Here is a 1153433-nt window from a genome sequence, read left to right on the forward strand (position 1 = left end):
ATACCTTATATTGCCTTGCATATATTTCGTGTTATTACCTAATTTTGTCAGACATTTCGGACATCACATTGCACTGTGGTATGTGGAAATAGTACTATTTATGTGAAACTATTCATAAACCGTGAGCATTTGTCAGTAGGCAATAGGACAAAGACTTCCGGCTCCTCGGGCTGGTGCGAATATTTCAATGTCCGTATGTGCCAAACCGTTGGTTTTTGACACACCTTTACGCGTATCTCGCTCGCTGCGCTCGCTCGAAAACTATAGCCTAACCTAAAACCAATCCATCTTGCGTTCATTATTCGATATGGTGGTGACATATTTCAAATTTGGGAACGTGTCGGATCGGATGAGAGGTTGGACTAAATTTTTACGAGCGAGCGGAGCGAGCGAGCAACGGTCACTATTTCCAAGCTATACATATACCTTATATTGCCTTGCATATATTTGGTGTTACTACCTTATTTTGTCAGCCATTTCGGACATCACATTGCACTGTAGTATGTGGAAATAGTACTATTTATGTGAAACTATTCATAAACTGTAAACATTTGTCAGTAGGCAATAGGATAAAGACTTCCGGCTCCTCGGGCTGGTGCGAATATTTCAATGTCCGTATGTGCCAAACCGTTGGTTTTTGACACACCTTTACGCGTATCTCGCTCGCTGCGCTCGCTCGAAAGCTATAGCCTAACCTAAAACCAATCCATCTTGCGTTCATTATTCGATATGGTGGCGACATATTTCGAATTTGCGATCGTATCGGAACGGTTGTTAGGTTGGACTAGATTTTTACAAGCGAGCGGAGCGAGCGAGCAACGATCACAATTTCCAAGCTATACATATACCTTATATTGCCTTGCATATAATTCGTGTTATTACCTAATTTTGTCAGACATTTCGGACATCACATTGCACTGTGGTATGTGGAAATAGTACTATTTATGTGAAACTATTCATAAACCGTGAGCATTTGTCAGTAGGCAATAGGACAAAGACTTCCGGCGCCTCGGGCTGGTGCGAATATTTCAATGTCCGTATGTGCCAAACCGTTGGTTTTTGACACACCTTTACGCGTATCTCGCTCGCTGCGCTCGCTCGAAAACTATAGCCTAACCTAAAACCAATCCATCTTGCGTTCATTATTCGATATGGTGGCGACATATTTCGAATTTGCGAACGTATCGGAACGGTTGTGAGGTTGGACTAGATTTTTACAAGGGAGCGGAGCGAGCGGGCAACGATCACAATTTCCAAGCTATACATATACCTTATATTGGCTTGCATATGATTCGTGTAATTACCTAATTTTGTCAGACATTTCGGACATCACATTGCACTGTACGATGTGGAAATAGTACTATTTATGTGAAACTATTCATAAACTGTATACATTTGTCAGTATGCAATAGGGTAAAGACTTCCGGCTCCTCGGGCTGGTGCGAATATTTGAATGTCCCAATGTGCAAACCGATGGACTGTGACACACCTTTACGCGTATCTCGCTCGCTGCGCTCGCTCGAAAACTATAACCTAACCTAAAACCAATCCATCTTGCGTTCATTATTCGATATGGTGGCGACATATTTCAAATTTGGGAACGTGTCGGATCGGATGTGAGGTTGGACTAAATTTTTACGAGCGAGCGGAGCGAGCGAGCAACGATCACAATTTGCAAGCCATACACATACCTTATATTGCCTTGCATATATTTCGTGTTATTACCTAATTTTGTCAAACATTTCGGACATCACATTGCACTGTGGTATGTGGAAATAGTACTATTTATGTGAAACTATTCATAAACCGTGAGCATTTGTCAGTAGGCAATAGGACAAAGACTTCCGGCGCCTCGGGCTGGTGCGAATATTTCAATGTCCGTATGTGCCAAACCGTTGGTTTTTGACACACCTTTACGCGTATCTCGCTCGCTGCGCTCGCTCGAAAACTATAGCCTAACCTAAAACCAATCCATCTTGCGTTCATTATTCGATATGGTGGTGACATATTTCAAATTTGGGAACGTGTCGGATCGGATGTGAGGTTGGACTAAATTTTTACGAGCGAGCGGAGCGAGCGAGCAACGGTCACTATTTCCAAGCTATACATACACCTTATATTGCCTTGCATATATTTCGTGTTACTACCTTATTTTGTCAGCTATTTCGGACATCACATTGCACTGTAGTATGTGGAAATAGTACTATTTATGTGAAACTATTCATAAACTGTAAACATTTGTCAGTAGGCAATAGGATAAAGACTTCCGGCTCCTCGGGCTGGTGCGAATATTTCAATGTCCATATGAGCCAAACCGTTGGTTTGTGACACACCTTTACGCGTATCTCGCTCGCTGCGCTCGCTCGAAAGCTATAGCCTGACCTAAAACCAATGCATCTTGCGTTCATTATTCGATATGGTGGCGACATATTTCGAATTTGCGATCGTATCGGAACGGTTGTTAGGTTGGACTAGATTTTTACAAGCGAGCGGAGCGAGCGAGCAACGATCACAATTTCCAAGCTATACATATACCTTATATTGCCTTGCATATAATTCGTGTTATTACCTAGTTTTGCCAGACATTTCGGACATCACATTGCACTGTACGATGTGGAAATAGTACTATTTATGTGAAACTATTCATAAACTGTATACATTTGTCAGTAGGCAATAGGATAAAGACTTCCGGCTCCTCGGGCTGGTGCGAATAATTGAATGTCCCAATGTGCAAACCGATGGACTGTGACACACCTTTACGCGTATCTCGCTCGCTGCGCTCGCTCGAAAGCTATAGCCTGACCTAAAACCAATCCATCTTGCGTTCATTATTCGATATGGTGGCGACATATTTCGAATTTGCGAACGTATCGGAACGGTTGTGAGGTTGGACTAGATTTTTACGAGAGAGCGGAGCCAGTAGAGTGTTGAAATAGTACTATTTATGTGAAACTATTCATAAACTGTAAACATTTGTCAGTAGATAATAGGATAAAGACTTCCGGCTCCTCGGGCTGGTGCGAATATTTCAATGTCCACATGTGCCAAACCGTTGGTTTGTGACACACCGTTACGCGTATCTCGCTCGCTGCGCTCGCTCGAAAGCTATAGCCTAATCTAAAACCAATCGATCTTGCGTTCATTATTCGATATGGTGGCGACATATTTCGAATTTGCGAACGTATCGGAACGGTTGTGAGGTTGGACTAGATTTTTACAAGGGAGCGGAGCGAGCGAGCAACGATCACAATTTCCAAGCTATACATATACCTTATATTGGCTTGCATATGATTCGTGTAATTACCTAATTTTGTCAGACATTTCGGACATCACATTGCACTGTACGATGTGGAAATAGTACTATTTATGTGAAACTATTCATAAACTGTATACATTTGTCAGTAGGCAATAGGATAAAGACTTCCGGCTCCTCGGGCTGGTGCGAATATTTGAATGTCCCAATGTGCAAACCGATGGACTGTGACACACCTTTACGCGTATCTCGCTCGCTGCGCTCGCTCGAAAACTATAACCTAACCTAAAACCAATCCATCTTGCGTTCATTATTCGATATGGTGGCGACATATTTCAAATTTGGGAACGTGTCGGATCGGATGTGAGGTTGGACTAAATTTTTACGAGCGAGCGGAGCGAGCGAGCAACGATCACAATTTGCAAGCCATACACATACCTTATATTGCCTTGCATATATTTCGTGTTATTACCTAATTTTGTCAGACATTTCGGACATCACATTGCACTGTGGTATGTGGAAATAGTACTATTTATGTGAAACTATTCATAAACCGTGAGCATTTGTCAGTAGGCAATAGGACAAAGACTTCCGGCTCCTCGGGCTGGTGCGAATATTTCAATGTCCGTATGTGCCAAACCGTTGGTTTTTGACACACCTTTACGCGTATCTCGCTCGCTGCGCTCGCTCGAAAACTATAGCCTAACCTAAAACCAATCCATCTTGCGTTCATTATTCGATATGGTGGTGACATATTTCAAATTTGGGAACGTGTCGGATCGGATGTGAGGTTGGACTAAATTTTTACGAGCGAGCGGAGCGAGCGAGCAACGGTCACTATTTCCAAGCTATACATATACCTTATATTGCCTTGCATATATTTCGTGTTACTACCTTATTTTGTCAGCTATTTCGGACATCACATTGCACTGTAGTATGTGGAAATAGTACTATTTATGTGAAACTATTCATAAACTGTAAACATTTGTCAGTAGGCAATAGGATAAAGACTTCCGGCTCCTCGGGCTGGTGCGAATATTTCAATGTCCATATGAGCCAAACCGTTGGTTTGTGACACACCTTTACGCGTATCTCGCTCGCTGCGCTCGCTCGAAAGCTATAGCCTGAAATAAAACCAATGCATCTTGCGTTCATTATTCGATATGGTGGCGACATATTTCGAATTTGCGATCGTATCGGAACGGTTGTTAGGTTGGACTAGATTTTTACAAGCGAGCGGAGCGAGCGAGCAACGATCACAATTTCCAAGCTATACATATACCTTATATTGCCTTGCATATAATTCGTGTTATTACCTAGTTTTGCCAGACATTTCGGACATCACATTGCACTGTACGATGTGGAAATAGTACTATTTATGTGAAACTATTCATAAACTGTATACATTTGTCAGTAGGCAATAGGATAAAGACTTCCGGCTCCTCGGGCTGGTGCGAATAATTGAATGTCCCAATGTGCAAACCGATGGACTGTGACACACCTTTACGCGTATCTCGCTCGCTGCGCTCGCTCGAAAGCTATAGCCTAACCTAAAACCAATCCATCTTGCGTTCATTATTCGATATGGTGGCGACATATTTCGAATTTGCGAACGTATCGGAACGGTTGTGAGGTTGGACTAGATTTTTACAAGCGAGCGGAGCGAGCGAGCAACGAACACAATTTCCAAGCTATACATATACCTTATATTGGTTTGCATATAATTCGTGTTATTACCTAATTTTGTCAGACATTTCGGACATCACATTGCACTGTACGATGTGGAAATAGTACTATTTATGTGAAACTATTCATAAACTGTAAACATTTGTCAGTAGGCAATAGGATAAAGACTTCCGGCTCCTCGGGCTGGTGCGAATATTTCAATGTCCATATGTGCCAAACCGTTGGTTAGTGACACACCTTTACGCGTATCTCGCTCGCTGCGCTCGCTCGAAAGCTATAGCCTGACCTAAAACCAATCCATCTTGCGTTCATTATTCGATATGGTGGCGACATATTTCGAATTTGCGAACGTATCGGAACGGTTGTGAGGTTGGACTAGATTTTTACGAGAGAGCGGAGCCAGTAGAGTGTTGAAATAGTACTATTTATGTGAAACTATTCATAAACTGTATACATTTGTCAGTAGATAATAGGATAAAGACTTCCGGCTCCTCGGGCTGGTGCGAATATTTGAATGTCCCAATGTGCAAACCGTTGGTTTGTGACACACCGTTACGCGTATCTCGCTCGCTGCGCTCGCTCGAAAGCTATAGCCTAACCTAAAACCAATCCATCTTGCGTTCATTATTCGATATGGTGGCGACATATTTCAAATTTAGGAACGTGTCGGATCGGATGTGAGATTGGACTAAATTTTTACGAGCGAGCGGAGCGAGCGAGCAACGGTAACAACTTCCAAGCTATACATATACCTTATTTTGCCTTGCATATATTTTGTGTTATTACCTAATTTTGTCAGACATTTCGGACATCACATTGCACTGTGGTATGTGGAAATAGTACTATTTATGTGAAGCTATTCATAAACCGTAAACATTTGTCAGTAGTCAATAGGACAAAGACTTCCGGCTCCTCGGGCTGGTGCGAATGTTTCAATGTCCGTATGTGCCAAACCGTTGGTTAGTGACACACCTTTACGCGTATCTGGCTCGCCGCCCTCGCTCGAAAATTATAGCCTAACCTAAAACCAATCCATCTTGCGTTCATTATTCGATATGGTGGCGACATATTTAAAATTTAGGAACGTGTCGGATCGGATGTGAGATTGGACTAAATTTTTACGAGCGAGCGGAGCGAGCGAGCAACGATCACAATTTCCAAGCTATACATATACCTTATATTGGCTTGCATATAATTCGTGTTATTACCTAATTTTGTCAGACATTTCGGACATCACATTGCACTGTACGATGTGGAGATAGTACTATTTATGTGAAGCTGTTCATAAACCGTAATCATTTGTCAGTAGGCAATAGGACAAAGACTTCCGGCTCCTCGGGCGGGTGCGAATATTTCAATGTCCATATGTGCCAAACCGTTGGTTTGTGACACACCTTTACGCGTATCTCGCTCGCTGCGCTCGCTCGAAAGCTATAGCCTGACCTAAAACCAATCCTTCTTGCGTTCATTATTCGATATGGTGGCGACATATTTAAAATTTAGGAACGTGTCGGATCGGATGTGAGATTGGACTAAATTTTTACGAGCGAGCGGAGCGAGCGAGCAACGGTAACAACTTCCAAGCTATACATATACCTTATTTTGCCTTGCATATATTTTGTGTTATTACCTAATTTTGTCAGACATTTCGGACATCACATTGCACTGTGGTATGTGGAAATAGTACTATTTATGTGAAGCTATTCATAAACCGTAAACATTTGTCAGTAGTCAATAGGACAAAGACTTCCGGCTCCTCGGGCTGGTGCGAATGTTTCAATGTCCGTATGTGCCAAACCGTTGGTTAGTGACACACCTTTACGCGTATCTGGCTCGCCGCCCTCGCTCGAAAATTATAGCCTAACCTAAAACCAATCCATCTTGCGTTCATTATTCGATATGGTGGCGACATATTTCGAATTTGCGAACGTATCGGAACGGTTGTGAGGTTGGACTAGATTTTTACAAGGGAGCGGAGCGAGCGAGCAACGATCACAATTTCCAAGCTATACATATACCTTATATTGGCTTGCATATAATTCGTGTAATTGCCTAATTTTGTCAGACATTTCGGACATCAAATTGCACTGTACGATGTGGAAATAGTACTATTTATGTGAAACTATTCATAAACTGTATACATTTGTCAGTAGGCAATAGGATAAAGACTTCCGGCTCCTCGGGCTGGTGCGAATATTTGAATGTCCCAATGTGCAAACCGATGGACTGTGACACACCTTTACGCGTATCTCGCTCGCTGCGCTCGCTCGAAAACTATAGCCTAACCTAAAACCAATCCATCTTGCGTTCATTATTCGATATGGTGGCGACATATTTCAAATTTAGGAACGTGTCGGATCGGATGTGAGATTGGACTAAATTTTTACGAGCGAGCGGAGCGAGCGAGCAACGATCACAATTTCCAAGCTATACATATACCTTATATTGCCTTGCATATAATTCGTGTTATTACCTAGTTTTGCCAGACATTTCGGACATCACATTGCACTGTACGATGTGGAAATAGTACTATTTATGTGAAACTATTCATAAACTGTATACATTTGTCAGTAGGCAATAGGATAAAGACTTCCGGCTCCTCGGGCTGGTGCGAATAATTGAATGTCCCAATGTGCAAACCGATGGACTGTGACACACCTTTACGCGTATCTCGCTCGCTGCGCTCGCTCGAAAGCTATAGCCTAACCTAAAACCAATCCATCTTGCGTTCATTATTCGATATGGTGGCGACATATTTCGAATTTGCGAACGTATCGGAACGGTTGTGAGGTTGGACTAGATTTTTACAAGCGAGCGGAGCGAGCGAGCAACGAACACAATTTCCAAGCTATACATATACCTTATATTGGTTTGCATATAATTCGTGTTATTACCTAATTTTGTCAGACATTTCGGACATCACATTGCACTGTACGATGTGGAAATAGTACTATTTATGTGAAACTATTCATAAACTGTAAACATTTGTCAGTAGGCAATAGGATAAAGACTTCCGGCTCCTCGGGCTGGTGCGAATATTTCAATGTCCATATGTGCCAAACCGTTGGTTTGTGACACACCTTTACGCGTATCTCGCTCGCTGCGCTCGCTCGAAAGCTATAGCCTGACCTAAAACCAATCCATCTTGCGTTCATTATTCGATATGGTGGCGACATATTTCGAATTTGCGAACGTATCGGAACGGTTGTGAGGTTGGACTAGATTTTTACGAGAGAGCGGAGCCAGTAGAGTGTTGAAATAGTACTATTTATGTGAAACTATTCATAAACTGTATACATTTGTCAGTAGATAATAGGATAAAGACTTCCGGCTCCTCGGGCTGGTGCGAATATTTGAATGTCCCAATGTGCAAACCGTTGGTTTGTGACACACCGTTACGCGTATCTCGCTCGCTGCGCTCGCTCGAAAGCTATAGCCTAACCTAAAACCAATCCATCTTGCGTTCATTATTCGATATGGTGGCGACATATTTCAAATTTAGGAACGTGTCGGATCGGATGTGAGATTGGACTAAATTTTTACGAGCGAGCGGAGCGAGCGAGCAACGGTAACAATTTCCAAGCTATACATATACCTTATATTGCCTTGCATATATTTTGTGTTATTACCTAATTTTGTCAGACATTTCGGTCATCACATTGCACTGTGGTATGTGGAAATAGTACTATTTATGTGAAGCTGTTCATAAACCGTAAACATTTGTCAGTAGGCAATAGGACAAAGACTTCCGGCTCCTCGGGCGGGTGCGAATATTTCAATGTCCATATGTGCCAAACCGTTGGTTTGTGACACACCTTTACGCGTATCTCGCTCGCTGCGCTCGCTCGAAAGCTATAGCCTGACCTAAAACCAATCCTTCTTGCGTTCATTATTCGATATGGTGGCGACATATTTAAAATTTAGGAACGTGTCGGATCGGATGTGAGATTGGACTAAATTTTTACGAGCGAGCGGAGCGAGCGAGCAACGGTAACAACTTCCAAGCTATACATATACCTTATTTTGCCTTGCATATATTTTGTGTTATTACCTAATTTTGTCAGACATTTCGGACATCACATTGCACTGTGGTATGTGGAAATAGTACTATTTATGTGAAGCTATTCATAAACCGTAAACATTTGTCAGTAGTCAATAGGACAAAGACTTCCGGCTCCTCGGGCTGGTGCGAATGTTTCAATGTCCGTATGTGCCAAACCGTTGGTTAGTGACACACCTTTACGCGTATCTGGCTCGCCGCCCTCGCTCGAAAATTATAGCCTAACCTAAAACCAATCCATCTTGCGTTCATTATTCGATATGGTGGCGACATATTTAAAATTTAGGAACGTGTCGGATCGGATGTGAGATTGGACTAAATTTTTACGAGCGAGCGGAGCGAGCGAGCAACGATCACAATTTCCAAGCTATACATATACCTTATATTGGCTTGCATATAATTCGTGTTATTACCTAATTTTGTCAGACATTTCGGACATCACATTGCACTGTACGATGTGGAGATAGTACTATTTATGTGAAGCTGTTCATAAACCGTAATCATTTGTCAGTAGGCAATAGGACAAAGACTTCCGGCTCCTCGGGCGGGTGCGAATATTTCAATGTCCATATGTGCCAAACCGTTGGTTTGTGACACACCTTTACGCGTATCTCGCTCGCTGCGCTCGCTCGAAAGCTATAGCCTGACCTAAAACCAATCCTTCTTGCGTTCATTATTCGATATGGTGGCGACATATTTAAAATTTAGGAACGTGTCGGATCGGATGTGAGATTGGACTAAATTTTTACGAGCGAGCGGAGCGAGCGAGCAACGGTAACAACTTCCAAGCTATACATATACCTTATTTTGCCTTGCATATATTTTGTGTTATTACCTAATTTTGTCAGACATTTCGGACATCACATTGCACTGTGGTATGTGGAAATAGTACTATTTATGTGAAGCTATTCATAAACCGTAAACATTTGTCAGTAGTCAATAGGACAAAGACTTCCGGCTCCTCGGGCTGGTGCGAATGTTTCAATGTCCGTATGTGCCAAACCGTTGGTTAGTGACACACCTTTACGCGTATCTGGCTCGCCGCCCTCGCTCGAAAATTATAGCCTAACCTAAAACCAATCCATCTTGCGTTCATTATTCGATATGGTGGCGACATGTTTAAAATTTAGGAACGTGTCGGATCGGATGTGAGATTGGACTAAATTTTTACGAGCGAGCGGAGCGAGCGAGCAACGATCACAATTTCCAAGCTATACATATACCTTATATTGGCTTTCATATAATTCGTGTTATTACCTAATTTTGTCAGACATTTCGGACATCACATTGCACTGTACGATGTGGAGATAGTACTATTTATGTGAAACTATTCATAAACTGTAAACATTTGTCAGTAGGCAATAGGATAAAGACTTCCGGCTCCTCGGGCTGGTGCGAATATTTCAATGTCCATATGTGCCAAACCGTTGGTTTGTGACACACCTTTACGCGTATCTCGCTCGCTGCGCTCGCTCGAAAGCTATAGCCTGACCTAAAACCAATCCATCTTGCGTTCATTATTCGATATGGTGGCGACATATTTCGAATTTGCGAACGTATCGGAACGGTTGTGAGGTTGGACTAGATTTTTACGAGCGAGCGGAGCGAGCGAGCAACGATCACAATTTGCAAGCCATACACATACCTTATATTGCCTTGCATATATTTCGTGTTATTACCAAATTTTGTCAGACATTTCGGACATCACATTGCACTGTACAATGTGGAAATAGTACTATTTATGTGAAACTATTCATAAACTGTAAACATTTGTCAGTAGGCAATAGGATAAAGACTTCCGGCTCCTCGGGCTGGTGCGAATATTTCAATGTCCATATGTGCCAAACCGTTGGTTTGTGACACACCTTTACGCGTATCTCGCTCGCTGCGCTCGCTCGAAAGCTATAGCCTGACCTAAAACCAATCCATCTTGCGTTCATTATTCGATATGGTGGCGACATATTTCGAATTTGCGAACGTATCGGAACGGTTGTGAGGTTGGACTAGATTTTTACGAGAGAGCGGAGCCAGTAGAGTGTTGATATAGTACTATTTATGTGAAACTATTCATAAACTGTAAACATTTGTCAGTAGGTAATAGGATAAAGACTTCCGGCTCCTCGGGCTGGTGCGAATATTTCAATGTCCACATGTGCCAAACCGTTGGTTTGTGACACACCGTTACGCGTATCTCGCTCGCTGCGCTCGCTCGAAAGCTATAGCCTAACCTAAAACCAATCGATCTTGCGTTCATTATTCGATATGGTGGCGACATATTTCGAATTTGCGAACGTATCGGAACGGTTGTGAGGTTGGACTAGATTTTTACAAGGGAGCGGAGCGAGCGAGCAACGATCACAATTTCCAAGCTATACATATACCTTATATTGGCTTGCATATAATTCGTGTAATTGCCTAATTTTGTCAGACATTTCGGACATCAAATTGCACTGTACGATGTGGAAATAGTACTATTTATGTGAAACTATTCATAAACTGTATACATTTGTCAGTAGGCAATAGGATAAAGACTTCCGGCTCCTCGGGCTGGTGCGAATATTTGAATGTCCCAATGTGCAAACCGATGGACTGTGACACACCTTTACGCGTATCTCGCTCGCTGCGCTCGCTCGAAAACTATAGCCTAACCTAAAACCAATCCATCTTGCGTTCATTATTCGATATGGTGGCGACATATTTCAAATTTAGGAACGTGTCGGATCGGATGTGAGATTGGACTAAATTTTTACGAGCGAGCGGAGCGAGCGAGCAACGGTAACAATTTCCAAGCTATACATATACCTTATATTGCCTTGCATATATTTTGTGTTATTACCTAATTTTGTCAGACATTTCGGTCATCACATTGCACTGTGGTATGTGGAAATAGTACTATTTATGTGAAGCTGTTCATAAACCGTAAACATTTGTCAGTAGGCAATAGGACAAAGACTTCCGGCTCCTCGGGCGGGTGCGAATATTTCAATGTCCATATGTGCCAAACCGTTGGTTTGTGACACACCTTTACGCGTATCTCGCTCGCTGCGCTCGCTCGAAAGCTATAGCCTGACCTAAAACCAATCCATCTTGCGTTCATTATTCGATATGGTGGCGACATATTTCGAATTTGCGAACGTATCGGAACGGTTGTGAGGTTGGACAGGATTTTTACGAGCGAGCGGAGCGAGCGAGCAACGATCACAATTTGCAAGCCATACACATACCTTATATTGCCTTGCATATAATTCGTGTTATTACCTAATTTTGTCAGACATTTCGGACATCACATTGCACTGTAGTATGTGGAAATAGTACTATTTATGTGAAACTATTCATAAACTGTATACATTTGTCAGTAGGCAATAGGATAAAGACTTCCGGCTCCTCGGGCTGGTGCGAATATTTGAATGTCTCAATGTGCAAACCGATGGACTGTGACACACCTTTACGCGTATCTCGCTCGCTGCGCTCGCTCGAAAACTATAGCCTAACCTAAAACCAATCCATCTTGCGTTCATTATTCGATATGGTGGCGATATATTTCGAATTTGCGAACGTGTCGGGTCGGTTGTGAGGTTGGACAGGATTTTTACGAGCGAGCGGAGCGAGCGAGCAACGATCACAATTTGCAAGCCATACACATACCTTATATTGCCTTGCATATATTTCGTGTTATTACCAAATTTTGTCAGACATTTCGGACATCACATTGCACTGTACTATGTGGAAATAGTACTATTTATATGAAACTATTCATAAACTGTAAACATTTGTCAGTAGGCAATAGGATAAAGACTTCCGGCTCCTCGGGCTGGTGCGAATATTTCAATGTCCGTATGTGCCAAACCGTTGGTTTGTGACACACCTTTACGCGTATCTCGCTCGCTGCGCTTGCTCGAAAGCTATAGCCTAACCTAAAACCAATCCATCTTGCGTTCATTATTCGATATGGTGGCGACATATTTCGAATTTGCGAACGTATCGGAACGGTTGTGAGGTTGGACTAGATTTTTACAAGCGAGCGGAGCGAGCGAGCAACGATCACAATTTGCAAGCCATACACATACCTTATATTGCCTTGCATATAATTCGTGTTATTACCTAATTTTGTCAGACATTTCGGACATCACATTGCACTGTACTATGTGGAAGTAGTACTATTTATGTGAAACTATTCATAAACTGTAAACATTTGTCAGTAGGCAATAGGATAAAGACTTCCGGCTCCTCGGGCTGGTGCGAATATTTCAATGTCCATATGTGCCAATCCGTTGGTTTGTGACACACCTTTACGCGTATCTCGCTCGCTGCGCTCGCTCGAAAGCTATAGCCTAACCTAAAACCAATCCATCTTGCGTTCATTATTCGATATGGTGGCGACATATTTCGAATTTGCGAACGTATCGGAACGGTTGTGAGGTTGGACTAGATTTTTACGTGAGAGCGGAGCCAGTAGTATGTGGAAATAGTACTATTTATGTGAAACTATTCATAAACTGTAAACATTTGTCAGTAGGCAATAGGATAAAGACTTCCGGCTCCTCGGGCTGGTGCGAATATTTCAATGTCCATATGTGCCAAACCGTTGGTTTGTGACACACCTTTACGCGTATCTCGCTCGCTGCGCTCGCTCGAAAGCTATAGCCTGACCTAAAACCAATCCATCTTGCGTTCATTATTCGATATGGTGGCGACATATTTCGAATTTGCGAACGTATCGGAACGGTTGTGAGGTTGGACTAGATTTTTACGAGCGAGCGGAGCGAGCGAGCAACGATCACAATTTGCAAGCCATACACATACCTTATATTGCCTTGCATATATTTCGTGTTATTACCAAATTTTGTCAGACATTTCGGACATCACATTGCACTGTACGATGTGGAAATAGTACTATTTATGTGAAACTATTCATAAACTGTAAACATTTGTCAGTAGGCAATAGGATAAAGACTTCCGGCTCCTCGGGCTGGTGCGAATATTTCAATGTCCATATGTGCCAAACCGTTGGTTTGTGACACACCTTTACGCGTATCTCGCTCGCTGCGCTCGCTCGAAAGCTATAGCCTGACCTAAAACCAATCCATCTTGCGTTCATTATTCGATATGGTGGCGACATATTTCGAATTTGCGAACGTATCGGAACGGTTGTGAGGTTGGACTAGATTTTTACGAGAGAGCGGAGCCAGTAGAGTGTTGATATAGTACTATTTATGTGAAACTATTCATAAACTGTAAACATTTGTCAGTAGGTAATAGGATAAAGACTTCCGGCTCCTCGGGCTGGTGCGAATATTTCAATGTCCACATGTGCCAAACCGTTGGTTTGTGACACACCGTTACGCGTATCTCGCTCGCTGCGCTCGCTCGAAAGCTATAGCCTAACCTAAAACCAATCGATCTTGCGTTCATTATTCGATATGGTGGCGACATATTTCGAATTTGCGAACGTATCGGAACGGTTGTGAGGTTGGACTAAATTTTTACAAGGGAGCGGAGCGAGCGAGCAACGATCACAATTTCCAAGCTATACATATACCTTATATTGGCTTGCATATAATTCGTGTAATTGCCTAATTTTGTCAGACATTTCGGACATCAAATTGCACTGTACGATGTGGAAATAGTACTATTTATGTGAAACTATTCATAAACTGTATACATTTGTCAGTAGGCAATAGGATAAAGACTTCCGGCTCCTCGGGCTGGTGCGAATATTTGAATGTCCCAATGTGCAAACCGATGGACTGTGACACACCTTTACGCGTATCTCGCTCGCTGCGCTCGCTCGAAAACTATAGCCTAACCTAAAACCAATCCATCTTGCGTTCATTATTCGATATGGTGGCGACATATTTCAAATTTAGGAACGTGTCGGATCGGATGTGAGATTGGACTAAATTTTTACGAGCGAGCGGAGCGAGCGAGCAACGGTAACAATTTCCAAGCTATACATATACCTTATATTGCCTTGCATATATTTTGTGTTATTACCTAATTTTGTCAGACATTTCGGTCATCACATTGCACTGTGGTATGTGGAAATAGTACTATTTATGTGAAGCTGTTCATAAACCGTAAACATTTGTCAGTAGGCAATAGGACAAAGACTTCCGGCTCCTCGGGCGGGTGCGAATATTTCAATGTCCATATGTGCCAAACCGTTGGTTTGTGACACACCTTTACGCGTATCTCGCTCGCTGCGCTCGCTCGAAAGCTATAGCCTGACCTAAAACCAATCCATCTTGCGTTCATTATTCGATATGGTGGCGACATATTTCGAATTTGCGAACGTATCGGAACGGTTGTGAGGTTGGACTAGATTTTTACGAGCGAGCGGAGCGAGCGAGCAACGATCACAATTTGCAAGCCATACACATACCTTATATTGCCTTGCATATAATTCGTGTTATTACCTAATTTTGTCAGACATTTCGGACATCACATTGCACTGTAGTATGTGGAAATAGTACTATTTATGTGAAACTATTCATAAACTGTATACATTTGTCAGTAGGCAATAGGATAAAGACTTCCGGCTCCTCGGGCTGGTGCGAATATTTGAATGTCTCAATGTGCAAACCGATGGACTGTGACACACCTTTACGCGTATCTCGCTCGCTGCGCTCGCTCGAAAACTATAGCCTAACCTAAAACCAATCCATCTTGCGTTCATTATTCGATATGGTGGCGATATATTTCGAATTTGCGAACGTGTCGGGTCGGTTGTGAGGTTGGACAGGATTTTTACGAGCGAGCGGAGCGAGCGAGCAACGATCACAATTTGCAAGCCATACACATACCTTATATTGCCTTGCATATATTTCGTGTTATTACCAAATTTTGTCAGACATTTCGGACATCACATTGCACTGTACTATGTGGAAATAGTACTATTTATATGAAACTATTCATAAACTGTAAACATTTGTCAGTAGGCAATAGGATAAAGACTTCCGGCTCCTCGGGCTGGTGCGAATATTTCAATGTCCGTATGTGCCAAACCGTTGGTTTGTGACACACCTTTACGCGTATCTCGCTCGCTGCGCTTGCTCGAAAGCTATAGCCTAACCTAAAACCAATCCATCTTGCGTTCATTATTCGATATGGTGGCGACATATTTCGAATTTGCGAACGTATCGGAACGGTTGTGAGGTTGGACTAGATTTTTACAAGCGAGCGGAGCGAGCGAGCAACGATCACAATTTGCAAGCCATACACATACCTTATATTGGCTTGCATATAATTCGTGTTATTACCTAATTTTGTCAGACATTTCGGACATCACATTGCACTGTACAATGTGGAAGTAGTACTATTTATGTGAAACTATTCATAAACTGTAAACATTTGTCAGTAGGCAATAGGATAAAGACTTCCGGCTCCTCGGGCTGGTGCGAATATTTCAATGTCCATATGTGCCAATCCGTTGGTTTGTGACACACCTTTACGCGTATCTCGCTCGCTGCGCTCGCTCGAAAGCTATAGCCTAACCTAAAACCAATCCATCTTGCGTTCATTATTCGATATGGTGGCGACATATTTCGAATTTGCGAACGTATCGGAACGGTTGTGAGGTTGGACTAGATTTTTACGTGAGAGCGGAGCCAGTAGTATGTGGAAATAGTACTATTTATGTGAAACTATTCATAAACTGTAAACATTTGTCAGTAGGCAATAGGATAAAGACTTCCGGCTCCTCGGGCTGGTGCGAATATTTCAATGTCCATATGTGCCAAACCGTTGGTTTGTGACACACCTTTACGCGTATCTCGCTCGCTGCGCTCGCTCGAAAACCATAGCCTAACCTAAAACCAATCCATCTTGCGTTCATTATTCAATATGGTGGCGACATATTTCAAATTTGGGAACGTGTCGGATCGGATGTGAGGTTGGACTAAATTTTTACGAACGAGCGGAGCGAGCGAGCAACGATCACAATTTGCAAGCCATACACATACCTTATATTGCCTTGCATATATTTCGTGTTATTACCTAATTTTGTCAGACATTTCGGACATCACATTGCACTGTGGTATGTGGAAATAGTACTATTTATGTGAAGCTATTCATAAACCGTAAACATTTGTCAGTAGGCAATAGGACAAAGACTTCCGGCTCCTCGGGCTGGTGCGAATGTTTCAATGTCCGTATGTGCCAAACCGTTGGTTAGTGACACACCTTTACGCGTATCTGGCTCGCCGCGCTCGCTCGAAAATTATAGCCTAACCTAAAACCAATCCATCTTGCGTTCATTATTCGATATGGTGGCGACATATTTCGAATTTGCGAACGTGTCGGATCGGTTGTGAGGTTGGACAGGATTTTTACGAGAGAGCGGAGCCAGCGAGCAACGATCACAATTTCCAAGCTATACATATGCCTTATATTGCCTTGCATATAATTCGTGTTATTACCTAATTTTGTCAGATATTTCGGACATCACATTGCACTCTACGATGTGGAAATAGTACTATTTATGTGAAACTATTCATAAACTGTATACATTTGTCAGTAGGCAATAGGATAAAGACTTCCGGGTCCTCGGGCTGGTGCGAATATTTCAATGTCCGTATGTGCCAAACCGTTGGTTTGTGACACACCTTTACGCGTATCTCGCTTGCTGCGCTCGTTCGAAAACTATAGCCTAACCTAAAACCAATCCATCTTGCGTTCATTATTCGATATGGTGCCGATATATTTCGAATTTGCGAACGTGTCGGGTCGGTTGTGAGGTTGGACAGGATTTTTACGAGCGAGCGGAGCGAGCGTGCAACGATCACAATTTGCAAGCCATACACATACCTTATATTGCCTTGCATATATTTCGTGTTATTACCAAATTTTGTCAGACATTTCGGACATCACATTGCACTGTACTATGTGGAAATAGTACTATTTATATGAAACTATTCATAAACTGTAAACATTTGTCAGTAGGCAATAGGATAAAGACTTCCGGCTCCTCGGGCTGGGGCGAATATTTCAATGTCCGTATGTGCCAAACCGTTGGTTTTTGACACACCTTTACGCGTATCTCGCTCGCTGCGCTCGCTCGAAAGCTGTAGCCTAACCTAAAACCAATCCATCTTGCGTTCATTATTCGATATGGTGGCGACATATTTCGAATTTGCGAACGTATCGGAACGGTTGTGAGGTTGGAGTAGATTTTTACAAGCGAGCGGATCGAGCGAGCAACGATCACAATTTCCATGCTATACATATACCTTATATTGGCTTGCATATAATTCGTGTTATTACCTAATTTTGTCAGACACTTCGGACATCACATTGCACTGTACGATGTGGAAGTAGTACTATTTATATGAAACTATTCATAAACTGTAAACATTTGTCAGTAGGCAATAGGATAAAGACTTCCGGCTCCTCGGGCTGGGGCGAATATTTCAATGTCCGTATGTGCCAAACCGTTGGTTTTTGACACACCTTTACGTGTATCTCGCTCGCTGCGCTCGCTCGAAAGCTGTAGCCTAACCTAAAACCAATCCATCTTGCGTTCATTATTCGATATGGTGGCGACATATTTCGAATTTGCGAACGTATCGGAACGGTTGTGAGGTTGGACTAAATTTTTACGAACGAGCGGAGCGAGCGAGCAACGATCACAATTTGCAAGCCATACACATACCTTATATTGCCTTGCATATATTTCGTGTTATTACCTAATTTTGTCAGACATTTCGGACATCACATTGCACTGTGGTATGTGGAAATAGTACTATTTATGTGAAGCTATTCATAAACCGTAAACATTTGTCAGTAGGCAATAGGACAAAGACTTCCGGCTCCTCGGGCTGGTGCGAATGTTTCAATGTCCGTATGTGCCAAACCGTTGGTTAGTGACACACCTTTACGCGTATCTGGCTCGCCGCGCTCGCTCGAAAATTATAGCCTAACCTAAAACCAATCCATCTTGCGTTCATTATTCGATATGGTGGCGACATATTTCGAATTTGCGAACGTGTCGGATCGGTTGTGAGGTTGGACAGGATTTTTACGAGAGAGCGGAGCCAGCGAGCAACGATCACAATTTCCAAGCTATACATATGCCTTATATTGCCTTGCATATAATTCGTGTTATTACCTAATTTTGTCAGATATTTCGGACATCACATTGCACTGTACGATGTGGAAATAGTACTATTTATGTGAAACTATTCATAAACTGTATACATTTGTCAGTAGGCAATAGGATAAAGACTTCCGGGTCCTCGGGCTGGTGCGAATATTTCAATGTCCGTATGTGCCAAACCGTTGGTTTGTGACACACCTTTACGCGTATCTCGCTTGCTGCGCTCGTTCGAAAACTATAGCCTAACCTAAAACCAATCCATCTTGCGTTCATTATTCGATATGGTGCCGATATATTTCGAATTTGCGAACGTGTCGGGTCGGTTGTGAGGTTGGACAGGATTTTTACGAGCGAGCGGAGCGAGCGAGCAACGATCACAATTTGCAAGCCATACACATACCTTATATTGCCTTGCATATATTTCGTGTTATTACCAAATTTTGTCAGACATTTCGGACATCACATTGCACTGTACTATGTGGAAATAGTACTATTTATATGAAACTATTCATAAACTGTAAACATTTGTCAGTAGGCAATAGGATAAAGACTTCCGGCTCCTCGGGCTGGGGCGAATATTTCAATGTCCGTATGTGCCAAACCGTTGGTTTTTGACACACCTTTACGCGTATCTCGCTCGCTGCGCTCGCTCGAAAGCTGTAGCCTAACCTAAAACCAATCCATCTTGCGTTCATTATTCGATATGGTGGCGACATATTTCGAATTTGCGAACGTATCGGAACGGTTGTGAGGTTGGACTAGATTTTTACAAGCGAGCGGAGCGAGCGAGCAACGATCACAATTTCCATGCTATACATATACCTTATATTGGCTTGCATATAATTCGTGTTATTACCTAATTTTGTCAGACACTTCGGACATCACATTGCACTGTACGATGTGGAAGTAGTACTATTTATGTGAAACTATTCATAAACTGTAAACATTTGTCAGTAGGCAATAGGATAAAGACTTCCGGCTCCTCGGGCTGGTGCGAATATTTCAATGTGCATATGTGCCAAACCGTTGGTTTGTGACACACCTTTACGCGTATCTCGCTCGCTGCGCTCGCTCGAAAGCTATAGCCTGACCTAAAACCAATCCATCTTGCGTTCAGTATTCGATATGTTGGCGACATATTTCGAATTTGCGAACGTATCGGAACGGTTGTGATGTTGGACTAGATTTTTACGAGACAGCGGGGCCAGTAGTATGTGGAAATAGTACTATTTATGAGAAACTATTCACAAACTGTAAACATTTGTCAGTGGGCAATAGGATAAAGACTTCCGGCTCCTCGGGCTGGTGCGAATATTTCAATGTCCATATGTGCCAAACCGTTGGTTTGTGACACACCTTTACGCGTATCTCGCTCGCTGCGCTCGCTCGAAAGCTATAGCCTAACCTAAAACCAATCCATCTTGCGTTCATTATTCGATATGGTGGCGACATATTTCGAATTTGCGAACGTATCGGAACGGTTGTGAGGTTGGACTAGATTTTTACAAGGGAGCGGAGCGAGCGGGCAACGATCACAATTTCCAAGCTATACATATACCTTATATTGGCTTGCATATAATTCGTGTAATTACCTAATTTTGTCAGACATTTCGGACATCACATTGCACTGTACGATGTGGAAATAGTACTATTTATGTGAAACTATTCATAAACTGTATACATTTGTCAGTAGGCAATAGGATAAAGACTTCCGGGTCCTCGGGCTGGTGCGAATATTTCAATGTCCGTATGTGCCAAACCGTTGGTTTGTGACACACCTTTACGCGTATCTCGCTTGCTGCGCTCGTTCGAAAACTATAGCCTAACCTAAAACCAATCCATCTTGCGTTCATTATTCGATATGGTGCCGATATATTTCGAATTTGCGAACGTGTCGGGTCGGTTGTGAGGTTGGACAGGATTTTTACGAGCGAGCGGAGCGAGCGAGCAACGATCACAATTTGCAAGCCATACACATACCTTATATTGCCTTGCATATATTTCGTGTTATTACCAAATTTTGTCAGACATTTCGGACATCACATTGCACTATACTATGTGGATATAGTACTATTTATATGAAACTATTCATAAACTGTAAACATTTGTCAGTAGGCAATAGGATAAAGACTTCCGGCTCCTCGGGCTGGGGCGAATATTTCAATGTCCGTATGTGCCAAACCGTTGGTTTTTGACACACCTTTACGCGTATCTCGCTCGCTGCGCTCGCTCGAAAGCTGTAGCCTAACCTAAAACCAATCCATCTTGCGTTCATTATTCGATATGGTGGCGACATATTTCGAATTTGCGAACGTATCGGAACGGTTGTGAGGTTGGACTAGATTTTTACAAGCGAGCGGAGCGAGCGAGCAACGATCACAATTTCCATGCTATACATATACCTTATATTGGCTTGCATATAATTCGTGTTATTACCTAATTTTGTCAGACACTTCGGACATCACATTGCACTGTACGATGTGGAAGTAGTACTATTTATGTGAAACTATTCATAAACTGTAAACATTTGTCAGTAGGCAATAGGATAAAGACTTCCGGCTCCTCGGGCTGGTGCGAATATTTCAATGTGCATATGTGCCAAACCGTTGGTTTGTGACACACCTTTACGCGTATCTCGCTCGCTGCGCTCGCTCGAAAGCTATAGCCTGACCTAAAACCAATCCATCTTGCGTTCAGTATTCGATATGGTGGCGACATATTTCGAATTTGCGAACGTATCGGAACGGTTGTGATGTTGGACTAGATTTTTACGAGAGAGCGGGGCCAGTAGTATGTGGAAATAGTACTATTTATGAGAAACTATTCATAAACTGTAAACATTTGTCAGTGGGCAATAGGATAAAGACTTCCGGCTCCTCGGGCTGGTGCGAATATTTCAATGTCCATATGTGCCAAACCGTTGGTTTGTGACACACCTTTACGCGTATCTCGCTCGCTGCGCTCGCTCGAAAGCTATAGCCTAACCTAAAACCAATCCATCTTGCGTTCATTATTCGATATGGTGGCGACATATTTCGAATTTGCGAACGTATCGGAACGGTTGTGAGGTTGGACTAGATTTTTACAAGGGAGCGGAGCGAGCGGGCAACGATCACAATTTCCAAGCTATACATATACCTTATATTGGCTTGCATAAAATTCGTGTAATTACCTAATTTTGTCAGACATTTCGGACATCACATTGCACTGTACGATGTGGAAATAGTACTATTTATGTGAAACTATTCATAAACTGTATACATTTGTCAGTAGGCAATAGGATAAAGACTTCCGGCTCCTCGGGCTGGTGCGAATATTTGAATGTCCCAATGTGCAAACCGATGGACTGTGACACACCTTTACTCGTATCTCGCTCGCTGCGCTCGCTCGAAAACTATAGCCTAATCTAAAACCAATCCTTCTTGCGTTCATTATTCGATATGGTGGCGACATATTTAAAATTTAGGAACGTGTCGGATCGGATGTGAGATTGGACTAAATTTTTACGAGCGAGCGGAGCGAGCGAGCAACGGTAACAACTTCCAAGCTATACATATACCTTACTTTGCCTTGCATATATTTTGTGTTATTACCTAATTTTGTCAGACATTTCGGACATCACATTGCACTGTGGTATGTGGAAATAGTACTATTTATGTGAAGCTATTCATAAACCGTAAACATTTGTCAGTAGTCAATAGGACAAAGACTTCCGGCTCCTCGGGCTGGTGCGAATGTTTCAATGTCCGTATGTGCCAAACCGTTGGTTAGTGACACACCTTTACGCGTATCTGGCTCGCCGCCCTCGCTCGAAAATTATAGCCTAACCTAAAACCAATCCATCTTGCGTTCATTATTCGATATGGTGGCGACATATTTCGAATTTGCGAACGTGCCGGATCGGTTGTGAGGTTGGACAGGATTTTTACGAGAGAGCGGAGCCAGCGAGCAACGATCACAATTTCCAAGCTATACATATACCTTATATTGCCTTGCATGTAATTCGTGTTATTACCTAATTTTGTCAGACATTTCGGACGTCACATTGCACTGTGGTATGTGGAAATAGTACTATTTATGTGAAACTATTCACAAACCGTAAACATTTGTCAGTAGGCAATAGGACAAAGACTTCCGGCTCCTCGGGCTGGTGCGAATATTTCAATGTCCGTATGTGCCAAACCGTTGGTTTGTGACACACCTTTACGCGTATCTCGCTCGCTGCGCTCGCTCGAAAACTATAGCCTTACCTAAAACCAATCCATCTTGCGTTCATTATTCGATATGGTGGCGACATATTTCGAATTTGCGAACGTATCGGAACGGTTGTGAGGTTGGACTAGATTTTTACGAGCGAGCGGAGCGAGCGAGCAACGATCACAATTTGCAAGCCATACACATACCTTATATTGCCTTGCATATATTTCGTGTTATTACCAAATTTTGTCAGCCATTTCGGACATCACATTGCACTGTAGTATGTGGAAATAGTACTATTTATGTGAAACTATTCATAAACTGTATACATTTGTCAGTAGGCAATAGGATAAAGACTTCCGGCTCCTCGGGCTGGTGCGAATATTTGAATGTCTCAATGTGCAAACCGATGGACTGTGACACACCTTTACGCGTATCTCGCTCGCTGCGCTCGCTCGAAAACTATAGCCTAACCTAAAACCAATCCATCTTGCGTTCATTATTCGATATGGTGGCGATATATTTCAAATTTGGGAACGTGTCGGATCGGATGTGAGGTTGGACTAAATTTTTACGAGCGAGCGGAGCGAGCGAGCAACGGAAACAATTTCCAAGCTATACATATACCTTATATTGCCTTGCATATATTTCGTGTCACTACCTTATTTTGTCAGCCATTTCGGACATCACATTGCACTGTAGTATGTGGAAATAGTACTATTTATGTGAAACTATTCATAAACTGTAAACATTTGTCAGTAGGCAATAGGATAAAGACTTCCGGCTCCTCGGGCTGGTGCGAATATTTCAATGTCCATATGTGCCAAACCGTTGGTTTGTGACACACCTTTACGCGTATCTCGCTCGCTGCGCTCGCTCGAAAGCTATAGCCTAACCTAATACCAATCCATCTTGCGTTCATTATTCGATATGGTGGCGACATATTTCGAATTTGCGAACGTATCGGAACGGTTGTGAGGTTGGACTAGATTTTTACTAGCGAGCGGAGCGAGCGAGCAACGATCACAATTTCCAAGCTATACATATACCTTATATTGGCTTGCATATAATTCGTGTTATTACCTAATTTTGTCAGACATTTCGGACATCACATTGCACTGTACGATGTGGAAGTAGTACTATTTATGTGAAACTATTCATAAACTGTAAACATTTGTCAGTAGGCAATAGGATAAAGACTTCCGGCTCCTCGGGCTGGTGCGAATATTTCAATGTGCATATGTGCCAAACCGTTGGTTTGTGACACACCTTTACGCGTATGTCGCTCGCTGCGCTCGGTCGAAAGCTATAGCCTGACCTAAAACCAATCCATCTTGCGTTCATTATTCGATATGGTGGCGACATATTTCGAATTTGCGAACGTATCGGAACGGTTGTGAGGTTGGACTAGATTTTTACGAGAGAGCGGAGCCAGTAGTATGTGGAAATAGTACTATTTATGTGAAACTATTCATAAACTGTAAACATTTGTCAGTAGGAAATAGGATAAAGACTTCCGGCTCCTCGGGCTGGTGCGAATATTTCAATGTGCATATGTGCCAAACCGTTGGTTTGTGACACACCTTTACGCGTATCTCGCTCGCTGCGCTCGCTCGAAAGCTATAGCCTGACCTAAAACCAATCCATCTTGCGTTCATTATTCGATATGGTGGCGACATATTTCGAATTTGCGAACGTATCGGAACGGTTGTGAGGTTGGACTAGATTTTTACGTGAGAGCGGAGCCAGTAGTATGTGGAAATAGTACTATTTATGTGAAACTATTCATAAACTGTAAACATTTGTCAGTAGGCAATAGGATAAAGACTTCCGGCTCCTCGGGCTGGTGCGAATATTTCAATGTCCATATGTGCCAAACCGTTAGTTTGTGACACACCTTTACGCGTATCTCGCTCGCTGCGCTCGCTCGAAAGCTATAGCCTAACCTAAAACCAATCCATCTTGCGTTCATTATTCGATATGGTGGCGACATATTTCGAATTTGCGAACGTATCGGAACGGTTGTGAGGTTGGACTAGATTTTTACAAGGGAGCGGAGCGAGGGGGCAACGATCACAATTTCCAAGCTATACATATACCTTATATTGGCTTGCATATGATTCGTGTAATTACCTAATTTTGTCAGACATTTCGGACATCACATTGCACTGTACGATGTGGAAATAGTACTATTTATGTGAAACTATTCATAAACTGTATACATTTGTCAGTAGGCAATAGGATAAAGACTTCCGGCTCCTCGGGCTGGTGCGAATATTTGAATGTCCCAATGTGCAAACCGTTGGTTTGTGACACACCTTTACGCGTATCTCGCTCGCTGCGCTCGCTCGAAAGCTATAGCCTAACCTAATACCAATCCATCTTGCGTTCATTATTCGATATGGTGGCGACATATTTCGAATTTGCGAACGTATCGGAACGGTTGTGAGGTTGGACTAGATTTTTACTAGCGAGCGGAGCGAGCGAGCAACGATCACAATTTCCAAGCTATACATATACCTTATATTGGCTTGCATATAATTCGTGTTATTACCTAATTTTGTCAGACATTTCGGACATCACATTGCACTGTACGATGTGGAAGTAGTACTATTTATGTGAAACTATTCATAAACTGTAAACATTTGTCAGTAGGCAATAGGATAAAGACTTCCGGCTCCTCGGGCTGGTGCGAATATTTCAATGTGCATATGTGCCAAACCGTTGGTTTTTGACACACCTTTACGCGTATCTCGCTCGCTGCGCTCGCTCGAAAGCTATAGCCTAACTTAAAACCAATCCATCTTGCGTTCATTATTCGATATGGTGGCGACATATTTCGAATTTGCGAACGTATCGGAACGGTTGTGAGGTTGGACTAGATTTTTACAAGGGAGCGGAGCGAGCGGGCAACGATCACAATTTCCAAGCTATACATATACCTTATATTGGCTTGCATATAATTCGTGTAATTACCTAATTTTGTCAGACATTTCGGACATCACATTGCACTGTACGATGTGGAAATAGTACTATTTATGTGAAACTATTCATAAACTGTATACATTTGTCAGTAGGCAATAGGATAAAGACTTCAGGCTCCTCGGGCTGGTGCGAATATTTGAATGTCCCAATGTGCAAACCGACGGACTCTGACACACCTTTACGCGTATCTCGCTCGCTGCGCTCGCTCGAAAACTATAGCCTAACCTAAAACCAATCCATCTTGCGTTCATTATTCGATATGGTGGCGATATATTTCGAATTTGCGAACGTGTCGGGTCGGTTGTGAGGTTGGACAGGATTTTTACGAGCGAGCGGAGCGAGCGAGCAACGATCACAATTTCCAAGCTATACATATACCTTATTTTGCCTTGCATATATTTTGTGTTATTACCTAATTTTGTCAGACATTTCGGACATCACATTGCACTGTGGTATGTGGAAATAGTACTATTTATGTGAAGCTATTCATAAACCGTAAACATTTGTCAGTAGTCAATAGGACAAAGACTTCCGGCTCCTCGGGCTGGTGCGAATGTTTCAATGTCCGTGTGTGCCAAACCGTTGGTTAGTGACACACCTTTACGCGTATCTGGCTCGCCGCCCTCGCTCGAAAATTATAGCCTAACCTAAAACCAATCCATCTTGCGTTCATTATTCGATATGGTGGCGACATATTTCGAATTTGCGAACGTACCGGAACGGTTGTGAGGTTGGACTAGATTCTTACGAGCGAGCGGAGCGAGCGAGCAACGATCACAATTTGCAAGCCACACACATACCTTATATTGCCTTGCATATATTTCGTGTTATTACCAAATTTTGTCAGCCATTTCGGACATCACATTGCACTGTAGTATGTGGAAATAGTACTATTTATGTGAAACTATTCATAAACTGTATACATTTGTCAGTAGGCAATAGGATAAAGACTTCCGGCTCCTCGGGCTGGTGCGAATATTTGAATGTCTCAATGTGCAAACCGATGGACTGTGACACACCTTTACGCGTATCTCGCTCGCTGCGCTCGCTCGAAAACTATAGCCTAACCTAAAACCAATCCATCTTGCGTTCATTATTCGATATGGTGGCGATATATTTCGAATTTGCGAACGTGTCGGGTCGGTTGTGAGGTTGGACAGGATTTTTACGAGCGAGCGGAGCGAGCGAGCAACGATCACAATTTGCAAGCCATACACATACCTTATATTGCCTTGCATATATTTCGTGTTATTACCAAATTTTGTCAGACATTTCGGACATCACATTGCACTGTACTATGTGGAAATAGTACTATTTATATGAAACTATTCATAAACTGTAAACATTTGTCAGTAGGCAATAGGATAAAGACTTCCGGCTCCTCGGGCTGGTGCGAATATTTCAATGTCCGTATGTGCCAAACCGTTGGTTTTTGACACACCTTTACGCGTATCTCGCTCGCTGCGCTCGCTCGAAAGCTATAGCCTAACCTAAAACCAATCCATCTTGCGTTCATTATTCGATATGGTGGCGACATATTTCGAATTTGCGAACGTATCGGAACGGTTGTGAGGTTGGACTAGATTTTTACAAGCGAGCGGAGCGAGCGAGCAACGATCACAATTTCCAAGCTATACATATACCTTATATTGGCTTGCATATAATTCGTGTTATTACCTAATTTTGTCAGACATTTCGGACATCACATTGCACTGTGGTATGTGGAAATAGTACTATTTATGTGAAGCTATTCATAAACCGTAAACATTTGTCAGTAGGCAATAGGACAAAGACTTCCGGCTCCTCGGGCTGGTGCGAATGTTTCAATGTCCGTATGTGCCAAACCGTTGGTTAGTGACACACCTTTACGCGTATCTGGCTCGCCGCGCTCGCTCGAAAATTATAGCCTAACCTAAAACCAATCCATCTTGCGTTCATTATTCGATATGGTGGCGACATATTTCGAATTTGCGAACGTGTCGGATCGGTTGTGAGGTTGGACAGGATTTTTACGAGAGAGCGGAGCCAGCGAGCAACGATCACAATTTCCAAGCTATACATATGCCTTATATTGCCTTGCATATAATTCGTGTTATTACCTAATTTTGTCAGATATTTCGGACATCACATTGCACTGTACGATGTGGAAATAGTACTATTTATGTGAAACTATTCATAAACTGTATACATTTGTCAGTAGGCAATAGGATAAAGACTTCCGGGTCCTCGGGCTGGTGCGAATATTTCAATGTCCGTATGTGCCAAACCGTTGGTTTGTGACACACCTTTACGCGTATCTCGCTTGCTGCGCTCGTTCGAAAACTATAGCCTAACCTAAAACCAATCCATCTTGCGTTCATTATTCGATATGGTGCCGATATATTTCGAATTTGCGAACGTGTCGGGTCGGTTGTGAGGTTGGACAGGATTTTTACGAGCGAGCGGAGCGAGCGAGCAACGATCACAATTTGCAAGCCATACACATACCTTATATTGCCTTGCATATATTTCGTGTTATTACCAAATTTTGTCAGACATTTCGGACATCACATTGCACTGTACTATGTGGAAATAGTACTATTTATATGAAACTATTCATAAACTGTAAACATTTGTCAGTAGGCAATAGGATAAAGACTTCCGGCTCCTCGGGCTGGGGCGAATATTTCAATGTCCGTATGTGCCAAACCGTTGGTTTGTGACACACCTTTACGCGTATCTCGCTCGCTGCGCTCGCTCGAAAGCTGTAGCCTAACCTAAAACCAATCCATCTTGCGTTCATTATTCGATATGGTGGCGACATATTTCGAATTTGCGAACGTATCGGAACGGTTGTGAGGTTGGACTAGATTTTTACAAGCGAGCGGAGCGAGCGAGCAACGATCACAATTTCCATGCTATACATATACCTTATATTGGCTTGCATATAATTCGTGTTATTACCTAATTTTGTCAGACACTTCGGACATCACATTGCACTGTACGATGTGGAAGTAGTACTATTTATGTGAAACTATTCATAAACTGTAAACATTTGTCAGTAGGCAATAGGATAAAGACTTCCGGCTCCTCGGGCTGGTGCGAATATTTCAATGTGCATATGTGCCAAACCGTTGGTTTGTGACACACCTTTACGCGTATCTCGCTCGCTGCGCTCGCTCGAAAGCTATAGCCTGACCTAAAACCAATCCATCTTGCGTTCAGTATTCGATATGGTGGCGACATATTTCGAATTTGCGAACGTATCGGAACGGTTGTGATGTTGGACTAGATTTTTACGAGAGAGCGGGGCCAGTAGTATGTGGAAATAGTACTATTTATGAGAAACTATTCATAAACTGTAAACATTTGTCAGTGGGCAATAGGATAAAGACTTCCGGCTCCTCGGGCTGGTGCGAATATTTCAATGTCCATATGTGCCAAACCGTTGGTTTGTGACACACCTTTACGCGTATCTCGCTCGCTGCGCTCGCTCGAAAGCTATAGCCTAACCTAAAACCAATCCATCTTGCGTTCATTATTCGATATGGTGGCGACATATTTCGAATTTGCGAACGTATCGGAACGGTTGTGAGGTTGGACTAGATTTTTACAAGGGAGCGGAGCGAGCGGGCAACGATCACATTTTCCAAGCTATACATATACCTTATATTGGCTTGCATATAATTCGTGTAATTACCTAATTTTGTCAGACATTTCGGACATCACATTGCACTGTACGATGTGGAAATAGTACTATTTATGTGAAACCATTCATAAACTGTATACATTTGTCAGTAGGCAATAGGATAAAGACTTCCGGCTCCTCGGGCTGGTGCGAATATTTGAATGTCCCAATGTGCAAACCGATGGACTGTGACACACCTTTACTCGTATCTCGCTCGCTGCGCTCGCTCGAAAACTATAGCCTAATCTAAAACCAATCCTTCTTGCGTTCATTATTCGATATGGTGGCGACATATTTAAAATTTAGGAACGTGTCGGATCGGATGTGAGATTGGACTAAATTTTTACGAGCGAGCGGAGCGAGCGAGCAACGGTAACAACTTCCAAGCTATACATATACCTTACTTTGCCTTGCATATATTTTGTGTTATTACCTAATTTTGTCAGACATTTCGGACATCACATTGCACTGTGGTATGTGGAAATAGTACTATTTATGTGAAGCTATTCATAAACCGTAAACATTTGTCAGTAGTCAATAGGACAAAGACTTCCGGCTCCTCGGGCTGGTGCGAATGTTTCAATGTCCGTATGTGCCAAACCGTTGGTTAGTGACACACCTTTACGCGTATCTGGCTCGCCGCCCTCGCTCGAAAATTATAGCCTAACCTAAAACCAATCCATCTTGCGTTCATTATTCGATATGGTGGCGACATATTTCGAATTTGCGAACGTGCCGGATCGGTTGTGAGGTTGGACAGGATTTTTACGAGAGAGCGGAGCCAGCGAGCAACGATCACAATTTCCAAGCTATACATATACCTTATATTGCCTTGCATGTAATTCGTGTTATTACCTAATTTTGTCAGACATTTCGGACATCACATTGCACTGTGGTATGTGGAAATAGTACTATTTATGTGAAACTATTCACAAACCGTAAACATTTGTCAGTAGGCAATAGGACAAAGACTTCCGGCTCCTCGGGCTGGTGCGAATATTTCAATGTCCGTATGTGCCAAACCGTTGGTTTGTGACACACCTTTACGCGTATCTCGCTCGCTGCGCTCGCTCGAAAACTATAGCCTGACCTAAAACCAATCCATCTTGCGTTCATTATTCGATATGGTGGCGACATATTTCGAATTTGCGAACGTATCGGAACGGTTGTGAGGTTGGACTAGATTTTTACGAGCGAGCGGAGCGAGCGAGCAACGATCACAATTTGCAAGCCATACACATACCTTATATTGCCTTGCATATATTTCGTGTTATTACCAAATTTTGTCAGCCATTTCGGACATCACATTGCACTGTAGTATGTGGAAATAGTACTATTTATGTGAAACTATTCATAAACTGTATACATTTGTCAGTAGGCAATAGGATAAAGACTTCCGGCTCCTCGGGCTGGTGCGAATATTTGAATGTCTCAATGTGCAAACCGATGGACTGTGACACACCTTTACGCGTATCACGCTCGCTGCGCTCGCTCGAAAACTATAGCCTAACCTAAAACCAATCCATCTTGCGTTCATTATTCGATATGGTGGCGATATATTTCAAATTTGGGAACGTGTCGGATCGGATGTGAGGTTGGACTAAATTTTTACGAGCGAGCGGAGCGAGCGAGCAACGGAAACAATTTCCAAGCTATACATATACCTTATATTGCCTTGCATATATTTCGTGTCACTACCTTATTTTGTCAGCCATTTCGGACATCACATTGCACTGTAGTATGTGGAAATAGTACTATTTATGTGAAACTATTCATAAACTGTAAACATTTGTCAGTAGGCAATAGGATAAAGACTTCCGGCTCCTCGGGCTGGTGCGAATATTTCAATGTCCATATGTGCCAAACCGTTGGTTTGTGACACACCTTTACGCGTATCTCGCTCGCTGCGCTCGCTCGAAAGCTATAGCCTAACCTAATACCAATCCATCTTGCGTTCATTATTCGATATGGTGGCGACATATTTCGAATTTGCGAACGTATCGGAACGGTTGTGAGGTTGGACTAGATTTTTACAAGGGAGCGGAGCGAGCGAGCAACGATCACAATTTCCAAGCTATACATATACCTTATATTGGCTTGCATATAATTCGTGTTATTACCTAATTTTGTCAGACATTTCGGACATCACATTGCACTGTACGATGTGGAAATAGTACCTAACTACTTATGTGAAACTATTCATAAACCGTGAGCATTTGTCAGTAGGCAATAGGACAAAGACTTCCGGCTCCTCGGGCTGGTGCGAATATTTCAATGTCCGTATGTGCCAAACCGTTGGTTTTTGACACACCTTTACGCGTATCTCGCTCGCTGCGCTCGCTCGAAAACTATAGCCTAACCTAAAACCAATCCATCTTGCGTTCATTATTCGATATGGTGGTGACATATTTCAAATTTGGGAACGTGTCGGATCGGATGAGAGGTTGGACTAAATTTTTACGAGCGAGCGGAGCGAGCGAGCAACGGTCACTATTTCCAAGCTATACATATACCTTATATTGCCTTGCATATATTTGGTGTTACTACCTTATTTTGTCAGCCATTTCGGACATCACATTGCACTGTAGTATGTGGAAATAGTACTATTTATGTGAAACTATTCATAAACTGTAAACATTTGTCAGTAGGCAATAGGATAAAGACTTCCGGCTCCTCGGGCTGGTGCGAATATTTCAATGTCCGTATGTGCCAAACCGTTGGTTTTTGACACACCTTTACGCGTATCTCGCTCGCTGCGCTCGCTCGAAAGCTATAGCCTAACCTAAAACCAATCCATCTTGCGTTCATTATTCGATATGGTGGCGACATATTTCGAATTTGCGATCGTATCGGAACGGTTGTTAGGTTGGACTAGATTTTTACAAGCGAGCGGAGCGAGCGAGCAACGATCACAATTTCCAAGCTATACATATACCTTATATTGCCTTGCATATAATTCGTGTTATTACCTAATTTTGTCAGACATTTCGGACATCACATTGCACTGTACGATGTGGAAATAGTACTATTTATGTGAAACTATTCATAAACTGTATACATTTGTCAGTAGGCAATAGGATAAAGACTTCCGGCTCCTCGGGCTGGTGCGAATATTTGAATGTCCCAATGTGCAAACCGATGGACTGTGACACACCTTTACGCGTATCTCGCTCGCTGCGCTCGCTCGAAAGCTATAGCCTAACCTAAAACCAATCCATCTTGCGTTCATTATTCGATATGGTGGCGACATATTTCGAATTTGCGAACGTATCGGAACGGTTGTGAGGTTGGACTAGATTTTTACAAGCGAGCGGAGCGAGCGAGCAACGATCACAATTTCCAAGCTATACATATACCTTATATTGGCTTGCATATAATTCGTGTTATTACCTAATTTTGTCAGACATTTCGGACATCACATTGCACTGTACGATGTGGAAATAGTACCTAACTACTTATGTGAAACTATTCATAAACCGTGAGCATTTGTCAGTAGGCAATAGGACAAAGACTTCCGGCTCCTCGGGCTGGTGCGAATATTTCAATGTCCGTATGTGCCAAACCGTTGGTTTTTGACACACCTTTACGCGTATCTCGCTCGCTGCGCTCGCTCGAAAACTATAGCCTAACCTAAAACCAATCCATCTTGCGTTCATTATTCGATATGGTGGTGACATATTTCAAATTTGGGAACGTGTCGGATCGGATGAGAGGTTGGACTAAATTTTTACGAGCGAGCGGAGCGAGCGAGCAACGGTCACTATTTCCAAGCTATACATATACCTTATATTGCCTTGCATATATTTGGTGTTACTACCTTATTTTGTCAGCCATTTCGGACATCACATTGCACTGTAGTATGTGGAAATAGTACTATTTATGTGAAACTATTCATAAACTGTAAACATTTGTCAGTAGGCAATAGGATAAAGACTTCCGGCTCCTCGGGCTGGTGCGAATATTTCAATGTCCGTATGTGCCAAACCGTTGGTTTTTGACACACCTTTACGCGTATCTCGCTCGCTGCGCTCGCTCGAAAGCTATAGCCTAACCTAAAACCAATCCATCTTGCGTTCATTATTCGATATGGTGGCGACATATTTCGAATTTGCGATCGTATCGGAACGGTTGTTAGGTTGGACTAGATTTTTACAAGCGAGCGGAGCGAGCGAGCAACGATCACAATTTCCAAGCTATACATATACCTTATATTGCCTTGCATATAATTCGTGTTATTACCTAATTTTGTCAGACATTTCGGACATCACATTGCACTGTACGATGTGGAAATAGTACTATTTATGTGAAACAATTCATAAACTGTATACATTTGTCAGTAGGCAATAGGATAAAGACTTCCGGCTCCTCGGGCTGGTGCGAATATTTGAATGTCCCAATGTGCAAACCGATGGACTGTGACACACCTTTACGCGTATCTCGCTCGCTGCGCTCGCTCGAAAACTATAGCCTAACCTAAAACCAATCCATCTTGCGTTCATTATTCGATATGGTGGTGACATATTTCAAATTTGGGAACGTGTCGGATCGGATGAGAGGTTGGACTAAATTTTTACGAGCGAGCGGAGCGAGCGAGCAACGGTCACTATTTCCAAGCTATACATATACCTTATATTGCCTTGCATATATTTGGTGTTACTACCTTATTTTGTCAGCCATTTCGGACATCACATTGCACTGTAGTATGTGGAAATAGTACTATTTATGTGAAACTATTCATAAACTGTAAACATTTGTCAGTAGGCAATAGGATAAAGACTTCCGGCTCCTCGGGCTGGTGCGAATATTTCAATGTCCGTATGTGCCAAACCGTTGGTTTTTGACACACCTTTACGCGTATCTCGCTCGCTGCGCTCGCTCGAAAGCTATAGCCTAACCTAAAACCAATCCATCTTGCGTTCATTATTCGATATGGTGGCGACATATTTCGAATTTGCGATCGTATCGGAACGGTTGTTAGGTTGGACTAGATTTTTACAAGCGAGCGGAGCGAGCGAGCAACGATCACAATTTCCAAGCTATACATATACCTTATATTGCCTTGCATATAATTCGTGTTATTACCTAATTTTGTCAGACATTTCGGACATCACATTGCACTGTACGATGTGGAAATAGTACTATTTATGTGAAACAATTCATAAACTGTATACATTTGTCAGTAGGCAATAGGATAAAGACTTCCGGCTCCTCGGGCTGGTGCGAATATTTGAATGTCCCAATGTGCAAACCGATGGACTGTGACACACCTTTACGCGTATCTCGCTCGCTGCGCTCGCTCGAAAGCTATAGCCTAACCTAAAACCAATCCATCTTGCGTTCATTATTCGATATGGTGGCGACATATTTCGAATTTGCGAACGTATCGGAACGGTTGTGAGGTTGGACTAGATTTTTACAAGCGAGCGGAGCGAGCGAGCAACGATCACAATTTCCAAGCTATACATATACCTTATATTGGCTTGCATATAATTCGTGTTATTACCTAATTTTGTCAGACATTTCGGACATCACATTGCACTGTACGATGTGGAAATAGTACTATTTATGTGAAGCTATTCATAAACTGTAAACATTTGTCAGTAGGCAATAGGATAAAGACTTCCGGCTCCTCGGGCTGGTGCGAATATTTCAATGTCCATATGTGCGAAACCGTTGGTTTGTGACACACCTTTACGCGTATCTCGCTCGCTGCGCTCGCTCGAAAGCTATAGCCTGACCTGAAACCAATCCATCTTGCGTTCATTATTCGATATGGTGGCGACATATTTCGAATTTGCGAACGTATCGGAACGGTTGTGAGGTTGGACTAGATTTTTACGAGCGAGCGGAGCGAGCGAGCAACGATCACAATTTGCAAGCCATACACATACCTTATATTGCCTTGCATATATTTCGTGTTATTACCAAATTTTGTCAGCCATTTCGGACATCACATTGCACTGTAGTATGTGGAAATAGTACTATTTATGTGAAACTATTCATAAACTGTATACATTTGTCAGTAGGCAATAGGATAAAGACTTCCGGCTCCTCGGGCTGGTGCGAATATTTGAATGTCCCAATGTGCAAACCGATGGACTGTGACACACCTTTACGCGTATCTCGCTCGCTGCGCTCGCTCGAAAACTATAGCCTAACCTAAAACCAATCCTTCTTGCGTTCATTATTCGATATGGTGGCGACATATTTAAAATTTTGGAACGTGTCGGATCGGATGTGAGATTGGACTAAATTTTTACGAGCGAGCGGAGCGAGCGAGCAACGGTAACAACTTCCAAGCTATACATATACCTTATTTTGCCTTGCATATATTTTGTGTTATTACCTAATTTTGTCAGACATTTCGGACATCACATTGCACTGTGGTATGTGGAAATAGTACTATTTATGTGAAGCTATTCATAAACCGTAAACATTTGTCAGTAGTCAATAGGACAAAGACTTCCGGCTCCTCGGGCTGGTGCGAATGTTTCAATGTCCGTATGTGCCAAACCGTTGGTTAGTGACACACCTTTACGCGTATCTGGCTCGCCGCCCTCGCTCGAAAATTATAGCCTAACCTAAAACCAATCCATCTTGCGTTCATTATTCGATATGGTGGCGACATATTTCGAATTTGCGAACGTGTCGGATCGGTTGTGAGGTTGGACAGGATTTTTACGGGAGAGCGGAGCCAGCGAGCAACGATCACAATTTCCAAGCTATACATATACCTTATATTGCCTTGCATGTAATTCGTGTTATTACCTAATTTTGTCAGACATTTCGGACGTCACATTGCACTGTGGTATGTGGAAATAGTACTATTTATGTGAAGCTAATCATAAACCGTAAACATTTGTCAGTAGGCAATAGGACAAAGACTTCCGGCTCCTCGGGCTGGTGCGAATATTTCAATGTCCGTATGTGCCAAACCGTTGGTTTGTGACACACCTTTACGCGTATATCGCTCGCTGCGCTCGCTCGAAAGCTATAGCCTGACCTAAAACCAATCCATCTTGCGTTCATTATTCGATATGGTGGCGACATATTTCGAATTTGCGAACGTATCGGAACGGTTGTGAGGTTGGACTAGATTTTTACGAGCGAGCGGAGCGAGCGAGCAACGATCACAATTTGCAAGCCATACACATACCTTATATTGCCTTGCATATATTTCGTGTTATTACCAAATCTTGTCAGCCATTTCGGACATCACATTGCACTGTAGTATGCGGAAATAGTACTATTTATGTGAAACTATTCATAAACTGTATACATTTGTCAGTAGGCAATAGGATAAAGACTTCCGGCTCCTCGGGCTGGTGCGAATATTTGAATGTCTCAATGTGCAAACCGATGGACTGTGACACACCTTTACGCGTATCTCGCTCGCTGCGCTCGCTCGAAAACTATAGCCTAACCTAAAACCAATCCATCTTGCGTTCATTATTCGATATGGTGGCGATATATTTCAAATTTGGGAACGTGTCGGATCGGATGTGAGGTTGGACTAAATTTTTACGAGCGAGCGGAGCGAGCGAGCAACGGAAACAATTTCCAAGCTATACATATACCTTATATTGCCTTGCATATATTTCGTGTTACTACCTTATTTTGTCAGCCATTTCGGACATCACATTGCACTGTAGTATGTGGAAATAGTACTATTTATGTGAAACTATTCATAAACTGTAAACATTTGTCAGTAGGCAATAGGATAAAGACTTCAGGCTCCTCGGGCTGGTGCGAATATTTCAATGTCCATATGTGCCAAACCGTTGGTTTGTGACACACCTTTACGCGTATCTCGCTCGCTGCGCTCGCTCGAAAGCTGTAGCCTAACCTAAAACCAATCCATCTTGCGTTCATTATTCGATATGGTGGCGACATATTTCGAATTTGCGAACGTATCGGAACGGTTGTGAGGTTGGACTAGATTTTTACAAGGGAGCGGAGCGAGCGGGCAACGATCACAATTTCCAAGCTATACATATACCTTATATTGGCTTGCATATAATTCGTGTAATTACCTAATTTTGTCAGACATTTCGGACATCACATTGCACTGTACGATGTGGAAATAGTACTATTTATGTGAAACTATTCATAAACTGTATACATTTGTCAGTAGGCAATAGGATAAAGACTTCCGGCTCCTCGGGCTGGTGCGAATATTTGAATGTCTCAATGTGCAAACCGATGGACTGTGACACACCTTTACGCGTATCTCGCTCGCTGCGCTCGCTCGAAAACTATAGCCTAACCTAAAACCAATCCTTCTTGCGTTCATTATTCGATATGGTGGCGACATATTTAAAATTTAGGAACGTGTCGGATCGGATGTGAGATTGGACTAAATTTTTACGAGCGAGCGGAGCGAGCGAGCAACGGTAACAACTTCCAAGCTATACATATACCTTATTTTGCCTTGCATATATTTTGTGTTATTACCTAATTTTGTCAGACATTTCGGACATCACATTGCACTGTGGTATGTGGAAATAGTACTATTTATGTGAAGCTATTCATAAACCGTAAACATTTGTCAGTAGTCAATAGGACAAAGACTTCCGGCTCCTCGGGCTGGTGCGAATGTTTCATTGTCCGTATGTGCCAAACCGTTGGTTAGTGACACACCTTTACGCGTATCTGGCTCGCCGCCCTCGCTCGAAAATTATAGCCTAACCTAAAACCAATCCATCGTGCGTTCATTATTCGATATGGTGGCGACATATTTCGAATTTGCGATCGTATCGGAACGGTTGTGAGGTTGGACAGGATTGTTACGAGCGAGCGGAGCGAGCGAGCAGGGGTCACAATTTCCAAGCTATACATATACCTTATATTGCCTTGCATATATCTTGTGTTATTACCTAATTTTGTGAGACATTTCGGACATCACATTGCACTGTGGTATGTGGAAATAGTACTATTTATGTGAAGCTATTCATAAACCGTAAACATTTGTCAGCAGGCAATAGGACAAAGACTTCCGGCTCGTCGGGCTGGTGCGAATATTTCAATGTCCGTATGTGCCAAACCGTTGGTTAGTGACACACCTTTACGCGTATCTGGCTCGCCGCGCTCGCTCGAAAATTATAGCCTAACGTAAAACCAATCCATCTTGCGTTCATTATTCGATATGGTGGCGACATATTTCGAATTTGCCAACGTGTCGGATCGGTTGTGAGGTTGGACAGGATTTTTACGAGCGAGCGGAGCGAGCGAGCAGCGATCACAATTTGCAAGCCATACACATACCTTATATTGCCTTGCATATATTTCGTGTTTTTACCAAATTTTGTCAGACATTTCGGACATCACATTGCACTGTACTATGTGGAAATAGTACTATTTATATGAAACTATTCATAAACTGTAAGCATTTGTCAGTAGGCAATAGGATAAAGACTTCCGGCTCCTCGGGCTGGTGCGAATATTTCAATGTCCGTATGTGCCAAACCGTTGGTTTGTGACACATCTTTACGCGTATCTCGCTCGCTGCGCTCGCTCGAAAGCTATAGCCTAACCTAAAACCAATCCATCTTGCGTTCATTATTCGATATGGTGGCGACATATTTCGAATTTGCGAACGTATCGGAACGGTTGTGAGGTTGGACTAGATTTTTACAAGGGAGCGGAGCGAGCGGGCAACGATCACAATTTCCAAGCTATACATATACCTTATATTGGCTTGCATATAATTCGTGTAATTACATAATTTTGTCAGACATTTCGGACATCACATTGCACTGTACGATGTGGAAATAGTACTATTTATGTGAAGCTATTCATAAACCGTAAACATTTGTCAGTAGGCAATAGGACAAAGACTTCCGGCTCCTCGGGCTGGTGCGAATATTTCAATGTCCGTATGTGCCAAACCGTTGGTTTGTGACACACCTTTACGCGTATCTCGCTCGCTGCGCTCGCTCGAAAACTATAGCCTGACCTAAAACAAATCCATCTTGCGTTCATTATTCGATATGGTGGCGACATATTTCGAATTTGCGAACGTATCGGAACGGTTGTGAGGTTGGACTAGATTTTTACGAGCGAGCGGAGCCAGCGAGCAACGATCACAATTTGCAAGCCATACACATACCTTATATTGCCTTGCATATATTTCGTGTTACTACCTTATTTTGTCAGCCATTTCGGACATCACATTGCACTGTAGTATGTGGAAATAGTACTATTTATGTGAAACAATTCATAAACTGTTAACATTTGTCAGTAGGCAACAGGATAAAGACTTCCGGCTCCTCGGGCTGGTGCGAATATTTCAATGTCCATATGTGCCAAACCGTTGGTTTGTAACACACCTTTACGCGTATCTCGCTCGCTGCGCTCGCTCGAAAGCTATAGCCTAACCAAAAACCAATCCATCTTGCGTTCATTATTCGATATGGTGGCGACATGTTTCGAATTTGCGAACGTATCGGAACGGTTGTGAGGTTGGACTAGATTTTTACTAGCGAGCGGAGCGAGCGAGCAACGATCACAATTTCCAAGCTATACATATACCTTATATTGGCTTGCATATAATTCGTGTTATTACCTAATTTTGTCAGACATTTCGGACATCACATTGCACTGTACGATGTGGAAGTAGTACTATTTATGTGAAACTATTCATAAACTGTAAACATTTGTCAGTAGGCAATAAGATAAAGACTTCCGGCTCCTCGGGCTGGTGCGAATATTTCAATGTCCATATGTGCCAAACCGTTGGTTTGTGACACACCTTTACGCGTATCTCGCTCGCTGCGCTCGCTCGAAAGCTATAGCCTGACCTAAAACCAATCCATCTTGCGTTCATTATTCGATATGGTGGCGACATATTTCGAATTTGCGAACGTATCGGAACGGTTGTGAGGTTGGACTAGATTTTTACGAGAGAGCGGAGCCAGTAGTATGTGGAAATAGTACTATTTATGTGAAACTATTCATAAACTGTAAACATTTGTCAGTAGGCAATAGGATAAAGACTTCCGGCTCCTCGGGCTGGTGCGAATATTTCAATGTCCGTATGTGCCAAACCGTTGGTTTGTGACACACCTTTACGCGTATCTCGCTCGCTGCGCTCGCTCGAAAACCATAGCTAACCTAAAACCAATCCATCTTGCGTTCATTATTCGACATGGTGGCGACATATTTCGAATTTGCGAACGTGTCGGATCGGTTGTGAGGTTGGACAGGATTTTTACAAGCGAGCGGAGCGAGCGAGCAGCGGTCACAATTTCCAAGCTATACATATACCTTATATTGCCTTGCATATATTTTGTGTTATTACCCAATTTTGTCAGACATTTCGGACATCATATTGCACTGTGGTATGTGGAAATAGTACTATTTATGTGAAGCTATTCATAAACCGTAAACATTTGTCAGTAGGCAATAGGACAAAGACTTCCGGCTCCTCGGGCTGGTGCGAATATTTCAATGTCCGTATGTGCCAAACCGTTGGTTAGTGACACACCTTTACGCGTATCTGGCTCGCCGCGCTCGATCGAAAATTATAGCCTAACGTAAAACCAATCCATCTTGCGTTCATTATTCGATATGGTGGCGACATATTTCGAATTTGCGAACGTATCGGAACGGTTGTGAGGTTGGACTAGATTTTTACAAGCGAGCGGAGCGTGCGAGCAACGATCACAATTTCCAAGCTATACATATACCTTATATTGGCTTGCATATAATTCGTGTTATTACCTAATTTTGTCAGACATTTCGGACATCACATTGCACTGTACGATGTGGAAATAGTACTATTTATATGAAACTATTCATAAACTGTAAACATTTGTCAGTAGGCAATAGGATAAAGACTTCCGGCTCCTCGGGCTGGTGCGAATATTTCAATGTCCGTATGTGCCAAACCGTTGGTTTGTGACACACCTTTACGCGTATCTCGCTCGCTGCGCTTGCTCGAAAGCTATAGCCTAACCTAAAACCAATCCATCTTGCGTTCATTATTCGATATGGTGGCGACATATTTCGAATTTGCGAACGTATCGGAACGGTTGTGAGGTTGGACTAGATTTTTACAAGCGAGCGGAGCGAGCGAGCAACGATCACAATTTCCAAGCTATACATATACCTTATATTGGCTTGCATATAATTCGTGTTATTACCTAATTTTGTCAGACATTTCGGACATCACGTTGCACTGTACGATGTGGAAGTAGTACTATTTATGTGAAACTATTCATAAACTGTAAACATTTGTCAGTAGGCAATAGGATAAAGACTTCCGGCTCCTCGGGCTGGTGCGAATATTTCAATGTGCATATGTGCCAAACCGTTGGTTTGTGACACACCTTTACGCGTATCTCGCTCGCTGCGCTCGCTCGAAAGCTATAGCCTGACCTAAAACCAATCCATCTTGCGTTCAGTATTCGATATGGTGGCGACATATTTCGAATTTGCGAACGTATCGGAACGGTTGTGATGTTGGACTAGATTTTTACGAGAGAGCGGAGCCAGTAGTATGTGGAAATAGTACTATTTATGTGAAACTATTCATAAACTGTAAACATTTGTCAGTAGGCAATAGGATAAAGACTTCCGGCTCCTCGGGCTGGTGCGAATATTTCAATGTCCATATGTGCCAAACCGTTGGTTTGTGACACATCTTTACGCGTATCTCGCTCGCTGCGCTCGCTCGAAAGCTATAGCCTAACCTAAAACCAATCCATCTTGCGTTCATTATTCGATATGGTGACGACATATTTCGAATTTGCGAACGTATCGGAACGGTTGTGAGGTTGGACTAGATTTTTACAAGGGAGCGGAGCGAGCGGGCGACGATCACAATTTCCAAGCTATACATATACCTTATATTGGCTTGCATATAATTCGTGTAATTACCTAATTTTGTCAGACATTTCGGACATCACATTGCACTGTACGATGTGGAAATAGTACTATTTATGTGAAACTATTCATAAACTGTATACATTTGTCAGTAGGCAATAGGATAAAGACTTCCGGCTCCTCGGGCTGGTGCGAATATTTGAATGTCCCAATGTGCAAACCGATGGACTGTGACACACCTTTACGCGTATCTCGCTCGCTGCGCTCGCTCGAAAACTATAGCCTAACCTAAAACCAATCCTTCTTGCGTTCATTATTCGATATGGTGGCGACATATTTAAAATTTTGGAACGTGTCGGATCGGATGTGAGATTGGACTAAATTTTTACGAGCGAGCGGAGCGAGCGAGCAACGGTAACAACTTCCAAGCTATACATATACCTTATTTTGCCTTGCATATATTTTGTGTTATTACCTAATTTTGTCAGACATTTCGGACATCACATTGCACTGTGGTATGTGGAAATAGTACTATTTATGTGAAGCTATTCATAAACCGTAAACATTTGTCAGTAGTCAATAGGACAAAGACTTCCGGCTCCTCGGGCTGGTGCGAATGTTTCAATGTCCGTATGTGCCAAACCGTTCGTTAGTGACACACCTTTACGCGTATCTGGCTCGCCGCCCTCGCTCGAAAATTATAGCCTAACCTAAAACCAATCCATCTTGCGTTCATTATTCGATATGGTGGCGACATATTTCGAATTTGCGAACGTGTCGGATCGGTTGTGAGGTTGGACAGGATTTTTACGGGAGAGCGGAGCCAGCGAGCAACGATCACAATTTCCAAGCTATACATATACCTTATATTGCCTTGCATGTAATTCGTGTTATTACCTAATTTTGTCAGACATTTCGGACGTCACATTGCACTGTGGTATGTGGAAATAGTACTATTTATGTGAAACTATTCATAAACCGTAAACATTTGTCAGTAGGCAATAGGACAAAGACTTCCGGCTCCTCGGGCTGGTGCGAATATTTCAATGTCCGTATGTGCCAAACCGTTGGTTTGTGACACACCTTTACGCGTATCTCGCTCGCTGCGCTCGCTCGAAAGCTATAGCCTGACCTAAAACCAATCCATCTTGCGTTCATTATTCGATATGGTGGCGACATATTTCGAATTTGCGAACGTATCGGAACGGTTGTGAGGTTGGACTAGATTTTTACGAGCGAGCGGAGCGAGCGAGCAACGATCACAATTTGCAAGCCATACACATACCTTATATTGCCTTGCATATATTTCGTGTTATTACCAAATCTTGTCAGCCATTTCGGACATCACATTGCACTGTAGTATGCGGAAATAGTACTATTTATGTGAAACTATTCATAAACTGTATACATTTGTCAGTAGGCAATAGGATAAAGACTTCCGGCTCCTCGGGCTGGTGCGAATATTTGAATGTCTCAATGTGCAAACCGATGGACTGTGACACACCTTTACGCGTATCTCGCTCGCTGCGCTCGCTCGAAAACTATAGCCTAACCTAAAACCAATCCATCTTGCGTTCATTATTCGATATGGTGGCGATATATTTCAAATTTGGGAACGTGTCGGATCGGATGTGAGGTTGGACTAAATTTTTACGAGCGAGCGGAGCGAGCGAGCAACGGAAACAATTTCCAAGCTATACATATACCTTATATTGCCTTGCATATATTTCGTGTTACTACCTTATTTTGTCAGCCATTTCGGACATCACATTGCACTGTAGAATGTGGAAATAGTACTATTTATGTGAAACTATTCATAAACTGTAAACATTTGTCAGTAGGCAATAGGATAAAGACTTCAGGCTCCTCGGGCTGGTGCGAATATTTCAATGTCCATATGTGCCAAACCGTTGGTTTGTGACACACCTTTACGCGTATCTCGCTCGCTGCGCTCGCTCGAAAGCTGTAGCCTAACCTAAAACCAATCCATCTTGCGTTCATTATTCGATATGGTGGCGACATATTTCGAATTTGCGAACGTATCGGAACGGTTGTGAGGTTGGACTAGATTTTTACAAGGGAGCGGAGCGAGCGGGCAACGATCACAATTTCCAAGCTATACATATACCTTATATTGGCTTGCATATAATTCGTGTAATTACCTAATTTTGTCAGACATTTCGGACATCACATTGCACTGTACGATGTGGAAATAGTACTATTTATGTGAAACTATTCATAAACTGTATACATTTGTCAGTAGGCAATAGGATAAGGACTTCCGGCTCCTCGGGCTGGTGCGAATATTTGAATGTCCCAATGTGCAAACCGATGGACTGTGACACACCTTTACGCGTATCTCGCTCGCCGCGCTCGCTCGAAAACTATAGCCTAACCCAAAACCAATCCTTCTTGCGTTCATTATTCGATATGGTGGCGACATATTTAAAATTTAGGAACGTGTCGGATCGGATGTGAGATTGGACTAAATTTTTACGAGCGAGCGGAGCGAGCGAGCAACGGTAACAACTTCCAAGCTATACATATACCTTATTTTGCCTTGCATATATTTTGTGTTATTACCTAATTTTGTCAGACATTTCGGACATCACATTGCACTGTGGTATGTGGAAATAGTACTATTTATGTGAAGCTATTCATAAACCGTAAACATTTGTCAGTAGTCAATAGGACAAAGACTTCCGGCTCCTCGGGCTGGTGCGAATGTTTCATTGTCCGTATGTGCCAAACCGTTGGTTAGTGACACACCTTTACGCGTATCTGGCTCGCCGCCCTCGCTCGAAAATTATAGCCTAACCTAAAACCAATCCATCGTGCGTTCATTATTCGATATGGTGGCGACATATTTCGAATTTGCGATCGTATCGGAACGGTTGTGAGGTTGGACTAGATTTTTACAAGCGAGCGGAGCGAGCGAGCAACGATCACAATTTGCAAGCCATACACATACCTTATATTGCCTTGCATATAATTCGTGTTATTACCTAATTTTGTCAGACATTTCGGACATCACATTGCACTGTACGATGTGGAAATAGTACTATTTATGTGAAACTATTCATAAACCGTAAACATTTGTCAGTAGGCAATAGGATAAAGACTTCCGGCTCCTCGGGCTGGTACGAATATTTCAATGTCCGTATGTGCCAAACAGTTGGTTAGTGACACACCTTTACGCGTATCTCGCTCGCTGCGCTCGCTCGAAAACTATAGCCTAACCTAAAACCAATCCATCTTGCGTTCATTATTCGATATGGTGGCGACATATTTCGAATTTGCGAACATGTCGGATCGGTTGTGAGGTTGGACAGGATTGTTACGAGCGAGCGGAGCGAGCGAGCAGGGGTCACAATTTCCAAGCTATACATATACCTTATATTGCCTTATATATATCTTGTGTTATTACCTAATTTTGTGAGACATTTCGGACATCACATTGCACTGTGGTATGTGGAAATAGTACTATTTATGTGAAGCTATTCATAAACCGTAAACATTTGTCAGCAGGCAATAGGACAAAGACTTCCGGCTCGTCGGGCTGGTGCGAATATTTCAATGTCCGTATGTGCCAAACCGTTGGTTAGTGACACACCTTTACGCGTATCTGGCTCGCCGCGCTCGCTCGAAAATTATAGCCTAACGTAAAACCAATCCATCTTGCGTTCATTATTCGATATGGTGGCGACATATTTCGAATTTGCCAACGTGTCGGATCGGATGTGAGGTTGGACAGGATTTTTACGAGCGAGCGGAGCGAGCGAGCAACGATCACAATTTGCAAGCCATACACATACCTTATATTGCCTTGCATATATTTCGTGTTTTTACCAAATTTTGTCAGACATTTCGGACATCACATTGCACTGTACTATGTGGAAATAGTACTATTTATATGAAACTATTCATAAACTGTAAGCATTTGTCAGTAGGCAATAGGATAAAGACTTCCGGCTCCTCGGGCTGGTGCGAATATTTCAATGTCCGTATGTGCCAAACCGTTGGTTTGTGACACATCTTTACGCGTATCTCGATCGCTGCGCTCGCTCGAAAGCTATAGCCTAACCTAAAACCAATCCATCTTGCGTTCATTATTCGATATGGTGGCGACATATTTCGAATTTGCGAACGTATCGGAACGGTTGTGAGGTTGGACTAGATTTTTACAAGGGAGCGGAGCGAGCGGGCAACGATCACAATTTCCAAGCTATACATATACCTTATATTGGCTTGCATATAATTCGTGTAATTACATAATTTTGTCAGACATTTCGGACATCACATTGCACTGTACAATGTGGAAATAGTACTATTTATGTGAAACTATTCATAAACCGTAAACATTTGTCAGTAGGCAATAGGACAAAGACTTCCGGCTCCTCGGGCTGGTGCGAATATTTCAATGTCCGTATGTGCCAAACCGTTGGTTTGTGACACACCTTTACGCGTATCTCGCTCGCTGCGCTCGCTCGAAAACTATAGCCTGACCTAAAACAAATCCATCTTGCGTTCATTATTCGATATGGTGGCGACATATTTCGAATTTGCGAACGTATCGGAACGGTTGTGAGGTTGGACTAGATTTTTACGAGCGAGCGGAGCCAGCGAGCAACGATCACAATTTGCAAGCCATACACATACCTTATATTGCCTTGCATATATTTCGTGTTACTACCTTATTTTGTCAGCCATTTCGGACATCACATTGCACTGTAGTATGTGGAAATAGTACTATTTATGTGAAACAATTCATAAACTGTTAACATTTGTCAGTAGGCAACAGGATAAAGACTTCCGGCTCCTCGGGCTGGTGCGAATATTTCAATGTCCATATGTGCCAAACCGTTGGTTTGTGACACACCTTTACGCGTATCTCGCTCGCTGCGCTCGCTCGAAAGCTATAGCCTAACCAAAAACCAATCCATCTTGCGTTCATTATTCGATATGGTGGCGACATATTTCGAATTTGCGAACGTATCGGAACGGTTGTGAGGTTGGACTAGATTTTTACTAGCGAGCGGAGCGAGCGAGCAACGATCACAATTTCCAAGCTATACATATACCTTATATTGGCTTGCATATAATTCGTGTTATTACCTAATTTTGTCAGACATTTCGGACATCACATTGCACTGTACGATGTGGAAGTAGTACTATTTATGTGAAACTATTCATAAACTGTAAACATTTGTCAGTAGGCAATAAGATAAAGACTTCCGGCTCCTCGGGCTGGTGCGAATATTTCAATGTCCATATGTGCCAAACCGTTGGTTTGTGACACACCTTTACGCGTATCTCGCTCGCTGCGCTCGCTCGAAAGCTATAGCCTGACCTAAAACCAATACATCTTGCGTTCATTATTCGATATGGTGGCGACATATTTCGAATTTGCGAACGTATCGGAACGGTTGTGAGGTTGGACTAGATTTTTACGAGAGAGCGGAGCCAGTAGTATGTGGAAATAGTACTATTTATGTGAAACTATTCATAAACTGTAAACATTTGTCAGTAGGCAATAGGATAAAGACTTCCGGCTCCTCGGGCTGGTGCGAATATTTCAATGTCCGTATGTGCCAAACCGTTGGTTTGTGACACACCTTTACGCGTATCTCGCTCGCTGCGCTCGCTCGAAAACTATAGCCTAACCTAAAACCAATCCATCTTGCGTTCATTATTCGACATGGTGGCGACATATTTCGAATTTGCGAACGTGTCGGATTGGTTGTGAGGTTGGACAGGATTTTTACGAGCGAGCGGAGCGAGCGAGCAGCGGTCACAATTTCCAAGCTATACATTTACCTTATATTGCCTTGCATATATTTTGTGTTATTACCCAATTTTGTCAGACATTTCGGACATCACATTGCACTGTGGTATGTGGAAATAGTACTATTTATGTGAAGCTATTCATAAACCGTAAACATTTGTCAGTAGGCAATAGGACAAAGACTTCCGGCTCCTCGGGCTGGTGCGAATATTTCAATGTCCGTATGTGCCAAACCGTTGGTTTGTGACACACCTTTACGCGTATCTGGCTCGCCGCGCTCGATCGAAAATTATAGCCTAACGTAAAACCAATCCATCTTGCGTTCATTATTCGATATGGTGGCGACATATTTCGAATTTGCGAACGTATCGGAACGGTTGTGAGGTTGGACAGGATTTTTACGAGCGAGCGGAGCGAGCGAGCAGCGGTCACAATTTCCAAGCTATACATTTACCTTATATTGCCTTGCATATATTTTGTGTTATTACCCAATTTTGTCAGCCATTTCGGACATCACATTGCACTGTGGTATGTGGAAATAGTACTATTTATGTGAAACTATTCATAAACCGTAAACATTTGTCAGTAGGCAATAGGACAAAGACTTCCGGCTCCTCGGGCTGGTGCGAATATTTCAATGTCCGTATGTGCCAAACCGTTGGTTTGTGACACACCTTTACGCGTATCTGGCTCGCCGCGCTCGATCGAAAATTATAGCCTAACGTAAAACCAATCCATCTTGCGTTCATTATTCGATATGGTGGCGACATATTTCGAATTTGCGAACGTATCGGAACGGTTGTGAGGTTGGACTAGATTTTTACAAGCGAGCGGAGCGTGCGAGCAACGATCACAATTTCCAAGCTATACATATACCTTATATTGGCTTGCATATAATTCGTGTTATTACCTAATTTTGTCAGACATTTCGGACATCACATTGCACTGTACGATGTGGAAATAGTACTATTTATGTGAAACTATTCATAAACTGTATATATTTGTCAGTAGGCAATAGGACAAAGACTTCCGGCTCCTCGGGCTGGTGCGAATATTTCAATGTCCGTATGTGCCAAACCGTTGGTTTGTGACACACCTTTACGCGTATCTCGCTCGCTGCGCTCGCTCGAAAACTATAGCCTAACCTAAAACCAATCCATCTTGCTTTCATTATTCAATATGGTGGCGACATATTTCAAATATGGGAACGTGTCGGATCGAATGTGAGGTTGGACTAAATTTTTACGAGCGAGCGGAGCGAGGAGCAACGATCACAATTTCCAAGCTATACATATACCTTATATTGCCTTGCATATATTTCGTGTTATTACCTAATTTTGTCAGCCATTTCGGACATCACATTGCACTGTGGTATGTGGAAATAGTACTATTTATGTGAAGCTATTCATAAACCGTAAACATTTGTCAGTAGGCAATAGGACAAATACTTCCGGCTCCTCGGGCTGGTGCGAATATTTCAATGTCCGTATGTGCCAAACCGATGGACTGTGACACACCTTTACGCGTATCTCGCTCGCTGCGCTCGCTCGAAAATTATAGCCTAACCTAAAACCAATCCATCTTGCGTTCATTATTCGATATGGTGGCGACATATTTCGAATTTGCGAACGTGTCGTATCGGTTGTGAGGTTGGACAGGATTTTTACGAGCGAGCGGAGCGAGCGAGCAACGATCACAATTTGCAAGCCATACACATACCTTATATTGCCTTGCATATATTTCGTGTTATTACCAAATTTTGTCAAACATTTCGGACATCACATTGCACTGTACTATGTGGAAATAGTACTATTTGTATGAAACTATTAATAAACTGTAAACATATGTCAGTAGGCAATAGGATAAAGACTTCCGGCTCCTCGGGCTGGTGCGAATATTTCGATGTCCGTATGTGCCAAACCGTTGGTTTGTGACACACCTTTACGCGCATCTCGCTCGCTGCGCTGGCTCGAAAACCATAGCCTAACCTAAAACCAATCCATCTTGCGTTCATTATTCAATATGGTGGCGACATATTTCAAATTTGGGAACGTGTCGGATCGGATGTGAGGTTGGACAGGATTTTTACGAGCGAGCGGAGCGAGCGAGCAACGATCACAATTTGCAAGCCATACACATACCTTATATTGCCTTGCATATAATTCGTGTTATTACCTAATTTTGTCAGACATTTCGGACATCACATTGCACTGTACGATGTGGAAATAGTACTATTTATGTGAAACTATTCATAAACCGTAAACATTTGTCAGTAGGCAATAGGATAAAGACTTCCGGCTCCTCGGGCTGGTACGAATATTTCAATGTCCGTATGTGCCAAACAGTTGGTTAGTGACACACCTTTACGCGTATCTCGCTCGCTGCGCTCGCTCGAAAACTATAGCCTAACCTAAAACCAATCCATCTTGCGTTCATTATTCGATATGGTGGCGACATATTTCGAATTTGCGAACATGTCGGATCGGTTGTGAGGTTGGACAGGATTGTTACGAGCGAGCGGAGCGAGCGAGCAGGGGTCACAATTTCCAAGCTATACATATACCTTATATTGCCTTGCATATATCTTGTGTTATTACCTAATTTTGTGAGACATTTCGGACATCACATTGCACTGTGGTATGTGGAAATAGTACTATTTATGTGAAGCTATTCATAAACCGTAAACATTTGTCAGCAGGCAATAGGACAAAGACTTCCGGCTCGTCGGGCTGGTGCGAATATTTCAATGTCCGTATGTGCCAAACCGTTGGTTAGTGACACACCTTTACGCGTATCTGGCTCGCCGCGCTCGCTCGAAAATTATAGCCTAACGTAAAACCAATCCATCTTGCGTTCATTATTCGATATGGTGGCGACATATTTCGAATTTGCCAACGTGTCGGATCGGATGTGAGGTTGGACAGGATTTTTACGAGCGAGCGGAGCGAGCGAGCAACGATCACAATTTGCAAGCCATACACATACCTTATATTGCCTTGCATATATTTCGTGTTTTTACCAAATTTTGTCAGACATTTCGGACATCACATTGCACTGTACTATGTGGAAATAGTACTATTTATATGAAACTATTCATAAACTGTAAGCATTTGTCAGTAGGCAATAGGATAAAGACTTCCGGCTCCTCGGGCTGGTGCGAATATTTCAATGTCCGTATGTGCCAAACCGTTGGTTTGTGACACATCTTTACGCGTATCTCGATCGCTGCGCTCGCTCGAAAGCTATAGCCTAACCTAAAACCAATCCATCTTGCGTTCATTATTCGATATGGTGGCGACATATTTCGAATTTGCGAACGTATCGGAACGGTTGTGAGGTTGGACTAGATTTTTACAAGGGAGCGGAGCGAGCGGGCAACGATCACAATTTCCAAGCTATACATATACCTTATATTGGCTTGCATATAATTCGTGTAATTACATAATTTTGTCAGACATTTCGGACATCACATTGCACTGTACAATGTGGAAATAGTACTATTTATGTGAAACTATTCATAAACCGTAAACATTTGTCAGTAGGCAATAGGACAAAGACTTCCGGCTCCTCGGGCTGGTGCGAATATTTCAATGTCCGTATGTGCCAAACCGTTGGTTTGTGACACACCTTTACGCGTATCTCGCTCGCTGCGCTCGCTCGAAAACTATAGCCTGACCTAAAACAAATCCATCTTGCGTTCATTATTCGATATGGTGGCGACATATTTCGAATTTGCGAACGTATCGGAACGGTTGTGAGGTTGGACTAGATTTTTACGAGCGAGCGGAGCCAGCGAGCAACGATCACAATTTGCAAGCCATACACATACCTTATATTGCCTTGCATATATTTCGTGTTACTACCTTATTTTGTCAGCCATTTCGGACATCACATTGCACTGTAGTATGTGGAAATAGTACTATTTATGTGAAACAATTCATAAACTGTTAACATTTGTCAGTAGGCAACAGGATAAAGACTTCCGGCTCCTCGGGCTGGTGCGAATATTTCAATGTCCGTATGTGCCAAACCGTTGGTTTGTGACACACCTTTACGCGTATCTCGCTCGCTGCGCTCGCTCGAAAGCTATAGCCTAACCAAAAACCAATCCATCTTGCGTTCATTATTCGATATGGTGGCGACATATTTCGAATTTGCGAACGTATCGGAACGGTTGTGAGGTTGGACTAGATTTTTACTAGCGAGCGGAGCGAGCGAGCAACGATCACAATTTCCAAGCTATACATATACCTTATATTGGCTTGCATATAATTCGTGTTATTACCTAATTTTGTCAGACATTTCGGACATCACATTGCACTGTACGATGTGGAAGTAGTACTATTTATGTGAAACTATTCATAAACTGTAAACATTTGTCAGTAGGCAATAAGATAAAGACTTCCGGCTCCTCGGGCTGGTGCGAATATTTCAATGTCCGTATGTGCCAAACCGTTGGTTAGTGACACACCTTTACGCGTATCTGGCTCGCCGCGCTCGATCGAAAATTATAGCCTAACGTAAAACCAATCCATCTTGCGTTCATTATTCGATATGGTGGCGACATATTTCGAATTTGCGAACGTATCGGAACGGTTGTGAGGTTGGACTAGATTTTTACAAGCGAGCGGAGCGTGCGAGCAACGATCACAATTTCCAAGCTATACATATACCTTATATTGGCTTGCATATAATTCGTGTTATTACCTAATTTTGTCAGACATTTCGGACATCACATTGCACTGTACGATGTGGAAATAGTACTATTTATGTGAAACTATTCATAAACTGTATATATTTGTCAGTAGGCAATAGGACAAAGACTTCCGGCTCCTCGGGCTGGTGCGAATATTTCAATGTCCGTATGTGCCAAACCGTTGGTTTGTGACACACCTTTACGCGTATCTCGCTCGCTGCGCTCGCTCGAAAACTATAGCCTAACCTAAAACCAATCCATCTTGCTTTCATTATTCAATATGGTGGCGACATATTTCAAATATGGGAACGTGTCGGATCGAATGTGAGGTTGGACTAAATTTTTACGAGCGAGCGGAGCGAGGAGCAACGATCACAATTTCCAAGCTATACATATACCTTATATTGCCTTGCATATATTTCGTGTTATTACCTAATTTTGTCAGCCATTTCGGACATCACATTGCACTGTGGTATGTGGAAATAGTACTATTTATGTGAAGCTATTCATAAACCGTAAACATTTGTCAGTAGGCAATAGGACAAATACTTCCGGCTCCTCGGGCTGGTGCGAATATTTCAATGTCCGTATGTGCCAAACCGATGGACTGTGACACACCTTTACGCGTATCTCGCTCGCTGCGCTCGCTCGAAAATTATAGCCTGACCTAAAACCAATACATCTTGCGTTCATTATTCGATATGGTGGCGACATATTTCGAATTTGCGAACGTATCGGAACGGTTGTGAGGTTGGACTAGATTTTTACGAGAGAGCGGAGCCAGTAGTATGTGGAAATAGTACTATTTATGTGAAACTATTCATAAACTGTAAACATTTGTCTGTAGGCAATAGGATAAAGACTTCCGGCTCCTCGGGCTGGTGCGAATATTTCAATGTCCATATGTGCCAAACCGTTGGTTTGTGACACACCTTTACGCGTATCTCGCTCGCTGCGCTCGCTCGAAAGCTATAGCCTGACCTAAAACCAATACATCTTGCGTTCATTATTCGATATGGTGGCGACATATTTCGAATTTGCGAACGTATCGGAACGGTTGTGAGGTTGGACTAGATTTTTACGAGAGAGCGGAGCCAGTAGTATGTGGAAATAGTACTATTTATGTGAAACTATTCATAAACTGTAAACATTTGTCTGTAGGCAATAGGATAAAGACTTCCGGCTCCTCGGGCTGGTGCGAATATTTCAATGTCCGTATGTGCCAAACCGTTGGTTAGTGACACACCTTTACGCGTATCTGTCTCGCCGCGCTCGATCGAAAATTATAGCCTAACGTAAAACCAATCCATCTTGCGTTCATTATTCGATATGGTGGCGACATATTTCGAATTTGCGAACGTATCGGAACGGTTGTGAGGTTGGACTAGATTTTTACAAGCGAGCGGAGCGTGCGAGCAACGATCACAATTTCCAAGCTATACATATACCTTATATTGGCTTGCATATAATTCGTGTTATTACCTAATTTTGTCAGACATTTCGGACATCACATTGCACTGTACGATGTGGAAATAGTACTATTTATGTGAAACTATTCATAAACCGTAAACATTTGTCAGTAGGCAATAGGACAAAGACTTCCGGCTCCTCGGGCTGGTGCGAATATTTCAATGTCCGTATGTGCCAAACCGTTGGTTTGTGACACACCTTTACGCGTATCTCGCTCGCTGCGCTCGCTCGAAAACCATAGCCTAACCTAAAACCAATCCATCTTGCTTTCATTATTCAATATGGTGGCGACATATTTCAAATATGGGAACGTGTCGGATCGGATGTGAGGTTGGACAGGATTTTTACGGGAGAGCGGAGCCAGCGAGCAACGATCACAATTTCCAAGCTATACATATACCTTATATTGCCTTGCATGTAATTCGTGTTATTACCTAATTTTGTCAGACATTTCGGACGTCACATTGCACTGTGGTATGTGGAAATAGTACTATTTATGTGAAACTATTCACAAACCGTAAACATTTGTCAGTAGGCAATAGGACAAAGACTTCCGGCTCCTCGGGCTGGTGCGAATATTTCAATGTCCGTATGTGCCAAACCGTTGGTTTGTGACACACCTTTACGCGTATCTCGCTCGCTGCGCTCGCTCGAAAGCTATAGCCTTACCTAAAACCAATCCATCTTGCGTTCATTATTCGATATGGTGGCGACATATTTCGAATTTGCGAACGTATCGGAACGGTTGTGAGGTTGGACTAGATTTTTACGAGCGAGCGGAGCGAGCGAGCAACGATCACAATTTGCAAGCCATACACATACCTTATATTGCCTTGCATATATTTCGTGTTACTACCTTATTTTGTCAGCCATTTCGGACATCACATTGCACTGTACGATGTGGAAGTAGTACTATTTATGTGAAACTATTCATAAACTGTAAACATTTGTCAGTAGGCAATAGGATAAAGACTTCCGGCTCCTCGGGATGGTGCGAATATTTCAATGTCCATATGTGCCAAACCGTTGGTTTGTGACACACCTTTACGCGTATCTCGCTCGCTGCGCTCGCTCGAAAGCTATAGCCTGACCTAAAACCAATCCATCTTGCGTTCATTATTCGATATGGTGGCGACATATTTCGAATTTGCGAATGTATCGGAACGGTTGTGAGGTTGGACTAGATTTTTACGAGAGAGCGGAGCCAGTAGTATGTGGAAATAGTACTATTTATGTGAAACTATTCATAAACTGTAAACATTTGTCAGTAGGCAATAGGATAAAGACTTCCGGCTCCTCGGGCTGGTGCGAATATTTCAATGTCCGTATGTGCCAAACCGTTGGTTTGTGACACACCTTTACGCGTATCTCGCTCGCTGCGCTCGCTCGAAAACTATAGCCTAACCTAAAACCAATCCATCTTGCGTTCATTATTCGACATGGTGGCGACATATTTCGAATTTGCGAACGTGTCGGATCGGTTGTGAGGTTGGACAGGATTTTTACGAGCGAGCGGAGCGAGCGAGCAGCGATCAGAATTTCCAAGCTATACATTTACCTTATATTGCCTTGCATATATTTTGTGTTATTACCTAATTTTGTCAGCCATTTCGGACATCACATTGCACTGTGGTATGTGGAAATAGTACTATTTATGTGAAGCTATTCATAAACCGTAAACATTTGTCAGTAGGCAATAGGACAAAGACTTCCGGCTCCTCGGGCTGGTGCGAATATTTCAATGTCCGTATGTGCCAAACCGTTGGTTTGTGACACACCTTTACGCGTATCTGGCTCGCCGCGCTCGATCGAAAATTATAGCCTAACGTAAAACCAATCCATCTTGCGTTCATTATTCGATATGGTGGCGACATATTTCGAATTTGCGAACGTATCGGAACGGTTGTGAGGTTGGACAGGATTTTTACGAGCGAGCGGAGCGAGCGAGCAGCGGTCACAATTTCCAAGCTATACATTTACCTTATATTGCCTTGCATATATTTTGTGTTATTACCTAATTTTGTCAGCCATTTCGGACATCACATTGCACTGTGGTATGTGGAAATAGTACTATTTATGTGAAGCTATTCATAAACCGTAAACATTTGTCAGTAGGCAATAGGACAAAGACTTCCGGCTCCTCGGGCTGGTGCGAATATTTCAATGTCCGTATGTGCCAAACCGTTGGTTTGTGACACACCTTTACGCGTATCTGGCTCGCCGCGCTCGATCGAAAATTATAGCCTAACGTAAAACCAATCCATCTTGCGTTCATTATTCGATATGGTGGCGACATATTTCGAATTTGCGAACGTATCGGAACGGTTGTGAGGTTGGACTAGATTTTTACAAGCGAGCGGAGCGTGCGAGCAACGATCACAATTTCCAAGCTATACATATACCTTATATTGGCTTGCATATAATTCGTGTTATTACCTAATTTTGTCAGACATTTCGGACATCACATTGCACTGTACGATGTGGAAATAGTACTATTTATGTGAAACTATTCATAAACTGTATATATTTGTCAGTAGGCAATAGGACAAAGACTTCCGGCTCCTCGGGCTGGTGCGAATATTTCAATGTCCGTATGTGCCAAACCGTTGGTTTGTGACACACCTTTACGCGTATCTCGCTCGCTGCGCTCGCTCGAAAACTATAGCCTAACCTAAAACCAATCCATCTTGCTTTCATTATTCAATATGGTGGCGACATATTTCAAATATGGGAACGTGTCGGATCGAATGTGAGGTTGGACTAAATTTTTACGAGCGAGCGGAGCGAGGAGCAACGATCACAATTTCCAAGCTATACATATACCTTATATTGCCTTGCATATATTTCGTGTTATTACCTAATTTTGTCAGCCATTTCGGACATCACATTGCACTGTGGTATGTGGAAATAGTACTATTTATGTGAAGCTATTCATAAACCGTAAACATTTGTCAGTAGGCAATAGGACAAATACTTCCGGCTCCTCGGGCTGGTGCGAATATTTCAATGTCCGTATGTGCCAAACCGATGGACTGTGACACACCTTTACGCGTATCTCGCTCGCTGCGCTCGCTCGAAAATTATAGCCTGACCTAAAACCAATACATCTTGCGTTCATTATTCGATATGGTGGCGACATATTTCGAATTTGCGAACGTATCGGAACGGTTGTGAGGTTGGACTAGATTTTTACGAGAGAGCGGAGCCAGTAGTATGTGGAAATAGTACTATTTATGTGAAACTATTCATAAACTGTAAACATTTGTCTGTAGGCAATAGGATAAAGACTTCCGGCTCCTCGGGCTGGTGCGAATATTTCAATGTCCATATGTGCCAAACCGTTGGTTTGTGACACACCTTTACGCGTATCTCGCTCGCTGCGCTCGCTCGAAAGCTATAGCCTGACCTAAAACCAATACATCTTGCGTTCATTATTCGATATGGTGGCGACATATTTCGAATTTGCGAACGTATCGGAACGGTTGTGAGGTTGGACTAGATTTTTACGAGAGAGCGGAGCCAGTAGTATGTGGAAATAGTACTATTTATGTGAAACTATTCATAAACTGTAAACATTTGTCTGTAGGCAATAGGATAAAGACTTCCGGCTCCTCGGGCTGGTGCGAATATTTCAATGTCCGTATGTGCCAAACCGTTGGTTAGTGACACACCTTTACGCGTATCTGTCTCGCCGCGCTCGATCGAAAATTATAGCCTAACGTAAAACCAATCCATCTTGCGTTCATTATTCGATATGGTGGCGACATATTTCGAATTTGCGAACGTATCGGAACGGTTGTGAGGTTGGACTAGATTTTTACAAGCGAGCGGAGCGTGCGAGCAACGATCACAATTTCCAAGCTATACATATACCTTATATTGGCTTGCATATAATTCGTGTTATTACCTAATTTTGTCAGACATTTCGGACATCACATTGCACTGTACAATGTGGAAATAGTACTATTTATGTGAAACTATTCATAAACCGTAAACATTTGTCAGTAGGCAATAGGACAAAGACTTCCGGCTCCTCGGGCTGGTGCGAATATTTCAATGTCCGTATGTGCCAAACCGTTGGTTTGTGACACACCTTTACGCGTATCTCGCTCGCTGCGCTCGCTCGAAAACCATAGCCTAACCTAAAACCAATCCATCTTGCTTTCATTATTCAATATGGTGGCGACATATTTCAAATATGGGAACGTGTCGGATCGGATGTGAGGTTGGACAGGATTTTTACGGGAGAGCGGAGCCAGCGAGCAACGATCACAATTTCCAAGCTATACATATACCTTATATTGCCTTGCATGTAATTCGTGTTATTACCTAATTTTGTCAGACATTTCGGACATCACATTGCACTGTGGTATGTGGAAATAGTACTATTTATGTGAAACTATTCATAAACCGTAAACATTTGTCAGTAGGCAATAGGACAAAGACTTCCGGCTCCTCGGGCTGGTGCGAATATTTCAATGTCCGTATGTGCCAAACCGTTGGTTTGTGACACACCTTTACGCGTATCTCGCTCGCTGCGCTCGCTCGAAAGCTATAGCCTTACCTAAAACCAATCCATCTTGCGTTCATTATTCGATATGGTGGCGACATATTTCGAATTTGCGAACGTATCGGAACGGTTGTGAGGTTGGACTAGATTTTTACGAGCGAGCGGAGCGAGCGAGCAACGATCACAATTTGCAAGCCATACACATACCTTATATTGCCTTGCATATATTTCGTGTTACTACCTTATTTTGTCAGCCATTTCGGACATCACATTGCACTGTACGATGTGGAAGTAGTACTATTTATGTGAAACTATTCATAAACTGTAAACATTTGTCAGTAGGCAATAGGATAAAGACTTCCGGCTCCTCGGGATGGTGCGAATATTTCAATGTCCATATGTGCCAAACCGTTGGTTTGTGACACACCTTTACGCGTATCTCGCTCGCTGCGCTCGCTCGAAAGCTATAGCCTGACCTAAAACCAATCCATCTTGCGTTCATTATTCGATATGGTGGCGACATATTTCGAATTTGCGAATGTATCGGAACGGTTGTGAGGTTGGACTAGATTTTTACGAGAGAGCGGAGCCAGTAGTATGTGGAAATAGTACTATTTATGTGAAACTATTCATAAACTGTAAACATTTGTCAGTAGGCAATAGGATAAAGACTTCCGGCTCCTCGGGCTGGTGCGAATATTTCAATGTCCGTATGTGCCAAACCGTTGGTTTGTGACACACCTTTACGCGTATCTCGCTCGCTGCGCTCGCTCGAAAACTATAGCCTATCCTAAAACCAATCCATCTTGCGTTCATTATTCGACATGGTGGCGACATATTTCGAATTTGCAAACGTGTCGGATCGGTTGTGAGGTTGGACAGGATTTTTACGAGCGAGCGGAGCGAGCGAGCAGGGGTCACAATTTCCAAGCTATACATTTACCTTATATTGCCTTGCATATATTTTGTGTTATTACCTAATTTTGTCAGCCATTTCGGACATCACATTGCACTGTGGTATGTGGAAATAGTACTATTTATGTGAAGCTATTCATAAACCGTAAACATTTGTCAGTAGGCAATAGGACAAAGACTTCCGGCTCCTCGGGCTGGTGCGAATATTTCAATGTCCGTATGTGCCAAACCGTTGGTTTGTGACACACCTTTACGCGTATCTGGCTCGCCGCGCTCGATCGAAAATTATAGCCTAACGTAAAACCAATCCATCTTGCGTTCATTATTCGATATGGTGGCGACATATTTCGAATTTGCGAACGTATCGGAACGGTTGTGAGGTTGGACAGGATTTTTACGAGCGAGCGGAGCGAGCGAGCAGCGGTCACAATTTCCAAGCTATACATTTACCTTATATTGCCTTGCATATATTTTGTGTTATTACCCAATTTTGTCAGCCATTTCGGACATCACATTGCACTGTGGTATGTGGAAATAGTACTATTTATGTGAAGCTATTCATAAACCGTAAACATTTGTCAGTAGGCAATAGGACAAAGACTTCCGGCTCCTCGGGCTGGTGCGAATATTTCAATGTCCGTATGTGCCAAACCGTTGGTTTGTGACACACCTTTACGCGTATCTCGCTCGCCGCGCTCGATCGAAAATTATAGCCTAACGTAAAACCAATCCATCTTGCGTTCATTATTCGATATGGTGGCGACATATTTCGAATTTGCGAACGTATCGGAACGGTTGTGAGGTTGGACTAGATTTTTACAAGCGAGCGGAGCGTGCGAGCAACGATCACAATTTCCAAGCTATACATATACCTTATATTGGCTTGCATATAATTCGTGTTATTACCTAATTTTGTCAGACATTTCGGACATCACATTGCACTGTACGATGTGGAAATAGTACTATTTATGTGAAACTATTCATAAACTGTATATATTTGTCAGTAGGCAATAGGACAAAGACTTCCGGCTCCTCGGGCTGGTGCGAATATTTCAATGTCCGTATGTGCCAAACCGTTGGTTTGTGACACACCTTTACGCGTATCTCGCTCGCTGCGCTCGCTCGAAAACCATAGCCTAACCTAAAACCAATCCATCTTGCTTTCATTATTCAATATGGTGGCGACATATTTCAAATATGGGAACGTGTCGGATCGAATGTGAGGTTGGACTAAATTTTTACGAGCGAGCGGAGCGAGGAGCACCGATCACAATTTCCAAGCTATACATATACCTTATATTGCCTTGCATATATTTCGTGTTACTACCTTATTTTGTCAGCCATTTCGGACATCACATTGCACTGTGGTATGTGGAAATAGTACTATTTATGTGAAGCTATTCATAAACCGTAAACATTTGTCAGTAGGCAATAGGACAAATACTTCCGGCTCCTCGGGCTGGTGCGAATATTTCAATGTCCGTATGTGCCAAACCGATGGACTGTGACACACCTTTACGCGTATCTCGCTCGCTGCGCTCGCTCGAAAATTATAGCCTAACCTAAAACCAATCCATCTTGCGTTCATTATTCGATATGGTGGCGACATATTTCGAATTTGCGAACGTGTCGTATCGGTTGTGAGGTTGGACAGGATTTTTACGAGCGAGCGGAGCGAGCGAGCAACGATCACAATTTGCAAGCCATACACATACCTTATATTGCCTTGCATATATTTCGTGTTATTACCAAATTTTGTCAAACATTTCGGACATCACATTGCACTGTACTATGTGGAAATAGTACTATTTGTATGAAACTATTAATAAACTGTAAACATATGTCAGTAGGCAATAGGATAAAGACTTCCGGCTCCTCGGGCTGGTGCGAATATTTCGATGTCCGTATGTGCCAAACCGTTGGTTTGTGACACACCTTTACGCGCATCTCGCTCGCTGCGCTGGCTCGAAAACCATAGCCTAACCTAAAACCAATCCATCTTGCGTTCATTATTCAATATGGTGGCGACATATTTCAAATTTGGGAACGTGTCGGATCGGATGTGAGGTTGGACAGGATTTTTACGAGCGAGCGGAGCGAGCGAGCAACGATCACAATTTGCAAGCCATACACATACCTTATATTGCCTTGCATATATTTCGTGTTTTTACCAAATTTTGTCAGACATTTCGGACATCACATTGCACTGTACTATGTGGAAATAGTACTATTTATATGAAACTATTCATAAACTGTAAGCATTTGTCAGTAGGCAATAGGATAAAGACTTCCGGCTCCTCGGGCTGGTGCGAATATTTCAATGTCCGTATGTGCCAAACCGTTGGTTTGTGACACACCTTTACGCGTATCTCGCTCGCTGCGCTCGCTCGAAAGCTATAGCCTAACCTAAAACCAATCCATCTTGCGTTCATTATTCGAGATGGTGGCGACATATTTCGAATTTGCGAACATGTCGGATCGGTTGTGAGGTTGGACAGGATTTTTACGAGCGAGCGGAGCGAGCGAGCAACGATCACAATTTGCAAGCCATACACATACCTTATATTGCCTTGCATATATTTCGTGTTATTACCAAATTTTGTCAAACATTTCGGACATCACATTGCACTGTACTATGTGGAAATAGTACTATTTGTATGAAACTATTAATAAACTGTAAACATTTGTCAGTAGGCAATAGGATAAAGACTTCCGGCTCCTCGGGCTGGTGCGAATATTTCGATGTCCGTATGTGCCAAACCGTTGGTTTGTGACACACCTTTACGCGCATCTCGCTCGCTGCGCTGGCTCGAAAACCATAGCCTAACCTAAAACCAATCCATCTTGCGTTCATTATTCAATATGGTGGCGACATATTTCAAATTTGGGAACGTGTCGGATCGGATGTGAGGTTGGACAGGATTTTTACGAGCGAGCGGAGCGAGCGAGCAACGATCACAATTTGCAAGCCATACACATACCTTATATTGCCTTGCATATATTTCGTGTTTTTACCAAATTTTGTCAGACATTTCGGACATCACATTGCACTGTACTATGTGGAAATAGTACTATTTATATGAAACTATTCATAAACTGTAAGCATTTGTCAGTAGGCAATAGGATAAAGACTTCCGGCTCCTCGGGCTGGTGCGAATATTTCAATGTCCGTATGTGCCAAACCGTTGGTTTGTGACACACCTTTACGCGCATCTCGCTCGCTGCGCTGGCTCGAAAACCATAGCCTAACCTAAAACCAATCCATCTTGCGTTCATTATTCAATATGGTGGCGACATATTTCAAATTTGGGAACGTGTCGGATCGGATGTGAGGTTGGACTAAATTTTTACGAGCGAGCGGAGCGAGCGAGCAACGGAAACAATTTCCAAGCTATACATATACCTTATATTGCCTTGCATATATTTTGTGTTATTACCTAATTTTGTCAGACATTTCGGACATCACATTGCACTGTGGTATGTGGAAATAGTACTATTTATGTGAAGCTATTCATAAACCGTAAACATTTGTCAGTAGGCAATAGGACAAAGTCTTCCGGCTCCTCGGGCTGGTGCGAATATTTCAATGTCCGTATGTGCCAAACCGTTGGTTAGTGACACACCTTTACGCGTATCTGGCTCGCCGCGCTCGCTCGAAAATTATAGCCTAACGTAAAACCAATCAATCTTGCGTTCATTATTCGATATGGTGGCGACATATTTCTAATTTGCGAACGTGTCGGATCGGTTGTGATGTTGGACAGGATTTTTACGAGCGAGCGGAGCGAGCGAGCAACGATCACAATTTGCAAGCCATACACATACCTTATATTGCCTTGCATATATTTCGTGTTATTACCAAATTTTGTCAGACATTTCGGAAATCACATTGCACTGTACTATGTGGAAATAGTACTACTTATATGAAACTATTCATAAACTGTAAACATTTGTCAGTAGGCAATAGGATAAAGACTTCCGGCTCCTCGGGCTGGTGCGAATATTTCAATGTCCGTATGTGCCAAACCGTTGGTTTGTGACACACCTTTACGCGTATCTCGCTCGCTGCGCTCGCTCGAAAACCATAGCCTAACCTAAAACCAATCCATCTTGCTTTCATTATTCAATATGGTGGCGACATATTTCAAATATGGGAACGTGTCGGATCGAATGTGAGGTTGGACTAAATTTTTACGAGCGAGCGGAGCGAGGAGCAACGATCACAATTTCCAAGCTATACATATACCTTATATTGCCTTGCATATATTTCGTGTTACTACCTTATTTTGTCAGCCATTTCGGACATCACATTGCACTGTGGTATGTGGAAATAGTACTATTTATGTGAAGCTATTCATAAACCGTAAACATTTGTCAGTAGGCAATAGGACAAATACTTCCGGCTCCTCGGGCTGGTGCGAATATTTCAATGTCCGTATGTGCCAAACCGATGGACTGTGACACACCTTTACGCGTATCTCGCTCGCTGCGCTCGCTCGAAAATTATAGCCTAACCTAAAACCAATCCATCTTGCGTTCATTATTCGATATGGTGGCGACATATTTCGAATTTGCGAACGTGTCGTATCGGTTGTGAGGTTGGACAGGATTTTTACGAGCGAGCGGAGCGAGCGAGCAACGATCACAATTTGCAAGCCATACACATACCTTATATTGCCTTGCATATATTTCGTGTTATTACCAAATTTTGTCAAACATTTCGGACATCACATTGCACTGTACTATGTGGAAATAGTACTATTTGTATGAAACTATTAATAAACTGTAAACATTTGTCAGTAGGCAATAGGATAAAGACTTCCGGCTCCTCGGGCTGGTGCGAATATTTCGATGTCCGTATGTGCCAAACCGTTGGTTTGTGACACACCTTTACGCGCATCTCGCTCGCTGCGCTGGCTCGAAAACCATAGCCTAACCTAAAACCAATCCATCTTGCGTTCATTATTCAATATGGTGGCGACATATTTCAAATTTGGGAACGTGTCGGATCGGATGTGAGGTTGGACTAAATTTTTACGAGCGAGCGGAGCGAGCGAGCAACGGAAACAATTTCCAAGCTATACATATTCCTTATATTGCCTTGCATATATTTGGTGTTATTACCTAATTTTGTCAGACATTTCGGACATCACATTGCACTGTGGTATGTGGAAATAGTACTATTTATGTGAAGCTATTCATAAACCGTAAACATTTGTCAGTAGGCAATAGGATAAAGACTTCCGGCTCCTCGAGCTGGTGCGAATATTTCAATGTCCATATGTGCCAAACCGTTGGTTTGTGACACACCTTTACGCGTATCTCGCTCGCTGCGCTCGCTCGAAAGCAATAGCCTAACCTAAAACCAATCCATCTTGCGTTCATTATTCGATATGGTGGCGACATATTTCGAATTTGCGAACATGTCGGATCGGTTGTGAGGTTGGACAGGATTTTTACGAGCGAGCGGAGCGAGCGAGCAACGATCACAATTTGCAAGCCATACACATACCTTATATTGCCTTGCATATATTTCGTGTTATTACCAAATTTTGTCAAACATTTCGGACATCACATTGCACTGTACTATGTGGAAATAGTACTATTTGTATGAAACTATTAATAAACTGTAAACATTTGTCAGTAGGCAATAGGATAAAGACTTCCGGCTCCTCGGGCTGGTGCGAATATTTCGATGTCCGTATGTGCCAAACCGTTGGTTTGTGACACACCTTTACGCGCATCTCGCTCGCTGCGCTGGCTCGAAAACCATAGCCTAACCTAAAACCAATCCATCTTGCGTTCATTATTCAATATGGTGGCGACATATTTCAAATTTGGGAACGTGTCGGATCGGATGTGAGGTTGGACAGGATTTTTACGAGCGAGCGGAGCGAGCGAGCAACGATCACAATTTGCAAGCCATACACATACCTTATATTGCCTTGCATATATTTCGTGTTTTTACCAAATTTTGTCAGACATTTCGGACATCACATTGCACTGTACTATGTGGAAATAGTACTATTTATATGAAACTATTCATAAACTGTAAGCATTTGTCAGTAGGCAATAGGATAAAGACTTCCGGCTCCTCGGGCTGGTGCGAATATTTCAATGTCCGTATGTGCCAAACCGTTGGTTTGTGACACACCTTTACGCGCATCTCGCTCGCTGCGCTGGCTCGAAAACCATAGCCTAACCTAAAACCAATCCATCTTGCGTTCATTATTCGATATGGTGGCGACATATTTCAAATTTAGGAACGTGTCGGATCGGATGTGACATTGGACTAAATTTTTACGAGCGAGCGGAGCGAGCGAGCAACGGTAACAATTTCCAAGCTATACATGAACCTTATATTGCCTTGCATATATTTTGTGTTATTACCTAATTTTGTCAGACATTTCGGACATCACATTGCACTGTGATATGTGGAAATAGTACTATTTATGTGAAGCTATTCATAAACCGTAAACATTTGTCAGTAGGCAATAGGACAAAGACTTCCGGCTCCTCGGGCTGGTGCGAATGTTTCAATGTCCGTATGTGCCAAACCGTTGGTTACTGACACACCTTTACGCGTATCTGGCTCGCCGCCCTCGCTCGAAAATTATAGCCTAACCGAAAACCAATCCCTCTTGCGTCAGTCATTCGACATGGAGGCGACTTATTTCAAATTTGGGAACGTGTCGGATCGGATGTGAGGTTTTACTAAATTTTTACGAGCGAGCGGAGCGAGCGAGCAACGATCACTATTTCCAAGCTATACATATACCTTATATTGCCTTGCATATATTTCGCGTTATTACCTACTTTTGTCAGCCATTTCGGACATCACATTGCACTGTGGTATGTGGAAATAGTACTATTTATGTGAAGCTATTCATAAACCGTAAACATTTGTCAGTAGGCAATAGGACAAAGTCTTCCGGCTCGTCGGGCTGGTGCGAATATTTCAATGTCCGTATGTGCCAAACCGTTGGTTTGTGACACACCTTTACGCGTATCTGGCTCGACGCGCTCGCTCGAAAATTATAGCCTAACCTAAAACCAATACATCTTGCGTTCATTATTCGATATGGTGGCGACATATTTCTAATTTGCGAACGTGTCGGATCGGTTGTGAGGTTGGACAGGATTTTTACGAGCGAGCGGAGCGAGCGAGCAACGATCACAGTTTGCAAGCCATACACATACCTTATATTGCCTTGCATATATTTCGTGTTATTACCAAATTTTGTCAGACATTTCGGACATCACATTGCACTGTACTATGTGGAAATAGTACTATTTATATGAAACTATTCATAAACTGTAAACATTTGTCAGTAGGCAATAGGATAAAGACTTCCGGCTCCTCGGGCTGGTGCGAATATTTCAATGTCCGTATGTGCCAAACCGTTGGTTTGTGACACACCTTTACGCGTATCTCGCTCGCTGCGCTCGCTCGAAAACCATAGCCTAACCTAAAACCAATCCATCTTGCGTTCATTATTCGATATGGTGGCGACATATTTCGAATTTGCGAACGTGTCGGATCGGGTGTGAGGTTGGACAGGATTTTTACGAGCGAGCGGAGCGAGCGAGCAGCGGTCACAACTTCCAAGCTATACATATACCTTATATTGCCTTGCATATATTTTGTGTTATACCTAATTTTGTCAGACATTTCGGACATCACATTGCACTGTGGTATGTGGAAATAGTACTATTTATGTGAAGCTATTCATAAACCGTAAACATTTGTCAGTAGGCAATAGGACAAAGTCTTCCGGCTCCTCGGGCTGGTGCGAATATTTCAATGTCCGTATGTGCCAAACCGTTGGTTAGTGACACACCTTTACGCGTATCTGGCTCGCCGCGCTCGCTCGAAAATTATAGCCTAACGTAAAACCAATCCATCTTGCGTTCATTATTCGACATGGTGCGACATATTTCGAATTTGCGAACGTGTCGGATCGGGTGTGAGGTTGGACAGGATTTTTACGAGCGAGCGGAGCGAGCGAGCAGCGGTCACAATTTCCAAGCTATACATATACCTTATATTGCCTTGCATATATTTTGTGTTATACCTAATTTTGTCAGACATTTCGGACATCACATTGCACTGTGGTATGTGGAAATAGTACTATTTATGTGAAGCTATTCATAAACCGTAAACATTTGTCAGTAGGCAATAGGATAAAGACTTCCGTCTCCTCGGGCTGGTGCGAATATTTCAATGTCCGTATGTGCCAAACCGTTGGTTTGTGACACACCTTTACACGTATCTCGCTCGCTGCGCTCGCTCGAAAGCTATAGCCTAACCTAAAACCAATCCATCTTGCGTTCATTATTCGATATGGTGGCGACATATTTCGAATTTGCGAACGTATCGGAACGGTTGTGAGGTTGGACTAGATTTTTACAAGCGAGCGGAGCGAGCGAGCAACGATCACAATTTCCAAGCTATACATAGACCTTATATTGGCTTGCATATAATTCGTGTTATTACCTAATTTTGTCAGACATTTCGGACATCACATTGCACTGTGGTATGTGGAAATAGTACTATTTATGTGAAGCTATTCATAAACCGTAAACATTTGTCAGTAGGCAATAGGATAAAGACTTCCGGCTCCTCGGGCTGGTGCGAATATTTCAATGTCCGTATGTGCCAAACTGTTGGTTTGTGACACACCTTTACGCGTATCTCGCTCGCTGCGCTCGCTCGAAAACTATAGCCTAACCTAAAACCAATCCATCTTACGTTCATTATTCGATATGGTGGCGACATATTTCGAATTTGCGAACGTGTCGGATCGGGTGTGAGGTTGGACAGGATTTTTACGAGCGAGCGGAGCGAGCGAGCAGCGGTCACAATTTCCAAGCTATACATATACCTTATATTGCCTTGCATATATTTTGTGTTATACCTAATTTTGTCAGACATTTCGGACATCACATTGCACTGTGGTATGTGGAAATAGTACTATTTATGCGAAGCTATTCATAAACCGTAAACATTTGTCAGTAGGCAATAGGACAAAGTCTTCCGGCTCCTCGGGCTGGTGCGAATATTTCAATGTCCGTATGTGCCAAACCGTTGGTTAGTGACACACCTTTACGCGTATCTGGCTCGCCGCGCTCGCTCGAAAATTATAGCCTAACGTAAAACCAATCCATCTTGCGTTCATTATTCGATATGGTGGCGACATATTTCGAATTTGCGAACGTGTCAGATCGGTTGTGAGGTTGGACAGGATTTTTACGAGCGAGCGTAGCGAGCGAGCAACGATCACAATTTGCAAGCCATACACATACCTTATATTGCCTTGCATATATTTCGTGTTATTACCAAATTTTGTCAGACATTTCGGACATCACATTGCACTGTACTATGTGGAAATAGTACTATTTATATGAAACTACTCATAAACTGTAAACATTTGTCAGTAGGCAATAGGATAAAGACTTCCGTCTCCTCGGGCTGGTGCGAATATTTCAATGTCCGTATGTGCCAAACCGTTGGTTTGTGACACACCTTTACACGTATCTCGCTCGCTGCGCTCGCTCGAAAGCTATAGCCTAACCTAAAACCAATCCATCTTGCGTTCATTATTCGATATGGTGGCGACATATTTCGAATTTGCGAACGTATCGGAACGGTTGTGAGGTTGGACTAGATTTTTACAAGCGAGCGGAGCGAGCGAGCAACGATCACAATTTCCAAGCTATACATAGACCTTATATTGGCTTGCATATAATTCGTGTTATTACCTAATTTTGTCAGACATTTCGGACATCACATTGCACTGTACGATGTGGAAATAGTACTATTATGTGAAACTATTCATAAACTGTATACGTTTGTCAGTAGGCAATAGGATAAAGACTTCAGGCTCCTCGGGCTGGTGCGAATATTTGAATGTCCCAATGTGCAAACCGATGGACTGTGACACACCTTTACGCGTATCTCGCTCGCTGCGCTCGCTCGAAAACTATAGCCTAACCCAAAACCAATCCATCTTGCGTTCATTATTCGATATGGTGGCGACATATTTCAAATTTAGGAACGTGTCGGATCGGATGTGACATTGGACTAAATTTTTACGAGCGAGCGGAGCGAGCGAGCAACGGTAACAATTTCCAAGCTATACATGAACCTTATATTGCCTTGCATATATTTTGTGTTATTACCTAATTTTGTCAGACATTTCGGACATCACATTGCACTGTGGTATGTGGAAATAGTACTATTTATGGGAAGCTATTCATAAACCGTAAACATTTGTCAGTAGGCAATAGGACAAAGTCTTCCGGCTCCTCGGGCTGGTGCGAATATTTCAATGTCCGTATGTGCCAAACCGTTGGTTAGTGACACACCTTTACGCGTATCTGGCTCGCCGCGCTCGCTCGAAAATTATAGCCTAACGTAAAACCAATCCATCTTGCGTTCATTATTCGACATGGTGCGACATATTTCGAATTTGCGAACGTGTCGGATCGGGTGTGAGGTTGGACAGGATTTTTACGAGCGAGCGGAGCGAGCGAGCAGCGGTCACAATTTCCAAGCTATACATATACCTTATATTGCCTTGCATATATTTTGTGTTATACCTAATTTTGTCAGACATTTCGGACATCACATTGCACTGTGGTATGTGGAAATAGTACTATTTATGCGAAGCTATTCATAAACCGTAAACATTTGTCAGTAGGCAATAGGACAAAGTCTTCCGGCTCCTCGGGCTGGTGCGAATATTTCAATGTCCGTATGTGCCAAACCGTTGGTTAGTGACACACCTTTACGCGTATCTGGCTCGCCGCGCTCGCTCGAAAATTATAGCCTAACGTAAAACCAATCCATCTTGCGTTCATTATTCGATATGGTGGCGACATATTTCGAATTTGCGAACGTGTCGGATCGGTTGTGAGGTTGGACAGGATTTTTACGAGCGAGCGTAGCGAGCGAGCAACGATCACAATTTGCAAGCCATACACATACCTTATATTGCCTTGCATATATTTCGTGTTATTACCAAATTTTGTCAGACATTTCGGACATCACATTGCACTGTACTATGTGGAAATAGTACTATTTATATGAAACTACTCATAAACTGTAAACATTTGTCAGTAGGCAATAGGATAAAGACTTCCGTCTCCTCGGGCTGGTGCGAATATTTCAATGTCCGTATGTGCCAAACCGTTGGTTTGTGACACACCTTTACACGTATCTCGCTCGCTGCGCTCGCTCGAAAGCTATAGCCTAACCTAAAACCAATCCATCTTGCGTTCATTATTCGATATGGTGGCGACATATTTCGAATTTGCGAACGTATCGGAACGGTTGTGAGGTTGGACTAGATTTTTACAAGCGAGCGGAGCGAGCGAGCAACGATCACAATTTCCAAGCTATACATAGACCTTATATTGGCTTGCATATAATTCGTGTTATTACCTAATTTTGTCAGACATTTCGGACATCACATTGCTCTGTACGATGTGGAAATAGTACTATTTATGTGAAACTATTCATAAACTGTATACATTTGTCAGTAGGCAATAGGATAAAGACTTCAGGCTCCTCGGGCTGGTGCGAATATTTGAATGTCCCAATGTGCAAACCGATGGACTGTGACACACCTTTACGCGTATCTCGCTCGCTGCGCTCGCTCGAAAACTATAGCCTAACCCAAAACCAATCCATCTTGCGTTCATTATTCGATATGGTTGCGACATATTTCAAATTTAGGAACGTGTCGGATCGGATGTGACATTGGACTAAATTTTTACGAGCGAGCGGAGCGAGCGAGCAACGGTAACAATTTCCAAGCTATACATGAACCTTATATTGCCTTGCATATATTTTGTGTTATACCTAATTTTGTCAGACATTTCGGACATCACATTGCACTGTGGTATGTGGAAATAGTACTATTTATGCGAAGCTATTCATAAACCGTAAACATTTGTCAGTAGGCAATAGGACAAAGTCTTCCGGCTCCTCGGGCTGGTGCGAATATTTCAATGTCCGTATGTGCCAAACCGTTGGTTAGTGACACACCTTTACGCGTATCTGGCTCGCCGCGCTCGCTCGAAAATTATAGCCTAACGTAAAACCAATCCATCTTGCGTTCATTATTCGATATGGTGGCGACATATTTCGAATTTGCGAACGTGTCGGATCGGTTATGAGGTTGGACAGGATTTTTACGAGCGAGCGTAGCGAGCGAGCAACGATCACAATTTGCAAGCCATACACATACCTTATATTGCCTTGCATATATTTCGTGTTATTACCAAATTTTGTCAGACATTTCGGACATCACATTGCACTGTACTATGTGGAAATAGTACTATTTATATGAAACTACTCATAAACTGTAAACATTTGTCAGTAGGCAATAGGATAAAGACTTCCGTCTCCTCGGGCTGGTGCGAATATTTCAATGTCCGTATGTGCCAAACCGTTGGTTTGTGACACACCTTTACACGTATCTCGCTCGCTGCGCTCGCTCGAAAGCTATAGCCTAACCTAAAACCAATCCATCTTGCGTTCATTATTCGATATGGTGGCGACATATTTCGAATTTGCGAACGTATCGGAACGGTTGTGAGGTTGGACTAGATTTTTACAAGCGAGCGGAGCGAGCGAGCAACGATCACAATTTCCAAGCTATACATAGACCTTATATTGGCTTGCATATAATTCGTGTTATTACCTAATTTTGTCAGACATTTCGGACATCACATTGCACTGTGGTATGTGGAAATAGTACTATTTATGTGAAGCTATTCATAAACCGTAAACATTTGTCAGTAGGCAATAGGATAAAGACTTCCGGCTCCTCGGGCTGGTGCGAATATTTCAATGTCCGTATGTGCCAAACCGTTGGTTTGTGACACACCTTTACGCGTATCTCGCTCGCTGCGCTCGCTCGAAAACCATAGCCTAACCTAAAACCAATCCATCTTGCGTTGATTATTCGACATGGTGGCGACATATTTCGAATTTGCGAACGTGTCGGATCGGGTGTGAGGTTGGACAGGATTTTTACGAGCGAGCGGAGCGAGCGAGCAGCGGTCACAATTTCCAAGCTATACATATACCTTATATTGCCTTGCATATATTTTGTGTTATACCTAATTTTGTCAGACATTTCGGACATCACATTGCACTGTGGTATGTGGAAATAGTACTATTTATGCGAAGCTATTCATAAACCGTAAACATTTGTCAGTAGGCAATAGGACAAAGTCTTCCGGCTCCTCGGGCTGGTGCGAATATTTCAATGTCCGTATGTGCCAAACCGTTGGTTAGTGACACACCTTTACGCGTATCTGGCTCGCCGCGCTCGCTCGAAAATTATAGCCTAACGTAAAACCAATCCATCTTGCGTTCATTATTCGATATGGTGGCGACATATTTCGAATTTGCGAACGTGTCGGATCGGTTGTGAGGTTGGACAGGATTTTTACGAGCGAGCGTAGCGAGCGAGCAACGATCACAATTTGCAAGCCATACACATACCTTATATTGCCTTGCATATATTTCGTGTTATTACCTAATTTTGTCAGACATTTCGGACATCACATTGCACTGTACTATGTGGAAATAGTACTATTTATATGAAACTACTCATAAACTGTAAACATTTGTCAGTAGGCAATAGGATAAAGACTTCCGTCTCCTCGGGCTGGTGCGAATATTTCAATGTCCGTATGTGCCAAACCGTTGGTTTGTGACACACCTTTACACGTATCTCGCTCGCTGCGCTCGCTCGAAAGCTATAGCCTAACCTAAAACCAATCCATCTTGCGTTCATTATTCGATATGGTGGCGACATATTTCGAATTTGCGAACGTATCGGAACGGTTGTGAGGTTGGACTAGATTTTTACAAGCGAGCGGAGCGAGCGAGCAACGATCACAATTTCCAAGCTATACATAGACCTTATATTGGCTTGCATATAATTCGTGTTATTACCTAATTTTGTCAGACATTTCGGACATCACATTGCACTGTACGATGTGGAAATAGTACTATTATGTGAAACTATTCATAAACTGTATACGTTTGTCAGTAGGCAATAGGATAAAGACTTCAGGCTCCTCGGGCTGGTGCGAATATTTGAATGTCCCAATGTGCAAACCGATGGACTGTGACACACCTTTACGCGTATCTCGCTCGCTGCGCTCGCTCGAAAACTATAGCCTAACCCAAAACCAATCCATCTTGCGTTCATTATTCGATATGGTGGCGACATATTTCAAATTTAGGAACGTGTCGGATCGGATGTGACATTGGACTAAATTTTTACGAGCGAGCGGAGCGAGCGAGCAACGGTAACAATTTCCAAGCTATACATGAACCTTATATTGCCTTGCATATATTTTGTGTTATTACCTAATTTTGTCAGACATTTCGGACATCACATTGCACTGTGGTATGTGGAAATAGTACTATTTATGGGAAGCTATTCATAAACCGTAAACATTTGTCAGTAGGCAATAGGACAAAGTCTTCCGGCTCCTCGGGCTGGTGCGAATATTTCAATGTCCGTATGTGCCAAACCGTTGGTTAGTGACACACCTTTACGCGTATCTGGCTCGCCGCGCTCGCTCGAAAATTATAGCCTAACGTAAAACCAATCCATCTTGCGTTCATTATTCGACATGGTGCGACATATTTCGAATTTGCGAACGTGTCGGATCGGGTGTGAGGTTGGACAGGATTTTTACGAGCGAGCGGAGCGAGCGAGCAGCGGTCACAATTTCCAAGCTATACATATACCTTATATTGCCTTGCATATATTTCGTGTTATTACCTAATTTTGTCAACCATTTCGGACATCACATTGCACTGTAGTATGAGGAAATAGTACTATTTATGAGAAACTACTCATAAACAGTTAACATGTGTCAGTAGACAATAGGATAAAGACTTCCGGCTCCTCGGGCTGGTGCGAATATTTCAATGTCCGTATGTGCCAAGCCGTTGGTATGTGACACACCTTTACGCGACTGCCGCTCGCTGCGCTCTCTCGAAAACTATAGCCTAACCTAGAACCAATCCATCTTGCGTTGGTCATTCGACATGGAGGCGACTTATTTCAAATATGGGAACGTGTCGGATCGGATGTGAGGTTGGACTAAATTTTTACGAGCGAGCGGAGCGAGCGAGCAACGATCACAATTTCCAAGCTATACATATACCTTATATTGCCTTGCATATATTTCGTGTTATTACCTAATTTTGTCTGCCATTTCGGACATCACATTGCACTGCACTATGTGGAAATAGTACTATTTATGTGAAACAATTCATAAACTGTGTACATTTGTCAGTAGGCAATAGGATAAAGACTTCCGGCTCCTCGGGCTGTTGCGAATATTTGAATGTCCCCATGTGCCAAACCGTTGGATGGTGACACACCTCTCCGCGTCCCTCGCTCGCCGTGCTCGCTCGAAAGCTATAGCCAAACGTAAAACGAATACCTCTTGAGTTTGTCATTCGACATGGGGCGGCTTATTTTAAATTTGGGAACGTGTGTGATCGGATGTGATGTTGGGCTAAATTTTTACGAGCGAGCGGAGCGAGCGAGCAACGATCACAATTTCCAAGCTATACATATACCTTATATTGCCTTGCATATATTTCGTGTTATTACCTAATTTTGTCCGCCATTTCGGACATCACATTGCACTGTAGTATGTGGAAATGGTACTATTTATGAGCAACTACTCATAAACTGTTAACATTTGTCAGTAGGCAATTGGATAAAGACTTCTGGCTCCTCGGGCTGTTGCCAATATTTCAATGTCCGTATGTGCCAAACCGTTGGTTTGTGACACACCTTTGCGCGTCTCTCGCTCGCTGCGCTCGCTCGAAAACTATAGCCTAACCTAGAACCAATCCATCTTGCGTTCATTACTCGATATGGTGGCGTCATATTTCGAATTTGCGAACGTGTCGTATCGGTTGTGAGGTTGGACTAGATTTTTACTAGCGAGCGGAGCGAGCGAGCAACGATTACAATTTCCAAGCTATACATATACCTTATATTCACTTGCATATATTTCGTGTTATTACCTAATTTTGTCAGCCATTTGGGACATCACATTGCACTGTACTATGAGGAAATAGTGCTATTTATGAGAAACTACTCATAAACAGTTAACATTTGTCAGTAGACAATAGGATAAAGACTTCCGGCTCCTCGGGCTGGTGCCAATATTTCAATGTCCGTATGTGCCAAGCCGTTGGTATGTGACACACCTTTACGCGACTGTCGCTCGCTGCGCTCTCTCCAAAACTATAGCCTAACCTAGAACCAATCCATCTTGCGTTCATTACTCGATATGGTGGCGTCATATTTCGAATTTGCGAACGTGTCGTATCGGTTGTGAGGTTGGACTAGATTTTTACTAGCGAGCGGAGCGAGCGAGCAACGATTACAATTTCCAAGCTATACATATACCTTATATTCACTTGCATATATTTCGTGTTATTACCTAATTTTGTCAGCCATTTGGGACATCACATTGCACTGTACTATGAGGAAATAGTGCTATTTATGAGAAACTACTCATAAACAGTTAACATTTGTCAGTAGACAATAGGATAAAGACTTCCGGCTCCTCGGGCTGGTGCGAATATTTCAATGTCCGTATGTGCCAAGCCGTTGGTATGTGACACACCCTTACGCGACTGCCGCTCGCTGCGCTCTCTCGAAAACTATAGCCTAACCTAGAACCAATCCATCTTGCGTTGGTCATTCGACATGGAGGCGACTTATTTCAAATTTGGGAACGTGTCGGATCGGATGTGATGTTGGACTAAATTTTTACGAGCGAGCGGAGCGAGCGAGCGGCGATTACAATTTCCAAGCTATACATATACCTTATATTCACTTGCATATATTTCGTGTTATTACCTAATTTTGTCAACCATTTGGGACATCACATTGCACTGTACTATGAGGAAATAGTACTATTTATGAGAAACTACTCATAAACTGTTAACATTTGTCAGTAGGCAATAGGATAAAGACTTCCGTCTCCTCGGGCTGGTGCGAATATTTCAATGTCCGTATGTGCCAAACCGTTGGTTTGTGACACACCTTTACACGTATCTCGCTCGCTGCGCTCGCTCGAAAGCTATAGCCTAACCTAAAACCAATCCATCTTGCGTTCATTATTCGATATGGTGGCGACATATTTCGAATTTGCGAACGTATCGGAACGGTTGTGAGGTTGGACTAGATTTTTACAAGCGAGCGGAGCGAGCGAGCAACGATCACAATTTCCAAGCTATACATAGACCTTATATTGGCTTGCATATAATTCGTGTTATTACCTAATTTTGTCAGACATTTCGGACATCACATTGCACTGTGGTATGTGGAAATAGTACTATTTATGTGAAGCTATTCATAAACCGTAAACATTTGTCAGTAGGCAATAGGACAAAGACTTCCGGCTCCTCGGGCTGGTGCGAATATTTCAATGTCCGTATGTGCCAAACCGTTGGTTTGTGACACACCTTTACGCGTATCTCGCTCGCTGCGCTCGCTCGATAACTATAGCCTAACCTAAAACCAATCCATCTTGCGTTGATTATTCGACATGGTGGCGACATATTTCGAATTTGCGAACGTGTCGGATCGGGTGTGAGGTTGGACAGGATTTTTACGAGCGAGCGGAGCGAGCGAGCAGCGGTCACAATTTCCAAGCTATACATATACCTTATATTGCCTTGCATATATTTTGTGTTATACCTAATTTTGTCAGACATTTCGGACATCACATTGCACTGTGGTATGTGGAAATAGTACTATTTATGTGAAGCTATTCATAAACCGTAAACATTTGTCAGTAGGCAATAGGACAAAGTCTTCCGGCTCCTCGGGCTGGTGCGAATATTTCAATGTCCGTATGTGCCAAACCGTTGGTTAGTGACACACCTTTACGCGTATCTGGCTCGCCGCGCTCGCTCGAAAATTATAGCCTAACGTAAAACCAATCCATCTTGCGTTCATTATTCGACATGGTGCGACATATTTCGAATTTGCGAACGTGTCGGATCGGTTGTGAGGTTGGACAGGATTTTTACGAGCGAGCGGAGCGAGCGAGCAACGATCACAATTTGCAAGCCATTCACATACCTTATATTGCCTTGCATATATTTCGTGTTATTACCAAATTTTGTCAGACATTTCGGACATCACATTGCACTGTACTATGTGGAAATAGTACTATTTATATGAAACTACTCATAAACTGTAAACATTTGTCAGTAGGCAATAGGATAAAGACTTCCGTCTCCTCGGGCTGGTGCGAATATTTGAATGTCCCAATGTGCAAACCGATGGACTGTGACACACCTTTACGCGTATCTCGCTCGCTGCGCTCGCTCGAAAACTATAGCCTAACCCAAAACCAATCCATCTTGCGTTCATTATTCGATATGGTGGCGACATATTTCAAATTTAGGAACGTGTCGGATCGGATGTGACATTGGACTAAATTTTTACGAGCGAGCGGAGCGAGCGAGCAACGGTAACAATTTCCAAGCTATACATGAACCTTATATTGCCTTGCATATATTTTGTGTTATTACCTAATTTTGTCAGACATTTCGGACATCACATTGCACTGTGGTATGTGGAAATAGTACTATTTATGTGAAGCTATTCATAAACCGTAAACATTTGTCAGTAGGCAATAGGACAAAGTCTTCCGGCTCCTCGGGCTGGTGCGAATATTTCAATGTCCGTATGTGCCAAACCGTTGGTTAGTGACACACCTTTACGCGTATCTGGCTCGCCGCGCTCGCTCGAAAATTATAGCCTAACGTAAAACCAATCCATCTTGCGTGCATTATTCGATATGGTGGCGACATATTTCGAATTTGCGAACGTGTCGGATCGGTTATGAGGTTGGACAGGATATTTACGAGCGAGCGTAGCGAGCGAGCAACGATCACAATTTGCAAGCCATACACATACCTTATATTGCCTTGCATATATTTCGTGTTATTACCAAATTTTGTCAGACATTTCGGACATCACATTGCACTGTACTATGTGGAAATAGTACTATTTATATGAAACTACTCATAAACTGTAAACATTTGTCAGTAGGCAATAGGATAAAGACTTCCGTCTCCTCGGGCTGGTGCGAATATTTCAATGTCCGTATGTGCCAAACCGTTGGTTTGTGACACACCTTTACACGTATCTCGCTCGCTGCGCTCGCTCGAAAGCTATAGCCTAACCTAAAACCAATCCATCTTGCGTTCATTATTCGATATGGTGGCGACATATTTCGAATTTGCGAACGTATCGGAACGGTTGTGAGGTTGGACTAGATTTTTACAAGCGAGCGGAGCGAGCGAGCAACGATCACAATTTCCAAGCTATACATAGACCTTATATTGGCTTGCATATAATTCGTGTTATTACCTAATTTTGTCAGACATTTCGGACATCACATTGCACTGTGGTATGTGGAAATAGTACTATTTATGTGAAGCTATTCATAAACCGTAAACATTTGTCAGTAGGCAATAGGACAAAGACTTCCGGCTCCTCGGGCTGGTGCGAATATTTCAATGTCCGTATGTGCCAAACCGTTGGTTTGTGACACACCTTTACGCGTATCTCGCTCGCTGCGCTCGCTCGATAACTATAGCCTAACCTAAAACCAATCCATCTTGCATTCATTATTCGACATGGTGGCGACATATTTCGAATTTGCGAACGTGTCGGATCGGGTGTGAGGTTGGACAGGATTTTTACGAGCGAGCGGAGCGAGCGAGCAGCGGTCACAATTTCCAAGCTATACATATACCTTATATTGCCTTGCATATATTTTGTGTTATACCTAATTTTGTCAGACATTTCGGACATCACATTGCACTGTGGTATGTGGAAATAGTACTATTTATGTGAAGCTATTCATAAACCGTAAACATTTGTCAGTAGGCAATAGGACAAAGTCTTCCGGCTCCTCGGGCTGGTGCGAATATTTCAATGTCCGTATGTGCCAAACCGTTGGTTAGTGACACACCGTTACGCGTATCTGGCTCCCCGCGCTCGCTCGAAAATTATAGCCTAACGTAAAACCAATCCATCTTGCGTTCATTATTCGACATGGTGCGACAAATTTCGAATTTGCGAACGTGTCGGATCGGTTGTGAGGTTGGACAGGATTTTTACGAGCGAGCGGAGCGAGCGAGCAACGATCACAATTTGCAAGCCATACACATACCTTATATTGCCTTGCATATATTTCGTGTTATTACCAAATTTTGTCAGACATTTCGGACATCACATTGCACTGTACTATGTGGAAATAGTACTATTTATATGAAACTACTCATAAACTGTAAACATTTGTCAGTAGGCAATAGGATAAAGACTTCCGTCTCCTCGGGCTGGTGCGAATATTTGAATGTCCCAATGTGCAAACCGATGGACTGTGACACACCTTTACGCGTATCTCGCTCGCTGCGCTCGCTCGAAAACTATAGCCTAACCCAAAACCAATCCATCTTGCGTTCATTATTCGATATGGTGGCGACATATTTCAAATTTAGGAACGTGTCGGATCGGATGTGACATTGGACTAAATTTTTACGAGCGAGCGGAGCGAGCGAGCAACGGTAACAATTTCCAAGCTATACATGAACCTTATATTGCCTTGCATATATTTTGTGTTATTACCTAATTTTGTCAGACATTTCGGACATCACATTGCACTGTGGTATGTGGAAATAGTACTATTTATGTGAAGCTATTCATAAACCGTAAACATTTGTCAGTAGGCAATAGGACAAAGTCTTCCGGCTCCTCGGGCTGGTGCGAATATTTCAATGTCCGTATGTGCCAAACCGTTGGTTAGTGACACACCTTTACGCGTATCTGGCTCGCCGCGCTCGCTCGAAAATTATAGCCTAACGTAAAACCAATCCATCTTGCGTTCATTATTCGACATGGTGCGACATATTTCGAATTTGCGAACGTGTCGGATCGGGTGTGAGGTTGGACAGGATTTTTACGAGCGAGCGGAGCGAGCGAGCAGTGGTCACAATTTCCAAGCTATACATATACCTTATATTGCCTTGCATATATTTTGTGTTATACCTAATTTTGTCAGACATTTCGGACATCACATTGCACTGTGGTATGTGGAAATAGTACTATTTATGCGAAGCTATTCATAAACCGTAAACATTTTTCAGTAGGCAATAGGACAAAGTCTTCCGGCTCCTCGGGCTGGTGCGAATATTTCAATGTCCGTATGTGCCAAACCGTTGGTTAGTGACACACCTTTACGCGTATCTGGCTCGCCGCGCTCGCTCGAAAATTATAGCCTAACGTAAAACCAATCCATCTTGCGTTCATTATTCGATATGGTGGCGACATATTTCGAATTTGCGAACGTGTCGGATCGGTTGTGAGGTTGTACAGGATTTTTACGAGCGAGCGTAGCGAGCGAGCAACGATCACAATTTGCAAGCCATACACATACCTTATATTGCCTTGCATATATTTCGTGTTATTACCAAATTTTGACAGACATTTCGGACATCACATTGCACTGTACTATGTGGAAATAGTACTATTTATATGAAACTACTCATAGACTGTAAACATTTGTCAGTGGGCAATAGGATAAAGACTTCCGTCTCCTCGGGCTGGTGCGAATATTTCAATGTCCGTATGTGCCAAACCGTTGGTTTGTGACACACCTTTACACGTATCTCGCTCGCTGCGCTCGCTCGAAAGCTATAGCCTAACCTAAAGCCAATCCATCTTGCGTTCATTATTCGATATGGTGGCGACATATTTCGAATTTGCGAACGTATCGGATCGGATGTGACATTGGACTAAATTTTTACGAGCGAGCGGAGCGAGCGAGCAACGGTAACAATTTCCAAGCTATACATAGACCTCATATTGGCTTGCATATAATTCGTGTTATTACCTAATTTTGTCAGACATTTCGGACATCACATTGCACTGTACGATGTGGAAATAGTACTATTTATGTGAAACTATTCATAAACTGTATACGTTTGTCAGTAGGCAATAGGATAAAGACTTCCGGCTCCTCGGGCTGGTGCGAATATTTGAATGTCCCAATGTGCAAACCGATGGACTGTGACACACCTTTACGCGTATCTCGCTCGCTGCGCTCGCTCGAAAACTATAGCCTAACCCAAAACCAATCCATCTTGCGTTCATTATTCGATATGGTGGCGACATATTTCAAATTTAGGAACGTGTCGGATCGGATGTGACATTGGACTAAATTTTTACGAGCGAGCGGAGCGAGCGAGCAACGGTAACAATTTCCAAGCTATACATGAACCTTATATTGCCTTGCATATATTTCGTGTTATTACCTAATTTTGTCAGACATTTCGGACATCACATTGCACTGTGGTATGTGGAAATAGTACTATTTATGTGAAGCTATTCATAAACCGTAAACATTTGTCAGTAGGCAATAGGACAAAGTCTTCCGGCTCCTCGGGCTGGTGCGAATATTTCAATGTCCGTATGTGCCAAACCGTTGGTTAGTGACACACCTTTACGCGTATCTGGCTCGCCGCGCTCGCTCGAAAATTATAGCCTAACGTAAAACCAATCCATCTTGCGTTCATTATTCGACATGGTGCGACATATTTCGAATTTGCGAACGTGTCGGATCGGGTGTGAGGTTGGACAGGATTTTTACGAGCGAGCGGAGCGAGCGAGCAGCGGTCACAATTTCCAAGCTATACATATACCTTATATTGCCTTGCATATATTTTGTGTTATACCTAATTTTGTCAGACATTTCGGACATCACATTGCACTGTGGTATGTGGAAATAGTACTATTTATGCGAAGCTATTCATAAACCGTAAACATTTGTCAGTAGGCAATAGGACAAAGTCTTCCGGCTCCTCGGGCTGGTGCGAATATTTCAATGTCCGTATGTGCCAAACCGTTGGTTAGTGACACAACTTTACGCGTATCTGGCTCGCCGCGCTCGCTCGAAAATTATAGCCTAACGTAAAACCAATCCATCTTGCGTTCATTATTCGATATGGTGGCGACATATTTCGAATTTGCGAACGTGTCGGATCGGTTGTGAGGTTGGACAGGATTTTTACGAGCGAGCGTAGCGAGCGAGCAACGATCACAATTTGCAAGCCATACACATACCTTATATTGCCTTGCATATATTTCGTGTTATAACCAAATTTTGTCAGACATTTCGGACATCACATTGCACTGTACTATGTGGAAATAGTACTATTTATATGAAACTACTCATAAACTGTAAACATTTGTCAGTAGGCAATAGGATAAAGACTTCCGTCTCCTCGGGCTGGTGCGAATATTTCAATGTCCGTATGTGCCAAACCGTTGGTTTGTGACACACCTTTACACGTATCTCGCTCGCTGCGCTCGCTCGAAAGCTATAGCCTAACCTAAAACCAATCCATCTTGCGTTCATTATTCGATATGTTGGCGACATATTTCGAATTTGCGAACGTATCGGAACGGTTGTGAGGTTGGACTAGATTTTTACAAGCGAGCGTAGCGAGCGAGCAACGATCACAATTTGCAAGCCATACACATACCTTATATTGCCTTGCATATATTTCGTGTTATTACCTAATTTTGTCAGACATTTCGGACATCACATTGCACTGTACGATGTGGAAATAGTACTATTTATGTGAAACTATTCATAAACTGTATACGTTTGTCAGTAGGCAATAGGATAAAGACTTCCGGCTCCTCGGGCTGGTGCGAATATTTGAATGTCCCAATGTGCAAACCGATGGACTGTGACACACCTTTACGCGTATCTCGCTCGCTGCGCTCGCTCGAAAACTATAGCCTAACCCAAAACCAATCCATCTTGCGTTCATTATTCGATATGGTGGCGACATATTTCAAATTTAGGAACGTGTCGGATCGGATGTGACATTGGACTAAATTTTTACGAGCGAGCGGAGCGAGCGAGCAACGGTAACAATTTCCAAGCTATACATGAACCTTATATTGCCTTGCATATATTTTGTGTTATTACCTAATTTTGTCAGACATTTCGGACATCACATTGCACTGTGGTATGTGGAAATAGTACTATTTATGTGAAGCTATTCATAAACCGTAAACATTTGTCAGTAGGCAATAGGACAAAGTCTTCCGGCTCCTCGGGCTGGTGCGAATATTTCAATGTCCGTATGTGCCAAACCGTTGGTTTGTGACACACCTTTATGCGTATCTGGCTCGCCGCGCTCGCTCGAAAATTATAGCCTAACGTAAAACCAATCCATCTTGCGTTCATTATTCGACATGGTGCGACATATTTCGAATTTGCGAACGTGTCGGATCGGGTGTGAGGTTGGACAGGATTTTTACGAGCGAGCGGAGCGAGCGAGCAGCGGTCACAATTTCCAAGCTATACATATACCTTATATTGCCTTGCATATATTTTGTGTTATACCTAATTTTGTCAGACATTTCGGACATCACATTGCACTGTGGTATGTGGAAATAGTACTATTTATGCGAAGCTATTCATAAACCGTAAACATTTGTCAGTAGGCAATAGGACAAAGTCTTCCGGCTCCTCGGGCTGGTGCGAATATTTCAATGTCCGTATGTGCCAAACCGTTGGTTAGTGACACACCTTTACGCGTATCTGGCTCGCCGCGCTCGCTCGAAAATTATAGCCTAACGTAAAACCAATCCATCTTGCGTTCATTATTCGATATGGTGGCGACATATTTCGAATTTGCGAACGTGTCGGATCGGTTGTGAGGTTGTACAGGATTTTTACGAGCGAGCGTAGCGAGCGAGCAACGATCACAATTTGCAAGCCATACACATACCTTATATTGCCTTGCATATATTTCGTGTTATTACCAAATTTTGACAGACATTTCGGACATCACATTGCACTGTACTATGTGGAAATAGTACTATTTATATGAAACTACTCATAAACTGTAAACCTTTGTCAGTGGGCAATAGGATAAAGACTTCCGTCTCCTCGGGCTGGTGCGAATATTTCAATGTCCGTATGTGCCAAACCGTTGGTTTGTGACACACCTTTACACGTATCTCGCTCGCTGCGCTCGCTCGAAAGCTATAGCCTAACCTAAAACCAATCCATCTTGCGTTCATTATTCGATATGGTGGCGACATATTTCGAATTTGCGAACGTATCGGAACGGTTGTGAGGTTGGACTAGATTTTTACAAGCGAGCGGAGCGAGCGAGCAACGATCACAATTTCCAAGCTATACATAGACCTTATATTGGCTTGCATATAATTCGTGTTATTACCTAATTTTGTCAGACATTTCGGACATCACATTGCACTGTACGATGTGGAAATAGTACTATTTATGTGAAACTATTCATAAACTGTATACGTTTGTCAGTAGGCAATAGGATAAAGACTTCCGGCTCCTCGGGCTGGTGCGAATATTTGAATGTCCCAATGTGCAAACCGATGGACTGTGACACACCTTTACGCGTATCTCGCTCGCTGCGCTCGCTCGAAAACTATAGCCTAACCCAAAACCAATCCATCTTGCGTTCATTATTCGATATGGTGGCGACATATTTCAAATTTAGGAACGTGTCGGATCGGATGTGACATTGGACTAAATTTTTACGAGCGAGCGGAGCGAGCGAGCAACGGTAACAATTTCCAAGCTATACATGAACCTTATATTGCCTTGCATATATTTCGTGTTATTACCTAATTTTGTCAGACATTTCGGACATCACATTGCACTGTGGTATGTGGAAATAGTACTATTTATGTGAAGCTATTCATAAACCGTAAACATTTGTCAGTAGGCAATAGGACAAAGTCTTCCGGCTCCTCGGGCTGGTGCGAATATTTCAATGTCCGTATGTGCCAAACCGTTGGTTTGTGACACACCTTTACGCGTATCTGGCTCGCCGCGCTCGCTCGAAAATTATAGCCTAACGTAAAACCAATCCATCTTGCGTTCATTATTCGACATGGTGCGACATATTTCGAATTTGCGAACGTGTCGGATCGGGTGTGAGGTTGGACAGGATTTTTACGAGCGAGCGGAGCGAGCGAGCAGCGGTCACAATTTCCAAGCTATACATATACCTTATATTGCCTTGCATATATTTTGTGTTATACCTAATTTTGTCAGACATTTCGGACATCACATTGCACTGTGGTATGTGGAAATAGTACTATTTATGCGAAGCTATTCATAAACCGTAAACATTTGTCAGTAGGCAATAGGACAAAGTCTTCCGGCTCCTCGGGCTGGTGCGAATATTTCAATGTCCGTATGTGCCAAACCGTTGGTTAGTGACACACCTTTACGCGTATCTGGCTCGCCGCGCTCGCTCGAAAATTATAGCCTAACGTAAAACCAATCCATCTTGCGTTCATTATTCGATATGGTGGCGACATATTTCGAATTTGCGAACGTGTCGGATCGGTTGTGAGGTTGTACAGGATTTTTACGAGCGAGCGTAGCGAGCGAGCAACGATCACAATTTGCAAGCCATACACATACCTTATATTGCCTTGCATATATTTCGTGTTATTACCAAATTTTGACAGACATTTCGGACATCACATTGCACTGTACTATGTGGAAATAGTACTATTTATATGAAACTACTCATAAACTGTAAACCTTTGTCAGTGGGCAATAGGATAAAGACTTCCGTCTCCTCGGGCTGGTGCGAATATTTCAATGTCCGTATGTGCCAAACCGTTGGTTTGTGACACACCTTTACACGTATCTCGCTCGCTGCGCTCGCTCGAAAGCTATAGCCTAACCTAAAACCAATCCATCTTGCGTTCATTATTCGATATGGTGGCGACATATTTCGAATTTGCGAACGTATCGGAACGGTTGTGAGGTTGGACTAGATTTTTACAAGCGAGCGGAGCGAGCGAGCAACGATCACAATTTCCAAGCTATACATAGACCTTATATTGGCTTGCATATAATTCGTGTTATTACCTAATTTTGTCAGACATTTCGGACATCACATTGCACTGTACGATGTGGAAATAGTACTATTTATGTGAAACTATTCATAAACTGTATACGTTTGTCAGTAGGCAATAGGATAAAGACTTCCGGCTCCTCGGGCTGGTGCGAATATTTGAATGTCCCAATGTGCAAACCGATGGACTGTGACACACCTTTACGCGTATCTCGCTCGCTGCGCTCGCTCGAAAACTATAGCCTAACCCAAAATCAATCCATCTTGCGTTCATTATTCGATATGGTGGCGACATATTTCAAATTTAGGAACGTGTCGGATCGGATGTGACATTGGACTAAATTTTTACGAGCGAGCGGAGCGAGCGAGCAACGGTAACAATTTCCAAGCTATACATGAACCTTATATTGCCTTGCATATATTTCGTGTTATTACCTAATTTTGTCAGACATTTCGGACATCACATTGCACTGTGGTATGTGGAAATAGTACTATATATGTGAAGCTATTCATAAACCGTAAACATTTGTCAGTAGGCAATAGGACAAAGTCTTCCGGCTCCTCGGGCTGGTGCGAATATTTCAATGCCCTTATGTGCCAAACCGTTGGTTAGTGACACACCTTTACGCGTATCTGGCTCGCCGCGCTCGCTCGAAAATTATAGCCTAACGTAAAACCAATCCATCTTGCGTTCATTATTCGACATGGTGCGACATATTTCGAATTTGCGAACGTGTCGGATCGGGTGTGGGGTTGGACAGGATTTTTACGAGCGAGCGGAGCGAGCGAGCAGCGGTCACAATTTCCAAGCTATACATATACCTTATATTGCCTTGCATATATTTTGTGTTATACCTAATTTTGTCAGACATTTCGGACATCACATTGCACTGTGGTATGTGGAAATAGTACTATTTATGCGAAGCTATTCATAAACCGTAAACATTTGTCAGTAGGCAATAGGACAAAGTCTTCCGGCTCCTCGGGCTGGTGCGAATATTTCAATGTCCGTATGTGCCAAACCGTTGGTTAGTGACACACCTTTACGCGTATCTGGCTCGCCGCGCTCGCTCGAAAATTATAGCCTAACGTAAAACCAATCCATCTTGCGTTCATTATTCGATATGGTGGCGACATATTTCGAATTTGCGAACGTGTCGGATCGGGTGTGAGGTTGGACAGGATTTTTACGAGCGAGCGGAGCGAGCGAGCAGCGGTCACAATTTCCAAGCTATACATATACCTTATATTGCCTTGCATATATTTTGTGTTATACCTAATTTTGTCAGACATTTCTGACATCACATTGCACTGTGGTATGTGGAAATAGTACTATTTATGCGAAGCTATTCATAAACCGTAAACATTTGTCAGTAGGCAATAGGACAAAGTCTTCCGGCTCCTCGGGCTGGTGCGAATATTTCAATGTCCGTATGTGCCAAACCGTTGCTTAGTGACACACCTTTACGCGTATCTGGCTCGCCGCGCTCGCTCGAAAATTATAGCCTAACGTAAAACCAATCCATCTTGCGTTCATTATTCGATATGGTGGCGACATATTTCGAATTTGCGAACGTGTCGGATCGGTTGTGAGGTTGGACAGGATTTTTACGAGCGAGCGTAGCGAGCGAGCAACGATCACAATTTGCAAGCCATACACATACCTTATATTGCCTTGCATATATTTCGTGTTATTACCAAATTTTGTCAGACATTTCGGACATCACATTGCACTGTACTATGTGGAAATAGTACTATTTATATGAAACTACTCATAAACTGTAAACATTTGTCAGTAGGCAATAGGATAAAGACTTCCGTCTCCTCGGGCTGGTGCGAATATTTCAATGTCCGTATGTGCCAAACCGTTGGTTTGTGACACACCTTTACACGTATCTCGCTCGCTGCGCTCGCTCGAAAGCTATAGCCTAACCTAAAACCAATCCATCTTGCGTTCATTATTCGATATGGTGGCGACATATTTCGAATTTGCGAACGTATCGGAACGGTTGTGAGGTTGGACTAGATTTTTACAAGCGAGCGGAGCGAGCGAGCAACGATCACAATTTCCAAGCTATACATAGACCTTATATTGGCTTGCATATAATTCGTGTTATTACCTAATTTTGTCAGACATTTCGGACATCACATTGCACTGTGGTATGTGGAAATAGTACTATTTATGTGAAGCTATTCATAAACCGTAAACATTTGTCAGTAGGCAATAGGACAAAGTCTTCCGGCTCCTCGGGCTGGTGCGAATATTTGAATGTCCCAATGTGCAAACCGATGGACTGTGACACACCTTTACGCGTATCTCGCTCGCTGCGCTCGCTCGAAAACTATAGCCTAACCCAAAACCAATCCATCTTGCGTTCATTATTCGATATGGTGGCGACATATTTCAAATTTAGGAACGTGTCGGATCGGATGTGACAATGGACTAAATTTTTACGAGCGAGCGGAGCGAGCGAGCAACGGTAACAATTTCCAAGCTATACATGAACCTTATATTGCCTTGCATATATTTCGTGTTATACCTAATTTTGTCAGACATTTCGGACATCACATTGCACTGTGGTATGTGGAAATAGTACTATTTATGCGAAGCTATTCATAAACCGTAAACATTTGTCAGTAGGCAATAGGACAAAGTCTTCCGGCTCCTCGGGCTGGTGCGAATATTTCAATGTCCGTATGTGCCAAACCGTTGGTTAGTGACACACCTTTACGCGTATCTGGCTCGCCGCGCTCGCTCGAAAATTATAGCCTAACGTAAAACCAATCCATCTTGCGTTCATTATTCGATATGGTGGCGACATATTTCGAATTTGCGAACGTGTCGGATCGGTTGTGAGGTTGGACAGGATTTTTACGAGCGAGCGTAGCGAGCGAGCAACGATCACAATTTGCAAGCCATACACATACCTTATATTGCCTTGCATATATTTCGTGTTATTACCAAATTTTGTCAGACATTTCGGACATCACATTGCACTGTACTATGTGGAAATAGTACTATTTATATGAAACTACTCATAAACTGTAAACATTTGTCAGTAGGCAATAGGATAAAGACTTCCGTCTCCTCGGGCTGGTGCGAATATTTCAATGTCCGTATGTGCCAAACCGTTGGTTTGTGACACACCTTTACGCGTACCTCGCTCGCTGCGCTCGCTCGAAAGCTATAGCCTAACCTAAAACCAATGCATCTTGCGTTCATTATTCGATATGGTGGCGACATATTTCGAATTTGCGAACGTATCGGAACGGTTGTGAGGTTGGACTAGATTTTTACAAGCGAGCGGAGCGAGCGAGCAACGATCACAATTTCCAAGCTATACATAGACCTTATATTGGCTTGCATATAATTCGTGTTATTACCTAATTTTGTCAGACATTTCGGACATCACATTGCACTGTACGTTGTGGAAATAGTACTATTTATGTGAAACTATTCATAAACTGTATACGTTTGTCAGTAGGCAATAGGATAAAGACTTCCGGCTCCTCGGGCTGGTGCGAATATTTGAATGTCCCAATGTGCAAACCGATGGACTGTGACACACCTTTACGCGTATCTCGCTCGCTGCGCTCGCTCGAAAACTATAGCCTAACCCAAAACCAATCCATCTTGCGTTCATTATTCGATATGGTGGCGACATATTTCAAATTTAGGAACGTGTCGGATCGGATGTGACATTGGACTAAATTTTTACGAGCGAGCGGAGCGAGCGAGCAACGGTAACAATTTCCAAGCTATACATGAACCTTATATTGCCTTGCATATATTTTGTGTTATTACCTAATTTTGTCAGACATTTCGGACATCACATTGCACTGTGATATGTGGAAATAGTACTATTTATCTGAAGCTATTCATAAACCGTAAACATTTGTCAGTAGGCAATAGGACAAAGACTTCCGGCTCCTCGGGCTGGTGCGAATGTTTCAATGTCCGTATGTGCCAAACCGTTGGTTACTGACACACCTTTACGCGTATCTGGCTCGCCGCCCTCGCTCGAAAATTATAGCCTAACGTAAAACCAATCCATCTTGCGTTCATTATTTGATATGGTGGCGACATATTTCGAATTTGCGAACGTGTCGGATCGGTTGTGAGGTTGGACAGGATTTTTACGAGCGAGCGGAGCGAGCGAGCAACGATCACAATTTGCAAGCCATACACATACCTTATATTGCCTTGCATATATTTCGTGTTATTACCAAATTTTGTCAGACATTTCGGACATCACATTGCACTGTACTATGTGGAAATAGTACTATTTATATGAAACTACTTATAAACTGTAAACATTTGTCAGTAGGCAATAGGATAAAGACTTCCGTCTCCTCGGGCTGGTGTGAATATTTCAATGTCCGTATGTGCCAAACCGTTGATTTGTGACACACCTTTACACGTATCTCGCTCGCTGCGCTCGCTCGAAAGCTATAGCCTAACCTAAAACCAATCCATCTTGCGTTCATTATTCGATATGGTGGCGACATATTTCGAATTTGCGAACGTATCGGAACGGTTGTGAGGTTGGACTAGATTTTTACAAGCGAGCGGAGCGAGCGAGCAACGATCACAATTTCCAAGCTATACATAGACCTTATATTGGCTTGCATATAATTCGTGTTATTACCTAATTTTGTCAGACATTTCGGACGTCACATTGCACTGTGGTATGTGGAAATAGTACTATTTATGTGAAGCTATTCATAAACCGTAAACATTTGTCAGTAGGCAATAGGACAAAGACTTCCGGCTCCACGGGCTGGTGCGAATATTTCAATGTCCGTATGTGCCAAACCGTCGGTTAGTGACACACCTTTACGCGTATCTGGCTCGACGCGCTCGCTCGAAAATTATAGCCTAACCTAAAACCAATACATCTTGCGTTCATTATTCGATATGGTGGCGACATATTTCTAATTTGCGAACGTGTCGGATCGGTTGTGAGGTTGGACAGGATTTTTACGAGCGAGCGGAGCGAGCGAGCAACGATCACAATTTCCAAGCTATACATATACCTTATATTGCCTTGCATATATTTTGTGTTATACCTAATTTTGTCAGACATTTCGGACATCACATTGCACTGTGGTATGTGGAAATAGTACTATTTATGCAAAGCTATTCATAAACCGTAAACATTTGTCAGTAGGCAATAGGACAAAGTCTTCCGGCTCCTCGGGCTGGTGCGAATATTTCAATGTCCGTATGTGCCAAACCGTTGGTTAGTGACACACCTTTACGCGTATCTGGCTCGCCGCGCTCGCTCGAAAATTATAGCCTAACGTAAAACCAATCCATCTTGCGTTCATTATTCGATATGGTGGCGACATATTTCGAATTTGCGAACGTGTCGGATCGGTTGTGAGGTTGGACAGGATTTTTACGAGCGAGCGTAGCGAGCGAGCAACGATCACAATTTGCAAGCCATACACATACCTTATATTGCCTTGCATATATTTCGTGTTATTACCAAATTTTGTCAGACATTTCGGACATCACATTGCACTGTACTATGTGGAAATAGTACTATTTATATGAAACTACTCATAAACTGTAAACATTTGTCAGTAGGCAATAGGATAAAGACTTCCGTCTCCTCGGGCTGGTGCGAATATTTCAATGTCCGTATGTGCCAAACCGTTGGTTTGTGACACACCTTTACACGTATCTCGCTCGCTGCGCTCGCTCGAAAGCTATAGCCTAACCTAAAACCAATCCATCTTGCGTTCATTATTCGATATGGTGGCGACATATTTCGAATTTGCGAACGTATCGGAACGGTTGTGAGGTTGGACTAGATTTTTACAAGCGAGCGGAGCGAGCGAGCAACGATCACAATTTCCAAGCTATACATAGACCTTATATTGGCTTGCATATAATTCGTGTTATTACCTAATTTTGTCAGACATTTCGGACATCACATTGCACTGTACGATGTGGAAATAGTACTATGTATGTGAAACTATTCATAAACTGTATACGTTTGTCAGTAGGCAATAGGATAAAGACTTCCGGCTCCTCGGGCTGGTGCGAATATTTGAATGTCCCAATGTGCAAACCGATGGACTGTGACACACCTTTACGCGTATCTCGCTCGCTGCGCTCGCTCGAAAACTATAGCCTAACCCAAAACCAATCCATCTTGCGTTCATTATTCGATATGGTGGCGACATATTTCAAATTTAGGAACGTGTCGGATCGGATGTGACATTGGACTAAATTTTTACGAGCGAGCGGAGCGAGCGAGCAACGGTAACAATTTCCAAGCTATACATGAACCTTATATTGCCTTGCATATATTTTGTGTTATTACCTAATTTTGTCAGACATTTCGGACATCACATTGCACTGTGATATGTGGAAATAGTACTATTTATCTGAAGCTATTCATAAACCGTAAACATTTGTCAGTAGGCAATAGGACAAAGACTTCCGGCTCCTCGGGCTGGTGCGAATGTTTCAATGTCCGTATGTGCCAAACCGTTGGTTACTGACACACCTTTACGCGTATCTGGCTCGCCGCCCTCGCTCGAAAATTATAGCCTAACGTAAAACCAATCCATCTTGCGTTCATTATTTGATATGGTGGCGACATATTTCGAATTTGCGAACGTGTCGGATCGGTTGTGAGGTTGGACAGGATTTTTACGAGCGAGCGGAGCGAGCGAGCAACGATCACAATTTGCAAGCCATACACATACCTTATATTGCCTTGCATATATTTCGTGTTATTACCAAATTTTGTCAGACATTTCGGACATCACATTGCACTGTACTATGTGGAAATAGTACTATTTATATGAAACTACTTATAAACTGTAAACATTTGTCAGTAGGCAATAGGATAAAGACTTCCGTCTCCTCGGGCTGGTGCGAATATTTCAATGTCCGTATGTGCCAAACCGTTGGTTTGTGACACACCTTTACACGTATCTCGCTCGCTGCGCTCGCTCGAAAGCTATAGCCTAACCTAAAACCAATCCATCTTGCGTTCATTATTCGATATGGTGGCGACATATTTCGAATTTGCGAACGTATCGGAACGGTTGTGAGGTTGGACTAGATTTTTACAAGCGAGCGGAGCGAGCGAGCAACGATCACAATTTCCAAGCTATACATAGACCTTATATTGGCTTGCATATAATTCGTGTTATTACCTAATTTTGTCAGACATTTCGGACGTCACATTGCACTGTGGTATGTGGAAATAGTACTATTTATGTGAAACTATTCATAAACTGTATACATTTGTCAGTAGGCAATAGGATAAAGACTTCCGGCTCCTCGGGCTGGTGCGAATATTTGAATGTCCCAATGTGCCAAACCGATGGATTGTGACACACCTTTACGCGTATCTCGCTCGCTGCGCTCGCTCGAAAACTATAGCCTAACCTAAAACCAACCCATCTTGCTTTCATTATTCGACATGGTGGCGACATATTTCGAATTTGCGAACGTGTCGGATCGGTTGTGAGGTTGGACAGGATTTTTACGAGAGAGCGGAGCCAGCGAGCAACGATCACAATTTCCAAGCTATACATATACCTTATATTGCCTTGCATATAATTCGTGTTATTACCTAATTTTGTCAGACATTTCGGACATCTCATTGCACTGTGGTATGTGGAAATACTACTATTTATGTGAAGCTATTCATAAACCGTAAACATTTGTCAGTAGGCAATAGGACAAAGACTTCCGGCTCCTCGGGCTGGTGCGAATATTTCAATGTCCGTATGTGCCAAACCGTTGGTTTGTGACACACCTTTACGCGTATCTCGCTCGCCGCGGTCGCTCGAAAATTATAGCCTAACCTAAAACCAATCCATCTTGCGTTCATTATTCGATATGGTGGCGACATATTTCTAATTTGCGAACGTGTCGGATCGGTTGTGAGGTTGGACAGGATTTTTACGAGAGAGCGGAGCCAGCGAGCAACGATCACAATTTCCAAGCTATACATATACCTTATATTGCCTTGCATATATTTCGTGTTATTACCTAATTTTGTCAGACATTTCGGACATCACATTGCACTGTGGTATGTGGAAATAGTACTATTTATGTGAAACTATTCATAAACTGTAAACATTTGTCAGTAGGCAATAGGATAAAGACTTCCGGCTCCTCGGGCTGGTGCGAATATTTCAATGTCCGTATGTGCCAAACCGTTGGTTTGTGACACACCTTTACGCGTATCTCGCTCGCTGCGCTCGCTCGAAAACTATAGCCTAACCTAAAACCAATCCATCTTGCGTTCATTATTCGACATGGTGGCGACATATTTCGAATTTGCGAACGTGTCGGATCGGTTGTGAGGTTGGACAGGATTTTTACGAGCGAGCGGAGCGAGCGAGCAACGATCACAATTTCCAAGCTATACATGTACCTTATATTGCCTTGCATATAATTCGTGTTATTACCTAATTTTGTCAGACATTTCGGACATCACATTGCACTGTGGTATGTGGAAATAGTACTATTTATGTGAAGCTATTCATAAACCGTAAACATTTGTCAGTAGGCAATAGGACAAAGACTTCCGGCTCCTCGGGCTGGTGCGAATATTTCAATGTCCGTATGTGCCAAACCGTTGGTTTGTGACACACCTTTACGCGTATCTGGCTCGCCGCGGTCGCTCGAAAATTATAGCCTAACCTAAAACCAATCCATCTTGCGTTCATTATTCGATATGGTGGCGACATATTTCTAATTTGCGAACGTGTCGGATCGGTTGTGAGGTTGGACAGGATTTTTACGAGAGAGCGGAGCCAGCGAGCAACGATCACAATTTCCAAGCTATACATATACCTTATATTGCCTTGCATATAATTCGTGTTATTACCTAATTTTGTCAGACATTTCGGACGTCACATTGCACTGTGGTATGTGGAAATAGTACTATTTACGTGAAGCTATTCATAAACCGTAAACATTTGTCAGTAGGCAATAGGACAAAGACTTCCGGCTCCTCGGGCTGGTGCGAATATTTCAATGTCCGTATGTGCCAAACCGTTGGTTAGTGACACACCTTTACGCGTATCTGGCTCGCCGCGCTCGCTCGAAAATTATAGCCTAACCTAAAACCAATCCATCTTGCGTTCATTATTCGATATGGTGGCGACATATTTCTAATTTGCGAATGTGTCGGATCGGTTGTGAGGTTGGACAGGATTTTTACGAGCGAGCGGAGCGAGCGAGCAACGATCACAATTTGCAAGCCATACACATACCTTATATTGCCTTGCATATATTTCGTGTTATTACCAAATTTTGTCAGACATTTCGGACATCACATTGCACTGTGATATGTGGAAATAGTACTATTTATGTGAAGCTATTCATAAACCGTAAACATTTGTCAGTAGGCAATAGGATAAAGACTTCCGGCTCCTCGGGCTGGTGCGAATATTTCAATGTCCGTATGTCCCAAACCGTTGGTTTGTGACACACCTTTACGCGTATCTCGCGCGCTGCGCTCGCTCGAAAACCATAGCCTAACCTAAAACCAATACATCTGGCGTTCATTATTCGACATGGTGGCGACATATTTCGAATTTGCGAACGTGTCGGATCGGGTGTGAGGTTGGACAGGATTTTTACGAGCGAGCGGAGCGAGCGAGCAGCGGTCACAATTTCCAAGCTATACATATACCTTATATTGCCTTGCATATAATTCGTGTTATTACCTAATTTTGTCAGACATTTCGGACGTCACATTGCACTGTGGTATGTGGAAATAGTACTATTTATGTGAAACTATTCATAAACCGTAAACATTTGTCAGTAGGCAATAGGACAAAGACTTCCGGCTCCTCGGGCTGGTGCGAATATTTCAATGTCCGTATGTGCCAAACCGTTGGTTTGTGACACACCTTTACGCGTATCTCGCTCGCTGCGCTCGCTCGAAAACTATAGCCTAACCTAAAACCAATCCATCTTGCGTTCATTATTCGACATGGTGGCGACATATTTCGAATTTGCGAACGTGTCGGATCGGTTGTGAGGTTGGACAGGATTTTTACGAGCGAGCGGAGCGAGCGAGCAACGATCACAATTTCCAAGCTATACATATACCTTATATTGCCTTGCATATATTTCGTGTTATTACCTAATTTTGTCAGCCATTTCGGACGTCACATTGCACTGTGGTATGTGGAAATAGTACTATTTATGTGAAGCTATTCATAAACCGTAAACATTTGTCAGTAGGCAATAGGACAAACACTTCCGGCTCCTCGGGCTGGTGCGAATATTTCAATGTCCGTATGTGCCAAACCGTTGGTTAGTGACACACCTTTACGCGTATCTGGCTCGCCGCGGTCGCTCGAAAATTATAGCCTAACCTAAAACCAATCCATCTTGCGTTCATTATTCGATATGGTGGCGACATATTTCTAATTTGCGAACGTGTCGGATCGGTTGTGAGGTTGGACAGGATTTTTACGAGAGAGCGGAGCCAGCGAGCAACGATCACAATTTCCAAGCTATACATAGACCTTATATTGGCTTGCATATAATTCGTGTTATTACCTAATTTTGTCAGACATTTCGGACGTCACATTGCACTGTGGTATGTGGAAATAGTACTATTTATGTGAAGCTATTCATAAACCGTAAACATTTGTCAGTAGGCAATAGGACAAAGACTTCCGGCTCCACGGGCTGGTGCGAATATTTCAATGTCCGTATGTGCCAAACCGTCGGTTAGTGACACACCTTTACGCGTATCTGGCTCGACGCGCTCGCTCGAAAATTATAGCCTAACCTAAAACCAATACATCTTGCGTTCATTATTCGATATGGTGGCGACATATTTCTAATTTGCGAACGTGTCGGATCGGTTGTGAGGTTGGACAGGATTTTTACGAGCGAGCGGAGCGAGCGAGCAACGATCACAATTTCCAAGCTATACATATACCTTATATTGCCTTGCATATATTTTGTGTTATACCTAATTTTGTCAGACATTTCGGACATCACATTGCACTGTGGTATGTGGAAATAGTACTATTTATGCAAAGCTATTCATAAACCGTACACATTTGTCAGTAGGCAATAGGACAAAGTCTTCCGGCTCCTCGGGCTGGTGCGAATATTTCAATGTCCGTATGTGCCAAACCGTTGGTTAGTGACACACCTTTACGCGTATCTGGCTCGCCGCCCTCGCTCGAAAATTATAGCCTAACGTAAAACCAATCCATCTTGCGTTCATTATTTGATATGGTGGCGACATATTTCGAATTTGCGAACGTGTCGGATCGGTTGTGAGGTTGGACAGGATTTTTACGAGCGAGCGGAGCGAGCGAGCAACGATCACAATTTGCAAGCCATACACATACCTTATATTGCCTTGCATATATTTCGTGTTATTACCAAATTTTGTCAGACATTTCGGACATCACATTGCACTGTACTATGTGGAAATAGTACTATTTATGTGAAACTATTCATAAACTGTATACATTTGTCAGTAGGCAATAGGATAAAGACTTCCGGCTCCTCGGGCTGGTGCGAATATTTGAATGTCCCAATGTGCCAAACCGATGGATTGTGACACACCTTTACGCGTATCTCGCTCGCTGCGCTCGCTCGAAAACTATAGCCTAACCTAAAACCAACCCATCTTGCTTTCATTATTCGACATGGTGGCGACATATTTCGAATTTGCGAACGTGTCGGATCGGTTGTGAGGTTGGACAGGATTTTTACGAGAGAGCGGAGCCAGCGAGCAACGATCACAATTTCCAAGCTATACATATACCTTATATTGCCTTGCATATAATTCGTGTTATTACCTAATTTTGTCAGACATTTCGGACGTCACATTGCACTGTGGTATGTGGAAATACTACTATTTATGTGAAGCTATTCATAAACCGTAAACATTTGTCAGTAGGCAATAGGACAAAGACTTCCGGCTCCTCGGGCTGGTGCGAATATTTCAATGTCCGTATGTGCCAAACCGTTGGTTAGTGACACACCTTTACGCGTATCTGGCTCGCCGCGGTCGCTCGAAAATTATAGCCTAACCTAAAACCAATCCATCTTGCGTTCATTATTCGATATGGTGGCGACATATTTCTAATTTGCGAACGTGTCGGATCGGTTGTGAGGTTGGACAGGATTTTTACGAGAGAGCGGAGCCAGCGAGCAACGATCACAATTTCCAAGCTATACATATACCTTATATTGCCTTGCATATAATTCGTGTTATTACCTAATTTTGTCAGACATTTCGGACGTCACATTGCACTGTGGTATGTGGAAATAGTACTATTTATGTGAAACTATTCATAAACTGTAAACATTTGTCAGTAGGCAATAGGATAAAGACTTCCGGCTCCTCGGGCTGGTGCGAATATTTCAATGTCCGTATGTGCCAAACCGTTGGTTTGTGACACACCTTTACGCGTATCTCGCTCGCTGCGCTCGCTCGAAAACTATAGCCTAACCTAAAACCAATCCATCTTGCGTTCATTATTCGACATGGTGGCGACATATTTCGAATTTGCGAACGTGTCGGATCGGTTGTGACGTTGGACAGGATTTTTACGAGAGAGCGGAGCCAGCGAGCAACGATCACAATTTCCAAGCTATACATGTACCTTATATTGCCTTGCATATAATTCGTGTTATTACCTAATTTTGTCAGACATTTCGGACGTCACATTGCACTGTGGTATGTGGAAATAGTACTATTTATGTGAAGCTATTCATAAACCGTAAACATTTGTCAGTAGGCAATAGGACAAAGACTTCCGGCTCCTCGGGCTGGTGCGAATATTTCAATGTCCGTATGTGCCAAACCGTTGGTTTGTGACACACCTTTACGCGTATCTGGCTCGCCGCGGTCGCTCGAAAATTATAGCCTAACCTAAAACCAATCCATCTTGCGTTCATTATTCGATATGGTGGCGACATATTTCTAATTTGCGAACGTGTCGGATCGGTTGTGAGGTTGGACAGGATTTTTACGAGAGAGCGGAGCCAGCGAGCAACGATCACAATTTCCAAGCTATACATATACCTTATATTGCCTTGCATATAATTCGTGTTATTACCTAATTTTGTCAGACATTTCGGACGTCACATTGCACTGTGGTATGTGGAAATAGTACTATTTACGTGAAGCTATTCATAAACCGTAAACATTTGTCAGTAGGCAATAGGACAAAGACTTCCGGCTCCTCGGGCTGGTGCGAATATTTCAATGTCCGTATGTGCCAAACCGTTGGTTAGTGACACACCTTTACGCGTATCTGGCTCGCCGCGCTCGCTCGAAAATTATAGCCTAACCTAAAACCAATCCATCTTGCGTTCATTATTCGATATGGTGGCGACATATTTCTAATTTGCGAATGTGTCGGATCGGTTGTGAGGTTGGACAGGATTTTTACGAGCGAGCGGAGCGAGCGAGCAACGATCACAATTTGCAAGCCATACACATACCTTATATTGCCTTGCATATATTTCGTGTTATTACCAAATTTTGTCAGACATTTCGGACATCACATTGCACTGTGATATGTGGAAATAGTACTATTTATGTGAAGCTATTCATAAACCGTAAACATTTGTCAGTAGGCAATAGGATAAAGACTTCCGGCTCCTCGGGCTGGTGCGAATATTTCAATGTCCGTATGTCCCAAACCGTTGGTTTGTGACACACCTTTACGCGTATCTCGCGCGCTGCGCTCGCTCGAAAACCATAGCCTAACCTAAAACCAATACATCTGGCGTTCATTATTCGACATGGTGGCGACATATTTCGAATTTGCGAACGTGTCGGATCGGGTGTGAGGTTGGACAGGATTTTTACGAGCGAGCGGAGCGAGCGAGCAGCGGTCACAATTTCCAAGCTATACATATACCTTATATTGCCTTGCATATATTTCGTGTTATTACCTAATTTTGTCAGCCATTTCGGACGTCACATTGCACTGTGGTATGTGGAAATAGTACTATTTATGTGAAACTATTCATAAACCGTAAACATTTGTCAGTAGGCAATAGGACAAAGACTTCCGGCTCCTCGGGCTGGTGCGAATATTTCAATGTCCGTATGTGCCAAACCGTTGGTTTGTGACACACCTTTACGCGTATCTCGCTCGCTGCGCTCGCTCGAAAACTATAGCCTAACCTAAAACCAATCCATCTTGCGTTCATTATTCGACATGGTGGCGACATATTTCGAATTTGCGAACGTGTCGGATCGGTTGTGAGGTTGGACAGGATTTTTACGAGCGAGCGGAGCGAGCGAGCAACGATCACAATTTCCAAGCTATACATATACCTTATATTGCCTTGCATATATTTCGTGTTATTACCTAATTTTGTCAGACATTTCGGACATCACATTGCACTGTGGTATGTGGAAATAGTACTATTTATGTGAAGCTATTCATAAACCGTAAACATTTGTCAGTAGGCAATAGGACAAACACTTCCGGCTCCTCGGGCTGGTGCGAATATTTCAATGTCCGTATGTGCCAAACCGTTGGTTAGTGACACACCTTTACGCGTATCTGGCTCGCCGCGGTCGCTCGAAAATTATAGCCTAACCTAAAACCAATCCATCTTGCGTTCATTATTCGATATGGTGGCGACATATTTCTAATTTGCGAACGTGTCGGATCGGTTGTGAGGTTGGACAGGATTTTTACGAGAGAGCGGAGCCAGCGAGCAACGATCACAATTTCCAAGCTATACATATACCTTATATTGCCTTGCATATAATTCGTGTTATTACCTAATTTTGTCAGACATTTCGGACGTCACATTGCACTGTGGTATGAGGAAATAGTACTATTTATATGAAACTATTCATAAACCGTAAACATTTGTCAGTAGGCAATAGGACAAAGTCTTCCGGCTCCTCGGGCTGGTGCGAATATTTCAATGTCCGTATGTGCCAAACCGTTGGTTAGTGACACACCTTTACGCGTATCTGGCTCGCCGCGCTCGCTCGAAAATTATAGCCTAACGTAAAACCAATCAATCTTGCGTTCATTATTCGATATGGTGGCGACATATTTCGAATTTGCGAACGTGTCGGATCGGTTGTGAGGTTGGACAGGATTTTTACGAGCGAGCGGAGCGAGCGAGCAACGATCACAATTTGCAAGCCATACACATACCTTATATTGCCTTGCATATATTTCGTGTTATTACCAAATTTTGTCAGACATTTCGGACATCACATTGCACTGTACTATGTGGAAATAGTACTATTTATATGAAACTATTCATAAACTGTAAACATTTGTCAGTAGGCAATAGGATAAAGACTTCCGGCTCCTCGGGCTGGTGCGAATATTTCAATGTCCGTATGTGCCAAACCGTTGGTTTGTGACACACCTTTACTCGTATCTCGCTCGCTGCGCTCGCTCGAAAACTATAGCCTAACCTAAAACCAATCCATCTTGCGTTCATTATTCGACATGGTGGCGACATATTTCTGATTTGCGAACGTGTCGGATCGGTTGTGAGGTCGGACAGGATTTTTACGAGCGAGCGGAGCGAGCGAGCAACGATCACAATTTGCAAGCCATACACATACCTTATATTGCCTTGCATATAATTCGTGTTATTACCTAATTTTGTCAGACATTTCGGACATCACATTGCACTGTGGTATGTGGAAATAGTACTATTTATGTGAAGCTATTCATAAACCGTAAACATTTGTCAATAGGCAATAGGACAAAGACTTCCGGCTCCTCGGGCTGGTGCGAATATTTCAATGTCCGTGTGTGCCAAACCGTTGGTTTGTGACACACCTTTACTCGTATCTCGCTCGCTGCGCTCGGTCGAAAACTATAGCCTAACCTAAAACCAATCCATCTTGCGTTCATTATTCGACATGGTGGCGACATATTTCGAATTTGCGAACGTGTCGGATCGGTTGTGAGGTTGGACAGGATTTTTACGAGAGAGCGGAGCCAGCGAGCAACGATCACAATTTCCAAGCTATACATATACCTTATATTGCCTTGCATATAATTCGTGTTATTACCTAATTTTGTCAGACATTTCGGACGTCACATTGCACTGTGGTATGTGGAAATAGTACTATTTATGTGAAGCTATTCATAAACCGTAAACATTTGTCAGTAGGCAATAGGACAAAGACTTCCGGCTCCTCGGGCTGGTGCGAATATTTCAATGTCCGTATGTGCCAAACCGTCGGTTAGTGACACACCTTTACGCGTATCTGGCTCGCCGCGCTCGCTCGAAAATTATAGCCTAACCTAAAACCAATCCATCTTGCGTTCATTATTCGATATGGTGGCGACATATTTCTAATTTGCGAACGTGTCGGATCGGTTGTGAGGTTGGACAGGATTTTTACGAGCGAGCGGAGCGAGCGAGCAACGATCACAATTTGCAAGCCATACACATACCTTATATTGCCTTGTATATATTTCGTGTTATTACCAAATTTTGTCAGACATTTCGGACATCACATTGCACTGTACTATGTGGAAATAGTACTATTTATATGAAACTATTCATAAACTGTAAACATTTGTCAGTAGGCAATAGGATAAAGACTTCCGGCTCCTCGGGCTGGTGCGAATATTTCAATGTCCGTATGTGCCAAACCGTTGGTTTGTGACACACCTTTACGCGTATCTCGCTCGCTGCGCTCGCTCGAACACCATAGCCTAACCTAAAACCAATCCATCTTGCGTTCATTATTCGACATGGTGGCGACATATTTCGAATTTGCGAACGTGTTGGATCGGGTGTGAGGTTGGACAGGATTTTTACGAGCGAGCGGAGCGAGCGAGCAGAGGTCACAATTTCCAAGCTATACATATACCTTATATTGCCTTGCATATATTTTGTGTTATACCTAATTTTGTCAGACATTTCGGACATCACATTGCACTGTGGTATGTGGAAATAGTACTATTTATGTGAAGCTATTCATAAACCGTAAACATTTGTCAGTAGGCAATAGGACAAAGTCTTGCGGCTCCTCGGGCTGGTGCGAATATTTCAATGTCCGTATGTGCCAAACCGTTGGTTAGTGACACACCTTTACGCGTATCTGGCTCGCCGCGCTCGCTCGAAAATTATAGCCTAACGTAAAACCAATCCATCATGCGTTCATTATTCGATATGGTGGCGACATATTTCGAATTTGCGAACGTGTCGGATCGGTTGTGAGGTTGGACAGGATTTTTACGAGCGAGCGGAGCGAGCGAGCAACGATCACAATTTGCAAGCCATACACATACCTTATATTGCCTTGCATATATTTCGTGTTATTACCAAATTTTGTCAGACATTTCGGACATCACATTGCACTGTACTATGTGGAAATAGTACTATTTATATGAAACTACTCATAAACTGTAAACATTTGTCAGCAGGCAATAGGATAAAGACTTCCGGCTCCTCGGGCTGGTGCGAATATTTCAATGTCCGTATGTGCCAAACCGTTGGTTTGTGACACACCTTTACGCGTATCCCGCTCGCTGCGCTCGCTCGAAAACCATAACCTAACCTAAAACCAATCCATCTTGCGTTCATTATTCCATATGGTGGCGACATATTTCAAATTTGGGAACGTGTCGGATCGGATGTGAGGTTGGACTAAATTTTTACGAGCGAGCGGAGCGAGCGAGCAACGGAAACAATTTCCAAGCTATACATATACCTTATATTGCCTTGCATATATTTCGTGTTACTACCTTATTTTGTCAGCCATTTCGGACATCACATTGCACTGTAGTATGTGGAAAAAGTACTATTTATGTGAAACTATTCATAAACTGTAAACATTTGTCAGTAGGCAATAGGATAAAGACTTCCGGCTCCTCGGGCTGGTGCGAATATTTCAATGTCCGTATGTGCCAAACCGTTGGTTTGTGACACACCTTTACGCGTATCCCGCTCGCTGCGCTCGCTCGAAAACCATAACCTAACCTAAAACCAATCCATCTTGCGTTCATTATTCAATATGGTTGCGACATATTTCAAATTTGGGAACGTGTCGGATCGGATGTGAGGTTGGACTAAATTTTTACGAGCGAGCGGAGCGAGCGAGCAACGGAAACAATTTCCAAGCTATACATATACCTTATATTGCCTTGCATATATTTCGTGTTACTACCTTATTTTGTCAGCCATTTCGGACATCACATTGCACTGTAGTATGTGGAAATAGTACTATTTATGTGAAACTATTCATAAACTGTAAACATTTGTCAGTAGGCAATAGGATAAAGACTTCCGGCTCCTCGGGCTGGTGCGAATATTTGAATGTCCCAATGTGCAAACCGATGGACTGTGACACACCATTACCCGTATCTCGCTCGCTGCGCTCGCTCGAAAACTATAGCCAAACCTAAAACCAATCCATCTTGCGTTCATTATTCGATATGGTGGCGACATATTTCAAATTTAGGAACGTGTCGGATCGGATGTGACATTGGACTAAATTTTTACGAGCGAGCGGAGCGAGCGAGCAACGGTAACAATTTCCAAGCTATACATGAACCTTATATTGCCTTGCATATATTTTGTGTTATTACCAAATTTTGTCAGACATTTCGGACATCACATTGCACTGTACTATGTGGAAATAGTACTATTTATATGAAACTATTCATAAACTGTAAACATTTGTCAGTAGGCAATAGGATAAAGAATTCCGGCTCCTCGGGCTGGTGCGAATATTTCAATGTCCGTATGTGCCAAACCGTTGGTTTGTGACACACCTTTACTCGTATCTCGCTCGCTGCGCTCGCTCGAAAACTATAGCCTAACCTAAAACCAATCCATCTTGCGTTCATTATTCGACATGGTGGCGACATATTTCTGATTTGCGAACGTGTCGGATCGGTTGTGAGGTCGGACAGGATTTTTACGAGTGAGCGGAGCGAGCGAGCAACGATCACAATTTGCAAGCCATACACATACCTTATATTGCCTTGCATATAATTCGTGTTATTACCTAATTTTGTCATACATTTCGGACGTCACATTGCACTGTGGTATGTGGAAATAGTACTATTTATGTGAAGCTATTCATAAACCGTAAACATTTGTCAGTAGGCAATAGGACAAAGACTTCCGGCTCCTCGGGCTGGTGCGAATATTTCAATGTCCGTATGTGCCAAACCGTTGGTTAGTGACACACCTTTACGCGTATCTGGCTCGCCGCGCTCGCTCGAAAATTATAGCCTAACCTAAAACCAATCCATCTTGCGTTCATTATTCAATATGGTGGCGACATATTTCTAATTTGCGAACGTGTCGGATCGGTTGTGAGGTTGGACAGGATTTTTACGAGCGAGCGGAGCGAGCGAGCAACGATCACAATTTGCAAGCCATACACATACCTTATACTGCCTTGCATATATTTCGTGGTATTACCAAATTTTGTCAGACATTTCGGACATCACATTGCACTGTACTATGTGGAAATAGTACTATTTATATGAAACTATTCATAAACTGTAAACATTTGTCAGTAGGCAATAGGATAAAGACTTCCGGCTCCTCGGGCTGGTGCGAATATTTCAATGTCCGTATGTGCCAAACCGTTGGTTTGTGACACACCTTTACTCGTATCTCGCTCGCTGCGCTCGGTCGAAAACTATAGCCTAACCTAAAACCAATCCATCTTGCGTTCATTATTCGACATGGTGGCGACATATTTCGAATTTGCGAACGTGTCGGATCGGTTGTGAGGTTGGACAGGATTTTTACGAGCGAGCGGAGCGAGCGAGCAACGATCACAATTTCCAAGCTATACATATACCTTATATTGCCTTGCATATAATTCGTGTTATTACCTAATTTTGTCAGACATTTCGGACGTCACATTGCACTGTGGTATGTGGAAATAGTACTATTTATGTGAAGCTATTCATAAACCGTAAACATTTGTCAGTAGGCAATAGGACAAAGACTTCCGGCTCCTCGGGCTGGTGCGAATATTTCAATGTCCGTATGTGCCAAACCGTCGGTTAGTGACACACCTTTACGCGTATCTGGCTCGCCGCGCTCGCTCGAAAATTATAGCCTAACCTAAAACCAATCCATCTTGCGTTCATTATTCGATATGGTGGCGACATATTTCTAATTTGCGAACGTGTCGGATCGGTTGTGAGGTTGGACAGGATTTTTACGAGCGAGCGGAGCGAGCGAGCAACGATCACAATTTGCAAACCATACACATACCTTATATTGCCTTGTATATATTTCGTGTTATTACCAAATTTTGTCAGACATTTCGGACATCACATTGCACTGTACTATGTGGAAATAGTACTATTTATATGAAACTATTCATAAACTGTAAACATTTGTCAGTAGGCAATAGGATAAGGACTTCCGGCTCCTCGGGCTGGTGCGAATATTTCAATGTCCGTATGTGCCAAACCGTTGGTTTGTGACACACCTTTACGCGTATCTCGCTCGCTGCGCTCGCTCGAACACCATAGCCTAACCTAAAACCAATCCATTTTGCGTTCATTATTCGACATGGTGGCGACATATTTCGAATTTGCGAACGTGTTGGATCGGGTGTGAGGTTGGACAGGATTTTTACGAGCGAGCGGAGCGAGCGAGCAGAGGTCACAATTTCCAAGCTATACATATACCTTATATTGCCTTGCATATATTTTGTGTTATACCTAATTTTGTCAGACATTTCGGACATCACATTGCACTGTGGTATGTGGAAATAGTACTATTTATGTGAAGCTATTCATAAACCGTAAACATTTGTCAGTAGGCAATAGGACAAAGTCTTGCGGCTCCTCGGGCTGGTGCGAATATTTCAATGTCCGTATGTGCCAAACCGTTGGTTAGTGACACACCTTTACGCGTATCTGGCTCGCCGCGCTCGCTCGAAAATTATAGCCTAACGTAAAACCAATCCATCTTGCGTTCATTATTCGATATGGTGGCGACATATTTCGAATTTGCGAACGTGTCGGATCGGTTGTGAGGTTGGACAGGATTTTTACGAGCGAGCGGAGCGAGCGAGCAACGATCACAATTTGCAAGCCAAACACATACCTTATATTGCCTTGCATATATTTCGTGTTATTACCAAATTTTGTCAGACATTTCGGACATCACATTGCACTGTACTATGTGGAAATAGTACTATTTATATGAAACTACTCATAAACTGTAAACATTTGTCAGTAGGCAATAGGATAAAGACTTCCGGCTCCTCGGGCTGGTGCGAATATTTCAATGTCCGTATGTGCCAAACCGTTGGTTTGTGACACACCTTTACGCGTATCCCGCTCGCTGCGCTCGCTCGAAAACCATAACCTAACCTAAAACCAATCCATCTTGCGTTCATTATTCAATATGGTGGCGACATATTTCAAATTTGGGAACGTGTCGGATCGGATGTGAGGTTGGACTAAATTTTTACGAGCGAGCGGAGCGAGCGAGCAACGGAAACAATTTCCAAGCTATACATATACCTTATATTGCCTTGCATATATTTCGTGTTACTACCTTATTTTGTCAGCCATTTCGGACATCACATTGCACTGTAGTATGTGGAAATAGTACTATTTATGTGAAACTATTCATAAACTGTAAACATTTGTCAGTAGGCAATAGGATAAAGACTTCCGGCTCCTCGGGCTGGTGCGAATATTTCAATGTCCATATGTGCCAAACCGTTGGTTTGTGACACACCTTTACGCGTTTCTCGCTCGCTGCGCTCGCTCGAAAGCTATAGCCTAACCTAAAGCCAATCCATCTTGCGTTCATTATTCGATATGGTGGCGACATATTTCTAATTTGCGAACGTGTCGGATCGGTTGTGAGGTTGGACAGGATTTTTACGAGCGAGCGGAGCGAGCGAGCAACGATCACAATTTCCAAGGTATACATATACCTTATATTGCCTTGCATATTATTCGTGTTATTATCTAATTTTGTCAGACATTTCGAACATCACATTGCACTGTACGATGTGGACTTAGTACTATTTATGTGTAACTATTCGTAAACTGTATACATTTGTCAGTAGGCAATAGGATAAAGACTTCCGGCTCCTCGGGCTGGTGCGAATATTTGAATGTCCCAATGTGCCAAACCGATGGACTGTGACACACCTTTACGCGTATCTCGCTCGCTGCGCTCGCTCGAAAACTATAGCCTAACCTAAAACCAATCCATCTTGCGTTCATTATTCAATATGGTGGCGACATATTTCAAATTTAGCAACGTGTCGGATGGGATGTGAGATTGGACTAAATTTTTACGAGCGAGCGGAGCGAGCGAGCAGCGGTCACAATTTCCAAGCTATACATATACCTTATATTGCCTTGCATATATTTTGTGTTATTACCTAATTTTGTCAGACATTTCGGACATCACATTGCACTGTGGTATGTGGAAATAGTTCTATTTATGTGAAGCTATTCATAAACCGTAAACATTTGTCAGTAGGCAATAGGACAAAGACTTCCGGCTCCTCGGGCTGGAGCGAATATTTCAATGTCCGTATGTGCCAAACCGTTGGTTAGTGACACACCTTTACGCGTATCTGGCTCGCCGCGCTCGCTCGAAAATTAGAGCCTAACCTAAAACCAATCCATCTTGCGTTCATTATGCGATATGGTGGCGACATATTTCTAATTTGCGAACGTGTCGGATCGGATGTGAGGTTGGACAGGATTTTTACGAGCGAGCGGAGCGAGCGAGCAACGCTCACAATTTGCAAGCCATACACATACCTTATATTGCCTTGCATATATTTCGTGTTATTACCAAATTTTGTCAGACATTTCGGAAATCACATTGCACTGTAGTATGTGGAAATAGTACTATTTATGTGAAACTATTCATAAACTGTAAACATTTGTCAGTAGGCAATAGGATAAAGACTTCCGGCTCCTCGGGCTGGTGCGAATATTTCAATGTCCATATGTGCCAAACCGTTGGTTTGTGACACACCTTTACGCGTATCTCGCTCGCTGCGCTCGCTCGAAAGCTATAGCCTAACCTAAAACCAATCCATCTTGCGTTCATTATTCGATATGGTGGCGACATATTTCGAATTTGCGAACGTGTCGGAACGGTTGTGAGGTTGGACTAGATTTTTACAAGCGAGCGGAGCGAGCGAGCAACGATCACAATTTCCAAGGTATACATATACCTTATATTGCCTTGCATATTATTCGTGTTATTACCTAATTTTGTCAGACATTTCGAACATCACATTGCACTGTAGTATGTGGAAATAGTACTATTTATGTGAAATTATTCATAAACTGTAAACATTTGTCAGTAGGCAATAGGATAAAGACTTCCGGCTCCTCGGGCTGGTGCGAATATTTCAATGTCCATATGTGCCAAACCGTTGGTTACTGACACACCTTTACGCGTATCTGGATCGCCGCCCTCGCTCGAAAATTATAGCCTAACCTAAAACCAATCCATCTTGCGTTCATTATTCGATATGGTGGCGACATGTTTCGAATTTGCGAACGTATCGGAACGGTTGTGAGGTTGGACTAGATTTTTACAAGCGAGCGGAGCGAGCGAGCAACGATCACAATTTCCAAGGTATACATATACCTTATATTGCCTTGCATATTATTCGTGTTATTGCCTAATTTTGTCAGACATTTCGAACATCACATTGCACTGTACGATGTGGAAATAGTACTATTTATGTGAAACTATTCGTAAACTGTATACATTTGTCAGTAGGCAATAGGATAAAGACTTCCGGCTCCTCGGGCTTGTGCGAATATTTGAATGTCCCAATGTGCCAAACCGATGGACTGTGACACACCTTTACGCGTATCTCGATCGCTGCGCTCGCTCGAAAACTATAGCCTAACCTAAAACCAATCCATCTTGCGTTCATTATTCGATATGGTGGCGACATATTTCAAATTTAGCAACGTGTCGGATCGGATGTGAGATTGGACTAAATTTTTACGAGCGAGCGGAGCGAGCGAGCAGCGGTCACAATTTCCAAGCTATACATATACCTTATATTGCCTTGCATATATTTCGTGTTACTACCTTATTTTGTCAGCCATTTCGGACATTACATTGCTCTGTAGTATGTGGAAATAGTACTATTTATGTGAAACTATTCATAAACTGTAAACATTTGTCAGTAGGCAATAGGATAAAGACTTCCGGCTCCTCGGGCTGGTGCGAATATTTCAATGTCCATATGTGCCAAACCGTTGGTTTGTGACACACCTTTACGCGTATCTCGCACGCTGCGCTCGCTCGAAAGCTATAGCCTAACCTAAAACCAATCCATCTTGCGTTCATTATTCGATATGGTGGCGACATATTTCAAATTTGGGAACGTGTCGGATCGGATGTGAGGTTGGACTAGATTTTTACAAGCGAGCGGAGCGAGCGAGCAACGATCACAATTTCCAAGGTATACATATACCTTATATTGCCTTGCATATTATTCGTGTTATTACCTAATTTTGTCAGACATTTCGAACATCACATTGCACTGTACGATGTGGAAATAGTACTATTTATGTGTAACTATTCGTAAACTGTATACATTTGTCAGTAGGCAATAGGATAAAGACTTCCGGCTCCTCGGGCTGGTGCGAATATTTGAATGTCCCAATGTGCCAAACCGATGGACTGTGACACACCTTTACGCGTATCTCGCTCGCTGCGCTGGCTCGAAAACTATAGCCTAACCTAAAACCAATCCATCTTGCGTTCATTATTCGATATGGTGGCGACATATTTCAAATTTAGCAACGTGTCGGATCGGATGTGAGATTGGACTAAATTTTTACGAGCGAGCGGAGCGAGCGAGCAACGGTAACAATTTCCAAGCTATACATGAACCTTATATTGCCTTGCATATATTTTGTGTTATTACCTAATTTTGTCAGACATTTCGGACATCACATTGCACTGTGGTATGTGGAAATAGTACTATTTATGTGAAGCTATTCATAAACCGTAAACATTTGTCAGTAGGCAATAGGATAAAGACTTCCGGCTCCTCGGGCTGGTGCGAATATTTCAATGTCCGTATGTGCCAAACCGTTGGTTAGTGACACACCTTTGCGCGTATCTGACTCGCAGCGCTCGCTCGAAAATTATAGCCTAACCTAAAACCAATCCATCTTGCGTTCATTATTCGATATGGTGGCGACATATTTCTAATTTGCGAACGTGTCGGATCGGATGTGAGGTTGGACATGATTTTTACGTGCGAGCGCAGCGAGCGAGCAACGATCACAATTTGCAAGCCATACACATACCTTATATTGCCTTGCATATATTTCGTGTTATTACCAAATTTTGTCAGACCTTTCGGACATCACATTGCACTGTACTATGTGGAAATAGTACTATTTATATGAAACTATTCATAAACTGTAAACATTTGTCAGTAGGCAATAGGATAAAGACTTCCGGCTCCTCGGGCTGGTGCGAGTATTTCAATGTCCGTATGTGCCAAACCGTTGGTTTGTGACACACCTTTACGCGTATCTCTCTCGCTGCGCTCGCTCGAAAAGCATAGCCTAACCTAAAACCAATCCATCTTGCGTTCATTATTCAATATGGTGGCGACATATTTCAAATTTGGGAACGTGTCGGATCGGATGTGAGGTTGGACTAAATTTTTACGAGCGAGCGGAGCGAGCGAGCAACGGTCACAATTTGCAAGCCATACACATACCTTATATTGCCTTGCATATATTTCGTGTTATTACCAAATTTTGTCAGACCTTTCGGACATCACATTGCACTGTACTATGTGGAAATAGTACTATTTATATGAAACTATTAATAAACTGTAAACATTTGTCAGTAGGCAATAGGATAAAGACTTCCGGCTCCGCGGGCTGGTGCGAATATTTCAATGTCCGTATGTGCCAAACTGTTGGTTTGTGACACACCTTTACTCGTATCTCGCTCGCTGCGCTCGCTCGAAAACTATAGCCTAACCTAAAACCAATCCATCTTGCGTTCATTATTCGACATGGTGGCGACATATTTCGAATTTGCGAACGTGTCGGATCGGTTGTGAAGTTGGACAGGATTTTTACGAGAGAGCGGAGCCAGCGAGCAACGATCACAATTTCCAAGCTATACATATACCTTATATTGCCTTGCATATATTTCGTGTTATTACCTAATTTTGTCAGACATTTCGGACATCACATTGCACTGTACGATGTGGAAATAGTACTATTTATGTGAAACTATTCCTAAACTGTATACATTTGTCAGTAGGCAATAGGATAAAGACTTCCGGCTCCTCGGGCTGGTGCGAATATTTGAATGTCCCAATGTGCAAACCGATGGACTGTGACACACCTTTACGCGTATCTGGCTCGCTGCGATCGCTCGAAAGTTATAGCCTAACCTAAAACCAATCCATCTTGCGTTCATTATTCGATATGGTGGCGACATATTTCGAATTTGCGAACGTATCGGAACGGTTGTGAGGTTGGACTAGATTTCTACAAGCGAGCGGAGCGAGCGAGCAACGGTCACAATTTCCAAGCTATACATATACCTTATATTGCCTTGCATATATTTCGTGTTACTACCTTATTTTGTCAGCCATTTCGGACATCACATTGCACTGTAGTATGTGGAAATAGTACTATTTATGTGAAACTATTCATAAACTGTAAACATTTGTCAGTAGGCAATAGGATAAAGTCTTCCGGCTCCTCCAGCTGGTGCGAATATTTCAATGTCCATATGTGCCAAACCGTTGGTTTGTGACACACCTTTACGCGTATCTCGCTCGCTGCGCTCGCTCGAAAGCTATAGCCTAACCTAAAACCAATCCATCTTGCGTTTATTATTCGATATGGTGGCGACATATTTCGAATTTGCGAACGTATCGGAACGGTTGTGAGGTTGGACTAGATTTCTACAAGCGAGCGGAGCGAGCGAGCAACGATCGCAATTTCCAAGCTATACATATACCTTATATTGCCTTGCATATAATTCGTGTTATTACCTAATTTTGTCAGACATTTCGGACATCACATTGCACTGTACGATGTGGAAATAGTACTATTTATGTGAAACTATTCATAAACTGTATACATTTGCCAGTAGGCAATAGGATAAAGACTTCCGGCTCCTCGGGCTGGTGCGAATATTTGAATGTCCCAATGTGCCAAACCGATGGATTGTGACACACCTTTACGCGTATCTCGCTCGCTGCGCTCGCTCGAAAACTATAGCCAAACCTAAATCCAATCCATCTTGCGTTCATTATTCGATATGGTGGCGACATATTTCAAATTTGGGAACGTGTCGGATCGGATGTGAGGTTGGACTAAATTTTTATGAGCGAGCGGAGCGAGCGAGCAACGGTCACAATTTCCAAGCTATACATATACCTTATATTGCCTTGCATATATTTCGTGTTATTACCTTATTTTGTCAGCCATTTCGGACATCACATTGCACTGTAGTATGTGGAAATGGTACTATTTATGTGAAACTATTCATAAACTGTAAACATTTGTCAGTAGGCAATAGGATAAAGACTTCCGGCTCCTCGGGCTGGTGCGAATATTTCAATGTCCGTATGTGCCAAACCGTTGGTTTGTGACACACCTTTACGCGTATCTCGCTCGCTGCGCTCGCTCGAAAGCTATAGCCTAACCTAAAGCAAATCCATCTTGCGTTCATTATTCAATATGGTGGCGACATATTTCGAATTTGCGAACGTATCGGATGGGTTGCGAGGATGGACTAGATTTTTACAAGCGGGCGGAGCGAGCGAGCAACGATCACAATTTCCAAGCTATACATATACCTTATATTGCCTTGCATATATTTCGTGTTATTACCTAATTTTGTCAGACATTTCGGACATCACATTGCACGGTGCGATGTGGAAATAATACTATTTATGTGAAACTATTCATAAACTGTATACATTTGTCAGTAGGCAATAGGATAAAGACTTCCGGCTCCACGGGCTGGTGCGAATATTTGAATGTCCCAATGTGCCAAACCGATGGACTGTGACACACCTCTCCGCGTGCCTCGCTCGCCATGCTCGCTCGAAAGCTATAGCCTAACCGAAAACCAATCCCTCTTGCGTTAGTCATTCGACATGGAGGCGACTTATTTCAAATTTGGGAACGTGTCGGTGCGGATGTGAGGTTGGACTAAATTTTCACGAGCGAGCGGAGCGAGCGAGCAACGATCACAATTTCCAAGCTATACACATACCTTATATTGCCTTGCATATATTTCTTGTTATTACCAAATTTTGTCAGCCATTTCGGACATCACATTGCACTGTACTATGTGGAAATAGTACTATTTATGTGAAACTATTCATAAACTGTAAACATTTGTCAGTAGGCAATAGGATAAAGACTTTCGGCTCCTCGGGCTGGTGCGAATATTTCAATGTCCCCATGTGCCAAACAGTTGGATTGTAACACACCTCTCCGCGTCCCTCGCTCGCCGTGCTCGCTCGAAAGCTATAGCCTAACCGAAAACCAATCCCTCTTGCGTTAGTCATTCGACATGGAGGCGACTTATTTCAAATTTGGGAACGTGTCGGAGCGGATGTGGGGTTGGACTAAATTTTCACGAGCGAGCGGAGCGAGCGAGCAACGATCACAATTTCCAAGCTATACATATACCTTATATTGCCTTGCATATATTTCGTGTTATTACCTACTTTTGTCAGCCATTTCGGACATCATATTGCACTGTGGTATGAGGAAATAATACTATTTATGTGAAACTATTCATAAACTGTATATATTTGTCAGTAGGCAATAGGATAAAGACTTCCGGCTCCACGGGCTGGTGCGAATATTTGAATGTCCCAATGTGCCAAACCGATGGACTGTGACACACCTCTCCGCGTGCCTCGCTCGCCATGCTCGCTCGAAAGCTATAGCCTAACCGAAAACCAATCCCTCTTGCGTTAGTCATTCGACATGGAGGCGACTTATTTCAAATTTGGGAACTTGTCGGAGCGGATGTGGGGTTGGACTAAATTTTCACGAGCGAGCGGAGCGAGCGAGCAACGATCACAATTTCCAAGCTATACATATACCTTATATTGCCTTGCATATATTTCGTGTTATTACCTCCTTTTGTCAGCCATTTCGGACATCACATTGCACTGTAGTATGTGCAAATAGTACTATTTATGTGAAACTATTCATAAACTGTAAACATTTGTCAGTAGGCAATAGGATAAAGACTTCCGGCTCCTCGGGCTGGTGCGAATATTTGAATGTCCCAATGTGCCAAACCGATGGACTGTGACACACCTCTCCGCGTGCCTCGCTCGCCATGCTCGCTCGAAAGCTATAGCCTAACCTAAAACCAATCCATCTTGCGTTCATTATTCGATATATTGATGACATATTTCGAATTTGCGAACGTGTCGGATCGGTTGTGAGGTTAGACTAAATTTTCACGAGCGAGCGGATGGAGCGAGCAACGATCACAATTTCCAAGCTATACATATACCTTATATTGCCTTGCATATATTTCGTGTTATTACCTAATTTTGTCAGACATTTCGAACATCACATTGCACTGTACTATGTGGAAATAGTACTATTTATATGAAACTATTCATAAACTGTAAACATTTGTCAGTAGGCAATAGGATAAAGACTTCCGGCTCCTCGGGCTGGTGCGAATATTTCAATGTCCGTATGTGCCAAACCGTTGGTTTGTGACACACCTTTACGCGTATCTCGCTCGCTGCGCTCGCTCGAAAACTATAGCCTAACCTAAAACCAATCCATCTTACGTTCATTATTCGATATGGTGGCGACATATTTCGAATTTGCGAACGTGTCTGTTCGGTTGTGAGGTTGGACAGGATTTTTACGAGCGAGCGGAGCGAGCGTGCAACGATCACAATTTCCAAGCTATACATATAGCGTATATTGCCTTGCATATATTTCGTGTTATTAACTAATTTTGTCAGACATTTCGGACATCACATTGCACTGTACGATGTGGAAATAATACTATTTATGTGAAACTATTCATAAATTGTATACATTTGTCAGTAGGCAATGGGATAAAGACTTTCGGCTCCTCGGGCTGGTGCGAATATTTCAATGTCCCCATGTGCCAAACAGTTGAATTGTAACACACCTCTCCGCGTCCATCGCTCGCCGTGCTCGACGAAAGCTATAGCCTAACCGAAAACCAATCCCTCTTGCGTTAGTCATTCGACATGGAGGCGACTCATTTCAAATTTGGGAACGTGTCGGAGCGGATGTGGGGTTGGACTAAATTTTTATGAGCGAGCGGAGCGAGCGAGCAACGGTCACAATTTCCAAGCTATACATATACCTTATATTGCCTTGCATATATTTCGTGTTATTACCTTATTTTGTCAGCCATTTCGGACATCACATTGCACTGTAGTATGTGGAAATAGTACTATTTGTGTGAAACTATTCATAAACTGTAAACATTTGTCAGTAGGCAATAGGATAAATACTTCCGGCTCCTCGGGCTGGTGCGAATATTTGAATGTCCCAATGTGCCAAACCGATGGACTGTGACACACCTTTACGCGTATCTCGCTCGCTGCGCTCGCTCGAAAACTATAGCCTAACCTAAAACCAATCCATCTTACGTTCATTATTCGATATGGTGGCGACATATTTCGAATTTGCGAACGTGTCTGTTCGGTTGTGAGGTTGGACAGGATTTTTACGAGCGAGCGGAGCGAGCGTGCAACGATCACAATTTCCAAGCTATACATATAGCGTATATTGCCTTGCATATATTTCGTGTTATTAACTAATTTTGTCAGACATTTCGGACATCACATTGCACTGTACGATGTGGAAATAATACTATTTATGTGAAACTATTCATAAACTGTATACATTTGTCAGTAGGCAATGGGATAAAGACTTTCAGCTCCTCGGGCTGGTGCGAATATTTCAATGTCCCCATGTGTCAAACAGTTGAATTGTAACACACCTCTCCGCGTCCATCGCTCGCCGTGCTCGACGAAAGCTATAGCCTAACCGAAAACCAATCCCTCTTGCGTTAGTCATTCGACATGGAGGCGACTCATTTCAAATTTGGGAACGTGTCGGAGCGGATGTGGGGTTGGACTAAATTTTTATGAGCGAGCGGAGCGAGCGAGCAACGGTCACAATTTCCAAGCTATACATATACCTTATATTGCCTTGCATATATTTCGTGTTATTACCTTATTTTGTCAGCCATTTCGGACATCACATTGCACTGTAGTATGTGGAAATAGTACTATTTGTGTGAAACTATTCATAAACTGTAAACATTTGTCAGTAGGCAATAGGATAAATACTTCCGGCTCCTCGGGCTGGTGCGAATATTTGAATGTCCCAATGTGCCAAACCGATGGACTGTGACACACCTTTACGCGTATCTCGCTCGCTGCGCTCGCTCGAAAACTATAGCCTAACCTAAAACCAATCCATCTTGCGTTCATTATTCGATATGGTGGCGACATATTTCAAATTTGGGAACGTGTCGGATCGGATGTGAGGTTGGAGTAAATTTTTATGAGCGAGCGGAGCGAGCGAGCAACGATCACAATTTGCAAGCCATACACATACCTTATATTGCCTTGCATATATTTCGTGTTATTACCTTATTTTGTCAGCCATTTCGGACATCACATTGCACTGTAGTATGTGGAAATAGTACTATTTGTGTGAAACTATTCATAAACTGTAAACATTTGTCAGTAGGCAATAGGATAAATACTTCCGGCTCCTCGGGCTGGTGCGAATGTTTCAATGTCCGTATGTGCCAAACCGTTGGTTAGTGACACACCTTTACGCGTATCTGGCTCGCCGCGCTCGCTCGAAAATCATAGCCTAACCTAAAACCAATCCATCTTGCGTTCATTATTCGATATGGTGACGACATATTTCGAATTTGCGAACGTGTCGGATCGGTTGTGAGGTTGGACAGGATTTTTACGAGCGAGCGGAGCGAGCGAGCAACGATCACAATTTGCAAGGCATACACATACGTTATATTGCCTTGCATATATTTCGTGTTATTACCAAATTTTGTCAAACATTTCGGTCATCACATTGCACTGTACTATGTGGAAATAGTACTATTTATATGAAACTATTAATAAACTGTAAACATTTGTCAGTAGGCAATAGGATAAAGACTTCCGGCTCCGCGGGCTGGTGCGAATATTTCAATGTCCGTATGTGCCAAACTGTTGGTTTGTGACACACCTTTACGCGTATCTCGCTCGCTGCGCTCGCTCGAAAACTATAGCCTAACCTAAAACCAATCCATCTTGCGTTCATTATTCGACATGGTGGCGACATATTTCGAATTTGCGAACGTGTCGGATCGGTTGTGAATTTGGACAGGATTTTTACGAGAGAGCGGAGCCAGCGAGCAACGATCAGAATTTCCAAGCTATACATATACCTTATATTGCCTTGCATATATTTCGTGTTATTACCTAATTTTGTCAGACATTTCGGACATCACATTGCACTGTACGATGTGGAAATAGTACTATTTATGTGAAACTATTCATAAACTGTATACATTTGTCAGTAGGCAATAGGATAAAGACTTCCGGCTCCTCGGGCTGGTGCGAATATTTGAATGTCCCAATGTGCAAACCGATGGACTGTGACACACCTTTACGCGTATCTGGCTCGCTGCGATCGCTCGAAAACTATAGCCTAACCTAAAACCAATCCATCTTGCGTTCATTATTCGATATGGTGGCGACATATTTCAAATTTGGGAACGTGTCGGATCGGATGTGAGGTTGGACTAAATTTTTACGAGCGAGCGGAGCGAGCGAGCAACGGTCACAATTTCCAAGCTATACATATACCTTATATTGCCTTGCATATATTTCGTGTTACTACCTTATTTTGTCAGCCATTTCGGACATCACATTGCACTGTAGTATGTGGAAATAGTACTATTTATGTGAAACTATTCATAAACTGTAAACATTTGCCAGTAGGGAATAGGATAAAGACTTCCGGCTCCTCGAGCTGGCGCGAATATTTCAATGTCCATATGTGCCAAACCGTTGGTTTGTGACACACCTTTACGCGTATCTCGCTCGCTGCGCTCGCTCGAAAGCTATAGCCTAACCTAAAACCAATCCATCTTGCGTTCATTATTCGATATGGTGGCGACATATTTCAAATGTAGGAACGTGTCGGATCGGTTGTGAGGTTGGACAGGATTTTTACGAGCGAGCGGAGCGAGCGAGCAACGATCACAATTTGCAAGGCATACACATACCTTATATTGCCTTGCATATATTTCGTGTTATTACCAAATTTTGTCAAACATTTCGGACATCACATTGCACTGTACTATGTGGAAATAGTACTATTTATATGAAACTATTAATAAACTGTAAACATTTGTCAGTAGGCAATAGGATAAAGACTTCCGGCTCCGCGGGCTGGTGCGAATATTTCAATGTCCGTATGTGCCAAACCGTTGGTTTGTGACACACCTTTACGCGTATCTCGCTCGCTGCGCTCGCTCGAAAACTATAGCCTAACCTAAAACCAATCCATCTTGCGTTCATTATTCGATATGGTGGCGACATATTTCGAATTTGCGAACGTATCGGAACGGTTGTGAGGTTGGACTAGATTTCTACAAGCGAGCGGAGCGAGCGAGCAACGATCGCAATTTCCAAGCTATACATATACCTTATATTGCCTTGCATATATTTCGTGTTATTACCTACTTTTGTCAGCCATTTCGGACATCATATTGCACTGTGGTATGAGGAAATAATACTATTTATGTGAAACTATTCATAAACTGTATACATTTGTCAGTAGGCAATAGGATAAAGACTTCCGGCTCCTCGGGCTGGTGCGAATATTTGAATGTCCCAATGTGCCAAACCGATGGACTGTGACACACTTCTCCGCTTGCCTCGCTCGCCATGCTCGCTCGAAAGCTATAGCCTAACCGAAAACCAATCCCTCTTGCGTTAGTCATTCGACATGGAGGCGACTTATTTCAAATTTGGGAACGTGTCGGAGCGGATGTGGGGTTGGACTAAATTTTCACGAGCGAGCGGAGCGAGCGAGCAACGATCACAATTTCCAAGCTATACATATACCTTATATTGCCTTGCATATATTTCGTGTTATTACCTCCTTTTGTCAGCCATTTCGGACATCACATTGCACTGTAGTATGTGGAAATAGTACTATTTATGTGAAACTATTCATAAACTGTAAACATTTGTCAGTAGGCAATAGGATAAATACTTCCGGCTCCTCGGGCTGGTGCGAATATTTCAATGTCCGTATGTGCCAAACCGTTGGTTTGTGACACACCTTTACGCGTATCTCGTTCGCTGCGCTCGCTCGAAAGCTATAGCCTAACCTAAAACCAATCCATCTTGCGTTCATTATTCGATATGGTGGCGACATATTTCGAATTTGCGAACGTATCGGATCGGTTGTGAGGATGGACTAGATTTTTACAAGCGAGCGGAGCGAGCGAGCAACGATCACAATTTCCAAGCTATACATATACCTTATATTGCCTTGCATATAATTCGCGTTATTACCTAATTTTGTCAGATATTGCGGACATCACATTGCACTGTGGTATGTGGAAATAGTACTATTTATGTGAAGCTATTCATAAACCGTAAACATTTGTCAGTAGGCAATAGGACAAAGACTTCCGGCTCCTCGGGCTGGTGCGAATATTTGAATGTCCCAATGTGCCAAACCGATGGACTGTGACACACCTTTACGCGTATCTCGCTCGCTGCGCTCGCTCGAAAACTATAGCCTAACCTAAAACCAATCCATCTTGCGTTCATTATTCGATATGGTGGCGACATATTTCAAATTTGGGAACGTGTCGGATCGGATGTGAGGTTGGACTAAATTTTCACGAGCGAGCGGAGCGAGCGAGCAACGATCACAATTTCCAAGCTATACATATACCTTATATTGCCTTGCATATATTTCGTGTTATTACCTACTTTTGTCAGCCATTTCGGACATCATATTGCACTGTGGTATGAGGAAATAATACTATTTATGTGAAACTATTCATAAACTGTATATATTTGTCAGTAGGCAATAGGATAAAGACTTCCGGCTCCACGGGCTGGTGCGAATATTTGAATGTCCCAATGTGCCAAACCGATGGACTGTGACACACCTCTCCGCGTGCCTCGCTCGCCATGCTCGCTCGAAAGCTATAGCCTAACCGAAAACCAATCCCTCTTGCGTTAGTCATTCGACATGGAGGCGACTTATTTCAAATTTGGGAACTTGTCGGAGCGGATGTGGGGTTGGACTAAATTTTCACGAGCGAGCGGAGCGAGCGAGCAACGATCACAATTTCCAAGCTATACATATACCTTATATTGCCTTGCATATATTTCGTGTTATTACCTCCTTTTGTCAGCCATTTCGGACATCACATTGCACTGTAGTATGTGCAAATAGTACTATTTATGTGAAACTATTCATAAACTGTAAACATTTGTCAGTAGGCAATAGGATAAAGACTTCCGGCTCCTCGGGCTGGTGCGAATATTTGAATGTCCCAATGTGCCAAACCGATGGACTGTGACACACCTCTCCGCGTGCCTCGCTCGCCATGCTCGCTCGAAAGCTATAGCCTAACCTAAAACCAATCCATCTTGCGTTCATTATTCGATATATTGATGACATATTTCGAATTTGCGAACGTGTCGGATCGGTTGTGAGGTTAGACTAAATTTTCACGAGCGAGCGGATGGAGCGAGCAACGATCACAATTTCCAAGCTATACATATACCTTATATTGCCTTGCATATATTTCGTGTTATTACCTAATTTTGTCAGACATTTCGAACATCACATTGCACTGTACTATGTGGAAATAGTACTATTTATATGAAACTATTCATAAACTGTAAACATTTGTCAGTAGGCAATAGGATAAAGACTTCCGGCTCCTCGGGCTGGTGCGAATATTTCAATGTCCGTATGTGCCAAACCGTTGGTTTGTGACACACCTTTACGCGTATCTCGCTCGCTGCGCTCGCTCGAAAACTATAGCCTAACCTAAAACCAATCCATCTTACGTTCATTATTCGATATGGTGGCGACATATTTCGAATTTGCGAACGTGTCTGTTCGGTTGTGAGGTTGGACAGGATTTTTACGAGCGAGCGGAGCGAGCGTGCAACGATCACAATTTCCAAGCTATACATATAGCGTATATTGCCTTGCATATATTTCGTGTTATTAACTAATTTTGTCAGACATTTCGGACATCACATTGCACTGTACGATGTGGAAATAATACTATTTATGTGAAACTATTCATAAATTGTATACATTTGTCAGTAGGCAATGGGATAAAGACTTTCGGCTCCTCGGGCTGGTGCGAATATTTCAATGTCCCCATGTGCCAAACAGTTGAATTGTAACACACCTCTCCGCGTCCATCGCTCGCCGTGCTCGACGAAAGCTATAGCCTAACCGAAAACCAATCCCTCTTGCGTTAGTCATTCGACATGGAGGCGACTCATTTCAAATTTGGGAACGTGTCGGAGCGGATGTGGGGTTGGACTAAATTTTTATGAGCGAGCGGAGCGAGCGAGCAACGGTCACAATTTCCAAGCTATACATATACCTTATATTGCCTTGCATATATTTCGTGTTATTACCTTATTTTGTCAGCCATTTCGGACATCACATTGCACTGTAGTATGTGGAAATAGTACTATTTGTGTGAAACTATTCATAAACTGTAAACATTTGTCAGTAGGCAATAGGATAAATACTTCCGGCTCCTCGGGCTGGTGCGAATATTTGAATGTCCCAATGTGCCAAACCGATGGACTGTGACACACCTTTACGCGTATCTCGCTCGCTGCGCTCGCTCGAAAACTATAGCCTAACCTAAAACCAATCCATCTTACGTTCATTATTCGATATGGTGGCGACATATTTCGAATTTGCGAACGTGTCTGTTCGGTTGTGAGGTTGGACAGGATTTTTACGAGCGAGCGGAGCGAGCGTGCAACGATCACAATTTCCAAGCTATACATATAGCGTATATTGCCTTGCATATATTTCGTGTTATTAACTAATTTTGTCAGACATTTCGGACATCACATTGCACTGTACGATGTGGAAATAATACTATTTATGTGAAACTATTCATAAACTGTATACATTTGTCAGTAGGCAATGGGATAAAGACTTTCAGCTCCTCGGGCTGGTGCGAATATTTCAATGTCCCCATGTGTCAAACAGTTGAATTGTAACACACCTCTCCGCGTCCATCGCTCGCCGTGCTCGACGAAAGCTATAGCCTAACCGAAAACCAATCCCTCTTGCGTTAGTCATTCGACATGGAGGCGACTCATTTCAAATTTGGGAACGTGTCGGAGCGGATGTGGGGTTGGACTAAATTTTTATGAGCGAGCGGAGCGAGCGAGCAACGGTCACAATTTCCAAGCTATACATATACCTTATATTGCCTTGCATATATTTCGTGTTATTACCTTATTTTGTCAGCCATTTCGGACATCACATTGCACTGTAGTATGTGGAAATAGTACTATTTGTGTGAAACTATTCATAAACTGTAAACATTTGTCAGTAGGCAATAGGATAAATACTTCCGGCTCCTCGGGCTGGTGCGAATATTTGAATGTCCCAATGTGCCAAACCGATGGACTGTGACACACCTTTACGCGTATCTCGCTCGCTGCGCTCGCTCGAAAACTATAGCCTAACCTAAAACCAATCCATCTTGCGTTCATTATTCGATATGGTGGCGACATATTTCAAATTTGGGAACGTGTCGGATCGGATGTGAGGTTGGAGTAAATTTTTATGAGCGAGCGGAGCGAGCGAGCAACGATCACAATTTGCAAGCCATACACATACCTTATATTGCCTTGCATATATTTCGTGTTATTACCAAATTTTGTCAGACCTTTCGGACATCACATTGCACTGTACTATGTGGGAATAGTACTATTTATATGAAACTATTCATAAACTGTAAACATTTGTCAGTAGGCAATAGGATAAAGACTTCCGGCTCCTCGGGCTGGTGCGAATATTTGAATGTCCCAATGTGCAAACCGATGGACTGTGACACACCTTTACGCGTATCTCGCTCGCTGCGCTCGCTCGGAAACTATGGCCTAACCTAAAACCAATCCATCTTGCGTTCATCATTCGATATGGTGGCGACATATTTCAAATTTGGGAACGTGTCGGATCGGATGTGAGGTTGGACTAAATTTTTACGAGCGAGCGGAGCGAGCGAGCAACGGTAACAATTTCCAAGCTATACATATACCTTATATTGCCTTGCATATATTTTGTGTTATTACCTAATTTTGTCAGATATTGCGGACATCACATTGCACTGTGGTATGTGGAAATAGTACTATTTATGTGAAGCTATTCATAAACCGTAAACATTTGTCAGTAGGCAATAGGACAAAGACTTCCGGCTCCTCGGGCTGGTGCGAATGTTTCAATGTCCGTATGTGCCAAACCGTTGGTTAGTGACACACCTTTACGCGTATCTGGCTCGCCGCGCTCGCTCGAAAATCATAGCCTAACCTAAAACCAATCCATCTTGCGTTCATTATTCGATATGGTGACGACATATTTCGAATTTGCGAACGTGTCGGATCGGTTGTGAGGTTGGACAGGATTTTTACGAGCGAGCGGAGCGAGCGAGCAACGATCACAATTTGCAAGGCATACACATACGTTATATTGCCTTGCATATATTTCGTGTTATTACCAAATTTTGTCAAACATTTCGGTCATCACATTGCACTGTACTATGTGGAAATAGTACTATTTATATGAAACTATTAATAAACTGTAAACATTTGTCAGTAGGCAATAGGATAAAGACTTCCGGCTCCGCGGGCTGGTGCGAATATTTCAATGTCCGTATGTGCCAAACTGTTGGTTTGTGACACACCTTTACGCGTATCTCGCTCGCTGCGCTCGCTCGAAAACTATAGCCTAACCTAAAACCAATCCATCTTGCGTTCATTATTCGACATGGTGGCGACATATTTCGAATTTGCGAACGTGTCGGATCGGTTGTGAGATTGGACAGGATTTTTACGAGCGAGCGGAGCGAGCGAGCAACGATCAGAATTTCCAAGCTATACATATACCTTATATTGCCTTGCATATATTTCGTGTTATTACCTAATTTTGTCAGACATTTCGGACATCACATTGCACTGTACAATGTGGAAATAGTACTATTTATGTGAAACTATTCATAAACTGTAAACATTTGTCAGTAGGCAATAGGATAAAGACTTCCGGCTCCTCGGGCTGGTGCGAATATTTGAATGTCCCAATGTGCAAACCGATGGACTGTGACACACCTTTACGCGTATCTGGCTCGCTGCGATCGCTCGAAAACTATAGCCTAACCTAAAACCAATCCATCTTGCGTTCATTATTCGATATGGTGGCGACATATTTCAAATTTGGGAACGTGTCGGATCGGATGTGAGGTTGGACTAAATTTTTACGAGCGAGCGGAGCGAGCGAGCAACGGTCACAATTTCCAAGCTATACATATACCTTATATTGCCTTGCATATATTTCGTGTTACTACCTTATTTTGTCAGCCATTTCGGACATCACATTGCACTGTAGTATGTGGAAATAGTACTATTTATGTGAAACTATTCATAAACTGTAAACATTTGCCAGTAGGGAATAGGATAAAGACTTCCGGCTCCTCGAGCTGGCGCGAATATTTCAATGTCCATATGTGCCAAACCGTTGGTTTGTGACACACCTTTACGCGTATCTCGCTCGCTGCGCTCGCTCGAAAGCTATAGCCTAACCTAAAACCAATCCATCTTGCGTTCATTATTCGATATGGTGGCGACATATTTCAAATGTAGGAACGTGTCGGATCGGTTGTGAGGTTGGACAGGATTTTTACGAGCGAGCGGAGCGAGCGAGCAACGATCACAATTTGCAAGGCATACACATACCTTATATTGCCTTGCATATATTTCGTGTTATTACCAAATTTTGTCAAACATTTCGGACATCACATTGCACTGTACTATGTGGAAATAGTACTATTTATATGAAACTATTAATAAACTGTAAACATTTGTCAGTAGGCAATAGGATAAAGACTTCCGGCTCCGCGGGCTGGTGCGAATATTTCAATGTCCGTATGTGCCAAACCGTTGGTTTGTGACACACCTTTACGCGTATCTCGCTCGCTGCGCTCGCTCGAAAACTATAGCCTAACCTAAAACCAATCCATCTTGCGTTCATTATTCGATATGGTGGCGACATATTTCGAATTTGCGAACGTATCGGAACGGTTGTGAGGTTGGACTAGATTTCTACAAGCGAGCGGAGCGAGCGAGCAACGATCGCAATTTCCAAGCTATACATATACCTTATATTGCCTTGCATATATTTCGTGTTATTACCTACTTTTGTCAGCCATTTCGGACATCATATTGCACTGTGGTATGAGGAAATAATACTATTTATGTGAAACTATTCATAAACTGTATACATTTGTCAGTAGGCAATAGGATAAAGACTTCCGGCTCCTCGGGCTGGTGCGAATATTTGAATGTCCCAATGTGCCAAACCGATGGACTGTGACACACTTCTCCGCTTGCCTCGCTCGCCATGCTCGCTCGAAAGCTATAGCCTAACCGAAAACCAATCCCTCTTGCGTTAGTCATTCGACATGGAGGCGACTTATTTCAAATTTGGGAACGTGTCGGAGCGGATGTGGGGTTGGACTAAATTTTCACGAGCGAGCGGAGCGAGCGAGCAACGATCACAATTTCCAAGCTATACATATACCTTATATTGCCTTGCATATATTTCGTGTTATTACCTCCTTTTGTCAGCCATTTCGGACATCACATTGCACTGTAGTATGTGGAAATAGTACTATTTATGTGAAACTATTCATAAACTGTAAACATTTGTCAGTAGGCAATAGGATAAATACTTCCGGCTCCTCGGGCTGGTGCGAATATTTCAATGTCCGTATGTGCCAAACCGTTGGTTTGTGACACACCTTTACGCGTATCTCGCTCGCTGCGCTCGCTCGAAAGCTATAGCCTAACCTAAAACCAATCCATCTTGCGTTCATTATTCGATATGGTGGCGACATATTTCGAATTTGCGAACGTATCGGATCGGTTGTGAGGATGGACTAGATTTTTACAAGCGAGCGGAGCGAGCGAGCAACGATCACAATTTCCAAGCTATACATATACCTTATATTGCCTTGCATATAATTCGCGTTATTACGTAATTTTGTCAGACATTTCGGACATCACATTGCACTGTACGATGTGGAAATAATACTATTTATGTGAAACTATTCATAAACGGTATACATTTGTCAGTAGGCAATAGGAAAAAGACTTCCGGCTCCTCGGGCTGGTGCGAATATTTGAATGTCCCAATGTGCCAAACCGATGGACTGTGACACACCTCTCCGCGTCCCTCGCTCGCCATACTCGCTCGAAAGCTATAGCCTAACCGAAAACCAATCCGTCTTGCGTTAGTCATTCGACATGGAGGCGACTTATTTCAAACTTGGGAACGTCTCGGAGCGGATGTGAGGTTGGACTAAATTTTCACGAGCGAGCGGAGCGAGCGAGCAACGATCACAATTTCCAAGCTATACATATACCTTATATTGCCTTGCATATATTTCGTGTTATTACCTACTTTTGTCAGCCATTTCGGACATCATATTGCACTGTGGTATGTGGAAATAGTACTATTTATGTGAAACTATTCATAAACTGTAAACATTTGTCAGTAGGCAATAGGATAAATACTTCCGGCTCCTCGGGCTGGTGCGAATATTTCAATGTCCGTATGTGCCAACCGTTGGTTTGTGACACACCTTCACGCGTATCTCGCTCGCTGCGCTCGCTCGAAAGCTATAGCCTAACCTAAAACCAATCCATCTTGCGTTCATTATTCGATATGGTGGCGACATATTTCGAATTTGCGAACGTATCGGATCGGTTGTGAGGATGGACTAGATTTTTACAAGCCAGCGGAGCGAGCGAGCAACGATCACAATTTCCAAGCTATACATATACCTTATATTGCCTTGCATATATTTCGTGTTATTAACTAATTTTGTCAGACATTTCGGACATCACATTGCACTGTACGATGTGGAAATAATACTATTTATGTGAAACTATTCATAAACTGTATACATTTGTCAGTAGGCAATGGGATAAAGACTTTCGGCTCCTCGGGCTGGTGCGAATATTTCAATGTCCCCATGTGCCAAACAGTTGAATTGTAACACACCTCTCCGCGTCCATCGCTCGCCGTGCTCGCTCGAAAGCTATAGCCTAACCGAAAACCAATCCCTCTTGCGTTAGTCATTCGATATGGTGGCGACATATTTCAAATTTGGGAACGTGTCGGAGCGGATGTGAGGTTGGACTAAATTTTCACGAGCGAGCGGAGCGAGCGAGCAACGGTCACAATTTCCAAGCTATACATATACCTTATATTGCCTTGCATATATTTCGTGTTATTACCTACTTTTGTCAGCCATTTCGGACATCACATTGCACTCTAGTATGTGGAAATAGTACTATTTATGTGAAACTATTCATAAACTGTAAACATTTGTCAGTAGGCAATAGGATAAATACTTCCGGCTCCTCGGGCTGGTGCGAATATTTCAATGTCCGTATGTGCCAAACCGTTGGTTTGTGACACACCTTTACGCGTATGTCGCTCGCTGCGCTCGCTCGAAAGCTATAGCCTAACCTAAAACCAATCCATCTTGCGTTCATTATTCGATATGGTGGCGACATATTTCGAATTTGCGAACGTATCGGATCGGTTGTGAGGATGGACTAGATTTTTACAAGCGAGCGCAGCGAGCGAGCAACGATCACAATTTCAAAGCTATACATATACCTTATATTGCCTTGCATATAATTCGCGTTATTACCTACTTTTGTCAGCCATTTCGGACATCATATTGCACTGTAGTATGTGGAAATAGTACTATTTATGTGAAACTATTCATAAACGGTAAACATTTGTCAGTAGGCAATAGGATAAATACTTCCGGCTCCTCGGGCTGGTGCGAATAATTCAATGTCCGTATGTGCCAAACCGTTGGTTTGTGACACACCTTTACGCGTATCTCGCTCGCTGCGCTCGCTCGAAAGCTATAGCCTAACCTAAAACCAATCCATCTTGCGTTCATTATTCGATATGGTGGCGACATATTTCGAATTTGCGAACGTATCGGATCGGTTGTGAGGATGGACTAGATTTTTACGAGCGAGCGGAGCGAGCCAGCAACGATCACAATTTCCAAGCTATACATATACCGTATATTGCCTTGCATATATTTCTTGTTATTAATTAATTTTGTCAGACATTTCGGACATCACATTGCACTGTAGTATGTGGAAATAGTACTATTTATGTGAAACTATTCATAAACCGTAAACATTTGTTAGTAGGCAATAGGACAAAGTCTTCCGGCTCCTCGGGCTGGTGCGAATATTTGAATGTCCCAATGTGCCAAACCGTTGGTTTGTGACACACCTTTACGCGTATGTCGCTCGCTGCGCTCGCTCGAAAGCTATAGCCTAACCTAAAACCAATCCATCTTGCGTTCATTATTCGATATGGTGGCGACATATTTCGAATTTGCGAACGTATCGGATCGGTTGTGAGGATGGACTAGATTTTTACAAGCGAGCGCAGCGAGCGAGCAACGATCACAATTTCAAAGCTATACATATACCTTATATTGCCTTGCATATAATTCGCGTTATTACCTACTTTTGTCAGCCATTTCGGACATCATATTGCACTGTAGTATGTGGAAATAGTACTATTTATGTGAAACTATTCATAAACGGTAAACATTTGTCAGTAGGCAATAGGATAAATACTTCCGGCTCCTCGGGCTGGTGCGAATAATTCAATGTCCGTATGTGCCAAACCGTTGGTTTGTGACACACCTTTACGCGTATCTCGCTCGCTGCGCTCGCTCGAAAGCTATAGCCTAACCTAAAACCAATCCATCTTGCGTTCATTATTCGATATGGTGGCGACATATTTCGAATTTGCGAACGTATCGGATCGGTTGTGAGGATGGACTAGATTTTTACAAGCGAGCGAGCAACGATCACAATTTCAAAGCTATACATATACCTTATATTGCCTTGCATATAATTCGCGTTATTACCTACTTTTGTCAGCCATTTCGGACATCATATTGCACTGTAGTATGTGGAAATAGTACTATTTATGTGAAACTATTCATAAACTGTAAACATTTGTCAGTAGGCAATAGGATAAATACTTCCGGCTCCTCGGGCTGGTGCGAATATTTCAATGTCCGTATGTGCCAAACCGTTGGTTTGTGACACACCTTTACGCGTATCTCGCTCGCTGCGCTCGCTCGAAAGCTATAGCCTAACCTAAAACCAATCCATCTTGCGTTCATTATTCGATATGGTGGCGACATATTTCAAATTTGGGAACGTGTCGGATCGGATGTGAGGTTGGACTAAATTTTTACGAGCGAGCGGAGCGAGCGAGCAACGGTCACAATTTCCAAGCTATACATATACCTTATATTGCCTTGCATATATTTCGTGTTATTACCTTATTTTGTCAGCCATTTCGGACATCACATTGCACTGTAGTATGTGGAAATAGTACTATTTATGTGAAACTATTCATAAACTGTAAACATTTGTCAGTAGGCAATAGGATAAAGACTTCCGGCTCCTCGGGCTGGTGCGAATATTTGAATGTCCCAATGTGCCAAACCGATGGATTGTGACACACCTTTACGCGTATCTCGCTCGCTGCGCTCGCTCGAAAACTATAGCCTAACCTAAAACCAATCCATCTTGCGTTCATTATTCGATATGGTGGCGACATATTTCAAATTTGGGAACGTGTCGGATCGGATGTGAGGTTGGACTAAATTTTTACGAGCGAGCGGAGCGAGCGAGCAACGGTCACAATTTCCAAGCTATACATATACCTTATATTGCCTTGCATATATTTCGTGTTATTACCTTATTTTGTCAGCCATTTCGGACATCACATTGCACTGTAGTATGTGGAAATAGTACTATTTATGTGAAACTATTCATAAACTGTAAACATTTGTCAGTAGGCAATAGGATAAATACTTCCGACTCCTCGGGCTGGTGCGAATATTTCAATGTCCGTATGTGCCAAACCGTTGGTTTGTGACACACCTTTACGCGGATCTCGCTCGCTGCGCTCGCTCGAAAGCTATAGCCTAACCTAAAACCAATCCATCTTACGTTCATTATTCGATATGGTGGCGACATATTTCGAATTTGCGAACGTGTCTGATCGGTTGTGAGGTTGGACAGGATTTTTACGAGCGAGCGGAGCGAGCCAGCAACGATCACAATTTCCAAGCTATACATATACCGTATATTGCCTTGCATATATTTCTTGTTATTAATTAATTTTGTCAGACATTTCGGACATCACATTGCACTGTAGTATGTGGAAATAGTACTATTTATGTGAAACTATTCATAAACCGTAAACATTTGTTAGTAGGCAATAGGACAAAGTCTTCCGGCTCCTCGGGCTGGTGCGAATATTTGAATGTCCCAATGTGCCAAACCGTTGGATTGTGACACACCTCTCCGCATCCCTCGCTCGCCGTGCTCGCTCGAAAGCTGTAGCCTAACCTAAAACCAATCCATCTTGCGTTCATTATTCGATATGGTGGCGACACATTTCGAATTTGAGAACGTGTCGGATCGGTTGTGAGGTTGGACAGGATTTTTACGAGCGAGCGGAGCAAGCGAGCAGCGATCACAATTTGCAAGCCATACACATACCTTATATTGCCTTGCATATATTTCGTGTTATTACCTAATTTTGTCAGACATTTCGGACATCACATTGCACTGTACTATGTGGAAATAGTACTATTTATATGAAACTATTCATAAACTGTAAACATTTGTCAGTACGCAATAGGATAAAGACTTCCGGCTCCTCGGGCTGGTGCGAATATTTCAATGTCCGTATGTGCCAAACCGTTGGTTTGTGACACACCTTTACGCGTATCTCGCTCGCTGCGCTCCCTCGAAAACTATAGCCTAACCTAAAACCAATCCATCTTACGTTCATTATCCGATATGGTGGCGACATATTTCGAATTTGCGAACGTGTCTGATCGGTTGTGAGGTTGGACAGGATTTTTACGAGCGAGCGGAGCGAGCGAGCAACGATCACAATTTCCAAGCTATACATATACCTTGTATTGCCTTCCATATAATTCGTGTTATTACCTAATTTTGTCAGACATTTCGGACATCACATTGCACTGTACGATGTGGAAATAATACCATTTATGTGAAACTATTCATAAACTGTATACATTTGTCAGTAGGCAATAGGATAAAGACTTCCGGCTCCTCGGGCTGGTGCGAATATTTGAATGTCCCAATGTGCCAAACCGATGGACTGTGACACACTTCTCCGCTTGCCTCGCTCGCCATGCTCGCTCGAAAGCTATAGCCTAACCGAAAACCAATCCCTCTTGCGTTAGTCATTCGACATGGAGGCGACTTATTTCAAATTTGGGAACGTGTCGGAGCTGATGTGGGGTTGGACTAAATTTTCACGAGCGAGCGGAGCGAGCGAGCAACGATCACAATTTCCAAGCTATACATATACGTTGTATTGCCTTCCATATAATTCGTGTTATTACCTAATTTTGTCAGACATTTCGGACATCACATTGCACTGTACGATGTGGAAATAGTACTATTTATGTGAAACTATTCATAAACTGTATACATTTGTCAGTAGGCAATAGGATAAAGACTTCCGGCTCCTCGGGCTGGTGCGAATATTTGAATGTCCCAATGTGCCAAACCGATGGATTGTGACACACCTTTACGCGTATCTCGCTCGCTGCGCTCGCTCGAAAACTATAGCCTAACCTAAAACCAATCCATCTTGCGTTCATTATTCGATATGGTGGAGACATATTTCAAATTTGGGAACGTGTCGGAGCGGATGTGAGGTTGGACTAAATTTTCACGAGCGAGCGGAGCGAGCGAGCAACGGTCACAATTTCCAAGCTATACATATACCTTATATTGCCTTGCATATATTTCGTGTTATTACCTACATTTGTCAGCCATTTCGGACATCACATTGCACTGTAGTATGTGGAAATAGTACTATTTATGTGAAACTATTCATAAACTGTAAACATTTGTCAGTACGCAATAGGATAAAGACTTCCGGCTCCTCGGGCTGGTGCGAATATTTCAATGTCCGTATGTGCCAAACCGTTGGTTTGTGACACACCTTTACGCGTATCTCGCTCGCTGCGCTCCCTCGAAAACTATAGCCTAACCTAAAACCAATCCATCTTACGTTCATTATCCGATATGGTGGCGACATATTTCGAATTTGCGAACGTATCGGATCGGTTGTGAGGATGGACTAGATTTTTACAAGCGAGCGCAGCGAGCGAGCAACGATCACAATTTCAAAGCTATACATATACCTTATATTGCCTTGTATATAATTCGCGTTATTACCTACTTTTGTCAGCCATTTCGGACATCATATTGCACTGTAGTATGTGGAAATAGTACTATTTATGTGAAACTATTCAGAAACTGTAAACATTTGTCAGTAGGCAATAGGATAAATACTTCCGGCTCCTCGGGCTGGTGCGAATATTTCAATGTCCGTATGAGCCAAACCGTTGGTTTGTGACACACCTTTACGCGTATCTCGCTCGCTGCGCTCGCTCGAAAACTATAGCCTAACCTACAACCAATCCATCTTGCATACATTATTCGTCATGGTGGCGACATATTTCGAATTTGCGAACGTATCGGATCGGTTGTGAGGATGGACTAGATTTTTACAAGCGAGCGCAGCGAGCGAGCAACGATCACAATTTCAAAGCTATACATATACCTTAGATTGCCTTGCATATAATTCGCGTTATTACCTAATTTTGTCAGACATTTCGGACATCACATTGCACTGTACGATGTGGAAATAATACTATTTATGTGAAACTATTCATAAACTGTATACATTTGTCAGTAGGCAATAGGATAAAGACTTCCGGCTCCTCGGGCTGGTGCGAATATTTGAATGTCCCAATGTGCCAAACCGATGGATTGTGACACACCTTTACGCGTATCTCGCTCGCTGCGCTCGCTCGAAAACTATAGCCTAACCTAAAACCAATCCATCTTACGTTCATTATTCGATATGGTGGCGACATATTTCGAATTTGCGAACGTGTCTGATCGGTTGTGAGGTTGGACAGGATTTTTACGAGCGAGCGGAGCGAGCGAGCATCGATCACAATTTCCAAGCTATACATATACCGTATATTGCCTTGCATATATTTCTTGTTATTAATTAATTTTGTCAGACATTTCGGACATCACATTGCACTGTAGTATGTGGAAATAGTACTATTTATGTGAAACTATTCAAAAACCGTAAACATTTGTTAGTAGGCAATAGGACAAAGTCTTCCGGCTCCTCGGGCTGGTGCGAATATTTGAATGTCCCAATGTGCCAAACCGTTGGATTGTGACACACCTCTCCGCATCCCTCGCTCGCCGTGCTCGCTCGAAAGCTATAACCTAACCTAAAACCAATCCATCTTGCGTTCATTATTCGATATGGTGGCGACACATTTCGAATTTGCGAACGTGTCTGATCGGTTGTGAGGTTGGACAGGATTTTTACGAGCGAGCGGAGCGAGCGAGCAACGATCACAATTTCCAAGCTATACATATACCTTGTATTGCCTTCCATATAATTCGTGTTATTACCTAATTTTGTCAGACATTTCGGACATCACATTGCACTGTACGATGTGGAAATAATACCATTTATGTGAAACTATTCATAAACTGTATACATTTGTCAGTAGGCAATAGGATAAAGACTTCCGGCTCCTCGGGCTGGTGCGAATATTTGAATGTCCCAATGTGCCAAACCGATGGACTGTGACACACTTCTCCGCTTGCCTCGCTCGCCATGCTCGCTCGAAAGCTATAGCCTAACCGAAAACCAATCCCTCTTGCGTTAGTCATTCGACATGGAGGCGACTTATTTCAAATTTGGGAACGTGTCGGAGCTGATGTGGGGTTGGACTAAATTTTCACGAGCGAGCGGAGCGAGCGAGCAACGATCACAATTTCCAAGCTATACATATACGTTGTATTGCCTTCCATATAATTCGTGTTATTACCTAATTTTGTCAGACATTTCGGACATCACATTGCACTGTACGATGTGGAAATAGTACTATTTATGTGAAACTATTCATAAACTGTATACATTTGTCAGTAGGCAATAGGATAAAGACTTCCGGCTCCTCGGGCTGGTGCGAATATTTGAATGTCCCAATGTGCCAAACCGATGGATTGTGACACACCTTTACGCGTATCTCGCTCGCTGCGCTCGCTCGAAAACTATAGCCTAACCTAAAACCAATCCATCTTGCGTTCATTATTCGATATGGTGGAGACATATTTCAAATTTGGGAACGTGTCGGAGCGGATGTGAGGTTGGACTAAATTTTCACGAGCGAGCGGAGCGAGCGAGCAACGGTCACAATTTCCAAGCTATACATATACCTTATATTGCCTTGCATATATTTCGTGTTATTACCTACATTTGTCAGCCATTTCGGACATCACATTGCACTGTACTATGTGGAAATAGTACTATTTATGTGAAACTATTCATAAACTGTAAACATTTGTCAGTACGCAATAGGATAAAGACTTCCGGCTCCTCGGGCTGGTGCGAATATTTCAATGTCCGTATGTGCCAAACCGTTGGTTTGTGACACACCTTTACGCGTATCTCGCTCGCTGCGCTCCCTCGAAAACTATAGCCTAACCTAAAACCAATCCATCTTACGTTCATTATCCGATATGGTGGCGACATATTTCGAATTTGCGAACGTATCGGATCGGTTGTGAGGATGGACTAGATTTTTACAAGCGAGCGCAGCGAGCGAGCAACGATCACAATTTCAAAGCTATACATATACCTTATATTGCCTTGTATATAATTCGCGTTATTACCTACTTTTGTCAGCCATTTCGGACATCATATTGCACTGTAGTATGTGGAAATAGTACTATTTATGTGAAACTATTCAGAAACTGTAAACATTTGTCAGTAGGCAATAGGATAAATACTTCCGGCTCCTCGGGCTGGTGCGAATATTTCAATGTCCGTATGAGCCAAACCGTTGGTTTGTGACACACCTTTACGCGTATCTCGCTCGCTGCGCTCGCTCGAAAACTATAGCCTAACCTACAACCAATCCATCTTGCATACATTATTCGTCATGGTGGCGACATATTTCGAATTTGCGAACGTATCGGATCGGTTGTGAGGATGGACTAGATTTTTACAAGCGAGCGCAGCGAGCGAGCAACGATCACAATTTCAAAGCTATACATATACCTTAGATTGCCTTGCATATAATTCGCGTTATTACCTAATTTTGTCAGACATTTCGGACATCACATTGCACTGTACGATGTGGAAATAATACTATTTATGTGAAACTATTCATAAACTGTATACATTTGTCAGTAGGCAATAGGATAAAGACTTCCGGCTCCTCGGGCTGGTGCGAATATTTGAATGTCCCAATGTGCCAAACCGATGGATTGTGACACACCTTTACGCGTATCTCGCTCGCTGCGCTCGCTCGAAAACTATAGCCTAACCTAAAACCAATCCATCTTACGTTCATTATTCGATATGGTGGCGACATATTTCGAATTTGCGAACGTGTCTGATCGGTTGTGAGGTTGGACAGGATTTTTACGAGCGAGCGGAGCGAGCGAGCATCGATCACAATTTCCAAGCTATACATATACCGTATATTGCCTTGCATATATTTCTTGTTATTAATTAATTTTGTCAGACATTTCGGACATCACATTGCACTGTAGTATGTGGAAATAGTACTATTTATGTGAAACTATTCAAAAACCGTAAACATTTGTTAGTAGGCAATAGGACAAAGTCTTCCGGCTCCTCGGGCTGGTGCGAATATTTGAATGTCCCAATGTGCCAAACCGTTGGATTGTGACACACCTCTCCGCATCCCTCGCTCGCCGTGCTCGCTCGAAAGCTATAACCTAACCTAAAACCAATCCATCTTGCGTTCATTATTCGATATGGTGGCGACACATTTCGAATTTGCGAACGTGTCGGATCGGTTGTGAGGTTGGACAGGATTTTTACGAGCGAGCGGAGCAAGCGAGCAGCGATCACAATTTCCAAGCTATACATATACCTTGTATTGCCTTCCATATAATTCGTGTTATTACCTAATTTTGTCAGACATTTCGGACATCACATTGCACTGTACGATGTGGAAATAATACTATTTATGTGAAACTATTCATAAACTGTATACATTTGTCGGTAGGCAATAGGATAAAGACTTCCGGCTCCTCGGGCTGGTGCGAATATTTGAATGTCCCAATGTGCCAAACCGATGGACTGTGACACACTTCTCCGCTTGCCTCGCTCGCCATGCTCGCTCGAAAGCTATAGCCTAACCGAAAACCAATCCCTCTTGCGTTAGACATTCGACATGGAGGCGACTTATTTCAAATTTGGGAACCTGTCGGAGCGGATGTGGGGTTGGACTAAATTTTCACGAGCGAGCGGAGCGAGCGAGCAACGATCACAATTTCCAAGCTATACATATACCTTGTATTGCCTTCCATATAATTCGTGTTATTACCTAATTTTGTCAGACATTTCGGACATCACATTGCACTGTACGATGTGGAAATAATACTATTTATGTGAAACTATTCATAAACTGTATACATTTGTCAGTAGGCAATAGGATAAAGACTTCCGGCTCCTCGGGCTGGTGCGAATATTTGAATGTCCCAATGTGCCAAACTGATGGACTGTGACACACTTCTCCGCTTGCCTCGCTCGCCATGCTCGCTCGAAAGCTATAGCCTAACCGAAAACCAATCCCTCTTGCGTTAGTCATTCGACATGGAGGCGACTTATTTCAAATTTGGGAACGTGTCGGAGCGGATGTGGGGTTGGACTAAATTTTCACGAGCGAGCGGAGCGAGCGAGCAACGGTCACAATTTCCAAGCTATACATATACCTTATATTGCCTTGCATATATTTCGTGTTATTACCTTATTTTGCCAGCCATTTCGGACATCACATTGCACTGTAGTATGTGGAAATAGTACTATTTATGTGAAACTATTCATAAACTGTAAACATTTGTCAGTAGGCAATAGGATAAATACTTCCGGCTCCTCGGGCTGGTGCGAATATTTCAATGTCCGTATGTGCCAAACCGTTGGTTTGTGACACACCTTTACGCGGATCTCGCTCGCTGCGCTCGCTCGAAAACTATAGCCTAACCTAAAACCAATCCATCTTGCGTTCATTATTCGATATGGTGGCGACATATTTCAAATTTGGGAACGTGTCGGATCGGATGTGAGGTTGGACTAAATTTTTACGAGCGAGCGGAGCGAGCGAGCAACGGTCACAATTTCCAAGCTATACATATACCTTATATTGCCTTGCATATATTTCGTGTTATTACCTTATTTTGTCAGCCATTTCGGACATCACATTGCACTGTAGTATGTGGAAATAGTACTATTTATGTGAAACTATTCATAAACTGTAAACATTTGTCAGTAGGCAATAGGATAAAGACTTCCGGCTCCTCGGGCTGGTGCGAATATTTGAATGTCCCAATGTGCCAAACCGATGGATTGTGACACACCTTTACGCGTATCTCGCTCGCTGCGCTCGCTCGAAAACTATAGCCTAACCTAAAACCAATCCATCTTACGTTCATTATTCGATATGGTGGCGACATATTTCGAATTTGCGAACGTGTCTGATCGGTTGTGAGGTTGGACAGGATTTTTACGAGCGAGCGGAGCGAGCGAGCATCGATCACAATTTCCAAGCTATACATATACCGTATATTGCCTTGCATATATTTCTTGTTATTAATTAATTTTGTCAGACATTTCGGACATCACATTGCACTGTAGTATGTGGAAATAGTACTATTTATGTGAAACTATTCAAAAACCGTAAACATTTGTTAGTAGGCAATAGGACAAAGTCTTCCGGCTCCTCGGGCTGGTGCGAATATTTGAATGTCCCAATGTGCCAAACCGTTGGATTGTGACACACCTCTCCGCATCCCTCGCTCGCCGTGCTCGCTCGAAAGCTATAACCTAACCTAAAACCAATCCATCTTGCGTTCATTATTCGATATGGTGGCGACACATTTCGAATTTGCGAACGTGTCGGATCGGTTGTGAGGTTGGACAGGATTTTTACGAGCGAGCGGAGCAAGCGAGCAGCGATCACAATTTCCAAGCTATACATATACCTTGTATTGCCTTCCATATAATTCGTGTTATTACCTAATTTTGTCAGACATTTCGGACATCACATTGCACTGTACGATGTGGAAATAATACTATTTATGTGAAACTATTCATAAACTGTATACATTTGTCGGTAGGCAATAGGATAAAGACTTCCGGCTCCTCGGGCTGGTGCGAATATTTGAATGTCCCAATGTGCCAAACCGATGGACTGTGACACACTTCTCCGCTTGCCTCGCTCGCCATGCTCGCTCGAAAGCTATAGCCTAACCGAAAACCAATCCCTCTTGCGTTAGACATTCGACATGGAGGCGACTTATTTCAAATTTGGGAACCTGTCGGAGCGGATGTGGGGTTGGACTAAATTTTCACGAGCGAGCGGAGCGAGCGAGCAACGATCACAATTTCCAAGCTATACATATACCTTGTATTGCCTTCCATATAATTCGTGTTATTACCTAATTTTGTCAGACATTTCGGACATCACATTGCACTGTACGATGTGGAAATAATACTATTTATGTGAAACTATTCATAAACTGTATTCATTTGTCAGTAGGCAATAGGATAAAGACTTCCGGCTCCTCGGGCTGGTGCGAATATTTGAATGTCCCAATGTGCCAAACTGATGGACTGTGACACACTTCTCCGCTTGCCTCGCTCGCCATGCTCGCTCGAAAGCTATAGCCTAACCGAAAACCAATCCCTCTTGCGTTAGTCATTCGACATGGAGGCGACTTATTTCAAATTTGGGAACGTGTCGGAGCGGATGTGGGGTTGGACTAAATTTTCACGAGCGAGCGGAGCGAGCGAGCAACGGTCACAATTTCCAAGCTATACATATACCTTATATTGCCTTGCATATATTTCGTGTTATTACCTTATTTTGCCAGCCATTTCGGACATCACATTGCACTGTAGTATGTGGAAATAGTACTATTTATGTGAAACTATTCATAAACTGTAAACATTTGTCAGTAGGCAATAGGATAAATACTTCCGGCTCCTCGGGCTGGTGCGAATATTTCAATGTCCGTATGTGCCAAACCGTTGGTTTGTGACACACCTTTACGCGGATCTCGCTCGCTGCGCTCGCTCGAAAACTATAGCCTAACCTAAAACCAATCCATCTTGCGTTCATTATTCGATATGGTGGCGACATATTTCAAATTTGGGAACGTGTCGGATCGGATGTGAGGTTGGACTAAATTTTTACGAGCGAGCGGAGCGAGCGAGCAACGGTCACAATTTCCAAGCTATACATATACCTTATATTGCCTTGCATATATTTCGTGTTATTACCTTATTTTGTCAGCCATTTCGGACATCACATTGCACTGTAGTATGTGGAAATAGTACTATTTATGTGAAACTATTCATAAACTGTAAACATTTGTCAGTAGGCAATAGGATAAATACTTCCGACTCCTCGGGCTGGTGCGAATATTTCAATGTCCGTATGTGCCAAACCGTTGGTTTGTGACACACCTTTACGCGGATCTCGCTCGCTGCGCTCGCTCGAAAGCTATAGCCTAACCTAAAACCAATCCATCTTACGTTCATTATTCGATATGGTGGCGACATATTTCGAATTTGCGAACGTGTCTGATCGGTTGTGAGGTTGGACAGGATTTTTACGAGCGAGCGGAGCGAGCGAGCATCGATCACAATTTCCAAGCTATACATATACCGTATATTGCCTTGCATATATTTCTTGTTATTAATTAATTTTGTCAGACATTTCGGACATCACATTGCACTGTAGTATGTGGAAATAGTACTATTTATGTGAAACTATTCAAAAACCGTAAACATTTGTTAGTAGGCAATAGGACAAAGTCTTCCGGCTCCTCGGGCTGGTGCGAATATTTGAATGTCCCAATGTGCCAAACCGTTGGATTGTGACACACCTCTCCGCATCCCTCGCTCGCCGTGCTCGCTCGAAAGCTATAACCTAACCTAAAACCAATCCATCTTGCGTTCATTATTCGATATGGTGGCGACACATTTCGAATTTGCGAACGTGTCGGATCGGTTGTGAGGTTGGACAGGATTTTTACGAGCGAGCGGAGCAAGCGAGCAGCGATCACAATTTGCAAGCCATACACATACCTTATATTGCCTTGCATATACTTCGCGTTATTACCTAATTTTGTCAGACATTTCGGACATCACATTGCACTGTACGATGTGGAAATAATACTATTTATGTGAAACTATTCATAAACTGTATACATTTATCAGTAGGCAACAGGATAAAGACTTCCGGCTCCTCGGGCTGGTGGGAATATTTGAATGTCCCAATGTGCCAAACCGATGGATTGTGACACACCTTTACGCGTATCTCGCTCGCTGCGCTCGCTCGAAAACTATAGCCTAACCTAAAACCAATCCATCTTGCGTTCATTATTCGATATGGTGGCGACATATTTCAAATTTGGGAACGTGTCGGAACGGATGTGAGGTTGGACTAAATTTTTACGAGCGAGCGGAGCGAGCGAGCAACGGTCACAATTTCCAAGCTATACATATACCTTATATTGCCTTGCATATATTTCGTGTTATTACCTTATTTTGTCAGCCATTTCGGACATCACATTGCACTGTAGTATGTGGAAATAGTACTATTTATATGAAACTATTCATAAACTGTAAACATTTGTCAGTAGGCAATAGGATAAAGACTTCCGGCTCATCGGGCTGGTGCGAATATTTGAATGTCCCAATGTGCCAAACCGATGGACTGTGACACACTTCTCCGCTTGCCTCGCTCGCCATGCTCGCTCGAAAGCTATAGCCTAACCGAAAACCAATCCCTCTTGCGTTAGTCATTCGACATGGAGGCGACTTATTTCAAATTTGGGAACGTGTTGGAGCGGATGTGGGGTTGGACTAAATTTTCACGAGCGAGCGGAGTGAGCGAGCAACGATCACAATTTCCAAGCTATACATATACCTTATATTGTCTTGCATATATTTCGTGTTATTACCTACTTTTGTCAGCCATTTCGGACATCATATTGCACTGTGGTATGTGGAAATAGTACTATTTATGTGAAACTATTCATAAACTGTATACATTGGTCAGTAGGCAATAGGATAAAGACTTCCGGTTCCTCGGGCTGGTGCGAATATTTGAATGTCCCAATGTGCCAAACCGATGGATTGTGACACACCTTTACGCGGATCTCGCTCGCTGCGCTCGCTCGAAAGCTATAGCCTAACCTAAAACCAATCCATCTTACGTTCATTATTCGATATGGTGGCGACATATTTCGAATTTGCGAACGTATCGGATCGGTTGTGAGGATGGACTAGATATTTACAAGCGAGCGGAGCGAGCGGGTAACGATCACAATTTCCAAGCTATACATATACCTTATATTGCCTTGCATATAATTCGCGTTATTACCTAATTTTGTCAGACATTTCGGACATCACATTGCACTGTACGATGTGGAAATAATACTATTTATGTGAAACTATTCATAAACTGTATACATTTGTCAGTAGGCAATAGGATAAAGACTTCCGGCTCCTCGGGCTGGTGCGAATATTTGAATGTCCCAATGTGCCAAACCGATGGACTGTGACACACCTCTCCGCGTGCCTCGCTCGCCATGCTCGCTCGAAAGCTATAGCCTAACCGAAAACCAATCGCTCTTGCGTTAGTCACTCGACATGGAGGCGACTTATTTCAAATTTGGCAACGTGACGGAGCGGATGTGAGGTTGGACTAAATTTTCACGAGCGAGCGGAGCGAGCGAGCAACGGTCACAATTTCCAAGCTATACATATACCTTATATTGCCTTGCATATATTTCGTGTTATTACCTTATTTTGTCAGCCATTTCGGACATCACATTGCACTGTAGTATGTGGAAATAGTACTATTTATGTGAAACTATTCATAAACTGTAAACAATTGTCAGTAGGCAATAGGATAAATACTTCCGGCTCCTCGGGCTGGTGCGAATATTTCAATGTCCGTATGTGCCAAACCGTTGGTTTTTGACACACCTTTACGCGTATCTCGCTCGCTGCGCTCGCTCGAAAACTATAGCCTAACCTAAAACCAATCCATCTTACGTTCATTATTCGATATGGTGGCGACATATTTCGAATTTGCGAACGTGTCTGATCGGTTGTGAGGTTGGACAGGATTTTTACGAGCGAGCGGAGCGAGCGAGCAACGATCACAATTTCCAAGCTATACATATACCGTATATTGCCTTGCATATATTTCGTGTTATTAACTAATTTTGTCAGACATTTCGGACATCACATTGCACTGTAGTATGTGGAAATAGTACTATTTATGTGAAACTATTCATAAACTGTATACATTTATCAGTAGGCAATAGGATAAAGACTTCCGGCTCCTCGGGCTGGTGCGAATATTTGAATGTCCCATTGTGCCAAACCGATGGATTGTGACACACCTTTACGCGTATCTCGCTCGCTGCGCTCGCTCGAAAACTATAGCCTAACCTAAAACCAATCCATCTTGCGTTCATTATTCGATATGGTGGCGACATATTTCAAATTTGGGAACGTGTCGGATCGGATGTGAGGTTGGACTAAATTTTTATGAGCGAGCGGAGCGAGCGAGCATCGGTCACAATTTCCAAGCTATACATATACCTTATATTGCCTTGCATATATTTCGTGTTATTACCTTATTTTGTCAGCCATTTCGGACATCACATTGCACTGTGGTATGTGGAAATAGTACTATTTATGTGAAACTATTCATAAACTGTAAACATTTGACAGTAGGCAATAGGATAAAGACTTCCGGCTCCTCGGGCTGGTGCGAATATTTCAATGTCCGTATGTGCCAAACCGATGGACTGTGACACACCTCTCCGCGTGCCTCGCTCGCCATGCTCGCTCGAAAGCTATAGCCTAACCGAAAACCAATCCCTCTTGCGTTAGTCACTCGACATGGAGGCGACTTATTTCAAATTTGGGAACGTGTCGGAGCGGATGTGAGGTTGGACTAAATTTTCACGAGCGAGCGGAGCGGGCGAGCAACGATCACAATTTCCAAGCTATACATATACCTTATATTGCCTTGCATATATTTCGTGTTATTACCTACTTTTGTCAGCCATTTCGGACATCATATTGCACTGTGGTATGTGGAAATAGTACTATTTATGTGAAACTATTCATAAACTGTAAACATTTGTCAGTAGGCAATAGGATAAAGACTTTCGGCTCCTCGGGCTTGTGCGAATATTTCAATGTCCCCATGTGCCAAATAGTTGGATTGTAACATACCTCTCCGCGTCCCTCGCTCGCCGTGCTCGCTCGAAAGCTATAGCCTAACCGAAAACCAATCGCTCTTGCGTTAGTCATTCGACATGGAGGCGACTTATTTCCAATTTGGGAACGTGTCTGGACGGATGTGAGGTTGGACTAAATTTTTACGAGCGAGCGGAGCGAGCGAGCAACTGTCACAATTTCCAAGCTATACATATACCTTATATTGCCTTGCATATATTTCGTGTTATTACCTTATTTTGTCAGCCATTTCGGACATCACATTGCACTGTAGTATGTGGAAATAGTACTATTTATGTGAAACTATTCATAAACTGTAAACATTTGTCAGTAGGCAATAGGATAAATACTTCCGGCTCCTCGGGCTGGTGCGAATATTTCAATGTCCGTATGTGCCAAACCGTTGGTTTGTGACACACCTTTACGCGGATCTCGCTCGCTGCGCTCGCTCGAAAGCTATAGCCTAACCTAAAACCAATCCATCTTACGTTCATTATTCGATATGGTGGCGACATATTTCGAATTTGCGAACGTGTCTGATCGGTTGTGAGGTTGGACAGGATTTTTACGAGCGAGCGGAGCGAGCGAGCAACGATCACAATTTCCAAGCTATACATATACCGTATATTGCCTTGCATATATTTCTTGTTATTAACTAATTTTGTCAGACATTTCGGACATCACATTGCACTGTAGTATGTGGAAATAGTACTATTTATGTGAAACTATTCATAAACTGTATACATTTATCAGTAGGCAATAGGATAAAGACTTCCGGCTCCTCGGGCTGGTGCGAATATTTGAATGTCCCAATGTGCCAAACCGATGGATTGTGACATACCTTCACGCGTACCTCGCTCGCTGCGCTCGCTCGGGAACTATAGCCTAACCTAAAACCATTCCCTCTTGCGTGCGTTATTCGATATGGAGGCGACATATTTCAAATTTGGGAACGTGTCGGATCGGATGTGAGGTTGGACTAAATTTTATTGAGCGAGCGGAGCGAGCGAGCGTCGGTCACAATTTCCAAGCTATACATATACCTTATATTGCCTTGCATATATTTCGTGTTATTACCTTATTTTGTCAGCCATTTCGGACATCACATTGCACTGTGGTATGTGGAAATAGTACTATTTATGTGAAACTATTCATAAACTGTAAACATTTGTCAGTAGGCAATAGGATAAAGACTTCCGGCTCCTCGGGCTGGTGCGAATATTTCAATGTCCGTATGTGCCAAACCGATGGACTGTGACACACCTCTCCGCGTGCCTCGCTCGCCATGCTCGCTCGAAAGCTATAGCCTAACCGAAAACCAATCCCTCTTGCGTTAGTCACTCGACATGGAGGCGACTTATTTCAAATTTGGGAACGTGTCGGAGCGGATGTGAGGTTGGACTAAATTTTCACGAGCGAGCGGAGCGGGCGAGCAACGATCACAATTACCAAGCTATACATATACCTTATATTGCCTTGCATATATTTCGTGTTATTACCTACTTTTGTCAGCCATTTCGGACATCATATTGCACTGTGGTATGTGGAAATAGTACTATTTATGTGAAACTATTCATAAACTGTAAACATTTGTCAGTAGGCAATAGGATAAAGACTTTCGGCTCCTCGGGCTTGTGCGAATATTTCAATGTCCCCATGTGCCAAATAGTTGGATTGTAACACACCTCTCCGCGTCCCTCGCTCGCCGTGCTCGCTCGAGAGCTTTAGCCTAACCGAAAACCAATCCCTCTTGCGTTAGTCATTCGACATGGAGGCGACTTATTTCAAATTTGGGAACGTGTCTGGTCGGATGTGAGGTTGGACTAAATTTTTACGAGCGAGCGGAGCGAGCGAGCAACGATCACAATTTCCAAGCTATACATATACCTTATATTGCCTTGCATATAATTCGCGTTATTACCTAATTTTGTCAGACATTTCGGACATCACATTGCACTGTACGATGTGGAAATAATACTATTTATGTGAAACTATTCATAAACTGTATACATTTGTCAGTAGGCAATAGGATAAAGACTTCCGGCTCCTCGGGCTGGTGCGAATATTTGAATGTCCCAATGTGCCAAACCGATGGATTGTGACACACCTTTACGCGTATCTCGCTCGCTGCGCTCGCTCGAAAGCTATAGCCTAACCTAAAACCAATCCATCTTGCGTTCATTATTCGATATGGTGGCGACATATTTCGAATTTGCGGACGTATCGGATCGGTTGTGAGGATGGACTAGATTTTTACAAGCGAGCGGAGCGAGCGGGCAACGATCACAATTTCCAAGCTATACATATACCTTATATTGCCTTGCATATATTTCGTGTTATTACCTACTTTTGTCAGCCATTTCGGACATCATATTGCACTGTGGTATGTGGAAATAGTACTATTTATGTGAAACTATTCATAAACTGTAAACATTTGTCAGTAGGCAATAGGATAAAGACTTTCGGCTCCTCGGGCTTGTGCGAATATTTCAATGTCCCCATGTGCCAAATAGTTGGATTGTAACATACCTCTCCGCGTCCCTCGCTCGCCGTGCTCGCTCGAAAGCTATAGCCTAACCGAAAACCAATCGCTCTTGCGTTAGTCATTCGACATGGAGGCGACTTATTTCCAATTTGGGAACGTGTCTGGACGGATGTGAGGTTGGACTAAATTTTTACGAGCGAGCGGAGCGAGCGAGCAACTGTCACAATTTCCAAGCTATACATATACCTTATATTGCCTTGCATATATTTCGTGTTATTACCTTATTTTGTCAGCCATTTCGGACATCACATTGCACTGTAGTATGTGGAAATAGTACTATTTATGTGAAACTATTCATAAACTGTAAACATTTGTCAGTAGGCAATAGGATAAATACTTCCGGCTCCTCGGGCTGGTGCGAATATTTCAATGTCCGTATGTGCCAAACCGTTGGTTTGTGACACACCTTTACGCGGATCTCGCTCGCTGCGCTCGCTCGAAAGCTATAGCCTAACCTAAAACCAATCCATCTTACGTTCATTATTCGATATGGTGGCGACATATTTCGAATTTGCGAACGTGTCTGATCGGTTGTGAGGTTGGACAGGATTTTTACGAGCGAGCGGAGCGAGCGAGCAACGATCACAATTTCCAAGCTATACATATACCGTATATTGCCTTGCATATATTTCTTGTTATTAACTAATTTTGTCAGACATTTCGGACATCACATTGCACTGTAGTATGTGGAAATAGTACTATTTATGTGAAACTATTCATAAACTGTATACATTTATCAGTAGGCAATAGGATAAAGACTTCCGGCTCCTCGGGCTGGTGCGAATATTTGAATGTCCCAATGTGCCAAACCGATGGATTGTGACATACCTTCACGCGTACCTCGCTCGCTGCGCTCGCTCGGGAACTATAGCCTAACCTAAAACCATTCCCTCTTGCGTGCGTTATTCGATATGGAGGCGACATATTTCAAATTTGGGAACGTGTCGGATCGGATGTGAGGTTGGACTAAATTTTATTGAGCGAGCGGAGCGAGCGAGCGTCGGTCACAATTTCCAAGCTATACATATACCTTATATTGCCTTGCATATATTTCGTGTTATTACCTTATTTTGTCAGCCATTTCGGACATCACATTGCACTGTGGTATGTGGAAATAGTACTATTTATGTGAAACTATTCATAAACTGTAAACATTTGACAGTAGGCAATAGGATAAAGACTTCCGGCTCCTCGGGCTGGTGCGAATATTTCAATGTCCGTATGTGCCAAACCGATGGACTGTGACACACCTCTCCGCGTGCCTCGCTCGCCATGCTCGCTCGAAAGCTATAGCCTAACCGAAAACCAATCCCTCTTGCGTTAGTCACTCGACATGGAGGCGACTTATTTCAAATTTGGGAACGTGTCGGAGCGGATGTGAGGTTGGACTAAATTTTCACGAGCGAGCGGAGCGGGCGAGCAACGATCACAATTACCAAGCTATACATATACCTTATATTGCCTTGCATATATTTCGTGTTATTACCTACTTTTGTCAGCCATTTCGGACATCACATTGCACTGTGGTATGTGGAAATAGTACTATTTATGTGAAACTATTCATAAACTGTAAACATTTGTCAGTAGGCAATAGGATAAAGACTTTCGGCTCCTCGGGCTTGTGCGAATATTTCAATGTCCCCATGTGCCAAATAGTTGGATTGTAACACACCTCTCCGCGTCCCTCGCTCGCCGTGCTCGCTCGAGAGCTTTAGCCTAACCGAAAACCAATCCCTCTTGCGTTAGTCATTCGACATGGAGGCGACTTATTTCAAATTTGGGAACGTGTCTGGTCGGATGTGAGGTTGGACTAAATTTTTACGAGCGAGCGGAGCGAGCGAGCAACGATCACAATTTCCAAGCTATACATATACCTTATATTGCCTTGCATATAATTCGCGTTATTACCTAATTTTGTCAGACATTTCGGACATCACATTGCACTGTACGATGTGGAAATAATACTATTTATGTGAAACTATTCATAAACTGTATACATTTGTCAGTAGGCAATAGGATAAAGACTTCCGGCTCCTCGGGCTGGTGCGAATATTTGAATGTCCCAATGTGCCAAACCGATGGATTGTGACACACCTTTACGCGTATCTCGCTCGCTGCGCTCGCTCGAAAGCTATAGCCTAACCTAAAACCAATCCATCTTGCGTTCATTATTCGATATGGTGGCGACATATTTCGAATTTGCGGACGTATCGGATCGGTTGTGAGGATGGACTAGATTTTTACAAGCGAGCGGAGCGAGCGGGCAACGATCACAATTTCCAAGCTATACATATACCTTATATTGCCTTGCATATAATTCGCGTTATTACCTAATTTTGCCAGACATTTCGGACATCACATTGCACTGTACGATGTGGAAATAATACTATTTATGTGAAACTATTCATAAACTGTATACATTTGTCAGTAGGCAATAGGATAAAGACTTCCGGCTCCTCGGGCTGGTGCGAATATTTGAATGTCCCAATGTGCCAAACCGATGGACTGTGACACACCTCTCCGCGTGCCTCGCTCGCCATGCTCGCTCGAAAGCTATAGCCTAACCGAAAACCAATCGCTCTTGCGTTAGTCACTCGACATGGAGGCGACTTATTTCAAATTTGGCAACGTGACGGAGCGGATGTGAGGTTGGACTAAATTTTCACGAGCGAGCGGAGCGAGCGAGCAACGGTCACAATTTCCAAGCTATACATATACCTTATATTGCCTTGCATATAATTCGCGTTATTACCTAATTTTGTCAGACATTTCGGACATCACATTGCACTGTAGTATGTGGAAATAGTACTATTTATGTGAAACTATTCATAAACTGTAAACATTTGTCAGTAGGCAATAGGATAAATACTTCCTGCTCCTCGGGCTGGTGCGAATATTTCAATGTCCGTATCTGCCAAACCGTTGGTTTGTGACACACCTTTACGCGTATCTCGCTCGCTGCGCTCGCTCGAAAACTATAGCCTAAGCTAAAACCAATCCATCTTACGTTCATTATTCGATATGGTGGCGACATATTTCGAATTTGCGAACGTGTCTGATCGGTTGTGAGGTTGGACAGGATTTTTACGAGCGAGCGGAGCGAGCGAGCAACGATCACAATTTCCAAGCTATACATATACCGTATATTGCCTTGCATATATTTCGTGTTATTAACTAATTTTGTCAGACATTTCGGACATCACATTGCACTGTAGTATGTGGAAATAGTACTATTTATGTGAAACTATTCATAAACTGTATACATTTATCAGTAGGCAATAGGATAAAGACTTCCGGCTCCTCGGGCTGGTGCGAATATTAGAATGTCCCAATGTGCCAAACCGATGGATTGTGACACACCTTTACGCGTATCTCGCTCGCTGCGCTCGCTCGAAAACTATAGCCTAACCTAAAACCAATCCATCTTGCGTTCATTATTCGATATGGTGGCGACTTATTTCAAATTTGGGAACGTGTCGGAGCGGATGTGAGGTTGGACTAAATTTTCACGAGCGAGCGGAGCGGGCGAGCAACGATCACAATTACCAAGCTATACATATACCTTATATTGCCTTGCATATATTTCGTGTTATTACCTACTTTTGTCAGCCATTTCGGACATCATATTGCACTGTGGTATGTGGAAATAGTACTATTTATGTGAAACTATTCATAAACTGTAAACATTTGTCAGTAGGCAATAGGATAAAGACTTTCGGCTCCTCGGGCTTGTGCGAATATTTCAATGTCCCCATGTGCCAAATAGTTGGATTGTAACACACCTCTCCGCGTCCCTCGCTCGCCGTGCTCGCTCGAGAGCTTTAGCCTAACCGAAAACCAATCCCTCTTGCGTCAGTCATTCGACATGGAGGCGACTTATTTCAAATTTGGGAACGTGTCTGGTCGGATGTGAGGTTGGACTAAATTTTTACGAGCGAGCGGAGCGAGCGAGCAACGATCACAATTTCCAAGCTATACATATACCTTATATTGCCTTGCATATAATTCGCGTTATTACCTAATTTTGTCAGACATTTCGGACATCACATTGCACTGTACGATGTGGAAATAATACTATTTATGTGAAACTATTCATAAACTGTATACATTTGTCAGTAGGCAATAGGATAAAGACTTCCGGCTCCTCGGGCTGGTGCGAATATTTGAATGTCCCAATGTGCCAAACCGATGGATTGTGACACACCTTTACGCGTATCTCGCTCGCTGCGCTCGCTCGAAAGCTATAGCCTAACCTAAAACCAATCCATCTTGCGTTCATTATTCGATATGGTGGCGACATATTTCGAATTTGCGGACGTATCGGATCGGTTGTGAGGATGGACTAGATTTTTACAAGCGAGCGGAGCGAGCGGGCAACGATCACAATTTCCAAGCTATACATATACCTTATATTGCCTTGCATATAATTCGCGTTATTACCTAATTTTGCCAGACATTTCGGACATCACATTGCACTGTACGATGTGGAAATAATACTATTTATGTGAAACTATTCATAAACTGTATACATTTGTCAGTAGGCAATAGGATAAAGACTTCCGGCTCCTCGGGCTGGTGCGAATATTTGAATGTCCCAATGTGCCAAACCGATGGACTGTGACACACCTCTCCGCGTGCCTCGCTCGCCATGCTCGCTCGAAAGCTATAGCCTAACCGAAAACCAATCGCTCTTGCGTTAGTCACTCGACATGGAGGCGACTTATTTCAAATTTGGCAACGTGACGGAGCGGATGTGAGGTTGGACTAAATTTTCACGAGCGAGCGGAGCGAGCGAGCAACGGTCACAATTTCCAAGCTATACATATACCTTATATTGCCTTGCATATAATTCGCGTTATTACCTAATTTTGTCAGACATTTCGGACATCACATTGCACTGTAGTATGTGGAAATAGTACTATTTATGTGAAACTATTCATAAACTGTAAACATTTGTCAGTAGGCAATAGGATAAATACTTCCTGCTCCTCGGGCTGGTGCGAATATTTCAATGTCCGTATCTGCCAAACCGTTGGTTTGTGACACACCTTTACGCGTATCTCGCTCGCTGCGCTCGCTCGAAAACTATAGCCTAAGCTAAAACCAATCCATCTTACGTTCATTATTCGATATGGTGGCGACATATTTCGAATTTGCGAACGTGTCTGATCGGTTGTGATGTTGGACAGGATTTTTACGAGCGAGCGGAGCGAGCGAGCAACGATCACAATTTCCAAGCTATACATATACCGTATATTGCCTTGCATATATTTCGTGTTATTAACTAATTTTGTCAGACATTTCGGACATCACATTGCACTGTAGTATGTGGAAATAGTACTATTTATGTGAAACTATTCATAAACTGTATACATTTATCAGTAGGCAATAGGATAAAGACTTCCGGCTCCTCGGGCTGGTGCGAATATTAGAATGTCCCAATGTGCCAAACCGATGGATTGTGACACACCTTTACGCGTATCTCGCTCGCTGCGCTCGCTCGAAAACTATAGCCTAACCTAAAACCAATCCATCTTGCGTTCATTATTCGATATGGTGGCGACATATTTCAAATTTGGGTACGTGTCGGATCGGATGTGAGGTTGGAATAAATTTTTATGAGCGAGCGGAGCGAGCGAGCATCGGTCACAATTTCCAAGCTATACATATACCTTATATTGCCTTGCATATATTTCGTGTTATTACCTTATTTTGTCAGCCATTTCGGACATCACATTGCACTGTGGTATGTGGAAATAGTACTATTTATGTGAAACTATTCATAAACTGTAAACATTTGACAGTAGGCAATAGGATAAAGACTTCCGGCTCCTCGGGCTGGTGCGAATATTTCAATGTCCGTATGTGCCAAACCGATGGACTGTGACACACCTCTCCGCGTGCCTCGCTCGCCATGCTCGCTCGAAAGCTATAGCCTAACCGAAAACCAATCCCTCTTGCGTTAGTCACTCGACATGGAGGCGACTTATTTCAAATTTGGGAACGTGTCGGAGCGGATGTGAGGTTGGACTAAATTTTCACGAGCGAGCGGAGCGGGCGAGCAACGATCACAATTTCCAAGCTATACATATACCTTATATTGCCTTGCATATATTTCGTGTTATTACCTACTTTTGTCAGCCATTTCGGACATCACATTGCACTGTGGTATGTGGAAATAGTACTATTTATGTGAAACTATTCATAAACTGTAAACATTTGTCAGTAGGCAATAGGATAAAGACTTTCGGCTCCTCGGGCTTGTGCGAATATTTCAATGTCCCCATGTGCCAAATAGTTGGATTGTGACACACCTCTCCGCGTCCCTCGCTCGCCATGCTCGCTCGAAAGCTATAGCCTAACCGAAAACCAATCCCTCTTGCGTTAGTCATTCGACATGGAGGCGACTTATTTCAAATTTGGGAACGTGTCTGGTCGGATGTGAGGTTGGACTAAATTTTTACGAGCGAGCGGAGCGAGCGAGCAACTGTCACAATTTCCAAGCTATACATATACCTTATATTGCCTTGCATATATTTCGTGTTATTACCTTATTTTGTCAGCCATTTCTGACATCACATTGCACTGTAGTATGTGGAAATAGTACTATTTATGTGAAACTATTCATAAACTGTAAACATTTGTCAGTAGGCAATAGGATAAATACTTCCGGCTCCTCGGGCTGGTGCGAATATTTCAATGTCCGTATGTGCCAAACCGATGGATTGTGACACACCTTTACGCGTACCTCGCTCGCTGCGCTCGCTCGAAAACTATAGCCTAACCTAAAACCAATCCATCTTGCGGTCATTATTCGATATGGTGGCGACATATTTCAAATTTGGGAACGTGGCGGATCGGATGTGAGGTTGGACTAAATTTTCACGAGCGAGCGGAGCGAGCGAGCAACGATCACAATTTCCAAGCTATACATATACCTTATATTACCTTGCACATATTTCGTGTTATTAGCTACTTTTGTCAGCCATTTCGGACATCATATTGCACTGTAGTATGTGGAAATAGTACTATTTATGTGAAACTATTCAGAAACTGTAAACATTTGTCAGTAGGCAATAGGATAAATACTTCCGGCTCCTCGGGCTGGTGCGAATATTTCAATGTCCGTATGTGCCAAACCGTTGGTTTGTGACACACCTTTACGCGTATCTCGCTCGCTGCGCTCGCTCGAAAGCTATAGCCTAACCTAAAACCAATCCATCTTGCGTTCATTATTCGATATGGTGGCGACATATTTCGAATTTGCGGACGTATCGGATCGGTTGTGAGGATGGACTAGATTTTTACAAGCGAGCGGAGCGAGCGGGCAACGATCACAATTTCCAAGCTATACATATACCTTATATTGCCTTGCATATAATTCGCGTTATTACCTAATTTTGTCAGACATTTCGGACATCACATTGCACTGTACGATGTGGAAATAATACTATTTATGTGAAACTATTCATAAACTGTATACATTTGTCAGTAGGCAATAGGATAAAGACTTCCGGCTCCTCGGGCTGGTGCGAATATTTGAATGTCCCAATGTGCCAAACCGATGGACTGTGACACACCTCTCCGCGTGCCTCGCTCGCCATGCTCGCTCGAAAGCTATAGCCTAACCGAAAACCAATCGCTCTTGCGTTAGTCACTCGACATGGAGGCGACTTATTTCAAATTTGGCAACGTGACGGAGCGGATGTGAGGTTGGACTAAATTTTCACGAGCGAGCGGAGCGAGCGAGCAACGGTCACAATTTCCAAGCTATACATATACCTTATATTGCCTTGCATATAATTCGCGTTATTACCTAATTTTGTCAGACATTTCGGACATCACATTGCACTGTAGTATGTGGAAATAGTACTATTTATGTGAAACTATTCATAAACTGTAAACATTTGTCAGTAGGCAATAGGATAAATACTTCCTGCTCCTCGGGCTGGTGCGAATATTTCAATGTCCGTATCTGCCAAACCGTTGGTTTGTGACACACCTTTACGCGTATCTCGCTCGCTGCACTCGCTCGAAAACTATAGCCTAACCTAAAACCAATCCATCTTACGTTCATTATTCGATATGGTGGCGACATATTTCAAATTTGGGAACGTGTCGGATCGGTTGTGAGGTTGGACAGGATTTTTACGAGCGAGCGGAGCGAGCGAGCAACGATCACAATTTCCAAGCTATACATATACCGTATATTGCCTTGCATATATTTCGTGTTATTAACTAATTTTGTCAGACATTTCGGACATCACATTGCACTGTAGTATGTGGAAATAGTACTATTTATGTGAAACTATTCATAAACTGTATACATTTATCAGTAGGCAATAGGATAAAGACTTCCGGCTCCTCGGGCTGGTGCGAATATTAGAATGTCCCAATGTGCCAAACCGATGGATTGTGACACACCTTTACGCGTATCTCGCTCGCTGCGCTCGCTCGAAAGCTATAGCCTAACCTAAAACCAATCCATCTTGCGTTCATTATTCGATATGGTGGCGACATATTTCAAATTTGGGAACGTGTCGGATCGGATGTGAGGTTGGACTAAATTTTTATGAGCGAGCGGAGCGAGCGAGCATCGGTCACAATTTCCAAGCTATACATATACCTTATATTGCCTTGCATATATTTCGTGTTATTACCTTATTTTGTCAGCCATTTCGGACATCACATTGCACTGTGGTATGTGGAAATAGTACTATTTATGTGAAACTATTCATAAACTGTAAACATTTGACAGTAGGCAATAGGATAAAGACTTCCGGCTCCTCGGGCTGGTGCGAATATTTCAATGTCCGTATGTGCCAAACCGATGGACTGTGACACACCTCTCCGCGTGCCTCGCTCGCCATGCTCGCTCGAAAGCTATAGCCTAACCGAAAACCAATCCCTCTTGCGTTAGTCACTCGACATGGAGGCGACTTATTTCAAATTTGGGAACGTGTCGGAGCGGATGTGAGGTTGGACTAAATTTTCACGAGCGAGCGGAGCGGGCGAGCAACGATCACAATTTCCAAGCTATACATATACCTTATATTGCCTTGCATATATTTCGTGTTATTACCTACTTTTGTCAGCCATTTCGGACATCATATTGCACTGTGGTATGTGGAAATAGTACTATTTATGTGAAACTATTCATAAACTGTAAACATTTGTCAGTAGGCAATAGGATAAAGACTTTCGGCTCCTCGGGCTTGTGCGAATATTTCAATGTCCCCATGTGCCAAATAGTTGGATTGTAACACACCTCTCCGCGTCCCTCGCTCGCCGTGCTCGCTCGAAAGCTATAGCCTAACCGAAAACCAATCCCTCTTGCGTTAGTCATTCGACATGGAGGCGACTTATTTCAAATTTGGCAACGTGACGGAGCGGATGTGAGGTTGGACTAAATTTTCACGAGCGAGCGGAGCGAGCGAGCAACGGTCACAATTTCCAAGCTATACATATACCTTATATTGCCTTGCATATAATTCGCGTTATTACCTAATTTTGTCAGACATTTCGGACATCACATTGCACTGTAGTATGTGGAAATAGTACTATTTATGTGAAACTATTCATAAACTGTAAACATTTGTCAGTAGGCAATAGGATAAATACTTCCTGCTCCTCGGGCTGGTGCGAATATTTCAATGTCCGTATCTGCCAAACCGTTGGTTTGTGACACACCTTTACGCGTATCTCGCTCGCTGCGCTCGCTCGAAAACTATAGCCTAACCTAAAACCAATCCATCTTACGTTCATTATTCGACATGGTGGCGACATATTTCGAATTTGCGAACGTGTCTGATCGGTTGTGAGGTTGGACAGGATTTTTACGAGCGAGCGGAGCGAGCGAGCAACGATCACAATTTCCAAGCTATACATATACCGTATATTGCCTTGCATATATATCGTGTTATTAACTAATTTTGTCAGACATTTCGGACATCACATTGCACTGTAGTATGTGGAAATAGTACTATTTATGTGAAACTATTCATAAACTGTATACATTTATCAGTAGGCAATAGGATAAAGACTTCCGGCTCCTCGGGCTGGTGCGAATATTAGAATGTCCCAATGTGCCAAACCGATGGATTGTGACACACCTTTACGCGTATCTCGCTCGCTGCGCTCGCTCGAAAACTATAGCCTAACCTAAAACCAATCCATCTTGCGTTCATTATTCGATATGGTGGCGACATATTTCAAATTTGGGAACGTGTCGGATCGGATGTGAGGTTGGACTAAATTTTTATGAGCGAGCGGAGCGAGCGAGCATCGGTCACAATTTCCAAGCTATACATATACCTTATATTGCCTTGCATATATTTCGTGTTATTACCTTATTTTGTCAGCCATTTCGGACATCACATTGCACTGTGGTATGTGGAAATAGTACTATTTATGTGAAACTATTCATAAACTGTAAACATTTGACAGTAGGCAATAGGATAAAGACTTCCGGCTCCTCGAGCTGGTGCGAATATTTCAATGTCCGTATGTGCCAAACCGATGGACTGTGACACACCTCTCCGCGTCCCACGCTCGCCATGCTCGCTCGAAAGCTATAGCCTAACCGAAAACCAATCCCTCTTGCGTTAGTCACTCGACATGGAGGCGACTTATTTCAAATTTGGGAACGTGTCGGAGCGGATGTGAGGTTGGACTAAATTTTCACGAGCGAGCGGAGCGGGCGAGCAACGATCACAATTTCCAAGCTATACATATACCTTATATTGCCTTGCATATATTTCGTGTTATTACCTACTTTTGTCAGCCATTTCGGACATCATATTGCACTGTGGTATGTGGAAATAGTACTATTTATGTGAAACTATTCATAAACTGTAAACATTTGTCAGTAGGCAATAGGATAAAGACTTTCGGCTCCTCGGGCTTGTGCGAATATTTCAATGTCCCCATGTGCCAAATAGTTGGATTGTAACATACCTCTCCGCGTCCCTCGCTCGCCGTGCTCGCTCGAAAGCTATAGCCTAACCGAAAACCAATCGCTCTTGCGTTAGTCATTCCACATGGAGGCGACTTATTTCAAATTTGGGAACGTGTCTGGACGGATGTGAGGTTGGACTAAATTTTTACGAGCGAGCGGAGCGAGCGAGCAACGATCACAATTTCCAAGCTATACATATACCGTATATTGCCTTGCATATATGTCTTGTTATTAACTAATTCTGTCAGACATTTCGGACATCACATTGCACTGTAGTATGTGGAAGTAGTACTATTTATGTGAAACTATTCATAAACTGTATACATTTATCAGTAGGCAATAGGATAAAGACTTCCGGCTCCTCGGGCTGGTGCGAATATTTGAATGTCCCAATGTGCCAAACCGATGGATTGTGACACACCTTTACGAGTACCTCGCTCGCTGCGCTCGCTCGAAAACTATAGCCTATCCTAAAACCAATCCATCTTGCGGTCATTATTCGATATGGTGGCGACATATTTCAAATTTGGGAACGTGTCGGATCGGATGTGAGGTTGGACTAAATTTTCACGAGCGAGCGGAGCGAGCGAGCAACGATCACAATTTCCAAGCTATACATATACCTTATATTGCCTTGCATATAATTCGCGTTATTACCTACTTTTGTCAGCCATTTCGGACATCATATTGCACTGTAGTATGTGGAAATAGTACTATTTATGTGAAACTATTCAGAAACTGTAAACATTTGTCAGTAGGCAATAGGATAAATACTTCCGGCTCCTCGGGCTGGTGCGAATATTTCAATGTCCGTATGTGCCAAACCGTTGGTTTGTGACACACCTTTACGCGTATCTCGCTCGCTGCGCTCGCTCGAAAGCTATAGCCTAACCTAAAACCAATCCATCTTGCGTTCATTATTCGATATGGTGGCGACATATTTCGAATTTGCGGACGTATCGGATCGGTTGTGAGGATGGACTAGATTTTTACAAGCGAGCGGAGCGAGCGGGCAACGATCACAATTTCCAAGCTATACATATACCTTATATTGCCTTGCATATAATTCGCGTTATTACCTAATTTTGTCAGACATTTCGGACATCACATTGCACTGTACGATGTGGAAATAATACTATTTATGTGAAACTATTCATAAACTGTATACATTTGTCAGTAGGCAATAGGATAAAGACTTCCGGCTCCTCGGGCTGGTGCGAATATTTGAATGTCCCAATGTGCCAAACCGATGGACTGTGACACACCTCTCCGCGTGCCTCGCTCGCCATGCTCGCTCGAAAGCTATAGCCTAACCGAAAACCAATCGCTCTTGCGTTAGTCACTCGACATGGAGGCGACTTATTTCAAATTTGGCAACGTGACGGAGCGGATGTGAGGTTGGACTAAATTTTCACGAGCGAGCGGAGCGAGCGAGCAACGGTCACAATTTCCAAGCTATACATATACCTTATATTGCCTTGCATATAATTCGCCTTATTACCTAATTTTGTCAGACATTTCGGACATCACATTGCACTGTAGTATGTGGAAATAGTACTATTTATGTGAAACTATTCATAAACTGTTAACATTTGTCAGTAGGCAATAGGATAAATACTTCCTGCTCCTCGGGCTGGTGCGAATATTTCAATGTCCGTATCTGCCAAACCGTTGGTTTGTGACACACCTTTACGCGTATCTCGCTCGCTGCGCTCGCTCGAAAACTATAGCCTAACCGAAAACCAATCCCTCTTGCGTTCATTATTCGATATGGCGGCGACATATTTCGAATTTGCGAACGTGTCGGATCGGTTGTGAGGTTGGACAGGATTTTTACGAGCGAGCGCAGCGAGCGAGCAACGATCACAATTTGCAAGCCATACACATACCTTATATTGCCTTGCATATATTTCGTGCTATTACCTAATTTTGTCAGACATTTCGGACATCACATTGCACTAGACTATGTGGAAGTAGTACTATTTGTATGAAACTATTCATAAACTGTAAACATTTATCAGTAGGCAATAGGATAAAGACTTCCGGCTCCTCGGGCTGGTGCGAATATTAGAATGTCCCAATGTGCCAAACCGATGGATTGTGACACACCTTTACGCGTATCTCGCTCGCTGCGCTCGCTCGAAAACTATAGCCTATCCTAAAACCCATCCATCTTGCGTTCATTATTCGATATGGTGGCGACATATTTCAAATTTGGGAACGTGTCGGATCGGATGTGAGGTTGGACTAAATTTTTATGAGCGAGCGGAGCGAGCGAGCATCGGTCACAATTTCCAAGCTATACATATACCTTATATTGCCTTGCATATATTTCGTGTTATTACCTTATTTTGTCAGCCATTTCGGACATCACATTGCACTGTGGTATGTGGAAATAGTACTATTTATGTGAAACTATTCATAAACTGTAAACATTTGACAGTAGGCAATAGGATAAAGACTTCCGGCTCCTCGAGCTGGTGCGAATATTTCAATGTCCCTATGTGCCAAACCGATGGACTGTGACACACCTCTCCGCGTGCCTCGCTCGCCATGCTCGCTCGAAAGCTATAGCCTAACCGAAAACCAATCCCTCTTGCGTTAGTCACTCGACATGGAGGCGACTTATTTCAAATTTGGGAACGTGTCGGAGCGGATGTGAGGTTGGACTAAATTTTCACGAGCGAGCGGAGCGGGCGAGCAACGATCACAATTTCCAAGCTATACATATACCTTATATTGCCTTGCATATATTTCGTGTTATTACCTACTTTTGTCAGCCATTTCGGACATCATATTGCACTGTGGTATGTGGAAATAGTACTATTTATGTGAAACTATTCATAAACTGTAAACATTTGTCAGTAGGCAATAGGATAAAGACTTTCGGCTCCTCGGGCTTGTGCGAATATTTCAATGTCCCCATGTGCCAAATAGTTGGATTGTAACATACCTCTCCGCGTCCCTCGCTCGCCGTGCTCGCTCGAAAGCTATAGCCTAACCGAAAACCAATCGCTCTTGCGTTAGTCATTCGACATGGAGGCGACTTATTTCAAATTTGGGAACGTGTCTGGACGGATGTGAGGTTGGACTAAATTTTTACGAGCGAGCGGAGCGAGCGAGCAACTGTCACAATTTCCAAGCTATACATATACCTTATACTGCCTTGCATATATTTCGTGTTATTACCTTATTTTGTCAGCCATTTCGGACATCACATTGCACTGTAGTATGTGGAAATAGTACTATTTATGTGAAACTATTCATAAACTGTAAACATTTGTCAGTAGGCAATAGGATAAATACTTCCGGCTCCTCGGGCTGGTGCGAATATTTCAATGTCCGTATGTACCAAACCGTTGGTTTGTGACACACCTTTACGCGGATCTCGCTCGCTGCGCTCGCTCGAAAGCTATAGCCTAACCTAAAACCAATCCATCTTACGTTCATTATTCGATATGGTGGCGACATATTTCGAATTTGCGAACGTGTCTGATCGGTTGTGAGGTTGGACAGGATTTTTACGAGCGAGCGGAGCGAGCGAGCAACGATCACAATTTCCAAGCTATACATATACCGTATATTGCCTTGCATATATTTCGTGTTATTAACTAATTTTGTCAGACATTTCGGACATCACATTGCACTGTAGTATGTGGAAATAGTACTATTTATGTGAAACTATTCATAAACTGTATACATTTATCAGTAGGCAATAGGATAAAGACTTCCGGCTCCTCGGGCTGGTGCGAATATTAGAATGTCCCAATGTGCCAAACCGATGGATTGTGACACACCTCTCCGCGTGCCTCGCTCGCCATGCTCGCTCGAAAGCTATAGCCTAACCGAAAACCAATCCCTCTTGCGTTAGTCACTCGACATGGAGGCGACTTATTTCAAATTTGGGAACGTGTCGGAGCGGATGTGAGGTTGGACTAAATTTTCACGAGCGAGCGGAGCGGGCGAGCAACGATCACAATTTCCAAGCTATACATATACCTTATATTGCCTTGCATATATTTCGTGTTATTACCTACTTTTGTCAGCCATTTCGGACATCATATTGCACTGTGGTATGTGGAAATAGTACTATTTATGTGAAACTATTCATAAACTGTAAACATTTGTCAGTAGGCAATAGGATAAAGACTTTCGGCTCCTCGGGCTTTTGCGAATATTTCAATGTCCCCATGTGCCAAATAGTTGGATTGTAACACACCTCTCCGCGTCCCTCGCTCGCCGTGCTCGCTCGAAAGCTTTAGCCTAACCGAAAACCAATCCCTCTTGCGTTAGTCATTCGACATGGAGGCGACTTATTTCAAATTTGGGAACGTGTCTGGTCGGATGTGAGGTTGGACTAAATTTTTACGAGCGAGCGGAGCGAGCGAGCAACGATCACAATTTCCAAGCTATACATATACCTTATATTGCCTTGCATATAATTCGCGTTATTACCTAATTTTGTCAGACATTTCGGACATCACATTGCACTGTACGATGTGGAAATAATACTATTTACGTGAAACTATTCATAAACTGTATACATTTGTCAGTAGGCAATAGGATAAAGACTTCCGGCTCCTCGGGCTGGTGCGAATATTTGAATGTCCCAATGTGCCAAACCGATGGATTGTGACACACCGTTACGCGTATCTCGCTCGCTGCGCTCGCTCGAAAGCTATAGCCTAACCTAAAACCAATCAATCTTGCGTTCATTATTCGATATGGTGGCGACATATTTCGAATTTGCGGACGTATCGGATCGGTTGTGAGGATGGACTAGATTTTTACAAGCGAGCGGAGCGAGCGGGCAACGATCACAATTTCCAAGCTATACATATACCTTATATTGCCTTGCATATAATTCGCGTTATTACCTAATTTTGCCAGACATTTCGGACATCACATTGCACTGTACGATGTGGAAATAATACTATTTATGTGAAACTATTCATAAACTGTATACATTTGTCAGTAGGCAATAGGATAAAGACTTCCGGCTCCTCGGGCTGGTGCGAATATTTGAATGTCCCAATGTGCCAAACCGATGGACTGTGACACACCGTTACGCGTATCTCGCTCGCCATGCTCGCTCGAAAGCTATAGCCTAACCGAAAACCAATCGCTCTTGCGTTAGTCACTCGACATGGAGGCGACTTATTTCAAATTTGGCAACGTGACGGAGCGGATGTGAGGTTGGACTAAATTTTCACGAGCGAGCGGAGCGAGCGAGCAACGGTCACAATTTCCAAGCTATACATATACCTTATATTGCCTTGCATATAATTCGCGTTATTACCTAATTTTGTCAGACATTTCGGACATCACATTGCACTGTAGTATGTGGAAATAGTACTATTTATGTGAAACTATTCATAAACTGTAAACATTTGTCAGTAGGCAATAGGATAAATACTTCCTGCTCCTCGGGCTGGTGCGAATATTTCAATGTCCGTATCTGCCAAACCGTTGGTTTGTGACACACCTTTACGCGTATCTCGCTCGCTGCGCTCGCTCGAAAACTATAGCCTAACCTAAAACCAATCCATCTTACGTTCATTATTCGATATGGTGGCGACATATTTCGAATTTGCGAACGTGTCTGATCGGTTGTGAGGTTGGACAGGATTTTTACGAGCGAGCGGAGCGAGCGAGCAACGATCACAATTTCCAAGCTATACATATACCGTATATTGCCTTGCATATATTTCTTGTTATTAACTAATTTTGTCAGACATTTCGGACATCACATTGCACTGTAGTATGTGGAAATAGTACTATTTATGTGAAACTATTCATAAACTGTATACATTTATCAGTAGGCAATAGGATAAAGACTTCCGGCTCCTCGGGCTGGTGCGAATATTTGAATGTCCCAATGTGCCAAACCGATGGATTGTGACACACCTTTACGTGTACCTCGCTCGCTGCGCTCGCTCGAAAACTATAGCCTAACCTGAAACCAATCCATCTTGCGTTCATTATTCGATATGGTGGCGACATATTTCAAATTTGGGAACGTGTCGGATCGGATGTGAGGTTGGACTAAATTTTTATGAGCGAGCGGAGCGAGCGAGCGTCGGTCACAATTTCCAAGCTATACATATACCTTATATTGCCTTGCATATATTTCGTGTTATTACCTTATTTTGTCAGCCATTTCGGACATCACATTGCACTGTGGTATGTGGAAATAGTACTATTTATGTGAAACTATTCATAAACTGTAAACATTTGACAGTAGGCAATAGGATAAAGACTTCCGGCTCCTCGGGCTGGTGCGAATATTTCAATGTCCGTATGTGCCAAACCGATGGACTGTGACACACCTCTCCGCGTGCCTCGCTCGCCATGCTCGCTCGAAAGCTATAGCCTAACCGAAAACCAATCCCTCTTGCGTTAGTCACTCGACATGGAGGCGACTTATTTCAAATTTGGGAACGTGTCGGAGCGGATGTGAGGTTGGACTAAATTTTCACGAGCGAGCGGAGCGGGCGAGCAACGATCACAATTTCCAAGCTATACATATACCTTATATTGCCTTGCATATATTTCGTGTTATTACCTACTTTTGTCAGCCATTTCGGACATCATATTGCACTGTGGTATGTGGAAATAGTACTATTTATGTGAAACTATTCATAAACTGTAAACATTTGTCAGTAGGCAATAGGATAAAGACTTTCGGCTCCTCGGGCTTGTGCGAATATTTCAATGTCCCCATGTGCCAAATAGTTGGATTGTAACACACCTCTCCGCGTCCCTCGCTCGCCGTGCTCGCTCGAAAGCTATAGCCTAACCGAAAACCAATCCCTCTTGCGTTAGTCATTCGACATGGAGGCGACTTATTTCAAATTTGGGAACGTGTCTGGTCGGATGTGAGGTTGGACTAAATTTTTACGAGCGAGCGGAGCGAGCGAGCAACTGTCACAATTTCCAAGCTATACATATACCTTATATTGCCTTGCATATATTTCGTGTTATTACCTTATTTTGTCAGCCATTTCTGACATCACATTGCACTGTACGATGTGGAAATAATACTATTTACGTGAAACTATTCATAAACTGTAAACATTTGTCAGTAGGCAATAGGATAAATACTTCCGGCTCCTCGGGCTGGTGCGAATATTTCAATGTCCGTATGTGCCAAACCGTTGGTTTGTGACACACCTTTACGCGGATCTCGCTCGCTGCGCTCGCTCGAAAGCTATAGCCTAACCTAAAACCAATCCATCTTACGTTCATTATTCGATATGGTGGCGACATATTTCGAATTTGCGAACGTGTCTGATCGGTTGTGAGGTTGGACAGGATTTTTACGAGCGAGCGGAGCGAGCGAGCAACGATCACAATTTCCAAGCTATACATATACCGTATATTGCCTTGCATATATTTCTTGTTATTAACTAATTTTGTCAGACATTTCGGACATCACATTGCACTGTAGTATGTGGAAGTAGTACTATTTATGTGAAACTATTCATAAACTGTATACATTTATCAGTAGGCAATAGGATAAAGACTTCCGGCTCCTCGGGCTGGTGCGAATATTTGAATGTCCCAATGTGCCAAACCGATTGGTTGTGACACACCTTTACGCGTACCTCGCTCGCTGCGCTCGCTCGAAAACTATAGCCTAACCTAAAACCAATCCATCTTGCGGTCATTATTCGATATGGTGGCGACATATTTCAAATTTGGGAACGTGTCGGATCGGATGTGAGGTTGGACTAAATTTTCACGAGCGAGCGGAGCGAGCGAGCAACGATCACAATTTCCAAGCTATACATATACCTTATATTACCTTGCACATATTTCGTGTTATTAGCTACTTTTGTCAGCCATTTCGGACATCACATTGCACTGTGGTATGTGGAAATAGTACTATTTATGTGAAACTATTCATAAACTGTAAACATTTGACAGTAGGCAATAGGATAAATACTTCCTGCTCCTCGGGCTGGTGCGAATATTTGAATGTCCCAATGTGCCAAACCGATGGACTGTGACACACCTCTCCGCGTGCCTCGCTCGCCATGCTCGCTCGAAAGCTATAGCCTAACCGAAAACCAATCGCTCTTGCGTTAGTCACTCGACATGGAGGCGACTTATTTCAAATTTGGCAACGTGACGGAGCGGATGTGAGGTTGGACTAAATTTTCACGAGCGAGCGGAGCGAGCGAGCAACGGTCACAATTTCCAAGCTATACATATACCTTATATTGCCTTGCATATAATTCGCCTTATTACCTAATTTTGTCAGACATTTCGGACATCACATTGCACTGTAGTATGTGGAAATAGTACTATTTATGTGAAACTATTCATAAACTGTAAACATTTGTCAGTAGGCAATAGGATAAATACTTCCTGCTCCTCGGGCTGGTGCGAATATTTCAATGTCCGTATCTGCCAAACCGTTGGTTTGTGACACACCTTTACGCGTATCTCGCTCGCTGCGCTCGCTCGAAAACTATAGCCTAACCGAAAACCAATCCCTCTTGCGTTCATTATTCGATATGGCGGCGACATATTTCGAATTTGCGAACGTGTCGGATCGGTTGTGAGGTTGGACAGGATTTTTACGAGCGAGCGGAGCGGGCGAGCAACGATCACAATTTCCAAGCTATACATATACCTTATATTGCCTTGCATATATTTCGTGTTATTACCTACTTTTGTCAGCCATTTCGGACATCATATTGCACTGTGGTATGTGGAAATAGTACTATTTATGTGAAACTATTCATAAACTGTAAACATTTGTCAGTAGGCAATAGGATAAAGACTTTCGGCTCCTCGGGCTTGTGCGAATATTTCAATGTCCCCATGTGCCAAATAGTTGGATTGTAACATACCTCTCCGCGTCCCTCGCTCGCCGTGCTCGCTCGAAAGCTATAGCCTAACCGAAAACCAATCGCTCTTGCGTTAGTCATTCGACATGGAGGCGACTTATTTCAAATTTGGGAACGTGTCTGGACGGATGTGAGGTTGGACTAAATTTTTACGAGCGAGCGGAGCGAGCGAGCAACTGTCACAATTTCCAAGCTATACATATACCTTATACTGCCTTGCATATATTTCGTGTTATTACCTTATTTTGTCAGCCATTTCGGACATCACATTGCACTGTAGTATGTGGAAATAGTACTATTTATGTGAAACTATTCATAAACTGTAAACATTTGTCAGTAGGCAATAGGATAAATACTTCCGGCTCCTCGGGCTGGTGCGAATATTTCAATGTCCGTATGTACCAAACCGTTGGTTTGTGACACACCTTTACGCGGATCTCGCTCGCTGCGCTCGCTCGAAAGCTATAGCCTAACCTAAAACCAATCCATCTTACGTTCATTATTCGATATGGTGGCGACATATTTCGAATTTGCGAACGTGTCTGATCGGTTGTGAGGTTGGACAGGATTTTTACGAGCGAGCGGAGCGAGCGAGCAACGATCACAATTTCCAAGCTATACATATACCGTATATTGCCTTGCATATATTTCTTGTTATTAACTAATTTTGTCAGACATTTCGGACATCACATTGCACTGTAGTATGTGGAAATAGTACTATTTATGTGAAACTATTCATAAACTGTAAACATTTGTCAGTAGGCAATAGGATAAATACTTCCTGCTCCTCGGGCTGGTGCGAATATTTCAATGTCCGTATCTGCCAAACCGTTGGTTTGTGACACACCTTTACGCGTATCTCGCTCGCTGCGCTCGCTCGAAAACTATAGCCTAACCGAAAACCAATCCCTCTTGCGTTCATTATTCGATATGGCGGCGACATATTTCGAATTTGCGAACGTGTCGGATCGGTTGTGAGGTTGGACAGGATTTTTACGAGCGAGCGCAGCGAGCGAGCAACGATCACAATTTGCAAGCCATACACATACCTTATATTGCCTTGCATATATTTCGTGTTATTACCTTATTTTGTCAGCCATTTCTGACATCACATTGCACTGTACGATGTGGAAATAATACTATTTACGTGAAACTATTCATAAACTGTAAACATTTGTCAGTAGGCAATAGGATAAATACTTCCGGCTCCTCGGGCTGGTGCGAATATTTCAATGTCCGTATGTGCCAAACCGTTGGTTTGTGACACACCTTTACGCGGATCTCGCTCGCTGCGCTCGCTCGAAAGCTATAGCCTAACCTAAAACCAATCCATCTTACGTTCATTATTCGATATGGTGGCGACATATTTCGAATTTGCGAACGTGTCTGATCGGTTGTGAGGTTGGACAGGATTTTTACGAGCGAGCGGAGCGAGCGAGCAACGATCACAATTTCCAAGCTATACATATACCGTATATTGCCTTGCATATATTTCTTGTTATTAACTAATTTTGTCAGACATTTCGGACATCACATTGCACTGTAGTATGTGGAAGTAGTACTATTTATGTGAAACTATTCATAAACTGTATACATTTATCAGTAGGCAATAGGATAAAGACTTCCGGCTCCTCGGGCTGGTGCGAATATTTGAATGTCCCAATGTGCCAAACCGATGGATTGTGACACACCTTTACGCGTACCTCGCTCGCTGCGCTCGCTCGAAAACTATAGCCTAACCTAAAACCAATCCATCTTGCGGTCATTATTCGATATGGTGGCGACATATTTCAAATTTGGGAACGTGTCGGATCGGATGTGAGGTTGGACTAAATTTTCACGAGCGAGCGGAGCGAGCGAGCAACGATCACAATTTCCAAGCTATACATATACCTTATATTACCTTGCACATATTTCGTGTTATTAGCTACTTTTGTCAGCCATTTCGGACATCACATTGCACTGTAGTATGTGGAAATAGTACTATTTATGTGAAACTATTCATAAACTGTAAACATTTGTCAGTAGGCAATAGGATAAATACTTCCGGCTCCTCGGGCTGGTGCGAATATTTCAATGTCCGTATGTGCCAAACCGTTGGTTTGTGACACACCTTTACGCGTATGTCGCTCGCTGCGCTCGCTCGAAAGCTATAGCCTAACCTAAAACCAATCCATCTTGCGTTCATTATTCGATATGGTGGCGACATATTTCGAATTTGCGGACGTATCGGATCGGTTGTGAGGATGGACTAGATTTTTACAAGCGAGGGGAGCGAGCGGGCAACGATCACAATTTCCAAGCTATACATATACCTTATATTGCCTTGCATATAATTCGCGTTATTACCTAATTTTGTCAGACATTTCGGACATCACATTGCACTGTACGATGTGGAAATAATACTATTTATGTGAAACTATTCATAAACTGTATACAATTGTCAGTAGGCAATAGGATAAAGACTTCCGGCTCCTCGGGCTGGTGCGAATATTTGAATGTCCCAATGTGCCAAACCGATGGACTGTGACACACCTCTCCGCGTGCCTCGCTCGCCATGCTCGCTCGAAAGCTATAGCCTAACCGAAAACCAATCGCTCTTGCGTTAGTCACTCGACATGGAGGCGACTTATTTCAAATTTGGCAACGTGACGGAGCGGATGTGAGGTTGGACTAAATTTTCACGAGCGAGCGGAGCGAGCGAGCAACGGTCACAATTTCCAAGCTATACATATACCTTATATTGCCTTGCATATAATTCGCGTTATTACCTAATTTTGTCAGACATTTCGGACATCACATTGCACTGTAGTATGTGGAAATAGTACTATTTATGTGAAACTATTCATAAACTGTAAACATTTGTCAGTAGGCAATAGGATAAATACTTCCTGCTCCTCGGGCTGGTGCGAATATTTCAATGTCCGTATCTGCCAAACCGTTGGTTTGTGACACACCTTTACGCGTATCTCGCTCGCTGCGCTCGCTCGAAAACTATAGCCTAACCTAAAACCAATCCATCTTGCGTTCATTATTCGACATGGTGGCGACATATTTCGAATTTGCGAACGTGTCTGATCGGTTGTGAGGTTGGACAGGATTTTTACGAGCGAGCGGAGCGAGCGAGCAACGATCACAATTTCCAAGCTATACATATACCGTATATTGCCTTGCATATATTTCGTGTTATTAACTAATTTTGTCAGACATTTCGGACATCACATTGCACTGTAGTATGTGGAAATAGTACTATTTATGTGAAACTATTCATAAACTGTATACATTTATCAGTAGGCAATAGGATAAAGACTTCCGGCTCCTCGGGCTGGTGCGAATATTAGAATGTCCCAATGTGCCAAACCGATGGATTGTGACATACCTTTACGCGTATCTCGCTCGCTGCGCTCGCTCGAAAACTATAGCCTAACCTAAAACTAATCCATCTTGCGTTCATTATTCGATATGGTGGCGACATATTTCAAATTTGGGAACGTGTCGGATCGGATGTGAGGTTGGACTAAATTTTTATGAGCGAGCGGAGCGAGCGAGCATCGGTCACAATTTCCAAGCTATACATATACCTTATATTGCCTTGCATATATTTCGTGTTATTACCTTATTTTGTCAGCCATTTCGGACATCACATTGCACTGTGGTATGTGGAAATAGTACTATTTATGTGAAACTATTCATAAACTGTAAACATTTGACAGTAGGCAATAGGATAAAGACTTCCGGCTCCTCGGGCTGGTGCGAATATTTCAATGTCCGTATGTGCCAAACCGATGGACTGTGACACACCTCTCCGCGTGCCTCGCTCGCCATGCTCGCTCGAAAGCTATAGCCTAACCGAAAACCAATCCCTCTTGCGTTAGTCACTCGACATGGAGGCGACTTATTTCAAATTTGGGAACGTGTCGGAGCGGATGTGAGGTTGGACTAAATTTTCACGAGCGAGCGGAGCGGGCGAGCAACGATCACAATTTCCAAGCTATACATATACCTTATATTGCCTTGCATATATTTCGTGTTATTACCTACTTTTGTCAGCCATTTCGGACATCATATTGCACTGTGGTATGTGGAAATAGTACTATTTATGTGAAACTATTCATAAACTGTAAACATTTGTCAGTAGGCAATAGGATAAAGACTTTCGGCTCCTCGGGCTTGTGCGAATATTTCAATGTCCCCATGTGCCAAATAGTTGGATTGTAACACACCTCTCCGCGTCCCTCGCTCGCCGTGCTCGCTCGAAAGCTATAGCCTAACCGAAAACCAATCCCTCTTGCGTTAGTCATTCGACATGGAGGCGACTTATTTCAAATTTGGGAACGTGTCTGGTCGGATGTGAGGTTGGACTAAATTTTTACGAGCGAGCGGAGCGAGCGAGCAACTGTCACAATTTCCAAGCTATACATATACCTTATATTGCCTTGCATATATTTCGTGTTATTACCTTATTTTGTCAGCCATTTCTGACATCACATTGCACTGTAGTATGTGGAAATAGTACTATTTATGTGAAACTATTCATAAACTGTAAACATTTGTCAGTAGGCAATAGGATAAATACTTCCGGCTCCTCGGGCTGGTGCGAATATTTCAATGTCCGTATGTGCCAAACCGTTGGTTTGTGACACACCTTTACGCGGATCTCGCTCGCTGCGCTCGCTCGAAAGATATAGCCTAACCTAAAACCAATCCATCTTACGTTCATTATTCGATATGGTGGCGACATATTTCGAATTTGCGAACGTGTCTGATCGGTTGTGAGGTTGGACAGGATTTTTACGAGCGAGCGGAGCGAGCGAGCAACGATCACAATTTCCAAGCTATACATATACCGTATATTGCCTTGCATATATTTCTTGTTATTAACTAATTTTGTCAGACATTTCGGACATCACATTGCACTGTAGTATGTGGAAGTAGTACTATTTATGTGAAACTATTCATAAACTGTATACATTTATCAGTAGGCAATAGGATATAGACTTCCGGCTCCTCGGGCTGGTGCGAATATTTGAATGTCCCAATGTGCCAAACCGATGGATTGTGACACACCTTTACGCGTACCTCGCTCGCTGCGCTCGCTCGAAAACTATAGCCTAACCTAAAACCAATCCATCTTGCGGTCATTATTCGATATGGTGGCGACATATTTCAAATTTGGGAACGTGTCGGATCGGATGTGAGGTTGGACTAAATCTTCACGAGCGAGCGGAGCGAGCGAGCAACGATCACAATTTCCAAGCTATACATATACCTTATATTACCTTGCACATATTTCGTGTTATTAGCTACTTTTGTCAGCCATTTCGGACATCACATTGCACTGTAGTATGTGGAAATAGTACTATTTATGTGAAACTATTCATAAACTGTAAACATTTGTCAGTAGGCAATAGGATAAATACTTCCGGCTCCTCGGGCTGGTGCGAATATTTCAATGTCCGTATGTGCCAAACCGTTGGTTTGTGACACACCTTTACGCGTATGTCGCTCGCTGCGCTCGCTCGAAAGCTATAGCCTAACCTAAAACCAATCCATCTTGCGTTCATTATTCGATATGGTGGCGACATATTTCGAATTTGCGGACGTATCGGATCGGTTGTGAGGATGGACTAGATTTTTACAAGCGAGCGGAGCGAGCGGGCAACGATCACAATTTCCAAGCTATACATATACCTTATATTGCCTTGCATATAATTCGCGTTATTACCTAATTTTGTCAGACATTTCGGACATCACATTGCAGTGTACGATGTGGAAATAATACTATTTATGTGAAACTATTCATAAACTGTATACATTTGTCAGTAGGCAATAGGATAAAGACTTCCGGCTCCTCGGGCTGGTGCGAATATTTGAATGTCCCAATGTGCCAAACCGATGGACTGTGACACACCTCTCCGCGTGCCTCGCTCGCCATGCTCGCTCGAAAGCTATAGCCTAACCGAAAACCAATCGCTCTTGCGTTAGTCACTCGACATGGAGGCGACTTATTTCAAATTTGGCAACGTGACGGAGCGGATGTGAGGTTGGACTAAATTTTCACGAGCGAGCGGAGCGAGCGAGCAACGGTCACAATTTCCAAGCTATACATATACCTTATATTGCCTTGCATATAATTCGCGTTATTACCTAATTTTGTCAGACATTTCGGACATCACATTGCACTGTAGTATGTGGAAATAGTACTATTTATGTGAAACTATTCATAAACTGTAAACATTTGTCAGTAGGCAATAGGATAAATACTTCCTGCTCCTCGGGCTGGTGCGAATATTTGAATGTCCCAATGTGCCAAACCGATGGACTGTGACACACCTCTCCGCGTGCCTCGCTCGCCATGCTCGCTCGAAAGCTATAGCCTAACCGAAAACCAATCGCTCTTGCGTTAGTCACTCGACATGGAGGCGACTTATTTCAAATTTGGCAACGTGACGGAGCGGATGTGAGGTTGGACTAAATTTTCACGAGCGAGCGGAGCGAGCGAGCAACGGTCACAATTTCCAAGCTATACATATACCGTATATTGCCTTGCATATATTTCGTGTTATTAACTAATTTTGTCAGACATTTCGGACATCACATTGCACTGTAGTATGTGGAAATAGTACTATTTATGTGAAACTATTCATAAACTGTATACATTTATCAGTAGGCAATAGGATAAAGACTTCCGGCTCCTCGGGCTGGTGCGAATATTAGAATGTCCCAATGTGCCAAACCGATGGATTGTGACACACCTCTCCGCGTGCCTCGCTCGCCATGCTCGCTCGAAAGCTATAGCCTAACCGAAAACCAATCGCTCTTGCGTTAGTCACTCGACATGGAGGCGACTTATTTCAAATTTGGCAACGTGACGGAGCGGATGTGAGGTTGGACTAAATTTTCACGAGCGAGCGGAGCGAGCGAGCAACGGTCACAATTTCCAAGCTATACATATACCGTATATTGCCTTGCATATATTTCGTGTTATTAACTAATTTTGTCAGACATTTCGGACATCATATTGCACTGTGGTATGTGGAAATAGTACTATTTATGTGAAACTATTCATAAACTGTAAACATTTGTCAGTAGGCAATAGGATAAAGACTTTCGGCTCCTCGGGCTTGTGCGAATATTTCAATGTCCCCATGTGCCAAATAGTTGGATTGTAACACACCTCTCCGCGTCCCTCGCTCGCCGTGCTCGCTCGAAAGCTATAGCCTAACCGAAAACCAATCCCTCTTGCGTTAGTCATTCGACATGGAGGCGACTTATTTCAAATTTGGGAATGTGTCTGGTCGGATGTGAGGTTGGACTAAATTTTTACGAGCGAGCGGAGCGAGCGAGCAACTGTCACAATTTCCAAGCTATACATATACCTTATATTGCCTTGCATATATTTCGTGTTATTACCTTATTTTGTAAGCCATTTCTGACATCACATTGCACTGTAGTATGTGGAAATAGTACTATTTATGTGAAACTATTCATAAACTGTAAACATTTGTCAGTAGGCAATAGGATAAATACTTCCGGCTCCTCGGGCTGGTGCGAATATTTCAATGTCCGTATGTGCCAAACCGTTGGTTTGTGACACACCTTTACGCGGATCTCGCTCGCTGCGCTCGCTCGAAAGCTATAGCCTAACCTAAAACCAATCCATCTTACGTTCATTATTCGATATGGTGGCGACATATTTCGAATTTGCGAACGTGTCTGATCGGTTGTGAGGTTGGACAGGATTTTTACGAGCGAGCGGAGCGAGCGAGCAACGATCACAATTTCCAAGCTATACATATACCGTATATTGCCTTGCATATATGTCTTGTTATTAACTAATTCTGTCAGACATTTCGGACATCACATTGCACTGTAGTATGTGGAAGTAGTACTATTTATGTGAAACTATTCATAAACTGTATACATTTATCAGCAGGCAATAGGATAAATACTTCCGGCTCCTCGGGCTGGTGCGAATATTTCAATGTCCGTATGTGCCAAGCCGTTGGTTTGTGACACACCTTTACGCGTATGTCGCTCGCTGCGCTCGCTCGAAAGCTATAGCCTAACCTAAAACCAATCCATCTTGCGTTCATTATTCGATATGGTGGCGACATATTTCGAATTTGCGAACGTATCGGATCTGTTGTGAGGATGGACTAGATTTTTACAAGCGAGCGCAGCGAGCGAGCAACGATCACAATTTCAAAGCTATACATATACCTTATATTGCCTTGCATATAATTCGCGTTATTACCTAATTTTGTCAGACATTTCGGACATCACATTGCACTGTACGATGTGGAAATAATACTATTTATGTGAAACTATTCATAAACTGTATACATTTGTCAGTAGGCAATAGGATAAAGACTTTCGGCTCCTCGGGCTGGTGCGAATATTTCAATGTCCCCATGTGCCAAACAGTTGGATTGAAACACACCTCTCCGCGTCCCTCGCTCGCCGTGCTCGCTCGAAAGCTATAGCCTAACCGAAAACCAATCCCTCTTGCGTTAGTCATTCGACATGGAGGCGACTTATTTCAAATTTGGGAACGTGTCGGATCGGATGTGAGGTTGGACTAAATTTTTACGAGCGAGCGGGGCGAGCGAGCAACGGTCACAATTTCCAAGCTATACATATACCTTATATTGCCTTGCATATATTTCGTGTTATTACCTTATTTTGTCAGCCATTTCGGACATCACATTGCACTGTAGTATGTGGAAATAGTACTATTTATGTGAAACTATTCATAAACTGTAAACATTTGTCAGTAGGCAATAGGATAAAGACTTCCGGCTCCTCGGGCTGGTTCGAATATTTCAATGTCCGTATGTGCCAAACCGTTGGTTTGTGACACACCTTTACGCGTATCTCGCTCGCTGCGCTCGCTCGAAAGCTATAGCATAACCTAAAACCAATCCATCTTGCGTTCATTATTCGATATGGTGGCGACATATTTCGAATTTGCGAACGTATCGGATCGGTTGTGAGGATGGACTAGATTTTTACAAGCGAGCGAGCAACGATCACAATTTCAAAGCTATACATATACCTTATATTGCCTTGCATATAATTCGCGTTATTACCTACTTTTGTCAGCCATTTCGGACATCATATTGCACTGTAGTATGTGGAAATAGTACTATTTATGTGAAACTATTCAGAAACTGTAAACATTTGTCAGTAGGCAATAGGATAAATACTTCCGGCTCCTCGGGCTGGTGCAAATATTTCAATGTCCGTATGTGCCAAACCGTTGGTTTGTGACACACCTTTACGCGTATCTCGCTCGCTGCGCTCGCTCGAAAGCTATAGCCTAACCTAAAACCAATCCATCTTGCGTTCATTATTCGATATGGTGGCGACATATTTCGAATTTGCGAACGTATCGGATCGGTTGTGAGGATGGACTAGATTTTTACAAGCGAGCGCAGCGAGCGAGCAACGATCACAATTTCAAAGCTATACATATACCTTAGATTGCCTTGCATATAATTCGCGTTATTACCTAATTTTGTCAGACATTTCGGACATCACATTGCACTGTACGATGTGGAAATAATACTATTTATGTGAAACTATTCATAAACTGTATACGTTTGTCAGTAGGCAATAGGATAAAGACTTCCGGCTCCTCGGGCTGGTGCGAATATTTGAATGTCCCAATGTGCCAAACCGATGGATTGTGACACACCTTTACGCGTATCTCGCTCGCTGCGCTCGCTCGAAAACTATAGCCTAACCTAAAACCAATCCATCTTGCGTTCATTATTCGATATGGTGGCGACATATTTCAAATTTGGGAACGTGTCGGATCGGATGTGAGGTTGGACTAAATTTTTACGAGCGAGCGGAGCGAGCGAGCAACGGTCACAATTTCCAAGCTATACATATACCTTATATTGCCTTGCATATATTTCGTGTTATTACCTTATTTTGTCAGCCATTTCGGACATCACACTGCACTGTAGTATGTGGAAATAGTACTATTTATGTGAAACTATTCATAAACTGTAAACATTTGTCAGTAGGCAATAGGATAAATACTTCCGACTCCTCGGGCTGGTGCGAATATTTCAATGTCCCAATGTGCCAAACTGATGGACTGTGACACACTTCTCCGCTTGCCTCGCTCGCCATGCTCGCTCGAAAGCTATAGCCTAACCGAAAACCAATCCCTCTTGCGTTAGTCATTCGACATGGAGGCGACTTATTTCAAATTTGGGAACGTGTCGGAGCGGATGTGGGGTTGGACTAAATTTTCACGAGCGAGCGGAGCGAGCGAGCAACGATCACAATTTCCAAGCTATACATATACCTTATATTGCCTTGCATATATTTCGTGTTATTACCTACTTTTGTCAGCCATTTCGAACATCATATTGCACTGTGGTATGTGGAAATAGTACTATTTATGTGAAACTATTCATAAACTGTATACATTTGTCAGTAGGCAATAGGATAAAGACTTCCGGCTCCTCGGGCTGGTGCGAATATTTGAATGTCCCAATGTGCCAAACCGATGGATTGTGACACACCTCTCCGCGTGCCTCGCTCGCCATGCTCGCTCGAAAGCTATAGCCTAACCGAAAACCAATCGCTCTTGCGTTAGTCACTCGACATGGAGGCGACTTATTTCAAATTTGGCAACGTGACGGAGCGGATGTGAGGTTGGACTAAATTTTCACGAGCGAGCGGAGCGAGCGAGCAACGGTCACAATTTCCAAGCTATACATATACCGTATATTGCCTTGCATATATTTCGTGTTATTAACTAATTTTGTCAGACATTTCGGACATCATATTGCACTGTGGTATGTGGAAATAGTACTATTTATGTGAAACTATTCATAAACTGTAAACATTTGTCAGTAGGCAATAGGATAAAGACTTTCGGCTCCTCGGGCTTGTGCGAATATTTCAATGTCCCCATGTGCCAAATAGTTGGATTGTAACACACCTCTCCGCGTCCCTCGCTCGCCGTGCTCGCTCGAAAGCTATAGCCTAACCGAAAACCAATCCCTCTTGCGTTAGTCATTCGACATGGAGGCGACTTATTTCAAATTTGGGAATGTGTCTGGTCGGATGTGAGGTTGGACTAAATTTTTACGAGCGAGCGGAGCGAGCGAGCAACTGTCACAATTTCCAAGCTATACATATACCTTATATTGCCTTGCATATATTTCGTGTTATTACCTTATTTTGTAAGCCATTTCTGACATCACATTGCACTGTAGTATGTGGAAATAGTACTATTTATGTGAAACTATTCATAAACTGTAAACATTTGTCAGTAGGCAATAGGATAAATACTTCCGGCTCCTCGGGCTGGTGCGAATATTTCAATGTCCGTATGTGCCAAACCGTTGGTTTGTGACACACCTTTACGCGGATCTCGCTCGCTGCGCTCGCTCGAAAGCTATAGCCTAACCTAAAACCAATCCATCTTACGTTCATTATTCGATATGGTGGCGACATATTTCGAATTTGCGAACGTGTCTGATCGGTTGTGAGGTTGGACAGGATTTTTACGAGCGAGCGGAGCGAGCGAGCAACGATCACAATTTCCAAGCTATACATATACCGTATATTGCCTTGCATATATGTCTTGTTATTAACTAATTCTGTCAGACATTTCGGACATCACATTGCACTGTAGTATGTGGAAGTAGTACTATTTATGTGAAACTATTCATAAACTGTATACATTTATCAGCAGGCAATAGGATAAATACTTCCGGCTCCTCGGGCTGGTGCGAATATTTCAATGTCCGTATGTGCCAAGCCGTTGGTTTGTGACACACCTTTACGCGTATGTCGCTCGCTGCGCTCGCTCGAAAGCTATAGCCTAACCTAAAACCAATCCATCTTGCGTTCATTATTCGATATGGTGGCGACATATTTCGAATTTGCGAACGTATCGGATCTGTTGTGAGGATGGACTAGATTTTTACAAGCGAGCGCAGCGAGCGAGCAACGATCACAATTTCAAAGCTATACATATACCTTATATTGCCTTGCATATAATTCGCGTTATTACCTAATTTTGTCAGACATTTCGGACATCACATTGCACTGTACGATGTGGAAATAATACTATTTATGTGAAACTATTCATAAACTGTATACATTTGTCAGTAGGCAATAGGATAAAGACTTTCGGCTCCTCGGGCTGGTGCGAATATTTCAATGTCCCCATGTGCCAAACAGTTGGATTGAAACACACCTCTCCGCGTCCCTCGCTCGCCGTGCTCGCTCGAAAGCTATAGCCTAACCGAAAACCAATCCCTCTTGCGTTAGTCATTCGACATGGAGGCGACTTATTTCAAATTTGGGAACGTGTCGGATCGGATGTGAGGTTGGACTAAATTTTTACGAGCGAGCGGGGCGAGCGAGCAACGGTCACAATTTCCAAGCTATACATATACCTTATATTGCCTTGCATATATTTCGTGTTATTACCTTATTTTGTCAGCCATTTCGGACATCACATTGCACTGTACAATGTGGAAATAGTACTATTTATGTGAAACTATTCATAAACTGTAAACATTTGTCAGTAGGCAATAGGATAAAGACTTCCGGCTCCTCGGGCTGGTTCGAATATTTCAATGTCCGTATGTGCCAAACCGTTGGTTTGTGACACACCTTTACGCGTATCTCGCTCGCTGCGCTCGCTCGAAAGCTATAGCATAACCTAAAACCAATCCATCTTGCGTTCATTATTCGATATGGTGGCGACATATTTCGAATTTGCGAACGTATCGGATCGGTTGTGAGGATGGACTAGATTTTTACAAGCGAGCGAGCAACGATCACAATTTCAAAGCTATACATATACCTTATATTGCCTTGCATATAATTCGCGTTATTACCTACTTTTGTCAGCCATTTCGGACATCATATTGCACTGTAGTATGTGGAAATAGTACTATTTATGTGAAACTATTCATAAACTGTAAACATTTGTCAGTAGGCCGTAGGATAAATACTTCCGGCTCCTCGGGCTGGTGCAAATATTTCAATGTCCGTATGTGCCAAACCGTTGGTTTGTGACACACCTTTACGCGTATCTCGCTCGCTGCGCTCGCTCGAAAGCTATAGCCTAACCTAAAACCAATCCATCTTGCGTTCATTATTCGATATGGTGGCGACATATTTCGAATTTGCGAACGTATCGGATCGGTTGTGAGGATGGACTAGATTTTTACAAGCGAGCGCAGCGAGCGAGCAACGATCACAATTTCAAAGCTATACATATACCTTAGATTGCCTTGCATATAATTCGCGTTATTACCTAATTTTGTCAGACATTTCGGACATCACATTGCACTGTACGATGTGGAAATAATACTATTTATGTGAAACTATTCATAAACTGTATACGTTTGTCAGTAGGCAATAGGATAAAGACTTCCGGCTCCTCGGGCTGGTGCGAATATTTGAATGTCCCAATGTGCCAAACCGATGGATTGTGACACACCTTTACGCGTATCTCGCTCGCTGCGCTCGCTCGAAAACTATAGCCTAACCTAAAACCAATCCATCTTGCGTTCATTATTCGATATGGTGGCGACATATTTCAAATTTGGGAACGTGTCGGATCGGATGTGAGGTTGGACTAAATTTTTACGAGCGAGCGGAGCGAGCGAGCAACGGTCACAATTTCCAAGCTATACATATACCTTATATTGCCTTGCATATATTTCGTGTTATTACCTTATTTTGTCAGCCATTTCGGACATCACACTGCACTGTAGTATGTGGAAATAGTACTATTTATGTGAAACTATTCATAAACTGTAAACATTTGTCAGTAGGCAATAGGATAAATACTTCCGACTCCTCGGGCTGGTGCGAATATTTCAATGTCCCAATGTGCCAAACTGATGGACTGTGACACACTTCTCCGCTTGCCTCGCTCGCCATGCTCGCTCGAAAGCTATAGCCTAACCGAAAACCAATCCCTCTTGCGTTAGTCATTCGACATGGAGGCGACTTATTTCAAATTTGGGAACGTGTCGGAGCGGATGTGGGGTTGGACTAAATTTTCACGAGCGAGCGGAGCGAGCGAGCAACGATCACAATTTCCAAGCTATACATATACCTTATATTGCCTTGCATATATTTCGTGTTATTACCTACTTTTGTCAGCCATTTCGAACATCATATTGCACTGTGGTATGTGGAAATAGTACTATTTATGTGAAACTATTCATAAACTGTATACATTTGTCAGTAGGCAATAGGATAAAGACTTCCGGCTCCTCGGGCTGGTGCGAATATTTGAATGTCCCAATGTGCCAAACCGATGGATTGTGACACACCTTTACGCGTATCTCGCTCGCTGCGCTCGCTCGAAAGCTATAGCCTAACCTAAAACCAATCCATCTTGCGTTCATTATTCGATATGGTGGCGACATATTTCGAATTTGCGAACGTATCGGATCGGTTGTGAGGATGGACTAGATTTTTACAAGCGAGCGGAGCGAGCGAGCAACGAACACAATTTCCAAGCTATACATATACCTTATATTGCCTTGCATATAATTCGCGTTATTACCTAATTTTGTCAGACATTTCGGACATCACATTGCACTGTACGATGTGGAAATAATACTATTTATGTGAAACTATTCATAAACTGTATACATTTGTCAGTAGGCAATAGGATAAAGACTTCCGGCTCCTCGGGCTGGTGCGAATATTTGAATGTCCCAATGTGCCAAACCGATGGACTGTGACACACCTCTCCGCGTGCCTCGCTCGCCATGCTCGCTCGAAAGCTATAGCGTAACCGAAAACCAATCCCACTTGCGGTAGTCACTCGACATGGAGGCGACTTATTTCAAATTTGGCAACGTGACGGAGCGGATGTGAGGTTGGACTAAATTTTCACGAGCGAGCGGAGCGAGCGAGCAACGATCACAATTTCCAAGCTATACATATACCTTATATTGCCTTGCATATATTTCGTGTTATTACCTACTTTTGTCAGCCATTTCGGACATCATATTGCACTGTGGTATGTGGAAATAGTACTATTTATGTGAAACTATTCATAAACTGTAAACATTTGTCAGTAGGCAATAGGATAAAGACTTTCGGCTCCTCGGGCTTGAGCGAATATTTCAATGTCCCCATGTGCCAAACAGTTGGATTGTAACACACCTCTCCGCGTCCCTCGCTCGCCGTGCTCGCTCGAAAGCTATACCCTAACCGAAAACCAATCCCTCTTGCGTTAGTCATTCGACATGGAGGCGTCTTATTTCAAATTTGGGAACGTGTCGGAGCGGATTTGAGGTTGGACTAAATTTTCACGAGCGAGCGGAGCGAGCGAGCAACGGTCACAATTTCCAAGCTATACATATACCTTATATTGCCTTGCATATAATTCGCGTTATTACCTAATTTTGTCAGACATTTCGGACATCACATTGCACTGTAGTATGTGGAAATAGTACTATTTATGTGAAACTATTCGTAAACTGTAAACATTTGTCAGTAGGCAATAGGATAAAGACTTCCGGCTCCTCGGGCTGGTGCGAATATTTGAATGTCCCAATGTGCCAAACCGATGGATTGTGACACACCTTTACGCGTATCTCGCTCGCTGCGCTCGCTCGAAAACTATAGCCTAACCTAAAACCAATCCATCTTGCGTTCATTATTCGATATGGTGGCGACATATTTCAAATTTGGGAACGTGTCGGATCGGATGTGAGGTTGGACTAAATTTTTACGAGCGAGCGGAGCGAGCGAGCAACGGTCACAATTTCCAAGCTATACATATACCTTATATTGCCTTGCATATATTTCGTGTTATTACCTTATTTTGTCAGCCATTTCGGACATCACATTGCACTGTAGTATGTGGAAATAGTACTATTTATGTGAAACTATTCATAAACTGTAAACATTTGTCAGTAGGCAATAGGATAAAGACCTCCGGCTCCTCGGGCTGGTTCGAATATTTCAATGTCCGTATGTGCCAAACCGTTGGTTTGTGACACACCTTTACGCGTATCTCGCTCGCTCCGCTCGCTCGAAAACTATAGCCTAACCTAAAACCAATCCATCTTGCGTTCATTATTCGATATGTTGGCGACTTATTTCAAATTTGGGAACGTGTCGGAGCGGATGTGGGGTTGGACTAAATTTTCACGAGCGAGCGGAGCGAGCGAGCAACGATCACAATTTCCAAGCTATACATATACCTTATATTGCCTTGCATATATTTCGTGTTATTACCTAATTTTGTCAGACATTTCGGACATCACATTGCACTGTACTATGTGGAAATAGTACTATTTATATGAAACTATTCATAAACTGTAAACATTTGTCAGTAGGCAATAGGATAAAGACTTCCGGCTCCTCGGGCTGGTGCGAATATTTGAATGTCCCAATGTGCCAAACCGATGGACTGTGACACACTTCTCCGCTTGCCTCGCTCGCCATGCTCGCTCGAAAGCTATAGCCTAACCGAAAACCAATCCCTCTTGCGTTAGTCATTCGACATGGAGGCGACTTATTTCAAATTTGGGAACGTGTCGGAGCGGATGTGGGGTTGGACTAAATTTTCACGAGCGAGCGGAGTGAGCGAGCAACGATCACAATTTCCAAGCTATACATATACCTTATATTGTCTTGCATATATTTCGTGTTATTACCTACTTTTGTCAGCCATTTCGGACATCATATTGCACTGTGGTATGTGGAAATAGTACTATTTATGTGAAACTATTCATAAACTGTATACATTGGTCAGTAGGCAATAGGATAAAGGCTTCCGGTTCCTCGGGCTGGTGCGAATATTTGAATGTCCCAATGTGCCAAACCGATGGATTGTGACACACCTTTACGCGTATCTCGCTCGCTGCGCTCGCTCGAAAGCTATAGCCTAACCTAAAACCAATCCATCTTACGTTCATTATTCGATATGGTGGCGACATATTTCGAATTTGCGAACGTGTCTGATCGGTTGTGAGGTTGGACAGGATTTTTACGAGCGAGCGGAGCGAGCGAGCAACGATCACAATTTCCAAGCTATACATATACCGTATATTGCCTTGCATATATTTCGTGATATTAACTAATTTTGTCAGACATTTCGGACATCACATTGCACTGTAGTATGTGGAAATAGTACTATTTATGTGAAACTATTCATAAACTGTATACATTTATCAGTAGGCAATAGGATAAAGACTTCCGGCTCCTCGGGCTGGTGCGAATATTTGAATGTCCCAATGTGCCAAACCGATGGATTGTGACACACCTTTACGCGTATCTCGCTCGCTGCGCTCGCTCGAAAACTATAGCCTAACCTAAAACCAATCCATCTTGCGTTCATTATTCGATATGGTGGCGACATATTTCAAATTTGGGAACGTGTCGGATCGGATGTGAGGTTGGACTAAATTTTTATGAGCGAGCGGAGCGAGCGAGCATCGGTCACAATTTCCAAGCTATACATATACCTTATATTGCCTTGCATATATTTCGTGTTATTACCTTATTTTGTCAGCCATTTCGGACATCACATTGCACTGTGGTATGTGGAAATAGTACTATTTATGTGAAACTATTCATAAACTCTAAACATTTGACAGTAGGCAATAGGATAAAGACTTTCGGCTCCTCGGGCTTGTGCGAATATTTCAATGTCCCCATGTGCCAAATAGTTGGATTGTAACATACCTCTCCGCGTCCCTCGCTCGCCGTGCTCGCTCGAAAGCTATAGCCTAACCGAAAACCAATCCCTCTTGCGTTAGTCATTCGACATGGAGGCGACTTATTTCAAATTTGGGAACGTGTCTGGTCGGGTGTGAGGTTGGACTAAATTTTTACGAGCGAGCGGAGCGAGCGAGCAACTGTCACAATTTCCAAGCTATACATATACCTTATATTGCCTTGCATATATTTCGTGTTATTACCTTATTTTGTCAGCCATTTCGGACATCACATTGCACTGTAGTATGTGGAAATAGTACTATTTATGTGAAACTATTCATAAACTGTAAACATTTGTCAGTAGGCAATAGGATAAATACTTCCGGCTCCTCGGGCTGGTGCGAATATTTCAATGTCCGTATGTGCCAAACCGTTGGTTTGTGACACACCTTTACGCGGATCTCGCTCGCTGCGCTCGCTCGAAAGCTATAGCGTAACCTAAAACCAATCCATCTTACGTTCATTATTCGATATGGTGGCGACATATTTCGAATTTGCGAACGTGTCTGATCGGTTGTGAGGTTGGACAGGATTTTTACGAGCGAGCGGAGCGAGCGAGCAACGATCACAATTTCCAAGCTATACATATATCGTATATTGCCTTGCATATATTTCTTGTTATTAACTAATTTTGTCAGACATTTCGGACATCACATTGCACTGTAGTATGTGGAAATAGTACTATTTATGTGAAACTATTCATAAACTGTATACATTTATCAGTAGGCAATAGGATAAAGACTTCCGGCTCCTCGGGCTGGTGCGAATATTTGAATGTCCCAATGTGCCAAACCGATGGATTGTGACACACCTTTACGCGTACCTCGCTCGCTGCGCTCGCTCGAAAACTATAGCCTAACCTAAAACCAATCCATCTTGCGTTCATTATTCGATATGGTGGCGACATATTTCAAATTTGGGAACGTGTCGGATCGGATGTGAGGTTGGACTTAATTTTTATGGGCGAGCGGAGCGAGCGAGCGTCGGTCACAATTTCCAAGCTATACATATACCTTATATTGCCTTGCATATATTTCGTGTTATTACCTTATTTTGTCAGCCATTTCGGACATCACATTGCACTGTGGTATGTGGAAATAGTACTATTTATGTGAAACTATTCATAAACTGTAAACATTTGACAGTAGGCAATAGGATAAAGACTTCCGGCTCCTCGGGCTGGTGCGAATATTTCAATGTCCGTATGTGCCAAACCGATGGACTGTGACACACCTCTCCGCGTGCCTCGCTCGCCATGCTCGCTCGAAAGCTATAGCCTAACCGAAAACCAATCCCTCTTGCGTTAGTCACTCGACATGGAGGCGACTTATTTCAAATTTGGGAACGTGTCGGAGCGGATGTGAGGTTGGACTAAATTTTCACGAGCGAGCGGAGCGGGCGAGCAAGGATTACAATTTCCAAGCTATACATATACCTTATATTGCCTTGCATATATTTCGTGTTATTACCTACTTTTGTCAGCCATTTCGGACATCATATTGCACTGTGGTATGTGGAAATAGTACTATTTATGTGAAACTATTCATAAACTGTAAACATTTGTCAGTAGGCAATAGGATAAAGACTTTCGGCTCCTCGGGCTTGTGCGAATATTTCAATGTCCCCATGTGCCAAATAGTTGGATTGTAACACACCTCTCCGCGTCCCTCGCTCGCCGTGCTCGCTCGAAAGCTTTAGCCTAACCGAAAACCAATCCCTCTTGCGTTAGTCATTCGACATGGAGGCGACTTATTTCAAATTTGGGAACGTGTCTGGTCGGATGTGAGGTTGGACTAAATTTTTACGAGCGAGCGGAGCGAGCGAGCAACGATCACAATTTCCAAGCTATACATATACCTTATATTGCCTTGCATATAATTCGCGTTATTACCTAATTTTGTCAGACATTTCGGACATCACATTGCACTGTACGATGTGGAAATAATACTATTTATGTGAAACTATTCATAAACTGTATACATTTGTCAGTAGGCAATAGGATAAAGACTTCCGGCTCCTCGGGCTGGTGCGAATATTTGAATGTCCCAATGTGCCAAACCGATGGACTGTGACACACCTCTCCGCGTGCCTCGCTCGCCATGCTCGCTCGAAAGCTATAGCCTAACCGAAAATCAATCGCTCTTGCGTTAGTCACTCGACATGGAGGCGACTTATTTCAAATTTGGCAACGTGACGGAGCGGATGTGAGGTTGGACTAAATTTTCACGAGCGAGCGGAGCGAGCGAGCAACGGTCACAATTTCCAAGCTATACATATACCTTATATTGCCTTGCATATAATTCGCGTTATTACCTAATTTTGTCAGACATTTCGGACATCACATTGCACTGTAGTATGTGGAAATAGTGCTATTTATGTGAAACTATTCATAAACTGTAAACATTTGTCAGTAGGCATTAGGATAAATACTTCCGGCTCCTCGGGCTGGTGCGAATATTTCAATGTCCGTATGTGCCAAACCGTTGGTTTGTGACACACCTTTACGCGTATCTCGCTCGCTGCGCTCGCTCGAAAACTATAGCCTAACCTAAAACCAATCCATCTTACGTTCATTATTCGATATGGTGGCGACATATTTCGAATTTGCGAACGTGTCTGATCGGTTGTGAGGTTGGACAGGATTTTTACGAGCGAGCGGAGCGAGCGAGCAACGATCACAATTTCCAAGCTATACATATACCGTATATTGCCTTGCATATATATCGTGTTATTAACTAATTTTGTCAGACATTTCGGACATCACATTGCACTGTAGTATGTGGAAATAGTACTATTTATGTGAAACTATTCATAAACTGTATACATTTATCAGTAGGCAATAGGATAAAGACTTCCGGCTCCTCGGGCTGGTGCGAATATTAGAATGTCCCAATGTGCCAAACCGATGGATTGTGACACACCTTTACGCGTATCTCGCTCGCTGCGCTCGCTCGAAAACTATAGCCTAACCTAAAACCAATCCATCTTGCGTTCATTATTCGATATGGTGGCGACATATTTCAAATTTGGGAACGTGTCGGATCGGATGTGAGGTTGGACTAAATTTTTATGAGCCAGCGGAGCGAGCGAGCATCGGTCACAATTTCCAAGCTATACATATACCTTATATTGCCTTGCATATATTTCGTGTTATTACCTTATTTTGTCAGCCATTTCGGACATCACATTGCACTGTGGTATGTGGAAATAGTACTATTTATGTGAAACTATTCATAAACTGTAAACATTTGACAGTAGGCAATAGGATAAAGACTTCCGGCTCCTCGGGCTGGTGCGAATATTTCAATGTCCGTATGTGCCAAACCGATGGACTGTGACACACCTCTCCGCGTGCCTCGCTCGCCATGCTCGCTCGAAAGCTATAGCCTAACCGAAAACCAATCCCTCTTGCGTTAGTCACTCGACATGGAGGCGACTTATTTCAAATTTGGGAACGTGTCGGAGCGGATGTGAGGTTGGACTAAATTTTCACGAGCGAGCGGAGCGGGCGAGCAACGATCACAATTTCCAAGCTATACATATACCTTATATTGCCTTGCATATATTTCGTGTTATTACCTACTTTTGTCAGCCATTTCGGACATCATATTGCACTGTGGTATGTGGAAATAGTACTATTTATGTGAAACTATTCATAAACTGTAAACATTTGTCAGTAGGCAATAGGATAAAGACTTTCGGCTCCTCGGGCTTGTGCGAATATTTCAATGTCCCCATGTGCCAAATAGTTGGATTGTAACACACCTCTCCGCGTCCCTCGCTCGCCGTGCTCGCTCGAAAGCTATAGCCTAACCGAAAACCAATCCCTCTTGCGTTAGTCATTCGACATGGAGGCGACTTATTTCAAATTTGGGAACGTGTCTGGTCGGATGTGAGGTTGGACTAAAATTTTACGAGCGAGCGGAGCGAGCTAGCAACTGTCACAATTTCCAAGCTATACATATACCTTATATTGCCTTGCATATATTTCGTGTTATTACCTTATTTTGTCAGCCATTTCTGACATCACATTGCACTGTAGTATGTGGAAATAGTACTATTTATGTGAAACTATTCATAAACTGTAAACATTTGTCAGTAGGCAATAGGATAAATACTTCCGGCTCCTCGGGCTGGTGCGAATATTTCAATGTCCGTATGTGCCAAACCGTTGGTTTGTGACACACCTTTACGCGGATCTCGCTCGCTGCGCTCGCTCGAAAGCTATAGCCTAGCCTAAAACCAATCCATCTTACGTTCATTATTCGATATGGTGGCGACATATTTCGAATTTGCGAACGTGTCTGATCGGTTGTGAGGTTGGACAGGATTTTTACGAGCGAGCGGAGCGAGCGAGCAACGATCACAATTTCCAAGCTATACATATACCGTATATTGCCTTGCATATATTTCTTGTTATTAACTAATTTTGTCAGACATTTCGGACATCACATTGCACTGTAGTATGTGGAAGTAGTACTATTTATGTGAAACTATTCATAAACTGTATACATTTATCAGTAGGCAATAGGATAAAGACTTCCGGCTCCTCGGGCTGGTGCGAATATTTGAATGTCCCAATGTGCCAAACCGATGGATTGTGACACACCTTTACGCGTACCTCGCTCGCTGCGCTCACTCGAAAACTATAGCCTAACCTAAAACCAATCCATCTTGCGGTCATTATTCGATATGGTGGCGACATATTTCAAATTTGGGAACGTGTCGGATCGGATGTGAGGTTGGACTAAATTTTCACGAGCGAGCGGAGCGAGCGAGCAACGATCACAATTTCCAAGCTATACATATACCTTATATTACCTTGCACATATTTCGTGTTATTAGCTACTTTTGTCAGCCATTTCGGACATCACATTGCACTGTGGTATGTGGAAATAGTACTATTTATGTGAAACTATTCATAAACTGTAAACATTTGACAGTAGGCAATAGGATAAAGACTTCCGGCTCCTCGGGCTGGTGCGAATATTTCAATGTCCGTATGTGCCAAAACGATGGACTGTGACACACCTCTCCGCGTGCCTCGCTCGCCATGCTCGCTCGAAAGCTATAGCCTAACCGAAAACCAATCCCTCTTGCGTTAGTCACTCGACATGGAGGCGACTTATTTCAAATTTGGGAACGTGTCGGAGCGGATGTGAGGTTGGACTAATTTTTCACGAGCGAGCGGAGCGGGCGAGCAACGATCACAATTTCCAAGCTATACATATACCTTATATTGCCTTGCATATATTTCGTGTTATTACCTACTTTTGTCAGCCATTTCGGACATCATATTGCACTGTGGTATGTGGAAATAGTACTATTTATGTGAAACTATTCATAAACTGTAAACATTTGTCAGTAGGCAATAGGATAAAGACTTTCGGCTCCTCGGGCTTGTGCGAATATTTCAATGTCCCCATGTGCCAAATAGTTGGATTGTAACACACCTCTCCGCGTCCCTCGCTCGCCGTGCTCGCTCGAAAGCTATAGCCTAACCGAAAACCAATCCCTCTTGCGTTAGTCATTCGACATGGAGGCGACTTATTTCAAATTTGTGAACGTGTCTGGTCGGATGTGAGGTTGCACTAAATTTTTACGAGCGAGCGGAGCGAGCGAGCAACTGTCACAATTTCCAAGCTATACATATACCTTATATTGCCTTGCATATATTTCGTGTTATTACCTTATTTTGTCAGCCATTTCGGACATCACATTGCACTGTAGTATGTGGAAATAGTACTATTTATGTGAAACTATTCATAAACTGTAAACATTTGTCAGTAGGCAGTAGGATAAATACTTCCGGCTCCTTGGGCTGGTGCGAATATTTCAATGTCCGTATGTGCCAAACCGTTGGTTTGTGACACACCTTTACGCGGATCTCGCTCGCTGCGCTCGCTCGAAAGCTATAGCCTAACCTAAAACCAATCCATCTTACGTTCATTATTCGATATGGTGGCGACATATTTCGAATTTGCGAACGTGTCTGATCGGTTGTGAGGTTGGACAGGATTTTTACGAGCGAGCGGAGCGAGCGAGCAACGATCACAATTTCCAAGCTATACATATACCGTATATTGCCTTGCATATATTTCTTGTTATTAACTAATTTTGTCAGACATTTCGGACATCACATTGCACTGTAGTATGTGGAAGTAGTACTATTTATGTGAAACTATTCATAAACTGTAAACATTTGTCAGTAGGCAATAGGATAAAGACTTTCGGCTCCTCGGGCTTGTGCGAATATTTCAATGTCCCCATGTGCCAAACCGATGGATTGTGACACACCTTTACGCGTACCTCGCTCGCTGCGCTCGCTCGAAAACTATATCCTAACCTAAAACCAATCCATCTTGCGTTCATTATTCGATATGGTGGCGACATATTTCAAATTTGGGAACGTGTCGGATCGGATGTGAGGTTGGACTAAATTTTTATGAGCGAGCGGAGCGAGCGAGCGTCGGTCACAATTTCCAAGCTATACATATACCTTATATTGCCTTGCATATATTTCGTGTTATTACCTTATTTTGTCAGCCATTTCGGACATCACATTGCACTGTGGTATGTGGAAATAGTACTATTTATGTGAAACTATTTATAAACTGTAAACATTTGACAGTAGGCAATAGGATAAAGACTTCCGGCTCCTCGGGCTGGTGCGAATATTTCAATGTCCGTATGTGCCAAACCGATGGACTGTGACACACCTCTCCGCGTGCCTCGCTCGCCATGCTCGCTCGAAAGCTATAGCCTAACCGAAAACCAATCCCTCTTGCGTTAGTCACTCGACATGGAGGCGACTTATTTCAAATTTGGGAACGTGTCGGAGCGGATGTGAGGTTGGACTAAATTTTCACGAGCGAGCGGAGCGGGCGAGCAACGATCACAATTTCCAAGCTATACATATACCTTATATTGCCTTGCATATATTTCGTGTTATTACCTACTTTTGTCAGCCATTTCGGACATCATATTGCACTGTGGTATGTGGAAATAGTACTATTTATGTGAAACTATTCATAAACTGTAAACATTTGTCAGTAGGCAATAGGATAAAGACTTTCGGCTCCTCGGGCTTGTGCGAATATTTCAATGTCCCCATGTGCCAAATAGTTGGATTGTAACACACCTCTCCGCGTCCCTCGCTCGCCGTGCTCGCTCGAAAGCTATAGCCTAACCGAAAACCAATCCCTCTTGCGTTAGTCATTCGACATGGAGGCGACTTATTTCAAATTTGGGAACGTGTCTGGTCGGATGTGAGGTTGGACTAAATTTTTACGAGCGAGCGGAGCGAGCGAGCAACTGTCACAATTTCCAAGCTATACATATACCTTATATTGCCTTGCATTTATTTCGTGTTATTACCTTATTTTGTCAGCCATTTCGGACATCACATTGCACTGTACGATGTGGAAATAATACTATTTATGTGAAACTATTCATAAACTGTATACATTTGTCAGTAGGCAATAGGATAAAGACTTCCGGCTCCTCGGGCTGGTGCGAATATTAGAATGTCCCAATGTGCCAAACCGATGGATTGTGACACACCTCTCCGCATCCCTCGCTCGCCGTGCTCGCTCGAAAGCTATAGCCTAACCTAAAACCAATCCATCTTGCGTTCATTATTCGATATGGTGGCGACACATTTCGAATTTGCGAACGTGTCGGATCGGTTGTGAGGTTGGACAGGATTTTTACGCGCGAGCGGAGCAAGCGAGCAGCGATCACAATTTGCAAGCCATACACATACCTTATATTGCCTTGCATATAATTCGTGCTATTACCTAATTTTGTCAGACATTTCGGACATCACATTGCACTGTACGATGTGGAAATAATACTATTTATGTGAAACTATTCATAAACTGTATACATTTGTCAGTAGGCAATAGGATAAAGACTTCCGGCTCCTCGGGCTGGTGCGAATATTTGAATGTCCCAATGTGCCAAACCGATGGACTGTGACACACCTCTCCGCGTGCCTCGCTCGCCATGCTCGCTGGAAAGCTATAGCCTAACCGAAAACCAATCGCTCTTGCGTTAGTCACTCGACATGGAGGCGACTTATTTCAAATTTGGTAACGTGACGGAGCGGATGTGTGGTTGGACTAAATTTTCACGAGCGAGCGGAGCGAGCGAGCAACGGTCACAATTTCCAAGCTATACATATACCTTATATTGCCTTGCATATAATTCGCGTTATTACCTAATTTTGTCAGACATTTCGGACATCACATTGCACTGTAGTATGTGGAAATAGTACTATTTATGTGAAACTATTCATAAACTGTAAACATTTGTCAGTAGGCATTAGGATAAATACTTCCGGCTCCTCGGGCTGGTGCGAATATTTCAATGGCCGTATGTGCCAAACCGTTGGTTTGTGACACACCTTTACGCGTATCTCGCTCGCTGCGCTCGCTCGAAAACTATAGCCTAACCTAAAACCAATCCATCTTACGTTCATTATTCGATATGGTGGCGACATATTTCGAATTTGCGAACGTGTCTGATCGGTTGTGAGGTTGGACAGGATTTTTACGAGCGAGCGGAGCGAGCGAGCAACGATCACAATCTCCAAGCTATACATATACCGTATATTGCCTTGCATATATTTCGTGTTATTAACTAATTTTGTCAGACATTTCGGACATCACATTGCACTGTAGTATGTGGAAATAGTACTATTTATGTGAAACTATTCATAAACTGTATACATTTATCAGTAGGCAATAGGATAAAGACTTCCGGCTCCTCGGGCTGGTGCGAATATTAGAATGTCCCAATGTGCCAAACCGATGGATTGTGACACACCTTTACGCGTATCTCGCTCGCTGCGCTCGCTCGAAAACTATAGCCTAACCTAAAACCAATCCATCTTGCGTTCATTATTCGATATGGTGGCGACATATTTCAAATTTGGGAACGTGTCGGATCGGATGTGAGGTTGGACTAAATTTTTATGAGCGAGCGGAGCGAGCGAGCATCGGTCACAATTTCCAAGCTATACATATACCTTATATTGCCTTGCATATATTTCGTGTTATTACCTTATTTTGTCAGCCATTTCGGACATCACATTGCACTGTGGTATGTGGAAATAGTACTATTTATGTGAAACTATTCATAAACTGTAAACATTTGACAGTAGGCAATAGGATAAAGACTTCCGGCTCCTCGGGCTGGTGCGAATATTTCAATGTCCGTATGTGCCAAACCGATGGACTGTGACTCACCTCTCCGCGTGCCTCGCTCGCCATGCTCGCTCGAAAGCTATAGCCTAACCGAAAACCAATCCCTCTTGCGTTAGTCACTCGACATGGAGGCGACTTATTTCAAATTTGGGAACGTGTCGGAGCGGATGTGAGGTTGGACTAAATTTTCACGAGCGAGCGGAGCGGGCGAGCAACGATCACAATTTCCAAGCTATACATATACCTTATATTGCCTTGCATATATTTCGTGTTATTACCTACTTTTGTCAGCCATTTCGGACATCATATTGCACTGTGGTATGTGGAAATAGTACTATTTATGTGAAACTATTCATAAACTGTAAACATTTGTCAGTAGGCAATAGGATAAAGACTTTCGGCTCCTCGGGCTTGTGCGAATATTTCAATGTCCCCATGTGCCAAATAGTTGGATTGTAACACACCTCTCCGCGTCCCTCGCTCGCCGTGCTCGCTCGAAAGCTATAGCCTAACCGAAAACCAATCCCTCTTGCGTTAGTCATTCGACATGGAGGCGACTTATTTCAAATTTGGGAACGTGTCTGGTCGGATGTGAGGTTGGACTAAATTGTTACGAGCGAGCGGAGCGAGCGAGCAACTGTCACAATTTCCAAGCTATACATATACCTTATATTGCCTTGCATATATTTCGTGTTATTACCTTATTTTGTCAGCCATTTCTGACATCACATTGCACTGTAGTATGTGGAAATAGTACTATTTATGTGAAACTATTCATAAACTGTAAACATTTGTCAGTAGGCAATAGGATAAAGACTTCCGGCTCCTCGGGCTGGTGCGAATATTTGAATGTCCCAATGTGCCAAACCGATGGATTGTGACACACCTTTACGCGTACCTCGCTCGCTGCGCTCGCTCGAAAACTATAGCCTAACCTAAAACCAATCCATCTTGCGGTCATTATTCGATATGGTGGCGACATATTTCAAATTTGGGAACGTGTCGGATCGGATGTGAGGTTGGACTAAATTTTCACGAGCGAGCGGAGCGAGCGAGCAACGATCACAATTTCCAAGCTATACATATACCTTATATTACCTTGCACATATTTCGTGTTATTAGCTACTTTTGTCAGCCATTTCGGACATCACATTGCACTGTGGTATGTGGAAATAGTACTATTTATGTGAAACTATTCATAAACTGTAAACATTTGACAGTAGGCAATAGGATAAAGACTTCCGGCTCCTCGGGCTGGTGCGAATATTTCAATGTCCGTATGTGCCAAACCGATGGACTGTGACACACCTCTCCGCGTGCCTCGCTCGCCATGCTCGCTCGAAAGCTATAGCCTAACCTAAAACCAATCCATCTTGCGTTCATTATTCGATATGGTGGCGACATATTTCGAATTTGCGGACGTATCGGATCGGTTGTGAGGATGGACTAGATTTTTACAAGCGAGCGGAGCGAGCGGGCAACGATCACAATTTCGAAGCTATACATATACCTTATATTGCCTTGCATATAATTCGCGTTATTACCTAATTTTGTCAGACATTTCGGACATCACATTGCACTGTACGATGTGGAAATAATACTATTTATGTGAAACTATTCATAAACTGTATACATTTGTCAGTAGGCAATAGGATAAAGACTTCCGGCTCCTCGGGCTGGTGCGAATATTTGAATGTCCCAATGTGCCAAACCGATGGACTGTGACACACCTCTCCGCGTGCCTCGCTCGCCATGCTCGCTGGAAAGCTATAGCCTAACCGAAAACCAATCGCTCTTGCGTTAGTCACTCGACATGGAGGCGACTTATTTCAAATTTGGCAACGTGTCGGAGCGGATGTGAGGTTGGACTAAATTTTCACGAGCGAGCGGAGCGGGCGAGCAACGATCACAATTTCCAAGCTATACATATACCTTATATTGCCTTGCATATATTTCGTGTTATTACCTACTTTTGTCAGCCATTTCGGACATCATATTGCACTGTGGTATGTGGAAATAGTACTATTTATGTGAAACTATTCATAAACTGTAAACATTTGTCAGTAGGCAATAGGATAAAGACTTTCGGCTCCTCGGGCTTGTGCGAATATTTCAATGTCCCCATGTGCCAAATAGTTGGATTGTAACACACCTCTCCGCGTCCCTCGCTCGCCGTGCTCGCTCGAAAGCTATAGCCTAACCGAAAACCAATCCCTCTTGCGTTAGTCATTCGACATGGAGGCGACTTATTTCAAATTTGGGAACGTGTCTGGTCGGATGTGAGGTTGGACTAAATTTTTACGAGCGAGCGGAGCGAGCGAGCAACTGTCACAATTTCCAAGCTATACATATACCTTATATTGCCTTGCATTTATTTCGTGTTATTACCTTATTTTGTCAGCCATTTCGGACATCACATTGCACTGTACGATGTGGAAATAATACTATTTATGTGAAACTATTCATAAACTGTATACATTTGTCAGTAGGCAATAGGATAAAGACTTCCGGCTCCTCGGGCTGGTGCGAATATTAGAATGTCCCAATGTGCCAAACCGATGGATTGTGACACACCTCTCCGCATCCCTCGCTCGCCGTGCTCGCTCGAAAGCTATAGCCTAACCTAAAACCAATCCATCTTGCGTTCATTATTCGATATGGTGGCGACACATTTCGAATTTGCGAACGTGTCGGATCGGTTGTGAGGTTGGACAGGATTTTTACGCGCGAGCGGAGCAAGCGAGCAGCGATCACAATTTGCAAGCCATACACATACCTTATATTGCCTTGCATATAATTCGTGCTATTACCTAATTTTGTCAGACATTTCGGACATCACATTGCACTGTACGATGTGGAAATAATACTATTTATGTGAAACTATTCATAAACTGTATACATTTGTCAGTAGGCAATAGGATAAAGACTTCCGGCTCCTCGGGCTGGTGCGAATATTTGAATGTCCCAATGTGCCAAACCGATGGACTGTGACACACCTCTCCGCGTGCCTCGCTCGCCATGCTCGCTGGAAAGCTATAGCCTAACCGAAAACCAATCGCTCTTGCGTTAGTCACTCGACATGGAGGCGACTTATTTCAAATTTGGTAACGTGACGGAGCGGATGTGTGGTTGGACTAAATTTTCACGAGCGAGCGGAGCGAGCGAGCAACGGTCACAATTTCCAAGCTATACATATACCTTATATTGCCTTGCATATAATTCGCGTTATTACCTAATTTTGTCAGACATTTCGGACATCACATTGCACTGTAGTATGTGGAAATAGTACTATTTATGTGAAACTATTCATAAACTGTAAACATTTGTCAGTAGGCATTAGGATAAATACTTCCGGCTCCTCGGGCTGGTGCGAATATTTCAATGGCCGTATGTGCCAAACCGTTGGTTTGTGACACACCTTTACGCGTATCTCGCTCGCTGCGCTCGCTCGAAAACTATAGCCTAACCTAAAACCAATCCATCTTGCGTTCATTATTCGATATGGTGGCGACATATTTCGAATTTGCGAACGTGTCTGATCGGTTGTGAGGTTGGACAGGATTTTTACGAGCGAGCGGAGCGAGCGAGCAACGATCACAATCTCCAAGCTATACATATACCTTATATTGCCTTGCATATATTTCGTGTTATTACCTAATTTTGTCAGACATTTCGGACATCACATTGCACTGTAGTATGTGGAAATAGTACTATTTATGTGAAACTATTCATAAACTGTATACATTTGTCAGTAGGCAGTAGGATAAAGACTTCCGGCTCCTCGGGCTGGTGCGAATATTAGAATGTCCCCATGTGCCAAACCGTTGGATTGTGACACACCTTTACCCGTCTCTCGCTCGCTGCGCTCGCTCGAAAACTATAGCCTAACCTAAAACCAATCCATCTTGCGTTCATTATTCGATATGGTGGCGACATATTTCAAATTTGGGAACGTGTCGGATCGGATGTGAGGTTGGACTAAATTTTTATGAGCGAGCGGAGCGAGCGAGCAACGGTCACAATTTCCAAGCTATACATATACCTTATATTGCCTTGCATATATTTCGTGTTATTACCTTATTTTGTCAGCCATTTCGGACATCACATTGCACTGTGGTATGTGGAAATAGTACTATTTATGTGAAACTATTCATAAACTGTAAACATTTGACAGTAGGCAATAGGATAAAGACTTCCGGCTCCTCGGGCTGGTGCGAATATTTCAATGTCCGTATGTGCCAAACCGATGGACTGTGACACACCTCTCCGCGTGCCTCGCTCGCCATGCTCGCTCGAAAGCTATAGCCTAACCGAAAACCAATCCCTCTTGCGTTAGTCACTCGACATGGAGGCGACTTATTTCAAATTTGGGAACGTGTCGGAGCGGATGTGAGGTTGGACTAAATTTTTACGAGCGAGCGGAGCGGGCGAGCAACGATCACAATTTCCAAGCTATACATATACCTTATATTGCCTTGCATATATTTCGTGTTATTACCTACTTTTGTCAGCCATTTCGGACATCACATTGCACTGTGGTATGTGGAAATAGTACTATTTATGTGAAACTATTCATAAACTGTAAACATTTGTCAGTAGGCAATAGGATAAAGACTTTCGGCTCCTCGGGCTTGTGCGAATATTTCAATGTCCCCATGTGCCAAATAGTTGGATTGTAACACACCTCTCCGCGTCCCTCGCTCGCCGTGCTCGCTCGAAAGCTATAGCCTAACCGAAAACCAATCCCTCTTGCGTTAGTCATTCGACATGGAGGCGACTTATTTCAAATTTGGGAACGTGTCTGGTCGGATGTGAGGTTGGACTAAATTGTTACGAGCGAGCGGAGCGAGCGAGCAACTGTCACAATTTCCAAGCTATACATATACCTTATATTGCCTTGCATATATTTCGTGTTATTACCTTATTTTGTCAGCCATTTCTGACATCACATTGCACTGTAGTATGTGGAAATAGTACTATTTATGTGAAACTATTCATAAACTGTAAACATTTGTCAGTAGGCAATAGGATAAAGACTTCCGGCTCCTCGGGCTGGTGCGAATATTTGAATGTCCCAATGTGCCAAACCGATGGATTGTGACACACCTTTACGCGTACCTCGCTCGCTGCGCTCGCTCGAAAACTATAGCCTAACCTAAAACCAATCCATCTTGCGGTCATTATTCGATATGGTGGCGACATATTTCAAATTTGGGAACGTGTCGGATCGGATGTGAGGTTGGACTAAATTTTCACGAGCGAGCGGAGCGAGCGAGCAACGATCACAATTTCCAAGCTATACATATACCTTATATTACCTTGCACATATTTCGTGTTATTAGCTACTTTTGTCAGCCATTTCGGACATCACATTGCACTGTGGTATGTGGAAATAGTACTATTTATGTGAAACTATTCATAAACTGTAAACATTTGACAGTAGGCAATAGGATAAAGACTTCCGGCTCCTCGGGCTGGTGCGAATATTTCAATGTCCGCATGTGCCAAACCGATGGACTGTGACACACCTCTCCGCGTGCCTCGCTCGCCATGCTCGCTCGAAAGCTATAGCCTAACCTAAAACCAATCCATCTTGCGTTCATTATTCGATATGGTGGCGACATATTTCGAATTTGCGGACGTATCGGATCGGTTGTGAGGATGGACTAGATTTTTACAAGCGAGCGGAGCGAGCGGGCAACGATCACAATTTCCAAGCTATACATATACCTTATATTGCCTTGCATATAATTCGCGTTATTACCTAATTTTGTCAGACATTTCGGACATCACATTGCACTGTACGATGTGGAAATAATACTATTTATGTGAAACTATTCATAAACTGTATACATTTGTCAGTAGGCAATAGGATAAAGACTTCCGGCTCCTCGGGCTGGTGCGAATATTTGAATGTCCCAATGTGCCAAACCGATGGACTGTGACACACCTCTCCGCGTGCCTCGCTCGCCATGCTCGCTGGAAAGCTATAGCCTAACCGAAAACCAATCGCTCTTGCGTTAGTCACTCGACATGGAGGCGACTTATTTCAAATTTGGCAACGTGACGGAGCGGATGTGTGGTTGGACTAAATTTTCACGAGCGAGCGGAGCGAGCGAGCAACGGTCACAATTTCCAAGCTATACATATACCTTATATTGCCTTGCATATAATTCGCGTTATTACCTAATTTTGTCAGACATTTCGGACATCACATTGCACTGTAGTATGTGGAAATAGTACTATTTATGTGAAACTATTCATAAACTGTAAACATTTGTCAGTAGGCATTAGGATAAATACTTCCGGCTCCTCGGGCTGGTGCGAATATTTCAATGTCCGTATGTGCCAAACCGTTGGTTTGTGACACACCTTTACGCGTATCTCGCTCGCTGCGCTCGCTCGAAAACTATAGCCTAACCTAAAACCAATCCATCTTACGTTCATTATTCGATATGGTGGCGACATATTTCGAATTTGCGAACGTGTCTGATCGGTTGTGAGGTTGGACAGGATTTTTACGAGCGAGCGGAGCGAGCGAGCAACGATCACAATTTCCAAGCTATACATATACCGTATATTGCCTTGCATATATTTCGTGTTATTAACTAATTTTGTCAGACATTTCGGACATCACATTGCACTGTAGTATGTGGAAATAGTACTATTTATGTGAAACTATTCATAAACTGTATACATTTATCAGTAGGCAATAGGATAAAGACTTTCGGCTCCTCGGGCTGGTGCGAATATTAGAATGTCCCAATGTGCCAAACCGATGGATTGTGACACACCTTTACGCGTATCTCGCTCGCTGCGCTCGCTCGAAAACTATAGCCTAACCTAAAACCAATCCATCTTGCGTTCATTATTCGATATGGTGGCGACATATTTCAAATTTGGGAACGTGTCGGATCGGATGTGAGGTTGGACTAAATTTTTATGAGCGAGCGGAGCGAGCGAGCGTCGGTCACAATTTCCAAGCTATACATATACCTTATATTGCCTTGCATATATTTCGTGTTATTACCTTATTTTGTCAGCCATTTCGGACATCACATTGCACTGTGGTATGTGGAAATAGTACTATTTATGTGAAACTATTCATAAACTGTAAACATTTGACAGTAGGCAATAGGATAAAGACTTCCGGCTCCTCGGGCTGGTGCGAATATTTCAATGTCCGTATGTGCCAAACCGATGGACTGTGACACACCTCTCCGCGTGCCTCGCTCGCCATGCTCGCTCGAAAGCTATAGCCTAACCGAAAACCAATCCCTCTTGCGTTAGTCACTCGACATGGAGGCGACTTATTTCAAATTTGGTAACGTGTCGGAGCGGATGTGAGGTTGGACTAAATTTTCACGAGCGAGCGGAGCGGGCGAGCAACGATCACAATTTCCAAGCTATACATATACCGTATATTGCCTTGCATATATTTCTTGTTATTAACTAATTTTGTCAGACATTTCGGACATCACATTGCACTGTAGTATGTGGAAATAGTACTATTTATGTGAAACTATTCATAAACCGTAAACATTTGTTAGTAGGCAATAGGACAAAGCCTTCCGGCTCCTCGGGCTGGTGCGAATATTTGAATGTCCCAATGTGCCAAACCGTTGGATTGTGACACACCTCTCCGCATCCCTCGCTCGCCGTGCTCGCTCGAAAGCTATAGCCTAACCTAAAACCAATCCATCTTGCGTTCATTATTCGATATGGTGGCGACACATTTCGAATTTGCGAACGTGTCGGATCGGTTGTGAGGTTGGACAGGATTTTTACGCGCGAGCGGAGCAAGCGAGCAGCGATCACAATTTGCAAGCCATACACATACCTTATATTGCCTTGCATATAATTCGTGCTATTACCTAATTTTGTCAGACATTTCGGACATCACATTGCACTGTACGATGTGGAAATAATACTATTTATGTGAAACTATTCATAAACTGTATACATTTGTCAGTAGGCAATAGGATAAAGACTTCCGGCTCCTCGGGCTGGTGCGAATATTTGAATGTCCCAATGTGCCAAACCGATGGACTGTGACACACCTCTCCGCTTGCCTCGCTCGCCATGCTCGCTGGAAAGCTATAGCCTAACCGAAAACCAATCGCTCTTGCGTTAGTCACTCGACATGGAGGCGACTTATTTCAAATTTGGCAACGTGACGGAGCGGATGTGTGGTTGGACTAAATTTTCACGAGCGAGCGGAGCGAGCGAGCAACGGTCACAATTTCCAAGCTATACATATACCTTATATTGCCTTGCATATAATTCGCGTTATTACCTAATTTTGTCAGACATTTCGGACATCACATTGCACTGTAGTATGTGGAAATAGTACTATTTATGTGAAACTATTCATAAACTGTAAACATTTGTCAGTAGGCAATAGGATAAAGACTTTCGGCTCCTCGGGCTTGTGCGAATATTTCAATGTCCCCATGTGCCAAATAGTTGGATTGTAACACACCTCTCCGCGTCCCTCGCTCGCCGTGCTCGCTCGAAAGCTATAGCCTAACCGAAAACCAATCCCTCTTGCGTTAGTCATTCGACATGGAGGCGACTTATTTCAAATTTGGGAACGTGTCTGGTCGGATGTGAGGTTGGACTAAAATTTTACGAGCGAGCGGAGCGAGCGAGCAACTGTCACAATTTCCAAGCTATACATATACCTTATATTGCCTTGCATATATTTCGTGTTATTACCTTATTTTGTCAGCCATTTCTGACATCACATTGCACTGTAGTATGTGGAAATAGTACTATTTATGTGAAACTATTCATAAACTGTAAACATTTGTCAGTAGGCAATAGGATAAATACTTCCGGCTCCTCGGGCTGGTGCGAATATTTCAATGTCCGTATGTGCCAAACCGTTGGTTTGTGACACACCTTTACGCGGATCTCGCTCGCTGCGCTCGCTCGAAAGCTATAGCCTAGCCTAAAACCAATCCATCTTACGTTCATTATTCGATATGGTGGCGACATATTTCGAATTTGCGAACGTGTCTGATCGGTTGTGAGGTTGGACAGGATTTTTACGAGCGAGCGGAGCGAGCGAGCAACGATCACAATTTCCAAGCTATACATATACCGTATATTGCCTTGCATATATTTCTTGTTATTAACTAATTTTGTCAGACATTTCGGACATCACATTGCACTGTAGTATGTGGAAGTAGTACTATTTATGTGAAACTATTCATAAACTGTATACATTTATCAGTAGGCAATAGGATAAAGACTTCCGGCTCCTCGGGCTGGTGCGAATATTTGAATGTCCCAATGTGCCAAACCGATGGATTGTGACACACCTTTACGCGTACCTCGCTCGCTGCGCTCACTCGAAAACTATAGCCTAACCTAAAACCAATCCATCTTGCGGTCATTATTCGATATGGTGGCGACATATTTCAAATTTGGGAACGTGTCGGATCGGATGTGAGGTTGGACTAAATTTTCACGAGCGAGCGGAGCGAGCGAGCAACGATCACAATTTCCAAGCTATACATATACCTTATATTACCTTGCACATATTTCATGTTATTAGCTACTTTTGTCAGCCATTTCGGACATCACATTGCACTGTGGTATGTGGAAATAGTACTATTTATGTGAAACTATTCATAAACTGTAAACATTTGACAGTAGGCAATAGGATAAAGACTTCCGGCTCCTCGGGCTGGTGCGAATATTTCAATGTCCGTATGTGCCAAACCGATGGACTGTGACACACCTCTCCGCGTCCCTCGCTCGCCGTGCTCGCTCGAAAGCTATAGCCTAACCGAAAACCAATCCCTCTTGCGTTAGTCATTCGACATGGAGGCGACTTATTTCAAATTTGGGAACGTGTCTGGTCGGATGTGAGGTTGGACTAAATTTTTACGAGCGAGCGGAGCGAGCGAGCAACTGTCACAATTTCCAAGCTATACATATACCTTATATTGCCTTGCATATATTTCGTGTTATTACCTTATTTTGTCAGCCATTTCGGACATCACATTGCACTGTAGTATGTGGAAATAGTACTATTTATGTGAAACTATTCATAAACTGTAAACATTTGTCAGTAGGCAGTAGGATAAATACTTTCGGCTCCTCGGGCTGGTGCGAATATTTCAATGTCCGTATGTGCCAAACCGTTGGTTTGTGACACACCTTTACGCGGATCTCGCTCGCTGCGCTCGCTCGAAAGCTATAGCCTAACCTAAAACCAATCCATCTTACGTTCATTATTCGATATGGTGGCGACATATTTCGAATTTGCGAACGTGTCTGATCGGTTGTGAGGTTGGACAGGATTTTTACGAGCGAGCGGAGCGAGCGAGCAACGATCACAATTTCCAAGCTATACATATACCGTATATTGCCTTGCATATATTTCTTGTTATTAACTAATTTTGTCAGACATTTCGGACATCACATTGCACTGTAGTATGTGGAAGTAGTACTATTTACGTGAAACTATTCATAAACTGTAAACATTTGTCAGTAGGCAATAGGATAAAGACTTTCGGCTCCTCGGGCTTGTGCGAATATTTCAATGTCCCCATGTGCCAAACCGATGGATTGTGACACACCTTTACGCGTACCTCGCTCGCTGCGCTCGCTCGAAAACTATAGCCTAACCTAAAACCAATCCATCTTGCGTTCATTATTCGATATGGTGGCGACATATTTCAAATTTGGGAACGTGTCGGATCGGATGTGAGGTTGGACTAAATTTTTATGAGCGAGCGGAGCGAGCGAGCGTCGGTCACAATTTCCAAGCTATACATATACCTTATATTGCCTTGCATATATTTCGTGTTATTACCTTATTTTGTCAGCCATTTCGGACATCACATTGCACTGTGGTATGTGGAAATAGTACTATTTATGTGAAACTATTCATAAACTGTAAACATTTGACAGTAGGCAATAGGATAAAGACTTCCGGCTCCTCGGGCTGGTGCGAATATTTCAATGTCCGTATGTGCCAAACCGATGGACTGTGACACACCTCTCCGCGTGCCTCGCTCGCCATGCTCGCTCGAAAGCTATAGCCTAACCGAAAACCAATCCCTCTTGCGTTAGTCACTCGACATGGAGGCGACTTATTTCAAATTTGGGAACGTGTCGGAGCGGATGTGAGGTTGGACTAAATTTTCACGAGCGAGCGGAGCGGGCGAGCAACGATCACAATTTCCAAGCTATACATATACCGTATATTGCCTTGCATATATTTCTTGTTATTAACTAATTTTGTCAGACATTTCGGACATCACATTGCACTGTAGTATGTGGAAATAGTACTATTTATGTGAAACTATTCATAAACCGTAAACATTTGTTAGTAGGCAATAGGACAAAGCCTTCCGGCTCCTCGGGCTGGTGCGAATATTTGAATGTCCCAATGTGCCAAACCGTTGGATTGTGACACACCTCTCCGCATCCCTCGCTCGCCGTGCTCGCTCGAAAGCTATAGCCTAACCTAAAACCAATCCATCTTGCGTTCATTATTCGATATGGTGGCGACACATTTCGAATTTGCGAACGTGTCGGATCGGTTGTGAGGTTGGACAGGATTTTTTCGCGCGAGCGGAGCAAGCGAGCAGCGATCACAATTTGCAAGCCATACACATACCTTATATTGCCTTGCATATAATTCGTGCTATTACCTAATTTTGTCAGACATTTCGGACATCACATTGCACTGTACGATGTGGAAATAGTACTATTTATGTGAAACTATTCATAAACTGTAGACATTTGTCAGTAGGCAATAGGATAAAGACTTTCGGCTCCTCGGGCTTGTGCGAATATTTCAATGTCCCCATGTGCCAAACAGTTGGATTGTAACACACCTCTCCGCGTCCCTCGCTCGCCGTGCTCGCTCGAAAGCTATAGCCTAACCGAAAACCAATCCCTCTTGCGTTAGTCATTCGACATGGAGGCGACTTATTTCAAATTTGGGAACGTGTCGGAGCGGATGTGAGGTTGGACTAAATTTTCACGAGCGAGCGGAGCGAGCGAGCAACGGTCACAATTTCCAAGCTATACATATACCTTATATTGCCTTGCATATAATTCGCGTTATTACCTAATTTTGTCAGACATTTCGGACATCACATTGCACTGTACGATGTGGAAATAATACTATTTATGTGAAACTATTCATAAACTGTATACATTTGTCAGTAGGCAATAGGATAAAGACTTTCGGCTCCTCGGGCTGGTGCGAATATTTCAATGTCCCCATGTGCCAAACAGTTGGATTGAAACACACCTCTCCGCGTCCCTCGCTCGCCGTGCTCGCTCGAAAGCTATAGCCTAACCGAAAACCAATCCTTCTTGCGTTAGTCATTCGACATGGAGGCGACTTATTTCAAATTTGGGAACGTGTCGGGTCGGATGTGAGGTTGGACTAAATTTTTACGAGCGAGCGGGGCGAGCGAGCAACGGTCACAATTTCCAAGCTATACATATACCTTATATTGCCTTGCATATATTTCGTGTTATTACCTTATTTTGTCAGCCATTTCGGACATCACATTGCACTGTAGTATGTGGAAATAGTACTATTTATGTGAAACTATTCATAAACTGTAAACATTTGTCAGTAGGCAATAGGATAAAGACTTCCGGCTCCTCGGGCTGGTTCGAATATTTCAATGTCCGTATGTGCCAAACCGTTGGTTTGTGACACACCTTTACGCGTATCTCGCTCGCTGCGCTCGCTCGAAAGCTATAGCCTAACCTAAAACCAATCCATCTTGCGTTCATTATTCGATATGGTGGCGACATATTTCGAATTTGCGAACGTATCGGATCGGTTGTGAGGATGGACTAGATTTTTACAAGCGAGCGAGCAACGATCACAATTTCAAAGCTATACATATACCTTATATTGCCTTGCATATAATTCGCGTTATTACCTACTTTTGTCAGCCATTTCGGACATCATATTGCACTGTAGTATGTGGAAATAGTACTATTTATGTGAAACTATTCAGAAACTGTAAACATTTGTCAGTAGGCAATAGGATAAATACTTCCGGCTCCTCGGGCTGGTGCGAATATTTCAATGTCCGTATGTGCCAAACCGTTGGTTTGTGACACACCTTTACGCGTATCTCGCTCGCTGCGCTCGCTCGAAAGCTATAGCCTAACCTAAAACCAATCCATCTTGCGTTCATTATTCGATATGGTGGCGACATATTTCGAATTTGCGGACGTATCGGATCGGTTGTGAGGATGGACTAGATTTTTACAAGCGAGCGGAGCGAGCGGGCAACGATCACAATTTCCAAGCTATACATATACCTTATATTGCCTTGCATATAATTCGCGTTATTACCTAATTTTGTCAGACATTTCGGACATCACATTGCACTGTACGATGTGGAAATAATACTATTTATGTGAAACTATTCATAAACTGTATACATTTGTCAGTAGGCAATAGGATAAAGACTTCCGGCTCCTCGGGCTGGTGCGAATATTTGAATGTCCCAATGTGCCAAACCGATGGATTGTGACACACCTTTACGCGTATCTCGCTCGCTGCGCTCGCTCGAAAACTATAGCCTAACCTAAAACCAATCCATCTTGCGTTCATTATTCGATACGGTGGCGACATATTTCGAATTTGCGAACGTATCGGAAGGGTTGTGAGGTTGGACTAGACTTTTACAAGCGAGCGAGCAACGATCACAATTTCCAAGCTATACATATACCTTATATTGCCTTGCATATAATTCGTGTTATTACCTAATTTTGTCAGACATTTCGGACATCACATTGCACTGTACGATGTGGAAATAGTACTATTTATGTGAAACTATTCATAAACTGTATACATTTGTCAGTAGGCAATAGGATAAAGACTTCCGGCTCCTCGGGCTGGTGCGAATATTTGAATGTCCCAATGTGCCAAACCGATGGATTCTGACACACCTCTCCGCATCCCCCGCTCACCGTTCTCGCTCGAAAACTATAGCCTAACCTAAAACCAATCCATCTTGCGTTCATTATTCGATATGGTGGCGACATATTTCGAATTTGCGAACGTGTCTGGTCGGTTGTGCGGTTGGACAGGATTTTTACGAGCGAGCGGAGCAAGCGAGCAACGATCACAATTTCCAAGCTATACATATACCGTATATTGCCTTGCATATATTTCGTGTTATTACCTAATTTTGTCAGACATTTCGGACATCACATTGCACTAGACTATGTGGAAGTAGTACTATTTGTATGAAGCTATTCATAAACTGTAAACATTTGTCAGTAGGCAATAGGATAAAGACTTCCGGCTCCTCGGGCTGGTGCGAATATTTGAATGTCCCAATGTGCCAAACCGTTGGATTGTGACACACCTTTACGCGTATCTCGCTCGCTGCGCTCGCTCGAAAGCTATAGCCGAACCTAAAACCAATCCATCTTGCGTTCATTATTCGATATGGTGGCGACATATTTCAAATTTGGGAACGTGTCGGATCGGATGTGAGGTTGGACTAAATTTTTACGAGCGAGCGGAGCGAGCGAGCAACGGTCACAATTTCCAAGCTATACATATACCTTATATTGCCTTGCGTATATTTCGTGTTACTAGTTTATTTTGTCAGCCATTTCGGACATCACATTGCACTGTAGTATGTGGAAATAGTACTATTTATGTGAAACTATTCATAAACTGTAAACATTTGTCAGTAGGCAATAGGATAAAGACTTCCGGCTCCTCGGGCTGGTGCGAATATTTCAATGCCCGTATGTGCCAAACCGTTGGTTTGTGACACACCTTGACGCATATCTCGCTCGCTGCGCTCGCTCGAAAGCTATAGCCTAACCTAAAACCAATCCATCTTGCGTTCATTATTCGATATGGTGGCGACATATTTCAAATTTGGGAACGTGTCGGATCGGATGTGAGGTTGGAATAAATTTTTATGAGCCAGCGGAGCGAGCGAGCAACGGTCACAATTTCCAAGCTATACATATACCTTATATTGCCTTGCATATATTTCGTGTTATTACCTTATTTTGTCAGCCATTTCGGACATCGCATTGCACTGTACGATGTGGAAATAGTACTACTTATGTGAAACTATTCATAAACTGTATACATTTGTCAGTAGGCAATAGGATAAAGACTTCCGGCTCCTCGGGCTGGTGCGAATATTTCAATGTCCGTATGTGCCAAACCGTTGGCTTTTGACACACTTTTACGCGTATCTCGCTCGCTGCGCTCGCTCGAAAACTATAGCCTAACCTAAAACCAATCCATCTTGCGTTCATTATTCGATATGGTGGCGACATATTTCGAATTTGCGAACGTGTCGGATCGGTTGTGAGGTTGGACAGGATTTTTACGAGCGAGCGGAGCGAGCGAGCAACGATCACAATTTGCAAGCCATACACATACCTTATATTGCCTAGCATATATTTCGTGCTATTACCTAATTTTGTCAGACATTTCGGACATCACATTGCACTAGACTATGTGGAAGTAGTACTATTTGTATGAAACTATTCATAAACTGTAAACATTTGTCAGTAGGCAATAGGATAAAGACTTCCGGCTCCTCGGGCTGGTGCGAATATTTGAATGTCCCAATGTGCCAAACCCATAGATTGTGACACACCTTTACGCGTATCTCGCTCGCTGCGCTCGCTCGAAAACTATAGCCTAACCTAAAACCAATCCATCTTGCGTTTATTATTCGATATGGTGGCGACATATTTCAAATTTGGGAACGTGTCGGAGCGGATGTGAGGTTGGACTAAATTTTCGCGAGCGAGCGGAGCGAGCGAGCAACGATCACAATTTCCAAGCTATACATATACCTTATATTACCTTGCACATATTTCGTGTTATTGCCTACTTTTGTCAGCCATTTCGGACATCATATTGCACTGTGGTATGTGGAAATAGTACTATTTATGTGAAACTATTCATAAACTGTAAACATTTGTCAGTAGGCAATAGGATAAAGACTTCCGGCTCCTCGGGCTGGTGCGAATATTTCAATGTCCGTATGTGCCAAACTGTTGGTTTGTGACACACCTTTACGCGTATCTCGCTCGCTGCGCTCGCTCGAAAACTATAGCCTAACCTAAAACCAATCCATCTTACGTTCATTATTCGATATGGTGGCGACATATTTCGAATTTGCGAACGTGTCTGATCGGTTCTGAGGTTGGACAGGATTTTTACGAGCGAGCGGAGCGAGCGAGCACAGATCACAATTTCCAAGCTATACATATACCGTATATTGCGTTGCATATATTTCGTGTTATTAACTAATTTTGTCAGACATTTCGGACATCACATTGCACTGTACGATGTGGAAATAATACTATTTATGTGAAACTATTCATAAACTGTAAACATTTGTCAGTAGGCAATGGGATAAAGGCTTCCGGCTCCTCGGGCTGGTGCGAATATTTCAATGCCCGTATGTGCCAAACCGTTGGTTTGTGACACACCTTTACGCGTATCTCGCTCGCTGCGCTCGCTCGAAAACTATAGCCTAACATAAAACCAATCCATCTTGCGTTCATTATTCGATATGGTGGCGACATATTTCAAATTTGGGAACGTGTCGGATCGGATGTGAGGTTGGAATAAATTTTTATGAGCCAGCGGAGCGAGCGAGCAACGGTCACAATTTCCAATCTATACATATACCTTATATTGCCTTGCATATATTTGGTGTTATTACCTTATTTTGTCAGACATTTCGGACATCACATTGCACTGTACGATGTGGAAATAGTACTACTTATGTGAAACTATTCATAAACTGTATACATTTGTCAGTAGGCAATAGGATAAAGACTTCCGGCTCCTCGGGCTGGTGCGAATATTTCAATGTCCGTATGTGCCAAACCGTTGGTTTTTGACACACCTTTACGCGTATCTCGCTTGCTGCGCTCGCTCGAAAACTATAGCCTAACCTAAAACCAATCCATCTTGCGTTCATTATTCGATATGGTGGCGACATATTTCGAAGTTGCGAACGTGTCGGATCGGTTGTGAGGTTGGACAGGATTTTTACGAGCGGGCGGAGCGAGCGAGCAACGATCACAATTTGCAAGCCATACACATACCTTATATTGCCTTGCATATAATTCGTGTTATTACCTAATTTTGTCAGACATTTCGGACATCACATTGCACTGTACGATGTGGAAATAATACTATTTATGTGAAACTATTCATAAACTGTAAACATTTGTCAGTAGGCAATAGGATAAAGACTTCCGGCTCCTCGGGCTGGTGCGAATATTTGAATGTCCCAATGTGCCAAACCGATGGATTCTGACACACCTCTCCGCATCCCCCGCTCACCGTTCTCGCTCGAAAACTATAGCCTAACCTAAAACCAATCCATCTTGCGTTCATTATTCGATATGGTGGCGACATATTTCGAATTTGCGAACGTGTCGGGTCGGTTGTGCGGTTGGACAGGATTTTTACGAGCGAGCGGAGCAAGCGAGCAACGATCACAATTTCCAAGCTATACATATACCGTATATTGCCTTGCATATATTTCGTGTTATTACCTAATTTTGTCAGACATTTCGGACATCACATTGCACTAGACTATGTGGAAGTAGTACTATTTGTATGAAGCTATTCATAAACTGTAAACATTTGTCAGTAGGCAATAGGATAAAGACTTCGGGCTCCTCGGGCTGGTGCGAATATTTGAATGTCCCAATGTGCCAAACCGTTGGATTGTGACACACCTTTACGCGTATCTCGCTCGCTGCGCTCGCTCGAAAGCTATAGCCGAACCTAAAACCAATCCATCTTGCGTTCATTATTCGATATGGTGGCGACATATTTCAAATTTGGGAACGTGTCGGATCGGATGTGAGGTTGGACTAAATTTTTACGAGCGAGCGGAGCGAGCGAGCAACGGTCACAATTTCCAAGCTATACATATACCTTATATTGCCTTGCGTATATTTCGTGTTACTAGTTTATTTTGTCAGCCATTTCGGACATCACATTGCACTGTAGTATGTGGAAATAGTACTATTTATGTGAAACTATTCATAAACTGTAAACATTTGTCAGTAGGCAATAGGATAAAGACTTCCGGCTCCTCGGGCTGGTGCGAATATTTCAATGCCCGTATGTGCCAAACCGTTGGTTTGTGACACACCTTGACGCATATCTCGCTCGCTGCGCTCGCTCGAAAACTATAGCCTAACATAAAACCAATCCATCTTGCGTTCATTATTCGATATGGTGGCGACATATTTCAAATTTGGGAACGTGTCGGATCGGATGTGAGGTTGGAATAAATTTTTATGAGCCAGCGGAGCGAGCGAGCAACGGTCACAATTTCCAAGCTATACATATACCTTATATTGCCTTGCATATATTTCGTGTTATTACCTTATTTTGTCAGCCATTTCGGACATCGCATTGCACTGTACGATGTGGAAATAGTACTACTTATGTGAAACTATTCATAAACTGTATACATTTGTCAGTAGGCAATAGGATAAAGACTTCCGGCTCCTCGGGCTGGTGCGAATATTTCAATGTCCGTATGTGCCAAACCGTTGGCTTTTGACACACTTTTACGCGTATCTCGCTCGCTGCGCTCGCTCGAAAACTATAGCCTAACCTAAAACCAATCCATCTTGCGTTCATTATTCGATATGGTGGCGACATATTTCGAATTTGCGAACGTGTCGGATCGGTTGTGAGGTTGGACAGGATTTTTACGAGCGAGCGGAGCGAGCGAGCAACGATCACAATTTGCAAGCCATACACATACCTTATATTGCCTAGCATATATTTCGTGCTATTACCTAATTTTGTTAGACATTTCGGACATCACATTGCACTAGACTATGTGGAAGTAGTACTATTTGTATGAAACTATTCATAAACTGTAAACATTTGTCAGTAGGCAATAGGATAAAGACTTCCGGCTCCTCGGGCTGGTGCGAATATTTGAATGTCCCAATGTGCCAAACCCATAGATTGTGACACACCTTTACGCGTATCTCGCTCGCTGCGCTCGCTCGAAAACTATAGCCTAACCTAAAACCAATCCATCTTGCGTTTATTATTCGATATGGTGGCGACATATTTCAAATTTGGGAACGTGTCGGAGCGGATGTGAGGTTGGACTAAATTTTCGCGAGCGAGCGGAGCGAGCGAGCAACGATCACAATTTCTAAGCTATACATATACCTTATATTACCTTGCACATATTTCGTGTTATTACCTACTTTTGTCAGCCATTTCGGACATCACATTGCACTGTAGTATGTGGAAATAGTACTATTTATGTGAAACTATTCATAAACTGTAAACATTTGTCAGTAGGCAATAGGATAAAGACTTCCGGCTCCTCGGGCTGGTGCGAATATTTCAATGTCCGTATGTGCCAAACTGTTGGTTTGTGACACACCTTTACGCGTATCTCGCTCGCTGCGCTCGCTCGAAAACTATAGCCTAACCTAAAACCAATCCATCTTACGTTCATTATTCGATATGGTGGCGACATATTTCGAATTTGCGAACGTGTCTGATCGGTTCTGAGGTTGGACAGGATTTTTACGAGCGAGCGGAGCGAGCGAGCACAGATCACAATTTCCAAGCTATACATATACCGTATATTGCGTTGCATATATTTCGTGTTATTAACTAATTTTGTCAGACATTTCGGACATCACATTGCACTGTACGATGTGGAAATAATACTATTTATGTGAAACTATTCATAAACTGTTAACATTTGTCAGTAGGCAATAGGATAAAGGCTTCCGGCTCCTCGGGCTGGTGCGAATATTTCAATGCCCGTATGTGCCAAACCGTTGGTTTGTGACACACCTTTACGCGTATCTCGCTCGCTGCGCTCGCTCGAAAACTATAGCCTAACATAAAACCAATCCATCTTGCGTTCATTATTCGATATGGTGGCGACATATTTCAAATTTGGGAACGTGTCGGATCGGATGTGAGGTTGGAATAAATTTTTATGAGCCAGCGGAGCGAGCGAGCAACGGTCACAATTTCCAAGCTATACATATACCTTATATTGCCTTGCATATATTTGGTGTTATTACCTTATTTTGTCAGACATTTCGGACATCACATTGCACTGTACGATGTGGAAATAGTACTACTTATGTGAAACTATTCATAAACTGTATACATTTGTCAGTAGGCAATAGGATAAAGACTTCCGGCTCCTCGGGCTGGTGCGAATATTTCAATGTCCGTATGTGCCAAACCGTTGGTTTTTGACACACCTTTACGCGTATCTCGCTTGCTGCGCTCGCTCGAAAACTATAGCCTAACCTAAAACCAATCCATCTTGCGTTCATTATTCGATATGGTGGCGACATATTTCGAAGTTGCGAACGTGTCGGATCGGTTGTGAGGTTGGACAGGATTTTTACGAGCGGGCGGAGCGAGCGAGCAACGATCACAATTTGCAAGCCATACACATACCTTATATTGCCTTGCATATAATTCGTGTTATTACCTAATTTTGTCAGACATTTCGGACATCACGTTGCACTGTACGATGTGGAAATAATACTATTTATGTGAAACTATTCATAAACTGTAAACATTTGTCAGTAGGCAATAGGATAAAGACTTCCGGCTCCTCGGGCTGGTGCGAATATTTCAATGTCCATATGTGCCAAACCGTTGGTTTGTGACACACCTTTACGCGTATCTCGCTCGCTGCGCTCGCTCGAAAGCTATAGCCTAACCTAAAACCAATCCATCTTGCGTTCATTATTCGATATGGTGGCGACATATTTCGAATTTGCGAACGTGTCCGATCGGTTGTGAGGTTGGACAGGATTTTTACGAGCGAGCGGAGCAAGCGAGCAACGATCACCATTTGCAAGCCATACACATACCTTATATTGCCTTGCATATAATTCGTGTTATTACCTAATTTTGTCAGACATTTCGGACATCACATTGCACTGTACGATGTGGAAATAATACTATTTATGTGAAACTATTCATAAAATGTAAACATTTGTCAGTAGGCAATAGGCTAAAGACTTCCGGCTCCTCGCACTGGTGCGAATATTTCGATGTCCGTATGTGCCAAACCGTTGGTTTGTGACAGACCTTTACGCGTATCTCGCTCGCTGCGCTCGCTCGAAAACTATAGCCTAACCTAAAACCAATCCATCTTGCGTTCATTATTCGATATGGTGGCGACATATTACAAATTTGGGAACGTGTCGGATCGGATGTGAGGTTGGAATAAATTTTTATGAGCCAGCGGAGCGAGCGAGCAACGGTCACAATTTCCAAGCTATACATATACCTTATATTGCCTTGCATATATTTGGTGTTATTACCTTATTTTGTCAGACATTTCGGACATCACATTGCACTGTACGATGTGGAAATAGTACTACTTATGTGAAACTATTCATAAACTGTATACATTTGTCAGTAGGCAATAGGATAAAGACTTCCGGCTCCTCGGGCTGGTGCGAATATTTCAATGTCCGTATGTGCCAAACCGTTGGTTTTTGACACACCTTTACGCGTATCTCGCTGGCTGCGCTCGCTCGAAAACTATAGCCTAACCTAAAACCAATCCATCTTGCGTTCATTATTCGATATGGTGGCGACATATTTCAAATTTGGGAACGTGTCGGATCGGTTGTGAGGTTGGACAGGATTTTTACGAGCGAGCGGAGCGAGCGAGCAACGATCACAATTTGCATGCCATACACATACCTTATATTGCCTTGCATATATTTGGTGTTATTACCTTATTTTGTCAGACATTTCGGACATCACATTGCACTGTACTATGTGGAAATAATACTATTTATGTGAATCTATTCATAAACTGTAAACATTTGTCAGTGGGCAATAGGATAAAGACTTCCGGCTCCTCGGGCTGGTGCGAATATTTCAATGCCCGTATGTGCCAAACCGTTGGTTTGTGACACACCTCTCCGCATCCCTCGCTCACCGTGCTCGCTCGAATGCTATAGCCTAACCTAAAACCAATCCATCTTGCATTCATTATTCGATATGGTGGCGACATATTTCGAATTTGCGAACGTGTCTGATCGGTTCTGAGGTTGGACAGGATTTTTACGAGCGAGCGGAGCGAGCGAGCACCGATCACAATTTCCAAGCTATACATATACCGTATATTGCGTTGCATATATTTCGTGTTATTAACTAATTTTGTCAGACATTTCGGACATCGCATTGCACTGTACGATGTGGAAATAATACTATTTATGTGAAACTATTCATAAACTGTAAACATTTGTCAGTAGGCAATAGGATAAAGGCTTCCGGCTCCTCGGGCTGGTGCGAATATTTCAATGCCCGTATGTGCCAAACCGTTGGTTTGTGACACACCTTTACGCGTATCTCGCTCGCTGCGCTCGCTCGAAAACTATAGCCTAACCTAAAACCAATCCATCTTGCGTTCATTATTCGATACGGTGGCGACATATTTCGAATTTGCGAACGTATCGGAAGGGTTGTGAGGTTGGACTAGACTTTTACAAGCGAGCGAGCAACGATCACAATTTCCAAGCTATACATATACCTTATATTGCCTTGCATATAATTCGTGTTATTACCTAATTTTGTCAGACATTTCGGACATCACATTGCACTGTACGATGTGGAAATAGTACTATTTATGTGAAACTATTCATAAACTGTATACATTTGTCAGTAGGCAATAGGATAAAGACTTCCGGCTCCTCGGGCTGGTGCGAATATTTGAATGTCCCAATGTGCCAAACCGATGGATTCTGACACACCTCTCCGCATCCCCCGCTCACCGTTCTCGCTCGAAAACTATAGCCTAACCTAAAACCAATCCATCTTGCGTTCATTATTCGATATGGTGGCGACATATTTCAAATTTGGGAACGTGTCGGAGCGGATGTGAGGTTGGACTAAATTTTCGCGAGCGAGCGGAGCGAGCGAGCAACGATCACAATTTCCAAGCTATACATATACCTTATATTACCTTGCACATATTTCGTGTTATTACCTACTTTTGTCAGCCATTTCGGACATCACATTGCACTGTAGTATGTGGAAATAGTACTATTTATGTGAAACTATTCATAAACTGTAAACATTTGTCAGTAGGCAATGGGACAACTGCTTCCGGCTCCTCGGGCTGGTGCGAATATTTCAATGCCCGTATGTGCCAAACCGTTGGTTTGTGACACACCTTTACGCGTATCTCGCTCGCTGCGCTCGCTCGAAAACTATAGCCTAACATAAAACCAATCCATCTTGCGTTCATTATTCGATATGGTGGCGACATATTTCGAATTTGCGAACGTGTCTGATCGGATGTGAGGTTGGAATAAATTTTTATGAGCCAGCGGAGCGAGCGAGCAACGGTCACAATTTCCAAGCTATACATATACCTTATATTGCCTTGCATATATTTGGTGTTATTACCTTATTTTGTCAGACATTTCGGACATCGCATTGCACTGTACGATGTGGAAATAGTACTACTTATGTGAAACTATTCATAAACTGTATACATTTGTCAGTAGGCAATAGGATAAAGACTTCCGGCTCCTCGGGCTGGTGCGAATATTTCAATGTCCGTATGTGCCAAACCGTTGGCTTTTGACACACTTTTACGCGTATCTCGCTCGCTGCGCTCGCTCGAAAACTATAGCCTAACCTAAAACCAATCCATCTTGCGTTCATTATTCGATATGGTGGCGACATATTTCGAATTTGCGAACGTGTCGGATCGGTTGTGAGGTTGGACAGGATTTTTACGAGCGAGCGGAGCGAGCGAGCAACGATCACAATTTGCAAGCCATACACATACCTTATATTGCCTAGCATATATTTCGTGCTATTACCTAATTTTGTCAGACATTTCGGACATCACATTGCACTAGACTATGTGGAAGTAGTACTATTTGTATGAAACTATTCATAAACTGTAAACATTTGTCAGTAGGCAATAGGATAAAGACTTCCGGCTCCTCGGGCTGGTGCGAATATTTGAATGTCCCAATGTGCCAAACCGATGGATTGTGACACACCTTTACGCGTATCTCGCTCGCTGCGCTCGCTCGAAAACTATAGCCTAACCTAAAACCAATCCATCTTGCGTTCATTATTCGATATGGTGGCGACATATTTCAAATTTGGGAACGTGTCGAATCGGATGTGATGTTGGACTAAATTTTTATGAGCGAGCGGAGCGAGCGAGCAACGGTCACAATTTCCAAGCTATACATATACCTTATATTGCCTTGCATATAATTCGTGTTATTACCTAATTTTGTCAGACATTTCGGACATCACATTGCACTGTACGATGTGGAAATAATACTATTTATGTGAAACTATTCATAAACTGTATACATTTGTCAGTAGGCAATATGATAAAGACTTCCGGCTCCTCGGGCTGGTGCGAATATTTGAATGTCCCAATGTGCCAAACCGATGGACTGTGACACACCTCTCCGCGTGCCTCGCTCGCCATGCTCGCTCGAAAGCTATAGCCTAACCGAAAACCAATCCCTCTTGCGTTAGTCACTCGACATGGAGGCGACTTATTTAAAATTTGGGAACGTGTCGGAGCGGATGTGAGGTTGGACTAAATTTTCGCGAGCGAGCGGAGCGAGCGAGCAACGATCACAATTTCCAAGCTATACATATACCTTATATTACCTTGCACATATTTCGTGTTATTACCTACTTTTGTCAGCCATTTCGGACATCACATTGCACTGTAGTATGTGGAAATAGTACTATTTATGTGAAACTATTCATAAACTGTAAACATTTGTCAGTAGGCAATAGGATAAAGACTTCCGGCTCCTCGGGCTGGTGCGAATATTTCAATGTCCGTATGTGCCAAACTGTTGGTTTGTGACACACCTTTACGCGTATCTCGCTCGCTGCGCTCGCTCGAAAACTATAGCCTAACCTAAAACCAATCCATCTTGCGTTCATTATTCGATATGGTGGCGACATATTTCAAATTTGGGAACGTGTCGGATCGGATGTGAGGTTGGAATAAATTTTTATGAGCCAGCGGAGCGAGCGAGCAACGGTCACAATTTCCAAGCTATACATATACCTTATATTGCCTTGCATATATTTGGTGTTATTACCTTATTTTGTCAGACATTTCGGACATCACATTGCACTGTACGATGTGGAAATAGTACTACTTATGTGAAACTATTCATAAACTGTATACATTTGTCAGTAGGCAATAGGATAAAGACTTCCGGCTCCTCGGGCTGGTGCGAATATTTCAATGTCCGTATGTGCCAAACCGTTGGTTTTTGACACACCTTTACGCGTATCTCGCTTGCTGCGCTCGCTCGAAAACTATAGCCTAACCTAAAACCAATCCATCTTGCATTCATTATTCGATATGGTGGCGACATATTTCGAATTTGCGAACGTGTCGGATCGGTTGTGAGGTTGGACAGGATTTTTACGAGCGAGCGGAGCAAGCGAGCAACGATCACAATTTGCAAGCCATACACATAACTTACATTGCCTTGCATATAATTCGTGTTATTACCTAATTTTGTCAGACATTTCGGACATCACATTGCACTGTACTATGTGGAAGTAGTACTATTTATGTGAAACTATTCATAAACTGTAAACATTTGTCAGTAGGCAATAGGATAACGACTTCCGGCTCCTCGGGCTGGTGCGAATATTTCAATGTCCGTATGTGCCAAACCGTTGGTTTTTGACACACCTTTACGCGTATCTCGCTCGCTGCGCTCGCTCGAAAACTATAGCCTAACCTAAAACCAATCCATCTTGCGTTCATTATTCGATATGGTGGCGACATATTTCGAATTTGCGAACGTGTCGGATCGGTTGTGAGGTTGGACAGGATTTTTACGAGCGAGCGGAGCGAGCGAGCAACGATCACAATTTGCAAGCCATACACATACCTTATATTGCCATGCATATATTTCGTGTTATTACCTAATTTTGTCAGACCTTTCGGACATCACATTGCACTAGACTATGTGGAAGTAGTACTATTTGTATGAAACTATTCATAAACTGTAAACATTTGTCAGTAGGCAATAGGATAAAGACTTCCGGCTCCTCGGGCTGGTGCGAATATTTCAATGTCCGTATGCGCCAAACCGTTGGTTTGTGACACACCTTTACGCGTATCTCGCTCGCCGTGCTCGCTCGAAAGCTATAGCCTAACCTAAAACCAATCCATCTTGCGTTCATTATTCGATATGGTGGCGACATATTTCGAATTTGCGAACGTGTCCGATCGGTTGTGAGGTTGGACAGGATTTTTACGAGCGAGCGGAGCAAGCGAGCAACGATCACCATTTGCAAGCCATACACATACCTTATATTGCCTTGCATATAATTCGTGTTATTACCTAATTTTGTCAGACATTTCGGACATCACATTGCACTGTACGATGTGGAAATAATACTATTTATGTGAAACTATTCATAAAATGTAAACATTTGTCAGTAGGCAATAGGCTAAAGACTTCCGGCTCCTCGCACTGGTGCGAATATTTGAATGTCCCAATGTGCCAAACCGATGGACTGTGACAGACCTTTACGCGTATCTCGCTCGCTGCGCTCGCTCGAAAACTATAGCCTAACCTAAAACCAATCCATCTTGCGTTCATTATTCGATATGGTGGCGACATATTACAAATTTGGGAACGTGTCGGATCGGATGTGAGGTTGGAATAAATTTTTATGAGCCAGCGGAGCGAGCGAGCAACGGTCACAATTTCCAAGCTATACATATACCTTATATTGCCTTGCATATATTTGGTGTTATTACCTTATTTTGTCAGACATTTCGGACATCACATTGCACTGTACGATGTGGAAATAGTACTACTTATGTGAAACTATTCATAAACTGTATACATTTGTCAGTAGGCAATAGGATAAAGGCTTCCGGCTCCTCGGGCTGGTGCGAATATTTCAATGTCCGTATGTGCCAAACCGTTGGTTTTTGACACACCTTTACGCGTATCTCGCTTGCTGCTCTCGCTCGAAAACTATAGCCTAACCTAAAACCAATCCATCTTGCGTTCATTATTCGATATGGTGGCGACATATTTCGAATTTGCGAACGTGTCGGATCGGTTGTGAGGTTGGACAGGATTTTTACGAGCGAGCGGAGCGAGCGAGCAACGATCACAATTTGCAAGCCATACACATACCTTATATTGCCATGCATATATTTCGTGTTATTACCTAATTTTATCAGACCTTTCGGACATCACATTGCACTAGACTATGTGGAAGTAGTACTATTTGTATGAAACTATTCATAAACTGTAAACATTTGTCAGTAGGCAATAGGATAAAGACTTCCGGCTCCTCGGGCTGGTGCGAATATTTCAATGTCCGTATGTGCCAAACCGTTGGTTTGTGACACACCTTTACGCGTATCTCGCTCGCCGTGCTCGCTCGAAAGCTATAGCCTAACCTAAAACCAATCCATCTTGCGTTCATTATTCGATATGGTGGCGACATATTTCGAATTTGCGAACGTGTCCGATCGGTTGTGAGGTTGGACAGGATTTTTACGAGCGAGCGGAGCAAGCGAGCAACGATCACCATTTGCAAGCCATACACATACCTTATATTGCCTTGCATATAATTCGTGTTATTACCTAATTTTGTCAGACATTTCGGACATCACATTGCACTGTACGATGTGGAAATAATACTATTTATGTGAAACTATTCATAAAATGTAAACATTTGTCAGTAGGCAATAGGCTAAAGACTTCCGGCTCCTCGCACTGGTGCGAATATTTCGATGTCCGTATGTGCCAAACCGTTGGTTTGTGACAGACCTTTACGCGTATCTCGCTCGCTGCGCTCGCTCGAAAACTATAGCCTAACCTAAAACCAATCCATCTTGCGTTCATTATTCGATATGGTGGCGACATATTACAAATTTGGGAACGTGTCGGATCGGATGTGAGGTTGGAATAAATTTTTATGAGCCAGCGGAGCGAGCGAGCAACGGTCACAATTTCCAAGCTATACATATACCTTATATTGCCTTGCATATATTTGGTGTTATTACCTTATTTTGTCAGACATTTCGGACATCACATTGCACTGTACGATGTGGAAATAGTACTACTTATGTGAAACTATTCATAAACTGTATACATTTGTCAGTAGGCAATAGGATAAAGACTTCCGGCTCCTCGGGCTGGTGCGAATATTTCAATGTCCGTATGTGCCAAACCGTTGGTTTTTGACACACCTTTACGCGTATCTCGCTGGCTGCGCTCGCTCGAAAACTATAGCCTAACCTAAAACCAATCCATCTTGCGTTCATTATTCGATATGGTGGCGACATATTTCAAATTTGGGAACGTGTCGGATCGGTTGTGAGGTTGGACAGGATTTTTACGAGCGAGCGGAGCGAGCGAGCAACGATCACAATTTGCATGCCATACACATACCTTATATTGCCTTGCATATATTTGGTGTTATTACCTTATTTTGTCAGACATTTCGGACATCACATTGCACTGTACTATGTGGAAATAATACTATTTATGTGAATCTATTCATAAACTGTAAACATTTGTCAGTGGGCAATAGGATAAAGACTTCCGGCTCCTCGGGCTGGTGCGAATATTTCAATGCCCGTATGTGCCAAACCGTTGGTTTGTGACACACCTCTCCGCATCCCTCGCTCACCGTGCTCGCTCGAATGCTATAGCCTAACCTAAAACCAATCCATCTTGCATTCATTATTCGATATGGTGGCGACATATTTCGAATTTGCGAACGTGTCTGATCGGTTCTGAGGTTGGACAGGATTTTTACGAGCGAGCGGAGCGAGCGAGCACCGATCACAATTTCCAAGCTATACATATACCGTATATTGCGTTGCATATATTTCGTGTTATTAACTAATTTTGTCAGACATTTCGGACATCGCATTGCACTGTACGATGTGGAAATAATACTATTTATGTGAAACTATTCATAAACTGTAAACATTTGTCAGTAGGCAATAGGATAAAGGCTTCCGGCTCCTCGGGCTGGTGCGAATATTTCAATGCCCGTATGTGCCAAACCGTTGGTTTGTGACACACCTTTACGCGTATCTCGCTCGCTGCGCTCGCTCGAAAACTATAGCCTAACCTAAAACCAATCCATCTTGCGTTCATTATTCGATATGGTGGCGACATATTTCGAATTTGCGGACGTGTCGGATCGGTTGTGAGGTTGGACAGGATTTTTACGAGCGAGCGGAGCGAGCGAGCAACGATCACAATTTGCAAGCCATACACATACCTTATATTGCCTAGCATATATTTCGTGCTATTACCTAATTTTGTCAGACATTTCGGACATCACATTGCACTAGACTATGTGGAAGTAGTACTATTTGTATGAAACTATTCATAAACTGTAAACATTTGTCAGTAGGCAATAGGATAAAGACTTCCGGCTCCTCGGGCTGGTGCGAATATTTGAATGTCCCAATGTGCCAAACCCATAGATTGTGACACACCTTTACGCGTATCTCGCTCGCTGCGCTCGCTCGAAAACTATAGCCTAACCTAAAACCAATCCATCTTGCGTTCATTATTCGATATGGTGGCGACATATTTCGAAGTTGCGAACGTGTCGGATCGGTTGTGAGGTTGGACAGGATTTTTACGAGCGGGCGGAGCGAGCGAGCAACGATCACAATTTGCAAGCCATACACATACCTTATATTGCCTTGCATATAATTCGTGTTATTACCTAATTTTGTCAGACATTTCGGACATCACATTGCACTGTACGATGTGGAAATAATACTATTTATGTGAAACTATTCATAAACTGTAAACATTTGTCAGTAGGCAATAGGATAAAGACTTCCGGCTCCTCGGGCTGGTGCGAATATTTCAATGTCCGTATGTGCCAAACCGTTGGTTTGTGACAGACCTTTACGCGTATCTCGCTCGCTGCGCTCGCTCGAAAACTATAGCCTAACCTAAAACCAATCCATCTTGCGTTCATTATTCGATATGGTGGCGACATATTTCAAATTTGGGAACGTGTCGGATCGGATGTGAGGTTGGAATAAATTTTTATGAGCCAGCGGAGCGAGCGAGCAACGGTCACAATTTCCAAGCTATACATATACCTTATATTGCCTTGCATATATTTGGTGTTATTACCTTATTTTGTCAGACATTTCGGACATCACATTGCACTGTACGATGTGGAAATAATACTATTTATGTGAAACTATTCATAAACTGTATACATTTGTCAGTAGGCAATAGGATAAAGACTTCCGGCTCCTCGGGCTGGTGCGAATATTTCAATGTCCGTATGTGCCAAACCGTTGGTTTTTGACACACCTTTACGCGTATCTCGCTCGCTGCGCTCGCTCGAATACTATAGCCTAACCTAAAACCAATCCATCTTGCGTTCATTATTCGATATGGTGGCGACATATTTCGAAGTTGCGAACGTGTCGGATCGGTTGTGAGGTTGGACAGGATTTTTACGAGCGGGCGGAGCGAGCGAGCAACGATCACAATTTGCAAGCCATACACATACCTTATATTGCCTTGCATATAATTCGTGTTATTACCTAATTTTGTCAGACATTTCGGACATCACATTGCACTGTACGATGTGGAAATAATACTATTTATGTGAAACTATTCATAAACTGTAAACATTTGTCAGTAGGCAATAGGATAAAGACTTCCGGCTCCTCGGGCTGGTGCGAATATTTCAATGTCCGTATGTGCCAAACCGTTGGTTTGTGACACACCTTTACGCGTATCTCGCTCGCTGCGCTCGCTCGAAAACTATAGCCTAACCTAAAACCAATCCATCTTGCGTTCATTATTCGATATGGTGGCGACATATTTCAAATTTGGGAACGTGTCGGATCGGATGTGATGTTGGACTAAATTTTTATGAGCGAGCGGAGCGAGCGAGCAACGGTCACAATTTCCAAGCTATACATATACCTTATATTGCCTTGCATATAATTCGTGTTATTACCTAATTTTGTCAGACATTTCGGACATCACATTGCACTGTACGATGTGGAAATAATACTATTTATGTGAAACTATTCATAAACAGTATACATTTGTCAGTAGGCAATATGATAAAGACTTCCGGCTCCTCGGGCTGGTGCGAATATTTGAATGTCCCAATGTGCCAAACCGATGGACTGTGACACACCTCTCCGCGTGCCTCGCTCGCCATGCTCGCTCGAAAGCTATAGCCTAACCGAAAACCAATCCCTCTTGCGTTAGTCACTCGACATGGTGGCGACTTATTTAAAATTTGGGAACGTGTCGGAGCGGATGTGAGGTTGGACTAAATTTTCGCGAGCGAGCGGAGCGAGCGAGCAACGATCACAATTTCCAAGCTATACATATACCTTATATTACCTTGCACATATTTCGTGTTATTACCTACTTTTGTCAGCCATTTCGGACATCACATTGCACTGTAGTATGTGGAAATAGTACTATTTATGTGAAACTATTCATAAACTGTAAACATTTGTCAGTAGGCAATAGGATAAAGACTTCCGGCTCCTCGGGCTGGTGCGAATATTTCAATGTCCGTATGTGCCAAACTGTTGGTTTGTGACACACCTTTACGCGTATCTCGCTCGCTACGCTCGCTCGAAAACTATAGCCTAACCTAAAACCAATCCATCTTACGTTCATTATTCGATATGGTGGCGACATATTTCGAATTTGCGAACGTGTCTGATCGGTTCTGAGGTTGGACAGGATTTTTACGAGCGAGCGGAGCGAGCGAGCACCAATCACAATTTCCAAGCTATACATATACCGTATATTGCGTTGCATATATTTCGTGTTATTAACTAATTTTGTCAGACATTTCGGACATCACATTGCACTGTACGATGTGCAAATAATACTATTTATGTGAAACTATTCATAAACTGTAAACATTTGTCAGTAGGCAATAGGATAAAGGCTTCCGGCTCCTCGGGCTGGTGCGAATATTTCAATGCCCGTATGTGCCATACCGTTGGTTTGTGACACACCTTTACGCGTATCTCGCTCGCTGCGCTCGCTCGAAAATTATAGCCTAACATAAAACCAATCCATCTTGCGTTCATTATTCGATATGGTGGCGACATATTTCAAATTTGGGAACGTGTCGGATCGGATGTGAGGTTGGAATAAATTTTTATGAGCCAGCGGAGCGAGCGAGCAACGGTCACAATTTCCAAGCTATACATATACCTTATATTGCCTTGCATATATTTGGTGTTATTACCTTATTTTGTCAGACATTTCGGACATCACATTGCACTATACGATGTGGAAATAGTACTACTTATGTGAAACTATTCTTAAACTGTATACATTTGTCAGTAGGCAATAGGATAAAGACTTCCGGCTCCTCGGGCTGGTGCGAATATTTCAATGTCCGTATGTGCCAAACCGTTGGTTTTTGACACACCTTTACGCGTATCTCGCTTGCTGCGCTCGCTCGAAAACTATAGCCTAACCTAAAACCAATCCATCGTGCTTTCATTATTCGATATGGTGGCGACATATTTCGAAGTTGCGAACGTGTCGGATCGGTTGTGAGGTTGGACAGGATTTTTACGAGCGGGCGGAGCGAGCGAGCAACGATCACAATTTGCAAGCCATACACATACCTTATATTGCCTTGCATATAATTCGTGTTATTACCTAATTTTGTCAGGCATTTCGGACATCACATTGCACTGTACGATGTGGAAATAATACTATTTATGTGAAACTATTCATAAACTGTAAACATTTGTCAGTAGGCAATAGGATAAAGACTTCCGGCTCCTCGGGCTGGTGCGAATATTTCAATGTCCGTATGTGCCAAACCGTTGGTTTGTGACACACCTTTACGCGTATCTCGCTCGCTGCGCTCGCTCGAAAACTATAGCCTAACCTAAAACCAATCCATCTTGCGTTCATTATTCGATATGGTGGCGACATATTTCAAATTTGGGAACGCGTCGGATCGGTTGTGAGGTTGGACAGGATTTTTACGAGCGAGCGGAGCGAGCGAGCAACGATCACAATTTGCATGCCATACACATACCTTATATTGCCTTGCATATATTTGGTGTTATTACCTTATTTTGTCAGACATTTCGGACATCACATTGCACTGTACTATGTGGAAATAATACTATTTATGTGAATCTATTCATAAACTGTAAACATTTGTCAGTAGGCAATAGGATAAAGACTTCCGGCTCCTCGGGCTGGTGCGAATATTTCAATGTCCATATGTGCCAAACCGTTGGTTTGTGACACACCTTTACGCGTATCTCGCTCGCTGCGCTCGCTCGAAAGCTATAGCCTAACCTAGAACCAATCCATCTTGCGTTCATTATTCGATATGGTGGCGACATATTTCAAATTTGCGAACGTGTCGGATCGGTTGTGAGGTTGGACTAAATTTTTATGAGCGAGCGGAGCGAGCGAGCAACGGTCACAATTTCCAAGCTATACATATACCTTATATTGCCTTGCATATAATTCGTTTTATTACCTAATTTTGTCAGACATTTCGGACATCACATTGCACTGTACGATGTGGAAATAATACTATTTATGTGAAACTATTCATAAACTGTAAACATTTGTCAGTAGGCAATAGGATAAAGACTTCCGGCTCCTCGGGCTGGCGCGAATATTTCAATGTCCGTATGTGCCAAACCGTTGGTTTGTGACACACCTTTACGCGTATCTCGCTCGCTGCGCTCGCTCGAAAACTATAGCCTAACCTAAAACCAATCCATCTTGCGTTCATTATTCGATATGGTGGCGACATATTTCAAATTTGGGAACGTGTCGGATCGGTTGTGAGGTTGGACAGGATTTTTACGAGCGAGCGGAGCGAGCGAGCAACGATCACAATTTGCATGCCATACACATACCTTATATTGCCTTGCATATATTTGGTGTTATTACCTTATTTTGTCAGACATTTCGGACATCACATTGCCCTGTAGTTATGTGGAAATAATACTATTTATGTGAATCTATTCATAAACTGTAAACATTTGTCAGTAGGCAATAGGATAAAGACTTCCGGCTCCTCGGGCTGGTGCGAATATTTCAATGCCCGTATGTGCCAAACCGTTGGTTTGTGACACACCTCTCCGCATCCCTCGCTCACCGTGCTCGCTCGAATGCTATAGCCTAACCTAAAACCAATCCATCTTGCATTCATTATTCGATATGGTGGCGACATATTTCGAATTTGCGAACGTGTCGGATCGGTTGTGAGGTTGGACAGGATTTTTACGAGCGAGCGGAGCAAGCGAGCAACGATCACAATTTGCAAGCCATACACATAACTTACATTGCCTTGCATATAATTCGTGTTATTACCTAATTTTGTCAGACATTTCGGACATCACATTGCACTGTACTATGTGGAAATAATACTATTTATGTGAAACTATTCATAAACTGTAAACATTTGTCAGTAGGCAATAGGATAAAGACTTCCGGCTCCTCGGGCTGGTGCGAATATTTCAATGCCCGTATGTGCCAAACCGTTGGTTTGTGACACACCTTGACGCGTATCTCGCTCGCTGCGCTCGCTCGAAAACTATAGCCTAACATAAAACCAATCCATCTTGCGTTCATTATTCGATATGGTGGCGACATATTTCAAATTTGGGAACGTGTCGGATCGGATGTGAGGTTGGAATAAATTTTTATGAGCCAGCGGAGCGAGCGAGCAACGGTCACAATTTCCAAGCTATACATATACCTTATATTGCCTTGCATATATTTCGTGTTATTACCTTATTTTGTCAGCCATTTCGGACATCGCATTGCACAGTACGATGTGGAAATAGTACGACTTATGTGAAACTATTCATAAACTGTATACATTTGTCAGTAGGCAATAGGATAAAGACTTCCGGCTCCTCGGGCTGGTGCGAATATTTCAATGTCCGTATGTGCCAAACCGTTGGTTTTTGACACACCTTTACGCGTATCTCGCTCGCTGCGCTCGCTCGAAAACTATAGCCTAACCTAAAACCAATCCATCTTGCGTTCATTATTCGATATGGTGGCGACATATTTCGAATTTGCGAACGTGTCGGATCGGTTGTGAGGTTGGACAGGATTTTTACGAGCGAGCGGAGCGAGCGAGCAACGATCACAATTTGCAAGCCATACACATACCTTATATTGCCTAGCATATATTTCGTGCTATTACCTAATTTTGTCAGACATTTCGGACATCACATTGCACTAGACTATGTGGAAGTAGTACTATTTGTATGAAACTATTCATAAACTGTAAACATTTGTCAGTAGGCAATAGGATAAAGACTTCCGGCTCCTCGGGCTGGGGCGAATATTTGAATGTCCCAATGTGCCAAACCGATGGATTGTGACACACCTTTACGCGTATCTCGCTCGCTGCGCTCGCTCGAAAACTATAGCCTAACCTAAAACCAATCCTTCTTGCGTTCATTATTCGATATGGTGGCGACATATTTCAAATTTGGGAACGTGTCGGATCGGATGTGATGTTGGACTAAATTTTTATGAGCGAGCGGAGCGAGCGAGCAACGGTCACAATTTCCAAGCTATACATATACCTTATATTGCCTTGCATATAATTCGTGTTATTACCTAATTTTGTCAGACATTTCGGACATCACATTGCACTGTACGATGTGGAAATAATACTATTTATGTGAAACTATTCATAAACTGTATACATTTGTCAGTAGGCAATATGATAAAGACTTCCGGCTCCTCGGGCTGGTGCGAATAGTTGAATGTCCCAATGTGCCAAACCGATGGACCGTGACACACCTCTCCGCGTGCCTCGCTCGCCATGCTCGCTCGAAAGCTATAGCCTAACCGAAAACCAATCCCTCTTGCGTTAGTCACTCGACATGGAGGCGACTTATTTAAAATTTGGGAACGTGTCGGAGCGGATGTGAGGTTGGACTAAATTTTTCGCGGGAGCGAGGCGGGAGCGAGCGAGCAACGATCACAATTTCCAAGCTATACATATACCTTATATTACCTTGCACATATTTCGTGTTATTACCTACTTTTGTCAGCCATTTCGGACATCACATTGCACTGTAGTATGTGGAAATAGTACTATTATGTGAAACTATTCATAAAGTGTAAACATTTGTCAGTAGGCAATAGGATAAAGACTTCCGGCTCCTCGGGCTGGTGCGAATATTTCAATGTCCCGTATGTGCCAAGCCGTTGGTTTGTGACACACCTTTACGCGTAACTCGCTCGCTGCGCTCGCTCGAAAACTATAGCCTAACCTAAAACCAATCCATCTTACGTTCATTATTCGATATGGTGGCGACATATTTCGAATTTGCGAACGTGTCTGATCGGTTCTGAGGTTGGACAGGATTTTTACGAGCGAGCGGAGCGAGCGAGCACCGATCACAATTTCCAAGCTATACATATACCGTATATTGCGTTGCATATATTTCGTGTTATTAACTAATTTTGTCAGACATTTCGGACATCACATTGCACTGTACGATGTGGAAATAATACTATTTATGTGAAACTATTCATAAACTGTAAACATTTGTCAGTAGGCAATAGGATAAAGACTTCCGGCTCCTCGGGCTGGTGCGAATATTTCAATGCCCGTATGTGCCAAACCGTTGGTTTGTGACACACCATTACGCGTATCTCGCTCGCTGCGTTCGCTCGAAAACTATAGCCTAACATAAAACCAATCCATCTTGCGTTCATTATTCGATATGGTGGCGACATATTTCAAATTTGGGAACGTGTCGGATCGGATGTGAGGTTGGAATAAATTTTTATGATCCAACGGAGCGACCGAGCAACGGTCACAATTTCCAAGCTATACATATACCTTATATTGCCTTGCATAAATTTCGTGTTATTACCTTATTTTGTCAGCCATTTCGGACATCGCATTGCACTGTACGATGTGGAAATAGTACTACTTATGTGAAACTATTCATAAACTGTATACATTTGTCAGTAGGCAATAGGATAAGGACTTCCGGCTCCTCGGGCTGGTGCGAATATTTCAATGTCCGTATGTGCCAAACCGTTGGTTTTTGACACACCTTTACGCGTATCTCGCTCGCTGCGCTCGCTCGAAAACTATAGCCTAACCTAAAACCAATCCATCTTGCGTTCATTATTCGATATGGTGGCGACATATTTCGAATTTGCGGACGTGTCGGATCGGTTGTGAGGTTGGACAGGATTTTTACGAGCGAGCGGAGCGAGCGAGCAACGATCACAATTTGCAAGCCATACACATACCTTATATTGCCTAGCATATATTCGTGCTATTACCTAATTTTGTCAGACATTTCGGACATCACATTGCACTAGACTATGTGGAAGTAGTACTATTTGTATGAAACTATTCATAAACTGTAAACATTTGTCAGTAGGCAATAGGATAAAGACTTCCGGCTCCTCGGGCTGGGGCGAATATTTGAATGTCCCAATGTGCCAAACCGATGGATTGTGACACACCTTTACGCGTATCTCGCTCGCTGCGCTCGCTCGAAAAACTATAGCCGAACCTAAAACCAATCCTTCTTGCGTTCATTATTCGATATGGTGGCGACATATTTCAAATTTGGGAACGTGTCGGATCGGATGTGATGTTGGACTAAATTTTTATGAGCGAGCGGAGCGAGCGAGCAACGGTCACAATTTCCAAGCTATACATATACCTTATATTGCCTTGCATATAATTCTTGTTATTACCTAATTTTGTCAGACATTTCGGGACATCACATTGCACTGTACGATGTGGAAATAATACTATTTATGTGAAACTATTCATAAACTGTATACATTTGTCAGTAGGCAATATGATAAAGACTTCCGGCTCCTCGGGCTGGTGCGTATATTTGAATGTCCCAATGTGCCAAACCGATGGACCGTGACACACCTCTCCGCGTGCCTCGCTCGCCATGCTCGCTCGAAAGCTATAGCCTAACCGAAAACCAATCCCTCTTGCGTTAGTCACTCGACATGGAGGCGACTTATTTAAAATTTGGGAACGTGTCGGAGCGGATGTGAGGTTGGACTAAATTTTCGCGAGCGAGCGGAGCGAGCGAGCAACGATCACAATTTCCAAGCTATACATATACCTTATATTACCTTGCACATATTTCGTGTTATTACCTACTTTTGTCAGCCATTTCGGACATCACATTGCACTGTAGTATGTGGAAATAGTACTATTTATGTGAAACTATTCATAAAGTGTAAACATTTGTCAGTTGGCAATAGGATAAAGACTTCCGGCTCCTCGGGCTGGTGCGAATATTTCAATGTCCGTATGTGCCAAACTGTTGGTTTGTGACACACCTTTACGCGTATCTCGCTCGCTGCGCTCGCTCGAAAACTATAGCCTAACCTAAAACCAATCCATCTTACGTTCATTATTCGATATGGTGGCGACATATTTCGAATTTGCGAACGTGTCTGATCGGTTCTGAGGTTGGACAGGATTTTTACGAGCGAGCGGAGCGAGCGAGCACCGATCACAATTTCCAAGCTATACATATACCGTATATTGCGTTGCATATATTTCGTGTTATTAACTAATTTTGTCAGACATTTCGGACATCACATTGCACTGTACGATGTGGAAATAATACTATTTATGTGAAACTATTCATAAACTGTAAACATTTGTCAGTAGGCAATAGGATAAAGACTTCCGGCTCCTCGGGCTGGTGCGAATATTTCAATGCCCGTATGTGCCAAACCGTTGGTTTGTGACACACCATTACGCGTATCTCGCTCGCTGCGTTCGCTCGAAAACTATAGCCTAACATAAAACCAATCCATCTTGCGTTCATTATTCGATATGGTGGCGACATATTTCAAATTTGGGAACGTGTCGGATCGGATGTGAGGTTGGAATAAATTTTTATGATCCAGCGGAGCGAGCGAGCAACGGTCACAATTTCCAAGCTATACATATACCTTATATTGCCTTGCATAAATTTCGTGTTATTACCTTATTTTGTCAGCCATTTCGGACATCGCATTGCACTGTACGATGTGGAAATAGTACTACTTATGTGAAACTATTCATAAACTGTATACATTTGTCAGTAGGCAATAGGATAAAGACTTCCGGCTCCTCGGGCTGGTGCGAATATTTCAATGTCCGTATGTGCCAAACCGTTGGTTTTTGACACACCTTTACGCGTATCTCGCTCGCTGCGCTCGCTCGAAAACTATAGCCTAACCTAAAACCAATCCATCTTGCGTTCATTATTCGATATGGTGGCGACATATTTCGAATTTGCGAACGTGTCGGATCGGTTGTGAGGTTGGACAGGATTTTTACGAGCGAGCGGAGCGAGCGAGCAACGATCACAATTTGCAAGCCATACACATACCTTATATTGCCTTGCATATATTTCGTGTTATTACCTTATTTTGTCAGCCATTTCGGACATCGCATTGCACTGTACGATGTGGAAATAGTACTACTTATGTGAAACTATTCATAAACTGTATACATTTGTCAGTAGGCAATAGGATAAAGACTTCCGGCTCCTCGGGCTGGTGCGAATATTTCAATGTCCGTATGTGCCAAACCGTTGGTTTGTGACACACCTTTACGCGTATCTCGCTCGCTGCGCTCGCTCGAAAACTATAGCCTAACCTAAAACCAATCCATCTTGCGTTCATTATTCGATATGGTGGCGACATATTTCAAATTTGGGAACGTGTCGGATCGGATGTGAGGTTGGAATAAATTTTTATGAGCCTGCGGAGCGAGCGAGCAACGATCGCAATTTGCAAGCCATACACATACCTTATATTGCCTTGCATATATTTGGTGTTATTACCTTATTTTGTCAGACATTTCGGACATCACATTGCACTGTACTATGTGGAAATAATACTATTTATGTGAATCTATTCATAAACTGTAAACATTTGTCATTAGGCAATAGGATAAAGACTTCCGGCTCCTCGGGCTGGTGCGAATATTTCAATGCCCGTATGTGCCAAACCGTTGGTTTGTGACACACCTTTACGCGAATCTCGCTCGCTGCGCTCGCTCGAAAACTATAGCCTAACATAAAACCAATCCATCTTGCGTTCATTATTCGATATGGTGGCGACATATTTCAAATTTGGGAACGTGTCGGATCGGATGTGAGGTTGGAATAAATTTTTATGAGCCAGTGGAGCGAGCGAGCAACGGTCACAATTTCCAAGCTATACATATACCTTATATTGCCTTGCATATATTTCGTGTTATTACCTTATTTTGTCAGCCATTTCGGACATCGCATTGCACTGTACGATGTGGAAATAGTACTACTTATGTGAAACTATTCATAAACTGTATACATTTGTCAGTAGGCAATAGGATAAAGACTTCCGGCTCCTCGGGCTGGTGCGAATATTTCAATGTCCGTATGTGCCAAACCGTTGGTTTTTGACACACCTTTACGCGTATCTCGCTTGCTGCGCTCGCTCGAAAACTATAGCCTAACCTAAAACCAATCCATCTTGCGTTCATTATTCGATATGGTGGCGACATGTTTCAAATTTGGGAACGTGTCGGATCGGATGTGAGGTTGGAATAAATTTTTATGAGCCAGCGGAGCGAGCGAGCAACGGTCACAATTTCCAAGCTATACATATACCTTATATTGCCTTGCATATATTTCGTGTTATTACCTTATTTTGTCAGCCATTTCGGACATCGCATTGCACTGTACGATGTGGAAATAGTACTACTTATGTGAAACTATTCATAAACTGTATACATTTGTCAGTAGGCAATAGGATAAAGACTTCCGGCTCCTCGGGCTGGTGCGAATATTTCAATGTCCGTATGTGCCAAACCGTTGGTTTGTGACACACCTTTACGCGTATCTCGCTCGCTGCGCTCGCTCGAAAACTATAGCCTAACCTAAAACCAATCCATCTTCCGTTCATTATTCGATATGGTGGCGACATATTTCGAATTTGCGAACGTGTCGGATCGGTTGTGAGGTTGGACAGGATTTTTACGAGCGAGCGGAGCGAGCGAGCAACGATCACAATTTGCAAGCCATACACATACCTTATATTGCCTAGCATACATTTCGTGCTATTACCTAATTTTGTCAGACATTTCGGACATCACATTGCACTAGACTATGTGGAAGTAGTACTATTTGTATGAAACTATTCATAAACTGTAAACATTTGTCAGTAGGCAATAGCATAAAGACTTCCGGCTCCTCGGGCTGGTGCGAATATTTCAATGTCCGTATGTGCCAAACCGTTGGTTTGTGACACACCTTTACGCGTATCTCGCTCGCCGTGCTCGCTCGAAGGCTATCGCCTAACCTAAAACCAATCCATCTTGCGTTCATTATTCGATATGGTGGCGACATATTTCGAATTTGCGAACGTGTCGGATCGGTTGTGAGGTTGGACAGGATTTTTACGAGCGAGCGGAGCGAGCGAGCAACGATCACAATTTGCAAGCCATACACATACCTTATATTGCCTAGCATACATTTCGTGCTACTACCTAACTTTGTCAGACATTTCGGACATCACATTGCACTAGACTATGTGGAAGTAGTACTATTTGTATGAAACTATTCATAAACTGTAAACATTTGTCAGTAGGCAATAGGATAAAGACTTCCGGCTCCTCGGACTGGTGCGAATATTTCAATGTCCGTATGTGCCAAACCGTTGGTTTGTGACAGACATTTACGCGTATCTCGCTCGCTGCGCTCGCTCGAAAACTATAGCCTAACCTAAAACCAATACATCTTGCGTTCATTATTCGATATGGTGGCGACATGTTTCAAATTTGGGAACGTGTCGGATCGGATGTGAGGTTGGAATAAATTTTTATGAGCCAGCGGAGCCAGCGAGCAACGGTCACAATTTCCAAGCTATACATATACCTTATATTGCCTTGCATATAATTCGTGTTATTACCTAATTTTGTCAGACATTTCGGACATCACATTGCACTGTACGATGTGGAAATAATACTATTTATGTGAAACTATTCATAAACTGTAAACATTTGTCAGTAGGCAATAGGATAAAGACTTCCGGCTCCTCGGGCTGGTGCGATTATTTCAATGTCCGTATGTGCCAAACCGTTGGTTTGTGACACACCTTTACGCGTATCTCGCTCGCTGCGCTCGCTCGAAAACTATAGCCTAACCTAAAACCAATCCATCTTGCGTTCATTATTCGATATGGTGGCGACATATTTCAAATTTGGGAACGTGTCGGATCGGATGTGAGGTTGGACGAAATTTTTACGAGCGAGCGGAGCGAGCGAGCAACGGTCAGAATTTCCAAGCTATACATATACCTCATATTGCCTTGCATTTATTTCGTGTTACTACCTTATTTTGTCAGCCATTTCGGACATCACATTGCACTGTAGTATGTGGAAATAGTACTATTTATGTGAAACTATTCATAAACTGTAAACATTTGTCAGTAGGCAATAGGATAAAGAATTCCGGCTCCTCGGGCTGGTGCGAATATTTCAATGTCCATATGTGCCAAACCGTTGGTTTGTGACACACCTCTACGCGTATCTCGCTCGCTGCGCTCGCTCGAAAGCTATAGCCTAACCTAAAACCAATCCCTCTTGCGTTCATTATTCGATATGGCGGCGACATATTTCGAATTTGCGAACGTGTCGGATCGGTTGTGAGGTTGGACAGGATTTTTACGAGCGAGCGCAGCGAGCGAGCAACGATCACAATTTGCAAGCCATACACATACCTTATATTGCCTTGCATATATTTCGTGTTATTACCTTATTTTGTCAGCCATTTCGGACATCGCATTGCACTGTACGATGTGGAAATAGTACTACTTATGTGAAACTATTCATAAACTGTATACATTTGTCAGTAGGCAATAGGATAAAGACTTCCGGCTCCTCGGGCTGGTGCGAATATTTCAATGTCCGTATGTGCCAAACCGTTGGTTTGTGACACACCTTTACGCGTATCTCGCTCGCTGCGCTCGCTCGAAAACTATAGCCTAACCTAAAACCAATCCATCTTGCGTTCATTATTCGATATGGTGGCGACATATTTCAAATTTGGGAACGTGTCGGATCGGATGTGAGGTTGGAATAAATTTTTATGAGCCTGCGGAGCGAGCGAGCAACGATCGCAATTTGCAAGCCATACACATACCTTATATTGCCTTGCATATATTTGGTGTTATTACCTTATTTTGTCAGACATTTCGGACATCACATTGCACTGTACTATGTGGAAATAATACTATTTATGTGAATCTATTCATAAACTGTAAACATTTGTCATTAGGCAATAGGATAAAGACTTCCGGCTCCTCGGGCTGGTGCGAATATTTCAATGCCCGTATGTGCCAAACCGTTGGTTTGTGACACACCTTTACGCGAATCTCGCTCGCTGCGCTCGCTCGAAAACTATAGCCTAACATAAAACCAATCCATCTTGCGTTCATTATTCGATATGGTGGCGACATATTTCAAATTTGGGAACGTGTCGGATCGGATGTGAGGTTGGAATAAATTTTTATGAGCCAGTGGAGCGAGCGAGCAACGGTCACAATTTCCAAGCTATACATATACCTTATATTGCCTTGCATATATTTCGTGTTATTACCTTATTTTGTCAGCCATTTCGGACATCGCATTGCACTGTACGATGTGGAAATAGTACTACTTATGTGAAACTATTCATAAACTGTATACATTTGTCAGTAGGCAATAGGATAAAGACTTCCGGCTCCTCGGGCTGGTGCGAATATTTCAATGTCCGTATGTGCCAAACCGTTGGTTTTTGACACACCTTTACGCGTATCTCGCTTGCTGCGCTCGCTCGAAAACTATAGCCTAACCTAAAACCAATCCATCTTGCGTTCATTATTCGATATGGTGGCGACATGTTTCAAATTTGGGAACGTGTCGGATCGGATGTGAGGTTGGAATAAATTTTTATGAGCCAGCGGAGCGAGCGAGCAACGATCACAATTTGCAAGCCATACACATACCTTATATTGCCTAGCATACATTTCGTGCTACTACCTAATTTTGTCAGACATTTCGGACATCACATTGCACTAGACTATGTGGAAGTAGTACTATTTGTATGAAACTATTCATAAACTGTAAACATTTGTCAGTAGGCAATAGGATAAAGACTTCCGGCTCCTCGGACTGGTGCGAATATTTCAATGTCCGTATGTGCCAAACCGTTGGTTTGTGACAGACATTTACGCGTATCTCGCTCGCTGCGCTCGCTCGAAAACTATAGCCTAACCTAAAACCAATCCATCTTGCGTTCATTATTCGATATGGTGGCGACATGTTTCAAATTTGGGAACGTGTCGGATCGGATGTGAGGTTGGAATAAATTTTTATGAGCCAGCGGAGCCAGCGAGCAACGGTCACAATTTCCAAGCTATACATATACCTTATATTGCCTTGCATATAATTCGTGTTATTACCTAATTTTGTCAGACATTTCGGACATCACATTGCACTGTACGATGTGGAAATAATACTATTTATGTGAAACTATTCATAAACTGTAAACATTTGTCAGTAGGCAATAGGATAAAGACTTCCGGCTCCTCGGGCTGGTGCGATTATTTCAATGTCCGTATGTGCCAAACCGTTGGTTTGTGACACACCTTTACGCGTATCTCGCTCGCTGCGCTCGCTCGAAAACTATAGCCTAACCTAAAACCAATCCATCTTGCGTTCATTATTCGATATGGTGGCGACATATTTCAAATTTGGGAACGTGTCGGATCGGATGTGAGGTTGGACGAAATTTTTACGAGCGAGCGGAGCGAGCGAGCAACGGTCAGAATTTCCAAGCTATACATATACCTCATATTGCCTTGCATTTATTTCGTGTTACTACCTTATTTTGTCAGCCATTTCGGACATCACATTGCACTGTAGTATGTGGAAATAGTACTATTTATGTGAAACTATTTATAAACTGTAAACATTTGTCAGTAGGCAATAGGATAAAGAATTCCGGCTCCTCGGGCTGGTGCGAATATTTCAATGTCCATATGTGCCAAACCGTTGGTTTGTGACACACCTCTACGCGTATCTCGCTCGCTGCGCTCGCTCGAAAGCTATAGCCTAACCTAAAACCAATCCCTCTTGCGTTCATTATTCGATATGGCGGCGACATATTTCGAATTTGCGAACGTGTCGGATCGGTTGTGAGGTTGGACAGGATTTTTACGAGCGAGCGCAGCGAGCGAGCAACGATCACAATTTGCATGCCATACACATACCTTATATTGTGTTGCATATATTTCGTGTTATTACCTTATTTTGTCAGCCATTTCGGACATCGCATTGCACTGTACGGTGTGGAAATAGTACTACTTATGTGAAACTATTCATAAACTGTATACATTTGTCAGTAGGCAATAGGATAAAGACTTCCGGCTCCTCGGGCTGGTGCGAGTATTTCAATGTCCGTATATGCCAAACCGTTGGTTTTTGACACACCTTTACGCGTATCTCGCTCGCTGCGCTCGCTCGAAAACTATAGCCTAACCTAAAACCAATCCATCTTGCGTTCATTATTCGATATGGTGGCGACATATTTCGAATTTGCGAACGTGTCGGATCGGTTGTGCGGTTGGACAGGATTTTTACGAGCGAGCGGAGCGAGCGAGCAATGATTACAATTTGCAAGCCATACACATACCTTATATTGCCTTGCATATATTTCGCGTTACTACCTTATTTTGTCAGCCATTTCGGACATCACATTGCACTGTAGTATGTAGAAATAGTACTATTTATGTGAAACTATTCATAAACTGTAAACATTTGGCAGCAGGCAATAGGATAAAGAATTCCGGCTCCTCGGGCTGGTGCGAATATTTCAATGTCCATATGTGCCAAACCGTTGGTTTGTGACACACCTCTACGCGTATCTCGCTCGCTGCGCTCGCTCGAAAGCTATAGCCTAACCTAAAACCAATCCATCTTGCGTTCATTAATCGATATGGTGGCGACATATTTCGAATTTGCGAACGTATCGGAACGGTTGTGATGTTGGACTAAATTTTTATGAGCGAGCGGAGCGAGCGAGCAACGGTCACAATTTCCAAGCTATACATATACCTTATATTGCCTTGCGTATAATTCGTGTTATTACCTAATTTTGTCAGACATTTCGGACATCACATTGCACTGTACGATGTGGAAATAATACTATTTATGTGAAACTATTCATAAACTGTATACATTTGTCAGTAGGCAATATGATAAAGACTTCCGGCTCCTCGGGCTGGTGGGAATATTTGAATGTCCCAATGTGCCAAACCGATGGACTGTGACACACCTCTCCGCGTGCCTCGCTCGCCATGCTCGCTCGAAAGCTATAGCCTAACCGAAAACCAATCCCTCTTGCGTTAGTCACTCGACATGGAGGCGACTTATTTAAAATTTGGGAACGTGTCGGAGCGGATGTGAGGTTGGACAAAATTTTCACGAGCGAGCGGAGCGAGCGAGCAACGATCACAATTTCCAAGCTATACATATACCTTATATTACCTTGCACATATTTCGTGTTATTAGCTACTTTTGTCAGCCATTTCGGACATCACATTGCACTGTAGTATGTGGAAATAATACTATTTATGTGAAACTATTCATAAACTGTATACATTTGTCAGTAGGCAATAGGATAAAGACTTCCGGCTCCTCGGGCTGGTGCGAGTATTTCAATGTCCGTATGTGCCAAACCGTTGGTTTGTGACACACCTTTACGCGTATCTCGCTCGCTGCGCTCGCTCGAAAACTATAGCCTAACCTAAAACCAATCCATCTTGCGTTCATTATTCGATATGGTGGCGACATATTTCGAATTTGCGAACGTGTCTGATCGGTTGTGAGGTTGGACAGGATTTTTACGAGCGAGCGGAGCGAGCGAGCACCGATCACAATTTCCAAGCTATACATATACCGTATATTGCGTTGCATATATTTCGTGTTATTAACTAATTTTGTCAGACATTTCGGACATCACATTGCACTGTACGATGTGGCAATAGTACTACTTATGTGAAACTATTCATAAACTGTATACATTTGTCAGTAGGCAATAGGATAAAGACTTCCGGCTCCTCGGGCTGGTGCGAATATTTGAATGTCCCAATGTGCCAAACCGTTGGTTTGTGACACACCTTTACGCGTATCTCGCTCGCTGCGCTCGCTCGAAAACTATAGCCTAACCTAAAACCAATCCATCTTGCGTTCATTATTCGATATGGTGGCGACATATTTCAAATTTGGGAACGTGTCGGATCGGATGTGAGGTTGGACTAAATTTTTACGAGCGAGCGGAGCGAGCGAGCAACGGTCACAATTTCCAAGCTATACATATACCTTATATTGCCTTGCATATATTTCGCGTTACTACCTTATTTTGTCAGCCATTTCGGACATCACATTGCACTGTAGTATGTAGAAATAGTACTATTTATGTGAAACTATTCATAAACTGTAAACATTTGGCAGCAGGCAATAGGATAAAGAATTCCGGCTCCTCGGGCTGGTGCGAATATTTCAATGTCCATATGTGCCAAACCGTTGGTTTGTAACACACCTCTACGCGTATCTCGCTCGCTGCGCTCGCTCGAAAGCTATAGCCTAACCTAAAACCAATCCATCTTGCGTTCATTAATCGATATGGTGGCGACATATTTCGAATTTGCGAACGTATCGGAACGGTTGTGATGTTGGACTAAATTTTTATGAGCGAGCGGAGCGAGCGAGCAACGGTCACAATTTCCAAGCTATACATATACCTTATATTGCCTTGCGTATAATTCGTGTTATTACCTAATTTTGTCAGACATTTCGGACATCACATTGCACTGTACGATGTGGAAATAATACTATTTATGTGAAACTATTCATAAACTGTATACATTTGTCAGTAGGCAATATGATAAAGACTTCCGGCTCCTCGGGCTGGTGGGAATATTTGAATGTCCCAATGTGCCAAACCGATGGACTGTGACACACCTCTCCGCGTGCCTCGCTCGCCATGCTCGCTCGAAAGCTATAGCCTAACCGAAAACCAATCCCTCTTGCGTTAGTCACTCGACATGGAGGCGACTTATTTAAAATTTGGGAACGTGTCGGAGCGGATGTGAGGTTGGACAAAATTTTCACGAGCGAGCGGAGCGAGCGAGCAACGATCACAATTTCCAAGCTATACATATACCTTATATTACCTTGCACATATTTCGTGTTATTAGCTACATTTGTCAGCCATTTCGGACATCACATTGCACTGTAGTATGTGGAAATAATACTATTTATGTGAAACTATTCATAAACTGTATACATTTGTCAGTAGGCAATAGGATAAAGACTTCCGGCTCCTCGGGCTGGTGCGAATATTTCAATGTCCGTATGTGCCAAACCGTTGGTTTGTGACACACCTTTACGCGTATCTCGCTCGCTGCGCTCGCTCGAAAACTATAGCCTAACCTAAAACCAATCCATCTTACGTTCATTATTCGATATGGTGGCGACATATTTCGAATTTGCGAACGTGTCTGATCGGTTGTGAGGTTGGACAGGATTTTTACGAGCGAGCGGAGCGAGCGAGCACCGATCACAATTTCCAAGCTATACATATACCGTATATTGCGTTGCATATATTTCGTGTTATTAACTAATTTTGTCAGACATTTCGGACATCACATTGCACTGTACGATGTGGCAATAGTACTACTTATGTGAAACTATTCATAAACTGTATACATTTGTCAGTAGGCAATAGGATAAAGACTTCCGGCTCCTCGGGCTGGTGCGAATATTTGAATGTCCCAATGTGCCAAACCGTTGGATTGTGACACAACTCTCCGCGACACTCGCCCGCCGTGCTCGCTCGAAAGCTATAGCCTAACCGAAAACCAATCCCTCTTGCGTTCATTATTCGATATGGCGGCGACATATTTCGAATTTGCGAACGTGTCGGATCGGTTGTGAGGTTGGACAGGATTTTTACGAACGAGCGCAGCGAGCGAGCAACGATCACAATTTGCGAGCCATACACATACCTTATATTGCCTTGCATATATTTCGTGCTATTACCTAATTTTGTCAGAAATTTCGGACATCACATTGCACTAGACTATGTGGAAGTAGTACTATTTGTATGAAACTATTCATAAACTGTAAACATTTGTCAGTAGGCAATAGGATAAAGTCTTCCGGCTCCTCGGGCTGGTGCGAATATTTGAATGTCCCAATGTGCCAAACCGTTGGATTGTGACACACCTCTCCGCATCCCTCGCTCACCGTGCTCGCTCGAAAACTATAGCCTAACCTAAAACCAATCCATCTTGCGTTCATTATTCGATATGTTGGCGACATATTTCGAATTTGCGAACGTGTCGGATCGGTTGTGAGGTTGGACATGATTTTTACGAGCGAGCGGAGCGAGCGAGCAACGATCACAATTTGCAAGCCATACACATACCTTATATTGCCTTGCATATATTTCGTGTTATTACCTAATTTTGTCAGACATTTCGGACATCACATTGCACTTTACGATGTGGAAATAATACTATTTATGTGAAACTATTCACAAACTGTAAGCATTTGTCAGTAGGCAATAGGATAAAGACTTCCGGCTCCTCGGGCTGGTGCGAATATTTCAATGCCCGTATGTGCCAAACCGTTGGTGTGTGACACACCTCTCCGCATCCCTCGCTCACCGTGCTTGCTCGAAAGCTATAGCCTAACCTAAAACCAATCCATCTTGCATTCATTATTCGATATGGTGGCGACATATTTCGAATTTGCGAAAGTGTCGGATCGGTTGTGAGGTTGGACATGATTTTTACGAGCGAGCGGAGCGAGCGAGCAACGATCACAATTTGCAAGCCATACACATACCTTATATTGCCTTGCATATATTTCGTGTTATTACCTAATTTTGTCAGACATTTCGGACATCACATTGCACTGATCTATCTGGAAATAGTACTATTTATATGAAACTATTCATAAACTGTAAACATTTGTCAGTAGGCAATAGGATAAAGACTTCCGGCTCCTCGGGCTGGTGCGAATATTTCAATGTCCGTATGTGCCAAACCGTTGGTTTGTGACACACCTTTATGCGTATCTCGCTCGCCGTGCTCGCTCGAAAGCTATAGCCTAACCTAAAACCAATCCATCTTGCGTTCATTATTCGATATGGTGGCGACATATTTCGAATTTGCGAACGTGTCGGATCGGTTGTGAGGTTGGACAGGATTTTTACGATCGAGCGGAGCAAGCGAGCAACGATCACCATTTGCAAGCCATACACATACCTTATATTGCCTTGCATATAATTCGTGTTATTACCTAATTTTGTCAGACATTTCGGACATCACATTGCACTGTACGATGTGGAAATAATACTATTTATGTGAAACTATTCATAAACTGTAAACATTTGTCAGTAGGCAATAGGATAAAGACTTCCGGCTCCTCGGGCTGGTGCGAATATTTCAATGTCCGTATGTGCCAAACCGTTGGTTTGTTACACACCTTTACGCGTATCTCGCTCGCTGCGCTCGCTCGAAAACTATAGCCTAACCGAAAACCAATCCCTCTTGCGTTAGTCACTCGACATGGAGGCGACTTATTTAAAATTTGGGAACGTGTCGGAGCGGATGTGAGGTTGGACTAAATTTTCGCGAGCGAGCGGAGCGAGCGAGCAACGATCACAATTTCCAAGCTATACATATACCGTATATTGCGTTGCATATATTTCGTGTTATTAACTAATTTTGCCAGACATTTCGGACATCACATTGCACTGTACGATGTGGCAATAGTACTACTTATGTGAAACTATTCATAAACTGTATACATTTGTCAGTAGGCAATAGGATAAAGACTTCCGGCTCCTCGGGCTGGTGCGAATATTTCAATGTCCGTATGTGCCAAACCGTTGGTTTTTGACACACCTTTACGCGTATCTCGCTCGCTGCGCTCGCTCGAAAACTATAGCCTAACCTAAAACCAATCCATCTTGCGTTCATTATTCGATATGGTGGCTACATATTTCAAATTTGGGAACGTGTCGGATCGGATGTGATGTGGGACTAAATTTTTATGAGCGAGCGGAGCGAGCGAGCAACGGCCACAATTTCCAAGCTATACATATACCTTATATTGCCTTGCATATAATTCGTGTTATTACCGAATTTTGTCTGACATTTCGGACATCACATTGCACTGTACGATGTGGAAATAATACTATTTATGTGAAACTATTCATAAACTGTATACATTTGTCAGTAGGCAATATGATAAAGACTTCCGGCTCCTCGGGCTGGTGCGAATATTTGAATGTCCCAATGTGCCAAACCGATGGACTGTGACACACCTCTCCGCGTGCCTCGCTCGCCATGCTCGCTCGAAAGCTATAGCCTAACCGAAAACCAATCCCTCTTGCGTTAGTCACTCGACATGGAGGGGACTTATTTAAAATTTGGGAACGTGTCGGAGCGGATGTGAGGTTGGACTAAATTTTCACGAGCGAGCGGAGCGAGCGTGCAACGATCACAATTACCAAGCTATACATATACCTTATATTACCTTGCACATATTTCGTGTTATTAGCTACTTTTGTCAGCCATTTCGGACATCACATTGCACTGTAGTATGTGAAAATAGTACTATTTATGTGAAACTATTCATAAACTGTAAACATTTGTCAGTAGGCAATAGGATAAAGACTTCCGGCTCCTCGGGCTGGTGCGAATATTTCAATGTCCGTATGTGCCAAACCGTTGGTTTGTGACACACCTTTACGCGTATCTCGCTCGCTGCGCTCGCTCGAAAACTATAGCCTAACCTAAAACCAATCCATCTTACGTTCATTATTCGATATGGTGGCGACATATTTCGAATTTGCGAACGTGTCTGATCGGTTGTGAGGTTGGACAGGATTTTTACGAGCGAGCGGAGCGAGCGAGCACCGATCACAATTTCCAAGCTATACATATACCGTATATCGCGTTGCATATATTTCGTGTTATTAACTAATTTTGTCAGCCATTTCGGACATCACATTGCACTGTAGTATGTGGAAATAGTACTATTTATGTGAAACTATTCATAAACTGTAAACATTTGTCAGTAGGCAATAGGATAAAGACTTCCGGCTCCTCGGGCTGGTGCGAATATTTGAATGTCCCAATGTGCCAAACCGTTGGATTGTGACACAACTCTCCGCGACACTCGCCCGCCGTGCTCGCTCGAAAGCTATAGCCTAACCGAAAACCAATCCCTCTTGCGTTCATTATTCGATATGGCGGCGACATATTTCGAATTTGCGAACGTGTCGGATCGGTTGTGAGGTTGGACAGGATTTTTACGAACGAGCGCAGCGAGCGAGCAACGATCACAATTTGCAAGCCATACACATACCTTATATTGCCTTGCATATATTTCGTGCTATTACCTAATTTTGTCAGAAATTTCGGACATCACATTGCACTAGACTATGTGGAAGTAGTACTATTTCTATGAAACTATTCATAAACTGTAAACATTTGTCAGTAGGCAATAGGACAAAGTCTTCCGGCTCCTCGGGCTGGTGCGAATATTTGAATGTCCCAATGTGCCAAACCGTTGGATTGTGACACACCTCTCCGCATCCCTCGCTCACCGTGCTCGCTCGAAAACTATAGCCTAACCTAAAACCAATCCACCTTGCGTTCATTATTGGATATGTTGGCGACATATTTCGAATTTGCGAACGTGTCGGATCGGTTGTGAGGTTGGACATGATTTTTTCGAGCGAGCGGAGCGAGCGAGCAACGATCACAATTTGCAAGCCATACACATATGTTATATTGCCTTGCATATATTTCGTGTTATTACCTAATTTTGTCAGACATGTCGGACATCACATTGCACTGTACTATCTGGAAATAGTATTATTTATATGAAACTATTCATAAACTGTAAACATTTGTCAGTAGGCAATAGGATAGAGACTTCCGGCTCCTCGGGCTGGTGCGAATATTTCAATGTCCGTATGTGCCAAACCGTTGGTTTGTCACACACCTTTACGCGTATCTCGCTCGCCGTGCTCGCTCGAAAGCTATAGCCTAACCTAAAACCAATCCATCTTGCGTTCATTATTCGATATGGTGGCGACATATTTCGAATTTGCGAACGTGTCGGATCGGTTGTGAGGTTGGACAGGATTTTTACGAGCGAGCGGAGCAAGCGAGCAACGATCACCATTTGCAAGCCATACACATACCTTATATTGCGTTGCATATAATTCGTGCTATTACCTAATTTTGTCAGACATTTCGGACATCACATTGCACTTTACGATGTGGAAATAATACTATTTATGTGAAACTATTCACAAACTGTAAGCATTTGTCAGTAGGCAATAGGATAAAGACTTCCGGCTCCTCGGGCTGGTGCGAATATTTCAATGTCCGTATGTGCCAAACCGTTGGTTTGTGACACACCTTTACGCGTATCTCGCTCGCTGCGCTCGCTCGAAAACTATAGCCTAACCTAAAACCAATCCATCTTGCGTTCATTATTCGATATGGTGGCGACATATTTCAAATTTGGGAACGTGTCGGATCGGATGTGATGTTGGACTAAATTTTTATGAGCGAGCGGAGCGAGCGAGCAACGGTCACAATTTCCAAGCTATACATATACCGTATATTGCGTTGCATATATTTCGTGTTATTACCTAATTTTGTCAGACATTTCGGACATCACATTGCACTAGACTATGTGGAAGTAGTACTATTTGTATGAAACTATTCATAAACTGTAAACATTTGTCAGTAGGCAATAGGATAAAGACTTCCGGCTCCTCGGGCTGGTGCGAATATTTGAATATCCCAATGTGCCAAACCGATGGATTGTGACACACCTTTACGCGTATCTCGCTCGCTGCGCTCGCTCGAAAACTATAGCCTAACCTAAAACCAATCCATCTTGCGTTCATTATTCGATATGGTGGCGACATATTTCAAATTTGGGAACGTGTCGGATCGGATGTGATGTTGGACTAAATTTTTATGAGCGAGCGGAGCGAGCGAGCAACGGTCACAATTTCCAAGCTATACATATACCTTATATTGCCTTGCATATAATTCGTGTTATTACCTAATTTTGTCAGACATTTCGGACATCACATTGCACTGTACGATGTGGAAATAATACTATTTATGTGAAACTATTCATAAACTGTATACATTTGTCAGTAGGCAATATGATAAAGACTTCCGACTCCTCGGACTGGTGCGAATATTTGAATGTCCCAATGTGCCCTACCGATGGACTGTGACACACCTATCCGCGTGCCTCGCTCGCCATGCTCGCTCGAAAGCTATAGCCTAACCGAAAACCAATCCCACTTGCGTTAGTCACTCGACATGGAGGCGACTTATTTAAAATTTGGGAACGTGTCGGAGCGGATGTGAGGTTGGACTAAATTTTCGCGAGCGAGCGGAGCGAGCGAGCAACGATCACAATTTCCAAGCTATACATATACCTTATATTACCTTGCACATATTTCGTGTTATTAACTACTTTTGTCAGCCATTTCGGACATCACATTGCACTGTAGTATGTGGAAATAGTACTATTTATGTGAAACTATTCATAAACTGTAAACATTTGTCAGTAGGCAATAGGATAAAGACTTCCGGCTCCTCGGGCTGGTGCGAATATTTCAATGTCCGTATGTGCCAAACCGTTGGTTTGTGACACACCTTTACGCGTATCTCGCTCGCCATGCTCGCTCGAAAGCTATAGCCTAACCGAAAACCAATCCCTCTTGCGTTAGTCACTCGACATGGAGGCGACTTATTTAAAATTTGGGAACGTGTCAGAGCGGATGTGAGGTTGGACTAAATTTTCGCGAGCGAGCGGAGCGAGCGAGCAATGATCACAATTTCCAAGCTATACATATACCTTATATTACCTTGCACATATTTCGTGTTATTACCTACTTTTGTCAGCCATTTCGGACATCACATTGCACTGTAGTATGTGGAAATAGTACTATTTATGTGAAACTATTCATAAACTGTAAACATTTGTCAGTAGGCAATAGGATAAAGACTTCCGGCTCCTCGGGCTGGTGCGAATATTTCAATGTCCGTATGTGCCAAACCGTTGGTTTGTGACACACCTTTACGCGTATCTCGCTCGCTGCGCTCGCTCGAAAACTATAGCCTAACCTAAAACCAATCCATCTTGCGATCATTATTCGATATGGTGGCGTCATATTGCAAATTTGGGAACGTGTCGGATCGGATGTGATGTTGGACTAAATTTTTATGAGCGAGCGGAGCGAGCGAGCAACGGTCACAATTTCCAAGCTATACATATACCGTATATTGCGTTGCATATATTTCGTATTATTACCTAATTTTGTCAGACATTTCGGACATCACATTGCACTAGACTATGTGGAAGTAGTACTATTTGTATGAAACTATTCATAAACTGTAAACATTTGTCAGTAGGCATTAGGATAAAGACTTCCGGCTCCTCGGGCTGGTGCGAATATTTGAATGTCCCAATGTGCCAAACCGATGGATTGTGACACACCTTTACGCGTATCTCGCTCGCTGCGCTCGCTCGAAAACTATAGCCTAACCTAAAACCAATCCATCTCGCGTTCATTATTCGATATGGTGGCGACATATTTCAAATTTGGGAACGTGTCGGATCGGATGTGATGTTGGACTAAATTTTTATGAGCGAGCGGAGCGAGCGAGCAACGGTCACAATTTCCAAGCTATACATATACCTTATATTGCCTTGCATATAATTCGTGTTATTACCTAATTTTGTCAGACATTTCGGACATCACATTGCACTGTACGATGTGGAAATAATACTATTTATGTGAAACTATTCATAAACTGTATACATTTGTCAGTAGGCAATATGATAAAGACTTCCGGCTCCTCGGACTGGTGCGAATATTTGAATGTCCCAATGTGCCCTACCGATGGACTGTGACACACCTCTCCGCGTGCCTCGCTCGCCATGCTCGCTCGAAAGCTATAGCCTAACCGAAAACCAATCCCACTTGCGTTAGTCACTCGACATGGAGGCGACTTATTTAAAATTTGGGAACGTGTCGGAGCGGATGTGAGGTTGGACTAAATTTTCGCGAGCGAGCGGAGCGAGCGAGCAACGATCACAATTTCCAAGCTATACATATACCTTATATTACCTTGCACATATTTCGTGTTATTAACTACTTTTGTCAGCCATTTCGGACATCACATTGCACTGTAGTATGTGGAAATAGTACTATTTATGTGAAACTATTCATAAACTGTAAACATTTGTCAGTAGGCAGTAGGATAAAGACTTCCGGCTCCTCGGGCTGGTGCGAATATTTCAATGTCCGTATGTGCCAAACCGTTGGTTTGTGACACACCTTTACGCGTATCTCGCTCGCCATGCTCGCTCGAAAGCTATAGCCTAACCGAAAACCAATCCCTCTTGCGTTAGTCACTCGACATGGAGGCGACTTATTTAAAATTTGGGAACGTGTCAGAGCGGGTGTGAGGTTGGACTAAATTTTCGCGAGCGAGCGGAGCGAGCGAGCAATGATCACAATTTCCAAGCTATACATATACCTTTTATTACCTTGCACATATTTCGTGTTATTACCTACTTTTGTCAGCCATTTCGGACATCACATTGCACTGTAGTATGTGGAAATAGTACTATTTTTGTGAAACTATTCATAAACTGTAAACATTTGTCAGTAGGCAATAGGATAAAGACTTCCGGCTCCTCGGGCTGGTGCGAATATTTCAATGTCCGTATGTGCCAAACCGTTGGTTTGTGACACACCTTTACGCGTATCTCGCTCGCTACGCTCGCTCGAAAACTATAGCCTAACCTAAAACCAATCCATCTTGCGATCATTATTCGATATGGTGGCGTCATATTGCAAATTTGGGAACGTGTCGGATCGGATGTGATGTTGGACTAAATTTTTATGAGCGAGCGGAGCGAGCGAGCAACGGTCACAATTTCCAAGCTATACATATACCGTATATTGCGTTGCATATATTTCGTATTATTACCTAATTTTGTCAGACATTTCGGACATCACATTGCACTAGACTATGTGGAAGTAGTACTATTTGTATGAAACTATTCATAAACTGTAAACATTTGTCAGTAGGCATTAGGATAAAGACTTCCGGCTCCTCGGGCTGGTGCGAATATTTGAATGTCCCAATGTGCCAAACCGATGGATTGTGACACACCTTTACGCGTATCTCGCTCGCTGCGCTCGCTCGAAAACTATAGCCTAACCTAAAACCAATCCATCTCGCGTTCATTATTCGATATGGTGGCGACATATTTCAAATTTGGGAACGTGTCGGATCGGATGTGATGTTGGACTAAATTTTTATGAGCGAGCGGAGCGAGCGAGCAACGGTCACAATTTCCAAGCTATACATATACCTTATATTGCCTTGCATATAATTCGTGTTATTACCTAATTTTGTCAGACATTTCGGACATCACATTGCACTGTACGATGTGGAAATAATACTATTTATGTGAAACTATTCATAAACTGTATACATTTGTCAGTAGGCAATATGATAAAGACTTCCGGCTCCTCGGGCTGGTGCGAATATTTGAATGTCCCAATGTGCCCTACCGATGGACTGTGACACACCTCTCCGCGTGCCTCGCTCGCCATGCTCGCTCGAAAGCTATAGCCTAACCGAAAACCAATCCCACTTGCGTTAGTCACTCGACATGGAGGCGACTTATTTAAAATTTGGGAACGTGTCGGAGCGGATGTGAGGTTGGACTAAATTTTCGCGAGCGACTGGAGCGAGCGAGCAACTATCACAATTTCCAAGCTATACATATACCTTATATTACCTTGCACATATTTCGTGTTATTACCTACTTTTGTCAGCCATTTCGGACATCACATTGCACTGTAGTATGTGGAAATAGTACTATTTATGTGAAACTATTCATAAACTGTAAACATTTGTCAGTAGGCAATAGGATAAAGACTTCCGGCTCCTCGGGCTGGTGCGCATATTTCAATGTCCGTATGTGCCAAACCGTTGGTTTGTGACACACCTTTACGCGTATCTCGCTCGCTACGCTCGCTCGAAAACTATAGCCTAACCTAAAACCAATCCATCTTTCGTTCATTATTCGATATGGTGGCGACATATTTCGAATTTGCGAACGTGTCTGATCGGTTCTGAGGTTGGACAGGATTTTTACGAGCGAGCGGAGCGAGCGAGCACCGATCACAATTTCCAAGCTATACATATACCGTATATTGCGTTGCATATATTTCGTGTTATTAACTAATTTTGTCAGACATTTCGGACATCACATTGCACTGTACGATGTGGAAATAGTACTATTTATGTGAAACTATTCATAAACTGTAAACATTTGTCAGTAGGCAATAGGATAAAGACTTCCGGCTCCTCGGGCTGGTGCGAATATTTCAATGCCCGTATGTGCCAAACCGTTGGTATGTGACACACCTTTACGCGTATCTCGCTCGCTGCGCTCGCTCGAAAACTATAGCCTAACCTAAAACCAATCCATCTTGCGTTCATTATTCGATATGGTGGCGACATATTTCAAATTTGGGAACGTGTCGGATCGGATGTGAGGTTGGAATAAATTTTTATGAGCCAGCGGAGCGAGCGAGCAACGGTCACAGTTTCCAAGCTATACATATACCTTATATTGCCTTGCATATATTTCGTGTTATTACCTAATTTTGTCAGACATTTCGGACATCACATTGCACTAGACTATGTGGAAGTAGTACTATTTGTATGAAACTATTCATAAACTGTAAACATTTGTCAGTAGGCAATAGGATAAAGACTTCCGGCTCCTCGGGCTGGTGCGAATATTTGAATGTCCCAATGTGCCAAACCGATGGATTGTGACACACCTTTACGCGTATCTCGCTCGCTGCGCTCGCTCGAAAACTATAGCCTAACCTAAAACCAATCCATCTTGCGTTCATTATTCGATATGGTGGCGACATATTTCAAATTTGAGAACGTGTCGGATCGGATGTGATGTTGGACGAAATTTTTATGAGCGAGCGGAGCGAGCGAGCAACGGTAACAATTTCCAAGCTATACATATACCTTATATTGCCTTGCATATAATTCGTGTTATTACCTAATTTTGTCAGACATTTCGGACATCACATTGCACTGTACGATGTGGAAATAATACTATTTATGTGAAACTATTCATAAACTGTATACATTTGTCAGTAGGCAATATGATAAAGACTTCCGGCTCCTCGGGCTGGTGCGAATATTTGAATGTCCCAATGTGCCCTACCGATGGACTGTGACACGCCTCTCCGCGTGCCTCGCTCGCCATGCTCGCTCGAAAGCTATAGCCTAACCGAAAACCAATCCCTCTTGCGTTAGTCACTCGACATGGAGGCGACTTATTTAAAATTTGGGAACGTGTCGGAGCGGATGTGAGGTTGGACTAAATTTTCGCGAGCGAGCGGAGCGAGCGAGCAACGATCACAATTTCCAAGCTATACATATACCTTATTTTACCTTGCACATATTTCGTGTTATTACCTACTTTTGTCAGCCATTTCGGACATCACATTGCACTGTAGTATGTGGAAATAGTACTATTTATGTGAAACTATTCATAAACTGTAAACATTTGTCAGTAGGCAATAGGATAAAGACTTCCGGCTCCTCGGGCTGGTGCGAATATTTCAATGTCCGTATGTGCCAAACCGTTGGTTTGTGACACACCTTTACGCGTATCTCGCTCGCTGCGCTCCCTCGAAAACTATAGCCTAACCTAAAACCAATCCATCTTACGTTCATTATTCGATATGGTGGCGACATATTTCGAATTTGCGAACGTGTCTGATCGGTTGTGAGGTTGGACAGGATTTTTACGAGCGAGCGCAGCGAGCGAGCAACGATCACAATTTGCAAGCCATACCCATACCTTATATTGCCTTGCATATATTTCGTGCTACTACCTAATTTTGTCAGACATTTCGGACATCACATTGCACTAGACTATGTGGAAGTAGTACTATTTGTATGAAACTATTCATAAACTGTAAACATTTGTCAGTAGCCAATAGGACAAAGTCTTCCGGCTCCTCGGGCTGGTGCGAATATTTGAATGTCCCAATGTGCCAAACCGTTGGATTGTGACACACCTCTCCGCATCCCTCGCTCACAGTGCTCGCTCGAAAACTATAGCCTAACCTAAAACCAATCCATCTTGCGTTCATTATTCGATATGTTGGCGACATATTTCGAATTTGCGAACGTGTCGGATCGGTTGTGAGGTTGGACATGATTTTTACGAGCGAGCGGAGCGAGCGAGCAACGATCACAATTTGCAAGCCATACACATACCTTATATTGCCTTGCATATATTTCGTGTTATTACCTAATTTCGTCAGACATTTCGGACATCACATTGCACTGTACTATCTGGAAATAGTTCTATTTATATGAAACTATTCAGAAACTGTAAACATTTGTCAGTAGGCAATAGGATAAAGACTTCCGGCTCCTCGGGCTGGTGCGAATATTTCAATGTCCGTATGTGCCAACCCGTTGGTTTGTGACACACCTTTACTCGTATCTCGCTCGCCGTGCTCGCTCGAAAGCTATAGCCTAACCTAAAACCAATCCATCTTGCGTTCATTATTCGATATGGTGGCGACATATTTCGAATTTGCGAACGTGTCGGATCGGTTGTGAGGTTGGACAGGATTTTTACGAGCGAGCGGAGCAAGCGAGCAACGATCACCATTTGCAAGCCATACACATACCTTATATTGCCTTGCATATAATTCGTGTTATTACCTAATTTTGTCAGACATTTCGGACATCACATTGCACTTTACGATGTGGAAATAATACTATTTATGTGAAACTATTCACAAACTGTAAGCATTTGTCAGTAGGCAATAGGATAAAGACTTCCGGCTCCTCGGGCTGGTGCGAATATTTCAATGCCCGTATGTGCCAAACCGTTGGTTTGTGACACACCTCTCCGCATCCCTCGCTCACCGTGCTTGCTCGAAAGCTATAGCCTAACCTAAAACCAATCCATCTTGCATTCATTATTCGATATGGTGGCGACATATTTCGAATTTGCGAACGTGTCGGATCGGTTGTGAGGTTGGACAGGATTTTTACGAGCGAGCGGAGCAAGCGAGCAACGATCACAATTTGCAAGCCATACACATAACTTACATTGCCTTGCATATAATTCGTGTTATTACCTAATTTTGTCAGACATTTCGGACATCACATTGCACTAGACTATGTGGAAGTAGTACTATTTGTATGAAACTATTCATAAACTGTAAACATTTGTCAGTAGGCAATAGGACAAAGTCTTCCGGCTCCTCGGGCTGGTGCGAATATTTGAATGTCCCAATGTGCCAAACCGTTGGATTGTGACACACCTCTCCGCATCCCTCGCTCACAGTGCTCGCTCGAAAACTATAGCCTAACCGAAAACCAATCCCTCTTGCGTTAGTCACTCGACATGGAGGCGACTTATTTAAAATTTGGTAACGTGTCGGAGCGGATGTGAGGTTGGACTAAATTTTCGCGAGCGAGCGGAGCGAGCGAGCAACGATCACAATTTCCAAGCTATACATATACCTTATATTACCTTGCACATATTTCGTGTTATTACCTACTTTTGTCAGCCATTTCGGACATCACATTGCACCGTAGTATGTGGAAATAGTACTATTTATGTGAAACTATACATAAACTGTAAACATTTGTCAGTAGGCAATAGGATAAAGACTTCCGGCTCCTCGGGCTGGTGCGAATATTTCAATGTCCGTATGTGCCAAACCGTTGGTTTGTGACACACCTTTACGCGTATCTCGCTCGCTGCGCTCGCTCGAAAACTATAGCCTAACCTAAAACCAATCCATCTTGCGTTCATTATTCGATATGGTGGCGACATATTTCAAATTTGGGAACGTGTCGGATCGGATGTGAGGTTGGAATAAATTTTTATGAGCCAGCGGAGCGAGCGAGCAACGGTCACAATTTCCAAGCTATACATATACCTTATATTGCCTTGCATATATTTCGTGTTATTACCTAATTTTGTCAGACATTTCGGACATCACATTGCACTAGACTATGTGGAAGTAGTACTATTTGTATGAAACTATTCATAAACTGTAAACATTTGTCAGTAGGCAATAGGATAAAGACTTCCGGCTCCTCGGGCTGGTGCGAATATTTCAATGCCCGTATGTGCCAAACCATTGGTATGTGACACACCTTTACGCGTATCTCGCTCGCTGCGCTCGCTCGAAAACTATAGCCTAACCTAAAACCAATCCATCTTGCGTTCATTATTCGATATGGTGGCGACATATTTCAAATTTGGGAACGTGTCGGATCGGATGTGAGGTTGGAATAAATTTTTATGAGCCAGCGGAGCGAGCGAGCAACGGTCACAATTTCCAAGCTATACATATACCTTATATTGCCTTGCATATATTTGGTGTTATTACCTTATTTTGTCAGACATTTCGGACATCACATTGCACTAGACTATGTGGAAGTAGTACTATTTGTATGAAACTATTCATAAACTGTAAACATTTGTCAGTAGGCAATAGGACAAAGTCTTCCGGCTCCTCGGGCTGGTGCGAATATTTGAATGTACCAATGTGCCAAACCGTTGGATTGTGACACACCTCTCCGCATCCCTCGCTCACAGTGCTCGCTCGAAAACTATAGCCTAACCTAAAACCAATCCATCTTGCGTTCATTATTCGATACGTTGGCGACATATTTCGAATTTGCGAACGTGTCGGATAGGTTGTGAGGTTGGACATGATTTTTACGAGCGGGCGGAGCGAGCGAGCAACGATCACAATTTGCAAGCCATACACATACCGTATATTGCGTTGCATATATTTCGTGTTATTAACTAATTTTGTCAGACATTTCGGACATCACATTGCACTGTACGATGTGGAAATAATACTATTTATGTGAAACTATTCATAAACTGTAAACATTTGTCAGTAGGCAATAGGATAAAGACTTCCGGCTCCTCGGGCTGGTGCGAATATTTCAATGTCCGTATGTGCCAAACCGTTGGTTTTTGACACACCTTTACGCGTATCTCGCTCGCTGCGCTCGCTCGAAAACTATAGCCTAACCTAAAACCAATCCATCTTGCGTTCATTATTCGATATGGTGGCGACATATTTCAAATTTGGGAACGTGTCGGATCGGTTGTGAGGTTGGACAGGATTTTTACGAGCGGGCGGAGCGAGCGAGCAACGATCACAATTTGCAAGCCATACACATACCTTATATTGCCTTGCATATAATTCGTGTTATTACCTAATTTTGTCAGACATTTCGGACATCACATTGCACTGTACGATGTGGAAATAATACTATTTATGTGAAACTATTCATAAAATGTAAACATTTGTCAGTAGGCAATAGGATAAAGACTTCCGGCTCCTCGGGCTGGTGCGAATATTTCAATGTCCGTATGTGCCAAACCGTTGGTTTGTGACACACCTTTACGCGTATCTCGCTCGCTGCGCTCGCTCGAAAACTATAGCCTAACCTAAAACCAATCAATCTTGCGTTCATTATTCGATATGGTGGCGACATATTTCAAATTTGGGAACGTGTCGGATCGGATGTGAGGTTGGAATAAATTTTTATGAGCCTGCGGAGCGAGCGAGCAACGATCACAATTTGCAAGCCATACACATACCTTATATTGCCTTGCATATAATTCGTGTTATTACCTAATTTTGTCAGACATTTCGGACATCACATTGCACTGTACTATGTGGAAGTAATACTATTTATGTGAAACTATTCATAAAATGTAAACATTTGTCAGTAGGCAATAGGCTAAAGACTTCCGGCTCCTCGGACTGGTGCGAATATTTCAATGTCCGTATGTGCCAAATCGTTGGTTTGTGACAGACCTTTACGCGTATTTCGCTCGCTGCGCTCGCTCGAAAACTATAGCCTAACCTAAAACCAATCCATCTTGCGTTCATTATTCGATATGGTGGCGACATATTTCAAATTTGGGAACGTGTCGGATCGGATGTGAGGTTGGAATAAATTTTTATGAGCCAGCGGAGCGAGCGAGCAACGGTCACAATTTCCAAGCTATACATATACCTTATATTGCCTTGCATATATTTGGTGTTATTACCTTATTTTGTCAGACATTTCGGACATCACATTGCACTGTACGATGTGGAAATAGTACTACTTATGTGAAACTATTCATAAACTGTATACATTTGTCAGTACGCAATAGGATAAAGACTTCCGGCTCCTCGGGCTGGTGCGAATATTTCAATGTCCGTATGTGCCAAACCGTTGGTTTTTGACACACCTTTACGCGTATCTCGCTTGCTGCGTCCGCTCGAAAACTATAGCCTAACCTAAAACCAATCCATCTTGCGTTCATTATTCGATATGGTGGCGACATATTTCGAAGTTGCGAACGTGTCGGATCGGTTGTGAGGTTGGACAGGATTTTTACGAGCAGGCGGAGCGAGCGAGCAACGATCACAATTTGCAAGCCATACACATACCTTATATTGCCTTGCATATAATTCGTGTTATTACCTAATTTTGTCAGACATTTCGGACATCACATTGCACTGTACGATGTGGAAATAATACTATTTATGTGAAACTATTCATAAACTGTAAACATTTGTCAGTAGGCAATAGGATAAAGACTTCCGGCTCCTCGGGCTGGTGCGAATATTTCAATGTCCGTATGTGCCAAACCGTTGGTTTGTGACATACCTTTACGCGTACCTCGCTCGCTGCGCTCACTCGAAAACTATAGCCTAACCTAAAACCAATCCATCTTGCGTTCATTATTCGATATGTTGGCGACATATTTCGAAGTTGCGAACGTGTCGGATCGGTTGTGAGGTTGGACAGGATTTTTACGAGCGGGCGGAGCGAGCGAGCAACGATCACAATTTGCAAGACATACACATACCTTATATTGCCTTGCATATATTTCGTGTTATTACCTTATTTTGTCAGCCATTTCGGACATCACATTGCACTGTACGATGTGGAAATAATACTATTTATGTGAAACTATTCATAAAATGTAAACATTTGTCAGTAGGCAATAGGCTAAAGACTTCGGCTCCTCGGACTGGTGCGAATATTTCAATGTCCGTATGTAAAAACCGTTGGTTTGTGACAGACCTTTACGCGTATCTCGCTCGCTGCGCTCGCTCGAAGACTATAGCCTAACCTAAAACCAATCCATCTTGCGTTCATTATTCGATATGGTGGCGACATACTTCAAATTTGGGAACGTGTCGGATCGGATGTGAGGTTTTAATAAATTTTTATGAGCCAGCGGAGCGAGCGAGCAACGGTCACAATTTCCAAGCTATACATATACCTTATATTGCCTTGCATATATTTGGTGTTATTACCTTATTTTGTCAGACATTTCGGACATCACATTGCACTGTACGATGTGGAAATAGTACTACTTATGTGAAACTATTCATAAACTGTATACATTTGTCAGTAGGCAATAGGATAAAGACTTCCGGCACCTCGGGCTGGTGCGAATATTTCAATGTCCGTATATGCCAAACCGTTGGTTTTTGACACACCTTTACGCGTATCTCGCTTGCTGCGCTCGCTCGAAAACTATAGCCTAACCTAAAACCAATCCATCTTGCGTTCATTATTCGATATGGTGGCGACATATTTCGAAGTTGCGAACGTGTCGGATCGGTTGTGAGGTTGGACAGGATTTTTACGAGCGGGCGGAGCGAGCGAGCAACGATCACAATTTGCAAGCCATACACATACCTTATATTGCCTTGCATATAATTCGTGTTATTACCTAATTTTGTCAGACATTTCGGACATCACATTGCACTGTACGATGTGGAAATAATACTATTTATGTGAAACTATTCATAAAATGTAAACATTTGTCAGTAGGCAATAGGCTAAAGACTTCGGCTCCTCGGACTGGTGCGAATATTTCAATGTCCGTATGTGCCAAACCGATGGTTTGTGACACACCTTTACGCGTATCTCGCTCGCTGCGCTCGCTCGAAAACTATAGCCTAACCTAAAACCAATCCATCTTGCGTTCATTATTCGATATGGTGGGGTCATATTTCAAATTTGGGAACGTGTCGGATCGGATGTGAGGTTGGAATAAATTTTTATGAGCCTGCGGACCGAGCGAGCAACGATCACAATTTGCAAGCCATACACATACCATATATTGCCTTGCATATAATTCCTGTTATTACCTAATTTTGTCAGACATTTCGGACATCACATTGCACTGTACGATGTGGAAATAATACTATTTATGTGAAACTATTCATAAAATGTAAACATTTGTCAGTAGGCAATAGGCTAAAGACTTCCGGCTCCTCGGACTGGTGCGAATATTTCAATGTCCGTATGTGCCAAACCGTTGGTTTGTGACAGACATTTACGCGTATCTCGCTCGCTGAGCTCGCTCGAAAACTATAGCCTAACCTAAAACCAATCCATCTTGCGTTCATTATTCGATATGGTGGCGACATATTTCAAATTTGGGAACGTGTCGGGTCGGATGTGAGGTTGGAATAAATTTTTATGAGCCAGCGGAGCGAGCGAGCAACGGTCACAATTTCCAAGCTATACCTATACCTTATATTGCCTTGCATATATTTGGTGTTATTACCTTATTTTGTCAGACATTTCGGACATCGCATTCCACTGTACGATGTGGAAATAGTACTACTTATGTGAAACTATTCATAAACTGTATACATTTGTCAGTAGGCAATAGGATAAAGACTTCCGGCTCCTCGGGCTGGTGCGAGTATTTCAATGTCCGTATGTGCCAAACCGTTGGTTTTTGACACACCTTTACGCGTATCTCGCTCGCTGCGCTCGCTCGAAAACTATAGCCTAACCTAAAACCAATCCATATTGCGTTCATTATTCGATATGGTGGCGACATATTTCAAATTTGGGAACGTGTCGGATCGGTTGTGAGGTTGGACAGGATTTTTACGAGCGAGCGGAGCGAGCGAGCAACGATCACAATTTGCATGCCATACACATACCTTATATTGCCTTGCATATATTTCGTGTTATTACCTAATTATGTCAGACATTTCGGACATCACATTGCACTAGACTATGTGGAAGTAGTACTATTTGTATGAAGCTATTCATAAACTGTAAACATTTGTCAGTAGGCAATAGGATAAAGACTTCCGGCTCCTCGGGCTGGTGCGAATATTTCAATGTCCGTATGTGCCAAACCGTTGGTTTGTGACACACCTTTACGCGTATCTCGCTCGCTGCGCTCGCTCGAAAACTATAGCCTAACCTAAAACCAATCCATCTTGCGTTCATTATTCGATATGGTGGCGACATATTTCAAATTTGGGAACGTTTCGGATCGGATGTGAGGTTGGACTAAATTTTTACGAGCGAGCGGAGCGAGCGAGCAACGGTCACAATTTCCAAGCTATACATATACCTTATATTGCCTTGCATATATTTCGTGTTACTACCTTATTTTGTCAGCCATTTCGGACATCACATTGCACTGTAGTATGTGGAAATAGTACTATTTATGTGAAACTATTCATAAACTGTAAACATTTGTCAGTAGGCAATAGGATAAAGACTTCCGGCTCCTCGGGCTGGTGCGAATATTTCAATGTCCATATGTGCCAAACCGTTGGTTTGTGACGCACCTCTACGCGTATCTCGCTCGCTGCGCTCGCTCGAAAGCTATAGCCTAACCTAAAACCAATCCATCTTGCGTTTATTAATCGATATGGTGGCGACATATTTCGAATTTGCGAACGTATCGGAACGGTTGTGAGGTTGGACTAGACTTTTACAAGCGAGCGGAGCGAGCGAGTAACGATCACAATTTCCAAGCTATACATATACCTTACATTGCCTTGCATATATTTCGTGTTATTACCTACCTTTGTCAGCCATTTCGGACATCACATTGCACTGTAGTATGTGGAAATGGTACTATTTATGTGAAACTATTCATAAACTGTATACATTTGTCAGAAGGCTATAGGATAAAGACGTCCGGCTCCTTGGGCTGGTGCGAATATTTGAATGTCCCAATGTGCCAAACCGATGGATAGTGACACACCTTTACGCGTATCTCGCTCGCTGCGCTCGCTCGAAAACTATAGCCTAACCTAAAACCAATCCATCTTGCGTTCATTATTCGATAGGGTGGCGACATATTTCAAATTTGGGAACGTGTCGGATCGGATGTGATGTTGGACTAAATTTTTATGAGCGAGCGGAGCGAGCGAGCAACGGTCACAATTTCCAAGCTATACATATACCTTATATTGCCTTGCATATAATTCGTGTTATTACCTAATTTTGTCAGACATTTCGGACATCACATTGCACTGTACGATGTGGAAATAATACTATTTATGTGAAACTATTCATAAACTGTATACATTTGTCAGTAGGCAATATGATAAAGACTTCCGGCTCCTCGGGCTGGTGCGAATATTTGAATGTCCCAATGTGCCAAACCGATGGACTGTGACACACCTCTCCGCGTGCCTCGCTCGCAATGCTCGCTCGAAAGCTATAGCCTAACCGAAAACCAATCCCTCTTGCGTTAGTCACTCGACATGGAGGCGACTTATTTAAAATTTGGGAACGTGTCGGAGCGGATGTGAGGTTGGACTAAATTTTCACGAGCGAGCGGAGCGAGCGAGCAACGATCACAATTTCCAAGCTATACATATACCTTATATTACCTTGCACATATTTCGTGTTATTACCTACTTTTGTCAGCCATTTCGGACATCACATTGCACTGTAGTATGTGGAAATAGTACTATTTATGTGAAACTATTCATAAACTGTAAACATTTGTCAGTAGGCAATAGGATAAAGACTTCCGGCTCCTCGGGCTGGTGCGAATATTTCAATGTCCGTGTGTGCCAAACCGTTGGTTTGTGACACACCTTTACGCGTATCTCGCTCGCTGCGCTCACTCGAAAACTATAGCCTAACCTAAAACCAATCCATCTTGCGTTCATTATTCGATATGTTGGCGACATATTTCGAAGTTGCGAACGTGTCGGATCGGTTGTGAGGTTGGACAGGATTTTTACGAGCGGGCGGAGCGAGTGAGCAACGATCACAATTTGCAAGCCATACACATACCTTATATTGCCTTGCATATATTTCGTGTTATTACCTTATTTTGTCAGCCATTTCGGACATCACATTGCACTGTACGATGTGGAAATAATACTATTTATGTGAAACTATTCATAAAATGTAAACATTTGTCAGTAGGCAATAGGCTAAAGACTTCGGCTCCTCGGACTGGTGCGAATATTTCAATGTCCGTATGTGCCAAACCGTTGGTTTGTGACAGACCTTTACGCGTATCTCGCTCGCTGCGCTCGCTCGAAGACTATAGCCTAACCTAAAACCAATCCATCTTGCGTTCATTATTCGATATGGTGGCGACATACTTCAAATTTGGGAACGTGTCGGATCGGATGTGAGGTTTTAATAAATTTTTATGAGCCAGCGGAGCGAGCGAGCAACGGTCACAATTTCCAAGCTATACATATACCTTATATTGCCTTGCATATATTTGGTGTTATTACCTTATTTTGTCAGACATTTCGGACATCACATTGCACTGTACGATGTGGAAATAGTACTACTTATGTGAAACTATTCATAAACTGTATACATTTGTCAGTAGGCAATAGGATAAAGACTTCCGGCACCTCGGGCTGGTGCGAATATTTCAATGTCCGTATATGCCAAACCGTTGGTTTTTGACACACCTTTACGCGTATCTCGCTTGCTGCGCTCGCTCGAAAACTATAGCCTAACCTAAAACCAATCCATCTTGCGTTCATTATTCGATATGGTGGCGACATATTTCGAAGTTGCGAACGTGTCGGATCGGTTGTGAGGTTGGACAGGATTTTTACGAGCGGGCGGAGCGAGCGAGCAACGATCACAATTTGCAAGCCATACACATACCTTATATTGCCTTGCATATAATTCGTGTTATTACCTAATTTTGTCAGACATTTCGGACATCACATTGCACTGTACGATGTGGAAATAATACTATTTATGTGAAACTATTCATAAACTGTAAACATTCGTCAGTAGGCAATAGGATAAAGACTTCCGGCTCCTCGGGCTGGTGCGAATATTTCAATGTCCGTATGTGCCAAACCGTTGGTTTGTGACACACCTTTACGCGTATCTCGCTCGCTGCGCTCGCTCGAAAACTATAGCCTAACCTAAAACCAATCCATCTTGCGTTCATTATTCGATATGGTGGGGACATATTTCAAATTTGGGAACGTGTCGGATCGGATGTGAGGTTGGACAGGATTTTTACGAGCGAGCGGAGCGAGCGAGCAACGATCACACTTTGCAAGCCATACACATACCTTATATTGCCTTGCATATATTTCGTGTTATTACCTAATTTTGTCAGATATTTCGGACATCACATTGCACTAGACTATGTGGAAATAGTACTACTTATGTGAAACTATTCATAAACTGTATACATTTGTCAGTAGGCAATAGGATAAAGACTTCCGGCACCTCGGGCTGGTGCGAATATTTCAATGTCCGTATATGCCAAACCGTTGGTTTTTGACACACCTTTACGCGTATCTCGCTTGCTGCGCTCGCTCGAAAACTATAGCCTAACCTAAAACCAATCCATCTTGCGCTCATTATTCGATATGGTGGCGACATATTTCGAAGTTGCGAACGTGTCGGATCGGTTGTGAGGTTGGACAGGATTTTTACGAGCGGGCGGAGCGAGCGAGCAACGATCACAATTTGCAAGCCATACACATACCTTATATTGCCTTGCATATAATTCGTGTTATTACCTAATTTTGTCAGACATTTCGGACATCACATTGCACTGTACGATGTGGAAATAATACTATTTATGTGAAACTATTCATAAACTGTAAACATTTGTCAGTAGGCAATAGGATAAAGACTTCCGGCTCCTCGGGCTGGTGCGAATATTTCAATGTCCGTATGTGCCAAACCGTTGGTTTGTGACACACCTTTACGCGTATCTCGCTCGCTGCGCTCGCTCGAATACTATAGCCTAACCTAAAACCAATCCATCTTGCGTTCATTATTCGATATGGTGGGGACATATTTCAAATTTGGGAACGTGTCGGATCGGATGTGAGGTTGGACAGGATTTTTACGAGCGAGCGGAGCGAGCGAGCAACGATCACACTTTGCAAGCCATACACATACCTTATATTGCCTTGCATATATTTCGTGTTATTACCTAATTTTGTCAGACATTTCGGACATCACATTGCACTGTACTATCTGGAAATAGTACTATTTATATGAAACTATTCATAAACTGTAAACATTTGTCAGTAGGCAATAGGATAAAGACTTCCGGCTCCTCGGGCTGGTGCGAATATTTGAATGTCCCAATGTGCCAAACCGTTGGATTGTGACACACCTCTCCGCATCCCTCGCTCGCCGTGCTCGCTCGAAAGCTATAGCCTAACCTAAAACCAATCCATCTTGCGTTCATTATTCGATATGATGGCGACATATTTCGAATTTGCGAACGTGTCGGATCGGTTGTGAGGTTGGACAGGATTTTTACGAGCGGGCGGAGCGAGCGAGCCACGATCACGATTTGCAAGCCATACACATACCTTATATTGCCTTGCACATATTTCGTGTTATTACCTAATTTTGTCAGATATTTCGGACATCACATTGCACTAGACTATGTGGAAGTAGTACTATTTGTATGAAACTATTCATAAACTGTAAACATTTGTCAGTAGGCAATAGGCTAAAGACTTCCGGCTCCTCGGACTGGTGCGAATATTTCAATGTCCGTATGTGCCAAATCGTTGGTTTGTGACAGACCTTTACGCGTATCTCGCTCGCTGCGCTCGCTCGAAAACTATAGCCTAACCTAAAACCAATCCATCTTGCGTTCATTATTCGATATGATGGCGACATATTTCGAATTTGCGAACGTGTCGGATCGGTTGTGAGGTTGGACAGGATTTTTACGAGCGGGCGGAGCGAGCGAGCCACGATCACGATTTGCAAGCCATACACATACCTTATATTGCCTTGCACATATTTCGTGTTATTACCTAATTTTGTCAGATATTTCGGACATCACATTGCACTAGACTATCTGGAAATAGTATTATTTATATGAAACTATTCATAAACTGTAAACATTTGTCAGTAGGCAATAGGATAGAGACTTCCGGCTCCTCGGGCTGGTGCGAATATTTCAATGTCCGTATGTGCCAAACCGTTGGTTTTTGACACACCTTTACGCGTATCTCGCTTGCTGCGTTCGCTCGAAAACTATAGCCTAACCTAAAACCAATCCATCTTGCGTTCATTATTCGATATGGTGGCGACATATTTCGAAGTTGCGAACGTGTCGGATCGGTTGTGAGGTTGGACAGGATTTTTACGAGCGGGCGGAGCGAGCGAGCAGCGATCACAATTTGCAAGCCATACACATACCTTATATTGCCTTGCATATAATTCGTGTTATTACCTAATTTTGTCAGACATTTCGGACATCACATTGCACTGTACGATGTGGAAATAATACTATTTATGTGAAACTATTCATAAACTGTAAACATTTGTCAGTAGGCAATAGGATAAAGACTTCCGGCTCCTCGGGCTGGTGCGAATATTTCAATGTCCGTATGTGCCAAACCGTTGGTTTGTGACACACCTTTACGCGTATCTCGCTCGCTGCGCTCGCTCGAAAACTATAGCCTAACCTAAAACCAATCCATCTTGCGTTCATTATTCGATATGGTGGCGACATATTTCAAATTTGGGAACGTTTCGGATCGGATGTGAGGTTGGACTAAATTTTTACGAGCGAGCGGAGCGAGCGAGCAACGGTCACAATTTCCAAGCTATACATATACCTTATATTGCCTTGCATATATTTCGTGTTACTACCTTATTTTGTCAGCCATTTCGGACATCACATTGCACTGTAGTATGTGGAAATAGTACTATTTATGTGAAACTATTCATAAACTGTAAACATTTGTCAGTAGGCAATAGGATGAAGACTTCCGGCTCCTCGGGCTGGTGCGAATATTTCAATGTCCATATGTGCCAAACCGTTGGTTTGTGACGCACCTCTACGCGTATCTCGCTCGCTGCGCTCGCTCGAAGACTATAGCCTAACCTAAAACCAATCCATCTTGCGTTCATTATTCGATATGGTGGCGACATACTTCAAATTTGGGAACGTGTCGGATCGGATGTGAGGTTTTAATAAATTTTTATGAGCCAGCGGAGCGAGCGAGCAACGGTCACAATTTCCAAGCTATACATATACCTTATATTGCCTTGCATATAATTCGTGTTATTACCTAATTTTGTCAGACATTTCGGACATCACATTGCACTGTACGATGTGGAAATAATACTATTTATGTGAAACTATTCATAAACTGTATACATTTGTCAGTAGGCAATATGATAAAGACTTCCGGCTCCTCGGGCTGGTGCGAATATTTGAATGTCCCAATGTGCCAAACCGATGGACTGTGACACACCTCTCCGCGTGCCTCGCTCGCAATGCTCGCTCGAAAGCTATAGCCTAACCGAAAACCAATCCCTCTTGCGTTAGTCACTCGACATGGAGGCGACTTATTTAAAATTTGGGAACGTGTCGGAGCGGATGTGAGGTTGGACTAAATTTTCACGAGCGAGCGGAGCGAGCGAGCAACGATCACAATTTCCAAGCTATACATATACCTTATATTACCTTGCACATATTTCGTGTTATTACCTACTTTTGTCAGCCATTTCGGACATCACATTGCACTGTAGTATGTGGAAATAGTACTATTTATGTGAAACTATTCATAAACTGTAAACATTTGTCAGTAGGCAATAGGATAAAGACTTCCGGCTCCTCGGGCTGGTGCGAATATTTCAATGTCCGTATGTGCCAAACCGTTGGTTTGTGACACACCTTTACGCGTATCTCGCTCGCTGCGCTCACTCGAAAACTATAGCCTAACCTAAAACCAATCCATCTTGCGTTCATTATTCGATATGTTGGCGACATATTTCGAAGTTGCGAACGTGTCGGATCGGTTGTGAGGTTGGACAGGATTTTTACGAGCGGGCGGAGCGAGCGAGCAACGATCACAATTTGCAAGCCATACACATACCTTATATTGCCTTGCATATATTTCGTGTTATTACCTTATTTTGTCAGCCATTTCGGACATCACATTGCACTGTACGATGTGGAAATAATACTATTTATGTGAAACTATTCATAAAATGTAAACATTTGTCAGTAGGCAATAGGCTAAAGACTTCGGCTCCTCGGACTGGTGCGAATATTTCAATGTCCGTATGTGCCAAACCGTTGGTTTGTGACAGACCTTTACGCGTATCTCGCTCGCTGCGCTCGCTCGAAGACTATAGCCTAACCTAAAACCAATCCATCTTGCGTTCATTATTCGATATGGTGGCGACATACTTCAAATTTGGGAACGTGTCGGATCGGATGTGAGGTTTTAATAAATTTTTATGAGCCAGCGGAGCGAGCGAGCAACGGTCACAATTTCCAAGCTATACATATACCTTATATTGCCTTGCATATATTTGGTGTTATTACCTTATTTTGTCAGACATTTCGGACATCACATTGCACTGTACGATGTGGAAATAGTACTACTTATGTGAAACTATTCATAAACTGTATACATTTGTCAGTAGGCAATAGGATAAAGACTTCCGGCACCTCGGGCTGGTGCGAATATTTCAATGTCCGTATATGCCAAACCGTTGGTTTTTGACACACCTTTACGCGTATCTCGCTTGCTGCGCTCGCTCGAAAACTATAGCCTAACCTAAAACCAATCCATCTTGCGTTCATTATTCGATATGGTGGCGACATATTTCGAAGTTGCGAACGTGTCGGATCGGTTGTGAGGTTGGACAGGATTTTTACGAGCGGGCGGAGCGAGCGAGCAACGATCACAATTTGCAAGCCATACACATACCTTATATTGCCTTGCATATAATTCGTGTTATTACCTAATTTTGTCAGACATTTCGGACATCACATTGCACTGTACGATGTGGAAATAGTACTACTTATGTGAAACTATTCATAAACTGTAAACATTTGTCAGTAGGCAATAGGACAAAGACTTCCTGCTCCTCGGGCTGGTGGGAATATTTCAATGTCCGTATGTGCCAAACCGTTGACTTTGACACACCTTTACGCGTATCTCGCTCGCTACGCTCGCTCGAAAACCATAGCCTAACCTAAAACCAATCCATCTTGCGTTCATTATTCGATATGGTGGCGACATATTTCAAATTTGCGAACGTGTCGGATCGGTTGTGAGGTTGGACAGGATTTTTACGAGAGAGCGGAGCGAGCGAGCAACGATCACAATTTCCAAGCTATACATATACCTTAGATTGCCTTGCATATAATTCGTGTTATTACCTAATTTTGTCAGACATTTCGGACATCACATTGCACTGTACGATGTGGAAATAGTACCATTTATATGAAACTATTCATAAACTGTAAACATTTGTCAGTAGGCAATAGGACAAAGACTTCCGGCTCCTCGGGCTGGTGCGAATATTTCAATGTCCGTATGTGCCAAACCGTTGGTTTGTGACACACCTTTACGCGTATCTCGCTCGCTGCGCTCGCTCGAAAACTATAGCCTAACCTAAAACCAATCCATCTTGCGTTCATTATTCGATATGGTGGGGACATATTTCAAATTTGGGAACGTGTCGGATCGGATGTGAGGTTGGACAGGATTTTTACGAGCGAGCGGAGCGAGCGAGCAACGATCACACTTTGCAAGCCATACACATACCTTATATTGCCTTGCATATATTTCGTGTTATTACCTAATTTTGTCAGACATTTCGGACATCACATTGCACTGTACTATCTGGAAATAGTACTATTTATATGAAACTATTCATAAACTGTAAACATTTGTCAGTAGGCAATAGGATAAAGACTTCCGGCTCCTCGGGCTGGTGCGAATATTTGAATGTCCCAATGTGCCAAACCGTTGGATTGTGACACACCTCTCCGCATCCCTCGCTCGCCGTGCTCGCTCGAAAGCTATAGCCTAACCTAAAACCAATCCATCTTGCGTTCATTATTCGATATGATGGCGACATATTTCGAATTTGCGAACGTGTCGGATCGGTTGTGAGGTTGGACAGGATTTTTACGAGCGGGCGGAGCGAGCGAGCCACGATCACGATTTGCAAGCCATACACATACCTTATATTGCCTTGCACATATTTCGTGTTATTACCTAATTTTGTCAGATATTTCGGACATCACATTGCACTAGACTATGTGGAAGTAGTACTATTTGTATGAAACTATTCATAAACTGTAAACATTTGTCAGTAGGCAATAGGCTAAAGACTTCCGGCTCCTCGGACTGGTGCGAATATTTCAATGTCCGTATGTGCCAAATCGTTGGTTTGTGACAGACCTTTACGCGTATCTCGCTCGCTGCGCTCGCTCGAAAACTATAGCCTAACCTAAAACCAATCCATCTTGCGTTCATTATTCGATATGATGGCGACATATTTCGAATTTGCGAACGTGTCGGATCGGTTGTGAGGTTGGACAGGATTTTTACGAGCGGGCGGAGCGAGCGAGCCACGATCACGATTTGCAAGCCATACACATACCTTATATTGCCTTGCACATATTTCGTGTTATTACCTAATTTTGTCAGATATTTCGGACATCACATTGCACTAGACTATCTGGAAATAGTATTATTTATATGAAACTATTCATAAACTGTAAACATTTGTCAGTAGGCAATAGGATAAAGACTTCCGGCTCCTCGGGCTGGTGCGAATATTTCAATGTCCGTATGTGCCAAACCGTTGGTTTGTGACACACCTTTACGCGTATCTCGCTCGCTGCGCTCGCTCGAAAACTATAGCCTAACCTAAAACCAATCCATCTTGCGTTCATTATTCGATATGGTGGCGACATATTTCGAAGTTGCGAACGTGTCGGATCGGTTGTGAGGTTGGACAGGATTTTTACGAGCGGGCGGAGCGAGCGAGCAACGATCACAATTTGCAAGCCATACACATACCTTATATTGCCTTGCATATAATTCGTGTTATTACCTAATTTTGTCAGACATTTCGGACATCACATTGCACTGTACGATGTGGAAATAATACTATTTATGTGAAACTATTCATAAACTGTAAACATTTGTCAGTAGGCAATAGGATAAAGACTTCCGGCTCCTCGGGCTGGTGCGAATATTTCAATGTCCGTATGTGCCAAACCGTTGGTTTGTGACACACCTTTACGCGTATCTCGCTCGCTGCGCTCGCTCGAAAACTATAGCCTAACCTAAAACCAATCCATCTTGCGTTCATTATTCGATATGGTGGGGACATATTTCAAATTTGGGAACGTGTCGGATCGGATGTGAGGTTGGAATAAATTTTTATGAGCCTGCGGAGCGAGCGAGCAACGATCACAATTTGCAAGCCATACACATACCTTATATTGCCTTGCATATAATTCGTGTTATTACCTAATTTTGTCAGACATTTCGGACATCACATTGCACTGTACGATGTGGAAATAATACTATTTATGTGAAACTATTCATAAAATGTAAACATTTGTCAGTAGGCAATAGGCTAAAGACTTCCGGCTCCTCGGACTGGTGCGAATATTTCAATGTCCGTATGTGCCAAACCGTTGGTTTGTGACAGACATTTACGCGTATCTCGCTCGCTGAGCTCGCTCGAAAACTATAGCCTAACCTAAAACCAATCCATCTTGCGTTCATTATTCGATATGGTGGCGACATATTTCAAATTTGGGAACGTGTCGGGTCGGATGTGAGGTTGGAATAAATTTTTATGAGCCAGCGGAGCGAGCGAGCAACGGTCACAATTTCCAAGCTATACCTATACCTTATATTGCCTTGCATATATTTGGTGTTATTACCTTATTTTGTCAGACATTTCGGACATCGCATTGCACTGTACGATGTGGAAATAGTACTACTTATGTGAAACTATTCATAAACTGTATACATTTGTCAGTAGGCAATAGGATAAAGACTTCCGGCTCCTCGGGCTGGTGCGAGTATTTCAATGTCCGTATGTGCCAAACCGTTGGTTTTTGACACACCTTTACGCGTATCTCGCTCGCTGCGCTCGCTCGAAAACTATAGCCTAACCTAAAACCAATCCATCTTGCGTTCATTATTCGATATGGTGGCGACATATTTCAAATTTGGGAACGTGTCGGATCGGTTGTGAGGTTGGACAGGATTTTTACGAGCGAGCGGAGCGAGCGAGCAACGATCACAATTTGCAAGCCATACACATACCTTATATTGCCTTGCATATAATTCGTGTTATTACCTAATTTTGTCAGACATTTCGGACATCACATTGCACTAGACTATGTGGAAGTAGTACTATTTATGTGAAACTATTCATAAACTGTAAACATTTGTCAGTAGGCAATAGGATAAAGACTTCCGGCTCCTCGGGCTGGTGCGAATATTTCAATGTCCATATGTGCCAAACCGTTGGTTTGTGACGCACCTCTACGCGTATCTCGCTCGCTGCGCTCGCTCGAAAGCTATAGCCTAACCTAAAACCAATCCATCTTGCGTTCATTAATCGATATGGTGGCGACATATTTCGAATTTGCGAACGTATCGGAACGGTTGTGAGGTTGGACTAGACTTTTACAAGCGAGCGGAGCGAGCGAGCAACGATCACAATTTCCAAGCTATACATATACCTTACATTGCCTTGCATATATTTCGTGTTATTACCTACCTTTGTCAGCCATTTCGGACATCACATTGCACTGTAGTATGTGGAAATAGTACTATTTATGTGAAACTATTCATAAACTGTATACATTTGTCAGAAGGCTATAGGATAAAGACTTCCGGCTCCTCGGGCTGGTGCGAATATTTGAATGTCCCAATGTGCCAAACCGATGGATTGTGACACACCTTTACGCGTATCTCGCTCGCTGCGCTCGCTCGAAAACTATAGCCTAACCTAAAACCAATCCATCTTGCGTTCATTATTCGATAGGGTGGCGACATATTTCAAAGTTGGGAACGTGTCGGATCGGATGTGATGTTGGACTAAATTTTTATGAGCGAGCGGAGCGAGCGAGCAACGGTCACAATTTCCAAGCTATACATATACCTTATATTGCCTTGCATATAATTCGTGTTATTACCTAATTTTGTCAGACATTTCGGACATCACATTGCACTGTACGATGTGGAAATAATACTATTTATGTGAAACTATTCATAAACTGTATACATTTGTCAGTAGGCATAATGATAAAGACTTCCAGCTCCTCGGGCTGGTGCGAATATTTGAATGTCCCAATGTGCCAAACCGATGGACTGTGACACACCTCTCCGCGTGCCTCGCTCGCAATGCTCGCTCGAAAGCTATAGCCTAACCGAAAACCAATCCCTCTTGCGTTAGTCACTCGACATGGAGGCGACTTATTTAAAATTTGGGAACATGTCGGAGCGGATGTGAGGTTGGACTAAATTTTCACGAGCGAGCGGAGCGAGCGAGCAACGATCACAATTTCCAAGCTATACATATACCTTATATTACCTTGCACATATTTCGTGTTATTACCTACTTTTGTCAGCCATTTCGGACATCACATTGCACTGTAGTATGTGGAAATAGTACTATTTATGTGAAACTATTCATAAACTGTAAACATTTGTCAGTAGGCAATAGGATAAAGACTTCCGGCTCCTCGGGCTGGTGCGAATATTTCAATGTCCGTGTGTGCCAAACCGTTGGTTTGTGACACACCTTTACGCGTATCTCGCTCGCTGCGCTCGCTCGAAAACTATAGCCTAACCGAAAACCAATCCATCTTACGTTCATTATTCGATATGGTGGCGACATATTTCGAATTTGCGAACGTGTCTGATCGGTTGTGAGGTTGGACAGGATTTTTACGAGCGAGCGGAGCGAGCGAGCTCCGATCACAATTTCCAAGCTATACATATACCGTATATTGCGTTGCATATATTTCGTGTTATTACCTAATTTTGTCAGACATTTCGGACATCACATTGCACTAGACTATGTGGAAGTAGTACTATTTGTATGAAACTATTCATAAACTGTAAACATTTGTCAGTAGGCATTAGGACAAAGTCTTCCGGCTCCTCGGGCTGGTGCGAATATTTGAATGTCCCAATGTGCCAAACAGTTGGATTGTGACACAACTCTCCGCGACACTCGCCCGCCGTGCTCGCTCGAAAGCTATAGCCTAACCGAAAACCAATCCCTCTTGCGTTCATTATTCGATATGGCGGCGACATATTTCGAATTTGCGAACGTGTCGGATCGGTTGTGAGGTTGGACAGGATTTTTACGAGCGAGCGCAGCGAGCGAGCAACGATCACAATTTGCAAGCCATACACATACCTTATATTGCCTTGCATATATTTCGTGCTATTACCTAATTTTGTCAGACATTTCGGACATCACATTGCACTAGACTATGTGGAAGTAGTACTATTTGTATGAAACTATTCATAAACTGTAAACATTTGTCAGTAGGCATTAGGACAAAGTCTTCCGGCTCCTCGGGCTGGTGCGAATATTTGAATGTCCCAATGTGAAAAACCGTTGGATTGTGACACACCTCTCCGCATCCCCCGCTCACCGTGCTCGCTCGAAAACTATAGCCTAACCTAAAACCAATCCAACTTGCGTTCATTATTCGATATGTTGGCGACATATTTCGAATTTGCGAACATGTCGGATCGGTTGTGAGGTTGGACAGGATTTTTACGAGCGAGCGGAGCGAGCGAGCAACGATCACACTTTGCAAGCCATACACATACCTTATATTGCCTTGCATATATTTCGTGTTATTACCTAATTTTGTCAGACATTTCGGACATCACATTGCACTGTACTATCTGGAAATAGTACTATTTATATGAAACTATTCATAAACTGTAAACATTTGTCAGTAGGCAATAGGATAAAGACTTCCGGCTCCTCGGGCTGGTGCGAATATTTGAATGTCCCAATGTGCCAAACCGTTGGATTGTGACACACCTCTCCGCATCCCTCGCTCACCGTGCTCGCTCGAAAGCTATAGCCTAACCTAAAACCAATCCATCTTGCGTTCATTATTCGATATGATGGCGACATATTTCGAATTTGCGAACGTGTCGGATCGGTTGTGAGGTTGGACAGGATTTTTACGAGCGAGCGGAGCAAGCGAGCAACGATCACCATTTGCAAGCCATACACATACCTTATATTGCCTTGCATATAATTCGTGTTATTACCTAATTTTGTCAGACATTTCGGACATCACATTGCACTGTACGATGTGGAAATAATACTATTTATGTGAAACTATTCATAAAGTGTAAGCATTTGTCAGTAGGCAGTAGGATAAAGACTTCCGGCTCCTCGGGCTGTTGCGAATATTTCAATGTCCGTATGTGCCAAACCGTTGGTTTGTGACACACCTTTACGCGTATCTCGCTCGCTGCGCTCGCTCGAAAACTATAGCTTAACCTAAAACCAATCCATCTTGCGTTCATTATTCGATATGGTGGCGACATATTTCAAATTTGGGAACGTGTCGGATCGGATGTGAGGTTGGAATAAATTTTTATGAGCCTGCGGAGCGAGCGAGCAACGATCACAATTTGCAAGCCATACACATACCTTATATTGCCTTGCATATAATTCGTGTTATTACCTAATTTTGTCAGACATTTCGGACATCACATTGCACTGTACGATGTGGAAATAATACTATTTATGTGAAGCTATTCATAAAATGTAAACATTTGTCAGTAGGCAATAGGATAAAGACTTCCGGCTCCTCGGACTGGTGCGAATATTTCAATGTCCGTATGTGCCAAACCGTTGGTTTGTGACACACCTTTACGCGTATCTCGCTCGCTGCGCTCGCTCGAAAACTATAGCCTAACCTAAAACCAATCCATCTTGCGTTCATTATTCGATATGGTGGCGACATATTTCAAATTTGGGAACGTGTCGGATCGGATGTGAGGTTGGAATAAATTTTTATGAGCCAGCGGAGCGAGCGAGCAACGGTCACAATTTCCAAGCTATACATATACCTTATATTGCCTTGCATATATTTGGTGTTATTACCTTATTTTGTCAGACATTTCGGACATCACATTGCACTGTAGTATGTGGAAATAGTACTATTTATGTGAAACTATTCATAAACTGTAAACATTTGTCAGTAGGCAATAGGATAAATACTTCCGGCTCCTCGGGCTGGTGCGAATATTTCAATGTCCGTATGTGCCAAACCGTTGGATTGTGACACACCTCTCCGCATCCCTCGCTCACCGTGCTCGCTCGAAAGCTATAGCCTAACCTAAAACCAATCCATCTTGCGTTCATTATTCGATATGGTGGCGACATATTTCGAATTTGCGAACGTGTCGGATCGGTTGTGATGTTGGACAGGATTTTTACGAGCGAGCGGAGCAAGCGAGCAACGATCACCATTTGCAAGCCATACACATACCTTATATTGCCTTGCATATAATTCGTGTTATTACCTAATTTTGTCAGACATTTCGGACATCACATTGCACTGTACGATGTGGAAATAATACTATTTATGTGAAACTATTCATAAGATGTAAACATTTGTCAGTAGGCAATAGGATAAAGACTTCCGGCTCCTCGGGCTGGTGCGAATATTTCAATGTCCGTATGTGCCAAACCGTTGGTTTGTGACAGACCTTTACGCGTATCTCGCTCGCTGCGCTCGCTCGAAAACTATAGCCTAACCTAAAACCAATCCATCTTGCGTTCATTATTCGATATGGTGGCGACATATTTCAAATTTGGGAACGTGTCGGATCGGATGTGAGGTTGGAATAAATTTTTATGAGCCAGCGGAGCGAGCGAGCAACGGTCACAATTTCCAAGCTATACATATACCTTATATTGCCTTGCATATATTTGGTGTTATTACCTTATTTTGTCAGACATTTCGGACATCACATTGCACTGTACGATGTGGAAATAGTACTACTTATGTGAAACTATTCATAAACTGTATATATTTGTCAGTAGGCAATAGGATAAAGACTTGCAGCTCCTCGGGCTGGTGCGAATATTTCAATGCCCGTATGTGCCAAACCGTTGGTTTTTGACACACCTTTACGCGTATCTCGCTCGCTGCGCTCGCTCGAAAACTATAGCCTAACCTAAAACCAATCCATCTTGCGTTCATTATTCGATCATAGTGGCTACATATTTCAAATTTGGCAACGTGCCGGATCGGATGTGAGGTTGGACTAAATTTTTACGAGCGAGCGGAGCGAGCGGGCAACGGTCACAATTTCCAAGCTATACATATACCTTTTATTTGCCTTGCATATATTTCGTGTTACTACCTTATTTTGTCAGCCATTTCGGACATCACATTGCACTGTAGTATGTGGAAATAGTACTATCTATGCAAAACTATTGATAAACTGTAAACATTTGTCAGTAGGCAATCGGATAAATACTTCCGGCTCCTCGGGCTGGTGCGAATATTTCAATGTCCCCATGTGCCAAACCGTTGGTTTGTGACGCACCTTTACGCGTATCTCGCTCGCCGTGCTCGCTCGAAAGCTATAGCCTAACCTAAAACCAATCCATCTTGCGTTCATTATTCGATATGGTGGCGACATATTTCAAATTTGGGAACGTGTCGGATCGGATGTGAGGTTGGACTAAATTTTTACGAGCGAGCGGAGCGAGCGAGCAACGGTCACAGTTTCCAAGCTATACATATACCTTTTATTTGCCTTGCATATATTTCGTGTTACTACCTTATTTTGTCAGCCATTTCGGACATCACATTGCACTGTAGTATGTGGAAATAGTACTATTTATGTGAAACTATTCATAAACTGTAAACATTTGTCAGTAGGCAATAGGATAAATACTTCCGGCTCCTCGGGCTGGTGCGAATATTTCAATGTCCGTATGTGCCAAACCGTTGGTTTGTGACACACCTTTACGCGTATCTCGATCGCCGTGCTCGCTCGAAAGCTATAACCTAACCTAAAACCAATCCATCTTGCGTTCATTATTCGATATGGTGGCGACATGTTTCGAATTTGCGAACGTGTCGGATCGGTTGTGAGGTTGGACAGGATTTTTACGAGCGAGCGGAGCAAGCGAGCAACGATCACCATTTGCAAGCCATACACATACCTTATATTGCCTTGCATATAATTCGTGTTATTACCTAATTTTGTCAGACATTTCGGACATCACATTGCACTGTACGATGTGGAAATAATACTATTTATGTGAAACTATTCATAAACTGTAAGCATTTGTCAGTAGGCAGTAGGATAAAGACTTCCGGCTCCTCAGGCTGTTGCGAATATTTCAATGTCCGTATGTGCCAAACCGTTGGTTTGTGACACACCTTTACGCGTATCTCGTTCGCTGCGCTCGCTCGAAAACTATAGTTTAACCTAAAACCAATCCATCTTGCGTTCATTATTCGACATGGTGGCGACATATTTCAAATTTGGGAACGTGTCGGATCGGATGTGAGGTTGGAATAAATTTTTATGAGCCAGCGGAGCGAGCGAGCAACGGTCACAATTTCCAAGCTATACATATACCTTATATTGCCTTGCATATATTTGGTGTTATTACCTTATTTTGTCAGACATTTCGGACATCACATTGCACTGTACGATGTGGAAATAGTACTACTTATGTGAAACTATTCATAAACTGTATACATTTGTCAGTAGGCAATAGGATAAAGACTTCCGGCTCCTCGGGCTGGTGCGAATATTTCAATGTCCGTATGTGCCAAACCGTTGGTTTTTGACACACCTTTACGCGTATCTCGCTCGCTGCGCTCGCTCGAAAACTATAGCCTAACCTAAAACCAATCCATCTTGCGTTCATTATTCGATCATGGTGGCGACATATTTCAAATTTGGGAACGTGTCGGATCGGATGTGAGGTTGGACTAAATTTTTACGAGCGAGCGGAGCGAGCGAGCAACGGTCACAATTTGCAAGCCATACACATACCTTATATTGCCTTGCATATATTTGGTGTTATTACCTTATTTTGTCAGACATTTCGGACATCACATTGCACTGTACGATGTGGAAATAGTACTACTTATGTGAAACTATTCATAAACTGTATACATTTGTCAGTAGGCAATAGGATAAAGACTTCCGGCTCCTCGGGCTGGTGCGAATATTTCAATGTCCGTATGTGCCAAACCGTTGGTTTTTGACACACCTTTACGCGTATCTCGCTCGCTGCGCTCGCTCGAAAACTATAGCCTAACCTAAAACCAATCCATCTTGCGTTCATTATTCGATATGGTGGCGACATATTTCAAATATGGGAACGTGTCGGATCGGATGTGAGGTTGGACTAAATTTTTACGAGCGAGCGGAGCGAGCGAGCAACGGTCACAATTTCCAAGCTCTACATATACCTTATATTGCCTTGCATATATTTCGTGTTATTACCTTATTTTGTCAGCCATTTCGGACATCACATTGCACTGTAGTATGTGGAAATAGTACTATTTATGTGAAACTATTCATAAACTGTAAACATTTGTCAGTAGGCAATAGGATAAATACTTCCGGCTCCTCGGGCTGGTGCGAATATTTCAATGTCCGTATGTGCCAAACCGTTGGTTTTTGACGCACCTTTACGCGTATCTCGCTCGCTGCGCTCGCTCGAAAACTATAGCCTAACCTAAAACCAATCCATCTTACGTTCATTATTCGATATGGTGGCGACATATTTCGAATTTGCGAACGTGTCGGATCGGTTGTGAGGTTGGACAGGATTTTTACGAGCGAGCGGAGCAAGCGAGCAACGATCACCATTTGCAAGCCATACACATACCTTATATTGCCTTGCATATAATTCGTGTTATTACCTAATTTTGTCAGACATTTCGGACATCACATTGCACTGTACGATGTGGAAATAATACTATTTATGTGAAACTATTCATAAACTGTAAGCATTTGTCAGTAGGCAGTAGGATAAAGACTTCCGGCTCCTCAGGCTGTTGCGAATATTTCAATGTCCGTATGTGCCAAACCGTTGGTTTGTGACACACCTTTACGCGTATCTCGTTCGCTGCGCTCGCTCGAAAACTATAGCCTAACCTAAAACCAATCCATCTTGCGTTCATTATTCGATATGGTGGCGACATATTTCCAATTTGGGAACGTGTCGGATCGGATGTGAGGTTGGAATAAATTTTTATGAGCCAGCGGAGCGAGCGAGCAACGGTCACAATTTCCAAGCTATACATATACCTTATATTGCCTTGCATATATTTGGTGTTATTACCTTATTTTGTGAGCCATTTCGGACATCACATTGCACTGTACGATGTGGAAATAGTACTACTTATGTGAAACTATTCATAAACTGTATATATTTGTCAGTAGGCAATAGGATAAAGACTTCCGGCTCCTCGGGCTGGTGAGAATATTTCAATGTCCGTATGTGCCAAACCGTTGGTTTTTGACACACCTTTACGCGTATCTCGCTCGCTGCGCTCGCTCGAAAACTATAGCCTAACCTAAAACCAATCCATCTTGCGTTCATTATTCGATCATGGTGGCGACATATTTCAAATTTGGCAACGTGTCGGATCGGATGTGAGGTTGGACTAAATTTTTACGAGCGAGCGGAGCGAGCGAGCAACGGTCACAATTTCCAAGCTATACATATACCTTTTATTTGCCTTGCATATATTTCGTGTTACTACCTTATTTTGTCAGCCATTTCGGACATCACATTGCACTGTAGTATGTGGAAATAGTACTATTTATGTGAAACCATTCATAAACTGTAAACATTTGTCAGTAGGCAATCGGATAAATACTTCCGGCTCCTCGGGCTGGTGCGAATATTTCAATGTCCGTATGTGCCAAACCGTTGGTTTGTGACGCACCTTTACGCGTATCTCGCTCGCCGTGCTCGCTCGAAAGCTATAGCCTAACCTAAAACCAATCAATCTTGCGTTCATTATTCGATATGGTGGCGACATATTTCAAATTTGGGAACGTGTCGGATCGGATGTGAGGTTGGACTAAATTTTTACGAGCGAGCGGAGCGAGCGAGCAACGGTCACAATTTCCAAGCTATACATATACCTTTTATTTGCCTTGCATATATTTCGTGTTACTACCTTATTTTGTCAGCCATTTCGGACATCACATTGCACTGTAGTATGTGGAAATAATACTATTTATGTGAAACTATTCATAAACTATAAGCATTTGTCAGTAGGCAGTAGGATAAAGACTTCCGGCTCCTCGGGCTGTTGCGAATATTTCAATGTCCGTATGTGCCAAACCGTTGGTTTGTGACACACCTTTACGCGTATCTCGCTCGCTGCGCTCGCTCGAAAACTATAGCTTAACCTAAAACCAATCCATCTTGCGTTCATTATTCGATATGGTGGCGACATATTTCAAATTTGGGAACGTGTCGGATCGGATGTGAGGTTGGAATAAATTTTTATGAGCCTGCGGAGCGAGCGAGCAACGATCACAATTTGCAAGCCATACACATACCTTATATTGCCTTGCATATAATTCGTGTTATTACCTAATTTTGTCAGACATTTCGGACATCACATTGCACTGTACGATGTGGAAATAATACTATTTATGTGAAACTATTCATAAACTATAAGCATTTGTCAGTAGGCAGTAGGATAAAGACTTCCGGCTCCTCGGGCTGGTGCAAATATTTCAATGTCCGTATGTGCCAAACCGTTGGTTTGTGACACACCTTTACGCGTATCTCGCTCGCTGCGCTCGCTCGAAAACTATAGCTTAACCTAAAACCAATCCATCTTGCGTTCATTATTCGATATGGTGGCGACATATTTCAAATTTGGGAACGTGTCGGATCGGATGTGAGGTTGGAATAAATTTTTATGAGCCAGCGTAGCGAGCGAGCAACGGTCACAATTTCCAAGCTATACATATACCTTATATTGCCTTGCATATATTTGGTGTTATTACCTTATTTTGTCAGACATTTCGGACATCACATTGCACTGTACGATGTGGAAATGGTACTACTTATGTGAAACTATTCATAAACTGTATACATTTGTCAGTAGGCAATAGGATAAAGACTTCCGGCTCCTCGGGCTGGTGCGAATATTTCAATGTCCGTATGTGCCAAACCGTTGGTTTTTGACACACCTTTACGCGTATCTCGCTCGCTGCGCTCGCTCGAAAACTATAGCCTAACCTAAAACCAATCCATCTTGCGTTCATTATTCGATCATGGTGGCGACATATTTCAAATTTGGGAACGTGTCGGATCGGATGTGAGGTTGGACTAAATTTTTACGAGCGAGCGGAGCGAGCGAGCAACGGTCACAATTTGCAAGCCATACACATACCTTATATTGCCTTGCATATATTTGGTGTTATTACCTTATTTTGTCAGACATTTCGGACATCACATTGCACTGTACGATGTGGAAATAGTACTACTTATGTGAAACTATTCATAAACTGTATACATTTGTCAGTAGGCAATAGGATAAAGACTTCCGGCTCCTCGGGCTGGTGCGAATATTTCAATGTCCGTATGTGCCAAACCGTTGGTTTTTGACACACCTTTACGCGTATCTCGCTCGCTGCGCTCGCTCGAAAACTATAGCCTAACCTAAAACCAATCCATCTTGCGTTCATTATTCGATATGGTGGCGACATATTTCAAATATGGGAACGTGTCGGATCGGATGTGAGGTTGGACTAAATTTTTACGAGCGAGCGGAGCGAGCGAGCAACGGTCACAATTTCCAAGCTATACATATACCTTATATTGCCTTGCATATATTTCGTGTTATTACCTTATTTTGTCAGCCATTTCGGACATCACATTGCACTGTAGTATGTGGAAATAGTACTATTTATGTGAAACTATTCATAAACTGTAAACATTTGTCAGTAGGCAATAGGATAAATACTTCCGGCTCCTCGGGCTGGTGCGAATATTTCAATGTCCGTATGTGCCAAACCGTTGGTTTTTGACGCACCTTTACGCGTATCTCGCTCGCTGCGCTCGCTCGAAAACTATAGCCTAACCTAAAACCAATCCATCTTACGTTCATTATTCGATATGGTGGCGACATATTTCGAATTTGCGAACGTGTCGGATCGGTTGTGAGGTTGGACAGGATTTTTACGAGCGAGCGGAGCAAGCGAGCAACGATCACCATTTGCAAGCCATACACATACCTTATATTGCCTTGCATATAATTCGTGTTATTACCTAATTTTGTCAGACATTTCGGACATCACATTGCACTGTACGATGTGGAAATAATACTATTTATGTGAAACTATTCATAAAATGTAAACATTTGTCAGTAGGCAATAGGATAAAGACTTCCGGCTCCTCGGGCTGGTGCGAATATTTCAATGTCCGTATGTGCCAAACCGTTGGTTTGTGACAGACCTTTACGCGTATCTCGCTCGCTGCGCTCGCTCGAAAACTATAGCCTAACCTAAAACCAATCCATCTTGCGTTCATTATTCGATATGGTGGCGACATATTTCCAATTTGGGAACGTGTCGGATCGGATGTGAGGTTGGAATAAATTTTTATGAGCCAGCGGAGCGAGCGAGCAACGGTCACAATTTCCAAGCTATACATATACCTTATATTGCCTTGCATATATTTGGTGTTATTACCTTATTTTGTGAGCCATTTCGGACATCACATTGCACTGTACGATGTGGAAATAGTACTACTTATGTGAAACTATTCATAAACTGTATATATTTGTCAGTAGGCAATAGGATAAAGACTTCCGGCTCCTCGGGCTGGTGAGAATATTTCAATGTCCGTATGTGCCAAACCGTTGGTTTTTAACACACCTTTACGCGTATCTCGCTCGCTGCGCTCGCTCGAAAACTATAGCCTAACCTAAAACCAATCCATCTTGCGTTCATTATTCGATCATGGTGGCGACATATTTCAAATTTGGCAACGTGTCGGATCGGATGTGAGGTTGGACTAAATTTTTACGAGCGAGCGGAGCGAGCGAGCAACGGTCACAATTTCCAAGCTATACATATACCTTTTATTTGCCTTGCATATATTTCGTGTTACTACCTTATTTTGTCAGCCATTTCGGACATCACATTGCACTGTACTATGTGGAAATAGTACTATTTATGTGAAACCATTCATAAACTGTAAACATTTGTCAGTAGGCAATCGGATAAATACTTCCGGCTCCTCGGGCTGGTGCGAATATTTCAATGTCCGTATGTGCCAAACCGTTGGTTTGTGACGCACCTTTACGCGTATCTCGCTCGCCGTGCTCGCTCGAAAGCTATAGCCTAACCTAAAACCAATCAATCTTGCGTTCATTATTCGATATGGTGGCGACATATTTCAAATTTGGGAACGTGTCGGATCGGATGTGAGGTTGGACTAAATTTTTACGAGCGAGCGGAGCGAGCGAGCAACGGTCACAATTTCCAAGCTATACATATACCTTTTATTTGCCTTGCATATATTTCGTGTTACTACCTTATTTTGTCAGCCATTTCGGACATCACATTGCACTGTAGTATGTGGAAATAATACTATTTATGTGAAACTATTCATAAACTATAAGCATTTGTCAGTAGGCAGTAGGATAAAGACTTCCGGCTCCTCGGGCTGTTGCGAATATTTCAATGTCCGTATGTGCCAAACCGTTGGTTTGTGACACACCTTTACGCGTATCTCGCTCGCTGCGCTCGCTCGAAAACTATAGCTTAACCTAAAACCAATCCATCTTGCGTTCATTATTCGATATGGTGGCGACATATTTCAAATTTGGGAACGTGTCGGATCGGATGTGAGGTTGGAATAAATTTTTATGAGCCTGCGGAGCGAGCGAGCAACGATCACAATTTGCAAGCCATACACATACCTTATATTGCCTTGCATATAATTCGTGTTATTACCTAATTTTGTCAGACATTTCGGACATCACATTGCACTGTACGATGTGGAAATAATACTATTTATGTGAAACTATTCATAAACTATAAGCATTTGTCAGTAGGCAGTAGGATAAAGACTTCCGGCTCCTCGGGCTGGTGCAAATATTTCAATGTCCGTATGTGCCAAACCGTTGGTTTGTGACACACCTTTACGCGTATCTCGCTCGCTGCGCTCGCTCGAAAACTATAGCTTAACCTAAAACCAATCCATCTTGCGTTCATTATTCGATATGGTGGCGACATATTTCAAATTTGGGAACGTGTCGGATCGGATGTGAGGTTGGAATAAATTTTTATGAGCCAGCGTAGCGAGCGAGCAACGGTCACAATTTCCAAGCTATACATATACCTTATATTGCCTTGCATATATTTGGTGTTATTACCTTATTTTGTCAGACATTTCGGACATCACATTGCACTGTACGATGTGGAAATGGTACTACTTATGTGAAACTATTCATAAACTGTATACATTTGTCAGTAGGCAATAGGATAAAGACTTCCGGCTCCTCGGGCTGGTGCGAATATTTCAATGTCCGTATGTGCCAAACCGTTGGTTTTTGACACACCTTTACGCGTATCTCGATCGCCGTGCTCGCTCGAAAGCTATAACCTAACCTAAAACCAATCCATCTTGCGTTCATTATTCGATATGGTGGCGACATATTTCGAATTTGCGAACGTGTCGGATCGGTTGTGAGGTTGGACAGGATTTTTACGAGCGAGCGGAGCAAGCGAGCAACGATCACCATTTGCAAGTCATACACATACCTTATATTGCCTTGCATATAATTCGTGTTATTACCTAATTTTGTCAGACATTTCGGACATCACATTGCACTGTACGATGTGGAAATAATACTATTTATGTGAAACTATTCATAAGATGTAAACATTTGTCAGTAGGCAATAGGATAAAGACTTCCGGCTCCTCGGGCTGGTGCGAATATTTCAATGTCCGTATGTGCCAAACCGTTGGTTTGTGACAGACCTTTACGCGTATCTCGCTCGCTGCGCTCGCTCGAAAACTATAGCCTAACCTAAAACCAATCCATCTTGCGTTCATTATTCGATATGGTGGCGACATATTTCAAATTTGGGAACGTGTCGGATCGGATGTGAGGTTGGAATAAATTTTTATGAGCCAGCGGAGCGAGCGAGCAACGGTCACAATTTCCAAGCTATACATATACCTTATATTGCCTTGCATATATTTGGTGTTATTACCTTATTTTGTCAGACATTTCGGACATCACATTGCACTGTACGATGTGGAAATAGTACTACTTATGTGAAACTATTCATAAACTGTATATATTTGTCAGTAGGCAATAGGATAAAGACTTCCAGCTCCTCGGGCTGGTGCGAATATTTCAATGCCCGTATGTGCCAAACCGTTGGTTTTTGACACACCTTTACGCGTATCTCGCTCGCTGCGCTCGCTCGAAAACTATAGCCTAACCTAAAACCAATCCATCTTGCGTTCATTATTCGATCATGGTGGCTACATATTTCAAATTTGGCAACGTGTCGGATCGGATGTGAGGTTGGACTAAATTTTTACGAGCGAGCGGAGCGAGCGGGCAACGGTCACAATTTCCAAGCTATACATATACCTTTTATTTGCCTTGCATATATTTCGTGTTACTACCTTATTTTGTCAGCCATTTCGAACATCACATTGCACTGTACTATGTGGAAATAGTACTATCTATGTAAAACTATTGATAAACTGCAAACATTTGTCAGTAGGCAATCGGATAAATACTTCCGGCTCCTCGGGCTGGTGCGAATATTTCAATGTCCCCATGTGCCAAACGGTTGGTTTGTGACACACCTTTACGCGTATCTCGCTCGCCGTGCTCGCTCGAAAGCTATAGCCTAACCTAAAACCAATCCATCTTGCGTTCATTATTCGATATGGTGGCGACATATTTCAAATTTGGGAACGTGTCGGATCGGATGTGAGGTTGGACTAAATTTTTACGAGCGAGCGGAGCGAGCGAGCAACGGTCACAGTTTCCAAGCTATACATATACCTTTTATTTGCCTTGCATATATTTCGTGTTACTACCTTATTTTGTCAGCCATTTCGGACATCACATTGCACTGTAGTATGTGGAAATAGTACTATTTATGTGAAACTATTCATAAACTGTAAACATTTGTCAGTAGGCAATAGGATAAATACTTCCGGCTCCTCGGGCTGGTGCGAATATTTCAATGTCCGTATGTGCCAAACCGTTGGTTTGTGACACACCTTTACGCGTATCTCGATCGCCGTGCTCGCTCGAAAGCTATAACCTAACCTAAAACCAATCCATCTTGCGTTCATTATTCGATATGGTGGCGACATATTTCGAATTTGCGAACGTGTCGGATCGGTTGTGAGGTTGGACAGGATTTTTACGAGCGAGCGGAGCAAGCGAGCAACGATCACCATTTGCAAGCCATACACATACCTTATATTGCCTTGCATATAATTCGTGTTATTACCTAATTTTGTCAGACATTTCGGACATCACATTGCACTGTACGATGTGGAAATAATACTATTTATGTGAAACTATTCATAAACTGTAAGCATTTGTCAGTAGGCAGTAGGATAAAGACTTCCGGCTCCTCAGGCTGTTGCGAATATTTCAATGTCCGTATGTGCCAAACCGTTGGTTTGTGACACACCTTTACGCGTATCTCGTTCGCTGCGCTCGCTCGAAAACTATAGTTTAACCTAAAACCAATCCATCTTGCGTTCATTATTCGATATGGTGGCGACATATTTCAAATTTGGGAACGTGTCGGATCGGATGTGAGGTTGGAATAAATTTTTATGAGCCTGCGGAGCGAGCGAGCAACGATCACAATTTGCAAGCCATACACATACCTTATATTGCCTTGCATATAATTCGTGTTATTACCTAATTTTGTCAGACATTTCGGACATCACATTGCACTGTACGATGTGGAAATAATACTATTTATGTGAAACTATTCATAAACTATAAGCATTTGTCAGTAGGCAGTAGGATAAAGACTTCCGGCTCCTCGGGCTGTTGCGAATATTTCAATGTCCGTATGTGCCAAACCGTTGGTTTGTGACACACCTTTACGCGTATCTCGCTCGCTGCGCTCGCTCGAAAACTATAGCCTAACCTAAAACCAATCCATCTTGCGTTCATTATTCGATATGGTGGCGACATATTTCAAATTTGGGAACGTGTCGGATCGGATGTGAGGTTGGAATAAATTTTTATGAGCCAGCGTAGCGAGCGAGCAACGGTCACAATTTCCAAGCTATACATATACCTTATATTGCCTTGCATATATTTGGTGTTATTACCTTATTTTGTCAGACATTTCGGACATCACATTGCACTGTACGATGTGGAAATGGTACTACTTATGTGAAACTATTCATAAACTGTATACATTTGTCAGTAGGCAATAGGATAAAGACTTCCGGCTCCTCGGGCTGGTGCGAATATTTCAATGTCCGTATGTGCCAAACCGTTGGTTTTTGACACACCTTTACGCGTATCTCGATCGCCGTGCTCGCTCGAAAGCTATAACCTAACCTAAAACCAATCCATCTTGCGTTCATTATTCGATATGGTGGCGACATATTTCGAATTTGCGAACGTGTCGGATCGGTTGTGAGGTTGGACAGGATTTTTACGAGCGAGCGGAGCAAGCGAGCAACGATCACCATTTGCAAGCCATACACATACCTTATATTGCCTTGCATATAATTCGTGTTATTACCTAATTTTGTCAGACATTTCGGACATCACATTGCACTGTACGATGTGGAAATAATACTACTTATGTGAAACTATTCATAAGATGTAAACATTTGTCAGTAGGCAGTAGGATAAAGACTTCCGGCTCCTCAGGCTGTTGCGAATATTTCAATGTCCGTATGTGCCAAACCGTTGGTTTGTGACACACCTTTACGCGTATCTTGTTCGCTGCGCTCGCTCGAAAACTATAGTTTAACCTAAAACCAATCCATCTTGCGTTCATTATTCGATATGGTGGCGACATATTTCAAATTTGGGAACGTGTCGGATCGGATGTGAGGTTGGAATAAATTTTTATGAGCCAGCGGAGCGAGCGAGCAACGGTCACAACTTCCAAGCTATACATATACCTTATATTGCCTTGCATATATTTGGTGTTATTACCTTATTTTGTCAGACATTTCGGACATCACATTGCACTGTACGATGTGGAAATAGTACTACTTATGTGAAACTATTCATAAACTGTATACATTTGTCAGTAGGCAATAGGATAAAGACTTCCGGCTCCTCGGGCTGGTGCGAATATTTCAATGTCCGTATGTGCCAAACCGTTGGTTTTTGACACACCTTTACGCGTATCTCGCTCGCTGCGCTCGCTCGAAAACTATAGCCTAACCTAAAACCAATCCATCTTGCGTTCATTATTCGATCATGGTGGCGACATATTTCAAATTTGGGAACGTGTCGGATCGGATGTGAGGTTGGACTAAATTTTTACGAGCGAGCGGAGCGAGCGAGCAACGGTCACAATTTGCAAGCCATACACATACCTTATATTGCCTTGCATATATTTGGTGTTATTACCTTATTTTGTCAGACATTTCGGACATCACATTGCACTGTACGATGTGGAAATAGTACTACTTATGTGAAACTATTCATAAACTGTATACATTTGTCAGTAGGCAATAGGATAAAGACTTCCGGCTCCTCGGGCTGGTGCGAATATTTCAATGTCCGTATGTGCCAAACCGTTGGTTTTTGACACACCTTTACGCGTATCTCGCTCGCTGCGCTCGCTCGAAAACTATAGCCTAACCTAAAACCAATCCATCTTGCGTTCATTATTCGATATGGTGGCGACATATTTCAAATATGGGAACGTGTCGGATCGGATGTGAGGTTGGACTAAATTTTTACGAGCGAGCGGAGCGAGCGAGCAACGGTCACAATTTCCAAGCTATACATATACCTTATATTGCCTTGCATATATTTCGTGTTATTACCTTATTTTGTCAGCCATTTCGGACATCACATTGCACTGTAGTATGTGGAAATAGTACTATTTATGTGAAACTATTCATAAACTGTAAACATTTGTCAGTAGGCAATAGGATAAATACTTCCGGCTCCTCGGGCTGGTGCGAATATTTCAATGTCCGTATGTGCCAAACCGTTGGTTTGTGACACACCTTTACGCGTATCTCGCTCGCCGTGCTCGCTCGAAAGCTATAGCCTAACCTAAAACCAATCCATCTTGCGTTCATTATTCGATATGGTGGCGACACATTTCGAATTTGCGAACGTGTCGGATCGGTTGTGAGGTTGGACAGGATTTTTACGAGCGAGCGGAGCAAGCGAGCAACGATCACAATTTGCAAGCCATACACATAGCTTGTATTGCCTTGCATATATTTCGTGTTATTACCTAATTTTGTCAGACATTTCGGACATCACATTGCACTAGACTATGTGGAAGTAGTACTATTTGTATGAAACTATTCATAAAATGTAAACATTTGTCAGTAGGCAATAGGATAAATACTTCCGGCTCCTCGGGCTGGTGCGAATATTTCAATGTCCGTATGTGCCAAACCGTTGGATTGTGACACACCTTTACGCGCATCTCGCTCGCTGCGCTCGCTCGAAAACTATAGCCTAACCTAAAACCAATCCATCTTGCGTTCATTATTCGATATGGTGGCGACATATTTCGAATTTGCGAACGTGTCGGATCGGTTGTGAGGTTGGAATAAATTTTTATGAGCCAGCGGAGCGAGCGAGCAACGGTCACAATTTCCAAGCTATACATATACCGTATATTGCCTTGCATATATTTGGTGTTATTACCTTATTTTGTCAGACATTTCGGACATCACATTGCACTGTACGATGTGGAAATAGTACTACTTATGTGAAACTATTCATAAACTGTATACATTTGTCAGTAGGCAATAGGATAAAGACTTCCGGCTCCTCGGGCTGGTGCGAATATTTCAATGTCCATATGTGCCAAACCGTTGGTTTTTGACACACCTTTACGCGTATCTCGCTCGCTGCGCTCGCTCGAAAACTACAGCCTAACCTAAAACCAATCCATCTTGCGTTCATTATTCGATATGGTGGCGACATATTTCAAATTTGGGAACGTGTCGGATCGGATGTGAGGTTGGACTAAATTTTTACGAGCGAGCGGAGCGAGCGAGCAACGGTCACAATTTCCAAGCTATACATATACCTTATATTGCCTTGCATATATTTCGTGTTACTACCTTATTTTGTCAGCCATTTCGGACATCACATTGCACTGTAGTATGTGGAAATAGTACTATTTATGTGAAACTATTCATAAACTGTAAACATTTGTCAGTAGGCAATAGGATGAATACTTCCGGCTCCTCGGGCTGGTGCGAATATTTCAATGTCCGTATGTGCCAAACCGTTGGTTTGTGACACACCTTTACGCGTATCTCGCTCGCCGTGCTCGCTCGCCGTGCTCGCTCGAAAGCTATAGCCTAACCTAAAACCAATCCATCTTGCGTTCATTATTCGATATGGTGGCGACATATTTCGAATTTGCGAACGTGTCGGATCGGTTGTGAGGTTGGACAGGATTTTTACGAGCGAGCGGAGCAAGCGAGCAACGATCACCATTTGCAAGCCATACACATACCTTATATTGCCTTGCATATAATTCGTGTTATTACCTAATTTTGTCAGACATTTCGGACATCACATTGCACTGTACGATGTGGAAATAATACTATTTATGTGAAACTATTCATAAGATGTAAACATTTGTCAGTAGGCAATAGGATAAAGACTTCCGGCTCCTCGGGCTGGTGCGAATATTTCAATGTCCGTATGTGCCAAACCGTTGGTTTGTGACAGACCTTTACGCGTATCTCGCTCGCTGCGCTCGCTCGAAAACTATAGCCTAACCTAAAACCAATCCATCTTGCGTTCATTATTCGATATGGTGGCGACATATTTCAAATTTGGGAACGTGTCGGATCGGATGTGAGGTTGGAATAAATTTTTATGAGCCAGCGGAGCGAGCGAGCAACGGTCACAATTTCCAAGCTATACATATACCTTATATTGCCTTGCATATATTTGGTGTTATTACCTTATTTTGTCAGACATTTCGGACATCACATTGCACTGTACGATGTGGAAATAGTACTACTTATGTGAAACTATTCATAAACTGTATATATTTGTCAGTAGGCAATAGGATAAAGACTTCCAGCTCCTCGGGCTGGTGCGAATATTTCAATGCCCGTATGTGCCAAACCGTTGGTTTTTGACACACCTTTACGCGTATCTCGCTCGCTGCGCTCGCTCGAAAACTATAGCCTAACCTAAAACCAATCCATCTTGCGTTCATTATTCGATCATGGTGGCTACATATTTCAAATTTGGCAACGTGTCGGATCGGATGTGAGGTTGGACTAAATTTTTACGAGCGAGCGGAGCGAGCGGGCAACGGTCACAATTTCCAAGCTATACATATACCTTTTATTTGCCTTGCATATATTTCGTGTTACTACCTTATTTTGTCAGCAATTTCGGACATCACATTGCACTGTACTATGTGGAAATAGTACTATCTATGTAAAGCTATTGATAAACTGTAAACATTTGTCAGTAGGCAATCGGATAAATACTTCCGGCTCCTCGGGCTGGTGCGAATATTTCAATGTCCCCATGTGCCAAACCGTTGGTTTGTGACACACCTTTACGCGTATCTCGCTCGCCGTGCTCGCTCGAAAGCTATAGCCTAACCTAAAACCAATCCATCTTGCGTTCATTATTCGATATGGTGGCGACATATTTCAAATTTGGGAACGTGTCGGATCGGATGTGAGGTTGGACTAAATTTTTACGAGCGAGCGGAGCGAGCGAGCAACGGTCACAGTTTCCAAGCTATACATATACCTTTTATTTGCCTTGCATATATTTCGTGTTACTACCTTATTTTGTCAGCCATTTCGGACATCACATTGCACTGTAGTATGTGGAAATAGTACTATTTATGTGAAACTATTCATAAACTGTAAACATTTGTCAGTAGGCAATAGGATAAATACTTCCGGCTCCTCGGGCTGGTGCGAATATTTCAATGTCCGTATGTGCCAAACCGTTGGTTTGTGACACACCTTTACGCGTATCTCGATCGCCGTGCTCGCTCGAAAGCTATAACCTAACCTAAAACCAATCCATCTTGCGTTCATTATTCGATATGGTGGCGACATATTTCGAATTTGCGAACGTGTCGGATCGGTTGTGAGGTTGGACAGGATTTTTACGAGCGAGCGGAGCAAGCGAGCAACGATCACCATTTGCAAGCCATACACATACCTTATATTGCCTTGCATATATTTGGTGTTATTACCTTATTTTGTCAGACATTTCGGACATCACATTGCACTGTACGATGTGGAAATAGTACTATTTATGTGAAACTATTCATAAACTGTAAACATTTGTCAGTAGGCAATAGGATAAATACTTCCGGCTCCTCGGGCTGGTGCGAATATTTCAATGTCCGTATGTGCCAAACCGTTGGTTTGTGACACACCTTTACGCGTATCTCGTTCGCTGCGCTCGCTCGAAAACTATAGTTTAACCTAAAACCAATCCATCTTGCGTTCATTATTCGATATGGTGGCGACATATTTCAAATTTGGGAACGTGTCGGATCGGATGTGAGGTTGGAATAAATTTTTATGAGCCAGCGGAGCGAGCGAGCAACGGTCACAACTTCCAAGCTATACATATACCTTATATTGCCTTGCATATATTTGGTGTTATTACCTTATTTTGTCAGACATTTCGGACATCACATTGCACTGTACGATGTGGAAATAGTACTACTTATGTGAAACTATTCATAAACTGTATACATTTGTCAGTAGGCAATAGGATAAAGACTTCCGGCTCCTCGGGCTGGTGCGAATATTTCAATGTCCGTATGTGCCAAACCGTTGGTTTTTGACACACCTTTACGCGTATCTCGCTCGCTGCGCTCGCTCGAAAACTATAGCCTAACCTAAAACCAATCCATCTTGCGTTCATTATTCGATCATGGTGGCGACATATTTCAAATTTGGGAACGTGTCGGATCGGATGTGAGGTTGGACTAAATTTTTACGAGCGAGCGGAGCGAGCGAGCAACGGTCACAATTTGCAAGCCATACACATACCTTATATTGCCTTGCATATATTTGGTGTTATTACCTTATTTTGTCAGACATTTCGGACATCACATTGCACTGTACGATGTGGAAATAGTACTACTTATGTGAAACTATTCATAAACTGTATACATTTGTCAGTAGGCAATAGGATAAAGACTTCCGGCTCCTCGGGCTGGTGCGAATATTTCAATGTCCGTATGTGCCAAACCGTTGGTTTTTGACACACCTTTACGCGTATCTCGCTCGCTGCGCTCGCTCGAAAACTATAGCCTAACCTAAAACCAATCCATCTTGCGTTCATTATTCGATATGGTGGCGACATATTTCAAATATGGGAACGTGTCGGATCGGATGTGAGGTTGGACTAAATTTTTACGAGCGAGCGGAGCGAGCGAGCAACGGTCACAATTTCCAAGCTATACATATACCTTATATTGCCTTGCATATATTTCGTGTTATTACCTTATTTTGTCAGCCATTTCGGACATCACATTGCACTGTAGTATGTGGAAATAGTACTATTTATGTGAAACTATTCATAAACTGTAAACATTTGTCAGTAGGCAATAGGATAAATACTTCCGGCTCCTCGGGCTGGTGCGAATATTTCAATGTCCGTATGTGCCAAACCGTTGGTTTGTGACACACCTTTACGCGTATCTCGCTCGCCGTGCTCGCTCGAAAGCTATAGCCTAACCTAAAACCAATCCATCTTGCGTTCATTATTCGATATGGTGGCGACACATTTCGAATTTGCGAACGTGTCGGATCGGTTGTGAGGTTGGAATAAATTTTTATGAGCCAGCGGAGCGAGCGAGCAACGGTCACAATTTCCAAGCTATACATATACCGTATATTGCCTTGCATATATTTGGTGTTATTACCTTATTTTGTCAGACATTTCGGACATCACATTGCACTGTACGATGTGGAAATAGTACTACTTATGTGAAACTATTCATAAACTGTATACATTTGTCAGTAGGCAATAGGATAAAGACTTCCGGCTCCTCGGGCTGGTGCGAATATTTCAATGTCCGTATGTGCCAAACCGTTGGTTTTTGACACACCTTTACGCGTATCTCGCTCGCTGCGCTCGCTCGAAAACTACAGCCTAACCTAAAACCAATCCATCTTGCGTTCATTATTCGATATGGTGGCGACATATTTCAAATTTGGGAACGTGTCGGATCGGATGTGAGGTTGGACTAAATTTTTACGAGCGAGCGGAGCGAGCGAGCAACGGTCACAATTTCCAAGCTATACATATACCTTATATTGCCTTGCATATATTTCGTGTTACTACCTTATTTTGTCAGCCATTTCGGACATCACATTGCACTGTAGTATGTGGAAATAGTACTATTTATGTGAAACTATTCATAAACTGTAAACATTTGTCAGTAGGCAATAGGATGAATACTTCCGGCTCCTCGGGCTGGTGCGAATATTTCAATGTCCGTATGTGCCAAACCGTTGGTTTGTGACACACCTTTACGCGTATCTCGCTCGCCGTGCTCGCTCGCCGTGCTCGCTCGAAAGCTATAGCCTAACCTAAAACCAATCCATCTTGCGTTCATTATTCGATATGGTGGCGACATATTTCGAATTTGCGAACGTGTCGGATCGGTTGTGAGGTTGGACAGGATTTTTACGAGCGAGCGGAGCAAGCGAGCAACGATCACAATTTGCAAGCCATACACATACCTTGTATTGCCTTGCATATATTTCGTGTTATTACCTAATTTTGTCAGACATTTCGGACATCACATTGCACTAGACTATGTGGAAGTAGTACTATTTGTATGAAACTATTCATAAAATGTAAACATTTGTCAGTAGGCAATAGGATAAAGACTTCCGGCTCCTCGGGCTGGTGCGAATATTTCAATGTCCGTATGTGCCAAACCGTTGGATTCTGACACACCTTTACGCGCATCTCGCTCGCTGCGCTCGCTCGAAAACTATAGCCTAACCTAAAACCAATCCATCCTGCGTTCATTATTCGATATGGTGGCGACATATTTCAAATTTGGGAACGTGTCGGATCGGATGTGAGGTTGGACTTAATTTTTACGAGCGAGCGGAGCGAGCGAGCAACGGTCACAATTTCCAAGCTATACATATACCTTATATTGCCTTGCATATATTTCGTGTTACTACCTTATTTTGTCAGCCATTTCGGACATCACATTGCACTGTAGTATGTGGAAATAGTACTATTTATGTGAAACTATTCATAAACTGTAAACATTTGTCAGTAGGCAATACGATAAATACTTCCGGCTCCTCGGGCTGGTGCGAATATTTCAATGTCCGTATGTGCCAAACCGTTGGTTTGTGACACACCTTTACGCGTATCTCGCTCGCCGTGCTCGCTCGAAAGCTATAGCCTAACCTAAAACCAATCCATCTTGCGTTCATTATTCGATATGGTGGCGACATATTTCGAATTTGCGAACGTGTCGGATCGGTTGTGACGTTGGACAGGATTTTTACGAGGGAGCGGAGCAAGCGAGCAACGATCACAATTTGCAAGCCATACACATACCTTGTATTGCCTTGCATATATTTCGTGTTATTACCTAATATTGTCAGACATTTCGGACATCACATTGCACTAGACTATGTGGAAGTAGTACTATTTGTATGAAACTATTCATAAAATGTAAACATTTGTCTGTAGGCAATAGGATAAAGACTTCCGGCTCCTCGGGCTGGTGCGAATATTTCAATGTCCCTATGTGCCAAACCGTTGGATTGTGACACACCTTTACGCGCATCCCGCTCCCTGCGCTCGCTCGAAAACTATAGCCTAACCTAAAACCAATCCATCTTGCGTCCATTATTCGATATGGTGGCGACATATTTCAAATTTGGGAACGTGTCGGATCGGATGTGAGGTTGGACTAAATTTTTACGAGCGAGCGGAGCGAGCGAGCAACGGTCACAATTTCCAAGCTATACATATACCTTATATTGCCTTGCATATATTTGGTGTTATTACCTTATTTTGTCAGACATTTCGGACATCACATTGCACTGTACGATGTGGAAATAGTACTACTTATGTGAAACTATTCATAAACTGTATACATTTGTCAGTAGGCAATAGGATAAAGACTGCCGGCTCCTCGGGCTGGTGCGAATATTTCAATGTCCGTATGTGCCAAACCGTTGGTTTTTGACACACCTTTACGCGTATCTCGCTCGCTGCGCTCGCTCGAAAACTATAGCCTAACCTAAAACCAATCCATCTTGCGTTGATTATTCGATCATGGTGGCGACATATTTCAAATTTGGGAACGTGTCGGATCGGATGTGAGGTTGGACTAAATTTTTACGAGCGAGCGGAGCGAGCGAGCAACGGTCACAATTTGCAAGCCATACACATACCTTATATTGCCTTGCATATATTTGGTGTTATTACCTTATTTTGTCAGACATTTCGGACATCACATTGCACTGTACGATGTGGAAATAGTACTACTTATGTGAAACTATTCATAAACTGTATACATTTGTCAGTAGGCAATAGGATAAAGACTTCCGGCTCCTCGGGCTGGTGCGAATATTTCAATGTCCGTATGTGCCAAACCGTTGGTTTTTGACACACCTTTACGCGTATCTCGCTCGCTGCGCTCGCTCGAAAACTATAGCCTAACCTAAAACCAATCCATCTTGCGTTCATTATTCGATATGGTGGCGACATATTTCAAATATGGGAACGTGTCGGATCGGATGTGAGGTTGGACTAAATTTTTACGAGCGAGCGGAGCGAGCGAGCAACGGTCACAATTTCCAAGCTATACATATACCTTATATTGCCTTGCATGTATTTCGTGTTACTACCTTATTTTGTCAGCCATTTCGGACATCACATTGCACTGTAGTATGTGGAAATAGTACTATTTATGTGAAACTATTCATAAACTGTAAACATTTGTCAGTAGGCAATAGGATAAATACTTCCGGCTCCTCGGGCTGGTGCGAATATTTCAATGTCCGTATGTGCCAAACCGTTGGTTTGTGACACACCTTTACGCGTATCTCGCTCGCCGTGCTCGCTCGAAAGCTATAGCCTAACCTAAAACCAATCCATCTTGCGTTCATTATTCGATATGGTGGCGACACATTTCGAATTTGCGAACGTGTCGGATCGGTTGTGAGGTTGGACAGGATTTTTACGAGCGAGCGGAGCAAGCGAGCAACGATCACAATTTGCAAGCCATACACATAGCTTGTATTGCCTTGCATATATTTCGTGTTATTACCTAATTTTGTCAGACATTTCGGACATCACATTGCACTAGACTATGTGGAAGTAGTACCATTTGTATGAAACTATTCATAAAATGTAAACATTTGTCAGTAGGCAATAGGATAAATACTTCCGGCTCCTCGGGCTGGTGCGAATATTTCAATGTCCGTATGTGCCAAACCGTTGGATTGTGACACACCTTTACGCGCATCTCGCTCGCTGCGCTCGCTCGAAAACTATAGCCTAACCTAAAACCAATCCATCTTGCGTTCATTATTCGATATGGTGGCGACATATTTCGAATTTGCGAACGTGTCGGATCGGTTGTGAGGTTGGAATAAATTTTTATGAGCCAGCGGAGCGAGCGAGCAACGGTCACAATTTCCAAGCTATACATATACCGTATATTGCCTTGCATATATTTGGTGTTATTACCTTATTTTGTCAGACATTTCGGACATCACATTGCACTGTACGATGTGGAAATAGTACTACTTATGTGAAACTATTCATAAACTGTATACATTTGTCAGTAGGCAATAGGATAAAGACTTCCGGCTCCTCGGGCTGGTGCGAATATTTCAATGTCCGTATGTGCCAAACCGTTGGTTTTTGACACACCTTTACGCGTATCTCGCTCGCAGCGCTCGCTCGAAAACTATAGCCTAACCTAAAACCAATCCATCTTGCGTTCATTATTCGATATGGTGGCGACATATTTCAAATATGGGAACGTGTCGGATCGGATGTGAGGTTGGACTAAATTTTTACGAGCGAGCGGAGCGAGCGAGCAACGGTCACAATTTCCAAGCTATACATATACCTTATATTGCCTTGCATGTATTTCGTGTTACTACCTTATTTTGTCAGCCATTTCGGACATCACATTGCACTGTAGTATGTGGAAATAGTACTATTTATGTGAAACTATTCATAAACTGTAAACATTTGTCAGTAGGCAATAGGATAAATACTTCCGGCTCCTCGGGCTGGTGCGAATATTTCAATGTCCGTATGTGCCAAACCGTTGGTTTGTGACACACCTTTACGCGTATCTCGCTCGCCGTGCTCGCTCGAAAGCTATAGCCTAACCTAAAACCAATCCATCTTGCGTTCATTATTCGATATGGTGGCGACACATTTCGAATTTGCGAACGTGTCGGATCGGTTGTGAGGTTGGACAGGATTTTTACGAGCGAGCGGAGCAAGCGAGCAACGATCACAATTTGCAAGCCATACACATAGCTTGTATTGCCTTGCATATATTTCGTGTTATTACCTAATTTTGTCAGACATTTCGGACATCACATTGCACTAGACTATGTGGAAGTAGTACCATTTGTATGAAACTATTCATAAAATGTAAACATTTGTCAGTAGGCAATAGGATAAATACTTCCGGCTCCTCGGGCTGGTGCGAATATTTCAATGTCCGTATGTGCCAAACCGTTGGATTGTGACACACCTTTACGCGTATCTCGCTCGCTGCGCTCGCTCGAAAACTATAGCCTAACCTAAAACCAATCCATCTTGCGTTCATTATTCGATATGGTGGCGACATATTTCGAATTTGCGAACGTGTCGGATCGGTTGTGAGGTTGGAATAAATTTTTATGAGCCAGCGGAGCGAGCGAGCAACGGTCACAATTTCCAAGCTATACATATACCGTATATTGCCTTGCATATATTTGGTGTTATTACCTTATTTTGTCAGACATTTCGGACATCACATTGCACTGTACGATGTGGAAATAGTACTACTTATGTGAAACTATTCATAAACTGTATACATTTGTCAGTAGGCAATAGGATAAAGACTTCCGGCTCCTCGGGCTGGTGCGAATATTTCAATGTCCGTATGTGCCAAACCGTTGGTTTTTGACACACCTTTACGCGTATCTCGCTCGCAGCGCTCGCTCGAAAACTACAGCCTAACCTAAAACCAATCCATCTTGCGTTCATTATTCGATATGGTGGCGACATATTTCAAATTTGGGAACGTGTCGGATCGGATGTGAGGTTGGACTAAATTTTTACGAGCGAGCGGAGCGAGCGAGCAACGGTCACAATTTCCAAGCTATACATATACCTTATATTGCCTTGCATATATTTCGTGTTACTACCTTATTTTGTCAGCCATTTCGGACATCACATTGCACTGTAGTATGTGGAAATAGTACTATTTATGTGAAACTATTCATAAACTGTAAACATTTGTCAGTAGGCAATAGGATAAATACTTCCGGCTCCTCGGGCTGGTGCGAATATTTCAATGTCCGTATGTGCCAAACCGTTGGTTTGTGACACACCTTTACGCGTATCTCGCTCGCCGTGCTCGCTCGCCGTGCTCGCTCGAAAGCTATAGCCTAACCTAAAACCAATCCATCTTGCGTTCATTATTCGATATGGTGGCGACATATTTCGAATTTGCGAACGTGTCGGATCGGTTGTGTCGTTGGACAGGATTTTTACGAGCGAGCGGAGCAAGCGAGCAACGATCACAATTTGCAAGCCATACACATACCTTGTATTGCCTTGCATATATTTCGTGTTATTACCTAATATTGTCAGACATTTCGGACATCACATTGCACTAGACTATGTGGAAGTAGTACTATTTGTATGAAACTATTCATAAAATGTAAACATTTGTCTGTAGGCAATAGGATAAAGACTTCCGTCTCCTCGGGCTGGTGCGATTATTTCAATGTCCCTATGTGCCAAACCGTTGGATTGTGACACACCTTTACGCGCATCCCGCTCGCTGCGCTCGCTCGAAAACTATAGCCTAACCTAAAACCAATCCATCTTGCGTTCATTATTCGATATGGTGGCGACATATTTCAAATTTGGGAACGTGTCGGATCGGATGTGAGGTTGGACTAAATTTTTACGAGCGAGCGGAGCGAGCGAGCAACGGTCACAATTTCCAAGCTATACATATACCTTATATTGCCTTGCATATATTTCGTGTTACTACCTTATTTTGTCAGCCATTTCGGACTTCACATTGCACTGTAGTATGTGGAAATAGTACTATTTATGTGAAACTATTCATAAACTGTAAACATTTGTCAGTAGGCAATAGGATAAATACTTCCGGCTCCTCGGGCTGGTGCGAATATTTCAATGTCCGTATGTGCCAAACCGTTGGTTTGTGACGCACCTTTACGCGTATCTCGCTCGCTGCGCTCGCTCGAAAACTATAGCCTAACCTAAAACCAATCCATCTTGCGTTCATTATTCGATATGGTGGCGACATATTTCAAATTTGCGAACGTGTCGGATCGGTTGTGTGGTTGGACAGGATTTTTACGAGCGAGCGGAGCAAGCGAGCAACGATCACCATTTGCAAGCCATACACATACCTTATATTGCCTTGCATATAATTCGTGTTATTACCTAATTTTGTCAGACATTTCGGACATCACATTGCACTGTACGATGTGGAAATAATACTATTTATGTGAAACTATTCATAAACTGTAAGCATTTGTCAGTAGGCAATAGGATAAAGACTTCCGGCTCCTCGGGCTGGTGCGAATATTTCAATGTCCGTATGTGCCAAACCGTTGGTTTGTGACACACCTTTACGCGTATCTCGCTCGCTGCGCTCGCTCGAAAACTATAGCCTAACCTAAAACCAATCCATCTTGCGTTCATTATTCGATATGGTGGCGACATATTTCAAATTTGGGAACGTGTCGGATCGGATGTGAGGTTGGAATAAATTTTTATGAGCCAGCGGAGCGAGCGAGCAACGGCCACAATTTCCAAGCTATACATATAGCTTATATTGCCTTGCATATATTTGGTGTTATTACCTTATTTTGTCAGACATTTCGGACATCACATTGCACTGTACGATGTGGAAATAGTACTACTTATGTGAAACTATTCATAAACTGTATACATTTGTCAGTAGGCAATAGGATAAAGACTTCCGGCTCCTCGGGCTGGTGCGAATATTTCAATGTCCGTATGTGCCAAACCGTTGGTTTTTGACACACCTTTACGCGTATCTCGCTCGTTGCGCTCGCTCGAAAACTATAGCCTAACCTAAAACCAATCCATCTTGCGTTCATTATTCGATATGGTGGCGACATATTTCAAATTTGGGAACGTGTCGGATCGGTTGTGAGGTTGGACAGGATTTTTACGAGCGAGCGGAGCAAGCGAGCAACGATCACAATTTGCAAGCCATACACATAGCTTGTATTGCCTTGCATATATTTCGTGTTATTACCTAATTTTGTCAGCCATTTCGGACATCACATTGCACTAGACTATGTGGAAGTAGTACTATTTGTATGAAACTATTCATAAAATGTAAAAATTTGTCAGTAGGCAATAGGATAAAGACTTCCGGCTCCTCGGGCTGGTGCGAATATTTCAATGTCCGTATGTGCCAAACCGTTGGATTGTGACACACCTTTACGCGCATCTCGCTCGCTGCGCTCGCTCGAAAACTATAGCCTAACCTAAAACCAATCCATCTTGCGTTCATTATTCGATATGATGGGGACATATTTCAAATTTGGGAACGTGTCGGATCGGATGTGAGGTTGGACTAAATTTTTACGAGCGAGCGGAGCGAGCGAGCAACGGTCACAATTTCCAAGCTATACATATGCCTTATATTGCCTTGCATATATTTCGTGTTACTACCTTATTTTGTCAGCCATTTCGGACATCACATTGCACTGTAGTATGTGGAAATAGTACTATTTATGTGAAACTATTCATAAACTGTAAACATTTGTCAGTAGGCAATAGGATAAATACTTCCGGCTCCTCGGGCTGGTGCGAATATTTCAATGTCCGTATGTGCCAAACCGTTGGTTTGTGACACACCTTTGCGCGTATCTCGCTCGCCGTGTTCGCTCGAAAGCTATAGCCTAACCTAAAACCAATCCATCTTGCGTTCATTATTCGATATGGTGGCGACATATTTCGAATTTGCGAACGTGTCGGATCGGTTGTGACGTTGGACAGGATTTTTACGAGCGGGCGGAGCGAGCGAGCCACGATCACAATTTGCAAGCCATACACATACCTTATATTGCCTTGCACATATTTCGTGTTATTACCTTATTTTGTCAGACATTTCGGACATCACATTGCACTAGACTATGTGGAAGTAGTACTATTTGTATGAAACTATTCAATAACTGTAAACATTTGTCAGTAGGCAATAGAATAAAGACTTCCGGCTCCTCGGGCTGGTGCGAATATTTCAATGTCCGTATGTGCCAAACCGTTGGATTGTGACACACCTTTACGCGCATCTCGCTCGCTGCGCTCGCTCGAAAACTATAGCCTAACCTAAAACAAATCCATCTTGCGTTCATTATTCGATATGGTGGCGACATATTTCAAATTTGGGAACGTGTCGGATCGGATGTGAGGTTGGACTAAATTTTTACGAGCGAGCGGAGCGAGCGAGCAACGGTGACAATTTCCAAGCTATACATATACCTTATATTGCCTTGCATATATTTCGTGTTACTACCTTATTTTGTCAGCCATTTCGGACATCACATTGCACTGTAGTATGTGGAAATAGTACTATTTATGTGAAACTATTCATAAACTGTAAACATTTGTCAGTAGGCAATAGGATAAATACTTCCGGCTCCTCGGGCTGGTGCGAATATTTCAATGTCCGTATGTGCCAAACCGTTGGTTTGTGACACACCTTTACGCGTATCTCGCTCGCCGTGCTCGCTCGAAAGCTATAGCCTAACCTAAAACCAATCCATCTTGCGTTCATTATTCGATATGGTGGCGACATATTTCGAATTTGCGAACGTGTCGGATCGGTTGTGATGTTGGACAGGATTTTTACGAGCGAGCGGAGGAAGCGAGCAACGGTCACAATTTCCAAGCTATACATATACCTTATATTGCCTTGCATATATTTCGTGTTATTACCATATTTTGTCAGCCATTTCGGACATCACATTGCACTGTAGTATGTGGAAATAGTACTATTTCTGTGAAACCATTCATAAACTGTAAACATTTGTCAGTAGGCAATAGGATAAATACTTCCGGCTCCTCGGGCTGGTGCGAATATTTCAATGTCCGTATGTGCCAAGCCGTTGGTTTGTGACACACCTTTACGCGTATCTCGCTTGCTGCGCTCGCTCGAAAACTATAGCCTAACCTAAAACCAATCCATCTTGCGTTCATTATTCGATATGGTGGCGACATATTTCGAAGTTGCGAACGTGTCGGATCGGTTGTGAGGTTGGACAGGATTTTTACGAGCGGGCGGAGCGAGCGAGCCACGATCACAATTTGCAAGCCATACACATACCTTATATTGCCTTGCACATATTTCGTGTTATTACCTAATTTTGTCAGACATTTCGGACATCACATTGCACTAGACTATGTGGAAGTAGTACTATTTGTATGAAACTATTCATAAAATGTAAACATTTGTCTGTAGGCAATAGGATAAAGACTTCCGGCTCCTCGGGCTGGTGCGATTATTTCAATGTCCCTATGTGCCAAACCGTTGGATTGTGACACACCTTTACGCGCATCCCGCTCGCTGCGCTCGCTCGAAAACTATAGCCTAACCTAAAACCAATCCATCTTGCGTTCATTATTCGATATGGTGGCGACATATTTCAAATTTGGGAACGTGTCGGATCGGATGTGAGGTTGGACTAAATTTTTACGAGCGAGCGGAGCGAGCGAGCAACGGTCACAATTTCCAAGCTATACATATACCTTATATTGCCTTGCATATATTTCGTGTTACTACCTTATTTTGTCAGCCATTTCGGACTTCACATTGCACTGCAGTATGTGGAAATAGTACTATTTATGTGAAACTATTCATAAACTGTAAACATTTGTCAGTAGGCAATAGGATAAATACTTCCGGCTCCTCGGGCTGGTGCGAATATTTCAATGTCCGTATGTGCCAAACCGTTGGTTTGTGACGCACCTTTACGCGTATCTCGCTCGCTGCGCTCGCTCGAAAACTATAGCCTAACCTAAAACCAATCCATCTTGCGTTCATTATTCGATATGGTGGCGACATATTTCAAATTTGGGAACGTGTCGGATGGGATGTGAGGTTGGACTAAATTTTTACGAGCGAGCGGAGGGAGCGAGCAACGGTCACAATTTCCAAGCTATACATATACCTTATATTGCCTTGCATATATTTCGTGTTACTACCTTATTTTGTCAGCCATTTCGGACATCACATTGCACTGTAGTATGTGGAAATAGTACTATTTATGTGAAACTATTCATAAACTGTAAACATTTGTCAGTAGGCAATAGGATAAATACTTCCGGCTCCTCGGGCTGGTGCGAATATTTCAATGTCTGTATGTGCCAAACCGTTGGTTTGTGACACACCTTTACGCGTATCTCGCTCGCCGTGCTCGCTCGAAAGCTATAGCCTAACATAAAACCAATCCATCTTGCGTTCATTATTCGATATGGTGGCGACACATTTCGAATTTGCGAACGTGTCGGATCGGTTGTGAGGTTGGACAGGATTTTTACGAGCGAGCGGAGCAAGCGAGCAACGATCACAATTTGCAAGCCATACACATAGCTTGTATTGCCTTGCATATATTTCGTGTTATTACCTAATTTTGTCAGCCATTTCGGACATCACATTGCACTAGACTATGTGGAAGTAGTACTATTTGTATGAAACTATTCATAAAATGTAAAAATTTGTCAGTAGGCAATAGGATAAAGACTTCCGGCTCCTCGGGCTGGTGCGAATATTTCAATGTCCGTATGTGCCAAACCGTTGGATTGTGACACACCTTTACGCGCATCTCGCTCGCTGCGCTCGCTCGAAAACTATAGCCTAACCTAAAACCAATCCATCTTGCGTTCATTATTCGATATGATGGGGACATATTTCAAATTTGGGAACGTGTCGGATCGGATGTGAGGTTGGACTAAATTTTTACGAGCGAGCGGAGCGAGCGAGCAACGGTCACAATTTCCAAGCTATACATATGCCTTATATTGCCTTGCATATATTTCGTGTTACTACCTTATTTTGTCAGCCATTTCGGACATCACATTGCACTGTAGTATGTGGAAATAGTACTATTTATGTGAAACTATTCATAAACTGTAAACATTTGTCAGTAGGCAATAGGATAACTGCTTCCGGCTCCTCGGGCTGGTGCGAATATTTCAATGTCCGTATGTGCCAAACCGTTGGATTGTGACACACCTCTCCGCATCCCTCGCTCACCGTGCTCGCTCGAAAGCTATAGCCTAACCTAAAACCAATCCATCTTGCGTTCATTATTCGATATGGTGGCGACATATTTCGAATTTGCGAACGTGTCGGATCGGTTGTGAGGTTGGACAGGATTTTTACGAGCGAGCGGAGCAAGCGAGCAACGATCACCATTTGCAAGCCATACACATACCTTATATTGCCTTGCATATAATTCGTGTTATTACCTAATTTTGTCAGACATTTCGGACATCACATTGCACTGTACGATGCGGAAATAGTACTATTTATGTGAAACTATTCATAAACTGTATACATTTGTCAGTAGGCAGTAGGATAAAGACTTCCGGCTCCTCGGGCTGGTGCGAATATTTGAATGTCCCAATGTGCCAAACCGATGGATTGTAACACACCTTTTCGCGTATCTCGCTCGCTGCGCTCGCTCGAAAACTATAGCCTAACCTAAAACCAATCCATCTTGCGTTCATTATTCGATATGGTGGCGACATATTTCAAATTTAGGAACGTGTCGGATCGGTTGTGAGGTTGGACAGGATTTTTACGAGCGGGCGGAGCGAGCGAGCCACGATCACAATTTGCAAGCCATACACATACCTTATATTGCCTTGCACATATTTCGTGTTATTACCTAATTTTGTCAGACATTTCGGACATCACATTGCACTAGACTATGTGGAAGTAGTACTATTTGTATGAAACTATTCATAAACTGTAAACATTTGTCAGTAGGCAATAGAATAAAGACTTCCGGCTCCTCGGGCTGGTGCGAATATTTCAATGTCCGTATGTGCCAAACCGTTGGATTGTGACACACCTTTACGCGCATCTCGCTCGCTGCGCTCGCTCGAAAACTATAGCCTAACCTAAAACAAATCCATCTTGCGTTCATTATTCGATATGGTGGCGACATATTTCAAATTTGGGAACGTGTCGGATCGGATGTGAGGTTGGACTAAATTTTTACGAGCGAGCGGAGCGAGCGAGCAACGGTCACAATTTCCAAGCTATACATATACCTTATATTGCCTTGCATATATTTCGTGTTACTACCTTATTTTGTCAGCCATTTCGGACATCACATTGCACTGTAGTATGTGGAAATAGTACTATTTATGTGAAACTATTCATAAACTGTAAACATTTGTCAGTAGGCAATAGGATAAATACTTCCGGCTCCTCGGGCTGGTGCGAATATTTCAATGTCCGTATGTGCCAAACCGTTGGTTTGTGACACACCTTTACGCGTATCTCGCTCGCCGTGCTCGCTCGAAAACTATAGCCTAACCTAAAACCAATCCATCTTGCGTTCATTATTCGATATGGTGGCGACATATTTCGAATTTGCGAACGTGTCGGATCGGTTGTGATGTTGGACAGGATTTTTACGAGCGAGCGGAGGAAGCGAGCAACGGTCACAATTTCCATGCTATACATATACCTTATATTGCCTTGCATATATTTCGTGTTATTACCATATTTTGTCAGCCATTTCGGACATCACATTGCACTGTAGTATGTGGAAATAGTACTATTTCTGTGAAACCATTCATAAACTGTAAACATTTGTCAGTAGGCAATAGGATAAATACTTCCGGCTCCTCGGGCTGGTGCGAATATTTCAATGTCCGTATGTGCCAAGCCGTTGGTTTGTGACACACCTTTACGCGTATCTCGCTTGCTGCGCTCGCTCGAAAACTATAGCCTAACCTAAAACCATTCCATCTTGCGTTCATTATTCGATATGGTAGCGACATATTTCGAAGTTGCGAACGTGTCGGATCGGTTGTGAGGTTGGACAGGATTTTTACGAGCGGGCGGAGCGAGCGAGCCACGATCACAATTTGCAAGCCATACACATACCTTATATTGCCTTGCACATATTTCGTGTTATTACCTAATTTTGTCAGACATTTCGGACATCACTTTGCACTAGACTATGTGGAAGTAGTACTATTTGTATGAAACTATTCATAAACTGTAAACATTTGTCAGTAGGCAATAGAATAAAGACTTCCGGCTCCTCGGGCTGGTGCGAATATTTCAATGTCCGTATGTGCCAAACCGTTGGATTGTGACACACCTTTACGCGCATCTCGCTCGCTGCGCTCGCTCGAAAACTATAGCCTAACCTAAAACAAATCCATCTTGCGTTCATTATTCGATATGGTGGCGACATATTTCAAATTTGGGAACGTGTCGGATCGGATGTGAGGTTGGACTAAATTTTTACGAGCGAGCGGAGCGAGCGAGCAACGGTCACAATTTCCAAGCTATACATATACCTTATATTGCCTTGCATATATTTCGTGTTACTACCTTATTTTGTCAGCCATTTCGGACATCACATTGCACTGTAGTATGTGGAAATAGTACTATTTATGTGAAACTATTCATAAACTGTAAACATTTGTCAGTAGGCAATAGGATAAATACTTCCGGCTCCTCGGGCTGGTGCGAATATTTCAATGTCCGTATGTGCCAAACCGTTGGTTTGTGACAGACCTTTACGCGCATCTCGCTCGCTGCGCTCGCTCGAAAACTATAGCCTAACCTAAAACCAATCCATCTTGCGTTCATTATTCGATATGGTGGCGACATATTTCAAATTTGGGAACGTGTCGGATCGGATGTGATGTTGGACAGGATTTTTACGAGCGAGCGGAGGAAGCGAGCAACGATCACAATTTGCAAGCCATACACATAACTTATATTGCCTTGCATATAATTCGTGTTATTACCTAATTTTGTCAGACATTTCGGACATCACATTGCACTGTACGATGTGGAAATAGTACTACTTATGTGAAACTATTCATAAACTGTATACATTTGTCAGTAGGCAACAGGATAAAGACTTCCGGCTCCTCGGGCTGGTGCGAATATTTCAATGTCCGTATGTGCCAAACCGTTGGTTTTTGACACACCTGTACGCGTATCTCGCTTGCTGCGCTCGCTCGAAAACTATAGCCTAACCTAAAACCAATCCATCTTGCGTTCATTATTCGATATGGTGGCGACATATTTCGAATTTGCGAACGTGACGGATCGGTTGTGAGGGTGGACAGGATTTTTACGAGCGGGCGGAGCGAGCGAGCAACGATCACAATTTGCAAGCCATACACATACCTTATATTGCCTTGCACATATTTCGTGTTATTACCTTATTTTGTCAGCCATTTCGGACATCGCATTGCACTGTACGATGTGGAAATATTACTACTTATGTGAAACTATTCATAAATTCTATACATTTGTCAGTAGGCAATAGGATAAAGACTTCCGGCTCCTCGGGCTGGTGCAAATATTTCAATGTCCGTATGTGCCAAACCGTTGGTTTTTGACACACCTTTACGCGTATCTCGCTCGCTGCGCTCGTTCGAAAACTATAGCCTAACCTAAAACCAATCCATCTTGCGTTCATTATTCGATATGGTGGCGACATATTTCAAATATGGGAACGTGTCGGATCGGATGTGAGGTTGGACTAAATTTTTACGAGCGAGCGGAGCGAGCGAGCAACGGTCACAATTTCCAAGCTATACATATACCTTATATTGCCTTGCATATATTTGGTGTTATTACCTTATTTTGTCAGACATTTCGGACATCACATTGCACTGTACGATGTGGAAATAGTACTACTTATGTGAAACTATTCATAAACTGTATACATTTGTCAGTAGGCAATAGGATAAAGACTTCCGGCTCCTCGGGCTGGTGCGAATATTTCAATGTCCGTATGTGCCAAACCGTTGGTTTTTGACACACCTTTACGCGTATCTCGCTCGCTGCGCTCGCTCGAAAACTATAGCCTAACCTAAAACCAATCCATCTTGCGTTCATTATTCGATCATGGTGGCGACATATTTCAAATTTGGGAACGTGTCGGATCGGATGTGAGGTTGGACTAAATTTTTACGAGCGAGCGGAGCGAGCGAGCAACGGTCACAATTTCCAAGCTATACATATACCTTATATTGCCTTGCATGTATTTCGTGTTACTACCTTATTTTGTCAGCCATTTCGGACATCACATTGCACTGTAGTATGTGGAAATAGTACTATTTATGTGAAACTATTCATAAACTGTAAACATTTGTCAGTAGGCAATAGGATAAATACTTCCGGCTCCTCGGGCTGGTGCGAATATTTCAATGTCCGTATGTGCCAAACCGTTGGTTTGTGACACACCTTTACGCGTATCTCGCTCGCCGTGCTCGCTCGAAAGCTATAGCCTAACCTAAAACCAATCCATCTTGCGATCATTATTCGATATGGTGGCGACACATTTCGAATTTGCGAACGTGTCGGATCGGTTGTGAGGTTGGACAGGATTTTTACGAGCGAGCGGAGCAAGCGAGCAACGATCACAATTTGCAAGCCATACACATAGCTTGTATTGCCTTGCATATATTTCGTGTTATTACCTAATTTTGTCAGACATTTCGGACATCACATTGCACTAGACTATGTGGAAGTAGTACTATTTGTATGAAACTATTCATAAAATGTAAACATTTGTCAGTAGGCAATAGGATAAATACTTCCGGCTCCTCGGGCTGGTGCGAATATTTCAATGTCCGTATGTGCCAAACCGTTGGATTGTGACACACCTTTACGCGCATCTCGCTCGCTGCGCTCGCTCGAAAACTACAGCCTAACCTAAAACCAATCCATCTTGCGTTCATTATTCGATATGGTGGCGACATATTTCGAATTTGCGAACGTGTCGGATCGGTTGTGAGGTTGGAATAGATTTTTATGAGCCAGCGGAGCGAGCGAGCAACGGTCACAATTTCCAAGCTATACATATACCGTATATTGCCTTGCATATATTTGGTGTTATTACCTTATTTTGTCAGACATTTCGGACATCACATTGCACTGTACGATGTGGAAATAGTACTACTTATGTGAAACTATTCATAAACTGTAAGCATTTGTCAGTAGGCAATAGGATAAAGACTTCCGGCTCCTCGGGCTGGTGCGAATATTTCAATGTCCGTATGTGCCAAACCGTTGGTTTGTGACACACCTTTACGCGTATCTCGCTCGCTGCGCTCGCTCGAAAACTATAGCCTAACCTAAAACCAATCCATCTTGCGTTCATTATTCGATATGGTGGCGACATATTTCAAATTTGGGAACGTGTCGGATCGGATGTGAGGTTGGAATAAATTTTTATGAGCCAGCGGAGCGAGCGAGCAACGGCCACAATTTCCAAGCTATACATATAGCTTATATTGCCTTGCATATATTTGGTGTTATTACCTTATTTTGTCAGACATTTCGGACATCACATTGCACTGTACGATGTGGAAATAGTACTACTTATGTGAAACTATTCATAAACTGTATACATTTGTCAGTAGGCAATAGGATAAAGACTTCCGGCTCCTCGGGCTGGTGCGAATATTTCAATGTCCGTATGTGCCAAACCGTTGGTTTTTGACACACCTTTACGCGTATCTCGCTCGCTGCGCTCGCTCGAAAACTATAGCCTAACCTAAAACCAATCCATCTTGCGTTCATTATTCGATATGGTGGCGACATATTTCAAATTTGGGAACGTGTCGGATGGGATGTGAGGTTGGACTAAATTTTTACGAGCGAGCGGAGGGAGCGAGCAACGGTCACAATTTCCAAGCTATACATATACCTTATATTGCCTTGCATATATTTCGTGTTACTACCTTATTTTGTCAGCCATTTCGGACATCACATTGCACTGTAGTATGTGGAAATAGTACTATTTATGTGAAACTATTCATAAACTGTAAACATTTGTCAGTAGGCAATAGGATAAATACTTCCGGCTCCTCGGGCTGGTGCGAATATTTCAATGTCTGTATGTGCCAAACCGTTGGTTTGTGACACACCTTTACGCGTATCTCGCTCGCCGTGCTCGCTCGAAAGCTATAGCCTAACATAAAACCAATCCATCTTGCGTTCATTATTCGATATGGTGGCGACACATTTCGAATTTGCGAACGTGTCGGATCGGTTGTGAGGTTGGACAGGATTTTTACGAGCGAGCGGAGCAAGCGAGCAACGATCACAATTTGCAAGCCATACACATAGCTTGTATTGCCTTGCATATATTTCGTGTTATTACCTAATTTTGTCAGCCATTTCGGACATCACATTGCACTAGACTATGTGGAAGTAGTACTATTTGTATGAAACTATTCATAAAATGTAAAAATTTGTCAGTAGGCAATAGGATAAAGACTTCCGACTCCTCGGGCTGGTGCGAATATTTCAATGTCCGTATGTGCCAAACCGTTGGATTGTGACACACCTTTACGCGCATCTCGCTCGCTGCGCTCGCTCGAAAACTATAGCCTAACCTAAAACCAATCCATCTTGCGTTCATTATTCGATATGATGGGGACATATTTCAAATTTGGGAACGTGTCGGATCGGATGTGAGGTTGGACTAAATTTTTACGAGCGAGCGGAGCGAGCGAGCAACGGTCACAATTTCCAAGCTATACATATGCCTTATATTGCCTTGCATATATTTCGTGTTACTACCTTATTTTGTCAGCCATTTCGGACATCACATTGCACTGTAGTATGTGGAAATAGTACTATTTATGTGAAACTATTCATAAACTGTAAACATTTGTCAGTAGGCAATAGGATAACTGCTTCCGGCTCCTCGGGCTGGTGCGAATATTTCAATGTCCGTATGTGCCAAACCGTTGGATTGTGACACACCTCTCCGCGTCCCTCGCTCACCGTGCTCGCTCGAAAGCTATAGCCTAACCTAAAACCAATCCATCTTGCGTTCATTATTCGATATGGTGGCGACATATTTCGAATTTGCGAACGTGTCGGATCGGTTGTGAGGTTGGACAGGATTTTTACGAGCGAGCGGAGCAAGCGAGCAACGATCACCATTTGCAAGCCATACACATACCTTATATTGCCTTGCATATAATTCGTGTTATTACCTAATTTTGTCAGACATTTCGGACATCACATTGCACTGTACGATGCGGAAATAGTACTATTTATGTGAAACTATTCATAAACTGTATACATTTGTCAGTAGGCAGTAGGATAAAGACTTCCGGCTCCTCGGGCTGGTGCGAATATTTGAATGTCCCAATGTGCCAAACCGATGGACTGTAACTCACCTTTTCGCGTATCTCGCTCGCTGCGCTCGCTCGAAAACTATAGCCTAACCTAAAACCAATCCATCTTGCGTTCATTATTCGATATGGTGGCGACATATTTCGAATTTGCGAACGTGTCGGATCGGTTGTGATGTTGGACAGGATTTTTACGAGCGAGCGGAGGAAGCGAGCAACGGTCACAATTTCCAAGCTATACATATACCTTATATTGCCTTGCATATATTTCGTGTTATTACCATATTTTGTCAGCCATTTCGGACATCACATTGCACTGTAGTATGTGGAAATAGTACTATTTATGTGAAACCATTCATAAACTGTAAACATTTGTCAGTAGGCAATAGGATAAATACTTCCGGCTCCTCGGGCTGGTGCGAATATTTCAATGTCCGTATGTGCCAAGCCGTTGGTTTGTGACACACCTTTACGCGTATCTCGCTTGCTGCGCTCGCTCGAAAACTATAGCCTAACCTAAAACCAATCCATCTTGCGTTCATTATTCGATATGGTGGCGACATATTTCGAAGTTGCGAACGTGTCGGATCGGTTGTGAGGTTGGACAGGATTTTTACGAGCGGGCGGAGCGAGCGAGCCACGATCACAATTTGCAAGCCATACACATACCTTATATTGCCTTGCACATATTTCGTGTTATTACCTAATTTTGTCAGACATTTCGGACATCACATTGCACTGTACGATGTGGAAATAGTACTACTTATGTGAAACTATTCATAAACTGTATACATTTGTCAGTAGGCAACAGGATAAAGACTTCCGGCTCCTCGGGCTGGTGCGAATATTTCAATGTCCGTATGTGCCAAACCGTTGGTTTTTGACACACCTGTACGCGTATCTCGCTTGCTGCGCTCGCTCGAAAACTATAGCCTAACCTAAAACCAATCCATCTTGCGTTCATTATTCGATATGGTGGCGACATATTTCGAATTTGCGAACGTGACGGATCGGTTGTGAGGTTGGACAGGATTTTTACGAGCGGGCGGAGCGAGCGAGCAACGATCACAATTTGCAAGCCATACACATACCTTAGATTGCCTTGCACATATTTCGTGTTATTACCTTATTTTGTCAGCCATTTCGGACATCACATTGCATTGTAGTATGTGGAAATAGTACTATTTATGTGAAACTATTCAAAAACTGTAAACATTTGTCAGTAGGCAATAGGATAAAGACTTCCGGCTCCTCGGGCTGGTGCGAATATTTGAATGTCCGTATGTGCCAAACCGTTGGATTGTGACACACCTTTACGCGCATCTCGCTCGCTGCGGTCGCTCGAAAACTATAGCCTAACCTAAAACCAATCCATCTTGCGTTCATTATTCGATATGGTGGCGACATATTTCAAATTTGGGAACGTGTCGGATCGGATGTGAGGTTGGACTAAATTTTTACGAGCGAGCGGAGCGAGCGAGCAACGGTCTCAATTTCCAAGCTATACAATTACCTTATATTGCCTTGCATATATTTCGTTATACTACCTTATTTTGTCAGCCATTTCGGACATCACATTGCACTAGACTATGTGGAAGTAGTACTATTTGTATGAAACTATTCATAAACTGTATACATTTGTCAGTAGGCAATAGGATAAAGACTTCCGGCTCCTCGGGCTGGTGCGAATATTTCAATGTCCGTATGTGCCAAACCGTTGGTTTTTGACGCACCTTTACGCGTATCTCGCTCGCTGCGCTCGCTCGAAAACTATAGCCTAACCTAAAACCAATCCATCTTGCGTTCATTATTCGATATGGTGGCGACATATTTCAAATTTGGGAACGTGTCGGATCGGATGTGAGGTTGGACTAAATTTTTACGAGCGAGCGGAGCGAGCGAGCAACGGTCACAATTTCCAAGCTATACATATACCTTATATTGCCTTGCATATATTTCGTGTTACTACCTTATTTTGTCAGCCATTTCGGACATCACATTGCACTGTAGTATGTGGAAATAGTACTATTTATGTGAAACCATTCATAAACTGTAAACATTTGTCAGTAGGCAATAGGATAAATACTTCCGGCTCCTCGGGCTGGTGCGAATATTTCAATGTCCGTATGTGCCAAACCGTTGGTTTGTGACACACCTTTACGCGTATCTCGCTTGCTGCGCTCGCTCGAAAACTATAGCCTAACCTAAAACCAATCCATCTTGCGTTCATTATTCGATATGGTGGCGACATATTTCAAATTTGGGAACGTGTCGGATCGGATGTGAGGTTGGAATAAATTTTTATGAGCCAGCGGAGCGAGTGAGCAACGGCCACAATTTCCAAGCTATACATACAGCTTATATTGCCTTGCATATATTTGGTGTTATTACCTTATTTTGTCAGACATTTCGGACATCACATTGCACTAGACTATGTGGAAGTAGTACTATTTGTATGAAACTATTCATAAACTGTAAACATTTGTCAGTAGGCAATAGAATAAAGACTTCCGGCTCCTCGGGCTGGTGCGAATATTTCAATGTCCGTATGTGCCAAACCGTTGGATTGTGACACACCTTTACGCGCATCTCGCTCGCTGCGCTCGCTCGAAAACTATAGCCTAACCTAAAACCAATCCATCTTGCGTTCATTATTCGATATGGTGGCGACATATTTCAAATTTGGGAACGTGTCGGATCGGATGTGAGGTTGGACTAAATTTTTACGAGCGAGCGGAGCGAGCGAGCAACGGTCTCAATTTCCAAGCTATACATATACTTTATATTGCCTTGCATATATTTCGTTATACTACCTTATTTTGTCGGCCATTTCGGACATCACATTGCACTAGACTATGTGGAAGTAGTACTATTTGTATGAAACTATTCATAAAATGTAAAAATTTGTCAGTAGGCAATAGGATAAATACTTCCGGCTCCTCGGGCTGGTGCGAATATTTCAATGTCCGTGTGTGCCAAACCGTTGGATTGTGACACACCCCTCCGCATCCCTCGCTCACCATGCTCGCTCGAAAGCTATAGCCTAACCTAAAACCAATCCATCTTGCATTCATTATTCGATATGGTGGCGACATATTTCGAATTTGCGAACGTGTCGGATCGGTTGTGAGGTTGGACAGGATTTGTACGAGTGAGCGGAGCAAGCGAGCAACGATCACAATTTGCAAGCCATACACATACCTTATATTGCCTTGCATATAATTCGTGTTATTACCTAATTTTGTCAGACATTTCGGACATCACATTGCACTGTAGTATGTGGAAATAGTACTGTTTATGTGAAACTATTCATAAATTGTATACATTTGTCAGTAGGCAATAGGATAAATACTTCCGGCTCCTCGGGCTGGTGCGAATATTTCAATGCCCGTATGTGCCAAACCGTTGGTTTGTGACACACCTTTACGCGTATCTCGCTCGCTGCGCTCGCTCGAAAACTATAGCCTAACATAAAACCAATCCATCTTGCGTTCATTATTCGATATGGTGGCGACATATTTCAAATTTGGGAACGTGTCGGATCGGATGTGATGTTGGAATAAATTTTTATGAGCCAGCGGAGCGAGCGAGCAATGGTCACAATTTCCAAGCTATACATATACCTTATATTGCCTTGCATATATTTCGTGTTATTACCTTATTTTGTCAGCCATTTCGGACATCGCATTGCACTGTACGATGTGGAAATATTACTACTTATGTGAAACTATTCATAAATTGTATACATTTGTCAGTAGGCAATAGGATAAAGACTTCCGGCTCCTCGGGCTGGTGCAAATATTTCAATGTCCGTATGTGCCAAACCGTTGGTTTTTGACACACCTTTACGCGTATCTCGCTCGCTGCGCTCGTTCGAAAACTATAGCCTAACCTAAAACCAATCCATCTTGCGTCCATTATTCGATATGGTGGCGACATATTTCGAATTTGCGAACGTGTCGGATCGGTTGTGAGGTTGGACAGGATTTTTACGAGCGAGCGGAGCAAGCGAGCAACGATCACCATTTGCAAGCCATACACATACCTTATATTGCCTTGCATATAATTCGTGTTATTACCTAATTTTGTCAGACATTTCGGACATCACATTGCACTGTACGATGTGGAAATAATACTATTTATGTGAAACTATTCATAAAATGTAAACATTTGTCAGTAGGCAATAGGATAAATACTTCCGGCTCCTCGGGCTGGTGCGAATATTTCAATGTCCGTGTGTGCCAAACCGTTGGATTGTGACACACCTTTACGCGCATCTCGCTCGCTGCGCTCGCTCGAAAACTATAGCCTAACCTAAAACCAATCCATCTTGCGTTCATTATTCGATATGGTGGCGACATATTTCAAATTTGGGAACGTGTCGGATCGGATGTGAGGTTGGACTAAATTTTTACGAGCGAGCGGAGCGAGCGTGCAACGGTCTCAATTTCCAAGCTATACATTTACCTTATATTGCCTTGCATATATTTCGTTATACTACCTTATTTTGTCAGCCATTTCGGACATCACTTTGCACTAGACTATGTGGAAGTAGTTCTATTTGTATGAAACTATTCGTAAACTGTATACATTTGTCAGTAGGCAATAGGATAAAGACTTCCGGCTCCTCGGGCTGGTGCGAATATTTCAATGTCCGTATGTGCCAAACCGTTGGTTTGTGACACACCTTTACGCGTATCTCGCTCGCTGCGCTCGCTCGAAAGCTATAGCCTAACCTAAAACCAATCCATCTTGCGTTCATTATTCGATATGGTGGCGACATATTTCAAATTTGGGAACGTGTCGGATCGGATGTGATGTTGGAATAAATTTTTATGAGCCAGCGGAGCGAGCGAGCAATGGTCACAATTTCCAAGCTATACATATACCTTATATTGCCTTGCATATATTTCGTGTTATTACCTTATTTTGTCAGCCATTTCGGACATCGCATTGAACTGCACGATGTGGAAATAGTACTACTTATGTGAAACTATTCATAAACTGCATACATTTGTCAGTAGGCAATAGGATAAAGACTTCCGGCTCCTCGGGCTGGTGCAAATATTTCAATGTCCGTATGTGCCAAACCGTTGGTTTTTGACACACCTTTACGCGTATCTCGCTCGCTGCGCTCGCTCGAAAACTATAGCCTAACCTAAAACCAATCCATCTTGCGTCCATTATTCGATATGGTGGCGACATATTTCGAATTTGCGAACGTGTCGGATCGGTTGTGAGGTTGGACAGGATTTTTACGAGCGAGCGGAGCAAGCGAGCAACGATCACAATTTGCAAGCCATACACATAGCTTGTATTGCCTTGCATATATTTCGTGTTATTACCTAATTTTGTCAGCCATTTCGGACATCACATTGCACTAGACTATTTGGAAGTAGTACTATTTGTATGAAACTATTCATAAATTGTAAACATTTGTCAGTAGGCAATAGTATAAAGCCTTCCGGCTCCTCGGGCTGGTGCGAATATTTCAATGTCCGTATGTGCCAAACCGTTGGATTGTGACACACCTTTACGCGCATCTCGCTCGCTGCGCTCGCTCGAAAACTATAGCCTAACCTAAAACCAATCCATCTTGCGTTCATTATTCGATATGGTGGCGACATATTTCGAATTTGCGAACGTGTCGGATCGGTTGTGAGGTTGGACAGGATTTGTACGAGTGAGCGGAGCAAGCGAGCAACGATCACAATTTGCAAGCCATACACATACCTTATATTGCCTTGCATATAATTCGTGTTATTACCTAATTTTGTCAGACATTTCGGACATCACATTGCACTAGACTATGTGGAAGTAGTACTATTTGTATGAAACTATTCATAAAATGTAAACATTTGTCAGTAGGCAATAGGATAAAGACTTCCGGCTCCTCGGGCTGGTGCGAATATTTCAATGTCCGTATGTGCCAAACCGTTGGTTTGTGACACACTTTTACGCGTATCTCGCTCGCCGTGCTCGCTCGAAAGCTATAGCCTACCCTAAAACCAATCCATCTTGCGTTCATTATTCGATATGGTGGCGACATATTTCAAATTTGGGAACGTGTCGGATCGGATGTGAGGTTGGAATAAATTTTTATGAGCCTGCGGAGCGAGCGAGCAACGATCACAATTTGCAAGCCATACACATACCTTATATTGCCTTGCATATATTTCGTGTTATTACCTATTTTTGTCAGACATTTCGGACATCACATTGCACTAGACTATGTGGAAATAGTACTATTTATGTGAAACTATTCATAAACTGTAAACATTTGTCAGTAGGCAATAGGATAAATACTTCCGGCTCCTCGGGCTGGTGCGAATATTTCAATGTCCGTATGTGCCAAACCGTTGGTTTGTGACACACCTTTGCGCGTATCTCGCTCGCCGTGTTCGCTCGAAAGCTATAGCCTAACCTAAAACCAATCCATCTTGCGTTCATTATTCGATATGGTGGCGACATATTTCGAATTTGCGAACGTGTCGGATCGGTTGTGATGTTGGACAGGATTTTTAGGAGCGAGCGGAGCAAGCGAGCAACGATCACAATTTGCAAGCCACACACATACCTTGTATTGCCTTGCATATATTTCGTGTTATTACCTAATTTTGTCAGACATTTCGGACATCACATTGCACTAGACTATGTGGAAGTAGTACTATTTGTATGAAACTATTCATAAAATGTAAACATTTGTCAGTAGGCAATAGGATAAAGACTTCCGGCTCCTCGGGCTGGTTCGAATATTTCAATGTCCGTATGTGCCAAACCGTTGGATTGTGACACACCTTTACGCGCATCTCGCTCGCTGCGCTCGCTCGAAAACTATAGCCTAACCTAAAACCAATCCATCTTGCGTTCATAATTCGATATGGTGGCGACATATTTCAAATTTGGGATCGTGTCGGATCGGATGTGAGGTTGGACTAAATTTTTACGAGCGAGCGGAGCGAGCGTGCAACGGTCACAATTTCCAAGCTATACATATACCTTATATTGCCTTGCATATATTTCGTTATACTACCTTATTTTGTCAGCCATTTCGGACATCACATTGCACTAGACTATGTGGAAGTAGTACTATTTGTATGAAACTATTCATAAAATGTAAAAATTTGTCAGTAGGCAATAGGATAAAGACTTCCGGCTCCTCGGGCTGGTGCGAATATTTCAATGTCCGTATGTGCCAAACCGTTGGATTGTGACACACCTTTACGCGCATCTCGCTCGCTGCGCTCGCTCGAAAACTATAGCCTAACCTAAAACCAATCCATCTTGCGTTCATTATTCGATATGGTGGGGACATATTTCAAATTTGGGAACGTGTCGGATCGGATGTGAGGTTGGACTAAATTTTTACGAGCGAGCGGAGCGAGCGAGCAACGGTCACAATTTCCAAGCTGTACATATACCTTATGTTGCCTTGCATATATTTCTTGTTATTACCTTATTTTGTCAGCCATTTCGGACATCACATTGCACTGTAGTATGTGGAAATAGTACTATTTATGTGAAACTATTCATAAACTGTAAACATTTGTCAGTAGGCATTAGGATAAAGACATCCGGCTCCTCGGGCTGGTGCGAATATTTCAATGTCCATATGTGCCAAACCGTTGGTTTGTGACACACCTTTACGCGTATCTCGCTCGCTGCGCTCGCTCGAAAGCTATAGCCTAACCAAAACCAATCCATCTTGCGTTCATTATTCGATATGGTGGCGACATATTTCGAATTTGCGAACGTATCGGAACGATTGTGAGGATGGACTAGATTTTTACAAGCGAGCGGAGCGAGCAAGCAACGATCACAATTTCCAAGCTATACATATACCTTATATTGCCTTGCATATAATTCGTGTTATAACCTAATTTTGTCAGACATTTCGGACATCACATTGCACTAGACTATGTGGAAGTAGTACTATTTGTATGAAACTATTCATAAACTGTAAACATTTGTCAGTAGGCAATAGAATAAAGACTTCCGGCTCCTCGGGCTGGTGCGAATATTTCAATGTCCGTATGTGCCAAACCGTTGGATTGTGACACACCTTTACGCGCATCTCGCTCGCTGCGCTCGCTCGAAAACTATAGCCTAACCTAAAACCAATCTATCTTGCGTTCATTATTCGATATGGTGGCGACATATTTCGAATTTGGGAACGTGTCGGATCGGATGTGAGGTTGGACTAAATTTTTACGAGCGAGCGGAGCGAGCGAGCAACGGTCTCAATTTCCAAGCTATACATATACCTTATATTGCCTTGCATATATTTCGTTATACTACCTTATTTTGTCAGCCATTTCGGACATCACATTGCACTAGACTATGTGGAAGTAGTACTATTTGTATGAAACTATTCATAAAATGTAAAAATTTGTCAGTAGGCAATAGGATAAATACTTCCGGCTCCTCGGGCTGGTGCGAATATTTCAATGTCCGTGTGTGCCAAACCGTTGGATTGTAACACACCTCTCCGCATCCCTCGCTCACCGTGCTCGCTCGAAAGCTATAGCCTAACCTAAAACCAATCCATCTTGCATTCATTATTCGATATGGTGGCGACATATTTCGAATTTGCGAACGTGTCGGATCGGTTGTGAGGTTGGACAGGATTTTTACGAGCGAGCGGAGCGAGCGAGCAACGATCACTATTTGCAAGCCATACACATACCTTATATTGCCTTGCATATATTTCGTGTTACTACCTTATTTTGTCAGCCATTTCGGACATCACATTGCACTGTAGTATGTGGAAATAGTACTATTTATGTGAAACTATTCATAAACTGTAAACATTTGTCAGTAGGCAATAGGATAAATACTTCCGGCTCCTCGGGCTGGTGCGAATATTTCAATGTCCGTATGTGCCAAACCGTTGGTTTGTGACACACCTTTACGCGTATCTCGCTCGCCGTGCTCGCTCGAAAGCTATAGCCTAACCTAAAACCAATCCATCTTGCGTTCATTATTCGATATGGTGGCGACATATTTCAAATTTGGGAACGTGTCGGATCGGATGTGAGGTTGGAATAAATTTTTATGAGCCTGCGGAGCGAGCGAGCAACGATCACAATTTGCAAGCCATACACATACCTTATATTGCCTTGCATATAATTCGTGTTATTACCTAATTTTGTCAGACATTTCGGACATCACATTGCACTGTACGATGTGGAAATAATACTATTTATGTGAAACTATTCATAAAATGTATACATTTGTCAGTAGGCAATAGGATAAATACCTCCGGCTCCTCGGGCTGGTGCGAATATTGCAATGTCCGTATGTGCCAAACCGTTGGTTTGTGACACACCTTTACGCGTATCTCGCTCGCCGTGCTCGCTCGAAAGCTATAGCCTAACCTAAAACCAATCCATCTTGCGTTCATTATTCGATATGGTGGCGACATATTTCAAATTTGGGAACGTGTCGGATCGGATGTGAGGTTGGAATAAATTTTTATGAGCCTGCGGAGCGAGCGAGCAACGATCACAATTTGCAAGCCATACACATACCTTATATTGCCTTGCATATATTTCGTGTTATTACCTATTTTTGTCAGACATTTCGGACATCACATTGCACTAGACTATGTGGAAGTAGCACTATTTGTATGAAACTATTCATAAAATGTAAACATTTGTCAGTAGGCAATAGTATAAAGACTTCCGGCTCCTCGGGCTGGTGCGAATATTTCAATGTCCGTATGTGCCAAACCGTTGGTTTGTGACACACCTTTACGCGTATCTCGCTCGCCGTGCTCGCTCGAAAGCTATAGCCTAACCTAAAACCAATCCATGTTGCGTTCATTATTCGATATGGTGGCGACATATTTCAAATTTGGGAACGTGTCGGATCGGATGTGAGGTTGGACTAAATTTTTACGAGCGAGCGGAGCGAGCGAGCAACGGTCACAGTTTCCAAGCTATACATATACCTTATATTGCCTTGCATATATTTCGTGTTACTACCTTATATTGTCAGCCATTTCGGACATCACATTGCACTGTAGTATGTGGAAATAGTACTATTTATGTGAAACTATTCATAAACTGTAAACATTTGTCAGTAGGCAATAGGATAAATACTTCCGGCTCCTCGGGCTGGTGCGAATATTTCAATGTCCGTGTGTGCCAAACCGTTGGATTGTAACACACCTCTCCGCATCCCTCGCTCACCGTGCTCGCTCGAATGCTATAGCCTAACCTAAAACCAATCCATGTTGCGTTCATTATTCGATATGGTGGCGACATATTTCAAATTTGGGAACGTGTCGGATCGGATGTGAGGTTGGACTAAATTTTTACGAGCGAGCGGAGCGAGCGAGCAACGGTCACAGTTTCCAAGCTATACATATACCTTATGTTGCCTTGCATATATTTCTTGTTATTACCTTATTTTGTCAGCCATTTCGGACATCACATTGCACTGTAGTATGTGGAAATAGTACTATTTATGTGAAACTATTCATAAACTGTAAACATTTGTCAGTAGGCATTAGGATAAAGACATCCGGCTCCTCGGGCTGGTGCGAATATTTCAATGTCCATATGTGCCAAACCGTTGGTTTGTGACACACCTTTACGCGTATCTCGCTCGCTGCGCTCGCTCGAAAGCTATAGCCTAACCAAAACCAATCCATCTTGCGTTCATTATTCGATATGGTGGCGACATATTTCGAATTTGCGAACGTATCGGAACGATTGTGAGGATGGACTAGATTTTTACAAGCGAGCGGAGCGAGCAAGCAACGATCACAATTTCCAAGCTATACATATACCTTATATTGCCTTGCATATAATTCGTGTTATAACCTAATTTTGTCAGACATTTCGGACATCACATTGCACTAGACTATGTGGAAGTAGTACTATTTGTATGAAACTATTCATAAACTGTAAACATTTGTCAGTAGGCAATAGAATAAAGACTTCCGGCTCCTCGGGCTGGTGCGAATATTTCAATGTCCGTATGTGCCAAACCGTTGGATTGTGACACACCTTTACGCGCATCTCGCTCGCTGCGCTCGCTCGAAAACTATAGCCTAACCTAAAACCAATCTATCTTGCGTTCATTATTCGACATGGTGGCGACATTTTTCGAATTTGGGAACGTGTCGGATCGGATGTGAGGTTGGACAGGATTTTTTCGAGCGAGCGGAGCGAGCGAGCAACGGTCTCAATTTCCAAGCTATACATATACCTTATATTGCCTTGCATATATTTCGTTATACTACCTTATTTTGTCAGCCATTTCGGACATCACATTGCACTAGACTATGTGGAAGTAGTACTATTTGTATGAAACTATTCATAAAATGTAAAAATTTGTCAGTAGGCAATAGGATAAATACTTCCGGCTCCTCGGGCTGGTGCGAATATTTCAATGTCCGTGTGTGCCAAACCGTTGGATTGTAACACACCTCTCCGCATCCCTCGCTCACCGTGCTCGCTCGAATGCTATAGCCTAACCTACAACCAATCCATCTTGCATTCATTATTCGTCATGGTGGCGACATATTTCGAATTTGCGAACGTGTCGGATCGGTTGTGAGGTTGGACAGGATTTTTACGAGCGAGCGGAGCGAGCGAGCAAGGATCACTATTTGCAAGCCATACACATACCTTATATTGCCTTGCATATATTTCGTGTTACTACCTTATTTTGTCAGCCATTTCGGACATCACATTGCACTGTAGTATGTGGAAATAGTACTATTTATGTGAAACTATTCATAAACTGTAAACATTTGTCAGTAGGCAATAGGATAAATACTTCCGGCTCCTCGGGCTGGTGCGAATATTTCAATGTCCGTATGTGCCAAACCGTTGGTTTGTGACACACCTTTACGCGTATCTCGCTCGCCGTGCTCGCTCGAAAGCTATAGCCTAACCTAAAACCAATCCATCTTGCGTTCATTATTCGATATGGTGGCGACATATTTCAAATTTGGGAACGTGTCGGATCGGATGTGAGGTTGGAATAAATTTTTATGAGCCTGCGGAGCGAGCGAGCAACGATCACAATTTGCAAGCCATACACATACCTTATATTGCCTTGCATATAATTCGTGTTATTACCTAATTTTGTCAGACATTTCGGACATCACATTGCACTGTACGATGTGGAAATAATACTATTTATGTGAAACTATTCATAAAATGTATACATTTGTCAGTAGGCAATAGGATAAATACTTCCGGCTCCTCGGGCTGGTGCGAATATTGCAATGTCCGTATGTGCCAAACCGTTGGTTTGTGACACACCTTTACGCGTATCTCGCTCGCCGTGCTCGCTCGAAAGCTATAGCCTAACCTAAAACCAATCCATCTTGCGTTCATTATTCGATATGGTGGCGACATATTTCAAATTTGGGAACGTGTCGGATCGGATGTGAGGTTGGAATAAATTTTTATGAGCCTGCGGAGCGAGCGAGCAACGATCACAATTTGCAAGCCATACACATACCTTATATTGCCTTGCATATATTTCGTGTTATTACCTATTTTTGTCAGACATTTCGGACATCACATTGCACTAGACTATGTGGAAGTAGCACTATTTGTATGAAACTATTCATAAAATGTAAACATTTGTCAGTAGGCAATAGTATAAAGACTTCCGGCTCCTCGGGCTGGTGCGAATATTTCAATGTCCGTATGTGCCAAACCGTTGGTTTGTGACACACCTTTACGCGTATCTCGCTCGCCGTGCTCGCTCGAAAGCTATAGCCTAACCTAAAACCAATCCATGTTGCGTTCATTATTCGATATGGTGGCGACATATTTCAAATTTGGGAACGTGTCGGATCGGATGTGAGGTTGGACTAAATTTTTACGAGCGAGCGGAGCGAGCGAGCAACGGTCACAGTTTCCAAGCTATACATATACCTTATATTGCCTTGCATATATTTCGTGTTACTACCTTATATTGTCAGCCATTTCGGACATCACATTGCACTGTAGTATGTGGAAATAGTACTATTTATGTGAAACTATTCATAAACTGTAAACATTTGTCAGTAGGCAATAGGATAAATACTTCCGGCTCCTCGGGCTGGTGCGAATATTTCAATGTCCGTATGTGCCAAACCGTTGGTTTGTGACACACCTTTGCGCGTATCTCGCTCGCCGTGTTCGCTCGAAAGCTATAGCCTAACCTAAAACCAATCCATCTTGCGTTCATTATTCGATATGGTGGCGACATATTTCGAATTTGCGAACGTGTCGGATCGGTTGTGACGTTGGACAGGATTTTTACGAGCGAGCGGAGCAAGCGAGCAACGGTCACAATTTGCAAGCCACACACATACCCTGTATTGCCTTGCATATATTTCGTGTTATTACCTAATTTTGTCAGACATTTCGGACATCACATTGCACTAGACTATGTGGAAGTAGTACTATTTGTATGAAACTATTCATAAAATGTAAACATTTGTCAGTAGGCAATAGGATAATGACTTCCGGCTCCTCGGGCTGGTTCGAATATTTCAATGTCCGTATGTGCCAAACCGTTGGATTGTGACACACCATTACGCGCATCTCGCTCGCTGTGCTCGCTCGAAAACTATAGCCTAACCTAAAACCAATCCATCTTGCGTTCATAATTCGATATGGTGGCGACATATTTCAAATTTGGGAACGTGTCGGATCGGATGTGAGGTTGGACTAAATTTTTACGAGCGAGCGGAGCGAGCGAGCAACGGTCACAGTTTCCAAGCTATACATATACCTTATATTGCCTTGCATATATTTCGTTATACTACCTTATTTTGTCAGCCATTTCGGACATCACATTGCACTGTAGTATGTGGAAATAGTACTATTTATGTGAAACTATTCATAAACTGTAAACATTTGTCAGTAGGCAATAGGATAAAGACATCCGGCTCCTCGGGCTGGTGCGAATATTTCAATGTCCATATGTGCCAAACCGTTGGTTTGTGACACACCTTTACGCGTATCTCGCTCGCTGCGCTCGCTCGAAAGCTATAGCCTAACCAAAACCAATCCATCTTGCGTTCATTATTCGATATGGTGGCGACATATTTCAAATTTGGGAACGTGTCGGATCGGTTGTGAGGTTGGACTAGATTTTTACAAGCGAGCGGAGCGAGCAAGCAACGATCACAATTTCCAAGCTATACATATACCTTATATTGCCTTGCATATAATTCGTGTTATAACCTAATTTTGTCAGACATTTCGGACATCACATTGCACTGTACGATGTGGAAATAGTACTATTTATGTGAAACTATTCATAAACTGTATACATTTGTCAGTAGGCAATAGGATAAAGACTTCCGGCTCCTCGGGCTGGTGCGAATATTTGAATGTCCCAATGTGCCAAACCGATGGATTGTAACACACCTTTACGCGTATCTCGCTCGCTGCGCTCGCTCGAAAACTATAGCCTAACCTAAAACCAATCCATCTTGCGTTCATTATTCGATACGGTGGCGACATATTTCAAATTTAGGAACGTGTCGGATCGGATGTGAGGTTGGACTAAATTTTTATGAGCGAGCGGAGCGAGCGAGCAACGGTCACAGTTTCCAATCTATACATATACCTTATATTGCCTTGCATATATTTCGTGTTACTACCTTATTTTGTCAGCCATTTCGGACATCACATTGCACTGTAGTATGTGGAAATAGTACTATTTATGTGAAACTATTCATAAAATGTAAACATTTGTCAGTAGGCAATAGGATAAATACTGCCGGCTCCTCGGGCTGGTGCGAATATTGCAATGTCCGTATGTGCCAAACCGTTGGTTTGTGACACACCTTTACGCGTATCTCGTTCGCCGTGCTCGCTCGAAAGCTATAGCCTAACCTAAAACCAATCCATCTTGCGTTCATTATTCGATATGGTGGCGAAATATTTCAAATTTGGGAACGTGTCGGATCGGATGTGAGGTTGGAATAAATTTTTATGAGCCTGCGGAGCGAGCGAGCAACGATCACAATTTGCAAGCCATACACATACCTTATATTGCCTTGCATATAATTCGTGTTATTACCTAATTTTGTCAGACATTTCGGACATCACATTGCACTGTAGTATGTGGAAATAGTACTATTTGTATGAAACTATTCATAAACTGTAAACATTTGTCAGTAGGCAATAGAATAAAGACTTCCGGCTCCTCGGGCTGGTGCGAATATTTCAATGTCCGTATGTGCCAAACCGTTGGATTGTGACACACCTTTACGCGCATCTCGCTCGCTGCGCTCGCTCGAAAACTATAGCCTAACCTAAAACCAATCTATCTTGCGTTCATTATTCGATATGGTGGCGACATATTTCGAATTTGGGAACGTGTCGGATCGGATGTGAGGTTGGACAGGATTTTTACGAGCGAGCGGAGCGAGCGAGCAACGGTCTCAATTTCCAAGCTATACATATACCTTATATTGCCTTGCATATATTTCGTTATACTACCTTATTTTGTCAGCCATTTCGGACATCACATTGCACTAGACTATGTGGAAGTAGTACTATTTGTATGAAACTATTCATAAAATGTAAAAATTTGTCAGTAGGCAATAGGATAAATACTTCCGGCTCCTCGGGCTGGTGCGAATATTTCAATGTCCGTGTGTGCCAAACCGTTGGATTGTAACACACCTCTCCGCATCCCTCGCTCACCGTGCTCGCTCGAATGCTATAGCCTAACCTAAAACCAATCCATCTTGCATTCATTATTCGTCATGGTGGCGACATATTTCGAATTTGCGAACGTGTCGGATCGGTTGTGAGGTTGGACAGGATTTTTACGAGCGAGCGGAGCGAGCGAGCAACGATCACAATTTGCAAGCCATACACATACCTTATATTGCCTTGCATATATTTCGTGTTACTACCTTATTTTGTCAGCCATTTCGGACATCACATTGCACTGTAGTATGTGGAAATAGTACTATTTATGTGAAACTATTCATAAACTGTAAACATTTGTCAGTAGGCAATAGGATAAATACTTCCGGCTCCTCGGGCTGGTGCGAATATTTCAATGTCCGTATGTGCCAAACCGTTGGTTTGTGACACACCTTTACGCGTATCTCGCTCGCCGTGCTCGCTCGAAAGCTATAGCCTAACCTAAAACCAATCCATCTTGCGTTCATTATTCGATATGGTGGCGACATATTTCAAATTTGGGAACGTGTCGGATCGGATGTGAGGTTGGAATAAATTTTTATGAGCCTGCGGAGCGAGCGAGCAACGATCACAATTTGCAAGCCATACACATACCTTATATTGCCTTGCATATAATTCGTGTTATTACCTAATTTTGTCAGACATTTCGGACATCACATTGCACTGTACGATGTGGAAATAATACTATTTATGTGAAACTATTCATAAAATGTAAACATTTGTCAGTAGGCAATAGGATAAATACTTCCGGCTCCTCGGGCTGGTGCGAATATTGCAATGTCCGTATGTGCCAAACCGTTGGTTTGTGACACACCTTTACGCGTATCTCGCTCGCCGTGCTCGCTCGAAAGCTATAGCCTAACCTAAAACCAATCCATCTTGCGTTCATTATTCGATATGGTGGCGACATATTTCAAATTTGGGAACGTGTCGGATCGGATGTGAGGTTGGAATAAATTTTTATGAGCCTGCGGAGCGAGCGAGCAACGATCACAATTTGCAAGCCATACACATACCTTATATTGCCTTGCATATATTTCGTGTTATTACCTATTTTTGTCAGACATTTCGGACATCACATTGCACTAGACTATGTGGAAGTAGCACTATTTGTATGAAACTATTCATAAAATGTAAACATTTGTCAGTAGGCAATAGTATAAAGACTTCCGGCTCCTCGGGCTGGTGCGAATATTTCAATGTCCGTATGTGCCAAACCGTTGGTTTGTGACACACCTTTACGCGTATCTCGCTCGCCGTGCTCGCTCGAAAGCTATAGCCTAACCTAAAACCAATCCATGTTGCGTTCATTATTCGATATGGTGGCGACATATTTCAAATTTGGGAACGTGTCGGATCGGATGTGAGGTTGGACTAAATTTTTACGAGCGAGCGGAGCGAGCGAGCAACGGTCACAGTTTCCAAGCTATACATATACCTTATATTGCCTTGCATATATTTCGTGTTACTACCTTATATTGTCAGCCATTTCGGACATCACATTGCACTGTAGTATGTGGAAATAGTACTATTTATGTGAAACTATTCATAAACTGTAAACATTTGTCAGTAGGCAATAGGATAAATACTTCCGGCTCCTCGGGCTGGTGCGAATATTTCAATGTCCGTATGTGCCAAACCGTTGGTTTGTGACACACCTTTGCGCGTATCTCGCTCGCCGTGTTCGCTCGAAAGCTATAGCCTAACCTAAAACCAATCCATCTTGCGTTCATTATTCGATATGGTGGCGACATATTTCGAATTTGCGAACGTGTCGGATCGGTTGTGACGTTGGACAGGATTTTTACGAGCGAGCGGAGCAAGCGAGCAACGGTCACAATTTGCAAGCCACACACATACCCTGTATTGCCTTGCATATATTTCGTGTTATTACCTAATTTTGTCAGACATTTCGGACATCACATTGCACTAGACTATGTGGAAGTAGTACTATTTGTATGAAACTATTCATAAAATGTAAACATTTGTCAGTAGGCAATAGGATAAAGACTTCCGGCTCCTCGGGCTGGTTCGAATATTTCAATGTCCGTATGTGCCAAACCGTTGGATTGTGACACACCATTACGCGCATCTCGCTCGCTGTGCTCGCTCGAAAACTATAGCCTAACCTAAAACCAATCCATCTTGCGTTCATAATTCGATATGGTGGCGACATATTTCAAATTTGGGAACGTGTCGGATCGGATGTGAGGTTGGACTAAATTTTTACGAGCGAGCGGAGCGAGCGAGCAACGGTCACAGTTTCCAAGCTATACATATACCTTATATTGCCTTGCATATATTTCGTTATACTACCTTATTTTGTCAGCCATTTCGGACATCACATTGCACTGTAGTATGTGGAAATAGTACTATTTATGTGAAACTATTCATAAACTGTAAACATTTGTCAGTAGGCAATAGGATAAAGACATCCGGCTCCTCGGGCTGGTGCGAATATTTCAATGTCCATATGTGCCAAACCGTTGGTTTGTGACACACCTTTACGCGTATCTCGCTCGCTGCGCTCGCTCGAAAGCTATAGCCTAACCAAAACCAATCCATCTTGCGTTCATTATTCGATATGGTGGCGACATATTTCGAATTTGCGAACGTATCGGAACGGTTGTGAGGTTGGACTAGATTTTTACAAGCGAGCGGAGCGAGCAAGCAACGATCACAATTTCCAAGCTATACATATACCTTATATTGCCTTGCATATAATTCGTGTTATAACCTAATTTTGTCAGACATTTCGGACATCACATTGCACTGTACGATGTGGAAATAGTACTATTTATGTGAAACTATTCATAAACTGTATACATTTGTCAGTAGGCAATAGGATAAAGACTTCCGGCTCCTCGGGCTGGTGCGAATATTTGAATGTCCCAATGTGCCAAACCGATGGATTGTAACACACCTTTACGCGTATCTCGCTCGCTGCGCTCGCTCGAAAACTATAGCCTAACCTAAAACCAATCCATCTTGCGTTCATTATTCGATACGGTGGCGACATATTTCAAATTTAGGAACGTGTCGGATCGGATGTGAGGTTGGACTAAATTTTTACGAGCGAGCGGAGCGAGCGAGCAACGGTCACAATTTCCAAGCTATACATATACCTTATATTGCCTTGCATATATTTCGTTATACTACCTTATTTTGTCAGACATTTCGGACATCACATTGCACTAGACTATGTGGAAGTAGCACTATTTGTATGAAACTATTCATAAAATGTAAACATTTGTCAGTAGGCAATAGTATAAAGACTTCCGGCTCCTCGGGCTGGTGCGAATATTTCAATGTCCGTATGTGCCAAACCGTTGGTTTGTGACACACCTTTACGCGTATCTCGCTCGCCGTGCTCGCTCGAAAGCTATAGCCTAACCTAAAACCAATCCATGTTGCGTTCATTATTCGATATGGTGGCGACATATTTCAAATTTGGGAACGTGTCGGATCGGATGTGAGGTTGGACTAAATTTTTACGAGCGAGCGGAGCGAGCGAGCAACGGTCACAATTTCCAAGCTATACATATACCTTATATTGCCTTGCATATATTTCGTGTTATTACCATATTTTGTCAGCCATTTCGGACATCACATTGCTCTGTAGTATGTGGAAATAGTACTATTTATGTGAAACCATTCATAAACTGTAAACATTTGTCAGTAGGCAATAGGATAAATACTTCCGGCTCCTCGGGCTGGTGCGAATATTTCAATGTCCGTATGTGCCAAACCGTTGGTTTGTGACACACCTTTACGCGTATCTCGCTTGCTGCGCTCGCTCGAAAACTATAGCCTAACCTAAAACCAATCCATCTTGCGTTCATTATTCGATATGGTGGCGACATATTTCGAAGTTGCGAACGTGTCGGATCGGTTGTGAGGTTGGACAGGATTTTTACGAGCGGGCGGAGCGAGCGAGCCACGATCACGATTTGCAAGCCATACACATACCTTATATTGCCTTGCACATATTTCGTGTTATTACCTAATTTTGTCAGATATTTCGGACATCACATTGCACTAGACTATGTGGAAGTAGTACTATTTGTATGAAACTATTCATAAACTGTAAACATTTGTCAGTAGGCAATAGGATAAAGACTTCCGACTCCTAGGGCTGGTGCGAATATTTCAATGTCCGTATGTGCCAAACCGTTGGTTTGTGACAGACCTTTACGCGTATCTCGCTCGCTGCGCTCGCTCGAAAACTATAGCCTAACCTAAAACCAATCCATCTTGCGTTCATTATTCGATATGGTGGCGACATATTTCAAATTTGGGAACGTGTCGGATCGGATGTGAGGTTGGAATAAATTTTTATGAGCCAGCGGAGCGAGCGAGCAACGGTCACAATTTCCAAGCTATACATATACCTTATGTTGCCTTGCATATATTTGGTGTTATTACCTTATTTTGTCAGCCATTTCGGACATCGCGTTGCACTGTACGATGTGGAAATAGTACTACTTATGTGAAACTATTCATAAACTGTATACATTTGTCAGTAGGCAATAGGATAAAGACTTCCGGCTCCTCGGGCTGGTGCGAATATTTCAATGTCCGTATGTGCCAAACCGTTGGTTTTTGACACACCTGTACGCGTATCTCGTTCGCCGTGCTCGCTCGAAAGCTATAGCCTAACCTAAAACCAATCCATCTTGCGTTCATTATTCGATATGGTGGCGACATATTTCAAATTTGGGAACGTGTCGGATCGGATGTGAGGTTGGAATAAATTTTTATGAGCCTGCGGAGCGAGCGAGCAACGATCACAATTTGCAAGCCATACACATACCTTATATTGCCTTGCACATATTTCGCGTTATTACCTTATTTTGTCAGCCATTTCGGACATCACATTGCACTGTAGTATGTGGAAATAGTACTATTTATGTGAAACTATTCATAAACTGTAAACATTTGTCAGTAGGCAATAGGATAAAGACTTCCGGCTCCTCGGACTGGTGCGAATATTTCAATGTCCGTATGTGCCAAACCGTTGGTTTGTGACACACCTTTACGCGTATCTCGCTCGCTGCGCTCGCTCGAAAGCTATAGCCTAACCAAAACCAATCCATCTTGCGTTCATTATTCGATATGGTGGCGACATATTTCGAATTTGCGAACGTATCGGAACGGTTGTGAGGTTGGACTAGATTTTTACAAGCGAGCGGAGCGAGCAAGCAACGATCACAATTTCCAAGCTATACATATACCTTATATTGCCTTGCATATAATTCGTGTTATAACCTAATTTTGTCAGACATTTCGGACATCACATTGCACTGTACGATGTGGAAATAGTACTATTTATGTGAAACTATTCATAAACTGTATACATTTGTCAGTAGGCAATAGGATAAAGACTTCCGGCTCCTCGGGCTGGTGCGAATATTTGAATGTCCCAATGTGCCAAACCGATGGATTGTAACACACCTTTACGCGTATCTCGCTCGCTGCGCTCGCTCGAAAACTATAGCCTAAACTAAAACCAATCCATCTTGCGTTCATTATTCGATATGGTGGCGACATATTTCAAATTTAGGAACGTGTCGGATCGGATGTGAGGTTGGACTAAATTTTTATGAGCGAGCGGAGCGAGCGAGCAACGGTCACAGTTTCCAAGCTATACATATACCTTATATTGCCTTGCATATATTTCGTGTTACTACCTTATTTTGTCAGCCATTTCGGACAGCACATTGCACTGTAATATGTGGAAATAGTACTATTTATGTGAAACTATTCATAAACTGTAAACATTTGTCAGTAGGCAATAGGATAAATACTTCCGGCTCCTCGGGCTGGTGCGAATATTTCAATGTCCGTATGTGCCAAACCATTGGTTTGTGACACACCTTTGCGCGTATCTCGCTCGCCGTGTTCGCTCGAAAGCTATAGCCTAACCTAAAACCAATCCATCTTGCATTCATTATTCGATATGGTGGCGACATATTTCGAACTTGCGAACGTGTCGGATCGGTTGTGACGTTGGACAGGATTTTTACGAGCGAGCGGAGCAAGCGAGCCACGATCACAATTTGCAAGCCACACACATACCTTGTATTGCCTTGCATATATTTCGTGTTATTACCTAATTTTGTCAGACATTTCGGACATCACATTGCACTAGACTATGTGGAAGTAGTACTATTTGTATGAAACTATTCATAAAATGTAAACATTTGTCAGTAGGCAATAGGATAAAGACTTCCGGCTCCTCGGGCTGGTTCGAATATTTCAATGTCCGTATGTGCCAAACCGTTGGATTGTGACACACCTTTACGCGCATCTCGCTCGCTGCGCTCGCTCGAAAACTATAGCCTAACCTAAAACCAATCCATCTTGCGTTCATTATTCGATATGGTGGCGACATATTTCGAAGTTGCGAACGTGTCGGATCGGATGTGAGGTTGGAATAAATTTTTATGAGCCTGCGGAGCGAGCGAGCAACGATCACGATTTGCAAGCCATACACATACCTTATATTGCCTTGCACATATTTCGCGTTATTACCTTATTTTGTCAGCCATTTCGGACATCACATTGCACTGTAGTATGTGGAAATAGTACTATTTATGTGAAACTATTCATAAACTGTAAACATTTGTCAGTAGGCAATAGGATAAAGACTTCCGGCTCCTCGGACTGGTGCGAATATTTCAATGTCCGTATGTGCCAAACCGTTGGTTTGTGACACACCTTTACGCGTATCTCGCTCGCTGCGCTCTCTCGAAAGCTATAGCCTAACCAAAACCAATCCATCTTGCGTTCATTATTCGATATGGTGGCGACATATTTCGAATTTGCGAACGTATCGGAACGGTTGTGAGGTTGGACTAGATTTTTACAAGCGAGCGGAGCGAGCAAGCAACGATCACAATTTCCAAGCTATACATATGCCTTATATTGCCTTGCATATAATTCGTGTTATAACCTAATTTTGTCAGACATTTCGGATATCACATTGCACTGTACGATGTGGAAATAGTACTATTTATGTGAAACTATTCATAAACTGTATACATTTGTCAGTAGGCAATAGGATAAAGACTTCCGGCTCCTCGGGCTGGTGCGAATATTTGAATGTCCCAATGTGCCAAACCGATGGATTGTAACACACCTTTACGCGTATCTCGCTCGCTGCGCTCGCTCGAAAAATTTAGCCTAACCTAAAACCAATCCATCTTGCGTTCATTATTCGATATGGTGGCGACATATTTCAAATTTAGGAACGTGTCGGATCGGATGTGAGGTTGGACTAAATTTTTATGAGCGAGCGGAGCGAGCGAGCAACGGTCACAATTTCCAAGCTATACATATACCTTATATTGCCTTGCATATATTTCTTGTTATTACCATATTTTGTCAGCCATTTCGGACATCACATTGCTCTGTAGTATGTGGAAATAGTACTATTTATGTGAAACCATTCATAAACTGTAAACATTTGTCAGTAGGCAATAGGATAAATACTTCCGGCTCCTCGGGCTGGTGCGAATATTTCAATGTCCGTATGTGCCAAACCGTTGGTTTGTGACACACCTTTACGCGTATCTCGCTTGCTGCGCTCGCTCGAAAACTATAGCCTAACCTAAAACCAATCCATCTTGCGTTCATTATTCGATATGGTGGCGACATATTTCGAAGTTGCGAACGTGTCGGATCGGTTGTGAGGTTGGACAGGATTTTTACGAGCGGTCGGAGCGAGCGAGCCACGATCACGATTTGCAAGCCATACACATACCTTATATTGCCTTGCACATATTTCGCGTTATTACCTTATTTTGTCAGCCATTTCGGACATCGCGTTGCACTGTACGATGTGGAAATAGTACTACTTATGTGAAACTATTCATAAACTGTATACATTTGTCAGTAGGCAATAGGATAAAGACTTCCGGCTCCTCGGGCTGGTGCGAATATTTCAATGTCCGTATGTGCCAAACCGTTGGTTTTTGACACACCTTTTCGCGTATCTCGCTCGCCGTGCTCGCTCGAAAGCTATAGCCTAACCTAAAACCAATCCATCTTGCGTTCATTATTCGATATGGTGGCGACATATTTCAAATTTGGGAACGTGTCGGATCGGATGTGAGGTTGGAATAAATTTTTATGAGCCTGCGGAGCGAGCGAGCAACGATCACAATTTGCAAGCCATACACATACCTTATATTGCCTTGCATATAATTCGTGTTATTACCTAATTTTGTCAGACATTTCGGACATCACATTGCATTGTACGATGTGGAAATAATACTATTTATGTGAAACTATTCATAAAATGTAAACATTTGTCAGTAGGCAATAGGATAAATACTTCCTGCTCCTCGGGCTGGTGCGAATATTGCAATGTCCGTATGTGCCAAACCGTTGGTTTGTGACACACCTTTACGCGTATCTCGTTCGCCGTGCTCGCTCGAAAGCTATAGCCTAACCTAAAACCAATCCATCTTGCGTTCATTATTCGATATGGTGGCGACATATTTCAAATTTGGGAACGTGTCGGATCGGATGTGAGGTTGGAATAAATTTTTATGAGCCTGCGGAGCGAGCGAGCAACGATCACAATTTGCAAGCCATACACATACCTTATATTGCCTTTCATATATTTCGTGTTATTACCTATTTTTGTCAGACATTTCGGACATCACATTGCACTAGACTATGTGGAAGTAGTACTATTTGTATGAAACTATTCATAAAATGTAAACATTTGTCAGTAGGCAATAGTATAAAGACTTCCGGCTCCTCGGACTGGTGCGAATATTTCAATGTCCGTATGTGCCAAACCGTTGGATTGTGACACACCTTTGCGCGCATCTCGCTCGCTGCGCTCGCTCGAAAACTATAGGCTAACCTAAAACCAATCCATCTTGCGTTCATTATTCGATATGGTGGCGACATATTTCAAATTTGGAAACGTGTCGGATCGGATGTGAGGTTGGACTAAATTTTTACGAGCGAGCGGAGCGAGCGAGCAACGGTCACAGTTTCCAAGCTATACATATACCTTATATTGCCTTGCATATATTTCGTGTTACTACCTTATTTTGTCAGCCATTTCGGACATCACATTGCACTGTAGTATGTGGAAATAGTACTATTTATGTGAAACTATTCATAAACTGTAAACATTTGTCAGTAGGCAATAGGATAAATACTTCCGGCTCCTCGGGCTGGTGCGAATATTTCAATGTCCGTATGTGCCAAACCGTTGGTTTGTGACACACCTTTGCGCGTATCTCGCTCGCCGTGTTCGCTCGAAAGCTATAGCCTAACCTAAAACCAATCCATCTTGCGTTCATTATTCGATATGGTGGCGACATATTTCGAATTTGCGAACGTGTCGGATCGGTTGTGACGTTGGACAGGATTTTTACGAGCGAGCGGAGCAAGCGAGCAACGATCACAATTTGCAAGCCACACACATACCTTGTATTGCCTTGCATATATTTCGTGTTATTACCTAATTTTGTCAGACATTTCGGACATCACATTGCACTAGACTATGTGGAAGTAGTACTATTTGTATGAAACTATTCATAAAATGTAAACATTTGTCAGTAGGCAATAGGATAAAGACTTCCGGCTCCTCGGGCTGGTTCGAATATTTCAATGTCCGTATGTGCCAAACCGTTGGATTGTGACACACCTTTACGCGCATCTCGCTCGCTGCGCTCGCTCGAAAACTATAGCCTAACCTAAAACCAATCCATCTTGCGTACATAATTCGATATGGTGGCGACATATTTCAAATTTGGGAACGTGTCGGATCGGATGTGAGGTTGGACTAAATTTTTACGAGCGAGCGGAGCGAGCGAGCAACGGTCACAATTTCCAAGCTATACATATACCTTATATTGCCTTGCATATATTTCGTTATACTACCTTATTTTGTCAGCCATTTCGGACATCACATTGCACTAGACTATGTGGAAGTAGTACTATTTGTATGAAACTATTCATAAAATGTAAAAATTTGTCAGTAGGCAATAGGATAAAGACTTCCGGCTCCTCGGGCTGGTGCGAATATTTCAATGTCCGTATGTGCCAAACCGTTGGATTGTGACACACCTTTACGCGCATCTCGCTCGCTGCGCTCGCTCGAAAACTATAGCCTAACCTAAAACCAATCCATCTTGCGTTCATTATTCGATATGGTGGGGACATATTTCAAATTTGGGAACGTGTCGGATCGGATGTGAGGTTGGACTAAATTTTTACGAGCGAGCGGAGCGAGCGAGCAACGGTCACAATTTCCAAGCTGTACATATACCTTATGTTGCCTTGCATATGTTTCGTGTTATTACCTTATTTTGTCAGCCATTTCGGACATCACATTGCACTAGACTATGTGGAAGTAGTACTATTTGTATGAAACTATTCATAAAATGTAAACATTTGTCAGTAGGCAATAGGATAAAGACATCCGGCTCCTCGGGCTGGTGCGAATATTTCAATGTCCATATGTGCCAAACCGTTGGTTTGTGACACACCTTTACGCGTATCTCGCTCGCTGCGCTCGCTCGAAAGCTATAGCCTAACCAAAACCAATCCATCTTGCGTTCATTATTCGATATGGTGGCGACATATTTCGAATTTGCGAACGTATCGGAACGGTTGTGAGGTTGGACTAGATTTTTACAAGCGAGCGGAGCGAGCAAGCAACGATCACAATTTCCAAGCTATACATATACCTTATATTGCCTTGCATATAATTCGTGTTATAACCTAATTTTGTCAGACATTTCGGACATCACATTGCACTGTACGATGTGGAAATAGTACTATTTATGTGAAACTATTCATAAACTGTATACATTTGTCAGTAGGCAATAGGATAAAGACTTCCGGCTCCACGGGCTGGTGCGAATATTTGAATGTCCCAATGTGCCAAACCGATGGATTGTAACACACCTTTACGCGTATCTCGCTCGCTGCGCTCGCTCGAAAACTATAGCCTAACCTAAAACCAATCCATCTTGCGTTCATTATTCGATATGGTGGCGACATATTTCAAATTTAGGAACGTGTCGGATCGGATGTGAGGTTGGACTAAATTTTTATGAGCGAGCGGAGCGAGCGAGCAACGGTCACAATTTCCAAGCTGTACATATACCTTATGTTGCCTTGCATATATTTCGTGTTATTACCTTATTTTGTCAGCCATTTCGGACATCACATTGCTCTGTAGTATGTGGAAATAGTACTATTTATGTGAAACCATTCATAAACTGTAAACATTTGTCAGTAGGCAATAGGATAAATACTTCCGGCTCCTCGGGCTGGTGCGAATATTTCAATGTCCGTATGTGCCAAACCGTTGGTTTGTGACACACCTTTACGCGTATCTCGCTTGCTGCGCTCGCTCGAAAACTATAGCCTAACCTAAAACCAATCCATCTTGCGTTCATTATTCGATATGGTGGCGACATATTTCGAAGTTGCGAACGTGTCGGATCGGTTGTGAGGTTGGACAGGATTTTGACGAGCGGGCGGAGCGAGCGAGCCACGATCACGATTTGCAAGCCATACACATACCTTATATTGCCTTGCACATATTTCGTGTTATTACCTAATTTTGTCAGACATTTCGGACATCACATTGCACTAGACTATGTGGAAGTAGTACTATTTGTATGAAACTATTCATAAACTGTAAACATTTGTCAGTAGGCAATAGGATAAAGACTTCCGACTCCTCGGGCTGGTGCGAATATTTCAATGTCCGTATGTGCCAAACCGTTGGTTTGTGACAGACCTTTACGCGTATCTCGCTCGCTGCGCTCGCTCGAAAACTATAGCCTAACCTAAAACCAATCCATCTTGCGTTCATTATTCGATATGGTGGCGACATATTTCAAATTTGGGAACGTGTCGGATCGGATGTGAGGTTGGAATAAATTTTTATGAGCCAGCGGAGCGAGCGAGCAACGGTCACAATTTCCAAGCTATACATATACCTTATATTGCCATGCATATATTTGGTGTTATTACCTTATTTTGTCAGCCATTTCGGACATCGCGTTGCACTGTACGATGTGGAAATAGTACTACTTATGTGAAACTATTCATAAACTGTAAACATTTGTCAGTAGGCAATAGGATAAAGACTTCCGACTCCTCGGGCTGGTGCGAATATTTCAATGTCCGTATGTGCCAAACCGTTGGTTTGTGACAGACCTTTACGCGTATCTCGCTCGCTGCGCTCGCTCGAAAACTATAGCCTAACCTAAAACCAATCCATCTTGCGTTCATTATTCGATATGGTGGCGACATATTTCGAATTTGCGAACGTGTCGGATCGGTTGTGAGGTTGGACAGGATTTTTACGAGCGGGCGGAGCGAGCAAGCAACGATCACAATTTGCAAGCCATACACATACCTTATATTGCCTTGCACATATTTCGCGTTATTACCTTATTTTGTCAGCCATTTCGGACATCACATTGCACTGTAGTATGTGGAAATAGTACTATTTATGTGAAACTATTCATAAACTGTAAACATTTGTCAGTAGGCAATAGGATAAAGACTTCCGGCTCCTCGGACTGGTGCGAATATTTCAATGTCCGTATGTGCCAAACCGTTGGTTTGTGACAGACCTTTACGCGTATCTCGCTCGCTACGCTCGCTCGAAAACTATGGCCTAACCTAAAACCAATCCATCTTGCGTTCATTATTCGATATGGTGGCGACATATTTCAAATTTGGGAACGTGTCGGATCGGATGTGAGGTTGGAATAAATTTTTATGAGCCAGCGGAGCGAACGAACAACGGTCACAATTTCCAAGCTATACATATACCTTATATTGCCTTGCATATATTTGGTGTTATTCCCTTATTTTGTCAGCCATTTCGGACATCGCGTTGCACTGTACGATGTGGGAATAGTACTACTTATGTGAAACTATTCATAAACTGTATACATTTGTCAGTAGGCAATAGGATAAAGACTTCCGGCTCCTCGGGCTGGTGCGAATATTTCAATGTCCGTATGTGCCAAACCGTTGGTTTTTGACACACCTGTACGCGTATCTCGCTTGCTGCGCTCGCTCGAAAACTATAGCCTAACCTAAAACCAATCCATCTTGCGTTCATTATTCGATATGGTGGCGACATATTTCGAATTTGCGAACGTGTCGGATCGGTTGTGAGGTTGGACAGGATTTTTACCAGCGGGCGGAGCGAGCGAGCAACGATCACAATTTGCAAGCCACACACATACCTTATATTGCCTTGCACATATTTCGTGTTATTACCTTAATTTGTCAGCCATTTCGGACATCACATTGCACTGTAGTATGTGGAAATGGTACTATTTATGTGAAACTATTCATAAACTGTAAACATTTGTCAGTAGGCAATAGGATAAAGACTTCCGGCTCCTCCGGCTGGTGCAAATATTTCAATGTCCATATGTGCCAAACCGTTGGATTGTGACACACCTCTCCGCATCCCTCGCTCGCCGTGCTCGGTCGAAAGCTATAGCCTAACCTAAATCCAATCCATCTTGCGTTCATTATTCGATATGGTGGCGACATATTTCGAATTTGCGAACGTGTCGGATCGGTTGTGAGGTTGGACAGGATTTTTACGAGCGGGCGGAGCGAGCGAGCAACGATCACAATTTGCAAGCCATACACATACCTTATATTGCCTTGCATATATTTGGTGTTATTCCCTTATTTTGTCAGCCATTTCGGACATCGCGTTGCACTGTACGATGTGGAAATAGTACTATTTATGTGAAACTATTCATAAACTGTAAACATTTTTCAGTAGGCAATAGGATAAAGACTTCCGGCTCCTCGGACTGGTGCGAATATTTCAATGTCCGTATGTGCCAAACCGTTGGTTTGTGACAGACCTTTACGCGTATCTCGCTCGCTGCGCTCGCTCGAAAACTATAGCCTAACCTAAAACCAATCCATCTTGCGTTCATTATTCGATATGGTGGCGACATATTTCAAATTTGGGAACGTGTCGGATCGGATGTGAGGTTGGAATAAATTTTTATGAGCCAGCGGAGCGAGCGAGCAACGGTCACAATTTCCAAGCTATACATATACCTTATATTGCCTTGCATATATTTGGTGTTATTCCCTTATTTTGTCAGCCATTTCGGACATCGCGTTGCACTGTACGATGTGGAAATAGTACTACTTATGTGAAACTATTCATAAACTGTATACATTTGTCAGTAGGCAATAGGATAAAGACTTCCGGCTCCTCGGGCTGGTGCGAATATTTCAATGTCCGTATGTGCCAAACCGTTTGATTGTGACACACCTTTACGCGCATCTCGCTCGTTGCGCTCGCTCGAAAACTATAGCCTAACCTAAAACCAATCCATCTTACGTTCATTATTCGATATGGTGGCGACATATTTCAAATTTGGGAACGTGTCGGATCGGATGTGAGGTTGGACTAAATTTTTACGAGCGAGCGGAGCGAGCGAGCAACGATCACAATTTCCAAGCTGTACATATACCTTATATTGCCTTGCATATATTTCGTGTTATTACCTTATTTTGTCAGCCATTTCGGACATCACATTGCACTGTAGTATGTGGAAATAGTACTATTTATGTGAAACTATTCATAAACTGTAAACATTTGTCAGTAGGCAATAGGACAAAGACTTCCGGCTCCTCGGGCTGGTGCGAATATTTCAATGTCCATATGTGCAAACCGTTGGTTTGTGACACACCTTTACGCGTATTTCGCTCGCTGCGCTCGCTCGAAAGCTACAGCCTAACCTATAACCAATCCATCTTGCGTTCATTATTCGATATGGTGGCGACATATTTCGAATTTGCGAACGTATCGGAACGGTTGAGAGGTTGGACTAGATTTTTACAAGCGAGCGGAGCGAGCGAGCAACGATCACAATTTCCAAGCTATACATATACCGTATATTGCCTTGCATATAATTCCTGTTATTACCTAATTTTGTCAGACATTTCGGACATCACATTGCACTGTACGATGTGGAAAGAATACTATTTATGGGAAACTATTCATAAACTGTATACATTTGTCAGTAGGCAATAGGATAAAGACTTCCGGCTCCTCGGGCTGATGCGAATATTTGAATGTCCCAATGTGCCAAACCGATGGACTGTGACACACCTCTCCGCGTGCCTCGCTCGCCATGCTCGCTCGAAAGCTATAGCCTAACCGAAAACCAATCCCTCTTGCGTTAGTCACTCGACATGGAGGCGACTTATTTCAAATTTGGGAACGTGTCGGAGCGGATGTGAGGTTGGACTAAATTTTCACGAGCGAGCGGAGCGAGCGAGCAACGATCACAATTTCCAAGCTATACATATACCTCATATTGCCTTGCATATATTTCGTGTTATTACCTACTTTTGTCTGCCATTTCGGACATCATATTGCACTGTGGTATGTGGAAATAGTACTATTTATGTGAAACTATTCATAAACTGTAAACATTTGTCAGTAGGCAATAGGATAAAGACTTTCGGCTCCTCGGGCTGGTGCGAATATTTCAATGTCCCCATGTGCCAAACTGTTGGATTGTAACACACCTCTCCGCGTCCCCCGCTCACCGTGCTCGCTCGAAAGCTATAGCCTAACCGAAAACCAATCCCTCTTGCGTTAGTCATTCGACATGGAGGCGACTTATTTCAAATTTGGGAACGTGTCGGGTCGGATGTGAGGTTGGACTAAATTTTTACGAGCGAGCGGAGCGAGCGAGCAACGGTCACAATTTCCAAGCTATACATATACCTTATATTGCCTTGCATGTATTTCGTGTTATTACCTTATTTTGTCAGCCATTTCGGACATCACATTGCACTGTAGTATGTGGAAATAGTACTATTTATGTGAAACTATTCATAAACTGTAAACATTTGTCAGTAGGCAATAGGATAAATACTTCCGGCTCCTCGGGCTGGTGCGAATATTTCAATGTCCGTATGTGCCAAACCGTTGGTTTGTGACACACCTTTACGCGTATCTCGCTCGCTGCGCTCGCTCGAAAACTGTAGCCTAACATAAAACCAATCCATCTTGCGTTCATTATTCGATATGCTGGCGACATATTTCGAATTTGCGAACGCGTCGGATCGGTTGTGAGGTTGGACAGGATTTTTACGAGCGAGCGGAGCAAGCGAGCAACGATCACAATTTGCAAGCCATACACATACCTTATATTGCCTTGCATATATTTCGTGTTATTACCTAATTTTGTCAGACATTTCGGACATCACATTGCACTGTACTATGTGGAAATAGTACTATTTATATGAAACTATTCATAAACTGTAAACATTTGTCAGTAGGCAATAGGATAAATACCTCCGGCTCCTCGGGCTGGTGCGAATATTTCAATGTCCGTATGTGCCAAACCATTGATTTGTGACACACCTTTACGCGCAACACGCTCGCTGCGCTCGCTCGAAAACTATAGCCTTACCTAAAACCAATCCATCTTGCGTTCATTATTCGATATGGTGGCGACATATTTCGAATTTGCGAACGTGTCGGATCGGTTGTGATGTTGGAGAGGATTTTTTCGAGCGAGCGGAGCGAGCGAGCAACGATCACAATTTCCAAGCTATGCATACACCGTATATTGTCTTGCATATATTTCGTGTTATTACCTAATATTGTCAGACATTTCGGACATCACATTGCACTGTACGATATGGAAATAGTACTATTCATGTGAAACTATTCATAAACTGTATACATTTGTCAGTAGGCAATAGGATAAAGACTTCCGGCTCCTCGGGCTGATACGAATATTTGACTGTCCCAATGTGCCAAACCGATGGACTGTGACACACCTCTCCGCGTGCCTCGCTCGCCATGCTCGCTCGAAAGCTATAGCCTAACCGATAACCAATCCCTCTTGCGTTAGTCACTCGACATGGAGGCGACTTATTTCAAATTTGGGAACGTGTCGGAGCGGATGTGAGGTTGGACTAAATTTTCACGAGCGAGCGGAGCGAGCGAGCAACGATCACAATTTCCAAGCTATACATATACCTCATATTGCCTTGCATATATTTCGTGTTATTACCTACTTTTGTCTGCCATTTCGGACATCATATTGCACTGTGGTATGTGGAAATAGTACTATTTATGTGAAACTATTCATAAACTGTAAACATTTGTCAGTAGGCAATAGGATAAAGACTTTCGGCTCCTCGGGCTGGTGCGAATATTTCAATGTCCCCATGTGCCAAACAGTTGGATTGTAACACACCTCTCCGCGTCCCTCGCTCGCCGTGATCGCTCGAAAGCTATAGCCTAACCGAAAACCAATCCCTCTTGCGTTAGTCACTCGACATGGAGGCGACTTATTTCAAATTTGGGAACGTGTCGGAGCGGATGTGAGGTTGGACTAAATTTTTATGAGCGAGCGGAGCGAGCGAGCAACGGTCACAATTTCCAAGCTATACATATACCTTATATTGCCTTGCATATATTTCGTGTTATTACCTTATTTTGTCAGCCATTTCGGACATCACAATGCACTGTACTATGTGGAAATAGTACTATTTATATGAAACTATTCATAAACTGTAAACATTTGTCAGTAGGCAATAGGATAAAGACTTTCGGCTCCTCGGGCTGGTGCGAATATTTCAATGTCCCCATGTGCCAAACAGTTGGATTGTAACACACCTCTCCGCGTCCCTCGCTCGCCGTGCTCGCTCGAAAGCTATAGCCCAACCTAAAACCAATCCATCTTACGTTCATTATTCGATATGGTGGCAACATATTTCGAATTTGCGAACGTGCCTGATCGGTTGTGAGGTTGGACAGGATTTTTACGAGCGAGCGGAGCGAGCGATCAACGATCACAATTTCCAAGCTATACATATACCTTATATTGCCTTGCATATTATTCGTATTATTACCTAACTTTGTCAGACATTTCGGACATCACATTGTACTGTACGATGTGGAAATAGTACTACTTATGTGAAACTGTTCATAAACTGTAAACATTTGTCAGTAGGCAATAGGATAAAGACTTCCGGCTCCTCGGGCTGGTGCGAATGTTTCAATGTGCGTATATGCCAAACCGTTGGTTTGTGACACACCTTTACGCGTATCTCGCTCGCTGCGCTCGCTCGAAAACTATAGCCTAACCTAAATCCAATCCATCTTACGTTCATTATTCGATATGGTGTCGACATATTTCGAATTTGCGAACGTGTCTGATCGGTTGTGAGGTTGGACAGGATTTTTACGAGCGAGCGAAGCGAGCGAGCAACGATCACAATTTCCAAGCTATACATATACCTTATATTGCCTTGCATATTATTCGTATTATTACCTAACTTTGTCAGTCATTTCGGACATCACATTGTACTGTACGATGTGGAAATAGTACTACTTATGTGAAACTGTTCATAAACTGTATACATTTGTCAGTAGGCAATAGGATAAATACTTCCGGCTCCTCGGGCTGGTGTGAATATTTGAATGTCCCAATGTGCCAAAGCGTTGGATTGTGACACACCTCTCCGCATCCCTCGCTCGCCGTGCTCGCTCGAAAGCTATAGCCTAACCTAAAACCAATCCATCTTGCGTTCATTATTCGATATGGTGGCGACATATTTCGAATTTGCGAACGTGTCGGATCGGTTGTGAGGTTGGACAGGATTTTTACGAGCGAGCGGAGCGAGCGAGCAACGATCACAATTTGCAAGCCATACACATACCTTATATTGCCTTGCATATATTTCGTGTTATTACCTAATTTTGTCAGACGTTTCGGACATCACATTGCACTGTACGATGTGGAAATAGTACTATTTATGTGAAACTATTCATAATCTGTATACATTTGTCAGTAGGCAATAGGATGAAGACTGCCGGCTCCTCGGGCTGGTGCGAATATTTCAATGTCCGTATGTGCCAAACCGTTGGTTTGTGACACACCTTTACGCGTATCTCGCTCGCTGCGCTCGCTCGAAAACTATAGCCTAACCTAAATCCAATCCATCTTACGTTCATTATTCGATATGGTGTCGACATATTTCGAATTTGCGAACGTGTCTGATCGGTTGTGAGGTTGGACAGGATTTTTACGAGCGAGCGAAGCGAGCGAGCAACGATCACAATTTCCAAGCTATACATATACCTTATATTGCCTTGCATATTATTCGTATTATTACCTAACTTTGTCAGTCATTTCGGACATCACATTGTACTGTACGATGTGGAAATAGTACTACTTATGTGAAACTGTTCATAAACTGTATACATTTGTCAGTAGGCAATAGGATAAATACTTCCGGCTCCTCGGGCTGGTGTGAATATTTGAATGTCCCAATGTGCCAAACCGTTGGATTGTGACACACCTTTCCGCATTCCTCGCTCGCCGTGCTCGCTCGAAAGCTATAGCCTAACCTAAAACCAATCCATCTTGCGTTCATTATTCGATATGGTGGCGACATATTTCGAATTTGCGAACGTGTCGGATCGGTTGTGAGGTTGGACAGGATTTTTACGAGCGAGCGGAGCGAGCGAGCAACGATCACAATTTCCAAACTATACATATACCTTATATTGCCTTGCATATTATTCGTATTATTACCTAACTTTGTCAGACATTTCGGACATCACATTGTACTGTACGATGTGGAAATAGTACTACTTATGTGAAACTGTTCATAAACTGTATACATTTGTCAGTAGGCAATAGGATAAATACTTCCGGCTCCTCGGGCTGGTGTGAATATTTGAATGTCCCAATGTGCCAAAGCGTTGGATTGTGACACACCTCTCCGCATCCCTCGCTCGCCGTGCTCGCTCGAAAGCTATAGCCTAACCTAAAACCAATCCATCTTGCGTTCATTATTCGATATGGTGGCGACATATTTCGAATTTGCGAACGTGTCGGATCGGTTGTGAGGTTGGACAGGATTTTTACGAGCGAGCGGAGCGAGCGAGCAACGATCACAATTTGCAAGCCATACACATACCTTATATTGCCTTGCATATATTTCGTGTTATTACCTAATTTTGTCAGACGTTTCGGACATCACATTGCACTGTACGATGTGGAAATAGTACTATTTATGTGAAACTATTCATAATCTGTATACATTTGTCAGTAGGCAATAGGATGAAGACTGCCGGCTCCTCGGGCTGGTGCGAATATTTCAATGTCCGTATGTGCCAAACCGTTGGTTTGTGACACACCTTTACGCGTATCTCGCTCGCTGCGCTCGCTCGAAAACAATAGCCTAACCTAAAACCAATCCATCTTGCGTTCATTATTCGATATGGTGGCGACATATTTCGAATTTGCGAACGTGTCGGATCGGTTGTGAGGTTGGACAGGATTTTTACGAGCAAGCGGAGCGAGCGAGCAACGATGACATATTGCAAGCCATACATATACCTTATATTGCCTTGCATATATTTCGTGTTATTACCTAATTTTGTCAGACATTTCGGACATCACATTGCACTGTACGATGTGGAAATAGTACTACTTATGTGAAACTATTCATAAACTGTAAACATTTGTCAGTAGGCAATAGGATAAATACTTCCGGCTCCTCGGGCTGGTGCGAATATTTCAATGTCACCATGCGCCAAACCGTTGGATTGTGACACACCTCTCCGCGTCCCTCGCTCGCCATGATCGCTCGAAAGCTATAGCCTAACCGAAAACCAATCCCTCTTGCGTTAGTCATTCGAAATGGAGGCGACTTATTTCAAATTTGGGAATGTGTCGAATCGGATGTGAGGTTGGACAAAATTTTTACGAGCGAGCGGAGCGAGCGAGCAACGATCACAATTTCGAAGCTATATATATACCGTATACTGCCTTGCATATATTTCGTGTTATTACCTAATTTTGTCAGACATTTCGGACATCACATTGCACTGTACGATGCGGAAGTAGTACTATTTATGTGAAACTATTCATAAACTGTATACATTTGTCAGTAGGCAATAGGATAAAGACTTCCGGCTCCTCGGGCTGGTGCGAATATTTCAATGTCCGTATGTGCCATACCGTTGGTTTGTGACACACCTTTACGCGTAACTCGGCCGCTGCGCTCGCTCGAAATCTATAGCCTTACCTAAAACCAAACCATCTTGCGTTCATTATTCGATATGGTGACAACATATTTCGAATTTGCGAACGTGTCGGATCGGTTGTGAGGTTGGACAGGATTTTTACGAGCGAGCGGAGCGAGCGAGCAACGGTCACAATTTCCAAGCTATACATATACCATATATTGCCTTGCATATATTTCGTGTTATTACCTTATTTGGTCAGCCATTTCGGACATCACATTGCACTGTAGTATGTAGAAATAGTAGTACTTATGTGAAACTATTCATAAACTGTATACATTTGTCAGTAGGCAATAGGATAAAGACTTCCGGCTCCTCGGGCTGGTGCGAATATTTCAATGTCCGTATGTGCCATACCGTTGGTTTGTGACACACCTTTACGCGTAACTCGGCCGCTGCGCTCGCTCGAAATCTATAGCCTTACCTAAAACCAAACCATCTTGCGTTCATTATTCGATATGGTGACAACATATTTCGAATTTGCGAACGTGTCGGATCGGTTGTGAGGTTGGACAGGATTTTTACGAGCGAGCGGAGCGAGCGAGCAACGGTCACAATTTCCAAGCTATACATATACCATATATTGCCTTGCATATATTTCGTGTTATTACCTTATTTGGTCAGCCATTTCGGACATCACATTGCACTGTACGATGTGGAAATAGTACTATTTATGTGAAACTATTCATAATCTGTATACATTTGTCAGTAGGCAATAGGATGAAGACTGCCGGCTCCTCGGGCTGGTGCGAATATTTCAATGTCCGTATGTGCCATACCGTTGGTTTGTGACACACCTTTGCGCGTATCTCGCTCGCTGCGCTCGCTCGAAAACTATAGCCTAACCTAAAACCAATCCATCTTGCGTTCATTATGCGATATGGTGGCGACATATTTCGAATTTGCGAACGTGTCGGATCGGTTGTGAGGTTGGACAGGACTTTTTCCAGCGGGCAGAGCGAGCGATCAACGATCACAATTTCCAAGCCATACATATACCTTATATTGCCTTGCATATATTTCGTGTTATTACCTAATTTTGTCAGACATTTCGGACATCACATTGCACTGTACGATGTGGAAATAATACTACTTATGTGAAACTATTAATAAACTGTATACATTTGTCAGTAGGCAATAGGATAAAGACTTCCGGCTCCTCGGGCTGGTGCGAATATTTCAATGTCCCCATGTGCCAAACCGTTGGATTGTGACACATCTCTCCGCGTCCCTCGCTCACCGTGCTCGCTCGAAAGCTATAGCCTAACCGAAAACCAATCCCTCTTGCGTTAGTAATTCGACATGGAGGCGACTTATTTCAAATTTGGGAACGTGTCGGATCGGATGTGAGGTTGGACAAAATTTTTAAGAGCGAGCGGAGCGAGCGAGCAACGATCACAATTTCCAAGCTATACATATACCTTATATTGCCTTGCATATATTTCGTGCTATTACCTAATTTTGTCAGACATTTCGGACATCACATTGCACTGTTCTATGTGGAAATAGTACTATTTATATGAAACTATTCATAAACTGTAAACATTTGTCAGGAGGCAATAGGATAAAGACTCCCGGCTCCTCGGGCTGGTGCGAATATTTCAATGTCCCCATGTGCCAAACCGTTGGAATGTGACACACCTTTCCGCGACCCTTGCTCTCCATGCTCGCTCGAAAGCTATAGCCTAACCGAAAACCAATCCATCTTGCGTTCATTATTCGATATGGTGGCGACATATTTCGAATTTGCGAACGTGTCGGATTGGTTGTGAGGGTGGACAGGATTTTTACGAGCGAGCGGAGCGAGCGAGCTACGATCAAAATTTCCAAGCTATACATATACCGTATATTGCCTTGCATATATTTCGTGTTATAACTAATTTTGTCAGACATTTCGGACATCACATTGTACTGTATTATGTGGAAGTAGTACTATTTATGTGTAACTATTCATAAACAATAAACATTTGTCAGTTTGCAACAGGATAAAGACTTCCGGCTCCTCGGGCTGGTGCGAATATTTCAATGTCCGTATGTGCCAAACCGTTGGTTTGTGACACACCTTTACGCGCAACTCGCTCGCTGCGCTCGCTCGAAAACTATAGCCTAACCTAAAACCAATCCATCTTGCGTTCATTATTCGATATGGTGGCGACATATTTCGAATTTGCGAACGTGTCGGATCGGTTGTGAGGTTGGACAGGATTTTTACGAGCGAGAGGAGCGAGCGAGCAACGATCACAAATTGCAAGCCATACATATACCTTATATTGCCTTGCATATATTTCGTGTTATTACCTAATTTTGTCAGACATTTCGGACATCACATTGCACTGTACGATGTGGAAATAGTACTACTTATGTGAAACAATTCATAAACTGTATACATTTGTCAGTAGGCAATAGGATAAAGACTTCCGGCTCCTCCTGCTGGTGCGAATATTTCAATGTCCGTATGTGCCAAACCGTTGGTTTGTGACACACCTTTACGCGTATCTCGCTCGCTGCGCTCGCTCGAAAACTATAGCCTAACCTAAAACCAATCCATCTTGCGTTCATTATTCGATATGGTGGCGACACATTTCGAATTTGCGAACGTGTCGGATCGGTTGTGAGGTTGGACAGGATTTTTACGAGCGAGAGGAGCGAGCGAGCAACGATCACAAATTGCAAGCCATACATATACCTTATATTGCCTTGCATATATTTCGTGTTATTACCTAATTTTGTCAGACATTTCGGACATCACATTGCACTGTACGATGTGGAAATAGTACTACTTATGTGAAACAATTCATAAACTGTATACATTTGTCAGTAGGCAATAGGATAAAGACTTCCGGCTCCTCCTGCTGGTGCGAATATTTCAATGTCCGTATGTGCCAAACCGTTGGTTTGTGACACACCTTTACGCGTATCTCGCTCGCTGCGCTCGCTCGAAAACTATAGCCTAACCTAAAACCAACCCATCTTACGTTCATTATTCGATATGGTGGCGACATATTTCGAATTTGCGAACGTGTCGGATCGGTTGTGAGGTTGGACAGGATTTTTACGAGCGAGCGGAGCGAGCGAGCAACGATCACATATTGCAAGCCATACATATACCTTATATTGCCTTGCATATATTTCGTGTTATTACCTAATTTTGTCAGACATTTCGGACATCACATTGCACTGTATGATGTGGAAATAGTACTACTTATGTGAAACTATTCATAAACTTTAAACGTTTGTCAGTAGGCAATAGGATAAATACTTCCGGCTCCTCGGGCTGGTGCGAATATTTCAATGTCACCATGTGCCAAACCGTTGGATTGTGACACACCTCTCCGCGTCCCTCGCTCGCCATGATCGCTCTAAAGCTATAGCCTAACCTAAAACCAACCCATCTTACGTTCATTATTCGATATGGTGGCGACATATTTCGAATTTGCGAACGTGTCGGATCGGTTGTGAGGGTGGACAGGATTTTTACGAGCGAGCGGAGCGAGCGAGCTACGATCACAATTTCCAAGCTATACATATACCGTATATTGCCTTGCATATATTTCGTGTTATAACTAATTTTGTCAGACATTTCGGACATAACATTGCACTGTACGATGTGGAAAAAGTACTACTTATGTGAAACAATTCATAAACTGTATACATTTGTCAGTAGGCAATAGGATAAAGACTTCCGGCTCCCCCTGCTGGTGCGAATATTTCAATGTCCGTATGTGCCAAACCGTTGGTTTGTGACACACCTTTACGCGTATCTCGCTCGCCATGATCGCTCTAAAGCTATAGCCTAACCGAAAACCAATCCCTCTTGCGTTAGTCATTCGACATGGAGGCGACCTATTTCAAATTTGGGAACGTGTCGAATCGGATGTGAGGTTGGACAAAATTTTTACGAGCGAGCGGAGCGAGCGAGCAACGATCACAATTTCCAAGCCATACACATACCTTATATTGCCTTGCATATATTTCGTGTTATTACCTAACTTTGTCAGACATTTCGGACATCACATTGTACTGTACGATGTGGAAATAGTACTACTTATGTGAAACTGTTCATAAACTGTATACATTTGTCAGTAGGCAATAGGATAAATACTTCCGGCTCCTCGGGCTGGTGTGAATATTTGAATGTCCCAATGTGCCAAAGCGTTGGATTGTGACACACCTCTCCGCATCCCTCGCTCGCCGTGCTCGCTCGAAAGCTATAGCCTAACCTAAAACCAATCCATCTTGCGTTCATTATTCGATATGGTGGCGACATATTTCGAATTTGCGAACGTGTCGGATCGGTTGTGAGGTTGGACAGGATTTTTACGAGCAAGCGGAGCGAGCGAGCAACGATGACATATTGCAAGCCATACATATACCTTATATTGCCTTGCATATATTTCGTGTTATTACCTAATTTTGTCAGACATTTCGGACATCACATTGCACTGTACGATGTGGAAATAGTACTACTTATGTGAAACTATTCATAAACTGTAAACATTTGTCAGTAGGCAATAGGATAATTACTTCCGGCTCCTCGGGCTGGTGCGAATATTTCAATGTCACCATGCGCCAAACCGTTGGATTGTGACACACCTCTCCGCGTCCCTCGCTCGCCATGATCGCTCGAAAGCTATAGCCTAACCGAAAACCAATCCCTCTTGCGTTAGTCATTCGAAATGGAGGCGACTTATTTCAAATTTGGGAATGTGTCGAATCGGATGTGAGGTTGGACAAAATTTTTACGAGCGAGCGGAGCGAGCGAGCAACGATCACAATTTCGAAGCTATATATATACCGTATACTGCCTTGCATATATTTCGTGTTATTACCTAATTTTGTCAGACATTTCGGACATCACATTGCACTGTACGATGCGGAAATAGTACTATTTATGTGAAACTATTCATAAACTGTATACATTTGTCAGTAGGCAATAGGATAAAGACTTCCGGCTCCTCGGGCTGGTGCGAATATTTCAATGTCCGTATGTGCCATACCGTTGGTTTGTGACACACCTTTACGCGTAACTCGGCCGCTGCGCTCGCTCGAAATCTATAGTCTTACCTAAAACCAAACCATCTTGCGTTCATTATTCGATATGGTGACAACATATTTCGAATTTGCGAACGTGTCGGATCGGTTGTGAGGTTGGACAGGATTTTTACGAGCGAGCGGAGCGAGCGAGCAACGGTCACAATTTCCAAGCTATACATATACCATATATTGCCTTGCATATATTTCGTGTTATTACCTTATTTGGTCAGCCATATCGGACATCACATTGCACTGTAGTATGTAGAAATAGTAGTACTTATGTGAAACTATTCATAAACTGTATACATTTGTCAGTAGGCAATAGGATAAAGACTTCCGGCTCCTCGGGCTGGTGCGAATATTTCAATGTCCGTATGTGCCATACCGTTGGTTTGTGACACACCTTTACGCGTAACTCGGCCGCTGCGCTCGCTCGAAATCTATAGCCTTACCTAAAACCAAACCATCTTGCGTTCATTATTCGATATGGTGACAACATATTTCGAATTTGCGAACGTGTCGGATCGGTTGTGAGGTTGGACTAGATTTTTACGAGCGAGCGGAGCGAGCGAGCAACGGTCACAATTTCCAAGCTATACATATACCATATATTGCCTTGCATATATTTCGTGTTATTACCTTATTTGGTCAGCCATTTCGGACATCACATTGCACTGTAGTATGTAGAAATAGTAGTACTTATGTGAAACTATTCATAAACTGTAAACATTTGTCAGTAGGCAATAGAATAAAGACTTCCGGCCCCTCGGGCTGGTGCGAATATTTCAATGTCCGTATGTGCCAAACCGTTGGTCTGTGACACACCTTTGCGCGTATCTCGCTCGCTGCGCTCGCTCGAAAACTATAGCCTAACCTAAAACCAATCCATCTTGCGTTCATTATTCGATATGGTGGCGACATATTTCGAATTTGCGAACGTGTCGGATCGGTTGTGAGGTTGGACAGGACTTTTTCCAGCGGGCAGAGCGAGCGATCAACGATCACAATTTCCAAGCCATACATATACCTTATATTGCCTTGCATATATTTCGTGTTATTACCTAATTTTGTCAGACATTTCGGACATCACATTGCACTGTACGATGTGGAAATAATACTACTTATGTGAAACTATTAATAAACTGTATACATTTGTCAGTAGGCAATAGGATAAAGACTTCCGGCTCCTCGGGCTGGTGCGAATATTTCAATGTCCCCATGTGCCAAACCGTTGGATTGTGACACATCTCTCCGCGTCCCTCGCTCACCGTGCTCGCTCGAAAGCTATAGCCTAACCGAAAACCAATCCCTCTTGCGTTAGTAATTCGACATGGAGGCGACTTATTTCAAATTTGGGAACGTGTCGGATCGGATGTGAGGTTGGACAAAATTTTTAAGAGCGAGCGGAGCGAGCGAGCAACGATCACAATTTCCAAGCTATACATATACCTTATATTGCCTTGCATATATTTCGTGCTATTACCTAATTTTGTCAGACATTTCGGACATCACATTGCACTGTTCTATGTGGAAATAGTACTATTTATATGAAACTATTCATAAACTGTAAACATTTGTCAGGAGGCAATAGGATAAAGACTCCCGGCTCCTCGGGCTGGTGCGAATATTTCAATGTCCCCATGTGCCAAACCGTTGGAATGTGACACACCTTTCCGCGACCCTTGCTCTCCATGCTCGCTCGAAAGCTATAGCCTAACCGAAAACCAATCCATCTTGCGTTCATTATTCGATATGGTGGCGACATATTTCGAATTTGCGAACGTGTCGGATTGGTTGTGAGGGTGGACAGGATTTTTACGAGCGAGCGGAGCGAGCGAGCTACGATCAAAATTTCCAAGCTATACATATACCGTATATTGCCTTGCATATATTTCGTGTTATAACTAATTTTGTCAGACATTTCGGACATCACATTGTACTGTATTATGTGGAAGTAGTACTATTTATGTGTAACTATTCATAAACAATAAACATTTGTCAGTTTGCAACAGGATAAAGACTTCCGGCTCCTCGGGCTGGTGCGAATATTTCAATGTCCGTATGTGCCAAACCGTTGGTTTGTGACACACCTTTACGCGCAACTCGCTCGCTGCGCTCGCTCGAAAACTATAGCCTAACCTAAAACCAATCCATCTTGCGTTCATTATTCGATATGGTGGCGACATATTTCGAATTTGCGAACGTGTCGGATCGGTTGTGAGGTTGGACAGGATTTTTACGAGCAAGCGGAGCGAGCGAGCAACGATCACATATTGCAAGCCATACATATACCTTATATTGCCTTGCATATATTTCGTGTTATTACCTAATTTTGTCAGACATTTCGGACATCACATTGCACTGTACGATGTGGAAATAGTACTACTTATGTGAAACTATTCATAAACTGTAAACATTTGTCAGTAGGCAATAGGATAAATACTTCCGGCTCCTCGGGCTGGTGCGAATATTTCAATGTCACCATGCGCCAAACCGTTGGATTGTGACACACCTCTCCGCGTCCCTCGCTCGCCATGATCGCTCGAAAGCTATAGCCTAACCGAAAACCAATCCCTCTTGCGTTAGTCATTCGAAATGGAGGCGACTTATTTCAAATTTGGGAATGTGTCGAATCGGATGTGAGGTTGGACAAAATTTTTACGAGCGAGCGGAGCGAGCGAGCAACGATCACAATTTCGAAGCTATATATATACCGTATACTGCCTTGCATATATTTCGTGTTATTACCTAATTTTGTCAGACATTTCGGACATCACATTGCACTGTACGATGCGGAAATAGTACTATTTATGTGAAACTATTCATAAACTGTATACATTTGTCAGTAGGCAATAGGATAAAGACTTCCGGCTCCTCGGGCTGGTGCGTATATTTCAATGTCCGTATGTGCCATACCGTTGGTTTGTGACACACCTTTGCGCGTATCTCGCTCGCTGCGCTCGCTCGAAAACTATAGCCTAACCTAAAACCAATCCATCTTGCGTTCATTATTCGATATGGTGGCGACATATTTCGAATTTGCGAACGTGTCGGATCGGTTGTGAGGTTGGACAGGACTTTTTCCAGCGGGCAGAGCGAGCGATCAACGATCACAATTTCCAAGCCATACATATACCTTATATTGCCTTGCATATATTTCGTGTTATTACCTAATTTTGTCAGACATTTCGGACATCACATTGCACTGTACGATGTGGAAATAATACTACTTATGTGAAACTGTTAATAAACTGTATACATTTGTCAGTAGGCAATAGGATAAAGACTTCCGGCTCCTCGGGCTGGTGCGAATATTTCAATGTCCCCATGTGCCAAACCGTTGGATTGTGACACATCTCTCCGCGTCCCTCGCTCACCGTGCTCGCTCGAAAGCTATAGCCTAACCGAAAACCAATCCCTCTTGCGTTAGTAATTCGACATGGAGGCGACTTATTTCAAATTTGGGAACGTGTCGGATCGGATGTGAGGTTGGACAAAATTTTTAAGAGCGAGCGGAGCGAGCGAGCAACGATCACAATTTCCAAGCTATACATATACCTTATATTGCCTTGCATATATTTCGTGCTATTACCTAATTTTGTCAGACATTTCGGACATCACATTGCACTGTTCTATGTGGAAATAGTACTATTTATATGAAACTATTCATAAACTGTAAACATTTGTCAGGAGGCAATAGGATAAAGACTCCCGGCTCCTCGGGCTGGTGCGAATATTTCAATGTCCCCATGTGCCAAACCGTTGGAATGTGACACACCTTTCCGCGACCCTTGCTCTCCATGCTCGCTCGAAAGCTATAGCCTAACCGAAAACCAATCCATCTTGCGTTCATTATTCGATATGGTGGCGACATATTTCGAATTTGCGAACGTGTCGGATTGGTTGTGAGGGTGGACAGGATTTTTACGAGCGAGCGGAGCGAGCGAGCAACGATCACAAATTGCAAGCCATACATATACCTTATATTGCCTTGCATATATTTCGTGTTATTACCTAATTTTGTCAGACATTTCGGACATCACATTGCACTGTACGATGTGGAAATAGTACTACTTATGTGAAACAATTCATAAACTGTATACATTTGTCAGTAGGCAATAGGATAAAGACTTCCGGCTCCTCCTGCTGGTGCGAATATTTCAATGTCCGTATGTGCCAAACCGTTGGTTTGTGACACACCTTTACGCGTATCTCGCTCGCTGCGCTCGCTCGAAAACTATAGCCTAACCTAAAACCAACCCATCTTACGTTCATTATTCGATATGGTGGCGACATATTTCGAATTTGCGAACGTGTCGGATCGGTTGTGAGGTTGGACAGGACTTTTTCCAGCGGGCAGAGCGAGCGATCAACGATCACAATTTCCAAGCCATACATATACCTTATATTGCCTTGCATATATTTCGTGTTATTACCTAATTTTGTCAGACATTTCGGACATCACATTGCACTGTACGATGTGGAAATAATACTACTTATGTGAAACTGTTAATAAACTGTATACATTTGTCAGTAGGCAATAGGATAAAGACTTCCGGCTCCTCGGGCTGGTGCGAATATTTCAATGTCCCCATGTGCCAAACCGTTGGATTGTGACACATCTCTCCGCGTCCCTCGCTCACCGTGCTCGCTCGAAAGCTATAGCCTAACCGAAAACCAATCCCTCTTGCGTTAGTAATTCGACATGGAGGCGACTTATTTCAAATTTGGGAACGTGTCGGATCGGATGTGAGGTTGGACAAAATTTTTAAGAGCGAGCGGAGCGAGCGAGCAACGATCACAATTTCCAAGCTATACATATACCTTATATTGCCTTGCATATATTTCGTGCTATTACCTAATTTTGTCAGACATTTCGGACATCACATTGCACTGTTCTATGTGGAAATAGTACTATTTATATGAAACTATTCATAAACTGTAAACATTTGTCAGGAGGCAATAGGATAAAGACTCCCGGCTCCTCGGGCTGGTGCGAATATTTCAATGTCCCCATGTGCCAAACCGTTGGAATGTGACACACCTTTCCGCGACCCTTGCTCTCCATGCTCGCTCGAAAGCTATAGCCTAACCGAAAACCAATCCATCTTGCGTTCATTATTCGATATGGTGGCGACATATTTCGAATTTGCGAACGTGTCGGATTGGTTGTGAGGGTGGACAGGATTTTTACGAGCGAGCGGAGCGAGCGAGCAACGATCACAAATTGCAAGCCATACATATACCTTATATTGCCTTGCATATATTTCGTGTTATTACCTAATTTTGTCAGACATTTCGGACATCACATTGCACTGTACGATGTGGAAATAGTACTACTTATGTGAAACAATTCATAAACTGTATACATTTGTCAGTAGGCAATAGGATAAAGACTTCCGGCTCCTCCTGCTGGTGCGAATATTTCAATGTCCGTATGTGCCAAACCGTTGGTTTGTGACACACCTTTACGCGTATCTCGCTCGCTGCGCTCGCTCGAAAACTATAGCCTAACCTAAAACCAACCCATCTTACGTTCATTATTCGATATGGTGGCGACATATTTCGAATTTGCGAACGTGTCGGATCGGTTGTGAGGTTGGACAGGATTTTTACGAGCGAGCGGAGCGAGCGAGCAACGATCACATATTGCAAGCCATACATATACCTTATATTGCCTTGCATATATTTCGTGTTATTACCTAATTTTGTCAGACATTTCGGACATCACATTGCACTGTATGATGTGGAAATAGTACTACTTATGTGAAACTATTCATAAACTTTAAACGTTTGTCAGTAGGCAATAGGATAAATACTTCCGGCTCCTCGGGCTGGTGCGAATATTTCAATGTCACCATGTGCCAAACCGTTGGATTGTGACACACCTCTCCGCGTCCCTCGCTCGCCATGATCGCTCTAAAGCTATAGCCTAACCGAAAACCAATCCCTCTTGCGTTAGTCATTCGACATGGAGGCGACCTATTTCAAATTTGGGAACGTGTCGAATCGGATGTGAGGTTGGACAAAATTTTTACGAGCGAGCGGAGCGAGCGAGCAACGATCACAATTTCCAAGCTATATATATACCGTATACTGCCTTGCATATATTTCGTGTTATTACCTAATTTTGTCAGACATTTCGGACATCACATTGCACTGTACCATGTGGAAATAGTACTACTTATGTGAAACTATTCATAAACTATATACATTTGTCAGTAGGCAATAGGATAAAGACATCCGGCTCCTCGGGCTGGTGCGATTATTTCAATGTCCGTATGTGCCAAACCGTTGGTTTGTGACACACCTTTACGCGTATCTCGCTCGCTGCGCTCGCTCGAAAACTATAGCCTAACCTAAAACCAATCCATCTTGCGTTCATTATTCGATATGGTGGCGACATATTTCGAATTTGTGAACGTGTCGGATCGGTTGTGAGGGTGGACAGGATTTTTACGAGCGAGCGGAGCGAGCGAGCTACGATCACAATTTCCAAGCTATACATATACCGTATATTGCCTTGCATATATTTCGTGTTATAACTAATTTTGTCAGACATTTCGGACATCACATTGTACTGTATTATGTGGAAGTAGTACTATTTATGTGTAACTATTCATAAACAATAAACATTTGTCAGGAGGCAATAGGATAAAGACTTCCGGCTCCTCGGGCTGGTGCGAATATTTCAATGTCCCCATGTGCCAAACTGTTGGATTGTGACACATCTCACCGCGTCCCTCGCTCCAAACCAATCCCTCTTGCGCTCATTATTCGATATGGCGGCGACATATTTCGAATTTGCGAACGTGTCGGATCGGTTGTGAGGTTGGACAGGATTTTTACGAGCGAGCGGAGCGAGCGAGCAACGATCACAAATTGCAAGCCATACATATACCTTATATTGCCTTGCATATATTTCGTGTTATTACCTAACTTTGTCAGACATTTCGGACATCACATGGCACTGTACGATGTGGAAATAGTACTACTTATGAGAAACAATTCATAAACTGTATACATTTGTCAGTAGGCAATAGGATAAAGACTTCCGGCTCCTCCTGCTGGTGCGAATATTTCAATGTCCGTATGTGCCAAACCGTTGGTTTGTGACACACCTTTACGCGTATCTCGCTCGTTGCGCTCGCTCGAAAACTATAGCCCAACCTAAAACCAACCCATCTTACGTTCATTATTCGATATGGTGGCGACATATTTCGAATTTGCGAACGTGTCGGACCGGTTGTGAGGTTGGACAGGATTTTTACGAGCGAGCGGAGCGAGCGAGCAACGATCACATATTGCAAGCCATACATATACCTTATATTGCCTTGCATATATTTCGTGTTATTACCTAATTTTGTCAGACATTTCGGACATCACATTGCACTGTACGATGTGGAAATAGTACTACTTATGTGAAAGTATTCATAAACTTTAAACGTTTGTCAGTAGGCAATAGGATAAATACTTCCGGCTCCTCGGGCTGGTGCGAATATTTGAATGTACCAATGTGCCAAACCGTTGGATTGTGACACACCTCCCCGCGGCCCTCGCTCACCGTGCTCGCTGGAAAGCTATAGCCTAACCGAAAACCAATCCCTCTTGCGTTCATTATTCGATATGGTGGCGACATATTTCGAATTTGCGAACGTGTCGGATCGGTTGTGAGGTTGGACAGGATTTTTTCGAGCGAGCGGAGCGAGCGATCAATGATCACAATTTCCAAGCCATACATATACCTTATATTGCCTTGCAGATATTTCGTGTTATTACCTAATTTTGTCAGACATTTCGGACATAACATTGCACTGTACGATGTGGAAAAAGTACTACTTATGTGAAACAATTCATAAACTGTATACATTTGTCAGTAGGCAATAGGATAAAGACTTCCGGCTCCTCCTGCTGGTGCGAATATTTCAATGTCCGTATGTGCCAAACCGTTGGTTTGTGACACACCTTTACGCGTATCTCGCTCGCTGCGATCGCTCGAAAACTATAGCCTAACCTAAAACCAACCCATCTTACGTTCATTATTCGATATGGTGGCGACATATTTCGAATTTGCGAACGTGTCGGATCGGTTGTGAGGGTGGACAGGATTTTTACGAGCGAGCGGAGCGAGCGAGCTACGATCACAATTTCCAAGCAATACATATACCGTATATTGCCTTGCATATATTTCGTGTTATAACTAATTTTGTCAGACATTTCGGACATCACATTGTACTGTATTATGTGGAAATAGTACTATTTATGTGTAACTATTCATAAACAATAAACATTTGTCAGGAGGCAATAGGATAAAGACTTCCGGCTCCTCGGGCTGGTGCGAATATTTCAATGTCCCCATGTGCCAAACCGTTGGATTGTGACACATCTCTCCGCGTCCCTCGCTCCAAACCAATCCCTCTTGCGTTCATTATTCGATATGGCGGCGACATATTTCGAATTTGCGAACGTGTCGGATCCGTTGTGAGGTTGGACAGGATTTTTACGAGCGAGCGGTGCGAGCGAGCAACGATCACAAATTGCAAGCCATACATATACCTTATATTGCCTTGCATATATTTCGTGTTATTACCTAATTTTGTCAGACATTTCGGACATCACATTGCACTGTATTATGTGGAAATAGTACTATTTATGTGTAACTATTCATAAACAATAAACATTTGTCAGGAGGCAATAGGAAAAAGACTTCCGACTCCTCGGGCTGGTGCGAATATTTCAATGTCCCCATGTGCCAAACCGTTGGATTGTGACACACCACTCCGCGTCCCTCGCTCGCCGTGCTCGCTCGAAAGCTATAGCCTAACCGGAAACCAATCCCTCTTGCGTTCATTATTCGATATGGTGGCGACATATTTCGAATTTGCGAACGTGTCGGATCGGTTGTGAGGTTGGACAGGATTTTTTCGAGCGAGCGGAGCGAGCGATCAACGATCACAATTTCCAAGCCATACATATACCTTATATTGCCTTGCATATATTTCGTTTTATTACCTAATTTTGTCAGACATTTCGGACATAACATTGCACTGTACGATGTGGAAAAAGTACTACTTATGTGAAACAATTCATAAACTGTATACATTTGTCAGTAGGCAATAGGATAAAGACTTCCGGCTCCCCCTGCTGGTGCGAATATTTCAATGTCCGTATGTGCCAAACCGTTGGTTTGTGACACACCTTTACGCGTATCTCGCTCGCCATGATCGCTCTAAAGCTATAGCCTAACCGAAAACCAATCCCTCTTGCGTTAGTCATTCGACATGGAGGCGACCTATTTCAAATTTGGGGACGTGTCGAATCGGATGTGAGGTTGGACAAAATTTTTACGAGCGAGCGGAGCGAGCGAGCAACGATCACAATTTCCAAGCTATATATATACCGTATACTGCCTTGCATATATTTCGTGTTATTACCTAATTTTGTCAGACATTTCGGACATCACATTGCACTGTACGATGTGGAAATAGTACTATTTATGTGAAACTATTCATAAACTATATACATTTGTCAGTAGGCAATAGGATAAAGACATCCGGCTCCTCGGGCTGGTGCGATTATTTCAATGTCCGTATGTGCCAAACCGTTGGTTTGTGACACACCTTTACGCGTATCTCGCTCGCTGCGCTCGCTCGAAAACTATAGCCTAACCTAAAACCAATCCATCTTGCGTTCATTATTCGATATGGTGGCGACATATTTCGAATTTGCGAACGTGTCGGATCGGTTGTGAGGTTGGACAGGATTTTTAAGAGTGAGCGGAGCGAGCGAGCAACGATTACAATTTCCAAGCTATACATATACCTTATATTGCCTTGCATATAATTCGTGTTATTACCTAATTTTGTCAGACATTTCAGACATCACATTGCACTGTACGATGTGGAAATAGTACTACTTATGTGAAACTATTCATAAACTTTAAACGTTTGTCAGTAGGCAATAGGATAAATACTTCCGGCTCCTCGGGCTGGTGCGAATATTTCAATGTCACCATGTGCCAAACCGTTGGATTGTGACACACCTCTCCGCGTCCCTCGCTCGCCATGATCGCTCTAAAGCTATAGCCTAACCGAAAACCAATCCCTCTTGCGTTAGTCATTCGACATGGAGGCGACCTATTTCAAATTTGGGAACGTGTCGAATCGGCTGTGAGGTTGGACAAAATTTTTACGAGCGAGCGGAGCGAGCGAGCAACGATCACAATTTCCAAGCTATATATATACCGTATACTGCCTTGCATATATTTCGTGTTATTACCTAATTTTGTCAGACATTTCGGACATCACATTGCACTGTACGATGTGGAAATAGTACTATTTATGTGAAACTATTCATAAACTATATACATTTGTCAGTAGGCAATAGGATAAAGACATCCGGCTCCTCGGGCTGGTGCGATTATTTCAATGTCCGTATGTGCCAAACCGTTGGTTTGTGACACACCTTTACGCGTATCTCGCTCGCTGCGCTCGCTCGAAAACTATAGCCTAACCTAAAACCGATCCATCTTGCGTTCATTATTCGATATGGTGGCGACATATTTCGAATTTGTGAACGTGTCGGATCGGTTGTGAGGTTGGACAGGATTTTTAAGAGCGAGCGGAGCGAGCGAGCAACGATTACAATTTCCAAGCTATACATATACCTTATATTGCCTTGCATATATTTCGCCTTATTAACTAATTTTGTCAGACATTTCGGACATCACATTGCACTGTATTATGTGGAAATAGTACTACTTATGTGAAACTATTAATAAACTGTATACATTTGTCAGTAGGCAATAGGATAAAGACTTTCGGCTCCTCCTGCTGGTGCGAATATTTCAATGTCCGTATGTGCCAAACCGTTGGTTTGTGACACACCTTTACGCGTCCCTCGCTCGCCATGATCGCTCTAAAGCTATAGCCTAACCGAAAACCAATCCCTCTTGCGTTAGTCATTCGACATGGAGGCGACCTATTTCAAATTTGGGAACGTGTCGAATCGGCTGTGAGGTTGGACAAAATTTTTACGAGCGAGCGGAGCGAGCGAGCAACGATCACAATTTCCAAGCTATATATATACCGTATACTGCCTTGCATATATTTCGTGTTATTACCTAATTTTGTCAGACATTTCGGACATCACATTGCACTGTATTATGAGGAAATAGTACTATTTACGTGTAACTATTCATAAACAATAAACATTTGTCAGGAGGCAATAGGATAAAGACTTCCGGCTCCTCGGGCTGGTGCGAATATTTCAATGTCCCCATGTGCCAAACCGTTGGATTGTGACACATCTCTCCGCGTCCCTCGCTCGCCGTGCTCGCTCGAAAGCTATAGCCTAACCGAAAACCAATCCCTCTTGCGTTAGTCATTCGACATGGAGGCGACTTATTTCAAATTTGTGAACGTGTCGGATCGGATGTGAGGTTGGACAAAATTTTTAAGAGCGAGCGGAGCGAGCGAGCAACGATCACAATTTCCAAGCTGTACATATACCTTATATTGCCTTGCATATATTTCGCCTTATTAACTAATTTTGTCAGGCATTTCGGACATCACATTGCACTGTATTATGTGGAAATAGTACTATTTATGTGAAACTATTCATAAACTGTATACATTTGTCAGTAGGCAATAGGATAAAGACTTCCGGCTCCTCGGGCTGGTGCGAATACTTGAATGTCCCAATGTGCCAAACCGTTGGATTGTGACACATCTCTCCGCGTCCCTCGCTCCAAACCAATCCCTCTTGCGTTCATTATTCGATATGGCGGCGACATATTTCGAATTTGCGAACGTGTCGGATCCGTTGTGAGGTTGGACAGGATTTTTACGAGCGAGCGGAGCGAGCGGAGCGAGCGAACAACGATCACAAATTGCAAGCCATACATATACCTTATATTGCCTTGCATATATTTCGTGTTATTACCTAATTTTGTCAGACATTTCGGACATCACATTGCACTGTACGATGTGGAAATAGTACTACTTATGTGAAACTATTCATAAACTGTATACATTTGTCAGGAGGCAATAGGATAAAGACTTCCGGCTCTTCCTGCTGGTGCGAATATTTCAATGTCCCTATGTGTCATACCGTTGGTTTGTGACACACCTCTCCGCGTCCCTCGCTCGCCGTGCTCGCTCGAAAGATATAGCCTAACCGGAAACCAATCCCTCTTGCGTTCATTATTCGATATGGTGGCGACACATTTCGAATTTGCGAACGTGTCGGATCGGTTGTGAGGTTGGACAGGATTTTTTCGAGCGAGCGGAGCGAGCGAGCAACGATCACAATTTCCAAGCTATACATATACCGTATATTGCCTTGCATATATTTCGTGTTATTAACTAATTTTGTCAGACATTTCGGACATCACATTGCACTGTATTATGTGGAAATAGTACTATTTATGTGTAACTATTCATAAACAATAAACATTTGTCAGGAGGCAATAGGAAAAAGACTTCCGACTCCTCGGGCTGGTGCGAATATTTCAATGTCCCCATGTGCCAAACCGTTGGATTGTGACACACCTCTCCGCGTCCCTCGCTCGCCGCGCTCGCTCGAAAGATATAGCCTAACCGGAAACCAATCCCTCTTGCGTTCATTATTCGATATGGTGGCGCCACATTTCGAATTTGCGAACGTGTCGGATCGGTTGTGAGATTGGACAGGATTTTTTCGAGCGAGCGGAGCGAGCGATCAACGATCACAATTTCCAAGCCATACATATACCGTGTATTGCCTTGCATATATTTCGTTTTATTACCTAATTTTGTCAGACATTTCGGACATAACATTGCACTGTATTATGAGGAAATAGTACTATTTACGTGTAACTATTCATAAACAATAAACATTTGTCAGGAGGCAATAGGATAAAGACTTCCGGCTCCTCGGGCTGGTGCGAATATTTCAATGTCCCCATGTGCCAAACCGTTGGATTGTGACACACCTTTACGCGTATCTCGCTCGCTGCGCTCGCTCGAAAACTATAGCCTAACCTAAAACCAACCCATCTTACGTTCATTATTCGATATGGTGGCGACATATTTCGAATTTGCGAACGTGTCGGATCGGTTGTGAGGTTGGACAGGATTTTTTCGAGCGAGCGGAGCGAGCGATCAACGATCACAATTTCCAAGCCATACATATACCGTGTATTGCCTTGCATATATTTCGTTTTATTACCTAATTTTGTCAGACATTTCGGACATAACATTGCACTGTATTATGAGGAAATAGTACTATTTATGTGAAACTATTCATAAACAGTAAACATTTGTCAGGAGGCAATAGGATAAAGACTTCCGGCTCCTCGGGCTGGTGCGAATATTTCAATGTCCCCGTGTGCCAAACCGTTGGATTGTGACACACCTCTCCGCGACCCTCGCTCGCCGTGCTCGCTCGAAAGCTATAGCCTAACCGAAAACCAATCCCTATTGCGTTAGTCATTCGACGTGGAGGCGACTTATTTCAAATTTGTGAACGTGTCGGATCGGATGTGAGGTTGGACAAAATTTTTACGAGCGAGCGGAGCGAGCGAGCAACGATCACAATTTCCAAGCTATACATATACCTTATATTGCCTTGCATATATTTCGTGTTATTACCTAATTTTGTCAGCCATTTCGGACATCACATTGCACTGTGGTATGTGGAAATAGTACTATTTATGTGAAACTATTCATAAACTGTAAACATTTGTCAGTAGGCAATAGGATAAAGACTTCCGGCTCCTCGGGCTGGTGCGAATATTTCAATGTCCGTATGTGCCAAACCGTTGGTTTGTGACACACCTTTACGCGTATCTCACTCGCTGCGCTCGCTCGAAAATTATAGCCTAACCTAAAACCAATCCATCTTACGTTCATTATTTGATATGTTGGCGACATATTTCGAATTTGCGAACGTGTCGGATCGGTTGTGAGGTTGGACAGGATTTTTACGAGCGAGCGGAGCGAGCGAGCAACGATCACAATTTCCAAGCTATACATATACCGTGTATTGCCTTGCATATATTTCGTGTTATAACTAATTTTGTCAGACATTTCGGACATCACATTGTACTGTATTATGTGGAAATAGTACTATTTATGTGAAACTATTCATAAACTGTATACATTTGTCAGTAGGCAATAGGATAAAGACTTCCGGCTCCACGGGCTGGTGCGAATATTTGAATGTCCCAATGTGCCAAACCGTTGGATTGTGACACACCTCTCCGCGACCCTCGCTAACCGTGCTCGCTCGAAAGCTATAGCCTAACCGAAAACCAATCCCTCTTGCGTTCATTATTCGATATGGCGGCGACATATTTCGAATTTGCGAACGTGTCGGATCGGATGTGAGGTTGGACAGGATTTTTACGAGCGAGCGGAGCGAGCGAGCAACGATCACACATCGCAAGCCATACATATACCTTATATTGCCTTGCATACATTTCGTGTTATTACCTAATTTTGTCAGACATTTCGGACATCACATTGCACTGTATTATGTGGAAATAGTACTACTTATGTGAAACTATTAATAAACTGTATACATTTGTCAGTAGGCAATAGGATAAAGTCTTCCGGCTCCTCCTGCTGGTGCGAATATTTCAATGTCCGTATGTGCCATACCGTTGGTTTGTGACACACCTTTACGCGTAACTCGCTCGCTGCGCTCGCTCGAAAACTATAGCCTAACCGAAAACCAATCCATCTTACGTTCATTATTCGATATGGTGGCGACATATTTCGAATTTGCGAACGTGTCGGATCGGTTGTGAGGGTGGACAGGATTTTTACGAGCGAGCGGAGCGAGCGAGCTACGATCACAATTTCCAAGCTATACATATACCGTATATTGCCTTGCATATATTTCCTGTTATAACTAATTTTGTCAGACATTTCGGACATCACATTGTACCGTATTATGTGGAAATAGTACTATTTATGTGAAACTATTCATAAACAATAAACATTTGTCAGGAGGCAATAGGATAAAGACTTCCGGCTCCTCGGGCTGGTGCGAATATTTCAATGTCCCCATGTGCCAAACCGTTGGATTGTGACACATCTCTCCGCGTCCCTCGCTCCAAACCAATCCCTCTTGCGTTCATTATTCGATATGGCGGCGACATATTTCGAATTTGCGAACGTGTCGGATCCGTTGTGAGGTTGGACAGGATTTTTACGAGCGAGCGAGCAACGATCACAAACTGCAAGCCATACATATACCTTATATTGCCTTGCATATATTTCGTGTTATTACCTAATTTTGTCAGACATTTCGGACATCACATTGCACTGTACGATGTGGAAATAGTACTACTTATGTGAAACTATTCATAAACTGTATACATTTGTCAGGAGGCAATAGGATAAAGACTTCCGGCTCTTCCTGCTGGTGCGAATATTTCAATGTCCCTATGTGTCATTCCGTTGGTTTGTGACACACCTTTACGCGTAAGTCGCTCGCTGCGCTCGCTCGAAAACTATAGCCTTACCTAAAACCAATCCATCTTGCGTTCATTATTCGATATGGTGGCGACATATTTCGAATTTGCGAACGTGTCGGATCGGTTGTGAGGTTGGACAGGATTTTTTCGAGCGAGCGGAGCGAGCGTGCAACGATCACAATTTCCAAGCTATACATATACCGTATATTGCCTTGCATATATTTCGTGTTATTAACTAATTTTGTCAGACATTTCGGACATCACATTGCACTGTATTATGTGGAAATAGTACTATTTATGTGTAACTATTCATAAACAATAAACATTTGTCAGGAGGCAATAGGAAAAAGACTTCCGACTCCTCGGGCTGGTGCGAATATTTCAATGTCCCCATGTGCCAAACCGTTGGATTGTGACACACCTCTCCGCGTCCCTCGCTCGCCGTGCTCGCTCGAAAGATATAGCCTAACCGGAAACCAATCCCTCTTGCGTTCATTATTCGATATGGTGGCGACACATTTAGAATTTGCGAACGTGTCGGATCGGTTCTGAGGTTGGACAGGATTTTTTCGAGCGAGCGGAGCGAGCGATCAACGATCACAATTTCCAAGCCATACATATACTTTATATTACCTTGCATATATTTCGTGTTATTACCTAATTTTGTCAGACATTTCGGACATAACATTGCACTGTACGATGTCGAAAAAGTACTACTTATGTGAAACAATTCATAAACTGTATACATTTGTCAGTAGGCAATAGGATAAAGACTTCCGGCTCCTCCTGCTGGTGCGAATATTTCAATGTCCGTATGTGCCAAACCGTTAGTTTGTGACACACCTTTACGCGTATCTCGCTCGCTGCGCTCGCTCGAAAACTATAGCCTAACCTAAAACCAACCCATCTTACGTTCATTATTCGATATGGTGGCGACATATTTCGAATTTGCGAACGTGTCGGATCGGTTGTGAGGTTGGACAGGATTTTTACGAGCGAGCGGAGCGAGCGTGCAACGATCACAAATTGCAAGCCATACATATACCTTATATTGCCTTGCATATATTTCGTGTTATTACCTAATTTTGTCAGAAATTTCGGACATCACATTGCACTGTATTATGTGGAAATAGTACTATTTATGTGAAACTATTCATAAACAGTAAACATTTGTCAGGAGGCAATAGGATAAAGACTTCCGGCTCCTCGGGCTGGTGCGAATATTTCAATGTCCCCGTGTGCCAAACCGTTGGATTGTGACACACCTCTCCGCGACCCTCGCTCGCCGTGCTCGCTCGAAAGCTATAGCCTAACCGAAAACCAATCCCTATTGCGTTAGTCATTCGACGTGGAGGCGACTTATTTCAAATTTGTGAACGTGTCGGATCGGATGTGAGGTTGGACAAAATTTTTACGAGCGAGCGGAGCGAGCGAGCAACGATCACAATTTCCAAGCTATACATATACCTTATATTGCCTTGCATATATTTCGTGTTGTTACCTAATTTTGTCAGCCATTTCGGACATCACATTGCACTGTGGTATGTGGAAATAATACTATTTATGTGAAACTATTCATAAAATGTAAACATTTGTCAGTAGGCAATAGGATAAAGACTTCCGGCTCCTCGGGCTGGTGCGAATATTTCAATGTCCGTATGTGCCAAACCGTTGGTTTGTGACACACCTTTACGCGTATCTCGCTCGCTGCGCTCGCTCGAAAATTATAGCCTAACCTAAAACCAATCCATCTTACGTTCATTATTTGATATGTTGGCGACATATTTCGAATTTGCGAACGTGTCGGATCGGTTGTGAGGTTGGACAGGATTTTTACGAGCGAGCGGAGCGAGCGAGCAACGATCACAATTTCCAAGCTATACATATACCGTGTATTGCCTTGCATATATTTCGTGTTATAACTAATTTTGTCAGACATTTCGGACATCACATTGCACTGTATTATGAGGAAATAGTACTATTTACGTGTAACTATTCATAAACAATAAACATTTGTCAGGAGGCAATAGGATAAAGACTTCCGGCTCCTCGGGCTGGTGCGAATATTTCAATGTCCCCATGTGCCAAACCGTTGGATTGTGACACATCTCTCCGCGTCCCTCGCTCGCCGTGCTCGCTCGAAAGCTATAGCCTAACCGAAAACCAATCCCTCTTGCGTTAGTCATTCGACATGGAGGCGACTTATTTCAAATTTGTGAACGTGTCGGATCGGATGTGAGGTTGGACAAAATTTTTAAGAGCGAGCGGAGCGAGCGAGCAACGATCACAATTTCCAAGCTGTACATATACCTTATATTGCCTTGCATATATTTCGCCTTATTAACTAATTTTGTCAGGCATTTCGGACATCACATTGCACTGTATTATGTGGAAATAGTACTATTTATGTGAAACTATTCATAAACTGTATACATTTGTCAGTAGGCAATAGGATAAAGACTTCCGGCTCCTCGGGCTGGTGCGAATACTTGAATGTCCCAATGTGCCAAACCGTTGGATTGTGACACATCTCTCCGCGTCCCTCGCTCCAAACCAATCCCTCTTGCGTTCATTATTCGATATGGCGGCGACATATTTCGAATTTGCGAACGTGTCGGATCCGTTGTGAGGTTGGACAGGATTTTTACGAGCGAGCGGAGCGAGCGGAGCGAGCGAACAACGATCACAAATTGCAAGCCATACATATACCTTATATTGCCTTGCATATATTTCGTGTTATTACCTAATTTTGTCAGACATTTCGGACATCACATTGCACTGTACGATGTGGAAATAGTACTACTTATGTGAAACTATTCATAAACTGTATACATTTGTCAGGAGGCAATAGGATAAAGACTTCCGGCTCTTCCTGCTGGTGCGAATATTTCAATGTCCCTATGTGTCATACCGTTGGTTTGTGACACACCTCTCCGCGTCCCTCGCTCGCCGTGCTCGCTCGAAAGATATAGCCTAACCGGAAACCAATCCCTCTTGCGTTCATTATTCGATATGGTGGCGACACATTTCGAATTTGCGAACGTGTCGGATCGGTTGTGAGGTTGGACAGGATTTTTTCGAGCGAGCGGAGCGAGCGAGCAACGATCACAATTTCCAAGCTATACATATACCGTATATTGCCTTGCATATATTTCGTGTTATTAACTAATTTTGTCAGACATTTCGGACATCACATTGCACTGTATTATGTGGAAATAGTACTATTTATGTGTAACTATTCATAAACAATAAACATTTGTCAGGAGGCAATAGGAAAAAGACTTCCGACTCCTCGGGCTGGTGCGAATATTTCAATGTCCCCATGTGCCAAACCGTTGGATTGTGACACACCTCTCCGCGTCCCTCGCTCGCCGCGCTCGCTCGAAAGATATAGCCTAACCGGAAACCAATCCCTCTTGCGTTCATTATTCGATATGGTGGCGCCACATTTCGAATTTGCGAACGTGTCGGATCGGTTGTGAGATTGGACAGGATTTTTTCGAGCGAGCGGAGCGAGCGATCAACGATCACAATTTCCAAGCCATACATATACCGTGTATTGCCTTGCATATATTTCGTTTTATTACCTAATTTTGTCAGACATTTCGGACATAACATTGCACTGTATTATGAGGAAATAGTACTATTTACGTGTAACTATTCATAAACAATAAACATTTGTCAGGAGGCAATAGGATAAAGACTTCCGGCTCCTCGGGCTGGTGCGAATATTTCAATGTCCCCATGTGCCAAACCGTTGGATTGTGACACACCTTTACGCGTATCTCGCTCGCTGCGCTCGCTCGAAAACTATAGCCTAACCTAAAACCAACCCATCTTACGTTCATTATTCGATATGGTGGCGACATATTTCGAATTTGCGAACGTGTCGGATCGGTTGTGAGGTTGGACAGGATTTTTACGAGCGAGAGGAGCGAGCGAGCAACGATCACAAATTGCAAGCCATACATATACCTTATATTGCCTTGCATATATTTCGTGTTATTACCTAATTTTGTCAGACATTTCGGACATCACATTGCACTGTATTATGTGGAAATAGTACTATTTATGTGAAACTATTCATAAACAGTAAACATTTGTCAGGAGGCAATAGGATAAAGACTTCCGGCTCCTCGGGCTGGTGCGAATATTTCAATGTCCCCGTGTGCCAAACCGTTGGATTGTGACACACCTCTCCGCGACCCTCGCTCGCCGTGCTCGCTCGAAAGCTATAGCCTAACCGAAAACCAATCCCTATTGCGTTAGTCATTCGACGTGGAGGCGACTTATTTCAAATTTGTGAACGTGTCGGATCGGATGTGAGGTTGGACAAAATTTGTACGAGCGAGCGGAGCGAGCGAGCAACGATCACAATTTCCAAGCTATACATATACCTTATATTGCCTTGCATATATTTCGTGTTATTACCTAATTTTGTCAGCCATTTCGGACATCACATTGCACTGTGGTATGTGGAAATAGTACTATTTATGTGAAACTATTCATAAACTGTAAACATTTGTCAGTAGGCAATAGGATAAAGACTTCCGGCTCCTCGGGCTGGTGCGAATATTTCAATGTCCGTATGTGCCAAACCGTTGGTTTGTGACACACCTTTACGCGTATCTCACTCGCTGCGCTCGCTCGAAAATTATAGCCTAACCTAAAACCAATCCATCTTACGTTCATTATTTGATATGTTGGCGACATATTTCGAATTTGCGAACGTGTCGGATCGGTTGTGAGGTTGGACAGGATTTTTACGAGCGAGCGGAGCGAGCGAGCAACGATCACAATTTCCAAGCTATACATATACCGTGTATTGCCTTGCATATATTTCGTGTTATAACTAATTTTGTCAGACATTTCGGACATCACATTGTACTGTATTATGTGGAAATAGTACTATTTATGTGAAACTATTCATAAACTGTATACATTTGTCAGTAGGCAATAGGATAAAGACTTCCGGCTCCACGGGCTGGTGCGAATATTTGAATGTCCCAATGTGCCAAACCGTTGGATTGTGACACACCTCTCCGCGACCCTCGCTAACCGTGCTCGCTCGAAAGCTATAGCCTAACCGAAAACCAATCCCTCTTGCGTTCATTATTCGATATGGCGGCGACATATTTCGAATTTGCGAACGTGTCGGATCGGATGTGAGGTTGGACAGGATTTTTACGAGCGAGCGGAGCGAGCGAGCAACGATCACACATCGCAAGCCATACATATACCTTATATTGCCTTGCATACATTTCGTGTTATTACCTAATTTTGTCAGACATTTCGGACATCACATTGCACTGTACGAAGTGGAAATAGTACTACTTATGAGAAACTATTCATAAACTGTATACATTTGTCAGTAGGCAATAGGATAAAGACTTCCGGCTCCTCCTGCTGGTGCGAATATTTCAATGTCCGTATGTGCCATACCGTTGGTTTGTGACACACCTTTACGCGTAACTCGCTCGCTGCGCTCGCTCGAAAACTATAGCCTTACCTAAAACCAATCCCTCTTGCGTTCATTATTCGATATGGCGGCGACATATTTCGAATTTGCGAACGTGTCGGATCGGTTGTGATGTTGGACAGGATTTTTACGAGCGAGCGGAGCGAGCGAGCAACGATCACAAATTGCAAGCCATACATATACCTTATATTGCCTTGCATATATTTCGTGTTATTACCTAATTTTGTCAGACATTTCGGACATCACAGTGCACTGTTCTATGTGGAAGTAGTACTATTTATGTTAAACCATTCATAAACTGTAAACATTTGTCAGTAGGCAATAGGATAAAGACTTCCGGCTCCTCGGGCTGGTGCGAATATTTCAATGTCCGTATGTGCCAAACCGTTGGTTTGTGACACACCTTTACGCGTATCTCGCTCGCTGCGCTCGCTCGAAAATGATAGCCTAACCTAAAACCAATCCATCTTACGTTCATTATTCGATATGTTGGCGACATATTTCGAATTTGCGAACGTGTCGGATCGGTTGTGAGGTTGGACAGGATTTTTACGAGCGAGCGGAGCGAGCGAGCAACGATCACAATTTCCAAGCTATACATATACCGTATATTGCCTTGCATATATTTCGTGTTATAACTAATTTTGTCAGACATTTCGGACATCACATTGCACTGTATTATGTGGAAATAGTACTATTTATGTGTAACTATTCATAAACAATAAACATTTGTCAGGAGGCAATAGGATAAAGACTTCCGGCTCCTCGGGCTGGTGCGAATATTTCAATGTCCCCGTGTGCCAAACCGTTGGATTGTGACACACCTCTCCGCGACCCTCGCTCGCCGTGCTCGCTCGAAAGCTATAGCCTAACCGAAAACCAATCCCTATTGCGTTAGTCATTCGACGTGGAGGCGACTTATTTCAAATTTGTGAACGTGTCGGATCGGATGTGAGGTTGGACAAAATTTTTACGAGCGAGCGGAGCGAGCGAGCAACGATCACAATTTCCAAGCTATACATATACCTTATATTGCCTTGCATATATTTCGTGTTATTACCTAATTTTGTCAGCCATTTCGGACATCACATTGCACTGTGGTATGTGGAAATAATACTATTTATGTGAAACTATTCATAAACTGTAAACATTTGTCAGTAGGCAATAGGATAAAGACTTCCGGCTCCTCGGGCTGGTGCGAATATTTCAATGTCCGTATGTGCCAAACCGTTGGTTTGTGACACACCTTTACGCGTATCTCGCTCGCTGCGCTCGCTCGAAAATTATAGCCTAACCTAAAACCAATCCATCTTACGTTCATTATTTGATATGTTGGCGACATATTTCGAATTTGCGAACGTGTCGGATCGGTTGTGAGGTTGGACAGGATTTTTACGAGCGAGCGGAGCGAGCGAGCAACGATCACAATTTCCAAGCTATACATATACCGTGTATTGCCTTGCATATATTTCGTGTTATAACTAATTTTGTCAGACATTCCGGACATAACATTGCACTGTATTATGTGGAAATAGTACTATTTACGTGTAACTATTCATAAACAATAAACATTTGTCAGGAGGCAATAGGATAAAGACTTCCGGCTCCTCGGGCTGGTGCGAATATTTCAATGTCCCCATGTGCCAAACCGTTGGATTGTGACACATCTCTCCGCGTCCCTCGCTCGCCGTGCTCGCTCGAAAGCTATAGCCTAACCGAAAACCAATCCCTCTTGCGTTAGTCATTCGACATGGTGGCGACTTATTTCAAATTTGTGAACGTGTCGGATCGGATGTGAGGTTGGACAAAATTTTTAAGAGCGAGCGGAGCGAGCGAGCAACGATCACAATTTCCAAGCTGTACATATACCTTATATTGCCTTGCATATATTTCGCCTTATTAACTAATTTTGTCAGACATTTCGGACATCACATTGCACTGTATTATGTGGAAATAGTACTATTTATGTGAAACTATTCATAAACTGTATACATTTGTCAGTAGGCAATAGGATAAAGACTTCCGGCTCCTCGGGCTGGTACGAATATTTGAATGTCCCAATGTGCCAAACCGTTGGATTGTGACACACCTCTCCGCGACCCTCGCTAACCGTGCTCGCTCGAAAGCTATAGCCTAACCGAAAACCAATCCCTCTTGCGTTCATTATTCGATATGGCGTCGACATATTTCGAATTTGCGAACGTGTCGGTTCGGTTGTGAGGTCGGACAGGATTTTTACGAGCGAGCGGAGCGAGCGAGCAACGATCACAAATCGCAAGCCATACATATACCTTATATTGCCTTGCATATATTTCGTGTTATTACCTAATTTTGTCAGACATTTCGGACATCACATTGCACTGTACGAAGTGGAAATAGTACTACTTATGAGAAACTATTCATAAACTGTATACATTTGTCAGTAGGCAATAGGATAAAGACTTCCGGCTCCTCCTGCTGGTGCGAATATTTCAATGTCCGTATGTGCCATACCGTTGGTTTGTGACACACCTTTACGCGTAACTCGCTCGCTGGGCTCGCTCGAAAACTATAGCCTTACCTAAAACCAATCCCTCTTGCGTTCATTATTCGATATGGCGGCGACATATTTCGAATTTGCGAACGTGTCGGATCGGTTGTGATGTTGGAAAGGATTTTTACGAGCGAGCGGTGCGAGCGAGCAACGATCACAAATTGCAAGCCATACATATACCTTACATTGCCTTGCATATATTTCGTGTTATTACCTAATTTTGTCAGACATTTCGGACATCACAGTGCACTGTATTATGTGGAAATAGTACTATTTATGTGTAACTATTCATAAACAATAAACATTTGTCAGGAGGCAATAGGATAAAGACTTCCGACTCCTCGGGCTGGTGCGAATATTTCAATGTCCCCATGTGCCAAACCGTTGGATTGTGACACACCTCTCCGCGTCCCTCGCCCGCCGTGCTCGCTCGAAAGCTATAGCCTAACCGAAAACCAATCCCTCTTGCGTTCATTATTCGATATGGTGGCGACATATTTCGAATTTGCGAACGTGTCGGATCGCTTGTGAGGTTGGACTAGATTTTTACGAGCGAGCGGAGCGAGCGAGCAACGGTCACAATTTCCAAGCTATACATATACCATATATTGCCTTGCATATATCTCGTGTTATTACCTTATTTTGTCAGCCATTTCGGACATCACATTGCACTGTAGTATGTAGAAATAGTACTACTTATGTGAAACTATTCATAAACTGTAAACATTTGTCAGTAGGCAATGGGATAAAGACTTCCGGCTCCTCGGGCTGGTGCAAATATTTCAATGTCACCATGTGCCAAACCCTTGGAATGTGACACACCTTTCCGCGTCCCTCGCTCGCCATGCTCGCTCGAAAGCTATAGCCTAACCGAAAACCAATCCATCTTGCGTTCATTATTCGATATGGTGGCGACATATTTCGAATTTGCGAACGTGTCGGATCGGTTGTGAGGTTGGACAGGATTTTTTCGAGCGAGCGGAGCGAGCGAGCAACGATCACAATTTCCAAGCTATACATATACCGTATATTGCCTTGCATATATTTCGCCTTATTAACTAATTTTGTCAGACATTTCGGACATCACATTGCACTGTATTATGTGGAAATAGTACTATTTATGTGAAACTATTCATAAACTGTAAACATTTGTCAGTAGGCAATAGGATAAAGACTTCCGGCTCATCGGGCTGGAGCGAATATTTCAATGTCCGTATGTGCCAAACCGTTGGTTTGTGAAACACCTTTACGCGTATCTCGCTCGCTGCGCTCGCTCGAAAACTATAGCCTAACCTAAAACCAATCCATCTTACGTTCATTATTCGATATGGTGGCGACATATTTCGAATTTGAGAATGTGTCGGATCGGTTGTGAGGTTGGACAGGATTTTTACGAGCGAGCGGAGCGAGCGAGCAACGATCACAATTTCCAAGCTATACATATACCGTATATTGCCTTGCATATATTTCGTGTTATAACTAATTTTGTCAGACATTTCGGACATCACATTGTACTGTATTATGTGGAAATAGTACTATTTATGTGTAACTATTCATAAACAATAAACATTTGTCAGGAGGCAATAGGATAAAGACTTCCGACTCCTCGGGCTGGTGCGAATATTTCAATGTCCCCATGTGCCAAACCGTTGGATTGTGACACACCTCTCCGCGTCCCTCGCTCGCCGTGCTCGCTCGAAAGCTATAGCCTAACCGAAAACCAATTCCTCTTGCGTTCGTTATTCGATATGGTGGCGACATATTTCGAATTTGCGAACGTGTCGGATCGGTTGTGAGGTGGGACAGGATTTTTACGAGCGAGCGGAGCGAGCGAGAAACGATCACAATTTCCAAGCTATACATATACCGTATATTGCCTTGCATATATTTCGTGTTATAACTAATTTTGTCAGACATTTCGGACATCACATTGTACTGTATTATGTGGAAATAGTACTATTTATGTGAAACTATTCATAAACTGTATACATTTGTCAGTAGGCAATAGGATAAAGACTTCCGGCTCCTCCTGCTGGTGCGAATATTTCAATGTCCGTATGTGCCATACCGTTGGTTTGTGACACACCTTTACGCGTAACTCGCTCGCTGCGCTCGCTCGAAAACTATAGCCTTACCTAAAACCAATCCCTCTTGCGTTCATTATTCGATATGGCGGCGACATATTTCGAACTTGCGAACGTGTCGGATCGGTTGTGATGTTGGACAGGATTTTTACGAGCGAGCGGAGCGAGCGAGCAACGATCACAAATTGCAAGCCATACATATACCTTATATTGCCTTGCATATATTTCGTGTTATTACCTAATTTTGTCAGACATTTCGGACATCACAGTGCACTGTTCTATGTGGAAGTAGTACTATTTATATGAAACTATTCATAAACTGTAAACATTTGTCAGTAGGCAATAGGATAAAGACTTCCGGCTCCTCGGGCTGGTGCAAATATTTCAATGTCACCATGTGCCAAGCCGTTGGAATGTGACACACCTCTCCGCGTCCCTCGCTCTCCATGCTCGCTCGAAAGCTATAGCCTAACCGAAAACCAATCCATCTTGCGTTCATTATTCGATATGGTGACGACATATTTCGAATTTGCGAACGTGTCGGATCGGTTGTGAGGTTGGACAGGATTTTTTCGAGCGAGCGGAGCGAGCGAGCAACGATCACAATTTCCAAGCTATGCATATACCGTATATTGCCTTGCATATATTTCGTGTTATTACCTAATTTTGTCAGACATTTCGGACATCACATTGCACTGTACGATGTAGAAATAGTACTATTTATGTGAAACTATTCATAAACTGTATACATTTGTCAGTAGGCATTAGGATAAAGACTTCCGGCTCCTCCTGCTGGTGCGAATATTTCAATGTCCGTATGTGCCAAACCGTTGGTTTGTGACACACCTTTACGCGTATCTCGCTCGCTGCGCTCGCTCGAAAGCTATAGCCTAACCTAACACCAATCCATCTTGCGTTCATTATTCGATATGGTGGCGACATATTTCGAATTTGCGAACGTGTCGGCTCGGTTGTGAGGTTGGACAGGATTTTTTCGAGCGAGCGGAGCGAGCGAGCAACGATCACAATTTCCAAGCTATACATATACCGTATATTGCCTTGCATATATTTCGTGTTATTAACTAATTTAGTCAGACATTTCGGACATCACATTGCACCGTATTATGTGGAAATAGTACTATTTATGTGTAACTATTCATAAACAATAAACATTTGTCAGGAGGCAATAGGAAAAAGACTTCCGACTCCTCGGTCTGGTGCGAATATTTCAATGTCCCCATGTGCCAAACCGTTGGATTGTGACACACCTCTCCGCGTCCCTCGCTCGCCGTGCTCGCTCGAAAGCTATAGCCTAACCAAAAACCAATCCCTCTTGCGTTCATTATTCGATATGGTGGCGTCATATTTCGAATTTGCGAACGTGTCGGATCGGTTGTGAGGTTGGACAGGATTTTTACGAGCGAGCGGAGCGAGCGAGCAACGTTCACAATTTCCAAGCTATACATATACCGTATATTGCCTTGCATATATTTCGTGTTATTACCTTATTTTGTCAGCCATTTCGGACATCACATTGCACTGTAGTATGTAGAAATAGTACTACTTATGTGAAACTATTCATAAACTGTAAACATTTGTCAGTAGGCAATGGGATAAAGACTTCCGGCTCCTCGGGCTGGTGCAAATATTTCAATGTCACCATGTGCCAAACCGTTGGAATGTGACACACCTTTCCGCGTCCCTCGCTCGCCATGCTCGCTCGAAAGCTATAGCCTAACCGAAAACCAATCCATCTTGCGTTCATTATTCGACATGGTGGCGACATATTTCGAATTTGCGAACGTGTCGGATCGGTTGTGAGGTTGGACAGGATTTTTTCGAGCGAGCGGAGCGAGCGAGCAACGATCACAATTTCCAAGCTATGCATATACCGTATATTGCCTTGCATATATCTCGTGTTATTACCTAATTTTGTCAGACATTTCGGACATCACATTGCACTGTACGATGTGGAAATAGTACTATTTATGTGAAACTATTCATAAACTGTATACATTTGTCAGTAGGCCGTAGGATAAAGACTTCCGGCTCCTCGTGCTGGTGCAAATATTTCAATGTCCGTATGTGCCAAACCGTTGGTTTGTGACACACCTTTACGCGTAACTCGCTCGCTGCGCTCGCTCGAAAACTATAGCCTTACCTAAAACCAATCCATCTTGCGTTCATTATTCGATATGGTGGCGACATATTTCGAATTTGCGAACGTGTCGGATCGGTTGTGAGGTTGGACAGGATTTTTTCGAGCGAGCGGAGCGAGCGAGCAACGATCACAATTTCCAAGCTGTACATATACCGTATATTGCCTTGCATATATTTCGTGTTATTAACTAATTTTGTCAGACATTTCGGACATCACATTGTACTGTATTATGTGGAAATAGTACTATTTATGTGTAACTATTCATAAACAATAAACATTTGTCAGGAGGCAATAGGATAAAGACTTCCGACTCCTCGGGCTGGTGCGAATATTTCAATGTCCCCATGTGCCAAACCGTTGGATTGTGACACACCTCTCCGCGTCCCTCGCTCGCCGTGCTCGCTCGAAAGCTATAGCCTAACCGAAAACCAATTCCTCTTGCGTTCGTTATTCGATATGGTGGCGACATATTTCGAATTTGCGAACGTGTCGGATCGGTTGTGAGGTTGGACAGGATTTTTACGAGCGAGCGGAGCGAGTGAGAAACGATCACAATTTCCAAGCTATACATATACCGTATATTGCCTTGCATATATTTCGTGTTATAACTAATTTTGTCAGACATTTCGGACATCACATTGTACTGTATTATGTGGAAATAGTACTATTTATGTGAAACTATTCATAAACTGTATACATTTGTCAGTAGGCAATAGGATAAAGACTTCCGGCTCCTCCTGCTGGTGCGAATATTTCAATGTCCGTATGTGCCATACCGTTGGTTTGTGACACACCTTTACGCGTAACTCGCTCGCTGCGCTCGCTCGAAAGCTATAGCCTAACCGAAAACCAATCTATCTTGCGTTCATTATTCGATATGGTGGCGACATATTTCGAATTTGCGAACGTGTCGGATCGGTTGTGAGGTTGGACAGGATTTTTTCGAGCGAGCGGAGCGAGCGAGAAACGATCACAATTTCCAAGCTATACATATACCATATATTGCCTTGCATATATTTCGTGTTATTAACTAATTTAGTCAGACATTTCGGACATCACATTGCACTGTATTATGTGGAAATAGTACTATTTATGTGTAACTATTCATAAACAATAAACATTTGTCAGGAGGCAATAGGATAAAGACTTCCGACTCCTCGGGCTGGTGCGAATATTTCAATGTCCCCATGTGCCAAACCGTTGGATTGTGACACACCTCTCCGCGTCCCTCGCTCGCCGTGCTCGCTCGAAAGCTATAGCCTAACCGAAAACCAATCCCTCTTGCGTTCATTATTCGATATGGTGGCGACATATTTCGAATTTGCGAACGTGTCGGATCGGTTGTGAGGTTGGACTAGATTTTTACGAGCGAGCGGAGCGAGCGAGCAACGGTCACAATTTCCAAGCTATACATATACCATATATTGCCTTGCATATATTTCGTGTTATTACCTTATTTTGTCAGCCATTTCGGACATCACATTGCACTGTAGTATGTAGAAATAGTACTACTTATGTGAAACTATTCATAAACTGTAAACATTTGTCAGTAGGCAATGGGATAAAGACTTCCGGCTCCTCGGGCTGGTGCAAATATTTCAATGTCACCATGTGCCAAACCCTTGGAATGTGACACACCTTTCCGCGTCCCTCGCTCGCCATGCTCGCTCGAAAGCTATAGCCTAACCGAAAACCAATCCATCTTGCGTTCATTATTCGATATGGTGGCGACATATTTCGAATTTGCGAACGTGTCGGATCGGGTGTGAGGTTGGACAGGATTTTTTCGAGCGAGCGGAGCGAGCGAGCTACGATCACAATTTCCAAGCTATGCATATACCGTATATTGCCTTGCATATATCTCGTGTTATTACCTAATTTTGTCAGACATTTCGGACATCACATTGCACTGTACGATGTGGAAATAGTACTATTTATGTGAAACTATTCATAAACTGTATACATTTGTCAGTAGGCAATAGGATAAAGACTTCCGGCTCCTCGTGCTGGTGCGAATATTTCAATGTCCGTATGTGCCAAACCGTTGGTTTGTGACACACCTTTACGCGTAACTCGCTCGCTGCGCTCGCTCGAAAACTATAGCCTTACCTAAAACCAATCCATCTTGCGTTTATTATTCGATATGGTGGCGACATATTTCGAATTTGCCAACGTGTCGGATCGGTTGTGAGGTTGGACAGGATTTTTTCGAGCGAGCGGAGCGAGCGAGCAACGATCACAATTTCCAAGCTGTACATATACCGTATATTGCCTTGCGTATATTTCGTGTTATTAACTAATTTTGTCAGACATTTCGGACATCACATTGCACCGTATTATGTGGAAATAGTACTATTTATGTGTAACTATTCATAAACAATAAACATTTGTCAGGAGGCAATAGGAAAAAGACTTCCGACTCCTCGGTCTGGTGCGAATATTTCAATGTCCCCATGTGCCAAACCGTTGGATTGTGACACACCTCTCCGCGTCCCTCGCTCGCCGTGCTCGCTCGAAAGCTATAGCCTAACCAAAAACCAATCCCTCTTGCGTTCATTATTCGATATGGTGGCGTCATATTTCGAATTTGCGAACGTGTCGGATCGGTTGTGAGGTTGGACAGGATTTTTACGAGCGAGCGGAGCGAGCGAGCAACGTTCACAATTTCCAAGCTATACATATACCGTATATTGCCTTGCATATATTTCGTGTTATTACCTTATTTTGTCAGCCATTTCGGACATCACATTGCACTGTAGTATGTAGAAATAGTACTACTTATGTGAAACTATTCATAAACTGTAAACATTTGTCAGTAGGCAATGGGATAAAGACTTCCGGCTCCTCGGGCTGGTGCAAATATTTCAATGTCACCATGTGCCAAACCGTTGGAATGTGACACACCTTTCCGCGTCCCTCGCTCGCCATGCTCGCTCGAAAGCTATAGCCTAACCGAAAACCAATCCCTCTTGCGTTCATTATTCGATATGGTGGCGACATATTTCGAATTTGCGAACGTGTCGGATCGGTTGTGAGGTTGGACAGGATTTTTTCGAGCGAGCGGAGCGAGCGAGCAACGATCACAAATTCCAAGCTATACATATACCTTATATTGCCTTGCATATATCTCGTGTTATTACCTAATTTTGTCAGACATTTCGGACATCACATTGCACTGTACAATGTGGAAATAGTACTATTTATGTGAAACTATTCATAAACTGTAAACATTTGTCAGTAGGCAATAGGATAAAGACTTCCGGCTCCTCGTGCTGGTGCGAATATTTCAATGTCCGTATGTGCCAAACCGTTGGTTTGTGACACACCTTTACGCGTAACTCGCTCGCTGCGCTCGCTCGAAAACTATAGCCTTACCTAAAACCAATCCATCTTGCGTTCATTATTCGATATGGTGGCGACATATTTCGAATTTGCGAACGTGTCGGATCGGTTGTGAGGTTGGACAGGATTTTTTCGAGCGAGCGGAGCGAGCGAGCAACGATCACAATTTCCAAGCTATACATATACCTTATATTGCCTTGCATATATTTCGTGTTATTAACTAATTTTGTCAGACATTTCGGACATCACATTGTACTGTATTATGTGGAAATAGTACTATTTATGTGTAACTATTCATAAACAATAAACATTTGTCAGGAGGCAATAGGATAAAGACTTCCGACTCCTCGGGCTGGTGCGAATATTTCAATGTCCCCATGTGCCAAACCGTTGGATTGTGACACACCTCTCCGCGTCCCTCGCTCGCCGTGCTCGCTCGAAAGCTATAGCCTAACCGAAAACCAATTCCTCTTGCGTTCGTTATTCGATATGGTGGCGACATATTTCGAATTTGCGAACGTGTCGGATCGGTTGTGAGGTTGGACAGGATTTTTACGAGCGAGCGGAGCGAGTGAGAAACGATCACAATTTCCAAGCTATACATATACCGTATATTGCCTTGCATATATTTCGTGTTATAACTAATTTTGTCAGACATTTCGGACATCACATTGTACTGTATTATGTGGAAATAGTACTATTTATGTGAAACTATTCATAAACTGTATACATTTGTCAGTAGGCAATAGGATAAAGACTTCCGGCTCCTCCTGCTGGTGCGAATATTTCAATGTCCGTATGTGCCATACCGTTGGTTTGTGACACACCTTTACGCGTAACTCGCTCGCTGCGCTCGCTCGAAAGCTATAGCCTAACCGAAAACCAATCTATCTTGCGTTCATTATTCGATATGGTGGCGACATATTTCGAATTTGCGAACGTGTCGGATCGGTTGTGAGGTTGGACAGGATTTTTTCGAGCGAGCGGAGCGAGCGAGAAACGATCACAATTTCCAAGCTATACATATACCGTATATTGCCTTGCATATATTTCGTGTTATTAACTAATTTAGTCAGACATTTCGGACATCACATTGCACTGTATTATGTGGAAATAGTACTATTTATGTGTAACTATTCATAAACAATAAACATTTGTCAGGAGGCAATAGGATAAAGACTTCCGACTCCTCGGGCTGGTGCGAATATTTCAATGTCCCCATGTGCCAAACCGTTGGATTGTGACACACCTCTCCGCGTCCCTCGCTCGCCGTGCTCGCTCGAAAGCTATAGCCTAACCGAAAACCAATCCCTCTTGCGTTCATTATTCGATATGGTGGCGACATATTTCGAATTTGCGAACGTGTCGGATCGGTTGTGAGGTTGGACTAGATTTTTACGAGCGAGCGGAGCGAGCGAGCAACGGTCACAATTTCCAAGCTATACATATACCATATATTGCCTTGCATATATTTCGTGTTATTACCTTATTTTGTCAGCCATTTCGGACATCACATTGCACTGTAGTATGTAGAAATAGTACTACTTATGTGAAACTATTCATAAACTGTAAACATTTGTCAGTAGGCAATGGGATAAAGACTTCCGGCTCCTCGGGCTGGTGCAAATATTTCAATGTCACCATGTGCCAAACCCTTGGAATGTGACACACCTTTCCGCGTCCCTCGCTCGCCATGCTCGCTCGAAAGCTATAGCCTAACCGAAAACCAATCCATCTTGCGTTCATTATTCGATATGGTGGCGACATATTTCGAATTTGCGAACGTGTCGGATCGGGTGTGAGGTTGGACAGGATTTTTTCGAGCGAGCGGAGCGAGCGAGCTACGATCACAAATTCCAAGCTATACATATACCTTATATTGCCTTGCATATATCTCGTGTTATTACCTAATTTTGTCAGACATTTCGGACATCACATTGCACTGTACAATGTGGAAATGGTACTATTTATGTGAAACTATTCATAAACTGTAAACATTTGTCAGTAGGCAATAGGATAAAGACTTCCGGCTCCTCGTGCTGGTGCAAATATTTCAATGTCCGTATGTGCCAAACCGTTGGTTTGTGACACACCTTTACGCGTAACTCGCTCGCTGCGCTCGCTCGAAAACTATAGCCTTACCTAAAACCAATCCATCTTGCGTTTATTATTCGATATGGTGGCGACATATTTCGAATTTGCCAACGTGTCGGATCGGTTGTGAGGTTGGACAGGATTTTTTCGAGCGAGCGGAGCGAGCGAGCAACGATCACAATTTCCAAGCTGTACATATACCGTATATTGCCTTGCGTATATTTCGTGTTATTAACTAATTTTGTCAGACATTTCGGACATCACATTGCACCGTATTATGTGGAAATAGTACTATTTATGTGTAACTATTCATAAACAATAAACATTTGTCAGGAGGCAATAGGAAAAAGACTTCCAACTCCTCGGTCTGGTGCGAATATTTCAATGTCCCCATGTGCCAAACCGTTGGATTGTGACACACCTCTCCGCGTCCCTCGCTCGCCGTGCTCGCTAGAAAGCTATAGCCTAACCGAAAACCAATCCTTCTTGCGTTCATTATTCGATATGGTGGCGACATATTTCGAATTTGCGAACGTGTCGGATCGGTTGTGAGGTTGGACTAGATTTTTACGAGCGTGCGGAGAGGGCAAGCAACGGTCACAATTTCCAAGCTATACATATACCATATATTGCCTTGCATATATTTCGTGTTATTACCTTATTTTGTCAGCCATTTCGGACACCACATTGCACTGTAGTATGTAGAAATAGTACTACTTATGTGAAACTATTCATAAACTGTAAACATTTGTCAGTAGGCAATAGGATAAGGACTTCCGGCTCCTCGGGCTGGTGCAAATATTTCAATGTCACCATGTGCCAAACCGTTGGAATGTGACACACCTTTCCGCGTCCCTCGCTCGCCATGCTCGCTCGAAAGCTATAGCCTAACCGAAAACCAATCCATCTTGCGTTCATTATTCGATATGGTGGCGACATATTTCGAATTTGCGAACGTGTCGGATCGGTTGTGAGGTTGGACAGGATTTTTTCGAGCGAGCGGAGCGAGCGAGCAACGATCACAATTTCCAAGCTATGCATATACCGTATATTGCCTTGCATATATTTCGTGTTATTACCTAATTTTGTCAGACATTTCGGACATCACATTGCACTGTACGATGTGGAAATAGTACTATTTATGTGAAACTATTCATAAACTGTATACATTTGTCAGTAGGCAATAGGATAAAGACTTCCGGCTCCTCCTGCTGGTGCGAATATTTCAATGTCCGTATGTGCCAAACCGTTGGTTTGTGACACACCTTTACGCGTAACTCGCTCGCTGCGCTCGCTCGAAAACTATAGCCTTACCTAAAACCAATCCATCTTGCGTTCATTATTCGATATGGTGGCGACATATTTCGAATTTGCGAACGTGTCGGATCGGTTGTGAGGTTGGACAGGATTTTTTCGAGCGAGCGGAGCGAGCGAGCAACGATCACAATTTCCAAGCTGTACATATACCGTATATTGCCTTGCATATATTTCGTGTTATTAACTAATTTTGTCAGACATTTCGGACATCACATTGCACCGTAAGATGTGGAAATAGTATTATTTATGTGTAACTATTCATAAACAATAAACATTTGTCAGGAGGCAATAGGAAAAAGACTTCCGACTCCTCGGTCTGGTGCGAATATTTCAATGTCCGTATGTGCCAAACCGTTGGTTTGTGACACACCTTTACCCGTATCTCGCTCGCTGCGCTCGCCCGAAAACTATAGCCTAACCTAAAACCAATCCATCTTGCGTTCATTATTCGATATGGTGGCGACATATTTCGAATTTGCGAACGTGTCGGATCGGTTGTGAGGTTGGACAGGATTTTTTCGAGCGAGCGGAGCGAGCGAGCAACGATCACAATTTCCAAGCTATGCATATACCGTATATTGCCTTGCATATATTTCGTGTTATTACCTAATTTTGTCAGACATTTTGGACATCACATTGCACTGTACGATGTGGAAATAGTACTATTTATGTGAAACTATTCATAAACTGTATACATTTGTCAGTAGGCAATAGGATAAAGACTTCCGGCTCCTCCTGCTGGTGCGAATATTTCAATGTCCGTATGTGCCATACCATTGGTTTGTGACACACCTTTACGCGTCTCTCGCTCGCCGTGCTCGCTCGAAAACTATAGCCTAACCTAAAACCAATCCATCTTGCGTTCATTGTTCGATATGGTGGCGACATATTTCGAATTTGCGAACGTGTCGGATCGGTTGTGAGGTTGGACAGGATTTTTTCGAGCGAGCGGAGCGAGCGAGCAACGATCACAATTTCCAAGCTTTACATATACCGTATATTGCCTTGCATATATTTCGTGTTATTAACTAATTTTGTCAGACATTTCGGACATCACATTGCACCGTATTATGTGGAAACAGTACTATTTATGTGTAACTATTCATAAACAATGAACATTTGTCAGGAGGCAATAGCAAAAAGACATCCGACTCTTCGGTCTGGTGCGAATATTTCAATGTCCCCATGTGCCAAACCGTTGGATTGTGACACACCTCTCCGCGTCCCTCGCTCGCCGTGCTCGCTCGAAAGCTATAGCCTAACCGAAAACCAATCCCTCTTGCGTTCATTATTCGATAAGGTGGCGACATATTTCGAATTTGCGAACGTGTCGGATCGGTTGTGAGGTTGGACTAGATTTTTACGAGCGAGCGGAGCGAGCGAGCAACGGTCACAATTTCCAAGCTATACATATACCATATATTGCCTTGCATATATTTCGTGTTATTACCTTATTTTGTCAGCCATTTCGGACATCACATTGCACTGTAGTATGTAGAAATAGTACTACTTATGTGAAACTATTCATAAACTGTAAACATTTGTCAGTAGCCAATAGGATAAAGACTTCCGGCTCCTCGGGCTGGTGCGAATATTTCAATGTCCGTATGTGCCATACCGTTGGTTTGTGACACACCTTTACGCGTAACTCGCTCGCTGCGCTCGCTCGAAAACTATAGCCTTACCTAAAACCAATCCATCTTGCGTTCATTATTCGATATGGTGCGACATATTTCGAATTTGCGAACGTGTCGGATCGGTTGTGAGGTTGGACAGGATTTTTTCGAGCGAGCGGAGCGAGCGAGCAACGATCACAATTTCCAAGCTGTACATATACCGTATATTGCCTTGCATATATTTCGTGTTATTAACTAATTTTGTCAGACATTTCGGACATCACATTGCACCGTAAGATGTGGAAATAGTACTATTTATGTGTAACTATTCATAAACAATAAACATTTGTCAGGAGGCAATAGGAAAAAGACTTCCGACTCCTCGGTCTGGTGCGAATATTTCAATGTCCCCATGTGCCAAACCGTTGGATTGTGACACACCTCTCCGCGTCCCTCGCTCGCCGTGCTCGCTCGAAAGCTATAGCCTAACCGAAACCAATCCATCTTGCGTTCATTATTCGATATGGTGGCGACATATTTCGAATTTGCGAACGTGTCGGATCGGTTGTGAGGTTGGACAGGATTTTTTCGAGCGAGCGGAGCGAGCGAGCAACGATCACAATTTCCAAGCTATACATATACCGTATATTGCCTTGCATATATTTCGTGTTATTAACTAATTTTGTCAGACATTTCGGACATCACACTGCACTGTATTATGTGGAAATAGTACTATTTATGTGTAACTATTCATAAACAATAAACAATTGTCAGGAGGCAATAGGATAAATACTTCCGACTCCTCGGGCTGGTGCGAATATTTCAATGTCCCCATGTGCCAAACCGTTGGATTGTGACACACCTCTCCGCGTCCCTCGCTCGCCGTGCTCGCTCGAAAGCTATAGCCTAACCGAAAACCAATCCCTCTTGCGTTCATTATTCGATATGGTGGCGAAATATTTCGAATTTGCGAACGTGTCGGATCGGTTGTGAGGTTGGACTAGATTTTTACGAGCGAGTGGAGCGAGCGAGCAACGGTCACAATTTCCAAGCTATACATATACCATATATTGCCTTGCATATATTTCGTGTTATTACCTAATTTTGTCAGACATTTCGGACATCACATTGCACTGTACGATGTGGAAATAGTACTACTTATGTGAAACTATTCATAAACTGTATACATTTGTCAGTAGGCAATAGGATAAAGACTTCCGACTCCTCGGGCTGGTGCGAATATTTCAATGTCCCCATGTGCCAAACCGTTGGATTGTGACACACCTCTCCGCGTCCCTCGCTCGCCGTGCTCGATCGAAAGCTATAGCCTAACCGAAAACCAATCCCTCTTCCGTTTATTATTCGATATGGTGGCGACATATTTCGAATTTGCGAACGTGTCGGATCGGCTTGAGGTTCGACTAGATTTTTACCAGCGAGCGGAGCGAGCGAGCAACGGTCACAATTTCCAAGCTATACATATACCATATATTGCCTTGCATATATTTCGTGTTATTACCTAATTTTGTCAGACATTTCGGACATCACATTGCACTGTACGATGTGGAAAGAGTACTACTTATGTGAAACTATTCATAAACTGTATACATTTGTCAGTAGGCAATAGGATAAAGACTTCCGACTCCTCGGGCTGGTGCGAATATTTCAATGTCCGTATGTGCCATACCGTTGGTTTGTGACACACCTTTACGAGTAACTCGCTCGCTGCGCTCGCTCGAAAACTATAGCCTAACCTAAGACCAATCCATCTTGCGTTCATTATTCGATATGGTGGCGACATATTTCGAATTTGCGAACGTGTCGGATCGGTTGTGAGGTTGGACAGGATTTTTACGAGCGAGCGGAGCGAGCGAGCAACGATCACAAATTGCAAGGCATACATATACCTTATATTGCCTTGCATATATTTCGTGTTATTACCTAATTTTGTCAGACATTTCGGACATCACATTGCACTGTACGATGTGGAAATAGTACTAGTTATGTGAAACTATTCATAAACTGTATACATTTGTCAGTAGGCAATAGGATAAGGACTTCCGGCTCCTCGGGCTGGTGCGAATATTTGAATGTCCCAATGTGCCAAACCGTTGGATTGTGACACACCTCTCCGCGACCCTCGCTCACCGTGCTCGCTCGAAAGCTATAGACTAACCGAAAACCAATCCCTCTTGCGTTCATTATTCGATATGGCGGCGACATATTTCGAATTTGCGAACGTGTTGGATCGGATGTGAGGTTGGACAGGATTTTTTCGGGCGAGCGGAGCGAGCGAGCAACGATCACAATTTCCAAGCTATACATATACCGTATATTGCCTTGCATATATTTCGCATTATTAACTAATTTTGTCAGACATTTCGGACATCACATTGCACTGTATTATGTGGAAATAGTACTATTTATGTGTAACTATTCACAAACAATAAACATTTGTCAGGAGGCAATAGGATAAAGACTTCCGACTCCTCGGGCTGGTGCGAATATTTCAATGTCCCCATGTGCCAAACCGTTGGATTGTGACACACCTCTCCGCGACCCTCGCTCACCGTGCTCGCTCGAAAGCTATAGACTAAGCGAAAACCAATCCATCTTGCGTTCATTATTCGATATGGTGGCGACATATTTCGAATTTGCGAACGTGTCGGATCGGTTGTGAGGTTGGACAGGATTTTTTCGAGCGAGCGGAGCGAGCGAGCAACGATCACAATTTCCAAGCTGTACATATACCGTATATTGCCTTGCATATATTTCGTGTTATTAACTAATTTTGTCAGACATTTCGGACATCACATTGCACCGTAAGATGTGGAAATAGTACTATTTATGTGTAACTATTCATAAACAATAAACATTTGTCAGGAGGCAATAGGAAAAAGACTTCCGACTCCTCGGTCTGGTGCGAATATTTCAATGTCCCCATGTGCCAAACCGTTGGATTGTGACACACCTCTCCGCGTCCCTCGCTCGCCGTGCTCGCTCGAAAGCTATAGCCTAACCGAAAGCCAATCCATCTTGCGTTCATTATTCGATATGGTGGCGACATATTTCGAATTTGCGAACGTGTCGGATCGGTTGTGAGGTTGGACAGGATTTTTTCGAGCGAGCGGAGCGAGCGAGCAACGATCACAATTTCCAAGCTATACATATACCGTATATTGCCTTGCATATATTTCGTGTTATTAACTAATTTTGTCAGACATTTCGGACATCACACTGCACTGTATTATGTGGAAATAGTACTATTTATGTGTAACTATTCATAAACAATAAACAATTGTCAGGAGGCAATAGGATAAAGACTTCCGACTCCTCGGGCTGGTGCGAATATTTCAATGTCCCCATGTGCCAAACCGTTGGATTGTGACACACCTCTCCGCGTCCCTCGCTCGCCGTGCTCGATCGAAAGCTATAGCCTAACCGAAAACCAATCCCTCTTCCGTTTATTATTCGATATGGTGGCGACATATTTCGAATTTGCGAACGTGTCGGATCGGCTTGAGGTTCGACTAGATTTTTACCAGCGAGCGGAGCGAGCGAGCAACGGTCACAATTTCCAAGCTATACATATACCATATATTGCCTTGCATATATTTCGTGTTATTACCTAATTTTGTCAGACATTTCGGACATCACATTGCACTGTACGATGTGGAAATAGTACTAGTTATGTGAAACTATTCATAAACTGTATACATTTGTCAGTAGGCAATAGGATAAGGACTTCCGGCTCCTCGGGCTGGTGCGAATATTTGAATGTCCCAATATGCCAAACCGTTGGATTGTGACACACCTCTCCGCGACCCTCGCTCACCGTGCTCGCTCGAAAGCTATAGACTAACCGAAAACCAATCCCTCTTGCGTTCATTATTCGATATGGCGGCGACATATTTCGAATTTGCGAACGTGTTGGATCGGATGTGAGGTTGGACAGGATTTTTTCGGGCGAGCGGAGCGAGCGAGCAACGATCACAATTTCCAAGCTATACATATACCGTATATTGCCTTGCATATATTTCGCATTATTAACTAATTTTGTCAGACATTTCGGACATCACATTGCACTGTATTATGTGGAAATAGTACTATTTATGTGTAACTATTCACAAACAATAAACATTTGTCAGGAGGCAATAGGATAAAGACTTCCGACTCCTCGGGCTGGTGCGAATATTTCAATGTCCCCATGTGCCAAACCGTTGGATTGTGACACACCTCTCCGCGTCCCTCGCTCGCCGTGCTCGCTCGAAAGCTATAGCCTAACCGAAAACCAATCCCTCTTGCGTTCATTATTCGATATGGTGGCGACATATTTCGAATTTGCGAACGTGTCGGATCGGTTGTGAGGTTGGACTAGATTTTTACGAGCGAGCGGAGCGAGCGAGCAACGGTCACAATTTCCAAGCTATACATATACCATATATTGCCTTGCATATATTTCGTGTTATTACCTAATTTTGTCAGACATTTCGGACATCACATTGCGATGTACGATGTGGAAATAGTACTACTTATGTGAAACTATTCATAAACTGTATACATTTGTCAGTAGGCAATAGGATAAATACTTCCGACTCCTCGGGCTGGTGCGAATATTTCAATGTCCCCATGTGCCAAACCGTTGGTTTGAGACACACCTTTACGCGTAACTCGCTCGCTGCGCTCGCTCGAAAGGTATAGCCTAACCGAAAACCAATCCCTCTTGCGTTCATTATTCGATATGGTGGCGAAATATTTCGAATTTGCGAACGTGTCGGATCGGTTGTGAGGTTGGACTAGATTTTTACGAGCGAGCGGAGCAAGCGAGCAACGGTCACAATTTCCAAGCTATACATATACCGTATATTGCCTTGCATATATTTCGTGTTATTACCTTATTTTGTCAGCCATTTCGGACATCACATTGCACTGTAGTATGTAGAAATAGTACTACTTATGTGAAACTATTCATAAACTGTAAACATTTGTCAGTAGGCAATAGGATAAAGACTTCCGGCTCCTCGGGCTGGTGCGAATATTTCAATGTCCGTATGTGCCAAACCGTTGGATTGTGACACACCTCTCCGCGTCCCTCGCTCGCCGTGCTCGCTCGAAAGCTATAGCCTAACCTAAAACCAATCCACCTTGCGTTCATTATTCGAAATGGTGGCGACATATTTCGAATTTGCGAACGTGTCCGATCGGTTGTGAGGTTGGACAGGATTTTTTCGAGCGAGCGGAGCGAGCGAGCAACGATCACAATTTCCAAGCTGTACATATACCGTATATTGCCTTGCATATATTTCGTGTTATTAACTAATTTTGTCAGACATTTCGGACATCACATTGCACCGTAAGATGTGGAAATAGTACTATTTATGTGTAACTATTCATAAACAATAAACATTTGTCAGGAGGCAATAGGAAAAAGACTTCCGACTCCTCGGTCTGGTGCGAATATTTCAATGTCCCCATGTGCCAAACCGTTGGATTGTGACACACCTCTCCGCGTCCCTCGCTCGCCGTGCTCGCTCGAAAGCTATAGCCTAACCGAAACCAATCCATCTTGCGTTCATTATTCGATATGGTGGCGACATATTTCGAATTTGCGAACGTGTCGGATCGGTTGTGAGGTTGGACAGGATTTTTTCGAGCGAGCGGAACGAGCGAGCAACGATCACAATTTCCAAGCTATACATATACCGTATATTGCCTTGCATATATTTCGTGTTATTAACTAATTTTGTCAGACATTTCGGACATCACACTGCACTGTATTATGTGGAAATAGTGCTATTTATGTGTAACTATTCATAAACAATAAACAATTGTCAGGAGGCAATAGGATAAATACTTCCGACTCCTCGGGCTGGTGCGAATATTTCAATGTCCCCATGTGCCAAACCGTTGGATTGTGACACACCTCTCCGCGTCCCTCGCTCGCCGTGCTCGCTCGAAAGCTATAGCCTAACCGAAAACCAATCCCTCTTGCGTTCATTATTCGATATGGTGGCGAAATATTTCGAATTTGCGAACGTGTCGGATCGGTTGTGAGGTTGGACTAGATTTTTACGAGCGAGTGGAGCGAGCGAGCAACGGTCACAATTTCCAAGCTATACATATACCATATATTGCCTCGCATATATTTCGTGTTATTACCTAATTTTGTCAGACATTTCGGACATCACATTGCACTGTACGATGTGGAAATAGTACTACTTATGTGAAACTATTCATAAACTGTATACATTTGTCAGTAGGCAATAGGATAAAGACTTCCGACTCCTCGGGCTTGTGCGAATATTTCAATGTCCCCATGTGCCAAACCGTTGGATTGTGACACACCTCTCCGCGTCCCTCGCTCGCCGTGCTCGATCGAAAGCTATAGCCTAACCGAAAACCAATCCCTCTTCCGTTTATTATTCGATATGGTGGCGACATATTTCGAATTTGCGAACGTGTCGGATCGGCTTGAGGTTCGACTAGATTTTTACCAGCGAGCGGAGCGAGCGAGCAACGGTCACAATTTCCAAGCTATACATATACCATATATTGCCTTGCATATATTTCGTGTTATTACCTAATTTTGTCAGACATTTCGGACATCACATTGCACTGTACGATGTGGAAAGAGTACTACTTATGTGAAACTATTCATAAACTGTATACATTTGTCAGTAGGCAATAGGATAAAGACTTCCGACTCCTCGGGCTGGTGCGAATATTTCAATGTCCGTATGTGCCATACCGTTGGTTTGTGACACACCTTTACGAGTAACTCGCTCGCTGCGCTCGCTCGAAAACTATAGCCTAACCTAAGACCAATCCATCTTGCGTTCATTATTCGATATGGTGGCGACATATTTCGAATTTGCGAACGTGTCGGATCGGTTGTGAGGTTGGACAGGATTTTTACGAGCGAGCGGAGCGAGCGAGCAACGATCACAAATTGCAAGGCATACATATACCTTATATTGCCTTGCATATATTTCGTGTTATTACCTAATTTTGTCAGACATTTCGGACATCACATTGCACTGTACGATGTGGAAATAGTACTAGTTATGTGAAACTATTCATAAACTGTATACATTTGTCAGTAGGCAATAGGATAAGGACTTCCGGCTCCTCGGGCTGGTGCGAATATTTGAATGTCCCAATGTGCCAAACCGTTGGATTGTGACACACCTCTCCGCGACCCTCGCTCACCGTGCTCGCTCGAAAGCTATAGACTAACCGAAAACCAATCCCTCTTGCGTTCATTATTCGATATGGCGGCGACATATTTCGAATTTGCGAACGTGTTGGATCGGATGTGAGGTTGGACAGGATTTTTTCGGGCGAGCGGAGCGAGCGAGCAACGATCACAATTTCCAAGCTATACATATACCGTATATTGCCTTGCATATATTTCGCATTATTAACTAATTTTGTCAGACATTTCGGACATCACATTGCACTGTATTATGTGGAAATAGTACTATTTATGTGTAACTATTCACAAACAATAAACATTTGTCAGGAGGCAATAGGATAAAGACTTCCGACTCCTCGGGCTGGTGCGAATATTTCAATGTCCCCATGTGCCAAACCGTTGGATTGTGACACACCTCTCCGCGACCCTCGCTCACCGTGCTCGCTCGAAAGCTATAGACTAACCGAAAACCAATCCATCTTGCGTTCATTATTCGATATGGTGGCGACATATTTCGAATTTGCGAACGTGTCGGATCGGTTGTGAGGTTGGACAGGATTTTTTCGAGCGAGCGGAGCGAGCGAGCAACGATCACAATTTCCAAGCTGTACATATACCGTATATTGCCTTGCATATATTTCGTGTTATTAACTAATTTTGTCAGACATTTCGGACATCACATTGCACCGTAAGATGTGGAAATAGTACTATTTATGTGTAACTATTCATGAACAATAAACATTTGTCAGGAGGCAATAGGAAAAAGACTTCCGACTCCTCGGTCTGGTGCGAATATTTCAATGTCCCCATGTGCCAAACCGTTGGATTGTGACACACCTCTCCGCGTCCCTCGCTCGCCGTGCTCGCTCGAAAGCTATAGCCTAACCGAAAGCCAATCCATCTTGCGTTCATTATTCGATATGGTGGCGACATATTTCGAATTTGCGAACGTGTCGGATCGGTTGTGAGGTTGGACAGGATTTTTTCGAGCGAGCGGAGCGAGCGAGCAACGATCACAATTTCCAAGCTATACATATACCGTATATTGCCTTGCATATATTTCGTGTTATTAACTAATTTTGTCAGACATTTCGGACATCACACTGCACTGTATTATGTGGAAATAGTACTATTTATGTGTAACTATTCATAAACAATAAACAATTGTCAGGAGGCAATAGGATAAAGACTTCCGACTCCTCGGGCTGGTGCGAATATTTCAATGTCCCCATGTGCCAAACCGTTGGATTGTGACACACCTCTCCGCGTCCCTCGCTCGCCGTGCTCGATCGAAAGCTACAGCCTAACCGAAAACCAATCCCTCTTCCGTTTATTATTCGATATGGTGGCGACATATTTCGAATTTGCGAACGTGTCGGATCGGCTTGAGGTTCGACTAGATTTTTACCAGCGAGCGGAGCGAGCGAGCAACGGTCACAATTTCCAAGCTATACATATACCATATATTGCCTTGCATATATTTCGCATTATTAACTAATTTTGTCAGACATTTCGGACATCACATTGCACTGTATTATGTGGAAATAGTACTACTTATGTGAAAATATTCATAAACTGTATACATTTGTCAGTAGGCAATAGGATAAATACTTCCGACTCCTCGGGCTGGTGCGAATATTTCAATGTCCCCATGTGCCAAACCGTTGGATTGTGACACACCTCTCCGCGTCCCTCGCTCGCCGTGCTCGCTCGAAAGCTATAGCCTAACCGAAAACCAATCCCTCTTGCGTTCATTATTCGATATGGTGGCGAAATATTTCGAATTTGCGAACGTGTCGGATCGGTTGTGAGGTTGGACTAGATTTTTACGAGCGAGTGGAGCGAGCGAGCAACGGTCACAATTTCCAAGCTATACATATACCATATATTGCCTTGCATATATTTCGTGTTATTACCTAATTTTGTCAGACATTTCGGACATCACATTGCACTGTACGATGTGGAAATAGTACTACTTATGTGAAACTATTCATAAAATGTATACATTTGTCAGTAGGCAATAGGATAAAGACTTCCGACTCCTCGGGCTGGTGCGAATATTTCAATGTCCCCATGTGCCAAACCGTTGGATTGTGACACACCTCTCCGCGTCCCTCGCTCGCCGTGCTCGATCGAAAGCTATAGCCTAACCGAAAACCAATCCCTCTTCCGTTTATTATTCGATATGGTGGCGACATATTTCGAATTTGCGAACGTGTCGGATCGGCTTGAGGTTCGACTAGATTTTTACCAGCGAGCGGAGCGAGCGAGCAACGGTCACAATTTCCAAGCTATACATATACCATATATTGCCTTGCATATATTTCGTGTTATTACCTAATTTTGTCAGACATTTCGGACATCACATTGCACTGTACGATGTGGAAAGAGTACTACTTATGTGAAACTATTCATAAACTGTATACATTTGTCAGTAGGCAATAGGATAAAGACTTCCGACTCCTCGGGCTGCTGCGAATATTTCAATGTCCGTATGTGCCATACCGTTGGTTTGTGACACACCTTTACGAGTAACTCGCTCGCTGCGCTCGCTCGAAAACTATAGCCTAACCTAAGACCAATCCATCTTGCGTTCATTATTCGATATGGTGGCGACATATTTCGAATTTGCGAACGTGTCGGATCGGTTGTGAGGTTGGACAGGATTTTTACGAGCGAGCGGAGCGAGCGAGCAACGATCACAAATTGCAAGGCATACATATACCTTATATTGCCTTGCATATATTTCATGTTATTACCTAATTTTGTCAGACATTTCGGACATCACATTGCACTGTACGATGTGGAAATAGTACTAGTTATGTGAAACTATTCATAAACTGTATACATTTGTCAGTAGGCAATAGGATAAGGACTTCCGGCTCCTCGGGCTGGTGCGAATATTTGAATGTCCCAATGTGCCAAACCGTTGGATTGTGACACACCTCTCCGCGACCCTCGCTCACCGTGCTCGCTCGAAAGCTATAGACTAACCGAAAACCAATCCCTCTTGCGTTCATTATTCGATATGGCGGCGACATATTTCGAATTTGCGAACGTGTTGGATCGGATGTGAGGTTGGACAGGATTTTTTCGGGCGAGCGGAGCGAGCGAGCAACGATCACAATTTCCAAGCTATACATATACCGTATATTGCCTTGCATATATTTCGCATTATTAACTAATTTTGTCAGACATTTCGGACATCACATTGCACTGTATTATGTGGAAATAGTACTATTTATGTGTAACTATTCACAAACAATAAACATTTGTCAGGAGGCAATAGGATAAAGACTTCCGACTCCTCGGGCTGGTGCGAATATTTCAATGTCCCCATGTGCCAAACCGTTGGATTGTGACACACCTCTCCGCGACCCTCGCTCACCGTGCTCGCTCGAAAGCTATAGACTAACCGAAAACCAATCCATCTTGCGTTCATTATTCGATATGGTGGCGACATATTTCGAATTTGCGAACGTGTCGGATCGGTTGTGAGGTTGGACAGGATTTTTTCGAGCGAGCGGAGCGAGCGAGCAACGATCACAATTTCCAAGCTGTACATATACCGTATATTGCCTTGCATATATTTCGTGTTATTAACTAATTTTGTCAGACATTTCGGACATCACATTGCACCGTAAGATGTGGAAATAGTACTATTTATGTGTAACTATTCATAAACAATAAACATTTGTCAGGAGGCAATAGGAAAAAGACTTCCGACTCCTCGGTCTGGTGCGAATATTTCAATGTCCCCATGTGCCAAACCGTTGGATTGTGACACACCTCTCCGCGTCCCTCGCTCGCCGTGCTCGCTCGAAAGCTATAGCCTAACCGAAAGCCAATCCATCTTGCGTTCATTATTCGATATGGTGGCGACATATTTCGAATTTGCGAACGTGTCGGATCGGTTGTGAGGTTGGACTAGATTTTTACGAGCGAGCGGAGCGAGCGAGCAACGGTCACAATTTCCAAGCTATACATATACCATATATTGCCTTGCATATATTTCGTGTTATTACCTTATTTTGTCAGCCATTTCGGACATCACATTGCACTGTAGTATGTAGAAATAGTACTACTTATGTGAAACTATTCATAAACTGTAAACATTTGTCAGTAGGCAATAGGATAAAGACTTCCGGCTCCTCGGGCTGGTGCAAATATTTCAATGTCACCATGTGCCAAACCGTTGGAATGTGACACACCTTTCCGCGTCCCTCGCTCGCCATGCTCGCTCGAAAGCTATAGCCTAACCGAAAAGCAATCCATCTTGCGTTCATTATTCGATATGGTGGCGACATATTTCGAATTTGCGAACGTGTCGGATCGGTTGTGAGGTTGGACAGGATTTTTTCGAGCGAGCGGAGCGAGCGAGCAACGATCACAATTTCCAAGCTATACATATACCGTATATTGCATTGCATATATTTCGTGTTATTAACTAATTTTGTCAGACATTTCGGACATCACACTGCACTGTATTATGTGGAAATAGTACTATTTATGTGTAACTATTCATAAACAATAAACAATTGTCAGGAGGCAATAGGATAAAGACTTCCGACTCCTCGGGCTGGTGCGAATATTTCAATGTCCCCATGTGCCAAACCGTTGGATTGTGACACACCTCTCCGCGTCCCTCGCTCGCCGTGCTCGATCGAAAGCTATAGCCTAACCGAAAACCAATCCCTCTTCCGTTTATTATTCGATATGGTGGCGACATATTTCGAATTTGCGAACGTGTCGGATCGGCTTGAGGTTCGACTAGATTTTTACCAGCGAGCGGAGCGAGCGAGCAACGGTCACAATTTCCAAGCTATACATATACCATATATTGCCTTGCATATATTTCGTGCTATTAACTAATTTTGTCAGACATTTCGGACATCACATTGCACTGTAATATGTGGAAATAGTACTACTTATGTGAAACTATTCATAAACTGTATACATTTGTCAGTAGGCAATAGGATAAAGACTTCCGACTCCTCGGGCTGGTGCGAATATTTCAATGTCCCCATGTGCCAAAACGTTGGATTGTGACACACCTCTCCGCGTCCCTCGCTCGCCGTGCTCGATCGAAAGCTATAGCCTAACCGAAAACCAATCCCTCTTCCGTTTATTATTCGATATGGTGGCGACATATTTCGAATTTGCGAACGTGTCGGATCGGTTTGAGGTTCGACTAGATTATTACCAGCGAGCGGAGCGAGCGAGCAACGGTCACAATTTCCAAGCTATACATATACCATATATTGCCTTGCATATATTTCGTGTTATTACCTTATTTTGTCAGCCATTTCGGACATCACATTGCACTGTAGTATGTAGAAATAGTACTACATATGTGAAACTATTCATAAACTGTAAACATTTGTCAGTAGGCAATAGGATAAAGACTTCCGGCTCCTCGGGCTGGTGCGAATATTTCAATGTCCGTATGTGCCAAACCGTTGGTTTGTGACACACCTTTACCCGTATCTCGCTCGCTGCGCTCGCCCGAAAACTATAGCCTAACCTAAAACCAATCCATCTTGCGTTCATTATTCGATATGGTGGCGACATATTTCGAATTTGCGAACGTGTCGGATCGGTTGTGAGGTTGGACAGGATTTTTTCGAGCGAGCGGAGCGAGCGAGCAACGATCACAATTTCCAAGCTATGCATATACCGTATATTGCCTTGCATATATTTCGTGTTATTACCTAATTTTGTCAGACATTTTGGACATCACATTGCACTGTACGATGTGGAAATAGTACTATTTATGTGAAACTATTCATAAACTGTATACATTTGTCAGTAGGCAATAGGATAAAGACTTCCGGCTCCTCCTGCTGGTGCGAATATTTCAATGTCCGTATGTGCGATACCATTGGTTTGTGACACACCTTTACGCGTCTCTCGCTCGCCGTGCTCGCTCGAAAACTATAGCCTAACCTAAAACCAATCCATCTTGCGTTCATTGTTCGATATGGTGGCGACATGTTTCGAATTTGCGAACGTGTCGGATCGGTTGTGAGGTTGGACAGGATTTTTTCGAGCGAGCGGAGCGAGCGAGCAACGATCACAATTTCCAAGCTTTACATATACCGTATATTGCCTTGCATATATTTCGTGTTATTAACTAATTTTGTCAGACATTTCGGACATCACATTGCACTGTATTATGTGGAAATAGTACTATTTATGTGTAACTATTCACAAACAATAAACATTTGTCAGGAGGCAATAGGATAAAGACTTCCGACTCCTCGGGCTGGTGCGAATATTTCAATGTCCCCATGTGCCAAACCGTTGGATTGTGACACACCTCTCCGCGACCCTCGCTCACCGTGCTCGCTCGAAAGCTATAGACTAACCGAAAACCAATCCATCTTGCGTTCATTATTCGATATGGTGGCGACATATTTCGAATTTGCGAACGTGTCGGATCGGTTGTGAGGTTGGACAGGATTTTTTCGAGCGAGCGGAGCGAGCGAGCAACGATCACAATTTCCAAGCTGTACATATACCGTATATTGCCTTGCATATATTTCGTGTTATTAACTAATTTTGTCAGACATTTCGGACATCACATTGCACCGTAAGATGTGGAAATAGTACTATTTATGTGTAACTATTCATAAACAATAAACATTTGTCAGGAGGCAATAGGAAAAAGACTTCCGACTCCTCGGTCTGGTGCGAATATTTCAATGTCCCCATGTGCCAAACCGTTGGATTGTGACACACCTCTCCGCGTCCCTCGCTCGCCGTGCTCGCTCGAAAGCTATAGCCTAACCGAAAGCCAATCCATCTTGCGTTCATTATTCGATATGGTGGCGACATATTTCGAATTTGGGAACGTGTCGGATCGGTTGTGAGGTTGGACTAGATTTTTACGAGCGAGCGGAGCGAGCGAGCAACGGTCACAATTTCCAAGCTATACATATACCATATATTGCCTTGCATATATTTCGTGTTATTACCTTATTTTGTCAGCCATTTCGGACATCACATTGCACTGTAGTATGTAGAAATAGTACTACTTATGTGAAACTATTCATAAACTGTAAACATTTGTCAGTAGGCAATAGGATAAAGACTTCCGGCTCCTCGGGCTGGTGCAAATATTTCAATGTCACCATGTGCCAAACCGTTGGAATGTGACACACCTTTCCGCGTCCCTCGCTCGCCATGCTCGCTCGAAAGCTATAGCCTAACCGAAAAGCAATCCATCTTGCGTTCATTATTCGATATGGTGGCGACATATTTCGAATTTGCGAACGTGTCGGATCGGTTGTGAGGTTGGACAGGATTTTTTCGAGCGAGCGGAGCGAGCGAGCAACGATCACAATTTCCAAGCTATACATATACCGTATATTGCCTCGCATATATTTCGTGTTATTAACTAATTTTGTCAGACATTTCGGACATCACACTGCACTGTATTATGTGGAAATAGTACTATTTATGTGTAACTATTCATAAACAATAAACAATTGTCAGGAGGCAATAGGATAAAGACTTCCGACTCCTCGGGCTGGTGCGAATATTTCAATGTCCCCATGTGCCAAACCGTTGGATTGTGACACACCTCTCCGCGTCCCTCGCTCGCCGTGCTCGATCGAAAGCTATAGCCTAACCGAAAACCAATCCCTCTTCCGTTTATTATTCGATATGGTGGCGACATATTTCGAATTTGCGAACGTGTCGGATCGGCTTGAGGTTCGACTAGATTTTTACCAGCGAGCGGAGCGAGCGAGCAACGGTCACAATTTCCAAGCTATACATATACCATATATTGCCTTGCATATATTTCGTGTTATTACCTTATTTTGTCAGCCATTTCGGACATCACATTGCACTGTAGTATGTAGAAATAGTACTACTTATGTGAAACTATTCATAAACTGTAAACATTTGTCAGTAGGCAATAGGATAAAGACTTCCGGCTCCTCGGGCTGGTGCGAATATTTCAATGTCCGTATGTGCCATACCGTTGGTTTGTGACACACCTTTACGCGTAACTCGCTCGCTGCGCTCGCTCGAAAACTATAGCCTTACCTAAAACCAATCCATCTTGCGTTCATTATTCGATATGGTGGCGACATATTTCGAATTTGCGAACGTGTCGGATCGGTTGTGAGGTTGGACAGGATTTTTTCGAGCGAGCGGAGCGAGCGAGCAACGATCACAATTTCCAAGCTGTACATATACCGTATATTGCCTTGCATATATTTCGTGTTATTAACTAATTTTGTCAGACATTTCGGACATCACATTGCACCGTAAGATGTGGAAATAGTACTATTTATGTGTAACTATTCATAAACAATAAACATTTGTCAGGAGGCAATAGGAAAAAGACTTCCGACTCCTCGGTCTGGTGCGAATATTTCAATGTCCCCATGTGCCAAACCGTTGGATTGTGACACACCTCTCCGCGTCCCTCGCTCGCCGTGCTCGCTCGAAAGCTATAGCCTAACCGAAACCAATCCATCTTGCGTTCATTATTCGATATGGTGGCGACATATTTCGAATTTGCGAACGTGTCGGATCGGTTGTGAGGTTGGACAGGATTTTTTCGAGCGAGCGGAGCGAGCGAGCAACGATCACAATTTCCAAGCTATACATATACCTTATATTGCCTTGCATATATTTCGTGTTATTAACTAATTTTGTCAGACATTTCGGACATCACACTGCACTGTATTATGTGGAAATAGTACTATTTATGTGTAACTATTCATAAACAATAAACAATTGTCAGGAGGCAATAGGATAAATACTTCCGACTCCTCGGGCTGGTGCGAATATTTCAATGTCCCCATGTGCCAAACCGTTGGATTGTGACACACCTCTCCGCGTCCCTCGCTCGCCGTGCTCGCTCGAAAGCTATAGCCTAACCGAAAACCAATCCCTCTTGCGTTCATTATTCGATATGGTGGCGAAATATTTCGAATTTGCGAACGTGTCGGATCGGTTGTGAGGTTGGACTAGATTTTTACGAGCGAGCGGAGCGAGCGAGCAACGGTCACAATTTCCAAGCTATACATATACCATATATTGCCTTGCATATATTTCGTGTTATTACCTAATTTTGTCAGACATTTCGGACATCACATTGCACTGTACGATGTGGAAATAGTACTACTTATGTGAAACTATTCATAAACTGTATACATTTGTCAGTAGGCAATAGGATAAAGACTTCCGACTCCTCGGGCTGGTGCGAATATTTCAATGTCCGTATGTGCCATACCGTTGGTTTGTGACACACCTTTACGAGTAACTCGCTCGCTGCGCTCGCTCGAAAACTATAGCCTAACCTAAGACCAATCCATCTTGCGTTCATTATTCGATATGGTGGCGACATATTTCGAATTTGCGAACGTGTCGGATCGGTTGTGAGGTTGGACAGGATTTTTACGAGCGAGCGGAGCGAGCGAGCAACGATCACAAATTGCAAGGCATACATATACCTTATATTGCCTTGCATATATTTCGTGTTATTACCTAATTTTGTCAGACATTTCGGACATCACATTGCACTGTACGATGTGGAAATAGTACTAGTTATGTGAAACTATTCATAAACTGTATACATTTGTCAGTAGGCAATAGGATAAGGACTTCCGGCTCCTCGGGCTGGTGCGAATATTTGAATGTCCCAATGTGCCCAACCGTTGGATTGTGACACACCTCTCCGCGACCCTCGCTGACCGTGCTCGCTCGAAAGCTATAGACTAACCGAAAACCAATCCCTCTTGCGTTCATTATTCGATATGGCGGCGACATATTTCGAATTTGCGAACGTGTTGGATCGGATGTGAGGTTGGACAGGATTTTTTCGGGCGAGCGGAGCGAGCGAGCAACGATCACAATTTCCAAGCTATACATATACCGTATATTGCCTTGCATATATTTCGCATTATTAACTAATTTTGTCAGACATTTCGGACATCACATTGCACTGTATTATGTGGAAATAGTACTATTTATGTGTAACTATTCACAAACAATAAACATTTGTCAGGAGGCAATAGGATAAAGACTTCCGACTCCTCGGGCTGGTGCGAATATTTCAATGTCCCCATGTGCCAAACCGTTGGATTGTGACACACCTCTCCGCGACTCTCGCTCACCGTGCTCGCTCGAAAGCTATAGACTAACCGAAAACCAATCCATCTTGCGTTCATTATTCGATATGGTGGCGACATATTTCGAATTTGCGAACGTGTCGGATCGGTTGTGAGGTTGGACAGGATTTTTTCGAGCGAGCGGAGCGAGCGAGCAACGATCACAATTTCCAAGCTGTACATATACCGTATATTGCCTTGCATATATTTCGTGTTATTAACTAATTTTGTCAGACATTTCGGACCTCACATTGCACCGTATGATGTGGAAATAGTACTATTTATGTGTAACTATTCATAAACAATAAACATTTGTCAGGAGGCAATAGGAAAAAGACTTCCGACTCCTCGGTCTGGTGCGAATATTTCAATGTCCCCATGTGCCAAACCGTTGGATTGTGACACACCTCTCCGCGTCCCTCGCTCGCCGTGCTCGCTCGAAAGCTATAGCCTAACCGAAAGCCAATCCATCTTGCGTTCATTATTCGATATGGTGGCGACATATTTCGAATTTGCGAACGTGTCGGATCGGTTGTGAGGTTGGACAGGATTTTTTCGAGCGAGCGGAGCGAGCGAGCAACGATCACAATTTCCAAGCTATACATATACCGTATATTGCCTTGCATATATTTCGTGTTATTAACTAATTTTGTCAGACATTTCGGACATCACACTGCACTGTATTATGTGGAAATAGTACTATTTATGTGTAACTATTCATAAACAATAAACAATTGTCAGGAGGCAATAGGATAAAGACTTCCGACTCCTCGGGCTGGTGCGAATATTTCAATGTCCCCATGTGCCAAACCGTTGGATTGTGACACACCTCTCCGCGTCCCTCGCTCGCCGTGCTCGATCGAAAGCTATAGCCTAACCGAAAACCAATCCCTCTTCCGTTTATTATTCGATATGGTGGCGACATATTTCGAATTTGCGAACGTGTCGGATCGGCTTGAGGTTCGACTAGATTTTTACCAGCGAGCGGAGCGAGCGAGCAACGGTCACAATTTCCAAGCTATACATATACCATATATTGCCTTGCATATATTTCGTGTTATTACCTAATTTTGTCAGACATTTCGGACATCACATTGCACTGTACGATGTGGAAATAGTACTACTTATGTGAAACTATTCATAAACTGTATACATTTGTCAATAGGCAATAGGATAAAGACTTCCGACTCCTCGGGCTGGTGCGAATATTTCAATGTCCGTATGTGCCATACCGTTGGTTTGTGACACACCTTTACGCGTAACTCGCTCGCTGCGCTCGCTCGAAAACTATAGCCTAACCTAAGACCAATCCATCTTGCGTTCATTATTCGATATGGTGGCGACATATTTCGAATTTGCGAACGTGTCGGATCGGTTGTGAGGTTGGACAGGATTTTTACGAGCGAGCGGAGCGAGCGAGCAACGATCACAAATTGCAAGGCATACATATACCTTATATTGCCTTGCATATATTTCGTGTTATTACCTAATTTTGTCAGACATTTCGGACATCACATTGCACTGTACGATGTGGAAATAGTACTAGTTATGTGAAACTATTCATAAACTGTATACATTTGTCAGTAGGCAATAGGATAAGGACTTCCGGCTCCTCGGGCTGGTGCGAATATTTGAATGTCCCAATGTGCCAAACCGTTGGATTGTGACACACCTCTCCGCGACCCTCGCTCACCGTGCTCGCTCGAAAGCTATAGACTAACCGAAAACCAATCCCTCTTGCGTTCATTATTCGATATGGCGGCGACATATTTTGAATTTGCGAACGTGTTGGATCGGATGTGAGGTTGGACAGGATTTTTTCGGGCGAGCGGAGCGAGCGAGCAACGATCACAATTTCCAAGCTATACATATACCGTATATTGCCTTGCATATATTTCGCATTATTAACTAATTTTGTCAGACATTTCGGACATCACATTGCACTGTATTATGTGGAAATAGTACTATTTATGTGTAACTATTCACAAACAATAAACATTTGTCAGGAGGCAATAGGATAAAGACTTCCGACTCCTCGGGCTGGTGCGAATATTTCAATGTCCCCATGTGCCAAACCGTTGGATTGTGACACACCTCTCCGCGTCCCTCGCTCGCCGTGCTCGCTCGAAAGCTATAGCCTAACCGAAAACCAATCCCTCTTGCGTTCATTATTCGATATGGTGGCGACATATTTCGAATTTGCGAACGTGTCGGATCGGTTGTGAGGTTGGACTAGATTTTTACGAGCGAGCGGAGCGAGCGAGCAACGGTCACAATTTCCAAGCTATACATATACCATATATTGCCTTGCATATATTTCGTGTTATTACCTAATTTTGTCAGACATTTCGGACATCACATTGCACTGTACGATGTGGAAATAGTACTACTTATGTGAAACTATTCATAAACTGTATACATTTGTCAGTAGGCAATAGGATAAAGACTTCCGGCTCCTCGGGCTGGTGCGAATATTTCAATGTCCGTATGTGCCAAACCGTTGGTTTGTGACACACCTTTACGCGTATCTCGCTCGCTGCGCTCGCCCGAAAACTATAGCCTAACCTAAAACCAATCCATCTTGCGTTCATTATTCGATATAGTGGCGACATATTTCGAATATGCGAACGTGTCGGATCGGTTGTGAGGATGGACAGGATTTTTTCGAGCGAGAGGAGCGAGCGATCAACGATCACAATTTCCAAGCCATACATATACCTTATATTGCCTTGCATATATTTCGTGTTATTACCTAATTTTGTCAGACATTTCGGACATCACATTGCACTGTAATATGTGGAAATAGTACTATTTATGTGTAACTATTCATAAACAATAAACATTTGTCAGGAGGCAATAGGATAAAGACTTCCGACTCCTCGGGCTGGTGCGAATATTTCAATGTCCCCATGTGCCAAACCGTTGGATTCTGACAAACCTCTCCGCGTCCCTCGCTCGCCGTGCTCGCTCGAAAGCTATAGCCTAACCGAAAACCAATCCCTCTTGCGTTCATTATTCGATATGGTGGCGACATATTTCGAATTTGCGAACGTGTCGGATCGGTTGTGAGGTTGGACTAGATTTTTACGAGCGAGCGGAGCGAGCGAGCAACGGTCACAATTTCCAAGCTATACATATACCATATATTGCCTTGCATATATTTCGTGTTATTACCTTATTTTGTCAGCCATTTCGGACATCACATTGCACTGTAGTATGTAGAAATAGTACTACTTATGTGAAACTATTCATAAACTGTAAACATTTGTCAGTAGGCAATAGGATAAAGACTTCCGGCTCCTCGGGCTGGTGCGAATATTTCAATGTCCGTATGTGCCAAACCGTTGGAATGTGACACACCTTTCCGCGTCCCTCGCTCGCCATGCTCGCTCGAAAGCTATAGCCTAACCGAAAAGCAATCCATCTTGCGTTCATTATTCGATATGGTGGCGACATATTTCGAATTTGCGAACGTGTCGGATCGGTTGTGAGGTTGGACAGGATTTTTTCGAGCGAGCGGAGCGAGCGAGCAACGATCACAATTTCCAAGCTATGCATATACCGTATATTGCCTTGCATATATTTCGTGTTATTACCTAATTTTGTCAGACATTTCGGACATCACATTGCACTGTACGATGTGGAAATAGTACTATTTATGTGAAACTATTCATAAACTGTATACATTTGTCAGTAGGCAATAGGATAAAGACTTCCGGCTCCTCCTGCTGGTGTGAATATTTCAATGTCCGTATGTGCCAAACCGTTGGTTTGTGACACACCTTTACGCGTAACTCGCTCGCTGCGCTCGCTCGAAAACTATAGCCTTACCTAAAACCAATCCATCTTGCGTTCATTATTCGATATGGTGGCGACATATTTCGAATTTGCGAACGTGTCGGATCGGTTGTGAGGTTGGACAGGATTTTTTCGAGCGAGCGGAGCGAGCGAGCAACGATCACAATTTCCAAGCTTTACATATACCGTATATTGCCTTGCATATATTTCGTGTTATTAACTAATTTTGTCAGACATTTCGGACATCACATTGCACTGTAATATGTGGAAATAGTACTATTTATGTGTAACTATTCATAAACAATAAACATTTGTCAGGAGGCAATAGGATAAAGACTTCCGACTCCTCGGGCTGGTGCGAATATTTCAATGTCCCCATGTGCCAAACCGTTGGATTCTGACAAACCTCTCCGCGTCCCTCGCTCGCCGTGCTCGCTCGAAAGCTATAGCCTAACCGAAAACCAATCCCTCTTGCGTTCATTATTCGATATGGTGGCGAAATATTTCGAATTTGCGAACGTGTCGGATCGGTTGTGAGGTTGGACTAGATTTTTACGAGCGAGCGGAGCAAGCGAGCAACGGTCACAATTTCCAAGCTATACATATACCGTATATTGCCTTGCATATATTTCGTGTTATTACCTTATTTTGTCAGCCATTTCGGACATCACATTGCACTGTAGTATGTAGAAATAGTACTACTTATGTGAAACTATTCATAAACTGTAAACATTTGTCAGTAGGCAATAGGATAAAGACTTCCGGCTCCTCGGGCTGGTGCGAATATTTCAATGTCCGTATGTGCCAAACCGTTGGATTGTGACACACCTATCCGCGTCCCTCGCTCGCCGTGCTCGCTCGAAAGCTATAGCCTAACCTAAAACCAATCCACCTTGCGTTCATTATTCGAAATGGTGGCGACATATTTCGAATTTGCGAACGTGTCCGATCGGTTGTGAGGTTGGACAGGATTTTTTCGAGCGAGCGGAGCGAGCGAGCAACGATCACAATTTCCAAGCTATACATATACCGTATATTGCCTTGCATATATTTCGTGTTATTAACTAATTTTGTCAGACATTTCGGACATCACATTGCACTGTATTATGTGGAAATAGTACTATTTATGTGTAACTATTCATAAACAATAAACATTTGTCAGGAGGCAATAGGATAAAGACTTCCGACTCCTCGGGCTGGTGCGAATATTTCAATGTCCCCATGTGCCAAACCGTTGGATTGTGACAAACCTCTCCGCGTCCCTCGCTCGCCGTGCTCGCTCGAAAGCTATAGCCTAACCGAAAACCAATCCCTCTTGCGTTCATTATTCGATATGGTGGCGACATATTTCGAATTTGCGAACGTGTCGGATCGGTTGTGAGGTTGGACTAGATTTTTACGAGCGAGCGGAGCGAGCGAGCAACGGTCACAATTTCCAAGCTATACATATACCATATATTGCCTTGCATATATTTCGTGTTATTACCTTATTTTGTCAGCCATTTCGGACATCACATTGCACTGTAGTATGTAGAAATAGTACTACTTATGTGAAGCTATTCATAAACTGTAAACATTTGTCAGTAGGCAATAGGATAAAGACTTCCGGCTCCTCGGGCTGGTGCAAATATTTCAATGTCACCATGTGCCAAACCGTTGGATTGTGACACACCTTTCCGCGTCCCTCGCTCGCCATGCTCGCTCGAAAGCTATAGCCTAACCGAAAAGCAATCCATCTTGCGTTCATTATTCGAAATGGTGGCGACATATTTCGAATTTGCGAACGTGTCCGATCGGTTGTGAAGTTGGACAGGATTTTTTCGAGCGAGCGGAGCGAGCGAGCAACGATCACAATTTCCAAGCTATGCATATACCGTATATTGCCTTGCATATATTTCGTGTTATTAACTAATTTTGTCAGACATTTCGGACATCACATTGCACTGTAATATGTGGAAATAGTACTATTTATGTGAAACTATTCATAAACTGTATACATTTGTCAGTAGGCAATAGGATAAAGACTTCCGGCTCCTCCTGCTGGTGCGAATATTTGAATGTCCCAATGTGCCAAACCGTTGGATTGTGACACACCTCTCCGCGACCCTCGCTCACCGTGCTCGCGCGAAAGCTATAGACTAACCGAAAACCAATCCCTCTTGCGTTCATTATTCGATATGGCGGCGACATATTTCGAATTTGCGAACGTGTTGGATCGGATGTGAGGTTGGACAGGATTTTTTCGGGCGAGCGGAGCGACCGAGCAACGATCACAATTTCCAAGCTATACATATACCGTATATTGCCTTGCATATATTTCGCGTTATTAACTAATTTTGTCAGACATTTCGGACATCACATTGCACTGTATTATGTGGAAATAGTACTACTTATGTGAAACTATTCATAAACTGTAAACATTTGTCAGTAGGCAATAGGATAAAGACTTCCGGCTCCTCGGGCTGGTGCAAATATTTCAATGTCACCATGTGCCAAACCGTTGGAATGTGACACACCTTTCCGCGTCCCTCGCTCGCCATGCTCGCTCGAAAGCTATAGCCTAACCGAAAAGCAATCCATCTTGCGTTCATTATTCGATATGGTGGCGACATATTTCGAATTTGCGAACGTGTCGGATCGGTTGTGAGGTTGGACAGGATTTTTTCGAGCGAGCGGAGCGAGCGAGCAACGATCACAATTTCCAAGCTATGCATATACCGTATATTGCCTTGCATATATTTCGTGTTATTACCTAATTTTGTCAGACATTTCGGACATCACATTGCACTGTACGATGTGGAAATAGTACTATTTATGTGAAACTATTCATAAACTGTATACATTTGTCAGTAGGCAATAGGATAAAGACTTCCGGCTCCTCCTGCTGGTGTGAATATTTCAATGTCCGTATGTGCCAAACCGTTGGTTTGTGACACACCTTTACGCGTAACTCGCTCGCTGCGCTCGCTCGAAAACTATAGCCTTACCTAAAACCAATCCATCTTGCGTTCATTATTCGATATGGTGGCGACATATTTCGAATTTGCGAACGTGTCGGATCGGTTGTGAGGTTGGACAGGATTTTTTCGAGCGAGCGGAGCGAGCGAGCAACGATCACAATTTCCAAGCTTTACATATACCGTATATTGCCTTGCATATATTTCGTGTTATTAACTAATTTTGTCAGACATTTCGGACATCACATTGCACTGTAATATGTGGAAATAGTACTATTTATGAGTAACTATTCATAAACAATAAACATTTGTCAGGAGGCAATAGGATAAAGACTTCCGACTCCTCGGGCTGGTGCGAATATTTCAATGTCCCCATGTGCCAAACCGTTGGATTGTGACAAACCTCTCCGCGTCCCTCGCTCGCCGTGCTCGCTCGAAAGCTATAGCCTAACCGAAAACCAATCCCTCTTGCGTTCATTATTCGATATGGTGGCGACATATTTCGAATTTGCGAACGTGTCGGATCGGTTGTGAGGTTGGACTAGATTTTTACGAGCGAGCGGAGCGAGCGAGCAACGGTCACAATTTCCAAGCTATACATATACCATATATTGCCTTGCATATATTTCGTGTTATTACCTTATTTTGTCAGCCATTTCGGACATCACATTGCACTGTAGTATGTAGAAATAGTACTACTTATGTGAAACTATTCATAAACTGTAAACATTTGTCAGTAGGCAATAGGATAAAGACTTCCGGCTTCTCGGGCTGGTGCAAATATTTCAATGTCACCATGTGCCAAACCGTTGGAATGTGACACACCTTTCCGCGTCCCTCGCTCGCCATGCTCGCACGAAAGCTATAGCCTAACCGAAAAGCAATCCATCTTGCGTTCATTATTCGATATGGTGGCGACATATTTCGAATTTGCGAACGTGTCGGATCGGTTGTGAGGTTGGACTAGATTTTTACGAGCGAGCGGAGCGAGCGAGCAACGGTCACAATTTCCAAGCTATACATATACCATATATTGCCTTGCATATATTTCGTGTTATTACCTAATTTTGTCAGACATTTCGGACATCACATTGCACTGTACGATGTGGAAATAGTACTACTTATGTGAAACTATTCATAAACTGTATACATTTGTCAGTAGGCAATAGGATAAAGACTTCCGACTCCTCGGGCTGGTGCGAATATTTCAATGTCCCCATGTGCCAAAACGTTGGATTGTGACACACCTCTCCGCGTCCCTCGCTCGCCGTGCTCGATCGAAAGCTATAGCCTAACCGAAAACCAATCCCTCTTCCGTTTATTATTCGATATGGTGGCGACATATTTCGAATTTGCGAACGTGTCGGATCGGTTTGAGTTTCGACTAGATTTTTACCAGCGAGCGGAGCGAGCGAGCAACGGTCACAATTTCCAAGCTATACATATACCATATATTGCCTTGCATATATTTCGTGTTATTACCTTATTTTGTCAGCCATTTCGGACATCACATTGCACTGTAGTATGTAGAAATAGTACTACATATGTAAAACTATTCATAAACTGTAAACATTTGTCAGTAGGCAATAGGATAAAGACTTCCGGCTCCTCGGGCTGGTGCGAATATTTCAATGTCCGTATGTGCCAAACCGTTGGTTTGTGACACACCTTTACCCGTATCTCGCTCGCTGCGCTCGCCCGAAAACTATAGCCTAACCTAAAACCAATCCATCTTGCGTTCATTATTCGATATGGTGGCGACATATTTCGAATTTGCGAACGTGTCGGATCGGTTGTGAGGTTGGACAGGATTTTTTCGAGCGAGAGGAGCGAGCGATCAACGATCACAATTTCCAAGCCATACATATACCTTATATTGCCTTGCATATATTTCGTGTTATTACCTAATTTTGTCAGACATTTCGGACATCACATTGCACTATACGATGTGGAAATAGTACTACTTATGTGAAACTATTCATAAACTGTATACATTTGTCAGTAGGCAATAGGATAAAGACTTCCGGCTCCTCGGGCTGGTGCAAATATTTCAATGTCACCATGTGCCAAACCGTTGGAATGTGACACACCTTTCCGCGTCCCTTGCTCGCCGTGCTCGCTCGAAAGCTATAGCCTAACCGAAAACCAATCCCTCTTGCGTTCATTATTCGATATGGTGGCGACATATTTCGAATTTGCGAACGTGTCGGATCGGTTGTGAGGTTGGACTTGATTTTTACGAGCGAGCGGAGCGAGCGAGCAACGGTCACAATTTCCAAGCTATACATATACCATATATTGCCTTGCATATATTTCGTGTTATTACCTTATTTTGTCAGCCATTTCGGACAACACATTGCACTGTAGTATGTAGAAATAGTACTACTTATATAAAACTATTCATAAACTGTATACATTTGTCAGTAGGCAATAGGATAAAGACTTCCGGCTCCTCCTGCTGGTGCGAATATTTCAATGTCCGTATGTGCCATACCGTTGGTTTGTGACACACCTTTACGCGTATCTCGCTCGCTGCGCTCGCCCGAAAACTATAGCGTAACCGAAAACCAATCCCTCTTGCGTTCATTATTCGATATGGTGGCGACATATTTCGAATTTGCGAACGTGTCGGATCGGTTGTGAGGTTGGACTAGATTTTTACGAGCGAGCGGAGCGAGCGAGCAACGTTCACAATTTCCAAGCTATACATACACCATATATTGCCTTGCATATATTTCGTGTTATTACCTTATTTTGTCAGCCATTTCGGACATCACATTGCACTGTACGATGTGGAAATAGTACTATTTATGTGAAACTATTCATAAACTGTATACATTTGTCAGTAGGCAATAGGATAAAGACTTCCGGCTCCTCCTGCTGGTGCGAATATTTGAATGTCCCAATGTGCCAAACCGTTGGATTGTGACACACCTCTCCGCGACCCTCGCTCACCGTGCTCGCTCGAAAGCTATAGACTAACCGAAAACCAATCCCTCTTGCGTTCATTATTCGATATGGCGGCGACATATTTCGAATTTGCGAACGTGTTGGATCGGATGTGAGCTTGGACAGGATTTTTTCGGGCGAGCGGAGCGAGCGAGCAACGATCACAATTTCCAAGCTATACATATACCGTATATTGCCTTGCATATATTTCGCGTTATTAACTAATTTTGTCAGACATTTCGGACATCACATTGCACTGTATTATGTGGAAATAGTACTATTTATGTGTAACTATTCACAAACGATCAACATTTGTCAGGAGGCAATAGGATAAAGACTTCCGGCTCTTCCTGCTGGTGCGAATATTTCAATGTCCCTATGTGCCATACCGTTGGTTTGTGACACACCTTTACGCGTAACTCGCTCGCTGCGCTCGCTCGAAAACTATAGCCTTACCTAAAACCAATCCATCTTGCGTTCATTATTCGATATGGTGGCGACATATTTCGAATTTGCGAACGTGTCGGATCGGTTGTGAGGTTGGACAGGATTTTTTCGAGCGAGCGGAGCGAGCGAGCAACGATCACAATTTCCAAGCTATGCATATACCGTATATTGCCTTGCATATATTTCGTGTTATTACCTAATTTTGTCAGACATTTTGGACATCACATTGCACTGTACGATGTGGAAATAGTACTATTTATGTGAAACTATTCATAAACTGTATACATTTGTCAGTAGGCAATAGGATAAAGACTTCCGGCTCCTCCTGCTGGTGCGAATATTTCAATGTCCGTATGTGCCATACCATTGGTTTGTGACACACCTTTACGCGTCTCTCGCTCGCCGTGCTCGTTCGAAAACTATAGCCTAACCTAAAACCAATCCATCTTGCGTTCATTGTTCGATATGGTGGCGACATATTTCGAATTTGCGAACGTGTTGGATCGGATGTGAGGTTGGACAGGATTTTTTCGGGCGAGCGGAGCGACCGAGCAACGATCACAATTTCCAAGCTATACATATACCGTATATTGCCTTGCATATATTTCGCGTTATTAACTAATTTTGTCAGACATTTCGGACATCACATTGCACTGTATTATGTGGAAATAGTACTATTTATGTGTAACTATTCACAAACAATAAACATTTGTCAGGAGGCAATAGGATAAAGACTTCCGACTCCTCGGGCTGGTGCGAATATTTCAATGTCCCCATGTGCCAAACCGTTGGATTGTGACACACCTCTCCGCGTCCCTCGCTCGACGTGCTCGCTCGAAAGCTATAGCCTAACCGAAAACCAATCCCTCTTGCGTTCATTATTCGATATGGTGGCGACATATTTCGAATTTGCGAACGTGTCGGATCGGTTGTGAGGTTGGACTAGATTTTTACGAGCGAGCGGAGCGAGCGAGCAACGGTCACAATTTCCAAGCTATACATATACCATATATTGCCTTGCATATATTTCGTGTTATTACCTAATTTTGTCAGACATTTCGGACATCACATTGCACTGTAGTATGTAGAAATAGTACTACTTATGTGTAACTATTCATAAACAATAAACATTTGTCAGGAGGCAATAGGATAAAGACTTCCGACTCCTCGGGCTGGTGCGAATATTTCAATGTCCCCATGTGCCAAACCGTTGGAATGTGACACACCTCTCCGCGTCCCTCGCTCGCCGTGCTCGCTCGAAAGCTATAGCCGAACCTAAAACCAATCCACCTTGCGTTCATTATTCGAAATGGCGGCGACATATTTCGAATTTGCGAACGTGTCCGATCGGTTGTGAGGTTGGACAGGATTTTTTCGAGCGAGTGGAGCGAGCGAGCAACGATCACAATTTCCAAGCCCTACATATACCTTATATTGCCTTGCATATATTTCGTGTTATTACCTAATTTTGTCAGACATTTCGGACTTCACATTGCACTGTAGTATGTAGAAATAGTACTACTTATCTGAAACTATTCATAAACTGTAAACATTTGTCAGTAGGCAATAGGATAAAGACTTCCGACTCCTCGGGCTGGTGCGAATATTTCAATGTCCCCATGTGCCAAACCGTTGGATTGTGACACTCGTCTCCGCGACCCTCGCTCACCGTGCTCGCTCGAAAGCTATAGACTACCCGAAAACCAATCCCTCTTGCGTTCATTATTCGATATGGCGGCGACATATTTCGAATTTGCGAACGTGTCGGATCGGTTGTGAGGTTGGACAGGATTTTTACGAGCGAGCGGAGCGAGCGAGCAACGATCACAAATTGCAAGGCATACATATACCTTATATTGCCTTGCATATATTTCGTGTTATTACCTAATTTTGTCAGACATTTCGGACATCACATTGCACTGCTCTATGTGGAAATAGTACTATTGATATGAAACTATTCATAAACTGTAAACATTTGTCAGTAGGCAATGGGATAAAGACTTCCGGCTCCTCGGGCTGGTGCAAATATTTCAATGTCACCATGTGCCAAACCGTTGGAATGTGACACACCTTTCCGCGTCCCTCGCTCGCCATGCTCGCTCGAAAGCTATAGCCTAACCGAAAACCAATCCGTCTTGCGTTCATTATTCGATATGGTGGCGACATATTTCGAATTTGCGAACGTGTTGGATCGGATGTGAGGTTGGACAGGATTTTTTCGAGCGAGCGGAGCGAGCGAGCAACGCTCACAATTTCCAAGCTATACATATACCGTATGTTGCCTTGCATATATTTCGCGTTATTAACTAATTTTGTCAGAGATTTCGGACATCACATTGCACTGTATTATGTGGAAATAGTACTATTTATGTGAAACTATTCATAAACAGTAAACATTTGTCAGGAGGCAATAGGATAAAGACTTCCGACTCCTCGGGCTGGTGCGAATATTTCAATGTCCCCATGTGCCAAACCGTTGGAATGTGACACACCTCTCCGCGTCCCTCGCTCGCCGTGCTCGCTCGAAAGCTATAGCCTAACCTAAAACCAATCCACCTTGCGTTCATTATTCGAAATGGTGGCGACATATTTCGAATTTGCGAACGGGCCGATCGGTTGTGAGGTTGTACAGTATTTTTTCGAGCGAGCGGAGCGAGCGAGCAACGATCACAATTTCCAAGCCATATATATACCTTATATTGCCTTGCATATATTTCGTGTTATTACCTAATTTTGTCAGACATTTCGGACATCACATTGCACTGTTCTATGTGGAAATAGTACTATTTATATGAAACTATTCATAAACTGTAAACATTTGTCAGTAGGCAATAGGATAAAGACTTCCGGCTCCTCGGGCTGGTGCAAATATTTCAATGTCACCATGTGCCAAACCGTTGGAATGTGACACACCTTTCCGCGTCCCTCGCTCGCCATGCTCGCTCGAAAGCTATAGCCTAACCGAAAACCAATCCATCTTGCGTTCATTATTCGATATGGTGGCGACATATTTCGAATTTGCGAACGTGTTGGATCGGCTGTGAGGTTGGACAGGATTTTTTCGGGCGAGCGGAGCGAGCGAGCGGAGCGAGCGAGCAACGCTCACAATTTCCAAGCTATACATATACCGTATATTGCCTTGCATATATTTCGCGTTATTAACTAATTTTGTCAGACATTTCGGACATCACATTGCACTGTATTATGTGGAAATAGTACTATTTATGTGAAACTATTCATAAACAGTAAACATTTGTCAGGAGGCAATAGGATAAAGACTTCCGGCTCCTCGGGCTGGTGCGAATATTTCAATGTCCGTATGTGCCAAACCGTTGGTTTGTGACACACCTTTACGCGCAACTCGCTCGCTGCGCTCGCTCGAAAACTATAGCATAACCGAAAACCAATCCATCTTGCGTTCATTATTCGATATGGTGGCGACATATTTCGAATTTGCGAACGTGTCGGATCGGTTGTGAGGTTGGACAGGATTTTTTCGAGCGAGAGGAGCGAGCGATCAACGATCACAATTTCCAAGCCATACATATACATTATATTGCCTTGCATATATTTCGTGTTATTACCTAATTTTGTCAGACATTTCGGACATCACATTGCACTGTACAATGTGGAAATAGTACTACTTACGTGTAACTATTCATAAACAATAAACATTTGTCAGGAGGCAATAGGATAAAGACTTCCGACTCCTCGGGCTGATGCGAATATTGCAATGTCCCCATGTGCCAAACCGTTGGAATGTGACACACCTCTCCGCGTCCCTCGCTCACCGTGCTCGCTCGAAAGCTATAGCCTAACCGAAAACCAATCCATCTTGCGTTCATTATTCGATATGGTGGCGACATATTTCGAATTTGCGAACGTGTTGGATCGGTTGTGAGGTTGGACAGGATTTTTTCGAGCGAGCGGAGCGAGCGAGCAACGCTCACAATTTCCAAGCTATACATATACCGTATATTGCCTTGCATATATTTCGCGTTATTAACTAATTTTGTCAGACATTTCGGACATCACATTGCACTGTATTATGTGGAAATAGTACTATTTATGTGAAACTATTCATAAACAGTAAACATTTGTCAGGAGGCAATAGGATAAAGACTTCCGGCTCCTCGGGCTGGTGCGAATATTTCAATGTCCGTATGTGCCAAACCGTTGGTTTGTGACACACCTTTACGCGCAACTCGCTCGCTGCGCTCGCTCGAAAACTATAGCCTTACCTAAAATCAATCCATCTTGCGTTCATTATTCGATATGGTGGCGACATATTTCGAATTTGCGAACGTGTCGGATCGGTTGTGAGGTTGGACAGGATTTTTTCGAGCGAGCGGAGCGAGCGAGCAACGATCACAATTTCCAAGCTATACATATACCTGTTATTGCCTTGCATATATTTCGTGTTATTACCTAATTTTGTCAGACATTTCGGACATCACATTGCACTGTACAATGTGGAAATAGTACTACTTACGTGTAACTATTCATAAACAATAAACATTTGTCAGGAGGCAATAGGATAAATACTTCCGGCTCCTCGGGCTGGTGCGAATATTTCAATGTCCGTATGTGCCAAACCGTTGGATTGTGACACACCTCTCCGCGTCCCTCGCTCACCGTGCTCGCTCGAAAGCTGTAGCCTAACCGAAAACCAATCCCTCTTGCGTTCATTATTCGATATGGTGGCGACATATTTCGAATTTGCGAACGTGTCGGATCGGTTGTGAGGTTGGACAGGATTTTTTCGAGCGAGCGGAGCGAGCGAGCAACGATCACAATTTGCAAGCCATACACATACCTTTTATGGCCTTGCATATATTTCGTGTTATTACCTAACTTTGTCAGACATTTCGGACATCACATTGCACTGTACTATGTGGAAATAATACTATTTATACGAAACTATTCATAAACTGTAAACATTTGTCAGTAGGCAATAGGATAAAGACTTCCGGCTCCTCGGGCTGGAGCGAATATTTCAATGTCCGTATGTGCCAAACCGTTGGTTTGTGACACACCTTTACGCGTATCTCGCTCGCTGCGCTCGCTCGAAAACTATAGCCTAACCTAAAACCAATCCATCTTACGTTCATTATTCGATATGGTGGCGACATATTTCGAATTTGCGAACGTGTCGGATCGGTTGTGAGGTTGGACTAGATTTTTACGAGCGAGCGGAGCGAGCGAGCAACGATCACAATTTCCAAGCTATACATATACCGTATATTGCCTTGCATATATTTCGTGTTATAACTAATTTTGTCAGACATTTCGGACATCACATTGCACTGTATTATGTGGAAATAGTACTATTTATGTGTTACTATTCATAAACAATAAACATTTGTCAGGAGGCAATAGGATAAAGACTTCTGGCTCTTCGGGCTGGTGCGAATATTTCAATGTCGCCATGTGCCAAACCGTTGCATTGTGACACACCTCTCCGCGTCCCTCGCTCGCCGTTCTCGCTCGAAAGCTATAGCCTAACCGAAAACCAATCCCTCTTGCGTTCATTATTCGATATGGTGGCGACATATTTCGAATTTGCGAACGTGTCGGTTCGGTTGTGATGTTGGACAAGATTTTTACGAGCGAGCGGAGCGAGCGAGCAACGGTCACAATTTCCAAGCTATACATATACCATATATTGCCTTGCATATATTTCGTGTTATTACCTTATTTTGTCAGCCATTTCGGACATCACATTGCACTGTAGTATGTAGAAATAGTACTACTTATGGGAAACTATTCATAAACTGTAAACATTTGTCAGTAGGCAATAGGATAAAGACTTCCGGCTCCTCGGGCTGGTGCGAATATTTCAATGTCCGTATGTGCCAAACCGTTGGTTTGTGACACACCTTTACGCGTATCTCGCTCGCTGCGCTCGCTCGAAAACTATAGCCTAACCTAAAACCAATCCATCTTGCGTTCATTATTCGACATGGTGGCGACATATTTCGAATCTGCGAACGTGTCGGATCGGTTGTGAGGTTGGACAGGATTTTTTCGAGCTAGCGGAGCGATCGATCAACGATCACAATTTCCAAGCAATACATATACCTTATATTTCCTTGCATATATTTCGTGTTATTACCTAATTTTGTCAGACATTTCGGACATCACATTGCACTGTACGATGTGGAAATAGTACTACTTATGTGAAACTATTCATAAACTGTATACATTTGTCAGTAGGCAATAGAATAAAGACTTCCGGCTCCTCCGGCTGTTGCGAATATTTGAATGTCCCAATGAGCCAAACCGTTGGATTGTGACACACCTCTCCGCGACCCTCGCTCACCGTGCTCGCTCGAAAGCTGTAGCCTAACCGAAAACCAATCCCTCTTGCGTTCATTGTTCGATATGGTGGCGACATATTTCGAATTTGCGAACGTGTCGGATCGGTTGTGAGGTTGGACAGGATTTTTTCGAGCGAGCGGAGCGAGCGAGCAACGATCACAATTTGCAAGCCATACACATACCTTTTATGGCCTTGCATATATTTCGTGTTATTACCTAACTTTGTCAGACATTTCGGACATCACATTGCACTGTACTATGTGGAAATAATACTATTTATACGAAACTATTCATAAACTGTAAACATTTGTCAGTAGGCAATAGGATAAAGACTTCCGGCTCCTCGGGCTGGAGCGAATATTTCAATGTCCGTATGTGCCAAACCGTTGGTTTGTGACACACCTTTACGCGTATCTCGCTCGCTGCGCTCGCTCGAAAACTATAGCCTAACCTAAAACCAATCCATCTTACGTTCATTATTCGATATGGTGGCGACATATTTCGAATTTGCGAACGTGTCGGATCGGTTGTGAGGTTGGACTAGATTTTTACGAGCGAGCGGAGCGAGCGAGCAACGATCACAATTTCCAAGCTATACATATACCGTATATTGCCTTGCATATATTTCGTGTTATAACTAATTTTGTCAGACATTTCGGACATCACATTGCACTGTATTATGTGGAAATAGTACTATTTATGTGTTACTATTCATAAACAATAAACATTTGTCAGGAGGCAATAGGATAAAGACTTCTGGCTCTTCGGGCTGGTGCGAATATTTCAATGTCGCCATGTGCCAAACCGTTGCATTGTGACACACCTCTCCGCGTCCCTCGCTCGCCGTTCTCGCTCGAAAGCTATAGCCTAACCGAAAACCAATCCCTCTTGCGTTCATTATTCGATATGGTGGCGACATATTTCGAATTTGCGAACGTGTCGGTTCGGTTGTGATGTTGGACAAGATTTTTACGAGCGAGCGGAGCGAGCGAGCAACGGTCACAATTTCCAAGCTATACATATACCATATATTGCCTTGCATATATTTCGTGTTATTACCTTATTTTGTCAGCCATTTCGGACATCACATTGCACTGTAGTATGTAGAAATAGTACTACTTATGGGAAACTATTCATAAACTGTAAACATTTGTCAGTAGGCAATAGGATAAAGACTTCCGGCTCCTCGGGCTGGTGCGAATATTTCAATGTCCGTATGTGCCAAACCGTTGGTTTGTGACACACCTTTACGCGTATCTCGCTCGCTGCGCTCGCTCGAAAACTATAGCCTAACCTAAAACCAATCCATCTTGCGTTCATTATTCGACATGGTGGCGACATATTTCGAATCTGCGAACGTGTCGGATCGGTTGTGAGGTTGGACAGGATTTTTTCGAGCTAGCGGAGCGATCGATCAACGATCACAATTTCCAAGCAATACATATACCTTATATTTCCTTGCATATATTTCGTGTTATTACCTAATTTTGTCAGACATTTCGGACATCACATTGCACTGTACGATGTGGAAATAGTACTACTTATGTGAAACTATTCATAAACTGTATACATTTGTCAGTAGGCAATAGAATAAAGACTTCCGGCTCCTCCGGCTGTTGCGAATATTTGAATGTCCCAATGAGCCAAACCGTTGGATTGTGACACACCTCTCCGCGACCCTCGCTCACCGTGCTCGCTCGAAAGCTGTAGCCTAACCGAAAACCAATCCCTCTTGCGTTCATTGTTCGATATGGCGGCGACATATTTCGAATTTGCGAACGTGTCGGATCGGTTGTGAGGTTGGACAGGATTTTTACGAGCCAGCGGAGCGAGCGAGCAACGATCACAAATTGCAAGCCATACATATACCTTATATTGCCTTGCATATATTTCGTTTTATTACCCAAGATTGTCAGACATTTCGGACATCACATTGCACTGTTCTATGTGGAAATAGTACTATTTATATGAAACTATAAATAAACAGTAAACATTTGTCAGGAGGCAATAGGATAAAGTCTACCGGCTCTTCGGGCTGGTGCGAATATTTCAATGTCGCCATGTGCCAAACCGTTGGATTGTAACACACCTCTCCGCGTCCCTCGCTCGCCGTTCTCGCTCGAAAGCTATAGCCTAACCGAAAACCAATCCCTCTTGCGTTCATTATTCGATATGGTGGCGACATATTTCGAATTTGCGAACGTGTCGGATCAGTTGTGAGGTTGGACTAGATTTTTACGAGCGAGCGGAGCGAGCGAGCAACGGTCACAATTTCCAAGCTATACATATACCATATATTGCCTTGCATATATTTCGTGTTATTACCTTATTTTGTCAGCCATTTCGGACATCACATTGCACTGTAGTATGTAGAAATAGTACTACTTATGTGAAACTATTCATAAACTGTAAACATTTGTCAGTAGGCAATAGGATAAAGACTTCCGGCTCCTCGGGCTGGTGCGAATATTTCAATGTCCGTATGTGCCAAACCGTTGGTTTGTGACACACTTTTACGCGTATCTCGCTCGCTGCGCTCGCTCGAAAACTATAGCCTAACCTAAAACCAATCCATCTTGCGTTCATTATTCGATATGGTGGCGACATATTTCGAATTTGCGAACGTGTCGGATCGGTTGTGAGGTTGGACAGGATATTTCGAGCGAGCGGAGCGAGCGAGCAACGATCACAATTTGCAAGCCATACACATACCTTATATTGCCTTGCATATATTTCGTGTTATTACCTAATTTTGTCAGACATTTCGGACATCACATTGCACTGTACTATGTGGAAATAATACTATTTATACGTAACTATTCATAAACTGTAAACATTTGTCAGTAGGCAATAGGATAAAGACTTCCGGCTCCTCGGGCTGGAGCGAATATTTCAATGTCCGTATGTGCCAAACCGTTGGTTTGTGACACACCTTTACGCGTATCTCGCTCGCTGCGCTCGCTCGAAAACTATAGCCTAACCTAAAACCAATCCATCTTACGTTCATTATTCGACATGGTGGCGACATATTTCGAATTTGCGAACGTGTCGGATCGGTTGTGAGGTTGGACTAGATTTTTACGAGCGAGCGGAGCGAGCGAGCAACGATCACAATTTCCAAGCTATACATATACCGTATATTGCCTTGCATATATTTCGTGTTATAACTAATTTTGTCAGACATTTCGGACATCACATTGCACTGTATTATGTGGAAATAGTACTATTTATGTGTTACTATTCATAAACAATAAACATTTGTCAGGAGGCAATAGGATAACTGCTTCCGGCTCCTCGGGCTGGTGCGAATATTTCAATGTCCGTATGTGCCAAACCGTTGGATTGTGACACACCTCTCCGCGTCCCTCGCTCGCCATGCTCGCTCGAAAGCTATAGCCTAACCGAAAACCAATCCCTCTTGCGTTAGTCATTCGACATGGAGGCGACTTATTTCAAATTTGTGAACGTGTCGGATCGGATGTGAGGTTGGACAAAATTTTTACGAGCGAGAGGAGCGAGCGAGCAACGATCACAATTTCCAAGCTATACATATACCTTATATTGCCTTGCATATATTTCGTGTTATTACCTAATTTTGTCAGCCATTTGGGACGTCACATTGCACTGTACTATGAGGAAATAGTACTATTTATGAGAAACTACTCATAAACAGTTAACATTTGTCAGTAGACAATAGGATAAAGACTTCCGGCTCCTCGGGCTGGTGCGAATATTTCAGTGTCCGTATGTGCCAAGCCGTTGGTATGTGACACACCTTTACGCGACTGTCGCTCGCTGCGCTCTCTCGAAAACTATAGCCTAACCTAGAACCAATCCATCTTGCGTTGGTCATTCGACATGGAGGCGACTTATTTCAAATTTGGGAACGTGTCGGATCGGATGTGAGGTTGGACTAAATTTTTACGAGCGAGCGGAGCGAGCGAGCTTCGATTACAATTTCCAAGCTATACATATACCTTATATTCACTTGCATATATTTCGTGTTATTACCTAATTTTGTCAGCCATTTGGGACATCACATTGCACTGTACTATGAGGAAATAGTACTATTTATGAGAAACTACTCATAAACTGTTAACATTTGTCTGTAGACAATAGGATAAAGACTTCCGGCTCCTCGGGCTGGTGCGAATATTTCAATGTCCGTATGTGCCAAGCCGTTTGTATGTGACACACCTTTACGCGTCTGGCGCTCGCTGCGCTCTCTCGAAAACTATAGCCTAACCAAGAACCAATCCTTCTTGAGTTCATTATTCGACATGGAGGCGACTTATTTCAAATTTGGCAACGTGTCGGATCGGATGTGAGGTTGGACTAAATTTTTACGAGCGAGCGGAGCAGGCGAGCTTCGATTACAATTTCCAAGCTATACATATACCTTATATTCACTTCCATATATTTCGTGTTATTACCTAATTTTGTCAGCCATTTCGGACATCACATTGCACTGTACGATGTGGAAATAGTACTACTTATGTGAAACTATTCATAAACTGTATACATTTGTCAGTAGGCAATAGAATAAAGACTTCCGGCTCCTCCGGCTGTTGCGAATATTTGAATGTCCCAATGAGCCAAACCGTTGGATTGTGACACACCTCTCCGCGACCCTCGCTCACCGTGCTCGCTCGAAAGCTGTAGCCTAACCGAAAACCAATCCCTCTTGCGTTCATTGTTCGATATGGCGGCGACATATTTCGAATTTGCGAACGTGTCGGATCGGTTGTGAGGTTGGACAGGATTTTTACGAGCCAGCGGAGCGAGCGAGCAACGATCACAAATTGCAAGCCATACATATACCTTATATTGCCTTGCATATATTTCGTTTTATTACCCAAGATTGTCAGACATTTCGGACATCACATTGCACTGTTCTATGTGGAAATAGTACTATTTATATGAAACTATAAATAAACAGTAAACATTTGTCAGGAGGCAATAGGATAAAGTCTACCGGCTCTTCGGGCTGGTGCGAATATTTCAATGTCGCCATGTGCCAAACCGTTGGATTGTGACACACCTCTCCGCGTCCCTCGCTCGCCGTTCTCGCTCGAAAGCTATCGCCTAACCGAAAACCAATCCCTCTTGCGTTCATTATTCGATATGGTGGCGACATATTTCGAATTTGCGAACGTGTCGGATCAGTTGTGAGGTTGGACTAGATTTTTACGAGCGAGCGGAGCGAGCGAGCAACGGTCACAATTTCCAAGCTATACATATACCATATATTGCCTTGCATATATTTCGTGTTATTACCTTATTTTGTCAGCCATTTCGGACATCACATTGCACTGTAGTATGTAGAAATAGTACTACTTATGTGAAACTATTCATAAACTGTAAACATTTGTCAGTAGGCAATAGGATAAAGACTTCCGGCTCCTCGGGCTGGAGCGAATATTTCAATGTCCGTATGTGCCAAACCGTTGGTTTGTGACACACCTTTACGCGTATCTCGCTCGCTGCGCTCGCTCGAAAACTATAGCCTAACCTAAAACCAATCCATCTTACGTTCATTATTCGATATGGTGGCGACATATTTCGAATTTGCGAACGTGTCGGATCGGTTGTGAGGTTGGACTAGATTTTTACGAGCGAGCGGAGCGAGCGAGCAACAATCACAATTTCCAAGCTATACATATACCGTATATTGCCTTGCATATATTTCGTGTTATAACTAATTTTGTCAGACATTTCGGACATCACATTGCACTGTATTATGTGGAAATAGTACTATTTATGTGTTACTATTCATAAACAATAAACATTTGTCAGTAGGCAATAGGATAAATACTTCCGGCTCCTCGGGCTGGTGCGAATATTTCAATGTCCGTATGTGCCAAACCGTTGGATTGTGACACACCTCTCCGCGTCCCTCGCTCGCCATGCTCGCTCGAAAGCTATAGCCTAACCGAAAACCAATCCCTCTTGCGTTAGTCATTCGACATGGAGGCGACTTATTTCAAATTTGTGAACGTGTCGGATCGGATGTGAGGTTGGACAAAATTTTTACGAGCGAGAGGAGCGAGCGAGCAACGATCACAATTTCCAAGCTATACATATACCTTATATTGCCTTGCATATATTTCGTGTTATTACCTACTTTTGTCAGCCATTTCGGACATCACATTGCACTGTGGTATGTGGAAATAATACTATTTATGTGAAACTATTCATAAACTGTAAACATTTGTCAGTTTGCAACAGGATAAAGACTTCCGGCTCCTCGGGCTGGTGCGAATATTTCAATGTCCGTATGTGCCAAACCGTTGGTTTGTGACACACCTTTACGCGCAACTCGCTCGCTGCGCTCGCTCGAAAACTATAGCCTAACATAAAACCAATCCATCTTGCGTTCATTATTCGATATGGGGGCGACATATTTCGAATTTGCGAATCTGTCGGATCGGTTGTGAGGTTGGACAGGATTTTTTCGAGCGAGAGGATCGAGCGATCAACGATCACAATTTCCAAGCCATACATATACCTTATATTGCCTTGCATATATTTCGTGTTATTACCTAATTTTGTCAGACATTTCGGACATCACATTGCACTGTACGATGTGGAAATAGTACTACTTATGTGTAACTATTCATAAACAATAAACATTTGTCAGGAGGCAATAGAATAAAGACTTCCGGCTCTTCGGGCTGGTGCGAATATTTCAATGTCGCCATGTGCCAAACCGTTGGATTGTGACACACCTCTCCGCGTCCCTCGCTCGCCGTTCTCGCTCGAAAGCTATAGCCTAACCGAAAACCAATCCCTCTTGCGTTCATTATTCGATATGGTGGCGACATATTTCGAATTTGCGAACGTGTCGGATCGGTTGTGAGGTTGGACTAGATTTTTGCGAGCGAGCGGAGCGAGCGAGCAACGGTCACAATTTCCAAGCCATACATATACCTTATATTGCCTTGCATATGTTTCGTGTTATTACCTAATTTTGTCAGACATTTCGGACATCACATTGCACTGTACGATGTGGAAATAGTACTACTTATGTGTAACTATTCATAAACAATAAACATTTGTCAGGAGGCAATAGGATAAAGACTTCCGACTCCTCGGGCTGGTGCGAATATTTCAATGTCCCCATGTGCCAAACCGTTGGAATGTGACACACCTCTCCGCGTCCCTCGCTCGCCGTGCTCGCTCGAAAGCTATAGCCTAACCTAAAACCAATCCACCTTGCGTTCATTATTCGAAATGGTGGCGACATATTTCGAATTTGCGAACGTGTCCGATCGGTTGTAAGGTTGGACAGGATTTTTTCGAGCGAGCGGAGCGAGCGAGCAACGATCACAATTTCCAAGCCATACATATACCTTCTATTGCCTTGCATATATTTCGTGTTATTACCTACTTTTGTCAGACATTTCGGACATCACATTGCACTGTGGTATGTGGAAATAATACTATTTATGTGAAACTATTCATAAACTGTAAACATTTGTCAGTTTGCAACAGGATAAAGACTTCCGGCTCCTCGGGCTGGTGCGAATATTTCAATGTCCGTATGTGCCAAACCGTTGGTTTGTGACACACCTTTACGCGTATGTCGCTCGCTGCGCTCGCTCGAAAACTATAGCCTAACCTAAAACCAATCCATCTTGCGTTCATTATTCGATATGGTGGCGACATATTTCGAATTTGCGAACGTGTCGGATCGGTTGTGAGGTTGGACTAGATTTTTACGAGCGAGCGGAGCGAGCGAGCAACGATCACAATTTCCAAGCTATACATATACCGTATATTGCCTTGCATATATTTCGTGTTATAACTAATTTTGTCAGACATTTCGGACATCACATTGCACTGTATTATGTGGAAATAGTACTATTTATGTGTTACTATTCATAAACAATAAACATTTGTCAGTAGGCAATAGGATAACTGCTTCCGGCTCCTCGGGCTGGTGCGAATATTTCAATGTCCGTATGTGCCAAACCGTTGGATTGTGACACACCTCTCCGCGTCCCTCGCTCGCCATGCTCGCTCGAAAGCTATAGCCTAACCGAAAACCAATCCCTCTTGCGTTAGTCATTCGACATGGAGGCGACTTATTTCAAATTTGTGAACGTGTCGGATCGGATGTGAGGTTGGACAAAATTTTTACGAGCGATAGGAGCGAGCGAGCAACGATCACAATTTCCAAGCTATACATATACCTTATATTGCCTTGCATATATTTCGTGTTATTACCTACTTTTGTCAGCCATTTCGGACATCACATTGCACTGTGGTATGTGGAAATAATACTATTTATGTGAAACTATTCATAAACTGTAAACATTTGTCAGTTTGCAACAGGATAAAGACTTCCGGCTCCTCGGGCTGGTGCGAATATTTCAATGTCCGTATGTGCCAAACCGTTGGTTTGTGACACACCTTTACGCGCAACTCGCTCGCTGCGCTCGCTCGAAAACTATAGCCTAACATAAAACCAATCCATCTTGCGTTCATTATTCGATATGGGGGCGACATATTTCGAATTTGCGAATCTGTCGGATCGGTTGTGAGGTTGGACAGGATTTTTTCGAGCGAGAGGATCGAGCGATCAACGATCACAATTTCCAAGCCATACATATACCTTATATTGCCTTGCATATATTTCGTGTTATTACCTAATTTTGTCAGACATTTCGGACATCACATTGCACTGTACGATGTGGAAATAGTACTACTTATGTGTAACTATTCATAAACAATAAACATTTGTCACGAGGCAATAGAATAAAGACTTCCGACTCCTCGGGCTGGTGCGAATATTTCAATGTCCCCATGTGCCAAACCGTTGGAATGTGACACACCTCTCCGCGTCCCTCGCTCGCCGTGCTCGCTCGAAAGCTATAGCCTAACCTAAAACCAATCCACCTTGCGTTCATTATTCGAAATGGTGGCGACATATTTCGAATTTGCGAAAGTGTCCGATCGGTTGTGAGGTTGGACAGGATTTTTTCGAGCGAGCGGAGCGAGCGAGCAACGATCACAATTTCCAAGCTATACATATACCTTATATTGCCTTGCATATATTTCGTGTTATTACCTAATTTTGTCAGACATTTCGGACATCACATTGCACTGTATTATGTGGAAATAGTACTATTTATGTGTAACTATTCATAAACAATAAACATTTGTCAGGAGGCAATAGAATAAAGACTTCCGGCTCTTCGGGCTGGTGCGAATATTTCAATGTCGCCATGTGCCAAACCGTTGGATTGTGACACACCTCTCCGCGTCCCTCGCTCGCCGTTCTCGCTCGAAAGCTATAGCCTAACCGAAAACCAATCCCTCTTGCGTTCATTATTCGATATGGTGGCGACATATTTCGAATTTGCGAACGTGTCGGATCGGTTGTGAGGTTGGACTAGATTTTTGCGAGCGAGCGGAGCGAGCGAGCAACGGTCACAATTTCCAAGCCATACATATACCTTATATTGCCTTGCATATATTTCGTGTTATTACCTAATTTTGTCAGACATTTCGGACATCACATTGCACTGTACGATGTGGAAATAGTACTACTTATGTGTAACTATTCATAAACAATAAACATTTGTCAGGAGGCAATAGGATAAAGACTTCCGACTCCTCGGGCTGGTGCGAATATTTCAATGTCCCCATGTGCCAAACCGTTGGAATGTGACACACCTCTCCGCGTCCCTCGCTCGCCGTGCTCGCTCGAAAGCTATAGCCTAACCTAAAACCAATCCACCTTGCGTTCATTATTCGAAATGGTGGCGACATATTTCGAATTTGCGAATGTGTCCGATCGGTTGTGAGGTTGGACAGGATTTTTTCGAGCGAGCGGAGCGAGCGAGCAACGATCACAATTTCCAAGCCATACATATACCTTCTATTGCCTTGCATATATTTCGTGTTATTAACTAATTTTGTCAGACATTTCGGACATCACATTGCACTGTAGTATGTGGAAATAGTACTATTTATGTGAAACTATTCATAAACAGTAAACATTTGTCAGGAGGCAATAGGATAAAGACTTCCGGCTCTTCGGGCTGGTGCGAATATTTCAATGTCGCCATGTGCCAAACCGTTGGATTGTGACACACCTCTCCGCGTCCCTCGCTCGCCGTTCTCGCTCGAAAGCTATAGCCTAACCGAAAACCAATCCCTCTTGCGTTCATTATTCGATATGGTGGCGACATATTTCGAATTTGCGAACGTGTCGGATCGGTTGTGAGGTTGGACAGGATTTTTTCGAGCGAGCGGAGCGATCGATCAACGATCACAATTTCCATGCTATACATATACCTTATATTTCCTTGCATATATTTCGTGTTATTACCTAATTTTGTCAGACATTTCGGACATCACCTTGCACTGTACGATGTGGAAATAGTACTACTTATGTGAAACTATTCATAAACTGTATACATTTGTCAGTAGGCAATAGAATAAAGACTTCCGCCTGCTCCGGCTGGTGCGAATATTTGAATGTCCCAATGAGCCAAACCGTTGGATTGTGACACACCTCTCCGCGACCCTCGCTCACCGTGCTCGCTCGAAAGCTGTAGCCTAACCGAAAACCAATCCCTCTTGCGTTCATTGTTCGATATGGCGGCGACATATTTCGAATTTGCGAACGTGTCGGATCGGTTGTGAGGTTGGACAGGATTTTTACGAGCGAGCGGATCGAGCGAGCAACGGTCACAATTTCCAAGCTATACATATACCATATATTGCCTTGCATATATTTCGTGTTATTACCTAATTTTGTCAGGCATTTCGGACATCACATTGCACTGTACTATGTGGAAATAATACTACTTATGTGAAACTATTCATAAACTGTAAACATTTGTCAGTAGGCAATAGGATAAAGACTTCCGGCTCCTCGGGCTGGTGCGAATATTTCAATGTCGGTATGTGCCAAACCGTTGGTTTGTGACACACCTTTACGCGTATCTCGCTCGCTGCGCTCGCTCGAAAACTATAGCCTAACCTAAAACCAATCCATCTTGCGTTCATTATTCGATATGGTGGCGACATATTTCGAATTTGCGAACGTGTCGGATCGGTTGTGAGGTTGGACAGGATTTTTTCGAGCGAGCGGAGCGAGCGAGCAACGATCACAATTTGCAAGCCATACACATACCTTATATTGCCTTGCATATATTTCGTGTTATTACCTAATTTTGTCAGACATTTCGGACATCACATTGCACTGTACGATGTGGAAATAGTACTACTTATGTGTAACTATTCATAAACAATAAACATTTGTCAGGAGGCAATAGGATAAAGACTTCGGACTCCTCGGGCTGGTGCGAATATTTCAATGTCCCCATGTGCCAAACCGTTGGAATGTGACACACCTCTCCGCGTCCCTCGCTCGCCGTGCTCGCTCGAAAGCTATAGCCTAACCTAAAACCAATCCACCTTGCGTTCATTATTCGAAATGGTGACGACATATTTCGAATTTGCGAACGTGTCCGATCGGTTGTGAGGTTGGACAGGATTTTTTCGAGCGAGCGGAGCGAGCGAGCAACGATCACAATTTCCAAGCCATACATATACCTTCTATTGCCTTGCATATATTTCGTGTTATTACCTAAGTTTGTCAGACATTTCGGACATCACATTGCACTGTTCTATGTGGAAATAGTACTATTTATATGAAGCTATTCATAAACAGTAAACATTTGTCAGGAGGCAATAGGATAAAGACTTCCGGCTCTTCGGGCTGGTGCGATTATTTCAATGTCGCCATGTGCCAAACCGTTGGATTGTGACACACCTCTCCGCGTCCCTCGCTCACCGTTCTCGCTCGAAAGCTATAGCCTAACCGAAAACCAATCCCTCTTGCGTTCATTATTCGATATGGTGGCGACATATTTCGAATTTGCGAACGTGTCGGTTCGGTTGTGAGGTTGGCCTAGATTTTTACGAGCGAGCGGAGCGAGCGAGCAACGGTCACAATTTCCAAGCTATACATATACCATATATTGCCTTGCATATATTTCGTGTTATTACCTTATTTTGTCAGCCATTTCGGACATCACATTGCACTGTACTATGTGGAAATAATACTATTTATACGAAACTATTCATAAACTGTAAACATTTGTCAGTAGGCAATAGGATAAAGACTTCCGGCTCCTCGGGTTGGAGCGAATATTTCAATGTCCGTATGTGCCAAACCGTTGGTTTGTGACACACCTTTACGCGTATCTCGCTCGCTGCGCTCGCTCGAAAACTATAGCCTAACCTAAAAACAATCCAACTTACGTTCATTATTCGATATGGTGGCGACATATTTCGAATCTGCGAACGTGTCGGATCGGTTGTGAGGTTGGACAGGATTTTTTCGAGCTAGCGGAGCGATCGATCAACGATCACAATTTCCAAGCAATACATATACCTTATATTTCCTTGCATATATTTCGTGTTATTACCTAATTTTGTCAGACATTTCGGACATCACATTGCACTGTACGATGTGGAAATAGTACTACTTATGTGAAACTATTCATAAACTGTATACATTTGTCAGTAGGCAATAGAATAAAGACTTCCGGCTCCTCCGGCTGTTGCGAATATTTGAATGTCCCAATGAGCCAAACCGTTGGATTGTGACACACCTCTCCGCGACCCTCGCTCACCGTGCTCGCTCGAAAGCTGTAGCCTAACCGAAAACCAATCCCTCTTGCGTTCATTGTTCGATATGGCGGCGACATATTTCGAATTTGCGAACGTGTCGGATCGGTTGTGAGGTTGGACAGGATTTTTACGAGCCAGCGGAGCGAGCGAGCAACGATCACAAATTGCAAGCCATACATATACCTTATATTGCCTTGCATATATTTCGTTTTATTACCCAAGATTGTCAGACATTTCGGACATCACATTGCACTGTTCTATGTGGAAATAGTACTATTTATATGAAACTATAAATAAACAGTAAACATTTGTCAGGAGGCAATAGGATAAAGTCTACCGGCTCTTCGGGCTGGTGCGAATATTTCAATGTCGCCATGTGCCAAACCGTTGGATTGTAACACACCTCTCCGCGTCCCTCGCTCGCCGTTCTCGCTCGAAAGCTATAGCCTAACCGAAAACCAATCCCTCTTGCGTTCATTATTCGATATGGTGGCGACATATTTCGAATTTGCGAACGTGTCGGATCAGTTGTGAGGTTGGACTAGATTTTTACGAGCGAGCGGAGCGAGCGAGCAACGGTCACAATTTCCAAGCTATACATATACCATATATTGCCTTGCATATATTTCGTGTTATTACCTTATTTTGTCAGCCATTTCGGACATCACATTGCACTGTAGTATGTAGAAATAGTACTATTTATGTGAAACTATTCATAAACTGTAAACATTTGTCAGTAGGCAATAGGATAAAGACTTCCGGCTCCTCGGGCTGGTGCGAATATTTCAATGTCCGTATGTGCCAAACCGTTGGTTTGTGACACACTTTTACGCGTATCTCGCTCGCTGCGCTCGCTCGAAAACTATAGCCTAACCTAAAACCAATCCATCTTGCGTTCATTATTCGATATGGTGGCGACATATTTCGAATTTGCGAACGTGTCGGATCGGTTGTGAGGTTGGACAGGATATTTCGAGCGAGCGGAGCGAGCGAGCAACGATCACAATTTGCAAGCCATACACATACCTTATATTGCCTTGCATATATTTCGTGTTATTACCTAATTTTGTCAGACATTTCGGACATCACATTGCACTGTACTATGTGGAAATAATACTATTTATACGTAACTATTCATAAACTGTAAACATTTGTCAGTAGGCAATAGGATAAAGACTTCCGGCTCCTCGGGCTGGAGCGAATATTTCAATGTCCGTATGTGCCAAACCGTTGGTTTGTGACACACCTTTACGCGTATCTCGCTCGCTGCGCTCGCTCGAAAACTATAGCCTAACCTAAAACCAATCCATCTTACGTTCATTATTCGATATGGTGGCGACATATTTCGAATTTGCGAACGTGTCGGATCGGTTGTGAGGTTGGACTAGATTTTTACGAGCGAGCGGAGCGAGCGAGCAACGATCACAATTTCCAAGCTATACATATACCGTATATTGCCTTGCATATATTTCGTGTTATAACTAATTTTGTCAGACATTTCGGACATCACATTGCACTGTATTATGTGGAAATAGTACTATTTATGTGCTACTATTCATAAACTGTAAACATTTGTCAGTAGGCAATAGGATAACTGCTTCCGGCTCCTCGGGCTGGTGCGAATATTTCAATGTCCGTATGTGCCAAACCGTTGGATTGTGACACACCTCTCCGCGTCCCTCGCTCGCCATGCTCGCTCGAAAGCTATAGCCTAACCGAAAACCAATCCCTCTTGCGTTAGTCATTCGACATGGAGGCGACTTATTTCAAATTTGTGAACGTGTCGGATCGGATGTGAGGTTGGACAAAATTTTTACGAGCGAGAGGAGCGAGCGAGCAACGATCACAATTTCCAAGCTATACATATACCTTATATTGCCTTGCATATATTTCGTGTTATTACCTAATTTTGTCAGCCATTTGGGACGTCACATTGCACTGTACTATGAGGAAATAGTACTATTTATGAGAAACTACTCATAAACAGTTAACATTTGTCAGTAGACAATAGGATAAAGACTTCCGGCTCCTCGGGCTGGTGCGAATATTTCAGTGTCCGTATGTGCCAAGCCGTTGGTATGTGACACACCTTTACGCGACTGTCGCTCGCTGCGCTCTCTCGAAAACTATAGCCTAACCTAGAACCAATCCATCTTGCGTTGGTCATTCGACATGGAGGCGACTTATTTCAAATTTGGGAACGTGTCGGATCGGATGTGAGGTTGGACTAAATTTTTACGAGCGAGCGGAGCGAGCGAGCTTCGATTACAATTTCCAAGCTATACATATACCTTATATTCACTTGCATATATTTCGTGTTATTACCTAATTTTGTCAGCCATTTGGGACATCACATTGCACTGTACTATGAGGAAATAGTACTATTTATGAGAAACTACTCATAAACTGTTAACATTTGTCTGTAGACAATAGGATAAAGACTTCCGGCTCCTCGGGCTGGTGCGAATATTTCAATGTCCGTATGTGCCAAGCCGTTTGTATGTGACACACCTTTACGCGTCTGGCGCTCGCTGCGCTCTCTCGAAAACTATAGCCTAACCAAGAACCAATCCTTCTTGAGTTCATTATTCGACATGGAGGCGACTTATTTCAAATTTGGCAACGTGTCGGATCGGATGTGAGGTTGGACTAAATTTTTACGAGCGAGCGGAGCAGGCGAGCTTCGATTACAATTTCCAAGCTATACATATACCTTATATTCACTTCCATATATTTCGTGTTATTACCTAATTTTGTCAGCCATTTCGGACATCACATTGCACTGTACGATGTGGAAATAGTACTACTTATGTGAAACTATTCATAAACTGTATACATTTGTCAGTAGGCAATAGAATAAAGACTTCCGGCTCCTCCGGCTGTTGCGAATATTTGAATGTCCCAATGAGCCAAACCGTTGGATTGTGACACACCTCTCCGCGACCCTCGCTCACCGTGCTCGCTCGAAAGCTGTAGCCTAACCGAAAACCAATCCCTCTTGCGTTCATTGTTCGATATGGCGGCGACATATTTCGAATTTGCGAACGTGTCGGATCGGTTGTGAGGTTGGACAGGATTTTTACGAGCCAGCGGAGCGAGCGAGCAACGATCACAAATTGCAAGCCATACATATACCTTATATTGCCTTGCATATATTTCGTTTTATTACCCAAGATTGTCAGACATTTCGGACATCACATTGCACTGTTCTATGTGGAAATAGTACTATTTATATGAAACTATAAATAAACAGTAAACATTTGTCAGGAGGCAATAGGATAAAGTCTACCGGCTCTTCGGGCTGGTGCGAATATTTCAATGTCGCCATGTGCCAAACCGTTGGATTGTGACACACCTCTCCGCGTCCCTCGCTCGCCGTTCTCGCTCGAAAGCTATAGCCTAACCGAAAACCAATCCCTCTTGCGTTCATTATTCGATATGGTGGCGACATATTTCGAATTTGCGAACGTGTCGGATCAGTTGTGAGGTTGGACTAGATTTTTACGAGCGAGCGGAGCGAGCGAGCAACGGTCACAATTTCCAAGCTATACATATACCATATATTGCCTTGCATATATTTCGTGTTATTACCTTATTTTGTCAGCCATTTCGGACATCACATTGCACTGTAGTATGTAGAAATAGTACTACTTATGTGAAACTATTCATAAACTGTAAACATTTGTCAGTAGGCAATAGGATAAAGACTTCCGGCTCCTCGGGCTGGAGCGAATATTTCAATGTCCGTATGTGCCAAACCGTTGGTTTGTGACACACCTTTACGCGTATCTCGCTCGCTGCGCTCGCTCGAAAACTATAGCCTAACCTAAAACCAATCCATCTTACGTTTATTATTCGATATGGTGGCGACATATTTCGAATTTGCGAACGTGTCGGATCGGTTGTGAGGTTGGACTAGATTTTTACGAGCGAGCGGAGCGAGCGAGCAACAATCACAATTTCCAAGCTATACATATACCGTATATTGCCTTGCATATATTTCGTGTTATAACTAATTTTGTCAGACATTTCGGACATCACATTGCACTGTATTATGTGGAAATAGTACTATTTATGTGTTACTATTCATAAACAATAAACATTTGTCAGGAGGCAATAGGATAAATACTTCCGGCTCCTCGGGCTGGTGCGAATATTTCAATGTCCGTATGTGCCAAACCGTTGGATTGTGACACACCTCTCCGCGTCCCTCGCTCGCCATGCTCGCTCGAAAGCTATAGCCTAACCGAAAACCAATCCCTCTTGCGTTAGTCATTCGACATGGAGGCGACTTATTTCAAATTTGTGAACGTGTCGGATCGGATGTGAGGTTGGACAAAATTTTTACGAGCGAGAGGAGCGAGCGAGCAACGATCACAATTTCCAAGCTATACATATACCTTATATTGCCTTGCATATATTTCGTGTTATTACCTACTTTTGTCAGCCATTTCGGACATCACATTGCACTGTGGTATGTGGAAATAATACTATTTATGTGAAACTATTCATAAACTGTAAACATTTGTCAGTTTGCAACAGGATAAAGACTTCCGGCTCCTCGGGCTGGTGCGAATATTTCAATGTCCGTATGTGCCAAACCGTTGGTTTGTGACACACCTTTACGCGCAACTCGCTCGCTGCGCTCGCTCGAAAACTATAGCCTAACATAAAACCAATCCATCTTGCGTTCATTATTCGATATGGGGGCGACATATTTCGAATTTGCGAATCTGTCGGATCGGTTGTGAGGTTGGACAGGATTTTTTCGAGCGAGAGGATCGAGCGATCAACGATCACAATTTCCAAGCCATACATATACCTTATATTGCCTTGCATATATTTCGTGTTATTACCTAATTTTGTCAGACATTTCGGACATCACATTGCACTGTACGATGTGGAAATAGTACTACTTATGTGTAACTATTCATAAACAATAAACATTTGTCACGAGGCAATAGAATAAAGACTTCCGACTCCTCGGGCTGGTGCGAATATTTCAATGTCCCCATGTGCCAAACCGTTGGAATGTGACACACCTCTCCGCGTCCCTCGCTCGCCCTGCTCGCTCGAAAGCTATAGCCTAACCTAAAACCAATCCACCTTGCGTTCATTATTCGAAATGGTGGCAACATATTTCGAATTTGCGAAAGTGTCCGATCGGTTGTGAGGTTGGACAGGATTTTTTCGAGCGAGCGGAGCGAGCGAGCAACGATCACAATTTCCAAGCCATACATATACCTTATATTGCCTTGCATATATTTCGTGTTATTACCTAATTTTGTCAGACATTTCGGACATCACATTGCACTGTATTATGTGGAAATAGTACTATTTATGTGTAACTATTCATAAACAATAAACATTTGTCAGGAGGCAATAGAATAAAGACTTCCGGCTCTTCGGGCTGGTGCGAATATTTCAATGTCGCCATGTGCCAAACCGTTGGATTGTGACACACCTCTCCGCGTCCCTCGCTCGCCGTTCTCGCTCGAAAGCTATAGCCTAACCGAAAACCAATCCCTCTTGCGTTCATTATTCGATATGGTGGCGACATATTTCGAATTTGCGAACGTGTCGGATCGGTTGTGAGGTTGGACTAGATTTTTGCGAGCGAGCGGAGCGAGCGAGCAACGGTCACAATTTCCAAGCCATACATATACCTTATATTGCCTTGCATATGTTTCGTGTTATTACCTAATTTTGTCAGACATTTCGGACATCACATTGCACTGTACGATGTGGAAATAGTACTACTTATGTGTAACTATTCATAAACAATAAACATTTGTCAGGAGGCAATAGGATAAAGACTTCCGACTCCTCGGGCTGGTGCGAATATTTCAATGTCCCCATGTGCCAAACCGTTGGAATGTGACACACCTCTCCGCGTCCCTCGCTCGCCGTGCTCGCTCGAAAGCTATAGCCTAACCTAAAACCAATCCACCTTGCGTTCATTATTCGAAATGGTGGCGACATATTTCGAATTTGCGAACGTGTCCGATCGGTTGTAAGGTTGGACAGGATTTTTTCGAGCGAGCGGAGCGAGCGAGCAACGATCACAATTTCCAAGCCATACATATACCTTCTATTGCCTTGCATATATTTCGTGTTATTACCTACTTTTGTCAGACATTTCGGACATCACATTGCACTGTGGTATGTGGAAATAATACTATTTATGTGAAACTATTCATAAACTGTAAACATTTGTCAGTTTGCAACAGGATAAAGACTTCCGGCTCCTCGGGCTGGTGCGAATATTTCAATGTCCGTATGTGCCAAGCCGTTGGTTTGTGACACACCTTTACGCGTATGTCGCTCGCTGCGCTCGCTCGAAAACTATAGCCTAACCTAAAACCAATCCATCTTGCGTTCATTATTCGATATGGTGGCGACATATTTCGAATTTGCGAACGTGTCGGATCGGTTGTGAGGTTGGACTAGATTTTTACGAGCGAGCGGAGCGAGCGAGCAACGATCACAATTTCCAAGCTATACATATACCGTATATTGCCTTGCATATATTTCGTGTTATAACTAATTTTGTCAGACATTTCGGACATCACATTGCACTGTATTATGTGGAAATAGTACTATTTATGTGTTACTATTCATAAACAATAAACATTTGTCAGTAGGCAATAGGATAACTGCTTCCGGCTCCTCGGGCTGGTGCGAATATTTCAATGTCCGTATGTGCCAAACCGTTGGATTGTGACACACCTCTCCGCGTCCCTCGCTCGCCATGCTCGCTCGAAAGCTATAGCCTAACCGAAAACCAATCCCTCTTGCGTTAGTCATTCGACATGGAGGCGACTTATTTCAAATTTGTGAACGTGTCGGATCGGATGTGAGGTTGGACAAAATTTTTACGAGCGATAGGAGCGAGCGAGCAACGATCACAATTTCCAAGCTATACATATACCTTATATTGCCTTGCATATATTTCGTGTTATTACCTACTTTTGTCAGCCATTTCGGACATCACATTGCACTGTGGTATGTGGAAATAATACTATTTATGTGAAACTATTCATAAACTGTAAACATTTGTCAGTTTGCAACAGGATAAAGACTTCCGGCTCCTCGGGCTGGTGCGAATATTTCAATGTCCGTATGTGCCAAACCGTTGGTTTGTGACACACCTTTACGCGCAACTCGCTCGCTGCGCTCGCTCGAAAACTATAGCCTAACATAAAACCAATCCATCTTGCGTTCATTATTCGATATGGGGGCGACATATTTCGAATTTGCGAATCTGTCGGATCGGTTGTGAGGTTGGACAGGATTTTTTCGAGCGAGAGGATCGAGCGATCAACGATCACAATTTCCAAGCCATACATATACCTTATATTGCCTTGCATATATTTCGTGTTATTACCTAATTTTGTCAGACATTTCGGACATCACATTGCACTGTACGATGTGGAAATAGTACTACTTATGTGTAACTATTCATAAACAATAAACATTTGTCACGAGGCAATAGAATAAAGACTTCCGACTCCTCGGGCTGGTGCGAATATTTCAATGTCCCCATGTGCCAAACCGTTGGAATGTGACACACCTCTCCGCGTCCCTCGCTCGCCGTGCTCGCTCGAAAGCTATAGCCTAACCTAAAACCAATCCACCTTGCGTTCATTATTCGAAATGGTGGCGACATATTTCGAATTTGCGAAAGTGTCCGATCGGTTGTGAGGTTGGACAGGATTTTTTCGAGCGAGCGGAGCGAGCGAGCAACGATCACAATTTCCAAGCTATACATATACCTTATATTGCCTTGCATATATTTCGTGTTATTACCTAATTTTGTCAGACATTTCGGACATCACATTGCACTGTATTATGTGGAAATAGTACTATTTATGTGTAACTATTCATAAACAATAAACATTTGTCAGGAGGCAATAGAATAAAGACTTCCGGCTCTTCGGGCTGGTGCGAATATTTCAATGTCGCCATGTGCCAAACCGTTGGATTGTGACACACCTCTCCGCGTCCCTCGCTCGCCGTTCTCGCTCGAAAGCTATAGCCTAACCGAAAACCAATCCCTCTTGCGTTCATTATTCGATATGGTGGCGACTTATTTTAAATTTGGGAACGTGTCGGATCGATTGTGAGGTTGGACTAGATTTTTGCGAGCGAGCGGTGCGAGCGAGCAACGGTCACAATTTCCAAGCTATACATATACCTTATATTGCCTTGCATATATTTCGTGTTATTACCTAATTTTGTCAGACATTTCGGACATCACATTGCACTGTACGATGTGGAAATAGTACTACTTATGTGTAACTATTCATAAACAATAAACATTTGTCAGGAGGCAATAGGATAAAGACTTCCGACTCCTCGGGCTGGTGCGAATATTTCAATGTCCCCATGTGCCAAACCGTTGGAATGTGACACACCTCTCCGCGTCCCTCGCTCGCCGTGCTCGCTCGAAAGCTATAGCCTAACCTAAAACCAATCCACCTTGCGTTCATTATTCGAAATGGTGGCGACATATTTCGAATTTGCGAATGTGTCCGATCGGTTGTGAGGTTGGACAGGATTTTTTCGAGCGAGCGGAGCGAGCGAGCAACGATCACAATTTCCAAGCCATACATATACCTTCTATTGCCTTGCATATATTTCGTGTTATTAACTAATTTTGTCAGACATTTCGGACATCACATTGCACTGTAGTATGTGGAAATAGTACTATTTATGTGAAACTATTCATAAACAGTAAACATTTGTCAGGAGGCAATAGGATAAAGACTTCCGGCTCTTCGGGCTGGTGCGAATATTTCAATGTCGCCATGTGCCAAACCGTTGGATTGTGACACACCTCTCCGCGTCCCTCGCTCGCCGTTCTCGCTCGAAAGCTATAGCCTAACCGAAAACCAATCCCTCTTGCGTTCATTATTCGATATGGTGGCGACATATTTCGAATTTGCGAACGTGTCGGATCGGTTGTGAGGTTGGACAGGATTTTTTCGAGCGAGCGGAGCGATCGATCAACGATCACAATTTCCATGCTATACATATACCTTATATTTCCTTGCATATATTTCGTGTTATTACCTAATTTTGTCAGACATTTCGGACATCACCTTGCACTGTACGATGTGGAAATAGTACTACTTATGTGAAACTATTCATAAACTGTATACATTTGTCAGTAGGCAATAGAATAAAGACTTCCGCCTGCTCCGGCTGGTGCGAATATTTGAATGTCCCAATGAGCCAAACCGTTGGATTGTGACACACCTCTCCGCGACCCTCGCTCACCGTGCTCGCTCGAAAGCTGTAGCCTAACCGAAAACCAATCCCTCTTGCGTTCATTGTTCGATATGGCGGCGACATATTTCGAATTTGCGAACGTGTCGGATCGGTTGTGAGGTTGGACAGGATTTTTACGAGCGAGCGGATCGAGCGAGCAACGGTCACAATTTCCAAGCTATACATATACCTTATATTGCCTTGCATATATTTCGTGTTATTACCTAATTTTGTCAGGCATTTCGGACATCACATTGCACTGTACTATGTGGAAATAATACTACTTATGTGAAACTATTCATAAACTGTAAACATTTGTCAGTAGGCAATAGGATAAAGACTTCCGGCTCCTCGGGCTGGTGCGAATATTTCAATGTCGGTATGTGCCAAACCGTTGGTTTGTGACACACCTTTACGCGTATCTCGCTCGCTGCGCTCGCTCGAAAACTATAGCCTAACCTAAAACCAATCCATCTTGCGTTCATTATTCGATATGGTGGCGACATATTTCGAATTTGCGAACGTGTCGGATCGGTTGTGAGGTTGGACAGGATTTTTTCGAGCGAGCGGAGCGAGCGAGCAACGATCACAATTTGCAAGCCATACACATACCTTATATTGCCTTGCATATATTTCGTGTTATTACCTAATTTTGTCAGACATTTCGGACATCACATTGCACTGTACGATGTGGAAATAGTACTACTTATGTGTAACTATTCATAAACAATAAACATTTGTCAGGAGGCAATAGGATAAAGACTTCGGACTCCTCGGGCTGGTGCGAATATTTCAATGTCCCCATGTGCCAAACCGTTGGAATGTGACACACCTCTCCGCGTCCCTCGCTCGCCGTGCTCGCTCGAAAGCTATAGCCTAACCTAAAACCAATCCACCTTGCGTTCATTATTCGAAATGGTGACGACATATTTCGAATTTGCGAACGTGTCCGATCGGTTGTGAGGTTGGACAGGATTTTTTCGAGCGAGCGGAGCGAGCGAGCAACGATCACAATTTCCAAGCCATACATATACCTTCTATTGCCTTGCATATATTTCGTGTTATTACCTAAGTTTGTCAGACATTTCGGACATCACATTGCACTGTTCTATGTGGAAATAGTACTATTTATATGAAGCTATTCATAAACAGTAAACATTTGTCAGGAGGCAATAGGATAAAGACTTCCGGCTCTTCGGGCTGGTGCGATTATTTCAATGTCGCCATGTGCCAAACCGTTGGATTGTGACACACCTCTCCGCGTCCCTCGCTCACCGTTCTCGCTCGAAAGCTATAGCCTAACCGAAAACCAATCCCTCTTGCGTTCATTATTCGATATGGTGGCGACATATTTCGAATTTGCGAACGTGTCGGTTCGGTTGTGAGGTTGGCCTAGATTTTTACGAGCGAGCGGAGCGAGCGAGCAACGGTCACAATTTCCAAGCTATACATATACCATATATTGCCTTGCATATATTTCGTGTTATTACCTTATTTTGTCAGCCATTTCGGACATCACATTGCACTGTACTATGTGGAAATAATACTATTTATACGAAACTATTCATAAACTGTAAACATTTGTCAGTAGGCAATAGGATAAAGACTTCCGGCTCCTCGGGTTGGAGCGAATATTTCAATGTCCGTATGTGCCAAACCGTTGGTTTGTGACACACCTTTACGCGTATCTCGCTCGCTGCGCTCGCTCGAAAACTATAGCCTAACCTAAAAACAATCCAACTTACGTTCATTATTCGATATGGTGGCGACATATTTCGAATTTGCGAACGTGTCGGATCGGTTGTGAGGTTGGACTAGATTTTTACGAGCGAGCGGAGCGAGCGAGCAACGATCACAATTTCCAAGCTATACATATACCGTATATTGCCTTGCATATATTTCGTGTTATAACTAATTTTGTCAGACATTTCGGACATCACATTGCACTGTATTATGTGGAAATAGTACTATTTATGTGTTACTATTCATAAACAATAAACATTTGTCAGGAGGCAATAGGATAAATACTTCCGGCTCCTCGGGCTGGTGCGAATATTTCAATGTCCGTATGTGCCAAACCGTTGGATTGTGACACACCTCTCCGCGTCCCTCGCTCGCCGTGCTCGCTCGAAAGCTATAGCCTAACCGAAAACCAATCCCTCTTGCGTTAGTCATTCGACATGGTGGCGACATATTTCGAATTTGCGAACGTGTCGGATCGGTTGTGAGGTTGGACAGGATTTTTTCGAGCGAGCGGAGCGATCGATCAACGATCACAATTTCCAAGCTATACATATACCTTATATTGCCTTGCATATATTTCGTGTTATTACCTACTTTTGTCAGCCATTTCGGACATCACATTGCACTGTGGTATGTGGAAATAATACTATTTATGTGAAACTATTCATAAACTGTAAACATTTGTCAGTTTGCAACAGGATAAAGACTTACGGCTCCTCGGGCTGGTGCGAATATTTCAATGTCCGTATGTGCCAAACCGTTGGTTTGTGACACACCTTTACGCGTATCTCGCTCGCTGCGCTCGCTCGAAAACTATAGCCTAACCTAAAACCAATCCATCTTGCGTTCATTATTCGATATGGTGGCGACATATTTCGAATTTGCGAACGTGTCGGATCGGTTGTGAGGTTGGAGAGGATTTTTTCGAGCGAGCGGAGCGATCGATCAACGATCACAATTTCCAAGCTATACATATACCTTATATTTCCTTGCATATATTTCGTGTTATTACCTAATTTTGTCAGACATTTCGGACATCACATTGCACTGTACGATGTGGAAATAGTACTACTTATGTGAAACTATTCATAAACTGTATACATTTGTCAGTAGGCAATAGAATAAAGACTTCCGGCTCCTCGGGCTGGAGCGAATATTTCAATGTCCGTATGTGCCAAACCGTTGGTTTGTGACACACCTTTACGCGTATCTCGCTCGCTGCGCTCGCTCGAAAACTATAGCCTAACCTAAAACCAATCCAACTTACGTTCATTATTCGATATGGTGGCGACATATTTCGAATTTGCGAACGTGTCGGATCGGTTGTGAGGTTGGACTAGATTTTTACGAGCGAGCGGAGCGAGCGAGCAACGATCACAATTTCCAAGCTATACATATACCGTATATTGCCTTGCATATATTTCGTGTTATAACTAATTTTGTCAGACATTTCGGACATCACATTGCACTGTATTATGTGGAAATAGTACTATTTATGTGTTACTATTCATAAACAATAAACATTTGTCAGGAGGCAATAGGATAAATACTTCCGGCTCCTCGGGCTGGTGCGAATATTTCAATGTCCGTATGTGCCAAACCGTTGGATTGTGACACACCTCTCCGCGTCCCTCGCTCGCCGTGCTCGCTCGAAAGCTATAGCCTAACCGAAAACCAATCCCTCTTGCGTTAGTCATTCGACATGGTGGCGACATATTTCGAATTTGCGAACGTGTCGGATCGGTTGTGAGGTTGGACAGGATTTTTTCGTGCGAGCGGAGCGATCGATCAACGATCACAATTTCCAAACTATACATATACCTTATATTGCCTTGCATATATTTCGTGTTATTACCTACTTTTGTCAGCCATTTCGGACATCACATTGCACTGTGGTATGTGGAAATAATACTATTTATGTGAAAGTATTCATAAACTGTAAACATTTGTCAGTTTGCAACAGGATAAAGACTTCCGGCTCCTCGGGCTGGTGCGAATATTTCAATGTCCGTATGTGCCAAACCGTTGGTTTGTGACACACCTTTACGCGTATCTCGCTCGCTGCGCTCGCTCGAAAACTATAGCCTAACCTAAAACCAATCCATCTTGCGTTCATTATTCGATATGGTGGCGACATATTTCGAATTTGCGAACGTGTCGGTTCGGTTGTGAGGTTGGACAGGATTTTTTCGAGCGAGCGGAGCGATCGATCAACGATCACAATTTCCAAGCTATACATATACCTTATATTTCCTTGCATATATTTCGTGTTATTACCTAATTTTGTCAGACATTTCGGACATCACATTGCACTGTACGATGTGGAAATAGTACTACTTATGTGAAACTATTCATAAACTGTATACATTTGTCAGTAGGCAATAGAATAAAGACTTCCGCCTCCTCCGGCTGGTGCGAATATTTGAATGTCCCAATGAGCCAAACCGTTGGATTGTGACACACCTCTCCGCGACCCTCGCTCACCGTGCTCGCTCGAAAGCTGTAGCCAAACCGAAAACCAATCCCTCTTGCGTTCATTGTTCGATATGGCGGCGACATATTTCGAATTTGCGAACGTGTCGGATCGGTTGTGAGGTTGGACTAGATTTTTACGAGCGAGCGGAGCGAGCGAGCAACGATCACAATTTCCAAGCTATACATATACCGTATATTGCCTTGCATATATTTCGTGTTATAACTAATTTTGTCAGACATTTCGGACATCACATTGCACTGTATTATGTGGAAATAGTACTATTTATGTGTTACTATTCATAAACAATAAACATTTGTCAGGAGGCAATAGGATAAATACTTCCGGCTCCTCGGGCTGGTGCGAATATTTCAATGTCCGTATGTGCCAAACCGTTGGATTGTGACACACCTCTCCGCGTCCCTCGCTCGCCGTGCTCGCTCGAAAGCTATAGCCTAACCGAAAACCAATCCCTCTTGCGTTAGTCATTCGACATGGAGGCGACTTATTTCAAATTTGTGAACGTGTCGGATCGGATGTGAGGTTGGACAAAATTTTTACGAGCGAGAGGAGCGAGCGAGCAACGATCACAATTTCCAAGCTATACATATACCTTATATTGCCTTGCATATATTTCGTGTTATTACCTACTTTTGTCAGCCATTTCGGACATCACATTGCACTGTGGTATGTGGAAATAATACTATTTATGTGAAACTATTCATAAACTGTAAACATTTGTCAGTTTGCAACAGGATAAAGACTTCCGGCTCCTCGGGCTGGTGCGAATATTTCAATGTCCGTATGTGCCAAACCGTTGGTTTGTGACACACCTTTACGCGCAACTCGCTCGCTGCGCTCGCTCGAAAACTATAGCCTAACATAAAACCAATCCTTCTTGCGTTCATTATTCGATATGGGGGCGACATATTTCGAATTTGCGAACGTGTCCGATCGGTTGTGAGGTTGGACAGGATTTTTTCGAGCGAGCGGAGCGAGCGAGCAACGATCACAATTTCCAAGCCATACATATACCTTATATTGCCTTGCATATATTTCGTGTTATTACCTAATTTTGTCAGACATTTCGGACATCACACTGCACTGTTCTATGTGGAAATAGTACTATTTATATGAAACTATTCATAAACAGTAAACATTTGTCAGGAGGCAATAGGATAAAGACTTCCGGTTCTTCGGGCTGGTGCGAATATTTCAATGTCCCCATGTGCCAAACCGTTGGATTGTGACACACCTCTCCGCGTCCCTCGCTCGCCGTGCTCGCTCGAAAGCTGTAGCCTAACCGAAAACCAATCCATCTTGCGTTCATTATTCGATATGGTGGCGACATATTTCGAATTTGCGAACGTGTCGGATCGGTTGTGAGTTTGGACTAGATTTTTACGAGCGAGCGGAGCGAGCGAGAAACGGTCACAATTTCCAAGCTATACATATACCATACATTGCCTTGCATATATTTCGTGTTATTACCTTATTTTGTCAGCCATTTCGGACATCACATTGCACTGTATTATGTGGAAATAGTACTACTTATGTGAAACTATTCATAAACTGTAAACATTTGTCAGTAGGCAATAGGATAAAGACTTCCGGCTCCTCGGGCTGGTGCGAATATTTCAATGTCCGTATGTGCCAAACCGTTGGATTGTGACACACCTCTCCGCGTCCCTCGCTCACCGTTCTCGCTCGAAAGCTATAGCCTAACCGAAAACCAATCCCTCTTGCGTTAGTCATTCGACATGGTGGCGACATATTTCGAATTTGCGAACGTGTCGGATCGGTTGTGAGGTTGGACAGGATTTTTTCGAGCGAGCGGAGCGATCGATCAACGATCACAATTTCCAAGCTATACATATACCTTATATTGCCTTGCATATATTTCGTGTTATTACCTACTTTTGTCAGCCATTTCGGACATCACATTGCACTGTGGTATGTGGAAATAATACTATTTATGTGAAAGTATTCATAAACTGTAAACATTTGTCAGTTTGCAACAGGATAAAGACTTCCGGCTCCTCGGGCTGGTGCGAATATTTCAATGTCCGTATGTGCCAAACCGTTGGTTTGTGACACACCTTTACGCGTATCTCGCTCGCTGCGCTCGCTCGAAAACTATAGCCTAACCTACAACCAATCCATCTTGCGTTCATTATTCGTCATGGTGGCGACATATTTCGAATTTGCGAACCTGTCGGATCGGTTGTGAGGTTGGACAGGATTTTTTCGAGCGAGCGGAGCGATCGATCAACGATCACAATTTCCAAGCTATACATATACCTTATATTTCCTTGCATATATTTCGTGTTATTACCTAATTTTGTCAGACATTTCGGACATCACATTGCACTGTACGATGTGGAAATAGTACTACTTATGTGAAACTATTCATAAACTGTATACATTTGTCAGTAGGCAATAGAATAAAGACTTCCGCCTCCTCCGGCTGGTGCGAATATTTGAATGTCCCAATGAGGCAAACCGTTGGATTGTGACACACCTCTCCGCGACCCTCGCTCACCGTGCTCGCTCGAAAGCTGTAGCCTAACCGAAAACCAATCCCTCTTGCGTTCATTGTTCGATATGGCGGCGACATATTTCGAATTTGCGAACGTGTCGGATCGGTTGTGAGGTTGGACAGGATTTTTACGAGCGAGCGGAGCGAGCGAGCAACGGTCACAATTTCCAAGCTATACATATACCATATATTGCCTTGCATATATTTCGTTATTACCTAATTTTGTCAGGCATTTCGGACATCACATTGCACTGTACTATGTGGAAATAATACTACTTATGTGAAACTATTCATAAACTGTAAACATTTGTCAGTAGGCAATAGGATAAAGACTTCCGGCTCCTCGGGCTGGTGCGAATATTTCAATGTCCGTATGTGCCAAACCGTTGGTTTGTGACACACCTTTACGCGTATCTCGCTCGCTGCGCTCGCTCGAAAACTATAGCCTAACCTAAAACCAATCCATCTTGCGTTCATTATTCGACATGGTGGCGACATATTTCGAATTTGCGAACGTGTCGGATCGGTTGTGAGGTTGGACAGGATTTTTTCGAGCGAGCGGAGCGAGCGAGCAACGATCACAATTTGCAAGCCATACACATACCTTATATTGCCTTGCATATATTTCGTGTTATTACCTAATTTTGTCAGGCATTTCGGACATCACATTGCACTGTACTATGTGGAAATAATACTATTTATACGAAACTATTCATAAACTGTATACATTTGTCAGTAGGCAATAGAATAAAGACTTCCGCCTCCTCCGGCTGGTGCGAATATTTGAATGTCCCAATGAGCCAAACCGTTGGATTGTGACACACCTCTCCGCGACCCTCGCTCACCGTGCTCGCTCGAAAGCTGTAGCCTAACCGAAAACCAATCCCTCTTGCGTTCATTGTTCGATATGGCGGCGACATATTTCGAATTTGCGAACGTGTCGGATCGGTTGTGAGGTTGGACAGGATTTTTACGAGCGAGCGGAGCGAGCGAGCAACGGTCACAATTTCCAAGCTATACATATACCATATATTGCCTTGCATATATTTCGTGTTATTACCTAATTTTGTCAGGCATTTCGGACATCACATTGCACTGTACTATGTGGAAATAATACTACTTATGTGAAACTATTCATAAACTGTAAACATTTGTCAGTAGGCAATAGGATAAAGACTTCCGGCTCCTCGGGCTGGTGCGAATATTTCAATGTCCGTATGTGCCAAACCGTTGGTTTGTGACACACCTTTACGCGTATCTCGCTCGCTGCGCTCGCTCGAAAACTATAGCCTAACCTAAAACCAATCCATCTTGCGTTCATTACTCGACATGGTGGCGACATATTTCGAATTTGCGAACGTGTCGGATCGATTGTGAGGTTGGACAGGATTTTTTCGAGCGAGCGGAGCGAGCGAGCAACGATCACAATTTGCAAGCCATACACATACCTTATATTGCCTTGCATATATTTCGTGTTATTACCTAATTTTGTCAGGCATTTCGGACATCACATTGCACTGTACTATGTGGAAATAATACTATTTATACGAAACTATTCATAAACTGTATACATTTGTCAGTAGGCAATAGAATAAAGACTTCCTCCTCCTCCGGCTGGTGCGAATATTTGAATGTCCCAATGAGCCAAACCGTTGGATTGTGCCACACCTCTCCGCGACCCTCGCTCACCGTGCTCGCTCGAAAGCTGTAGCCTAACCGAAAACCAATCCCTCTTGCGTTCATTGTTCGATATGGCGGCGACATATTTCGAATTTGCGAACGTGTCGGATCGGTTGTGAAGTTGGACAGGATTTTTACGAGCGAGCGGAGCGGGCGAGCAACGGTCACAAATTCCAAGCTATACATATACCTTATATTGCCTTGCATATATTTCGTGTTATTACCTAATTTTGTCAGACATTTCGGACATCACATTGCACTGTACGATGTGGAAATAGTACTACTTATGTGTAACTATTCATAAACAATAAACATTTGTCAGGAGGCAATAGGATAAAGACTTCCGACTCCTCGGGCTGGTGCGAATATTTCAATGTCCCCATGTGCCAAACCGTTGGAATGTGACACACCTCTCCGCGTCCCTCGCTCACCGTGCTCGCTCGAAAGCTATAGCCTAACCTAAAACCAATCCACCTTGCGTTCATTATTCGAAATGGTGGCGACATATTTCGAATTTGCGAACGTGTCCGATCGGTTGTGAGATTGGACAGGATTTTTTCGAGCGAGCGGAGCGAGCGAGCAACGATCACAATTTCCAAGCCATACATATACCTTCTATTGCCTTGCATATATTTCGTGTTATTACCTAAGTTTGTCAGACATTTCGGACATCACATTGCACTGTTCTATGTGGAAATGGTACTATTTATATGAAGCTATTCATAAACAGTAAACATTTGTCAGGAGGCAATAGGATAAAGACTTCCGGCTCTTCGGGCTGGTGCGAATATTTCAATGTCGCCATGTGATAAACCGTTGGATTGTGACACACCTCTCCGCGTCCCTCGCTCACCGTTCTCGCTCGAAAGCTATAGCCTAACCGAAAACCAATCCCTCTTGCGTTCATTATTCGATATGGTGGCGACATATTTCGAATTTGCGAACGTGTCGGTTTGGTTGTGAGGTTGGACTAGATTTTTACGAGCGAGCGGAGCGAGCGAGCAACGGTCACAATTTCCAAGCTATACATATACCATATATTGCCTTGCATATATTTCGTGTTATTACCTTATTTTGTCAGCCATTTCGGACATCACATTGCACTGTACTATGTGGAAATAATACTATTTATACGAAACTATTCATAAACTGTAAACATTTGTCAGTAGGCAATAGGATAAAGACTTCCGGCTCCTCGGGCTGGAGCGAATATTTCAATGTCCGTATGTGCCAAACCGTTGGTTTGTGACACACCTTTACGCGTATCTCGCCCGCTGCGCTCGTTCGAAAACTATAGCCTAACCTAAAACCAATCCAACTTACGTTCATTATTCGATATGGTGGCGACATATTTCGAATTTGCGAACGTGTCGGATCGGTTGTGAGGTTGGACTAGATTTTTACGAGCGAGCGGAGCGAGCGAGCAACGATCACAATTTCCAAGCTATACATATACCGTATATTGCCTTGCATATATTTCGTGTTATAACTAATTTTGTCAGACATTTCGGACATCACATTGCACTGTATTATGTGGAAATAGTACTATTTATGTGTTACTATTCATAAACAATAAACATTTGTCAGGAGGCAATAGGATAAATACTTCCGGCTCCTCGGGCTGGTGCGAATATTTCAATGTCCGTATGTGCCAAACCGTTGGATTGTGACACACCTCTCCGCGTCCCTCGCTCACCGTTCTCGCTCGAAAGCTATAGCCTAACCGAAAACCAATCCCTCTTGCGTTCATTGTTCGATATGGCGGCGACATATTTCGAATTTGCGAACGTGTCGGATCGGTTGTGAGGTTTGACAGGATTTTTACGAGCGAGCGGAGCGAGCGAGCAACGATCACAAATTGCAAGCCATACATACACCTTATATTGCCTTGCATATATTTCGTTTTATTACCTAAGTTTGTCAGACATTCCGGACATCACATTGCACTGTTCTATGTGGAAATAGTACTATTTATATGAAGCTATTCATAAACAGTAAACATTTGTCAGGAGGCAATAGGATAAAGACTTCCGGCTCTTCGGGCTGGTGCGAATATTTCAATGTCGCCATGTGCCAAACCGTTGGATTGTGACACACCTCTCCGCGTCCCTCGCTCACCGTTCTCGCTCGAAAGCTATAGCCTAACCGAAAACCAATCCCTCTTGCGTTCATTATTCGATATGGTGGCGACATATTTCGAATTTGCGAACGTGTCGGATCGGTTGTGAGTTTGGACTAGATTTTTACGAGCGAGCGGAGCGAGCGAGAAACGGTCACAATTTCCAAGCTATACATATACCATACATTGCCTTGCATATATTTCGTGTTATTACCTTATTTTGTCAGCCATTTCGGACATCACATTGCACTGTATTATGTGGAAATAGTACTACTTATGTGAAACTATTCATAAACTGTAAACATTTGTCAGTAGGCAATAGGATAAAGACTTCCGGCTCCTCGGGCTGGTGCGAATATTTCAATGTCCGTATGTGCCAAACCGTTGGATTGTGACACACCTCTCCGCGTCCCTCGCTCGCCGTTCTCGCTCGAAAGCTATAGCCTAACCGAAAACCAATCCCTCTTGCGTTAGTCATTCGACATGGTGGCGACATATTTCGAATTTGCGAACGTGTCGGATCGGTTGTGAGGTTGGACAGGATTTTTTCGAGCGAGCGGAGCGAGCGAGCAACGATCACAATTTCCAAGCTATACATATACCTTATATTGCCTTGCATATATTTCGTGTTATTACCTACTTTTGTCAGCCATTTCGGACATCACATTGCACTGTGGTATGTGGAAATAATACTATTTATGTGAAAGTATTCATAAACTGTAAACATTTGTCAGTTTGCAACAGGATAAAGACTTCCGGCTCCTCGGGCTGGTGCGAATATTTCAATGTCCGTATGTGCCAAACCGTTGGTTTGTGACACACCTTTACGCGTATCTCGCTCGCTGCGCTCGCTCGAAAACTATAGCCTAACCTACAACCAATCCATCTTGCGTTCATTATTCGTCATGGTGGCGACATATTTCGAATTTGCGAACCTGTCGGATCGGTTGTGAGGTTGGACAGGATTTTTTCGAGCGAGCGGAGCGATCGATCAACGATCACAATTTCCAAGCTATACATATACCTTATATTTCCTTGCATATATTTCGTGTTATTACCTAATTTTGTCAGACATTTCGGACATCACATTGCACTGTACGATGTGGAAATAGTACTACTTATGTGAAACTATTCATAAACTGTATACATTTGTCAGTAGGCAATAGAATAAAGACTTCCGCCTCCTCCGGCTGGTGCGAATATTTGAATGTCCCAATGAGGCAAACCGTTGGATTGTGACACACCTCTCCGCGACCCTCGCTCACCGTGCTCGCTCGAAAGCTGTAGCCTAACCGAAAACCAATCCCTCTTGCGTTCATTGTTCGATATGGCGGCGACATATTTCGAATTTGCGAACGTGTCGGATCGGTTGTGAGGTTGGACAGGATTTTTACGAGCGAGCGGAGCGAGCGAGCAACGGTCACAATTTCCAAGCTATACATATACCATATATTGCCTTGCATATATTTCGTTATTACCTAATTTTGTCAGGCATTTCGGACATCACATTGCACTGTACTATGTGGAAATAGTACTACTTATGTGAAACTATTCATAAACTGTAAACATTTGTCAGTAGGCAATAGGATAAAGACTTCCGGCTCCTCGGGCTGGTGCGAATATTTCAATGTCCGTATGTGCCAAACCGTTGGTTTGTGACACACCTTTACGCGTATCTCGCTCGCTGCGCTCGCTCGAAAACTATAGCCTAACCTAAAACCAATCCATCTTGCGTTCATTATTCGACATGGTGGCGACATATTTCGAATTTGCGAACGTGTCGGATCGGTTGTGAGGTTGGACAGGATTTTTTCGAGCGAGCGGAGCGAGCGAGCAACGATCACAATTTGCAAGCCATACACATACCTTATATTGCCTTGCATATATTTCGTGTTATTACCTAATTTTGTCAGGCATTTCGGACATCACATTGCACTGTACTATGTGGAAATAATACTATTTATACGAAACTATTCATAAACTGTATACATTTGTCAGTAGGCAATAGAATAAAGACTTCCGCCTCCTCCGGCTGGTGCGAATATTTGAATGTCCCAATGAGCCAAACCGTTGGATTGTGACACACCTCTCCGCGACCCTCGCTCACCGTGCTCGCTCGAAAGCTGTAGCCTAACCGAAAACCAATCCCTCTTGCGTTCATTGTTCGATATGGCGGCGACATATTTCGAATTTGCGAACGTGTCGGATCGGTTGTGAGGTTGGACAGGATTTTTACGAGCGAGCGGAGCGAGCGAGCAACGGTCACAATTTCCAAGCTATACATATACCTTATATTGCCTTGCATATATTTCGTGTTATTACCTAATTTTGTCAGGCATTTCGGACATCACATTGCACTGTACTATGTGGAAATAGTACTACTTATGTGAAACTATTCATAAACTGTAAACATTTGTCAGTAGGCAATAGGATAAAGACTTCCGGCTCCTCGGGCTGGTGCGAATATTTCAATGTCCGTATGTGCCAAACCGTTGGTTTGTGACACACCTTTACGCGTATCTCGCTCGCTGCGCTCGCTCGAAAACTATAGCCTAACCTAAAACCAATCCATCTTGCGTTCATTACTCGATATGGTGGCGACATATTTCGAATTTGCGAACGTGTCGGATCGATTGTGAGGTTGGACAGGATTTTTTCGAGCGAGCGGAGCGAGCGAGCAACGATCACAATTTGCAAGCCATACACATACCTTATATTGCCTTGCATATATTTCGTGTTATTACCTAATTTTGTCAGGCATTTCGGACATCACATTGCACTGTACTATGTGGAAATAATACTATTTATACGAAACTATTCATAAACTGTATACATTTGTCAGTAGGCAATAGAATAAAGACTTCCTCCTCCTCCGGCTGGTGCGAATATTTGAATGTCCCAATGAGCCAAACCGTTGGATTGTGCCACACCTCTCCGCGACCCTCGCTCACCGTGCTCGCTCGAAAGCTGTAGCCTAACCGAAAACCAATCCCTCTTGCGTTCATTGTTCGATATGGCGGCGACATATTTCGAATTTGCGAACGTGTCGGATCGGTTGTGAAGTTGGACAGGATTTTTACGAGCGAGCGGAGCGGGCGAGCAACGGTCACAAATTCCAAGCTATACATATACCTTATATTGCCTTGCATATATTTCGTGTTATTACCTAATTTTGTCAGACATTTCGGACATCACATTGCACTGTACAATGTGGAAATGGTACTATTTATGTGAAACTATTCATAAACAATAAACATTTGTCAGGAGGCAATAGGATAAAGACTTCCGACTCCTCGGGCTGGTGCGAATATTTCAATGTCCCCATGTGCCAAACCGTTGGAATGTGACACACCTCTCCGCGTCCCTCGCTCACCGTGCTCGCTCGAAAGCTATAGCCTAACCTAAAACCAATCCACCTTGCGTTCATTATTCGAAATGGTGGCGACATATTTCGAATTTGCGAACGTGTCCGATCGGTTGTGAGATTGGACAGGATTTTTTCGAGCGAGCGGAGCGAGCGAGCAACGATCACAATTTCCAAGCCATACATATACCTTCTATTGCCTTGCATATATTTCGTGTTATTACCTAAGTTTGTCAGACATTTCGGACATCACATTGCACTGTTCTATGTGGAAATGGTACTATTTATATGAAGCTATTCATAAACAGTAAACATTTGTCAGGAGGCAATAGGATAAAGACTTCCGGCTCTTCGGGCTGGTGCGAATATTTCAATGTCGCCATGTGATAAACCGTTGGATTGTGACACACCTCTCCGCGTCCCTCGCTCACCGTTCTCGCTCGAAAGCTATAGCCTAACCGAAAACCAATCCCTCTTGCGTTCATTATTCGATATGGTGGCGACATATTTCGAATTTGCGAACGTGTCGGTTTGGTTGTGAGGTTGGACTAGATTTTTACGAGCGAGCGGAGCGAGCGAGCAACGGTCACAATTTCCAAGCTATACATATACCATATATTGCCTTGCATATATTTCGTGTTATTACCTTATTTTGTCAGCCATTTCGGACATCACATTGCACTGTACTATGTGGAAATAATACTATTTATACGAAACTATTCATAAACTGTAAACATTTGTCAGTAGGCAATAGGATAAAGACTTCCGGCTCCTCGGGCTGGAGCGAATATTTCAATGTCCGTATGTGCCAAACCGTTGGTTTGTGACACACCTTTACGCGTATCTCGCCCGCTGCGCTCGCTCGAAAACTATAGCCTAACCTAAAACCAATCCAACTTACGTTCATTATTCGATATGGTGGCGACATATTTCGAATTTGCGAACGTGTCGGATCGGTTGTGAGGTTGGACTAGATTTTTACGAGCGAGCGGAGCGAGCGAGCAACGATCACAATTTCCAAGCTATACATATACCGTATATTGCCTTGCATATATTTCGTGTTATAACTAATTTTGTCAGACATTTCGGACATCACATTGCACTGTATTATGTGGAAATAGTACTATTTATGTGTTACTATTCATAAACAATAAACATTTATCAGGAGGCAATAGGATAAATACTTCCGGCTCCTCGGGCTGGTGCGAATATTTCAATGTCCGTATGTGCCAAACCGTTGGTTTGTGACACACCTCTCCGCGTCCCTCGCTCACCGTTCTCGCTCGAAAGCTATAGCCTAACCGAAAACCAATCCCTCTTGCGTTCATTGTTCGATATGGCGGCGACATATTTCGAATTTGCGAACGTGTCGGATCGGTTGTGAGGTTGGACAGGATTTTTACGAGCGAGCGGAGCGAGCGAGCAACGATCACAAATTGCAAGCCATACATACACCTTATATTGCCTTGCATATATTTCGTTTTATTACCTAAGTTTGTCAGACATTCCGGACATCACATTGCACTGTTCTATGTGGAAATAGTACTATTTATATGAAGCTATTCATAAACAGTAAACATTTGTCAGGAGGCAATAGGATAAAGACTTCCGGCTCTTCGGGCTGGTGCGAATATTTCAATGTCGCCATGTGCCAAACCGTTGGATTGTGACACACCTCTCCGCGTCCCTCGCTCACCGTTCTCGCTCGAAAGCTATAGCCTAACCGAAAACCAATCCCTCTTGCGTTCATTATTCGATATGGTGGCGACATATTTCGAATTTGCGAACGTGTCGGATCAGTTGTGAGGTTGGACTAGATTTTTACGAGCGAGCGGAGCGAGCGAGCAACGGTCACAATTTCCAAGCTATACAGATACCTTATATTGCCTTGCATATATTTCGTGTTATTACCTAATTTTGTCAGGCATTTCGGACATCACATTGCACTGTACTATGTGGAAATAATACTATTTATACGAAACTATTCATAAACTGTAAACATTTGTCAGTAGGCAATAGGATAAAGACTTCCGGCTCCTCGGGCTGGAGCGAATATTTCAATGTCGCCATGTGCCAAACCGTTGGATTGTGACACACCTCTCCGCGTCCCTCGCTCGGCGTTCTCGCTCGAAAGCTATAGCCTAACCGAAAACCAATCCCTCTTGCGTTCATTATTCGATATGGTGGCGACATATTTCGAATTTGTGAACGTGTCGGATCGGTTGTGAGGTTGGACTAGATTTTTACGAGCGAGCGGAGCGAGCGAGCAACGGTCACAATTTCCAAGCCATACATATACCTTATATTGCCTTGCATATATTTCGTGTTATTACCTAAGTTTGTCAGACATTTCGGACATCACATTGCACTGTACGATGTGGAAATAGTACTACTTATGTGTAACTATTCATAAACAATAAACATTTGTCAGGAGGCAATAGGATAAAGACTTCCGACTCCTCGGGCTGGTGCGAATATTTCAATGTCCCCATGTGCCAAACCGTTGGAATGTGACACAACTCTCCGCGTCCCTCGCTCGCCGTGCTCGCTCGAAAGCTATAGCCTAACCTAAAACCAATCCACCTTGCGTTCATTATTCGAAATGGTGGCGACATATTTCGAATTTGCGAACGTGTCCGATCGGTTGTGAGGTTGGACAGGATTTTTTCGAGCGAGCGGAGCGAGCGGGCAACGATCACAATTTCCAAGCCATACATATACCTTCTATTGCCTTGCATATATTTCGTGTTATTACCTAAGTTTGTCAGACATTTCGGACATCACATTGCACTGTTCTATGTGGAAATAGTACTATTTATATGAAGCTATTCATAAACAGTAAACATTTGTCAGGAGGCAATAGGATAAAGACTTCCGGCTCTTCGGGCTGGTGCGAATATTTCAATGTCGCCATGTGCCAAACCGTTGGATTGTGACACACCTCTCCGCGTCCCTCGCTCACCGTTCTCGCTCGAAAGCTATAGCCTAACCGAAAACCAATCCCTCTTGCGTTCATTATTCGATATGGTGGCGACATATTTCGAATTTGCGAACGTGTCGGTTCGGTTGTGAGGTTGGACTAGATTTTTACGAGCGAGCGGAGCGAGCGAGCAACGGTCACAATTTCCAAGCTATACATATACCATATATTGCCTTGCATATATTTCGTGTTATTACCTTATTTTGTCAGCCATTTCGGACATCACATTGCACTGTACTATGTGGAAATAATACTATTTATACGAAACTATTCATAAACTGTAAACATTTATCAGTAGGCAATAGGATAAAGACTTCCGGCTCCTCGGGCTGGAGCGAATATTTCAATGTCCGTATGTGCCAAACCGTTGGTTTGTGACACACCTTTACGCGTATCTCGCTCGCTGCGCTCGCTCGAAAACTATAGCCTAACCTAAAACCAATCCAACTTACGTTCATTATTCGATATGGTGGCGACATATTTCGAATTTGCGAACGTGTCGGATCGGTTGTGAGGTTGGACTAGATTTTTACGAGCGAGCGGAGCGAGCGAGCAACGATCACAATTTCCAAGCTATACATATACTGTTGAAAATAACAACGTGAGTTCTCGCTCGCCATCTATATGCTGACGGCTAGTTACAAAAGAAGTAACTAGAAGTTGTTCCTAGACACGGTCGATAGACCTGATCGATAGTTTTAGGACCCCTCTTGCCTTTTTTTTCATTCGTTTGTGACCCTTCTAAGTGTGTGCAATAAAGCTCTTTCTGCCTCGAGAAGTGTAGATTTATTATCTATATAACATAATAATAACTAACGCGATCCTACCTCTAAAACATAAAATAACAACAGGTTATGGGCCCAGGTTCGATAATTAGTTATTATTTTTATTGAAAATATTTTAAATAGTGAGAATATTAGGGAGCGCAGAAGATAACCTAAAAAAAAAAAAAAAAAAAGGGAACACGTGGTCGATGATTCTGTGTTGAATATCGTAAAGACGCCTTATCAAAAAAATTTTTGCTTGAATTATAATACAATAATTAGAAGAACATAAAAATGTCGAGCGGAATGAGTTCTAATATTGAAAAACTAAACAGAGAAAATTACGACACGTGGAAAATGCAAATGAAAGCAATACTCGTTAAGGATGACTTATGGGAATATGTGGATGGTACAATAAGTAAACCCCAAGCAGCGGATGAAGCCTCTCTATGGAATAAAAGGGATGGTAAAGCCCAAGCCGATATTATTCTTGCTGTGAGCTCGAGTGAGCTATGTCACGTGAAGCATTGCAAAACTTCACACGAAATATGGAATAAATTAAAGGAGGTTTACGAATCCAAAGGGCCCGCAAGGAAGGCCACGCTCCTGAAACAATTATTGTTCGCGAGAATGCCCGGAAATGAAAATATGTCCGATCATTTAAACAATTTTTTCAGCCACGTGGATAAGCTAAAGGAAATGGACATTGAAATCGCTGATGATCTGCTGTCAATCCTATTGTTATACAGCGTCCCGAACACGTATGAAAACTTTAGATGTGCGATCGAATCGCGGGATCAATTGCCTACTCCAGATGTACTCAGGACAAAGCTATTAGAAGAAGCTAATTCCCGTCGCAATTCGAATGCTGCGAGCGATCACCAGGAAGCCCTACAAGTGGAAGATTCAAACAAATACAAAAGGTATGACAAAAATAAAAATTTCTTAAATAAGAATGGACTTGCTAAAGCTAATAAGGCAAAACACATTGAATGTTTTTATTGTCACAAACGTGGACATAAGGCGAATCAATGTTTGAAGAAGAAAAGCGACGATCATAAAGCTCAACTAGCGCAAGTCCCTGAAATACCCAACACTGAACAATGCCTACATATTTCCAACATTCAGGACGAAGATAATCAGGGTAATAGTATTATTACTGATATCTCGTTGAATACAAATATGGAATTACCAAAGGAATGGTGCATTGACAGTGGTGCGACGTCACACATGTGCTGTGATATAAACTGTTTTGAATCCATAGAGCCAATCAAAAATCAAAGGGTAAGATTAGCGAATGACAAATTAGCACAAATCAAAGGTAAAGGTACTGCAATACTATTTAGTTACAAAAAAAATAAACTTGAAAAATTCCGATTGGAAAATGCATTGTATGTACCAGAATTAAAGGCAAATTTGATCTCGGTATCAAAAGTTACAGCTAAAGGAAAAAGAATCATGTTCACAAATATGACGGCCACAATACTTGGAGAGAAGGATGAGATCATTACCACCGCAAGTCGCAAAAGGGATTTGTATATTGTAGATACAAGACCTGAATATGTTGGTATGGTGTGTGAAAACAAAAATACACTTATGGACTGGCACTACAAATATGGACACTTGAACGAATCTGACCTGTGGAAATTAATAAATAAGAATATGGTAAACGGTCTACCTGACATAAGACGGAGTAAAATGAATGCTTGCGAAATATGTCTGAAAGGCAAACAGGCAGCAATCCCAATACCAAAGAGGTCCGAACCAAGAAAATTGGAAATATTGGAACTGATACATTCTGACGTATGTGGTCCTATAAAACAAGCATCTGTAGGCGGAGCAAGGTATTTTGCCACCTTTATAGATGACACTTCTAGGCTAGTGCATGTGTATATCCTCAAGACAAAGGATGAGGTTAAGAGCGCATTCTTGAAATTTAAAGCCTTAGTTGAAAGACAAACAGGAAAAAGGATAAAAGCCCTCAGAACTGACAATGGTTTAGAATATCTAGGAAAGGAGTTCACAAATGAATTGGAAAACTGTGGTATTCGCAGGGAATTTACAACTCCCCATACACCTCAGCAAAATGGAGTGGCTGAGCGAATGAACAGGACACTCGTGGAGATGGCACGATGTATGTTGATACAGTCAAACTTACCTATTCATTTTTGGGCGGAAGCTGTTAACACAGCATCATATATTAGAAATAGATGCCCAACAGTTCATGGTAAAACACCATATGAAATTTGGCACAAAAGGAAACCAAATGTGAATCATCTAAAAATTTTTGGCACTGAAGCTTATGCACTAAATAAGCGGCCCGACAAAGGTAAGTTTGAAGCAAGATCAACAAAATGCATTTTTCTTGGATACGCCGACGAAGCAAAAGCATTCAGATTATGGAATCCAAATAAAAGAAAGATTATAATAAGTAGAGATGTTTCCTTCCTAAAAAATATTGAATGCCACAATGATGAAACTGAAAATGAACATGAACAATTCAAATATGAATTGATAAACCAGAAACTTGACGAGGAAACCGCAGAAGAGATTCAAGAGCAAGAACATGATGATGATGAAAACCTGGATCAAAATGAAAATAGTGGCCAAGATAGATCTGTGGTTAAGAGGGGGCGAGGAAGACCAACTATAATACGTACAGGAAACGTAGGCAGGCCAAGAAAAATTTACCAAACAGTCCCAATAGATCAGGAAATGGTGCAATTAGTCAATGATAACTTGACCGAGTCAGTGGATGAATTGTTATCTGGACCCCATGCCGAAAAATGGAAGGAAGCCATGAAAACAGAGTATGACGGCTTGATTAAGAATGATGTTTGGGAATTGGTAAAATGCCCAGCGAATAGATCTCCAATTGGATCAAAATGGGTCTTAAAGACCAAATACAAGGAAAATGGAGAGGTTGAGCGCAGAAAGGCTAGATTAGTAGCGAGAGGTTTTGCTCAAAAACCGGGCATAGAATACAACGAAACCTTCGCTCCCGTGGCTCGATTGACTTCCATTAGAGTCATTATGGCTTTAGCTGCCAAATTGAAATTGGACCTATATCAATTAGATATAACCATGGCGTACACTTACGGCGACTTAAAGGAAGACATTTATATGCAACAAGCCAAGTATTTCGAGGTATCGGGCAAGGAAGATCATGTATATCACTTGAAGAAGTCATTATATGGATTGAAGCAATCGGGTAAACAATGGTTTGATAAATTGAATGGCTTCTTGAAAGAACTCAACCTTAGACAAATGGAAGAAGATCCTTGTGTTTATTCAAAAAGAGATGGAGATAAAATCCTCATACTGGCAGTTTATGTGGATGACTTGATAGTAGCAACTAACAACCATAAGTTGTTTAATCACTTAAAAGAGAACTTAATAAAAAGGTTCGAAATGAGAGACCTTGGAAAGTTGAATTTTTGTTTGGGTCTGCAATTTTACCAAAATAACGAAACCAAAGAGGTCAGGGTAAGTCAAGAGAAATACATTAAAGATATGGTGAAGAAATTCGGTCTAGGAGATGCTAAAATTGCACTTACTCCGTTAGAAGCGAAAATAAACCTTAGTAAAGACGACGACTCACCTGAATTTGATCCGAGCACCTATCGGTCTTTGATCGGATCGCTAATGTATGCTGCCATAGCTACCAGACCTGACATAATGTATGCTGTGAGCGCGCTAAGTTGTTTTAATGACAACCCGAAGAGAAGTCATTGGTTATCCGCCAAAAGGGTTTTACGTTACCTTAAGGGAACGTCTAACATTGGTCTATGTTTCAGAGACACTGGTGACGATCTAACAGGATATACCGACTCCGACTGGGGAGGTGATATTGTCGATAGGAAATCTAGAACTGGCTTCATATTCAAATTATCAAATAGTGCCATATCATGGGAATCTAGAAAACAAAAAAGTGTGGCGATTTCCAGCACCGAGGCCGAATACATGGCGCTAACAGAAGCCACTAGAGAAGCCGTATACTTACGACGATTCCTAAACAAGTTCGATACAGTAGCTGAAGATAGAGCAACCAAAATATACTGCGACAACCAGAGTGCAGCTAAGCTGGTACAAAACCCAATGTTCCACGGTCGTACGAAACACATAGACGTCCGACATCACTATGTTCGTGAGATTTTCCAACAGGGGATCATTGGAATTTGCTACATGCCCTCGAATGAGATGCCAGCTGACTTGTTAACGAAAAGTTTGGGAAGGCCAAGTCATAATGCTCACCTAGAGACTATTGGTTTGACGAGCGCTCGAATTCCGTTGAGAGGGGGTGTTGAAAATAACAACGTGAGTTCTCGCTCGCCATCTATATGCTGACGGCTAGTTACAAAAGAAGTAACTAGAAGTTGTTCCTAGACACGGTCGATAGACCTGATCGATAGTTTTAGGACCCCTCTTGCCTTTTTTTTCATTCGTTTGTGACCCTTCTAAGTGTGTGCAATAAAGCTCTTTCTGCCTCGAGAAGTGTAGATTTATTATCTATATAACATAATAATAACTAACGCGATCCTACCTCTAAAACATAAAATAACAACATATACCGTATATTGCCTTGCATATATTTCGTGTTATAACTAATTTTGTCAGACATTTCGGACATCACATTGCACTGTATTATGTGGAAATAGTACTATTTATGTGTTACTATTCATAAACAATAAACATTTGTCAGGAGGCAATAGGATAAATACTTCCGGCTCCTCGGGCTGGTGCGAATATTTCAATGTCCGTATGTGCCAAACCGTTGGATTGTGACACACTTCTCCGCGTCCCTCGCTCGCCGTGCTCGCTCGAAAGCTATAGCCTAACCGAAAACCAATCCCTCTTGCGTTAGTCATTCGACATGGTGGCGACATATTTCGAATTTGCGAACGTGTCGGATCGGTTGTGAGGTTGGACAGGATTTTTTCGAGCGAGCGGAGCGATCGATCAACGATCACAATTTCCAAACTATACATATACCTTATATTGCCTTGCATATATTTCGTGTTATTACCTACTTTTGTCAGCCATTTCGGACATCACATTGCACTGTGGTATGTGGAAATAATACTATTTATGTGAAAGTATTCATAAACTGTAAACATTTGTCAGTTTGCAACAGGATAAAGACTTCCGGCTCCTCGGGCTGGTGCGAATATTTCAATGTCCGTATGTGCCAAACCGTTGGTTTGTGACACACCTTTACGCGTATCTCGCTCGCTGCGCTCGCTCGAAAACTATAGCCTAACCTAAAACCAATCCATCTTGCGTTCATTATTCGATATGGTGGCGACATATTTCGAATTTGCGAACGTGTCGGTTCGGTTGTGAGGTTGGACAGGATTTTTTCGAGCGAGCGGAGCGATCGATCAACGATCACAATTTCCAAGCTATACATATACCTTATATTTCCTTGCATATATTTCGTGTTATTACCTAATTTTGTCAGACATTTCGGACATCACATTGCACTGTACGACGTGGAAATAGTACTACTTATGTGAAACTATTCATAAACTGTATACATTTGTCAGTAGGCAATAGAATAAAGACTTCCGCCTCCTCCGGCTGGTGCGAATGTTTGAATGTCCCAATGAGCCAAACCGTTGGATTGTGACACACCTCTCCGCGACCCTCGCTCACCGTGCTCGCTCGAAAGCTGTAGCCTAACCGAAAACCAATCCCTCTTGCGTTCATTGTTCGATATGGCGGCGACATATTTCGAATTTGCGAACGTGTCGGATCGGTTGTGAGGTTGGACGGGATTTTTACGAGCGAGCGGAGCGAGCGAGCAACGATCACAAATTGCAAGCCATACATATACCTTATATTGCCTTGCATATATTTCGTTTTATTACCTAAGTTTGTCAGACATTTCGGACATCACATTGCACTGTTCTATGTGGAAATAGTACTATTTATATGAAACTATTCATAAACAGTAAACATTTGTCAGGAGACAATAGGATAAAGACTTCCGGCTCTTCGGGCTGGTGCGAATATTTCAATGTCGCCATGTGCCAAACCGTTGGATTGTGACACACCTCTCCGCGTCCCTCGCTCACCGTTCTCGCTCGAAAGCTGTAGCCTAACCGAAAACCAATCCCTCTTGCGTTCATTATTCGATATGGTGGCGACATATTTCGAATTTGCGAACGTGTCGGATCAGTTGTGAGGTTGGACTAGATTTTTACGAGCGAGCGGAGCGAGCGAGCAACGGTCACAATTTCCAAGCTATACATATACCATATATTGCCTTGCATATATTTCGTGTTATTACCTTATTTTGTCAGCCATTTCGGACATCACATTGCACTGTAGTATGTAGAAATAGTACTACTTATGTGAAACTATTCATAAACTGTAAACGTTTGTCAGTAGGCAATAGGATAAAGACTTCCGGCTCCTCGGGCTGGTCCGAATATTTCAATGTCCGTATGTGCCAAACCGTTGGTTTGTGACACACCTTTACGCGTATCTCGCTCGCTGCGCTCGCTCGAAAACTATAGCCCAACCTAAAACCAATCCATCTTGCGTTCATTATTCGACATGGTGGCGACATATTTCGAATTTGCGAACGTGTCGGATCGGTTGTGAGGTTGGACAGGATTTTTTCGAGCGAGCGGAGCGAGCGAGCAACGATCACAATTTGCAAGCCATACATATACCTTATATTGCCTTGCATATATTTCGTGTTATTACCTACTTTTGTCAGCCATTTCGGACATCACATTGCACTGTGGTATGTGGAAATAATACTATTTATGTGAAAGTATTCATAAACTGTAAACATTTGTCAGATTGCAACAGGATAAAGACTTCCGGCTCCTCGGGCTGGTGCGAATATTTCAATGTCCGTATGTGCCAAACGGTTGGTTTGTGACACACCTTTACGCGTATCTCGCTCGCTGCGCTCGCTCGAAAAATATAGCCTAACCTAAAACCAATCCATCTTGCGTTCATTATTCGATATGGTGGCGACATATTTCGAATTTGCGAACGTGTCGGATCGGTTGTGAGGTTGGACAGGATTTTTACGAGCGAGAGGAGCGAGCGAGCAACGATCACAATTTCCAAGCTATACATATACCTTATATTGCCTTGCATATATTTCGTGTTATTACCTAATTTTGTCAGCCATTTCGGACATCACATTGCACTGTGGTATGTGGAAATAGTACTATTTATGTGAAACTATTCATAAACTGTAAACATTTGTCAGTTTGCAACAGGATAAAGACTTCCGGCTCCTCGGGCTGGTGCGAATATTTCAATGTCCGTATGTGCCAAACCGTTGGTTTGTGACACACCTTTACGCGCAACTCGCTCGCTGCGCTCGCTCGAAAACTATAGCCTAACATAAAACCAATCCATCTTGCGTTCATTATTCGATATGGTGGCGACATATTTCGAATTTGCGAACGTGTCCGATCGGTTGTGAGGTTGGACAGGATTTTTTCGAGTGGGCGGAGCGAGCGAGCAACGATCACAATTTCCAAGCTATACATATACCTTATATTGCCTTGCATATATTTCGTGTTATTACCTAATTTTGTCAGACATTTCGGACATCACATTGCACTGTACTATGTGGAAATAGTACTATTTATATGAAACTATTCATAAACAGTAAACATTTGTCAGGAGGCAATAGGATAAAGACTTCCGGTTCTTCGGGCTGGTGCGAATATTTCAATGTCCCCATGTGCCAAACCGTTGGATTGTGACACACCTCTCCGCGTCCCTCGCTCGCCGTGCTCGCTCGAAAGCTGTAGCCTAACCGAAAACCAATCCATCTTGCGTTCATTATTCGATATGGTGGCGACATATTTCGAATTTGCGAACGTGTCGGATCGGTTGTGAGTTTGGACTAGATTTTTACGAGCGAGCGGAGCGAGCGAGCAACGGTCACAATTTCCAAGCTATACATATACCTTATATTTCCTTGCATATATTTCGTGTTATTACCTAATTTTGTCAGACATTTCGGACATCACATTGCACTGTACGACGTGGAAATAGTACTACTTATGTGAAACTATTCATAAACTGTATACATTTGTCAGTAGGCAATAGAATAAAGACTTCCGCCTCCTCCGGCTGGTGCGAATATTTGAATGTCCCAATGAGCCAAACCGTTGGATTGTGACACACCTCTCCGCGACCCTCGCTCACCGTGCTCGCTCGAAAGCTGTAGCCTAACCGAAAACCAATCCCTCTTGCGTTCATTGTTCGATATGGCGGCGACATATTTCGAATTTGCGAACGTGTCGGATCGGTTGTGAGGTTGGACGGGATTTTTACGAGCGAGCGGAGCGAGCGAGCAACGATCACAAATTGCAAGCCATACATATACCTTATATTGCCTTGCATATATTTCGTTTTATTACCTAAGTTTGTCAGACATTTCGGACATCACATTGCACTGTTCTATGTGGAAATAGTACTATTTATATGAAACTATTCATAAACAGTAAACATTTGTCAGGAGACAATAGGATAAAGACTTCCGGCTCTTCGGGCTGGTGCGAATATTTCAATGTCGCCATGTGCCAAACCGTTGGATTGTGACACACCTCTCCGCGTCCCTCGCTCACCGTTCTCGCTCGAAAGCTGTAGCCTAACCGAAAACCAATCCCTCTTGCGTTCATTATTCGATATGGTGGCGACATATTTCGAATTTGCGAACGTGTCGGATCAGTTGTGAGGTTGGACTAGATTTTTACGAGCGAGCGGAGCGAGCGAGCAACGGTCACAATTTCCAAGCTATACATATACCATATATTGCCTTGCATATATTTCGTGTTATTACCTTATTTTGTCAGCCATTTCGGACATCACATTGCACTGTAGTATGTAGAAATAGTACTACTTATGTGAAACTATTCATAAACTGTAAACGTTTGTCAGTAGGCAATAGGATAAAGACTTCCGGCTCCTCGGGCTGGTGCGAATATTTCAATGTCCGTATGTGCCAAACCGTTGGTTTGTGACACACCTTTACGCGTATCTCGCTCGCTGCGCTCGCTCGAAAACTATAGCCCAACCTAAAACCAATCCATCTTGCGTTCATTATTCGACATGGTGGCGACATATTTCGAATTTGCGAACGTGTCGGATCGGTTGTGAGGTTGGACAGGATTTTTTCGAGCGAGCGGAGCGAGCGAGCAACGATCACAATTTGCAAGCCATACATATACCTTATATTGCCTTGCATATATTTCGTGTTATTACCTACTTTTGTCAGCCATTTCGGACATCACATTGCACTGTGGTATGTGGAAATAATACTATTTATGTGAAAGTATTCATAAACTGTAAACATTTGTCAGATTGCAACAGGATAAAGACTTCCGGCTCCTCGGGCTGGTGCGAATATTTCAATGTCCGTATGTGCCAAACGGTTGGTTTGTGACACACCTTTACGCGTATCTCGCTCGCTGCGCTCGCTCGAAAAATATAGCCTAACCTAAAACCAATCCATCTTGCGTTCATTATTCGATATGGTGGCGACATATTTCGAATTTGCGAACGTGTCGGTTCGGTTGTGAGGTTGGACAGGATTTTTACGAGCGAGAGGAGCGAGCGAGCAACGATCACAATTTCCAAGCTATACATATACCTTATATTGCCTTGCATATATTTCGTGTTATTACCTACTTTTGTCAGCCATTTCGGACATCACATTGCACTGTGGTATGTGGAAATAATACTATTTATGTGAAACTATTCATAAACTGTAAACATTTGTCAGTTTGCAACAGGATAAAGACTTCCGGCTCCTCGGGCTGGTGCGAATATTTCGATGTCCGTATGTGCCAAACCGTTGGTTTGTGACACACCTTTACGCGCAACTCGCTCGCTGCGCTCGCTCGAAAACTATAGCCTAACATAAAACCAATCCATCTTGCGTTCATTATTCGATATGGGGGCGACATATTTCGAATTTGCGAACGTGTCCGATCGGTTGTGAGGTTGGACAGGATTTTTTCGAGTGGGCGGAGCGAGCGAGCAACGATCACAATTTCCAAGCTATACATATACCTTATATTGCCTTGCATATATTTCGTGTTATTACCTAATTTTGTCAGACATTTCGGACATCACATTGCACTGTTCTATGTGGAAATAGTACTATTTATATGAAACTATTCATAAACAGTAAACATTTGTCAGGAGGCAATAGGATAAAGACTTCCGGTTCTTCGGGCTGGTGCGAATATTTCAATGTCCCCATGTGCCAAACCGTTGGATTGTGACACACCTCTCCGCGTCCCTCGCTCGCCGTGCTCGCTCGAAAGCTGTAGCCTAACCGAAAACCAATCCATCTTGCGTTCATTATTCGATATGGTGGCGACATATTTCGAATTTGCGAACGTGTCGGATCGGTTGTGAGTTTGGACTAGATTTTTACGAGCGAGCGGAGCGAGCGAGCAACGGTCACAATTTCCAAGCTATACATATACCATACATTGCCTTGCATATATTTCGTGTTATTACCTTATTTTGTCAGCCATTTCGGACATCACATTGCACTGTATTATGTGGAAATAGTACTACTTATGTGAAACTATTCATAAACTGTAAACATTTGTCAGTAGGCAATAGGATAAAGACTTCCGGCTCCTCGGGCTGGTGCGAATATTTCAATGTCCGTATGTGACAAACCGTTGGATTGTGACACACCTCTCCGCGTCCCTCGCTCGCCGTGCTCGCTCGAAAGCTGTAGCCTAACCGAAAACCAATCCATCTTGCGTTCATTATTCGATATGGTGGCGACATATTTCGAATTTGCGAACGTGTCGGATCGGTTGTGAGTTTGGACTAGATTTTTACGAGCGAGCGGAGCGAGCGAGCAACGATCACAATTTGCAAGCCATACACATACCTTATATTGCCTTGCATATATTTCGTGTTATTACCTAATTTTGTCAGGCATTTCGGACATCACATTGCACTGTACTATGTGGAAATAATACTATTTATACGAAACTATTCATAAACAATAAACATTTGTCAGGAGGCAATAGGATAAAGACTTCCGACTCCTCGGGCTGGTGCGAATATTTCAATGTCCCCATGTGCCAAACCGTTGGAATGTGACACACCTCTCCGCGTCCCTCGCTCGCCGTGCTCGCTCGAAAGCTATAGCCTAACCGAAAACCAATCCCTCTTGCGTTAGTCATTCGACATGGTGGCGACATATTTCGAATTTGCGAACGTGTCGGATCAGTTGTGAGGTTGGACTAGATTTTTTCGAGCGAGCGGAGCGAGCGAGCAACGATCACAATTTCCAAGCCATACATATACCTTCTATTGCCTTGCATATATTTCGTGTTATTACCTAAGTTTGTCAGACATTTCGGACATCACATTGCACTGTTCTATGTGGAAATGGTACTATTTATATGAAGCTATTCATAAACAGTAAACATTTGTCAGGAGGCAATAGGATAAAGACTTCCGGCTCTTCGGGCTGGTGCGAATATTTCAATGTCGCCATGTGATAAACCGTTGGATTGTGACACACCTCTCCGCGTCCCTCGCTCACCGTTCTCGCTCGAAAGCTATAGCCTAACCGAAAACCAATCCCTCTTGCGTTCATTATTCGATATGGTGGCGACATATTTCGAATTTGCGATGGTGTCGGTTTGGTTGTGAGGTTGGACTAGATTTTTACGAGCGAGCGGAGCGAGCGAGCAACGGTCACAATTTCCAAGCTATACATATACCATATATTGCCTTGCATATATTTCGTGTTATTACCTTATTTTGTCAGCCATTTCGGACATCACAATGCACTGTACTATGTGGAAATAATACTATTTATACGAAACTATTCATAAACTGTAAACATTTGTCAGTAGGCAATAGGATAAAGACTTCCGGCTCCTCGGGCTGGAGCGAATATTTCAATGTCCGTATGTGCCAAACCGTTGGTTTGTGACACACCTTTACGCGTATCTCGCCCGCTGCGCTCGTTCGAAAACTATAGCCTAACCTAAAACCAATCCAACTTACGTTCATTATTCGATATGGTGGCGACATATTTCGAATTTGCGAACGTGTCGGATCGGTTGTGAGGTTGGACTAGATTTTTACGAGCGAGCGGAGCGAGCGAGCAACGATCACAATTTCCAAGCTATACATATACCGTATATTGCCTTGCATATATTTCGTGTTATAACTAATTTTGTCAGACATTTCGGACATCACATTGCACTGTATTATGTGGAAATAGTACTATTTATGTGTTACTATTCATAAACAATAAACATTTGTCAGGAGGCAATAGGATAAATACTTCCGGCTCCTCGGGCTGGTGCGAATATTTCAATGTCCGTATGTGCCAAACCGTTGGATTGTGACACACCTCTCCGCGTCCCTCGCTCACCGTTCTCGCTCGAAAGCTATAGCCTAACCGAAAACCAATCCCTCTTGCGTTCATTGTTCGATATGGCGGCGACATATTTCGAATTTGCGAACGTGTCGGATCGGTTGTGAGGTTTGACAGGATTTTTACGAGCGAGCGGAGCGAGCGAGCAACGATCACAAATTGCAAGCCATACATACACCTTATATTGCCTTGCATATATTTCGTTTTATTACCTAAGTTTGTCAGACATTCCGGACATCACATTGCACTGTTCTATGTGGAAATAGTACTATTTATATGAAGCTATTCATAAACAGTAAACATTTGTCAGGAGGCAATAGGATAAAGACTTCCGGCTCTTCGGGCTGGTGCGAATATTTCAATGTCGCCATGTGCCAAACCGTTGGATTGTGACACACCTCTCCGCGTCCCTCGCTCACCGTTCTCGCTCGAAAGCTATAGCCTAACCGAAAACCAATCCCTCTTGCGTTCATTATTCGATATGGTGGCGACATATTTCGAATTTGCGAACGTGTCGGATCAGTTGTGAGGTTGGACTAGATTTTTACGAGCGAGCGAAGCGAGCGAGCAACGGTCACAATTTCCAAGCTATACAGATACCTTATATTGCCTTGCATATATTTCGTGTTATTACCTAATTTTGTCAGGCATTTCGGACATCACATTGCACTGTACTATGTGGAAATAATACTATTTATACGAAACTATTCATAAACTGTAAACATTTGTCAGTAGGCAATAGGATAAAGACTTCCGGCTCCTCGGGCTGGAGCGAATATTTCAATGTCGCCATGTGCCAAACCGTTGGATTGTGACACACCTCTCCGCGTCCCTCGCTCGGCGTTCTCGCTCGAAAGCTATAGCCTAACCGAAAACCAATCCCTCTTGCGTTCATTATTCGATATGGTGGCGACATATTTCGAATTTGTGAACGTGTCGGATCGGTTGTGAGGTTGGACTAGATTTTTACGAGCGAGCGGAGCGAGCGAGCAACGGTCACAATTTCCAAGCCATACATATACCTTATATTGCCTTGCATATATTTCGTGTTATTACCTAAGTTTGTCAGACATTTCGGACATCACATTGCACTGTTCTATGTGGAAATAGTACTATTTATATGAAGCTATTCATAAACAGTAAACATTTGTCAGGAGGCAATAGGATAAAGACTTCCGGCTCTTCGGGCTGGTGCGAATATTACAATGTCGCCATGTGCCAAACCGTTGGAATGTGACACAACTCTCCGCGTCCCTCGCTCGCCGTGCTCGCTCGAAAGCTATAGCCTAACCTAAAACCAATCCACCTTGCGTTCATTATTCGAAATGGTGGCGACATATTTCGAATTTGCGAACGTGTCCGATCGGTTGTGAGGTTGGACAGGATTTTTTCGAGCGAGCGGAGCGATCGATCAACGATCACAATTTCCAAACTATACATATACCTTATATTTCCTTGCATATATTTCGTGTTATTACCTAATTTTGTCAGACATTTCGGACATCACATTGCACTGTACGACGTGGAAATAGTACTACTTATGTGAAACTATTCATAAACTGTATACATTTGTCAGTAGGCAATAGAATAAAGACTTCCGCCTCCTCCGGCTGGTGCGAATATTTGAATGTCCCAATGAGCCAAACCGTTGGATTGTGACACACCTCTCCGCGACCCTCGCTCACCGTGCTCGCTCGAAAGCTGTAGCCTAACCGAAAACCAATCCCTCTTGCGTTCATTGTTCGATATGGCGGCGACATATTTCGAATTTGCGAACGTGTCGGATCGGTTGTGAGGTTGGACGGGATTTTTACGAGCGAGCGGAGCGAGCGAGCAACGATCACAAATTGCAAGCCATACATATACCTTATATTGCCTTGCATATATTTCGTTTTATTACCTAAGTTTGTCAGACATTTCGGACATCACATTGCACTGTTCTATGTGGAAATAGTACTATTTATATGAAACTATTCATAAACAGTAAACATTTGTCAGGAGACAATAGGATAAAGACTTCCGGCTCTTCGGGCTGGTGCGAATATTTCAATGTCGCCATGTGCCAAACCGTTGGATTGTGACACACCTCTCCGCGTCCCTCGCTCACCGTTCTCGCTCGAAAGCTATAGCCTAACCGAAAACCAATCCCTCTTGCGTTCATTATTCGATATGGTGGCGACATATTTCGAATTTGCGAACGTGTCGGATCAGTTGTGAGGTTGGACTAGATTTTTACGAGCGAGCGGAGCGAGCGAGCAACGGTCACAATTTCCAAGCTATACATATACCATATATTGCCTTGCATATATTTCGTGTTATTACCTTATTTTGTCAGCCATTTCGGACATCACATTGCACTGTAGTATGTAGAAATAGTACTACTTATGTGAAACTATTCATAAACTGTAAACGTTTGTCAGTAGGCAATAGGATAAAGACTTCCGGCTCCTCGGGCTGGTCCGAATATTTCAATGTCCGTATGTGCCAACCGTTGGTTTGTGACACACCTTTACGCGTATCTCGCTCGCTGCGCTCGCTCGAAAACTATAGCCCAACCTAAAACCAATCCATCTTGCGTTCATTATTCGATATGGTGGCGACATATTTCGAATTTGCGAACGTGTCGGATCGGTTGTGAGGTTGGACAGGATTTTTTCGAGCGAGCGGAGCGAGCGAGCAACGATCACAATTTGCAAGCCATACACATACCTTATATTGCCTTGCATATATTTCGTGTTATTACCTACTTTTGTCAGCCATTTCGGACATCACATTGCACTCTGGTATGTGGAAATAATACTATTTATGTGAAAGTATTCATAAACTGTAAACATTTGTCAGATTGCAACAGGATAAAGACTTCCGGCTCCTCGGGCTGGTGCGAATATTTCAATGTCCGTATGTGCCAAACCGTTGGTTTGTGACACACCTTTACGCGTATCTCGCTCGCTGCGCTCGCTCGAAAAATATAGCCTAACCTAAAACCAATCCATCTTGCGTTCATTATTCGATATGGTGGCGACATATTTCGAATTTGCGAACGTGTCGGTTCGGTTGTGAGGTTGGACAGGATTTTTACGAGCGAGAGGAGCGAGCGAGCAACGATCACAATTTCCAAGCTATACATATACCTTATATTGCCTTGCATATATTTCGTGTTATTACCTACTTTTGTCAGCCATTTCGGACATCACATTGCACTGTGGTATGTGGAAATAATACTATTTATGTGAAACTATTCATAAACTGTAAACATTTGTCAGTTTGCAACAGGATAAAGACTTCCGGCTCCTCGGGCTGGTGCGAATATTTCAATGTCCGTATGTGCCAAACCGTTGGTTTGTGACACACCTTTACGCGCAACTCGCTCGCTGCGCTCGCTCGAAAACTATAGCCTAACATAAAACCAATCCATCTTGCGTTCATTATTCGATATGGGTGCGACATATTTCGAATTTGCGAACGTGTCCGATCGGTTGTGAGGTTGGACAGGATTTTTTCGAGCGAGCGGAGCGAGCGAGCAACGATCACAATTTCCAAGCCATACATATACCTTATATTGCCTTGCATATATTTCGTGTTATTACCTAATTTTGTCAGACATTTCGGACATCACATTGCACTGTTCTATGTGGAAATAGTACTATTTATATGAAACTATTCATAAACAGTAAACATTTGTCAGGAGGCAATAGGATAAAGACTTCCGGTTCTTCGGGCTGGTGCGAATATTTCAATGTCCCCATGTGCCAAACCGTTGGATTGTGACACACCTCTCCGCGTCCCTCGCTCGCCGTGCTCGCTCGAAAGCTGTAGCCTAACCGAAAACCAATCCATCTTGCGTTCATTATTCGATATGGTGGCGACATATTTCGAGTTTGCGAACGTGTCGGATCGGTTGTGAGTTTGGACTAGATTTTTACGAGCGAGCGGAGCGAGCGAGCAACGGTCACAATTTCCAAGCTATACATATACCATACATTGCCTTGCATATATTTCGTGTTATTACCTTATTTTGTCAGCCATTTCGGACATCACATTGCACTGTATTATGTGGAAATAGTACTACTTATGTGAAACTATTCATAAACTGTAAACATTTGTCAGTAGGCAATAGGATAAAGACTTCCGGCTCCTCGGGCTGGTGCGAATATTTCAATGTCCGTATGTGACAAACCGTTGGATTGTGACACACCTCTCCGCGTCCCTCGCTCGCCGTGCTCGCTCGAAAGCTGTAGCCTAACCGAAAACCAATCCATCTTGCGTTCATTATTCGATATGGTGGCGACATATTTCGAATTTGCGAACGTGTCGGATCGGTTGTGAGTTTGGACTAGATTTTTACGAGCGAGCGGAGCGAGCGAGCAACGATCACAATTTGCAAGCCATACACATACCTTATATTGCCTTGCATATATTTCGTGTTATTACCTAATTTTGTCAGGCATTTCGGACATCACATTGCACTGTACTATGTGGAAATATTACTATTTATACGAAACTATTCATAAACAATAAACATTTGTCAGGAGGCAATAGGATAAAGACTTCCGACTCCTCGGGCTGGTGCGAATATTTCAATGTCCCCATGTGCCAAACCGTTGGATTGTGACACACCTCTCCGCGTCCCTCGCTCGCCGTGCTCGCTCGAAAGCTATAGCCTAACCGAAAACCAATCCCTCTTGCGTTAGTCATTCGACATGGTGGCGACATATTTCGAATTTGCGAACGTGTCGGATCAGTTGTGAGGTTGGACTAGATTTTTTCGAGCGAGCGGAGCGAGCGAGCAACGATCACAATTTCCAAGCCATACATATACCTTCTATTGCCTTGCATATATTTCGTGTTATTACCTAAGTTTGTCAGACATTTCGGACATCACATTGCACTGTTCTATGTGGAAATGGTACTATTTATATGAAGCTATTCATAAACAGTAAACATTTGTCAGGAGGCAATAGGATAAAGACTTCCGGCTCTTCGGGCTGGTGCGAATATTTCAATGTCGCCATGTGATAAACCGTTGGATTGTGACACACCTCTCCGCGTCCCTCGCTCACCGTTCTCGCTCGAAAGCTATAGCCTAACCGAAAACCAATCCCTCTTGCGTTCATTATTCGATATGGTGGCGACATATTTCGAATTTGCGATGGTGTCGGTTTGGTTGTGAGGTTGGACTAGATTTTTACGAGCGAGCGGAGCGAGCGAGCAACGGTCACAATTTCCAAGCTATACATATACCATATATTGCCTTGCATATATTTCGTGTTATTACCTTATTTTGTCAGCCATTTCGGACATCACAATGCACTGTACTATGTGGAAATAATACTATTTATACGAAACTATTCATAAACTGTAAACATTTGTCAGTAGGCAATAGGATAAAGACTTCCGGCTCCTCGGGCTGGAGCGAATATTTCAATGTCCGTATGTGCCAAACCGTTGGTTTGTGACACACCTTTACGCGTATCTCGCCCGCTGCGCTCGTTCGAAAACTATAGCCTAACCTAAAACCAATCCAACTTACGTTCATTATTCGATATGGTGGCGACATATTTCGAATTTGCGAACGTGTCGGATCGGTTGTGAGGTTGGACTAGATTTTTACGAGCGAGCGGAGCGAGCGAGCAACGATCACAATTTCCAAGCTATACATATACCGTATATTGCCTTGCATATATTTCGTGTTATAACTAATTTTGTCAGACATTTCGGACATCACATTGCACTGTATTATGTGGAAATAGTACTATTTATGTGTTACTATTCATAAACAATAAACATTTGTCAGGAGGCAATAGGATAAATACTTCCGGCTCCTCGGGCTGGTGCGAATATTTCAATGTCCGTATGTGCCAAACCGTTGGATTGTGACACACCTCTCCGCGTCCCTCGCTCACCGTGCTCGCTCGAAAGCTATAGCCTAACCGAAAACCAATCCCTCTTGCGTTCATTGTTCGATATGGCGGCGACATATTTCGAATTTGCGAACGTGTCGGATCGGTTGTGAGGTTTGACAGGATTTTTACGAGCGAGCGGAGCGAGCGAGCAACGATCACAAATTGCAAGCCATACATACACCTTATATTGCCTTGCATATATTTCGTTTTATTACCTAAGTTTGTCAGACATTCCGGACATCACATTGCACTGTTCTATGTGGAAATAGTACTATTTATATGAAGCTATTCATAAACAGTAAACATTTGTCAGGAGGCAATAGGATAAAGACTTCCGGCTCTTCGGGCTGGTGCGAATATTTCAATGTCGCCATGTGCCAAACCGTTGGATTGTGACACACCTCTCCGCGTCCCTCGCTCACCGTTCTCGCTCGAAAGCTATAGCCTAACCGAAAACCAATCCCTCTTGCGTTCATTATTCGATATGGTGGCGACATATTTCGAATTTGCGAACGTGTCGGATCAGTTGTGAGGTTGGACTAGATTTTTACGAGCGAGCGGAGCGAGCGAGCAACGGTCACAATTTCCAAGCTATACAGATACCTTATATTGCCTTGCATATATTTCGTGTTATTACCTAATTTTGTCAGGCATTTCGGACATCACATTGCACTGTACTATGTGGAAATAATACTATTTATACGAAACTATTCATAAACTGTAAACATTTGTCAGTAGGCAATAGGATAAAGACTTCCGGCTCCTCGGGCTGGAGCGAATATTTCAATGTCGCCATGTGCCAAACCGTTGGATTGTGACACACCTCTCCGCGTCCCTCGCTCGGCGTTCTCGCTCGAAAGCTATAGCCTAACCGAAAACCAATCCCTCTTGCGTTCATTATTCGATATGGTGGCGACATATTTCGAATTTGTGAACGTGTCGGATCGGTTGTGAGGTTGGACTAGATTTTTACGAGCGAGCGGAGCGAGCGAGCAACGGTCACAATTTCCAAGCCATACATATACCTTATATTGCCTTGCATATATTTCGTGTTATTACCTAAGTTTGTCAGACATTTCGGACATCACATTGCACTGTACGATGTGGAAATAGTACTACTTATGTGTAACTATTCATAAACAATAAACATTTGTCAGGAGGCAATAGGATAAAGACTTCCGACTCCTCGGGCTGGTGCGAATATTTCAATGTCCCCATGTGCCAAACCGTTGGAATGTGACACAACTCTCCGCGTCCCTCGCTCGCCGTGCTCGCTCGAAAGCTATAGCCTAACCTAAAACCAATCCACCTTGCGTTCATTATTCGAAATGGTGGCGACATATTTCGAATTTGCGAACGTGTCGGATCAGTTGTGAGGTTGGACTAGATTTTTACGAGCGAGCGGAGCGAGCGAGCAACGGTCACAATTTCCAAGCCATACATATACCTTATATTGCCTTGCATATATTTCGTGTTATTACCTAATTTTGTCAGACATTTCGGACATCACATTGCACTGTTCTATGTGGAAATAGTACTATTTATATGAAACTATTCATAAACAGTAAACATTTGTCAGGAGGCAATAGGATAAAGACTTCCGGTTCTTCGGGCTGGTGCGAATATTTCAATGTCCCCATGTGCCAAACCGTTGGATTGTGACACACCTCTCCGCGTCCCTCGCTCGCCGTGCTCGCTCGAAAGCTGTAGCCTAACCGAAAACCAATCCATCTTGCGTTCATTATTCGATATGGTGGCGACATATTTCGAGTTTGCGAACGTGTCGGATCGGTTGTGAGTTTGGACTAGATTTTTACGAGCGAGCGGAGCGAGCGAGCAACGGTCACAATTTCCAAGCTATACATATACCATACATTGCCTTGCATATATTTCGTGTTATTACCTTATTTTGTCAGCCATTTCGGACATCACATTGCACTGTATTATGTGGAAATAGTACTACTTATGTGAAACTATTCATAAACTGTAAACATTTGTCAGTAGGCAATAGGATAAAGACTTCCGGCTCCTCGGGCTGGTGCGAATATTTCAATGTCCGTATGTGACAAACCGTTGGATTGTGACACACCTCTCCGCGTCCCTCGCTCGCCGTGCTCGCTCGAAAGCTGTAGCCTAACCGAAAACCAATCCATCTTGCGTTCATTATTCGATATGGTGGCGACATATTTCGAATTTGCGAACGTGTCGGATCGGTTGTGAGTTTGGACTAGATTTTTACGAGCGAGCGGAGCGAGCGAGCAACGATCACAATTTGCAAGCCATACACATACCTTATATTGCCTTGCATATATTTCGTGTTATTACCTAATTTTGTCAGGCATTTCGGACATCACATTGCACTGTACTATGTGGAAATATTACTATTTATACGAAACTATTCATAAACAATAAACATTTGTCAGGAGGCAATAGGATAAAGACTTCCGACTCCTCGGGCTGGTGCGAATATTTCAATGTCCCCATGTGCCAAACCGTTGGATTGTGACACACCTCTCCGCGTCCCTCGCTCGCCGTGCTCGCTCGAAAGCTATAGCCTAACCGAAAACCAATCCCTCTTGCGTTAGTCATTCGACATGGTGGCGACATATTTCGAATTTGCGAACGTGTCGGATCAGTTGTGAGGTTGGACTAGATTTTTTCGAGCGAGCGGAGCGAGCGAGCAACGATCACAATTTCCAAGCCATACATATACCTTCTATTGCCTTGCATATATTTCGTGTTATTACCTAAGTTTGTCAGACATTTCGGACATCACATTGCACTGTTCTATGTGGAAATGGTACTATTTATATGAAGCTATTCATAAACAGTAAACATTTGTCAGGAGGCAATAGGATAAAGACTTCCGGCTCTTCGGGCTGGTGCGAATATTTCAATGTCGCCATGTGATAAACCGTTGGATTGTGACACACCTCTCCGCGTCCCTCGCTCACCGTTCTCGCTCGAAAGCTATAGCCTAACCGAAAACCAATCCCTCTTGCGTTCATTATTCGATATGGTGGCGACATATTTCGAATTTGCGATGGTGTCGGTTTGGTTGTGAGGTTGGACTAGATTTTTACGAGCGAGCGGAGCGAGCGAGCAACGGTCACAATTTCCAAGCTATACATATACCATATATTGCCTTGCATATATTTCGTGTTATTACCTTATTTTGTCAGCCATTTCGGACATCACAATGCACTGTACTATGTGGAAATAATACTATTTATACGAAACTATTCATAAACTGTAAACATTTGTCAGTAGGCAATAGGATAAAGACTTCCGGCTCCTCGGGCTGGAGCGAATATTTCAATGTCCGTATGTGCCAAACCGTTGGTTTGTGACACACCTTTACGCGTATCTCGCCCGCTGCGCTCGTTCGAAAACTATAGCCTAACCTAAAACCAATCCAACTTACGTTCATTATTCGATATGGTGGCGACATATTTCGAATTTGCGAACGTGTCGGATCGGTTGTGAGGTTGGACTAGATTTTTACGAGCGAGCGGAGCGAGCGAGCAACGATCACAATTTCCAAGCTATACATATACCGTATATTGCCTTGCATATATTTCGTGTTATAACTAATTTTGTCAGACATTTCGGACATCACATTGCACTGTATTATGTGGAAATAGTACTATTTATGTGTTACTATTCATAAACAATAAACATTTGTCAGGAGGCAATAGGATAAATACTTCCGGCTCCTCGGGCTGGTGCGAATATTTCAATGTCCGTATGTGCCAAACCGTTGGATTGTGACACACCTCTCCGCGTCCCTCGCTCACCGTTCTCGCTCGAAAGCTATAGCCTAACCGAAAACCAATCCCTCTTGCGTTCATTGTTCGATATGGCGGCGACATATTTCGAATTTGCGAACGTGTCGGATCGGTTGTGAGGTTTGACAGGATTTTTACGAGCGAGCGGAGCGAGCGAGCAACGATCACAAATTGCAAGCCATACATACACCTTATATTGCCTTGCATATATTTCGTTTTATTACCTAAGTTTGTCAGACATTCCGGACATCACATTGCACTGCTCTATGTGGAAATAGTACTATTTATATGAAGCTATTCATAAACAGTAAACATTTGTCAGGAGGCAATAGGATAAAGACTTCCGGCTCTTCGGGCTGGTGCGAATATTTCAATGTCGCCATGTGCCAAACCGTTGGATTGTGACACACCTCTCCGCGTCCCTCGCTCACCGTTCTCGCTCGAAAGCTATAGCCTAACCGAAAACCAATCCCTCTTGCGTTCATTATTCGATATGGTGGCGACATATTTCGAATTTGCGAACGTGTCGGATCAGTTGTGAGGTTGGACTAGATTTTTACGAGCGAGCGGAGCGAGCGAGCAACGGTCACAATTTCCAAGCTATACAGATACCTTATATTGCCTTGCATATATTTCGTGTTATTACCTAATTTTGTCAGGCATTTCGGACATCACATTGCACTGTACTATGTGGAAATAATACTATTTATACGAAACTATTCATAAACTGTAAACATTTGTCAGTAGGCAATAGGATAAAGACTTCCGGCTCCTCGGGCTGGAGCGAATATTTCAATGTCGCCATGTGCCAAACCGTTGGATTGTGACACACCTCTCCGCGTCCCTCGCTCGGCGTTCTCGCTCGAAAGCTATAGCCTAACCGAAAACCAATCCCTCTTGCGTTCATTATTCGATATGGTGGCGACATATTTCGAATTTGTGAACGTGTCGGATCGGTTGTGAGGTTGGACTAGATTTTTACGAGCGAGCGGAGCGAGCGAGCAACGGTCACAATTTCCAAGCCATACATATATCTTATATTGCCTTGCATATATTTCGTGTTATTACCTAAGTTTGTCAGACATTTCGGACATCACATTGCACTGTACGATGTGGAAATAGTACTACTTATGTGTAACTATTCATAAACAATAAACATTTGTCAGGAGGCAATAGGATAAAGACTTCCGACTCCTCGGGCTGGTGCGAATATTTCAATGTCCCCATGTGCCAAACCGTTGGAATGTGACACAACTCTCCGCGTCCCTCGCTCGCCGTGCTCGCTCGAAAGCTATAGCCTAACCTAAAACCAATCCACCTTGCGTTCATTATTCGAAATGGTGGCGACATATTTCGAATTTGCGAACGTGTCCGATCGGTTGTGAGGTTGGACAGGATTTTTTCGAGCGAGCGGAGCGAGCGAGCAACGATCACAATTTCCAAGCCATACATATACCTTCTATTGCCTTGCATATATTTCGTGTTATTACCTAAGTTTGTCAGACATTTCGGACATCACATTGCACTGTTCTATGTGGAAATAGTACTATTTATATGAAGCTATTCATAAACAGTAAACATTTGTCAGGAGGCAATAGGATAAAGACTTCCGGCTCTTCGGGCTGGTGCGAATATTACAATGTCGCCATGTGCCAAACCGTTGGATTGTGACACACCTCTCCGCGTCCCTCGCTCACCGTTCTCGCTCGAAAGCTATAGCCTAACCGAAAACCAATCCCTCTTGCGTTCATTATTCGATATGGTGGCGACATATTTCGAATTTGCGAACGTGTCGGTTCGGTTGTGAGGTTGGACTAGATTTTTACGAGCGAGCGGAGCGAGCGAGCAACGGTCACAATTTCCAAGCTATACATATACCATATATTGCCTTGCATATATTTCGTGTTATTACCTTATTTTGTCAGCCATTTCGGACATCACATTGCACTGTACTATGTGGAAATAATACTATTTATACGAAACTATTCATAAACTGTAAACATTTATCAGTAGGCAATAGGATAAAGACTTCCGGCTCCTCGGGCTGGAGCGAATATTTCAATGTCCGTATGTGCCAAACCGTTGGTTTGTGACACACCTTTACGCGTATCTCGCTCGCTGCGCTCGCTCGAAAACTATAGCCTAACCTAAAACCAATCCAACTTACGTTCATTATTCGATATGGTGGCGACATATTTCGAATTTGCGAACGTGTCGGATCGGTTGTGAGGTTGGACTAGATTTTTACGAGCGAGCGGAGCGAGCGAGCAACGATCACAATTTCCAAGCTATACATATACCGTATATTGCCTTGCATATATTTCGTGTTATAACTAATTTTGTCAGACATTTCGGACATCACATTGCACTGTATTATGTGGAAATAGTACTATTTATGTGTTACTATTCATAAACAATAAACATTTGTCAGGAGGCAATAGGATAAATACTTCCGGCTCCTCGGGCTGGTGCGAATATTTCAATGTCCGTATGTGCCAAACCGTTGGATTGTGACACACTTCTCCGCGTCCCTCGCTCGCCGTGCTCGCTCGAAAGCTATAGCCTAACCGAAAACCAATCCCTCTTGCGTTAGTCATTCGACATGGTGGCGACATATTTCGAATTTGCGAACGTGTCGGATCGGTTGTGAGGTTGGACAGGATTTTTTCGAGCGAGCGGAGCGATCGATCAACGATCACAATTTCCAAACTATACATATACCTTATATTGCCTTGCATATATTTCGTGTTATTACCTACTTTTGTCAGCCATTTCGGACATCACATTGCACTGTGGTATGTGGAAATAATACTATTTATGTGAAAGTATTCATAAACTGTAAACATTTGTCAGTTTGCAACAGGATAAAGACTTCCGGCTCCTCGGGCTGGTGCGAATATTTCAATGTCCGTATGTGCCAAACCGTTGGTTTGTGACACACCTTTACGCGTATCTCGCTCGCTGCGCTCGCTCGAAAACTATAGCCTAACCTAAAACCAATCCATCTTGCGTTCATTGTTCGATATGGCGGCGACATATTTCGAATTTGCGAACGTGTCGGATCGGTTGTGAGGTTGGACGGGATTTTTACGAGCGAGCGGAGCGAGCGAGCAACGATCACAAATTGCAAGCCATACATATACCTTATATTGCCTTGCATATATTTCGTTTTATTACCTAAGTTTGTCAGACATTTCGGACATCACATTGCACTGTTCTATGTGGAAATAGTACTATTTATATGAAACTATTCATAAACAGTAAACATTTGTCAGGAGGCAATAGGATAAAGACTTCCGGCTCTTCGGGCTGGTGCGAATATTTCAATGTCCCCATGTGCCAAACCGTTGGATTGTGACACACCTCTCCGCGTCCCTCGCTCACCGTTCTCGCTCGAAAGCTATAGCCTAACAGAAAACCAATCCCTCTTGCGTTCATTATTCGATATGGTGGCGACATATTTCGAATTTGCGAACGTGTCGGATCAGTTGTGAGGTTGGACTAGATTTTTACGAGCGAGCGGAGCGAGCGAGCAACGGTCACAATTTCCAAGCTATACATATACCATATATTGCCTTGCATATATTTCGTGTTATTACCTTATTTTGTCAGCCATTTCGGACATCACATTGCACTGTAGTATGTAGAAATAGTACTACTTATGTGAAACTATTCATAAACTGTAAACGTTTGTCAGTAGGCAATAGGATAAAGACTTCCGGCTCCTCGGGCTGGTCCGAATATTTCAATGTCCGTATGTGCCAAACCGTTGGTTTGTGACACACCTTTACGCGTATCTCGCTCGCTGCGCTCGCTCGAAAACTATAGCCTAACCTAAAACCAATCCATCTTGCGTTCATTATTCGATATGGTGGCGACATATTTCGAATTTGCGAACGTGTCGGATCGGTTGTGAGGTTGGACAGGATTTTTTCGAGCGAGCGGAGCGAGCGAGCAACGATCACAATTTGCAAGCCATACACATACCTTATATTGCCTTGCATATATTTCGTGTTATTACCTAATTTTGTCAGGCATTTCGGACATCACATTGCACTGTACTATGTGGAAATAATACTATTTATACGAAACTATTCATAAACTGTAAACATTTGTCAGTAGGCAATAGGATAAAGACTTCCGGCTCCTCGGGCTGGAGCGAATATTTCAATGTCCGTATGTGCCAAACCGTTGGTTTGTGACACACCTTTACGCGTATCTCGCTCGCTGCGCTCGCTCGAAAACTATAGCCTAACCTAAAACCAATCCATCTTACGTTCATTATTCGATATGGTGGCGACATATTTCGAATTTGCGAACGTGTCGGATCGGTTGTGAGGTTGGACTAGATTTTTACGAGCGAGCGGAGCGAGCGAGCAACGATCACAATTTCCAAGCTATACATATACCGTATATTGCCTTGCATATATTTCGTGTTATAACTAATTTTGTCAGACATTTCGGACATCACATTGCACTGTATTATGTGGAAATAGTACTATTTATGTGTTACTATTCATAAACAATAAACATTTGTCAGGAGGCAATAGGATAAATACTTCCGGCTCCTCGGGCTGGTGCGAATATTTCAATGTCCGTATGTGCCAAACCGTTGGATTGTGACACACCTCTCCGCGTCCCTCGCTCGCCGTGCTCGCTCGAAAGCTATAGCCTAACCGAAAACCAATCCCTCTTGCGTTAGTCATTCGACATGGAGGCGACTTATTTCAAATTTGTGAACGTGTCGGATCGGATGTGAGGTTGGACAAAATTTTTACGAGCGAGAGGAGCGAGCGAGCATCGATCACAATTTCCAAGCTATACATATACCTTATATTGCCTTGCATATATTTCGTGTTATTACCTACTTTTGTCAGCCATTTCGGACATCACATTGCACTGTGGTATGTGGAAATAATACTATTTATGTGAAACTATTCATAAACTGTAAACATTTGTCAGTTTGCAACAGGATAAAGACTTCCGGCTCCTCGGGCTGGTGCGAATATTTCAATGTCCGTATGTGCCAAACCGTTGGTTTGTGACACACCTTTACGCGCAACTCGCTCGCTGCGCTCGCTCGAAAACTATAGCCTAACATAAAACCAATCCATCTTGCGTTCATTATTCGATATGGGGGCGACATATTTCGAATTTGCGAACGTGTCCGATCGGTTGTGAGGTTGGACAGGATTTTTTCGAGCGAGCGGAGCGAGCGAGCAACGATCACAATTTCCAAGCCATACATATACCTTATATTGCCTTGCATATATTTCGTGTTATTACCTAATTTTGTCAGACATTTCGGACATCACATTGCACTGTTCTATGTGGAAATAGTACTATTTATATGAAACTATTCAAAACAGTAAACATTTGTCAGGAGGCAATAGGATAAAGACTTCCGGTTCTTCGGGCTGGTGCGAATATTTCAATGTCCCCATGTGCCAAACCGTTGGATTGTGACACACCTCTCCGCGTCCCTCGCTCGCCGTGCTCGCTCGAAAGCTGTAGCCTAACCGAAAACCAATCCATCTTGCGTTCATTATTCGATATGGTGGCGACATATTTCGAATTTGCGAACGTGTCGGATCGGTTGTGAGTTTGGACTAGATTTTTACGAGCGAGCGGAGCGAGCGAGCAACGGTCACAATTTCCAAGCTATACATATACCATACATTGCCTTGCATATATTTCGTGTTATTACCTTATTTTGTCAGCCATTTCGGACATCACATTGCACTGTATTATGTGGAAATAGTACTACTTATGTGAAACTATTCATAAACTGTAAACATTTGTCAGTAGGCAATAGGATAAAGACTTCCGGCTCCTCGGGCTGGTGCGAATATTTCAATGTCCGTATGCGACAAACCGTTGGTTTGTGACACACCTTTACGCGTATCTCGCTCGCTGCGCTCGCTCGAAAACTATAGCCTAACCTAAAACCAATCCATCTTGCGTTCATTATTCGAAATGGTGGCGACATATTTCGAATTTGCGAACGTGTCGGATCGGTTGTGAGGTTGGACAGGATTTTTTCGAGCGAGAGGAGCGAGCGATCAACAATTACAATGTCCAAGCCATACATATACATTATATTGCCTTGCATATATTTCGTGTTATTACCTAATTTTGTCAGACATTTCGGACATCACATTGCACTGTACAATGTGGAAATAGTACTACTTATGTGTAACTATTCATAAACAATCAACATTTGTCAGGAGGCAATAGGATAAAGACTTCCGACTCCTCGGGCTGGTGCGAATATTGCAATGTCCCCATGTGCCAAACCGTTGGAATGTGACACACCTCTCCGCGTCCCTCGCTCGCCGTGCTCGCTCGAAAGCTATAGCCTAACCGAAAACCAATCCATCTTGCGTTCATTATTCGATATGGTGGCGACATATTTCGAATTTGCGAACGTGTTGGATCGGTTGTGAGGTTGGACAGGATTTTTTCGAGCGAGCGGAGCGAGCGAGCAACGCTCACAATTTCCAAGCTATACATATACCGTATATTGCCTTGCATATATTTCGCGTTATTAACTAATTTTGTCAGACATTTCGGACATCACATTGCACTGTATTATGTGGAAATAGTACTATTTATGCGACACTATTCATAAACAGTAAACATTTGTCAGGAGGCAATAGGATAAAGACTTCCGGCTCCTCGGGCAGGTGCGAATATTTCAATGTCCGTATGTGCCAAACCGTTGGATTGTGACACACCTCTCCGCGTCCCTCGCTCGCCGTGCTCGCTCGAAAGCTATAGCCTAACCGAAAACCAATCCCTCTTGCGTTAGTCATTCGACATGGAGGCGACTTATTTCAAATTTGTGAACGTGTCGGATCGGATGTGAGGTTGGACAAAATTTTTACGAGCGAGAGGAGCGAGCGAGCAACGATCACAATTTCCAAGCTATACATATACCTTATATTGCCTTGCATATATTTCGTGTTATTACCTACTTTTGTCAGCCATTTCGGACATCACATTGCACTGTGGTATGTGGAAGTAGTACTATTTATGTGAAACTATTCATAAACTGTAAACATTTGTCAGTTTGCAACAGGATAAAGACTTCCGGCTCCTCGGGCTGGTGCGAATATTTCAATGTCCGTATGTGCCAAACCGTTGGTTTGTGACACACCTTTACGCGCAACTCGCTCGCTGCGCTCGCTCGAAAACTATAGCCTAACATAAAACCAATCCATCTTGCGTTCATTATTCGATATGGTGGCGACATATTTCGAATTTGCGAACGTGTCCGATCGGTTGTGAGGTTGGACAGGATTTTTTCGAGCGAGCGGAGCGAGCGAGCAACGATCACAATTTCCAAGCTATACATATACCTTATATTGCCTTGCATATATTTCGTGTTATTACCTAATTTTGTCAGACATTTCGGACATCACATTGCACTGTACTATGTGGAAATAGTACTATTTATATGAAACTATTCATAAACAGTAAACATTTGTCAGGAGGCAATAGGATAAAGACTTCCGGTTCTTCGGGCTGGTGCGAATATTTCAATGTCCCCATGTGCCAAACCGTTGGATTGTGACACACCTCTCCGCGTCCCTCGCTCGCCGTGCTCGCTCGAAAGCTGTAGCCTAACCGAAAACCAATCCATCTTGCGTTCATTATTCGATATGGTGGCGACATATTTCGAATTTGCGAACGTGTCGGATCGGTTGTGAGTTTGGACTAGATTTTTACGAGCGAGCGGAGCGAGCGAGCAACGGTCACAATTTCCAAGCTATACATATACCATACATTGCCTTGCATATATTTCGTGTTATTACCTAATTTTGTCAGCCATTTCGGACATCACATTGCACTGTACTATGTGGAAATAGTACTACTTATGTGAAACTATTCATAAACTGTAAACATTTGTCAGTAGGCAATAGGATAAAGACTTCCGGCTCCTCGGGCTGGTGCGAATATTTCAATGTCCGTATGTGACAAACCGTTGGTTTGTGACACACCTTTACGCGTATCTCGCTCGCTGCGCTCGCTCGAAAACTATAGCCTAACCTAAAACCAATCCATCTTGCGTTCATTATTCGTCATGGTGGCGACATATTTCGAATTTGCGAACGTGTCGGATCGGTTGTGAGGTTGGACAGGATTTTTTCGAGCGAGAGGAGCGAGCGATCAACGATTACAATGTCCAAGCCATACATATACATTATATTGCCTTGCATATATTTCGTGTTATTACCTAATTTTGTCAGACATTTCGGACATCACATTGCACTGTACAATGTGGAAATAGTACTACTTATGTGTAACTATTCATAAACAATCAACATTTGTCAGGAGGCAATAGGATAAAGACTTCCGACTCCTCGGGCTGGTGCGAATATTGCAATGTCCCCATGTGCCAAACCGTTGGAATGTGACACACCTCTCCGCGTCCCTCGCTCGCCGTGCTCGCTCGAAAGCTATAGCCTAACCGAAAACCAATCCATCTTGCGTTCATTATTCGATATGGTGGCGACATATTTCGAATTTGCGAACGTGTTGGATCGGTTGTGAGGTTGGACAGGATTTTTTCGAGCGAGCGGAGCGAGCGAGCAACGCTCACAATTTCCAAGCTATACATATACCGTATATTGCCTTGCATATATTTCGCGTTATTAACTAATTTTGTCAGACATTTCGGACATCACATTGCACTGTATTATGTGGAAATAGTACTATTTATGCGAAACTATTCATAAACAGTAAACATTTGTCAGGAGGCAATAGGATAAAGACTTCCGGCTCCTCGGGCAGGTGCGAATATTTCAATGTCCGTATGTGCCAAACCGTTGGTTTGTGACACACCTTTACGCGCAACTCGCTCGCTGCGCTCGCTCGAAAACTATAGCCTTACCTAAAACCAATCCATCTTGCGTTCATTATTCGATATGGTGGCGACATATTTCGAATTTGCGAACCTGTCGGATCGGTTGTGAGGTTGGACAGGATTTTTTCGAGCGAGCGGAGCGAGCGAGCAACGATCACAATTTCCAAGCTATACATATACCGTATATTGCCTTGCATATATTTCGTGTTATTACCTAATTTTGTCAGACATTTCGGACATCACATTGCACTGTATTATGTGGAAATAGTACTATTTATGTGTAACTATTCATAAACAATAAACATTTGTCAGGAGGCAATAGAATAAATACTTCCGGCTCCTCGGGCTGGTGCGAATATTTCAATGTCCGTATGTGACAAACCGTTGGATTGTGACACACCTCTCCGCGTCCCTCGCTCGCCGTGCTCGCTCGAAAGCTATAGCCTAACCGAAAACCAATCCCTCTTGCGTTAGTCCTTCGACATGGAGGCGACTTATTTCAAATTTGTGAACGTGTCGGATCGGATGTGAGGTTGGACAAAATTTTTACGAGCGAGAGGAGCGAGCGAGCAACGATCACAATTTCCAACCTATACATATACCCTATATTTCCTTGCATATATTTCGTGTTATTACCTAATTTTGTCAGACATTTCGGACATCACATTGCACTGTACGAAGTGGAAATAGTACTACTTATGTGAAACTATTCATAAACTGTAAACATTTGTCAGTAGGCAATAGGATAAAGACTTCCGGCTCCTCGGGCTGGTGCGAATATTTCAATGTCCGTATGTGACAAACCGTTGGTTTGTGACACACCTTTACGCGTATCTCGCTCGCTGCGCTCGCTCGAAAACTATAGCCTAACCTAAAACCAATCCATCTTGCGTTCATTATTCGATATGGTGGCGACATATTTCGAATTTGCGAACGTGTCGGTTCGGTTGTGAGGTTGGACAGGATTTTTTCGAGCGAGCGGAGCGATCGATCAACGATCACAATTTCCAAGCTATACATATACCTTATATTTCCTTGCATATATTTCGTGTTATTACCTAATTTTGTCAGACATTTCGGACATCACATTGCACTGTACGACGTGGAAATAGTACTACTTATGTGAAACTATTCATAAACTGTATACATTTGTCAGTAGGCAATAGAATAAAGACTTCCGCCTCCTCCGGCTGGTGCGAATATTTGAATGTCCCAATGAGCCAAACCGTTGGATTGTGACACACCTCTCCGCGACCCTCGCTCACCGTGCTCGCTCGAAAGCTGTAGCCTAACCGAAAACCAATCCCTCTTGCGTTCATTGTTCGATATGGCGGCGACATATTTCGAATTTGCGAACGTGTCGGATCGGTTGTGAGGTTGGACGGGATTTTTACGAGCGAGCGGAGCGAGCGAGCAACGATCACAAATTGCAAGCCATACATATACCTTATATTGCCTTGCATATATTTCGTTTTATTACCTAAGTTTGTCAGACATTTCGGACATCACATTGCACTGTTCTATGTGGAAATAGTACTATTTATATGAAACTATTCATAAACAGTAAACATTTGTCAGGAGGCAATAGGATAAAGACTTCCGGCTCTTCGGGCTGGTGCGAATATTTCAATGTCGCCATGTGCCAAACCGTTGGATTGTGACACACCTCTCCGCGTCCCTCGCTCACCGTTCTCGCTCGAAAGCTATAGCCTAACAGAAAACCAATCCCTCTTGCGTTCATTATTCGATATGGTGGCGACATATTTCGAATTTGCGAACGTGTCGGATCAGTTGTGAGGTTGGACTAGATTTTTACGAGCGAGCGGAGCGAGCGAGCAACGGTCACAATTTCCAAGCTATACATATACCATATATTGCCTTTATATATTTCGTGTTATTACCTTATTTTGTCAGCCATTTCGGACATCACATTGCACTGTAGTATGTAGAAATAGTACTACTTATGTGAAACTATTCATAAACTGTAAACGTTTGTCAGTAGGCAATAGGATAAAGACTTCCGGCTCCTCGGGCTGGTCCGAATATTTCAATGTCCGTATGTGCCAAACCGTTGGTTTGTGACACACCTTTACGCGTATCTCGCTCGCTGCGCTCGCTCGAAAGCTATAGCCTAACCGAAAACCAATCCCTCTTGCGTTAGTCATTCGACATGGAGGCGACTTATTTCAAATTTGTGAACGTGTCGGATCGGTTGTGAGTTTGGACTAGATTTTTACGAGCGAGCGGAGCGAGCGAGCAACGGTCACAATTTCCAAGCTATACATATACCATACATTGCCTTGCATATATTTCGTGTTATTACCTTATTTTGTCAGCCATTTCGGACATCACATTGCACTGTATTATGTGGAAATAGTACTACTTATGTGAAACTATTCATAAACTGTAAACATTTGTCAGTAGGCAATAGGATAAAGACTTCCGGCTCCTCGGGCTGGTGCGAATATTTCAATGTCCGTATGTGACAAACCGTTGGTTTGTGACACACCTTTACGCGTATCTCGCTCGCTGCGCTCGCTCGAAAACTATAGCCTAACCTAAAACCAATCCATCTTGCGTTCATTATTCGAAATGGTGGCGACATATTTCGAATTTGCGAACGTGTCGGATCGGTTGTGAGGTTGGACAGGATTTTTTCGAGCGAGAGGAGCGAGCGATCAACGATTACAATGTCCAAGCCATACATATACATTATATTGCATTGCATATATTTCGTGTTATTACCTAATTTTGTCAGACATTTCGGACATCACATTGCACTGTACAATGTGGAAATAGTACTACTTATGTGTAACTATTCATAAACAATCAACATTTGTCAGGAGGCAATAGGATAAAGACTTCCGACTCCTCGGGCTGGTGCGAATATTGCAATGTCCCCATGTGCCAAACCGTTGGAATGTGACACACCTCTCCGCGTCCCTCGCTCGCCGTGCTCGCTCGAAAGCTATAGCCTAACCGAAAACCAATCCATCTTGCGTTCATTATTCGATATGGTGGCGACATATTTCGAATTTGCGAACGTGTTGGATCGGTTGTGAGGTTGGACAGGATTTTTTCGAGCGAGCGGAGCGAGCGAGCAACGCTCACAATTTCCAAGCTATACATATACCGTATATTGCCTTGCATATATTTCGCGTTATTAACTAATTTTGTCAGACATTTCGGACATCACATTGCACTGTATTATGTGGAAATAGTACTATTTATGCGAAACTATTCATAAACAGTAAACATTTGTCAGGAGGCAATAGGATAAAGACTTCCGGCTCCTCGGGCAGGTGCGAATATTTCAATGTCCGTATGTGCCAAACCGTTGGATTGTGACACACCTCTACGCGTCCCTCGCTCGCCGTGCTCGCTCGAAAGCTATAGCCTAACCGAAAACCAATCCCTCTTGCGTTAGTCATTCGACATGGAGGCGACTTATTTCAAATTTGTGAACGTGTCGGATCGGATGTGAGGTTGGACAAAATTTTTACGAGCGAGAGGAGCGAGCGAGCAACGATCACAATTTCCAAGCTATACATATACCTTATATTGCCTTGCATATATTTCGTGTTATTACCTACTTTTGTCAGCCATTTCGGACATCACATTGCACTGTGGTATGTGGAAATAATACTATTTATGTGAAACTATTCATAAACTGTAAACATTTGTCAGTTTGCAACAGGATAAAGACTTCCGGCTCCTCGGGCTGGTGCGAATATTTCAATGTCCGTATGTGCCAAACCGTTGGTTTGTGACACACCTTTACGCGCAACTCGCTCGCTGCGCTCGCTCGAAAACTATAGCCTAACATAAAACCAATCCATCTTGCGTTCATTATTCGATATGGGGGCGACATATTTCGAATTTGCGAACGTGTCCGATCGGTTGTGAGGTTGGACAGGATTTTTTCGAGCGAGCGGAGCGAGCGAGCAACGTTCACAATTTCCAAGCCATACATATACCTTATATTGCCTTGCATATATTTCGTGTTATTACCTAATTTTGTCAGACATTTCGGACATCACATTGCACTGTTCTATGTGGAAATAGTACTATTTATATGAAACTATTCATAAACAGTAAACATTTGTCAGGAGGCAATAGGATAAAGACTTCCGGTTCTTCGGGCTGGTGCGAATATTTCAATGTCCCCATGTGCCAAACCGTTGGATTGTGACACACCTCTCCGCGTCCCTCGCTCGCCGTGCTCGCTCGAAAGCTGTAGCCTAACCGAAAACCAATCCATCTTGCGTTCATTATTCGATATGGTGGCGACATATTTCGAATTTGCGAACGTGTCGGATCGGTTGTGAGTTTGGACAAGATTTTTACGAGCGAGCGGAGCGAGCGAGCAACGGTCACAATTTCCAAGCTATACATATACCATACATTGCCTTGCATATATTTCGTGTTATTACCTTATTTTGTCAGCCATTTCGGACATCACATTGCACTGTATTATGTGGAAATAGTACTACTTATGTGAAACTATTCATAAACTGTAAACATTTGTCAGTAGGCAATAGGATAAAGACTTCCGGCTCCTCGGGCTGGTGCGAATATTTCAATGTCCGTATGTGACAAACCGTTGGTTTGTGACACACCTTTACGCGTATCTCGCTCGCTGCGCTCGCTCGAAAACTATAGCCTAACCTAAAACCAATCCATCTTGCGTTCATTATTCGAAATGGTGGCGACATATTTCGAATTTGCGAACGTGTCGGATCGGTTGTGAGGTTGGACAGGATTTTTTCGAGCGAGAGGAGCGAGCGATCAACGATTACAATGTCCAAGCCATACATATACATTATATTGCCTTGCATATATTTCGTGTTATTACCTAATTTTGTCAGACATTTCGGACATCACATTGCACTGTACAATGTGGAAATAGTACTACTTATGTGTAACTATTCATAAACAATCAACATTTGTCAGGAGGCAATAGGATAAAGACTTCCGACTCCTCGGGCTGGTGCGAATATTGCAATGTCCGTATGTGCCAAACCGTTGGTTTGTGACACACCTTTACGCGCAACTCGCTCGCTGCGCTCGCTCGAAAACTATAGCCTTACCTAAAACCAATCCATCTTGCGTTCATTATTCGATATGGTGGCGACATATTTCGAATTTGCGAACCTGTCGGATCGGTTGTGAGGTTGGACAGGATTTTTTCGAGCGAGCGGAGCGAGCGAGCAACGATCACAATTTCCAAGCTATAGATATACCGTATATTGCCTTGCATATATTTCGTGTTATTACCTAATTCTGTCAGACATTTCGGACATCACATTGCACTGTATTATGTGGAAATAGTACTATTTATGTGTAACTATTCATAAACAATAAACATTTGTCAGGAGGCAATAGAATAAATACTTCCGGCTCCTCGGGCTGGTGCGAATATTTCTATGTCCGTATGCGCGAAACCGTTGGATTGTGACACACCTCTCCGCGTCCCTCGCTCGCCGTGCTCGCTCGAAAGCTATAGCCTAACCGAAAACCAATCCCTCTTGCGTTAGTCCTTCGACATGGAGGCGACTTATTTCAAATTTGTGAACGTGTCGGATCGGATGTGAGGTTGGACAAAATTTTTACGAGCGAGAGGAGCGAGCGAGCAACGATCACAATTTCCAAGCTATACATATACCCTATATTTCCTTGCATATATTTCGTGTTATTACCTAATTTTGTCAGACATTTCGGACATCACATTGCACTGTACGAAGTGGAAATAGTACTACTTATGTGAAACTATTCATAAACTGTAAACATTTGTCAGTAGGCAATAGGATAAAGACTTCCGGCTCCTCGGGCTGGTGCGAATATTTCAATGTCCGTATGTGACAAACCGTTGGTTTGTGACACACCTTTACGCGTATCTCGCTCGCTGCGCTCGCTCGAAAACTATAGCCTAACCTAAAACCAATCCATCTTGCGTTCATTATTCGAAATGGTGGCGACATATTTCGAATTTGCGAACGTGTCGGATCGGTTGTGAGGTTGGACAGGATTTTTTCGAGCGAGAGGAGCGAGCGATCAACGATTACAATGTCCAAGCCATACATATACATTATATTGCCTTGCATATATTTCGTGTTATTACCTAATTTTGTCAGACATTTCGGACATCACATTGCACTGTACAATGTGGAAATAGTACTATTTATGTGTAACTATTCATAAACAATCAACATTTGTCAGGAGGCAATAGGATAAAGACTTCCGACTCCTCGGGCTGGTGCGAATATTGCAATGTCCCCATGTGCCAAACCGTTGGAATGTGACACACCTCTCCGCGTCCCTCGCTCGCCGTGCTCGCTCGAAAGCTATAGCCTAACCGAAAACCAATCCATCTTGCGTTCATTATTCGATATGGTGGCGACATATTTCGAATTTGCGAACGTGTTGGATCGGTTGTGAGGTTGGACAGGATTTTTTCGAGCGAGCGGAGCGAGCGAGCAACGCTCACAATTTCCAAGCTATACATATACCGTATATTGCCTTGCATATATTTCGCGTTATTAACTAATTTTGTCAGACATTTCGGACATCACATTGCACTGTATTATGTGGAAATAGTACTATTTATGCGAAACTATTCATAAACAGTAAACATTTGTCAGGAGGCAATAGGATAAAGACTTCCGGCTCCTCGGGCAGGTGCGAATATTTCAATGTCCGTATGTGCCAAACCGTTGGTTTGTGACACACCTTTACGCGCAACTCGCTCGCTGCGCTCGCTCGAAAACTATAGCCTTACCTAAAACCAATCCATCTTGCGTTCATTATTCGATATGGTGGCGACATATTTCGAATTTGCGAACCTGTCGGATCGGTTGTGAGGTTGGACAGGATTTTTTCTAGCGAGCGGAGCGAGCGAGCAACGATCACAATTTCCAAGCTATACATATACCGTATATTGCCTTGCATATATTTCGTGTTATTACCTAATTTTGTCAGACATTTCGGACATCACATTGCACTGTATTATGTGGAAATAGTACTATTTATGTGTAACTATTCATAAACAATAAACATTTGTCAGGAGGCAATAGAATAAATACTTCCGGCTCCTCGGGCTGGTGCGAATATTTCTATGTCCGTATGCGCGAAACCGTTGGATTGTGACACACCTCTCCGCGTCCCTCGCTAGCCGTGCTCGCTCGAAAGCTATAGCCTAACCGAAAACCAATCCCTCTTGCGTTAGTCCTTCGACATGGAGGCGACTTATTTCAAATTTGTGAACGTGTCGGATCGGATGTGAGGTTGGACAAAATTTTTACGAGCGAGAGGAGCGAGCGAGCAACGATCACAATTTCCAAGCTATACATATACCTTATATTGCCTTGCATATATTTCGTGTTATTACCTACTTTTGTCAGCCATTTCGGACATCACATTGCACTGTGGTATGTGGAAATAACACTATTTATGTGAAACTATTCATAAACTGTAAACATTTGTCAGTTTGCAACAGGATAAAGACTTCCGGCTCCTCGGGCTGGTGCGAATATTTCAATGTCCGTATGTGCCAAACCGTTGGTTTGTGACACAGCTTTACGCGTATCTCGCTCGCTGCGCTCGCTCGAAAACTATAGCCTAACCTAAAACCAATCCATCTTGCGTTCATTATTCGATATGGTGGCGACATATTTCGAATTTGCGAACGTGTCGGATCGGTTGTGAGGTTCGACAGGATTTTTTCGAGCGAGCGGAGCGATCGATCAACGATCACAATTTCCAAGCTATACATATTCCCTATATTTCCTTGCATATATTTCGTGTTATTACCTAATTTTGTCAGACATTTCGGACATCACATTGCACTGTACGAAGTGGAAATAGTACTACTTATGTGAAACTATTCATAAACTGTATACATTTGTCAGTAGGCAATAGAATAAAGACTTCCGGCTCCTCCGGCTGGTGCGAATATTTGAATGTCCCAATGAGCCAAACCGTTGGATTGTGACACACCTCTCCACGACCCTCGCTCACCGTGCTCGCTCGAAAGCTGTAGCCTAACCGAAAACCAATCCCTCTTGCGTTCATTATTCGATATGACGGCGACATATTTCGAATTTGCGAACGTGTCGGATCGGTTGTGAGGTTGGACAGGATTTTTACGAGCGAGCGGAGCGAGCGAGCAACGATCACAAATTGCAAGCCATACATATACCTTATATTGCCTTGCATATATTTCGTTTTATTACCTAAGTTTGTCAGACATTTCGGACATCACATTGCACTGTACTATGTGGAAATAATACTATTTATGCGAAAGTATTCATAAACTGTAAACATTTGTCAGTAGGCAATAGGATAAAGACTTCCGGCTCCTCGGGCTGGAGCGAATATTTCAATGTCCGTATGTGCCAAACCGTTGGTTTGTGACACACCTTTACGCATATCTCGCTCGCTGCGCTCGCGCGAAAACTATAGCCTAACCTAAGACCAATCCATCTTACGTTCATTATTCGATATGGTGGCGACATACTTCGAATTTGCGAACGTGTCGGATCGGTTGTGAGGTTGGACTAGATTTTTACGAGCGAGCGGAGCGAGCGAGCATCGATCACATTTTCCAAGCTATACATATACCGTATATTGCCTTGCATATATTTCGTCTTATAACTAATTTTGTCAGACATTTCGGACATCACATTGCACTGTATTATGTGGAAATAGTACTATTTATGCGAAACTATTCATAAACAGTAAACATTTGTCAGGAGGCAATAGGATAAAGACTTCCGGCTCCTCGGGCAGGTGCGAATATTTCAATGTCCGTATGTGCCAAACCGTTGCTTTGTGACACACCTTTACGCGCAACTCGCTCGCTGCGCTCGCTCGAAAACTATAGCCTTACCTAAAACCAATCCATCTTGCGTTCATTATTCGATATGGTGGCGACATATTTCGTATTTGCGAACCTGTCGGATCGGTTGTGAGGTTGGACAGGATTTTTTCGAGCGAGCGGAGCGAGCGAGCAACGATCACAATTTCCAAGCTATACATATACCGTATATTGCCTTGCATATATTTCGTTTTATTACCTAAGTTTGTCAGACATTTCGGACATCACATTGCACTGTTCTATGTGGAAATAGTACTATTTATATGAAACTATTCATAAACAGTAAACATTTGTCAGGAGGCAATAGGATAAAGACTTCCGGCTCCTCGGGCTGGTGCGAATATTTCAATGTCCGTATGTGCCAAACCGTTGGTTTGTGACACACCTTTACGCGCAACTCGCTCGCTGCGCTCGCTCGAAAACTATAGCCTTACCTAAAACCAATCCATCTTGCGTTCATTATTCGATATGGTGGCGACATATTTCGTATTTGCGAACCTGTCGGATCGGTTGTGAGGTTGGACAGGATTTTTTCGAGCGAGCGGAGCGAGCGAGCAACGATCACAATTTCCAAGCTATACATATACCGTATATTGCCTTGCATATATTTCGTTTTATTACCTAATTTTGTCAGACATTTCGGACATCACATTGCACTGTTCTATGTGGAAATAGTACTATTTATATGAAACTATTCATAAACTGTAAACATTTGTCAGTAGGCAATAGGATAAAGACTTCCGGCTCCTCGGGCTGGTGCAAATATTTCAATGTCACCATGTGCCAAACCGTTGGAATGTGACACACCTTTCCGCGTCCCTCGCTCGCCATGCTCGCTCGAAAGCTATAGCCTAACCGAAAACCAATCCATCTTGCGTTCATTATTCGATATGGTGGCGACATATTTCGAATTTGCGAACGTGTTGGATCGGCTGTGAGGTTGGACAGGATTTTTTCGGGCGAGCGGAGCGAGCGAGCGGAGCGAGCGAGCAACGCTCACAATTTCCAAGCTATACATATACCGTATATTGCCTTGCATATATTTCGCGTTATTAACTAATTTTGTCAGACATTTCGGACATCACATTGCACTGTATTATGTGGAAATAGTACTGTTTATGTGAAACTATTCATAAACAGTAAACATTTGTCAGGAGGCAATAGGATAAAGACTTCCGGCTCCTCGGGCTGGTGCGAATATTTCAATGTCCGTATGTGCCAAACCGTTGGTTTGTGACACACCTTTACGCGCAACTCGCTCGCTGCGCTCGCTCGAAAACTATAGCCTAACCGAAAACCAATCCATCTTGCGTTCATTATTCGATATGGTGGCGACATATTTCGAATTTGCGAATCTGTCGGATCGGTTGTGAGGTTGGACAGGATTTTTTCGAGCGAGAGGAGCGAGCGATCAACGATCACAATTTCCAAGCCATACATATACCTTATATTGCCTTGCATATATTTCGTGTTATTACCTAATTTTGTCAGATATTTCGGACATCACATTGCACTGTACGATGTGGAAATAGTACTACTTATGTGTAACTATTCATAAACAATAAACATTTGTCAGGAGGCAATAGGATAAAGACTTCCGACTCCTCGGGCTGGTGCGAATATTTCAATGTCCCCATGTGCCAAACCGCTGGAATGTGACACACCTCTCCGCGTCCCTCGCTCGCCGTGCTCGCTCGAAAGCTATAGCCTAACCGAAAACCAATCCATCTTGCGTTCATTATTCGATATGGTGGCGACATATTTCGAATTTGCGAACGTGTTGGATCGGTTGTGAGGTTGGACAGGATTTTTTCGAGCGAGCGGAGCGAGCGAGCAACGCTCACAATTTCCAAGCTATACATATACCGTATATTGCCTTGCATATATTTCGCGTTATTAACTAATTTTGTCAGACATTTCGGACATCACATTGCACTGTATTATGTGGAAATAGTACTATTTATGTGAAACTATTCATAAACAGTAAACATTTGTCAGGAGGCAATAGGATAAAGACTTCCGGCTCCTCGGGCTGGTGCGAATATTTCAATGTCCGTATGTGCCAAACCGTTGGTTTGTGACACACCTTTACGCGCAACTCGCTCGCTGCGCTCGCTCGAAAACTATAGCCTTACCTAAAATCAATCCATCTTGCGTTCATTATTCGATATGGTGGCGACATATTTCGAATTTGCGAACGTGTCGGATCGGTTGTGAGGTTGGACAGGATTTTTTCGAGCGAGCGGAGCGAGCGAGCAACGATCACAATTTCCAAGCTGTACATATACCGTATATTGCCTTGCATATATTTCCTGTTATTACCTAATTTTGTCAGACATTTCGGACATCACATTGCACTGTACAATGTGGAAATAGTACTACTTACGTGTAACTATTCATAAACAATAAACATTTGTCAGGAGGCAATAGGATAAATACTTCCGGCTCCTCGGGCTGGTGCGAATATTTCAATGTCCGTATGTGCCAAACCGTTGGTTTGTGACACACCTCTCCGCGTCCCTCGCTCACCATGCTCGCTCGAAAGCTATAGCCTAACCGAAAACCAATCCCTCTTGCGTTAGTCATTCGACATGGAGGCGACTTATTTCAAATTTGTGAACGTGTCGGATCGGATGTGAGGTTGGACAAAATTTTTACGAGCGAGCGGAGCGAGCGAGCAACGGTCACAATTTCCAAGCCATACATATACCTTCTGTTGCCTTGCATATATTTCGTGTTATTACCTAATTTTGTCAGACATTTCGGACATCACATTGCACTGTTCGATGTGGAAATAGTACTATTTATCTGAAACTATTCATAAACTGTAAACATTTGTCAGTAGGCAATAGGATAAAGACTTCCGGCTCCTCGGGCTGGTGCAAATATTTCAATGTCACCATGTGCCAAACCGTTGGAATGTGACACACCTCTCCGCGACCCTAGCTCACCGTGCTCGCTCGAAAGCTGTAGCCTAACCGAAAACCAATCCCTCTTGCGTTCATTATTCGATATGGTGGCGACATATTTCGAATTTGCGAACGTGTCGGTTCGGTTGTGAGGTTGGACTAGATTTTTACGAGCGAGCGGAGCGAGCGAGCAACGGTCACAATTTCCAAGCTATACATATACCATATATTGCCTTGCATATATTTCGTGTTATTACCTTATTTTGTCAGCCATTTCGGACATCACATTGCACTGTATTATGTGGAAATAGTACTACTTATGTGAAACTATTCATAAACTGTAAACATTTGTCAGTAGGCAATAGGATAAAGACTTCCGGCTCCTCGGGCTGGTGCGAATATTTCAATGTCCGTATGTGCCAAACCGTTGGTTTGTGACACACCTTTACGCGTATCTCGCTCGCTACGCTCGCTCGAAAACTATAGCCTAACCTAAAACCAATCCATCTTGCGTTCATTATTCGATATGGTGGCGCCATATTTCGAATTTGCGAACGTGTCGGATCGGTTGTGAGGTTGGACAGGATTTTTTCGAGCGAGCGGAGCGATCGAGCAACGATCACAATTTCCAAGCTATACATATACCTTATATTGCCTTGCATATATTTCGTGTTATTACCTAATTTTGTCAGACATTTCGGACATCACATTGCACTGTGGTATGTGGAAATAATACTATTTATGTAAAACTATTCATAAACTGTAAACATTTGTCAGTAGGCAATAGGATAAAGACTTCCGGCTCCTCGGGCTGGAGCGCATATTTCAATGTCCGTATGTGCCAAACCGTTGGTTTGTGACACACCTTTACGCGTATCTCGCTCGCTGCGCACGCTCGAAAGCTATAGCCTAACCGAAAACCAATCCCTCTTGCGTTAGTCATTCGACATGGAGGCGACTTATTTCAAATTTGTGAACGTGTCGGATCGGATGTGAGGTTGGACAAAATTTTTACGAGCGGGAGGAGCGAGCGAGCAACGATCACAATTTCCAAGCTATACATATACCTTATATTGCCTTGCATATATTTCGTGTTATTACCTACTTTTGTCAGCCATTTCGGACATCACATTGCCCTGTGGTATGTGGAAATAATACTATTTATGTGAAACTATTCATAAACTGTAAACATTTGTCAGTTTGCAACAGGATAAAGACTTCCGGCTCCTCGGGCTGGTGCGAATATTTCAATGTCCGTATGTGCCAAACCGTTGGTTTGTGACACACCTTTACGCGTATCTCGCTCGCTGCGCTCGCTCGAAAACTATAGCCTAACCTAAAACCAATCCATCTTGCGTTCATTATTCGATATGGTGGCGACATATTTCGAATTTGCGAACGTGTCGGATCGGTTGTGAGGTTGGACAGGATTTTTTCGAGCGAGCGGAGCGATCGAGCAACGATCACAATTTCCAAGCTATACATATACCTTATATTTCCTTGCATATATTTCGTGTTGTTACCTAATTTTGTCAGACATTTCGGAAATCACATTGCACTGTACGATGTGGAAATAGTACTACTTATGTGAAACTATTCATAAACTGTATACATTTGTCAGTAGGCAATAGAATAAAGACTTCCGGCTCCTCGGGCTGGTGCGAATATTTGAATGTCCCAATGAGCCAAACCGTTGGATTGTGACACACCTCTCCGCGACCCTCGCTCACAGTGCTCGCTCGAAAGCTGTAGCCTAACCGAAAACCAATCCCTCTTGCGTTCATTATTCGATATGGCGGCGACATATTTCGAATTTGCGAACGTGTCGGATCGGTTGTGAGGTTGGACAGGATTTTTACAAGCGAGCGGAGCGAGCGAGCAACGATCACAATTTCCAAGCTATACATATACCGTATATTGCCTTGCATGTATTTCGTGTTATAACTAATTTTGTCAGACATTTCGGACATCACATTGCACTGTATTATGTGGAAATAGTACTATTTATGTGTTAATATTCATAAACAGTAAACATTTGTCAGGAGGCAATAGGATAAATACTTCCGGCTCCTCGGGCTGGTGCGAATATTTCAATGTCCGTATGTGCCAAACCGTTGGATTGTGACACACCTCTCCGCGTCCCTCGCTCGCCGTGCTCGCTCGAAAGCTATATCCTAACCGAAAACCAATCCATCTTACGTTCATTATTCGATATGGTGGCGACATATTTCAAATTTGTGAACGTGTCGGATCGGATGTGAGGTTGGACAAAATTTTTACGAGCGAGAGGAGCGAGCGAGCAACGATCACAATTTACAAGCTATACATATAGCTTATATTGCCTTGCATATATTTCGTGTTATTACCTACTTTTGTCAGCCATTTCGGACATCACATTGCACTGTGGTATGTGGAAATAATACTATTTATGTGAAACTGTTCATAAACTGTAAACATTTGTCAGTTTGCAACAGGATAAATACTTCCGGCTCCTCGGGCTGGTGCGAATATTTCAATGTCCGTATGTGCCAAACCGTTGGATTGTGACACACCTCTCCGCGACCCTCGCTCACCGTGCTCGCTCGAAAGCTGTAGCCTAACCGAAAACCAATCCCTCTTGCGTTCATTATTCGATATGGCGGCGACATATTTCGAATTTGCGAACGTGTCGGATCGGTTGTGAGGTTGGACAGGATTTTTACGAGCGAGCGGAGCGAGCGAGCAACGATCACAAATTGCAAGCCATACATATACCTTATATTGCCTTGCATATATTTCGTTTTATTACCTAAGTTTGTCAGACATTTCGGACATCACATTGCACTGTTCTATGTGGAAATAGTACTATTTATATGAAACTATTCATAAACAGTAAACATTTGTCAGGAGGCAATAGGATAAAGACTTCCGGCTCTTCGGGCTGGTGCGAATATTTCAATGTCGCCATGTGCCAAACCGTTGGATTGTGATACACCTCTCCGCGTCCCTCGCTCGACGTTCTCGCTCGAAAGCTATAGCCTAACCTACAACCAATCCATCTTGCGTTCATTATTCGATATGGTGGCGACTTATTTCAAATTTGTGAACGTGTCGGATCGGATGTGAGGTTGGACAAAATTTTTACGAGCGAGAGGAGCGAGCGAGCAACGATCACAATTTACAAGCTATACATATACCTTATATTGCCTTGCATATATTTCGTGTTATTACCTACTTTTGTCAGCCATTTCGGACATCACATTGCACTGTGGTATGTGGAAATAATACTATTTATGTGAAACTATTCATAAACTGTAAACATTTGTCAGTTTGCAACAGGATAAAGACTTCCGGCTCCTCGGGCTGGTGCGAATATTTCAATGTCCGTATGTGCCAAACCGTTGGTTTGTGACACACCTTTACGCGTATCTCGCTCGCTGCGCTCGCTCGAAAACTATAGCCTAACCTAAAACCAATCCATCTTGCGTTCATTATTCGATATGGTGGCGACATATTTCGAATTTGCGAACGTGTCGGTTCGGTTGTAAGGTTGGACAGGATTTTTTCGAGCGAGCGGAGCGATCGATCAACGATCACAATTTCCAAGCTATACATATACCTTATAGTTCCTTGCATATATTTCGTGTTATTACCTAATTTTGTCAGACATTTCGGACATCACATTGCACTGTACGATGTGGAAATAGTACTACTTATGTGAAACTATTCATAAACTGTATACATTTGTCAGTAGGCAATAGAATAAAGACTTCCAGCTCCTCGGGCTGGTGCGAATATTTGAATGTCCCAATGAGCCAAACCGTTGGATTGTGACACACCTCTCCGCGACCCTCGCTCACCGTGCTCGCTCGAAAGCTGTAGCCTAACCGAAAACCAATCCCTCTTGCGTTCATTATTCGATATGGCGGCGACATATTTCGAATTTGCGAACGTGTCGGATCGGTTGTGAGGTTGGACAGGATTTTTACGAGCGAGCGGAGCGAGCGAGCAACGATCACAAATTGCAAGCCATACATATACCTTATATTGCCTTGCATATATTTCGTTTTATTACCTAAGTTTGTCAGACATTTCGGACATCACATTGCACTGTTCTATGTGGAAATAGTACTATTTATATGAAACTATTCATAAACTGTATACATTTGTCAGTAGGCAATAGAATAAAGACTTCCGGCTCCTCGGGCTGGTGCGAATATTTGAATGTCCCAATGAGCCAAACCGTTGGATTGTGACACATCTCTCCGCGACCCTCGCTCACCGTGCTCGCTCGAAAGCTGTAGCCGAACCGAAAACCGATCCCTCTTGCGTTCATTATTCCATATGGCGGCGACATATTTCGAATTTGCGAACGTGTCGGATCGGTTGTGAGGTTGGACAGGATTTTTACGAGCGAGCGGAGCGAGCGAGCAACGATCACAAATTGCAAGCCATACATATACCTTATATTGCCTTGCATATATTTCGTTTTATTACCTAAGTTTGTCAGACATTTCGGACATCACATTGCACTGCGGTATGTGGAAATAATACTATTTATGTGAAACTATTCATAAACTGTAAACATTTGTCAGTTTGCAACAGGATAAAGACTTCCGGCTCCTCGGGCTGGTGCGAATATTTCAATGTCCGTATGTGCCAAACCATTGGTTTGTGACACACCTTTACGCGTATCTCGCTCGCTGCGCTCGCTCGAAAACTACAGCCTAACCTAAAACCAATCCATCTTACGTTCATTATTCGATATGGTGGCGACATATTTCGAATTTGCGAACGTGTCGGATCGGTTGTGAGGTTGGACTAGATTTTTACGAGCGAGCGGAGCGAGCGAGCAACGATCACAATTTCCAAGCTATACATATACCTTATATTGCCTTGCATATATTTCGTGTTATTACCTACTTTTGTCAGCCATTTCGGACATCACATTGCACTGCGGTATGTGGAAATAATACTATTTATGTGAAACTATTCATAAACTGTAAACATTTGTCAGTTTGCAACAGGATAAAGACTTCCGGCTCCTCGGGCTGGTGCGAATATTTCAATGTCCGTATGTGCCAAACCGTTGGTTTGTGACACACCTCTCCGCGTCCCTCGCTCGCCGTGCTCGCTCGAAAACTATAGCCTAACCGAAAACCAATCCCTCTTGCGTTAGTCATTCGACATGGAGGCGACTTATTTCAAATTTGTGAACGTGTCGGATCGGTTGTGAGGTTGGACTAGATTTTTACGAGCGAGCGGAGCGAGCGAGCAACGGTCACAATTTCCAAGCTATACATATACCGTATATTGCCTTGCATATATTTCGTGTTATAACTAATTTTGTCAGACATTTCGGACATCACATTGCACTGTATTATGTGGAAATAGTACTATTTATGTGTTACTATTCATAAACAATAAACATTTGTCAGGAGGCAATAGGATAAAGACTTCCGGCTCCTCGGGCTGGTACGAATATTTCAATGTCCCCATGTGCCAAACCGTTGGATTGTGACACACCTCTTCGCGTCCCTCGCTCGCCGTGCTCGCTCGAAAGCTATAGACTTACCGAAAACCAATCCCTCTTGCGTTAGTCATTCGATATGGCGGCGACATATTTCGAATTTGCGAACGTGTCGGATCGGTTGTGAGGTTGGACAGGATTTTTTCGAGCGAGCGGTGTGAGCGTGCAACGATCACAATTTCCAAGCTATACATATACCTTATATTGCCTTGCATATATTTCGTGTTATTACCTAATTTTGTCAGACATTTCGGACATCACATTGCACTGTTCTATGTGGAAATAGTACTATTTATCTGAAACTATTCATAAACTGTAAACATTTGTCAGTAGGCAATAGGATAAAGACTTCCGGCTCCTCGGGCTGGTGCAAATATTTCTATGTCACCATGTGCCAAACCGTTGGAATGTGACACACCTCTCCGCGACCCTCGCTCACCGTGCTCGCTCGAAAGCTGTAGCCTAACCGAAAACCAATCCCTCTTGCGTTCATTATTCGATATGGTGGCGACATATTTCGAATTTGCGAACGTGTCGGTTCGGTTGTGAGGTTGGACTAGATTTTTACGAGCGAGCGGAGCGAGCGAGCAACGGTCACAATTTCCAAGCTATACATATACCATATATTGCCTTGCATATATTTCGTGTTATTACCTTATTTTGTCAGCCATTTCGGACATCACATTGCACTGTATTATGTGGAAATAGTACTACTTATGTGAAACTATTCATAAACTGTAAACATTTGTCAGTAGGCAATAGGATAAAGACTTCCGGCTCCTCGGGCTGGTGCGAATATTTCAATGTCCGTATGTGCCAAACCGTTGGTTTGTGACACACCTTTACGCGTATCTCGCTCGCTACGCTCGCTCGAAAACTATAGCCTAACCTAAAACCAATCCATCTTGCGTTCATTATTCGATATGGTGGCGACATATTTCGAATTTGCGAACGTGTCGGATCGGTTGTGAGGTTGGACAGGATTTTTTCGAGCGAGCGGAGCGATCGAGCAACGATCACAATTTCCAAGCTATACATATACCTTATATTGCCTTGCATATATTTCGTGTTATTACCTAATTTTGTCAGACATTTCGGACATCACATTGCACTGTGGTATGTGGAAATAATACTATTTATGTAAAACTATTCATAAACTGTAAACATTTGTCAGTAGGCAATAGGATAAAGACTTCCGGCTCCTCGGGCTGGAGCGCATATTTCAATGTCCGTATGTGCCAAACCGTTGGTTTGTGACACACCTTTACGCGTATCTCGCTCGCTGCGCACGCTCGAAAGCTATAGCCTAACCGAAAACCAATCCCTCTTGCGTTAGTCATTCGACATGGAGGCGACTTATTTCAAATTTGTGAACGTGTCGGATCGGATGTGAGGTTGGACAAAATTTTTACGAGCGGGAGGAGCGAGCGAGCAACGATCACAATTTCCAAGCTATACATATACCTTATATTGCCTTGCATATATTTCGTGTTATTACCTACTTTTGTCAGCCATTTCGGACATCACATTGCACTGTGGTATGTGGAAATAATACTATTTATGTGAAACTATTCATAAACTGTAAACATTTGTCAGTTTGCAACAGGATAAAGACTTCCGGCTCCTCGGGCTGGTGCGAATATTTCAATGTCCGTATGTGCCAAACCGTTGGTTTGTGACACACCTTTACGCGTATCTCGCTCGCTGCGCTCGCTCGAAAACTATAGCCTAACCTAAAACCAATCCATCTTGCGTTCATTATTCGATATGGTGGCGACATATTTCGAATTTGCGAACGTGTCGGATCGGTTGTGAGGTTGGACAGGATTTTTTCGAGCGAGCGGAGCGATCGAGCAACGATCACAATTTCCAAGCTATACATATACCTTATATTTCCTTGCATATATTTCGTGTTGTTACCTAATTTTGTCAGACATTTCGGAAATCACATTGCACTGTACGATGTGGAAATAGTACTACTTATGTGAAACTATTCATAAACTGTATACATTTGTCAGTAGGCAATAGAATAAAGACTTCCGGCTCCTCGGGCTGGTGCGAATATTTGAATGTCCCAATGAGCCAAACCGTTGGATTGTGACACACCTCTCCGCGACCCTCGCTCACAGTGCTCGCTCGAAAGCTGTAGCCTAACCGAAAACCAATCCCTCTTGCGTTCATTATTCGATATGGCGGCGACATATTTCGAATTTGCGAACGTGTCGGATCGGTTGTGAGGTTGGACAGGATTTTTACGAGCGAGCGGAGCGAGCGAGCAACGATCACAATTTCCAAGCTATACATATACCGTATATTGCCTTGCATGTATTTCGTGTTATAACTAATTTTGTCAGACATTTCGGACATCACATTGCACTGTATTATGTGGAAATAGTACTATTTATGTGTTAATATTCATAAACAATAAACATTTGTCAGGAGGCAATAGGATAAATACTTCCGGCTCCTCGGGCTGGTGCGAATATTTCAATGTCCGTATGTGCCAAACCGTTGGATTGTGACACACCTCTCCGCGTCCCTCGCTCGCCGTGCTCGCTCGAAAGCTATATCCTAACCGAAAACCAATCCATCTTACGTTCATTATTCGATATGGTGGCGACATATTTCAAATTTGTGAACGTGTCGGATCGGATGTGAGGTTGGACAAAATTTTTACGAGCGAGAGGAGCGAGCGAGCAACGATCACAATTTACAAGCTATACATATAGCTTATATTGCCTTGCATATATTTCGTGTTATTACCTACTTTTGTCAGCCATTTCGGACATCACATTGCACTGTGGTATGTGGAAATAATACTATTTATGTGAAACTGTTCATAAACTGTAAACATTTGTCAGTTTGCAACAGGATAAATACTTCCGGCTCCTCGGGCTGGTGCGAATATTTCAATGTCCGTATGTGCCAAACCGTTGGATTGTGACACACCTCTCCGCGACCCTCGCTCACCGTGCTCGCTCGAAAGCTGTAGCCTAACCGAAAACCAATCCCTCTTGCGTTCATTATTCGATATGGCGGCGACATATTTCGAATTTGCGAACGTGTCGGATCGGTTGTGAGGTTGGACAGGATTTTTACGAGCGAGCGGAGCGAGCGAGCAACGATCACAAATTGCAAGCCATACATATACCTTATATTGCCTTGCATATATTTCGTTTTATTACCTAAGTTTGTCAGACATTTCGGACATCACATTGCACTGTTCTATGTGGAAATAGTACTATTTATATGAAACTATTCATAAACAGTAAACATTTGTCAGGAGGCAATAGGATAAAGACTTCCGGCTCTTCGGGCTGGTGCGAATATTTCAATGTCGCCATGTGCCAAACCGTTGGATTGTGATACACCTCTCCGCGTCCCTCGCTCGACGTTCTCGCTCGAAATCTATAGCCTAACCTACAACCAATCCATCTTGCGTTCATTATTCGATATGGTGGCGACTTATTTCAAATTTGTGAACGTGTCGGATCGGATGTGAGGTTGGACAAAATTTTTACGAGCGAGAGGAGCGAGCGAGCAACGATCACAATTTACAAGCTATACATATACCTTATATTGCCTTGCATATATTTCGTGTTATTACCTACTTTTGTCAGCCATTTCGGACATCACATTGCACTGTGGTATGTGGAAATAATACTATTTATGTGAAACTATTCATAAACTGTAAACATTTGTCAGTTTGCAACAGGATAAAGACTTCCGGCTCCTCGGGCTGGTGCGAATATTTCAATGTCCGTATGTGCCAAACCGTTGGTTTGTGACACACCTTTACGCGTATCTCGCTCGCTGCGCTCGCTCGAAAACTATAGCCTAACCTAAAACCAATCCATCTTGCGTTCATTATTCGATATGGTGGCGACATATTTCGAATTTGCGAACGTGTCGGTTCGGTTGTAAGGTTGGACAGGATTTTTTCGAGCGAGCGGAGCGATCGATCAACGATCACAATTTCCAAGCTATACATATACCTTATAGTTCCTTGCATATATTTCGTGTTATTACCTAATTTTGTCAGACATTTCGGACATCACATTGCACTGTACGATGTGGAAATAGTACTACTTATGTGAAACTATTCATAAACTGTATACATTTGTCAGTAGGCAATAGAATAAAGACTTCCAGCTCCTCGGGCTGGTGCGAATATTTGAATGTCCCAATGAGCCAAACCGTTGGATTGTGACACACCTCTCCGCGACCCTCGCTCACCGTGCTCGCTCGAAAGCTGTAGCCTAACCGAAAACCAATCCCTCTTGCGTTCATTATTCGATATGGCGGCGACATATTTCGAATTTGCGAACGTGTCGGATCGGTTGTGAGGTTGGACAGGATTTTTACGAGCGAGCGGAGCGAGCGAGCAACGATCACAAATTGCAAGCCATACATATACCTTATATTGCCTTGCATATATTTCGTTTTATTACCTAAGTTTGTCAGACATTTCGGACATCACATTGCACTGTTCTATGTGGAAATAGTACTATTTATATGAAACTATTCATAAACTGTATACATTTGTCAGTAGGCAATAGAATAAAGACTTCCGGCTCCTCGGGCTGGTGCGAATATTTGAATGTCCCAATGAGCCAAACCGTTGGATTGTGACACATCTCTCCGCGACCCTCGCTCACCGTGCTCGCTCGAAAGCTGTAGCCGAACCGAAAACCGATCCCTCTTGCGTTCATTATTCCATATGGCGGCGACATATTTCGAATTTGCGAACGTGTCGGATCGGTTGTGAGGTTGGACAGGATTTTTACGAGCGAGCGGAGCGAGCGAGCAACGATCACAAATTGCAAGCCATACATATACCTTATATTGCCTTGCATATATTTCGTTTTATTACCTAAGTTTGTCAGACATTTCGGACATCACATTGCACTGCGGTATGTGGAAATAATACTATTTATGTGAAACTATTCATAAACTGTAAACATTTGTCAGTTTGCAACAGGATAAAGACTTCCGGCTCCTCGGGCTGGTGCGAATATTTCAATGTCCGTATGTGCCAAACCATTGGTTTGTGACACACCTTTACGCGTATCTCGCTCGCTGCGCTCGCTCGAAAACTACAGCCTAACCTAAAACCAATCCATCTTACGTTCATTATTCGATATGGTGGCGACATATTTCGAATTTGCGAACGTGTCGGATCGGTTGTGAGGTTGGACTAGATTTTTACGAGCGAGCGGAGCGAGCGAGCAACGATCACAAATTGCAAGCCATACATATACCTTATATTGCCTTGCATATATTTCGTGTTATTACCTACTTTTGTCAGCCATTTCGGACATCACATTGCACTGTATTATGTGGAAATAGTACTATTTATGTGTTACTATTCATAAACAATAAACATTTGTCAGGAGGCAATAGGATAAAGACTTCCGGCTCCTCGGGCTGGTACGAATATTTCAATGTCCCCATGTGCCAAACCGTTGGATTGTGACACACCTCTTCGCGTCCCTCGCTCGCCGTGCTCGCTCGAAAGCTATAGACTTACCGAAAACCAATCCCTCTTGCGTTAGTCATTCGATATGGCGGCGACATATTTCGAATTTGCGAACGTGTCGGATCGGTTGTGAGGTTGGACAGGATTTTTTCGAGCGAGCGGTGTGAGCGTGCAACGATCACAATTTCCAAGCTATACATATACCTTATATTGCCTTGCATATATTTCGTGTTATTACCTAATTTTGTCAGACATTTCGGACATCACATTGCACTGTACGATGTGGAAATAGTACTACTTATGTGAAACTATTCATAAATTGTAAACATTTGTCAGTAGGCAATAGGATAAAGACTTCCGGCTCCTCGGGCTGGTGCAAATATTTCAATGTCACCATGTGCCAAACCGTTGGAATGTGACACACCTTTACGCGTAACTCGCTCGCTGCGCTCGCTCGAAAACTATAGCCTTACCTAAAACCAATCCATCTTGCGTTCATTATTCGATATGGTGGCGACATATTTCGAATCTGCGAACGTGTCGGATCGGTTGTGAGGTTGGACAGGATTTTTTCGAGCGAGCGGAGCGAGCGAGCAACGATCATAATTTCCAAGCTATACATATACCGTATATTGCCTTGCATATATTTCGTTTTATTACCTAAGTTTGTCAGACATTTCGGACATCACATTGCACTGTTCTATGTGGAAATAGTACTATTTATATGAAACTATTCATAAACAGTAAACATTTGTCAGGAGGCAATAGGATAAAGACTTCCGGCTCTTCGGGCTGGTGCGAATATTTCAATGTCGCCATGTGCCAAACCGTTGGATTGTGACACTCCTCTCCGCGTCCCTCGCTCGCCATGCTCGCTCGAAAGCTATAGCCTAACCGAAAACCAATCACTCTTGCGTTAGTCATTCGACATGGAGGCGACGTATTTCAAATTTGGGAACGTGTCGGATCGGATGTGAGGTTGGACAATATTTTTACGAGCGAGCGGAGCGAGCGAGCAACGATCACAATTTCCAAGCTATACATATACCGTATATTGCCTTGCATATATTTCGTGTTATTACCTTATTTTGTCAGCCATTTCGGACATCACATTGCACTGTAGTATGTAGAAATAGTACTACTTATGTGAAACTATTCATAAACTGTAAACATTTGTCAGTAGGCAATAGGATAAAGACTTCCGGCTCCTCGGGCTGGTGCGAATATTTCAATGTCCGTATGTCCCAAACCGTTGGTTTGTGACACACCTTTACGCGTATCTCGCTCGCTGCGCTCGCTCGAAAACTATAGCCTAACCTAAAACCAATCCATCTTGCGTTCATTATTCGATATGATGGCGACATATTTCGAATTTGCGAACGTGTCGGATCGGTTGTGAGGTTGGACAGGATTTTTTCGAGCGAGCGGAGCGAGCGAGCAACGATCACAATTTCCAAGCTATACATATACCGTATATTGCCTTGCATATATTTCGTGTTATTACCTAATTTTGTCAGACATTTCGGACATCACATTGCACTGTACTATGTGGAAATAGTACTATTTATACGAAACTATTCATAAACTGTAAACATTTGTCAGTAGGACATAGGATAAAGACTTCCGGCTCCTCGGGCTGGTGCGAATATTTCAATGTCCGTATGTGCCAAACCGTTGGTTTGTGACACACCTTTACGCGCAACTCGCTCGCTGCGCTCGCTCGAAAACTATAGCCTTACCTAAAACCAATCCATCTTGCGTTCATTATTCGATATGGTGGCGACATATTTCGAATTTGCGAACGTGTCGGATCGGTTGTGAGGCTGGACAGGATTTTTTCGAGCAAGCGGAGCGAGCGATCAACGATCGCAATTTCCAAGCCATACATATTCCTTATATTGCCTTGCATATATTTCGTGTTATAACTAATTTTGTCAGACATTTCGGACATCACATTGCACTGTATTATGTGGAAATAGTACTATTTATGTGTAACTATTCATAAACAATAAACATTTGTCAGTAGGCAATAGGATATAGACTTCCGGCTCCTCGGGCTGGTGCGAATATTTCAATGTCCGTATGTGCCAAACCGTTGGTTTGTGACACACCTTTACGCATATCTCGCTCGCTGCGCTCGCTCGGAAACTATAGCTTAACCTAAAACCAATCCATCTTGCATTCATTATTCGATATGGTGGCGACATATTTCGAATTTGCGAACGTGTCGGATCGGTTGTGAGGCTGAACAGGATTTTTTCGAGCGAGCGGAGCGAGCGAGCAACGATCACAATTTCCAAGCTATACATATACCGTATATTGCCTTGCATATATTTCGTGTTATTACCTAATTTTGTCAGACATTTCGGACATCACATTGCACTGTACTATGTGGAAATAGTACTATTTATGTGAAACTATTCATAAACAGTAAACATTTGTCAGGAGGCAATAGGATAAAGACTTCCGGCTCCTCGGGCTGGTACGAATATTTCAATGTCCCCATGTGCCAAACCGTTGGATTGTGACACACCTCTTCGCGTCCCTCGCTCGCCGTGCTCGCTCGAAAGCTTTAGACTTACCGAAAACCAATCCCTCTTGCGTTAGTCATTGGATATGGCGGCGACATATTTCGAATTTGCAAACGTGTCGGATCGGTTGTGAGGTTGGACAGGATTTTTTCGAGCGAGCGGAGCGAGCGAGCAACGATCACAATTTGCAAGCCATACATATACCTTATATAGCCTTGCATATATTTCGTGTTATTACCTAATTTTGTCAGACATTTCGGACATCACATTGCACTGTACTATGTGGAAATAGTACTATTTATATGAAACTATTCATAAACTGTAAGCATTTGTCAGTAGGCAATAGGATAAAGATGTCCGGCTCCTCGGGCTGGTGCAAATATTTCAATGTCACCATGTGCCAAACCGTTGGATTGTGACACTCCTCTCCGCGTCCTCGCTCGCCATGCTCGCTCGAAAGCTATAGCCTAACCGAAAACCAATCCCTCCTGCGTTAGTCATTCGACATGGAGGCGACTTATTTCAAATTTGGGATCGTGTCGGATCGGATGTGAGGTTGGACAATTTTTTACGAGCGAGCGGAGCGAGCGAGCAACGATTACAATTTCCAAGCTATACATATACCTTAAATTGCCTTGCATATATTTCGTGTTATTACCTACTTTTGTCAGCCATTTCGGACATCACATTGCACTGTGGTATGTGGAAATAATACTATTTATGTAAAACTATTCATAAACTGTAAACATTTGTCAGTAGGCAATAGGATAGAGACTTCCGACTCCTCGGGCTGGTGCGAATATTTCAATGTCCGTATGTGCCAAACCGTTGGTTTGTGACACACCTTTACGCGTATCTCGCTCGCTGCGCTCGCTCGTAAACTATAGCCTAACCTAAAACCAATCCATCTTGCGTTCATTATTCGATATGGTGGCGACATATTTCGAATTTGCGAACGTGTCGGATCGGTTGTGAGGTTGGGCAGGATTTTTTCGAGCGAGCGGAGCGAGCGAGCAACGATCACAATTTCCAAGCTATACATATACCGTATATTGCCTTGCACATATTTCGTGTTATTACCTAATTTTGTCAGACATTTCGGACATCACATTGCACTGTACTATGTGGAAATAGTACTATTTATGTGAAACTATTCATAAACAGTAAACATTTGTCAGGAGGCAATAGGATAAAGACTTCCGGCTCCTCGGGCTGGTACGAATATTTCAATGTCCCCATGTGCCAAACCGTTGGATTGTGACACACCTCTTCGCGTCCCTCGCTCGCCGTGCTCGCTCGAAAGCTATAGACTTACCGAAAACCAATCCCTCTTGCGTTAGTCATTCGATATGGCGGCGACATATTTCGAATTTGCGAACGTGTCGGATCGGTTGTGAGGTTGGACAGGATTTTTTCGAGCGAGCGGAGCGAGCGAGCAACGATCACAATTTCCAAGCTATACATATACCGTATATTGCCTTGCATATATTTCGTGTTATTAACTAATTTTGTCAGACATTTCGGACATCACATTGCACTGTATTATGTGGAAATAGTACTATTTATGTGTAACTATTCATAAACTGTAAACATTTGTCAGTAGGCAATAGGATAAAGACTTCCGGCTCCTCGGGCTGGTGCGAATATTTCAATGTCCGTATGTGCCAAACCGTTGGTTTGTGACACACCTTTACGCGTATCTCGCTCGCTGCGCTCGCTCGAAAACTATAGCCTAACATAAAACCAATCCATCTTACGTTCATTATTCGATATGGTGGCGACATATTTCGAATTTGCGAACGTGTCGGACCGGTTGTGAGGTTGGACAGGATTTTTTCGAGCGAGCGGAGCGAGCGTGCAACGATCACAGTTTCCAAGCTACACATATACCATATATTGCCTTGCATATATTTCGTGTTATTACCTAAGTTTGTCAGACATTTCGGACATCACATTGCACTGTATTATGTGGAAATAGTACTGTTTATGTGTAACTATTCATAAACAATAAACATTTGTCAGGAGGCAATAGGATAAAGACTTCCGGCTCCTCGGGCTGGTGAAAATATTTCAATGTCACCATGTGCCAAACCGTTGGAATGTGACACACCTTTACGCGTAACTCGCTCGCTGCGCTCGCTCGAAAACTATAGCCTTACCTAAAACCAATCCATCTTGCGTTCATTATTCGATATGGTGGCGACATATTTCGAATCTGCGAACGTGTCGGATCGGTTGTGAGGTTGGACAGGATTTTTTCGAGCGAGCGGAGCGAGCGAGCAACGATCATAATTTCCAAGCTATACATATACCGTATATTGCCTTGCATATATTTCGTGTTATTAACTAATTTTGTCAGACATTTCGGACATCACATTGCACTGTATTATGTGGAAATAATACTATTTATACGAAACTATTCATAAACTGTAAACATTTGTCAGTAGGCAATAGGATAAAGACTTCCGGCTCCTCGGGCTGGAGCGAATATTTCAATGTCCGTATGTGCCAAACCGTTGGTTTGTGACACACCTTTACGCGTATCTCGCTCGCTGCGCTCGCTCGAAAGCTATATCCTAACCGAAAACCAATCCATCTTACGTTCATTATTCGATATGGTGGCGACATATTTCAAATTTGTGAACGTGTCGGATCGGATATGAGGTTGGACAAAATTTTTACGAGCGAGAGGAGCGAGCGAGCAACGATCACAATTTACAAGCTATACATATACCTTATATTGCCTTGCATATATTTCGTGTTATTACCTACTTTTGTCAGCCATTTCGGACATCACATTGCACTGTGGTATGTGGAAATAATACTATTTATGTGAAACTATTCATAAACTGTAAACATTTGTCAGTTTGCAACAGGATAAATACTTCCGGCTCCTCGGGCTGGTGCGAATATTTCAATGTCCGTATGTGCCAAACCGTTGGATTGTGACACACCTCTCCGCGTCCCTCGCTCGCCGTGCTCGCTCGAAAGCTATAGCCTAACCGAAAACCAATCCCTCTTGCGTTAGTCATTCGACATGGAGGCGACTTATTTCAAATTTGTGAACGTGTCGGATCGGATGTGAGGTTGGACAAAATTTTTACGAGCGAGAGGAGCGAGCGAGCAACGATCACAATTTCCAAGCTATACATATACCTTATATTGCCTTGCATATATTTCGTGTTATTACCTACTTTTGTCAGCCATTTCGGACATCACATTGCACTGTGGTATGTGGAAATAATACTATTTATGTGAAACTATTCATAAACTGTAAACATTTGTCAGTTTGCAACAGGATAAAGACTTCCGGCTCCTCGGGCTGGTGCGAATATTTCAATGTCCGTATGTGCCGAACCGTTGGTTTGTGACACACCTTTACGCGTATCTCGCTCGCTGCGCTCGCGCGAATACTATAGCCTAACCTAAAACCAATCCATCTTGCGTTCATTATTCGATATGGTGGCGACATATTTCGAATTTGCGAACGTGTCGGATCGGTTGTGAGGTTGGACAGGATTTTTTCGAGCGAGCGGAGCGATCGATCAACGATCACAATTTCCAAGCTATACATATACCTTATATTGCCTTGCATATATTTCGTTTTATTACCTAAGTTTGTCAGACATTTCGGACATCACATTGCACTGTTCTATGTGGAAATAGTACTATTTATATGAAACTATTCATAAACAGTAAACATTTGTCAGGAGGCAATAGGATAAAGACTTCCGGCTCTTCGGGCTGGTGCGAATATTTCAATGTCGCCATGTGCCAAACCGTTGGATTGTGATACACCTCTCCGCGTCCCTCGCTCGCCGTTCTCGCTCGAAAGCTATAGCCTAACCTACAACCAATCCATCTTGCGTTCATTATTCGATATGGTGGTGACTTATTTCAAATTTGTGAACGTGTCGGATCGGATGTGAGGTTGGACAAAATTTTTACGAGCGAGAGGAGCGAGCGAGCAACGATCACAATTTACAAGCTATACATATACCTTATATTGCCTTGCATATATTTCGTGTTATTACCTACTTTTGTCAGCCATTTCGGACATCACATTGCACTGTGGTATGTGGAAATAATACTATTTATGTGAAACTATTCATAAACTGTAAACATTTGTCAGTTTGCTACAGGATAAAGACTTCCGGCTCCTCGGGCTGGTGCGAATATTTCAATGTCCGTATGTGCCAAACCGTTGGTTTGTGACACACCTTTACGCGTATCTCGCTCGCTGCGCTCGCTCGAAAACTATAGCCTAACCTAAAACCAATCCATCTTGCGTTCATTATTCGATATGGTGGCGACATATTTCGAATTTGCGAACGTGTCGGTTCGGTTGTAAGGTTGGACAGGATTTTTTCGAGCGAGCGGAGCGATCGATCAACGATCACAATTTCCAAGCTATACATATACCTTATAGTTCCTTGCATATGTTTCGTGTTATTACCTAATTTTGTCAGACATTTCGGACATCACATTGCACTGTACGATGTGGAAATAGTACTACTTATGTGAAACTATTCATAAACTGTATACATTTGTCAGTAGGCAATAGAATAAAGACTTCCAGCTCCTCGGGCTGGTGCGAATATTTGAATGTCCCAATGAGCCAAACCGTTGGATTGTGACACACCTCTCCGCGACCCTCGCCCACCGTGCTCGCTCGAAAGCTGTAGCCTATCCGAAAACCAATCCCTCTTGCGTTCATTATTCGATATGGCGGCGACATATTTCGAATTTGCGAACGTGTCGGATCGGTTGTGAGGTTGGACAGGATTTTTACGAGCGAGCGGAGCGAGCGAGCAACGATCACAAATTGCAAGCCATACATATACCTTATATTGCCTTGCATATATTTCGTTTTAGTACCTAAGTTTGTCAGACATTTCGGACATCACATTGCACTGTTCTATGTGGAAATAGTACTATTTATATGAAACTATTCATAAACAGTAAACATTTATCAGGAGGCAATAGGATAAAGACTTCCGGCTCTTCGGGCTGGTGCGAATATTTCAATGTCGCCATGTGCCAAACCGTTGGATTGTGACACACCTCTCCGCGTCCCTCGCTCGCTGTTCTCGCTCGAAAGCAATAGCCTAACCGAAAACCAATCCCTCTTGCGTTCATTATTCGATATGGTGGCGACATATTTCGAATTTGCGAACGTGTCGGATCGGTTGTGAGGTTGGACTAGATTTTTACGAGCGAGCGGAGCGAGCGAGCAACGGTCACAATTTACAAGCTATACATATTCCTTATATTGCCTTGCATATATTTCGTGTTATTACCTACTTTTGTCAGCCATTTCGGACATCACATTGCACTGTGGTATGTGGAAATAATACTATTTATGTGAAACTATTCATAAACTGTATACATTTGTCAGTTTGCAACAGGATAAGGACTTCCGGCTCCTCGGGCTGGTGCGAATATTTCAATGTCCGTATGTGCCAAACCGTTGGTTTGTGACACACCTTTACGCGTATCTCGCTCGCTGCGCTCGCTCGAAAACTATAGCCTAACCTAAAACCAATCCATCTTACGTTCATTATTCGATATGGTGGCGACATATTTCGAATTTGCGAACGTGTCGGATCGGTTGTGAGGTTGGACTAGATTTTTACGAGCGAGCGGAGCGAGCGAGCAACGATCACAATTTCCAAGCTATACATGTACCGTATATTGCCTTGCATATATTTCGTGTTATAACTAATTTTGTCAGACATTTCGGACATCACATTGCACTGTATTATGTGGAAATAGTACTATTTATGTGTTACTATTCATAAACAATAAACATTTATCAGGAGGCAATAGGATAAATACTTCCGGCTCCTCTGGCTGGTGCGAATATTTCAATGTCCGTATGTGCCTAACCGTTGGATTGTGACACACCTCTTCGCGTCCCTCGCTCGCCGTGCTCGCTCGAAAGCTATAGACTTACCGAAAACCAATCCCTCTTGCGTTAGTCATTCGATATGGCGGCGACATATTTCGAATTTGCGAACGTGTCGGATCGGTTGTGAGGTTGGACAGGATTTTTTCGAGCGAGCGGTGTGAGCGTGAAACGATCACAATTTCCAAGCTATACATATACCTTATATTGCCTTGCATATATTTCGTGTTATTACCTAATTTTGTCAGACATTTCGGACATCACATTGCACTGTACGATGTGGAAATAGTACTACTTATGTGAAACTATTCATAAACTGTAAACATTTGTCAGTAGGCAATAGGATAAAGACTTCCGGCTCCTCGGGCTGGTGCAAATATTTCAATGTCACCATGTGCCAAACCGTTGGAATGTGACACACCTTTACGCGTAACTCGCTCGCTGCGCTCGCTCGAAAACTATAGCCTTACCTAAAACCAATCCATCTTGCGTTCATTATTCGATATCGTGGCGACATATTTCGAATCTGCGAACGTGTCGGATCGGTTGTGAGGTTGGACAGGATTTTTTCGAGCGAGCGGAGCGAGCGAGCAACGATCATAATTTCCAAGCTATACATATACCGTATATTGCCTTGCATATATTTCGTGTTATTAACTAATTTTGTCAGACATTTCGGACATCACATTGCACTGTATTATGTGGAAATAGTACTATTTATGTGTAACTATTCATAAACAATAAACATTTGTCAGGAGGCAATAGGATAAAGACTTCCGACTCCTCGGGCTGGTGCGAATATTTCAATGTCCCCATGTGCCAAACCGTTGGATTGTGACACTCCTCTCCGCGTCCCTCGCTCGCCATGCTCGCTCGAAAGCTATAGCCTAACCGAAAACCAATCACTCTTGCGTTAGTCATTCGACATGGAGGCGACGTATTTCAAATTTGGGAACGTGTCGGATCGGATGTGAGGTTGGACAATATTTTTACGAGCGAGCGGAGCGAGCGAGCAACGATCACAATTTCCAAGCTATACATATACCGTATATTGCCTTGCATATATTTCGTGTTATTACCTTATTTTGTCAGCCATTTCGGACATCACATTGCACTGTAGTATGTAGAAATAGTACTATTTATACGAAACTATTCATAAACTGTAAACATTTGTCAGTAGGCAATAGGATAAAGACTTCCGACTCCTCGGGCTGGTGCGAATATTGCAATGTCCCCATGTGCCAAACCGTTGGAATGTGACACACCTCTCCGCGTCCCTCGCTCGCCGTGCTCGCTCGAAAGCTATAGCCTAACCGAAAACCAATCCATCTTGCGTTCATTATTCGATATGGTGGCGACATATTTCGAATTTGCGAACGTGTCGGATCGGTTGTGAGGCTGGACAGGATTTTTTCGAGCAAGCGGAGCGAGCGATCAACGATCGCAATTTCCAAGCCATACATATTCCTTATATTGCCTTGCATATATTTCGTGTTATAACTAATTTTGTCAGACTTTTCGGACATCACATTGCACTGTATTATGTGGAAATAGTACTATTTATGTGTAACTATTCATAAACAATAAACATTTGTCAGTAGGCAATAGGATATAGACTTCCGGCTCCTCGGGCTGGTGCGAATATTTCAATGTCCGTATGTGCCAAACCGTTGGTTTGTGACACACCTTTACGCATATCTCGCTCGCTGCGCTCGCTCGGAAACTATAGCCTAACCTAAAACCAATCCTACTTGCATTCATTATTCGATATGGTGGCGACATATTTCGAATTTGCGAACGTGTCGGATCGGTTGTGAGGTTGAACAGGATTTTTTCGAGCGAGCGGAGCGAGCGAGCAACGATCACAATTTCCAAGCTATACATATACCGTATATTGCCTTGCATATATTTCGTGTTATTAACTAATTTTGTCAGACATTTCGGACATCACATTGCACTGTACTATGTGGAAATAGTACTATTTATATGAAACTATTCATAAACTGTAAGCATTTGTCAGTAGGCAATAGGATAAAGATTTCCGGCTCCTCGGGCTGGTGCAAATATTTCAATGTCACCATGTGCCAAACCGCTGGATTGTGACACTCCTCTCCGCGTCCCTCGCTCGCCATGCTCGCTCGAAAGCTATAGCCTAACCGAAAACCAATCCCTCTTGCGTTAGTCATTCGACATGGAGGCGACTTATTTCAAATTTGGGAACGTGTCGGATCGGATGTGAGGTTGGACAATATTTTTACGAGCGAGCGGAGCGAGCGAGCAACGATTACAATTTCCAAGCTATACATATACCTTATATTGCCTTGCATATATTTCGTGTTATTACCTACTTTTGTCAGCCATTTCGGACATCACATTGCACTGTGGTATGTGGAAATAATACTATTTATGTAAAACTATTCATAAACTGTAAACATTTGTCAGTAGGCAATAGGATAGAGACTTCCGACTCCTCGGGCTGGTGCGAATATTTCAATGTCCGTATGTGCCAAACCGTTGGTTTGTGACACACCTTTACGCGTATCTCGCTCGCTGCGCTCGCTCGAAAACTATAGCCTAACCTAAAACCAATCCACCTTGCGTTCATTATTCGATATGGTGGCGACATATTTCGAATTTGCGAACGTGTCGGATCGGTTGTGAGGTTGGACTAGATTTTTACGAGCGAGCGGAGCGAGCGAGCAACGATTACAATTTCCAAGCTATACATATACCTTATATTGCCTTGCATATATTTCGTGTTATTACCTACTTTTGTCAGCCATTTCGGACATCACATTGCACTGTACGATGTGGAAATAGTACTACTTATGTGAAACTATTCATAAACTGTAAACATTTGTCAGTAGGCAATAGGATAAAGACTTCCGGCTCCTCGGGCTGGTGCAAATATTTCAATGTCACCATGTGCCAAACCGTTGGAATGTGACACACCTTTACGCGTAACTCGCTCGCTGCGCTCGCTCGAAAACTATAGCCTTACCTAAAACCAATCCATCTTGCGTTAGTCATTCGACATGGAGGCGACTTATTTCAAATTTGTGAACGTGTCGGATCGGATGTGAGGTTGGACAAAATTTTTACGAGCGAGAGGAGCGAGCGAGCAACGATCACAATTTACAAGCTATACATATACCTTATATTGCCTTGCATATATTTCGTGTTATTACCTACTTTTGTCAGCCATTTCGGACATCACATTGCACTGTGGTATGTGGAAATAATACTATTTATGTGAAACTATTCATAAACTGTATACATTTGTCAGTTTGCAACAGGATAAAGACTTCCGGCTCCTCGGGCTGGTGCGAATATTTCAATGTCCGTATGTGCCAAACCGTTGGTTTGTGACACACCTTTACGCGTATCTCGCTCGCTGCGCTCGCTCGAAAACTATAGCCTAACCTAAAACCAATCCATCTTACGTTCATTATTCGATATGGTGGCGACATATTTCGAATTTGCGAACGTGTCGGATCGGTTGTGAGGTTGGACTAGATTTTTACGAGCGAGCGGAGCGAGCGAGCAACGATCACAATTTCCAAGCTATACATGTACCGTATATTGCCTTGCATATATTTCGTGTTATAACTAATTTTGTCAGACATTTCGGACATCACATTGCACTGTATTATGTGGAAATAGTACTATTTATGTGTTACTATTCATAAACAATAAACATTTGTCAGGAGGCAATAGGATAAATACTTCCGGCTCCTCTGGCTGGTGCGAATATTTCCATGTCCGTATGTGCCAAACCGTTGGATTGTGACACACCTCTTCGCGTCCCTCGCTCGCCGTGCTCGCTCGAAAGCTATAGACTTACCGAAAACCAATCCCTCTTGCGTTAGTCATTCGATATGGCGGCGACATATTTCGAATTTGCGAACGTGTCGGATCGGTTGTGAGGTTGGACAGGATTTTTTCGAGCGAGCGGTGTGAGCGTGCAACGATCACAATTTCCAAGCTATACATATACCTTATATTGCCTTGCATATATTTCGTGTTATTACCTAATTTTGTCAGACATTTCGGACATCACATTGCACTGTACGATGTGGAAATAGTACTACTTATGTGAAACTATTCATAAACTGTAAACATTTGTCAGTAGGCAATAGGATAAAGACTTCCGGCTCCTCGGGCTGGTGCAAATATTTCAATGTCACCATGTGCCAAACCGTTGGAATGTGACACACCTTTACGCGTAACTCGCTCGCTGCGCTCGCTCGAAAACTATAGCCTTACCTAAAACCAATCCATCTTGCGTTCATTATTCGATATGGTGGCGACATATTTCGAATCTGCGAACGTGTCGGATCGGTTGTGAGGTTGGACAGGATTTTTTCGAGCGAGCGGAGCGAGCGAGCAACGATCATAATTTCCAAGCTATACATATACCGTATACTGCCTTGCATATATTTCGTGTTATTAACTAATTTTGTCAGACATTTCGGACATCACATTGCACTGTATTATGTGGAAATAGTACTATTTATGTGTAACTATTCATAAACAATAAACATTTGTCAGGAGGCAATAGGATAAAGACTTCCGACTCCTCGGGCTGGTGCGAATATTTCAATGTCCCCATGTGCCAAACCGTTGGATTGTGACACTCCTCTCCGCGTCCCTCGCTCGCCATGCTCGCTCGAAAGCTATAGCCTAACCGAAAACCAATCACTCTTGCGTTAGTCATTCGACATGGAGGCGACGTATTTCAAATTTGGGAACGTGTCGGATCGGATGTGAGGTTGGACAATATTTTTACGAGCGAGCGGAGCGAGCGAGCAACGATCACAATTTCCAAGCTATACATATACCGTATATTGCCTTGCATATATTTCGTGTTATTACCTTATTTTGTCAGCCATTTCGGACATCACATTGCATTGTAGTATGTAGAAATAGTACTACTTATGTGAAACTATTCATAAACTGTAAACATTTGTCAGTAGGCAATAGGATAAAGACTTCCGGCTCCTCGGGCTGGTGCGAATATTTCAATGTCCGTATGTGCCAAACCGTTGGTTTGTGACACACCTTTACGCGTATCTCGCTCGCTGCGCTCGCTCGAAAACTATAGCCTAACCTAAAACCAATCCATCTTGCGTTCATTATTCGATATGATGGCGACATATTTCGAATTTGCGAACGTGTCGGATCGGTTGTGAGGTTGGACAGGATTTTTTCGAGCAAGCGGAGCGAGCGAGCAACGATCACAATTTCCAAGCTATACATATACCGTATATTGCCTTGCATATATTTCGTGTTATTACCTAATTTTGTCAGACATTTCGGACATCACATTGCACTGTACTATGTGGAAATAGTACTATTTATACGAAACTATTCATAAACTGTAAACATTTGTCAGTAGGCAATAGGATAAAGACTTCCGGCTCCTCGGGCTGGTGCGAATATTTCAATGTCCGTATGTGCCAAACCGTTGGTTTGTGACACACCTTTACGCGAAACTCGCTCGCTGCGCTCGCTCGAAAACTATAGCCTTACCTAAAACCAATCCATCTTGCGTTCATTATTCGATACGGTGGCGACATATTTCGAATTTGCGAACGTGTCGGATCGGTTGTGAGGCTGGAGAGGATTTTTTCGAGCAAGCGGAGCGAGCGATCAACGATCGCAATTTCCAAGCCATACATATTCCTTATATTGCCTTGCATATATTTCGTGTTATAACTAATTTTGTCAGACATTTCGGACATCACATTGCACTGTATTATGTGGAAATAGTACTATTTATGTGTAACTATTCATAAACAATAAACATTTGTCAGTAGGCAATAGGATATAGACTTCCGGCTCCTCGGGCTGGTGCGAATATTTCAATGTCCGTATGTGCCAAACCGTTGGTTTGTGACACACCTTTACGCATATCTCGCTCGCTGCGCTCGCTCGGAAACTATAGCCTAACCTAAAACCAATCCATCTTGCATTCATTATTCGATATGGTGGCGACATATTTCGAATTTGCGAACGTGTCGGATCGGTTGTGAGGTTGAACAGGATTTTTTCGAGCGAGCGGAGCGAGCGAGCAACGATCACAATTTCCAAGCTATACATATACCTTATATTGCCTTGCATATATTTCGTGTTATTACCTAATTTTGTCAGACATTTCGGACATCACATTGCACTGTACTATGTGGAAATAGTACTATTTATGTGAAACTATTCATAAACAGTAAACATTTGTCAGGAGGCAATAGGATAAAGACTTCCGGCTCCTCGGGCTGGTACGAATATTTCAATGTCCCCATGTGCCAAACCGTTGGATTGTGACACACCTCTTCGCGTCCCTCGCTCGCCATGCTCGCTCGAAAGCTATAGACTTACCGAAAACCAATCCCTCTTGCGTTAGTCATTCGACATGCAGGCGACGTATTTCGAATTTGCAAACGTGTCGGATCGGTTGTGAGGTTGGACAGGATTTTTTCGAGCGAGCGGAGCGAGCGAGCAACGATCACAATTTCCAAGCTATACATATACCTTATATTGCCTTGCATATATTTCGTGTTATTAACTAATTTTGTCAGACATTTCGGACATCACATTGCACTGTATTATGTGGAAATAGTACTATTTATGTGCAACTATTCATAAACAATAAGCAGTTGTCAGGAGGCAATAGGATAAAGACTTCCGACTCCTCGGGCTGGTGCGAATATTTCAATGTCCGTATGTGCCAAACCGTTGATTTGTGACACACCTTTACGCGTATCTCGCTCGCTGCGCTCGCTCGAAAACTATAGCCTAACATAAAACCAATCCATCTTACGTTCATTATTCGATATGGTGGCGACATATTTCGAATTTGCGAACGTGTCGGATCGGTTGTGAGGTTGGACAGGATTTTTACGAGCGAGCGGAGCGAGCGAGCAACGATCACAATTTGCAAGCCATACATATACCTTATATTGCCTTGCATATATTTCGTGTTATTACCTAATTTTGTCAGACATTTCGGTCATCACATTGCACTGTACTATGTGGAAATAGTACTATTTATATGAAACTATTCATAAACTGTAAGCATTTGTCAGTAGGCAATAGGATAAAGATTTCGGGCTCCTCGGGCTGGTGCAAATATTTCAATGTCACCATGTGCCAAACCGCTGGATTGTGACACTCCTCTCCGCGTCCCTCGCTCGCCATGCTCGCTCGAAAGCTATAGCCTAACCGAAAACCAATCCCTCTTGCGTTAGTCATTCGACATGGAGGCGACTTATTTCAAATTTGGGAACGTGTCGGATCGGATGTGAGGTTGGACAATATTTTTACGAGCGAGCGGAGCGAGCGAGCAACGATTACAATTTCCAAGCTATACATATACCTTATATTGCCTTGCATATATTTCGTGTTATTACCTACTTTTGTCAGCCATTTCGGACATCACATTGCACTGTGGTATGTGGAAATAATACTATTTATGTAAAACTATTCATAAACTGTAAACATTTGTCAGTAGGCAATAGGATAGAGACTTCCGACTCCGCGGGCTGGTGCGAATATTTCAATGTCCGTATGTGCCAAACCGTTGGTTTGTGACACACCTTTACGCGTATCTCGCTCGCTGCGCTCGCTCGAAAACTATAGCCTAACCTAAAACCAATCCATCTTGCGTTCATTATTCGATATGATGGCGACATATTTCGAATTTGCGAACGTGTCGGATCGGTTGTGAGGTTGGACAGGATTTTTTCGAGCGAGCGGAGCGAGCGAGCAACGATCACAATTTCCAAGCTATACATATACCTTATATTGCCTTGCATATATTTCGTGTTATTACCTAATTTTGTCAGACATTTCGGACATCACATTGCACTGTACTATGTGGAAATAGTACTATTTATACGAAACTATTCATAAACTGTAAACATTTGTCAGTAGGCAATAGGATAAAGACTTCCGGCTCCTCGGGCTGGTGCGAATATTTCAATGTCCGTATGTGCCAAACCGTTGGTTTGTGACACACCTTTACGCGCAACTCGCTCGCTGCGCTCGCTCGAAAACTATAGCCTTACCTAAAACCAATCCATCTTGCGTTCATTATTCGATATGGTGGCGACATATTTCGAATTTGCGAACGTGTCGGATCGGTTGTGAGGCTGGACAGGATTTTTGCGAGCAAGCGGAGCGAGCGATCAACGATCGCAATTTCCAAGCCATACATATTCCTTATATTGCCTTGCATATATTTCGTGTTATAACTAATTTTGTCAGACATTTCGGACATCACATTGCACTGTATTATGTGGAAATAGTACTATTTATGTGTAACTATTCATAAACAATAAACATTTGTCAGTAGGCAATAGGATATAGACTTCCGGCTCCTCGGGCTGGTGCGAATATTTCAATGTCCGTATGCGCCAAACCGTTGGTTTGTGACACACCTTTACGCGTATCTCGCTCGCTGCGCTCGCTCGGAAACTATAGCCTAACCTAAAACCAATCCATCTTGCATTCATTATTCGATATGGTGGCGACATATTTCGAATTTGCGAACGTGTCGGATCGGTTGTGAGGTTGAACAGGATTTTTTCGAGCGAGCGGAGCGAGCGAGCAACGATCACAATTTCCAAGCTATACATATACCTTATATTGCCTTGCATATATTTCGTGTTATTACCTAATTTTGTCAGACATTTCGGACATCACATTGCACTGTACTATGTGGAAATAGTACTATTTATGTGAAACTATTCATAAACAGTAAACATTTGTCAGTAGGCAATAGGATAAAGACTTCCGGCTCCTCGGGCTGGTACGAATATTTCAATGTCCCCATGTGCCAAACCGTTGGATTGTGACACACCTCTTCGCGTCCCTCGCTCGCCATGCTCGCTCGAAAGCTATAGCCTATCCGAAAACCAATCCCTCTTGCGTTAGTCATTCGACATGCAGGCGACATATTTCGAATTTGCAAACGTGTCGGATCGGTTGTGAGGTTGGACAGGATTTTTTCGAGCGGGCGGAGCGAGCGAGCAACGATCACAATTTCCAAGCTATACATATACCTTATATTGCCTTGCATATATTTCGTGTTATTAACTAATTTTGTCAGACATTTCGGACATCACATTGCACTGTATTATGTGGAAATAGTACTATTTATGTGCAACTATTCATAAACAATAAGCAGTTGTCAGGAGGCAATAGGATAAAGACTTCCGACTCCTCGGGCTGGTGCGAATATTTCAATGTCCCCATGTGCCAAACCGTTGGATTGTGACACACCTCTCCGCGTCCCTCGCTCGCCGTGCTCGCTCGAAAGCTATAGCCTAACCGAAAACCAATCCCTCTTGCGTTCATTATTCGATATGGTGGCGACATATTTCGAATTTGCGAACGTGTCGGATCGGTTGTGAGGTTGGACTAGATTTTTACGAGCGAGCGGGGCGAGCGAGCAACGGTCACAATTTCCAAGCTATACATATACCATATATTGCCTTGCATATATTTCGTGTTATTACCTTATTTTGTCAGCCATTTCGGACATCACGTTGCACTGTAGTATGTAGAAATATTACTACTTATGTAAAACTATTCATAAACTGTAAACATTTGTCAGTAGGCAATAGGATAAAGACTTCCGGCTCCTCGGGCTGGTGCGAATATTTCAATGTCCGTATGTGCCAAACCGTTGATTTGTGACACACCTTTACGCGTATCTCGCTCGCTGCGCTCGCTCGAAAACTATAGCCTAACATAAAACCAATCCATCTTGCGTTCATTATTCGAGATGGTGGCGACATATTTCGAATTTGCGAACGTGTCGGATCGGTTGTGAGGTTGGACAGGATTTTTACGAGCGAGCGGAGCGAGCGAGCAACGATCACAATTTGCAAGCCATACATATACCTTATATTGCCTTGCATATATTTCGTGTTATTACCTAATTTTGTCAGACATTTCGGACATCACATTGCACTGTACTATGTGGAAATAGTACTATTTATATGAAACTATTCATAAACTGTAAACATTTGTCAGTAGGCAGTAGGATAAAGACTTCCGGCTCCTCGGGCTGGTGCAAATATTTCAATGTCCCCATGTGCCAAACCGTTGGATTGTGACACACCTCTCCGCGTCCCTCGCTCGCCATGCTCGCTCGAAAGCTATAGCCTAACCGAAAACCAATCCCTCTTGCGTTAGTCATTCGACATGCAGGCGACTTATTTCAAATTTGGGAACGTGTCGGATCGGATGTGAGGTTGGACAATATTTTTACGAGCGAGCGGAGCGAGCGAGCAACGATTACAATTTCCAAGCTATACATATACCTTATATTGCCTTGCATATATTTCGTGTTATTACCTACTTTTGTCAGCCATTTCGGACATCACATTGCACTGTGGTATGTGGAAATAATACTATTTATGTAAAACTATTCATAAACTGTAAACATTTGTCAGTAGGCAATAGGATAGAGACTTCCGACTCCTCGGGCTGGTGCGAATATTTCAATGTCCGTATGTGCCAAACCGTTGGTTTGTGACACACCTTTACGCGTATCTCGCTCGCTGCGCTCGCTCGAAAACTATAGCCTAACCTAAAACCAATTCATCTTGCGTTCATTATTCGATATGGTGGCGACATATTTCGAATTTGCGAACGTGTCGGATCGGTTGTGAGGTTGGGCAGAATTTTTTCGAGCGACCGGAGAGAGCGAGCAACGATCATAATTTCCAAGCTATACATATACCGTATATTGCCTTGCATATATTTCGTGTTATTAACTAATTTTGTCAGACATTTCGGACATCACATTGCACTGTATTATGTGGAAATAGTACTATTTATGTGCAACTATTCATAAACAATAAGCAGTTGTCAGGAGGCAATAGGATAAAGACTTCCGACTCCTCGGGCTGGTGCGAATATTTCAATGTCCGTATGTGCCAAACCGTTGATTTGTGACACACCTTTACGCGTATCTCGCTCGCTGCGCTCGCTCGAAAACTATAGCCTAACATAAAACCAATCCATCTTACGTTCATTATTCGATATGGTGGCGACATATTTCGAATTTGCGAACGTGTCGGATCGGTTGTGAGGTTGGACAGGATTTTTACGAGCGAGCGGAGCGAGCGAGCAACGATCACAATTTGCAAGCCATACATATACCTTATATTGCCTTGCATATATTTCGTGTTATTACCTAATTTTGTCAGACATTTCGGACATCACATTGCACTGTACTATGTGGAAATAGTACTATTTATATGAAACTATTCATAAACTGTAAGCATTTGTCAGTAGGCAATAGGATAAAGATTTCGGGCTCCTCGGGCTGGTGCAAATATTTCAATGTCACCATGTGCCAAACCGCTGGATTGTGACACTCCTCTCCGCGTCCCTCGCTCGCCATGCTCGCTCGAAAGCTATAGCCTAACCGAAAACCAATCCCTCTTGCGTTAGTCATTCGACATGGAGGCGACTTATTTCAAATTTGGGAACGTGTCGGATCGGATGTGAGGTTGGACAATATTTTTACGAGCGAGCGGAGCGAGCGAGCAACGATTACAATTTCCAAGCTATACATATACCTTATATTGCCTTGCATATATTTCGTGTTATTACCTACTTTTGTCAGCCATTTCGGACATCACATTGCACTGTGGTATGTGGAAATAATACTATTTATGTAAAACTATTCATAAACTGTAAACATTTGTCAGTAGGCAATAGGATAGAGACTTCCGACTCCGCGGGCTGGTGCGAATATTTCAATGTCCGTATGTGCCAAACCGTTGGTTTGTGACACACCTTTACGCGTATCTCGCTCGCTGCGCTCGCTCGAAAACTATAGCCTAACCTAAAACCAATCCATCTTGCGTTCATTATTCGACATGGTGGCGACATATTTCGAATTTGCGAACGTGTCGGATCGGTTGTGAGGTTGGACAGGATTTTTTCGAGCGAGCGGAGCGAGCGAGCAACGATCACAATTTCCAAGCTATACATATACCTTATATTGCCTTGCATATATTTCGTGTTATTACCTAATTTTGTCAGACATTTCGGACATCACATTGCACTGTACTATGTGGAAATAGTACTATTTATACGAAACTATTCATAAACTGTAAACATTTGTCAGTAGGCAATAGGATAAAGACTTCCGGCTCCTCGGGCTGGTGCGAATATTTCAATGTCCGTATGTGCCAAACCGTTGGTTTATGACACACCTTTACGCGCAACTCGCTCGCTGCGCTCGCTCGAAAACTATAGCCTTACCTAAAACCAATCCATCTTGCGTTCATTATTCGATATGGTGGCGACATATTTCGAATTTGCGAACGTGTCGGATCGGTTGTGAGGCTGGACAGGATTTTTGCGAGCAAGCGGAGCGAGCGATCAACGATCGCAATTTCCAAGCCATACATATTCCTTATATTGCCTTGCATATATTTCGTGTTATAACTAATTTTGTCAGACATTTCGGACATCACATTGCACTGTATTATGTGGAAATAGTACTATTTATGTGTAACTATTCATAAACAATAAACATTTGTCAGTAGGCAATAGGATATAGACTTCCGGCTCCTCGGGCTGGTGCGAATATTACAATGTCCCTATGCGCCAAACCGTTGGTTTGTGACACACCTTTACGCGTATCTCGCTCGCTGCGCTCGCTCGGAAACTATAGCCTAACCTAAAACCAATCCATCCTGCGTTCATTATTCGATATGGTGGCGACATATTTCGAATTTGCGAACGTGTCGGATCGGTTGTGAGGTTGAACAGGATTTTTTCGAGCGAGCGGAGCGAGCGAGCAACGATCACAATTTCCAAGCTATACATATACCTTATATTGCCTTGCATATATTTCGTGTTATTACCTAATTTTGTCAGACATTTCGGACATCACATTGCACTGTACTATGTGGAAATAGTACTATTTATGTGAAACTATTCATAAACAGTAAACATTTGTCAGTAGGCAATAGGATAAAGACTTCCGGCTCCTCGGGCTGGTGCGAATATTTCAATGTCCCCATGTGCCAAACCGTTGGATTGTGACACACCTCTCCGCGTCCCTCGCTCGCCATGCTCGCTCGAAAGCTATAGCCTATCCGAAAACCAATCCCTCTTGCGTTAGTCATTCGACATGCAGGCGACATATTTCGAATTTGCAAACGTGTCGGATCGGTTGTGAGGTTGGACAGGATTTTTACCAGCGAGCGGAGCGAGCGAGCAACGATCACAATTTCCAAGCTATACATATACCTGTTATTGCCTTGCATATATTTCGTGTTATTAACTAATTTTGTCAGACATTTCGGACATCACATTGCACTGTATTATGTGGAAATAGTACTATTTATGTGCAACTATTCATAAACAATAAGCAGTTGTCAGGAGGCAATAGGATAAAGACTTCCGACTCCTCGGGCTGGTGCGAATATTTCAATGTCCCCATGTGCCAAACTGTTGGATTGTGACACACCTCTCCGCGTCCCTCGCTCGCCGTGCTCGCTCGAAAGCTATAGCCTAACCGAAAACCAATCCCTCTTGCGTTCATTATTCGATATGGTGGCGACATATTTCGAATTTGCGAACGTGTCGGATCGGTTGTGAGGTTGGACTAGATTTTTACGAGCGAGCGGGGCGAGCGAGCAACGGTCACAATTTCCAAGCTATACATATACCATATATTGCCTTGCATATATTTCGTGTTATTACCTTATTTTGTCAGCCATTTCGGACATCACGTTGCACTGTAGTATGTAGAAATATTACTACTTATGTAAAACTATTCATAAACTGTAAACATTTGTCAGTAGGCAATAGGATAAAGACTTCCGGCTCCTCGGGCTGGTGCGAATATTTCAATGTCCGTATGTGCCAAACCGTTGATTTGTGACACACCTTTACGCGTATCTCGCTCGCTGCGCTCGCTCGAAAACTATAGCCTAACCTAAAACCAATCCATCTTGCGTTCATTATTCGACATGGTGGCGACATATTTCGAATTTGCGAACGTGTCGGATCGGTTGTGAGGTTGGACAGGATTTTTACGAGCGAGCGGAGCGAGCGAGCAACGATCACAATTTGCAAGCCATACATATACCTTATATTGCCTTGCATATATTTCGTGTTATTACCTAATTTTGTCAGACATTTCGGACATCACATTGCACTGTACTATGTGGAAATAGTACTATTTATATGAAACTATTCATAAACTGTAAACATTTGTCAGTAGGCAGTAGGATAAAGACTTCCGGCTCCTCGGGCTGGTGCAAATATTTCAATGTCCCCATGTGCCAAACCGTTGGATTGTGACACACCTCTCCGCGTCCCTCGCTCGCCATGCTCGCTCGAAAGCTATAGCCTAACCGAAAACCAATCCCTCTTGCGTTAGTCATTCGACATGCAGGCGACTTATTTCAAATTTGGGAACGTGTCGGATCGGATGTGAGGTTGGACTAAATTTTTACGAGCGAGCGGAGCGAGCGAGCAACGATCACAATTTCCAAGCTATACATATACCTTATATTGCCTTGCATATATTTCGTGTTATTACCTAATTGTGTCAGCCATTTCGGACATCACATTGCACTGTGGTATGTGGAAATAATACTATTTATGTAAAACTATTCATAAACTGTAAACATTTGTCAGTAGGCAATAGGATAGAGACTTCCGACTCCTCGGGCTGGTGCGAATATTTCAATGTCCGTATGTGCCAAACCGTTGGTTTGTGACACACCTTTACGCGTATCTCGCTCGCTGCGCTCGCTCGAAAACTATAGCCTAACCTAAAACCAATCCACCTTGCGTTCATTATTCGATATGGTGGCGACATATTTCGAATTTGCGAACGTGTCGGATCGGTTGTGAGGTTGGGCAGAATTTTTTCGAGCGACCGGAGAGAGCGAGCAACGATCATAATTTCCAAGCTATACATATACCGTATATTGCCTTGCATATATTTCGTGTTATTAACTAATTTTGTCAGACATTTCGGACATCACATTGCACTGTATTATGTGGAAATAGTACTATTTATGTGTAACTATTCATAAACAATAAACATTTGTCAGGAGGCAATAGGATGAAGATTTCCGGCTCCTCGGGCTGGTGCAAATATTTCAATGTCACCATGTGCCAAACCGTTGGATTGTGACACTCCTCTCCGCGTAACTCGCTCGCTGCGCTCGCTCGAAAACTATAGCCTAACCTAAAACCAATCCATCTTGCGTTCATTATTCGATATGGTGGCGACATATTTCGAATTTGCGAACGTGTCGGATCGGTTGTGAGGTTGGACAGGATTTTTACGAGCGAGCGGAGCGAGCGAGCAACGATCACAATTTGCAAGCCATACATATACCTTATATTGCCTTGCATATATTTCGTGTTATTACCTAATTTTGTCAGACACTTCGGACATCACATTGCACTGTACTATGTGGAAATAGTACTATTTATATGAAACTATTCATAAACTGTAAGCATTTGTCAGTAGGCAATAGGATAAAGATTTCCGGCTCCTCGGGCTGGTGCAAATATTTCAATGTCACCATGTGCCAAACCGCTGGATTGTGACACTCCTCTCCGCGTCCCTCGCTCGCCATGCTCGCTCGAAATCTATAGCCTAACCGAAAACCAATCCCTCTTGCGTTAGTCATTCGACATGGAGGCGACTTATTTCAAATTTGGGAACGTGTCGGATCGGATGTGAGGTTGGACAATATTTTTACGAGCGAGCGGAGCGAGCGAGCAACGATTACAATTTCCAAGCTATACATATACCTTATATTGCCTTGCATATATTTCGTGTTATTACCTACCTTTGTCAGCCATTTCGGACATCACATTGCACTGTGGTATGTGGAAATAATACTATTTATGTAAAACTATTCATAAACTGTAAACATTTGTCAGTAGGCAATAGGATAGAGACTTCCGACTCCTCGGGCTGGTGCAAATATTTCAATGTCCGTATGTGCCAAACCGTTGGTTTGTGACACACCTTTACGCGTATCTCGCTCGCTGCGCTCGCTCGAAAACTATAGCCTAACCTAAAACCAATCCCTCTTGCGTTCATTATTCGATATGGTGGCGACATATTTCGAATTTGCGAACGTGTCGGATCGGTTGTGAGGTTGGACTAGATTTTTACGAGCGAGCGGGGCGAGCGAGCAACGGTCACAATTTCCAAGCTATACATATACCATATATTGCCTTGCATATATTTCGTGTTATTACCTTATTTTGTCAGCCATTTCGGACATCACATTGCACTGTAGTATGTAGAAATAGTACTACTTATGTGAAACTATTCATAAACTGTAAACATTTGTCAGTAGGCAATAGGATAAAGACTTCCGGCTCCTCGGGCTGGTGCGAATATTTCAATGTCCGTATGTGCCAAACCGTTGGTTTGTGACACACCTTTACGCGTATCTCGCTCGCTGCGCTCGCTCGAAAACTATAGCCTAACATAAAACCAATCCATCTTACGTTCATTATTCGATATGGTGGCGACATATTTCGAATTTGCGAACGTGTCGGATCGGTTGTGAGGTTGGACAGGATTTTTTCGAGCGAGCGGAGCGAGCGTGCAACGATCACAATTTCCAAGCTACACATATACCATATATTGCCTTGCATATATTTCGTGTTATTACCTAAGTTTGTCAGACATTTCGGACATCACATTGCACTGTATTATGTGGAAATAGTACTGTTTATGTGTAACTATTCATAAACAATAAACATTTGTCAGGAGGCAATAGGATAAAGACTTCCGGCTCCTCGGGCTGGTGCAAATATTTCAATGTCACCATGTGCCAAACCGTTGGAATGTGACACACCTTTACGCGTAACTCGCTCGCTGCGCTCGCTCGAAAACTATAGCCTTACCTAAAACCAATCCATCTTGCGTTCATTATTCGATATGGTGGCGACATATTTCGAATCTGCGAACGTGTCGGATCGGTTGTGAGGTTGGACAGGATTTTTTCGAGCGAGCGGAGCGAGCGAGCAACGATCATAATTTCCAAGCTATACATATACCGTATATTGCCTTGCATATATTTCGTGTTATTAACTAATTTTGTCAGACATTTCGGACATCACATTGCACTGTATTATGTGGAAATAGTACTATTTATGTGTAACTATTCATAAACAATAAACATTTGTCAGGAGGCAATAGGATAAAGACTTCCGACTCCTCGGGCTGGTGCGAATATTTCAATGTCCCCATGTGCCAAACCGTTGGATTGTAACACACCTCTCCGCGTCCCTCGCTCGCCGTGCTCGCTCGAAAGCTATAGCCTAACCGAAAACCAATCCCTCTTGCGTTTATTATTCGATATGGTGGCGACATATTTCGAATTTGCGAACGTGTCGGATCGGTTGTGAGGTTGGACTAGATTTTTACGAGTGAGCGGAGCGAGCGAGCAACGGCCACAATTTCCAAGCTATACATATACCATATATTGCCTTGCATATATTTCGTGTTATTACCTTATTTTGTCAGCCATTTCGGACATCACATTGCACTGTAGTATGTGGAAATAGTAGTACTTATGTGAAACTATTCATAAACTGTAAACATTTGTCAGTAGGCAATAGGATAAAGACTTCCGGCTCCTCGGGCTGGTGCGAATATTTCAATGTCCGTATGTGCCAAACCGTTGGTTTGTGACACACCTTTACGCGTAACTCGCTCGCTGCGCTCGCTCGAAAACTATAGCCTCACCTAAAACCAATCCATCTTGCGTTCATTATTCGATATGGTGGCGACATATTTCGAATTTGCGAACGTGTCGGATCGGTTGTGAGGTTGGACAGGATTTTTTCGAGCGAGCGGTGCGAGCGAGCAACGATCATAATTTCCAAGCTATACATATACCGTATATTGACTTGCATATATTTCGTGTTATTAACTAATTTTGTCAGACATTTGGGACATCACATTGCACTGTATTATGTGGAAATAGTACTATTTATGTGTAACTATTCATAAACAATAAACATTTGTCAGGAGGCAATAGGATGAAGATTTCCGGCTCCTCGGGCTGGTGCGAATATTTCAATGTCACCATGTGCCAAACCGTTGGATTGTGACACTCCTCTCCGCGTAAGTCGCTCGCTGCGCTCGCTCGAAAACTATAGCCTAACCTAAAACCAATCCATCTTGCGTTCATTATTCGATATGGTGGCGACATATTTCGAATTTGCGAACGTGTCGGATCGGTTGTGAGGTTGGACAGGATTTTTACGAGCGAGCGGAGCGAGCGTGCAACGATCACAATTTGCAAGCCATACATATACCTTATATTGCCTTGCATATATTTCGTGTTATTACCTAATTTTGTCAGCCATTTCGGACATCACATTGCACTGTACTATGTGGAAATAGTACTATTTATATGAAACTATTCATAAACTGTAAGCATTTGTCAGTAGGCAATAGGATAAAGATTTCCGGCTCCTCGGGCTGGTGCAAATATTTCAGTGTCACCATGTGCCAAACCGTTGGATTGTGACAGTCCTCTCCGCGTCCCTCGCTCGCCATGCTCGCTCGAAAGCTATAGCCTAACCGAAAACCAATCCCTCTTGCGTTAGTCATTCGACATGGAGGCGACTTATTTCAAATTTGGGATCGTGTCGGATCGGATGTGAGGTTGGACAATATTTTTACGAGCGAGCGGAGCGAGCGAGCAACGATTACAATTTCCAAGCTATACATATACCTTATATTGCCTTGCATATATTTCGTGTTATTACCTACTTTTGTCAGCCATTTCGGACATCACATTGCACTGTGGTATGTGGAAATAATACTATTTATGTAAAATTATTCATAAACTGTAAACATTTGTCAGTAGGCAATAGGATAGAGACTTCCGACTCCTCGGGCTGGTGCGAATATTTCAATGTCCGTATGTGCCAAACCGTTGGTTTGTGACACACCTTTACGCGTATCTCGCTCGCTGCGCTCGCTCGTAAACTATAGCCTAACCTAAAACCAATCCATCTTGCGTTCATTATTCGATATGGTGGCGACATATTTCGAATTTGCGAACGTGTCGGATCGGTTGTGAGGTTGGGCAGGATTTTTTCGAGCGAGCGGAGCGAGCGAGCAACGATCACAATTTCCAAGCTATACATATACCGTATATTGCCTTGCACATATTTCGTGTTATTACCTAATTTTGTCAGACATTTCGGACATCACATTGCACTGTACTATGTGGAAATAGTACTATTTATGTGAAACTATTCATAAACAGTAAACATTTGTCAGGAGGCAATAGGATAAAGACTTCCGGCTCCTCGGGCTGGTACGAATATTTCAATGTCCCCATGTGCCAAACCGTTGGATTGTGACACACCTCTTCGCGTCCCTCGCTCGCCGTGCTCGCTCGAAAGCTATAGACTTACCGAAAACCAATCCCTCTTGCGTTAGTCATTCGATATGGCGGCGACATATTTCGAATTTGCGAACGTGTCGGATCGGTTGTGAGGTTGAACAGGATTTTTTCGAGCGAGCGGAGCGAGCGAGCAACGATCACAATTTCCAAGCTATACATATACCGTATATTGCCTTGCATATATTTCGTGTTATTAACTAATTTTGTCAGACATTTCGGACATCACATTGCACTGTATTATGTGGAAATAGTACTACTTATGTGAAACTATTCATAAACTGTAAACATTTGTCTGTAGGCAATAGGATAAAGACTTCCGGCTCCTCGGGCTGGTGCGAATATTTCAATGTCCGTATGTGCCAAACCGTTGGTTTGTGACACACCTTTACGCGTATCTCGCTCGCTGCGCTCGCTCGAAAACTATAGCCTAACATAAAACCAATCCATCTTACGTTCATTATTCGATATGGTGGCGACATATTTCGAATTTGCGAACGTGTCGGATCGGTTGTGAGGTTGGACAGGATTTTTTCGAGCGAGCGGAGCGAGCGTGCAACGATCACAATTTCCAAGCTACACATATACCTTATATTGCATTGCATATATTTCGTGTTATTAACTAATTTTGTCAGACATTTCGGACATCACATTGCACTGTATTATGTGGAAATAGTACTACTTATGTGAAACTATTCATAAACAATAAACATTTGTCAGGAGGCAATAGGATAAAGACTTCCGGCTCCTCGGGCTGGTGCAAATATTTCAATGTCACCATGTGCCAAACCGCTTGGAATGTGACACACCTTTACGCGTAACTCGCTCGCTGCGCTCGCTCGAAAACTATAGCCTTACCTAAAACCAATCCATCTTGCGTTCATTATTCGATATGGTGGCGACATATTTCGAATCTGCGAACGTGTCGGATCGGTTGTGAGGTTGGACAGGATTTTTTCGAGCGAGCGGAGCGAGCGAGCAACGATCATAATTTCCAAGCTATACATATACCGTATATTGCCTTGCATATATTTCGTGTTATTAACTAATTTTGTCAGACATTTCGGACATCACATTGCACTGTATTATGTGGAAATAGTACTATTTATGTGTAACTATTCATAAACAATAAACATTTGTCAGGAGGCAATAGGATAAAGACTTCCGACTCCTCGGGCTGGTGCGAATATTTCAATGTCCCCATGTGCCAAACCGTTGGATTGTGACACACCTCTCCGCGTCCCTCGCTCGCCGTGCTCGCTCGAAAGCTATAGCCTAACCGAAAACCAATCCCTCTTGCGTTTATTATTCGATATTGTGGCGACATATTTCGAATTTGCGAACGTGTCGGATCGGTTGTGAGGTTGGACTAGATTTTTACGAGTGAGCGGAGCGAGCGAGCAACGGCCACAATTTCCAAGCCATACATATACCTTATATTGCCTTGCATATATTTCGTGTTATTACCTAATTTTGTCAGACACTTCGGACATCACAATGCACTGTACTATGTGGGAATAGTACTATTTATATGAAACTATTCATAAACTGTAAGCATTTGTCAGTAGGCAATAGGATAAAGATTTCCGGCTCCTCGGGCTGGTGCAAATATTTCAGTGTCACCATGTGCCAAACCGTTGGATTGTGACAGTCCTCTCCGCGTCCCTCGCTCGCCATGCTCGCTCGAAAGCTATAGCCTAACCGAAAACCAATCCCTCTTGCGTTAGTCATTCGACATGGAGGCGACTTATTTCAAATTTGGGATCGTGTCGGATCGGATGTGAGGTTGGACAATATTTTTACGAGCGAGCGGAGCGAGCGAGCAACGATTACAATTTCCAAGCTATACATATACCTTATATTGCCTTGCATATATTTCGTGTTATTACCTACTTTTGTCAGCCATTTCGGACATCACATTGCACTGTGGTATGTGGAAATAATACTATTTATGTAAAATTATTCATAAACTGTAAACATTTGTCAGTAGGCAATAGGATAGAGACTTCCGACTCCTCGGGCTGGTGCGAATATTTCAATGTCCGTATGTGCCAAACCGTTGGTTTGTGACACACCTTTACGCGTATCTCGCTCGCTGCGCTCGCTCGTAAACTATAGCCTAACCTAAAACCAATCCATCTTGCGTTCATTATTCGATATGGTGGCGACATATTTCGAATTTGCGAACGTGTCGGATCGGTTGTGAGGTTGGGCAGGATTTTTTCGAGCGAGCGGAGCGAGCGAGCAACGATCACAATTTCCAAGCTATACATATACCGTATATTGCCTTGCACATATTTCGTGTTATTACCTAATTTTGTCAGACATTTCGGACATCACATTGCACTGTACTATGTGGAAATAGTACTATTTATGTGAAACTATTCATAAACAGTAAACATTTGTCAGGAGGCAATAGGATAAAGACTTCCGGCTCCTCGGGCTGGTACGAATATTTCAATGTCCCCATGTGCCAAACCGTTGGATTGTGACACACCTCTTCGCGTCCCTCGCTCGCCGTGCTCGCTCGAAAGCTATAGACTTACCGAAAACCAATCCCTCTTGCGTTAGTCATTCGATATGGCGGCGACATATTTCGAATTTGCGAACGTGTCGGATCGGTTGTGAGGTTGAACAGGATTTTTTCGAGCGAGCGGAGCGAGCGAGCAACGATCACAATTTCCAAGCTATACATATACCGTATATTGCCTTGCATATATTTCGTGTTATTAACTAATTTTGTCAGACATTTCGGACATCACATTGCACTGTATTATGTGGAAATAGTACTACTTATGTGAAACTATTCATAAACTGTAAACATTTGTCTGTAGGCAATAGGATAAAGACTTCCGGCTCCTCGGGCTGGTGCGAATATTTCAATGTCCGTATGTGCCAAACCGTTGGTTTGTGACACACCTTTACGCGTATCTCGCTCGCTGCGCTCGCTCGAAAACTATAGCCTAACATAAAACCAATCCATCTTACGTTCATTATTCGATATGGTGGCGACATATTTCGAATTTGCGAACGTGTCGGATCGGTTGTGAGGTTGGACAGGATTTTTTCGAGCGAGCGGAGCGAGCGTGCAACGATCACAATTTCCAAGCTACACATATACCTTATATTGCATTGCATATATTTCGTGTTATTAACTAATTTTGTCAGACATTTCGGACATCACATTGCACTGTATTATGTGGAAATAGTACTACTTATGTGAAACTATTCATAAACAATAAACATTTGTCAGGAGGCAATAGGATAAAGACTTCCGGCTCCTCGGGCTGGTGCAAATATTTCAATGTCACCATGTGCCAAACCGCTTGGAATGTGACACACCTTTACGCGTAACTCGCTCGCTGCGCTCGCTCGAAAACTATAGCCTAACCTAAAACCAATCCATCTTGCGTTCATTATTCGACATGGTGGCGACATATTTCGAATCTGCGAACGTGTCGGATCGGTTGTGAGGTTGGACAGGATTTTTTCGAGCGAGCGGAGCGAGCGAGCAACGATCATAATTTCCAAGCTATACATATACCGTATATTGCCTTGCATATATTTCGTGTTATTAACTAATTTTGTCAGACATTTCGGACATCACATTGCACTGTATTATGTGGAAATAGTACTATTTATGTGTAACTATTCATAAACAATAAACATTTGTCAGGAGGCAATAGGATAAAGACTTCCGACTCCTCGGGCTGGTGCGAATATTTCAATGTCCCCATGTGCCAAACCGTTGGATTGTGACACACCTCTCCGCGTCCCTCGCTCGCCGTGCTCGCTCGAAAGCTATAGCCTAACCGAAAACCAATCCCTCTTGCGTTTATTATTCGATATTGTGGCGACATATTTCGAATTTGCGAACGTGTCGGATCGGTTGTGAGGTTGGACTAGATTTTTACGAGTGAGCGGAGCGAGCGAGCAACGGCCACAATTTCCAAGCCATACATATACCTTATATTGCCTTGCATATATTTCGTGTTATTACCTAATTTTGTCAGACACTTCGGACATCACAATGCACTGTACTATGTGGGAATAGTACTATTTATATGAAACTATTCATAAACTGTAAGCATTTGTCAGTAGGCAATAGGATAAAGATTTCCGGCTCCTCGGGCTGGTGCAAATATTTCAATGTCACCATGTGCCAAACCGTTGGATTGTGACACTCCTCTCCGCGTAACTCGCTCGCTGCGCTCGCTCGAAAACAATAGCCTAACCTAAAACCAATCCATCTTGCGTTCATTATTCGATATGGTGGCGACATATTTCGAATTTGCGAACGTGTCGGATCGGTTGTGAGGTTGGACAGGATTTTTACGAGCGAGCGGAGCGAGCGAGCAACGATCACAATTTGCAAGCCATACATATACCTTATATTGCCTTGCATATATTTCGTGTTATTACCTAATTTTGTCAGACACTTCGGACATCACATTGCACTGTACTATGTGGAAATAGTACTATTTATATGAAACTATTCATAAACTGTAAGCATTTGTCAGTAGGCAATAGGATAAATATTTCCGGCTCCTCGGGCGGGTGCAAATATTTCAATGTCACCATGTGCCAAACCGTTGGATTGTGACACTCCTCTCCGCGTCCCTCGTTCGCCATGCTCGCTCGAAAGCTATAGCCTAACCGAAAACCAATCCCTCTTGCGTTAGTCATTCAACATGGAGGCGACTTATTTCAAATTTGGGAACGTGTCGGATCGGATGTGAGGTTGGACAATATTTTTACGAGCGAGCGGAACGAGCGAGCAACGATTACAATTTCCAAGCTATACATATACCTTATATTGCCTTGCATATATTTCGTGTTATTACCTACTTTTGTCAGCCATTTCGGACATCACATTGCACTGTGGTATGTGGAAATAATACTATTTATGTAAAACTATTCATAAACTGTAAAAATTTGTCAGTAGGCAATAGGATAGAGACTTCCGACTCCTCGGGCTGGTGCGAATATTTCAATGTCCGTATGTGCCAAACCGTTGGTTTGTGACACACCTTTACGCGTATCTCGCTCGCTGCGCTCGCTCGTAAACTATAGCCTAACCTAAAACCAATCCATCTTGCGTTCATTATTCGATATGGTGGCGACATATTTCGAATTTGCGAACGTGTCGGATCGGTTGTGAGGTTGGACAGGATTTTTACGAGCGAGCGGAGCGAGCGAGCAACGATCACAATTTGCAAGCCATACATATACCTTATATTGCCTTGCATATATTTCGTGTTATTACCTAATTTTGTCAGACACTTCGGAAATCACATTGCACTGTACTATGTGGAAATAGTACTATTTATATGAAACTATTCATAAACTGTAAGCATTTGTCAGTAGGCAATAGGATAAAGATTTCCGGCTCCTCGGGCTGGTGCAAATATTTCAGTGTCACCATGTGCCAAACCGTTGGATTGTGACAGTCCTCTCCGCGTCCCTCGCTCGCCATGCTCGCTCGAAAGCTATAGCCTAACCGAAAACCAATCCCTCTTGCGTTAGTCATTCGACATGGAGGCGACTTATTTCAAATTTGGGATCGTGTCGGATCGGATGTGAGGTTGGACAATATTTTTACGAGCGAGCGGAGCGAGCGAGCAACGATTACAATTTCCAAGCTATACATATACCTTATATTGCCTTGCATATATTTCGTGTTATTACCTACTTTTGTCAGCCATTTCGGACATCACATTGCACTGTGGTATGTGGAAATAATACTATTTATGTAAAACTATTCATAAACTGTAAACATTTGTCAGTAGGCAATAGGATAGAGACTTCCGACTCCTCGGGCTGGTGCGAATATTTCAATGTCCGTATGTGCCAAACCGTTGGTTTGTGACACACCTTTACGCGTATCTCGCTCGCTGCGCTCGCTCGTAAACTATAGCCTAACCTAAAACCAATCCATCTTGCGTTCATTATTCGATATGGTGGCGACATATTTCGAATTTGCGAACGTGTCGGATCGGTTGTGAGGTTGGGCAGGATTTTTTCGTGCGAGCGGAGCGAGCGAGCAACGATCACAATTTCCAAGCTATACATATACCGTATATTGCCTTGCACATATTTCGTGTTATTACCTAATTTTGTCAGACATTTCGGACATCACATTGCACTGTACTATGTGGAAATAGTACTATTTATGTGAAATTATTCATAAACAGTAAACATTTGTCAGGAGGCAATAGGATAAAGACTTCCGGCTCCTCGGGCTGGTACGAATATTTCAATGTCCCCATGTGCCAAACCGTTGGATTGTGACACACCTCTTCGCGTCCCTCGCTCGCCGTGCTCGCTCGAAAGCTATAGACTTACCGAAAACCAATCGCTCTTGCGTTAGTCATTCGATATGGCGGCGACATATTTCGAATTTGCGAACGTGTCGGATCGGTTGTGAGGTTGGACAGGATTTTTTCGAGCGAGCGGAGCGAGCGAGCAACGATCACAATTTCCAAGCTATACATATACCGTATATTGTCTTGCATATATTTCGTGTTATTAACTAATTTTGTCAGACATTTCGGACATCACATTGCACTGTATTATGTGGAAATAGTACTACTTATGTGAAACTATTCATAAACTGTAAACATTTGTCAGTAGGCAATAGGATAAAGACTTCCGGCTCCTCGGGCTGGTGCGAATATTTCAATGTCCGTATGTGCCAAACCGTTGGTTTGTGACACACCTTTACGCGTATCTCGCTCGCTGCGCTCGCTCGAAAACTATAGCCTAACATAAAACCAATCCATCTTACGTTCATTATTCGATATGGTGGCGACATATTTCGAATTTGCGAACGTGTCGGATCGGTTGTGAGGTTGGACAGGATTTTTTCGAGCGAGCGGAGCGAGCGTGCAACGATCACAATTTCCAAGCTACACATATACCTTATATTGCATTGCATATATTTCGTGTTATTACCTAAGATTGTCAGACATTTCGGACATCACATTGCACTGTATTATGTGGAAATAGTACTGTTTATGTGTAACTATTCATAAACAATAAACATTTGTCAGGAGGCAATAGGATAAAGACTTCCGGCTCCTCGGGCTGGTGCAAATATTTCAATGTCACCATGTGCCAAACCGCTTGGAATGTGACACACCTTTACGCGTAACTCGCTCGCTGCGCTCGCTCGAAAACTATAGCCTTACCTAAAACCAATCCATCTTGCGTTCATTATTCGATATGGTGGCGACATATTTCGAATCTGCGAACGTGTCGGATCGGTTGTGAGGTTGGACAGGATTTTTTCGAGCGAGCGGAGCGAGCGAGCAACGATCATAATTTCCAAGCTATACATATACCGTATATTGCCTTGCATATATTTCGTGTTATTAACTAATTTTGTCAGACATTTCGGACATCACATTGCACTGTATTATGTGGAAATAGTACTATTTATGTGTAACTATTCATAAACAATAAACATTTGTCAAGAGGCAATAGGATAAAGACTTCCGACTCCTCGGGCTGGTGCAAATATTTCAATGTCACCATGTGCCAAACCGTTGGATTGTGACACTCCTCTCCGCGTCCCTCGCTCGGCATGCTCGCTCGAAAGCTATAGCCTAACCGAAAACCAATCCCTCTTGCGTTAGTCATTCGACATGAAGGCGACTTATTTCAAATTTGGGAACGTGTCGGATCGGATGTGAGGTTGGACAATATTTTTACGAGCGAGCGGAGCGAGCGAGCAACGATTACAATTTCCAAGCTATACATATACCTTATATTGCCTTGCATATATTTCGTGTTATTACCTACTTTTGTCAGCCATTTCGGACATCACATTGCACTGTGGTATGTGGAAATAATACTATTTATGTATAACTATTCATAAACTGTAAACATTTGTCAGTAGGCAATAGGATAGTGACTTCCGACTCCTCGGGCTGGTGCGAATATTTCAATGTCCGTATGTGCCAAACCGTTGGTTTGTGACACACCTTTACGCGTATCTCGCTCGCTGCGCTCGCTCGTAAACTATAGCCTAACCTAAAACCAATCCATCTTGCGTTCATTATTCGATATGGTGGCGCCATATTTCGAATTTGCGAACGTGTCGGATCGGTTGTGAGGTTGGGCAGGATTTTTTCGAGCGAGCGGAGCGAGCGAGCAACGATCACAATTTCCAAGCTATACATATACCGTATATTGCCTTGCATATATTTCGTGTTATTACCTAATTTTGTCAGACATTTCGGACATCACATTGCACTGTACTATGTGGAGATAGTACTATTTATGTGAAACTATTCATAAACAGTAAACATTTGTCAGGAGGCAATAGGATAAAGACTTCCGGCTCCTCGGGCTGGTACGAATATTTCAATGTCCCCATGTGCCAAACCGTTGGATTGTGACACACCTCTTCGCGTCCCTCGCTCGCCGTGCTCGCTCGAAAACTATAGCCTCACCTAAAACCAATCCATCTTGCGTTCATTATTCGATATGGTGGCGGCATATTTCGAATTTGCGAACGTGTCGGATCGGTTGTGAGGTTGGACAGGATTTTTTCGAGCGAGCGGAGCGAGCGAGCAACGATCACAATTTGCAAGCCATACATATACCTTATATTGCCTTGAATATATTTCGTGTTATTACCTAATTTTGTCAGACACTTCGGACATCACAATGCACTGTACTATGTGGGAATAGTACTATTTATATGAAACTATTCATAAACTGTAAGCATTCGTCAGTAGGCAATAGGATAAAGATTTCCGGCTCCTCGGGCTGGTGCAAATATTTCAATGTCACCATGTGCCAAACCGTTGGATTGTGACACTCCTCTCCGCGTCCCTCGCTCGCCATGCTCGCTCGAAAGCTATAGCCTAACCGAAAACCAATCCCTCTTGCGTTAGTCATTCGACATGGAGGCGACTTATTTCAAATTTGGGAACGTGTCGGATCGGATGTGAGGTTGGACAATATTTTTACGAGCGAGCGGAGCGAGCGAGCAACGATTACAATTTCCAAGCTATACATATACCTTATATTGCCTTGCATATATTTCGTGTTATTACCAACTTTTGTCAGGCATTTCGGACATCACATTGCACTGTGGTATGTGGAAATAATACTATTTATGTAAAACTATTCATAAACTGTAAACATTTGTCAGTAGGCAATAGGATAGAGACTTCCGACTCCTCGGGCTGGTGCGAATATTTCAATGTCCGTATGTGCCAAACCGTTGGTTTGTGACACACCTTTACGCGTATCTCGCTCGCTGCGCTCGCTCGAAAACTATAGCCTAACCTAAAACCAATCCACCTTGCGTTCATTATTCGATATGGTGGCGACATATTTCGAATTTGCGAACGTGTCGGATCGGTTGTGAGGTTGGGCAGGATTTTTTCGAGCGAGCGGAGCGAGCGAGCAACGATCATAATTTCCAAGCTATACATATACCGTATATTGACTTGCATATATTTCGTGTTATTAACTAATTTTGTCAGACATTTCGGACATCACATTGCACTGTATTATGTGGAAATAGTACTATTTATGTGTAACTATTCATAAACAATAAACATTTGTCAGGAGGCAATAGGATGAAGATTTCCGGCTCCTCGGGCTGGTGCGAATATTTCAATGTCACCATGTGCCAAACCGTTGGATTGTGACACTCCTCTCCGCGTAACTCGCTCGCTGCGCTCGCTCGAAAACTATAGCCTAACCTAAAACCAATCCATCTTGCGTTCATTATTCGATATGGTGGCGACATATTTCGAATTTGCGAACGTGTCGGATCGGTTGTGAGGTTGGACAGGATTTTTACGAGCGAGCGGAGCGAGCGAGCAACGATCACAATTTGCAAGCCATACATATACCTTATATTGCCTTGCATATATTTCGTGTTATTACCTAATTTTGTCAGACACTTCGGACATCACATTGCACTGTACTATGTGGAAATAGTACTATTTATATGAAACTATTCATAAACTGTAAGCATTTGTCAGTAGGCAATAGGATAAAGATTTCCGGCTCCTCGGGCTGGTGCAAATATTTCAATGTCACCATGTGCCAAACCGTTGGATTGTGACAGTCCTCTCCGCGTCCCTCGCTCGCCATGCTCGCTCGAAAGCTATAGCCTAACCGAAAACCAATCCCTCTTGCGTTAGTCATTCGACATGGAGGCGACTTATTTCAAATTTGGGATCGTGTCGGATCGGATGTGAGGTTGGACAATATTTTTACGAGCGAGCGGAGCGAGCGAGCAACGATTACAATTTCCAAGCTATACATATACCTTATATTGCCTTGCATATATTTCGTGTTATTACCTACTTTTGTCAGCCATTTCGGACATCACATTGCACTGTGGTATGTGGAAATAATACTATTTATGTAAAACTATTCATAAACTGTAAACATTTGTCAGTAGGCAATAGGATAGAGACTTCCGACTCCTCGGGCTGGTGCGAATATTTCAATGTCCGTATGTGCCAAACCGTTGGTTTGTGACACACCTTTACGCGTATCTCGCTCGCTGCGCTCGCTCGTAAACTATAACCTAACCTAAAACCAATCCATCTTGCGTTCATTATTCGATATGGTGGCGACATATTTCGAATTTGCGAACGTGTCGGATCGGTTGTGAGGTTGGGCAGGATTTTTTCGAGCGAGCGGAGCGAGCGAGCAACGATCACAATTTCCAAGCTATACATATACCGTATATTGCCTTGCACATATTTCGTGTTATTACCTAATTTTGTCAGACATTTCGGACATCACATTGCACTGTACTATGTGGAAATAGTACTATTTATGTGAAACTATTCATAAACAGTAAACATTTGTCAGGAGGCAATAGGATAAAGACTTCCGGCTCCTCGGGCTGGTGCGAATATTTCAATGTCCCCATGTGCCAAACCGTTGGATTGTGACACACCTCTTCGCGTCCCTCGCTCGCCGTGCTCGCTCGAAAGCTATAGACTTACCGAAAACCAATCCCTCTTGCGTTAGTCATTCGATATGGCGGCGACATATTTCGAATTTGCGAACGTGTCGGATCGGTTGTGAGGTTGGACAGGATTTTTTCGAGCGAGCGGAGCGAGCGAGCAACGATCACAATTTCCAAGCTATACATATACCGTATATTGCCTTGCATATATTTCGTGTTATTAACTAATTTTGTCAGACATTTCGGACATCACATTGCACTGTATTATGTGGAAATAGTACTATTTATGTGTAACTATTCATAAACAATAAACAGTTGTCAGGAGGCAATAGGATAAAGACTTCCGACTCCTCGGGCTGGTGCGAATATTTCAATGTCCCCATGTGCCAAACCGTTGGATTGTGACACACCTATCCGCGTCCCTCGCTCGCCGTGCTCGCTTGAAAGCTATAGCCTAACCGAAAACCAATCCCTCTTGCGTTCATTATTCGATATGGTGGCGACATATTTCGAATTTGCGAACGTGTCGGATCGGTTGTGAGGTTGGACTAGATTTTTACGAGCGAGCGGGGCGAGCGAGCAACGGTCACAATTTCCAAGCTATACATATACAATATATTGCCTTGCATATATTTCGTGTTATTACCTTATTTTGTCAGCCATTTCGGACATCACATTGCACTGTAGTATGTAGAAATAGTACTACTTATGTGAAACTATTCATAAACTGTAAACATTTGTCAGTAGGCAATAGGATAAAGACTTCCGGCTCCTCGGGCTGGTGCGAATATTTCAATGTCCGTATGTGCCAAACCGTTGGTTTGTGACACACCTTTACGCGTATCTCGCTCGCTGCGCTCGCTCGAAAACTATAGCCTAACATAAAACCAATCCATCTTACGTTCATTATTCGATATGGTGGCGACATATTTCGAATTTGCGAACGTGTCGGATCGGTTGTGAGGTTGGACAGGATTTTTTCGAGCGAGCGGAGCGAGCGTGCAACGATCACAATTTCCAAGCTACACATATACCTTATATTGCATTGCATATATTTCGTGTTATTACCTAAGTTTGTCAGACATTTCGGACATCACATTGCACTGTATTATGTGGAAATAGTACTGTTTATGTGTAACTATTCATAAACAATAAACATTTGTCAGGAGGCAATAGGATAAAGACTTCCGGCTCCTCGGGCTGGTGCAAATATTTCAATGTCACCATGTGCCAAACCGCTTGGAATGTGACACACCTTTACGCGTAACTCGCTCGCTGCGCTCGCTCGAAAACTATAGCCTTACCTAAAACCAATCCATCTTGCGTTCATTATTCGATATGGTGGCGACATATTTCGAATCTGCGAACGTGTCGGATCGGTTGTGAGGTTGGACAGGATTTTTTCGAGCGAGCGGAGCGAGCGAGCAACGATCATAATTTCCAAGCTATACATATACCGTATATTGCCTTGCATATATTTCGTGTTATTAACTAATTTTGTCAGACATTTCGGACATCACATTGCACTGTATTATGTGGAAATAGTACGATTTATGTGTAACTATTCATAAACAATAAACATTTGTCAGGAGGCAATAGGATAAAGACTTCCGACTCCTCGGGCTGGTGCGAATATTTCATTGTCCCCATGTGCCAAACCGTTGGATTGTGACACACCTCTCCGCGTCCTTCGCTCGCCGTGCTCGCTCGAAAGCTATAGCCTAACCGAACACCAATCCCTCTTGCGTTAGTCATTCGACATGGAGGCGACTTATTTCAAATTTGTGAACGTGTCGGATCGGATGTGAGGTTGGACAAAATTTTTACGAGCGAGAGGAGCGAGCGAGCAACAATCACAATTTCCAAGCTATACATATACCTTATATTGCCTTGCATATATTTCGTGTTATTACCTACTTTTGTCAGCCATTTCGGACATCACATTGCACTGCGGTATGTGGAAATAATACTATTTATGTGAAACTATTCATAAACTGTAAACATTTGTCAGTTTGCAACAGGATAAAGACTTCCGGCTCCTCGGGCTGGTGCGAATATTTCAATGTCCGTATGTGCCAAACCATTGGTTTGTGACACACCTTTACGCGTAACTCGCTCGCTGCACTCGCTCGAAAACTATAGCCTCACCTAAAACCAATCCATCTTGCGTTCATTATTCGATATGGTGGCGACATATTTCGAATTTGCGAACGTGTCGGATCGGTTGTGAGGTTGGGCAGGATTTTTTCGAGCGAGCGGAGCGAGCGAGCAACGATCATAATTTCCAAGCTATACATATACCGTATATTGCCTTGCATATATTTCGTGTTATTAACTAATTTTGTCAGACATTTCGGACATCACATTGCACTGTATTATGTGGAAATAGTACTATTTATGTGTAACTATTCATAAACAATAAACATTTGTCAGGAGGCAATAGGATGAAGATTTCCGGCTCCTCGGGCTGGTGCAAATATTTCAATGTCACCATGTGCCAAACCGTTGGATTGTGACACTCCTCTCCGCGTAACTCGCTCGCTGCGCTCGCTCGAAAACTATAGCCTAACCTAAAACCAATCCATCTTGCGTTCATTATTCGATATGGTGGCGACATACTTCGAATTTGCGAACGTGTCGGATCGGTTGTGAGGTTGGACAGGATTTTTACGAGCGAGCGGAGCGAGCGAGCAACGATCACAATTTGCAAGCCATACATATACCATATATTGCCTTGCATATATTTCGTGTTATTACCTTATTTTGTCAGCCATTTCGGACATCACATTGCACTGTAGTATGTAGAAATAGTACTACTTATGTGAAACTATTCATAAACTGTAAACATTTGTCAGTAGGCAATAGGATAAAGACTTCCGGCTCCTCGGGCTGGTGCGAATATTTCAATGTCCGTATGTGCCAAACCGTTGGAATGTGACACACCTTTACGCGTAACTCGCTCGCTGCGCTCGCTCGAAAACTATAGCCTTACCTAAAACAGATCCATCTTGCGTTCATTATTCGATATGGTGGCGACATATTTCGAATCTGCGAACGTGTCGGATCGGTTGTGAGGTTGGACAGGATTTTTTCGAGCGAGCGGAGCGAGCGAGCAACGATCATAATTTCCAAGCTATACATATACCGTATATTGCCTTGCATATATTTCGTGTTATTAACTAATTTTGTCAGACATTTCGGACATCACATTGCACTGTATTATGTGGAAATAGTACTATTTATGTGTAACTATTCATAAACAATAAACATTTGTCAGGAGGCAATAGGATGAAGATTTCCGGCTCCTCGGGCTGGTGCAAATATTTCAATGTCACCATGTGCCAAACCGTTGGATTGTGACACTCCTCTCCGCGTAACTCTCTCGCTGCGCTCGCTCGAAAACTATAGCCTAACCTAAAACCAATCCATCTTGCGTTCATTATTCGATATGGTGGCGACATATTTCGAATCTGCGAACGTGTCTGATCGGTTGTGAGGTTGGACAGGATTTTTTCGAGCGAGCGGAGCGAGCGAGCAACGATCATAATTTCCAAGCTATACATATACCGTATATTGCCTTGCATATATTTCGTGTTATTACCTAATTTTGTCAGACATTTCGGACATCACATTGCACTGTATTATGTGGAAATAGTACTATTTATATGAAACTATTCATAAACTGTAAGCATTTGTCAGTAGGCAATAGGATAAAGATTTCCGGCTCCTCGGGCTGGTGCAAATATTTCAATGTCACCATGTGCCAAACCGTTGGATTGTGACACTCCTCTCCGCGTAACTCGCTCGCTGCGCTCGCTCGAAAACTATAGCCTAACCTAAAACCAATCCATCTTGCGTTCATTATTCGATATGGTGGCGACATATTTCGAATTTGCGAACGTGTCGGATCGGTTGTGAGGTTGGACAGGATTTTTACGAGCGAGCGGAGCGAGCGAGCAACGATCACAATTTGCAAGCCATACATATACCTTATATTGCCTTGCATATATTTTGTGTTATTACCTAATTTTGTCAGACACTTCGGACATCACATTGCACTGTAATATGTGGAAATAATACTATTTATATGAAACTATTCATAAACTGTAAGCATTTGTCAGTAGGCAATAGGATAAAGATTTCCGGCTCCTCGGGCTGGTGCAAATATTTCAATGTCACCATGTGCCAAACCGATGGATTGTGACACACCTCTCCGCGTCCCTCGCTCGCCATGCTCGCTCGAAAGCTATAGCCTAACCGAAAACCAATCCCTCTTGCGTTAGTCATTCGACATGGAGGCGACTTATTTCAAATTTGGGAACGTGTCGGATCGGATGTGAGGTTGGACAATATTTTTACGAGCGAGCGGAGCGAGCGAGCAACGATTACAATTTCCAAGCTATACATATACCTTATATTGCCTTGCATATATTTCGTGTTATTACCTTATTTTGTCAGCCATTTCGGACATCACATTGCACTGTAGTATGTAGAAATAGTACTACTTATGTGAAACTATTCATAAACTGTAAACATTTGTCAGTAGGCAATAGGATAAAGACTTCCGGCTCCTCGGGCTGGTGCAAATATTTCAATGTCACCATGTGCCAAACCGTTGGATTGTGACACACCTTTACGCGTAACTCGCTCGCTGCGCTCGCTCGAAAACTATAGCCTTACCTAAAACCAATCCATCTTGCGTTCATTATTCGATATGGTGGCGACATATTTCGAATCTGCGAACGTGTCTGATCGGTTGTGAGGTTGGACAGGATTTTTTCGAGCGAGCGGAGCGAGCGAGCAACGATCATAATTTCCAAGCTATACATATACCGTATATTGCCTTGCATATATTTCGTGTTATTAACTAATTTTGTCAGACATTTCGGACATCACATTGCACTGTATTATGTGGAAATAGTACTATTTATGTGTAACTATTCATAAACAATAAACATTTGTCAGGAGGCAATAGGATGAAGATTTCCGGCTCCTCGGGCTGGTGCAAATATTTCAATGTCACCATGTGCCAAACCGTTGGATTGTGACACTCCTCTCCGCGTAACTCTCTCGCTGCGCTCGCTCGAAAACTATAGCCTAACCTAAAACCAATCCATCTTGCGTTCATTATTCGATATGGTGGCGACATATTTCGAATTTGCGAACGTGTCGGATCGGTTGTGAGGTTGGACAGGATTTTTACGAGCGAGCGGAGCGAGCGAGCAACGATCACAACTTGCAAGCCATACATATACCATATATTGCCTTGCATATATTTCGTGTTGTTACCTTATTTTGTCAGCCATTTCGGACATCACATTGCACTGTAGTATGTAGAAATAGTACTACTTATGTGAAACTATTCATAAACTGTAAACATTTGTCAGTAGGCAATAGGATAAAGACTTCCGGCTCCTCGGGCTGGTGCGAATATTTCAATGTCCGTATGTGCCAAACCGTTGGTTTGTGACACACCTTTACGCGTATCTCGCTCGCTGCGCTCGCTCGAAAACTATAGCCTAACATAAAACCAATCCATCTTACGTTCATTATTCGATATGGTGGCGACATATTTCGAATTTGCGAACGTGTCGGATCGGTTGTGAGGTTGGACAGGATTTTTTCGAGCGAGCGGAGCGAGCGTGCAACGATCACAATTTCCAAGCTACACATATACCTTATATTGCCTTGCATATATTTCGTGTTATTACCTAAGTTTGTCAGACATTTCGGACATCACATTGCACTGTATTATGTGGAAATAGTACTGTTTATGTGTAACTATTCATAAACAATAAACATTTGTCAGGAGGCAATAGGATAAAGACTTCCGGCTCCTCGGGCTGGTGCAAATATTTCAATGTCACCATGTGCCAAACCGTTGGAATGTGACACACCTTTACGCGTAACTCGCTCGCTGCGCTCGCTCGAAAACTATAGCCTTACCTAAAACCAATCCATCTTGCGTTCATTATTCGATATGGTGGCGACATATTTCGAATCTGCGAACGTGTCTGATCGGTTGTGAGGTTGGACAGGATTTTTTCGAGCGAGCGGAGCGACCGAGCAACGATCATAATTTCCAAGCTATACATATACCGTATATTCCCTTGCATATATTTCGTGTTATTACCTAATTTTGTCAGACATTTCGGACATCACATTGCACTGTATTATGTGGAAATAGTACTATTTATATGAAACTATTCATAAACTGTAAGCATTTGTCAGTAGGCAATAGGATAAAGATTTCCGGCTCCTCGGGCTGGTGCAAATATTTCAATGTCACCATGTGCCAAACCGTTGGATTGTGACACTCCTCTCCGCGTAACTCGCTCGCTGCGCTCGCTCGAAAACTATAGCCTAACCTAAAACCAATCCATCTTGCGTTCATTATTCGATATGGTGGCGACATATTTCGAATTTGCGAACGTGTCGGATCGGTTGTGAGGTTGGACAGGATTTTTACGAGCGAGCGGAGCGAGCGAGCAACGATCACAATTTGCAAGCCATACATATACCTTATATTGCCTTGCATATATTTCGTGTTATTACCTAATTTTGTCAGACACTTCGGACATCACATTGCACTGTAATATGTGGAAATAATACTATTTATATGAAACTATTCATAAACTGTAAGCATTTGTCAGTAGGCAATAGGATAAAGATTTCCGGCTCCTCGGGCTGGTGCAAATATTTCAATGTCACCATGTGCCAAACCGATGGATTGTGACACACCTCTCCGCGTCCCTCGCTCGCCATGCTCGCTCGAAAGCTATAGCCTAACCGAAAACCAATCCCTCTTGCGTTAGTCATTCGACATGGAGGCGACTTATTTCAAATTTGGGAACGTGTCGGATCGGATGTGAGGTTGGACAATATTTTTACGAGCGAGCGGAGCGAGCGAGCAACGATTACAATTTCCAAGCTATACATATACCTTATATTGCCTTGCATATATTTCGTGTTATTACCTTATTTTGTCAGCCATTTCGGACATCACATTGCACTGTAGTATGTAGAAATAGTACTACTTATGTGAAACTATTCATAAACTGTAAACATTTGTCAGTAGGCAATAGGATAAAGACTTCCGGCTCCTCGGGCTGGTGCAAATATTTCAATGTCACCATGTGCCAAACCGTTGGAATGTGACACACCTTTACGCGTAACTCGCTCGCTGCGCTCGCTCGAAAACTATAGCCTTACCTAAAACCAATCCATCTTGCGTTCATTATTCGATATGGTGGCGACATATTTCGAATCTGCGAACGTGTCTGATCGGTTGTGAGGTTGGACAGGATTTTTTCGAGCGAGCGGAGCGAGCGAGCAACGATCATAATTTCCAAGCTATACATATACCGTATATTGCCTTGCATATATTTCGTGTTATTACCTACTTTTGTCAGCCATTTCGGACATCACATTGCACTGTGATATGTGGAAATAATACTATTTATGTAAAACTATTCATAAACTGCAAACATTTGTCAGTAGCCAATAGGATAGAGACTTCCGACTCCTCGGGCTGGTGCGAATATTTCAATGTCCGTATCTGCCAAACCGTTGGTTTGTGACACACCTTTACGCGTATCTCGCTCGCTGCGCTCGCTCGAAAACTATAGCCTAACCTAAAACCAATCCACCTTGCGTTCATTATTCGATATGGTGGCGACATATTTCGAATTTGCGAATGTGTCGGATCGGTTGTGAGGTTGGGCAGGATTTTTTCGAGCGAGCGGAGCGAGCGAGCAACGATCATAATTTCCAAGCTATACATATACCGTATATTGCCTTGCATATATTTCGTGTTATTAACTAATTTTGTCAGACATTTCGGACATCACATTGCACTGTGGTATGTGGAAATAATACTATTTATGTAAAACTATTCATAAACTGTAAACATTTGTCAGTAGGCAATAGGATAGTGACTTCCGATTCCTCGGGCTGGTGCGAATATTTCAATGTCCGTATCTGCCAAACCGTTGGTTTGTGACACACCTTTACGCGTATCTCGCTCGCTGCGCTCGCTCGAAAACTATAGCCTAACATAAAACCAATCCATCTTACGTTCATTATTCGATATGGTGGCGACATATTTCGAATTTGCGAACGTGTCGGATCGGTTGTGAGGTTGGACAGGATTTTTTCGAGCGAGCGGAGCGAGCGTGCAACGATCACAATTTCCAAGCTACACATATACCGTATATTGCCTTGCATATATTTCGTGTTATTACCTAATTTTGTCAGACATTTCGGACATCACATTGCACTGTATTATGTGGAAATAGTACTATTTATATGAAACTATTCATAAACTGTAAGCATTTGTCAGTAGGCAATAGGATAAAGATTTCCGGCTCCTCGGGCTGGTGCAAATATTTCAATGTCACCATGTGCCAAACCGTTGGATTGTGACACTCCTCTCCGCGTAACTCGCTCGCTGCGCTCGCTCGAAAACTATAGCCTAACCTAAAACCAATCCATCTTGCGTTCATTATTCGATATGGTGGCGACATATTTCGAATTTGCGAACGTGTCGGATCGGTTGTGAGGTTGGACAGGATTTTTACGAGCGAGCGGAGCGAGCGAGCAACGATCACAATTTGCAAGCCATACATATACCTTATATTGCCTTGCATATATTTCGTGTTATTACCTAATTTTGTCAGACACTTCGGACATCACATTGCACTGTAATATGTGGAAATAATACTATTTATATGAAACTATTCATAAACTGTAAGCATTTGTCAGTAGGCAATAGGATAAAGACTTCCGGCTCCTCGGGCTGGTGCAAATATTTCAATGTCCCCATGTGCCAAACCGTTGGATTGTGACACACCTCTCCGCGTCCCTCGCTCGCCATGCTCGCTCGAAAGCTATAGCCTAACCGAAAACCAATCCCTCTTGCGTTAGTCATTCGACATGGAGGCGACTTATTTCAAATTTGGGAACGTGTCGGATCGGATGTGAGGTTGGACAGGATTTTTACGAGCGAGCGGAGCGAGCGAGCAACGATTACAATTTCCAAGCTATACATATACCTTATATTGCCTTGCATATATTTCGTGTTATTACCTACTTTTGTCAGCCATTTCGGACATCACATTGCACTGTGATATGTGGAAATAATACTATTTATGTAAAACTATTCATAAACTGTAAACATTTGTCAGTAGCCAATAGGATAGAGACTTCCGACTCCTCGGGCTGGTGCGAATATTTCAATGTCCGTATCTGCCAAACCGTTGGTTTGTGACACACCTTTACGCGTATCTCGCTCGCTGCGCTCGCTCGATAACTATAGCCTAACCTAAAACCAATCCATCTTGCGTTCATTATTCGACATGGTGGCGACATATTTCGAATTTGCGAATGTGTCGGATCGGTTGTGAGGTTGGGCAGGATTTTTTCGAGCGAGCGGAGCGAGCGAGCAACGATCATAATTTCCAAGCTATACATATACCGTATATTGCCTTGCATATATTTCGTGTTATTAACTAATTTTGTCAGACATTTCGGACATCACATTGCACTGTGGTATGTGGAAATAATACTATTTATGTAAAACTATTCATAAACTGTAAACATTTGTCAGTAGGCAATAGGATAGTGACTTCCGATTCCTCGGGCTGGTGCGAATATTTCAATGTCCGTATCTGCCAAACCGTTGGTTTGTGACACACCTTTACGCGTATCTCGCTCGCTGCGCTCGCTCGAAAACTATAGCCTAACATAAAACCAATCCATCTTACGTTCATTATTCGATATGGTGGCGACATATTTCGAATTTGCGAACGTGTCGGATCGGTTGTGAGGTTGGACAGGATTTTTTCGAGCGAGCGGAGCGAGCGTGCAACGATCACAATTTCCAAGCTACACATATACCTTATATTGCCTTGCATATATTTCGTGTTATTACCTAAGTTTGTCAGACATTTCGGACATCACATTGCACTGTATTATGTGGAAATAGTACTGTTTATGTGTAACTATTCATAAACAATAAACATTTGTCAGGAGGCAATAGGATAAAGACTTCCGGCTCCTCGGGCTGGTGCAAATATTTCAATGTCACCATGTGCCAAACCGTTGGAATGTGACACACCTTTACGCGTAACTCGCTCGCTGCGCTCGCTCGAAAACTATAGCCTTACCTAAAACCAATCCATCTTGCGTTCATTATTCGATATGGTGGCGACATATTTCGAATCTGCGAACGTGTCGGATCGGTTGTGAGGTTGGACAGGATTTTTTCGAGCGAGCGGAGCGAGCGAGCAACGATCATAATTTCCAAGCTATACATATACCGTATATTGCCTTGCATATATTTCGTGTTATTAACTAATTTTGTCAGACATTTCGGACATCACATTGCACTGTAGTATGTAGAAATAGTACTACTTATGTGAAACTATTCATAAACTGTAAACATTTGTCAGTAGGCAATAGGATAAAGACTTCCGGCTCCTCGGGCTGGTGCGAATATTTCAATGTCCGTATGTGCCAAACCGTTGGAATGTGACACACCTTTACGCGTAACTCGCTCGCTGCGCTCGCTCGAAAACTATAGCCTTACCTAAAACCAATCCATCTTGCGTTCATTATTCGATATGGTGGCGACATATTTCGAATCTGCGAACGTGTCGGATCGGTTGTGAGGTTGGACAGGATTTTTTCGAGCGAGCGGAGCGAGCGAGCAACGATCATAATTTCCAAGCTATACATATACCGTATATTGCCTTGCATATATTTCGTGTTATTACCTAATTTTGTCAGACATTTCGGACATCACATTGCACTGTATTATGTGGAAATAGTACTATTTATGTGTAACTATTCATAAACAATAAACATTTGTCAGGAGGCAATAGGATGAAGATTTCCGGCACCAGGGGCTGGTGCAAATATTTCAATGTCACCATGTGCCAAACCGTTGGATTGTGACACTCCTCTCCGCGTAACTCGCTCGCTGCGCTCGCTCGAAAACTATAGCCTAACCTAAAACCAATCCATCTTGCGTTCATTATTCGACATGGTGGCGACATATTTCGAATTTGCGAACGTGTCGGATCGGTTGTGAGGTTGGACAGGATTTTTACGAGCGAGCGGAGCGAGCGAGCAACGATCACAATTTGCAAGCCATACATATACCTTATATTGCCTTGCATATATTTCGTGTTATTACCTAATTTTGTCAGACACTTCGGACATCACATTGCACTGTACTATGTGGAAATAGTACTATTTATATGAAACTATTCATAAACTGTAAGCATTTGTCAGTAGGCAATAGGATAAAGATTTCCGGCTCCTCGGGCTGGTGCAAATATTTCAATGTCACCATGTGCCAAACCGTTGGATTGTGACACTCCTCTCCGCGTAACTCGCTCGCTGCGCTCGCTCGAAAACTATAGCCTAACCTAAAACCAATCCATCTTGCGTTCATTATTCGATATGGTGGCGACATATTTCGAATTTGCGAACGTGTCGGATCGGTTGTGAGGTTGGACAGGATTTTTACCTGCGAGCGGAGCGAGCGAGCAACGATCATAATTTCCAAGCTATACATATACCGTATATTGCCTTGCATATATTTCGTGTTATTACCTACTTTTGTCAGCCATTTCGGACATCACATTGCACTGTGATATGTGGAAATAATACTATTTATGTAAAACTATTCATAAACTGTAAACATTTGTCAGTAGCCAATAGGATAGAGACTTCCGACTCCTCGGGCTGGTGCGAATATTTCAATGTCCGTATCTGCCAAACCGTTGGTTTGTGACACACCTTTACGCGTATCTCGCTCGCTGCGCTCGCTCGAAAACTATAGCCTAACCTAAAACCAATCCACCTTGCGTTCATTATTCGATATGGTGGCGACATATTTCGAATTTGCGAATGTGTCGGATCGGTTGTGAGGTTGGGCAGGATTTTTTCGAGCGAGCGGAGCGAGCGAGCAACGATCATAATTTCCAAGCTATACATATACCGTATATTGCCTTGCATATATTTCGTGTTATTAACTAATTTTGTCAGACATTTCGGACATCACATTGCACTGTGGTATGTGGAAATAATACTATTTATGTAAAACTATTCATAAACTGTAAACATTTGTCAGTAGGCAATAGGATAGTGACTTCCGATTCCTCGGGCTGGTGCGAGTATTTCAATGTCCGTATGTGCCAAACCGTTGGTTTGTGACACTCCTCTCCGCGTAACTCGCTCGCTGCGCTCGCTCGAAAACTATAGCCTAACCTAAAACCAATCCATCTTGCGTTCATTATTCGATATGGTGGCGACATATTTCGAATTTGCGAATGTGTCGGATCGTTTGAGAGGTTGGGCAGGATTTTTTCGAGCGAGCGGAGCGAGCGAGCAACGATCATAATTTCCAAGCTATACATATACCGTATATTGCCTTGCATATATTTCGTGTTATTAACTAATTTTGTCAGACATTTCGGACATCACATTGCACTGTGGTATGTGGAAATAATACTATTTATGTAAAACTATTCATAAACTGTAAACATTTGTCAGTAGGCAATAGGATAGTGACTTCCGATTCCTCGGGCTGGTGCGAATATTTCAATGTCCGTATCTGCCAAACCGTTGGTTTGTGACACACCTTTACGCGTATCTCGCTCGCTGCGCTCGCTCGAAAACTATAGCCTAACATAAAACCAATCCATCTTACGTTCATTATTCGATATGGTGGCGACATATTTCGAATTTGCGAACGTGTCGGATCGGTTGTGAGGTTGGACAGGATTTTTTCGAGCGAGCGGAGCGAGCGTGCAACGATCACAATTTCCAAGCTACACATATACCGTATATTGCCTTGCATATATTTCGTGTTATTACCTAATTTTGTCAGACATTTCGGACATCACATTGCACTGTATTATGTGGAAATAGTACTATTTATATGAAACTATTCATAAACTGTAAGCATTTGTCAGTAGGCAATAGGATAAAGATTTCCGGCTCCTCGGGCTGGTGCAAATATTTCAATGTCACCATGTGCCAAACCGTTGGATTGTGACACTCCTCTCCGCGTAACTCGCTCGCTGCGCTCGCTCGAAAACTATAGCCTAACCTAAAACCAATCCATCTTGCGTTCATTATTCGATATGGTGGCGACATATTTCGAATTTGCGAACGTGTCGGATCGGTTGTGAGGTTGGACAGGATTTTTACGAGCGAGCGGAGCGAGCGAGCAACGATCACAATTTGCAAGCCATACATATACCTTATATTGCCTTGCATATATTTCGTGTTATTACCTAATTTTGTCAGACATTTCGGACATCACATTGCACTGTAATATGTGGAAATAATACTATTTATATGAAACTATTCATAAACTGTAAGCATTTGTCAGTAGGCAATAGGACAAAGACTTCCGGCTCCTCGGGCTGGTGCAAATATTTCAATGTCCCCATGTGCCAAACCGTTGGATTGTGACACACCTCTCCGCGTCCCTCGCTCGCCATGCTCGCTCGAAAGCTATAGCCTAACCGAAAACCAATCCCTCTTGCGTTAGTCATTCGACATGGAGGCGACTTATTTCAAATTTGGGAACGTGTCGGATCGGATGTGAGGTTGGACAGGATTTTTACGAGCGAGCGGAGCGAGCGAGCAACGATCACAATTTCCAAGCTATACATATACCTTATATTGCCTTGGATATATTTCGTGTTATTACCTACTTTTGTCAGCCATTTCGAACATCACATTGCACTGTGGTATGTGGAAATAATACTATTTATGTAAAACTATTCATAAACTGTAAACATTTGTCAGTAGCCAATAGGATAGAGACTTCCGACTCCTCGGGCTGGTGCGAATATTTCAATGTCCGTATCTGCCAAACCGTTGGTTTGTGACACACCTTTACGCGTATCTCGCTCGCTGCGCTCGCTCGAAAACTATAGCCTAACCTAAAACCAATCCATCTTGCGTTCATTATTCGATATGGTGGCGACATATTTCGAATTTGCGAATGTGTCGGATCGGTTGTGAGGTTGGGCAGGATTTTTTCGAGCGAGCGGAGCGAGCGAGCAACGATCATAATTTCCAAGCTATACATATACCGTATATTGCCTTGCATATATTTCGTGTTATTAACTAATTTTGTCAGACATTTCGGACATCACATTGCACTGTGGTATGTGGAAATAATACTATTTATGTAAAACTATTCATAAACTGTAAACATTTGTCAGTAGGCAATAGGATAGTGACTTCCGATTCCTCGGGCTGGTGCGAATATTTCAATGTCCGTATCTGCCAAACCGTTGGTTTGTGACACACCTTTACGCGTATCTCGCTCGCTGCGCTCGCTCGAAAACTATAGCCTAACATAAAACCAATCCATCTTAGGTTCATTATTCGATATGGTGGCGACATATTTCGAATTTGCGAACGTGTCGGATCGGTTGTGAGGTTGGACAGGATTTTTTCGAGCGAGCGGAGCGAGCGTGCAACGATCACAATTTCCAAGCTACACATATACCTTATATTGCCTTGCATATATTTCGTGTTATTACCTAAGTTTGTCAGACATTTCGGACATCACATTGCACTGTATTATGTGGAAATAGTACTGTTTATGTGTAACTATTCATAAACAATAAACATTTGTCAGGAGGCAATAGGATAAAGACTTCCGGCTCCTCGGGCTGGTGCAAATATTTCAATGTCACCATGTGCCAAACCGTTGGAATGTGACACACCTTTACGCGTAACTCGCTCGCTGCGCTCGCTCGAAAACTATAGCCTTACCTAAAACCAATCCATCTTGCGTTCATTATTCGATATGGTGGCGACATATTTCGAATCTGCGAACGTGTCGGATCGGTTGTGAGGTTGGACAGGATTTTTTCGAGCGAGCGGAGCGAGCGAGCAACGATCATAATTTCCAAGCTATACATATACCGTATATTGCCTTGCATATATTTCGTGTTATTAACTAATTTTGTCAGACATTTCGGACATCACATTGCACTGTATTATGTGGAAATAGTACTATTTATGTGTAACTATTCATAAACAATAAACATTTGTCAGGAGGCAATAGGATAAAGACTTCCGACTCCTCGGGCTGGTGCGAATATTTCAATGTCCCCATGTGCCAAACCGTTGGATTGTGACACACCTCTCCGCGTCCCTCGCTCGCCGTGCTCGCTCGAAAGCTATAGCCTAACCGAAAACCAATCCCTCTTGCGTTTATTATTCGATATTGTGGCGACATATTTCGAATTTGCGAACGTGTCGTATCGGTTGTGAGGTTGGACTAGATTTTTACGAGTGAGCGGAGCGAGCGAGCAACGGCCAAAATTTCCACGCTATACATATACCATATATTGCCTTGCATATATTTCGTGTTATTACCTTATTTTGTCAGCCATTTCGGACATCACATTGCACTGTAGTATGTAGAAATAGTACTACTTATGTGAAACTATTCATAAACTGTAAACATTTGTCAGTAGGCAATAGGATAAAGACTTCCGGCTCCTCGGGCTGGTGCGAATATTTCAATGTCCGTATGTGCCAAACCGTTGGAATGTGACACACCTTTACGCGTAACTCGCTCGCTGCGCTCGCTCGAAAACTATAGCCTTACCTAAAACCAATCCATCTTGCGTTCATTATTCGATATGGTGGCGACATATTTCGAATTTGCGAACGTGTCGGATCGGTTGTGAGGTTGGACAGGATTTTTTCGAGCGAGCGGAGCGAGCGAGCAACGATCATAATTTCCAAGCTATACATATACCGTATATTGCCTTGCATATATTTCGTGTTATTAACTAATTTTGTCAGACATTTCGGACATCACATTGCACTGTATTATGTGGAAATAGTACTATTTATGTGTAACTATTCATAAACAATAAACATTTGTCAGGAGGCAATAGGATGAAGATTTCCGGCACCAGGGGCTGGTGCAAATATTTCAATGTCACCATGTGCCAAACCGTTGGATTGTGACACTCCTCTCCGCGTAACTCGCTCGCTGCGCTCGCTCGAAAACTATAGCCTAACCTAAAACCAATCCATCTTGCGTTCATTATTCGACATGGTGGCGACATATTTCGAATTTGCGAACGTGTCGGATCGGTTGTGAGGTTGGACAGGATTTTTACGAGCGAGCGGAGCGAGCGAGCAACGATCACAATTTGCAAGCCATACATATACCTTATATTGCCTTGCATATATTTCGTGTTATTACCTAATTTTGTCAGACACTTCGGACATCACATTGCACTGTACTATGTGGAAATAGTACTATTTATATGAAACTATTCATAAACTGTAAGCATTTGTCAGTAGGCAATAGGATAAAGATTTCCGGCTCCTCGGGCTGGTGCAAATATTTCAATGTCACCATGTGCCAAACCGTTGGATTGTGACACTCCTCTCCGCGTAACTCGCTCGCTGCGCTCGCTCGAAAACTATAGCCTAACCTAAAACCAATCCATCTTGCGTTCATTATTCGATATGGTGGCGACATATTTCGAATTTGCGAACGTGTCGGATCGGTTGTGAGGTTGGACAGGATTTTTACCTGCGAGCGGAGCGAGCGAGCAACGATCACAATTTGCAAGCCATACATATACCATATATTGCCTTGCATATATTTCGTGTTATTACCTTATTTTGTCAGCCATTTCGGACATCACATTGCACTGTAGTATGTAGAAATAGTACTACTTATGTGAAACTATTCATAAACTGTAAACATTTGTCAGTAGGCAATAGGATAAAGACTTCTGGCTCCTCGGGCTGGTGCGAATATTTCAATGTCCGTATGTGCCAAACCGTTGGTTTGTGACACACCTTTACGCGTATCTCGCTCGCTGCGCTCGCTCGAAAACTATAGCCTAACATAAAACCAATCCATCTTACGTTCATTATTCGATATGGTGGCGACATATTTCGAATTTGCGAACGTGTCGGATCGGTTGTGAGGTTGGACAGGATTTTTTCGAGCGAGCGGAGCGAGCGAGCAACGATCATAATTTCCAAGCTATACATATACCGTATATTGCCTTGCATATATTTCGTGTTATTACCTAATTTTGTCAGACATTTCGGACATCACATTGCACTGTATTATGTGGAAATAGTACTATTTATATGAAACTATTCATAAACTGTAAGCATTTGTCAGTAGGCAATAGGATAAAGATTTCCGGCTCCTCGGGCTGGTGCAAATATTTCAATGTCACCATGTGCCAAACCGTTGGATTGTGACATTCCTCTCCGCGTAACTCGCTCGCTGCGCTCGCTCGAAAACTATAGCCTAACCTAAAACCAATCCATCTTGCGTTCATTATTCGATATGGTGGCGACATATTTCGAATTTGCGAACGTGTCGGATCGGTTGTGAGGTTGGACAGGATTTTTACGAGCGAGCGGAGCGAGCGAGCAACGATCACAATTTGCAAGCCATACATATACCTTATATTGCCTTGCATATATTTCGTGTTATTACCTAATTTTGTCAGACACTTCGGACATCACATTGCACTGTAATATGTGGAAATAATACTATTTATATGAAACTATTCATAAACTGTAAGCATTTGTCAGTAGGCAATAGGATAAAGATTTCCGGCTCCTCGGGCTGGTGCAAATATTTCAATGTCACCATGTGCCAAACCGATGGATTGTGACACACCTCTCCGCGTCCCTCGCTCGCCATGCTCGCTCGAAAGCTATAGCCTAACCGAAAACCAATCCCTCTTGCGTTAGTCATTCGACATGCAGGCGACTTATTTCAAATTTGGGAACGTGTCGGATCGGATGTGAGGTTGGACAGGATTTTTACGAGCGAGCGGAGCGAGCGAGCAACGATTACAATTTCCAAGCTATACATATACCTTATATTGCCTTGCATATATTTCGTGTTATTACCTACTTTTGTCAGCCATTTCGGACATCACATTGCACTGTGATATGTGGAAATAATACTATTTATGTAAAACTATTCATAAACTGTAAACATTTGTCAGTAGCCAATAGGATAGAGACTTCCGACTCCTCGGGCTGGTGCGAATATTTCAATGTCCGTATCTGCCAAACCGTTGGTTTGTGACACACCTTTACGCGTATCTCGCTCGCTGCGCTCGCTCGAAAACTATAGCCTAACCTAAAACCAATCCATCTTGCGTTCATTATTCGAGATGGTGGCGACATATTTCGAATTTGCGAATGTGTCGGATCGGTTGTGAGGTTGGGCAGGATTTTTTCGAGCGAGCGGAGCGAGCGAGCAACGATCATAATTTCCAAGCTATACATATACCGTATATTGCCTTGCATATATTTCGTGTTATTAACTAATTTTGTCAGACATTTCGGACATCACATTGCACTGTGGTATGTGGAAATAATACTATTTATGTAAAACTATTCATAAACTGTAAACATTTGTCAGTAGGCAATAGGATAGTGACTTCCGATTCCTCGGGCTGGTGCGAATATTTCAATGTCCGTATGTGCCAAACCGTTGGTTTGTGACACTCCTCTCCGCGTAACTCGCTCGCTGCGCTCGCTCGAAAACTATAGCCTAACCTAAAACCAATCCATCTTGCGTTCATTATTCGATATGGTGGCGACATATTTCGAATTTGCGAATGTGTCGGATCGTTTGTGAGGTTGGGCAGGATTTTTTCGAGCGAGCGGAGCGAGCGAGCAACGATCATAATTTCCAAGCTATACATATACCGTATATTGCCTTGCATATATTTCGTGTTATTAACTAATTTTGTCAGACATTTCGGACATCACATTGCACTGTGGTATGTGGAAATAATACTATTTATGTAAAACTATTCATAAACTGTAAACATTTGTCAGTAGGCAATAGGATAGTGACTTCCGATTCCTCGGGCTGGTGCGAATATTTCAATGTCCGTATCTGCCAAACCGTTGGTTTGTGACACACCTTTACGCGTATCTCGCTCGCTGCGCTCGCTCGAAAACTATAGCCTAACATAAAACCAATCCATCTTACGTTCATTATTCGATATGGTGGCGACATATTTCGAATTTGCGAACGTGTCGGATCGGTTGTGAGGTTGGACAGGATTTTTTCGAGCGAGCGGAGCGAGCGTGCAACGATCACAATTTCCAAGCTACACATATACCTTATACTGCCTTGCATATATTTCGTGTTATTACCTAAGTTTGTCAGACATTTCGGACATCACATTGCACTGTATTACGTGGAAATAGTACTGTTTATGTGTAACTATTCATAAACAATAAACATTTGTCAGGAGGCAATAGGATAAAGATTTCCGGCTCCTCGGGCTGGTGCAAATATTTCAATGTCACCATGTGCCAAACCGTTGGATTGTGACACTCCTCTCCGCGTAACTCGCTCGCTGCGCTCGCTCGAAAACTATAGCCTAACCTAAAACCAATCCATCTTGCGTTCATTATTCGATATGGTGGCGACATATTTCGAATTTGCGAACGTGTCGGATCGGTTGTGAGGTTGGACAGGATTTTTACGAGCGAGCGGAGCGAGCGAGCAACGATCACAATTTGCAAGCCATACATATACCTTATATTGCCTTGCATATATTTCGTGTTATTACCTAATTTTGTCAGACACTTCGGACATCACATTGCACTGTAATATGTGGAAATAATACTATTTATATGAAACTATTTATAAACTGTAAGCATTTGTCAGTAGGCAATAGGATAAAGATTTCCGGCTCCTCGGGCTGGTGCAAATATTTCAATGTCACCATGTGCCAAACCGATGGATTGTGACACTCCTCTCCGCGTCCCTCGCTCGCCATGCTCGCTCGAAAGCTATAGCCTAACCGAAAACCAATCCCTCTTGCGTTAGTCATTCGACATGGAGGCGACTTATTTCAAATTTGGGAACGTGTCGGATCGGATGTGAGGTTGGACAATATTTTTACGAGCGAGCGGAGCGAGCGAGCAACGATTACAATTTCCAAGCTATACATATACCTTATATTGCCTTGCATATATTTCGTGTTATTACCTACTTTTGTCAGCCATTTCGGACATCACATTGCACTGTGATATGTGGAAATAATACTATTTATGTAAAACTATTCATAAACTGTAAACATTTGTCAGTAGCCAATAGGATAGAGACTTCCGACTCCTCGGGCTGGTGCGAATATTTCAATGTCCGTATCTGCCAAACCGTTGGTTTGTGACACACCTTTACGCGTATCTCGCTCGCTGCGCTCGCTCGAAAACTATAGCCTAACCTAAAACCAATCCACCTTGCGTTCATTATTCGATATGGTGGCGACATATTTCGAATTTGCGAATGTGTCGGATCGGTTGTGAGGTTGGGCAGGATTTTTTCGAGCGAGCGGAGCGAGCGAGCAACGATCATAATTTCCAAGCTATACATATACCGTATATTGCCTTGCATATATTTCGTGTTATTAACTAATTTTGTCAGACATTTCGGACATCACATTGCACTGTGGTATGTGGAAATAATACTATTTATGTAAAACTATTCATAAACTGTAAACATTTGTCAGTAGGCAATAGGATAGTGACTTCCGATTCCTCGGGCTGGTGCGAATATTTCAATGTCCGTATGTGCCAAACCGTTGGTTTGTGACACTCCTCTCCGCGTAACTCGCTCGCTGCGCTCGCTCGAAAACTATAGCCTAACCTAAAACCAATCCATCTTGCGTTCATTATTCGATATGGTGGCGACATATTTCGAATTTGCGAATGTGTCGGATCGTTTGTGAGGTTGGGCAGGATTTTTTCGAGCGAGCGGAGCGAGCGAGCAACGATCATAATTTCCAAGCTATACATATACCGTATATTGCCTTGCATATATTTCGTGTTATTAACTAATTTTGTCAGACATTTCGGACATCACATTGCACTGTGGTATGTGGAAATAATACTATTTATGTAAAACTATTCATAAACTGTAAACATTTGTCAGTAGGCAATAGGATAGTGACTTCCGATTCCTCGGGCTGGTGCGAATATTTCAATGTCCGTATCTGCCAAACCGTTGGTTTGTGACACACCTTTACGCGTATCTCGCTCGCTGCGCTCGCTCGAAAACTATAGCCTAACATAAAACCAATCCATCTTACGTTCATTATTCGATATGGTGGCGACATATTTCGAATTTGCGAACGTGTCGGATCGGTTGTGAGGTTGGACAGGATTTTTTCGAGCGAGCGGAGCGAGCGTGCAACGATCACAATTTCCAAGCTACACATATACCTTATATTGCCTTGCATATATTTCGTGTTATTACCTAAGTTTGTCAGACATTTCGGACATCACATTGCACTGTATTATGTGGAAATAGTACTGTTTATGTGTAACTATTCATAAACAATAAACATTTGTCAGGAGGCAATAGGATAAAGACTTCCGGCTCCTCGGGCTGGTGCAAATATTTCAATGTCACCATGTGCCAAACCGTTGGAATGTGACACACCTTTACGCGTAACTCGCTCGCTGCGCTCGCTCGAAAACTATAGCCTTACCTAAAACCAATCCATCTTGCGTTCATTCTTCGATATGGTGGCGACATATTTCGAATCTGCGAACGTGTCGGATCGGTTGTGAGGTTGGACAGGATTTTTTCGAGCGAGCGGAGCGAGCGAGCAACGATCATAATTTCCAAGCTATACATATACCGTATATTGCCTTGCATATATTTCGTGTTATTACCTAATTTTGTCAGACATTTCGGACATCACATTGCACTGTATTATGTGGAAATAGTACTATTTATATGAAACTATTCATAAACTGTAAGCATTTGTCAGTAGGCAATAGGATAAAGATTTCCGGCTCCTCGGGCTGGTGCAAATATTTCAATGTCACCATGTGCCAAACCGTTGGATTGTGACACTCCTCTCCGCGTAACTCGCTCGCTGCGCTCGCTCGAAAACTATAGCCTAACCTAAAACCAATCCATCTTGCGTTCATTATTCGATATGGTGGCGACATATTTCGAATTTGCGAACGTGTCGGATCGGTTGTGAGGTTGGACAAGATTTTTACGAGCGAGCGGAGCGAGCGAGCAACGATCACATTTTGCAAGCCATACATATACCTTATATTGCCTTGCATATATTTCGTGTTATTACCTAATTTTGTCAGACACTTCGGACATCACATTGCACTGTAATATGTGGAAATAATACTATTTATATGAAACTATTCATAAACTGTAAGCATTTGTCAGTAGGCAATAGGATAAAGATTTCCGGCTCCTCGGGCTGGTGCAAATATTTCAATGTCACCATGTGCCAAACCGATGGATTGTGACACTCCTCTCCGCGTCCCTCGCTCGCCATGCTCGCTCGAAAGCTATAGCCTAACCGAAAACCAATCCCTCTTGCGTTAGTCATTCGACATGGAGGCGACTTATTTCAAATTTGGGAACGTGTCGGATCGGATGTGAGGTTGGACAATATTTTTACGAGCGAGCGGAGCGAGCGAGCAACGATTACAATTTCCAAGCTATACATATACCTTATATTGCCTTGCATATATTTCGTGTTATTACCTACTTTTGTCAGCCATTTCGAACATCACATTGCACTGTGATATGTGGAAATAATACTATTTATGTAAAACTATTCATAAACTGTAAACATTTGTCAGTAGCCAATAGGATAGAGACTTCCGACTCCTCGGGCTGGTGCGAATATTTCAATGTCCGTATCTGCCAAACCGTTGGTTTGTGACACACCTTTACGCGTATCTCGCTCGCTGCGCTCGCTCGAAAACTATAGCCTAACCTAAAACCAATCCATCTTGCGTTCATTATTCGATATGGTGGCGACATATTTCGAATTTGCGAATGTGTCGGATCGGTTGTGAGGTTGGGCAGGATTTTTTCGAGCGAGCGGAGCGAGCGAGCAACGATCATAATTTCCAAGCTATACATATACCGTATATTGCCTTGCATATATTTCGTGTTATTAACTAATTTTGTCAGACATTTCGGACATCACATTGCACTGTGGTATGTGGAAATAATACTATTTATGTAAAACTATTCATAAACTGTAAACATTTGTCAGTAGGCAATAGGATAGTGACTTCCGATTCCTCGGGCTGGTGCGAATATTTCAATGTCCGTATGTGCCAAACCGTTGGTTTGTGACACTCCTCTCCGCGTAACTCGCTCGCTGCGCTCGCTCGAAAACTATAGCCTAACCTAAAACCAATCCATCTTGCGTTCATTATTCGATATGGTGGCGACATATTTCGAATTTGCGAATGTGTCGGATCGTTTGTGAGGTTGGGCAGGATTTTTTCGAGCGAGCGGAGCGAGCGAGCAACGATCATAATTTCCAAGCTATACATATACCGTATATTGCCTTGCATATATTTCGTGTTATTAACTAATTTTGTCAGACATTTCGGACATCACATTGCACTGTGGTATGTGGAAATAATACTATTTATGTAAAACTATTCATAAACTGTAAACATTTGTCAGTAGGCAATAGGATAGTGACTTCCGATTCCTCGGGCTGGTGCGAATATTTCAATGTCCGTATCTGCCAAACCGTTGGTTTGTGACACACCTTTACGCGTATCTCGCTCGCTGCGCTCGCTCGAAAACTATAGCCTAACCTAAAACCAATCCATCTTGCGTTCATTATTCGATATGGTGGCGACATATTTCGAATTTGCGAACGTGTCGGATCGGTTGTGAGGTTGGACAGGATTTTTACGAGCGAGCGGAGCGAGCGAGCAACGAACACAATTTGCAAGCCATACATATACCTTATATTGCCTTGCATATATTTCGTGTTATTACCTAATTTTGTCAGACACTTCGGACATCACATTGCACTGTAATATGTGGAAATAATACTATTTATATGAAACTATTCATAAACTGTAAGCATTTGTCAGTAGGCAATAGGATAAAGATTTCCGGCTCCTCGGGCTGGTGCAAATATTTCAATGTCACCATGTGCCAAACCGTTGGATTGTGACACTCCTCTCTGCGTAACTCGCTCGCTGCGCTCGCTCGAAAACTATAGCCTAACCTAAAACCAATCCATCTTGCGTTCATTATTCGATATGGTGGCGACATATTTCGAATTTGCGAACGTGTCGGATCGGTTGTGAGGTTGGACAGGATTTTTACGAGCGAGCGGAGCGAGCGAGCAACGATCACAATTTGCAAGCCATACATATACCTTATATTGCCTTGCATATATTTCGTGTTATTACCTAATTTTGTCAGACACTTCGGACATCACATTGCACTGTAATATGTGGAAATAATACTATTTATATGAAACTATTCATAAACTGTAAGCATTTGTCAGTAGGCAATAGGATAAAGATTTCCGGCTCCTCGGGCTGGTGCAAATATTTCAATGTCCCCATGTGCCAAACCGTTGGATTGTGACACACCTCTCCGCGTCCCTCGCTCGCCATGCTCGCTCGAAAGCTATAGCCTAACCGAAAACCAATCCCTCTTGCGTTAGTCATTCGACATGGAGGCGACTTATTTCAAATTTGGGAACGTGTCGGATCGGATGTGAGGTTGGACAATATTTTTACGAGCGAGCGGAGCGAGCGAGCAACGATTACAATTTCCAAGCTATACATATACCTTATATTGCCTTGCATATATTTCGTGTTATTACCTACTTTTGTCAGCCATTTCGGACATCACATTGCACTGTGATATGTGGAAATAATACTATTTATGTAAAACTATTCATAAACTGTAAACATTTGTCAGTAGGCAATAGGATAGAGACTTCCGACTCCTCGGGCTGGTGCGAATATTTCAATGTCCGTATCTGCCAAACCGTTGGTTTGTGACACACCTTTACGCGTATCTCGCTCGCTGCGCTCGCTCGAAAACTATAGCCTAACCTAAAACCAATCCACCTTGCGTTCATTATTCGATATGGTGGCGACATATTTCGAATTTGCGAATGTGTCGGATCGGTTGTGAGGTTGGGCAGGATTTTTTCGAGCGAGCGGAGCGAGCGAGCAACGATCATAATTTCCAAGCTATACATATACCGTATATTGCCTTGCATATATTTCGTGTTATTAACTAATTTTGTCAGACATTTCGGACATCACATTGCACTGTGGTATGTGGAAATAATACTATTTATGTAAAACTATTCATAAACTGTAAACATTTGTCAGTAGGCAATAGGATAGTGACTTCCGATTCCTCGGGCTGGTGCGAATATTTCAATGTCCGTATCTGCCAAACCGTTGGTTTGTGACACACCTTTACGCGTATCTCGCTCGCTGCGCTCGCTCGAAAACTATAGCCTAACATAAAACCAATCCATCTTACGTTCATTATTCGATATGGTGGCGACATATTTCGAATTTGCGAACGTGTCGGATCCGTTGTGAGGTTGGACAGGATTTTTTCGAGCGAGCGGAGCGAGCGTGCAACGATCACAATTTCCAAGCTACACATATACCTTATATTGCCTTGCATATATTTCGTGTTATTACCTAAGTTTGTCAGACATTTCGGACATCACATTGCACTGTATTATGTGGAAATAGTACTGTTTATGTGTAACTATTCATAAACAATAAACATTTGTCAGGAGGCAATAGGATAAAGACTTCCGGCTCCTCGGGCTGGTGCAAATATTTCAATGTCACCATGTGCCAAACCGTTGGAATGTGACACACCTTTACGCGTAACTCGCTCGCTGCGCTCGCTCGAAAACTATAGCCTTACCTAAAACCAATCCATCTTGCGTTCATTATTCGATATGGTGGCGACATATTTCGAATCTGCGAACGTGTCGGATCGGTTGTGAGGTTGGACAGGATTTTTTCGAGCGAGCGGAGCGAGCGAGCAACGATCTTAATTTCCAAGCTATACATATACCGTATATTGCCTTGCATATATTTCGTGTTATTAACTAATTTTGTCAGACATTTCGGACATCACATTGCACTGTATTATGTGGAAATAGTACTATTTATGTGTAACTATTCATAAACAATAAACATTTGTCAGGAGGCAATAGGATAAAGACTTCCGACTCCTCGGGCTGGTGCGAATATTTCAATGTCCCCATGTGCCAAACCGTTGGATTGTGACACACCTCTCCGCGTCCCTCGCTCGCCGTGCTCGCTCGAAAGCTATAGCCTAACCGAAAACCAATCCCTCTTGCGTTTATTATTCGATATTGTGGCGACATATTTCGAATTTGCGAACGTGTCGGATCGGTTGTGAGGTTGGACTAGATTTTTACGAGTGAGCGGAGCGAGCGAGCAACGGCCAAAATTTCCACGCTATACATATACCATATATTGCCTTGCATATATTTCGTGTTATTACCTTATTTTGTCAGCCATTTCGGACATCACATTGCACTGTAGTATGTAGAAATAGTACTACTTATGTGAAACTATTCATAAACTGTAAACATTTGTCAGTAGGCAATAGGATAAAGACTTCCGGCTCCTCGGGCTGGTGCGAATATTTCAATGTCCGTATGTGCCAAACCGTTGGTATGTGACACACCTTTACGCGTAACTCGCTCGCTGCGCTCGCTCGAAAACTATAGCCTTACCTAAAACCAATCCATCTTGCGTTCATTATTCGATATGGTGGCGACATATTTCGAATTTGCGAACGTGTCGGATCGGTTGTGAGGTTGGACAGGATTTTTTCGAGTGGGCGGAGCGAGCGAGCAACGATCATAATTTCCAAGCTATACATATACCGTATATTGCCTTGCATATATTTCGTGTTATTAACTAATTTTGTCAGACATTTCGGACATCACATTGCACTGTATTATGTGGAAATAGTACTATTTATGTGTAACTATTCATAAACAATAAACATTTGTCAGGAGGCAATAGGATGAAGATTTCCGGCACCAGGGGCTGGTGCAAATATTTCAATGTCACCATGTGCCAAACCGTTGGATTGTGACACTCCTCTCCGCGTAACTCGCTCGCTGCGCTCGCTCGAAAACTATAGCCTAACCTAAAACCAATCCATCTTGCGTTCATTATTCGAGATGGTGGCGACATATTTCGAATTTGCGAACGTGTCGGATCGGTTGTGAGGTTGGACAGGATTTTTACGAGCGAGCGGAGCGAGCGAGCAACGATCACAATTTGCAAGCCATACATATACCTTATATTGCCTTGCATATATTTCGTGTTATTACCTAATTTTGTCAGACACTTCGGACATCACATTGCACTGTACTATGTGGAAATAGTACCATTTATATGAAACTATTCATAAACTGTAAGCATTTGTCAGTAGGCAATAGGATAAAGATTTCCGGCTCCTCGGGCTGGTGCAAATATTTCAATGTCACCATGTGCCAAACCGTTGGATTGTGACACTCCTCTCCGCGTAACTCGCTCGCTGCGCTCGCTCGAAAACTATAGCCTAACCTAAAACCAATCCATCTTGCGTTCATTATTCGATATGGTGGCGACATATTTCGAATTTGCGAACGTGTCGGATCGGTTGTGAGGTTGGACAGGATTTTTACCTGCGAGCGGAGCGAGCGAGCAACGATCACAATTTGCAAGCCATACATATACCATATATTGCCTTGCATATATTTCGTGTTATTACCTTATTTTGTCAGCCATTTCGGACATCACATTGCACTGTAGTATGTAGAAATAGTACTACTTATGTGAAACTATTCATAAACTGTAAACATTTGTCAGTCGGCAATAGGATAAAGACTTCCGGCTCCTCGGGCTGGTGCGAATATTTCAATGTCCGTATGTGCCAAACCGTTGGTTTGTGACACACCTTTACGCGTATCTCGCTCGCTGCGCTCGCTCGAAAACTATAGCCTAACATAAAACCAATCCATCTTACGTTCATTATTCGATATGGTGGCGACATATTTCGAATTTGCGAACGTGTCGGATCGGTTGTGAGGTTGGACAGGATTTTTTCGAGCGAGCGGAGCGAGCGTGCAGCGATCACAATTTCCAAGCTACACATATACCTTATATTGCCTTGCATATATTTCGTGTTATTACCTAAGTTTGTCAGACATTTCGGACATCACATTGCACTGTATTATGTGGAAATAGTACTGTTTATGTGTAACTATTCATAAACAATAAACATTTGTCAGGAGGCAATAGGATAAAGACTTCCGGCTCCTCGGGCTGGTGCAAATATTTCAATGTCACCATGTGCCAAACCGTTGGAATGTGACACACCTTTACGCGTAACTCGCTCGCTGCGCTCGCTCGAAAACTATAGCCTTACCTAAAACCAATCCATCTTGCGTTCATTATTCGATATGGTGGCGACATATTTCGAATCTGCGAACGTGTCGGATCGGTTGTGAGGTTGGACAGGATTTTTACGAGCGAGCGGAGCGAGCGAGCAACGGTCACAATTTGCAAGCCATACATATACCTTATATTGCCTTGCATATATTTCGTGTTATTACCTAATTTTGTCAGACACTTCGGACATCACATTGCACTGTAATATGTGGAAATAATACTATTTATATGAAACTATTCATAAACTGTAAGCATTTGTCAGTAGGCAATAGGATAAAGATTTCCGTCTCCTCGGGCTGGTGCAAATATTTCAATGTCACCATGTGCCAAACCGTTGGATTGTGACACTCCTCTCCGCGTCCCTCGCTCGCCATGCTCGCTCGAAAGCTATAGCCTAACCGAAAACCAATCCCTCTTGCGTTAGTCATTCGACATGGAGGCGACTTATTTCAAATTTGGGAACGTGTCGGATCGGATGTGAGGTTGGACAATATTTTTACGAGCGAGCGGAGCGAGCGAGCAACGATTACAATTTCCAAGCTATACATATACCTTATATTGCCTTGCATATATTTCGTGTTATTACCTACTTTTGTCAGCCATTTCGGACATCACATTGCACTGTGGTATGTGGAAATAATACTATTTATGTAAAACTATTCATAAACTGTAAACATTTGTCAGTAGGCAATAGGATAGAGACTTCCGACTCCTCGGGCTGGTGCGAATATTTCAATGTCCGTATCTGCCAAACCGTTGGTTTGTGACACACCTTTACGCGTATCTCGCTCGCTGCGCTCGCTCGAAAACTATAGCCTAACCTAAAACCAATCCACCTTGCGTTCATTATTCGATATGGTGGCGACATATTTCGAATTTGCGAATGTGTCGGATCGGTTGTGAGGTTGGGCAGGATTTTTTCGAGCGAGCGGAGCGAGCGAGCAACGATCATAATTTCCAAGCTATACATATACCGTATATTGCCTTGCATATATTTCGTGTTATTAACTCATTTTGTCAGACATTTCGGACATCACATTGCACTGTGGTATGTGGAAATAGTACTATTTATGTGAAACTATTCATAAACAGTAAACATTTGTCAGGAGGCAATAGGATAAAGACTTCCGGCTCCTCGGGCTGGTACGAATATTTCAATGTCCCCATGTGCCAAACCGTTGGATTGTGACACACCTCTTCGCGTCCCTCGCTCGCCGTGCTCGCTCGAAAGCTATAGACTTACCGAAAACCAATCCCTCTTGCGTTAGTCATTCGATATGGCGGCGACATATTTCGAATTTGCGAACGTGTCGGATCGGTTGTGATGTTGGACAGGATTTTTTCGAGCGAGCGGAGCGAGCGAGCAACGATCACAATTTCCAAGCTATACATATACCGTATATTACCTTGCATATATTTCGTGTTATTAACTAATTTTGTCAGACAATTCGGACATCACATTGCACTGTATTATGTGGAAATAGTACTATTTATGTGTAACTATTCATAAACAATAAACAGTTGTCAGGAGGCAATAGGATAAAGACTTCCGACTCCTCGGGCTGGTGCGAATATTTCAATGTCCCCATGTGCCAAACCGTTGGATTGTGACACACCTATCCGCGTCCCTCGCTCGCCGTGCTCGCTCGAAAGCTATAGCCTAACCGAAAACCAATCCCTCTTGCGTTCATTATTCGATATGGTGGCGACATATTTCGAATTTGCGAACGTGTCGGATCGGTTGTGAGGTTGGACTAGATTTTTACGAGCGAGCGGGGCGAGCGAGCAACGGTCACAATTTCCAAGCTATACATATACCATATATTGCCTTGCATATATTTCGTGTTATTACCTTATTTTGTCAGCCATTTCGGACATCACATTGCACTGTAGTATGTAGAAATAGTACTACTTATGTGAAACTATTCATAAACTGTAAACATTTGTCAGTAGGCAATAGGATAAAGACTTCCGGCTCCTCGGGCTGGTGCGAATATTTCAATGTCCGTATGTGCCAAACCGTTGGTTTGTGACACACCTTTACGCGTAACTCGCTCGCTGCGCTCGCTCGAAAACTATAGCCTAACATAAAACCAATCCATCTTGCGTTCATTATTCGATATGGTGGCGACATATTTCGAATTTGCGAACGTGTCGGATCGGTTGTGAGGTTGGACAGGATTTTTACGAGCGAGCGGAGCGAGCGAGCAACGATCACAATTTGCAAGCCATACATATACCTTATATTGCCTTGCATATATTTCGTGTTATTACCTAATTTTGTCAGACACTTCGGACATCACAATGCACTGTACTATGTGGAAATAGTACTATTTATATGAAACTATTCATAAACTGTAAGCATTTGTCAGTAGGCAATAGGATAAAGATTTCCGGCTCCTCGGGCTGGTGCAAATATTTCAATATCACCATGTGCCAAACCGTTGGATTGTGACACTCCTCTCCGCGTCCCTCGCTCACCATGCTCGCTCGAAAGCTATAGCCTAACCGAAAACCAATCCCTCTTGCGTTAGTCATTCGACATGGAGGCGACTTATTTCAAATTTGCGAACGTGTCGGATCGGTTGTGAGGTTGGACAGGATTTTTTCGAGCGAGCGGAGCGAGCGAGCAACGATCACAATTTCCAAGCTATACATATACCGTATATTGCCTTGCATATATTTCGTGTTATTAACTAATTTTGTCAGACATTTCAGACATCACATTGCACTGTATTATGTGGAAATAGTACTATTTATGTGTAACTATTCATAAACAATAAACAGTTGTCAGGAGGCAATAGGATAAAGACTTCCGACTCCTCGGGCTGGTGCGAATATTTCAATGTCCCCATGTGCCAAACCGTTGGATTGTGACACACCTATCCGCGTCCCTCGCTCGCCGTGCTCGCTCGAAAGCTATAGCCTAACCGAAAACCAATCCCTCTTGCGTTCATTATTCGATATGGTGGCGACATATTTCGAATTTGCGAACGTGTCGGATCGGTTGTGAGGTTGGACTAGATTTTTACGAGCGAGCGGGGCGAGCGAGCAACGGTCACAATTTCCAAGCTATACATATACCATATATTGCCTTGCATATATTTCGTGTTATTACCATATTTTGTCAGCCATTTGGACATCACATTGCACTGTAGTATGTAGAAATAGTACTACTTATGGGAAACTATTCATAAACTGTAAACATTTGTCAGTAGGCAATAGGATAAAGACTTCCGGCTCCTCGGGCTGGTGCGAATATTTCAATGTCCGTATGTGCCAAACCGTTGGTTTGTGACACACCTTTACGCGTAACTCGCTCGCTGCGCTCGCTCGAAAACTATAGCCTAACCTAAAACCAATCCATCTTGCGTTCATTATTCGACATGGTGGCGACATATTTCGAATTTGCGAACGTGTCGGATCGGTTGTGAGGTTGGACAGGATTTTTACGAGCGAGCGGAGCGAGCGAGCAACGATCACAAATTGCAAGCCATACATATACCTTATATTGCCTTGCATATATTTCGTGTTATTACCTAACTTTGTCAGACATTTCGGACATCACATTGCACTGTACGATGTGGAAATAGTACTACTTATGTGAAACTATTCATAAACTGTATACATTTGTCAGTAGGCAATAGGATAAAGACTTCCGGCTCCTCGGGCTGGAGCGAATATTTCAATGTCCGTATGTGCCAAACCGTTGGTTTGTGACACACCTTTACGCGTAATTCGCTCGCTGCGCTCGCTCGAAAACTATAGCCTTACCGAAAACCAACCCCTCTTGCGTTAGTCATTCGATATGGCGGCGACATATTTCGAATTTGCGAACGTGTCGGATCGGTTGTGAGGTTGGACAGGATTTTGTCGAGCGAGCGGAGCGAGCGAGCAACGATCACAATTTCCAAGCTATACATATACCGTATATTGCCTTGCATATATTTCGTGTTATTAACTAATTTTGTCAGACATTTCAGACATCACATTGCACTGTATTATGTGGAAATAGTACTATTTATGTGTAACTATTCATAAACAATAAATATTTGTCAGGAGGCAATAGGATAAAGACTTCCGACTCCTCGGGCTAGTGCGAATATTTCAGTGTCCCCATGTGCCAAACCGTTGGATTGTGACACACCTCTTCGCGTCCCTCGCTCGCCGTGCTCGCTCGAAAGCTATAGACTTACCGAAAACCAATCCCTCTTGCGTTAGTCATTCGATATGGCGGCGACATATTTCGAAATTGCGAACGTATCGGATCGGTTGTGACGTTGGACAGGATTTTTACGAGCGAGCGGAGCGAGCGAGCAACGATCACAAATTGCAAGCCATACATATACCTTATATTGCCTTGCATATATTTCGTGTTATCACCTAATTTTGTCAGACATTTCGGACATCACATTGCACTGTGGTATGTGGAAATAGTACTATTTATGTGAAACTATTCATAAACCGTAAACATTTGCCAGTAGGCAATAGGACAAAGACTTCCGGCTCCTCGGGCTGGTGCAAATATTTCAATGTCACCATGTGCCAAACCGTTGGATTGTGACACTCCTCTCCGCGTCCCTCGCTCGCCATGCTCGCTCGAAAGCTATAGCCTAACCGAAAACCAATCCCTCTTGCGTTAGTCATTCGACATGGAGGCGACTTATTTCAAATTTGTGAAGGTGTCGGATCGGATGTGAGGTTCGACAAAATTTTTACGAGCGAGCGGAGCGAGCGAGCAACGATTACAATTTCCAAGCTATACATATACCTTATATTGCCTTGCATATATTTCGTGTTATTACCTACTTTTGTCAGCCATTTTGGACATCACATTGCACTGTGGTATGTGGAAATAATACTATTTATGTAAAACTATTCATAAACTGTAAACATTTGTCAGTAGGCAATAGGATAGAGACTTCCGACTCCTCGGGCTGGTGCGAATATTTCAATGTCCGTATGTGCCAAACCGTTGGTTTGTGACACACCTTTACGCGTTTCTCGCTCGCTGCGCTCGCTCGAAAACTATAGCCTAACCTAAAACCAATCCACCTTGCGTTCATTATTCGATATGGTGGCGACATATTTCGAATTTGCGAACGTGTCGGATCGGATGTGAGGTTGGACTAAATTTTTACGAGCGAGCGGAGCGAGCGAGCAACGATCACAATTTCCAAGCTATACATATACCTTATATTGCCTTGGATATATTTCGTGTTATTACCTACTTTTGTCAGCCATTTCGGACATCACATTGCACTGTGGTATGTGGAAATAGTACTATTTATGTGAAACTATTCATAAACTGTAAACATTTGTCAGTAGGCAATAGGATAAAGACTTCCGGCTCCTCGGGCTGGTGCGAATATTTCAATGTCCGTATGTGCCAAACCGTTGGTTTGTGACACACCTTTACGCGTAACTCGCTCGATGCGCTCGCTCGAAAGCTATAGCCTAACCGAAAACCAATCCCTCTTGCGTTCATTATTCGATATGGTGGCGACATATTTCGAATTTGCGAACGTGCCGGATCGGTTGTGAGGTTGGACAGGATTTTTACGAGCGAGCGGAGCGAGCGAGCAACGATCACAATTTGCAAGCCATACATATACCTTATATTGCCTTGCATATATTTCGTGTTATTACCTAATTTTGTCAGACATTTCGGACATCACATTGCACTGTGGTATGTGGAAATAGTACTATTTATGTGAAACTATTCATAAACCGTAAACATTTGCCAGTAGGCAATAGGACAAAGACTTCCGGCTCCTCGGGCTGGTGCAAATATTTCAATGTCCCCATGTGCCAAACCGTTGGATTGTGACACACCTCTCCGCGTCCCTCGCTCGCCATGCTCGCTCGAAAGCTATAGCCTAACCGAAAACCAATCCCTCTTGCGTTAGTCATTCGACATGGAGGCGACTTATTTCAAATTTGTGAACGTGTCGGATCGGATGTGAGGTTGGACAAAATTTTTACGAGCGAGCGGAGCGAGCGAGCAACGATCACAATTTCCAAGCTATACATATACCTTATATTGCCTTGCATATATTTCGTGTTATTACCTACTTTTGTCAGCCATTTTGGACATCACATTGCACTGTGGTATGTGGAAATAATACTATTTATGTAAAACTATTCATAAACTGTAAACATTTGTCAGTAGGCAATAGGATAGAGACTTCCGACTCCTCGGGCTGGTGCGAATATTTCAATGTCCGTATGTGCCAAACCGTTGGTTTGTGACACACCTTTACGCGTTTCTCGCTCGCTGCGCTCGCTCGAAAACTATAGCCTAACCTAAAACCAATCCATCTTGCGTTCATTATTCGATATGGTGGCGACATATTTCGAATTTGCGAACGTGTCGGATCGGATGTGAGGTTGGACTAAATTTTTACGAGCGAGCGGAGCGAGCGAGCAACGATCACAATTTCCAAGCTATACATATACCTTATATTGCCTTGCATATATTTCGTGTTATTACCTACTTTTGTCAGCCATTTCGGACATCACATTGCACTGTGGTATGTGGAAATAGTACTATTTATGTGAAACTATTCATAAACTGTAAACATTTGTCAGTAGGCAATAGGATAAAGACTTCCGGCTCCTCGGGCTGGTGCGAATATTTCAATGTCCGTATGTGCCAAACCGTTGGTTTGTGACACACCTTTACGCGTAACTCGCTCGATGCGCTCGCTCGAAAGCTATAGCCTAACCGAAAACCAATCCCTCTTGCGTTCATTATTCGACATGGTGGCGACATATTTCGAATTTGCGAACGTGTCGGATCGGTTGTGAGGTTGGACAGGATTTTTACGAGCGAGCGGAGCGAGCGAGCAACGATCACAATTTGCAAGCCATACATATACCTTATATTGCCTTGCATATATTTCGTGTTATTACCTAATTTTGTCAGACATTTCGGACATCACATTGCACTGTACTATGTGGAAATAGTACTATTTATATGAAACTATTCATAAACTGTAAGCATTTGTCAGTAGGCAATAGGATAAAGACTTCCGGCTCCTCGGGCTGGTGCAAATATTTCAATGTCCCCATGTGCCAAACCGTTGGATTGTGACACACCTCTCCGCGTCCCTCGCTCGCCATGCTCGCTCGAAAGCTATAGCCTAACCGAAAACCAATCCCTCTTGCGTTAGTCATTCGACATGGAGGCGACATATTTCAAATTTGGGAACGTGTCGGATCGGATGTGAGGTTGGACAGAATTTTTACGAGCGAGCGGAGCGAGCGAGCAACGATCATAATTTCCAAGCTATACATATACCGTATATTGCCTTGCATATATTTCGTGTTATTAACTAATTTTGTCAGACATTTCGGACATCACATTGCACTGTACTATGTGGAGATAGTACTATTTATGTGAAACTATTCATAAACAGTAAACATTTGTCAGGAGGCAATAGGATAAAGACTTCCGACTCCTCGGGCTGGTGCGAATATTTCAATGTACCCATGTGCCAAGCCGTTGGATTGTGACACACCTCTCCGCGTCCCTCGCTCGCCGTGCTCGCTCGAAAGCTATAGCCTAACCGAAAACCAATCCCTCTTGCGTTTATTATTCGATATTGTGGCGACATATTTCGAATTTGCGAACGTGTCGGATCGGTTGTGAGGTTGGACTAGATTTTTACGAGTGAGCGGAGCGAGCGAGCAACGGCCAAAATTTCCAAGCTATACATATACCATATATTGCCTTGCATATATTTCGTGTTATTACCTTATTTTGTCAGCCATTTCGGACATCACATTCCACTGTAGTATGTAGAAATAGTACTACTTATGTGAAACTATTCATAAACTGTAAACATTTGTCAGTAGGCAATAGGATAAAGACTTCCGGCTCCTCGGGCTGGTGCGAATATTTCAATGTCCGTATGTGCCAAACCGTTGGAATGTGACACACCTTTACGCGTAACTCGCTCGCTGCGCTCGCTCGAAAACTATAGCCTAACCTAAAACCAATCCACCTTGCGTTCATTATTCGATATGGTGGCGACATATTTCGAATCTGCGAACGTGTCGGATCGGTTGTGAGGTTGGACAGGATTTTTTCGAGCGAGCGGAGCGAGCGAGCAACGATCATAATTTCCAAGCTATACATATACCGTATATTGCCTTGCATATATTTCGTGTTATTACCTACTTTTGTCAGCCATTTTGGACATCACATTGCACTGTGGTATGTGGAAATAATACTATTTATGTAAAACTATTCATAAACTGTAAACATTTGTCAGTAGGCAATAGGATAGAGACTTCCGACTCCTCGGGCTGGTGCGAATATTTCAATGTCCGTATGTGCCAAACCGTTGGTTTGTGACACACCTTTACGCGTTTCTCGCTCGCTGCGCTCGCTCGAAAACTATAGCCTAACCGAAAACCAATCCCTCTTGCGTTCATTATTCGATATGGTGGCGACATATTTCGAATTTGCGAACGTGTCGGATCGGTTGTGAGGTTGGACAGGATTTTTACGAGCGAGCGGAGCGAGCGAGCAACGATCACAATTTGCAAGCCATACATATACCATATATTGCCTTGCATATATTTCGTGTTATTACCTTATTTTGTCAGCCATTTCGGACATCACATTGCACTGTAGTATGTAGAAATAGTACTACTTATGTGAAACTATTCATAAACTGTAAACATTTGTCAGTAGGCAATAGGATAAAGACTTCCGGCTCCTCGGGCTGGTGCGAATATTTCAATGTCCGTATGTGCCAAACCGTTGGTTTGTGACACACCTTTACGCGTATCTCGCTCGCTGCGCTCGCTCGAAAACTATAGCCTAACATAAAACCAATCCATCTTACGTTCATTGTTCGATATGGTGGCGACATATTTCGAATTTGCGAACGTGTCGGATCGGTTGTGAGGTTGGACAGGATTTTTTCGAGCGAGCGGAGCGAGCGTGCAACGATCACAATTTCCAAGCTACACATATACCTTATACTGCCTTGCATATATTTCGTGTTATTACCTAAGTTTGTCAGACATTTCGGACATCACATTGCACTGTATTATGTGGAAATAGTACTGTTTATGTGTAACTATTCATAAACAATAAACATTTGTCAGGAGGCAATAGGATAAAGATTTCCGGCTCCTCGGGCTGGTGCAAATATTTCAATGTCACCATGTGCCAAACCGTTGGATTGTGACACTCCTCTCCGCGTAACTCGCTCGCTGCGCTCGCTCGAAAACTATAGCCTAACCTAAAACCAATCCATCTTGCGTTCATTATTCGACATGGTGGCGACATATTTCGAATTTGCGAACGTGTCGGATCGGTTGTGAGGTTGGACAGGATTTTTACGAGCGAGCGGAGCGAGCGAGCAACGATCACAATTTGCAAGCCATACATATACCTTATATTGCCTTGCATATATTTCGTGTTATTACCTAATTTTGTCAGACACTTCGGACATCACATTGCACTGTAATATGTGGAAATAATACTATTTATATGAAACTATTCATAAACTGTAAGCATTTGTCAGTAGGCAATAGGATAAAGATTTCCGGCTCCTCGGGCTGGTGCAAATATTTCAATGTCACCATGTGCCAAACCGTTGGATTGTGACACTCCTCTCCGCGTTCCTCGCTCGCCATGCTCGCTCGAAAGCTATAGCCTAACCGAAAACCAATCCCTCTTGCGTTAGTCATTCGACATGGAGGCGACTTATTTCAAATTTGGGAACGTGTCGGATCGGATGTGAGGTTGGACAATATTTTTACGAGCGAGCGGAGCGAGCGATCAACGATTACAATTTCCAAGCTATACATATACCTTATATTGCCTTGCATATATTTCGTGTTATTACCTACTTTTGTCAGCCATTTCGGACATCACATTGCACTGTGGTATGTGGAAATATTTATGTAAAACTATTCATAAACTGTAAACATTTGTCAGTAGGCAATAGGATAGATACTTCCGACTCCTCGGGCTGGTGCGAATATTTCAATGTCCGTATCTGCCAAACCGTTGGTTTGTGACACACCTTTACGCGTATCTCGCTCGCTGCGCTCGCTCGAAAACTATAGCCTAACCTAAAACCAATCCACCTTGCGTTCATTATTCGATATGGTGGCGACATATTTCGAATTTGCGAATGTGTCGGATCGGTTGTGAGGTTGGGCAGGATTTTTTCGAGCGAGCGGAGCGAGCGAGCAACGATCATAATTTCCAAGCTATACATATACCGTATATTGCCTTGCATATATTTCGTGTTATTAACTCATTTTGTCAGACATTTCGGACATCACATTGCACTGTGGTATGTGGAAATAGTACTATTTATGTGAAACTATTCATAAACAGTAAACATTTGTCAGGAGGCAATAGGATAAAGACTTCCGGCTCCTCGGGCTGGTACGAATATTTCAATGTCCCCATGTGCCAAACCGTTGGATTGTGACACACCTCTTCGCGTCCCTCGCTCGCCGTGCTCGCTCGAAAGCTATAGACTTACCGAAAACCAATCCCTCTTGCGTTAGTCATTCGATATGGCGGCGACATATTTCGAATTTGCGAACGTGTCGGATCGGTTGTGATGTTGGACAGGATTTTTTCGAGCGAGCGGAGCGAGCGAGCAACGATCACAATTTCCAAGCTATACATATACCGTATATTACCTTGCATATATTTCGTGTTATTAACTAATTTTGTCAGACAATTCGGACATCACATTGCACTGTATTATGTGGAAATAGTACTATTTATGTGTAACTATTCATAAACAATAAACAGTTGTCAGGAGGCAATAGGATAAAGACTTCCGACTCCTCGGGCTGGTGCGAATATTTCAATGTCCCCATGTGCCAAACCGTTGGATTGTGACACACCTATCCGCGTCCCTCGCTCGCCGTGCTCGCTCGAAAGCTATAGCCTAACCGAAAACCAATCCCTCTTGCGTTCATTATTCGATATGGTGGCGACATATTTCGAATTTGCGAACGTGTCGGATCGGTTGTGAGGTTGGACTAGATTTTTACGAGCGAGCGGGGCGAGCGAGCAACGGTCACAATTTCCAAGCTATACATATACCATATATTGCCTTGCATATATTTCGTGTTATTACCTTATTTTGTCAGCCATTTCGGACATCACATTGCACTGTAGTATGTAGAAATAGTACTACTTATGTGAAACTATTCATAAACTGTAAACATTTGTCAGTAGGCAATAGGATAAAGACTTCCGACTCCTCGGGCTGGTGCGAATATTTCAATGTCCGTATCTGCCAAACCGTTGGTTTGTGACACACCTTTACGCGTATCTCGCTCGCTGCGCTCGCTCGAAAACTATAGCCTAACCTAAAACCAATCCACCTTGCGTTCATTATTCGATATGGTGGCGACATATTTCGAATTTGCGAATGTGTCGGATCGGTTGTGAGGTTGGGCAGGATTTTTTCGAGCGAGCGGAGCGAGCGAGCAACGATCATAATTTCCAAGCTATACATATACCGTATATTGCCTTGCATATATTTCGTGTTATTAACTAATTTTGTCAGACATTTCGGACATCACATTGCACTGTATTATGTGGAAATAGTACTATTTATGTGTAAATATTCATAAACAATAAACATTTGTCAGGAGGCAATAGGATGAAGATTTCCGGCTCCTCGGGCTGGTGCAAATATTTCAATGTCACCATGTGCCAAACCGTTGGATTGTGACACTCCTCTCCGCGTAACTCGCTCGCTGCGCTCGCTCGAAAACTATAGCCTAACCTAAAACCAATCCATCTTGCGTTCATTATTCGATATGGTGGCGACATATTTCGAATTTGCGAACGTGTCGGATCGGTTGTGAGGTTGGGCAGGATTTTTTCGAGCGAGCGGAGCGAGCGAGCAACGATCACAATTTCCAAGCTATACATATACCGTATATGGCCTTGCATATATTTCGTGTTATTACCTAATTTTGTCAGACATTTCGGACATCACATTGCACTGTATTATGTGGAAATAGTACTATTTATGTGTAACTATTCATAAACAATAAACAGTTGTCAGGAGGCAATAGGATAAAGACTTCCGTCTCCTCGGGCTGGTGCGAATATTTCAATGTCCGTATGTGCCAAACCGTTGGTTTGTGACACACCTTTACGCGTTTCTCGCTCGCTGCGCTCGCTCGAAAACTATAGCCTAACCTAAAACCAATCCACCTTGCGTTCATTATTCGATATGGTGGCGACATATTTCGAATTTGCGAACGTGTCGGATCGGATGTGAGGTTGGACTAAATTTTTACGAGCGAGCGGAGCGAGCGAGCAACGATCACAATTTTCAAGCTATACATATACCTTATATTGCCTTGTATATATTTCGTGTTATTACCTACTTTTGTCAGCCATTTCGGACATCACATTGCACTGTGGTATGTGGAAATAGTACTATTTATGTGAAACTATTCATAAACTGTAAACATTTGTCAGTAGGCAATAGGATAAAGACTTCCGGCTCCTCGGGCTGGTGCGAATATTTCAATGTCCGTATGTGCCAAACCGTTGGTTTGTGACACACCTTTACGCGTAACTCGCTCGATGCGCTCGCTCGAAAGCTATAGCCTAACCGAAAACCAATCCCTCTTGCGTTCATTATTCGATATGGTGGCGACATATTTCGAATTTGCGAACGTGCCGGATCGGTTGTGAGGTTGGACAGGATTTTTACGAGCGAGCGGAGCGAGCGAGCAACGATCACAATTTGCAAGCCATACATATACCTTATATTGCCTTGCATATATTTCGTGTTATTACCTAATTTTGTCAGACATTTCGGACATCACATTGCACTGTGGTATGTGGAAATAGTACTATTTATGTGAAACTATTCATAAACCGTAAACATTTGTCAGTAGGCAATAGGACAAAGACTTCCGGCTCCTCGGGCTGGTGCAAATATTTCAATGTCCCCATGTGCCAAACCGTTGGATTGTGACACACCTCTCCGCGTCCCTCGCTCGCCATGCTCGCTCGAAAGCTATAGCCTAACCGAAAACCAATCCCTCTTGCGTTAGTCATTCGACATGCAGGCGACTTATTTCAAATTTCTGAACGTGTCGGATCGGATGTGAGGTTGGACAAAATTTTTACGAGCGAGCGGATCGAGCGAGCAACGATTACAATTTCCAAGCTATACATATACCTTATATTGCCTTGCATATATTTCGTGTTATTACCTACTTTTGTCAGCCATTTTGGACATCACATTGCACTGTGGTATGTGGAAATAATACTATTTATGTAAAACTATTCATAAACTGTAAACATTTGTCAGTAGGCAATAGGATAGAGACTTCCGACTCCTCGGGCTGGTGCGAATATTTCAATGTCCGTATGTGCCAAACCGTTGGTTTGTGACACACCTTTACGCGTTTCTCGCTCGCTGCGCTCGCTCGAAAACTATAGCCTAACCTAAAACCAATCCATCTTGCGTTCATTATTCGATATGGTGGCGACATATTTCGAATTTGCGAACGTGTCGGATCGGATGTGAGGTTGGACTAAATTTTTACGAGCGAGCGGAGCGAGCGAGCAACGATCACAATTTCCAAGCTATACATATACCTTATATTGCCTTGGATATATTTCGTGTTATTACCTACTTTTGTCAGCCATTTCGGACATCACATTGCACTGTGGTATGTGGAAATAGTACTATTTATGTGAAACTATTCATAAACTGTAAACATTTGTCAGTAGGCAATAGGATAAAGACTTCCGGCTCCTCGGGCTGGTGCGAATATTTCAATGTCCGTATGTGCCAAACCGTTGGTTTGTGACACACCTTTACGCGTAACTCGCTCGATGCGCTCGCTCGAAAGCTATAGCCTAACCGAAAACCAATCCCTCTTGCGTTCATTATTCGATATGGTGGCGACATATTTCGAATTTGCGAACGTGCCGGATCGGTTGTGAGGTTGGACAGGATTTTTACGAGCGAGCGGAGCGAGCGAGCAACGATCACAATTTGCAAGCCATACATACACCTTATATTGCCTTGCATATATTTCGTGTTATTACCTAATTTTGTCAGACATTTCGGACATCACATTGCACTGTACTATGTGGAAATAGTACTATTTATATGAAACTATTCATAAACTGTAAACATTTGTCAGTAGGCAATAGGATAAAGACTTCCGGCTCCTCGGGCTGGTGCAAATATTTCAATGTCCCCATGTGCCAAACCGTTGGATTGTGACACACCTCTCCGCGTCCCTCGCTCGCCATGCTCGCTCGAAAGCTATAGCCTAACCGAAAACCAATCCCTCTTGCGTTAGTCATTCGACATGGAGGCGACATATTTCAAATTTGGGAACGTGTCGGATCGGATGTGAGGTTGGACAGAATTTTTACGAGCGAGCGGAGCGAGCGAGCAACGATCATAATTTCCAAGCTATACATATACCGTATATTGCCTTGCATATATTTCGTGTTATTAACTAATTTTGTCAGACATTTCGGACATCACATTGCACTGTACTATGTGGAGATAGTACTATTTATGTGAAACTATTCATAAACAGTAAACATTTGTCAGGAGGCAATAGGATAAAGACTTCCGACTCCTCGGGCTGGTGCGAATATTTCAATGTCCCCATGTGCCAAGCCGTTGGATTGTGACACACCTCTCCGCGTCCCTCGCTCGCCGTGCTCGCTCGAAAGCTATAGCCTAACCGAAAACCAATCCCTCTTGCGTTTATTATTCGATATTGTGGCGACATATTTCGAATTTGCGAACGTGTCGGATCGGTTGTGAGGTTGGACTAGATTTTTACGAGTGAGCGGAGCGAGCGAGCAACGGCCAAAATTTCCAAGCTATACATATACCATATATTGCCTTGCATATATTTCGTGTTATTACCTTATTTTGTCAGCCATTTCGGACATCACATTGCACTGTAGTATGTAGAAATAGTACTACTTATGTGAAACTATTCATAAACTGTAAACATTTGTCAGTAGGCAATAGGATAAAGACTTCCGGCTCCTCGGGCTGGTGCGAATATTTCAATGTCCGTATGTGCCAAACCGTTGGAATGTGACACACCTTTACGCGTAACTCGCTCGCTGCGCTCGCTCGAAAACTATAGCCTAACCTAAAACCAATCCACCTTGCGTTCATTATTCGATATGGTGGCGACATATTTCGAATCTGCGAACGTGTCGGATCGGTTGTGAGGTTGGACAGGATTTTTTCGAGCGAGCGGAGCGAGCGAGCAACGATCATAATTTCCAAGCTATACATATACCGTATATTGCCTTGCATATATTTCGTGTTATTAACTAATTTTGTCAGACATTTCGGACATCACATTGCACTGTATTATGTGGAAATAGTACTATTTATGTGTAACTATTGATAAACAATAAACATTTGTCAGGAGGCAATAGGATGAAGATTTCCGGCTCCTCGGGCTGGTGCAAATATTTCAATGTCACCATGTGCCAAACCGTTGGATTGTGACACTCCTCTCCGCGTCCCTCGCTCGCCATGCTCGCTCGAAAGCTATAGCCTAACCGAAAACCAATCCCTCTTGCGTTAGTCATTCGACATGGAGGCGACTTATTTCAAATTTGTGAACGTGTCGGATCGGATGTGAGGTTGGACAAAATTTTTACGAGCGAGCGGAGCGAGCGAGCAACGATTACAATTTCCAAGCTATACATATACCTTATATTGCCTTGCATATATTTCGTGTTATTACCTACTTTTGTCAGCCATTTTGGACATCACATTGCACTGTGGTATGTGGAAATAATACTATTTATGTAAAACTATTCATAAACTGTAAACATTTGTCAGTAGGCAATAGGATAGAGACTTCCGACTCCTCGGGCTGGTGCGAATATTTCAATGTCCGTATGTGCCAAACCGTTGGTTTGTGACACACCTTTACGCGTTTCTCGCTCGCTGCGCTCGCTCGAAAACTATAGCCTAACCGAAAACCAATCCCTCTTGCGTTCATTATTCGATATGGTGGCGACATATTTCGAATTTGCGAACGTGTCGGATCGGTTGTGAGGTTGGACAGGATTTTTACGAGCGAGCGGAGCGAGCGAGTAACGATCACAATTTGCAAGCCATACATATACCATATATTGCCTTGCATATATTTCGTGTTATTACCTTATTTTGTCAGCCATTTCGGACATCACATTGCACTGTAGTATGTAGAAATAGTACTACTTATGTGAAACTATTCATAAACTGTACACATTTGTCAGTAGGCAATAGGATAAAGACTTCCGGCTCCTCGGGCTGGTGCGAATATTTCAATGTCCGTATGTGCCAAACCGTTGGTTTGTGACACACCTTTACGCGTATCTCGCTCGCTGCGCTCGCTCGAAAACTATAGCCTAACATAAAACCAATCCATCTTACGTTCATTATTCGATATGGTGGCGACATATTTCGAATTTGCGAACGTGTCGGATCGGTTGTGAGGTTGGACAGGATTTTTTCGAGCGAGCGGAGCGAGCGTGCAACGATCACAATTTCCAAGCTACACATATACCTTATACTGCCTTGCATATATTTCGTGTTATTACCTAAGTTTGTCAGACATTTCGGACATCACATTGCACTGTATTATGTGGAAATAGTACTGTTTATGTGTAACTATTCATAAACAATAAACATTTGTCAGGAGGCAATAGGATAAAGATTTCCGGCTCCTCGGGCTGGTGCAAATATTTCAATGTCACCATGTGCCAAACCGTTGGATTGTGACACTCCTCTCCGCGTAACTCGCTCGCTGCGCTCGCTCGAAAACTATAGCCTAACCTAAAACCAATCCATCTTGCGTTCATTATTCGACATGGTGGCGACATATTTCGAATTTGCGAACGTGTCGGATCGGTTGTGAGGTTGGACAGGATTTTTACGAGCGAGCGGAGCGAGCGAGCAACGATCACAATTTGCAAGCCATACATATACCTTATATTGCCTTGCATATATTTCGTGTTATTACCTAATTTTGTCAGACACTTCGGACATCACATTGCACTGTAATATGTGGAAATAATACTATTTATATGAAACTATTCATAAACTGTAAGCATTTGTCAGTAGGCAATAGGATAAAGATTTCCGGCTCCTCGGGCTGGTGCAAATATTTCAATGTCACCATGTGCCAAACCGTTGGATTGTGACACTCCTCTCCGCGTTCCTCGCTCGCCATGCTCGCTCGAAAGCTATAGCCTAACCGAAAACCAATCCCTCTTGCGTTAGTCATTCGACATGGAGGCGACTTATTTCAAATTTGGGAACGTGTCGGATCGGATGTGAGGTTGGACAATATTTTTACGAGCGAGCGGAGCGAGCGAGCAACGATTACAATTTCCAAGCTATACATATACCTTATATTGCCTTGCATATATTTCGTGTTATTACCTACTTTTGTCAGCCATTTCGGACATCACATTGCACTGTGGTATGTGGAAATATTTATGTAAAACTATTCATAAACTGTAAACATTTGTCAGTAGGCAATAGGATAGATACTTCCGACTCCTCGGGCTGGTGCGAATATTTCAATGTCCGTATCTGCCAAACCGTTGGTTTGTGACACACCTTTACGCGTATCTCGCTCGCTGCGCTCGCTCGAAAACTATAGCCTAACCTAAAACCAATCCACCTTGCGTTCATTATTCGATATGGTGGCGACATATTTCGAATTTGCGAATGTGTCGGATCGGTTGTGAGGTTGGGCAGGATTTTTTCGAGCGAGCGGAGCGAGCGAGCAACGATCATAATTTCCAAGCTATACATATACCGTATATTGCCTTGCATATATTTCGTGTTATTAACTAATTTTGTCAGACATTTCGGACATCACATTGCACTGTATTATGTGGAAATAGTACTATTTATGTGTAACTATTCATAAACAATAAACATTTGTCAGGAGGCAATAGGATGAAGATTTCCGGCTCCTCGGGCTGGTGCAAATATTTCAATGTCACCATGTGCCAAACCGTTGGATTGTGACACTCCTCTCCGCGTAACTCGCTCGCTGCGCTCGCTCGAAAACTATAGCCTAACCTAAAACCAATCCATCTTGCGTTCATTATTCGATATGGTGGCGACATATTTCGAATTTGCGAACGTGTCGGATCGGTTGTGAGGTTGGGCAGGATTTTTTCGAGCGAGCGGAGCGAGCGAGCAACGATCACAATTTCCAAGCTATACATATACCGTATATGGCCTTGCATATATTTCGTGTTATTACCTAATTTTGTCAGACATTTCGGACATCACATTGCACTGTATTATGTGGAAATAGTACTATTTATGTGTAACTATTCATAAACAATAAACAGTTGTCAGGAGGCAATAGGATAAAGACTTCCGTCTCCTCGGGCTGGTGCGAATATTTCAATGTCCCCATGTGCCAAACCGTTGGATTGTGACACACCTATCCGCGTCCCTCGCTCGCCGTGCTCGCTCGAAAGCTATAGCCTAACCGAAAACCAATCCCTCTTGCGTTCATTATTCGATATGGTGGCGACATATTTCGAATTTGCGAATGTGTCGGATCGGTTGTGAGGTTGGGCAGGATTTTTTCGAGCGAGCGGAGCGAGCGAGCAACGATCATAATTTCCAAGCTATACATATACCGTATATTGCCTTGCATATATTTCGTGTTATTAACTAATTTTGTCAGACATTTCGGACATCACATTGCACTGTATTATGTGGAAATAGTACTATTTATGTGTAACTATTCATAAACAATAAACATTTGTCAGGAGGCAATAGGATGAAGATTTCCGGCTCCTCGGGCTGGTGCAAATATTTCAATGTCACCATGTGCCAAACCGTTGGATTGTGACACTCCTCTCCGCGTAACTCGCTCGCTGCGCTCGCTCGAAAACTATAGCCTAACCTAAAACCAATCCATCTTGCGTTCATTATTCGATATGGTGGCGACATATTTCGAATTTGCGAACGTGTCGGATCGGTTGTGAGGTTGGACAGGATTTTTACGAGCGAGCGGAGCGAGCGAGCAACGATCACAATTTGCAAGCCATACATATACCTTATATTGCCTTGCATATATTTCGTGTTATTACCTAATTTTGTCAGACATTTCGGACATCACATTGCACTGTACTATGTGGAAATAGTACTATTTATATGAAACTATTCATAAACTGTAAGCATTTGTCAGTAGGCAATAGGATAAAGACTTCCGGCTCCTCGGGCTGGTGCAAATATTTCAATGTCCCCATGTGCCAAACCGTTGGATTGTGACACACCTCTCCGCGTCCCTCGCTCGCCATGCTCGCTCGAAAGCTATAGCCTAACCGAAAACCAATCCCTCTTGCGTTAGTCATTCGACATGGAGGCGACTTATTTCAAATTTGGGAACGTGTCGGATCGGATGTGAGGTTGGACAGGATTTTTTTACGAGCGAGCGGAGCGAGCGAGCAACGATCACAATTTCCAAGCTATACATATGGCTTATATTGACTTGCATATATTTCGTGTTATTACCTTCTTTTGTCAGCCATTTCGGACATCACATTGCACTGTGGTATGTGGAAACAATACTATTTATGTGAAACTATTCATAAACTGTAAACACTTGTCAGTTTGCAACAGGATAAAGACTTCCGGCTCCTCGGGCTGGTGCGAATATTTCAATGTCCGCATGTGCCAAACCGTTGGTTTGTGACACACCTTTACGCGTATCTCGCTCGCTGCGCTCGCTCGAAAACTATAGCCTAACCTAAAACCAATCCATCTTGCGTTCATTATTCGATATGGTGGCGACATATTTCGAATTTGCGAACGTGTCGTATCGGTTGTGAGGTTGGACTAGATTTTTACGAGCGAGCGGAGCGAGCGAGCAACGGTCACAATTTCCAAGCTATACATATACCATATATTGCCTTGCATATATTTCGTGTTATTACCTTATTTTGTCAGCCATTTCGGACATCACATTGCACTGTACTATGTGGAAATAGTACTATTTATGAGAAACTATTCATAAACTGTAAACATTTGTCGGTAATCAATAGGATAAAGACTTCCGGCTCCTCGGGCCGGTGCGAATATTTGAATGTCCCCATGTGCCAAACCGTTGGTTTGTGACACACCTTTACCCGTCTCTCGCTCGCTGCGCTCGCTCGAAAGCTATAGCCTAACCGAAAACCAAACCCTCTTGCGTTAGTCATTTGACCTGGAGGCGACTTGTTTCAAATTTGGGAACGTGTCGGATCGGATGTGTGGTTGGACTAAATTTTTACGAGCGAGCGGAGCGAGCGAGCAACGATCACAATTTCCAAGCTATACATATGGCTTATATTGACTTGCATATATTTCGTGTTATTACCTAATTTTGTCAGCCATTTCTGACATCACATTGCACTGTACTATGTGGAAATAGTACTATTTATGTGAAACTATTCATAAACTGTAAACATTTGTCAGTAGGCAATAGGATAAAGACTTCCGGCTCCTCGGGCTGGTGCGAATATTTGAATGTCCCCATGTGCCAAACCGTTTGATTGTGGCACACCTCTCCGCGTCCCTCGCTCGCCGTTCTCGCTCGAAAGCTATGGCCTAACCTAAAACCAATCCCTCTGACGTTAGTCATTCGATATGGAGGCGACTTATTTCAAATTTGGGAAAGTGTCGGGTCGGATGTGAAGTTGGACTAAATTTTTACGAGCGAGCGGAGCGAGCGAGCAACGATCACAACTTCCAAGATATACATATACCTTATATTGCCATGCATATATTTCGTGTTTTTACCTAATTTTGTCAGCCATTTCGGACATTAGATTGCACTGTAGTATGCGGAAATAGTACTATTTATGTGAAACTATTCATGAACTGTAAACATTTATCAGTAGGCAGTAGGATAAAGACTTCCGGCTCCTCGGGATGGTGCGAATATTTGAATGTCCCCATGTGCCAAACCGTTGGATTGTGACACACCTCTCCGCGTCCCTCGCTCGCTCCGCTCGCTCGTAAACTATAGCCTAACCTAAAACCAATCCATCTTGCGTTCATTATTCGATATGGTGGCGACATATTTCGAATTTGCGAACGTGTCGGATCGGTTGTGAGGTTGGGCAGGATTTTTTCGAGCGAGCGGAGCGAGCGAGCAACGATCACAATTTCCAAGCTATACATATACCGTATATTGCCTTGCATATATTTCGTGTTATTACCTAATTTTGTCAGACATTTCGGACATCACATTGCACTGTACTATGTGGAGATAGTACTATTTATGTGAAACTTTTCATAAACAGTAAACATTTGTCAGGAGGCAATAGGATAAAGACTTCCGGCTCCTCGGGCTGGTACGAATATTTCAATGTCCCCATGTGCCAAACCGTTGGATTGTGACACACCTCTTCGCGTCCCTCGCTCGCCGTGCTCGCTCGAAAGCTATAGACTTACCGAAAACCAATCCCTCTTGCGTTAGTCATTCGATATGGCGGCGACATATTTCGAATTTGCGAACGTGTCGGATCGGTTGTGAGGTTGGACAGGATTTTTTCGAGCGAGCGGAGCGAGCGAGCAACGATCACAATTTCCAAGCTATACATATACCGTATATTACCTTGCATATATTTCGTGTTATTAACTAATTTTGTCAGACAATTCGGACATCACATTGCACTGTATTATGTGGAAATAGTACTATTTATGTGTAACTATTCATAAACAATAAACAGTTGTCAGGAGGCAATAGGATAAAGACTTCCGACTCCTCGGGCTGGTGCGAATATTTCAATGTCCCCATGTGCCAAACCGTTGGATTGTGACACACCTATCCGCGTCCCTCGCTCGCCGTGCTCGCTCGAAAGCTATAGCCTAACCGAAAACCAATCCCTCTTGCGTTCATTATTCGATATGGTGGCGACATATTTCGAATTTGCGAACGTGTCGGATCGGTTGTGAGGTTGGACTAGATTTTTACGAGCGAGCGGGGCGAGCGAGCAACGGTCACAATTTCCAAGCTATACATATACCATATATTGCCTTGCATATATTTCGTGTTATTACCATATTTTGTCAGCCATTTGGACATCACATTGCACTGTAGTATGTAGAAATAGTACTACTTATGTGAAACTATTCATAAACTGTAAACATTTGTCAGTAGGCAATAGGATAAAGACTTCCGGCTCCTCGGGCTGGTGCGAATATTTCAATGTCCGTATGTGCCAAACCGTTGGTTTGTGACACACCTTTACGCGTAACTCGCTCGCTGCGCTCGCTCGAAAACTATAGCCTAACCTAAAACCAATCCATCTTGCGTTCATTATTCGACATGGTGGCGACATATTTCGAATTTGCGAACGTGTCGGATCGGTTGTGAGGTTGGACAGGATTTTTACGAGCGAGCGGAGCGAGCGAGCAACGATCACAAACTGCAAGCCATACATATACCTTAAGTTGCCTTGCATATATTTCGTGTTATTACCTAACTTTGTCAGACATTTCGGACATCACATTGCACTGTACGATGTGGAAATAGTACTACTTATGTGAAACTATTCATAAACTGTATACATTTGTCAGTAGGCAATAGGATAAAGACTTCCGGCTCCTCGGGCTGGAGCGAATATTTCAATGCCCGTATGTGCCAAACCGTTGGTTTGTGACACACCTTTACGCGTAATTCGCTCGCTGCGCTCGCTCGAAAACTATAGCCTTACCGAAAACCAACCCCTCTTGCGTTAGTCATTCGATATGGCGGCGACATATTTCGAATTTGCGAACGTGTCGGATCGGTTGTGAGGTTGGACAGGATTTTTTCGAGCGAGCGGAGCGAGCGAGCAACGATCACAATTTCCAAGCTATACATATACCGTATATTGCCTTGCATATATTTCGTGTTATTAACTAATTTTGTCAGACATTTCAGACATCACATTGCACTGTATTATGTGGAAATAGTACTATTTATGTGTAACTATTCATAAACAATAAATATTTGTCAGGAGGCAATAGGATAAAGACTTCCGACTCCTCGGGCTAGTGCGAATATTTCAGTGTCCCCATGTGCCAAACCGTTGGATTGTGACACACCTCTTCGCGTCCCTTGCTCGCCGAGCTCGCTCGAAAGCTATAGACTTACCGAAAACCAATCCCTCTTGCGTTAGTCTTTCGATATGGCGGCGACATATTTCGAAATTGCGAACGTATCGGATCGGTTGTGACGTTGGACAGGATTTTTACGAGCGAGCGGAGCGAGCGAGCAACGATCACAAATTGCAAGCCATACATATACCTTATATTGCCTTGCATATATTTCGTGTTATTACCTAATTTTGTCAGACATTTCGGACATCACATTGCACTGTGGTATGTGGAAATAGTACTATTTATGTGAAACTATTCATAAACCGTAAACATTTGTCAGTAGGCAATAGGACAAAGACTTCCGGCTCCTCGGGCTGGTGCAAATATTTCAATGTCCCCATGTGCCAAACCGTTGGATTGTGACACACCTCTCCGCGTCCCTCGCTCGCCATGCTCGCTCGAAAGCTATAGCCTAACCGAAAACCAATCCCTCTTGCGTTAGTCATTCGACATGCAGGCGACTTATTTCAAATTTGTGAACGTGTCGGATCGGATGTGAGGTTGGACAAAATTTTTACGAGCGAGCGGAGCGAGCGAGCAACGATCACAATTTCCAAGCTATACATATACCTTATATTGCCTTGCATATATTTCGTGTTATTACCTTCTTTTGTCAGCCATTTCGGACATCACATTGCACTGTGGTATGTGGAAATAATACTATTTATGTGAAACTATTCATAAACTGTAAACACTTGTCAATAGGTCGTAGGATAAAGACTTCCGGCTCCTCGGGCTGGTGCAAATATTTCAATGTCCGCATGTGCCAAACCGTTGGTTTGTGACACACCTTTACGCGTATCTCGCTCGCTGCGCTCGCTCGAAAACTATAGCCTAACCTAAAACCAATCCATCTTGCGTTCATTATTCGACATGGTGGCGACATATTTCGAATTTGCGAACGTGTCGGATCGGTTGTGAGGTTGGACTAGATTTTTACGAGCGAGCGGAGCGAGCGAGCAACGGTCACAATTTCCAAGCTATACATATACCATATATTGCCTTGCATATATTTCGTGTTATTACCTTATTTTGTCAGCCATTTCGGACATCACATTGCACTGTACTATGTGGAAATAGTACTATTTATGAGAAACTATTCATAAACTGTAAACATTTGTCGGTAATCAATAGGATAAAGACTTCCGGCTCCTCGGGCCGGTGCGAATATTTCAATGTCCCCATGTGCCATACCGTTGGATTGTGACACACCTATCCGCGTCCCTCGCTCGCCGTGCTCGCTCGAAAGCTATAGCCTAACCGAAAACCAATCCCTCTTGCGTTCATTATTCGATATGGTGGCGACATATTTCGAATTTGCGAACGTGTCGGATCGGTTGTGAGGTTGGACTAGATTTTTACGAGCGAGCGGGGCGAGCGAGCAACGGTCACAATTTCCAAGCTATACATATACCATATATTGCCTTGCATATATTTCGTGTTATTACCATATTTTGTCAGCCATTTGGACATCACATTGCACTGTAGTATGTAGAAATAGTACTACTTATGTGAAACTATTCATAAACTGTAAACATTTGTCAGTAGGCAATAGGATAAAGACTTCCGGCTCCTCGGGCTGGTGCGAATATTTCAATGTCCGTATGTGCCAAACCGTTGGTTTGTGACACACCTTTACGCGTAACTCGCTCGCTGCGCTCGCTCGAAAACTATAGCCTAACCTAAAACCAATCCATCTTGCGTTCATTATTCGACATGGTGGCGACATATTTCGAATTTGCGAACGTGTCGGATCGGTTGTGAGGTTGGACAGGATTTTTACGAGCGAGCGGAGCGAGCGAGCAACGATCACAAACTGCAAGCCATACATATACCTTAAGTTGCCTTGCATATATTTCGTGTTATTACCTAACTTTGTCAGACATTTCGGACATCACATTGCACTGTACGATGTGGAAATAGTACTACTTATGTGAAACTATTCATAAACTGTAAACATTTGTCAGTAGGCAATAGGATAAAGACTTCCGGCTCCTCGGGCTGGAGCGAATATTTCAATGCCCGTATGTGCCAAACCGTTGGTTTGTGACACACCTTTACGCGTAATTCGCTCGCTGCGCTCGCTCGAAAACTATAGCCTTACCGAAAACCAACCCCTCTTGCGTTAGTCATTCGATATGGCGGCGACATATTTCGAATTTGCGAACGTGTCGGATCGGTTGTGAGGTTGGACAGGATTTTTTCGAGCGAGCGGAGCGAGCGAGCAACGATCACAATTTCCAAGCTATACATATACCTTATATTGCCTTGCATATATTTCGTGTTATTAACTAATTTTGTCAGACATTTCAGACATCACATTGCACTGTATTATGTGGAAATAGTACTATTTATGTGTAACTATTCATAAACAATAAATATTTGTCAGGAGGCAATAGGATAAAGACTTCCGACTCCTCGGGCTAGTGCGAATATTTCAGTGTCCCCATGTGCCAAACCGTTGGATTGTGACACACCTCTTCGCGTCCCTTGCTCGCCGAGCTCGCTCGAAAGCTATAGACTTACCGAAAACCAATCCCTCTTGCGTTAGTCATTCGATATGGCGGCGACATATTTCGAAATTGCGAACGTATCGGATCGGTTGTGACGTTGGACAGGATTTTTACGAGCGAGCGGAGCGAGCGAGCAACGATCACAAATTGCAAGCCATACATATACCTTATATTGCCTTGCATATATTTCGTGTTATTACCTAATTTTGTCAGACATTTCGGACATCACATTGCACTGTGGTATGTGGAAATAGTACTATTTATGTGAAACTATTCATAAACCGTAAACATTTGTCAGTAGGCAATAGGACAAAGACTTCCGGCTCCTCGGGCTGGTGCAAATATTTCAATTTCCCATGTGCCAAACCGTTGGATTGTGACACACCTCTCCGCGTCCCTCGCTCGCCATGCTCGCTCGAAAGCTATAGCCTAACCGAAAACCAATCCCTCTTGCGTTAGTCATTCGACATGCAGGCGACTTATTTCAAATTTGGGAACGTGTCGGATCGGATGTGAGGTTGGACAAAATTTTTACGAGCGAGCGGAGCGAGCGAGCAACGATCACAATTTCCAAGCTATACATATACCTTATATTGCCTTGCATATATTTCGTGTTATTACCTTCTTTTGTCAGCCATTTCGGACATCACATTGCACTGTGGTATGTGGAAATAATACTATTTATGTGAAACTATTCATAAACTGTAAACACTTGTCAGTTTGCAACAGGATAAAGACTTCCGGCTCCTCGGGCTGGTGCGAATATTTCAATGTCCGCATGTGCCAAACCGTTGGTTTGTGACACACCTTTACGCGTATCTCGCTCGCTGCGCTCGCTCGAAAACTATAGCCTAACCTAAAACCAATCCATCTTGCGTTCATTATTCGATATGGTGGCGACATATTTCGAATTTGCGAACGTGTCGTATCGGTTGTGAGGTTGGACTAGATTTTTACGAGCGAGCGGAGCGAGCGAGCAACGGTCACAATTTCCAAGCTATACATATACCATATATTGCCTTGCATATATTTCGTGTTATTACCTTATTTTGTCAGCCATTTCGGACATCACATTGCACTGTACTATGTGGAAATAGTACTATTTATGAGAAACTATTCATAAACTGTAAACATTTGTCGGTAATCAATAGGATAAAGACTTCCGGCTCCTCGGGCCGGTGCGAATATTTCAATGTCCCCATGTGCCAAACCGTTGGATTGTGACACACCTATCCGCGTCCCTCGCTCGCCGTGCTCGCTCGAAAGCTATAGCCTAACCGAAAACCAATCCCTCTTGCGTTCATTATTCGATATGGTGGCGACATATTTCGAATTTGCGAACGTGTCGGATCGGTTGTGAGGTTGGACTAGATTTTTACGAGCGAGCGGGGCGAGCGAGCAACGGTCACAATTTCCAAGCTATACATATACCATATATTGCCTTGCATATATTTCGTGTTATTACCATATTTTGTCAGCCATTTGGACATCACATTGCACTGTAGTATGTAGAAATAGTACTACTTATGGGAAACTATTCATAAACTGTAAACATTTGTCAGTAGGCAATAGGATAAAGACTTCCGGCTCCTCGGGCTGGTGCGAATATTTCAATGTCCGTATGTGCCAAACCGTTGGTTTGTGACACACCTTTACGCGTAACTCGCTCGCTGCGCTCGCTCGAAAACTATAGCCTAACCTAAAACCAATCCATCTTGCGTTCATTATTCGACATGGTGGCGACATATTTCGAATTTGCGAACGTGTCGGATCGGTTGTGAGGTTGGACAGGATTTTTACGAGCGAGCGGAGCGAGCGAGCAACGATCACAAATTGCAAGCCATACATATACCTTATATTGCCTTGCATATATTTCGTGTTATTACCTAACTTTGTCAGACATTTCGGACATCACATTGCACTGTACAATGTGGAAATAGTACTATTTATGTGAAACTATTCATAAACTGTAAACATTTGTCAGTAGGCAATAGGATAAAGACTTCCGGCTCCTCGGGCTGGAGCGAATATTTCAATGCCCGTATGTGCCAAACCGTTGGTTTGTGACACACCTTTACGCGTAATTCGCTCGCTGCGCTCGCTCGAAAACTATAGCCTTACCGAAAACCAACCCCTCTTGCGTTAGTCATTCGATATGGCGGCGACATATTTCGAATTTGCGAACGTGTCGGATCGGTTGTGAGGTTGGACAGGATTTTGTCGAGCGAGCGGAGCGAGCGAGCAACGATCACAATTTCCAAGCTATACATATACCGTATATTGCCTTGCATATATTTCGTGTTATTAACTAATTTTGTCAGACATTTCAGACATCACATTGCACTGTATTATGTGGAAATAGTACTATTTATGTGTAACTATTCATAAACAATAAATATTTGTCAGGAGGCAATAGGATAAAGACTTCCGACTCCTCGGGCTAGTGCGAATATTTCAGTGTCCCCATGTGCCAAACCGTTGGATTGTGACACACCTCTTCGCGTCCCTCGCTCGCCGTGCTCGCTCGAAAGCTATAGACTTACCGAAAACCAATCCCTCTTGCGTTAGTCATTCGATATGGCGGCGACATATTTCGAAATTGCGAACGTATCGGATCGGTTGTGACGTTGGACAGGATTTTTACGAGCGAGCGGAGCGAGCGAGCAACGATCACAAATTGCAAGCCATACATATACCTTATATTGCCTTGCATATATTTCGTGTTATCACCTAATTTTGTCAGACATTTCGGACATCACATTGCACTGTGGTATGTGGAAATAGTACTATTTATGTGAAACTATTCATAAACCGTAAACATTTGCCAGTAGGCAATAGGACAAAGACTTCCGGCTCCTCGGGCTGGTGCAAATATTTCAATGTCCCCATGTGCCAAACCGTTGGATTGTGACACACCTCTCCGCGTCCCTCGCTCGCCATGCTCGCTCGAAAGCTATAGCCTAACCGAAAACCAATCCCTCTTGCGTTAGTCATTCGACATGGAGGCGACTTATTTCAAATTTGTGAAGGTGTCGGATCGGATGTGAGGTTCGACAAAATTTTTACGAGCGAGCGGAGCGAGCGAGCAACGATTACAATTTCCAAGCTATACATATACCTTATATTGCCTTGCATATATTTCGTGTTATTACCTACTTTTGTCAGCCATTTTGGACATCACATTGCACTGTGGTATGTGGAAATAATACTATTTATGTAAAACTATTCATAAACTGTAAACATTTGTCAGTAGGCAATAGGATAGAGACTTCCGACTCCTCGGGCTGGTGCGAATATTTCAATGTCCGTATGTGCCAAACCGTTGGTTTGTGACACACCTTTACGCGTTTCTCGCTCGCTGCGCTCGCTCGAAAACTATAGCCTAACCTAAAACCAATCCACCTTGCGTTCATTATTCGATATGGTGGCGACATATTTCGAATTTGCGAACGTGTCGGATCGGATGTGAGGTTGGACTAAATTTTTACGAGCGAGCGGAGCGAGCGAGCAACGATCACAATTTCCAAGCTATACATATACCTTATATTGCCTTGGATATATTTCGTGTTATTACCTACTTTTGTCAGCCATTTCGGACATCACATTGCACTGTGGTATGTGGAAATAGTACTATTTATGTGAAACTATTCATAAACTGTAAACATTTGTCAGTAGGCAATAGGATAAAGACTTCCGGCTCCTCGGGCTGGTGCGAATATTTCAATGTCCGTATGTGCCAAACCGTTGGTTTGTGACACACCTTTACGCGTAACTCGCTCGATGCGCTCGCTCGAAAGCTATAGCCTAACCGAAAACCAATCCCTCTTGCGTTCATTATTCGATATGGTGGCGACATATTTCGAATTTGCGAACGTGCCGGATCGGTTGTGAGGTTGGACAGGATTTTTACGAGCGAGCGGAGCGAGCGAGCAACGATCACAATTTGCAAGCCATACATATACCTTATATTGCCTTGCATATATTTCGTGTTATTACCTAATTTTGTCAGACATTTCGGACATCACATTGCACTGTGGTATGTGGAAATAGTACTATTTATGTGAAACTATTCATAAACCGTAAACATTTGCCAGTAGGCAATAGGACAAAGACTTCCGGCTCCTCGGGCTGGTGCAAATATTTCAATGTCACCATGTGCCAAACCGTTTGATTGTGGCACACCTCTCCGCGTCCCTCGCTCGCCGTTCTCGCTCGAAAGCTATGGCCTAACCTAAAACCAATCCCTCTGACGTTAGTCATTCGATATGGAGGCGACTTATTTCAAATTTGGGAAAGTGTCGGGTCGGATGTGAAGTTGGACTAAATTTTTACGAGCGAGCGGAGCGAGCGAGCAACGATCACAACTTCCAAGATATACATATACCTTATATTGCCATGCATATATTTCGTGTTTTTACCTAATTTTGTCAGCCATTTCGGACATTAGATTGCACTGTAGTATGCGGAAATAGTACTATTTATGTGAAACTATTCATGAACTGTAAACATTTATCAGTAGGCAGTAGGATAAAGACTTCCGGCTCCTCGGGATGGTGCGAATATTTCGATGTCCCCATGTGCCAAACCGTTGGATTGTGACACACCTCTCCGCGTCCCTCGCTCGCTCCGCTCGCTCGTAAACTATAGCCTAACCTAAAACCAATCCATCTTGCGTTCATTATTCGATATGGTGGCGACATATTTCGAATTTGCGAACGTGTCGGATCGGTTGTGAGGTTGGGCAGGATTTTTTCGAGCGAGCGGAGCGAGCGAGCAACGATCACAATTTCCAAGCTATACATATACCGTATATTGCCTTGCATATATTTCGTGTTATTACCTAATTTTGTCAGACATTTCGGACATCACATTGCACTGTACTATGTGGAGATAGTACTATTTATGTGAAACTATTCATAAACAGTAAACATTTGTCAGGAGGCAATAGGATAAAGACTTCCGGCTCCTCGGGCTGGTACGAATATTTCAATGTCCCCATGTGCCAAACCGTTGGATTGTGACACACCTCTTCGCGTCCCTCGCTCGCCGTGCTCGCTCGAAAGCTATAGACTTACCGAAAACCAATCCCTCTTGCGTTAGTCATTCGATATGGCGGCGACATATTTCGAATTTGCGAACGTGTCGGATCGGTTGTGAGGTTGGACAGGATTTTTTCGAGCGAGCGGAGCGAGCGAGCAACGATCACAATTTCCAAGCTATACATATACCGTATATTACCTTGCATATATTTCGTGTTATTAACTAATTTTGTCAGACAATTCGGACATCACATTGCACTGTATTATGTGGAAATAGTACTATTTATGTGTAACTATTCATAAACAATAAACAGTTGTCAGGAGGCAATAGGATAAAGACTTCCGACTCCTCGGGCTGGTGCGAATATTTCAATGTCCCCATGTGCCAAACCGTTGGATTGTGACACACCTATCCGCGTCCCTCGCTCGCCGTGCTCGCTCGAAAGCTATAGCCTAACCGAAAACCAATCCCTCTTGCGTTCATTATTCGATATGGTGGCGACATATTTCGAATTTGCGAACGTGCCGGATCGGTTGTGAGGTTGGACAGGATTTTTACGAGCGAGCGGAGCGAGCGAGCAACGATCACAATTTGCAAGCCATACATATACCTTATATTGCCTTGCATATATTTCGTGTTATTACCTAATTTTGTCAGACATTTCGGACATCACATTGCACTGTGGTATGTGGAAATAGTACTATTTATGTGAAACTATTCATAAACCGTAAACATTTGCCAGTAGGCAATAGGACAAAGACTTCCGGCTCCTCGGGCTGGTGCAAATATTTCAATGTCCCCATGTGCCAAACCGTTGGATTGTGACACACCTCTCCGCGTCCCTCGCTCGCCATGCTCGCTCGAAAGCTATAGCCTAACCGAAAACCAATCCCTCTTGCGTTAGTCATTCGACATGGAGGCGACTTATTTCAAATTTGTGAACGTGTCGGATCGGATGTGAGGTTGGACAGGATTTTTTCGAGCGAGCGGAGCGAGCGAGCAACGATTACAATTTCCAAGCTATACATATACCTTATATTGCCTTGCATATATTTCGTGTTATTACCTACTTTTGTCAGCCATTTTGGACATCACATTGCACTGTGGTATGTGGAAATAATACTATTTATGTAAAACTATTCATAAACTGTAAACATTTGTCAGTAGGCAATAGGATAGAGACTTCCGACTCCTCGGGCTGGTGCGAATATTTCAATGTCCGTATGTGCCAAACCGTTGGTTTGTGACACACCTTTACGCGTTTCTCGCTCGCTGCGCTCGCTCGAAAACTATAGCCTAACCTAAAACCAATCCATCTTGCGTTCATTATTCGATATGGTGGCGACATATTTCGAATTTGCGAACGTGTCGGATCGGATGTGAGGTTGGACTAAATTTTTACGAGCGAGCGGAGCGAGCGAGCAACGATCACAATTTCCAAGCTATACATATACCTTATATTGCCTTGTATATATTTCATGTTATTACCTACTTTTGTCAGCCATTTCGGACATCACATTGCACTGTGGTATGTGGAAATAGTACTATTTATGTGAAACTATTCATAAACTGTAAACATTTGTCAGTAGGCAATAGGATAAAGACTTCCGGCTCCTCGGGCTGGTGCGAATATTTCAATGTCCGTATGTGCCAAACCGTTGGTTTGTGACACACCTTTACGCGTAACTCGCTCGCTGTGCTCGCTCGAAAGCTATAGCCTAACCGAAAACCAATCCCTCTTGCGTTCATTATTCGATATGGTGGCGACATATTTCGAATTTGCGAACGTGCCGGATCGGTTGTGAGGTTGGACAGGATTTTTACGAGCGAGCGGAGCGAGCGAGCAACGATCACAATTTGCAAGCCATACATACACCTTATATTGCCTTGCATATATTTCGTGTTATTACCTAATTTTGTCAGACATTTCGGACATCACATTGCACTGTACTATGTGGAAATAGTACTATTTATGTGAAACTATTCATAAACCGTAAACATTTGCCAGTAGGCAATAGGACAAAGACTTCCGGCTCCTCGGGCTGGTGCAAATATTTCAATGTCACCATGTGCCAAACCGTTGGATTGTGACACTCCTCTCCGCGTCCCTCGCTCGCCATGCTCGCTCGAAAGCTATAGCCTAACCGAAAACCAATCCCTCTTGCGTTAGTCATTCGACATGGAGGCGACTTATTTCAAATTTGTGAACGTGTCGGATCGGATGTGAGGTTGGACAAAATTTTTACGAGCGAGCGGAGCGAGCGAGCAACGATTACAATTTCCAAGCTATACATATACCTTATATTGCCTTGCATATATTTCGTGTTATTACCTACTTTTGTCAGCCATTTTGGACATCACATTGCACTGTGGTATGTGGAAATAATACTATTTATGTAAAACTATTCATAAACTGTAAACATTTGTCAGTAGGCAATAGGATAGAGACTTCCGACTCCTCGGGCTGGTGCGAATATTTCAATGTCCGTATGTGCCAGACCGTTGGTTTGTGACACACCTTTACGCGTTTCTCGCTCGCTGCGCTCGCTCGAAAACTATAGCCTAACCTAAAACCAATCCATCTTGCGTTCATTATTCGATATGGTGGCGACATATTTCGAATTTGCGAACGTGTCGGATCGGATGTGAGGTTGGACTAAATTTTTACGAGCGAGCGGAGCGAGCGAGCAACGATCACAATTTCCAAGCTATACATATACCTTATATTGCCTTGTATATATTTCGTGTTATTACCTTATTTTGTCAGCCATTTCGGACATCACATTGCACTGTAGTATGTAGAAATAGTACTACTTATGTGAAACTATTCATAAACTGTAAACATTTGTCAGTAGGCAATAGGATAAAGACTTCCGGCTCCTCGGGCTGGTGCGAATATTTCAATGTCCGTATGTGCCAAACCGTTGGTTTGTGACACACCTTTACGCGTATCTCGCTCGCTGCGCTCGCTCGAAAACTATAGCCTAACATAAAACCAATCCATCTTACGTTCATTATTCGATATGGTGGCGACATATTTCGAATTTGCGAACGTGTCGGATCGGTTGTGAGGTTGGACAGGATTTTTTCGAGCGAGCGGAGCGAGCGTGCAACGATCACAATTTCCAAGCTACACATATACCTTATACTGCCTTGCATATATTTCGTGTTATTACCTAAGTTTGTCAGACATTTCGGACATCACATTGCACTGTATTACGTGGAAATAGTACTGTTTATGTGTAACTATTCATAAACAATAAACATTTGTCAGGAGGCAATAGGATAAAGATTTCCGGCTCCTCGGGCTGGTGCAAATATTTCAATGTCACCATGTGCCAAACCGTTGGATTGTGACACTCCTCTCCGCGTAACTCGCTCGCTGCGCTCGCTCGAAAACTATAGCCTAACCTAAAACCAATCCATCTTGCGTTCATTATTCGACATGGTGGCGACATATTTCGAATTTGCGAACGTGTCGGATCGGTTGTGAGGTTGGACAGGATTTTTACGAGCGAGCGGAGCGAGCGAGCAACGATCACAATTTGCAAGCCATACATATACCTTATATTGCCTTGCATATATTTCGTGTTATTACCTAATTTTGTCAGACACTTCGGACATCACATTGCACTGTAATATGTGGAAATAATACTATTTATATGAAACTATTCATAAACTGTAAGCATTTGTCAGTAGGCAATAGGATAAAGATTTCCGGCTCCTCGGGCTGGTGCAAATATTTCAATGTCACCATGTGCCAAACCGTTGGATTGTGACACTCCTCTCCGCGTTCCTCGCTCGCCATGCTCGCTCGAAAGCTATAGCCTAACCGAAAACCAATCCCTCTTGCGTTAGTCATTCGACATGGAGGCGACTTATTTCAAATTTGGGAACGTGTCGGATCGGATGTGAGGTTGGACAATATTTTTACGAGCGAGCGGAGCGAGCGAGCAACGATTACAATTTCCAAGCTATACATATACCTTATATTGCCTTGCATATATTTCGTGTTATTACCTACTTTTGTCAGCCATTTCGGACATCACATTGCACTGTGGTATGTGGAAATATTTATGTAAAACTATTCATAAACTGTAAACATTTGTCAGTAGGCAATAGGATAGATACTTCCGACTCCTCGGGCTGGTGCGAATATTTCAATGTCCGTATCTGCCAAACCGTTGGTTTGTGACACACCTTTACGCGTATCTCGGTCGCTGCGCTCGCTCGAAAACTATAGCCTAACCTAAAACCAATCCACCTTGCGTTCATTATTCGATATGGTGGCGACATATTTCGAATTTGCGAATGTGTCGGATCGGTTGTGAGGTTGGGCAGGATTTTTTCGAGCGAGCGGAGCGAGCGAGCAACGATCATAATTTCCAAGCTATACATATACCGTATATTGCCTTGCATATATTTCGTGTTATTAACTAATTTTGTCAGACATTTCGGACATCACATTGCACTGTATTATGTGGAAATAGTACTATTTATGTGTAACTATTCATAAACAATAAACATTTGTCAGGAGGCAATAGGATGAAGATTTCCGGCTCCTCGGGCTGGTGCAAATATTTCAATGTCACCATGTGCCAAACCGTTGGATTGTGACACTCCTCTCCGCGTAACTCGCTCGCTGCGCTCGCTCGAAAACTATAGCCTAACCGAAAACCAATCCCTCTTGCGTTCATTATTCGATATGGTGGCGACATATTTCGAATTTGCGAATGTGTCGGATCGGTTGTGAGGTTGGGCAGGATTTTTTCGAGCGAGCGGAGCGAGCGAGCAACGATCATAATTTCCAAGCTATACATATACCGTATATTGCCTTGCATATATTTCGTGTTATTAACTAATTTTGTCAGACATTTCGGACATCACATTGCACTGTATTATGTGGAAATAGTACTATTTATGTGTAACTATTCATAAACAATAAACATTTGTCAGGAGGCAATAGGATGAAGATTTCCGGCTCCTCGGGCTGGTGCAAATATTTCAATGTCACCATGTGCCAAACCGTTGGATTGTGACACTCCTCTCCGCGTAACTCGCTCGCTGCGCTCGCTCGAAAACTATAGCCTAACCTAAAACCAATCCATCTTGCGTTCATTATTCGATATGGTGGCGACATATTTCGAATTTGCGAACGTGTCGGATCGGTTGTGAGGTTGGGCAGGATTTTTTCGAGCGAGCGGAGCGAGCGAGCAACGATCACAATTTCCAAGCTATACATATACCGTATATGGCCTTGCATATATTTCGTGTTATTACCTAATTTTGTCAGACATTTCGGACATCACATTGCACTGTATTATGTGGAAATAGTACTATTTATGTGTAACTATTCATAAACAATAAACAGTTGTCAGGAGGCAATAGGATAAAGACTTCCGTCTCCTCGGGCTGGTGCGAATATTTCAATGTCCCCATGTGCCAAACCGTTGGATTGTGACACACCTATCCGCGTCCCTCGCTCGCCGTGCTCGCTCGAAAGCTATAGCCTAACCGAAAACCAATCCCTCTTGCGTTCATTATTCGATATGGTGGCGACATATTTCGAATTTGCGAATGTGTCGGATCGGTTGTGAGGTTGGGCAGGATTTTTTCGAGCGAGCGGAGCGAGCGAGCAACGATCATAATTTCCAAGCTATACATATACCGTATATTGCCTTGCATATATTTCGTGTTATTAACTAATTTTGTCAGACATTTCGGACATCACATTGCACTGTATTATGTGGAAATAGTACTATTTATGTGTAACTATTCATAAACAATAAACATTTGTCAGGAGGCAATAGGATGAAGATTTCCGGCTCCTCGGGCTGGTGCAAATATTTCAATGTCACCATGTGCCAAACCGTTGGATTGTGACACTCCTCTCCGCGTAACTCGCTCGCTGCGCTCGCTCGAAAACTATAGCCTAACCTAAAACCAATCCATCTTGCGTTCATTATTCGATATGGTGGCGACATATTTCGAATTTGCGAACGTGTCGGATCGGTTGTGAGGTTGGACAGGATTTTTACGAGCGAGCGGAGCGAGCGAGCAACGATCACAATTTGCAAGCCATACATATACCTTATATTGCCTTGCATATATTTCGTGTTATTACCTAATTTTGTCAGACATTTCGGACATCACATTGCACTGTACTATGTGGAAATAGTACTATTTATATGAAACTATTCATAAACTGTAAGCATTTGTCAGTAGGCAATAGGATAAAGACTTCCGGCTCCTCGGGCTGGTGCAAATATTTCAATGTCCCCATGTGCCAAACCGTTGGATTGTGACACACCTCTCCGCGTCCCTCGCTCGCCATGCTCGCTCGAAAGCTATAGCCTAACCGAAAACCAATCCCTCTTGCGTTAGTCATTCGACATGGAGGCGACTTATTTCAAATTTGGGAACGTGTCGGATCGGATGTGAGGTTGGACAATATTTTTACGAGCGAGCGGAGCGAGCGAGCAACGATCACAATTTCCAAGCTATACATATGGCTTATATTGACTTGCATATATTTCGTGTTATTACCTTCTTTTGTCAGCCATTTCGGACATCACATTGCACTGTGGTATGTGGAAATAATACTATTTATGTGAAACTATTCATAAACTGTAAACACTTGTCAGTTTGCAACAGGATAAAGACTTCCGGCTCCTCGGGCTGGTGCGAATATTTCAATGTCCGCATGTGCCAAACCGTTGGTTTGTGACACACCTTTACGCGTATCTCGCTCGCTGCGCTCGCTCGAAAACTATAGCCTAACCTAAAACCAATCCATCTTGCGTTCATTATTCGATATGGTGGCGACATATTTCGAATTTGCGAACGTGTCGTATCGGTTGTGAGGTTGGACTAGATTTTTACGAGCGAGCGGAGCGAGCGAGCAACGGTCACAATTTCCAAGCTATACATATACCATATATTGCCTTGCATATATTTCGTGTTATTACCTTATTTTGTCAGCCATTTCGGACATCACATTGCACTGTACTATGTGGAAATAGTACTATTTATGAGAAACTATTCATAAACTGTAAACATTTGTCGGTAATCAATAGGATAAAGACTTCCGGCTCCTCGGGCCGGTGCGAATATTTGAATGTCCCCATGTGCCAAACCGTTGGTTTGTGACACACCTTTACCCGTCTCTCGCTCGCTGCGCTCGCTCGAAAGCTATAGCCTAACCGAAAACCAAACCCTCTTGCGTTAGTCATTTGACCTGGAGGCGACTTGTTTCAAATTTGGGAACGTGTCGGATCGGATGTGTGGTTGGACTAAATTTTTACGAGCGAGCGGAGCGAGCGAGCAACGATCACAATTTCCAAGCTATACATATGGCTTATATTGACTTGCATATATTTCGTGTTATTACCTAATTTTGTCAGCCATTTCTGACATCACATTGCACTGTACAATGTGGAAATAGTACTATTTATGTGAAACTATTCATAAACTGTAAACATTTGTCAGTAGGCAATAGGATAAAGACTTCCGGCTCCTCGGGCTGGTGCGAATATTTCAATGTCCCCATGTGCCAAACCGTTTGATTGTGGCACACCTCTCCGCGTCCCTCGCTCGCCGTTCTCGCTCGAAAGCTATGGCCTAACCTAAAACCAATCCCTCTGACGTTAGTCATTCGATATGGAGGCGACTTATTTCAAATTTGGGAAAGTGTCGGGTCGGATGTGAAGTTGGACTAAATTTTTACGAGCGAGCGGAGCGAGCGAGCAACGATCACAACTTCCAAGATATACATATACCTTATATTGCCATGCATATATTTCGTGTTTTTACCTAATTTTGTCAGCCATTTCGGACATTAGATTGCACTGTAGTATGCGGAAATAGTACTATTTATGTGAAACTATTCATGAACTGTAAACATTTATCAGTAGGCAGTAGGATAAAGACTTCCGGCTCCTCGGGATGGTGCGAATATTTCAATGTCCCCATGTGCCAAACCGTTGGATTGTGACACACCTCTCCGCGTCCCTCGCTCGCTGCGCTCGCTCGTAAACTATAGCCTAACCTAAAACCAATCCATCTTGCGTTCATTATTCGATATGGTGGCGACATATTTCGAATTTGCGAACGTGTCGGATCGGTTGTGAGGTTGGGCAGGATTTTTTCGAGCGAGCGGAGCGAGCGAGCAACGATCACAATTTCCAAGCTATACATATACCGTATATTGCCTTGCATATATTTCGTGTTATTACCTAATTTTGTCAGACATTTCGGACATCACATTGCACTGTACTATGTGGAGATAGTACTATTTATGTGAAACTATTCATAAACAGTAAACATTTGTCAGGAGGCAATAGGATAAAGACTTCCGGCTCCTCGGGCTGGTACGAATATTTCAATGTCCCCATGTGCCAAACCGTTGGATTGTGACACACCTCTTCGCGTCCCTCGCTCACCGTGCTCGCTCGAAAGCTATAGACTTACCGAAAACCAATCCCTCTTGCGTTAGTCATTCGATATGGCGGCGACATATTTCGAATTTGCGAACGTGTCGGATCGGTTGTGAGGTTGGACAGGATTTTTTCGAGCGAGCGGAGCGAGCGAGCAACGATCACAATTTCCAAGCTATACATATACCGTATATTACCTTGCATATATTTCGTGTTATTAACTAATTTTGTCAGACAATTCGGACATCACATTGCACTGTATTATGTGGAAATAGTACTATTTATGTGTAACTATTCATAAACAATAAACAGTTGTCAGGAGGCAATAGGATAAAGACTTCCGACTCCTCGGGCTGGTGCGAATATTTCAATGTCCCCATGTGCCAAACCGTTGGATTGTGACACACCTATCAGCGTCCCTCGCTCGCCGTGCTCGCTCGAAAGCTATAGCCTAACCGAAAACCAATCCCTCTTGCGTTCATTATTCGATATGGTGGCGACATATTTCGAATTTGCGAACGTGCCGGATCGGTTGTGAGGTTGGACAGGATTTTTACGAGCGAGCGGAGCGAGCGAGCAACGATCACAATTTGCAAGCCATACATATACCTTATATTGCCTTGCATATATTTCGTGTTATTACCTAATTTTGTCAGACATTTCGGACATCACATTGCACTGTGGTATGTGGAAATAGTACTATTTATGTGAAACTATTCATAAACCGTAAACATTTGTCAGTAGGCAATAGGACAAAGACTTCCGGCTCCTCGGGCTGGTGCAAATATTTCAATGTCCCCATGTGCCAAACCGTTGGATTGTGACACACCTCTCCGCGTCCCTCGCTCGCCATGCTCGCTCGAAAGCTATAGCCTAACCGAAAACCAATCCCTCTTGCGTTAGTCATTCGACATGCAGGCGACTTATTTCAAATTTGGGAACGTGTCGGATCGGATGTGAGGTTGGACAAAATTTTTACGAGCGAGCGGAGCGAGCGAGCAACGATTACAATTTCCAAGCTATACATATACCTTATATTGCCTTGCATATATTTCGTGTTATTACCTACTTTTGTCAGCCATTTTGGACATCACATTGCACTGTGGTATGTGGAAATAATACTATTTATGTAAAACTATTCATAAACTGTAAACATTTGTCAGTAGGCAATAGGATAGAGACTTCCGACTCCTCGGGCTGGTGCGAATATTTCAATGTCCGTATGTGCCAAACCGTTGGTTTGTGACACACCTTTACGCGTTTCTCGCTCGCTGCGCTCGCTCGAAAACTATAGCCTAACCTAAAACCAATCCATCTTGCGTTCATTATTCGATATGGTGGCGACATATTTCGAATTTGCGAACGTGTCGGATCGGATGTGAGGTTGGACTAAATTTTTACGAGCGAGCGGAGCGAGCGAGCAACGATCACAATTTCCAAGCTATACATATACCTTATATTGCCTTGGATATATTTCGTGTTATTACCTACTTTTGTCAGCCATTTCGGACATCACATTGCACTGTGGTATGTGGAAATAGTACTATTTATGTGAAACTATTCATAAACTGTAAACATTTGTCAGTAGGCAATAGGATAAAGACTTCCGGCTCCTCGGGCTGGTGCGAATATTTCAATGTCCGTATGTGCCAAACCGTTGGTTTGTGACACACCTTTACGCGTAACTCGCTCGCTGTGCTCGCTCGAAAGCTATAGCCTAACCGAAAACCAATCCCTCTTGCGTTCATTATTCGATATGGTGGCGACATATTTCGAATTTGCGAACGTGCCGGATCGGTTGTGAGGTTGGACAGGATTTTTACGAGCGAGCGGAGCGAGCGAGCAACGATCACAATTTGCAAGCCATTCATCTACCTTATATTGCCTTGCATATATTTCGTGTTATTACCTAATTTTGTCAGACATTTCGGACATCACATTGCACTGTACTATGTGGAAATAGTACTATTTATATGAAACTATTCATAAACTGTAAACATTTGTCAGTAGGCAATAGGATAAAGACTTCCGGCTCCTCGGGCTGGTGCGAATATTTCAATGTCCGTATGTGCCAAACCGTTGGTTTGTGACACACCTTTACGCGTAACTCGCTCGCTGCGCTCGCTCGAAAACTATAGCCTAACCTAAAACCAATCCATCTTGCGTTCATTATTCGATATGGTGGCGACATATTTCGAATTTGCGAACGTGTCGGATCGGTTGTGAGGTTGGACAGGATTTTTACGAGCGAGCGGAGCGAGCGAGCAACGATCACAAACTGCAAGCCATACATATACCTTAAGTTGCCTTGCATATATTTCGTGTTATTACCTAACTTTGTCAGACATTTCGGACATCACATTGCACTGTACGATGTGGAAATAGTACTACTTATGTGAAACTATTCATAAACTGTATACATTTGTCAGTAGGCAATAGGATAAAGACTTCCGGCTCCTCGGGCTGGAGCGAATATTTCAATGTCCGTATGTGCCAAACCGTTGGTTTGTGACACACCTTTACGCGTAATTCGCTCGCTGCGCTCGCTCGAAAACTATAGCCTTACCGAAAACCAACCCCTCTTGCGTTAGTCATTCGATATGGCGGCGACATATTTCGAATTTGCGAACGTGTCGGATCGGTTGTGAGGTTGGACAGGATTTTTTCGAGCGAGCGGAGCGAGCGAGCAACGATCACAATTTCCAAGCTATACATATACCTTATATTGCCTTGCATATATTTCGTGTTATTAACTAATTTTGTCAGACATTTCAGACATCACATTGCACTGTATTATGTGGAAATAGTACTATTTATGTGTAACTATTCATAAACAATAAATATTTGTCAGGAGGCAATAGGATAAAGACTTCCGACTCCTCGGGCTAGTGCGAATATTTCAGTGTCCCCATGTGCCAAACCGTTGGATTGTGACACACCTCTTCGCGTCCCTCGCTCGCCGTGCTCGCTCGAAAGCTATAGACTTACCGAAAACCAATCCCTCTTGCGTTAGTCATTCGATATGGCGGCGACATATTTCGAAATTGCGAACGTATCGGATCGGTTGTGACGTTGGACAGGATTTTTACGAGCGATCGGAGCGAGCGAGCAACGATCACAAATTGCAAGCCATACATATACCTTATATTGCCTTGCATATATTTCGTGTTATCACCTAATTTTGTCAGACATTTCGGACATCACATTGCACTGTGGTATGTGGAAATAGTACTATTTATGTGAAACTATTCATAAACCGTAAACATTTGTCAGTAGGCAATAGGACAAAGACTTCCGGCTCCTCGGGCTGGTGCAAATATTTCAATGTCCCCATGTGCCAAACCGTTGGATTGTGACACACCTCTCCGCGTCCCTCGCTCGCCATGCTCGCTCGAAAGCTATAGCCTAACCGAAAACCAATCCCTCTTGCGTTAGTCATTCGACATGGAGGCGACTTATTTCAAATTTGTGAACGTGTCGGATCGGATGTGAGGTTGGACAAAATTTTTACGAGCGAGCGGAGCGAGCGAGCAACGATCACAATTTCCAAGCTATACATATTCCTTATATTGCCTTGCATATATTTCGTGTTATTACCTTCTTTTGTCAGCCATTTCGGACATCACATTGCACTGTGGTATGTGGAAATAATACTATTTATGTGAAACTATTCATAAACTGTAAACACTTGTCAGTTTGCAACAGGATAAAGACTTCCGGCTCCTCGGGCTGGTGCGAATATTTCAATGTCCGCATGTGCCAAACCGTTGGTTTGTGACACACCTTTACGCGTATCTCGCTCGCTGCGCTCGCTCGAAAACTATAGCCTAACCTAAAACCAATCCATCTTGCGTTCATTATTCGATATGGTGGCGACATATTTCGAATTTGCGAACGTGTCGTATCGGTTGTGAGGTTGGACTAGATTTTTACGAGCGAGCGGAGCGAGCGAGCAACGGTCACAATTTCCAAGCTATACATATACCATATATTGCCTTGCATATATTTCGTGTTATTACCTTATTTTGTCAGCCATTTCGGACATCACATTGCACTGTACTATGTGGAAATAGTACTATTTATGAGAAACTATTCATAAACTGTAAACATTTGTCGGTAATCAATAGGATAAAGACTTCCGGCTCCTCGGGCCGGTGCGAATATTTGAATGTCCCCATGTGCCAAACCGTTGGTTTGTGACACACCTTTACCCGTCTCTCGCTCGCTGCGCTCGCTCGAAAGCTATAGCCTAACCGAAAACCAAACCCTCTTGCGTTAGTCATTTGACCTGGAGGCGACTTATTTCAAATTTGGGAAAGTGTCGGGTCGGATGTGAAGTTGGACTAAATTTTTACGAGCGAGCGGAGCGAGCGAGCAACGATCACAACTTCCAAGATATACATATACCTTATATTGCCATGCATATATTTCGTGTTTTTACCTAATTTTGTCAGCCATTTCGGACATTAGATTGCACTGTAGTATGCGGAAATAGTACTATTTATGTGAAACTATTCATGAACTGTAAACATTTATCAGTAGGCAGTAGGATAAAGACTTCCGGCTCCTCGGGATGGTGCGAATATTTCGATGTCCCCATGTGCCAAACCGTTGGATTGTGACACACCTCTCCGCGTCCCTCGCTCGCTGCGCTCGCTCGTAAACTATAGCCTAACCTAAAACCAATCCATCTTGCGTTCATTATTCGATATGGTGGCGACATATTTCGAATTTGCGAACGTGTCGGATCGGTTGTGAGGTTGGGCAGGATTTTTTCGAGCGAGCGGAGCGAGCGAGCAACGATCACAATTTCCAAGCTATACATATACCGTATATTGCCTTGCATATATTTCGTGTTATTACCTAATTTTGTCAGACATTGCGGACATCACATTGCACTGTACTATGTGGAGATAGTACTATTTATGTGAAACTATTCATAAACAGTAAACATTTGTCAGGAGGCAATAGGATAAAGACTTCCGGCTCCTCGGGCTGGTACGAATATTTCAATGTCCCCATGTGCCAAACCGTTGGATTGTGACACACCTCTTCGCGTCCCTCGCTCGCCGTGCTCGCTCGAAAGCTATAGACTTACCGAAAACCAATCCCTCTTGCGTTAGTCATTCGATATGGCGGCGACATATTTCGAATTTGCGAACGTGTCGGATCGGTTGTGAGGTTGGACAGGATTTTTTCGAGCGAGCGGAGCGAGCGAGCAACGATCACAATTTCCAAGCTATACATATACCGTATATTACCTTGCATATATTTCGTGTTATTAACTAATTTTGTCAGACAATTCGGACATCACATTGCACTGTATTATGTGGAAATAGTACTATTTATGTGTAACTATTCATAAACAATAAACAGTTGTCAGGAGGCAATAGGATAAAGACTTCCGACTCCTCGGGCTGGTGCGAATATTTCAATGTCCCCATGTGCCAAACCGTTGGATTGTGACACACCTATCCGCGTCCCTCGCTCGCCGTGCTCGCTCGAAAGCTATAGCCTAACCGAAAACCAATCCCTCTTGCGTTCATTATTCGATATGGTGGCGACATATTTCGAATTTGCGAACGTGTCGGATCGGTTGTGAGGTTGGACTAGATTTTTACGAGCGAGCGGGGCGAGCGAGCAACGGTCACAATTTCCAAGCTATACATATACCATATATTGCCTTGCATATATTTCGTGTTATTACCATATTTTGTCAGCCATTTGGACATCACATTGCACTGTAGTATGTAGAAATAGTACTACTTATGTGAAACTATTCATAAACTGTAAACATTTGTCAGTAGGCAATAGGATAAAGACTTCCGGCTCCTCGGGCTGGTGCGAATATTTCAATGTCCGTATGTGCCAAACCGTTGGTTTGTGACACACCTTTACGCGTAACTCGCTCGCTGCGCTCGCTCGAAAACTATAGCCTAACCTAAAACCAATCCATCTTGCGTTCATTATTCGACATGGTGGCGACATATTTCGAATTTGCGAACGTGTCGGATCGGTTGTGAGGTTGGACAGGATTTTTACGAGCGAGCGGAGCGAGCGAGCAACGATCACAAACTGCAAGCCATACATATACCTTAAGTTGCCTTGCATATATTTCGTGTTATTACCTAACTTTGTCAGACATTTCGGACATCACATTGCACTGTACAATGTGGAAATAGTACTATTTATGTGAAACTATTCATAAACTGTAAACATTTGTCAGTAGGCAATAGGATAAAGACTTCCGGCTCCTCGGGCTGGTGCGAATATTTCAATGTCCGTATGTGCCAAACCGTTGGTTTGTGACACACCTTTACGCGTAATTCGCTCGCTGCGCTCGCTCGAAAACTATAGCCTTACCGAAAACCAACCCCTCTTGCGTTAGTCATTCGATATGGCGGCGACATATTTCGAATTTGCGAACGTGTCGGATCGGTTGTGAGGTTGGACAGGATTTTTTCGAGCGAGCGGAGCGAGCGAGCAACGATCACAATTTCCAAGCTATACATATACCTTATATTGCCTTGCATATATTTCGTGTTATTACCTAATTTTGTCAGACATTTCAGACATCACATTGCACTGTATTATGTGGAAATAGTACTATTTATGTGTAACTATTCATAAACAATAAATATTTGTCAGGAGGCAATAGGATAAAGACTTCCGACTCCTCGGGCTAGTGCGAATATTTCAGTGTCCCCATGTGCCAAACCGTTGGATTGTGACACACCTCTTCGCGTCCCTCGCTCGCCGTGCTCGCTCGAAAGCTATAGACTTACCGAAAACCAATCCCTCTTGCGTTAGTCATTCGATATGGCGGCGACATATTTCGAAATTGCGAACGTATCGGATCGGTTGTGACGTTGGACAGGATTTTTACGAGCGAGCGGAGCGAGCGAGCAACGATCACAAATTGCAAGCCATACATATACCTTATATTGCCTTGCATATATTTCGTGTTATTACCTAATTTTGTCAGACATTTCGGACATCACATTGCACTGTGGTATGTGGAAATAGTACTATTTATGTGAAACTATTCATAAACCGTAAACATTTGTCAGTAGGCAATAGGACAAAGACTTCCGGCTCCTCGGGCTGGTGCAAATATTTCAATGTCCCCATGTGCCAAACCGTTGGATTGTGACACACCTCTCCGCGTCCCTCGCTCGCCATGCTCGCTCGAAAGCTATAGCCTAACCGAAAACCAATCCCTCTTGCGTTAGTCATTCGACATGCAGGCGACTTATTTCAAATTTGTGAACGTGTCGGATCGGATGTGAGGTTGGACAAAATTTTTACGAGCGAGCGGAGCGAGCGAGCAACGATCACAATTTCCAAGCTATACATATACCTTATATTGCCTTGCATATATTTCGTGTTATTACCTTCTTTTGTCAGCCATTTCGGACATCACATTGCACTGTGGTATGTGGAAATAATACTATTTATGGGAAACTATTCATAAACTGTAAACATTTGTCAATAGGTCGTAGGATAAAGACTTCCGGCTCCTCGGGCTGGTGCGAATATTTCAATGTCCGCATGTGCCAAACCGTTGGTTTGTGACACACCTTTACGCGTATCTCGCTCGCTGCGCTCGCTCGAAAACTATAGCCTAACCTAAAACCAATCCATCTTGCGTTCATTATTCGACATGGTGGCGACATATTTCGAATTTGCGAACGTGTCGGATCGGTTGTGAGGTTGGACTAGATTTTTACGAGCGAGCGGAGCGAGCGAGCAACGGTCACAATTTCCAAGCTATACATATACCATATATTGCCTTGCATATATTTCGTGTTATTACCTTATTTTGTCAGCCATTTCGGACATCACATTGCACTGTACTATGTGGAAATAGTACCATTTATGAGAAACTATTCATAAACTGTAAACATTTGTCGGTAATCAATAGGATAAAGACTTCCGGCTCCTCGGGCCGGTGCGAATATTTGAATGTCCCCATGTGCCAAACCGTTGGTTTGTGACACACCTTTACCCGTCTCTCGCTCGCTGCGCTCGCTCGAAAGCTATAGCCTAACCGAAAACCAAACCCTCTTGCGTTAGTCATTTGACCTGGAGGCGACTTGTTTCAAATTTGGGAACGTGTCGGATCGGATGTGTGGTTGGACTAAATTTTTACGAGCGAGCGGAGCGAGCGAGCAACGATCACAATTTCCAAGCTATACATATGGCTTATATTGACTTGCATATATTTCGTGTTATTACCTAATTTTGTCAGCCATTTCTGACATCACATTGCACTGTACTATGTGGAAATAGTACTATTTATGTGAAACTATTCATAAACTGTAAACATTTATCAGTAGGCAGTAGGATAGAGACTTCCGGCTCCTCGGGCTGGTGCGAATATTTGAATGTCCCCATGTGCCAAACCGTTGGATTGAGACACACCTCTCCGCGTCCCTCGCTCGCCGTGCTCGCTCGAAAGCTATAGCCTAACCTAAAACCAATCACTCTGGCGTTAGTCATTCGATATGGAGGCGACTTATTTCAAATTTGGGAAAGTGTCGGGTCGGATGTGAGGTTGGACTAAATTTTTACGAGCGAGCGGAGCGAGCGAGCAACGATCACAACTTCCAAGATATACATATACCTTATATTGCATTGCATATATTTCGTGTTATTACCTAATTTTGTCAGACATTTCGGACATTAGATTGCACTGTAGTATGCGGAAATAGTATTATTTATGTGAAACTATTCATAAACTGTAAACATTTATCAGTAGGCAGTAGGATAAAGACTTCCGGCTCCTCGGGATGGTGCGAATATTTCAATGTCCGTATGTGCCAAACCGTTGGTTTGTGACACACCTCTTCGCGTCCCTCGCTCGCCGTGCTCGCTCGAAAGCTATAGACTAACCGAAAACCAATCCCTCTTGCGTTCATTATTCGATATGGTGGCGACATATTTCGAATTTGCGAACGTGTCGGATCGGTTCTGAGGTTGGACTAGATTTTTACGAGCGAGCGGAGCGAGCGAGCAACGGTCACAATTTCCAAGCTATACATATACCATATATTGCCTTGCATATATTTCGTGTTATTACCTTATTTTGTCAGCCATTTCGGACATCACATTGCACTGTACTATGTGGAAATAGTACCATTTATGAGAAACTATTCATAAACTGTAAACATTTGTCGGTAATCAATAGGATAAAGACTTCCGGCTCCTCGGGCCGGTGCGAATATTTGAATGTCCCCATGTGCCAAACCGTTCGTTTGTGACACACCTTTACCCGTCTCTCGCTCGCTGCGCTCGCTCGGAAGCTATAGCCTAACCGAAAACCAAACCCTCTTGCGTTAGTCATTTGACATGGAGGCGACTTGTTTCAAATTTGGGAAAGTGTCGGATCGGATGTGAGGTTGGACTAAATTTTTACGAGCGAGCGGAGCGAGCGAGCAACGATCACAAATTGCAAGCCATACATATACCGTATATTGCCTTGCATATATTTCGTGTTATTACCTAATTTTGTCAGACATTTCGGTCATCATATTGCACTGTACGATGTGGGAATAGTACTATTTATGCGAAACTATTCATAAACTGTATACATTTGTCAGTAGGCAATAGGATAAAGACTTCCGGCTCCTCGGGCTGGTGTGAATATTTCAATGTCCGTATGTGCCAAGCTGTTGGTTTGTGACACACCTCTTCGCGTCCCTCGCTCGCCGTGCTCGCTCGAAAGCTATAGACTAACCGAAAACCAATCCCTCTTGCGTTCATTATTCGAGATGGTGGCGACATATTTCGAATTTGCGAACGTGTCGGATTGGTTGTGAGGTTGGACTAGATTTTTACGAGCGAGCGGAGCGAGCGAGCAACGGTCACAATTTCCAAGATATACATATACCATATATTGCCTTGCATATATTTCGTGTTATTACCTTATTTTGTCAGCCATTTCGGACATCACATTGCACTGTACTATGTGGAAATAGTACCATTTATGAGAAACTATTCATAAACTGTAAACATTTGTCGGTAATCAATAGGATAAAGACTTCCGGCTCCTCGGGCCGGTGCGAATATTTGAATGTCCCCATGTGCCAAACCGTTGGTTTGTGACACACCTTTACCCGTCTCTCGCTCGCTGCGCTCGCTCGGAAGCTATAGCCTAACCGAAAACCAAACCCTCTTGCGTTAGTCATTTGACATGGAGGCGACTTGTTTCAAATTTGGGAAAGTGTCGGATCGGATGTGAGGTTGGACTAAATTTTTACGAGCGAGCGGAGCGAGCGAGCAACGATCACAAATTGCAAGCCATACATATACCGTATATTGCCTTGCATATATTTCGTGTTATTACCTAATTTTGTCAGACATTTCGGACATCACATTGCACTGTATTATGTGGAAATAGTACTATTTATGTGTAACTATTCATAAACAATAAATATTTGTCAGGAGGCAATAGGATAAAGACTTCCGACTCCTCGGGCTAGTGCGAATATTTCAGTGTCCCCATGTGTCAAACAGTTGCATTGTGACACACCTCTCCGCGTATCTCGCTCGCTGCGCTCGCTCGAAAACTATAGCCTAACCTAAAACCAATACATCTTGCGTTCATTATTCGATATGGTGGCGACATATTTCGAATTTGCGAACGTGTCGGATCGGTTGTGAGGTTGGACAGGATTTTTTCGAGCGAGCGAGCAACGATCACAATTTCCAAGCTATACATATACCGTATATTGCCTTGCATATATTTCGTGTTATTACCTAATTTTGTCAGACATTTCGGACATCACATTGCACTGTACGATGTGGGAATAGTACTATTTATGTGAAACTATTCATAAACTGTATACATTTGTCAGTAGGCAATAGGATAAAGACTTCCGGCTCCTCGGGCTGGTGCGAATATTTCAATGTCCGTATGTGCCAAACCGTTGGTTTGTGACACACCTCTTCGCGTCCCTCGCTCGCCGTGCTCGCTCGAAAGCTACAGACTAACCGAAAACCAATCCCTCTTGCGTTCATTATTCGATATGGTGGCGACATATTTCGAATTTGCGAACGTGTCGGATCGGTTGTGAGGTTGGACTAGATTTTTTCGAGCGAGCGGAGCGAGCGAGCAACAGTCACAATTTCCAAGCTATACATATACCATATATTGCCTTGCATATATTTCGTGTTATTACCTAATTTTGTCAGCCATTTCTGACATCACATTGCACTGTACTATGTGGAAATAGTACTATTTATGTGAAACTATTCATAAACTGTAAACATTTATCAGTAGGCAGTAGGATAGAGACTTCCGGCTCCTCGGGCTGGTGCGAATATTTGAATGTCCCCATGTGCCAAACCGTTGGATTGAGACACACCTCTCCGCGTCCCTCGCTCGCCGTGCTCGCTCGAAAGCTATAGCCTAACCTAAAACCAATCCCTCTGGCGTTAGTCATTCGATATGGAGGCGACTTATTTCAAATTTGGGAAAGTGTCGGGTCGGATGTGAGGTTGGACTAAATTTTTACGAGCGAGCGGAGCGAGCGAGCAACGATCACAACTTCCAAGATATACATATACCTTATATTGCATTGCATATATTTCGTGTTATTACCTAATTTTGTCAGACATTTCGGACATTAGATTGCACTGTAGTATGCGGAAATAGTATTATTTATGTGAAACTATTCATAAACTGTAAACATTTATCAGTAGGCAGTAGGATAAAGACTTCCGGCTCCTCGGGATGGTGCGAATATTTCAATGTCCCCATGTGCCAAACCGTTGGATTGTGACACACCTCTCCGCGTGCCTCGCTCGCCGTGCTCGCTCGAAAGCTATAGCCTAACCTAAAACCAATCCCTCTTGCGTTAGTCATTCGACATGGAGGCGACTTATTTCAAATTTGGGAAAGTGTCGGATCGGATGTGAGGTTGGACGAAATTTTTACGAGCGAGCGGAGCGAGCGAGCAACGATCACAAATTGCAAGCCATACATATACCGTATATTGCCTTGCATATATTTCGTGTTATTACCTAATTTTGTCAGACATTTCGGTCATCACATTGCACTGTACGATGTGGAAATAGTACTATTTATGAGAAACTATTCATAAACTGTAAACATTTGTCGGTAATCAATAGGATAAAGACTTCCGGCTCCTCGGGCCGGTGCGAATATTTGAATGTCCCCATGTGCCAAACCGTTGGTTTGTGACACACCTTTACGCGTATCTCGCTCGCTGCGCTCGCTCGAAAACTATAGCCTAACCTAAAACCAATCCATCTTGCGTTCATTATTCGATATGGTGGCGACATATTTCGAATTTGCGAACGTGTCGGATTGGTTGTGAGGTTGGACTAGATTTTTACGAGCGAGCGGAGCGAGCGAGCAACGGTCACAATTTCCAAGATATACATATACCATATATTGCCTTGCATATATTTCGTGTTATTACCTTATTTTGTCAGCCATTTCGGACATCACATTGCACTGTACTATGTGGAAATAGTACTATTTATGAGAAACTATTCATAAACTGTAAACATTTGTCGGTAATCAATAGGATAAAGACTTCCGGCTCCTCGGGATGGTGCGAATATTTCAATGTCCCCATGTGCCAAACCGTTGGATTGTGACACACCTCTCCGCGTGCCTCGCTCGCCGTGCTCGCTCGAAAGCTATAGCCTAACCTAAAACCAATCCCTCTTGCGTTAGTCATTCGACATGGAGGCGACTTATTTCAAATTTGGGAAAGTGTCGGATCGGATGTGAGGTTGGACGAAATTTTTACGAGCGAGCGGAGCGAGCGAGCAACGATCACAAATTGCAAGCCATACATATACCGTATATTGCCTTGCATATATTTCGTGTTATTACCTAATTTTGTCAGACATTTCGGTCATCACATTGCACTGTACGATGTGGGAATAGTACTATTTATGCGAAACTATTCATAAACTGTATACATTTGTCAGTAGGCAATAGGATAAAGACTTCCGGCTCCTCGGGCTGGTGTGAATATTTCAATGTCCGTATGTGCCAAGCTGTTGGTTTGTGACACACCTCTTCGCGTCCCTCGCTCGCCGTGCTCGCTCGAAAGCTATAGACTAACCGAAAACCAATCCCTCTTGCGTTCATTATTCGATATGGTGGCGACATATTTCGAATTTGCGAACGTGTCGGATTGGTTGTGAGGTTGGACTAGATTTTTACGAGCGAGCGGAGCGAGCGAGCAACGGTCACAATTTCCAAGATATACATATACCATATATTGCCTTGCATATATTTCGTGTTATTACCTTATTTTGTCAGCCATTTCGGACATCACATTGCACTGTACTATGTGGAAATAGTACTATTTATGAGAAACTATTCATAAACTGTAAACATTTGTCGGTAATCAATAGGATAAAGACTTCCGGCTCCTCGGGCCGGTGCGAATATTTGAATGTCCCCATGTGCCAAACCGTTGGTTTGTGACACACCTTTACCCGTCTCTCGCTCGCTGCGCTCGCTCGAAAGCTATAGCCTAACCGAAAACCAAACCCTCTTGCGTTAGTCATTTGACCTGGAGGCGACTTGTTTCAAATTTGGGAACGTGTCGGATCGGATGTGTGGTTGGACTAAATTTTTACGAGCGAGCGGAGCGAGCGAGCAACGATCACAATTTCCAAGCTATACATATGGCTTATATTGACTTGCATATATTTCGTGTTATTACCTAATTTTGTCAGCCATTTCTGACATCACATTGCACTGTACTATGTGGAAATAGTACTATTTATGTGAAACTATTCATAAACTGTAAACATTTATCAGTAGGCAGTAGGATAGAGACTTCCGGCTCCTCGGGCTGGTGCGAATATTTGAATGTCCCCATGTGCCAAACCGTTGGATTGAGACACACCTCTCCGCGTCCCTCGCTCACCGTGCTCGCTCGAAAGCTATAGCCTAACCTAAAACCAATCCCTCTGGCGTTAGTCATTCGATATGGAGGCGACTTATTTCAAATTTGGGAAAGTGTCGGGTCGGATGTGAGGTTGGACTAAATTTTTACGAGCGAGCGGAGCGAGCGAGCAACGATCACAACTTCCAAGATATACATATACCTTATATTGCATTGCATATATTTCGTGTTATTACCTAATTTTGTCAGACATTTCGGACATTAGATTGCACTGTAGTATGCGGAAATAGTATTATTTATGTGAAACTATTCATAAACTGTAAACATTTATCAGTAGGCAGTAGGATAAAGACTTCCGGCTCCTCGGGATGGTGCGAATATTTCAATGTCCGTATGTGCCAAACCGTTGGTTTGTGACACACCTCTTCGCGTCCCTCGCTCGCCGTGCTCGCTCGAAAGCTATAGACTAACCGAAAACCAATCCCTCTTGCGTTAGTCATTTGACATGGAGGCGACTTGTTTCAAATTTGGGAAAGTGTCGGATCGGATGTGAGGTTGGACTAAATTTTTACGAGCGAGCGGAGCGAGCGAGCAACGATCACAAATTGCAAGCCATACATATACCGTATATTGCCTTGCATATATTTCGTGTTATTACCTAATTTTGTCAGACATTTCGGTCATCACATTGCACTGTACGATGTGGGAATAGTACTATTTATGCGAAACTATTCATAAACTGTATACATTTGTCAGTAGGCAATAGGATAAAGACTTCCGGCTCCTCGGGCTGGTGTGAATATTTCAATGTCCGTATGTGCCAAGCTGTTGGTTTGTGACACACCTCTTCGCGTCCCTCGCTCGCCGTGCTCGCTCGAAAGCTATAGACTAACCGAAAACCAATCCCTCTTGCGTTCATTATTCGATATGGTGGCGACATATTTCGAATTTGCGAACGTGTCGGATTGGTTGTGAGGTTGGACTAGATTTTTACGAGCGAGCGGAGCGAGCGAGCAACGGTCACAATTTCCAAGATATACATATACCATATATTGCCTTGCATATATTTCGTGTTATTACCTTATTTTGTCAGCCATTTCGGACATCACATTGCACTGTACTATGTGGAAATAGTACCATTTATGAGAAACTATTCATAAACTGTAAACATTTGTCGGTAATCAATAGGATAAAGACTTCCGGCTCCTCGGGCCGGTGCGAATATTTGAATGTCCCCATGTGCCAAACCGTTGGTTTGTGACACACCTTTACCCGTCTCTCGCTCGCTGCGCTCGCTCGGAAGCTATAGCCTAACCGAAAACCAAACCCTCTTGCGTTAGTCATTTGACATGGAGGCGACTTGTTTCAAATTTGGGAAAGTGTCGGATCGGATGTGAGGTTGGACTAAATTTTTACGAGCGAGCGGAGCGAGCGAGCAACGATCACAAATTGCAAGCCATACATATACCGTATATTGCCTTGCATATATTTCGTGTTATTACCTAATTTTGTCAGACATTTCGGTCATCACATTGCACTGTACGATGTGGGAATAGTACTATTTATGCGAAACTATTCATAAACTGTATACATTTGTCAGTAGGCAATAGGATAAAGACTTCCGGCTCCTCGGGCTGGTGTGAATATTTCAATGTCCGTATGTGCCAAGCTGTTGGTTTGTGACACACCTCTTCGCGTCCCTCGCTCGCCGTGCTCGCTCGAAAGCTATAGACTAACCGAAAACCAATCCCTCTTGCGTTCATTATTCGATATGGTGGCGACATATTTCGAATTTGCGAACGTGTCGGATTGGTTGTGAGGTTGGACTAGATTTTTACGAGCGAGCGGAGCGAGCGAGCAACGGTCACAATTTCCAAGATATACATATACCAAATATTGCCTTGCATATATTTCGTGTTATTACCTTATTTTGTCAGCCATTTCGGACATCACATTGCACTGTACTATGTGGAAATAGTACTATTTATGAGAAACTATTCATAAACTGTAAACATTTGTCGGTAATCAATAGGATAAAGACTTCCGGCTCCTCGGGCCGGTGCGAATATTTGAATGTCCCCATGTGCCAAACCGTTGGTTTGTGACACACCTTTACCCGTCTCTCGCTCGCTGCGCTCGCTCGAAAGCTATAGCCTAACCGAAAACCAAACCCTCTTGCGTTAGACATTTGACCTGGAGGCGACTTGTTTCAAATTTGGGAACGTGTCGGATCGGATGTGTGGTTGGACTAAATTTTTACGAGCGAGCGGAGCGAGCGAGCAACGATCACAATTTCCAAGCTATACATATGGCTTATATTGACTTGCATATATTTCGTGTTATTACCTAATTTTGTCAGCCATTTCTGACATCACATTGCACTGTACTATGTGGAAATAGTACTATTTATGTGAAACTATTCATAAACTGTAAACATTTATCAGTAGGCAGTAGGATAGAGACTTCCGGCTCCTCGGGCTGGTGCGAATATTTGAATGTCCCCATGTGCCAAACCGTTGGATTGTGACACACCTCTCCGCGTCCCTCGCTCACCGTGCTCGCTCGAAAGCTATAGCCTAACCTAAAACCAATCCCTCTGGCGTTAGTCATTCGATATGGAGGCGACTTATTTCAAATTTGGGAGAGTGTCGGGTCGGATGTGAGGTTGGACTAAATTTTTACGAGCGAGCGGAGCGAGCGAGCAACGATCACAACTTCCAAGATATACATATACCTTATATTGCATTGCATATATTTCGTGTTATTACCTAATTTTGTCAGACATTTCGGACATCACATTGCACTGTACGATGTGGGAATAGTACTATTTATGTGAAACTATTCATAAACTGTATACATTTGTCAGTAGGCAATAGGATAAAGACTTCCGGCTCCTCGGGCTGGTGCGAATATTTCAATGTCCGTATGTGCCAAACCGTTGGTTTGTGACACACCTCTTCGCGTCCCTCGCTCGCCGTGCTCGCTCGAAAGCTACAGACTAACCGAAAACCAATCCCTCTTGCGTTCATTATTCGATATGGCGGCGACATATTTCGAATTTGCGAACGTGTCGGATCGGTTGTGAGGTTGGACTAGATTTTTACGAGCGAGCGGAGCGAGCGAGCAACGGTCACAATTTCCAAGCTATACATATACCATATATTGCCTTGCATATATTTCGTGTTATTACCTTATTTTGTCAGCCATTTCGGACATCACATTGCACTGTACTATGTGGAAATAGTACTATTTATGAGAAACTATTCATAAACTGTAAACATTTGTCGGTAATCAATAGGATAAAGACTTCCGGCTCCTCGGGATGGTGCGAATATTTCAATGTCCCCATGTGCCAAACCGTTGGATTGTGACACACCTCTCCGCGTCCCTCGCTCGCCGTGCTCGCTCGAAAGCTATAGCCTAACCTAAAACCAATCCCTCTTGCGTTAGTCATTCGACATGGAGGCGACTTATTTCAAATTTGGGAAAGTGTCGGATCGGATGTGAGGTTGGACGAAATTTTTACGAGCGAGCGGAGCGAGCGAGCAACGATCACAAATTGCAAGCCATACATATACCGTATATTGCCTTGCATATATTTCGTGTTATTACCTAATTTTGTCAGACATTTCGGTCATCACATTGCACTGTACGATGTGGGAATAGTACTATTTATGCGAAACTATTCATAAACTGTATACATTTGTCAGTAGGCAATAGGATAAAGACTTCCGGCTCCTCGGGCTGGTGTGAATATTTCAATGTCCGTATGTGCCAAGCTGTTGGTTTGTGACACACCTCTTCGCGTCCCTCGCTCGCCGTGCTCGCTCGAAAGCTATAGAGTAACCGAAAACCAATCCCTCTTGCGTTCATTATTCGATATGGTGGCGACATATTTCGAATTTGCGAACGTGTCGGATTGGTTGTGAGGTTGGACTAGATTTTTACGAGCGAGCGGAGCGAGCGAGCAACGGTCACAATTTCCAAGATATACATATACCATATATTGCCTTGCATATATTTCGTGTTATTACCTTATTTTGTCAGCCATTTCGGACATCACATTGCACTGTACTATGTGGAAATAGTACTATTTATGAGAAACTATTCATAAACTGTAAACATTTGTCGGTAATCAATAGGATAAAGACTTCCGGCTCCTCGGGCCGGTGCGAATATTTGAATGTCCCCATGTGCCAAACCGTTGGTTTGTGACACACCTTTACCCGTCTCTCGCTCGCTGCGCTCGCTCGAAAGCTATAGCCTAACCGAAAACCAAACCCTCTTGCGTTAGTCATTTGACCTGGAGGCGACTTGTTTCAAATTTGGGAACGTGTCGGATCGGATGTGTGGTTGGACTAAATTTTTACGAGCGAGCGGAGCGAGCGAGCAACGATCACAATTTCCAAGCTATACATATGGCTTATATTGACTTGCATATATTTCGTGTTATTACCTAATTTTGTCAGCCATTTCTGACATCACATTGCACTGTACTATGTGGAAATAGTACTATTTATGTGAAACTATTCATAAACTGTAAACATTTATCAGTAGGCAGTAGGATAGAGACTTCCGGCTCCTCGGGCTGGTGTGAATATTTCAATGTCCGTATGTGCCAAGCTGTTGGTTTGTGACACACCTCTTCGCGTCCCTCGCTCGCCGTGCTCGCTCGAAAGCTATAGAGTAACCGAAAACCAATCCCTCTTGCGTTCATTATTCGATATGGTGGCGACATATTTCGAATTTGCGAACGTGTCGGATTGGTTGTGAGGTTGGACTAGATTTTTACGAGCGAGCGGAGCGAGCGAGCAACGGTCACAATTTCCAAGATATACATATACCATATATTGCCTTGCATATATTTCGTGTTATTACCTTATTTTGTCAGCCATTTCGGACATCACATTGCACTGTACTATGTGGAAATAGTACTATTTATGAGAAACTATTCATAAACTGTAAACATTTGTCGGTAATCAATAGGATAAAGACTTCCGGCTCCTCGGGCCGGTGCGAATATTTGAATGTCCCCATGTGCCAAACCGTTGGTTTGTGACACACCTTTACCCGTCTCTCGCTCGCTGCGCTCGCTCGAAAGCTATAGCCTAACCGAAAACCAAACCCTCTTGCGTTAGTCATTTGACCTGGAGGCGACTTGTTTCAAATTTGGGAACGTGTCGGATCGGATGTGTGGTTGGACTAAATTTTTACGAGCGAGCGGAGCGAGCGAGCAACGATCACAATTTCCAAGCTATACATATGGCTTATATTGACTTGCATATATTTCGTGTTATTACCTAATTTTGTCAGCCATTTCTGACATCACATTGCACTGTACTATGTGGAAATAGTACTATTTATGTGAAACTATTCATAAACTGTAAACATTTATCAGTAGGCAGTAGGATAGAGACTTCCGGCTCCTCGGGCTGGTGCGAATATTTGAATGTCCCCATGTGCCAAACCGTTGGATTGAGACACACCTCTCCGCGTCCCTCGCTCACCGTGCTCGCTCGAACGCTATAGCCTAACCTAAAACCAATCCCTCTGGCGTTAGTCATTCGATATGGAGGCGACTTATTTCAAATTTGGGAAAGTGTCGGGTCGGATGTGAGGTTGGACTAAATTTTTACGAGCGAGCGGAGCGAGCGAGCAACGATCACAACTTCCAAGATATACATATACCTTATATTGCATTGCATATATTTCGTGTTATTACCTAATTTTGTCAGACATTTCGGACATTAGATTGCACTGTAGTATGCGGAAATAGTATTATTTATGTGAAACTATTCATAAACTGTAAACATTTATCAGTAGGCAGTAGGATAAAGACTTCCGGCTCCTCGGGATGGTGCGAATATTTCAATGTCCGTATGTGCCAAACCGTTGGTTTGTGACACACCTCTTCGCGTCCCTCGCTCGCCGTGCTCGCTCGAAAGCTATAGACTAACCGAAAACCAATCCCTCTTGCGTTCATTATTCGATATGGTGGCGACATATTTCGAATTTGCGAACGTGTCGGATCGGTTCTGAGGTTGGACTAGATTTTTACGAGCGAGCGGAGCGAGCGAGCAACGGTCACAATTTCCAAGCTATACATATACCATATATTGCCTTGCATATATTTCGTGTTATTACCTTATTTTGTCAGCCATTTCGGACATCACATTGCACTGTACTATGTGGAAATAGTACCATTTATGAGAAACTATTCATAAACTGTAAACATTTGTCGGTAATCAATAGGATAAAGACTTCCGGCTCCTCGGGCCGGTGCGAATATTTGAATGTCCCCATGTGCCAAACCGTTGGTTTGTGACACACCTTTACCCGTCTCTCGCTCGCTGCGCTCGCTCGGAAGCTATAGCCTAACCGAAAACCAAACCCTCTTGCGTTAGTCATTTGACATGGAGGCGACTTGTTTCAAATTTGGGAAAGTGTCGGATCGGATGTGAGGTTGGACTAAATTTTTACGAGCGAGCGGAGCGAGCGAGCAACGATCACAAATTGCAAGCCATACATATACCGTATATTGCCTTGCATATATTTCGTGTTATTACCTAATTTTGTCAGACATTTCGGTCATCACATTGCACTGTACGATGTGGGAATAGTACTATTTATGCGAAACTATTCATAAACTGTATACATTTGTCAGTAGGCAATAGGATAAAGACTTCCGGCTCCTCGGGCTGGTGTGAATATTTCAATGTCCGTATGTGCCAAGCTGTTGGTTTGTGACACACCTCTTCGCGTCCCTCGCTCGCCGTGCTCGCTCGAAAGCTATAGACTTACCGAAAAACAATCCCTCTTGCGTTCATTATTCGATATGGTGGCGACATATTTCGAATTTGCGAACGTGTCGGATTGGTTGTGAGGTTGGACTAGATTTTTACGAGCGAGCGGAGCGAGCGAGCAACGGTCACAATTTCCAAGATATACATATACCATATATTGCCTTGCATATATTTCGTGTTATTACCTTATTTTGTCAGCCATTTCGGACATCACATTGCACTGTACTATGTGGAAATAGTACTATTTATGAGAAACTATTCATAAACTGTAAACATTTGTCGGTAATCAATAGGATAAAGACTTCCGGCTCCTCGGGCCGGTGCGAATATTTGAATGTCCCCATGTGCCAAACCGTTGGTTTGTGACACACCTTTACTCGTCTCTCGCTCGCTGCGCTCGCTCGGAAGCTATAGCCTAACCGAAAACCAAACCCTCTTGCGTTAGTCATTTGACATGGAGGCGACTTGTTTCAAATTTGGGAAAGTGTCGGATCGGATGTGAGGTTGGACTAAATTTTTACGAGCGAGCGGAGCGAGCGAGCAACGATCACAAATTGCAAGCCATACATATACCGTATATTGCCTTGCATATATTTCGTGTTATTACCTAATTTTGTCAGACATTTCGGTCATCACATTGCACTGTACGATGTGGGAATAGTACTATTTATGCGAAACTATTCATAAACTGTATACATTTGTCAGTAGGCAATAGGATAAAGACTTCCGGCTCCTCGGGCTGGTGCGAATATTTCAATGTCCGTATGTGCCAAACCGTTGGTTTGTGACACACCTCTTCGCGTCCCTCGCTCGCCGTGCTCGCTCGAAAGCTACAGACTAACCGAAAACCAATCCCTCTTGCGTTCATTATTCGATATGGTGGCGACATATTTCGAATTTGCGAACGTGTCGGATCGGTTCTGAGGTTGGACTAGATTTTTTCGAGCGAGCGGAGCGAGCGAGCAACAGTCACAATTTCCAAGCTATACATATACCATATATTGCCTTGCATATATTTCGTGTTATTACCTTATTTTGTCAGCCATTTCGGACATCACATTGCACTGTACTATGTGGAAATAGTACTATTTATGAGAAACTATTCATAAACTGTAAACATTTGTCGGTAATCAATAGGATAAAGACTTCCGGCTCCTCGGGCTGGTGCGAATATTTGAATGTCCCCATGTGCCAAACCGTTGGTTTGTGACACACCTTTACCCATCTCTCGCTCGCTGCGCTCGCTCGAAAGGTATAGCCTAACCGAAAACCAAACCCTCTTGCGTTAGTCATTTGACATGGAGGCGACTTGTTTCAAATTTGGGAACTTGTCGGATCGGATGTGTGGTTGGACTAAATTTTTACGAGCGAGCGGAGCGAGCGAGCAACGATCACAACTTCCAAGATATACATATACCTTATATTGCATTGCATATATTTCGTGTTATTACCTAATTTTGTCAGACATTTCGGACATCACATTGCACTGTACGATGTGGGAATAGTACTATTTATGTGAAACTATTCATAAACTGTATACATTTGTCAGTAGGCAATAGGATAAAGACTTCCGGCTCCTCGGGCTGGTGCGAATATTTCAATGTCCGTATGTGCCAAACCGTTGGTTTGTGACACACCTCTTCGCGTCCCTCGCTCGCCGTGCTCGCTCGAAAGCTACAGACTAACCGAAAACCAATCCCTCTTGCGTTCATTATTCGATATGGCGGCGACATATTTCGAATTTGCGAACGTGTCGGATCGGTTGTGAGGTTGGACTAGATTTTTACGAGCGAGCGGAGCGAGCGAGCAACGGTCACAATTTCCAAGCTATACATATACCATATATTGCCTTGCATATATTTCGTGTTATTACCTTATTTTGTCAGCCATTTCGGACATCACATTGCACTGTACTATGTGGAAATAGTACTATTTATGAGAAACTATTCATAAACTGTAAACATTTGTCGGTAATCAATAGGATAAAGACTTCCGGCTCCTCGGGATGGTGCGAATATTTCAATGTCCCCATGTGCCAAACCGTTGGATTGTGACACACCTCTCCGCGTGCCTCGCTCGCCGTGCTCGCTCGAAAGCTATAGCCTAACCTAAAACCAATCCCTCTTGCGTTAGTCATTCGACATGGAGGCGACTTATTTCAAATTTGGGAAAGTGTCGGATCGGATGTGAGGTTGGACGAAATTTTTACGAGCGAGCGGAGCGAGCGAGCAACGATCACAAATTGCAAGCCATACATATACCGTATATTGCCTTGCATATATTTCGTGTTATTACCTAATTTTGTCAGACATTTCGGTCATCACATTGCACTGTACGATGTGGGAATAGTACTATTTATGCGAAACTATTCATAAACTGTATACATTTGTCAGTAGGCAATAGGATAAAGACTTCCGGCTCCTCGGGCTGGTGTGAATATTTCAATGTCCGTATGTGCCAAGCTGTTGGTTTGTGACACACCTCTTCGCGTCCCTCGCTCGCCGTGCTCGCTCGAAAGCTATAGAGTAACCGAAAACCAATCCCTCTTGCGTTCATTATTCGATATGGTGGCGACATATTTCGAATTTGCGAACGTGTCGGATTGGTTGTGAGGTTGGACTAGATTTTTACGAGCGAGCGGAGCGAGCGAGCAACGGTCACAATTTCCAAGATATACATATACCATATATTGCCTTGCATATATTTCGTGTTATTACCTTATTTTGTCAGCCATTTCGGACATCACATTGCACTGTACTATGTGGAAATAGTACTATTTATGAGAAACTATTCATAAACTGTAAACATTTGTCAGTAATCAATAGGATAAAGACTTCCGGCTCCTCGGGCCGGTGCGAATATTTGAATGTCCCCATGTGCCAAACCGTTGGTTTGTGACACACCTTTACCCGTCTCTCGCTCGCTGCGCTCGCTCGAAAGCTATAGCCTAACCGAAAACCAAACCCTCTTGCGTTAGTCATTTGACCTGGAGGCGACTTGTTTCAAATTTGGGAACGTGTCGGATCGGATGTGTGGTTGGACTAAATTTTTACGAGCGAGCGGAGCGAGCGAGCAACGATCACAATTTCCAAGCTATACATATGGCTTATATTGACTTGCATATATTTCGTGTTATTACCTAATTTTGTCAGCCATTTCTGACATCACATTGCACTGTACTATGTGGAAATAGTACTATTTATGTGAAACTATTCATAAACTGTAAACATTTATCAGTAGGCAGTAGGATAGAGACTTCCGGCTCCTCGGGCTGGTGTGAATATTTCAATGTCCGTATGTGCCAAGCTGTTGGTTTGTGACACACCTCTTCGCGTCCCTCGCTCGCCGTGCTCGCTCGAAAGCTATAGAGTAACCGAAAACCAATCCCTCTTGCGTTCATTATTCGATATGGTGGCGACATATTTCGAATTTGCGAACGTGTCGGATTGGTTGTGAGGTTGGACTAGATTTTTACGAGCGAGCGGAGCGAGCGAGCAACGGTCACAATTTCCAAGATATACATATACCATATATTGCCTTGCATATATTTCGTGTTATTACCTTATTTTGTCAGCCATTTCGGACATCACATTGCACTGTACTATGTGGAAATAGTACTATTTATGAGAAACTATTCATAAACTGTAAACATTTGTCGGTAATCAATAGGATAAAGACTTCCGGCTCCTCGGGCCGGTGCGAATATTTGAATGTCCCCATGTGCCAAACCGTTGGTTTGTGACACACCTTTACCCGTCTCTCGCTCGCTGCGCTCGCTCGAAAGCTATAGCCTAACCGAAAACCAATCCCTCTTGCGTTAGTCATTTGACCTGGAGGCGACTTATTTCAAATTTGGGAACGTGTCGGATCGGATGTGTGGTTGGACTAAATTTTTACGAGCGAGCGGAGCGAGCGAGCAACGATCACAATTTCCAAGCTATACATATGGCTTATATTGACTTGCATATATTTCGTGTTATTACCTAATTTTGTCAGCCATTTCTGACATCACATTGCACTGTACTATGTGGAAATAGTACTATTTATGTGAAACTATTCATAAACTGTAAACATTTATCAGTAGGCAGTAGGATAGAGACTTCCGGCTCCTCGGGCTGGTGCGAATATTTGAATGTCCCCATGTGCCAAACCGTTGGATTGAGACACACCTCTCCGCGTCCCTCGCTCACCGTGCTCGCTCGAACGCTATAGCCTAACCTAAAACCAATCCCTCTGGCGTTAGTCATTCGATATGGAGGCGACTTATTTCAAATTTGGGAAAGTGTCGGGTCGGATGTGAGGTTGGACTAAATTTTTACGAGCGAGCGGAGCGAGCGAGCAACGATCACAACTTCCAAGATATACATATACCTTATATTGCATTGCATATATTTCGTGTTATTACCTAATTTTGTCAGACATTTCGGACATTAGATTGCACTGTAGTATGCGGAAATAGTATTATTTATGTGAAACTATTCATAAACTGTAAACATTTATCAGTAGGCAGTAGGATAAAGACTTCCGGCTCCTCGGGATGGTGCGAATATTTCAATGTCCGTATGTGCCAAACCGTTGGTTTGTGACACACCTCTTCGCGTCCCTCGCTCGCCGTGCTCGCTCGAAAGCTATAGACTAACCGAAAACCAATCCCTCTTGCGTTCATTATTCGATATGGTGGCGACATATTTCGAATTTGCGAACGTGTCGGATCGGTTCTGAGGTTGGACTAGATTTTTACGAGCGAGCGGAGCGAGCGAGCAACGGTCACAATTTCCAAGCTATACATATACCATATATTGCCTTGCATATATTTCGTGTTATTACCTTATTTTGTCAGCCATTTCGGACATCACATTGCACTGTACTATGTGGAAATAGTACCATTTATGAGAAACTATTCATAAACTGTAAACATTTGTCGGTAATCAATAGGATAAAGACTTCCGGCTCCTCGGGCCGGTGCGAATATTTGAATGTCCCCATGTGCCAAACCGTTGGTTTGTGACACACCTTTACCCGTCTCTCGCTCGCTGCGCTCGCTCGGAAGCTATAGCCTAACCGAAAACCAAACCCTCTTGCGTTAGTCATTTGACATGGAGGCGACTTGTTTCAAATTTGGGAAAGTGTCGGATCGGATGTGAGGTTGGACTAAATTTTTACGAGCGAGCGGAGCGAGCGAGCAACGATCACAAATTGCAAGCCATACATATACCGTATATTGCCTTGCATATATTTCGTGTTATTACCTAATTTTGTCAGACATTTCGGTCATCACATTGCACTGTACGATGTGGGAATAGTACTATTTATGCGAAACTATTCATAAACTGTATACATTTGTCAGTAGGCAATAGGATAAAGACTTCCGGCTCCTCGGGCTGGTGTGAATATTTCAATGTCCGTATGTGCCAAGCTGTTGGTTTGTGACACACCTCTTCGCGTCCCTCGCTCGCCGTGCTCGCTCGAAAGCTATAGACTTACCGAAAACCAATCCCTCTTGCGTTCATTATTCGATATGGTGGCGACATATTTCGAATTTGCGAACGTGTCGGATTGGTTGTGAGGTTGGACTAGATTTTTACGAGCGAGCGGAGCGAGCGAGCAACGGTCACAATTTCCAAGATATACATATACCATATATTGCCTTGCATATATTTCGTGTTATTACCTTATTTTGTCAGCCATTTCGGACATCACATTGCACTGTACTATGTGGAAATAGTACTATTTATGAGAAACTATTCATAAACTGTAAACATTTGTCGGTAATCAATAGGATAAAGACTTCCGGCTCCTCGGGCCGGTGCGAATATTTGAATGTCCCCATGTGCCAAACCGTTGGTTTGTGACACACCTTTACCCGTCTCTCGCTCGCTGCGCTCGCTCGGAAGCTATAGCCTAACCGAAAACCAAACCCTCTTGCGTTAGTCATTTGACATGGAGGCGACTTGTTTCAAATTTGGGAAAGTGTCGGATCGGATGTGAGGTTGGACTAAATTTTTACGAGCGAGCGGAGCGAGCGAGCAACGATCACAAATTGCAAGCCATACATATACCGTATATTGCCTTGCATATATTTCGTGTTATTACCTAATTTTGTCAGACATTTCGGTCATCACATTGCACTGTACGATGTGGGAATAGTACTATTTATGCGAAACTATTCATAAACTGTATACATTTGTCAGTAGGCAATAGGATAAAGACTTCCGGCTCCTCGGGCTGGTGCGAATATTTCAATGTCCGTATGTGCCAAACCGTTGGTTTGTGACACACCTCTTCGCGTCCCTCGCTCGCCGTGCTCGCTCGAAAGCTACAGACTAACCGAAAACCAATCCCTCTTGCGTTCATTATTCGATATGGTGGCGACATATTTCGAATTTGCGAACGTGTCGGATCGGTTCTGAGGTTGGACTAGATTTTTTCGAGCGAGCGGAGCGAGCGAGCAACAGTCACAATTTCCAAGCTATACATATACCATATATTGCCTTGCATATATTTCGTGTTATTACCTTATTTTGTCAGCCATTTCGGACATCACATTGCACTGTACTATGTGGAAATAGTACTATTTATGAGAAACTATTCATAAACTGTAAACATTTGTCGGTAATCAATAGGATAAAGACTTCCGGCTCCTCGGGCTGGTGCGAATATTTGAATGTCCCCATGTGCCAAACCGTTGGTTTGTGACACACCTTTACCCATCTCTCGCTCGCTGCGCTCGCTCGAAAGGTATAGCCTAACCGAAAACCAAACCCTCTTGCGTTAGTCATTTGACATGGAGGCGACTTGTTTCAAATTTGGGAACTTGTCGGATCGGATGTGTGGTTGGACTAAATTTTTACGAGCGAGCGGAGCGAGCGAGCAACGATCACAATTTCCAAGCTATACATATAGCTTATATTGACTTGCATATATTTCGTGTTATTGCCTAATTTTGTCAGCCATTTCTGACATCACATTGCACTGTACTATGTGGAAATAGTACTATTTATGTGAAACTATTCATAAACTGTAAACATTTGTCAGTAGGCAATAGGATAAAGACTTCCGGCTCCTCGGGCTGGTGCGAATATTTGAATGTCCCCATGTGCCAAACCGTTTGATTGTGGCACACCTCTCCGCGTCCCTCGCTCGCCGTTCTCGCTCGAAAGCTATGGCCTAACCTAAAACCAATCCCTCTGACGTTAGTCATTCGATATGGAGGCGACTTATTTCAAATTTGGGAAAGTGTCGGGTCGGATGTGAGGTTGGACTAAATTTTTACGAGCGAGCGGAGCGAGCGAGCAACGATCACAACTTCCAAGATATACATATACCTTATATTGCCATGCATATATTTCGTGTTTTTACCTAATTTTGTCAGCCATTTCGGACATTAGATTGCACTGTAGTATGCGGAAATAGTACTATTTATGTGAAACTATTCATGAACTGTAAACATTTATCAGTAGGCAGTAGGATAAAGACTTCTGGCTCCTCGGGATGGTGCGAATATTTCGATGTCCCCATGTGCCAAACCGTTGGATTGTGACACACCTCTCCGCGTCCCTCGCTCGCCATGCTCGCTCGAAAGCTATAGCCTAACCGAAAACCAATCCCTCTTGCGTTCATTATTCGATATGGTGGCGACATATTTCGAATTTGCGAACGTGTCGGATTGGTTGTGAGGTTGGACTAGATTTTTACGAGCGAGCGGAGCGAGCGAGCAACGGTCACAATTTCCAAGATATACATATACCATATATTGCCTTGCATATATTTCGTGTTATTACCTTATTTTGTCAGCCATTTCGGACATCACATTGCACTGTACTATGTGGAAATAGTACTATTTATGAGAAACTATTCATAAACTGTAAACATTTGTCGGTAATCAATAGGATAAAGACTTCCGGCTCCTCGGGCCGGTGCGAATATTTGAATGTCCCCATGTGCCAAACCGTTGGTTTGTGACACACCTTTACCCGTCTCTCGCTCGCTGCGCTCGCTCGAAAGCTATAGCCTAACCGAAAACCAAACCCTCTTGCGTTAGTCATTTGACCTGGAGGCGACTTGTTTCAAATTTGGGAACGTGTCGGATCGGATGTGTGGTTGGACTAAATTTTTACGAGCGAGCGGAGCGAGCGAGCAACGATCACAATTTCCAAGCTATACATATGGCTTATATTGACTTGCATATATTTCGTGTTATTACCTAATTTTGTCAGCCATTTCTGACATCACATTGCACTGTACTATGTGGAAATAGTACTATTTATGTGAAACTATTCATAAACTGTAAACATTTATCAGTAGGCAGTAGGATAGAGACTTCCGGCTCCTCGGGCTGGTGCGAATATTTGAATGTCCCCATGTGCCAAACCGTTGGATTGTGACACACCTCTCCGCGTCCCTCGCTCACCGTGCTCGCTCGAAAGCTATAGCCTAACCTAAAACCAATCCCTCTGGCGTTAGTCATTCGATATGGAGGCGACTTATTTCAAATTTGGGAAAGTGTCGGGTCGGATGTGAGGTTGGACTAAATTTTTACGAGCGAGCGGAGCGAGCGAGCAACGATCACAACTTCCAAGATATACATATACCTTATATTGCCTTGCATATATTTCGTGTTATTACCTAATTTTGTCAGACATTTCGGACATTAGATTGCACTGTAGTATGCGGAAATAGTATTATTTATGTGAAACTATTCATAAACTGTAAACATTTATCAGTAGGCAGTAGGATAAAGACTTCCGGCTCCTCGGGATGGTGCGAATATTTCAATGTCCGTATGTGCCAAACCGTTGGTTTGTGACACACCTCTTCGCGTCCCTCGCTCGCCGTGCTCGCTCGAAAGCTATAGACTAACCGAAAACCAATCCCTCTTGCGTTCATTATTCGATATGGTGGCGACATATTTCGAATTTGCGAACGTGTCGGATCGGTTCTGAGGTTGGACTAGATTTTTACGAGCGAGCGGAGCGAGCGAGCAACGGTCACAATTTCCAAGCTATACATATACCATATATTGCCTTGCATATATTTCGTGTTATTACCTTATTTTGTCAGCCATTTCGGACATCACATTGCACTGTACTATGTGGAAATAGTACCATTTATGAGAAACTATTCATAAACTGTAAACATTTGTCGGTAATCAATAGGATAAAGACTTCCGGCTCCTCGGGCCGGTGCGAATATTTGAATGTCCCCATGTGCCAAACCGTTGGTTTGTGACATACCTTTACCCGTCTCTCGCTCGCTGCGCTCGCTCGGAAGCTATAGAATAACCGAAAACCAAACCCTCTTGCGTTAGTCATTTGACATGGAGGCGACTTGTTTCAAATTTGGGAAAGTGTCGGATCGGATGTGAGGTTGGACTAAATTTTTACGAGCGAGCGGAGCGAGCGAGCAACGATCACAAATTGCAAGCCATACATATACCGTATATTGCCTTGCATATATTTCGTGTTATTACCTAATTTTGTCAGACATTTCGGTCATCACATTGCACTGTACGATGTGGGAATAGTACTATTTATGCGAAACTATTCATAAACTGTATACATTTGTCAGTAGGCAATAGGATAAAGACTTCCGGCTCCTCGGGCTGGTGCGAATATTTCAATGTCCGTATGTGCCAAGCTGTTGGTTTGTGACACACCTCTTCGCGTCCCTCGCTCGCCGTGCTCGCTCGAAAGCTATAGACTAACCGAAAACCAATCCCTCTTGCGTTCATTATTCGATATGGTGGCGACATATTTCGAATTTGCGAACGTGTCGGATTGGTTGTGAGGTTGGACTAGATTTTTACGAGCGAGCGGAGCGAGCGAGCAACGGTCACAATTTCCAAGATATACATATACCATATATTGCCTTGCATATATTTCGTGTTATTACCTTATTTTGTCAGCCATTTCGGACATCACATTGCACTGTACTATGTGGAAATAGTACTATTTATGAGAAACTATTCATAAACTGTAAACATTTGTCGGTAATCAATAGGATAAAGACTTCCGGCTCCTCGGGCCGGTGCGAATATTTGAATGTCCCCATGTGCCAAACCGTTGGTTTGTGACACACCTTTACCCGTCTCTCGCTCGCTGCGCTCGCTCGGAAGCTATAGCCTAACCGAAAACCAAACCCTCTTGCGTTAGTCATTTGACATGGAGGCGACTTGTTTCAAATTTGGGAAAGTGTCGGATCGGATGTGAGGTTGGACTAAATTTTTACGAGCGAGCGGAGCGAGCGAGCAACGATCACAAATTGCAAGCCATACATATACCGTATATTGCCTTGCATATATTTCGTGTTATTACCTAATTTTGTCAGACATTTCGGTCATCACATTGCACTGTACTATGTGGAAATAGTACTATTTATGTGAAACTATTCATAAACTGTAAACATTTATCAGTAGGCAGTAGGATAGAGACTTCCGGCTCCTCGGGCTGGTGCGAATATTTGAATGTCCCCATGTGCCAAACCGTTGGATTGTGACACACCTCTCCGCGTCCCTCGCTCACCGTGCTCGCTCGAAAGCTATAGCCTAACCTAAAACCAATCCCTCTGGCGTTAGTCATTCGATATGGAGGCGACTTATTTCAAATTTGGGAAAGTGTCGGGTCGGATGTGAGGTTGGACTAAATTTTTACGAGCGAGCGGAGCGAGCGAGCAACGATCACAACTTCCAAGATATACATATACCTTATATTGCATTGCATATATTTCGTGTTATTACCTAATTTTGTCAGACATTTCGGACATTAGATTGCACTGTAGTATGCGGAAATAGTATTATTTATGTGAAACTATTCATAAACTGTAAACATTTATCAGTAGGCAGTAGGATAAAGACTTCCGGCTCCTCGGGATGGTGCGAATATTTCAATGTCCGTATGTGCCAAACCGTTGGTTTGTGACACACCTCTTCGCGTCCCTCGCTCGCCGTGCTCGCTCGAAAGCTATAGACTAACCGAAAACCAATCCCTCTTGCGTTCATTATTCGATATGGTGGCGACATATTTCGAATTTGCGAACGTGTCGGATCGGTTCTGAGGTTGGACTAGATTTTTACGAGCAAGCGGAGCGAGCGAGCAACGGTCACAATTTCCAAGCTATACATATACCATATATTGCCTTGCATATATTTCGTGTTATTACCTTATTTTGTCAGCCATTTCGGACATCACATTGCACTGTACTATGTGGAAATAGTACCATTTATGAGAAACTATTCATAAACTGTAAACATTTGTAGGTAATCAATAGGATAAAGACTTCCGGCTCCTCGGGCCGGTGCGAATATTTGAATGTCCCCATGTGCCAAACCGTTGGTTTGTGACACACCTTTACCCGTCTCTCGCTCGCTGCGCTCGCTCGGAAGCTATAGCCTAACCGAAAACCAAACCCTCTTGCGTTAGTCATTTGACATGGAGGCGACTTGTTTCAAATTTGGGAACGTGTCGGATCGGATGTGTGGTTGGACTAAATTTTTACGAGCGAGCGGAGCGAGCGAGCAACGATCACAATTTCCAAGCTATACATATGGCTTATATTGACTTGCATATATTTCGTGTTATTACCTAATTTTGTCAGCCATTTCTGACATCACATTGCACTGTACTATGTGGAAATAGTACTATTTATGTGAAACTAATCATAAACTGTAAACAATTATCACTAGGCAGTAGGATAAAGACTTCCGGCTCCTCGGGATGGTGCGAATACTTCAATGTCCCCATGTGCCAAACCGTTGGATTGTGACACACCTCTCCGCGTCCCTCGCTCCCCGTGCTCGCTCGAAAGCTATAGCCTAACCTAAAACCAATCCCTCTGGCGTTAGTCATTCGATATGGAGGCGACTTATTTCAAATTTGGGAAAGTATCGGGTCGTATGTGAGGTTGGACTAAATTTTTACGAGCGAGCGGAGCGAGCGAGCAACGATCACAACTTCCAAGATATACATATACCTTATATTGCCTTGCATATATTTCGTGTTATTACCTAATTTTGTCAGACATTTCGGACATTAGATTGCACTGTAGTATGCGGAAATAGTACTATTTATGTGAAACTATTCATAAACTGTAAACATTTATTAGTACGCAGTAGGATAAACACTTCCGGCTCCTCGGGATGGTGCGAATATTTCAATGTCCCCATGTGCCAAACCGTTGAATTGTGACACACCTATCCGCGTCCCTCGCTCGCCGTGCTCGCTCGAAAGCTATAGCCTAACCTAAAACCAATCGCTCTTGCGTTAGTCATTCGACATGGAGGCGACTTATTTCAAATTTGGGAAAGTGTCGGATCGGATGTGAGGTTGGACTAAATTTTTACGAGCGAGCGGAGCGAGCGAGCGAAGATCTCAACTTCCAAGATATACATATACCTTATATTGCCTTGCATATATTTCGTGTTATTACCTAATTTTGTCAGACATTTCGGACATTAGATTGCACTGTAGTATGCGGAAATAGTACTATTTATGTGAAACTATTCATAAACTGTATACATTTGTCAGTAGGCAATAGGATAAAGACTTCAGGCTCCTCGGGCTGGTGCGAATATTTGAATGTATCAATGTGCCAAACCGTTGGATTGTGACACACCTCTCCGCGACCCTCGCTCACCGTGCTCGCTCGAAAGCTATAGCCTAACCGAAAACCAATCCCTCTTGCGTTCATTATTCGATATGGCGGCGACATATTTCGAATTTGCAAACGTGTCGAATCGGTTGTGAGGTTGGACAGGATTTTTACGAGCGAGCGGAGCGAGCGAGCAACTATCACAAATTGCAAGCCATACATATCCCTTATATTGCCTTGCATATATTTCGTGTCATTACCGAATATTGTCAGACATTTCGGACATCACATTGCACTGTTCTATGTGGAAATAGTACTATTTATATGAAACTATTTATAAACTGTAAACATTTGTCAGTAATCAATAGGATAAAGACTTCCGGCTCCTCGGGATGGTGCGAATATTTCAATGTCCCCATGTGCCAAACGGTTGGATTGTGACACACCTCTCCGCGTGCCTCGCTCGCCGTGCTCGCTCGAAAGCTATAGCCTAACCTAAAACCAATCCCTCTTGCGTTAGTCATTCGACATGGAGGCGACTTATTTCAAATTTGGGAAAGTGTCGGATCGGATGTGAGGTTGGACGAAATTTTTACGAGCGAGCGGAGCGAGCGAGCAACGATCACAATTTCCAAGCTATACATATACCGTATATTGCCTTGCATATATTTCGTGTTATTACCTAATTTTGTCAGACATTTCGGACATCACATTGCACTGTACGATGTGGGAATAGTACTATTTATGTGAAACTATTCATAAACTGTATACATTTGTCAGTAGGCAATAGGATAAAGACTTCCGGCTCCTCGGGCTGGTGCGAATATTTCAATGTCCGTATGTGCCAAACCGTTGGTTTGTGACACACCTCTCCGCGTCCCTCGCTCGCCGTGCTCGCTCGAAAGCTATAGACTAACCGAAAACCAATCCCTCTTGCGTTCATTATTCGATATGGTGGCGACATATTTCGAATTTGCGAACGTGTCGGATTGGTTGTGAGGTTGGACTAGATTTTTACGAGCGAGCGGAGCGAGCGAGCAACGGTCACAATTTCCAAGATATACATATACCATATATTGCCTTGCATATATTTCGTGTTATTACCTTATTTTGTCAGCCATTTCGGACATCACATTGCACTGTACTATGTGGAAATAGTACTATTTATGAGAAACTATTCATAAACTGTAAACATTTGTCGGTAATCAATAGGATAAAGACTTCCGGCTCCTCGGGCCGGTGCGAATATTTGAATGTCCCCATGTGCCAAACCGTTGGTTTGTGACACACCTTTACCCGTCTCTCGCTCGCTGCGCTCGCTCGAAAGCTATAGCCTAACCGAAAACCAAACCCTCTTGCGTTAGTCATTTGACCTGGAGGCGACTTGTTTCAAATTTGGGAACGTGTCGGATCGGATGTGTGGTTGGACTAAATTTTTACGAGCGAGCGGAGCGAGCGAGCAACGATCACAATTTCCAAGCTATACATATGGCTTATATTGACTTGCATATATTTCGTGTTATTACCTAATTTTGTCAGCCATTTCTGACATCACATTGCACTGTACTATGTGGAAATAGTACTATTTATGTGAAACTATTCATAAACTGTAAACATTTATCAGTAGGCAGTAGGATAGAGACTTCCGGCTCCTCGGGCTGGTGCGAATATTTGAATGTCCCCATGTGCCAAACCGTTGGATTGAGACACACCTCTCCGCGTCCCTCGCTCACCGTGCTCGCTCGAAAGCTATAGCCTAACCTAAAACCAATCCCTCTGGCGTTAGTCATTCGATATGGAGGCGACTTATTTCAAATTTGGGAAAGTGTCGGGTCGAATGTGAGGTTGGACTAAATTTTTACGAGCGAGCGGAGCGAGCGAGCAACGATCACAACTTCCAAGATATACATATACCTTATATTGCATTGCATATATTTCGTGTTATTACCTAATTTTGACAGACATTTCGGACATTAGATTGCACTGTAGTATGCGGAAATAGTATTATTTATGTGAAACTATTCATAAACTGTAAACATTTATCAGTAGGCAGTAGGATAAAGACTTCCGGCTCCTCGGGATGGTGCGAATATTTCAATGTCCGTATGTGCCAAACCGTTGGTTTGTGACACACCTCTTCGCGTCCCTCGCTCGCCGTGCTCGCTCGAAAGCTATAGACTAACCGAAAACCAATCCCTCTTGCGTTCATTATTCGATATGGTGGCGACATATTTCGAATTTGCGAACGTGTCGGATCGGTTCTGAGGTTGGACTAGATTTTTACGAGCGAGCGGAGCGAGCGAGCAACGGTCACAATTTCCAAGCTATACATATACCATATATTGCCTTGCATATATTTCGTGTTATTACCTTATTTTGTCAGCCATTTCGGACATCACATTGCACTGTACTATGTGGAAATAGTACCATTTATGAGAAACTATTCATAAACTGTAAACATTTGTCGGTAATCAATAGGATAAAGACTTCCGGCTCCTCGGGCCGGTGCGAATATTTGAATGTCCCCATGTGCCAAACCGTTGGTTTGTGACACACCTTTACCCGTCTCTCGCTCGCTGCGCTCGCTCGGAAGCTATAGAATATCCGAAAACCAAACCCTCTTGCGTTAGTCATTTGACATGGAGGCGACTTGTTTCAAATTTGGGAAAGTGTCGGATCGGATGTGAGGTTGGACTAAATTTTTACGAGCGAGCGGAGCGAGCGAGCAACGATCACAAATTGCAAGCCATACATATACCGTATATTGCCTTGCATATATTTCGTGTTATTACCTAATTTTGTCAGACATTTCGGTCATCACATTGCACTGTACGATGTGGGAATAGTACTATTTATGCGAAACTATTCATAAACTGTATACATTTGTCAGTAGGCAATAGGATAAAGACTTCCGGCTCCTCGGGCTGGTGCGAATATTTCAATGTCCGTATGTGCCAAGCTGTTGGTTTGTGACACACCTCTTCGCGTCCCTCGCTCGCCGTGCTCGCTCGAAAGCTATAGACTAACCGAAAACCAATCCCTCTTGCGTTCATTATTCGATATGGTGGCGACATATTTCGAATTTGCGAACGTGTCGGATTGGTTGTGAGGTTGGACTAGATTTTTACGAGCGAGCGGAGCGAGCGAGCAACGGTCACAATTTCCAAGATATACATATACCATATATTGCCTTGCATATATTTCGTGTTATTACCTTATTTTGTCAGCCATTTCGGACATCACATTGCACTGTACTATGTGGAAATAGTACTATTTATGAGAAACTATTCATAAACTGTAAACATTTGTCGGTAATCAATAGGATAAAGACTTCCGGCTCCTCGGGCCGGTGCGAATATTTGAATGTCCCCATGTGCCAAACCGTTGGTTTGTGACACACCTTTACCCGTCTCTCGCTCGCTGCGCTCGCTCGGAAGCTATAGCCTAACAGAAAACCAAACCCTCTTGCGTTAGTCATTTGACATGGAGGCGACTTGTTTCAAATTTGGGAAAGTGTCGGATCGGATGTGAGGTTGGACTAAATTTTTACGAGCGAGCGGAGCGAGCGAGCAACGATCACAAATTGCAAGCCATACATATACCGTATATTGCCTTGCATATATTTCGTGTTATTACCTAATTTTGTCAGACATTTCGGTCATCACATTGCACTGTACGATGTGGGAATAGTACTATTTATGCGAAACTATTCATAAACTGTATACATTTGTCAGTAGGCAATAGGATAAAGACTTCCGGCTCCTCGGGCTGGTGTGAATATTTCAATGTCCGTATGTGCCAAGCTGTTGGTTTGTGACACACCTCTTCGCGTCCCTCGCTCGCCGTGCTCGCTCGAAAGCTATAGCCTAACCGAAAACCAATCCCTCTTGCGTTCATTATTCGATATGGTGGCGACATATTTCGAATTTGCGAACGTGTCGGATTGGTTGTGAGGTTGGACTAGATTTTTACGAGCGAGCGGAGCGAGCGAGCAACGGTCACAATTTCCAAGATATACATATACCATATATTGCCTTGCATATATTTCGTGTTATTACCTTATTTTGTCAGCCATTTCGGACATCACATTGCACTGTACTATGTGGAAATAGTACTATTTATGAGAAACTATTCATAAACTGTAAACATTTGTCGGTAATCAATAGGATAAAGACTTCCGGCTCCTCGGGCCGGTGCGAATATTTGAATGTCCCCATGTGCCAAACCGTTGGTTTGTGACACACCTTTACCCGTCTCTCGCTCGCTGCGCTCGCTCGAAAGCTATAGCCTAACCGAAAACCAAACCCTCTTGCGTTAGTCATTTGACCTGGAGGCGACTTGTTTCAAATTTGGGAACGTGTCGGATCGGATGTGTGGTTGGACTAAATTTTTACGAGCGAGCGGAGCGAGCGAGCAACGATCACAATTTCCAAGCTATACATATGGCTTATATTGACTTGCATATATTTCGTGTTATTACCTAATTTTGTCAGCCATTTCTGACATCACATTGCACTGTACTATGTGGAAATAGTACTATTTATGTGAAACTATTCATAAACTGTAAACATTTATCAGTAGGCAGTAGGATAGAGACTTCCGGCTCCTCGGGCTGGTGCGAATATTTGAATGTCCCCATGTGCCAAACCGTTGGATTGTGACACACCTCTCCGCGTCCCTCGCTCCCCGTGCTCGCTCGAAAGCTATAGCCTAACCTAAAACCAATCCCTCTGGCGTTAGTCATTCGATATGGAGGCGACTTATTTCAAATTTGGGAAAGTGTCGGGTCGGATGTGAGGTTGGACTAAATTTTTACGAGCGAGCGGAGCGAGCGAGCAACGATCACAACTTCCAAGATATACATATACCTTATACTGCCTTGCATATATTTCGTGTTATTACCTAATTTTGTCAGACATTTCGGACATTAGATTGCACTGTAGTATGCGGAAATAGTACTATTTATGTGAAACTATTCATAAACTGTAAACATTTATCAGTACGCAGTAGGATAAACACTTCCGGCTCCTCGGGATGGTGCGAATATTTCAATGTCCCCATGTGCCAAACCGTTGAATTGTGACACACCTATCCGCGTCCCTCGCTCGCCGTGCTCGCTCGAAAGCTATAGCCTAACCTAAAACCAATCGCTCTTGCGTTAGTCATTCGACATGGAGGCGACTTATTTCAAATTTGGGAAAGTGTCGGATCGGATGTGAGGTTGGACTAAATTTTTACGAGCGAGCGGAGCGAGCGAGCGAAGATCTCAACTTCCAAGATATACATATACCTTATATTGCCTTGCATATATTTCGTGTTATTACCTAATTTTGTCAGACATTTCGGACATTAGATTGCACTGTAGTATGCGGAAATAGTACTATTTATGTGAAACTACTCATAAACTGTATACATTTGTCAGTAGGCAATAGGATAAAGACTTCAGGCTCCTCGGGCTGGTGCGAATATTTCAATGTCCCCATGTGCCAAACCGTTGAATTGTGACACACCTATCCGCGTCCCTCGCTCGCCGTGCTCGCTCGAAAGCTATAGCCTAACCTAAAACCAATCGCTCTTGCGTTAGTCATTCGACATGGAGGCGACTTATTTCAAATTTGGGAAAGTGTCGGATCGGATGTGAGGTTGGACTAAATTTTTACGAGCGAGCGGAGCGAGCGAGCGAAGATCTCAACTTCCAAGATATACATATACCTTATATTGCCTTGCATATATTTCGTGTTATTACCTAATTTTGTCAGACATTTCGGACATTAGATTGCACTGTAGTATGCGGAAATAGTACTATTTATGTGAAACTATTCATAAACTGTATACATTTGTCAGTAGACAATAGGATAAAGACTTCAGGCTCCTCGGGCTGGTGCGAATATTTGAATGTATCAATGTGCCAAACCGTTGGATTGTGACACACCTCTCCGCGACCCTCGCTCACCGTGCTCGCTCGAAAGCTATAGCCTAACCGAAAACCAATCCCTCTTGCGTTCATTATTCGATATGGCGGCGACATATTTCGAATTTGCAAACGTGTCGAATCGGTTGTGAGGTTGGACAGGATTTTTACGAGCGAGCGGAGCGAGCGAGCAACTATCACAAATTGCAAGCCATACATATACCTTATATTGCCTTGCATATATTTCGTGTCATTACCGAATATTGTCAGACATTTCGGACATCACATTGCACTGTTCTATGTGGAAATAGTACTATTTATATGAAACTATTTATAAACTGTAAACATTTGTCAGTAATCAATAGGATAAAGACTTCCGGCTCCTCGGGATGGTGCGAATATTTCAATGTCCCCATGTGCCAAACCGTTGGATTGTGACACACCTCTCCGCGTCCCTCGCTCGCCGTGCTCGCTCGAAAGCTATAGCCTAACCTAAAACCAATCCCTCTTGCGTTAGTCATTCGACATGGAGGCGACTTATTTCAAATTTGGGAAAGTGTCGGATCGGATGTGAGGTTGGACTAAATTTTTACGAGCGAGCGGAGCGAGCGAGCAACGATCACAATTTCCAAGCTATACATATACCGTATATTGCCTTGCATATATTTCGTGTTATTACCTAATTTTGTCAGACATTTCGGACATCACATTGCACTGTACGATGTGGAAATAGTACTATTTATGTGAAACTATTCATAAACCGTAAACATTTGTCAGTAGGCAATAGGATAAAGACTTCCGGCTCCTCGGGCTGGTGCGAATATTTCAATGTCCGTATGTGCCAAACCGTTGGTTTGTGACACACCTCTCCGCGTCCCTCGCTCGCCATGCTCGCTCGAAAGCTATAGCCTATCCGAAAACCAATCCCTCTTGCGTTCATTATTCGACATGGTGGCGACATATTTCGAATTTGCGAACGTGTCGGATCGGTTGTGAGGTTGGACTAGATTTTTCCGAGCGAGCGGAGCGAGCGAGCGACGGTCACAATTTCCAAGCTATACATATACCATATATTGCCTTGCATATATTTCGTGTTATTACCTTATTTTGTCAGCCATTTCGGACATCACATTGCACTGTACTATGTGGAAATAGTACTATTTATGAGAAACTATTCATAAACTGTAAACATTTGTCGGTAATCAATAGGATAAAGACTTCCCGCTCCTCGGGCCGGTGCGAATATTTGAATGTCCCCATGTGCCAAACCGTTGAATTGTGACACACCTCTCCGCGTCCCTCGCTCACCGTGCTCGCTCGAAAGCTATAGCCTAACCTAAAACCAATCCCTCTTGCGTTAGTCATTCGACATGGAGGCGACTTATTTCAAATTTTGGAAAGTGTCGGATCGGATGTGAGGTTGGACTAAATTTTTACGAGCGAGCGGTGCGAGCGAGCAACGATCACAACTTCCAAGATATACATATACCTTATATTGCCTTGCATATATTTCGTCTTATTACCTAATTTTGTCAGCCATTTCGGACATTAGATTGCACTGTAGTATGCGGAAATAGTACTATTTATGTGAAACTATTCGTAAACTGTAAACATTTATCAGTAGGCAGTAGGATAAAGACTTCCGGCTCCTCGGGATGGTGCGATTATTTCAATGTCCCCATGTGCCAAACCGTTGGATTGTGACACACTTCTCCGCGTCCCTCGCTCGCCATGCTCGCTCGAAAGCTATAGCCTAACCGAAAACCAATCCCTCTTGCGTTCATTATTCGATATGGCGGCGACATATTTCGAATTTGCGAACGTGTCGGATCGGCTGTGAGGTTGGACAGGATTTTTACGAGCGAGCGGAGCGAGCGAGCAACGATCACAATTTCCAAGCTATACATATACCATATATTGCCTTGCATATATTTCGTGTTATTACCTTATTTTGTCAGCCATTTCGGACATCACATTGCACTGTACTATGTGGAAATAGTACTATTTATGTGAAACTAATCATAAACTGTAAACAATTATCACTAGGCAGTAGGATAAAGACTTCCGGCTCCTCGGGATGGTGCGAATACTTCAATGTCCCCATGTGCCAAACCGTTGGATTGTGACACACCTCTCCGCGTCCCTCGCTCCCCGTGCTCGCTCGAAAGCTATAGCCTAACCTAAAACCAATCCCTCTGGCGTTAGTCATTCGATATGGAGGCGACTTATTTCAAATTTGGGAAAGTGTCGGATCGGATGTGAGGTTGGACTAAATTTTTACGAGCGAGCGGTGCGAGCGAGCAACGATCACAACTTCCAAGATATACATATACCTTATATTGCCTTGCATATATTTCGTGTTATTACCTAATTTTGTCAGCCATTTCGGACATTGGATTGCACTGTAGTATGCGGAAATAGTACTATTTATGTGAAACTATTCATAAACTGTAAACATTTATCAGTAGGCAGTAGGATAAAGACTTCCGGCTCCTCGGGATGGTGCGATTATTTCAATGTCCCCATGTGCCAAACCGTTGGATTGTGACACACTTCTCCGCGTCCCTCGCTCGCCATGCTCGCTCGAAAGCTATAGCCTAACCGAAAACCAATCCCTCTTGCGTTCATTATTCGACATGGTGGCGACATATTTCGAATTTGCGAACGTGTCGGATCGGTTGTGAGGTTGGACAGGATTTTTACGAGCGAGCGGAGCGAGCGAGCAACGATCACAATTTCCAAGCTATACATATACCATATATTGCCTTGCATATATTTCGTGTTATTACCTTATTTTGTCAGCCATTTCGGACATCACATTGCACTGTACTATGTGGAAATAGTACTATTTATGAGAAACTATTCATAAACTGTAAACATTTGTCGGTAATCAATAGGATAAAGACTTCCGGCTCCTCGGGCTGGTGCGAATATTTGAATGTCCCCATGTGCCAAACCGTTGGATTGTGACACACCTCTCCGCGTCCCTCGCTCGCCGTGCTCGCTCGAAAGCTATAGCCTAACCTAAAACCAATCCCTCTTGCGTTAGTCATTCGACATGGAGGCGACTTATTTCAAATTTGGGAAAGTGTCGGATCGGATGTGAGGTTGGACTAAATTTTTACGAGCGAGCGGTGCGAGCGAGCAACGATCACAACTTCCAAGATATACATATACCTTATATTGCCTTGCATATATTTCGTGTTATTACCTAATTTTGTCAGCCATTTCGGACATTGGATTGCACTGTAGTATGCGGAAATAGTACTATTTATGTGAAACTATTCATAAACTGTAAACATTTATCAGTAGGCAGTAGGATAAAGACTTCCGGCTCCTCGGGATGGTGCGATTATTTCAATGACCCCATGTGCCAAACCGTTGGATTGTGACACACTTCTCCGCGTCCCTCGCTCGCCATGCTCGCTCGAAAGCTATAGCCTAACCGAAAACCAATCCCTCTTGCGTTCATTATTCGATATGGCGGCGACATATTTCGAATTTGCGAACGTGTCGGATCGGCTGTGAGGTTGGACAGGATTTTTACGAGCGAGCGGAGCGAGCGAGCAACGATCACAAATTGCAAGCCATACATATACCGTATATTGCCTTGCATATATTTCGTGTTATTACCTAATTTTGTCAGACATTTCGGTCATCACATTGCACTGTACAATGTGGAAATAGTACTGTTTATGAGAAACTATTCATAAACTGTAAACATTTATCAGTAGGCAGTAGGATAAAGACTTCCGGCTCGTCGCGATGGTGCGAATATTTCAATGTCCCCATGTGCCAAACCGTTGGATTGTGACACACCTCTCCGCGTCCCTCGCTCACCGTGCTCGCTCGAAAGCTATAGCCTAACCTAAAACCAATCCCTCTGGCGTTAGTCATTCGATATGGAGGCGACTTATTTCAAATTTGGGAAAGTGTCGGGTCGGATGTGAGGTTGGACTAAATTTTTACGAGCGAGCGGAGCGAGCGAGCAACGATCACAACTTCCAAGATATACATATACCTTATATTGCATTGCATATATTTCGTGTTATTACCTAATTTTGTCAGACATTTCGGACATTAGATTGCACTGTAGTATGCGGAAATAGTATTATTTATGTGAAACTATTCATAAACTGTAAACATTTATCAGTAGGCAGTAGGATAAAGACTTCCGGCTCCTCGGGATGGTGCGAATATTTCAATGTCCGTATGTGCCAAACCGTTGGTTTGTGACACACCTCTTCGCGTCCCTCGCTCGCCGTGCTCGCTCGAAAGCTATAGACTAACCGAAAACCAATCCCACTTGCGTTCATTATTCGATATGGTGGCGACATATTTCGAATTTGCGAACGTGTCGGATCGGTTCTGAGGTTGGACTAGATTTTTACGAGCGAGCGGAGCGAGCGAGCAACGGTCACAATTTCCAAGCTATACATATACCATATATTGCCTTGCATATATTTCGTGTTATTACCTTATTTTGTCAGCCATTTCGGACATCACATTGCACTGTACTATGTGGAAATAGTACCATTTATGAGAAACTATTCATAAACTGTAAACATTTGTAGGTAATCAATAGGATAGAGACTTCCGGCTCCTCGGGCCGGTGCGAATATTTGAATGTCCCCATGTGCCAAACCGTTGGTTTGTGACACACCTTTACCCGTCTCTCGCTCGCTGCGCTCGCTCGGAAGCTATAGCCTAACCGGAAACCAAACCCTCTTGCGTTATTCATTTGACATGGAGGCGACTTGTTTCAAATTTGGGAACGTGTCGGATCGGATGTGTGGTTGGACTAAATTTTTACGAGCGAGCGGAGCGAGCGAGCAACGATCACAATTTCCAAGCTATACATATGGCTTATATTGACTTGCATATATTTCGTGTTATTACCTAATTTTGTCAGCCATTTCTGACATCACATTGCACTGTACTATGTGGAAATAGTACTATTTATGTGAAACTAATCATAAACTGTAAACAATTATCACTAGGCAGTAGGATAAAGACTTCTGGCTCCTCGGGATGGTGCGAATATTTCAATGTCCCCATGTGCCAAACCGTTGGATTGTGACACACCTCTCCGCGTCCCTCGCTCCCCGTGCTCGCTCGAAAGCTATAGCCTAACCTAAAACCAATCCCTCTGGCGTTAGTCATTCGATATGGAGGCGACTTATTTCAAATTTGGGAAAGTGTCGGGTCGGATGTGAGGTTGGACTAAATTTTTACGAGCGAGCGGAGCGAGCGAGCAACGATCACAACTTCCAAGATATACATATACCTTATACTGCCTTGCATATATTTCGTGTTATTACCTAATTTTGTCAGACATTTCGGACATTAGATTGCACTGTAGTATGCGGAAATAGTACTATTTATGTGAAACTATTCATAAACTGTAAACATTTATCAGTACGCAGTAGGATAAACACTTCCGGCTCCTCGGGATGGTGCGAATATTTCAATGTCCCCATGTGCCAAACCGTTGAATTGTGACACACCTATCCGCGTCCCTCGCTCGCCGTGCTCGCTCGAAAGCTATAGCCTAACCTAAAACCAATCGCTCTTGCTTTAGTCATTCGACATGGAGGCGACTTATTTCAAATTTGGGAAAGTGTCGGATCGGATGTGAGGTTGGACTAAATTTTTACGAGCGAGCGGAGCGAGCGAGCGAAGATCTCAACTTCCAAGATATACATATACCTTATATTGCCTTGCATATATTTCGTGTTATTACCTAATTTTGTCAGACATTTCGGACATTAGATTGCACTGTAGTATGCGGAAATAGTACTATTTATGTGAAACTATTCATAAACTGTATACATTTGTCAGTAGGCAATAGGATAAAGACTTCAGGCTCCTCGGGCTGGTGCGAATATTTGAATGTATCAATGTGCCAAACCGTTGGATTGTAACACACCTCTCCGCGACCCTCGCTCTCCGTGCTCGCTCGAAAGCTATAGCCTAACCGAAAACCAATCCCTCTTGCGTTCATTATTCGATATGGCGGCGACATATTTCGAATTTGCAAACGTGTCGAATCGGTTGTGAGGTTGGACTAGATTTTTACGAGCGAGCGGAGCGAGCGAGCAACGGTCACAATTTCCAAGATATACATATACCATATATTGCCTTGCATATATTTCGTGTTATTACCTTATTTTGTCAGCCATTTCGGACATCACATTGCACTGTACTATGTGGAAATAGTACTATTTATGAGAAACTATTCATAAACTGTAAACATTTGTCGGTAATCAATAGGATAAAGACTTCCGGCTCCTCGGGCCGGTGCGAATATTTGAATGTCCCCATGTGCCAAACCGTTGGTTTGTGACACACCTTTACCCGTCTCTCGCTCGCTGCGCTCGCTCGAAAGCTATAGCCTAACCGAAAACCAAACCCTCTTGCGTTAGTCATTTGACCTGGAGGCGACTTGTTTCAAATTTGGGAACGTGTCGGATCGGATGTGTGGTTGGACTAAATTTTTACGAGCGAGCGGAGCGAGCGAGCAACGATCACAATTTCCAAGCTATACATATGGCTTATATTGACTTGCATATATTTCGTGTTATTACCTAATTTTGTCAGCCATTTCTGACATCACATTGCACTGTACTATGTGGAAATAGTACTATTTATGTGAAACTATTCATAAACTGTAAACATTTATCAGTAGGCAGTAGGATAGAGACTTCCGGCTCCTCGGGCTGGTGCGAATATTTGAATGTCCCCATGTGCCAAACCGTTGGATTGTGACACACCTCTCCGCGTCCCTCGCTCACCGTGCTCGCTCGAAAGGTATAGCCTAACCTAAAACCAATCCCTCTGGCGTTAGTCATTCGATATGGAGGCGACTTATTTCAAATTTGGGAAATTGTCGGGTCGGATGTGAGGTTGGACTAAATTTTTACGAGCGAGCGGAGCGAGCGAGCAACGATCACAACTTCCAAGATATACATATACCTTATATTGCATTGCATATATTTCGTGTTATTACCTAATTTTGTCAGACATTTCGGACATTAGATTGCACTGTAGTATGCGGAAATAGTATTATTTATGTGAAACTATTCATAAACTGTAAACATTTATCAGTAGGCAGTAGGATAAAGGCTTCCGGCTCCTCGGGATGGTGCGAATATTTCAATGTCCGTATGTGCCAAACCGTTGGTTTGTGACACACCTCTTCGCGTCCCTCGCTCGCCGTGCTCGCTCGAAAGCTATAGACTAACCGAAAACCAATCCCTCTTGCGTTCATTATTCGATATGGTGGCGACATATTTCGAATTTGCGAACGTGTCGGATCGGTTCTGAGGTTGGACTAGATTTTTACGAGCGAGCGGAGCGAGCGAGCAACGGTTACAATTTCCAAGCTATACATATACCATATATTGCCTTGCATATATTTCGTGTTATTACCTTATTTTGTCAGCCATTTCGGACATCACATTGCACTGTACTATGTGGAAATAGTACCATTTATGAGAAACTATTCATAAACTGTAAACATTTGTAGGTAATCAATAGGATAAAGACTTCCGGCTCCTCGGGCCGGTGCGAATATTTGAATGTCCCCATGTGCCAAACCGTTGGTTTGTGACACACCTTTACCCGTCTCTCGCTCGCTGCGCTCGCTCGGAAGCTATAGCCTAACCGAAAACCAAACCCTCTTGCGTTAGTCATTTGACATGGAGGCGACTTGTTTCAAATTTGGGAACGTGTCGGATCGGATGTGTGGTTGGACTAAATTTTTACGAGCGAGCGGAGCGAGCGAGCAACGATCACAATTTCCAAGCTATACATATGGCTTATATTGACTTGCATATATTTCGTGTTATTACCTAATTTTGTCAGCCATTTCTGACATCACATTGCACTGTACTATGTGGAAATAGTACTATTTATGTGAAACTAATCATAAACTGTAAACAATTATCACTAGGCAATAGGATAAAGACTTCCGGCTCCTCGGGATGGTGCGAATACTTCAATGTCCCCATGTGCCAAACCGTTGGATTGTGACATTACCTCTCCGCGTCCCTCGCTCCCCGTGCTCGCTCGAAAGCTATAGCCTAACCTAAAACCAATCCCTCTGGCGTTAGTCATTCGATATGGAGGCGACTTATTTCAAATTTGGGAAAGTATCGGGTCGGATGTGAGGTTGGACTAAATTTTTACGAGCGAGCGGAGCGAGCGAGCAACGATCACAACTTCCAAGATATACATATACCTTATATTGCCTTGCATATATTTCGTGTTATTACCTAATTTTGTCAGACATTTCGGACATTAGATTGCACTGTAGTATGCGGAAATAGTACTATTTATGTGAAACTATTCATAAACTGTAAACATTTATCAGTACGCAGTAGGATAAACACTTCCGGCTCCTCGGGATGGTGCGAATATTTCAATGTCCCCATGTGCCAAACCGTTGAATTGTGACACACCTATCCGCGTCCCTCGCTCGCCGTGCTCGCTCGAAAGCTATAGCCTAACCTAAAACCAATCGCTCTTGCGTTAGTCATTCGACATGGAGGCGACTTATTTCAAATTTGGGAAAGTGTCGGATCGGATGTGAGGTTGGACTAAATTTTTACGAGCGAGCGGAGCGAGCGAGCGAAGATCTCAACTTCCAAGATATACATATACCTTATATTGCCTTGCATATATTTCGTGTTATTACCTAATTTTGTCAGACATTTCGGACATTAGATTGCACTGTAGTATGCGGAAATAGTACTATTTATGTGAAACTATTCATAAACTGTATACATTTGTCAGTAGACAATAGGATAAAGACTTCAGGCTCCTCGGGCTGGTGCGAATATTTGAATGTATCAATGTGCCAAACCGTTGGATTGTGACACACCTCTCCGCGACCCTCGCTCACCGTGCTCGCTCGAAAGCTATAGCCTAACCGAAAACCAATCCCTCTTGCGTTCATTATTCGATATGGCGGCGACATATTTCGAATTTGCAAACGTGTCGAATCGGTTGTGAGGTTGGACAGGATTTTTACGAGCGAGCGGAGCGAGCGAGCAACTATCACAAATTGCAAGCCATACATATACCTTATATTGCCTTGCATATATTTCGTGTCATTACCGAATATTGTCAGACATTTCGGACATCACATTGCACTGTTCTATGTGGAAATAGTACTATTTATATGAAACTATTTATAAACTGTAAACATTTGTCAGTAATCAATAGGATAAAGACTTCCGGCTCCTCGGGATGGTGCGAATATTTCAATGTCCCCATGTGCCAAACCGTTGGATTGTGACACACCTCTCCGCGTGCCTCGCTCGCCGTGCTCGCTCGAAAGCTATAGCCTAACCTAAAACCAATCCCTCTTGCGTTAGTCATTCGACATGGAGGCGACTTATTTCAAATTTGGGAAAGTGTCGGATCGGATGTGAGGTTGGACTAAATTTTTACGAGCGAGCGGAGCGAGCGAGCAACGATCACAATTTCCAAGCTATACATATACCGTATATTGCCTTGCATATATTTCGTGTTATTACCTAATTTTGTCAGACATTTCGGACATCACATTGCACTGTACGATGTGGGAATAGTACTATTTATGTGAAACTATTCATAAACCGTAAACATTTGTCAGTAGGCAATAGGATAAAGACTTCCGGCTCCTCGGGCTGGTGCGAATATTTCAATGTCCGTATGTGCCAAACCGTTGGTTTGTGACACACCTCTCCGCGTCCCTCGCTCGCCATGCTCGCTCGAAAGCTATAGCCTATCCGAAAACCAATCCCTCTTGCGTTCATTATTCGACATGGTGGCGACATATTTCGAATTTGCGAACGTGTCGGATCGGTTGTGAGGTTGGACTAGATTTTTCCGAGCGAGCGGAGCGAGCGAGCGACGGTCACAATTTCCAAGCTATACATATACCATATATTGCCTTGCATATATTTCGTGTTATTACCTTATTTTGTCAGCCATTTCGGACATCACATTGCACTGTACTATGTGGAAATAGTACTATTTATGAGAAACTATTCATAAACTGTAAACATTTGTCGGTAATCAATAGGATAAAGACTTCCGGCTCCTCGGGCCGGTGCGAATATTTGAATGTCCCCATGTGCCAAACCGTTGAATTGTGACACACCTCTCCGCGTCCCTCGCTCACCGTGCTCGCTCGAAAGCTATAGCCTAACCTAAAACCAATCCCTCTTGCGTTAGTCATTCGACATGGAGGCGACTTATTTCAAATTTGGGAAAGTGTCGGATCGGATGTGAGGTTGGACTAAATTTTTACGAGCGAGCGGTGCGAGCGAGCAACGATCACAACTTCCAAGATATACATATACCTTATATTGCCTTGCATATATTTCGTGTTATTACCTAATTTTGTCAGCCATTTCGGACATTGGATTGCACTGTAGTATGCGGAAATAGTACTATTTATGTGAAACTATTCATAAACTGTAAACATTTATCAGTAGGCAGTAGGATAAAGACTTCCGGCTCCTCGGGATGGTGCGATTATTTCAATGTCCCCATGTGCCAAACCGTTGGATTGTGACACACTTCTCCGCGTCCCTCGCTCGCCATGCTCGCTCGAAAGCTATAGCCTAACCGAAAACCAATCCCTCTTGCGTTCATTATTCGACATGGTGGCGACATATTTCGAATTTGCGAACGTGTCGGATCGGTTGTGAGGTTGGACAGGATTTTTACGAGCGAGCGGAGCGAGCGAGCAACGATCACAATTTCCAAGCTATACATATACCATATATTGCCTTGCATATATTTCGTGTTATTACCTTATTTTGTCAGCCATTTCGGACATCACATTGCACTGTACTATGTGGAAATAGTACTATTTATGAGAAACTATTCATAAACTGTAAACATTTGTCGGTAATCAATAGGATAAAGACTTCCGGCTCCTCGGGCCGGTGCGAATATTTGAATGTCCCCATGTGCCAAACCGTTGGATTGTGTCACACCTCTCCGCGTCCCTCGCTCGCCGTGCTCGCTCGAAAGCTATAGCCTAACCTAAAACCAATCCCTCTTGCGTTAGTCATTCGACATGGAGGCGACTTATTTCAAATTTGGGAAAGTGTCGGATCGGATGTGAGGTTGGACTAAATTTTTACGAGCGAGCGGAGCGAGCGAGCGAAGATCTCAACTTCCAAGATATACATATACCTTATATTGCCTTGCATATATTTCGTGTTATTACCTAATTTTGTCAGACATTTCGGACATTAGATTGCACTGTAGTATGCGGAAATAGTACTATTTATGTGAAACTATTCATAAACTGTATACATTTGTCAGTAGACAATAGGATAAAGACTTCAGGCTCCTCGGGCTGGTGCGAATATTTGAATGTATCAATGTGCCAAACCGTTGGATTGTGACACACCTCTCCGCGACCCTCGCTCACCGTGCTCGCTCGAAAGCTATAGCCTAACCGAAAACCAATCCCTCTTGCGTTCATTATTCGATATGGCGGCGACATATTTCGAATTTGCAAACGTGTCGAATCGGTTGTGAAGTTGGACAGGATTTTTACGAGCGAGCGGAGCGAGCGAGCAACTATCACAAATTGCAAGCCATACATATACCTTATATTGCCTTGCATATATTTCGTGTCATTACCGAATATTGTCAGACATTTCGGACATCACATTGCACTGTTCTATGTGGAAATAGTACTATTTATATGAAACTATTTATAAACTGTAAACATTTGTCAGTAATCAATAGGATAAAGACTTCCGGCTCCTCGGGATGGTGCGAATATTTCAATGTCCCCATGTGCCAAACCGTTGGATTGTGACACACCTCTCCGCGTGCCTCGCTCGCCGTGCTCGCTCGAAAGCTATAGCCTAACCTAAAACCAATCCCTCTTGCGTTAGTCATTCGACATGGAGGCGACTTATTTCAAATTTGGGAAAGTGTCGGATCGGATGTGAGGTTGGACTAAATTTTTACGAGCGAGCGGAGCGAGCGAGCAACGATCACAATTTCCAAGCTATACATATACCTTATATTGCCTTGCATATATTTCGTGTTATTACCTAATTTTGTCAGACATTTCGGACATCACATTGCACTGTACTATGTGGGAATAGTACTATTTATGTGAAACTATTCATAAACCGTAAACATTTGTCAGTAGGCAATAGGATAAAGACTTCCGGCTCCTCGGGCTGGTGCGAATATTTCAATGTCCGTATGTGCCAAACCGTTGGTTTGTGACACACCTCTCCGCGTCCCTCGCTCGCCATGCTCGCTCGAAAGCTATAGCCTATCCGAAAACCAATCCCTCTTGCGTTCATTATTCGACATGGTGGCGACATATTTCGAATTTGCGAACGTGTCGGATCGGTTGTGAGGTTGGACTAGATTTTTCCGAGCGAGCGGAGCGAGCGAGCGACGGTCACAATTTCCAAGCTATACATATACCATATATTGCCTTGCATATATTTCGTGTTATTACCTTATTTTGTCAGCCATTTCGGACATCACATTGCACTGTACTATGTGGAAATAGTACTATTTATGAGAAACTATTCATAAACTGTAAACATTTGTCGGTAATCAATAGGATAAAGACTTCCGGCTCCTCGGGCCGGTGCGAATATTTGAATGTCCCCATGTGCCAAACCGTTGAATTGTGACACACCTCTCCGCGTCCCTCGCTCACCGTGCTCGCTCAAAAGCTATAGCCTAACCTAAAACCAATCCCTCTTGCGTTAGTCATTCGACATGGAGGCGACTTATTTCAAATTTGGGAAAGTGTCGGATCGGATGTGAGGTTGGACTAAATTTTTACGAGCGAGCGGTGCGAGCGAGCAACGATCACAACTTCCAAGATATACATATACCTTATATTGCCTTGCATATATTTCGTGTTATTACCTAATTTTGTCAGCCATTTCGGACATTGGATTGCACTGTAGTATGCGGAAATAGTACTATTTATGTGAAACTATTCATAAACTGTAAACATTTATCAGTAGGCAGTAGGATAAAGACTTCCGGCTCCTCGGGATGGTGCGATTATTTCAATGTCCCCATGTGCCAAACCGTTGGATTGTGACACACCTCTCCGCGTCCCTCGCTCGCCATGCTCGCTCGAAAGCTATAGCCTAACCGAAAACCAATCCCTCTTGCGTTCATTATTCGACATGGTGGCGACATATTTCGAATTTGCGAACGTGTCGGATCGGCTGTGAGGTTGGACAGGATTTTTACGAGCGAGCGGAGCGAGCGAGCAACGATCACAATTTCCAAGCTATACATATACCATATATTGCCTTGCATATATTTCGTGTTATTACCTTATTTTGTCAGCCATTTCGGACATCACATTGCACTGTACTATGTGGAAATAGTACTATTTATGAGAAACTATTCATAAACTGTAAACATTTGTCGGTAATCAATAGGATAAAGACTTCCGGCTCCTCGGGCTGGTGCGAATATTTGAATGTCCCCATGTGCCAAACCGTTGGATTGTGTCACACCTCTCCGCGTCCCTCGCTCGCCGTGCTCGCTCGAAAGCTATAGCCTAACCTAAAACCAATCCCTCTTGCGTTAGTCATTCGACATGGGGGCGACTTATTTCAAATTTGGGAAAGTGTCGGATCGGATGTGAGGTTGGACTAAATTTTTACGAGCGAGCGGAGCGAGCGAGCGAAGATCTCAACTTCCAAGATATACATATACCTTATATTGCCTTGCATATATTTCGTGTTATTACCTAATTTTGTCAGACATTTCGGACATTAGATTGCACTGTAGTATGCGGAAATAGTACTATTTATGTGAAACTATTCATAAACTGTATACATTTGTCAGTAGACAATAGGATAAAGACTTCAGGCTCCTCGGGCTGGTGCGAATATTTGAATGTATCAATGTGCCAAACCGTTGGATTGTGACACACCTCTCCGCGACCCTCGCTCACCGTGCTCGCTCGAAAGCTATAGCCTAACCGAAAACCAATCCCTCTTGCGTTCATTATTCGATATGGCGGCGACATATTTCGAATTTGCAAACGTGTCGAATCGGTTGTGAGGTTGGACAGGATTTTTACGAGCGAGCGGAGCGAGCGAGCAACTATCACAAATTGCAAGCCATACATATACCTTATATTGCCTTGCATATATTTCGTGTCATTACCGAATATTGTCAGACATTTCGGACATCACATTGCACTGTTCTATGTGGAAATAGTACTATTTATATGAAACTATTTATAAACTGTAAACATTTGTCAGTAATCAATAGGATAAAGACTTCCGGCTCCTCGGGATGGTGCGAATATTTCAATGTCCCCATGTGCCAAACCGTTGGATTGTGACACACCTCTCCGCGTCCCTCGCTCGCCGTGCTCGCTCGAAAGCTATAGCCTAACCTAAAACCAATCCCTCTTGCGTTAGTCATTCGACATGGGGGCGACTTATTTCAAATTTGGGAAAGTGTCGGATCGGATGTGAGGTTGGACTAAATTTTTACGAGCGAGCGGAGCGAGCGAGCAACGATCACAATTTCCAAGCTATACATATACCTGTTATTGCCTTGCATATATTTCGTGTTATTACCTAATTTTGTCAGACATTTCGGACATCACATTGCACTGTACGATGTGGAAGTAGTACTATTTATGTGAAACTATTCATAAACCGTAAACATTTGTCAGTAGGCAATAGGATAAAGACTTCCGGCTCCTCGGGCTGGTGCGAATATTTCAATGTCCGTATGTGCCAAACCGTTGGTTTGTGACACACCTCTCCGCGTCCCTCGCTCGCCATGCTCGCTCGAAAGCTATAGCCTATCCGAAAACCAATCCCTCTTGCGTTCATTATTCGACATGGTGGCGACATATTTCGAATTTGCGAACGTGTCGGATCGGTTGTGAGGTTGGACTAGATTTTTCCGAGCGAGCGGAGCGAGCGAGCGACGGTCACAATTTCCAAGCTATACATATACCATATATTGCCTTGCATATATTTCGTGTTATTACCTTATTTTGTCAGCCATTTCGGACATCACATTGCACTGTACTATGTGGAAATAGTACTATTTATGAGAAACTATTCATAAACTGTAAACATTTGTCGGTAATCAATAGGATAAAGACTTCCGGCTCCTCGGGCCGGTGCGAATATTTGAATGTCCCCATGTGCCAAACCGTTGAATTGCGACACACCTCTCCGCGTCCCTCGCTCACCGTGCTCGCTCGAAAGCTATAGCCTAACCTAAAACCAATCCCTCTTGCGTTAGTCATTCGACATGGAGGCGACTTATTTCAAATTTGGGAAAGTGTCGGATCGGATGTGAGGTTGGACTAAATTTTTACGAGCGAGCGGTGCGAGCGAGCAACGATCACAACTTCCAAGATATACATATACCTTATATTGCCTTGCATATATTTCGTGTTATTACCTAATTTTGTCAGCCATTTCGGACATTGGATTGCACTGTAGTATGCGGAAATAGTACTATTTATGTGAAACTATTCATAAACTGTAAACATTTATCAGTAGGCAGTAGGATAAAGACTTCCGGCTCCTCGGGATGGTGCGATTATTTCAATGTCCCCATGTGCCAAACCGTTGGATTGTGACACACCTCTCCGCGTCCCTCGCTCGCCATGCTCGCTCGAAAGCTATAGCCTAACCGAAAACCAATCCCTCTTGCGTTCATTATTCGACATGGTGGCGACATATTTCGAATTTGCGAACGTGTCGGATCGGTTGTGAGGTTGGACAGGATTTTTACGAGCGAGCGGAGCGAGCGAGCAACGATCACAATTTCCAAGCTATACATATACCTTATATTGCCTTGCATATATTTCGTGTTATTACCTTATTTTGTCAGCCATTTCGGACATCACATTGCACTGTACTATGAGGAAATAGTACTATTTATGAGAAACTATTCATAAACTGTAAACATTTGTCGGTAATCAATAGGATAAAGACTTCCGTCTCCTCGGGCTGGTGCGAATATTTGAATGTCCCCATGTGCCAAACCGTTGGATTGTGTCACACCTCTCCGCGTCCCTCGCTCGCCGTGCTCGCTCGAAAGCTATAGCCTAACCTAAAACCAATCCCTCTTGCGTTAGTCATTCGACATGGAGGCGACTTATTTCAAATTTGGGAAAGTGTCGGATCGGATGTGAGGTTGGACTAAATTTTTACGAGCGAGCGGTGCGAGCGAGCAACGATCACAACTTCCAAGATATACATATACCTTATATTGCCTTGCATATATTTCGTGTTATTACCTAATTTTGTCAGCCATTTCGGACATTGGATTGCACTGTAGTATGCGGAAATAGTACTATTTATGTGAAACTATTCATAAACTGTAAACATTTATCAGTAGGCAGTAGGATAAAGACTTCCGGCTCCTCGGGATGGTGCGATTATTTCAATGACCCCATGTGCCAAACCGTTGGATTGTGACACACTTCTCCGCGTCCCTCGCTCGCCATGCTCGCTCGAAAGCTATAGCCTAACCGAAAACCAATCCCTCTTGCGTTCATTATTCGATATGGCGGCGACATATTTCGAATTTGCGAACGTGTCGGATCGGCTGTGAGGTTGGACAGGATTTTTACGAGCGAGCGGAGCGAGCGAGCAACGATCACAAATTGCAAGCCATACATATACCGTATATTGCCTTGCATATATTTCGTGTTATTACCTAATTTTGTCAGACATTTCGGTCATCACATTGCACTGTACGATGTGGGAATAGTACTATTTATGCGAAACTATTCATAAACTGTATACATTTGTCAGTAGGCAATAGGATAAAGACTTCCGGCTCCTCGGGCTGGTGCGAATATTTCAATGTCCGTATGTGCCAAACCGTTGGTTTGTGACACACCTCTTCGCGTCCCTCGCTTGCCGTGCTCGCTCGAAAGCTATAGACTAACCGAAAACCAATCCCTCTTGCGTTCATTATTCGATATTGTGGCGACATATTTCGAATTTGCGAACGTGTCGGTTCGGTTGTGAGGTTGGACTAGATTTTTACGAGCGAGCGGAGCGAGCGAGCAACGGTCACAATTTCCAAGCTATACATATACCATATATTGCCTTGCATATATTTCGTGTTATTACCTTATTTTGTCAGCCATTTCGGACATCACATTGCACTGTACAATGTGGAAATAGTACTGTTTATGAGAAACTATTCATAAACTGTAAACATTTATCAGTAGGCAGTAGGATAAAGACTTCCGGCTCGTCGCGATGGTGCGAATATTTCAATGTCCCCATGTGCCAAACCGTTGGATTGTGACACACCTCTCCGCGTCCCTCGCTCACCGTGCTCGCTCGAAAGCTATAGCCTAACCTAAAACCAATCCCTCTGGCGTTAGTCATTCGATATGGAGGCGACTTATTTCAAATTTGGGAAAGTGTCGGGTCGGATGTGAGGTTGGACTAAATTTTTACGAGCGAGCGGAGCGAGCGAGCAACGATCACAACTTCCAAGATATACATATACCTTATATTGCATTGCATATATTTCGTGTTATTACCTAATTTTGTCAGACATTTCGGACATTAGATTGCACTGTAGTATGCGGAAATAGTATTATTTATGTGAAACTATTCATAAACTGTAAACATTTATCAGTAGGCAGTAGGATAAAGACTTCCGGCTCCTCGGGATGGTGCGAATATTTCAATGTCCGTATGTGCCAAACCGTTGGTTTGTGACACACCTCTTCGCGTCCCTCGCTCGCCGTGCTCGCTCGAAAGCTATAGACTAACCGAAAACCAATCCCACTTGCGTTCATTATTCGATATGGTGGCGACATATTTCGAATTTGCGAACGTGTCGGATCGGTTCTGAGGTTGGACTAGATTTTTACGAGCGAGCGGAGCGAGCGAGCAACGGTCACAATTTCCAAGCTATACATATACCATATATTGCCTTGCATATATTTCGTGTTATTACCTTATTTTGTCAGCCATTTCGGACATCACATTGCACTGTACTATGTGGAAATAGTACCATTTATGAGAAACTATTCATAAACTGTAAACATTTGTAGGTAATCAATAGGATAGAGACTTCCGGCTCCTCGGGCCGGTGCGAATATTTGAATGTCCCCATGTGCCAAACCGTTGGTTTGTGACACACCTTTACCCGTCTCTCGCTCGCTGCGCTCGCTCGGAAGCTATAGCCTAACCGGAAACCAAACCCTCTTGCGTTATTCATTTGACATGGAGGCGACTTGTTTCAAATTTGGGAACGTGTCGGATCGGATGTGTGGTTGGACTAAATTTTTACGAGCGAGCGGAGCGAGCGAGCAACGATCACAATTTCCAAGCTATACATATGGCTTATATTGACTTGCATATATTTCGTGTTATTACCTAATTTTGTCAGCCATTTCTGACATCACATTGCACTGTACTATGTGGAAATAGTACTATTTATGTGAAACTAATCATAAACTGTAAACAATTATCACTAGGCAGTAGGATAAAGACTTCCGGCTCCTCGGGATGGTGCGAATATTTCAATGTCCCCATGTGCCAAACCGTTGGATTGTGACACACCTCTCCGCGTCCCTCGCTCCCCGTGCTCGCTCGAAAGCTATAGCCTAACCTAAAACCAATCCCTCTGGCGTTAGTCATTCGATATGGAGGCGACTTATTTCAAATTTGGGAAAGTGTCGGGTCGGATGTGAGGTTGGACTAAATTTTTACGAGCGAGCGGAGCGAGCGAGCAACGATCACAACTTCCAAGATATACATATACCTTATACTGCCTTGCATATATTTCGTGTTATTACCTAATTTTGTCAGACATTTCGGACATTAGATTGCACTGTAGTATGCGGAAATAGTACTATTTATGTGAAACTATTCATAAACTGTAAACATTTATCAGTACGCAGTAGGATAAACACTTCCGGCTCCTCGGGATGGTGCGAATATTTCAATGTCCCCATGTGCCAAACCGTTGAATTGTGACACACCTATCCGCGTCCCTCGCTCGCCGTGCTCGCTCGAAAGCTATAGCCTAACCTAAAACCAATCGCTCTTGCTTTAGTCATTCGACATGGAGGCGACTTATTTCAAATTTGGGAAAGTGTCGGATCGGATGTGAGGTTGGACTAAATTTTTACGAGCGAGCGGAGCGAGCGAGCGAAGATCTCAACTTCCAAGATATACATATACCTTATATTGCCTTGCATATATTTCGTGTTATTACCTAATTTTGTCAGTCATTTCGGACATTAGATTGCACTGTAGTATGCGGAAATAGTACTATTTATGTGAAACTATTCATAAACTGTATACATTTGTCAGTAGGCAATAGGATAAAGACTTCAGGCTCCTCGGGCTGGTGCGAATATTTGAATGTATCAATGTGCCAAACCGTTGGATTGTAACACACCTCTCCGCGACCCTCGCTCTCCGTGCTCGCTCGAAAGCTATAGCCTAACCGAAAACCAATCCCTCTTGCGTTCATTATTCGATATGGCGGCGACATATTTCGAATTTGCAAACGTGTCGAATCGGTTGTGAGGTTGGACAGGATTTTTACGAGCGAGCGGAGCGAGCGAGCAACGATCACAAATTGCAAGCCATACATATACCGTATATTGCCTTGCATATATTTCGTGTTATTACCTAATTTTGTCAGACGTTTCGGTCATCACATTGCACTGTACGATGTGGGAATAGTACTATTTATGCGAAACTATTCATAAACTGTATACATTTGTCAGTAGGCAATAGGATAAAGACTTCCGGCTCCTCGGGCTGGTGTGAATATTTCAATGTCCGTATGTGCCAAGCTGTTGGTTTGTGACACACCTCTTCGCGTCCCTCGCTCGCCGTGCTCGCTCGAAAGCTATAGACTAACCGAAAACCAATCCCTCTTGCGTTCATTATTCGATATGGTGGCGACATATTTCGAATTTGCGAACGTGTCGGATTGGTTGTGAGGTTGGACTAGATTTTTACGAGCGAGCGGAGCGAGCGAGCAACGGTCACAATTTCCAAGATATACATATACCATATATTGCCTTGCATATATTTCGTGTTATTACCTTATTTTGTCAGCCATTTCGGACATCACATTGCACTGTACTATGTGGAAATAGTACTATTTATGAGAAACTATTCATAAACTGTAAACATTTGTCGGTAATCAATAGGATAAAGACTTCCGGCTCCTCGGGCCGGTGCGAATATTTGAATGTCCCCATGTGCCAAACCGTTGGTTTGTGACACACCTTTACCCGTCTCTCGCTCGCTGCGCTCGCTCGAAAGCTATAGCCTAACCGAAAACCAAACCCTCTTGCGTTAGTCATTTGACCTGGAGGCGACTTGTTTCAAATTTGGGAACGTGTCGGATCGGATGTGTGGTTGGACTAAATTTTTACGAGCGAGCGGAGCGAGCGAGCAACGATCACAATTTCCAAGCTATACATATGGCTTATATTGACTTGCATATATTTCGTGTTATTACCTAATTTTGTCAGCCATTTCTGACATCACATTGCACTGTACTATGTGGAAATAGTACTATTTATGTGAAACTATTCATAAACTGTAAACATTTATCAGTAGGCAGTAGGATAGAGACTTCCGGCTCCTCGGGCTGGTGCGAATATTTGAATGTCCCCATGTGCCAAACCGTTGGATTGTGACACACCTCTCCGCGTCCCTCGCTCGCCGTGCTCGCTCGAAAGCTATAGCCTAACCTAAAACCAATCCCTCTGGCGTTAGTCATTCGATATGGAGGCGACTTATTTCAAATTTGGGAAAGTGTCGGGTCGGATGTGAGGTTGGACTAAATTTTTACGAGCGAGCGGAGCGAGCGAGCAACGATCACAACTTCCAAGATATACATATACCTTATATTGCATTGCATATATTTCGTGTTATTACCTAATTTTGTCAGACATTTCGGACATTAGATTGCACTGTAGTATGCGGAAATAGTATTATTTATGTGAAACTATTCATAAACTGTAAACATTTATCAGTAGGCAGTAGGATAAAGACTTCCGGCTCCTCGGGATGGTGCGAATATTTCAATGTCCGTATGTGCCAAACCGTTGGTTTGTGACACACCTCTTCGCGTCCCTCGCTCGCCGTGCTCGCTCGAAAGCTATAGACTAACCGAAAACCAATCCCTCTTGCGTTCATTATTCGATATGGTGGCGACATATTTCGAATTTGCGAACGTGTCGGATCGGTTCTGAGGTTGGACTAGATTTTTACGAGCGAGCGGAGCGAGCGAGCAACGGTCACAATTTCCAAGCTATACATATACCATATATTGCCTTGCATATATTTCGTGTTATTACCTTATTTTGTCAGCCATTTCGGACATCACATTGCACTGTACTATGTGGAAATAGTACCATTTATGAGAAACTATTCATAAACTGTAAACATTTGTAGGTAATCAATAGGATAAAGACTTCCGGCTCCTCGGGCCGGTGCGAATATTTGAATGTCCCCATGTGCCAAACCGTTGGTTTGTGACACACCTTTACCCGTCTCTCGCTCGCTGCGCTCGCTCGGAAGCTATAGCCTAACCGAAAACCAAACCCTCTTGCGTTAGTCATTTGGCATGGAGGCGACTTGTTTCAAATTTGGGAACGTGTCGGATCGGATGTGTGGTTGGACTAAATTTTTACGAGCGAGCGGAGCGAGCGAGCAACGATCACAATTTCCAAGCTATACATATGGCTTATATTGACTTGCATATATTTCGTGTTATTACCTAATTTTGTCAGCCATTTCTGACATCACATTGCACTGTACTATGTGGAAATAGTACTATTTATGTGAAACTAATCATAAACTGTAAACAATTATCACTAGGCAGTAGGATAAAGACTTCCGGCTCCTCGGGATGGTGCGAATACTTCAATGTCCCCATGTGCCAAACCGTTGGATTGTGACACACCTCTCCGCGTCCCTCGCTCCCCGTGCTCGCTCGAAAGCTATAGCCTAACCTAAAACCAATCCCTCTGGCGTTAGTCATTCGATATGGAGGCGACTTATTTCAAATTTGGGAAAGTGTCGGGTCGGATGTGAGGTTGGACTAAATTTTTACGAGCGAGCGGAGCGAGCGAGCAACGATCACAACTTCCAAGATATACATATACCTTATATTGCCTTGCATATATTTCGTGTTATTACCTAATTTTGTCAGCCATTTCGGACATTAGATTGCACTGTAGTATGCGGAAATAGTACTATTTATGTGAAACTATTCATAAACTGTATACATTTGTCAGTAGGCAATAGGATAAAGACTTCAGGCTCCTCGGGCTGGTGCGAATATTTGAATGTATCAATGTGCCAAACCGTTGGATTGTGACACACCTCTCCGCGACCCTCGCTCACCGTGCTCGCTCGAAAGCTATAGCCTAACCGAAAACCAATCCCTCTTGCGTTCATTATTCGATATGGCGGCGACATATTTCGAATTTGCAAACGTGTCGAATCGGCTGTGAGGTTGGACAGGATTTTTACGAGCGAGCGGAGCGAGCGAGCAACTATCACAAATTGCAAGCCATACATATACCTTATATTGCCTTGCATATATTTCGTGTCATTACCGAATATTGTCAGACATTTCGGACATCACATTGCACTGTTCTATGTGGAAATAGTACTATTTATATGAAACTATTTATAAACTGTATACATTTGTCAGTAGGCAATAGGATAAAGACTTCAGGCTCCTCGGGATGGTGCGAATATTTCAATGTCCCCATGTGCCAAACCGTTGGATTGTGACACACCTCTCCGCGTGCCTCGCTCGCCGTGCTCGCTCGAAAGCTATAGCCTAACCTAAAACCAATCCCTCTTGCGTTAGTCATTCGACATGGAGGCGACTTATTTCAAATTTGGGAAAGTGTCGGATCGGATGTGAGGTTGGACGAAATTTTTACGAGCGAGCGGAGCGAGCGAGCAACGATCACAATTTCCAAGCTATACATATACCGTATATTGCCTTGCATATATTTCGTGTTATTACCTAATTTTGTCAGACATTTCGGACATCACATTGCACTGTACGATGTGGGAATAGTACTATTTATGTGAAACTATTCATAAACTGTATACATCTGTCAGTAGGCAATAGGATAAAGACTTCCGGCTCCTCGGGCTGGTGCGAATATTTCAATATCCGTATGTGCCAAACCGTTGGTTTGTGACACACCTCTCCGCGTCCCTCGCTCGCCGTGCTCGCTCGAAAGCTATAGACTAACCGAAAACCAATCCCTCTTGCGTTCATTATTCGACATGGTGGCGACATATTTCGAATTTGCGAACGTGTCGGATCGGTTGTGAGGTTGGACTAGATTTTTCCGAGCGAGCGGAGCGAGCGAGCGACGGTCACAATTTCCAAGCTATACATATACCATATATTGCCTTGCATATATTTCGTGTTATTACCTTATTTTGTCAGCCATTTCGGACATCACATTGCACTGTACTATGTGGAAATAGTACTATTTATGAGAAACTATTCATAAACTGTAAACATTTATCAGTAGGCAGTAGGATAAAGACTTCCGGCTCGTCGCGATGGTGCGAATATTTCAATGTCCCCATGTGCCAAACCGTTGGATTGTGACACACCTCTCCGCGTCCCTCGCTCACCGTGCTCGCTCGAAAGCTATAGCCTAACCTAAAACCAATCCCTCTGGCGTTAGTCATTCGATATGGAGGCGACTTATTTCAAATTTGGGAAAGTGTCGGGTCGGATGTGAGGTTGGACTAAATTTTTACGAGCGAGCGGAGCGAGCGAGCAACGATCACAACTTCCAAGATATACATATACCTTATATTGCATTGCATATATTTCGTGTTATTACCTAATTTTGTCAGACATTTCGGACATTAGATTGCACTGTAGTATGCGGAAATAGTATTATTTATGTGAAACTATTCATAAACTGTAAACATTTATCAGTAGGCAGTAGGATAAAGACTTCCGGCTCCTCGGGATGGTGCGAATATTTCAATGTCCGTATGTGCCAAACCGTTGGTTTGTGACACACCTCTTCGCGTCCCTCGCTCGCCGTGCTCGCTCGAAAGCTATAGACTAACCGAAAACCAATCCCACTTGCGTTCATTATTCGATATGGTGGCGACATATTTCGAATTTGCGAACGTGTCGGATCGGTTCTGAGGTTGGACTAGATTTTTACGAGCGAGCGGAGCGAGCGAGCAACGGTCACAATTTCCAAGCTATACATATACCATATATTGCCTTGCATATATTTCGTGTTATTACCTTATTTTGTCAGCCATTTCGGACATCACATTGCACTGTACTATGTGGAAATAGTACCATTTATGAGAAACTATTCATAAACTGTAAACATTTGTAGGTAATCAATAGGATAGAGACTTCCGGCTCCTCGGGCCGGTGCGAATATTTGAATGTCCCCATGTGCCAAACCGTTGGTTTGTGACACACCTTTACCCGTCTCTCGCTCGCTGCGCTCGCTCGGAAGCTATAGCCTAACCGAAAACCAAACCCTCTTGCGTTAGTCATTTGACATGGAGGCGACTTGTTTCAAATTTGGGAACGTGTCGGATCGGATGTGTGGTTGGACTAAATTTTTACGAGCGAGCGGAGCGAGCGAGCAACGATCACAATTTCCAAGCTATACATATGGCTTATATTGACTTGCATATATTTCGTGTTATTACCTAATTTTGTCAGCCATTTCTGACATCACATTGCACTGTACTATGTGGAAATAGTACTATTTATGTGAAACTAATCATAAACTGTAAACAATTATCACTAGGCAGTAGGATAAAGACTTCCGGCTCCTCGGGCCGGTGCGAATATTTGAATGTCCCCATGTGCCAAACCGTTGAATTGTGACACACCTCTCCGCGTCCCTCGCTCGCCGTGCTCGCTCGAAAGCTATAGCCTAACCTAAAACCAATCCCTCTTGCGTTAGTCATTCGACATGGAGGCGACTTATTTCAAATTTGGGAAAGTGTCGGATCGGATGTGAGGTTGGACTAAATTTTTACGAGCGAGCGGAGCGAGCGAGCAACGATCACAACTTCCAAGATATACATATACCTTATATTGCCTTGCATATATTTCGTGTTATTACCTAATTTTGTCAGACATTTCGGACATCATATTGCACTGTAGTATGCGGAAATAGTACTATTTATGTGAAACTATTCATAAACTGTAAACATTTATCAGTACGCAGTAGGATAAACACTTCCGGCTCCTCGGGATGGTGCGAATATTTCAATGTCCCCATGTGCCAAACCGTTGAATTGTGACACACCTATCCGCGTCCCTCGCTCGCCGTGCTCGCTCGAAAGCTATAGCCTAACCTAAAACCAATCGCTCTTGCGTTAGTCATTCGACATGGAGGCGACTTATTTCAAATTTGGGAAAGTGTCGGATCGGATGTGAGGTTGGACTAAATTTTTACGAGCGAGCGGAGCGAGCGAGCGAAGATCTCAACTTCCAAGATATACATATACCTTATATTGCCTTGCATATATTTCGTGTTATTACCTAATTTTGTCAGACATTTCGGACATTAGATTGCACTGTAGTATGCGGAAATAGTACTATTTATGTGAAACTATTCATAAACTGTATACATTTGTCAGTAGGCAATAGGATAAAGACTTCAGGCTCCTCGGGCTGGTGCGAATATTTGAATGTATCAATGTGCCAAACCGTTGGATTGTAACACACCTCTCCGCGACCCTCGCTCACCGTGCTCGCTCGAAAGCTATAGCCTAACCGAAAACCAATCCCTCTTGCGTTCATTATTCGATATGGCGGCGACATATTTCGAATTTGCAAACGTGTCGAATCGGTTGTGAGGTTGGACAGGATTTTTACGAGCGAGCGGAGCGAGCGAGCAACTATCACAAATTGCAAGCCATACATATACCTTATATTGCCTTGCATATATTTCGTGTCATTACCGAATATTGTCAGACATTTCGGACATCACATTGCACTGTTCTATGTGGAAATAGTACTATTTATATGAAACTATTTATAAACTGTAAACATTTGTCAGTAATCAATAGGATAAAGACTTCCGGCTCCTCGGGATGGTGCGAATATTTCAATGTCCCCATGTGCCAAACCGTTGGATTGTGACACACCTCTCCGCGTCCCTCGCTCGCTGCGCTCGCTCGAAAGCTATAGCCTAACCTAAAACCAATCCCTCTTGCGTTAGTCATTCGACATGGAGGCGACTTATTTCAAATTTGGGAAAGTGTCGGATCGGATGTGAGGTTGGACTAAATTTTTACGAGCGAGCGGTGCGAGCGAGCAACGATCACAACTTCCAAGATATACATATACCTTATATTGCCTTGCATATATTTCGTGTTATTACCTAATTTTGTCAGCCATTTCGGACATTGGATTGCACTGTAGTATGCGGAAATAGTACTATTTATGTGAAACTATTCATAAACTGTAAACATTTATCAGTAGGCAGTAGGATAAAGACTTCCGGCTCCTCGGGATGGTGCGATTATTTCAATGTCCCCATGTGCCAAACCGTTGGATTGTGACACACCTCTCCGCGTCCCTCGCTCGCCATGCTCGCTCGAAAGCTATAGCCTAACCGAAAACCAATCCCTCTTGCGTTCATTATTCGATATGGCGGCGACATATTTCGAATTTGCGAACGTGTCGGATCGGCTGTGAGGTTGGACAGGATTTTTACGAGCGAGCGGAGCGAGCGAGCAACGATCACAAATTGCAAGCCATACATATACCGTGTATTGCCTTGCATATATTTCGTGTTATTACCTAATTTTGTCAGACATTTCGGACATCACATTGCACTGTACGATGTGGGAATAGTACTATTTATGTGAAACTATTCATAAACCGTAAACATTTGTCAGTAGGCAATAGGATAAAGACTTCCGGCTCCTCGGGCTGGTGCGAATATTTCAATGTCCGTATGTGCCAAACCGTTGGTTTGTGACACACCTCTCCGCGTCCCTCGCTCGCCATGCTCGCTCGAAAGCTATAGCCTATCCGAAAACCAATCCCTCTTGCGTTCATTATTCGACATGGTGGCGACATATTTCGAATTTGCGAACGTGTCGGATCGGTTGTGAGGTTGGACTAGATTTTTACGAGCGAGCGGAGCGAGCGAGCGACGGTCACAATTTCCAAGCTATACATATACCATATATTGCCTTGCATATATTTCGTGTTATTACCTTATTTTGTCAGCCATTTCGGACATCACATTGCACTGTACTATGTGGAAATAGTACTATTTATGAGAAACTATTCATAAACTGTAAACATTTGTCGGTAATCAATAGGATAAAGACTTCCGGCTCCTCGGGCCGGTGCGAATATTTGAATGTCCCCATGTGCCAAACCGTTGGATTGTGACACACCTCTCCGCGTCCCTCGCTCGCCGTGCTCGCTCGAAAGCTATAGCCTAACCTAAAACCAATCCCTCTTGCGTTAGTCATTCGACATGGAGGCGACTTATTTCAAATTTGGGAAAGTGTCGGATCGGATGTGAGGTTGGACTAAATTTTTACGAGCGAGCGGTGCGAGCGAGCAACGATCACAACTTCCAAGATATACATATACCTTATATTGCCTTGCATATATTTCGTGTTATTACCTAATTTTGTCAGCCATTTCGGACATTGGATTGCACTGTAGTATGCGGAAATAGTACTATTTATGTGAAACTATTCATAAACTGTAAACATTTATCAGTAGGCAGTAGGATAAAGACTTCCGGCTCCTCGGGATGGTGCGATTATTTCAATGTCCCCATGTGCCAAACCGTTGGATTGTGACACACTTCTCTGCGTCCCTCGCTCGCCATGCTCGCTCGAAAGCTATAGCCTAACCGAAAACCAATCCCTCTTGCGTTCATTATTCGATATGGCGGCGACATATTTCGAATTTGCGAACGTGTCGGATCGGCTGTGAGGTTGGACAGGATTTTTACGAGCGAGCGGAGCGAGCGAGCAACGGTCACAATTTCCAAGCTTTACATATACCATATATTGCCTTGCATATATTTCGTGTTATTACCTTATTTTGTCAGCCATTTCGGACATCACATTGCACTGTACAATGTGGAAATAGTACTATTTATGAGAAACTATTCATAAACTGTAAACATTTATCAGTAGGCAGTAGGATAAAGACATCCGGCTCGTCGGGATGGTGCGAATATTTCAATGTCCCCATGTGCCAAACCGTTGGATTGTGACACACCTCTCCGCGTCCCTCGCTCGCCGTGCTCGCTCGAAAGCTATAGCCTAACCTAAAACCAATCCCTCTTGCGTTAGTCATTCGACATGGAGGCGACTTGTTTCAAATTTGGGAAAGTGTCGGATCGGATGTGAGGTTGGACTAAATTTTTACGAGCGAGCGGAGCGAGCGAGCAACGATCACAACTTCCAAGATATAGATATACCTTATATTGCCTTGCATATATTTCGTGTTATTACCTAATTTTGTCAGCCATTTCGGACATTAGATTGCACTGTAGTATGCGGAAATAGTACTATTTATGTGAAACTATTCATAAACTGTAAACATTTATCAGTAGGCAGTAGGATAAAGACTTCCGGCTCCTCCGGCTGGTGCGAATATTTCAATGTCCGTATGTGCCATACCGTTGGTTTGTGACACACCTTTACGCGTAACTCGCTCGCTACGCTCGCTCGAAAACTATAGCCTTACCTAAAACCAATCCCTCTTGCGTTCATTATCCGATATGGCGGCGACATATTTCGAATTTGCGAACGTGTCGGATCGGCTGTGAGGTTGGACAGGATTTTTACGAGCGAGCGGAGCGAGCGAGCAACGATCACAAATTGCAAGCCATACATATACCTTATATTGCCTTGCATATATTTCGTGTTATTACCTAATTTTGTCAGACATTTCGGACATCACATTGCACTGTACGATGTGGAAATAGTACTACTTATGTGAAACTATTCGTAAACTGTATACATTTGTCAGTAGGCAATAGGATAAAGACTTCCGGCTCCTCCGGCTGGTGCGAATATTTCAATGTCCGTATGTGCCATACCGTTGGTTTGTGACACACCTCTCCGCGTCCCTCGCTCGCCGTGCTCGCTCGAAAGCTATAGCCTAACCTAAAACCAATCCCTCTTGCGTTAGTCATTCGACATGGAGGCGACTTTTTTCAAATTTGGTAAAGTGTCGGATCGGATGTGAGGTTGGACTAAATTTTTACGAGCGAGCGGAGCGAGCGAGCAACGATCACAACTTCCAAGATATACATATACCTTATATTGCCTTGCATATATTTCGTGTTATTACCTAATTTTGTCAGCCATTTCGGACATTAGATTGCACTGTAGTATGCGGAAATAGTACTATTTATGTGAAACTATTCATAAACTGTAAACATTTATCAGTACGCAGTAGGATAAAGACTTCCGGCTCCTCGGGATGGTGCGAATATTTCAATGTCCCCATGTGCCAAACCGTTGAATTGTGACACACCTATCCGCGTCCCTCGCTCGCCGTGCTCGCTCGAAAGCTATAGCCTAACCTAAAACCAATCCCTCTTGCGTTAGTCATTCGACATGGAGGCGACTTATTTCAAATTTGGGAAAGTGTCGGATCGGATGTGAGGTTGGACTAAATTTTTACGAGCGAGCGGAGCGAGCGAGCGAAGATCTCAACTTCCAAGATATACGTATACCTTATATTGCCTTCCATATATTTCGTGTTATTACCTAATTTTGTCAGCCATTTCGGACATTAGATTGCACTGTAGTATGCGGAAATAGTACTATTTATGTGAAACTATTCATAAACTGTATACATTTGTCAGTAGGCAATAGGATAAAGACTTCAGGCTCCTCGGGCTGGTGCGAATATTTGAATGTATCAATGTTCCAAACCGTTGGATTGTGACACACCTCTCCGCGACCCTCGCTCACCGTGCTCGCTCGAAAGCTATAGCCTAACCGAAAACCAATCCCTCTTGCGTTCATTATTCGATATGGCGGCGACATATTTCGAATTTGCGAACGTGTCGAATCGGTTGTGAGGTTGGACAGGATTTTTACGAGCGAGCGGAGCGAGCGAGCAACTATCACAAATTGCAAGCCATACATATACCTTATATTGCCTTGCATATATTTCGTGTCATTACCGAATATTGTCAGACATTTCGGACATCACATTGCACTGTTCTATGTGGAAATAGTACTATTTATATGAAACTATTTATAAACTGTAAACATTTGTCAGTAGGCAATAGGATAAAGACTTCCGGCTCCTCGGGCTGGTGCGAATATTTCAATGTCCGTATGTGCCAAACCGTTGGTTTGTGACACACCTTTACGCGTATCTCGCTCGCTGCGCTCGCTCGAAAACTATAGCCTAACCTAAAACCAATCCATCTTGCGTTCATTATTCGATATGGTGGCGACATATTTCGAATTTGCGAACGTGTGGGATCGGTTGTGAGGTTGGACAGGATTTTTTCGAGCGAGCGAGCAACGATCACAATTTCCAAGCTATACATATACCGTATATTGCCTTGCATATATTTCGTGTTATTACCTAATTTTGTCAGACATTTCGGACATCACGTTGCACTGTACGATGTGGGAATAGTACTATTTATGTGAAACTATTCATAAACTGTATAAATTTGTCAGTAGGCAATAGGATAAAGACTTCCGGCTCCTCGGGCTGGTGCGAATATTTCAATGTCCGTATGTGCCAAACCGTTGGTTTGTGACACACCTCTCCGCGTCCCTCGCTCGCCGTGCTCGCTCGAAAGCTATAGACTAACCGAATACCAATCCCTCTTGCGTTCATTATTCGACATGGTGGCGACATATTTCGAATTTGCGAACGTGTCGGATCGGTTGTGAGGTTGGACTAGATTTTTACGAGCGAGCGGAGCGAGCGAGCGACGGTCACAATTTCCAAGCTATACATATACCATATATTGCCTTGCATATATTTCGTGTTATTACCTTATTTTGTCAGCCATTTCGGACATCACATTGCACTGTACTATGTGGAAATAGTACTATTTATGAGAAACTATTCATAAACTGTAAACATTTGTCGGTAATCAATAGGATAAAGACTTCCGGCTCCTCGGGCCGGTGCGAATATTTGAATGTCCCCATGTGCCAAACCGTTGAATTGTGACACACCTCTCCGCGTCCCTCGCTCGCCGTGCTCGCTCGAAAGCTATAGCCTAACCTAAAACCAATCCCTCTTGCGTTAGTCATTCGACATGGAGGCGACTTATTTCAAATTTGGGAAAGTGTCGGATCGGATGTGAGGTTGGACTAAATTTTTACGAGCGAGCGGTGCGAGCGAGCAACGATCACAACTTCCAAGATATACATATATCTTATATTGCCTTGCATATATTTCGTATTATTACCTAATTTTGTCAGCCATTTCGGACATCAGATTGCACTGTAGTATGTGGAAATAGTACTATTTATGTGAAACTATTCATAAACTGTAAACATTTATCAGTAGGCAGTAGGATAAAGACTTCCGGCTCCTCGGGATGGTGCGATTATTTCAATGTCCCCATGTGCCAAACCGTTGGATTGTGACACACTTCTCCGCGTCCCTCGCTCGCCATGCTCGCTCGAAAGCTATAGCCTAACCGAAAACCAATCCCTCTTGCGTTCATTATTCGACATGGTGGCGACATATTTCGAATTTGCGAACGTGTCGGATCGGCTGTGAGGTTGGACAGGATTTTTACGAGCGAGCGGAGCGAGCGAGCAACGATCACAAATTGCAAGCCATACATATACCGTGTATTGCCTTGCATATATTTCGTGTTATTACCTAATTTTGTCAGACATTTCGGACATCACATTGCACTGTACGATGTGGGAATAGTACTATTTATGTGAAACTATTCATAAACCGTAAACATTTGTCAGTAGGCAATAGGATAAAGACTTCCGGCTCCTCGGGCTGGTGCGAATATTTCAATGTCCGTATGTGCCAAACCGTTGGTTTGTGACACACCTCTCCGCGTCCCTCGCTCGCCATGCTCGCTCGAAAGCTATAGCCTATCCGAAAACCAATCCCTCTTGCGTTCATTATTCGACATGGTGGCGACATATTTCGAATTTGCGAACGTGTCGGATCGGTTGTGAGGTTGGACTAGATTTTTACGAGCGAGCGGAGCGAGCGAGCGACGGTCACAATTTCCAAGCTATACATATACCATATATTGCCTTGCATATATTTCGTGTTATTACCTTATTTTGTCAGCCATTTCGGACATCACATTGCACTGTACTATGTGGAAATAGTACTATTTATGAGAAACTATTCATAAACTGTAAACATTTGTCGGTAATCAATAGGATAAAGACTTCCGGCTCCTCGGGCCGGTGCGAATATTTGAATGTCCCCATGTGCCAAACCGTTGAATTGTGACACACCTCTCCGCGTCCCTCGCTCGCCGTGCTCGCTCGAAAGCTATAGCCTAACCTAAAACCAATCCCTCTTGCGTTAGTCATTCGACATGGAGGCGACTTATTTCAAATTTGGGAAAGTGTCGGATCGGATGTGAGGTTGGACTAAATTTTTACGAGCGAGCGGTGCGAGCGAGCAACGATCACAACTTCCAAGATATACATATACCTTATATTGCCTTGCATATATTTCGTGTTATTACCTAATTTTGTCAGCCATTTCGGACATTGGATTGCACTGTAGTATGCGGAAATAGTACTATTTATGAGAAACTATTCATAAACTGTAAACATCTATCAGTAGGCAGTAGGATAAAGACTTCCGGCTCCTCCGGCTGGTGCGAATATTTCAATGTCCGTATGTGCCATACCGTTGGTTTGTGACACACCTTTACGCGTAACTCGCTCGCTACGCTCGCTCGAAAACTATAGCCTTACCTAAAACCAATCCCTCTTGCGTTCATTATTCGATATGGCGGCGACATATTTCGAATTTGCGAACGTGTCGGATCGGCTGTGAGGTTGGACAGGATTTGTACGAGCGAGCGGAGCGAGCGAGCAACGATCACAAATTGCAAGCCATACATATACCTTATATTGCCTTGCATATATTTCGTGTTATTACCTAATTTTGTCAGACATTTCGGACATCACATTGCACTGTACGATGTGGAAATAGTACTACTTATGTGAAACTATTCGTAAACTGTATACATTTGTCAGTAGGCAATAGGATAAAGACTTCCGGCTCCTCCGGCTGGTGCGAATATTTCAATGTCCGTATGTGCCATACCGTTGGTTTGTGACACACCTCTCCGCATCCCTCGCTCGCCGTGCTCGCTCGAAAGCTATAGCCTAACCTAAAACCAATCCCTCTTGCGTTAGTAATTCGACATGGAGGCGACTTTTTTCAAATTTGGGAAAGTGTCGGATCGGATGTGAGGTTGGACTAAATTTTTACGAGCGAGCGGAGCGAGCGAGCAACGATCACAACTTCCAAGATATACATATACCTTATATTGCCTTGCATATATTTCGTGTTATTACCTAATTTTGTCAGCCATTTCGGACATTAGATTGCACTGTAGTATGCGGAAATAGTACTATTTATGTGAAACTATTCATAAGCTGTAAACATTTATCAGTACGCAGTAGGATAAAGACTTCCGGCTCCTCGGGATGGTGCGAATATTTCAATGTCCCCATGTGCCAAACCGTTGAATTGAGACACACCTATCCGCGTCCCTCGCTCGCCGTGCTCGCTCGAAAGCTATAGCCTAACCTAAAACCAATCCCTCTTGCGTTAGTCATTCGACATGGAGGCGACTTATTTCAAATTTGGGAAAGTGTCGGATCGAATGTGAGGTTGGACTAAATTTTTACGAGCGAGCGGAGCGAGCGAGCGAAGATCTCAGCTTCCAAGATATACATATACCTTATATTGCCTTGCATATATTTCGTGTCATTACCGAATATTGTCAGACATTTCGGACATCACATTGCACTGTTCTATGTGGAAATAGTACTATTTATATGAAACTATTTATAAACTGTAAACATTTGTCAGTAGGCAATAGGATAAAGACTTCCGGCTCCTCGGGCTGGTGCGAATATTTCAATGTCCGTATGTGCCAAACCGTTGGTTTGTGACACACCTTTACGCGTATCTCGCTCGCTGCGCTCGCTCGAAAACTATAGCCTAACCTAAAACCAATCCATCTTGCGTTCATTATTCGATATGGTGGCGACATATTTCGAATTTGCGAACGTGTGGGATCGGTTGTGAGGTTGGACAGGATTTCTTCGAGCGAGCGAGCAACGATCACAATTTCCAAGCTATACATATACCGTATATTGCCTTGCATATATTTCGTGTTATTACCTAATTTTGTCAGACATTTCGGACATCACATTGCACTGTACGATGTGGGAATAGTACTATTTATGTGAAACTATTCATAAACTGTATACATTTGTCAGTAGGCAATAGGATAAAGACTTCCGGCTCCTCGGGATGGTGCGATTATTTCAATGTCCCCATGTGCCAAACCGTTGGATTGTGACACACTTCTCCGCGTCCCTCGCTCGCCATGCTCGCTCGAAAGCTATAGCCTAACCGAAAACCAATCCCTCTTGCGTTCATTATTCGATATGGCGGCGACATATTTCGAATTTGCGAACGTGTCGGATCGGCTGTGAGGTTGGACAGGATTTTTACGAGCGAGCGGAGCGAGCGAGCAACGATCATAAATTGCAAGCCATACATATACCGTATATTGCCTTGCATATATTTCGTGTTATTACCTAATTTTGTCAGACATTTCGGTCATCACATTGCACTGTACGATGTGGGAATAGTACTATTTATGCGAAACTATTCATAAACTGTATACATTTGTCAGTAGGCAATAGGATAAAGACTTCCGGCTCCTCGGGCTGGTGCGAATATTTCAATGTCCGTATGTGCCAAACCGTTGGTTTATGACACACCTCTTCGCGTTCCTCGCTTGCCGTGCTCGCTCGAAAGCTATAGACTAACCGAAAACCAATCCCCCTTGCGTTCATTATTCGATATGGTGGCGACATATTTCGAATTTGCGAACGTGTCGGTTCGGTTGTGAGGTTGGACTAGATTTTTACGAGCGAGCGGAGCGAGCGAGCAACGGTCACAATTTCCAAGCTATACATATACCATATATTGCCTTGCATATATTTCGTGTTATTACCTTATTGTGTCAGCCATTTCGGACATCACATTGCACTGTACAATGTGGAAATAGTACTATTTATGAGAAACTATTCATAAACTGTATACATTTGTCAGTAGGCAATAGGATAAAGACTTCCGGCTCCTCGGGCCGGTGCGAATATTTGAATGTCCCCATGTGCCAAACCGTTGAATTGTGACACACCTCTCCGCGTCCCTCGCTCGCCGTGCTCGCTCGAAAGCTATAGACTAACCGAAAACCAATCCCTCTTGCGTTCATTATTCGACATGGTGGCGACATATTTCGAATTTGCGAACGTGTCGGATCGGTTGTGAGGTTGGACTAGATTTTTACGAGCGAGCGGAGCGAGCGAGCGACGGTCACAATTTCCAAGCTATACATATACCATATATTGCCTTGCATATATTTCGTGTTATTACCTTATTTTGTCAGCCATTTCGGACATCACATTGCACTGTACTATGTGGAAATAGTACTATTTATGAGAAACTATTCATAAACTGTAAACATTTGTCGGTAATCAATAGGATAAAGACTTCCGGCTCCTCGGGCCGGTGCGAATATTTGAATGTCCCCATGTGCCAAACCGTTGAATTGTGACACACCTCTCCGCGTCCCTCGCTCGCCGTGCTCGCTCGAAAGCTATAGCCTAACCTAAAACCAATCCCTCTTGCGTTAGTCATTCGACATGGAGGCGACTTATTTCAAATTTGGGAAAGTGTCGGATCGAATGTGAGGTTGGACTAAATTTTTACGAGCGAGCGGAGCGAGCGAGCGAAGATCTCAACTTCCAAGATATACATATACCATATATTGCCTTGCATATATTTCGTGTCATTACCGAATATTGTCAGACATTTCGGACATCACATTGCACTGTTCTATGTGGAAATAGTACTATTTATATGAAACTATTTATAAACTGTAAACATTTGTCAGTGGGCAATAGGATAAAGACTTCCGGCTCCTCGGGCTGGTGCGAATATTTCAATGTCCGTATGTGCCAAACCGTTGGTTTGTGACACACCTTTACGCGTATCTCGCTCGCTGCGCTCGCTCGAAAACTATAGCCTAACCTAAAACCAATCCATCTTGCGTTCATTATTCGATATGGTGGCGACATATTTCGAATTTGCGAACGTGTGGGATCGGTTGTGAGGTTGGACAGGATTTCTTCGAGCGAGCGAGCAACGATCACAATTTCCAAGCTATACATATACCGTATATTGCCTTGCATATATTTCGTGTTATTACCTAATTTTGTCAGACATTTCGGACATCACATTGCACTGTACGATGTGGGAATAGTACTATTTATGTGAAACTATTCATAAACTGTATACATTTGTCAGTAGGCAATAGGATAAAGACTTCCGGCTCCTCGGGATGGTGCGATTATTTCAATGTCCCCATGTGCCAAACCGTTGGATTGTGACACACTTCTCCGCGTCCCTCGCTCGCCATGCTCGCTCGAAAGCTATAGCCTAACCGAAAACCAATCCCTCTTGCGTTCATTATTCGATATGGCGGCGACATATTTCGAATTTGCGAACGTGTCGGATCGGCTGTGAGGTTGGACAGGATTTTTACGAGCGAGCGGAGCGAGCGAGCAACGATCATAAATTGCAAGCCATACATATACCGTATATTGCCTTGCATATATTTCGTGTTATTACCTAATTTTGTCAGACATTTCGGTCATCACATTGCACTGTACGATGTGGGAATAGTACTATTTATGCGAAACTATTCATAAACTGTATACATTTGTCAGTAGGCAATAGGATAAAGACTTCCGGCTCCTCGGGCTGGTGCGAATATTTCAATGTCCGTATGTGCCAAACCGTTGGTTTGTGACACACCTCTTCGCGTTCCTCGCTTGCCGTGCTCGCTCGAAAGCTATAGACTAACCGAAAACCAATCCCCCTTGCGTTCATTATTCGATATGGTGGCGACATATTTCGAATTTGCGAACGTGTCGGTTCGGTTGTGAGGTTGGACTAGATTTTTACGAGCGAGCGGAGCGAGCGAGCAACGGTCACAATTTCCAAGCTATACATATACCATATATTGCCTTGCATATATTTCGTGTTATTACCTTATTTTGTCAGCCATTTCGGACATCACATTGCACTGTACAATGTGGAAATAGTACTACTTATGTGAAACTATTCATAAACTGTAAACATTTGTCAGTGGGCAATAGGATAAAGACTTCCGGCTCCTCGGGCTGGTGCGAATATTTGAATGTCCCCATGTGCCAAACCGTTGGATTGTGACACACCTCTCCGCGTCCCTCGCTCGCCATGCTCGCTCGAAAGCTATAGCCTAACCGAAAACCAATCTCTCTTGCGTTAGTCATTCGACATGGAGGCGACTTATTTCAAATTTGGGAACGTGTCGGATCGGATGTGTGGTTGGACTAAATTTTTACGAGCGAGCGGAGCGAGCGAGCAACGATCACAATTTCCAAGCTATACATATAGCTTATACTGACTTGAATATATTTCGTGTTATTACCTAATTTTGTCAGCCATTTCTGACATCACATTGCACTGTACTATGTGGAAATAGTACTATTTATGTGAAACTATTCATAAACTGTAAACATTTGTCAGTAGGCAATAGGATAAAGACTTCCGGCTCCTCGGGCTGGTGCGAATATTTCAATGTCCGTATGTGCCACACCGTTGGTTTGTGACACACCTTTACCCGTCTCACGCTCGCTGCGCTCGCTCGAAAGCTATAGCCAAACCTAAAACCAATCCATCTTGCGTTCATTATTCGATATGGTGGTTACATATTTCGAATTTGCGAACGAGTCGGATGGGTTGTGAGGTTGGACTAGATTTTTACGAGCCAGCGGAGCGAGCGAGCAACGGTCACAATTTCCAAGCTATACATATACCTTATATTGCCTTGCATATATTTCGTGTTATTGCCTAACTTTGTCAGCCATTTCTGACATCACATTGCACTGTACTATGTGGAAATAGTACTATTTATGAGAAACTATTCATAAACTGTAAACATTTATCAGTAGGCATGAGGACAATGACTTCCGGCTCCTCGGGCTGGTGCGAATATTTGAATGTCCCCATGTGCCAAACCGTTGGATTGTGACACACCTCTCCGCGTCCCTCGCTCACCGCGCTCGCTCGAAAGCTATAGCCTAACCTAAAACCAATCCCTCTTGCGTTAGTCATTCGATATGGAGGCGACTTATTTCAAATTTGGGAAAGTGTCGTGTCGGATGTGAGGTTGGACTAACTTTTTACAGGCGAGCGAGCAACGATCACAACTTCCAAGATATACATATACCTTATATTGCCTTGCATATATTTCGTGTTATTACCTAATTTTGTCAGCCATTTCGGACATTAGATTGCACTGTAGTATGCGGAAATAGTACTATTTATGTGAAACTATTCATAAACTGTAAACATTTATCAGTAGGCAATAGGACAATGACTTCCGGCTCCTCGGGCTGGTGCAAATATTTCAATGTCACCATGTGCCAAACCGATGGATTGTGACACTCCTCTCCGCGTCCCTCGCTCGCCATGCTCGCTCGAAAGCTATAGCCTAACCGAAAACCAATCCCTCTTGCGTTAGTCATTCGACATGGAGGCGACTTATTTCAAATTTGTGAACGTGTCGGATCGGATGTGAGGTTGGACAAAATTTTTACGAGCGAGCGGAGCGAGCGAGCAACGATCACAAATTGCAAGCCATACATATACCTGATATTGCCTTGCATATATTTCGTGTTATTACCTAATTTTGTCAGACATTTCGGACATCACATTGCACTGTACGATGTGGAAATAGTACTACTTATGTGAAACTATTCGTAAACTGTATACATTTGTCAGTAGGCAATAGGATAAAGACTTCCGGCTCCTCCGGCTGGTGCGAATATTTCAATGTCCGTATGTGCCATACAGTTGGTTTGTGACACACCTCTCCGCGACCCTCGCTCACCGTGCTCGCTCGAAAGCTATAGCCTAACCGAAAACCAATCCCTCTTGCGTTAGTCATTCGACATGGAGGCGACTTATTTCAAATTTGTGAACGTGTCGGATCGGATGTGAGGTTGGACAAAATTTTTATGAGCGAGCGGAGCGAGCGAGCAACGATCACAATTTCCAAGATATACATATACCTTATATTGCCTTGCATATATTTCGTGTTATTACCTAATTTTTTCAGCCATTTCGGACATTAGATTGTACTGTAGTATGCGGAAATAGTACTATTTATGTGAAACTATTCATAAACTGTAAACATTTATCAGTAGGCAGTAGGATAAAGACTTCGGGCTCCTCGGGATGGTGCGAATATTTCAATGTCCCCATGTGCCAAACCGTTGGATTGTGACACACTTCTCCGCGTCCCTCGCTCGCCATGCTCGCTCGAAAGCTATAGCCTAACCTAAAACCAATCCCTCTTGCGTTAGTCATTCGACATGGAGGCGACTTATTTCAAATTTGGGAAAGTGTCGGATCGGATGTGAGGTTGGACTAAATTTCTTCCAGCGAACGGAGGGAACGAGCAACGATCACAACTTCCAAGATATACATATACCTTATATTGCCTTGCATATATTTCGTCTTATTACCTAATTTTGTCAGCCATTTCGGACATTAGATTGCACTGTAGTATGCGGAAATAGTACTATTTATGTGAAACTATTCATAAACTGTAAACATTTATCAGTAGGCAATAGGATAAAGACTTCCGACTCCTCGGGCTGGTGCGAATATTTGAATGTACCAATGTGCCAAACCGTTGGATTGTGACACACCTCTCCGCGACCCTCGCTCACCGTGCTCGCTCGAAAGCTATAGCCTAACCGAAAACCAATCCCTCTTGCGTTCATTATTCGATATGGCGGCGACATATTTCGAATTTGCGAACGTGTCGAATCGGTTGTGAGGTTGGACAGGATTTTTACGAGCGAGCGAAGCGAGCGAGCAACGATCACAAATTGCAAGCCATACATATACCTTATATTGCCTTGCATATATTTCGTGTCATTACTGAATATTGTCAGACATTTCGGACATCACATTGCACTGTTCTATGTGGAAATAGTACTATTTATATGAAACTATTTATAAACTGTAAACATTTGTCAGTAGGCAATAAGATAAAGACTTCCGGCTCCTCGGGCTGGTGCGAATATTTCTATGTCCGTATGTGCCAAACCGTTGGTTTGTGACACACCTTTACGCGTATCTCGCTCGCTGCGCTCGCTCGAAAACTATAGCCTAACCTAAAACCAATCCCTCTTGCGTTCATTATTCGATATGGTGGCGACATATTTCGAATTTGCGAACGAGTCGGATCGGTTCTGAGGTTGGACTAGATTTTTACGAGCGAGCAACGGTCACAATGTCAAAGCTATACATATACCTTATATTGACTTGCATATATTTCGTGTTATTACCTAATTTTGTCAGCCATTTCTGACATCACATTGCACTGTACTATGTGGAAATAGTACTATTTATGTGAAACTATTCATAAACTGTAAACATTTGTCAGTAGGCAATAGGATAAAGACTTCCGGCTCCTCGGGCTGGTGCGAATATTTGAATGTCCCCATGTGCCAAACCGTTGGATTGTGACACACCTCTCCGCGTCCCTCGCTCACCGTGCTCGCTCGAAAGCTATAGCCTAACCTAAAACCAATCCCTCTTGCGTTAGTCATTCGACATGGAGGCGACTTATTTCAAATTTGGGAAAGTGTCGGATCGGATGTGAGGTTGGACTAAATTTTTACGAGCGAACGGAGCGAGCGAGCAACGGTCACAATTTCCAAGCTATACATATACCATATATTGCCTTGCCTATATTTCGTGTTATTACCTTACTTTGTCTGCCATTTCGGACACCACATTGCACTGTACTATGTGGAAATAGTACTATTTATGAGAAACTATTCATAAACTGTAAACATTTGTCGGTAATCAATAGGATAAAGACTTCCGGCTCCTCGGGCCGGTGCGAATATTTGAATGTCCCCATGTGCCAAACCGTTGGTTTGTGACACACCTTTACCCGTCTCTCGCTCGCTGCGCTCGCTCGAAAGCTATAGCCTAACCGAAAACCAATCCATCTTGCGTTCATTATTCGATATGGTGGCGACATATTTCGAATTTGCGAACGAGTCGGATCGGTTCTGAGGTTGGACTAGATTTTTACGAGCGAGCAACGGTCACAATGTCAAAGCTATACATATACCTTATATTGACTTGCATATATTTCGTGTTATTACCTAATTTTGTCAGCCATTTCTGACATCACATTGCACTGTACTATGTGGAAATAGTACTATTTATGTGAAACTATTCATAAACTGTAAACATTTGTCAGTAGGCAATAGGATAAAGACTTCCGGCTCCTCGGGCTGGTGCGAATATTTGAATGTCCCCATGTGCCAAACCGTTGGATTGTGACACACCTCTCCGCGTCCCTCGCTCACCGTGCTCGCTCGAAAGCTATAGCCTAACCTAAAACCAATCCCTCTGACGTTAGTCATTCGATATGGAGGCGACTTATTTCAAATTTGGGAAAGTGTCGGGTCGGATGTGAGGTTGGACTAAATTTTTACGAGCGAGCGGAGCGAGCGAGCAACGATCACAACTTCCAAGATATACATATACCTTATATTGCCTTGCATATATTTCGTGTTATTACCTAATTTTGTCAGCCATTTCGGACATTAGATTGCACTGTAGTATGCGGAAATAGTACTGTTTATGTGAAACTATTCATAAACTGTAAACATTTATCAGTAGGCAGTAGGATAAAGATTTCCGGCTCCTCGGGATGGTGCGAATATTTCAATGTCCCCATGTGCCAAACCGTTGGATTGTGACACACTTCTCCGCGTCCCTCGCTCGCCATGCTCGCTCGAAAGCTATAGCCTAACCTAAAACCAATCCCTCTTGCGTTAGTCATTCGACATGGAGGCGACTTATTTCAAATTTGGGAAAGTGTCGGATCGGATGTGAGGTTGGACTAAATTTTTACGAGCGAGCGGAGCGAGCGAGCAACGATCACAACTTCCAAGATATACATATACCTTATATTGCCTTGCATATATTTCGTCTTATTACCTAATTTTGTCAGCCATTTCGGACATTAGATTGCACTGTAGTATGCGGAAATAGTACTATTTACGTGAAACTATTCATAAACTGTAAACATTTATCAGTAGGCAGTAGGATAAAGACTTCCGGCTCCTCGGGATGGTGCGAATATTTCAATGTCCCCATGTGCCAAACCGTTGGATTGTGACACACTTCTCCGCGTCCCTCGCTCGCCATGCTCGCTCGAAAGCTATAGCCTAACCTAAAACCAATCCCTCTTGCGTTAGTCAATCGACATGGAGGCGACTTATTTCAAATTTGGGAAAGTGTCGGATCGGATGTGAGGTTGGACTAAATTTTTACGAGCGAGCGGAGCGAGCGAGCAACGATCACAACTTCCAAGATATACATATACCTTATATTGCCTTGCATATATTTCGTCTTATTACCTAATTTTGTCAGCCATTTCGGACATTAGATTGCACTGTAGTATGCGGAAATAGTACTATTTATGTGAAACTATTCGTAAACTGTAAACATTTATCAGTAGGCAGTAGGATAAAGACTTCCGGCTCCTCGGGATGGTGCGAATATTTCAATGTCCCCATGTGCCAAACCGTTGGATTGTGACACACTTCTCCGCGTCCCTCGCTCGCCATGCTCGCTCGAAAGCTATAGCCTAACCTAAAACCAATCCCTCTTGCGTTAGTCATTCGACATGGAGGCGACTTATTTCAAATTTGGGAAAGTGTCGGATCGGATGTGAGGTTGGACTAAATTTTTACGAGCGAGCGGAGCGAGCGAGCAACGATCACAACTTCCAAGATATACATATACCTTATATTGCCTTGCATATATTTCGTCTTATTACCTAATTTTGTCAGCCATTTCGGACATTAGATTGCACTGTAGTATGCGGAAATAGTACTATTTATGTGAAACTATTCATAAACTGTAAACATTTATCAGTAGGCAGTAGGATAAAGACTTCCGGCTCCTCGGGATGGTGCGAATATTTCAATGTCCCCATGTGCCAAACCGTTGGATTGTGACACACTTCTCCGCGTCCCTCGCTCGCCATGCTCGCTCGAAAGCTATAGCCTAACCTAAAACCAATCCCTCTTGCGTTAGTCATTCGACATGGAGGCGACTTATTTCAAATTTGGGAAAGTGTCGGATCGGATGTGAGGTTGGACTAAATTTTTACGAGCGAGCGGAGCGAGCGAGCAACGATCTCAAGTTCCAAGATATACATATACCTTATATTGCCTTGCATATATTTCGTGTTATTACCTAATTTTGTCAGACATTTCGGACATTAGTTTGCACTGTAGTATGCGGAAATAGTACTATTTATGTGAAACTATTCATAAACTGTATACATTTGTCAGTAGGCAATAGGATAAAGACTTCCGGCTCCTCGGGCTGGTGCGAATATTTGAATGTACCAATGTGCCAAACCGTTGGATTGTGACACACCTCTCCGCGACCCTCGCTCACCGTGCTCGCTCGAAAGCTATAGCCTAACCGAAAAGCAATCCCTCTTGCGTTCATTATTCGATATGGCGGCGACATATTTCGAATTTGCGAACGTGTCGAATCGGTTGTGAGGTTGGACAGGATTTTTACGAGCGAGCGGAGCGAGCGAGCAACGATCACAAATTGCAAGCCATACATATACCTTATATTGCCTTGCATATATTTCGTGTCATTACCGAATATTGTCAGACATTTCGGACATCACATTGCACTGTTCTATGTGGAAATAGTACTATTTATATGAAACTATTTATAAACTGTAAACATTTGTCAGTAGGCAATAGGATAAAGACTTCCGGCTCCTCGGGCTGGTACGAATATTTCATTGTCCGTATGTGCCAAACCGTTGGTTTGTGACACACCTTTACGCGTATCTCGCTCGCTGCGCTCGCTCGAAAACTATAGCCTAACCTAAAACCAATCCATCTTGCGTTCATTATTCGATATGGTGGCGACATATTTCGAATTTGCGAACGTGTCGGATCGGTTGTGAGGTTGGACTAGATTTTTACGAGCGAGCGGAGCGAGCGAGCAACGGTCACAATTTCCAAGCTATACATATACCATATATTGCCTTGCATATATTTCGTGTTATTACCTTATTTTGTCAGCCATTTCGGACATCACATTGCACTGTACTATGTGGAAATAGTACTATTTATGAGAAACTATTCATAAACTGTAAACATTTGTCGGTAATCAATAGGATAAAGACTTCCGGCTCCTCGGGCCGGTGCGAATATTTGAATGTCCCCATGTGCCAAACCGTTGAATTGTGACACACCTCCCCGCGTCCCTCGCTCGCCATGCTCGCTCGAAAGCTACAGCCTAACCTAAAACCAATCCCTCTTGCGTTAGTCATTCGACATGGAGGCGACTTATTTCAAATTTGGGAAAGTGTCGGATCGGATGTGAGGTTGGACTAGATTTTTACGAGCGAGCGGAGCGAGCGAGCAACGGTCACAATTTCCAAGCTATACATATACCATATATTGCCTTGCATATATTTCGTGTTATTACCTTATTTTGTCAGCCATTTCGGACATCACATTGCACTGTACTATGTGGAAATAGTACTATTTATGTGAAACTATTCATAAACTGTAAACATTTATCAGTAGGCAGTAGGATAAAGACTTCCGGCTCCTCGGGATGGTGCGAATATTTCAATGTCCCCATGTGCCAAACCGTTGGATTGTGACACACTTCTCCGCGTCCCTCGCTCGCCATGCTCGCTCGAAAGCTATAGCCTAACCGAAAACCAATCCCTCTTGCGTTCATTATTCGATATGGCGGCGACATATTTCGAATTTGCGAACGTGTCGGATCGGTTGTGAGGTTGGACTAGATTTTTACGAGCGAGCGGAGCGAGCGAGCAACGGTCACAATTTCCAAGCTATACATATACCATATATTGCCTTGCATATATTTCGTGTTATTACCTTATTTTGTCAGCCATTTCGGACATCACATTGCACTGTACTATGTGGAAATAGTACTATTTATGAGAAACTATTCATAAACTGTAAACATTTATCAGTAGGCAGTAGGATAAAGACTTCCGGATCCTCGGGCTGGAGCGAATATTTGAATGTCCCAATGTGCCAAACCGTTGGATTGTGACACACCTCTCCGCGACCCACGCTCACCGTGCTCGCGCGAAAGCTATAGCCTAACCGAAAACCAATCCCTCTTGCGTTAGTCATTCGACATGGAGGCGACTTGTTTCAAATTTGGGAACTTGTCGGATCGGATGTGTGGTTGGACTAAATTTTTACGAGCGAGCGGAGCGAGCGAGCAACGATCACAATTTCCAAGCTATACATATAGCTTATATTGACTTGAATATATTTCGTGTTATTACCTAATTTTGTCAGCCATTTCTGACATCACATTGCACTGTACTATGTGGAAATAGTACTATTTATGTGAAACTATTCATAAACTGTAAACATTTGTCAGTAGGCAATAGGATAAAGACTTCCGGCTCCTCGGGCTGGTGCGAATATTTCAATGTCCGTATGTGCCAAACCGTTGGTTTGTGACACACCTTTACCCGTCTCACGCTCGCTGCGCTCGCTCGAAAGCTATAGCCAAACCTAAAACCAATCCATCTTGCGTTCATTATTCGATATGGTGGCGACATATTTCGAATTTGCGAACGAGTCGGATCGGTTGTGAGGTTGGACTAGATTTTTACGAGCCAGCGGAGCGAGCGAGCAACGGTCACAATGTCAAAGCTATACATATACCTTATATTGCCTTGCATATATTTCGTGTTATTACCTAATTTTGTCAGCCATTTCGGACATTAGATTGCACTGTAGTATGCGTAAATAGTACTATTTATGTGAAACTATTCATAAACTGTAAACATTTATCAGTAGGCAATAGGACAATGACTTCCGGCTCCTCGGGCTGGTGCAAATATTTCAATGTCACCATGTGCCAAACCGTTGGATTGTGACACACCTCTCCGCGTCCCTCGCTCGCCGTGCTCGCTCGAAAGCTACAGCCTAACCTAAAACCAATCCCTCTTGCGTTAGTCATTCGACATGGAGGCGACTTATTTCAAATTTGGGAAAGTGTCGGATCGGATGTGAGGTTGGACTAAATTTTTACGAGCGAGCGGAGCGAGCGAGCAACGATCACAACTTCCAAGATATACATATACCTTATATTGCCTTGCATATATTTCGTGTTATTACCGTATTTTGTCAGCCATTTCGGACATTGGATTGCACTGTAGTATGCGGAAATAGTACTATTTATGTGAAACTATTCATGAACTGTAAACATTTATCAGTAGGCAGTAGGATAAAGACTTCCGGCTCCTCGGGATGGTGCGAATATTTCAATGTCCGTATGTGCCAAACCGTTGGATTGTGACACACTTCTCCGCGTCCCTCGCTCGCCATGCTCGCTCGAAAGCTATAGCCTAACCGAAAACCAATCCCTCTTGCGTTCATTATTCGATATGGCGGCGACATATTTCGAATTTGCGAACGTGTCGGATCGGCTGTGAGGTTGGACAGGATTTTTACGAGCGAGCGGAGCGAGCGAGCAACGATCACAAATTGCAAGCCATACATATACCGGATATTGTCTTGCATATATTTCGTGTTATTACCTAATTTTGTCAGACATTTCGGTCATCACATTGCACTGTACGATGTGGGAATAGTACTATTTATGCGAAACTATTCATAAACTGTATACATTTGTCAGTAGGCAATAGGACAAAGACTTCCGGCTCCTCGGGCTGGTGCGAATATTTCAATGTCCGTATGTGCCAAACCGTTGGTTTGTGACACACCTCTCCGCGTCCCTCGCTCGCCGTGCTCGCTCGAAAGCTATAGACTAACCGAAAACCAATCCCTCTTGCGTTCATTATTCGATATGGTGGCGACATATTTCGAATTTGCGAACGTGTCGGATCGGTTGTGAGGTTGGACTAGATTTTTACGAGCGAGCGGAGCGAGCGAGCAACGGTCACAATTTCCAAGCTATACATATACCATATATTGCCTTGCATATATTTCGTGTTATTACCTAATTTTGTCAGCCATTTCGGACATTAGATTGCACTGTAGTATGCGGAAATAGTACTATTTATGTGAAACTATTCATAAACTGTAAACATTTATCAGTAGGCAGTAGGATAAAGACTTCCGGCTCCTCGGGATGGTGCGAATATTTCAATGTCCCCATGTGCCAAACCGTTGGATTGTGACACACTTCTCCGCGTCCCTCGCTCGCCATGCTCGCTCGAAAGCTATAGCCTAACCGAAAACCAATCCATCTTGCGTTCATTATTCGATATGGCGGCGACGTATTTCGAATTTGCGAACGTGTCGGATCGGCTGTGAGGTTGGACAGGATTTTTACGAGCGAGCGGAGCGAGCGAGCAACGATCACAAATTGCAAGCGATACATATACCTGATATTGCCTTGCATATATTTCGTGTTATTACCTAATTTTGTCAGACATTTCGGACATCACATTGCACTGTACGATGTGGAAATAGTACTACTTATGTGAAACTATTCGTAAACTGTATACATTTGTCAGTAGGCAATAGGATAAAGACTTCCGGCTCCTCCGGCTGGTGCGAATATTTCAATGTCCGTATGTGCCATACCGTTGGTTTGTGACACACCTTTACGCGTAACTCGCTCGCTACGCTCGCTCGAAAACTATAGCCTTACCTAAAACCAATCCCTCTTGCGTTCATTATTCGATATGGCGGCGACATATTTCGAATTTGCGAACGTGTCGGATCGGCTGTAAGGTTGGACAGGATTTTTACGAGCGAGCGGAGCGAGCGAGCAACGATCACAAATTGCAAGCCATACATATACCTTATATTGCCTTGCATATATTTCGTGTTATTACCTAATTTTGTCAGACATTTCGGACATCACATTGCACTGTGGTATGTGGAAATAGTACTATTTATGTGAAACTATTCATAAACTGTAAACATTTGTCAGTAGGCAATAGGATAAAGACTTCCGGCTCCTCGGGCTGGTGCGAATATTTGAATGTCCCAATGTGCCAAACCGTTGGATTGTGACACACCTCTCCGCGACACTCGCTCACCGTGCTCGCTCGAAAGCTATAGCCTAACCGAAAACCAATCCCTCTTGCGTTAGTCATTCGACATGGAGGCGACTTATTTCAAATTTGTGAACGTGTCGGATCGGATGTGAGGTTGGACAAAATTTTTACGAGCGAGCGGAGCGAGCGAGCAACGATCACAAATTGCAAGCCATACATATACCTTATATTGCCTTGCATATATTTCGTGTCATTACCGAATATTGTCAGACATTTCGGACATCACATTGCACTGTTCTATGTGGAAATAGTACTATTTATATGAAACTATTTATAAACTGTAAACATTTGTCAGTAGGCAATAGGATAAAGACTTCCGGCTCCTCGGGCTGGTACGAATATTTCATTGTCCGTATGTGCCAAACCGTTGGTTTGTGACACACCTTTACGCGTATCTCGCTCACTGCGCTCGCTCGAAAACTATAGCCTAACCTAAAACCAATCCATCTTGCGTTCATTATTCGATTTGGTGGCGACATATTTCGAATTTGCGAACGTGTCGGATCGGTTGTGAGGTTGGACTAGATTTTTACGAGCGAGCGGAGCGAGCGAGCAACGGTCACAATTTCCAAGCTATACATATACCATATATTGCCTTGCATATATTTCGTGTTATTACCTAATTTTGTCAGCCATTTCGGACATCACATTGCACTGTACTATGTGGAAATAGTACTATTTATGAGAAACTATTCATAAACTGTAAACATTTGTCGGTAATCAATAGGATAAAGACTTCCGGCTCCTCGGGCCGGTGCGAATATTTGAATGTCCCCATGTGCCAAACCGTTGAATTGTGACACACCTCCCCGCGTCCCTCGCTCGCCATGCTCGCTCGAAAGCTACAGCCTAACCTAAAACCAATCCCTCTTGCGTTAGTCATTCGACATGGAGGCGACTTATTTCAAATTTGGGAAAGTGTCGGATCGGCTGTGAGGTTGGACAGGATTTTTACGAGCGAGCGGAGCGAGCGAGCAACGATCACAACTTCCAAGATATACATATACCTTATATTGCCTTGCATATATTTCGTGTTATTACCTAATTTTGTCAGCCATTTCGGACATTGGATTGCACTGTAGTATGCGGAAATAGTACTATTTATGTGAAACTATTCATAAACTGTAAACATTTATCAGTAGGCAGTAGGATAAAGACTTCCGGCTCCTCGGGATGGTGCGAATATTTCAATGTCCCCATGTGCCAAACCGTTGGATTGTGACACACTTCTCCGCGTCCCTCGCTCGCCATGCTCGCTCGAAAGCTATAGCCTAACCGAAAACCAATCCCTCTTGCGTTCATTATTCGATATGGCGGCGACATATTTCGAATTTGCGAACGTGTCGGATCGGCTGTGAGGTTGGACAGGATTTTTACGAGCGAGCGGAGCGAGCGAGCAACGATCACAAATTGCAAGCCATACATATACCGTATATTGCCTTGCATATATTTCGTGTTATTACCTAATTTTGTCAGACATTTCGGTCATCACATTGCACTGTACGATGTGGGAATAGTACTATTTATGCGAAACTATTCATAAACTGTATACATTTGTCAGTAGGCAATAGGACAAAGACTTCCGGCTCCTCGGGCTGGTGCGAATATTTCAATGTCCGTATGTGCCAAACCGTTGGTTTGTGACACACCTCTTCGCGTCCCTCGCTCGCCGTGCTCTCTCGAAAGCTATAGACTAACCGAAAACCAATCCCCCTTGCGTTCATTATTCGATATGGTGGCGACATATTTCGAATTTGCGAACGTGTCGGATCGGTTGTGAGGTTGGACTAGATTTTTACGAGCGAGCGGAGCGAGCGAGCAACGGTCACAATTTCCAAGCTATACATATACCATATATTGCCTTGCATATATTTCGTGTTATTACCTTATTTTGTCAGCCATTTCGGACATCACATTGCACTGTACTATGTGGAAATATTACTATTTATGAGAAACTATTCATAAACTGTAAACATTTATCAGTAGGCAGTAGGATAAAGACTTCCGGCTCGTCGGGATGGTGCGAATATTTGAATGTCCCAATGTGCCAAACCGTTGGATTGTGACACACCTCTCCGCGTCCCTCGCTCTCCGTGCTCGCTCGAAAGCTATAGCCTAACCTAAAACCAATCCCTCTTGCGTTAGTCATTCGACATGGAGGCGACTTGTTTCAAATTTGGGAAAGTGTCGGATCGGATGTGAGGTTGGACTAAATTTTTACGAGCGAGCGGAGCGAGCGAGCAACGATCACAACTTCCAAGATATACATATACCTTATATTGCCTTAAATATATTTCGTGTTATTACCTAATTTTGTCAGCCATTTCGGACATTAGATTGCACTGTAGTATGCGGAAATAGTACTATTTATGTGAAACTATTCATAAACTGTAAACATTTATCAGTAGGCAGTAGGATAAAGACTTCCGGCTCCTCGGGATGGTGCGAATATTTCAATGTCCCCATGTGCCAAACCGTTGGATTGTGACACACTTCTCCGCGTCCCTCGCTAGCCATGCTCGCTCGAAAGCTATAGCCTAACCGAAAACCAATCCCTCTTGCGTTCATTATTCGATATGGCGGCGACATATTTCGAATTTGCGAACGTGTCGGATCGGCTGTGAGGTTGGACAGGATTTTTACGAGCGAGCGGAGCGAGCGAGCAACGATCACAAATTGCAAGCCATACATATAACTGTTATTGCCTTGCATATATTTCGTGTTATTACCTAATTTTGTCAGACATTTCGGACATCACATTGCACTGTGGTATGTGGAAATAGTACTATTTATGTGAAACTATTCACAAACTGTAAACATTTGTCAGTAGGCAATAGGATAAAGACTTCCGGATCCTCGGGCTGGAGCGAATATTTGAATGTCCCAATGTGCCAAACCGTTGGATTGTGACACACCTCTCCGCGACCCACGCTCACCGTGCTCGCTCGAAAGCTATAGCCTAACCGAAAACCAATCCCTCTTGCGTTAGTCATTCGACATGGAGGCGACTTGTTTCAAATTTGGGAACTTGTCGGATCGGATGTGTGGTTGGACTAAATTTTTACGAGCGAGCGGAGCGAGCGAGCAACGATCACAATTTCCAAGCTATACATATAGCTTATATTGACTTGAATATATTTCGTGTTGTTACCTAATTTTGTCAGCCATTTCTGACATCACATTGCACTGTACTATGTGGAAATAGTACTATTTATGTGAAACTATTCATAAACTGTAAACATTTGTCAGTAGGCAATAGGATAAAGACTTCCGGCTCCTCGGGCTGGTGCGAATATTTCAATGTCCGTATGTGCCAAACCGTTGGTTTGTGACACACCTTTACCCGTCTCACGCTCGCTGCGCTCGCTCGAAAGCTATAGCCAAACCTAAAACCAATCCATCTTGCGTTCATTATTCGATATGGTGGCGACATATTTCGAATTTGCGAACGAGTCGGATCGGTTGTGAGGTTGGACTAGATTTTTACGAGCCAGCGGAGCGAGCGAGCAACGGTCACAATTTCCAAGCTATACATATACCTTATATTGCCTTGCTTATATTTCGTGTTATTGCCTAATTTTGTCAGCCATTTCTGACATCACATTGCACTGTACTATGTGGAAATAGTACTATTTATGAGAAACTATTCATAAACTGTAAACATTTGTCGGTAGGCAATAGGATAAAGACTTCCGGCTCCTCGGGCTGGTGCGAATATTTGAATGTCCCCATGTGCCAAACCGTTGGATTGTGACACACCTCTCCGCGACCCTCGCTCACCGCGCTCGCTCGAAAGCTATAGCCTAACCTAAAACCAATCCCTCTTGCGTTAGTCATTCGATATGGAGGCGACTTATTTCAAATTTGGGAAAGTGTCGTGTCGGATGTGAGGTTGGACTAACTTTTTACGAGCGAGTGAGCAACGATCACAACTTCCAAGATATACATATACCTTATATTGCCTTGCATATATTTCGTGTTATTACCTAATTTTGTCAGCCATTTCGGACATTAGATTGCACTGTAGTATGCGGAAATAGTACTATTTATGTGAAACTATTCATAAACTGTAAACATTTATCAGTAGGCAATAGGACAATGACATCCGGCTCCTCGGGCTGGTGCAAATATTTCAATGTCACCATGTGCCAAACCGTTGGATTGTGACACACCTCTCCGCGTCCCTCGCTCGCCGTGCTCGCTCGAAAGCTACAGCCTAACCTAAAACCAATCCCTCTTGCGTTAGTCATTCGACATGGAGGCGACTTATTTCAAATTTGGGAAAGTGTCGGATCGGATGTGAGGTTGGACTAAATTTTTACGAGCGAGCGGAGCGAGCGAGCAACGATCACAACTTCCAAGATATACATATACCTTATATTGCCTTGCATATATTTCGTGTTATTACCTAATTTTGTCAGCCATTTCGGACATTGGATTGCACTGTAGTATGCGGAAATAGTACTATTTATGTGAAACTATTCATAAACTGTAAACATTTATCAGTAGGCAGTAGGATAAAGACTTCCGGCTCCTCGGGATGGTGCGAATATTTCAATGTCCCCATGTGCCAAACCGTTGGATTGTGACACACTTCTCCGCGTCCCTCGCTCGCCATGCTCGCTCGAAAGCTATAGCCTAACCGAAAACCAATCCCTCTTGCGTTCATTATTCGATGCGGCGACATATTTCGAATTTGCGAACGTGTCGGATCGGCTGTGAGGTTGGACAGGATTTTTACGAGCGAGCGGAGCGAGCGAGCAACGATCACAAATTGCAAGCCATACATATACCGGATATTGCTTTGCATATATTTCGTGTTATTACCTAATTTTGTCAGACATTTCGGTCATCACATTGCACTGTACGATGTGGGAATAGTACTATTTATGCGAAACTATTCATAAACTGTATACATTTGTCAGTAGGCAATAGGACAAAGACTTCCGGCTCCTCGGGCTGGTGCGAATATTTCAATGTCCGTATGTGCCAAACCGTTGGTTTGTGACACACCTCTTCGCGTCCCTCGCTCGCCGTGCTCGCTCGAAAGCTATAGACTAACCGAAAACCAATCCCTCTTGCGTTCATTATTCGATATGGTGGCGACATATTTCGAATTTGCAAACGTGTCGGATCGGTTGTGAGGTTGGACTAGATTTTTACGAGCGAGCGGAGCGAGCGAGCAACGGTCACAATTTCCAAGCTATACATATACCATATATTGCCTTGCATATATTTCGTGTTATTACCTAATTTTGTCAGCCATTTCGGACATTAGATTGCACTGTAGTATGCGGAAATAGTACTATTTATGTGAAACTATTCATAAACTGTAAACATTTATCAGTAGGCAGTAGGATAAAGACTTCCGGCTCCTCGGGATGGTGCGAATATTTCAATGTCCCCATGTGCCAAACCGTTGGATTGTGACACACTTCTCGGCGTCCCTCGCTCGCCATGCTCGCTCGAAAGCTATAGCCTAACCGAAAACCAATCCCTCTTGCGTTCATTATTCGATATGGCGGCGACATACTTCGAATTTGCGAACGTGTCGGATCGGCTGTGAGGTTGGACAGGATTTTTACGAGCGAGCGGAGCGAGCGAGCAACGATCACAAATTGCAAGCGATACATATACCTGATATTGCCTTGCATATATTTCGTGTTATTACCTAATTTTGTCAGACATTTCGGACATCACATTGCACTGTACGATGTGGAAATAGTACTACTTATGTGAAACTATTCGTAAACTGTATACATTTGTCAGTAGGCAATAGGATAAAGACTTCCGGCTCCTCCGGCTGGTGCGAATATTTCAATGTCCGTATGTGCCATACCGTTGGTTTGTGACACACCTTTACGCGTAAATCGCTCGCTACGCTCGCTCGAAAACTATAGCCTTACCTAAAACCAATCCCTCTTGCGTTCATTATTCGATATGGCGGCGACATATTTCGAATTTGCGAACGTGTCGGATCGGCTGTGAGGTTGGACAGGATTTTTACGAGCGAGCGGAGCGAGCGAGCAACGATCACAAATTGCAAGCCATACATATACCGTATATTGCCTTGCATATATTTCGTGTTATTACCTAATTTTGTCAGACATTTCGGACATCACATTGCACTGTGGTATGTGGAAATAGTACTATTTATGTGAAACTATTCATAAACTGTAAACATTTGTCAGTAGGCAATAGGATAAAGACTTCCGGCTCCTCGGGCTGGTGCGAATATTTGAATGTCCCAATGTGCCAAACCGTTGGATTGTGACACACCTCTCCGCGACACTCGCTCACCGTGCTCGCTCGAAAGCTATAGCCTAACCGAAAACCAATCCCTCTTGCGTTAGTCATTCGACATGGAGGCGACTTATTTCAAATTTGTGAACGTGTCGGATCGGATGTGAGGTTGGACAAAATTTTTACGAGCGAGCGGAGCGAGCGAGCAACGATCACAATTTCCAAGCTATACACATACCTGATATTGCCTTGCATATATTTCGTGTTATTACCTAATTTTGTCAGACATTTCTGACATCACATTGCACTGTACTATGTGGAAATAGTACTATTTATGTGAAACTATTCATAAACTGTAAACATTTGTCAGTAGGCAATAGGATAAAGACTTCCGGCTCCTCGGGCTGGTGCGAATATTTCAATGTCCGTATGTGCCAAACCGTTGGTTTGTGACACACCTTTACCCGTCTCACGCTCGCTGCGCTCGCTCGAAAGCTATAGCCAAACCTAAAACCAATCCATCTTGCGTTCATTATTCGATATGGTGGCGACATATTTCGAATTTGCGAACGAGTCGGATCGGTTGTGAGGTTGGACTAGATTTTTACGAGCCAGCGGAGCGAGCGAGCAACGGTCACAATTTCCAAGCTATACATATACCTTATATTGACTTGCATATATTTCGTGTTATTGCCTAATTTTGTCAGCCATTTCTGACATCACATTGCACTGTACTATGTGGAAATAGTACTATTTATGAGAAACTATTCATAAACTGTAAACATTTGTCGGTAGGCAATAGGATAAAGACTTCCGGCTCCTCGGGCTGGTGCGAATATTTGAATGTCCCCATGTGCCAAACCGTTGGATTGTGACACACCTCTCCGCGACCCTCGCTCACCGCGCTCGCTCGAAAGCTATAGCCTAACCTAAAACCAATCCCTCTTGCGTTAGTCATTCGATATGGAGGCGACATATTTCAAATTTGGGAAAGTGTCGTGTCGGATGTGAGGTTGGACTAACTTTTTACGAGCGAGCGAGCAACGATCACAACTTCCAAGATATACATATACCTTATATTGCCTTGCATATATTTCGTGTTATTACCTAATTTTGTCTGCCATTTCGGACATTAGATTGCACTGTAGTATGCGGAAATAGTACTATTTATGTGAAACTATTCATAAACTGTAAACATTTATCAGTAGGCAGTAGGATCAAGACTTCCGGCTCCTCGGGATGGTGCGAATATTTCAATGTCCCCATGTGCCAAACCGTTGGATTGTGACACACCTCTCCGCGTCCCTCGCTCGCCGTGTTCGCTCGAAAGCTATAGCCTAACCTAAAACCAATCCCTCTTGCGTTAGTCATTCGACATGGAGGCGACTTATTTCAAATTTGTGAAAGTGTCGGATCGGATGTGAGGTTGGACTAAAATTTTACGGGCGAGCGGAGCGAGCGAGCAACGATCACAACTTCCAAGATATACATATACCTTATATTGCCTTGCATATATTTCGTGTTATTACCTAATTTTGTCAGCCATTTCGGACATTAGATTGCACTGTACTATGTGGAAATAGTACTATTTATGAGAAACTATTCATAAACTGTAAACATTTGTCGGTAGGCAATAGGATAAAGACTTCCGGCTCCTCGGGCTGGTGCGAATATTTGAATGTCCCCATGTGCCAAACCGTTGGATTGTGACACACCTCTCCGCGACCCTCGCTCACCGCGCTCGCTCGAAAGCTATAGCCTAACCTAAAACCAATCCCTCTTGCGTTAGTCATTCGATATGGAGGCGACTTATTTCAAATTTGGGAAAGTGTCGTGTCGGATGTGAGGTTGGACTAACTTTTTACGAGCGAGCGAGCAACGATCACAACTTCCAAGATATACATATACCTTATATTGCCTTGCATATATTTCGTGTTATTACCTAATTTTGTCAGCCATTTCGGACATTAGATTGCACTGTAGTATGCGGAAATAGTACTATTTATGTGAAACTATTCATAAACTGTAAACATTTATCAGTAGGCAGTAGGATAAAGACTTCCGGCTCCTCGGGATGGTGCGAATATTTCAATGTCCCCATGTGCCAAACCGTTGGATTGTGACACACCTCTCCGCGTCCCTCGCTCGCCGTGTTCGCTCGAAAGCTATAGCCTAACCTAAAACCAATCCCTCTTGCGTTAGTCATTCGACATGGAGGCGACTTATTTCAAATTTGGGAAAGTGTCGGATCGGATGTGAGGTTGGACTAAAATTTTACGGGCGAGCGGAGCGAGCGAGCAACGATCACAACTTCCAAGATATACATATACCTTATATTGCCTTGCATATATTTCGTGTTATTACCTAATTTTGTCAGCCATTTCGGAAATTAGATTGCTCTGTACTATGTGGAAATAGTACTATTTATGAGAAACTATTCATAAACTGTAAACATTTGTCGGTAGGCAATAGGATAAAGACTTCCGGCTCCTCGGGCTGGTGCGAATGTTTGAATGTCCCAATGTGCCAAACCGTTGGATTGTGACACACCTCTCCGCGACCCTCGCTCACCGTGCTCGCTCGAAAGCTATAGCCTAACCGAAAACCAAACCCTCTTTCGTTAGTCATTTGAGATGGAGGCGACTTGTTTCAAATTTGGGAACGTGTCGGATCGGATGTGTGGTTGGACTAAATTTTTACGAGCGAGCGGAGCGAGCGAGCAACGATCACAATTTCCAAGCTATACATATAGCTTATATTGACTTGCATATATTTCGTGTTATTACCTAATTTTGTCAGCCATTTCTGACATCACATTGCACTGTACTATGTGGAAATAGTACTATTTATGTGAAACTATTCATAGACTCTAAACATTTGTCAGTAGGCAATAGGATAAAGACTTCCGGCTCCTCGGGCTGGTGCGAATATTTCAATGTCCGTATGTGCCAAACCGTTGGTTTGTGACACACCTTTACCCGTCTCTCGCTCGCTGCGCTCGCTCGAAAGCTATAGCCAAACCTAAAACCAATCCATCTTGCGTTCATTATTCGATATGGTGGCGACATATTTCGAATTTGCGAACGAGTCGGATCGGTTGTGAGGTTGGACTAGATTTTTACGAGCGAGCGGAGCGAGCGAGCAACGGTCACAATTTCCAAGCTATACATATACCTTATATAGCCTTGCATATATTTCGTGTTATTACCTAATTTTGTCAGCCATTTCGGACATTAGATTGCACTGTAGTATGCGGAAATAATACTATTTATGTGAAACTATTCATAAACTGTATACATTTGTCAGTAGGCAATAGGATAAAGACTTCCGGCTCCTCCGGCTGGTGCGAATATTTGAATGTCCCAATGTGCCAAACCGTTGGATTGTGACACACCTCTCCGCGACCCTCGCTCACCGTGCTCGCTCGAAAGCTATAGCCTAACCGAAAACCAATCCCTCTTGCGTTAGTCATTCGACATGGAGGCGACTTATTTCAAATTTGTGAACGTGTCGGATCGGATGTGAGGTTGGACAAAATTTTTACGAGCGAGCGGAGCGAGCGAGCAGCGATCACAATTTCCAAAGTATACATATACCTTATATTGCCTTGCATGTAATTCGTGTTATTACCTACTTTTGTCAGCCATTTCGGACATCACATTGCACTGTGGTATGTGGAAATAATACTATTTATGTGAAACTATTCATAAACTGTATACATTTGTCAGTAGGCAATAGGATAAAGTCTTCCGGCTCCTCGGGATGGTGCGAATATTTCAATGTCCCCATGTGCCAAACCGTTGGATTGTGACACACCTCTCCGCGTCCCTCGCTCGCCGTGCTCGCTCGAAAGCTATAGCCTAACCTAAAACCAATCCCTCTTGCGTTAGTCATTCGACATGGAGGCGACTTATTTCAAGTTTGTGAACGTGTCGGATCGGATGTGAGGTTGGACAAAATTTTTACGAGCGAGCGGAGCGAGCGAGCAACGATCACAATTTCCAAGCTATACATATACCTTATATTGCCTTGCATATAATTCGTGTTATTACCTACTTTTGTCAGCCATTTCGGACATCACATTGCACTGTACGATGTGGAAATAGTACTACTTATGTGAAACTATTCGTAAACTGTACACATTTGTCAGTAGGCAATAGGATAAAGACTTCCGGCTCCTCCGGCTTGTGCGAATATTTCAATGTCCGTATGTGCCATACCGTTGGTTTGTGACACACCTTTACGGGTAACTCGCTCGCTGCGCTCGCTCGAAAACTATAGCCTTACCTAAAACCAATCCATCTTGCGTTCATTATTTGATATGGTGGCGTAATATTTCGAATTTGCGAACGTGTCGGATCGGTTGTGAGGTTGCACAGGATTTTTACGAGCGAGCGGAGCGAGCGAGCAACGATCACAAATTGGAAGCCATACATATACCTTATATTGCCTTGGATATATTTCGTGTTATTACCTAATTTTGTCAGACATTTCGGACATCACATTGCACTATGGTATGTGGAAATAGTACTATTTATGTGAAACTATTCATAAACCGTAAACATTTGTCAGTAGGCAATAGGACAAAGACTTCCGGCTCCTCGGGCTGGTGCAAATATTTCAATGTCACCATGTGCCAAACCGATGGATTGTCACACTCCTCTCCGCGTCCCTCGCTCGCCATGCTCGCTCGAAAGCTATAGCCTAACCGAAATCCAATCCCTCTTGCGTTAGTCATTCGAGATGGAGGCGACTTATTTCAAATTTGTGAACGTGTCGGATCGGATATGAGGTTGGACAAAATTTTTACGAGCGAGCGGAGCGAGCGAGCAACGATCACAATTTCCAAGCTATACATATACCTTATATTGCCTTGCATATAATTCGTGTTATTACCTACTTTTGACAGCCATTTCGGACATCACATTGCACTGTGTTATGTGGAAATAATACTATTTATGTGAAACTATTCATAAACTGTATACATTTGTCAGTAGGCAATATGATAAAGACTTCCGGCTCCTCGGGCTGGTGCGAATATTTGAATGTCCCAATGTGCCAAACCGTTGGATTGTGACACACCTCTCCGCGACCCTCTCTCACCGTGCTCGCTCGAAAGCTATAGCCTAACCGAAAACCAAACCCTCTTTCGTTAGTCATTTGACATGGAGGCGACTTGTTTCAAATTTGGGAACGTGTCGGATCGGATGTGTGGTTGGACTAAATTTTTACGAGCGAGCGGAGCGAGCGAGCAACGATCACAATTTCCAAGCTATACATATAGCTTATATTGACTTGCATATATTTCGTGTTATTACCTAATTTTGTCAGCCATTCCTGACATCACATTGCACTGTACTATGTGGAAATAGTACTATTTATGTGAAACTATTCATAGACTGTAAACATTTGTCAGTAGGCAATAGGATAAAGACTTCCGGCTCCTCGGGCTGGTGCGAATATTTCAATGTCCGTATGTGCCAAACCGTTGGTTTGTGACACACCTTTACCCGTCTCTCGCTCGCTGCGCTCGCTCGAAAGCTATAGCCAAACCTAAAACCAATCCATCTTGCGTTCATTATTCGATATGGTGGCGACATATTTCGAATTTGCGAACGAGTCGGATCGGTTGTGAGGTTGGACTAGATTTTTACGAGCGAGCGGAGCGAGCGAGCAACGGTCACAATTTCCAAGCTATACATATACCTTATATTGCCTTGCATATATTTCGTGTTATTACCTAATTTTGTCAGCCATTTCTGACATCACATTGCACTGTACTATGTGGAAATAGTACTATTTATGAGAAACTATTCATAAACCGTAAACATTTGTCGGTAGGCAATAGGATAAAGACTTCCGGCTCCTCGGGCTGGTGCGAATGTTTGATTGTCCCAATGTGCCAAACCGTTGGATTGTGACACACCTCTCCGCGACCCTCGCTCACCGTGCTCGCTCGAAAGCTATAGCCTAACCTAAAACCAATCCCTCTTGCGTTAGTCACTCGACATGGAGGCGACTTATTTCAAATTTGGGAAAGTGTCGGATCGGATGTGAGGTTGGACTAAATTTTTACGAGCGAGCGGAGCGAGCGAGCAACGATCACAACTTCCAAGATATACATATACCTTATATTGCCTTGCATATATTTCGTGTTATTACCTAATTTTGTCAGCCATTTCGGACATTAGATTGCACTGTAGTATGCGGAAATAGTACTATTTATGTGAAACTATTCATAAACTGTAAACATTTATCAGTAGGCAATAGGACAAAGACTTCCGGCTCCTCGGGCAGGTGCAAATATTTCAATGTCACCATGTGCCAAACCGTGGATTGTGACACACCTCTCCGCGACCCTCGCTCACCGTGCTCGCTCGAAAGCTATAGCCTAACCGAAAACCAATCCCTCTTGCGTTCATTATTCTATATGGCGGCGACATATTTGGAATTTGCGAACGTGTCGAATCGGTTGTGGGGTTGGACAGGATTTTTACGAGCGAGCGGAGCGAGCGAGCAACGATCACAAATTGCAAGCCATACATATACCTTATATTGCCTTGCATATATTTCGTGTCATTACCGAATATTGTCAGACATTTCGGACATCACATTGCACTGTTCTATGTGGAAATAGTACTATTTATGTGAAACTATTCATAAACTGTAAACATTTATCAGTAGGCAATAGGACAAAGACTTCCGGCTCCTCGGGCTGGTGCAAATATTTCAATGTCACCATGTGCCAAACCGTTGGATTGTGACACTCCTCTCCGCGTCCCTCGCTCGCCATGCTCGCTCGAAAGCTATAGCCTAACCGAAAACCAATCCCTCTTGCGTTAGTCATTCGACATGGAGGCGACTTATTTCAAATTTGTGAACGTGTCGGATCGGATGTGAGGTTGGACAAAATTTTTACGAGCGAGCGGAGCGAGCGAGCAACGATGACAATTTCCAAGCTATACATATACCTTATATTGCCTTGCATATAATTCGTGTTATTACCTACTTTTGTCAGCCATTTCGGACATCACATTGCACTGTGGTATGTGGAAATAATACTATTTATGTGAAACTATTCATAAACTGTATACATTTGTCAGTAGGAAATAGGATAAAGACTTCCGGCACCTCGGGCTGGTGCGAATATTTCAATGTCCGTATGTGCCAAACCGTTGGTTTGTGACACACCTTTACGCGTATCTCGCTCGCTGCGCTCGCTCGAAAACTATAGCCTAACCTAAAACCACTTCATCTTGCGTTCATTATTCGATATGGTGGCGACATATTTCGAATTTGCGAACGTGTCGGATCGGTTGTGAGGTTGGACAGGATTTATTCGAGCGAGCAAGCAACGATCACAATTTCCAAGCTATACATATACCGTATATTGCCTTGCATATATTTCGTGTTATTACCTAATTTTGTCAGACATTTCGGACATCACATTGCACTGTACGATGTGGGGATAGTACTATTTATGTGAAACTATTCATAAACTGTATACATTTGTCAGTAGGCAATAAGATAAATACTTCCGGCACCTGGGGCTGGTGCGAATATTTGAATGTCCCAATGTGCCAAACCGTTGGATTGTGACACACCTCTCCGCGACCCTCGCTCACCGTGCTCGCTCGAAAGCTATAGCCTAACCGAAAACCAAACCCCCTTTCGTTCATTATTCGATATGGCGGCGACATATTTGGAATTTGCGAACGTGTCGAATCGGTTGTGGGGTTGGACAGGATTTTTACGAGCGAGCGGAGCGAGCGAGCAACGATCACAAATTGCAAGCCATACATATACCTTATATTGCCTTGCATATATTTCGTGTCATTACCGAATATTGTCAGACATTTCGGACATCACATTGCACTGTTCTATGTGGAAATAGTACTATTTATGTGAAACTATTCATAAACTGTATACATTTGTCAGTAGGCAATAGGATATAGACTTCCGGCTCCTCGGGCTGGTGCAAATATTTCAATGTCCGTATGTGCCAAACCGTTGGTTTGTGACACACCTTTACCCGACTCTCGCTCGCTGCGCTCGCTCGAAAGCTATAGCCTAACCGAAAACCAAACCCTCTTGCGTTAGTCATTTGACATGGAGGCGACTTGTTTCAAATTTGGGAACGTGTCGGATCGGATGTGTGGTTGGACTAAATTTTTACGAGCGAGCGGAGCGAGCGAGCAACGATCACAGTTTCCAAGCTATACATATAGCTTATATTGACTTGCATATATTTCGTGTTATTACCTAATTTTGTCAGCCATATCTGACATCACATTGCACTGTACTATGTGGAAATAGTACTATTTATGTGAAACTATTCATAAACTGTAAATATTTGTCAGTAGGCAATAGGACAAAGACTTCCGGCTCCTCGGGCTGGTGCAAATATTTCAATGTCACCATGTGCCAAACCGTTGGATTGTGACACCCCTCTCCGCGTCCCTCGCTCACCATGCTCGCTCGAAAGCTATAGCCTAACCGAAAACCAATCCCTCTTGCGTCAGTCATTCGATATGGAGGCGACTTATTTCAAATTTGGGAAAGTGTCGGGTCGGATGTGAGGTTGGACTAAATTTTTACGAGCGAGCGAGCAACGATCACAACTTCCAAGATATACATATACCTTATATTGCATTGCATATATTTCGTGTTATTACCTAATTTTGTCAGCCATTTCGGACATTAGATTGCACTGTAGTATGCGGAAATAGTACTATTTATGTGAAACTATTCATAAACTGTAAACATTTATCAGTAGGCTGTAGGATAAAGACTTCCGGCTCCTCGGGATGTTGCGAATATTTCAATGTCCCCATGTGCCAAACCGTTGGATTGTGACACACCTCTCCGCGTCCTGCGCTCGCCGTGCTTGCTCGAAAGCTATAGCCTAACCTAAAACCAATCCCTCTCGCGTTAGTCATTCGACATGGAGGCGACTTATTTCAAATTTGGGAAAGTGTCGGATCGGATGTGAGGTTGGACTAAATTTTTACGAGCGAGCGGAGCGAGCGAGCAACGATCACAACTTCCAAGATATACATATACCTTATAATGCCTTGCATATATTTCGTGTTATTACCTAATTTTGTCAGCCATTTCGGACATTAGATTGCACTGTGGTATGCGGAAATAGTACTATTTATGTGAAACTATTCATAAACTGTAAACATTTATCAGTAGGCAATAGGACAAAGACTTCCGGCTCCTCGGGCTGGTGCAAATATTTCAATGTCACCATGTGCCAAACCGTTGGATTGTGACACTCCTCTCCGCGTCCCTCGCTCGCCATGCTCGCTCGAAAGCTATAGCCTAACCGAAAACCAATCCCTCTTGCGTTAGTCATTCGACATGGAGGCGACTTATTTCAAATTTGTGAACGTGTCGGATCGGATGTGAGGTTGGACAAGATTATTACGAGCGAGCGGAGCGAGCGAGCAACGATCACAATTTCCAAGCTATACATATACCGTATATTGCCTTGCATATATTTCGTGTTATTACCTAATTTTGTCAGACATTTCGGACATCACATTGCACTGTACGATGTGGGGATAGTACTATTTATGTGAAACTATTCATAAACTGTATACATTTGTCAGTTGGCAATAGGATAAAGACTTCCGGCTCCTCGGGCTGGTGCGAATATTTGAATGTCCCAATGTGCCACACCGTTGGATTGTGACACACCTCTCCGCGACCCTCGCTCACCGTGCTCACTCGAAAGCTATAGCCTAACCGAAAACCAATCCCTCTTGCGTTCATTATTCGATATGGCGGCGACATATTTCGAATTTGCGAACGTGTCGAATCGGTTGTGAGGTTGGACAGGATTTTTACGAGCGAGCGGAGCGAGCGAGCAACGATCACAAATTGCAAGCCATACATATACCTTATATTGCCTTGCATATATTTCGTGTCATTACCGAATATTGTCAGACACTTCGGACATCACATTGCACTGTTCTATGTGGAAATAGTACTATTTATATGAAACTATTTATAAACTGTAAACATTTGTCAGTAGGCAATAGGATAAAGACTTCCGGCTCCTCGGGCCGGTGCGAATATTTGAATGTCCCCATGTGCCAAACCGTTGGTTTGTGACACACCTTTACCCGACTCTCGCTCGCTGCGCTCGCTCGAAAGCTATAGCCTAACTGAAAACCAAACCCTCTTGCGTTAGTCATTTGACATGGAGGCGACTTGTTTCAAATTTTCGAACGTGTCGTATCGGATGTGTGGTTGGACTAAATTTTTACGAGCGAGCGGAGCGAGCGAGCAACGATCACAATTTCCAAGCTATACATATAGCTTATATTGACTTGCATATATTTCGTGTTATTACCTAATTTTGTCAGCCATATCTGACATCACATTGCACTGTACTATGTGGAAATAGTACTATTTATGTGAAACTATTCATAAACTGTAAATATTTGTCAGTAGGCAATAGGACAAAGACTTCCGGCTCCTCGGGCTGGTGCAAATATTTCAATGTCACCATGTGCCAAACCGTTGGATTGTGACACTCCTCTCCGCGTCCCTCGCTCGCCATGCTCGCTCGAAAGCTATAGCCTAACCGAAAACCAATCCCTCTTGCGTTAGTCATTCGACATGGAGGCGGCTTATTTCAAATTTGTGAACGTGTCGGATCGGATGTGAGGTTGGACAAGATTATTACGAGCGAGCGGAGCGAGCGAGCAACGATCACAATTTCCAAGCTATACATATACCTTATATTGCCTTGCATATAATTCGTGTTATTACCTACTTTTGTCAGCCATTTCGGACATCACATTGCACTGTGGTATGTGGAAATAATACTATTTATGTGAAACTATTCATAAACTGTATACATTTGTCAGTAGGCAATAGGATAAAGACTTCCGGCTCCTCGGGCTGGTGCGAATATTTGAATGTCCCAATGTGCCAAACCGTTGGATTGTGACACACCTCTCCGCGACCCTCGCTCGCCGTGCTCGCTCGAAAGCTATAGCCTAACCTAAAACCAATCCCTCTTGCGTTAGTCATTCGACATGGGGGCGACTTATTTCAAATTTGGGAAAGTGTCGGATCGGATGTGAGGTTGGACTAAATTTTTACGAGCGAGCGGAGCGAGCGAGCAACGATCACAACTTCCAAGATATACATATACCTTATATTGCCTTGCATATATTTCGTGTTATTACCTAATTTTGTCAGCCATTTCGGACATTAGATTGCACTGTAGTATGCGGAAATAGTACTATTTATGTGAAACTATTCATAAACTGTAAACATTTATCAGTAGGCAATAGGACAAAGACTACCGGCTCCTCGGGCAGGTGCAAATATTTCAATGTCACCATGTGCCAAACCGTGGATTGTGACACTCCTCTCCGCGTCCCTCGCTCGCCATGCTCGCTCGAAAGCTATAGCCTAACCGAAAACCAATCCCTCTTGCGTTAGTCATTCGACATGTAGGCGACTTATTTCAAATTTGTGAACGTGTCGGATCGGATGTGAGGTTGGACAAAATTTTTACGAGCGAGCGGAGCGAGCGAGCAACGATCACAATTTCCAAGCTATACATATACCTTATATTGCCTTGCATATATTTCGTGTTATTACCTAATTTTGTCAGCCATTTCTGACATCACATTGCACTGTACTATGTGGAAATAGTACTATTTATGTGAAACTATTCATAAACTGTATACATTTGTCAGTAGGCAATAGGATAAAGACTTCCGGCTCCTCGGGCTGGTGCGAATATTTGAATGTCCCAATGTGCCAAACCGTTGGATTGTGACACACCTCTCCGCGACCCTCGCTCACCGTGCTCACTCGAAAGCTATAGCCTAACCGAAAACCAATCCCTCTTGCGTTCATTATTCGATATGGCGGCGACATATTTCGAATTTGCGAACGTGTCGAATCGGTTGTGAGGTTGGACAGGATTTTTACGAGCGAGCGGAGCGAGCGAGCAACGGTCACAATTTCCAAGCTATACATATACCATATATTGCCTTGCATATATTTCGTGTTATTACCTTATTTTGTCAGCCATTTCGGACACCACATTGCACTGTACTATGTGGAAATAGTACTATTTATGAGAAACTATTCATAAACTGTAAACATTTGTCGGTAATCAATAGGATAAAGACTTCCGGCTCCTCGGGCCGGTGCGAATATTTGAATGTCCCCATGTGCCAAACCGTTGGTTTGTGACACACCTTTACCCGTCTCTCGCTCGCTGCGCTCGCTCGAAAGCTATAGCCTAACCGAAAACCAATCCCTCTGGCGTTAGTCATTCGACATGGAGGCGACTTATTTCAAATTTGGGAAAGTGTCGGTTCGGATGTGAGGTTGGACTAAATTCTTACGAGCGAGCGGAGCGAGCGAACAACGATCACAATTTCCAAGCTACACATATACCTTATATTGCCATGCATATATTTCGTGTTAGTACCTAATTTTGTCAGCCATATCTGACATCACATTGCACTGTACTATGTGGAAATAGTACAATTTATGTGAAACTATTCATAAACTGTAAACATTTGTCAGTAGGCAATAGGACAAAGACTTCCGGCTCCTCGGGCTGGTGCAAATATTTCAATGTCACCATGTGCCAAACCGTTGGATTGTGACACTCCTCTCCGCGTCACTCGCTCGCCATGCTCGCTCGAAAGCTATAGCCTAACCGAAAACCAATCCCTCTTGCGTCAGTCATTCGATATGGAGGCGACTTATTTCAAATTTGGGAAAGTGTCGGGTCGGATGTGAGGTTGGACTAAATTCTTACGAGCGAGCGGAGCGAGCGAGCAACGATCACAATTTCCAAGCTACACATATACCTTATATTGCCATGCATATATTTCGTGTTAGCACCTAATTTTGTCAGCCATATCTGACATCACATTGCACTGTACTATGTGGAAATAGTACTATTTATGTGAAACTATTCATAAACTGTAAACATTTGTCAGTAGGCAATAGGACAAAGACTTCCGGCTCCTCGGGCTGGTGCAAATATTTCAATGTCACCATGTGCCAAACCGTTGGATTGTGACACACCTCTCCGCGTCCCGCGCTCACCGTGCTCGCTCGAAAGCTATAGCCTAACCTAAAACCAATCCCTCTTGCGTTAGTCATTCGACATGGAGGCGACTTATTTCAAATTTGGGAAAGTGTCGGATCGGATGTGAGGTTGGACTAAATTTTTACGAGCGAGCGGAGCGAGCGAGCAACGATCACAACTTCCAAGATATACATATACCTTATAATGCCTTGCATATATTTCGTGTTATTACCTAATTTTGTCAGCCATTTCGGACATTAGATTGCACTGTGGTATGCGGAAATAGTACTATTTATGTGAAACTATTCATAAACTGTAAACATTTATCAGTAGGCAATAGGACAAAGACTTCCGGCTCCTCGGGCTGGTGCAAATATTTCAATGTCACCATGTGCCAAACCGTTGGATTGTGACACTCCTCTCCGCGTCCCTCGCTCGCCATGCTCGCTCGAAAGCTATAGCCTAACCGAAAACCAATCCCTCTTACGTTAGTCATTCGACATGGAGGCGACTTATTTCAAATTTGTGAACGTGTCGGATCGGATGTGAGGTTGGACAAGATTATTACGAGCGAGCGGAGCGAGCGAGCAACGATCACAATTTCCAAGCTATACATATACCTTATATTGCCTAGCATATAATTCGTGTTACTACCTACTTTTGTCAGCCATTTCGGACATCACATTGCACTGTGGTATGTGGAAATAATACTATTTATGTGAAACTATTCTTAAACTGTATACATTTGTCAGTAGGCAATAGGATAAAGACTTCCGGCTCCTCGGGCTGGTGCGAATATTTGAATGTCCCAATGTGCCAAACCGTTGGATTGTGACACACCTCTCCGCGACCCTCGCTCACCGTGCTCACTCGAAAGCTATAGCCTAACCGAAAACCAATCCCTCTTGCGTTCATTATTCGATATGGCGGCGACATATTTCGAATTTGCGAACGTGTCGAATCGGTTGTGAGGTTGGACAGGATTTTTACGAGCGAGCGGAGCGAGCGAGCAACGATCACAAATTGCAAGCCATACATATACCTTATATTGCCTTGCATATATTTCGTGTCATTACCGAATATTGTCAGACACTTCGGACATCACATTGCACTGTTCTATGTGGAAATAGTACTATTTATATGAAACTATTTATAAACTGTAAACATTTGTCAGTAGGCAATAGGATAAAGACTTCCGGCTCCTCGGGCCGGTGCGAATATTTGAATGTCCCCATGTGCCAAACCGTTGGTTTGTGACACACCTTTACCCGACTCTCGCTCGCTGCGCTCGCTCGAAAGCTATAGCCTAACCGAAAACCAAACCCTCTTGCGTTAGTCATTTGACATGGAGGCGACTTGTTTCAAATTTGGGAACGTGTCGGATCGGATGTGTGGTTGGACTAAATTTTTACGAGCGAGCGGAGCGAGCGAGCAACGATCACAATTTCCAAGCTATACATATAGCTTATATTGACTTGCATATATTTCGTGTTATTACCTAATTTTGTCAGCCATATCTGACATCACATTGCACTGTACTATGTGGAAATAGTACTATTTATGTGAAACTATTCATAAACTGTAAACATTTGTCAGTAGGCAATAGGATAAAGACTTCCGGCTCCTCGGGCTGGTGCAAATATTTCAATGTCCCCATGTGCCAAACCGTTGGATTGTGACACACCTCTCCGCGTCCCTCGCTCGCCATGCTCGCTCGAAAGCTATAGCCTATCCGAAATCCAATCCCTCTTGCGTTAGTCATTCGACATGCAGGCGACTTATTTCAAATTTCTGAACGTGTCGGATCGGATGTGAGGTTGGACAGGATTTTTTCGAGCGAGCGGATCGAGCGAGCAACGATCACAATTTCCAAGCTATACATATACCTTATATTGCCTTGCATATAATTCGTGTTATTACCTACTTTTGTCAGCCATTTCGGACATCACATTGCACTGTGGTATGTGGAAATAATACTATTTATGTGAAACTATTCATAAACTGTATACATTTGTCAGTAGGCAATAGGATAAAGACTTCCGGCTCCTCGGGCTGGTGCGAATATTTGAATGTCCCCATGTGCCAAACCGTTGGATTGTGACACACCTCTCCGCGACCCTCGCTCGCCGTGCTCGCTCGAAAGCTATAGCCTAACCGAAAACCAATCCCTCTTGCGTTAGTCATATGACATGGAGGCGACTTATTTCAAATTTGGGAAAGTGTCGGATCGGATGTGAGGTTGGACTAAATTTTTACGAGCGAGCGGAGCGAGCGAGCAACGATCACAACTTCCAAGATATACATATACCTTATATTGCCTTGCATATATTTCGTGTTATTACCTAATTTTGTCAGCCATTTCGGACATTAGATTGCACTGTAGTATGCGGAAATAGTACTATTTATGTGAAACTATTCATAAACTGTAAACATTTATCAGTAGGCAATAGGACAAAGACTTCCGGCTCCTCGGGCAGGTGCAAATATTTCAATGTCACCATGTGCCAAACCGTGGATTGTGACACTCCTCTCCGCGTCCCTCGCTCGCCATGCTCGCTCGAAAGCTATAGCCTAACCGAAAACCAATCCCTCTTGCGTTAGTCATTCGACATGTAGGCGACTTATTTCAAATTTGTGAACGTGTCGGATCGGATGTGAGGTTGGACAAAATTTTTACGAGCGAGCGGAGCGAGCGAGCAACGATCACAATTTCCAAGCTATACATATACCTTATATTGCCTTGCATATAATTCGTGTTATTACCTACTTTTGTCAGCCATTTCGGACATCACATTGCACTGTGGTATGTGGAAATAATACTATTTATGTGAAACTATTCATAAACTGTATACATTTGTCAGTAGGCAATAGGATAAAGACTTCCGGCTCCTCGGGCTGGTGCGAATATTTGAATGTCCCAATGTGCCAAACCGTTGGATTGTGACACACCTCTCCGCGACCCTCGCTCACCGTGCTCACTCGAAAGCTATAGCCTAACCGAAAACCAATCCCTCTTGCGTTCATTATTCGATATGGCGGCGACATATTTCGAATTTGCGAACGTGTCGAATCGGTTGTGAGGTTGGACAGGATTTTTACGAGCGAGCGGAGCGAGCGAGCAACGGTCACAAATTCCAAGCTATACATATACCATATATTGCCTTGCATATATTTCGTGTTATTACCTTATTTTGTCAGCCATTTCGGACACCACATTGCACTGTACTATGTGGAAATAGTACTATTTATGAGAAACTATTCATAAACTGTAAACATTTGTCGGTAATCAATAGGATAAAGACTTCCGGCTCCTCGGGCCGGTGCGAATATTTGAATGTCCCCATGTGCCAAACCGTTGGTTTGTGACACACCTTTACCCGTCTCTCGCTCGCTGCGCTCGCTCGAAAGCTATAGCCTAACCGAAAACCAATCCCTCTGGCGTTAGTCATTCGACATGGAGGCGACTTATTTCAAATTTGGGAAAGTGTCGGTTCGGATGTGAGGTTGGACTAAATTCTTACGAGCGAGCGGAGCGAGCGAGCAACGATCACAATTTCCAAGCTACACATATACCTTATATTGCCATGCATATATTTCGTGTTAGTACCTAATTTTGTCAGCCATATCTGACATCACATTGCACTGTACTATGTGGAAATAGTACTATTTATGTGAAACTATTCATAAACTGTAAACATTTGTCAGTAGGCAATAGGACAAAGACTTCCGGCTCCTCGGGCTGGTGCAAATATTTCAATGTCACCATGTGCCAAACCGTTGGATTGTGACACTCCTCTCCGCGTTACTCGCTCGCCATGCTCGCTCGAAAGCTATAGCCTAACCGAAAACCAATCCCTCTTGCGTCAGTCATTCGATATGGAGGCGACTTATTTCAAATTTGGGAAAGTGTCGGGTCGGATGTGAGGTTGGACTAAATTCTTACGAGCGAGCGGAGCGAGCGAGCAACGATCACAATTTCCAAGCTACACATATACCTTATATTGCCATGCATATATTTCGTGTTAGTACCTAATTTTGTCAGCCATATCTGACATCACATTGCACTGTACTATGTGGAAATAGTAGTATTTATGTGAAACTATTCATAAACTGTAAACATTTGTCAGTAGGCAATAGGACAAAGACTTCCGGCTCCTCGGGCTGGTGCAAATATTTCAATGTCACCATGTGCCAAACCGTTGGATTGTGACACACCTCTCCGCGTCCCGCGCTCGCCGTGCTCGCTCGAAAGCTATAGCCTAACCTAAAACCAATCCCTCTTGCGTTAGTCATTCGACATGGAGGCGACTTATTTCAAATTTGGGAAAGTGTCGGATCGGATGTGAGGTTGGACTAAATTTTTACGAGCGAGCGGAGCGAGCGAGCAACGATCACAACTTCCAAGATATACATATACCTTATAATGCCTTGCATATATTTCGTGTTATTACCTAATTTTGTCAGCCATTTCGGACATTAGATTGCACTGTGGTATGCGGAAATAGTACTATTTATGTGAAACTATTCATAAACTGTAAACATTTATCAGTAGCCAATAGGACAAAGACTTCCGTCTCCTCGGGCTGGTGCAAATATTTCAATGTCACCATGTGCCAAACCGTTGGATTGTGACACTCCTCTCCGCGTCCCTCGCTCGCCATGCTCGCTCGAAAGCTATAGCCTAACCGAAAACCAATCCCTCTTGCGTTAGTCATTCGACATGGAGGCGACTTATTTCAAATTTGTGAACGTGTCGGATCGGATGTGAGGTTGGACAAGATTATTACGAGCGAGCGGAGCGAGCGAGCAACGATCACAATTTCCAAGCTATACATATACCTTATATTGCCTAGCATATAATTCGTGTTATTACCTACTTTTGTCAGCCATTTCGGACATCACATTGCACTGTGGTATATGGAAATAATACTATTTATGTGAAACTATTCATAAACTGTATACATTTGTCAGTAGGCAATAGGATAAAGACTTCCGGCTCCTCGGGCTGGTGCGAATATTTGAATGTCCCAATGTGCCAAACCGTTGGATTGTGACACACCTCTCCGCGACCCTCGCTCACCGTGCTCACTCGAAAGCTATAGCCTAACCGAAAACCAATCCCTCTTGCGTTCATTATTCGATATGGCGGCGACATATTTCGAATTTGCGAACGTGTCGAATCGGTTGTGAGGTTGGACAGGATTTTTACGAGCGAGCGGAGCGAGCGAGCAACGATCACAAATTGCAAGCCATACATATACCTTATATTGCCTTGCATATATTTCGTGTCATTACCGAATATTGTCAGACACTTCGGACATCACATTGCACTGTTCTATGTGGAAATAGTACTATTTATATGAAACTATTTATAAACTGTAAACATTTGTCAGTAGGCAATAGGATAAAGACTTCCGGCTCCTCGGGCCGATGCGAATATTTGAATGTCCCCATGTGCCAAACCGTTGGTTTGTGACACACCTTTACCCGACTCTCGCTCGCTGCGCTCGCTCGAAAGCTATAGCCTAACCGAAAACCAAACCCTCTTGCGTTAGTCATTTGACATGGAGGCGACTTGTTTCAAATTTGGGAACGTGTCGGATCGGATGTGTGGTTGGACTAAATTTTTACGAGCGAGCGGAGCGAGCGAGCAACGATCACAATTTCCAAGCTATACATATAGCTTATATTGACTTGCATATATTTCGTGTTATTACCTAATTTTGTCAGCCATATCTGACATCACATTGCACTGTACTATGTGGAAATAATACTATTTATGTGAAACTATTCATAAACTGTAAATATTTGTCAGTAGGCAATAGGACAAAGACTTCCGGCTCCTCGGGCTGGTGCAAATATTTCAATGTCACCATGTGCCAAACCGTTGGATTGTGACACACCTCTCCGCGACCCTCGCTCACCGTGCTCACTCGAAAGCTATAGCCTAACCGAAAACCAATCCCTCTTGCGTCAGTCATTCGATATGGAGGCGACTTATTTCAAATTTGGGAAAGTGTCGGGTCGGATGTGAGGTTGGACTAAATTTTTACGAACGAGCGAGCAACGATCACAACTTCCAAGATATACATATACCTTATATTGCCTTGCATATATTTCGTGTTATTACCTAATTTTGTCAGCCATTTCGGACATTACATTGCACTGTAGTATGCGGAAATAGTACCATTTATGTGAAACTATTCATAAACTGTAAACATTTATCAGTAGGCTGTAGGATAAAGACTTCCGGCTCCTCGGGATGTTGCGAATATTTCAATGTCCCCATGTGCCAAACCGTTGGATTGTGACACACCTCTCCGCGTCCCGCGCTCGCCGTGCTCGCTCGAAAGCTATAGCCTAACCTAAAACCAATCCCTCTTGCGTTAGTCATTCGACATGGAGGCGACTTATTTCAAATTTGGGAAAGTGTCGGATCGGATGTGAGGTTGGACTAAATTTTTACGAGCGAGCGGAGCGAGCGAGCAACGATCACAACTTCCAAGATATACATATACCTTATAATGCCTTGCATATATTTCGTGTTATTACCTAATTTTGTCAGCCATTTCGGACATTAGATTGCACTGTGGTATGCGGAAATAGTACTATTTATGTGAAACTATTTATAAACTGTAAACATTTGTCAGTAGGCAATAGGATAAAGACTTCCGGCTCCTCGGGCCGGTGCGAATATTTGAATGTCCCCATGTGCCAAACCGTTGGTTTGTGACACACCTTTACCCGACTCTCGCTCGCTGCGCTCGCTCGAAAGCTATAGCCTAACTGAAAACCAAACCCTCTTGCGTTAGTCATTTGACATGGAGGCGACTTGTTTCAAATTTTCGAACGTGTCGTATCGGATGTGTGCTTGGACTAAATTTTTACGAGCGAGCGGAGCGAGCGAGCAACGATCACAATTTCCAAGCTATACATATAGCTTATATTGACTTGCATATATTTCGTGTTATTACCTAATTTTGTCAGCCATATCTGACATCACATTGCACTGTACTATGTGGAAATAGTACTATTTATGTGAAACTATTCATAAACTGTAAATATTTGTCAGTAGGCAATAGGACAAAGACTTCCGGCTCCTCGGGCTGGTGCAAATATTTCAATGTCACCATGTGCCAAACCGTTGGATTGTGACACTCCTCTCCGCGTCCCTCGCTCGCCATGCTCGCTCGAAAGCTATAGCCTAACCGAAAACCAATCCCTCTTGCGTTAGTCATTCGACATGGAGGCGACTTATTTCAAATTTGTGAACGTGTCGGATCGGATGTGAGGTTGGACAAGATTATTACGAGCGAGCGGAGCGAGCGAGCAACGATCACAATTTCCAAGCTATACATATACCTTATATTGCCTTGCATATAATTCGTGTTATTACCTACTTTTGTCAGCCATTTCGGACATCACATTGCACTGTGGTATGTGGAAATAATACTATTTATGTGAAACTAATCATAAACTGTATACATTTGTCAGTAGGCAATAGGATAAAGACTTCCGGCTCCTCGGGCTGGTGCGAATATTTGAATGTCCCAATGTGCCAAACCGTTGGATTGTGACACACCTCTCCGCGACCCTCGCTCGCCGTGCTCGCTCGAAAGCTATAGCCTAACCTAAAACCAATCCCTCTTGCGTTAGTCACTCGACATGGAGGCGACTTATTTCAAATTTGGGAAAGTGTCGGATCGGATGTGAGGTTGGACTAAATTTTTACGAGCGAGCGGAGCGAGCGAGCAACGATCACAACTTCCAAGATATACATATACCTTATATTGCCTTGCATATATTTCGTGTTATTACCTAATTTTGTCAGCCATTTCGGACATTAGATTGCACTGTAGTATGCGGAAATAGTACTATTTATGTGAAACTATTCATAAACTGTAAACATTTATCAGTAGGCAATAGGACAAAGACTTCCGGCTCCTCGGGCAGGTGCAAATATTTCAATGTCACCATGTGCCAAACCGTGGATTGTGACACTCCTCTCCGCGTCCCTCGCTCGCCATGCTCGCTCGAAAGCTATAGCCTAACCGAAAACCAATCCCTCTTGCGTTAGTCATTCGACATGTAGGCGACTTATTTCAAATTTGTGAACGTGTCGGATCGGATGTGAGGTTGGACAAAATTTTTACGAGCGAGCGGAGCGAGCGAGCAACGATCACAATTTCCAAGCTATACATATACCTTATATTGCCTTGCATATAATTCGTGTTATTACCTACTTTTGTCAGCCATTTCGGACATCACATTGCACTGTGGTATGTGGAAATAATACTATTTATGTGAAACTATTCATAAACTGTAAACATTTGTCAGTAGGCAATAGGATAAAGACTTCCGGCTCCTCGGGCTGGTGCGAATATTTGAATGTCCCAATGCGCCAAACCGTTGGATTGTGACACACCTCTCCGCGTCCCTCGCTCGCCGTGCTCGCTCGAAAGCTATAGCCTAACCGAAAACCAATCCCTCTTGCGTTCATTATTCGATATGGCGGCGACATATTTCGAATTTGCGAACGTGTCGAATCGGTTGTGAGGTTGGACAGGATTTTTACGAGCGAGCGGAGCGAGCGAGCAACGGTCACAAATTCCAAGCTATACATATACCATATATTGCCTTGCATATATTTCGTGTTATTACCTTATTTTGTCAGCCATTTCGGACACCACATTGCACTGTACTATGTGGAAATAGTACTATTTATGAGAAACTATTCATAAACTGTAAACATTTGTCGGTAATCAATAGGATAAAGACTTCCGGCTCCTCGGGCCGGTGCGAATATTTGAATGTCCCCATGTGCCAAACCGTTGGTTTGTGACACACCTTTACCCGTCTCTCGCTCGCTGCGCTCGCTCGAAAGCAATAGCCTAACCGAAAACCAATCCCTCTGGCGTTAGTCATTCGACATGGAGGCGACTTATTTCAAATTTGGGAAAGTGTCGGTTCGGATGTGAGGTTGGACTAAATTCTTACGAGCGAGCGGAGCGAGCGAGCAACGATCACAATTTCCAAGCTACACATATACCTTATATTGCCATGCATATATTTCGTGTTAGTACCTAATTTTGTCAGCCATTTCGGACATTACATTGCACTGTAGTATGCGGAAATAGTACTATTTATGTGAAACTATTCATAAACTGTAAACATTTATCAGTAGGCTGTAGGATAAAGACTTCCGGCTCCTCGGGATGTTGCGAATATTTCAATGTCCCCATGTGCCAAACCGTTGGATTGTGACACACCTCTCCGCGTCCCGCGCTCGCCGTGCTCGCTCGAAAGCTATAGCCTAACCTAAAACCAATCCCTCTTGCGTTAGTCATTCGACATGGAGGCGACTTATTTCAAATTTGGGAAAGTGTCGGATCGGATGTGAGGTTGGACTAAATTTTTACGAGCGAGCGGAGCGAGCGAGCAACGATCACAACTTCCAAGATATACATATACCTTATAATGCCTTGCATATATTTCGTGTTATTACCTAATTTTGTCAGCCATTTCGGACATTAGATTGCACTGTGGTATGCGGAAATAGTACTATTTATGTGAAACTATTCATAAACTGCAAACATTTATCAGTAGGCAATAGGACAAAGACTTCCGGCTCCTCGGGCTGGTGCAAATATTTCAATGTCACCATGTGCCAAACCGTTGGATTGTGACACTCCTCTCCGCGTCCCTCGCTCGCCATGCTCGCTCGAAAGCTATAGCCTAACCGAAAACCAATCCCTCTTGCGTTAGTCATTCGACATGGAGGCGACTTATTTCAAATTTGTGAACGTGTCGGATCGGATGTGAGGTTGGACAAGATTATTACGAGCGAGCGGAGCGAGCGAGCAACGATCACAATTTCCAAGCTATACATATACCTTATATTGCCTTGCATATAATTCGTGTTATTACCTACTTTTGTCAGCCATTTCGGACATCACATTGCACTGTGGTATGTGGAAATAATACTATTTATGTGAAACTATTCATAAACTGTATACATTTGTCAGTAGGCAATAGGATAAAGACTTCCGGCTCCTCGGGCTGGTGCGAATATTTGAATGTCCCAATGTGCCAAACCGTTGGATTGTGACACACCTCTCCGCGACCCTCGCTCACCGTGCTCACTCGAAAGCTATAGCCTAACCGAAAACCAATCCCTCTTGCGTTCATTATTCGATATGGCGGCGACATATTTCGAATTTGCGAACGTGTCGAATCGGTTGTGAGGTTGGACAGGATTTTTACGAGCGAGCGGAGCGAGCGAGCAACGATCACAAATTGCAAGCCATACATATACCTTATATTGCCTTGCATATATTTCGTGTCATTACCGAATATTGTCAGACATTTCGGACATCACATTGCACTGTTCTATGTGGAAATAGTACTATTTATATGAAACTATTTATAAACTGTAAACATTTGTCAGTAGGCAATAGGATAAAGACTTCCGGCTCCTCGGGCCGGTGCGAATATTTGAATGTCCCCATGTGCCAAACCGTTGGTTTGTGACACACCTTTACCCGACTCTCGCTCGCTGCGCTCGCTCGAAAGCTATAGCCTAACCGAAAACCAAACCCTCTTGCGTTAGTCATTTGACATGGAGGCGACTTGTTTCAAATTTGGGAACGTGTCGGATCGGATGTGTGGTTGGACTAAATTTTTACGAGCGAGCGGAGCGAGCGAGCAACGATCACAATTTCCAAGCTATACATATAGCTTATATTGACTTGCATATATTTCGTGTTATTACCTAATTTTGTCAGCCATATCTGACATCACATTGCACTGTACTATGTGGAAATAGTACTATTTATGTGAAACTATTCATAAACTGTAAACATTTGTCAGTAGGCAATAGGACAAAGACTTCCGGCTCCTCGGGCTGGTGCAAATATTTCAATGTCCCCATGTGCCAAACCGTTGGATTGTGACACACCTCTCCGCGTCCCTCGCTCGCCATGCTCGCTCGAAAGCTATAGCCTAACCGAAAACCAATCCCTCTTGCGTTAGTCATTCGACATGCAGGCGACTTATTTCAAATTTGTGAACGTGTCGGATCGGATGTGAGGTTGGACAAGATTATTACGAGCGAGCGGAGCGAGCGAGCAACGATCACAATTTCCAAGCTATACATATACCTTATATTGCCTTGCATATAATTCGTGTTATTACCTACTTTTGTCAGCCATTTCGGACATCACATTGCACTGTGGTATGTGGAAATAATACTATTTATGTGAAACTATTCATAAACTGTATACATTTGTCAGTAGGCAATAGGATAAAGACTTCCGGCTCCTCGGGCCGGTGCGAATATTTGAATGTCCCCATGTGCCAAACCGTTGGTTTGTGACACACCTTTACCCGACTCTCGCTCGCCATGCTCGCTCGAAAGCTATAGCCTAACCTAAAACCAATCCCTCTTGCGTTAGTCACTCGACATGGAGGCGACTTATTTCAAATTTGGGAAAGTGTCGGATCGGATGTGAGGTTGGACTAAATTTTTACGAGCGAGCGCAGCGAGCGAGCAACGATCACAACTTCCAAGATATACATATACCTTATATTGCCTTGCATATATTTCGTGTTATTACCTAATTTTGTCAGCCATTTCGGACATTAGATTGCACTGTAGTATGCGGAAATAGTACTATTTATGTGAAACTATTCATAAACTGTAAACATTTATCAGTAGGCAATAGGACAAAGACTTCCGGCTCCTCGGGCAGGTGCAAATATTTCAATGTCACCATGTGCCAAACCGTGGATTGTGACACTCCTCTCCGCGTCCCTCGCTCGCCATGCTCGCTCGAAAGCTATAGCCTAACCGAAAACCAATCCCTCTTGCGTTAGTCATTCGACATGCAGGCGACTTATTTCAAATTTGTGAACGTGTCGGATCGGATGTGAGGTTGGACAAGATTATTACGAGCGAGCGGAGCGAGCGAGCAACGATCACAATTTCCAAGCTATACATATACCTTATATTGCCTTGCATATAATTCGTGTTATTACCTACTTTTGTCAGCCATTTCGGACATCACATTGCACTGTGGTATGTGGAAATAATACTATTTATGTGAAACTATTCATAAACTGTATACATTTGTCAGTAGGCAATAGGATAAAGACTTCCGGCTCCTCGGGCTGGTGCGAATATTTGAATGTCCCAATGTGCCAAACCGTTGGATTGTGACACACCTCTCCGCGAACCTCGCTCGCCGTGCTCGCTCGAAAGCTATAGCCTAACCTAAAACCAATCCCTCTTGCGTTAGTCACTCGACATGGAGGCGACTTATTTCAAATTTGGGAAAGTGTCGGATCGGATGTGAGGTTGGACTAAATTTTTACGAGCGAGCGGAGCGAGCGAGCAACGATCACAAATTGCAAGCCATACATATACCTTATATTGCCTTGCATATATTTCGTGTTATTACCTTATTTTGTCAGCCATTTCGGACACCTCATTGCGCTGTACTATGTGGAAATAGTACTATTTATTAGAAACTATTCATAAACTGTAAACATTTGTCGGTAATCAATAGGATAAAGACTTCCGGCTCCTCGGGCCGGTGCGAATATTTGAATGTCCCCATGTGCCAAACCGTTGGTTTGTGACACACCTTTACCCGTCTCTCGCTCGCTGCGCTCGCTCGAAAGCTATAGCCTAACCGAAAACCAATCCCCCTGGCGTTAGTCATTCGACATGGAGGCGACTTATTTCAAATTTGGGAAAGTGTCGGTTCGGATGTGAGGTTGGACTAAATTCTTACGAGCGAGCGGAGCGAGCGAGCAACGATCACAATTTCCAAGCTACACATATACCTTATATTGCCATGCATATATTTCGTGTTAGTACCTAATTTTGTCAGCCATATCTGACATCACATTGCACTGTACTATGTGGAAATAGTACTATTTATGTGAAACTATTCATAAACTGTAAACATTTGTCAGTAGGCAATAGGACAAAGACTTCCGGCTCCACGGGCTGGTGCAAATATTTCAATGTCACCATGTGCCAAACCGTTGGATTGTGACACTCCTCTCCGCGTCACTCGCTCGCCATGCTCGCTCGAAAGCTATAGCCGAGCCGAAAACCAATCCCTCTTGCGTCAGTCATTCGATATGGAGGCGACTTATTTCAAATTTGGGAAAGTGTCGGGTCGGATGTGAGGTTGGACTAAATTTTTACGAGCGTGCGAGCAACGATCACAACTTCCAAGATATACATATACCTTATATTGCCTTGCATATATTTCGTGTTATTACCTAATTTTGTCAGCCATTTCGGACATTAGATTGCACTGTAGTATGCGGAAATAGTACTATTTATGTGAAACTATTCATAAACTGTAAACATTTATCAGTAGGCTGTAGGATAAAGACTTCCGGCTCATCGGGATGTTGCGAATATTTCAATGTCCCCATGTGCCAAACCGTTGGATTGTGACACACCTCTCCGCGTCCCGCGCTCGCCGTGCTCGCTCGAAAGCTATAGCCTAACCTAAAACCAATCGCTCTTGCGTTAGTCATTTGACATGGAGGCGACTTGTTTCAAATTTGGGAACGTGTCGGATCGGATGTGTGGTTGGACTAAATTTTTACGAGCGAGCGGAGCGAGCGAGCAACGATCACAATTTCCAAGCTATACATATAGCTTATATTGACTTGCATATATTTCGTGTTATTACCTAATTTTGTCAGCCATATCTGACATCACATTGCACTGTACTATGTGGAAATAGTACTATTTATGTGAAACTATTCATAAACTGTAAATATTTGTCAGTAGGCAATAGGACAAAGACTTCCGGCTCCTCGGGCTGGTGCAAATATTTCAATGTCCCCATGTGCCAAACCGTTGGATTGTGACACACCTCTCCGCGTCCCTCGCTCGCCATGCTCGCTCGAAAGCTATAGCCTAACCGAAAACCAATCCCTCTTGCGTTAGTCATTCGACATGCAGGCGACTTATTTCAAATTTGTGAACGTGTCGGATCGGATGTGAGGTTGGACAAGATTATTACGAGCGAGCGGAGCGAGCGAGCAACGATCACAATTTCCAAGCTATACATATACCTTATATTGCCTTGCATATAATTCGTGTTATTACCTACTTTTGTCAGCCATTTCGGACATCACATTGCACTGTGGTATGTGGAAATAATACTATTTATGTGAAACTATTCATAAACTGTATACATTTGTCAGTAGGCAATAGGATAAAGACTTCCGGCTCCTCGGGCCGGTGCGAATATTTGAATGTCCCCATGTGCCAAACCGTTGGTTTGTGACACACCTTTACCCGACTCTCGCTCGCCATGCTCGCTCGAAAGCTATAGCCTAACCTAAAACCAATCCCTCTTGCGTTAGTCACTCGACATGGAGGCGACTTATTTCAAATTTGGGAAAGTGTCGGATCGGATGTGAGGTTGGACTAAATTTTTACGAGCGAGCGCAGCGAGCGAGCAACGATCACAACTTCCAAGATATACATATACCTTATATTGCCTTGCATATATTTCGTGTTATTACCTAATTTTGTCAGCCATTTCGGACATCAGATTGCACTGTAGTATGTGGAAATAGTACTATTTATGTGAAACTATTCATAAACTGTAAACATTTATCAGTAGGCAATAGGACAAAGACTTCCGGCTCCTCGGGCAGGTGCAAATATTTCAATGTCACCATGTGCCAAACCGTGGATTGTGACACTCCTCTCCGCGTCCCTCGCTCGCCATGCTCGCTCGAAAGCTATAGCCTAACCGAAAACCAATCCCTCTTGCGTTAGTCATTCGACATGGAGGCGACTTATTTCAAATTTGTGAACGTGTCGGATCGGATGTGAGGTTGGACAAGATTATTACGAGCGAGCGGAGCGAGCGAGCAACGATCACAATTTCCAAGCTATACATATACCTTATATTGCCTTGCATATAATTCGTGTTATTACCTACTTTTGTCAGCCATTTCGGACATCACATTGCACTGTGGTATGTGGAAATAATACTATTTATGTGAAACTATTCATAAACTGTATACATTTGTCAGTAGGCAATAGGATAAAGACTTCCGGCTCCTCGGGCTGGTGCGAATATTTGAATGTCCCAATGTGCCAAACCGTTGGATTGTGACACACCTCTCCGCGACCCTCGCTCGCCGTGCTCGCTCGAAAGCTATAGCCTAACCTAAAACCAATCCCTCTTGCGTTAGTCACTCGACATGGAGGCGACTTATTTCAAATTTGGGAAAGTGTCGGATCGGATGTGAGGTTGGACTAAATTTTTACGAGCGAGCGGAGCGAGCGAGCAACGGTCACAAATTCCAAGCTATACATATACCATATATTGCCTTGCATATATTTCGTGTTATTACCTTATTTTGTCAGCCATTTCGGACACCACATTGCACTGTACTATGTGGAAATAGTACTATTTATGAGAAACTATTCATAAACTGTAAACATTTGTCGGTAATCAATAGGATAAAGACTTCCGGCTCCTCGGGCCGGTGCGAATATTTGAATGTCCCCATGTGCCAAACCGTTGGTTTGTGACACACCTTTACCCGTCTCTCGCTCGCTGCGCTCGCTCGAAAGCTATAGCCTAACCGAAAACCAATCCCCCTGGCGTTAGTCATTCGACATGGAGGCGACTTATTTCAAATTTGGGAAAGTGTCGGGTCGGATGTGAGGTTGGACTAAATTTTTACGAGCGTGCGAGCAACGATCACAACTTCCAAGATATACATATACCTTATATTGCCTTGCATATATTTCGTGTTATTACCTAATTTTGTCAGCCATTTCGGACATTAGATTGCACTGTAGTATGCGGAAATAGTACTATTTATGTGAAACTATTCATAAACTGTAAACATTTATCAGTAGGCTGTAGGATAAAGACTTCCGGCTCATCGGGATGTTGCGAATATTTCAATGTCCCCATGTGCCAAACCGTTGGATTGTGACACACCTCTCCGCGTCCCGCGCTCGACGTGCTCGCTCGAAAGCTATAGCCTAACCTAAAACCAATCGCTCTTGCGTTAGTCATTCGACATGGAGGCGACTTATTTCAAATTTGGGAAAGTGTCGGATCGGATGTGAGGTTGGACTAAATTTTTACGAGCGAGCGGAGCGAGCTAGCAACGATCACAACTTCCAAGATATACATAAACCTTATAATGCCTTGCATATATTTCGAGTTATTACCTAATTTTGTCAGCCATTTCGGACATTAGATTGCACTGTGGTATGCGGAAATAGTACTATTTATGTGAAACTATTCATAAACTGTAAACATTTATCAGTAGGCAATAGGACAAAGACTTCCGGCTCCTCGGGCTGGTGCAAATATTTCAATGTCACCATGTGCCAAACCGTTGGATTGTGACACTCCTCTCCGCGTCTCTCGCTCGCCATGCTCGCTCGAAAGCTATAGCCTAACCGAAAACCAATCCCTCTTGCGTTAGTCATTCGACATGGAGGCGACTTATTTCAAATTTGTGAACGTGTCGGATCGGATGTGAGGTTGGACAAGATTATTACGAGCGAGCGGAGCGAGCGAGCAACGATCACAATTTCCAAGCTATACATATACCTTATATTGCCTTGCATATAATTCGTGTTATTACCTACTTTTGTCAGCCATTTCGGACATCACATTGCACTGTGGTATGTGGAAATAATACTATTTATGTGAAACTATTCATAAACTGTATACATTTGTCAGTAGGCAATAGGATAAAGACTTCCGGCTCCTCGGGCTGGTGCGAATATTTGAATGTCGCAATGTGCCAAACCGTTGGATTGTGACACACCTCTCCGCGACCCTCGCTCACCGTGCTCACTCGAAAGCTATAGCCTAACCGAAAACCAATCCCTCTTGCGTTCATTATTCGATATGGCGGCGACATATTTCGAATTTGCGAACGTGTCGAATCGGTTGTGAGGTTGGACAGGATTTTTACGAGCGAGCGGAGCGAGCGAGCAACGATCACAAATTGCAAGCCATACATATACCTTATATTGCCTTGCATATATTTCGTGTCATTACCGAATATTGTCAGACATTTCGGACATCACATTGCACTGTTCTATGTGGAAATAGTACTACTTATATGAAACTATTTATAAACTGTAAACATTTGTCAGTAGGCAATAGGATAAAGACTTCCGGCTCCTCGGGCTGGTGCGAATATTTCAATGTCCGTATGTGCCAAACCGTTGGTTTGTGACACACCTTTACGCGTATCTCGCTCGCTGCGCTCGCTCGAAAACTATAGCCTAACCTAAAACCAATCCATCTTGCGTTCATTATTCGATATGGTGGCGACATATTTCGAATTTGCGAACGTGTCGGATCGGTTGTGAGGTGGGACTAGATTTTTACGAGCGAGCGGAGCGAGCGAGCCACGGTCACAATTTCCAAGCTATACATATACCATATATTGCCTTGCATATATTTCGTGTTATTACCTTATTTTGTCAGCCATTTCGGACACCACATTGCACTGTACTGTGTGGAAATAGTACTATTTATGAGAAACTATTCATAAACTGTAAACATTTGTCGGTAATCAATAGGATAAAGACTTCCGGCTCCTCGGGCCGGTGCGAATATTTGAATGTCCCCATGTGCCAAACCGTTGGTTTGTGACACACCTTTACCCGTCTCTCGCTCGCTGCGCTCGCTCGAAAGCTATAGCCTAACCGAAAACCAATCCCTCTGGCGTTAGTCATTCGACATGGAGGCGACTTATTTCAAATTTGGGAAAGTGTCGGTTCGGATGTGAGGTTGGACTAAATTCTTACGAGCGAGCGGAGCGAGCGAGCAACGATCACAACTTCCAAGATATACATATACCTTATATTGCCTTGCATATATTTCGTGTTATTACCTAATTTTGTCAGCCATTTCGGACATCACATTGCACTGTGGTATGTGGAAATAATACTATTTATGTGAAACTATTCATAAACTGTAAACATTTATCAGTAGGCAGTAGGATAAAGACTTCCGGCTCCTCGGGATGGTGCGAATATTTCAATGTCCCCATGTGCCAAACCGTTGGATTGTGACACACCTCTCCGCGTCCCTCGCTCGCCGTGGTCGCTCGAAAGCTATAGCCTAACCTAAAACCAATCCCTCTTGCGTTAGTCACTCGACATGGAGGCGACTTATTTCAAATTTGGGAAAGTGTCGGATCGGATGTGAGGTTGGACTAAATTTTTACGAGCGAGCGGAGCGAGCGAGCAACGATCACAACTTCCAAGATATACATATACCTTATATTGCCTTGCATATATTTCGTGTTATTACCTACTTTTGTCAGCCATTTCGGACATCACATTGCACTGTGGTATGTGGAAATAATACTATTTATGTGAAACTATTCATAAACTGTATACATTTGTCAGTAGGCAATAGGATAAAGACTTCCGGCTCCTCGGGCTGGTGCGAATATTTGAATGTCCCAATGTGCCAAACCGTTGGATTGTGACACACCTCTCCGCGACCCTCAATCGCCGTGCTCGCTCGAAAGCTATAGCCTAACCTAAAACCAATCCCTCTTGCGTTAGTCACTCGACATGGAGGCGACTTATTTCAAATTTGGGAAAGTGTCGGATCGGATGTGAGGTTGGACTAAATTTTTACGAGCGAGCGGAGCGAGCGAGCAACGGTCACAAATTCCAAGCTATACATATACCATATATTGCCTTGCATATATTTCGTGTTATTACCTTATTTTGTCAGCCATTTCGGACACCACATTGCACTGTACTATGTGGAAATAGTACTATTTATGAGAAACTATTCATAAACTGTAAACATTTGTCGGTAATCAATAGGATAAAGACTTCCGGCTCCTCGGGCCGGTGCGAATATTTGAATGTCCCCATGTGCCAAACCGTTGGTTTGTGACACACCTTTACCCGTCTCTCGCTCGCTGCGCTCGCTCGAAAGCTATAGCCTAACCGAAAACCAATCCCCCTGGCGTTAGTCATTCGACATGGAGGCGACTTATTTCAAATTTGGGAAAGTGTCGGGTCGGATGTGAGGTTGGACTAAATTTTTACGAGCGTGCGAGCAACGATCACAACTTCCAAGATATACATATACCTTATATTGCCTTGCATATATTTCGTGTTATTACCTAATTTTGTCAGCCATTTCGGACATTAGATTGCACTGTAGTATGCGGAAATAGTACTATTTATGTGAAACTATTCATAAACTGTAAACATTTATCAGTAGGCTGTAGGATAAAGACTTCCGGCTCATCGGGATGTTGCGAATATTTCAATGTCCCCATGTGCCAAACCGTTGGATTGTGACACACCTCTCCGCGTCCCGCGCTCGCCGTGCTCGCTCGAAAGCTATAGCCTAACCTAAAACCAATCGCTCTTGCGTTAGTCATTCGACATGGAGGCGACTTATTTCAAATTTGGGAAAGTGTCGGATCGGATGTGAGGTTGGACTAAATTTTTACGAGCGAGCGGAGCGAGCTAGCAACGATCACAACTTCCAAGATATACATAAACCTTATAATGCCTTGCATATATTTCGAGTTATTACCTAATTTTGTCAGCCATTTCGGACATTAGATTGCACTGTGGTATGCGGAAATAGTACTATTTATGTGAAACTATTCATAAACTGTAAACATTTATCAGTAGGCAATAGGACAAAGACTTCCGGCTCCTCGGGCTGGTGCAAATATTTCAATGTCACCATGTGCCAAACCGTTGGATTGTGACACTCCTCTCCGCGTCTCTCGCTCGCCATGCTCGCTCGAAAGCTATAGCCTAACCGAAATCCAATCCCTCTTGCGTTAGTCATTCGACATGCAGGCGACTTATTTCAAATTTGTGAACGTGTCGGATCGGATGTGAGGTTGGACAGGATTTTTTCGAGCGAGCGGAGCGAGCGAGCAACGATCACAATTTCCAAGCTATACATATACCTTATATTGCCTTGCATATAATTCGTGTTATTACCTACTTTTGTCAGCCATTTCGGACATCACATTGCACTGTGGTATGTGGAAATAATACTATTTATGTGAAACTATTCATAAACTGTATACATTTGTCAGTAGGCAATAGGATAAAGACTTCCGGCTCCTCGGGCTGGTGCGAATATTTGAATGTCGCAATGTGCCAAACCGTTGGATTGTGACACACCTCTCCGCGACCCTCGCTCACCGTGCTCACTCGAAAGCTATAGCCTAACCGAAAACCAATCCCTCTTGCGTTCATTATTCGATATGGCGGCGACATATTTCGAATTTGCGAACGTGTCGAATCGGTTGTGAGGTTGGACAGGATTTTTACGAGCGAGCGGAGCGAGCGAGCAACGATCACAAATTGCAAGCCATACATATACCTTATATTGCCTTGCATATATTTCGTGTCATTACCGAATATTGTCAGACATTTCGGACATCACATTGCACTGTTCTATGTGGAAATAGTACTACTTATATGAAACTATTTATAAACTGTAAACATTTGTCAGTAGGCAATAGGATAAAGACTTCCGGCTCCTCGGGCCGGTGCGAATATTTGAATGTCCCCATGTGCCAAACCGTTGGTTTGTGACACACCTTTACCCGTCTCTCGCTCGCTGCGCTCGCTCGAAAGCTATAGCCTAACCGAAAACCAATCCCTCTGGCGTTAGTCATTCGACATGGAGGCGACTTATTTCAAATTTGGGAAAGTGTCGGTTCGGATGTGAGGTTGGACTAAATTCTTACGAGCGAGCGGAGCGAGCGAGCAACGATCACAACTTCCAAGATATACATATACCTTATATTGCCTTGCATATATTTCGTGTTATTACCTAATTTTGTCAGCCATTTCGGACATCACATTGCACTGTGGTATGTGGAAATAATACTATTTATGTGAAACTATTCATAAACTGTAAACATTTATCAGTAGGCAGTAGGATAAAGACTTCCGGCTCCTCGGGATGGTGCGAATATTTCAATGTCCCCATGTGCCAAACCGTTGGATTGTGACACACCTCTCCGCGTCCCTCGCTCGCCGTGGTCGCTCGAAAGCTATAGCCTAACCTAAAACCAATCCCTCTTGCGTTAGTCACTCGACATGGAGGCGACTTATTTCAAATTTGGGAAAGTGTCGGATCGGATGTGAGGTTGGACTAAATTTTTACGAGCGAGCGGAGCGAGCAAGCAACGATCACAACTTCCAAGATATACATATACCTTATATTGCCTTGCATATATTTCGTGTTATTACCTACTTTTGTCAGCCATTTCGGACATCACATTGCACTGTGGTATGTGGAAATAATACTATTTATGTGAAACTATTCATAAACTGTATACATTTGTCAGTAGGCAATAGGATAAAGACTTCCGGCACCTCGGGCTGGTGCGAATATTTGAATGTCCCAATGTGCCAAACCGTTGGATTGTGACACACCTCTCCGCGACACTCGCTCACCGTGCTCGCTCGAAAGCTATAGCCTAACCGAAAACCAATCCCTCTTGCGTTCATTATTCGATATGGCGGCGACATATTTGGAAATTGCGAACGTGTCGAATCGGTTGTGGGGTTGGACAGGATTTTTACGAGCGAGCGGAGCGAGCGAGCAACGATCACAAATTGCAAGCCATACATATACCTTATATTGCCTTGCATATATTTCGTGTCATTACCGAATATTGTCAGACATTTCGGACATCACATTGCACTGTTCTATGTGGAAATAGTACTATTTATGTGAAACTATTCATAAACTGTAAACATTTATCAGTAGGCAATAGGACAAAGACTTCCGGCTCCTCGGGCTGGTGCAAATATTTCAATGTCACCATGTGCCAAACCGTTGGATTGTGACACTCCTCTCCGCGTCCCTCGCTCGCCATGCTCGCTCGAAAGCTATAGCCTAACCTAAAACCAATCCCTCTTGCGTTAGTCATTCGACATGGAGGCGACTTATTTCAAATTTGTGAACGTGTCGGATCGGATGTGAGGTTGGACAAAATTTTTACGAGCGAGCGGAGCGAGCGAGCAACGATCACAATTTCCAAGCTATACATATACCTTATATTGCCTTGCATATAATTCGTGTTATTACCTACTTTTGTCAGCCATTTCGGACATCACATTGCACTGTGGTATGCGGAAATAGTACTATTTATGTGAAACTATTCATAAACTGTAAACATTTAACAGTAGGCAATAGGACAAAGACTTCCGGCTCCTCGGGATGGTGCGAATATTTCAATGTCCCCATGTGCCAAACCGTTGGATTGTGACACACCTCTCCGCGTCCCTCGCTCGCCGTGCTCGCTCGAAAGCTATAGCCTAACCTAAAACCAATCCCTCTTGCGTTAGTCATTCGACATGGAGGCGACGTATTTCAAATTTGTGAACGTGTCGGATCGGATGTGAGGTTGGACAAAATTTTTACGAGCGAGCGGAGCGAGCGAGCAACGATCACAATTTCCAAGCTATACATATACCTTATATTGCCTTGCATATAATTCGTGTTATTACCTACTTATGTCAGCCATTTCGGACATCACATTGCACTGTGGTATGCGGAAATAGTACTATTTATGTGAAACTATTCATAAACTGTAAACATTTATCAGTAGGCAATAGGACAAAGACTTCTGGCTCCTCGGGCTGGTGCAAATATTTCAATGTCACCATGTGCCAAACCGTTGGATTGTGACACTCCTCTCCGCGACCCTCGCTCACCGTGCTCACTCGAAAGCTATAGCCTAACCGAAAACCAATCCCTCTTGCGTTCATTATTCGATATGGCGGCGACATATTTCGAATTTGCGAACGTGTCGAATCGGTTGTGAGGTTGGACAGGATTTTTACGAGCGAGCGGAGCGAGCGAGCAACGATCACAAATTGCAAGCCATACATATACCTTATATTGCCTTGCATATATTTCGTGTCATTACCGAATATTGTCAGACATTTCGGACATCACATTGCACTGTTCTATGTGGAAATAGTACTATTTATATGAAACTATTTATAAACTGTAAACATTTGTCAGTAGGCAATAGGATAAAGACTTCCGGCTCCTCGGGCTGGTGCGAATATTTCAATGTCCGTATGTGCCAAACCGTTGGTTTGTGACACACCTTTACGCGTATCTCGCTCGCTGCGCTCGCTCGAAAACTATAGCCTAACCGAAAACCAATCCCTCTGGCGTTAGTCATTCGACATGGAGGCGACTTATTTCAAATTTGGGAAAGTGTCGGTTCGGATGTGAGGTTGGACTAAATTCTTACGAGCGAGCGGAGCGAGCGAGCAACGATCACAACTTCCAAGCTATACATATACCTTATATTGCCTTGCATATAATTCGTGTTATTACCTTATTTTGTCAGCCATTTCGGACACCACATTGCACTGTACTATGTGGAAATAGTACTATTTATGAGAAACTATTCATAAACTGTAAACATTTGTCGGTAATCAATAGGATAAAGACTTCCGGCTCCTCGGGCCGGTGCGAATATTTGAATGTCCCCATGTGCCAAACCGTTGGTTTGTGACACACCTTTACCCGTCTCTCGCTCGCTGCGCTCGCTCGAAAGCTATAGCCTAACCGAAAACCAATCCCTCTGGCGTTAGTCATTCGACATGGAGGCGACTTATTTCAAATTTGGGAAAGTGTCGGTTCGGATGTGAGGTTGGACTAAATTCTTACGAGCGAGCGGAGCGAGCGAGCAACGATCACAACTTCCAAGATATACATATACCTTATATTGCCTTGCATATATTTCGTGTTATTACCTAATTTTGTCAGCCATTTCGGACATCACATTGCACTGTGGTATGTGGAAATAATACTATTTATGTGGAACTATTCATAAACTGTAAACATTTATCAGTAGGCAGTAGGATAAAGACTTCCGGCTCCTCGGGATGGTGCGAATATTTCAATGTCCCCATGTGCCAAACCGTTGGATTGTGACACACCTCTCCGCGTCCCTCGCTCGCCGTGCTCACTCGAAAGCTATAGCCTAACCTAAAACCAATCCCTCTTGCGTTAGTCACTCGACATGGAGGCGACTTATTTCAAATTTGGGAAAGTGTCGGATCGGATGTGAGGTTGGACTAAATTTTTACGAGCGAGCGGAGCGAGCGAGCAACGATCACAACTTCCAAGATATACATATACCTTATATTGCCTTGCATATATTTCGTGTTATTACCTAATTTTGTCAGCCATTTCGGACATTAGATTGCACTGTAGTATGTGGAAATAGTACTATTTATGTGAAACTATTCATAAACTGTAAACATTTATCAGTAGGCAATAGGACAAAGACTTCCGGCTCCTCGGGCTGGTGCAAATATTTCAACGTCCCCATGTGCCAAACCGTTGGAGTGTGACACACCTCTCCGCGTCCCTCGCTCGCCGTGCTCGCTCGAAAGCTATAGCCTGACCTAAAACCAATCCCTCTTGCGTTAGTCATTCGACATGGAGGCGACTTATTTCAAATTTGTGAACGTGTCGGATCGGATGTGAGGTTGGACAAAATTATTACGAGCGAGCGGAGCGAGCGAGCAACGATCACAATTTCCAAGCTATACATATACCTTATGTTGCCTTGCATATAATTCGTGTTATTACCTACTTTTGTCAGCCATTTCGGACATCACATTGCACTGTGGTATGTGGAAATAATACTATTAATGTGAAACTATTCATAAACTGTAAGCATTTGTCAGTAGGCAATAGGACAAAGACTTCCGGCTCCTCGGGCTGGTGCAAATATTTCAATGTCCCCATGTGCCAAACCGTTGGATTGTGACACACCTCTCCGCGACCCTCGCTCGCCATGCACGCTCGAAAGCTATAGCCTAACCTAAAACCAATCCCTCTTGCGTTAGTCACTCGACATGGAGGCGACTTATTTCAAATTTGGGAAAGTGTCGGATCGGATGTGAGGTTGGACTAAATTTTTACGAGCGAGCGGAGCGAGCGAGCAACGATCACAACTTCCAAGATATACATATACCTTATATTGCCTTGCATATATTTCGTGTTATTACCTAATTTTGTCAGCCATTTCGGACATTAGATTGCACTGTAGTATGCGGAAATAGTACTATTTATGTGAAACTATTCATAAACTGTAAACATTTATCAGTAGGCAATAGGACAAAAACTTCCGGCTCCTCGGGCTGGTGCAAATATTTCAATGTCCCCATGTGCCAAACCGTTGGATTGTGACACACCTCTCCGCGTCCCTCGCTCGCCGTGCTCGCTCGAAAGCTATAGCCTGACCTAAAAGCAATCCCTCTTGCGTTAGTCATTCGACATGGAGGCGACTTATTTCAAATTTGGGAAAGTGTCGGTTCGGATGTGAGGTTGGACTAAATTCTTACGAGCGAGCGGAGCGAGCGAGCAACGATCACAACTTCCAAGATATACATATACCTTATATTGCCTTGCATATATTTCGTGTTATTACCTAATTTTGTCAGCCATTTCGGACATCACATTGCACTGTGGTATGTGGAAATAATACTATTTATGTGGAACTATTCATAAACTGTAAACATTTATCAGTAGGCAGTAGGATAAAGACTTCCGGCTCCTCGGGATGGTGCGAATATTTCAATGTCCCCATGTGCCAAACCGTTGGATTGTGACACACCTCTCCGCGTCCCTCGCTCGCCGTGCTCACTCGAAAGCTATAGCCTAACCTAAAACCAATCCCTCTTGCGTTAGTCACTCGACATGGAGGCGACTTATTTCAAATTTGGGAAAGTGTCGGATCGGATGTGAGGTTGGACTAAATTTTTACGAGCGAGCGGAGCGAGCGAGCAACGATCACAACTTCCAAGATATACATATACCTTATATTGCCTTGCATATATTTCGTGTTATTACCTAATTTTGTCAGCCATTTCGGACATTAGATTGCACTGTAGTATGCGGAAATAGTACTATTTATGTGAAACTATTCATAAACTGTAAACATTTATCAGTAGGCAATAGGACAAAGACTTCCGGCTCCTCGGGCTGGTGCAAATATTTCAACGTCCCCATGTGCCAAACCGTTGGAGTGTGACACACCTCTCCGCGTCCCTCGCTCGCCGTGCTCGCTCGAAAGCTATAGCCTGACCTAAAACCAATCCCTCTTGCGTTAGTCATTCGACATGGAGGCGACTTATTTCAAATTTGTGAACGTGTCGGATCGGATGTGAGGTTGGACAAAATTATTACGAGCGAGCGGAGCGAGCGAGCAACGATCACAATTTCCAAGCTATACATATACCTTATGTTGCCTTGCATATAATTCGTGTTATTACCTACTTTTGTCAGCCATTTCGGACATCACATTGCACTGTGGTATGTGGAAATAATACTATTAATGTGAAGCTATTCATAAACTGTAAGCATTTGTCAGTAGGCAATAGGACAAAGACTTCCGGCTCCTCGGGCTGGTGCAAATATTTCAATGTCCCCATGTGCCAAACCGTTGGATTGTGACACACCTCTCCGCGACCCTCGCTCGCCATGCACGCTCGAAAGCTATAGCCTGACCTAAAACCAATCCCTCTTGCGTTAGTCACTCGACATGGAGGCGACTTATTTCAAATTTGGGAAAGTGTCGGATCGGATGTGAGGTTGGACTAAATTTTTACGAGCGAGCGGAGCGAGCGAGCAACGATCACAACTTCCAAGATATACATATACCTTATATTGCCTTGCATATATTTCGTGTTATTACCTAATTTTGTCAGCCATTTCGGACATTAGATTGCACTGTAGTATGCGGAAATAGTACTATTTATGTGAAACTATTCATAAACTGTAAACATTTATCAGTAGGCAATAGGACAAAAACTTCCGGCTCCTCGGGCTGGTGCAAATATTTCAATGTCCCCATGTGCCAAACCGTTGGATTGTGACACACCTCTCCGCGTCCCTCGCTCGCCGTGCTCGCTCGAAAGCTATAGCCTGACCTAAAAGCAATCCCTCTTGCGTTAGTCATTCGACATGGAGGCGACTTATTTCAAATTTGTGAACGTGTCGGATCGGATGTGAGGTTGGACAAAATTATTACGAGCGAGCGGAGCGAGCGAGCAACGATCACAATTTCCATGCTATACATATACCTTATGTTGCCTTGCATATAATTCGTGTTATTACCTACTTTTGTCAGCCATTTCGGACATCACATTGCACTGTGGTATGTGGAAATAATACTATTAATGTGAAACTATTCATAAACTGTAAACATTTATCAGTAGGCAATAGGACAAAGACTTCCGGCTCCTCGGGCTGGTGCAAATATTTCAATGTCGCCATGTGCCAAACCGTTGGATTGTGACACACCTCTCCGCGTCCCTCGCTCGCCGTGTTCGCTCGAAAGCTATAGCCTGACCTAAAACCAATCCCTCTTGCGTTAGTCACTCGACATGGAGGCGACTTATTTCAAATTTGGGAAAGTGTCGGATCGGATGTGAGGTTGGACTAAATTTTTACGAGCGAGCGGAGCGAGCGAGCAACGATCACAACTTCCAAGATATACATATACCTTATATTGCCTTGCATATATTTCGTGTTATTACCTAATTTTGTCAGCCATTTCGGACATTAGATTGCACTGTAGTATGCGGAAATAGTACTATTTATGTGAAACTATTCATAAACAGTAAACATTTATCAGTAGGCAATAGGACAAAGACTTCCGGCTCCTCCGGCTGGTGCAAATATTTCAATGTCCCCATGTGCCAAACCGTTGGATTGTGACACACCTCTCCGCGTCCCTCGCTCGCCGTGCTCGCTCGAAAGCTATAGCCTGACCTAAAACCAATCCCTCTTGCGTTAGTCATTCGACATGGAGGCGACTTATTTCAAATTTGTGAACGTGTCGGATCGGATGTGAGGTTGGACAAAATTATTACGAGCGAGCGGAGCGGGCGAGCAACGATCACAATTTCCAAGCTATAGATATACCTTATGTTGTCTTGCATATAATTCGTGTTATTACCTACTTTTGTCAGCCATTTCGGACATCACATTGCACTGTGGTATGTGGAAATAATACTATTAATGTGAAACTATTCATAAACTGTAAACATTTATCAGTAGGCAATAGGACAAAGACTTCCGGCTCCTCGGGCTGGTGCAAATATTTCAATGTCCCCATGTGCCAAACCGTTGGATTGTGACACACCTCTCCGCGTCCCTCGCTCGCCGTGCTCGCTCGAAAGCTATAGCCTGACCTAAAACCAATCCCTCTTGCGTTAGTCATTCGACATGGAGGCGACTTATTTCAAATTTGTGAACGTGTCGGATCGGATGTGAGGTTGGACAAAATTATTACGAGCGAGCGGAGCGAGCGAGCAACGATCACAAATTGCAAGCCATACATATACCTTATATTGCCTTGCATATATTTCGTGTCATTACCGAATTTTGTCAGACATTTCGGACATCACATTGCACTGTACTATGTGGAAATAGTACTATTTATGTGAAGCTATTCATAAACTGTAAACATTTGTCAGTAGGCAATAGGATAAAGACTTCCGGCTCCTCGGGCTGGTGCGAATATTTCAATGTCCGTATGTGCCAAACCGTTGGTTTGTGACACACCTTTACCCGTCTTTCGCTCGCTGCGCTCGCTCGAAAGCGATAGCCAAACCTAAAACCAATCCATCTTGCGTTCATTATTCGATATGGTGGCGACTTATTTCAAATTTGTGAACGTGTCGGATCGGATGTGAGGTTGGACAAAATTATTACGAGCGAGCGGAGCGAGCGAGCAACGATCACAATTTCCAAGCTATACATATACCTTATGTTGCCTTGCATATAATTCGTGTTATTACCTACTTTTGTCAGCCATTTCGGACATCACATTGCACTGTGGTATGTGGAAATAATACTATTAATGTGAAACTATTCATAAACTGTAAACATTTATCATAGGCAATAGGACAAAGACTTCCGGCTCCTCGGGCTGGTGCAAATATTTCAATGTCCCCATGTGCCAAACCGTTGGATTGTGACACACCTCTCCGCGTCCCTCGCTCGCCGTGCTCGCTCGAAAGCTATAGCCTGACCTAAAACCAATCCCTCTTGCGTTAGTCACTCGACATGGAGGCGACTTATTTCAAATTTGGGAAAGTGTCGGATCGGATGTGAGGTTGGACTAAATTTTTACGAGCGAGCGGAGCGAGCGAGCAACGATCACAACTTCCAAGATATACATATACCTTATATTGCCTTGCATATATTTCGTGTTATTACCTAATTTTGTCAGCCATTTCGGACATTAGATTGCACTGTAGTATGCGGAAATAGTACTATTTATGTGAAACTATTCATAAACTGTAAGCATTTGTCAGTAGGCAATAGGACAAAGACTTCCGGCTCCTCGGGCTGGTGCAAATATTTCAATGTCCCCATGTGCCAAACCGTTGGATTGTGACACACCTCTCCGCGTCCCTCGCTCGCCGTGCTCGCTCGAAAGCTATAGCCTGACCTAAAAGCAATCCCTCTTGCGTTAGTCATTCGACATGGAGGCGACTTATTTCAAATTTGTGAACGTGTCGGATCGGATGTGAGGTTGGACAAAATTATTACGAGCGAGCGGAGCGAGCGAGCAACGATCACAATTTCCAAGCTATACATATACCTTATGTTGCCTTGCATATAATTCGTGTTATTACCTACTTTTGTCAGCCATTTCGGACATCACATTGCACTGTGGTATGTGGAAATAATACTATTAATGTGAAACTATTCATAAACTGTAAACATTTATCAGTAGGCAATAGGACAAAGACTTCCGGCTCCTCGGGCTGGTGCAAATATTTCAATGTCGCCATGTGCCAAACCGTTGGATTGTGACACACCTCTCCGCGTCCCTCGCTCGCCGTGCTCGCTCGAAAGCTATAGCCTGACCTAAAACCAATCCCTCTTGCGTTAGTCACTCGACATGGAGGCGACTTATTTCAAATTTGGGAAAGTGTCGGATCGGATGTGAGGTTGGACTAAATTTTTACGAGCGAGCGGAGCGAGCGAGCAACGATCACAACTTCCAAGATATACATATACCTTATATTGCCCTGCATCTATTTCGTGTTATTACCTAATTTTGTCAGCCATTTCGGACATTAGATTGCACTGTAGTATGCGGAAATAGTACTATTTATGTGAAACTATTCATAAACAGTAAACATTTATCAGTAGGCAATAGGACAAAGACTTCCGGCTCCTCCGGCTGGTGCAAATATTTCAATGTCCCCATGTGCCAAACCGTTGGATTGTGACACACCTCTCCGCGTCCCTCGCTCGCCGTGCTCGCTCGAAAGCTATAGCCTGACCTAAAACCAATCCCTCTTGCGTTAGTCATTCGACATGGAGGCGACTTATTTCAAATTTGTGAACGTGTCGGATCGGATGTGAGGTTGGACAAAATTATTACGAGCGAGCGGAGCGAGCGAGCAACGATCACAATTTCCAAGCTATAGATATACCTTATGTTGCCTTGCATATAATTCGTGTTATTACCTACTTTTGTCAGCCATTTCGGACATCACATTGCACTGTGGTATGTGGAAATAATACTATTAATGTGAAACTATTCATAAACTGTAAACATTTATCAGTAGGCAATAGGACAAAGACTTCCGGCTCCTCGGGCTGGTGCAAATATTTCAATGTCCCCATGTGCCAAACCGTTGGATTGTGACACACCTCTCCGCGTCCCTCGCTCGCCATGCTCGCTCGAAAGCTATAGCCTGACCTAAAACCAATCCCTCTTGCGTTAGTCATTCGACATGGAGGCGACTTATTTCAAATTTGTGAACGTGTCGGATCGGATGTGAGGTTGGACAAAATTATTACGAGCGAGCGGAGCGAGCGAGCAACGATCACAAATTGCAAGCCATACATATACCTTATATTGCCTTGCATATATTTCGTGTCATTACCGAATTTTGTCAGACATTTCGGACATCACATTGCACTGTACTATGTGGAAATAGTACTATTTATGTGAAGCTATTCATAAACTGTAAACATTTGTCAGTAGGCAATAGGATAAAGACTTCCGGCTCCTCGGGCTGGTGCGAATATTTCAATGTCCGTATGTGCCAAACCGTTGGTTTGTGACACACCTTTACCCGTCTCTCGCTCGCTGCGCTCGCTCGAAAGCGATAGCCAAACCTAAAACCAATCCATCTTGCGTTCATTATTCGATATGGTGGCGACATATTTCGAATTTGCGAACGAGTCGGATCGGTTGTGAGGTTGGACTAGATTTTTACGAGCGAGCGGAGCGAGCGAGCGACGGTCACAATTTTCAAGCTATACATATACCTTATCTTGCCTTGCATATATTTCGTGTTATTACCTAATTTTGTCAGCCATTTCGGACATTAGATTGCACTGTACTATGCGGAAATAGTACTATTTATGTGAAACTATTCATAAACTGTAAAGATTTATCAGTAGGCAGTAGGATAAAGACTTCCGGCTCCTCGGGATGGTGCGAATATTTCAATGTCCCCATGTGCCAAACCGTTGGATTGTGACACACCTCTCCGCGTCCCTCGCTCGCCGTGCTCGCTCGAAAGCTATAGCCTAACCTAAAACCAATCTCTCTTGCGTTAGTCATTCGACATGGAGGCGACTTATTTCAAATTTGGGAAAGTGTCGGATCGGATGTGAGGTTGGACTAAATTTTTACGAGCGAGCGGAGCGAGCGAGCAACGATCACAATTTCCAAGATATACATATACCATATATTGCCTTGCATATATTTCGTGTTATTACCTAATTTTGTCAGCCATTTCGGACATTAGATTGCACTGTAGTATGCGGAAATAGTACTATTTATGTGAAACTATTCATAAACTGTATACATTTGTCAGTAGGCAATAGGATAAAGACTTCCGGCTCCTCGGGCTGGTGCGAATATTTGAATGTCCCAATGTGCCAAACCGTTGGATTGTGACACACCTCTCCGCGACCCTCGCTCACCGTGCTCGCTCGAAAGCTATAGCCTAACCGAAAACCAATCCCTCTTGCGTTCATTATTCGATATGGCGGCGACATATTTCGAATTTGCGAACGTGTCGAATCGGTTGTGAGGTTGGACAGGATTTTTACGAGCGAGCGGAGCGAGCGAGCAACGATCACAAATTGCAAGCCATACATATACCTTATATTGCCTTGCATATATTTCGTGTCATTACCGAATATTGTCAGACATTTCGGACATCACATTGCACTGTTCTATGTGGAAATAGTACTATTTATATGAAACTATTTATAAACTGTAAACATTTGTCAGTAGGCAATAGGATAACGACTTCCGGCTCCTCGGGCTGGTGCGAATATTTCAATGTCCGTATGTGCCAAACCGTTGGTTTGTGACACACCTTTACGCGTATCTCGCTCGCTGCGCTCGCTCGAAAACTATAGCCTAACCTAAAACCAATCCATCTTGCGTTCATTATTCGTCATGGTGGCGACATATTTCGAATTTGCGAACGTGTCGGATCGGTTGTGAGGTGGGACTAGATTTTTACGAGCGAGCGGAGCGAGCGAGCCACGGTCACAATTTCCAAGCTATACATATACCATATATTGCCTTGCATATATTTCGTGTTATTACGTTATTTTGTCAGCCATTTCGGACACCACATTGCACTGTACTATGTGGAAATAGTACTATTTATGAGAAACTATTCATAAACTGTAAACATTTGTCGGTAATCAATAGGATAAAGACTTCCGGCTCCTCGGGCTGGTGCGAATATTTGAATGTCCCCATGTGCCAAACCGTTGGATTGTGACACACCTCTCCGCGTCCCTCGCTCGCCGTGCTCGCTCGAAAGCTATAGCCTAACCTAAAACCAATCCCTCTTGCGTTAGTCATTCGACATGGAGGCGACTTATTTCAAATTTGGGAAAGTGTCGGATCGGATGTGAGGTTGGACTAAATTTTTACGAGCGAGCGGAGCGAGCGAGCAACGATCACAACTTCCAAGATATACATATACCTTATATTGCCTTGCATATATTTCGTGTTATTACCTAATTTTGTCAGCCATTTCGGACATTAGATTGCACTGTAGTATGCGGAAATAGTACTATTTATGTGAAACTATTCATAAACTGTAAACATTTATCAGTAGGCAATAGGACAAAGACTTCCGGCTCCTCGGGCTGGTGCAAATATTTCAATGTCGCCATGTGCCAAACCGTTGGATTGTGACACACCTCTCCGCGTCCCTCGCTCGCCGTGCTCGCTCGAAAGCTATAGCCTGACCTAAAACCAATCCCTCTTGCGTTAGTCACTCGACATGGAGGCGACTTATTTCAAATTTGGGAAAGTGTCGGATCGGATGTGAGGTTGGACTAAATTTTTACGAGCGAGCGGAGCGAGCGAGCAACGATCACAACTTCCAAGATATACATATACCTTATATTGCCTTGCATATATTTCGTGTTATTACCTAATTTTGTCAGCCATTTCGGACATTAGATTGCACTGTAGTATGCGGAAATAGTACTATTTATGTGAAACTATTCATAAACAGTAAACATTTATCAGTAGGCAATAGGACAAAGACTTCCGGCTCCTCCGGCTGGTGCAAATATTTCAATGTCCCCATGTGCCAAACCGTTGGATTGTGACACACCTCTCCGCGTCCCTCGCTCGCCGTGCTCGCTCGAAAGCTATAGCCTGACCTAAAACCAATCCCTCTTGCGTTAGTCATTCGACATGGAGGCGACTTATTTCAAATTTGTGAACGTGTCGGATCGGATGTGAGGTTGGACAAAATTATTACGAGCGAGCGGAGCGAGCGAGCAACGATCACAATTTCCAAGCTATAGATATACCTTATGTTGTCTTGCATATAATTCGTGTTATTACCTACTTTTGTCAGCCATTTCGGACATCACATTGCACTGTGGTATGTGGAAATAATACTATTAATGTGAAACTATTCATAAACTGTAAACATTTATCAGTAGGCAATAGGACAAAGACTTCCGGCTCCTCGGGCTGGTGCAAATATTTCAATGTCCCCATGTGCCAAACCGTTGGATTGTGACACACCTCTCCGCGTCCCTCGCTCGCCGTGCTCGCTCGAAAGCTATAGCCTGACCTAAAACCAATCCCTCTTGCGTTAGTCATTCGACATGGAGGCGACTTATTTCAAATTTGTGAACGTGTCGGATCGGATGTGAGGTTGGACAAAATTATTACGAGCGAGCGGAGCGAGCGAGCAACGATCACAAATTGCAAGCCATACATATACCTTATATTGCCTTGCATATATTTCGTGTCATTACCGAATTTTGTCAGACATTTCGGACATCACATTGCACTGTACTATGTGGAAATAGTACTATTTATGTGAAGCTATTCATAAACTGTAAACATTTGTCAGTAGGCAATAGGATAAAGACTTCCGGCTCCTCGGGCTGGTGCGAATATTTCAATGTCCGTATGTGCCAAACCGTTGGTTTGTGACACACCTTTACCCGTCTTTCGCTCGCTGCGCTCGCTCGAAAGCGATAGCCAAACCTAAAACCAATCCATCTTGCGTTCATTATTCGATATGGTGGCGACTTATTTCAAATTTGTGAACGTGTCGGATCGGATGTGAGGTTGGACAAAATTATTACGAGCGAGCGGAGCGAGCGAGCAACGATCACAATTTCCAAGCTATACATATACCTTATGTTGCCTTGCATATAATTCGTGTTATTACCTACTTTTGTCAGCCATTTCGGACATCACATTGCACTGTGGTATGTGGAAATAATACTATTAATGTGAAACTATTCATAAACTGTAAACATTTATCAGTAGGCAATAGGACAAAGACTTCCGGCTCCTCGGGCTGGTGCAAATATTTCAATGTCCCCATGTGCCAAACCGTTGGATTGTGACACACCTCTCCGCGTCCCTCGCTCGCCATGATCGCTCGAAAGCTATAGCCTGACCTAAAACCAATCCCTCTTGCGTTAGTCACTCGACATGGAGGCGACTTATTTCAAATTTGGGAAAGTGTCGGATCGGATGTGAGGTTGGACTAAATTTTTACGAGCGAGCGGAGCGAGCGAGCAACGATCACAACTTCCAAGATATACATATACCTTATATTGCCTTGCATATATTTCGTGTTATTACCTAATTTTGTCAGCCATTTCGGACATTAGATTGCACTGTAGTATGCGGAAATAGTACTATTTATGTGAAGCTATTCATAAACTGTAAGCATTTGTCAGTAGGCAATAGGACAAAGACTTCCGGCTCCTCGGGCTGGTGCAAATATTTCAATGTCCCCATGTGCCAAACCGTTGGATTGTGACACACCTCTCCGCGACCCTCGCTCGCCGTGCTCGCTCGAAAGCTATAGCCTGACCTAAAAGCAATCCCTCTTGCGTTAGTCATTCGACATGGAGGCGACTTATTTCAAATTTGTGAACGTGTCGGATCGGATGTGAGGTTGGACAAAATTATTACGAGCGAGCGGAGCGAGCGAGCAACGATCACAATTTCCAAGCTATACATATACCTTATGTTGCCTTGCATATAATTCGTGTTATTACCTACTTTTGTCAGCCATTTCGGACATCACATTGCACTGTGGTATGTGGAAATAATACTATTAATGTGAAACTATTCATAAACTGTAAACATTTATCAGTAGGCAATAGGACAAAGACTTCCGGCTCCTCGGGCTGGTGCAAATATTTCAATGTCGCCATGTGCCAAACCGTTGGATTGTGACACACCTCTCCGCGTCCCTCGCTCGCCGTGCTCGCTCGAAAGCTATAGCCTGACCTAAAACCAATCCATCTTGCGTTCATTATTCGATATGGTGGCGACTTATTTCAAATTTGTGAACGTGTCGGATCGGATGTGAGGTTGGACAAAATTATTACGAGCGAGCGGAGCGAGCGAGCAACGATCACAACTTCCAAGATATACATATACCTTATATTGCCTTGCATCTATTTCGTGTTATTACCTAATTTTGTCAGCCATTTCGGACATTAGATTGCACTGTAGTATGCGGAAATAGTACTATTTATGTGAAACTATTCATAAACAGTAAACATTTATCAGTAGGCAATAGGACAAAGACTTCCGGCTCCTCCGGCTGGTGCAAATATTTCAATGTCCCCATGTGCCAAACCGTTGGATTGTGACACACCTCTCCGCGTCCCTCGCTCGCCGTGCTCGCTCGAAAGCTATAGCCTGACCTAAAACCAATCCCTCTTGCGTTAGTCATTCGACATGGAGGCGACTTATTTCAAATTTGTGAACGTGTCGGATCGGATGTGAGGTTGGACAAAATTATTACGAGCGAGCGGAGCGAGCGAGCAACGATCACAATTTCCAAGCTATAGATATACCTTATGTTGCCTTGCATATAATTCGTGTTATTACCTACTTTTGTCAGCCATTTCGGACATCACATTGCACTGTGGTGTGTGGAAATAATACTATTAATGTGAAACTATTCATAAACTGTAAACATTTATCAGTAGGCAATAGGACAAAGACTTCCGGCTCCTCGGGCTGGTGCAAATATTTCAATGTCCCCATGTGCCAAACCGTTGGATTGTGACACACCTCTCCGCGTCCCTCGCTCGCCGTGCTCGCTCGAAAGCTATAGCCTGACCTAAAACCAATCCCTCTTGCGTTAGTCATTCGACATGGAGGCGACTTATTTCAAATTTGTGAACGTGTCGGATCGGATGTGAGGTTGGACAAAATTATTACGAGCGAGCGGAGCGAGCGAGCAACGATCACAAATTGCAAGCCATACATATACCTTATATTGCCTTGCATATATTTCGTGTTATTACCTAATTTTGTCAGACATTTCGGACATCACATTGCACTGTACTATGTGGAAATAGTACTATTTATGTGAAGCTATTCATAAACTGTAAACATTTGTCAGTAGGCAATAGGATAAAGACTTCCGGCTCCTCGGGCTGGTGCGAATATTTCAATGTCCGTATGTGCCAAACCGTTGGTTTGTGACACACCTTTACCCGTCTCTCGCTCGCTGCGCTCGCTCGAAAGCGATAGCCAAACCTAAAACCAATCCATCTTGCGTTCATTATTCGATATGGTGGCGACATATTTCGAATTTGCGAACGAGTCGGATCGGTTGTGAGGTTGGACTAGATTTTTACGAGCGAGCGGAGCGAGCGAGCGACGGTCACAATTTTCAAGCTATACATATACCTTATCTTGCCTTGCATATATTTCGTGTTATTACCTAATTTTGTCAGCCATTTCGGACATTAGATTGCACTGTACTATGCGGAAATAGTACTATTTATGTGAAACTATTCATAAACTGTAAAGATTTATCAGTAGGCAGTAGGATAAAGACTTCCGGCTCCTCGGGATGGTGCGAATATTTCAATGTCCCCATGTGCCAAACCGTTGGATTGTGACACACCTCTCCGCGTCCCTCGCTCGCCGTGCTCGCTCGAAAGCTATAGCCTAACCTAAAACCAATCTCTCTTGCGTTAGTCATTCGACATGGAGGCGACTTATTTCAAATTTGGGAACGTGTCGGATCGGATGTGAGGTTGGACTAAATTTTTACGAGCGAGCGGAGCGAGCGAGCAACGATCACAATTTCCAAGATATACATATACCATATATTGCCTTGCATATATTTCGTGTTATTACCTAATTTTGTCAGCCATTTCGGACATTAGATTGCACTGTAGTATGCGGAAATAGTACTATTTATGTGAAACTATTCATAAACTGTATACATTTGTCAGTAGGCAATAGGATAAAGACTTCCGGCTCCTCGGGCTGGTGCGAATATTTGAATGTCCCAATGTGCCAAACCGTTGGATTGTGACACACCTCTCCGCGACCCTCGCTCACCGTGCTCGCTCGAAAGCTATAGCCTCACCGAAAACCAATCCCTCTTGCGTTCATTATTCGATATGGCGGCGACATATTTCGAATTTGCGAACGTGTCGAATCGGTTGTGAGGTTGGACAGGATTTTTACGAGCGAGCGGAGCGAGCGAGCAACGATCACAAATTGCAAGCCATACATATACCTTATATTGCCTTGCATATATTTCGTGTCATTACCGAATATTGTCAGACATTTCGGACATCACATTGCACTGTTCTATGTGGAAATAGTACTATTTATATGAAACTATTTATAAACTGTAAACATTTGTCAGTAGGCAATAGGATAAAGACTTCCGGCTCCTCGGGCTGGTGCGAATATTTCAATGTCCGTATGTGCCAAACCGTTGGTTTGTGACACACCTTTACGCGTATCTCGCTCGCTGCGCTCGCTCGAAAACTATAGCCTAACCTAAAACCAATCCATCTTGCGTTCATTATTCGATATGGTGGCGACATATTTCGAATTTGCGAACGTGTCGGATCGGTTGTGAGGTGGGACTAGATTTTTACGAGCGAGCGGAGCGAGCGAGCCACGGTCACAATTTCCAAGCTATACATATACCATATATTGCCTTGCATATATTTCGTGTTATTACGTTATTTTGTCAGCCATTTCGGACACCACATTGCACTGTACTATGTGGAAATAGTACTATTTATGAGAAACTATTCATAAACTGTAAACATTTGTCGGTAATCAATAGGATAAAGACTTCCGGCTCCTCGGGCTGGTGCGAATATTTGAATGTCCCCATGTGCCAAACCGTTGGATTGTGACACACCTCTCCGCGTCCCTCGCTCGCCGTGCTCGCTCGAAAGCTATAGCCTAACCTAAAACCAATCCCTCTTGCGTTAGTCATTCGACATGGAGGCGACTTATTTCAAATTTGGGAAAGTGTCGGATCGGATGTGAGGTTGGACTAAATTTTTACGAGCGAGCGGAGCGAGCGAGCAACGATCACAACTTCCAAGATATACATATACCTTATATTGCCTTGCATATATTTCGTGTTATTACCTAATTTTGTCAGCCATTTCGGACATTAGATTGCACTGTAGTATGCGGAAATAGTACTATTTATGTGAAACTATTCATAAACTGTAAACATTTATCAGTAGGCAATAGGACAAAGACTTCCGGCTCCTCGGGCTGGTGCAAATATTTCAATGTCACCATGTGCCAAACCGTGGATTGTGACACTCCTCTCCGCGTCCCTCGCTCGCCATGCTCGCTCGAAAGCTATAGCCTAACCGAAAACCAATCCCTCTTGCGTTAGTCATTCGACATGGAGGCGACTTATTTCAAATTTGTGAACGTGTCGGATCGGATGTGAGGTTGGACAAAATTTTTACGAGCGAGCGGAGCGAGCGAGCAACGATCACAATTTCCAAGCTATACATATACCTTATATTGCCTTGCATATAATTCGTGTTATTACCTACTTTTGTCAGCCATTTCGGACATTAGATTGCACTGTAGTATGCGGAAATAGTACTATTTATGTGAAACTATTCATAAACTGTAAACATTTATCAGTAGGCAATAGGACAAAGACTTCCGGCTCCTCGGGATGGTGCGAATATTTCAATGTCCCCATGTGCCAAACCGTTGGATTGTGACACACCTCTCCGCGTCCATCGCTCGCCGTGCTCGCTCGAAAGCTATAGCCTAACCTAAAACCAATCCCTCTTGCGTTAGTCATTCGACATGGAGGCGACTTATTTCAAATTTGTGAACGTGTCGGATCGGATGTGAGGTTGGACAAAATTTTTACGAGCGAGCGGAGCGAGCGAGCAACGATCACAATTTCCAAGCTATACATATACCTTATATTGCCTTGCATATAATTCGTGTTATTACCTACTTTTGTCAGCCATTTCGGACATCACATTGCACTGTGGTATGCGGAAATAGTACTATTTATGTGAAACTATTCATAAACTGTAAACATTTATCAGTAGGCAATAGGACAAAGACTTCTGGCTCCTCGGGCTGGTGCAAATATTTCAATGTCACCATGTGCCAAACCGTTGGATTGTGACACTCCTCTCCGCGACCCTCGCTCACCGTGCTCACTCGAAAGCTATAGCCTAACCGAAAACCAATCCCTCTTGCGTTCATTATTCGATATGGCGGCGACATATTTCGAATTTGCGAACGTGTCGAATCGGTTGTGAGGTTGGACAGGATTTTTACGAGCGAGCGGAGCGAGCGAGCAACGATCACAAATTGCAAGCCATACCTATACCTTATATTGCCTTGCATATATTTCGTGTCATTACCGAATATTGTCAGACATTTCGGACATCACATTGCACTGTTCTATGTGGAAATAGTACTATTTATATGAAACTATTTATAAACTGTAAACATTTGTCAGTAGGCAATAGGATAAAGACTTCCGGCTCCTCGGGCTGGTGCGAATATTTCAATGTCCGTATGTGCCAAACCGTTGGTTTGTGACACACCTTTACGCGTATCTCGCTCGCTGCGCTCGCTCGAAAACTATAGCCTAACCTAAAACCAATCCATCTTGCGTTCATTATTCGATATGGTGGCGACATATTTCGAATTTGCGAACGTGTCGGATCGGTTGTGAGGTGGGACTAGATTTTTACGAGCGAGCGGAGCGAGCGAGCCACGGTCACAATTTCCAAGCTATACATATACCATATATTGCCTTGCATATATTTCGTGTTATTACCTTATTTTGTCAGCCATTTCGGACACCACATTGCACTGTACTATGTGGAAATAGTACTATTTATGAGAAACTATTCATAAACTGTAAACATTTGTCGGTAATCAATAGGATAAAGACTTTCGGCTCCTCGGGCCGGTGCGAATATTTGAATGTCCCCATGTGCCAAACCGTTGGTTTGTGACACACCTTTACCCGTCTCTCGCTCGCTGCGCTCGCTCGAAAGCTATAGCCTAACCGAAAACCAATCCCTCTGGCGTTAGTCATTCGACATGGAGGCGACTTATTTCAAATTTGGGAAAGTGTCGGTTCGGATGTGAGGTTGGACTAAATTCTTACGAGCGAGCGGAGCGAGCGAGCAACGATCACAACTTCCAAGATATACATATACCTTATATTGCCTTGCATATATTTCGTGTTATTACCTAATTTTGTCAGCCATTTCGGACATCACATTGCACTGTGGTATGTGGAAATAATACTATTTATGTGAAACTATTCATAAACTGTAAACATTTATCAGTAGGCAGTAGGATAAAGACTTCCGGCTCCTCGGGATGGTGCGAATATTTCAATGTCCCCATGTGCCAAACCGTTGGATTGTGACACACCTCTCCGCGTCCCTCGCTCGCCGTGCTCGCTCGAAAGCTATAGCCTAACCTAAAACCAATCCCTCTTGCGTTAGTCACTCGACATGGAGGCGACTTATTTCAAATTTGGGAAAGTGTCGGATCGGATGTGAGGTTGGACTAAATTTTTACGAGCGAGCGGAGCGAGCGAGCAACGATCACAACTTCCAAGATATACATATACCTTATATTGCCTTGCATATATTTCGTGTTATTACCTAATTTTGTCAGCCATTTCGGACATTAGATTGCACTGTAGTATGCGGAAATAGTACTATTTATGTGAAACTATTCATAAACTGTAAACATTTATCAGTAGGCAATAGGACAAAGACTTCCGGCTCCTCGGGCTGGTGCAAATATTTCAATGTCCCCATGTGCCAAACCGTTGGATTGTGACACACCTCTCCGCGTCCCTCGCTCGCCGTGCTGGCTCGAAAGCTATAGCCTGACCTAAAACCAATCGCTCTTGCGTTAGTCATTCGACATGGAGGCGACTTATTTCAAATTTGTGAACGTGTCGGATCGGATGTGAGGTTGGACAAAATTATTACGAGCGAGCGGAGCGAGCGAGCAACGATCACAATTTCCAAGCTATACATATACCTTATGTTGCCTTGCATATAATTCGTGTTATTACCTACTTTTGTCAGCCATTTCGGACATCACATTGCACTGTGGTATGCGGAAATAATACTATTAATGTGAAACTATTCATAAACTGTAAACATTTATCAGTAGGCAATAGGACAAAGACTTCCGGCTCCTCGGGCTGGTGCAAATATTTCAATGTCCCCATGTGCCAAACCGTTGGATTGTGACACACCTCTCCGCGTCCCTCGCTCGCCGTGCTCGCTCGAAAGCTATAGCCTGACCTAAAACCAATCCCTCTTGCGTTAGTCATTCGACATGGAGGCGACTTATTTCAAATTTGTGAACGTGTCGGATCGGATGTGAGGTTGGACAAAATTATTACGAGCGAGCGGAGCGAGCGAGCAACGATCACAAATTGCAAGCCATACATATACCTTATATTGCCTTGCATATATTTCGTGTCATTACCGAATTTTGTCAGACATTTCGGACATCACATTGCACTGTACTATGTGGAAATAGTACTATTTATGTGAAGCTATTCATAAACTGTAAACATTTGTCAGTAGGCAATAGGATAAAGATTTCCGGCTCCTCGGGCTGGTGCGAATATTTCAATGTCCGTATGTGCCAAACCGTTGGTTTGTGACACACCTTTACCCGTCTCTCGCTCGCTGCGCTCGCTCGAAAGCTATAGCCTAACCTAAAACCAATCTCTCTTGCGTTCATTATTCGATATGGTGGCGACATATTTCGAATTTGCGAACGTGTCGAATCGGTTGTGAGGTTGGACAGGATTTTTACGAGCGAGCGGAGCTAGCGAGCAACGATCACAAATTGCAAGCCATACATATACCTTATATTGCCTTGCATATATTTCGTGTCATTACCGAATATTGTCAGACATTTCGGACATCACATTGCACTGTTCTATGTGGAAATAGTACTATTTATGTGAAACTATTCATAAACTGTAAACATTTGTCAGTAGGCAATAGGATAAAGACTTCCGGCTCCTCGGGCTGGTGCGAATATTTCAATGTCCGTATGTGCCAAACCGTTGGTTTGTGACACACCTTTACCCGTCTCTCGCTCGCTGCGCTCGCTCGAAAGCTACAGCCAAACCTAAAACCAATCCCTCTTGCGTTAGTCACTCGACATGGAGGCGACTTGTTTCAAATTTGGGAAAGTATCGGATCGGATGTGAGGTTGGACTAAATTTTTACGAGCGAGCGGAGCGAGCGAGCAACGATCACAACTTCCAAGATATACATATACCTTATATTGCCTTGCATATATTTCGTGTTATTACCTAATTTTGTCAGCCATTTCGGACATTAGATTGCACTGTAGTATGCGGAAATAGTACTATTTATGTGAAACTATTCATAAACTGTAAACATTTATCAGTAGGCAATAGGACAAAGACTTCCGGCTCCTCGGGCTGGTGCAAATATTTCAATGTCCCCATATGCCAAACCGTTGGTTTGTGACACACCTTTACCCGTCGCTCGCTCGCCATGCTCGCTCGAAAGCTATAGCCTAACCGAAAACCAATCCCTCTTGCGTTAGTCATTCGATATGGAGGCGACTTATTTCAAATTTGGGAAAGTGTCGGGTCGGATGTGAGGTTGGACTAAATTTTTACGAGCGAGCGAGCAACGATCACAACTTCCAAGATATACATATACCTTATATTGCCTTGCATATATTTCGTGTTATTACCTAATTTTGTCAGCCACTTCGGACATTAGATTGCACTGTAGTATGCGGAAATAGTACTATTTATGTGAAACTATTCATAAACTGTAAACATTTATCAGTAGGCAATAGGACAAAGACTTCCGGCTCCTCGGGCTGGTGCAAATATTTCAATGTCACCATGTGCCAAACCGTTGGATTGTGACACTCCTCTCCGCGTCCCTCGCTCGCCATGCTCGCTCGAAAGCTATAGCCTAACCGAAAACCAATCCCTCCTGCGTTAGTCATTCGACATGGAGGCGACTTAATTCAAATTTGTGAACGTGTCGGATCGGATGTGAGGTTGGACAAAATTATTACGAGCGAGCGGAGAGAGCGGGTAACGATCACAATTTCCAAGCTATACATATACCTTATGTTGCCTTGCATATAATTCGTTTTATTACCTACTTTTGTCAGCCATTTCGGACATCACATTGCACTGTGGTATGTGGAAATAATACTATTTATGTGAAACTATTCATAAACTGTATACATTTGTCAGTAGGCAATAGGATAAAGACTTCCGGCTCCTCGGGCTGGTGCGAATATTTGAATGTCCCAATGTGCCAAACCGTTGGATTGTGACACACCTCTCCGCGACCCTCGCTCACCGTGCTCGCTCGAAAGCTATAGCCTAACCGAAAACCAATCCCTCTTGCGTTAGTCATTCGACATGGAGGCGACTTCTTTCAAATTTGTGAACGTGTCGGATCGGATGTGAGGTTGGACAAAATTTTTACGAGCGAGCGGAGCGAGCGAGCAACGATCACAATTTCCAAGCTATACATATACCTTATATTGCCTTGCATATAATTCGTGTTATTACCTACTTTTGTCAGCCATTTCGGACATCACATTGCACTGTGGTATGTGGAAATAATACTATTTATGTGAAACTATTCATAAACTGTATACATTTGTCAGTAGGCAATAGGATAAAGACTTCCGGCACCTCGGGCTGGTGCGAATATTTGAATGTCCCAATGTGCCAAACCGTTGGTTTGTGACACACCTTTACCCGACTCTCGCTCGCTGCGCTCGCTCGAAAGCTATAGCCTAACCGAAAACCAAACCCTCTTGCGTTAGTCATTTGACATGGAGGCGACTTGTTTCAAATCTGGGAACGTGTCGGATCGGATGTGTGGTTGGACTAAATTTTTACGAGCGAGCGGAGCGAGCGAGCAACGATCACAATTTCCAAGCTATACATATAGCTTATATTGACTTGCATATATTTCGTGTTATTACCTAATTTTGTCAGCCATTTCTGACATCACATTGCACTGTACTATGTGGAAATAGTACTATTTATGTGAAACTATTCATAAACTGTAAACATTTGTCAGTAGGCAATAGGATAAAGACTTCCGGCTCCTCGGGCTGGTGCAAATATTTCAATGTCACCATGTGCCAAACCGTTGGATTGTGACACTCCTCTCCGCGTCCCTCGCTCACCATGCTCGCTCGAAAGCTATAGCCTAACCGAAAACCAATCCCTCTTGCGTCAGTCATTCGATATGGAGGCGACTTATTTCAAATTTGTGAACGTGTCGGATCGGATGTGAGGTTGGACAAGATTATTACGAGCGAGCGGAGCGAGCGAGCAACGATCACAATTTCCAAGCTATACATATACCTTATATTGCCTTGCATATAATTCGTGTTATTACCTACTTTTGTCAGCCATTTCGGACATCACATTGCACTGTGGTATGTGGAAATAATACTATTTATGTGAAACTATTCATAAACTGTATACATTTGTCAGTAGGCAATAGGATAAAGACTTCCGGCTCCTCGGGCTGGTGCAAATATTTCAATGTCACCATGTGCCAAACCGTTGGATTGTGACACTCCTCTCCGCGTCCCTCGCTCACCATGCTCGCTCGAAAGCTATAGCCTAACCGAAAACCAATCCCTCTTGCGTCAGTCATTCGATATGGAGGCGACTTATTTCAAATTTGTGAACGTGTCGAATCGGTTGTGAGGTTGGACAGGATTTTTACGAGCGAGCGGAGCGAGCGAGCAACGATCACAAATTGCAAGCCATACATATACCTTATATTGCCTTGCATATATTTCGTGTCATTACCGAATATTGTCAGACATTTCGGACATCACATTGCACTGTTCTATGTGGAAATAGTACTATTTATGTGAAACTATTCATAAACTGTAAACATTTGTCAGTAGGCAATAGGATAAAGACTTCCGGCTCCTCGGGCTGGTGCGAATATTTCAATGTCCGTATGTGCCAAACCGTTGGTTTGTGACACACCTTTACCCGTCTCTCGCTCGCTGCGCTCGCTCGAAAGCTACAGCCAAACCTAAAACCAATCCCTCTTGCGTTAGTCACTCGACATGGAGGCGACTTGTTTCAAATTTGGGAAAGTATCGGATCGGATGTGAGGTTGGACTAAATTTTTACGAGCGAGCGGAGCGAGCGAGCAACGATCACAACTTCCAAGATATACATATACCTTATATTGCCTTGCATATATTTCGTGTTATTACCTAATTTTGTCAGCCATTTCGGACATTAGATTGCACTGTAGTATGCGGAAATAGTACTATTTATGTGAAACTATTCATAAACTGTAAACATTTATCAGTAGGCAATAGGACAAAGACTTCCGGCTCCTCGGGCTGGTGCAAATATTTCAATGTCCCCATATGCCAAACCGTTGGTTTGTGACACACCTTTACCCGTCGCTCGCTCGCCATGCTCGCTCGAAAGCTATAGCCTAACCGAAAACCAATCCCTCTTGCGTTAGTCATTCGATATGGAGGCGACTTATTTCAAATTTGGGAAAGTGTCGGGTCGGATGTGAGGTTGGACTAAATTTTTACGAGCGAGCGAGCAACGATCACAACTTCCAAGATATACATATACCTTATATTGCCTTGCATATATTTCGTGTTATTACCTAATTTTGTCAGCCATTTCGGACATTAGATTGCACTGTAGTATGCGGAAATAGTACTATTTATGTGAAACTATTCATAAACTGTAAACATTTATCAGTAGGCAGTAGGATAAAGACTTCCGGCTCCTCGGGATGGTGCGAATATTTCAATGTCCCCATGTGCCAAACCGTTGGATTGTGACACACCTCTCCGCGTCCCTCGCTCGCCGTGCTCGCTCGAAAGCTATAGCCTGACCTAAAACCAATCCCTCTTGCGTTAGTCATTCGACATGGAGGCGACTTATTTCAAATTTGTGAACGTGTCGGATCGGATGTGAGGTTGGACAAAATTATTACGAGCGAGCGGAGCGAGCGAGCAACGATCACAATTTCCAAGCTATACATATACCTTATGTTGCCTTGCATATAATTCGTGTTATTACCTACTTTTGTCAGCCATTTCGGACATCACATTGCACTGTGGTATGTGGAAATAATACTATTAATGTGAAACTATTCATAAACTGTATACATTTGTCAGTAGGCAATAGGATAAAGACTTCCGGCTCCTCGGGCTGGTGCGAATATTTGAATGTCCCAATGTGCCAAACCGTTGGATTGTGACACACCTCTCCGCGACCCTCGCTCACCGTGCTCGCTCGAAAGCTATAGCCTAACCGAAAACCAATCCCTCTTGCGTTCATTATTCGATATGGCGGCGACATATTTCGAATTTGCGAACGTGTCGAATCGGTTGTGAGGTTGGACAGGATTTTTACGAGCGAGCGGAGCGAGCGAGCAACGATCACAAATTGCAAGCCATACATATACCTTATATTGCCTTGCATATATTTCGTGTCATTACCGAATTTTGTCAGACATTTCGGACATCACATTGCACTGTACTATGTGGAAATAGTACTATTTATGTGAAGCTATTCATAAACTGTAAACATTTATCAGTAGGCAATAGGACAAAGACTTCCGGCTCCTCGGGCTGGTGCAAATATTTCAATGTCCCCATATGCCAAACCGTTGGTTTGTGACACACCTCTCCGCGTCCCTCGCTCGCCGTGCTCGCTCGAAAGCTATAGCCTAACCTAAAACCAATCTCTCTTGCGTTAGTCATTCGACATGGAGGCGACTTATTTCAAATTTGGGAAAGTGTCGGATCGGATGTGAGGTTGGACTAAATTTTTACGAGCGAGCGGAGCGAGCGAGCAACGATCACAATTTCCAAGATATACATATACCTTATATTGCCTTGCATATATTTCGTGTTATTACCTAATTTTGTCAGCCATTTCGGACCAGAGATTGCACTGTAGTATGCGGAAATAGTACTATTTATGTGAAACTATTCATAAACTGTAAACATTTATCAGTAGGCAATAGGACAAAGACTTCCGGCTCCTCGGGCTGGTGCAAATATTTCAATGTCACCATGTGCCAAACCGTTGGATTGTGACACTCCTCTCCGCGTCCCACGCTCGCCATGCTCGCTCGAAAGCTATAGCCTAACCGAAAACCAATCCCTCCTGCGTTAGTCATTCGACATGGAGGCGACTTATTTCAAATTTGTGAACGTGTCGGATCGGATGTGAGGTTGGACAAAATTATTACGAGCGAGCGGAGCGAGCGGGCAACGATCACAATTTCCAAGCTATACATATACCTTATGTTGCCTTGCATATAATTCGTTTTATTACCTACTTTTGTCAGCCATTTCGGACATCACATTGCACTGTGGTATGTGGAAATAATACTATTTATGTGAAACTATTCATAAACTGTATACATTTGTCAGTAGGCAATAGGATAAAGACTTCCGGCTCCTCGGGCTGGTGCGAATATTTGAATGTCCCAATGTGCCAAACCGTTGGATTGTGACACACCTCTCCGCGACCCTCGCTCACCGTGCTCGCTCGAAAGCTATAGCCTAACCGAAAACCAATCCCTCTTGCGTTCACTAATCGATATGGCGGCGACATATTTCGAATTTGCGAACGTGTCGGATCGGTTGTGAGGTTGGACAGGATTTTTTCGAGCGAGCGAGCAACGATCACAATTTCCAAGCTATACATATACCGTATATTGCCTTGCATATATTTCGTGTTATTACCTAATTTTGTCAGACATTTCGGACATCACATTGCACTGTACGATGTGGGAATAGTACTATTTATGAGAAACTATTCATAAACTGTAAACATTTGTCGGTAATCAATAGGATAAAGACTTCCGGCTCCTCGGGCCGTTGCGAATATTTGAATGTCCCCATGTGCCAAACCGTTGGTTTGTGACACACCTTTACCCGTCTCTCGCTCGCTGCGCTCGCTCGAAAGCTATAGCCTGACCTAAAACCAATCCCTCTTGCGTTAGTCATTTGACATGGAGGCGACTTGTTTCAAATTTGGGAACGTGTCGGATCAGATGTGTGGTTGGACTAAATTTTTACGAGCGAGCGGAGCGAGCGAGCAACGATCACAATTTCCAAGCTATACATATACCTTATCTTGACTTGCATATATTTCGTGTTATCACCTAATTTTGTCAGCCATTTCTGACATCACATTGCACTGTACTATGTGGAAATAGTACTATTTATGTGAAACAATTCATAAACTGTAAACATTTGTCAGTAGGCAATAGGATAAAGACTTCCAGCTCCTCGGGCTGGTGCGAATATTTCAATGTCCGTATGTGCCAGACCGTTGGTTTGTGACACACCTTTACCCGTCTCTCGCTCGCTGCGCTCGCTCGAAAGCTATAGCCAAACCTAAAACCAATCCATCTTGCGTTCATTATTCGATATGGTGGCGACATATTTCGAATTTGCGAACGAGTCGGATCGGTTTTGAGGTTGGACTAGATTTTTACGAGCGAGCGGAGCGAGCGAGCAACGGTCACAATTTCCAAGCTATACATATACCTTATATTGCCTCGCATATATTTCGTGTTATTACCTAATTTTGTCAGCCATTTCGGACATTAGATTGCACTGTAGTATGCGGAAATAGTACTATTTATGTGAAACTATTCATAAACTGTAAACATTTATCAGTAGGCAGTAGGATAAAGACTTCCGGCTCCTCGGGATGGTGCGAATATTTCAATGTCCCCATGTGCCAAACCGTTGGATTGTGACACACCTCTCCGCGTCCCTCGCTCGCCGTGCTCGCTCGAAAGCTATAGCCTAATCTAAAACCAATCCCTCTTGCGTTAGTCAATCGACATGGAGGCGACTTATTTCAAAGTTGGGAAAGTGTCGGATCGGATGTGAGGTTGGACTAAATTTTTACGAGCGAGCGGAGCGAGCGAACAACGAACACAACTTCCAAGATATACATATACCTTATATTGCCTTGCATATATTTCGTGTTATTACCTAATTTTGTCAGCCATTTCGGACATTAGATTGCACTGTAGTATGCGGAAATAGTACTATTTATGTGGAACTATTCATAAACTGTAAACATTTATCAGTAGGCAGTAGAATAAAGACTTCCGGCTCCTCGGGATGGTGCGAATATTTCAATGTCCCCATGTGCCAAACCGTTGGATTGTGACACTCCTCTCCGCGTCCCTCGCTCGCCATGCTCGCTCGAAAGCTATAGCCTAACCGAAAACCAATCCCTCTTGCGTTAGTCATTCGACATGGAGGCGACTTATTTCAAATTTGTGAACGTGTCGGATCGGATGTGAGGTTGGACAAAATTATTACGAGCGAGCGGAGCGAGCGAGCAACGATCACAATTTCCAAGCCATACATATACCTTATATTGCCTTGCATATATTTCGTGTCATTACCGAATTTTGTCAGACATTTCGGACATCACATGGCACTGTTCTATGTGGAAATAGTACTATTTATATGAAACTATTTATAAACTGTAAACATTTGTCAGTAGGCAATAGGATAAAGACTTCCGGCTCCTCGGGCTGGTGCGAATATTTCAATGTCCGTATGTGCCAAACCGTTGGTTTGTGACATACATTTACGCGTATCTCGCTCGCTGCGCTCGCTCGATAACTATAGCCTAACCTAAAACCAATCCATCTTGCGTTCATTATTCGATATGGTGAAGACATATTTCGAATTTGCGAACGTGTCGGATCGGTTGTGAGGTTGGACAGGATTTTTTCGAGCGAGCGAGCAACGATCACAATTTCCAAGCTATACATATACCGTATATTGCCTTGCATATATTTCGTGTTATTACCTAATTTTGTCAGACATTTCGGACATCACATTGCACTGTACGATGTGGGAATAGTACTATTTATGTGAAACTATTCATAAACTGTATACATTTGTCAGTAGGCAATAGGATAAAGACTTCCGGCTCCTCGGGCTGGTGCGAATATTTCAATGTCCGTATGTGCCAAACCGTTGGTTTGTGACACACCTCTTCGCGTCCCTCGCTCGCCGTGCTCGCTCGAAAGCTATAGACTAACCGAAAACCAATCCCTCTTGCGTTCATTATTCGATATGGTGGCGACATATTTCGAATTTGCGAACGTGTCGGATCGGTTGTGAGGTTGGACTAGATTTTTACGAGCGAGCGGAGCGAGCGAGCAACGGTCACAATTTCCAAGCTATACATATACCATATATTGCCTTGCATATATTTCGTGTTATTACCTTATTTTGTCAGCCATTTCGGACATCACATTGCACTGTAGTATGCGGAAATAGTACTATTTATGTGAAACTATTCATAAACTGTAAACATTTATCAGTAGGCAGTAGGATAAAGACTTCCGGCTCCTCGGGATGGTGCGAATATTTCAATGTCCCCATGTGCCAAACCGTTGGATTGTGACACACCTCTCCGCGTCCCTCGCTCGCCGTGCTCGCTCGAAAGCTATAGCCTAATCTAAAACCAATCCCTCTTGCGTTAGTCAATCGACATGGAGGCGACTTATTTCAAATTTGGGAAAGTGTCGGATCGGATGTGAGGTTGGACTAAATTTTTACGAGCGAGCGGAGCGAGCGAGCAACGAACACAACTTCCAAGATATACATATACCTTATATTGCCTTGCATATATTTCGTGTTATTACCTAATTTTGTCAGCCATTTCGGACATTAGATTGCACTGTAGTATGCGGAAATAGTACTATTTATGTGAAACTATTCATAAACTGTAAACATTTATCAGTAGGCAGTAGAATAAAGACTTCCGGCTCCTCGGGATGGTGCGAATATTTCAATGTCCCCATGTGCCAAACCGTTGGATTGTGACACACCTCTCCGCGTCCCTCGCTCGCCGTGCTCGCTCGAAAGCTATAGCCTAATCTAAAACCAATCCCTCTTGCGTTAGTCATTCGACATGGAGGCGACTTATTTCAAATTTGTGAACGTGTCGGATCGGATGTGAGGTTGGACAAAATTATTACGAGCGAGCGGAGCGAGCGAGCAACGATCACAATTTCCAAGCCATACATATACCTTATATTGCCTTGCATATATTTCGTGTCATTACCGAATTTTGTCAGACATTTCGGACATCACATGGCACTGTTCTATGTGGAAATAGTACTATTTATATGAAACTATTTATAAACTGTAAACATTTGTCAGTAGGCAATAGGATAAAGACTTCCGGCTCCTCGGGCTGGTGCGAATATTTCAATGTCCGTATGTGCCAAACCGTTGGTTTGTGACATACCTTTACGCGTATCTCGCTCGCTGCGCTCGCTCGAAAACTATAGCCTAACCTAAAACCAATCCATCTTGCGTTCATTATTCGATATGGTGAAGACATATTTCGAATTTGCGAACGTGTCGGATCGGTTGTGAGGTTGGACAGGATTTTTTCGAGCGAGCGAGCAACGATCACAATTTCCAAGCTATACATATACCGTATATTGCCTTGCATATATTTCGTGTTATTACCTAATTTTGTCAGACATTTCGGACATCACATTGCACTGTACGATGTGGGAATAGTACTATTTATGTGAAACTATTCATAAACTGTATACATTTGTCAGTAGGCAATAGGATAAAGACTTCCGGCTCCTCGGGCTGGTGCGAATATTTCAATGTCCGTATGTGCCAAACCGTTGGTTTGTGACACACCTCTTCGCGTCCCTCGCTCGCCGTGCTCGCTCGAAAGCTATAGACTAACCGAAAACCAATCCCTCTTGCGTTCATTATTCGATATGGTGGCGACATATTTCGAATTTGCGAACGTGTCGGATCGGTTGTGAGGTTGGACTAGATTTTTACGAGCGAGCGGAGCGAGCGAGCAACGGTCACAATTTCCAAGCTATACATATACCATATATTGCCTTGCATATATTTCGTGTTATTACCTTATTTTGTCAGCCATTTCGGACATCACATTGCACTGTACTATGTGGAAATAGTACTATTTATGAAAAACTATTCATAAACTGTAAACATTTGTCGGTAATCAATAGGATAAAGACTTCCGGCTCCTCGGGCCGGTGCGAATATTTGAATGTCCCCATATGCCAAACCGTTGGTTTGTGACACACCTTTACCCGTCTCTCGCTCGCTGCGCTCGCTCGAAAGCTATAGCCTAACCGAAAACCAAACCCTATTGCGTTAGTCATTTGACATGGAGGCGACTTGTTTCAAATTTGGGAACGTGTCGGATCGGATGTGAGGTTGGACAAAATTATTACGAGCGAGCGGAGCGAGCGAGCAACGATCACAATTTCCAAGCTATACATATACCTTATGTTGCCTTGCATATAATTCGTGTTATTACCTACTTTTGTCAGCCATTTCGGACATCACATTGCACTGTGGTATGTGGAAATAATACTATTAATGTGAAACTATTCATAAACTGTATACATTTGTCAGTAGGCAATAGGATAAAGACTTCCGGCTCCTCGGGCTGGTGCGAATATTTGAATGTCCCAATGTGCCAAACCGTTGTATAGTGACACACCTCTCCGCGACCCTCGCTCACCGTGCTCGCTCGAAAGCTATAGCCTAACCGAAAACCAATCCCTCTTGCGTTCATTATTCGATATGGCGGCGACATATTTCGAATTTGCGAACGTGTCGAATCGGTTGTGAGGTTGGACAGGATTTTTACGAGCGAGCGGAGCGAGCGAGCAACGATCACAAATTGCAAGCCATACATATACCTTATATTGCCTTGCATATATTCCGTGTCATTACCGAATTTTGTCAGACATTTCGGACATCACATTGCACTGTACTATGTGGAAATAGTACTATTTATGTGAAGCTATTCATAAACTGTAAACATTTGTCAGTAGGCAATAGGATAAAGACTTCCGGCTCCTCGGGCTGGTGCGAATATTTCAATGTCACCATGTGCCAAACCGTTGGATTGTGACACTCCTCTCCGCGTCCCTCGCTCGCCATGCTCGCTCGAAAGCTATAGCCTAACCGAAAACCAATCCCTCCTGCGTTAGTCATTCGACATGGAGGCTACTTATTTCAAATTTGTGAACGTGTCGGATCGGATGTGAGGTTGGACAAAATTATTACGAGCGAGAGGAGCGAGCGAGCAACGATCACATTTTCCAAGCTATACATATACCTTATGTTGCCTTGCATATAATTCGTGTTATTACCTACTTTTGTCAGCCATTTCGGACATCACATTGCACTGTGGTATGTGGAAATAATACTATTTATGTGAAACTATTCATAAACTGTATACATTTGTCAGTAGGCAATAGGATAAAGACTTCCGGCTCCTCGGGCTGGTGCGAATATTTGAATGTCCCAATGTGCCAAACCGTTGGATTGTGACACACCTCTCCGCGACCCTCGCTCACCGTGCTCGCTCGAAAGCTATAGCCTAACCGAAAACCAATCCCTCTTGCGTTCACTATTCGATATGGTGGCGACATATTTCGAATTTGCGAACGTGTCGGATCGGTTGTGAGGTTGGACAGGATTTTTTCGAGCGAGCGAGCAACGATCACAATTTCCAAGCTATACATATACCGTATATTGCCTTGCATATATTTCGTGTTATTACCTAATTTTGTCAGACATTTCGGACATCACATTGCACTGTACGATGTGGAAATAGTACTACTTATGTGAAACTATTCATAAACTGTATACATTTGTCAGTAGGCAATACGATAAAGACTTCCGGCTCCTCGGGCTGGTGCGAATATTTGAATGTCCCAATGCGCCAAACCGTTGGATTGTGACACACCTCTCCGCGTCCCTCGCTCGCCGTGCTCGCTCGAAAGCTATAGCCTAACCGAAAACCAATCCCTCTTGCGTTCATTATTCGATATGGTGGCGACATATTTCGAATTCGCGAACGTGTCGGGTCGGCTGTGAGGTTGGACAGGATTTTTTCGAGCGAGCGTGCAACGATCACAATTTCCAAGCTATACATATACCGTATATTGCCTTGCATATATTTCGTGTTATTACCTTATTTTGTCAGCCATTTCGGACATCACATTGCACTGTATTATGTGGAAATAGTACTATTTATGAGAAACTATTCATAAACTGTAAACATTTGTCGGTAATCAATAGGATAAAGACTTCCGGCTCCTCGGGCCGGTGCGAATATTTGAATGTCCCCATGTGCCAAACCGTTGGTTTGTGACACACCTTTACCCGTCTCTCGCTAGCTGCGCTCGCTCGAAAGCTATAGCCTAACCGAAAACCAAACCCTCTTGCGTTAGTCATTTGACATGGAGGCGACTTGTTTCAAATTTGGGAACGTGTCGGATCAGATGTGTGGTTGGACTAAATTTTTACGAGCGAGCGGAGCGAGCGAGCAACGATCACAATTTCCAAGCTATACATATAGCTTATATTGACTTGCATATATTTCGTGTTATTACCTAATTTTGTCAGCCTTTTCTGACATCACATTGCACTGTACTATGTGGAAATAGTACTATTTATGAGAAACTATTCATAAACTGTAAACATTTGTCGGTAATCAATAGGATAAAGACTTCTGGCTCCTCGGGCCGGTGCGAATATTTGAATGTCCCCATGTGCCAAACCGTTGGTTTGTGACACACCTTTACCCGTCTCCCGCTCGCTGCGGTCACTCGAAAGCTATAGCCTAACCGAAAACCAAACCCTCTTGCGTTAGTCATTTGACATGGAGGCGACTTGTTTCAAATTTGGGAACGTGTCGGATCGGATGTGTGGTTGGACTAAATTTTTACGAGCGAGCGGAAAGAGCGAGCAACGGTCACAATTTCCAAGCTATACATATACCATATATTGCCTTGCATATATTTCGCGTTATTACCTAATTTTGTCAGACATTTCGGACATCACATTGCACTGTTCTATGTGGAAATAGTACTATTTATGTGAAACTATTTATAAACTGTAAACATTTGTCAGTAGGCAATAGGATAAAGACTTCCGGCTCCTCGGGCTGGTGCGAATATTTCAATGTCCGTATGTGCCAAACCGTTGGTTTGTGACACACCTCTCCGCGTCCCTCGCTCGCCATGCTCGCTCGAAAGCTATAGCCTAACCGAAAACCAATCTCTCTTGCGTTAGTCATTCGACATGGAGGCGACTTATTTCAAATTTGGGAACGTGTCGGATCGGATGTGAGGTTGGACTAAATTTTTACGAGCGAGCGGAGCGAGCGAGCAACGATCACAATTTCCAAGCTATACATATACCTTATATTGCCTTGCATATATTTCGTGTTAGTACCTAGTTTTGTCAGCCTTTTCGGACATCACATTGCACTGTAGTATGTGGAAATAGTACTATTTATGTGAAACTATTCATAAACATTAAACATTTGTCAGTAGGCAATAGGATAAAGACTTCCGGCTCCTCGGGCTGGTGCGAATATTTGAATGTCCCCATGTGCCAAACCGTTGGATTGTGACACACCTCTCCGCGTCCCTCGCTCGCCGTGCTCGCTCGAAAGCTATAGCCTAACCTAAAACCAATCCCACTGGCGTTAGTCATTCGATATGGAGGCGACTTATTGCAAATTTGGGAAAGTGTCGGGTCGGATGTGAGGTTGGACTAAATTTTTACGAGCGAGCGGAGCGAGCGAGCAACGATCACAACTTCCAAGATATACATATACCTTATATTGCCTTGCATATATTTCGTGTTATTACCTAATTTTGTCAGCCATTTCGGACATTAGATTGCACTGTGGTATGCGGAAATGGTACTATTTATGTGAAACTATTCATAAACTGTAAACATTTATCAGTAGGCAGTAGGATAAAGACTTCCGGCTCCTCGGGCTGGTGCGAATATTTCAATGTCCCCATGTGCCAAACCGTTGGTTTGTGACACACCTTTACCCGTCTCTCGCTCGCTGCGGTCACTCGAAAGCTATAGCCTAACCGAAAACCAAACCCTCTTGCGTTAGTCATTTGACATGTAGGCGACTTGTTTCAAATTTGGGAACGTGTCGGATCGGATGTGTGGTTGGACTAAATTTTTACGAGCGAGCGGAGCGAGCGAGCAACGATCACAATTTCCAAGCTATACATATAGCTTATATTGACTTGCATATATTTCGTGTTATTACCTAATTTTGTCAGCCATTTCTGACATCACATTGCACTGTATTATGTGGAAATAGTACTATTTATGAAAAACTATTCATAAACTGTAAACATTTGTCGGTAATCAATAGGATAAAGACTTCCGGCTCCTCGGGCCGGTGCGAATATTTGAATGTCCCCATGTGCCAAACCGTTGGTTTGTGACACACCTTTACCCGTCTCTCGCTAGCTGCGCTCGCTCGAAAGCTATAGCCTAACCGAAAACCAAACCCTCTTGCGTTAGTCATTTGACATGGAGGCGACTTGTTTCAAATTTGGGAACGTGTCGGATCAGATGTGTGGTTGGACTAAATTTTTACGAGCGAGCGGAGCGAGCGAGCAACGATCACAATTTCCAAGCTATACATATAGCTTATATTGACTTGCATATATTTCGTGTTATTACCTAATTTTGTCAGCCATTTCTGACATCACATTGCACTGTACTATGTGGAAATAGTACTATTTATGAGAAACTATTCATAAACTGTAAACATTTGTCGGTAATCAATAGGATAAAGACTTCTGGCTCCTCGGGCCGGTGCGAATATTTGAATGTCCCCATGTGCCAAACCGTTGGTTTGTGACACACCTTTACCCGTCTCCCGCTCGCTGCGGTCACTCGAAAGCTATAGCCTAACCAAAAACCAAACCCTCTTGCGTTAGTCATTTGACATGGAGGCGACTTGTTTCAAATTTGGGAACGTGTCGGATCGGATGTGTGGTTGGACTAAATTTTTACGAGCGAGCGGAAAGAGCGAGCAACGGTCACAATTTCCAAGCTATACATATACCATATATTGCCTTGCATATATTTCGCGTTATTACCTAATTTTGTCAGACATTTCGGACATCACATTGCACTGTTCTATGTGGAAATAGTACTATTTATGTGAAACTATTTATAAACTGTAAACATTTGTCAGTAGGCAATAGGATAAAGACTTCCGGCTCCTCGGGCTGGTGCGAATATTTCAATGTCCGTATGTGCCAAACCGTTGGTTTGTGACTCACTTCTCCGCGTTCCTCGCTCGCCATGCTCGCTCGAAAGCTATAGCCTAACCGAAAACCAATCCCTCTTGCGTTAGTCATTCGACATGGAGGCGACTTATTTCAAATTTGGGAACGTGTCGGATCGGATGTGAGGTTGGACTAAATTTTTGCGAGCGAGCGGAGCGAGCGAGCAACGATCACAATTTCCAAGCTATACATATACCTTATATTGCCTTGCATATATTTCGTGTTAGTACCTAGTTTTGTCAGCCTTTTCGGACATCACATTGCACTGTAGTATGTGGAAATAGTACTATTTATGTGAAACTATTCATAAACATTAAACATTTGTCAGTAGGCAATAGGATAAAGACTTCCGGCTCCTCGGGCTGGTCCGAATATTTGAATGTCCCCATGTGCCAAACCGTTGGATTGTGACACACCTCTCCGCGTCCCTCGCTCACCGTGCTCGCTCGAAAGCTATAGCCTAACCTAAAACCAATCCCTCTGGCGTTAGTCATTCGATATGGAGGCGACTTATTGCAAATTTGGGAAAGTGTCGGGTCGGATGTGAGGTTGGACTAAATTTTTACGAGCGAGCGGAGCGAGCGAGCAACGATCACAACTTCCAAGATATACATATACCTTATATTGCCTTGCATATATTTCGTGTTATTACCTAATTTTGTCAGCCATTTCGGACATTAGATTGCACTGTGGTATGCGGAAATGGTACTATTTATGTGAAACTATTCATAAACTGTAAACATTTATCAGTAGGCAGTAGGATAAAGACTTCCGGCTCCTCGGGCTGGTGCGAATATTTGAATGTCCCCATGTGCCAAACCGTTGGATTGTGACACACCTCTCCGCGACCCTCGCTCACCGTGCTCGCTCGAAAGCTATAGCCTAACCGAAAACCAATCCCTCTTGCGTTCACTATTCGATATGGTGGCGACATATTTCGAATTTGCGAACGTGTCGGATCGGTTGTGAGGTTGGACAGGATTTTTTCGAGCGAGCGAGCAACGATCACAATTTCCAAGCTATACATATACCGTATATTGCCTTGCATATATTTCGTGTTATTACCTAATTTTGTCAGACATTTCGGACATCACATTGCACTGTACGATGTGGAAATAGTACTACTTATGTGAAACTATTCATAAACTGTATACATTTGTCAGTAGGCAATACGATAAAGACTTCCGGCTCCTCGGGCTGGTGCGAATATTTGAATGTCCCAATGCGCCAAACCGTTGGATTGTGACACACCTCTCCGCGTCCCTCGCTCGCCGTGCTCGCTCGAAAGCTATAGCCTAACCGAAAACCAATCCCTCTTGCGTTCATTATTCGATATGGTGGCGACATATTTCGAATTCGCGAACGTGTCGGGTCGGCTGTGAGGTTGGACAGGATTTTTTCGAGCGAGCGTGCAACGATCACAATTTCCAAGCTATACATATACCGTATATTGCCTTGCATATATTTCGTGTTATTACCTTATTTTGTCAGCCATTTCGGACATCACATTGCACTGTATTATGTGGAAATAGTACTATTTATGAGAAACTATTCATAAACTGTAAACATTTGTCGGTAATCAATAGGATAAAGACTTCCGGCTCCTCGGGCCGGTGCGAATATTTGAATGTCCCCATGTGCCAAACCGTTGGTTTGTGACACACCTTTACCCGTCTCTCGCTAGTTGCGCTCGCTCGAAAGCTATAGCCTAACCGAAAACCAAACCCTCTTGCGTTAGTCATTTGACATGGAGGCGACTTGTTTCAAATTTGGGAACGTGTCGGATCAGATGTGTGGTTGGACTAAATTTTTACGAGCGAGCGGAGCGAGCGAGCAACGATCACAATTTCCAAGCTATACATATAGCTTATATTGACTTGCATATATTTCGTGTTATTACCTAATTTTGTCAGCCTTTTCTGACATCACATTGCACTGTACTATGTGGAAATAGTACTATTTATGAGAAACTATTCATAAACTGTAAACATTTGTCGGTAATCAATAGGATAAAGACTTCTGGCTCCTCGGGCCGGTGCGAATATTTGAATGTCCCCATGTGCCAAACCGTTGGTTTGTGACACACCTTTACCCGTCTCCCGCTCGCTGCGGTCACTCGAAAGCTATAGCCTAACCGAAAACCAAACCCTCTTGCGTTAGTCATTTGACATGGAGGCGACTTGTTTCAAATTTGGGAACGTGTCGGATCGGATGTGTGGTTGGACTAAATTTTTACGAGCGAGCGGAAAGAGCGAGCAACGGTCACAATTTCCAAGCTATACATATACCATATATTGCCTTGCATATATTTCGCGTTATTACCTAATTTTGTCAGACATTTCGGACATCACATTGCACTGTACTATGTGGAAATAGTACTATTTATGTGAAACTATTTATAAACTGTAAACATTTGTCAGTAGGCAATAGGATAAAGACTTCCGGCTCCTCGGGCTGGTGCGAATATTTCAATGTCCGTATGTGCCAAACCGTTGGTTTGTGACACACCTCTCCGCGTCCCTCGCTCGCCATGCTCGCTCGAAAGCTATAGCCTAACCGAAAACCAATCTCTCTTGCGTTAGTCATTCGACATGGAGGCGACTTATTTCAAATTTGGGAACGTGTCGGATCGGATGTGAGGTTGGACTAAATTTTTACGAGCGAGCGGAGCGAGCGAGCAACGATCACAATTTCCAAGCTATACATATACCTTATATTGCCTTGCATATATTTCGTGTTAGTACCTAGTTTTGTCAGCCATTTCGGACATCACATTGCACTGTAGTATGTGGAAATAGTACTATTTATGTGAAACTATTCATAAACATTAAACATTTGTCAGTAGGCAATAGGATAAAGACTTCCGGCTCCTCGGGCTGGTGCGAATATTTGAATGTCCCCATGTGCCAAACCGTTGGATTGTGACACACCTCTCCGCGTCCCTCGCTCACCGTGCTCGCTCGAAAGCTATAGCCTAACCTAAAACCAATCCCTCTGGCGTTAGTCATTCGATATGGAGGCGACTTATTGCAAATTTGGGAAAGTGTCGGGTCGGATGTGACGTTGGACTAAATTTTTACGAGCGAGCGGAGCGAGCGAGCAACGATCACAACTTCCAAGATATACATATACCTTATATTGCCTTGCATATATTTCGTGTTATTACCTAATTTTGTCAGCCATTTCGGACATTAGATTGCACTGTGGTATGCGGAAATGGTACTATTTATGTGAAACTATTCATAAACTGTAAACCTTTGTCAGTAGGCAGTAGGATAAAGACTTCCGGCTCCTCGGGCTGGTGCGAATATTTCAATGTCCCCATGTGCCAAACCGTTGGTTTGTGACACACCTTTACCCGTCTCTCTCTCGCTGCGCTCGCTCGAAAGCTATAGCCTAACCGAAAACCAAACCCTCTTGCGTTAGTCATTTGACATGGAGGCGACTTGTTTCAAATTTGGGAACGTGTCGGATCAGATGTGTGGTTGGACTAAATTTTTACGAGCGAGCGGAGCGAGCGAGCAACGATCACAATTTCCAAGCTATACATATAGCTTATATTGACTTGCATATATTTCGTGTTATTACCTAATTTTGTCAGCCATTTCTGACATCACATTGCACTGTACTATGTGGAAATAGTACTATTTATGAGAAACTATTCATAAACTGTAAACATTTGTCGGTAATCAATAGGATAAAGACTTCTGGCTCCTCGGGCCGGTGCGAATATTTGAATGTCCCCATGTGCCAAACCGTTGGTTTGTGACACACCTTTACCCGTCTCCCGCTGCGGTCACTCGAAAGCTATAGCCTAACCGAAAACCAAACCCTCTTGCGTTAGTCATTTGACATGGAGGCGACTTGTTTCAAATTTGGGAACGTGTCGGATCGGATGTGTGGTTGGACTAAATTTTTACGAGCGAGCGGAAAGAGCGAGCAACGGTCACAATTTCCAAGCTATACATATACCATATATTGCCTTGCATATATTTCGCGTTATTACCTAATTTTGTCAGACATTTCGGACATCACATTGCACTGTTCTATGTGGAAATAGTACTATTTATGTGAAACAATTTATAAACTGTAAACATTTGTCAGTAGGAAATAGGATAAAGACTTCCGGCTCCTCGGGCTGGTGCGAATATTTCAATGTCCGTATGTGCCAAACCGTTGGTTTGTGACTCACTTCTCCGCGTTCCTCGCTCGCCATGCTCGCTCGAAAGCTATAGCCTAACCGAAAACCAATCCCTCTTGCGTTAGTCATTCGACATGGAGGCGACTTATTTCAAATTTGGGAACGTGTCGGATCGGATGTGAGGTTGGACTAAATTTTTGCGAGCGAGCGGAGCGAGCGAGCAACGATCACAATTTCCAAGCTATACATATACCTTATATTGCCTTGCATATATTTCGTGTTAGTACCTAGTTTTGTCAGCCTTTTCGGACATCACATTGCACTGTAGTATGTGGAAATAGTACTATTTATGTGAAACTATTCATAAACATTAAACATTTGTCAGTAGGCAATAGGATAAAGACTTCCGGCTCCTCGGGCTGGTGCGAATATTTGAATGTCCCCATGTGCCAAACCGTTGGATTGTGACACACCTCTCCGCGTCCCTCGCTCACCGTGCTCGCTCGAAAGCTATAGCCTAACCTAAAACCAATCCCTCTGGCGTTAGTCATTCGATATGGAGGCGACTTATTGCAAATTTGGGAAAGTGTCGGGTCGGATGTGAGGTTGGACTAAATTTTTACGAGCGAGCGGAGCGAGCGAGCAACGATCACAACTTCCAAGATATACATATACCTTATATTGCCTTGCATATATTTCGTGTTATTACCTAATTTTGTCAGCCATTTCGGACATTAGATTGCACTGTGGTATGCGGAAATGGTACTATTTATGTGAAACTATTCATAAACTGTAAACATTTATCAGTAGGCAGTAGGATAAAGACTTCCGGCTCCTCGGGCTGGTGCGAATATTTGAATGTCCCCATGTGCCAAACCGTTGGATTGTGGCACACTTCTCCGCGTCCCTCGCTTGCCATGCTCGCTCGAAAGCTATAGCCTAACCGAAAACGAATCCCTCTTGCGTTCATTATTCGATATGGTGGCGACATATTTTGAATTTGCGAACGCGTCGGATCGGTTGTGAGGTTGGACTAGATCTTTACGAGCGAGCGGAAAGAGCGAGCAACGGTCACAATTTCCAAGCTATACATATACCATATATTGCCTTGCATATATTTCGCGTTATTACCTAATTTTGACAGACATTTCGGACATCACATTGCACTGTTCTATGTGGAAATAGTACTATTTATATGAAACTATTTATAAACTGTAAGCATTTGTCAGTAGGCAATAGGATAAAGACTTCCGGCTCCTCGGGCTGGTGCGAATATTTCAATGTCCGTATGTGCCAAACCGTTGGTTTGTGACTCACTTCTCCGCGTTCCTCGCTCGCCATGCTCGCTCGAAAGCTATAGCCTAACCGAAAACCAATCCCTCTTGCGTTAGTCATTCGACATGGAGGCGACTTATTTCAAATTTGGGAACCTGTCGGATCGGATGTGAGGTTGGACTAAATTTTTGCGAGCGAGCGGAGCGAGCGAGCAACGATCACAATTTCCAAGCTATACATATACCTTATATTGCCTTGCATATATTTCGTGTTAGTACCTAGTTTTGTCAGCCATTTCGGACATCACATTGCACTGTAGTATGTGGAAATAGTACTATTTATGTGAAACTATTCATAAACTGTAAACATTTGTCAGTAGGCAATAGGATAAAGACTTCCGGCTCCTCGGGCTGGTGCGAATATTTGAATGTCCCCATGTGCCAAACCGTTGGATTGTGACACACCTCTCCGCGTCCCTCGCTCACCGTGCTCGCTCGAAAGCTATAGCCTAACCTAAAACCAATCCCTCTGGCGTTAGTCATTCGATATGGAGGCGACTTATTGCAAATTTGGGAAAGTGTCGGGTCGGATGTGAGGTTGGACTAAATTTTTACGAGCGAGCGGAGCGAGCGAGCAACGATCACAACTTCCAAGATATACATATACCTTATATTGCCTTGCATATATTTCGTGTTATTACCCAATTTTGTCAGCCATTTCGGACATTAGATTGCACTGTAGTATGCGGAAATGGTACTATTTATGTGAAACTATTCATAAACTGTAAACATTTATCAGTAGGCAGCAGGATAAAGACTTCCGGCTCCTCGGGCTGGTGCGAATATTTCAATGTCCCCATGTGCCAAACCGTTGGATTGTGACACACTTCTCCGCGTCCCTCGCTCGCCATGCTCGCTCGAAAGCTATAGCCTAACCGAAAACCAATCCCTCTTGCGTTAGTCATTCGATATGGAGGCGACTTATTTCAAATTTGGGAAAGTGGCGGATCGGATGTGAGGTTGGACAAAATTATTACGAGCGAGCGGAGCGAGCGAGCAACGATCACAATTTCCAAGCCATACATATACCTTATATTGCCTTGCATATATTTCGTGTCATTACCGAATTTTGTCAGACATTTCGGACATCACATGGCACTGTTCTATGTGGAAATAGTACTATTTATATGAAACTATTTATAAACTGTAAACATTTGTCAGTAGGCAATAGGATAAAGACTTCCGGCTCCTCGGGCTGGTGCGAATATTTCAATGTCCGTATTTGCCAAACCGTTGGTTTGTGACACACCTTTACGCGTATCTCGCTCGCTGCGCTCGCTCGAAAACTATAGCCTAACCTAAAACCAATCCATCTTGCGTTCATTATTGGATATGGTGGCGACATATTTCGATTTTGCGAACGTGTCGAATCGGTTGTGAGGTTGGACAGGATATTTTCGAGCGAGCGAGCAACGATCACAATTTCCAAGATATACATATACCGTATATTGCCTTGCATATATTTCGTGTTATTACCTAATTTTGTCAGCCATTTCGGACATTAGATTGCACTGTAGTATGCGGAAATAGTACTATTTATGTGAAACTATTCATAAACTGTAATCATTTATCAGTAGGCAATAGGACAAAGACTTCCGGCTCCTCGGGCTGGTGCAAATATTTCAATGTCACCATGTGCCAAACCGTTGGATTGTGACACTCCTCTCCGCGTCCCTCGCTCGCCATGCTCGCTCGAAAGCTATAGGCTAACCGAAAACCAATCCCTCCTGCGTTAGTCATTCGACATGGAGGCGACTTATTTCAAATTTGTGAACGTGTCGGATCGGATGTGAGGTTGGACAAAATTATTACGAGCGAGAGGAGCGAGCGAGCAACGATCACAATTTCCAAGCTATACATATACCTTATGTTGCCTTGCATATAATTCGTGTTATTACCTACTTTTGTCAGCCATTTCGGACATCACATTGCACTGTGGTATGTGGAAATAATACTATTTATGTGAAACTATTCATAAACTGTATACATTTGTCAGTAGGCAATAGGATAAAGACTTCCGGCTCCTCGGGCTGGTGCGAATATTTGAATGTCCCAATGTGCCAAACCGTTGGATTGTGACACACCTCTCCGCGTCCCTCGCTCGCCGTGTTCGCTCGAAAGCTATAGCCTAACCTAAAACCAATCCCTCTTGCGTTCATTATTCGATATGGCGGCGACATATTTCGAATTTGCGAACGTGTCTAATCGGTTGTGAGGTTGGACAGGATTTTTACGAGCGAGCGGAGCGAGCGAGCAACGATCACAAATTGCAAGCCATACATATACCTTATATTGCCTTGCATATATTTGGTGTTATTACCTTATTTTGTCAGACATTTCGGACATCACATTGCACTGTTCTATGTGGAAATAGTACTATTTATATGAAACTATTTATAAACTGTAAACATTTGTCAGTAGGCAATAGGATAAAGACTTCCGGCTCCTCGGGCTGGTGCGAATATTTCAATGTCCGTATTTGCCAAACCGTCGGTTTGTGACACACCTTTACGCGTATCTCGCTCGCTGCGCTCGCTCGAAAACTATAGCCTAACCTAAAACCAATCCATCTTGCGTTCATTATTCGATATGGTGGCGACATATTTCGATTTTGCGAACGTGTCGGATCGGTTGTGAGGTTCGACAGGATTTTTTCGAGCGAGCGAGCAACGATCACAATTTCCAAGCTATACATATACCGTATATTGCCTTGCATATATTTCGTGTTATTACCTTATTTTGTCAGCCATTTCGGACATCACATTGCACTGTATTATGTGGAAATAGTACTATTTATGAGAAACTATTCATAAACTGTAAACATTTGTCGGTAATCAATAGGATAAAGACTTCCGGCTCCTCGGGCCGGTGCGAATATTTGAATGTCCCCATGTGCCAAACCGTTGGTTTGTGACACAGCTTTACCCGTCTCTCGCTCGCTGCGCTCGCTCGAAAGCTATAGCCTAACCGAAAACCAAACCCTCTTGCGTTAGTCATTTGACATGGAGGCGACTTGTTTCAAATTTGGGAACGTGTCGGATCAGATGTGTGGTTGGACTAAATTTTTACGAGCGAGCGGAGCGAGCGAGCAACGATCACAATTTCCAAGCTATACATATAGCTTATATTGACTTGCATATATTTCGTGCTATTACCTAATTTTGTCAGCCATTTCTGACATCACATTGCACTGTACTATGTGGAAATAGTACTATTTATGAGAAACTATTCATAAACTGTAAACATTTGTCGGTAATCAATAGGATAAAGACTTCTGGCTCCTCGGGCCGGTGCGAATATTTGAATGTCCCCATGTGCCAAACCGTTGGTTTGTGACACACCTTTACCCGTCTCTCGCTCGCTGCGGTCACTCGAAAGATATAGCCTAACCGAAAACCAAACCCTCTTGCGTTAGTCATTTGACATGGAGGCGACTTGTTTCAAATTTGGGAACGTGTCGGATCGGATGTGTGGTTGGACTAAATTTTTACGAGCGAGCGGAGCGAGCGAGCAACGATCACAATTTCCAAGCTATACATATAGCTTATATTGACTTGCATATATTTCGCGTTATTACCTTATTTTGTCAGCCATTTCGGACATCACATTGCACTGTACTATGTGGAAATAGTACTATTTATGAGAAACTATTCATAAACTGTAAACATTTGTCGGTAATCAATAGGATAAAGACTTCTGGCTCCTCGGGCCGGTGCGAATATTTGAATGTCCCCATGTGCCAAACCGTTGGATTGTGGCACACTTCTCCGCGTCCCTCGCTCGCCATGCTCGCTCGAAAGCTATAGCCTAACCGAAAACGAATCCCTCTTGCGTTCATTATTCGATATGGTGGCGACATATTTTGAATTTGCGAACGTGTCGGATCGGTTGTGAGGTTGGACTAGATTTTTACGAGCGAGCGGAAAGAGCGAGCAACGGTCACAATTTCCAAGCTATACATATACCATATATTGCCTTGCATATATTTCGCGTTATTACCAAATTTTGTCAGACATTTCGGACATCACATTGCACTGTTCTATGTGGAAATAGTACTATTTATATGAAACTATTTATAAACTGTAAACATTTGTCAGTAGGCAATAGAATAAAGACATCCGGCTCCTTGGGCTGGTGCGAATATTTCAATGTCCGTATGTGCCAAACCGTTGGTTTGTGACTCACTTCTCCGCGTTCCTCGCTCGCCATGCTCGCTCGAAAGCTATAGCCTAACCGAAAACCAATCCCTCTTGCGTTAGTCATTCGACATGGAGGCGACTTATTTCAAATTTGGGAACGTGTCGGATCGGATGTGAGGTTGGACTAAATTTTTGCGAGCGAGCGGAGCGAGCGAGCAACGATCACAATTTCCAAGCTATACATATACCTTATATTGCCTTGCATATATTTCGTGTCAGTACCTAGTTTTGTCAGCCATTTCGGACATCACATTGCACTGTAGTATGTGGAAATAGTACTATTTATGTGAAACTATTCATAAACTGTAAACATTTGTCAGTAGGCAATGGGATAAAGACTTCCGGCTCCTCGGGCTGGTGCGAATATTTGAATGTCCCCAAGTGCCAAACCGTTGTATTGTGACACACCTCTCCGCGTCCCTCGCTCACCGTGCTCGCTCGAAAGCTATAGCCTAACCTAAAACCAATCCCTCTTGCGTTCATTATTCGATATGGTGGCGACATATTTTGAATTTGCGAACGTGTCGGATCGGTTGTGAGGTTGGACTAGATTTTTACGAGCGAGCGGAAAGAGCGAGCAACGATCACAATTTCCAAGCTATACATATACCTTATATTGCCTTGCATATATTTCGTGTTATTACCTAATTTTGTCAGCCATTTCGGACATCACATTGCACTGTAGTATGTGGGAATAGTACTATTTATGTGAAACTATTCATAAACTGTATACATTTGTCAGTAGGCAATAGGATAAAGACTTCCGGCTCCTCGGGCTGGTGCGAATATTTGAATGTCTCAATGTGCCAAACCGTTGGATTGTGACACACCTCTCCGCGACCCTCGCTCACCGTGCTCGCTCGAAAGCTATAGCCTAACCGAAAACCAATCCCTCTTGCGTTCATTATTCGATATGGCGGCGACATATTTCGAATTTGCGAACGTGTCGAATCGGTTGTGAGGTTGGACAGGATTTTTACGAGCGAGCGGAGCGAGCGAGCAACGATCACAAATTGCAAGCCATACATATACCTTATATTGCCTTGCATATATTTCGTGTCATTACCGAATATTGTCAGACATTTCGGACATCACATTGCACTGTTCTATGTGGAAATAGTACTATTTATATGAAACTATTTATAAACTGTAAACATTTGTCAGTAGGCAATAGGATAAAGACTTCCGGCTCCTCGGGCTGGTGCGAATATTTCAATGTCCGTATTTGCCAAACCGTTGGTTTGTGACACACCTTTACTCGTATCTCGCTCGCTGCGCTCGCTCGAAAACTATAGCCTAACCTAAAACCAATCCATCTTGCGTTCATTATTCGATATGGTGGCGACATATTTCGATTTTGCGAACGTGTCGGATCGGTTGTGAGGTTGGACAGGATTTTTTCGAGCGAGCGAGCGACGATCACAATTTCCAAGCTATACATATACCGTATATTGCCTTGCATATATTTCGTGTTATTACCTTATTTTGTCAGCCATTTCGGACATCACATTGCACTGTATTATGTGGAAATAGTACTATTTATGAGAAACTATTCATAAACTGTAAACATTTGTCGGTAATCAATAGGATAAAGACTTCCGGCTCCTCGGGCCGGTGCGAATATTTGAATGTCCCCATGTGCCAAACCGTTGGTTTGTGACACACCTTTACCCGTCTCTCGCTCGCTGCGCTCGCTCGAAAGCTATAGCCTAACCGAAAACCAAACCCTCTTGCGTTAGTCATTTGACATGGAGGCGACTTGTTTCAAATTTGGGAACGTGTCGGATCGGATGTGTGGTTGGACTAAATTTTTACGAGCGAGCGGAAAGAGCGAGCAACGGTCACAATTTCCAAGCTATACATATACCATATATTGCCTTGCATATATTTCGCGTTATTACCTAATTTTGTCAGACATTTCGGACATCACATTGCACTGTTCTATGTGGAAATAGTACTATTTATATGAAACTATTCATAAACTGTAAACATTTGTCAGTAGGCAATAGGATAAAGACTTCCGGCTCCTCGGGCTGGTGCGAATATTTCAATGTCCGTATGTGCCAAACCGTTGGTTTGTGACAAACCTCTCCGCGTCCCACGCTCGCCATGCTCGCTCGAAAGCTATAGCCTAACCGAAAACCAATCCCTCTTGCGTTAGTCATTCGACATGGAGGCGACTTATTTCAAATTTGGGAACGTGTCGGATCGGATGTGAGGTTGGACTAAATTTTTACGAGCGAGCGGAGCGAGCGAGCAACGATCACAATTTCCAAGCTATACATATACCTTATATTGCCTTGCATATATTTCGTGTTAGTACCTAGTTTTGTCAGCCATTTCGGACATCACATTGCACTGTAGTATGTGGAAATAGTACTATTTATGTGAAACTATTCATAAACTGTAAACATTTGTCAGTAGGCAATAGGATAAAGACTTCCGGCTCCTCGGGCTGGTGCGAATATTTGAATGTCCCCATGTGCCAAACCGTTGGATTGTGACACACCTCTCCGCGTCCCTCGCTCGCCGTGCTCGCTCGAAAGCTATAGCCTAACCTAAAACCAATCCCTCTTGCGTTAGTCATTCGATATGGAGGCGACTTATTGCAAATTTGGGAAAGTGTCGGGTCGGATGTGAGGTTGGACTAAGTTTTTACGAGCGAGCGGAGCGAGCGAGCAACGATCACAACTTCCAAGATATACATATACCTTATATTGCCTTGCATATATTTCGTGTTATTACCTAATTTTGTCAGCCATTTCGGACATTAGATTGCACTGTAGTATGTGGAAATGGTACTATTTATGTGAAACTATTCATAAACTGTAAACATTTATCAGTAGGCAGTAGGATAAAGACTTCCGGCTCCTCGGGCTGGTGCGAATATTTCAATGTCCCCATGTGCCAAACCGTTGGTTTGTGACACACCTTTACCCGTCTCTCGCTCGCTGCGGTCACTCGAAAGCTATAGCCTAACCGAAAACCAAACCCTCTTGCGTTAGTCATTTGACATGGAGGCGACTTGTTTCAAATTTGGGAACGTGTCGGATCGGATGTGTGGTTGGACTAAATTTTTACGAGCGAGCGGAGCGAGCGAGCAACGATCACAATTTCCAAGCTATACATATAGCTTATATTGACTTGCATATATTTCGTGTTATTACCTTATTTTGTCAGCCATTTCGGACATCACATTGCACTGTAGTATGCGGAAATAGTACTATTTATGTGAAACTATTCATAAACTGTAAACATTTGTCGGTAATCAATAGGATAAAGACTTCTGGCTCCTCGGGCCGGTGCGAATATTTGAATGTCCCCATGTGCCAAACCGTTGGATTGTGGCACACTTCTCCGCGTCCCTCGCTCGCCATGCTCGCTCGAAAGCTATAGCCTAACCGAAAACGAATCCCTCCTGCGTTCATTATTCGATATGGTGGCGACATATTTTGAATTTGCGAACGTGTCGGATCGGTTGTGAGGTTGGACTAGATCTTTACGAGCGAGCGGAAAGAGCGAGCAACGGTCACAATTTCCAAGCTATACATATACCATATATTGCCTTGCATATATTTCGTGTTATTACCTAATTTTGTCAGACATTTCGGACATCACATGGCACTGTTCTATGTGGAAATAGTACTATTTATATGAAACTATTTATAAACTGTAAACATTTGTCAGTAGGCAATAGGATAAAGACTTCCGGCTCCTCGGGCTGGTGCGAATATTTCAATGTCCGTATTTGCCAAACCGTTGGTTTGTGACACACCTTTACGCGTATCTCGCTCGCTGCGCTCGCTCGAAAGCTATAGCCTAACCTAAAACCAATCCATCTTGCGTTCATTATTCGATATGGTGGCGACATATTTCGATTTTGCGAACGTGTCGGATCGGTTGTGAGGTTGGACAGGATTTTTTCGAGCGAGCGAGCAACGATCACAATTTCCAAGCTATACATATACCGTATATTGCCTTGCATATATTTCGAGTTATTACCTAATTTTGTCAGCCATTTCGGACATCACATTGCACTGTAGTATGTGGAAATAGTACTATTTATGTGAAACTATTCATAAACTGTAAACATTTGTCAGTAGGCAATGGGATAAAGACTTCCGGCTCCTCGGGCTGGTGCGAATATTTGAATGTCCCCAAGTGCCAAACCGTTGGATTGTGACACACCTCTCCGCGTCCCTCGCTCACCGTGCTCGCTCGAAAGCTATAGCCTAACCTAAAACCAATCCCTCTTGCGTTAGTCATTCGACATGGAGGCGACTTATTTCAAATTTGTGAACGAGTCGGATCGGATGTGAGGTTGGACAAAATTATTACGAGCGAGCGGAGCGAGCGAGCAACGATCACAATTTCCAAGCTATACATATACCGTATATTGCCTTGCATATATTTCGTGTTATTACCTAATTTTGTCAGACATTTCGGACATCACATTGCACTGTACGATGTGGGAATAGTACTATTTATGTGAAACTATTCATAAACTGTATACATTTGTCAGTAGGCAATAGGATAAAGACTTCCGGCTCCTCGGGCTGGTGCGAATATTTCAATGTCCGTATGTGCCAAACCGTTGGTTTGTGACACACCTCTTCGCGTCCCTCGCTCGCCGTGCTCGCTCGAAAGCTATAGACTAACCGAAAACCAATCCCTCTTGCGTTCATTATTCGATATGGTTGCGACATATTTCGAATTTGCGAACGTGTCGGATCGGTTGTGAGGTTGGACTAAATTTTTACGAGCGAGCGGAGCGAGCGAGCAACGATCACAAATTGCAAGCCATACATATACCTTATATTGCCTTGCATATATTTCGTGTCATTACCGAATATTGTCAGACATTTCGGACATCACATTGCACTGTTCTATGTGGAAATAGTACTATTTATATGAAACTATTTATAAACTGTAAACATTTGTCAGTAGGCAATAGGATAAAGACTTCCGGCTCCTCGGGCTGGTGCGAATATTTCAATGTCCGTATTTGCCAAACCGTTGGTTTGTGACACACCTTTACGCGTATCTCGCTCGCTGCGCTCGCTCGAAAACTATAGCCTAACCTAAAACCAATCCATCTTGCGTTCATTATTCGATATGGTGGCGACATATTTCGATTTTGCGAACGTGTCGGATCGGTTGTGAGGTTGGACAGGATTTTTTCGAGCGAGCGAGCAACGATCACAATTTCCAAGCTATACATATACCGTATATTGCCTTGCATATATTTCGTGTTATTACCTTATTTTGTCAGCCATTTCGGACATCACATTGCACTGTATTATGTGGAAATAGTACTATTTATGAGAAACTATTCATAAACTGTAAACATTTGTCGGTAATCAATAGGATAAAGACTTCCGGCTCCTCGGGCCGGTGCGAATATTTGAATGTCCCCATGTGCCAAACCGTTGGTTTGTGACACACCTTTACCCGTCTCTCGCTCGCTGCGCTCGCTCGAAAGCTATAGCCTAACCGAAAACCAAACCCTCTTGCGTTAGTCATTTGACATGGAGGCGACTTGTTTCAAATTTGGGAACGTGTCGGATCGGATGTGTGGTTGGACTAAATTTTTACGAGCGAGCGGAAAGAGCGAGCAACGGTCACAATTTCCAAGCTATACATATACCATATATTGCCTTGCATATATTTCGCGTTATTACCTAATTTTGTCAGACATTTCGGACATCACATTGCACTGTTCTATGTGGAAATAGTACTATTTATATGAAACTATTTATAAACTGTAAACATTTGTCAGTAGGCAATAGGATAAAGACTTCCGGCTCCTCGGGCTGGTGCGAATATTTCAATGTCCGTATGTGCCAAACCGTTGGTTTGTGACACACCTCTCCGCGTTCCTCGCTCGCCATGCTCGCTCGAAAGCTATAGCCTAACCGAAAACCAATCCCTCTTGCGTTAGTCATTCGACATGGAGGCGACTTATTTCAAATTTGGGAACGTGTCGGATCGGATGTGAGGTTGGACTAAATTTTTACGAGCGAGCGGAGCGAGCGAGCAACGATCACAATTTCCAAGCTATACATATACCTTATATTGCCTTGCATATATTTCGTGTTAGTACCTAGTTTTGTCAGCCATTTCGGACATCACATTGCACTGTAGTATGTGGAAATAGTACTATTTATGTGAAACTATTCATAAACTGTAAACATTTGTCAGTAGGCAATAGGATAAAGACTTCCGGCTCCTCGGGCTGGTGCGAATATTTGAATGTCCCCATGTGCCAAACCGTTGGATTGTGACACACCTCTCCGCGTCCCTCGCTCGCCATGCTCGCTCGAAAGCTATAGCCTAACCTAAAACCAATCCCTCTGGCGTTAGTCATTCGATATGGAGGCGACTTATTGCAAATTTGGGAAAGTGTCGGGTCGGATGTGAGGTTGGACTAAGTTTTTACGAGCGAGCGGAGCGAGCGAGCAACGATCACAACTTCCAAGATATACATATACCTTATATTGCCTTGCATATATTTCGTGTTATTACCTAATTTTGTCAGCCATTTCGGACATTAGATTGCACTGTAGTATGCGGAAATGGTACTATTTATGTGAAACTATTCATAAACTGTAAACATTTATCAGTAGGCAGTAGGATAAAGACTTCCGGCTCCTCGGGCTGGTGCGAATATTTCAATGTCCCCATGTGCCAAACCGTTGGTTTGTGACACACCTTTACCCGTCTCTCGCTCGCTGCGGTCACTCGAAAGCTATAGCCTAACCGAAAACCAAACCCTCTTGCGTTAGTCATTTGACATGGAGGCGACTTGTTTCAAATTTGGGAACGTGTCGGATCGGATGTGTGGTTGGACTAAATTTTTACGAGCGAGCGGAGCGAGCGAGCAACGATCACAATTTCCAAGCTATACATATAGCTTATATTGACTTGCATATATTTCGTGTTATTACCTTATTTTGTCAGCCATTTCGGACATCACATTGCACTGTAGTATGCGGAAATAGTACTATTTATGTGAAACTGTTCATAAACTGTAAACATTTGTCGGTAATCAATAGGATAAAGACTTCTGGCTCCTCGGGCCGGTGCGAATATTTGAATGTCCCCATGTGCCAAACCGTTGGATTGTGGCACACTTCTCCGCGTCCCTCGCTCGCCATGCTCGCTCGAAAGCTATAGCCTAACCGAAAACGAATCCCTCTTGCGTTCATTATTCGATATGGTGGCGACATATTTTGAATTTGCGAACGTGTCGGATCGGTTGTGAGGTTGGACTAGATCTTTACGAGCGAGCGGAAAGAGCGAGCAACGGTCACAATTTCCAAGCTATACATATACCATATATTGCCTTGCATATATTTCGTGTTATTACCTAATTTTGTCAGACATTTCGGACATCACATGGCACTGTTCTATGTGGAAATAGTACTATTTATGTGAAACTATTTATAAACTGTAAACATTTGTCAGTAGGCAATAGGATAAAGACTTCCGGCTCCTCGGGCTGGTGCGAATATTTCAATGTCCGTATTTGCCAAACCGTTGGTTTGTGACACACCTTTACGCGTATCTCGCTCGCTGCGCTCGCTCGAAAGCTATAGCCTAACCTAAAACCAATCCATCTTGCGTTCATTATTCGATATGGTGGCGACATATTTCGATTTTGCGAACGTGTCGGATCGGTTGTGAGGTTGGACAGGATTTTTTCGAGCGAGCGAGCAACGATCACAATTTCCAAGCTATACATATACCGTATATTGCCTTGCATATAGTTCGTGTTATTACCTAATTTTGTCAGCCATTTCGGACATTAGATTGCACTGTAGTATGCGGAAATAGTACTATTTATGTGAAACTATTCATAAACTGTAATCATTTATCAGTAGGCAATAGGACAAAGACTTCCGGCTCCTCGGGCTGGTGCAAATATTTCAATATCACCATGTGCCAAACCGTTGGATTGTGACACTCCTCTCCGCGTCCCTCGCTCGCCATGCTCGCTCGAAAGCTATAGCCTAACCGAAAACCAATCCCTCTTGCGTTAGTCATTCGACATGGAGGCGACTTATTTCAAATTTGTGAACGAGTCGGATCGGATGTGAGGTTGGACAAAATTATTACGAGCGAGCGGAGCGAGCGAGCAACGATCACAATTTCCAAGCCATACATATACCTTATATTGCCTTGCATATAATTCGTGTCATTACCGAATTTTGTCAGACATTTGGGACATCACATGGCACTGTTCTATGTGGAAATAGTACTATTTATATGAAACTATTTATAAACTGTAAACATTTGTCAGTAGGCAATAGGATAAAGACTTCCGGCTCCTCGGGCTGGTGCGAATATTTCAATGTCCGTATGTGCCAAGCCGTTGGTTTGTGACATACCTTTACGCGTATCTCGCTCGCTGCGCTCGCTCGAAAACTATAGCCTAACCTAAAACCAATCCATCTTGCGTTCATTATTCGATATGGTGGCGACATATTTCGATTTTGCGAACGTGTCGGATCGGTTGTAGGTTGGACAGTATTTTTTCGAGCGAGCGAGCAACGATCACAATTTCCAAGCTATACATATACCGTATATTGCCTTGCATATATTTCGTGTTATTACCTAATTTTGTCAGCCACTTCGGACATCACATTGCACTGTAGTATGTGGAAATAGTACTATTTATGTGAAACTATTCATAAACTGTAAACATTTGTCAGTAGGCAATGGGATAAAGACTTCCGGCTCCTCGGGCTGGTGCGAATATTTGAATGTCCCCAAGTGCCAAACCGTTGGATTGTGACACACCTCTCCGCGTCCCTCGCTCACCGTGCTCGCTCGAAAGCTATAGCCTAACCTAAAACCAATCCCTCTTGCGTTAGTCATTCGACATGGAGGCGACTTATTTCAAATTTGTGAACGAGTCGGATCGGATGTGAGGTTGGACAAAATTATTACGAGCGAGCGGAGCGAGCGAGCAGCGATCACAATTTCCAAGCTATACATATACCGTATATTGCCTTGCATATATTTCGTGTTATTACCTAATTTTGTCAGACATTTCGGACATCACATTGCACTGTACGATGTGGGAATAGTACTATTTATGTGAAACTATTCACAAACTGTATACATTTGTCAGTAGGCAATAGGATAAAGACTTCCGGCTCCTCGGGCTGGTGCGAATATTTCAATGTCCGTATGTGCCAAACCGTTGGTTTGTGACACACCTCTTCGCGTCCCTCGCTCGCCGTGCTCGCTCGAAAGCTATAGACTAACCGAAAACCAATCCCTCTTGCGTTCATTATTCGATATGGTGGCGACATATTTCGAATTTGCGAACGTGTCGGATCGGTTGTGAGGTTGGACTAAATTTTTACGAGCGAGCGGAGCGAGCGAGCAACGATCACAACTTCCAAGATATACATATACCTTATGTTGCCTTGCATATATTTCGTGTTATTACCTAATTTTGTCAGGCATTTCGGACATTAGATTGCACTGTAGTATGCGGAAATAGTACTATTTATGTGAAACTATTCATAAACTGTATACATTTGTCAGTAGGCAATAGGATAAAGACTTCCGGCTCCTCGGGCTGGTGCGAATATTTGAATGTCTCAATGTGCCAAACCGTTGGATTGTGACACACCTCTCCGCGACCCTCGCTCACCGTGCTCGCTCGAAAGCTATAGCCTAACCGAAAACCAATCCCTCTTGCGTTCATTATTCGATATGGCGGCGACGTATTTCGAATTTGCGAACGTGTCGAATCGGTTGTGAGGTTGGACAGGATTTTTACGAGCGAGCGGAGCGAGCGAGCTACGATCACAAATTGCAAGCCATACATATACCTTATATTGCCTTGCATATATTTCGTGTCATTACCGAATATTGTCAGACATTTCGGACATCACATTGCACTGTTCTATGTGGAAATAGTACTATTTATATGAAACTATTTATAAACTGTAAACATTTGTCGGTAATCAATAGGATAAAGACTTCCGGCTCCTCGGGCCGGTGCGAATATTTGAATGTCCCCATGTGCCAAACCGTTGGTTTGTGACACACCTTTACCCGTCTCTCGCTCGCTGCGCTCGCTCGAAAGCTATAGCCTAACCGAAAACCAAACCCTCTTGCGCTAGTCATTTGACATGGAGGCGACTTGTTTCAAATTTGGGAACGTGTCGGATCAGATGTGTGGTTGGACTAAATTTTTACGAGCGAGCGGAGCGAGCGAGCAACGATCACAATTTCCAAGCTATACATATAGCTTATATTGACTTGCATATATTTCGTGTTATTACCTTATTTTGTCAGCCATTTCGGACATCACATTGCACTGTAGTATGCGGAAATAGTACTATTTATGTGAAACTATTCATAAACTGTAAACATTTGTCGGTAATCAATAGGATAAAGACTTCTGGCTCCTCGGGCCGGTGCGAATATTTGAATGTCCCCATGTGCCAAACCGTTGGATTGTGGCACACTTCTCCGCGTCCCTCGCTCGCCATGCTCGCTCGAAAGCTATAGCCTAACCGAAAACGAATCCCTCTTGCGTTCATTATTCGATATGGTGGCGACATATTTTGAATTTGCGAACGTGTCGGATCGGTTGTGAGGTTGGACTAGATCTTTACGAGCGAGCGGAAAGAGCGAGCAACGGTCACAATTTCCAAGCTATACATATACCATATATTGCCTTGCATATATTTCGTGTTATTACCTAATTTTGTCAGACATTTCGGACATCACATGGCACTGTTCTATGTGGAAATAGTACTATTTATATGAAACTATTTATAAACTCTAAACATTTGTCAGTAGGCAATAGGATAAAGACTTCCGGCTCCTCGGGCTGGTGCGAATATTTCAATGTCCGTATTTGCCAAACCGTTGGTTTGTGACACACCTTTACGCGTATCTCGCTCGCTGCGCTCGCTCGAAAGCTATAGCCTAACCTAAAACCAATCCATCTTGCGTTCATTATTCGATATGGTGGCGACATATTTCGATTTTGCGAACGTGTCGGATCGGTTGTGAGGTTGGACAGGATTTTTTCGAGCGAGCGAGCAACGATCACAATTTCCAAGCTATACATATACCGTATATTGCCTTGCATATATTTCGTGTTATTACCTAATTTTGTCAGCCATTTCGGACATTAGATTGCACTGTAGTATGCGGAAATAGTACTATTTATGTGAAACTATTCATAAACTGTAATCATTTATCAGTAGGCAATAGGACAAAGACTTCCGGCTCCTCGGGCTGGTGCAAATATTTCAATGTCACCATGTGCCAAACCGTTGGATTGTGACACTCCTCTCCGCGTCCCTCGCTCGCCATGCTCGCTCGAAAGCTATAGCCTAACCGAAAACCAATCCCTCTTGCGTTAGTCATTCGACATGGAGGCGACTTATTTCAAATTTGTGAACGAGTCGGATCGGATGTGAGGTTGGACAAAATTATTACGAGCGAGCGGAGCGAGCGAGCAACGATCACAATTTCCAAGCCATACATATACCTTATATTGCCTTGCATATATTTCGTGTCATTACCGAATTTTGTCAGACATTTCGGACATCACATTGCACTGTACGATGTGGGAATAGTACTATTTATGTGAAACTATTCATAAACTGTATACATTTGTCAGTAGGCAATAGGATAAAGACTTCCGGCTCCTCGGGCTGGTGCGAATATTTCAATGTCCGTAAGTGCCAAACCGTTGGTTTGTGACACACCTCTTCGCGTCCCTCGCTCGCCGTGCTCGCTCGAAAGCTATAGACTAACCGAAAACCAATCCCTCTTGCGTTCATTATTCGATATGGTGGCGACATATTTCGAATTTGCGAACGTGTCGGATCGGTTGTGAGGTTGGACTAAATTTTTACGAGCGAGCGGAGCGAGCGAGCAACGATCACAACTTCCAAGATATACATATACCTTATGTTGCCTTGCATATATTTCGTGTTATTACCTAATTTTGTCAGGCATTTCGGACATTAGATTGCACTGTAGTATGCGGAAATAGTACTATTTATGTGAAACTATTCATAAACTGTATACATTTGTCAGTAGGCAATAGGATAAAGACTTCCGGCTCCTCGGGCTGGTGCGAATATTTGAATGTCTCAATGTGCCAAACCGTTGGATTGTGACACACCTCTCCGCGACCCTCGCTCACCGTGCTCGCTCGAAAGCTATAGCCTAACCGAAAACCAATCCCTCTTGCGTTCATTATTCGATATGGCGGCGACATATTTCGAATTTGCGAACGTGTCGAATCGGTTGTGAGGTTGGACAGGATTTTTACGAGCGAGCGGAGCGAGCGAGCTACGATCACAAATTGCAAGCCATACATATACCTTATATTGCCTTGCATATATTTCGTGTCATTACCGAATATTGTCAGACATTTCGGACATCACATTGCACTGTTCTATGTGGAAATAGTACTATTTATATGAAACTATTTATAAACTGTAAACATTTGTCAGTAGGCAATAGGATAAAGACTTCCGGCTCCTCGGGCTGGTGCGAATATTTCAATGTCCGTATTTGCCAAACCGTTGGTTTGTGACACACCTTTACGCGTATCTCGCTCGCTGCGCTCGCTCGAAAACTATAGCCTAACCTAAAACCAATCCATCTTGCGTTCATTATTCGATATGGTGGCGACATATTTCGATTTTGCGAACGTGTCGGATCGGTTGTGAGGTTGGACAGGATTTTTTCGAGCGAGCGAGCAACGATCACAATTTCCAAGCTATACATATACCGTATATTGCCTTGCATATATTTCGTGTTATTACCTTATTTTGTCAGCCATTTCGGACATCACATTGCACTGTATTATGTGGAAATAGTACTATTTATGAGAAACTATTCATAAACTGTAAACATTTGTCGGTAATCAATAGGATAAAGACTTCCGGCTCCTCGGGCTGGTGCGAATATTTCAATGTCCCCATGTGCCAAACCGTTGGTTTGTGACACACCTTTACCCGTCTCTCGCTCGCTGCGCTCGCTCGAAAGCTATAGCCTAACCGAAAACCAAACCCTCTTGCGTTAGTCATTTGACATGGAGGCGACTTGTTTCAAATTTGGGAACGTGTCGGATCGGATGTGTGGTTGGACTAAATTTTTACGAGCGAGCGGAAAGAGCGAGCAACGGTCACAATTTCCAAGCTATACATATACCATATATTGCCTTGCATATATTTCGCGTTATTACCTAATTTTGTCAGACATTTCGGACATCACATTGCACTGTTTTATGTGGAAATAGTACTATTTATATGAAACTATTTATAAACTGTAAACATTTGTCAGTAGGCAATAGGATAAAGACTTCCGGCTCCTCGGGCTGGTGCGAATATTTCAATGTCCGTATGTGCCAAACCGTTGGTTTGTGACAAACCTCTCCGCGTCCCACGCTCGCCATGCTCGCTCGAAAGCTATAGCCTAACCGAAAACCAATCCCTCTTGCGTTAGTCATTCGACATGGAGGCGACTTATTTCAAATTTGGGAACGTGTCGGATCGGATGTGAGGTTGGACTAAATTTTTACGAGCGAGCGGAGCGAGCGAGCAACGATCACAATTTCCAAGCTATACATATACCTTATATTGCCTTGCATATATTTCGTGTTAGTACCTAGTTTTGTCAGCCATTTCGGACATCACATTGCACTGTAGTATGTGGAAATAGTACTATTTATGTGAAACTATTCATAAACTGTAAACATTTGTCAGTAGGCAATAGGATAAAGACTTCCGGCTCCTCGGGCTGGTGCGAATATTTGAATGTCCCCATGTGCCAAACCGTTGGATTGTGACACACCTCTCCGCGTCCCTCGCTCACCGTGCTCGCTCGAAAGCTATAGCCTAACCTAAAACCAATCCCTCTGGCGTTAGTCATTCGATATGGAGGCGACTTATTGCAAATTTGGGAAAGTGTCGGGTCGGATGTGAGGTTGGACTAAGTTTTTACGAGCGAGCGGAGCGAGCGAGCAACGATCACAACTTCCAAGATATACATATACCTTATATTGCCTTGCATATATTTCGTGTTATTACCTAATTTTGTCAGCCATTTCGGACATTAGATTGCACTGTAGTATGCGGAAATGGTACTATTTATGTGAAACTATTCATAAACTGTAAACATTTATCAGTAGGCAGTAGGATAAAGACTTCCGGCTCCTCGGGCTGGTGCGAATATTTCAATCTCCCCATGTGCCAAACCGTTGGTTTGTGACACACCTTTACCCGTCTCTCGCTCGCTGCGGTCACTCGAAAGCTATAGCCTAACCGAAAACCAAACCCTCTTGCGTTAGTCATTTGACATGGAGGCGACTTGTTTCAAATTTGGGAACGTGTCGGATCGGATGTGTGGTTGGACTAAATTTTTACGAGCGAGCGGAGCGAGCGAGCAACGATCACAATTTCCAAGCTATACATATAGCTTATATTGACTTGCATATATTTCGTGTTATTACCTTATTTTGTCAGCCATTTCGGACATCACATTGCACTGTAGTATGCGGAAATAGTACTATTTATGTGAAACTATTCATAAACTGTAAACATTTGTCGGTAATCAATAGGATAAAGACTTCTGGCTCCTCGGGCCGGTGCGAATATTTGAATGTCCCCATGTGCCAAACCGTTGGATTGTGGCACACTTCTCCGCGTCCCTCGCTCGCCATGCTCGCTCGAAAGCTATAGCCTAACCGAAAACGAATCCCTCTTGCGTTCATTATTCGATATGGTGGCGACATATTTTGAATTTGCGAACGTGTCGGATCGGTTGTGAGGTTGGACTAGATCTTTACGAGCGAGCGGAAAGAGCGAGCAACGGTCACAATTTCCAAGCTATACATATACCATATATTGCCTTGCATATATTTCGTGTTATTACCTAATTTTGTCAGACATTTCGGACATCACATGGCACTGTTCTATGTGGAAATAGTACTATTTATATGAAACTATTTATAAACTGTAAACATTTGTCAGTAGGCAATAGGATAAAGACTTCCGGCTCCTCGGGCTGGTGCGAATATTTCAATGTCCGTATTTGCCAAACCGTTGGTTTGTGACACACCTTTACGCGTATCTCGCTCGCTGCGCTCGCTCGAAAGCTATAGCCTAACCTAAAACCAATCCCTCTTGCGTTAGTCATTCGACATGGAGGCGACTTATTTCAAATTTGTGAACGAGTCGGATCGGATGTGAGGTTGGACAAAATTTTTACGAGCGAGCGGAGCGAGCGAGCAACGATCACAACTTCCAAGATATACATATACCTTATATTGCCTTGCATATATTTCGTGTTATTACCTAATTTTGTCAGCCATTTCGGACATTAGATTGCACTGTAGTATGCGGAAATAGTACTATTTATGTGAAACTATTCATAAACTGTAAACATTTATCAGTAGGCATTAGGACAAACACTTCCGGCTCCTCGGGCTGGTGCAAATATTTCAATGTCACCATGTGCCAAACCGTTCGATTGTGACACTCCTCTCCGCGTCCCTCGCTCGCCATGCTCGCTCGAAAGCTATAGCCTAACCAAAAACCAATCCCTCTTGCGTTAGTCATTCGACATGGAGGCGACTTATTTTAAATTTCTGAACGTGTCGGATCGGATGTGAGGTTGGACAAAATTATTACGAGCGAGCGGAGCGAGCGAGCAACGATCACAATTTCCAAGCTATACATATACCTTATGTTGCCTTGCATATAATTCGTGTTATTACCTACTTTTGTCAGCCATTTCGGACATCACATTGCACTGTGGTATGTGGAAATAATACTATTTATGTGAAACTATTCATAAACTGTATACATTTGTCAGTAGGCAATAGGATAAAGACTTCCGGCTCCTCGGGCTGGTGCGAATATTTGAATGTCTCAATGTGCCAAACCGTTGGATTGTGACACACCTCTCCGCGACCCTCGCTCACCGTGCTCGCTCGAAAGCTATAGCCTAACCGAAAACCAATCCCTCTTGCGTTCATTATTCGATATGGCGGCGACATATTTCGAATTTGCGAACGTGTCGAATCGGTTGTGAGGTTGGACAGGATTTTTACGAGCGAGCGGAGCGAGCGAGCAACGATCACTAATTGCAAGCCATACATATACCTTATATTGCCTTGCATATATTTCGTGTCATTACCGAATATTGTCAGAAGTTTCGGACATCACATTGCACTGTTCTATGTGGAAATAGTACTATTTATATGAAACTATTTATAAACTGTAAACATTTGTCAGTAGGCAATAGGATAAAGACTTCCGGCTCCTCGGGCTGGTGCGAATATTTCGATGTCCGTATTTGCCAAACCGTTGGATTGTGACACACCTCTCCGCGTCCCTCGCTCGCCATGCTCGCTCGAAAGCTATAGCCTAACCGAAAACCAATCCCTCTTGCGTTAGTCATTCGACATGGAGGCGACTTATTTCAAATTTGGGAACGTGTCGGATCGGATGTGAGGTTGGACTAAATTTTTACGAGCGAGCGGAGCGAGCGAGCAACGATCACAATTTCCAAGCTATACATATACCTTATATTGCCTTGCATATATTTCGTGTTAGTACCTAGTTTTGTCAGCCTTTTCGGACATCACATTGCACTGTAGTATGTGGAAATAGTACTATTTATGTGAAACTATTCATAAACTGTAAACATTTGTCAGTAGGCAATAGGATAAAGACTTCCGGCTCCTCGGGCTGGTGCGAATATTTGAATGTCCCCATGTGCCAAACCGTTGGATTGTGACACACCTCTCCGCGTCCCTCGCTCACCGTGCTCGCTCGAAAGCTATAGCCTAACCTAAAACCAATCCCTCTGGCGTTAGTCATTCGATATGGAGGCGACTTATTGCAAATTTGGGAAAGTGTCGGGTCGGATGTGAGGTTGGACTAAGTTTTTACGAGCGAGCGGAGCGAGCGAGCAACGATCACAACTTCCAAGATATACATATACCTTATATTGCCTTGCATATATTTCGTGTTATTACCTAATTTTGTCAGCCATTTCGGACACTAGATTGCACTGTAGTATGCGGAAATGGTACTATTTATGTGAAACTATTCATAAACTGTAAACATTTATCAGTAGGCAGTAGGATAAAGACTTCCGGCTCCTCGGGCTGGTGCGAATATTTCAATGTCCCCATGTGCCAAACCGTTGGTTTGTGACACACCTTTACCCGTCTCTCGCTCGCTGCGGTCACTCGAAAGCTATAGCCTAACCGAAAACCAAACCCTCTTGCGTTAGTCATTTGACATGGAGGCGACTTGTTTCAAATTTGGGAACGTGTCGGATCGGATGTGTGGTTGGACTAAATTTTTACGAGCGTCCGGAGCGAGCGAGCAACGATCACAATTTCCAAGCTATACATATAGCTTATATTGACTTGCATATATTTCGTGTTATTACCTTATTTTGTCAGCCATTTCGGACATCACATTGCACTGTAGTATGCGGAAATAGTACTATTTATGTGAAACTATTCATAAACTGTAAACATTTGTCGGTAATCAATAGGATAAAGACTTCTGGCTCCTCGGGCCGGTGCGAATATTTGAATGTCCCCATGTGCCAAACCGTTGGATTGTGGCACACTTCTCCGCGTCCCTCGCTCGCCATGCTCGCTCGAAAGCTATAGCCTAACCGAAAACGAATCCCTCTTGCGTTCATTATTCGATATGGTGGCGACATATTTTGAATTTGCGAACGTGTCGGATCGGTTGTGAGGTTGGACTAGATCTTTACGAGCGAGCGGAAAGAGCGAGCAACGGTCACAATTTCCAAGCTATACATATACCATATATTGCCTTGCATATATTTCGTGTTATTACCTAATTTTGTCAGACATTTCGGACATCACATGGCACTGTTCTATGTGGAAATAGTACTATTTATATGAAACTATTCATAAACTGTAAACATTTGTCAGTAGGCAATAGGATAAAGACTTCCGGCTCCTCGGGCTGGTGCGAATATTTCAATGTCCGTATTTGCCAAACCGTTGGTTTGTGACACACCTTTACGCGTAACTCGCTCGCTGCGCTCGCTCGAAAGCTATAGCCTAACCTAAAACCAATCCATCTTGCGTTCATTATTCGATATGGTGGCGACATATTTCGATTTTGCGAACGTGTCGGATCGGTTGTGAGGTTGGACAGGATTTTTTCGAGCGAGCGAGCAACGATCACAATTTCCAAGCTATACATATACCGTATATTGCCTTGCATATAGTTCGTGTTATTACCTAATTTTGTCAGCCATTTCGGACATTAGATTGCACTGTAGTATGCGGAAATAGTACTATTTATGTGAAACTATTCATAAACTGTAATCATTTATCAGTAGGCAATAGGACAAAGACTTCCGGCTCCTCGGGCTGGTGCAAATATTTCAATGTCACCATGTGCCAAACCGTTGGATTGTGACACACCTCTCCGCGTCCCTCGCTCGCCATGCTCGCTCGAAAGCTATAGCCTAACCGAAAACCAATCCCTCTTGCGTTAGTCATTCGACATGGAGGCGACTTATTTCAAATTTGTGAACGAGTCGGATCGGATGTGAGGTTGGACAAAATTATTACGAGCGAGCGGAGCGAGCGAGAAACGATCACAATTTCCAAGCCATACATATACCTTATATTGCCTTGCATATATTTCGTGTCATTACCGAATTTTGTCAGACATTTCGGACATCACATGGCACTGTTCTATGTGGAAATAGTACTATTTATATGAAACTATTTATAAACTGTAAACATTTGTCAGTAGGCAATAGGATAAAGACTTCCGGCTCCTCGGGCTGGTGCGAATATTTCAATGTCCGTATGTGCCAAGCCGTTGGTTTGTGACATACCTTTACGCGTATCTCGCTCGCTGCGCTCGCTCGAAAACTATAGCCTAACCTAAAACCAATCCATCTTGCGTTCATTATTCGATATGGTGGCGACATATTTCGATTTTGCGAACGTGTCGGATCGGTTGTGAGGTTGGACAGGATTTTTTCGAGCGAGCGAGCAACGATCACAATTTCCAAGCTATACATATACCGTATATTGCCTTGCATATATTTCGTGTTATTACCTAATTTTGTCAGCCATTTCGGACATCACATTGCACTGTAGTATGTGGAAATAGTACTATTTATGTGAAACTATTCATAAACAGTATACATTTGTCAGTAGGCAATAGGATAACGACTTCCGGCTCCACGGGCTGGTGCGAATATTTGAATGTCCCAATGTGCCAAATCGTTGGATTGTGACACACCTCTCCGCGTCCCTCGCTCGCCGTGCTCGCTCGAAAGCTATAGCCTAACCGAAAACCAATCCCTCTTGCGTTCATTATTCGATATGGTGGCCACATATTTCGAATTTGCGAACGTGTCGGATCGGTTGTGAGGTTGGACTAGATTTTTACACGCGAGCGGAGCGAGCGAGCAACGATCACAATTTCCAAGCTATACATATACCTTATATTGCCTTGCATATAATTCGTGTTATTACCTAATTTTGTCAGACATTTCGGACATCACCGTACGATGTGGAAATAGTACTACTTATGTGAAACTATTCACAAACTGTATCTACTTGTCAGTAGGCAATAGGATAAAGACTTCCGGCTCCTCGGGCTGGTGCGAATATTTGAATGTCCCAATGCGCCAAACCGTTGGATTGTGACACACCTCTTCGCGTCCCTCGCTCGCCGTGCTCGCTCGAAAGCTATAGCCTAACCGAAAACCAATCCCTCTTGCGTCAGTCATTCGACATGGAGGCGACGTATTTCAAATTTGGGAACGTGTCGGATCGGATGTGAGGTTTTACTAAATTTTACGAGCGAGAGGAGCGAGCGAGCAACGATCACAATTTCCAAGCTATACATATACCTTATATTGCCTTGCATATAATTCGTGTTATTACCTAATTTTGTCAGACATTTCGGACATCACATTGCACTGTACGATGTGGAAATAGTACTACTTATGTGAAACTATTCATAAACTGTATCTACTTGTCAGTAGGCAATAGGATAAAGACTTCCGGCTCCTCGGGCTGGTGCGAATATTTGAATGTCCCGATGTGCCAAACCGTTGGATCGTGACACACCTCTCCGCGTCCCTCGCTCGCCGTGCTCGCTCGGAAGCTATAGCCTAACCGAAAACCAGTCCCTCTTGCGTTAGTCATTCGACATGGAGGGGACTTATTTCAAATTTGGGAACTTGTCGGATCGGATGTGAGGTTGGACTATATTTTTACGAGCGAGCGGAGCGAGCGAGCAACAATCACAATTTCCAAGCTATACATATACCTTATATTGCCTTGCATATATTTCGTGTTATTACCTAATTTTGTCAGCCATTTCGGACATCACATTGCACTGTGGTATGTGGAAATAGTACTATTAATGTGAAACTATTCACAAACTGTAAACATTTGTCAGTAGGCAATAGGATAAAGACTTCCGGCTCCTCGGGCTGGTGCGAATATTTCAATGTCCGTATATGCCAAACCGTTGGTTTGTGACACACCTTTACGCGTATCTCGCTCGCTGCGCTCGCTCGAAAGCTATAGCCTAACCTAAAACCAATCCATCTTGCGTTCATTATTCGATATGGTTGCGACATATTTCGAATTTGCGAACGTGTCGGATCGGTTGTGAGGTTGGACTAGTTTTTTACAAGCGAGCGGAGCGAGCGAGCAACGATCACAATTTCCAAGCTATACATATACCTTATATTGCCTTGCATATAATTCGTGTTATTACCTAATTTTGTCAGACATTTCGGCATCACATTGCACTGTACGATGTGGAAATAGTACTATTTATGTGAAGCTATTCAAAAACTGTAAACATTTGTCAGTAGGCAATAGGATAAAGACTTCCGGCTCCTCGGGCTGGTGCGAATATTTCAATGTCCGTATGTGCCAAACCGTTGGTTTGTGACACACCTTTACGCGTAACTCGCTCGATGCGCTCGCTCGAAAGCTATAGCCTTACCTAAAACCAATCCATCCTGCGTTCATTATTCGATATGGTTGCGACATGTTTCGAATTTGCGAACGTGTCGGATCGGTTGTGAGGTTGGACTAGATTTTTACGAGCGAGCGGAGCGAGCGAGCAACGATCACAATTTCCAAGCTATACATATACCTTATATTGCCTTGCATATAAATCGTGTTATTACCTAATTTTGTCAGACATTTCGGCATCACATTGCACTGTACGATGTGGAAATAGTACTATTTATGTGAAGCTATTCAAAAACTGTATACATTTGTCAGTAGGCAATAGGATAAAGACTTCCGGCTCCTCGGGCTGGTGCGAATATTTCAATGTCCGTATTTGCCAAACCGTTGGTTTGTGACACACCTTTACGCGTATCTCGCTCGCTGCGCTCGCTCGAAAGCTATAGCCTAACCTAAAACCAATCCATCTTGCGTTCATTATTCGATATGGTGGCGACATATTTCGATTTTGCGAACGTGTCGGATCGGTTGTGAGGTTGAACAGGATTTTTTCGAGCGAGCGAGCAACGATCACAATTTCCAAGCTATACATATACCGTATATTGCCTTGCATATAGTTCGTGTTATTACCTAATTTTGTCAGCCATTTCGGACATTAGATTGCACTGTAGTATGCGGAAATAGTACTATTTATGTGAAACTATTCATAAACTGTAATCATTTATCAGTAGGCAATAGGACAAAGACTTCCGGCTCCTCGGGCTGGTGCAAATATTTCAATGTCACCATGTGCCAAACCGTTGGATTGTGACACACCTCTCCGCGTCCCTCGCTCGCCATGCTCGCTCGAAAGCTATAGCCTAACCGAAAACCAATCCCTCTTGCGTTAGTCATTCGACATGGAGGCGACTTATTTCAAATTTGTGAACGAGTCGGATCGGATGTGAGGTAGGACAAAATTATTACGAGCGAGCGGAGCGAGCGAGCAACGATCACAATTTCCAAGCCATACATATACCTTATATTGCCTTGCATATATTTCGTGTCATTACCGAATTTTGTCAGACATTTCGGACATCACATGGCACTGTTCTATGTGGAAATAGTACTATTTATATGAAACTATTTATAAACTGTAAACATTTGTCAGTAGGCAATAGGATAAAGACTTCCGGCTCCTCGGGCTGGTGCGAATATTTCAATGTCCGTATGTGCCAAACCGTTGGATTGTGACACACCTCTCCGCGTCCCTCGCTCACCGTGCTCGCTCGAAAGCTATAGCCTAACCTAAAACCAATCCCTCTTGCGTTAGTCATTCGACATGGAGGCGACTTATTTCAAATTTGTGAACGAGTCGGATCGGATGTGAGGTTGGACAAAATTTTTACGAGCGAGCGGAGCGAGCGAGCAACGATCACAACTTCCAAGATATGCATATACCTTATATTGCCTTGCATATATTTCGTGTTATTACCTAATTTTGTCAGCCATTTCGGACATTAGATTGCACTGTAGTATGCGGAAATAGTACTATTTATGTGAAACTATTCATAAACTGTAAACATTTATCAGTAGGCATTAGGACAAACACTTCCGGCTCCTCGGGCTGGTGCGAATATTTCAATGTCCGTATGTGCCAAACCGTTGGTTTGTGACACACCTCTTCGCGTCCCTCGCTCGCTGCGCTCGCTCGAAAGCTATAGCCTAACCTAAAACCAATCCATCTTGCGTTCATTATTCGATATGGTTGCGACATATTTCGAATTTGCGAACGTGTCGGATCGGTTGTGAGGTTGGACTAGTTTTTTACAAGCGAGCGGAGCGAGCGAGCAACGATCACAATTTCCAAGCTATACATATACCTTATATTGCCTTGCATATAATTCGTGTTATTACCTAATTTTGTCAGACATTTCGGCATCACATTGCACTGTACGATGTGGAAATAGTACTATTTATGTGAAGCTATTCAAAAACTGTAAACATTTGTCAGTAGGCAATAGGATAAAGACTTCCGGCTCCTCGGGCTGGTGCGAATATTTCAATGTCCGTATGTGCCAAACCGTTGGTTTGTGACACACCTTTACGCGTAACTCGCTCGCTGCGCTCGCTCGAAAGCTATAGCCTAACCTAAAACCAATCCATCTTGCGTTCATTATTCGATATGGTTGCGACATATTTCGAATTTGCGAACGTGTCGGATCGGTTGTGAGGTTGGACTAGATTTTTACGAGCGAGCGGAGCGAGCGAGCAACGATCACAATTTCCAAGCTATACATATACCTTATATTGCCTTGCATATAAATCGTGTTATTACCTAATTTTGTCAGACATTTCGGCATCACATTGCACTGTACGATGTGGAAATAGTACTATTTATGTGAAGCTATTCAAAAACTGTATACATTTGTCAGTAGGCAATAGGATAAAGACTTCCGGCTCCTCGGGCTGGTGCGAATATTTCAATGTCCGTATTTGCCAAACCGTTGGTTTGTGACACACCTTTACGCGTATCTCGCTCGCTGCGCTCGCTCGAAAGCTATAGCCTAACCTAAAACAATCCATCTTGCGTTCATTATTCGACATGGTGGCGTCATATTTCGAATTTGCGAACGTGTCGGATCGGTTGTGAGGTTGAACAGGATTTTTACGAGCGAGCGAGCAACGATCACAATTTCCAAGCTATACATATACCGTATATTGCCTTGCATATAGTTCGTGTTATTACCTAATTTTGTCAGCCATTTCGGACATTAGATTGCACTGTAGTATGCGGAAATAGTACTATTTATGTGAAACTATTCATAAACTGTAATCATTTATCAGTAGGCAATAGGACAAAGACTTCCGGCTCCTCGGGCTGGTGCAAATATTTCAATGTCCCCATGTGCCAAACCGTTGGATTGTGACACACCTCTCCGCGTCCCTCGCTCGCCATGCTCGCTCGAAAGCTATAGCCTAACCGAAAACCAATCCCTCTTGCGTTAGTCATTCGACATGGAGGCGACTTATTTCAAATTTGTGAACGAGTCGGATCGGATGTGAGGTAGGACAAAATTATTACGAGCGAGCGGAGCGAGCGAGCAACGATCACAATTTCCAAGCCATACATATACCTTATATTGCCTTGCATATATTTCGTGTCATTACCGAATTTTGTCAGACATTTCGGACATCACATGGCACTGTTCTATGTGGAAATAGTACTATTTATATGAAACTATTTATAAACTGTAAACATTTGTCAGTAGGCAATAGGATAAAGACTTCCGGCTCCTCGGGCTGGTGCGAATATTTCAATGTCCGTATGTGCCAAACCGTTGGATTGTGACACACCTCTCCGCGTCCCTCGCTCACCGTGCTCGCTCGAAAGCTATAGCCTAACCTAAAACCAATCCCTCTTGCGTTAGTCATTCGACATGGAGGCGACTTATTTCAAATTTGTGAACGAGTCGGATCGGATGTGAGGTTGGACAAAATTTTTACGAGCGAGCGGAGCGAGCGAGCAACGATCACAACTTCCAAGATATGCATATACCTTATATTGCCTTGCATATATTTCGTGTTATTACCTAATTTTGTCAGCCATTTCGGACATTAGATTGCACTGTAGTATGCGGAAATAGTACTATTTATGTGAAACTATTCATAAACTGTAAACATTTATCAGTAGGCATTAGGACAAACACTTCCGGCTCCTCGGGCTGGTGCAAATATTTCAATGTCACCATGTGCCAAACCGTTGGATTGTGACACTCCTCTCCGCGTCCCTCGCTCGCCATGCTCGCTCGAAAGCTATAGCCTAACCGAAAACCAATCCCTCTTGCGTTAGTCATTCGACATGGAGGCGACTTATTTTAAATTTCTGAACGTGTCGGATCGGATGTGAGGTTGGACAAAATTATTACGAGCGAGCGGAGCGAGCGAGCAACGATCACAATTTCCAAGCTATACATATACCTTATGTTGCCTTGCATATAATTCGAGGTTATTACCTACTTTTGTCAGCCATTTCGGACATCACATTGCACTGTGGTATGTGGAAATAATACTATTTATGTGAAACTATTCATAAACTGTATACATTTGTCAGTAGGCAATAGGATAAAGACTTCCGGCTCCTCGGGCTGGTGCGAATATTTGAATGTCTCAATGTGCCAAACCGTTGGATTGTGACACACCTCTCCGCGACCCTCGCTCACCGTGCTCGCTCGAAAGCTATAGCCTAACCGAAAACCAATCCCTCTTGCGTTCATTATTCGATATGGCGGCGACATATTTCGAATTTGCGAACGTGTCGAATCGGTTGTGAGGTTGGACAGGATTTTTACGAGCGAGCGGAGCGAGCGAGCAACGATCACAAATTGCAAGCCATACATATACCTTATATTGCCTTGCATATATTTCGTGTCATTACCGAATATTGTCAGACATTTCGGACATCACATTGCACTGTTCTATGTGGAAATAGTACTATTTATATGAAACTATTTATAAACTGTAAACATTTGTCAGTAGGCAATAGGATAAAGACTTCCGGCTCCTCGGGCTGGTGCGAATATTTCAATGTCCGTATGTGCCAAACCGTTGGATTGTGACACACCTCTCCGCGTCCCTCGCTCGCCATGCTCGCTCGAAAGCTATAGCCTAACCGAAAACCAATCCCTCTTGCGTTAGTCATTCGACATGGAGGCGACTTATTTCAAATTTGGGAACGTGTCGGATCGGATGTGAGGTTGGACTAAATTTTTACGAGCGAGCGGAGCGAGCGAGCAACGATCACAATTTCCAAGCTATACATATACCTTATATTGCCTTGCATATATTTCGTGTTAGTACCTAGTTTTGTCAGCCTTTTCGGACATCACATTGCACTGTAGTATGTGGAAATAGTACTATTTATGTGAAACTATTCATAAACTGTAAACATTTGTCAGTAGGCAATAGGATAAAGACTTCCGGCTCCTCGGGCTGGTGCGAATATTTGAATGTCCCCATGTGCCAAACCGTTGGATTGTGACACACCTCTCCGCGTCCCTCGCTCACCGTGCTCGCTCGAAAGCTATAGCCTAACCTAAAACCAATCCCTCTGGCGTTAGTCATTCGATATGGAGGCGACTTATTGCAAATTTGGGAAAGTGTCGGGTCGGATGTGAGGTTGGACTAAGTTTTTACGAGCGAGCGGAGCGAGCGAGCAACGATCACAACTTCCAAGATATACATATACCTTATATTGCCTTGCATATATTTCGTGCTATTACCTAATTTTGTCAGCCATTTCGGACACTAGATTGCACTGTAGTATGCGGAAATGGTACTATTTATGTGAAACTATTCATAAACTGTAAACATTTATCAGTAGGCAGTAGGATAAAGACTTCCGGCTCCTCGGGCTGGTGCGAATATTTCAATGTCCCCATGTGCCAAACCGTTGGTTTGTGACACACCTTTACCCGTCTCTCGCTCGCTGCGGTCACTCGAAAGCTATAGCCTAACCGAAAACCAAACCCTCTTGCGTTAGTCATTTGACATGGAGGCGACTTGTTTCAAATTTGGGAACGTGTCGGATCGGATGTGTGGTTGAACTAAATTTTTACGAGCGTCCGGAGCGAGCGAGCAACGATCACAATTTCCAAGCTATACATATAGCTTATATTGACTTGCATATATTTCGTGTTATTACCTTATTTTGTCAGCCATTTCGGACATCACATTGCACTGTAGTATGCGGAAATAGTACTATTTATGTGAAACTATTCATAAACTGTAAACATTTGTCGGTAATCAATAGGATAAAGACTTCTGGCTCCTCGGGCCGGTGCGAATATTTGAATGTCCCCATGTGCCAAACCGTTGGATTGTGGCACACTTCTCCGCGTCCCTCGCTCGCCATGCTCGCTCGAAAGCTATAGCCTAACCGAAAACGAATCCCTCTTGCGTTCATTATTCGATATGGTGGCGACATATTTTGAATTTGCGAACGTGTCGGATCGGTTGTGAGGTTGGACTAGATCTTTACGAGCGAGCGGAAAGAGCGAGCAACGGTCACAATTTCCAAGCTATACATATACCATATATTGCCTTGCATATATTTCGTGTTATTACCTAATTTTGTCAGACATTTCGGACATCACATTGCACTGTACTATGTGGAAATAGTACTATTTATATGAAACTATTTATAAACTGTAAACATTTGTCAGTAGGCAGTAGGATAAAGACTTCCGGCTCCTCGGGCTGGTGCGAATATTTCAATGTCCGTATGTGCCAAACCGTTGGTTTGTGACACACCTTTACGCGTATCTCGCTCGCTGCGCTCGCTCGAAAGCTATAGCCTAACCTAAAACCAATCCATCTTGCGTTCATTATTCGATATGGTGGCGACATATTTCGATTTTGCGAACGTGTCGGATCGGTTGTGAGGTTGGACAGGATTTTTTCGAGCGAGCGAGCAACGATCACAATTTCCAAGCTATACATATACCGTATATTGCCTTGCATATAGTTCGTGTTATTACCTAATTTTGTCAGCCATTTCGGACATTAGATTGCACTGTAGTATGCGGAAATAGTACTATTTATGTGAAACTATTCATAAACTGTAATCATTTATCAGTAGGCAATAGGACAAAGACTTCCGGCTCCTCGGGCTGGTGCAAATATTTCAATGTCCCCATGTGCCAAACCGTTGGATTGTGACACACCTCTCCGCGTCCCTCGCTCGCCATGCTCGCTCGAAAGCTATAGCCTAACCGAAAACCAATCCCTCTTGCGTTAGTCATTCGACATGGAGGCGACTTATTTCAAATTTGTGAACGAGTCGGATCGGATGTGAGGTTGGACAAAATTATTACGAGCGAGCGGAGCGAGCGAGAAACGATCACAATTTCCAAGCCATACATATACCTTATATTGCCTTGCATATATTTCGTGTCATTACCGAATTTTGTCAGACATTTCGGACATCACATGGCACTGTTCTATGTGGAAATAGTACTATTTATGTGAAACTATTCATAAACTGTAAACATTTGTCAGTAGGCAATAGGATAAAGACTTCCGGCTCCTCGGGCTGGTGCGAATATTTCAATGTCCGTATGTGCCAAGCCGTTGGTTTGTGACACACCTTTACGCGTATCTCGCTCGCTGCGCTCGCTCGAAAACTATAGCCTAACCTAAAACCAATCCATCTTGCGTTCATTATTCGATATGGTGGCGACATATTTCGATTTTGCGAACGTGTCGGATCGGTTGTGAGGTTGGACAGGATTTTTTCGAGCGAGCGAGCAACGATCACAATTTCCAAGCTATACATATACCGTATATTGCCTTGCATATATTTCGTGTTATTACCTAATTTTGTCAGCCATTTCGGACATCACATTGCACTGTAGTATGTGGAAATAGTACTATTTATGTGAAACTATTCATAAACTGTAAACATTTGTCAGTAGGCAATGGGATAAAGACTTCCGGCTCCTCGGGCTGGTGCGAATATTTGAATGTCCCCACGTGCCAAACCGTTGGATTGTGACACACCTCTCCGCGTCCCTCGCTCACCGTGCTCGCTCGAAAGCTATAGCCTAACCTAAAACCAATCCCTCTTGCGTTAGTCATTCGACATGGAGGCGACTTATTTCAAATTTGTGAACGAGTCGGATCGGATGTGAGGTTGGACAAAATTTTTACGAGCGAGCGGAGCGAGCGAGCAACGATCACAACTTCCAAGATATACATATACCTTATATTGCCTTGCATATATTTCGTGTTATTACCTAATTTTGTCAGCCATTTCGGACATTAGATTGCACTGTAGTATGTGGAAATAGTACTATTTATGTGAAACTATTCATAAACTGTAAACATTTATCAGTAGGCATTAGGACAAACACTTCCGGCTCCTCGGGCTGGTGCAAATATTTCAATGTCCCCATGTGCCAAACCGTTGGATTGTGACACACCTCTCCGCGTCCCTCGCTCGCCATGCTCGCTCGAAAGCTATAGCCTAACCGAAAACCAATCCCTCTTGCGTTAGTCATTCGACATGGAGGCGACTTATTTTAAATTTCTGAACGTGTCGGATCGGATGTGAGGTTGGACAAAATTATTACGAGCGAGCGGAGCGAGCGAGCAACGATCACAATTTCCAAGCTATACATATACCTTATGTTGCCTTGCATATAATTCGTGTTATTACCTACTTTTGTCAGCCATTTCGGACATCACATTGCACTGTGGTATGTGGAAATAATACTATTTATGTGAAACTATTCATAAACTGTATACATTTGTCAGTAGGCAATAGGATAAAGACTTCCGGCTCCTCGGGCTGGTGCGAATATTTGAATGTCTCAATGTGCCAAACCGTTGGATTGTGACACACCTCTCCGCGACCCTCGCTCACCGTGCTCGCTCGAAAGCTATAGCCTAACCGAAAACCAATCCCTCTTGCGTTCATTATTCGATATGGCGGCGACATATTTCGAATTTGCGAACGTGTCGAATCGGTTGTGAGGTTGGACAGGATTTTTACGAGCGAGCGGAGCGAGCGAGCAACGATCACAAATTGCAAGCCATACATATACCTTATATTGCCTTGCATATATTTCGTGTCATTACCGAATATTGTCAGACATTTCGGACATCACATTGCACTGTTCTATGTGGAAATAGTACTATTTATATGAAACTATTTATAAACTGTAAACATTTGTCAGTAGGCAATAGGATAAAGACTTCCGGCTCCTCGGGCTGGTGCGAATATTTCGATGTCCGTATGTGCCAAACCGTTGGATTGTGACACACCTCTCCGCGTCCCTCGCTCGCCATGCTCGCTCGAAAGCTATAGCCTAACCGAAAACCAATCCCTCTTGCGTTAGTCATTCGACATGGAGGCGACTTATTTCAAATTTGTGAACGAGTCGGATCGGATGTGAGGTTGGACAAAATTATTACGACCGAGCGGAGCGAGCGAGCAACGATCACAATTTCCAAGCCATACATATACCTTATATTGCCTTGCATATATTTCGTGTCATTACCGAATTTTGTCAGACATTTCGGATATCACATTGCACTGTACGATGTGGGAATAGTACTATTTATGTGAAACTATTCATAAACTGTATACATTTGTCAGTAGGCAATAGGATAAAGACTTCCGGCTCCTCGGGCTGGTGCGAATATTTCAATGTCCGTATGTGCCAAACCGTTGGTTTGTGACACACCTCTTCGCGTCCCTCGCTCGCCGTGCTCGCTCGAAAGCTATAGACTAACCGAAAACCAATCCCTCTTGCGTTCATTATTCGATATGGTGGCGACATATTTCGAATTTGCGAACGTGTCGGATCGGTTGTGAGGTTGGACTAAATTTTTACGAGCGAGCGGAGCGAGCGAGCAACGATCACAACTTCCAAGATATACATATACCTTATGTTGCCTTGCATATATTTCGTGTTATTACCTAATTTTGTCAGGCATTTCGGACATTAGATTGCACTGTAGTATGCGGAAATAGTACTATTTATGTGAAACTATTCATAAACTGTATACATTTGTCAGTAGGCAATAGGATAAAGACTTCCGGCTCCTCGGGCTGGTGCGAATATTTGAATGTCTCAATGTGCCAAACCGTTGGATTGTGACACACCTCTCCGCGACCCTCGCTCACCGTGCTCGCTCGAAAGCTATAGCCTAACCGAAAACCAATCCCTCTTGCGTTCATTATTCGATATGGCGGCGACATATTTCGAATTTGCGAACGTGTCGAATCGGTTGTGAGGTTGGACAGGATTTTTACGAGCGAGCGGAGCGAGCGAGCAACGATCACAAATTGCAAGCCATACCTATACCTTATATTGCCTTGCATATATTTCGTGTCATTACCGAATATTGTCAGACATTTCGGACATCACATTGCACTGTTCTATGTGGAAATAGTACTATTTATATGAAACTATTTATAAACTGTAAACATTTGTCAGTAGGCAATAGGATAAAGACTTCCGGCTCCTCGGGCTGGTGCGAATATTTCGATGTCCGTATTTGCCAAACCGTTGGTTTGTGACACACCTTTACGCGTATCTCGCTCGCTGCGCTCGCTCGAAAACTATAGCCTAACCTAAAACCAATCCATCTTGCGTTCATTATTCGATATGGTGGCGACATATTTCGATTTTGCGAACGTGTCGGATCGGTTGTGAGGTTGGACAGGATTTTTTCGAGCGAGCGAGCAACGATCACAATTTCCAAGCTATACATATACCGTATATTGCCTTGCATATATTTCGTGTTATTACCTTATTTTGTCAGCCATTTCGGACATCACATTGCACTGTATTATGTGGAAATAGTACTATTTATGAGAAACTATTCATAAACTGTAAACATTTGTCGGTAATCAATAGGATAAAGACTTCCGGCTCCTCGGGCCGGTGCGAATATTTGAATGTCCCCATGTGCCAAACCGTTGGTTTGTGACACACCTTTACCCGTCTCTCGCTCGCTGCGCTCGCTCGAAAGCTATAGCCTAACCGAAAACCAAACCCTCTTGCGTTAGTCATTTGACATGGAGGCGACTTGTTTCAAATTTGGGAACGTGTCGGATCGGATGTGTGGTTGGACTAAATTTTTACGTGCGAGCGGAAAGAGCGAGCAACGGTCACAATTTCCAAGCTATACATATACCATATATTGCCTTGCATATATTTCGCGTTATTACCTAATTTTGTCAGACATTTCGGACATCACATTGCACTGTTCTATGTGGAAATAGTACTATTTATATGAAACTATTTATAAACTGTAAACATTTGTCAGTAGGCAATAGGACAAAGACTTCCGGCTCCTCGGGCTGGTGCGAATATTTCAATGTCCGTATGTGCCAAACCGTTGGTTTGTGACACACCTCTCCGCGTCCATCGCTCGCCATGCTCGCTCGAAAGCTATAGCCTAACCGAAAACCAATCCCTCTTGCGTTAGTCATTCGACATGGAGGCGACTTATTTCAAATTTGGGAACGTGTCGGATCGGATGTGAGGTTGGACTAAATTTTTACGAGCGAGCGGAGCGAGCGAGCAACGATCACAATTTCCAAGCTATACATATACCTTATATTGCCTTGCATATATTTCGTGTTAGTACCTAGTTTTGTCAGCCATTTCGGACATCACATTGCACTGTAGTATGTGGAAATAGTACTATTTATGTGAAACTATTCATAAACTGTAAACATTTGTCAGTAGGCAATAGGATAAAGACTTCCGGCTCCTCGGGCTGGTGCGAATATTTCAATGTCCCCATGTGCCAAACCTTTGGATTGTGACACACCTCTCCGCGACCCTCGGTCGCCATGCTCGCTCGAAAGCTATAGCCTAACCTAAAACCAATCCCTCTGGCGTTAGTCATTCGATATGGAGGCGACTTATTGCAAATTTGGGAAAGTGTCGGGTCGGATGTGAGGTTGGACTAAGTTTTTACGAGCGAGCGGAGCGAGCGAGCAACGATCACAACTTCCAAGATATACATATACCTTATATTGCCTTGCATATATTTCGTGTTATTACCTAATTTTGTCAGCCATTTCGGACATTAGATTGCACTGTAGTATGCGGAAATGGTACTATTTATGTGAAACTATTCATAAACTGTAAACATTTATCAGTAGGCAGTAGGATAAAAACTTCCGGCTCCTCGGGCTGGTGCGAATATTTCAATGTCCCCATGTGCCAAACCGTTGGTTTGTGACACACCTTTACCCGTCTCTCGCTCGCTGCGGTCACTCGAAAGCTATAGCCTAACCGAAAACGAATCCCTCTTGCGTTCATTATTCGATATGGTGGCGACATATTTTGAATTTGCGAACGTGTCGGATCGGTTGTGAGGTTGGACTAGATCTTTACGAGCGAGCGGAAAGAGCGAGCAACGGTCACAATTTCCAAGCTATACATATACCATATATTGCCTTGCATATATTTCGTGTCATTACCGAATTTTGTCAGACATTTCGGACATCACATGTCACTGTTCTATGTGGAAATAGTACTATTTATATGAAACTATTTATAAACTGTAAACATTTGTCAGTAGGCAATAGGATAAAGACTTCCGGCTCCTCGGGCTGGTGCGAATATTTCAATGTCCGTATGTGCCAAGCCGTTGGTTTGTGACATACCTTTACGCGTATCTCGCTCGCTGCGCTCGCTCGAAAACTATAGCCTAACCTAAAACCAATCCATCTTGCGTTCATTATTCGATATGGTGGCGACATATTTCGATTTTGCGAACGTGTCGGATCGGTTGTGAGGTTGGACAGGATTTTTTCGAGCGAGCGAGCAACGATCACAATTTCCAAGCTATACATATACCTTATATTGCCTTGCATATATTTCGTGTTATTACCTAATTTTGTCAGCCATTTCGGACATCACATTGCACTGTAGTATGTGGAAATAGTACTATTTATGTGAAACTATTCATAAACTGTAAACATTTGTCAGTAGGCAGTAGGGTAAAGACTTCCGGCTCCTCGGGCTGGTGCGAATATTTGAATGTCCCCACGTGCCAAACCGTTGGATTGTGACACACCTCTCCGCGTCCCTCGCTCACCGTGCTCGCTCGAAAGCTATAGCCTAACCTAAAACCAATCCCTCTTGCGTTAGTCATTCGACATGGAGGCGACTTATTTCAAATTTGTGAACGAGTCGGATCGGATGTGAGGTTGGACAAAATTTTTACGAGCGAGCGGAGCGAGCGAGCAACGATCACAACTTCCAAGATATACATATACCTTATATTGCCTTGCATATATTTCGTGTTATTACCTAATTTTGTCAGCCATTTCGGACATTAGATTGCACTGTAGTATGCGGAAATAGTACTATTTATGTGAAACTATTCATAAACTGTAAACATTTATCAGTAGGCATTAGGACAAACACTTCCGGCTCCTCGGGCTGGTGCAAATATTTCAATGTCCCCATGTGCCAAACCGTTGGATTGTGACACACCTCTCCGCGTCCCTCGCTCGCCATGCTCGCTCGAAAGCTATAGCCTATCCGAAATCCAATCCCTCTTGCGTTAGTCATTCGACATGCAGGCGACTTATTTCAAACTTCTGAACGTGTCGGATCGGATGTGAGGTTGGACAGGATTTTTTCGAGCGAGCGGATCGAGCGAGCAACGATCACAATTTCCAAGCTATACCTATACCTAATATTGCCTTGCATATAATTCGTGTTATTACCTACTTTTGTCAGCCATTTCGGACATCACATTGCACTGTGGTATGTGGAAATAATACTATTTATGTGAAACTATTCATAAACTGTATACATTTGTCAGTAGGCAATAGGATAAAGACTTCCGGCTCCTCGGGCTGGTGCGAATATTTGAATGTCTCAATGTGCCAAACCGTTGGATTGTGACACACCTCTCCGCGACCCTCGCTCACCGTGCTCGCTCGAAAGCTATAGCCTAACCGAAAACCAATCCCTCTTGCGTTCATTATTCGATATGGCGGCGACATATTTCGAATTTGCGAACGTGTCGAATCGGTTGTGAGGTTGGACAGGATTTTTACGAGCGAGCGGAGCGAGCGAGCAACGATCACAAATTGCAAGCCATACATATACCTTATATTGCCTTGCATATATTTCGTGTCATTACCGAATATTGTCAGACATTTCGGACATCACATTGCACTGTTCTATGTGGAAATAGTACTATTTATATGAAACTATTTATAAACTGTAAACATTTGTCAGTAGGCAATAGGATAAAGACTTCCGGCTCCTCGGGCTGGTGCGAATATTTCAATGTCCGTATGTGCCAAACCGTTGGATTGTGACACACCTCTCCGCGTCCCTCGCTCGCCATGCTCGCTCGAAAGCTATAGCCTAACCGAAAACCAATCCCTCTTGCGTTAGTCATTCGACATGCAGGCGACTTATTTCAAATTTGTGAACGAGTCGGATCGGATGTGAGGTTGGACAAAATTATTACGACCGAGCGGAGCGAGCGAGCAACGATCACAATTTCCAAGCCATACATATACCTTATATTGCCTTGCATATATTTCGTGTCATTACCGAATTTTGTCAGACATTTCGGATATCACATTGCACTGTACGATGTGGGAATAGTACTATTTATGTGAAACTATTCATAAACTGTATACATTTGTCAGTAGGCAATAGGATAAAGACTTCCGGCTCCTCGGGCTGGTGCGAATATTTCAATGTCCGTATGTGCCAAACCGTTGGTTTGTGACACACCTCTTCGCGTCCCTCGCTCGCCGTGCTCGCTCGAAAGCTATAGACTAACCGAAAACCAATCCCTCTTGCGTTCATTATTCGATATGGTGGCGACATATTTCGAATTTGCGAACGTGTCGGATCGGTTGTGAGGTTGGACTAAATTTTTACGAGCGAGCGGAGCGAGCGAGCAACGATCACAACTTCCAAGATATACATATACCTTATGTTGCCTTGCATATATTTCGTGTTATTACCTAATTTTGTCAGGCATTTCGGACATTAGATTGCACTGTAGTATGCGGAAATAGTACTATTTATGTGAAACTATTCATAAACTGTATACATTTGTCAGTAGGCAATAGGATAAAGACTTCCGGCTCCTCGGGCTGGTGCGAATATTTGAATGTCTCAATGTGCCAAACCGTTGGATTGTGACACACCTCTCCGCGACCCTCGCTCACCGTGCTCGCTCGAAAGCTATAGCCTAACCGAAAACCAATCCCTCTTGCGTTCATTATTCGATATGGCGGCGACATATTTCGAATTTGCGAACGTGTCGGATCGGTTGTGAGGTTGGACTAAATTTTTACGAGCGAGCGGAGCGAGCGAGCAACGATCACAACTTCCAAGATATACATATACCTTATGTTGCCTTGCATATATTTCGTGTTATTACCTAATTTTGTCAGGCATTTCGGACATTAGATTGCACTGTAGTATGCGGAAATAGTACTATTTATGTGAAACTATTCATAAACTGTATACATTTGTCAGTAGGCAATAGGATAAAGACTTCCGGCTCCTCGGGCTGGTGCGAATATTTGAATGTCTCAATGTGCCAAACCGTTGGATTGTGACACACCTCTCCGCGACCCTCGCTCACCGTGCTCGCTCGAAAGCTATAGCCTAACCGAAAACCAATCCCTCTTGCGTTCATTATTCGATATGGCGGCGACATATTTCGAATTTGCGAACGTGTCGAATCGGTTGTGAGGTTGGACAGGATTTTTACGAGCGAGCGGAGCGAGCGAGCAACGATCACAAATTGCAAGCCATACCTATACCTTATATTGCCTTGCATATATTTCGTGTCATTACCGAATATTGTCAGACATTTCGGACATCACATTGCACTGTTCTATGTGGAAATAGTACTATTTATATGAAACTATTTATAAACTGTAAACATTTGTCAGTAGGCAATAGGATAAAGACTTCCGGCTCCTCGGGCTGGTGCGAATATTTCGAGGTCCGTATTTGCCAAACCGTTGGTTTGTGACACACCTTTACGCGTATCTCGCTCGCTGCGCTCGCTCGAAAACTATAGCCTAACCTAAAACCAATCCATCTTGCGTTCATTATTCGATATGGTGGCGACATATTTCGATTTTGCGAACGTGTCGGATCGGTTGTGAGGTTGGACAGGATTTTTTCGAGCGAGCGAGCAACGATCACAATTTCCAAGCTATACATATACCGTATATTGCCTTGCATATATTTCGTGTTATTACCTTATTTTGTCAGCCATTTCGGACATCACATTGCACTGTATTATGTGGAAATAGTACTATTTATGAGAAACTATTCATAAACTGTAAACATTTGTCGGTAATCAATAGGATAAAGACTTCCGGCTCCTCGGGCCGGTGCGAATATTTGAATGTCCCCATGTGCCAAACCGTTGGTTTGTGACACACCTTTACCCGTCTCTCGCTCGCTGCGCTCGCTCGAAAGCTATAGCCTAACCGAAAACCAAACCCTCTTGCGTTAGTCATTTGACATGGAGGCGACTTGTTTCAAATTTGGGAACGTGTCGGATCGGATGTGTGGTTGGACTAAATTTTTACGTGCGAGCGGAAAGAGCGAGCAACGGTCACAATTTCCAAGCTATACATATACCATATATTGCCTTGCATATATTTCGCGTTATTACCTAATTTTGTCAGACATTTCGGACATCACATTGCACTGTAATATGTGGAAATAGTACTATTTATATGAAACTATTTATAAACTGTAAACATTTGTCAGTAGGCAATAGGATAAAGACTTCCGGCTCCTCGGGCTGGTGCGAATATTTCAATGTCCGTATGTGCCAAACCGTTGGTTTGTGACACACCTCTCCGCGTTCCTCGCTCGCCATGCTCGCTCGAAAGCTATAGCCTAACCGAAAACCAATCCCTCTTGCGTTAGTCATTCGACATGGAGGCGACTTATTTCAAATTTGGGAACGTGTCGGATCGGATGTGAGGTTGGACTAAATTTTTACGAGCGAGCGGAGCGAGCGAGCAACGATCACAATTTCCAAGCTATACATATACCTTATATTGCCTTGCATATATTTCGTGTTAGTACCTAGTTTTGTCAGCCATTTCGGACATCACATTGCACTGTAGTATGTGGAAATAGTACTATTTATGTGAAACTATTCATAAACTGTAAACATTTGTCAGTAGGCAATAGGATAAAGACTTCCGGCTCCTCGGGCTGGTGCGAATATTTGAATGTCCCCATGTGCCAAACCTTTGGATTGTGACACACCTCTCCGCGTCCCTCGCTCACCGTGCTCGCTCGAAAGCTATAGCCTAACCTAAAACCAATCCCTCTGGCGTTAGTCATTCGATATGGAGGCGACTTATTGCAAATTTGGGAAAGTGTCGGGTCGGATGTGAGGTTGGACTAAGTTTTTACGAGCGAGCGGAGCGAGCGAGCAACGATCACAACTTCCAAGATATACATATACCTTATATTGCCTTGCATATATTTCGTGTTATTACCTAATTTTGTCAGCCATTTCGGACATTAGATTGCACTGTAGTATGCGGAAATGGTACTATTTATGTGAAACTATTCATAAACTGTAAACATTTATCAGTAGGCAGTAGGATAAAAACTTCCGGCTCCTCGGGCTGGTGCGAATATTTCAATGTCCCCATGTGCCAAACCGTTGGTTTGTGACACACCTTTACCCGTCTCTCGCTCGCTGCGGTCACTCGAAAGCTATAGCCTAACCGAAAACGAATCCCTCTTGCGTTCATTATTCGATATGGTGGCGACATATTTTGAATTTGCGAACGTGTCGGATCGGTTGTGAGGTTGGACTAGATCTTTACGAGCGAGCGGAAAGAGCGAGCAACGGTCACAATTTCCAAGCTATACATATACCATATATTGCCTTGCATATATTTCGTGTTATTACCTAATTTTGTCAGACATTTCGGACATCACATGGCACTGTTCTATGTGGAAATAGTACTATTTATATGAAACTATTTATAAACTGTAAACATTTGTCAGTAGGCAATAGGATAAAGACTTCCGGCTCCTCGGGCTGGTGCGAATATTTCAATGTCCGTATTTGCCAAACCGTTGGTTTGTGACACACCTTTACGCGTATCTCGCTCGCTGCGCTCGCTCGAAAGCTATAGCCTAACCTAAAACCAATCCATCTTGCGTTCATTATTCGATATGGTGGCGACATATTTCGATTTTGCGAACGTGTCGGATCGGTTGTGAGGTTGGACAGGATTTTTTCGAGCGAGCGAGCAACGATCACAATTTCCAAGCTATACATATACCGTATATTGCCTTGCATATAGTTCGTGTTATTACCTAATTTTGTCAGCCATTTCGGACATTAGATTGCACTGTAGTATGCGGAAATAGTACTATTTATGTGAAACTATTCATAAACTGTAATCATTTATCAGTAGGCAATAGGACAAAGACTTCCGGCTCCTCGGGCTGGTGCAAATATTTCAATGTCCCCATGTGCCAAACCGTTGGATTGTGACACACCTCTCCGCGTCCCTCGCTCGCCATGCTCGCTCGAAAGCTATAGCCTAACCGAAAACCAATCCCTCTTGCGTTAGTCATTCGACATGGAGGCGACTTATTTCAAATTTGTGAACGAGTCGGATCGGATGTGAGGTTGGACAAAATTATTACGAGCGAGCGGAGCGAGCGAGCAACGATCACAATTTCCAAGCCATACATATACCTTATATTGCCTTGCATATATTTCGTGTCATTACCGAATTTTGTCAGACATTTCGGACATCACATGGCACTGTTCTATGTGGAAATAGTACTATTCATGTGAAACTATTCATATACTGTAAACATTTGTCAGTAGGCAATAGGATAAAGACTTCCGGCTCCTCGGGCTGGTGCGAATATTTCAATGTCCGTATGTGCCAAGCCGTTGGTTTGTGACATACCTTTACGCGTATCTCGCTCGCTGCGCTCGCTCGAAAACTATAGCCTAACCTAAAACCAATCCATCTTGCGTTCATTATTCGATATGGTGGCGACATATTTCGATTTTGCGAACGTGTCGGATCGGTTGTGAGGTTGGACAGGATTTTTTCGAGCGAGCGAGCAACGATCACAATTTCCAAGCTATACATATACCGCATATTGCCTTGCATATATTTCGTGTTATTACCTAATTTTGTCAGCCATTTCGGACATCACATTGCACTGTAGTATGTGGAAATAGTACTATTTATGTGAAACTATTCATAAACTGTAAACATTTGTCAGTAGGCAATGGGATAAAGACTTCCGGCTCCTCGGGCTGGTGCGAATATTTGAATGTCCCCAAGTGCCAAACCGTTGGATTGTGACACACCTCTCCGCGTCCCTCGCTCACCGTGCTCGCTCGAAAGCTATAGCCTAACCTAAAACCAATCCCTCTTGCGTTAGTCATTCGACATGGAGGCGACTTATTTCAAATTTGTGAACGATTCGGATCGGATGTGAGGTTGGACAAAATTTTTACGAGCGAGCGGAGCGAGCGAGCAACGATCACAACTTCCAAGATATACATATACCTTATATTGCCTTGCATATATTTCGTGTTATTACCTAATTTTGTCAGCCATTTCGGACATTAGATTGCACTGTAGTATGCGGAAATAGTACTATTTATGTGAAACTATTCATAAACTGTAAACATTTATCAGTAGGCATTAGGACAAACACTTCCGGCTCCTCGGGCTGGTGCAAATATTTCAATGTCACCATGTGCCAAACCGTTGGATTGTGACACTCCTCTCCGCGTCCCTCGCTCGCCATGCTCGCTCGAAAGCTATAGCCTAACCGAAAACCAATCCCTCTTGCGTTAGTCATTCGACATGGAGGCTACTTATTTTAAATTTGTGAACGTGTCGGATCGGATGTGAGGTTGGACAAAATTATTACGAGCGAGCGGAGCGAGCGAGCAACGATCACAATTTCCAAGCTATACATATACCTTATGTTGCCTTGCATATAATTCGTGTTATTACCTACTTTTGTCAGCCATTTCGGACATCACATTGCACTGTGGTATGTGGAAATAATACTATTTATGTGAAACTATTCATAAACTGTATACATTTGTCAGTAGGCAATAGGATAAAGACTTCCGGCTCCTCGGGCTGGTGCGAATATTTGAATGTCTCAATGTGCCAAACCGTTGGATTGTGACACACCTCTCCGCGACCCTCGCTCACCGTGCTCGCTCGAAAGCTATAGCCTAACCGAAAACCAATCCCCCTTGCGTTCATTATTCGATATGGCGGCGACATATTTCGAATTTGCGAACGTGTCGAATCGGTTGTGAGGTTGGACAGGATTTTTACGAGCGAGCGGAGCGAGCGAGCAACGATCACAAATTGCAAGCCATACATATACCTTATATTGCCTTGCATATATTTCGTGTCATTACCGAATATTGTCAGACATTTCGGACATCACATTGCACTGTTCTATGTGGAAATAGTACTATTTATATGAAACTATTTATAAACTGTAAACATTTGTCAGTAGGCAATAGGATAAAGACTTCCGGCTCCTCGGGCTGGTGCGAATATTTCGATGTCCGTATTTGCCAAACCGTTGGTTTGTGACACACCTTTACGCGTATCTCGCTCGCTGCGCTCGCTCGAAAACTATAGCCTAACCTAAAACCAATCCATCTTGCGTTCATTATTCGATATGGTGGCGACATATTTCGATTTTGCGAACGTGTCGGATCGGTTGTGAGGTTGGACAGTATTTTTTCGAGCGAGCGAGCAACGATCACAATTTCCAAGCTATACATATACCGTATATTGCCTTGCATATATTTCGTGTTATTACCTTATTTTGTCAGCCATTTCGGACATCACATTGCACTGTATTATGTGGAAATAGTACTATTTATGAGAAACTATTCATAAACTGTAAACATTTGTCGGTAATCAATAGGATAAAGACTTCCGGCTCCTCGGGCCGGTGCGAATATTTGAATGTCCCCATGTGCCAAACCGTTGGTTTGTGACACACCTTTACCCGTCTCTCGCTCGCTGCGCTCGCTCGAAAGCTATAGCCTAACCGAAAACCAAACCCTCTTGCGCTAGTCATTTGACATGGAGGCGACTTGTTTCAAATTTGGGAACGTGTCGGATCAGATGTGTGGTTGGACTAAATTTTTACGAGCGAGCGGAGCGAGCGAGCAACGATCACAATTTCCAAGCTATACATATAGCTTATATTGACTTGCATATATTTCGTGTTATTACCTAATTTTGTCAGCCATTTCTGACATCACATTGCACTGTACTATGTGGAAATAGTACTATTTATGAGAAACTATTCATAAACTGTAAACATTTGTCGGTAATCAATAGGATAAAGACTTCTGGCTCCTCGGGCCGGTGCGAATATTTGAATGTCCCCATGTGCCAAACCGTTGGTTTGTGACAAACCTTTACCCGTCTCTCGCTCGCTGCGGTCACTCGAAAGCTATAGCCTAACCGAAAACCGAACCCTCTTGCGTTACTCATATGACATGGAGGCGACTTGTTTCAAATTTGGGAACGTGTCGGATCGGATGTGTGGTTGGACTAAAATTTTACGAGCGAGCGGAGCGAGCGAGCAACGATCACAATTTCCAAGCTATACATATACCGTATATTGCCTTGCATATATTTCGTGTCATTACCTTATTTTGTCAGCCATTTCGGACATCACATTGCACTGTATTATGTGGAAATAGTACTATTTATGAGAAACTATTCATAAACTGTAAACATTTGTCGGTAATCAATAGGATAAAGTCTTCTGGCTCCTCGGGCCGGTGCGAATATTTGAATGTCCCCATGTGCCAAACCGTTGGATTGTGGCACACTTCTCCGCGTCCCTCGCTCGCCATGCTCGCTCGAAAGCTATAGCCTAACCGAAAACCAATCCCTCTTGCGTTAGTCATTCGACATGGAGGCGACTTATTTCAAATTTGGGAACGTGTCGGATCGGATGTGAGGTTGGACTAAATTTTTGCGAGCGAGCGGAGCGAGCGAGCAACGATCACAATTTCCAAGCTATACATATACCTTATATTGCCTTGCATATATTTCGTGTTAGTACCTAGTTTTGTCAGCCATTTCGGACATCACATTGCACTGTAGTATGTGGAAATAGTACTATTTATGTGAAACTATTCTTAAACTGTATACATTTGTCAGTAGGCAATAGGATAAAGACTTCCGGCTCCTCGGGCTGGTGCGAATATTTCAATGTCCGTATTTGCCAAACCGTTGGTTTGTGACACACCTTTACGCGTATCTCGCTCGCTGCGCTCGCTCGAAAACTATAGCCTAACCTAAAACCAATCCATCTTGCGTTCATTATTCGATATGGTGGCGACATATTTCGATTTTGCGAACGCGTCGGATCGGTTGTGAGGTTGGACAGGATTTTTTCGAGCGAGCGAGCAACGATCACAATTTCCAAGCTATACATATACCTTATATTGCCTTGCATATATTTCGTGTTATTACCTAATTTTGTCAGCCATTTCGGACATTAGATTGCACTGTAGTATGCGGAAATAGTACTATTTATGTGAAACTATTCATAAACTGTAAACATTTATCAGTAGGCAGTAGGATAAAGACTTCCGGATCCTCGGGATGGTGCGAATATTTCAATGCCCCCATGTGCCAAACCGTTGGATTGTGACACACCTCTCCGCGTCCCTCGCTCGCCGTGCTCGCTCGAAAGCTATAGCCTAACCTAAAACCAATCCCTCTTGCGTTAGTCATTCGACATGGAGGCGACTTATTTCAAATTTTGGAATGTGTCGGATCGGATGTGAGGTTGGACTAAATTTTTACGAGCGAGCGGAGCGAGCGAGCAACGATCACAACTTCCAAGATATACATATACCTTATATTGCCTTGCATATATTTCGTGTTATTACCTAATTTTGTCAGCCATTTCGGACATTAGATTGCACTGTAGTATGCGGAAATAGTACTATTTATGTGAAACTATTCATAAACTGTAAACATTTATCAGTAGGCAATTGGCAAACACTTCCGGCTCCGCGTGCTGGTGCAAATATTTCAATGTGACCATGTGCCAAACCGTTGGATTGTGACACTCCTCTCCGCGTCCCTCGCTCGCCATGCTCGCTCGAAAGCTATAGCCTAACCGAAAACCAATCCCTCTTGCGTTAGTCATTCGACATGGAGGCGACTTATTTTAAATTTGTGAACGTGTCGGATCGGATGTGAGGTTGGACAAAATTATTACGAGCGAGCGGAGCGAGCGAGCAACGATCACAATTTCCAAGCTATACATATACCTTATGTTGCCTTGCATATAATTCGTGTTATTACCTACTTTTGTCAGCCATTTCGGACATCACATTGCACTGTGGTATGTGGAAATAATACTATTTATGTGAAACTATTCATAAACTGTATACATTTGTCAGTAGGCAATAGGATAAAGACTTCCGGCTCCTCGGGCTGGTGCGAATATTTGAATGTCACAATGTGCCAAACCGTTGGATTGTGACACACATCTCCGCGACCCTCGCTCACCGTGCTCGCTCGAAAGCTATAGTCTAACCGAAAACCAATCCCTCTTGCGTTCATTATTCGATATGGCGGCGACATATTTCGAATTTGCGAACGTGTCGAATCGGTTGTGAGGTTGGACAGGATTTTTACGAGCGAGCGGAGCGAGCGCGCAACGATCACAAATTGCAAGCCATACATATACCTTATATTGCCTTGCATATATTTCGTGTCATTACCGAATATTGTCAGACATTTCGGACATCACATTGCACTGTTCTATGTGGAAATAGTACTATTTATATGAAACTATTTATAAACTGTAAACATTTGTCAGTAGGCAATAGGATAAAGACTTCCGGCTCCTCGGGCTGGTGCGAATATTTCAATGTCCGTATTTGCCAAACCGTTGGTTTGTGACACACCTTTACGCGTATCTCGCTCGCTGCGCTCGCTCGAAAACTATAGCTTAACCTAAAACCAATCCATCTTGCGTTCATTATTCGATATGGTGGCGACATATTTCGATTTTGCGAACGTGTCGGATCGGTTGTGAGGTTGGACAGGATTTTTTCGAGCGAGCGAGCAACGATCACAATTTCCAAGCTATACATATACCTTATATTGCCTTGCATATATTTCGTGTTATTACCTAATTTTGTCAGCCATTTCGGACATTAGATTGCACTGTAGTATGCGGAAATAGTACTATTTATGTGAAACTATTCATAAACTGTAAACATTTATCAGTAGGCAGTAGGATAAAGACTTCCGGCTCCTCGGGATGGTGCGAATATTTCAATGTCCCCATGTGCCAAACCGTTGGATTGTGACACACCTCTCCGCGTCCCTCGCTCGCCGTGCTCGCTCGAAAGCTATAGCCTAACCTAAAACCAATCCCTCTTGCGTTAGTCATTCGACATGGAGGCGACTTATTTCAAATTTTGGAATGTGTCGGATCGGATGTGAGGTTGGACTAAATTTTTACGAGCGAGCGGAGCGAGCGAGCAACGATCACAACTTCAAAGATATACATATACCTTATATTGCCTTGCATATATTTCGTGTTATTACCTAATTTTGTCAGCCATTTCGGACATTAGATTGCACTGTAGTATGCGGAAATAGTACTATTTATGTGAAACTATTCATAAACTGTAAACATTTATCAGTAGGCAATAGGCAAACACTTCCGGCTCCTCGGGCTGGTGCAAATATTTCAATGTGACCATGTGCCAAACCGTTGGATTGTGACACTCCTCTCCGCGTCCCTCGCTCGCCATGCTCGCTCGAAAGCTATAGCCTAACCGAAAACCAATCCCTCTTGCGTTAGTCATTCGACATGGAGGCGACTTATTTTAAATTTGTGAACGTGTCGGATCGGATGTGAGGTTGGACAAAATTATTACGAGCGAGCGGAGCGAGCGAGCAACGATCACAATTTCCAAGCTATACGTATACCTTATGTTGCCTTGCATATAATTCGTGTTATTACCTACTTTTGTCAGCCATTTCGGACATCACATTGCACTGTGGTATGTGGAAATAATACTATTTATGTGAAACTATTCATAAACTGTATACATTTGTCAGTAGGCAATAGGATAAAGACTTCCGGCTCCTCGGGCTGGTGCGAATATTTGAATGTCTCAATGTGCCAAACCGTTGGATTGTGACACACCTCTCCGCGACCCTCGCTCACCGTGCTCGCTCGAAAGCTATAGTCTAACCGAAAACCAATCCCTCTTGCGTTCATTATTCGATATGGCGGCGACATATTTCGAATTTGCGAACGTGTCGAATCGGTTGTGAGGTTGGACAGGATTTTTACGAGCGAGCGGAGCGAGCGAGCAACGATCACAATTTCCAAGCTATACATATACCTTATATTGCCTTGCATATATTTCGTGTCATTACCGAATATTGTCAGACATTTCGGACATCACATTGCACTGTTCTATGTGGAAATAGTACTATTTATATGAAACTATTTATAAACTGTAAACATTTGTCAGTAGGCAATAGGATAAAGACTTCCGGCTCCTCGGGCTGGTGCGAATATTTCAATGTCCGTATTTGCCAAACCGTTGGTTTGTGACACACCTTTACGCGTATCTCGCTCGCTGCGCTCGCTCGAAAACTATAGCCTAACCTAAAACCAATCCATCTTGCGTTCATTATTCGATATGGTGGCGACATATTTCGAGTTTGCGAACGTGTCGGATCGGTTGTGAGGTTGGACAGGATTTTTTCGAGCGAGCGAGCAACGATCACAATTTCCAAGCTATACATATACCGTATATTGCCTTGCATATATTTCGTGTTATTACCTTATTTTGTCAGCCATTTCGGACATCACATTGCACTGTATTATGTGGAAATAGTACTATTTATGAGAAACTATTCATAAACTGTAAACATTTGTCGGTAATCAATAGGATAAAGACTTCCGGCTCCTCGGGCCGGTGCGAATATTTGAATGTCCCCATGTGCCAAACCGTTGGTTTGTGACACACCTTTACCCGTCTCTCGCTCGCTGCGCTCGCTCGAAAGCTATAGCCTAACCGAAAACCAAACCCTCTTGCGTTAGTCATTTGACATGGAGGCGACTTGTTTCAAATTTGGGAACGTGTCGGATCAGATGTGTGGTTGGACTAAATTTTTACGAGCGAGCGGAGCGAGCGAGCAACGATCACAATTTCCAAGCTATACATATAGCTTATATTGACTTGCATATATTTCGTGTTATTACCTAATTTTGTCAGCCATTTCTGACATCACATTGCACTGTACTATGTGGAAATAGTACTATTTATGAGAAACTATTCATAAACTGTAAACATTTGTCGGTAATCAATAGGATAAAGACTTCTGGCTCCTCGGGCCGGTGCGAATATTTGAATGCCCCATGTGCCAAACCGTTGGTTTGTGACACACCTTTACCCGTCTCTCGCTCGCTGCGATCGCTCGAAAGCAATAGCCAAACCTAAAACCAATCCATCTTGCGTTCATTATTCGATATGGTGGCGACATATTTCGAATTTGCGAACGAGTCGGATCTGTTGTGAGGATGGACTATATTTTTACGAGCGAGCGGAGCGAGCGAGCAACGATCATAATTTCCAAGCTATACATATACCTTATATTGCCTTGCATATATTTCCTGTTAGTAACTAGTTTTGTCAGCCATTTCGGACATCACATTGCACTGTAGTATGTGGAAATAGAACTATTTATGTGAAACTATTCATAAACTGTAAACATTTGTCAGTAGGCAATAGGACAAAGACTTCCGGCTCCTCGGGCTGGTGCGAATATTTCAATGTCTGTATGTGCCAAACCGTTGGTTTGTGACACACCTTTACCCGTCTCTCGCTCGCTGCGCTCGCTCGAAAGCTATAGCCTAACCGAAAACCAATCCCTCTTGCGTTAGTCATTCGACATGGAGGCGACTTATTTTAAATTTGTGAACGTGTCGGATCGGATGTGATGTTGGACAAAATTATTACGAGCGATCGGAGCGAGCGAGCAACGATCACAATTTCCAAGCTATACATATACCTTATGTTGCCTTGCATATAATTCGTGTTATTACCTACTTTTGTCAGCCATTTCGGACATCACATTGCACTGTATTATGTGGAAATAGTACTATTTATGAGAAACTATTCATAAACTGTAAACATTTGTCGGTAATCAATAGGATAAAGACTTCCGGCTCCTCGGGCCGGTGCGAATATTTGAATGTCTCAATGTGCCAAACCGTTGGATTGTGACACACCTCTCCGCGTCCCTCGCTCACCGTGCTCGCTCGAAAGCTATAGCCTAACCGAAAACCAATCCATCTTGCGTTCATTATTCGATATGGTGGCGACATATTTCGATTTTGCGAACGTGTCGGATCGGTTGTGAGGTTGGACAGGATTTTTTCGAGCGAGCGAGCAACGATCACAATTTCCAAGCTATACATATAGCTTATATTGACTTGCATATATTTCGTGTTATTACCTAATTTTGTCAGCCATTTCTGACATCACATTGCACTGTACTATGTGGAAATAGTACTATTTATGTGAAACTATTCATAAACTGTAGACATTTGTCAGTAGGCAATAGAATAAAGACTTCCGGCTCCTCGGGCTGGTGCGAATATTTCAATGTCCGTATGTGCCAAACCGTTGGTTTGTGACACACCTTTACCCGTCTCTCGCTCGCTGCGCTCGCTCGAAAGCAATAGCCAAACCTAAAACCAATCCATCTTGCGTTCATTATTCGATATGGTGGCGACATATTTCGAATTTGCGAACGAGTCGGATCGGTTGTGAGGATGGACTAAATTTTTACGAGCGAGCGGAGCGAGCGAGCAACGATCACAATTTCCAAGCTATACATATACCTTATATTGCCTTGCATATATTTCCTGTTAGTACCTAGTTTTGTCAGCCATTTCGGACATCAGATTGCACTGTAGTATGTGGAAATAGTACTATTTATGTGAAACTATTCATAAACTGTAAACATTTGTCAGTCGGCAATAGGACAAAGACTTCCGGCTCCTCGGGCTGGTGCGAATATTTCAATGTCTGTATGTGCCAAACCGTTGGTTTGTGACACACCTTTACCCGTCTCTTGCTCGCTGCGCTCGCTCGAAAGCTATAGCCTAACCGAAAACCAATCCCTCTTGCGTTAGTCATTCGATATGGTGGCGACATATTTCGAATTTGCGAACGTGTCGGATCGGTTGTGAGGTTGGACAAGATTTTTACGAGCGAGCGGAGCGAGCGAGCAACGGTCACAGTATCCAAGCTATACATATACCTTATATTGCCTTGCATATAATTCGTGTTATTACCTAATTTCGTCAGATATTTCGTACATCACATTGCACTGTACGATGTGGAAATAGTACTACTTATGTGAAACTATTCATAAACTGTATACATTTGTCAGTAGGCAATAGGATAAAAACTTCCGGCTCCACGGGCTGGTGCGAATATTTGAATTTCGCAATGTGCCAAACCGTTGGATTGTCACACACCTCTCCGCATCCCTCGGTCGCCGTACTCGCTCGAAAGCTATAGCCTAACCGAAAACCAATCCCTCTTGCGTTCATTATTCGATATGGTGGCGACATATTTCGAATATGCGAACGTGTCGGATCGTTTGTGAGGTTGGACAGGATTTTTACGAGCGAGCGGAGCGAGCGAGCAACGATCACAGTATCCAAGCTATACATATACCTTATATTGCCTTGCATATAATTCGTGTTATTACCTAATTTTGTCAGATATTTCGGACATCACATTGCACTGTACAATGTGGAAATAGTACTACTTATGTGAAACTATTCATAAACTGTATACATTTGTCAGTAGGTAATAGGATAAAGACTTCCGGCTCCTCGGGCTGGTGCGAATATTTGAATGTCCCAATGTGCCAAACCGTTGGATTGTGACACACCTCTCCGCGTCCCCCGCTCGTCGTGCTCGCTCGAAAGTTATAGCCTAACCGAAAACCAATCCCTCTTGCGTTCATTATTCGATATGGTGGCGACATATTTCGACTTTGCGGACGTGTCGGATCGGTTGTGAGGTTGGACAGGATTTTTACGAGCGAGCGGAGCGAGCGAGCAACGATCACAGTATCCAAGCTATACATATTCCTTATATTGCCTTGCATATAATTCGTGTTATTACCTAATTTTGTCAGACATTTCGGACATCACATTGCACTGTACGATGTGGAAATAGTACTACTTATGTGAAACTATTCATAAACTGTATACATTTGTCAGTAGGCAATAGGATAAAGACTTCCGGCTCCACGGGCTGGTGCGAATATTTGAATTTCGCAATGTGCCAAACCGTTGGATTGTCACACACCTCTCCGCATCCCTCGGTCACCGTACTCGCTCGAAAGCTATAGCCTAACCGAAAACCAATCCCTCTTGCGTTCATTATTCGATATGGTGGCGACATATTTCGAATATGCGAACGTGTCGGATCGTTTGTGAGGTTGGACAGGATTTTTACGAGCGAGCGGAGCGAGCGAGCAACGATCACAGTATCCAAGCTATACATATACCTTATATTGCCTTGCATATAATTCGTGTTATTACCTAATTTTGTCAGATATTTCGGACATCACATTGCACTGTACGATGTGGAAATAGTACTACTTATGTGAAACTATTCATAAACTGTATACATTTGTCAGTAGGCAATAGGATAAAAACTTCCGGCTCCTCGGGCTGGTGCGAATATTTCAATGTCCCCATGTGCCAAACCGTTGGATTGTGACACACCTCTCCGCGTCCCTCGCTCGCCGTGCTCGCTCGAAAGTTATAGCCTAACCGAAAACCAATCCCTCTTGCGTTAGTCATTCGACATGGAGGCGACTTATTTCAAATTTGGGAACGTGTCGGATCGGATGTGAGGTTTTACTAAATTTTTACGAGCGAGCGGAGCGAGCGAGCAACGATCACAATTTCCAAGCTATACATATACCTTATATTGCCTTGCATATATTTCGTGTTATAACCTACTTTTGTCAGCCATTTCGGACATCACATTGCTCTGTGGTAGGTGGAAATAGTACTATTTATGTGAAACTATTCATAAACTGTAAACATTTGTCAGTAGGCAATAGGATACAGACTTCCGGCTCCTCGGGCTGGTACGAATATTTCAATGTCCGTATGTGCCAAACCGTTGGATTGTGACACACCTCTCCGCGACCCCCGCTCGTCGTGCTCGCTCGAAAGTTATAGCCTAACCGAAAACCAATCCCTCTTGCGTTCATTATTCGATATGGTGGCGACATATTTCGACTTTGCGAACGTGTCGGATCGGTTGTGAGGTTGGACAAAATTATTACGAGCGATCGGAGCGAGCGAGCAACGATCACAATTTCCAAGCTATACATATTCCTTATATTGCCTTGCATATAATTCGTGTTATTACCTAATTTTGTCAGACATTTCGGACATCACATTGCACTGTACGATGTGGAAATAGTACTACTTATGGAAACTATTCATAAACTGTATACATTTGTCAGTAGGCAATAGGATAAAGACTTCCGGCTCCTCTGGCTGGTGCGAATATTTGAATGTCCCAATGTGCCAAACCGTTGGATTGTGACACACCTCTCCGCGTCCCTCGCTCGCCGTGCTCGCCCGAAAACTATAGCCTAACCGAAAACCAATCCCTCTTGCGTTCATTATTAGACATGGTGGCGACATATTTCGAATTTGCGAACGTGTCGGATCGGTTGTGAGGTTGGAGAGGATTTTTGCGAGCGAGCGGAGCGAGCGAGCAACGATCACAATTTCCATGCTATACATATACCTTATATTGCCTTGCATACAATTCGTGTTATTACCTAATTTTGTCAGACATTTCGGACATCACATTGCACTGTACGATGTGGAAATAGTACTATTTATGTGAAACTATTCATAAACTGTATACATTTGTCAGTAGGCAATAGGATAAAGACTTCCGGCTCCTCGGGCTGGTGCGAATATTTGAATGTCTCAATGTGCCAAACCGTTGGATTGTGACACACCTCTCCGCGACCCTCGCTCACCGTGCTCGCTCGAAAGCTATAGCCTAACCGAAAACCAATCCCTCTTGCGCTAGTCATTCGACATGGAGGCTACTTATTTCAAATTTGGGAACGTGTCGGATCGGATGTGAGGTTGGACTAAATTTTTACGAGCGAGCGGAGCGAGCGAGCAACGATCACAATTTCCAAGCTATACATATACCTCATATTGCCTTGCATATATTTCGTGTTATTACCTACATTTGTCAGCCATTTCGGACATCACATTGCACTGTGGTATGTGGAAATAGTACTATATATGTGAAACTATTCATAAACTGTAAACATTTGTCAGTAGGCAATAGGATAAAGACTTCCGGCTCCTCGGGCTGGTGCGAATATTTGAATGTCCCAATGCGCCAAACCGTTGGATTGTGACACACCTCTCCGCGTCCCTCGCTCGCCGTGCTCGCTCGAAAGCTATAGCCTAACCGAAAACCAATCCCTCTTGCGTTCATTATTCGATATGGTGGCGACATATTTCGAATTTGCGAACGTGTCGGGTCGGTTGTGAGGTTGCACTAGATTTTTACGAGCGAGCGGAGCGAGCGAGCAACGATCACAATTTCCAAGCTATACATATACCTTATATTGCCTTGCATATAATTCGTGTTATTACCTAATTTTGTCCGACATTTCGGACATCACATTGCACTGTACGATGTGGAAATAGTACTACTTATGTGAAACTATTCAAAAACTGTATACATTTGTCAGTAGGCAATAGGATAAAGACTTCCGGCTCCTCGGGCTGGTGCGTATATTTCAATGTCCCCATGTGCCAAACCGTTGGATTGTGACACACCTCTCCGCGTCCCTCGCTCGTCGTGCTCGCTCGAAAGTTATAGCCTAACCGAAAACCAATCCCTCTTGCGCTAGTCATTCGACATGGAGGCTACTTATTTCAAATTTGGGAACGTGTCGGATCGGATGTGAGGTTGGACTAAATTTTTACGAGCGAGCGGAGCGAGCGAGCAACGATCACAATTTCCAAGCTATACATATACCTTATATTGCCTTGCATATATTTCGTGTTATTACCTACTTTTGTCAGCCATTTCGGACATCACATTGCACTGTGGTATGTGGAAATAGTACTATTTATGTGAAACTATTCATAAACTGTAAACATTTGTCAGTAGGCAATAGGATAAAGACTTCCGGCTCCTCGGGCTGGTGCGAATATTTGAATGTCCCAATGCGCCAAACCGTTGGATTGTGACACACCTCTCCGCGTCCCTCGCTCACCGTGCTCGCTCGAAAGCTATAGCCTAACCGAAAACCAATCCCTCTTGCGTTCATTATTCGATATGGTGGCGACATATTTCGAATTTGCGAACGTGTCGGGTCGGTTGTGAGGTTGCACTAGATTTTTACGAGCGAGCGGAGCGAGCAAGCAACGGTCACAATTTCCAAGCTATACATATTCCTTAAATTGCCTTGCATATAATTCGTGTTATACCTAACTTTGTCAGACATTTCGGACATCACATTGCACTGTACGATGTGGAAATAGTACTACTTATGTGAAACTATTCATAAACTGTATACATTTGTCAGTAGGTAATAGGATAAAGACTTCCGGCTCCACGGGCTGGTGCGAATATTTGAATGTCCCAATGTGCCAAACCGTTGGATTGTGACACACCTCTCCGCGTCTATCGCTCGCTGTGCTCGCTCGAAAGCTATTGCCTAACCGAAAACCAATCCCTCTTGCGTTAGTCATTCGACATGGAGGCGACTTATTTCAAATTTGGGAACGTGTCGGATCGGATGTGAGGTTGGACTAACTTTTTACGAGCGAGCGGAGCGAGCGAGCAACGATCACAATTTCCAAGCTATACATACACCTTATATTGCCTTGCATATATTTCGTGTTATTACCTACTTTTGTCAGCCATTTCGGACATCACATTGCACTGTGGTATGTGGAAATGGTACTATTTATGTGAAACTATTCATAAACTGTAAACGTTTGTCAGTAGGCAATAGGATAAAGACTTCCGGCTCCTCGGGCTGGTGCGAATATTTCAATGTCCGTATGTGCCAAACCGTTGGTTTGTGACACACCTTTACGCGTATCTCGCTCAAAGCGCTCGCTCGAAAGCTATAGCCTAACCGAAAACCAATCCATCTTGCGTTCATTATTCGATATGGTGGCGAAATATTTCGAATTTGCGAACGTGTCGGATCGGTTGTGAGGTTGGGCAGGATTTTTACGAGCGAGCGGAGCGAGCGAGCAACGATCACAATTTCCAAGCTATACATATACCTTATATTGCCTTGCATATAATTCGTGTTATTACCTAATTTTGTCCGACATTTCGGACATCACATTGCACTGTACGATGTGGAAATAGTACTACTTATGTGAAACTATTCATAAACTGTATAAATTTGTCAGTAGGCAATAGGATAAAAACATTCGGCTCCTCGGGCTGGTGCGAATATTTCAATGTCCCCATGTGACAAACCGTTGGATTGTGACATACCTCTCCGCGTCCCTCGCTCACGTGCTCGCTCGAAAGCTATAGCCTAACCGAAAACAAATCCCTCTTGCGTTCATTATTCGATATGGTGGCGACATATTTCGAATTTGCGAACGTGTCGGACCGGTTGTGAGGTTGGACAAGGTTTTACGAGCGAGCGGAGCGAGCGAGCAACGGTCACAATTTCCAAGCTATACATATACCTTATATTGCCTTGCATATATTTCGTGTTATTACCTACTTTTGTCAGCCATTTCGGACATCACATTGCACTGTACGATGTGGAAATAGTACTGCTTATGTGAAATTATCCATAAACTGTATACATTTGTCAGTAGGCAATAGGATAAAGACTTCCCGCTCCTCTGGCTGGTGCGAATATTTGAATGTCCCAATGTGCCAAACCGTTGGATTGTGACACACCTCTCCGCGTCCCTCGCTCGACGTGCGCGCTCGAAAGCTATAGCCTAACCGAAAACCAATCCCCCTCGCGTTCATTATTCGATATGGTGGCGACATATTTCGAATTCGCGAACGTGTCGGGTCGGTTGTGAGGTTGGACTAGATTTTTACGAACGAGCGGAGCGAGCGAGCAACGGTCACAATTTCCAAGCTATACATATACCTTATATTGCCTTGCATATATTTCGTGTTATTACCTTATTTTGTCAGCCATTTCGGACATCACATTGCACTGCACTATGTGGAAATAGTACTATTTATATGAAACTATTCATAAGCAGTAAACATTTGTCAGTAGGCAATAGGATAAAGACTTCCGGCTCCTCGGGCTGGTGCGAATATTTCAACGTCAGTATGTGTCCAACCGTTGGATTGTGACACACATCTCCGCGTCTATCGCTCGCTGTGCTCGCTCGAAAGCTATAGCCTAACCGAAAACCAATCACTCTTGCGTTCATTATTCGATATGGTGGCGACAAATTTCGAATTTGCGAACGTGTCGGATCGGTTGGGAGGTTGGACAAAATTTTTACGAGCGAGCGGAGCGAGCGAGCAACGATCACAATTTCTAAGCTATACATATCCCTTATATTGCCTTGCATATAATTCGTGTTATTACCTAATTTTGTCAGACATTTCGGACATCACATTGCACTGTACGATGTGGAAAAAGTACTATTTATGTGAAAATATTCAAAAACTGTATACATTTGTCAGTAGGCAATAGGATAAAGACTTCCGGCTCCTCGGGCTGGTGCGAATATTTGAATGTCCCAATGCGCCAAACCGTTGGATTGTGACACACCTCTCCGCGTCCCTCGCTCGCCGTGCTCGCTCGAAAGCTATAGCCTAACCGAAAACCAATCCCTCTTCCGTTCATTATTCGATATGGTGGCGACATATTTCGAATTTGCGAACGTGTCGGGTCGGTTGTGAGGTTGGACTAGATTTTTACGAGCGAGCGGAGCGAGCAAGCAACGGTCACAATTTCCAAGCTATACATATTCCTTAAATTGCCTTGCATATAATTCGTGTTATACCTAACTTTGTCAGACATTTCGAACATCACATTGCACTGTACGATGTGGAAATAGTACTACTTATGTGAAACTATTCATAAACTGTATACATTTGTCAGTAGGCAATAGGATAAAGACTTCCGGCTCCACGGGCTGGTGCGAATATTTGAATGTCCCAATGTGCCAAACCGTTGGATTGTGACACACCTCTCCGCGTCTATCGCTCGCTGTGCTCGCTCGAAAGCTATTGCCTAACCGAAAACCAATCCCTCTTGCGTTAGTCATTCGACATGGAGGCGACTTATTTCAAATTTGGGAACGTGTCGGATCGGATGTGAGGTTTTACTAAATTTTTACGAGCGAGCGGAGCGAGCGAGCAACGATCACAATTTCCAAGCTATACATATACCTTATATTGCCTTGCATATATTTCGTGTTATTACCTACTTTTGTCAGCCATTTCGGACATCACATTGCACTGTATTATGTGGAAATAGTACTATTTATGAGAAACTATTCATAAACTGTAAACATTTGTCGGTAATCAATAGGATAAAGACTTCCGGCTCCTCGGGCCGGTGCGAATATTTGAATGTCCCCATGTGCCAAACCGTTGGTTTGTGACACACCTTTACCCGTCTCTCGCTCGCTGCGCTCGCTCGAAAGCTATAGCCAAACCGAAAACCAAACCCTCTTGCGTTAGTCATTTGACATGGAGGCGACTTGTTTCAAATTTGGGAAAGTGTCGGGTCGGATGTGAGGTTGGACTAAATTTTTACGAGCGAGCGGAGCGAGCGAGCAACGATCACAACTTCCAAGCTACACATATACCTTATATTGCCTTGCATATATTTCGTGTTATTACCTAATTTTGTCAGCCATTTCGGACATTAGATTGCACTGTACTATGCGGAAATAGTACTATTTATGTGAAACTATTCATAAACTGTATACATTTGTCAGTAGGCAATAGGATAAAGACTTCCGGCTCCTCGGGATGGTGCGAATATTTCAATGTCCCCATGTGCCAAACCGTTGGATTGTGACACACCTCTCCGCGTCCCTCGCTCACCGTGCTCGCTCGAAAGCTATAGCCTAACCGAAAACCAATCCCTCTTGCGTTAGTCATTCGACATGGAGGCGACTTATTTTAAATTTGTGAACGTGTCGGATCGGATGTGAGGTTGGACAAAATTATTACGAGCGATCGGAGCGAGCGAGCAACGATCACAATTTCCAAGCTATACATATACCTTATGTTGCCTTGCATATAATTCGTGTTATTACCTACTTTTGTCAGCCATTTCGGACATCACATTGCACTGTATTATGTGGAAATAGTACTATTTATGAGAAACTATTCATAAACTGTAAACATTTGTCGGTAATCAATAGGATAAAGACTTCCGGCTCCTCGGGCCGGTGCGAATATTTGAATGTCTCAATGTGCCAAACCGTTGGATTGTGACACACCTCTCCGCGTCCCTCGCTCACCGTGCTCGCTCGAAAGCTATAGCCTAACCGGAAACCAATCCATCTTGCGTTCATTATTCGATATGGTGGCGACATATTTCGATTTTGCGAACGTGTCGGATCGGTTGTGAGGTTGGACAGGATTTTTTCGAGCGAGCGAGCAACGATCACAATTTCCAAGCTATACATATAGCTTATATTGACTTGCATATATTTCGTGTTATTACCAAATTTTGTCAGCCATTTCTGACATCACATTGCACTGTACTATGTGGAAATAGTACTATTTATGTGAAACTATTCATAAACTGTAGACATTTGTCAGTAGGCAATAGGATAAAGACTTCCGGCTCCTCGGGCTGGTGCGAATATTTCAATGTCCGTATGTGCCAAACCGTTGGTTTCTGACACACCTTTACCCGTCTCTCGCTCGCTGCGCTCGCTCGAAAGCAATAGCCAAACCTAAAACCAATCCATCTTGCGTTCATTATTCGATATGGTGGCGACATATTTCGAATTTGCGAACGAGTCGGATCGGTTGTGAGGATGGACTAAATTTTTACGAGCGAGCGGAGCGAGCGAGCAACGATCACAATTTCCAAGCTATACATATACCTTATATTGCCTTGCATATATTTCCTGTTAGTACCTAGTTTTGTCAGCCATTTCGGACATCACATTGCACTGTAGTATGTGGAAATAGTACTATTTATGTGAAACTATTCATAAACTGTAAACATTTGTCAGTCGGCAATAGGACAAAGACTTCCGGCTCCTCGGGCTGGTGCGAATATTTCAATGTCTGTATGTGCCAAACCGTTGGTTTGTGACACACCTTTACCCGTCTCTTGCTCGCTGCGCTCGCTCGAAAGCTATAGCCTAACCGAAAACCAATCCCTCTTGCGTTAGTCATTCGATATGGTGGCGACATATTTCGAATTTGCGAACGTGTCGGATCGGTTGTGAGGTTGGACAAGATTTTTACGAGCGAGCGGAGCGAGCGAGCAACGGTCACAGTATCCAAGCTATACATATACCTTATATTGCCTTGCATATAATTCGTGTTATTACCTAATTTCGTCAGATATTTCGTACATCACATTGCACTGTACGATGTGGAAATAGTACTACTTATGTGAAACTATTCATAAACTGTATACATTTGTCAGTAGGCAATAGGATAAAAACTTCCGGCTCCACGGGCTGGTGCGAATATTTGAATTTCGCAATGTGCCAAACCGTTGGATTGTCACACACCTCTCCGCATCCCTCGGTCGCCGTACTCGCTCGAAAGCTATAGCCTAACCGAAAACCAATCCCTCTTGCGTTCATTATTCGATATGGTGGCGACATATTTCGAATATGCGAACGTGTCGGATCGTTTGTGAGATTGGACAGGATTTTTACGAGCGAGCGGAGCGAGCGAGCAACGATCACAGTATCCAAGCTATACATATACCTTATATTGCCTTGCATATAATTCGTGTTATTACCTAATTTTGTCAGATATTTCGGACATCACATTGCACTGTACAATGTGGAAATAGTACTACTTATGTGAAACTATTCATAAACTGTATACATTTGTCAGTAGGTAATAGGATAAAGACTTCCGGCTCCTCGGGCTGGTGCGAATATTTGAATGTCCCAATGTGCCAAACCGTTGGATTGTGACACACCTCTCCGCGTCCCCCGCTCGTCGTGCTCGCTCGAAAGTTATAGCCTAACCGAAAACCAATCCCTCTTGCGTTCATTATTCGATATGGTGGCGACATATTTCGACTTTGCGGACGTGTCGGATCGGTTGTGAGGTTGGACAGGATTTTTACGAGCGAGCGGAGCGAGCGAGCAACGATCACAGTATCCAAGCTATACATATTCCTTATATTGCCTTGCATATAATTCGTGTTATTACCTAATTTTGTCAGACATTTCGGACATCACATTGCACTGTACGATGTGGAAATAGTACTACTTATGTGAAACTATTCATAAACTGTATACATTTGTCAGTAGGCAATAGGATAAAGACTTCCGGCTCCACGGGCTGGTGCGAATATTTGAATTTCGCAATGTGCCAAACCGTTGGATTGTCACACACCTCTCCGCATTCCTCGGTCACCGTACTCGCTCGAAAGCTATAGCCTAACCGAAAACCAATCCCTCTTGCGTTCATTATTCGATATGGTGGCGACATATTTCGAATATGCGAACGTGTCGGATCGTTTGTGAGGTTGGACAGGATTTTTACGAGCGAGCGGAGCGAGCGAGCAACGATCACAGTATCCAAGCTATACATATACCTTATATTGCCTTGCATATAATTCGTGTTATTACCTAATTTTGTCAGATATTTCGGACATCACATTGCACTGTACGATGTGGAAATAGTACTACTTATGTGAAACTATTCATAAACTGTATACATTTGTCAGTAGGCAATAGGATAAAAACTTCCGGCTCCTCGGGCTGGTGCGAATATTTCAATGTCCCCATGTGCCAAACCGTTGGATTGTGACACACCTCTCCGCGTCCCTCGCTCGCCATGCTCGCTCGAAAGCTATAGCCTAACCGAAAACCAATCCCTCTTGCGTTAGTCATTCGACATGGAGGCGACTTATTTCAAATTTGGGAACGTGTCGGATCGGATGTGAGGTTTTACTAAATTTTTACGAGCGAGCGGAGCGAGCGAGCAACGATCACAATTTCCAAGCTATACATATACCTTATATTGCCTTGCATATATTTCGTGTTATAACCTACTTTTGTCAGCCATTTCGGACATCACATTGCTCTGTGGTACGTGGAAATAGTACTATTTATGTGAAACTATTCATAAACTGTAAACATTTGTCAGTAGGCAATAGGATACAGACTTCCGGCTCCTCGGGCTGGTACGAATATTTCAATGTCCGTATGTGCCAAACCGTTGGATTGTGACACACCTCTCCGCGACCCCCGCTCGTCGTGCTCGCTCGAAAGTTATAGCCTAACCGAAAACCAATCCCTCTTGCGTTCATTATTCGATATGGTGGCGACATATTTCGACTTTGCGAACGTGTCGGATCGGTTGTGAGGTTGGACAGGATTTTTACGAGCGAGCGGAGCGAGCGAGCAACGATCACAGTATCCAAGCTATACATATTCCTTATATTGCCTTGCATATAATTCGTGTTATTACCTAATTTTGTCAGACATTTCGGACATCACATTGCACTGTACGATGTGGAAATAGTACTACTTATGGAAACTATTCATAAACTGTATACATTTGTCAGTAGGCAATAGGATAAAGACTTCCGGCTCCTCTGGCTGGTGCGAATATTTGAATGTCCCAATGTGCCAAACCGTTGGATTGTGACACACCTCTCCGCGTCCCTCGCTCGCCGTGCTCGCCCGAAAACTATAGCCTAACCGAAAACCAATCCCTCTTGCGTTCATTATTAGACATGGTGGCGACATATTTCGAATTTGCGAACGTGTCGGATCGGTTGTGAGGTTGGAGAGGATTTTTGCGAGCGAGCGGAGCGAGCGAGCAACGATCACAATTTCCATGCTATACATATACCTTATATTGCCTTGCATACAATTCGTGTTATTACCTAATTTTGTCAGACATTTCGGACATCACATTGCACTGTACGATGTGGAAATAGTACTACTTATGTGAAACTATTCATAAACTGTATACATTTGTCAGTAGGCAATAGGATAAAGACTTCCGGCTGCACGGGCTGGTGCGAATATTTGAATGTCCCAATGTGCCAAACCGTTGGATTGTGACACACCTCTCCGCGTCCCTCGCTCACCGTGCTCGCTCGAAAGCTATAGCCTAACCGAAAACCAATCCCTCTTGCGTTCATTATTCGATATGGTGGCGACATATTTCGAATTTGCGAACGTGTCGGATCGGTTGTGAGGTTGGACTAGATTTTTACAAGCGAGCGGAGCGAGCGAGCAACGATCACAATTTCCAAGCTATACATATACATTATATTGCCTTGCATATAATTCGTGTTATTACCTAATTTTGTCAGACATTTCGGACATCACCGTACGATGTGGAAATAGGACTACTTATGTGAAACTATTCATAAACTGTATCTACTTGTCAGTAGGCAATAGGATAAAGACTTCCGGCTCCTCGGGCTGGTGTGAATATTTGAATGTCCGTATGTGCCAAACCGTTGGTTTGTGACACACCTTTACGCGTATCTCGCTCGCTGCGCTCGCTCGAAAGCTATAGCCTAACCTAAAACCAATCCCTCCTGCGTTAGTCATTCGACATGGAGGCGACTTATTCCAAATTTGGGAACGTGTCGGATCGGATGTGAGGTTGGACTAAATTTTTACGAGCGAGCGGGGCGAGCGAGCAACAATCACAATTTCCAAGCTATACATATACCTTATATTCCCTTGCATATATCTCGCGTTATTACCTACTTTTGTCAGCCATTTCGGACATCACATTGCACTGTGGTATGTGGAAATAGTACTATTTATGTGAAACTATTCATAAACTGTAAACATTTGTCAGTAGGCAATAGGATAAAGACTTCCGGCTCCTCGGGCTGGTGTGAATATTTGAATGTCCGTATGTGCCAAACCGTTGGTTTGTGACACAACTTTACACGTATCTCGCTCGCTGCGCTCGCTCGAAAGCTATAGCCTAACCTAAAACCAATCCCTCCTGCGTTAGTCATTCGACATGGAGGCGACTTATTTCGAATTTGCGAATGTGTCGGGTCGGTTGTGAGGTTGGACCAGATTTTTACGAGCGAGCGGAGCGAGCAAGCAACGGTCACAATTTCCAAGCTATACATAGTCCTTAAATTGCCTTGCATATAATTCGTGTTACACCTAACTTTGTCAGACATTTCGGACATCACATTGCACTGTACGATGTGGAAATAGTACTATTTATGTGAAACTATTCATAAACTGTAAACATTTGTCAGTAGGCAATAGGATAAAGACTTCCGGCTCCTCGGGCTGGTGCGAATATTTGAATGTCCCAATGCGCCAAACCGTTGGATTGTGAGACACCTCTCCGCGTCCCTCGCTCACCGTGCTCGCTCGAAAGCTATAGCCTAACCGAAAACCAATCCCTCTTGCGTTCATTATTCGATATGGTGGCGACATATTTCGAATTTGCGAATGTGTCGGGTCGGTTGTGAGGTTGGACTAGATTTTTACGAGCGAGCGGAGCGAGCAAGCAACGGTCACAATTTCCAAGCTATACATATTCCTTAAATTGCCTTGCATATAATTCGTGTTATACCTAACTTTGTCAGACATTTCGGACATCACATTGCACTGTGGTATGTGGAAATAGTACTATTTATGTGAAACTATTCATAAACTGTAAACGTTTGTCAGTAGGCAATAGGATAAAGACTTCCGGCTCCTTGGGCTGGTGCGAATATTTCAATGTCCGTATGTGCCAAACCGTTGGTTTGTGACACACCTTTACGCGTATCTCGCTCAAAGCGCTCGCTCGAAAGCTATAGCCTAACCGAAAACCAATCCATCTTGCGTTCATTATTCGATATGGTGGCGACATATTTCGAATTCGCGAACGTGTCGGGTCGGTTGTGAGGTTGGACTAGATTTTTACGAACGAGCGGAGCGAGCGAGCAACGGTCACAATTTCCAAGCTATACATATACCTTATATTGCCTTGCATATATTTCGTGTTATTACCTTATTTTGTCAGCCATTTCGGACATCACATTGCACTGCACTATGTGGAAATAGTACTATTTATATGAAACTATTCATAAGCAGTAAACATTTGTCAGTAGGCAATAGGATAAAGACTTCCGGCTCCTCGGGCTGGTGCGAATATTTCAACGTCAGTATGTGCCAAACCGTTGGATTGTGACACACATCTCCGCGTCTATCGCTCGCTGTGCTCGCTCGAAAGCTATAGCCTAACCGAAAACCAATCACTCTTGCGTTCATTATTCGATATGGTGGCGACATATTTCGAATTTGCGAACGTGTCGGATCGGTTGTGAGGTTGGACAGGATTTTTACGAGCGAGCGGAGCGAGCGAGCAACGATCACAATTTCTAAGCTATACATATCCCTTATATTGCCTTGCATATAATTCGTGTTATTACCTAATTTTGTCAGACATTTCGGATATCACATTGCACTGTACGATGTGGAAAAAGTACAATTTATGTGAAAATATTCAAAAACTGCATACATTTGTCAGTAGGCAATAGGATAAAGACTTCCGGCTCCTCGGGCTGGTGCGTATATTTCAATGTCCCCATGTGCCAAACCGTTGGATTGTGACACACCTCTCCGCGTCCCTCGCTCGTCGTGCTCGCTCGAAAGTTATAGCCTAACCGAAAACCAATCCCTCTTGCGCTAGTCATTCGACATGGAGGCTACTTATTTCAAATTTGGGAACGTGTCGGATCGGATGTGAGGTTGGACTAAATTTTTACGAGCGAGCGGAGCGAGCGAGCAACGATCACAATTTCCAAGCTATACATATACCTTATATTGCCTTGCATATATTTCGTGTTATTACCTACTTTTGTCAGCCATTTCGGACATCACATTGCACTGTGGTATGTGGAAATGGTACTATTTATGTGAAACTATTCATAAACTGTAAACGTTTGTCAGTAGGCAATAGGATAAAGACTTCCGGCTCCTCGGGCTGGTGCGAATATTTCAATGTCCGTATGTGCCAAACCGTTGGTTTGTGACACACCTTTACGCGTATCTCGCTCAAAGCGCTCGCTCGAAAGCTATAGCCTAACCGAAAACCAATCCATCTTGCGTTCATTATTCGATATGGTGGCGAAATATTTCGAATTTGCGAACGTGTCGGATCGGTTGTGAGGTTGGGCAGGATTTTTACGAGCGAGCGGAGCGAGCGAGCAACGATCACAATTTCCAAGCTATACATATACCTTATATTGCCTTGCATATAATTCGTGTTATTACCTAATTTTGTCCGACATTTCGGACATCACATTGCACTGTACGATGTGGAAATAGTACTACTTATGTGAAACTATTCATAAACTGTATAAATTTGTCAGTAGGCAATAGGATAAAAACATTCGGCTCCTCGGGCTGGTGCGAATATTTCAATGTCCCCATGTGACAAACCGTTGGATTGTGACATACCTCTCCGCGTCCCTCGCTCACGTGCTCGCTCGAAAGCTATAGCCTAACCGAAAACAAATCCCTCTTGCGTTCATTATTCGATATGGTGGCGACATATTTCGAATTTGCGAACGTGTCGGACCGGTTGTGAGGTTGGACAAGGTTTTACGAGCGAGCGGAGCGAGCGAGCAACGGTCACAATTTCCAAGCTATACATATACCTTATATTGCCTTGCATATATTTCGTGTTATTACCTACTTTTGTCAGCCATTTCGGACATCACATTGCACTGTACGATGTGGAAATAGTACTGCTTATGTGAAATTATCCATAAACTGTATACATTTGTCAGTAGGCAATAGGATAAAGACTTCCCGCTCCTCTGGCTGGTGCGAATATTTGAATGTCCCAATGTGCCAAACCGTTGGATTGTGACACACCTCTCCGCGTCTATCGCTCGCTGTGCTCGCTCGAAAGCTATAGCCTAACCGAAAACCAATCCCTCTTGCGTTAGTCATTCGACATGGAGGCGACTTATTTTAAATTTGGGAACGTGTCGGATCGGATGTGAGGTTGGACAAAATTATTACGAGCGATCGGAGCGAGCGAGCAACGATCACAATTTCCAAGCTATACATATACCTTATGTTGCCTTGCATATAATTCGTGTTATTACCTACTTTTGTCAGCCATTTCGGACATCACATTGCACTGTATTATGTGGAAATAGTACTATTTATGAGAAACTATTCATAAACTGTAAACATTTGTCGGTAATCAATAGGATAAAGACTTCCGGCTCCTCGGGCCGGTGCGAATATTTGAATGTCTCAATGTGCCAAACCGTTGGATTGTGACACACCTCTCCGCGTCCCTCGCTCACCGTGCTCGCTCGAAAGCTATAGCCTAACCGGAAACCAATCCATCTTGCGTTCATTATTCGATATGGTGGCGACATATTTCGATTTTGCGAACGTGTCGGATCGGTTGTGAGGTTGGACAGGATTTTTTCGAGCGAGCGAGCAACGATCACAATTTCCAAGCTATACATATAGCTTATATTGACTTGCATATATTTCGTGTTATTACCTAATTTTGTCAGCCATTTCTGACATCACATTGCACTGTACTATGTGGAAATAGTACTATTTATGTGAAACTATTCATAAACTGTAGACATTTGTCAGTAGGCAATAGGATAAAGACTTCCGGCTCCTCGGGCTGGTGCGAATATTTCAATGTCCGTATGTGCCAAACCGTTGGTTTCTGACACACCTTTACCCGTCTCTCGCTCGCTGCGCTCGCTCGAAAGCAATAGCCAAACCTAAAACCAATCCATCTTGCGTTCATTATTCGATATGGTGGCGACATATTTCGAATTTGCGAACGAGTCGGATCGGTTGTGAGGATGGACTAAATTTTTACGAGCGAGCGGAGCGAGCGAGCAACGATCACAATTTCCAAGCTATACATATACCTTATATTGCCTTGCATATATCTCGTGTTAGTACCTAGTTTTGTCAGCCATTTCGGACATCACATTGCACTGTACTATGAGGAAATAGTACTATTTATGTGAAACTATTCATAAACTGTAAACATTTGTCAGTCGGCAATAGGACAAAGACTTCCGGCTCCTCGGGCTGGTGCGAATATTTCAATGTCTGTATGTGCCAAACCGTTGGTTTGTGACACACCTTTACCCGTCTCTTGCTCGCTGCGCTCGCTCGAAAGCTATAGCCTAACCGAAAACCAATCCCTCTTGCGTTAGTCATTCGATATGGTGGCGACATATTTCGAATTTGCGAACGTGTCGGATCGGTTGTGAGGTTGGACAAGATTTTTACGAGCGAGCGGAGCGAGCGAGCAACGGTCACAGTATCCAAGCTATACATATACCTTATATTGCCTTGCATATAATTCGTGTTATTACCTAATTTCGTCAGATATTTCGTACATCACATTGCACTGTACGATGTGGAAATAGTACTACTTATGTGAAACTATTCATAAACTGTATACATTTGTCAGTAGGCAATAGGATAAAAACTTCCGGCTCCACGGGCTGGTGCGAATATTTGAATTTCGCAATGTGCCAAACCGTTGGATTGTCACACACCTCTCCGCATCCCTCGGTCGCCGTACTCGCTCGAAAGCTATAGCCTAACCGAAAACCAATCCCTCTTGCGTTCATTATTCGATATGGTGGCGACATATTTCGAATATGCGAACGTGTCGGATCGTTTGTGAGGTTGGACAGGATTTTTACGAGCGAGCGGAGCGAGCGAGCAACGATCACAGTATCCAAGCTATACATATACCTTATATTGCCTTGCATATAATTCGTGTTATTACCTAATTTTGTCAGATATTTCGGACATCACATTGCACTGTACAATGTGGAAATAGTACTACTTATGTGAAACTATTCATAAACTGTATACATTTGTCAGTAGGTAATAGGATAAAGACTTCCGGCTCCTCGGGCTGGTGCGAATATTTGAATGTCCCAATGTGCCAAACCGTTGGATTGTGACACACCTCTCCGCGTCCCCCGCTCGTCGTGCTCGCTCGAAAGTTATAGCCTAACCGAAAACCAATCCCTCTTGCGTTCATTATTCGATATGGTGGCGACATATTTCGACTTTGCGGACGTGTCGGATCGGTTGTGAGGTTGGACAGGATTTTTACGAGCGAGCGGAGCGAGCGAGCAACGATCACAGTATCCAAGCTATACATATTCCTTATATTGCCTTGCATATAATTCGTGTTATTACCTAATTTTGTCAGACATTTCGGACATCACATTGCACTGTACGATGTGGAAATAGTACTACTTATGTGAAACTATTCATAAACTGTATACATTTGTCAGTAGGCAATAGGATAAAGACTTCCGGCTCCACGGGCTGGTGCGAATATTTGAATTTCGCAATGTGCCAAACCGTTGGATTGTCACACACCTCTCCGCATCCCTCGGTCACCGTACTCGCTCGAAAGCTATAGCCTAACCGAAAACCAATCCCTCTTGCGTTCATTATTCGATATGGTGGCGACATATTTCGAATATGCGAACGTGTCGGATCGTTTGTGAGGTTGGACAGGATTTTTACGAGCGAGCGGAGCGAGCGAGCAACGATCACAGTATCCAAGCTATACATATACCTTATATTGCCTTGCATATAATTCGTGTTATTACCTAATTTTGTCAGATATTTCGGACATCACATTGCACTGTACGATGTGGAAATAGTACTACTTATGTGAAACTATTCATAAACTGTATACATTTGTCAGTAGGCAATAGGATAAAAACTTCCGGCTCCTCGGGCTGGTGCGAATATTTCAATGTCCCCATGTGCCAAACCGTTGGATTGTGACACACCTCTCCGCGTCCCTCGCTCACCATGCTCGCTCGAAAGCTATAGCCTAACCGAAAACCAATCCCTCTTGCGTTAGTCATTCGACATGGAGGCGACTTATTTCAAATTTGGGAACGTGTCGGATCGGATGTGAGGTTTTACTAAATTTTTACGAGCGAGCGGAGCGAGCGAGCAACGATCACGATTTCCAAGCTATACATATACCTTATATTGCCTTGCATATATTTCGTGTTATAACCTACTTTTGTCAGCCATTTCGGACATCACATTGCTCTGTGGTACGTGGAAATAGTACTATTTATGTGAAACTATTCATAAACTGTAAACATTTGTCAGTAGGCAATAGGATACAGACTTCCGGCTCCTCGGGCTGGTACGAATATTTCAATGTCCGTATGTGCCAAACCGTTGGATTGTGACACACCTCTCCGCGACCCCCGCTCGTCGTGCTCGCTCGAAAGTTATAGCCTAACCGAAAACCAATCCCTCTTGCGTTCATTATTCGATATGGTGGCGACATATTTCGACTTTGCGAACGTGTCGGATCGGTTGTGAGGTTGGACAGGATTTTTACGAGCGGGCGGAGCGAGCGAGCAACGATCACAGTATCCAAGCTATACATATTCCTTATATTGCCTTGCATATAATTCGTGTTATTACCTAATTTTGTCAGACATTTCGGACATCACATTGCACTGTACGATGTGGAAATAGTACTACTTATGGAAACTATTCATAAACTGTATACATTTGTCAGTAGGCAATAGGATAAAGACTTCCGGCTCCTCTGGCTGGTGCGAATATTTGAATGTCCCAATGTGCCAAACCGTTGGATTGTGACACACCTCTCCGCGTCCCTCGCTCGCCGTGCTCGCCCGAAAACTATAGCCTAACCGAAAACCAATCCCTCTTGCGTTCATTATTAGACATGGTGGCGACATATTTCGAATTTGCGAACGTGTCGGATCGGTTGTGAGGTTGGAGAGGATTTTTGCGAGCGAGCGGAGCGAGCGAGCAACGATCACAATTTCCATGCTATACATATACCTTATATTGCCTTGCATACAATTCGTGTTATTACCTAATTTTGTCAGACATTTCGGACATCACATTGCACTGTACGATGTGGAAATAGTACTACTTATGTGAAACTATTCATAAACTGTATACATTTGTCAGTAGGCAATAGGATAAAGACTTCCGGCTGCACGGGCTGGTGCGAATATTTGAATGTCCCAATGTGCCAAACCGTTGGATTGTGACACACCTCTCCGCGTCCCTCGCTCACCGTGCTCGCTCGAAAGCTATAGCCTAACCGAAAACCAATCCCTCTTGCGTTCATTATTCGATATGGTGGCGACATATTTCGAATTTGCGAACGTGTCGGATCGGTTGTGAGGTTGGACTAGATTTTTACAAGCGAGCGGAGCGAGCGAGCAACGATCACAATTTCCAAGCTATACATATACATTATATTGCCTTGCATATAATTCGTGTTATTACCTAATTTTGTCAGACATTTCGGACATCACCGTACGATGTGGAAATAGGACTACTTATGTGAAACTATTCATAAACTGTATCTACTTGTCAGTAGGCAATAGGATAAAGACTTCCGGCTCCTCGGGCTGGTGTGAATATTTGAATGTCCGTATGTGCCAAACCGTTGGATTGTGACACACCTTTACGCGTATCTCGCTCGCTGCGCTCGCTCGAAAGCTATAGCCTAACCTAAAACCAATCCCTCCTGCGTTAGTCATTCGACATGGAGGCGACTTATTCCAAATTTGGGAACGTGTCGGATCGGATGTGAGGTTGGACTAAATTTTTACGAGCGAGCGGGGCGAGCGAGCAACAATCACAATTTCCAAGCTATACATATACCTTATATTCCCTTGCATATATCTCGCGTTATTACCTACTTTTGTCAGCCATTTCGGACATCACATTGCACTGTGGTATGTGGAAATAGTACTATTTATGTGAAACTATTCATAAACTGTAAACATTTGTCAGTAGGCAATAGGATAAAGACTTCCGGCTCCTCGGGCTGGTGTGAATATTTGAATGTCCGTATGTGCCAAACCGTTGGTTTGTGACACAACTTTACACGTATCTCGCTCGCTGCGCTCGCTCGAAAGCTATAGCCTAACCTAAAACCAATCCCTCCTGCGTTAGTCATTCGACATGGAGGCGACTTATTTCGAATTTGCGAATGTGTCGGGTCGGTTGTGAGGTTGGACCAGATTTTTACGAGCGAGCGGAACGAGCAAGCAACGGTCACAATTTCCAAGCTATACATATTCCTTAAATTGCCTTGCATATAATTCGTGTTACACCTAACTTTGTCAGACATTTCGGACATCACATTGCACTGTACGATGTGGAAATAGTAATACTTATGTGAAACTATTCATAAACTGTATACATTTGTCAGTAATCAATAGGATAAAGACTTCCGGCTCCCCGGGCTGGTGCGAATATTTGAATGTCCCAATGTGCCAAACCGTTGGATTGTGACACACCTCTCCGCGTCTATCGCTCGCTGTGCTCGCTCGAAAGCTATTGCCTAACCGAAAACCAATCCCTCTTGCGTTAGTCATTCGACATGGAGGCGACTTATTTCAAATTTGGGAACGTGTCGGATCGGATGTGAGGTTGGACTAAATTTTTACGAGCGAGCGGAGCGAGCGAGCAACGATCACAAATTCCAAGCTATACATATACCTTATATTGCCTTGCATATATTTCGCGTTATTACCTACTTTTTTCAGCCATTTCGGACATCACATTGCACTGTAGTATGTGGAAATAGTACTATTTATGTGAAACTATTCATAAACTGTAAACATTTGTCAGTAGGCAATAGGATAAAGACTTCCGGCTCCTCGGGCTGGTGCGAATATTTGAATGTCCCAATGCGCCAAACCGTTGGATTGTGAGACACCTCTCCGCGTCCCTCGCTCACCGTGCTCGCTCGAAAGCTATAGCCTAACCGAAAACCAATCCCTCTTGCGTTCATTATTCGATATGGTGGCGACATATTTCGAATTTGCGAATGTGTCGGGTCGGTTGTGAGGTTGGACTAGATTTTTACGAGCGAGCGGAGCGAGCGAGCAACGGTCACAATTTCCAAGCTATACATATACCTTATATTGCCTTGCATATATTTCGTGTTATTACCTTATTTTGTCAGCCATTTCGGACATCACATTGCACTGCACTATGTGGAAATAGTACTATTTATATGAAACTATTCATAAGCAGTAAACATTTGTCAGTAGGCAATAGGATAAAGACTTCCGGCTCCTCGGGCTGGTGCGAATATTTCAACGTCAGTATGTGCCAAACCGTTGGATTGTGACACACATCTCCGCGTCTATCGCTCGCTGTGCTCGCTCGAAAGCTATAGCCTAACCGAAAACCAATCACTCTTGCGTTCATTATTCGATATGGTGGCGACATATTTCGAATTTGCGAACGTGTCGGATCGGTTGTGAGGTTGGACAGGATTTTTACGAGCGAGCGGAGCGAGCGAGCAACGATCACAATTTCTAAGCTATACATATCCCTTATATTGCCTTGCATATAATTCGTGTTATTACCTAATTTTGTCAGACATTTCGGATATCACATTGCACTGTACGATGTGGAAAAAGTACAATTTATGTGAAAATATTCAAAAACTGCATACATTTGTCAGTAGGCAATAGGATAAAGACTTCCGGCTCCTCGGGCTGGTGCGTATATTTCAATGTCCCCATGTGCCAAACCGTTGGATTGTGACACACCTCTCCGCGTCCCTCGCTCGTCGTGCTCGCTCGAAAGTTATAGCCTAACCGAAAACCAATCCCTCTTGCGCTAGTCATTCGACATGGAGGCTACTTATTTCAAATTTGGGAACGTGTCGGATCGGATGTGAGGTTGGACTAAATTTTTACGAGCGAGCGGAGCGAGCGAGCAACGATCACAATTTCCAAGCTATACATATACCTTATATTGCCTTGCATATATTTCGTGTTATTACCTACTTTTGTCAGCCATTTCGGACATCACATTGCACTGTGGTATGTGGAAATAGTACTATTTATGTGAAACTATTCATTAACTGTAAACATTTGTCAGTAGGCAATAGGATAAAGACTTCCGGCTCCTCGGGCTGGTGCGAATATTTGAATGTCCCAATGCGCCAAACCGTTGGATTGTGACACACCTCTCCGCGTCCCTCGCTCACCGTGCTCGCTCGAAAGCTATAGCCTAACCGAAAACCAATCCCTCTTGCGTTCATTAATCGATATGGTGGCGACATATTTCGAATTTGCGAACGTGTCGGGTCGGTTGTGAGGTTGCACTAGATTTTTACGAGCGAGCGGAGCGAGCAAGCAACGGTCACAATTTCCAAGCTATACATATTCCTTAAATTGCCTTGCATATAATTCGTGTTATACCTAACTTTGTCAGACATTTCGGACATCACATTGCACTGTACGATGTGGAAATAGTACTACTTATGTGAAACTATTCATAAACTGTATACATTTGTCAGTAGGTAATAGGATAAAGACTTCCGGCTCCACGGGCTGGTGCGAATATTTGAATGTCCCAATGTGCCAAACCGTTGGATTGTGACACACCACTCCGCGTCTATCGCTCGCTGTGCTCGCTCGAAAGCTATTGCCTAACCGAAAACCAATCCCTCTTGCGTTAGTCATTCGACATGGAGGCGACTTATTTCAAATTTGGGAACGTGTCGGATCGGATGTGAGGTTGGACTAAATTTTTACGAGCGAGCGGAGCGAGCGAGCAACGATCACAATTTCCAAGCTATACATATACCTTATATTGCCTTGCATATATTTCGTGTTATTACCTACTTTTGTCAGCCATTTCGGACATCACATTGCACTGTGGTATGTGGAAATGGTACTATTTATGTGAAACTATTCATAAACTGTAAACGTTTGTCAGTAGGCAATAGGATAAAGACTTCCGGCTCCTCGGGCTGGTGCGAATATTTCAATGTCCGTATGTGCCAAACCGTTGGTTTGTGACACACCTTTACGCGTATCTCGCTCAAAGCGCTCGCTCGAAAGCTATAGCCTAACCGAAAACCAATCCATCTTGCGTTCATTATTCGATATGGTGGCGAAATATTTCGAATTTGCGAACGTGTCGGATCGGTTGTGAGGTTGGACAGGATTTTTACGAGCGAGCGGAGCGAGCGAGCAAGGATCACAATTTCCAAGCTATACATATACCTTATATTGCCTTGCATATAATTCGTGTTATTACCTAATTTTGTCCGACATTTCGGACATCACATTGCACTGTACGATGTGGAAATAGTACTACTTATGTGAAACTATTCATAAACTGTATAAATTTGTCAGTAGGCAATAGGATAAAAACATTCGGCTCCTCGGGCTGGTGCGAATATTTCAATGTCCCCATGTGACAAACCGTTGGATTGTGACATACCTCTCCGCGTCCCTCGCTCACGTGCTCGCTCGAAAGCTATAGCCTAACCGAAAACAAATCCCTCTTGCGTTCATTATTCGATATGGTGGCGACATATTTCGAATTTGCGAACGTGTCGGACCGGTTGTGAGGTTGGACAAGGTTTTACGAGCGAGCGGAGCGAGCGAGCAACGGTCACAATTTCCAAGCTATACATATACCTTATATTGCCTTGCATATATTTCGTGTTATTACCTACTTTTGTCAGCCATTTCGGACATCACATTGCACTGTACGATGTGGAAATAGTACTGCTTATGTGAAATTATCCATAAACTGTATACATTTGTCAGTAGGCAATAGGATAAAGACTTCCCGCTCCTCTGGCTGGTGCGAATATTTGAATGTCCCAATGTGCCAAACCGTTGGATTGTGACACACCTCTCCGCGTCTATCGCTCGCTGTGCTCGCTCGAAAGCTATTGCCTAACCGAAAACCAATCCCTCTTGCGTTAGTCATTCGACATGGAGGCGACTTATTTCAAATTTGGGAACGTGTCGGATCGGATGTGAGGTTGGACTAAATTTTTACGAGCGAGCGGAGCGAGCGAGCAACGATCACAATTTCCAAGCTATACATATACCTTATATTGCCTTGGATATATTTCGTGTTATTACCTACTTTTGTCAGCCATTTCGAACATCACATTGCACTGTGGTATGTGGAAATAGTACTACTTATGTGAAACTATTCATAAACCGTAAACATTTGTCAGTAGGCAATAGGATAAAGACTTCCGGCTCCACGGGCTGGTGCGAATATTTGAATTTCGCAATGTGCCAAACCGTTGGATTGTCACACACCTCTCCGCATCCCTCGGTCGCCGTACTCGCTCGAAAGCTATATCCTAACCGAAAACCAATCCCTCTTGCGTTCATTATTCGATATGGTGGCGACATATTTCGAATATGCGAACGTGTCGGATCGTTTGTGAGGTTGGACAGGATTTTTACGAGCGAGCGGAGCGAGCGAGCACCGATCACAGTATCCAAGCTATACATATACCTTATATTGCCTTGCATATAATTCGTGTTATTACCTAATTTTGTCGGACATTTCGGACATCACATTGCACTGTACGATGTGGAAATAGTACTACTTATGTGAAACTATTCATAAACTGTATACATTTGTCAGTAGGCAATAGGATAAAAACTTCCGGCTGCTCGGGCTGGTGCGAATATTTGAATGTCCCAATGTGCCAAACCGTTGGATTGTGACACACCTCTCCGCGTCCCTCGCTCGCGGTGCTCGCTCGGAAGCTATAGCCTAACCGAAAACCAATCCCTCTTGCGTTCATTATTCGATATGGTGGCGACATATTTCGAATTTGCGAACGTGTCGGATTGGTCGTGAGGTTGGACTAGATTTTTACAAGCGAGCGGAGCGAGCGAGCAACGATCACAATTTCCAAGCTATACATATAGCTTATATTGCCTTGCACATAATTCGTGTTATTACCTAATTTTGTCAGACATTTCGGACATCACCGTACGATGTGGAAATAGTACTACTTATGTGAAACTATTCATAAACTGTATCTACTTGTCAGTAGGCAATAGGATAAAGACTTCCGGCTGCTCGGGCTGGTGCGAATATTTGAATGTCCCGATGTGCCAAACCGTTGGATCGTGACACACCTCTCCGCGTCCCTCGCTCACCGTGCTCGCTCGGAAGCTATAGCCTAACCGAAAACAAATCCCTCTTGCGTTCATTATTCGATATGGTGGCGACATATTTCGAATTTGCGAACGTGTCGGATCGGTTGTGAGGTTGGACAAGATTTTTACGAGCGAGCGGAGCGAGCGAGCAACGGTCACAATTTCCAAGCTATACATATACCTTATATTGCCTTGCATATATTTCGTGTTATTACCTTATTTTGTCAGCCATTTCGGACACCACATTGCACTGTACGATGTGGAAATAGTACTACTTATGTGAAACTATTCATAAACTGTATACATTTGTCAGTAGGCAATAGGATAAAGACTTCCGGCTCCTCGGGCTGGTGCGAATATTTGAATTTCGCAATGTGCCAAACCGTTGGATTTTGACACACCTCTCCGCATCCCTCGGTCGCCGTACTCGCTCGAAAGTTATAGCCTAACCGAAAACCAATCCCTCTTGCGTTCATTATTCGATATGGTGGCGACATATTTCGAATTTGCGAACGTGTCGGATCGGTTGTGAGGTTGGACAGGATTTTTACGAGCGAGCGGAGCGAGCGAGCAACGATCACAGCATCCAAGCTATACATATACGTTATATTGCCTTGCATATAATTCGTGTTATTACCTAATTTTGTCAGACATTTCGGACATCACATTGCACTGTACGATGTGGAAATAGTACTACTTATGTGAAACTATTCATAAACTGTATACATTTGTCAGTAGGCAATAGGATAAAGACTTCCGGCTCCACGGGCTGGTGCGAATATTTGAATTTCGCAATGTGTCAAACCGTTGGATTGTCACACACCTCTCCGCATTCCTCGGTCACCGTACTCGCTCGAAAGCTATAGCCTAACCGAAAACCAATCCCTCTTGCGTTCATTATTCGATATGGTGGCGACATATTTCGAATATGCGAACGTGTCGGATCGTTTGTGAGGTTGGACAGGATTTTTACGAGCGAGCGGAGCGAGCGAGCAACGATCGCAGTATCCAAGCTATACATATACCTTATATTGCCTTGCATATAATTCGTGTTATTACCTAATTTTGTCAGATATTTCGGACATCACATTGCACTGTACGATGTGGAAATAGTACTACTTATGTGAAACTATTCATAAACTGTATACATTTGTTAGTAGGCAATAGGATAAAAACTTCCGGATCCTCGGGCTGGTGCGAATATTTGAATGTCCCAATGTGCCAAACCGTTGGATTGTGACACACCTCTCCGCGTCCCTCGCTCGTTGTGCTCGCTCGAAAGTTATAGCCTAACCGAAAACCAATCCCTCTTGCGTTAGTCATTCGACATGGAGGCGACTTATTTCAAATTTGGGAATGTGTCGGATCAGATGTGAGGTTTTACTAAATTTTTACGAGCGAGCGGAGCGAGCGAGCAACGGTCACTATTTCCAAGCTATACATATACCTTATATTGCCTTGCATATAATTCGTGTTATTACCTAATTTTGTCAGATATTTCGGACATCACATTGCACTGTACGATGTGGAAATAGTACTACTTATGTGAAACTATTCATAAACTGTATACATTTGTCAGTAGGCAATAGGATAAAGACTTCCGGCTCCTCGGGCTGGTGCGAATATTTGAATGTCCCAATGTGCCAAACCGTTGGATTGTGACACACCTCTCCGCGTCCCTCGCTCGCCGTGCTCGCTCGGAAGCTATAGCCTAACCGAAAACAAATCCCTCTTGCGTTCATTATTCGATATGGTGGCGACATATTTCGAATTTGCGAACGTGTCGGATCGGTTGAGAGGTAGGACAAGATTTTTACGAGCGAGCGGAGCGAGCGAGCAACGGTCACAATTTCCAAGCTATACATATACCTTATATTGCCTTGCATATATTTCGTGTTATTACCTTATTTTGTCAGCCATTTCGGACATCACATTGCACTGTACGATGTGAAAATAGTACTACTTATGTGAAACTATTCATAAACTGTATACATTTGTCAGTAGGCAATAGGATAAAGACTTCCGGCTCCACGGGCTGGTGCGAATATTTGAATTTCGCAATGTGCCAAACCGTTGGACTTTGACACACCTCAACGCATCCCGCGGTCGCCGTACTCGCTCGAAAGCTATAGCCTAACCGAAAACCAATCCCTCTTGCGTTCATTATTCGATATGGTGGCGACATATTTCGAATTTGCGAACGTGTCGGATCGGCTGTGAGGTTGGACAGGATTTTTACGAGCGAGCGGGGCGAGCGAGCAACGATCACAGTATCCAAGCTATACATATACCTTATATTGCCTTGCATATAATTCGTGTTATTACCTAATTTTGTCAGACATTTCGGACATCACATTGCACTGTACGATGTGGAAATAGTACTACTTATGTGAAACTATTCATAAACTGTATACATTTGTCAGTAGGCAATAGGATAAAGACTTCCGGCTCCTCGGGCTGGTGCGAATATTTGAATGTCCCAATGTGCCAAACCGTTGGATTGTGACACACCTCTCCGCGTCCCTCGCTCGCCGTGCTCGCTCGGAAGCTATAGCCTAACCGAAAACCAATCGCTCTTGCGTTCATTATTCGATATGGTGGCGACATATTTCGAAGTTGCGAACGTGTCGGATCGGTTGTGAGGTTGGACTAGATTTTTACAAGCGAGCGGAGCGAGCGAGCAACGATCACAATTTCCAAGCTATACATATAGCTTATATTGCCTTGCATATATTTCGTGTTATTACCTTATTTTGTCAGCCATTTCGGACATCACATTGCACTGTGGTATGTGGAAATAGTACTACTTATCTGAAACTATTCATAAACTGTATACATTTGTCAGTAGGCAATAGGATAAAGACTTCCGGCTCCTCTGGCTGGTGCGAGTATTTGAATGTCCCAATGTGCCAAACCGTTGGATTGTGACACACCTCTCCGCGTCCCTCGCTCGCCGTGCTCGCTCGAGTGCTATAGGCTAACCGAAAACAAATCCCTCTTGCGTTCATTATTCGATATGGTGGCGACATATTTCGAATTTGCGAACGTGTCGGATCGGTTGTGAGGTTGGACAAGATTTTTACGAGCGAGCGGAGCGAGCGAGCAACGATCACAATTTCCAAGCTATACATATACCTTATATTGCCTTGCATATAATTCGTGTTATTACCTAATTTTGTCGGACATTTCGGACATCACATTGCACTGTACGATGTGGAAATAGTACTACTTATGTGAAACTATTCATAAACTGTATACATTTGTCAGTAGGCAATAGGATAAAGACTTCCGGCTCCACGGGCTGGTGCGAATATTTGAATTTCGCAATGTGCCAAACCGTTGGATTGTCACACACCTCTCCGCATCCCTCGGTCGCCGTACTCGCTCGAAAGGTATAGCCTAACCGAAAACCAATCCCTCTTGCGTTCATTATTCGATATGGTGGCGACATATTTCGAACATGCGAACGTGTCGGATCGTTTGTGACGTTGGACAGGATTTTTACGAGCGAGCGGAGCGAGCGAGCACCGATCACAGTATCCAAGCTATACATATACCTTATATTGCCTTGCATATAATTCGTGTTATTACCTAATTTTGTCAGATATTTCGGACATTACATTGCACTGTACGATGTGGAAATAGTACTACTTATGTGAAACTATTCATAAACTGTATACATTTGTCAGTAGGCAATAGGATAAAGACTTCCGGCTCCTTGGGCTGGTGCGAATATTTGAATGTCCCAATGTGCCAAACCGTTGGATTGTGACACACCTCTCCGCGTCCCTCGCTCGTCGTGCTCGCTCGATAGTTATAGCCTAACCGAAAACCAATCCCTCTTGCGTTAGTCATTCGACATGGAGGCGACTTATTTCAAATTTGGGAACGTGTCGGATCGGATGTGAGGTTGGACTAAATTTTTACGAGCGAGCGGAGCGAGCGAGCAACGATCACAATTTCCAAGCTATACATATACCTTATATTGCCTTGCATATAATTCGTGTTATTACCTAATTTTGTCGGACATTTCGGACATCACATTGCACTGTACGATGTGTTTATAGTACTACTTATGTGAAACTATTCATAAACTGTATACATTTGTCAGTAGGCAATAGGATAAAGACTTCCGGCTCCACGGGCTGGTGCGAATATTTGAATGTCCCAATGTGCCAAACCGTTGGATTGTGAGACACCTCTCCGCGTCTATCGCTCGCTGTGCTCGCTCGAAAGCTATAGCCTAACCGAAAACCAATCCCTCTTGCGTTCATTATTCGATATGGTGGCGACATATTTCAAATTTGCGAACGTGTCGGATCGGTTGTGAGGTTGGACAGGATTTTTACGAGCGAGCGGAGCGAGCGAGCAACGATCACAGTATCCAAGCTATACATATACCTTATATTGCCTTGCATATAATTCGTGTTATTACCTAATTTTGTCAGACATTTCGGACATCACATTGCACTGTACGATGTGGAAATAGTACTACTTATGTGAAACTATTCATAAACTGTATACATTTGTCAGTAGGCAATAGGATAAATACTTCCGGCTGCTCGGGCTGGTGCGAATATTTGAATGTCCCAATGTGCCAAACCGTTGGATTGTGACACACCTCTCCGCGTCCCTCGCTCGCCGTGCTCGCTCGGAAGCTATAGCCTAACCGAAAACCAATCCCTCTTGCGTTCATTATTCGATATGGTGGGGACATATTTCGAATTTGCGAACGTGTCGGATCGGTCGTGATGTTGGACTAGATTTTTACAAGCGAGCGGAGCGAGCGAGCAACGATCACAATTTCCAAGCTATACATATAGCTTATATTGCCTTGCATATAATTCGTGTTATTACCTAATTTTGTCAGACATTTCGGACATCACCGTACGATCTGGAAATAGTACTACTTATGTGAAACTATTCATAAACTGTATCTACTTGTCAGTAGGCAATAGGATAAAGACTTCCGGCTCCTCGGGCTGGTGCGAATATTTGAATGTCCCGATGTGCCAAACCGTTGGATCGTGACACACCTCTCCGCGTCCCTCGCTCGCCGTGCTCGCTAGGAAGCTATAGCCTAACCGAAAACAAATCCCTCTTGCGTTCATTATTCGATATGGTGGCGACATATTTCGAATTTGCGAACGTGTCGGATCGGTTGTGAGGTTGGACAAGATTTTTACGAGCGAGCGGAGCGAGCGAGCAACGGTCACAATTTCCAAGCTATACATATACCTTATATTGCCTTGCATATATTTCGTGTTATTACCTTATTTTGTCAGCCATTTCGGACACCACATTGCACTGTACGATGTGGAAATAGTACTACTTATGTGAAACTATTCATAAACTGTATACATTTGTCAGTAGGCAATAGGATAAAGACTTCCGGCTCCACGGGCTGGTGCGAATATTTGAATTTCGCAATGTGCCAAACCGTTGGATTTTGACACACCTCTCCGCATCCCTCGGTCGCCGTACTCGCTCGAAAGCTATAGCCTAACCGAAAACCAATCCCTCTTGCGTTCATTATTCGATATGGTGGCGACATATTTCGAATTTGCGAACGTGTCGGATCGGTTGTGAGGTTGGACAGGATTTTTACGAGCGAGCGGAGCGAGCGAGCAACGATCACAGCATCCAAGCTATACATATACCTTATATTGCCTTGCATATAATTCGTGTTATTACCTAATTTTGTCAGACATTTCGGACATCACATTGCACTGTACGATGTGGAAATAGTAATACTTATGTGAAACTATTCATAAACTGTATACATTTGTCAGTAGGCAATAGGATAAAGACTTCCGGCTCCTCGGGCTGGTGCGAATATTTGAATGTCCCAATGTGCCAAACCGTTGGATTGTGACACACCTCTCCGCGTCCCTCGCTTGCCGTGCTCGCTCGGAAGCTATAGCCTAACCGAAAACCAATCCCTCTTGCGTTCATTATTCGATATGGTGGCGACATATTTCGAATTTGCGAACGTGTCGGATCGGTTGTGAGGTTGGACTAGATTTTTACAAGCGAGCGGAGCGAGCGAGCAACGATCACAATTTCCAAGCAATACATATAGCTTATATTGCCTTGCATATATTTCGTGTTATTACCTTATTTTGTCAGCCATTTCGGACATCACATTGCACTGTACGATGTGGAAATAGTACTACTTATGTGAGACTATTCATAAACTGTATACATTTGTCAGTAGGCAATAGGATAAAGACTTCCGGCTCCACGGGCTGGTGCGAATATTTGAATTTCGCAATGTGCCAAACCGTTGGATTTTGACACACCCCTCCGCATCCCTCGGTCGGTGTACTCGCTCGAAAGGTATAGCCTAACCGAAAACCAATCCCTCTTGCGTTAGTCATTCGACATGGAGGCGACTTGTTTCAAATTTGGGAACGTGTCGGATCGGATGTGAGGTTGGACTAAATTTTTACGAGCGAGCGGAGCGAGCGAGCAACGATCACAATTTCCAAGCTATACATATACCTTATATTGCCTTGCATATAATTCGTGTTATTACCTAATTTTGTCGGACATTTCGGACATCACATTGCACTGTACGATGTGTCTATAGTACTACTTATGTGAAACTATTCATAAACTGTATACATTTGTCAGTAGGCAATAGGATAAAGACTTCCGGCTCCACGGGCTGGTGCGAATATTTGAATGTCCCAATGTGCCAAACCGTTGGATTGTGACACACCTCTCCGCGTCTATCGCTCGCTGTGCTCGCTCGAAAGCTATAGCCTAACCGAAAACCAATCCCTCTTGCGTTCATTATTCGATATGGTGGCGACATATTTCGAATTTGCGAACGTGTCGGGTCGGTTGTGATGTTGGACAGGATTTTTACGAGCGAGCGGAGCGAGCGAGCAACGATCACAATTTCTAAGCTATACATATCCCTTATATTGCCTTGCATATAATTCGTGTTATTACCTAATTTTGTCAGACATTTCGGATATCACATTGCACTGTACGATGTGGAAAAAGTACTATTTATGTGAAAATATTCAAAAACTGTATACATTTGTCAGTAGGCAATAGGATAAAGACTTCCGGCTCCTCGGGCTGGTGCGTATATTTCAATGTCCCCATGTGCCAAACCGTTGGATTGTGACACACCTCTCCGCGTCCCTCGCTCGCCGTGCTCGCTCGAAAGCTATAGCCTAACCGAAAACAAATCCCTCTTGCGTTCATTATTCGATATGGTGGCGACATATTTCGAATTTGCGAACGTGTCGGATCGGTTGTGAGGTTGGACAAGGTTTTACGAGCGAGCGGAGCGAGCGAGCAACGGTCACAATTTCCAAGCTATACATATACCTTATATTGCCTTGCATGTATTTCGTGTTATTACCTTATTTTGTCAGCCATTTCGGACATCACATTGCACTGTACGATGTGGAAATAGTACTGCTTATGTGAAACTATTCATAAACTGTATACATTTGTCAGTAGGCAATAGGATAAAGACTTCCGGCTCCACGGGCTGGTGCGAATATTTGAATGTCCCAATGTGCCAAACCGTTGGATTGTGACACACCTCTCCGCGTCTATCGCTCGCTGTGCTCGCTCGAAAGCTATAGCCTAACCGAATACCAATCCCTCTTGCGTTCATTATTTGATATGGTGGCGACATATTTCGAATCTGCGAACGTGTCGGATCGGTTGTGAGGTTGGACTAGATTTTTACAAGCGAGCGGAGCGAGCGAGCAACGATCACAATTTCCAAGCTATACATATACCTTATATTGCCTTGCGTATAATTCGTGTTATTACCTAATTTTGTCAGACATTTCGGACATCACCGTACGATGTGGAAATAGTACTACTTATGTGAAACTATTCATAAACTGTATCTACTTGTCAGTAGGCAACAGGATAAAGACTTCCGGCTCCTCGGGCTGGTGTGAATATTTGAATGTCCGTATGTGCCAAACCGTTGGTTTGTGACACACCTTTACGCGTATCTCGCTCGCTGCGCTCGCTCGAAAGCTATAGCCTAACCTAAAACCAATCCCTCTTGATTAGTCATTCGACATGGAGGCGACTTATTTCAAATTTGGGAACGTGTCGGATCGGATGTGAGGTTGGACTAAATTTTTACGAGCGAGCGGAGCGAGCGAGCAACGATCACAATTTCCAAGCTATACATATACCTTATATTGCCTTGCATATATTTCGCGTTATTATCTACTTTTGTCAGCCATTTCGGACATCACATTGCACTGTGGTATGTGGAAATAGTACTATTTATGTGAAACTATTCATAAACTGTATACATTTGTCAGTAATCAATAGGATAAAGACTTCCGGCTCCACGGGCTGGTGCGAATATTTCAATGTCCCCATGTGCCAAACCGTTGGGTTGTGACATACCTCTCCGCGTCCCTCGCTCGCCGTGCTCGCTCGAAAGCTATAGCCTAACCGAAAACAAATCCCTCTTGCGTTCATTATTCGATATGGTGGCGACATATTTCGAATTTGCGAACGTGTCGGATCGGTTGTGAGGTTGGACAATGTTTTACGAGCGAGCGGAGCGAGCGAGCAACGGTCAAAATTTCCAAGCTATACATATACCTTATATAGCCTTGCATGTATTTCGTGTTATTAGCTTATTTTGTCAGCCATTTCGGACATCACATTGCACTGTACGATGTGGAAATAGTACTGCTTATGTGAAACTATTCATAAACTGTGTACATTTGTCAGTAGGCAAAAGGATAAAGACTTCCCGCTCCTCTGGCTGGTGCGAATATTTGAATGTCCCAATGTGCCAAACCGTTGGATTGTGACACACCTCTCCGCGTCCCTCGCTCGCCGTGCTCGCTCGAAAGCTATAGCCTAACCGAAAACCAATCCCTCTTGCGTTCATTATTCGATATGGTGGCGACATATTTCGAATTTGCGAACGTGTCGGATCGGTTGTGAGGTTGGAGAGGATTTTTGCGAGCGAGCGGAGCGAGCGAGCAACGATCACAATTTCCAAGCTATACATATACCTTATATTGCCTTGCATATATTTCGTGTTATTACCTTATTTTGTCAGCCATTTCGGACATCACATTGCACTGCACTATGTGGAAATAGTACTATTTATATGAAACTATTCATAAACAGTAAACATTTGTCAGTAGGCAATAGGATAAAGACTTCCGGCTCCTCGGGCTGGTGCGAATATTTCAACGTCAGTATGTGCCAAACCGTTGGATTGTGACACACATCTCCGCGTCTATCGCTCGCTGTGCTCGCTCGAAAGCTATAGCCTAACCGAAAACCAAGCCCTCTTGCGTTCATTATTCGATATGGTGGCGACATATTTCGAATTTGCGAACGTGTCGGATCGGTTGTGATGTTGGACAGGATTTTTACGAGCGAGCGGAGCGAGCGAGCAACGATCACAATTTCTAAGCTATACATATCCCTTATATTGCCTTGCATATAATTCGTGTTATTACCTAATTTTGTCAGACATTTCGGATATCACATTGCACTGTACGATGTGGAAAAAGTACTATTTATGTGAAAATATTCAAAAACTGTATACATTTGTCAGTAGGCAATAGGATAAAGACTTCCGGCTCCTCGGGCTGGTGCGAATATTTGAATGTCCCAATGTGCCAAACCGTTGGATTGTGACACACCTCTCCGCGTCTATCGCTCGCTGTGCTCGCTCGAAAGCTATAGCCTAACCGAATACCAATCCCTCTTGCGTTCATTATTTGATATGGTGGCGACATATTTCGAATCTGCGAAAGTGTCGGATCGGTTGTGAGGTTGGACTAGATTTTTACAAGCGAGCGGAGCGAGCGAGCAACGATCACAATTTCCAAGCTATACATATACCTTATATTGCCTTGCGTATAATTCGTGTTATTACCTAATTTTGTCAGACATTTCGGACATCACCGTACGATGTGGAAATAGTACTACTTATGTGAAACTATTCATAAACTGTATCTACTTGTCAGTAGGCAATAGGATAAAGACTTCCGGCTCCTCGGGCTGGTGTGAATATTTGAATGTCCGTATGTGCCAAACCGTTGGTTTGTGACACACCTTTACGCGTATCTCGCTCGCTGCGCTCGCTCGAAAGCTATAGCCTAACCTAAAACCAATCCCTCTTGCATTAGTCATTCGACATGGAGGCGACTTATTTCAAATTTGGGAACGTGTCGGATCGGATGTGAGGTTGGACTAAATTTTTACGAGCGAGCGGAGCGAGCGAGCAACGATCACAATTTCCAAGCTATACATATACCTTATATTGCCTTACATATATTTCGTGTTATTACCTACTTTTGTCAGCCATTTCGGACATCACATTGCACTGTACGATGTGGAAATAGTACTGCTTATGTGAAACTATTCATAAACTGTATACATTTGTCAGTAGGCAATCGGATAAAGACTTCCCGCTCCTCTGGCTGGTGCGAATATTTGAATGTCCCAATGTGCCAAACCGTTGGATTGTGACACACCTCTCCGCGTCTCTCGCTCGCCGTGCTCGCTCGAAAGCTATAGCCTAACAGAAAACCAATCCCTCTTGCGTTCATTATTCGATATGGTGGCGACATATTTCGAATTTGCGAACGTGTCGTATCGGTTGTGAGGTTGGAGAGGATTTTTGCGAGCGAGCGGAGCGAGCGAGCAACGATCACAATTTCCAAGCTATACATATACCTTATATTGCCTTGCATACAATTCGTGTTATTACCTAATTTTGTCAGACATTTCGGACATCACATTGCACTGTGGTATGTGGAAATAGTACTATTTATGTGAAACTATTCATAAACTGTAAACATCTGTCAGTAGGCAATAGGATAAAGGCTTCCGGCTTCTCGGGCTGGTGCGAATATTTGAATGTCCCAATGCGCCAAACCGTTGGATTGTGACACACCTCTCCGCGTCCCTCGCTCGCCGTGCTCGCTCGAAAGCTATAGCCTAACCGAAAACCAATCCCTCTTGCGTTCATTATTCGATATGGTGGCGACATATTTCGAATTCGCGAACGTGTCGGGTCGGCTGTGAGGTTGGACTAGATTTTTACGAACGAGCGGAGCGAGCGAGCAACGGTCACAATTTCCAAGCTATACATATACCTTATATTGCCTTGCATACAATTCGTGTTATTACCTAATTTTGTCAGCCATTTCGGACATCACATTGCACTGTGGTATGTGGAAATAGTATTATTTATGTGAAACTATTCATAAACTGTAAACATTTGTCAGTAGGCAATAGGATAAAGACTTCCGGGTCCTCGGGCTGGTGCGAATATTTGAATGTCCCAATGCGCCAAACCGTTGGATTGTGACACACCTCTCCGCGTCCCTCGCTCGCCGTGCTCGCTCGAAAGCTATAGCCTAACCGAAAACCAATCCCTCTTGCGTTCATTATTCGATATGGTGGCGACATATTTCGAATTCGCGAACTTGTCGGGTCGGTTGTGAGGTTGGACTAGATTTTTACGAGCGAGCGGAGCGAGCGAGCAACGGTCACAATATCCAAGCTATACATATTCCTTATATTGCCTTGCATATAATTCGTGTTATTACCTAATTTTGACAGACATTTCGGATATCACATTGCACTGTACGATGTGGAAAAAGTACTATTTATGTGAAAATATTCAAAAACTGTATACATTTGTCAGTAGGAGATAGGATAAAGACTTCCGGCTCCTCGGGCTGGTGCGTATATTTCAATGTCCCCATGTGCCAAACCGTTGGATTGTGACACACCTCTCCGCGTCCCTCGCTCGGCGTGCTCGCTCGAAAGCTATAGCCTAACCGAAAACCAATCCCTCTTGCGTTCATTATTCGATATGGTGGCGACATATTTCGAATTCGCGAACGTGTCGGGTCGGTTGTGAGGTTGGACTAGATTTTTACGAGCGAGCGGAGCGAGCGAGCAACGGTCACAATATCCAAGCTATACATATTCCTTATATTGCCTTGCATATAATTCGTGTTATTACCTAATTTTGACAGACATTTCGGATATCACATTGCACTGTACGATGTGGAAAAAGTACTATTTATGTGAAAATATTCAAAAACTGTATACATTTGTCAGTAGGAGATAGGATAAAGACTTCCGGCTCCTCGGGCTGGTGCGTATATTTCAATGTCCCCATGTGCCAAACCGTTGGATTGTGACACACCTCTCCGCGTCCCTCGCTCGGCGTGCTCGCTCGAAAGCTATAGCCTAACCGAAAACCAATCCCTCTTGCGTTCATTATTCGATATGGTGGCGACATATTTCGAATTCGCGAACGTGTCGGGTCGGTTGTGAGGTTGGACTAGATTTTTACGAGCGAGCGGAGCGAGCGAGCAACGGTCACAATATCCAAGCTATACATATTCCTTATATTGCCTTGCATATAATTCGTGTTATTACCTAATTTTGACAGACATTTCGGATATCACATTGCACTGTACGATGTGGAAAAAGTACTATTTATGTGAAAATATTCAAAAACTGTATACATTTGTCAGTAGGAAATAGGATAAAGACTTCCGGCTCCTCGGGCTGGTGCGTATATTTCAATGTCCCCATGTGCCAAACCGTTGGATTGTGACACACCTCTCCGCGTCCCTCGCTCGCCGTGCTCGCTCGAAAGCTATAGCCTAACCGAAAACAAATCCCTCTTGCGTTCATTATTCGATATGGTGGCGACATATTTCGAATTTGCGAACGTGTCGGATCGGTTGTGAGGATGGACAAGATTTTTACGAGCGAGCGGAGCGAGCGAGCAACGATCACAATTTCCAAGCTATACATATACCTTATATTGCCTTGCATACAATTCGTGTTATTACCTAATTTTGTCAGACATTTCGGACATCACATTGCACTGTGGTATGTGGAAATAGTACTATTTATGTGAAACTATTCATAAACTGTGAACATCTGTCAGTAGGCAATAGGATAAAGGCTTCCGGCTTCTCGGGCTGGTGCGAATATTTGAATGTCCCAATGCGCCAAACCGTTGGATTGTGACACACCTCTCCGCGTCCCTCGCTCGCCGTGCTCGCTCGAAAGCTATAGCCTAACCGAAAACCAATCCCTCTTGCGTTCATTATTCGATATGGTGGCGACATATTTCGTATTCGCGAACGTGTCGGGTCGGCTGTGAGGTTGGACTAGATTTTTACGAACGAGCGGAGCGAGCGAGCAACGGTCACAATTTCCAAGCTATACATATACCTTATATTGCCTTGCATATATTTCGTGTTATTACCTTATTTTGTCAGCCATTTCGGACATCACATTGCACTGCACTATGTGGAAATAGTACTGTTTATATGAAACTATTCATAAACAGTAAACATTTGTCAGTAGGCAATAGGATAAAGACTTCCGGCTCCACGGGCTGGTGCGAATATTTGAATGTCCCAATGTGCCAAACCGTTGGATTGTGACACACCTTTACGCGTATCCCGCTCGCTGCGCTCGCTCGAAAGCTATAGCCTAACCTAAAACCAATCCCTCTTGCGTTAGTCATTCGACATGGAGGCGACTTATTTCAAATTTGGGAACGTGTCGGATCGGATGTGAGGTTGGACTAAATTTTTACGAGCGAGCGGAGCGAGCGAGCAACGATCACAATTTCCAAGCTATACATATACCTTATATTGCCTTGCATATATTTCGCGTTATTACCTACTTTTGTCAGCCATTTCGGACATCACATTGCACTGTGGTATGTGGAAATAGTACTATTTATGTGAAACTATTCATAAACTGTAAACATTTGTCAGTAGGCAATAGGATAAAGACTTCCGGCTCCTCGGGCTGGTGCGAATATTTGAATGTCCCAATGCGCCAAACCGTTGGATTGTGACACACCTCTCCGCGTCCCTCGCTCACCGTGCTCGCTCGAAAGCTATAGCCTAACCGAAAACCAATCCCTCTTGCGTTCATTATTCGATATGGTGGCGACATATTTCGAATTTGCGAACGTGTCGGGTCGGTTGTGAGGTTGGACTAGATTTTTACGAGCGAGCGGAGCGAGCAAACAACGGTCACAATTTCCAAGCTATACATACTCCTTAAATTGCCTTGCATATAATTCGTGTTATACCTAACTTTGTCAGACATTTCGGACATCACATTGCACTGTACGATGTGGAAATAGTACTACTTATGTGAAACTATTCATAAACTGTATACATTTGTCAGTAGGCAATACGATAAAAACTTCCGGCTCCTCGGGCTGGTGCGAATATTTGAATGTCCCAATGTGCCAAACCGTTGGATTGTGACACACCTCTCCGCGTCCCTCGCTCGTCGTTCTCGCTCGAAAGTTATAGCCTAACCGAAAACCAATCCCTCTTGCGTTAGTCATTCGACATGGAGGCGACTTATTTCAAATTTGGGAACGTGTCGGATCGGATGTGAGGTTGGACTAGATTTTTACGAGCGAGCGGAGCGAGCGAGCAACGATCACAATTTCCAAGCTATATATATACCTTATATTGCCTTGCATATAATTCGTGTTATTACCTAATTTTGTCAGACATTTCGGACATCACCGTACGATGTGGAAATAGTACTACTTATGTGAAACTATTCATAAACTGTATCTACTTGTCAGTAGGAAATAGGATAAAGACTTCCGGCTCCTCGGGCTGGTGCGAATACTTGAATGTCCCAATGTGCCAAACCGTTGGATTGTGACACACCTCTCCGCGTCCCTCGCTCGCCGTGCTCGCTCGAAAGCTATAGCCTAACCGAAAACCAATTCCTCTTGCGTTCATTATTCGATATGGTGGCGACATATTTCGAATTTGCGAACGTGTCAGATCGGTTGTGAGGTTGGACAGGATTTTTGCGAGCGAGCGGAGCGAGCGAGCAACGATCACAATTTCCAAGCTATACATATACCTTATATTGCCTTGCATACAATTCGTGTTATTACCTAATTTTGTCAGCCATTTCGGACATCACATTGCACTGTGGTATGTGGAAATAGTATTATTTATGTGAAACTATTCATAAACTGTAAACATTTGTCAGTAGGCAATAGGATAAAGACTTCCGTGTCCTCGGGCTGGTGCGAATATTTGAATGTCCCAATGCGCCAAACCGTTGGATTGTGACACACCTCTCCGCGTCCCTCGCTCGCCGTGCTCGCTCGAAAGCTATAGCCTAACCGAAAACCAATCCCTCTTGCGTTCATTATTCGATATGGTGGCGACATATTTCGAATTCGCGAACGTGTCGGGTCGGTTGTGATGTTGGACTAGATTTTTACGAGCGAGCGGAGCGAGCGAGCAACGGTCACAATATCCAAGCTATACATATTCCTTATATTGCCTTGCATATAATTCGTGTTATTACCTAATTTTGACAGACATTTCGGATATCACATTGCACTGTACGATGTGGAAAAAGTACTATTTATGTGAAAATATTCAAAAACTGTATACATTTGTCAGTATGCAATAGGATAAAGACTTCCGGCTCCTCGGGCTGGTGCGTATATTTCAATGTCCCCATGTGCCAAACCGTTGGATTGTGACACACCTCTCCGCGTCCCTCGCTCGGCGTGCTCGCTCGAAAGCTATAGCCTAACCGAAAACCAATCCCTCTTGCGTTAGTCATTCGACATGGAGGCGACTTATTTCAAATTTGGGAACGTGTCGGATCGGATGTGAGGTTGGACTAAATTTTTACGAGCGAGCGGAGCGAGCGAGCAACGGTCACAATTTCCAAGCTATACATACTCCTTAAATTGCCTTGCATATAATTCGTGTTATACCTAACTTTGTCAGACATTTCGGACATCACATTGCACTGTACGATGTGGAAATGGTACTACTTATGTGAAACTATTCATAAACTGTATACATTTGTCAGTAGGCAATACGATAAAGACTTCCGGCTCCTCGGGCTGGTGCGAATATTTGAATGTCCCAATGCGCCAAACCGTTGGATTGTGACACACCTCTCCGCGTCCCTCGCTCGCCGTGCTCGCTCGAAAGCTATAGCCTAACCGAAAACCAATCCCTCTTGCGTTCATTATTCGATATGGTGGCGACATATTTCGAATTCGCGAACGTGTCGGGTCGGCTGTGAGGTTGGACTAGATTTTTACGAACGAGCGGAGCGAGCGAGCAACGGTCACAATTTCCAAGCTATACATATACCTTATATTGCCTTGCATATATTTCGTGTTATTACCTTATTTTGTCAGCCATTTCGGACATCACATTGCACTGCACTATGTGGAAATAGTACTATTTATATGAAACTATTCATAAACAGTAAACATTTGTCAGTAGGCAATAGGATAAAGACTTCCGGCTCCACGGGCTGGTGCGAATATTTGAATGTCCCAATGTGCCAAACCGTTGGATTGTGACACACCTTTACCCGTCTCTCGCTCGCTGCGCTCGCTCGAAAGCTATAGCCTAACCTAAAACCAATCCCTCTTGCGTTAGTCATTCGACATGGAGGCGACTTATTTCAAATTTGGGAACGTGTCGGATCGGATGTGAGGTTGGACTAAATTTTTACGAGCGAGCGGAGCGAGCGAGCAACGATCACAATTTCCAAGCTATACATATACCTTATATTGCCTTGCATATATTTCGCGTTATTACCTACTTTTGTCAGCCATTTCGGACATCACATTGCACTGTGGTATGTGGAAATAGTACTATTTATGTGAAACTATTCATAAACTGTAAACATTTGTCAGTAGGCAATAGGATAAAGACTTCCGGCTCCTCGGGCTGGTGCGAATATTTGAATGTCCCAATGCGCCAAACCGTTGGATTGTGACACACCTCTCCGCGTCCCTCGCTCACCGTGCTCGCTCGAAAGCTATAGCCTAACCGAAAACCAATCCCTCTTGCGTTCATTATTCGATATGGTGGAGACATATTTCGAATTTGCGAACGTGTCGGGTCGGTTGTGAGGTTGGACTAGATTTTTACGAGCGAGCGGAGCGAGCAAGCAACGGTCACAATTTCCAAGCTATACATACTCCTTAAATTGCCTTGCATATAATTCGTGTTATACCTAACTTTGTCAGACATTTCGGACATCACATTGCACTGTACGATGTGGAAATAGTACTACTTATGTGAAACTATTCATAAACTGTATACATTTGTCAGTAGGCAATACGATAAAGACTTCCGGCTCCTCGGGCTGGTGCGAATATTTGAATGTCCCAATGTGCCAAACCGTTGGATTGTGACACACCTCTCCGCGTCCCTCGCTCGTCGTGCTCGCTCGAAAGTTATAGCCTAACCGAAAACCAATCCCTCTTGCGTTAGTCATTCGACATGGAGGCGACATATTTCGAATTTGCGAACGTGTCGGGTTGGTTGTGAGGTTCGACTAGATTTTTACGAGCGAGCGGAGCGAGCGAGCAACGGTCACAATTTCCAAGCTATACATATTCCTTATATTGCCTTGCATATAATTCGTGTTATTACCTAACATTGTCAGACATTTCGGACATCACATTGCACTGTACGACGTGGAAATAGTACTACTTATGTGAAACTATTCATAAACTGTATATATTTGTCAGTAGGCAATAGGATAAAGACATCCGGCTCCTCTGGCTGGTGCGAATATTTGAATGTCCCAATGTGCCAAACCGTTGGATTGTGACACACCTCTTCGCGTCCCTCGCTCGCCGTGCTCGCTCGAAAGCTATAGCCTAACCGAAAACCAATTCCTCTTGCGTTCATTATTCGATATGGTGGCGACATATTTCGAATTTGGGAACGTGTCGGATCGGATGTGAGGTTGGACTAGATTTTTACGAGCGAGCGGAGCGAGCGAGCAACGGTCACAATATCCAAGCTATACATATTCCTTATATTGCCTTGCATATAATTCGTGTTATTACCTAATTTTGTCAGACATTTCGGACATCACCGTACGATGTGGAAATAGTACTACTTATGTGAAACTATTCATAAACTGTATCTACTTGTCAGTAGGCAATAGGATAACGACTTCCGGCTCCACGGGCTGGTGCGAATATTTGAATGTCCCAATGTGCCAAACCGTTGGATTGTGACACACCTCTCCGCGTCCCTCGCTCGTCGTGCTCGCTCGAAAGTTACAGCCTAACCGAAAACCAATCCCTCTTGCGTTCATTATTCGATATGGTGGCACATATTTCGAATTTGGGAACGTGTCGGATCGGATGTGAGGTTAGACTAGATTTTTACGAGCGAGCGGAGCGAGCGAGCAACGATCACAATTTCCAAGCTATATATATACCTTATATTGCCTTGCATATAATTCGTGTTATTACCTAATTTTGTCAGACATTTCGGACATCACCGTACGATGTGGAAATAGTACTACTTATGTGAAACTATTCATAAACTGTATCTACTTGTCAGTAGGAAATAGGATAAAGACTTCCGGCTCCTCGGGCTGGTGCGAATTCTTGAATGTCCCAATGTGCCAAACCGTTGGATTGTGACACACCTCTCCGCGTCCCTCGCTCGCCGTGCTCGCTCGAAAGCTATAGCCTAACCGAAAACCAATCCCTCTTGCGTTCATTATTCGATATGGTGGCGACATATTTCGAATTCGCGAACGTGTCGGGTCGGTTGTGAGGTTGGACTAGATTTTTACGAGCGAGCGGAGCGAGCGAGCAACGGTCACAATATCCAAGCTATACATATTCCTTATATTGCCTTGCATATAATTCGTGTTATTACCTAATTTTGACAGACATTTCGGATATCACATTGCACTGTACGATGTGGAAAAAGTACTACTTATGTGAAACTATTCATAAACTGTATACATTTGTCAGTAGGCAATAGGATAACGACTTCCGGCTCCACGGGCTGGTGCGAATATTTGAATGTCCTAATGTGCCAAACCGTTGGATTGTGACACACCTCTCCGCGTCCCTCGCTCGTCGTGCTCGCTCGAAAGTTATAGCCTAACCGAAAACCAATCCCTCTTGCGTTAGTCATTCGACATGGAGGCGACTTATTTCAAATTTGGGAACGTGTCGGATCGGATGTGAGGTTGGACTAGATTTTTACGAGCGAGCGGAGCGAGCGAGCAACGATCACAATTTCCAAGCTATATATACACCTTATATTGCCTTGCATATATTTCGTGTTATTACCTACTTTTGTCAGCCATTTCGGATATCACATTGCACTGTGGTATGTGGAAATAGTACTACTTATGTGAAACTATTCATAAATTGTATACATTTGTCAGTAGGCGATAGGATAAAAACTTCCGGCTCCTCGGGCTGGTGCGAATATTTCAATGTCCCCATGTGCCAAACCGTTGGATTGTGACACACCTCTCTGCGTTCCTCGCTCGCCGTGCTCGCTCGAAAGCTATAGCCTAACCGAAAACAAATCCCTCTTGCGTTCATTATTCGATATGGTGGCGACATATTTCGAATTTGCGAACGTGTCGGATCGGTTGTGAGGATGGACAAGATTTTTACGAGCGAGCGGAGCGAGCGAGCAACGATCACAATTTCCAAGCTATACATATACCTTATATTGCCTTGCATACAATTCGTGTTATTACCTAATTTTGTCAGGCATTTCGGACATCACATTGCACTGTGGTATGTGGAAATAGTACTATTTATGTGAAACTATTCATAAACTGTAAACATCTGTCAGTAGGCAATAGGATAAAGGCTTCCGGCTTCTCGGGCTGGTGCGAATATTTGAATGTCCCAATGCGCCAAACCGTTGGATTGTGACACACCTCTCCGCGTCCCCCGCTCGCCGTGCTCGCTCGAAAGCTATAGCCTAACCGAAAACCAATCCCTCTTGCGTTCATTATTCGATATGGTGGCGACATATTTCGAATTCGCGAACGTGTCGGGTCGGCTGTGAGGTTGGACTAGATTTTTACGAACGAGCGGAGGGAGCGAGCAACGGTCACAATTTCCAAGCTATACATATACCTTATATTGCCTTGCATATATTTCGTGTTATTACCTTATTTTGTCAGCCATTTCGGACATCACATTGCACTGCACTATGTGGAAATAGTACTATTTATATGAAACTATTCATAAACAGTAAACATTTGTCAGTAGGCAATAGGATAAAGACTTCCGGCTCCACGGGCTGGTGCGAATATTTGAATGTCCCAATGTGCCAAACCGTTGGATTGTGACACACCTTTACGCGTATCCCGCTCGCTGCGCTCGCTCGAAAGCTATAGCCTAACCTAAAACCAATCCCTCTTGCGTTAGTCATTTGACATGGAGGCGACTTATTTCAAATTTGGGAACGTGTCGGATCGGATGTGAGGTTGGACTAAATTTTTACGAGCGAGCGGAGTGAGCGAGCAACGATCACAATTTCCAAGCTATACATATACCTTATATTGCCTTGCATATATTTCGCGTTATTACCTACTTTTGTCAGCCATTTCGGACATCACATTGCACTGTGGTATGTGGAAATAGTACTATTTATGTGAAACTATTCATAAACTGTAAACATTTGTCAGTAGGCAATAGGATAAAGACTTCCGGCTCCTCGGGCTGGTGCGAATATTTGAATGTCCCAATGCGCCAAACCGTTGGATTGTGACACACCTCTCCGCGTCCCTCGCTCACCGTGCTCGCTCGAAAGCTATAGCCTAACCGAAAACCAATCCCTCTTGCGTTCATTATTCGATATGGTGGCGACATATTTCGAATTTGCGAACGTGTCGGGTCGGTTGTGAGGTTGGACTAGATTTTTACGAGCGAGCGGAGCGAGCAAACAACGGTCACAATTTCCAAGCTATACATACTCCTTAAATTGCCTTGCATATAATTCGTGTTATACCTAACTTTGTCAGACATTTCGGACATCACATTGCACTGTACGATGTGGAAATAGTACTACTTATGTGAAACTATTCATAAACTGTATACATTTGTCAGTAGGCAATACGATAAAGACTTCCGGCTCCTCGGGCTGGTGCGAATATTTGAATGTCCCAATGTGCCAAACCGTTGGATTGTGACACACCTCTCCGCGTCCCTCGCTCGTCGTGCTCGCTCGAAAGCTATAGCCTAACCGAAAACCAATCCCTCTTGCGTTCATTATTCGATATGGTGGCGACATATTTCGAATTTGCGAACGTGTCGGGTCGGTTGTGAGGTTGGACTAGATTTTTACGAGCGAGCGGAGCGAGCGAGCAACGATCACAATTTCCAAGCTATATATATACCTCATATTGCCTTGCATATAATTCGTGTTATTACCTAATTTTGTCAGACATTTCGGACATCACCGTACGATGTGGAAATAGTACTACTTATGTGAAACTATTCATAGACTGTATCTACTTGTCAGTAGGAAATAGGATAAAGACTTCCGGCTCCTCGGGCTGGTGCGAATACTTGAATGTCCCAATGTGCCAAACCGTTGGATTGTGACACACCTCTCCGCGTCCCTCGCTCGCCGTGCTCGCTCGAAAGTTATAGCCTAACCGAAAACCAATCCCTCTTGCGTTAGTCATTCGACATGGAGGCGACTTATTTCAAATTTGGGAACGTGTCGGATCGGATGTGAGGTTGGACTAGATTTTTACGAGCGAGCGGAGCGAGCGAGCAACGATCACAATTTCCAAGCTATATATATACCTCATATTGCCTTGCATATAATTCGTGTTATTACCTAATTTTGTCAGACATTTCGGACATCACCGTACGATGTGGAAATAGTACTACTTATGTGAAACTATTCATAGACTGTATCTACTTGTCAGTAGGAAATAGGATAAAGACTTCCGGCTCCTCGGGCTGGTGCGAATACTTGAATGTCCCAATGTGCCAAACCGTTGGATTGTGACACACCTCTCCGCGTCCCTCGCTCGTCGTGCTCGCTCGAAAGCTATAGCCTAACCGAAAACCAATTCCTCTTGCGTTCATTATTCGATATGGTGGCGACATATTTCGAATTTGGGAACGTGTCGGATCGGATGTGAGGTTGGACTAAATTTTTACGAGCGAGCGGAGCGAGCGAGCAACGATCACAATTTCCAAGCTATACATATACCTTATATTGCCTTGCATATATTTCGTGTTATTACCTACTTTTGTCAGCCATTTCGGATATCACATTGCACTGTGGTATGTGGAAATAGTACTATTTATGTGAAACTATTCATAAACTGTAAACATCTGTCAGTAGGCAATAGGATAAAGGCTTCCGGCTTCTCGGGCTGGTGCGAATATTTGAATGTCCCAATGCGCCAAACCGTTGGATTGTGACACACCTCTCCGCGTCCCCCGCTCGCCGTGCTCGCTCGAAAGCTATAGCCTAACCGAAAACCAATCCCTCTTGCGTTCATTATTCGATATGGTGGCGACATATTTCGAATTCGCGAACGTGTCGGGTCGGCTGTGAGGTTGAACTAGATTTTTACGAACGAGCGGAGCGAGCGAGCAACGGTCACAATTTCCAAGCTATACATATACCTTATATTGCCTTGCATATATTTCGTGTTATTACCTTATTTTGTCAGCCATTTCGGACATCACATTGCACTGCACTATGTGGAAATAGTACTATTTATATGAAACTATTCATAAACAGTAAACATTTGTCAGTAGGCAATAGGATAAAGACTTCCGGCTCCACGGGCTGGTGCGAATATTTGAATGTCCCAATGTGCCAAACCGTTGGATTGTGACACACCTTTACCCGTCTCTCGCTCGCTGCGCTCGCTCGAAAACTATAGCCTAACCTAAAACCAATCCCTCTTGCGTTAGTCATTCGACATGGAGGCGACTTATTTCAAATTTGGGAACGTGTCGGATCGGATGTGAGGTTGGACTAAATTTTTACGAGCGAGCGGAGCGAGCGAGCAACGATCACAATTTCCAAGCTATACATATACCTTATATTGCCTTGCATATATTTCGCGTTATTACCTACTTTTGTCAGCCATTTCGGACATCACATTGCACTGTGGTATGTGGAAATAGTACTATTTATGTGAAACTATTCATAAACTGTAAACATTTGTCAGTAGGCAATAGGATAAAGACTTCCGGCTCCTCGGGCTGGTGCGAATATTTGAATGTCTCAATGTGCCAAACCGTTGGATTGTGACACACCTCTCCGCGACCCTCGCTCACCGTGCTCGCTCGAAAGCTATAGCCTAACCGAAAACCAATCCCTCTTGCGTTCATTATTCGATATGGCGGCGACGTATTTCGAATTTGCGAACGTGTCGAATCGGTTGTGAGGTTGGACAGGATTTTTACGAGCGAGCGGAGCGAGCGAGCTACGATCACAAATTGCAAGCCATACATATACCTTATATTGCCTTGCATATATTTCGTGTCATTACCGAATATTGTCAGACATTTCGGACATCACATTGCACTGTTCTATGTGGAAATAGTACTATTTATATGAAACTATTCATAAACAGTAAACATTTGTCAGTAGGCAATAGGATAAAGACTTCCGGCTCCACGGGCTGGTGCGAATATTTGAATGTCCCAATGTGCCAAACCGTTGGATTGTGACACACCTTTACGCGTATCCCGCTCGCTGCGCTCGCTCGAAAGCTATAGCCTAACCTAAAACCAATCCCTCTTGCGTTAGTCATTCGACATGGAGGCGACTTATTTCAAATTTGGGAACGTGTCGGATCGGATGTGAGGTTGGACTAAATTTTTACGAGCGAGCGGAGCGAGCGAGCAACGATCACAATTTCCAAGCTATACATATACCTTATATTGCCTTGCATATATTTCGCGTTATTACCTACTTTTGTCAGCCATTTCGGACATCACATTGCACTGTGGTATGTGGAAATAGTACTATTTATGTGAAACTATTCATAAACTGTAAACATTTGTCAGTAGGCAATAGGATAAAGACTTCCGGCTCCTCGGGCTGGTGCGAATATTTGAATGTCTCAATGTGCCAAACCGTTGGATTGTGACACACCTCTCCGCGACCCTCGCTCACCGTGCTCGCTCGAAAGCTATAGCCTAACCGAAAACCAATCCCTCTTGCGTTCATTATTCGATATGGCGGCGACGTATTTCGAATTTGCGAACGTGTCGAATCGGTTGTGAGGTTGGACAGGATTTTTACGAGCGAGCGGAGCGAGCGAGCTACGATCACAAATTGCAAGCCATACATATACCTTATATTGCCTTGCATATATTTCGTGTCATTACCGAATATTGTCAGACATTTCGGACATCACATTGCACTGTTCTATGTGGAAATAGTACTATTTATATGAAACTATTTATAAACTGTAAACATTTGTCGGTAATCAATAGGATAAAGACTTCCGGCTCCTCGGGCCGGTGCGAATATTTGAATGTCCCCATGTGCCAAACCGTTGGTTTGTGACACACCTTTACCCGTCTCTCGCTCGCTGCGCTCGCTCGAAAGCTATAGCCTAACCGAAAACCAAACCCTCTTGCGCTAGTCATTTGACATGGAGGCGACTTGTTTCAAATTTGGGAACGTGTCGGATCAGATGTGTGGTTGGACTAAATTTTTACGAGCGAGCGGAGCGAGCGAGCAACGATCACAATTTCCAAGCTATACATATAGCTTATATTGACTTGCATATATTTCGTGTTATTACCTTATTTTGTCAGCCATTTCGGGCATCACATTGCACTGTAGTATGCGGAAATAGTACTATTTATGTGAAACTATTCATAAACTGTAAACATTTGTCGGTAATCAATAGGATAAAGACTTCTGGCTCCTCGGGCCGGTGCGAATATTTGAATGTCCCCATGTGCCAAACCGTTGGATTGTGGCACACTTCTCCGCGTCCCTCGCTCGCCATGCTCGCTCGAAAGCTATAGCCTAACCGAAAACGAATCCCTCTTGCGTTCATTATTCGATATGGTGGCGACATATTTTGAATTTGCGAACGTGTCGGATCGGTTGTGAGGTTGGACTAGATCTTTACGAGCGAGCGGAAAGAGCGAGCAACGGTCACAATTTCCAAGCTATACATATACCATATATTGCCTTGCATATATTTCGTGTTATTACCTAATTTTGTCAGACATTTCGGACATCACATGGCACTGTTCTATGTGGAAATAGTACTATTTATATGAAACTATTTATAAACTGTAAACATTTGTCAGTAGGCAATAGGATAAAGACTTCCGGCTCCTCGGGCTGGTGCGAATATTTCAATGTCCGTATTTGCCAAACCGTTGGTTTGTGACACACCTTTACGCGTATCTCGCTCGCTGCGCTCGCTCGAAAGCTATAGCCTAACCTAAAACCAATCCATCTTGCGTTCATTATTCGATATGGTGGCGACATATTTCGATTTTGCGAACGTGTCGGATCGGTTGTGAGGTTGGACTAGATTTTTACGAGCGAGCGGAGCGAGCAAACAACGGTCACAATTTCCAAGCTATACATACTCCTTAAATTGCCTTGCATATAATTCGTGTTATACCTAACTTTGTCAGACATTTCGGACATCACATTGCACTGTACGATGTGGAAATAGTACTACTTATGTGAAACTATTCATAAACTGTATACATTTGTCAGTAGGCAATACGATAAAGACTTCCGGCTCCTCGGGCTGGTGCGAATATTTGAATGTCCCAATGTGCCAAACCGTTGGATTGTGACACACCTCTCCGCGTCCCTCGCTCGTCGTGCTCGCTCGAAAGCTATAGCCTAACCGAAAACCAATCCCTCTTGCGTTCATTATTCGATATGGTGGCGACATATTTCGAATTTGCGAACGTGTCGGGTCGGTTGTGAGGTTGGACTAGATTTTTACGAGCGAGCGGAGCGAGCGAGCAACGATCACAATTTCCAAGCTATATATATACCTCATATTGCCTTGCATATAATTCGTGTTATTACCTAATTTTGTCAGACATTTCGGACATCACCGTACGATGTGGAAATAGTACTACTTATGTGAAACTATTCATAGACTGTATCTACTTGTCAGTAGGAAATAGGATAAAGACTTCCGGCTCCTCGGGCTGGTGCGAATACTTGAATGTCCCAATGTGCCAAACCGTTGGATTGTGACACACCTCTCCGCGTCCCTCGCTCGCCGTGCTCGCTCGAAAGCTATAGCCTAACCGAAAACCAATCCCTCTTGCGTTAGTCATTCGACATGGAGGCGACTTATTTCAAATTTGGGAACGTGTCGGATCGGATGTGAGGTTGGACTAGATTTTTACGAGCGAGCGGAGCGAGTGAGCAACGATCACAATTTCCAAGCTATATATATACCTTATATTGCCTTGCATATAATTCGTGTTATTACCTAATTTTGTCAGACATTTCGGACATCACCGTACGATGTGGAAATAGTACTACTTATGTGAAACTATTCATAAACTGTATCTACTTGTCAGTAGGAAATAGGATAAAGACTTCCGGCTCCTCGGGCTGGTGCGAATACTTGAATGTCCCAATGTGCCAAACCGTTGGATTGTGACACACCTCTCCGCGTCCCTCGCTCGCCGTGCTCGCTCGAAAGCTATAGCCTAACCGAAAACCAATTCCTCTTGCGTTCATTATTCGATATGGTGGCGACATATTTCGAATTTGCGAACGTGTCAGATCGGTTGTGAGGTTGGACAGGATTTTTGCGAGCGAGCGGAGCGAGCGAGCAACGATCACAATTTCCAAGCTATACATATACCTTATATTGCCTTGCATATATTTCGTGTTATTACCTAATTTTGTCAGCCATTTCGGACATCACATTGCACTGTGGTATGTGGAAATAGTATTATTTATGTGAAACTATTCATAAACTGTAAACATTTGTCAGTAGGCAATAGGATAAAGACTTCCGGGTCCTCGGGCTGGTGCGAATATTTGAATGTCCCAATGCGCCAAACCGTTGGATTGTGACACACCTCTCCGCGTCCCTCGCTCACCGTGCTCGCTCGAAAGCTATAGCCTAACCGAAAACCAATCCCTCTTGCGTTCATTATTCGATATGGTGGCGACATATTTCGAATTTGCGAACGTGTCGGGTCGGTTGTGAGGTTGGACTAGATTTTTACGAGCGAGCGGAGCGAGCAAGCAACGGTCACAATTTCCAAGCTATACATACTCCTTAAATTGCCTTGCATATAATTCGTGTTATACCTAACTTTGTCAGACATTTCGGACATCACATTGCACTGTACGATGTGGAAATAGTATTATTTATGTGAAACTATTCATAAACTGTATACATTTGTCAGTAGGCAATACGATAAAGACTTCCGGCTCCTCGGGCTGGTGCGAATATTTGAATGTCCCAATGTGCCAAACCGTTGGATTGTGACACACCTCTCCGCGTCCCTCGCTCGTCGTGCTCGCTCGAAAGTTATAGCCTAACCGAAAACCAATCCCTCTTGCGTTAGTCATTCGACATGGAGGCGACTTATTTCAAATTTGGGAACGTGTCGGATCGGATGTGAGGTTGGACTAGATTTTTACGAGCGAGCGGAGCGAGCGAGCAACGATCACAATTTCCAAGCTATATATATACCTTATATTGCCTTGCATATAATTCGTGTTATTACCTAATTTTGTCAGACATTTCGGACATCACCGTACGATGTGGAAATAGTACTACTTATGTGAAACTATTCATAAACTGTATCTACTTGTCAGTAGGAAATAGGATAAAGACTTCCGGCTCCTCGGGCTGGTGCGAATACTTGAATGTCCCAATGTGCCAAACCGTTGGATTGTGACACACCTCTCCGCGTCCCTCGCTCGCCGTGCTCGCTCGAAAGCTATAGCCTAACCGAAAACCAATCCCTCTTGCGTTCATTATTCGATATGGTGGCGACATATTTCGAATTCGCGAACGTGTCGGGTCGGTTGTGAGGTTGGACTAGATTTTTACGAGCGAGCGGAGCGAGCGAGCAACGGTCACAATATCCAAGCTATACATATTCCTTATATTGCCTTGCATATAATTCGTGTTATTACCTAATTTTGACAGACATTTCGGATATCACATTGCACTGTACGATGTGGAAAAAGTACTATTTATGTGAAAATATTCAAAAACTGTATACATTTGTCAGTAGGCAATAGGATAAAGACTTCCGGCTCCTCGGGCTGGTGCGTATATTTCAATGTCCCCATGTGCCAAACCGTCGGATTGTGACACACCTCTCCGCGTCCCTCGCTCGCCGTGCTCGCTCGAAAGCTATAGCCTAACCGAAAACCAATCCCTCTTGCGTTAGTCATTCGACATGGAGGCGACTTATTTCAAATTTGGGAACGTGTCGGATCGGATGTGAGGTTGGACTAAATTTTTACGAGCGAGCGGAGCGAGCGAGCAACGATCACAATTTCCAAGCTATACATACTCCTTAAATTGCCTTGCATATAATTCGTGTTATACCTAACTTTGTCAGACATTTCGGACATCACATTGCACTGTACGATGTGGAAATAGTACTACTTATGTGAAACTATTCATAAACTGTATACATTTGTCAGTAGGCAATACGATAAAGACTTCAGGCTCCTCGGGCTGGTGCGAATATTTGAATGTCCCAATGTGCCAAACCGTTGGATTGTGACACACCTCTCCGCGTCCCTCGCTCGTCATGCTCGCTCGAAAGTTATAGCCTAACCGAAAACCAATCCCTCTTGCGTTAGTCATTCGACATGCAGGCGACTTATTTCAAATTTGGGAACGTGTCGGATCGGATGTGAGGTTGGACTAGATTTTTACGAGCGAGCGGAGCGAGCGAGCAACGATCACAATTTCCAAGCTATATATATACCTTATATTGCCTTGCATATAATTCGTGTTATTACCTAATTTTGTCAGACATTTCGGACATCACCGTACGATGTGGAAATAGTACTACTTATGTGAAACTATTCATAAACTGTATCTACTTGTCAGTAGGAAATAGGATAAAGACTTCCGGCTCCTCGGGCTGGTGCGACTACTTGAATGTCCCAATATGCCAAACCGTTGGATTGTGACACACCTCTCCGCGTCCCTCGCTCGCCGTGCTCGCTCGAAAGCTATAGCCTAACCGAAAACCAATTCCTCTTGCGTTCATTTTTCGATATGGTGGCGACATATTTCGAATTTGCGAACGTGTCAGATCGGTTGTGAGGTTGGACAGGATTTTTGCGAGCGAGCGGAGCGAGCGAGCAACGATCACAATTTCCAAGCTATACATATACCTTGTATTGCCTTGCATACAATTCGTGTTATTACCTAATTTTGTCAGCCATTTCGGACATCACATTGCACTGTGGTATGTGGAAATAGTATTATTTATGTGAAACTATTCATAAACTGTAAACATTTGTCAGTAGGCAATAGGATAAAGACTTCCGGGTCCTCGGGCTGGTGCGAATATTTGAATGTCCCAATGCGCCAAACCGTTGGATTGTGACACACCTCTCCGCGTCCCTCGCTCGCCGTGCTCGTTCGAAAGCTATAGCCTAACCGAAAACCAATCCCTCTTGCGTTCATTATTCGATATGGTGGCGACATATTTCGAATTCGCGAAGGTGTCGGGTCGGTTGTGAGGTTGGACTAGATTTTTACGAGCGAGCGGAGCGAGGGAGCAACGGTCACAATATCCAAGCTATACATATTCCTTATATTGCCTTGCATATAATTCGTGTTATTACCTAACTTTGTCAGACATTTCGGACATCACATTGCACTGTACGATGTGGAAATAGTACTACTTATGTGAAACTATTCATAAACTGTATACATTTGTCAGTAGGCAATAGGATAAAGACTTCCGGCTCCACGGGCTGGTGCGAATATTTGAATGTCCCAATGTGCCAAACCGTTGGATTGTGACACACCTCTCCGCGTCCCTCGCTCGCCATGCTCGCTCGAAAGCTATAGCCTAACCGAAAACCAATCCCTCTTGCGTTAGTCATTCGACATGGAGGCGACTTATTTCAAATTTGGGAACGTGTCGGATCGGTTTTGAGGTTGGACAGGATTTTTACGAGCGAGCGGAGCGAGCGAGCAAGGATCACAATTTTCAAGCTATACATATACCTTATATTGCCTTGCATATAATTCGTGTTATTACCTAATTTTGTCAGACATTTCGGACATCACATTGCAGTGTACGATGTGGAAATAGTACTGCTTATGTGAAACTATTCATAAACTGTATACATTTGTGTTGTTATTTTATGTTTTAGAGGTAGGATCGCGTTAGTTATTATTATGTTATATAGATAATAAATCTACACTTCTCGAGGCAGAAAGAACTTTATTGCACACACTTAGAAGGGTCACAAACGAATAAAAAAAAAAAAAAGGCAAGAGGGGTCCTAAAACTATCGATCAGGTCTATCGACCGTGTCTAGGAACAACTTCTAGTTACTTCTTTTGTAACTAGCCGTCAGCATATAGATGGCGAGCGAGAACTCACGTTGTTATTTTCAACACCCCCTCTCAACGGAATTCGAGCGCTCGTCAAACCAATAGTCTCTAGGTGAGCATTATGACTTGGCCTTCCCAAACTTTTCGTTAACAAGTCAGCTGGCATCTCATTCGAGGGCATGTAGCAAATTCCAATGATCCCCTGTTGGAAAATCTCACGAACATAGTGATGTCGGACGTCTATGTGTTTCGTACGACCGTGGAACATTGGGTTTTGTACCAGCTTAGCTGCACTCTGGTTGTCGCAGTATATTTTGGTTGCTCTATCTTCAGCTACTGTATCGAACTTGTTTAGGAATCGTCGTAAGTATACGGCTTCTCTAGTGGCTTCTGTTAGCGCCATGTATTCGGCCTCGGTGCTGGAAATCGCCACACTTTTTTGTTTTCTAGATTCCCATGATATGGCACTATTTGATAATTTGAATATGAAGCCAGTTCTAGATTTCCTATCGACAATATCACCTCCCCAGTCGGAGTCGGTATATCCTGTTAGATCGTCACCAGTGTCTCTGAAACATAGACCAATGTTAGACGTTCCCTTAAGGTAACGTAAAACCCTTTTGGCGGATAACCAATGACTTCTCTTCGGGTTGTCATTAAAACAACTTAGCGCGCTCACAGCATACATTATGTCAGGTCTGGTAGCTATGGCAGCATACATTAGCGATCCGATCAATGACCGATAGGTGCTCGGGTCAAATTCAGGTGAGTCGTCGTCTTTACTAAGGTTTATTTTCGCTTCTAACGGAGTAAGTGCAATTTTAGCATCTCCTAGACCGAATTTCTTCACCATATCTTTAATGTATTTCTCTTGACTTACCCTGACCTCTTTGGTTTCGTTATTTTGGTAGAATTGCAGACCCAAACAAAAATTCAACTTTCCAAGGTCTCTCATTTCGAACCTTTTTATTAAGTTCTCTTTTAAGTGATTAAACAACTTATGGTTGTTAGTTGCTACTATCAAATCATCCACATAAACTGCCAGTATGAGGATTTTATCTCCATCTCTTTTTGAATAAACACAAGGATCTTCTTCCATTTGTCTAAGGTTGAGTTCTTTCAAGAAGCCATTCAATTTATCAAACCATTGTTTACCCGATTGCTTCAATCCATATAATGACTTCTTCAAGTGATATACATGATCTTCCTTGCCCGATACCTCGAAATACTTGGCTTGTTGCATATAAATGTCTTCCTTTAAGTCGCCGTAAGTGTACGCCATGGTTATATCTAATTGATATAGGTCCAATTTCAATTTGGCAGCTAAAGCCATAATGACTCTAATGGAAGTCAATCGAGCCACGGGAGCGAAGGTTTCGTTGTATTCTATGCCCGGTTTTTGAGCAAAACCTCTCGCTACTAATCTAGCCTTTCTGCGCTCAACCTCTCCATTTTCCTTGTATTTGGTCTTTAAGACCCATTTTGATCCAATTGGAGATCTATTCGCTGGGCATTTTACCAATTCCCAAACATCATTCTTAATCAAGCCGTCATACTCTGTTTTCATGGCTTCCTTCCATTTTTCGGCATGGGGTCCAGATAACAATTCATCCACTGACTCGGTCAAGTTATCATTGACTAATTGCACCATTTCCTGATCTATTGGGACTGTTTGGTAAATTTTTCTTGGCCTGCCTACGTTTCCTGTACGTATTATAGTTGGTCTTCCTCGCCCCCTCTTAACCACAGATCTATCTTGGCCACTATTTTCATTTTGATCCATGTTTTCATCATCATCATGTTCTTGCTCTTGAATCTCTTCTGCGGTTTCCTCGTCAAGTTTCTGGTTTATCAATTCATATTTGAATTGTTCATGTTCATTTTCAGTTTCATCATTGTGGCATTCAATATTTTTTAGGAAGGAAACATCTCTACTTATTATAATCTTTCTTTTATTTGGATTCCATAATCTGAATGCTTTTGCTTCGTCGGCGTATCCAACAAAAATGCATTTTGTTGATCTTGCTTCAAACTTACCTTTGTCGGGCCGCTTATTTAGTGCATAAGCTTCAGTGCCAAAAATTTTTAGATGATTCACATTTGGTTTCCTTTTGTGCCAAATTTCATATGGTGTTTTACCATGAACTGTTGGGCATCTATTTCTAATATATGATGCTGTGTTAACAGCTTCCGCCCAAAAATGAATAGGTAAGTTTGACTGTATCAACATACATCGTGCCATCTCCACGAGTGTCCTGTTCATTCGCTCAGCCACTCCATTTTGCTGAGGTGTATGGGGAGTTGTAAATTCCCTGCGAATACCACAGTTTTCCAATTCATTTGTGAACTCCTTTCCTAGATATTCTAAACCATTGTCAGTTCTGAGGGCTTTTATCCTTTTTCCTGTTTGTCTTTCAACTAAGGCTTTAAATTTCAAGAATGCGCTCTTAACCTCATCCTTTGTCTTGAGGATATACACATGCACTAGCCTAGAAGTGTCATCTATAAAGGTGGCAAAATACCTTGCTCCGCCTACAGATGCTTGTTTTATAGGACCACATACGTCAGAATGTATCAGTTCCAATATTTCCAATTTTCTTGGTTCGGACCTCTTTGGTATTGGGATTGCTGCCTGTTTGCCTTTCAGACATATTTCGCAAGCATTCATTTTACTCCGTCTTATGTCAGGTAGACCGTTTACCATATTCTTATTTATTAATTTCCACAGGTCAGATTCGTTCAAGTGTCCATATTTGTAGTGCCAGTCCATAAGTGTATTTTTGTTTTCACACACCATACCAACATATTCAGGTCTTGTATCTACAATATACAAATCCCTTTTGCGACTTGCGGTGGTAATGATCTCATCCTTCTCTCCAAGTATTGTGGCCGTCATATTTGTGAACATGATTCTTTTTCCTTTAGCTGTAACTTTTGATACCGAGATCAAATTTGCCTTTAATTCTGGTACATACAATGCATTTTCCAATCGGAATTTTTCAAGTTTATTTTTTTTGTAACTAAATAGTATTGCAGTACCTTTACCTTTGATTTGTGCTAATTTGTCATTCGCTAATCTTACCCTTTGATTTTTGATTGGCTCTATGGATTCAAAACAGTTTATATCACAGCACATGTGTGACGTCGCACCACTGTCAATGCACCATTCCTTTGGTAATTCCATATTTGTATTCAACGAGATATCAGTAATAATACTATTACCCTGATTATCTTCGTCCTGAATGTTGGAAATATGTAGGCATTGTTCAGTGTTGGGTATTTCAGGGACTCGCGCTAGTTGAGCTTTATGATCGTCGCTTTTCTTCTTCAAACATTGATTCGCCTTATGTCCACGTTTGTGACAATAAAAACATTCAATGTGTTTTGCCTTATTAGCTTTAGCAAGTCCATTCTTATTTAAGAAATTTTTATTTTTGTCATACCTTTTGTATTTGTTTGAATCTTCCACTTGTAGGGCTTCCTGGTGATCGCTCGCAGCATTCGAATTGCGACGGGAATTAGCTTCTTCTAATAGCTTTGTCCTGAGTACATCTGGAGTAGGCAATTGATCCCGCGATTCGATCGCACATCTAAAGTTTTCATACGTGTTCGGGACGCTGTATAACAATAGGATTGACAGCAGATCATCAGCGATTTCAATGTCCATTTCCTTTAGCTTATCCACGTGGCTGAAAAAATTGTTTAAATGATCGGACATATTTTCATTTCCGGGCATTCTCGCGAACAATAATTGTTTCAGGAGCGTGGCCTTCCTTGCGGGCCCTTTGGATTCGTAAACCTCCTTTAATTTATTCCATATTTCGTGTGAAGTTTTGCAATGCTTCACGTGACATAGCTCACTCGAGCTCACAGCAAGAATAATATCGGCTTGGGCTTTACCATCCCTTTTATTCCATAGAGAGGCTTCATCCGCTGCTTGGGGTTTACTTATTGTACCATCCACATATTCCCATAAGTCATCCTTAACGAGTATTGCTTTCATTTGCATTTTCCACGTGTCGTAATTTTCTCTGTTTAGTTTTTCAATATTAGAACTCATTCCGCTCGACATTTTTATGTTCTTCTAATTATTGTATTATAATTCAAGCAAAAATTTTTTTGATAAGGCGTCTTTACGATATTCAACACTGAATCATCGACCACGTGTTCCCTTTTTTTTTTTTTTTTTTTTTTTTTTAGGTTATCTTCTGCGCTCCCTAATATTCTCACTATTTAAAATATTTTCAATAAAAATAATAACTAATTATCGAACCTGGGCCCATAACCTGTTGTTATTTTATGTTTTAGAGGTAGGATCGCGTTAGTTATTATTATGTTATATAGATAATAAATCTACACTTCTCGAGGCAGAAAGAACTTTATTGCACACACTTAGAAGGGTCACAAACGAATGAAAAAAAAAAAAGGCAAGAGGGGTCCTAAAACTATCGATCAGGTCTATCGACCGTGTCTAGGAACAACTTCTAGTTACTTCTTTTGTAACTAGCCGTCAGCATATAGATGGCGAGCGAGAACTCACGTTGTTATTTTCAACAATTTGTCAGTAGGCAATAGGATAAAGACTTCCGGCTCCTCTGGCTGGTGCGAATATTTGAATGTCCCAATGTGCCAAACCGTTGGATTGTGACACACCTCTCGGCGTCCCTCGCTCACCGTGCTCGCTCGAAAGCTATAGCCTAACCGAAAACCAATCCCTCTTGCGTTCATTATTCGATATGGTGGCGACATATTTCGAATTTGCGAACGTGTCGGATCGGTTGTGAGGTTGGAGAGGATTTTTGCGAGCGAGCGGAGCGAGCGAGCAACGATCACAATTTCCAAGCTATACATGTACCTTATATTGACTTGCATACAATTCGTGTTATTACTTAATTTTGTCAGACATTTCGGACATCACATTGCACTGTACGATGTGGAAATAGTACTACTTATGTGAAACTATTCATAAACTGTATATATTTGTCAGTAGGCAATAGGATAAAGACTTCCGGCTCCTCTGGCTGGTGCGAATAGTTGAATGTCCCAATGTGCCAAACCGTTGGATTGTGACACACCTCTCCGCGACCCTCGCTCACCGTGCTCGCTCGAAAGCTATAGCCTAACCGAAAACCAATCCCTCTTGCGTTCATTATTCGATATGGTGGCGACATATTTCGAATCGGCGAACGTGTCGGATCGGTTGTGAGGTTGGACTAGATTTTTACAAGCGAGCGGAGCGAGCGAGCAACGGTCACAATTTCCAGGCTATACATATACCTTATATTGCCTTGCATATAATTCGGGTTATTACCTAATTTTGTCAGACATTTCGGATATCACATTGCACTGTACGATGTGGAAAAAAGTACTATTTATGTGAAACTATTCAAAAACTGTATACATTTGTCAGTAGGCAATAGGATAAAGACTTCCGGCTCCTCGGGCTGGTGCGTATATTTCAATGTCCCCATGTGCCAAACCGTTGGATTGTGACACACCTCTCCGCGTCCCTCGCTCGTCGTGCTCTCTCGAAAGTTATAACCTAACCGAAAACCAATCGGTCTTGTGTTAGTCATTCGACATGGAGGCGACTTATTTCAAATTTGGGAACGTGTCGGGTCGGTTGTGAGGTTGGACTAGATTTTTACGAGCGAGCGGAGCGAGCGAGCAACGGTCACAATATCCAAGCTATACATATTCCTTATATTGCCTTGCATATAATTCGTGTTATTACCTAACTTTGTCAGACATTTCGGACATCACATTGCACTGTACGATGTGGAAATAGTACTACTTATGTGAAACTATTCATAAACTGTATACATTTGTCAGTAGGCAATAGGATAAAGACTTCCGGCGCCACGGGCTGGTGCGAATATTTGAATGTCCCAATGTGCCAAACCGTTGGATTGTGACACACCTCTCCGCGTCCCTCGCTCGTCGTGCTCGCTCGAAAGCTATAGCCTATCCGAAATCCAATCCCTCTTGCGTTAGTCATTCGACATGCAGGCGACTTATTTCAAATTTGGGAACGTGTCGGATCGGTTGTGATGTTGGACAGGATTTTTACGAGCGAGCGGAGCGAGCGAGCAACGATCACAATTTCTAAGCTATACATATCCCTTATATTGCCTTGCATATAATTAGTGTTATTACCTAATTTTGTCAGACATTTCGGACATCACATTGCACTGTGGTATGTGGAAATAGTACTATTTATGTGAAACTATTCATAAACTGTAAACATTTGTCAGTATGCAATAGGATAAAGACTTCCGGCTCCTCGGGCTGGTGCGAATACTTCAACGTCAGTATGTGCCAAACCCTTGGATTGTGACACACATCTCCGCGTCCCTCGCTCGCCGTACTCGCTCGAAAGCTATAGCCTAACCGAAAACCAACCCCTCTTGCGTTCATTATTCGATATGGTGGCGATATATTTCGAATTTGCGAACGTGTCGGATCGGTTGTGAGGTTGGACTAGATTTTTACAAGCGAGCGGAGCGGGCGAGCAACGATCACAATTTGCAAGCTATACATTTACCTTATATTGCCTTGCATATAATTCGTGTTATTACCTAATTTTGTCAGACATTTCGGACATCACATTGCACTGTACGATGTGGAAATAGTACTACTTATGTGAAACTATTCATGAACTGTATACATTTGTCAGTAGGCAATAGGATAAAGACTTCCGGCTCCTCGGGCTGGTGCGAATATTTCAATGTCCCCATGTGCCAAACCGTTGGATTGTGACACACCTCTCCGCGCCCTCGTTCGCCGTGCTCGCTCGAAAGCTATAGCCTAACCGAAAACCAATCCCTCTTGCGTTCATTATTCGATATGGTGGCGACATATTTCGAATTTGCGAACGTGTCGGATCGGTTGTGAGGTTGGAGAGGATTTTTGCGAGCGAGCGGAGCGAGCGAGCAACGATCACAATTTCCAAGCTATACATATACCTTATATTGCCTTGCATATAATTCGTGTCATTACCTAATTTGGTCAGACATTTCGGATATCACATTGCACTGTACGATGTGGAAAAAGTACTATTTATGTGAAAATATTCAAAAACTGTATACATTTGTCAGTAGGCAATAGGATAAAGACTTCCGGCGCCACGGGCTGGTGCGAATATTTGAATGTCCCAATGTGCCAAACCGTTGGATTGTGACACACATCTCCGCGTCCCTCGCTCGCCGTACTCGCTCGAAAGCTATAGCCTAACCGAAAACCAATCCCTCTTGCGTTCATTATTCGATATGGCGGCGACGTATTTCGAATTTGCGAACGTGTCGAATCGGTTGTGAGGTTGGACAGGATTTTTACGAGCGAGCGGAGCGAGCGAGCTACGATCACAAATTGCAAGCCATACATATACCTTATATTGCCTTGCATATATTTCGTGTCATTACCGAATATTGTCAGACATTTCGGACATCACATTGCACTGTTCTATGTGGAAATAGTACTATTTATATGAAACTATTTATAAACTGTAAACATTTGTCGGTAATCAATAGGATAAAGACTTCCGGCTCCTCGGGCCGGTGCGAATATTTGAATGTCCCCATGTGCCAAACCGTTGGTTTGTGACACACCTTTACCCGTCTCTCGCTCGCTGCGCTCGCTCGAAAGCTATAGCCTAACCGAAAACCAAACCCTCTTGCGCTAGTCATTTGACATGGAGGCGACTTGTTTCAAATTTGGGAACGTGTCGGATCAGATGTGTGGTTGGACTAAATTTTTACGAGCGAGCGGAGCGAGCGAGCAACGATCACAATTTCCAAGCTATACATATAGCTTATATTGACTTGCATATATTTCGTGTTATTACCTTATTTTGTCAGCCATTTCGGGCATCACATTGCACTGTAGTATGCGGAAATAGTACTATTTATGTGAAACTATTCATAAACTGTAAACATTTGTCGGTAATCAATAGGATAAAGACTTCTGGCTCCTCGGGCCGGTGCGAATATTTGAATGTCCCCATGTGCCAAACCGTTGGATTGTGGCACACTTCTCCGCGTCCCTCGCTCGCCATGCTCGCTCGAAAGCTATAGCCTAACCGAAAACGAATCCCTCTTGCGTTCATTATTCGATATGGTGGCGACATATTTTGAATTTGCGAACGTGTCGGATCGGTTGTGAGGTTGGACTAGATCTTTACGAGCGAGCGGAAAGAGCGAGCAACGGTCACAATTTCCAAGCTATACATATACCATATATTGCCTTGCATATATTTCGTGTTATTACCTAATTTTGTCAGACATTTCGGACATCACATGGCACTGTTCTATGTGGAAATAGTACTATTTATATGAAACTATTTATAAACTGTAAACATTTGTCAGTAGGCAATAGGATAAAGACTTCCGGCTCCTCGGGCTGGTGCGAATATTTCAATGTCCGTATTTGCCAAACCGTTGGTTTGTGACACACCTTTACGCGTATCTCGCTCGCTGCGCTCGCTCGAAAGCTATAGCCTAACCTAAAACCAATCCATCTTGCGTTCATTATTCGATATGGTGGCGACATATTTCGATTTTGCGAACGTGTCGGATCGGTTGTGAGGTTGGACTAGATTTTTACGAGCGAGCGGAGCGAGCAAACAACGGTCACAATTTCCAAGCTATACATACTCCTTAAATTGCCTTGCATATAATTCGTGTTATACCTAACTTTGTCAGACATTTCGGACATCACATTGCACTGTACGATGTGGAAATAGTACTACTTATGTGAAACTATTCATAAACTGTATACATTTGTCAGTAGGCAATACGATAAAGACTTCCGGCTCCTCGGGCTGGTGCGAATATTTGAATGTCCCAATGTGCCAAACCGTTGGATTGTGACACACCTCTCCGCGTCCCTCGCTCGTCGTGCTCGCTCGAAAGCTATAGCCTAACCGAAAACCAATCCCTCTTGCGTTCATTATTCGATATGGTGGCGACATATTTCGAATTTGCGAACGTGTCGGGTCGGTTGTGAGGTTGGACTAGATTTTTACGAGCGAGCGGAGCGAGCGAGCAACGATCACAATTTCCAAGCTATATATATACCTCATATTGCCTTGCATATAATTCGTGTTATTACCTAATTTTGTCAGACATTTCGGACATCACCGTACGATGTGGAAATAGTACTACTTATGTGAAACTATTCATAGACTGTATCTACTTGTCAGTAGGAAATAGGATAAAGACTTCCGGCTCCTCGGGCTGGTGCGAATACTTGAATGTCCCAATGTGCCAAACCGTTGGATTGTGACACACCTCTCCGCGTCCCTCGCTCGCCGTGCTCGCTCGAAAGCTATAGCCTAACCGAAAACCAATCCCTCTTGCGTTAGTCATTCGACATGGAGGCGACTTATTTCAAATTTGGGAACGTGTCGGATCGGATGTGAGGTTGGACTAGATTTTTACGAGCGAGCGGAGCGAGTGAGCAACGATCACAATTTCCAAGCTATATATATACCTTATATTGCCTTGCATATAATTCGTGTTATTACCTAATTTTGTCAGACATTTCGGACATCACCGTACGATGTGGAAATAGTACTACTTATGTGAAACTATTCATAAACTGTATCTACTTGTCAGTAGGAAATAGGATAAAGACTTCCGGCTCCTCGGGCTGGTGCGAATACTTGAATGTCCCAATGTGCCAAACCGTTGGATTGTGACACACCTCTCCGCGTCCCTCGCTCGCCGTGCTCGCTCGAAAGCTATAGCCTAACCGAAAACCAATTCCTCTTGCGTTCATTATTCGACATGGTGGCGACATATTTCGAATTTGCGAACGTGTCAGATCGGTTGTGAGGTTGGACAGGATTTTTTCGAGCGAGCGGAGCGAGCGAGCAACGATCACAATTTCCAAGCTATACATATACCTTATATTGCCTTGCATATATTTCGTGTTATTACCTAATTTTGTCAGCCATTTCGGACATCACATTGCACTGTGGTATGTGGAAATAGTATTATTTATGTGAAACTATTCATAAACTGTAAACATTTGTCAGTAGGCAATAGGATAAAGACTTCCGGGTCCTCGGGCTGGTGCGAATATTTGAATGTCCCAATGCGCCAAACCGTTGGATTGTGACACACCTCTCCGCGTCCCTCGCTCACCGTGCTCGCTCGAAAGCTATAGCCTAACCGAAAACCAATCCCTCTTGCGTTCATTATTCGATATGGTGGCGACATATTTCGAATTTGCGAACGTGTCGGGTCGGTTGTGAGGTTGGACTAGATTTTTACGAGCGAGCGGAGCGAGCAAGCAACGGTCACAATTTCCAAGCTATACATACTCCTTAAATTGCCTTGCATATAATTCGTGTTATACCTAACTTTGTCAGACATTTCGGACATCACATTGCACTGTACGATGTGGAAATAGTATTATTTATGTGAAACTATTCATAAACTGTATACATTTGTCAGTAGGCAATACGATAAAGACTTCCGGCTCCTCGGGCTGGTGCGAATATTTGAATGTCCCAATGTGCCAAACCGTTGGATTGTGACACACCTCTCCGCGTCCCTCGCTCGTCGTGCTCGCTCGAAAGTTATAGCCTAACCGAAAACCAATCCCTCTTGCGTTAGTCATTCGACATGGAGGCGACTTATTTCAAATTTGGGAACGTGTCGGATCGGATGTGAGGTTGGACTAGATTTTTACGAGCGAGCGGAGCGAGCGAGCAACGATCACAATTTCCAAGCTATATATATACCTTATATTGCCTTGCATATAATTCGTGTTATTACCTAATTTTGTCAGACATTTCGGACATCACCGTACGATGTGGAAATAGTACTACTTATGTGAAACTATTCATAAACTGTATCTACTTGTCAGTAGGAAATAGGATAAAGACTTCCGGCTCCTCGGGCTGGTGCGAATACTTGAATGTCCCAATGTGCCAAACCGTTGGATTGTGACACACCTCTCCGCGTCCCTCGCTCGCCGTGCTCGCTCGAAAGCTATAGCCTAACCGAAAACCAATCCCTCTTGCGTTCATTATTCGATATGGTGGCGACATATTTCGAATTCGCGAACGTGTCGGGTCGGTTGTGAGGTTGGACTAGATTTTTACGAGCGAGCGGAGCGAGCGAGCAACGGTCACAATATCCAAGCTATACATATTCCTTATATTGCCTTGCATATAATTCGTGTTATTACCTAATTTTGACAGACATTTCGGATATCACATTGCACTGTACGATGTGGAAAAAGTACTATTTATGTGAAAATATTCAAAAACTGTATACATTTGTCAGTAGGCAATAGGATAAAGACTTCCGGCTCCTCGGGCTGGTGCGTATATTTCAATGTCCCCATGTGCCAAACCGTCGGATTGTGACACACCTCTCCGCGTCCCTCGCTCGCCATGCTCGCTCGAAAGCTATAGCCTAACCGAAAACCAATCCCTCTTGCGTTAGTCATTCGACATGGAGGCGACTTATTTCAAATTTGGGAACGTGTCGGATCGGATGTGAGGTTGGACTAAATTTTTACGAGCGAGCGGAGCGAGCGAGCAACGGTCACAATTTCCAAGCTATACATACTCCTTAAATTGCCTTGCATATAATTCGTGTTATACCTAACTTTGTCAGACATTTCGGACATCACATTGCACTGTACGATGTGGAAATAGTACTACTTATGTGAAACTATTCATAAACTGTATACATTTGTCAGTAGGCAATACGATAAAGACTTCAGGCTCCTCGGGCTGGTGCGAATATTTGAATGTCCCAATGTGCCAAACCGTTGGATTGTGACACACCTCTCCGCGTCCCTCGCTCGTCATGCTCGCTCGAAAGTTATAGCCTAACCGAAAACCAATCCCTCTTGCGTTAGTCATTCGACATGGAGGCGACTTATTTCAAATTTGGGAACGTGTCGGATCGGATGTGAGGTTGGACTAGATTTTTACGAGCGAGCGGAGCGAGCGAGCAACGATCACAATTTCCAAGCTATATATATACCTTATATTGCCTTGCATATAATTCGTGTTATTACCTAATTTTGTCAGACATTTCGGACATCACCGTACGATGTGGAAATAGTACTACTTATGTGAAACTATTCATAAACTGTATCTACTTGTCAGTAGGAAATAGGATAAAGACTTCCGGCTCCTCGGGCTGGTGCGACTACTTGAATGTCCCAATATGCCAAACCGTTGGATTGTGACACACCTCTCCGCGTCCCTCGCTCGCCGTGCTCGCTCGAAAGCTATAGCCTAACCGAAAACCAATTCCTCTTGCGTTCATTTTTCGATATGGTGGCGACATATTTCGAATTTGCGAACGTGTCAGATCGGTTGTGAGGTTGGACAGGATTTTTGCGAGCGAGCGGAGCGAGCGAGCAACGATCACAATTTCCAAGCTATACATATACCTTGTATTGCCTTGCATACAATTCGTGTTATTACCTAATTTTGTCAGCCATTTCGGACATCACATTGCACTGTGGTATGTGGAAATAGTATTATTTATGTGAAACTATTCATAAACTGTAAACATTTGTCAGTAGGCAATAGGATAAAGACTTCCGGGTCCTCGGGCTGGTGCGAATATTTGAATGTCCCAATGCGCCAAACCGTTGGATTGTGACACACCTCTCCGCGTCCCTCGCTCGCCGTGCTCGTTCGAAAGCTATAGCCTAACCGAAAACCAATCCCTCTTGCGTTCATTATTCGATATGGTGGCGACATATTTCGAATTCGCGAAGGTGTCGGGTCGGTTGTGAGGTTGGACTAGATTTTTACGAGCGAGCGGAGCGAGGGAGCAACGGTCACAATATCCAAGCTATACATATTCCTTATATTGCCTTGCATATAATTCGTGTTATTACCTAACTTTGTCAGACATTTCGGACATCACATTGCACTGTACGATGTGGAAATAGTACTACTTATGTGAAACTATTCATAAACTGTATACATTTGTCAGTAGGCAATAGGATAAAGACTTCCGGCTCCACGGGCTGGTGCGAATATTTGAATGTCCCAATGTGCCAAACCGTTGGATTGTGACACACCTCTCCGCGTCCCTCGCTCACCGTGCTCGCTCGAAAGCTATAGCCTAACCGAAAACCAATCCCTCTTGCGTTAGTCATTCGACATGGAGGCGACTTATTTCAAATTTGGGAACGTGTCGGATCGGTTTTGAGGTTGGACAGGATTTTTACGAGCGAGCGGAGCGAGCGAGCAACGATCACAATTTGCAAGCTATACATATACCTTATATTGCCTTGCATATAATTCGTGTTATTACCTAATTTTGTCAGACATTTCGGACATCACATTGCAGTGTACGATGTGGAAATAGTACTGCTTATGTGAAACTATTCATAAACTGTATACATTTGTGTTGTTATTTTATGTTTTAGAGGTAGGATCGCGTTAGTTATTATTATGTTATATAGATAATAAATCTACACTTCTCGAGGCAGAAAGAACTTTATTGCACACACTTAGAAGGGTCACAAACGAATAAAAAAAAAAAAAAGGCAAGAGGGGTCCTAAAACTATCGATCAGGTCTATCGACCGTGTCTAGGAACAACTTCTAGTTACTTCTTTTGTAACTAGCCGTCAGCATATAGATGGCGAGCGAGAACTCACGTTGTTATTTTCAACACCCCCTCTCAACGGAATTCGAGCGCTCGTCAAACCAATAGTCTCTAGGTGAGCATTATGACTTGGCCTTCCCAAACTTTTCGTTAACAAGTCAGCTGGCATCTCATTCGAGGGCATGTAGCAAATTCCAATGATCCCCTGTTGGAAAATCTCACGAACATAGTGATGTCGGACGTCTATGTGTTTCGTACGACCGTGGAACATTGGGTTTTGTACCAGCTTAGCTGCACTCTGGTTGTCGCAGTATATTTTGGTTGCTCTATCTTCAGCTACTGTATCGAACTTGTTTAGGAATCGTCGTAAGTATACGGCTTCTCTAGTGGCTTCTGTTAGCGCCATGTATTCGGCCTCGGTGCTGGAAATCGCCACACTTTTTTGTTTTCTAGATTCCCATGATATGGCACTATTTGATAATTTGAATATGAAGCCAGTTCTAGATTTCCTATCGACAATATCACCTCCCCAGTCGGAGTCGGTATATCCTGTTAGATCGTCACCAGTGTCTCTGAAACATAGACCAATGTTAGACGTTCCCTTAAGGTAACGTAAAACCCTTTTGGCGGATAACCAATGACTTCTCTTCGGGTTGTCATTAAAACAACTTAGCGCGCTCACAGCATACATTATGTCAGGTCTGGTAGCTATGGCAGCATACATTAGCGATCCGATCAATGACCGATAGGTGCTCGGGTCAAATTCAGGTGAGTCGTCGTCTTTACTAAGGTTTATTTTCGCTTCTAACGGAGTAAGTGCAATTTTAGCATCTCCTAGACCGAATTTCTTCACCATATCTTTAATGTATTTCTCTTGACTTACCCTGACCTCTTTGGTTTCGTTATTTTGGTAGAATTGCAGACCCAAACAAAAATTCAACTTTCCAAGGTCTCTCATTTCGAACCTTTTTATTAAGTTCTCTTTTAAGTGATTAAACAACTTATGGTTGTTAGTTGCTACTATCAAATCATCCACATAAACTGCCAGTATGAGGATTTTATCTCCATCTCTTTTTGAATAAACACAAGGATCTTCTTCCATTTGTCTAAGGTTGAGTTCTTTCAAGAAGCCATTCAATTTATCAAACCATTGTTTACCCGATTGCTTCAATCCATATAATGACTTCTTCAAGTGATATACATGATCTTCCTTGCCCGATACCTCGAAATACTTGGCTTGTTGCATATAAATGTCTTCCTTTAAGTCGCCGTAAGTGTACGCCATGGTTATATCTAATTGATATAGGTCCAATTTCAATTTGGCAGCTAAAGCCATAATGACTCTAATGGAAGTCAATCGAGCCACGGGAGCGAAGGTTTCGTTGTATTCTATGCCCGGTTTTTGAGCAAAACCTCTCGCTACTAATCTAGCCTTTCTGCGCTCAACCTCTCCATTTTCCTTGTATTTGGTCTTTAAGACCCATTTTGATCCAATTGGAGATCTATTCGCTGGGCATTTTACCAATTCCCAAACATCATTCTTAATCAAGCCGTCATACTCTGTTTTCATGGCTTCCTTCCATTTTTCGGCATGGGGTCCAGATAACAATTCATCCACTGACTCGGTCAAGTTATCATTGACTAATTGCACCATTTCCTGATCTATTGGGACTGTTTGGTAAATTTTTCTTGGCCTGCCTACGTTTCCTGTACGTATTATAGTTGGTCTTCCTCGCCCCCTCTTAACCACAGATCTATCTTGGCCACTATTTTCATTTTGATCCATGTTTTCATCATCATCATGTTCTTGCTCTTGAATCTCTTCTGCGGTTTCCTCGTCAAGTTTCTGGTTTATCAATTCATATTTGAATTGTTCATGTTCATTTTCAGTTTCATCATTGTGGCATTCAATATTTTTTAGGAAGGAAACATCTCTACTTATTATAATCTTTCTTTTATTTGGATTCCATAATCTGAATGCTTTTGCTTCGTCGGCGTATCCAACAAAAATGCATTTTGTTGATCTTGCTTCAAACTTACCTTTGTCGGGCCGCTTATTTAGTGCATAAGCTTCAGTGCCAAAAATTTTTAGATGATTCACATTTGGTTTCCTTTTGTGCCAAATTTCATATGGTGTTTTACCATGAACTGTTGGGCATCTATTTCTAATATATGATGCTGTGTTAACAGCTTCCGCCCAAAAATGAATAGGTAAGTTTGACTGTATCAACATACATCGTGCCATCTCCACGAGTGTCCTGTTCATTCGCTCAGCCACTCCATTTTGCTGAGGTGTATGGGGAGTTGTAAATTCCCTGCGAATACCACAGTTTTCCAATTCATTTGTGAACTCCTTTCCTAGATATTCTAAACCATTGTCAGTTCTGAGGGCTTTTATCCTTTTTCCTGTTTGTCTTTCAACTAAGGCTTTAAATTTCAAGAATGCGCTCTTAACCTCATCCTTTGTCTTGAGGATATACACATGCACTAGCCTAGAAGTGTCATCTATAAAGGTGGCAAAATACCTTGCTCCGCCTACAGATGCTTGTTTTATAGGACCACATACGTCAGAATGTATCAGTTCCAATATTTCCAATTTTCTTGGTTCGGACCTCTTTGGTATTGGGATTGCTGCCTGTTTGCCTTTCAGACATATTTCGCAAGCATTCATTTTACTCCGTCTTATGTCAGGTAGACCGTTTACCATATTCTTATTTATTAATTTCCACAGGTCAGATTCGTTCAAGTGTCCATATTTGTAGTGCCAGTCCATAAGTGTATTTTTGTTTTCACACACCATACCAACATATTCAGGTCTTGTATCTACAATATACAAATCCCTTTTGCGACTTGCGGTGGTAATGATCTCATCCTTCTCTCCAAGTATTGTGGCCGTCATATTTGTGAACATGATTCTTTTTCCTTTAGCTGTAACTTTTGATACCGAGATCAAATTTGCCTTTAATTCTGGTACATACAATGCATTTTCCAATCGGAATTTTTCAAGTTTATTTTTTTTGTAACTAAATAGTATTGCAGTACCTTTACCTTTGATTTGTGCTAATTTGTCATTCGCTAATCTTACCCTTTGATTTTTGATTGGCTCTATGGATTCAAAACAGTTTATATCACAGCACATGTGTGACGTCGCACCACTGTCAATGCACCATTCCTTTGGTAATTCCATATTTGTATTCAACGAGATATCAGTAATAATACTATTACCCTGATTATCTTCGTCCTGAATGTTGGAAATATGTAGGCATTGTTCAGTGTTGGGTATTTCAGGGACTCGCGCTAGTTGAGCTTTATGATCGTCGCTTTTCTTCTTCAAACATTGATTCGCCTTATGTCCACGTTTGTGACAATAAAAACATTCAATGTGTTTTGCCTTATTAGCTTTAGCAAGTCCATTCTTATTTAAGAAATTTTTATTTTTGTCATACCTTTTGTATTTGTTTGAATCTTCCACTTGTAGGGCTTCCTGGTGATCGCTCGCAGCATTCGAATTGCGACGGGAATTAGCTTCTTCTAATAGCTTTGTCCTGAGTACATCTGGAGTAGGCAATTGATCCCGCGATTCGATCGCACATCTAAAGTTTTCATACGTGTTCGGGACGCTGTATAACAATAGGATTGACAGCAGATCATCAGCGATTTCAATGTCCATTTCCTTTAGCTTATCCACGTGGCTGAAAAAATTGTTTAAATGATCGGACATATTTTCATTTCCGGGCATTCTCGCGAACAATAATTGTTTCAGGAGCGTGGCCTTCCTTGCGGGCCCTTTGGATTCGTAAACCTCCTTTAATTTATTCCATATTTCGTGTGAAGTTTTGCAATGCTTCACGTGACATAGCTCACTCGAGCTCACAGCAAGAATAATATCGGCTTGGGCTTTACCATCCCTTTTATTCCATAGAGAGGCTTCATCCGCTGCTTGGGGTTTACTTATTGTACCATCCACATATTCCCATAAGTCATCCTTAACGAGTATTGCTTTCATTTGCATTTTCCACGTGTCGTAATTTTCTCTGTTTAGTTTTTCAATATTAGAACTCATTCCGCTCGACATTTTTATGTTCTTCTAATTATTGTATTATAATTCAAGCAAAAATTTTTTTGATAAGGCGTCTTTACGATATTCAACACTGAATCATCGACCACGTGTTCCCTTTTTTTTTTTTTTTTTTTTTTTTTTAGGTTATCTTCTGCGCTCCCTAATATTCTCACTATTTAAAATATTTTCAATAAAAATAATAACTAATTATCGAACCTGGGCCCATAACCTGTTGTTATTTTATGTTTTAGAGGTAGGATCGCGTTAGTTATTATTATGTTATATAGATAATAAATCTACACTTCTCGAGGCAGAAAGAACTTTATTGCACACACTTAGAAGGGTCACAAACGAATGAAAAAAAAAAAAGGCAAGAGGGGTCCTAAAACTATCGATCAGGTCTATCGACCGTGTCTAGGAACAACTTCTAGTTACTTCTTTTGTAACTAGCCGTCAGCATATAGATGGCGAGCGAGAACTCACGTTGTTATTTTCAACAATTTGTCAGTAGGCAATAGGATAAAGACTTCCGGCTCCTCTGGCTGGTGCGAATATTTGAATGTCCCAATGTGCCAAACCGTTGGATTGTGACACACCTCTCGGCGTCCCTCGCTCACCGTGCTCGCTCGAAAGCTATAGCCTAACCGAAAACCAATCCCTCTTGCGTTCATTATTCGATATGGTGGCGACATATTTCGAATTTGCGAACGTGTCGGATCGGTTGTGAGGTTGGAGAGGATTTTTGCGAGCGAGCGGAGCGAGCGAGCAACGATCACAATTTCCAAGCTATACATGTACCTTATATTGACTTGCATACAATTCGTGTTATTACTTAATTTTGTCAGACATTTCGGACATCACATTGCACTGTACGATGTGGAAATAGTACTACTTATGTGAAACTATTCATAAACTGTATATATTTGTCAGTAGGCAATAGGATAAAGACTTCCGGCTCCTCTGGCTGGTGCGAATAGTTGAATGTCCCAATGTGCCAAACCGTTGGATTGTGACACACCTCTCCGCGACCCTCGCTCACCGTGCTCGCTCGAAAGCTATAGCCTAACCGAAAACCAATCCCTCTTGCGTTCATTATTCGATATGGTGGCGACATATTTCGAATCGGCGAACGTGTCGGATCGGTTGTGAGGTTGGACTAGATTTTTACAAGCGAGCGGAGCGAGCGAGCAACGGTCACAATTTCCAGGCTATACATATACCTTATATTGCCTTGCATATAATTCGGGTTATTACCTAATTTTGTCAGACATTTCGGATATCACATTGCACTGTACGATGTGGAAAAAAGTACTATTTATGTGAAACTATTCAAAAACTGTATACATTTGTCAGTAGGCAATAGGATAAAGACTTCCGGCTCCTCGGGCTGGTGCGTATATTTCAATGTCCCCATGTGCCAAACCGTTGGATTGTGACACACCTCTCCGCGTCCCTCGCTCGTCGTGCTCTCTCGAAAGTTATAACCTAACCGAAAACCAATCGGTCTTGTGTTAGTCATTCGACATGGAGGCGACTTATTTCAAATTTGGGAACGTGTCGGGTCGGTTGTGAGGTTGGACTAGATTTTTACGAGCGAGCGGAGCGAGCGAGCAACGGTCACAATATCCAAGCTATACATATTCCTTATATTGCCTTGCATATAATTCGTGTTATTACCTAACTTTGTCAGACATTTCGGACATCACATTGCACTGTACGATGTGGAAATAGTACTACTTATGTGAAACTATTCATAAACTGTATACATTTGTCAGTAGGCAATAGGATAAAGACTTCCGGCGCCACGGGCTGGTGCGAATATTTGAATGTCCCAATGTGCCAAACCGTTGGATTGTGACACACCTCTCCGCGTCCCTCGCTCGTCGTGCTCGCTCGAAAGCTATAGCCTATCCGAAATCCAATCCCTCTTGCGTTAGTCATTCGACATGCAGGCGACTTATTTCAAATTTGGGAACGTGTCGGATCGGTTGTGAGGTTGGACAGGATTTTTACGAGCGAGCGGAGCGAGCGAGCAACGATCACAATTTCCAAGCTATACATATCCCTTATATTGCCTTGCATATAATTAGTGTTATTACCTAATTTTGTCAGACATTTCGGACATCACATTGCACTGTGGTATGTGGAAATAGTACTATTTATGTGAAACTATTCATAAACTGTAAACATTTGTCAGTATGCAATAGGATAAAGACTTCCGGCTCCTCGGGCTGGTGCGAATACTTCAACGTCAGTATGTGCCAAACCCTTGGATTGTGACACACATCTCCGCGTCCCTCGCTCGCCGTACTCGCTCGAAAGCTATAGCCTAACCGAAAACCAACCCCTCTTGCGTTCATTATTCGATATGGTGGCGATATATTTCGAATTTGCGAACGTGTCGGATCGGTTGTGAGGTTGGACAAGATTTTTACGAGCGAGCGGAGCGAGCGAGCAACGGTCACAATTTCCAAGCTATACATATACCTTATATTGCCTTGCATATATTTCGTGCTATTACCTTATTTTGTCAGCGGACATCACATTGCACTGTACGATGTGGAAATATTACTGCTTATGTGAAACTATTCATAAACTGTATACATTTGTCAGTAGGCAATAGGATAACGACTTCCGGCTCCACGGGCTGGTACGAATATTTGAATGTCCCAATGTGCCAAACCGTTTGACTGTGACACACCTCTCCGCGTCCCTCGCGCACCGTGCTCGCTCGAAAGCTATAGCCTAACCGAAAACCAATCCCTCTTGCGTTCATTATTCGATATTTTGTGGCGACATATTTCGAATTTGCGAACGTGTCGGATCGGTTGTGAGGTTGGAGAGGATTTTTGCGAGCGAGCGGAGCGAGCGAGCAACGATCACAATTTCCAAGCTATACATATTCCTTATATTGCCTTGCATATAATTCGTGTTATTACCTAATTTTGTCAGACATTTCGGACATCACATTGCACTGTACGATGTGGAAATAGTACTACTTATGTGAAACTATTCATAAAATGTATATATTTGTCAGTAGGCAATAGGATAAAGACTTCCGGCTCCTCTGGCTGGTGCGAATAGTTGAATGTCCCAATGTGCCAAACCGTTGGATTGTGACACACCTCTCCGCGACCCTCGCTCACCGTGCTCGCTCGAAAGCTATAGCCTAACCGAAAACCAATCCCTCTTGCGTTCATTATTCGATATGGTGGCGACATATTTCGAATTTGCGAACGTGTCGGATCGGTTGTGAGGTTGGACTAGATTTTTACAAGCGAGCGGAGCGAGCGAGCAACGATCACAATTTGCAAGCTATACATTTACCTTATATTGCCTTGCATATAATTCGTGTTATTACCTAATTTTGTCAGACATTTCGGACATCACATTGCACTGTACGATGTGGAAATAGTACTACTTATGTGAAACTATTCATGAACTGTATACATTTGTCAGTAGGCAATAGGATAAAGACTTCCGGCTCCTCGGGCTGGTGCGAATATTTCAATGTCCCCATGTGCCAAACCGTTGGATTGTGACACACCTCTCCGCGCCCTCGCTCGCCGTGCTCGCTCGAAAGCTATAGCCTAACCGAAAACCAATCCCTCTTCATTATTCGATATGGTGGCGACATATTGCGAATTTGCGAACCTGTCGGGTCGGTTGTGAGGTTGGACTAGATTTTTACGAGCGAGCGGAGCGAGCGAGCAACGGTCACAATTTCCAAGCTATACATATTCCTTATATTGCCTTGCATATAATTCGTGTTATTACCTAATTTTGTCAGACATTTCGGACATCACATTGCACTGTACGATGTGGAAATAGTACTACTTATGTGAAACTATTCATAAACTGTATACATTTGTCAGTAGGCAATAGGATAAAGACTTCCGGCTCCTCGGGCTGGTGCGTATATTTCAATGTCCCCATGTGCCAAACCGTTGGATTGTGACACACCTCTCCGCGTCCCTCGCTCGTCGTGCTCGCTCGAAAGTTATAGCCTAACCGAAAACCAATCCCTCTTGCGTTAGTCATTCGACATGCAGGCGACTTATTTCAAATTTGCAAACGTGTCGGATCGGTTGTGAGGTTGGACAGGATTTTTACGAGCGAGCGGAGCGAGCGAGCAACGATCACAATTTCCAAGCTATACATATCCCTTATATTGCCTTGCATATAATTCGTGTTATTACCTAATTTTGTCAGACATTTCGGACATCACATTGCACTGTGGTATGTGGAAATAGTACTATTTATGTGAAACTATTCATAAACTGTAAACATTTGTCAGTAGGCAATAGGATAAAGACTTCCGGCTCCTCGGGCTGGTGCGAATACTTCAACGTCAGTATGTGCCAAACCCTTGGATTGTGACACACATCTCCGCGTCCCTCGCTCGCCGTACTCGCTCGAAAGCTATAGCCTAACCGAAAACCAATCCCTCTTGCGTTCATTATTCGAAATGGTGGCGACATATTTCGAATTTGCGAACGTGTCGGATCGGTTGTGAGGTTGGACTAGATTTTTACAAGCGAGCGGAGCGAGCGAGCAACGATCACAATTTCCAAGCTATACATATACCTTATATTGCCTTGCATATAATTCGTGTTATTACCTAATTTTGTCAGACATTTCGGACATCACATTGCACTGTACGATGTGGAAATAGTACTACTTATGTGAAACTATTCATAAACTGTATACATTTGTCAGTAGGCAATAGGATAAAGACTTCCGACTCCTCGGGCTGGTGCGAATATTTCAATGTCCCCATGTGCCAAACCGTTGGATTGTGACACACCTCTCCGCGCCCTCGCTCGCCGTGCTCGCTCGAAAGCTATAGCCTAACCGAAAACCAATCCCTCTTGCGTTCATTGTTCGATATGGTGGCGACATATTTCGAATTTGCGAACCTGTCGGGTCGGTTGTGAGGTTGGACTAGATTTTTACGAGCGAGCGGAGCGAGCGAGCAACGGTCACAATTTCCAAGCTATACATATTCCTTATATTGCCTTGCATATAATTCGTGTTATTACCTAATTTTGTCAGACATTTCGGACATCACATTGCACTGTACGATGTGGAAATATTACTGCTTATGTGAAACTATTCATAAACTGTATACATTTGTCAGTAGGCAATAGGATAACGACTTCCGGCTCCACGGGCTGGTACGAATATTTGAATGTCCCAATGTGCCAAACCGTTGGACTGTGACACACCTCTCCGCGTCCCTCGCGCACCGTGCTCGCTCGAAAGCTATAGCCTAACCGAAAACCAATCCCTCTTGCGTTCATTATTCGATATTTTGTGGCGACATATTTCGAATTTGCGAACGTGTCGGATCGGTTGTGAGGTTGGACAGGATTTTGACGAGCGAGCGAAGCGAGCGAGCAACGATCACAATTTCCAAGCTATACATATCCCTTATATTGCCTTGCATATAATTCGGGTTATTACTGAAAAGATATAGAATGGATTCGGAAATACAAATAATTCCCTTTATTTAGCACACAACTGTTATACATATATCTTATACTCTTAAGACCTCAAAATCCTACTCGCACGCACGCCTGTTGTCAACCGACTCTTCCAGATGCTTCTAACGACTGGCTCTTGTCTTTTGTCTCAACCAAGACCCGGACGTCCTCTGACGCTTACACACACATTCACATGTACAGTGTAAATGTATCATATTCCCAACACGCCTCCTTACATTTATACTGTACACTTAATCGTATTTACATGCTTTGACGAATTACGTAACAGAAACTTTAACACTTATTTATTTACATTTCTCTTAGTTTACATTCATCCATGACCTAAACCTTTCGAATTTCTCTCTACACAGTGCCTTCGTAAAAATATCCGCAGTATTTTCGTCTGTACTTACTTTAAGTATGTTTATCTTGTTCTCCTTTAAGCACTCGTGAACATAGTGGTAATGAACTTCAATGTGTTTAGAATTTTTTGTAAAATTTCCGTGCTTTGCTATACTTATCACTCCAGAGTTATCCTCATAAATTTTACAGGGTTATCGTCTAGATTTACATTGAAGATTTTCATAATTTCCCTAATAGACATTAATTCACTCACCGCTTCCGATAGAGCTACATACTCTGCATACGTCGAGGCTTTTGTCACACACCTTTGTTTTTTAGACTTCCAACCAATTACATTTCCATTCCTCTTATAATCTAATCTTAAATCTCTAGTCCGGTACAAATATTTCAATATTCGCAAAGCATATTTAAAATGTGTCTCATTACAACAATCTTGAAATCTACTCATATAATTCACACTATAACTTATATCGGGTCTGGTATTTACACTAATATACAACAATGCGCCAATTAAATTTTTGTATCCAATATCCTCTCTATTTATCTCAGCTTTTTCAATTTTTAAGTTGGTCTCCAAAGGTGTACAGTACAATTTGCTATTTTGTAACTTATATTTGTTTGCTAATAATTCAATGTATTTCTTTTGGCTTAATCTCATTTCATTTTTGAAATAATCATACTCTATATTTATTCCAAGATATTCTTTGACTTCACCTAAATCTTTCATTTCAAATCTATTAGTTAATAGCTTCTTTACATTTTGTATCTTCCTTCTGTTTTTACTACAAATTAGCAAATCGTCTACATATATTAACAAATAAGCAACATTTTCTCCCTCTCCATGTGTATATAGGCACAACTCTATGTTATTCTTTTTAAAACCTAATCTCGTCACATACTTATCAAAACACTCATACCAGTCCCTTGGACTTTCTTTTAACCCATACAGCGCTTTCGATAGTTTACAAACTCTATTCGTTCCGTCCGCATATCCCTTTGGTTGATTTACATATACCTCCGAGGTTACTTCACCATTTAAAAAGGCAGTTTCTACATCCATTTGCTCAATAATTAATCCATTTTGACAACAATATGATAGCAATATCTTAAAGGTCTGATTACTCGCTACTGGGGAGTATATGTCATCAGCTACGTTTCTTTGTTGGAATCCTCTTACCACTAATCTAGCCTTATACCTGTCATCGGATTTTCTCGTGTAAACCCATTTTACATCTAATACGTCTTTGCCTTTTACCCTTTCTACCAATTTCCAAGTTTTATTCTTATAAAGACATTCTATTTCCTTATCCATAGCTTGTTTCCAATCTTCACTATCTTCGCAACAAATCGCCTCCTCAAATGTACAAGGGATATCTACTCTACAATAATTTGCATGGGTTTCACTAATGTTTTCCTTTTCTGGATATCTTACTGGAGTTCTCTTATTACGTGTAGATCTTCTAGGGATGTTTAAGCTTTCAAGACTGTTATCATTTTCATCTTCCCTACTTTCTAACTCTTCCTTATTCATGTTTACCAATAAATCATTATCCTCAATGTCATCGTTATCTTTATGGAATGAATTTTCCACAAAGCCGATACATTTTGTGTCTGTTCCTATGACCTCTACATGTCTCGCTATTGTTATTTTCCCACCTAATAAGACTCTGTAACCTACTTCACTATATCCTAACAAAATTCCCATATCTGCCTTCTTATCCCATTTAGAAACTCTTTTTTGTTCTGGTCTTCTTACAAAAACTTTACTTCCATATAAATGTAGATTTTCAACGCTTGGTTTTCTCCCGAAGAATATTTCAAAAGGTGTCTTTCTCTCTATAGTATTTGCCAGTATTCGATTTTTCAAATATACCGCTGTACAAACTATTTCCGGCCAGTACCTTTTATGTACTTTCGCTTCCGCTAACAAGCAACGCGCCATGTCCATAACTGTTCTATTATACCTTTCCGCAGTTCCGTTTAATTCATGTACGTAGGTTGGGCAATTATTTATTCTGATACCTTTATCCCTAGCAAATTTATAAATTCGATTATTCAAATACTCTTTTCCATTATCACATCTCAATATTTTTAACTTCTTGCCCGTTAAATTCTCGGCTTCATTTACAAACTGTACGAAACAATCAAAAACCTCACCCTTTGATTTTATACAATAAATTCTAGCTATTTTGCTATAATCATCGATAAATGAGATGAAATATTTCTCTTCATTGAATCCGGTAGTCTTAAAGGGACCGCACACGTCCGTATGAATAATTTCCATTATCTCCCTAGCCTTGGTTCGATTATTTTTGAATGGTAAATTGTGCATTTTACTTTCTATACACACCCTACATTTCAAAAATTCCTTCTCAAATTCATTCGGTATACCAGTAACTAGCTGCTCTTTACCCAAAATATTTAAATATTTAAAATTTACGTGTCCTAACATCCTATGCCATCTTTCCTTTTTACTCATACCACTACGTTCGGCGCTGTTTGCTAAGTGCTCCTTCCCTTTCAATATACTTTTCATTCTATATGTTCCCTTTTCTTTAACCGCTACCGCTGTAAGCTTATTGTCCTCATCTATTACTTTTGCAATATTTCCTTTTGAAATAACCGTATTCTTATTATCTGTTAACTTGCCTAAACTAATCAAGTTTGCGGACATTTCTTTCGCGTAAAAAACATTATTCATATTTATTTCATTTTGCTTTCCAAATGCTTCAAAATAACTTATAACATTCCCTACTTTTGTTGCCTTTATCGATCTATTATCGCCTAAATATATATTTACCGGTTCTTTAAGGTCAATAGATTTATCGAAATAATTTACGTTGTTAATTATGTGATCTGTGCAACCGCTATCTAATAGCCACATTACTTCATTATTACTTATCTCGTTCGCCTCGCCACTGTGTGCTGCGTGCGCCGTTGCTATCCATATGCCTGATCTTGAGTTACCATGCTCGCTCCTGCCGGTTGTTAATTGACGATGGAAATTTCCACGTCCCCTGCTCGTATTTCCTTTGTTTCCTCTTCCTCTGCTGCGACCACGTGTTGACCCACGCCAAAAACTGTTACTGCTTCCCGCTTCGACGCCATTTTGACACTCTCTCGCAAAATGTCCTACTCTTCCACATCTGAAGCATCCTTCCTTTTTTGCAGAAAAGGCGTTGGTTTGCATTTCTCCTCGATTGGACTTATTTTTCTTCTCCGCTATTTCAATTTTATTTTTTACATACGCTACCGTTTGATTTTCTGCTTTCAATGCATCTACTATATCCGCTATGTAGGTGTATTCTTCGGGTAACGTATTCAGCATGTAATTTAGTTTTTCCCTCTCACTCACTTGTGCACCCGCACATTTTAATTCGTTTATTAATTTTTCGAAATCGCTAAAGAACGATGCTGAATCAGTGTAGTTCCCCAAGTCTTATCTTTTCCAATCTCCTTCTGCATACGATCTGTAGTGCCGTCGACTCTTTCAAGTACATTTCATCAAACTTTTTTACTATCTCATACGCCGTTTTTTCTTCTCTAATATATTCCAATTGTCTATTTGTGACGGCACTATAAATTATATTTATTGCCTTCAAATCCTTTTTGTCCCAGTCTTCATTGTCTGTTTCTGTCTTCACCCTAGTTGTGACAATCTCGCATTCTTTATATCTGAGAAACATCGTTATTCTTTGCTTCCACATACCGTAATCCTCACCATCGAAAGTAGGTATCATGATTTCCGATCTCTCCATTTTAAATGATTCCTTATCTCTTACTCAAGCGTTCCTACGTGCTCGAAGTGTATTTTTCCTCTTTGTAACCTTTGAACGTTTCTTTCCTTACTGAGAACTCACTCGAACTAACTCGCAATATTGAAAAACAGGCACTAAAATAACTTGCAAAATTATGAACCACGCTCTGCTACCATGAAAAGATATAGAATGGATTCGGAAATACAAATAATTCCCTTTATTTAGCACACAACTGTTATACATATATCTTATACTCTTAAGACCTCAAAATCCTACTCGCACGCACGCCTGTTGTCAACCGACTCTTCCAGATGCTTCTAACGACTGGCTCTTGTCTTTTGTCTCAACCAAGACCCGGACGTCCTCTGACGCTTACACACACATTCACATGTACAGTGTAAATGTATCATATTCCCAACAATTACCTAATTTTGTCAGACATTTCGGATATCACAATGCACTGTACGATGTGGAAAAAGTACTATTTATGTGAAACTATTCAAAAACTGTATACATTTGTCAGTAGGCAATAGGATAAAGACTTCCGGCTCCTCTTCGGCCCCGGACTTCGGGCTGGTGCGTATATTTCAATGTCCCCATGTGCCAAACCGTTGGATTGTGACACACCTCTCCGCGTCCCTCGCTCGTCGTGCTCGCTCGAAAGTTACAGCCTAACCGAAAACCAATCCCTCTTGCGTTAGTCATTCGACATGGAGGCGACTTATTTCAAATATGGGAACGTGTCGGATCGGATGTGAGGTTGGACTAAATTTTTACGAGCGAGCGGAGCGAGCGAGCAACGATCACAATTTCCAAGCTATACATATACCTTATATTGCCTTGCATATATTTCGTGTTATTACCTACTTTTGTCAGCAATTTCGGACATCACATTGCACTGTGGTATGTGGAAATAGTACTATTTATGCGAAACTATTCATAAACTGTAAACATTTGTCAGTAGGCAATAGGATAAAGACTTCCGGCCCCTCGGGCTGGTGCGAATATTTCAATGTCCGTATGTGCCAAACCGTTGGTTTGTGACACACCTTTACGCGTATCTCGCCCTCTGCGCTCGCTCGAAAGCTATAGCCTAACCTAAAACCAATCCATCTTGCGTTCATTATTCCGTATGGTGGCGACATATTTCGAATTTGCGAACGTGTCGGATCGGTTGTGAGGTAGGGCAGGATTTTTACGAGCGAGCGGAGCGAGCGAGCAACGATCACAATTTCCTAGCTATACATATACCTTATATTGCCTTGCATATAATTGGTGTTATTACCTAATTTTGTCAGACATTTCGGACATCACATTGCACTGTACGATGTGGAAATAGTACTACTTATGTGAAACTATTCATAAACTGTATACATTTGTCAGTAGGCAATAGGATAAAAACTTCCGGCTCCTCGGGCTGGTGCGAATATTTCAATGTCCCCATGTGCCAAACCGTTGGATTGTGTCACACCTCTCTGCGTCCCTCGCTCACCGTGCTCGCTCGAAAGCTATAGCCTAACCGAAAACAAATCCCTCTTGCGTTAGTCATTCGACATGGAGGCGACTTATTTCAAATATGGGAACGTGTCGGATCGGATGTGAGGTTGGATTAAATTTTTACGAGCGAGCGGAGCGAGCGAGCAACGATCACAATTTCCAAGCTATACATATACCTTATATTGCCTTGCATATATTTCGTGTTATTACCTACTTTTGTCAGCAATTTCGGACATCACATTGCACTGTGGTATGTGGAAATAGTACTATTTATGTGAAACTATTCATAAACTGTAAACATTTGTCAGTAGGCAATAGGATAAAGACTTCCGGCCCCTCGGGCTGGTGCGAACATTTCAATGTCCGTATGTGCCAAACCGTTGGTTTGTGACACACCTTTACGCGTATCTCGCCCTCTGCGCTCGCTCGAAAGCTATAGCCTAACCTAAAACCAATCCATCTTGCGTTCATTATTCGGTATGGTGGCGACATATTTCGAATTTGCGAACGTGTCGGATCGGTTGTGAGGTTGAGCAGGATTTTTACGAGCGAGCGGAGCGAGCGAGCAACGATCACAATTTCCTAGCTATACATATACCTTATATTGCCTTGCATATAATTGGTGTTATTACCTAATTTTGTCAGACATTTCGGACATCACATTGCACTGTGGTATGTGGAAATAGTACTACTTATGTGAAACTATTCATAAACTGTATACATTTGTCAGTAGGCAATAGGATAAAAACTTCCGGCTCCTCGGGCTGGTGCGAATATTTCAATGTCCCCATGTGCCAAACCGTTGGATTGTGACACACCTCTCTGCGTCCCTCGCTCGCCGTGCTCGCTCGAAAGCTATAGCCTAACCGAAAACAAATCCCTCTTGCGTTCATTATTCGATATGGTGGCGACATATTTCGAAATTGCGAACGTGTCGGATCGGTTGTGAGGTTGGACTAGATTTTTACAAGCGAGCGGAGCGAGCGAGCAACGATCACAATTTGCAAGCTATACATTTACCTTATATTGCCTTGCATATAATTCGTGTTATTACCTAATTTTGTCAGACATTTCGGACATCACATTGCACTGTACGATGTGGAAATAGTACTACTTATGTGAAACTATTCATGAACTGTATACATTTGTCAGTAGGCAATAGGATAAAGACTTCCGGCTCCTCGGGCTGGTGCGAATATTTCAATGTCCCCATGTGCCAAACCGTTGGATTGTGACACACCTCTCCGCGCCCTCGCTCGCCGTGCTCGCTCGAAAGCTATAGCCTAACCGAAAACCAATCCCTCTTGCGTTCATTATTCGATATGGTGGCGACATATTGCGAATTTGCGAACGTGTCGGATCGGTTGTGAGGTTGGAGAGGATTTTTGCGAGCGAGCGGAGCGAGCGAGCAACGATCACAATTTCCAAGCTATACATATTCCTTATATTGCCTTGCATATAATTCGTGTTATTACCTAATTTTGTCAGACATTTCGGACATCACATTGCACTGTACGATGTGGAAATAGTACTACTTATGTGAAACTATTCATAAACTGTATACATTTGTCAGTAGGCAATAGGATAAAGACTTCCGGCTCCTCGGGCTGGTGCGTATATTTCAATGTCCCCATGTGCCAAACCGTTGGATTGTGACACACCTCTCCGCGTCCCTCGCTCGCCATGCTCGCTCGAAAGCTATAGCCTAACCGAAAACCAATCCCTCTTGCGTTAGTCATTCGACATGCAGGCGACTTATTTCAAATTTGCAAACGTGTCGGATCGGTTGTGAGGTTGGACAGGATTTTTACGAGCGAGCGGAGCGAGCGAGCAACGATCACAATTTCTAAGCTATACATATCCCTTATATTGCCTTGCATATAATTCGTGTTATTACCTAATTTTGTCAGACATTTCGGACATCACATTGCACTGTGGTATGTGGAAATAGTACTATTTATGTGAAACTATTCATAAACTGTAAACATTTGTCAGTAGGCAATAGGATAAAGACTTCCGGCTCCTCGGGCTGGTGCGAATACTTCAACGTCAGTATGTGCCAAACCCTTGGATTGTGACACACATCTCCGCGTCCCTCGCTCGCCGTACTCGCTCGAAAGCTATAGCCTAACCGAAAACCAATCCCTCTTGCGTTCATTATTCGAAATGGTGGCGACATATTTCGAATTTGCGAACGTGTCGGATCGGTTGTGAGGTTGGACTAGATTTTTACAAGCGAGCGGAGCGAGCGAGCAACGATCACAATTTCCAAGCTATACATATACCTTATATTGCCTTGCATATAATTCGTGTTATTACCTAATTTTGTCAGACATTTCGGACATCACATTGCACTGTACGATGTGGAAATAGTACTACTTATGTGAAACTATTCATAAACTGTATACATTTGTCAGTAGGCAATAGGATAAAGACTTCCGACTCCTCGGGCTGGTGCGAATATTTCAATGTCCCCATGTGCCAAACCGTTGGATTGTGACACACCTCTCCGCGCCCTCGCTCGCCGTGCTCGCTCGAAAGCTATAGCCTAACCGAAAACCAATCCCTCTTGCGTTCATTATTCGATATGGTGGCGACATATTTCGAATTTGCGAACCTGTCGGGTCGGTTGTGAGGTTGGACTAGATTTTTACGAGCGAGCGGAGCGAGCGAGCAACGGTCACAATTTCCAAGCTATACATATTCCTTATATTGCCTTGCATATAATTCGTGTTATTACCTAATTTTGTCAGACATTTCGGACATCACATTGCACTGTACGATGTGGAAATAGTACTACTTATGTGAAACTATTCATAAACTGTATACATTTGTCAGTAGGCAATAGGATAAAGACTTCCGGCTCCTCGGGCTGGTGCGAATATTTCAATGTCCCCATGTGCCAAACCGTTGGATTGTGACACACCTCTCCGCGTCCCTCGCTCGACGTGCTCGCTCGAAAGCTATAGCCAAACCGAAAACAAATCCCTCTTGCGTTCGTTATTCGATATGGTGGTGACATATTTCGAATTTGCGAACGTGTCGGATCGGTTGTGAGGTTGGACAAGATTTTTACGAGCGAGCGGAGCGAGCGAGCAACGGTCACAATTTCCAAGCTATACATATACCTTATATTGCCTTGCATATATTTCGTGCTATTACCTTATTTTGTCAGCCATTTCGGACATCACATTGCACTGTACGATGTGGAAATATTACTGCTTATGTGAAACTATTCATAAACTGTATACATTTGTCAGTAGGCAATTGGATAACGACTTCCGGCTCCACGGGCTGGTACGAATATTTGAATGTCCCAATGTGCCAAACCGTTGGACTGTGACACACCTCTCCGCGTCCCTCGCGCACCGTGCTCGCTCGAAAGCTATAGCCTAACCGAAAACCAATCCCTCTTGCGTTCATTATTCGATATTTTGTGGCGACATATTTCGAATTTGCGAACGTGTCGGATCGGTTGTGAGGTTGGACAGGATTTTGACGAGCGAGCGAAGCGAGCGAGCAACGATCACAATTTCCAAGCTATACATATCCCTTATATTGCCTTGCATATAATTCGGGTTATTACTGAAAAGATATAGAATGGATTCGGAAATACAAATAATTCCCTTTATTTAGCACACAACTGTTATACATATATCTTATACTCTTAAGACCTCAAAATCCTACTCGCACGCACGCCTGTTGTCAACCGACTCTTCCAGATGCTTCTAACGACTGGCTCTTGTCTTTTGTCTCAACCAAGACCCGGACGTCCTCTGACGCTTACACACACATTCACATGTACAGTGTAAATGTATCATATTCCCAACACGCCTCCTTACATTTATACTGTACACTTAATCGTATTTACATGCTTTGACGAATTACGTAACAGAAACTTTAACACTTATTTATTTACATTTCTCTTAGTTTACATTCATCCATGACCTAAACCTTTCGAATTTCTCTCTACACAGTGCCTTCGTAAAAATATCCGCAGTATTTTCGTCTGTACTTACTTTAAGTATGTTTATCTTGTTCTCCTTTAAGCACTCGTGAACATAGTGGTAATGAACTTCAATGTGTTTAGAATTTTTTGTAAAATTTCCGTGCTTTGCTATACTTATCACTCCAGAGTTATCCTCATAAATTTTACAGGGTTATCGTCTAGATTTACATTGAAGATTTTCATAATTTCCCTAATAGACATTAATTCACTCACCGCTTCCGATAGAGCTACATACTCTGCATACGTCGAGGCTTTTGTCACACACCTTTGTTTTTTAGACTTCCAACCAATTACATTTCCATTCCTCTTATAATCTAATCTTAAATCTCTAGTCCGGTACAAATATTTCAATATTCGCAAAGCATATTTAAAATGTGTCTCATTACAACAATCTTGAAATCTACTCATATAATTCACACTATAACTTATATCGGGTCTGGTATTTACACTAATATACAACAATGCGCCAATTAAATTTTTGTATCCAATATCCTCTCTATTTATCTCAGCTTTTTCAATTTTTAAGTTGGTCTCCAAAGGTGTACAGTACAATTTGCTATTTTGTAACTTATATTTGTTTGCTAATAATTCAATGTATTTCTTTTGGCTTAATCTCATTTCATTTTTGAAATAATCATACTCTATATTTATTCCAAGATATTCTTTGACTTCACCTAAATCTTTCATTTCAAATCTATTAGTTAATAGCTTCTTTACATTTTGTATCTTCCTTTTGTTTTTACTACAAATTAGCAAATCGTCTACATATATTAACAAATAAGCAACATTTTCTCCCTCTCCATGTGTATATAGGCACAACTCTATGTTATTCTTTTTAAAACCTAATCTCGTCACATACTTATCAAAACACTCATACCAGTCCCTTGGACTTTCTTTTAACCCATACAGCGCTTTCGATAGTTTACAAACTCTATTCGTTCCGTCCGCATATCCCTTTGGTTGATTTACATATACCTCCGAGGTTACTTCACCATTTAAAAAGGCAGTTTCTACATCCATTTGCTCAATAATTAATCCATTTTGACAACAATATGATAGCAATATCTTAAAGGTCTGATTACTCGCTACTGGGGAGTATATGTCATCAGCTACGTTTCTTTGTTGGAATCCTCTTACCACTAATCTAGCCTTATACCTGTCATCGGATTTTCTCGTGTAAACCCATTTTACATCTAATACGTCTTTGCCTTTTACCCTTTCTACCAATTTCCAAGTTTTATTCTTATAAAGACATTCTATTTCCTTATCCATAGCTTGTTTCCAATCTTCACTATCTTCGCAACAAATCGCCTCCTCAAATGTACAAGGGATATCTACTCTACAATAATTTGCATGGATTTCACTAATGTTTTCCTTTTCTGGATATCTTACTGGAGTTCTCTTATTACGTGTAGATCTTCTAGGGATGTTTAAGCTTTCAAGACTATTATCATTTTCATCTTCCCTACTTTCTAACTCTTCCTTATTCATGTTTACCAATAAATCATTATCCTCAATGTCATCGTTATCTTTATGGAATGAATTTTCCACAAAGCCGATACATTTTGTGTCTGTTCCTATGACCTCTACATGTCTCGCTATTGTTATTTTCCCACCTAATAAGACTCCTAATAACCTACTTCACTATATCCTAACAAAATTCCCATATCTGCCTTCTTATCCCATTTAGAAACTCTTTTTTGTTCTGGTCTTCTTACAAAAACTTTACTTCCATATAAATGTAGATTTTCAACGCTTGGTTTTCTCCCGAAGAATATTTCAAAAGGTGTCTTTCTCTCTATAGTATTTGCCAGTATTCGATTTTTCAAATATACCGCTGTACAAACTATTTCCGGCCAGTACCTTTTATGTACTTTCGCTTCCGCTAACAAGCAACGCGCCATGTCCATAACTGTTCTATTATACCTTTCCGCAGTTCCGTTTAATTCATGTACGTAGGTTGGGCAATTATTTATTCTGATACCTTTATCCCTAGCAAATTTATAAATTCGATTATTCAAATACTCTTTTCCATTATCACATCTCAATATTTTTAACTTCTTGCCCGTTAAATTCTCGGCTTCATTTACAAACTGTACGAAACAATCAAAAACCTCACCCTTTGATTTTATACAATAAATTCTAGCTATTTTGCTATAATCATCGATAAATGAGATGAAATATTTCTCTTCATTGAATCCGGTAGTCTTAAAGGGACCGCACACGTCCGTATGAATAATTTCCATTATCTCCCTAGCCTTGGTTCGATTATTTTTGAATGGTAAATTGTGCATTTTACTTTCTATACACACCCTACATTTCAAAAATTCCTTCTCAAATTCATTCGGTATACCAGTAACTAGCTGCTCTTTACCCAAAATATTTAAATATTTAAAATTTACGTGTCCTAACATCCTATGCCATCTTTCCTTTTTACTCATACCACTACGTTCGGCGCTGTTTGCTAAGTGCTCCTTCCCTTTCAATATACTTTTCATTCTATATGTTCCCTTTTCTTTAACCGCTACCGCTGTAAGCTTATTGTCCTCATCTATTACTTTTGCAATATTTCCTTTTGAAATAACCGTGTTCTTATTATCTGTTAACTTGCCTAAACTAATCAAGTTTGCGGACATTTCTTTCGCGTAAAAAACATTATTCATATTTATTTCATTTTGCTTTCCAAATGCTTCAAAATAACTTATAACATTCCCTACTTTTGTTGCCTTTATCGATCTATTATCGCCTAAATATATATTTACCGGTTCTTTAAGGTCAATAGATTTATCGAAATAATTTACGTTGTTAATTATGTGATCTGTGCAACCGCTATCTAATAGCCACATTACTTCATTATTACTTATCTCGTTCGCCTCGCCACTGTGTGCTGCGTGCGCCGTTGCTATCCATATGCCTGATCTTGAGTTACCATGCTCGCTCCTGCCGGTTGTTAATTGACGATGGAAATTTCCACGTCCCCTGCTCGTATTTCCTTTGTTTCCTCTTCCTCTGCTGCGACCACGTGTTGACCCACGCCAAAAACTGTTACTGCTTCCCGCTTCGACGCCATTTTGACACTCTCTCGCAAAATGTCCTACTCTTCCACATCTGAAGCATCCTTCCTTTTTTGCAGAAAAGGCGTTGGTTTGCATTTCTCCTCGATTGGACTTATTTTTCTTCTCCGCTATTTCAATTTTATTTTTTACATACGCTACCGTTTGATTTTCTGCTTTCAATGCATCTACTATATCCGCTATGTAGGTGTATTCTTCGGGTAACGTATTCAGCATGTAATTTAGTTTTTCCCTCTCACTCACTTGTGCACCCGCACATTTTAATTCGTTTATTAATTTTTCGAAATCACTAAAAAACGATGCTGAATCAGTGTAGTTCTCAAGTCTTATCTTTTCCAATCTCCTTCTGCATACGATCTGTAGTGCCGTCGACTCTTTCAAGTACATTTCATCAAACTTTTTTACTATCTCATACGCCGTTTTTTCTTCTCTAATATATTCCAATTGTCTATTTGTGACGGCACTATAAATTATATTTATTGCCTTCAAATCCTTTTTGTCCCAGTCTTCATTGTCTGTTTCTGTCTTCACCCTAGTTGTGACAATCTCGCATTCTTTATATCTGAGAAACATCGTTATTCTTTGCTTCCACATACCGTAATCCTCACCATCGAAAGTAGGTATCATGATTTCCGATCTCTCCATTTTAAATGATTCCTTATCTCTTACTCAAGCGTTCCTACGTGCTCGAAGTGTATTTTTCCTCTTTGTAACCTTTGAACGTTTCTTTCCTTACTGAGAACTCACTCGAACTAACTCGCAATATTGAAAAACAGGCACTAAAATAACTTGCAAAATTATGAACCACGCTCTGCTACCATGAAAAGATATAGAATGGATTCGGAAATACAAATAATTCCCTTTATTTAGCACACAACTGTTATACATATATCTTATACTCTTAAGACCTCAAAATCCTACTCGCACGCACGCCTGTTGTCAACCGACTCTTCCAGATGCTTCTAACGACTGGCTCTTGTCTTTTGTCTCAACCAAGACCCGGACGTCCTCTGACGCTTACACACACATTCACATGTACAGTGTAAATGTATCATATTCCCAACAATTACCTAATTTTGTCAGACATTTCGGATATCACAATGCACTGTACGATGTGGAAAAAGTACTATTTATGTGAAACTATTCAAAAACTGTATACATTTGTCAGTAGGCAATAGGATAAAGACTTCCGGCTCCTCGGGCTGGTGCGTATATTTCAATGTCCCCATGTGCCAAACCGTTGGATTGTGACACACCTCTCCGCGTCCCTCGCTCGTCGTGCTCGCTCGAAAGTTACAGCCTAACCGAAAACCAATCCCTCTTGCGTTAGTCATTCGACATGGAGGCGACTTATTTCAAATATGGGAACGTGTCGGATCGGATGTGAGGTTGGACTAAATTTTTACGAGCGAGCGGAGCGAGCGAGCAACGATCACAATTTCCAAGCTATACATATACCTTATATTGCCTTGCATATATTTCGTGTTATTACCTACTTTTGTCAGCAATTTCGGACATCACATTGCACTGTGGTATGTGGAAATAGTACTATTTATGCGAAACTATTCATAAACTGTAAACATTTGTCAGTAGGCAATAGGATAAAGACTTCCGGCCCCTCGGGCTGGTGCGAATATTTCAATGTCCGTATGTGCCAAACCGTTGGTTTGTGACACACCTTTACGCGTATCTCGCCCTCTGCGCTCGCTCGAAAGCTATAGCCTAACCTAAAACCAATCCATCTTGCGTTCATTATTCCGTATGGTGGCGACATATTTCGAATTTGCGAACGTGTCGGATCGGTTGTGAGGTAGGGCAGGATTTTTACGAGCGAGCGGAGCGAGCGAGCAACGATCACAATTTCCTAGCTATACATATACCTTATATTGCCTTGCATATAATTGGTGTTATTACCTAATTTTGTCAGACATTTCGGACATCACATTGCACTGTACGATGTGGAAATAGTACTACTTATGTGAAACTATTCATAAACTGTATACATTTGTCAGTAGGCAATAGGATAAAAACTTCCGGCTCCTCGGGCTGGTGCGAATATTTCAATGTCCCCATGTGCCAAACCGTTGGATTGTGACACACCTCTCTGCGTCCCTCGCTCGCCGTGCTCGCTCGAAAGCTATAGCCTAACCGAAAACAAATCCCTCTTGCGTTCATTATTCGATATGGTGGCGACATATTTCGAAATTGCGAACGTGTCGGATCGGTTGTGAGGTTGGACTAGATTTTTACAAGCGAGCGGAGCGAGCGAGCAACGATCACAATTTGCAAGCTATACATTTACCTTATATTGCCTTGCATATAATTCGTGTTATTACCTAATTTTGTCAGACATTTCGGACATCACATTGCACTGTACGATGTGGAAATAGTACTACTTATGTGAAACTATTCATGAACTGTATACATTTGTCAGTAGGCAATAGGATAAAGACTTCCGGCTCCTCGGGCTGGTGCGAATATTTCAATGTCCCCATGTGCCAAACCGTTGGATTGTGACACACCTCTCCGCGCCCTCGCTCGCCGTGCTCGCTCGAAAGCTATAGCCTAACCGAAAACCAATCCCTCTTGCGTTCATTATTCGATATGGTGGCGACATATTGCGAATTTGCGAACGTGTCGGATCGGTTGTGAGGTTGGAGAGGATTTTTGCGAGCGAGCGGAGCGAGCGAGCAACGATCACAATTTCCAAGCTATACATATTCCTTATATTGCCTTGCATATAATTCGTGTTATTACCTAATTTTGTCAGACATTTCGGACATCACATTGCACTGTACGATGTGGAAATAGTACTACTTATGTGAAACTATTCATAAACTGTATACATTTGTCAGTAGGCAATAGGATAAAGACTTCCGGCTCCTCGGGCTGGTGCGTATATTTCAATGTCCCCATGTGCCAAACCGTTGGATTGTGACACACCTCTCCGCGTCCCTCGCTCGTCGTGCTCGCTCGAAAGCTATAGCCTAACCGAAAACCAATCCCTCTTGCGTTAGTCATTCGACATGCAGGCGACTTATTTCAAATTTGCAAACGTGTCGGATCGGTTGTGAGGTTGGACAGGATTTTTACGAGCGAGCGGAGCGAGCGAGCAACGATCACAATTTCCAAGCTATACATATCCCTTATATTGCCTTGCATATAATTCGTGTTATTACCTAATTTTGTCAGACATTTCGGACATCACATTGCACTGTGGTATGTGGAAATAGTACTATTTATGTGAAACTATTCATAAACTGTAAACATTTGTCAGTAGGCAATAGGATAAAGACTTCCGGCTCCTCGGGCTGGTGCGAATACTTCAACGTCAGTATGTGCCAAACCCTTGGATTGTGACACACATCTCCGCGTCCCTCGCTCGCCGTACTCGCTCGAAAGCTATAGCCTAACCGAAAACCAATCCCTCTTGCGTTCATTATTCGAAATGGTGGCGACATATTTCGAATTTGCGAACGTGTCGGATCGGTTGTGAGGTTGGACTAGATTTTTACAAGCGAGCGGAGCGAGCGAGCAACGATCACAATTTCCAAGCTATACATATACCTTATATTGCCTTGCATATAATTCGTGTTATTACCTAATTTTGTCAGACATTTCGGACATCACATTGCACTGTACGATGTGGAAATAGTACTACTTATGTGAAACTATTCATAAACTGTATACATTTGTCAGTAGGCAATAGGATAAAGACTCCTCGGGCTGGTGCGAATATTTCAATGTCCCCATGTGCCAAACCGTTGGATTGTGACACACCTCTCCGCGCCCTCGCTCGCCGTGCTCGCTCGAAAGCTATAGCCTAACCGAAAACCAATCCCTCTTGCGTTCATTATTCGATATGGTGGCGACATATTTCGAATTTGCGAACCTGTCGGGTCGGTTGTGAGGTTGGACTAGATTTTTACGAGCGAGCGGAGCGAGCGAGCAACGGTCACAATTTCCAAGCTATACATATTCCTTATATTGCCTTGCATATAATTCGTGTTATTACCTAATTTTGTCAGACATTTCGGACATCACATTGCACTGTACGATGTGGAAATAGTACTACTTATGTGAAAGTATTCATAAACTGTATACATTTGTCAGTAGGCAATAGGATAAAGACTTCCGGCTCCTCGGGCTGGTGCGAATATTTCAATGTCCCCATGTGCCAAACCGTTGGATTGTGACACACCTCTCCGCGTCCCTCGCTCGACGTGCTCGCTCGAAAGCTATAGCCAAACCGAAAACAAATCCCTCTTGCGTTCATTATTCGATATGGTGGCGACATATTGCGAATTTGCGAACGTGTCGGATCGGTTGTGAGGTTGGAGAGGATTTTTGCGAGCGAGCGGAGCGAGCGAGCAACGGTCACAATTTCCAAGCTATACATATACCTTATATTGCCTTGCATATAATTCGTGTTATTACCTAATTTTGTCAGACATTTCGGACATCACATTGCACTGTACGATGTGGAAATAGTACTACTTATGTGAAACTATTCATAAACTGTATACATTTGTCAGTAGGCAATAGGATAAAGACTTCCGGCTCCTCGGGCTGGTGCGTATATTTCAATGTCCCCATGTGCCAAACCGTTGGATTGTGACACACCTCTCCGCGTCCCTCGCTCGTCGTGCTCGCTCGAAAGTTATAGCCTAACCGAAATCCAATCCCTCTTGCGTTAGTCATTCGACATGCAGGCGACTTATTTCAAATTTGGGAACGTGTCGGATCGGTTGTGAGGTTGGACAGGATTTTTACGAGCGAGCGGAGCGAGCGAGCAACGATCACAATTTCCAAGCTATACATATCCCTTATATTGCCTTGCATATAATTCGTGTTATTACCTAATTTTGTCAGACATTTCGGACATCACATTGCACTGTGGTATGTGGAAATAGTACTATTTATGTGAAACTATTCATAAACTGTAAACATTTGTCAGTAGGCAATAGGATAAAGACGTCCGGCTCCTCGGGCTGGTGCGAATACTTCAACGTCAGTATGTGCCAAACCCTTGGATTGTGACACACATCTCCGCGTCCCTCGCTCGCCGTACTCGCTCGAAAGCTATAGCCTAACCGAAAACCAATCCCTCTTGCGTTCATTATTCGAAATGGTGGCGACATATTTCGAATTTGCGAACGTGTCGGATCGGTTGTGAGGTTGGACTAGATTTTTACAAGCGAGCGGAGCGAGCGAGCAACGATCACAATTTCCAAGCTATACATATACCTTATATTGCCTTGCATATAATTCGTGTTATTACCTAATTTTGTCAGACATTTCGGACATCACATTGCACTGTACGATGTGGAAATAGTACTACTTATGTGAAACTATTCATAAACTGTATACATTTGTCAGTAGGCAATAGGATAAAGACTTCCGACTCCTCGGGCTGGTGCGAATATTTCAATGTCCCCATGTGCCAAACCGTTGGATTGTGACACACCTCTCCGCGCCCTCGCTCGCCGTGCTCGCTCGAAAGCTATAGCCTAACCGAAAACCAATCCCTCTTGCGTTCATTATTCGATATGGTGGCGACATATTTCGAATTTGCGAACCTGTCGGGTCGGTTGTGAGGTTGGACTAGATTTTTACGAGCGAGCGGAGCGAGCGAGCAACGGTCACAATTTCCAAGCTATACATATTCTTTATATTGCCTTGCATATAATTCGTGTTATTACCTAATTTTGTCAGACATTTCGGACATCACATTGCACTGTACGATGTGGAAATAGTACTACTTATGTGAAAGTATTCATAAACTGTATACATTTGTCAGTAGGCAATAGGATAAAGACTTCCGGCTCCTCGGGCTGGTGCGAATATTTCAATGTCCCCATGTGCCAAACCGTTGGATTGTGACACACCTCTCCGCGTCCCTCGCTCGACGTGCTCGCTCGAAAGCTATAGCCAAACCGAAAACAAATCCCTCTTGCGTTCGTTATTCGATATGGTGGTGACATATTTCGAATTTGCGAACGTGTCGGATCGGTTGTGAGGTTGGACAAGATTTTTACGAGCGAGCGGAGCGAGCGAGCAACGGTCACAATTTCCAAGCTATACATATACCTTATATTGCCTTGCATATATTTCGTGCAATTACCTTATTTTGTCAGCCATTTCGGACATCACATTGCACTGTACGATGTGGAAATATTACTGCTTATGTGAAACTATTCATGAACTGTATACATTTGTCAGTAGGCAATAGGATAAAGACTTCCGGCTCCTCGGGCTGGTGCGAATATTTCAATGTCCCCATGTGCCAAACCGTTGGATTGTGACACACCTCTCCGCGCCCTCGCTCGCCGTGCTCGCTCGAAAGCTATAGCCTAACCGAAAACCAATCCCTCTTGCGTTCATTATTCGATATGGTGGCGACATATTGCGAATTTGCGAACCTGTCGGGTCGGTTGTGAGGTTGGACTAGATTTTTACGAGCGAGCGGAGCGAGCGAGCAACGGTCACAATTTCCAAGCTATACATATTCCTTATATTGCCTTGCATATAATTCGTGTTATTACCTAATTTTGTCAGACATTTCGGACATCACATTGCACTGTACGATGTGGAAATAGTACTACTTATATGAAACTATTCATAAACTGTATACATTTGTCAGTAGGCAATAGGATAAAGACTTCCGGCTCCTCGGGCTGGTGCGAATATTTCAATGTCCCCATGTGCCAAACCGTTGGATTGTGACACACCTCTCCGCGTCCCTCGCTCGACGTGCTCGCTCGAAAGGTATAGCCAAACCGAAAACAAATCCCTCTTGCGTTCGTTATTCGATATGGTGGTGACATATTTCGAATTTGCGAACGTGTCGGATCGGTTGTGAGGTTGGACAAGATTTTTACGAGCGAGCGGAGCGAGCGAGCAACGGTCACAATTTCCAAGCTATACATATACCTTATATTGCCTTGCATATATTTCGTGCTATTACCTTATTTTGTCAGCCATTTCGGACATCACATTGCACTGTACGATGTGGAAATATTACTGCTTATGTGAAACTATTCATAAACTGTATACATTTGTCAGTAGGCAATAGGATAACGACTTCCGGCTCCACGGGCTGGTACGAATATTTGAATGTCCCAATGTGCCAAACCGTTGGACTGTGACACACCTCTCCGCGTCCCTCGCGCACCGTGCTCGCTCGAAAGCTATAGCCTAACCGAAAACCAATCCCTCTTGCGTTCATTATTCGATATTTTGTGGCGACATATTTCGAATTTGCGAACGTGTCGGATCGGTTGTGAGGTTGGAGAGGATTTTTGCGAGCGAGCGGAGCGAGCGAGCAACGATCACAATTTCCAAGCTATACATATTCCTAATATTGCCTTGCATATAATTCGTGTTATTACCTAATTTTGTCAGACATTTCGGACATCACATTGCACTGTACGATGTGGAAATAGTACTACTTATGTGAAACTATTCATAAAATGTATATATTTGTCAGTAGGCAATAGGATAAAGACTTCCGGCTCCTCTGGCTGGTGCGAATAGTTGAATGTCCCAATGTGCCAAACCGTTGGATTGTGACACACCTCTCCGCGACCCTCGCTCACCGTGCTCGCTCGAAAGCTATAGCCTAACCGAAAACCAATCCCTCTTGCGTTCATTATTCGATATGGTGGCGACATATTTCGAATCGGCGAACGTGTCGGATCGGTTGTGAGGTTGGACTAGATTTTTACAAGCGAGCGGAGCGAGCGAGCAACGGTCACAATTTCCAAGCTATACATATTCCTTATATTGCCTTGCATATAATTCGTGTTATTACCTAACTTTGTCAGACATTTCGGACATCACATTGCACTGTACGATGTGGAAATAGTACTACTTATGTGAAACTATTCATAAACTGTATACATTTGTCAGTAGGCAATAGGATAAAGACTTCCGGCGCCACGGGCTGGTGCGAATATTTGAATGTCCCAATGTGCCAAACCGTTGGATTGTGACACACCTCTCCGCGTCCCTCGCTCGTCGTGCTCGCTCGAAAGTTATAGCCTAACCGAAAACCAATCCCTCTTGCGTTAGTCATTCGACATGGAGGCGACTTATTTCAAATTTGGGAACGTGTCGGATCGGTTGTGATGTTGGACAGGATTTTTACGAGCGAGCGGAGCGAGCGAGCAACGATCACAATTTCTAAGCTATACATATCCCTTATATTGCCTTGCATATAATTCGTGTTATTACCTAATTTTGTCAGACATTTCGGACATCACATTGCACTGTGGTATGTGGAAATAGTACTATTTATGTGAAACTATTCATAAACTGTAAACATTTGTCAGTAGGCAATAGGATAAAGACTTCCGGCTCCTCGGGCTGGTGCGAATACTTCAACGTCAGTATGTGCCAAACCCTTGGATTGTGACACACATCTCCGCGTCCCTCGCTCGCCGTACTCGCTCGAAAGCTATAGCCTAACCGAAAACCAATCCCTCTTGCGTTCATTATTCGATATGGTGGCGACATATTTCGAATTTGCGAACGTGTCGGATCGGTTGTGAGGTTGGACTAGATTTTTACAAGCGAGCGGAGCGAGCGAGCAACGATCACAATTTGCAAGCTATACATTTACCTTATATTGCCTTGCATATAATTCGTGTTATTACCTAATTTTGTCAGACATTTCGGACATCACATTGCACTGTACGATGTGGAAATAGTACTACTTATGTGAAACTATTCATGAACTGTATACATTTGTCAGTAGGCAATAGGATAAAGACTTCCGGCTCCTCGGGCTGGTGCGAATATTTCAATGTCCCCATGTGCCAAACCGTTGGATTGTGACACACCTCTCCGCGCCCTCGCTCGCCGTGCTCGCTCGAAAGCTATAGCCTAACCGAAAACCAATCCCTCTTGCGTTCATTATTCGATATGGTGGCGACATATTGCGAATTTGCGAACCTGTCGGGTCGGTTGTGAGGTTGGACTAGATTTTTACGAGCGAGCGGAGCGAGCGAGCAACGGTCACAATTTCCAAGCTATACATATTCCTTATATTGCCTTGCATATAATTCGTGTTATTACCTAATTTTGTCAGACATTTCGGACATCACATTGCACTGTACGATGTGGAAATAGTACTACTTATGTGAAACTATTCATAAACTGTATACATTTGTCAGTAGGCAATAGGATAAAGACTTCCGGCTCCTCGGGCTGGTGCGAATATTTCAATGTCCCCATGTGCCAAACCGTTGGATTGTGACACACCTCTCCGCGTCCCTCGCTCGACGTGCTCGCTCGAAAGGTATAGCCAAACCGAAAACAAATCCCTCTTGCGTTCGTTATTCGATATGGTGGTGACATATTTCGAATTTGCGAACGTGTCGGATCGGTTGTGAGGTTGGACAAGATTTTTACGAGCGAGCGGAGCGAGCGAGCAACGGTCACAATTTCCAAGCTATACATATACCTTATATTGCCTTGCATATATTTCGTGCTATTACCTTATTTTGTCAGCCATTTCGGACATCACATTGCACTGTACGATGTGGAAATATTACTGCTTATGTGAAACTATTCATAAACTGTATACATTTGTCAGTAGGCAATAGGATAACGACTTCCGGCTCCACGGGCTGGTACGAATATTTGAATGTCCCAATGTGCCAAACCGTTGGACTGTGACACACCTCTCCGCGTCCCTCGCGCACCGTGCTCGCTCGAAAGCTATAGCCTAACCGAAAACCAATCCCTCTTGCGTTCATTATTCGATATTTTGTGGCGACATATTTCGAATTTGCGAACGTGTCGGATCGGTTGTGAGGTTGGACAGGATTTTGACGAGCGAGCGAAGCGAGCGAGCAACGATCACAATTTCCAAGCTATACATATCCCTTATATTGCCTTGCATATAATTCGGGTTATTACTGAAAAGATATAGAATGGATTCGGAAATACAAATAATTCCCTTTATTTAGCACACAACTGTTATACATATATCTTATACTCTTAAGACCTCAAAATCCTACTCGCACGCACGCCTGTTGTCAACCGACTCTTCCAGATGCTTCTAACGACTGGCTCTTGTCTTTTGTCTCAACCAAGACCCGGACGTCCTCTGACGCTTACACACACATTCACATGTACAGTGTAAATGTATCATATTCCCAACACGCCTCCTTACATTTATACTGTACACTTAATCGTATTTACATGCTTTGACGAATTACGTAACAGAAACTTTAACACTTATTTATTTACATTTCTCTTAGTTTACATTCATCCATGACCTAAACCTTTCGAATTTCTCTCTACACAGTGCCTTCGTAAAAATATCCGCAGTATTTTCGTCTGTACTTACTTTAAGTATGTTTATCTTGTTCTCCTTTAAGCACTCGTGAACATAGTGGTAATGAACTTCAATGTGTTTAGAATTTTTTGTAAAATTTCCGTGCTTTGCTATACTTATCACTCCAGAGTTATCCTCATAAATTTTACAGGGTTATCGTCTAGATTTACATTGAAGATTTTCATAATTTCCCTAATAGACATTAATTCACTCACCGCTTCCGATAGAGCTACATACTCTGCATACGTCGAGGCTTTTGTCACACACCTTTGTTTTTTAGACTTCCAACCAATTACATTTCCATTCCTCTTATAATCTAATCTTAAATCTCTAGTCCGGTACAAATATTTCAATATTCGCAAAGCATATTTAAAATGTGTCTCATTACAACAATCTTGAAATCTACTCATATAATTCACACTATAACTTATATCGGGTCTGGTATTTACACTAATATACAACAATGCGCCAATTAAATTTTTGTATCCAATATCCTCTCTATTTATCTCAGCTTTTTCAATTTTTAAGTTGGTCTCCATAGGTGTACAGTACAATTTGCTATTTTGTAACTTATATTTGTTTGCTAATAATTCAATGTATTTCTTTTGGCTTAATCTCATTTCATTTTTGAAATAATCATACTCTATATTTATTCCAAGATATTCTTTGACTTCACCTAAATCTTTCATTTCAAATCTATTAGTTAATAGCTTCTTTACATTTTGTATCTTCCTTTTGTTTTTACTACAAATTAGCAAATCGTCTACATATATTAACAAATAAGCAACATTTTCTCCCTCTCCATGTGTATATAGGCACAACTCTATGTTATTCTTTTTAAAACCTAATCTCGTCACATACTTATCAAAACACTCATACCAGTCCCTTGGACTTTCTTTTAACCCATACAGCGCTTTCGATAGTTTACAAACTCTATTCGTTCCGTCCGCATATCCCTTTGGTTGATTTACATATACCTCCGAGGTTACTTCACCATTTAAAAAGGCAGTTTCTACATCCATTTGCTCAATAATTAATCCATTTTGACAACAATATGATAGCAATATCTTAAAGGTCTGATTACTCGCTACTGGGGAGTATATGTCATCAGCTACGTTTCTTTGTTGGAATCCTCTTACCACTAATCTAGCCTTATACCTGTCATCGGATTTTCTCGTGTAAACCCATTTTACATCTAATACGTCTTTGCCTTTTACCCTTTCTACCAATTTCCAAGTTTTATTCTTATAAAGACATTCTATTTCCTTATCCATAGCTTGTTTCCAATCTTCACTATCTTCGCAACAAATCGCCTCCTCAAATGTACAAGGGATATCTACTCTACAATAATTTGCATGGATTTCACTAATGTTTTCCTTTTCTGGATATCTTACTGGAGTTCTCTTATTACGTGTAGATCTTCTAGGGATGTTTAAGCTTTCAAGACTGTTATCATTTTCATCTTCCCTACTTTCTAACTCTTCCTTATTCATGTTTACCAATAAATCATTATCCTCAATGTCATCGTTATCTTTATGGAATGAATTTTCCACAAAGCCGATACATTTTGTGTCTGTTCCTATGACCTCTACATGTCTCGCTATTGTTATTTTCCCACCTAATAAGACTCTGTAACCTACTTCACTATATCCTAACAAAATTCCCATATCTGCCTTCTTATCCCATTTAGAAACTCTTTTTTGTTCTGGTCTTCTTACAAAAACTTTACTTCCATATAAATGTAGATTTTCAACGCTTGGTTTTCTCCCGAAGAATATTTCAAAAGGTGTCTTTCTCTCTATAGTATTTGCCAGTATTCGATTTTTCAAATATACCGCTGTACAAACTATTTCCGGCCAGTACCTTTTATGTACTTTCGCTTCCGCTAACAAGCAACGCGCCATGTCCATAACTGTTCTATTATACCTTTCCGCAGTTCCGTTTAATTCATGTACGTAGGTTGGGCAATTATTTATTCTGATACCTTTATCCCTAGCAAATTTATAAATTCGATTATTCAAATACTCTTTTCCATTATCACATCTCAATATTTTTAACTTCTTGCCCGTTAAATTCTCGGCTTCATTTACAAACTGTACGAAACAATCAAAAACCTCACCCTTTGATTTTATACAATAAATTCTAGCTATTTTGCTATAATCATCGATAAATGAGATGAAATATTTCTCTTCATTGAATCCGGTAGTCTTAAAGGGACCGCACACGTCCGTATGAATAATTTCCATTATCTCCCTAGCCTTGGTTCGATTATTTTTGAATGGTAAATTGTGCATTTTACTTTCTATACACACCCTACATTTCAAAAATTCCTTCTCAAATTCATTCGGTATACCAGTAACTAGCTGCTCTTTACCCAAAATATTTAAATATTTAAAATTTACGTGTCCTAACATCCTATGCCATCTTTCCTTTTTACTCATACCACTACGTTCGGCGCTGTTTGCTAAGTGCTCCTTCCCTTTCAATATACTTTTCATTCTATATGTTCCCTTTTCTTTAACCGCTACCGCTGTAAGCTTATTGTCCTCATCTATTACTTTTGCAATATTTCCTTTTGAAATAACCGTATTCTTATTATCTGTTAACTTGCCTAAACTAATCAAGTTTGCGGACATTTCTTTCGCGTAAAAAACATTATTCATATTTATTTCATTTTGCTTTCCAAATGCTTCAAAATAACTTATAACATTCCCTACTTTTGTTGCCTTTATCGATCTATTATCGCCTAAATATATATTTACCGGTTCTTTAAGGTCAATAGATTTATCGAAATAATTTACGTTGTTAATTATGTGATCTGTGCAACCGCTATCTAATAGCCACATTACTTCATTATTACTTATCTCGTTCGCCTCGCCACTGTGTGCTGCGTGCGCCGTTGCTATCCATATGCCTGATCTTGAGTTACCATGCTCGCTCCTGCCGGTTGTTAATTGACGATGGAAATTTCCACGTCCCCTGCTCGTATTTCCTTTGTTTCCTCTTCCTCTGCTGCGACCACGTGTTGACCCACGCCAAAAACTGTTACTGCTTCCCGCTTCGACGCCATTTTGACACTCTCTCGCAAAATGTCCTACTCTTCCACATCTGAAGCATCCTTCCTTTTTTGCAGAAAAGGCGTTGGTTTGCATTTCTCCTCGATTGGACTTATTTTTCTTCTCCGCTATTTCAATTTTATTTTTTACATACGCTACCGTTTGATTTTCTGCTTTCAATGCATCTACTATATCCGCTATGTAGGTGTATTCTTCGGGTAACGTATTCAGCATGTAATTTAGTTTTTCCCTCTCACTCACTTGTGCACCCGCACATTTTAATTCGTTTATTAATTTTTCGAAATCACTAAAAAACGATGCTGAATCAGTGTAGTTCTCAAGTCTTATCTTTTCCAATCTCCTTCTGCATACGATCTGTAGTGCCGTCGACTCTTTCAAGTACATTTCATCAAACTTTTTTACTATCTCATACGCCGTTTTTTCTTCTCTAATATATTCCAATTGTCTATTTGTGACGGCACTATAAATTATATTTATTGCCTTCAAATCCTTTTTGTCCCAGTCTTCATTGTCTGTTTCTGTCTTCACCCTAGTTGTGACAATCTCGCATTCTTTATATCTGAGAAACATCGTTATTCTTTGCTTCCACATACCGTAATCCTCACCATCGAAAGTAGGTATCATGATTTCCGATCTCTCCATTTTAAATGATTCCTTATCTCTTACTCAAGCGTTCCTACGTGCTCGAAGTGTATTTTTCCTCTTTGTAACCTTTGAACGTTTCTTTCCTTACTGAGAACTCACTCGAACTAACTCGCAATATTGAAAAACAGGCACTAAAATAACTTGCAAAATTATGAACCACGCTCTGCTACCATGAAAAGATATAGAATGGATTCGGAAATACAAATAATTCCCTTTATTTAGCACACAACTGTTATACATATATCTTATACTCTTAAGACCTCAAAATCCTACTCGCACGCACGCCTGTTGTCAACCGACTCTTCCAGATGCTTCTAACGACTGGCTCTTGTCTTTTGTCTCAACCAAGACCCGGACGTCCTCTGACGCTTACACACACATTCACATGTACAGTGTAAATGTATCATATTCCCAACAATTACCTAATTTTGTCCGACATTTCGGATATCACAATGCACTGTACGATGTGGAAAAAGTACTATTTATGTGAAACTATTCAAAAACTGTATACATTTGTCAGTAGGCAATAGGATAAAGACTTCCGGCTCCTCGGGCTGGTGCGTATATTTCAATGTCCCCATGTGCCAAACCGTTGGATTGTGACACACCTCTCCGCGTCCCTCGCTCGTCGTGCTCGCTCGAAAGTTACAGCCTAACCGAAAACCAATCCCTCTTGCGTTAGTCATTCGACATGGAGGCGACTTATTTCAAATATGGGAACGTGTCGGATCGGATGTGAGGTTGGACTAAATTTTTACGAGCGAGCGGAGCGAGCGAGCAACGATCACAATTTCCAAGCTATACATATACCTTATATTGCCTTGCATATATTTCGTGTTATTACCTACTTTTGTCAGCAATTTCGGACATCACATTGCACTGTGGTATGTGGAAATAGTACTATTTATGCGAAACTATTCATAAACTGTAAACATTTGTCAGTAGGCAATAGGATAAAGACTTCCGGCCCCTCGGGCTGGTGCGAATATTTCAATGTCCGTATGTGCCAAACCGTTGGTTCGTGACACACCTTTACGCGTATCTCGCCCTCTGCGCTCGCTCGAAAGCTATAGCCTAACCTAAAACCAATCCATCTTGCGTTCATTATTCCGTATGGTGGCGACATATTTCGAATTTGCGAACGTGTCGGATCGGTTGTGAGGTTGGGCAGGATTTTTACGAGCGAGCGGAGCGAGCGAGCAACGATCACAATTTCCTAGCTATACATATACCTTATATTGCCTTGCATATAATTGGTGTTATTACCTAATTTTGTCAGACATTTCGGACATCACATTGCACTGTACGATGTGGAAATAGTACTACTTATGTGAAACTATTCATAAACTGTATACATTGGCAGTAGGCAATAGGATAAAAACTTCCGGCTCCTCGGGCTGGTGCGAATATTTCAATGTCCCCATGTGCCAAACCGTTGGATTGTGTCACACCTCTCTGCGTCCCTCGCTCACCGTGCTCGCTCGAAAGCTATAGCCTAACCGAAAACAAATCCCTCTTGCGTTAGTCATTCGACATGGAGGCGACTTATTTCAAATATGGGAACGTGTCGGATCGGATGTGAGGTTGGACTAAATTTTTACGAGCGAGAGGAGCGAGCGAGCAACGATCACAATTTCCAAGCTATACATATACCTTATATTGCCTTGCATATATTTCGTGTTATTACCTACTTTTGTCAGCAATTTCGGACATCACATTGCACTGTGGTATGTGGAAATAGTACTATTTATGTGAAACTATTCATAAACTGTAAACATTTGTCAGTAGGCAATAGGATAAAGACTTCCGGCCCCTCGGGCTGGTGCGAACATTTCAATGTCCGTATGTGACAAACCGTTGGTTTGTGACACACCTTTACGCGTATCTCGCCCTCTGCGCTCGCTCGAAAGCTATAGCCTAACCTAAAACCAATCCATCTTGCGTTCATTATTCGGTATGGTGGCGACATATTTCGAATTTGCGAACGTGTCGGATCGGTTGTGAGGTTGGGCAGGATTTTTACGAGCGAGCGGAGCGAGCGAGCAACGATCACAATTTCCTAGCTATACATATACCTTATATTGCCTTGCATATAATTGGTGTTATTACCTAATTTTGTCAGACATTTCGGACATCACATTGCACTGTACGATGTGGAAATACTACTACTTATGTGAAACTATTCATAAACTGTATACATTTGTCAGTAGGCAATAGGATAAAAACTTCCGGCTCCTCGGGCTGGTGCGAATATTTCAATGTCCCCATGTGCCAAACCGTTGGATTGTGACACACCTCTCTGCGTCCCTCGCTCGCCGTGCTCGCTCGAAAGCTATAGCCTAACCGAAAACAAATCCCTCTTGCGTTCATTATTCGATATGGTGGCGACATATTTCGAAATTGCGAACGTGTCGGATCGGTTGTGAGGTTGGACTAGATTTTTACAAGCGAGCGGAGCGAGCGAGCAACGATCACAACTTCCAAGCTATACATATCCCTTATATTGCCTTGCATATAATTCGTGTTATTACCTAATTTTGTCAGACATTTCGGATATCACATTGCACTGTACGATGTGGAAAAAGTACTATTTATGTGAAAATATTCAAAAACTATATACATTTGTCAGTAGGGGATAGGATAAAAACTTCCGGCTGCTCGGGCTGGTGCGAATATTTCAATGTCCCCATGTGCCAAACCGTTGGATTGTGACACACCTCTCCGCGACCCTCGCTCGCCGTACTCGCTCGAAAGCTATAGCCTAACCGAAAACCAATCCCTCTTGCGTTCATTATTCGATATGGTGGCGACATATTTCGAATTTGCGAACGTGTCGGGTCGGTTGTGAGGTTGGACTAGATTTTTACGAGCGAGCGGAGCGAGCGAGCAACGGTCACAATTTCCAAGCTATACATATTCCTTATATTGCCTTGCATATATTTCGTGTTATTACCTTATTTTGTCAACCATTTCGGACATCACATTGCACTGTGGTATGTGGAAATAGTACTATTTATGTGAAACTATTCATAAACTGTAAACATTTGTCAGTAGGCAATAGGATAAAGACTTCCGGCTCCTCGGGCTGGTGCGAATATTTGAATGTCCCAATGCGCCAAACCGTTGGATTGTGACACACCTATCCGCGTCCCTCGCTCGCCGTGCTCGCTCGAAAGCTATAGCCTAACCGAAAACCAATCCCTCTTGCGTTCATTATTCGATATGGTGGCGACATATTTCGAATTCGCGAACGTGTCGGGTCGGTTGTGAGGTTGGACTAGATTTTTACGAGCGAGCGGAGCGAGCGAGCAACGGTCACAATTTCCAAGCTATACATATTCCTTATATTGCCTTGCATATAATTCGTGTTATTACCTAATTTTGTCAGACATTTCGGACATCACATTGCACTGTACGATGTGGAAATAGTACTACTTATGTGAAACTATTCATAAACTATATACATTTGTCAGTAGGCAATAGGATAAAAACTTCCGGCTCGTCGGGCTGGTGCGAATATTTCAATGTCCCCATGTGCCAAACCGTTGGATTGTGACACACCTCTCCGCGTCCCTCGCTCGACGTGCTCACTCGAAAGCTATAGCCTAATCGAAAACAAATCCCTCTTGCGTTCGTTATTCGATATGGTGGTGACATATTTCGAATTTGCGAACGTGTCGGATCGGTTGTGAGGTTGGACAAGATTTTTACGAGCGAGCGGAGCGTGCGAGCAACGGTCACAATTTCCAAGCTATACATATACCTTATATTGCCTTGCATATATTTCGTGTTATTACCTTATTTTGTCAGCCATTTCGGACATCACATTGCACTGTACGATGTGGAAATAGTACTGCTTATGTGAAACTATTCATAAACTGTATACATTTGTCAGTCGGCAATAGGATAAAGACTTCCGGCTCCTCCGGCTAGCGCGAATATTTTAATGTCCCAATGTGCCAAACCGTTGGATTGTGACACACCTCTCCGCGACCCTCGCTCGCCGTACTCGCTCGAAAGCTATAGCCTAACCTAAAACCAATCCCTCTTGCGTTCATTATTCGATATGGTGGCGACATATTTCGAATTTGCGAACGTGTCGAGTCGGTTGTGAGGTTCGACTAGATTTTTACGCGCGAGCGGAGCGAGCGAGCAACGGTCACAATTTCCAAGCTATACATATTCCTTATATTGCCCTGCATATAATTCGTGTTATTACCTAACTTTGTCAGACATTTCGGACATCACATTGCACTGTACGATATGGAAATAGTACTACTTATGTGAAACTATTCATAAACTGTATATATTTGTCAGTAGGCAATAGGATAAAGACATCCGGCTCCTCTGGCTGGTGCGAATATTTGAATGTCCCAATGTGCCAAACCGTTGGATTGTGACACACCTCTCCACGACCCTCGCTCGCTGTGCTCGCTCGAAAGCTATAGCCTAACCGAAAGCCAATCCCTCTTGCGTTCATTATTCGATATGGTGGCGACATATTTCGAATTTGCGAACGTGTCGGGTCGGTTGTGAGGTTGGACTAGATTTTTACGGGCGAGCGGAGCGAGCGAGCATCGGTCACAATTTCCAAGCAATACATATTCCTTATATTGCCTTGCATATAATTCGTGTTATTACCTACTTTTGTCAGCCATTTCGGACATCACATTGCACTGTGGTATGTGGAGATAGTACTATTTATGTGAAACTATTCATAAACTGTAAACATTTGTCAGTAGGCAATAGGATAATTACTTCCGGCTCCTCGGGCTGGTGCGAATATTTCAATGTCCCCATGTGCCAAACCGTTGGATTGTGACACACCTCTCCGCGACCCTCGCTCGCCATGCTTGCTCGAAAGCTATAGCCTAACCGAAAACCAATCCCTCTTGCGTTAGTCATTCGACATGGAGGCGACTTATTTCAAATTTGGGAACGTGTCGGGTCGGATGTGAGGTTGGACTAAATTTTTACGTGCGAGCGGAGCGAGCGAGCAACGATCACAATTTCCAAGCTATACATATACCTTATATTGCCTTGCATATATTTCGTGTTATTACCTACTTTTGTCAGCCATTTCGGACATCACATTGCACTGTGGTATGTGGAAATAGTACTATTTATGTGAAACTATTCATAAACTGTAAACATTTGTCAGTAGGCAATAGGATAAAGACTTCCGGCTCCTCGGGCTGGTGCGAATATTTGAATGTCCCAATGCGCCAAACCGTTGGATTGTGACACACCTATCCGCGTCCCTCGCTCGCCGTGCTCGCTCGAAAGCTATAGCCTAACCGAAAACCAATCCCTCTTGCGTTCATTATTCGATATGGTGGCGACATATTTCGAATTCGCGAACGTGTCGGGTCGGTTGTGAGGTTGGACTAGATTTTTACGAGCGAGCGGAGCGAGCGAGCAACGGTCACAATTTCCAAGCTATACATATTCCTTATATTGCCTTGCATATAATTCGGGTTATTACCTAATTTTGTCAGACATTTCGGACATCACATTGCACTGTACGATGTGGAAATAGTACTACTTATGTGAAACTATTCATAAACTATATACATTTGTCAGTAGGCAATAGGATAAAAACTTCCGGCTCCTCGGGCTGGTGCGAATATTTCAATGTCCCCATGTGCCAAACCGTTGGATTGTGACACACCTCTCTGCGTCCCTCGCTCGCCGTGCTCGCTCGAAAGCTATAGCCTAACCGAAAACAAATCCCTCTTGCGTTCATTATTCGATATGGTGGCGACATATTTCGAAATTGCGAACGTGTCGGATCGGTTGTGAGGTTGGACTAGATTTTTACAAGCGAGCGGAGCGAGCGAGCAACGATCACAACTTCCAAGCTATACATATCCCTTATATTGCCTTGCATATAATTCGTGTTATTACCTAATTTTGTCAGACATTTCGGATATCACATTGCACTGTACGATGTGGACAAAGTACTATTTATGTGAAAATATTCAAAAACTGTATACATTTGTCAGTAGGCAATAGGATAAAGACTTCCGGCTCCTCGTGCTGGTGCGAATATTTGAATGTCCCAATGCGCCAAACCGTTGGATTGTGACACACCTCTCCGCGTCTATCGCTCGCTGTGCTCGCTCGAAAGCTATAGCCTAACCGAAAACCAATCCCTCTTGCGTTAGTCATTCGACATGGAGGCGACTTATTTCAAATTTGGGAACGTGTCGGGTCGGATGTGAGGTTGGACTAAATTTTTACGAGCGAGCGGAGCGAGCGAGCAACGATCACAATTTCCAAGCTATACATATACCTTATATTACCTTGCATATATTTCGTGTTATTACCTACTTTTGTCAGCCATTTCGGACATCACATTGCACTGTGGTGTGTGGAAATAGTACTATTTATGTGAGACTATTCATAAACTGTAAACATTTGTCAGTAGGCAATAGGATAAAGACTTCCGGCTCCTCGGGCTGGTGCGTATATTTCAATGTCCCCATGTGCCAAACCGTTGGATTGTGACACACCTCTCCGCGTCCCTCGCTCGTCGTGCTCGCTCGAAAGTTACAGCCTAACCGAAAACCAATCCCTCTTGCGTTCATTATTCGATATGGTGGCGACATATTTCGAATTTGCGAACGTGTCGGGTCGGTTGTGAGGTTCGACTAGATTTTTACGCGCGAGCGGAGCGAGCGAGCAACGGTCACAATTTCCAAGCTATACATATTCCTTATATTGCCCTGCATATAATTCGTGTTATTACCTAACTTTGTCATACATTTCGGACATCGCATTGCACTGTACGATGTGGAAATAGTACTACCTATGTGAAACTATTCATAAACTATATACATTTGTCAGTAGGCGATAGGATAAAAACTTCCGGCTCCTCGGGCTGGTGCGAATATTTCAATGTCCCCATGTGCCAAACCGTTGGATTGTGACACACATCTCCGCGACCCTCGCTCGCCGTACTCGCTCGAAAGCTATAGCCTAACCGAAAACCAATCCCTCTTGCGTTAGTCATTCGACATGGAGGCGACTTATTTCAAATTTGGGAACGTGTCGAGTCGGACGTGAGGTTGGACTAAATTTTTACGTGCGAGCGGAGCGAGCGAGCAACGATCACAATTTCCAAGCTATACATATACCTTATATTGCCTTGCATATATTTCGTGTTATTACCTACTTTTGTCAGCCATTTCGGACATCACATTGCACTGTGGTATGTGGAAATAGTACTATTTATGTGAGACTATTCATAAACTGTAAACATTTGTCAGTAGGCAATAGGATAAAGACTTCCGGCTCCTCGGGCTGGTGCGTATATTTCAATGTCCCCATGTGCCAAACCGTTGGATTGTGACACACCTCTCCGCGTCCCTCGCTCGACGTGCTCACTCGAAAGCTATAGCCTAATCGAAAACAAATCCCTCTTGCGTTCGTTATTCGATATGGTGGTGACATATTTCGAATTTGCGAACGTGTCGGATCGGTTGTGAGGTTGGACAAGATTTTTACGAGCGAGCGGAGCGAGCGAGCAACGGTCACAATTTCCAAGCTATACATATACCTTATATTGCCTTGCATATATTTCGTGTTATTACCTAATTTTGTCAGACATTTCGGACATTACCGTACGATGTGGAAATAGTACTGCTTATGTGAAACTATTCATAAACTGTATCTACTTGTCAGTAGGCAATAGGATAAAGACTTCCGGCTCCTCGGGCTGGTGCGAATATTTCAACGTCAGTATGTGCCAAACCGTTGGATTGTGACACACCTCTCCGCGTCTATCACTCGCTGTGCTCGCTCGAAAGCTATAGCCTAACCGAAAACCAATCCCTCTTGCGTTCATTATTCGATATGGTGGCGACATATTTCGAATTTGCGAACGTGTCGGATCGGTTGTGAGGTTGGACAGGATTTTTACGAGCGAGCGGAGCGAGCGAGCAACGATCACAATTTCCAAGCTATACATATACCTTTTATTGCCTTGCATATAATTCGTGTTATTACCTAATTTTGTCAGACATTTCGGACATCACATTGCACTGTACGATGTGGAAATAGTACTACCTACGTGAAACTATTCATAAACTGTATACATTTGTCAGTAGGCAATAGGATAAAGACTTACGGCTCCACGGGCTGGTGCGAATATTTGAATGTCCCAATGTGCCAAACCGTTGGATTGTGACACACCTCTCAGCGTCCCTCGCTCACTGTGCTCGCTCGAAAGCTATAGCCTAACCGTAAACCAATCCCCCTTGCGTTCATTATTCGATATGGTGGCGACATATTTCTAATTTGCGAACGTGTCGTATCGGTTGTGAGGTTGGACCAGATTTTTACGAACGAGCGGAGCGAGCGAGCGACGGTCACAATTTCCAAGCTATACATATACCTTATATTGCCTTGCATATATTTCGTGTTATTACCTACTTTTGTCAGCCATTTCGGACATCACATTGCACTGTGGTATGTGGAAATAGTACTATTTATGTGAAACTATTCATAAACTGTAAACATTTGTCAGTAGGCAATAGGATAAAGACTTCCGGCTCCTCGGGCTGGTGCGAATATTTGAATGTCCCAATGCGCCAAACCGTTGGATTGTGACACACCTATCCGCGTCCGTCGCTCGCCGTGCTCGCTCGAAAGCTATAGCCTAACCGAAAACCAATCCCTCTTGCGTTCATTATTCGATATGGTGGCGACATATTTCGAATTCGCGAACGTGTCGGGTCGGTTGTGAGGTTGGACTAGATTTTTACGAGCGAGCGGAGCGAGCGAGCAACGGTCACAATTTCCAAGCTATACATATACCTTATATTGCCTTGCATATAATTCGTGTTATTACCTAATTTTGTCAGACATTTCGGACATCACATTGCACTGTACGATGTGGAAATAGTACTACTTATGTGAAACTGTTCATAAACTATATACATTTGTCAATAGGCAATAGGATAAAAACTTCCGGCTCCTCGGGCTGGTGCGAATATTTCAATGTCCCCATGTGCCTAACCGTTGGATTGTGACACACCTCTCCGCGTCCCTCGCTCGACGTGCTCACTCGAAAGCTATAGCCTAAACGAAAACAAATCCCTCTTGCGTTCGTTATTCGATATGGTGGTGACATATTTCGAATTTGCGAACGTGTCGGATCGGTTGTGAGGTTGGACAAGATTTTTACGAGCGAGCGGAGCGAGCGAGCAATGGTCACAATTTCCAAGCGATACATATACCTTATATTGCCTTGCATATATTTCGTGTTATTACCTTATTTTGTCAGCCATTTCGGACATCACATTGCACTGTACGATGTGGAAATAGTACTGCTTATGTGAAACTATTCATAAACTGTATAAATTTGTCAGTAGGCAATAGGATGAAGACTTCCGGCTCCTCCGGCTAGCGCGAATATTTGAATGTCCCAATGTGCCAAACCGTTGGATTGTGACACACCTCTCCGCGACCCTCGCTCGCCGTACTCGCTCGAAAGCTATAGCCTAACCGAAAACCAATCCCTCTTGCGTTCATTATTCGATATGGTGGCGACATATTTCGAATTTGCGAACGTGTCGGGTTGGTTGTGAGGTTCGACTAGATTTTTACGAGCGAGCGGAGCGAGCGAGCAACGGTCACAATTTCCAAGCTATACATATTCCTTATATTGCCTTGCATATAATTCGTGTTATTACCTAACATTGTCAGACATTTCGGACATCACATTGCACTGTACGACGTGGAAATAGTACTACTTATGTGAAACTATTCATAAACTGTATATATTTGTCAGTAGGCAATAGGATGAAGACTTCCGGTTCCTCCGGCTAGCGCGAATATTTGAATGTCCCAATGTGCCAAACCGTTGGATTGTGACACACCTCTCCGCGACCCTCGCTCGCCGTACTCGCTCGAAAGCTATAGCCTAACCGAAAACCAATCCCTCTTGCGTTCATTATTCGATATGGTGGCGACATATTTCGAATTTGCGAACGTGTCGGGTTGGTTGTGAGGTTCGACTAGATTTTTACGAGCGAGCGGAGCGAGCGAGCAACGGTCACAATTTCCAAGCTATACATATTCCTTATATTGCCTTGCATATAATTCGTGTTATTACCTAACATTGTCAGACATTTCGGACATCACATTGCACTGTACGACGTGGAAATAGTACTACTTATGTGAAACTATTCATAAACTGTATATATTTGTCAGTAGGCAATAGGATAAAGACATCCGGCTCCTCTGGCTGGTGCGAATATTTGAATGTCCCAATGTGCCAAACCGTTGGATTGTGACACACCTCTCCACGACCCTCGCTCGCCGTGCTCGCTCGAAAGCTATAGCCTAACCGAAAACCAATCCCTCTTGCGTTCATTATTCGATATGGTGGCGACATATTTCGAATTTGGGAACGTGTCGGGTCGGTTGTGAGGTTGGACTAGATTTTTACGAGCGAGCGGAGCGAGCGAGCATCGGTCACACTTTCCAAGCTATACATATTCCTTATATTGCCTTGCATATAATTCGTGTTATTACCTAACTTTGTCAGACATTTCGGACATCGCATTGCAGTGTACGATGTGGAAATAGTACTACTTATGTGAAACTATTCATAAAATGCATACATTTGTCAGTAGGCAATACGATAACGACTTCCGGCTCCTCTGGCTGGTGCGAATATTTGAATGTCCCAATGTGCCAAACCGTTGGATTGTGACACACCTCTCCGCGTCCCTCGCTCGTCGTGCTCGCTCGAAAGTTACAGCCTAACCGAAAACCAATCCCTCTTGCGTTAGTCATTCGACATGGAGGCGACTTATTTCAAATATGGGAACGTGTCGGATCGGTTGTGAGGTTGGACTAGATTTTTACAAGCGAGCGGAGCGCGCGAGCAACGATCACAATTTCCAAGCTATACATATACCTTATATTGCCTTGCATATAATTCGTGTTATTACCTAATTTTGTCAGACATTTCGGACATCACCGTACGATGTGGAAATAGTACTACTTATGTGAAACTATTCACAAACTGTATCTACTTGTCAGTAGGCAATAGGGTAAAGACTTCCGGCTCCTCGGGCTGGTGCGAATATTTCAATGTCCCAATGTGCCAAACCGTTGGATTGTGACACACCTCTCCGCGTTCCTCGCTCGTCGTGCTCGCTCGAAAGTTATAGCCTAACCGAAAACCAATCCCTCTTGCGTTCATTATTCGATATGGTGGCGACATATTTCGAATTTGCGAACGTGTCGGATCGGTTGTGAGGTTGGACTAGATTTTTACGAGCGAGCGGAGCGAGCGAGCAACGGTCACAATTTCCAAGCTATACATATTCCTTATATTGCCTTGCATATAATTCGTGTTATTACCTAATTTTGTCAGCCATTTCGGACATCACATTGCACTGTACGATGTGGAAATAGTACTGCTTATGTGAAACTATTATAAACTGTATACATTTGTCAGTAGGCAATAGGATAAAGACTTCCGGCTCCTCTGGCTGGTGCGAATATTTGAATGTCCCAATGTGCCAAACCGTTGGATTGTGACACACCTCTCCGCGTCCCTCGCTCGTCGTGCTCGCTCGAAAGTTACAGCCTAACCGAAAACCAATCCCTCTTGCGTTAGTCATTCGACATGGAGGCGACTTATTTCAAATATGGGAACGTGTCGGATCGGATGTGAGGTTGGACTAAATTTTTACGAGCGAGCGGAGCGAGCGAGCAACGATCACAATTTCCAAGCTATACATATACCTTATATTTCCTTGCATATATTTCGAGTTATTACCTACTTTTGTCAGCCATTTCGGACATCACATTGCACTGTGGTATGTGGAAATAGTACTATTTGTGTGAAACTATTCATAAACTGTAAACATTTGTCAGTAGGCAATAGGATAAAGACTTCCGGCTCCTCGGGCTGGTGCGAATATTTCAATGTCCGTATGTGCCAAACCGTTGGTTTGTGACACACCTTTACGCGTATCTCGCTCTCTGCGCTCGCTCGAAAGCTATAGCCTAACCTTCAACCAATCCATCTTGCGTTCATTATTCGGTATGGTGGCGACATATTTCGAATTTGCTAACGTGTCGGATCGGTTGTGAGGTTGGGCAGGAGTTTTACGAGCGAGCGGAGCGAGCGAGCAACGATCACAATTTCCAAGCTATACATATACCTTATATTGCCTTGCATATATTTCGTGTTATTACCTTATTTTGTCAGCCATTTCGGACATCACATTGCACTGTACGATGTGGAAATAGTACTGCTTATGTGAAACTATTATAAACTGTATACATTTGTCAGTAGGCAATAGGATAAAGACTTCCGGCTCCTCTGGCTGGTGCGAATATTTGAATGTCCCAATGTGCCAAACCGTTGGATTGTGACACACCTCTCCGCGTCCCTCGCTCGTCGTGCTCGCTCGAAAGTTACAGCCTAACCGAAAACCAATCCCTCTTGCGTTAGTCATTCGACATGGAGGCGACTTATTTCAAATATGGGAACGTGTCGGATCGGTTGTGAGGTTGGACTAGATTTTTACAAGCGAGCGGAGCGCGCGAGCAACGATCACAATTTCCAAGCTATACATATACCTTATATTGCCTTGCATATAATTCGTGTTATTACCTAATTTTGTCAGACATTTCGGACATCACCGTACGATGTGGAAATAGTACTACTTATGTGAAACTATTCACAAACTGTATCTACTTGTCAGTAGGCAATAGGGTAAAGACTTCCGGCTCCTCGGGCTGGTGCGAATATTTCAATGTCCCAATGTGCCAAACCGTTGGATTGTGACACACCTCTCCGCGTTCCTCGCTCGTCGTGCTCGCTCGAAAGTTATAGCCTAACCGAAAACCAATCCCTCTTGCGTTCATTATTCGATATGGTGGCGACATATTTCGAATTTGCGAACGTGTCGGATCGGTTGTGAGGTTGGACTAGATTTTTACGAGCGAGCGGAGCGAGCGAGCAACGGTCACAATTTCCAAGCTATACATATTCCTTATATTGCCTTGCATATAATTCGTGTTATTACCTAATTTTGTCAGACATTTCGGACATCACCGTACGATGTGGAAATAGTACTGCTTATGTGAAACTATTCATAAACTGTATCTACTTGTCAGTAGGCAATAGGATAAAGACTTCCGGCTCCTCGGGCTGGTGCGAATATTTCAACGTCAGTATGTGCCGAACCGTTGGATTGTAACACACATCTCCGCGTCTATCGCTCGCTGTGCTCGCTCGAAAGCTATAGCCTAACCGAAAACCAATCCCTCTTGCGTTCATTATTCGATATGGTGGCGACATATTTCGAATTTGCGAACGTGTCGGATCGGTTGTGAGGTTGGAGAGGATTTTTGCGAGCGAGCGGAGCGAGCGAGCAACGATCACAACTTCAAAGCTTTACATATACCTTATATTGCCTTGCATACAATTCGTGTTATTACCTAATTTTGTCAGACATTTCGGACATCACATTGCACTGTACGATGTGGAAATAGTACTACTTATGTGAAACTATTCATAAACTGTATATATTTGTCAGTAGGCAATAGGATAAAGACTTCCGGCTCCTCTGGCTGGTGCGAATATTTGAATGTCCCAATGTGCCAAACCGTTGGATTGTGACACACCTCTCTGCGACCCTCGCTCGCCGTGCTCGCTCGAAAGCTATAGCCTAACCGAAAACCAGTCCCTCTTGCGTTCATTATTCGATATGGTGGCGACATATTTCGAATTCGCGAACGTGTCGGGTCGGTTGTGAGGTTGAACTAGATTTTTACGAGCGAGCGGAGCGAGCGAGCAACGGCCACAATTTCCAAGCTATACATATTCCTTATATTGCCTTGCATATAATTCGTGTTATTACCTAATTTTGTCAGCCATTTCGGACATCACATTGCACTGTGGTATGTGGAAATAGTACTATTTATGTGAAACTATTCATAAACTGTAAACATTTGTCAGTAGGCAATAGGATAAAGACTTCCGGCTCCTCGGGCTGGTGCGAATATTTGAATGTCCCAATGCGCTAAACCGTTGGATTGTGACACACCTATCCGCGTCCCTCGCTCGCCGTGCTCGCTCGAAAGCTATAGCCTAACCGAAAACCAATCCCTCTTGCGTTCATTATTCGATATGGTGGCGACATATTTCGAATTCGCGAACGTGTCGGGTCGGTTGTGAGGTTGGACTAGATTTTTACGAGCGAGCGGAGCAAGCGAGCAACGGTCACAATTTCCAAGCTATACATATTCCTTATATTGCCTTGCATATAATTCGTGTTACTACCTAATTTTGTCAGACATTTCGGACATCACATTGCACTGTACGATGTGGAAATAGTACTACTTATGTGAAACTGTTCATAAACTATATACATTTGTCAATAGGCAATAGGATAAAAGCTTCCGGCTCCTCGGGCTGGTGCGAATATTTCAATGTCCCCATGTGCCAAACCGTTGGATTGTGACACACCTCTCCGCGTCCCTCGCTCGACGTGCTCACTCGAAAGCTATAGCCTAACCGAAAACAAATCCCTCTTGCGTTCGTTATTCGATATGGTGGTGACATATTTCGAATTTGCGAACGTGTCGGATCGGTTGTGAGGTTGGACAAGATTTTTACGAGCGAGCGGAGCGAGCGAGCAACGGTCACAATTTCCAAGCTATACATATACCTTATATTGCCTTGCATATATTTCGTGTTATTACCTTATTTTGTCAGCCATTTCGGACATCACATTGCACTGTACGATGTGGAAATAGTACTGCTTATGTGAAACTATTCATAAACTGTATACATTTGTCAGTAGGCAATAGGATAAAGACTTCCGGCTCCTCCGGCTAGCGCGAATATTTGAATGTCCCAATGTGCCAAACCGTTGGATTGTGACACACCTCTCCGCGACCCTCGCTCGCCGTACTCGCTGGAAAGCTATAGCCTAACCGAAAACCAATCACTCTTGCGTTCATTATTCGATATGGTGGCGACATATTTCGAATTTGCGAACGTGTCGGGTCGGTTGTGAGGTTCGACTAGATTTTTACGAGCGAGCGGAGCGAGCGAGCAACTGTCACAATTTCCAAGCTATACATATTCCTTATATTGCCTTGCATATAATTCGTGTTATTACCTAACATTGTCAGACATTTCGGACATCACATTGCACTGTACGATGTGGAAATAGTACTACTTATGTGAAACTATTCATAAACTGTATATATTTGTCAGTAGGCAATAGGATAAAGACATCCGGCTCCTCTGGCTGGTGCGAATATTTGAATGTCCCAATGTGCCAAACCGTTGGATTGTGACACACCTCTCCACGACCCTCGCTCGCCGTGCTCGCTCGAAAGCTATAGCCTAACCGAAAACCAATCCCTCTTGCGTTCATTATTCGATATGGTGGCGACATATTTCGAATTTGCGAACGTGTCGGGTCGGTTGTGAGGTTGGACTAGATTTTTACGAGCGAGCGGAGCGAGCGAGCATCGGTCACAATTTCCAAGCTATACATATTCCTTATATTGCCTTGCATATAATTCGTGTTATTACCTAACTTTGTCAGACATTTCGGACATCGCATTGCAGTGTACGATGTGGAAATAGTACTACTTATGTGAAACTATTCATAAAATGTATACATTTGTCAGTAGGCAATAGGATAACGACTTCCGGCTCCACGGACTGGTGCGAATATTTGAATGTCCCAATGTGCCAAACCGTTGGATTGTGACACACCTCTCCACGACCCTCGCTCGCCGTGCTCGCTCGAAAGCTATAGCCTAACCGAAAACCAATCCCTCTTGCGTTCATTATTCGATATGGTGGCGACATATTTCGAATTTGCGAACGTGTCGTATCGGTTGTGAGGTTGGACTAGATTTTTACGAACGAGCGGAGCGAGCGAGCAACGATCACAATTTCCAAGCTATACATATACCTTATATTGCCTTGCATATAATTCGTGTTATTACCTAATTTTGTCAGACATTTCGGACATTACCGTACGATGTGGAAATAGTACTGCTTATGTGAAACTATTCATAAACTGTATCTACTTGTCAGTAGGCAATAGGATAAAGACTTCCGGCTCCTCGGGCTGGTGCGAATATTTCAACGTCAGTATGTGCCAAACCGTTGGATTGTGACACACATCTCCGCGTCTATCGCTCGCTGTGCTCGCTCGAAAGCTATAGCCTAACCGAAAACCAATCCATCTTGCGTTCATTATTCGGTATGGTGGCGACATATTTCGAATTTGCGAACGTGTCGGATCGGTTGTGAGGTTGGGCAGGAGTTTTACGAGCGAGCGGTGCGAGCGAGCAACGATCACAATTTCCAAGCTATACATATACCTTATATTGCCTTGCATATATTTCGTGTTATTACCTTATTTTGTCAGCCATTTCGGACATCACATTGCACTGTACGATGTGGAAATAGTACTGCTTATGTGAAACTATTATAAACTGTATACATTTGTCAGTAGGCAATAGGATAAAGACTTCCGGCTCCTCTGGCTGGTGCGAATATTTGAATGTCCCAATGTGCCAAACCGTTGGATTGTGACACACCTCTCCGCGTCCCTCGCTCGCCGTGCTCGCTCGAAAGCTATAGCCTAACCGAAAACCAATCCCTCTTGCGTTCATTATTCGATATGGTGGCGACATATTTCGAATTTGCGAACGTGTCGGATCGGTTGTGAGGTTGGACTAGATTTTTACGAGCGAGCGGAGCGAGCGAGCAACGGTCACAATTTCCAAGCTATACATATTCCTTATATTGCCTTGCATATAATTCGTGTTATTACCTAATTTTGTCAGACATTTCGGACATCACCGTACGATGTGGAAATAGTACTGCTTATGTGAAACTATTCATAAACTGTATCTACTTGTCAGTAGGCAATAGGATAAAGAATTCCGGCTCCTCGGGCTGGTGCGAATATTTCAACGTCAGTATGTGCCAAACCGTTGGATTGTGACACACATCTCCGCGTCTATCGCTCGCTGTGCTCGCTCGAAAGCTATAGCCTAACCGAAAAACAATCCCTCTTGCGTTCATTATTCGATATGGTGGCGACATATTTCGAATTTGCGAACGTGTCGTATCGGTTGTGAGGTTGGACCAGATTTTTACGAACGAGCGGAGCGAGCGAGCAACGGTCACAATTTCCAAGCTATACATATACCTTATATTGCCTTGCATATATTTCGTGTTATTACCTTATTTTGTCAACCATTTCGGACATCACATTGCACTGTGGTATGTGGAAATAGTACTATTTATGTGAAACTATTCATAAACTGTAAACATTTGTCAGTAGGCAATAGGATAAAGACTTCCGGCTCCTCGGGCTGGTGCGAATATTTGAATGTCCCAATGCGCCAAACCGTTGGATTGTGACACACCTATCCGTGTCCGTCGCTCGCCGTGCACGCTCGAAAGCTGTAGCCTAACCGAAAACCAATCCCTCTTGCGTTCATTATTCGATATGGTGGCGACATATTTCGAATTCGCGAACGTGTCGGGTCGGTTGTGAGGTTGGACTAGATTTTTACGAGCGAGCGGAGCGAGCGAGCAACGGTCACAATTTCCAAGCTATACATATTCCTCATATTGCCTTGCATATAATTCGTGTTATTACCTAATTTTGTCAGACATTTCGGACATCACATTGCACTGTACGATGTGGAAATAGTACTACTTATGTGAAACTGTTCATAAACTATATGCATTTGTCAATAGGCAATAGGATAAAAACTTCCGGCTCCTCGGGCTGGTGCGAATATTTCAATGTCCCCATGTGCCAAACCGTTGGATTGTGACACACCTCTCCGCGTCCCTCGCTCGACGTGCTCACTCGAAAGCTATAGCCTAACCGAAAGCAAAACCCTCTTGCGTTCGTTATTCGATATGGTGGTGACATATTTCGAATTTGCGAACGTGTCGGATCGGTTGTGAGGTTGGACAAGATTTTTACGAGCGAGCGGAGCGAGCGAGCAACGGTCACAATTTCCAAGCTATACATATACCTTATATTGCCTTGCATATATTTCGTGTTATTACCTTATTTTGTCAGCCATTTCGGACATCACATTGCACTGTACGATGTGGAAATAGTACTGCTTATGTGAAACTATTCATAAACTGTATACATTTGTCAGTAGGCAATAGGATAAAGACTTCCGGCTCCTCCGGCTAGCGCGAATATTTGAATGTCCCAATGTGCCCAACCGTTGGATTGTGACACACCTCTCCGCGACCCTCGCTCGCCGTACTCGCTCGAAAGCTATAGCCTAGCCGAAAACCAATCCCTCTTGCGTTCATTATTCGATATGGTGGCGACATATTTCGAATTTGCGAACGTGTCGGGTCGGTTGTGAGGTTCGACTAGATTTTTACGAGCGACCGGAGCGAGCGAGCAACGGTCACAATTTCCAAGCTATACATATTCCTTATATTGCCTTGCATATAATTCGTGTTATTACCTAACATTGTCAGACATTTCGGACATCACATTGCACTGTACGATGTGGAAATAGTACTACTTATGTGAAACTATTCATAAACTGTATATATTTGTCAGTAGGCAATAGGATAAAGACATCCGGCTCCTCTGGCTGGTGCGAATATTTGAATGTCCCAATGTGCCAAACCGTTGGATTGTGACACACCTCTCCACGACCCTCGCTCGCCGTGCTCGCTCGAAAGCTATAGCCTAACCGAAAACCAATCCCTCTTGCGTTCATTATTCGATATGGTGGCGACATATTTCGAATTTGCGAACGTGTCGGGTCGGTTGTGAGGTTGGACTAGATTTTTACGAGCGAGCGGAGCGAGCGAGCATCGGTCACAATTTCCAAGCTATACATATTCCTTATATTGCCTTGCATATAATTCGTGTTATTACCTAACTTTGTCAGACATTTCGGACATCGCATTGCAGTGTACGATGTGGAAATAGTACTACTTATGTGAAACTATTCATAAAATGTATACATTTGTCAGTAGGCAATAGGATAACGACTTCCGGCTCCACGGGCTGGTGCGAATATTTGAATGTCCCAATGTGCCAAACCGTTGGATTGTGACACACCTCTCCGCGTCCCTCGCTCACCGTGCTCGCTCGAAAGCTATAGCCTAACCGAAAAGCAATCCCTCTTGCGTTCATTATTCGATATGGTGGCGACATATTTCGAATTTGCGAACGTGGCGGATCGGTTGTGAGGTTGGACTAGATTTTTACAAGCGAGCGGAGCGAGCGAGCAACGATCACAATTTCCAAGCTATACATATACCTTATATTGCCTTGCATATAATTCGTGTTATTACCTAATTTTGTCAGACATTTCGGACATCACCGTACGATGTGGAAATAGTACTACTTATGTGAAACTATTCACAAACTGTATCTACTAGTCAGTAGGCAATAGGTTAAAGACTTCCGGCTCCTCGGGCTGGTGCGAATATTTCAATGTCCCAATGTGCCAAACCGTTGGATTGTGACACACCTCACCGCGTCCCTCGCTCGCCGGGCTCGCTCGAAAGCTATAGCCTAACCGAAAACCAATCCCTCTTGCGTTCATTATTCGATATGGTGGCGACATATTTCGAATTTGCGAACGTGTCGGATCGGTTGTGAGGTTGGAGAGGATTTTTGCGAGCGAGCGGAGCGAGCGAGCAACGATCACAATTTCCAAGCTATACATATACCTTATATTGCCTTGCATACAATTCGTCTTATTACCTAATTTTGTCAGCCATTTCGGAAATCACATTGCACTGTGGTATGTGGAAATAGTACTATTTATGTGAAACTATTCATAAACTGTAAACATTTGTCAGTAGGCAGTAGGATAAAGACTTCCAGCTCCTCGGGCTGGTGCGAATATTTGAATGTCCCAATGCGCCAATCCGTTGGATTGTGACACACCTCTCCGCGTCCCTCGCTCATCGTGCTCGCTCGAATGCTATAGCCTAACCGAAAACCAATCCCTCTTGCGTTCATTATTCGATATGGTGGCGACATATTTCGAATTTGCGAACGTGTCGGATCGGTTGTGAGGTTGGACAGGATTTTTACGAGCGAGCGGAGCGAGCGAGCAACGATCACAATTTCTAAGCTATACATATGCCTTATATTGCCTTGCATATAATTCGTGTTATTACCTAATTTTGTCAGACATTTCGGATATCACATTGCACTGTACGATGTGGAAAGGTACTATTTATGTGAAAATATTCAAAAACTGTATACATTTGTCAGTAGGCAATAGGATAAAGACTTCCGGCTCCTCGGGCTGGTGCGTATATTTCAATGTCCCCATGTGCCAAACCGTTGGATTGTGACACACCTCTCCGCGTCCCTCGCTCGTCGTGCTCGCTCGAAAGTTATAGCCTAACCGAAAACCAATCCCTCTTCCGTTAGTCATTCGACATGGTGGCGACTTATTTCAAATTTCGGAACTTGTCGGATCGGATGTGAGGTTGGACTAAATTTTTACGAGCGAGCGGAGCGAGCGAGCAACGATCACAATTTCCAAGCTATACATATACCTTATATTGCCTTGCATGTATTTCGTGTTATTACCTTATTTTGTCAGCCATTTCGGACATCACATTGCACTGTACGATGTGGAAATAGTACTGCTTATGTGAAACTATTCATAAACTGTATACATTTGTCAGTAGGCAATAGGATAAAGACTTCCCGCTCCTCTGGCTGGTGCGAATATTTGAATGTCCCAATGTGCCAAACCGTTGGATTGTGACACACCTCTCCGCGTCCCTCGCTCGCCGTGCTCGCTCGAAAGCTATAGCCTATCCGAAAACCAATCCCTCTTGCGTTCATTATTCGATATGGTGGCGACATATTTCGAATTTGCGAACGTGTCTGGTCGGTTGTGAGGTTGGACTAGATTTTTACGAGCGAGCAGAGCAAGCGAGCAACGGTCACAATTTCCAAGCTATACATATTCCTTATATTGCCTTGCATATAATTCGTGCTATTACCTAACTTTGTCAGACATATCGGGCATCACATTGCACTGCACTATGTGGAAATAGTACTATTTATATGAAACTATTCATAAACTGTAAACATTTGTCAGTAGGCAATAGGATAAAGACTTCCGGCTCCTCTGGCTGGTGCGAATATTTGAATGTCCCAATGTGCCAAACCGTTGGATTGTGACACACCTCTCCGCGTCCCTCGCTCGCCGTGCTCGCTCGAAAGCTATAGCCTAACCGAAAACCAATCCCTCTTGCGTTCATTATTCGATATGGTGGCGACATATTTCGTATTTGCGAACGTGTCGGATCGGTTGTGAGGTTGGACTAGATTTTTACACGCGAGCGGAGCGAGCGAGCAACGATCACAATTTCAATCTATACATATACCTTATATTGCCTTGCATATAATTCGTGTTATTACCTAATTTTGTCAGACATTTCGGACATCACCGTACGATGTGGAAATAGTACTACTTATGTGAAACTATTCACAAACTGTATCTACTTGTCAGTAGGCAATAGGATAAAGACTTCCGGCTCCTCGGGCTGGTGCGAATATTTGAATGTCCCAATGCGCCAAACCGTTGGATTGTGACACACCTCTTCGCGTCCCTCGCTCGCCGTGCTCGCTCGAAAGCTATAGCCTAACCGAAAACCAATCCCTCTTGCGTTCATTATTCGATATGGTGGCGACATATTTCGAATTCGCGATCGTGTCGGGTCGGTTGTGAGGTTGGACTAGATTTTTACTTGCGAGCGGAGCGAGCGAGCAACGTTCACAATTTCCAAGCTATACATATTCCTTATATTGCCTTGCATATAATTCGTGTTATTACCTAACTTTGTCAGACATTTCGGACATCACATTGCACTGTACGATGTGGAAATAGTACTACTTATGTGAAACTATTCATAAACTGTATACATTTGTCAGTAGGCAATAGGATAAAGACTTCCGGCTCCACGGGCTGGTGCGAATATTTGAATGTCCCAATGTGCCAAACCGTTGGATTGTGACACACCTCTCCGCGTCCCTCGCTCACCGTGCTCGCTCGAAAGATATAGCCTAACCGAAAACCAATCCCTCTTGCGTTCATTATTCGATATGGTGGCGACATATTTCGAATTTGCGAACGTGTCGGATCGGTTGTGAGGTTGGACAGGATTTTTACGAGCGAGCGGAGCGAGCGAGCAACGATCACAATTTCTAAGCTATACATATACCTTATATTGCCTTGCATATATTTCGTGTTATTACCTACTTTTGTCAGCCATTTCGGACATCACATTGCACTGTACGATGTGGAAATAGTACTACTTATGTGAAACTATTCATAAACTGTATACATTTGTCAGTAGGCAATAGGATAAAGACTTCCGGCTCCTCGGGCTGGTGCGAATATTTGAATGTCCCAATGTGCCAAACCGTTGGATTGTGACACGCCTCTCCGCGTCCCTCGCTCGGCGTGCTCGCTCGAAAGTTAAAGCCTAACCGAAAACCAATCCCTCTTGCGTTCATTATTCGATATGGTGGCGACATATTTCGAATTTGCGAACGTGTCGGATCGGTTGTGAGGTTGGACTAGATTTTTACGAGCGAGCGGAGCGAGCGAGCAACGATCACAATTTCCAAGCTATACATATACCTTATATTGCCTTGCATATAAATCGTGTTATTACCTAATTTTGTCAGACATTTCGGCATCACATTGCACTGTACGATGTGGAAATAGTACTATTTATGTGAAGCTATTCAAAAACTGTATACATTTGTCAGTAGGCAATAGGATAAAGACTTCCGGCTCCTCGGGCTGGTGCGTATATTTCAATGTCCCCATGTGCCAAACCGTTGGATTGTGACACACCTCTCCGCGTCCCTCGCTCACCGTGCTCGCTCGAAAGTTAAAGCCTAACCGAAAACCAATCCCTCTTGCGTTCATTATTCGATATGGTGGCGACATATTTCGAATTTGCGAACGTGTCGGATCGGTTGTGAGGTTGGACAAGATATTTACGAGCGAGCGGAGCGAGCGAGCAACGGTCAGAATTTCCAAGCTATACATATACCTTATATTGCCTTGCATGTATTTCGTGTTATTACCTTATTTTGTCAGCCATTTCGGACATCACATTGCACTGTACGATGTGGAAATAGTACTGCTTATGTGAAACTATTCATAAACTGTATACATTTGTCAGTAGGCAATAGGATAAAGACTTCCCGCTCCTCTGGCTGGTGCGAATATTTGAATGTCCCAATGTGCCAAACCGTTGGATTGTGACACAACTCTCCGCGTCCCTCGCTCGCCGTGCTCGCTCGAAAGCTATAGCCTAACCGAAAACCAATCCCTCTTGCGTTCATTATTCGATATGGTGGCGACATATTTCGAATTTGCGAACGTGTCGGATCGGTTGTGAGGTTGGACAAGATATTTACGAGCGAGCGGAGCGAGCGAGCAACGGTCAGAATTTCCAAGCTATACATATACCTTATATTGCCTTGCATGTATTTCGTGTTATTACCTTATTTTGTCAGCCATTTTGGACATCACATTGCACTGTACGATGTGGAAATAGTACTGCTTATGTGAAACTATTCATAAACTGTATACATTTGTCAGTAGGCAATAGGATAAAGACTTCCCGCTCCTCTGGCTGGTGCGAATATTTGAATGTCCCAATGTGCCAAACCGTTGGATTGTGACACAACTCTCCGCGTCCCTCGCTCGCCGTGCTCGCTCGAAAGCTATAGCCTAACCGAAAACCAATCCCTCTTGCGTTCATTATTCGATATGGTGGCGACATATTTCGAATTTGCGAACGTGTCGGATCGGTTGTAAGGTTGGAGAGGATTTTTGCGAGCGGGCGGAGCGAGCGAGCAACGAACCCACAATTTCCAAGCTGTACATATACCTTATATTGCCTTGCATATAATTCGTGTTATTACCTAATTTTGTCAGACATTTCGGACATCACCGTACGATGTGGAAATAGTACTGCTTATGTGAAACTATTCATAAACTGTATCTACTTGTCAGTAGGCAATAGGATAAAGACTTCCGGCTCCTCGGGTTGGTGCGAATATTTCAACGTCAGTATGTGCCAAACCGTTGGATTGTGACACACATCTCCGCGTCTATCGCTCGCTGTGCTCGCTCGAAAGCTATAGCCTAACCGAAAACCAATCCCTCTTGCGTTCATTATTCGATATGGTGGCGACATATTTCGAATTTGTGAACGTGTCGGATCGGTTGTGAGGTTGGAGAGGATTTTTGCGAGCGAGCGGAGCGAGCGAGCAACGATCACAATTTCCAAGCTTTACATATACCTTATGTTGCCTTGCATACAATTCGTGTTATTACCTAATTTTGTCAGACATTTCGGACATCACATTGCACTGTACGATGTGGAAAAAGTACTACTTATGTGAAACTATTCATAAACTGTATATATTTGTCAGTAGGCAATAGGATAAAGACTTCCGGCTCCTCGGGCTGGTGCGAGTATTTGAATGTCCCAATGCGCCAAACCGTTGGATTGTGACACACCTCTTCGCGTCCCTCGCTCGCCGTGCTCGCTCGAAAGCTATAGCCTAACCGAAAACCAATCCCTCTTGCGTTCATTATTCGATATGGTGGCGACATATTTCGAATTCGCGATCGTGTCGGGTCGGTTGTGAGGTTGGACTAGATTTTTACGAGCGAGCGGAGCGAGCGAGCAGCGGTCACAATTTCCAAGCTATACATATTCCTTATATTGCCTTGCATATAATTCGTGTTATTACCTAACTTTGTCAGACATTTCGGACATCACATTGCACTGTACGATGTGGAAATAGTACTACTTATATGAAACTATTCATAAACTGTATACATTTGTCAGTAGGCAATAGGATAAAGACTTCCGGCTCCACGGGCTGGTGCGAATATTTGAATGTCCCAATGTCCCAAACCGTTGGATTGTGACACACCTCTCCGCGTCCCTCGCTCACCGTGCTCGCTCGAAAGCTATAGCCTAACCGAAAACCAATCCCTCTTGCGTTCATTATTCGACATGGTGGCGACATATTTCGAATTTGCGAACGTGTCGGATCGGTCGTGAGGTTGGACAGGATTTTTACGAGCGAGCGGAGCGAGCGAGCAACGATCACAATTTCTAAGCTATACATATGCCTTATATTGCCTTGCATATAATTCGTGTTATTACCTAATTTTGTCAGACATTTCGGATATCACATAGCACTGTACGATGTGGAAAGGTACTATTTATGTGAAAATATTCAAAAACTGTATACATTTGTCAGTAGGCAATAGGATAAAGACTTCCGGCTCCTCGGGCTGGTGCGTATATTTCGATGTCCCCATGTGCCAAACCGTTGGATTGTGACACACCTCTCCGCGTCCCTCGCTCGTCGTGCTCGCTCGAAAGTTATAGCCTAACCGAAAACCAATCCCTCTTGCGTTAGTCATTCGACATGGAGGGGACTTATTTCAAATTTGGGAACTTGTCGGATCGGATGTGAGGTTGGACTATATTTTTACGAGCGAGCGGAGCGAGCGAGCAACAATCACAATTTCCAAGCTATACATATACATTATATTGCCTTGCATATATTTCGTGTTATTACCTACTTTTGTCAGCCATTTCGGACATCACATTGCACTGTGGTATGTGGAAATAGTACTATTTATGTGAAACTATTCATAAACTGTAAACATTTGTCAGTAGGCAATAGGATAAAGACTTCCGGCTCCTCGGGCTGGTGCGAATATTTCAATGTCCGTATATGCCAAACCGTTGGTTTGTGATACACCTTTACGCGTATCTCGCTCGCTGCGCTCGCTCGAAAGCTATAGCCTAACCTAAAACCAATCCATCTTGCGTTCATTATTCGATATGGTTGCGACATATTTCGAATTTGCGAACGTGTCGGATCGGTTGTGAGGTTGGACTAGATTTTTACGAGCGAGCGGAGCGAGCGAGCAACGATCACAATTTCCAAGCTATACATATACCTTATATTGCCTTGCATATAAATCGTGTTATTACCTAATTTTGTCAGACATTTCGGCATCACATTGCACTGTACGATGTGGAAATAGTACTATTTATGTGAAGCTATTCAAAAACTGTATACATTTGTCAGTAAGCAATAGGATAAAGACTTCCGTCTCCTCGGGCTGGTGCGTATATTTCAATGTCCCCATGTGCCAAACCGTTGGATTGTGACACACCTCTCCGCGTCCCTCGCTCACCGTGCCCGCTCGAAAGTTAAAGCCTAACCGAAAACCAATCCCTCTTGCGTTCATTATTCGATATGGTGGCGACATATTTCGAATTTGCGAACGTGTCGGATCGGTTGTGAGGTTGGACAAGATATTTACGAGCGAGCGGAGCGAGCGAGCAACGGTCAGAATTTCCAAGCTATACATATACCTTATATTGCCTTGCATGTATTTCGTGTTATTACCTTATTTTGTCAGCCATTTCGGACATCACATTGCACTGTACGATGTGGAAATAGTACTGCTTATGTGAAACTATTCATAAACTGTATACATTTGTCAGTAGGCAATAGGATAAAGACTTCCCGCTCCTCTGGCTGGTGCGAATATTTGAATGTCCCAATGTGCCAAACCGTTGGATTGTGACACAACTCTCCGCGTCCCTCGCTCGCCCTGCTCGCTCGAAAGCTATAGCCTAACCGAAAACCAATCCCTCTTGCGTTCATTATTCGATATGGTGGCGACATATTTCGAATTCGCGAACGTGTCGGATCGGTTGTGAGGTTGGACTAGATTTTTACACGCGAGCGGAGCGAGCGAGCAACGATCACAATTTCCAAGCTATACATATACCTTATATTGCCTTGCATATAATTCGTGTTCTTACCTAATTTTGTCAGACATTTCGGACATCACCGTACGATGTGGAAATAGTACTACTTATGTGAAACTATTCACAAACTGTATCTACTTGTCAGTAGGCAATAGGATAAAGACTTCCGGCTCCTCGGGCTGGTGCGAATATTTGAATGTCCCAATGCGCCAAACCGTTGGATTGTGACACACCTCTTCGCGTCCCTCGCTCGCCGTGCTCGCTCGAAAGCTATAGCCTAACCGAAAACCAATCCCTCTTGCGTTCATTATTCGATATGGTGGCGACATATTTCGAATTCGCGATCGTGTCGGGTCGGTTGTGAGGTTGGACTAGATTTTTACGAGCGAGCGGAGCGAGCGAGCAACGGTCACAATTTCCAAGCTATACATATTCCTTATATTGCCTTGCATATAATTCGTGTTATTACCTAACTTTGTCAGACATTTCGGACATCACATTGCACTGTACGATGTGGAAATAGTACTACTTATGTGAAACTATTCATAAACTGTATACATTTGTCAGTAGGCAATAGGATAAAGACTTCCGGCTCCACGGGCTGGTGCGAATATTTGAATGTCCCAATGTGCCAAACCGTTGGATTGTGACACACCTCTCCGCGTCCCTCGCTCACCGTACTCGCTCGAAAGCTATAGCCTAACCGAAAACCAATCCCTCTTGCGTTCATTATTCGATATGGTGGCGACATATTTCGAATTTGCGAACGTGTCGGATCGGTCGTGAGGTTGGACAGGATTTTTACGTGCGAGCGGAGCGAGCGAGCAACGATCACAATTTCTAAGCTATACATATGCCTTATATTGCCTTGCATATAATTCGTGTTATTACCTAATTTTGTCAGACATTTCGGATATCACATTGAACTGTACGATGTGGAAAGGTACTATTTATGTGAAAATATTCAAAAACTGTATACATTTGTCAGTAGGCAATAGGATAAAGGCTTCCGGCTCCTCGGGCTGGTGCGTATATTTCAATGTCCCCATGTGCCAAACCGTTGGATTGTGACACACCTCTCCGCGTCCCTCGCTCGTCGTGCTCGCTCGAAAGTTATAGCCTAACCGAAAACCAATCCCTTTTGCGTCAGTCATTCGACATGGAGGCGACGTATTTCAAATTTGGGAACGTGTCGGATCGGATGTGAGGTTTTACTAAATTTTACGAGCGAGCGGAACGAGCGAGCAACGATCACAATTTCCAAGCTATACATATACCTTATATTGCCTTGCATATATTTCGTGTTATTACCTACTTTTGTCAGCCATTTCGGACATCACATTGCACTGTGGTATGTGGAAATAGTACTGCTTATGTGAAACTATTCATAAACTGTATACATTTGTCAGTAGGCAATAGGATTTGGCAATGTGCCAAACCGTTGGATTGTGACACACCTCTCCGCGTCCCTCGCTCGCCGTGCTCGCCCGAAAACTATAGCCTAACCGAAAACCAATCCCTCTTGCGTTCATTATTCGATATGGTGGCGACATATTTCGAATTTGCGAACGTGTCGGATCGGTTGTGAGATCGGAGAGGATTTTTGCGAGCGAGCGGAGCGAGCGAGCAACGACCACAATTTCCAAGCTATACATATACCTTATATTGCCTTGCATACAATTCGTGTTATTACCTAATTTTGTCAGCCATTTCGGACATCACATTGCACTGTGGTATGTGGAAATAGTACTATTTATGTGAAACTATTCATAAACTGTAAACATTTGTCAGTAGGCAATAGGATAAAGACTTCCGGCTCCTCGGGCTGGTGCGAATATTTGAATGTCCCAATGCGCCAAACCGTTGGATTGTGACACACCTCTCCGCGTCCCTCGCTAGCCGTGCTCGCTCGAAAGCTATAGCCTAACCGAAAACCAATCCCTCTTGCGTTCATTATTCGATATGGTGGCGACATATTTCGAATTTGCGAACGTGTCGGATCGGTTGTGAGGTTGGACAGGATTTTTGCGAGCGAGCGGAGCGAGCGAGCAACGACCACAATTTCCAAGCTATACATATTCCTTATATTGCCTTGCATATAATTCGTGTTATTACCTAACTTTGTCAGACATTTCGGACATCACATTGCACTGTACGATGTGGAAATAGTACTACTTATGTGAAACTATTCATACACTGTATACATTTGTCAGTAGGCAATAGCATAAAGACTTCCGGCTCCTCCGGCTAGTGCGAATATTTGAATGTCCCAATGTGCCAAACCGTTGGATTGTGACACACCTCTCCGCGTCCCTCGCTCGCCGTGCTCGCTCGAAAGCTATAGCCTAACCGAAAACCAATCCCTCTTGCGTTCATTATTCGATATGGTGGCGACATATTTCGAATTTGCGAACGTGTCGGATCGGTTGTAAGGTTGGAGAGGATTTTTGCGAGCGGGCGGAGCGAGCGAGCAACGAACCCACAATTTCCAAGCTGTACATATACCTTATATTGCCTTGCATATAATTCGTGTTATTACCTAATTTTGTCAGACATTTCGGACATCACCGTACGATGTGGAAATAGTACTGCTTATGTGAAACTATTCATAAACTGTATCTACTTGTCAGTAGGCAATAGGATAAAGACTTCCGGCTCCTCGGGCTGGTGCGAATATTTCAACGTCAGTATGTGCCAAACCGTTGGATTGTGACACACATCTCCGCGTCTATCGCTCGCTGTGCTCGCTCGAAAGCTATAGCCTAACCGAAAACCAATCCCTCTTGCGTTCATTATTCGATATGGTGGCGACATATTTCGAATTTGTGAACGTGTCGGATCGGTTGTGAGGTTGGAGAGGATTTTTGCGAGCGAGCGGAGCGAGCGAGCAACGATCACAATTTCCAAGCTTTACATATACCTTATGTTGCCTTGCATACAATTCGTGTTATTACCTAATTTTGTCAGACATTTCGGACATCACATTGCACTGTACGATGTGGAAAAAGTACTACTTATGTGAAACTATTCATAAACTGTATATATTTGTCAGTAGGCAATAGGATAAAGACTTCCGGCTCCTCGGGCTGGTGCGAGTATTTGAATGTCCCAATGCGCCAAACCGTTGGATTGTGACACACCTCTTCGCGTCCCTCGCTCGCCGTGCTCGCTCGAAAGCTATAGCCTAACCGAAAACCAATCCCTCTTGCGTTCATTATTCGATATGGTGGCGACATATTTCGAATTTGCGAACGTGTCGGATCGGTCGTGAGGTTGGACAGGATTTTTACGAGCGAGCGGAGCGAGCGAGCAACGATCACAATTTCTAAGCTATACATATGCCTTATATTGCCTTGCATATAATTCGTGTTATTACCTAATTTTGTCAGACATTTCGGATATCACATAGCACTGTACGATGTGGAAAGGTACTATTTATGTGAAAATATTCAAAAACTGTATACATTTGTCAGTAGGCAATAGGATAAAGACTTCCGGCTCCTCGGGCTGGTGCGAATATTTCAACGTCAGTATGTGCCAAACCGTTGGATTGTGACACACATCTCCGCGTCTATCGCTCGCTGTGCTCGCTCGAAAGCTATAGCCTAACCGAAAACCAATCCCTCTTGCGTTCATTATTCGATATGGTGGCGACATATTTCGAATTTGTGAACGTGTCGGATCGGTTGTGAGGTTGGAGAGGATTTTTGCGAGCGAGCGGAGCGAGCGAGCAACGATCACAATTTCCAAGCTTTACATATACCTTATGTTGCCTTGCATACAATTCGTGTTATTACCTAATTTTGTCAGACATTTCGGACATCACATTGCACTGTACGATGTGGAAAAAGTACTACTTATGTGAAACTATTCATAAACTGTATATATTTGTCAGTAGGCAATAGGATAAAGACTTCCGGCTCCTCGGGCTGGTGCGAGTATTTGAATGTCCCAATGCGCCAAACCGTTGGATTGTGACACACCTCTTCGCGTCCCTCGCTCGCCGTGCTCGCTCGAAAGCTATAGCCTAACCGAAAACCAATCCCTCTTGCGTTCATTATTCGATATGGTGGCGACATATTTCGAATTCGCGATCGTGTCGGGTCGGTTGTGAGGTTGGACTAGATTTTTACGAGCGAGCGGAGCGAGCGAGCAGCGGTCACAATTTCCAAGCTATACATATTCCTTATATTGCCTTGCATATAATTCGTGTTATTACCTAACTTTGTCAGACATTTCGGACATCACATTGCACTGTACGATGTGGAAATAGTACTACTTATATGAAACTATTCATAAACTGTATACATTTGTCAGTAGGCAATAGGATAAAGACTTCCGGCTCCACGGGCTGGTGCGAATATTTGAATGTCCCAATGTCCCAAACCGTTGGATTGTGACACACCTCTCCGCGTCCCTCGCTCACCGTGCTCGCTCGAAAGCTATAGCCTAACCGAAAACCAATCCCTCTTGCGTTCATTATTCGATATGGTGGCGACATATTTCGAATTTGCGAACGTGTCGGATCGGTCGTGAGGTTGGACAGGATTTTTACGAGCGAGCGGAGCGAGCGAGCAACGATCACAATTTCTAAGCTATACATATGCCTTATATTGCCTTGCATATAATTCGTGTTATTACCTAATTTTGTCAGACATTTCGGATATCACATAGCACTGTACGATGTGGAAAGGTACTATTTATGTGAAAATATTCAAAAACTGTATACATTTGTCAGTAGGCAATAGGATAAAGACTTCCGGCTCCTCGGGCTGGTGCGTATATTTCGATGTCCCCATGTGCCAAACCGTTGGATTGTGACACACCTCTCCGCGTCCCTCGCTCGTCGTGCTCGCTCGAAAGTTATAGCCTAACCGAAAACCAATCCCTCTTGCGTTAGTCATTCGACATGGAGGGGACTTATTTCAAATTTGGGAACTTGTCGGATCGGATGTGAGGTTGGACTATATTTTTACGAGCGAGCGGAGCGAGCGAGCAACAATCATAATTTCCAAGCTATACATATACATTATATTGCCTTGCATATATTTCGTGTTATTACCTACTTTTGTCAGCCATTTCGGACATCACATTGCACTGTGGTATGTGGAAATAGTACTATTTATGTGAAACTATTCATAAACTGTAAACATTTGTCAGTAGGCAATAGGATAAAGACTTCCGGCTCCTCGGGCTGGTGCGAATATTTCAATGTCCGTATATGCCAAACCGTTGGTTTGTGACACACCTTTACGCGTATCTCGCTCGCTGCGCTCGCTCGAAAGCTATAGCCTAACCTAAAACCAATCCATCTTGCGTTCATTATTCGATATGGTTGCGACATATTTCGAATTTGCGAACGTGTCGGATCGGTTGTGAGGTTGGACTAGATTTTTACGAGCGAGCGGAGCGAGCGAGCAACGATCACAATTTCCAAGCTATACATATACCTTATATTGCCTTGCATATAAATCGTGTTATTACCTAATTTTGTCAGACATTTCGGCATCACATTGCACTGTACGATGTGGAAATATTACTATTTATGTGAAGCTATTCAAAAACTGTATACATTTGTCAGTAGGCAATAGGATAAAGACTTCCGGCTCCTCGGGCTGGTGCGTATATTTCAATGTCCCCATGTGCCAAACCGTTGGATTGTGACACACCTCTCCGCGTCCCTCGCTCACCGTGCTCGCTCGAAAGTTAAAGCCTAACCGAAAACCAATCCCACTTGCGTTCATTATTCGATATGGTGGCGACATATTTCGAATTTGCGAACGTGTCGGATCGGTTGTGAGGTTGGACAAGATATTTACGAGCGAGCGGAGCGAGCGAGCAACGGTCAGAATTTCCAAGCTATACATATACCTTATATTGCCTTGCATGTATTTCGTGTTATTACCTTATTTTGTCAGCCATTTCGGACATCACATTGCACTGTACGATGTGGAAATAGTACTGCTTATGTGAAACTATTCACAAACTGTATCTACTTGTCAGTAGGCAATAGGATAAAGACTTCCGGCTCCTCGGGCTGGTGCGAATATTTGAATGTCCCAATGCGCCAAACCGTTGGATTGTGACACACCTCTTCGCGTCCCTCGCTCGCCGTGCTCGCTCGAAAGCTATAGCCTAACCGAAAACCAATCCCTCTTGCGTTCATTATTCGATATGGTGGCGACATATTTCGAATTCGCGATCGTGTCGGGTCGGTTGTGAGGTTGGACTAGATTTTTACGAGCGAGCGGAGCGAGCGAGCAACGGTCACAATTTCCAAGCTATACATATACCTTATATTGCCTTGCATATATTTCGTGTTATTACCTACTTTTGTCAGCCATTTCGGACATCACATTGCACTGTGGTATGTGGAAATAGTACTGCTTATGTGAAACTATTCATAAACTGTATACATTTGTCAGTAGGCAATAGGATTTGGCAATGTGCCAAACCGTTGGATTGTGACACACCTCTCCGCGTCCCTCGCTCGCCGTGCTCGCCCGAAAACTATAGCCTAACCGAAAACCAATCCCTCTTGCGTTCATTATTCGATATGGTGGCGACATATTTCGAATTTGCGAACGTGTCGGATCGGTTGTGAGGTCGGAGAGGATTTTTGCGAGCGAGCGGAGCGAGCGAGCAACGACCACAATTTCCAAGCTATACATATACCTTATATTGCCTTGCATACAATTCGTGTTATTACCTAATTTTGTCAGCCATTTCGGACATCACATTGCACTGTGGTATGTGGAAATAGTACTATTTATGTGAAACTATTCATAAACTGTAAACATTTGTCAGTAGGCAATAGGATAAAGACTTCCGGCTCCTCGGGCTGGTGCGAATATTTGAATGTCCCAATGCGCCAAACCGTTGGATTGTGACACACCTCTCCGCGTCCCTCGCTAGCCGTGCTCGCTCGAAAGCTATAGCCTAACCGAAAACCAATCCCTCTTGCGTTCATTATTCGATATGGTGGCGACATATTTCGAATTTGCGAACGTGTCGGATCGGTTGTGAGGTTGGACAGGATTTTTACGAGCGAGCGGAGCGAGCGAGCAACGATCACAATTTCTAAGCTATACATATCCCTTATATTGCCTTGCATATAATTCGTGTTATTAACCAACTTTTGTCAGCCATTTCGGACATCACATTGCACTGTGGTATGTGGAAATAGTACTATTTATGTGAAACTATTCATAAACTGTAAACATTTGTCAGTAGGCAATAGGATAAAGACTTCCGGCTCCTCGGGCTGGTGCGAATATTTCAATGTCCGTATATGCCAAACCGTTGGTTTGTGACACACATTTACGCGTACCTCGCTCGCTGCGCTCGCTCGAAAGCTATAGCCTAACCTAAAACCAATCCATCTTGCGTTCATTATTCGGTATGGTGGCGACATATTTCGAATTTGCCAACGTGTCGGATCGGTTGTGAGGTTGGGCAGGATTTTTACGAGCGAGCGGAGCGAGCGAGCAACGATCACAATTTCCAAGCTATACATATACCTTATATTGCCTTGCATATAAATCGTGTTATTACCTAATTTTGTCAGACATTTCGGCATCACATTGCACTGTACGATGTGGAAATAGTACTATTTATGTGAAGCTATTCAAAAACTGTATACATTTGTCAGTAGGCAATAGGATAAAGACTTCCGGCTCCTCGGGCTGGTGCGTATATTTCAATGTCCCCATGTGCCAAACCGTTGGATTGTGACACACCTCTCCGCGTCCCTCGCTCGCCGTGCTCGCTCGAAAGCTATAGCCTAACCGAAAACCAATCCCTCTTGCGCTCATTATTCGATATGGTGGCGACATATTTCGAATTTGCGAACGTGTCGGATCGGTTGTGAGGTTGGGCAGGATTTTTACGAGCGAGCGGAGCGAGCGAGCAACGATCACAATTTCCAAGCTATACATATACCTTATATTGCCTTGCATATAATTCGTGTTATTACCTAATTTTGTCAGACATTTCGGACATCACATTGCACTGTACGATGTGGAAATAGTACTACTTATGTGAAACTATTCATAAACTGTATACATTTGTCAGTAGGCAATAGGATAAAAACTTCCGGCTCCTCGGGCTGGTGCGAATATTTCAATGTCCCCATGTGCCAAACCGTTGGATTGTGACACACCTATCTGCGTCCCTCGCTCGCCGTGCTCGCTCGAAAGCTATAGCCTAACCGAAAACAAATCCCTCTTGCGTTCATTATTCGATATGGTGGCGACATATTTCGAATTTGCGAACGGGTCGGGTCGGTTGTGAGGTTGGACAAGATTTTTACGAGCGAGCGGAGCGAGCGAGCAACGGCCACAATTTCCAAGCTATACATATACCTTATATTGCCTTGCATATAATTCGTGCTATTACCTAACCTTGTCAGACATTTCGGACATCACATTGCACTGTACGATGTGGAAATAGTACTACTTATGTGAAACTATTCATAAACAGTATACATTTGTCAGTAGGCAATAGGATAACGACTTCCGGCTCCACGGGCTGGTGCGAATATTTGAATGTCCCAATGTGCCAAATCGTTGGATTGTGACACACCTCTCCGCGTCCCTCGCTCGCCGTGCTCGCTCGAAAGCTATAGCCTAACCGAAAACCAATCCCTCTTGCGTTCATTATTCGATATGGTGGCGACATATTTCGAATTTGCGAACGTGTCGGATCGGTTGTGAGGTTGGACTAGATTTTTACACGCGAGCGGAGCGAGCGAGCAACGATCACAATTTCCAAGCTATACATATACCTTATATTGCCTTGCATATAATTCGTGTTATTACCTAATTTTGTCAGACATTTCGGACATCACCGTACGATGTGGAAATAGTACTACTTATGTGAAACTATTCACAAACTGTATCTACTTGTCAGTAGGCAATAGGATAAAGACTTCCGGCTCCTCGGGCTGGTGCGAATATTTGAATGTCCCAATGCGCCAAACCGTTGGATTGTGACACACCTCTTCGCGTCCCTCGCTCGCCGTGCTCGCTCGAAAGCTATAGCCTAACCGAAAACCAATCCCTCTTGCGTCAGTCATTCGACATGGAGGCGACGTATTTCAAATTTGGGAACGTGTGGGATCGGATGTGAGGTTTTACTAAATTTTACGAGCGAGAGGAGCGAGCGAGCAACGATCACAATTTCCAAGCTATACATATACCTTATATTGCCTTGCATATAATTCGTGTTATTACCTAATTTTGTCAGACATTTCGGACATCACATTGCACTGTACGATGTGGAAATAGTACTATTAATGTGAAACTATTCATAAACTGTAAACATTTGTCAGTAGGCAATAGCATAAAGACTTCCGGCTCCTCGGGCTGGTGCGAATATTTCAATGTCCGTATATGCCAAACCGTTGGTTTGTGACACACCTTTACGCGTATCTCGCTCGCTGCGCTCGCTCGAAAGCTATAGCCTAACCTAAAACCAATCCATCTTGCGTTCATTATTCGATATGGTTGCGACATATTTCGAATTTGCGAACGTGTCGGATCGGTTGTGAGGTTGGACTAGATTTTTACAAGCGAGCGGAGCGAGCGAGCAACGATCACAATTTCCAAGCTATACATATACCTTATATTGCCTTGCATATAATTCGTGTTATTACCTAATTTTGTCAGACATTTCGGCATCACATTGCACTGTACGATGTGGAAATAGTACTATTTATGTGAAGCTATTCAAAAACTGTAAACATTTGTCAGTAGGCAATAGGATAAAGACTTCCGGCTCCTCGGGCTGGTGCGAATATTTCAATGTCCGTATATGCCAAACCGTTGGTTTGTGACACACCTTTACGCGTATCTCGCTCGCTGCGCTCGCTCGAAAGCTATAGCCTAACCTAAAACCAATCCATCTTGCGTTCATTATTCGATATGGTTGCGACATATTTCGAATTTGCGAACGTGTCGGATCGGTTGTGAGGTTGGACTAGATTTTTACGAGCGAGCGGAGCGAGTGAGCAACGATCACAATTTCCAAGCTATACATATACCTTATATTGCCTTGCATATAAATCGTGTTATTACCTAATTTTGTCAGACATTTCGGCATCACATTGCACTGTACGATGTGGAAATAGTACTATTTATGTGAAGCTATTCAAAAACTGTATACATTTGTCAGTAGGCAATAGGATAAAGACTTCCGGCTCCTCGGGCTGGTGCGTATATTTCAATGTCCCCATGTGCCAAACCGTTGGATTGTGACACACCTCTCCGCGTCCCTCGCTCACCGTGCTCGCTCGAAAGTTAAAGCCTAACCGAAAACCAATCCCTCTTGCGTTCATTATTCGATATGGTGGCGACATATTTCGAATTTGCGAACGTGTCGGATCGGTTGTGAGGTTGGACAAGATATTTACGAGCGAGCGGAGCGAGCGAGCAACGGTCAGAATTTCCAAGCTATACATATACCTTATATTGCCTTGCATGTATTTCGTGTTATTACCTTATTTTGTCAGCCATTTCGGACATCACATTGCACTGTACGATGTGGAAATAGTACTGCTTATGTGAAACTATTCATAAACTGTATACATTTGTCAGTAGGCAATAGGATAAAGACTTCCCGCTCCTCTGGCTGGTGCGAATAATTGAATGTCCCAATGTGCCAAACCGTTGGATTGTGACACAACTCTCCGCGTCCCTCGCTCGCCGTGCTCGCTCGAAAGCTATAGCCTAACCGAAAACCAATCCCTCTTGCGTTCATTATTCGATATGGTGGCGACATATTTCGAATTCGCGAACGTGTCGGATCGGTTGTGAGGTTGGACTAGATTTTTACACGCGAGCGGAGCGAGCGAGCAACGATCACAATTTCCAAGCTATACATATACCTTATATTGCCTTGCAAATAATTCGTGTTATTACCTAATTTTGTCAGACATTTCGGACATCACCGTACGATGTGGAAATAGTACTACTTATGTGAAACTATTCACAAACTGTATCTACTTGTCAGTAGGCAATAGGATAAAGACTTCCGGCTCCTCGGGCTGGTGCGAATATTTGAATGTCCCAATGCGCCAAACCGTTGGATTGTGACACACCTCTTCGCGTCCCTCGCTCGCCGTGCTCGCTCGAAAGCTATAGCCTAACCGAAAACCAATCCCTCTTGCGTTCATTATTCGATATGGTGGCGACATATTTCGAATTCGCGATCGTGTCGGGTCGGTTGTGAGGTTGGACTAGATATTTACGAGCGAGCGGAGCGAGCGAGCAACGGTCACAATTTCCAAGCTATACATATTCCTTATATTGCCTTGCATATAATTCGTGTTATTACCTAACTTTGTCAGACATTTCGGACATCACATTGCACTGTACGATGTGGAAATAGTACTACTTATGTGAAACTATTCATAAACTGTATACATTTGTCAGTAGGCAATAGGATAAAGACTTCCGGCTCCTCGGGCTGGTGCGTATATTTCAATGTCCCCATGTGCCAAACCGTTGGATTGTGACACACCTCTCCGCGTCCCTCGCTCGTCGTGCTCGCTCGAAAGTTATAGCCTAACCGAAAACCAATCCCTTTTGCGTCAGTCATTCGACATGGAGGCGACGTATTTCAAATTTGGGAACGTGTCGGATCGGATGTGAGGTTTTACTAAATTTTACGAGCGAGCGGAACGAGCGAGCAACGATCACAATTTCCAAGCTATACATATACCTTATATTGCCTTGCATATATTTCGTGTTATTACCTACTTTTGTCAGCCATTTCGGACATCACATTGCACTGTGGTATGTGGAAATAGTACTGCTTATGTGAAACTATTCATAAACTGTATACATTTGTCAGTAGGCAATAGGATTTGGCAATGTGCCAAACCGTTGGATTGTGACACACCTCTCCGCGACCCTCGCTCGCCGTGCTCGCCCGAAAACTATAGCCTAACCGAAAACCAATCCCTCTTGCGTTCATTATTCGATATGGTGGCGACATATTTCGAATTTGCGAACGTGTCGGATCGGTTGTGAGGTCGGAGAGGATTTTTGCGAGCGAGCGGAGCGAGCGAGCAACGACCACAATTTCCAAGCTATACATATACCTTATATTGCCTTGCATACAATTCGTGTTATTACCTAATTTTGTCAGCCATTTCGGACCACACATTGCACTGTGGTATGTGGAAATAGTACTATTTATGTGAAACTATTCATAAACTGTAAACATTTGTCAGTAGGCAATAGGATAAAGACTTCCGGCTCCTCGGGCTGGTGCGAATATTTGAATGTCCCAATGCGCCAAACCGTTGGATTGTGACACACCTCTCCGCGTCCCTCGCTAGCCGTGCTCGCTCGAAAGCTATAGCCTAACCGAAAACCAATCCCTCTTGCGTTCATTATTCGATATGGTGGCGACATATTTCGAATTTGCGAACGTGTCGGATCGGTTGTGAGGTTGGACAGGATTTTTACGAGCGAGCGGAGCGAGCGAGCAACGATCACAATTTCTAAGCTATACATATCCCTTATATTGCCCTGCATATAATTCGTGTTATTACCTAACTTTGTCAGACATTTCGGACATCACATTGCACTGTACGATGTGGAAATAGTACTAGTTTTGTGAAACTATTCATAAACTGTATACATTTGTCAGTAGGCAATAGGATAAAGACTTCCGACTCCACGGGCTGGTGCGAATATTTGAATGTCCCAATGTGCCAAACCGTTGGATTGTGACACACCTCTCCGCGTCCCTCGCTCACCGTGCTCGCTCGAAAGCTATAGCCTAACCGAAAACCAATCCCTCTTGCGTTCATTATTCGATATGGTGGCGACATATTTCGAATTTGCGAACGTGTCGGATCGGTTGTGAGGTTGGACAGGATTTTTACGAGCGAGCGGAGCGAGCGAGCAACGATCAGAAATTCTAAGCTATACATATCCCTTATATTGCCTTGCATATAATTCGTGTTATTAACCAACTTTTGTCAGCCATTTCGGACATCACATTGCACTGTGGTATGTGGAAATAGTACTATTTATGTGAAACTATTCATAAACTGTAAACATTTGTCAGTAGGCAATAGGATAAAGACTTCCGGCTCCTCGGGCTGGTGCGAATATTTCAATGTCCGTATATGCCAAACCGTTGGTTTGTGACACACATTTACGCGTATCTCGCTCGCTGCGCTCGCTCGAAAGCTATAGCCTAACCTAAAACCAATCCATCTTGCGTTCATTATTCGGTATGGTGGCGACATATTTCGAATTTGCCAACGTGTCGGATCGGTTGTGAGGTTGGGCAGGATTTTTACGAGCGAGCGGAGCGAGCGAGCAACGATCACAATTTCCAAGCTATACATATACCTTATATTGCCTTGCATATAAATCGTGTTATTACCTAACATTGTCAGACATTTCGGACATCACATTGCACTGTACGATGTGGAAATAGTACTAGTTTTGTGAAACTATTCATAAACTGTATACATTTGTCAGTAGGCAATAGGATAAAGACTTCCGGCTCCTCGGGCTGGTGCGTATATTTCAATGTCCCCATGTGCCAAACCGTTGGATTGTGACACACCTCTCCGCGTCCCTCGCTCGCCGTGCTCGCTCGAAAGCTATAGCCTAACCGAAAACCAATCCCTCTTGCGCTCATTATTCGATATGGTGGCGACATATTTCGAATTTGCGAACGTGTCGGATCGGTTGTGAGGTTGGGCAGGATTTTTACGAGCGAGCGGAGCGAGCGAGCAACGATCACAATTTCCAAGCTATACATATACCTTATATTGCCTTGCATATAATTCGTGTTATTACCTAACTTTGTCAGACATTTCGGACATCACATTGCACTGTACGATGTGGAAATAGTACTAGTTATGTGAAACTATTCATAAACTGTATACATTTGTCAGTAGGCAATAGGATAAAGACTTCCGACTCCACGGGCTGGTGCGAATATTTGAATGTCCCAATATGCCAAACCGTTGGATTGTGACACACCTCTCCGCGTCTATCGCTCGCTGTGCTCGCTCGAAAGCTATAGCCTAACCGAAAACCAATCCCTCTTGCGTTCATTATTCGATATGGTGGCGACATATTTCAAATTTGCGAACGTGTCGGATCGGTTGTGAGGTTGGACAGGATTTTTACGAGCGAGCGGAGCGAGCGAGCAACGATCACAGTATCCAAGCTATACATATACCTTATATTGCCTTGCATATAATTCGTGTTATTACCTAATTTTGTCAGACATTTCGGACATCACATTGCACTGTACGATGTGGAAATAGTACTACTTATGTGAAACTATTCATAAACTGTATACATTTGTCAGTAGGCAATAGGATAAATACTTCCGGCTGCTCGGGCTGGTGCGAATATTTGAATGTCCCAATGTGCCAAACCGTTGGATTGTGACACACCTCTCCGCGTCCCTCGCTCGCCGTTCTCGCTCGGAAGCTATAGCCTAACCGAAAACCAATCCCTCTTGCGTTCATTATTCGATATGGTGGGGACATATTTCGAATTTGCGAACGTGTCGGATCGGTCGTGATGTTGGACTAGATTTTTACAAGCGAGCGGAGCGAGCGAGCAACGATCACAATTTCCAAGCTATACATATAGCTTATATTGCCTTGCATATAATTCGTGTTATTACCTAATTTTGTCAGACATTTCGGACATCACCGTACGATGTGGAAATAGTACTACTTATGTGAAACTATTCATAAACTGTATCTACTTGTCAGTAGGCAATAGGATAAAGACTTCCGGCTCCTCGGGCTGGTGCGAATATTTGAATGTCCCGATGTGCCAAACCGTTGGATCGTGACACACCTCTCCGCGTCCCTCGCTCGCCGTGCTCGCTCGGAAGCTATAGCCTAACCGAAAACCAGTCCCTCTTGCGTTAGTCATTCGACATGGAGGGGACTTATTTCAAATTTGGGAACTTGTCGGATCGGATGTGAGGTTGGACTATATTTTTACGAGCGAGCGGAGCGAGCGAGCAACAATCACAATTTCCAAGCTATACATATACCTTATATTGCCTTGCATATATTTCGTGTTATTACCTAATTTTGTCAGCCATTTCGGACATCACATTGCACTGTGGTATGTGGAAATAGTACTATTAATGTGAAACTATTCACAAACTGTAAACATTTGTCAGTAGGCAATAGGATAAAGACTTCCGGCTCCTCGGGCTGGTGCGAATATTTCAATGTCCGTATATGCCAAACCGTTGGTTTGTGACACACCTTTACGCGTATCTCGCTCGCTGCGCTCGCTCGAAAGCTATAGCCTAACCTAAAACCAATCCATCTTGCGTTCATTATTCGATATGGTTGCGACATATTTCGAATTTGCGAACGTGTCGGATCGGTTGTGAGGTTGGACTAGATTTTTACAAGCGAGCGGAGCGAGCGAGCAACGATCACAATTTCCAAGCTATACATATACCTTATATTGCCTTGCATATAATTCGTGTTATTACCTAATTTTGTCAGACATTTCGGCATCACATTGCACTGTACGATGTGGAAATAGTACTATTTATGTGAAGCTATTCAAAAACTGTATACATTTGTCAGTAGGCAATAGGATAAAGACTTCCGGCTCCTCGGACTGGTGCGAATATTTGAATGTCCCAATGCGCCAAACCGTTGGATTGTGACACACCTCTCCGCGTCCCTCGCTAGCCGTGCTCGCTCGAAAGCTATAGCCTAACCGAAAACCAATCCCTCTTGCGTTCATTATTCGATATGGTGGCGACATATTTCGAATTCGCGAACTTGTCGGGTCGGTTGTGAGGTTGGACCCGATTTTTACGAGCGAGCGGAGCGAGCGAGCAACGATCACAATTTCTAAGCTATACATATCCCTTATATTGCCTTGCATATAATTCGTGTTATTAACCAACTTTTGTCAGCCATTTCGGACATCACATTGCACTGTGGTATGTGGAAATAGTACTATTTATGTGAAACTATTCATAAACTGTAAACATTTGTCAGTAGGCAATAGGATAAAGACTTCCGGCTCCACGGGCTGGTGCGAATATTTGAATGTCCCAATGTGCCAAACCGTTGGATTGTGACACACCTCTCCGCGTCCCTCGCTCGCCGTGCTCGCTCGAAAGCTATAGCCTAACCGAAAACCAATCCCTCTTGCGCTCATTATTCGATATGGTGGCGACATATTTCGAATTTGCGAACGTGTCGGATCGGTTGTGAGGTTGGGCAGGATTTTTACGAGCGAGCGGAGCGAGCGAGCAACGATCACAATTTCCAAGCTATACATATACCTTATATTGCCTTGCATATAATTCGTGTTATTACCTAATTTTGTCAGACATTTCGGACATCACATTGCACTGTACGATGTGGAAATAGTACTACTTATGTGAAACTATTCATAAACTGTATACATTTGTCAGTAGGCAATAGGATAAAATCTTCCGGCTCCTCGGGCTGGTGCGAATATTTCAATGTCCCCATGTGCCAAACCGTTGGATTGTGACACACCTATCTGCGTCCCTCACTCGCCGTGCTCGCTGGAAAGCTATAGCCTAACCGAAAACAAATCCCTCTTGCGTTCATTATTCGATATGGTGGCGACATATTTCGAATTTGCGAACGGGTCGGGTCGGTTGTGAGGTTGGACAAGATTTTTACGAGCGAGCGGAGCGAGCGAGCAACGGCCACAATTTCCAAGCTATACATATACCTTATATTGCCTTGCATATATTTCGTGTTATTACCTTATTTTGTCAGCCATTTCGGATATCACATTGCACTGTACGATGTGGAAAGGTACTATTTATGTGAAAGTATTAAAAAACTGTATACATTTGTCAGTAGGCAATAGGATAAAGACTTCCGGCTCCTCGGGCTGGTGCGTATATTTCAATGTCCCCATGTGCCAAACCGTTGGATTGTGACACACCTCTCCGCGTCCCTCGCTCGTCGTGCTCGCTCGAAAGTTATAGCCTAACCGAAAACCAATCCCTCTTGCGTTAGTCATTCGACATGGAGGGGACGTGTTTCAAATTTGGGAACGTGTCGGATCGGATGTGAGGTTTTACTAAATTTTACGAGCGAGAGGAGCGAGCGAGCAACGATCACAATTTCCAAGCTATACATATACCTTATATTGCCTTGCATATATTTCGTGTTATTACCTAATTTTGTCAGCCATTTCGGACATCACATTGCACTGTGGTATGTGGAAATAGTACTATTAATGTGAAACTATTCACAAACTGTAAACATTTGTCAGTAGGCAATAGGATAAAGACTTCCGGCTCCTCGGGCTGGTGCGAATATTTCAATGTCCGTATATGCCAAACCGTTGGTTTGTGACACACCTTTACGCGTATCTCGCTCGCTGCGCTCGCCCGAAAGCTATAGCCTAACCTAAAACCAATCCATCTTGCGTTCATTATTCGATATGGTTGCGACATATTTCGAATTTGCGAACGTGTCGGATCGGTTGTGAGGTTGGACTAGATTTTTACAAGCGAGCGGAGCGAGCGAGCAACGATCACAATTTCCAAGCTATACATATACCTTATATTGCCTTGCATATAATTCGTGTTATTACCTAATTTTGTCAGACATTTCGGACATCACCGTACGATGTGGAAATAGTACTACTTATGTGAAACTATTCACAAACTGTATCTACTTGTCAGTAGGCAATAGGATAAAAACTTCCGGCTCCTCGGGCTGGTGCGAATATTTCAATGTCCCAATGTGCCAAACCGTTGGATTGTGACACACCTCTCCGCGTCCCTCGCTCGTCGTGCTCGCTCGAAAGTTATAGCCTAACCGAAAACCAATCCCTCTTGCGTCAGTCATTCGACATGGAGGCGACGTGTTTCAAATTTGGGAACGTGTCGGATCGGATGTGAGGTTTTACTAAATTTTACGAGCGAGAGGAGCGAGCGAGCAACGATCACAATTTCCAAGCTATACATATACCTTATATTGCCTTGCATATATTTCGTGTTATTACCTACTTTTGTCAGCCATTTCGGACATCACATTGCACTGTGGTATGTGGAAATAGTACTGCTTATGTGAAACTATTCATAAACTGTATACATTTGTCAGTAGGCAATAGGATAAAGACTTCCCGCTCCTCTGGCTGGTGCGAATATTTGAATGTCCCAATGTGCCAAACCGTTGGATTGTGACACACCTCTCCGCGTCCCTCGCTCGCCGTGCTCGCTCGAAAGCTATAGCCTAACCGAAAACCAATCCCTCTTGCGTTCATTATTCGATATGGTGGCGACATATTTCGAATTTGCGAACGTGTCGGATCGGTTGTGAGGTTGGAGAGGATTTTTGCGAGCGAACGGAGCGAGCGAGCAACGATCACAATTTCCAAGCTATACATATACCTTATATTGCCTTGCATACAATTCGTGTTATTACCTAATTTTGTCAGCCATTTCGGACATCACATTGCACTGTGGTATGTGGAAATAGTACTATTTATGTGAAGCTATTCAAAAACTGTATACATTTGTCAGTAGGCAATAGGATAAAGACTTCCGGCTCCTCGGACTGGTGCGAATATTTGAATGTCCCAATGCGCCAAACCGTTGGATTGTGACACACCTCTCCGCGTCCCTCGCTAGCCGTGCTCGCTCGAAAGCTATAGCCTAACCGAAAACCAATCCCTCTTGCGTTCATTATTCGATATGGTGGCGACATATTTCGAATTCGCGAACTTGTCGGGTCGGTTGTGAGGTTGGACCCGATTTTTACGAGCGAGCGGAGCGAGCGAGCAACGATCACAATTTCTAAGCTATACATATCCCTTATATTGCCTTGCATATAATTCGTGTTATTAACCAACTTTTGTCAGCCATTTCGGACATCACATTGCACTGTGGTATGTGGAAATAGTACTATTTATGTGAAACTATTCATAAACTGTAAACATTTGTCAGTAGGCAATAGGATAAAGACTTCCGGCTCCTCGGGCTGGTGCGAATATTTCAATGTCCGTATATGCCAAACCGTTGGTTTGTGACACACCTTTACGCGTATCTTGCTCGCTGCGCTCGCTCGAAAGCTATAGCCTTACCTAAAACCAATCCATCTTGCGTTCATTATTCGGTATGGTGGCGACATATTTCGAATTTTCCAACGTGTCGGATCGGTTGTGAGGTTGGGCAGGATTTTTACGAGCTAGCGGAGCGAGCGAGCAACGATCACAATTTCCAAGCTATACATTTACCTTATATTGCCTTGCATATAAATCGTGTTATTACCTAATTTTGTCAGACATTTCGGCATCACATTGCACTGTACGATGTGGAAATAGTACTATTTATGTGAAGCTATTCAAAAACTGTATACATTTGTCAGTAGGCAATAGGATAAAGACTTCCGGCTCCTCGGGCTGGTGCGAATATTTGAATGTCCCAATGCGCCAAACCGTTGGATTGTGACACACCTCTCCGCGTCCCTCGGTAGCCGTGCTCGCTCGAAAGCTATAGCCTAACCGAAAACCAATCCCTCTTGCGTTCATTATTCGATATGGTGGCGACATATTTCGAATTCGAGAACTTGTCGGGTCGGTTGTGAGGTTGGACCCGATTTTTACGAGCGAGCGGAGCGAGCGAGCAACGATCACAATTTCTAAGCTATACATATCCCTTATATTGCCTTGCATATAATTCGTGTTATTAACCAACTTTTGTCAGCCATTTCGGACATCACATTGCACTGCGGTATGTGGAAATAGTACTATTTATGTGAAACTATTCATAAACTGTAAACATTTGTCAGTAGGCAATAGGATAAAGACTTCCGGCTCCTCGGGCTGGTGCGAATATTTCAATGTCCGTATATGCCAAACCGTTGGTTTGTGACACACCTTTACGCGTATCTCGCTCGCTGCGCTCGCTCGAAAGCTATAGCCTAACCTAAAACCAATCCATCTTGCGTTCATTATTCGGTATGGTGGCGACATATTTCGAATTTGCCAACGTGTCGGATCGGTTGTGAGGTTGGGCAGGATTTTTACGAGCTAGCGGAGCGAGCGAGCAACGATCACAATTTCCAAGCTATACATATACCTTATATTGCCTTGCATATAAATCGTGTTATTACCTAATTTTGTCAGACATTTCGGCATCACATTGCACTGTACGATGTGGAAATAGCACCATTTATGTGAAGCTATTCAAAAACTGTATACATTTGTCAGTAGGCAATAGGATAAAGACTTCCGGCTCCTCGGGCTGGTGCGTATATTTCAATGTCCCCATGTGCCAAACCGTTGGATTGTGACACACCTCTCCGCGTCCCTCGCTCGCCGTGCTCGCTCGAAAGCTATAGCCTAACCGAAAACCCATCCCTCTTGCGCTCATTATTCGATATGGTGGCGACATATTTCGAATTTGCGAACGTGTCGGATCGGTTGTGAGGTTGGACAGGATTTTTACGAGCGAGCGGAGCGAGCGAGCAACGATCACAATTTCTAAGCTATACATATCCCTTATATTGCCTTGCATATAATTCGTGTTATTACCTAATTTTGTCAGACATTTCGGATATCACATTGCACTGTACGATGTGGAAATAGTACTAAATATGTGAAACTATTCATAAACTGTATACATTTGTCAGTAGGCAATAGGATAAAGACTTCCGGCTCCTCTGGCTGGTGCGAATATTTGAATGTCCCAATGTGCCAAACCGTTGGATTGTGACACACCTCTCCGCGTCCCTCGCTCGCCGTGCTCGCTCGAAAGCTATAGCCTAACCGAAAACCAATCCCTCTTGCGTTCATTACTCGATATGGTTGCGACATATTTCGAATTTGCGAACGTGTCGGATCGGTTGTGAGGTTGGACTAGATTTTTACAAGCGAGCGGAGCGAGCGAGCAACGATCACAATTTCCAAGCTATACATATACCTTTTATTGCCTTGCATATAATTCGTGTTATTACCTAATCTTGTCAGACATTTCGGACATCACCGTACGATGTGGAAATAGTACTACTTATGTGAAACTATTCATAAACTGTAAACATTTGTCAGTAGGCAATAGGATAAAGACTTCCGGCTCCTCGGGCTGGTGCGAATATTTCAATGTCCGTATATGCCAAACCGTTGGTTTGTGACACACCTTTACGCGTATCTCGCTCGCTGCGCTCGCTCGAAAGCTATAGCCTAACCTAAAACCAATCCATCTTGCGTTCATTATTCGGTATGGTGGCGACATATTTCGAATTTGGGAACGTGTCGGATCGGATGTGAGGTTTTACTAAATTTTACAAGCGAGCGGAGCGAGCGAGCAACGATCACAATTTCCAAGCTATACATATACCTTATATTGCCTTGCATATATTTCGTGTTATTACCTACTTTTGTCAGCCATTTCGGACATCACATTGCACTGTGGTATGTGGAAATAGTACTGCTTATGTGAAACTATTCATAAACTGTATACATTTGTCAGTAGGCAATAGGATAAAGACTTCCCGCTCCTCTGGCTGGTGCGAATATTTGAATGTCCCAATGTGCCAAACCGTTGGATTGCGACACACCTCTCCGCGTCCCTCGCTCGCCGTGCTCGCTCGAAAGCTATAGCCTAACCGAAAACCAATCCCTCTTGCGTTCATTATTCGATATGGTGGCGACATATTTCGAATTTGCGAACGTGTCGGATCGGTTGTGAGGTTGGAGAGGATTTTTGCGAGCGAGCGGAGCGAGCGAGCAACGATCACAATTTCCAAGCTATACATATACCTTATATTGCCTTGCATACAATTCGTGTTATTACCTAATTTTGTCAGCCATTTCGGACATCACATTGCACTGTGGTATGTGGAAATAGTACTATTTATGTCAAACTATTCATAAACTGTATCTACTTGTCAGTAGGCAATAGGATAAATACTTCCGGCTCCTCGGGCTGGTGCGAATATTTCAATGTCCCAATGTGCCAAACCGTTGGATTGTGACACACCTCTCCGCGTCCCTCGCTCGTCGTGCTCGCTCGAAAGTTATAGCCTAACCGAAAACCAATCCCTCTTGCGTCAGTCATTCGACATGGAGGCGACTTATTTCAAATTTGGGAACGTGTCGGATCGGATGTGAGGTTTTACTAAATTTTTACGAGCGAGCGGAGCGAGCGAGCAACGATCACAATTTCCAAGCTATACATATACCTTATATTGCCTTGCATATATTTCGTGTTATTACCTACTTTTGTCGGCCATTTCGGACATCACATTGCACTGTGGTATGTGGAAATAGTACTGCTTATGTGAAACTATTCATAAACTGTATACATTTGTCAGTAGGCAATAGGATAAAGACTTCTGGCTCCTCTGGCTGGTGCGAATATTTGAATGTCTCAATGTGCCAAACCGTTGGATTGTGACACACCTCTCCGCGTCCCTCGCTCGCGGTGCTCGCTCGAAAGCTATAGCCTAACCGAAAACCAATCCCTCTTGCGTTCATTATTCGATATGGTGGCGACATATTTCGAATTTGCGAACGTGTCGGATCGGTTGTGAGGTTGGACTAGATTTTTACAAGCGAGCGGAGCGAGCGAGCAACGATCAAAATTTCCAAGCTATATATATACCTTATATTGCCTTGCATATAATTCGTGTTATTACCTAATTTTGTCAGACATTTCGGACATCACAGTACGATGTGGAAATAGTACTACTTATGTGAAACTATTCATAAACTGTATCTACTTGTCAGTAGGCAATAGGATAAAGACTTCCGGCTCCTCGGGCTGGTGCGAATATTTGAATGTCCCAATGCGCCAAACCGTTGGATTGTGACACACCTCTCCGCGTCCCTCGCTCGCCGTGCTCGCTCGAAAGTTATAGCCTAACCGAAAACCAATCCCTCTTGCGTTAGTCATTCGACATGGAGCCGACTTATTTCAAGTTTGGGAACGTGTCGGATCGGTTGTGAGGTTGGACAGGATTTTTACGAGCGAGCGGAGCGAGCGAGCAACGATCACAATTTCTAAGCTATACATATCCCTTATATTGCCTTGCATATAATTCGTGTTATTACCTAATTTTGTCAGACATTTCGGATATCACATTGCACTGTACGATGTGGAAAAAGTACTATTTATGTGAAAATATTCAAAAACTGTATACATTTGTCAGTAGGCAATAGGATAAAGACTTCCGGCTCCTCGGGCTGGTGCGTATATTTCAATGTCCCCATGTGCCAAACCGTTGGATTGTGACACACTTCTCCGCGTCCCTCGCTCGTCGTGCTCGCTCGAAAGTTATAGCCTAACCGAAAACCAATCCCTCTTGCGTTAGTCATTCGACATGGAGGGGACTTATTTCAAATTTGGGAACTTGTCGGATCGGATGTGAGGTTGGACTAAATTTTTACGAGCGAGCGGAGCGAGCGAGCAACGATCACAATTTCCAAGCTATACATATACCTTATATTGCCTTGCATATATTTCGTGTTATTACCTACTTTTGTCAGCCATTTCGGACATCACATTGCACTGTGGTATGTGGAAATAGTACTATTTATGTGAAACTATTCATAAACTGTAAACATTTGTCAGTAGGCAATAGGATAAAGACTTCCGGCTCCTCGGGCTGGTGCGAATATTTCAATGTCCGTATGTGCCAAACCGTTGGTTTGTGACACACCTTTACGCGTATCTCGCTCGCTGCGCTCGCTCGAAAGCTATAGCCTAACCTAAAACCAATCCATCTTGCGTTCATTATTCGGTATGGTGGCGACATATTTCGAATTTGCGAACGTGTCGGATCGGTTGTGAGGTTGGACAGGATTTTTACGAGCGAGCGGAGCGAGCGAGCAACGATCACAATTTCCAAGCTATACATATACCTTATATTGCCTTGCATATAATTCGTGTTATTACCTAATTTTGTCAGACATTTCGGATATCACATTGCACTGTACGATGTGGAAAAAGTACTATTTATGTGAAAATATTCAAAAACTGTATACATTTGTCAGTAGGCAATAGGATAAAGACTTCCGGCTCCTCGGGCTGGTGCGTATATTTCAATGTCCCCATGTGCCAAACCGTTGGATTGTGACACACTTCTCCGCGTCCCTCGCTCGTCGTGCTCGCTCGAAAGTTATAGCCTAACCGAAAACCAATCCCTCTTGCGTTAGTCATTCGACATGGAGGGGACTTATTTCAAATTTGGGAACTTGTCGGATCGGATGTGAGGTTGGACTAAATTTTTACGAGCGAGCGGAGCGAGCGAGCAACGATCACAATTTCCAAGCTATACATATACCTTATATTGCCTTGCATATATTTCGTGTTATTACCTACTTTTGTCAGCCATTTCGGACATCACATTGCACTGTGGTATGTGGAAATAGTACTATTTATGTGAAACTATTCATAAACTGTAAACATTTGTCAGTAGGCAATAGGATAAAGACTTCCGGCTCCTCGGGCTGGTGCGAATATTTCAATGTCCGTATGTGCCAAACCGTTGGTTTGTGACACACCTTTACGCGTATCTCGCTCGCTGCGCTCGCTCGAAAGCTATAGCCTAACCTAAAACCAATCCATCTTGCGTTCATTATTCGGTATGGTGGCGACATATTTCGAATTTGCGAACGTGTCGGATCGGTTGTGAGGTTGGACAGGATTTTTACGAGCGAGCGGAGCGAGCGAGCAACGATCACAATTTCCAAGCTATACATATACCTTATATTGCCTTGCATATAATTCGTGTTATTACCTAATTTTGTCAGACATTTCGGACATCACATTGCACTGTACGATGTGGAAATAGTACTAAATATGTGAAACTATTCATAAACTGTATACATTTGTCAGTAGGCAATAGGATAAAGACTTCCGGCTCCTCTGGCTGGTGCGAATATTTGAATGTCCCAATGTGCCAAACCGTTGGATTGTGACACACCTCTCCGCGTCCCTCGCTCGCCGTGCTCGCTCGAAAGCTATAGCCTAACCGAAAACCAATCCCTCTTGCGTTCATTACTCGATATGGTTGCGACATATTTCGAATTTGCGAACGTGTCGGATCGGTTGTGAGGTTGGACTAGATTTTTACAAGCGAGCGGAGCGAGCGAGCAACGATCACAATTTCCAAGCTATACATATACCTTTTATTGCCTTGCATATAATTCGTGTTATTACCTAATCTTGTCAGACATTTCGGACATCACCGTACGATGTGGAAATAGTACTACTTATGTGAAACTATTCATAAACTGTAAACATTTGTCAGTAGGCAATAGGATAAAGACTTCCGGCTCCTCGGGCTGGTGCGAATATTTCAATGTCCGTATATGCCAAACCGTTGGTTTGTGACACACCTTTACGCGTATCTCGCTCGCTGCGCTCGCTCGAAAGCTATAGCCTAACCTAAAACCAATCCATCTTGCGTTCATTATTCGGTATGGTGGCGACATATTTCGAATTTGGGAACGTGTCGGATCGGATGTGAGGTTTTACTAAATTTTACAAGCGAGCGGAGCGAGCGAGCAACGATCACAATTTCCAAGCTATACATATACCTTATATTGCCTTGCATATATTTCGTGTTATTACCTACTTTTGTCAGCCATTTCGGACATCACATTGCACTGTGGTATGTGGAAATAGTACTGCTTATGTGAAACTATTCATAAACTGTATACATTTGTCAGTAGGCAATAGGATAAAGACTTCCCGCTCCTCTGGCTGGTGCGAATATTTGAATGTCCCAATGTGCCAAACCGTTGGATTGCGACACACCTCTCCGCGTCCCTCGCTCGCCGTGCTCGCTCGAAAGCTATAGCCTAACCGAAAACCAATCCCTCTTGCGTTCATTATTCGATATGGTGGCGACATATTTCGAATTTGCGAACGTGTCGGATCGGTTGTGAGGTTGGAGAGGATTTTTGCGAGCGAGCGGAGCGAGCGAGCAACGATCACAATTTCCAAGCTATACATATACCTTATATTGCCTTGCATACAATTCGTGTTATTACCTAATTTTGTCAGCCATTTCGGACATCACATTGCACTGTGGTATGTGGAAATAGTACTATTTATGTCAAACTATTCATAAACTGTATCTACTTGTCAGTAGGCAATAGGATAAATACTTCCGGCTCCTCGGGCTGGTGCGAATATTTCAATGTCCCAATGTGCCAAACCGTTGGATTGTGACACACCTCTCCGCGTCCCTCGCTCGTCGTGCTCGCTCGAAAGTTATAGCCTAACCGAAAACCAATCCCTCTTGCGTCAGTCATTCGACATGGAGGCGACTTATTTCAAATTTGGGAACGTGTCGGATCGGATGTGAGGTTTTACTAAATTTTTACGAGCGAGCGGAGCGAGCGAGCAACGATCACAATTTCCAAGCTATACATATACCTTATATTGCCTTGCATATATTTCGTGTTATTACCTACTTTTGTCGGCCATTTCGGACATCACATTGCACTGTGGTATGTGGAAATAGTACTGCTTATGTGAAACTATTCATAAACTGTATACATTTGTCAGTAGGCAATAGGATAAAGACTTCTGGCTCCTCTGGCTGGTGCGAATATTTGAATGTCTCAATGTGCCAAACCGTTGGATTGTGACACACCTCTCCGCGTCCCTCGCTCGCGGTGCTCGCTCGAAAGCTATAGCCTAACCGAAAACCAATCCCTCTTGCGTTCATTATTCGATATGGTGGCGACATATTTCGAATTTGCGAACGTGTCGGATCGGTTGTGAGGTTGGACTAGATTTTTACAAGCGAGCGGAGCGAGCGAGCAACGATCAAAATTTCCAAGCTATATATATACCTTATATTGCCTTGCATATAATTCGTGTTATTACCTAATTTTGTCAGACATTTCGGACATCACAGTACGATGTGGAAATAGTACTACTTATGTGAAACTATTCATAAACTGTATCTACTTGTCAGTAGGCAATAGGATAAAGACTTCCGGCTCCTCGGGCTGGTGCGAATATTTGAATGTCCCAATGCGCCAAACCGTTGGATTGTGACACACCTCTCCGCGTCCCTCGCTCGCCGTGCTCGCTCGAAAGTTATAGCCTAACCGAAAACCAATCCCTCTTGCGTTAGTCATTCGACATGGAGCCGACTTATTTCAAGTTTGGGAACGTGTCGGATCGGTTGTGAGGTTGGACAGGATTTTTACGAGCGAGCGGAGCGAGCGAGCAACGATCACAATTTCTAAGCTATACATATCCCTTATATTGCCTTGCATATAATTCGTGTTATTACCTAATTTTGTCAGACATTTCGGATATCACATTGCACTGTACGATGTGGAAAAAGTACTATTTATGTGAAAATATTCAAAAACTGTATACATTTGTCAGTAGGCAATAGGATAAAGACTTCCGGCTCCTCGGGCTGGTGCGTATATTTCAATGTCCCCATGTGCCAAACCGTTGGATTGTGACACACTTCTCCGCGTCCCTCGCTCGTCGTGCTCGCTCGAAAGTTATAGCCTAACCGAAAACCAATCCCTCTTGCGTTAGTCATTCGACATGGAGGGGACTTATTTCAAATTTGGGAACTTGTCGGATCGGATGTGAGGTTGGACTAAATTTTTACGAGCGAGCGGAGCGAGCGAGCAACGATCACAATTTCCAAGCTATACATATACCTTATATTGCCTTGCATATATTTCGTGTTATTACCTACTTTTGTCAGCCATTTCGGACATCACATTGCACTGTGGTATGTGGAAATAGTACTATTTATGTGAAACTATTCATAAACTGTAAACATTTGTCAGTAGGCAATAGGATAAAGACTTCCGGCTCCTCGGGCTGGTGCGAATATTTCAATGTCCGTATGTGCCAAACCGTTGGTTTGTGACACACCTTTACGCGTATCTCGCTCGCTGCGCTCGCTCGAAAGCTATAGCCTAACCTAAAACCAATCCATCTTGCGTTCATTATTCGACATGGTGGCGACATATTTCGAATTTGCGAACGTGTCGGATCGGTTGTGAGGTTGGGCAGGATTTTTACGAGCGAGCGGAGCGAGCGAGCAACGATCACAATTTCCAAGCTATACATATACCTTATATTGCCTTGCATATAATTCGTGTTATTACCTAATTTTGTCAGACATTTCGGATATCACATTGCACTGTACGATGTGGAAAAAGTACTATTTATGTGAAAATATTCAAAAACTGTATACATTTGTCAGTAGGCAATAGGATAAAGACTTCCGGCTCCTCGGGCTGGTGCGTATATTTCAATGTCCCCATGTGCCAAACCGTTGGATTGTGACACACTTCTCCGCGTCCCTCGCTCGTCGTGCTCGCTCGAAAGTTATAGCCTAACCGAAAACCAATCCCTCTTGCGTTAGTCATTCGACATGGAGGGGACTTATTTCAAATTTGGGAACTTGTCGGATCGGATGTGAGGTTGGACTAAATTTTTACGAGCGAGCGGAGCGAGCGAGCAACGATCACAATTTCCAAGCTATACATATACCTTATATTGCCTTGCATATATTTCGTGTTATTACCTACTTTTGTCAGCCATTTCGGACATCACATTGCACTGTGGTATGTGGAAATAGTACTATTTATGTGAAACTATTCATAAACTGTAAACATTTGTCAGTAGGCAATAGGATAAAGACTTCCGGCTCCTCGGGCTGGTGCGAATATTTCAATGTCCGTATGTGCCAAACCGTTGGTTTGTGACACACCTTTACGCGTATCTCGCTCGCTGCGCTCGCTCGAAAGCTATAGCCTAACCTAAAACCAATCCATCTTGCGTTCATTATTCGATATGGTGGCGACATATTTCGAATTTGCGAACGTGTCGGATCGGTTGTGAGGTTGGGCAGGATTTTTACGAGCGAGCGGAGCGAGCGAGCAACGATCACAATTTCCAAGCTATACATATACCTTATATTGCCTTGCATATAATTCGTGTTATTACCTAATTTTGTCAGACATTTCGGACATCACATTGCACTGTACGATGTGGAAATAGTACTAAATATGTGAAACTATTCATAAACTGTATACATTTGTCAGTAGGCAATAGGATAAAGACTTCCGGCTCCTCTGGCTGGTGCGAATATTTGAATGTCCCAATGTGCCAAACCGTTGGATTGTGACACACCTCTCCGCGTCCCTCGCTCGCCGTGCTCGCTCGAAAGCTATAGCCTAACCGAAAACCAATCCCTCTTGCGTTCATTACTCGATATGGTTGCGACATATTTCGAATTTGCGAACGTGTCGGATCGGTTGTGAGGTTGGACTAGATTTTTACAAGCGAGCGGAGCGAGCGAGCAACGATCACAATTTCCAAGCTATACATATACCTTTTATTGCCTTGCATATAATTCGTGTTATTACCTAATCTTGTCAGACATTTCGGACATCACCGTACGATGTGGAAATAGTACTACTTATGTGAAACTATTCATAAACTGTAAACATTTGTCAGTAGGCAATAGGATAAAGACTTCCGGCTCCTCGGGCTGGTGCGAATATTTCAATGTCCGTATATGCCAAACCGTTGGTTTGTGACACACCTTTACGCGTATCTCGCTCGCTGCGCTCGCTCGAAAGCTATAGCCTAACCTAAAACCAATCCATCTTGCGTTCATTATTCGGTATGGTGGCGACATATTTCGAATTTGGGAACGTGTCGGATCGGATGTGAGGTTTTACTAAATTTTACAAGCGAGCGGAGCGAGCGAGCAACGATCACAATTTCCAAGCTATACATATACCTTATATTGCCTTGCATATATTTCGTGTTATTACCTACTTTTGTCAGCCATTTCGGACATCACATTGCACTGTGGTATGTGGAAATAGTACTGCTTATGTGAAACTATTCATAAACTGTATACATTTGTCAGTAGGCAATAGGATAAAGACTTCCCGCTCCTCTGGCTGGTGCGAATATTTGAATGTCCCAATGTGCCAAACCGTTGGATTGCGACACACCTCTCCGCGTCCCTCGCTCGCCGTGCTCGCTCGAAAGCTATAGCCTAACCGAAAACCAATCCCTCTTGCGTTCATTATTCGATATGGTGGCGACATATTTCGAATTTGCGAACGTGTCGGATCGGTTGTGAGGTTGGAGAGGATTTTTGCGAGCGAGCGGAGCGAGCGAGCAACGATCACAATTTCCAAGCTATACATATACCTTATATTGCCTTGCATACAATTCGTGTTATTACCTAATTTTGTCAGCCATTTCGGACATCACATTGCACTGTGGTATGTGGAAATAGTACTATTTATGTCAAACTATTCATAAACTGTATCTACTTGTCAGTAGGCAATAGGATAAATACTTCCGGCTCCTCGGGCTGGTGCGAATATTTCAATGTCCCAATGTGCCAAACCGTTGGATTGTGACACACCTCTCCGCGTCCCTCGCTCGTCGTGCTCGCTCGAAAGTTATAGCCTAACCGAAAACCAATCCCTCTTGCGTCAGTCATTCGACATGGAGGCGACTTATTTCAAATTTGGGAACGTGTCGGATCGGATGTGAGGTTTTACTAAATTTTTACGAGCGAGCGGAGCGAGCGAGCAACGATCACAATTTCCAAGCTATACATATACCTTATATTGCCTTGCATATATTTCGTGTTATTACCTACTTTTGTCGGCCATTTCGGACATCACATTGCACTGTGGTATGTGGAAATAGTACTGCTTATGTGAAACTATTCATAAACTGTATACATTTGTCAGTAGGCAATAGGATAAAGACATCTGGCTCCTCTGGCTGGTGCGAATATTTGAATGTCTCAATGTGCCAAACCGTTGGATTGTGACACACCTCTCCGCGTCCCTCGCTCGCGGTGCTCGCTCGAAAGCTATAGCCTAACCGAAAACCAATCCCTCTTGCGTTCATTATTCGATATGGTGGCGACATATTTCGAATTTGCGAACGTGTCGGATCGGTTGTGAGGTTGGACTAGATTTTTACAAGCGAGCGGAGCGAGCGAGCAACGATCAAAATTTCCAAGCTATATATATACCTTATATTGCCTTGCATATAATTCGTGTTATTACCTAATTTTGTCAGACATTTCGGACATCACAGTACGATGTGGAAATAGTACTACTTATGTGAAACTATTCATAAACTGTATCTACTTGTCAGTAGGCAATAGGATAAAGACTTCCGGCTCCTCGGGCTGGTGCGAATATTTGAATGTCCCAATGCGCCAAACCGTTGGATTGTGACACACCTCTCCGCGTCCCTCGCTCGCCGTGCTCGCTCGAAAGTTATAGCCTAACCGAAAACCAATCCCTCTTGCGTTAGTCATTCGACATGGAGCCGACTTATTTCAAGTTTGGGAACGTGTCGGATCGGATGTGAGGTTGGACTAAATTTTTACGACCGAGCGGATTGAGCGAGCAACGATCACAATTTCCAAGCTATACATATACCTTATATTGCCTTGCATATATTTCGTGTTATTACCTACTTTTGTCAGCCATTTCGGACATCACATTGCACTGTGGTATGTGGAAATAGTACTATTTATGTGAGACTATTCATAAACTGTAAACATTTGTCAGTAGGCAATAGGATAAAGACTTCCGGCTCCTCGGGCTGGTGCGAATATTTCAATGTCCGTATATGCCAAACCGTTGGTTTGTGACACACCTTTACGCGTATCTCGCTCGCTGCGCTCGCTCGAAAGCTATAGCCTAACCTAAAACCAATGCATCTTGCGTTCATTATTCGGTATGGTGTCGACATATTTCGAATTTGCGAACGTGTCGGATCGGTTGTGAGGTTGGACTAGATTTTTACAGGCGAGCGGAGCGAGTGAGCAACGATCACAATTTCCAAGCTATACATATACCTTATATTGCCTTGCATATAATTCGTGTTATTACCTAATTTTGTCAGACATTTCGGACATCACCGTACGATGTGGAAATAGTACTGCTTATGTGAAACTATTCATAAACTGTATACATTTGTCAGTAGGCAATAGGATAAAGACTTCCCGCTCCTCTGGCTGGTGCGAATATTTGAATGTCCCAATGTGCCAAACCGTTGGATTGTGACACACCTCTCCGCGTCCCTCGCTCACCGTGCTCGCTCGAAAGCTATAGCCTAACCGAAAACCAATCCCTCTTGCGTTCATTATTCGGTATGGTGGCGACATATTTCGAATTTGCGAACGTGTCGGATCGGTTGTGAGGTTGGACTAGATTTTTACAGGCGAGCGGAGCGAGTGAGCAACGATCACAATTTCCAAGCTATACATATACCTTATATTGCCTTGCATATAACTCGTGTTATTACCTAATTTTGTCGGACATTTCGGACATCACCGTACGATGTGGAAATAGTACTGCTTATGTGAAACTATTCATAAACTGTATACATTTGTCAGTAGGCAATAGGATAAAGACTTCCCGCCCCTCTGGCTGGTGCGAATATTTGAATGCCCCAATGTGCCAAACCGTTGGATTGTGACACACCTCTCCGCGTCCCTCGCTCGCCGTGCTCGCTCGAAAGCTATAGCCTAACCGAAAACCAATCCCTCTTGCGTTCATTATTCGATATGGTGGCGACATATTTCGAATTTGCGAACGTGTCGGGTCGGTTGTGAGGTTGGACTAGATTTTTACGAGCGAGCGGAGCAAGCGAGCAACGGTCACAATTTCCAAGCTATACATATTCCTTATATTGCCTTGCATATAATTCGTGCTATTACTTAACTTTGTCAGACATATCGGGCATCACATTGCACTGTACGATGTGGAAATAGTACTACTTATGTGAAACTATTCATAAACAGTATACATTTGTCAGTAGGCAATAGGATAACGACTTCCGGCTCCACGGGCTGGTGCGAATATTTGAATGTCCCAATGTGCCAAACCGTTGGATTGTGACACACCTCTCCGCGTCCCTCGCTCGCCGTGCTCGCTCGAAAGCTATAGCCTAACCGAAAACCAATCCCTCTTGCGTTCATTATTCGATATGGTGGCGACATATTTCGAATTTGCGAACGTGTCGGATCGGTTGTGAGGTTGGACTAGATTTTTACAAGCGAGCGGAGCGAGCGAGCAACGATCACAATTTCCAAGCTATAGATATACCTTATATTGCCTTGCATATAATTCGTGTTATTACCTAATTTTGTCAGACATTTCGGACATCACAGTACGATGTGGAAATAGTACTACTTATGTGAAACTATTCATAAACTGTATACATTTGTCATTAGGCAATAGGATAAAGACTTCCGGTTCCTCTGGCTGGTGCGAATATTTGAATGTCCCAATGTGCCAAACCGTTGGATTGTGACACACCGTTACGCGTATCTCGCTCGCTGCGCTCGCTCGAAAGCTATAGCCTAACCGAAGACCAATCCCTCTTGCTTTCATTATTCGATATGGTGGCGACATATTTCGAATTTGCGAACGTGTCGGATCGGTTGTGAGGTTGGAGAGGATTTTTGCGAGCGAGCGGAGCGAGCGAGCAACGATCACAATTTCCAAGCTATACATATACCTTATATTGCCTTGCATATATTTCGTGTTATTACCTTATTTTATCAGCCATTTCGGACATCACATTGCACTGCACTATGTGGAAATAGTACTATTTATATGAAACTATTCATAAACAGTAAATATTTGTCAGTAGGCAATAGGATAAAGACTTCCGGCTCCTCGGGCTGGTGCGAATATTTCAACGTCAGTATGTGCCAAACCGTTGGATTGTGACAAACATCTCCGCGTCTATCGCTCGCTGTGCTCGCTCGAAAGCTATAGCCTAACCGAAAACCAAGCCCTCTTGCGTTCATTATTCGATATGGTGGCGACATATTTCGAATTTGCGAACGTGTCGGATCGGTTGTGATGCTGGACAGGATTTTTACGAGCGAGCGGAGCGAGCGAGCAACGATCACAATTTCTAAGCTATATATATACCTTATATTGCCTTGCATATAATTCGTGTTATTACATAATTTTGTCAGACATTTCGGACATCACAGTACGATGTGGAAATAGTACTACTTATGTGAAACTAATCATAAACTGTATCTACTTGTCAGTAGGCAATAGGATAAAGACTTCCGGCTCCTCGGGCTGGTGCGAATATTTGAATGTCCCAATGCGCCAAACCGTTGGATTGTGACACACCTCTCCGCGTCCCTAGCTCGCCGTGCTCGCTCGAAAGCTATAGCCTAACCGAAAACCAAGCCCTCTTGCGTTCATTATTCGATATGGTGGCGACATATTTCGAATTTGCGAACGTGTCGGATCGGTTGTGATGCTGGACAGGATTTTTACGAGCGAGCGGAGCGAGCGAGCAACGATCACAATTTCTAAGCTATATATATTCCTTATATTGCCTTGCATATAATTCGTGTTATTACATAATTTTGTCAGACATTTCGGACATCACAGTACGATGTGGAAATAGTACTACTTATGTGAAACTAATCATAAACTGTATCTACTTGTCAGTAGGCAATAGGATAAAGACTTCCGGTTCCTCTGGCTGGTGCGAATATTTGAATGTCCCAATGTGCCAAACCGTTGGATTGTGACACACCGTTACGCGTATCTCGCTCGCTGTGCTCGCTCGAAAGCTATAGCCTAACCGAAAACCAAGCCCTCTTGCGTTCATTATTCGATATGGTGGCGACATATTTCGAATTTGCGAACGTGTCGGATCGGTTGTGATGCTGGACAGGATTTTTACGAGCGAGCGGAGCGAGCGAGCAACGATCACAATTTCTAAGCTATATATATCCCTTATATTGCCTTGCATATAATTCGTGTTATTACCTAATTTTGTCAGACATTTCGGATATCACATTGCACTGTACGATGTGGAAAAAGTACTATTTATGTGAAAATATTCAAAAACTGTATACATTTGTCAGTAGGCAAGAGGATAAACACTTCCGGCTCCTCTGGCTGGTGCGAATATTTGAATGTCCCAATGTGCCAAACCGTTGGATTGTGACACACCTCTCCGCGTCCCTCGCTAGCGGTGCTCGCTCGAAAGCTATAGCCTAACCGAAAACCAATCCCTCTTGCGTTCATTATTCGATATGGTGGCGACATATTTCGAATTTGCGAACGTGTCGGGTCGGTTGTGAGGTTGGACTAGATTTTTACGAGCGAGCGGAGCGAGCAAGCAACGATCACAATTTCCAAGCTATACATATACCTTAAATTGCCTTGCATATAATTCGTGTTATACCTAACTTTGTCAGACATTTCGGACATCACATTGCACTGTGGTATGTGGAAATAGTACTGCTTATGTGAAACTATTCATAAACTGTATACATTTGTCAGTAGGCAATAGGATAAAGACTTCCCGCTCCTCTGGCTGGTGCGAATATTTGAATGTCCCAATGTGCCAAACCGTTGGATTGTGACACACCTCTCCGCGTTCCTCGCTAGCGGTGCTCGCTCGAAAGCTATAGCCTAACCGAAAACCAATCCCTGTTGCGTTCATTATTCGATATGGTGGCGACATGTTTCGAATTTGCCAACGTGTCGGATCGGTTGTGAGGTTGGACTAGATTTTTACAAGCGAGCGGAGCGAGCGAGCAACGATCACAATTTCCAAGCTATATATATACCTTATATTGCCTTGCATATAATTCGTGTTATTACCTAATTTTGTCAGACATTTCGGACATCACAGTACGATGTGGAAATAGTACTACTTATGTGAAACTATTCATAAACTGTATCTACTTGTCAGTAGGCAATAGGATAAAGACTTCCGGCTCCTCGGGCTGGTGCGTATATTTCAATGTCCCCATGTGCCAAACCGTTGGATTGTGACACACCTCTCCGCGTCCCTCGCTCGTCGTGCTCGCTCGAAAGTTATAGCCTAACCGAAAACCAATCCCTCTTGCGTTAGTCATTCGACATGGAGGGGACGTGTTTCAAATTTGGGAACGTGTCGGATCGGATGTGAGGTTTTACTAAATTTTACGAGCGAGAGGAGCGAGCGAGCAACGATCACAATTTCCAAGCTATACATATACCTTATATTGCCTTGCATATATTTCGTGTTATTACCTAATTTTGTCAGCCATTTCGGACATCACATTGCACTGTGGTATGTGGAAATAGTACTATTAATGTGAAACTATTCATAAACTGTAAACATTTGTCAGTAGGCAATAGGATAAAGACTTCCGGCTCCTCGGGCTGGTGCGAATATTTCAATGTCCGTATATGCCAAACCGTTGGTTTGTGACACACCTTTACGCGTATCTCGCTCGCTGCGCTCGCTCGAAAGCTATAGCCTAACCGAAAACCAATCCCTCTTGCGTTCATTATTCGATATGGTGGCGACATATTTCGAATTTGCGAACGTGTCGGATCGGTTGTGAGGTTGGAGAGGATTTTTGCGAGCGAGCGGAGCGAGCGAGCAACGATCACAATTTCCAAGCTATACATATACCTTATATTGCCTTGCATACAATTCGTGTTATTACCTAATTTTGTCAGCCATTTCGGACATCACATTGCACTGTGGTATGTGGAAATAGTACTATTTATGTGAAACTATTCATAAACTGTAAACATTTGTCAGTAGGCAATAGGATAAAGACTTCCGGCTCCTCGGGCTGGTGCGAATATTTGAATGTCCCAATGCGCCAAACCGTTGGATTGTGACACACCTCTCCGCGTCCCTCGCTAGCCGTGCTCGCTCGAAAGCTATAGCCTAACCGAAAACCAATCCCTCTTGCGTTCATTATTCGATATGGTGGCGACATATTTCGAATTCGCGAACTTGTCGGGTCGGTTGTGAGGTTGGACCCGATTTTTACGAGCGAGCGGAGCGAGCGAGCAACGATCACAATTTCTAAGCTATACATATCCCTTATATTGCCTTGCATATAATTCGTGTTATTAACCAACTTTTGTCAGCCATTTCGGACATCACATTGCACTGTGGTATGTGGAAATAGTACTATTTATGTGAAACTATTCATAAACTGTAAACATTTGTCAGTAGGCAATAGGATAAAGACTTCCGGCTCCTCGGGCTGGTGCGAATATTTCAATGTCCGTATATGCCAAACCGTTGGTTTTTGACACACCTTTACGCGTATCTTGCTCGCTGCGCTCGCTCGAAAGCTATAGCCTAACCTAAAACCAATCCATCTTGCGTTCATTATTCGGTATGGTGGCGACATATTTCGAATTTGCCAACGTGTCGGATCGGTTGTGAGGTTGGGCAGGATTTTTACGAGCTAGCGGAGCGAGCGAGCAACGATCACAATTTCCAAGCTATACATTTACCTTATATTGCCTTGCATATAAATCGTGTTATTACCTAATTTTGTCAGACATTTCGGCATCACATTGCACTGTACGATGTGGAAATAGTACTATTTATGTGAAGCTATTCAAAAACTGTATACATTTGTCAGTAGGCAATAGGATAAAGACTTCCGGCTCCTCGGGCTGGTGCGAATATTTGAATGTCCCAATGCGCCAAACCGTTGGATTGTGACACACCTCTCCGCGTCCCTCGCTAGCCGTGCTCGCTCGAAAGCTATAGCCTAACCGAAAACCAATCCCTCTTGCGTTCATTATTCGATATGGTGGCGACATATTTCGAATTCGCGAACTTGTCGGGTCGGTTGTGAGGTTGGACCCGATTTTTACGAGCGAGCGGAGCGAGCGAGCAACGATCACAATTTCTAAGCTATACATATCCCTTATATTGCCTTGCATATAATTCGTGTTATTAACCAACTTTTGTCAGCCATTTCGGACATCACATTGCACTGTGGTATGTGGAAATAGTACTATTTATGTGAAACTATTCATAAACTGTAAACATTTGTCAGTAGGCAATAGGATAAAGACTTCCGGCTCCTCGGGCTGGTGCGAATATTTCAATGTCCGTATATGCCAAACCGTTGGTTTGTGACACACCTTTACGCGTATCTCGCTCGCTGCGCTCGCTCGAAAGCTATAGCCTAACCTAAAACCAATCCATCTTGCGTTCATTATTCGGTATGGTGGCGACATATTTCGAATTTGCCAACGTGTCGGATCGGTTGTGAGGTTGGGCAGGATTTTTACGAGCTAGCGGAGCGAGCGAGCAACGATCACAATTTCCAAGCTATACATATACCTTATATTGCCTTGCATATAAATCGTGTTATTACCTAATTTTGTCAGACATTTCGGCATCACATTGCACTGTACGATGTGGAAATAGCACCATTTATGTGAAGCTATTCAAAAACTGTATACATTTGTCAGTAGGCAATAGGATAAAGACTTCCGGCTCCTCGGGCTGGTGCGTATATTTCAATGTCCCCATGTGCCAAACCGTTGGATTGTGACACACCTCTCCGCGTCCCTCGCTCGCCGTGCTCGCTCGAAAGATATAGCCTAACCGAAAACCCATCCCTCTTGCGCTCATTATTCGATATGGTGGCGACATATTTCGAATTTGCGAACGTGTCGGTTCGTTTTTGAGGTTGGACAGGATTTTTACGAGCGAGCGGAGCGAGCGAGCAACGATCACAATTTCTAAGCTATACATATCCCTTATATTGCCTTGCATATAATTGGTGTTATTACCTAATTTTGTCAGACATTTCGGATATCACATTGCACTGTACGATGTGGAAAAAGTACTATTTATGTGAAAATATTCAAAAACTGTATACATTTGTCAGTAGGCAATAGGATAAAGACTTCCGGCTCCTCGGGCTGGTGCGTATATTTCAATGTCCCCATGTGCCAAACCGTTGGATTGTGACACACTTCTCCGCGTCCCTCGCTCGTCGTGCTCGCTCGAAAGTTATAGCCTAACCGAAAACCAATCCCTCTTGCGTTAGTCATTCGACATGGAGGGGACTTATTTCAAATTTGGGAACTTGTCGGATCGGATGTGAGGTTGGACTAAATTTTTACGAGCGAGCGGAGCGAGCGAGCAACGATCACAATTTCCAAGCTATACATATACCTTATATTGCCTTGCATATATTTCGTGTTATTACCTACTTTTGTCAGCCATTTCGGACATCACATTGCACTGTGGTATGTGGAAATAGTACTATTTATGTGAAACTATTCATAAACTGTAAACATTTGTCAGTAGGCAATAGGATAAAGACTTCCGGCTCCTCGGGCTGGTGCGAATATTTCAATGTCCGTATATGCCAAACCGTTGGTTTGTGACACACCTTTACGCGTATCTCGCCCGCTGCGCTCGCTCGAAAGCTATAGCCTAACCTAAAACCAATCCATCTTGCGTTCATTATTCGGTATGGTGGCGACATATTTCGAATTTGCGAACGTGTCGGATCGGTTGTGAGGTTGGGCAGGATTTTTACGAGCGAGCGGAGCGAGCGAGCAACGATCACAATTTCCAAGCTATACATATACCTTATATTGCCTTGCATATAATTCGTGTTATTACCTAATTTTGTCAGACATTTCGGACATCACATTGCACTGTACGATGTGGAAATAGTACTAAATATGTGAAACTATTCATAAACTGTATACATTTGTCAGTAGGCAATAGGATAAAGACTTCCGGCTCCTCTGGCTGGTGCGAATATTTCAATGTCCGTATATGCCAAACCGTTGGTTTGTGACACACCTTTACGCGTATCTCGCTCGCTGCGCTCGCTCGAAAGCTATAGCCTAACCTAAAACCAATCCATCTTGCGTTCATTATTCGGTATGGTGGCGACATATTTCGAATTTGGGAACGTGTCGGATCGGATGTGAGGTTTTACTAAATTTTACAAGCGAGCGGAGCGAGCGAGCAACGATCACAATTTCCAAGCTATACATATACCTTATATTGCCTTGCATATATTTCGTGTTATTACCTACTTTTGTCAGCCATTTCGGACATCACATTGCACTGTGGTATGTGGAAATAGTACTGCTTTTGTGAAACTATTCATAAACTGTATACATTTGTCAGTAGGCAATAGGATAAAGACTTCCCGCTCCTCTGGCTGGTGCGAATATTTGAATGTCCCAATGTGCCAAACCGTTGGATTGTGACACACCTCTCCGCGTCCCTCGCTCGCCGTGCTCGCTCGAAAGCTATAGCCTAACCGAAAACCAATCCCTCTTGCGTTCATTATTCGATATGGTGGCGACATATTTCGAATTTGCGAACGTGTCGGATCGGTTGTGAGGTTGGAGAGGATTTTTGCGAGCGAGCGGAGCGAGCGAGCAACGATCACAATTTCCAAGCTATACATATACCTTATATTGCCTTGCATACAATTCGTGTTATTACCTAATTTTGTCAGCCATTTCGGACATCACATTGCACTGTGGTATGTGGAAATAGTACTATTTATGTCAAACTATTCATAAACTGTATCTACTTGTCAGTAGGCAATAGGATAAATACTTCCGGCTCCTCGGGCTGGTGCGAATATTTCAATGTCCCAATGTGCCAAACCGTTGGATTGTGACACACCTCTCCGCGTCCCTCGCTCGTCGTGCTCGCTCGAAAGTTATAGCCTAACCGAAAACCAATCCCTCTTGCGTTCATTATTCGGTATGGTGGCGACATATTTCGAATTTGCGAACGTGTCGGATCGGTTGTGAGGTTGGACTAGATTTTTACAAGCGAGCGGAGCGAGCGAGCAACGATCACAATTTCCAAGCTATAGATATACCTTATATTGCCTTGCATATAATTCGTGTTATTACCTAATTTTGTCGGACATTTCGGACATCACCGTACGATGTGGAAATAGTACTGCTTATGTGAAACTATTCATAAACTGTATACATTTGTCAGTAGGCAATAGGATAAAGACTTCCCGCCCCTCTGGCTGGTGCGAATATTTGAATGCCCCAATGTGCCAAACCGTTGGATTGTGACACACCTCTCCGCGTCCCTCGCTCGCCGTGCTCGCTCGAAAGCTATAGCCTAACCGAAAACCAATCCCTCTTGCGTTCATTATTCGATATGGTGGCGACATATTTCGAATTTGCGAACGTGTCGGGTCGGTTGTGAGGTTGGACTAGATTTTTACGAGCGAGCGGATTGAGCGAGCAACGATCACAATTTCCAAGCTATACATATTCCTTATATTGCCTTGCATATAATTCGTGCTATTACCTAACTTTGTCAGACATATCGGGCATCACATTGCACTGTACGATGTGGAAATAGTACTACTTATGTGAAACTATTCATAAACAGTATACATTTGTCAGTAGGCAATAGGATAACGACTTCCGGCTCCACGGGCTGGTGCGAATATTTGAATGTCCCAATGTGCCAAACCGTTGGATTGTGACACACCTCTCCGCGTCCCTCGCTCGCCGTGCTCGCTCGAAAGCTATAGCCTAACCGAAAACCAATCCCTCTTGCGTTCATTATTCGATATGGTGGCGACATATTTCGAATTTGCGAACGTGTCGGATCGGTTGTGAGGTTGGACTAGATTTTTACAAGCGAGCGGAGCGAGCGAGCAACGATCACAATTTCCAAGCTATAGATATACCTTATATTGCCTTGCATATAATTCGTGTTATTACCTAATTTTGTCAGACATTTCGGACATCACAGTACGATGTGGAAATAGTACTACTTATGTGAAACTATTCATAAACTGTATACATTTGTCATTAGGCAATAGGATAAAGACTTCCGGTTCCTCTGGCTGGTGCGAATATTTGAATGTCCCAATGTGCCAAACCGTTGGATTGTGACACACCGTTACGCGTATCTCGCTCGCTGCGCTCGCTCGAAAGCTATAGCCTAACCGAAGACCAATCCCTCTTGCTTTCATTATTCGATATGGAGGCGACATATTTCGAATTTGCGAACGTGTCGGATCGGTTGTGAGGTTGGAGAGGATTTTTGCGAGCGAGCGGAGCGAGCGAGCAACGATCACAATTTCCAAGCTATACATATACCTTATATTGCCTTGCATATATTTCGTGTTATTACCTTATTTTATCAGCCATTTCGGACATCACATTGCACTGCACTATGTGGAAATAGTACTATTTATATGAAACTATTCATAAACAGTAAATATTTGTCAGTAGGCAATAGGATAAAGACTTCCGGCTCCTCGGGCTGGTGCGAATATTTCAACGTCAGTATGTGCCAAACCGTTGGATTGTGACAAACATCTCCGCGTCTATCGCTCGCTGTGCTCGCTCGAAAGCTATAGCCTAACCGAAAACCAAGCCCTCTTGCGTTCATTATTCGATATGGTGGCGACATATTTCGAATTTGCGAACGTGTCGGATCGGTTGTGATGCTGGACAGGATTTTTACGAGCGAGCGGAGCGAGCGAGCAACGATCACAATTTCTAAGCTATATATATACCTTATATTGCCTTGCATATAATTCGTGTTATTACATAATTTTGTCAGACATTTCGGACATCACAGTACGATGTGGAAATAGTACTACTTATGTGAAACTAATCATAAACTGTATCTACTTGTCAGTAGGCAATAGGATAAAGACTTCCGGCTCCTCGGGCTGGTGCGAATATTTGAATGTCCCAATGCGCCAAACCGTTGGATTGTGACACACCTCTCCGCGTCCCTAGCTCGCCGTGCTCGCTCGAAAGCTATAGCCTAACCGAAAACCAAGCCCTCTTGCGTTCATTATTCGATATGGTGGCGACATATTTCGAATTTGCGAACGTGTCGGATCGGTTGTGATGCTGGACAGGATTTTTACGAGCGAGCGGAGCGAGCGAGCAACGATCACAATTTCTAAGCTATATATATACCTTATATTGCCTTGCATATAATTCGTGTTATTACATAATTTTGTCAGACATTTCGGACATCACAGTACGATGTGGAAATAGTACTACTTATGTGAAACTAATCATAAACTGTATCTACTTGTCAGTAGGCAATAGGATAAAGACTTCCGGTTCCTCTGGCTGGTGCGAATATTTGAATGTCCCAATGTGCCAAACCGTTGGATTGTGACACACCGTTACGCGTATCTCGCTCGCTGTGCTCGCTCGAAAGCTATAGCCTAACCGAAAACCAAGCCCTCTTGCGTTCATTATTCGATATGGTGGCGACATATTTCGAATTTGCGAACGTGTCGGATCGGTTGTGATGCTGGACAGGATTTTTACGAGCGAGCGGAGCGAGCGAGCAACGATCACAATTTCTAAGCTATATATATCCCTTATATTGCCTTGCATATAATTCGTGTTATTACCTAATTTTGTCAGACATTTCGGATATCACATTGCACTGTACGATGTGGAAAAAGTACTATTTATGTGAAAATATTCAAAAACTGTATACATTTGTCAGTAGGCAAGAGGATAAACACTTCCGGCTCCTCTGGCTGGTGCGAATATTTGAATGTCCCAATGTGCCAAACCGTTGGATTGTGACACACCTCTCCGCGTCCCTCGCTAGCGGTGCTCGCTCGAAAGCTATAGCCTAACCGAAAACCAATCCCTCTTGCGTTCATTATTCGATATGGTGGCGACATATTTCGAATTTGCGAACGTGTCAGATCGGTTGTGAGGTTGGACTAGATTTTTACAAGCGAGCGGAGCGAGCGAGCAACGATCACAATTTCCAAGCTATATATATACCTTATATTGCCTTGCATATAATTCGTGTTATTACATAATTTTGTCAGACATTTCGGACATCACAGTACGATGTGGAAATAGTACTACTTATGTGAAACTAATCATAAACTGTATCTACTTGTCAGTAGGCAATAGGATAAAGACTTCCGGCTCCTCGGGCTGGTGCGAATATTTGAATGTCCCAATGCGCCAAACCGTTGGATTGTGACACACCTCTCCGCGTCCCTAGCTCGCCGTGCTCGCTCGAAAGCTATAGCCTAACCGAAAACAAATCGCTCTTGCGTTCGTTATTCGATATGGTGGCGACATATTTCGAATTTGCGAACGTCTCGGATCGGTTGTGAGGTTGGACAGGATTTTTGCGAGCGAGCGGAGCGAGCGAGCAACGATCACAATTTCCAAGCTATACATATACCTTATATTGCCTTGCATATATTTCGCGTTATTACCTACTTTTTTCAGCCACTTCGGACATCACATTGCACTGTTGTATGTGGAAATAGTACTATTTATGTGAAACTATTCATAAACTGTAAACATTTGTCAGTAGGCAATAGGATAAAGACTTCCGGCTCCTCGGGCTGGTGCGAATATTTGAATGTCCCAATGCGCCAAACCGTTGGATTGTGACACACCTCTCCTCGTCCCTCGCTCACCGTGCTCGCTTGAAAGCTATAGCCTAACCGAAAACCAATCCCTGTTGCGTTCATTATTCGATATGGTGGCGACATATTTCGAATTTGCGAATGTGTCGGGTCGGTTGTGAGGTTGGACTAGATTTTTACGAGCGAGCGGAGCGAGCAAGCAACGGTCACAATTTCCAAGCTATACATATACCTTAAATTGCCTTGCATATAATTCGTGTTATACCTAACTTTGTCAGACATTTCGGACATCACATTGCACTGTGGTATGTGGAAATAGTACTGCCTATGTGAAACTATTCATAAACTGTATACATTTGTCAGTAGGCAATAGGATAAAGACTTCCCGCTCCTCTGGCTGGTGCGAATATTTGAATGTCCCAATGTGCCAAACCGTTGGATTGTGACACACCTCTCCGCGTTCCTCGCTAGCGGTGCTCGCTCGAAAGCTATAGCCTAACCGAAAACCAATCCCTGTTGCGTTCATTATTCGATATGGTGGCGACATGTTTCGAATTTGCCAACGTGTCGGATCGGTTGTGAGGTTGGACTAGATTTTTACAAGCGAGCGGAGCGAGCGAGCAACGATCACAATTTCCAAGCTATATATATACCTTATATTGCCTTGCATATAATTCGTGTTATTACCTAATTTTGTCAGACACTTCGGACATCACAGTACGATGTGGAAATAGTACTACTTATGTGAAACTATTCATAAACTGTATCTACTTGTCAGTAGGCAATAGGATAAAGACTTCCGGCTCCTCGGGCTGGTGCGAATATTTGAATGTCCCAATGCGCCAAACCGTTGGATTGTGACACACCTCTCCGCGTCCCTAGCTCGCCGTGCTCGCTCGAAAGCTATAGCCTAACCGAAAACCAATCCCTCTTGCGTTCATTATTCGATATGGTGGCGACATATTTCGAATTCGCGAACTTGTCGGGTCGGTTGTGAGGTTGGACTAGATTTTTACGAGCGAGCGGAGCGAGCGAGCATCGGTCACAATTTCCAAGCTATAAATATTCCTTATATTGCCTTGCATATAATTCGTGTTATTACCTAACTTTGTCAGACATTTCGGACATCACATTGCACTGTGGTATGTGGAAATAGTACTGCTTATGTGAAACTATTCATAAACTGTATACATTTGTCAGTAGGCAAGAGGATAAACACTTCCGGCTCCTCGGGCTGGTGCGTATATTTCAATGTCCCCATGTGTCAAACCGTTGGATTGTGACACACCTCTCCGCGTACCTCGCTCGTCGTGCTTGCTCGAAAGTTATAGCCTAACCGAAAACCAATCCCTCTTGCGTTAGTCATTCGACATGGAGCCGACTTATTTCAAATTTGGGAACGTGTCGGATCGGATGTGAGGTTGGACTAAATTTTTACGAGCGAGCGGAGCGAGCGAGCAACGATAACAATTTCCAAGCTATACATATACCTTATATTGCCTTGCATATATTTCGTGTTATTACCTACTTTTGTCAGCCATTTCGGACATCACATTGCACTGTGGTATGTGGAAATAGTACTATTTATGTGAAACTATTCATAAACTGTAAACATTTGTCAGTAGGCAATAGGATAAAGACTTCCGGCTCCTCGGGCTGGTGCGAATATTTCAATGTCCGTATATGCCAAACCGTTGGTTTGTGACACACCTTTACGCGTATCTCGCTCGCTGCGCTCGCTCGAAAGCTATAGCCTAACCTAAAACCAATCCATCTTGCGTTCATTATTCGGTATGGTGGCGACATATTTCGAATTTGCGAACGTGTCGGATCGGTTGTGAGGTTGGGCAGGATTTTAACGAGCGAGCGGAGCGAGCGAGCAACAATCACAATTTCCAAGCTATACATATACCTTATATTGCCTTGCATATAATTCGTGTTATTACCTAATTTTGTCAGACATTTCGGACATCACATTGCACTGTACGATGTGGAAATAGTACTACTTATGTGAAACTATTCATAAAATGTATACATTTGTCAGTAGGCAATAGGATAAAAACTTCCGGCTCCTCGGGCTGGTGCGAATATTTCAATGTCCCCATGTGCCAAACCGTTGGATTGTGACACACATCTCCGCGTCTATCGCTCGCTGTGCTCGCTCGAAAGCTATAGCCTAACCGAAAACCAATCCCTCTTGCGTTCATTATTCGATATGGTGGCGACATATTTCGTATTTGCGAACGTGTCGGATCGGATGTGAGGTTTTACTAAATTTTTACGAGCGAGCGGAGCGAGCGAGCAACGATCACAATTTCCAAGCTATACATATACCTTATATTGCCCTGCATATATTTCGTGTTATTACCTACTTTTGTCAGCCATTTCGGACATCACATTGCACTGTGGTATGTGGAAATAGTACTGCTTATGTGAAACTATTCATAAACTGTATACATTTGTCAGTAGGCAATAGGATAAAGACTTCCCGCTCCTCTGGCTGGTGCGAATATTTGAATGTCCCAATGTGCCAAACCGTTAGATTGTGACACACCTCTCCGCGTCCCTCGCTCGCCGTGCTCGCTCGAAAGCTATAGCCTAACCGAAAACCAATCCCTCTTGCGTTCATTATTCGATATGGTGGCGACATATTTCGCATTTGCGAACGTGTCGGATCGGTTGTGAGGTTGGACTAGATTTTTACAAGCGAGCGGAGCGAGCGAGCATCGATCACAATTTCCAAGCTATAGATATACCTTATATTACCTTGCATATAATTCGTGTTATTACCTAATTTTGTCAGACATTTCGGACATCACAGTACGATGTGGAAATAGTACTACTTATGTGAAACTATTCATAAACTGTATACATTTGTCAGTAGGCAATAGGATAAAGACTTCCGGTTCCTCTGGCTGGTGCGAATATTTCAATGTCCCAATGTGCCAAACCGTTGGATTGTGACACACCGTTACGCGTATCTCGCTCGCTGCGCTCGCTCGAAAGCTATAGCCTAACCGAAAACCAATCCCTCTTGCGTTCATTATTCGATATGGTGGCGACATATTTCGAATTCGCGAACTTGTCGGGTCGGTTGTGAGGTTGGACTAGATTTTTACGAGCGAGCGGAGCAAGCGAGCATCGGTCACAATTTCCAAGCTATAAATATTCCTTATATTGCCTTGCATATAATTCGTGTTATTACCTAACTTTGTCAGACATTTCGGACATCACATTGCACTGTGGTATGTGGAAATAGTACTGCTTATGTGAAACTATTCATAAACTGTATACATTTGTCAGAAGGCAATAGGATAAAGACTTCCGGCTCCTCTGGCTGGTGCGAATATTTCAATGTCCCAATGTGCCAAACCGTTGGATTGTGACACGCCGTTACGCGTATCTCGCTCGCTGCGCTCGCTCGAAAGCTATAGCCTAACCGAAAACCAATCCCTCTTGCGTTCATTATTCGATATGATGGCGACATATTTCGAATTTGCGAACGTGTCGGATCGGTTGTGATGTTGGACAGGATTTTTACGAGCGAGCGGAGCGAGCGAGCAACGATCACAATTTCTGAGCTATACATATCCCTTATATTGCCTTGCATATAATTCGTGTTATTACCTAATTTTGTCAGACATTTCGGATATCACATTGCACTGTACGATGTGGAAAAAGTACTATTTATGTGAAAATATTCAAAAACTGAATACATTTGTCAGTAGGCAAGAGGATAAACACTTCCGGCTCCTCGGGCTGGTGCGTATATTTCAATGTCCCCATGTGTCAAACCGTTGGATTGTGACACACCTCTCCGCGTACCTCGCTCGTCGTGCTCGCTCGAAAGTTATAGCCTAACCGAAAACCAATCCCTCTTGCGTTAGTCATTCGACATGGAGCCGACTTATTTCAAATTTGGGAACGTGTCGGATCGGATGTGAGGTTGGACTAAATTTTTACGAGCGAGCGGAGCGAGCGAGCAACGATCACAATTTCCAAGCTATACATATACCTTATATTGCCTTGCATATATTTCGCGTTATTACCTACTTTTTTTCAGCCATTTCGGACATCACATTGCACTGTTGTATGTGGAAATAGTACTATTTATGTGAAACTATTCATAAACTGTAAACATTTGTCAGTAGGCAATAGGATAAAGACTTCCGGCTCCTCGGGCTGGTGCGAATATTTCAATGTCCGTATATGCCAAACCGTTGGTTTGTGACACACCTTTACGCGTATCTCGCTCGCTGCGCTCGCTCGAAAGCTATAGCCTAACCTAAAACCAATCCATCTTGCGTTCATTATTCGGTATGGTGGCGACATATTTCGAATTTGCGAATGTGTCGGGTCGGTTGTGAGGTTGGACTAGATTTTTACGAGCGAGCGGAGCGAGCAAGCAACGGTCACAATTTCCAAGCTATACATATTCCTTTAATTGCCTTGCATATAATTCGTGTTATACCTAACTTTGTCAGACATTTCGGACATCACATTGCACTGTGGTATGTGGAAATAGTACTGCTTATGTGAAACTATTCATAAACTGTATACATTTGTCAGTAGGCAATAGGATAAAGACTTCCCGCTCCTCTGGCTGGTGCGAATATTTGAATGTCCCAATGTGCCAAACCGTTGGATTGTGACACACCTCTCCGCGTCCCTCGCTAGCGGTGCTCGCTCGAAAGCTATAGCCTAACCGAAAACCAATCCCTCTTGCGTTCATTATTCGATATGGTGGCGACATATTTCGAATTTGCGAACGTGTCGGATCGGTTGTGAGGTTGGACTAGATTTTTACAAGCGAGCGGAGCGAGCGAGCAACGATCACAATTTCCAAGCTATATATATACCTTATATTGCCTTGCATATAATTCGTGTTATTACCTAATTTTGTCAGACATTTCGGGCATCACAGTACGATGTGGAAATAGTACTACTTATGTGAAACTAATCATAAACTGTATCTACTTGTCAGTAGGCAATAGGATAAAGACTTCCGGCTCCTCGGGCTGGTGCGAATATTTGAATGTCCCAATGCGCCAAACCGTTGGATTGTGACACACCTCTCCGCGTCCCTAGCTCGCCGTGCTCGCTCGAAAGCTATAGCCTAACCGAAAACAAATCGCTCTTGCGTTCATTATTCGATATGGTGGCGACATATTTCGAATTTGCGAACGTGTCGGATCGGTTGTGAGGTTGGACAGGATTTTTGCGAGCGAGCGGAGCGAGCGAGCAACGATCACAATTTCCAAGCTATACATATACCTTATATTGCCTTGCATATATTTCGCGTTATTACCTACTTTTTTCAGCCATTTCGGACATCACATTGCACTGTTGTATGTGGAAATAGTACTATTTATGTGAAACTATTCATAAACTGTAAACATTCGTCAGTAGGCAATAGGATAAAGACTTCCGGCTCCTCGGGCTGGTGCGAATATTTGAATGTCCCAATGCGCCAAACCGTTGGATTGTGACACACCTCTCCTCGTCCCTCGCTCACCGTGCTCGCTTGAAAGCTATAGCCTAACCGAAAACCAATCCCTCTTGCGTTCATTATTCGATATGGTGGCGACATATTTCGAATTCGCGAACTTGTCGGGTCGTTTGTGAGGTTGGACTAGATTTTTACGAGCGAGCGGAGCGAGCGAGCATCGGTCACAATTTCCAAGCTATAAATATTCCTTATATTGCCTTGCATATAATTCGTGTTATTACCTAACTTTGTCAGACATTTCGGACATCACATTGCACTGTACGATGTGGAAATAGTACTACTTATGTGAAACTATTCATAAACAGTATACATTTGTCAGTAGGCAATAGGATAACGACTTCCGGCTCCACGGGCTGGTGCGAATATTTGAATGTCCCAATGTGCCAAACCGGTGGATTGTGACACACCTCTCCGCGTCCCTCGCTCGCCGTGCTCGCTCGAAAGCTATAGCCTAACCGAAAACCAATCCCTCTTGCGTTCATTATTCGATATGGTGGCGACATATTTCGAATTTGCGAACGTGTCGGATCGGTTGTGAGGTTGGACTAGATTTTTACAAGCGAGCGGAGCGAGCGAGCAACGATCACAATTTCCAAGCTATAGATATACCTTATATTGCCTTGCATATAATTCGTGTTATTACCTAATTTTGTCAGACATTTCGGACATCACAGTACGATGTGGAAATAGTACTACTTATGTGAAACTATTCATAAACTGTATACATTTGTCATTAGGCAATAGGATAAAGACTTCCGGTTCCTCTGGCTGGTGCGAATATTTGAATGTCCCAATGTGCCAAACCGTTGGATTGTGACACACCGTTACGCGTATCTCGCTCGCTGCGCTCGCTCGAAAGCTATAGCCTAACCGAAGACCAATCCCTCTTGCTTTCATTATTCGATATGGTGGCGACATATTTCGAATTTGCGAACGTGTCGGATCGGTTGTGAGGTTGGACAGGATTTTTGCGAGCGAGCGGAGCGAGCGAGCAACGATCACAATTTCCAAGCTATACATATACCTTATATTGCCTTGCATATATTTCGTGTTATTACCTTATTTTATCAGCCATTTCGGACATCACATTGCACTGCACTATGTGGAAATAGTACTATTTATATGAAACTATTCATAAACAGTAAATATTTGTCAGTAGGCAATAGGATAAAGACTTCCGGCTCCTCGGGCTGGTGCGAATATTTCAACGTCAGTATGTGCCAAACCGTTGGATTGTGACAAACATCTCCGCGTCTATCGCTCGCTGTGCTCGCTCGAAAGCTATAGCCTAACCGAAAACCAAGCCCTCTTGCGTTCATTATTCGATATGGTGGCGACATATTTCGAATTTGCGAACGTGTCGGATCGGTTGTGATGCTGGACAGGATTTTTACGAGCGAGCGGAGCGAGCGAGCAACGATCACAATTTCTAAGCTATATATATACCTTATATTGCCTTGCATATAATTCGTGTTATTACATAATTTTGTCAGACATTTCGGACATCACAGTACGATGTGGAAATAGTACTACTTATGTGAAACTAATCATAAACTGTATCTACTTGTCAGTAGGCAATAGGATAAAGACTTCCGGCTCCTCGGGCTGGTGCGAATATTTGAATGTCCCAATGCGCCAAACCGTTGGATTGTGACACACCTCTCCGCGTCCCTAGCTCGCCGTGCTCGCTCGAAAGCTATAGCCTAACCGAAAACCAAGCCCTCTTGCGTTCATTATTCGATATGGTGGCGACATATTTCGAATTTGCGAACGTGTCGGATCGGTTGTGATGCTGGACAGGATTTTTACGAGCGAGCGGAGCGAGCGAGCAACGATCACAATTTCTAAGCTATATATATACCTTATATTGCCTTGCATATAATTCGTGTTATTACATAATTTTGTCAGACATTTCGGACATCACAGTACGATGTGGAAATAGTACTACTTATGTGAAACTAATCATAAACTGTATCTACTTGTCAGTAGGCAATAGGATAAAGACTTCCGGTTCCTCTGGCTGGTGCGAATATTTGAATGTCCCAATGTGCCAAACCGTTGGATTGTGACACACCGTTACGCGTATCTCGCTCGCTGTGCTCGCTCGAAAGCTATAGCCTAACCGAAAACCAAGCCCTCTTGCGTTCATTATTCGATATGGTGGCGACATATTTCGAATTTGCGAACGTGTCGGATCGGTTGTGATGCTGGACAGGATTTTTACGAGCGAGCGGAGCGAGCGAGCAACGATCACAATTTCTAAGCTATATATATCCCTTATATTGCCTTGCATATAATTCGTGTTATTACCTAATTTTGTCAGACATTTCGGATATCACATTGCACTGTACGATGTGCAAAAAGTACTATTTATGTGAAAATATTCAAAAACTGTATACATTTGTCAGTAGGCAAGAGGATAAACACTTCCGGCTCCTCTGGCTGGTGCGAATATTTGAATGTCCCAATGTGCCAAACCGTTGGATTGTGACACACCTCTCCGCGTCCCTCGCTAGCGGTGCTCGCTCGAAAGCTATAGCCTAACCGAAAACCAATCCCTCTTGCGTTCATTATTCGATATGGTGGCGACATATTTCGAATTTGCGAACGTGTCAGATCGGTTGTGAGGTTGGACTAGATTTTTACAAGCGAGCGGAGCGAGCGAGCAACGATCACAATTTCCAAGCTATATATATACCTTATATTGCCTTGCATATAATTCGTGTTATTACATAATTTTGTCAGACATTTCGGACATCACAGTACGATGTGGAAATAGTACTACTTATGTGAAACTAATCATAAACTGTATCTACTTGTCAGTAGGCAATAGGATAAAGACTTCCGGCTCCTCGGGCTGGTGCGAATATTTGAATGTCCCAATGCGCCAAACCGTTGGATTGTGACACACCTCTCCGCGTCCCTAGCTCGCCGTGCTCGCTCGAAAGCTATAGCCTAACCGAAAACAAATCGCTCTTGCGTTCGTTATTCGATATGGTGGCGACATATTTCGAATTTGCGAACGTGTCGGATCGGTTGTGAGGTTGGACAGGATTTTTGCGAGCGAGCGGAGCGAGCGAGCAACGATCACAATTTCCAAGCTATACATATACCTTATATTGCCTTGCATATATTTCGCGTTATTACCTACTTTTTTCAGCCACTTCGGACATCACATTGCACTGTTGTATGTGGAAATAGTACTATTTATGTGAAACTATTCATAAACTGTAAACATTTGTCAGTAGGCAATAGGATAAAGACTTCCGGCTCCTCGGGCTGGTGCGAATATTTGAATGTCCCAATGCGCCAAACCGTTGGATTGTGACACACCTCTCCTCGTCCCTCGCTCACCGTGCTCGCTTGAAAGCTATAGCCTAACCGAAAACCAATCCCTCTTGCGTTCATTATTCGATATGGTGGCGACATATTTCGAATTTGCGAATGTGTCGGGTCGGTTGTGAGGTTGGACTAGATTTTTACGAGCGAGCGGAGCGAGCAAGCAACGGTCACAATTTCCAAGCTATACATATACCTTAAATTGCCTTGCATATAATTCGTGTTATACCTAACTTTGTCAGACATTTCGGACATCACATTGCACTGTGGTATGTGGAAATAGTACTGCCTATGTGAAACTATTCATAAACTGTATACATTTGTCAGTAGGCAATAGGATAAAGACTTCCCGCTCCTCTGGCTGGTGCGAATATTTGAATGTCCCAATGTGCCAAACCGTTGGATTGTGACACACCTCTCCGCGTTCCTCGCTAGCGGTGCTCGCTCGAAAGCTATAGCCTAACCGAAAACCAATCCCTGTTGCGTTCATTATTCGATATGGTGGCGACATGTTTCGAATTTGCCAACGTGTCGGATCGGTTGTGAGGTTGGACTAGATTTTTACAAGCGAGCGGAGCGAGCGAGCAACGATCACAATTTCCAAGCTATATATATACCTTATATTGCCTTGCATATAATTCGTGTTATTACCTAATTTTGTCAGACATTTCGGACATCACAGTACGATGTGGAAATAGTACTACTTATGTGAAACTATTCATAAACTGTATCTACTTGTCAGTAGGCAATAGGATAAAGACTTCCGGCTCCTCGGGCAGGTGCGAATATTTGAATGTCCCAATGCGCCAAACCGTTGGATTGTGACACACCTCTCCGCGTCCCTAGCTCGCCGTGCTCGCTCGAAAGCTATAGCCTAACCGAAAACCAATCCCTCTTGCGTTCATTATTCGATATGGTGGCGACATATTTCGAATTCGCGAACTTGTCGGGTCGGTTGTGAGGTTGGACTAGATTTTTACGAGCGAGCGGAGCGAGCGAGCATCGGTCACAATTTCCAAGCTATAAATATTCCTTATATTGCCTTGCATATAATTCGTGTTATTACCTAACTTTGTCAGACATTTCGGACATCACATTGCACTGTGGTATGTGGAAATAGTACTGCTTATGTGAAACTATTCATAAACTGTATACATTTGTCAGTAGGCAAGAGGATAAACACTTCCGGCTCCTCGGGCTGGTGCGTATATTTCAATGTCCCCATGTGTCAAACCGTTGGATTGTGACACACCTCTCCGCGTACCTCGCTCGTCGTGCTCGCTCGAAAGTTATAGCCTAACCGAAAACCAATCCCTCTTGCGTTAGTCATTCGACATGGAGCCGACTTATTTCAAATTTGGGAACGTGTCGGATCGGATGTGAGGTTGGACTAAATTTTTACGAGCGAGCGGAGCGAGCGAGCAACGATAACAATTTCCAAGCTATACATATACCTTATATTGCCTTGCATATATTTCGTGTTATTACCTACTTTTGTCAGACATTTCGGCATCACATTGCACTGTGGTATGTGGAAATAGTACTATTTATGTGAAGCTATTCAAAAACTGTATACATTTGTCAGTAGGCAATAGGATAAAGACTTCCGGCTCCTCGGGCTGGTGCGTATATTTCAATGTCCCCATGTGCCAAACCGTTGGATTGTGACACACCTTTACGCGTATCTCGCTCGCTGCGCTCGCTCGAAAGCTATAGCCTAACCTAAAACCAATCCATCTTGCGTTCATTATTCGGTATGGTGGCGACATATTTCGAATTTGCGAATGTGTCGGGTCGGTTGTGAGGTTGGACTAGATTTTTACGAGCGAGCGGAGCGAGCAAGCAACGGTCACAATTTCCAAGCTATACATATTCCTTTAATTGCCTTGCATATAATTCGTGTTATACCTAACTTTGTCAGACATTTCGGACATCACATTGCACTGTGGTATGTGGAAATAGTACTGCTTATGTGAAACTATTCATAAACTGTATACATTTGTCAGTAGGCAATAGGATAAAGACTTCCCGCTCCTCTGGCTGGTGCGAATATTTGAATGTCCCAATGTGCCAAACCGTTGGATTGTGACACACCTCTCCGCGTCCCTCGCTAGCGGTGCTCGCTCGAAAGCTATAGCCTAACCGAAAACCAATCCCTCTTGCGTTCATTATTCGATATGGTGGCGACATATTTCGAATTTGCGAACGTGTCGGATCGGTTGTGAGGTTGGACTAGATTTTTACAAGCGAGCGGAGCGAGCGAGCAACGATCACAATTTCCAAGCTATATATATACCTTATATTGCCTTGCATATAATTCGTGTTATTACCTAATTTTGTCAGACATTTCGGACATCACAGTACGATGTGGAAATAGTACTACTTATGTGAAACTAATCATAAACTGTATCTACTTGTCAGTAGGCAATAGGATAAAGACTTCCGGCTCCTCGGGCTGGTGCGAATATTTGAATGTCCCAATGTGCCAAACCGTTGGATTGTGACACACCGTTACGCGTATCTCGCTCGCTGCGCTCGCTCGAAAGCTATAGCCTAACCGAAAACAAATCGCTCTTGCGTTCATTATTCGATATGGTGGCGACATATTTCGAATTTGCGAACGTGTCGGATCGGTTGTGAGGTTGGACAGGATTTTTGCGAGCGAGCGGAGCGAGCGAGCAACGATCACAATTTCCAAGCTATACATATACCTTATATTGCCTTGCATATATTTCGCGTTATTACCTACTTTTTTCAGCCATTTCGGACATCACATTGCACTGTTGTATGTGGAAATAGTACTATTTATGTGAAACTATTCATAAACTGTAAACATTCGTCAGTAGGCAATAGGATAAAGACTTCCGGCTCCTCGGGCTGGTGCGAATATTTGAATGTCCCAATGCGCCAAACCGTTGGATTGTGACACACCTCTCCTCGTCCCTCGCTCACCGTGCTCGCTTGAAAGCTATAGCCTAACCGAAAACCAATCCCTCTTGCGTTCATTATTCGATATGGTGGCGACATATTTCGAATTCGCGAACTTGTCGGGTCGGTTGTGAGGTTGGACTAGATTTTTACGAGCGAGCGGAGCGAGCGAGCATCGGTCACAATTTCCAAGCTATAAATATTCCTTATATTGCCTTGCATATAATTCGTGTTATTACCTAACTTTGTCAGACATTTCGGACATCACATTGCACTGTGGTATGTGGAAATAGTACTGCTTATGTGAAACTATTCATAAACTGTATACATTTGTCAGAAGGCAATAGGATAAAGACTTCCCGCTCCTCTGGCTGGTGCGAATATATCAACGTCAGTATGTGCCAAACCGTTGGATTGTGACACACATCTCCGCGTCTATCGCTCGCAGTGCTCGCTCCAAAGCTATAGCCTAACCGAAAACCAATCCCTCTCGCGTTCATTATTCGACATGGTGGCGACATATTTCGAATTTCGAACGTGTCGGATCGGTTGTGAGGTTGAACAGGATTCTTACGAGCGAGCGGAGCGAGCGAGCAACGATCACAATTTCTGAGCTATACATATCCCTTATATTGCCTTGCATATAATTCGTGTTATTACCTAATTTTGTCAGACATTTCGGATATCACATTGCACTGTACGATGTGGAAAAAGTACTATTTATGTGAAAATATTCAAAAACTGTATACATTTGTCAGTAGGCAAGAGGATAAACACTTCCGGCTCCTCGGGCTGGTGCGTATATTTCAATGTCCCCATGTGTCAAACCGTTGGATTGTGACACACCTCTCCGCGTACCTCGCTCGTCGTGCTCGCTCGAAAGTTATAGCCTAACCGAAAACCAATCCCTCTTGCGTTAGTCATTCGACATGCAGGCGACTTATTTCAAATTTGGGAACGTGTCGGATCGGATGTGAGGTTGGACTAAATTTTTACGAGCGAGCGGAGCGAGCGAGCAACGATAACAATTTCCAAGCTATACATATACCTTATATTGCCTTGCATATATTTCGTGTTATTACCTACTTTTGTCAGCCATTTCGGACATCACATTGCACTGTGGTATGTGGAAATAGTACTATTTATGTGAAACTATTCATAAACTGTAAACATTTGTCAGTAGGCAATAGGATAAAGACTTCCGGCTCCTCGGGCTGGTGCGAATATTTCAATGTCCGTATATGCCAAACCGTTGGTTTGTGACACACCTTTACGCGTATCTCGCTCGCTGCGCTCGCTCGAAAGCTATAGCCTAACCTAAAACCAATCCATCTTGCGTTCATTATTCGGTATGGTGGCGACATATTTCGAATTTGCGAACGTGTCGGATCGGTTGTGAGGTTGGGCAGGATTTTAACGAGCGAGCGGAGCGAGCGAGCAACAATCACAATTTCCAAGCTATACATATACCTTATATTGCCTTGCATATAATTCGTGTTATTACCTAATTTTGTCAGACATTTCGGACATCACATTGCACTGTGGTATGTGGAAATAGTACTGCTTATGTGAAACTATTCATAAACTGTATACATTTGTCAGTAGGCAAGAGGATAAACACTTCCGGCTCCTCGGGCTGGTGCGTATATTTCAATGTCCCCATGTGTCAAACCGTTGGATTGTGACACACCTCTCCGCGTCCCTCGCTCGTCGTGCTCGCTCGAAAGTTATAGCCTAACCGAAAACCAATCCCTCTTGCGTTAGTCATTCGACATGGAGCAGACTTATTTCAAATTTGGGAACGTGTCGGATCGGATGTGAGGTTGGACTAAATTTTTACGAGCGAGCGGAGCGAGCGAGCAACGATAACAATTTCCAAGCTATACATATACCTTATATTGCCTTGCATATATTTCGTGTTATTACCTACTTTTGTCAGCCATTTCGGACATCACATTGCACTGTGGTATGTGGAAATAGTACTACTTATGTGAAACTATTCATAAACTGTATACATTTGTCAGTAGGCAATAGGATAAAGACTTCCGGCTCCTCGGGCTGGTGCGAATATTTCAATGTCCGTATATGCCAAACCGTTGGTTTGTGACACACCTTTACGCGTATCTCGCTCGCTGCGCTCGCTCGAAAGCTATAGCCTAACCTAAAACCAATCCATCTTGCGTTCATTATTCGGTATGGTGGCGACATATTTCGAATTTGCGAATGTGTCGGGTCGGTTGTGAGGTTGGACTAGATTTTTACGAGCGAGCGGAGCGAGCAAGCAACGGTCACAATTTCCAAGCTATACATATTCCTTTAATTGCCTTGCATATAATTCGTGTTATACCTAACTTTGTCAGACATTTCGGACATCACATTGCACTGTGGTATGTGGAAATAGTACTGCTTATGTGAAACTATTCATAAACTGTATACATTTGTCAGTAGGCAATAGGATAAAGACTTCCGGCTCCTCGGGCTGGTGCGAATATTTGAATGTCCCAATGCGCCAAACCGTTGGATTGTGACACACCTCTCCGCGTCCCTCGCTCGCCGTGCTCGCTCGAAAGCTATAGCCTAACCGAAAACCAATCCCTCTTGCGTTCATTATTCGATATGGTGGCGACATATTTCGAATTTGCGAACGTGTCGGATCGGTTGTGAGGTTGGACTAGATTTTTACAAGCGAGCGGAGCGAGCGAGCAACGATCACAATTTCCAAGCTATATATATACCTTATATTGCCTTGCATATAATTCGTGTTATTACCTAATTTTGTCAGACATTTCGGACATCACAGTACGATGTGGAAATAGTACTACTTATGTGAAACTAATCATAAACTGTATCTACTTGTCAGTAGGCAATAGGATAAAGACTTCCGGCTCCTCGGGCTGGTGCGAATATTTGAATGTCCCAATGCGCCAAACCGTTGGATTGTGACACACCTCTCCGCGTCCCTAGCTCGCCGTGCTCGCTCGAAAGCTATAGCCTAACCGAAAACAAATCGCTCTTGCGTTCATTATTCGATGTGGTGGCGACATATTTCGAATTTGCGAACGTGTCGGATCGGTTGTGAGGTTGGACAGGATTTTTGCGAGCGAGCGGAGCGAGCGAGCAACGATCACAATTTCCAAGCTATACATATACCTTATATTGCCTTGCATATATTTCGCGTTATTACCTACTTTTTTCAGCCATTTCGGACATCACATTGCACTGTTGTATGTGGAAATAGTACTATTTATGTGAAACTATTCATAAACTGTAAACATTCGTCAGTAGGCAATAGGATAAAGACTTCCGGCTCCTCGGGCTGGTGCGAAAATTTGAATGTCCCAATGCGCCAAACCGTTGGATTGTGACACACCTCTCCTCGTCCCTCGCTCACCGTGCTCGCTTGAAAGCTATAGCCTAACCGAAAACCAATCCCTCTTGCGTTCATTATTCGATATGGTGGCGACATATTTCGAATTCGCGAACTTGTCGGGTCGGTTGTGAGGTTGGACTAGATTTTTACGAGCGAGCGGAGCGAGCGAGCATCGGTCACAATTTCCAAGCTATAAATATTCCTTATATTGCCTTGCATATAATTCGTGTTATTACCTAACTTTGTCAGACATTTCGGACATCACATTGCACTGTGGTATGTGGAAATAGTACTGCTTATGTGAAACTATTCATAAACTGTATACATTTGTCAGAAGGCAATAGGATAAAGACTTCCCGCTCCTCTGGCTGGTGCGAATATATCAACGTCAGTATGTGCCAAACCGTTGGATTGTGACACACATCTCCGCGTCTATCGCTCGCAGTGCTCGCTCCAAAGCTATAGCCTAACCGAAAACCAATCCCTCTTGCGTTCATTATTCGATATGATGGCGACATATTTCGAATTTGCGAACGTGTCGGATCGGTTGTGAGGTTGGACAGGATTTTTACGAGCGAGCGGAGCGAGCGAGCAACGATCACAATTTCTGAGCTATACATATCCCTTATATTGCCTTGCATATAATTCGTGTTATTACCTAATTTTGTCAGACATTTCGGATATCACATTGCACTGTACGATGTGGAAAAAGTACTATTTATGTGAAAATATTCAAAAACTGTATACATTTGTCAGTAGGCAAGAGGATAAACACTTCCGGCTCCTCGGGCTGGTGCGTATATTTCAATGTCCCCATGTGTCAAACCGTTGGATTGTGACACACCTCTCCGCGTACCTCGCTCGTCGTGCTCGCTCGAAAGTTATAGCCTAACCGAAAACCAATCCCTCTTGCGTTAGTCATTCGACATGGAGCCGACTTATTTCAAATTTGGGAACGTGTCGGATCGGATGTGAGGTTGGACTAAATTTTTACGAGCGAGCGGAGCGAGCGAGCAACGATAACAATTTCCAAGCTATACATATACCTTATATTGCCTTGCATATATTTCGTGTTATTACCTACTTTTGTCAGCCATTTCGGACATCACATTGCACTGTGGTATGTGGAAATAGTACTATTTATGTGAAACTATTCATAAACTGTAAACATTTGTCAGTAGGCAATAGGATAAAGACTTCCGGCTCCTCGGGCTGGTGCGAATATTTCAATGTCCGTATATGCCAAACCGTTGGTTTGTGACACACCTTTACGCGTATCTCGCTCGCTGCGCTCGCTCGAAAGCTATAGCCTAACCTAAAACCAATCCATCTTGCGTTCATTATTCGGTATGGTGGCGACATATTTCGAATTTGCGAACGTGTCGGATCGGTTGTGAGGTTGGGCAGGATTTTAACGAGCGAGCGGAGCGAGCGAGCAACAATCACAATTTCCAAGCTATACATATACCTTATATTGCCTTGCATATAATTCGTGTTATTACCTAATTTTGTCAGACATTTCGGACATCACATTGCACTGTACGATGTGGAAATAGTACTACTTATGTGAAACTATTCATAAACTGTATACATTTGTCAGTAGGCAATAGGATAAAAACTTCCGGCTCCTCGGGCTGGTGCGAATATTTCAATGTCCCCATGTGCCAAACCGTTGGATTGTGACACACATCTCCGCGTCTATCGCTCGCTGTGCTCGCTCGAAAGCTATAGCCTAACCGAAAACCAATCCCTCTTGCGTTCATTATTCGATATGGTGGCGACATATTTCGTATTTGCGAACGTGTCGGATCGGATGTGAGGTTTTACTAAATTTTTACGAGCGAGCGGAGCGAGCGAGCAACGATCACAATTTCCAAGCTATACATATACCTTATATTGCCCTGCATATATTTCGTGTTATTACCTACTTTTGTCAGCCATTTCGGACATCACATTGCACTGTGGTATGTGGAAATAGTACTGCTTATGTGAAACTATTCATAAACTGTATACATTTGTCAGTAGGCAATAGGATAAAGACTTCCCGCTCCTCTGGCTGGTGCGAATATTTGAATGTCCCAATGTGCCAAACCGTTAGATTGTGACACACCTCTCCGCGTCCCTCGCTCGCCGTGCTCGCTCGAAAGCTATAGCCTAACCGAAAACCAATCCCTCTTGCGTTCATTATTCGATATGGTGGCGACATATTTCGCATTTGCGAACGTGTCGGATCGGTTGTGAGGTTGGACTAGATTTTTACAAGCGAGCGGAGCGAGCGAGCATCGATCACAATATCCAAGCTATAGATATACCTTATATTACCTTGCATATAATTCGTGTTATTACCTAATTTTGTCAGACATTTCGGACATCACAGTACGATGTGGAAATAGTACTACTTATGTGAAACTATTCATAAACTGTATACATTTGTCAGTAGGCAATAGGATAAAGACTTCCGGTTCCTCTGGCTGGTGCGAATATTTGAATGTCCCAATGTGCCAAACCGTTGGACTGTGACACACCGTTACGCGTATCTCGCTCGCTGCGCTCGCTCGAAAGCTATAGCCTAACCGAAAACCAATCCCTCTTGCGTTCATTATTCGATATGATGGCGACATATTTCGAATTTGCGAACGTGTCGGATCGGTTGTGAGGTTGGACAGGATTTTTACGAGCGAGCGGAGCGAGCGAGCAACGATCACAATTTCTGAGCTATACATATCCCTTATATTGCCTTGCATATAATTCGTGTTATTACCTAATTTTGTCAGACATTTCGGATATCACATTGCACTGTACGATGTGGAAAAAGTACTATTTATGTGAAAATATTCAAAAACTGTATACATTTGTCAGTAGGCAAGAGGATAAACACTTCCGGCTCCTCGGGCTGGTGCGTATATTTCAATGTCCCCATGTGTCAAACCGTTGGATTGTGACACACCTCTCCGCGTCCCTCGCTCGCCATGCTCGCTCGAAAACTATAGCCTAACCGAAAACCAATCCCTCTTGCGTTAGTCATTCGACATGGAGCCGACTTATTTCAAATTTGGGAACGTTTCGGATCGGATGTGAGGTTGGACTAAATTTTTCCGAGCGAGCGGAGCGAGCGAGCAGCGATAACAATTTCCAAGCTATACATATACCTTATATTGCCTTGCATATATTTCGTGTTATTACCTACTTTTGTCAGCCATTTCGGACATCACATTGCACTGTGGTATGTGGAAATAGTACTATTTATGTGAAACTATTCATAAACTGTAAACATTTGTCAGTAGGCAATAGGATAAAGACTTCCGGCTCCTCGGGCTGGTGCGAATATTTCAATGTCCGTATGTGCCAAACCGTTGGTTTGTGACACACCTCTCCGCGTCCCTCGCTCGCCGTGCTCGCTCGAAAGCTATAGCCTAACCGAAAACCAATCCCTCTTGCGTTCATTATTCGATATGGTGGCGACATATTTCGCATTTGCGAACGTGTCGGATCGGTTGTGAGGTTGGACTAGATTTTTACAAGCGAGCGGAGCGAGCGAGCGACGATCACAATTTCCAAGCTATAGATATACCTTATATTACCTTGCATATAATTCGTGTTATTACCTAATTTTGTCAGACATTTCGGACATCACAGTACGATGTGGAAATAGTACTACTTATGTGAAACTATTCATAAACTGTATACATTTGTCAGTAGGCAATAGGATAAAGACTTCCGGTTCCTCTGGCTGGTGCGAATATTTGAATGTCCCAATGTGCCAAACCGTTGGATTGTGACACACCGTTACGCGTATCTCGCTCGCTGCGCTCGCTCGAAAGCTATAGCCTAACCGAAAACCAATCCCTCTTGCGTTCATTATTCGATATGGTGGCGACATATTTCTAATTCGCGAACTTGTCGGGTCGGTTGTGAGGTTGGACTAGATTTTTACGAGCGAGCGGAGCGAGCGAGCATCGGTCACAATTTCCAAGCTATAAATATTCTTTATATTGCCTTGCATATAATTCGTGTTATTACCTAACTTTGTCAGACATTTCGGACATCACATTGCACTGTGGTATGTAGAAATAGTACTGCTTATGTGAAACTATTCATAAACTGTATACATTTGTCAGAAGGCAATAGGATAAAGACTTCACGCTCCTCTGGCTGGTGCGAATATTTCAACGTCAGTATGTGCCAAACCGTTGGACTGTGACACACTTCTCCGCGTCTATCGCTCGCAGTGCTCGCTCCAAAGCTATAGCCTAACCGAAAACCAATCCCTCTTGCGTTCATTATTCGATATGATGGCGACATATTTCGAATTTGCGAACGTGTCGGATCGGTTGTGAGGTTGGACAGGATTTTTACGAGCGAGCGGAGCGAGCGAGCAACGATCACAATTTCTGAGCTATACATATCCCTTATATTGCCTTGCATATAATTCGTGTTATTACCTAATTTTGTCAGACACTTCGGATATCACATTGCACTGTACGATGTGGAAAAAGTACTATATATGTGAAAATATTCAAAAACTGTATACATTTGTCAGTAGGCAAGAGGATAAACACTTCCGGCTCCTCGGGCTGGTGCGTATATTTCAATGTCCCCATGTGTCAAACCGTTGGATTGTGACACACCTCTCCGCGTCCCTCGCTCGTCGTGCTCGCTCGAAAGTTATAGCCTAACCGAAAACCAATCCCTCTTGCGTTAGTCATTCGACATGGAGCAGACTTATTTCAAATTTGGGAACGTGTCGGATCGGATGTGAGGTTGGACTAAATTTTTACGAGCGAGCGGAGCGAGCGAGCAACGATAACAATTTCCAAGCTATACATATACCTTATATTGCCTTGCATATATTTCGTGTTATTACCTACTTTTGTCAGCCATTTCGGACATCACATTGCACTGTGGTATGTGGAAATAGTACTACTTATGTGAAACTATTCATAAACTGTATACATTTGTCAGTAGGCAATAGGATAAAGACTTCCGGCTCCTCGGGCTGGTGCGAATATTTCAATGTCCGTATATGCCAAACCGTTGGTTTGTGACACACCTTTACGCGTATCTCGCTCGCTGCGCTCGCTCGAAAGCTATAGCCTAACCTAAAACCAATCCATCTTGCGTTCATTATTCGGTATGGTGGCGACATATTTCGAATTTGCGAACGTGTCGGATCGGTTGTGAGGATGGGCAGGATTTTAACGAGCGAGCGGAGCGAGCGAGCAACAATCACAATTTCCAAGCTATACATATACCTTATATTGCCTTGCATATAATTCGTGTTATTACCTAATTTTGTCAGACATTTCGGACATCACATTGCACTGTACGATGTGGAAATAGTACTACTTATGTGAAACTATTCATAAACTGTATACATTTGTCAGTAGGCAATAGGATAAAAACTTCCGGCTCCTCGGGCTGGTGCGAATATTTCAATGTCCCCATGTGCCAAACCGTTGGATTGTGACACACATCTCCGCGTCTATCGCTCGCTGTGATCGCTCGAAAGCTATAGCCTAACCGAAAACCAATCCCTCTTGCGTTCATTATTCGATATGGTGGCGACATATTTCGTATTTGCGAACGTGTCGGATCGGATGTGAGGTTTTACTAAATTTTTACGAGCGAGCGGAGCGAGCGAGCAACGATCACAATTTCCAAGCTATACATATACCTTATATTGCCCTGCATATATTTCGTGTTATTACCTACTTTTGTCAGCCATTTCGGACATCACATTGCACTGTGGTATGTGGAAATAGTACTGCTTATGTGAAACTATTCATAAACTGTATACATTTGTCAGTAGGCAATAGGATAAAGACTTCCCGCTCCTCTGGCTGGTGCGAATATTTGAATGTCCCAATGTGCCAAACCGTTAGATTGTGACACACCTCTCCGCGTCCCTCGCTCGCCGTGCTCGCTCGAAAGCTATAGCCTAACCGAAAACCAATCCCTCTTGCGTTCATTATTCGATATGGTGGCGACATATTTCGCATTTGCGAACGTGTCGGATCGGTTGTGAGGTTGGACTAGATTTTTACAAGCGAGCGGAGCGAGCGAGCATCGATCACAATATCCAAGCTATACATATACCTTATATTGCCTTGCATATAATTCGTGTTATTACCTAATTTTGTCAGACATTTCGGATATCACATTGCACTGTACGATGTGGAAAAAGTACTATATATGTGAAAATATTCAAAAACTGTATACATTTGTCAGTAGGCAAGAGGATAAACACTTCCGGCTCCTCGGGCTGGTGCGTATATTTCAATGTCCCCATGTGTCAAACCGTTGGATTGTGACACACCTCTCCGCGTCCCTCGCTCGTCGTGCTCGCTCGAAAGTTATAGCCTAACCGAAAACCAATCCCTCTTGCGTTAGTCATTCGACATGGAGCAGACTTATTTCAAATTTGGGAACGTGTCGGATCGGATGTGAGGTTGGACTAAATTTTTACGAGCGAGCGGAGCGAGCGAGCAACGATAACAATTTCCAAGCTATACATATACCTTATATTGCCTTGCATATATTTCGTGTTATTACCTACTTTTGTCAGCCATTTCGGACATCACATTGCACTGTGGTATGTGGAAATAGTACTACTTATGTGAAACTATTCATAAACTGTATACATTTGTCAGTAGGCAATAGGATAAAGACTTCCGGCTCCTCGGGCTGGTGCGAATATTTCAATGTCCGTATATGCCAAACCGTTGGTTTGTGACACACCTTTACGCGTATCTCGCTCGCTGCGCTCGCTCGAAAGCTATAGCCTAACCTAAAACCAATCCATCTTGCGTTCATTATTCGGTATGGTGGCGACATATTTCGAATTTGCGAATGTGTCGGGTCGGTTGTGAGGTTGGACTAGATTTTTACGAGCGAGCGGAGCGAGCAAGCAACGGTCACAATTTCCAAGCTATACATATTCCTTTAATTGCCTTGCATATAATTCGTGTTATACCTAACTTTGTCAGACATTTCGGACATCACATTGCACTGTGGTATGTGGAAATAGTACTGCTTATGTGAAACTATTCATAAACTGTATACATTTGTCAGTAGGCAATAGGATAAAGACTTCCCGCTCCTCTGGCTGGTGCGAATATTTGAATGTCCCAATGTGCCAAACCGTTGGATTGTGACACACCTCTCCGCGTCCCTCGCTAGCGGTGCTCGCTCGAAAGCTATAGCCTAACCGAAAACCAATCCCTCTTGCGTTCATTATTCGATATGGTGGCGACATATTTCGAATTTGCGAACGTGTCGGATCGGTTGTGAGGTTGGACTAGATTTTTACAAGCGAGCGGAGCGAGCGAGCAACGATCACAATTTCCAAGCTATATATATACCTTATATTGCCTTGCATATAATTCGTGTTATTACCTAATTTTGTCAGACATTTCGGACATCACAGTACGATGTGGAAATAGTACTACTTATGTGAAACTAATCATAAACTGTATCTACTTGTCAGTAGGCAATAGGATAAAGACTTCCGGCTCCTCGGGCTGGTGCGAATATTTGAATGTCCCAATGCGCCAAACCGTTGGATTGTGACACACCTCTCCGCGTCCCTAGCTCGCCGTGCTCGCTCGAAAGCTATAGCCTAACCGAAAACAAATCGCTCTTGCGTTCATTATTCGATATGGTGGCGACATATTTCGAATTTGCGAACGTGTCGGATCGGTTGTGAGGTTGGACAGGATTTTTGCGAGCGAGCGGAGCGAGCGAGCAACGATCACAAATTCCAAGCTGTACATATACCTTATATTGCCTTGCATATATTTCGCGTTATTACCTACTTTTTTCAGCCATTTCGGACATCACATTGCACTGTTGTATGTGGAAATAGTACTATTTATGTGAAACTATTCATAAACTGTAAACATTCGTCAGTAGGCAATAGGATAAAGACTTCCGGCTCCTCGGGCTGGTGCGAATATTTGAATGTCCCAATGCGCCAAACCGTTGGATTGTGACACACCTCTCCTCGTCCCTCGCTCACCGTGCTCGCTTGAAAGCTATAGCCTAACCGAAAACCAATCCCTCTTGCGTTCATTATTCGATATGGTGGCGACATATTTCGAATTCGCGAACTTGTCGGGTCGGTTGTGAGGTTGGACTAGATTTTTACGAGCGAGCGGAGCGAGCGAGCATCGGTCACAATTTCCAAGCTATAAATATTCCTTATATTGCCTTGCATATAATTCGTGTTATTACCTAACTTTGTCAGACATTTCGGACATCACATTGCACTGTGGTATGTGGAAATAGTACTGCTTATGTGAAACTATTCATAAACTGTATACATTTGTCAGAAGGCAATAGGATAAAGACTTCCCGCTCCTCTGGCTGGTGCGAATATATCAACGTCAGTATGTGCCAAACCGTTGGATTGTGACACACATCTCCGCGTCTATCGCTCGCAGTGCTCGCTCCAAAGCTATAGCCTAACCGAAAACCAATCCCTCTTGCGTTCATTATTCGATATGATGGCGACATATTTCGAATTTGCGAACGTGTCGGATCGGTTGTGAGGTTGGACAGGATTTTTACGAGCGAGCGGAGCGAGCGAGCAACGATCACAATTTCTGAGCTATACATATCCCTTATATTGCCTTGCATATAATTCGTGTTATTACCTAATTTTGTCAGACATTTCGGATATCACATTGCACTGTACGATGTGGAAAAAGTACTATTTATGTGAAAATATTCAAAAACTGTATACATTTGTCAGTAGGCAAGAGGATAAACACTTCCGGCTCCTCGGGCTGGTGCGTATATTTCAATGTCCCCATGTGTCAAACCGTTGGATTGTGACACACCTCTCCGCGTACCTCGCTCGTCGTGCTCGCTCGAAAGTTATAGCCTAACCGAAAACCAATCCCTCTTGCGTTAGTCATTCGACATGCAGGCGACTTATTTCAAATTTGGGAACGTGTCGGATCGGATGTGAGGTTGGACTAAATTTTTACGAGCGAGCGGAGCGAGCGAGCAACGATAACAATTTCCAAGCTATACATATACCTTATATTGCCTTGGATATATTTCGTGTTATTACCTACTTTTGTCAGCCATTTCGGACATCACATTGCACTGTGGTATGTGGAAATAGTACTATTTATGTGAAACTATTCATAAACTGTAAACATTTGTCAGTAGGCAATAGGATAAAGACTTCCGGCTCCTCGGGCTGGTGCGAATATTTCAATGTCCGTATGTGCCAAACCGTTGGTTTGTGACACACCTTTACGCGTATCTCGCTCGCTGCGCTCGCTCGAAAGCTATAGCCTAACCTAAAACCAATCCATCTTGCGTTCATTATTCGATATGGTGGCGACATATTTCGAATTTGCGAACGTGTCGGATCGGTTGTGAGGTTGGGCAGGATTTTAACGAGCGAGCGGAGCGAGCGAGCAACAATCACAATTTCCAAGCTATACATATACCTTATATTGCCTTGCATATAATTCGTGTTATTACCTAATTTTGTCAGACATTTCGGACATCACATTGCACTGTACGATGTGGAAATAGTACTACTTATGTGAAACTATTCATAAACTGTATACATTTGTCAGTAGGCAATAGGATAAAAACTTCCGGCTCCTCGGGCTGGTGCGAATATTTCAATGTCCCCATGTGCCAAACCGTTGGATTGTGACACACATCTCCGCGTCTATCGCTCGCTGTGCTCGCTCGAAAGCTATAGCCTAACCGAAAACCAATCCCTCTTGCGTTCATTATTCGATATGGTGGCGACATATTTCGTATTTGCGAACGTGTCGGATCGGATGTGAGGTTTTACTAAATTTTTACGAGCGAGCGGAGCGAGCGAGCAACGATCACAATTTCCAAGCTATACATATACCTTATATTGCCCTGCATATATTTCGTGTTATTACCTACTTTTGCCAGCCATTTCGGACATCACATTGCACTGTGGTATGTGGAAATAGTACTGCTTATGTGAAACTATTCATAAACTGTATACATTTGTCAGTAGGCAATAGGATAAAGACTTCCCGCTCCTCTGGCTGGTGCGAATATTTGAATGTCCCAATGTGCCAAACCGTTAGATTGTGACACACCTCTCCGCGTCCCTCGCTCGCCGTGCTCGCTCGAAAGCTATAGCCTAACCGAAAACCAATCCCTCTTGCGTTCATTATTCGATATGGTGGCGACATATTTCGCATTTGCGAACGTGTCGGATCGGTTGTGAGGTTGGACTAGATTTTTACAAGCGAGCGGAGCGAGCGAGCATCGATCACAATATCCAAGCTATAGATATACCTTATATTACCTTGCATATAATTCGTGTTATTACCTAATTTTGTCAGACATTTCGGACATCACAGTACGATGTGGAAATAGTACTACTTATGTGAAACTATTCATAAACTGTATACATTTGTCGGTAGGCAATAGGATAAAGACTTCCGGTTCCTCTGGCTGGTGCGAATATTTGAATGTCCCAATGTGCCAAACCGTTGGATTGTGACACACCGTTACGCGTATCTCGCTCGCTGCGCTCGCTCGAAAGCTATAGCCTAACCGAAAACCAATCCCTCTTGCGTTCATTATTCGATATGATGGCGACATATTTCGAATTTGCGAACGTGTCGGATCGGTTGTGAGGTTGGACAGGATTTTTACGAGCGAGCGGAGCGAGCGAGCAACGATCACAATTTCTGAGCTATACATATCCCTTATATTGCCTTGCATATAATTCGTGTTATTACCTAATTTTGTCAGACATTTCGGATATCACATTGCACTGTACGATGTGGAAAAAGTACTATTTATGTGAAAATATTCAAAAACTGTATACATTTGTCAGTAGGCAAGAGGATAAACACTTCCGGCTCCTCGGGCTGGTGCGTATATTTCAATGTCCCCATGTGTCAAACCGTTGGATTGTGACACACCTCTCCGCGTCCCTCGCTCGTCGTGCTCGCTCGAAAGTTATAGCCTAACCGAAAACCAATCCCTCTTGCGTTAGTCATTCGACATGGAGCCGACTTATTTCAAATTTGGGAACGTTTCGGATCGGATGTGAGGTTGGACTAAATTTTTCCGAGCGAGCGGAGCGAGCGAGCAGCGATAACAATTTCCAAGCTATACATATACCTTATATTGCCTTGCATATATTTCGTGTTATTACCTACTTTTGTCAGCCATTTCGGACATCACATTGCACTGTGGTATGTGGAAATAGTACTATTTATGTGAAACTATTCATAAACTGTAAACATTTGTCAGTAGGCAATAGGATAAAGACTTCCGGCTCCTCGGGCTGGTGCGAATATTTAAATGTCCGTATATGCCAAACCGTTGGTTTGTGACACACCTCTCCGCGTCCCTCGCTCGCCGTGCTCGCTCGAAAGCTGTAGCCTAACCGAAAACCAATCCCTCTTGCGTTCATTATTCGATATGGTGGCGACATATTTCGCATTTGCGAACGTGTCGGATCGGTTGTGAGGTTGGACTAGATTTTTACAAGCGAGCGGAGCGAGCGAGCAACGATCACAATTTCCAAGCTATAGATATACCTTATATTACCTTGCATATAATTCGTGTTATTACCTAATTTTGTCAGACATTTCGGACATCACAGTACGATGTGGAAATAGTACTACTTATGTGAAACTATTCATAAACTGTATACATTTGTCAGTAGGCAATAGGATAAAGACTTCCGGTTCCTCTGGCTGGTGCGAATATTTGAATGTCCCAATGTGCCAAACCGTTGGATTGTGACACACCGTTACGCGTATCTCGCTCGCTGCGCTCGCTCGAAAGCTATAGCCTAACCGAAAACCAATCCCTCTTGCGTTCATTATTCGATATGGTGGCGACATATTTCTAATTCGCGAACTTGTCGGGTCGGTTGTGAGGTTGGACTAGATTTTTACGAGCGAGCGGAGCGAGCGAGCATCGGTCACAATTTCCAAGCTATAAATATTCTTTATATTGCCTTGCATATAATTCGTGTTATTACCTAACTTTGTCAGACATTTCGGACATCACATTGCACTGTGGTATGTAGAAATAGTACTGCTTATGTGAAACTATTCATAAACTGTATACATTTGTCAGAAGGCAATAGGATAAAGACTTCACGCTCCTCTGGCTGGTGCGAATATTTCAACGTCAGTATGTGCCAAACCGTTGGACTGTGACACACTTCTCCGCGTCTATCGCTCGCAGTGCTCGCTCCAAAGCTATAGCCTAACCGAAAACCAATCCCTCTTGCGTTCATTATTCGATATGATGGCGACATATTTCGAATTTGCGAACGTGTCGGATCGGTTGTGAGGTTGGACAGGATTTTTACGAGCGAGCGGAGCGAGCGAGCAACGATCACAATTTCTGAGCTATACATATCCCTTATATTGCCTTGCATATAATTCGTGTTATTACCTAATTTTGTCAGACATTTCGGATATCACATTGCACTGTACGATGTGGAAAAAGTACTATATATGTGAAAATATTCAAAAACTGTATACATTTGTCAGTAGGCAAGAGGATAAACACTTCCGGCTCCTCGGGATGGTGCGTATATTTCAATGTCCCCATGTGTCAAACCGTTGGATTGTGACACACCTCTCCGCGTCCCTCGCTCGTCGTGCTCGCTCGAAAGTTATAGCCTAACCGAAAACCAATCCCTCTTGCGTTAGTCATTCGACATGGAGCAGACTTATTTCAAATTTGGGAACGTGTCGGATCGGATGTGAGGTTGGACTAAATTTTTACGAGCGAGCGGAGCGAGCGAGCAACGATAACAATTTCCAAGCTATACATATACCTTATATTGCCTTGCATATATTTCGTGTTATTACCTAATTTTGTCAGCCATTTCGGACATCACATTGCACTGTGGTATGTGGAAATAGTACTACTTATGTGAAACTATTCATAAACTGTATACATTTGTCAGTAGGCAATAGGATAAAGACTTCCGGCTCCTCGGGCTGGTGCGAATATTTCAATGTCCGTATATGCCAAACCGTTGGTTTGTGACACACCTTTACGCGTATCTCGCTCGCTGCGCTCGCTCGAAAGCTATAGCCTAACCTAAAACCAATCCATCTTGCGTTCATTATTCGATATGGTGGCGACATATTTCGAATTTGCGAATGTGTCGGGTCGGTTGTGAGGTTGGACTAGATTTTTACGAGCGAGCGGAGCGAGCAAGCAACGGTCACAATTTCCAAGCTATACATATTCCTTTAATTGCCTTGCATATAATTCGTGTTATACCTAACTTTGTCAGACATTTCGGACATCACATTGCACTGTGGTATGTGGAAATAGTACTGCTTATGTGAAACTATTCATAAACTGTATACATTTGTCAGTAGGCAATAGGATAAAGACTTCCCGCTCCTCTGGCTGGTGCGAATATTTGAATGTCCCAATGTGCCAAACCGTTGGATTGTGACACACCTCTCCGCGTCCCTCGCTAGCGGTGCTCGCTCGAAAGCTATAGCCTAACCGAAAACCAATCCCTCTTGCGTTCATTATTCGATATGGTGGCGACATATTTCGAATTTGCGAACGTGTCGGATCGGTTGTGAGGTTGGACTAGATTTTTACAAGCGAGCGGAGCGAGCGAGCAACGATCACAATTTCCAAGCTATATATATACCTTATATTGCCTTGCATATAATTCGTGTTATTACCTAATTTTGTCAGACATTTCGGACATCACAGTACGATGTGGAAATAGTACTACTTATGTGAAACTAATCATAAACTGTATCTACTTGTCAGTAGGCAATAGGATAAAGACTTCCGGCTCCTCGGGCTGGTGCGAATATTTGAATGTCCCAATGCGCCAAACCGTTGGATTGTGACACACCTCTCCGCGTCCCTAGCTCGCCGTGCTCGCTCGAAAGCTATAGCCTAACCGAAAACAAATCGCTCTTGCGTTCATTATTCGATATGGTGGCGACATATTTCGAATTTGCGAACGTGTCGGATCGGTTGTGAGGTTGGACAGGATTTTTGCGAGCGAGCGGAGCGAGCGAGCAACGATCACAATTTCCAAGCTATACATATACCTTATATTGCCTTGCATATATTTCGCGTTATTACCTACTTTTTTCAGCCATTTCGGACATCACATTGCACTGTTGTATGTGGAAATAGTACTATTTATGTGAAACTATTCATAAACTGTAAACATTCGTCAGTAGGCAATAGGATAAAGACTTCCGGCTCCTCGGGCTGGTGCGAATATTTGAATGTCCCAATGCGCCAAACCGTTGGATTGTGACACACCTCTCCTCGTCCCTCGCTCACCGTGCTCGCTTGAAAGCTATAGCCTAACCGAAAACCAATCCCTCTTGCGTTCATTATTCGATATGGTGGCGACATATTTCGAATTCGCGAACTTGTCGGGTCGGTTGTGAGGTTGGACTAGATTTTTACGAGCGAGCGGAGCGAGCGAGCATCGGTCACAATTTCCAAGCTATAAATATTCCTTATATTGCCTTGCATATAATTCGTGTTATTACCTAACTTTGTCAGACATTTCGGACATCACATTGCACTGTGGTATGTGGAAATAGTACTGCTTATGTGAAACTATTCATAAACTGTATACATTTGTCAGAAGGCAATAGGATAAAGACTTCCCGCTCCTCTGGCTGGTGCGAATATATCAACGTCAGTATGTGCCAAACCGTTGGATTGTGACACACATCTCCGCGTCTATCGCTCGCAGTGCTCGCTCCAAAGCTATAGCCTAACCGAAAACCAATCCCTCTTGCGTTCATTATTCGATATGATGGCGACATATTTCGAATTTGCGAACGTGTCGGATCGGTTGTGAGGTTGGACAGGATTTTTACGAGCGAGCGGAGCGAGCGAGCAACGATCACAATTTCTGAGCTATACATATCCCTTATATTGCCTTGCATATAATTCGTGTTATTACCTAATTTTGTCAGACATTTCGGATATCACATTGCACTGTACGATGTGGAAAAAGTACTATTTATGTGAAAATATTCAAAAACTGTATACATTTGTCAGTAGGCAAGAGGATAAACACTTCCGGCTCCTCGGGCTGGTGCGTATATTTCAATGTCCCCATGTGTCAAACCGTTGGATTGTGACACACCTCTCCGCGTACCTCGCTCGTCGTGCTCGCTCGAAAGCTATAGCCTAACCGAAAACCAATCCCTCTTGCGTTAGTCATTCGACATGCAGGCGTCTTATTTCAAATTTGGGAACGTGTCGGATCGGATGTGAGGTTGGACTAAATTTTTACGAGCGAGCGGAGCGAGCGAGCAACGATAACAATTTCCAAGCTATACATATACCTTATATTGCCTTGGATATATTTCGTGTTATTACCTACTTTTGTCAGCCATTTCGGACATCACATTGCACTGTGGTATGTGGAAATAGTACTATTTATGTGAAACTATTCATAAACTGTAAACATTTGTCAGTAGGCAATAGGATAAAGACTTCCGGCTCCTCGGGCTGGTGCGAATATTTCAATGTCCGTATATGCCAAACCGTTGGTTTGTGACACACCTTTACGCGTATCTCGCTCGCTGCGCTCGCTCGAAAGCTATAGCCTAACCTAAAACCAATCCATCTTGCGTTCATTCTTCAACATGGTGGCGACATATTTCGAATTTGCGAACGTGTCGGATCGGTTGTGAGGTTGGGCAGGATTTTAACGAGCGAGCGGAGCGAGCGAGCAACAATCACAATTTCCAAGCTATACATATACCTTATATTGCCTTGCATATAATTCGTGTTATTACCTAATTTTGTCAGACATTTCGGACATCACATTGCACTGTACGATGTGGAAATAGTACTACTTATGTGAAACTATTCATAAACTGTATACATTTGTCAGTAGGCAATAGGATAAAAACTTCCGGCTCCTCGGGCTGGTGCGAATATTTCAATGTCCCCATGTGCCAAACCGTTGGATTGTGACACACATCTCCGCGTCTATCGCTCGCTGTGCTCGCTCGAAAGCTATAGCCTAACCGAAAACCAATCCCTCTTGCGTTCATTATTCGATATGGTGGCGACATATTTCGTATTTGCGAACGTGTCGGATCGGATGTGAGGTTTTACTAAATTTTTACGAGCGAGCGGAGCGAGCGAGCAACGATCACAATTTCCAAGCTATACATATACCTTATATTGCCCTGCATATATTTCGTGTTATTACCTACTTTTGTCAGCCATTTCGGACATCACATTGCACTGTGGTATGTGGAAATAGTACTGCTTATGTGAAACTATTCATAAACTGTATACATTTGTCAGTAGGCAATAGGATAAAGACTTCCCGCTCCTCTGGCTGGTGCGAATATTTGAATGTCCCAATGTGCCAAACCGTTAGATTGTGACACACCTCTCCGCGTCCCTCGCTCGCCGTGCTCGCTCGAAAGCTATAGCCTAACCGAAAACCAATCCCTCTTGCGTTCATTATTCGATATGGTGGCGACATATTTCGCATTTGCGAACGTGTCGGATCGGTTGTGAGGTTGGACTAGATTTTTACAAGCGAGCGGAGCGAGCGAGCATCGATCACAATATCCAAGCTATAGATATACCTTATATTACCTTGCATATAATTCGTGTTATTACCTAATTTTGTCAGACATTTCGGACATCACAGTACGATGTGGAAATAGTACTACTTATGTGAAACTATTCATAAACTGTATACATTTGTCAGTAGGCAATAGGATAAAGACTTCCGGTTCCTCTGGCTGGTGCGAATATTTGAATGTCCCAATGTGCCAAACCGTTGGATTGTGACACACCGTTACGCGTATCTCGCTCGCTGCGCTCGCTCGAAAGCTATAGCCTAACCGAAAACCAATCCCTCTTGCGTTCATTATTCGATATGATGGCGACATATTTCGAATTTGCGAACGTGTCGGATCGGTTGTGAGGTTGGACAGGATTTTTACGAGCGAGCGGAGCGAGCGAGCAACGATCACAATTTCTGAGCTATACATATCCCTTATATTGCCTTGCATATAATTCGTGTTATTACCTAATTTTGTCAGACATTTCGGATATCACATTGCACTGTACGATGTGGAAAAAGTACTATTTATGTGAAAATATTCAAAAACTGTATACATTTGTCAGTAGGCAAGAGGATAAACACTTCCGGCTCCTCGGGCTGGTGCGTATATTTCAATGTCCCCATGTGTCAAACCGTTGGATTGTGACACACCTCTCCGCGTCCCTCGCTCGTCGTGCTCGCTCGAAAGTTATAGCCTAACCGAAAACCAATCCCTCTTGCGTTAGTCATTCGACATGGAGCCGACTTATTTCAAATTTGGGAACGTTTCGGATCGGATGTGAGGTTGGACTAAATTTTTCCGAGCGAGCGGAGCGAGCGAGCAGCGATAACAATTTCCAAGCTATACATATACCTTATATTGCCTTGCATATATTTCGTGTTATTACCTACTTTTGTCAGCCATTTCGGACATCACATTGCACTGTGGTATGTGGAAATAGTACTATTTATGTGAAACTATTCATAAACTGTAAACATTTGTCAGTAGGCAATAGGATAACTGCTTCCGGCTCCTCGGGCTGGTGCGAATATTTCAATGTCCGTATGTGCCAAACCGTTGGTTTGTGACACACCTCTCCGCGTCCCTCGCTCGCCATGCTCGCTCGAAAGCTATAGCCTAACCGAAAACCAATCCCTCTTGCGTTCATTATTCGATATGGTGGCGACATATTTCGCATTTGCGAACGTGTCGGATCGGTTGTGAGGTTGGACTAGATTTTTACAAGCGAGCGGAGCGAGCGAGCAACGATCACAATTTCCAAGCTATAGATATACCTTATATTACCTTGCATATAATTCGTGTTATTACCTAATTTTGTCAGACATTTCGGACATCACAGTACGATGTGGAAATAGTACTACTTATGTGAAACTATTCATAAACTGTATACATTTGTCAGTAGGCAATAGGATAAAGACTTCCGGTTCCTCTGGCTGGTGCGAATATTTGAATGTCCCAATGTGCCAAACCGTTGGATTGTGACACACCGTTACGCGTATCTCGCTCGCTGCGCTCGCTCGAAAGCTATAGCCTAACCGAAAACCAATCCCTCTTGCGTTCATTATTCGATATGGTGGCGACATATTTCTAATTCGCGAACTTGTCGGGTCGGTTGTGAGGTTGGACTAGATTTTTACGAGCGAGCGGAGCGAGCGAGCATCGGTCACAATTTCCAAGCTATAAATATTCTTTATATTGCCTTGTATATAATTCGTGTTATTACCTAACTTTGTCAGACATTTCGGACATCACATTGCACTGTGGTATGTAGAAATAGTACTGCTTATGTGAAACTATTCATAAACTGTATACATTTGTCAGAAGGCAATAGGATAAAGACTTCACGCTCCTCTGGCTGGTGCGAATATTTCAACGTCAGTATGTGCCAAACCGTTGGACTGTGACACACTTCTCCGCGTCTATCGCTCGCAGTGCTCGCTCCAAAGCTATAGCCTAACCGAAAACCAATCCCTCTTGCGTTCATTATTCGATATGATGGCGACATATTTCGAATTTGCGAACGTGTCGGATCGGTTGTGAGGTTGGACAGGATTTTTACGAGCGAGCGGAGCGAGCGAGCAACGATCACAATTTCTGAGCTATACATATCCCTTATATTGCCTTGCATATAATTCGTGTTATTACCTAATTTTGTCAGACATTTCGGATATCACATTGCACTGTACGATGTGGAAAAAGTACTATATATGTGAAAATATTCAAAAACTGTATACATTTGTCAGTAGGCAAGAGGATAAACACTTCCGGCTCCTCGGGCTGGTGCGTATATTTCAATGTCCCCATGTGTCAAACCGTTGGATTGTGACACACCTCTCCGCGTCCCTCGCTCGTCGTGCTCGCTCGAAAGTTATAGCCTAACCGAAAACCAATCCCTCTTGCGTTAGTCATTCGACATGGAGCAGACTTATTTCAAATTTGGGAACGTGTCGGATCGGATGTGAGGTTGGACTAAATTTTTACGAGCGAGCGGAGCGAGCGAGCAACGATAACAATTTCCAAGCTATACATATACCTTATATTGCCTTGCATATATTTCGTGTTATTACCTACTTTTGTCAGCCATTTCGGACATCACATTGCACTGTGGTATGTGGAAATAGTACTACTTATGTGAAACTATTCATAAACTGTATACATTTGTCAGTAGGCAATAGGATAAAGACTTCCGGCTCCTCGGGCTGGTGCGAATATTTCAATGTCCGTATATGCCAAACCGTTGGTTTGTGACACACCTTTACGCGTATCTCGCTCGCTGCGCTCGCTCGAAAGCTATAGCCTAACCTAAAACCAATCCATCTTGCGTTCATTATTCGGTATGGTGGCGACATATTTCGAATTTGCGAATGTGTCGGGTCGGTTGTGAGGTTGGACTAGATTTTTACGAGCGAGCGGAGCGAGCAAGCAACGGTCACAATTTCCAAGCTATACATATTCCTTTAATTGCCTTGCATATAATTCGTGTTATACCTAACTTTGTCAGACATTTCGGACATCACATTGCACTGTGGTATGTGGAAATAGTACTGTTTATGTGAAACTATTCATAAACTGTATACATTTGTCAGTAGGCAATAGGATAAAGACTTCCCGCTCCTCTGGCTGGTGCGAATATTTGAATGTCCCAATGTGCCAAACCGTTGGATTGTGACACACCTCTCCGCGTCCCTCGCTAGCGGTGCTCGCTCGAAAGCTATAGCCTAACCGAAAACCAATCCCTCTTGCGTTCATTATTCGATATGGTGGCGACATATTTCGAATTTGCGAACGTGTCGGATCGGTTGTGAGGTTGGACTAGATTTTTACAAGCGAGCGGAGCGAGCGAGCAACGATCACAATTTCCAAGCTATATATATACCTTATATTGCCTTGCATATAATTCGTGTTATTACCTAATTTTGTCAGACATTTCGGACATCACAGTACGATGTGGAAATAGTACTACTTATGTGAAACTAATCATAAACTGTATCTACTTGTCAGTAGGCAATAGGATAAAGACTTCCGGCTCCTCGGGCTGGTGCGAATATTTGAATGTCCCAATGCGCCAAACCGTTGGATTGTGACACACCTCTCCGCGTCCCTAGCTCGCCGTGCTCGCTCGAAAGCTATAGCCTAACCGAAAACAAATCGCTCTTGCGTTCATTATTCGATATGGTGGCGACATATTTCGAATTTGCGAACGTGTCGGATCGGTAGTTAGGTTGGACAGGATTTTTGCGAGCGAGCGGAGCGAGCGAGCAACGATCACAATTTCCAAGCTATACATATACCTTATATTGCCTTGCATATATTTCGCGTTATTACCTACTTTTTTCAGCCATTTCGGACATCACATTGCACTGTTGTATGTGGAAATAGTACTATTTATGTGAAACTATTCATAAACTGTAAACATTCGTCAGTAGGCAATAGGATAAAGACTTCCGGCTCCTCGGGCTGGTGCGAATATTTGAATGTCCCAATGCGCCAAACCGTTGGATTGTGACACACCTCTCCTCGTCCCTCGCTCACCGTGCTCGCTTGAAAGCTATAGCCTAACCGAAAACCAATCCCTCTTGCGTTCATTATTCGATATGATGGCGACATATTTCGAATTTGCGAACGTGTCGGATCGGTTGTGAGGTTGGACAGGATTTTTACGAGCGAGCGGAGCGAGCGAGCAACGATCACAATTTCTGAGCTATACATATCCCTTATATTGCCTTGCATATAATTCGTGTTATTACCTAATTTTGTCAGACATTTCGGATATCACATTGCACTGTACGATGTGGAAAAAGTACTATTTATGTGAAAATATTCAAAAACTGTATACATTTGTCAGTAGGCAAGAGGATAAACACTTCCGGCTCCTCGGGCTGGTGCGTATATTTCAATGTCCCCATGTGTCAAACCGTTGGATTGTGACACACCTCTCCGCGTACCTCGCTCGTCGTGCTCGCTCGAAAGTTATAGCCTAACCGAAAATCAATCCCTCTTGCGTTAGTCATTCGACATGGAGCCGACTTATTTCAAATTTGGGAACGTGTCGGATCGGATGTGAGGTTGGACCAAATTTTTACGAGCGAGCGGAGCGAGCGAGCAACGATAACAATTTCCAAGCTATACATATACCTTATATTGCCTTGCATATATTTCGTGTTATTACCTACTTTTGTCAGCCATTTCGGACATCACATTGCACTGTGGTATGTGGAAATAGTACTATTTATGTGAAACTATTCATAAACTGTAAACATTTGTCAGTAGGCAATAGGATAAAGACTTCCGGCTCCTCGGGCTGGTGCGAATATTTCAATGTCCGTATATGCCAAACCGTTGGTTTGTGACACACCTTTACGCGTATCTCGCTCGCTGCGCTCGCTCGAAAGCTATAGCCTAACCTAAAACCAATCCATCTTGCGTTCATTATTCGGTATGGTGGCGACATATTTCGAATTTGCGAACGTGTCGGATCGGTTGTGAGGTTGGGCAGGATTTTAACGAGCGAGCGGAGCGAGCGAGCAACAATCACAATTTCCAAGCTATACATATACCTTATATTGCCTTGCATATAATTCGTGTTATTACCTAATTTTGTCAGACATTTCGGACATCACATTGCACTGTACGATGTGGAAATAGTACTACTTATGTGAAACTATTCATAAACTGTATACATTTGTCAGAAGGCAATAGGATAAAGACTTCACGCTCCTCTGGCTGGTGCGAATATTTCAACGTCAGTATGTGCCAAACCGTTGGACTGTGACACACTTCTCCGCGTCTATCGCTCGCAGTGCTCGCTCCAAAGCTATAGCCTAACCGAAAACCAATCCCTCTTGCGTTAGTCATTCGACATGGAGCCGACTTATTTCAAATTTGGGAACGTTTCGGATCGGATGTGAGGTTGGACTAAATTTTTCCGAGCGAGCGGAGCGAGCGAGCAGCGATAACAATTTCCAAGCTATACATATACCTTATATTGCCTTGCATATATTTCGTGTTATTACCTACTTTTGTCAGCCATTTCGGACATCACATTGCACTGTGGTATGTGGAAATAGTACTATTTATGTGAAACTATTCATAAACTGTAAACATTTGTCAGTAGGCAAGAGGATAAACACTTCCGGCTCCTCGGGCTGGTGCGTATATTTCAATGTCCCCATGTGTCAAACCGTTGGATTGTGACACACCTCTCCGCGTCCCTCGCTCGTCGTGCTCGCTCGAAAGTTATAGCCTAACCGAAAACCAATCCCTCTTGCGTTAGTCATTCGACATGGAGCCGACTTATTTCAAATTTGGGAACGTTTCGGATCGGATGTGAGGTTGGACTAAATTTTTCCGAGCGAGCGGAGCGAGCGAGCAGCGATAACAATTTCCAAGCTATACATATACCTTATATTGCCTTGCATATATTTCGTGTTATTACCTAACTTTGTCAGACATTTCGGACATCACATTGCACTGTGGTATGTAGAAATAGTACTATTTATGTGAAAATATTCAAAAACTGTATACATTTGTCAGTAGGCAAGAGGATAAACACTTCCGGCTCCTCGGGCTGGTGCGTATATTTCAATGTCCCCATGTGTCAAACCGTTGGATTGTGACACACCTCTCCGCGTCCCTCGCTCGTCGTGCTCGCTCGAAAGTTATAGCCTAACCGAAAACCAATCCCTCTTGCGTTAGTCATTCGACATGGAGCCGACTTATTTCAAATTTGGGAACGTTTCGGATCGGATGTGAGGTTGGACTAAATTTTTCCGAGCGAGCGGAGCGAGCGAGCAGCGATAACAATTTCCAAGCTATACATATACCTTATATTGCCTTGCATATATTTCGTGTTATTACCTACTTTTGTCAGCCATTTCGGACATCACATTGCACTGTGGTATGTGGAAATAGTACTATTTATGTGAAACTATTCATAAACTGTAAACATTTGTCAGTAGGCAATAGGATAAAGACTTCCGGCTCCTCGGGCTGGTGCGAATATTTCAATGTCCGTATGTGCCAAACCGTTGGTTTGTGACACACCTCTCCGCGTCCCTCGCTCGCCATGCTCGCTCGAAAGCTATAGCCTAACCGAAAACCAATCCCTCTTGCGTTCATTATTCGATATGGTGGCGACATATTTCGCATTTGCGAACGTGTCGGATCGGTTGTGAGGTTGGACTAGATTTTTACAAGCGAGCGGAGCGAGCGAGCAACGATCACAATTTCCAAGCTATAGATATACCTTATATTACCTTGCATATAATTCGTGTTATTACCTAATTTTGTCAGACATTTCGGACATCACAGTACGATGTGGAAATAGTACTACTTATGTGAAACTATTCATAAACTGTATACATTTGTCAGTAGGCAATAGGATAAAGACTTCCGGTTCCTCTGGCTGGTGCGAATATTTGAATGTCCCAATGTGCCAAACCGTTGGATTGTGACACACCGTTACGCGTATCTCGCTCGCTGCGCTCGCTCGAAAGCTATAGCCTAACCGAAAACCAATCCCTCTTGCGTTCATTATTCGATATGGTGGCGACATATTTCTAATTCGCGAACTTGTCGGGTCGGTTGTGAGGTTGGACTAGATTTTTACGAGCGAGCGGAGCGAGCGAGCAACGATTACAATTTCCAAGCTATAAATATTCTTTATATTGCCTTGCATATAATTCGTGTTATTACCTAACTTTGTCAGACATTTCGGACATCACATTGCACTGTGGTATGTAGAAATAGTACTGCTTATGTGAAACTATTCATAAACTGTATACATTTGTCAGAAGGCAATAGGATAAAGACTTCACGCTCCTCTGGCTGGTGCGAATATTTCAACGTCAGTATGTGCCAAACCGTTGGACTGTGACACACTTCTCCGCGTCTATCGCTCGCAGTGCTCGCTCCAAAGCTATAGCCTAACCGAAAACCAATCCCTCTTGCGTTCATTATTCGACATGGTGGCGACATATTTCGAATTTCGAACGTGTCGGATCGGTTGTGAGGTTGAACAGGATTCTTACGAGCGAGCGGAGCGAGCGAGCAACGATCACAATTTCTGAGCTATACATATCCCTTATATTGCCTTGCATATAATTCGTGTTATTACCTAATTTTGTCAGACATTTCGGATATCACATTGCACTGTACGATGTGGAAAAAGTACTATATATGTGAAAATATTCAAAAACTGTATACATTTGTCAGTAGGCAAGAGGATAAACACTTCCGGCTCCTCGGGCTGGTGCGTATATTTCAATGTCCCCATGTGTCAAACCGTTGGATTGTGACACACCTCTCCGCGTCCCTCGCTCGTCGTGCTCGCTCGAAAGTTATAGCCTAACCGAAAACCAATCCCTCTTGCGTTAGTCATTCGACATGGAGCAGACTTATTTCAAATTTGGGAACGTGTCGGATCGGATGTGAGGTTGGACTAAATTTTTACGAGCGAGCGGAGCGAGCGAGCAATGATAACAATTTCCAAGCTATACATATACCTTATATTGCCTTGCATATATTTCGTGTTATTACCTACTTTTGTCAGCCATTTCGGACATCACATTGCACTGTGGTATGTGGAAATAGTACTACTTATGTGAAACTATTCATAAACTGTATACATTTGTCAGTAGGCAATAGGATAAAGACTTCCGGCTCCTCGGGCTGGTGCGAATATTTCAATGTCCGTATATGCCAACCCGTTGGTTTGTGACACACCTTTACGCGTATCTCGCTCGCTGCGCTCGCTCGAAAGCTATAGCCTAACCTAAAACCAATCCATCTTGCGTTCATTATTCGGTATGGTGGCGACATATTTCGAATTTGCGAATGTGTCGGGTCGGTTGTGAGGTTGGACTAGATTTTTACGAGCGAGCGGAGCGAGCAAGCAACGGTCACAATTTCCAAGCTATACATATTCCTTTAATTGCCTTGCATATAATTCGTGTTATACCTAACTTTGTCAGACATTTCGGACATCACATTGCACTGTGGTATGTGGAAATAGTACTGCTTATGTGAAACTATTCATAAACTGTATACATTTGTCAGTAGGCAATAGGATAAAGACTTCCCGCTCCTCTGGCTGGTGCGAATATTTGAATGTCCCAATGTGCCAAACCGTTGGATTGTGACACACCTCTCCGCGTCCCTCGCTAGCGGTGCTCGCTCGAAAGCTATAGCCTAACCGAAAACCAATCCCTCTTGCGTTCATTATTCGATATGGTGGCGACATATTTCGAATTTGCGAACGTGTCGGATCGGTTGTGAGGTTGGACTAGATTTTTACAAGCGAGCGGAGCGAGCGAGCAACGATCACAATTTCCAAGCTATATATATACCTTATATTGCCTTGCATATAATTCGTGTTATTACCTAATTTTGTCAGACATTTCGGACATCACAGTACGATGTGGAAATAGTACTACTTATGTGAAACTAATCATAAACTGTATCTACTTGTCAGTAGGCAATAGGATAAAGACTTCCGGCTCCTCGGGCTGGTGCGAATATTTGAATGTCCCAATGCGCCAAACCGTTGGATTGTGACACACCTCTCCGCGTCCCTAGCTCGCCGTGCTCGCTCGAAAGCTATAGCCTAACCGAAAACAAATCGCTCTTGCGTTCATTATTCGATATGGTGGCGACATATTTCGAATTTGCGAACGTGTCGGATCGGTTGTGAGGTTGGACAGGATTTTTGCGAGCGAGCGGAGCGAGCGAGCAACGATCACAATTTCCAAGCTATACATATACCTTATATTGCCTTGCATATATTTCGCGTTATTACCTACTTTTGTCAGCCATTTCGGACATCACATTGCACTGTTGTATGTGGAAATAGTACTATTTATGTGAAACTATTCATAAACTGTAAACATTCGTCAGTAGGCAATAGGATAAAGACTTCCGGCTCCTCGGGCTGGTGCGAATATTTGAATGTCCCAATGCGCCAAACCGTTGGATTGTGACACACCTCTCCTCGTCCCTCGCTCACCGTGCTCGCTTGAAAGCTATAGCCTAACCGAAAACCAATCCCTCTTGCGTTCATTATTCGATATGATGGCGACATATTTCGAATTTGCGAACGTGTCGGATCGGTTGTGAGGTTGGACAGGATTTTTACGAGCGAGCGGAGCGAGCGAGCAACGATCACAATTTCTGAGCTATACATATCCCTTATATTGCCTTGCATATAATTCGTGTTATTACCTAATTTTGTCAGACATTTCGGATATCACATTGCACTGTACGATGTGGAAAAAGTACTATTTATGTGAAAATATTCAAAAACTGTATACATTTGTCAGTAGGCAAGAGGATAAACACTTCCGGCTCCTCGGGCTGGTGCGTATATTTCAATGTCCCCATGTGTCAAACCGTTGGATTGTGACACACCTCTCCGCGTACCTCGCTCGTCGTGCTCGCTCGAAAGTTATAGCCTAACCGAAAATCAATCCCTCTTGCGTTAGTCATTCGACATGGAGCCGACTTATTTCAAATTTGGGAACGTGTCGGATCGGATGTGAGGTTGGACCAAATTTTTACGAGCGAGCGGAGCGAGCGAGCAACGATATCAATTTCCAAGCTATACATATACCTTATATTGCCTTGCATATATTTCGTGTTATTACCTACTTTTGTCAGCCATTTCGGACATCACATTGCACTGTGGTATGTGGAAATAGTACTATTTATGTGAAACTATTCATAAACTGTAAACATTTGTCAGTAGGCAATAGGATAAAGACTTCCGGCTCCTCGGGCTGGTGCGAATATTTCAATGTCCGTATATGCCAAACCGTTGGTTTGTGACACACCTTTACGCGTATCTCGCTCGCTGCGCTCGCTCGAAAGCTATAGCCTAACCTAAAACCAATCCATCTTGCGTTCATTATTCGGTATGGTGGCGACATATTTCGAATTTGCGAACGTGTCGGATCGGTTGTGAGGTTGGGCAGGATTTTAACGAGCGAGCGGAGCGAGCGAGCAACAATCACAATTTCCAAGCTATACATATACCTGTCATTGCCTTGCATATAATTCGTGTTATTACCTAATTTTGTCAGACATTTCGGACATCACATTGCACTGTACGATGTGGAAATAGTACTACTTATGTGAAACTATTCATAAACTGTATACATTTGTCAGTAGGCAATAGGATAAAAACGTCCGGCTCCTCGGGCTGGTGCGAATATTTCAATGTCCCCATGTGCCAAACCGTTGGATTGTGACACACATCTCCGCGTCTATCGCTCGCTGTGCTCGCTCGAAAGCTATAGCCTAACCGAAAACCAATCCCTCTTGCGTTCATTATTCGATATGGTGGCGACATATTTCGTATTTGCGAACGTGTCGGATCGGATGTGAGGTTTTACTAAATTTTTACGAGCGAGCGGAGCGAGCGAGCAACGATCACAATTTCCAAGCTATACATATACCTTATATTGCCCTGCATATATTTCGTGTTATTACCTACTTTTGTCAGCCATTTCGGACATCACATTGCACTGTGGTATGTGGAAATAGTACTGCTTATGTGAAACTATTCATAAACTGTATACATTTGTCAGTAGGCAATAGGATAAAGACTTCCCGCTCCTCTGGCTGGTGCGAATATTTGAATGTCCCAATGTGCCAAACCGTTGGATTGTGACACACCGTTACGCGTATCTCGCTCGCTGCGCTCGCTCGAAAGCTATAGCCTAACCGAAAACCAATCCCTCTTGCGTTCATTATTCGATATGATGGCGACATATTTCGAATTTGCGAACGTGTCGGATCGGTTGTGAGGTTGGACAGGATTTTTACGAGCGAGCGGAGCGAGCGAGCAACGATCACAATTTCTGAGCTATACATATCCCTTATATTGCCTTGCATATAATTCGTGTTATTACCTAATTTTGTCAGACATTTCGGATATCACATTGCACTGTACGATGTGGAAAAAGTACTATTTATGTGAAAATATTCAAAAACTGTATACATTTGTCAGTAGGCAAGAGGATAAACACTTCCGGCTCCTCGGGCTGGTGCGTATATTTCAATGTCCCCATGTGTCAAACCGTTGGATTGTGACACACCTCTCCGCGTCCCTCGCTCGTCGTGCTCGCTCGAAAGCTATAGCCTAACCGAAAACCAATCCCTCTTGCGTTAGTCATTCGACATGGAGGCGACTTATTTCAAATTTGGGAACGTTTCGGATCGGATGTGAGGTTGGACTAAATTTTTACGAGCGAGCGGAGCGAGCGAGCAACGATAACAATTTCCAAGCTATACATATACCTTATATTGCCTTGCATATATTTCGTGTTATTACCTACTTTTGTCAGCCATTTCGGACATCACATTGCACTGTGGTATGTGGAAATAGTACTATTTATGTGAAACTATTCATAAACTGTAAACATTTGTCAGTAGGCAATAGGATAAAGACTTCCGGCTCCTCGGGCTGGTGCGAATATTTCAATGTCCGTATGTGCCAAACCGTTGGTTTGTGACACACCTCTCCGCGTCCCTCGCTCGCCATGCTCGCTCGAAAGCTATAGCCTAACCGAAAACCAATCCCTCTTGCGTTCATTATTCGATATGGTGGCGACATATTTCGCATTTGCGAACGTGTCGGATCGGTTGTGAGGTTGGACTAGATTTTTACAAGCGAGCGGAGCGAGCGAGCAACGATCACAATTTCCAAGCTATAGATATACCTTATATTACCTTGCATATAATTCGTGTTATTACCTAATTTTGTCAGACATTTCGGACATCACAGTACGATGTGGAAATAGTACTACTTATGTGAAACTATTCATAAACTGTATACATTTGTCAGTAGGCAATAGGATAAAGACTTCCGGTTCCTCTGGCTGGTGCGAATATTTGAATGTCCCAATGTGCCAAACCGTTGGATTGTGACACACCGTTACGCGTATCTCGCTCGCTGCGCTCGCTCGAAAGCTATAGCCTAACCGAAAACCAATCCCTCTTGCGTTCATTATTCGATATGGTGGCGACATATTTCTAATTCGCGAACTTGTCGGGTCGGTTGTGAGGTTGGACTAGATTTTTACGATCGAGCGTAGCGAGCGAGCATCGGTCACAATTTCCAAGCTATAAATATTCTTTATATTGCCTTGCATATAATTCGTGTTATTACCTAACTTTGTCAGACATTTCGGACATCACATTGCACTGTGGTATGTAGAAATAGTACTGCTTATGTGAAACTATTCATAAACTGTATACATTTGTCAGAAGGCAATAGGATAAAGACTTCACGCTCCTCTGGCTGGTGCGAATATTTCAACGTCAGTATGTGCCAAACCGTTGGACTGTGACACACTTCTCCGCGTCTATCGCTCGCAGTGCTCGCTCCAAAGCTATAGCCTAACCGAAAACCAATCCCTCTTGCGTTCATTATTCGATATGATGGCGACATATTTCGAATTTGCGAACGTGTCGGATCGGTTGTGAGGTTGGACAGGATTTTTACGAGCGAGCGGAGCGAGCGAGCAACGATCACAATTTCTGAGCTATACATATCCCTTATATTGCCTTGCATATAATTCGTGTTATTACCTAATTTTGTCAGACATTTCGGATATCACATTGCACTGTACGATGTGGAAAAAGTACTATATATGTGAAAATATTCAAAAACTGTATACATTTGTCAGTAGGCAAGAGGATAAACACTTCCGGCTCCTCGGGCTGGTGCGTATATTTCAATGTCCCCATGTGTCAAACCGTTGGATTGTGACACACCTCTCCGCGTCCCTCGCTCGTCGTGCTCGCTCGAAAGTTATAGCCTAACCGAAAACCAATCCCTCTTGCGTTAGTCATTCGACATGGAGCAGACTTATTTCAAATTTGGGAACGTGTCGGATCGGATGTGAGGTTGGACTAAATTTTTACGAGCGAGCGGAGCGAGCGAGCAACGATAACAATTTCCAAGCTATACATATACCTTATATTGCCTTGCATATATTTCGTGTTATTACCTACTTTTGTCAGCCATTTCGGACATCACATTGCACTGTGGTATGTGGAAATAGTACTACTTATGTGAAACTATTCATAAACTGTATACATTTGTCAGTAGGCAATAGGATAAAAACTTCCGGCTCCTCGGGCTGGTGCGAATATTTCAATGTCCCCATGTGCCAAACCGTTGGATTGTGACACACCTATCTGCGTCCCTCGCTCGCCGTGCTCGCTCGAAAGCTATAGCCTAACCGAAAACAAATCCCTCTTGCGTTCATTATTCGATATGGTGGCGACATATTTCGAATTTGCGAACGTGTCGGGTCGGTTGTGAGGTTGGACAAGATTTTTACGAGCGAGCGGAGCGTGCGAGCAACGGCCACAATTTCCAAGCTATACATATACCTTATATTGCCTTGCATATATTTCGTGTTATTACCTTATTTTGTCAGCCATTTCAGACATCACATTGCACTGTACGATGTGGAAATAGTACTGCTTATGTGAAACTATTCATAAACTGTATACATTTGTCAGTAGGCAATAGGATAAAGACTTCCGGCTCCTCGGGCTGGTGCGAATATTTCAATGTCCCCATGTGCCAAACCGTTGGATTGTGACACACCTATCTGCGTCCCTCGCTCGCCGTGCTCGCTCGAAAGCTATAGCCTAACCTAAAACCAATCCATCTTGCGTTCATTATTCGGTATGGTGGCGACATATTTCGAATTTGGGAACGTGTCGGATCGGATGTGAGGTTTTACTAAATTTTACAAGCGAGCGGAGCGAGCGAGCAACGATCACAATTTCCAAGCTATACATATACCTTATATTGCCTTGCATATAATTCGTGTTATTACCTAATTTTGTCAGACATTTCGGACATCACCGTACGATGTGGAAATAGTACTACTTATGTGAAACTATTCACAAATTGTATCTACTTGTCAGTAGGCAATAGGATAAAGACTTCCGGCTCCTCGGGCTGGTGCGAATATTTCAATGTCCCAATGTGCCAAACCGTTGGATTGTGACACACCTCTCCGCGTCCCTCGCTCGTCGTGCTCGCTCGAAAGTTATAGCCTAACCGAAAACCAATCCCTCTTGCGTCAGTCATTCGACATGGAGGCGACTTATTTCAAATTTGGGAACGTGTCGGATCGGATGTGAGGTTTTACTAAATTTTTACGAGCGAGCGGAGCGAGCGAGCAACGATCACAATTTCCAAGCTATACATATACCTTATATTGCCTTGCATACAATTCGTGTTATTACCTAATTTTGTCAGCCATTTCGGACATCACATTGCACTGTGGTATGTGGAAATAGTACTGCTTATGTGAAACTATTCATAAACTGTATACATTTGTCAGTAGGCAATAGGATAAAGACTTCCCGCTCCTCTGGCTGGTGCGAATATTTGAATGTCCCAATGTGCCAAACCGTTGGATTGTGACACACCTCTCCGCGTCCCTCGCTCGCGGTGCTCGCTCGAAAGCTATAGCCTAACCGAAAACCAATCCCTCTTGCGTTCATTATTCGATATGATGGCGACATATTTCGAATTTGCGAACGTGTCGGATCGGTTGTGAGGTTGGACAGGATTTTTACGAGAGAGCGGAGCGAGCGAGCAACGGTCACAATTTCCAAGCTATTCATATTCCTTATATTGCCTTGCATATAATTCGTGTTATTACCTAACTTTGTCAGACATTTCGGACATCACATTGCACTGTACGATGTGGAAATAGTACTACTTATGTGAAACTATTCATAAACTGTATACATTTGTCAGTAGGCAACAGGATAAAGACTTCCGACTCCACGGGCTGGTGCGAATATTTGAATGTCCCAATGTGCCAAACCGTTGGATTGTGACACACCTCTCCGCGTCCCTCGCTCACCGTGCTCGCTCGAAAGCTATAGCCTAACCGAAAACCAATCCCTCTTGCGTTCATTATTCGATATGGTGGCGACATATTTCGCATTTGCGAACGTGTCGGATCGGTTGTGAGGTTGGACAGGATTTTTACGAGCGAGCGGAGCGAGCGAGCAACGATCACAATTTCTAAGCAATACATATCCCTTATATTGCCTTGCATATAATTCGTGTTATTACCTAATTTTGTCAGACATTTCGGACATCACCGTACGATGTGGAAATAGTACTACTTATGTGAAACTATTCACAAACTGTATCTACTTGTCAGTAGGCAATAGGATAAAGACTTCCGGCTCGTCGGGCTGGTGCGAATATTTCAATGTCCCAATGTGCCAAACCGTTGGATTGTGACACACCTCTCCGCGTCCCTCGCTCGTCGTGCTCGCTCGAAAGTTATAGCCTAACCGAAAACCAATCCCTCTTGCGTCAGTCATTCGACATGGAGGCGACTTATTTCAAATTTGGGAACGTGTCGGATCGGATGTGAGGTTTTACTAAATTTTTACGAGCGAGCGGAGCGAGCGAGCAACGATCACAATTTCCAAGCTATACATATACCTTATATTGCCTTGCATATATTTCGTGTTAATACCTACTTTTGTCAGCCATTTCGGACATCACATTGCACTGTGGTATGTGGAAATAGTACTGGTTATGTGAAACTATTCATAAACTGTATACATTTGTCAGTAGGGAATAGGATAAAGACTTCCCGCTCCTCTGGCTGGTGCGAATATTTGAATGTCCCAATGTGCCAAACCGTTGGATTGTGACACACCTCTCCGCGTACCTCGCTCGCGGTGCTCGCTCGAAAGCTATAGCCTAACCGAAAACCAATCCCTCTTGCGTTCATTATTCGATATGGTGGCGACATATTTCGAATTTGCGAACGTGTCGGATCGGTTGTGAGGTTGGACTAGATTTTTACAAGCGAGCGGAGCGAGGGAGCAACGATCACAATTTCCAAGCTATATATATACCTTATATTGCCTTGCATATAATTCCTGTTATTACCTAATTTTGTCAGACATTTCGGACATCACAGTACGATGTGGAAATAGTACTACTTATGTGAAACTATTCATAAACTGTATCTACTTGTCAGTAGGCAATAGGATAAAGACTTCCGGCTCCTCGGGCTGGTGCGAATATTTGAATGTCCCAATGCGCCAAAGCGTTGGATTGTGACACACCTCTCCGCGTCCCTAGCTCGCCGTGCTCGCTCGAAAGCTATAGCCTAACCGAAAACCAATCCCCCTTCCGTTCATTATTCGATATGGTGGCGACATATTTCGAATTCGCGAACTTGTCGGGTCGGTTGTGAGGTTGGACTAGATTTCTACGAGCGAGCGGAGCGAGCAAGCAACGGTCACAATTTCCAAGCTATACATATTCCTTATATCGCCTTGCATATAATTCGTGTTATTACCTAACTTTGTCAGACATTTCGGACATCACATTGCACTGTGGTATGTGGAAATAGTACTGCTTATGTGAAACTATTCATAAACTGTATACATTTGTCAGTAGGCAATAGGATAAAGACTTCCCTCTCCTCTGGCTGGTGCGAATATTTCAACGTCAGTATGTGCCAAACCGTTGGATTGTGACACACATCTCCGCGTCTATCGCTCGCAGTGCTCGCTCCAAAGCTATAGCCTAACCGAAAACCAATCCCTCTTGCGTTCATTATTCGATATGATGGCGACATATTTCGAATTTGCGAACGTGTCGGATCGGTTGTGAGGTTGGACAGGATTTTTACGAGAGAGCGGAGCGAGCGAGCAACGATCACAATTTCTAAGCTATACATATCCCTTATATTGCCTTGCATATAATTCGTGTTATTACCTAATTTTGTCAGACATTTCGGATATCACATTGCACTGTACGATGTGGAAAAAGTACTATTTATGTGAAAATATTCAAAAACTGTATACATTTGTCAGTAGGCAAGAGGATAAAGACTTCCGGCTCCTCGGGCTGGTGCGTATATTTCAATGTCCCCATGTGTCAAACCGTTGGATTGTGACACACCTCTCCGCGTCCCTCGCTCGTCGTGCTCGCTCGAAAGTTATAGCCTAACCGAAAACCAATCCCTCTTGCGTTAGTCATTCGACATGGAGCCGACTTATTTCAAGTTTGCCAACGTGTCGGATCGGATGTGAGGTTGGACTAAATTTTTACGAGCGAGCGGAGCGAGCGAGCAACGATCACAATTTCCAAGCTATACATATACCTTATATTGCCTTGCATATGTTTCGTGTTATTACCTACTTTTGTCAGCCATTTCGGACATCACATTGCACTGTGGTATGTGGAAATAGTACTATTTATGTGAAACTATTCATAAACTGTAAACATTTGTCAGTAGGCAATAGGATAAAGACTTCCGGCTCCTCGGGCTGGTGCGAATATTTCAATGTCCCCATGTGCCAAACCGTTGGATTGTGACACACCTCTCCGCGTCCCTCGCTCGTCGTGCTCGCTCGAAAGTTATAGCCTAACCGAAAACCAATCCCTCTTGCGTCAGTCATTCGACATGGAGGCGACTTATTTCAAATTTGGGAACGTGTCGGATCGGATGTGAGGTTTTACTAAATTTTTACGAGCGAGCGGAGCGAGCGAGCAACGATCACAATTTCCAAGCTATACATATACCTTATATTGCCTTGCATATATTTCGTCTTATTACCTACTTTTGTCAGCCATTTCGGACATCACATTGCACTGTGGTATGTGGAAATAGTACTGCTTATGTGAAACTATTCATAAACTGTATACATTTGTCAGTAGGCAATAGGATAAAGACTTCCCGCTCCTCTGGCTGGTGCGAATATTTGAATGTCCCAATGTGCCAAACCGTTGGATTGTGACACACCTCTCCGCGTCCCTCGCTCGCGGTGCTCGCTCGAAAGCTATAGCCTAACCGAAAACCAATCCCTCTTGCGTTCATTATTCGATATGATGGCGACATATTTCGAATTTGCGAACGTGTCGGATCGGTTGTGAGGTTGGACTAGATTTTTACAAGCGAGCGGAGCGAGCGAGCAACGATCACAATTTCCAAGCTATACATATACCTTATATTGCCTTGCGTATAATTCGTGTTATTACCTAATTTTGTCAGACATTTCGGACATCACCGTACGATGTGGAAATAGTACTACTTATGTGAAACTATTCACAAACTGTATCTACTTGTCAGTAGGCAATAGGATAAAGAATTCCGGCTCCTCGGGCTGGTGCGAATATTTCAATGTCCCAATGTGCCAAACCGTTGGATTGTGACACACCTCTCCGCGTCCCTCGCTCGTCGTGCTCGCTCGAAAGTTATAGCCTAACCGAAAACCAATCCCCCTTCCGTTCATTATTCGATATGGTGGCGACATATTTCGAATTCGCGAACTTGTCGGGTCGGTTGTGAGGTTGGACTAGATTTCTACGAGCGAGCGGAGCGAGCAAGCAACGGTCACAATTTCCAAGCTATACATATACCTTATATTGCCTTGCATATATTTCGTGTTAATACCTACTTTTGTCAGCCATTTCGGACATCACATTGCACTGTGGTATGTGGAAATAGTACTGGTTATGTGAAACTATTCATAAACTGTATACATTTGTCAGTAGGGAATAGGATAAAGACTTCCCGCTCCTCTGGCTGGTGCGAATATTTGAATGTCCCAATGTGCCAAACCGTTGGATTGTGACACACCTCTCCGCGTACCTCGCTCGCGGTGCTCGCTCGAAAGCTATAGCCTAACCGAAAACCAATCCCTCTTGCGTTCATTATTCGATATGGTGGCGACATATTTCGAATTTGCGAACGTGTCGGATCGGTTGTGAGGTTGGACTAGATTTTTACAAGCGAGCGGAGCGAGGGAGCAACGATCACAATTTCCAAGCTATATATATACCTTATATTGCCTTGCATATAATTCCTGTTATTACCTAATTTTGTCAGACATTTCGGACATCACAGTACGATGTGGAAATAGTACTACTTATGTGAAACTATTCATAAACTGTATCTACTTGTCAGTAGGCAATAGGATAAAGACTTCCGGCTCCTCGGGCTGGTGCGAATATTTGAATGTCCCAATGCGCCAAAGCGTTGGATTGTGACACACCTCTCCGCGTCCCTAGCTCGCCGTGCTCGCTCGAAAGCTATAGCCTAACCGAAAACCAATCCCCCTTCCGTTCATTATTCGATATGGTGGCGACATATTTCGAATTCGCGAACTTGTCGGGTCGGTTGTGAGGTTGGACTAGATTTCTACGAGCGAGCGGAGCGAGCAAGCAACGGTCACAATTTCCAAGCTATACATATTCCTTATATCGCCTTGCATATAATTCGTGTTATTACCTAACTTTGTCAGACATTTCGGACATCACATTGCACTGTGGTATGTGGAAATAGTACTGCTTATGTGAAACTATTCATAAACTGTATACATTTGTCAGTAGGCAATAGGATAAAGACTTCCCTCTCCTCTGGCTGGTGCGAATATTTCAACGTCAGTATGTGCCAAACCGTTGGATTGTGACACACATCTCCGCGTCTATCGCTCGCAGTGCTCGCTCCAAAGCTATAGCCTAACCGAAAACCAATCCCTCTTGCGTTCATTATTCGATATGATGGCGACATATTTCGAATTTGCGAACGTGTCGGATCGGTTGTGAGGTTGGACAGGATTTTTACGAGAGAGCGGAGCGAGCGAGCAACGATCACAATTTCTAAGCTATACATATCCCTTATATTGCCTTGCATATAATTCGTGTTATTACCTAATTTTGTCAGACATTTCGGATATCACATTGCACTGTACGATGTGGAAAAAGTACTATTTATGTGAAAATATTCAAAAACTGTATACATTTGTCAGTAGGCAAGAGGATAAAGACTTCCGGCTCCTCGGGCTGGTGCGAATATTTCAATGTCCCCATGTGTCAAACCGTTGGATTGTGACACACCTCTCCGCGTCCCTCGCTCGTCGTGCTCGCTCGAAAGTTATAGCCTAACCGAAAACCAATCCCTCTTGCGTTAGTCATTCGACATGGAGCCGACTTATTTCAAGTTTGCCAACGTGTCGGATCGGATGTGAGGTTGGACTAAATTTTTACGAGCGAGCGGAGCGAGCGAGCAACGATCACAATTTCCAAGCTATACATATACCTTATATTGCCTTGCATATGTTTCGTGTTATTACCTACTTTTGTCAGCCATTTCGGACATCACATTGCACTGTGGTATGTGGAAATAGTACTATTTATGTGAAACTATTCATAAACTGTAAACATTTGTCAGTAGGCAATAGGATAAAGACTTCCGGCTCCTCGGGCTGGTGCGAATATTTCAATGTCCCCATGTGCCAAACCGTTGGATTGTGACACACCTCTCCGCGTCCCTCGCTCGCCGTGCTCGCTCGAAAGTTATAGCCTAACCGAAAACCAATCCCTCTTGCGTCAGTCATTCGACATGGAGGCGACTTATTTCAAATTTGGGAACGTGTCGGATCGGATGTGAGGTTTTACTAAATTTTTACGAGCGAGCGGAGCGAGCGAGCAACGATCACAATTTCCAAGCTATACATATACCTTATATTGCCTTGCATATATTTCGTCTTATTACCTACTTTTGTCAGCCATTTCGGACATCACATTGCACTGTGGTATGTGGAAATAGTACTGCTTATGTGAAACTATTCATAAACTGTATACATTTGTCAGTAGGCAATAGGATAAAGACTTCCCGCTCCTCTGGCTGGTGCGAATATTTGAATGTCCCAATGTGCCAAACCGTTGGATTGTGACACACCTCTCCGCGTCCCTCGCTCGCGGTGCTCGCTCGAAAGCTATAGCCTAACCGAAAACCAATCCCTCTTGCGTTCATTATTCGATATGATGGCGACATATTTCGAATTTGCGAACGTGTCGGATCGGTTGTGAGGTTGGACTAGATTTTTACAAGCGAGCGGAGCGAGCGAGCAACGATCACAATTTCCAAGCTATACATATACCTTATATTGCCTTGCGTATAATTCGTGTTATTACCTAATTTTGTCAGACATTTCGGACATCACCGTACGATGTGGAAATAGTACTACTTATGTGAAACTATTCACAAACTGTATCTACTTGTCAGTAGGCAATAGGATAAAGAATTCCGGCTCCTCGGGCTGGTGCGAATATTTCAATGTCCCAATGTGCCAAACCGTTGGATTGTGACACACCTCTCCGCGTCCCTCGCTCGTCGTGCTCGCTCGAAAGTTATAGCCTAACCGAAAACCAATCCCTCTTGCGTCAGTCATTCGACATGGAGGCGACTTATTTCAAATTTGGGAACGTGTCGGATCGGATGTGAGGTTTTACTAAATTTTTACGAGCGAGCGGAGCGAGCGAGCAACGATCACAATTTCCAAGCTATACATATACCTTATATTGCCTTGCATATATTTCGTGTTATTACCTACTTTTGTCAGCCATTTCGGACATCACATTGCACTGTGGTATGTGGAAATAGTACTGCTTATGTGAAACTATTCATAAACTGTATACATTTGTCAGTAGGCAATAGGATAAAGACTTCCCGCTCCTCTGGCTGGTGCGAATATTTGAATGTCCCAATGTGCCAAACCGTTGGATTGTGACACACCTCTCCGCGACCCTCGCTCGCCATGCACGCTCGAAAGCTATAGCCTAACCGAAAACCAATCCCTCTCGCGTTCATTATTCGACATGAGGGCGACATATTTCGAATTTGCGAACGTGTCGGATCGGTTGTGAGGTTGAACAGGATTCTTACGAGAGAGCGGAGCGAGCGAGCAACGATCACAATTTCTAAGCTATACATATCCCTTATATTGCCTTGCATATAATTCGTGTTATTACCTAATTTTGTCAGACATTTCGGATATCACATTGCACTGTACGATGTGGAAAAAGTACTATTTATGTGAAAATATTCAAAAACTGTATACATTTGTCAGTAGGCAAGAGGATAAAGACTTCCGGCTCCTCGGGCTGGTGCGTATATTTCAATGTCCCCATGTGTCAAACCGTTGGATTGTGACACACCTCTCCGCGTCCCTCGCTCGTCGTGCTCGCTCGAAAGTTATAGCCTAACCGAAAACCAATCCCTCTTGCGTTAGTCATTCGACATGGAGGCGACTTATTTCAAGTTTGGGAACGTGTCGGATCGGATGTGAGGTTGGACTAAATTTTTACGAGCGAGCGGAGCGAGCGAGCAACGATCACAATTTCCAAGCTATACATATACCTTATATTGCCTTGCATATGTTTCGTGTTATTACCTACTTTTGTCAGCCATTTCGAACATCACATTGCACTGTGGTATGTGGAAATAGTACTATTTATGTGAAACTATTCATAAACTGTAAACATTTGTCAGTAGGCAATAGGATAAAGACTTCCGGCTCCTCGGGCTGGTGCGAATATTTCAATGTCCGTATATGCCAAACCGTTGGATTGTGACACACCTCTCCGCGTCCCTAGCTCGCCGTGCTCGCTCGAAAGCCATAGCCCAACCGAAAACCAATCCCTCTTGCGTCAGTCATTCGACATGGAGGCGACTTATTTCAAATTTGGGAACGTGTCGGATCGGATGTGAGGTTTTACTAAATTTTTACGAGCGAGCGGAGCGAGCGAGTAACGATCACAATTTCCAAGCTATACATATACCTTATATTGCCTTGCATATATTTCGTGTTATTACCTACTTTTGACAGCCATTTCGGATATCACATTGCACTGTGGTATGTGGAAATAGTACTGCTTATGTGAAACTATTCATAAACTGTATACATTTGTCAGTAGGCAATAGGATAAAGACTTCCCGCTCCTCTGGCTGGTGCGAATATTTGAATGTCCCAATGTGCCAAACCGTTGGATTGTGACACACCTCTCCGCGTCCCTCGCTCGTCGTGCTCGCTCGAAAGTTATAGCCTAACCGAAAACCAATCCCTCTTGCGTCAGTCATTCGACATGGAGGCGACTTATTTCAAATTTGGGAACGTGTCGGATCGGATGTGAGGTTTTACTAAATTTTTACGAGCGAGCGGAGCGAGCGAGCAACGATCACAATTTCCAAGCTATACATATACCTTATATTGCCTTGCATATATTTCGTGTTAATACCTACTTTTGTCAGCCATTTCGGACATCTCATTGCACTGTGGTATGTGGAAATAGTACTGGTTATGTGAAACTATTCATAAACTGTATACATTTGTCAGTAGGGAATAGGATAAAGACTTCCCGCTCCTCTGGCTGGTGCGAATATTTGAATGTCCCAATGTGCCAAACCGTTGGATTGTGACACACCTCTCCGCGTACCTCGCTCGCGGTGCTCGCTCGAAAGCTATAGCCTAACCGAAAACCAATCCCTCTTGCGTTCATTATTCGATATGGTGGCGACATATTTCGAATTTGCGAACGTGTCGGATCGGTTGTGAGGTTGGACTAGATTTTTACAAGCGAGCGGAGCGAGGGAGCAACGATCACAATTTCCAAGCTATATATATACCTTATATTGCCTTGCATATAATTCCTGTTATTACCTAATTTTGTCAGACATTTCGGACATCACAGTACGATGTGGAAATAGTACTACTTATGTGAAACTATTCATAAACTGTATCTACTTGTCAGTAGGCAATAGGATAAAGACTTCCGGCTCCTCGGGCTGGTGCGAATATTTGAATGTCCCAATGCGCCAAAGCGTTGGATTGTGACACACCTCTCCGCGTCCCTAGCTCGCCGTGCTCGCTCGAAAGCTATAGCCTAACCGAAAACCAATCCCCCTTCCGTTCATTATTCGATATGGTGGCGACATATTTCGAATTCGCGAACTTGTCGGGTCGGTTGTGAGGTTGGACTAGATTTCTACGAGCGAGCGGAGCGAGCAAGCAACGGTCACAATTTCCAAGCTATACATATTCCTTATATTGCCTTGCATATAATTCGTGTTATTACCTAACTTTGTCAGACATTTCGGACATCACATTGCACTGTGGTATGTGGAAATAGTACTGCTTATGTGAAACTATTCATAAACTGTATACATTTGTCAGTAGGCAATAGGATAAAGACTTCCCTCTCCTCTGGCTGGTGCGAATATTTCAACGTCAGTATGTGCCAAACCGTTGGATTGTGACACACATCTCCGCGTCTATCGCTCGCAGTGCTCGCTCCAAAGCTATAGCCTAACCGAAAACCAATCCCTCTTGCGTTCATTATTCGATATGATGGCGACATATTTCGAATTTGCGAACGTGTCGGATCGGTTGTGAGGTTGGACAGGATTTTTACGAGAGAGCGGAGCGAGCGAGCAACGATCACAATTTCTAAGCTATACATATCCCTTATATTGCCTTGCATATAATTCGTGTTATTACCTAATTTTGTCAGACATTTCGGATATCACATTGCACTGTACGATGTGGAAAAAGTACTATTTATGTGAAAATATTCAAAAACTGTATACATTTGTCAGTAGGCAAGAGGATAAAGACTTCCGGCTCCTCGGGCTGGTGCGTATATTTCAATGTCCCCATGTGTCAAACCGTTGGATTGTGACACACCTCTCCGCGTCCCTCGCTCGTCGTGCTCGCTCGAAAGTTATAGCCTAACCGAAAACCAATCCCTCTTGCGTTAGTCATTCGACATGGAGCCGACTTATTTCAAGTTTGCCAACGTGTCGGATCGGATGTGAGGTTGGACTAAATTTTTACGAGCGAGCGGAGCGAGCGAGCAACGATCACAATTTCCAAGCTATACATATACCTTATATTGCCTTGGATATGTTTCGTGTTATTACCTACTTTTGTCAGCCATTTCGGACATCACATTGCACTGTGGTATGTGGAAATAGTACTATTTATGTGAAACTATTCATAAACTGTAAACATTTGTCAGTAGGCAATAGGATAAAGACTTCCGGCTCCTCGGGCTGGTGCGAATATTTCAATGTCCCAATGTGCCAAACCGTTGGATTGTGATACAACTCTCCGCGTCCCTCGCTCGCCGTGCTCGCTCGAAAGTTATAGCCTAACCGAAAACCAATCCCTCTTGCGTTAGTCATTCGACATGGAGGCGACTTATTTCAAATTTGGGAACGTGTCGGATCGGATGTGAGGTTGTACTAAATTTTTACGAGCGAGCGGAGCGAGCGAGCAACGATCACAATTTCCAAGCTATACATATACCTTATATTGCCTTGCATATATTTCGTCTTATTACCTACTTTTGTCAGCCATTTCGGACATCACATTGCACTGTGGTATGTGGAAATAGTACTGCTTATGTGAAACTATTCATAAACTGTATACATTTGTCAGTAGGCAATAGGATAAAGACTTCCCGCTCCTCTGGCTGGTGCGAATATTTGAATGTCCCAATGTGCCAAACCGTTGGATTGTGACACACCTCTCCGCGTCCCTCGCTCGCGGTGCTCGCTCGAAAGCTATAGCCTAACCGAAAACCAATCCCTCTTGCGTTCATTATTCGATATGATGGCGACATATTTCGAATTTGCGAACGTGTCGGATCGGTTGTGAGGTTGGACTAGATTTTTACAAGCGAGCGGAGCGAGCGAGCAACGATCACAATTTCCAAGCTATACATATACCTTATATTGCCTTGCGTATAATTCGTGTTATTACCTAATTTTGTCAGACATTTCGGACATCACCGTACGATGTGGAAATAGTACTACTTATGTGAAACTATTCACAAACTGTATCTACTTGTCAGTAGGCAATAGGATAAAGAATTCCGGCTCCTCGGGCTGGTGCGAATATTTCAATGTCCCAATGTGCCAAACCGTTGGATTGTGACACACCTCTCCGCGTCCCTCGCTCGTCGTGCTCGCTCGAAAGTTACAGCCTAACCGAAAACCAATCCCTCTTGCGTCAGTCATTCGACATGGAGGCGACTTATTTCAAATTTGGGAACGTGTCGGATCGGATGTGAGGTTTTACTAAATTTTTACGAGCGAGCGGAGCGAGCGAGCAACGATCACAATTTCCAAGCTATACATATACCTTATATTGCCTTGCATATATTTCGTGTTATTACCTACTTTTGTCAGCCATTTCGGACATCACATTGCACTGTGGTATGTGGAAATAGTACTGCTTATGTGAAACTATTCATAAACTGTATACATTTGTCAGTAGGCAATAGGATAAAGACTTCCCGCTCCTCTGGCTGGTGCGAATATTTGAATGTCCCAATGTGCCAAACCGTTGGATTGTGACACACCTCTCCGCGACCCTCGCTCGCGGTGCTCGCTCGAAAGCTATAGCCTAACCGAAAACCAATCCCTCTCGCGTTCATTATTCGACATGAGGGCGACATATTTCGAATTTGCGAACGTGTCGGATCGGTTGTGAGGTTGGACAGGATTTTTACGAGAGAGCGGAGCGAGCGAGCAACGATCACAATTTCTAAGCTATACATATCCCTTATATTGCCTTGCATATAATTCGTGTTATTACCTAATTTTGTCAGACATTTCGGATATCACATTGCACTGTACGATGTGGAAAAAGTACTATTTATGTGAAAATATTCAAAAACTGTATACATTTGTCAGTAGGCAAGAGGATAAAGACTTCCGGCTCCTCGGGCTGGTGCGTATATTTCAATGTCCCCATGTGTCAAACCGTTGGATTGTGACACACCTCTCCGCGTCCCTCGCTCGTCGTGCTCGCTCGAAAGTTATAGCCTAACCGAAAACCAATCCCTCTTGCGTTAGTCATTCGACATGTAGGCGACTTATTTCAAGTTTGGGAACGTGTCGGATCGGATGTGAGGTTGGACTAAATTTTTACGAGCGAGCGGAGCGAGCGAGCAACGATCACAATTTCCAAGCTATACATATACCTTATATTGCCTTGCATATGTTTCGTGTTATTACCTACTTTTGTCAGCCATTTCGGACATCACATTGCACTGTGGTATGTGGAAATAGTACTATTTATGTGAAACTATTCATAAACTGTAAACATTTGTCAGTAGGCAATAGGATAAAGACTTCCGGCTCCTCGGGCTGGTGCGAATATTTCAATGTCCGTATATGCCAAACCGTTGGATTGTGACACACCTCTCCGCGTCCCTAGCTCGCCGTGCTCGCTCGAAAGCCATAGCCCAACCGAAAACCAATCCCTCTTGCGTCAGTCATTCGACATGGAGGCGACTTATTTCAAATTTGGGAACGTGTCGGATCGGATGTGAGGTTTTACTAAATTTTTACGAGCGAGCGGAGCGAGCGAGTAACGATCACAATTTCCAAGCTATACATATACCTTATATTGCCTTGCATATATTTCGTGTTATTACCTACTTTTGACAGCCATTTCGGATATCACATTGCACTGTGGTATGTGGAAATAGTACTGCTTATGTGAAACTATTCATAAACTGTATACATTTGTCAGTAGGCAATAGGATAAAGACTTCCCGCTCCTCTGGCTGGTGCGAATATTTGAATGTCCCAATGTGCCAAACCGTTGGATTGTGACACACCTCTCCGCGTCCCTCGCTCGCGGTGCTCGCTCGAAAGCTATAGCCTAACCGAAAACCAATCCCTCTTGCGTTCATTATTCGATATGGTGGCGACATATTTCGAATTTGCGAACGTGTCGGATCGGTTGTGAGGTTGGACAGGATTTTTACGAGAGAGCGGAGCGAGCGAGCAACGATCACAATTTCTAAGCTATACATATCCCTTATATTGCTTGCATATAATTCGTGTTATTACCTAATTTTGTCAGACATTTCGGACATCACAGTACGATGTGGAAATAGTACTACTTATGTGAAACTACTCATAAACTGTATCTACTTGTCAGTAGGCAATAGGATAAAGACTTCCGGCTCCTCGGGCTGGTGCGAATATTTGAATGTCCCAATGTGCCAAACCGTTGGATTGTGACACACCTCTCCGCGTCCCTAGCTCGCCGTGCTCGCTCGAAAGCTATAGCCTAACCGAAAACCAATCCCTCTTGCGTTCATTATTCGATATGGTGGCGACATATTTCGAATTTGCGAACGTGTCGGATCGGTTGTGAGGTTGGACTAGATTTTTACAAGCGAGCGGAGCGAGCGAGCAACGATCACAATTTCCAAGCTATACATATACCTTATATTGCCTTGCGTATAATTCGTGTTATTACCTAATTTTGCCAGACATTTCGGACATCACCGTACGATGTGGAAATAGTACTACTTATGTGAAACTATTCACAAACTGTATCTACTTGTCAGTAGGCAATAGGATAAAGACTTCCGGCTCCTCGGGCTGGTGCGAATATTTGAATGTCCCAATGCGCCAAAGCGTTGGATTGTGACACACCTCTCCGCGTCCCTAGCTCGCCGTGCTCGCTCGAAAGCTATAGCCTAACCGAAAACCAATCCCTCTTCCGTTCATTATTCGATATGGTGGCGACATATTTCGAATTCGCGAACTTGTCGGGTCGGTTGTGAGGTTGGACTAGATTTCTACGAGCGAGCGGAGCGAGCAAGCAACGGCCACAATTTCCAAGCTATACATATTCCTTATATTGCCTTGCATATAATTCGTGTTATTACCTAACTTTGTCAGACATTTCGGACATCACATTGCACTGTGGTATGTGGAAATAGTACTGCTTATGTGAAACTATTCATAAACTGTATACATTTGTCAGTAGGCAATAGGATAAAGACTTCCCGCTCCTCTGGCTGGTGCGAATATTTCAACGTCAGTATGTGCCAAACCGTTGGATTGTGACACACATCTCCGCGTCTATCGCTCGCAGTGCTCGCTCCAAAGCTATAGCCTAACCGAAAACCAATCCCTCTTGCGTTAGTCATTCGACATGGAGCCGACTTATTTCAAGTTTGGGAACGTGTCGGATCGGATGTGAGGTTGGACTAAATTTTTACGAGCGAGCGGAGCGAGCGAGCAACGACCACAATTTCCAAGCTATACATATACCTTATATTGCCTTGCATATAATTCGTGTTATTACCAAATTTTGTCAGACATTTCGGACATCACATTGCACTGTACGATGTGGAAATAGTACTACTTATGTGAAACTATTCATAAACTGTATACATTTGTCAGTAGGCAATAGGATAAAAACTTCCGGCTCCTCGGGCTGGTGCGAATATTTCAATGTCCCCATGTGCCAAACCGTTGGATTGTGACACACCTCTCTGCGTCCCTCGCTCGCCGTGCTCGCTCGAAAGCTATAGCCTAACCGAAAACAAATCCCTCTTGCGTTCATTATTCGATATGGTGGCGACATATTTCGAATTTGCGAACGTGTCGGATCGGTTGTGAGGTTGGACAAGATTTTTACGAGCGAGCGGAGCGAGCGAGCAACGGTCACAATTTCCAAGCTATACATATACCTTATATTGCCTTGCATATATTTCGTGTTATTACCTTATTTTGTCAGCCATTTCGGACATCACATTGCACTGTGGTATGTGGAAATGGTACTGCTTATGTGAAACTATTCATAAACTGTATACATTTGTCAGTAGGCAATAAGATAAAGACTTCCCGCTCCTCTGGCTGGTGCGAATATTTGAATGTCCCAATGTGCCAAACCGTTGGATTGTGACACACATCACCGCGTCTATCGCTCGCTGTGCTCGCTCGAAAGCTATAGCCTAACCTAAAACCAATCCATCTTGCGTTCATTATTCGGTATGGTGGCGACATATTTCGAATTTGCGAACGTGTCGGATCGGTTGTGAGGTTGGGCAGGATTTTTACGAGCGAGCGAGCAACGATCACAATTTCCAAGCTATACATATACCTTATATTGCCTTGCATATAATTCGTGTTATTACCTAATTTTGTCAGACATTTCGGACATCACAGTACGATGTGGAAATAGTACTACTTATGTGAAACTATTCATAAACTGTATCTACTTGTCAGTAGGCAATAGGATAAAGACTTCCGGCTCCTCGGGCTGGTGCGAATATTTGAATGTACCAATGTGCCAAACCGTTGGATTGTGACACACCTCTCCGCGTCCCTAGCTCGCCGTGCTCGCTCGAAAGCTATAGCCTAACCGAAAACCAATCCCTCTTGCGTTCATTATTCGATATGGTGGCGACATATTTCGAATTTGCGAACGTGTCGGATCGGTTGTGAGGTTGGACTAGATTTGTACAAGCGAACGGAGCGAGCGAGCAACGATCACAATTTCCAAGCTATACATATACCTTATATTTCCTTGCATATAATTCGTGTTATTACCTAATTTTGTCAGACATTTCGGACATCACCGTACAATGTGGAAATAGTACTACTTATGTGAAACTATTCATAAACTGTATCTACTTGTCAGGAGGCAATAGGATAAAGACTTCCGGTTCCTCGGGCTGGTGCGAATATTTGAATGTCCCAATGTGCCAAACCGTTGGATTGTGACACACCTCTCCGCGTCCCTCGCTCGTCGTGCTCGCTCGAAAGTTATAGCCTAACCGAAAACCAATCCCTCTTGCGTCAGTCATTCGACATGGAGGCGACTTATTTCAAATTTGGGAACGTGTCGGATCGGATGTGAGGTTTTACTAAATTTTTACGAGCGAGCGGAGCGAGCGAGCAACGATCACAATTTCCAAGCTATACATATACCTTATACTGCCTTGCATATATTTCGTGTTATTACCTACTTTTGTCAGCCATTTCGGACATCACATTGCACTGTGGTATGTGGAAATAGTACTGCTTATGTGAAACTATTCATAAACTGTATACATTTGTCAGTAGGCAATAGGATAAAGACTTCCCGCTCCTCTGGCTGGTGCGAATATTTGAATGTCCCAATGTGCCAAACCGTTGGATTGTGACACACCTCTCCGCGTCCCTCGCTCGCGGTGCTCGCTCGAAAGCTATAGCCTAACCGAAAACAAATCCCTCTTGCGTTCATTATTCGATATGGTGGCGACATATTTCGAATTTGCGAACGTGTCGGATCGGTTGTGAGGTTGGACTAGATTTTTACAAGCGAGTGGAGCGAGCGAGCAACGATCACAATTTCCAAGCTATTCATATACCTTATATTGCCTTGCATATAATTCGTGTTATTACCTAATTTTGTCAGACATTTCGGACATCACCGTACGATGTGGAAATAGTACTACTTATGTGAAACTATTCACAAACTGTATCTACTTGTCAGTAGGCAATAGGATAAAGACATCCGGCTCCTCGGGCTGGTGCGAATATTTCAATGTCCCAATGTGCCAAACCGTTGGATTGTGACACACCTCTCCGCGTCCGTCGCTCGTCGTGCTCGCTCGAAAGTTATAGCCTAACCGAAAACCAATCCCTCTTGCGTCAGTCATTCGACAGGGAGGCGACTTATTTCAAATTTGGGAACGTGTCGGATCGGATGTGAGGTTTTACTAAATTTTTACGAGCGAGCGGAGCGAGCGAGCAACGATCACAATTTCCAAGCTATACATATACCTTATATTGCCTTGCATATATTTCGTGTTATTACCTACTTTTGTCAGCCATTTCGGACATCACATTGCACTGTGGTATGTGGAAATAGTACTATTTATGTGAAACTATTCATAATCTGTAAACATTTGTCAGTAGGCAATAGGATAAAGACTTCCGGCTCCTCGGGCTGGTGCGAATATTTGAATGTCCCAATATGCCAAACCGTTGGATTGTGACACACCTCTCCGCGTCCCTCGCTCGTCGTGCTCGCTCGAAAGCTATAGCCTAACCGAAAACCAATCCCTCTTGCGTTCATTATTCGATATGGTGCCGACATATTTCGAATTTGCGAACGTGTCGTATCGGTTGTGAGGTTGGACTAGATTTTTACGAACGAGCGGAGCGAGCGAGCAACGGTCACAATTTCCAAGCTGTACATATACCTCATATTGCCTTGCATATATTTCGTGTTATTACCTTATTTTGTCAGCCATTTCGGACATCACATTGCACTGCACTATGTGGAAATAGTACTATTTATATGAAACTATTCATAAACAGTAAACATTTGTCAGTAGGCAATAGGATAAAGACTTCCGGCTCCTCGGGCTGGTGCGAATATTTCAACGTCAGTATGTGCCAAACCGTTGGATTGTGACACACATCTCCGCGTCTATCGCTCGCTGTGCTCGCTCGAAAGCTATAGCCTAACCTAAAACCAATCCATCTTGCGTTCATTATTCGGTATGGTGGCGACATATTTCGAATTTGCGAACGTGTCGGATCGGTTGTGAGGTTGGGCAGGATTTTTACGAGCGAGCGAGCAACGATCACAATTTCCAAGCTATACATATCCCTTATATTGCCTTGCATATAATTCGTGTTATTACCTAATTTTGTCAGACATTTCGGACATCACCGTACGATGTGGAAATAGTACTACATATGTGAAACTATTCACAAACTGTATCTACTTGTCAGTAGGCAATAGGATAAAGACTTCCGGCTCCTCGGGCTGGTGCGAATATTTCAATGTCCCAATGTGCCAAACCGTTGGATTGTGACACACCTCTCCGCGTCCCTCGCTCGTCGTGCTCGCTCGAAAGTTATAGCCTAACCGAATACCAATCCCTCTTGCGTCAGTCATTCGACATGGAGGCGACTTATTTCAAATTTGGGAACGTGTCGGATCGGATGTGAGGTTTTACTAAATTTTACGAGCGAGCGGAGCGAGCGAGCAACGATCACAATTTCCAAGCTATACATATACCTTATATTGCCTTGCATACAATTCGTGTTATTACCTAATTTTGTCAGCCATTTCGGACATCACATTGCACTGTGGTATGTGGAAATAGTACTATTTATGTGAAACTATTCATAAACTGTAAACATTTGTCAGTAGGCAATAGGATAAAGACTTCCGGCTCCTCGGGCTGGTGCGAATATTTGAATGTCCCAATGCGCCAAACCGTTGGATTGTGACACACATCTCCGCGTCTATCGCTCGCAGTGCTCGCTCCAAAGCTATAGCCTAACCGAAAACCAATCCCTCTTGCGTTCATTATTCGATATGATGGCGACATATTTCGAATTTGCGAACGTGTCGGATCGGTTGTGAGGTTGGACAGGATTGTTACGAGCGAGCGGAGCGAGTGAGCAACGATCACAATTTCTAAGCTATACATATCCCTTATATTGCCTTGCATATAATTCGTGTTATTACCTAATTTTGTCAGACATTTCGGATATCACATTGCACTGTACGATGTGGAAAAAGTACTATTTATGTGAAAATATTCAAAAACTGTATACATTTGTCAGTAGGCAAGAGGATAAAGACTTCCGGCTCCTCGGGCTGGTGCGTATATTTCAATGTCCCCATGTGTCAAACCGTTGGATTGTGACACACCTCTCCGCGTCCCTCGCTCGTCGTGCTCGCTCGAAAGTTATAGCCTAACAGAAAACCAATCCCTCTTGCGTTAGTCATTCGACATGGAGCCGACTTATTTCAAATTTGGGAACGTGTCGGATCGGATGTGAGGTTTTACTAAATTTTTACGAGCGAGCGGAGCGAGCGAGCAACGATCACAATTTCCAAGCTATACATATACCTTATATTGACTTGCATATATTTCGTGCTATTACCTACTTTTGTCAGCCATTTCGGACATCACATTGCACTGTGGTATGTGGAAATAGTACTATTTATGTGAAACTATTCATAAACTGTAAACATTTGTCAGTTGGCAATAGGATAAAGACTTCCGGCTCCTCGGGCTGGTGCGAATATTTCAACGTCAGTATGTGCCAAACCGTTGGATTGTGACACACCTCTCCGCGTCTATCGCTCGCTGTGCTCGCTCGAAAGCTATAGCCTAACCGAAAACCAATCCCTCTTGCGTTCATTATTCGATATGGTGGCGACATATTTCGAATTTGCGAACGTGTCGGGTCGGTTGTGAGGTTGGACAAGATTTTTACGAGCGAGCGGAGCGAGCGAGCAACGGCCACAATTTCCAAGCTATACATATACCTTATATTGCCTTGCATATATTTCGTGTTATTACCTTATTTTGTCAGCCATTTCGGACATCACATTGCACTGTACGATGTGGAAATAGTACTGCTTATGTGAAACTATTCATAACCTGTATACATTTGTCAGTAGGCAATATAATAAAGACTTCCGGCTCCTCTGGCTGGTGCGAATATTTGAATGTCCCAATGTGCCAAACCGTTGGATTGTGACACACCTCTCCGCGTCCCTCGCTCGCCATGCTCGCTCGACAGCTATAGCCTAACCGAAAACGAATCCCTCTTGCGTTCATTATTCGATATGGTTGCGACATATTTCGAATTTGCGAACGTGTCGGATCGGTTGTGAGGTTGGACTAGATTTTTACAAGCGAGTGGAGCGAGCGAGCAACGATCACAATTTCCAAGCTATACATATACCTTATATTGCCTTGCATATAATTCGTGTTATTACCTAATTTTGTCAGACATTTCGGACATCACCGTACGATGTGGAAATAGTACTAATTATGTGAAACTATTCACAAACTGTATCTACTTGTCAGTAGGCAATAGGATAAAGACTTCCGGCTCCTCGGGCTGGTGCGAATATTTCAATGTCCCAATGTGCCAAACCGTTGGATTGTGACACACCTCTCCGCGTCCCTCGCTCGTCGTGCTCGCTCGAAAGTTATAGCCTAACCGAATACCAATCCCTCTTGCGTCAGTCATTCGACATGGAGGCGACTTATTTCAAATTTGGGAACGTGTCGGATCGGATGAGAGGTTTTACTAAATTTTACGAGCGAGCGGAGCGAGCGAGCAACGATCACAATTTCCAAGCTATACATATACCTTATATTGCCTTGCATACAATTCGTGTTATTACCTAATTTTGTCAGCCATTTCGGACATCACATTGCACTGTGGTATGTGGAAATAGTACTATTTATGTGAAACTATTCATAAACTGTAAACATTTGTCAGTAGGCAATAGGATAAAGACTTCCGGCTCCTCGGGCTGGTGCGAATATTTGAATGTCCCAATGCGCCAAACCGTTGGATTGTGACACACCTCTCCGCGTCCCTCGCTCGTCGTGCTCGCTCGAAAGTTATAGCCTAACCGAAAACCAATCCCTCTTGCGTTAGTCATTCGACATGGAGCCGACTTATTTCAAATTTGGGAACGTGTCGGATCGGATGTGAGGTTTTACTAAATTTTTACGAGCGAGCGGAGCGAGCGAGCAACGATCACAATTTCCAAGCTATACATATACCTTATATTGCCTTGCATATATTTCGTGTTATTACCTACTTTTGTCAGCCATTTCGGACATCACATTGCACTGTGGTATGTGGAAATAGTACTGCTTATGTGAAACTATTCATAAACTGTATACATTTGTCAGTAGGCAATAGGATAAAGACTTCCCGCTCCTATGGCTGGTGCGAATATTTGAATGTCCCAATGTGCCAAACCGTTGGATTGTGACACACCTCTCCGCGTCACTCGCTCGCGGTGCTCGCTCGAAAGCTATAGCCTAACCGAAAACCAATCCCTCTTGCGTTCATTATTCGATATGGTGGCGACATATTTCGAATTTGCGAACGTGTCGGGTCGGTTGTGAGGTTGGACAAGATTTTTACGAGCGAGCGGAGCGAGCGAGCAACGGCCACAATTTCCAAGCTATACATATACCTTATATTGCCTTGCATATATTTCGTGTTATTACCTTATTTTGTCAGCCATTTCGGACATCACATTGCACTGTACGATGTGGAAATAGTACTGCTTATGTGAAACTATTCATAAACTGTATACATTTGTCAGTAGGCAATAGGATAAAGACTTCCGGCTCCTCTGGCTCGTGCGAATATTTGAATGTCCCAATGTGCCAAACCGTTGGATTGTGACACACCTCTCCGCGTCCCTCGCTCGCCATGCTCGCTCGACAGCTATAGCCTAACCGAAAACGAATCCCTCTTGCGTTCATTATTCGATATGGTTGCGACATATTTCGAATTTGCGAACGTGTCGGATCGGTTGTGAGGTTGGACTAGATTTTTACAAGCGAGTGGAGCGAGCGAGCAACGATCACAATTTCCAAGCTATACATATACCTTATATTGCCTTGCATATAATTCGTGTTATTACCTAATTTTGTCAGACATTTCGGACATCACCGTACGATGTGGAAATAGTACTACTTATGTGAAACTATTCACAAACTGTATCTACTTGTCAGTAGGCAATAGGATAAAGACTTCCGGCTCCTCGGGCTGGTGCGAATATTTCAATGTCCCAATGTGCCAAACCGTTGGATTGTGACACACCTCTCCGCGTCCCTCGCTCGTCGTGCTCGCTCGAAAGTTATAGCCTAACCGAATACCAATCCCTCTTGCGTCAGTCATTCGACATGGAGGCGACTTATTTCAAATTTGGGAACGTGTCGGATCGGATGTGAGGTTTTACTAAATTTTACGAGCGAGCGGAGCGAGCGAGCAACGATCACAATTTCCAAGCTATACATATACCTTATATTGCCTTGCATACAATTCGTGTTATTACCTAATTTTGTCAGCCATTTCGGACATCACATTGCACTGTGGTATGTGGAAATAGTACTATTTATGTGAAACTATTCATAAACTGTAAACATTTGTCAGTAGGCAATAGGATAAAGACTTCCGGCTCCTCGGGCTGGTGCGAATATTTGAATGTCCCAATGTGCCAAACCGTTGGATTGTGACACACCTCTCCGCGTCCCTCGCTCACCGTGCTCGCTCGAAAGCTATAACCTAACCGAAAACCAATCCCTCTTGCGTTCATTATTCGATATGGTGGCGACATATTTCGAATTTGCGAACGTGTCGGATCGGTTGTGAGGTTGGACAGGATTTTTACGAGCGAGCGGAGCGAGGGAGCAACGATCACAATTTCTAAGCTATACATATCCCTTATATTGCCTTGCATATAATTCGTGTTATTACCTAATTTTGTCAGACATTTCGGATATCACATTGCACTGTACGATGTGGAAAAAGTACTATTTATGTGAAAATATTCAAAAACTGTATACATTTGTCAGTAGGCAAGAGGATAAAGACTTCCGGCTCCTCGGGCTGGTGCGTATATTTCAATGTCCCCATGTGTCAAACCGTTGGATTGTGACACACCTCTCCGCGTCCCTCGCTCGTCGTGCTCGCTCGAAAGTTATAGCCTAACCGAAAACCAATCCCTCTTGCGTTAGTCATTCGACATGGAGCCGACTTATTTCAAATTTGGGAACGTGTCGGATCGGATGTGAGGTTGGGCAGGATTTTTACGAGCGAGCGGAGCGAACGAGCAACGATCACAATTTCCAAGCTATACATATACCTTATATTGCCTTGCATATAATTCGTGTTATTACCTAATTTTGTCAGACATTTCGGACATCACATTGCACTGTACGATGTGGAAATGGTACTACTTATGTGAAACTATTCATAAACTGTATACATTTGTCAGTAGGCAATAGGATAAAAACTTCCGGCTCCTCGGGCTGGTGCGAATATTTCAATGTCCCCATGTGCCAAACCGTTGGATTGTGACACACCTCTCTGCGTCCCTCGCTCGCCGTGCTCGCTCGAAAGCTATAGCCTAACCGAAAACAAATCCCTCTTGCGTTCATTATTCGATATGGTGGCGACATATTTCGAATTTGCGAACGTGTCGGATCGGTTGTGAGGTTGGACCAGATTTTTACAAGCGAGCGGAGCGAGCGAGCAACGATCACAATTTCCAAGCTATACATATACCTTATATTGCCTTGCGTATAATTCGTGTTATTACCTAATTTTGTCAGACATTTCGGACATCACCGTACGATGTGGAAATAGTACTACTTATGTGAAACTATACACAAACTGTATCTACTTGTCAGTAGGCAATAGGATAAAGACTTCCGGCTCCTCGGGCTGGTGCGAATATTTCAATGTCCCAATGTGCCAAACCGTTGGATTGTGACACACCTCTCCGCGTCCCTCGCTCGCCGTGCTCGCTCGAAAGCTATAGCCTAACCTAAAACCAATCCATCTTGCGTTCATTATTCGGTATGGTGGCGACATATTTCGAATTTGCGAACGTGTCGGATCGGTTGTGAGGTTGGGCAGGATTTTTACGAGCGAGCGAGCAACGATCACAATTTCCAAGCTATACATATACCTTATATTGCCTTGCATATAATTCGTGTTATTACCTAATTTTGTCAGACATTTCGGATATCACATTGCACTGTACGATGTGGAAAAAGTACTATTTATGTGAAAATATTCAAAAACTGTATACATTTGTCAGTAGGCTAGAGGATAAAGACTTCCGGCTCCTCGGGCTGGTGCGAATATTTCAATGTCCCAATGTGCCAAACCGTTGGATTGTGACACACCTCTCCGCGTCCCTCGCTCGTCGTGCTCGCTCGAAAGTTATAGCCTAACCGAAAACCAATCCCTCTTGCGTTCATTATTCGATATGGTGGCGACATATTTCGAATTCGCGAACTTGTCGGGTCGGATGTGAGGTTGGACTAGATTTTTACGAGCGAGCGGAGCGAGCGAGCAACGGTCACAATTTCCAAGTTATACATATTCCTTATATTGCCTTGCATATAATTCGTGTTATTACCTAACTTTGTCAGACATTTCGGACATCAGATTGCACTGTACGATGTGGAAATAGTACTACTTATGTGAAACTATTCATAAACTGTATACATTTGTCAGTAGGCAACAGGATAAAGACTTCCGACTCCACGGGCTGGTGCGAATATTTGAATGTCCCAATGTGCCAAACCGTTGGATTGTGACACACCTCTCCGCGTCCCTCGCTCACCGTGCTCGCTCGAAAGCTATAGCCTAACCGAAAACCAATCCCTCTTGCGTTCATTATTCCATATGGTGGCGACATATTTCGAATTTGCGAACGTGTCGGATCGGTTGTGAGGTTGGACAGGATTTTTACGAGCGAGCGGAGCGAGCGAGCAACGATCACAATTTCTAAGCTATACATATCCCTTATATTGCCTTGCATATAATTCGTGTTATTACCTAATTTTGTCAGACATTTCGGATATCACATTGCACTGTACGATGTGGAAAAAGTACTATTTATGTGAAAATATTCAAAAACTGTATACATTTGTCAGTAGGCTAGAGGATAAAGACTTCCGGCTCCTCGGGCTGGTGCGTATATTTCAATGTCCCCATGTGTCAAACCGTTGGATTGTGACACACCTCTCCGCGTCCCTCGCTCGTCGTGCTCGCTCGAAAGTTATAGCCTAGCCGAAAACCAATCCCTCTTGCGTTAGTCATTCGACATGGAGCCGACTTATTTCAAATTTGGGAACGTGTCGGATCGGATGTGAGGTTTTACTAAATTTTTACGAGCGAGCGGAGCGAGCGAGCAACGATCACAATTTCCAAGCTATACATATACCTTATATTGCCTTGCATATATTTCGTGTTATTACCTACTTTTGTCAGCCATTTCGGACATCACATTGCACTGTGGTATGTGGAAATAGTACTGCTTATGTGAAACTATTCATAAACTGTATACATTTGTCAGTAGGCAATAGGATAAAGACTTCCCGCTCCTCTGGCTGGTGCGAATATTTGAATGTCCCAATGTGCCAAACCGTTGGATTGTGACACACCTCTCCGCGTCACTCGCTCGCGGTGCTCGCTCGAAAGCTATAGCCTAACCGAAAACCAATCCCTCTTGCGTTCATTATTCGATATGGTGCCGACATATTTCGAATTTGCGAACGTGTCGGGTCGGTTGTGAGGTTGGACAAGATTTTTACGAGCGAGCGGAGCGAGCGAGCAACGGCCACAATTTCCAAGCTATACATATACCTTATATTGCCTTGCATATATTTCGTGTTATTACCTTATTTTGTCAGCCATTTCGGACATCACATTGCACTGTACGATGTGGAAATAGTACTGCTTATGTGAAACTATTCATAAACTGTATACATTTGTCAGTAGGCAATAGGATAAAGACTTCCGGCTCCTCTGGCTGGTGCGAATATTTGAATGTCCCAATGTGCCAAACCGTTGGATTGTGACACACCTCTCCGCGTCCCTCGCTCGCCATGCTCGCTCGACAGCTATAGCCTAACCGAAAACGAATCCCTCTTGCGTTCATTATTCGATATGGTTGCGACATATTTCGAATTTGCGAACGTGTCGGATCGGTTGTGAGGTTGGACTAGATTTTTACAAGCGAGTGGAGCGAGCGAGCAACGATCACTATTTCCAAGCTATACATATACCTTATATTGCCTTGCATATAATTCGTGTTATTACCTAATTTTGTCAGACATTTCGGACATCACCGTACGATGTGGAAATAGTACTACTTATGTGAAACTATTCACAAACTGTATCTACTTGTCAGTAGGCAATAGAATAAAGACTTCCGGCTCCTCGGGCTGGTGCGAATATTTCAATGTCCCAATGTGCCAAACCGTTGGATTGTGACACACCTCTCCGCGTCCCTCGCTCGTCGTGCTCGCTCGAAAGTTATAGCCTAACCGAATACCAATCCCTCTTGCGTCAGTCATTCGACATGGAGGCGACTTATTTCAAATTTGGGAACGTGTCGGATCGGATGTGAGGTTTTACTAAATTTTACGAGCGAGCGGAGCGAGCGAGCAACGATCACAATTTCCAAGCTATACATATACCTTATATTGCCTTGCATACAATTCGTGTTATTACCTAATTTTGTCAGCCATTTCGGACATCACATTGCACTGTGGTATGTGGAAATAGTACTATTTATGTGAAACTATTCATAAACTGTAAACATTTGTCAGTAGGCAATAGGATAAAGACTTCCGGCTCCTCGGGCTGGTGCGAATATTTGAATGTCCCAATGCGCCAAACCGTTGGATTGTGACACACCTCTCCGCGTCCCTCGCTCGCCGTGCTCGCTCGAAAGCTATAGCCTAACCGAAAACCAATCCCTCTTGCGTTCATTATTCGATATGGTGGTGACATATTTCGAATTCGCGAACTTGTCGGGTCGGTTGTGAGGTTGGACTAGATTTTCACGAGCGAGCGGAGCGAGCGAGCAACGGTCACAATTTCCAAGCTATACATATTCCTTATATTGCCTTGCATATAATTCGTGTTATTACCTAACTTTGTCAGACATTTCGGACATCACATTGAACTGTACGATGTGGAAATAGTACTACTTATGTGAAACCATTCATAAACTGTATACATTTGTCAGTAGGCAACAGGATAAAGACTTCCGACTCCACGGGCTGGTGCGAATATTTGAATGTCCCAATGTGCCAAACCGTTGGATTGTGACACACCTCTCCGCGTCCCTCGCTCACCGTGCTCGCTCGAAAGCTATAACCTAACCGAAAACCAATCCCTCTTGCGTTAGTCATTCGACATGGAGCCGACTTATTTCAAATTTGGGAACGTGTCGGATCGGATGTGAGGTTGGGCAGGATTTTTACGAGCGAGCGGAGCGAACGAGCAACGATCACAATTTCCAAGCTATACATATACCTTATATTGCCTTGCATATAATTCGTGTTATTACCTAATTTTGTCAGACATTTCGGACATCACATTGCACTGTACGATGTGGAAATAGTACTACTTATGTGAAACTATTCATAAACTGTATACATTTGTCAGTAGGCAATAGGATAAAAACTTCCGGCTCCTCGGGCTGGTGCGAATATTTCAATGTCCCCATGTGCCAAACCGTTGGATTGTGACACACCTCTCTGCGTCCCTCGCTCGCCGTGCTCGCTCGAAAGCTATAGCCTAACCGAAAACAAATCCCTCTTGCGTTCATTATTCGATATGGTGGCGACATATTTCGAATTTGCGAACGTGTCGGATCGGTTGTGAGGTTGGACCAGATTTTTACAAGCGAGCGGAGCGAGCGAGCAACGATCACAATTTCCAAGCTATACATATACCTTATATTGCCTTGCGTATAATTCGTGTTATTACCTAATTTTGTCAGACATTTCGGACATCACCGTACGATGTGGAAATAGTACTACTTATGTGAAACTATACACAAACTGTATCTACTTGTCAGTAGGCAATAGGATAAAGACTTCCGGCTCCTCGGGCTGGTGCGAATATTTCAATGTCCCAATGTGCCAAACCGTTGGATTGTGACACACCTCTCCGCGTCCCTCGCTCGTCGTGCTCGCTCGAAAGTTATAGCCTAACCGAAAACCAATCCCTCTTGCGTCAGTCATTCTACATGGAGGCGACTTATTTCAAATTTGGGAACGTGTCGGATCGGATGTGAGGTTTTACTAAATTTTTACGAGCGAGCGGAGCGAGCGAGCAACGATCACAATTTCCAAGCTATACATATACCTTATATTGCCTTGCATATATTTCGTGTTATTACCTACTTTTGTCAGCCATTTCGGACATCACATTGCACTGTGGTATGTGGAAATAGTACTGCTTATGTGAAACTATTCATAAACTGTATACATTTGTCAGTAGGCAATAGGATAAAGACTTCCCGCTCCTCTGGCTGGTGCGAATATTTGAATGTCCCAATGTGCCAAACCGTTGGATTGTGACACACCTCTCCGCGTCCCTCGCTCGCGGTGCTCGCTCGAAAGCTATAGCCTAACCGAAAACCAATCCCTCTTGCGTTCATTATTCGATATGGTGGTGACATATTTCGAATTTGCGAACGTGTCGGATCGGTTGCGAGGTTGGACTAGATTTTTACAAGCGAGCGGAGCGAGCGAGCAACGATCACAATTTCCAAGCTATATATATACCTTATATTGCCTTGCATATAATTCCCGTTATTACCTAATTTTGTCAGACATTTCGGACATCACAGTACGATGTGGAAATAGTACTACTTATGTGGAACTATTCATAAACTGTATCTACTTGTCAGTAGGCAATAGGATAAAGACTTCCGGCTCCTCGGGCTGGTGCGAATATTTGAATGTCCCAATGCGCCAAACCGTTGGATTGTGACACACCTCTCCGCGTCCTTAGCTCGCCGTGCTCGCTCGAAAGCTATAGCCTAACCGAAAACCAATCCCTCTTGCGTTCATTATTCGATATGGTGGCGACATATTTCGAATTCGCGAACTTGTCGGGTCGGTTGTGAGGTTGGACTAGATTTCTACGAGCGAGCGGAGCGAGCGAGCAACGGTCACAATTTCCAAGCTATACATATTCCTTATATTGCCTTGCATATAATTCGTGTTATTACCTAACTTTGTCAGACATTTCGGACATCACATTGCACTGTGGTATGTGGAAATAGTACTGCTTATGTGAAACTATTCATAAACTGTATACATTTGTCAGTAGGCAATAGGATAAAGACTTCCCGCTCCTCTGGCTGGTGCGAATATTTCAACGTCAGTATGTGCCAAACCTTTGGATTGTGACACACATCTCCGCGTCTATCGCTCGCAGTGCTCGCTCCAAAGCTATAGCCTAACCGAAAACCAATCCCTCTTGCGTTCATTATTCGATATGATGGCGACATATTTCGAATTTGCGAACGTGTCGGATCGGTTGTGAGGTTGGACAGGATTTTTACGAGCGAGCGGAGCGAGAGAGCAACGATCACAATTTCCAACCTATACATATACCTTATATTGCCTTGCATATAATTCGTGTTATTACCTAATTTGACAGACATTTCGGACATCACCGTACGATGTGGAAATAGTACTACTTATGTGAAACTATTCACAAACTGTATCTACTTGTCAGTAGGCAATAGGATAAAGACTTCCGGCTCCTCGGGCTGGTGCGAATATTTCAATGTCCCAATGTGCCAAACCGTTGGATTGTGACACACCTCTCCGCGTCCCTCGCTCGTCGTGCTCGCTCGAAAGTTATAGCCTAACCGAATACCAATCCCTCTTGCGTCAGTCATTCGACATGGAGGCGACTTATTTCAAATTTGGGAACGTGTCGGATCGGATGTGAGGTTTTACTAAATTTTACGAGCGAGCGGAGCGAGCGAGCAGCGATCACAATTTCCAAGCTATACATATACCTTATATTGCCTTGCATATATTTCGTGTTATTACCTACTTTTGTCAGCCATTTCGGACATCACATTGCACTGTGGTATGTGGAAATAGTACTGCTTATGTGAAACTATTCATAAACTGTATACATTTGTCAGTAGGCAATAGGATAAAGACTTCCCGCTCCTCTGGCTGGTGCGAATTTTTGAATGTCCCAATGTGCCAAACCGTTGGATTGTGACACACCTCTCCGCGTCCCTCGCTCGCCGTGCTCGCTCGAAAGCTATAGCCTAACCGAAAACCAATCCCTCTTGCGTTCATTATTCGATATGGTGGCGACATATTTCGAATTTGCGAACGTGTCGGTTCGGTTGTGAGGTTGGAGAGGATTTGTGCGAGCGAGCGGAGCGAGCGAGCAACAATCACAATCTCCAAGCTATACATATTCCTTATATTGCCTTGCATATAATTCGTGTTATTACCTAACTTTGTCAGACATTTCGGACATCACATTGCACTGTGGTATGTGGAAATAGTACTATTTATGTGAAACTATTCATAAACTGTAAACATTTGTCAGTAGGCAATAGGATAAAGACTTCCGGCTCCTCGGGCTGGTGCGAATATTTGAATGTCCCAATGCGCCAAAACGTTGGATTGTGACACACCTCTCCGCGTCCCTCGCTCGCCGTGCTCGCTCGAAAGCTATAGCCTAACCGAAAACAAATCGCTCTTGCGTTCATTATTCGATATGGTGGCGACATATTTCGAATTTGCGAACGTGTCGGATCGGTTGTGAGGTTGGACTAGATTTTTACGAGCGAGCGGAGCGAGCGAGCAACGGTCACAATTTCCAAGCTATACATATTCCTTATATTGCCTTGCATATAATTCGTGTTATTACCTAACATTGTCAGACATTTCGGACATCACATTGCACCGTACGATGTGGAAATAGTACTACTTATGTGAAACTATTCATAAACTGTATACATTTGTCAGTAGGCAACAGGATAAATACTTCCGACTCCACGGGCTGGTGCGAATATTTGAATGTCCCAATGTGCCAAACCGTTGGATTGTGACACACCTCTCCGCGTCCCTCGCTCACCGTGCTCGCTCGAAAGCTATAGCCTAACCGAAAACCAATCCCTCTTGCGTTCATTATTCGATATGGTGGCGACATATTTCGAATTTGCGAACGTGTCGGATCGGTTGTGAGGTTGGACAGGATTTTTACGAGCGAGCGGAGCGAGCGAGCAACGATCAAAATTTCTAAGCTATACATATCCCTTATATTGCCTTGCCAATAATTCGTGTTATTACCTAATTTTGTCAGACATTTCGGATATCACATTGCACTGTACGATGTGGAAAAAGTACTATTTATGTGAAAATATTCAAAAACTGTATACATTAGTCAGTAGGCAAGAGGATAAAGACTTCCGGCTCCTCGGGCTGGTGCGTATATTTCAATGTCCCCATGTGTCAAACCGTTGGATTGTGACACACCTCTCCGCGTCCCTCGCTCGTCGTGCTCGCTCGAAAGTTATAGCCTAACCGAAAACCAATCCCTCTTGCGTTAGTCATTCGACATGGAGCCGACTTATTTCAAATTTGGGAACGTGTCGGATCGGATGTGAGGTTGGAGAGGATTTGTGCGAGCGAGCGGAGCGAGCGAGCAACAATCACAATCTCCAAGCTATACATATTCCTTATATTGCCTTGCATATAATTCGTGTTATTACCTAACTTTGTCAGACATTTCGGACATCACATTGCACTGTGGTATGTGGAAATAGTACTATTTATGTGAAACTATTCATAAACTGTAAACATTTGTCAGTAGGCAATAGGATAAAGACTTCCGGCTCCTCGGGCTGGTGCGAATATTTGAATGTCCCAATGCGCCAAAACGTTGGATTGTGACACACCTCTCCGCGTCCCTCGCTCGCCGTGCTCGCTCGAAAGCTATAGCCTAACCGAAAACAAATCGCTCTTGCGTTCATTATTCGATATGGTGGCGACATATTTCGAATTTGCGAACGTGTCGGATCGGTTGTGAGGTTGGACTAGATTTTTACGAGCGAGCGGAGCGAGCGAGCAACGGTCACAATTTCCAAGCTATACATATTCCTTATATTGCCTTGCATATAATTCGTGTTATTACCTAACATTGTCAGACATTTCGGACATCACATTGCACCGTACGATGTGGAAATAGTACTACTTATGTGAAACTATTCATAAACTGTATACATTTGTCAGTAGGCAACAGGATAAATACTTCCGACTCCACGGGCTGGTGCGAATATTTGAATGTCCCAATGTGCCAAACCGTTGGATTGTGACACACCTCTCCGCGTCCCTCGCTCACCGTGCTCGCTCGAAAGCTATAGCCTAACCGAAAACCAATCCCTCTTGCGTTCATTATTCGATATGGTGGCGACATATTTCGAATTTGCGAACGTGTCGGATCGGTTGTGAGGTTGGACAGGATTTTTACGAGCGAGCGGAGCGAGCGAGCAACGATCAAAATTTCTAAGCTATACATATCCCTTATATTGCCTTGCCAATAATTCGTGTTATTACCTAATTTTGTCAGACATTTCGGATATCACATTGCACTGTACGATGTGGAAAAAGTACTATTTATGTGAAAATATTCAAAAACTGTATACATTAGTCAGTAGGCAAGAGGATAAAGACTTCCGGCTCCTCGGGCTGGTGCGTATATTTCAATGTCCCCATGTGTCAAACCGTTGGATTGTGACACACCTCTCCGCGTCCCTCGCTCGTCGTGCTCGCTCGAAAGTTATAGCCTAACCGAAAACCAATCCCTCTTGCGTTAGTCATTCGACATGGAGCCGACTTATTTCAAATTTGGGAACGTGTCGGATCGGATGTGAGGTTGGAGAGGATTTGTGCGAGCGAGCGGAGCGAGCGAGCAACAATCACAATCTCCAAGCTATACATATTCCTTATATTGCCTTGCATATAATTCGTGTTATTACCTAACTTTGTCAGACATTTCGGACATCACATTGCACTGTGGTATGTGGAAATAGTACTATTTATGTGAAACTATTCATAAACTGTAAACATTTGTCAGTAGGCAATAGGATAAAGACTTCCGGCTCCTCGGGCTGGTGCGAATATTTGAATGTCCCAATGCGCCAAAACGTTGGATTGTGACACACCTCTCCGCGTCCCTCGCTCGCCGTGCTCGCTCGAAAGCTATAGCCTAACCGAAAACAAATCGCTCTTGCGTTCATTATTCGATATGGTGGCGACATATTTCGAATTTGCGAACGTGTCGGATCGGTTGTGAGGTTGGACTAGATTTTTACGAGCGAGCGGAGCGAGCGAGCAACGGTCACAATTTCCAAGCTATACATATTCCTTATATTGCCTTGCATATAATTCGTGTTATTACCTAACATTGTCAGACATTTCGGACATCACATTGCACCGTACGATGTGGAAATAGTACTACTTATGTGAAACTATTCATAAACTGTATACATTTGTCAGTAGGCAACAGGATAAATACTTCCGACTCCACGGGCTGGTGCGAATATTTGAATGTCCCAATGTGCCAAACCGTTGGATTGTGACACACCTCTCCGCGTCCCTCGCTCACCGTGCTCGCTCGAAAGCTATAGCCTAACCGAAAACCAATCCCTCTTGCGTTCATTATTCGATATGGTGGCGACATATTTCGAATTTGCGAACGTGTCGGATCGGTTGTGAGGTTGGACAGGATTTTTACGAGCGAGCGGAGCGAGCGAGCAACGATCACAATTTCCAAGATATACATATACCTTATATTGCCTTGCATATAATTCGTGTTATTACCTAATTTTGTCAGACATTTCGGACATCACATTGCACTGTACGATGTGGAAATAGTACTACTTATGTGAAACTATTCATAAACTGTATACATTTGTCAGTTGGCAATAGGATAAAGACTTCCGGCTCCTCGGGCTTGTGCGAATATTTGAATGTCCCAATGTGCCAAACCGTTGGATTGTGACACACCTCTCCGCGTCCCTCGGTCGTCGTGCTCGCTCGAAAGTTATAGCCTAACCGAAAACCAATCCCTCTTGCGTCAGTCATTCGACATGGAGGCGACTAATTTCAAATTTGGGAACGTGTCGGATCGGATGTAAGGTTTTACTAAATTTTTACGAGCGAGCGGAGCGAGCGAGCAACGATCACAATTTCCAAGCTATACATATACCTTATATTGCCTTGCATATATTTCGTGTTATTACCTACTTTTGTCAGCCATTTCGGACATCACATTGCACTGTGGTATGTGGAAATAGTACTGCTTATGTGAAACTATTCATAAACTGTATACATTTGTCAGTAGGCAATAGGATAAAGACTTCCCGCTCCTCTGGCTGGTGCGAATATTTGAATGTCCCAATGTGCCAAACCGTTGGATTGTGACACACCTCTCCGCGTCCTTCGCTCGCGCTGCTCGCTCGAAAGCTATAGCCTAACCGAAAACCAATCCCTCTTGCGTTCATTATTCGATATGGTGGCGACATATTTCGAATTTGCGAACGTGTCGGATCGGTTGTGAGGTTGGACTAGATTTTTACAAGCGAGCGGAGCGAGCGAGCAACGATCACAATTTCCAAGCTATCCATATTCCTTATATTGCCTTGCATATAATTCGTGTTATTACCTAACTTTGTCAGACATTTCGGACATCACATTGCACTGTGGTATGTGGAAATAGTACTGCTTATGTGAAACTATTCATAAACTGTATACATTTGTCAGTAGGCAATAGGATAAAGACATCCCGCTCCTCTGGCTGGTGCGAATATTTCAACGTGAGTATGTGCCAAACCGTTGGATTGTGACACACATCTCCGCGTCTATCGCTCGCAGTGCTCGCTCCAAAGCTATAGCCTAACCGAAAACCAATCCCTCTTGCGTTCATTATTCGATATGATGGCGACATATTTCGAATATGCGAACGTGTCGGATCGGTTGTGAGGTTGGACAGGATTTTTACGAGCGAGCGGAGCGAGCGAGCAACGATCACAATTTCTAAGCTATACATATCCCTTATATTGCCTTGCATATAATTCGTGTTATTACCTAATTTTGTCAGACATTTCGGATATCACATTGCACTGTACGATGTGGAAAAAGTACTATTTATGTGAAAATATTCATAAACTGTATACATTTGTCAGTAGGCAATAGGATAAAGACTTCCCGCTCCTCTGGCTGGTGCGAATATTTGAATGTCCCAATGTGCCAAACCGTTGGATTGTGACACACCTCTCCGCGTCCCTCGCTCGCGGTGCTCGCTCGAAAGCTATAGCCTAACCGAAAACCATTCCCTCTTGCGTTCATTATTCGATATGGTGGCGACATATTTCGAATTTGCGAACGTGTCGGATCGGTTGTGAGGTTTTACTAAATTTTTACGAGCGAGCGGAGCGAGCGAGCAACGATCACAATTTCCAAGCTATACATATACCTTATATTGCCTTGCATATATTTCGTGTTATTACCTACTTTTGTCAGCCATTTCGGACATCACATTGCACTGTGGTATGTGGAAATAGTACTGCTTATGTGAAACTATTCATAAACTGTATACATTTGTCAGTAGGCAATAGGATAAAGACTTCCCGCTCCTCTGGCTGGTGCGAATATTTGAATGTCCCAATGTGCCAAACCGTTGGATTGTGACACACCTCTCCGCGTCCTTCGCTCGCGCTGCTCGCTCGAAAGCTATAGCCTAACCGAAAACCAATCCCTCTTGCGTTCATTATTCGATATGGTGGCGACATATTTCGAATTTGCGAACGTGTCGGATCGGTTGTGAGGTTGGACTAGATTTTTACAAGCGAGCGGAGCGAGCGAGCAACGATCACAATTTCCAAGCTATCCATATTCCTTATATTGCCTTGCATATAATTCGTGTTATTACCTAACTTTGTCAGACATTTCGGACATCACATTGCACTGTGGTATGTGGAAATAGTACTGCTTATGTGAAACTATTCATAAACTGTATACATTTGTCAGTAGGCAATAGGATAAAGACATCCCGCTCCTCTGGCTGGTGCGAATATTTCAAGGTGAGTATGTGCCAAACCGTTGGATTGTGACACACATCTCCGCGTCTATCGCTCGCAGTGCTCGCTCCAAAGCTATAGCCTAACCGAAAACCAATCCCTCTTGCGTTCATTATTCGATATGATGGCGACATATTTCGAATATGCGAACGTGTCGGATCGGTTGTGAGGTTGGACAGGATTTTTACGAGCGAGCGGAGCGAGCGAGCAACGATCACAATTTCTAAGCTATACATATCCCTTATATTGCCTTGCATATAATTCGTGTTATTACCTAATTTTGTCAGACATTTCGGATATCACATTGCACTGTACGATGTGGAAAAAGTACTATTTATGTGAAAATATTCATAAACTGTATACATTTGTCAGTAGGCAATAGGATAAAGACTTCCCGCTCCTCTGGCTGGTGCGAATATTTGAATGTCCCAATGTGCCAAACCGTTGGATTGTGACACACCTCTCCGCGTCCCTCGCTCGCGGTGCTCGCTCGAAAGCTATAGCCTAACCGAAAACCATTCCCTCTTGCGTTCATTATTCGATATGGTGGCGACATATTTCGAATTTGCGAACGTGTCGGATCGGTTGTGAGGTTGGACTAGATTTTTACAAGCAAGCGGAGCGAGCGAGCAACGATCACAATTTCCAAGCTATATATATACCTTATATTGCCTTGCATATAATTCGTGTTATTACCTAATTTTGTCAGACATTTCGGACATCTCAGTACGATGTGGAAATAGTACTACTTATGTGAAACTATTCATAAACTGTATACATTTGTCAGTAGGCAACAGGATAAAGACTTCCGACTCCACGGGCTGGTGCGAATATTTGAATGTCCCAATGTGCCAAACCGTTGGATTGTGACACACCTCTCCGCGTCCCTCGCTCACCGTGCTCGCTCGAAAGCTATAGCCTAACCGAAAACCAATCCCTCTTGCGTTCATTATTCGATATGGTGGCGACATATTTCGAATTTGCGAACGTGTCGGATCGGTTGTGAGGTTGGACAGGATTTTTACGAGCGAGCGGAGCGAGCGAGCAACGATCACAATTTCTAAGCTATACATATCCCTTATATTGCCTTGCCAATAATTCGTGTTATTACCTAATTTTGTCAGACATTTCGGATATCACATTGCACTGTACGATGTGGAAAAAGTACTATTTATGTGAAAATATTCAAAAACTGTATACATTTGTCAGTAGGCAAGAGGATAAAGACTTCCGGCTCCTCGGGCTGGTGCGTATATTTCAATGTCCCCATGTGTCAAACCGTTGGATTGTGACACACCTCTCCGCGTCCCTCGCTCGTCGTGCTCGCTCGAAAGTTATAGCCTAACCGAAAACCAATCCCTCTTGCGTTAGTCATTCGACATGGAGCCGACTTATTTCAAATTTGGGAACGTGTCGGATCGGATGTGAGGTTGGGCAGGATTTTTACGAGCGAGCGGAGCGAACGAGCAACGATCACAATTTCCAAGCTATACATATACCTTATATTGCCTTGCATATAATTCCGTGTTATTACCTAATTTTGTCAGACATTTCGGACATCACATTGCACTGTACGATGTGGAAATAGTACTACTTATGTGAAACTATTCATAAACTGTATACATTTGTCAGTAGGCAACAGGATAAAGACTTCCGACTCCACGGGCTGGTGCGAATATTTGAATGTCCCAATGTGCCAAACCGTTGGATTGTGACACACCTCTCCGCGACCCTCGCTCACCGTGCTCGCTCGAAAGCTATAGCCTAACCGAAAACCAATCCCTCTTGCGTTCATTATTCGATATGGTGGCGACATATTTCGAATTTGCGAACGTGTCGGATCGGTTGTGAGGTTGGACAGGATTTTTACGAGCGAGCGGAGCGAGCGAGCAACGATCACAATTTCTAAGCTATACATATCCCTTATATTGCCTTGCCAATAATTCGTGTTATTACCTAATTTTGTCAGACATTTCGGATATCACATTGCACTGTACGATGTGGAAAAAGTACTATTTATGTGAAAATATTCAAAAACTGTATACATTTGTCAGTAGGCAAGAGGATAAAGACTTCCGGCTCCTCGGGCTGGTGCGTATATTTCAATGTCCCCATGTGTCAAACCGTTGGATTGTGACACACCTCTCCGCGTCCCTCGCTCGTCGTGCTCGCTCGAAAGTTATAGCCTAACCGAAAACCAATCCCTCTTGCGTTAGTCATTCGACATGGAGCCGACTTATTTCAAATTTGGGAACGTGTCGGATCGGATGTGAGGTTGGGCAGGATTTTTACGAGCGAGCGGAGCGAACGAGCAACGATCACAATTTCCAAGCTATACATATACCTTATATTGCCTTGCATATAATTCCGTGTTATTACCTAATTTTGTCAGACATTTCGGACATCACATTGCACTGTACGATGTGGAAATAGTACTACTTATGTGAAACTATTCATAAACTGTATACATTTGACAGTAGGCAATAGGATAAAAACTTCCGACTCCTCGGGCTGGTGCGAATATTTCAATGTCCCCATGTGCCAAACCGTTGGATTGTGACACACCTCTCTGCGTCCCTCGCTCGCCGTGCTCGCTCGAAAGCTATAGCCTAACCGAAAACAAATCGCTCTTGCGTTCATTATTCGATATGGTGGCGACATATTTCGAATTTGCGAACGTGTCGGATCGGTTGTGAGGTTGGACTAGATTTTTACAAGCGAGCGGAGCGAGCGAGCAACGATCACAATTTCCAAGATATACATATACCTTATATTGCCTTGCATATAATTCGTGTTATTACCTAATTTTGTCAGACATTTCGGACATCACATTGCACTGTACGATGTGGAAATAGTACTACTTATGTGAAACTATTCATAAACTGTATACATTTGTCAGTAGGCAATAGGATAAAGACTTCCGGCTCCTCGGGCTTGTGCGAATATTTGAATGTCCCAATGTGCCAAACCGTTGGATTGTGACACACCTCTCCGCGTCCCTCGGTCGTCGTGCTCGCTCGAAAGTTATAGCCTAACCGAAAACCAATCCCTCTTGCGTCAGTCATTCGACATGGAGGCGACTAATTTCAAATTTGGGAACGTGTCGGATCGGATGTGAGGTTTTACTAAATTTTTACGAGCGAGCGGAGCGAGCGAGCAACGATCACAATTTCCAAGCTATACATATACCTTATATTGCCTTGCATATATTTCGTGTTATTACCTACTTTTGTCAGCCATTTCGGACATCACATTGCACTGTGGTATGTGGAAATAGTACTGCTTATGTGAAACTATTCATAAACTGTATACATTTGTCAGTAGGCAATAGGATAAAGACTTCCCGCTCCTCTGGCTGGTGCGAATATTTCAACGTCAGTATGTGCCAAACCGTTGGATTGTGACACACATCTCCGCGTCTATCGCTCGCAGTGCTCGCTCCAAAGCTATAGCCTAACCGAAAACCAATCTCTCTTGCGTTCATTATTCGATATGATGGCGACATATTTCGAATATGCGAACGTGTCGGATCGGTTGTGAGGTTGGACAGGATTTTTACGAGCGAGCGGAGCGAGCGAGCAACGATCACAATTTCTAAGCTATACATATCCCTTATATTGCCTTGCATATAATTCGTGTTATTACCTAATTTTGTCAGACATTTCGGATATCACATTGCACTGTACGATGTGGAAAAAGTACTATTTATGTGAAAATATTCATAAACTGTATACATTTGTCAGTAGGCAATAGGATAAAGACTTCCCGCTCCTCTGGCTGGTGCGAATATTTGAATGTCCCAATGTGCCAAACCGTTGGATTGTGACACACCTCTCCGCGTCCCTCGCTCGCGGTGCTCGCTCGAAAGCTATAGCCTAACCGAAAACCAATCCCTCTTGCGTTCATTATTCGATATGGTGGCGACATATTTCGAATTTGCGAACGTGTCGGATCGGTTGTGAGGTTGGACTAGATTTTTACAAGCAAGCGGAGCGAGCGAGCAACGATCACAATTTCCAAGCTATATATATACCTTATATTGCCTTGCATATAATTCGTGTTATTACCTAATTTTGTCAGACATTTCGGACATCACAGTACGATGTGGAAATAGTACTACTTATGTGAAACTATTCATAAACTGTATCTACTTGTCAGTAGGCAATAGGATAAAGACTTCCGGCTCCTCGGGCTGGTGCGAATATTTGAATGTCCCAATGCGCCAAACCGTTGGATTGTGACACACCTCTCCGCGTCCCTAGCTCGCCGTGCTCGCTCCAAAGCTATAGCCCAACCGAAAACCAATCCCTCTTGCGTTCATTATTCGATATGGTGGCGACATATTTCGAATTCGCGAACTTGTCGGGTCGGTTGTGAGGTTGGACTAGATTTTTACGAGCGAGCGGAGCGAGCGAGCAACGATCACAATTTCTGAGCTATATATATCCCTTATATTGCCTTGCATATAATTCGTGTTATTACCTAATTTTGTCAGACATTTCGGATATCACATTGCAATGTACGATGTGGAAAAAGTACTATTTATGTGAAAATATTCAAAAACTGTATACATTTGACAGTAGGCAAGAGGATAAACACTTCCGGCTCCTCGGGCTGGTGCGTATATTTCAATGTCCCCATGTGTCAAACCGTTGGATTGTGACACACCTCTCCTCGTCCCTCGCTCGTCGTGCTCGCTCGAAAGTTATAGCCTAACCGAAAACCAATCCCTCTTGCGTTAGTCATTCGACATGGAGCCGACTTATTTCAAATTTGGGAACGTGTCGGATCGGATGTGAGGTTGGACTAAATTTTTACGAGCGAGCGGAGCGAGCGAGCAACGATAACAATTTCCAAGCTATACATATACCTTATATTGCCTTGCATATATTTCGTGTTATTACCTACTTTTGTCAGCCATTTCGGACATCACATTGCACTGTGGTATGTGGAAATAGTACTATTTATGTGAAACTATTCATAAACGGTAAACATTTGTCAGTAGGCAATAGGATAAAGACTTCCGGCTCCTCGGGCTGGTGCGAATATTTGAATGTCCCAATATGCCAAACCGTTGGATTGTGACACACCTCTCCGCGTCCCTCGCTCGCCGTGCTCGCTCGAAAGCTATAGCCTAACCGAAAACCAATCCCTCTTGCGTTCATTATTCGATATGGTGCCGACATATTTCGAATTTGCGAACGTGTCGTATCGGTTGTGAGGTTGGACTAGATTTTTACGAACGAGCGGAGCGAGCGAGCAACGGTCACAATTTCCAAGCTGTACATATACCTTATATTGCCTTGCATATATTTCGTGTTATTACCTTATTTTGTCAGCCATTTCGGACATCACATTGCACTGCACTATGTGGAAATAGTACTATTTATATGAAACTATTCATAAACAGTAAACATTTGTCAGTAGGCAATAGGATAAAGACTTCCGGCTCCTCGGGCTGGTGCGAATATTTCAACGTCAGTATGTGCCAAACCGTTGGATTGTGACACACCTCTCCGCGTCCCTCGCTCGCCGTGCTCGCTCGAAAGCTATAGCCTAACCGAAAACCAATCCCTCTTGCGTTCATTATTCGATATGGTGCCGACATATTTCGAATTTGCGAACGTGTCGTATCGGTTGTGAGGTTGGACTAGATTTTTACGAACGAGCGGAGCGAGCGAGCAACGGTCACAATTTCCAAGCTATACATACTCCTTATATTGCCTTGCATATAATTCGTGTTATTACCTAACTTTGTCAGACATTTCGGACATCAGATTGCACTGTACGATGTGGAAATAGTACTACTTATGTGAAACTATTCATAAACTGCATACATTTGTCAGTAGGCAACAGGATAAAGACTTCCGACTCCACGGGCTGGTGCGAATATTTGAATGTCCCAATGTGCCAAACCGTTGGATTGTGACACACCTCTCCGCGTCCCTCGCTCACCGTGCTCGCTCGAAAGCTATAGCCTAACCGAAAACCAATCCCTCTTGCGTTCATTATTCCATATGGTGGCGACATATTTCGAATTTGCGAACGTGTCGGATCGGTTGTGAGGTTGGACAGGATTTTTACAAGCGAGCGGAGCGAGCGAGCAACGATCACAATTTCCAAGCTATACATATACCTTATATTGCCTTGCGTATAATTCGTGTTATTACCTAATTTTGTCAGACATTTCGGACATCACCGTACGATGTGGAAATAGTACTACTTATGTGAAACTATACACAAACTGTATCTACTTGTCAGTAGGCAATAGGATAAAGACTTCCGGCTCCTCGGGCTGGTGCGAATATTTCAATGTCCCAATGTGCCAAACCGTTGGATTGTGACACACCTCTCCGCGTCCCTCGCTCACCGTGCTCGCTCGAAAGCTATAGCCTAACCTAAAACCAATCCATCTTGCGTTCATTATTCGGTATGGTGGCGACATATTTCGAATTTGCGAACGTGTCGGATCGGTTGTGTGGTTGGGCAGGATTTTTACGAGCGAGCGAGCAACGATCACAATTTCCAAGCTATACATATACCTTATATTGCCTTGCATATAATTCGTGTTATTACCTAATTTTGTCAGACATTTCGGATATCACATTGCACTGTACGATGTGGAAAAAGTACTATTTATGTGAAAATATTCAAAAACTGTATACATTTGTCAGTAGGCAATAGGATAAAGACTTCCCGCTCCTCTGGCTGGTGCGAATATTTGAATGTCCCAATGTGCCAAACCGTTGGATTGTGACACACCTCTCCGCGTCACTCGCTCGCGGTGCTCGCTCGAAAGCTATAGCCTAACCGAAAACCAATCCCTCTTGCGTTCATTATTCGATATGGTGCCGACATATTTCGAATTTGCGAACGTGTCGGGTCGGTTGTGAGGTTGGACAAGATTTTTACGAGCGAGCGGAGCGAGCGAGCAACGGCCACAATTTCCAAGCTATACATATACCTTATATTGCCTTGCATATAATTCGTGTTATTACCTAATTTTGTCAGACATTTCGGACATCACCGTACGATGTGGAAATAGTACTACTTATGTGAAACTATTCACAAACTGTATCTACTTGTCAGTAGGCAATAGGATAAAGACTTCCGGCTCCTCGGGCTGGTGCGAATATTTCAATGTCCCAATGTGCCAAACCGTTGGATTGTGACACACCTCTCCGCGTCCCTCGCTCGTCGTGCTCGCTCGAAAGTTATAGCCTAACCGAATACCAATCCCTCTTGCGTCAGTCATTCGACATGGAGGCGACTTATTTCAAATTTGGGAACGTGTCGGATCGGATGTGAGGTTTTACTAAATTTTACGAGCGAGCGGAGCGAGCGAGCAACGATCACAATTTCCAAGCTATACATATACCTTATATTGCCTTGCATACAATTCGTGTTATTACCTAATTTTGTCAGCCATTTCGGACATCACATTGCACTGTGGTATGTGGAAATAGTACTATTTATGTGAAACTATTCATAAACTGTAAACATTTGTCAGTAGGCAATAGGATAAAGACTTCCGGCTCCTCGGGCTGGTGCGAATATTTGAATGTCCCAATGCGCCAAACCGTTGGATTGTGACACACCTCTCCGCGTCCCTCGCTCGCCGTGCTCGCTCGAAAGCTATAGCCTAACCGAAAACCAATCCCTCTTGCGTTCATTATTCGATATGTTGGTGACATATTTCGAATTCGCGAACTTGTCGGGTCGGTTGTGAGGTTGGACTAGATTTTCACGAGCGAGCGGAGCGAGCGAGCAACGGTCACAATTTCCAAGCTATACATATTCCTTATATTGCCTTGCATATAATTCGTGTTATTACCTAACTTTGTCAGACATTTCGGACATCACATTGAACTGTACGATGTGGAAATAGTACTACTTATGTGAAACTATTCATAAACTGTATGCATTTGTCAGTAGGCAACAGGATAAAGACTTCCGACTCCACGGGCTGGTGCGAATATTTGAATGTCCCAATGTGCCAAACCGTTGGATTGTGACACACCTCTCCGCGTCCCTCGCTCACCGTGCTCGCTCGAAAGCTATAACCTAACCGAAAACCAATCCCTCTTGCGTTAGTCATTCGACATGGAGCCGACTTATTTCAAATTTGGGAACGTGTCGGATCGGATGTGAGGTTGGGCAGGATTTTTACGAGCGAGCGGAGCGAACGAGCAACGATCACAATTTCCAAGCTATACATATACCTTATATTGCCTTGCATATAATTCGTGTTATTACCTAATTTTGTCAGACATTTCGGATATCACATTGCACTGTACGATGTGGAAAAAGTACTATTTATGTGAAAATATTCAAAAACTGTATACATTTGTCAGTAGGCAATAGGATAAAAACTTCCGGCTCCTCGGGCTGGTGCGAATATTTCAATGTCCCCATGTGCCAAACCGTTGGATTGTGACACACCTCTCTGCGTCCCTCGCTCGCCGTGCTCGCTCGAAAGCTATAGCCTAACCGAAAACAAATCCCTCTTGCGTTCATTATTCGATATGGTGGCGACATATTTCGAATTTGCGAACGTGTCGGATCGGTTGTGAGGTTGGACCAGATTTTTACAAGCGAGCGGAGCGAGCGAGCAACGATCACAATTTCCAAGCTATACATATACCTTATATTGCCTTGCGTATAATTCGTGTTATTACCTAATTTTGTCAGACATTTCGGACATCACCGTACGATGTGGAAATAGTACTACTTATGTGAAACTATACACAAACTGTATCTACTTGTCAGTAGGCAATAGGATAAAGACTTCCGGCTCCTCGGGCTGGTGCGAATATTTCAATGTCCCAATGTGCCAAACCGTTGGATTGTGACACACCTCTCCGCGTCCCTCGCTCGTCGTGCTCGCTCGAAAGTTATAGCCTAACCGAAAACCAATCCCTCTTGCGTCAGTCATTCTACATGGAGGAGACTTATTTCAAATTTGGGAACGTGTCGGATCGGATGTGAGGTTTTACTAAATTTTTACGAGCGAGCGGAGCGAGCGAGCAACGATCACAATTTCCAAGCTATACATATACCTTATATTGCCTTGCATATAATTCGTGTTATTACCTAATTTTGTCAGACATTTCGGACATCACATTGCACTGTACGATGTGGAAATAGTACTACTTATGTGAAACTATTCATAAACTGTATACATTTGTCAGTAGGCAATAGGATAAAAACTTCCGGCTCCTCGGGCTGGTGCGAATATTTCAATGTCCCCATGTGCCAAACCGTTGGATTGTGACACACCTCTCTGCGTCCCTCGCTCGCCGTGCTCGCTCGAAAGCTATAGCCTAACCGAAAACAAATCCCTCTTGCGTTCATTATTCGATATGGTGGCGACATATTTCGAATTTGCGAACGTGTCGGATCGGTTGTGAGGTTGGACCAGATTTTTACAAGCGAGCGGAGCGAGCGAGCAACGATCACAATTTCCAAGCTATACATATACCTTATATTGCCTTGCGTATAATTCGTGTTATTACCTAATTTTGTCAGACATTTCGGACATCACCGTACGATGTGGAAATAGTACTACTTATGTGAAACTATACACAAACTGTATCTACTTGTCAGTAGGCAATAGGATAAAGACTTCCGGCTCCTCGGGCTGGTGCGAATATTTCAATGTCCCAATGTGCCAAACCGTTGGATTGTGACACACCTCTCCGCGTCCCTCGCTCGTCGTGCTCGCTCGAAAGTTATAGCCTAACCGAAAACCAATCCCTCTTGCGTCAGTCATTCTACATGGAGGCGACTTATTTCAAATTTGGGAACGTGTCGGATCGGATGTGAGGTTTTACTAAATTTTTACGAGCGAGCGGAGCGAGCGAGCAACGATCACAATTTCCAAGCTATACATATACCTTATATTGCCTTGCATATATTTCGTGTTATTACCTACTTTTGTCAGCCATTTCGGACATCACATTGCACTGTGGTATGTGGAAATAGTACTGCTTATGTGAAACTATTCATAAACTGTATACATTTGTCAGTAGGCAATAGGATAAAGACTTCCCGCTCCTCTGGCTGGTGCGAATATTTGAATGTCCCAATGTGCCAAACCGTTGGATTGTGACACACCTCTCCGCGTCCCTCGCTCGCGGTGCTCGCTCGAAAGCTATAGCCTAACCGAAAACCAATCCCTCTTGCGTTCATTATTCGATATGGTGGCGACATATTTCGAATTTGCGAACGTGTCGGATCGGTTGCGAGGTTGGACTAGATTTTTACAAGCGAGCGGAGCGAGCGAGCAACGATCACAATTTCCAAGCTATATATATACCTTATATTGCCTTGCATATAATTCCCGTTATTACCTAATTTTGTCAGACATTTCGGACATCACAGTACGATGTGGAAATAGTACTACTTATGTGGAACTATTCATAAACTGTATCTACTTGTCAGTAGGCAATAGGATAAAGACTTCCGGCTCCTCGGGCTGGTGCGAATATTTGAATGTCCCAATGCGCCAAACCGTTGGATTGTGACACACCTCTCCGCGTCCTTAGCTCGCCGTGCTCGCTCGAAAGCTATAGCCTAACCGAAAACCAATCCCTCTTGCGTTCATTATTCGATATGGTGGCGACATATTTCGAATTCGCGAACTTGTCGGGTCGGTTGTGAGGTTGGACTAGATTTCTACGAGCGAGCGGAGCGAGCGAGCAACGGTCACAATTTCCAAGCTATACATATTCCTTATATTGCCTTGCATATAATTCGTGTTATTACCTAACTTTGTCAGACATTTCGGACATCACATTGCACTGTGGTATGTGGAAATAGTACTGCTTATGTGAAACTATTCATAAACTGTATACATTTGTCAGTAGGCAATAGGATAAAGACTTCCCGCTCCTCTGGCTGGTGCGAATATTTCAACGTCAGTATGTGCCAAACCTTTGGATTGTGACACACATCTCCGCGTCTATCGCTCGCAGTGCTCGCTCCAAAGCTATAGCCTAACCGAAAACCAATCCCTCTTGCGTTCATTATTCGATATGATGGCGACATATTTCGAATTTGCGAACGTGTCGGATCGGTTGTGAGGTTGGACAGGATTTTTACGAGCGAGCGGAGCGAGAGAGCAACGATCACAATTTCCAACCTATACATATACCTTATATTGCCTTGCATATAATTCGTGTTATTACCTAATTTTGTCAGACATTTCGGACATCACCGTACGATGTGGAAATAGTACTACTTATGTGAAACTATTCACAAACTGTATCTACTTGTCAGTAGGCAATAGGATAAAGACTTCCGGCTCCTCGGGCTGGTGCGAATATTTCAATGTCCCAATGTGCCAAACCGTTGGATTGTGACACACCTCTCCGCGTCCCTCGCTCGTCGTGCTCGCTCGAAAGTTATAGCCTAACCGAATACCAATCCCTCTTGCGTCAGTCATTCGACATGGAGGCGACTTATTTCAAATTTGGGAACGTGTCGGATCGGATGTGAGGTTTTACTAAATTTTACGAGCGAGCGGAGCGAGCGAGCAACGATCACAATTTCCAAGCTATACATATACCTTATATTGCCTTGCATATATTTCGTGTTATTACCTACTTTTGTCAGCCATTTCGGACATCACATTGCACTGTGGTATGTGGAAATAGTACTGCTTATGTGAAACTATTCATAAACTGTATACATTTGTCAGTAGGCAATAGGATAAAGACTTCCCGCTCCTCTGGCTGGTGCGAATATTTCAACGTCAGTATGTGCCAAACCGTTGGATTGTGACACACATCTCCGCGTCTATCGCTCGCAGTGCTCGCTCCAAAGCTATAGCCTAACCGAAAACCAATCCCTCTTGCGTTCATTATTCGATATGATGGCGACATATTTCGAATTTGCGAACGTGTCGGATCGGTTGTGAGGTTGGACAGGATTTTTACGAGCGAGCGGAGCGAGCGAGCAACGATCACAATTTCCAACCTATACATATACCTTATATTGCCTTGCATATAATTCGTGTTATTACCTAATTTTGTCAGACATTTCGGACATCACCGTACGATGTGGAAATAGTACTACTTATGTGGAACTATTCACAAACTGTATCTACTTGTCAGTAGGCAATAGGATAAAGACTTCCGGCTCCTCGGGCTGGTGCGAATATTTCAATGTCCCAATGTGCCAAACCGTTGGATTGTGACACACCTCTCCGCGTCCCTCGCTCGTCGTGCTCGCTCGAAAGTTATAGCCTAACCGAATACCAATCCCTCTTGCGTCAGTCATTCGACATGGAGGCGACTTATTTCAAATTTGGGAACGTGTCGGATCGGATGTGAGGTTTTACTAAATTTTACGAGCGAACGGAGCGAGCGAGCAACGATCACAATTTCCAAGCTATACATATACCTTATATTGCCTTGCATATATTTCGTGTTATTACCTACTTTTGTCAGCCATTTCGGACATCACATTGCACTGTGGTATGTGGAAATAGTACTGCTTATGTGAAACTATTCATAAACTGTATACATTTGTCAGTAGGCAATAGGATAAAGACTTCCCGCTCCTCTGGCTGGTGCGAATTTTTGAATGTCCCAATGTGCCAAACCGTTGGATTGTGACACACCTCTCCGCGTCCCTCGCTCGCCGTGCTCGCTCGAAAGCTATAGCCTAACCGAAAACCAATCCCTCTTGCGTTCATTATTCGATATGGTGGCGACATATTTCGAATTTGCGAACGTGTCGGTTCGGTTGTGAGGTTGGAGAGGATTTGTGCGAGCGAGCGGAGCGAGCGAGCAACAATCACAATCTCCAAGCTATACATATTCCTTATATTGCCTTGCATATAATTCGTGTTATTACCTAACTTTGTCAGACATTTCGGACATCACATTGCACTGTGGTATGTGGAAATAGTACTATTTATGTGAAACTATTCATAAACTGTAAACATTTGTAAGTAGGCAATAGGATAAAGACTTCCGGCTCCTCGGGCTGGTGCGAATATTTGAATGTCCCAATGCGCCAAAACGTTGGATTGTGACACACCTCTCCGCGTCCCTCGCTCGCCGTGCTCGCTCGAAAGCTATAGCCTAACCGAAAACAAATCGCTCTTGCGTTCATTATTCGATATGGTGGCGACATATTTCGAATTTGCGAACGTGTCGGATCGGTTGTGAGGTTGGACTAGATTTTTACGAGCGAGCGGAGCGAGCGAGCAACGGTCACAATTTCGAAGCTATACATATTCCTTATATTGCCTTGCATATAATTCGTGTTATTACCTAACTTTGTCAGACATTTCGGACATCACATTGCACCGTACGATGTGGAAATAGTACTACTTATGTGAAACTATTCATAAACTGTATACATTTGTCAGTAGGCAACAGGATAAAGACTTCCGACTCCACGGGCTGGTGCGAATATTTGAATGTCCCAATGTGCCAAACCGTTGGATTGTGACACACCTCTCCGCGTCCCTCGCTCACCGTGCTCGCTCGAAAGCTATAGCCTAACCGAAAACCAATCCCTCTTGCGTTCATTATTCGATATGGTGGCGACATATTTCGAATTTGCGAACGTGTCGGATCGGTTGTGAGGTTGGACAGGATTTTTACGAGCGAGCGGAGCGAGCGAGCAACGATCACAATTTCTAAGCTATACATATCCCTTATATTGCCTTGCCAATAATTCGTGTTATTACCTAATTTTGTCAGACATTTCGGATATCACATTGCACTGTACGATGTGGAAAAAGTACTATTTATGTGAAAATATTCAAAAACTGTATACATTTGTCAGTAGGCAAGAGGATAAAGACTTCCGGCTCCTCGGGCTGGTGCGTATATTTCAATGTCCCCATGTGTCAAACCGTTGGATTGTGACACACCTCTCCGCGTCCCTCGCTCGTCGTGCTCGCTCGAAAGTTATATCCTAACCGAAAACCAATCCCTCTTGCGTTAGTCATTCGACATGGAGCCGACTTATTTCAAATTTGGGAACGTGTCGGATCGGATGTGAGGTTGGGCAGGATTTTTACGAGCGAGCGGAGCGAACGAGCAACGATCACAATTTCCAAGCTATACATATACCTTATATTGCCTTGCATATAATTCCGTGTTATTACCTAATTTTGTCAGACATTTCGGACATCACATTGCACTGTACGATGTGGAAATAGTACTACTTATGTGAAACTATTCATAAACTGTATACATTTGACAGTAGGCAATAGGATAAAAACTTCCGGCTCCTCGGGCTGGTGCGAATATTTCAATGTCCCCATGTGCCAAACCGTTGGATTGTGACACACCTCTCTGCGTCCCTCGCTCGCCGTGCTCGCTCGAAAGCTATAGCCTAACCGAAAACAAATCGCTCTTGCGTTCATTATTCGATATGGTGGCGACATATTTCGAATTTGCGAACGTGTCGGATCGGTTGTGAGGTTGGACTAGATTTTTACAAGCGAGCGGAGCGAGCGAGCAACGATCACTATTTCCAAGATATACATATACCTTATATTGCCTTGCATATAATTCGTGTTATTACCTAATTTTGTCAGACATTTCGGACATCACATTGCACTGTACGATGTGGAAATAGTACTACTTATGTGAAACTATTCATAAACTGTATCTACTTGTCAGTAGGCAATAGGATAAAGACTTCCGGCTCCTCGGGCTGGTGCGAATATTTGAATGTCCCAATGCGCCAAACCGTTGGATTGTGACACACCTCTCCGCGTCCCTAGCTCGCCGCGCTCGCTCCAAAGCTATAGCCCAACCGAAAACCAATCCCTCTTGCGTTCATTATTCGATATGGTGGCGACATATTTCGAATTCGCGAACTTGTCGGGTCGGTTGTGAGGTTGGACTAGATTTTTACGAGCGAGCGGAGCTAGCGAGCATCGGTCACAATTTCCAAGCTATAAATTTTCCTTATATTGCCTTGCATATAATTCGTGTTATTACCTAACTTTGTCAGACATTTCGGACATCACATTGCACTGTGGTATGTGGAAATAGTACTGCTTATGTGAAACTATTCATAAACTGTATACATTTGTCAGTAGGCAACAGGATAAAGACTTCCGACTCCACGGGCTGGTGCGAATATTTGAATGTCCCAATGTGCCAAACCGTTGGATTGTGACACACCTCTCCGCGTCCCTCGCTCACCGTGCTCGCTCGAAAGCTATAGCCTAACCGAAAACCAATCCCTCTTGCGTTCATTATTCGATATGGTGGCGACATATTTCGAATTTGCGAACGTGTCGGATCGGTTGTGAGGTTGGACAGGATTTTTACGAGCGAGCGGAGCGAGCGAGCAACGATCACAATTTCTAAGCTATACATATCCCTTATATTGCCTTGCCAATAATTCGTGTTATTACCTAATTTTGTCAGACATTTCGGATATCACATTGCACTGTACGATGTGGAAAAAGTACTATTTATGTGAAAATATTCAAAAACTGTATACATTTGTCAGTAGGCAAGAGGATAAAGACTTCCGGCTCCTCGGGCTGGTGCGTATATTTCAATGTCCCCATGTGTCAAACCGTTGGATTGTGACACACCTCTCCGCGTCCCTCGCTCGTCGTGCTCGCTCGAAAGTTATATCCTAACCGAAAACCAATCCCTCTTGCGTTAGTCATTCGACATGGAGCCGACTTATTTCAAATTTGGGAACGTGTCGGATCGGATGTGAGGTTGGGCAGGATTTTTACGAGCGAGCGGAGCGAACGAGCAACGATCACAATTTCCAAGCTATACATATACCTTATATTGCCTTGCATATAATTCCGTGTTATTACCTAATTTTGTCAGACATTTCGGACATCACATTGCACTGTACGATGTGGAAATAGTACTACTTATGTGAAACTATTCATAAACTGTATACATTTGACAGTAGGCAATAGGATAAAAACTTCCGGCTCCTCGGGCTGGTGCGAATATTTCAATGTCCCCATGTGCCAAACCGTTGGATTGTGACACACCTCTCTGCGTCCCTCGCTCGCCGTGCTCGCTCGAAAGCTATAGCCTAACCGAAAACAAATCGCTCTTGCGTTCATTATTCGATATGGTGGCGACATATTTCGAATTTGCGAACGTGTCGGATCGGTTGTGAGGTTGGACTAGATTTTTACAAGCGAGCGGAGCGAGCGAGCAACGATCACTATTTCCAAGATATACATATACCTTATATTGCCTTGCATATAATTCGTGTTATTACCTAATTTTGTCAGACATTTCGGACATCACATTGCACTGTACGATGTGGAAATAGTACTACTTATGTGAAACTATTCATAAACTGTATCTACTTGTCAGTAGGCAATAGGATAAAGACTTCCGGCTCCTCGGGCTGGTGCGAATATTTGAATGTCCCAATGCGCCAAACCGTTGGATTGTGACACACCTCTCCGCGTCCCTAGCTCGCCGTGCTCGCTCCAAAGCTATAGCCCAACCGAAAACCAATCCCTCTTGCGTTCATTATTCGATATGGTGGCGACATATTTCGAATTCGCGAACTTGTCGGGTCGGTTGTGAGGTTGGACTAGATTTTTACGAGCGAGCGGAGCTAGCGAGCATCGGTCACAATTTCCAAGCTATAAATTTTCCTTATATTGCCTTGCATATAATTCGTGTTATTACCTAACTTTGTCAGACATTTCGGACATCACATTGCACTGTGGTATGTGGAAATAGTACTGCTTATGTGAAACTATTCATAAACTGTACACATTTGTCAGAAGGCAATAGGATAAAGACTTCCCGCTCCTCTGGCTGGTGCGAATATTTCAACGTCAGTATGTGCCAAACCGTTGGATTGTGACACACATCTCCGCGTCTATCGCTCGCAGTGCTCGCTCCAAAGCTATAGCCTAACCGAAAACCAATCCCTCTTGCGTTCATTATTCGATATGATGGCGACATATTTCGAATTTGCGAACGTGTCGGATCGGTTGTGAGGTTGGACAGGATTTTTACGAGCGAGCGGAGCGAGCGAGCAACGATCACAATTTCTGAGCTATATATATCCCTTATATTGCCTTGCATATAATTCGTGTTATTACCTAATTTTGTCAGACATTTCGGATATCACATTGCACTGTACGATGTGGAAAAAGTACTATTTATGTGAAAATATTCAAAAACTGTATACATTTGACAGTAGGCAAGAGGATAAACACTTCCGGCTCCTCGGGCTGGTGCGTATATTTCAATGTCCCCATGTGTCAAACCGTTGGATTGTGACACACCTCTCCTCGTCCCTCGCTCGTCGTGCTCGCTCGAAAGTTATAGCCTAACCGAAAACCAATCCCTCTTGCGTTAGTCATTCGACATGGAGCCGACTTATTTCAAATTTGGGAACGTGTCGGATCGGATGTGAGGTTGGACTAAATTTTTACGAGCGAGCGGAGCGAGCGAGCAACGATAACAATTTCCAAGCTATACATATACCTTATATTGCCTTGCATATATTTCGTGTTATTACCTACTTTTGTCAGCCATTTCGGACATCACATTGCACTGTGGTATGTGGAAATAGTACTATTTATGTGAAACTATTCATAAACGGTAAACATTTGTCAGTAGGCAATAGGATAAAGACTTCCGGCTCCTCGGGCTGGTGCGAATATTTGAATGTCCCAATATGCCAAACCGTTGGATTGTGACACACCTCTCCGCGTCCCTCGCTCGCCGTGCTCGCTCGAAAGCTATAGCCTAACCGAAAACCAATCCCTCTTGCGTTCATTATTCGATATGGTGCCGACATATTTCGAATTTGCGAACGTGTCGTATCGGTTGTGAGGTTGGACTAGATTTTTACGAACGAGCGGAGCGAGCGAGCAACGGTCACAATTTCCAAGCTGTACATATACCTTATATTGCCTTGCATATATTTCGTGTTATTACCTTATTTTGTCAGCCATTTCGGACATCACATTGCACTGCACTATGTGGAAATAGTACTATTTATATGAAACTATTCATAAACAGTAAACATTTGTCAGTAGGCAATAGGATAAAGACTTCCGGCTCCTCGGGCTGGTGCGAATATTTCAACGTCAGTATGTGCCAAACCGTTGGATTGTGACACACATCTCCGCGTCTATCGCTCACCGTGCTCGCTCGAAAGCTATAGCCTAACCTAAAACCAATCCATCTTGCGTTCATTATTCGGTATGGTGGCGACATATTTCGAATTTGCGAACGTGTCGGATCGGTTGTGAGGTTGGGCAGGATTTTGACGAGCGAGCGAGCAACGATCACAATTTCCAAGCTATACATATACCTTATATTGCCTTGCATATAGTTCGTGTTATTACCTAATTTTGTCAGACATTTCGGACATCACATTGCACTGTACGATGTGGAAATAGTACTACTTATGTGAAACTATTCATAAACTGTATACATTTGTCAGTAGGCAATAGGATAAAAACTTCCGGCTCCTCGGGCTGGTGCGAATATTTCAATGTCCCCATGTGCCAAACCGTTGGATTGTGACACACCTCTCCGCGTCCCTCGCTCGTCGTGCTCGCTCGAAAGTTATAGCCTAACCGAAAACCAATCCCTCTTGCGTTCATTATTCGATATGGTGGCGACATATTTCGAATTCGCGAACTTGTCGGGTCGGATGTGAGGTTGGACTAGATTTTTACGAGCGAGCGGAGCGAGCGAGCAACGGTCACAATTTCCAAGCTATACATACTCCTTATATTGCCTTGCATATAATTCGTGTTATTACCTAACTTTGTCAGACATTTCGGACATCAGATTGCACTGTACGATGTGGAAATAGTACTACTTATGTGAAACTATTCATAAACTGCATACATTTGTCAGTAGGCAACAGGATAAAGACTTCCGACTCCACGGGCTGGTGCGAATATTTGAATGTCCCAATGTGCCAAACCGTTGGATTGTGACACACCTCTCCGCGTCCCTCGCTCACCGTGCTCGCTCGAAAGCTATAGCCTAACCGAAAACCAATCCCTCTTGCGTTCATTATTCCATATGGTGGCGACATATTTCGAATTTGCGAACGTGTCGGATCGGTTGTGAGGTTGGACAGGATTTTTACGAGCGAGCGGAGCGAGCGAGCAACGATCACAATTTCTAAGCTATACATATCCCTTATATTGCCTTGCATATAATTCGTGTTATTACCTAATTTTGTCAGACATTTCGGATATCACATTGCACTGTAGGATGTGGAAAAAGTACTATTTATGTGAAAATATTCAAAAACTGTATACATTTGTCAGTAGGCTAGAGGATAGAGACTTCCGGCTCCTCGGGCTGGTGCGTATATTTCAATGTCCCCATGTGTCAAACCGTTGGATTGTGACACACCTCTCCGCGTCCCTCGCTCGTCGTGCTCGCTCGAAAGTTATAGCCTAACCGAAAACCAATCCCTCTTGCGTTAGTCATTCGACATGGAGCCGACTTATTTCAAATTTGGGAACGTGTCGGATCGGATGTGAGGTTTTACTAAATTTTTACGAGCGAGCGGAGCGAGCGAGCAACGATCACAATTTCCAAGCTATACATATACCTTATATTGCCTTGCATATATTTCGTGTTATTACCTACTTTTGTCAGCCATTTCGGACATCACATTGCACTGTGGTATGTGGAAATAGTACTGCTTATGTGAAACTATTCATAAACTGTATACATTTGTCAGTAGGCAATAGGATAAAGACTTCCCGCTCCTCTGGCTGGTGCGAATATTTGAATGTCCCAATGTGCCAAACCGTTGGATTGTGACACACCTCTCCGCGTCACTCGCTCGCGGTGCTCGCTCGAAAGCTATAGCCTAACCGAAAACCAATCCCTCTTGCGTTCATTATTCGATATGGTGGCGACATATTTCGAATTTGCGAACGTGTCGGGTCGGTTGTGAGGTTGGACAAGATTTTTACGAGCGAGCGGAGCGAGCGAGCAACGGCCACAATTTCCAAGCTATACATATACCTTATATTGCCTTGCATATATTTCGTGTTATTACCTTATTTTGTCAGCCATTTCGGACATCACAGTGCACTGTACGATGTGGAAATAGTACTGCTTATGTGAAACTATTCATAAACTGTATACATTTGTCAGTAGGCAATAGGATAAAGACTTCCGGCTCCTCTGGCTGGTGCGAATATTTGAATGTCCCAATGTGCCAAACCGTTGGATTGTGACACACCTCTCCGCGTCCCTCGCTCGCCATGCTCGCTCGACAGCTATAGCCTAACCGAAAACGAATCCCTCTTGCGTTCATTATTCGGTATGGTTGCGACATATTTCGAATTTGCGAACGTGTCGGATCGGTTGTGAGGTTGGACTAGATTTTTACAAGCGAGTGGAGCGAGCGAGCAACGATCACAATTTCCAAGCTATACATATACCTTATATTGCCTTGCATATAATTCGTGTTATTACCTAATTTTGTCAGACATTTCGGACATCACCGTACGATGTGGAAATAGTACTACTTATGTGAAACTATTCACAAACTGTATCTACTTGTCAGTAGGCAATAGGATAAAGACTTCCGGCTCCTCGGGCTGGTGCGAATATTTCAATGTCCCAATGTGCCAAACCGTTGGATTGTGACACACCTCTCCGCGTCCCTCGCTCGTCGTGCTCGCTCGAAAGTTATAGCCTAACCGAATACCAATCCCTCTTGCGTCAGTCATTCGACATGGAGGCGACTTATTTCAAATTTGGGAACGTGTCGGATCGGATGTGAGGTTTTACTAAATTTTACGAGCGAGCGGAGCGAGCGAGCAACGATCACAATTTCCAAGCTATACATATACCTTATATTGCCTTGCATACAATTCGTGTTATTACCTAATTTTGTCAGCCATTTCGGACATCACATTGCACTGTGGTATGTGGAAATAGTACTATTTATGTGAAACTATTCATAAACTGTAAACATTTGTCAGTAGGCAATAGGATAAAGACTTCCGGCTCCTCGGGCTGGTGCGAATATTTGAATGTCCCAATGCGCCAAACCGTTGGATTGTGACACACCTCTCCGCGTCCCTCGCTCGCCGTGCTCGCTCGAAAGCTATAGCCTAGCCGAAAACCAATCCCTCTTGCGTTCATTATTCGATATGGTGGTGACATATTTCGAATTCGCGAACTTGTCGGGTCGGTTGTGAGGTTGGACTACATTTTCACGAGCGAGCAGAGCGAGCGAGCAACGGTCACAATTTCCAAGCTATACATATTCCTTATATTGCCTTGCATATAATTCGTGTTATTACCTAACTTTGTCAGACATTTCGGACATCACATTGCACTGTACGATGTGGAAATAGTACTACTTATGTGAAACTATTCATAAACTGTATACATTTGTCAGTAGGCAACAGGATAAAGACTTCCGACTCCACGGGCTGGTGCGAATATTTGAATGTCCCAATGTGCCAAACCGTTGGATTGTGACACACCTCTCCGCGTCCCTCGCTCACCGTGCTCGCTCGAAAGCTATAACCTAACCGAAAACCAATCCCTCTTGCGTTCATTATTCGATATGGTGGCGACATATTTCGAATTTGCGAACGTGTCGGATCGGTTGTGAGGTTGGACAGGATTTTTACGAGCGAGCGGAGCGAGTGAGCAACGATCACAATTTCTAAGCTATACATATCCCTTATATTGCCTTGCATATAATTCGTGTTATTACCTAATTTTGTCAGACATTTCGGATATCACATTGCACTGTACGATGTGGAAAAAGTACTATTTATGTGAAAATATTCAAAAACTGTATACATTTGTCAGTAGGCAACAGGATAAAGACTTCCGACTCCACGGGCTGGTGCGAATATTTGAATGTCCCAATGTGCCAAACCGTTGGATTGTGACACACATCTCCGCGTCTATCGCTCGCAGTGCTCGCTCCAAAGCTATAGCCTAACCGAAAACCAATCCCTCTTGCGTTCATTATTCGATATGATGGCGACATATTTCGAATTTGCGAACGTGTCGGATCGGTTGTGAGGTTGGACAGGATTTTTACGAGCGAGCGGAGCGAGCGAGCAACGATCACAATTTCCAACCTATACATATACCTTATATTGCCTTGCATATAATTCGTGTTATTACCTAATTTTGTCAGACATTTCGGACATCACCGTACGTTGTGGAAATAGTACTACTTATGTGAAACTATTCACAAACTGTATCTACTTGTCAGTAGGCAATAGGATAAAGACTTCCGGCTCCTCGGGCTGGTGCGAATATTTCAATGTCCCAATGTGCCAAACCGTTGGATTGTGACACACCTCTCCGCGTCCCTCGCTCGTCGTGCTCGCTCGAAAGTTATAGCCTAACCGAATACCAATCCCTCTTGCGTCAGTCATTCGACATGGAGGCGACTTATTTCAAATTTGGGAACGTGTCGGATCGGATGTGAGGTTTTACTAAATTTTACGAGCGAGCGGAGCGAGCGAGCAACGATCACAATTTCCAAGCTATACATATACCTTATATTGCCTTGCATATATTTCGTGTTATTACCTACTTTTGTCAGCCATTTCGGACATCACATTGCACTGTGGTATGTGGAAATAGTACTGCTTATGTGAAACTATTCATAAACTGTATACATTTGTCAGTAGGCAATAGGATAAAGACTTCCCGCTCCTCTGGCTGGTGCGAATTTTTGAATGTCCCAATGTGCCAAACCGTTGGATTGTGACACACCTCTCCGCGTCCCTCGCTCGCCGTGCTCGCTCGAAAGCTATAGCCTAACCGAAAACAAATCGCTCTTGCGTTCATTATTCGATATGGTGGCGACATATTTCGAATTTGCGAACGTGTCGGATCGGTTGTGAGGTTGGACTAGATTTTTACGAGCGAGCGGAGCGAGCGAGCAACGGTCACAATTTCGAAGCTATACATATTCCTTATATTGCCTTGCATATAATTCGTGTTATTACCTAACTTTGTCAGACATTTCGGACATCACATTGCACCGTACGATGTGGAAATAGTACTACTTATGTGAAACTATTCATAAACTGTATACATTTGTCAGTAGGCAACAGGATAAAGACTTCCGACTCCACGGGCTGGTGCGAATATTTGAATGTCCCCATGTGTCAAACCGTTGGATTGTGACACACCTCTCCGCGTCCCTCGCTCGTCGTGCTCGCTCGAAAGTTATATCCTAACCGAAAACCAATCCCTCTTGCGTTAGTCATTCGACATGGAGCCGACTTATTTCAAATTTGGGAACGTGTCGGATCGGATGTGAGGTTGGGCAGGATTTTTACGAGCGAGCGGAGCGAACGAGCAACGATCACAATTTCCAAGCTATACATATACCTTATATTGCCTTGCATATAATTCCGTGTTATTACCTAATTTTGTCAGACATTTCGGACATCACATTGCACTGTACGATGTGGAAATAGTACTACTTATGTGAAACTATTCATAAACTGTATACATTTGACAGTAGGCAATAGGATAAAAACTTCCGGCTCCTCGGGCTGGTGCGAATATTTCAATGTCCCCATGTGCCAAACCGTTGGATTGTGACACACCTCTCTGCGTCCCTCGCTCGCCGTGCTCGCTCGAAAGCTATAGCCTAACCGAAAACAAATCGCTCTTGCGTTCATTATTCGATATGGTGGCGACATATTTCGAATTTGCGAACGTGTCGGATCGGTTGTGAGGTTGGACTAGATTTTTACAAGCGAGCGGAGCGAGCGAGCAACGATCACTATTTCCAAGATATACATATACCTTATATTGCCTTGCATATAATTCGTGTTATTACCTAATTTTGTCAGACATTTCGGACATCACATTGCACTGTACGATGTGGAAATAGTACTACTTATGTGAAACTATTCATAAACTGTATCTACTTGTCAGTAGGCAATAGGATAAAGACTTCCGGCTCCTCGGGCTGGTGCGAATATTTGAATGTCCCAATGCGCCAAACCGTTGGATTGTGACACACCTCTCCGCGTCCCTAGCTCGCCGTGCTCGCTCCAAAGCTATAGCCCAACCGAAAACCAATCCCTCTTGCGTTCATTATTCGATATGGTGGCGACATATTTCGAATTCGCGAACTTGTCGGGTCGGTTGTGAGGTTGGACTAGATTTTTACGAGCGAGCGGAGCTAGCGAGCATCGGTCACAATTTCCAAGCTATAAATTTTCCTTATATTGCCTTGCATATAATTCGTGTTATTACCTAACTTTGTCAGACATTTCGGACATCACATTGCACTGTGGTATGTGGAAATAGTACTGCTTATGTGAAACTATTCATAAACTGTACACATTTGTCAGAAGGCAATAGGATAAAGACTTCCCGCTCCTCTGGCTGGTGCGAATATTTCAACGTCAGTATGTGCCAAACCGTTGGATTGTGACACACATCTCCGCGTCTATCGCTCGCAGTGCTCGCTCCAAAGCTATAGCCTAACCGAAAACCAATCCCTCTTGCGTTCATTATTCGATATGATGGCGACATATTTCGAATTTGCGAACGTGTCGGATCGGTTGTGAGGTTGGACAGGATTTTTACGAGCGAGCGGAGCGAGCGAGCAACGATCACAATTTCTGAGCTATATATATCCCTTATATTGCCTTGCATATAATTCGTGTTATTACCTAATTTTGTCAGACATTTCGGATATCACATTGCACTGTACGATGTGGAAAAAGTACTATTTATGTGAAAATATTCAAAAACTGTATACATTTGACAGTAGGCAAGAGGATAAACACTTCCGGCTCCTCGGGCTGGTGCGTATATTTCAATGTCCCCATGTGTCAAACCGTTGGATTGTGACACACCTCTCCTCGTCCCTCGCTCGTCGTGCTCGCTCGAAAGTTATAGCCTAACCGAAAACCAATCCCTCTTGCGTTAGTCATTCGACATGGAGGCGACTTATTTCAAATTTGGGAACGTGTCGGATCGGATGTGAGGTTGGACTAAATTTTTACGAGCGAGCGGAGCGAGCGAGCAACGATAACAATTTCCAAGCTATACATATACCTTATATTGCCTTGCATATATTTCGTGTTATTACCTACTTTTGTCAGCCATTTCGGACATCACATTGCACTGTGGTATGTGGAAATAGTACTATTTATGTGAAACTATTCATAAACGGTAAACATTTGTCAGTAGGCAATAGGATAAAGACTTCCGGCTCCTCGGGCTGGTGCGAATATTTCAATGTCCCAATATGCCAAACCGTTGGATTGTGACACACCTCTCCGCGTCCCTCGCTCGCCGTGCTCGCTCGAAAGCTATAGCCTAACCGAAAACCAATCCCTCTTGCGTTCATTATTCGATATGGTGCCGACATATTTCGAATTTGCGAACGTGTCGTATCGGTTGTGAGGTTGGACTAGATTTTTACGAACGAGCGGAGCGAGCGAGCAACGGTCACAATTTCCAAGCTGTACATATACCTTATATTGCCTTGCATATATTTCGTGTTATTACCTTATTTTGTCAGCCATTTCGGACATCACATTGCACTGCACTATGTGGAAATAGTACTATTTATATGAAACTATTCATAAACAGTAAACATTTGTCAGTAGGCAATAGGATAAAGACTTCCGGCTCCTCGGGCTGGTGCGAATATTTCAACGTCAGTATGTGCCAAACCGTTGGATTGTGACACACATCTCCGCGTCTATCGCTCACCGTGCTCGCTCGAAAGCTATAGCCTAACCTAAAACCAATCCATCTTGCGTTCATTATTCGGTATGGTGGCGACATATTTCGAATTTGCGAACGTGTCGGATCGGTTGTGAGGTTGGGCAGGATTTTGACGAGCGAGCGAGCAACGATCACAATTTCCAAGCTATACATATACCTTATATTGCCTTGCATATAGTTCGTGTTATTACCTAATTTTGTCAGACATTTCGGACATCACATTGCACTGTACGATGTGGAAATAGTACTACTTATGTGAAACTATTCATAAACTGTATACATTTGTCAGTAGGCAATAGGATAAAAACTTCCGGCTCCTCGGGCTGGTGCGAATATTTCAATGTCCCCATGTGCCAAACCGTTGGATTGTGACACACCTCTCCGCGTCCCTCGCTCGTCGTGCTCGCTCGAAAGTTATAGCCTAACCGAAAACCAATCCCTCTTGCGTTCATTATTCGATATGGTGGCGACATATTTCGAATTCGCGAACTTGTCGGGTCGGATGTGAGGTTGGACTAGATTTTTACGAGCGAGCGGAGCGAGCGAGCAACGGTCACAATTTCCAAGCTATACATACTCCTTATATTGCCTTGCATATAATTCGTGTTATTACCTAACTTTGTCAGACATTTCGGACATCAGATTGCACTGTACGATGTGGAAATAGTACTACTTATGTGAAACTATTCATAAACTGCATACATTTGTCAGTAGGCAACAGGATAAAGACTTCCGACTCCACGGGCTGGTGCGAATATTTGAATGTCCCAATGTGCCAAACCGTTGGATTGTGACACACCTCTCCGCGTCCCTCGCTCACCGTGCTCGCTCGAAAGCTATAGCCTAACCGAAAACCAATCCCTCTTGCGTTCATTATTCCATATGGTGGCGACATATTTCGAATTTGCGAACGTGTCGGATCGGTTGTGAGGTTGGACAGGATTTTTACGAGCGAGCGGAGCGAGCGAGCAACGATCACAATTTCTAAGCTATACATATCCCTTATATTGCCTTGCATATAATTCGTGTTATTACCTAATTTTGTCAGACATTTCGGATATCACATTGCACTGTAGGATGTGGAAAAAGTACTATTTATGTGAAAATATTCAAAAACTGTATACATTTGTCAGTAGGCTAGAGGATAGAGACTTCCGGCTCCTCGGGCTGGTGCGTATATTTCAATGTCCCCATGTGTCAAACCGTTGGATTGTGACACACCTCTCCGCGTCCCTCGCTCGTCGTGCTCGCTCGAAAGTTATAGCCTAACCGAAAACCAATCCCTCTTGCGTTAGTCATTCGACATGGAGCCGACTTATTTCAAATTTGGGAACGTGTCGGATCGGATGTGAGGTTTTACTAAATTTTTACGAGCGAGCGGAGCGAGCGAGCAACGATCACAATTTCCAAGCTATACATATACCTTATATTGCCTTGCATATATTTCGTGTTATTACCTACTTTTGTCAGCCATTTCGGACATCACATTGCACTGTGGTATGTGGAAATAGTACTGCTTATGTGAAACTATTCATAAACTGTATACATTTGTCAGTAGGCAATAGGATAAAGACTTCCCGCTCCTCTGGCTGGTGCGAATATTTGAATGTCCCAATGTGCCAAACCGTTGGATTGTGACACACCTCTCCGCGTCACTCGCTCGCGGTGCTCGCTCGAAAGCTATAGCCTAACCGAAAACCAATCCCTCTTGCGTTCATTATTCGATATGGTGGCGACATATTTCGAATTTGCGAACGTGTCGGGTCGGTTGTGAGGTTGGACAAGATTTTTACGAGCGAGCGGAGCGAGCGAGCAACGGCCACAATTTCCAAGCTATACATATACCTTATATTGCCTTGCATATATTTCGTGTTATTACCTTATTTTGTCAGCCATTTCGGACATCACAGTGCACTGTACGATGTGGAAATAGTACTGCTTATGTGAAACTATTCATAAACTGTATACATTTGTCAGTAGGCAATAGGATAAAGACTTCCGGCTCCTCTGGCTGGTGCGAATATTTGAATGTCCCAATGTGCCAAACCGTTGGATTGTGACACACCTCTCCGCGTCCCTCGCTCGCCATGCTCGCTCGACAGCTATAGCCTAACCGAAAACGAATCCCTCTTGCGTTCATTATTCGATATGGTTGCGACATATTTCGAATTTGCGAACGTGTCGGATCGGTTGTGAGGTTGGACTAGATTTTTACAAGCGAGTGGAGCGAGCGAGCAACGATCACAATTTCCAAGCTATACATATACCTTATATTGCCTTGCATATAATTCGTGTTATTACCTAATTTTGTCAGACATTTCGGACATCACCGTACGATGTGGAAATAGTACTACTTATGTGAAACTATTCACAAACTGTATCTACTTGTCAGTAGGCAATAGGATAAAGACTTCCGGCTCCTCGGGCTGGTGCGAATGTTTCAATGTCCCAATGTGCCAAACCGTTGGATTGTGACACACCTCTCCGCGTCCCTCGCTCGTCGTGCTCGCTCGAAAGTTATAGCCTAACCGAATACCAATCCCTCTTGCGTCAGTCATTCGACATGGAGGCGACTTATTTCAAATTTGGGAACGTGTCGGATCGGATGTGAGGTTTTACTAAATTTTACGAGCGAGCGGAGCGAGCGAGCAACGATCACAATTTCCAAGCTATACATATACCTTATATTGCCTTGCATACAATTCGTGTTATTACCTAATTTTGTCAGCCATTTCGGACATCACATTGCACTGTGGTATGTGGAAATAGTACTATTTATGTGAAACTATTCATAAACTGTAAACATTTGTCAGTAGGCAATAGGATAAAGACTTCCGGCTCCTCGGGCTGGTGCGAATATTTGAATGTCCCAATGCGCCAAACCGTTGGATTGTGACACACCTCTCCGCGTCCCTCGCTCGCCGTGCTCGCTCGAAAGCTATAGCCTAGCCGAAAACCAATCCCTCTTGCGTTCATTATTCGATATGGTGGTGACATATTTCGAATTCGCGAACTTGTCGGGTCGGTTGTGAGGTTGGACTACATTTTCACGAGCGAGCAGAGCGAGCGAGCAACGGTCACAATTTCCAAGCTATACATATTCCTTATATTGCCTTGCATATAATTCGTGTTATTACCTAACTTTGTCAGACATTTCGGACATCACATTGCACTGTACGATGTGGAAATAGTACTACTTATGTGAAACTATTCATAAACTGTATACATTTGTCAGTAGGCAACAGGATAAAGACTTCCGACTCCACGGGCTGGTGCGAATATTTGAATGTCCCAATGTGCCAAACCGTTGGATTGTGACACACCTCTCCGCGTCCCTCGCTCACCGTGCTCGCTCGAAAGCTATAACCTAACCGAAAACCAATCCCTCTTGCGTTCATTATTCGATATGGTGGCGACATATTTCGAATTTGCGAACGTGTCGGATCGGTTGTGAGGTTGGACAGGATTTTTACGAGCGAGCGGAGCGAGTGAGCAACGATCACAATTTCTAAGCTATACATATCCCTTATATTGCCTTGCATATAATTCGTGTTATTACCTAATTTTGTCAGACATTTCGGATATCACATTGCACTGTACGATGTGGAAAAAGTACTATTTATGTGAAAATATTCAAAAACTGTATACATTTGTCAGTAGGCAAGAGGATAAAGACTTCCGGCTCCTCGGGCTGGTGCGTATATTTCAATGTCCCCATGTGTCAAACCGTTGGATTGTGACACACCTCTCCGCGTCCCTCGCTCGTCGTGCTCGCTCGAAAGTTATAGCCTAACCGAAAACCAATCCCTCTTGCGTTAGTCATTCGACATGGAGCCGACTTATTTCAAATTTGGGAACGTGTCGGATCGGATGTGAGGTTGGGCAGGATTTTTACGAGCGAGCGGAGCGAACGAGCAACGATCACAATTTCCAAGCTATACATATTCCTTATATTGCCTTGCATATAATTCGTGTTATTACCTAACTTTGTCAGACATTTCGGACATCACATTGCACTGTGGTATGTGGAAATAGTACTGCTTATGTGAAACTATTCATAAACTGTATACATTTGTCAGTAGGCAATAGGATAAAGACTTCCCGCTCCTCTGGCTCGTGCGAATATTTCAACGTCAGTATGTGCCAAACCGTTGGATTGTGACACACATCTCCGCGTCTATCGCTCGTCGTGCTCGCTCGAAAGTTATAGCCTAACCGAAAACCAATCCCTCTTGCGTCAGTCATTCGACATGGAGGCGACTAATTTCAAATTTGGGAACGTGTCGGATCGGATGTGAGGTTTTACTAAATTTTTACGAGCGAGCGGAGCGAGCGAGCAACGATCACAATTTCCAAGCTATACATATACCTTATATTGCCTTGCATATATTTCGTGTTATTACCTACTTTTGTCAGCCATTTCGGACATCACATTGCACTGTGGTATGTGGAAATAGTACTGCTTATGTGAAACTATTCATAAACTGTATACATTTGTCAGTAGGCAATAGGATAAAGACTTCCCGCTCCTCTGGCTGGTGCGAATATTTGAATGTCCCAATGTGCCAAACCGTTGGATTGTGACACACCTCTCCGCGTCCCTCGCTCGCGCTGCTCGGTCGAAAGCTATAGCCTAACCGAAAACCAATCCCTCTTGCGTTCATTATTCGATATGGTGGCGACATATTTCGAATTTGCGAACGTGTCGGATCGGTTGTGAGGTTGGACTAGATTTTTACAAGCGAGCGGAGCGAGCGAGCAACGATCACAATTTCCAAGCTATCCATATTCCTTATATTGCCTTGCATATAATTCGTGTTATTACCTAACTTTGTCAGACATTTCGGACATCACATTGCACTGTGGTATGTGGAAATAGTACTGCTTATGAAACTATTCATAAACTGTAAACATTTGTCAGTAGGCAATAGGATAAAGACTTCCCGCTCCTCTGGCTGGTGCGAATATTTCAACGTCAGTATGTGCCAAACCGTTGGATTGTGACACACATCTCCGCGTCTATCGCTCGCAGTTCTCGCTCCAAAGCTATAGCCTAACCGAAAACCAATCCCTCTTGCGTTCATTATTCGATATGATGGCGACATATTTCGAATATGCGAACGTGTCGGATCGGTTGTGAGGTTGGACAGGATTTTTACGAGCGAGCGGAGCGAGCGAGCAACGATCACAATTTCTAAGCTATACATATCCCTTATATTGCCTTGCATATAATTCGTGTTATTACCTAATTTTGTCAGACATTTCGGATATCACATTGCACTGTACGATGTGGAAAAAGTACTATTTATGTGAAAATATTCATAAACTGTATACATTTGTCAGTAGGCAATAGGATAAAAACTTCCGGCTCCTCGGGCTGGTGCGAATATTTCAATGTCCCCATGTGCCAAACCGTTGGATTGTGACACACCTCTCCGCGTCCCTCGCTCGTCGTGGTCGCTCGAAAGTTATAGCCTAACCGAAAACCAATCCCTCTTGCGTCAGTCATTCGACATGGAGGCGACTTATTTCAAATTTGGGAACGTGTCGGATCGGATGTGAGGTTTTACTAAATTTTTACGAGCGAGCGGAGCGAGCGAGCAACGATCACAATTTCCAAGCTATACATATACCTTATATTGCCTTGCATATATTTCGTGTTATTACCTTATTTTGTCAGCCATTTCGGACATCACATTGCACTGCACTATGTGGAAATAGTACTATTTATATGAAACTATTCATAAACAGTAAACATTTGTCAGTAGGCAATAGGATAAAGACTTCCGGCTCCTCGGGCTGGTGCGAATATTTCAACGTCAGTATGTGCCAAACCGTTGGATTGTGACACACATCTCCGCGTCTATCGCTCGCTGTGCTCGCTCGAAAGCTATAGCCTAACCTAAAACCAATCCATCTTGCGTTCATTATTCGGTATGGTGGCGACATATTTCGAATTTGCGAACGTGTCGGATCGGTTGTGAGGTTGGGCAGGATTTTTACGAGCGAGCGAGCAACGATCACAATTTCCAAGCTATACATATACCTTATATTGCCTTGCATATAATTCGTGTTATTACCTAATTTTGTCAGACATTTCAGACATCACATTGCACTGTACGATGTGGAAATAGTACTACTTATGTGAAACTATTCATAAACTGTATACATTTGTCAGTAGGCAATAGGATAAAAACTTCCGGCTCCTCGGGCTGGTGCGAATATTTCAATGTCCCCATGTGCCAAACCGTTGGATTGTGACACACCTCTCCGCGTCCCTCGCTCGTCGTGCTCGCTCGAAAGTTATAGCCTAACGGAAAACCAATCCCTCTTGCGTCAGTCATTCGACATGGAGGCGACTTATTTCAAATTTGGGAACGTGTCGGATCGGATGTGAGGTTTTACTAAATTTTTACGAGCGAGCGGAGCGAGCGAGCAACGATCACAATTTCCAAGCTATACATATACCTTATATTGCCTTGCATATAATTCGTGTTATTACCTAATTTTGTCAGACATTTCGGACATCACATTGCACTGTACGATGTGGAAATAGTACTACTTATGTGAAACTATTCATAAACTGTATACATTTGTCAGTAGGCAATAGGATAAAAACTTCCGGCTCCTCGGGCTGGTGCGAATATTTCAATGTCCCCATGTGCCAAACCGTTGGATTGTGACACACCTATCTGCGTCCCTCGCTCGCCATGCTCGCTCGAAAGCTATAGCCTGACCGAAAACAAATCCCTCTTGCGTTCATTATTCGATATGGTGGCGACATATTTCGAATTTGCGAACGTGTCGGGTCGGCTGTGAGGTTGGACATGATTTTTACGAGCGAGCGGAGCGAGCGAGCAACGGCCACAATTTCCAAGCTATACATATACCTTATATTGCCTTGCATATATTTCGTGTTATTACCTTATTTTGTCAGCCATTTCGGACATCACATTGCACTGCACTATGTGGAAATAGTACTATTTATATGAAACTATTCATAAACAGTAAACATTTGTCAGTAGGCAATAGGATAAAGACTTCCGGCTCCTCGGGCTGGTGCGAATATTTCAACGTCAGTATGTGCCAAACCGTTGGATTGTGACACACATCTCCGCGTCTATCGCTCGCTGTGCTCGCTCGAAAGCTATAGCCTAACCTAAAACCAATCCATCTTGCGTTCATTATTCGGTATGGTGGCGACATATTTCGAATTTGCGAACGTGTCGGATCGGTTGTGAGGTTGGGCAGGATTTTTACGAGCGAGCGAGCAACGATCACAATTTCCAAGCTATACATATACCTTATATTGCCTTGCATATAATTCGTGTTATTACCTTACTTTGTCAGACATTTCGGACATCACATTGCACTGTACGATGTGGAAATAGTACTACTTATGTGAAACTATTCATAAACTGTATACATTTGTCAGTAGGCAATAGGATAAAGACTTCCGACTCCACGGGCTGGTGCGAATATTTGAATGTCCCAATGTGCCAAACCGTTGGATTGTGACACACCTCTCCGCGTCCCTCGCTCACCGTGCTCGCTCGAAAGCTATAGCCTAACCGAAAACCAATCCCTCTTGCGTTCATTATTCGACATGGTGGCGACATATTTCGAATTTGCGAACGTGTCGGATCGGTTGTGAGGTTGGACAGGATTTTTACGAGCGAGCGGAGCGAGCGAGCAACGATCACAATTTCTAAGCTATACATATCCCTTATATTGCCTTGCATATTATTCGTGTTATTACCTAATTTTGTCAGACATTTCGGATATCACATTGCACTGTACGATGTGGAAAAAGTACTATTTATGTGAAAATATTCAAAAACTGTATACATTTGTCAGCAGGCAAGAGGATAAAGCCTTCCGGCTCCTCGGGCTGGTGCGTATATTTCAATGTCCCCATGTGTCAAACCGTTGGATTGTGACACACCTCTCCGCGTCCCTCGCTCGTCGTGCTCGCTCGAAAGTTATAGCCTAACCGGAAACCAATCCCTCTTGCGTTAGTCATTCGACATGGAGCCGACTTATTTCAAATTTGGGAACGTGTCGGATCGGATGTGAGGTTGGGCAGGATTTTTACGAGCGAGCGGAGCGAACGAGCAACGATCACAATTTCCAAGCTATACATATACCTTATATTGCCTTGCATATAATTCCGTGTTATTACCTAATTTTGTCAGACATTTCGGACATCACATTGCACTGTACGATGTGGAAATAGTACTACTTATGTGAAACTATTCATAAACTGTATACATTTGACAGTAGGCAATAGGATAAAAACTTCCGGCTCCTCGGGCTGGTGCGAATATTTCAATGTCCCCATGTGCCAAACCGTTGGATTGTGACACACCTCTCTGCGTCCCTCGCTCGCCGTGCTCGCTCGAAAGCTATAGCCTAACCGAAAACAAATCGCTCTTGCGTTCATTATTCGATATGGTGGCGACATATTTCGAATTTGCGAACGTGTCGGATCGGTTGTGAGGTTGGACTAGATTTTTACAAGCGAGCGGAGCGAGCGAGCAACGATCACAATTTCCAAGATATACATATACCTTATATTGCCTTGCATATAATTCGTGTTATTACCTAATTTTGTCAGACATTTCGGACATCACATTGCACTGTACGATGTGGAAATAGTACTACTTATGTGAAACTATTCATAAACTGTATACATTTGTCAGTAGGCAACAGGATAAAGACTTCCGACTCCACGGGCTTGTGCGAATATTTGAATGTCCCAATGTGCCAAACCGTTGGATTGTGACACACCTCTCCGCGTCCCTCGCTCACCGTGCTCGCTCGAAAGCTATAACCTAACCGAAAACCAATCCCTCTTGCGTTCATTATTCGATATGGTGGCGACATATTTCGAATTTGCGAACGTGTCGGATCGGTTGTGAGGTTGGACAGGATTTTTACGAGCGAGCGGAGCGAGTGAGCAACGATCACAATTTCTAAGCTATACATATCCCTTATATTGCCTTGCATATAATTCGTGTTATTACCTAATTTTGTCAGACATTTCGGATATCACATTGCACTGTACGATGTGGAAAAAGTACTATTTATGTGAAAATATTCAAAAACTGTATACATTTGTCAGTAGGCAAGAGGATAAAGACTTCCGGCTCCTCGGGCTGGTGCGTATATTTCAATGTCCCCATGTGTCAAACCGTTGGATTGTGACACACCTCTCCGCGTCCCTCGCTCGTCGTGCTCGCTCGAAAGTTATAGCCTAACCGAAAACCAATCCCTCTTGCGTTAGTCATTCGACATGGAGCCGACTTATTTCAAATTTGGGAACGTGTCGGATCGGATGTGAGGTTGGGCAGGATTTTTACGAGCGAGCGGAGCGAACGAGCAACGATCACAATTTCCAAGCTATACATATACCTTATATTGCCTTGCATATAATTCGTGTTATTACCTAATTTTGTCAGACATTTCGGACATCACATTGCACTGTACGATGTGGAAATAGTACTACTTATGTGAAACTATTCATAAACTGTATACATTTGTCAGTAGGCAATAGGATAAAAACTTCCGGCTCCTCGGGCTGTTGCGAATATTTCAATGTCCCCATGTGCCAAACCGTTGGATTGTGACACACCTCTCTGCGTCCCTCGCTCGCCGTGCTCGCTCGAAAGCTATAGCCTAACCGAAAACAAATCGCTCTTGCGTTCATTATTCGATATGGTGGCGACATATTTCGAATTTGCGAACGTGTCGGATCGGTTGTGAGGTTGGACTAGATTTTTACAAGCGAGCGGAGCGAGCGAGCAACGATCACAATTTCCAAGCTATCCATATTCCTTATATTGCCTTGCATATAATTCGTGTTATTACCTAACTTTGTCAGATTTCGGACATCACATTGCACTGTGGTATGTGGAAATAGTACTGCTTATGTGAAACTATTCATAAACTGTATACATTTGTCAGTAGGCAATAGGATAAAGACTTCCCGCTCCTCTGGCTCGTGCGAATATTTCAACGTCAGTATGTGCCAAACCGTTGGATTGTGACACACATCTCCGCGTCTATCGCTCGTCGTGCTCGCTCGAAAGTTATAGCCTAACCGAAAACCAATCCCTCTTGCGTCAGTCATTCGACATGGAGGCGACTAATTTCAAATTTGGGAACGTGTCGGATCGGATGTGAGGTTTTACTAAATTTTTACGAGCGAGCGGAGCGAGCGAGCAACGATCACAATTTCCAAGCTATACATATACCTTATATTGCCTTGCATATATTTCGTGTTATTACCTACTTTTGTCAGCCATTTCGGACATCACATTGCACTGTGGTATGTGGAAATAGTACTGCTTATGTGAAACTATTCATAAACTGTATACATTTGTCAGTAGACAATAGGATAAAGACTTCCCGCTCCTCTGGCTGGTGCGAATATTTGAATGTCCCAATGTGCCAAACCGTTGGATTGTGACACACCTCTCCGCGTCCCTCGCTCGCGCTGCTCGCTCGAAAGCTATAGCCTAACCGAAAACCAATCCCTCTTGCGTTCATTATTCGATATGGTGGCGACATATTTCGAATTTGCGAACGTGTCGGATCGGTTGTGAGGTTGGACTAGATTTTTACAAGCGAGCGGAGCGAGCGAGCAACGATCACAATTTCCAAGCTATCCATATTCCTTATATTGCCTTGCATATAATTCGTGTTATTACCTAACTTTGTCAGACATTTCGGACATCACATTGCACTGTGGTATGTGGAAATAGTACTGCTTATGTGAAACTATTCATAAACTGTATACATTTGTCAGTAGGCAATAGGATAAAGACTTCCCGCTCCTCTGGCTGGTGCGAATATTTCAACGTCAGTATGTGCCAAACCGTTGGATTGTGACACACATCTCCGCGTCTATCGCTCGCAGTTCTCGCTCCAAAGCTATAGCCTAACCGAAAACCAATCCCTCTTGCGTCAGTCATTCGACATGGAGGCGACTAATTTCAAATTTGGGAACGTGTCGGATCGGATGTGAGGTTTTACTAAATTTTTACGAGCGAGCGGAGCGAGCGAGCAACGATCACAATTTCCAAGCTATACATATACCTTATATTGCCTTGCATATATTTCGTGTTATTACCTACTTTTGTCAGCCATTTCGGACATCACATTGCACTGTGGTATGTGGAAATAGTACTGCTTATGTGAAACTATTCATAAACTGTATACATTTGTCAGTAGGCAATAGGATAAAGACTTCCCGCTCCTCTGGCTGGTGCGAATATTTGAATGTCCCAATGTGCCAAACCGTTGGATTGTGACACACCTCTCCGCGTCCCTCGCTCGCGCTGCTCGGTCGAAAGCTATAGCCTAACCGAAAACCAATCCCTCTTGCGTTCATTATTCGATATGGTGGCGACATATTTCGAATTTGCGAACGTGTCGGATCGGTTGTGAGGTTGGACTAGATTTTTACAAGCGAGCGGAGCGAGCGAGCAACGATCACAATTTCCAAGCTATCCATATTCCTTATATTGCCTTGCATATAATTCGTGTTATTACCTAACTTTGTCAGACATTTCGGACATCACATTGCACTGTGGTATGTGGAAATAGTACTGCTTATGTGAAACTATTCATAAACTGTATACATTTGTCAGTAGGCAATAGGATAAAGACTTCCCGCTCCTCTGGCTGGTGCGAATATTTCAACGTCAGTATGTGCCAAACCGTTGGATTGTGACACACATCTCCGCGTCTATCGCTCGCAGTTCTCGCTCCAAAGCTATAGCCTAACCGAAAACCAATCCCTCTTGCGTTCATTATTCGATATGATGGCGACATATTTCGAATATGCGAACGTGTCGGATCGGTTGTGAGGTTGGACAGGATTTTTACGAGCGAGCGGAGCGAGCGAGCAACGATCACAATTTCTAAGCTATACATATCCCTTATATTGCCTTGCATATAATTCGTGTTATTACCTAATTTTGTCAGACATTTCGGATATCACATTGCACTGTACGATGTGGAAAAAGTACTATTTATGTGAAAATATTCATAAACTGTATACATTTGTCAGTAGGCAATAGGATAAAAACTTCCGGCTCCTCGGGCTGGTGCGAATATTTCAATGTCCCCATGTGCCAAACCGTTGGATTGTGACACACCTCTCCGCGTCCCTCGCTCGTCGTGGTCGCTCGAAAGTTATAGCCTAACCGAAAACCAATCCCTCTTGCGTCAGTCATTCGACATGGAGGCGACTTATTTCAAATTTGGGAACGTGTCGGATCGGATGTGAGGTTTTACTAAATTTTTACGAGCGAGCGGAGCGAGCGAGCAACGATCACAATTTCCAAGCTATACATATACCTTATATTGCCTTGCATATATTTCGTGTTATTACCTTATTTTGTCAGCCATTTCGGACATCACATTGCACTGCACTATGTGGAAATAGTACTATTTATATGAAACTATTCATAAACAGTAAACATTTGTCAGTAGGCAATAGGATAAAGACTTCCGGCTCCTCGGGCTGGTGCGAATATTTCAACGTCAGTATGTGCCAAACCGTTGGATTGTGACACACATCTCCGCGTCTATCGCTCGCTGTGCTCGCTCGAAAGCTATAGCCTAACCTAAAACCAATCCATCTTGCGTTCATTATTCGGTATGGTGGCGACATATTTCGAATTTGCGAACGTGTCGGATCGGTTGTGAGGTTGGGCAGGATTTTTACGAGCGAGCGAGCAACGATCACAATTTCCAAGCTATACATATACCTTATATTGCCTTGCATATAATTCGTGTTATTACCTAATTTTGTCAGACATTTCAGACATCACATTGCACTGTACGATGTGGAAATAGTACTACTTATGTGAAACTATTCATAAACTGTATACATTTGTCAGTAGGCAATAGGATAAAAACTTCCGGCTCCTCGGGCTGGTGCGAATATTTCAATGTCCCCATGTGCCAAACCGTTGGATTGTCACACACCTCTCCGCGTCCCTCGCTCGTCGTGCTCGCTCGAAAGTTATAGCCTAACGGAAAACCAATCCCTCTTGCGTCAGTCATTCGACATGGAGGCGACTTATTTCAAATTTGGGAACGTGTCGGATCGGATGTGAGGTTTTACTAAATTTTTACGAGCGAGCGGAGCGAGCGAGCAACGATCACAATTTCCAAGCTATACATATACCTTATATTGCCTTGCATATAATTCGTGTTATTACCTAATTTTGTCAGACATTTCGGACATCACATTGCACTGTACGATGTGGAAATAGTACTACTTATGTGAAACTATTCATAAACTGTATACATTTGTCAGTAGGCAATAGGATAAAAACTTCCGGCTCCTCGGGCTGGTGCGAATATTTCAATGTCCCCATGTGCCAAACCGTTGGATTGTGACACACCTATCTGCGTCCCTCGCTCGCCATGCTCGCTCGAAAGCTATAGCCTGACCGAAAACAAATCCCTCTTGCGTTCATTATTCGATATGGTGGCGACATATTTCGAATTTGCGAACGTGTCGGGTCGGCTGTGAGGTTGGACATGATTTTTACGAGCGAGCGGAGCGAGCGAGCAACGGCCACAATTTCCAAGCTATACATATACCTTATATTGCCTTGCATATATTTCGTGTTATTACCTTATTTTGTCAGCCATTTCGGACATCACATTGCACTGCACTATGTGGAAATAGTACTATTTATATGAAACTATTCATAAACAGTAAACATTTGTCAGTAGGCAATAGGATAAAGACTTCCGGCTCCTCGGGCTGGTGCGAATATTTCAACGTCAGTATGTGCCAAACCGTTGGATTGTGACACACATCTCCGCGTCTATCGCTCGCTGTGCTCGCTCGAAAGCTATAGCCTAACCTAAAACCAATCCATCTTGCGTTCATTATTCGGTATGGTGGCGACATATTTCGAATTTGCGAACGTGTCGGATCGGTTGTGAGGTTGGGCAGGATTTTTACGAGCGAGCGAGCAACGATCACAATTTCCAAGCTATACATATACCTTATATTGCCTTGCATATAATTCGTGTTATTACCTTACTTTGTCAGACATTTCGGACATCACATTGCACTGTACGATGTGGAAATAGTACTACTTATGTGAAACTATTCATAAACTGTATACATTTGTCAGTAGGCAATAGGATAAAGACTTCCGACTCCACGGGCTGGTGCGAATATTTGAATGTCCCAATGTGCCAAACCGTTGGATTGTGACACACCTCTCCGCGTCCCTCGCTCACCGTGCTCGCTCGAAAGCTATAGCCTAACCGAAAACCAATCCCTCTTGCGTTCATTATTCGACATGGTGGCGACATATTTCGAATTTGCGAACGTGTCGGATCGGTTGTGAGGTTGGACAGGATTTTTACGAGCGAGCGGAGCGAGCGAGCAACGATCACAATTTCTAAGCTATACATATCCCTTATATTGCCTTGCATATTATTCGTGTTATTACCTAATTTTGTCAGACATTTCGGATATCACATTGCACTGTACGATGTGGAAAAAGTACTATTTATGTGAAAATATTCAAAAACTGTATACATTTGTCAGCAGGCAAGAGGATAAAGCCTTCCGGCTCCTCGGGCTGGTGCGTATATTTCAATGTCCCCATGTGTCAAACCGTTGGATTGTGACACACCTCTCCGCGTCCCTCGCTCGTCGTGCTCGCTCGAAAGTTATAGCCTAACCGGAAACCAATCCCTCTTGCGTTAGTCATTCGACATGGAGCCGACTTATTTCAAATTTGGGAACGTGTCGGATCGGATGTGAGGTTGGGCAGGATTTTTACGAGCGAGCGGAGCGAACGAGCAACGATCACAATTTCCAAGCTATACATATACCTTATATTGCCTTGCATATAATTCCGTGTTATTACCTAATTTTGTCAGACATTTCGGACATCACATTGCACTGTACGATGTGGAAATAGTACTACTTATGTGAAACTATTCATAAACTGTATACATTTGACAGTAGGCAATAGGATAAAAACTTCCGGCTCCTCGGGCTGGTGCGAATATTTCAATGTCCCCATGTGCCAAACCGTTGGATTGTGACACACCTCTCTGCGTCCCTCGCTCGCCGTGCTCGCTCGAAAGCTATAGCCTAACCGAAAACAAATCGCTCTTGCGTTCATTATTCGATATGGTGGCGACATATTTCGAATTTGCGAACGTGTCGGATCGGTTGTGAGGTTGGACTAGATTTTTACAAGCGAGCGGAGCGAGCGAGCAACGATCACAATTTCCAAGATATACATATACCTTATATTGCCTTGCATATAATTCGTGTTATTACCTAATTTTGTCAGACATTTCGGACATCACATTGCACTGTACGATGTGGAAATAGTACTACTTATGTGAAACTATTCATAAACTGTATACATTTGTCAGTAGGCAACAGGATAAAGACTTCCGACTCCACGGGCTTGTGCGAATATTTGAATGTCCCAATGTGCCAAACCGTTGGATTGTGACACACCTCTCCGCGTCCCTCGCTCACCGTGCTCGCTCGAAAGCTATAACCTAACCGAAAACCAATCCCTCTTGCGTTCATTATTCGATATGGTGGCGACATATTTCGAATTTGCGAACGTGTCGGATCGGTTGTGAGGTTGGACAGGATTTTTACGAGCGAGCGGAGCGAGTGAGCAACGATCACAATTTCTAAGCTATACATATCCCTTATATTGCCTTGCATATAATTCGTGTTATTACCTAATTTTGTCAGACATTTCGGATATCACATTGCACTATACGATGTGGAAAAAGTACTATTTATGTGAAAATATTCAAAAACTGTATACATTTGTCAGTAGGCAAGAGGATAAAGACTTCCGGCTCCTCGGGCTGGTGCGTATATTTCAATGTCCCCATGTGTCAAACCGTTGGATTGTGACACACCTCTCCGCGTCCCTCGCTCGTCGTGCTCGCTCGAAAGTTATAGCCTAACCGAAAACCAATCCCTCTTGCGTTAGTCATTCGACATGGAGGCGACTTATTTCAAATTTGGGAACGTGTCGGATCGGATGTGAGGTTGGGCAGGATTTTTACGAGCGAGCGGAGCGAACGAGCAACGATCACAATTTCCAAGCTATACATATACCTTATATTGCCTTGCATATAATTCGTGTTATTACCTAATTTTGTCAGACATTTCGGACATCACATTGCACTGTACGATGTGGAAATAGTACTACTTATGTGAAACTATTCATAAACTGTATACATTTGTCAGTAGGCAATAGGATAAAAACTTCCGGCTCCTCGGGCTGTTGCGAATATTTCAATGTCCCCATGTGCCAAACCGTTGGATTGTGACACACCTCTCTGCGTCCCTCGCTCGCCGTGCTCGCTCGAAAGCTATAGCCTAACCGAAAACAAATCGCTCTTGCGTTCATTATTCGATATGGTGGCGACATATTTCGAATTTGCGAACGTGTCGGATCGGTTGTGAGGTTGGACTAGATTTTTACAAGCGAGCGGAGCGAGCGAGCAACGATCACAATTTCCAAGCTATCCATATTCCTTATATTGCCTTGCATATAATTCGTGTTATTACCTAACTTTGTCAGATTTCGGACATCACATTGCACTGTGGTATGTGGAAATAGTACTGCTTATGTGAAACTATTCATAAACTGTATACATTTGTCAGTAGGCAATAGGATAAAGACTTCCCGCTCCTCTGGCTCGTGCGAATATTTCAACGTCAGTATGTGCCAAACCGTTGGATTGTGACACACATCTCCGCGTCTATCGCTCGTCGTGCTCGCTCGAAAGTTATAGCCTAACCGAAAACCAATCCCTCTTGCGTCAGTCATTCGACATGGAGGCGACTAATTTCAAATTTGGGAACGTGTCGGATCGGATGTGAGGTTTTACTAAATTTTTACGAGCGAGCGGAGCGAGCGAGCAACGATCACAATTTCCAAGCTATACATATACCTTATATTGCCTTGCATATATTTCGTGTTATTACCTACTTTTGTCAGCCATTTCGGACATCACATTGCACTGTGGTATGTGGAAATAGTACTGCTTATGTGAAACTATTCATAAACTGTATACATTTGTCAGTAGGCAATAGGATAAAGACTTCCCGCTCCTCTGGCTGGTGCGAATATTTGAATGTCCCAATGTGCCAAACCGTTGGATTGTGACACACCTCTCCGCGTCCCTCGCTCGCGCTGCTCGCTCGAAAGCTATAGCCTAACCG

The sequence above is a fragment of the Bombus terrestris genome, unplaced genomic scaffold, assembly GCF_910591885.1.
Source record: "Bombus terrestris unplaced genomic scaffold, iyBomTerr1.2, whole genome shotgun sequence".
NCBI lineage: Eukaryota > Metazoa > Arthropoda > Insecta > Hymenoptera > Apidae > Bombus > Bombus terrestris.